The sequence below is a fragment of the Ambystoma mexicanum genome, chromosome 7q, assembly GCF_040938575.1.
Source record: "Ambystoma mexicanum isolate Mex_15411 chromosome 7q, UKY_AmexF1_1, whole genome shotgun sequence".
Lineage (NCBI taxonomy): Eukaryota > Metazoa > Chordata > Amphibia > Caudata > Ambystomatidae > Ambystoma > Ambystoma mexicanum.
This window is the reverse complement of record NC_090941.1, coordinates 19,885,408-21,038,840: the sequence shown is the minus strand read 5'-3', so window position 1 is coordinate 21,038,840 and position 1,153,433 is coordinate 19,885,408. Positions and strand designations below refer to the sequence as shown.

General features: G+C 46.9%; 1 protein-coding gene and 1 long non-coding RNA gene across 7 annotated transcripts; one reads left to right on the top strand and one right to left on the bottom strand.

Moving 5' to 3' along the window:
• Window positions 1–183,702: 183,702 nt before the first annotated feature.
• Window positions 183,703–901,284, bottom strand: NIT2 (nitrilase family member 2). 4 transcript variants are annotated; one of them, XM_069639169.1, is made up of 12 exons: window positions 901,148–901,270; window positions 824,422–824,497; window positions 754,831–754,949; window positions 614,180–614,300; window positions 585,234–585,278; window positions 575,888–575,976; window positions 534,517–534,610; window positions 532,633–532,707; window positions 516,936–517,014; window positions 411,081–411,179; window positions 372,799–372,854; window positions 183,703–184,042 (listed from the first exon to the last, which is right to left on the bottom strand). In XM_069639169.1, exons 1-12 carry the CDS (start codon window positions 901,205–901,207, stop codon window positions 183,951–183,953), a joined length of 1,005 nt encoding a protein of 334 aa, XP_069495270.1. In that variant the 5' UTR covers window positions 901,208–901,270; the 3' UTR covers window positions 183,703–183,950. The 4 variants fall into 4 exon arrangements, with proteins under 4 accessions (XP_069495270.1, XP_069495272.1, XP_069495271.1 ...); XM_069639171.1 differs by lacking the exon at window positions 824,422–824,497 and having other exon boundaries at window positions 901,148–901,284; XM_069639170.1 differs by lacking the exon at window positions 585,234–585,278 and having other exon boundaries at window positions 901,148–901,268.
• On the top strand, window positions 901,277–920,054 carry LOC138527857 (uncharacterized). Of its 3 annotated transcripts, none has more exons than XR_011284070.1 (5): window positions 901,277–901,361; window positions 908,346–908,445; window positions 908,772–908,863; window positions 917,032–917,219; window positions 918,291–920,054. It is a non-coding gene; the product is annotated as an uncharacterized lncRNA (long non-coding RNA). The 3 variants fall into 3 exon arrangements; XR_011284071.1 differs by having other exon boundaries at window positions 901,348–901,435; window positions 908,772–908,859; XR_011284069.1 differs by having other exon boundaries at window positions 901,348–901,435.
• The last annotated feature ends 233,379 nt before the right edge of the window (window positions 920,055–1,153,433 follow it).

Here is a 1,153,433-nt window from a genome sequence, read left to right as displayed (position 1 = left end):
CAGTGCCGGTAGGCTTACCGGCACCGCTGTTACCTGGCCGGCACAGTCGTAAGTCAATTTTATGTGTAGAAATGCTCATTTCTACACATATCTCTCAGGCATATTACCTCCATGTTCCCCTTCCTTGTCCCAGTACCTACCTTTAAGGTATCAGCCTTTTTGACAGAAACCCTTCAGGTGTCGGCATATGAGGAGGGTCACACAGCTTGCAGACTTAATTGCTGCTGTAAACACGCTACTGGTGTAATAAAAATGCTGAAGCCAGGTCTGCATTCAGCCACTTAATTTATAAGCACTCTGTGTTTATTTCATTGAAGTGCTGTTAAGCACAAGCATTGGCAAAGCCAACAGTTTTGGCTTGTGTATAATATTAGGAACTTGCCGGGCACTGCTAAAATGCCCAGGTACTGCCACCATTTTGCACCTGCAACTACCAATGGGCAGTTAATACCAATATGTCTGTGCCTGACGAGTGCCTTTGCCATGCCTACAAAAAAGCCTAAACTGTTTGCATTGCTAATGCTTGTTGTATCAGTGTGCTCCGTCTTGTCGATGTTCCTTTTGCTGTCTGTCACAAACACACCTTGTACCCACCGACTTTCCTTATGTATTGCTGTTTGTGGTTGTTTTATTAGTGTCTCTTTGATGGAAAATTGTATTTGAAAGGTTGCATTTCTTGATTTATGTAAGGAATCTGGTATATGATGAGTATGTATCACTTTGTTGAAATTATTGTTCACGCTCTTTCTTGAATATAACATTTTGACAAAAAAATTGTAGAACCTAATGGAGGAAGTCTTATGTGGTGTGTTAAAGCCCTTCAATCAGTAGGATGGGTGAAATGCACAAGGGTGGTTCATGAACTCATAGATGTGGCACCAGGGACTGTAAAGCTTCGTGTCTTGATAGGCTGGAGAACACCTGGACACAGTGGCGTACCGAGCGGGGGGCGGGGGGGGGCACACTGCCACCCCACAGGTTTTTTGAGAGCCTGACTGGGACTTTCGTCAGTGGGCCACCTCTCCTGTTTGGCACCTTAATGAAGGTGCCCAAACGGGAAAGGTGTCGGGCCTCATTACGACCCTTGCGCTAAGTGAAAAACGATGGCGGTAAATGGTTACCGCCATCGTTTTCCGCCAGGTCCGATCATGACCCGTGACCGTTAACTACGATGCCATTAGCAGCATCGTAAGTTAACGCTGCCGCTAACTGCGCCAAGGGCGCGCGCACGCGACCTCCCACACCGTACTTAGCACCATGGCGGAAAGGTACGCGAATGCCGACCCAAGCGGACATGCACCTAACGCCATCACCCAGCCCGTTAAGTACCTTACCGCCATGGTGCTAATTACGCCATCGCGAACCAACCGTAAAGGGCCATGTAAAGTGAATGCAGCTGCCACAGGTGCACAGAAACAGCACAGGTGAAGGCAATACAGACTCAGGAAGTACAAAAAGAGCACACCCCACCCCTTCCCACACCCAGTCACACTCCACAATGATACCAATACGACTAGCAATGTTGGGGCTGGAGGACCTGATAGCAATGTAAGTGCTACAACAGCAACAACAACAACAGGCAGCACAGAGGTGACGCAGGAGGAGAAGGAGGGCAAGGCAGGCCCGGCAAGCCCCACCAGCACAGCCAGTGCCACCACGCAGGCAGCCCCCAATCCCACGCATCAGAGCCAATCCATTCAACCTCACTGCTGAGCAGATCCACACCCTGTACCGTTTGAACCGGGACACCATCACCGCCATCGTAGACATGACACACAACGACATCGTCAGCATGATAGAAACTCCAACCGCCATCCCACCCCGACTGAAGGTAGTGTATGTACTCCACTTCCTGGCCACAGGCACCTACCAGCACACAGTGGGGCACTTGCATGGCATTTCACAACCATTATTCTCACGAACACTCATCCAAGTGCTCGATGCCCTCCTCAAGCACACAGACGACCACATCTCATTACCACGGACTGCCCAGGAGATTGCAAACACCAAAGTGGGTTTCCATGCACTAGCCGGCATACCTGGTTGCATTGGTGCCATCGACTGCACCCATGTGGAATTGGTGGTTCCACGTGCCATGGAGGTACCGTACCGCAACCGGAAACAGTTCCACTCAATCAACGTGCAAATGGTCTGTGACTCCAACAAGATCATCACACATTGTTGTGCCCGATTCCCCGGATCAACCCATGATTCTATGGTCCTGAGGAACTCCACAATACCACGCTACATGGAGCGACATGCAGGCCCAAGATCCTGGCTACTCGGTGAGTCCAATGTCATGACCATGGAAATGTGAAGTGGGTAGGTGAATGACGTACCGATGCATACTCCACCTGGCTGAAAGGGGGGGGAATGATGCATACTCCACCTGGCTGAAAGGGGGGGGAATGATGCATACTCCACCTGGCTGAAAGAGGGGGGAATGATGCATACTCCACCTGGCTGAAAGGGGGGGAATGATGCATACTCCACCTGGCTGAAAGGGGGGGGGAATGATGCATACTCCACCTGGCTGAAAGGGGGGGGAATGATGTATACTCCACCTGACTGAAAGGGGGGGGTGATGCATACTCCACCTGGCTGAAAGGGGGGGGGATGATGCATACTCCACCTGGCTGAAAGGGGGGGAATGATGCATACTCCACCTCGCTGTGAGTAGCAGAGAGAACAGAGACAGAGGATACCCTAAAGCAACCCATGCTCCAGCCAACACCAGTAAAGCCAATACCCAATGTATGCAGCCCTACCATGTGAATGAGGTTTTGTCCCAACCATGACACAACCATCTGCAAGTGCATTCTACCAAATCAGACCACATTGTCAACAATGAAAAGCACCTACATGCACGTCACCAAACACCATCAACCAATAGGCCTGTCCCCCATAACTGCCCACGAAGGAGGCACATGAGGGACAGAAACATCAACACACCATTACACAGACAGCAGGGCCCTCAAAATGTCCTTGTCTACATCAGCATTGCTCACTGGGGTCATGATGAGGCCCACAGCAATGTTGCAATGATGTGCGCATTGCCATCACAGGACATGTGCCAGGCCAACTAACCAAACGGCATGAACGGACACAGTGGATGGGCACTCACAATGCACTCCACCCCTCTGCATACATTGGGTGATGGCATGCAAAACAGGCCATGGGAGCCATGAGCATATACTGGTTGCATTGTGTGAATTAGTTAGTGCATGTTGAAGTGAGCCAAAGTAACAGTTGGATTCAAGCCATGGTGGCACATCATGTTCTTGATCAGACGTCATGACTGACACATACATTCTCGCCTACATACAGGTGATGCAGGCTATCCCCTGAAGAGGTGGCTCCTTACACCAGTCCGGAACCCGCAGAACCAGCACGAGGAGGACTTCAACCGTGCACATACACGTACCCGTGTGGTCATAGAGCAGACATTCAGCCTATTGAAGGCACGGTTACGATGCCTCAGCAGGTCTGGTGGGGCACTCCTGTACCGCCATGAGAAGGTGGCAAAGATCGTCATGGCATGTGTCATGCTACACAATATGTGCATCAGACGGAATGTGCCCCTGCCCCCTGACGCAGAACTGCAACCACCTGACGATGAGGATGAGGAGGGTGCAGATGGGGCGGCACCCCATAGAGGAGGCGATGCACAGGAGGGGCGTGCAATGCGCCAAACTATCATCGACCACTGCTTCTAGCACACACGGCTGGTGTGTATCACATGGAGACTGCACTTGGGGCACTGTGTGTCTCTGGGACATGCACACCGTGGACTGTACACCAATAAAGCACACATAGCAATGAAAATGTCCACACATTTCATTTCGGAAAAGCAAAAAGTGTATTTCAATCATAAAACGTCGTGACACACCCCCTCCCCCCTCGCCCCTGCACACCCCAACACACCCCCTCCCGCCTCCCCCCTGCACACCCCAACACACCCCCTCCCCCCTCCCCTCTCCCCCTGCACACCCCAACACACCCCCTCCCACCTCCCCCCACCCCCCTGCACATCCCAACACACCCCATGTAAGTGTCAACAGATGCCTGTGACAGTGGCCACAGGCTGTTACAAGCCCCCTCTCCCGGCCCCCGGGGCACCCCTGGCTGTGGAGCGCAGGTTATGTCCGGAACGTCGGACGGGGCTGCTCTGTGCAGAACTGGCAGCGGAGGATGTCCCTGCCTGCCCCCGTGCATGCACGTCCTGTAGGGTGTGGGTGAGCTCAGTGAGTGCACGACGCAACCCGGCAAGTTCACCACAAATGTCCCTAGACATGGCCTGCATGGCATCCCTCAGGGTGGCAGTGCTCTGCGCTACTTCGGCCCTTAGGGTCTCCGTGGCCTGTTCAATGGTTGCCCTAGCCCCCACACATTCCGCGGCATGCTCAGTCAGCATCGTGGACAGATGTTTCTGCCGTTCTATGATGTCCTCGAGGGACTGCTGCCCCTGCTGGGCCATGCCCAGTGCTGGTGGTGTGATGGAGGGGCTGCTCCCCTCCTGTGGACTGAGGACTGGGCATGGGGTAGAAGGCCACTCCTCTTCCTCTGTGTGCCCCTGTGTGTGATCCTCATGGGGGCTGGAGTTTGACAAACAGGGGGAATGTAGAAGGTCAGTGGGGCTTCTGACTTTGTGCTCCTCAATGTCAGAGTCTGAACATGCAGCAATTGCAGCTGTTTCACCCATGTTGCTGCTGGCCGCAGACCCGGTGCCTTCTGTGGCAGGCAATGTTGATACAGGTGGAGCTGCTGCTGCTGGCCTGCTGCCTACAGGGGTGCTTGCCGGTGGGCCGTCCGGTTTGCTTGCAGTGGATTCTGCTTGTTGTGGGGTTTGCCTCATTGCAGCTGAGGTTGAGGGTGCAGGGATGGTATTATTGGCCTTCTTGGCTCTCTTCGTCGCAGGGGTGTCCTGGTCCTCGGGGTGTGAATCTGTGCCTGTGGTGGAGCAAAGGAGGGAGGGCGTTATTGATGGGTCTGCGGACTTTGGAATGACAATGATTGACAGGATTCTGGTCAGTAGATGAGGCAGATTTCAGGCAGGGCCATGCAGGTTGTCTCCTTTTTGTGTGGAATGTGGATGCAGGTGTGTGGGTGCCAGCAGTGTATACAGGGTGGTGCTCGCATGTGGCTATGCGCAGTGTGGAGCTAATGTGTTGCATTTACACTCTAGGGCAACCTTGTGCTACACATGAATGGACTGCAGTGACTATGGCATGTCTTGTTTGAGGCACCTACCTTCATCGCCTGATGTCGGAACTCCCCTTTCCATCCCTCCGACGCCTTCAATGCCTTCCATGCCAATCGTGGTTGCACAAATCTCCTCCCACGGTTGGAGTTTTAGTGGGGATTCCAAACCTCCACCGGTACTCAGGGCAAGGTTGCGGTTCGCAGAGATGACGGCTCTGACCCGTATGCGAAGGTCATCCCAGCGCTTCCTGCACTGCTGTGAGGTGCGGGGTACGGTCCCCACCGCGCTGACGCGCTCGGCCACCAGGGCCCAGATGGCCTTCTTTTTTGCTATCGCTGGCCTGGTCATTTCCGGCGAGAAAACGACAGCTGCGTTGTCTTGCAGGGTCTCCGCAAGCATGCAGAGTTCCTCCCGGCTAAATCTTTCCTGGCGCTGGCGGTCACATACCTTCTTAACAACTTTAGGCATTTTTGGGTGGTTGGATGGGTGGGTGATTGGTTGGGACAGGTGTCAGGATTGGATCTGGTGTTGTTCGGAAGGATGGCAATGGATTGTGTTTTTAAAGATTGCCGACGTGCTGTTTCCCGTTCCGCCGCGATGACGCTATTTCCGGTTCTGCTTTTTACGGTGACCGTTAATTACGGTGGCCGCTACTTACGGTGGCGGAAGTGCACCTTGCTCGCCCTACGATGCCGGTAGGGGCCTTTTCCACCATGGCGTTCATTACATTACCGCCATGGCGTAATGCTCGTGCGCAATGGGTCGTAATGTGGCACTCTTTATGCCATCGGCCCACGGCGTAAACGCTCATTACGCCATGGCGGTAATGTCGGCAGATTACCGCCTGGGTCGTAATGAGGCCCAATGTGTGCTGAGTAATTCCTGCTCAGCACAGTAATTGTCCTGGCAGCAGGACACCTTATCCTTTCCGAAACCTCTGCCAGGACAATGTCCCAAGGAGCTCAGGGCAGCAGCAGAGGGGCTCGCAAGTTGCTCTGTGTCAATAGAGCATTTCAATGTGAACCATTAGGCACTGATGGGAGGGAGGGTGGACTATTAGCAGGGACTTTTGTCCCTTTAGAAATGTACATGGCAGGGAGTGATCAGGTGTGAGACGGTTGCATAATGCTGCAGGCTTTATGAAATAATGAGTATTGCTTTACCCAAGGGGGGTTTGTTAGGCTCACATTAATCTGCATGATGCTATTGTGACTTTGCATGCAGGATGTGGACAATAAAACTAAATCCATCCTCTTATTGCTCAACATATTTCTACAATGATGTACAGTTAAAGTTAATAATGAAAGGGTAGTTTCTTATGTAATGTGCTTTGCTTCCAAGGCATTGCTATAAATAAAGTATTATTTAAACAGATGAAATGCAAAGGGAAACATTAATAAACATCTATATAAACTAAAACTGTGAAGATGTGCTCAGTTGCTTAAATTGTCCACATCCCAGTTTCACCATTTAACCAAAGTGTGTGATCCTGGGCAGACCATGTAATCAGACTGCCTCTTATCTGCAGCTCTGTAAGTGATTCACTTCAAAGCTTTAATATATCATGCTGTTATTTAAAAAAAAAAAGCCTGACTTGCTCCACATATAACAGTGCAATTTAGGTATTTTGCACCACAAAATAATTTGCCACTTGGCTTACTTATGACAACTTATTCTAAAGTCAGTTGCATGGCGCCTCCAAGTATCAAAGACTGATGATGCTCCTTGCGATTTGCTTTCTGTGAATTAATTTCTGTTGGTGCAATCCATATGCAAATTAGTTGATGTGTATGTATTTTGCCCCAGAGCACCTGGACAGAGCTCTAATAGATGAGTTCCCTGCATCGGTAATGATTCTGCGTTTTTTTTTGTTGTTGTGTTAAAATGCGAGTTGCCACTAGTAATGTTACCAAAAAAATAGATTGAAGCAGGGGTGGGCGGTTTGTGGGCGCGAATGAGACAACCTCGAATTGCGTGCACTGCATTTGAGGGGAAAGTAGTAGGCGTTTCACCGTGGCTGTCCCCCACACCACATCTTGCAATGCTGAATACTCCACTTACAGGATAATATAGGGAGGCCTTTCATAAGATGTAACTGTCTTGTTATTAACACAAAGCGCAGCTCAACATTTCATGAAACTGTAGCGAGTCATTAATGGCTTCAGTCGAAGCCTTGTATTTTAATGACAAGTTAAAGTTTATGCAATGCCGAGCTTTGTTCCGTTGTGGGTATAGATTGCATTAAGCCTGAGCAGCGGCCCTCTTCCGAGCTGTCACAGACATAAGCAGCAGAGCACCGCACGAGCGGCATCCGTTGCTGTAATAGATAAAACACTGTTAATTCTGAGAGAAAGCTTTGCATTAAAACGTGAGGCCGCTCGTGCGGTGCTCTGCTGCTTATGTCTGTGACAGCTCGGAAGAGGGCCGCTGCTCAGGCTTAATGCAGCCAATCAGTAATTAGCCGAAGACCAGGGGATACCGGATCGGTATGGGTTACCAAATATTACAGAACAGCGGCAGCACGCAGAAGGGGTGCAGATGATAAGGAAGGAGCACACGCTGGTCTGAAACAAGGTGAACGTGTTGAACGACATTTATACATGGGAAAAGGCGGCAAATACCCCGGTGCACGTCCTGCAGAGAGCACAAGCCTGCAGTGAATGTTCTGCTGAGACCAGGCTGGTCCGGAAACAATTATGCAGTTCTTGCAGCACACGTGGGGTGGGAAGAAAGAGCGAGTACCTGAACACGCGCTGCCTACGAGCAACTTAGTCAGATTCTCCTGCATTTATCCATGGCAGACCCTGAAACAGCCATCAGCAAGCAGCAAACCCTCCAAGGTCAATGCCACCAGTGACACCAGGAAGTGGGGGCAAGTTCATCCACGCAGGATACAAGGGGAGATAAAGTGAGCACACACGAGCCAAGAAATGTTGGGGATGACTCGCTCAAGGTGCCCCTCACACCTGCAGCAAACCTGCCCACAAGAATGCAAGACAGCCACATTACGCAGCTACCCACACACTTCGACCTAACGGAATCCAGCATCCTAGGGCCACGCTGGAAGAGATGGATAAGGGACTATGAGGTATGCATCAAGGCGATTGGACCTGTAGATGAAGAAAAGAAGCGCAGCCTCCTTAAACTGTCCACCGGCCCCAATATCAGGGACATCGTAGATGAACTCCCGGAAGACGCAAAGGATACGTATGTAAATCTAAAGACAACCCTGACAGTCGATTTCACTCACGAACGTGGACTACGAGGGGCACGTGTTTGACACGACCAAGCAATCAAAGGGAGAGTCCTGAGATCACAAATCATAGTGGGCTGTGAAAGTGCGCATTTTAGAAAAAGACTACTACAGAAGCAATGCACGCTAGAGAAAATACTACGCCTCCAACCCTCGGATGCAGCTTTAGCCTCACAAGTAGATGGCCTGTTTGAAATCAAAATAACCTGTGGCAAAAGCGAGAGCATCAACAAATTAAACACTCCACCCAGAGGCAATGACAAACCTTTCTGTTACAGGTGTGGCTATGAATTCCTGCATGAGGGCACCTGCCCTAACATTGCCCAGCAGTGTTCAGCCTGTGGGGGAGACAATCACTTTAAAGAGGTGTGCTGCATGTACCAAAGTCAGATGCAGAGTGAAGGAAAACACTCCTCTAGTTTGGACAGACCGGTGCAAAGTCCCCCAGGGCATCCAACCAGACATTCAAACCTTCTACACGCAGACCTAAAGAAGAGAGACCCGAGAGAAGACCACATGATGGAGCATCGAGTGATTGGAGGGAGAGCAAACCACCACCGACGAGATTGAAAAGACGACCTAGGAGATACATACGGTACCTGGTTGAGCACTCACAATCGGACAGCCGACCAAGTGCATCATCCGGAGAAGAGACACAGAGGAGTGAAAAACATTGAGAGGAACCAAGGAGAAGACAATATAAAGGGCGCCTGGCAGAGTCCTGATATGCCAAGGAGGGTACCTGTGTGTATAAAACTTTCAATCAGGGTGAGAGATCCTCAGACAAACTATCAAGTTTTGAAGCTATTTTATTTTGCCTTCAAAACGATTTTGCACAGATGTATATATTTAAACATTTACAAGACTTTCGCTAAGCACAAACGTTTTTAGGATAGACATTTCTTTTTCAGTGGAAATACAGGTAAGTATCATCCTCATTTCTTGTTTGAGGAACAGTTTCCACGGTGGTGCACAAGTATACAGTACAAGTGAGTGGTGGCTTAGGAATAGACCAAGTGCGACCCAGGACTGTGGTAGGTCCGGGGGTGCTAAACACAAAAGTGTACACAACACTTATCTACAAACACATATATACAGGGGTTGTGCCACAGGACATCGACACAGAAGTGTTTCGGCCAAACAGGGCTTGGTAAGGGCCCGAGGTGGTGGTGGCCTTCATCAGGATAGTTGCTTGATAGTGGTGCTGTCCGTATGGGTATCTGTGGGGGAAGGGATAGTTGTCAGGATCTCAGGACGTTATTGATTAATTTAGATGTAAATTAATACAGGGTGAGTGGTGCCTACAATACACAGGAGGTGTATTTAAAAATGGAACTGCTTACCGTCTGCAATGGTGCAGCGGGGACGCTGTGCTAGGAGTCCTGTTGTGGGTGCTGGACTCTTGGATGCATGTCTGCATGTAACATGCCGAGACTCGTATGAATCGGGTCACTGAGGCTACTCAATACAGCCTATGTCTCAAGAAGCTGTAAAAGAAGGTATGTATGCTGTTAGCTACACACTCTGGAGTGACCGTTTGTAGTTTGCACAAGGCGAGGCCAACGTACTTTCAGCGTGGTAGGTGTCAGTGTAGTACGTGTTTGACCCAGAGCTGGATAACACCACTGGAACTGGTGTCTATAAAAATGGAGTCAATACAAGAGCATAGCCTCAACGTGGATCGGGCTGTTAGTCAAAAACACCAATCCGGCAATATGGCTTGGGCAAGGGTCTAATAGTGCCTAGAATAGTGTCTAAAATAGCACGTTCTATTTTAGACACTATACTAGGCACCAGTTGAATATTGTCACGGTATAATGCGTAGTCTTCCATGGTTGTGCATCAATATCCTTCACCACCTTTAAAAGCATTCTGGATACTGCACCATGTTGAGGCCTCCATTCTCTGTGCATTTTGGCAATTTTTGAGTATTTTGTAAGCAGCATTTCATTCACCCGCACTATTAGACCCTTGCCCGAGCCATACTGGCGGCTTGGTGTTCCAGTGGTGTTTACATCTAAATTAATCAATAACGTCCTGAGATCCTGACAACTATCCCTTCCCCCACAGATACCCATACGGACAGCACCACTATCAAGCAACTATCCTGATGAAGGCCACCACCACCTCTGGCCATTACCAAGCCCTGTTTGGCCGAAACACTTCTGTGTCGATGTCCTGTGGCACAACCCCTGTATATATGTGTTTGTGTTTAGCACCCCCGGACCTACCACGGTCCTGGGTCGCACTTGGTCTATTCCTAAGCCACCACTCACTTGTACTGTATACTTGTGCACCACCGTGGAAACTGTTCCTCAAACAAGAAATGAGCATGATACTTACCTGTATTTCCACTGAAAAAGAAATGTCTGTCCTAAAAACTTTCGTGCTTAGCGAAAGTCTTGTAAATGTTTCAATATATTCATCTGTGCAAAATTGTTTTGAAGGCAAAATAAAATAGCTTCAAATCTTGATAGTTTGTCTGAGGATCTCTCACCCTGATTGAAAGTTTTTTACACAGAGATACCCTCCTGGGCATATCAGGACTCTGCCAGGCGCCCTTTATATTGTCTTTACCTAGTACAACCCGTCGTTGTAGGGCTATTGAGAATTTCACTGTGTGCCAGTATTTTTCCACACAGTTACTTGGTACAGAATGGAAAAAGTAAACGTTGTGTCATACACAGACGAATATTTCAGAAAACTACTGGGCACCACCTCATCCTTAGGAGCCGAAGGTGGCGCTATCGCGCAAGGTGCCAACAAAGATGACCTTGACATCATCCAACAGAAGAAGAAAAAACTTATCCGCACAGAAATGCATGGCACTTTCATGCTCGAGTATCTGAAAGCGGGCAGTATACCTGAAGGACTACAAGTCAAGAACATTCCTAGGGTATTCACGGACAACCCTAAATTCAAGATCAACTTCAGTGGGGTTGGTAACAAATGCAGTCGCGATTGGATCATCCTTATCATTGACACGGCCCAAGAGGAATGCAAAAAACAAGAAGAACTGGCAACCTTGAAGACAAATTTAACAACGACAAAACGATAATAGAAGCAAAGAAGAAACTAGAAAAACTAGAAGAGGAGATCGCCAAATTCAAACAAATGACGGTAGACAGAAAAGTACAAAAATTCAGAAAAGACTTGGCAAACTACACAGAAGAGAAGATGTATCCATTCCTCAAAGAGTCCTTCTACAGCAACTTACAACAGCAACAACTGCACAATCCCAACAGACGTAACCGTATTGTCAATTTTTCAGGCAGCTCCGGTTCTTCAAGTGGCAGCAACCCAAGTCCACCTGGGAGTACTAGGAACACCGGTCCTGCACAACATCCTTTTTTTCAGAGAGGCGGACAACGGGGCCGACCGAAGAGGCGCCCACAACAATCGAGCCAGTACATGAGGACGAGACAATGGTATTCCAACCAACCATGACAACGATACCCATCTTTAACCTCTCTTCTAGAGCTTTGACCAACACTGAACAAACACTACTACAAAGAGGGTTGTCGTTCGTCTCAGCCACAAAAGCAGATCCTTTTAGAACTGAAGCTGAATTGAGGAGATTCTTCCGCACCATTAGACTAAAATATTTCTTCGAAGTCTATCTCCCTAACAAACGGAACACAGAGGATACCACTGGTGAAAACATTGAGAAAAGCCAAGAGAACCCCACAGGACTAAAACCTAAGTCAAATTTTGTACCGCCATCACACACCATCCCTAGTGAATTCGATACCTTTGAGAAGTTGGTCACCACCACCATCAACACTGGCATAACCAAAAAGAACTTCTACCAAGAGAATCTTAGTAAAGAGGAAGGAAAAGCCCTAGGTGACCTTAACCAAGACCGATCCATCACAATAAAACCGGCTGACAAGGGTGGAGGGATTGTCTGCATGAACACCACAGACTACGACAAGGAATGCTTGCGCCTACTGGACGGCATCTCATCATACAAAAAATTGAACAGAGATCCCAACAAGAGATTGCAAGAAGAGATCCTCAGCCTCACCAAACACGCAGAAGACCAAGGTTGGATATGCGAGGATGAATGCCATTTCCTCAATAAAACCCACCCCAGTATACCGGCGTTCTACGTACTCCCGAAAATCCACAAACACGCCACCCAACCGCCTGGAAGACCGATCGTCTCAGCCTGTGATCCACTTCTGGAACCATTGTCATTATACACAGATTTCTTCATTAAGCCATTTAGCGGAAAAATGAAGTCATTTATCAAAGACAGCATCGACACCATTAAGATACTACAGAATCTCAACCTGTCTCCTCATTCCGTCTTGGCAACCCTGGATGTAGAGGCCCTCTACACCTCCATCATCCCCCAGCAAGAAGGACTGAAAGCTCTCACCATTTGCCTGAACAAAAGATCCGATACCACGTCTACTCCTACCAATTTCATCTTGGAGTGCATAAGACTAGCTATGACCGAGAATGTTTTCCTTTTTCATAACCAGATTTACCAGCAGATCGAAGGCGTCAGCATGGGTGCCACCTTCGCCCCGGACGTAGCCAACTTGTACATGGCTCAGTACGAGGACGACCATGTGTTCAATGATGACAACCCCTATAAAATCCACATCCTGCTTTGGCGAAGATACATCAATGATGTTCTCTTGATATGGGAAGGAAGTACAGATCTTCTGATCGAATTCCATGGATGGATCAACCATAGAAACCCACACATAAAGTTCACCATGGAATGGAACTGTCAATCTGTGAACTTCCTGGACCTCCACATCTACCGATCCGGTGACGCACTCAAAACTGAACTATTCAGGAAACCTACAGACAGAAACAGCCTTCTTCACTTTTCCAGTTTCCACCCCCAAGGACTAAAATACAACTTACCATATGGACAATTTCTCCGGGTACGTAGGAATTGCACAGAGAAAGAAACATTTGAACATCATGCTCAACTACTCCAAACATGCCTTAAGGAAAGAGGCTACCCAAAAAAATCCATCAGAACGGCCCGAAAAAGAGCAGCCACCACTGACCGAACCATCTGCCTGACCCCGAGCACCAAGGCACCCATAGACCGGACTGTCTGTGTTACAACGTTCAACCCCATCAGCAACCTGTTGAAGACAACTATAAACAAACACTGGCACCTGATAAAAAAACAAAGGAACCTTGGAGAAAAAAACACTGTTCACTTTAAAAAAAAAAAACAGGAACCTCAGAGACAACCTAGTACACACCTTTCTAGAACCAGAAAAAAAACAAACCACTCTGTGGGGCCTTCCACCCATAGTGGGCCACTATTCATGCGGCAAGTGCGTTGCATGTCGCTACACCAAGACCAGTAAGACTTTCACACATGGTAATTTCACATGGACCATGCAAAACCACACCAACTGTGAAAGCAAAAACGTGATTTATGTGATCAGATGTCCCTGCGACCTCATCTACATTGGGAAAACCATAAGACCCATAAAACAAAGGATAAGTGAACATCGATCTTACATCAGAAACTCTATACAGGACAAGCCACTAGTGGAACATTTTAACAAAAAAGGCCACACCCACGATGAACTTACATGGACCATTTTGCAACAACTACAACAACAAAAAAGAGGTGGCGATATTAATCTAGCCCTTACCAGGCTCGAACAAAAATGGGTCCACAGACTAGACACAGTCAAAACCAGCCTCAACATCACCATAGAGTGGAAACACTTCTGGGACTGAGCTACCCCCATATACTTCAGACTCTCTAGAGTCACCTGGCACCCGTGACTGCAGGGGGTTTCTCCAGGCTGATTTTCCCTTGTTGAATTGTACCAACTTTATGACAGTCGTTTAACACACTTGGTTGTTTTGCCTGTGGTTCACTTGTTTTTAGGAAATGTAATTTCTGAGACCATGGGTTCCTGCCCAGACCAGTTATGACATTCATTAATCCAATACTGATTATAGATGCACAAAATATGCCATAATCTTGTGACCAGTGTGTACATGGTAATTGTTTTAGATACACCGCAGTGATGCTACACCAGTTTGATCTAGCTCTATGTCACTGTTCCAATCACTTCTGCGCCATGTAACCACTAATGTATTTACTTTGGACATAAAATTTAGCAATTGGCGTGTGTCACCTACAGCCATCACTAACTTCATGTCACTCCTGGTACATTACCTGTGTTTTCCTACAGTCATGTGTTAGGGTTTAAACGCTCTCGCCACTTTCGAGACATGGTAGCCAGCATCCCAGCCGTTCATCCATCTATCTGAGCGGGTTTTTCTCTCCATTACCTGCCTCAGCCACTATGGCCCTCCGTGTCCATTTCCCCTCGGACAAGTTCCATTACTTGAGCACTGGGGCCCCACTTACACACAGGCAGCCCTTGACCGATGTCATAGCTCTCTTGCTATTGGCTAAACAATACTCCAATGATGATGCTCTTCATTCACCAGCTTACCCCTGCACCAAGCGTGCATCCCATTGGTTGAGCACAGTCATAGCTAGTGCCTTTATCTTTTGGCCATTACACTCCTCGGCAGAATCCATTGCCGCGAGGAGCGCATCCACCTATCTCTGACATTGGTAAGTCATTCTGTCATTTTTTACTCACAATTGTGTCTATTTTTAACTAAGGTCAGCGGGCCAATGTACTTCCAGCTAGTACCACGCTAAAATCATGCTGTCATTTCCACTCGCAATGCAGTCTATTTTTAAACTGAGGTCAGTAGGCCATTGCACTTCCAGCCAGCACCACGTTTCTTCACGAGCATTTTGAATAGCCCTCGAAGCACGACAGATCCCTGCACTGTCTTTTGCTGCTTTGACACACACAGGCACTGAAAAGAAACGCCTCCAGCGTTTTTGCAGGTTGCACAGCAGTCCATATGACTTTGCCACCACCAGCGCTGTATACACCTCATACAATGCACAAATAGCACGTTCTATTTTAGACACTATACTAGGCACCGGAGGAATATTGTCACGGTATAATGCGTAGTCTTCCATGGTTGGTGCATCAATATCCTTCACCACATTTAAAAGCATTCTGAATACTGCACCATGTTGAGGCCTCCATTCTCTGTGCATTTTGACAATTTTTGAGTATTTTGTAAACAGCATTTCATTCACCCGCACTATTAGACTGTTGCCCGAGCCATACTGCCGGCTTGGTGTTTTTGACTAGCAGCCCGACCCACATTGAGGCTATGCTCTTGTATTGACTCCATTTTTATAGACACCAGTTCCAGTGGTGTTATCCAGCTCTGGGTCAAACACGTACTACCTGACAACTACCAGATCCATAGAGTAGACAGACCCAATGCTAAAGGCGGTGGCCTAGCAATCATCGCGAAAACCACTTTGCCTATCAGACTCACCGCCTCACCCCCCTGTGCTTCCTGCGAAGTACTCTCAGCAAAAATGCAACTCTCCAATAACCGCACGCTAACCATTCACTTGATCTACAGGCCCCCAGGTCCCCTGGGAACCTTTGAAGATGACCTTACCACCCTCATAGCGAACAATACCCAAAATCATTCGCAAACGCTGCTGCTTGGCGACTTTAACATCGGCTATAATGAGCCAGACAATAAAAATGCCCTCTCTATAACAGCTATCCTTAATGACCAAGGCCTTACCCAAAAAGTTCTCTCCCCCACACATGCTAAAGGCAGAACCCTTGACTGGGTATCAGAACTCAACTGCAACATAGTCATCACTGCCATCACCCCTCAACTATGGACTGACCACTTTCTAATAAATTTCACTGCCACACTTGACCTCCCCAGCCCTAAAACTATCAAAATGATACCACCATTCCCTACCAGAAGTAAAAAAGACATTACTACAGAAAAACTCATCCCCCTCCTCCTGCCTACTATTAACGGTCTGAAGGACAAGACTGACCCAGAAATACTAGTAGACACCTTTAATAAAGCTATGTCTCAGGCACTAGACACCATTGCACCTGCAAAACTACGCAAAGCTAAGCAAGAAGCCCACCTCAGTGCCTGGTTCACCCCCCAGCTTAAGGACCTTAGAAAGCAGAAACGAAAACTCCAAACTATCTGGCGTAATTCGCCCACCAACGACAACAAAGCTAAGCTAACCCAAGTTACCAAACATTACAAGTCAGAAATTATCAACACTAAAAAAAACATATTCAATGACAGAATCACCAATGCCAAATCGAATACCAAGGAACTTTTTGCCATCCTCCGGGAAATGGAATCCTCTATCCAACCAACTGACACGGTCCCAAAGGACAAGATATGGTGCACTAATATACAGAATGCCCTATCGAACAAAATCTCCACCCTCCAATATAAAATAATGAATAAAAAAGACGCCCTCTCTCCTACTGATCAATAAGTGCCTCTAGTAACTGAACCTATTACTATCCCCCCTTTTAGCTTTAAACCCATCTCCATCATCGACACTGAAAAGGCTATCCTCTCACTGAAGCCCTCCAACTGTAAGGGCGACAGCTGCCCAGCTCAAATAATAAAGGACGCTGCCAGTGATTTAGCCCCTTTCATCTCGAAGCTTATCAACTCATCCTTCAAATCCAACACAGTGCCAGCCAACTTAAAAGAATCCTGGGTCCTCCCCCTTCTCAAAAAACAAACCCTCGATCCATCTATCCCAACTAACCATAGGCCTATCACCACGGTACCCTTCCTACTAAAAATTATCGACAGAGTAGCCTATCTCCAAGTTCAAGAGTACCTAGAAGCTAATCATCTACTAGGCTCGTGCCAATCGGGCTTCCGCCCTCTCCATGGCAGGGAAACTGCCCTGATAGATCTCAAAACTAAAATGGAGGAATATAAGGATAATGGGAAAACAGCGCTGCTACTTTTACTGGACTTGTCAGCAGCTTTTGATCTGGTGGATCATGCAGTCTTATGCAACCACCTCAAGCTGGCTGCCAATTTCACAGGAGAAGCTATAGCATGGGTCCAATCCTTTCTAGCCAACCGGACCATGAGAGTGTTCTCCTCTTCCACTTGTGCCGATCCCATCCAAATCACATGTGGAGTCCCACAGGGCTCCTGTGTCTCACCCACTATGTACAACATCTTCACCAAGCCATTGTTCGACAAGTTGGACAGACTGGGCGTCACCTACACTAATTACGCAGATGACACCCAGATCCTCATACCCCTTTCGGGCAACTATGAAGTGGATTTGGCTCTGGTGAATAAAATTTACATCCTCATTCAAGCATGGATGGCCACTCATGGCCTCTGCCTGAACGACGATAAAACTGAAATCCTGCTCCTCGGTTCAGACCACAACCTATCCAAACTCACCCCGGACTATGCCTCATTTAACATCGATAACAATACTGTTAAGGTTATGCGCAAGGTCAAAACTTTAGGTTTTTACCTCGACTCAGCTCTCACCCTCAAAAAGCAAGTGAACTCCCTCGCCTCCTCAACCACTTACACGTGTAAACTCATCCGTGCCGCCAGACCCTTCCTGTCCAGTGCCAGCTGCCTCACCTTGGCCAATGCCCTTGTCATGTCCAGACTGGACTATTGCAACACCTTATACTCAGGTGCAAATAAGTCGGTCACTGACAAACTCCAGAGATTACAAAATAACGCTCTTAGAGCAGCTCTGAACATCCCACGCAGAGAGCATATCTACAAACACCGGACAGAAGCCCACTGGCTAAAGATAAAGGACAGAATCCTCCTTAAAACTATTTCCCTCACTTCTAAATGCCTCAACAATCAAGCACCCCCCTACCCAGCGGAAGGAATCAATTGGAGACCCTCTAACCGACTGACGAGATCTGCCAACACCTTCCTACTGGAAGTCCCTAGATTCAAACTTACCACAGCGGGCGGAGCGAGCTTCACAGTTAGAGCTGCACAATCATGGAACACACTCCCATCCGACCTTAGACGCCCTTTACCTTACACAAGATTCAGATCCTACGCTCTCAAATGGCTGCACAACAACGACATGCAACGATCCTCATCCTAGCGGAAACGTTACAACCTGTTAAGATGTTATTCTTATGCGCTTAACCCTTGTTATTTTATATGTATTGTATAACCTTGTACCACCTATTGTAAGCGACCACTGTTTTTCTGTAATAGCTGTGTCAGGCATTGTAACTAAGTTTCGAGTCCTCTTGTATTGTTGCGCCCAGATGCCCACGGGCTTGGAGCGCATTACCAAATAAATAAACAAACAAACACCTCCCACGCTGAAAGTACGTTGGCCTCACCTTGTGCAAACTACAAACGGTCTCTCCAGAGTGTGTAGCTAACAGCATACATACCTTCTTTTACAGCTTCTTGAGACCATAGGCTGTATTGAGTAGCCTCAGTGACCCGATTCATACGAGTCTCAGCATGTTACATGCAGACATGCATCCAAGAATCCAGCACCCACAACAGGACTCCTAGCACAGCGTCCCCGCTGCACCATTGCAGACGGTAAGCTGTTCCATTTTTAAATACACCTCCTGTGTATTGTAGGCACCACTCAGCCTGTATTAATTTACATCTAAATTAATCAATAACGTCCTGAGATCCTGACAACTATCCCTTCCCCCACAGATACCCATACGGACAGCACCACTATCAAGCAACTATCCTGATGAAGGTCACCACCACCTCGGGCCCTTACCAAGCCCTGTTTGGCCGAAACACTTCCGTGTCGATGTCCTGTGGCACAACCCCTGTATATATGTGTTTGTAGATAAGTGTTGTGTACACTTTTGTGTTTAGCACCCCGGACCTACCACAGTCCTGGGTCGCACTTGGTCTATTCCTAAGCCACCACTCACTTGTACTGTATACTTGTGCACCACCGTGGAAACTGTTCCTCATACAAGAAATGAGGATGATACTTACCTGTATTTCCACTGAAAAAGAAATGTCTGTCCTAAAAACTTTCGTGCTTAGCGAAAGTCTTGTAAATGTCTAAATATATTCATCTGTGCAAAATTGTTTTGAAGGCAAAATAAAATAGCTTCAAAACTTGATAGTTTGTCTGAGGATCTCTCACCCGGAGGAACCAAGGAGGAAAGGATACTTGTACACACTAGGCAACCCGACAGCAAAGGAGCCCCAACCCTCATCATTCGAGTAAACCAGACACCTGCCGAGTTCCTAGTCGACAAAGGAGAAACTGTTGACGTGATCAGCGAGGAAGTGTATGACAGCATACCACAAGCCCCGCGGCTCCAACCAGCAACATTTCACATCTACCGATACGGATCCAAGACACTGCTACCATGCAAAGGGTATTTTATGGCATCATGCACATAAAAAGGACAGTCAAAGAAAATCCCCATGCATGTACTTGAGGCTTCCACAGAGAGTGGGTGCATCCTAAGCTACAAGGCAGCCATTGACATGGGCCTGATCCACCTGCTATACAGACTGATGGTCCACAAATAATCCTGGACCTGAAAGTGAAAACTGAACAACTCTTCCCAGCTCTATTCAAAGGCCTGGAGAAGCTAAAGGGGTGCCGAATAGACCTGCACATCGACCCCAGAGTTCCCCCACTAGCTCAACACTATCGAGGTATCCCGATAAACATACAGAAACAAGTCGAAGAACTCCTAAAACTCCTCGAAGCAGACATTATTGAACCAGCAGAGGGACCCACCCCGTGGGTATCTCCCATCGTCCCCGTGCCAAAGAGGGACTCAACAAACATACGCATATGTGTGGACATGCGGAGGCCTAACAAAGCCATTCTGCGAGAACGACACCAGGCCCCTCACATCACTGACATGGTGCATTTGTTAAATGGCACCACTACATTCTCCAAACTAGATCTCAACAAGGGATCTCATCAACTGGAGTTAAATAAAAACTCTAGATACATCACCAGGTTTGCCACTCCCCTAGCCTTAAATAGGTATAAACGGCTCAGTTTCAGAGTCTCATCGGCAGCGGAAATCTTTCAATCTGAAATTCACAACGTAATAAAGCACATGACAAACTGCCTGAATTATAGCGACAACATATTGGTGTTCGGACAAGACCAGGAGCAGCATGATAACACACTTGCACGAGTCTGCATGGCTTTGGAGGAGGCCCGCCTCACCTTAAACAAAGACAAATGCGAGTTCAGGAAGCAAACTCTCCGCTTCTTTGGACACATATTCTCTTCAGATGGCATGACACCGGACTCTGCAAAAGTGTCAGTGCTAAATGAAGCTGAGCCGCCCAAAAATGTGTTGGATCTTCAGTCTTTCCTCTGGCTTGCTGGCTATTGCACACGCTACATACAAGACTTCTCTTCCATCAGTGAGCCCCTCAGAGCTCTCACAAAACAGAACGACATGGACAGAGGAATGTCAGCAGGCGTTTCAAGCGATCAAACAATGCATATCGGATGCCAAGAACATGGGCTATTTCAACTCGAAGAGGAATACAGAGTTGGTGGTGGATGCTAGCACGGATGGCCTAGGCACCATCTTGACCCAGATTGACACCAAAGAAAGTACCGCGAGGCACATCGTATCCTATGCCAGCAGGAGCCTCTCAAAGACGGAACAGGCTTACTCGCAGGCAGAAAAGGAGGAACTCACAGTGGTATGGGCCTGTGAGCACTTCCACCTCTTCCTGTAACCGTTTAGGTTAGTGACCGATCATCAGGCACTGCTGTTCCTCTATGGGAATCCACAGGCCAAGAGGCCACCAAGAATAGCCGGATGGGCACTAAGTGTTATGAATCAGGGGGCTCTGGCCCTTCGTGGGACATCTGCACTTACCCCTGTTAACTCCCGGAAACGTCCCGCCAGAAAGGACACTTTTTATTTTCATAAAATACAGCACTTTGCAGCCCCTTTCCATAAGCGCTGGAAGTTGCTGTAATGTGGGTAGCTACGCGGTGGAACTACATTTCCCATCTTCCTTGAGTCAACATTCTGCTCCTTCCAATGGGAAGCCTTGAGCCTCGTTTTAGTTAATATTTCAGGCTCTGAAGGATGTGGATAGTTGCTTCTTATTGAAGTTACTACTTTGGATTCTGCTCCTGAAGTTCCGTCTTCTTTCATCTACAGATCCTCGTTCCCCTTGTTTACTATCCCACTCTCCAGAGTACTGAAGTTCCTTCTTCTTCCCTATTCCCCTGTTGTTCCAATTTCCTCCGACCGACCCAAGGATTGATTTCTGTGTACCGGACCTCCCGCCTGCTTACGGACATCCCTTTGTGATTGTCACACTTAATAAGGGAATAGGGGACTCGACCCCCTCTCCCGAACCAAAGAAGCCGAATAGATCGACCCTTCCACCGTGGTTGGCACGGGCGCCTAAAAATGATATCACAGGAAGCCATGTGGCAGCCAATGGGGGGAAGACGGAGTTAGGGAAAGGTGGTGGAGTGACAAAGGAAAGGAGGGGGAAAACAGAACAAGCAAGTACATAACAATAATCTACTGTGTATGTCAATACTCTTATACCTGTATCCTAAATCCTGAACACCTACCCTAACCTCCTAGACCTGCAATGAACATACTACATGCCCATTTAAGAAACAGTAGCGTACCAAGCCCTACATACTCTTGTTAGTGGCCATATGAGACACCACTTTGCACACAACAAAACATAAGGTTAGAAACGTAGACATGACATAAAACTGAAGCAACCTTTGGAACATGATTCTTGAAACACAGAGGTTTGCACACAAGCAAAATGGCACAAACAAAGGGATGTCCCTTTCATGAAGATACAAGACTCATGGCCCACTGGGCACAGTGAAGCAACAAACAATGGTTCACAACAATTACACAAAGCATGTGCCCTCTTGCTGTGTGGACCCTATGGAATGGTTCCTTAAATCACGTTAGCTCAAAATGATACTCTCATTGCCAAAATTAATTATTAGCCAGGCGTAATGTTGGTCAGTCCTGAGATTAATAGTGTGTTTCCTCACACGCTCTCAGCTCGCTTTGCATCGTAAGAAAGCAACCAGAATAATTCATGCTGTAAAACACAAACATGCCAATGCTGTAATGAACTTAACTGACGGTCCGGATGCCTCACGAGGACATCCGGACCCTGAAGTTTGATGCCCAACACCAAGGATGAAGCCGTTACACCGCCACGGCCCAGCTCCTGTTTTTCTCCTGCTTTCTAATGCTGCAATTCACCGCCACAGCCTGGGGTGAAGCTCCAAAGTCCTTTGGCGTCCCAACGGTCACGCATTCCCTCGCGTCCTCAGCTGCCACCGCCCGTGCTGATAATCTGTAATTACCTGCACTGAGGCATGGGCGGCAGCGGTCTTTAAGCAGATCTCAGTAATGACAAGCTGGCGTGCCGCGCAAAACGCTAAGAACTACACCCTTCCCAAAGCATGCTGGGAAATGTAGTTTCTTACCAATTTATCGCCTCTTTGGGTACAAGAAGCGCCGTCCTTTACCCCAGACCCTATTCCTGACAGTACCTCCTCTTTCAGGGCCCTTTCCAAGTTTTGCTTTCTCCGGGTGATGCAAATGAAATTGGCGCACCAATCTAGCTGCATGAATCGCACTAGCCGGTTCCCATGAACAATCCTCAGGTCCATACCCTACCCATTGAATGAGATACAACAACTGATTCTGTCTTCATCTGGAGTCCAGTATCTTCTTCACTTCAAATTCCATCTGCCCATCCTTGATAATTGCTGGTGGTCTCTGCATTTGCGTCCCCGGAGCTGCGGGTTTAAGCAAAGACACATGGAATACTGTATGTATCTTCAAAGTTTGAGGCAACCTCAATTTGACCGCCACCTTAGATATACATTTCACAATCTCGTAGGGTCCAATAAACATAGGGGCAAATTTACAAGGTCCTTTCAAAGGAAATTTGTGAGTAGAAAGCCATACTTTATCTCCCACCTTATACTGAGGAGCCTCTCTCCTTCTCTTGTCTGCATATTTTTTATACTGTTCCTTAGCCTTTTCTAAATTGGCTCGTGCCTTCTGTCTGATGTGTAGAAGTAACTGTTTTCTATCCTGAAGCATAGGAATATTCTCCATATCAGGTAAATGCTCTGGTAACATATTCTGTGCTTGACCATACAAACATACATTCGGAGCCATACCCAAAGAGGCGTGTTCTGTGTTATTATACGTGAACTCTGCCAACCATAAAGACTGCACCCAAGATTCTCGACCATCATTTAAATAACAGCGCAAATATTGTTCAAGCGTCTGATTGACTCTGTTTGTGGGTGATAACTTGTGGACAAAGCACAATCAATTCCTAACATCTGACAGAAAGCACGCCAAAATTTGGAAGTAAATTGAGAACCTCTATCGGATACAATACTCTGAGATAGACCATGTAATCTGACCACATGTTGCAAAAACAACTGTGCCAATTTCCCCGCTCCCGGAATACCTTTACATGGCACGAAATGGGCTTGTTTGGATAGATAATCCACCACCACCCAGATTGTATCATACTGATCATCCGGAGGCAAATCAGTAATGAAATCCATGGATATATGTGTCCAAACCTTCTCCGGAGTGGGTAGGGGCTGGAGTAAACCTGCTTTCTTAGTATGATCTGTCTTACTTCGTACACATGTTTCACACTCTTGAATGAATTTAATAGAGTCCTGTCTTAATTCTGGCCACCAGAAATATTTCTCCAGCATACCTTGTGTCTTTTTACTCCCAGAACGTCCTGCTAGAGATGAATTATGACACCAATGCATCGCTTTCCTTTGCAAAGCGAGCGTCGGTAAATACAACTTCCCCGCATAATGGGGAAGACCATTGTGAAATGTTTCTGCTGGATTCGCCTCTCCCCAATTCATCTTTTCCTTTCCTTTCATTTCTTGTTTTACTTGTCTCAGTAATTGAGTAATTACTGCTCCCACTACCTTTTCCACAGGAATGATAGTTTTAACTTCTGTTATACTGCTGTTCAGATTTTGCTGCCTGGATAAAGCGCCAGCTTTTCCATTATTTTTTCCAGGTCTAAAAGTGACCACAAAATTAAACTAATTAAAGTACTGTGACCACCGTAACTGCCTGGGACTCAATGTATGGGCTGTCTTAAAGTACTGTAAGTTCTTATGATCAGTGACCACTGTAACCTGATATTTGGCCCCCAGCAAATAATGTCGCCACTCCAAAAACGCTGCTCTAATTGCCAATAACTCATTATCGGTAATAGAATAATTTTGTTCACAGCTAGTAAGCTTACGAGAGTAGAAAGCTACTGGATGCCACACTCCTTCTTCATCCTTTTGAGACAATACTGCCCCAACAGCCACATTGGAAGCATAGGTTTCCACTTGGAAAGGTTTCTCAGGATAAGGGTGTCGCAGTACCGGAGCTGACGTGAATGCTTTCTTTAACTCTTGAAAAGCTACTTCTGCCTCAGAGTTGCAATAAAAATTAGTGGCCTTCCTTAATAATTTTGTAATGGGTGTAACAATTTGTGAAAAATTAGAAATAATTTGCCTATAAAAATTAGCAAAACCCAAAAAGGACTGGATATCTTTGATGCATTGAGGCGCTGGCCATTCAGTAACTGCTTGCACTTTTTTCTTGTCAATCATAATACCAGAGGGAGTCAAAATAAAACCAAGGAATTCCACTTGAGTGGTATGAAAGGTATATTTTTCTAGTTTTACATACAACTGATAGTCCTGTAATTTCTTCAACATTGCTCTAACATGACCTATGTGTTGCTCTTCAGAAGATGAATAGATCAAAATGTCATCAATATATACTATGACAAACATATCTAGAAACTCACTCAATACCTCCTGCATAAAGTATTGAAATGCTGCAGGAGCGTTGCACAATCCAAAAGGCATAACAAGATATTCGAATAAACCAAACTTAGTCCTGAACGCTGTCTTCCACTCATACCCGTCTTTTACGCGAATCAAATGATAGGCCCCTCTCAAATCTAGTTTGGTGTAAACTACTGCTGTTTTCACTTGGTCCAATAACACTGAAATCAAAGGCAAGGGGTACCTGTTTTTCACTGTCACCTTATTCAAAGCCTGATAATCAATACATGTCCTAAGAGTTCCTGCTTTCTTTGGGACAAAGAATAACGGTGATGAAACGGGCGGGTGAGGTGGAATGTCTAATAAACCCCTTACTTAGCTTGTCATCCAGATATTCTCGTAAATGCTGGTTTTCTGTTTCAGTCAAAGCGTAGATTCTATTACAAGGCAAGTTAGCCACTGGTTCCAAATCAATCACGCAATCATAGGATCTATGGGGTGGTAACCTGTCCGCTCCCCCTTTGTCAAAGACTTTAGCTAAATCTTGGTACTGATTTGGGATACTCAAGGCCAATGCTCCCACTATTTGTGGTTCTGCCACTTGTTCTGCCAAATATAATGCAGGTCTCACCTCCTCCTCCATGTGACCCTCTCATTCCAACCCTGCAAATACCACCTCCCGCTTAATCCAATCAATCCTAGGATTGTGCTGGAGTAACCAAGGCATGCCCAAAATGAGTCCAAACTGAGGTGCCGCTATTAAATCAAGTACGATTTCCTCTATATGTCCAGACTCACACCTCATTAGAATGGGCTGAGTTTGTTGACAAATGGGCCCCGACAACAAGGGTGATCCATCCACCGATTGCACCCCCTCAACCTGAGATTTTTCCCTTAACGGTAAACACTACCTTTTCGCCAATCCAATGTCAATGAAATTACCGGTGGCTCCAGAATCCACCATTGCAGACACTAGCTGTTTTGCACAGGCAAAAAATAAAGTCACCAGAATGTACAAATGTAAATTTCTTTTCCCTGTCGTATTTGCTATCTAATTGGGGAACCCCTAAGGCCAGCCCAATCCTTTTCCCGTCTCCACCCGTCTCCACCTTGTTTCTGTCCACGCCTGCTCCTTTCTTTGGAGTATTCGGGCAGGTCCTAATATAATGTCCTGGTTGTCCACAATAAAGGCACAAGTTATTAGCCTTACGTTGCTCCTTCTCTGCTATAGACAATGGCCCCCTCACTCCACCAATCTGCATAGGCTCTCCTTCTATATTCCTATTTCCCATACCCCGATCCAATGTGGCAAAGGGCAACACTTCTGCTATTTTCTTCTCTCCCCTGCGCTCTCCTATTCGATGATCCAATCTTAGTGCTAAATCAATCATAACCGTACATGTACTGGGTTGAGGTTCTACTTGAGCGATAGCATCCTTCAAATCTTCTTTTAGCCCTTGGTAAAATAACACAGTCTGTTTATTCTCAGGCCAATCTGTTTCAATCACTAACCTGTTAAATTGAGTAACATATGAAACCAAGTCACCAGTTCCTTGTCTTAAAGCTAACAATTCTTTGTCTTGAGCCAGGGACACTTCCCGGCGATCAAACAATCTTCCAAATTCCCCCAGAAAACCATCCCAATTATACAATAAAGGATCATCCTTCTGCACCAAAGCCATTGCCCAAGCTGTCGCATCTACAGTTAAATAGGAAATAACAAATGTTGTTCTAGCCTGTGTGGTCTCAAAGGCCGTAGGTTTGCACAAAAAATGTAGTCGGCACTGTGTCAAAAAGGTCATATATTTCTTAGGGTCTCCTGTGAATCTTTCTGGTGCTGCTAACGGCACACTACTAGGGGGCTGCACAATCACTGAAGATGTGGCTCTACCAGTCTGACCTCCTGTAGATGTTCCAGCCCCATCCAGAGGAGTGCTTTGTGCTACCAACCCCTGTACCTGGGCTTTCAACGTACTTGATTCCTGTCTAGCCTGCACTAATTCCACTTGTATATCTTGTAGTGCTTTTAGCACGTCAGCTAAAGAGGGAGGATTCGTATCCATTTGGTCTGGGTGGTTCAATTGCCCCTAAAATCGGGGGCAGGTAATTCTGTCAAACTTAATAAGGGAATAGGGGACTCGACCCCCTCTCCCGAACCACAGAAGCCGAATAGATCAACCCTCACACTGTGGTTGGCACGGGCGCCTGAAAATGATATCACAGGAAGCCACATGGCAGCCAATGGGGGGAAGACTGAGTTAGGAAAAGGGGGTGGAGTGACAAAGGAAAGGAGTGGGAAAACATAACAAGCAAGTATGATGAAGCCGTTACACCGCCACGGGCCAGCTCCTGTTTTTCTCCTGCTTTCTAATGCTGCAATTCACCGTCGCGGCCCGTGTGAAGCTCCAATGTCCTTCGGCATCCCAACGCTCACGCATTCCCTCGCGTCCTCAGCTGCCGCCGCCCATGCTGATAATCTGTAATTACCTGCACTGAGCCACGGACGGCGGCGGTCTTTAAGCAGATCTCAGTAATGACCAGCTGGCGTGCCGCGTGAAATGCTAAGAACTACACCCTTCCCAAAGCATGCTGGGAAATGAAGTTTCTTACCAATTTATCGCCTCTTTGGGTACGAGAAGCGCTGTCCTTTACCCCAGACCCTATTCCTGACAGTGATCCTGAATTGGCTTGGTTTCCTTCTCTTGTGTATCAGGACTTTTGGCTTGCTCATGGACTTCCTTTCGGTTCTGATTTTGTCTTGGATTCAACCGCCAGTGTACCAGACCCGGACTTCCCTTTTACGGACTCGCCTTCGCTGTCTCCCTCTGCACCAGCTTAAAGAAACACTGCAAGTATATTTTTACTTACCTGGGCATACCTGCTGTTGTTGTCTAGTTACCACATACACCATGCCGTGTTTGATAACATTGCTAATTCAAATGTTGTGACTTGTCCCATATTGATACGCGCCACTTCCGCTTGTGCACACTGGGACGCTATGCTGAGACGTGCACCATCCCGGCTCTAGTACGTTCCGCGTGCCGTCGGGATAATACCACCCATACTAACTAACCCTGTTTGTTGTTTTGTACCAGTCGTTTTTGGGACTTCATTTCTTTTCGTGCCTAAACTTACAATCCTAACACAGTAAGAACTGTGACCCTTATTCTAGAGTATTATTCTTCTCCATATCTGTCCTGTCCATAGGAATAACATTTAGTCCATTGTTTATTTTCTCTCCAGCGTCAGGTTGTCTAGAAGAGGATTAGCTACTAGTTAGCTCAGGTGTATACTACTGCAATAAACTGTGTTTTGGCTGTAATCATTATCTACTATTAAAACACTGTTGTTTCCTTTACAGCTGATGCTCATAGCGGTGTGTGTTCCCGCTCTTTTAAGTGATTGGTCTCTGTGACACTCTGTTCCTAACAGTCTGGGGGCATATTGCTAAAAAGAGTTATATTCCCTAAACAGAGAGGAGGCCCTGGTTTAGGCCTAACTAGGGCTCTGCAATCAAGTCCAACCAGATCACTGCAGTATCACCAAGAATCTCACCCGGTGAGTGACACTAACATTACAGGACTACAGCTTTGACATAGTGCACAGACCAGGAAAGGAACACAACCCAGTGGCGTTTCTGTTGCGGCACCCCTCAAAGCTCTCACTCCATAGCGGATCAGTACATCCACTATGTCGTACAAAGCACCACGCCGAAAGGGTTGGACCCTCACCAAATTGCACAGGAACGGAGAATGACCACGGTTTGCAAGTTGTCCTTCGGGGCATTGAAACAGGACACTGGAAGCAGGATAAACAGGCGGGGGAGAACACCTGCGAAGAAACGAAGCAAGACATCACCTGCCTAGTGGCCGTTAAGGACAAACTAAGCAAAACAACTGAAGGACTCCTGTTAAAAGGAACCAAATTAGTGGTTCCTCAAACACTGCGACGTAAAGTGCTAGATCTAGCCCACGAAGGCCACCGAAGCATAGTCTCAACAAAAACGGATGCTCAGACAAAAGGTGTGGTTTCCTCGTTAGGATACCCAGGTGGAGGACCTCCTCCAGCACAGCCCTATCTGTACAGTGATCAACCCACACACAGGGCCAGAACCCCTGTGCATGACAGAACTACCAGAGAAAGCATGGGACGAAACCGCAGTAGACTTCTTCGGTCCATTGGAAGGGGGCGAGCACATCCTCATGGCCGTAGACAAATACTCTTGTTTCCCCAATTTACAAATAGTGCCATCAACTTCTGCATACCACACCATCCCACTCTTGACAGGATGTTCACCACATACGGCATTCCACGCATCCTAAAATCAGAAAATGGACCTCCGTTCACAGGACAGGACTTCAAGGCATTCTCTGAGTACATGGGTTTCATCCATCGCCGCATCACGCCACTGTGGCCGCAAGCGAACAGCACAGTAGAACACCAACGTGAAGAGGAGCGTACAAATCGCTAGACTGACTGGGGAACCTGTGGAGAAACTGCTGTACCAGCTTCTACAAGATTATCGAAACACCCCCCAAAGCACCATGGCTAAAACACACTCAGAAGTAATGTTCGGCCGTAACATAAGAACCAGGCTACCCCACATGACCAGCCCTGATGAGCGCTACAAAGGAGATGCTGAAATGCGAGAGCAAGACTCGAGACGAAAAGAACAGATGAAGTAGCAGGCAGATGGAGACAGCAGAGCTCGACCAAGCACCCTGGAACATGGAGACTTCGTCGTAGTGCGTCAACCGCAGCGAAGCAAAGCAATGGTCGCATTCGATAAAGAGCCCCTAACGGTGACGCATGTAAAAGGCTCCCTCATCACAGCTGAAGGGGAGAGAAGAAGCATCACCCGCAGCTCGTCACATTTTAGACGCATGTCGGGCCTCATTCCGGACATTGCCCCCAGTGTAGACATCACCACCACTGGGTGGGTCTTATCCTATGAAGGAGATGGAGAGGACTCATGTGATGAGCGTACCCCATCATATCCTGAAGACAATGTGGGCCCTGAGCCCTTGTGGCTCACGAGCAGACCTCAGAGAGCTGATGATCAACCTCAGCGATTAATTGAGGAGATGAACTAGAGACATCATTGTGTTTAGTACCAGGGGGTGAGACTTCGGCACTGCAGTGCTTCCTTGTCACATGTCTGGGGAAAGAGAGCTGTGCAAAGGGGAGGGGCGGGAGGCGGGAGGAAAGAGTTAGTTCATATTGGGAGTGAGAAGAATAAAGACACGTTTGTCTCATCCTCCCGTGTCCGTCTCCTCAATTGTGTGGCCTGATTGAGTGAGACCATGTGGGCGTGCTGCCTCAGGCGAGGCAGCTTCCGAGTACGTTACAAGAACATCACAGGTTTCACCTTCACAGAGAGTGTGCATAAGGGAAAACAGTTGATCAGGCCTTGGCAGGTTGAATATGTGTCAGGGTTTGTTGGGAAACATTTCAAAATGTTTGGGCTCGTTTGGTTACAGCTGGAGAAAACAGTCTGAGGCACCTATGGGGAGCACTGGTTATAATGTAGAGATAAAGGGAGGGGTTAATAGCTGTAGATTGTCACAGGGAAAGCAGTCGGGTGAGAACTCAAAAAATAAATGTCCACTTGGTCAGCAGGGTGCTAGTATAGTTGAAACCAGAGTAAAAAGGCAACAAGGTGGGAATAAGTGATGGATACTGTAAAGTCAGAGGGAGGATACGGTCAGACGGTACCAGCAAAAGGCCGCATTTAACGTGTGTGCTGCAAAGAACAAATTTAATGTGAATTTAAGTATTTTGCTTTGAGATACCACTGCGAACATGGGGGCAGCTTTGGGGGAAAGGGGCACTGAGGCTCGAGGACTATATCAACTGAAAAGTTTGAAAGGCCCTAGTGCTGTCTCTGGGTCAGGCTATGACCTTAAAGAACACAGGTGTGTTGTGGGGGTCTTCAGAAGGCCTGGAGACACCCAATAAACGACACACACAATTGGATGTCATGTTGCAGGACTTGCCCCGTGTGTGCGGGTGGTCCATATTGATTGAGCACAAGAAGTAGAGCATCATTTGACAGCAAGGTACGTCCCACATCACAACATCCCTTTCAACCTTTAATAGCAACAATAACTGCAAATAGCCCACTGCCTGTGTGTATGGTATAATTGTCCATACTCAAGTACATAGTCACAGAAACGTCAGCTTGTCTTTCCCCAGATCCTCACAACCCATCTTTCTGTAATGTGATGAATACGGTGGTATCATCAGTTCTTTCCCTGCAATGACCTCCTCCCATGTGCCCAGGGCATGATAGCTGCTACCTGACCCTGGGGGAGGGTTTCTGAGGGAGGCTCACATGGAGGGTGACAAGCTCCGGGAGAAGGTTATGGTATCATCAGGTGAGACATGGTGTCCCCCTTTCGTTTGGAAGATATGCCTCTGATACCCCATGGCCTAATTGCTTCTTGTAAGGCCTTCCCTCCTCCATCCATGGAGAGTAGTTAAACCCTTTTGTTACAGTCCAAAGGCCAACTCTCAAAATCTAACCGGTCTTATAATACGATGCAAGACACTTTTGTTAAATCCACCTACTCTTACTCCAAACATAGTTTGCATTTTAAACATATTGCAAACATTCTTACAGTGGTTTCATGAAGGGACTACTACTCAGAGTAATGCAGAGTATGGGAATCCACAAGCACAGACAGCACTCTAGTGGCAGCGAGCGCACAACTTTGCCCGGGACACTTAAATCACCTGAGCAAGAAACGAGGGGAAGTTGCTGGCAGAAGCAGGTTGCTCCTTTCCGTGTGGAAAGACATCGGTGGAGGCAACTGGCTCATGGGAGCTGAAAGGAAAAGGCAGCTGGAAGCAGGTGACACGCAGCGACAATGCCAGAAGCCAGTGTAGGGCTCCTGGGCATTCACCAGTGTTGGAGAGCAGCTCTTTACTCATCGTAATCTCATGCGAAGCAGACGAGTGCACTGGAAGCCTCAGGAAGCAGGAAAGCAGTGGGGAAAAGGGCGCAAAGCAGAGCGCAGCAGGAGGTCGTCACCGGCAGACCGCGAAAGAGATAAGAAACGCCATCAAGAATCGGTGAGTCCACAAAGGGACAGAGGGAATACTGGGGTGTATTGACAAACACGCCAAACTGACAGAATTATACATAAAGTCAAAATAGAGAAAGTAAAGGAACGGTTGATGAAACCGGAGAGAGAAAAACTGAAAGAGCAGTTTTCTAAAGAAGAGACTTTTCAGTTTGTCAATGCATGCTGCAAACGTATGAGAGATATGCTAAAGAGGCCATATATGAGAAACCAAATATATTAATCAATAATTCAAAAAGGACAAACCATCAAAGGTGGGTGAGTGAGCACAAGCTCATCTATAAGAAGTCCTGGTGGAAGAATATACCAGGCAGCTATAAGTTTGTGTACTTGAAACAAGCCCTGGCAGGAAAGTATACCAGGCAGTTGTAACTTTGTGAACTTTAAGAGAAGACCTAGCAGGAGAGTATTCCAGGCAATTACATGTGTGTATTTTCAAGAAGCCCTTATAGGAGAGTATACCAGGCAAGTACAAGTGTGTGTTTTCAAGGAGCCCTGGTAGAGAGTACACCAGGCAATTACAGGTGTGTGTTTTTCAAGAAGCCATGGTAGGAGAGAATACCAGGTAGTCACAAATATATACAAATAAATCCTGGTAAAGAAATATACCAAGCAAGTTGGAATTAGAAAAATTATAAGAAATAGTCAGCAGGTTGTGTTGGTTCAAGAGACTTGGACGCCCAAAATCTAACAGAAGAACATGTTAGATAAAGTAACTGCATAAAAGTTAAAAGGCCCAACAGTTGTGTGCATCACCTGTGGTAATAAAGAATAGCGAAAGAAAGCCCTGAGACTGATATATTGGGACTATTGCGAGGCAGTGTTAAACAAGAGAAAAAGTATGAACGTCTGTGAAGGAAGAGCGACCACTCTCTGGGATCAAAACCTTAATCACTAAGAGATTTTCTGTTTTGATGAAAATAGGAACCACCTTTTGTTGTATAGCAAAGTTGTTATCCATAAAGAAGTCCAAGAGGAAGAAAAAAAAACATATTTTAAAGACCAGACTTTTGGGAGCTGGTGCGCAGCTAACTTTTGTTGTTGACTTAAAGCACCACCAAGAACTGTTGTATGTGAACCAAGAAGGCGACAAAAAATCCAGCAGATGGGGAGAACCCTCTGGAGCAAGCATCTGTGATTGAATAGGTCTTTGTTGGTGTTATATATTATTTTCACAATTCCTTTGAACATTTGCAAAATAGTAAAGGCCAAAGACATTAACATTTTCACCTTAGAATTCATTTCTGTAGAGTGTGAGGGTCAGAATAGTACTTTGAACACACAACGGTTTTCTTTTGGACATTCCGACTCTGACAAATCCTTAGATTTGAGTTTAGGTAGGGAAACGAGTGCATGGACAGCAAGGCTTTTCTCCAACCCCCTTCATGTTCTAATAAAAGTCTTTAGCCAAAACCATGTCTAAAATGTGCCAGAGTTTCATTCCTGACCCCTCACAGTACTGTGAGAAACTAGAAGGTGTCTCATCCACTAGTTCCCGGGGATCTGTCGTCCAGGTGTCCAGGACATGGCCATCGCTTTTGCATCAAGTTTCTGGGGGTGGACCAGTGTGGGAGGATCACCTGGGTTAGGGGTCTTCGGGGAGTGGGACACCAGATGGTGAGACGCGGTATCCCCTTTCTTGTAACACCTTTACCGCATCCTACCAGGTAGGATATTTAGGAACTTTACCCCCACCCGCCCTTAGCCACTTCCCTTTACAACACAAACACTTTCTCATGGAAAGCCCGCTATGAGGGAAAACAGATTAACACCCGAGCCGTATACCTGATGTGTCGCAATACAATGGTCAGGCGAGGTCAGGCAATCACTGACCATCACACACACCCGACTTCCATTACAGTTCCCCACACGGATAAAAGGCGGAGCACGAGAAAACACTCTGAGCGAGGTGAAGCACACAAGGAAACAGCAGTTTCGAGACAGCAGCTGAGCAAGAGAGGAAAGATGGCAAAACCAAAGGGGATCACAATTAGGGAAATTCCCTTGACCTTTTTAGACAAGGAACCGTTACTTTCCCGAGACCTTAAGAATAGAAAGTGTAAGACCAGGAAACCAGGATGATGAATCCTGCATTGTGTGTCGGAGCTACCCGGGGCCCTGCTGCGTCATTAATCAAGGCGGGGAGAATCAGCAGCCACCATGGTACCGTCCTTGGCTCCAAGAACAAAGTCACTTCAGTGAAGTCAACATAGCCGGTGAGTTGGGGAGATCACTGGGATAGCATCATACCCAGGGCCTTATTTGCAGTGACAAAAGCCCCTCAGGCATCCACCAGTTTCTCTCCTTTTGAACTACTTTACAGTAGAGAGCCAAGAGATGTCTTAGACATGCTCTGGGAGACATGGGAAGAAAGGAAAGAGGCACTACTCCCCTTTTACAAACAGCTACACGATTATAAGAGCATATGAACCTTGTTCACACTCTAGTCTATACTCACACGGAAAAAGCTCAGGCCCAACAAAAGTCCACCTCTGACAGGAAAATACATTTTTGACTTTTTTTCAGTAGGACAAAAGTTATTAGTCCTCTGACCCACCTCTGAAAATAAACTTGTCTCATACGAGGTACTAGAGCAAACAGAGACCTGTACCTATAAAATAGCCCAACCTGATAAAAAGTAAAAGACCCACCTTTACCATGTAAATCTTTTAAAGAAGTGGAAAGAAAATCCTTACACTGCCTCCACCTCGATATTGTCTTGTCTTGTTTAATACCGGAGGAGATAAACAACTCAGAACTTATTCCCTCTAGACAGAAGCAAGAAGACTTAAACAACCTGGTCATGAAATTCTCCAATGGCAGTGTCCAGCCGCAACAAGAGAAAGTGAAAGCTGTGCTAGATGCCCCCACGCCTAAGACTAAGAGAGACCTTAGGGCGTTCCTAGGATTGATTATTACTGTAGGTTAATTCCTAATATTTCGATAAAACAACTAGATTAACCAACAAATTAAAGAATGTTGAACTACAGAAGCTTCATTGGACTGATGAGGATGACATATGCTACAACCACTTAAAAATAAACCTTGTGCCAGAGCCCAATCCTAAAGGTGATATATTTTTCAAAGGAGTTTGTGTTACAAACTGATGCCCCTCTCACAGGGTTAGGAGCACTCTATATTGGCGTTAGAGGCTCTTGCCATCAAATGGGCAATCAGCCATCTAAGATGGTACTTTTTGGGGAGGAAGTTCACCCTTGTCACAGACCATTCAACTTTAGTATGAATAAGCCAACAAAAGGACTCTAACCCTTGAGTCATGCAATGGTTCTTAGACCTGCAACCCTACTGCTTCACTGTGGAACACCGAAAAGGCAAAGAACAAGGGAGCGTATATTTCCTTTCCCGCTTTCCCTGTGAAACAGATACGGCTACATCACATAGGGGAAGGGTGTATGAGAAACTAGAAGGTGTATCACCCGCTTGTCTCCGCTGATCTCTCTCTCAGGTGGCCAGGGTGTTAGACCAGAAAAGTAATCCCATAGCCGAATGATACGTATAGTATGTTGGCCAGAAGCGAATCCCATCATGTGACAAACATCGCAATCCAAGAAACATTAATGTAACTAAAGGGAGTCCATTTTGTGAAATGCCGGCCATTTTCTTTTTTCTTTCCTGTTAAACGCTTTGCAAATATATTCTATGCTTTAGATCCGCACACAGTGCGAGGCCACGGCTTGAACGCTGAAATGCTAACGCAGACAGGAATGTCGAACTGTGCAGAAATACATTGGGCCTGATCACGACTTTGGCGGTAACCCTTAAATCTGGCAGTCGCGCTATTACCGCCGGATTTAAGGGTCTGCCAAATCAGTACTTCGGCGGATTTCGCCCTAGCTCCGAGCTGGGGGGAAATCCGCCAAGAATTCGTGCTATTACCGCCGGCGGTAAATCTGCTGGCGGTAAGAGCGCACATTTTCCCCATTGAGCCCAATGGGGCATTCCCGAATGGGCTCAATGGGGAATGGGGAATTACATTACCGCCGAACTCATGATCCGGTGCTATTAGTGCCGGGGAGTTCGGCGGTAGGGCTAATACTGCTGGCGGTAATACCGCCGGAGTTACCGCCAAAGTCGTGATCAGGCCCATTGTATTTCCCTCTCACTAAATCCTTGAAGTCGAGCAGAAGCCGCATCTAATCAATAGTCCAGGTGCCGGTTTGTCTTGCAAGCACTGTTGTAAAAGGCAGTTAAACATGAATGATATTCTCCTAACGGTGCTCCTTCACAGAGAATGGTGTTCTCTGCTTCAGAAGTATCTGATCCTTAGCTCATGAGCCATAAAACACAGATAACGTAGTATGGAATGTTTCTCTGCTAAGAACAAGATGTCCTTACCGAGCTAGAGCTCCATGTTCCCCATAACAGAAAGCTGTCTTTGCTGCCTTTGCTAGAATAACTATGTTTAGACTGAATGAAGACTTGTCATAACGTGTCATAATTGTCAATCACTGAACCCTAGCCTGAATGACATGTATGAGGGCGGGTCGAATTGCTTTAACAAAAGATAATGTATGATGTATATATATTGCTGCTTGAGTACTGTTCGCTCTCTCGCATCTCACGAGGTCTGGGAACACACGTCGTGAGGCGTTGAGACCCAGTCGGCCGACTGAGAAACTCTGAATAAAACCAGACTTGTTTGGAAAACAAACCTCACGACTGACGTGTCATTTGGGGTATATGGCTATTGTGCCTTAGTTTCCATATGCGGTCTTTATGGCCTAGCAAGAGCATGGCCATCGCCGTAGGATACAGACCCAGGAGGTGGACTAGTGCGGGAGGATCACCTGGGTGAGGGGTCCTCGGGGAATGGGAGTGGGAGTGGGAGACAGGATGGTGAGACGCGGTATCCCTCTCTTCCCTTTAAAACCTTTATCCCATCCTACCTGATGGGATATTTAGAAACTCCATGCACCACCGCCCCCATTTTCCTGCACGAACACTTTTACAATGACATCCCGCTCTGGAAGAAAACAGACTCACACCTGAGCCGTGTACATGACATATCCCAATACTGTGGTCAGGCGAGGTCAGGCAATTATTGACAATCACTCACACCTGACTTCCATTGCACTTCCCCACATGGATAAAAGGCGGAGCAAGAGAGCACACTCTGAGCGAGACAAAACACAAAGGTACAGCAGTTTCGAGTTGGCAGCTGAATGAGGGGAGAAAGACGGCCAGGCACGAGAGGTTCGTAAGAGGGGCGACACCCTTGACCTTTTGACAGGAAGCCATTACTTTTAAGAAAGCTTTTAGGCAGAGAATGTAAGACCAAGAAACAATACTGAAGAATTCTGCATTGTGTGTCGGAGATACCAAGGGTCCTCCTGCTGACTGACCAAAGCGTGGAGGAGCAGCAAACGCTGTGGTATCGTCCTTGACTCCAAGAACAAAGAAACAACAGAGAACAACACAACCGGTGAGTTGGGGAGACCGAAGCCAGGCCACTCTGTGTTGAAGTCAAGGCTGCAAGCGGCAACAGTGTAAAACAAGCGCTGGAACGAACATTTTTAAACGCGTGTGATGAAAGACGTGATTGAAGCTTATTTGCTGCTATCGTTGACAGAGTGGTCCAGCACTGTGCATGTGCTCAGTCGAAGGTCTCTGTACGGTATCGTGATGAAAGGAAACGAAAGCAGAACATTGATGTGAAATGTAAATTGTGCGAAGTAAATCAAAGTGGTCCTGCGACGGTTTAAGCAAAACCCATTGCACATTCGAAAGTCCTCAAATCTGGTATCAAAAGGAGATCTGAGCCCAAACGAGGGGTATCCCTAGTCCGAGCCCAAACAAGGGAGACCAAATTGTGAACATTGTAGAAAGGGGGTCTGAGTCTAGTCGAGGGGGACCCCTGGTCTGAGCCAGATGGAGGGATACCAGTCCTGAACCTGTGAAGGTGAAACCCTGACAAAGGAAAGTAACTTTTGTATTTTGTTTGCTGCATTAGGCCCTCTGTAATAAGAGACTGTCATTGCGAGAGAGACTTTGGCGGAAGTCCCTGATGCCTATGTGTTGAACTGTTACCTCATGGCCAAGAAGCCAGAGTGTGTGCGAAGCCTGCACGTGCCGCCTTGCCCCGTGCTGAAAACGTGGGGAAGGGAAGCTAACTGCTCAACTATCCTGACATATCATTTCTTGAACACTTTTCTTTTGCATACATTGTTATCCCAAAGCATTTTGTATTTAGAAGTAAGGATTGGCAATAGGTTTATTGGTATAGGCCCTTTTATTTTGACAGACTGCGTTATTATTATTTGATGGTCGTAGCTTGCTCTCATCTTTAGAATTAGGTTTAAATAGGCGTTTTACCAACCCATTGAAGTTCAATAAACACCCTTGAACTGTGATCACGTGTGTGTGTGTTCACTGTTTGATACCATGCCTTCTTTAAGGAACTCATGGTGGCAACAGAAAAGACAGACACAAGTGATCACAGTTCAAGGGTGTTTATTAAACTGTAAGAATGGGTGAGAAAAATGCCTAATCTAACCCTAAAGCTAAAATGGAAGCAAGCTACAAACGTCATATAAAAAGGGCCTATAATTAAAAAAAATATATTATTACTCCTTAATACTAAGTTACAAAAGAGTGTGGGATAATGTTCACCAAAAAAGAAATGTGTTCACAAAATGATAAGTCGGGCTAGGCTGGGGTCTTCCTTCCCCATGTTTTTTAGTACTGGACACGGTGGGACTCCTGAGAGCAGCACTCCTGTGCCTTTCCAGCACAAGGTTCACAATTATATTCAACAGTTTCAGGACCTTCAAGGGCCAAGTCTCTTTTCTGCAAAGTCCCTCGCCTTAGAAGTCCTGCTGGATCCAAGCAACAAACAAAAGTTCCTTCGGTGGTCTTGCACCTTGGGCGATTGCTCTTCTCCTCTAGGATCTCCCTCCGCCGGGCTCGGATCTTCCTTGTAATCTGGCCCTTCCTCCATCGGGTTCACTATGGCCTTCTACTACAACTTGTAACATTCAAAAGCCTTAATGTCTTTTTAAACAACTATTCACTGTATACAACCCTCAGCTCACTCATGTCCACACAATGTTCATGGGTGTATTACTCTTCCCGCCAGCTTGCAGGCATCTCTCAGCCGGGTTCACGTTTGCCAAATACACTGTTCATTTTGCTTTATCACAATGCAGGATTCACTCTCATTAGCCTTCCCCTTGGCATCCCTCAGTCGGGTTCAGATAGCCATTCTAACACAGTTCATGATTTGCTTATCTTCGAAGCGTGGGTTCCCTTCTAGCTTTCTTTCAGCATCCCTCTATCGGGTTCACACTTGCCTTATTCCACAATAGTCACAATCATCTCAGAAAGCGGGGTTCCCTTCCCCTAGCTTTCTCTCGGCATCCCTCTGTCAGGTTCACACTTGCCACAGTTCACAGAAAGTTCTCTTCAGAAAGCAGGGTTTCCCTTCCTCTAGCTTTCTCTTGGCAATGGGTTATCAACTTTCGGTTGTACAAGGGATTTGAAGTCACCCTTGTAGGACCACTCTGACATCTCAAGCCGCCCTCTCCTAGGGCCTTCTGGTATTAGTAGTTTGCAACCCAAAACAAAAGGGCCATCTCTAGGCTTTCCAAAAGTTCAAACACACATAAGTTCTTTGTTTACAAGTTTCCTGCATTCATATAATGTTGCCAGTTGCAAACTTGCGCTCAACACATTTCGGTTTGCTATCAGCTTTCTCCGAACCCGTTGGCTTGTCTTGCCTCTGGAGTCAAGGACGGTACCACGGTAGCCAGCATGCCTCCCTGCCTGTGTTATTAATGCGGTAGGCCCCCGTGCACTGTTGACACTTGTCACACAACACACCAGCTGTACTCCTCGGTCTTGTGATTCCCTTTTTGGAGGCTTCATGGGTCTGAGTTGAAAAGAGCAAGGGCAATTCCCTGCTTGTCGTCCTTTCACATCTCGCAGCCTTTCTCCCCTACTTGAACTGCCAGTCCGGAATGATATGACATGATATGATGATATGATAGTTTATTTATACAGCGCCTATACACAATGTGTTTCAATTTGCTTCAAGGCGAGGGAGGGAACAAGGGAAACTACAATGACATTCTTACAGGCCATGAACAGTAAGGATGTGAAATTGACTATCGTACTCGGCCTGACAACATTTCATATAGTGCAAGAGCTAAGACATAGATAAGGAAGGGAGGGGGAGAGTGTGAAGGAAATGGAAACAGACAGGTGACTTCCGTACTAGGCCTGACGACATTTCTGGTAGAGCCGGAGAAAACAAAAGGTGAGGGAGAGGGGTGCAGAAAGGGAGGGTAGGACCAAAACAAGCGACTATCGTACTAAGCCTGACGAAATTTCAGACAGTGCTGGAGGAGGGGGGCAAGTAGGGGCTAGGGTGGAGACAGACAAGGTTGCCATCATTCTAGGTCCAGGGACAATTCTGATAGAGTAAGTGCATATAAGAAAGTAAGGGGAGGAAAAGGAAAAGGGGGGAAGGGAGAGGAGGCAACAACGCAGAGTAAGCAGTCTAAAAGAGTAGAGAAGCAAGAGGGGGGAGCGAATACAATTGCATAAGCCAGTAGTAACACATAATGTTGCAAGCCAGGATACAAGATGAAGATGGGAACAGCACGAGTACAAGATACAAAGGAAGTCCAGCATGAGAGTTTAGAAAGGGTGACGCACCTTTCACGTGAATCAATGAAGTCCATAAAGTCAAATCCAGCATTGGCCACAAGACGGTGATGTTGAAACCAGAATGTATCAAGACAGACTCCTGCATAAGAAGGCTGAAGGAGGGAGGGGCAGCAGAGTAGAAGAATCAAGCAAAACAAGCAACACCTGTGTGTGAGGAGGGTAGGGGGGCACAAGCGAACATCACAGGGGGGACCAGAGGGGGTGGGGATAGCCTGTGGTGACAGAGGGAGAAAACACATGTTGGTGCATGCTTACCTGCTGTCTGAGCAGGGGGTCGGCCCTAGGTCCTCCTGGTGCGAAAAGGTCTACGTAGCAATTGCCCTATTCTTCATCTGCCCTTCACTTCGGACGCTGGGGCGAGAGACGCCCTTGATCTAAGAGTTAAGAACAGGAAGGAAGAGGCAGGGCTAAGAAGGTGGGTGCTGCTTAGGTCAGTGATCCTGATCCACATGCACCTGCTCCCCATCTGCAAAAGAAAAGAGGCTGGAGGGCGCCTTAATTAGGGAAAAAGAGCAGCAACCAGGAAGGCACCAGGTGAGGGAGGAGGCCTTGCTAAGTAAGGAATAGCTGCTTCCTTGTGCGTTCAGCCTTGCTCGTAGTGTGCTCTCGATCCAACCATGTGGGGAAGGTAAAGGCCGTCAGGTGGGCGTGGTTACTGTCAATTACCTGACTCTTCCTGACCCATGTTTTGGGACATTTTAGGTGAACGGGTCTGGTGTTGGTCTGTTGTCTTTTACGGGGTGAGAAAGTGTTTGTGTTGGAAAGGAGGGAAGTTAGGGTATCTAAGTATCCCACAGGGTGGTTGGTTAGCTCGGAAAGGTAAGATTTGTAGGGTTGGTAAAATGAATAGGGGGACTGTGGGAACAGTAGTGTTCTGTCACGGCAGTCTGGGAGTTCAGGAAATGATAACCAGGGAGATGTGGAGAGCAATAACTGTGAGTGTTTAGGTAGGAAACAGGAAAGCAGGGATTCTGGGAGATGTGGTCTCTGAATGAAACAGGGTTTGGACTTCTGGGAGAGATATCAGATGTGGAAGGGTCGTTGCATACAGGTAAGGGAGATTCTTTGGGTTGAAGGGAGGTAGATGTAGAACAACCCACAAAGGCTTCAGGGACTTCGTCCTTCTTGCCTTGGCCCCTGGTATAATACAGCATCTCCCCTGGGGTATTCGCCTGGGCATGAACCCGAGTTCCCCTACCCAGGTGATCCTCCCTCGCTCGCCCATCCCCAAAGTTGAGATCTGAGAGTACCAGCCCTTCCCTGGCCACCTGGATAAGGGATTCTCGAGGTTTACTCTGGAGAATACCCTCCGGTTTCTCACATACACTTTCCCTTTGCTGGTTGGACTATGGTGTTTCACTGAGATTTTCTATTGTGGAAAACCCAGGCTGCGGGTCCAAGCATTCTAGCATATAACTGGGGTTGTTACTGCTGGGATTCCCAACCCTTTCCTGGTTAAGACTTGCATCGGAGATGGTTTTAAAAGTTCCCTCCTCTCTCTTTCTCTTTCCCTCTTCCATACCTTGTCTCGAACTTCCATTAACTACTCCTCTAGTTTCTCAGGGCAAACTTCTGTAATATGGCCCCACTCTACACAAAATAAGCACTTTTCTAATTGAGTGACTTCCACTTCATCTAGGGATACTGTAGATGTTTACCCTCCCCAATCCTTATTCAAGAGGCTAAAAACAAATTCCAGGGTATTATTGATCTCAAATATTTGTTCTTCTGGTATCCTCCTATTTGAGTTTTCTTTCCACGTCTCTTAAGTGTGCCCCAGTTTTAGTTCCTTTGAATAGTAATCATGGACTTCTGAGGATTTAATTCCTGCAGAAGGCTTCTCTAAACCTCCTCCGGATGATTCACAAGATATCTCCCCCAAGGTCTCATATATTAGGTTCTCTCTGGGTATTTTCCTTATCTCAGGTTCACTGGGTGTTTCGTTTTCTAAACCTCCTATATTTCTATCTTCCTCTGCTTTTAAGATATTGAAACTTTGTGTATCCTTTGCACAGTTTCTTTTCCTCCAGAATTAATTTGAGTAATTTCTCTAGCGACTGGGTTTTAAACTTCCTATGCCAACTGAGAGGGTAGTTTATTAAGGTTTTCAATTCCTGCATGATGGGATTTGGGTCTTTCAGGAAGAGGAAGGGGTGGCTTATCTGAGGTTCATCAAACCCACCTGGGCTTCTAGTGTTTCTGTTAGATGGAGGGGTCCACATGTTTTCATATATAAGGGCCCCTAGTATTTCACCCCGATTAATATCTCTAGGAGTAGACAAAGAATTGAGCAAAGCACATTTTAGCTCATCTCCACAAGACAGAAGGGGAAATATGTCTACACCCATCTTTCTGTTGTTGAGTACCACATAGATGGCTGAGGTGGCAGAACAACCCATCTGTAATTCCAGAGAGACCCCAATCTTCTCTACCTGGTATTAGATAGTTTTGGGGACATCAGAGGTAATAACCATTGCCTTCTACTGCTTTCCATTCAGGGGGAATCGCCTGGGGCCTCAAAGGGTGAAAGGTAACCCCCACTCTAAAGGTGGAGTCCCTGTGAGGCTGATCAATTTCCTCAGGGCTGGTTTTCTGGGAAGTTCTGTCTTCATTTTGGTAGGGTCCCCAATTTGTTTCAATTGAGTCGAATCCCATTCCTGACGCGATATGTAAGGAACTCATGGTGGCAACAGTAAAGACAGACACAATAGATCACAGTTCATGGGTGTTTATTAAACTGTATGAATGGTTGAGAAAAATGCCTAATCTAACCCGAAAGCTAAGATGGCAGGAAGCTACAACCATCAAATAATAATAAGGCAATCCTAGTAGCATCTTGTCAAATAAGAAAGGCCTATACTAAAAAAAAAAGATTGCCAATCCTTACCACTAAGTTACAAAAGAGTGTGGGATAATGTTCACCAGAAAAGAAATAAGTGTTACCAAAATGATAAGTCAGAATGATATGGCTGGGGTCTCCCTACCCGATGTTTATTAGCACGGGACAAAGCAGGACACCTGAGCACAGCTCACTCTAGGGCCTCTCCAGCACAAGGTTCTCAATTCTATTTAATGATGCTATGACCTTCAGGGACCAAGTGTCTTTTCTGCAAAGTATCTTGCCTTAGAAGGCCTGCTGGATCAAAACAACAAACAAACAAACAAAAGTTCTTTCGGTGGCCTCTAAGATCTCCCTCTGCCGGGCTCGGATCTACCTTATAACGTGGGCCTCCCTCTGTCAGCTTCACTACAGCCTTCTAATACAGCTTGTAACATTAAAGAGCCTTAATGTCTTTTTAAACAACCAATCACTGTGGACAACTCTCAGCCGGGTTCACTCTTGTCGTCATATTGTTCATGGGTTTATTACTCTTCACCCCAACTCGCAGGCATCCCTCAACCGGATTCATGTTTGGCAAATACACTGTTCACTTGTTTTATCACAATGCGGGATTCACGCTCATTAGCCTTCCCCCTGGGATTCCCTCCATCAGGTTCACATAGCCATTATAACACAGTTCATGATTTGCTTATCTTCATCCGAAAGCATGAGTTCCCTTCCCCTAGCTTTCTTTCGGCATCCCTCTATCGGGATCACACTTGCCTTATTCCACAATATTCACAATCATCTCAGAAAGCGGGGTTCCCTTCCCCTAGCTTTCTCTCGGCATCCCTCTGTCAGGTTCACACTTGCCACAGTTCACAGAACATTGTTTTCAGAAAGCAGGGTTTCCCTTCCCCTAGCTTTCTCTTGGCAATAGGTCAGCGACTTTCAATTGTACAAGGGAGTTGCCGTGACCCTTTTAGGACCACTCTGACATCTCACGCCGCCCTCTCCTAGGGACTTCTGGTATTAGTCGTTTGCAAGCCCAAACAAAAGGGCAAGCCAGAGTCCTTCGAATTAGCACTCCTGCAGCGCTTGACCAGTCTGCAGCTGGCCCGTCTCTGGGCTTTCCAAAAGTTCAAACACACATACGTTTTTTGTTCACAAGTTCCTTGCATTCACATAATGTTGCCAATTGCAACCTTGGGCTCAACACAGTGTGGTTTGCTATCAGCTTTCTCCGACTCACCAGCTGTTCTGGACCCGTTAGCTTGTCTTGCCTCTGGAGTCAAGGACGGTACCAAGGTAGCCAGCATGCCTACCCGCCTGTGTTATCAGCGTGGGAGGCCCTCATGCACCGTTGACACTTGTCACACCACACTCCAGCTGTACTTTTCGGTCTTGTGATTCCCTTTTCGGAAGCTTTGCGGTTGTCAGTTGAAAAGGGCATGGGCAATTTCCACCTCGTCGTCCTTTCACGTCTCGCTGCCTTTCTCCTCCTCTTGAACTGTGAGTCCGGAATAGCTGCTTCCTTGTGCGTTCGGCCTTGCTCGTAGTGTGCTCTCGTGCTATCCCTGTGTGGAAGTTAAAGGGCCGTCAGGAGTGCATGGTTACTGTCAACTGCCTGACCCATGTTTTGGGACATGTTAGGTAAAAGGCTCTGGTGTTAGTCCGTTGTCTGTTACAAGGTGAGAAAGTGTTAGTGTTGGAAAGGCGAGAAGTTACAGTATCTAAGTATCCCACGGGGTGGTTGGTTAGCTCAGAAAGGTAAGATTTGTAGGGTTGGTGAAATTAATAGTGGGGTCTGTGGGAACGGAAGTGTTCTGTCACGGCAGACTCGGAATTCGGGAAATAATAATCAGGGAGACTTGGAAAGCAATGACTAGGAGCGTTCAGGTAGGAAACAGGAAAGCAGGGATTCTGGGAGATGTGGTCTCTGAATGCAACAGGGTTTGGACATCTGGGAGAGGTATCAGATGTGGAAAGGTCGTTGGCTACAGGTAAGGGAGATTCTTTGGGTCGAAGGAAGGTAGATGTAGAACAACCAACAAAGGCCTCAGGGACTTTGTCCCTCTTGCCTTCGCCCCTGGTATAATACTGCATCTCCCCTGGGGTATTCGCACCAAGCATAACCCCGGGTTCCCATACCCAGGTGATCCTCCCTCGCTCGCCCGCCCCCAGAGTTGGGATCTAAGAGAGCCAGCCCTTCCCTGGCCACCTGAATAAGGGATTCTTGAGGTTTCCTTGGGAGAATACCCTCTGTTTTCCTTACATATTCCCTCACGAACATAATAGGGGCCCTGCACACTGAGCACCCATATGCAAACAGAAGTTGGCATACAAAAGAGTGAGTGGTTCGACTACCTTTTTTTCTTGGGCACCATCATTGATGGGGACGATTGTGAAACGTGTGGATCCTGTGATAGTGTTCGTGCTGGGCATCTTCTGCACCTGCCAACTGGCGCTTCGATGCTGTGCCAAAGCAGTGCCTAGCCACACAATGTTGATGGGGTACAGAGTGCACCTTGTGATTACAAAAGCTAGTGCTGTCCAAATAGATGACCCTGATACACCACGCATGTCAGGTTAGAACAATGCCTTCACCCTGGCACCACCACAATTCCCCCACCAGACCCTGACAATTACATAGAACACTGGATAGACTTAGCAGAGGATGGGGGGTGTATATATATTATATATTATACGATTTATAAGGAGAGGAAACCCGGTATACTACTGGCTAAGAAGGAGTTAGCAGTGTATACTTTGTCTGTATCCGGGAGGATAATGATCATAAAATAGGGAGACAAAGCTAAGATACAGATGCTAGAAATACCAGAACACAAAGGTTCAACAGTGATTCGAGAAAGGGGACCGATCAGAGTTAAAAAGGTGAATATCCAATTTTAATAGTGAATCATAAAGGTTAAAACTTGTAATTAAATATAATGGTCCACAGTACAAAACTTAAACATCCAATGTATAAAACAACAACAAGGAATACGTAGCAAGCTAACATAGCCAGTTAAAATGGTGTCACAGAAAAAACAAGTAAACACAAAAGGTACTCATAAATCAAATAGTGTAGTACCCATTTCTGTTAGAATTAATGTGTCATAGATTTAGATCTCTGTTTATAGTCCAGAGAATTGTCTCAACATGTTTCTGTTAATCTAAGTATTAGTATGGAACATTCATCAGGAGGGTTATAGCAACCCAGCCTAGTTACAATCAGAATGAAAGTAGCAACAACAAACGTTTCATAGCATCTATAATGGTGCTTGTGGGGGCTCTCTACTGTCAATAGTAGGTAGTAGTAGACGACTAAGTAGGTCCTTGTAGGTGAGACCGTGGTATCTACGGAGAGTCCGCGTATCGGGCTGGCTGCGGGGAAGAAAGCCCTTAGTTCAACGCGATTGAGGAACGAGCGTGGCGAAAAATGCCAAGCGAACAGTTAGCACGGCTCTGTGAATCGAGTGTCTATAGGGGGGTAATTGGGGTGTATATATATGACATGTACCCCAGAATAATATGCACAGGCAGGCGAAAGCTTGCATTTCATGTGCAATGCATGGTGCCTAAGGAGGGAACACCACCATACATGGAAGCTGAAAGGCTGCAAAGGGAGAAAATAGTGAAGGAGGAGAAGTAAAGGCTCACCTGGGAGTTTGTTAATGTAGTATTAATGAAATTGGGGAATGTTGGGAAGGGGGGACGATCATCCCAGGCCCCCAAGCGGTTTTGGATGAGCCAAAGTCCTGGAAGCGTGCTGTAGGGGCACAGGGAGTGTACATGGGGTGGGGAGTGCTGATAGGGATGACAGTTTGGGTAGGGTAGTACATGCTTTGGGTATAGAGTACATTGGGGATTAAACGCCATCTTAGAAAGTAGCAGCCATATTAAAATTGTGGTCTTACTGCGCTGCAGCCAGGACAGCAGGCCCAGACCATTAATGTGGAAATAAGCGTATGCATGTGGGAAAAGGTTGTATCATGGGTACCGGCGAGAAAGACCAGAGCCGCAGAGATTCATAGACCTTTCACTTTCTCATGTTGCCAGCATTCGTTTCCCAGGAGAAATGTACCCTGCAAGGCCTCAAGGGGGCTGAGAGCTCTCTGCAAAAAAGCTATTCCACGAGAAGGAGGGCACCAGCCTCTGACCTTCCCCAGCCCCAGCTTTAAGTTATACTGCCCAAATGCCCTGTCCCAAGACCTCAGCATTCCAAGGTACCAGCCAGTCCCAGACCACTGACCATAAAGCTGTTAGACCCCCCCAATCGATCAGAAAAGATCAGAAAGCATGGACAGGCTGCCTTCACCATTAGGTCACGTGAGTTGTGCTACAAGGTGCCAGGAGAGGTAAAACAACAAACCTAAGTGGGAAGTGGGGAGGCAAGTGGTCTCTTGTGGTGCTCTCCCAGTCTCCATCAAACAGAATATTTTCTCCATTGTTGTGGCTGAGAGGAGGAGTCAGCTGTTCCCTACCTGCCTGCATTGCAATACAATCACCATTCCGCAGCGGGAGCGCGGCACAGGACGTGGTGAGGCAAGTGGTCTCTTGTGGTTCTCTCCCAGTCTACTTGCGAACAGAGTATTTTCCCCATTGTTGTGGCTGAGAGGAGGAGTCAGCTGTTCCCTCCCTGTCTTGTTCAACATAGTACTGCCTGCAGGGGCATTTAATTCCGTAAATGGTGTTAGTACTGCCCGCAGGGGAATTTAATTCCGTAAATGGTGTTTATGCTATCGCATATGTTTTAAGGATGATTTTCTTACCTCTCTGTGGATGAGGTACAACATCACCTTTCAAAACAGTTACAATTAATGCAAGGTAGGCAAGGAAATGTTCCTGTGCGGTGAGTCACTGGTTCTTTGGTTGGTGGCCTTGTCCGTACCGACTCATCGCGTAGGTTGCGACTTCTTTGAAAGGCAAATACCGGCAATTCTTGAAACAGATGTTGTACCCTAGTGTCACTTTTGAAAATACCCCAATGTTTCTTGATTGTGTTTTTGATTTTGTGACTTTGTGTTGAGAACTTAGACAGACACACTGGTGATTTCAATTCTTTCTTCTCTTTCGTGGTTGATGCTCGTAATGTTTCTCGATCTAGCGCATTGATCCTTTGAATTGTGGAAGTAAGTTCGTCTCTTCCATATCCTCTTGCCAAAAACTTGTCACTCATCTCGGTTTGATGCAATATGTAATCATTGGGATCGCTTACAATTCTCTTCACACAAAGTAACTGGCTATATGGTAAATTGCGAATCAAACTTGTTTGGTGAAAGCTCAAATGATGTAACAGATTATTCCTGTCTGTAGGCTTACGGAATAAGGTGGTGCTGTAACCTTCCCCTTCTCTTTTCACCTGTACATCCAAAAAACTAATCATGGCAGTAGACACTTCTTTCGTAAATTGAATTCTGCTGTTTATGTTATTGAGATGGTCAAAAAAGATGTTAAACTCTGCCTCAGTTCCTGACCAAATACCGAAAATATCATCAATGTATCGCACCCATAGGTAGATGTTCTTCCTCCATTCTTCTTTACCTAGTAAATGATCCATTTCGTATTTGTGCATGAAACAATTAACATATGTGGGTGCCATGATGGCACCCATGGATGTGCCAGAGATCTGTAAAAAGAACTGCTATTTATACTGAAAATACAAATTCTCTGCTATGAATTGCATTAGTGTGAGTATGTATTCCGTCCTGGCTCGAATCTCAGGTACTCTCAAAAGCATCCATTCCACTGCTTCCATTCCTAAATCATGAGGTATGGACGTATAAAGACTTTTGACATTGATGGTAAATAGAAGATGCCCTTGTTGGAAATGCATAGCCAGTTTCTGTACAAAGTGTGTAGCATCATGGATGTATGTGTCAGAATTTTGAATCAAAGGTTGCAGGAAGAAATCAACATAAATACCTAATGGTTGGGGAATACTATTCATCCCTGCCACTTTTTGTCTTCCTGGAGGATAGTGTAAGTCCTTGTGTATTTTCGGTATTGTGTAGAAATTCGGGATCCTTGGGTGTTGATTGTTTAAAAACGTAAGAGTGTGTTCGTTAATCCATTCAAGTTCTTCCGCTTTTTCAAGCAGGACCTCTAGATTATGTTTAATGGCCATAGTGGGATCTTTGTCTAAAGGAGCATAGATGTTGCGGTCCTGGAGTTGCTTGGTGCATTCAAAATCATAACCTCTAGTGTTCATAATGACCAATGCACCCCCCCTTGTCCGCTGGGCGTATCGTCATTTCTTTTGTGCTGTACAGGTCTATGATAAGTTTCATTTCGTGTGGTTTTAGATTTCTATAGGGTGGTGATTTGTAACTGATTTTCTCAAGATCCTTAGTGACTTGTTTCTGGAATATGTCAATTGACACATACATCCATGATACTACACACTTTTTACAGAAACTGAAGGCTACGCATTTCCAACAAGGGCATCTTCTATTTACCATCAATGTCAAAAGTCTTTATATGTCCATACCTCATGATTTAGGAATGGAAGCAGTGGAATGGATGCTTTTGAGAGTACCTGAGATAATTACCATTCCGGTACGGAGCATGGTGCCGGAAGTGGGGAGGCAAGTGGTCTCTTGTGGTTCTCTCCCAGTCTCCTTGCAAACAGCCATTGTTGTGGCCGTGAGAATGAGTCAGCTGTTCCCTACCTGCCTGCATTGCAATATAATCACCATTCAGGTGCAAGAGCGCTGCGCAGGAAGTGGGGAGGCAAGTGGTCTCATGTGGTTCTCTCCCATTCTCCTTGCGAACAGAGTATTTTCTCCATTGTTGTGGCCGAGAGGAGGAGTTAGCTGTTCCCTACCTGCCTGCACTGCAATATAATCACCATTCTGGCATGGGAGCATAGTGCGGGACGTGCAGAGGCAAGTGGTCTCCTGTGGTTCTCTCCCAGTCTCTTTGCGAACAGAGTATTTTCTCCATTGCTGTGGATGTGAGGAGGAATCAGCTGCTCCCTACCTGCCTGCATTGCAATATAATCACCATTCTGCCGTTGCAGCGTGGTGCAGGAAGTGGGGAGGCAAGTGGTCTTGTGTGGTTCTATCCCATTTTCCTTACGAACAGAGTATTTTCTCCATTGTTGTGGCCGAGAGGAGGAGTCAGCTGCTCCCTACCTGTCTGCATTGCAATATAATCACCATTCTGCCGTTGCAGCGTGGTGCAGGAAGTGGGGAGGCAAGTGGTCTCTTGTGGTTCTCTCCCAGTCTCCTTTACGAACAGAGTATTTTCTCCATTGTTGTGGCCGAGAGGAGGAGTCAGATGTTCCCTACCTGCCTGCATTGCAATATAATCAGCATTCTGGCGCAGGAGCGCTGCGAGGCAAGTGGTCTCCTGTGGTCTGTTGGAGTCGGGGGAGAAGCGGGGGCATCTACTTGCTACTTTCAAGAAACTCTATGGTACATTCCTTGAGCTGTGAAGCTGCCCATTACAAAGTGAAACTGCCATCAGACTCACGAATGGAGCTTGCCGTAAGGAGCAAAGAGCAAAAGACAAGTAAGCCGTCACAGTTTTGCGTGCTCGGCATTGTATTTATATTACCCGCGCGAGCTGCGCCCCCGGCTCTGCAGCACAGTCACATCTTATCGTTTCCGGCACCATGCAGTAATAGATGCCGGCTGCTGGGGGACAAAAAGGAAAATGTAATAAAGGAGGAGGGCTGCGAGAGCTGCAGTGCGTCGCATTATCTTTGATCACAGCCCCACAATCCATACCAGTGCAGACTATCGTTCTTTCGCCACTCGACCTCCTGCATATATTAATTATTAATGCAGCAAGGGACTAAGGCCAGATCCCAGGTGGCTGCACTGCCTGGGAGCTGGGAAACCGCAGTCCTTGGTTGCGAACACGGCAAAGAATGGACTAACGAGGGGCAAGGTGAAAGCGAGTGGACGCCCGGGGGGCAGAGACGGTCTAAGGCAGCCCCCTGAGTCAGTCGGTTATGCCCAGGGCACTCATGCTTGCTTGCCTAATGTGAGAAATTCACGGTGACACAAGTAAGACAGACACAAATAATCACAGTTCAAGGGTGTTTATTGAACAATGAAAATGGTGTGCGGGTTGGAAAAACACCTAATCTAAACCTAAATCTAAGATGGGGACAGGTACCGACCATCAAATGAAAAATGAAACATCCTAGTGGCGTTGTGTCAAAATAAAAAGGCCTGTACTAAGAAACCTATTGCCAAACCTTACAACTATTACAAAAAGGGGTGTGGGATAGTTCTCAAGAAAATAAAGAAGTGTTCTCAAAAAAATAAGTCAGGATGCGGTGGCTTGAATCTCCCTTCCCCACGTTTTAGCACAGGGTAGGATTGGAGCTTGGAGCACAGTACTATCTCAGGATTTTCCAGCACGAGACAACAGTTCCAATGGCAGTCCTCAGTCCTCAGGACTGTGGATGGCCAAGTCTTGTTTCCTCCGAAAGTCTCTTGCCTTCAGGGCCTGATGTGTTTCAATAACAAAAAGAAAAGTACCTTTAACAAATGAAAGTTTGCTAGGATGAGAACGAGCAACCAGTAGGCCCCCCTCTTCTGTGCTGACCCTTTTCAATCATACTCTTTAGTTCAAATAGGGTGATGGCCTCACCCCTGGGCCTCACTCTTCTGGGCTAACCCGTCGCAATTGAAATACACAAATCGTTATGTCTTTTTAAACAGTTCCAAAACACACTGTTTCATGGAACTCTAGACTCAGCCCATCCCTGGGATTTGCTCCCCGGGTTACCTCTCACTGCGGGATTTACTTCCCTTTCTCTCAGCCAACTTTCAGATCAAAGTCTTTTGATTGTACAGAGCTTTTGCTTGACCCTCGCGTATGACCACTTTCAGTTCCTTTGGCAGCCTTTCTATGGCCTTGTGGCTTCTGTATTTTCTCAATATGGGGCTCAACCAGAGTCTCTTGAGTTGGCACCCACGTGGTGTCAGTTTCCCTATGCCGCTGGTCTCCCCTTCATACTTTTTATAGTTCACTTATAGTTAATCAGTTTTGGGTTTCACAACTTGCCACTTTGCGATTCTTACTGAACACAACCCGGGTCTTATATATTCTCCCCTCAACTCACCGGGTGTGATGAACCACTTGGCTTTTGGCTTCTTTGGACTCAAGGCCGGTACCACGGGTGCGGGAGTCTTCTAGGCTTTGCCTTATCAGTATAGGTGGGCCCCGTATACCGTTGACATCTGCAGTAGGACACTTGTGCTATTGTTCGTGGTCTTAGATTTCCCTCCACAAAGGTTCAGCAGGTCTAGAACAAAAAGGGCAAGTTCACTTCTCTCCTCGCCACCCTCTTGCTTCCCGCCGCCTGTCTCCTTCTCTTGAACTGCCCCATGGTAGCTGTCTCGACGTGCTGTCTACCGTGTTCGCCTCTCTGGTACTCTCTGCTCTCTGGCTCCACCTTTTATCCCTGTGGGGAGGGGAAAGGGTTGTTAGGTGTGTGTGTGATTCTGATCTATTGCCCGACTTTACCTGACCCTGGTATTGGGACATGTCAGGTAAACGGCTCTAGTGTTAGTCCGTTGTGTTGTGCGAAAGGGTTCGCGGTGGAAAAGGGGGGGGCAGTGGTTTGGATGTTCTACGTCAGAGGATGGAGAAAAGCTGTTAAATGAAGGGGAATACCGCATCTTCCCCGTTGTTGTCTCACTCCCCGAGGACCAAAAGAAATTCAAAAACACTGTGGTGACTGGCGCTCCAATATAGATTTTATTCATTGTGCTTTGTTTAATGACCTCTACACGTGTTTCACCACTTGCTTATACAGTGGCTCATCAGGAGGTGAGCTTCATATTTTGAGTACAGTTGAGCGAACAAGAAGTAAAAGAAAAAGAAACAAAGAAATACATTTCAGTCATGTGTTGGAGATTTTGAGTCATCTCATATGTTCATCCATTTGTTATATAGTTGTTTAAGCCTCTATATATATTGCAAGAATCCTATCCTTTATACAAGATATAAATGGTCTCAAATGTTATTTTAAAAAAGTTTCATTTGAAAAATGTTATGATCCAAATAGATTAAATACAAAAAGAAGAGAGCTTACATTACGTGAATCTTGTTTCTAGAATGCTTCGTTTTTGTAAAAAAAAACGGTTTCCTGTGCTGATTTGCTGAAATTCTAATGTTTCAGAAAGCGTGCTGAAGTCTTTACTTCTAATATTCCATTTATTTAAATGCAGTCCCTACAAATAAGGACAGAATTGTTATGTTTAGAAAGTTACAAAGAGCTAACTTTCAATTAGATTACCAAGTTACAAAAAGTGGCTGATTTTTAAAAAAGATAAGAATCTACTATCATTGACTCAAAGCTTCCTGGTCTTACCTCTTTGTTTTTGGCTCTTGCTTAGTATGTGGTTCTGGTCTGGATCCCGGGCTGCTGCTGTCTGTTAAAAGGTGCCCGCTTTTTATACGTTTTTGAAAAGCAGCGTGATAATGTCACGCGTTTCAGCGTGATGACGTCACGCGTTTTAGCGTGATGATGTCACGCGTTACGGCGATCAACGCCATTTTGGATTAGACCTATGGCATCATGATGCCGTTTCTAATCCCCACATCTATTGGCCATATAGATGTGGGGGCGCCATCTTGGAGTAGTGTTTGCTCCAAAGTTGCTTATGTGGATAATTATTTTGATCGTCATGTTTAATCTAAAGTTGCTTATGCGAAAATATATTGTGATAGGTGAATTCCCTCTTTTATTTATACATTAATATAGATTGACAATAATGATAGTGATCATAAGTTTAATGGGAGCATAATTGTCCCGGTAATTCAAGAAGTTTACGTAACCACATTAAAAAATTTTTAAAAAAATGTATTTATAGAAAATCACTCTTATCTAATATTTGTTTTTGATCCAATTTGGTTAGAGCGGGCATCCAATTCCGTCTAATAATATTAACATGAGTTTTTATGAAACTTATGTTATTAATGTTGCTCATGGAATCTGGAGGTAAGATTCTATAGCGTTTTGCTCGAAATTCGTCTTTCGATACCTATTCTCAAAATGTGATATTATTAATTATAGTAACCTTTGGTGTGGTCTGAGGTTAAATACATAAAATCTTGCTTCAGAGATGGGAGGAGACACATTGCAGATACCACAGTCATATGTCACATAAATACAATACAGTTTTACAAAAAATGATGCAATTCATGGTCCGCGTTGAGACCCCCATTGATGCTATCCATGGAAAATATCCAAAATGCTTCACGTTTTCGTAGTTCTTTTTCTCTATTTCCTCCTCTCTCATGACTGTTGATCTGTTCAATTCCATAAAATCTTATCATATCAATATCTGCTGTTTTGTGGTTTTCCAAAAAATGTTTACTCAATGGGTAACGTGTATCCTGAAGTTTAATTGTTCTTATGTGTTCATAAATTCTTGTTTTCATAGGTCTGATGGTACTCCCTATATAGGTTTTAGTGCATGCACATTTGATGGCGTAAATCACAAAGTTTGTGTTGCAGTTTAGAAAGTCTTTAATTTTGTAATGAGTGCCGTTGGCTTTAGTACACTCTTTTAGTCCATTGATGGCATAGTTGCACATCTTACATGTGCCGCATTTATAGAACCCTTTTAACTTCTCTCCAGTCCATAGTTGTTGTAAACCTTTCAGTTTCTTGTGTTCAGAAAAGTGTGAAGGACAGAGTTTGTTTTTAAGATTAGGTGCTCTCCTGAACGTAAGGCATGGAGTTGTCCCCGAGGACCCCCATCATTTTTTGGCCACCTGGATGACAGATCCCCGCGGACTAGCTAGGGAGACACCTTCAGATTTCTCACATACCCTTCCTCCATGCGATGTAGCCACATTTGTTTCACAGGGGAACCAGGAAAGAAAATCCAAGTTTCCCTGGTCTTTTCCTTTCCGGTGCTCCACTGTGAAACAATAGGGTTGTAGGTTTAGAAACTATTGCATGACCTGAGGGTTGGACTCTTTGTGTTGGCTAATCCAGACTATGGGTGAGTGGTCGGTAACAAGAGTGAACTTTCTTCCTAATAGTACCTGAGAGGGATAATGGCTCACTTTGAGCTTAGGGCCCTTTACGAATGTGCATTTAATGGAATGGATCACACAAAATAACTCTCACTCCAAATAATCGAACCAACTTAGGAAGATGGCAAAGTACTGTTTTAACAATTATCTAAAACAGGGAGTTTACAACGAACATCAACGGACATACGCGCAGGTTCTATCAGCGATCTTTTCGCAAAAAATAGTTTATATATCAACAATATGTCAGAGGTGACCTCATACTATGTGGCAAATAATAAAAAACCTACTAAGGGTCCGGATAGGCTTAAGAGGAACATCTAAGTATATTTTATATAGGAACTAGGATTATGACTGTCTGCCGACAGTCAGGTGGACAATATATGCCTACCTCTAAAACATTTCATCTTCAGAAACATTAGATACACGGTTTCTCATTGGTCTTCAAACTATAGGGTCCTCTGTTATACAGACAAATACAATTGGTTGGCACGTTTGTCCAAGGTCTGAAACATTCGGTTCACTTACCAGCATGTAAGCCCAGACCCAGGTGCAAGGAGATTGGGCATGACACTACCTCCCCACCCAATTAGCCCAGCATCTCTCATCACCTATGCCATCTGCCATGAAGATTGTATTTGAACTACACCTTGAAAAAGTATCCTTGTCTTCAGAATACATGGGAGTGCAAGCACTCACAATCATGTTCTGGGACTCCGAGTCTGAACTCTATTTTCATCCTTGGCTCACGTGACAGGATACCATGATCTGGTCCATTTTGCAAGTTTTAAATGCTCTTAATGAACAAAACTTGTCACTCTTGGTGTTCTTTCTTTGCACCTTAACAAGGGATGATTCATCCTTCGCACTTTCACTCCTTTCCAGAATAGATAGCTGACCTTGGCTGCTTCAGTCTTGACTCCAGGCCAGACAACTTAGCTATGCAGCTCCACGATTCAGCTTATTCTTTCTGCGACACAGTTTTCCCTTTCCTCTTCATGAGTTCTAGCTTACTAAATTCATGATAACGATGTCCAGCTTCTATAGAATGGTGGCTTTGCCTGCATTCTATTCACTACGCATAGCCAGCTTCTATGATGACTTAGTCTACTTGCGTTTCAGCGTCTGTACAAGTATTGAATGGTTGATTCTTTGCAGCACTTCGTGCAATGAAATCTTTTTCATATTTAAAAGGTTCTCTTGATTCTTTACTTCATCATCAGTTTTCTGTAGGATCCATACATCCTTTCAGCCAGTATCTCGGAAGTCGTATATGTCTCTTTTGATATCACTAGCTTCTTTCTTTGCTCTTTTTCATATTCCTTCAGGTAGTTCCTCCCTTAGTTTGTCATCGCTTCGGGGATACATTCGGTATTGTTGTCTCTATGGGTATCTTCTTTCGAACACACGTTGTGGGATTGGCACAACTGCTGATGTCAAAAACGGCACAATCTCAGGTCTCCAACATATGGGAGCTGGGGGGGGGGCAGGGTTTCCTGCAGAGGCATGTAGCTGCTCCTCTACAACTTGATGACTAGGGCCTCTAGTTCTACCACAGAGTAAATTTTCTCAAATGGGAATAACTTCCGACTGGTATAGAGGTGTTCTAGTATGGGGTGTTCTAGTCCGTCGCAGACTTGGGACAGAACAGCTCCTAATCCGGTAAGGGAAGCGCCCATCTGTAACACAAACTCCTTTGAGAAGTCGACTACCTTTAGGATGGGGTTTTGACATAGTGTTTGCTTCAAGATGTTATAGCATATCTCTTCCTCCTCGCTCCACTGAAGTTTCTGGGGTTCAGCAGTTTCAAGTTTATCTGTCAACCGTGCTGTTTTATCCAAATAGTTGGGGGTAAACCTACGGCAATAACCGATTAACCCAAGGAAAGCTCTAAGGTCACTTTTTGTCTTGGGAGTTGGAGTATCGAAGACAGCTTTTACTTTTTCACGTTGGGGCTGTACAGTTCCATTCCCCACGAGGAAGACAAGATATTTTATGGCGCATTGGGCTAGTCTACATTTAGCTGTATTTGCAGTTAAACCAGAATTCCTAAGGACTTTCATGATGGTAGAAAGATGGAAAAGATGGTTTTCTCAGATCTTACTATATATGACGATATCGTCAATTTAATCCCTGCAAAAGTCTGAATAAGGTTGTAGGATGTTATACATAAGATGTTGGAAAGAAGCTGGTGCACTGTGTAGGCCAAAAGGGAGGACCTTAAACTGGAATAACCCTAGGGGTATGGAAAACCAAGTTTTTTTCTTATTCAGCCCATATACAGGGACTTGCCAGTACGCTTTTGTTAAATCTAGGGTTGATAGATAGGTGGCTGTCCCTAGTTTATAAATTAGGTCATCGATAAATGGCATGGGATATCTATCGAAGTCCGATATGGCATTGACTTGACAGAAGTCAGTGCAGAATCTCCAGGACTGGTCGGGATTAGTGACTAACCTGATAGGAGAGGACCATGGACTTGAGGAAGGGTCAATTATATTCAACATTTAGTTGACTTCCTTGATCACTACCTGTTTCTGTGCCTCTGGTAGACGATAAGGTTTTTAGGTGAACTACTTTTCCTTTAGGCGTTCCAATATAATGATAGGTACCTTTTACTCTTTCCGTTTTTTCAGAAAATACGTCAGGGAATGAAAGTATTACATCCTTCAGATCTTCTCTTTGTTGGCTAGATAACTTGTGTGGAATTAAGTCAAAGTGATCTATTGCTCTGACTTGAGTGTCGTGTAGACCGTTGATACCTCCGTCCCCAAGTGACGCACAGGGGAACCAAAAGAACCCCACTGTGCGACCTTTGGGGCCACAGGTGGGAGATGTTACTTCCCGGATCCACGGAACCTCTGGAACACCGATGCTGCTGCAAAAAGAATGAGGTTAAGTACCAGGCAAATACAATATAGCACAAGAACCAAAGGATCTGAATAATCTTACCTATCCGGTGTTCGGAAAATCCAGGAAACCTAGGAAGGAGGTTCGAGACTCAGATGAGAGGCGGTCCCCAGAACAAGAGGGAACGCAGACAAGCGTGGACACAGGATAGGCCACCTGTAGAGCTGAAGACGTAACTTGAGTTCCCAAAAGGGCAATGGCGTAGAAGTCCAACAAAGTACCAAGGGATGATCCGAAGACAGGTGAGGGTCGTGTCGAGATTCAGCAATAGGTAAACAGTTCCAAGCAAAGGTACAAAAGGGTAATCCGAGGGAGTCCAGGTGAGAGATCCAAGATCAAGGTAAACCAACAGAGTTGGTAAACGTAGCGCCAAACAGGGTCAGAAGACAGCTGAGAAGCGATGAGTACTCTGTGCATCAGGCTTTATATACTGTGCGCTTCTGGGTCATGTGACGTCCACCAAGGTCACGTGGGAAACGCCGCTCTGAATCACGTGAGCAAATGAATGATCGATGCAGAGGTGTTCCGCCGCCCCTTCTGCTGTATGTTCTCCATGGCAACTGCCAATGCAGGAAGGGCTGCAACCGGGCACGTAAATTGTACCTGGTATGGAACTTTCGGTCCTTTGGGGTAACCAAATCACGTGAGTCTTGAACCCTGGAGGGAGTCGTGTGGGAACCCGGGGAAGGTGTTGTGGGGATGTTAGCAGTGTTCTGGTGTGCAGAGGATCATCTAACATCTATGTCCTCGGGAACCAGGCAAACTAGAACTTTGGGACTGGTGGCTGATGGGTTTTCTTTCCACTCTTTTAGAAAGTTAACATGAGTGGACTTTCTGTTTTCGGTCGGGTTTGGCTACTTCATATGTGAACGTTCCCATTCTTTCTATTATCTCATAGAGTCCATGCCACTTGGAGACCAGTTTTTTTTCTGAGGTGGGTAAAAGGATTAGTACTTTCTGTCCGATAGAAAAAGATCCTAAATGTACTTTTTATTGTAACTGGACATTTGCTGGTTTTGGGCCTTGCCACAGTGGGTACACACTAGGTCCCATACTAATTTCATGTGTTCTCGCATTCTAGTGTTGATTTGGGATATTGGAATGGGGGCCTCCTCGCATTCTTCCCAGGTTTTTCCAGAGCATGTCTAGGACATCTTGCGGTTCTCTTCCATAGAGAGAAACCTGTGGACTCTTGGGGGATTTTCCTTACTGCAAATAGTGCCCATGGAATCATTTGGTCCCAGTCCTTCCCATCTTTGTCTACCAGTTTCTACAGAGTTAGTTTTAAAATCTTATTGAATCTTTCTACTAGACCATCGGTTTGGGGATGGTACACAGAAGTTTGCAAGGTGGTAATGTGGAGTAACTCTTTGACTTCAGCCATAATCTTACTCATAAAATTTTAACCCTGATCTGTTAGTATTTCTTCAGGAAAACCAACCCTGGAGAAATACGGTAGGAGATGCCTCAAGAGTTGCTGAGTGGTATTATTTCATATTGAGAATGCCTCAGGGTATCAGGTTGCATAATCCACGATCGCCAGGACATACTTGTTCCCCAATTTAGATGTTTCCAGAGGTCCTATTATGTCCATGCCAATCCATGAGAAGGGGACTTCTGTAATTGGCAACTGATTCAAAGGGGCAGGTAATGGAATGTGTGGGTTGATCTTTTGACATATCTCACATGTTTGTATGAAAGTTTTGATGTCAACATGAATACCTGGCCAATAAAACTTTCCACTAATAAGCGCATGGGTTTTAGTTTGTCCCAAATGTGCGATCTCTAGAATGACCTTTTAGTGACTTTTAGGTATTACCAGTTCAGTTTTTATTAACCCTTCAGGGGAGGTTTCCTTCCTATAAAGTAACCCTAGTTTTACAAAGAAAAAGGGACTTCCCTTCTCAAGGCCTTCTTCTTCTGGGATTGCTTGTAAAAAAGCTTCAGCGAGAGCTGAATCATTTTGCTGTGCAAAGGCTAGGTCAGGTTAGATGATGGGTTGCTCTACTTTCCTTTCTTCAATGATAGGGGATTGATCAGCTTCTTCAAAGCCTAAGCCACCTCTGTCTGTTTCATCTGGTTCACTTTCTTGGAATTGAGGGAACAGAGCTCTCCAAAATTCCCTGTGCAATTTCGTCTCCCCAACGTACCTCAAAAGGGACTTTGCCATGATTCTGTAATAGAAACTTCACGTCCCCTCGGAAGTCAGGATCAATAACGCCCGCTAAGACGTCTATCACGAACTTCAATGCTAAACCATATTTCAGGGCTAATCCTATATAACATCCCGGAGGGGAAATCAAAACTAAATACGTAGGAATAATTCCTCTTGTCCCACGGGGAATAGTAGCTTCTCTACTGCTACAGATACACAGCCCTATTGATTCCCTGGTGACAATGGAAAGGTTGGAGGCTCTCTGGCTAAGCTTTTGAAATTGTAGGGTTCCACAATTTCTTTCAATTGAGCCAGATCCCACTTCTTACACCATTTGTGAGAAACTCATGGTGACACAAGTTAGACAGACACAAATTATCACAGATCAAGGGTGTTTATTGAACAATGAAAATGGTGTGCCTATTGCCAAACCTTACAACTATTACAAAAAGGGGTGTGGGATAGTTCTCAAGTAAAGAAAAAAGTGTACTAAAAAAAATAAGTCAGGATGCAGTGGCTTGGATCCCTTCCCCACGCTTTAGCACGGGTAGGATGGGAGCTTGGAGCACAGTACTAACTCAAGCTTCTGCAGCATGAGACAACAGTTCTCAGGACCGTCGATGGCTAAGTCTCGTTTCCTCAGAAAGTCTCTTGCCTTCGTGGCATGATGTGTTTCAATAACAAAAACAAAAGTTCCTTTAACAAATGAAAGTTTGCTAGGGTGATAACGAGTCACCTCTAGGTCTCCCTCTTCTGGGCTGGCCCTTCTCAATCGTACTCCTCAGTTCAAATACGGTGATGGCCTCACCCCTGGGTCCCCCTCTTCTGGTCTGACCCTTCTCAATTGTAATTCACAAATCGTTATGTCTTTTTAAAGAGTTCCAAAACACACTGTTTCTTGGGACTCTAAACTAGGCTCCTCCCTGGGATTTGCTTCCTAGGTTTCCTCTCAATGCCGGATGTACTTCCCTTTCTCTCAGCAAACCTTCTAATCAAAGTCTTTCAATTGCACATGGCTTTTGCTCGACCCTCACATATGACCATTTTGAGTTTCTTTGGCGGCCCTTTCTATGGCCTTCTGACTTCTATCGTTTCTTAATATGGGGCCCGACCAGAGTCTCTTGAGTTGGCACCGACGTGGTTGTGCTGGTCTCCCTTCACACTTTTTATAATTCACTTATAGTTCATCAGTTTTGGGTTTCACAACTTGCCACTTTGCGATTCTCACTCAACAAAACCCGGGTCTTATCGGTTCTCCCCTCAACTCACTGGGTGTGATGAACCGCTTGGCTTGTGTTACACCTCGGTTTCCTCAAAAACCCTGACACCGTGCGCATACCTTGTTTCCTCTCAATCGCATGGCTGCTCCTTTCTTGCAGCAGTGGCGTTTCCCAAGGTGGCGTACTATGGCGTTGGTTTCCATGGTGCCTATGCGAACGACATGTCACGTGGTGCGTCATGTGTCCATGGCCGCTATTCGGCCTCGCAAACTCCGCCCCAGGAAGGAAGCTTAAATGCAGCATTCTCCTTCAGTCACGTCCTCTGTTTGTAGGATTTACCTCACCTCATCTTGGATCCTTGCTTCCAGGTACGATTATTTTGCTTCGTTATTGGACTCCACTTGCCTTGCGTTTTGGTTCCCTTCTTGACCTGCAGTTGATGACCTTTGGATTGCTAATCGGACTCCCATTGCCTCACGTCTTGTCTCCATTGTCCATACCATTGCCGAACCCAGCCTGCCTAACCAATTCCTCCACCTCACGTTTTGCCTGACTTGCCTTTCCACTGCCGACCTCAGCCTGCCTAACAGATTTCTACACTTCTTCCAGGTACCTGGTCGATACTACTGTACCATTCTGTTTTGCTTGCAGACTTCCAGTTACCTCTGCTAATTTCAGGGTTCACGTACTCCTTAACTCTTCACTCGATCATATACCATTCTCCGCGCTACACTGCTGCTGTCAAAGCTACTCTGACCAACGCTTAATCTCCATTTCCCGACCTTGCTTTTTCCTCTGGATTCCACATAAAGGGTCATGCATCTGCTTCCTACCGGACGAGTAAGTGCACTAAGGACACTCTCCAGAACCAGTGCACCAACCCGGACCTACTGCGACCCTTGTGCTGCCTGGGGTGTTTTCCATACTAACACTCCTATTTGTTGTTTTCTCCTGCCGTTGTACCCGGACTCATGCATTCAGTGACTTTATCTCTTTCCCTACAGCGGTAAGCTTGTTCTCTCTCTCTTTCATCACCTCTCTTTTCTCTCCCTAGTGTAGAGGGGTAATTCAGGCTGTTGTTTCTCATAGGAACCACCCTTTCCAAGGCTTACCTGCGCTACTTAAGCTATTACTAAAGGGGGAGAACAAGTAGTTGAAAGAACCTTCCATTGCCTGCCCTCTTTAACCTTGTTCTTTCATTACAGCTTGGGTTACTGGCAGTGTGCGTGTTCCCCGCTCTTTTATTTGATTTACCCCTCTGTCGGTTTTCTCATACCAGCAGAGGGGCGTATCATAGAAAAGAGCTCCCTCAAGTTGAGGAGGCCCGGGTTTATGGAAACCTTAAGCTCACAGTTTAAAGACCAAGGGATTCCCATTCCTCATCGTTCCTTCCAGCGAGCCTCTGAAGTACGACTCCCTTTGTGTCAGACAGTGAGCTGGTGAGTAACAGCTTGCGGCTTCTTTGGAGTCATGGCCGGTACCACAGGTGCAGGAGTCTTCTCGGCTCTGCCTTATCAGTATACACTTGCCCTGTTTACCATTGACATCTGCAGCAGGACACTTGTGCTATTGTTTGCCGTCTTAGATTTCCCTCCACAAAGGTTTTGTGGGTCTGGGATGAAAAAGGGCAAGGTCACGTCCCTCCTCACCACCCTCTCGCTTCCCGCCGCCTTTCTCCTTCTTTTGAACTGCCACGTGGTAGCTGTCTCGACGTGCTGTCTGCCGTGTGTGCCTCTCTCATACTGTGCTCTCTGGCTCCACCTTTTATCCCTTTGGGGAAGGGAAAGGGTTGTCAGGTGTGTGTGATTCTGATCAATTGCTCGACTTTGCCTGACCCTGGTATTGGGACATGTCAGGTAAATGGCTCTAGTGTTAGTCCATTGTTCGTTGCATTGTGCGAAAGTGTTCACGGTGGAAAGGGGGGGCAGTGGTTTTGAATGTCCTATGTGTGAGGATGGGGAAAAGGTGTTAAATGAAGGGGGATACCGCGTCTCACCAGTCGGTGTCCCACTCCCCAAGGTCCCCCCATTCAGGTGATCCTCCCTCACTGGTCCACCCCCAGGAACTGGATCCAATACCGATGACTGTGTCCTGGCCACCTGGATGACAGATCCCCAGGGAAAGCTAGGGAGACACCTTGAGGTTTCTCACACTACTCTCCTGAACTCTCAGTGGGAGTGCTTAGACTCTTTTTATTCTTTTATTCTTTTATATTCTACTAATATTAGTATTGAATATTATATTAACTGGACTCAAATTAACTGATTTTAACGGAATCTTAATTTTCGCCAGTGGGTACTATAAGTATTTGCTGCCAGGATTTTTTGGCTTGTATTTTAGCTCAAATTTGCACTGTCACTTTGTGTTAGGCGATCCTCTGCACACCGATCCATTGCACACCAGAACACTGCTCACATTTCCCCAACACCTTCCTCCAGGGTTCGTGGCTCATGTGATTCGGTTTTCCCAATGGACCGAAAGCTCCGTACCAGGTATGATTTACGGGCTCGATTGCAACCCTTCCTGCACTGGCAGTTGCCATGGAGAACTTACAGCAGAAGAGGCGGCGTTACATCTCCACGCCGATCGTTCACTTGCTCACGTGATCCAGAGTGGCGTTCCTCACGTGACCTTGGTGGACGTCACATGACCCCGAAACGCTCAGTATATAAGGCTTGAGACACGGAACACTCATTGCTTCTCAGCTGTCTTCAGACTCTGTTTGGCGTTACGTTTTGCTTTGCTGTTTACCTTGATCTCTGAACTCTATCTTGGACTCCTTCGGATTACCCCTTTGTACTTTTGCTTGGAACTGTTTACCTGTTGCTGGATTTTGGACACGACCCTGACTTGCCTTTGGATCATCCCTTGATACCTTGTTGAACTTTTACGCCATTTCCCTTTTTGGGATTCAAGTCACGCCTTCAGTCCTACAGGTGGTCTATCCTGCATCCACAATTGTCTGTGGTCCTCATGTTCTAGGGACCGCATCATCTGAGTCTCGAACCTCCCTCCTAGGTTTCCTGGGTTTTCCAAAAACCGGATAGGTAAGGATATTCAGACCCTTTGGTTATTGTGATTAAATACTGTAATTGCCCTGTACTTAACCTCGCTCTTTTTGACAGCAGCCTTGGTGTTCCAGAGGTTCCGTGGATCCGGGAAGTAACATCTCCCACCTGTGGCCCCAAAGGTCGCACAGCGGGTTTCTTTTCGTTCCCCTGTGCGTTACTTGAGGACGGAGGTATCAACGGTCTACACGACACTCAAGTCAGAACAGACTGAGAAGCCATATAGTCGTGTTAGACAATGCAGGGGTCCACGGAAGAACCCATAGCTGCTTTAGTGCAGGTGATTGCAGTATTAAGGGCAGATATGGCCGCCGCTAATACGGTGATTCACCAGAGGTTAGATTCTATACAGAGTGTTCAGAATTCTCTCCCTGCAGACCCTGAGTTCGGGGATGCCAGCACTTCAACCACACCGCCTCCGTTGGCAAGTACCCCAACTCCAGCTCCGGTGGTCCTTCCAACCCCTTCCCGTTTGGCTGCTCCTGAACGTTATCAAGGTGATCCCAAGAAGTTCAGGACTTTCATCAATCAGTGCCAATTACATTTCTTGTGCAGACCTCTGGCATTTCCTAATACCACCGCCAAAGCCGCTTTTGCCCTTTCCCATCTGGCCGGGACAGCTGCCGCTTGGGCTAACCCTTTATTGGAGAACAATAGCCCGGTTCTTTATGATTTTGATTTGTTAGTTCTAGAAATGTCTCGAGTCTTTGATACCAGACACAAGGCACAGTCTAGGGATTTGGAGTTGTTAGAACTAACCCAGGGCAGAGGGACCTTGATAGAATACATCACCAGGTTCAATCAATTGGTTGCCGAGACATCATGGCCAGAAAGCAAGCGGGCAGTTATCTTTTATAGGGGGTTGAATAACGCAATGAAAGATGCCTTAGCAGTGATACCTTCCATGCCCACTCAGTATCAGGAACTAGTGGATCTTGCCCTGCAGGTAGATGCACGGCGATCAGAGCGCAGAGCTGAGTTGGGGGTTTCCTCCCACCCTACAGTTGTCAGTACCCCTGCTTCCAGTACTGAAGAACCTATGCAAGTAGGAGGTTTACGTAGCCCTATTACAACATCTGAGAGAGAACGTAGAAGGGTGGATAATGCATGCTTTTATTGTGGCACCACGGGACATTATGTGAAGGAATGTCCTCGACGTCCCAAGAAGAGTCAGGTTTTTCGGACAGCTCGACCTTAGATCCGGAGACCAGGTCGAGTGTTCAGTCTTCATCTCCGGGTACCCCTCTTGCCTTTACTCGTGTCCAGCCCATCTTTGTACAGGCCACTCTTTGTCCCTCTACAGGTATTTCTCATGCAGTCACGATCATCATTGACTCAGGTGCCACTGGGAATTACATAGACATTGCGTTAGCCCATTCCCTCAATCTACCTTTAGTGCTAAAAACCCGACCTGAACCTGTTCAGGCCGTAGATGGCACTGCACTAGTCTCTGGTCCTGTTAGACACCAAACTGCACCTCTATTGTTGACCATACAAGACATTCACACAGAGACGTTAAGTTTTGACTTGATTACCACACCTCAATTCGGTATCATATTAGGAATACCATGGTTGCGTGAACACAATCCTCTGATTAATTGGCAATCAGGCACGGTGCTCTTCGAGTCTGAGATTTGTCAGAACTATTGTCTCCCAACCCATCAAGCAACCGATACTCCTTCTCGGGCCTTGGGAGCCCTAGCTCAACTCACGCTGAATGATGGATCAGAGGTTGTGAATTCCCACACCGTTGGGGGTGGTGGTGTCAGGGATTCCATCTGAGTATAAAGCATTCGAATCAGTTTTCGATCGCGGTTCTTCTGAGGTACTTCCTCCACACAGACCATATGACTGCCCAATTGAATTAATCCCTGATTCCACCATCCCTTCGGGCAGGATTTATTCCTTGTCTCCCTCGGAAGAACAAGCATTGAAACAGTATGTACAGAACGCCCTACGATTAGGACACATCTTCCCCTCTACTTCACCAGCTGCAAGCCCTACATTTTTTGTACCGAAGAAAGAAGGGGATTTACGTCCTTGTGTGGATTATCGGCGTCTTAATGCTATCACGAAAAAGGATAGATATCCAATTCCGTTAATCACACCCCTTCTGGACCACTTATCTCATGCTTCTGTTTTCACCAAGCTGGATCTTCGCGGCGCATACAATCTAGTGCACGTTCGCGAAGGCGATGAGTGGAAAACTGCTTTTTGTACCCATTACGGCTTGTATGAATATCTAGTCATGCCCTTCGGCCTATGTAACGCCCCGGCAACATTCCAGCATTTTATGAATGACATATTAAGGGACATTCTGGACGTATACATGGTTGTTTATTTGGACGACATCCTGATCTTTTCACGGAATCTTAATGACCATGTAAAGCATGTCCGAGAAGTATTATCCCGTCTGAGGGAACATTCCCTATTTGCCAAACCCGAGAAATGTCAGTTCCATAAAACGTCTGTTGAGTTTCTGGGATTCCACATTACCCCTGGGGCATTATCCATGAACAAATCCAAGGTTAAAGCAGTCCTAGATTGGCCAGTTCCTCAAACACTCAAGTCCTTGCAGGCCTTTTTGGACTTCGCCAACTTTTATAGGTGTTTTATTTCCTCCTTTTCCACAATTGTTGCCCCACTCACGGCTCTGACCAGCCCTCAGGTACCCTATCGATGGCAGAGGGAACATCAGGAATCTTTTGAGGCTTTGAAAACCGCTTTCACTACCGCACCGGTGCTCCAGCACCCCAATCCTGATCTTCCGTTCATAGTTGAGGCGGAGCCTCTTCTTTTGCTCTTGGTGCGGTATTGTCTCAGACATGTCCTACAACAGGCAAATTGCACCCGGTGGCATACCATTCCCGTAAGTTCTCCAATACTGAGACCCATTATACCGTAATGGAGAAGGAACTCCTGGCTGTCATGGACGCCTTTCGTGTCTGGCGCCATCATCTTCTGGGGGCTAAGCATCCAATCACTGTATACTCAGATCATCGAAATCTACAGGATCTGGCCTCATTGAAGTGCATCAATAGCAGACAGGTCCGGTGGCATCTTTTCTTTTCCTCTTTTGATTTCCATATTATGCATCGTCCTGGAACCTCACATGGAAAAGCGGACGCCTTGTCACGTTCTCCGGGTGGGGTCGAGTTGCCAACCTTCCCTAACACTGTTCTCGGAAAGAGTCATGTGATTTGTCTCTGCACTCCCTCTTTGTCATTGTTAGATTCTGTACGAACTTGGACTAGCAATCATTCTGACCAATTGCGGGATCGGGACCCCGTTTATTCTGATGGTTTGCCTTTCGTGCATGAACGTCTGTTTCTTACCACACCTGACACTCGTAACTTGGCCCTTGAGTGGTCTCATGATGCTCCCTTCAATGCCCATCCCGGTCAAGAGCGCACTTTGGATCTCCTAAAGCGCTGGTGTTGGTGGCCCTCTATGAAGTGCGATGTGGAATGCTATGTCAATTCATGCGCTGTTTGTGCTCAGGCTAAACATCGAAGAGGACGACCGGTTGGGCTGCTGCTTCCGCTTCCGGTACCTCCAAGACCTTGGCATACACTGACAATGGATTTCGTAACCGATCTCCCCAAGGTACAAGGTTTTGACACCATCTGGGTGGTGGTGGACACGTTCACAAAAATGGCTCGTTTTGTTCCTTGTAAGGGTATTCCTTCGGCCCCGGTCTTGGCAGACTTGTTTTTTGAACATGTGTTCGTGTTATTTGGACTCCCTTCGGTCATTGTATCCGATCGAGGGTCACAGTTCACCTCTCGTTTTTGGAGGTCATTGACTAAATTACTGGGCATCGATACCAGGTATTCTTTGGCCTATCATCCTGAGACTGATGGGCAGACCGAAAGGACGAATCAATCTATGGAGCAGTATCTTCGGTGTCTTATATTGGAACAGCAGACCTCCTGGTTGACCGCTTTACGGCTTGCTGAGTTCGTATACAATAACGCGGCTCATTCTGCTATAGGTTTTTCTCCATTCTACGCCCTCTAAGGTCAACATTCTAAGGTATTGCCTGTCCCTGATGCTTCTGTTTCTTCGAATCCTGCGGCCACGGCTTGTCTTAGGGATCTGTCTGCTGTTCATGCTAGTACTGTGGTCCATCTTACTGAAGCAAAGGCTTCTATGAAGGCTCGTGTTGACGGCAAGCGTCTGGCTGCTCCTCCCCTGGTGGTGGGTTCTAGGGTATGGTTGTCTTCACGTCACCTTCGCCTAGTGGGTTGCCGGAAACTGCTACCTCGTTTCGTTGGCCCGTATGTGATCTCTCAGGTTGTGAATCCGGTGGCTTTTCGTCTAGTTCTCCCAAGTTCTTGGCGTATCCATCCTGTATTTCATGTCTCTCTCCTCAAGCATTGTCCTGATTCTTCCCGTCTCCGGGCCCCTTTTGCTCCGGTGTCCCTGGCCTCTCCTGATGTTTTTGAAGTGTCGGACATTTTGGGTTCCCGTTGGTTTAGGGGTAGGCTCCAGTATTTAGTGGATTGGAAGGGCTACGGACCGGAGGAGCGTTCTTGGGTTTCCGCTTTGGATCTGGACGCTCCTCGGTTGGTAGCTCGCTTCCATAGGGATCACCCGTCCTGCCCACGGGGTCGTGGGCCATTGGGGGGGGCTATGTTAGGCGATCCTCTGCACACCGATCCATTGCACACCAGAACACTGCTCACATTTCCCCAACACCTCCCTCCAGGGTTCGAGGCTCATGTGATTCGGTTTTCCCAATGGACCGAAAGCTCCGTACCAGGTATGATTTACGGGCTCGATGCAACCCTTCCTGCACTGGCAGTTGCCATGGAGAACTTACAGCAGAAGAGGCGGCGTTACATCTCCACGCCGATCGTTCACTTGCTCACGTGATCCAGAGTGGCGTTCCTCACGTGACCTTGGTGGACATCACATGACCCCGAAACGCTCAGTATATAAGGCTTGAGACACGGAACACTCATTGCTTCTCAGCTGTCTTCAGACCCTGTTTGGCGTTACGTTTTGCTTTGCTGTTTACCTTGATCTCGGAACTCTATCTTGGACTCCTTCGGATTAGCCCTTTGTACTTTTGCTTGGAACTGTTTACCTGTTGCTGGATTTTGGACACGACCCTGACTTGCCTTTGGATCATCCTTTGATACCTTGTTGAACTTTTACGCCATTTCCCTTTTTGGGATTCTAGTCACGCCTTCAGTCCTACAGGTGGTCTATCCTGCATCCACAATTGTCTGTGGTCCTCATGTTCTAGGGACCGCCTCATCTGAGTCTCGAACCTCCCTCCTAGGTTTCCTGGGTTTTCCAAACACCGGATAGGTAAGGATATTCAGACCCTTTGGTTATTGTGATTATATACTGTAATTGCCATGTACTTAACCTCGCTCTTTTTGACAGCAGCCTTGGTGTTCCAGAGGTTCCGTGGATCCGGGAAGTAACATCTCCCACCTGTGGCCCCAAAGGTCGCACAGCGGGTTTCTTTTCGTTCCCCTGTGCGTCACTTGAGGACGGAGGTATCAACGGTCTACACGACACTCAAGTCAGAACACTTTGGCCGTCAGGCCTGTCTTTGCTGTTTTTAAGTGTATTTCTAAGTTCACAGTCCATAGTTGCCTAATCGCTTTTGCTAGTGCCTGTTTCATCTGGTTTTTAGCTCTATTGTATATTTTAGCTTACTTTGCACATATTGCATATATTCCACAAGCTGCTCATTTGCACATGGTATTTATCCAGTATAATTGGGAGTTTATTGTAAAATACCACCAATTGGTTGACCACCTCACTGTTAATTCCATGGCCAAATGTAAGGCCAAAGACCAACTGCTAGCAGAAAACAGCGTAAAAAAATGCAAGCAGGGACTAAATGGGCCTAAAGGTGTCAACGTTTGGCGAGTTACTATCACCCAACAACCTACCCTAAAAGAATACTTAAAACAGATGGCAGGGAAAATTGAGGAGTGCATCCTCAATACTGACAGGCCATCAAAGAAGTCTCAAATCACACAGGGGACCTGGAGAGCCAATTGACAGTCCCCTCGAGACACAATTCTGGCTATCACGAGAGGGCCCCAGGCATAATTAATAGGATAGTAACCAGCCCAATACATGTAAAACTGCTGCCAGATCTGCCATTGCCTGCTATGGCACCTGGAAGGGCTGGCAGTGTGGTATTTACACAGGTGGACATCAAGAAGGTTTATTGCATTCATGTGGGGAGGATAGTCTGGATTCAGTATCCACTGACTTCAAAACTCTGGAAGAGGTCCTGGACAGGAAACTGGTTCTAGTACTGGATAGTATCTCCCAGCTTAAGCACTCTCTAAATACCTTACTCTCCATTCTTGATGAACTTATAAGAGGGTTTAAGAACGATATCGTGGAACTCAAGCTGGGGGTTGTAGGAAATATACCGGCCATCAGTAGGGGAATGGGCAAGACCATGATCATCGAGGTGCAGGTTGGCTCACAGGCCAGTCCTTTGCATCCAAGGGGACCAGATCCTATGCCCACCCCAGTACCCAGCCCTGAAAGGTCACAGACAAAGGCGCTAGACCCTCATATAACCACTATTTCTAGTACACGGCCACCAGCTATAGGCCAGGTTAGATTGCAGGGAGACAAGGCAACCATTGACCTCCCGCCCAAAGCAGCCTCTTTGGTGAGGGAGTCATCATTGGGGTTCCAGTTCTACACGGCAGGAGGGGAGGAGTCAAATGCTCCTTAACATATAAAACAACTCACTGGATTAATAACTGTCTACCCGGCACAAAAATGAAACCACGTGATATTTTGATGGCCAGAAGAGCATTCTGGACTGTCCACCAGGGGGCCCGCGGATGTGGTCTGACTTCGCGTGAGCTCCGCTACTTTGGGTCCCTCAGAAGGATTGAGCCCCCACTTTGACAACCCCCCCGAGATGCTACATCGTTGTGCTGCCAGCAGAGAGCCCCCCCCTCCATTTGGTCGAAAACCCGATCGGAAACAACCTCTGCAAACCGGAGATATACGTGCATCAAAAAGACGTCACACATAACGGCTCCGCGGCCCGCTCGCAAGGAACTGCGCAATGGTCGGAAGCGGACCCTAGGCCTGCCGAACGAAGGAAGCCTGAAAGACCTAGAACCCTGGCCACGGAATTCACACTCCCGACGATGTCCCTCGCCGCAAAAGGAGTGGGACAGCCTCAGTCGAGTCGGCGGAGCTTCCGAAGAGCGGGACCGGGCTAGGCTAGGCCCTGGAACAGCGCTGAGCGGGTAGTCGGTAGGCCCGCCCATCCCATCTACCCCGTGAACAACTGCGGCATCACCATGCAGCGGCGGTTTGGACCCCTCGCGCCCTAAATGTTTCGCCTTGAACAAGAAGAAAACACCCCCAAAGCGCACTCCGGGTAACCCTTACGCATTACTGAACCCACACCCTGGGCATATCAGCAAACGCACGACGGACACCCCTTCCAACGCCTAACTTACGGAGAACACCGACGTCAAAGTGCAGAGGGTAAGGCCCCCGATCCAGGGGCGTGTGCTTCCTCTGACCCCGACTCCGTCTCCCCATCGAACAGCATTGGTGATATTAAGGAACTTTGGGAGAACCAATGGACATTAAGAAGAAACTAGCCACATTCTCCTACGTCTCGACTTCTGCCGAAAACTGTGCCCATACCATGGCGAACCCAAATCCCTCGGCGAGTGAATCAGCAGCTACCAAAGGGGACATTGCCGCCTTGCTGGGCGAAATAAAGAATATGGGTGCCAGCATTGGCTCCAAAATTGACAAGATTACCCAACGTCTAGACACCATGGAGGAGAGGCTCGAAGGGGTCGAGAACAATCAAGCGTCCATAGACACTCTTGAAGTGCAACTCGACCAACGGATGACCGAACTGGAGCAACGAGAGGAGAGCTTCAAACTCAAGCTTGATGACTTGGAAAACCGGGAGAGGTGGAATAATCTGAGGATTTTCGGAATCCCGGAACGAGAAGGGGAGACGGAGAGCGATCTGAAGAATACCCTGCACGACATCATCAAACTCTTAGTTGCCGACGATGCAGTTGATGAACCTAAGACGGAGAGGATACACAGAGCCGGAGGGCCCCCAGGCGGACCAAGATCTGTCCCCGCTCAATTTCACTGCTTTCAGGACAAAACACGGATCCTCGAGAAAGCAAGAGGCAGCGACTCAATTACCCTCCAAGGATCCCGAATCTCGATATACAAGGACCTATCATCCATGACCCTGGCACTCCGACGCACGTGCGGGCCTATCACCAAACATCTGAAAGAAAAGAACATAAGATACAGGTGAGGGTACCCCTTCTCTCTGTCCTTTGAATATAACGGAAAAAAAATCAAGCTGAGCTCAGAAGGGGAGATCAAGGCGTACATCTCCGAACTCCTTGGATCAAGCGCAGAGGAACATGATCGGGGAGACCCACGCCATGAAGAAAGAGGATGGCGTATACAGGGCCCCAGAAGGAAACGTGTCAAGGGATCAAGGACATTTCAGAGAGATAATACCCCCCCCCAGGGGGGGAGAACTGATGAACTACAACACTGGTAAGACGACATATACTTGCATACATATGTCCATGGCCTGAACTGTGTAAGGATATCTAGGGTCAAAAAAGATCCAGACCATGTACACAAAGATGAGGGGGGAATGGGGGCTCAATGAAGATTACGATGTTATAATAGTCTTGGGGACCCGAGGCGACGGTCCCTAAAGGTGGTTCAATGCAGGACCAGCATTTTCACCTGGGTCCGCACGGACGCCGTCAATGTGGGAAGGGTGGAGGGTGGGGGGGGGCTGGGCAGACAAGAAATGTACAGAGGATGAAGCATAACCGGCAACACAAAGGATCACTCAAGACGACGTGAGTCCCTATGACCAATATACTTACTTGACACGGATCTCGGATCCACAACCGAAATACTGTGATAATGGCACCCATTGAAGAGCAGAAGGGTAGGGAGTCCCTAAGGATAGAAACACTTAACGTGAAAGGCCTCAACTTGCCGACCAAGAGATCACTAGGGGTAAGGGAATTCCGTAGATCTCAAATAGACATTCTCCTTCTACAAGAGACAAAGTTTGCCAAGGGGGAGGAGAGAGGAATACTTGGAAAAAGAGGGGGAAAGGAATTCTGGGGCTCGGGCCCACTCAGGAAAGGCGGAGTCGGAATCCTGATCAAGAAAGGAATTAACTTCGAAGTGGATAAGACCTGGTCTGATGTAAGCGGGCGGGCTCTCCTGATATCTGGGACAATCGCAAAGGTCAAAGTAACAGTCGCAGTAATATGCTCTCCCAATGCAGGACAAGCCAAGTTCCTAGAAAAGACAATACCCAAAATAATGTTAGAAGCATCCGGACAGGTGGTTGTTGGAGGCAGGGATTTAAGTGGGCCGGGGCCTGACGGGGCTGGGCCCCGGCATGCTCTGAAATTTCGTTTTGAGGCGGGGCCCTGCCGGGGCCCACTATTCTCCCCTTGAAACCCCAGCCGCTACACGAAAGGCATTTTTTTCTACAGCCTGAAGCTCTCGCTCGTGTGCGAGAGCTTCAGGCTTCAGAAAAAAAGGCCTTTGAACCATAATGGTGGCGCCACCATTATCAAATGATGCCCGTGGGCCGACGCCACAATTATGGAGAAAACGTGAGGCCACTGGAAGCAGAGGCCTTGCTTTCTAAATACTGAAGCTCCCGCAGATTCGCAGGAGTTTCAGTCTTTAGGAAAAAGGCCTCTGCTTCCAGTGGCCTCACCCTTTTAGCCTTAATGGTGACGCTGCCCCTCCCCAGCTGGCAAGGGGCAGCGCCACCATTAAGGCTGAATAGGCGAGGCACTGACCCCTGCCAGGCAAGCCTATACAAAATAAATGCTGAGATCAGCACCCTCTTCCCCACAGGGGAGAGGGTGCTAATCTCTACAAAAGGCTGCCTGGCAGGGGTGCCAGTAGCCCATTGAGCCGGGGCTCGTCGAGGGGGCGTGTCCTAACGGGCCATCAAGACCCCCGTTGTTAGGCCACGCCCCCTCGATGAGCCCCGGCTCGATTGTAGTGCCACTTAAGGCACTGGTTGGAGGAGACTTTCACCAGTGGGCAGACCCGACCAAAGACTGGGAACTGGGCAACCCCCGAGATAAGAAGCCAAATGAGAAGTGAACGCACTGGACTTTCAGACATAATGGAGATATATGATCTACAAGATGCGTGGAGAATTAAACATCCTGATGAAAGGGGTTACACATGTTACTCCAATCGGCACAAAACATACACCAGGATTGATTACCTGTACCTCACCAAGGACCTCCTTGACACCACAACGCTATCAGAAATAATTCCGATAACATGGTTGGACCATGACATGGTCCTGTCAGATATAAGATGGGCAGACTTAACTGTTTCAGGAGGGAAGTGGCGCTGTAATGAAAGCCTGCTGAAAGATGCAGTATTTAAAGTTGAAATGGCAACTGAAATCGAGGAATACTTCAAACTAAATAACAATGGAGAAGTCTCCAAGCAGATAATATGGGAGGCGGCTAAAGCCACCTGGAGAGGGATCCTGATACGAGAAGGATCTACCAAAAAAAGAGAGAGAGAGATCATTGAGCACAGACTTAGGTCCGAAATATGCCAACTGGAGAGCGAGAACAGAGAACACCTGGGCACGGACTGCGATAACATCAACATGGCACAACGTAAAAGGGAAGAACTAGAACTATTGGAGCATGAACAAATAGCACGCAAACTCCAATTCCTCAAACAGAAATTCTATGAGAAGGGGGACAAGGCCGACGCACTATTGGCAGCCAGACTCAGAGAACAAAGGGCAGAACGGAAAGTCAAAGAGATAATTGAAGATAACCCTATGAACCCACTAATCCCCCACACTATCCCAGAGAGTTTTGCCAACTTTTACGAGGCGTTGTACACCTCCGAAGTGACTCCAGGTGAATCAGGTACAGAACGCTATCTCTCCCAGATAGATATGACCAAAATCTCGTACCCCGAAACTGAGCTCTTAGAATCCCCGATATCCGAACCTCAGGTCCAAGAGGCAATTAAAAGACTAACTGTAGGTAAATCCCCCGGAGAGGACGGTTATACCGCTGGGTTTTATAAAACCCTCAGCAACCAACTGACACCATTCCTGACAGTGCTCTTTAACGAGATATTAGAAACAGGGACGGCCCCCGACTCCTTTACGAAGGCGCTAATAACAGTGATCCCAAAGGAGGGAAGGAACCCCAAACTTTGTGCTTCATACCGCCCAATTTCATTGCTCAACTTGGATGCAAAAATGAACACCAGGGTACTAGCCGCTCGATTAGAAGTACTGATCCCTCACCTCATACACAATGACCAAGTCGGATTTATACTGGGTAGGCAAGGCGCTGACACCATGCGTAAAACTCTTCATCTCATCCACTCATCACCAGAACTACCAAGTGACCCTGCCCTACTGTCAATAGATGCAGAAAAAGCGTTTGATAGAGTGGAGTGGGAATTCTTGAGGGCAGTCCTTCGCAAGGTGGGGATAGGGCCGAGATTTAGGAAAGGGATACAAGCAGTATACACATCCCCAACGGCATCTATCTCTGTTAATGGGGAATACTCCAGATGGTTTGGCATGGGACGTGGTACTAGACAGGGGTGCCCCCTCTCAGCTATACTTTTTGCACTCTCCCTAGAACGCCTGGCCCAAAAGATACGATCCGACTCCAGAATAGAAGGCATACGATTGGGAACAAAAGAATATAAGATAGCACTTTATGCTGATGATATACTTCTACACATTACCAACCCCTCTGTATCTGTCCCTCATGCTCTCCAACTATTAGAAGAATATGGTAAACTCTCCGGGTTTAAGGTGAACAAGACTAAATCAATATTGTTCCCTTTGCAAGGAACAAAAGAGGAAAACGAAACCAAGTTCTTGCCCTTAGGCCTCAAACTCGAACACTCTGCCTTTAAATACTTAGGCATCCAGATCACCAAAAACATAAAGGACCTAAACAAAGCCAACTTCCCTCCCCTCCTCCAGAGCTTCACGGCCGATCTGAACAGGTGGGAAAAACTCACGATTTCATGGTTAGGGCAGATTAACGCCATTAAAATGGTATGCCTCCCCCGATTCCTGTACCCTTTCCAGATGCTACCTATCGAGATACCAAATGCGTTTTTTGACGAAGCTAAAAAACGTATGCTTAGATTCCGCTGGCAGGGAAAAAAGGCGAGGATTGCATTCAACACTCTGACCCTTTCCAAAGACAAAGGAGGGGTAGGTCTCCCAGACCTGCGAACATTCTACAAAGCCTCACAACTACGCATCCTTATCCCACACTTACGCGAACACAACCACCTACAATGGGTCCACATGGACAACCATTACTTCTCACCGGCCACTGTGTCAGAATGGCTATGGACCCCTCACAAAAGGATACAACGGAAAATTAAGGGCCACCTGATACTGAGTACCATCTGGAACATCTGGCAATCAAGCAAAGCAATGAACAAGATCACCACCTGGCCGTCCCCACTTAGCCACTTATGGTCCCCTGGTATAAACGATCACATACCTGAGGTAGGGAGATTCCAATCCTGGTACGAGGCGGGACTCGAAAGGGTAGGGCAACTCCAGCAGAAGGGCACATTAATTACTCTCCCAGACCTAACTGATGCCCATTGTCCGCCTTCCAATACATCCAGATAAAAGGAGTCCTCACAAAATCCACATGGAAAGAAAAACTGCAGAGAAAACTCACACCATTCGAACAACTCTTGGATTCTAAGTCTGAAATGAAGGGTTTGATATTGGCTATGTACAAGGAACATATCGAAGCAGGCACTGGGTCCACGGAACATCTTAGAAGCAGATTAGAGAGACTTAGGAGAGGAGATAGACCCGGAACAATGGGAAATGATATGAAAAAACGCATCCAAGACGTCCTTATTCAGCCAATATAAATCACACGCCATCAAACTCCTACATAGATGGCATTACGACCCACTCAAATTGTCCAAGTTGTTTCAGACTCTGAGCCCGAAATGTTGGCGAGAATGTGGAGAAACTGCCGACTATTGGCACATGTGGTGGAGCTGCCCACGCATTAGAGTATTCTGGGAGGAAGTCCTGGCATGGATTAAGGACATAGATGGCATACAAAGAGATGTTGAGCCACGTTTGGTTCTCTTCGGAATGGAAAAAAACGAGGACGAATGGACTAGACTTAGGGGTCTTGCCCCACACCTATTATTAGCAGCCCGTGCGCTGCTAGTAACAAAATGGAACACCAAAAAGGTTCCAAGTAAAAAGGAATGGATCAATTTATCAACCAACATTTATACAATGGAATTGATCACGGCTTCCCTGCATAACAAGGCACCGCAATGCAAGACCTTATAGTCGGAGTTTCGAAGCACACACCTCTCCGAGACGACGGACTCCCAACCCGAAGACACTACAGGATCTTAAATGAACCAAGAATCCCAAAACATTCAATACAAGCCAGCTAAGACCCAAGAATCAAGGAAACCTCATAATAGTGAACCGAACATTACCTGCTATGAACATGTCAACAGAGAAAAGATGCCGCAATGATGTCTGCCCAACCACCCGGAGGGAGGGGGGTGGGTATGGAGAATGTTATTCTGATTGTTACTACTAGAGATCCGAAACGAACACAAGGACGATCAACTGTATAATGAGACTCTAGTTTTGTTCTTTTGATGTAACCACATGCTAACAGAGTTGTAACAAGTGAAACGCTCAAATCTTTTGTTCTTTTTTTAATTTTTTTTTATTTTTATTTCAAAATCAATAAAACCAAATTAAAAAAAAAAGAAGAAGAGCATTCTGGCTCGGCAATATGGCCAAAGCGGGGGAGTGAGACTGTGTTATTGTCACAGCTGCAACACTGGCCATTTTAAATTACTTGGTGTCTGCTTTGGATTATAGCAGGCGTAATGCACACAATTCCGCCGGGGCCAGTAAATTTGTCCGTCTGAGTTATTTTTACCCACCACATAGTGCTCCCGTAAATATGGTCCAACGCAAGTTGGATATCCAACGGGCAAATTGGGAGACGGCTGAGAGGCAGGCAAAGGATGAGCGCTGGTCTGAAAGGAGTGTGGTGCAATAATTACATCAAATCAATTTGAGTCCTTATGAGGAATAGTAGAACTTAACTAACTAGGAGCCCCAAATGAGGGATCCCTGACCCTTGCAAGGTTGGTTTCACCTGCCCTGCATACTAGCGAAGGGATTATTAAATCTGCAGGGAATGCAGTAAAGCAGCATAGTTGGAACATAGAAGGGGCCACTGCTAAACCGGCAAGACTGGACGTTGTGGCCCACATGAAATAACATGACATTATAGTATTGCAGGAAACCTGGGCAATGGAACCTGTGTTGATGGATGGGTTTGTGCCTTTCTCCATCTCAGCATGTAAGAATAATAGAGGTCATTGCTATGGGGGCTTATCAATCCTTCTGAAGTTATCTCTAAATCATCAGTTCAGGGTAAGGGACACTCAACACCTGTATACACATCTTTTGGTGACATCTGTTTCAGGAAAAACTCTGGAACTGGTCAACTTTTACAATAGTCCTCACGTTTCAGATGTTAACTGTCTCAGGGAACTTAAAAACATGTTGGAGGGCTCAATTTTGGATCATCTGGATGATCAAACAGTGTTAGTACTCGGAGGGGACTTTAATATTAAACTAGGAAATGGGATCCCACCGGATCTCGTTGACCCGGGTGAAGTATATATGAGGGATGAATGGGTCTGCCCCAGGGGACTGCAACTGGGCTCATGGCTAGCTGATTGTGGAATGCGTTCACTTAATGAAAGCCTGCTGAAAGATGCAGTATTTAAAGTTGAAATGGCAACTGAAATCGAGGAACACTTCAAACTAAATAACAATGGAGAAGTCTCCAAGCAGATAATATGGGAGGCGGCTAAAGCCACCTGGAGAGGCATCCTGATACGAGAAGGATCTACCAAAAAAAGAGAGAGAAAGATCATTGAGCACAGACTTAGGTCCGAAATATGCCAACTGGAAAGCGAGAACAGAGAACACCTGGGCACGGACTGCGACAACATCAACATGGCACAACGTAAAAGGGAAGAACTAGAACTATTGGAGCACGAACAAATAGCACGCAAACTCCGATTCCTCAAACAGAAATTCTATGAGAAGGGGGACAAGGCTGACGCACTATTGGCAGCCAGATTCAGAGAACAAAGGGCAGAACGGAAAATCAAAGAGATAATTGAAGATAACCCTATGAACCCACTAATCCCCCACACTATCCCAGAGAGTTTTGCCAACTTTTACGAGACGTTGTACACCTCCGAAGTGACTCCAGGGGAATCAGGTACAGAACACTATCTCTCCCAGATAGATATGCCCAAAATCTCGTACCCCGAAACTGAGCTCTTAGAATCCCCGATATCCGAACCTCAGGTCCAAGAGGCAATTAAAAGACTAACTGTAGGTAAATCCCCCGGAGAGGACGGTTATACCGCTGGGTTTTATAAAACCTTCAGCAACCAACTGACACCATTCCTGACAGAGCTCTTTAATGAGATATTAGAAACAGGGACGGCCCCCGACTCCTTTACGAAGGCGCTAATACCAGTGATCCCAAGGAGGGAAGGAACCCCAAACTTTGTGCTTCATACCGCCCAATTTCATTGCTCAACTTGGATGCAAAAATGTACACCAGGGTACTAGCCACTCGATTAGAAGTACTGATCCCTCACCTCATACACAATGACCAAGTCGGATTTATACTGGGTAGGCCAGGGGCTGACACCGTGCGTAAAACTCTTCAATCCATCCACTCATCACCAGAACTACCAAGTGACCCTGCCCTATTGTCAATAGATGTAGAAAAGGCGTTTGATAGAGTGGAGTGGGAATTCTTGAGGGCAGTCCTTCGCAAGGTTGGGATAGGGCCGAGATTTAGGAAAGGGATTCAAGCAGTACACACATCCCCAACAGTATCTATCTCTGTTAATGGGGAATACTCCAGATGGTTTGGCATGGGATGTGGTACTAGACAGGGGTGCCCCCTCTCAGCTATACTTTTTGCACTCTCCCTAGAACCCCTGGCCCAAAAGATACGATCCGACTCCAGAATAGAAGGCATACGATTGGGAACAAAAGAATATAAGGTAGCACTTTATGCTGATGATATACTTCTACACATTACCAACCCCTCTGTATCTGTCCCTCATGCTCTCCAACGATTAGAAGAATATGGTAAACTCTCCGGGTTTAAGGTGAACAAGACTAAATCAATATTGTTCCCTTTGCAAGGAACAAAAGAGGAAAACGAAACCAAGTTCTTGCCCTTAGGCCTCAAACTCGAACACTCTGCCTTTAAATACTTAGGCATCCAGATCACCAAAAACATAAAGGACCTGTACGAAGCCAACTTCCCTCCCCTCCTCCAGAGCTTCTTGGCCGATCTGAACAGGTGGGAAAAACTCACGATTTCCTGGTTAGGGTGGATTAACGCCATTAAAATGGTATGCCTCCCCCGATTCCTGTACCCTTTCCAGATGCTACCTATCGACATACCAAATGCGTTTTTTGACGAAGCTAAAAAATGTATGCTTATTTTCCTCTGGCAGGGAAAAAAGGCGAGGATTGCATTGAACACTCTGACGCTTTCCAAAGACAAAGGAGGGGTAGGTCTCCCAGACCTGCGAACATACTACAAAGCCTCACAACTATGCATCCTTATCCCACACTTACGCGAACACAACCACCTACAATGGGTCCACATGGACAACCATTACTTCTCACCGGCCACTGTGTCAGAATGGCTATGGACCCCTCACAAAAGGATACAACGGAAAATTAAGGGCCACCCGATACTGAGTACCATCTGGAACATCTGGCAACCAAGCAAAGCAATGAACAAGATCACCACCTGGCCGTCCCCACTTAGCCACTTATGGTCCCCTGGTATAAACGATCACATACCTGAGGTAGGGAGATTCCAATCCTGGTACGAGGCGGCACTCGAAAGGGTAGGGCAACTCCAGTAGAAGGACAAATTCATTACTCTCCCAGACCTAACTGATGTCCATTGTCCGCCTTCCAATACATCCAGATAAAAGGATTCCTCACAAAATCCACATGGAAAGAAAAACTGCAGAGAGAACTCACACCATTCGAACAACTCTTGGATTCTAAGTCTGAAATGAAGGGTTTGATATTGGCTATGTACAAGGAACTTATCGAAGCAGGCACCGGGTCCACAGAACATCTTAGAAGCAGATGAGAGAGACTTAGGAGAGGAGATAGACCCGGAACAATGGGAAATGATGCAAAAACGCATCCAAGACGTCCTTATCCAGCCAATATAAATCACATGCCATCAAACTCCTACATAGATGGCAATACGACCCACTCAAATTGTCCAAGATGTTTCAGACTCTGAGCCCGAAATGTTGGCGTGAATGTGGAGAAACTGCCGACTATTGGCACATGTGGTGGAGCTGCTCACGCATTAGAGTTTTCTGGGAGGAAGTCCTGGCATGGATTAAGGACATAGATCACATACAAAGAGACGTTGATCCACGTTTGGTTCTCTTCGGAATGGAAAAAAACGAGGACGAATGGACTAGACTTAGGGGTCTTGCCCCACACCTATTATTAGCAGCCCGTGCGCTGCTAGTAACAAAATGGAACACCAAAAAGGTTCCAAGTAAAAAGGAATGGATCAATTTATCAACCAACATTTATACAATTGGATTGATCACGGCTTCCCTGCATAACAAGGCACCGCAATGCGAGACCTTATAGTCAGAGCTTCGAAGCACACACCTCTCCGAGACGACGGACTCCCAACCCGAAGACACTACAGGATCTTAAATGAACCAAGAATCCCAAAACATTCAATACAAGCCAGCTAAGACCCAAGAATCAAGGAAACCTCATAATAGTGAACCGAACATTACCTGCTATGAACATGTCAACAGAGAAAAGATGCCGCAATGATGTCTGCCCAACCACGGGGAGGGAGGGGGGTGGGTATGGAGAATGTTATTCTGATTGTTACTACTAGAGATCTGAAACGAACACAAGGACGATCAACTGTATAATGAGACTCTAGTTTTGTTCTTTCGATGTAACCACATGCTAACAGAGTTGTAACAAGTGAAACGCTCAAATCTTTTGTTCTTTTTTTTGTTTTTATTTTTATTTTTGTTTCAAAATCAATAAAACCAAATTAAAAAAAAAAAAGAAGAAGAGCATTCTGGCTCGGTAATATGGCCAAAGCGGGGGAGTGAGACTGTGTTATTGTCACAGCTGCAACACCAGCCATTTTAAATTACTGTCTGCTTTGGATTATAGCAGGCACAATGCACACTATTCCGCCGGGGCCAGTAAATTTGTCCGTCTGAGTTCTTTTTACCCACCACATGGTGCTCCCGTAAATATGGTCCAACGCAAGTTGGATATCCAACGGGCAAATTGGGAGACGGCTGAGAGGCAGGCAAAGGATGAGCGCTGGTCTGAAAGAAGTGTGGTGCAATAATTACATCAAATCAATTTGAGTCCTTATCAGGAATAGTAGAACTTAACTGACTAGGAGCCCCAAATGAGGGATCCCTGACCCTTGCAAGGTTGGTTTCACCTGCCCTGCATACTAGCGAAAGGGATTAATAAATCTGCAGGGAATGCAGTAAAGCGGTGTAGTTGGAACATAGAAGGGGCCACTGCTAAACTGGCAAGACTGGACGTTGTGGCCCACATGAAATAACATGACATTATAGTATTGAAGGAAACCTGGGCAATGGAACCTGTGTTGATGGATGGGTTTGTGTCTTTCTCCATCTCAGCATGTAAGAATAATAGAGGTCATTGCTATGGGGGCTTATCAATCCTTCTGAAGTTATCTCTAAATCATCAGTTCAGGGTAAGGCACACTCAACACCTGTATACACATCTTTTGGTGACATCTGTTTCAGGAAAATCTCTGGAACTGGTCAACTTTTACAATAGTCCTCACGTTTCAGATGTTAACTGTCTCAGGGAACTTAAAAACATGTTGGAGGGCTCAATTTTGGATCATCTGGATGATCAAACAGTATTAGTACTCGGGGGGGACTTTAATATTAAACTAGGAAATGGGATCCCACCGGATCTCGTTGACCCGGGTGAAGTATATATGAGGGATGAATGGGCCTGCCCCAGGGGACTGCAACTGGGCTCATGGCTAGCTGATTGTGGAATGCATTCACTTAATGGACGCATTCACTCAGACGTACTTAGCCATTTTACATTCATTAATACTAATGGCTCCTCGACCATTAACTATTTTCTCATGCACGTTCAACACTGGAACCTTATAGTGGATTTCAGAGTCGTGCATGAAATTTTCTGTGACCACATCCCGCTCAAATTGGTCTTAAATAAAATGGGCAAGGTGTGATCCTATAGTAGATCAATGCAAAGTTGTATCACTGAATCTACGTGAAATTTTGTCCATTCTTGACAAAGAGGCTTCCTCTGATCAGACCTGGTCAAAGGGTCTCTGGAAGGCCATGTTGGATTGTTTTCAGTATGAGTTCAAGAAAAAGCATAGTTGGCTGGTCAGCTGGTTCGATGGGGAATGCAGGACTGCACAGAACAATTTATTAAGGACTTAGAGAGTTCCGAAAAAATTCTAAGGGAGACATTGTCAAGGCATTATAAAGTGTCCATAGAATACAGAAAAGTCCAACTGAGAAAATAAAGCTTGGGAGGACCTACTGATGGCTGTCTCCACAAGGGACTCCAAGAAATGTTTATTAATATAAATGTGTTAAGGCCCACAGGGAAAATCATGCTGCAGCCAAATCTTGGCTTGATCATTTCTCTACTCTATATAGTGGACAGGCCTGTGGGGGTCGGGATGGCGACCGTTGCTCAGCATTACATCTTACTTGGAAGGAGGTGGAAAGGGCAGTCACCCAAAAGGCACGTAATCGAGCCTCTGGACCAGATGCAGTTCCTGCCGATTTATATAAAGGTCAGATGACCTTTGGGTACCTGTTTTGGCAGCCTGCTTTAATTCTTATCTGGCCACAGGTGCAGTCCTGGAAAAAAGCTATTATTCAATGTATCTTTAAAATTGTGATCCTGAAAGTCCTCTTGCTTACAGGCCACAACAAACTCCAAGAATTCAAATTTGCCCAAGTTACTAGCCTAGAGGTCGAAAAAATCATTGCTTCCTTGAAACCATTGAGATGCCAAGGCGACATATGCCCGGCACAAATAATTAAAGATGCAGCTAGAGACCTTGTCCCATTTATCACCAAATTAATAAGCGCCTCGTTCAGGACCTGGCAGGTACCTACAAACCTTAAAGACGCCTGGGTTCTACCCCTATGAAAGGCTACACTTGACCCAACCATTCCAAATAATTACAGGCCTATAATGACTGTCCCCTTCTTACTTAAAATAATTGTTAAAGCGGCATACCTACAAATCCAGAAATATCTTGAGGATAATAATCTCCTATGGATTAGACAATCAGGCTTTAGGCCTCTCCATGGTACTGAAACTGCCTTGATCGATCTGAAAATGCAAACAGATCAACTGAAAGACAATAGACAATGCGCACTTCTACTCCTATTAGACCTTTCAGCTGCTTTTGATTTGGTTGACCATAATATACTTTGCGAACACCTTTCATCAGTGGCAAACTTCTCACAAGAAGCCGCAGATTGGATTAAATCCTTTCTAAGTAACAGATCGATGAGAGTCTTCTCTCCTTCTGCTGCCACGGACCCAGCCACCATTACATGCGGAGTGCCGCAAGGTTCTTGCGTCTCCCCAACCATGTATAATGTATTTACTAAGCCACTATTTGACAAATTGGATAAGTTGGGTGTCATCTACACAAACTACGCAGATGACACCCAGATACTCATTCCTCTCTCAGGAAACTATGACCTGGACCTTGCCCTACTAAACAAAATCTATCTCATCATTCAGGCATGGATGGCAGCCCACAGCCTTTGCCTGAATGATGCGAAGACTGAAAGTCTTACCCTTGGCACCCCCACCAACATATACAAACTTGTTGGAGCTTCAACATAGATGGCAACATCATTAAAGTTGCTAAGGAAACTAAAACTCTTGGCTTTTACTTAGACTCCACTCTGAACCTTAGCAAACAAGTTAATGCGACAGCCTCGGCTACCGCCTACACATGCAAGTTTATCCATGCCTGCAAACCATACCTCTCGACAAATAGCTGCATTATACTAGCAAGAGCACTAATCTTGTCTAAACTCGATTATTGCAATGCACTGTATGCAGGAGCAAGCCAACAAATACTAAACAATCTCCAAATACTACACAATAATGCTCTCAGAACAGCCTTGAGTATCCCAAGGAGAGATCATATCTCTGAAACCAGAAGGAATCACAAATGGCTATCCATTAAGGACAGGATGTATTTCAAAATAGTCTACATTACGCATTAATTACCTCAACAACTCTGCTCCTCAGTACTTAAGCGAGAAAATCATCAAAAAAACCTCATCCCGACGGATGAGGTCCATCAACTCCTTTTGCATTTCAGTTCCACGGTTCAACTTGAAAAGAGCTGGTGGCAACAGCTTCCCTGTCCAAGCAGCCCAAGCCTGGAATGCATTCCTCCGTCATCTGCGCACCTATCAGACCTTCCAAAGTTTTAGGTCTAATACTAGAAAGTGGCTATCCAAGAATGACATTACTCACCGGAGTGCTTAGAGTACCCGGAGATAGCTACTTCTCTTTCTCCTGAATATCCACTTGCCCTTCGACATCTGTAAATTCTGTGTCGAAAAGCTGCCCGCCGTCATTAGTTTATAGCCGTCATCTGCCTCTTTTTATATATTTTCAGCGTCATGTATATATTTTATGTACGTTTGCCATGCTATGACTGTTTTGTATGTATCGATTTCTGTACCTAAGATGTCTTGTAAAGCGCCCAGATACCCTAGGGTGTGGTGCACGCTATAAATCAATAAAACAAACAAACAGACCAAGGCCTGTGTCCGCTTTGAGGAACAGGGTGAATGCACTGACTATTTTTTGTGGTGACCACGGGAGTTCGTCAGGGCTGTGTGCTAGCACCAGTTCTATTCACTCTCTACATAAATGGCCTGTTTAGAGCACTAATGTATCCAAAAGCAGACTTCCCGTGGGACAGTAAAAAAACATTCCCCTAGCTTGCTTAGACTGACGATACTGTGCTTATTGCACAGACGCCAATAGCCCTACAAAAGCTGATCAATGCTTACACTTATTTTATGACAGAGATAAAACTTACCATACATACGAGCAAATCTGCTGTGATGGCATGTAGTGCTGGGAGAGGGAAAAAAGTCAAAATGCGTCCCATGCTAAGCAATGGGTCTGTTATCCCCAGGGCAAGAAAGTTTGATTACCTAGGCATCTGTTTCTCAGACAACTGGAGGGAGATGGGCCATGTTCATAGACAAGGTACAAAAATGAAACAGGCATTCAGGGGTATTGCAAGATTCACAAAATGTGCCAGGGTAAACCACTAAGTCTCATTATGGAAGTGTATCGTGCACAAACTAAGGCTGTGACCAACTAAGAGGCCACCCTGTGGGGGACTGAAAATGCAATAGATATTGAAGCTACAGATAATAATTTTCTAAAAAAACTGTTGGGCCTCCCCAGTTCAGACCCAAACTATGCCGTGCACATTGAAGTGCCTATCACCCATATAGTTGACGATTGGTATGAAGCACCCTTCCTGCATTGGCTGGGGATTTGGTCAAATCCGACGCCACTCTGACACATGACATAATTAGATCTCTGTTGCAAGGCCCCCATTGGCAAAAAACACCCTAGTTGAAACGTATATCTGAATGTATGTCTATGGTCAATGCCCGTCCCACAATTTGACACTAACAGAGAAGAGTGCATACAAGAGGGCCTTTCGCTCGCTTATCACCACAAAATGCAAATCCATTGGACTTGCGCTGCATTCCAATGGGCTCCATTCATCCCTTTCAAAATTAGACACTATCCAACAATATTTGTTGTATAGCAACAGACAGACCGACAGATGGGCACTTACTAGAGCGCAATGAAACAAGTGTTGTAGAGGGACACAACCTCAGTTGAACTGTGTGCATTCACTTTAAACAAATACTTGGTTTAATTGGATTCTTTGCAATATTCAGGCGCTACAGAGACAGATGCTGGGCTACAGAATCAATGTATGTAGACAGTAGAAAGGTCCCCTTGAACCAAAGTGACTGAAACTCTGTGCACACTTTTGGGCATCAAAACAATGCTAAATAATCCTTATGGGTTTTTACAATTTTAATTCACGTTAGGTAAAATAACTCAAACATAAATCTAATTTTCAAATGACAATTCACAAAATACATATGCAAATCTTTAGTTCATCAATTCTAATCATTCTTAGTGACTGGATATGCTAATGACTAGTTTTTCTTTTGTGTGAAGTTCACCTTCCATGTTGGGTAGTTTCTTCTTGCTTCTTCTCGTTTTGCACGGTCTAAAAAAGATGAGATGTTTTCTGTGGGTAGTTTTGAAAGTCTGGATGTTGACGGTGCTTGTTCATCAACTTCTTCCACTGTTTCAATGTTACTCACAATTGAAGAACTGCCGAAATCATTACTTAACGTAAGAAGTTGATGAACTTCACACAAAACAAAAACTAGTCATTAACATATCCAACCACAAACTTACTAAATTTGAAGAAAAAACATTACAAAAGGGAATTTCATTTGTTCCCAATTACAGTAGCTCACTTCTTAAAGAGAAGATCAATTTCTTCAAGCTGACTCACAAAATGAAATAAAAAATATTTTTCAACTCATGTGAATGGGGAGCTCCCGGAGATGAGTTTAAGTATTTAGAGATGAAGCTTAAAAGCACGTTCTTACCCCCCCCCCCACCCATAGAGAATCCACTACTGGACGTGTTCCAGAAACAAGTGCTAAAAGACTTTGAAAAGCTCAACTTAAAAAAAAGAACCAAGTCCAATTTCACTTAGAGAGAACAGCAAGTACTAGATAAACTATGGAAGAATCCAAACCTATTCATAGAACTGGCAGACAAGGGGGGTGCATTCGTATTGATGAACACCGAACAATACAAAACGGAAATCGAAAGGCAATTTTCAGACGGGAACACATACTTTGTTTATTTATTTGGTATCTCGCATCAAACCCGTAGGTAGCTGGGCGCTGCAGATAAGAATACTTAGAGCTTAGTTACAACATACATACAGTCAAAAATCGTACAGGCGGGGATATACATATATACAAATAGTACAGGCAGGGATATACATATAAATATGTGCATAAGTAGGTTTCAGAAGTGTGTACAATCATGTGCATAATACATGTAACGATGGTGGTAATAAGGTACAGAAAAAAGGGTCACATTTGATAACAGGCAGGTGTGAGTCTTGGATTGTATCCAGTTTATGGCACTGATCTAAAACATAGGTAAGGTTGGTCAATCCTAAGGTTTGGTGGTAGTGCATTCCAGTATTGAGCAGCTTTCACAGGAAAGTTTCCGCCTCCTGCCTTAGTTAACTTAAATCTAGGAATCTCAAGGCAGTTCGAGGCAGCTGATCTGAGAGGTCGGGTCAAGGTTTTTCTGATTATTCTTTCTGATAGGTAGGGGGGAGCGGAGTTGTTTAGACATTTGGAGGTGAGGGAAATAGTTTTAAGAAGAACCCTGTCCGCTATTTTTAGCCAATGGTGATCTCTTCTGAGGTTGGAAATGTGTTCTCTATTGGTTAGGCTAAGGGCAGTCCTCAAGGCATTATTTTGCAGTATTTGTAGTTTGTTTGTGATAAATTTATTAGCTCCCAAGTACAATGCATTACAGTAGTCTAACTTTGATAAGATTAAGGTATTAGCTAGGGTAATGCAGCTAGCTAGCTTCAGATAGGTATGGTCTGCAGGCTCTAATAAGTTTGCCTGTGTAGGCTGTCGAGGAGGCTAGGGAGTTGACCTGTTTTCTTAGGGATAGGGTAGAGACGAGGTAAAAACTTAGAGTTTTTACTTCGTTTACTGTTTTTATGGTGTTACCATCTATATTGAAGGAGGCATAGTTAGGGCTAGGTTTTTTTAGGTTGGCTGCGGAACCAAGGATCAGGATTTCTGTTTTCTCGTCATTCCGGCAAAGGCCATGGGAAGCCATCCATGCCTGAATGAGGAGGTATATTTCATTCACCAAAGCCGTGTCCTTATCAAAATTGGCCGAAAGGGGAATGAGGATCTGGGTATCATCTGCATAATTAGTATAGGTGATACCCAGTCTGTCCAATTTATCAAATAGAGGCTTGGTGAAGATGTTATACATAGTGAGCGAGACACACGACCCCTGTGGGACGCCACAAGAAATTTGAATCGGGTCGGCAGATGCAGATGGGGAGAAAACTCTCATGGTTCTGTTTGCGAGGAAGGACTGGGCCCAAGCTATTGCGACGCTTGAGAAGTGGGCCGCCGATGCCAGGTGTTTACATAGGACTACATGGTCCACCAAGTCAAAAGCAGCCGACTTAGAGATCATTGAGAATCCCACAGAGAAAGTACGACAAATTATCAAAACCGTACTGGAGGAAGCGGAGACAGACAAACTCCTAAACCATTGCACTAAAAACTTTCTGACCTATCTTCATCCATCCATCCCAATAATATACATATTACCGAAAGTCCACAACAATCTCACCAATCCCCCAGGTAGACCAATAATTTCAGCCAACAACAGTCTATTAGAGCAATATATAGACCAAGACATTCAACCTTCAATTCACAAATTTAATACATACATCAAAGACACTAATGATTTCTTGAATAAACTAAAAAACATAGAAATTGATGAAGAGAATGATATCTTATTCACCATGGACGTGGTGAGTCTATACACTAACATCACCCACGAAGAGGGACTAAAAGCCATGGAATGGCTGTTACTCATACTAGACACAGATTGCAAAGCTGACAAGGTTTTCATCCTAAAATTACTGAAAATTGTACTGGAAAATAACTTTTTCATGTTTGAAGACAGGTATTTCATACAAACATCCTGAACCTCCATGGGAGCTGCAATGGCCCCAAGCTATGCAAACATATACATGGCCTATCTCGAAGAGAAGAACATCTTCTGTGACAACAAATGGACAAAACATCTGAGTTCATAGTCAGGTTCATTGACGATATGTTTGGGATCTGAAATGCTCCACAAGAAGATCTGTTAACATTTTTCAAGCATTTAAATACGATGGCACCCAGGATTCAGTTGACATCTAAAACAAGTAAAGAATCAATAGAATTTCTGGACGTGGAAGTTTATAGAAAACAGGGCAAATTGGAAACTACAGTATTTACCAAACAGACAGAAACAGCCTACTACATGCAGAAAGTTTTCACCTGAGAAAAACAATAGAAAGCATCCCATTGTCAGGAGTCGAGGTGGGTTGGCTCCGTCTCCGTCTTGTCAAACACAACATGTGCTTTCTAAAGTGCGAGATTCACTCATTCGATCGCACCTACCATCTTGTAGAAACCATCTCAAGGAAGTATTAATACTTTGCCGAACCAGGTCCCTAGGAAAGTATACTTCTTTCTCTTCGCGGTGGCGGTTGCCATGGAAATTGAGTCGGAGACACTGAATCATTCAACGTCAGGCACACGTTATGGTCATGTGACCTTAACTTCATAAACTCCTGTTTTCCCCACGCTCATTGCTTCTGATTATTTCCGAAGGGCACTACGTTCTTGTTTTCAAGTTGCCTGTATCCCTGTTCTTGACCTTTTGAGAGACTATTGTATCCTGTTTTCTCCCCATCTCAACCATTCCCAACCCTGCCTCTTTGCACCTTGTTTCCCATTGTGTCTTGTATCCTGATCTTGTGGTATCCATCTCGCTTTATACCTGATTACGTGATGCCAATCTGGACCTCTCCCAGGACTGCTTACTAGCTTAGGTTCTGTTATCTTTGAAGACACGCCCGTTGCCGACCCGGACTTCATTTTGGATTGCTTCGTCTCACGTCTGGTTACTGTTTCTCCACACACGTTGCTGACCCGGACTTCCTACTGGATTGCTTTTGTCTTACGGCTGGTTACTGTTTTCTACACACCCGTTGCCAACCCGGAATCCATGGGACTGCTGTATCTTCACTGGACCCACTCAACCGCAGGTGCTCCCTTGTAAAGACTGTTGGTACCCTCCTCCTCGCCTTACCCCGGTACGGACTAGAGACTGCCGGTGTACCATTGTTGGGGAAAGGGAGGAGCATCCTCGTTTCGTCGGGTGCTTCTGTTGGACTTCCTCACCCCTAGGCGTTCGTGTGCCATCAGGAATATCCCCGTAAACCTCAGTACCTTATAGTCTTACCTGGAGCACTTGTCCTGTATGTGATTACCCCTTGGTCATCCTATGGTAGAAAAGTGTCTGTCTATCACCTTTTTGATTTCCCTATTTTTACCTGGTTAGTCGTGAGTATTAAGCATTCTTTGTATTGTTTTTCTATTTGTAAACAGATATCCTAGGGCTTCCATTAATGTGATGAGGTTTTCAAGCTTTGTTACCTTGGGGTTTTGAGCATCCACATTAAGGTAGTAAGATTATCTGTCTTCCGTATTTTGCCAAGGAAAAGAAAAGGGGTTATTGCTCATTACTCTTTTCCTTTCCAGTGTAGGTAGTCTTGTGCCACACGTTTGGGTCCATTCTTCCAAACAATTGACCCCTGGTGCTGGTTTCTTTGTATCCAGACACAGGGTTACATTGAAGGGTTGAAGTCTTCTTCTACACTACGAGGGCAATATTGACCAGGCAATCCTGACAAAATCAGAAGCCTTATCATGGTCCCAAACGATGCCTTGGCCCAAATCATGCAAATGGTTACTGAGTCACGAGCGGATATGACAGCCGCTCATACCGCTACTCAAAAACGTATTAATGAAATACAAGCTGGCATGATACCGGCTACTCCTCCTGTACCAAATCCAACGGCACCGTCAGGTTCAGGGGTGGCCATGTAAGGGAGGAAACCGGGCCTGTCTTCATGACAGCTCATTTTCCTTTAGCCCAACCGGAACGGTTTTGCGGCGATCCTCGTACTTACTGTACTTTCTTGAACCAATGCCGCTTGCATTATTTATGCAGACCCTCTTCGTTCCCTGATTCCAAGACAAAGGCGGCATTTCTGTTGTCTCAACTCGGCGGTACGGCCGCCTCCTGGGCTAATCCTTTACTTGAACTCTGTTGTTTGATTGTGATGCCCTGATTGCAGCAATGACTCAGGTCTTTGATACCCGTTATAAAACCCAAGCCACGGACCTTGAATTATTGAGTTTACATCAAGGTGACTCATCTTTATTGGCATACTTAGCCAGGTTTAATCAACTAGTGGCTGAGACCGGATGGCCTGAAGATAAAAAAGGACTCTATGTTTTATCATGGGTTATCAGATTCTCTTAAAGACACCTTGTCCACGGTCCCTATTGTACCCAACATCTTTCCCGAACTCTTAGATATGGTTCTCCAAATAGACTCACGCAGAGCAGAAAGGAAGGGAGAGAAAAGGTCTTCTACACCTTTGGCATTTTTCCTCCAACTCCCGTTCCTGGAGGCCCGGAACCCATGCAAATAGGTGCCATCCGAGGTCAATTGACTACCGAGGAAAGGGAACTACGAAAAAGAAACAATCTATGTTTTTACTGTGGGTCATCAGAACATCTCTTAAAGGCTTGTACTAAGAAACCAAAGCGTCAGGGAAATGCCAAAGCTCGGCAGTAGAAGGAGTCAATCTGCCAAGCTCAGCGTTTCTTGACTTCTTAACTACAAGACCTTTTACCATCCCTACCCGATGTTCCTACTGCCCAGAACAGGAGTGGTTCATTGATGCCGTGCTGGATTCAGGAGCAACGGGAAACTATATTGATGATGCTTTTGCCAGGAAATTAGGCATCCCAATAGTTCAGAAATCTCAACCAGAGCTGGTCAATGCTGTAGATGGCTCAACTTTGCTTTCCGGTTTAGTCACGGAACAGACAGTTGACTTGTCATTAACCACTAATCAAGGCCATGTTGAAACCATCAGCTTCGACCTCGTAGCAGCTCCACAATATCGTTTGATCCTAGGGTTGCCTTGGTTAAAACGCCATAATCCGGAGGTAGATTGGAATACCGGGGAACTGGAATTTATGTCATCCCATTGTGAGGCTTCATGTTTCTCCTCGACTTCAGAACCTAGTAATCCTTGTCGACCCTTGTTATATGGTACCTCTTCCATTGAAGCCATTGTTACCAACACCTTACCGAAGGAATATGTATCCTTTGGTTATGTGTTTGATGCTAAAGGAGCAGAATCCCTTCCACCTCACAGACCATATGATTGTCCTACAGATTTGGTCCCTGGGGCAAAAATACCCACCGGTCGTATCTATTCTCTTACGCAGAAGGAGGACAGGATTCTTAAAGAATATATCGATAAATCTTTGGAGTCTGGGTTCATCCGTCATTCAGCTCACCTGCAGCATCTCTGATGTTCTTTGTACTCAAAAAGGAAGGGGATCTAAGACCTTGTATAGACTATCAGGCATTAAATGCCATTACCATCCGAAATCAATACCCGATTCCTCTGATATCTGTTCTTCTTGATCAACTTGGGTCTTCCAAAATCTTTACCAAATTGGATTTACGTGGGGTTTACAACTTGGTGAGAATTAGGGACGGGGGCGAGTGGAAAAAGGCATTTAAGACAAAGTATGGCCTTTTTGAATATTGTGTAATGCCCTTCGGGTTGTGCAACGCTCCGGCCACTTTCCAGCATATTGTTAATGACATATTTAGGGATGTGACGGATCGTTTCCTCATCATTTATCTAGACGACATTCTGATCTACTCCGACTCCTATAAAAATCATGTACAACATGTCCATCTAGTTCTTCAACGGTTAAGGGAACATTCTTTGTATGCTAAAATGGAAAAATGTATTTTTCATGTGACTTCTGTTGAGTTTCTGGGGTATGAAATAACGGATCGGGGTATACAGATGAGTTCAGCAAAGGTTAAGGCAGTTCTTGACTGGACGGCTCCAAAAGACCTGAAATCTTTACAGTCATTCTTGGGTTTCGCCAATTCTTACAAGCATTTTGTGCATTCATTTTCTGAGATAGTAGCTCCTTTGACTGCTTTGACGAGTAGTAAGAAGTTTTTTGTATGGGATGTAGTGGCCAACAACGCTTTCGAGTCACTCAAGTTAGCGTTTACTACTGCCCCGGTGCTTCAACATCCAAACCCAATTCTACCTTTTGTGGTTGAGGCAGATGCTTCAGATACTGCATTAGGAGCTTTGTTATCCCAATCTTGTCGTGATTCAAATGCTTTACATCCTGTAGCTTGTCACTGCAGAAAGCTTACGATTCATGAGCGGAATTATACTATTACCGAAAGGGAACTTTTAGCCGTCAGAGATGCGTTCATGGTCTGGAGACACCATTTCTTGGTACGAACAACCCTCTTCAGGTGTACACAGATCACCGCAATCTTGTATCCCTTCAGTCAGTGAAATGCACTACAGACAGACTAGCTCGTTGGCATGAGTTCTTTTCCGCTTTCAACTTCACGATCACATATCGTCCTGGCTCTTGTAATTCTAAGGCTGACACTCTTTCGCATATTCCTGGCAATGATATGTCGAAGCCTACTCCTACTTCTGTTTTGCTTCCTCACTAAGTGGTTTGTGGTTGTACAGTAGACTCTTCTTTAAGATCACTTCTGGTCGCCAGGGTGGAGCAAAATCCACAGACCATTAAAGATGAGGGTATCAGGGCCGTGCACTCATTACCCTATGTTCACGAGAAAATCTTTCTTCCCAACAATGCGACTGGTTCTCTGGCATTACAGTGGTGTCATGAGCCCAAGTTTTCGGCACACCCGGGTACCAGAAAGACTTTGGAACTGCTAAATAGATGGAGTTGGTGGCCAACCATGAAGGCGGATTCTAGTCAGTATATCAAGACTTGTACTGTCTGTGCTGAAGGTAAATCTTCCCACACCAAACCCATGGGGCTCTTACAACCACTACCTGTCCCTAGATTATCATGGAATATGATATCCATGGACTTTATTGTGGATTTGCCACCGGTTACAGGTTACAACACCATTTGGGTTATTGTCGATTACTTAACTCAATCCGCTTTGTTCATTCCTTGTTGTGGGTTACCATCTGCTCCAGTGCTGGCTGACTTATTTGTTTCCCATGTGTTCAGGCGATTCGGTCTCCCTAGCATCATCATTACGGATCGGGGTTTGCCGTTTACCTCGATTTTGGAGAGCGATTACCTCCTCGTTAGGCATTGAATCAGGTATGCCAGCACCTATCACCCCCAGACTGATGGGCAAACTGAGAGAATCAATTTAACCCTTGAACAATACCTTTGTTGTCTCCTGCTCCACCATCAAGGTTCCTGGTTGTCTTTATTGGCCATGGCCGAATTTGCTTATGCATACGGCAACTGGTACCACACCATTCTTTGCCCTCTATGGACATCATCCCCGCACTCTGCCTTTACCTCTTTTGTCCGGTTCTAGTAACCCGGCAGCTAATTCTTGTGTTCAGTCCCTTACAGCTTTGCATTCCCAAGTGAGGCAACATCTTTTGGAGGCTCAGCGCCGTGCTAAGAGACATGCTGATGCCCATCGCTTGGAGTCTCCAGCATACTCCAAAGGTATGCAGGTGTGGTTGTCCACAAAGAATCTACGCTTACCTGGCCGTAGTTCTTTGTTACCCTGTTTCTCTGGTCCTTTTTCTGTTTTGGAAGTGATTAATCCAGTGGCTGTTCGTTTGCAACTTCCAGCTACTTGGAAAATTGACTCTGTTTTTCATGTTTCTCTTCTGAAGCCTGTCCAGGGGGGTTATCGTTTAATCATTCCCAAGCGACCATTGCCTGTGATATGGTCAAATGAATATGAGGTGCAGCAAATTCTGGATACCAGGGTCTCTCGTGGGGTGCGTCTATTTCTGGTGGATTCTAAGGGCTATGGTCCTGAGGATCGGACTTGGGAGCCTTTGGATCATATTCACGCCCCGAGTTGTTTGCAGGATTTTTGGTCCTCCCGTAGGTGGAGGCGTTGTCATGCCTGTGCCATGGGCGCATCCATTTGCACTCAATATGGACTATTTGTTTATCATTTATTTACAACAGACTCTTGGATCAATCTATATTTACTTTGGGGACTTTATTTCCCATTTGCGAGACTTTGGTGCTTTATTATTTTTTCCAACAAACTACGCATACCACAATGCACTTGGCTATAAGCATCGATTCCTGGCTGTTCCTATTGGTCATCAAAGGAACTACACCCCCCAGAAGCCCTAGGGATTGGCTCTGCTTCCACCAACTCAGGAACAGAGAGGGAGGTGACCGATTGTCTGCAGGTGTGCTTAGCCAGGTGCAACCAATTAGCCTGCCTCTGTGCTGGGCTAGGCAGTATAAAAGGCTGCTGCCTGCAGTGGCTCAGCCTCTTGCATTGAGAGACCTTCCTCCACCTTTCGTGTCTTTCTATGGATCTTTGTATGCTGTTTACCATCACTCCTGCTTGGACCCTGCCTTGCAGCTTGCTACACCCTGCTGCCTACAGCCCTAGCCTTCTGGGCTCCCTGCCTCAGTCCAGCTCCTCTGGGCTTCCTGCCTTGCAGCCTGTTACTCTTCGCTGCCTACAGCCATAGCCTTCCAGGCTCTCTTCCTCACAGCCCTGCTCCTCCGGGCTCTCCACATTGCAGCCGATCACGCTCTGCTGCCTTCCAGCCTCCGCCCTTGCCCTGCCGGGCTCTCCACATTGCAGCCGATCACGCTCTGCTGCCTTCCAGCCTCTGCCCTTGCCCTGCCGGGCTCTCCACATTGCAGCCGATCACGCTCTGCTGCCTTCCAGCCTCCGCCCTTGCCCTACCGGGCTTTCTACATTGCAGCTGATCACGCTCTGCTGCCTTCCAGCCTCCGCCCTTGCCCTGCCGGGCTCTCCACATTGCAGCCGTTCACGCTCTGCTGCCTTCCAGCCTCCGCCCTTGCCCTGGCGGGCTCTCCACATTGCAGCCGATCACGCTCTGCTGCCTTCCAGCCTCCGCCCTTGCCCTACCGGGCTTTCTTCATTGCAGCTGATCACGCTCTGCTGCCTTCCAGCCTCTGCCCTTGCCCTGCCGGGCTCTCCATATTGCAGCCGATCACGCTCTGCTGCCTTCCAGCCTCCGCCCGTGCCCTACCGGGCTTTCTACATTGCAGCTGATCACGCTCTGCTGCCTTCCAGCCTCCGCCCTTGCCCTGCCGGCTCTCCACATTGCAGCCGATCACGCTCTGCTGCCTTCCAGCCTCCACCCTTGCCCTACCGGGCTTTCTACATTGCAGCTGATCACGCTCTGCTGCTTTCCAGTCTCAGCCCTTGTCCTCTAGGCTCCCTGCTCTGCAGCCTGCCTCACTCCGGCTGCCTACAGCCCTTGTCTTCTGGGCTTCCTACTTTGCAGCTGATCACGCTCCGCTGCTTACTACCTACCTTTTTCCGCTGGGTTCTCGGCCTAGCAGCCCTCAACAGTCCTCTGCAACCTTCTACGGTCAGCGGCCCTGCCCCTCAGGGCTCACTCCTTGCTGCCCGGGCCTTCTGGGTTCCTTGCCGTGCAGCCTGCTTTACTCTGCTGCCCTAAGCCCTTTCCCTCTGGGCTCTCTACCTTACAGCCCTGCTCCTGTGGGCTTGCTCATTGCTTTCCTGCTCCTCTGAGCTCTCAACCTTGTTCCTTACTGTCCTCTGCTATCCTATCCTGTTACACGACTTTCCCTTCATTTCCTTCTGCTAGTTTGCTGTCAACCTCCTTTTCCTGGATTTGTCTGTAAGTATCTTCTCTTGTCCTGTTTGTAGACACTTTTGTACAGAGCTTGTCTGTTGGTTCCCATCAGTCAACCTCTGCCCCTTCCCTTGTCTCGTTTCTACATTACAGACACCCATAGCTGCTGTTCCAAGTCATGAGCAAACAGCGTGGGCCTCTGTTATAGCAAACTGTGCAGAAGGCTTGAGTATTTCCTAAGGTTCGTGGAATACTCTTTTCCTATATCTGCATACACCCCAAGAGGGAATTCATTCTGTACCTTTCCTTGCTACTCTTGCCTACTCTTCATTCTCTTTCCTTTCAGCTGTGTGTGTGCTTCTCTGTCCACTTTATTTAGGCACAACCACCCAAACCCTTTTTGGGTGTCCTGTGCCACTCTTAATAGAGTGCCATCCCTGACAGAATGCAAGAGCCAAAAATGTCTTGTTCCATAGGCCGGAAAGGCACACACAGACCAAAGATGCTTTCCTTTCAGGTTAAGAAACCTTTGCATAAACCTATGGTTTCCCTAAAGACAGCAAACAAGAACCTTAGTCTAAAGGACAGTCTCTCCTTAGTAAACAAAGATTTACAAGCACGGTACTATACTCACTGGCTAGCTGACCCTTCTTCCATGTACAATTATTATGACATTTGCGACTATGATCCGCAGTCCTTATCTGTTGCAGAGCTACAGCACGATAATGAATTCTTACAGATCTTGTTAAACCAAACAGTGAAAAACACTCCTGCGTCTTCTGACAAGCCTTCTAACACCGCAACAGCCAAGGATATAGCACTCATTGTGGGAGACTCTAAACCAGAATACGCTGTTGCCAGAGTGATATGCGCAAGATCAGCTTGGCAAGCTCCCCAGAATGCTGGAAACCCTTATTTGACAGTACAAGGCAGTCATTATCCTGAGGTTTGTGCATCTAGTCCTGGGTACAAAAGACCTATACTAACCATCGGTTGTCTTAATGCTTCCACAGTATCTACTAACCACAATAGCCCTAAGGTCAGTCTTCCCATTGCTACAACCGAATTTTCTGCCACACCAGCTTCTGAAGCTTTAGATCAAACTAATGATACTTACCTGCTACACAAACAACTCCTATGCCTTAAAAGAAAGACCGAAGACCTCTATGATGACTTTGTTTATTTGCATTATAAGAATCTTATGAAGGGACACAAGTCACCAGACCATCTGACACTATGTCCAACATCTGACATCTTATCTTTAGAGATCGACATGATAAGTCCTGGAATTGCCACGCAGAAAAGTATACAGACTTATACCAAGCAGATGGAAGACCTAAATATAGCATATGTATCCCTTCTAAAGACTGACACAGCTCTTTCACCTTCCAGCCACAGAAACTCAGTGTAACGCTCACCTGATTCTCGCAGAGACGCCGGTCTTGACTGGGCGACTACCGTATCTTCAAAGGTGATGTGTAGCACCCGGTTGGCTCTTTGGGCTGGACCTCTGTGCACCGTATGCCTGACGTGTAGAGTAAGATGTCTTAGGTAAGTGAATGCCGAGCTCTCCATCTGCCTCGGGGCAGGGTGCTGTAACCAGTTTCTTCACTGGATAGGTAGCGCAGGCCTCTTGACTTCAGAGGACTGCTGTCCGTCGTTTACTGCACGAACGGTAAGTTTCGAGTCATTCAAATGTCTTTAAAGTCTTTAGTAATGATGTCTCTTGTTTTGCAGGGTTCCGGCGATGGCGGATGACGGGCTGAAGTGAGTTGAAGATGGAGCCCGTGTGATGAATAGAAGCGCCTGGAAGCACGTAAGTAAGCGCTTGTTGCCTGCTTCACGGTGCGCTCTAACTGTCTTTTTATTTTGCAGGTACGAGTTCGGAGCGGCTGCAGGGTGCCGAAATACCCACTGGATTAGATGTGGAAAGGAGTAATGGCACGTGAGTTTTAAAGTTCCCCGATGTCTTTAAACGCACCTTGTTTTGTCTTTCAGATGCGGGATGCAGCGCCGAAGGCCTCCGGAGCGTGCGAAGAGATGGTAAGCTTTTGTCTTTCAGATGCCGGAATGCAGTGTGAAGACCTCCGGAGCGCACGAAGAGTAGGTAAGCCTTTGCCTTCCTTTGCCTTTCAGATGCCGGAATGCTAACCTGTTCTTTCTTGTCTTTATAGGTGTTGCTGAAGACTGGATTCAGGATGGTAAGCCTTTTTCCTTAGGCCCAGGACCGGATGCAGAAGACACGATGAGAGTTCTGCTGCAGAGGTTGCAGAATAGCGCAAAGCAAGATTCATCCACCGGGTGTGGTTTAAATAGCCTCCTGTAGTGCTTAGGTGTCTCCTTCCACAGCCACGCCTAGGTAAGAAAAGAGTTCCTGGTTAGAAAAGAGTTCCTGCCTTCCAGAAGAGTTCCAGTGTTCTGAATCTAGGGAGTGGCTCCAGCCCCACCCAACAGGAAAAGTAGTTCCAAACAGAAGAGGATCAGAGGCTCAACTGGCAGGCAAGTAAGCAGCATGGTCTGCTGCAGGTAAGTCCACCCAAGCATTATGAGCCCGGCGCTTCCAGCGCTGGGACTGGGCATATTTATGAGCCTGGTGCCACTGGCGCCAGGACTGGGTCCAAAAGGTCCCAATTGGGACTGGTTGGCACTCGGAACCCGGGTTATGGATCTGCTTCCAAGGGAGTTGGGAAAACCCTGACCTTTTGGAAGCAGAGATCATGACAGTACCCCCCCTCAAGGCCCTTCCCAAACCGGGCTTCTCCGGGGGTTTTGGCTTGTCAGGAAATGTTCGATGAAATCTTTTGATTAGGCGAGGAGCGTGGACATATTCAGCAGGTTCCCAGGATCTCTCTTGGGGGCCGTAGCCTTTCCAGTCAATTAGGTAGAATAGTTTAGATTTGGAGATCTTGGAGTCTAGAATGCTTTTGACTTCAAACTCGAGTTCTCCATCAACTAGGATAGGTTTTGGAGATTTGGTTAGTCGGGTTTGAGGTTGCACGGGTTTTAATAGAGAGACGTGGAAGACCGGATGTATCTTCATGTGCGGGGGCAAGTCCAACTTGACCGCTACTGGGTTTACTATGGTAGTGATGGAATAGGGACCAAGGTATCTTGGGTTGAATGTGCGTGGCCCTTTTAGAGATAGATATTTGGTGGATAACCAGACTTGATCCCCTACTTGATAGTGAGGGGCTTCCTTCCGATGTTGATCTGCTCCTTTCTTGTATTGTTCTTTAGCCCTTTGAAGGTGAGAAACAGCTTCCTTAAAGGCTTGGGTGATTGTAGAATGCAGGTAGTCTACTGCTGGTGTTTCAAGATCTTGGAGGGGATCCAACTCCGAGGTTCGGGGGTGACTGCCGTACAAAAGAAAAAACGGGGTTTTCCCAGTTCCCGAATGGACAGAGTTATTGTAGGCATATTCGGCTATCCAAAGGATATCTTTCCAAGTTTTTTCAGTTTGTTGCAGCATGCAGCGTAAATACTGTTCCAGAGTTTGATTGGTCCTCTCGGTTTGTCCGTCGGTCTGAGGGTGGTGACTGGTCGATAGTCTCACATCAATTTGAGCCGACCGACAGCAACTTCGCCAAAAATGAGAAATAAATTGACTACCTCGATCCGAAATTAGAACCGAAGGAAAACCGTGCAGTCGGACGATGTTTTCGAGAAATTCTCGGGCCAGAGTTGCTGCTGTTGGCAAGCCTTTGAGCGGAATGAAATGCGCCATCTTGGAGAATATGTCCACGATTACTAGAATCGTATTGTATCCGGAGCATGGAGGTAGATCGGTGATGAAGTCCATAGAAAGCGTATGCCAAGGGCGAGGTGGGATGTCAATAGGGCGTAAGAGGCCGGCTGGTCTTTCCTTTTGACTCTTGTTTTGGGCGCATACTCCACAGGACATTATAAAGTCTCTGATATCTTTCTTCCAAGACGGCCACCAGAAGTAGCGCTTGATCTTTTCTGAGGTCTTGGCCATACCCGGATGACCTTCCATTAAAGAGTCGTGATAACAAGAGATTACCTTTTTCTGTAAATCTGTGCTGGGTAGGTATAATCGTTCTTGGAAATACAATAAGTTGTCCTTTACTGCAAAGTCCTTTCCCTGCAGATGCCAATTCTGTATGTCTGCTGGAGTTACAAGTTGCCTGGCTTTATCCTTAACTTCCTCTATGGATTCGGTGGCGATTACACCCAGAATTCTTTGTTCGGGAATGATTGGTACAGGTTTAGGGTTGATCAAGTGTTCTTCCACTCCCATCCGAGAAAGGGCATCAGCTTTACCGTTCTTTGTACCAGGCCGATAGGTAATTATGAAGTCAAACTCGGCAAAGAATAATGCCCAACGGAGTTGTCTAGAGGATTGGGCTTTTGCGGTTTTCAAATATTGCAGGTTTCGGTGATCCGTAATCACAGTAACGGTGTGTCGGGCCCCCAGCAGATAATGCCGCCAAGCCTTAAAGGCAGACTTGATAGCCAGAAGTTCCTTGTCAGTAATCGTGTAATTGATTTCAGGAGGCGAGAATTTGCGGGACCAAAATGCCACGGGATGCAACTGGTTGGTTACCGGGTCCTTTTGTGATAGAACTGCCCCCATGGCAAGGCTTGAAGCATCAGTTTCCACGATGTAGGGGAGTTTGGGGCGAGGGTGTTTTAAGATTGGTGCAGAGATAAATTTAGTCTTCAAATCCTGGAAAGCTTGTTCCGCCTCGGTAGACCATTCAAAACGTTTGTTTTTCTTTAACAAGGCAGTGATGGGCTGGACTATTCGAGAGAATTCGGGGATAAACCTGCGATAAAAGTTAGGGAAGCCTAACATGCTTTGCACACCTTTTACGGAGGATGGTGATGGCCATTTGAGAACTGCATCGACCTTCTTTGAATCCATACGCACTCCGCCAGGTGATAATATGAATCCCAAGAATTCAACTTCAGTCACGTTGAAAACACATTTTTCCAACTTAGCGAAAAGTTTGTGTTGACGCAATCTTTCGAGGACCATTTTCACGTGTTTCCGATGTTCAGATTCCGATGAAGAATAAACGAGGATGTCGTCAATGTAAACAACAACACATACATCTATGAGCTCTCTGAGGACATCGTTCATAAAATATTGAAAGGCGGCCGGGGCATTGCAAAGTCCGAAGGGCATGACCTGATATTCAAATAGCCCGTACTTGGTGCGGAAGGCCGTCTTCCATTCATCGCCCTCTTTTACTCGTACCAAGTGGTAAGCTCCTCTAAGATCCAGCTTTGTATATATGCATGCTTTTCTGACTTGGTCCAGGAGTTCAGGGATCAAAGGTAACGGATATCTATTCTTAACGGTGATCTGGTTCAGGGAGCGATAATCGATACAAGTTCTAAGGTCTCCTTCCTTTTTTGGAACGAAGAACAAAGCTGAAGAAGCAGGGGACTTGGAAGGACGAATAAACACGTTTGCCAGGTATTGATCCAGGTATTGTCGAAGGTGAAGGTTCTCAGGCTCGGTGAGGGCATAAATTCTACTACAAGGAGGAGTAGATCCAGGTATCAGGTCTATCTGGCAGTCATAAGACCTATGAGGAGGTAGAGAGTTAGCCTGATCCTTCCGGAAAACATCTTGGTATTCTAGGTATTCGGGAGGTAACTGGGAAGTCTCTGAAGAAATTGCGGCCAGTGCAACACCAGGTGGAGGGTGACAAGTTGAGACACATTCTGGAAACTGGACCGTTCTTGCTCGCCAATCGATCAGAGGATTGTGTTTCTCTAACCAAGGTATTCCTAGAATAATCTGAAACTGAGGGGCCTTGATCACATCGAACACGATCTTCTCATGGTGTCCATCTTGACTTACTAGCGTCACCTCTTGAGTGGTATGCGTTACTGGCCCGGAGGCTATCTCCGTACCATCCACCGTAGTAATGACGTCCTTTACAGGCTTGGGACAAAGAGTTAGATTCATCCTCAAAACCATTTCATGATCCACATAATTGCCGATGGCACCGCTGTCGACGTAAGCTTCAATTGCGTGTAATCGATCCGGATTATCAGGGCTAATGAGGACCATAGGTATCACGAAATGCGAGGTCACGGAACTGGTTTTCACGCTCGGCAAGAGGACCTCTATTCTTGTCGGGCGAGGTCGTTTCCCTGCTCAGAGTTTGTAACTTTGGTAACTGCAGCTCCTACTGCCTTCTTGGCAGGTTTCACCGGACAGTCTCGAAGAAAGTGCCCTGAGTTTCCGCAATATAGGCATAATTGCAACTGTTTCCTCCTTTCCCGCTCCCTTTGTGTTAGAGGACCTTTCAGACCCCCTATTTGCATGGGTTCCCCGGAGTCTACTCCTTTGGAAGGAGTTGGCGGTTTGGAAAGTACTCGAGCATCAAACTTGGAACGATCGGCGTTCCTGTTCTGCAGCCTGTGATCTATTTGAACGACCAAGTCTATATAATCCGAACAGTCTTGTGGGGGATTCACTACTTGGGCTAAAACGTCTTTGAGCTCTCCACATAGACCTCTATAAAACAGCGTAATCCTTTTGTCCTCAGGCCATTGAGTTTCCACTATTAGTCTATTGAAAGATGCAATATAAGCCAAAAGGTCTTGATTACCCTGTCGCAACGAAAGAAGCTCATTGTCCAAGGCCTGCCCCTGTGAATGTCTTGCGAACAGTTTTTCCATACTAAGCTGAAAGGCTTGAAAATCATGGAGAACCGGATCATCTTGATTAACTAGAGGGATCGACCAGTCTGCCGCATTGCCACTAAGGTACGAAAGTACAAAAGCTACTTTAGCTTGATCAGTTGGAAAGGCTGCTGGCCGGCATAAGAAGTGCAACCGGCACTGATTGATAAATACTGCAAACCTCTTTGGGTCACCAGAAAATCGTTCGGGCGGAGCCAGAGGTACATTCCCAGGTAGGTTGATCTGCACTGGATTCATAGAGGCTGTTGAAGGAAGATTTGCCCCTGATGCGGGTAACGGGGTCTGTCCGGCTTGTGACTGTAGCACTTGTCTAGCAAGATTGTCTGTTCTCTCCTTGGAAATAATTAGTTCCCTTCTTAGAGCATTCGTTTCCTGACGAGCTGCATGCACTTCTGCCCTTAGTTCCCCAAGTAACCGGGCTAGGGGGTCAGTATCCGAGGTTTCCATAGCGCCTGGGCGAGAGTTTTGCGGTTGGCTTTGCGTTCTGTAACGCTCACCTGATTCTCGCAGAGACGCCGGTCTTGACTGGGCGACTACCGTATCTTCAAAGGTGATGTGTAGCACCCGGTTGGCTCTTTGGGCTGGACCTCTGTGCACTGTATGCCTGACGTGTAGAGTAAGATGTCTTAGGTAAGTGAATGCCGAGCTCTCCATCTGCCTCGGGGCAGGGTGCTGTAACCAGTTTCTTCACTGGATAGGTAGCGCAGGCCTCTTGACTTCAGAGGACTGCTGTCCGTCGTTTACTGCACGAACGGTAAGTTTCGAGTCATTCAAATGTCTTTAAAGTCTTTAGTAATGATGTCTCTTGTTTTGCAGGGTTCCGGCGATGGCGGATGACGGGCTGAAGTGAGTTGAAGATGGAGCCCGTGTGATGAATAGAAGCGCCTGGAAGCACGTAAGTAAGCGCTTGTTGCCTGCTTCACGGTGCGCTCTAACTGTCTTTTTATTTTGCAGGTACGAGTTCGGAGCGGCTGCAGGGTGCCGAAATACCCACTGGATTAGATGTGGAAAGGAGTAATGGCACGTGAGTATTAAAGTTCCCCGATGTCTTTAAACGCACCTTGTTTTGTCTTTCAGATGCGGGATGCAGCGCCGAAGGCCTCCGGAGCGTGCAAAGAGATGGTAAGCTTTTGTCTTTCAGATGCCGGAATGCAGTGTGAAGACCTCCGGAGCGCACGAAGAGTAGGTAAGCCTTTGCCTTCCTTTGCCTTTCAGATGCCGGAATGCTAACCTGTTCTTTCTTGTCTTTATAGGTGTTGCTGAAGACTGGATTCAGGATGGTAAGCCTTTTTCCTTAGGCCCAGGACCGGATGCAGAAGACACGATGAGCGTTCTGCTGCAGAGGTTGCAGAATAACGCAAAGCAAGATTCATCCACCGGGTGTGGTTTAAATAGCCTCCTGTAGTGCTTAGGTTTCTCCTTCCACAGCCACGCCTAGGTAAGAAAAGAGTTCCTGGTAAGAAAAGAGTTCCTGCCTTCCAGAAGAGTTCCAGTGTTCTGAATCTAGGGAGTGGCTCCAGCCCCACCCAACAGGAAAAGTAATTCCAAACAGAAGAGGATCAGAGGCTCAACTGGCAGGCAAGTAAGCAGCATGGTCTGCTGCAGGTAAGTCCACCCAAGCATTATGAGCCCGGCGCTTCCAGCGCTGGGACTGGGCATATTTATGAGCCTGGTGCCACTGGCGCCAGGACTGGGTCCAAAAGGTCCCAATTGGGACTGGTTGGCACTCGGAACCCGGGTTATGGATCTGCTTCCAAGGGAGTTGGGAAAACCCTGACTTTTGGAAGCAGAGATCATGACACTCAGGTTGTTGTACTGACAGAAAAGAATTAACTCCTCCGGTGGGTCAAATCACTCACACAGCCATTACACCACAAAACAAGGGTGGTCTTCTGATTGGAAATCCCTCTGAGTCAAAGGATGGTTCCGCCCTCACCCTTGCCTATTGTCCAGTACTCACACTTACAACCTCTTCTGGAATGACAACGTCAGCTGAGGAGACTGGCGCAGTTCACACCGAGCATGCTGAGTTGGCAAGCGGGGCTTGCCAAAGTGTGGCTGTGCTATCAGACAACACTCCTGAGCAATCAACATCTCCAGTTTCTTCGATACCTCCTGAATCGCCAGTGGTTGTGGTACCCGATCTACCAGTGGTTGCAACACCTGAACTGTCTGTAGCTGCTACAGCACCCGTACTTCCAACTGCAATTCATGATCTTCCTGATGCTGTGGCTCCTAAACTCCCTGCCACATTTGAGTCTCCTGAAGTCCCTGCTGCAAATCTTGAGGTTGCTATTGCTACGGTGATTCCTGAAGCTATGGCTAATTCTGATGCTCCCGATGCCCAGATTTCTACTTCCTTCGCAGCTGTGCTAGCTGCAGCAGAATCCTCTGCTACACAACCTGATCCCGCAGCACCTTCTCTTCCTGATCCTACATCCACCATGCTAACTGTTGCAAAGCCAGCAAAGGGTTTCCCTGTTAAGACTACTGCTCCAGTTGTTCCTGCTGGTCTATCTATAGCACTAAGACTGCCAGACTCTCCTCTACCAGTCTCAGGTGCGTTCCAGCCCGCTGGTTCTCTCATGGCACCCACACACCCAGTTGCTACATCCTCGATACTCTCTACTACAGCCATTCAAGATCTCACTGCTGCTGTAACCTCTGAACTGTCTACTAATCATGGGGAAACTGCCGCTGTGACTCCCGAACTCTCTGCGGCTAACCCTAAAGTTGTCATGGCTGCTCCGGATGTCTTGGAAAACCTTCCTAAAGCTACCAACTCTGCTGTACCTATGTCTCCACCTTCCAGCATCATACTGTTGCCCGTCAAAGCAAAATTTATCATGGAGCCTGCAGCAGTTTTTCGCAGTTCCTCTCTTCATGCACACACAGTTGGGGTTTGTGTTCCAAAGACTTCGTCTTTTCTGATTTCTACATCTAAAGTTCAGAACATTTGTACTGTCTCCGTCATTCAAGACTCTCACCTGGCAACCTTAAACCGTTTCTGGTGCTTCATGATGTGCCTTTTTGGATTAAGACTCTTGTACGGTGTGACAGCCATTCTTCTTGTAGGTCGGTCTTCAGGGAGCCTGGAGAGGGGCCTGGAGAGGGGCATACTGTCATGCCTGCGCCATGGGCGCATCCATTTGCACTCAATATGGACTATTTGTTTATCATTTATTTACAACAGACTCTTGGATCAATCTATATTTACTTTGGGGACTTTATTTCCCATTTGCGAGACTTTGGTGCTTTATTATTTTTTCCAACAAACTACGCATACCACAATGCACTTGGCTATAAGCATCGATTCCTGGCTGTTCCTATTGGTCATCAAAGGAACTACACCCCCCAGAAGCCCTAGGGATTGGCTCTGCTTCCACCAACTCAGGAACAGAGAGGGAGGTGGCCGATTGTCTGCAGGTGTGCTTAGCCAGGTGCAACCAATTAGCCTGCCTCTGTGCTGGGCTAGGCAGTATAAAAGGCTGCTGCCTGCAGTGGCTCAGCCTCTTGCATTGAGAGACCTTCCTCCACCTTTCGTGTCTTTCTACGGATCTTTGTATGCTGTTTACCATCACTCCTGTTTGGACCCTGCCTTGCAGCTTGCTACACCCTGCTGCCTACAGCCCTAGCCTTCTGGGCTCCCTGCCTCAGTCCAGCTCCTCTGGGCTTCCTGCCTTGCAGCCTGTTACTCTTCGCTGCCTACAGCCATAGCCTTCCAGGCTCTCTTCCTCACAGCCCTGCTCCTCCGGGCTCTCCACATTGCAGCAGATCACGCTCTGCTGCCTTCCAGCCTCCGCCCTTGCCCTGCCGGGCTCTCCACATTGTAGCAGATCACGCTCTGCTGCCTTCCAGCCTCCGCCCTTGCCCTACCGGGCTTTCTACATTGCAGCTGATCACGCTCTGCTGCCTTCCAGCCTCCGCCCTTGCCCCGCCGGGCTCTCCACATTGCAGCCGATCACGCTCTGCTGCCTTCCAGCCTCCGCCCTTGCCCTGCCGGGCTCTCCACATTGCAGCCGATCACGCTCTGCTGCCTTCCAGCCTCCGCCCTTGCCCTACCAGGCTTTCTACATTGCAGCTGATCACGCTCTGCTGCCTTCCAGCCTCCGCCCTTGCCCTGCCGGGCTCTCCACATTGCAGCCGATCACGCTCTGCTGCCTTCCAGCCTCCGCCCTTGCCCTACCGGGCTTTCTACATTGCAGCTGATCACGCTCTGCTGCCTTCCAGCCTCCGCCCTTGCCCTGCCGGGCTCTCCACATTGCAGCCGATCACGCTCTGCTGCCTTCCAGCCTCTGCCCTTGCCCTACCGGGCTTTCTACATTGCAGCTGATCACGCGCTGCTGCTTTCCAGTCTCAGCCCTTGTCCTCTGGGCTCCCTGCTCTGCAGCCTGCCTCACTCCGGCTGCCTACAGCCCGTGTCCTCTGGGCTTCCTACTTTGCAGCTGATCACGCTCCGCTGCTTACTACCTACCTTTTTCCGCTGGGTTCTCGCCCTAGCAGCCCTCTACAGTCCTCTGCAACCTTCTACGGTCAGCGGCCCTGCCCCTCAGGGCTCACTCCTTGCTGCCCGGTCCTTCTGGGTTCCTTGCTGTGCAGCCTGCTTCACTCTGCTGCCCTAAGCCCTTTCCCTCTGGGCTCTCTACCTTACAGCCCTGCTCCTGTGGGCTTGCTCATTGCTTTCCTGCTCCTCTGAGCTCTCAACCTTGTTCCTTAGTGTCCTCTGCTATCCTATCCTGTTACACGACTTTCCCTTCATTTCCTTCTGCTAGTTTGCTATCAACCTCCTTTTCCTGGATTTGTCTGTAAGTATCTTCTCTTGTCCTGTTTGTAGACCCTTTTGTACAGAGCTTGTCTGTTGGTTCCCATCAGTCAACCTCTGCCCCTTCCCTTGTCTCGTTTCTACATTACAGACACCCATAGCTGCTGTTCCAAGTCATGAGCAAACAGCGTGGGCCTCTGTTATAGCAAACTGTGCAGAAGGCTTGAGTATTTCCTAAGGTTTGTGGAATACTCTTTTCCTATATCTGCATACACCCCAAGAGGGAATTCATTCTGTACCTTTCCTTGCTACTCTTGCCTACTCTTCGTTCTCTTTCCTTTCAGATGTGTGTGTGCTTCTCTGTCCACTTTATTTAGGCACAACCACCCAAACCCTTTTTGGGTGTCCTGTGCCAATCTTAATAGAGTGCCATCCCTGACAGGCGTTCTTTGAGGTGGGGTACTGTCAGGAATCGAGGTGGGTTGGCTCCGTCTCCGTTTGTCAAACACAACATGTGCTTTCTAAAGTGCGAGATTCACTAATGCAATCGCACCTACCATCTCCTAGAAACCCTCTCAAGGAAGTATTAATACCTTGCCGAACCAGGTCCCTAGGAAAGTATACTTCTTTCTCTTTGCGGTGGCGGTTGCCATGGAAATTGAGTCCGAGACGCTGAATCATTCAACGTCAGACGCACGTTATAGTCATGTGACCTTAACTTCATAAACTCCCGTTTGCCCCGCGCTCATTGCTTCTGATTATTTCCGAAGTGCACTACGTTCTTGTTTTCAAGTCGCCTGTATCCCTGTTCTTGACTTTTTGAGAGACTATTGTATCCTGTGTTCTCCCCGTCTCAACCATTCCTAACCCTGACTCTTTGCACCTTGTTTCCCATTGTGTGTTGTATCCCGATCCTGTGGTATCCATCTCGCTTTATGACTGATTGCCTGATGCTGACCCGGACCTCTCCCAGGACTGCTTACTAGCTTACGTTCTGTTATCTTTGAAGACAAGCCTGTTGCCGACCGGGACTTCATTTTGGATTGCTTCATCTCACGTCTGGTTAACCACTCAACCGCACGTGCTCCCTTGTAAAGACTGTTGGTACCCTCCTCCTCGCCTTACCCTGGTACGGACTAGAGACTGCCGGTGTACCATTGTTGGGGAAAGGGAGGAGCGTCCTCGTTTTGTCGGGTGCTTCTGTTGGACTTCCTCACCCCTAGGCGTTCGCGTGCCGTCAGGAATAGCCCCGTACCCCTCAGTACCTTACAGTCTTACCTGGAACACTTGTCCTGTCTGTGATTACCCCTTGTTCATCCTATGGTAAGAAGTGTCTATCACCTTTTTGATTTCCCTATTTTTACCTGGTTAGTCGTGAGTATTAAGTATTCTTTGTATTGTTTTTCTGTTTGTAAACAGATATTCCAGGGCTTCCATTAATGGGATGAGGTTTTCAAGATTTGTTACCTTGGGGTTTTGAGCATCCACATTAAGGTAGTAAGATTATCTGTCTTCCGTATTTTGCCAAGGAAAAGAAAAGGGGTTATTGCTAATTACTCTTTTCCTTTCCGGTTTAGGAAGTCTTCTGCCACACGTTTGGGTCCATTCTTCCAAACAATTGACCCCTGGTGCTGGTTTCTTTGTATCCAGACACAGGGTTACATTGTAGGGTAGAATTCTTCTTCTACACTACGAAGGCAATATTGACTAGGCAATCCTGACACCCATTCAGTCAGTTCCTACGATACAGACAAATTATCGCTGAACAAGAAGAGTACACCAAAAAAACAGAAGAATTGAAAAGGAAATTTGAAAAAAAAATGATACCAACAAGCTAATATAAATAGAAGTGCAGAAAAAGCAAGCAAGATCAGCAGAGTAGATGCACTTAAACCTAAAATTCATGAGGAAGAAGAGAAACTTGTATACGTGACAACATTCTCGAAACGAAGTCCGAAAATAAGAAAAAATAATAATAAAGAAAAATTGGAGCATCCTCACATTAGTCCCTCTGATGAGCATACTCTTTCCTGAACCTCCTCTGTTTGCTTACAACAAAAGCAAATCGATAAGAGAACACCTTATCAAAGCCGATTTTGCAGTGAAAAAAGACAACAGAAAACACAAAGGAACGGTACCATGTTATAATTGCAACAACTGCAATAACCTGATCAAAGGCAACAGTCTCAATAACCCTCACAAAGGATATAAAATCAATCTCTACCACTCATCTATTTGCGATTCTAAAAACGTGATCTATGGGATAAGATGTCCTTGTGGTTTATACTATGTAGGAATGACCACCAGGAAGGTGAAAACCAGGTGGTCCGAACATAAATCGAATATAAGGTTGGCATCAGAAAAATTGCCATTGGCACAACATTTCAAAAGTCAGAGACACAAAATTGCACAAATAAGATTCATCATCCTAGAACAAGTAAAGGTACCAGGGAGAGGAGGGAACTTGAACAAATTACTTCTCCAGAGGGAAAATTATTGGATTGACTGCCTTAATTCTATGTCTCTGAATGGGATGAATGCCGATTGGGACCTAAGTTGTTTTCTATAAATCCAAGCTTCATGTACTAACATACATTGTGATAAGCAAGGTCACCTAATCAACACAAACACGAAGGTTAATATTACATGACTGCTACATTTCTGCCTGGTTTACACTGTGAATGCAAAAGCGTTGGAAGAATAACAGTTGTTTATTGAACTAGTTACTATCATATATTTGATTAACAACTGCACCAAAAATCTGAACAAGGTAACTAATCTAAAACATGGGTAGCACTAACATCTAATTTGCATACATGTGCCAGTATCTAGCAGCACTTAAACATCATCAATATAAGCAATCTGCATACAAACTAAACTCATCAAGTCACTACTTAGTCCATTGTACGTTGGCGCCCGCCAAATCAGACAGTTAAGTCACCTCCTCTAGTTTGGCTCCGACAAACTAAGAAAAGAGATTGGGTATCCATAGCAATGCTTACAATATGGCACGCGCATGCTACCGTCTGAAGAAATCATCTGTATATAGCTGAAGCCCGAGACGAGGTAAGAAGAGCAGCGCTTACTGAAATACAGAATGAAATCATTAATACAGAAACAGCGGTATCAACAAACTCCTTTATTACAGCCTGGGGGAGCAAAGTATGTTTGTCTTAATCGCATGAAAATAATCGAAGACTCAGCGATTACAAGACTCAGCACGGTTGACATCAAAGGGATAATAAGATGCAAATAGGCAAAACGGATAATCTGTGAACCTAAGGTATGATTTCTGCAATGCAATTCAAATGCAGATGAAATGCTAAAGTGCAAGTCGAGTGAACATTAGATTGACAGGGATCCATCAATTGTAGGAAAACACAGAGCACGATTCCCTGATGACTAAACAAAGAGCCTGAGACAACACATTTTGGCTGTCCCCAATACTAGACAGAGCAATCATCTTTCAGATTTCGAATTACTCTTTGAGTTAAGGTGAGGAATAAAATTGCAACTTTTTAAATGCACAAGAATCGTACAAACATTTGGGTTTAGAAGTGGGACACAGCGCTATACAAGTTAGCGACTGATCCCGGCTCGAACCCACATGCCACAACTTGGCTAACGAGATCAACCTTGATGTACTTGCAGACACGACTAATGATTCGACTTATTACATGCAAAGACACAGGATCTTCATATAACTGGAGTTATATTGAGGAAAATTAGGAGACAACCTCCCAACTCACAGGTCAACAGGTTAGAACCTTTTATAGCTCAAATTCTAGTGCAAATGAATTGAAAATCTAAAAGTTAATTATAGTAATATAAGTTTATTTATGTCTTAATTTGCAGAAAATTGTAAAAAAAATCTTCGTCCATACCTGATGAAGGGCATAGAAGCCCGAAACGTGTTTTGAGAGAGATTAAAAGTAACATTCCAGGAAAACCACCTGCTAGCATCTCTGTACTTAATCTCACAAAAATTGACTCTTTTAACTGCAAAAAGATTTGAACTAGAAAGAATCACATTTTCTGATTAAGAGGGGAATTATGCATCTATGATTTAAATGCTGTAATCACTAAGAATTATTAGAATTGATGAACTAAAGATTTGCATATGTATTTTGTGAATTGTCATTTGAAAATTAGATTTATGTTTGAGTTATTTTACCTAACGTGAATTAAAACTGTAAAAACTGAAAACCCAGAAGGATTATTTAGCATTATATTGATGCCCAAAAGTGTGCACAGTTTCAGTCACTTTGGTTCAAGGTGACCTTCTTTCTACCGTCCACTTACTAGGAAACGCCTAAACCTGTTCCTGCTGAGGGACATTATGCAGAAGTGGCAGGGGCAGAAGCAGAATGTGGCCTGTCCAGACTGCGGGGGCGTGAAGGAAGACCTTTTACATTTTGTCTTGTTTTGCACTCAATATCAGGACATCAGGAAACAAACCATTAGCCCACTCCTGAAGGAAGCACATTTTATGCAGTGTCGCCCTGCACTTTTGTTCCTGCTGCTTGGGGCATGTCTGAATGTTTGAGGAAGGCATGGAATAGAAGGAAGCATATTGTGAGTACTCCAAAAGAAATTGCCCACCCTCCAAGTTAATGTTCCCCCTCTAAATCAGATGTTAGATACCACAGGGATGCTTGTTTTACGTTGTCTGACATTGCGAGGGATCAGTATGGACTGTGTATTTTAAAATGTGTGTATCGTAGGTTTATTTATGTATCTTGTATTGTGTTTTTAGATTGGACTGTACATATTTGTTTGTGAGTTTTGTTTTATGGACCTTTGATCCGAATAAACTGTCAAAACTGCAACAAACCTAAAATGAGGGTGGGGAGCTGATGTGTCTGGAATCGAGCTGGGGTTTGTGAGTTACTGTGACCTCAAGAGTATCCTTTTGGCCCTTGTATGTAGTACCAGGTACACACTAGGTTAGAGATGGAGAATGTATTGTTTTTATTCCTAGGCAAGTAGTTGTAGCTTTGCAACCAATGACGTGCAAGTAGGAACCCATTTGGCAGAAGATGGACAGAAGGGGCTTGTATCAATAGCCAGGTATCCCTTATGGAGCAGGTAGCCATTTGGATTTGTATCTTAAATAACTTACTTCACTGATGGTGCTATGTGCCTTTTTTACCTGTTGCTTGTGCTGATTTTGCCAGAACGTTCCGTGGCAGCAGAGCTCTTTGCTGGTGCATCTTTATTTTGGGAAAATAAAACCCTGTTCTCTTTGGAAGGGGTGTGCTGAGCCTTTTTCCCTAATGGGTTGCATTTTTTCTGGTGTGAGCTTTGAGGGGTTATTCAACACTGGTTTCACCTTAGAAAGGATCAATCTTCTGGCTTGGGTAATGCTTGTTCTTCTTGTGACTTCAGCAACTTCTACAACTACTAAATAATTGTTCTGAATGTTACATGAGTCAGGTTTCACTGTAGAAATGAATTTAGGCACATACAATTTCTCTTTGATAATGAACTTCCACTTAAAGACTTGCATTCCCCTTTGTTCGTGCAACGTTCTGTTTTAACGTGGACCAGGAAACACAGTTTTTTACACACAACCTTTCTTTGATGTTAAGCAGTCTTGTAACACTTCGGGAAAGTCAGCTGCTACATCTTGAATGATTACCAGCAACTTTCTCCTTCTTAATAGGAGAATATGCGACCCTTTCAGCAATAGTTTAAATGCAACAATGCCAAAAGAATGTTTTTCTTTGTACTTGAGCACTTTAACTTGTCCTGAATAAGCGTGTGATACATTTCCCTTTTGTTGTGATGACTTCCCACGACTACGAACTACTTTACTCTCTCCTACTTATACACAAGTATTAATTCAGCTGGTTACAGTTACCGGCAAGGAGTTTCTTGTTATTTGGAGTACGGCGCTTCACTCCCCGGCTCCAAAGTCACAACGGTTGCAGGCTGCTTCCACTTTCCGACTTTCTTCAAAGGTACATATTGTCACAGCACAGAGATGGTCGTTGTGGCAATGCTGGCGCCGGAGTCCCAGAGCATTTCCAGCCATCTTCAGCGATTCACGCAAGACCGTACCGCTACGTTTCCTCAGGCAGTGGTCTAGTCTTTATGCAAGATGGTCACCGCCTGTAGCAAGGAAGGGCTTGTAGGCATCTTCTACCCAGAGCTGGGTGCATTGCAACCCTTGAAGTTCGCTCCATGGGTAAGACGCTAATCCACCTCTTTTTTTGCTGTTTCTGCTATTTTTGCCTTTGCTCACTGCTCCGCTGTCATTCCAGCATATCTAGTGCTTTATTGTTCTCCCGTCTGCCGTTCTTACGTCAGGCACCTTTCCCCTTTCGGTCTGCCTCGCTCCCCTTTTCCTGCTTTGGCAACCAACTTGCTTGCTGAGTTCTTTTGTTCTGCTCTGTCTGCTGCTTCTATTTCTGGAAGCGTTTATGTGCTTACACTGCACGTCTCTCCACCTTCATCCCTTCACTGTTCACAAGCAGTCACACTTACCATCTACCCTTCAAGGGTCCTCCCTGCTATTCTCGAAGTGTACCATTCATCAGACGCCACTGCTTTACGTCCGTGCATTCCTCCAAGTACACAGTTCCTTACCTGGGCCTCTACCACAGAAGGCATAGCCTCTTCGGAAATCCAGACTCCGGGGAAGACCTCATCATCTCTCCTGAAGATTTACACCAAGAGGGTTTTTGTGCCGCTGGGTTTTTCCCTCTCTACTTGGACCTGTCCTCCTAGACCGCCACGGCAAGCTCCTGTAGATTGTCTCATAGGAAGCTGTGGTGGCGCTGGAGAGGACAGACCCTACCTCTTCAAGGACCGCCTGTGAGACAAGACCAAGGTCAAGAAGAAGGAGAAGGGAAAGGCCTTGCAGAAAGACGACAACTCCACCTCCTCAGTTGAGGAATATGAGACATATGGGCAGATTGCTGGCAAGTCAGGATTGGCCCATTAACATTCTCTGGATGTTGGAGCAGGAGTCATTGGTGGGGACTGAGGAGAGGTGAAGCTAGTCCTCCTAAAGTTGGGAAATCTCACTCATGTCATAAATCCCAGCCAGCCTATTGCCCAACTGGAGTATCTTTGTCATTTCCCCAAGCAGGGTTTGTGGAAATGACAAAGACCCTGAGTGAAAGCACCCACCCATTGGGATTCCCAGGCCCAGCTTCAGTGGAATTTGTGGAAGCCTAGAGAATGTATCCCCTTCTGGAACAAGTTTTGAAGAATTTGGTGCCCAAAGAGGCGAGTCAGACTGTTACAACCCCCCACTTCACCGACAGTAAGAGGCTCCTGTGCAAAGTAGACAATCCAAGGGGGAGGCACTAGAAAACTACAAACTATTGGCCCCTGATCTGTTCCACAATGTGGTGACAGAGGTAGCCCACTCAAATCTGACAGCTGGACATCTGGGTCGAGACAAGGTACAGACCGTACTGTGAACGAATCATGAAGCAAGACAGACAACAGATTCAAAGTTCAAAATCAAATGGTTTATTAAATTAAATGTCAGGATGGTAGAAGGCCTAACTTGCCCTATGCTAAGGTGGGATTTCTCTACCTGAATGAAACTAAGAAAAGTCTGAGTCAAAGAGTTCAGCTTAAAAATCTGTCTGTGTCCAAAACCTATCCTTGCCCTCACAACTAAAGCCAAACAATGTGTAGGGGTGCCAGTAATAAAGGAAATGCTGATCAAAACAAAGTGGCATGCTTCTTCCAGCTCTTAGCTTCCTTTTCAGCTCCTGTTCCCCAATTTCAAGAAAATTGCACACATCCTTGAGGTTCCCTTCCCCAAGTTCAAGACAACACAGTTCAAAAGAAAAGGGTCCTGAGGCTCCACCCTCAAGACAACATTTGCAGTTCATCAAGTCGCAGGGTTCCCTTACCAAAGACTTCAAAGTAGCAACTTGTACTTGTTTCATTCTCTCTATGTACAGCACAACTCTAGTTAACTTGATCCTCCTTCTGGATTGCATCAACAGTTCACTTACAGTGCTCCTTCTTGGTTTGTTCCGCAATGTCTCTGGCTTTCACAATTTTAGGGGCCCCTGGTCTAGGCACAGTTGTCAGACCACACGGTCCACCCATCACAGGTTGCGCAACCAGGAACCCTAGGCTCTTCAGCCCACACAGGTTCTTCTGTATTTGCCCCTGTGTACTTATTGACATTCATTTAGCTTCTCCTTGTCGGCCTCTTGGCTTTATGTGCAGGTTCTCACTCTCCTGGCTTCTCCTCACTAGCCTCTTGCTTTGCCATAACATGCCACACATCTAATGCCTTGCTGCACTGTATCCCTTCATAAAGCTCACTCTGCAGTAGTCTTATTTGTTCCCCACCTTTGTTCCCCACCTCTCTGTCATGCTTTTTCATACTTGTACTCTTATTTTGTAGGTACTCTCCCTTTTAACTTTCATCATTGAAATAGCTTTAATCACAACGTTTTCCTTCAGTTCAGTATCCAGTATGCGTGATTTAGCTTTACTTCAACTGTTAATTAATTTCGCCATTCAATAGTGTTTTCGGTTCATTCGGTCTTCAAAAAGTTGCATGTATCAGACTCTTATGATTGTGTTCTGCCCCTTCTAGACCACCGTTTTTCCCACGGATGTCTGGCAGGCTCACCAGTCTTCGCAACATTCCACAACCTCTGCTCAATGCGGCATCAGCTGCGCATTCGATGGGGAGATCCAGCTGCCTCTCCTACCTGTTCCATGGCTCTGTTTGTCGGCTTCCTCTCTGCGGGCGGAGCAGCAATCTCTGGGCAGGTGAGCGGTCCGACCCTCCAAAGCAGTTGCTTTGCTTCTGGTCCTCTTGCAGCCCCTTCTGCTCGGCTTCGCCAAGCGCTTCAGCCTCCAGTTTGCACAGCGATCTCCTTCCCGCAGCGTACCACAGCTCCTGCTTCCCACTAGAAGGTTTCTCCCGTCTCCCTCGTCTCCGAACTGCTCGCCTTCTTATACTCATGACAACTACTAAAGGACCTCACGTGTGAGTCATTTGGTCTAAGTGCCTGACCATAGTTAAGAAGACATGCCTGATCTCTACAATACTTTACATGCCTCTTCCTCATCTCAATACCAAAGTGATGAAATAACCCACTAGTGTTCACCCCTCTTAGTTGCCTCTTCCTCGTCCCAGTACGGACATAGGTAAAGTGTAAGAAAATGAAGGGAGATGCTCTACAATCAACCATGCGGGCCGGGGGAGGGTTCGGTTAATTTTCAATAGGAAAAGGGGATACCATTATTTGCCTGTGGGTACCCCACACCCAAGGACCCTCCTCCCAGGTGATCCTCCATAGCTTTTCCACCCCTAGGGTCAGGATCCAAAAGCGATAGCCTTTCCCAGGCCACCCAGGCCACCTGAAAAGAGGATCCATGGGTAGTAGGAGTGAGAATCCCCTTTTGGCCTTGTGTATTCGTTCAGATCAAACAATTCTGCGCCACCTACCACGTTTGCAAGAAGATGTTGCTGGATGACATACCAAAAAGACCTCTCCAATCATTGCCCATTATCGATATCCAGTCTTCTGTATTGGCATAAATCGTGGGTCCCCTGGTAGCCTCCAGGGCCAGGCGTAAGAACGCCACCGTAATAACTGATTATGCAACTAGATATCACCAATTCTTTCCCTAAGAAACAATACCACCAAGGCCATTCTCAAAGTACTTTTTCTGTTCTTTAGCAGGGTCAGCTTCCCAACAGAAATACTGATGTACCAAAGCAGCAGTTTCATGTCCAAGCAAAGGGGAGACATGAAAGTCCTAATGAAGATGACCCAATCATCAACTGGATTTTCCCTTTTCAAGTTGGTGTATGGCCCCTTGGCTTTCTGTGCAGGAGAAAGAGGTGCCAGACAGCCGACAAACCACAAATCTTCCAATGATGGAGAACACCGGGGGAGAAGATGGAGCAGGTACAACACCTAGTAAGAACCCATCTCTAAGCAGCACAGGCCCACCAGGAGAAAGCCTACAATAAAGAAGCCAAACTACCAACATTTCAAGTAGGGGACACAGTAATGGTGCTGCTTCCCTTTACCGAGAACAAGTTACTGGCTAGGTGACATGGACCATATGTCATCACAGAGGTCATGTCCCGCCTCACATACAAGCTCCAACAGGTTGATAGGAGGAAGCCATCCTAGATATATCTCATCAACAAGTTAAAAGCCTGGCAAGAAAACAGCAACCCACACCTTCTGGCTCCATACACCAATACCTGGGAAATTCCCCTAACAACCAAAGTTCACGGGGGTTACGAGGCCTTCCTCTACACAAACTGACAAACGGAGGGTCTGCAGTTCTGTCTGGATTTAGGTTGTGTAAAGAAAATTGCAGACAATGGACAACCAAATTGGCGAATTACAGGCTTAATGTCTTTTTAGTTTTGCAGCTGTCAGCAAAGTAATGTCCCATTATTGTGGCTGCCCAGTATTAGTAGAAGGATACGTTGTTTGAAAGGGTCATCCAGTAGGTGCCAGCTTGCAATTTATTGAAATAAACACTTGCAATCATAAGGGTGATTTAAATCCACTTAATTCAAGAGTCATCTTGCCACATTGGTGGGTCTTGTTCATGAAGTGATTTGTTCCAAATGTTGGGTCTCTTAATCACATAAATAATATCAACATCTATTTGTGACCTCTACACATGTTTCTCCACTGTGGTTCCAGTGGATCATCAGGAGTTTTTCTAACATTGTCAAATTATTAGCATCCTTAGTGGATACTTGTGCATATTTTGTTGCTATATCCTTACTTTTGATGGGTCCTTTTTGGTTTGGTTGGTGTTACCATATAAACTGAGTGTCAACATTTCTTCATGGCAGGTACTTTGAGCACCACATACACTGCTCTTTTCTCTGCTTTTTAAGTTCGATAGAACGCCCAGCATCAGCAATGCAGTGATTGAACATATTACTTTGTGGGTGAATAAAAGGGATGAGAAGCATCGCAAATGTTCCCTTTGGAATGTTCCAAGCACGTCAAAAGTGAGAACAACATAGAACTCACTACCTGGCTTTAAGTCTGTTTTGTATACACAAGTAAAAATCTGTTGTAGCTTAGAGACAGCTTCCTCTCCCCTTTCCCTTTTAGATAGGCGGCACAACACTGACAATCTAGGGACAGCACCCCGTGGCTAGGGACAGGGTGTTCTTCTGTCGAGGGTCAGTACTAGTGCTGTGTGGGAATTGCCCCAGATCAAAGTATCCTGTTTTACTGCATGCTCCATACCATTTTTGTTTCATTAAAGCTCGGCACTGTTTGTATTTGCCACATTTGCATTTTGCCTAAGGCTCCTAATTTAGATTGCTACTTTGAGCTTGCAACTCCTTGTGTTTTGGCACCGTGAGGAGTCATAAATGAAACATGCCCGCAGAGAGCTCATAGTTTTGGCTATACAATTTTATTTGAAATCAAAGGGAGTTGGAAAATGCCTCACTGTCCCTACCCTAAGTGGTATTTCTCTACCTCAACCAAAAACGAAGGGTTTGTCCTGTGTCAATATGTCCAAAGCAAAATGTCCTGTGTCTGAAATCCTATCCTAGCCCTCACATTGTAAAAGTAACTCTAATGTGATATGGATGTCTTTGGGCTTGAAAGTGCACACATGTTCAAGATCAAATTAAAAATATAACTCACGTATGCCCCCAACGAAGGACAGTCCAGTTTTTATGAAACTCTGGCCAACGATCTAGCCTCTTTTGTGGAGGGTCAAATCATAAATGGTGGAGACTTTAACGGAGTCCCAGGTCCCTCGAGGGACAGATAACACCTGCACTCCTCCAAGGATCTCAAACATGCCCTCAGCCTCCTCTTCACCTCTTCAGGACTCTAGATGTGGTAGAAGCATGGCGGGTGCTTCACCCCACCGAAAGAGACTATTCCTTCTACTCCTATGTGCACAGAAAATCTTCGAGGATAGACCTCCTCCTGACATTGCCGCAGGTCCTGTCTTATGTCGACGGAGTCTCCATAGGCTCTAGAATCCTGTCCGACCATGCCTCGGTCTCCCTGGCACTTCAAGTACATGAGGTATCGCCTAGCCCTCGACCCAGATGGACTTTATATGATCCAATGCTTAATGAAATGCCACTGAGAGACTCCATCGCCTTGTCAATCCAGAATTTCTTCAGGGAAAACTCCAACAATGACACCACCCCAGCAACCACGTGGGACGCCATGAAGGCAGTCATAAGGGGGGAACTGATCGCGCTGGGAGTGGCGTACCATAGACTTCTAAAACAAGCCAGCCAGACGCTTGAGGAAGAACTCCGCATAGCGAAAGGGAACAACAAGCAGAAAGGTTGGTCTCCGAAAACTCAACGAGCCCTCCGCACCACTCAAATAAGTTAGAAGCACATTATGCAGAACATACAGCACACTTGCTGGTGAAAGCGAAACAATTCTATTATACTAGAAACAACAAAGCGAACAAATTAATGGTGGCAAAGCTAGCCAAGGCACGAAAGAGGAACACCATCACCGGGCTCCAGGACCGTCATGGGGTGGTGGAATACTCAGAGCAGGAGAAGTTGCAACTCGCAATAGACCACATGAAACAGGTGATGGCCACGCCGCCGCGTGACCCTAACAAACAGCGTGAATATATACAGGAGGCGGCCCTTTCCCAGCTAAACGACACGGCTCAGGAATCCCTAGAGGCACCAATCACAGGGGAGGAGATTGAGGCAGCCATCAAGGCTCTCAAACCCCGGGCTCCGGGCTCTGATGGTTTCTCCACCAAGTTCTATAAGATCTTCCGCCCTCAGCTGACCCCTTCCTTGGTCCAACTCTTTAACTCCTTTAGTGACTCAGGCGCGGTGTCCCCCTCCATGTAGGAGTCGATTACCATTCTCCTCTCCAAGCCAGGTAAGGATCTTAAAGATACCCCCTCCTATAGACCAATCGCTTTGTTAAACATAGATGTGAGTATTTACTCTAAAATTCTCGCAAATCGCCTGTCACAAATTCTGCCCAACATAATCAATCCGGACCAAACTGGCTTCATCCTAAACAGATCCACGGGAGACCACATTCGCAGAACCCTGAACTTAATCGACATTGCGGCCCAGGATTCACAGAAAAAAAGATAAAGTCGACTGGGTATTTATGCAGCTCACCCTGGAGGCGTTCTGCTTTGGACCGGCCTTCCAGGAAATGGTCCTGGCTAACTACAGATCCCCGAAAACCCTTCTCAGGGTCAAAGGCATGCTCTCCAACCCAATCGCGCTAACCTGTGGGACGAGACAAGGAAGCCCGCTGTCCCCTCTATTATTGCCTTGGTCATGGAACCGTTCACCCAAAGAATCAGACTGAACGCCAAGATTAAGGGTTTACGAGTGGGCATGTCTCAACACAAAATAGCCCTCTACGCAGATGATGTGTTCCCAACCATCTCAGAGACAGGCACCTCGATGAGGCAGGCTCTTTCCAAAATTGACGACTTTGGGAGGGTCACCAGCTTCGCCATCAATCTTAGTAAATCCATAGCCTTGGGGATAGGCCTGTCGACTGAAGAAATAGACTCCCTCAGCACTCTCAGTCCCATCCAATGGGAAAAAATGACAATCCCCTACCTAGGCGTACATATCCCCGCAATCCCAAAAGATACTTACCAAGTTAACTCCCCCGCCTCCTCTTTAAGGAGCTCGAAAGGGGCCTGGAATGCTGGTCAGAACAGGGAATCATCACAGCCTGTAAAATGAATCTCCTGCCCAGGTATCTATATGCATGTTCTTCGCTAACAGTCGCGATCCCTCTCCCGGCCATACGCAAACTGCAAAGCAAAATGCTCCAGTTTATTTGGAGGGGTAAAAAAGCAAGGATCTCGCAGAAGACAATGATGGGTAATGACAAATTGGGCGACTCGGGGTCCCTGGCTTGCAAAACTACCAAGTGGCAGCTCAATTAGCCCAATCTTATGCCTGGATGATGACCTCCGACCCTCCAAGATGGGCAGTAATTGAACAATCACGGCTTCCCCTTCCGCTATGGTTTTTGCCACATATCGAGCCTCTACATCGTCGGCGATGGGTAAAGCTACTGTCATCCACCACCCATACCCTACACCTATGGGACTGGGCCTTGAGGCGCAAGAGGATCCCAAGGGGGCTGGGTCCATCTGCTCTGGTCTATAATAGCCCGGCATTCTCCCCGGGGACTCAACCCAGAAACTTCAAAAACTGGATCACGGGAGGCCTGACAACCCTGGGGCATCTATTCGTAGGGGGCTTGCCCCGCACATTTGAACAATGCAAAGAGGCCTTTCACCTCAAGGAGACCGACAGATTCCCCTACATCCAGCTCCGTCACTGGTGCTCTCATCCCCAAACCTGATAAGCTGCGTCACGCACCTCGACGGCTCTCAAACTGACCCTGTTAGAGCCGCTGGCGCGGGGGAGAACTGCCACCCTATACAGACACCTGCAGGTTGACTTCCTCTCCACGAAGGCGCCATACATGGCACAATGGGAGGCAGACCTGGGCCGGCCCATAGAAAATCAAGAATGGGTGGACATATGGACAAGAATACACACTTCATCCCCCTGCATCACGAATAGAGAATGTGCATACACAATTCTACTACGTTCGTATTACCCCCCCGAGGCTTCATCATATAAACCAGACGCTAGACCCGCTTGCTGGAGACTCTGCGGTCAGCCGGGATCTTTTTACCACATGTGGTGGCTCTGCCCTAGGGTAAAGCAATTTTGGACACAGTGCCTAACCACCATTGAGAACATTACGCACGTAGCGCTCCCTCTGGAACCCGAGCTTGTTCTCCTGGGTTCCCCAATCCCTGGGGTATACCCCTGATCAGGTAAGAAAGCCAAGTTGATAACCCAATGCCTCCTAGCAGGGAGAATCGTGGTAGCGCGCACCTGGAAAGCAACTGAGGGCCCCCTCATGATCCTGTGGTGGGGAAAGATGTGGGATATTCTAATCGCAGAAAAAGTAACGGCAGCAAGAGCAGGACTCCTTCACCGTTTCTTAGACATCTGGGCTCCATTCCTGGAATACGACAAAGCCTTCCCTGCACTGACATATAAACCCCAAGAAGCCCAGAGAGTCCTTGGTGCGGAGAGGGTCTCACAAGGAGAGGAAGGGACTGGGATGGGTCTGGAAATATGAACACCAGAGGCAGCAGCCTGGGTTAAGGGCCGGGGAGAGACAAAACCGGAGGTCATTTACATAGAATCATTGCCATTTGCTGCAATGTTTGTCATTTATCACCTTGCATTGGTTTAAAATAAAATAAACAAATTTCTTCCACAAAAAAAAAATATATATATAACTCACAGTTCCAGGGGGTGGCTCCCTTTCCCAGGTTTCTCTTCACACCAACACTATGAATTACACAACCAATGCTTTTATAGCCCAAGAGGATAACTCCCTCCTCTTGACGTCACAGTTCAGTCCCGGGCAGCTGACAACCTTCCCCAGGTCTGTTAACACAATTAGGTACTCTAAGGGTATGAGTCTACCTTTGGGGTTCTCTGGTCAACAAAATAACTTAGACTTGGCTTTGTCTGGTGTACTCCCCTGCCAGGGCTTTTCTCATGTGATCCACTTTACACACTTGCAAAACTGACTTTGCCTGGTATACTTTCCTGCCAGGGCTTTTCTCATGTGATAAACTTTACACACTTACAAACATGACTCTGCCCTGTATTAACCTTGTTGTCTTTATTTCAAAATCTGTTTATTGGCATATACATTCCCTCAAATTACAGGAGGAATAGCAGGCAGTCATAGTACCAAGATACATGTTAAACAGTAACAAAATCAACAGAGCTGCCATCATCTGCACAAGCTTCGGGCAACACTGAGGAAGCGGTAGCAACCACCCCCTTTCCATCTCCCCATTATTCAACTTAAAAGGAGTCACAGGACTCATGGGGGCTTGTCATCGGAAGGATCAAACATGGATAGTCGGAGCCCAATCTAGGCCTCTACATTAATGGTACATTCCCTAAGACCCGCCCACACAGCTCTGTGCCATACAACAGTCTCAGCAGTCCTCCACCGCTGCATGTCTTTAAGCCACAACCGCTGGTTCGGGCCATCTGCCTTTTTCAAAGCAAGCACAATTCTTCTTTTCACAAGGGCACATGCCAGATCCATCAGTTTAACTACATGCCTCACTATGCGGCCTGCCATATATTCCCAAAAAGCATTCAGCAGGTGACCACTTGAATCTAGTTATGCCAGCCCTTTCAAGCGTCGATTGAGCATAGCTCCAGAGAGCCTGCACCTTTGTGCAACCCCAGAACATGTGCTCTAGGTTAGCCGCAGCATTTGCACACCACGGACAGTCCCGCAGCACAGCACAAGGCTATTAAATCTGGTAATCCTAGCAGTTGTCATGTATGGTCGGTGTAGGACATTGAGCTGTAGCTGTCTGAATCACGCATTCCTGGACCCGCGCCTAACAAAGAGTAACACAGTTTCCTATTGCTTGTCCTCCAAATCTAGCCCAAAGCCCAACTCCCAAGACGTTCTAACCTTTAAGTTACCAGCTCCTGTCGCAGACAGGAGACCACTGTATAGTCAGGATACCAGTTTCCAGGCATCCTCAATGTCGTACAGCACTGTCAGTATCTTGCAAGGGTCTGGTTCTGCTGGCCAGTCAGGCCATTTCCTATTTACAGATATCGCAGGAACTGGCCACTATGGAGCCCAGTGCTGGATACTAGATAATCAAAGGCTTTAAAGACCCCTCCTTCATACATATAGCCCCACACAGATACACCAGCCGCCTCCCAACGCTTAACCACCAGAAGATCACTTCATTCATGGCAGGTGTTGGCCGCCAAGGGCAGATGAGGGGAATAAACATCACCAAGTCGATACAGATGGGCTGTCCTGGCCCAGATCGGTCTACCCAATCTTGGCACGTGAGTCATAATGCCAATGCATTTCTTGTCGATCCACAGCACTGCCTTCAATGTTGCTGGTTTAATGCCATCTATCATGAGTGTAACGTCTCGCAGAGGTTCATCCGCCAATCACCCTACGACAGATCTCAACTGCAATGCCAGGTAATAAAGTTTGAGCCACGGCAGCCATATACCCTTGTCTTCCCAACTCTGGTATAGGGTGGATATCACAATCTTGTGGTGACCCACCCCCCACCGCCAGTGGAAGCCCCCGACGAAAGAATCAACGCTCCTGAAAGAAAACAGGGATACGAAACTGCACATTATCAAAATGATAAAGTAGACGGGGCAGTACGATAATTTTTATGATTGCGGCATGTCCCAGCATAGAAGGAGCCAGGACCAGAAACCCATGGATCGGGTCATCCCGTCAAGAGCTCTGACAGTGTTGCGCACATGCATCTCCTCAGCCAAGTGTAGTATGCGAAGCTCCAAATATCAAAACTCCCATGACTCCCATCTCAGACCCAGGTGCGGCAGATCCCAGTGATCAAGTCTTTGCAGTTTAGCCAGGGGGAACATACAGGATTTATCCTTTAAAAATCTAATGCCGGATATGCCTGCAAAGTTATTCAACACCTCCAGGACTAATGGCAAATTGTGCTCTGGCTCGCATAAATATAGGAGTACGTCATCAGCATATAGCGACATCAGGTGTCTGGAGTTCCTAGCCCACACACCTGCCTTGCCAAACTCTACACGCAGGAACACAGCGAGGGGCTCTAGTGCCAGGATATATAACATCGGAGACAGCGGGCAACCATGCCTGGTGACTCGTAGGATCTCCCAGGCAGGTGAAATGTGTTTTGCCAGTGCAAACCCTGGCCACCGGCCTGGAGTATAGCAACCGCACCCAGCGTATGAATCTCAGGCCAAATCTGGGCAGCACCGCATAGATCCATTCCCAGTAGACGGAGTCAAATGCTTTAATAGCATCAAGCGATATGACGGCGCAATTTGCCTCCTGATGGGACGCCCAGTCCATAATGTACTGCAGCCTGCAGAGATTCATGGAGGTGTTCCTCTTGGGGACAAACACTCTCTCTTGTTCTTGTGGACCAGGAACTCTATGACCCGGTTAAGGCGACGGGCCAGCAGTGCTGTAAGTATCTTAAAATCTTGGGTTAACATGGACAGGGGTCTGTAAGAGTCGCATAGTTTGGGGTCTTTCTCTGGCTCAAATACTGGGATCACCACTGATTCCCTCATGCTGCGCGGCAACTGGCCTTGCTCAAATGCCACTCCTCAATCACCTTGTGCAGCACTAGGGCCAGAGTGTCGCCGTACCCCTTATGAAACTCGGGGGGGAGGCCATCACCCCCGGAGTCTTCCCAAACTTCAGAGACCGTATAAGACCCAGGATCTCTTCCACAGTTCATCCAGTGTGTCAACCTGTTCGGTAGATAGCCTAGGAAGCATAATCTGGGACAACGTGTACTCCACCACATCCATGTCAGTAGTCTTGCCTCACTCATATAGAGTGCCGTAGAATGCGCTAAAGGTGTCATTAATCCCTGGCTGTGAACGCCATGTCTCGCTACATTAGTCAGTGACCGCCGTCATCAGCTGCCGGGTGGTTTCATTATTACACAACCATGCCATTAGCAGCTGCCTGTTTTATCTCCTTCTACGTGCAACCTGGAGGTGTAAGTGCCATAGTCAAATTTGCTGAGCGTCTCCCATGTAAAGGTGCACTGAAGACAAAGGGCCAGCAATTCTGCCTCTGTCTTTGTGTTCAGCGGTTCACTGTTTTCAAATATGTGGATACAGTCTTCCAGGCTCTCTAGCTACTCTCACAGGGGTTTCCTAATGCCACCCGCTTTAGCAATTATTTCCCCCCGAAGTACCACTTTGAGTGTCTCCCACACAGTCTCCCATTGTGCGGCACTGCCACATTTCAATCCAAGTATTCAGTCAGAGCACCATCTATATGGTTCTTGAAGGCTTCATCAAAGAGAGCTTCGGTTGGCATACGCCACGTCAGCACCAGAGGACGGGCTGCAGCACAGACCCAGTGAACACTCAGTGTGGAATGGTCCGATATTGTACGACATAGTATGTTGTTCAATTAATTCAGTGACATGCTCCCTCTCAACAAAGATTTAATAAATTCTGGTTTATAGCCTGTGCACCCCAGAGTAATATGCATAGCACCGATCATCCCCATGAAGACTCCTCCCATCCACCCGTGACTGGTCTGCCAACACATCATTCAGTGCTATTGAAGCAGGCAACAATTTAGAGAGTGAAGTGCTAGATCTGTCTCTTGCAGGCTCTAGTAAACAATTAAAGCCCCCGCCCCCACAGAAACTGAACCCCTCTAATATCAGCCAGCCTCCCTCCTAATGAGCAAAGGAACATGGCCGTTGCGTGGTTGGGAGAGTAGGAATTCACTATGCACACCTCCCTGTGTTCAATAAAGCCATGCAATACAATGAGTCTGCCCTCGTTATCTTTTCCAATGCCTATTAGTTGAAAGAGGACATAGGCAGCAATTCACACCAGGACCCCTCTAGAATACCTTGAGAAAGTGGAACCAAATCATGTGCCACCCCATCTGGCACCAACCTTCTCCTGATCAGCCGGCATCAAATGTGTCTCCTGTAATAGTGCTATAGAAACATTCTTTCTGCGCAGATACAATCTAATTCTGTTCCATCTCACATAGGAGTTCAGACCCCTTACTTTTCACGTCAGCACCTTAATCATGGTCATAGCGGCGGCACGTTCCCCCACCATCCTCCTCCACCGCCCCAGGTCGGTATCCAACCGTTACTACCAGCCATAAACATAATCTCCCAAACACACCTGACATTTCCAGCTTCTCTCAATAAGAGGCCTGTGAACATAATAACCAACAAGAAAAAACAAAATGACCAACAGGAAGTACACACGTCGGGAACGTCCTGCCACCACACAGGTCCAACAGCGCAGTGCCGTTCAAGCCAACCTGCCATCTTCCCCTAGAGGTCTCCACTGAGGAGGCAGTCCAAGTGTTTGGGACCCGCCAGAAACTGGTAGCGTGTGGGGGGCTAAACCAGTCACTGCAGTTCTTTTCGGCAGTCTGACTGACATCAGCCAACGATTCAGGGTGCATAGTTGAGGAACCGGGCATAGCAAGGCAGCATCCTAAGCCCTAACAATGATAGCCATATCCAGTCAACAGTTCATGTCCTCCTATCAGACTTTCCCACGGCTCCGCCTCCTTTGCCGTTCGCCAGCCCATTGTCATCCAGCTAGTCATTGGCCTCATCTGGGGTATTAAAGATGAGAGTTTTCCCCTTAAAAAAGCATTTCCAATTCGGCCGCAAAAATCAGCCTGTATCTAAGACCATGGAGCCTCATCAGTTCTTTCGTTGGCACAAAATGTTATGCTTCTGCACTAGTGGAGTATAATCAGGGAACAAAGCAAGTTTCAGGTTGCCCCAACAGATGGATCTGCCTTCTCTGGAGTGTTGCAAAATAAGTTCTCTGTCCCTGAAGTTGAAGACCCATGCAATTATAGGTCTCGGGTTAGCTCCCGGCAGGGGTCTCTGCTGCAGCGAATGATGTGCCCTCTCAATTGTCAATCCCTGGGACAATTTGCCCAGGCAGATTTCCTGCAGGAGGAGGCTTTCAATTAACACAGTCTGGGAGGCCCAGAACATGGATGTTGTTGCGTCTGGATCTCCCCACTGCATGCCATTCCAGGGCAGCGTTACTCACCTCCAGATCCCGCACAGCAGCCTCTAGATTCGTGGTGGCAGTCACATTGTCAGCCAAGGTAGTTTCAGTGGTTGTTGCTCTCTCTGATAGTGAACAGATGTGTTGACACAGCAGGGTCATGTCAACCTTGATCTTGTCAATTCTGCCCTTGAGCGAGCCTCCCAGTGCTGTTATGGCAGACAGAACTCTGTCCTTGCGTGCAAGGATCCTGGCCAGTCAATGAGGGAGGACCAGACTCGTCAGTGGTGGCAGCAGGGGTCTTCAGCGATGTATTTGCTGCAAACTATTCCAGGATGGTGCCCCTAGGGCCCCGCTTGCTCTTGTTAGACAGCACAGTGGCCACCACTGGGACCAGCCCCTGTGGGTCTCTCCACACGCGTATAATCAGTGCCGCACAGGCCTAGCGCAGACAGAGCAGTCCAGTCGCAGTACCGGACCGATCCCCAGCCAGTTCACTGGAGCTCACAGCATGGTGGCTGCTCCCCCAGACCCACCAGAGCCACACTCCAAACAGCACTGGAGTAGATAGTATAAAGTCACATAGGACAGAAATAACTGCAAGCTGCTGTTAACAGAGCTCAGAAGACATGGAGAGTTGGCTGTCAGTTGGGAGGCTGAGCAGGGCTACACCAGAGAAACAGCAAAGGAGAGTTGGCTGTCGACTGGGGGGATGGGCAAAGGGTTGCATCAAAGTAGTGATGGGGCAGTTCACAGTGGGCTTGCTCCTCAGAGGCAAAGTGGACAGATCGTACTGCGCTCTGCCGTAGCAGTCATCCCGCCCCCCGGGGCTCACAGAAGTAGTAATCAATTGGAGGGCGGGTGGTTCTGAATGAAGTGGAAGAGAGGATGGTGTGCCGGCAGGGATCCCCAGACTCCACCGCACAAAGGTTCCGGACCAACCTGTTGCCACTGCCTGGGTGCACAGTCAGCACAGATTCATGGGCCGGCACCACAGCTCTGGATCTGCCAATCACAGCTCCCAGTTCAGACGCAGTCCACCACTCACCATGTCCACCCCGGCGCATGCTCCAGCCGCACCCCGCAGCGGGGCTCTAGGGCGGTGTGAGAAACCGGAAGGTGTCCCACCCGCCAGTCCCTGGGGATCTATCATCTAGGTGGCCAGGACACAGCCATCACCTTTAGATCCAGTTCCTGGGGGTGGACCAGTGCGGGAGGATCACCTGGATTGGGGGGTCGTCACGGAGTGGAAGTGGGACACCGGAGGGTAAGACATGGAATCCCCTTCCCAATAACACCTTTTCCCTCTCCTACCAGGTAGGAAAGCTAAGAATTCAGCTTCCCCCCACCCCCTTTTTTCCAACACAAACACTTTCTCACAGACAGTTCACCACGAGCAACTAACGGCAGAGCCTGACATGACATGACCTGACATGTCCCAGCACCATGGACATAAAAGATCAGGCAATTACGAATCCTTACACACACCTGACTTCCATCACACTTCCCCACACGGATAAAAGGCGGAGCATGAAAAGACACTGAGCGAGGCAAACCACACAAGGAAACAGCAGTTCCAAGATGGCAGTTTAATACAAGGAGAAAGATGCTGAGATGGGAGTGAGTTGTAAGGAGGGAAGTACCCGTGACCTCTGAAGACAGTTCCCTTTGTGAGCCTTGGAAAGTAAGGAAATGAAGACCAGGAACTAAGGCTGATCAAATCTGCACAGTGTGTCCGGAGGTACCTGGGGCTCTCCCGCACTGATAACCAAGGTGGGGAGAAGCGATTGCCACTGTGGTACTGTCCTTGGCTCCTACAACAAAGCAGTGTCAGAAAAGACAGCACAACCAGTGAGTCAGAGAGACTGATACCAACCAGCTTGTGTTTTGAACCAAGGTTGCAAGTGGCAATATTGTATAAGAGTGTGCGAGGCATTGGCGATGAGTGACGCAAGTATAATTGGAACCAAAGTGTCAGGGGAATATTGCCCTCGTAGTGTAGCCAAAGAATTCTTCTGACTATTATACCCCGCTGGCTGATAGTGAACAACCAGTGCGATCTAGTAGCCAAAAGATAGGATGCCAAACGAAGACCAGGATGGCTGCAGTACTCAGGATAAGGTGCACCGACACAGGAGTATAGGTAGACTGGAAGCGACTGTAAGGAAAGTGACGTAAGTTATCCACAATCCGTAACAGTAATACAGTGTGAACAAAGAATTGAGGAACACTGACCTTTGAGTTAAACACTGTCAAACCCAAAGAACTGTACCAGCCAATCTACCAGTTTACCCCTGTGGATAAGAAAATGAGACAATAAATGCTAGCTACTGGAATTGACAGGCTAATGATTACAAAAAAGGAAACTCAAGACACCCTTACCGTGAAGGAAGCTGTACTGGAGCAGTTGAGGCAATGATGATTCGAGGGTCCGTAGAGAAATGCAGAGAATCCAAACAGAAACTACCCCGACGGAACAAGGACGCCTAAGCAGGACTCACTGGCAGTCTCAAGTTCAAAGTACACACAAAGTTATAAATCCAAAAGGAAGATCCAGAACCAAAATCCAAAGTATCCGTAAACCAAGGCAGTTCAAAGGAAGTCCGTAGAAATCCAAAAGGCAACAAACGTAGGCTAGTTCGAAATCCGTGGACGTTCCGAGGTCAAAACAGTACAAAGAATGGATCAAACAAAGTTCAAACACCAAGGAGGCAGAAGACAGGCAATATCCAGGGACAGTACGAAATCCGATACACAGGACGGCAGTTCAAGATGGGCGGGGAAAGGGAGGGAAGGTACACAAGATTCAATGATACAAAGTAACGCCACTGGAAACCAGGAAGTTCAAAAGCACAGAGTGATTCCCGGCGGCTCTATTTAAACAATCACGTGAGCGCATAGTGATCACGTGAGCACGCTAGCGTCACGCCGGAGGCGGGGCAATGAGGAAACGACAGGACGCCAGCGTTGCCAAGCCAACTTCCATGCGCCTGGTAATCCTCGTCTTAAAGCGCCAGAACCTGTCGGAGCATGGCTTCTCTTGCGAACAACAAAGGGGGCCGCACATCTTCTTGTGCCTGAGGCTTTATTCATGACACAAAGAAGTAATTGAACTTTGTGATTCAACTTTGGGAGGCAACCCAAGATGCCATACTCGGAGTGGTCTGGCGCCACGTGGCCGCTCATTCAAAGGTCTCTGTTAGGTATCCAACTGATGCAGAGTGTTAGAAAAAGGAATATTGATATCGAAGTGGTTATGCAACGGCCTTGCTAAATCCTGTGCACATTCAAAAGTCTTTCGATAATTTAAAGTACATTGCATTTGGTCCAAGCCCGGCTGAGGGAGACTAATTGACCAAAAGAAAGGGATCTGAGCCCGGCTTAGTGGGATCCGTGGTGAACCGTGAGTCACCCATGAAAGAACTCTCGTAAATTGGTGTGAAGGGGATCTGAGCCCAGAAGACGGGGATCCAGGGTGAACACCCTACTTGAAATATAGACGGAGAGAAAGTAACATTTCCTTATTATTGTTTGTACAGCAGGCCCTCCGAGTCAAGAGACTTACCAGGAATAAAGGGGCTTGGATACAGAAGGTCGAGAACTGTGCACATTGAACTGTATCCTCGTGCTAGAGTGTGTGCTTTGCTTGAGTGACCCACCTTGCCCTGTGCTGAAAACATGGGGAAGAAAGGCCAACAGCCCAATCATCCTGACTTATAATTTTGTGAGCACTTCTTCCTTTTCATGAACAGCACTCCACACTATTTGTAAATTCGTAGTTAGGATTGCAAATATTTTTCTTTTACTTTTAGTATAGGACTTTTTATGTTGACAAGACTCCACTAGGACAGCGTTCTTTATTAAGTTTAGACATGCGTTTATCATACCCTTGCAAAAGTTCAATAAACACCCTTGAACTGTGATCACTTGTGCCTGACTTACTATTGCCACCATGCGTTCCTTACAGTGGGGAGCACCTCGGCCTGCAGTCGGCCGCCAGTTCTTGTCGTGCAGCCACTGTGTGTTCACTGCAGCCTCAGCAACGCCGAATTCAGTCCATAGCGGCCATCCTGTAAGAGACCTGCGGGCCAGGTGCACTCGTACATACACACATACACCTGTGAGGATTACTTGCGCTTTGCCAAGCGCTCTCAGAGGTGGGCTGTCAGATAGCGCAACTCGCATATAGCTATCTTGGGCAAAATCAGGATCTCACACCCAATGAATAGGCTCAAAGGCTGGATCACTGCAGGTGCTCCCACTGTGTGCGTCTTCACAGCATGGTGCTCTGCCACGCCCGCTCATTCACCTTGTTGTATATTTCTCGCATTCACATTATTATTCCGGACATCAGGTCTCAAATTCCCCTTCATTCATTTTGATTGCTTTCATATGTCCCTGATAACATTTCAGGAGCGCTCCGGTGTCCCACTTTCCCTTCTCATGACTCACCGGCTTTTCTTGGCGCGTTCTCCAGCTCTGTGGTAAACTGTGTGCTGATTCAGGAATGATTCCTCCCAGAAACCTGGTCTGGGACCCTCATGTTGCCAGGGAAAGGCAGACACTTCTTGAACCAAACCCTGGGGTGGTGTACTGCGGCGGGATCACATTGGGGGGAACAGACCAGGAAGACTGGGACAACTCCCTATTTAACTTCCCCCGTAAACCCACACCTTTGATGGCTGTTTGCCATACTGCAGAAGTGGAAATAAACAGCTCTGCAGAAAGGGACTACAAATCCCAGAATCTCAGAAATACTGAGACGAGGGAGGGGCTGAAGAGGCATGCATGTGTAGCAGTCAGACAATTAAGCCCAACAGCCATTGCAGTAGTCAGGCAATTAAGCCCATAAGTCCACACCTGAAGGAACATGGGAGGCATAAAAGACCCCCTCAGGTGCAGGCAACAGGACAAGGGAGTTGAAGGAACTGGAACTGTGACTGTAGTACGGGCTGCTGCTGAAAGAAGGAACGAGGCAGGCAAACCATGCAGATGTGGGAGAACAACAGGGATGCCGGAATGTGGAAACAGCAGATTTCACCTGCGTGTTCTGAGAGAGTCCTGTTCCCCCAAATTCTGAAGTGGATAGGCTGCACCACGCAAGACGTGCAGGAGAGCTGGTTTTTCCGATGTGAGCTTGATTGCCATGGTTGCAATGCAGAGACTTTGCTGGAGACTGAGGCGATGAGCAGTTTTCAAGCCGTGGGTCTTAGGTGCGAGAGGGCCTCCAGTAACACGTGGCCGTACCAGAGACACCTTCACAGAGGAAGGGTATGGTTCCCAATGAGGCCAGAAGCAGAAGAAGTCGGGAATGCAGCACAACCCACAGAGCAAGTGTCAAAGAAGCCGTCAAAGAAGCCGGTGAGTGAAGTACAGCTTTCTAAAACCTTGCATGAGCATTGCCGGCAACAGTATCCAGCTCTGCGATAACTCACATAAGAGTTAAAGCGAGTACAACTTGTTTGTTGAATTTAAAATGTCAGCATAATGGAAATGTAGCACTCGAGTGTAATCTGGAAGTTCATTTTACTCATGTATGAAGTTAACACTGCTAAAATCCATTCAACTGTTAAAGAGACTGTTTCTACCTAAAGGAATCTCCAAAATCTCCAATTAAGGGGGTGAATGCTGCAAAGACCATTACTGAATACTTAACGTTGACAATATAACCGTGGAAACCTTTAACCTATGAAAGGTACATCAAAGGTTGGCCACGTGCGCCTAATTGTGATTTCGAAAGACAAGGTTGAACTCTATCCTTCACTTTCGTCCAGGAATACAGTTTTTTTTTACCAGTCTTTAAACCTATATGAAGAAGAGGCCACCTGTGCCAGAAAGACTGAATCCTATACTATAGAGAGCTTGCAAAATGTACTAGCCCATTAGCATTGGTGAGATGTTTTTATGAAGGGCAAGTACCATTTGCAGGATACTCTACTTTGCTGGCGAGAATGGGGATGTTACAAACTTATTTTGCATTTACAGCAAAAACACTTTGTTTGCAGAAACTGGCAAATATAAGTTTCACTGTGCATCCTTGGCAGCATTCCACCAAATATGAATTGTGCTTACAGAGACATCCACCATTTTACAAAAAGCACTGGTAAATATTTTGTCACCTGTCACCTTGGGGCAAATGCATTTCTCTTAGGCCGAATATGCAAACTAAGGAACTCACTGTGCAGGTTTAGTGGCATTTTCAATCATTTGCAAGGCCTACTATACTTCAATGCGACATACCTTTCATTTATAAGAAGTTGAAGTGTTTAACCTGTTGAAGAAGGGAACAGGCATTTCCCATGCCAACATGTGCCCTATACCAACAGTGAAGCCAACCTTTTCAAAGTTAAAGAACAATCCAGCTGTACTGTGAAGTTCCTAACAGTTAATTGGCCTCAAACACAAGTGTGCAAGCATTACCTGAGGCTAAGAGTGCCACCAGAACTTGTGGATAACGGATTGGGCTGATAGCTGGCAGAAAGGTGCAGGTAAATTTGGTAAATTTGGGGAAGGGGAACAGGCTGTTTGTAAAGATAATTTTGAAGTAGACTGAACCTGTAGTGCCCAAGACTGAGGAAGCCAGAGAGAAGTGAGTCTTAAAGGCAAAGCCAGGTTGTTATTGTGGTGGATAGACAAGAGAGGCAAACGGGCTGCCCCTTTGAAGAAAGTTATTCAAGAGGAAGAGTGCCTTGCCTACCTAAAGAGGTTAAAGCGCATTACAGTATATCTTGTCGAAGCCTGTCTAAAAGTCCAATTCATTGAAGCTGTGGTAGTAGTCCAAAATACTGAAGCTGTGGTGGTAGGTCTGGTTGTCAGTAGATGCAACATTGCAGGTGTCTAAACAAAGTGGAATACTGTGGGATAAAGGTGACTGTTCTCATGGTGAAGCAAGCAGAGCTGTAGTTGGTGAAGTGGTAGCAGCAGCAGTAAGAGTTTATCCTGACAAACGTACCATTGGGAATATTAAAACTGTGATTTAAGAAATCCTAACTGTTAGTCAAGAATTGTGTATCATTGGCAGTGTGGATATTGCATTTCCTTTTGAACTGTGCCACGTCCTCTTAAAGAGGTGACAAAGCATTGTAGCCAGAATTACCATTGGAGCTATTTTGCTGGAAGCCAAAAGTGGATATTTTACCCAAGAGCGGAAATCTGTTGCCACTGGAACTTTGGTTTAAGTAACTTTTACTTTGAAACATCACAAACTGATTCAAGACATTTCTTTCTTTGGTTGAATATTTGCAGAAGCGACTTTGAATCCTGGCGAAGGAAAATTACCCAGGACATTTGAAGGTCATTCAGTAGTTGTGAATGGTGTTCATATCGTGTTGAATTGCCATATCCTTTCTCTATGTCGAATCCGGGTAGAGGAGATGGGAGGGGTGCGGATCAGCCAACATTTCGGGGTGATATTCATTGGGTGACACCTTGCAATTGGGATTTTAACTTCGGCCTCCAACGAAGGAGCGAAGGGGATGAGCCCCATAAAGTCAGGCCAGAGCAGCCCGAGGACTTGCCACTCGGCCTTGGATGCCCCAGAATCCAATGTCCCTCAAAGCCAGCCATTGCCGCCGTGGGCTACTTCCCCTTCCTGCCCCTTTGCACTCTCGACCAGGATGCCCGCCTAGGTTTCGGCGGGGAGGCAGTTGTCCCGCCCTCCGCGCCCTCAGAAGCCGGTTTCACGGAACCCCCGGGGAAGTCAGGGTGTAGTATCTTCTCTGCATCTTCAAGGTGACTGATTCTCCGGAGGGTACCCTTGTATGAGAATTGCAGCGCTGTTGGAAATAGCCATCTGTATCAGATTTGGTGGTCATGGAGGAAGAGAGTCAGAGGTCGAAGGGATCTTCTTCTCTGTAGTGTGAGGAGGGAGAGATCTTGATATATCTGTAAGGGGGAGCTTTGAAAAGTCAGTACGTCCCTGGACCGGCCTATTGCTGATATGGCTTCTTTCGTGGTGTAAAAGTGCACCCTTGTTATCAAGTTGGGGGGGAGTCTAAGTCCACCCCTTGTCAAGGGCGTAATCTGTGGGTGTGGTCTAGCATCAGCTGAGGTTTGTCTAGCTGTGGTAGCAAGGATTGGAAGAAATTCCCCATGAATTCCACCAGGTCTTTGTCCGGGACTGAGGATGGAATACCCCGTATCCTTAGGTTGTTGTGACGAGCCCTGTTTTCGAGGTCCTCTTGGTTGTATTCAAGGATCTCACATTTGTCTTTGAAAGCTTGGATCAAGCGTTTGATCCCTCTCAAAGCCGCAGAGTGATCTTGCGAGTGATCTTCCATCTCCCCTAGCCTGTGTGACCCTCTGGTAGGTCTGTTCCAGCTTTGTGGTGAGCTCCGTCATGCATGTCCTGAATTCTGCCTTAATGTCCGACATAAAGGCTTGAATATTTTCCTCGGAGATCCCCTGTCATCTGAAGCTTTTTGAGGTGTAGGTTTGGGAGGATCAAGCTTCTTTACCCTGTCTGCAGAGAGCAGCATAGTGGCAATGTCTGAGTTTTTTGTCAGTTTTGACTGTTTAGACATAGTTTCCCCTTTTTGGTAATGTGGGGAGCTTCTTGGCCTCCAGGGCAGGGGAGAGTGGATGGAGAAGAGGGCTCGATCCCCTTTTTCGGGTTTAGCATGGCCAGAAAGGAGTTTCAACTCCAGTTAGCGGTTCTTACATAACTTATCTGGATGTAGCGCATGGCTGTCAAATAAGTGAGGGGTCCTTTTGTTCTTCATGGCGCCTAAAGAAACTGCGGACAAGCTGGGTACCCCGCAGGTGTAGAGGAAGAGTACACTCTGGAGGGGGGTGCAAGCTCCTAGACCACACCAGGGTAGATGATATATGTGCTGGTGCTGGCTATGTGGAGCCTGCTGGGGCCTCGCCCCGTGGAGCTGGCAGGTTCAAGTCGTCGCCGCTGAAGAGGTAGGCTGGCCAAAGTGCTCCACAATGGGGGGAGGAGAGGGTGGGTTACAACGTGGGCCGGGGCGCCCCAAGGTCTGGAAGTGGGCTCATGTGTGGCTCAGTGCCGGGGGAGGGAAGGCAGAATGCCCAATCCAAGACTTCGTTCACCAAGCGGGTCCTGCTGCCCTGGATTGCCCCAGCGGTATCACCGTGATGAAATCCCCAACAAGATTTCCTCTAGTGTCCTGCCGTTAACTGTGTTTGTAGCACCACACCAGTGCCCAGAGGCAGAGGAGGAGCCACCACCAGGAGTCGGCCCCCCTCTCCACAGAGGGGGGACCCGAGGGGATCAGAGTGTCATATGGAGCCAGGCCCTCCAAGGGCCAATGGGGTGAATACCGCCGCTCGCTGTATGGGGCTTGTAGGGCTCTTACCCCATAAACGTTGCTGTGTCAGCTTGGCGCTGTCAAGGCTTCCATCCGAGGAGGCTGGGTAACCAGAGCACCATGCTGGAGAGGCGGAGAGACGGAGATCTGATGTGGGCCGGGGCGCCCCAGTATATGGATGGGATGCAGGCTTCAAGGCAGTCCGGCCCCAAGGGAGAGGAGGACCGACGGTTCATTCCTGGGCCGCGGTCTCAGGGCAGGCCCCACCGTAGCTCCTGGTCATTCCGAAATGCCTTTATCTTTAGGCAAGTCCCCCTGGAACTTGCTGCGCTCCCAGCGAGTAACACAGGCAGGGTGCGTTTGGCGCCTCGCTCGTTCGGGTGGCCGATCGGGGGAAGTCCCGAACAGCGGGCAGACCGCAAGGCATTCAGGGCACTCAAGCACCGCCATGCGAGGCCGAAATCTGCAGCAGGTTTTTCTGGTCCGCCCACCATTTGGGATTGAGACAGCGGCGGATCCGCAGGACCGCTCCTCCTCGCTCTGGCCCCCTGGCGAACTTCAGCTGCTTATTTTTGCCTCAGCAGCAGTCCAGACCCTTTGAATACCGCGAGAGGCATTTGTATTTCGAAGTTTCAACGAAATAGAGTATTAATTAAGCGGCGTCACAGGCTTCCAACGGAGGCCATTAAAAGAGCGACCACATCGCTGGCACTCTAGGCCATGTCCCTCTTAGATTGCTACTTTAAATCTCACCACTGTTTATATTTTGCCTCACATCACCCTTGGCCCGAGCGCCACCATTCATAAAATACAGCTAAGTCCCATGCAAAATTCTGTCAAGTTGTTCATGTAGCTTGTCTCTTCTCAATTTATCACAGCACCCATCCCATACCCGATAATATGTGCTGCTGTTAGGGACCGAGCCATTCCCTACCTACCTTCGATTAGGCTATAAATGCACACACGCTGTTAGGGCGAATCCTGTGCAGTGCCCTTAGGGACCACTACACACAATTAAGACCACAGGTGGCAATACAAGTTTTACCTTTGGTACAAGCCTGTACTACTATGTTAAAGTGGTAGCAGTAGCGGAGCAGCCAGGCTTATCTCAAGAGTATATGAGCAGTAGCAGGGATTACACAAAGGGACCACAATTACTGTGACTCAAGCTAACACTGACTCAAGGTTTCAGGTAAAAAATATAAGTACATTTATTTTTTAAACTGTTTGTTATCAACACGACTCTTCTATTAATTCAAAAACCACACGTAAAATACACTACAACTAACCAATTCACTTTGTACGGTATTAATCAGGTAAGTACCCTGTGTTTGAATGGACCGGTGTTATGAAACAAGACACGTTACCGTAAATACGATTGCGATCACTTTTGACAGTTCGGTCTACTAAATAAACGCGTATCCGCGGCAAGAAATGCTACCGGGGTAAAAACACACTTAGCACCTGAGATACCCAGAGAAAGTTGGGGGCAAAAACCCTAGGCAATATTTTAGTTAGGCAGACAGAATCGAAGAACACTCATAGACAGAAATTCAAGAGTCAAAGGGCCGGAGCCAGTGTCAAGTTGAACCGGGTTCCTGTTGTCGAGGATCACACAGTCGGACAGTTCACGATTCAACGTAGCCAAGAGTACTTTGATATTGACAAGGTTCGTAAGCAAAAGTTATAAGAAGGAGGGAAGATCAAGGACTAGCCTTGGAGGAAGAGAAATAGGGATTCACCCAAATTCCTCCAGCAGGACACAGTACCTTTCTCAAATGATGAAGCTGGTGCCACGGCAGTTGTTCCTGCTAGTTTCCTGTAGACCCACGATTCCTGGAGCTTCGATACGAAGAAGGACGATGAGGGGGGTCTGCACCACGCAGGGAAGAGGCCGGCGACAGCGACGATGAACAAAAGGTGCACTCCTTAAAAAGAACAGGAGAGGCTCTTCAGATGGCTATCCGGACCACTAAAGCAGGGTGCAGCGATTTCGACCACGAAGGGGATCCTCTGGCTGTAGAAGATGAGCTGGTTATCCCCACCAAGCTCAAGGGAAGAAGACTCCGGACTGGATCTCCTCTTAGTCGTTGAAGGGTAGATAGCTCAGGACTGCAGCAGGGCTTCACCGGTACGGGATAGTGCAGCAGTCGACCTTTCCTCCGCTTCTCTTCGGTTCCTTGTAGTTCCAGTGGCGGCTCTCTGACTTCCAGCCCAAGAGACCTGCCTTTTATGCGAAAATCCTCCATTCAGACAGCCTGGCTGTCAATCACACAGCAGGGGGGTTGTCCAGCCCGGACAACCACCTCAGCCAATCATGAAAAAGTGCAACTTGGGTTTCCTAGGATACCCTGTGCAGGGGGTGACTACACCTCTCCCTCACATTCAGCCCACCTAGATCCCCAGGCGCCTAGAGGAGGGCTTCTTGGCAGAAGCCCACCAAAAGACAGTGAACAAAGAAGGCAAACCTGGTTTGCCCCGCAAAGTAAAACACAAGAAGGAGTTTAACAAAAAGAAATGGCGAATAAACCGCACTGGAGTCTAAAGAAAAAATATTTGGTCAAGCTGGTTTAAGTTCGAGGCTAATATAATAGCCTAAAACAATACCACGTTTATATAGTATAATCGCAGTAGAAAAGTTAGGGTAGATACCACTGCCACCAGCCAAGTCTATATGTTAAAAGAGTGAAACAATGCTCTAGGAGGTACAGATAAAAAGGGCTAAGGATTAACCCTTTCCAGTACTCCATGTAAAATGGGGTGTACTGGATCTGTGGTTAAATGACTAAATAAAGTTGATGGCAACGTTACCCTTTTCTGGGGGACAGTAGTCAGCCTCAGAAATGGAGTCGGTGGGAAGTCTGAAAGACAACCCTGTGTCATGGCACTGAAGGTGCTGTGTAACACACAAAAGAAGGGTGCTACTCAAGTGGTGTACTCCAGAGTCCACAATCACAAAAGCAGAGGAAATACACATGGCAAAACACAGGTAAGAATGGGAAAAAGAGGTACACTTTTACCAAGTGGAAAAACAAGCTCCAGAAATCCAGCAAAGCTGCTGGGGGACTCACTAGGTAAGGGAAATTGCCATAGAATGAGAATTCTCCCTAACACACGCATTTTACCACACCTCTCACTACCTCAACTCAAAGTAGTCTTCCAAAGGGTGTACACTCTGATAGCGCTATGAGGCCATATTAATGGCAGCAGGTGCTATTCAAATGCCCATTACATATACAGTTCCAGGGGGTCGCTTTTCTTAGTGGCCGACTTCCCCTGGCCTCCAATGTCTTCCGGCCCTCGCCAAAGGCTGTTTCCAATGTGACTGCCACACAAACATTTTTTTGAATCCTGAGGTGAAATAAACATGGTTGTACACAAGTGTCCATCTACAATGTATGCCCTACTTCCACACACTGCACTGTATACATGGCCCAGTAGTGCATGGGTCAGATAATGGTGGCACATAGGCATAGACAAAGCATACATGCCTAGTGCCCAGATACCATCCCTAACCTACATGAAGTGGCTACTCCAAATTCCTTGAGATATAGGGAGGCAGAACAAATGTTATATTTCTCTCTTGTGTTTATATAGTGCGAGAAGCATTGTGCTTCCAACAGAAACGCATTGTGTAATGTCCAAGTGGACTCAAATTAGTGACCCTGAACAGTATGACTCAGTCCAGGATATGTTTTTGAAAGTACGGGTATTGAAAAACCACAGGATATCTTGGGCTAATATGATGCTTCAACCCCCAGAAGACCCATTTATGACAGGGCTAAAGTCACGTTGGGAACTTGACTTAGAAGAGACCTGGTCACTGGAGATTTGGCAAAGGTTATATGCAGGAGTAGCACTGATGTTTTTATGATACGAATAACCAAGTGATTTCATGTAGCTGCTACCCATAATTGTTGGAGGGTATGTGGGGGTGAAGGTACTTTTGTTCACATGTTATCGTTCCATCTCCACATAGCTCAATTTTGGGCAAACGTGTTGGATATAATTCAAAGAATGGTTCAAGCTTCTCAGGGGTTGATATAAAAAGCACCCTTCTGGGCATTGATACACAGAAAGCCATTGCCGGGACATGAAGCCAAATGGAGAAGTGTCACGCTGGCAGTGGCTAGGCGCATTGTTCTGAGACACTGGAAACAAGCCAGTAATGGCATGACTAAAGAATGGACAGACTTAGGGCCCGATTCATGGAATCAATTGCGCCGAAAAAGTGGGACTTGCATGCAAAAACGCCCATTTGTCGATTCATGGAACACAATGCACAGGTGCTTACCGGAGACTTGCGAGGAATCAACACGTGTCCAACACGTCACTGCAACACTACGAACGCCTTACGCGAGACTCCCAGTGAAGGAGCGTACCGTCTTGCGCAGTTACCTAAAAAGGGGGCGGAACACATGGAATGGGGAACAACAAGCGAAAATGTGGGCATAACGTGGGAAGTACCACAGTAAAATACTTGCAACGTGCGCTAACAACACATTCATGGAATCGAACAGAGCTCACCAGCACGCAGAAAAAGACGTGCAAATTACGGAAACACATCTGCCACGCAACAGCAGGCGTAAGTGTCACCGCGCACGCAAACCAATGCATAAAAAGGCAGCGCGAACAACCAACGTGCGTATACAGCTACGATGAATGTTCCATTTCTCGCAGCAGTGATCGTGAGACACCGCAGGAGGAGGAGGATAGCCAGGGCCCGCATTTTTCTACCCAGGACCAGCCTTTTTAGGATGCCTGATGACCAGGTCTATGGTAGGTATAGGTTCATAACACCTCATAACATATTAGACCTGGTCAGGGAGCGGGAAGATTACCTCACATCACCCACCCTGTGCTTCAAAGCACTGAGCCCCTTGGAAAAGGTGCTCAATGTACTGCATTTTCTGGCCACTCAGTCATTTCAGCAGACAACTGCCATAGTCAGGGGCATTTCACAGCCCATGCAGTCACGCCGCCTACATCAGGGGTTGGCAATTGTGACTGCACGCCCCTCAGTCCATAGGCACATATACATGCCCAGAACTCCTGCAGAAAGGCAGGCCGTGGTCAAGGACCTTTATGGGATGGCACACTTCCCATAAGTGCTTGTTGACATCCATTGCGCCCATGTGGCCCTATGTCCACCTAGGGCCAAAGAGCACATCTATCGCAATCGCAAGCACTGGCATTCCATCAACGTGCAGGTAGTATGGTATGCCAAGGGAATCATTACCTCTGTATATGCAAACTATCCAGGGTCCATCCATGATAGTTTCATATTCAGATTGTCACCCCTACTCCGGGCCCTGGAAGCTGGGAGGCATGGCAACACATGGCTCATTGGAGAGTACAAATGGCCCTGCAAATGCATGCATGTCGCACACAGACAAAACCACACCACTGACAAACCATGTCACCTCTACAGGGGACAGTGCCTACTCTCTGAGCACCTACATGATGACGTCAATACGGAAACCCACCACACCACCCCAGGTAAGATACAACGCAGCCCATATTGCAACTCGGGCTATAGTGAAGCGCACATTGGTAGTGCTCAAGTCACGCTTCTGCTCCCTTGCCCACTCTGTCGGTGAGCTACTATATGCACCACCAGTAGTGTGCAGGATCATTGTGGCAGCATGTGTCCTGCACAATGTTGCAACACTGCGTGGCGTACCGGTAGACATGGTGGTGCCCCCACATCCCCAACCACATGCACGGTGGTTGCGCATGGGAGGGGAAAAGGCATGTGGCGAGGCTGCCCGTACCCAGCTTGTGGCACAATTTTTCACGTGAAATCCAACCCATGCGGAGTGCACACAGCCCTGGCACATTCCATGTGATATTCGATGATGACAAAGGAACAAACATCTGTCCCAACCTTACAACCCTGAAAATGTGTCCTTGGAAGTGCAACATTGTATGCATCCATTGGAACTTAAACTAAGTCAATCAGTTGTGCACCAAAGGAGCACTTGGAAGATGGAGTATGCCACTAACACCATGCCAAAGTATACATCGAAATGCCGGTATGTCACCTAAACCCTCCCACACTTCTTGTAACCTGCTTGCAACACCATGCCATGGCATCCAATGTGAAAAGAGATAAATGAATGTCCAACACGTAACACTACTGTCACAAAGCGATCAATGATCAATGGAACATGTTCAGAAATAACACATTCTCACACATCAAAATAATAATGTACACAGGAAAATCAATTGCCCAGTACAACATACCAGAAACACAGGACCGAAGAGTGAATCTGTCTGACAGTGACTCAGCATATTTGCACAAGTGCCTCAATGTGTCGTAACTTGCACAGGGAACCCTTGTAGTTTTTGTGTGCCTCTGCTAAATAAAGGGGGAAAGTAAGCGCATACAGCAGGAAGGCAGACAATACAGGAGATAGGCAAGGTAATTCATGAAGATGGAACAGGAGCAAAGGATGGATCTCAAAGTCCACCAACAAAGGGATGGTAACCTGGACAAACAATGATGAATCCCACTGGGGTGTATACACAGGGTGGACTTGAGACTGCTCACAGATATAATGGAAGCCCAGTGCCTGTGTGTAAATTACCTTTACACACTGCACTCCTTGCAAGCCCATGGAAAGGGGAAGCAGGAGTGGCATATGTGTTTGGACCCTAAGGAACAAACAATGAGTGTACCAGCAAGAGACAAGCCAGTATGGGTCCAGCTGGAACCTACAGTGGATGCCACACAAAGCAACACACTGTCACATAAATTCACAATAGACCACAGGTAAGACAAGGGAAGGGAAGGTGCAGAGATTGCCTGCCGGGAACACCAGCAGTCTAACTCGGAACTAAGGACTAACATATGCACAAGTGAGGACACAAGAATGCCAACAAAAATGAACATGGTAAAATAGGCCGTCACCAAGGTTCAGAAGGGGAAAAACAAGTAAACAAAAATCAAAAATGCCGATGGTGGACCCGGGGGCCCACCCAGGAGGGTGGAGGAGCAAGGGGCATGTCAACAACCACATGTGTGGATGTTGAGAAGAAAAAAAACCTCCATGGGTTCATGGGCCGCATGGCTATTATGGATCGGGAGAGCTGTCGCTGTTGTCACTGCTGTCGCCACCTACCAGTGTAGCATTTGTAGGTGGTAGTGGTAAGGGAGGTTCACCACGCATAGCCCTGGCCTGGTCCTCCATGGCAGCAGCCATGCGGGACTGAGATGAATGCATCTGCAACATGACGCCTCGGAGGTCAGCATGGGACACCTCACGGGATGCAGAGTTCCTCTGAGATGGTACGAATCAACAGTTGCATCTGCTGTTCAGCCCGTCTACTGCTGGCTGCCTCGAGCGCTGCCAGTGTAGTTCTGAGGGACCTAAACTCTTACCTCAGGGCGTCCCTGTGGGCCTGACCCTCTGCAACCAGGGATGCCTGCATAGCCCTCAGTTCCGCCCGTCTACTCCTGTTGCTGGCCTCCATGTGCAGCCTGTGTGAGCGGCATGTCGACCGCAATGCCTGCAGCTGGTGCTCCACCTGGTTTCTGGGGGGGATCATGGAATTGGCCACCCTATCCATGCCCTGAGCCAACATAGCATAGGATGCACCTTGTTGTTGCGCAAAAGTATACATGGACAGCTCCTACACTATATTGCCAGCTGCTACATGGCCACCGCGTTGGCGGACCCCATGCCTGCCTTACCCAGGAGAACCCGGCCCTTGATGTGATCCGGCTGTCTGTGGCTTCAGGACTGCATCCCTCCCTTGCTCAGCTGTCCCAGGACCTGGAGCCAGTACTGTGGAGTGTGGTCCTGCAGTCATAACCACAGCAGACAGACTTAACAACACTGACTGGCCCAGTGAGGTGATGTGACCCCCTACAGACGTTTGGGCTACAACAGCACCAACACTTGATGCACTCACCTGCGACAGCACAGAGGAATCAAAATCCGGTTCACCGCCAGAGCCACAGGTTTCATAAGAGGCGGACTCAGACCTAGTCAGGCCCTGGATGGACTGTAGCACCAGTGGATCATCATGGGCTGCCACATCACGTCCTCCACTGATGCTCCGTGGCAGCTATCCTGTTCCTCCACCACCACCTCCTCTGCATCCAGTGCCTCATCACCTGCACATGGACAGAAAAAACATGAAGAGCCATGTAAATAGCATAGCCCACACATAGGTATCACAATGTTGTCGTGCAACACATTAACATGCCATGTCACTCATGCCACAAAGCCACCTATGTATGCAGTGTCAATGGAAGGGATGGGTCGCATGAATGCAGCCATGGCCGTGTGTGGAAGGGCTCAACACCACATGCAGTGCATGGTGCATAGCACCTGCTTCACACACAAGCACCTGACTGGCATACTTCAGTCACTAACATCACTGATGCAAATACACAGATGCCACATAGCATAGCCATGCCTGATCTGTCAAATAGCATGAGATGGCACTTGATGACTACTGTCCCAGAGCCATGTACAATGGATGGGAAATGGCATGACATGTAGTTCGCAAAGTCCAAGCACACAAGTGTCACAAGGTGGAACGATGCAAGGGTGGTGGAATAGAGTGAAGCCAGACACAACGATCCCATGAGGCCAGGTCACATTGACATTATGCAAGTGAAGTGGCACAGTGAAGGGGAGACCTGGGGGTGGAAGTGGGAGGGGGCAGTGCAGTACATGGGAAAGGCATCAAATAAAAATATAACAACATAACCAGTAATTAAAATGCGGTGGGCTGGTGGCCATGGAAGTGTAAGTGCAGACATCAGGTGTCAAGTGCTGGTAGTGGGTTGTAGGGATACGGTAAACAGCCCCCAAGTGCAGTGATGCCAAGGAGCCAGTGCATGAGTTTAACTGGTGGCTCAGAGGCCTGTGTCAGAGATCAGAGTGTGGGCAGGGGACTAGTGCATTCTGTCAGTCATCCAGGACTGCGGCAGGGGAGAGAAAGCACAACACATGAGGAAGCATCAGATGTGCCTCCAGACCCGGAGAAGGTTCACCTACAAATCCATTGAGGCAGGGAGGCTGTACCAGAGGGAGGCCCCAGCCAAAGATAGACATTAACAACCAACACTTCGCTAGGAGAAGCAACTGACCCTGAGGGAGTAGGAGAGGGATGATTTAAGACCATGAGAAGGAAGCTAATTTGGAAGATAGTTGAAGGAATTGCAGCCCCAGGACCCATAAGGCCTTGTGGCCAATGCACAGGTTTTTGGACTGAACAATCGTAGCCACTGGGAGCCAGTGCCATCATCACAGTCCTGGGGAGATACAGTACCTGGCCCCAAGAAAAAAGGACAATTTGCACAGTCCAGTTCTGGATGAGTTGCAGAGGGAGGAGAGTAGAAGCACTCAAATCTTGGAAGAGGTCATTGCAGTAGCCCAGCATAGGAATGACCAGTCCTCTGGAGACAGTGAGCTGCTGGGGGAAGGAGATGAAAGGAAGAATTCCCCTGATTAGGTGCAGCTGGTAGGGTGACCTCTCAGAGACGTCAGAGATGTGAGGAGAGAAGGTGAGTGTGGAGTGGAAGATGATCACAGGCTATCCGGCATCACATGTTGGAGCAGGAAGAGGGCCAAGAGAGGCTGGACAGAGAGTGACAGGAAAGGAGGGGGCAGGTGTGTTGATGAGGATTGCCACGATGTGCAGCACATTGTTTGTATGCAGTCTGTAGGACAACAAGCACGTGTCAGTCCACCATGACATGGTCCACCCATGGCAGTCATGTAAATGCAGGCAGAAGTGTCAGACAATCATGACACTTCATTCAAGCAACATACACATGTACTGGATGCACAGGCTTCACCACTCAATGGACATATCCTCGTAAACTGGCAGGTCTCCCACGCCTTGGAACTGCTCCACATCAATCATCTCACTAATGAGCTCTTCATGTGGAGTGGGTTCATCGTCCTCTCGTGGTGACCCACCTCCAGTCACCAGAGTAGAGGTGAAGTTGGCACCCAGCTTCTCTTTGGCTCGGTGCCGGAGGTCATTCCAACACTTCACTACCTCAGGAGCGGTGTGCCTCTCATTGCCCAAGGCTTTGATTCTATCCGTGACTCGCTGCCAGTGGGCCATATGCTGAGCAGGCATATGGGTGCTCCTTGCATGCACAAGCATGTCACGGTAGTGTTCCTGCACGTAGTCAACGAGGATCTGGAGTTCTTCCTCATTGAAGCTCCTCTTCCACGATGTGTGGGTCTCCTGTGCCATGCCTTGGATTTGAGCCTGTTCCGCTACTGCACGCTTTGCCTTCTTGCAAGGTCGTGCAGACCCTGTGTGGCTGGGACCACTTGGGTCAGTAGAGGCTGGAGCACTGGTGGACTGGGCTATGGAATCATCCACTGATGCTGGGACAGTAGGTTGCCTTATATGTAGTCATACCTGGGTGCTGGTGCCAGGTCCTTTCACTGCACGTCCCTTACCCGTGGACACAACAAAATCTGCCCCTGCGTCTCTGTGGACCAAGGCCGTGACCACTGCAGGCCTGGCTGGGGGACCCTGAGCCTGGGTGGTGCAGCTGCCCCTGCAGCTTCCCATCCCTGGCTGGTGGGCACAGCAGATGACCCTGCTGCTCCTGGATCCTGCGTGCTGGTGCCAGGACCTTTCACTGCACGTCCCTTCCCCTTGGACACAACGACATCTGTCCCTGTGTCTCTGTAGACCAGGGCCGTGACCACTACAGGCCTGGCAGGGGGACCCTGAGCCTGGGTAGTGGGGGCTGCAGCAGCCCCTGCAGCTTCCTGACCCTGGCTGGTGTGCACAGCAGATGACCCTGCTGCTCCTGGACCCTGGGTGGTGGTGACGTCAGCATCAGCTGCATCTCCCTGACCCTGTTGGGTGGGGGGCATAGGGCTCCCTGCATAGCCCTGCACAACTCGGACACCTACGCCACCTCTGCCACCCTTGCCACTTGTTGCCCCCCCACTCATGGCACTGATGGATTAGTGCAATGGGAGGCACAGCTATCTATTGTCCTGGGCAATTTGAGTGAGGGGATAGGGTACGAGATGTCAAACGTACAAGTGTGCTCCAGCAAGACTCAATGTAACCCCTGGGGGAAATAAATGGGACGCGTAATGCACAAGCATCCCAAAAATGAAAAATAACTGTATGCGACCCCTCGGTAGCTCACGTGAAAAGAATAAACGTTACGCAGTACGCTGCGGCACCCAGCAACACAAAAATAGCATACGCGAACAACATGTAAGGTACTGTGATGTTAAGAATGGATGTACGCTACACACAGGGGCCCCCACAGTATGCAAAATGCGTACACGACTCACCGGGAAAAGTACACAAGCGTATGCGCGGAGGCAAACCCCCCCCACCAAAACAAAAAATCTTGCACTGTCGCAGTAGTGAACAGATCGCGTGGAAACACAAATATCTATGAAGTCCACACGTTGGCAGCTCTAACTTGCACAAGCGTGTGATGTTCTCCTACGCACTCGTTTATCCTGATTCTGAACACGAACGCCCAACGTTCAGCGCATGTCAAGTAACTTACAAGCTTAGGCCCTTTACTCTGATTTCATGCTAATGCGCTATTTCCGCATGTGCGGATAACCCGTCACTCTGTTTCCAGCTGCCCACGCGAGTAACATGGAAGACCTACACTCCTGCCTACCAGCCAATTTACCTGCCTCCTACTGCCCTGAGCTGCCTCCTACGAGCCATCTGCTGCTGCCTACCCACTGTGTGTGCCTGCTGCCCACGTGCCCTGCAATTTGAGTGCCTGCCTTACAGCCATTGCTCCCGTCGTCGGCCCTGAAACCACCTCTGCTGATCCAGAAGACTCCCAAAGTGCCAGCCCATTGCTCCACAGCCCAGCCCCAGGACCACCTTGCCCACCCACACCTGCCTCAGTCTGGACAAACATCTTCTGAGGCAAGTGGCAACCCCACGGCATTGAGGCAGAGGGCTGTCAGCTTCACTACCAGAGAAGTTGACATCCTGGTGGAGCATGTCCTGGGGCATTATGTTGCCCTCTTCCACAGACCAACGCAAATCGGCAAGGAAGGACGGAAGATGATCTGGGACCGGATCATGGGTGCCATCCATGCGGAGAGGGTGGCACCCCAGGACTAAAGTCACATGCACAAGCACTGGGAGGACCTCAAATCAGGACCCACAACAGGGCCCGGTGCTTCCTCCAGGCTGGTGTCAACCAAGGGAGGCACCGGGGCCGGTTGAACACCACAGACATGCAGGTCCTGGAGCAGTTTTACCCGGCGCTGCACACCCAGGTCATTGATTTGCAGCACTGTCTGGAGTCGACGGGTAAGTGTCCATGTGTTGCTGGCCTCCACTGTGCATGTGCATGTTGATTTGTGGTTCGAGTATGCGCCATGGCCTTACGGCAGATATGCCTGTTGTACGGATGTCTGTGTGCAGGTTCCAAAGAGTGCTGCATATGTGTTGATTGGAACATGCATGAATCCTACGGTGTCCATTTTACTATGTGTGTTGTTATGCAGCATTTTACCACGTGCACATGGTTTCCTACATGTGTCTGAGACGGCCCGTGTGAGAGGTGTGACACATGGGTTTTGTCGTCAACATCATGAACAGGCATGGTCTGCATGTAAAATGTGTCTGAGGTATGAGTGTGCGACTGCCCAACAGTCCTGGATGGATTTAACTGGTGTATTTGAATGTATGCACTACTCTTGCTGCCTGATTGAAGTTGAGAGGACACTGATGTGATAGCTCTGTGCACTTCTTCAGGACTGTCAGGTGATGTGTGTGCATGACATGTGTGCGGCATGCACAATTTGTAGGTGGTCACAGTGCCATGTCCAAGGATGTGATTGTCTGTTGTGAAGGACAGACATGTATGTGCATGTATGTACATTGCATGTACCTGTGTGTTGTAGAGGGTGATGATGGTTGTGACTTTTGGCAGTGTACTTCATGTGCCTATTTTATGTGCCAAACACACATAGGGACAGTACCCTGATCTTTGTCTTCTATGTCTCCTTATCCACAGCAGCGTTGGAAGAAGAGGGCGGAGAAGGTGCTGTGGAGCAAGGCAGTGGGGATGCCTCCACCGGGCAGAGACGCAAGGCCCAGTCACGCCCCTTGTTAATTTCATCATCGGGGAGCGAGGAGACTGGTGCCGCGTCAGAAACATCGGCCGCAGCTGCTGAGATGAGGCCAAGAGGGTGAAGGTGGACGTGGACTCCTCGGCAGTGGGGGACAGGTGAGCTCACACAGCGGCAAACCACTGCGCAAGACGCTGGGGAGTCATCCAGGTTGGCGAGGGAGGACGATGAGGTGGCCACATCAGCCCAGTCCATGGGGCCTGGCGGGGGGCAATGAGGTGGGTGTGACTGGTGCAGTCCAGACTCAGGGGCAAGAGAGGTCGCCGTGGAGATGCCTGCGCCTGCACCAGTAAGCACCTGCCGGCATGCCCCAAGCCGGACCCATCCGCAGGTGTCAGATGTTTTCACACAAACAGAAACACCAATGCCTGAGGATCTAATCCATTCGAGACAAGGTTGAACCGGTGCTAGCCGGTATCGCAAGGCATATAGGCACCATTTGCGATGATATGCAGGCTTACACTCGTGGGCTTGCACATCATCACAATGAGGTCTGGCATCTCCTGAACTGGCTAGCTACGTTCCTGGTCTCGAATTGGGTGCGTGGGCTGGCCACTTATGTGACCCCCTCCTAGTCTTCCTCCTCTGTGCGCCAGTCTTCCTTCCTGGCGCCTTACGGCCCAGATACCACTAGGGCCCCCTGTGTACCTGTACCACCCACGGCGGCCCGTCTGGTGGAGATCACATCCCTGCCTGAGTTGGGAGTCGACGTTGGATTAGAGAAGGTGTTCACCCTTCCGATCCAGCCGACGACAAGAGCTGTGGCAATGGAGGGAGAGCAGGCACCCAGGAGTAGGGCACGGCCCGACAGCCCTGGGTGATGTCATCAGCCCTGAGGCGGTCCTTAAGAAACAGGCACTGGGCAGTTTGGCAGCAGCAGGCTCAAAGTAGGAGGCTACAATACTCAGGGCAACCCATCTCACGGAGGCAGGTATCAGGCGTCAGGCGTCAGGCAGGATGCTAATGTGGACCTTCGGCGAAGGATGTCTTCCGTGTTGGATCGATGCAGGCAGCAAATCAGGGCACAGAGGCAGCCGGCACAGGATGCAAGACTCACCATAGCCACGGCAGAGATTTCTCTGCGTCGGGCAGAGGGGCAGGCTGAGGTCCTCCAGGAGACTTGCAGGGAGTGGGAGGGGATGGAGAGGACCATGTTGGAGTCCCTGCAAGCCCTTGAGGTGAGAGTGGAGGCCCGCTTAGGGGAAGTGGACGCAGTGTACGATGATGCCCTGGCCGAAACATTGAGGGAGCATGGTGAGAAAGACTAGCCTGCTGCCTTTGTAAATAGTTATTTAGATATGTTTCCGTTGGTTTTATTTATTATTTGGAGCTTTTGGACTTTATTCCATTTTTTGTGCATAGTTGTTCATGTGTGTGCATAGTTGTTCAGGTGTGGTTTTGCTTTTATTTATTTTTTTTTTGGAGTGCACTTTGGCCTTTGTTCCATGTTTTGTTTGTACATAGTTTACTTGTGTTTTCTATTTTCTCAATCTGCTGCTATTTAAGAAAGACTTTCATGGACATGGACATTTTTTTTATTTCCTCATATACACCTTTTTTGCTCTTTAATTTTGACATTTTTCCACTATTTTGATTTATTCATGTACATATTTTGCTTACAGTGTGTATGTTATGTTATGTTACTTTGCATTTATATAGTGCTTTATGTATCATTGGTATGATCTCAAAGCTCTGGTAGGTTGAACGCCCTCGGGAACCGTAGTTCAAGTCAGTTGAGAGGGAGAGAGTCATAAGGTGCGTGGGTGCACGGGATATGTGTGCAGCTGGTGTGGCACTTCCATGATAGCTGCTTCTTAGCGGTAGGTGTGGTGGTTGGGAGGTCAGGAATATGTGTTCATTCTCGGGGGGTTGACACCCAGACTGATTTCTGGCTGCGTTAGGCCTATGGAGATGCTTAGGCTAGCGGTGTGTGCTCATCTAGCTGTGCTTAATTAGGATGTTGAGGAGTAAGAGGCAGGTGTTAGTATGAGAACAGCTATACCGAATGTGTCATAGTATCGCTGTGTTCTAGTTGAGTGGTGGTGTATAGGAGAGAGTAAGCGTGGTAGTGTGATAGGGTGGTTTTCAGTAAGGCGTACCATCCACTCCATCCGTCCCGTCCATTCCATGCACTCTGTCCGTTCCATGTACTCCATCCGTTCCATCCACTCCATCCGTTCCATCCACTCTATCCGTTGCATCCACTCCATCCGATCCACTCACTCCATCTGATCCACTCACTCCATCCGATCCATCCGGTACATCCGCTCCATTCACTCCATCCGATCCATCCACTCCATCCGATCCATCCACTCGATCTGTTCCACCCGCTCTATTCATTCCATCCGCTCTATCTGCTCCATCTGTTTCATCTGCTCCATCTCTTCCATCGGCTCTATTCATTCCATCTGCTCTATCCGTTCCATCCACTCCATCTGTTTTATCCACTTCACCTGAACCATCTACTCCAACTACTACATCTGTTCCATCCACTCCTATCCACTCCGTTCGTTCCATCTGCTATATCCGTTCCATCCATTCCAACTTTTCATTCAACTCCATCAGTTCCATCACTCCATCAGTTCCATAACTCCATCTGTTACATCCATTCCTTCTGTTCCATCTACTCCTTCTGTTCCATCCACTCCATCTGTTCACCCACTCTATCTGTTCATCCACTCCATCTGGTCATCTACTCCATCTGTTCCGTCCACTCCATCCGTTTCATCATTGAACCTGTTTCATCCACTCTACCTGTTCCATCCATTTAATCTGTTCCATCTTCTCCATCAGATCGATCCATTCTATCTGTTCCCTCCGTCCCATTTGTTTCATCAACTCCATCTGTACTGTCTATTCCATCCGTTCCATCCACTTCATCCGTTCCACCCGCTTCATCCGTTCCATCCGCTTGATCCGTTCCATCCATTTAATCTGTTCCATCTATTTCATCCGTTCCATCTATTTCATCCATTCCATCAACTTCATCCGTTCCATCCACTTCATCCGTACCATCCATTTCATCCGTTCCATCCACTTCATCCGATCCATCCACTTCATCTGTTCCATCCACTTCATCCGTTCCATCTAGTTCGTCCGTTCTATCCACTTCGTCCGTTCCATCCACATCGTCCTTTCCATCTACATCGTCCTTTCCATCCACATCGTCCGTTCCATCCACTTCATCCGTTCCATCCACTTTATCCGTTACATCCACTTTATCCGTTCATCCACTTGTATGAGCACAATACGTCTGTACAATATATTTAATTTTGTTCACTCACAGTTATTGTTTCTCTGATTTTTCTTTTTTAAGTTTGCCGCTTTGTTAGTGGGTTTGGTGTCCCTGGTACTGACCATTGTTGTTGGATGTGCTTACTTGCATGCATGTGTCATGTTTGCTAGCCATTTGCGTGGTGAATATACACATGTGTATGACCAGTGGATGAGTGTGAAGGGGGAGTTTGGGTGTGCACGGTCAAGTGGCATTTGCTTTCACATGTGCAGCATCACTGTGTATTGGCCCTCACTGTGTTTGTGAGGGTGGTGGGTGGGGTCATTGTGGGAGCGTAACATGTTCACATTATTTGCCCAGGATTTGCTTGATGCTGTGTAATGCAAATGTGTTTTGACCTTCACCAGCATGTGTTTGTGCAGTTATCATTGTCTCTGGTGGTGTTCTGCATCTTGCACTGGCATGCAATTTTGCCATTACTTTGTTTTTACACATCGGCATGCCATGTACTCAATCAGAACTGAAGTCATTCCTCTTTGCTTGTGCTTTCGGTCCTCCTCTGCCCTGCTGAACTCCTGTCTGAATCTGCAATGGTCACCTGGCTACCCTATGAACTTGGGTAAAGGTCCCCTTGCCCGACACTTGCACACCCGCACTGCCTCCCTGGAATCCCCTGCACTTGGACTGTTTTTATGTATGCCAAAAGTCCCCTACCTGCACTTGACACCTGGTGTCTGCACTAAGGTTTGCACTTGCCACCAGCTGGCCGCAGTTTGATTATTTTCTTTATCGTATTTGTTATGATGTCCTTCACATGTACTGCACTGCCCCCTCCCACTTCCCCACGTACCTTTCTCCTTCCCCACTACCCATGCACCGGCGCCATCTCAATGTCACCTGCCCTAAGAAGTTGGTCGCCACTGTCTTCCCCGGACTCTTTACGCCTTCGGACACTTGTGTATAGGCACATTATGAATGACCGGTCATTTGATATGATTTCATGTTTATGTCCTTCACACATGGGAGGAACAGTGATGTGTTTATTAGGTTATCTGCTCTGGTAATGTCAGCTCACTGAGGCTGAGGCCATGACACGCCTGGGCAGTGTTTGAGCAGGGCCTCACTTTACCATTAACTTGTCTGATGTGTTTGTTGGGAGATGGTTGCAGACAGCAATTGTGTTCGAGCAGCTGCCACACTGAAGGATGTGGCCCAGGTTTATGCATGTGTTTGTGTTTGCAGGATACATTTTGACATGGATGTTCAGGGTCGTGTCACTACACAGCAGTCAAAGTGCACGACATGCCATCGATGGAGTGATCATGCGTCACAATGTCAGCATCCAGCATGCAGGTGATGTCCGGTCTGGAGGGGGCTGCCTGCAGGGTGGTGTACTAGGTGATGGGGCTGGGGTGTCCCATGTGGAGGGGGCTGCCTGCAGGCTGGGGTGATGGGGACTGGGGTGTCCCATGTGGTGGGGACTGCCTGCAGGCTGAGGTGATGGGGTGTCCCATGTGGAGGGGGCTGCCTGCAGGGTGGCGTCACGGGTGATTAGGGGTTGGGGTTTCCCATGCGGAGGGGGCTGCCTGCAGGCTGGGGTGATGGGGACTGGGGTGTTCCATGTGGTGGGGCTGACTGCAGAGTGGCGTAACGTGTGATGGGGGCGTCCCATGTGGAGGGGCTTGCCTGCAGGCTGGGGTGATGGGGGCTAGGGTGTCCCATATGGTGGGGGATGCCTGCAGGATGGCATCACAGGTAATGGGGGAGTCCCATGTGGATGGGGCTTCCTGCAGGGTGATGGGTGATGGAGGCTAAGTGTGTCCCAAGTGGACGGGGTTGCCTGCAGGCTGGGGGGATGGGGGATGGGGTGTGGGTGTCCCGTCAGGAGGGGTCTGCTTCGAGTGGATTGCTGCAGGGATTGCAGGGTGTTTTGTTGCGATTACACTGGGGTGTGGTTGGGGAATATGCAGAGTTTTAGCACAATTTGGCTGGTGTGTGGGCGGGGAATGCGCAGAGTTTTAAAGCAATTTGGCTGGGTTGCGGCCGGGGTACGCGCTGAGTTTGCACGCAATTCCGCTGGTGTGCGACCAGGGTACACGCTGAGTTTTCACGCAATTTGGCTGGGGTGCGGCTGGGGTACGTGCTGAGTTGTCATGCGAATACGCTTGGGTGCAGCCGGGGTACGCGCTGCGTTTTCATGCGATTTGGCTGGGTTGCGGCTGGGGATTGCGAGGTGTTTTTGCACAATTACTCTGGGGTGCGACCTGTGTACGTGCTGAGTTTTCACATGATTACGCTGGGCTGCAACCGGGTTATGCGCTGAGTTTTAACCTTATTTGGCTGCGGTGTGGCTGGTGTACACGCTGAGTTCTCACGCAATTTGGCTGGGCTGCAGCAGGGGTACACACTGATTTTTCACCCGATTTGGTTGTGGTGCAGCCGGGGTATGCGCTGAGTTTTCACACAATTACGCTGGGGTGCAACTGGGGTACGTGCTAAGTTTTCAGGCGATTTGGCTGGGGTGCAACCGGGGATTGAGAGGTGTTTTTGCACGATTACTCTGGGGTGCGGGAGGGGATCAGCAGGGTTTTCACGCAATTTCACTAGGGGGGCTGTTTGCTGGTCCAGGATGGCGCTGGGGTTTGCGCCGTGTTAGGCATTTCACTTGCTTTTTACTGCGCGTCAGGGTGTTTGGGGGCGTTATTGGCGCAGCTTGATGTTCCTGATGCACGGCTACTGATGAAAGACTTTTTCCTTTTCAAAGTCTTTCCACCAGTTCTATTGAGAAGACAAAGCTGCTGTGTGTGGATTGAAGTAGTCCTTTGTGTTCACTCGGGGGAAGGCGAGGGTAGAGCAATCCGAATACCACCACCTGCAATCAATACCCCATTTGGCGGAACGACATCCCATGTGTATCTCCAGTGTTCCCTGCAGAGCTGCGTCGGGAGTGAAATCAGGTACTCTCGTATTAAGTTGAAACGACACACTCGCACCAAACCGTGTAAAAGAGAAATAAACAACGTGTTTTTTTCTTTACTTGGGCCCCTATCCCCATGGACTACCGCCTGCGGGGAGGCCTGTTGGGAACTTTTGACTTTGATTTTGACTTGTGTTTCACTGCAATCCAGCTCCAAGCAAAGGGACGGGCAGTGGTGTGAAAAAAGGGAGAGCGTTGTGTGGGGGGAGTGTGTTGATTTATCTCATCATACCCCGCTGCACCTGCACTTAACCTTATCTTGCTGCCCCCTTGTAATGCCGGGAAAGGCGGCGAGTCGCTGCAAAGCAGTGGGATCCCGGGTAAATAAAACCTATGGGCTACGCTCAGCTAAACAGCCCAATGACACTGGCGCAGAGCCACAGAAGGTTGGTAAAGAGGGAAAAAAGGGTCTAAAATGCAAGTGGAGCTGGCACAAAAAAAGGCCTGTTGGATGCTTTTTTCCCTGCTAAATCACCAGCTCATGCTACACCACCACCCGTATTGGATACTATCCCCCCTCTAGTGGACGCTGAAAATAGCTATCTACCGTTGGATCTTGATAATGATTCATTACTTCATCTATGCTATGCCCTCCAGGAACGCTCCTCCCCTACTGTGGGTGGGGGGAAAGGAGGGGCTGCAGAAAAAGAACAATCACAATTGCAGCTACCTCTACCAGATCCCTCACCAGGAGAGGAGGATCAAGCATTATCGCTGCCAAAGAGTGATGCAATCCTGGGAACTGCGTCCCCTACAGGGGTGGTGGGGGGTATCCCACTGGTGACTGAAATAAAGGATACCCCGCTGCCCAGCACAGGGGTAGCAGCTAGGTTATCTGCTAGCCCGAATCTGTTCCACGGTACTGCATTACCCTCAAGCACTCTCACTGAAGATGAGTATAGCTCACATGAGACCTCTATAAACCATAATAATGGTATTTTAAACTTTGCAGTAAACATTTTTATTAAAATTGGTTGTCACAATACACGAAGACCTGAAACTCCAGGGGGTGGCCATTGCAAGTCTACACAAACACCTAATAGCCTTAAAACAACCCACAGAAAGAGCAATCATTGATCTGCGGGGGGTAACCACTCAAAAACTACCTGCCGCAATAGGGGTGTCCCCTGATTGTGCTATTGTGGAACCCCGGTAGTGAACCTTGATCTGGCACCGCCATTATCCCTTGCAGATTTGATAAAGGGCCTATCGGACTCGATGCCCATAACTAATCATCAGGTGAGACATGTAATGCAGAAAACATTGATGCCACAAATGCAAGCTATTACTGGCCTGCCTCCTCTGAGGGATAAACAGGAAGTGAATTCCCCTCCATTAAATTCAACATTGCGCCCCTGCAGCTCCAACATGTCAAAAAAACAACGGAAACGAGCAGCGAGACGCAAAAGACGGTCGACACAGACTGTGGGCACACTCACTAGCTGGTAAATAGAGGAGGTACCGGCCAGTATAGCACCTCCCCTGGAGGAGGATAAAGCTACTAAACAGGCACACATAGCCTGTAATCATGCAGTTGGATCAAGTATTCCTCCACAGGGGACTCAGCACCTGCCGGCTGCCGCTACTATGGATCCTTGTAATGTTAAATCTGAGGTGATAGCTTCCACTTCTAATCCCTCTCTTTTATTTTCCTCCCCCCCTCTATTGCCCCAGAAAACATTGACTATTGCACGTAATGTAGTCGCAAACGGCCGGCAGTTAAATTGTGCCTCGCTCCTTTCTTTGGTTAATAAGGTACCCTCTCTTAGGATACTTAACACTGGTGATTTTGACTTTGTGGAACCACTCCGCACATTGAACACTAAGACTACCAAAGTTCATTGTAGCCTGCCCGAGACTATTGCCCTCATTAGGCTACAAGCTGCATCTCTGGGCTATTTAGGGTATGCCTTGAACATACAATGGAAATCTCCCCGGAAGGATGCTCTAAATACAACAGTTCTAAACCTAAACCAGCTATGCCTAAAGGAGAACCTAAGATTGTAACTAAATGCAGCGATAATCAAGGCTGGGAATGGTTAAAGAATATGATTGCCACAAAAATATGTCCGGATTGAAATTGGTCAGGATTGAGCTGGAATACTAGGGTTTTCAGCCACTGACTAAACGGGGGTGGTGCCCAGGAAGTCTTGTTCTGACACTAGATTTTCATATTGCAAGAAACCTGGATTACTTTTGAGGTGGAATTTGATGGCTACATGACTTTCCAGGCTTTGGCCACCAAGGGGGAGCTTGGACGCCCTAAGGGTGGTTTACCGATGGGAATAAAGTCTGCCTACAACCCTAGCCTGATCAATGATCCTATCCCTGGTGGTAACGTGTTAGCTGTGGCCGTGATCCCGCCTGAGAGAGGGGGAAAACAATGAGAGTTGTTAATCATCAGTGTATAGGAGCCTCCGGGTACGCTGTTGACTGAGCCTATCTGAGAGCAATTAGACATTATATTAATGAATTGGGTCACAGATAAGGAAAGCAATCTGATCATACTATGTGGTGATTTGAATGCGAGATGTGTGGACCCAGAGGGCTGTGGTAACTATTCCAATGTAACCGATTACTGCTGTAGGCCGCAAACGATAAACTGAAAAGGGAAGGTGTGGCTGGACTATCTAAAGGAGTGGAGGTATACACTCCTGAATGGCCGCACAACTGGTGATAACCCTGGTCAAATAACATGGGCAGTGGGATCTAAGAGGGCGGTTTTGGACTATGTGGTGGTATCGGAGTGTCTATTGGGCAATGTCATTGATTTACATTTTGCCCCTAATACCTTTAGTGACCATGCCCCAGTTACCCTGACTTTGAGTGGGGGTGGGGGAAAGGGACCTCGGAATCGTTGCAGTGACGTGATCCCGAATCATTCGGGAAACCAGATACGGTGGTCACAGATTAACATCGAAAGAATGAATACCCTGACCTTCCCCGAGGGATGTTGTATGAATAGTGTCCTATGGGGGAAATCCCCTGAGGAGATTGAGGTGTGGATACAATCTCTCACACAGTCTCTCTTCACGAGGTCCAAGGTACCTAAAATTAAATGGAAAGCAGCTGACAGAGGCAAGTTTGATATTAAGATCCGGGACCGCAAACGGTTAATGCGGCGAGAGATTAGAGCCTGTAGACTGCTCGATACTAATACAATAAACCAGTATGGGAGGGCGACCCGGATCAAGTATATCAAGCGGCAATACCACTCATGGCTATACCACTACCGTAAGTCTCAACAACGTGAAAAATGGGAACATTTCATACAGACCCTTGCGAGTAGAAATGCACGATAAATTTGGCAAACATTAGCAGAGGCAGGAGGGGAGCAGAGATTAAGAATAGTGAATCCCATTGGTGAGGCCAGTGGGTGGAACACATCTGATTGTGTTACGAACAAACATATGGCCTCTCCCACTCAGCCATAAAATGATAAAGCAGGCTATTTTAGCCCTCAAATCCCCCAGGTCCAAATGGGTTAGCAAACTCAGTACTAAAGAAATGACCCGGATAACTGGGCACAGGAACTCTTGACACTCTTCTCGCACGTCTGTCGATCTGCTGTGATCCCGTCGTCGTGGAGAAGGTCTGTACTTATACCGGTGTATATAAATGGGGACTGATGTAACGCCGGCAACTACTGACTTCTCTCCATGCTCGATGTAACCAGATATTCATGACACTTGTTTTGAGAGAACTAGATACCTGGGTGTTAACAAATAAAATCTTGAATTATAGTCAGACGGGGTTCAGACCTGGTTCTGGGACAGCACATAATATCAGGGTTCTGGACCAACTGATTAACATCACGTTGAGCAATACAAATGCCACCCTGTATATAGTTTTTGTCGACTTTTGCAGTGCCTTCGACCAAGTTAAACGGGAGACACTGTGGACCAAGCTAAGCGGATTAAAGTGCCCTGGCTGGATATTGCACGTACCGCTGAGCCTACATAGTAATAACAGTGCTAGAGTTAGACTTAACAATGTAGGGAGAGGCCACTGATCCTATCTCTATCAACATGGAAGTTAAAAAGGGCTGTGTGGGGGCACCTATGTTTTATAACCTATACATAGCTGACTTACTAACTCGGATGGCTATTAAAGCAAATTGCCCTCCTAAGCTAGGGGATACTCCCATTGTTGGTATGCTCTATGCTGATGACCTGATACTATTTGATCGAACGTTATCAGGAGTCAAGAGTATGCTAGAGGAGTTGGCCCTCTACTCGGCTCAATTGGGTCTTACCATTAACTTGGGGAAAACCAAGATTGTAGCAATTTCTAGAAGTGGTCCAGTCGCTCAGGGGTTGAGACAAGCTTGGGTAGAATAAGCATTGACCAATCCTATCCATACCTGGGGTTAGAATTTGACACTCAACCTAATTACAACCTGATTGTCTCCCAAAAAAAGAGACGGGCCAAACTCCTCCCATTGCAGGCCAGTAAATTTGCCAAGGAAACGGCAGGGTATAGCATTGCAGGAATTATCAAACTCTATCAACAGTGCTTTGTCCCGGCCATCTTGTATGGCCTGGAGGCACTAGCAATACAAGATCTGAACTGGCTTAATATATTGGAGGGCCAATATTGGCGCACAGTATTGGGTATGGGCCCAGCCTGCTCTATCCAATACTTAAGGCTGGAACTGGGTCCAACATCACTTAAAGGCATGGCCCTGCGGGCGCGAGGTGTGCTCTACCTGAAAGCTCTCACCAGCCCTTCATGCAAATTGCTTAGCTTGGCCGGTAATAATTTTGAAGACGATAAGTCTCCCCAGGGTTATAGCTATAATCAGTTAAATGAGTCCCTATTTGCTGACATAGACTGGTCCCACGGCAAGAAGAGAACAATGGCATTTGTACATTTAAAAAAAAATGTTCATACATAAAATTAACAGATGGGACTGGAACCAGAATTATACCCACTTGTCCACCTTGAAGGGGTATGAGGCTGTTACACACGTCATCCACAGATAAAGAAAGACTCAACAATATCTGATGTTCTGCCCTGATGCGGAGGTACGTCAATTTATGATAAAGATGCGGACCAATCACCTTCAGGTGTTAGCGGTTGTTGGCTCACGGCTTGGCATTTCACCAAAGGATCGGGTGCTGTTGCATCTATGAGATGGGTGGACATTTAGAAACTAGGCACGTCTTAACACAGTGCCCCCGGTTGGGCCCACTGTACATGTGCTTGTTGGGTAAGCTGGTATGTAATCATGATTCCACCAAGGGAGAGCCCTTTTGGGATTACTGTTTGAACTCAGACTCTATTGGGACACAGTTGTAACTATACAGGGTATGGATCAAAGTTAAAAGTTTGCTATTGAATCAGCCCGTTGCTACTGAACTTAGAGTGGAATCAGAGCAGGAGGTCACTCCTCCCCTACCTGAAACTGATACTAACCCGAAGGTTGTAAGTGTAACTGCCTGAGCACATTCCAAAATGATTACTCATTGAATGTGTTGTTTGTGCTATACTCCTCAGGCCCCAAGCTATTAGGCCTTTAGGTTGCAGTCTTTGTGCTTTGTGCTTCTGTGTATTGCATCTAGACTCATATGTCTAATTTTATCTCTATTTTATACTTTTCGTGATAATTGTATGTATTAAGTTAGTGGATATATTTGTATTATTTGTGTATAAAGTTCAGATTTGAACTAATTCACAATAGATGTATTATTATAAATGGTTGCAATATTAACTAGGGGGGGGGGGGGTGTTTCCAGACATAAATCTATATTGTGATTATCATTTATAGGCGGGTTTACTGCGGGAGCCAGGGGAGGGAATATCTAGGGTTTGTTATACTCTTTGCTTTTCGATCAAGTGTATTCTTTTAAAATCGTACACATAAAAGAAATATTTGAAAAAATGTATACAGTAAGAAATACAGTACACTCGAGAAATAAGGTAAACATGGCAGTCTTTATACCAGGATAGCAATACGAGTGTAAATTTGCAACATGTTGTGGAAGGGTAGAATCTCTCTGCTGCATGCTTTGACCAGCTCTGCATATGTCTCTGTCCCGCCAATGATTTATGATATGGTTTACAAAGCGTGGCCACTTCATTGACACTAGTTCAAATAGTTTGCAAAACACGCAGCAGGTGTTTGGGGGGTCTTACCATATTCTGCCACAATAAAGTGTGACACACTCGTCATGACATCTCGACCTTGCGCTCACTGTGCGAGAACTGTGGTAATGAATGTGGTCAGCTGGTCGTACAGGGAGCAGGCCAGAGGATATGGGAGATGGGTTGCTGGCGTACTCATGGCTGGAACAAGAGAAAAAGAGGGCAGTAGAGAGAAAGTAGGGGTGGTTGATAGCAGAAAGAAACAGATGGTACAGCCAGGAGCATGAGGGAGGAAGTGGTTGCACAGCAGTCCAGGTTTTAGGCTGGTGAGGCCGGAACTGTATTGTATTGTATAGGGATTTATAAAGCACAAACACTGTCTGGGAGGCATCAAAGTGCTAGAGTAAGAGAGCAGCCACTAACCAGCAAGGACTAAACAGATACGTTTTTAAAGCTTTTCAGAAAGGGAGACATTCTGAAAGATTCTGAATATCAAATGGCAGGGCGTTCCAGAGCCTAGAGGCAAGGACTGTAAAAGATCTTCCTCCCGCTCTCGCATGACGAAACATAGGAACGTATACCAAAGATTGATTTGTCGAGCGTACTAGTCTACCAGGAATATAGGGCACTAGTTTAGAACGTAAATATTCTGCCCAGATGTGAGTAGAACAGTTAACGAGACCGAGCACCTTAAACTTGATTCGGCTCCTAATGGGAAGCCAATGCAGTTGGTAAAGTAGGTGTCGGGATTGAGTCAATCTGGGAGCTCCCAAAGCAAGGCGTGCCACTGCATTTTGGAGAGTTTGAAGGTGTTGCAGTGGCATCTCTGGTGGACCCAGATAGATGGCATTGCAATAATCCAGGGGGATGTGGTCACCATTTGTGACCTAAATGTAGCCAGAAGAAACGGTAGGACTTTTTTGCAAAATGTTCAGTTTTGTGTAGCATAATTGGCAGACTGGAGATATGGCCTTCTCCAGAGCCTGTGGCCATTAGTGTAACCCCTAGGCGCTTCACTAATGGAGTAGGCTCTGGTAAATAATGTTGCAAGTTTGGTTTGTATTGTTTATTTGTTTCCAAAATAATAAAACTATTTAAAAAAAAATGGAGTAGGCTCTGGACCCAGGGAAGAAGGCCAATAGTCACAATTCTAGGGCTGTCATACAATATTAGATCCGTATTTCTGAATCCGCCAGTTCAAAGCTAACCTTTCGCTCGCACTCGGGAGGCACACCAGAGGCTATCAGCAGTACAAGACCCAGTGTGGTGCCCTTTGCAACTATCGATCTGAATTATTCGCTAGTGCAGCCAAAGTATAAGAGTAAAAGTGTACTCCATAGCTGTCAATCAGTTTAGCCAGTGTCTGCATACATAGATTAAAGAAAAGAGGAGACGGGACGGAACCCTGGGGAACTCCGCAGTTCAAAACAATAGGCATGGAAGTAAAAGGAGGAAGAGAGACAATTTGGACCAGTTCGAACAAAAAGGAGGAGAACCATTTCAGCTGAGTGCCCAAGATTCCAGTCTCTGGAGACATTGAAGCAGCTTCTGATCAACAGTGTCAAAGGCTGCAGAGAGGTCAAGGAGAATCAGAGCTCCCACCTCTCTGCAGTCCTGAAGCAAAGCAATGTTATCCATAAGAGCAACCATCACAGACTCTGTACCCATACCAGGGCGGAATCCTGCCTGAACAGGATGCACAAGGTGACTAGATTCCAAAAAGGCAGAAAGTTGATGGGTCACAATAGATTCCATCAATTTCATAAGAACTGGAAGCAGTGAGATAGGTCGTAGTTTTTCACGAATGCAGGGTCAAGATGTGATTTTTTTTGTAGTGGGGAAATCGCTGCATGTTTAAGGGGCTCAGCAATCTGCCCTGTAGAAAAACAGTAATGGAGTGCAGCGGTGAACAGGGAGTTAGAGTTGTAGGAAGCCACTTGGAGAGCACGAAGGGGAATGGGATCCATGAGAGAAGCTGAGCGAAGTTTCAACAGTGCAGAGAAGACTATGTTGTCTGTCACTGTACTGAAATGGAAGCCACTAGGTTGTGTCTCTTCGTGGCAATAAATAAAGCAAGGGGTGGGGGAGTGTCAGCCGGAACCAGCCTTATCAGTTCTCGAATGTTGTAAATGTTATCCCTAAAAAAGGAGGCAATGCGATCGCAATGAGCCTGAGTTTGCAGTATCTTTAAGGGAGCCCGTGTAGGAGTAGTCAGCTCCTTGGCAACTCGAAACAATTCTCTAGTAGAGCAGGAGGCTGTAATAATGTGCCCCGCAAAACAACATTTTGTTTCTTTTATTGCAGTGCGATAGGTGGTGCGAGCCTGTAAATAGGCTATTTTGTTTTTCTAACACATTTTATTAATTTTTCATTGTTCATTACAACCAAAACCGTGTCCCCTAGGGAGTCCAACAACTTCAACTTTCAAAACAACCCCGCGTCCAAGATTCAGTCATATACTATAATCACCATGCTTCTTGTCAGTAATATTGCAGCAATCGTATAAGGTACATATTAAACAGATGTAGACAGTTTACTGGCCATCCTCCCACTTTCTCCAGATCCTGTTAGCTTTCTCTGTGCATCCCCTAGCCGAATACACCCTTTGTTCCATCGCTATACACGAGTCCACATCTGTAAGCCATTGCGCATGTTGCAGAATTATGTTGGAGCCCCATAGCCTTGCAATATTACGTTTGATCAATGCAGTAGAGGTTGAAAACAGCAGTTTATCATAGAGTGTCATCGTTCCCTCATCCTCCACACCCAACAACAATAATTTAGGATCTCTAGGAACTGTACACCCAGGACTTTCAAAAGTGTGTCGCAGCATTGTTGCCAGTATCACTGTGAGAGCAGTCCCATAGTATGTGGAAGAAGGTACCCTCCTCCCACTGACAGCGCAAGCAGTTAGGGTCTGTGATTTTGCCCCAACAGTAGAGTGCCACCCTTGGGTAATATATTGTGTGTAGTATTTTCAGTTGTATGAGACTGAGTTTGGATGATATGGCTGTCTCCCTCGGATACATCAGTGTTGCAATCCAGTCTTCCGGTAAATAGCTCCTACATCTCTCTCCCATTTGGATTTCAGACTCACTAGTTCAGGTGTGGCAAAGGAGGTGATGGCGTTGTACATCACTGAGGCGATCTTGCCATCTATGCGATCTAGGACTAGGTTCCTCTCCATGTGGGTGCATTCCGAATATCACGTATGGCAGGAAGATGACGTTGTATTGCGTGACCTAGTTGAGTGTGTCGACATCGCTCGGTTTCAGGGATGTGGAATTTATCAGCCAGGTTTTCGAAAGGCAAAAACTCCCCTTCTGTGACTACATCACCAACTTTCGTAATACTTATTGTGCCATAGTGGCTGGACTGGGGTAATTTTCCCCTCCCACCCAATGTGTTTATGTTCCTCCGCCCAGATTATTGTCAGATGAGATGACGTGGTTCGGGGAGCCATAGTGTTGGTCCTTTGGTATAGGGATTCCAATGGAGTTATCTTCGCACCCTTTATGGTGTTGGGTCTAATGTGTGGTAGTGTTGTATCTCCATGTAGCATGTCGTTTATTGTTGTCATTTGGCTTGCCCAATAATATGTTTGCAGACGGGGTAACCCAATGCCTCCCTCCCATATGGACCGTTGCAAAGTGTCGAGTGCAAATCTCGGATGTCCATTGCTCCATAGGAGGTTCCTATGGGCTCTATCAATTCTGTGGAATTCCTTTGTGGGAATGTGTACTGGGGCATTCTGAAGAATGTATAAGAATCATGGCAGGGCCATCATCTTGAAGAGCGCTGCTCTGCCCAATAGGGTCAGTGGCAGGGCGACCCAGTGTTTTGCATCTTCCGTGAACCGCTCTACAATAGGATTGAGGTTCCTGACTACATATTCGTTCAGGTCTTTCGTAATCTGTACCTCCAAATATCAGAAGTGGCTTATCTCGACCCGAAAGGGGCAGTCACACGGGACCGCATCTTCCACTTCCTTAATCGGGAACAATATAGATTTGGACCAGTTTACCCTTAGTCCACTGAAAGCTTCATATCTTTCCAGCAAGCGTGTTAGTATTGGGCAACAGGTGGTAGAGTCATCTAAGTATAGGAGCAGGTCTTCTGCATACAATGAGATTTTATCCTCCCAATCATCTGCCCACTGGAATCCTCTCCATGACTGAGTGCCTCTTAGGAGCGCAGCTAGGGGCTCTATTGCCAGTGCAAAGAACATTGCAGATAGGGGGCAGCCCTGCCTGGTTCCTTTCCCTAGTTTGAAGGGCTTTGATGGCCACCCATTCACTCTAGTTTCTGCCTCAGGGGAGTTGTATAGAAGTTGTACCCATCCCATGAATTGTGCACCAAAGCCCATTCGGCGCATTATTTCCCACAGTGCCTCCCAATATACTGAATCGAAGACCTTTTTGAAATCAATTGCCCGCAGGGGCCATGAAGCCTGGAACCTTTTTCCATTGCCGCATACAGCCTATGTATGTTCATGCGTGTAGATCGTTTTGGCATGAAGCCACACTGATCTGGATGTATTAGTGTCGTAATGACTTTCTGCAGTCGATTTGCCAGTAGTTTTGCCAACTTTTAGTTTCACGGTTTATTAGTGAGATTGGCCTGTATGAGCTGCATTTCTCTGGGGGTTTGTCAGCTTTAGGAATCACAACTACGGTAGCCTTCCTCAGATCTGCGGGTAGTTGGCCCTGCGCTTTCGAGTGTGTGTATACGCGCAGCAGATGCGGTGCTATCTCGCCTATTTCAATCCTTTTCCATATCTCCACCGGGAAGCCGTTTGGTCCCGGAGTTTTTCCGGATTGGAGCTCTGACATGGCCAGTATCAGTTCCTCTTCTATGATATTTGTTTCAAGCAGAGCATTTTGCTCAGTAGTTAGGCTCGGGAGGGTGATCTCGTCCAGCACAGATGTATCTATGGGAGCAGTAGGGGGCCTGTAGAGATGAGCATATAAGTCGCAAAGCCTTCCGCTATGTCCCAGTCAGTTAGCAGGGGGTCTGCATTGTCAGGTTTAATCATTCTAACTTGACTATGTCCCTGATCTCAGCGTTCTAGCCACGGCAACAATTTACCCGCCTTATCGCCGGTTTCATAGATTCTGGCCCGCATCGCTCTGTGTGCTTGTTTAGCGTTATCGATTTCTATATCCTGTAGTCGTTTTTGGGCTAGGACTAGTGAGCAATTGGTTTCGGGCAGGTCTAGTGCCAGGTGCGATTGTTCTGCCTGATTCACTTGCACTTCTGCTTCTTTTAGTTTATTCAAAAGCGTTTTTTGTGTGTCGCGGTCCAAGAGAGAATCTCCTCGTAGCACCGGTTTGTTTGCCTCCAATAGCACTCCCGGGTCATCAACCGATCCAGTATTCAATTCGAAATAGGTTTTTGTGGTCTTTTCGATGTGTTCTACAAATTCTGGGAAGCCTAGATAATAATTGTGTAAGCGCCAGAAAAGAGGGGGGAGTGGCCTTGTCGTTGCCAATTCCATCAATAGGGGAGAATGATCCGAGATCCTCCGTGGAAGTAGGGTCGCGCTAGTCGCTTTGTGTTTGTCTGTCGTTGGGAGGAAAAAATAGTCTAACCTTGAGAGAGAAGCGTGGACTCCAGAGAGGAATATTCTCGGTCTTCGGGGTGGAGATCTCTCCACACATCACTCAGTCCCAATGCCACCGTAAAGGTAGCCAGCTTTGTGTGGGTATTAGGGTTTCTCCCTCTTAGGTGTGTGCAGTCTGCTGCCATGTTCAGGACCTCATTAAAGTCACTCCCTAGAACCAATATGTCTGAGGTGTCGCCAACAATTAAAGGGGTAACGTCACCTATGAATGTGGATATCAATGCATACAGTGAATATGCAGCTAGTATTGTTACAGATTGGTTCCACAATGTACCAACTACATACACAAATCTGCCCCCTGTGTCTTGTACCACTTTGGAGAGTGTGAGGGGGAGCTTCTTATGGAGCAGGACGAGCACCCCTCGTGTGCCCATGGTAAAACCAGCGTCTACCGCAGTGGGGTAGTTAGTGCGCTTAAATAAATTACATGTTGTGCCCATAGGTGAATTTCATGGAGTAACACTGCATCTGGCGAGTGTCTGTTTAGAAATTGAGTGACCAGCCTGTGCTTGATCCCGCTACCCAACCCGTTAACATTCCATGTCAGTATCCGTAAGGTCCGGATATCCCTATTAGGTGATACCATTAATAGTATACTGGGTGCAATTGGATTGCATGTGTGGATTTATGGGAGGATGCTCTTGCTGCAGTTTCTGGATGTTATGTCTTCGTGAAGGAGTGAGTATGTAGCATAACCTGGACCCATAAAAATAAAAAAAACTAGTGAAACCCCTTTCCCCCCCTCCCTATACTCCACCCAACTTGAAGCATCTGTCGCCGAACTTCTGAAAAATACGCTGACGCCTACAGAGCAGCCGTCAAACAACAAGCACAAGTGAAAACTAGTTACCCCGACCGCCCTGTCAGACCCGAGCAAGGGGGTCTTGAGGTAACAATCTCTCCAGGGAGGGGGGGGTAGGGGTGGCACCTTACTTGGTGGCTGCTCAAAGGTGAGGTATCCTTTATCAGGCTGGATGAAAATCACTGAGGTATTATTCCATGTCCTATCCTTTCTTGCTCACACTAGCAGTAGTAGGATGATACCAAGGTTCTCGCTGCCTTTCATTCCGCCACAACACCTTGGTGGGCCAGGTCTGGTGGTTGTGGCGGTGGTGATCTTTGTTCTGGTTGGGTGTGTGGATTCCCGTTTCTGTTTCGCACCATGGACCAGTCCCCCTCGATGTGTTGTTCAGACCATTGCCATGCCTCTTTGGGATCCGTGAAATTGACCGTTGTGCCCTTGTGGTATATTTTAAGCTGGGCTGGGAACAATAGTCCATATTTAACATTCAGCACTTGCAATTGCTTCTTGAGTTGATCGAAAGACTGTCTTGCTTTCTGCACTTCCCTCGTATAGTCTGGAAAAAAGGCATCTTAGATCCATTGTAGGTCAGCATGCCCTTGGCGCGTGCCCATTGGAGTAGCACATCCCTATCCCTGTAATTCAAGAGCTTTGCCATTACAGTGCATGGTGGGGCACCAGGTACCTGCCTACCAGTCGGCATGCGATGGGCTCTCTCTATCGAGAAAACATTTGAGAAGGAGTCTGGTTCAAACAGGTCTGTGAGCCATTGTTCCATGAAAAGCTCCATGCTTGAGCCCTCTGCTTTCTCTGGTAGGCCTAGGATCCGAATGTTGTTACGTCTGGATCTCCCTTCTCCTTCATCCACCCTCCCTTCCATGGTTTTCAACCTCGACTTAACACTGGATAGCTGTTGCCGTAGATCTTGTATCCCATCTTCTGCATCCGAGATGCATTGTTACGCCTCTCCAGTGCGCGAAGTCAGCTTCTGCAAATCATGGCAAAGGAGCGATGCATCCATGTTGATGCCATCCATTTTCTGCTCCATTGACGTGCGTGAGTAAGCGATTGCCGCCATGATGTCTTTCAGGGATAATGTGCCTCCGGTCCCAGCCATTGCCTCAGGTGGATCATCATTTTCTTGGATTTGCATTGTTGACGTAGTATATTGGTCAATCTTATTCTGTGTTGACTGTTTCTTTGTTTTATCCTTGCCCATGGTAAGCATAGCTGTCATCTATGTATAGTGACTGTTTGTTTGATGTCTGCAGTGACAGCCCGCGATGTGCCTCTTCACATGTGTCTAATTCCCAGGTATGCCGGTCTTCCCTTTGCCTGCGAGTGCCTTTTGCTTGCGTCCTGTATAGGGGGTTGCTCCGTTTTCGTCAGTTCAGCCATTGGGTTTGCTCGTCACTTGGATGTACTAAAGGGCAATCGTATTTCCTTTGTTGAGACTTTGTTTCAGCCGTTGCGTGGGTCGGTAGGCCTCACCCTTGGCTGGTCGTCAGTGTGACATCTGTTGTGGCTCCCTACTGTCTGGTCATCCTTCAATTGCCTTATAGCACCTGTGTGCACTCCTGCCTGTTGTATTTGTGACACTTGGCTTACCTAAGTTTCCGGATCAGTGTGCTTGTATGTGGGGTATCGCCTTTTTGGGTCAACTCTGCGCCTTCGCTGGTTCACTCCTCAGGGATGGGGCATGGGCATAGGTGACCTTTCCTTGCCTACTGCAGGTCGTGGCCGCGGGCTGTATTCCGTGTTGTAAGTACCACTGACGATATTTATGCTGCTCGCCTTTCCTCTCCCACTCCTCGGTGCAGCCAGGTATATGAAAGAGCATGACAATGCTTTTGTTACAGTCCATCCCAGTGCAGATAAGCGGTGCAGCCCACTGCAGCGTGACCCTGCCCAGCATGGAGTGCAGGATTAATTAGGATATATGAGGGTCGTTACCCCAGTCAGGGAGTCTATTTGTGTACAAAATCGGGCCCAGGCATTCACAAGGTGGCAATAACGTTACTCAGTCTCACTATATGGGGATTTACATTAGGAGGTTGCACAGCCTAACATAATCTAGCCATACCGACATCGTTGCCGCGTGCAAGTGTCTCTTCAGCAGCCGGCGGTTGTTGCCGTGTTCCTTGCAGCTCTGGATCGTTCCGGTCTTACCTCCTAGCTAGCCGGGCGGGCTGCACCGATCAGGAAAGTCAGCTCTTGGGTGCTCTTCAAACATTCGCACTCCCGACGTTCCCGCCTCCGATTCAGTCGGGATCTGCTATTCACGGGAGTCGGCGGGCCAGGCAAACCTCCCCCCCAGCCAGGGGTGCACGCTTCATTGCTGGTCTCACCGCTCCACCGGTTCGTGTAAATTGGAGGACCCTTCCTCGTTGTGCCCGATACACTCACCAGCGCCAGTGAGTCTCTTTGTCGGGTTACCACCTCCCCGTCGCTGTTGTGGGCTCTGCTCTGCAGGGCTCCTTACAGGACACAAGTAATCCGTTGCGTTCTGTGTGTCGGGGGTCCCGGTTCCTCTTCTCTCTTCCTGGGTTCACTTCTCCCCTTTTATTAGGCTGCAGATTACTGTTGCAGTGACAGCTTTCAGGCTCCTCTCGTCGTGCTGGGAGCAACGCACCGGCTACCACGCTGCCTCTTTCTAGCACTGGCTCTCAGCCGCCATGCCTCAGGCGCGTTAGACTGTTTGTCGGCTGCGGCCATTACAGACCTCTCTTCGTGGCCATTTTAGTTTGCCGTCACATGGGCAGTGCAGATGTTCAGGGACCGCCAGTCCAGTTCAGGAGGCCCAATTAGCTTCCAGGTTTCAGTCACTGGTACCACGGATGTTCCGCTTCCCTCTCTGCTATTTTGGGTAAAATTTATCATGGATATCAGGCTGTTTATTCAGGATGTATGCAGCGGCCACGGGAGCAAAGGGAGCTCACGTCCGCATCGCTTCGCAGTTGGCCACCCCCCCTGTAAATAGGCTATTTTGCAGAGGGATCGAGATAGATGTGCCATCTCCTTTCAGGCTGTCGGCAGTGTTGGTTCAGCAGACCAAGTGCAGGCGAAAACCAGGGAGCAGAGGGTTCAGCCTGTCCAGTTGAAAGGGTAGAGGGGGCAAGGGTATCAGCTGTCGCCTGTATGGCATCAATCAGGGCACTACAGGATTTTTTTTTCATTTGCTAGTCCACTGCAGGTAAAGGCAATAATCGAGTCTGAAATAGACTCAGACGAGACTCTAGTCCAGTGTCGGCGAATATTGGGCAAGGCTAAAGGCCTTTGCTTAGATCTAGGAAGAGAGAGGGGGAGAACAGCAGTAGGTAGTGGTATGACCATGCCAAAGGCCGGGGAGGAGGGCGGGGGCAGGAGATATATATCAATTCTCTCAAAATCAGAATAAAATAAATCTAAATGATTGCCCCCCACATGGGCTGGGCTGGGACTTCTCAAAATGAAAGTGCAGTCAGCCAAAACAGAGACAAGTCTGTTGGCTTGTTGGTCATTGGGATGATTGCGGTGAAGAATGAAATCACCCAAGAGGACTATGTTTGAATATGTCAGTGAGAGGTCAGCAACCAACTATGCAGTTATCTAAAAATTGGTTAGCTACGTGCCCAGGAGGGTGGTAAACTGTTAAAAAATAAGTCGAATTCTCAGGAGGTGCCTGAAGTTACGGAATGTAAGGGAGAGAAATGCAGGTGTTCCAAAATGCTATTTAAATGTTGCCAGAGATGAAGACTTAGAGGCCTCTTGCTCTGAATGGGCCCATGTGGTGTCTTTGGGAACTCTAGGGGCACTGGTGTGACCAATGTGCTTTCTGTGCATGTTTTGAGTCCTGGCCTTTGACCCTGGGCCTAGAAATATGTGGATGTTCTGATGGACAGCTTTTTCAGCATATGTTCTGCTTGTAAAGACCAAATATTGGATCCGTATGACAGACTTTTTATAAGGTTTCCTTCGGTCCCTGTGAAAGGCAGCGTTTAATGTAAAATTACCAAAACAAGGCAGAAAGTCTGCACCCAACCTATAGTCAGTAGCAGACATGCTTCTTCCATGAGATTTCACATGCTGTAAGAGGATTCAATTCAACACTACAGCTAAGTCAATGCCTAGTCTGGGATACTGAATGGAAACCCTTATTAATATATCTTTATGTCCAGTTCATGAGTTCTGGATGACTACCCCTATATAACACCCCTCTCTTAGAATCCCATTGACCTCACTGAGCCAAGAAGTAGTTCTGTTTTGCAAGTTTAAAAGGTTTATTTGAAAAATAATTAACAGTATATATATATATATATCACACTTTTATAATGAATTAATAATTGAATATCACACTTAATCTGAGCAGTAATCAATAATGGATAGTCTGGCACTAGCACACTTCTTTATAATCAATGATGAGTGGGTATAGGATGGATAAGATAGCAACAATACTTTTATGGTTTCAAATAGATGCAATGTGGCATGAAAATGCAGTACAGAAAATAACTTGATAGGATTTCAGCAAAAGACAATGTAATCACTTTCTTGGACAATTCACCCCCCCCCCCCCTTTATGCAATGTAAGGAGATGAAGATGGGAGCACACAGTTCTTAGGAATGTAATCAAATAGAATTCAGATCAATTCCCCCCCCCCCAGCAGTTTATATAACAGATAGGAGTTTTGAAACACAGGCAAAATGCTTTGAATATTGTGACAATGCAGTGAGAAATATGCTGAAAATGCTTCAGGAGGTTCAGGGTGAGTGAGAGATACTAGGGATGAGGGCAGGCTCACTTTAGCAATGATTCAGAGATGGTGATTAAGAGGCAAACGAATTTTTAGCAAGGAAAGAAATGACTGCTGATGGTTACACGTGGCTGGATTTTTAACCAAATTGCAAATCGCGGTAAAATCCGCAAGTGCGTGAATCGTGATTGCGGAAAAAGTATAAGTCGGTTCTAGGCTTGTTGGAAAGGTTAGATTCTAAGCTTTCAGAGGAAAGTTAAACCAAGTTCGTAGCCCAAACGGTTCTAGAGATACGGACGATTAAGTAAAGGTCGTTTTTTGGATTTTAAGTAAACTCAAAATGACAGGTGACAGCTTGCAGCTTCAGAATAGACAAGTGACAGTGGTGCAGCTTTACAAAATAACAAGTGACAACTTCTAGGAGGCCGTTCTGGTTAGATTAAAATAGTTTGGATTAGATTATTTTAATTAAGAGATTGGTTCTGCACAGTTCTGCTAGGTACGCACAATATATTTTTGAAATAGGCCTCGCCACAGATCTGGTCAGGTTTTGGACTGGACTCCGGTTCTGGTCTCAGCACTTCACAGTGATCTGGGTCAGCTCTCTGGTTCTGCTCACAGCGGTCTGGGTCACTCTGGATCTCTGGCCTCTGGTTCTGGATACTGCTCTGCTTTCTCTGGGTACAGCACTGATCTGCACGGCTCCTGGATGCTGCTACCGCTGTTAGGTTTGCTGGATGCTGAGGCCTGCTGAGAAGAGTTCTCAGTTTGTGGGTTTAGGCCCTTGCTTTGAGTTCTGAATCAAGTTCTTTGGAGTTTTAAAGTCTAAGTGTTGGATCTGGTATCTTCTGGATGTTGTGTGGTCCGGCAGAGCGTGTTGCAGCAACTGGATTTGAATCTCCTCTCTAGCATCCAGTGGCTCTTTTTATGTCTTTTGAAAGTGGGTGTGTGTGCAGCATCACTAGCCAGCCCCTGTCTCAACTGCCCATTGGTCAAGCTTTCCGCACTGCTTTGATTGGGGAAAGGAAATGTGTGTCATGGTGATGCTGTTTTATGGTCTGCAGAAAGGATACTCCCCTGTCAAATTGCACACAAATCTATATTTGACCCAAATACATATTTGCACAGGTACACATTTGTTTAAAATTACATGCACCCATCACATATCACATGAGGTATACTCTGTTCAAACTCTGCTCTTCCTGGGGGCTTGCATCCAGAAATGGCAACATTTTGTGCTTTTTAGTGGGTTTTGCAACATCAGATTTTTCTCCAGATTTATACACATGTACACCCCACTCCCGCACATATCTCAGTAACTTCCCAGGTCGCTAGCTTAAACACAGAGTATGAGGTGTCAATAAATAGCGGGGTTTTGCTCCAGAACATCACACAAATTCCCAACGCGTCTTAAAACGTGCACAGAAAAATCACAAGAATTATGGTATCATTTAAATAATTTTGACAAGTCCGCACTGTGAGTTATACATCTTTCTTAGAATCATATTCTGGCCAACAGGGGTGTGTCTTTTCAGGTCACATGGTGTAGAAACCAGTTTATCCAGTTTCTGCCAAGCTCAGAGACCCTGCCCCTCCCAGCTTCTGCCAAGAGGAAGCTATTTTACGGTCCCCCCAATAAACCATCTGCCTGAGTCAAAGCAGGGCTTTGTTCAAAAGGAAGCCATTTACGACCACCCCAATAAACCATCTGCCTGGGCCCTTTCTTTAGTTTCTTGCAATCCCCTGGTAATTCAATCAGAGAGTGTGTGACCTCCTTTTGGCAGGAGCAACAGAATGCAGCCAGGCCTGGGAATGCATTTGTTGGGCAAGCCCCCACTCCTGTCGAGGGTAGCTGTCTGGCAGAATTCCAGTTTCCTTAAGCCAGGTTTCAGGTAAAATGTCAATTTTTGTTCCCCAGTTTAAGTCAAGACAATTTTTACATATGCAGCTAGAATGCTGATTCTAAGTTCAAAACTATGACATTTCAACAGTGACAAACTATGTGACACTCAAAAGTAGGTCACTCAGTTAATTTAAACATTTTCGATTCTTGGTAGTTTTAAATCCAGTTTCAGTTAGGCTGCTGCAGACCTGCAGAGCTCAGCCAGTCTTGTTATGAACATAGTTTTGGGGCTCTTCAACTTCCCAGATTTTGTATGCACACATACTTCATTCTGCCAGATGTCTGTTGGTGTTCAGTGATATTTTTGGATATGTTGCAATGTTTAAAATAGGCATTTAGAGCTGGCATTCAGGGAAACAAAAGGTGATTTTAAAGTGCGGTTTTTCCTTTGGCACACATTTCACTCATGGCACCCCGGCCCATCCTGCTCGCACTGGTGGGTGGCAAGTTAGGCAACCATTTTAGTGTGCACAAACTGCGTGGTTCTCCTGGATTTTGGCGCACATGTGGGCTTTTTGGCCATCTTGGATTTTCTAAGCCCACAGCACCAAATGTTGCAGCATGATAGCTCAAACGTGGGTCAGGATACCCAACAAGGCCACTTAAAATAAGGGTGTCAGTCAATGTTCTGGAATGGGATTTACAGAATGTATATCATGCGGTTCAACAGCAAAAGTGAGAAGGGGGAAACCTTGATTTGTACCCTGCACAAACCTCAAGGATATTATCTGACAATATTATTAGTCTAAAATGGCAGACATTGTATATGATGGACTACTAATCTTCTAAGACATTCACATTCATAGATGAGCTTAAATAAAAGTGACACCAACCAGAGCATGGTGGACAAAACTGTGACCGCAACACCTTAAATCCATACTGTGCATCACTAGGTTTTAATACTGTAGTATAAAAATGCTTTATAGGACCAAAGAAACCATTTATTTATTTATTTTGTATTTATTTATTTGTATAGCGCCGACCGCCCGCGGGCATCGGGGCGCTCACATGAAGACAGAGGACAATGACTCAGAGGGAGCCTAAAGTGATGCAACAGGACTGGTACGAAAATACTGGTAACCTAAAATTAAGTGGGTCTAGACAGAAGGTTTCTTAAAAAGCTCGGTTTTGAGCTTTTTACGGAATGCTATAAGGTTTGGCTCCAATCTAATGTACTTCGGCAATTTGTTCCAATTGGCTGTCGCACGGTTGGGGAAACCTCTACCCATGCCGAGTTCCTTCTTGTATTTCTGGGGGGTCATAAATCCATTTGCTTCTGATCTTAATGCCCTGGGGGGATGGTAGAAGGTAAGTTTGGACTTCAGATAGGCAGGAGCCTTACCGCATAAGCACTTGTGAGTTAGACACATGGTTTTGAATTGAATGCGATCCTCCATTTTCAGCCAATGAAGATCACGTCTGGCTTCACTAATGTGTTCACTTCTTGCTTTCTTTTTTACCATTCTAATCGCATTATTTTGGACTAGTTGGAGTTTTCGGATGCTTTGCTTGCTAGCTCCTACCAGGAGGGCATTACCGTAGTCCAAACGCGACATGATGGTAGCTCTTGCTATTGTGGCGCAGTTTTTCTCGCTCAATAGGGGTCTGATAGCTCTAAGAAGCCTAATGTAATAGTTACAGTTTTTGCTAACGTACATAGCATGAGCATCTCAGTTGAGGGAGGCTTCCAGTGTCATGCCTAGTGTTTTGACTTTGTCTGCCACTGTAATTTGGGTTTCTTTAATTTGGAATGCCTTATAGTCAGCAGAGAGTTTAGCACGAGCCTGAATGGAACCAAAAACCATTAATTCGGTCTTATTGCCATTCAGGCACATCCAGTTGTTGTCCATCCAATCTTCAATGTTTTCGTATAATGTGTTAAGGGTCCTACTATCTTTAGTATGATCCCCGCTCAGTTCTAGAACCAGCTGAGTATCGTCAGCATAATTGGTAAAATGTACCTGGAGTTTTTGTAGTAGCTCACATAGGAAGCAAATGTATAGGTTAAAGAGCAAAGGGGACAGACTGGCTTCCTTTGGTACCATACAGAAGAATACTGTGTATTTAAATACAAATCTGTTCAGATAAAATATTGAAATTAGAACCACAAAGGCATCTGTGAATATGGCAACTGGTTACCAACTATGTAACTGGTTTGATTACCAGATCTTGGCAAAATGTGTTTTAACCAGAAAAGGAAGAATAGTTTTATTACCAAATACATTCATGAAACTGCTATAAACAGGTACATAAAGATTGTGCGAGGAAGAGCATATTCAAGTTTGAAACATGTGTCGGCTCATGCAAACATGATGCTGATAAACCAACAGAGATAACGTCTTATGACACTTCATTTGGAGCAAATCAAACTGCAACAACCATTATCCTAATTTAAGACACTTAAACAGAATTTTTGAACGACCCAAAGCCAATGAACTAGGGATTAGTAAGTGGTTTAGGGAGAGAAGCTTTTACAAGAGATTTATGAGAAGGCTTAGAACCGGGCAATCAGTATTCCTAGACAAGTGATCGCTCAGAAAGAAACTCACATGTGTGTTGTCATGCTCACCCTTAGCTAACGAGGTGACGAAAATGGTCTAAATAAATTGGCATATTTTGAAAATAGGCAAGCCACAGATTGAATGTCCGCTCATATTCTTCACCATGGTGACACTCATTTGCGACCACTGATCCATGCAGGTGTAGAGACCCCAATGTTCCCCACACAGACCACTCTCTAGAACACTGACCATCCAACAGGCCACTGTGCCTGGGGGAACTGCCCCTTAACTAGATGCTCAAAAGAAATTAATTTAGGGTTACATATACTGGCACCAAAAGAAGCCCACTTGCCGCAATTCAGGAAAAATAATTTAACTGATCAGTTGCTGGTGTGACCCGCGATATGTGGGCATGACTAGCAGGACGATAAAGGTGAGGATTGGTGAACATAGATAATCACTTCCTTGACCCCAATGAAATAAAATAGACCATCATTGAGCAGAGGAATCCAGGCCTCCTGGGGCGTAGGGGATGCAGGGTGTAGGCAAGGGGAGCTCCTGACAAGGAAACAATTTTTCAACTGAATACAGCCACAGTAAGTGTGAATTAATCCGTGGAATGGTATACAATGCAAGTGTGGTGATTTGTACTATGTACATGGTTTGTGTCTTATAGATCCCTTTCTGAACAATTATAGTTATCCAAAATTGGCTATCACATTAGGGGAGACAATGGCACTAACACCATGAAGGATAAAAATTTGCGATCTGCAGTTTTGCCTGTCATGTTCCCTAGTGTTGCAACATGTCCTTAATTGCTCTTTTCGATTACAGATGTGGATGGGATGTATTTAAACTCTGGGATGAGATTGCCAGGTGTTTCTCATTAAGTGGACTTTCAGTCTCTGCCAATAGTTTTTTTTCACTCATATGCAGCAGGATATGCTATGGTACACTATGAGTTCATTTGTCTGAACATGTTGCCCAGATGAATGCTGTAATTAACATTGCAGAAACCAGTAGAAGTTAAATATACACTAGCACCATTAACTAGCGTATGCAGTGTTGAGTTTGTGTTGTTTGTCACTTGACAGCTGCTGATCTGTTTTACTCCTTGAGGTGGAGGTTTGTGGGAATAGTTTTCAGTTCCCTCAGATGATACAAGATTGTAGCAACAGGTTATTGCAGAATCAAGCAGGAATACTTCCCAGTTGTCGATTACATTCACATTTGCTCACCTTGTAGTACATATCGAACTATAATATCACTGAGAGTTGCAGAAATGTCATGTTTTTCCATTCTCTGTACACTTGGTCTGGTACTCTGATAGGCGGCCCACATGCATAATTTGCTAGGGTAAGCTATTTCTCTATTAAATCTTGCCAGATGTTTTTCCTTGGTCCAGAATTTGCCCCAATCTAAATGTTCAATGAATCTTGTCTTTAAAAGGATATGATAGCCAAGTGAGAAAGTCTGTGCTTTGGCATTTGCCCTCACTGTAAAGCGTCTTCGTGGTGGGTATGAGATGGAGGTATGGAGAAGCTCCACTGCAGCAAGTGTAAATGTCAATGTAGTCTGGTGGAGACAATGGGTCATTAGCAGAGGGGTCAAGGTGAACTCCTGTGATGGTGAACTGATAAGTAGATACTCAACACAGTAAGGGTATCACAGAAGGGTGGTACACATCAAATGTTTAGTGCAACTCCCGAAGCTGCAGGTCTCTGGCCCTGTCCTTACTACTGCGTGTCGGTTCCTATACTCTCACCTCTTTGTTCAGGGCGGAATAATGACTTCATTGTACAAGTCTTCAAGAGGGAACTGGGGTATAGACTAGTGTCAAGATTGCTCCCACCAAAGAGCAGAGTCCATTCTTGGTAGATATAACTTTGGTTACCGCAACTAGGGAGATGAGTATTGCAGTCAAGTGAGTCATACAAGTGTTTTTTTTATAAGCCATCAAGACTTCCTCACATCCAGAAATTGGGTCTGCATCTTTTTAGGATTGCAAATCATTTTAAGGTTACTAGAGCAGATCCTTCATATTCATGGGGAACTGAGGCAAAGGTAAGTGTTTAGAGCTAATCAGAGGGTTGCATTCATTCAACAGTTTTGATGGCTAACCAACCAGTGTGGGTCACCAGATTCAAGTTCCACTGGCGTCTTCCTGGGGGGCAAACTTTCAAGATCTGGATTTAAGCTTAAACCCAGACATACACACGATTCTGGTCTTATCTAGCTTTATGGCAAAAACCCAAAACCTCATACAGATGACAGACAGGAACATTAACTTGCAGGTTCGGTCTATGATGTCCAGTGAGGAACTAACAAATCCATTGAATTTCTTGCTGGATACTCTAGCCCATGTAGGGTTGTCTAATGAGGGCAGTGGCATGACCCTTAACAAATTGTACACATTTGAATTGTTGATTTATGTATATTTATTATTGTTAACGTATGTAAATAATTTATTTTCAAATGAAATATGCTATCTGAATGATTTAGAAAAAAGGAAAGATTTTGCAAAGTTAATGTTTTTCAAATTGGTATGATTAAACTGTACACTCCGTTACACAGGCTAATTTCCACGTCCTTTAACAATTACAATAATTATGTATAGAATGTCTAAAACACTGCATTTTGGTGATCCCTTTCCTAGGCAACTTGAGATTCATTCTTTCTTTGCCTCTACACTGTAGAGATCACTGCGCTTTTGATTGTGAACGGGTATTTGTTGGCGCACGTCTGCTAGATACTGCAAGTCTGTAAAGAATAAAAAAAGAATCCACAGTTTAGATCAAAAATATTAAATGGCCTTATTTTACATTTAAAAATCTGTTAACTAGAGCGAACAAGACTCTTGCGCGCACAATTGCTCCTTTAAAACCTCAATCATTATTTTCCTTTGACAGACACTGAATAATCGTTGACATCACTAGGCAAGCTCATAATAATAATAATTAATAATTTGGCATTTATATATAGAGCTACGAACCCTCAGGTATCTGAGCGCTGCTTATTATTACCCACGGTGTGTGGTGCTCATTTATCGACCTCGGAAGGATGAAAGGCTGATTTTGGCCCCGCCGGGATTCGAACCTGCGTTAGCAGGCTCTGCACGAATGTCAAAGTGAGCGCTATACTCACTGTGCCACTTGACCGGCTTGCAGGAGTAAATGGCCAGATTTATTTAAACTACTTTTGAAAATTAAAAGATTCAGTGTTACTTAACAAGATAATCAGCCAGATATTCAAAACAATTTTGAAAAGGTAACATCACTTAAAATGATATTTCAATATCAAAAACAAATTCGATGCTATGGAGTTGGGATGGACAATTTACTGTCTCAGAATACTGACAGCTGATTAACCAATTTAAAAAAAGGAATTTTGCACACAAAAAAATACATATTGTCTGGAAAGTAAAACGTGCAGATAGGTGATGAACAAGCACGCTGAAAAGTGTACACTGATGCAAGCTGACCTTTTGGCCTAATATGTGACAAATCAATCCAATAGGGATTTTAGGTAGCTGGAAGCAGACCTTAGCAGTGTTCAAGCATCATGAATGGGACAATGAGCAAAACACTCAAATTGTTAGCTCTTGCGTCAATGAATGGGAAATGGTGCCTGAAACTGTTCCTTTTCACTTGTGTCAGAGAATCATATCATATTGTGAAGGGGTGTACCAAATAGCAAATAGTATTAGCATTTGGCCAGATACTGAATAGCTAGCTAGTCAAGTATTTGGCTGAAGCTGAATATGAAGCTGAATGGTTGCTTTATTTTTTAAATCATGTTCCAAACTTGAAAAAGACACTTTAAAAAAAAATAATGAAAGCACTATATGTACTCATATTTCCTTTAATTCTCTTCATTTTAACCAACATATCATCCTTAGTAAAAACATGCACGGCAGATGTTAAAAAACAGGAACCAAATGTACGGAAGGATGTTTCACGTGCAAAACTATTATTACTCAAAGTAGCTGGTTTAAAGTATGCAAAATGCTAGATTGAAATGAACAAAATGGATAATGCTAGTTGCAATTGCCATTGCAAAATTGCACACATGGCAATCTGCTAGTTACAAGGGAGCTTAGGTGAAATGTGAGTTTTCAAACCTTCCTTGCAGCTCTCGTATAGCTGTATAAAGGGTTTCTGACCACTCATGCAGGACACAAGTGAAGGGTACATGTGAGGTAAGTGTACTCCATCATCCTAATATCTTTAAAGAGGGGACTCACTCCCCTTTACCCAAACGAGGGAGTGGAAACTCCAGAGGGACTGATGGGGTTGGAATGCCTGCCAAACGTTAAGCTCTAAGAAGGCACTTACCTGTTGGTCAGTTTCTCAATTCCACCAAATCTCAACTCACGTCTACTTCACACACGTCTACCTATCACACCTCGTCTTCCCACCACATCAGAGGAATCAAGACTGCATGGCTTTTTCTTCATCTCTCAATCTTTAACCATTCACACCACAGCACCAGCAGATGCAGTGCTCTTAAACTCTGTCGCCAGAAAATTGCTCAGACCGTTCCTGTGGGATAAGGCGTTCTACACATTTATTTGAGAGATTTCCCAATCAGCAAGTTGAGTTATATATACGTGAGTTTATTGCCACATCCAAGATAACATGCAGAGAAAAAATACCGGGACATCCTTTCCCATCCAGAGCAGCAGCACTAACTGCCAATCTTAGAATCCCCAGACACCTCCCAGGTTCCACAGTGACATCACACCCTCATAACAAGGCATGGCCATAATCGGGCCCCAAGCACAGTATGACACAGCGTGATAATGTGCAAACCTAGCTCACAAGTAGTATCGGATTGCGGTGAAACATATTAAAATACATCCATACAAAATTACTTCAACATTTTAACTAAAAATGTAAAATAAAAGAAACCCACAGTTAACCATATCAGATGGACAGCTTGACAGCAACACGCACACACTTTGGTATTCTCAAACGATGAAAAACAAAGAATTACTGTGATAACACAAGTTGTTGCCTGAATAATGAACTCTACTTCCTTCTGAAAATACAGGAATGCAGTGCTTGAACGCAAAGGGTTATAAAAGGAATTCCATAGTACTGGAGCATAAGAGGCACTCTGGTTACTTTTGTTGCTCTACTTGCACATACAGGTTTTGTAATGATAGCAAATGGTGGCGAACGAAAGGCACTGGACACAGGAAGTTGCAACATGTGTATGTCTATTAGTTAAGTGAATAGCAGGCCCAAGGTGTCCATGCTCCTTCCTCAACTGTGGCTGCCTTTTCCGTGGACCTGTCCATTCCCACATTCTAGGTAACCAGGGGTTCTAGAACAGACCGGGATCAGCACAGCCACAAAATATATGTAAATAAACTAGGTACAATAAGGATGAGAAACAGGAAAGTGATAAGTAGAAAGATAAGAGAAATTCACAGACACAAAGAAAGCCGACAATAGCGCATATAAGAAGAAATTAGTTACAGCTGCAACAAAACAGTAAAATAAGGGATGATCACAACAGCATGGGTGTCCCAACACACTTCCTTCTCTCAATGATTACCCTTAGGATTGCTTTAATTTCAAATTTGGCCATATTTGTGATGCATCGCCACTTGTTCTTTACTCCACATACTCCCATCAAACGCACAGCATTCCCTAGATCCTCTTTGGCAACACACTTGTGAGTAAACCTGGAGGTACCTCTACCACTTGACCAGAATTTCTTTAAAATTGTATATTAATCTCACTATGGCTTTTACCTCTACCCTTTCAATAATATTCTTAACCTTAAACCTTTTTTAGATGGGTCCCCCTTGTAGAATCGTTTCGCTTCTTTTGGCATCAACCTCTTTAAGACTTGCTTTTTTCAATCCATCCTGGACAAAGCCTGGTTTTTAGGCTTCTCCTACTGAGCAGCTCTAAAAGAAGGTGGGGGGAATATAGACTTTCTGGAATAACCAATGCCGTTTAGGCCAACAACTCTTCCATCTCTCAAGAGATCAATTGTATGTCAGTGAATACTCTCTTGGGAAACACTGCCTTAAAAACGCTGTCATGTAGCACATATACCACAGTCCTTTAAGAATGAAGGTCTATTAGCACTACTAAGGACACATTTCAGACTGCCCTAAAATTGAGAGGTCCTAACAAATCAATTGCAACCTCTTCCCTGGGAAAACTAGCAAGAACCACCTGAAAGGTTTGCATAACAAAGTGTCCCTATAACACCACTTTGGACACACAACTATGAAAGTTTGAATCATGTGATCCATTCCAAGGCTTCTTTCAAATACCTTGGTTCTATCAATCCATGTCACTTTCCTTTTTCTAGCTACTCAACCGGTTTTGTTCTGCTCTATGCGTTATGTATATCTTCATATTCATACAGAGCTTTCAGGATTTATGAGGCCAGCAAGAAATGAGACACCTTCTTCTAATTGGCCGTTGTCTTGAGAACAATTAACCAATTTGCTCATGCTACTTTAAAAGTTGTTTTTGGAGTAGACAACATGCTTCAAGATCATTGTATGCCATATGGATTTTTTTTTAAAAATAAAAATATTTTTATTAGGTTTTACAACATGGAACTATACAACACCCCCTCCCTGCCCACCCCCACCCCTCGGGATATTCCACCTGGCCACTCTGTTACGGGTCATCTTCTCAGCCTCTTATCTGAACATGTCAAGAATCTTTATTTTGTGTGGGCACTACATAGTCACTTTGTAGGTACTCCAATGTTACAGCCCATTCCTCTCAGAATTGTTGGTAGTTCCCTTGCAGATTATACGTAATGTGCACCATTGTTTTATGGGACCAATCTCTTCTTATCCAGTCTATTGCTACAGGTGGAAATTTCTGCTTCCATTTTTGGGCAATTTCCAACCAAACTCCAATTAGTAGCCCCACAAAGTTTCTTTTCTGCGTCTTGGTAAGAGTTTTGTCTTTCGGGTCCCATATCCCACAAAGCAACACTTCCTCCCCCAGACCCCCCGATCCTGGGAACATTGAGTTCATGTAATCCTTCAATTCTCTCCAGTATTGTTGTAGGTTTGGACACTCCCACCATATGTGTTGCCAATCCCCTACCCCTCTGCATGCCCTCCAGCATTCGTTGGGGGATCCCCGGAACATTGCGAGGAGTCTTTCTGGTGTATAGTGCCATTGCAGGAGGATTTTCATCCACATTTCTTTAGAGTGTATCGCTCTCGTGAGTTTGGATATCATCCCCCACGTGTATTCCTACCTTTCCCTGGGGATCGATCTTCTCAGGGTCTTCTCCCATCTCTTGATATATTGCCATGTGACTTTCTCTTCTGGGGTATTTATGCATCTATATGTGTTTGAGACAAACTTCTTTGTTCCATCATTGGACATAATGTAATTTTCAAAGGGGGTTAGTTCTCTCATGGCCGCTTCCCTTATTCTAGGCGAATCTAGCCAGTGGCATAATTGTTCATATTTATACCTATTCTTCGCATTTAGGTTAATTAAAGAAGCACAGTCTTTGAACAATCTTTTCCGTTGACCCGGATACATGTCCCCAACCATTTTGCAACCTGCTTCTTCCCACTTTCGAAACACATTTTTTCTCAAGTCCCGGTGGGAATTCTGGGTTTTTAAATAGGGGCATGAAGGGGGCTTGGTCTTTCGTTAATGTACCTTTCAAAGTTGCTCTATCCTATATTTCCAACGTAGTCTGCATGGTTTCGCTTATATGTAGGTTAGGGTGTCTGTGTCTCTTCCCCGCCCATAACATGCGTCTCGTAGGGGTTGTTGCCACTGCTCTGTCTTGGGCTGTCCACATCTTCTGGGAGTTATCTGGTATCCATTCTTTCAACACCCACAATTGGGCGGCCTCATTATATCTTCTGAAGTGCGGTAGTGCACATCCCCCGTCTTTACTTTACGAGAGGCAGTTAGAACCGCGTTTGAAAGTTTAGGAGTTTTCCCCGCCAAATGTATTCCTTGACTGCTTTCGTTAGGGATTTAAAGAAAGATGTTGGAAGTCTTATTGGCAGGGCCTGAAACAGGTACAAGAGTTTGGGTAAGATGGTTATCTTAATTGCTGTTATCTGCCCCCACCATGTTATCAATAATGAGTTACACCTCTCCAAGTCCCGTTTAATTTGTCTTAGTAGGTTAGGGTAGTTTTGAGAGTAGAATTGCTGTATTTTATGTGTCAGGGTGATTCCCAGGTACTTGGCCACTGTCTTAGCGATTTTTAACTGGATGTTGTCTACGACCAATTGAATTCGGGCAGAGTCTCCCGCCAGTACCACAATTTCTGATTTCTGTCTATTAATCTTAAGTCCTGATAGGGATCCGTATTTTTCTATCTCTTGCATGAGAGTTGGAGAGAGTTTTATGGGTCCCCCATCATCACCAGCATATCATCTGCATAGGCTGCTATTTTGTGCTTTGTACCTCCCATTTCTTTACCCCTTATTTCTTTTTTACTTATTTGCGTTAGTAGTGGCTCCAGAAAGATTGCGTATAGTAAGGGGGATAATGGGCATCCCCGTTTCGTCCCTCTTTCGATTTGGATCTTATTGGATAAGCTTCCATTCACCGCTACTCTGATGTTAGGGGAGTTGTAGTTCGCTTCTATCATTTCAATGAAGGTTTCCCCTACCCCTATTCTCCTCAATATGTGGAACAGTAGAGACCATTCTACTCGAACGCCTTTTCTGCGTCCAAGGCTAATATTACTGCCGGAGTTCGTGTTATTCCTATTTTTTCCACGATATGGAGGACCCTTCTAAGGTTGGTGTGCGTTTGTCTTCCGGGGACGAACCCCGACTGTTCCTGGTGGATCAGCTTTGGGAGTACTTGCGTGAGCCTGGAGGCTAGGATTTTGCCATACAGCTTAGAGTCGAGGTTTATCAGCGCTATCGGGCGGTAAGAGGAAGGTAATTCTGGGTCTTTTCCCCGTTTGTGTATTAGCAGCATCTTAGCCTCATTCATCGATGGGGTGATGTTAGCTTTATCTTTAAAGGAGTTAAATAATTCAGTTAGGACCGGGGCTGGTATCTCTCTGTACTGTTTATAGAATATTGCAGTATATCCGTCTGCCTCCCCCTTCGTAGAGGTGTCTCTTGTCCCTGTGGGCTTCAGCCCTTCTCCGGTCCTGATGGGCTGCTGTGGATTCTCTCCCCCACTCACCCCAGTTTCGCGTACCTGTTATGCTCGACAGCCGGGTCCGTTCTGAAATGTATGCTGCCTTGTTGCCGCCCCTGTGTGTTGTGGCTCCGGCGTCTTCCTTCCGTGCCTCGGCTCCGGTCCGCGTTGCCTCGCTGGCTAAGCAGCCTCCTCTCCTCCACCGACTCTCTTCTCGGAGCGCGGCCCGCTTTCCGCGCCTCCTCCTTTGTGAGCGGTGCTCCTTCTTTTCTGCGCGTCCAGTCGCAGGGGTTCGCTCCCTGGGTCTGCTCCTCTACTCCCGTGGATCACCCCCATTTGTGCAGCTGCAGCCTCCACCTCGGGGGGGAGGGAGAGAGAGCTCACCTGCCACACGCCGGTCCGCCTCCAGTGGTGGCTTCTCCCGGATCGGCTCTCTGTGGTGTCTCGGTGTCTGGGGAGTTCTGCACACCGGACCACACCTCTGTTTTCGGGGGGCTTCTCCCAGATTGTCACGCCGTAGTATCCCAGCGCCTGGGGAGTTCCGCACTTCGGATACCACCTCTGTGTTCAGGGGGGTGCTATGCTTCTCCCAAGTTGACTTTTCTGCGTCCGGAGCGTTGTCCATGACCTCTCTGTGTCTTATCTGGTTATGTTCCGCTTTATTGATCTGCTAAGCTAATGCGGCCTAGATGGGGGGACGGAGCAATGCTTAGGCACGTCCACTTCCCATCGCCGCCATCTTGGAATCCGCCATATGGATTTTAAACTATAACTTGTAATTCCAGGCATAGGTTATATGAAGACTCTTTCTCCCATGTTACAACTGTATCTCTTTTTATGGTTTTCTCAAATGACAGTTCATAGCAGAATACTTTCATTTGCACTCATGGGGTCCTTCACATACGTGATACCGTTTTCCAACATGGCCACCAGTGTTGCCATACAAATAAGCGGGGATCTGTCTACTCGAAACTACTAAAATGACTACAGCTACTACTAGTTCCTCTGTACCTAGCAGCCACAGCTCTGTCTCCTTTTATATTCAGTAATGCTGGTTTTCCACTTTGAGGTTCAAATGTAAAGCGTCCCCCTCAAGAGAGAAAGGTTACTTTTACTTCCTCAAACAATGAAAGATGTTATCACTCCACATATGCAAACTCAAGTATGTGGGACACTTTTCCTAACTTTTCTTTTAAGAATATGTCCCCTTGCAAGCTTTATACTTGCTTAAATCTCCTCTTATTTTCCCTCAGAACTTTTGGGTTACCCCTAATTGTTTTGCCCCTAAATGGTTATTGAAACATGCAGGTCGCTCTTCTGTGCAGAATTTTCACATGGAATTGTTTTGTTATGCATTTCTTCTGTATATTTTCCAGAGATTATTGTTTTAGCATAAACAATACATGTATACACATTAATGTTTTTTGTTTCTGTGGCACACATGGTGTTTTAGGGTGATGTCATATGCTGATCAAAAGAATAATTAAAAGCCAATTGGTAATTTTGGAGGAGATTTTTCCAGATTTTTCCTCCAACATTAATTTTCTATCACACAATTGTTTGAGGAGGAAATCAGACAGAGTCTATTTGTTTTTGTATCTATTCCCGGCCACCATTAATCTTCTCGAGTGAGCACCTTGGCTCTTTGATAAGACCAAATACCCTATTATTCTTTGTTGTAACTCCTCTGGTACTACCCATCTGTCTCCCTGACTAACCTGTTCTCTTGCCATCTAAGAGCAGACTCACTATATTAGGTAATGATTTAATTTGCGTTCTTCCTCATCTCAACCAGGCCTATGATTCAGAACGTAATTCTTGACTTTGATGTAGTTGTGGTCCTTGCAACAACACTAATCATAGTAATTCTCCTTTAAGCATCTCGTAATGGCAAACACTTCCCTGATTTCAGGTTGCATCTCTTCCTCAACATCTGACTTCTCTATTCCCTCTGACAGGTTCTGAGAGGGAGCATCTGTGTTTTCCCAGAGCTTTTTAAAAACACGTGGATTCTATGCATGTGTTTTCCCACTTCCCACAAAACCACCCAACTGTGTTTTTCCAGTGCATACAAAAAGGTTGCTTGCATTGCTGCAATACACTACAAACCAGCAATGTCACAAGGTATGTAAAGGTATTTGAAACCAATATTTTCCGCACAAGAAACATACTGCTTTCAATAACTTCTCATTGGCACCGGATGCACAATCCAAATTGGCTCAAAGTCTCTTTAAAGTTAAAAAGCCCACAAAATGATTTCACTTCCATTTTTAAAACAAAATAAAGTGTGGCCTATGGAGAGTTTAAAAAAAAACATGTGTATAATACAAGATGTGCAAAGGAATGACCGGGTGGGATAGGCTATGTGAAACCAACTAACATTTGACCACAGTGTTGTTTTATTGGTTTAAACCTAAATATGATCTACCCTGAAAAGGTGTCATCCATCCAACGATCCTCCTCGACACATGTCAACTTCTTTGCTGTTAAATATGGCCCCAAAGGGTTTATGATCACTGCGCACGACAAAGGGCCTTTCCCACAAATACACCTTAAACTTTTGAATGGCTGATAGACAAGTTAGAGCTTTATATTCCATAACAGAAAACCTCTGTTCTGCCCCTTTTAAAACTATTGAAATAAATTCTAGTATTCTTTCACCGCATTCACTACGATGCATCAGAACTGCATCCAAACCATTTTCACTTGCATATGTGCACAGCAATGTTAAGACATTATATAATAAACAGCACAGTACAGGAACACTGAAAATGTTTTCTTTGATACTCAGAAACGCTGCTTTACACTCACTAATTCAGTCAAAATGTTCAGTAGTGCAAGTACGGTTCTGGAGGAAGGTGGTCATTCTTGCAAGGTTGTGTATTTATTTCCCATGAACCGCTGCAAAACCTAGAAAAGAAGAAGCCCTCCCTTTCATTCTGGGATGAGGCATTTCAACTATTTCTTTCATCAGATCCTACTTCGGTCTTACGCCTTCCACCAAGAGACATACATATTTATTGATGTGGAAATTGCATTTCTCGATGCTCAATGTGTTAAGCCACAGAGCACACCTCGTACACAATATAGCCTTTCAATGTTTTCCTCCCAAAGACAAGGATAATGACTTGATAACATTTTACTCCACCCAAACTATCAAAGAGCCCAACGCATGATTCGTTTTTATAAAACACTACCAGCAGACACTAAGCCCAAAAGGCATATGCAGACACGTTAAGAATCCTTTCAGTGTAAGGCAGGATGTGGGGTAAAGGGAGGTGGGATACAATTTTATTTGGTGGTACGCTGGCTATCAATCAATGAGTGAGACACCAGCAGAGCAAACTGCTGCAATGAGCTGGTTGACACTTGCCATGAGCAATTGCTCTGCTATCACCGCATTGTCAATGGAGGAAGGTCTATGCAGTCTTACAGAACCACTGAGCTCACTATCACAAGTAGAGTTATCTACTCAAATGCATTCGAGGGCTCAATTATTTCATCCTTGACCTTCACCAATCATTTCTTTTGCCACTTCTTCTACCAGGGCTAAATACACTTTCCTCAACTTAGCAGTTGTGTGTACTGCTCCAGCTTTCAAATTACCTTGTATAAGAATCTCTTAAAGCATTACAAATGTTTTTTGAAAATGTCAGTAAACCACTCTTTCATGTCTTCAGATTTCACCCGTTGGGGACTTTGTCGTCTTTATTTGGATCTAAAATTATTCAAACCTTACACTGAACGCCCAGGCCAACAGATTGTTTCATTTCAAGTCATTTTACCTGATCCTTGAGCTTGTTGAGCTTTGAAGTAAAGATTTGCCCTGAAGTCACCTAAAATGTAAATGCGCATTTCTCCATAGGCATTGGCTTGAACATTAGTTTCTCGGGCTGCAACATCGGAAGGTATCCTTACAGGATTGCTCGTTTATCAGATTTAAGTTTGGCCAAAGGTTCACCTTTAACTCCAGTACTTTCCATGTATGCTCATCATTGCATGCGATTTCCTTTTCTTCTGCTTGATCGTACTTCATTGATGGCCATGACCTCTTCCTAATCAGACACAAACACTCAGCCATCATGCAATTTTGTATGCATTTCCCCTGAAAGATGTGATAATACCTGGTGAGGTGCCATTTTCCTCCCCCACGTGTCCTGCAGACGACAATGAAAGCTTCACTGAGCAGATGTCCTGCGTTGCTGCAAAGGAAACAATGTAATGGACTTGCCAGTTTCCAGTAGGGTTTGGTGTATTTGTTCTGAAAATGTTCCTCTCTGCATTTCCATTGTCCCTTGCTGGATTAGTATATATGCTCTCTGCTGGGGTTGGTCATCTTCCTAAACAAATTGGGCTTGGCTTCTGCATCACACGCCATCTTTCAGCTCTCTGATCGAGGGGAGTACTAATAGGGCATATCGAATACTAGTTGACGGAGCAGTCAGTTTTATCCGACATCCAGTTTGGTTTCCGCCCAGGAGTAGGAACCATGGAGCGGAGTCTTCATTTGTATCTCCTTGTGGCCAACTCAGTCTTTTGTAGGAGAGAGGTGGTGTATTTAGCGTTTATGGACCGGAGCACAGCGTTTGACAAGGTAGACAGGTCAAAGATTTGGAAAGTGCTTAGGTGCATGGGCTGTCCAGGGAACATATTGGAGGGTTTTGATGAAAATTCACAGTGACAATGAGGCATATGTGCGCAGTGGTCCGGGGGGGCATTGCACAGCTTGCTTTAAGGTTGGGTGCGGGGTGAGGCAGGGCTGTGTCCTGGCCCCAATATGTTTTTGCCTCTATATTAACGGCCTCTTGAAGGATTTGCTAAATATTTTGGCTGACTTTTTGTTAATTGGGGGGGTCAGGCGTTTCCTTTGCTAGCATATGCGGATGATACCGTACTGTTAGCCAAGATCCTGAGAGCATTGCAGACCCTGATTAACGCATATGCAGCCTTTATAAGCAATTTGGAGTTAAAGAGCAACTCTAAAAAATCGTCTGTAATGGCCTGTGTGGGTAGAAAACAGCCGGCATTAATGCGACCCATGATATGTGATGAGAAGTCATCCCCAGGGTGAAGGTTTTCGATTACCTAGGGATCAGATTCTCCGAAGCTCTGACTGGGAAGTCGCATCTAATCAAACAATCGGCCAAACTGAGCCAACAAATAGGGGTCATTTTTCGTTTTATGTCCCGCTGCGAGGGTCAACCTCTTGATGTGGTAGCCAAGATATATGTAGCACAAGCAAAGGCAGTTACACTATATGGGGCACCTTTATGGGGTTTCCAGAAGGCGGATGAGCTACAAGTCAAGGAGCACCAATTTCTTAGGAGACTACTTGGACTCCCTAATTCTTCAGCGAGTATTTCTATCCACAAAGAAATGGGTCTGGAATTTTGGGAGGATCAGTGGGTGTTGGCCCCAATACTCTTCTAGGTCCGGATGTGGGCCAATGTACATGCCTCCCTCTGCCATTTTATTATTAGATCTGTACTGGGGAGGACGGGGTGGCAAAAAATTCCATGGCTTGATTATATAAAGCCCTAGGAGAGGCCAATTTAAGTATTCTTTTTCCTCCAGCTGCCCTTTTAACTAAAACAGAGGTGAATGGCTATATACCTGTTTTGGGCGAAGTGTTTGCCAGGAAGAGAATACTTTTAGAGTATGAAAATAATACTGTTAAATTGCACGCAATGATTAGTCGGCCTTTGGAGATTCAACCCTACTTAATTTGGGGTTCCTATAAAAAGATTGTTGGCTAATCACTCGGGTAAGGTTCGATTGTCTCCGTTTGTGGGGGAACACACTGAACTGGAAAGGTTATCCGGATACCGCTGTTTGTCCGGTGTGTGGGTATATTACTGAAAATTTGGTGCATTTGTTACTATTTTGCCCGGGGTACATAGGGATACAGAGAGCAACAATAATTCCAGTCCTTCGGGAAACTAAGATTCGCCATTACAAAGAGGCCATTTCATTTCTTTCAAGTGGCGGCGAGGCGGCTCCATTGGAAGGCTGCGATCAGCAGGAGTGCGTGGCTCATCGCACACCGATAAGTTGAGAGCGCAACTGCTACTGCAGCTTTCCCTACAAATAAAATAAGAGGGGCAAGGAAGCGGGAAGCATGAAGTTTCAGAAAGCGGCTACAGTTCATGCCGCACTGTTAACAGTTACTCGCCAAGTAACACGTAGGCCACAACAACGTCCAACAAGATGTTAGACAAAAGAACCCTATGACGTGACTCATATCACGTTGTGTGCAGCCATTTTGATAGGCCAGGCACCAGAACACGCTTCAATAAAGCCTCCTCTTCGTCCCAGTATTTGTACTAAAAAAATATTTCTTTTTTGGGGATTCATTTTCGTTTGCCGCTTTGTTTTCCACAAAATTAACAAGACATCATATTCAACCATCATTAGAGCATACCAAATGATATGGAGGGTTAAACATTCAAAAACTTGAAATAACAAAGGGGAATAAGTCTACTCTTGATATTAAAGAATAAATGCCACAAATAAGACCACAGTAAAATGGAGCATTCTAGGTGTGTCGTCACCCAGCATACATATCAGGACGGCTACCCATAGGGGTGCAGGGGACATGTCAATTTACAGCGTCCCTGTGACTCCAATGTTTCTGCCCGAAGTTGGGGAACCTACACTGCCATGGAAAAGATGGCTTAAGACATTTGAACACTATGCCAACATAGTATGTTGCACTAATTGCAGCGTGAAGAGAAAGAAGTCTCTATTTTTACACTGCTCAGTCCCGGCTGGCCAAGAGAAATTTGAAGATCTACCAGACCTTTTGGCTGATGAGTGTGGGGATATGAACGAATATGAGCAATCCATACAGAAAATTAACATACACTATGAGAAGAAAATAAGTACTATTTTAGAACGATATACGTTTGGGAAAAGAGTACAGAAAGAAGGGGAGAGTGTCGAAAAATACATCACAGCCCTGAGGAAACTTGCCAGAACATGCAAATTTAACCAACAACTAGAGGAAAGATTGAGAGATCAATTTATGTTAGAATGTAACAGCAGCAAAGTAAGAGAAAAACTGGACGGAAGATGATCCACCTCTAGATACAGTACTCAAGATGGCTAAGGAAGTTAAACACAGAAAAATGTGTAAAAACTTTGGAAAGTAGAGTGAAGGAAATTGCAATCAGGGCAACGGTGGTAAATACGGTGCAACCAACCAGTGATGAAGCGATTGCAAATGTGAGTTATCAAAATAGAAGGAGAGGAAGCAGCAATTATAGAGATGCAAAATCATACTGTGAAGGTAGATTCAACAATGAGAAAAGGGATACTCGAGGAGGGATGCACGAAAATAGAAGAACCAACACCGAGTATCAACTCAGGGGTCAAGGTGGACAGCGAGGAAGATGATGGAACCTCTCGAGAACATGCTACAGGTTTGATAGTCCTTCTCATTTGGCGAACAGTCCTGATTGCCCTGCCCCAAGGATCATTTGCAGGAACTGCAGTGGAAGAGGACACCTGGCTAGATGCTGCAGGACTAGGAATACTGTCACGAATTGGATTAAAGACAAAGACAGTGATGAAGGTGAGTGGGGGGGCTTACGTAGGAGAGGAGCAAGAAACATGTTTGTGGGCTATACAGGTGAGGTCAGAAAAGGATAAGGCAGACCAAGAGACAAGCAGAAGATACAAGGAAGTATCAGAGTGTGGCAGCTATTTGAACATCTGAGGATTGGTTTAATGAGTGTAAGCATACTGCAGTGTAGTTGTGTGGGTGTGAGATGTGTGGGTAGGGAGGACAGTGCAAGGTCTGAATCAGAGAAGACTGGTAATGAGTGAAAGTAGGATTCATGAAAAGTAGAGTGGTAGGAGAGTAGTAGTGAAAAGAGTAGTAGTGGGAAGGAGAATATATTAGTTGAAAAGGAGATTAGTAGTAGCATGTGCAGAGTAGTAGTGGAAGGAAGAGCCTAGTAGTAGAGTGGGAGGAGAAGGAACTGAGTTAACATCAAAGGGTTGAGGCAGATTGAAGGCGAACTGAAACAGAGGGACAGAAGGTTGTTGGGGAGGAGTTGAGAGAGGGGACAGATCGTGACTGGACCCAATTAATACTTGCAGAGGGAGTGCAAGGCATGACCCTAAACCCCTTTAGAACACTATTCTTTGGGTGCAGTATGGGACAGCTAGAAAGTCCCTGAAGAAGCCTGGGTAGTCTGCACTTAGAGAACTATATGCAGCAGGGGTTACCGAAAAGACTAAACTGGGGTTACAGAGGGATCCCGGGAGGCGTGTCAAAAGTGGTAGCCATTAGACCCAGACACAGAGGTTGATATACACCTTGGAGTACGGACCAACCAGCACAACTCACTCAGGGGTGACCTGCTGGACCATTGTGACTGGACAGTTGGAGAACTACAACTAGCGCTTGAGTCCTTCAGTTTGGACTTTGTGCTAAAGGACCTATCAGAGGCTCTGGAGGGGAGGGCAACAGATACTGTACCCGTCGAAAACATCCTATTTGGTGCTCGGCCAACTTGGATAGCCGGTTCAGCGAGATGTCATGGAAACCTGCGAGAGATGCCCATGAGGAGAAAACCTGAAGACCTTCAGGTGGCTGGTCGCCAACCAAACCAGGAGGTGACACTTTCGGATAGTGGAGAGACAGGCCTTATTCAGAAGAAGCTCAATATTTTTCCCCTTCCGGAGGTGGTGGAAAAATCTGTGTGCCGAGCTACCGACCAAACAAAGATGGAAGACCTGTTATGAGCCCTTGTGAAAGGACAGCTAGACCTCAGCTCCTAATACCAGCAAGCAATGGAAGCCTTACAGACCAAGATGACAGAAAGAAGGGAACAACTTGCAGTCTCAAACCATTCTACAACAGCTAGACATGGTGGTTAATCCAGCAGCTTTCTTTGTCAACTTTAAGAGTCGCTGAGATGGCCGGCTTGCACCAGGAACAATGAACCGGATTTATCACCCATTATTAACAAAGAAAGCTCAGCAAGCCTTTCAGGCATCGAATTCTGATGGGGAACTCAGTATGACCAGCTTAAGCAAGGGATATTAAAATGTTTAGGGCATGACCTGGAACATTACTGGTTGCGCCTGAGACACTGATGTCTTATGTGTTTTGGAAACCTGGCTAGATTTTGTCCATAAAAACCAAAGGAGGAACCAATGGAAGTAGGTCTCCTCCAAGGTAGACACCACATAGCCCCGAACTGGATGAATCCCAACAGTACCTGGCCGACTTATTCCTCAACAACGAGGTGGAGCCCGTACCCAGAGTCTGGGCTGTATATACCCCAGGAATGATAGATGGAACCATCCCCCCGGCCCCCTCCAGCAACAGCTCTTTCATATTTAGGAAGCAAGAGAATGGCAGTACGGCCCACAAATGTATCAAAAACCCTTGGACTGTCCTGGAGTCACAGAGTGATTTGTTTGCCATCTGTGGCTGTTAAGTCGCTGCACTCTTCAAATCGGTCCTATCCACTGAAGAGAGATACCTAACATCAGTGGCACTCTGGTATTACTGGACTTGAGTGTGTTATGATTGAACTTGATTGTGTGCAGCGTTTGAATGATGTCAGTGTCTGAGTGATGTCATGTGTAGAATGTTGGATGAGTTAGAATGTTGTCTTGTGGGAGTGTTCCACCCAAGGCAGTGGAAAGCATGTAGCCTGGGTGGTGGGAGCCAGTGGGCTTCCTCCCTGCTCCTGTCTTGTCCTGTCATCTTATAAGCCTAATTGAGTACAACTAATGAAGTACAAGCTCTGCCTTACCTGTGCTGCCTGACAGACTCTCTATCATAACTGGCAACGAGCTGTTCCTGATCCGGTTCCTGGAAGTGAAGGAGATGAAAGAGCTGTTGAAGAGATGGACAAGGAAAAGGAAAAGACAAGTAAGGTGCTGCAGGGGTGCACGCAGGAGGAGCATGCGTTTTTGAAGAATGGAGAGGTCCCATTGCCCCCAGTGAGTTTTCCCACCACCTAGGGCTAATAAGGCTGCGATAGACTGTACCCAGCCTTTCAAGAGAGTAAGCGTATCTCTCTCTGCTTCATGGAAACAGTGACTATTCGTGGTTTCAATAGGAGTTATGCTTCCTGAACTAGGATTAGTCTGTAGTCAGCGGTACCCATGATCACTGCGTAGTTTGGGGATGTGAAGATTAATCTGCGCTGCTGTGCCATTGGCAATGTGAAAAATTGAGAAGCTTGGGATTTGAGGAAGTGTCCAGGCTGCGTGCGGGGAACAGAGAGGGCTCCCCCGCTATGTGTCCTGCGGGCTCCCCTGCTGTTTGGTCCGCATCTTCATCTAGTCCATTGCAGCGGACCAGGCGTGAGAGCACCAGTGCATGTGTGAGAAACACTGTTGGTGTTGAGCAAAGTGGAGCTCCGACACCCTCGACCCGAGAACAGCTTCTGATGACGTCACCCGCTGAATTGCAGGGGTTGGTGTTAGGGAGGATTTTCATTTTAGTGCTTAATTCCTCCCACCTTAGAGACCCCCAGCTCTTTTGCTGGACTTTAGGACTTTCGATATTATGGGTTTCCTTTGTTTGTATTTGTATTTGTATTTTATTGAATTTATATAGCCCTTTACTCCAAAGTGCTTTACATAAGAACAGTAAATATACAGCAAGCATTAGATGACAAATGAACCACAACCAGATAACAGCATAAAGAGCAATTTACAGAAGTGTAGCAGTGAGGAAGGTGTGGGAGGGGGGAGGTGAGCAAGGGAGTGGTAGGTGTAAGAGGAGGTAAGTACGGGGGAAAGAGCAGGAGTGTGAGGGGGGAAGAGCGGAGAAGGTGAGATGAGAGTCAAGCAGGGGGAAGGGAGTGAGGGGATCGGAGGGATGGAGAGGGTAGGAAGAGGAGGAGTAAGAGGTAAGGGTAAAGGGGAAGGGAGGAGGTAGGGAAAGGTGGGGAGTTGGGGAGGTGAGTGGAAGAGGTAAGATTTTATAGAAGAGCGAAAGGAAGAGTAGGAGGGAGAAGAGCGGATGCGAAGGGGGAGGCGGTTCCAGTGGAAAGGAGCAAGGAGTTGGAAGGAGCAGAAGCAGGAGGGGGCACAGGGTGGAGGAGGAGGAGAGAGTAGGAAAAGATTAGCAGAGCGGAGAGGACGAGAGGGGGTGTAGAAGGAAAGAAGGGAGGAGAGGTAAGGGGGAGCAAGATCATAGAGGGATTTGAAGACAAGACAGAGGAACTTGAACTTGAGTTGGGAGTGGAAAGAGAGCCTACTTAGAGAGGTGAGGGAGGATGAGATGGAATCAAGAGGTGAGAGAAGGCATAGGGAGCGGATGGCAGAGTGGTAGATGGATTTGAGAGGGGAGAGATGAGAGGAGGGGAGTCCGAAGAGAAGGGAGGAACATTAGAAGAGTCTGGAGAAGAGGAGGGATGTAATTAAAAGTTTAGTGGCGTGGAAGATAAGGAGGGGGCGAATTTTACGAATGTTATAGAGGTGAAAGCGACAGGATTTAGCAGTGCGAGAAATGTGGTGAGACAGAGAGAAGTGAGGGTCAAGATGGAGACCGAGGTTGCGGGAATGGGGAGAGAAGGAGACCTGGGTGGGGGGAAAGAGAATGAAGAGGGAGGGGAGGGAGGAGGAACAGTGGTAGCAGGAAAGAAAAGTAGCTCAGTTTTGTCAGTATTCAGAGTGAGGAAGTGTGAGGACATCCAGGATTTAATAGCAGAGAGGCAAGAAGAGAGTTTATTGTGAATGTCAGGAGAGAAGGAGGAGAAGGAGAGGATCAGCTGGGTGTCATCAGCATAGAAGTGGTAGGAGATAATAGGAGCTAGGAATGAGGTGTAGAGTGAGAAGGGAAAAGGGCCAAGAACAGAGCCTTGGGGAACACCATAGTTGAGAGGAAAAGAAGGGGAGGAGGAGCCACCCCAGGAGACAGAGAAGGTACGGTTAGAAAGGTAGGAGGAGAGCCAGTTTAGAACATTGTCCTTAAAGCCAAATGATGAGAGGGAGGTGAGGAGAAGAGGATGGTCAACAGTATCAAAAGCAGCAGAGAGGTCAAGGAGAATAAGGATGGAGGAGTGCTTAGCGTAGCGTGCTGATAGGAGAGAGTTGAGAACAGAGGTGAGGGCAGTTTCAGTAGAGTGCAGTGGGCGGAAGCCGGATTGGGTGGAGGGAAGAGTGAGTGGTTGGAGATGAAGGAAGAGAGTTGAGAATAGACAATACACTCAAGAAGTTTAGAAAGGAAGGGTAGAAGAGAGATGGGGCGATAATTGGAGGTAAGATGGGTGTTGGCAGAGGGTTTTTTGAGAATAGGGATGATAGTAGCGTGCTTAAAAGGAGAAGGAAATGTGGAAGTGGAGAGGCAGATGTTGAAGCAAGAGGTGAGGTAGGGAATGAGAAGGGGGTAGATTTTAGGGATGAGGGGAGAGGGAATAGGATCAGAGGGGGAAGCAGTACGATGAGTGTTGGATAGGAGTAGAGTGACATCAGAAGGTGTGACCGGTGCAAAAGAGGTCATAGCGAAGGTAGTGGGGGAAGGAGGAGGTGAGGGAGGAGAGTAGGAGGGGGAGGAAATGATAGTTTGGCAGAGATTTCTGCTAGAAAAGGAGGAGGAAATGTTTCAGTGCAGTGTCCCTTAGATTTCTCTTAAGGTTTAAATACCTTTTCTTGGGTGAACTACAGTTCCCAAGAATAGTACATTTTCTCTTTGTAGGTTCAGCACACCCATCCTATGTGGAGTGCTGGGGGGGTTACTTAGTAGCCCCTTTTCCTACTTACTCATGTAACATTTTTTATTTTACCCTAACTTTAATACCATTGTGCATTTCTACTGCAGGCTGAATCCTGAGCTGCAGTATAGCACCCATGGGGGACCATTGTGTCAAAATGGCCTGGTGGTCTTTTTTCGCCATTTCTTGTTTGTGAGGTCTTTCTTGGGTTTTACTCTGCATGTCAAACCTGGTTCGTCCCCTTTGTTCGTTTTGCCTTTGGTGGGCTTCAGTACTGAAACCCGCCTCTGGCTCCACTGTGTCTGGCAGGGCAGCAAGTGAGGGAGGTTCCCGAATCTACCCTGTCGTTAGTCTCCAGGGCAACCTGAATGCAGCCAGTCCTGATTGGCTGGATGGCTGTCCTTGCCCGACAGCCACCCGGCTGTGGGTGTGACAGCTAGGCTGTGCATGAATGGGAGAAACCTGCTTAAAAGGCGAGGCTTCTTGGACTAAAGACAGAGTCAACCACTGGGAAGAACGCCCCAATGAAGAAACCGAGAACAAAGCTTGCTGCATCCTCCTGGACCGTTGAACTACCCGGTGAAGCCCTGCTGCTGTGCTGAAACTCCTTTTTCTGATCGACAAGAGAAGCTCCAGAAAGGACTTCTTCGCTTGGGTTAGTGGGACCAACTAACCCTGAGACCAACTTTGCTGGAAGACCTTCCCCAACTGGCTGTACTACTTTGCTGCTGCGTCTGCAACCGAGTGCCAGGGGTCGAGAAATCCATAGTCGAGTGCAAAGTCTGTAAGCCGGCCAAACGCTCCAGGAGTCTCCCGAGGACCCTGCCGAAGCAGGACGACCCAAGCTCGAGTCACCTCACCAGAGTGCTGGACTCAAGGAGTGAAGGAAGCCCAATGGGTGTCCAAGATCTGTGGTGGTGCCATTTACCGAACGTTGAAACTGCAAAGTGCTGCTGATCGAAGAACGCCTGTAGCTGCCGCCGACCTTTGATTTGCTGTGCAGGAGTCCTCCATGCGTCCTCCCGCTTGTCCCCACGACTGAGGCCCAGAACACATGATCTGCATCACTGCAACCAGACAGAATCCAGCTGGATCCTCTTCTTCTGACCAAAGGTACTGTTCTGACTTTGGGGTACTTACCTCTTTGTCTGTAGTTCTGCTCTTCTTAGTGGAGACTTGCAGTAGCTGCTTTTCTAGAGTTGAATTCAGCTCTAGCTTTCACAAGTGTAACAGTGTGTGGGGGCGTGGCTAGGAGGCCATGCAGTAGGTCGCATTCCCTGCTTCTCTGGCTGATCCGCAGCTGATCCTGGATACCATAGAGACTACAACGTGCGTTGGCCCTAGCTGAGACAACACAGATATCATGAAACTGCAGTGCACAGACTGACGCCAATTTTAACATTGCGGGGGCGGATGCTACAAAGATCTAGCCGACCGAAGTTTCTGTGCCATCTTGTGCAAGCGCGAACACAAGATGGCGGCGTCCTGCTAACAAAGGACTATGCGGGCAGAACAAGCCGTAACGTGAGCCGGTCGCGAGGAGGGATGAAGATGATCCATGACTGCCCAGCCGTGAGCTGCATGAGGTGGGACGAGGATAGTGTGTGACAGAATCCGAAGCCAAGCGTTGTAATCGAACAGTGACTGCGGAGCCAAGTCAGACTATCCGCTGACCCAGTCGGGCATAGTCAGACACGGCCCCTCAAACCGCTGTTGCAGCAACAATGATGATTGAATGGTGATAAGCCCTGCCGAAGGTATAGCAGAACGGCCCCTCTTCGCGGCCGCAACAGCCACAGATGCTCACGAAGGAGTGCGAAGCGAGCTGCTGAAGCGGATGCGGGTCGAGGTGAAGACGTGTACAGTGGAAGCCGGCAGCGTCTATCGGAACACTGTACACCGAGCCGCGGTGGGCCCACAGTAAGGAAACTGAGCAGAGCAGGGGGTTAGTAAATTGTGAGCGCGATAATGTGCGTGACTCCCAGGAAGCACTCGCCCCCCAACCCCACATTTTTTTTTCAAATTATATATTTAATTCAATATTAATCAGAACATGAACCAAACAGAAAAGGAGGAAAACAAATTAAACAGTAGACGACGGAATTAGCACAATATTGTGATGACACAGTTCATTGCAATGGAAGAATGGATATTAAAAGGTGAAATTCAGTATGCAACTCATTCCATTCATAGCGATATTCTGATAGGGAGGCAATAGAAGAGGGGGATGGTTCTGAAGTGGGCCGAGCTATAGGCATGCAAGGTTCAGATCAACCAGCGGACACTGGGCGGCTTCAGTGTGAGGGCAGGGTAACGATCCGCATAGTCTATGAATGGGGCCCAAGTGTTCAGGAAAGGATTAAGGTTACCCATGCGGAATGCAGTGACTCTTTCTGCAACAATATTATCCCAACACTTAGCCCACCAGAGTGGGATAGAGGGGCCCTTGTGGTACTTCCAGAGACGGGCGAGGGCGATCTTGGCTGCCAATAGTGAGTGGGTGCAGAGGCGGGCTGCGTTTCCTGACATTGGCAGGTCCCCTTCCCCTGAATCTCCTATTAATATGATTCCAGGGTCCCATGGGATGTTGAGGCCTGTTATTACTCGGATATGTGTCAGAACCCCCTTCCAATAATGCGCCGGTTTTGGGCAGTCCCATAGGAGATGGAAAAGCGACCCCTCTTGCTCACATCCCCTCCAGCAATTCGTTGAGGGTTCTCAACCCCGCTTTATACAATTGGGACGTCATAATATAGTACCTAAAGCATATTTTATATCCTCCTTCCCTATTGGTAACGCACTGGGTGCTCTTGTGAAGTCTTGTCCAAATTTTGTCCCAGGCTTCAAGGTCCAGGGGGCGCCCAAGATCGCGCTCCCAGTTCAGCATGTACCTTTCCTTTGATTCAGGGTTGGTTTTTTTCTAGGAGTTGATAGAGAGTAGAGATCTTGCCTCTTGGAGCGGATGCCGTTAGTGATAGTTTGAGGGGTGTTAAGTCCCTGGAGCCTCGTTCTCTAACAGAGCGCTGTGAGATCCAGTGCCTGATTTGAGTGCACCGGAATCGTTCCTCTTCGTTGATGTTGAACTTCGCTTTACAGTCCTCAAAGGAGAGCGGCTGGCCTTCATTTAAAAAGTCTGAGATTCTGTGGAGGCCGCCCTCTGACCAATTGGCGAAGCTTCAGCGGCAAAGGCCGGGGGAGAAGCCTGGATTGCCCCAGATCGGGGTTAGTGGACCCAACAAGCTTTTGATTCCCCACTTTCTGTTTGCAGCTTTCCAATTGTCCACTGTATTGCAGGTTGCTGGCAGCGGAGATATTGCGGGCGGGGTGTTCCGGGACTGGATGTGGGGCAGGTCTGATAAGGGGGACGTGCACCACGCTTCTTCAAGTTGCAGCCAGGCTGGGCGATCCCCTGAGCAGGTCCAAGCGAAGGCGTGCACGAGTTGAGCTGCGCGCCGATATCTAGCGATGTCCGGGGCCCCAAGACTTCTGAGTTGTCGGCTGCGGGTCATGATTTTCCTGTCGATGCGGGGTCTTTTGCTTCCCCAGATGAATTTCATAATATTGCGCTGCAGGGCTACAAGATCCGTTTCAGGGATATGAGTTGGGAGCGCGTGGCAGTGATAAAGCACTCTGGGGAGCAGGTTCATTTTTACCGCGGCAACCCGGCCTAGCCACGAGATCTCCTGTTTGTCCCATCGTTTCAGGTCTGAACGTAGCATTTTAAATAACTGAGGGAAGTTGTGTTTGTAGATTAACGGGCTGGATTTGGGGATGTGAACGCCCAGGTACTCCAATGAGGTGTGAGCCCACGGGATTGGCAGATCGGGACAAAGTATTTGCCTGGCATCTTGGGAGGTTGATCGGGAGGACGGAGGATTTATCATAGTTCACTCTGAACCCGGAACATGCGCCAAATGCTTCTAATTCTTCGAGCAGGGGTTGCATCGAGCTGGTTGGACCTGTGACTGTGAGAAATACATCGTCAGCATAGAGCGCCACTTTATGTTCAGTCCCGCCCACCGTGACCCCTTTAATATTGGGATTCAGGCGGATTCTCACGGCGAATGGCTCCATCGATAAGGCAAACACCAAGGGAGACAGCGGACACCCCTGGCGGGTCCCTCTGGATATAGAGATGCTTGTCGATTTCCTTCCATTGACTCTGAGTTGCGTTGATGGATGTGCGTAGCATGCCATTAGCCAGGTTGCAAAGTTGCGACCAAGGCCCATGTGTGAGAGAGTGTTCCGAATGAAGTCCCAGTTCACTAGATCAAACGCCTTATGTGCGTCGAGAGAAATTACTAGGAGCAGAATTTCATTCTGTTCGTGGACTCGATTATGTTGAGTGTGCGCCTGATGTTATCATGAGTCCCTCTGCCCGGAATAAAGCCCGTTTGATCTTTATGAATTAGCTCGGGGAGAATCCTGGCTAATCTAGCTGCTAGAACCTTGGAGTAGATTTTTCCATCGGTGTTCATTAGGGCAATTGGTCTACATGAAGCTGCTTGCTCAGGGTCTTTTCCTCGCTTCTGCAGAAGGATGGTAGTTCATTCGGCCATGGAGTGTGTTACCTGTTTTGTAGATAGAAATGAGTTGAATAGTACTGCTAATTGTGGGGTCAGGATGTGAGCAAACGATTTGTAAAACTTAGGCGTGAGCCTGTCCGGGCCTGGGCGGTGTTTTTAAGTGATTTGATGGCTTCTAGAATTTCCTCTGAGGATATTGGGGCTTCTAGGGAGTCTAATGGGGAAGAGATCGTGGGGGTATGAAAGGATTCCAGATAGCGCTGCTGTTGGGCTCTGTCCTCCTGAGATGCGGGTGGTCCTTGCATGACCGTTTTATGATGGTCCAATAGGGTTTCAATTATGTCTGGGGTAGCAAATTTGCTTATTCCATCTGGGCCTTTAAGGCTAACTATATTGTTTCTGGTGTGGGTTTTCCGCAGTTTATAGGCCAGGAATCGGTTCGCCTTATTACTTTTGTGATAGTAAAATTGTTTCGTATATGCCAGAGCCTTCGCTGTGCGATCGGCCCAGTGCATTTCTAGGGCCCTTTTTGCCTTTTTTAACTCCCTGTCCGCCTTTCTAGAGTATTTAGTCTTGAGATCATTTTCTAGGGAGGATAGTTTGGACTCTAGTGTTTGTGTGAGGATTTTGGTGACCCGGAATTGCTCGGAGGCTGCACTAATTACTACTCCCCTTATGACTGGTTTCATGGCCTCCCATAGCAGACCAATTGGGGTTTCGGGGTTCTGATTTTCCTTGAAATAGTTAATCAATGCTTCTTCTGCTTCTCCCCTGATCGCCTGATCTAATAGTAAGGTGTTGTTAAGTTTCCAGAACCTAGGAGGGGGGTCAGGGCCTCCCAAGATAGAGAGGTCTGCCGAGACGGGCGCATGGTCGGACACCATTGTTGTGTGGATTTCGATATTACTAAAGCATGGGAATAAGGTGCTGGTGGCAAGTAGTACATCAATTTGGGAGTGACCTCCATGCGCATTAGAGAAGAAAGTGTAATCGTGAGCGTCGGGGTTGGCTACCCTCCATATGTCGACCGTGCCTGACTCTTTAAGGAGTATGGCAAATGCAAGGGCTCGGGAGAAGTCAGGGTGGGATGGGGGAAGTGACTTGTCCTTCATGGGGTCGGGGACTAAGTTAAAGTCCCCCCCAAGTAGGAGATACCCTATGGTGAAGGTTAGTAGCGGAGGGAGTAGCTCATCTATGAATTTGTCCTGATTTGCATTCGGGGCGTAGATCCCCGCAATTGTGATTGGCTGTTCTGCAATGAGGCCTCGGATAAAAAGGTATCTGCCCGACGGGTCTTTTTTGACTGTGGGGTTGGATAGAGGGAATTTGTCACTTAGTAGGATCGCCACCCCCCGTTTTTTCTCGCCACTAGAGGCAAAGAAGCCCTGTTTAAAGCGCTTGAACTTGAATCGGTGTTCGTCAACTGGCAGATGAGTCTCCTGGAGAATGACTATATCCCCATTTAAAGCTGCTAGCCTGTGCTCCACCGATTTGCGCTTCCTGGGGGAGTTGAGGCATTGGACATTCCAAGTCAGGATGCGAATCTCCCTAGCGTTGTTCGGGCCTAATAGTTCTGGATGTAAAGGATGTGTTGTGTGAGCGATTTATGCAAGGGCTGCAAGGCTTTGGAGTCTTCCTAAGGGAGCATGTTGGAGTGCTATAATTACCGATGTCTACAAAAAGAACTATAACTGTTAACTGGGACTTTGGGGGGGGTAAATCGTTCTCAAGGCTCAAAACTGCCTTTGTTCCCCCCCAAAACTGTAAGAATGAGAATGAGACCATAAAGCTCATTTGTGGGGTTACTGGTAGACCCCGTCGTCGGGGAATTGTATCCCGCTAGATGAACAGAAAGACCGCCCAAGGCGTGGGGAGGTGAGCCCAGGGCTGTGTGGGAAACGAGGGCCTGGGGTTGAGTGCCAGAACGTGAGTCCGCTGGTGGTCCCCGGGGAGCCAGGCGTGGACCTAGTACCCTCCGTGTGCGATGAGGGGAGGATGAGGAACTGAGAGAGGCTGGAGGCACACGGGGTCGCCGGGCGGAGAGAGACATTGGTCTAGCGAGCCGGCTACAGGGAGATGTGTGAGGGGTTCTGACCACATTTTAACTATGCCGGCAGGGCGTACATAATAATAATTAACATTAATAGTGGGGGGGACTACAGCAGACGCTGTCCCCTGAAGCAGCGAGAGGGCAGACCAAAGAGGGAGCTGGGCCGGATTGTTATGCAGAGACGGACCACAAGGGGAGCTGGCCCGCGAAGCGCATCATAATACAAAGGACAGGCCTTACAAAACGAAGCGCAGAGGGAGGAGGGGCCGAGGAAGCTTGAGAACATCCCGACCACCGTGCATTGGTGTGCTGTGCACGGCAGTCTAAGAAGTCAGGGGTGGAATCCCCATTGCGAACGAAACTGGGCACGGGCAACTACAAAGGAAGCCCTGGATGCAGGGGACCGTGCGGTGCACCCCACGTTACGGGCACACTCATCTAAGAACACGGGGGGCCGCATTAGGAATACAATATACCCAGCCGGGGAGCATGTACCAGCAACATAGAAGGCAGTAGGAGAAACATGGCCCGAAAGTCCCAGATGCTGCACTGACTCAGCAACAGAGAGGTGAGGCCAGCCGGGGGCTGGTGATCACGGCCCATAAGGGAATAGTTTCTTACCTGTAACTCCATTTCTGCAGTATTGGTATCTTTCATGGATTCGCATGCTTAGAATATTCCTCGTCGACAGACTGGGAACCCTCGGTAAGCTAGCCTTTTCCTATAGGAAAACTTTCGACACTTTTGTGTCCTATCGACGTCGTTTTGGGCCGCGCACGCACACCCTACCAAGACGTAGCGGTATAAATGCCCCGCCCCCGCGGCTCCTTCCAGATTTTGACCCCTCCAAGTGGAACGGGGTGAAACCAGAAAAAATGCAAAGATTGCATTTCGGGGAGGCCGGAGGGCGCATGTGAATCCATGAAAGATACCAATGCTGGAGAAATGGCGTTACAGGTAAGAAACTATTCCCTTCTCCAGCATTGGATCTTTCATGGATTCACATGCTTAGAATAGAATGCACAGCAGTGAACGTGAAACAATGAAGGAGGTGTAACTGCAATCGAGCAATCACCCCATTCTGCCAAAGAAAACAAACCATGATTACATAAGATTCGAAATTAACCACCTGTCACCGTACTGTATACCACAATATACATAAGATAAAACAGGATACATAAAGCACGCATTGGAACCACATACGCATGTTCGTGTATATAATTAAAAGCATATACATACATATATATATATACATATATCTGCATGTATAAACACATATCCAACCAGCATAGAACCCTCTCGAAGAGAAAGGGCTTACCTTATTGAAAGAGATGCCGCAAGACTGCTCGGCCCATTTGAACTTGGTCCGCATGCTGTCGTTCTAAGCAGTAGTGGCGGGTGAATGTATGGGGCACTGACCATGCTGCTGCTCTGCAAATGTCTGCCAGCGGGATCCCCGCCCATAATGCCGTTGACGACGAGGTCGCTCTGGTCGAATGGGCTCTCGGACGCCCTTGTAGCGGCTTTCACGCTTTCGAGTGACAGAAAGCAATCGTCGACGAGACCCATCAAGCCAGACCTTGTTTCGAAATTGCTTTCCCCTTTGCTGAAGGGCCATACGCAACGAAGAGCTGCTGCGTCGATCGAAGTTGCTGGGTACGATGCAGGTAGAATTTAAGAGCCCTCTTGACATCGAGGGTATGCAGAACCTTTTCCGCTGCCGACGATGGCGTTGCAAAGAAGGTGGGTAGGACCATGGTGGAGTGTTTATGAAAAATCGTAGGAACTTTCGGGATGAAACGAGGACTCGTCGACAAGATCATCTTGTCCTTGAAGAATCTGAGATATGGAGGGTCTATGACCAATGCTTGTAACTCTGAGATTCGTCTAGCCAACGTTATGGCTATTAGAAAAGCCACTTTCCAAGATAGAAACTTCATGGACGCCGTGGCCATTGGCTCAAAAAGTGATTTCATCAAACCTGCAAGTACCAAGTTAAGGCTCCACGTTGGTGGAAAATGCTTAACCGGGGGAAACGTCCGAAACAAACCTCTCATGAAATGTTTAACTAATCTGTCACTAAACAAAGGCGTAGAGTTCCTCCTTCTTGTGAACCTAGAGATGGCCGCCAGGTGAACCTTTAGAGATGAAAAAGACAAGCCACTCCTCGCCAAATGTAACAGATACGGGAGGATCTGTTCCGGAGTAACTCTCAGAGGTTTCACTTCCGCCTGCCCTTGGCACCACACACAGAATCTTTTCCACTTACACCTGTAAGACTTGTTGGTGGACGGGGCCCGCGCAGCCTGTAATATTTTTCGACAGTCCGATGGCATGGTCAAGGCCCCAAACTCCGAAAAGCCAGGAGCCAAGCCGTGAGGTTGAGACTGTTCGGGTTGTGATGTCACACCGTTCCTTTGTTCCGGGACAAGAGGTTGGGCTCTTTTGGGAACGTTATCGGGTGGTCCGCTGACAGATGAAGGAGGTCGGAAAACCATGGTTGCCTCGGCCAACATGGTGCTAACAGGATGACTCGGCACCTGTACCTGCGTATCCACTGCAGAGTCCTCCGTATCAGGGGAAACGGAGGGAAGGCATAGAGGAACATGTCCGTCCACGGGACTGAAAAAGCTTCTCCCACTGAATTGTCCTGTGGCCATCTGCTGGCGTACATTTTGCACTTCTTGTTTGCCTTCGGGGTAAAGAGGTCCAGCGTCGGTTGTCCCCATTTCTGGAAGACCTTCGCCAAATGATCGTTGTTTATTTCCCACTCGTGCGTCAACACCCAGTGCCACACCTTCTGAGCCTCGATGGAGAGGGTCCTGGACCGCGTACCGCCTTGCTTTCGTAAATAAAACATTGTTGTGGTATTGTCCGTCAGAACTCTCACTGTGGATCCCCTGATGTGAGGCAGGAACGCTCTCAGGGCCCAGCGGACTGCTCTCAATTCCAGAATGTTGATGTGTAGGAGAGATTCTTTCTGAGACCAGCGGCCTTGTGTCTGCAGAGTGCCCATATGCGCTCCCGAGCCGGTTGGGACGCGTCCGTCACCACTGTGAACTGGAATTCCGGTTCCTGTAGAAGCACTCCCTTGGAAATATTCCGACGATTCCTCCACCACTGTAGGGTTGACATGAGCTCGACGTTGTCGACGGTCAACTTGTCTGACCAAAGGCCCTGAGACTGCGTCCAACGATCTGCCAAAAACTGTTGAACTGGCCTCATGAAAAGGTGACAGTTGGGCACTAGATGAATGCAGGACGCCATAGCTCCCAGGTTTGACGTATATTTTCTCACCGACAACCTGGAATTGATCTTCAGCTGGCCTGCCAACCGACTAAGCCTGGTGATCCTGTCGAGGGATGGTTTGACTAATCCCAGCTGGGTGTCGAACTGGGCACCCAGACACAGCAAGCTTCTGGACGGCGTTAATGAGGATTTGTCGAAGTTTATCGCAAACCCCAATCGTTCCAATAGGTTCAATGTGTCCTGTAGACTGTCGTGCGTCGACGACGGGGAAGATCCCCTCACCAACCAGTCGTCGAGATACGGGTATACATGGTGGCCCTGCCTCCTCAGCCAGGCTGCCACTGGAGCCAGGCATTTGGTGAATGTTCTGAGGGAAGATTTTAGTCCAAAAGGGAGAACTGTGAACTCGTAGTGATTGTGTTCTACCACAAACCTGTGGTATTTCTTGTGTCGCGGACACACCGGTATGTGAAAGCACGCGTCCTGCAGGTCCAGAGACGCCAGAAAATCCTCTTTTTGAACTAACCTAAGTACCTCTTGGAGCGTGAGCATCTTAAACTTTATGTTTTTCAATGACTTGTTCAGTTCTCGCAGATCTAGGATGGGACGCCATTTTCCATTCGGCTTTTTCACCACAAAGTACCGGGAGTAAACCCCTTGACCCCTTTGCGACGGGACCTGTTCTATAACCCCTTTTTGTAGCATAAGTACTACTTCCTGCAGCAACACGCTCAGATGGGAATGAGCTACACGCACCGGTGGAATATGCGGAGGGTTGCTTTTGAACTGCAGGGAATGTCTGTATTCTACGGTGTCCAACACCCATTGATCTGTGGTTATCAGCTCCCATTCCTTGATGTAACATGATACTCTGCCCCCCAGAACGTTCCGATGCCCGTCATTGCTGACTCTTAGTTTGCTTATCCCTCGTCGACGACGAGAAACCTGCCCTTTTCTTAGGGGCTTGGTAGTCCCAGTGCTGTCTAGCTGCTTGTGAAGCTCGTCTGTATCCTTGAGAGGAATATGTTGATCTACCGAAGGAACGGTCCCTGGAAGAGAACCAGGAGTTCCCTGAAGCTCCTCTGAAGGGACGAAAAGACCGGGAACCCCGACCACTCTGGAGAGCTCCCAAAGAACGCGCAGTGTCCGAGTCCTCCTTCATGCCCTTCATGGCTTCGTCGACCTTCTCGCCAAAAAGGAGGCCCCCTTCGAAAGGCATATCCAGTACCTTGTACTGCACCTCGGGTCGGAAGTTGGTGCATTTCAGCCACGCCTGCCGTCGGAGGACCACACCATTGTTCACCTGCTTGAAACCCGAATCTGCCAGATCTACTGCCATGTTAATTGCATGATTTGAAGCTTCCTCACCTTCCCTGACTAGCAACATAGCCGCTTTTCGATGTCCATCCGGAAGGTGTTCGAGTATGGGTGCCAGCCGGTGCCACATTTCCCTGTCGTATCTAGCGACTATGGCAAGAGAATTGGCCGCCTTAACCGTGGTAGCACCTACCGTCAGGACTTTCTTGACGAACACATCTTGGCGTCTAGCATCACTTTCCGGGGGGGTTGTACACTTGTGTTGAGCCCTCGCCTTTCTCGCCGCCGCCGCCACCGATACCACAGAGTCAGGTGTCGGATGTGAGTAAAGGCACTTGGGAGAGGAGACCGGGGCCATGAATTTCTTTTCCAGATGACCTTTAACCGCTGGCTCTGAGAAAGGGTGACACATGGTCTGCAGACCTTCCTTCCACACGTGTTCTAGGATGGGTACTGAAAACACTGACTTTCTCCTTTGACCCATGTGGTCGAAAAGAAAGCAATCTTTCTTTTCCTCTTCTTGTGCCAGCCCAAATTCCTTGCAGGCTTTAGCCATCATGTTATGGAATGACCCGATATCGTCTGGGGGAGACGGCTGAGCCGGGCTCCTCAGCGTTTCCAACTCCACATCGGACTCCCAGGTCGGATCCCTGGAGGGGGAAAGTGAGACTGCTGCCTGATTCTGAATCCAACAGCTCCCCTTCCTCGCGGTGTGGAACCGAGAGGCTTGCTTCCGGAGGCCCTGCAGCGGGGGTTGCAGGTGGAGGACGGCGAGACGGGCCCGGGTCATCGACGACCAACCCGGCCGGGGATGTTCGAGGCAGTCTATCGTCCAGTGTCAGTAGCAGAGATTGCAGCGTGGATAAAACTTCCAACGATAGAATCGATTGTTGATTCAGCAGAGGGGTAGAACCGGGACAGCTTTCGGAGACAGGCTTGGTAAGTTGTAACCCCAGGTCTGCCGGGGCAGCTACCCTTTCGACCTCGTCCCCCGAAGACACCGACAAGGCCTCTTGCTGTAGGAGTGTGTCCGGTAAAACTGGGTCGTAGACCTCTGGGCACCAGGCCCTTTGAGGGATATCCGTCGACGAAGCCATAGTTGGGCCTGTCGGCGTCGTCGTCGACGTCTGCAATGCAGGTGCGGTAGATGTTAACTGCGTCAATGGCAGAGAAGTCGTCGACGACCGCCCAACCGTCAACGACGGTGGTGGTCATGCAGGTTTATGCGTTGCTCCCGCCTTTTCTGAACTCGACCTGCGTTTTTCTTTTTCTCGAGGTCGATCCATGACGATTGCCTGAGGAGCATTTTGATTTGTCTTTATCTTTTCTCGTCGAAGATGAGGACGAAGAGGCACATTTCGACGCCGAGTTCTTGGAGCGGCCTTCTGACGACTTCTTGCCCACCAGTCTAGGTTTCTTCACCGGGGGCTCCGATGACGATGAGCGGCACGGGGCCCCTGAAGATTTCGATGCCGAGGCCACGCTGCGTGTTGAGCCCACCTCTGAAGGCGGGTATGCCCCCGCTCCATCGTTCAACCATGCGACAAGTCTGCGACTCCGATCCTTAAGGGTCTTCTGGGAGAAGCCCTTACAAATGTCGCAGTCGTCAGCCGAGTGGTGAGGGTGCAGACAGTAAATGCAGTCCATATGCGCATCCCCCTCGTAGACCACCTTTAGGCTGCACGTAGCGCACGGGTGGAAAAGTGCTTTTCCTGACATCAAGAGAAGAGTACAACCTAACCAAGTAGAAAAATACACAAGGTGTTCCCACTTTGGAGACGGCCGAAATCTGGAAGGAGCCGCGGGGGCAGGGCATTTATACCGCTACGTCTTGGTAGGGTGTGCGTGCGTGGCCTAAAACGACGTAGATAGGACACTAAAGTATTGAAAGTTTTCCTATAGGAAAAGTCTATATAAGCTTACCGAGGGTTACCAGTCTGTCGACGGGGAATATTCTAAGCATGTGAATCCATGAAAGATCCAATGCTGGAGAAGACTGTTACACCACTGTTCCGAATGTAAATTCAGAACCAGGGACTGGCGGCGAGACTGAAACGAATGAACAGAGAACGGGGGGAAGTAGGGTGAGAAATGCCAGTTGAGAACTCCTCTAGGACACGACAGACACGACTTGAACTGCCTAAACCAAGGAAGGACATGAACTTGAGGCACCCGACTGGGCGTCCAGCGACCCCAACCCCCTAAGCGAGGCCCAGATGCCAATCAAGACAAAACATTGAACACGGACAATGAAACTCATGCTATAACAGCACATACAGCAAATGGGCACACAGAACCAAGCACAGAAGATACTTGAGTCTGCCGGAACTCCCGAGGATGCATGCAGTCCCGTGACAAGTGCAGCTAGGTGAACATTGACAGATCCAGGAGGGGACGGGCTGTGAGAGATATCCCGGGCCCAGGGAAGAGGTGCCCGACACACCAGAGAGTGCTGAGGAAGAGGATGTGTTCAGGCACGCAGGCCACACACGAGCGGAAATTTCCATCAAATTGCCCAAGAGCAAGGGAAAACAACCCACCATTGAAGAGTTTGCTAAATTACCGCAGGGTATGGAGGGGACCAGCGGAAAGGGACAGATTTCTAGAGAAACTGAGAAGATGGCGCCCAGCAATCAACAGATACTGGATGCTATAGCAGAACTGAAAATATTGATGGGAAATAGGAGGGACACAGCCATCTCGGACTTGAGGACCGCGCTGGAATTCAAAATTGATGCTGTTAGTATAGACGTAAACTTACTGCGGCAAGATGTACGAGCCCTAGCTGAACGCACAGGGACCCTGGAAAAGGAAATGAAAGACAACTGAAGCTCATGTAAGACTAACGCAACAGATGTCCACGTGCTACAGCAACAGATGCGTAACCTCGAAAAAAGAGCTGAGGAGGCGGAAGGGCGGTCCCGTAGGTACAACGTGCGCATAGTACGGCTTCCGGAAGGGGAAGAGGGACCGGACCCGACAAGCTATGTTGAAAATATGCTGCTGCAGGAGATAACGGGGGGAGCACTAAGCCAAGTGTTCGCTGTCAAGGAGTTCCCCCCCTTCTCACCTGGGTCCGTTCTTTACTGGAGTCCTTGGTCGATGCCTTCTTGCGGACGGACCTGCTCTTGAATAAGGCTGCCCGAGTCTCTTCCGACTCCAGAGTGTGCTCAAATTCCGGTGCACGGGAGTCAGGAATCCGGGAAATGAGCAGGAGCGCAACTAGCACAGGAGTCAAGGAGGTAGGAAGAAAGGGAAGGGCGAGGAACTGGTAGATGGGACAGAAACAAGGAAACAATACCGCGAGCTACGGAGCACACGTCTGTTCGCTAGTTCGCAATAGCATTGAGACGCGCAGAGCCGCGGAGGGCGTGGTCTATTAATAGAACAAGCTACATCCAGCGTGTGGAATGAGAAAGGGTTTTCACGCTGGACGGTCATGTTGGGAGTATTAGGGAGTGCAAGCCCTGTTGTGACAAGGACCAGGAAGCCCAAAAGGGGCGCGTTCTGCAGTTCATGACAGCATGCCTCCTCCGAAGACCCTTTCCTCCAGGTATGCCCAGGTGTATGAGGTGAAATCTTCTGAGCAACTGAGGGGCCTTGATATTAGAAATAGGTCCCAGGTTCTTTCACTAGGAGGATATCCTTTCCATTCAACCAGGTATTGAAGCTGGCCCCGTTTATACCTGGAATCGCAAATCCGGGATACCTCATATTCCAGTTGGTTGACGATCAGCAGAGGAGGAGGTCTACAGGATTTCCGGGAGGATGGAATGTAGGGTTTTAATAAGGATGTGTGAAAAACTGGATGCATCTTCTTCCAGGAGTCTGGTAGTTTGATCCGGTATGAGACGGGATTAATAATTTCCTTGATAGGAAATGGACCATAGTACCGGGGAGCCAATTTGTTTGGCCGTAGATGTCAGGGTAGTAATATTGAGGACAACCAGACTTGGTCACCAATTGCATAGGAAGGGCCTGGTCTTCTTTTGGAATCCGCATACTTCTTGGTCTGTGTTCTGGCCTTCTCTAAGTATTCCTTGGCCTCCTGGTGTACGTTGATTAGGGTTTCGATTCAGGAGTCAACAGTAGGTACCGGTGTAGGATGAGGAAGAACAGAGGGCAAAACCGATGGATGAAACCCTTGACTACAATAAAAGGGGCTGGTCTTAAGTGCTGAATGGTCGGAATTGTTGTAGGCGAATTCAGCCACGGGTATCAGGAGTGACCAGTCATCCTGGACCTTGATGGCGAAACATTGAAGATACTGTTCCAGGGTCTGATTGGCACGTTCTGTGGCTCCGTTGGTTTGGGGGTGATACCCTGAAGAGAGGGCGCGTTGAATTCCCAGAATTCGACAGAGATGTTTCCATAATTGTGAGACGTATTGAGGTCCTCGATCAGATATGATCTTGGAAGGGAGTCCATGCAGACGGAATATGTGTTCCAGAAAGATTCCTGCTAGTTCGGAGGAGGATGGTAGTTTACGCAGGGGTGTAAAATGAGCCATATGAGTGAACAAGTCAATGGTAACCATGATGGTAGTGTATCCTCGGGAAGGTGGTAGTTCCACAATGAAGTCTGTAGTGATGAATTCACATGGCCTTGTTGGCAGTGTAGGTTGCAATAGAAGACCCGCCGGTCTCTTGTTATCATGTTTATTTTGAGCACAGACAACACAAGCTTGGATGTACTGCTGTACGTCAATCTTCATTTTAGGTCACCAGAACTGTCTTTGTATAAGGCGGAGGGTATTGGTGATGCCACAATGTCCGGAGTGAAGGGTATCATGACAGAGGTTTATTATGCTCTGTTGTAATTTCTGTGTAGGAATGACCAGTGCATTGTCCTTGAATAAATATCCTTCCTTGGCTTTTAGATTCCATTGATCTTTCTTTGACATATCCTTCCACAACTCATAGGATTGGGTTTGCGCTCGGATTTCTTCCAGGAGGTTGACTGCTTGAGCTACGAAAATCGTGGGGGAAAACATCTTAGGATATGCCTTATCTTCAGTGGTAAGGACGTCGAGACAAGGCGTCAGCAATCAGGTTTTGTGATCCGGGAACATGAGTGATGTGGTACTGGGCAAAGAAGTAGGCCCAACGCGCCTGACGACTATTCCTACACTCCAATGACTGTAGAATCTGAAGATTCTGATGGTCCGTACGGACCTGGACTGGATGTCTAGCTCCCAGAAGTAGATGTCGCCACTCAGTGAAGGCTTGCGGGTAGCTAACAGTTCCTTTTCCAGGACGGAGTAGTGTGTTTCACTAGGACTCAGGGTTCGTGAAAGATAAGCAATGGGGTGTTCCATCTTATCTTCTAATTCCTGCTTCAACACTGCTCCTATGGCGTAACTAGAGGCATCCGTTTCCACTAAAAATGGTCGGCTTATGTCGGGTTGGGCCAAGATAGGAGCTTGTGTAAACTTTGCCTTCAAACGCTGGAACGCCGTGTCTTGCGGTGTAGACCAGATGAAAGGGGTGTCCTTCTTCAAGAGAGCAACAATCGGTTGGACAATCTTGGAAAAGGTGGATATGAACTTCCGGTCGAAATTGGCAAGCCCCAGGAAGGACTGAACTTGTTTCATGGACGTGGGAGCAGGCCATGCCAGAATGGCCTTTACCATTGAAGGGTCCATACCAATTCCCTCTGGACTAAGGATAAATCCTAGGTAGTGAACAGAGGTAACGTGAAACAAGCATTTTTCGGGGTTGGCTAAGAGTTTGTGTTCACAGAGTCTTTGTAGTACTGCCTTTACGTGCTCTTCATGCTTTAGAGGGTCCTTGGAAAAGACAATATGTCATCCAGATATACAATGACGAAGAGAAACAACATGTCGGAGAACACCTTATCTATAAAACGTTAGAAGACTGCCGTGGCATTAGCTAGTCCAAAGGGCATGACTAGATATTCATAATGGCCAAAGGGTGTTCTAAAGGCGGTTTTCCACTCATCTCCTTCCCGGACACGGATCAAATGATAGGCACCCCGGAGATCCAACTTGGTGAATATAACCGCGCCTCTTAAGGCTTCCAGGATATCCGAAATCAAGGATAGTGGGTACCGGTCTTTGAGGGCGCAATGATTTAGGCCACGATAATCGAGGCAGGGTCTGAGTTCCTTGGTATCCTTCTTGGGAACAAAGAATAGCGAAGCACCAGCTGGAGATTTTGAAGGTTTTATGGTGCCAGTTTCAAGGTTGGTATCCAGGTATTCTCTGAGGGCCTTTTTCTCAGGTTCAGAAAGGATGAACATCCTGCCGAAGGGAATCACTGCTGAGGGTTCTGTATCTATTGCGCAGTCTTCAGGCCTGTATGGGGGTAAGGCCTGGACTATGGCAGTCGAAAACACATCAGCTATCAGTATCCTTGATAGGCCTCAGGGACTTGTATGACGTTGGAGACCATAAGTGATGTTTGTTGGTCTCTAGATGGTTTCTTAGGGGGTGTTAACGAAGGTTCCAGGAATAGACAGTGAGACATACAAAACTCTGAGCCTAGGAATAGTGATCCTGCTGTCCAGTTGATATACGGATTGTGTTTCTGTAACCAGGGCATACCCAATACCATGGGGTAGTGGGCTGACTTAATGATTCGAACCTAATCAGCTCTTGATGGTGGTTTATTGAGAGCTGGATCTTCTTGGTCTGCAGGCTTATAGGCCCTGAAGTGAGGGGTCTTCCGTCGATGGCTTCCACAGGCTGCATGGTGCTCCGTGTCTCGTACGGAATCTGGTGACTAGCAACCCAATCTTGATCAAATATTCCCATAGCTCTGCAGTCTACCGAGGCCAAAATGGAATAGGTCTTACTCTTGGAGGGTGATAGAAAGGCCTGTAGTATGACCAATTTGTTTATCCAGGAGAGTTCAAGGATGGAATTGATGTGGAGCAAACATCTCTCTCCCGAAGCTCTGCTCCATCTAGGATCAGGAGCTGGCGTTTCCCGAACGCCGAGGGGGGGCTAGAGGACATTCCCTAACCAAATGTTTGTCCGAAGCGCAATACATGCACAACCCCGTATGAATTCTTCTCATCCTTTCTTGCGGGGAAATGGGTCCACGGAAGGCTCCTATCTGCATGGGTTCTGGTTCCGTGACTGAGCCTGGGTTTGTGTCCGTTCCGACGGTGCTCTCAAAGGACACCTTGGGAGGATTTCCCCTGGATTTCTTCTTTTCTGCCTTCCTTTTCTGCATACGGAAGTCTATTTGCATGGCAAGGTCCATTAGTGCCTGGAATGAGTTTGGTCGAGCCACTCTGGCCAACTCATCCTTAATTTCATCATTCAGTCCTCTCCTGAACAGGCTGAAACTCGCCTCAGAGGACCAATCAGCTTCCTTGGCCAATTGTTTGAATCGGGTCACATACGTGAGCATATCCTGGGAACCCTGCTGAAAGTCTAACAGACGTTCCTGGGCACTATAGACCTGCTCAGGGCGATCAAACATGTTTTTAAGGGCCTGTATGAACCCGTCATAGTCATCTAGGAGGGCATCGCCGGAGTTAACGAGGGGTGTAGCCCAGGTTAAGGCATTCCCGGAAAGGTGAGAAATTATGAAGCCCACCTTAGCACTGGGAGTCGAAAAGTAATAGGGCTTAAAGGTAAAGTGGACCAAACATGAATCCAGGAATCCACGAAGGGTTTTTGCCGACCCATCGTATTTGTCAACAATGCCACCCAGGAAGACACTTTCCTTTGTGGATCCCGGGATAGGACCAATTGTTTGAAAGCAGTGTTTTCCGCCTTTAGGTACTGTACCTCGGTTGATAGTTCTTTCATGCGACGCATCAGGTCCTGAATGGAAGCTTCCATGTCAATATCGAGTTCGGTCGGGTGGCGTCTCAAACTGTCAAGGAGTTCCCCCCCCCTTCTCACCTGGGTCCGTTCTTTACTGGAGTCCTTGGTCGATGCCTTCTTGCGGACGGACCTGGTCTTGAATAAGGCTGCCCGTGTTTCTTCCGACTCCAGAGTGCGTTCAAATTCCGGGGCACGGGATCCAGGAATCCGGGAAACGAGGAGGAGCGCAACTAGCACAGGAGTCCAGGAGGTAGGAAGAAAGGGAAGGGCGAGGAACGGGTAGATAAGACAGAAACAAGGAAACAATACCGCGAGCTACGGAGCACACGTCTGGTCGCTACTTCACAATAGCATTGAGATACGCGGAGCCGCGGTCTATTAATAGAACACGCTACATCCAGCGCATGGAGTGAGAAAGGGTTTTCACGCTGGACGGCCATGTTGGGAGTATTAGGGAGTGCAAGCCACATTGTGACAAGGACCAGGAAGCCCAATAGGGGCGCGTTCTGCAGTTCATGATATTCGCAGTGGAAAGAGCACACAGGGCCCTGACTAGGAGACCGCCACTGGGTGCTCCACTGCGGCCTACCATCGCAAAGATTCTGAACTATAGGGACAGAGAGAAGGTTCTGGAACACTTCCAGAAGGGAGGAAAAATCAGCAGGGCGGCATCAACTGTCACCGCGTACCCGGACTACACACACATGGTGCAAAGGCAACAACTGAACTATGGTGCCGTGAAGCGGAGATTGCGCGAGGCAGGCTACAGGTATATGCTGCTATACCCAGCAAAAATGAAGGTGCTCCTAAAGAACAAACCACTGTTCTTCGAAACACCAGAGGATGTGAATACATGGCTGGATTCCAGGAACTGCCCGACGAGCACCACAGACAAGGAGGAGAGAGCGACAGAGAAATGAGCCGGAGGCCGGCAAGCGCTACGCCGAGACAAAGAACATGGTGCATTAGTGATAAGTACTGCATAAATGATGACGTTGGGACTATACTATAGTGAAATGTATGTGGGATAGGTGGACCAGACTGTATCGTCTACACCACGACGTGCTGTTAGCGTAAAGCGGGAGGCAGCGCCACAGACATGCTACCAATCCTCCCGAGGTAGTCTAGTGGGGATACTGTTAGGGCGGTATCCCCCTGCTGAGTACTGAGTACCGGTTATACTGAGAAAGGGACTAGATGCGGGGTAGCCTGAGATTCAGGGATGGAGCTGGGCATCAGTTTTGGGAAGTTGAATGGGGAATGAAGGGAGGGCAACAGTTGGGGTGGGGCGGGGTGGTGGGAGGGAAGTGGGAGGGGAAGTTTGAAGGGTTGTTAGAAGGAAGTGGTTGGAGGGGAGGCGGGGGGTGTGTAGTAGTATTAATAAGGGAACAAGCTTCCATCCACGCGCTGCTGCGCATGATGCGGAGGACAACTGAGGACAGGAGTGGGACTGGATATGGATGAGTGATGGGAGACCTCAAGATAGCCACCTGGAATGTTAGGGGGCTTAACAGTTATTTAAAAAGGAATAAGATCATGATGTACATACATAGACAGAAAATAGATATAGCTCTATTGCAGGAGACTCACCTCACAAAGAAAAAGGAGGAGATAATAAAGAAGAAATGGAAGGGGACCACCATATTCGGCATACACGAGAGGGGTAATCATCTGGATAGCACCGCATGTCCCCTTCCAGCTATTGCATACCACCGTAGAGCCAGATGGGAGGATGGTGGTGATACAGTGATTGATAGAAAATAAAGAGCCGAGTATCATTAACACGTATGCCCCGAACCAAGATACTGTGGTGTATTTTAAGACCTTATATAGCAGAGTCAGCCCGTACCTGGGGGGTGCGGTCATATGGGAGGGGACTTTAACTGTACACTAGATCCCAGGGTGGACAGGTCAGACAAGAAATTAGACGAACCTACCCCCACAGCCAAAACCCTGAAGACCCTCTTGGGAGACCTACAGCTGGAAGATGTATGGAGGCTACATCACCCATATGATAGACATTATTTGCACTATTCGGCGCTGCAAAATGTGTACACACGACTAGATTATATTTTTGCTTCACCGGTAGTAATAGAGGAGATAGTGCGGTCGGAATTCAATGCGAGGGTCCTCTCGGACCACTCGCCTTTGATCTTAACATGGCAATACATGCCTCCTAGAGCCAGGATTCCAAAGAGGCGACTCAGATCCGAAGCACTGAAAGACATAGCGTTCAGAGGGGACTTGAGAGAAGAAATAATGGAATACTTCAAAAATAACACCGGAAGCATATAATCGGCAGGCACTCTATGGGAGGCATTTAAGGTAGTGGTGAGGGGAGCGGATATTTCTAAATCCAAAGGGCTACAAGGAGGCATAATGCAAGAACTCCAAAAGGCAGAGGCGAAATTAGAAGCAGTCATGTGTAGAGGGGATAGTACTCTGGAGAAGGCGAAGACCATAACCCAACTACAACAAGAATGTGAAGGGCACTGGCATAGACTATGCAACATAAATTACAAGAAATATATAGAGAGGCGGTATGCTGGCGGGGACAAGCCAAGGAGAATTCTAGCTTGGCTGTATAAAAGTGAGACACTCAGACCACTGATCAGAGCAATACAAAGGGAACATTGACAAATACTCCATACCCAAGAGGGCGTGAACGAAGGGTTCCTCGAGTTCTATCAACAATTGTACGGAGATGGAAAGATGTATCGGAAACACTGGAGGATATTGGGTTGCCTAAATTGAGTACAGAAGAAAGAGAGCTTAGAAGCCCCAATCACGTTGGAGGAACTAGAAGCAGTGATTAAGCAACTACCTACTGGTAAGGCCCCGGGAGTGGATGGACTCCCCAGCAAGTTTTATAAAACGTATAAGAGGGAGGTGCTCCCCCCGCTACTGGCAATGTTGAATGAAGCGTTAGAAACAGGGACACTGCCAGAGTCCCTGAGAGAGGCGATCATCATCCCACTCCTGAAACCGAATAAGCCAAGCACGGACTGTGGGTCGTATAGACCGTTATCCATGCAGGATGGCAAAATACTCACGGCTGTGCTGGCGAATAGATTAAAACCGGTCATAAGCACACTCATACATCCAGACCAGACCGGATATGTCCCGCATAGAGGCATATCTGACAATCTTAGGAGGCTTCACCCTATCATATAACAAACGGAAAGGGATTTGCATGAAGTTGCAATAGTTTCACTAAAAGGCAGTGAAGGCCTTTGACTCTGTTAAATGGCCTTAGCTGATGGCTGCCCTAAAAGAATATGGAATAGGGCCCATGTACCTGAAATGGGTGAAACTACTATATAGGTCACCACTAGCCAGGGTCAAGACGGGAACAGTCATCTCAGAGAGATGGCAACTTAGGAGGGGAACCAGACAGGGATGCCCTTGGTCCCTGATGTTATACATACTCGCACTGGAACTGTTAGCGATATACCTGAGGCAGCAGTATGAGGTGGTGGGGATCTACACGAAAGGAGGGCCACACTTAATATCATTGTGTGCAGATGATATGCTGCTGTACTTGAGGTATCCGGAGGAAAACCTGCAGTACATCTTAGAAGTAATGGATCGATTCGCATTGCTCTCCGGCATTGCAGTTAACCCTAAGAATTCATACATTTTCCCTCTGGGGAGATATAAAGAGATCCTGCGAGTGAACCTACCAGTACTCCAAATACCCTGGGAGACCAGAACCTTTAGATACCTGGGAATAGATATCTACCACACAGGGGAGGCTGAGCACAAACACAACACAGAGAAAGTGGTAGCTAACATTGAGAATAGCATGAGATTCTGGACCAAACTCCGCCTGGCCACGATGGGAAGGGTGGCACTGCTGAAGATGGTTGTATTGCCGAGGTTGTTACACTTTTCTGGGAAAATACCATACATGATACCTAGGCGATTCTATGTTAAACTACAGAGCATATGTAGGGGCTTCATTTGGCACAACACCAGAAATAGAATAGCCCTGTGGAAACTACAGAATATGTATGACAAAGGGGGCATTAAACTGCCCAACTTTGAGGTCTATTACTTAGCCAGTCAACTACAATATGTGGCTAAGTGGTTAAAGGAGGACTCAACATCCAGACTATTTAGGTCCGAATGTGCCACGTTCTTCCTGAAAGAATGGATATGGCTGCCTAAATCTGAGCTAAAAGGATGCACAAGGATGCTAGAACTAGGATGGGAAATGTGGCGTAAGGCTTGCCATGCCATGGAAAACCCGATTCCGTGCTCCCCGCAAGTGCCGCTAGTGGCACTGAACGGAGGGGACGAGCAACTAAGGAAGACGATTCACAAGCACTGGGAACCGATGGGCATTGCAACACTGGGGCATATATGGCAAGATGGGAAAATAATGAAATTTAATGTACTGGTAGAAGATACTGGCTTACACCCAGGGCAATACATTACTTACACCAGATTGGTACGGCGGGTGAGAGAGACTTGGTCGAAAATAGTGTGGGAAGATCAGCCCGACACGGCTATAGAAACAATGTATGACATCTCAGAGGGGGGGCACGAGGTCTCCAGAATCTATGAATTACTGATGTCCAGGGTGGGAAGGGAGGTGACCCAGCTGAGACGGGACTGGGAAGAGGAAGCAGGGGAGCCCATAAATGACAGGCTGTGGGAAAGGGTGCAGAGTTATCACAAAAAAGTGTCTAGGAATGCAAGGTTGCAACAAATCCAGCTGTATGTAAACCACAGAGCATACATGACTCCCCAGACAATTGCTCGATAAAAAAACGCAGACATACAGACATGTCCCAAGTGTGGGGAAGTGAATGCAGGAATGGTACACATGTTCTGGGCATGCCTGGAAATCAGAACATTCTGGGGAGAAGTAGCCCGCCGTCTAACCGAGAAGGGGGTCACGCTAGATGTGGAATCCGTATGGGCATGCATGGTGGGGAGGAGGGGCTTCTCCAGACCGCATCAACTGAAACATGTGAGCAAACTTAAAGACTTGGCTTATATACTGGCCAAGCGTCAAATTGCCATGGGTTGGAAAGAACGTAATAGACCAAAGGTGGAGATATGATGGTATGACCTTCAGAAATGGTCGGAGGCAGAAACGGCAGTTTGGAACGAAGCGGCCAACAGGGGGGGGGATGCGAAGCAGAGACTCTGGCGGCCTGGAGACACTTAGTGGCCGCCTTGGCTGGGTCCGCCGAGGCCGGCCCAAGCAAACATGACACCTCCGGGAACACTAAGGGGGAGGAAGTACCCTTGGAGGAAACAGCAGCGGAGAACGAAGTGAGGTAGGCTCGAGTTAGAGGGGGGGTAATAGGAAGGCAGCAGATATTGTTTGGTAATGCATACGAGGTTTGAAGCAATATGACCTGTACGGGTGGTTTTGTTATTTGATGTTTGGTTGTGATTTTCTACAACAATTCTAACTTTGTGTAAGACTTTTTGCCATCTAAGAAGTGCCTCAGCTCCATAGACTTTGTTCCAATTGGCTTTGGCTGTCCTGGCTCCCTGCAGACTCTTCTTGTCCACTTGACACAGATTCTTACTGTCCCTCATAGGTGATGCATTGGTTTTTAACTAATATTGGTAGGAAAGGTTTTTATCTAGAGTTCATTGGGAGATTTAAAAATGCTCACATACTCCTAGAACCTGTTGAACCCTTTTCCTTTCTTTAACCTTTCCTTTCTACCAATCTCAGAATTTTACAAAGTACAAAAGTGATATATAAATGCCAATAATCCTAGTTAGTGAAGTCACCTCAGGGTGTAAGAAGTGTGTATGAAGCATCTCTAAAGACTATCTACTTGCTTTGCCTTGATTCTGAGAAAGTAGTTGGAAGTATATTTTTATTGTTGCACATTGCCCTTTTTAAAGAATTCTTATTTAAAATTGACTGTTAAATTATTATTTTACTAGAAAACCTTGAGTGCAAGTGTCATTTGGATACTTGTAGTATTGGTGAATTTCGATGCTACAGCTCACATTTACTCCTCTTGAGATAAGTCTGGCTGCTCAGTCACACTACCATCTTTTGTACTACAGGCCTATACAAATAGGTGGGTTACCTAATACCAAGAGGATAAGAGTTGTGTAGTCTCCCACAGGGTTACTACATACATTCTTGCCTAACAGTTGGCGACAAAGTAGAATGCCCAAGCATACAGCGTTTCAGAATTTTCCCATTGAAAGTAGCAGTGTAGAGAAAGGCACCATCATACGCTCTCCTGGCGTGATGAAGCACGTGTCCTCGGAGTGGAGCTGGACCCGAAAGAACATTTCCTGCACCACGTTCAGGAGAATGGTGTGCCCAACAGTCCTGCATATGGGAGTTTGATGTGCAAGGAACTGATTTATTTGGCAGAGTCGGAGCGTGACAAACAGGCAGATGTTTTCTGACATCTTGGAGGTAACTGTTTCAAAGTAGTGACTTTAGAGGGATGGAGGAGTCGATTTGCTGAAGCGGGGGGGGAAGTGCATAAAGAGTGTCTATTAATTTATCGAGAATACCCTGTAATGAGCCTAAAGTTTAAGATGGCCTTCTTCAGAGTGACAGTCCGGACCCACACAGTGTAGTGACATTTAGAAACTTTGTTACTGCTTTATGGTTCGGCATATTCAATGTGAAGGTGCTGGCATAAACGCCTTCCAATGTCAATGGCAGGCTGGGCTGCCGTTATTCAAGGAGATGCAGCTATTCATTTATTGATAGATGCTATGCTGATTTTGTATTAAAGTTATTTTACATGCGTTTCTATCCATGGATTGCGGTCTTGGTCAAAAATGCGTTGTGCATGTTTAGAAGAACCAGTTAAGTCTTGCCTGGTAACGTTCTTTCGTTGGGATGTTCCTCCGACGTATTCCATATCTTTGATAGATCATCTCCCAGTTTGCTGGCCTCGGAAAAAATGTTCAGTAGAGGGTGCGGCGCGTCAACGTCCCTCGAGCCGATGTCCCTCGACAGCCTCCGTATCGGCGCCGACGTCATCACGCGTATAAATAGACTCGTGCAGCGTCTGTTGCTCAGTTCCGTTTTGATGTTAACAGTTGTTTTACATGAATTGGTTATTGACCTTGAAGGAACGTAAGCTGCAACCACAAGGGAAGTATTACTGCGGGGATGGATGGGAGGGGCGATAAGGAATACGTCGGAGGAACATCCCATCGAAAGAACGTTACCAGGTAAGAAGTAACTTGTTCTTTGAAGGGATTGTGTCCTCCGACGTATTCCTTATCTTTGATAGACTCCCATAGCAGTAGTGTGTAATTGGAGGTGGGAGTAAAACGCCATGTTTCCTTTTAGGAATGAACAGAATGTAATACGGCCTTGCCAAACCTAGTCTCTTGACTAGAGGAGGAATCCAGGCTGTAAAATCTTGTGAAGGTATGTGTGGACGACCATGTGGCAGGCGCACATATGTCTCGAACCGGAACCCCTCTATCGAGGGCAGAGGAGGGTGCGATACCCCTGGTTGAATAAGCCCTAAGATTTTGAGGAGGTTCTTTCCCTGCTAGTTTATAACATTCCAGAATGGCCAAAATCATCCATCTGGAACTGGTTTGCTTTGTTATCGGTAGTCCCAATTTGTGCCCTGAGTAACCTACGAACAGTTGGTCTGCTTGCCTAATCCTAGCAAGTCTGCTGATGTAAAAGCTTAAAGCCGCCTTGGGTCCAGCCTATGTAGCCTTTCTTCCTCTTTCCCCGGATGGGGAGGCGGATAGAATGAAGGTAAGGTAATTTTCTGAGTGATGTGGAATTCAGAAACCACCTTTGGGAGGAAATTAGGCTTCACCTGTAGGACAACTTTGTCTTTATGAAAAATAGTATGAGGGGGTTTACAAGATAGAGCTTGTAATTCGCTCACCCTTCTAGCAGATGTTAAATCCACTAATAAGACAGTTTTAAGGGTGAGAAATCTTAGCGAACAAGAGTGGAGTGGTTCGAAAGGAGTACCCATCAGGAAATTTAAGACTAAATTTAAGTCCCATAAGGGAACTTGGAATGGTCTTGGAGGATAGACATTAGTTAATCCCCAGTTATGCCCAGTCTGGGGCAATTAGGATCATGGTCCTCCAAAATCTTCTCAACCTCCTGATCATTTGAGGAATGACAGGGACTGGTGGAAATGCATACAGGAGTGGAAACTCCCAGTCCACTACGAACGCGTCCCCTAGAGCTCCTCTCGGGGGAAATTCCCTTGAACAAAACAGATTGCACTTTCTGTTGGTACTGGTGGCGAACAGATCCACTTGAGGGGTTCCCCAAAGGGCGAAGATCTCCTGAAGGACTTCCTGAGCTAGTTCCCACTTGTGGGAGACTGTGCCCTGCCTGTTCAGAGCGTCCGCCGTCAAGTTCTTCTCTCCGGCTAGGTGAATTGCTGATAGAGAGATTCCTTCTTGGATTGCCCAAAACCAGAGCTGCATCGTCTCTCTGCACAGGGGCAGTGATCCTACGCCTCCTCTTTTGTTGAGGTAGTGCATGGCCACTGTGTTGTCCGTCATTTTCAGGACATTTTTCCCCTGTACAGATGGACAGAAAAGCCTTCAGTGCTAGTCCGATTGCTCTCAGCTCTGACAGGTTGATATGTAGTCTGGACTCCGATGGAGACCAACGACCGCTGATGGTCAAGTCGTTGGTATGGGCTCCCCACCCTGTGAGTGAGGCATCTGTGACTACTGTTATCTCCGGCCATGGTTGCCAAAAGAGTTCTCCCTTCAAGATGTTCTCCTGGCAGGCCCACCACTGAAGGTCTCGAGCCACCTTGTCCGGAACCTGAAGGAGATCTGTCATTCTCCCTGAGAATTGCGACCACTGAGTTCTCAGTGCCCACTGAAGAGATCTCATTCTCAGGCGAGCCTCTGGCACAAGGAAGATGCAGGATGCCATGAGGCCTAGCAACCTCAAAAAGTCGAAGGCTGGGAGACGTTGGGCATTTTGAAACTTGGTGACCATCTGCAGAATATCTTGAGCCCTCACCTCTGGTGGCGAGGCTTTTCCCAGGGAAGTGTCCAGGACCGCTCCAATGAACTGGAGTCTCTGTGATGGTATCATCTGTGACTTCTTTAAATTGAGGGAGAAGCTCAGTTTGTGAAGGAAGTGGCAGACATAATCCAGCTGAATCTAAGCTTGTTTCGGAGATACAGCTCTCATCAGCCAATCGTCTAGATAGGGGTAGACGTGAATCCCTTCCCTCCTTAGACTTGCAGCCACTACCGACATTAGCTTGGTGAAGACCCTCGGGGCGGAGGTCAGCCCAAATGGCAGAACTCGAAATTGATAATGAGAGCCGCCAATAGCGAACCTCAGGTATTTCTTGTGTTTGAGATGGATTGGCACATGGAAATAAGCATCCTGGAGGTCCAGAGATACCAGCCAGTCCTGGATCTGGAGGGCTTGAAGGATCTGAGAGAGAGTTACCATCTTGAACTTGTCCTACCTGAGGAACTTGTTCAATTCTCGTAAGTCCAAGGTAGGTCTCAGTCCTCCGTCTTTCTTCGGTATGAGAAAGTAGGGGGGAGTACCAGCCCTTGTTCCTCTCCGCTACAGGTACCGGTTCTATGGCACCTTTCTCTAGCAGGTCTACAATTTCCTGCAAAAGGAGCGGATCTGGAACTTTCAGAGAGCTGTTCCCCAATAGATGACTCTGAGGGATGCGTAGAAAACGCAGGCAGTAACCTTGGGCAACTGTCTCCAATGCCCAAGCATCTGACGTAATAGCCTGCCATTCCGTCAGATGTTGAGTTAACCTGCCCCCTGCTGGTGTTTTGTGAGGAGAGTCCTCTGAGCGGTTTGGAGGCGGCTGATGCAGATGCCGAGGGTAAACAGGCACCTGCTGCTGCTGCGGCTTTTGTATTTTTAACCCATCCACCTCGGGTGAATTTTTTCTGACCCCTTTGAACCGGCTGTTATCTGCCTCTTCCGAATGCGGAATAGAAGCGAAAGGACTTACCTCTCCAAGAGGTTCCTGAGGGGCGATATGGTGTCTGACGGATTGCAGCTCCCAGGGATTTTGCTGCTGCCTTTGATGTTTGAAGCTTTTCTAAACTGTCATCCGCCTTCTTACCAAACAAAGAAGAGCCGTCAAAGGGCATATTCAAGAGTCTGCTTTGCACATCTGGAGCAAAACCAGACTTTCGCAACCAAGCAAATCTCCGGGTTGTTGTACTTGCCACCATGGCCCTGCTGATGCTGTCAGCAGAATCGATGCCAGTTTGAAGGGATTCGCACATAGCGTCTTCACCATCCTTGATGATGTTTAGGAACGCTTCCCTTTCTTCTCCCTCCAGGAGGCAGTCAGCCGCTGATGAAGCACACTCCCAAAGTGTGTGGCTGAACCTTGCGAGCGTACAAGTAGCATTGATGGATTTTAACGCCATGCTACATGCAGAAAAGACTTTTTTGGCCATAGAGTCATATCTCTTATCATCCCTGTCCTGTGGAACAGTAGGGTAAGCCGATTTAATACCTGATGAAGTAGCTGCCTGAACAACTAGACTCTCCGGAGTTGGGTGTTTGGATAAATATTCAGGGTCAGCAGAAGACACCCTATGTTTAGCTGATCATTTTTTGTTAACCGCCGGGATTACCTCAGGTGTTTCCCAGTTTGCCAATATTCTCCTTTGTAATGCCGCATGAAATGGCACCACAGTATCCTTCTGTGCACCTTTGACCAGGATGTCTGTGAGGTCGTCTTGCTGAAAAGCAGGTGAGGGTGTGGACCATCCCATAAACTTTATTATCCTTGCCATCAAGGTTCTATAAGGGGTTTCACCGTGTTCCCCTGGGTCTCGTCTGGCAAATTCCACTTCTGGGGAAGTGTCCAACCCACTTGCTTCCTGTAAGGATTCTTGGAGGTCTTTCAACCTACCTTCCTCAGAGGTAAATTCCTCTGGTACAGGAGTTGCAGATCCTTGCAACTCAAAAGGTCTTTCCTGATCCGAATCCTCCCCTTCTTCATAAATAAATGATAAGACTCTGGAGTGATCAGGTCTTGAAAATGGTATAAATCCCATTTCCAGAGCAGAAGGGGCCAAATTCGTCATGATTGGCTGAGAAAACGTCGACGTCGTCGACGCGGACGTTAAAGGCTTCGAAGCCATCGAAAAAGGCGTTGAGAAAGGTGGTAGAGGCCTTGATGAACTCAAGAGAATCGGAATTCTACTCGAGGTTGTCGGCGACATTCTCGTGATCGAGGCTCTGGGTATGGCCACTGGCTGTGAGGTGGCTGTGGGTTTGTCCTGACTCGACTGACCTGTGCGTCGAAAAACCCTTCGATAACGGCGTTGAAGACGCCGATCTATGCGTCGAAGGGTTCTTCGACGATGGCGTCGAAGACGCGACTTTGCCTTTACTCGAGGGTTCGTGACGCTCTCGAGTGGCTTCTTTCGCCGGGTGCTGCGACTCGCAGCGTTTTGATTTTTCGGGTCTTTCACCCAGGGTATCACCCTCAGCAGTCTTCGAGGGGGTCGACGCCGCTTTCTCGAAGACGCTAAGCATATTTTTCCCGAATTCCTCCAATTCAGCCTGAGAGCTATGTTTTGTGGGGCAGGAGAACCTTTTCGGGGAAACGGAAGAAGACGACGACGAGGAAGGGGATCTTCGACGTCTCTTTTTTGAATGCTTAGATCTGGAAGAGTGATGGGAACTGCTTCGAGACCTAGAACGAGAATGTCTTTTGTGATGGCGAGGAGACAAATGTCTCGACTCCGCCGAGGAAACTTTCGAAGAAGTTTTAACTGCCTTACCTCTCTCGAGCTCCCTCTTACGCTCCTTCAAGGCTTTCGCCGACATGGACATGCAGTCCTCGCACTCCGAACAATGGTGCTCGATTCCCAGGCACCACAAACAGATCCTGTGAGGATCCGTCAATGACTGAGGAAGCCATCGAGTACGAGTCGGTATTCACGAGGAATAATGAAGTATATTTTACTGAAGAACTGAGCAACGATATTCTAAGGCCCCATGAAGCGCGGGAAAACGGAACTGAGCAACGGACGCTGCACGAGTCTATTTATACGCGTGATGACGTCGGCGCCGATACAGAGGCTGTCAAAGGACATCGGCTCGAGGGACATCGACGCGCAGCGCCCTCTACTGAAAAACTTTTCTGAGGCCAGCAAGCTGGGCGATGATCTATCAAAGATAAGGAATACGTCGGAGGACACAATCCCTTCGAAATTAACTTTTCATAACATCTGTTTTTGTGAATGGTTGTGGTGTGTTGGTCTTGGTAAGTGTCACAAGTTTGTGTGTTAGAGCATTTGCATTTGTATTTATTAAATTTTATATAGCGCTTTACACCAAAGCGCTTTACATAAGGACAAAAGAGAATACATAACAAGCATTAACAACATATGAATCAAGTATCAGAAAACAGTATATAGAACAATTTACATGAGCAATTTGGTGTGACATGAGTGGTATAGGACCATAGTGAGAGAAGCAGCAAAAGGTATTAGGGTGTGATGTAGGACCATAGTAAGAGTAACAGCAAAGGTGTTAGGATGGTGATTGGAGGAGGTAAGATTTTAGAGAAGTGCAGAAGGAGGAATAGGAGATGATGGAGCGGATAGGGAGAGGGAGACAGTATCAGAGGAAAGGGGCAAGAAGTTGAAAAGAACGGAAGCAGGATGAGGCACAGGGTGGAGGAAGAGGAGTAATTAGGAAAAGATTGGCAGAGCAGAGTGGGCGAGAAGGAGTATAGAAAGTGAGGAGGGAGGAAAGGTATGGTGGCGCAAGATCATAGAGGGTTTTAAAGACGAGGCAGAGGAAATTGAATTTGAGATGGGAGTGAAAGGAGAGCCAACCTAGAGAGGAGAGAGAAGAGGAGATGGAATCGTGAGGAGAGAGAAGGCAGAGAGAATGGATGGCAGAATGGTAGACGAATTTAAGGGGTGTTAGATGTGTGGAGGGGAGACCGAAGAAGAGAGTGGAGCAATAGAAGCGTCTAGAGAAGATTAGGGAGGAAATTAGGAGTTTAGTAGCATGAAAGGTTTATTTGCGAGCATGCTGGTTACCAGGTATTACATTTTGAAATGACAGTAGAACGTTTTGAGGATTTTCAGGACTGGACTTTTATTTCTCATGCTGCTACATGGACCTTTAGAAGCGGAGATTTTGTGACTGGACTTACAATAAATGAGTTATTTTGCTCTACTGTGATGTCATGTGGTGTGCATGACTTGTTGATACATAATGATGGACTGTCAAAGTAGGAATATTACTACTGTAAAAGTTATTTAGAATGACTCTATACAAACTAGATTTGATTGTGAAGATGAATGGTAGAATTGTGCGTTAGTGATATACACATAGGAGAAATGTTTACACAAAAATGTGCTATTTGCACAAAAAAACTTTTGTTCACAAAAATATATGTTGATTGGAAATGAATTGTTGTCTTATAATTGTTAAAAAATTATGTATTTTATTAAATTGTAACAGAATAAAATTACATATTTTTAATAGGAACACACTCTCTGGTCCTCAGCATGTGCTTTCTGAAACACATTTATTGAATTTTTCAGCACATAGGGCATCCTCTCTGTTTAGTGTGCATGACTTGTACCAGGTAGATTATGTACTCATGTTGCTAGCATAACCGTGTTGAGGATTTGCAGGTCGTTTCAGGAACTTGTATGAGATTCCAGATTTTAGGAAATATAGAATATTTAAAGGAAAGCGTGCTCAATGCCTTCTAGTTTTATTGATCTGCACCATTCTGTTGGTAGTGCAGACCTGCTGAGATAATGTGTATTATAGGATGGTGTGTACTTTAGTTAGTGTGATGACATACGACTCTGTGAGTATGTGCACAGTGAGGTTAGTGTGCTTTTAGAACACTGGTTTGCCTGATGGCTGTGTACCACAGTGAGATTGATGACATGTCTGTGTGTGAACGGGTATGGTCATGCTAGTGAGTTTTAGAACCCTGGTGCATTGCCTTATGGGTGTGTACTATAACGAGGGCGATGACGTGCATCAGTGTGTGAATATGCAATCATGCTAGAGTGTTTTGGGAATATGTTGCGGATGGGCAGTTTAGTGAATTGTTCAAAGGCGTAATAGTTTGATTGCCTCTGGTGTGCAAGTTGGTGCTTGTGGTCAAAGGCATGAGTTTTACCGGTACCAGTGGTAAAAAAGCTGTTTCATCCCTGCAGGGTGCTACTCAATGTTAATGCTGTGGCATAAAGTGCTCACAGTATCCGTGCAGAACTTTTAGTAGTTGTAGTTGGCAACATACTGTAGGATTGGATCCTAGTTGCCATTTTGTGGAGGTTTGCCTTTGACAATATTTTGGAAAAATGTCTTTGTTAATTCGGCCGGTAGTACTGTGTGCTATCCCCATGCATAGGCTGTTGGTCCTTAGTATATCCAAGTGTTGAGCTGTGGCACTCAACATGTTCTACTGCCATCTGGTAAGTGGTTTTGTTTGTTGCATGTTTGTCTGTCCACAATCATGCACTTCTGCGTGTGGTATAGATTATCACTGGTGGTGATGATGTGGTGCAGTTTTTGCCATACCGTGTTGTGGTTTGTGTCCTCGTCTCTGCTTGGTGTGTCTTGAGTGATTCCGTGTGTGTGCATCTGTTCTGTTTGGTGTTCTGGGAACTTATTTGACAAGGGATGGCCATGCTTAGTGTTGGATTCCGGTGGATTGTTAGGTACGTTCTTGTTGAGTGGCTTACCTGTGTGTCAGTGCTTGTGTTGGGCAGTTGTGTTTAGAGGTGGCAGCCCTAAAACTGCTCGGTGGCAGCAAGAGGTGAAAGATGGTCTGTTTTTTAGGGAGGTATGGGTGTTGGTTTGGTTGCCCTTGGTGGGCATGTTTGTGCTTGGGGGTGGCATCCCCAAGATTCATGGGTGGCAGCCATGAATAGAAGGTGCTGGGTATTTTGCCTTGGTGGCTGGGGGACATTGTTTTGGTTGGCCCATGTAAGCCACCGGATAGTTAGTTACACCCTGTTGGTCAGTTTCTTCCCTGCGTTTGGCTGGTTGTGATGTTTGTTCAGCTGGAGTGTGTGTGTCTGGTGTGTGTTGTGATGTAATGTGTTCATGGTGCTGTGCAGGTTGTGTTTTCTTGTTTGATGGAGAGGAGGTGTGTTATGTTGCTGTGTTTTGGTTGTGAAGGGAAGGCAGTGTTATGACTGGACATCAGTGTGTGCAAAGTTTGAATGATGTCAGTGACTGAGTGATTTCATGTGTAGAATGTTCGATGAGTTGGAATGTTATCTTGTGTGTGTGTGTTCCACCCAAGGCAGTTGAAGCCATGTAGCATGCGTGGGGCATGGCTTTACAGCCATGTTGTGAGGAAGCTTTTCGGTCGAGCTCCTGAAGATCCGGACTGATCCTGGCCTGTAACAGTGGACCCAGCATGTGCCCATCCTCTACAGAGCATCACCAGCTGTATGAATACAGCAGGCACAAACGTGTGGAAGCTGAACGTGTCAGGGGTGCTGCTGGCTGATTTATTTGCAAAAGAATAAGACGTCCAAAAAAGCGAGGGGACAAAAAAAAATGGTGGCCGCTGGAACCCGGTGAGGCATTGCTGAACAAAGAAGGACCAAGTGGAGGTGTAGAGGGGCCGGTGCCCAGCTGTGGGCTGCGCGAGATTAGCACCACGGAGCGACCCGTTGCCCATACAAACACTAAAACTGATTACGCAACTGTGGCGGCTTGGGAAGAAGCTCAATGTGGGCTGTAGTGAGAAGCCCTGGAGCCGAAGTGGGACGGAGGTGATGGAGCCAGCGGGTAATCGCAAGCAATAAAGGAGGTGAGCGGCGTAGGGAGAACAGCAGAGGCAGGCACACTGTGTGTGCGTTACAAGACCTCACGGACACTGCCGGTCTGCAAGTTCAGAACGTGGCCCGATCCGTCCCTCCGACTCCACCACCCGTTCGCAGCAGAGGAGACTGGCAGGATAGCACTGCAGGACGCCTGGCCGGGACAGAACGGAGTAGCTGGAAGGAGTCATCGAGCAGCTCTGATACATAAAGTACGGTTGCAAGTGAGCACCCGCAGGACATGATAAGTAGAGACAATGAATATCAGGTGCAATCCAAGGCTACTGCAGTGACGGCCCAAGTAGGATGGAAGCGCTGGCAGCGCTTAAGTACTTGATACAAAGTAACATTGATCAGTACCGTTGCTACAGAAATTGTCAGAGGACACTGCCTGCTGCAGGGGGCATAGCAAGTGGAACATCGCACACAACAGTGTGATTAGGCAGCCAGGACATGGGAGAGTGCACGACAGGAAGCACACCCTCCGGATACAACGTAGGAGGGCACTGCTGATGTGGAGTAATACACAGTCACATTAAGACAGCCAAGAGCAGGATGGTAGCGCTGGAGGCGTCTGATTGAACAGAATCTTGTAATCAGATTAATTGCCTCAACTAAATAAGTGACATTATGAGGGATACTGTATTCATCCAGGTGCTTGGCGAGTAAGAAATCCGGATGAGCTGCCTCACCAAGTAGTGACAATAGGCAGCCGTGGCACAAAAGTACACAGGAGTGGCCCACAGGAGTGGGCGCATATCCGTGGGACACAACAAACGAAGGCACCGCCGACTGAAGTCCAAACATCATCCATATAGAGTTGGCCTGGAAGAAAGGCGGAAACACAGGAGGTGCCTGAGTGTAATAACCATTCTGTAAACTATACAACCTAAGCCATACCAGCGATAAGAAACAGGGGACTGCGGGCCTCGAGGTGCCGGTAGGTGGCAGATGCGTACCAGCTACCTTACGAGACAAAAATGAAGGGCCCGATAGACAGATTATCCCCAGTAGCAAGAGAATATACACACCGAGGAGGCACACACTGGCATTCCCGGGACAACGATCAGAGGCGGGACCAATAGGGTTGTATAGACTACAGCCTGCCAACCATAATCAGACTCCAGGAAGTTAGCAGAACGACATAAGGGGACCCCAGTGTGGATATATACCCCACAGGACACATGCACAAGGGAAAATACGCTAGCACTGGCGCATCCAACGGTGACGAATTAAAACAGGTATCATTGCTGCGGGTATACTCTGCGTGGTTGGCTACCTCCTGGAATGCACAAGGTCAGGGACACCACTGCAATACAAAGGACGCCATCCAACAGCGGAGGCAGCTTGGGGCACCTGGGAGACAACTCAACTATCCTGGTACTTAACGAATAGTCCTCAGCAAACATCCACAGGCATACTGCAACAAGATACAAGTAACCGTGTAAGTGGACGGAAGCGGACATGCCGGTCCAGTAAACTCATTTATGGTACCCAAGTAACAGAAGAATAAGTCTAAGCAGCCTACATTAGACACTTCCACCAAATCCGCGAACATGGCGGACAGCGCAGCAACAGAGGTCCCATCCTCACAAGGAGAACAAAATTGCGCTAAAGGAGATCAACAGGTCCTGGATGCCATAGCAGCTCTGCAGATTGCCTTTGTCATGGCCACTGGGAAGGAACCCCAGTTCACATCCCCTAAAGGGTCCAGCTGGACCCAGCCCTGGCGCGTTTGGCTCTGCACACTTTTTCCCTTGGGCACAGGTTATTCCATCTCCTATTAATCATCCATGTGCATCTGGGCCGGGCATGGCCATAGGAATCCATGAAGCTGCACTTGCAGCACTAGTTGGGAGTGGCAGGGTGGAACCATCTAGCAGAGCAAGGGGGCCCATTTAAGCCTGCCCCGCCGGCAGGCCAACGCTTCGTGTTATTCTGCTCAAGCAGCGTAACTGTCACCGTCGCCTGAGAAGCATCTTACCTGTTTTCCAGTGAAACCATCTCAGGGAAGCCTCTTACCCGTTTCCCAGCAACACCATCTCAGAGAAGCATCTTACCTGTCTTCCAGCGGAACCATCTCGGAGAAGCATCTTACCTGTCTTCCAGCGAAACCATCTCAGAGAAGCCTCTTACCTGTTTCTTCCAGCAAAACCATTGCGGAAAGGCATCTTACCTGCGGAGTCAGCAAAACCATCGTGGAGGCGTAACTTACCTGTTTTCTCCATCAGAATCATCGCTGAAGTGTCTTTTACCTGCTTGCAGTGACTCCATCCGCGATCGACCAGAGTGCATTTACCTGGCTCTTGGAATACCACCACCGGCTGCGCGCCTTACCTGATCTTCCGATCCGACACCAGCTCTGGAGTTCTACACAGTGAGCTTCGTCGCGGTCGCAGGCATCCTTCACCCGCCGACAGGTCCGCGCACTGCAACTCTACTCCAAGCGCCGCCAGACTATATCTGCATGAGGAAAGAACAAACAAGGTTAGAAGCCTAATAGGGACATTTGTTAAGGTTGCGTGTCATCGCATCTAGCGCTTACCTTAGGGTTCCAACTTGTCATCTTCTTGGGAACACCTCGAGTCCTCCACAGGTGCAAAGGCTCCGCTGGGCCGCCATCATCTATAAGGGAGAAAGAGACATTATTAAGAATACGAACTTAAATCATGTGATAAGAGATTAATAATTAGATCAACAATAATCATCACAAAGACTCCTACCTTCAAAGTGGTTCGGTCACAGCCGGCTTGGGCCGGCACATCTATGGACCAGTGAAGCAACTGGGTCATCTTGAAGCGCCCCTGTTGATGAGAAGCAGGACGGAGAGCTTGCCCTCACTATAGATCAGGTGAGCCTATATGGGTAAATGCTTACTTAACTCATTTTGGCACGAAAGGTCTGAGGGGAGTCACAATACCTCCACACCCTTCTCATTGCCTCTCGTGTTCTCGCAGGAGCAGTACCAGCATCCAGAGAAGTGTCCTTGGCAGCAGCTGGGGGAGAGAACCGATCCCAGGGAATCGAATCCAGGGAGGGCTCCAACTGTGCCCTAACGTCCCCGTAGAGACCAGGTGAGCATGACAGCCTTGGAATCCAAAATGGACGCCATTAGCCAGGATGTGAACCTTCTGAGGAAAGATGTTTGTGCGCTCCCAGAGCGCACGGAACACTGGAAAAGAAGGTAGCAGCGAACGCAGCCGGCCACAGGGATACCTCCAAGAACGTATCAATATTGCAACAGCAATTGCGGAATCTCAAGGGTAGAGTGGAAGATGCAGAAGGCCGGGCCAGACGCAACAACGTGAGAATCATTGGACTGCCTGAAGGAGAGGAGTGTGCGAATCCCACTAACTTTATTGAAAATATGCTATTCCAGGAAACCAACTCCAGGTGCCTCACCAAGGCCCATAATAGCCAGGATACTCAATTATAAGGATAGAGAAAGGATTCTTGAGCATTTCCGGAAAGGCGGCACAATACAGCTAGCATTGGCAAACATAACCGCATACCCGGACTACACCCTGCAGGTGCCAAAACAAAGAATGCATTTCAGATCCGTCAAGAGAATGATGCGTGGAGCGAACCCGAAGTACACGTTACTGTACTCAAGTGTTCAACAAGGGCAGAACCCTCTTTCGACAAATGAGAGGACGCTGATGTATGGATGGACAGAGAGAACTTGCCATCTGAAGAGGTCAACAGACAGGCGAAGGAGACACACGTTGATAATCCTGCGGAAGACTGCTGGGACGACGCCAATGTATCAGCAAATTTTAAGAGACAAAGTCCATGTGCAAAGAATACTGGCACCAATACTTAAGCATAACAGGAGCCAGCAGTGCACACACCATCAGAAGCGTACTGCAGAGAAGCGAACTCCCCCAAAGTATGGATTTGTTTTTTTCGGATACTAGTTGCTAAGTATCCATCTGCCGCACCCCAGCCCACAGGACATGCAACACGGGCAGGGGAGAGACGCAGCAATGCCTGAGCACAAGGTATAGAGCTGGGCAATTTTTGGGGGGGAGGTTAGGGAGTTGGGGTAGTTAGAAGGGAGTTAGCCTATAGATCCACACAAGGGACATGTGACAGATGCATCAGACTGTTGAGGTATGTAAAATTGCTTATATGGGATGGGGGACCTTAAGATAGTCACATGAAATGTTAGAGGGCTCAATAGTTTTACTAAACATAAAAGAATAATGTCATATTTGATACGGCAGAAGATTGATATTGCACTCCTTCAAGAGACATACTTCACTAAGAACAGACAAGCTGCATTTGCTAGGAAATGGAATGGACAACACCCTGGGCTCGCCGTATTTGGCGTTTGCAAGAGGGTTTCTGATATGGGTGGCACCGTCAGAACCATTTAGAATCCTGTAGACCTTCGGGATGACGGTGGCAGGATGATTACTATCCAAGGGCTAGTGGAACAGAGAGAGTTATGTATTATTAATACTTATGCACCACACCATGATACTGCAGCCTATATTCGCTCATTTTACCCCTAGATCGGTAAAACACAGGGACAGAACAGTAATATGGGCGGAGATTTCAATTGCACGCTGAACCCCAATGTAGACAGATCGGATGATAAATTCACACACCAAGGCCATCTGCCTAAAGCCTTGAATGGGTTGTTGGAAGCATTCAAATTATCCGACGTATGGAGAGCCCTACTCCCGAGGATATTCTCATTATACCGCCCCTAAGGACCTACACACCAGATTGGATTATGTATTTACAGGAGAAGAGACACTTTGTGAATTTAAGGCAGAGAAATACAGGGCTCGGGTGCTGTCGGATCACGCAGCCTTAGTGGTTACATGGCAAACCCGCCCCCCCAGAGTATGCATCCCGACCTGGAAGCTAAGAAGCGAGTCCCTCAGGGATGCAGTGTTCAGGGAACAGTTGAGGGAGGGGTGAAGGATTAATTTAGGAACAACACGGGAAGCGTCGACTCAGCCAGCACATTGTGGGAAGCTTTTAAGGTAGCGATCAGAGGTACGGCGATAACCAAGTCTAAAGGTATGCAAGCTGTGTTAGAGGATGATTTAGACAAAGCGGAAACTAAACTAGATGCCATGGACCGCTCAGAAGATCTGTCCAGCGATAGGGCCCAGGAAGCAGCCCAGCTTCGGCGGGAATGTCTGGAACATTGGGAGATGTTAGGCAAGCTGAATAACAGGAAATATGTTCAGAGGCAGCATGCTGAGGGGGATAAGCCGGGACGCTTGTTGGCCTGGCTGTACAGAAGCAAGACTAAACGGGAATTGATACGGGAGATGGTAGGAAGGGATAGGGATGAGGAAGACTTTCGGGGACGAGGGTGGTAATGCAAGAGGGTATTAATGAGTGCTTTTATAATTATTATAAGGAATTCTATACAGAGACACCAGGGGCAGATTCGGCAGAAAAATAGATGAAGCTCTGGCACAGATAGATCTCCCCAAGCTAGATGTAGAGACAGCCGATAGGCTTGAAGCCCCCATAACCGTAGATGAGTTGAAGCCACCATAAGGGAGTTTTGCCGACTGGAAAAGCTCTAGGAATGGATGGATTGCCTAGTGAGTTTTATAAGGAATTCATAGAGGATGTGGTGCCCCCCCCTTGCTAATTGACAAGGGGGGTCCTGGGAGTCTCTCTGCCAGACATTAGTCCTGGTTACGAGAGACTTACCCAGAGTCTTTAGCTCACTATCTTTCACAGAGAAGAAATATCCCAAACATATCAGTCTTTGTCCTGCCCTGGGGAAATCCAGCACCGAAATGCTAGGCAATTCTCCTCTGAACAAGAGTACCAACAGCATCCCCAGACACGTGTTTCGGTCTGGTTGGACCTCATCAGTAGGGAGGAGCTGTGCCTCTCTAAGAATAGTGAGCAAGGGGTCCACGTCTGGATTCCCCTAGTAACTTAGGGTGAGACCCAAAGTTACTTAAATATGCAAATTGACAAGGGGGTTCCTGGGAGTCTCTCTGCCAGACATTAGTCCTTGCTAGCCATGTTGAACGAAGCGCTACACACAGGTGAACTGCCGGCGTCGCTGAGAAAGTCTATAATAGTGCCATTATTAAAGCCCAATAAGCCTGAAACTGACTGCGGATCATACAGACCTCTCTTGTTGCTCAACCAAGATGGGAAAATCCTCACAGCCTTGATGACTTACTGGCTTAAGCCGGTAATATCTAAACTTGTACACCCTGACCAGACGGGCTACGTACCGGGCAGGAACATCACGTGTAAGCTATAATGTCATAGATGATACCCACAGAAGCACGCATCAATACGCAGTAGCCTCGCTTGACGCAGTTAAAGCATTCGACTCGGTTAGATGGCCATGGCTAATGGCAGTGCTGCGCAGCTTCGGCATGGAGCCAACTTATATAAAATGGGTACGGCTGCTGTATAGCAGCCCACAAGCGAGAGTCAAGATGGAAGTCCAAATTTCGGATCAATGGCAGTTGGAGAAAGGCACCAGACAAGGCTGCCTGCGGTCCCCTATGCTGTTCGTTCTGGCCTTGGAGTCGCTGGCAGTGTAACTTAGGAAGGAATACCAACCACGAAGCAGGCATAGTCATGCAGGACAACGTTAATTTAATCTCGCTATATGAAGGCGATATGCTCCTGTACTTGCAACACCGACAAACCAATTTACAGTATATTTTGGATGTGTTAGAGCGGTATGTAGATCTATCAGGCATTGCGATACATGCTCAGAAATCATGCTTGTTCCCCTTAGCAGTGTACAGGGGGACCCCTCCTGATGCACTGCCCACACTACCGGTGAAATCGGAGGTAAACTCATTCAGATACTTGGGAGTGGATATATTTCACGACCCCAAGACAGAATATTCACAGAACACACTAAAGGCAGTAGACAAAGTGGAAAAGTCCATGGCTTTCTGAGTCAGATTGCCGCTCTCACTGATGGGGAGAGCAGCGTTACTAAAAATTGTAGTACTCCCGAGGCTTCTTCATTTCTTCACTAATATTGCGAACAACATCCTTAATGGCTTATTTAACAGGCTTTACATGATGTAGAGTAGCATTAAATACATTGCAAAGACCGTACGAGCAAGGAAGCACAAAGGTGCCTAATTTCGAGGCATATTTGGCGAGTGTTAGGGAGAATTCTCTGTAAAGGCTAATTTCCCAAACCTAGTGAGTCCCCCAGCAGCTTTGCTGGATTTTTGGGGTTTAATTTTTTCTTCTGCTAAGAGTGAGACTCTTTTTCTCCCACTCTTAGGCATGATTTGAGAATGTCTTTTGACTTTGTAAAGTGTTTTATGGGCTATGGGGCCTTTTACAACATAGGGCTTCATGTGTTTTTGGTAAGTGTGTTACACAGCACCCTCAGTGCAGTAACACAGGGGTGTCATAGTGACCCCTAAACATAGACTCCATACCCTGAGACGGACTACTGCCTGCCAGGGCATGTAAAGTCACCATTGACTTTACTAGTCTTGAATTGTGAACAGAACCAGTACAAACCATCATATTGTGGAAGTACTGGTAGGGGTAATTCAATTGCCCCTGGGTCTGTTTTCCAAGGGGGCACTGTCCCGTCCCCCCTTGTCGAGTTTCTGGCTGGTGGCAGTGGTTACCACACGAAATATTCCACCGGAATATTTCCTATGGGATTTTCCCATTCATTTTAAACGCACCACTTTTTTGGTGCAATGTTAAAGATACCGCCGGGTTATTTATTTAATATTTATTCCCCGGTTGGGTCTTTTTGCCAGGACTCGGTTTTAAAATGGCATTTGTGTTCGCCTCTGTAACTCCAACCCAAGTCGAGCCCTTTGTTTCACTTTTGGCGGGCTTCTGCACAGAAGCCTCCAAAAGTGGTGCCACTCTGTCTGGGTCTACAGGATGTGTGGGAGGGGGGAATTGACACCTTGGACTGAGTTGCCTTGGCAACTCAAGTCGCACTCTTGTGTGATTGGCCCAGTGGTGAGCTGCCCGGCTCACCACTTAGCATGTTTGATTGACAGCTAGGCTGATGAATGGGGGTTTTGCTGCATAAAAGCAGGGCTTTGGGGACTGGAACTTCAGAAGTCGCCACAGGACCTAAAGAATCTGAAGAGGGGAGAAGCTGAGCCATCTACAACGACGACACCACCGGTGGAGCCCTGCTGTACGAAACTCACCACTTTCCCGACGACAGAGAAGATCTTCTTCCAGGAGAGTCTTCTTCCCTTTGAGCTGGTGGGACCAACCAGTTCGCCTTTTTTGCCTTCCTGGATCGTCTCGTGGTCGAATCACCTGTGCCAAGCACCCCGGCAGCCGGATAGCCACGCTTCAACACTACCACGAATAAAAGGGTAGTACCTTTTAACCGAGAAACTCCGCGGCTGGTTTCTTCCCTGGCAGGGCAACGACCTCCAGCTTTCCCCCACGTCGAGACCTTCTCTTCCCCTGGACAAAGTACCGACTTGCAACCGCTGCCAGGAACAACTGCCCCCGCTGGAGCTTTCTCACCATTTCAGGTACTGTGTCCCGCCTGGTCTCTCTTGCAACAGACTGTTCAAGGTGTCCCGTAAATCCTTGACTCTCTATCCTGGGGTGACCTCGGACCCGTTAACATTACCTTTCTAACTTGATCCAACCTCTTTTTGACTTTCCTGCAAAGACTTTTGGTGCATTTCCACTGTATGATCTTGGGTACATTCCGCCTTGCTCTCTCCAAGAGTGGGCCTGGCCTATGAACGTTTTGCTCTACAGTAGACCCTGCCTTTCTTGACTTGCTGTGGTTCTGTAAAAGTGTTGGTATTGTGTGTTTTTCCTATTTCTGCCTTTTCTCTCTCTTTTTAACTAATTATTGGAGTGCCATCTATGGTTACGCGCTCACCTCTGTTTTGCTAAATAAGTGGTGTATTAACCTAGACTTGTCAAATAATTAATTAGGGAGGTGTATATATTTCTAGTGACTGTGTATGAACTTGCTTGACATATTAGTGCCAGTGTATTTTTACAAGTGTGTTTTTAAATAAATAATTATATACTTTTATACCAAAGCTCTGGTCAGTGTTTGCTTGTGCTACTGTATTTTTAGCCCTATTGTGTATACTCTATATACTGCCTAACTCTTCTTGAGAGAAGTCCGACTGCTCAGCCACAGCTACCAGGTAAATCTGGGTGGTGCAGACTGCTACCAATTGGGTTTACTGCTAACACCTGTAGTCTTAAACTTTTTGCAGTGGTCCCTAAGGGAACTGCACAGGTTTCTGCCTAACAGCGAGTCAGCTGCAGTTTGTCACAAAATGGTTTTCAAGACACTTTGATGCTGCAGCCCTCAAGTGCCCCATTTTATTTGAAGGAGGTGATCTGGATGGTAACATCGGGGACACCAAAGCCCTCGCTGCTGCTGAATCTGGGTGGGATGATTTGGCTCAGAGCCTGTCGCTTTTTGGAGAAACAGTTGCCTTATTCCCCCCAGGTCCCATTAGTGATACAGAAAGCGGAGGGCTCACAACTTGGACTAAATGCGAGGAAGTACTGGGAACCTATGGGAGTGGCGACGGTGGGAGACCTAATACGGGAAGGCAAGCCAATGGACTTTAGCGTACTAACCTCAGAAATAGGCATACACACAGGAAAATATATGACACACGCTTCACTCCTCACTAGTTTCAAGCAGAACTGGTCAGGTATGGGCAGGGTGCAACAAGAAGATGACACTATAGAAACGCTTTATTTTGTCTCGGAAGGTGGACATGCAGTGTCTAGGTTGTATGAGTTACTAATGTCACGAAATGGGTACATGCTGAGAAAAACCAGGTGCAGCTGGGAGGCAGAATTGCAAGAATTTACAGACGTAGTCTGGGGTAGGGCACTGGCCTATCAAAGAAAGGTAACCGGAAAAGCGAAGCTCCAATTAATACAACTGTATATAACGCATACCTAACCCCGAAGAGGATTGCTAGTTTTAGCAAGGCAACAGAACAAACTTGCCCGAAATGTGGATTGATTAATGCAGATCTGGTGCACATGTTCTGGGCTTGCTCGGAGATCCGACGATACTGGGAAGAAATAGCGCAGGCCTTGGCCAGGGCATGTATAACTCTGGACACAAGCACCCTGCATGCTGGGTATTTTTGTGTGACTGAAATAGGCGAGGCATGTTAGTAAACTGAAGGACTCAGCATACATCCTGGCGAAACTAAGAAAAGCAATGGGTTGGAAAGCACGTAAGAGACCAGAGGTGCGCCCAAGGTGGAGCAACCTCCAAAAATGGATGCTTGCGGAAACCTCATTATGGCAGGAAGCGGCCTGCCGAGGGCAAGATGAACCCAGTGTTGACCTTGACTCCTGGAAATCTATGGTGCAGGAGCTGGGGGCCTTATCGCACAGTAATACCTGAAGAGTAGTAATTGTCCCGAGCAATCAATAGCAATGGCGAATGCATATACCTAAAGTCGATGTATGACGTTAGCACAATGTTAGTGGAATAGGCTTGGAGGAGAGTGGGGGTGGGGGGAATTTTGTTGTGTGGAATATACAGACAGAATCGATTGGACAATATTATGCAATGTCCGTAAGTTACATTGTTGTTTAAACATCTATAAATAAACGTAAACAATAGTTTTTTTAAAAACCATGTAGCCTGGGTGGTGGGAGCCAGTGACTTCCTCCCAGCTCCAGTCTTGTCCTGTCATTGTATATGCCTAATTGATGTAACTAATAAAGTACAAGCTCTGCCTTACCTGTGCTGCCTGACAGACTATCATAACACACTCACTAGAATCCACTTTTACAAGATGCAAAAGAGAATCCTGCAAGAAGCCAGACATAGTGGTGACATAATACATGATGGGACAAAATTCAAACTGTTTCAAGATCTCTCCCGGAAATGGTACCCTGCAGACAATTATGCCAAGAAGTCACAAATTGGCTTGGAAACAATAGAATAATGTACAGATGGGGATTCCGTTACTCACTACCATTCTTGCACCAAGAAAAGAACTGGACGATAACTCCAAGAGATGCTGAAGCAGTAACAAACCCGAATAAAACCACCCTAGCGGAAGATGCAGAAGTAGTGGAACAGACCTGTTGTAAGCCAAGAAGAGCAACATTGGTGGGTTGGAACTGGGCAGGGAAGGCTAAGAGACCCTGACTGCCACGAGCAGAACCCGAACCATGAGTAACAATCAACAGCCAGCAAAACGCAAACAAACTTGTATACAGTGTAAATATATATAAAAATGTACCACTGATCTGATGCACATGGAAACCCAGAATGGATATGTATTGTTTGAGAATTATGTTTCTCTGCCTCCTACTAGAGTTAGCCCCACTGGAAATCCCCAAGTGCACTGATTGAGAGTTACAAGTTACATTTGATACTACAGCACCGCTAAGAGGCAGCTGAGGAGGCATGATCATATAGTTAAATGTTACACTCTAATTTGTTGTATTGTTTTTTTAATATCCCAAAAGGCATACAAGAAACTTGACATTGTAGAGACAGACATATTCTCCATTCCAGATTGATGTAAGCCATATCCAAAAGACCTTCTAATCCTGTGGTTAATCACGCAATGAAGATGAAAAAAGTCTGTTGCAATTATGTGGCAAAAGTTTTGTCACCTTTGTAAAACATGCAATTATGTAAGACCCCCAGGGGCAATATCTTATCCAAGGAGCCTCTTTTATGGCCACCATATACCTTTATGCCCGTAACGATGATCAAGTTGTATTTTTCAGACCGCTAAATCCACTAATTAAAATATTTGCTTTTGATATCTTGGTCATTGAAGGGGACTTTAACACCATCTTGGATCCGAATATTGATAAGGCCCTAGATCTATATTGCAAGATAATGAAAATGAAATGGCCCTGCTAGAGTTGATGCAGATACAGGTGGTCGATGTCTGCCGAATACAGCACACAGGGGAGAAAGACTACACATTTTATTCTTATGTTCACCGAGGAGACACATGCATCGATTTGATACAGTCCTCCTCAGCCCTTGGACCTTTCCTCACAATGCACGAAATAGGCACTAGAATTCTCTCAGACCATTGATTGCTCACATTTCTTTTAAAAGACTCACAGCCTCCCCAAACTCCCTCTATGACGATTAAAGGAGTGGGTTGGGGGGAGTCTTAGAGATCACGTTCATAGGAGATAAATTGCATCTTCAAAAACGGTTAATTTAAAATTAAGGCTACCTGAGGGATCAACGGAAACATAGTTTGGGGTGCCCTGAAGGCCGTGCACAGAGGATAGTTTATCTCTAGAGTTACATCATACACTAAAACAAAAACAATTCTCCAGGCCCATATAGAAAAAGAAGCCCTAGAATATGAACAGGCACACAAAACAACCAAATCTCTCTAGTCATTGAGAAAGTGGCAAGTAGCCAGAGCTCAAATGGAAGCTCACCTCTCAGAACACAATAGACATTACCTTCTGTTAACCTAAAAAGGGTAACAAACAATTGAACAAATATAAGGTTTGCATACCCAACTGGATTGTGTGTGAAAAACAGACGAGGATGAACTCTCTAAAGTAAATTTCAAGGTTGAAACTTACCTAATAATTACAAGTGATGAGACAAATGTAGGATACGCAAAATTATCATCCGGATTATATGTTACAGCAATTTTGAACAAGCATGGATACAACTATACAGCAACTAATTAGTAGTTTATAACAGATTTGAAACTGATTTGAAATACCTGGACCATTAGAATGCAATGAAACTAATATGAAGGATGACAATCATTGTACAATTGCCCTGAAGAAGCTCACTACGGATACTGTAATTTACAGATCTGTAGAATGAAACCCATGCTGGCAAATGTTTTTCGTTTTGACAAGTGTTTGTATTTTATATAATGACAATTGTTTTTGTTTGTTACAACATAACTCAGGAAAGGTGTAACTAAGGAAGAAATACAATGTTCCTTAGAAAAGAGAAATCCTACAAAACAGAACTGTTTTCTTAGGTTTAGTAAATTTCAATATATCAATTTTAGATTAGTGTCACAAAAATAAATTAATATGACATTTTACATTGTTGCATTTATAACGTGCCTATACATAAGTGTTTCAAGGCGCGACGAGGCAAGGGAGGGGGGGAAGATGGAAGACGGACAACAATCTTACTAGGCCAAGTGACATTGAGATTGCACAAGTGCAGGTGAGGGGGGACGGGAAAGTGAGGGGGGGACGGGGCAGTGCAATACATAGGATTATCAGTAAACAATAAATAAAATAAATAAAAATAATAGGTAAATGTTGGCCAGCTAGTGGCAAGTGCAGGGGTAAGTGCAGACATCAAGTGTCAAGAGCTGGGGGAATTGTAGGCATACAGAAAAAGCCCCCAAGTGCAGTGGTTGCCCGGGAGGCTGTGCAGCTGGCAGGGGAGGGGACCTGGGCCTGAGATCAGAGGGTAGCCAGGTGACCAGTGCAGTTTCAGTTAGGAGTTCAACAGGGGAGAGGAAGAGAGAAAGCAGAAGAAAAGAGGAAGGTCTTGAGGAGCTTCCGGAACCGGAGATGGTTCTCCTCTAGTTTCAGGGAGGCAGGATGGCTGTTCCAGAGGGAGGCCCAGCCGAAGAAAGATCTCCCACCAACTTGTTGCTTCGAGAAGCGACTGACCCTGAAGGAGTTGGAGGGCGGATGAGCGAACAGCTCGAGAAGGAAGATATTTAGGAAGAGAATTGGAGGTGTTGAGGCCCCAGGCTCCAGAAGGCCTTGTGGACAATGCAGAGGGTTTTGACCTTAATCCTCGCAGCCACTGGGAGCCAGTGCAGAGATTTCAGTCCTGGAGAGCTACGATCCCTGGGCTTGAGGCAAAGGACAAGTCTTGCAGTCCTGTTCTGGATGAGTTGCAGAGGGCGGAGAGTAGAAACAGACAGATTTAGAAAGAGGCTGTTGCAGTAGTCCAGCCTAGAGAGAACCAGAGCTCTGGAGACAGTGAGCTTCTGGCGGAATGAGAGGAAAGGAAGAATACCTCTGAGGAAGTACAGCTGGGACTGTGACTTCTTAGAGACATCAGAGATGCGAGGAGAGAAGGAGAGAGTGGAGTCAAAGATGACCCCGAGGGTTTTAGCCTCACAGGTGGGAGAAGGAAGATGGCCAAGAGAGGCCGGCCAGAGAGCGACAGGAAAGGTGTCGATGAGGAGAATCTCAGTCTTGCTGGCATTAAGGGAGAGATCATTGGCGGCACACCACTCCTGTATAGCGGACAGTCAGAGATGAGAGAAGGCGAAGAGGTAGCGCAAGGGAGCCTGAAAAGGAGCTGAGTGTCGTCCGCATGGCACTGAAAGTTGGGGCAGAGAGCTGCAATACGGTGGGCAAGAAGTACCACGTTTTTGTTGAACAGCCAGGGAGAGAGTTAGACCCCTGGGGAACACCACAGGCAGAGATATAGAGAGAGGAGAGGAAGGACCCAAGTTGGACCTGGGAGGGTCGATCAGAGTGGAAAGAGGTCAGCAAAGCCAGAGCCTGATCAGTGATACCCAGGTTATCACAGAGACAGTTAAGCAAAATGGCATGGTTGACCATGTCAAAGGCAGAAGAGATATCAAGTAAGATGAGGACACAGGGGGTATTGGAGTTACGGTTGGAGAGCAGGAATTCTCGGATATTCAGGAGCAGTTTCTGTGCTTCTGGCAGCTCGGAAGCCAGACCGATGGTCATGGAGACAACCAACAGATTCAGTGTGATGATTAAGCTGGGAGTTGGCCAGCTTTTCCAGGAGTTTGCCCAGGAAAGGAGTGATGTAGATTGGGCGGGAGATAGCAGGGCAGGAGGGGTCGGCTGAGGGTTTCTTAAGAAGAAGGTGTAGGGGAGGATAGGTCCATAGGACCCCCCTCCCACTTACATATCCCACCCAGGTGAAGACTCATGACTCGCCGGCAGCCCACCTGCCACCAGGCCCAGGCGGCAGGGCGGCTGTGGATCGACACATGAGGCTGCACGACCACGTTATGTGACATAGCAGAGACGTCATCTTGTAGTCAGACAACTCCATTTTGTTATAAGCGCTTAGAGTAAACCCAGGCAAGCACACAGAGAGCTGCAGCTTGACCCCCACTCGACCGCACTCACAGAGGCCCACACTCCCCCCCCCCCCACCACCCTCCGCCACATGGCAGATCCGCTGGACGCTCGTTCTCATGAGCAACCAGACACAAACAAACAACAAAATAAACATTGTATCAGTTAACCTTCCGCAGTACATCACTGCCCCAGCCATGACCAGGATCATTAGGAAGTTACCGACACCAGCCCAAACCTGCATGCCCTGACCCTGTACCAAGCCCCCAGCGTTAGACTGTGTGGCGCCCCGCACCCCTGCCCCCCCCCCCCCCGAGAACTCTTGTAATGCGTAGAAACAATTTTTGTAATATATGTCGTGTTGACTAACGTTTGCTGCTAATATGAAGAAGAGTGGGTAAAGAGTAATGTGCAACAGCTATTGTTTATAAGGTGAAAATGTATGAAGACTGGCTAAAATGATGAAACCATACAATAATATGCTTTACCCTCCTTTTCATACAAACCTGCCCAACCCTACCTCATGTTCGTATGTCAACTATAGATATGAAATGTGCTAAAATGGTATAGCCCCCAGTTAGTATCTCTCCTAATGCAAATGTATATAAGTCATCTTAGAGACCCCTTGTGTTGTTATTCGCCCTCACCCAAGGCACCGCCCTGTTCAGGATGCCGCGCACAGAGCTGCAAGGCCATATCCCCCTCCTCCCGCCCAGGCCCACCAGAGATAGCTGGTGTTCGAACGGCACAGCCTCGCCTCCCCTCCCAACCCTGCTGGACCCATTTAAAACATCCACCTCCCCCATGTCAGAGGCTGCCACCGCATGACTCCATGACTTACGAGCTACCTGGTCCTAAATCCCACCATCTCATAGGCACGAGTTACATGCCCCTTAACGGGCCATTGGTATATGCTTCCACGAGTTATAAGACAAGAGCATGAAGTGTAACAAATGGATGTGAATGTGTGGCCACAAGGGCAGATGTCAGCTTAGCTACCAATCATCACTGCAGGGCATGTCCAGCCCAGCGCACCACCCCGATAAGCCCAGCTGACCGTTCGCCCCGCACCGGCACCATGTGGATCTCCGCCAATCCTGGAGCAGCAGAACATACAATGTATATAATTCTAGGTGATGCCACCCAATCCCAACGACTATGTGCCCCCTATAGCTGCTGTAGGCGTGACATGTTTTTCTGTAATAAGTATAGCTGTCTTTGCGATTGTCAGACAGAGCGCTCTCGGAGTCCTTTGCATACCCTATAGTGATAAAAAACCTTTTTTTTTATCTCACCCGCACTTGGTCTTGGTCTCATTCCCTTCTGGGGTGTGTCCTTTACTGCCTCTCACTAAGGGGGGTGCGTTTCTGGGGGACGCTTACATTCAGTGGTGACCCCGTAGACGTGATTATTTTTTTTTAAACTTTTAACTGTCCCCTTGGCACGAGACGGCCCCGGTCGCAGTGGAGACGCAGGGCACGCCCGCTCAACAGAGCCGCCCACCTATGGCAACTGGTACGCAGAGACGTGCGCACGCAGTTAGGGCGAGAGGGTACGGGTCCCGTTTGAAAAAAGCCTTAGTACCGCTCGCCGGAGCCGGGTGGGGCCATTGAGTGAGAGGCCGTGCCGCTTGGACGGACCAAGTCCGGAGAGTCTCGGATCAAGACAGGTATGTGAGTATTAAGTGCGAGCGATACTAAAAGGGGGAAAATATTTGGAAAAGAGGGGAAAATAGAGGGAGAACAAGGGGACTTTTAATTTTCTAAAACTTTTCTCTATCTTTGCATATGGTCATTAGGACAAAAGAGTGTATAAGGGAAAAAGAAGACGGGAACCTAGCTCGGTAAGGGGGTAGAAGGCGGCGCCGCATAGTGCTATCTTGACTAGTGCTGGGAATAATAAGTGAAACAAAGGAAATATAAATACAGGGTGTCTGAGAAATAGAAGAGACACAGTGAACAATTTACAACTAGCTTTTTCTTTCTTCTTCTTCTCTGTCAGGGGTAACAGGGGGGCTGTACAAAGGGGATAAAACGAGTTAACAGAAAGAGGAGGTGCGGGGGTCAGGGGAAGAAAGGGAGTGTGGGAGTAAAAAAGGGAAGGGACCAGACAGGGAGGGTAAACGTTATGTGTTGTACGCTGAAGTATGATGAATGATTGTTCCTTATGTGCACATTGTGTTTATTATTCTCAAGATTGATTGCTTGTACAAAGTACTATTGATTTAAGTGATTCTCAGGTGGTGTGGTTATTGTAAGTGTGACCTGGTAAGTTATAACAAAGAAAATGCTTGTTGCATAGATTGAGTTAATCATTAAGAACTGTCAGTGAATACAGCCCGATATATACGGTCAACTACAAACAGTGATAGAAGAGACTGACACAAGAGAGGAGAGTGACAGAGGTTCAACAATGGGGGCAGAGACACCCTTAGCACACATTTGTAGAAGTGTCACAAGTCTCTCCCCTTCTCACCTGTTTCTGTTGTGTACTTGCGACCTTCTGGGATTTCTTCTTCTTTACGGTCCGGGATTTGTATAGTATTCGGCGTCCAGCGTGAGTAGCGGTTCAGTTTCCAGGAGCGTTCTACAAGTCCAGGGTAATTCCAGGAAGTAATTAAGGTACGCTCGGAGGCACAGAAGACCGTGAATCGAGCGTGGAAGGTTTTCCAGGAGATTGGGGAGGAAAGGGAATAGGAGGGAATTCAAGGGACTGGGAACAAGGAATCAAGTGAGAGCCCCGATCGAACTCCGGCTAAGCACGTCCAACTACAGGTAGCGGTAGCGTTGAGACGCGCAGAGCTGCGGGGGCGTGTCCCTTTTGTAGGATGAGCAGCGTGGAACGCATAGACCAATCCGGAGTATTCCGTTCCGGGCGGCCATGTTGGAAGGATAACTGCATGCAATCCCCTGCGAGTCAGGGAAAAGGAGGTCCAGAAAGGACGTAGAAGACGGTTCATGACAGTATGCCTCTTCTGGAAACCAGCTCCTCCGGGTTTGCCCGGATGCATCAGATGAAATCGTTGAACCAATCTGTGAGCATTCATGTTTGACACGGGTTCCCAGGTACGCTCACTGGAGGGGTACCCTTTCCACTCAACCAGATATTGTAGTTGACCCCGTCGATATCTTGAGTCACAAATCCTGGAAACCTTGTATTCCAGTTGATCATTTACAATAACAGGGGTAGACCTAGGAGCTGTTCGGGATGACAATGTATGGTTTTAACAGAGAAGTGTGGAAGACTGGATGGATTCTTTTTCAAGATTCAGGTAACCGAAGTCGAAAGGCCACTGGGTTGATGATTTCTTGTATGGAAAAGGGATCGTAGTATCTGGGAGCCAGTTTATTGGGGCGCAGGTGTCAAGGAAGGAGCTTCGAGGATAATCAAACCTTATCCCCTACTGAATACGAAGGTCCAGGTCTTCTTTTAGAGTCAGCATAACGTTTGACATCTTCTCGGGCCCGTTCTAGGTATTCCTTAACCTCCTTATGTACTGCAATGAGGTTTTCGATCCAGGAGTCTACTGCAGGTACTGGAGTAGGATGTGGGAGTACGGAGGGTAGGACTGATGGATGGAATCCTTGGCTACAGAAGAAGGGACTGGTCTTGATAGCTGAATGATCTGAATTGTAATAGGCGAATTCAGCCATAGGTATTAGGAGTGACCAACCGTCCTGAACTTTGGTGGCGAAACATCGTAGATATTGTTGGAGAGCCTGGTTCACACGCTCCGTGGCTCCATTGGTTTGTGGATGGTAGCCAGAGTATAGGGCACGTTGGATTCCCAGAATACGACATACTTGCTTCCAAAACTGAGATATGTACTGAGGTCCTCTCCTCGGTCTGAAATGAGCTTGGAAGGCAACCCATGAAGTCGGAATATGTGTTCCAGGAAAATTCCGGCAAGGTCTGTTGAGGAAGGTAGTTTGGATAATGGTGTAAAATGAGCCATATGAGTAAACAAATCAATAGTGACAATGATTTTTGTGTAGCCTCTAGAGGGTGGTAATTCCACGATAAAATCAGTGGAAATGATTTCCCAGGGAGGGTCTTGTTGGTATTGCTGGTTGGAGTAGGAGTCCGGCTGGCTTCTTATTATCGTGTTTGTTCTGATTGCAAACTGCGCATGTTTGGACATGGATCCTAATATCATCCTTCATCTTGGGCCACCAAAACTGTCTTTGTACTTGATGGAGAGTGCTGGTTATCCCACAATGTCCCGAATGTAAGATATCATGACATAGACTTGTGATCCTTTGTCTCAGTCCAGGAATGGGAATGACTAGGCGATTATCTTTGAATAGATACCCGTCCTTAGCTGTGAGATTCCATCTGTTATTTCTCGTGTGCTCCTTCCAGAGGTCCGAAAGACAAGTTTGGCCTTGGATATTCTCCAGGAGGGTGAGTGCTTGGGCAACAAAGATTGTGCGAGGAAGCATCTTTGGAAAGGTACGATCCTCAGAGTTTTCATAGTCAGGACGTCTGGAAAGGGCATCAGCAATTATGTTTTGTGAACCAGGAATGTGATGGATGTGGAACTGGTACTGGGCAAAGAAGAAGGCCCAACGGGCCTGACAAACTGTTCCTACACTCCAAAGATTGTAGAACTTGAAGATTTTGATGGTCCCTACGGACCTGGACTGGATGCCTATCTCCCAGGAGTAGGTGTCGCCATTCTGTGAAGGCTTGGCGGATGGCTAGCAGTTCCTTTTCCAAGACGGAATAATGAGTCTCACTGGGCGTCAGGAATCGTGAAAGGTAAGCAATGGGGTGCTCCAATTTGTCCTCAAATTCCTGTTTTAGTACTGCTCCTATGGCGTAATTGGATGCATCCCGTCTCCACTAGGCATGGTCGGTTAATATCGAGTTGAGCCAGGATGTGGGCTTCAGTAAACTCTGTCTTTAATCGTTGGAATGCCTTGTCTTGATCTGTGGACCAGAGAAATGGAGCATCTTTCTTCAAGAGAGCAATGATCGGTTGAACAATTTCAGAGAAGGACGGTATGAACTTTTGGTAAAAATTGGGTAGTACCAGGAAAGATTGAATCTGTTTCACGGATGTGGGAGCCGGCCAAGATAGTATGGCTTTTACCTTTGAAGGATCCATTCCAATTCCTTCTGGACTAAGGACAAATCCTAGGTAATGAACAGAGGTGACGTGAAACAGGCATTTCTCGGGTTTAGCTAAGAGTTTGTGTTCACGTAACCGTTGTAAGACTGCCTTAAAGTGCTCTTCATGCCTTAGAAGGTCCTTGGAGTAGATCACGATGTCATCCAGGTAGATGATAACGAAGAGGAACAGCATGTCCGAGAACACCCTATTCATGAAACGTTGAAAAACTGCTGGGGCATTAGCAAGTCCAAAGGGCATGACCAGATATTCAAAATGGCCGAAGGGAGTTCTAAAGGCTGTTTTCCATTTGTCACCTTCCTTTATACGAATGAGATGGTAAGCACCCCTTAGATCTAATTTTGTGAAGATTACTGCACCTCTGACTGCTTCCAGGATATCCGAGATGAGGGGTAGAGGAGAACGGTCCTTGAGAGTGCACTGATTTAGACCACGGTAGTCCAGACATGGTCTGAGTTCTTTGGTATCTTTCTTTGGAACGAAGAACAATGAAGCACCCGCTGGAGATTTGGACGGGCGTATGGTGCCATTTTCCAGGTTAGTATCCAGGTATTCTCAGAGAGCCTTCTTTTCAGGTTCAGATGATATAAACATTCTGCCGAAAGGAATCACAGCTGTGGGTTCGGTATCGATGGCACAATCCTCTGGCCTGTGAGGAGGGAGAGCTTGGACTATCGCGGTCGAAAAAACATCAGAAAAGGCTTGGTAGGCCCTGGGAATCTGGATGATGTTAGAAACAGTGACTGTACTTTGTTGGTTCTCTTGAAAGTCTCTAGAAGGCTTTGGTAAGTTATCCAGGGATAGGCAGTGAGCCATACAAAATTCAGATCCAAGAAACAGTGAGCCGGCTGCCCAGTTGATGTAAGGATTGTGCCTCTGCAGCCAGGGCATCCCAAGAACCATCGGATAATGGGCTGATTTAATGAGGTCAAATTTGATTCTCTCTTGATGGTGATTAATAGAAAGTAGAATCTCTTTAGTCTGAAGGGTAATGGGTCCTGAGGAAAGAGGCCTTCCATCAATTGCCTCTACTGGTTGCATTGTAACTCGGCTTTCATGTGGAATGTTATGAGCAGTGACCCAATCTTGATCTAGAAATACGCCCATAGCTCCGCAGTCAACTAATGCCAGGATGGGGTAGGATTCTGTCTTGGAAGGCAATAGTAAGGCCTGCAGAACCACAAGGTTATTTTGTCCAGGAGAGTTCAAGGATGGAAATGATGTGGAGCAAACATCTCTCTCCCAACACTGTGACCCATCTAGGATCGGGAGCTGGCATTTCCCGAACGCCGTGGAGGAGCAATGGGACATTCTCTCACAAGATGTTTACCGGAGGCGCAATACATGCATAGACCAGTATGTATCCGTCGCATCCTTTCCTGAAGGGTAATGGGTCCACGAAAGGCTCCTAGTTGCATAGGTTCTGGGTCCGGGGTAGAAGGAACAGTTGACTCTGCTCTAGGGGCATGTTCCGTGATGGTCTTTTGGAGACTTGCCTTAGACTTCCTCTTCTCTGCTCTTCTTTCTTGGATTCGGAAATCTATCTGTAAGGATAGATCCATAAGAGCCTGGAAGGAGCTTGGGCGGGCCACCCTAGCGAGCTCATCTTTTATTTCTTCGTTCAGCCCCCTTCGGAAGAGTGTAAAACTAGCTTCTGGAGACCAGTCTGCTTCTTTCACAAGTTGTTTGAAACAAGTAACATAGGTGAGCATATCCTGGGACCCTTGTTGAAACTCGAGTAGTCTCTCTTGAGCACTATACACCTGCTCTGGGCGATCAAACATTTCCTTAAGGGCTCTCACAAAGCCATCATAGTCATCAAGGAGAGTGTCACTTGAATTGACTAAGGGGGGTTGCCCAAGTCAATGCATTTCCAGTGAGGTGTGAAATCATAAAACCCACCTTTGCTCTAGGAGTGGAGAAGTAGTAGGGCTTGAACGTGAAGTGAACTAAACACGAATCAAGGAAGGCGCGGAGAGTCTTGGAAGAACCGTCATACTTGCCCACTATTCCACCCAATATTACATTTTCTTTGGTTGCGGAATCACGTGATAGAACTAGCTGCTTTAATGCTGCGTTCTCTGCCTTGAGGTTCTGTACCTCCGTTGTTAATTCCTGCATGCCTCGCATGAGGTCTTGAACGGCGGCTTCCATCTCTGAATCTGTATCGTTTTTAAGGCGTCTCAATCTGTCACAAGTCTTTCCCCTTCTCACCTGTTTCTGTTGTGTACTTGCAACCTTCTGGGATTTCTTCTTCTTTACGGTCCGGGATTTGTATAGTCCCGAACGCCGGTCTTCGGCATCCACCGTGAGAGTAGCGGTTCAGTTTCCAGGAGCGTTCTACAAGTCCAGGGTAATTCCAGGAAGTAATTAAGGTACGCTCGGAGGCACAGAAGACCGTGAATCGAGCGCGGAAGGATTTCCAGGAGATTGGGGAGGAAAGGGAATAGGAGGGAATTCAAGGGACTGGGAACAAGGAATCAAGCGAGAGCCCCGATCGAACTCCGGCTAAGCACGTCTGACTACAGGTAGCGGTAGCGTTGAGACGCGCAGAGCCGCTGGGGCGTGTCCCTTTTGTAGGATGAGCAGCGTGGAACACATAGACCGATCCGGAGTATTCCGTTCCGGGCGGTCATGTTGGAAGGATAACTGCATGCAATCCCCTGCGAGTTAGGGACCAGGAGGTCCAGAAAGGACGTAGACGACGGTTCATGACAAGAAGTCTACCAGGGTATGCTGAAAGAATAACAAAGTACCATGACCAATGGGTCACGGAACTGAAGGGGGCGGGTCTCCCCCAGGTATGGCCACAAGGAGGGTCCTTTGATAAAAGTGTTCTGGATATGGTAGCAACCTATATATTTATAAAATACAAGGGAAAGCACTTCCATAGCAGGAGAAAGATACTAGATTTATGGCGATTATTTGAAGAAATATCCCCACCAAAAAAGTCAGACACCTCCCTCGACCAACCCATCCTCACTGCCACCCCCTCAACAAAAGCAGAGGGTGGTAGGGAAGATGGGGGGAAAGAGGAATCAATTGAAGTAACACGATTATACCCACTATTGAATAGGCCTGCACCCGCCGAAGGGTATAGTGACCCCACATACGTACCCACCAGCACCCCCGTCCCCACACCACGGCCACAGCGCCACCACCATACGATTGCTCCCGACCAAATGGACAGGTGTATATATGTAAATTGACGGAGGATTTAGACGCCCGCCTCTCAATAGCCAGAGAGGAGTTGTCAAGAATACAGAGTATATGTGAACAAGGAAAGCGAGGTATGACAAGATCAGAACGATTGTCACGATCACACGCTCTAGATAAATCAAATGAAGAAGGGTGGAAAAAGGGGGAGATACTGTTCAGGATACAGGAGGAGCCCACACAGATAGTAGAGCTGGGAGCAAACAACAGTGGAGAAAGTGTGGAGCGAGAGAAGTGGTGGATGATGGGAGAGAAGAGTTATGGTGTGATATAGAGGAAGATGAGCAAGAAGCTGGGAGATTGGGAATGGCTGCAGGAGGAAGCCTAGTGGAATTTGGAGAGACTCCGCTGGGGCGAGCAATGGAACAGGAATGGACAGGGAGATTAAGGAACAAGATGGGGAGAATAGCTATGGTGGGAAAGAAAGGGTCAAAGGTGAGTAGTGGAAGAGGAAGTAAAGGGCGCCTACAACTCCCGCTGATACACCGGGGGGCGGGAAGACCAAATTACATACCATGGGCACAAATGGATAAAGCAAATTTACTCAAATCATTGCCCCTGCTATCAGGAGGGGCCAGTAAGTGGATATATGCTTTTGAGAAACACACCGCAGGGGTGCCCCTGGCCATACGAGATGTTAAAAGTTTACTCGTTTCGGCAGTCGGTGATCAATCGGACAGGGTGTGGGCGAATAACATTAGATAGCGACAGACATGATGGCGCCGCCTTCAATACAGTGCGTGCGCGGGTTTGGGATGCATTGAGGGAGACATTCCCAGACACGCCAGATTTACAGTCAGTGATGCAGTGCACCATGAATGATGGGGAAGAGGTTATGGATTACATTTTTTTCGACTACAGGAAATGTGGAGAGCTGAAATGGGCACGCAATACGACCAATCAACTTCCTTATTTTACTTCATAATAAAGAAAGGGCTCCCAAAAGAAGTCCAAAAAGCACTCGACAAAATAGCAGGGATCGAGGCAAAAGGATGGCCAGAAATACAGAGTATAATAGTTCACCACTGCAAAAGAATAAAGGAAAGAGAGAAGGAGGTGGCACAAAAAAGGCTGGCAGATGAAGCTAAGCTAATACAAACAAAACTAGTGAAGGTTGCGGCAGCTGTAGCAGCACTCCCCCACGACAGGGACGCAGAGGAGGAGGAGGGACTGGTAGCGATACAGGGGAGGATGGCTACAAATTGGGCAGACAACGGGCAAAGGCAGTGGAATGGACAGGAGGACTACAAAGGGCAGCAGTGGCAAGTGTGGCACCCCAGCAACAGAAGAGGTGGGTACAGAGGGCGTAGAGGAGGTGGACAGGGATATGGAGGTAATGGCGGAAATGGGGGACCAGGACCCAGAGGGGGACAAGGAAACTGTTGTAATTGTGGGAGGTGGGGGCACTTCTCACGCGAGTGTAGGAGCAGGCCAAACCCAGCTAACCAAGATGATCAGTATTATGGGCACCCCCATCCGGGGAGCCCATATGGGTTGCCCCGGGATTGGGGAAGGGAGCAGCAAGATCAAAGAGGACACGTGCAATACAGGGAACGGCCGCATAATGTTCAACAACACCCACAAAGTAGCAAACACCTTCCCTACACTCAAAACAACCCCTTCGCCACAACACCAAATGGCGCACCTGCCCCATATGGAGGAGCAACGGTAGCATGTCATGATCTCTGCTTCCAAAAGGTCAGGGTTTTCCCAACTCCCTTGGAAGCAGATCCATAACCCAGGTTCCGAGTGCCAACCAGTCCCAATTGGGACCTTTTGGACCCAGTCCTGGCGCCAGTGGCACCAGGCTCATAAATATGCCCAGTCCCAGCGCTGGAAGCGCCGGGCTCATAATGCTTGGGTGGACTTACCTGCAGCAGACCATGCTGCTTACTTGCCTGCCAGTTCAGCCTCTGATCCTCTTCTGTTTGGAACTACTTTTCCTGTTGGGTGGGGCAGGAGCCACTCCCTAGATTCAGAACACTGGAACTCTTCTGGAAAGCAGGAACTCTTTTCTTACCTAGGCGTGGCTGTGGAAGGAGACACCTAAGCACTACAGGAGGCTATTTGAACCACACCCGATGGATGAATCTTGCTTTGCGTTATTCTGCATCCTCTGCAGCAGAACGCTCATCGTGTCTTCTGCATCTGATCCTGGGCCTAAGGAAAAAGGCTTACCATCCTGAATCCAGTCTTCAGCAACACCTATAAAGACAAGAAAGAACAGGTTAGCATTACGGTCTTCAGTGACAGCTCTTCACTTACCTGGTCCATCGGCTGTCACCAACGCCTCGTGCTGCATTCCGGCATCTGAAAGACAAAAGCTTACCAACTCTTCGCACGCTCCGGAGGCCTTCGGCGCTGCATCCCGCATCTGAAAGACAAAACAAGGTGCGTTTAAAGACATTGGGGAACTTTAATACTCACGTGCCATTACTCCTTTCCACATCTAACCCAGTGGGTATTCCGGCACCCTGCAGCCGCTCCGAACTTGTACCTGCAAAATAAAAAGACAGTTAGAGCGCATCGTGAAGCAGGCAACAAGCGCTTACTTACGTGCTTCCAGGCGCTTCTATTCATCACACGGGCTCCATCTTCAACTCACTTCAGCCCGTCATCCGCCATCGCCGGAACCCTGCAAAACAAGAGACATCATTACTAAAGACTTTTAAAGACATTAGAATTACTCGAAACTTACCGTTCGTGCAGTAAACGACGGACAGCAGTCCTCTGAAGTCAAGAGGCCTGCTCCCCTTATCCAGTGAAGAAACTGGTTACAGCACCCTGCCCCGAGGCAGATGGAGAGCACGGCGTTCACTTACCTAAGACATCTTACCCTTCGAGTCAGACATACAGTGCACAGAGGTCCAGCCCAAAGAGCCAGCCGTGTGTTACACATCACCTTTGAAGATACGGTATACGCCCAGTCAAGACCGGCGCCTCTACGGGAATCAGGTGAGCGTTACAGAACGCAAAGCCTACCGCAAAACTCCCGTCCAGGCGCTATGGAGACCTCGGATACCGACCAGCTAGCCCAGTTGCTTGGGGAACTAAGGGCAGAAGTGCATGCAGCCCGTCAGGAAACGAACGCTCTAAGAAGGGAACTGATTATTTCCAAGGAGCGAACAGATGATCTCGCTAGACAATTGCTACAGTCACAAGCCGGACAGACCCCATTACCCGCATCTGGGGGAAATCTTCCTTCTACATCCTCTATGAATCCAGTGCAGATCAACCTACCTGGGAATGTACCTCTGGCTCCGCCCGAACGATTTTCTGGTGACCCAAAGAGGTTTGCAGTATTTATCAATCAGTGCCGGTTGCATTTCTTATGCCGGCCAGCAGCCTTTCCAACTGATCAAGCTAAAGTAGCTTTCGTGCTTTTGTACCTTAGTGGCAATGCGGCAGACTGGTCGATCCCTCTAGTAAATCAAGATGATCCGGTCCTCCATGATTTTCAAGCTTTTCAGCTCAGTATGGAAAAACTGTTCGCAAGACATTCACAGGGGCAGGCCTTGGACAATGAGCTTCTTTCGTTGCGACAAGGTAATCAAGACCTTTTGGCTTATATTGCGTCTTTCAACAGACTGATAGTGGAAACTCAATGGCCTGAGGACAAAAGGATTACGCTGTTTTATAGAGGTCTACGTGGAGAGCTCAAAGATGTGTTAGCCCAAGTAGTGAATCCCCCACAAGATTGTTCGGACTATATAGACTTAGTCGTTCAAATAGATCACAGACTGCAGAACAGGAAGGCCGATCGTTCCAAGTTTGATGCTCGAGTATTTTCCAAACCGCCAACTCCTTCCAAAGGAGTAGACTCCGGGGAACCCATGCAAATAGGGGGCCTGAAAGGTCCTCTAACACAAAAGGAGCGGGAAAGGAGAAAACAGGCGCAATTATGCCTATATTGCGGAAACTCAGGGCACTTTCTTCGAGACTGTCCGGTGAAACCTGCCAAGAAGGCAGTAGGAGCTGCAGTTACCAAAGTTACAAACTCTGAGCAGGGAAACGACCTCGCCCGACAAGAATAGAGGTCCTCTTGCCGAGCGTGAAAACCAGTTCCGTGACCTCGCATTTCGTGATACCTATCGTCCTCATTAGCCCTGATAATCCGGATCGATTACATGCAATTGAAGCTTACGTCGACAGCGGTGCCATCGGCAATTATGTGGATCATGAAATGGTTTTGAGGATGAATCTAACTCTTTGTCCCAAGGCTGTAAAGGACGTCATTACTACGGTGGATGGAACAGAGATAGCCTCCGGACCAGTAACGCATACCACTCAAGAAGTGACGCTAGTAAGTCAAGATGGACACCATGAGAAGATCGTGTTCGATGTGATCAAGGCTCCTCAGTTTCAGATTATTCTAGGAATACCTTGGTTAGAGAAACACAATCCTCTGATCGATTGGCGAGCAAGAACGGTCCAGTTTCCAGAATGTGTCTCTACTTGTCACCCTCCACCTGGTGTTGCACTGGCAGCAATTTCTTCAGAGACTCCCCAGTTACCTCCCGAATACCTAGAATACCAAGATGTTTTCCGGAAGGATCAGGCTAACTCTCTACCTCCTCATAGGTCTTATGACTGGCAGATAGACCTGATACCTGGATCTACTCCTCCTTGTAGTAGAATTTATGCCCTCACCGAGCCTGAGAACCTTCACCTGCGACAATACCTGGATCAATACCTGGCAAATGGGTTTATTCGTCCTTCCAAGTCCCCTGCTTCTTCAGCTTTGTTCTTCGTTCCAAAAAAGGAAGGAGACCTTAGAACTTGTATAGATTATCGCTCCCTGAACCAGATCACCGTCAAGAATAGATATCCGTTACCTTTGATCCCTGAACTCCTGGACCAAGTCAGAAAAGCATGCATATATACAAAGCTGGATCTTAGAGGAGCCTACCACTTGGTACGAGTAAAAGAGGGCGATGAATGGAAGACGGCCTTCCGCACCAAATATGGGCTATTTGAATATCAGGTCATGCCCTTTGGACTTTGCAATGCCCCGGCCGCCTTTCAATATTTTATGAACGATGTCCTCAGAGAGCTCATAGATGTGTGTGTTGTTGTTTACATTGACGACATCCTCGTTTATTCTTCATCGGAATCTGAACATCGGAAACACGTGAAAATGGTCCTCGAAAGATTGCGTCAACACAAACTTTTCGCTAAGTTGGAAAAATGTGTTTTCAACGTGACTGAAGTTGAATTCTTGGGATTCATATTATCACCTAGCGGAGTGCGTATGGATTCAAAGAAGGTCGATGCAGTTCTCAAATGGCCATCACCATCCTCCGTAAAAGGTGTGCAAAGCATGTTAGGCTTCGCTAACTTTTACCGCAGGTTTATCCCCGAATTTTCTCGAATAGTCCAGCCCATCACTGCCTTGTTAAAGAAAAACAAACGTTTTGAATGGTCTACCGAGGCGGAACAAACTTTCCAGGATTTGAAGACTAAATTTATCTCTGCACCAATCTTAAAACACCCTCGCCCCGAACTCCCCTACATCGTGGAAACTGATGATTCAAGCCTTGCCATGGGGGCAGTTCTATCACAAAAGGACCCGGTAACCAATCAGTTGCATCCCGTGGCATTTTGGTCCCGCAAATTCTCACCTCCTGAAATCAATTACACGATTACTGACAAGGAACTTCTGGCTATCAAGTCTGCCTTTAAGGCTTGGCGCCATTATCTGCTGGGGGCCCGACACACCGTTACTGTGATTACGGATCACCGAAACCTGCAATATTTGAAAACCGCAAAAGCCCAATCCTCTAGACAACTCCGTTGGGCATTATTCTTTGCCGAGTTTGACTTCATAATTACCTATCAACCTGGTACAAAAAATGGTAAAGCTGATGCCCTTTCTCGGATGGGAGTGGAAGAACACTTGATCAACCCTAAACCTGTACCAATCATTCCCGAACAAAGAATTCTGGGTGTAATCGCCACACAATCCATAAAGGAAGTTAAGGATCAAGCCAGGCAACTTGTAACTCCAGCAGACATACAGAATTGGCATCTGCAGGGAAAGGACTTTGCAGTAAAGGACAACTTATTGTATTTCCAAGAACGATTATACCTGCCCAGCACAGATTTACAGAAAAAAGTAATCTCTTGTTATCACGATTCTTTAATGGAAGGACATCCCGGTATGGCCAAGACCTCAGAAAAGATCAAGCGCTACTTCTGGTGGCCGTCTTGGAAAAAAGATATCAGAGACTTTATAATGTCCTGTGGAGTATGTGCCCAAAACAAGAGTCAAAAGGAAAGACCAGCAGGCCTCTTACGCCCTATTGACATCCCACCTCGCCCTTGGCATACGCTTTCTATGGACTTCATCACCGATCTACCTCCATGCTCCGGATACAATACGATTCTAGTAATCGTGGACTTATTCTCCAAGATGGCGCATTTCATTCCGCTCAAAGGCTTGCCAACAGCAGCAACTCTGGCCCGAGAATTTCTCGAAAACATCGTCCGACTGCACGGTTTTCCTTCGGTTCTAATTTCGGATCGAGGTAGTCAATTTATTTCTCATTTTTGGCGAAGTTGCTGTCGGTCGGCTCAAATTGATGTGAGACTATCGACCAGTCACCACCCTCAGACCGACGGACAAACCGAGAGGACCAATCAAACTCTGGAACAGTATTTACGCTGCATGCTGCAACAAACTGAAAAAACTTGGAAAGACATCCTTTGGATAGCCGAATATGCCTACAATAACTCGGTCCATTCGGGAACTGGGAAAACCCCGTTTTTTCTTTTATACGGCAGTCACCCTCGAACCTCGGAGTTGGATCCCCTCCAAGATCTTGAAACACCAGCAGTAGACTACCTGCATTCTACAATCACCCAAGCCTTTAAGGAAGCTGTTTCTCACCTTCAAAGGTGTCATGCCCCGCATTCCTGTTTCTGGACACTTGCGGGTATTTACTTCCAGGTGGAAACTGCCCTGGAGACTGTTTACAGCTCACGGAATACGCTGCACTACAAGGTCCAGAATTCCATCTGCTCGCGGTCACGTGAAACGCCCGCAACGTGCCTCGCGTTCTGAAACAGATTCCAGTACTTAGTGTGGCATGTCCCTGTAACGGGTGCTCCTAAAACTGACTATTCAGTTCGAGTACTCAATCTACTGTTACTCTGATTCCTGTTTTATTCCTGACCCGGCTTTGTATCAAGGACTATTCTGAACGTCTTTCCCTTCAATTTCTGGCTCCTGGCTCCCTCGGTTGTTTCCCCTGGTTAACGAACCCCTGGCTCCCATTACGGATTTGTTCTCCGCCTGCTCCCGTATGTTATGGTATTTGGATTTATACAAGAATAAAAGACCTTCAGTGCTACTCTCTGTTGACGACTTCCACGCACGTTTCCTTCCCTCTATTGTGCTATCACTATTGCACGAGTTTCCTGCTTCCCTTCCCTTTCAACTATTACACAGAAAATATACAAAGACAGATCCACGGCGCTGCCCGCCTCACAAGAAGACAACGCTCTACATACTGAAGTGACCAAACGGCCGCTCTCCTGTTTCTGGTGGTCACTCCCTGGATTGGTTACACTTGGGGACGCTCTGCTGAATACACTTGGGGATTATTTTGGACACTTGCCGTTTGGGTTAGGTGGACCATTGCACAGACTTCCTTCAACTGGAACTTCCATTTTCTATCATCACGTCAACTTCCTACTACACTCTCTAAGGTTACGGGACTTCCTATCTTGCTAAGCAGGTAAGAGGGGGCAAGTACGACGGGAAGGAACAAGTGCTGTATTTTCGTACCTCTTTGGCTGCTATCTTGAACTATCCTTTTCTTTGTTCCCTTAGCTCTGTTGTCGCTGCTCCTGCCTTTCCACTTAAGCCCCTGGCCTGTTAGTTGGTATACTTTCTACAGGCTGCGCTCTTGGGGGGAAAGTCTTGTGCAAACATCGCGTTCAAGATATCCCAGAACCATCTTGGTGATAGTCCAGGACGTCCCAGAGTGAAGGGGTGCCAAAAGCGGATGCTGACCTTGTATCCTTTAACAATCTGTATCCTTTTCCAAAATTGCGTAAAAGTTGTGACAAAGGGCTAAAGAACAATACAAGAAAGGAGCAGATCAACATCGGAAGGAAGCCCCTCAATATCAAGTAGGGGATCAAGTCTGGTTATCCACCAAATATCTACCTCTAAAAGGGCCACGCACATTCAACCCAAGATACCTTGGTCCCTATTCCATCACTACCATAGTAAACCCAGTAGCGGTCAAGTTGGACTTGCCCCCGCACATGAAGGTACATCCGGTCTGCCACGTCTCTCTATTAAAACCCGTGCAACCTCAAACCCGACTAACTAAATCTCCAAAACCCATCCTAGTTGATGGAGAACTCGAGTTTGAAGTCAAAAGCATTCTGGACTCCAAGATCTCCAAATCTAAACTATTTTACCTAATTGACTGGAAAGGCTACGGCCCCCAAGAGAGATCCTGGGAACCTGCTGAATATGTCCACGCTCCTCGCCTAATCAAAAGATTTCACCGAACATTTCCTGACAAGCCAAAACCCCCGGAGAAGCCCGGTTTGGGAGGGGCCTTGAGGGGGGGTACTGTCATGATCTCTGCTTCCAAAAGGTCAGGGTTTTCCCAACTCCCTTGGAAGCAGATCCATAACCCAGGTTCCGAGTGCCAACCAGTCCCAATTGGGACCTTTTGGACCCAGTCCTGGCGCCAGTGGCACCAGGCTCATAAATATGCCCAGTCCCAGCGCTGGAAGCGCCGGGCTCATAATGCTTGGGTGGACTTACCTGCAGCAGACCATGCTGCTTACTTGCCTGCCAGTTCAGCCTCTGATCCTCTTCTGTTTGGAACTACTTTTCCTGTTGGGTGGGGCAGGAGCCACTCCCTAGGTTCAGAACACTGGAACTCTTCTGGAAAGCAGGAACTCTTTTCTTACCTAGGCGTGGCTGTGGAAGGAGACACCTAAGCACTACAGGAGGCTATTTAAACCACACCCGATGGATGAATCTTGCTTTGCGTTATTCTGCATCCTCTGCAGCAGAACGCTCATTGTGTCTTCTGCATCTGATCCTGGGCCTAAGGAAAAAGGCTTACCATCCTGAATCCAGTCTTCAGCAACACCTATAAAGACAAGAAAGAACAGGTTAGCATTACGGTCTTCAGTGACAGCTCTTCACTTACCTGGTCCATCGGCTGTCACCAACGCCTCGCGCTGCATTCCGGCATCTGAAAGACAAAGGCTTACCTACTCTTCGTGCGCTCCGGAGGTCTTCGCACTGCATTCCGGCATCTGAAAGACAAAAGCTTACCAACTCTTCGCACGCTCCGGAGGCCTTCGGCGCTGCATCCCGCATCTGAAAGACAAAACAAGGTGCGTTTAAAGACATTGGGGAACTTTAATACTCACGTGCCATTACTCCTTTCCACATCTAACCCAGTGGGTATTCCGGCACCCTGCAGCCGCTCCGAACTTGTACCTGCAAAATAAAAAGACAGTTAGAGCGCATCGTGAAGCAGGCAACAAGCGCTTACTTACGTGCTTCCAGGCGCTTCTATTCATCACACGGGCTCCATCTTCAACTCACTTCAGCCCGTCATCCGCCATCGCCGGAACCCTGCAAAACAAGAGACATCATTACTAAAGACTTTTAAAGACATTAGAATTACTCGAAACTTACCGTTCGTGCAGTAAACGACGGACAGCAGTCCTCTGAAGTCAAGAGGCCTGCTCCCCTTATCCAGTGAAGAAACTGGTTACAGCACCCTGCCCCGAGGCAGATGGAGAGCACGGCGTTCACTTACCTAAGACATCTTACCCTTCGAGTCAGACATACAGTGCACAGAGGTCCAGCCCAAAGAGCCAGCCGTGTGTTACACATCACCTTTGAAGATACGGTATACGCCCAGTCAAGACCGGCGCCTCTACGGGAATCAGGTGAGCGTTACAAGTATCAGCTAACGTTTTCAGCCAGGGTGGAACAACTAGGCACCCAGCATAGGACAGCCCACACAAAGCACTTGCATGTCCAATCCTATCAACGACCTTCAATGCAAACGAGGAACCATTGATAGGCGCAGAGATAGGGAATAAACAATTCATCTTTATGGTTGATTCTGGAGCCGAGAAGTCATGTATACGTGAAGGCCGGTTTCTGCTATCTAATCCTAAATTGGAGACGCAGGGGTTCTCTGGGGCGGTGGTCGAAGTTCCTTACACAGAAGATTTGGATGTGACAGTGGGGGGAAAAACAGTGAGGGCACCCCTAATGTATTACAAGCAATCATCCGTCAACTTGCTGGGGAGGGATCTCCTCAGCAAACTCAACATGACCATTTCATTTACCAGACGAGGAGGAATTGTTTGCTGAACACCAGGGATGTGCCCCCTGCGTGTAATGCTAGGGATGTATTCGCGAGCAACATGCTCAGAGGTCCGTGGCATACCGGTGGACCCGGACATGTTCTTCCATGGGTTAAAAACATTGGCCCGGGTTGTCCCAGAGTTAAAAAAGCTAGAGTGGAGAGTACCAGCAGAATTTGTTTTTCGCCCAATAGCCCGCCCAGAAATAATGCCAGGAACAGTGATGTCACTGGACATACATGCAGTCCAAATCTCAGCCAAACGCATTGCCGTGATCGCAATGGACATACACGGTTGTGAGTGGCGCACAGTGTTGTGCATAAATGCCGACATTGCACTTCAAGATTTGTCGGATGAGGAACTTTTCACTGACTCAGAGAGTGATGGAGAAATTATAATGGAGATCGCCATCCCTTGTGAAATAATGATAAAGCAGAGACAGGTGCCAGTACAGTTGATGGCGGTAGTGGGGGCCCCACCATCCTTTTTCAATGATGGCATGCAATCAGTGCCTGGCCAACTGTGGACCACAGGCCCACATGATGTAGGGCTACTGCACAGAGTCACTCCAGTAAAAATCACCCTCAAACATGGAGCAATACTACCCCAAGTTAAACAATACCCCCTGTCCTGGGAAGCAGAGGAGGGCATAAAAGAAACAATAAATATCGTATTGGCACAAGGGATAATAGTACCTTCAAACTCCCTGTGTAACATATGCATTTACCCTATCCAAAAAGCGAAAGGAGGGGCGTGGAGGATGATCCAAGACCTCCGCCCATTGAATGACGTCATCCAGAAAGAGTTCCCTTTGGTTCCAAATCCTACATCTATTCTATGCAGTATACCAAAAGATGCATCCCACTTCACAGTAGTTGATTTGAAGAATGCATTTTTTTCAATACCACTCGCAGAAGAGTGTAGATACCTGACAGCATTCACCCTAGGGGGGAAGAGGTATGAACACTGTAGATTGCCCCAAGGTTACTGTGAGAGCCCCAGCATATTCAACAGGATATTACACGAAGATCTTGGAAACATGACAGCAGACAGCACGATAATTCAGTACGTGGATGATCTGTTGATCTGCAGTAAAAATGAAGCAGGATGTAGAAAGGACTCCATTGCCCTTTTGACATTATTGGCACAAAAGGGGTACAAGGTTGACAGGGAGAAGTTGCAATACTGTCAACGTGAGGTGCTGTACCTGGGGCAATTGATTTCAAAGGATGGCAAGAAAATAATCCCAGACAGAGTGGCAGCCATTTCAGCTGCAGGAAGACCAAAAACAGTGAAGGATATGCAAACATTTCTAGGGATGTGCAACTACTGTCGTGCATGGATCTTAGATTATGCTGCATACACATGCCCATTGCTTCAGGCACTCAAACAAGCACAGAAAGAGAATACAGAGATTCAGTGGGACACAGAAGTGTGCGATGCATTCACCTCACTCAGAGAGCTCATATCAAGTGCATCAGTCCTCGCGAACCCAGACTATGAACACAAGTTCTACCTTTTCTCACACTGCAAAGGAAAACTCATGACGGCTGTCCTGACGCAGAAAACATCACGAGGTCACAAGCCTCTAGCCTATTACAGCGGAACACTAGATGCAGTGATGCAGGGACATTTTGCTTGCGAACAAGCCCTCGCAGCCGCCGCGTTCGCCATTGAGAAAAGCACCACTATAGTAATGGGGTGCTCAGTGACATTGTATGTGGAACATTCCTTATTCGCCATCCTAGAATGAAGTACACTGACCACACAGAGAGCCACTGCATATGAGGTAATTTTGTCAAGTGCCAACATACATGTAGTGAGGTGTAAGGTGGTCAACCCTGCTAGATTCATTTCAGAACCATACAATGTGGTGGACGTGTAAGCACACGATTGTGCAACACACCAAGGAGAAGAAAATGGGGCAACACTAGTTAGTGAGAACGCACTAGCTGAAGGTGAAATATTTTTCATAGACGGGTCAGCCTCCATAAATTCAGAAACAGGGGAAAAACATGTGGGGGTGGCTGTTGTGCGACTGGAAGAAGGCGAGTACGAGGTACTAATTCAACAGTGACTGCTCGCCCACTTCTCAGCACAGGCAGCAGAACTCATTGCGCTAATAGAAACCTTACGTGCAGCTAAAGGATGCGCAGTGACAATTTACACAGATTCAGCATACATGGCCACAACTGTACACGGAGGACTCGCCAGGTGGGGAAGGAGGGGATTCAACAGAGCTGACGGTTCCCCAGTGCAACATGCAGAACTTCTGAAGGAGCTGATAGAAGCGTTGAAAGAATCCACCATGGGAGCAATAGTGAAATGCCAGGCCCATACGAACAATACAGATTTCGTCTCTTTGGGGAATGCAGCAGCGGACGCTGCCGCCAAAGAAACCTCATACCTAGTAAAAGAAAGAACAGGTGAGTACTTAGTGAGGAAGGAAACCGAGGAGGATGTTCCAGACGGCTACAACAGCATGCCCGTGGCCCAGATATTAGAGCAACAAGAAGGGGCAACAACAGACGAGAAAGAACTGTGGGAAAAAAAGAGGATGTAGCCAGTCAGCCACCGATTTATTATGGCGACAAAACACAGGGAAGGTAGTAATGCCAACTAAATTACTGGAAATAGCATTCCAACAACTACACTTCCCAGCACACAATGCGAAACAACACATTGCTGCAGAAATACAAGAACACTGGTTTATCCCTGGGTTACAGGAGCAACTTTCTAAACTAGCAATGGAATGTACCACATGCCACATTTACAATTCAGGAATGACTCTAAGAACACTAAGAGGAACCATACACAAATTAATAGGGCCATTCAGGGAGCTGCATATAGATTATGCAGATATGGGTGAAAGGTGCAACGGAGCAAGGTATATGATAGTGGTAGTTTGCTCTTTTTCTCGATGGGTGGAGGCGGGTCCATGTGCCTGCCCAGATGCCAAATGTGCCACAAAGTTTCTAGTGCAGGAAGTATTTCCTCGCTGGGGAATTTGTGACGTAATTCGCTCTGACAATGGCACTCACTTTGTAAACGATCTCTTTAAAGAAGTAACATCAATGCTAGGAATCAAACATAAGCTATGCTCGATTTATCACCCGCAAAGTAACGGCATGGTAGAAAAAATAAACTGACTACTTAAAGGAAAACTCTCAAAATTGTGTTTCACCCTTAAGAAAAACTGGGTACACTGCCTTCCCTTGGCCTTATTCGAGCTGAGAAATCAGCCCAGCAAGGACCACCATTTGTCACCGCATGAGATTGTGACTGGAAGATGAATGCACACAGCGCACTCACACCTCCGCAGACACTCAGACGCACACAGGAGTGCCACTGTTTTAGGAGAGGAATTCAATGAGTATCTGACAAAGCTCACTAAGGCTGCCCGCATGATATCAAGACAGCTTGCACCACCATTCATAGGTACGGGAGAAGGAACACCACCAACACCAGGAAATGAAGAGTTAACAGGTCAGTTAGAACCGGGAGAGATGGTTTACGTTAGAAGCTTCATACGTAGGTGGAATGCACCAAGATTTCATGGCCCTTATGAGGTAGTGTTTTGCACACCCACCGCAGTAAAAGTGAAGGGCCTGAGATATTGGATACATTTGACAGACGTCCGGAAAGCTTATGACAGCGTAGCACATGAAGAGGGCACAGACACTCAGAACATGCAGAACACACAGGAATAGAGCAGAAGAATGATAGCTCTATTGAATATTGTACAATAAAAACTGGTTAAAATAAAAAGTGTTCATACTTGAAATGAACATGTAAATAAATGTACTCTCTCTCTCCCTTTCCTCTCTTCCCTTCTCCATCTCTCTCTTCCTTTCTCTATCTCTTTCTCCCTCTCTCTCTCCCTCCCTCCCATTGCACCTGATCATCACTTTTCTGTCATGAACAATGGAAAGTTGTGAAATGCAAATATTATTATTATGCGTATGCTTAATGCATCTTTATGTTTCAATATATAGGAGAAACCATGGCAACGAACAGGCAGCCTGCAACAACTAGAAATAGGGATGTTAGTAGAAGATATATAACTTTTGATTTGCGCACTTATTCATACGTATGTGGTTTGACTGTTTGTGCCATTATATTTTTCACACTCATGTTCGGCCTTGTCATGTACTGGGCAATTGCATTTATCTTTATTGAGATAAATGAGGGGGGTGGTAATGGAACGAGCACGGGGAATGAAACAAAGCCTTTTAAGGAGGGTAATTATTTGATATGGGATGGTTTCCAACTAGTATGGCGGTACGGCCCTCACCCTGACCAGGCAAAGCGCCCAAATGACACCAGCAGCGGCTCATCCAATGTCCCGAAACCCCACAACAATGCCACAAACTTTAGTGTGTACGAATTAAACAATCGTCATCCCTCTGTTATATCATGGCTATATGACACCACTACTACCCCGCCGACAACAGCAAGTGACCAGCCAGTAGGAAATGATTCCACCACAGAGAGAATGAAAGAAAATGCAGAAATGGCTAACAGTTTTATGACCATGTACAAGGAGTGGGAAAAGGGAGGGGCGGGGGAAAGGGGCACCCTACTTCGCGCATCTAGGGACGTAAATAAATTCCTTAAAAGCACCAGGAGAAGGAGGGAGGTGGATAGAAAGAAATATGACGAATACTCCGGCCTAGGGCTGGATACAATAGAAGATCCCAGACACCCACATCAATCGAATAAATGGTATGCAGACATGAGCTCCACAGCTAAACAAACAACAAATGAAAGTTGCTACGTATGCTCACTGATCCCCCATGCCTCAGGTACACCTAAAGTTTTAATGGCACAAGAATTGCCTCTCACAGATTCCCAATGTCGGTTGCCAGACATTTGGTGGAAAAAAATTGGTCGACCAGACAAATGGTCGAACCAATTTGATCGAAAACCAAATGGTAAAATTTTTTTTTATTTTTATTTTAACCCTTTTTTTTCATTTTTTTGGGGGGTCCCCCCCAGGGGTCCCCCCCCCAACCCCCTTTTTTTCTCTAAAAACCCCTTTTTTTACTAAACGAAAACCCGAAAAATAAATATATAAATAAAAAAAAAAATTCGACCATTTGGTTTTCGACCAAATTGCGTCGACCAAATTGCAGTCGACCAGTTTTTTTTCGACCAGTTGACTGGACACCCCCAATGTCTCCTTCATCTCACCTTGTGCAGAATTAAGGACACCTTCCAGGCACACACGGTATCTTTCGAAATGATGCAAAATGAAAAAAACATGCTACTCAAGAGCCCAAGGAGTGGTATGTTTAAAAGAACCTTTTTTCATAATAAAGGGAACACTATTCTCTGAAAACAAATGGAAAGACGATGTGGTAACATGCAAGGCTGAAGCACTGCGAGGACTACCGACTGAAAAGTTACAATGGATTGAGAAAACGTGTACCACAGTCTGGACAGAGCACATAGCCAAATTGACCTGGGTGATGGAGCAATGATGATGGTGACAATGGGCAACGCCAGAGGAAAAGCACGGATGCAACAGGAAGCACACGTACAAACTGGTGAGATTTCAGAGCCCAAGTTTAGAATGGTACCTATATATTATGATGGGGACATAGTGGATAGGTTGTATCATACAACAATAAAAGAGCCCTTGAACTTGAATGGTACACAGAGGTATGGGTGGACCTGGAGGGAGATGGGGGATGTATATATATGACCTGCACACCAGATGAGTATGCTAGAAGGGGGGGAAAGCCTCCAGGGGGGTTTGTAGAGCTTGGATGCCAATAAAGGGAACGCCGGCCTGGGAAGAAGCAGTCTTAGATGAGAAGGAACGCAAGCGGCTGGGGGAGTTAAAGTATTTGTTACTTAAGTAACGAAAGTGGGGAAATGTAGGGGAGGATAGGTCAATAGGACCCCCCTCCCACTTACATCTCCCACCCAGGTGAAGACTCATGACTCGCCGGCAGACCACCTGCCCCCGGGCCCAGGTGGCAGGGCGGCTGCGGATCGACACATGAGGCTGCATGACCACGTTATGTGGCATAGCATAGACGCCATCTTGTAGTCAGACGACTCCATTTTGTTAGAAGCGCTTAGAGTAAACCCAGGCAGGGCACACAGAGAGCTGCAGCTTGACCCCCACTCGACGGCGATCACAGAGGCCCACACTCCCCCCCCCCCCACCCTCCGCCGCATGGCAGATCCGCTGGACGCTCGTTCTCACGAGAAACCAGACACGAACAAACAAAATAAACATTGTATCAGTTAACCTTCCACAGTACATCACTGCCCCAGCCATGACCAGGATCATTAGGAAGTAACCGACACCAGCCCAAACCTGCATGCCCTGACCCTGTACCAAGCCCCCAGCGTTAGATTGTGTGGCGCCCGGCACCCCTGCCCACCCTGAGAACTCTTGTAATGCGTAGAAACCATTTTTGTAATATATGTCATGTTGACTAACGTTTGCTGCTAATATGAAGAAGAGTGGGTAAAGAGTAATGTGCAACAGCTATTGTTTATAATGTGAAAATGTATGAAGACTGGCTAAAATGATGAAACCATACAATAATATGCTTTGCCCTCTTTTGCACACAAACCTGCCTAACGCTACCTCATGTTCGTATGTAAACTATAGATAGGAGGGGTGTGGCTACGAGGGCCATGTAGGAGGACGCGATCTGGAGGAGCTCCCAAGATCCTGTAATGATCCTGGCGAAATAGTGCATAACAACGTGCCTATGACTGCTGAAAACACACATGTTGGTGTGTGAACAGACTGACTGCACTTGGTGAACTTCTGGAAGGCGTGGGAGGAATGGCGGTGGAGTTTTGTGCGAAAAAGATAAGGAGCGCCGGCGACGGAATACAAAACAAAATGGCCGATCAACGAACGGAACAAAGGAAGGAGCAGGTGGCACGGTGGTCGAGCGATAGGAGCGGACTGTGTGCGCATTTGTAACTTGCGCGGAACGCAGGTCCCCTATGTTGGTATACTAACGCGAATCGGCCTGTATGGCTGCAGAATCATGTCTAATAGAACCGTGAGACCGAAAGCAAAGCAGCCCACCCTGGATGACTTCGCCATGACGTCCCCTGGTCCGGAAAGTTCCAAGAGCAGGGATAAGTCGCCTGCAGGCGGCATGCCTGTGACGGGCCCTAACCAAGAGGTCCTGGCTGCGATTGCGGACCTGAAGGCGGCCTGGGAGGCTAAACTTGAACTGGCCGTTACTGAACTGAAAACGGCATTGGACCTTAAGGTCGGTGACGTGCAGGAAGAAGTGAATTTACTTCGACAGGACGTCAGGTCTCTGGCGGAGCGCACTGAGACCCTCGAAAAAGAGGTGAGCCCGTACACCGCGGATTGTGCCTCCCATAAGGCTGAATTGCATGCCCTGGTGCAGAGAGTGGGCAACTTGGAGAACTGGGCGGAGGAGGCGGAAGGACGCGGCCGACGGAATAACATTTGCATCGTGGGCCTGCCAGAAGGATCAGAGGGCCACGATCCCATGGAGTTCATTGAATCTATGCTGTTGCAGGAGATACCCGGAGGAGCTTTATCTCAGGGATTCGCGGTGGAACGTGCACATAGAGCTCTGACAAGGAAGCCGGCGCCGGAAACCCACGTAGGCCAGTAATTGCCAAAATCCTTAATTACCTGGACCGGGAGAGGATATTAGAACACTTCCGCAAGGGTGGAACGATTACACGAGGGGCGGCAAACATAACGGCCTACCCAGACTATACCCTGACTGTGCAGCGTAGCCGTATGAACTTTGGGACGGTAAAGCAGAGATTGAGAGAGGCGGGCCATAAATACATGTTGCTGTATCCGGCGAAATTGAAAGTTTTTCACAAACACAAGACTTTGTTTTTTGAGACTCCGGAGGACGCCATGGGATGGCTCGACGCGCAGGGATGCCCCTAGGAGCCCGACGTTCGGACGGGAAGAGGAGATGGAGGAGATAAGTAGTGCACGAGGTGGGCGCTACAAGATGGCACGGAACAGAACTCTGGGACTTGATTATAGTCATTTGAGCGGCCTTAGGCAGGGAAGGTCAGACTGTTAAACAATATGTTATGAGCACTGTGACTATTGCTGTTTTTAAGGGAGCCTTGCAGAGCGGATCTCTTTACCCCACTTAGTAACCTTAGTTAAGTGGCCATTAGGGCGACTTCACCCTACTGAGCTCTGGGCATTGGTTGGTGCTTGCAGGGCTAGATGTAGGGGTGCCTGAGTTCCATGGATGGAGCTGGGCAGCAGTTGGGGAGTGTGGTGTTGGGGAAGGGATGAGTGGAGGGTGCGGAGGCAAGTGGGAAGTTTGGGGTGTACATAGTTATGGGAAGTTTGAGTTTGTACATGAGGCTACAAGAAAGAGCTAGAGGGCTGTATCTGTATCGCATGGGCAGGTAGGTCGGCTGCAAGGAAGGGGGAGGATATCTATGAACTATGGGGGATCTTAAGATCGTAACGTGGAATGTCAGGGGACTCAATAGTTACTTAAAGAGGAACAAGGTCATGATGTATTTGAAAAGACAAAAGATTGATATTGCTCTGTTGCAGGAGACGCACCTGACGCGGGAGAAGTTGGAGCTGGTGGGGAAGAAGTGGAGAGGTATTGTGGTGGGTTCTCCGTATTCTAGGGACGCTAGGGGAGTGTTGGTCTGGGTGGCACCGCACGTTCCGCTCCAACTCATACAGGAGGTGGTGGATCCAGAGGGGAGGATGGTTATATTGAAGGCGCTGGTGGAGAATAAAGAGGTGTGCATTGTAAATACGTATGCCCATAATCAAAACACGGCGGCAGATTTTAGGACTCTGTGTGCCAACCTGGGCACGTGTGTGGGTGGGGCGATTATTTGGGGTGGGGATTTTAATTGTGTGCTGAACCCCAGGGTAGACAGATCTGATGATAAGATTGATAGGCCCACCCCAGCGGCCAGGGCATTGCAGACACTGCTCAACGACTTCGGGCTGGCAGATGTTTGGAGACTGAAACACCCTAATGGGGAGCAGTATTCGCATTACTCAGCCCCGCAACAACTGCATACGAGACTTGATTATTTTTTTGCCACGGCAGATGTGGTGGTAGAGACCACCCAAATACAATACAAAGCGAGGGTCCTGTCGGACCACTTGCCTCGGTCCTGGGGTGGCAGTACTGCCGTCCCAGGGCGCGGATACCAACGTGGCGCCTCCGGGCTGAGGCGCTCAAGGATCCGGTTTTCAGAGAGGATATCAGAGATGAGATTATACATTATTTCGAAGAGAACACTGGCAGTGTGGATTCGGCGGGCACGCTCTGGGAAGCCTTTAAGGTGGTGTTGCGGGGTGCTGCCATCGCTAAATCCAAGGGCCTGCAGGGTGGGGTCCTGACGGAGCTAGGGGGAGCAGAGGATGAACTGGAAAGGGAACTCAATAGTGGAGGGGGGGATGCGGAGCTAGTACTTAAACTACAGCAGCGGTGTGCGGAACTTTGGGAAAGGCTCTGCAACCTTAACTATAAGAAGTATGTTGAGAGGCAGTATGCAGGTGGGGATAAAACGGGCCGCCTCTTGGCGTGGCTATACAAGAGTGAAACCCCTAGGCCCCCAATTAGGACGATAACCAGAGAGGATGGATAGGTAGCGGACACCCAAGAAGGAGTCAATGAGGCATTCTTGGATTATTACAGGTCACTATATGAGGACAAAGGGGGGGCAGCCGAGAGGAGATAAGGGAAACCTTAAGAGAGATTGGATTACCCAAGATTAGTGCCGAAGAAAGGGAAGAGCTGGATGCACAGATTACTTTGGAGGAATTAGAGGAGGTGGTGAGGCAGCTGCCCACCAGTAATACCCCAGGAGCGGACAGACTTCCTAGCGAATTTTATAAAGCATATAGAGCGGAGGTACCCCCCCTCTCCCCCATGCTAGAAATGCTTAATGAATCGTTTGAGGTGGGCCAGTAGCCGGAATCGCTTAGAGAAGCTATTATAATACCGCTCCCTAAGCCCAACAAACCAGGGCATAGCTGCGGCTCCTACAGGCCCTTGTCAATGCTGAACCAGGATGGCAAGATATTGACGGCGGTCCTTGCTAATAGATTGCAGAGAGTTATTAGTAAATTGATACATCCGGACCAAACAGGTTATGTCCCCAACAGGAATATAACCCACAACCCTAGGCGACTCCACCGGGTGGTTGAATGGGGGAGCAAGAACGAGGGTGAAATGGCGGGTGTGTCCTTAGATGCAGTCAAAGCTTTCGATTCAGTCAGGTGGTCGTGGTTGCTGGAGGCCCTGAGGGAATACGGGATGGGGCCGGGCTACATTAGGTGGACAAGCTTGCTGTACAGTGAGCCGCTAGCTAGGGTACGTACAGGAGTGGTGATATCCGAAAGGTGGCAACTTAGCAGAGGCACCAGCCAAGGGTGCCCCTGGTTCCCGATGTTATATATTCTGGCTCTGGAGCCCCTGACAGTGTACCTTCGGCAACAATATGACATGATAGGCATTGAGGTAGGGGGAGAGAAACACCTAATATCCCTGTATGCTGACGATTTGCTATTATATTTGAAATATCCGGAGGAAAATCTTCAATACATTCTGGAGGTAATGGAAAGGTATGCGGAACTGTCTGGCATAGCGGTGAACCCCCAAAAATCGAGCATATTCCCATTGGGTAGCTACAGAGGAACCCTTCCGGAGCAGTTGCCAGTGTTGCCGATACCATGGGCGGTTGGTTCCTTCCGCTACCTCGGAATAAATGTGTATCACACGGTAGAGGAGGAACATTTGCATAACACCGAGGTGGCTGTGGGAAAAATCCGTACAAGCATGAAGTTTTGGGAGAAGTTGCCGTTGGCAATGATGGGACGGGGGCGATACTTAAAATGGTGGTCCTGCCTAAACTCTTACATTTTTTCAGCAATATTCCGTATATGATATCTAAGAAGTTTTTTGCCAAGCTGAATAGTATGTGCAGAGACTTCCTATGGCATGGCACCCGGAATAGAGTGGCGCTATGGAAGTTGCAGAATTTCTATGAGAGGGGGGGTATTAAGCTGTCCAATTTTGAGGCCTATTATGTAGCTGGTAAGTTGCAATATGTGGTCAAATGGCTCTCGGATGAGGTAACTCCCGAATTTAGGCTGTTTGGACAGGACTGCACTCCGTTTTACCTGAAGGAAATTATTTGGTTGCCTACGTCAGAAATGAAGGAGCGCCCGGGAATGATGTTGCTGGGGTGGAAGATGTGGCGTAGAGTATGCCGAATGATGGAGGACCCGTACCCGTGTTCCCCGCAGGTGCCGTTGGTTGCTTTGGCAGGGGAAGAAAAGCAACTAAGGATGATAATCAGGACCTACTGGGAGTCGGTCGGGCTGGTTACATTGGGGGATGTTTGGCAAGAGGGGACCATTAGGGATTTTGAAGGACTAGGGGAAGAGGCGGGCTTGCACAGGGGCCAGTATGTCACGTACCTAAGGCTGGTGCAGAATATTCGTAAAATCTGGCCTGAGACTGCATTGGCGGAGGAACCAGACGCCACTATGGGGACAATATATGACATATCAGAAGGGGGGGCATGAGATCTCTAGATTGTATGAGATGGTGATGACCCGGGTTGGAAAGGAGTTGACGCATTTGAGGTTGGATTGGGAAACAGAGGTGGGAGCACAGATGGAGGATAGGATGTGGGAGCGTGCTATGGGATACCACAAGAAGGTGTCAAGAAATGCTAGATTAAAACAAATACAGTTGTATATAACGCACAGAGCTTATATGACCCCGATGAGAATATCTAAGTTTGGAAATGCGGGACGACAAGCGTGCCCAAAATGCGACAAGGAAAATGCTGACATGACACACATGCTTTGGTCTTGCCCAGTGATTGAGAGTTTCTGGGGAGAAGTGGCGCAAAAACTAGCGGACAAAGGGGTCACGCTCATTATGGATATGGCCTGGGCCTGCCTGTTGGGAGGGTTTCCCAGACCACAGAAACTTAAACATGTTGGGAAATTGAAGGATTTGGCATATGTGCTCGCAAAACGAAGGATTGCCATGGGATAGAAGCAGTGTCATAAGCCACGGGTGGAGGTATGGTGGCGGGAATTGCAGAAATGGGCAGAGGCTGAAGCGGTGGTATGGCAGGAGGCATGTAGCATGTGTGGGGAAGAAGAAGTGGGTACCCTGATGGCATGGAGAGTATTAATAGCAGGATTGTTTGGAACAATAACGGATTCTGCAGACTCAGAAGGAGGTGATACCCTGCCACACGTAGCAGATACGGAAAGTGAAGGACAAACAAGCTCTTGAGGGGGGAGGGATTGGGGGAGCAGTGGTCTTGACTAATTGATGTTCATGTGATTGTTGCAAAAAGCACTGCCAGTTTGGTTTGTATTGTTTGTTTGTTTTAAAAATTAATAAACACTGTTTAAAAAAAAAAAAACTATAGATATGAAATGTTGTGCTAAAAAGGTATAGACCCCAGTTGTATCCCTCCTAATGCAAATGTATATAAGTCATCTTAGAGACCCCTTGTGTTGTTATTCGCCCTCACCCAAGGCACAGTACACCGCCCTGTACAGGATGCCGCGCACAGAGCTGCAAGGCCATCTCCCCCTCCTCTCGCCCATGCCCACCAGAGGTAGCTGGTGTTCGAAGGGCACAGCCTCGCCTCCCCTCCCCTCCCAACCCTGCTGGACCCATTTCAAACATCCACCTCCTCCATGTCAGAGGCTGCCACCGCATGACTCCATGACTTACGAGCTACCTGGTCCTAAATCCCACCATCTCGTAAGCACCAGTTACACCCCCCCCACGGGCCATTGGTATCCCCGCTAACCCCAAGTTAATGGCCCTCAAAGGGGGGGGCGCCCACCCCTGTACCAACAGATCGTAATACCATCCCTCATTGTATCCAACAAGACAAGGTGATTGAGTACCCCCTCCCGCGCCCCCAACCATGCACATGGGACCCACATGCTTGAACCTAAGGTGTCATTACAACTGATGCAGGGGGATACTTCCTATTGCGTATCGATGTCCCTGTTTATGTATTGATCTAAGGTCAGTGCTTCCACGAGTTATAAGACAAGAGCATGAAGTGTAACAAATGGATGTGAATGTGTGGCCGCAAGGGCAGATGTCAGCTTAGCTACCAATCATCACTACAGGGCATGTCCGGCCCAGCGCGCCACCCCGATGAGCCCAGCTGACCGTTCGCCCCGCACCGGCACTACGTGAATCTCCGCCAATCCTGGAGCAGCAGAACATACAATGTATATAGTTCTAGGTGATGCCACCCAATCCCAACGACTATGTGCCCCCTATAGCTGCTGTAGGCGAGACGTGTTTTTCTGTAATAAGTATAGCTGTCTTTGTGATTGTCAGACAGAGTGCTCTCGGAGTTTTGCAGAGTCCTTTGCATGCCCTATATTGATAAAAAACCCTTTTTTATCTCACCCGCACTTGGTCTTGGTCTCATTCCCTTCTGGGATGTGTCCTTTACTGCCTCTCACTAAAAGGGGGTGCGTTTCTGGGGGACGCTTACATTCAAAGGTGCAAAAGGGAGTGCTCCAGTGGTTGCAAAAGCCAGCCAAAGCAGGAGCCAGGGTGTCAACTTGGTCCTTGATGGTTTTAGAGGAACAGGGGAGAACCTGCTTGGACAAGACGTTCATAGATTGGACTTGTCTAGAAACCTCGTCTGGGGAGAACAGGGGAAAGGCAGCTACAGAAGGGCCAGAGGAAGAAAGGGGAGTTGAGGGAAGAGGAGAGGAAGAGAGGACAGGATGTCCTGAGTTTTAGAAATGAGAAGCAAGGGCTGTGCAGAGGGCCTGGGAGGGGACAGGAGAGGTAGACTGCAGCAGGATTGGCCAGCTTCACAAGATGTTTCTGTAACTAAATATTCAATATGAAATATAGCTCAGACAGGATGTTCCGATATTTCCTACAGTTGGAATTATTCCTTACGTTAACAAAATGAAAATATTACACTTGGCAAGCATATCGCTGGCACTCAAATTAAAAACATTAAACAAGGAACTACATCCCAAAGTTATGGGATACCATTGGAGTCCTGTGCTACGGGCCAAAAAACAAATGCAACATTCCATTTCTTTTTTTGGTATGGTGTGTAGTTTATTACCAACTTTTACCATCAAAGTATTGAATGAAAAAAAATCAAAAAGAAAAAGAAAAACACAACAAATTCATTTATTTTTAAATGTTTTGATTGGCATTTGTTATGAAGCATTTCACATACTTGCATTGCATTATGATAGCATTACTCACATTTTCTAAGTAACAACAAATAACAGTTAAACAACAACAAACAATAATTGTTTTCATTTTTCAGAGTGAGTGCTCAATCCTTTTTCGTGCAGAGGAGTGATTCGGGTCTTTCTTTGTCTGTTTCAGGGATGGTGATGTAGGGAAGTCCTTTTTTCATTGTTTACATATTTAACATATTAGGTAGGTAACACATAGACTGTGAGGTTCAGGGGGGCATATCGTCTGATGGGAGAAACATATCCCTTATTAGCACTTTCCACGCCCAGAATGTGGCACTAATCTCCCCCTCCTTCCCAGTGATTCCTGCACCCCAGGCTGTGGTTTCTGCAGCAGCCCAACGCTCCATTTCCCTGCTCCATCTGGCGTATTGCGGGCCTGCAGCCGATTTCCATGCCATTGCTATTGCTCTTTTTGCTACTATACACACCATGTCCATGAACTTCACAATGTGTTTTAGTTTGCTCAGTCTGGGATATGTGGATAGGAGGCACTCCTTTGGGGACCAATCATATCTATTCACCCCCGTTTTTTTCTACAGGCCCGTACTATTGCAGCCCAGAAACTTTGCACTTTCCCACACTACCAGAACATGTGCATCAAGCCTGCCCCTTCTCTATCGCACCAAGGGCATGTTGACCGTGTCTGTTTGTTGAAACTCGCCACTCTGAGCGGGTTCATGTATGTTCTATATAAAACATTTATCTGTATCAGTCAGAATTTGGTGTTTCTGGACACTTCTTTCGGGTGTATCAATGCCCTCTCCCACTCTCTCAGTGATGGTTTCTCCAAGGTCATGTTCCCATCTATCCTTTAAAGTTGCATTTCGGGGTTAGGCCTATCGTTTATTTGGCCGTACAATCTAGACACTGGCTTCCATCCATCACTCAGGCCATACAATTCTATCAGTACACAACAAATTCATTAATCAGTTTTCAATTTGCTTCCATAAAATATCCTAGCATATTCATCAAGCTGGATCTATTTCACTTCATAATCGGACCAACACACAAGGAAGCAACATAGAAGATCACTTTAAAATTGATGTAAAAATTTAATTCAAAAATGTTGTCAGAGCAAAAAACAATTTAAATGTTTCTCCCGGACACAGGACTTCCCACCGTTCTAATGCATTGAGGTAATTTTGTTGATAAAATCACCCAAATATTAAGTTGTTAGAGTCCGCACTGTCAGACAAAAAAGTGTTATGTGCTTCAGTGTCTCTGTTGCGGTATTGCACCACAGGCGTTAAGTTGTTTTAGAACTTCTCTCGTATGGAATACATTCATTAAAAATCTCATAAAAAGGTTGCAGTGATGAGCGCTTTGGAACTTTACTAAATATTTAGGAAGTTTGTTCAGAGCCTTACTTTCCATTTTCAAATAATTAAATAGTTCATACCTAACTTTCCCTGATGCAGTATTGATCCAATCCATATGCCACAGTTTCCTTTTTACAGCATTCAATTTACTCAACAGATCCTCTGAGGTCTCTAGCTTGTTCAATATTTCCGTACACTGCTTAATCCACTTTTCCAGTACCCAATCATCCCACTCTTACTTCATTTCAGCACTGCAAATTAGACTGGGGATTCTTCCATATGTTTCCGGAACAAGGATAAAGATTTCCAAGTCATTGTTGCATAAATTGAGAGAAGCCCCAAATCATGTTTTGTTATGGAAATTGGCAAATACCGTAGGAGGCCAAGGATCTTTCTCCAAAACAAGCCTTCCAAGGTATGCCAAAGTTCCCATGGTAGGCACAAAGAGGATTCTGCACCATACAAAAAGGATCAGAGCTACTTTTTGTTTATAATATTTTAGTACAGGCAGAAGTGAACATTTTCCAAATTTCTTATGGATTACATGCCCCCGCATAGCCAAATTCTTTACTTTTGATTTCAATTCTGCGGCACGGGGCATTGTAATACTAGGAACGGGTGTAAATAAAACTGGTAAATTCTAAGTATCTAACATTATCCAATGAGTTAACCCTTTCCTTTCCCACCAATCATCGAAAAGGGGTTCTCACTCTTCCCTTTAAACTCTGCAACACCACAACTGCTGATTTCGATACATTTATCTTTAGACCATTAGTCTTCATATAATCTTGGGAGAAGTTTTAATTTTCATTGAAGGCCAATGGGTGTCTGGTCAAGAATAACCAGATCGTCCGCGTACAAACATCCCACTGTGTTTGCCGTTATTTCTCAGAGGGAAGGCCCCACTGGCGCCCATGACCTCTTTTAGGTCTGAGATAAAAAGATTAAACAGGGCTGGTGCCAGCGGGCAGCCCTATTTCAGGCCTTTATATATTAGAGTATTTTTCTTGAGAGTAAACCTGTTTGATTAAGCCTAACTCCAATTGAAGTGTCAGTGTATAACGCCTTTATTGGGAGTAGAACGTCACTCAGGCAGTCCCACGCTAGCATTTTTATTCCAGACCATATCTCTATCAATACTGTCAAATGCCTGAGCCAGGGCAATGAAGGCTAGGTAGATTTGAATACTTGCCTTCAATATCTCGAGTTTGAGTATATTAATCAGGAACAGGTTCAGACTACAACCAACCTCCTTTACTAAGTCAGTTTGTCTACGGTCAAAGTGTCCTGATGACATTACCCAGTTTTTCAACCGAGTCAAAAGCAATGATGCAAAGTTCTTTCCTACCTCTTCCCCAACCTCTCTGCACAACTCAGGGCCCCGACTCTTTGTCCTCCTCCAACTGCTCCCCATCCCGTCTCTGCAAGTCCATCTGTACGTATGCATGACCTAAATGTACTAGGATCAGTTAGTTCGTCTGTCCTGCCCACACCCCACTCCCCCCCCCCCGAGCTTGGTATCAACTGTATGAACTTGAACTAGGAGAAATGTCATCAAGCCTAGTATGCTAGTTTTTATGTTTAGATCATTCAGAATCTTCAAGGCCCAAGAATGATTACGGTTTTTCCTTCTTACCTTCCGCCTTGAAGCACTTTGAAGCAGTTTACCTGTGTATAAGCGCTATATAAATAAACATTAAATAAAGACATCAAGAAGAGCGATAGGGTGGTAGTTTTTAGGATCCGCCCTATTGCCCTTCTTGAAAATTGGTACCACTATGCCTGACTTTCATGAGTCGGGGACCTCCTGTCTAGTAATCTGCATGAACAGAGTCATGCAGAAGTCAGCCTATTGATCCGGGGCCGACTTTAGCATGCAATTCTAGAGGCCATAGTGATCCGGGGTCCTTGAATTGCTCGACCTCCTGATTATGTCCATTATATTATCCCGATCTAAACTCATTTCCGAGTTCTTTACTTCAGGTAAGATCAGGATTGCACTCTCTGCAACAGGACGAGCAAACAAGGACCCAAAAACGCAATCCAATTTCCCTCCTGTACTACGTTACACACTAAGGCCCTCAGGCTTTTCACTGTATCATTAAGCACTTGCCACAAGCTCTTCGAATCATTTGAGGCCAGAATTTAGAGCAAACGCTCAGCATCGTGTTGTAGCAAGCTGCTTCGGTGGGATATTGGCCAGTTTCTATACCGTTGCCTACGTTTTTTAATCGCTTCCACACAAGTGAAGCCAGGGAGATCCAACATTTTTCCGATAGCCCCATGCAATTGTAATTTTTGGGAAAAAATGTCCACATCAAACGCAAGCTTTGGGTTAAAATCTGGATTTCTTCTAGCCGATTTAGCTTCCATAAAATCTGCAAGAAATGGTACATAATTAGAGCCAATGGGGAACTTATTCAACGCAGAGTAGTAGCTGATGAGTAATAAAGTAACATCCATAGGATTCAAACGTCTGTTCCACTATTATATCGGACTCCCAACTTTTGTCAACCACCACGTCAATTTAATTAAGTCATTGTCGCTATATTGCATTGAAATTATCTCCAGGGATTTTATTACGGGAGTAGAATTCTGGGAAACAAAGAAATCATCTAACATGGACAACTTCTTTCCTATCCGCAACATGGGAGCCCCTAGTATATCTCCTGGGGTCTGTCCGTTTAACATATGGACATTTCTTTCTTTTAATTCTCTCAGCCAGATCCTTGCCCTAGATTCTTTACATTATTTCCCCTAGAAAAGAAGCCTGTTGCTTGCCCCTCTTTGTCCATGCAGTTTATATTGAGGTCTCCACACAGAATTATCAGAGGGATTGCCAGTTGAATATTAAGATCATCAGAGACTTCACTTACTCAACAAAACAGATATCATCCCCAGACATCGGATTCCAGTACAAATGAATGATTACCAGGAAACTAGGATTTTAACCTCCTTTTCTTTTTTGTTGTTGTTGGTTTTCGACTTCTATGGTTAGTGATTGTATGTAGGGATTGTGATTTCTCACTTCCCTTACTATAAGACCCAACCAGTTTCTTATTAGTTAGTAAACCTGCAGTAGGTCTTCCCATGACACCTTTTATAGCTGGGTTCAAATAAACACTAAATCCATTAACTGGTGGTGGGGTCGACAACCAAACTTCCTGGAAACATAAGATGTACAATTTTCCTAGACTATATTCTGTGTTGTTAAAAAGATGAACAAAGCCTCTAGTGTTCTATGAGCCAAACATAAAAGATCCCTGTCTGGTGGCTCGTAACATTATTGAGGTTTGGTCATATTCAAAGCTTCTGCCAGCCACCCCCAATTTTCTTCCTCCCTTGAATTTAATTTAGGCATATTTTGCACAAGGATTAAGTTTTCCAGTATGGGTCTGGCATGGATTCACAAGCTCATGAAAATTCCCAGTCAGGCTGTGAATCCATGGTAAAAGAAAAGTTTCACTTCCACTTAAAACTGTATCTCACCTCTAAACCAATCATTGTCCTCTGGGTCATACTGCCCCCATCCAATGACCGTCCTTTCACTAAGCCCCGCCTATGGCAGCCATCTTCAGATTTGGTAAGCACGTAAATTGGCAGTAAGACTAAGAAGATGGGCCGGAGGGAGGGTTTGCATGTGAATCCATGCCAGACCCATGCTGGAGAACAATAGTTACAGGTAAGTAACTTAAACCTTCTCCAGAACAGGGTCTGACATGGATTTGCAAGCTCATGAATAACGACTACACAGCAGTACACATTACACAACCACAGGAGGTGGCAAGGTTCAACAGAAGCAATTAACACTTACCCCTGAACAGACTCGTCTCAAGCAAACAGGTTGCGTAGCACTACTTGGCTGAATCTGGACTCCTCCCTGGAATCCTTGCGGATGCAGTAAAACTTAGTGAAGATATGCGTGGACCTTCACGTTGCAGCCTTGCAGATGTTGAGCAGGGGCATACCAGAAAGGAAAGCCGTTGTCGCAGCGATAGCTCTGGTGGAGTGGGCTCTCGGATGGCCCGGCAGCAGCCGGTTCGCCAGCCGATGACAGTGCATGATGCAGCCGGAGAGCAATCTTGAGATGGTAACCTTGGACAAGGCCTTCCTATGGTTCACAAGTCCAAATTTCACAAACAATTGAGAAGTCTTCCGAAAACTCTTTGTGTGTGCCACGTAGAACTACAGAGCACGAGCAACGTCCAGCAAATGCAAGGCCCTTTGCTCCGGGATGAAGGTTTTGGGGAGAACAGGCAAAATGAATGGTTTGTTGAGGTGGAATTCCGATGGAACCTTTGGCCTCGATTTGTGGAACGTCGGATACGGTTGCTTGCAGGATAGGGCCTGGATCTCACCCACAAATCTGGCAGAGGTGATGGCCACAAGGAAAGCAGGTTGCCACAAGAGAAACCTGAGTGGGGCTTGATGCATAGGTTCGAAAAATGCCCCCATGAGCTTTGTTAGAACCACATGGAGTTCCCATGCCAGGAGCTGGGGGTGAACCCTCACCGGCGGAAAAGATCGGAAAAGTCCTTTGAGGAACTCCTTGACGAGTCTGTGGGACCACAGCAAGGATCTTCCTGGAGACCTGGTGTAACGGGAGATGGCCGCCAGGTGTACCTTGATGGATGCGTGAGCCAGACCAGCTCTTGCCAAAGACAGCAAGTATGGATCTGAGGAGCCGTGACCCTCTGAGGGGTGATCTTCTCTGACCAGCACTACGTAGCGAAACGCTTCCACTTATGGCCGCAGCACATTAGTGTCGATGATGCCCTGGCCTTGGCGAGGACTCCCTTGCTGTCCGCCGGCAGCTCATAACCTCCAAACTCTAAAGCTGCAGGAGCCATGCCTTCAGGTTCAGCGATCCTGGCTCATGATGAAGGATTGCACCTCCATCTCTGGTGAGCAGATCCAGAAGTACCATCAACTTGACTGGAGTGACACCAACAGGATGAGCAGGTCAGGATACCATATCTGTCTCGGTCACGCCGGGGAGATTAGTATCATCTTGCATCGACACTAAGTATGTTGATGACATGTAGCAGGAGAGGAAACATCGGGTTGGGGAAGGGAGCGTTTAGAAACAGGCCTTCCCACTGGAAGGAGAACGTGTCCTCCCTGACCCCCGCCGACCCTCCCAAGCTCCTCTGTTGATGAAATCGGCTGGCAAACTTCTGGCATTTGGAATTCGCCGCCGTGGTGAAAAGATCGATCTGGGGTCTGCTCCATTTGGCAAACAGTCTGTCCACCTGATCCTGATGAAGTTCCCATTCGTGGCAGGACAGCAGTTACATGCTGAGGGAGCCTGCAATGGTGTTCTCGACTCCTGCCAGGTGAAGAGGGACGAAGAACATCCCCTGTCCGATGGCCCACTGCCACAGGTCCTAAGCTTCCTTGGAGAGCACTGGGGACCAAGTGCCCCCTTGCTTCCGGATGTAGAACATTGTGGTGGTGGTGTCCGTGAAGATCCTCACCATCTTGCCCTTCAGAGATGGTAGGAAAGACTTGAGGGCCCAGAACACTGCCCGTAGCTCCAGGATGTTGATGTGTAGATCCCTCTGGAAGCCACAGATCTCTGGTGTGTAGACGCCCAGTGTGAGTCTCCCCAATCTTCCAGAGAGGCGTCCATGGTGACTGTCTCCTGGTATGGGGTTAGAAATCCCGTGCCTTGGGCAATGTGGACGCGCCCCCCCCCCACCCCAACACTCCATCGCGTCCGGAACTATAATATTTACATGAGTCCTTTTTTGCATCTTCTGATCAGCCTGGGTCTATTAGTGTCTAATTACGCAGATGATACGCAAGATGTCATTAAACTTTCAGGCGCATATCTTGCTGATCTGGCAAAACTGAACACCATCTATAAGACCATTCATTTCTGGATGGTCGCTAATTCCCTTACCTCAAATGCAAGTAAAACAGAGCTGCTCATTGTTGCTTTTAGTCAAAAGTTGAAATTACGCCCAGCAGAGCACGCAAACTTTCAAATCCTGGACTTGCAGTATCTTGCATATCGTAAATATCATATATGTATATATATGTAAATATCGTAAGTATCTTGCAGTAAAACAAAAAGTAAAAACCCTTGGTGTGGTCTTGGATGCTGAACTCTCCGAGTGAAAATGTGGCTTCGGTCACATCTATTTGTGGTCTGATCAATAAGCTTTTATGTAACATCCAACCTTTTCGCACACAAGAGAACTTGGCCATGTTAGCTTCAGTCCTTAACACGCTCCTAGACTACTGTAATAGCCTGCTTAGCGGTTGTGCTAGGTCTGTCATAGCTGCCATACAGGTTACTCAGAATGGTGCAGTACGGACCGTCAAAGGTCTGGCTAGACGTTCCCATATCATTGCAGCTAGGAGGGGCCTAGTGTCATGTCCCGGCCCTGGAAGGTATGGCATCAATGGGCTTCTGCTTATCGTAGGTTTTGATTGCCATTCAGAAGCATCAGACGCGGTCTAGCCTTTCACCAAGATGGCCGCCGCCTCACAGCGTTTCTATAACAACGCACAGAAACTTGCATCCTGTGCGTTGTATCGCTCCTTGGTACCTATTGGCGTTCTGTTTCTCCTTACCGTTCGCCGCCCTTCTAGTAGCAAGTGTTTTTCGCCTTCCGTCCTCACGGCTGCCTTCGGTCGCCGCTCCTCTCTTTACTCCTCGTCCTCCGCTCTGAGAACTGCTGTCTCTTGTTTTCCCGGCACCTCTCTCAGCTGCTCTCTCCCACTCTCTGGTTCACCGGCTTTTGGAACGATTCCTCCTGCTGAGTCTCTCCCATTCTCACGGCACACTTCCGGGTTTACCGTGAGCCTCCTCCTGTTCCTGTGCTCCTGCACGCTCTGCAGCCATCCTGGTATTCCTACTTTAGCAACCTTTACTCACTCATTCATTCTTCCTTCTCCTTCTTTTCCACTTAATTTTCTCATACTTACGGTTGTATCCATCTGGGCCATCTAACAACATAAAGGTTTGCCGTGGCATACCTCCGCCTGCCTCTCGAAACACCTACCTCTTCAAAGTGGAGTCATCCTCCGGAGCTGTCAGAGTCCATCAGTGTTTTTTGGTGCTGAAGGAGCTTTTCCCCGGAATCTGAGGCGGGCTTTCTGGGGGTCCCTTTTGGTTAGGAACTGGTTTCCTGCAAAGGTGGCCTCCAGCGGAGCCTGTCCTTACTTGCACGAGAAGAGGGTAAAGGTAAAGAAGAAGACCAAGAAGGCAATTTCCCGAAGGAGAGAGACCTCACAGACAAGGAACACTTCATCGGAGGAGTCAGGTGAGGAGGGGTCACGGGAGAGTTCCATAGACATTTCCAGCCACGACAGTATACAATGCCTGCAATCCCCTATTGCTTCCCTGGGACAATACCAGGGACTGGTGGCCGCCATTCAAGGATTAACGGTACAGATGCAGACTATGCAGGCAGAGAACACTACTCTGAGACAGCAGGTGGCTGCGCGCAGTGAGGATAGAGGTGATCTACCTCCCATGCCATTGTCTTTTGGCAAGTATGACCAAAATCCCAGGGCTTGGAAGGAATTTATGGATGCCTGCAGGGTATATTTTACTTTCAGACCGAAGGCCTTTCAGACCGATAAGGCTAAGGTGGGATTCCTAATTTCCAACATGGTAGGAAATGCGTTGTCCTGGGCCACTCCTTTGGTAACTAATAATGATACAGCATTACTGAATTTCGACCAGTTCTCACAGTAGTTCCAATCAAGATTTGACCGACCTGAAGTGGTTTTTGCATCATACGAAGCCACGCTCAATGTCAGACAAGGGGGTTCTGATGTTCAAACCCATGTCTCTAAATTTCAGAATTTGGTTACCAATTCTGGTTGGCCAGATTAGGCACAACAGACCATATTTAGAAGGGCACTTCATGAAGATCTTAAGGGTGAGCTGGCACGAGTACCCCGACCTGGTTCATTTCAGGAACTAGTAACCCTGACCTTACAAATTGATTTTCGTCTAAACGAGAGACGTAGGGAGAAGAAACGACAAAGAGGATACTTTCCCTTGCATGACCCCCTCCTTCATCTAAAGAAGTAGTCAAGACAGAACAACCCTCCGAAGAACCAATGCAGATTGGTTCGGCTCGAGGCCCCCTCACTCCAGAGGAAAGAAGGAGAAGACGAGAGTTAGGCCTGTGTATGTATTGTGGTTCCTCTAAACATCTGCTTCGCAACTGTCCTGATGTGCCTCTTAGGAAGAAGGGAAATGCTCCCCACCAACCCCCCCCACCCCCAAGTCTGTGCACGGGCGACATCGGGGGAGGTCACCGAAAACCCTGTAACCACACCCAAGCAACAGGATTAACTGACGATTCTCGATTGATGGTATTCCTTGTCCAGCTGCAGTTGACATCCAAGACGTTTGTGGAAGTCTTGGCCATGCTGGATAGTGGAGCTGCAGGAAATGTTGTTCACGTCACCTGGGCAAGGGAACAGGGAGTACCTGTTCAGGACAAACATCGAGCCATTCCGGTGGAGGGAGTAGACGGCTCTCCTCTCACGTCTGGTCGCATTGTGTTAGAGGCCGAACCAATACCGGTGCTGATGGGAAAGCACCAAGAGTTGGTTAGATTTGATGCCATCAGAGCTGCACACTTCCCATAATTCTGGGAATACCCTAGCTAAGGAGACACAATCCTCGCATTGATTGGTCCCTCAACACCTTAAGTTTTGATTCTGGGTATTGCCAAGAAAATTGCTTCAGACAATCTTCACAAGAAGAACCGGTGGTACAGGACACCTCGCTTCCTTCTATGGTGGTATTGAGTATTACACTAGCCGATCAATCCTTTGCGGGAGTGTTTGAGGACAAGATTCCTCGCCTGTTACCACCTCACAGACCCGAAGACTGCTCAATTGAGTTGCAGGAGGGAGCAGTAGTACCCTTTGGAAGAATGTTTCCTCTCTCTCTTCCTGAGAGGAAGGCTCTCAAGGAATACCTCAAGGAAATCCTTGAAAATTGCCTCATTCTTGAATCCCGATCATCCGGGGAGCCTCATTATTCTTCATCCCCAAGAGAGGTACCTCGGAACTGAGACTTTGCATAGACTATAGAGGTCTCAATAGGATTACGCTTCGGGATAGGTACCCCATGCCGTTGATCAGGGACATCCTAGAGGCAGTGCAAGGTTCTACCATATTCACTAAGTTAGACCTTTGGGGGGCTTACCACCTTCTAAGGATTAAGGAAGGTGATGAATGGAAGACCGCCCTTAGGACCCGCCTAGGTCTCTTCGAATACCGGGTGATGCCATTCGGTCTGGTCAATGCACGAGCTATCTTCCAGAGGTATATGGACAAGATATTTTCTGACCTTCTATTTTTGTCTGTTGCGTGTACCTCGATGACATCCTTATTTTCTCTGCGGATCCTACAGAACATACCCAGGTTGTGAAAGAAGTATTGAGACACCTCCAAGAGAACTAACTTTTTGTGAAGTCTGAAAAGTGTCAATTTCAAGTGTCAAGTGTGAGGAATGGAGACATTTACTACAAGGATCCATTGAGCCCTTTATCATCAGAACTAACCATCAAAACCTTCGGGTACTCCAACAAATGAAGTGTGTCAACGCACGCCATGCCAGGTGGGCGTACTACTTCTCACAGTTTGATTTCTTTATCACGTACATACCAGGCTCAGAAAACACCTTGGCTGATGCTCTTTCCAGAAGCCGGGAGGTAACCCAAGAGATCCACAGTGGTAGTGAGCTGCTCTTGGCAAACAAGAGGTTTATCTCAGTGGTTTCCAGGTTTTTTTTCAAGCTGTCCAAGAAGGAATCCAGAATGAACACAGGAGAAATCCCAACTTGATTCAGAAGGATGGGTTATTGTATCATAAGACAGCTCTATTCATCCCAGCTTGTGATTTGCGGACGCAGGTGCTAACTTGGTGCCATGAGAGTCCTCTGGCAGGTCATAAGGGCTTAAGAAACAGTGGAACTGGTGAAGAGACTCTTCTGGTGGCCGACTGTCACAAGATGTACAACAATACGTTTCCTCCTGTCCTGATTGTGCTGCCAGTAAGTCTCAGTCAGGCAAACCGTTGGGACAGTTGCAACAGCCTTCATTACCATCACTGCCTTGGGAGCACATTTCTACCGACTTTATTGTGGATCTCCCCCTATCGGAAGGTCACCGAGCCATCATGGTTACAGTGGACTCCTTTAGTAAAATGGCTCATTTCATAGCTCTCCCACGTCTTCCCACTGCTCCAGAAATGGCGACTGTCTTTCTCAGAGAGATAGTTCGACTCCACAGGCTACCCAGAACCGTACTCTCGGATAGAGGGTCACAATTTACCTCCCGGTTCTGGGCTACCTTGTGCAACCAGCTGGGTATACAGAGGGCGCTTTCCTCTGGATTTCATCCCCAAAGCAATGGCCAGACAGAAAGGTTAAATGCCACCCTAGAACAATACCTCTGATGCTTCTGTAACTGGGGGCAAGTCAACTGGTCCTTCTCTGTTACCTTTGGCAGAATTTTCTTATAATAACACCTACCATTCTGCAATCAAGATGAGTCCCTTCTTGTGCACTTATGGTTTCCACCCTTCACATGTACCTGGGATGACTGACTATTCAGATTCCCCGACAGTGGACAGCCTCTTGGAAGCTATACGCTCTACCCAGAAGGAAACTGTGAGAGCCCTGGAAGAAAGTCGAAGGACGAATAAGGAAGGAGCAGATTGTGGCAGACGGGATCCTGATTGGTCTCCCGGTACCTTGGTCAGGCTCTCAATCAAATTCTTCCTTCGTTGGTTGTTCCTGGGCAAGTTTGCTCCTCGATACTTGGGTCCCTACCATATAGCAGAACAGATTAACTCTGTGGCTTACAAATTACGACTTCCACAGAAGATGAAGAGAGTGCATCCAGTGTTCCATACCTCTCTTTTGAAACCATTTGTAACAGATCCATATCACAGGGCCAGAGTTCAACAAAAATTTCTGTCACCATCGGAACCTGCAGAATATGAGGTATCCCATATCGTGGACTCCAGATACCACTGAGGTACTTTACAATATCTAGTGCATTGGAAAGGGTACTCTGTGTCCGAACGGACTTGGGAACCCAGACACCACATTCATGCACCTCGACTTCTGCAGATCTTCCATAGAAGACTTTCCGGCAAACCGGGGGGACCCTGATGAGGAAGGGTCATACTGTCATGTCCCGGCCCTGGAAGGTATGGCATCAATTGGCTTCTGCTTATCGTAGGTTTTGATTGCCATTCAGAAGCGTCAGGTGCGGTCTAGCCTTCCACCAAGATGGCCGCCGCCTCACAGCGTTTCTATAACAACGCACAGAAGCTTGCGTCCTGTGCGTTGTATCGCTCATTGGTACCTGTTGGCATTCTGTTTCTCCTTACCGTTCGCCGCCCTTCCATTAGCGAGTGTTTTTCGCCTTCCTTCCTCGTGGCTGCCTTTGGTCGCCCCTCCTCTCTTTACTCCTCATCCTCCGCTCTGAGAACTGCTGTCTCTTGTTTTCCCGACACCTCTCTCAGCTGCTCTCTCCCACTCTCCGGTTCACCGGCTTTCGGATCGACTCCTCCTGCTGAGTCTCTCCCATTCTCACGGCACACATCCGGGTTTACCGTGAGCCTGCTCCTGTTTCTGTGCTCCTGCACGCTCTGCAGCCATCCTGGCATTCCTAGTTTAGCAACCTTTACTCACTCAATCATTCTTTCTTCTCCTTCTTTTCCACTTACCTTTTTCATACTTACGGTTGCATCCATCTGGGCCATCTAACAACCTCAAGGTTTGCCGTGGCACACCTCCGTCTGGCTCTCGAAACACCTCCTCTTCAAAGGGGAGTTGTCCTCTGGAGCTGTCAAAGTCTATCAGGGTTTTTTGGTGCCAAAGAAGCTCTTCCCCTGAATCTGAGGCAGGCTTTCTGGGGGTCCCTTTTGGTTAGGAGCTTGTTTCCTGCAAAGGTGGCCTCCAGCGGAGCCCTTCCTTACCTGCACTAGAAGAGGGTAAAGGTAAAGAAGACGACCAAGAAGACAATTTCCCGAAGGAGCGAGACCTCACAGACAAGGAACACTTCATCGGAGGAGTCAGGTGAAGAGGGGTCACGGGAGAGTTCCATAGACATTTCCAGCCACGACACCTAGGCTGGCTGCCAGTGAAACTCTGCATTACACACAAGATTCTCACCTTAACAAGAATGTGTGGTGAATGCTGTTAAGACGGATTTCTGAACTCTGTCCTGGCGGCGCAGAAGTTCAGAAGGCCAACCTAATTACTTGGAACAGGGTAACCTCTGGACAAGCCAGACCAATCAGGGTAGCGATCGCGGCGGTCAAGACTAGGTCTCAAGAGGGGTGAGGGTGACTGAAAGCTCACAATGAGCACACAAAGCAAGGACACTTACAAACTACTCCAAACAGGTGTTATATTAAAAATATATACACATTTATTCCAAGGCCTTTAAAACAATGACCGTAGCGAGAAATCACAATACAACTCTAGTAAACCAACACATACCATACCAATACAATATATATACAAATATAAACAAGTCTCAAGCGTTAGATGCACGAAATGTGTAGTCCACCTAAAAGGGAAGGAAAACAGGCAGTGCGAAATAATGCTTAGACCCAGTCCGCCTTCAGAGGCACCTAACTAAAAGGAAGTCTGAGCCCTACGAAGAGTGGAGCCTTGTGCTCCAAAGTACCTGCACACGCTGGTGCCAACGGGCAAAAAGGGGAGTCTCTTCGAGGGAAATCAGGCAGTTCAGTTTAGTGCACAAATGAAGAAGAACAGAGTTCTGCGACTCAAGCGCAGCCTCCACTGTGGGTAGAAGCAGAGTGCGAGTACGGAAAGGCGTGCTGTTTTGACACAGCGGGGAAAAGCTTATGGGCTCCTGCAGGAGGGCGACCAGTTCCTAGCTATGCTACTCACCGGTCCCCGATGCAAGCAGACCCAGGCTTCTCCGCGTCAGTTTCAGTCGCTGGCAGGTTCAGGAGAGCAGGGGACGTCTCGTCGTCGTGTTGATTCTGCAGCAGTAGAGTTGAGTTGAAGATGTCCCAAACGAAGTGAACCCGCACAGTTTGTTACCACAGCAGGGCAACGGAGCGGCCGTGTGTATCTGAGCCAAATGAACACTACTCACTTCAGACCTGGGAACGCCAAGTGTACGAAGCATGTGAGAATGACAAGGACTCGAAATACTACACAAACTGGCGGCGGTTACAGAGCAAGACTCCTGTGTAGGCTGGTCAGTCTGCTGGATGGCCCAGAGACGCTTCCGAAGGCTTACTAGCAGGAGATGGTGAAGATGCCGAGAATAGCTGTTCCCGCTATTCCAAGGGTCGAAGTACCAGTACAGGCCTTCTGGTTCGATCAAAGGTGAAAAAGGGTTTCACAAGGCAACAGCAGTGCAGAGGAGCAGTCCTTCAGCGGGTCACCAGCGATTCCTCGATTCAGCCTCTTGGTTGCAGGATACTTGGCTCCTGTATTCCTTCGTTCGTGAGAACTCAGGAGATCGACATGGTAGTGGTGTTTCCAGCCCCTTCTTATCCACGGTTCCCTTCGCGCCAAAACGGAGGGGACCCAATGGGAGATCCGCTCATCAACACTCACACCATACGTGGACCTATCACGGACCAGGGTGGTCCCAGGCATTCACACCACCCTAGACTCTCTGGCACCCAGGATGTGTATTGAGACCAGACATCCCAGCCCACATCCTGGAGGCACACACAAGGCATGTAGAAGCCCGCGAAAGCATCCGTGTTTCGCGGGAAAGTACATGCCCAAATAAGGAAGGCCCCGGGTCGGCTCGACCTGGGGAAGGTGAAGGGAGCAAGACGGTCAGCGGACAGGACAAAGGAGCCTCGTGGTCTGGCCATTTTGGGAGCCAGGCCACCATTTTGGGTGAAGCGCGAGAAACGCGCTTAAAACGCCAAAAGGAGCTCAAAACACAAGAAACGATCGCTGCCACCATTCCCGTCCGTGAATCACTTGCACCGATCAGTTAGAATCCTAGAAGAGTATCTAGGGCCTGTAGAAGGCTAGAGACCCAAGAGAGCAGTAACTTAGCTTACAGTGCCCTCTTGTGTCATGTTGCACGAAAGCCGCACCATGATAAAAGAAACTACGGAAAACAGTGTTTCCCGGTACTGACTGTCTTAAGGGCATGTCAGTTTCCCCGTAAGAAAGGAGCGAAAGCCCAGAGGAGTGCGGCAGAAGGCTGCACTTCTCTGGCAAAGTCGAGAACAAGGTGAAAAACAACAGCTAAAAGTTTAGGGGTTGCCACATGAAAGGAAAATTACCTACAATTACGAAATCTTTCCTAACACTTGCCCCTCCCAGACTATGGACAGGGGGAACTAATCCACCCCTGGATGAGTCTCTTGTTCAGGTCGGTTAAACATTCTGGACAACCCATCAGCATTGCTATGTTGGACACCTGGCCTATGCTCAATAGTGAAGTCGAAGCCTTGAAGACTTATGGACCACCTAAGCAACTTTGGATTCTCCCCCTTCATGTTCATTAGCCACTTTAAGGGCTTATGGTCAGTTTGCACAGTGAAGTGGGTCCCATAGAGGTAGGGCCTCAGCTTCCTTAGGACCCACACAACAGAGAAACATTCTTTCTCTACCGTGGACCATCTGAGCTCTCTGTCCTTAAACTGGCGACTAATAAAACCAATAGGGTGTTCCTTACCCTTCTAATCTACTTGTGATAGTACAGCTCCTATCCCAGTGTCAGAGGCGTCCGTCTGCACGATAAAAGGTCTTTGATAATCAGGGGCCCTGAGGACAGGGGCCTGGTACAAGGAGTCTTTTAAGCCACTGCAGGCCTTCTCACACTCGTCGGTCCAAGTTACCTTCTTGGGTTTCTTCGGAGTGGTGAGGGCAGTCAGAGGGGCAGCTATGGTGCCATAGTCTGCCATGAAGTTTCGGTAATACCCCGTGAGTCCTAAGAAGGCTCTCACTTGGGTTTGTGTAGTGGGGGTAGGCCAGTCTTGTACTGCTCGTACTTTACTGGGAAGAGGCTGTATCCTCCCTCCACCTACTTCATGTCCAAGGTAAACCACCGAGCCTTGTCCAATCTGGCATTTACTAGCCTTTATGGTCAGGTGTGCTTTCTGAAGAGCCTGCAGCACAATCCCGAGGTGTTTCACATGGTCTTCCCAGGTGGCACTGAAAACTGCTATATCGTCCAGATATGCAAGACAGAATTCGTCCAGCCCATTCAACACATGATTCACAAGCCTCTGGAAAGTGGCAGGTGCATTCTTTAACCCGAACGGCATTACCCGGAATTGGTAAAGGCCGTCTGGAGTAGAAAACGCTGTCTTCTCCTTGGCATGTTCTGCTAAAGCTATTTGCCAATAGCCAGCTGTGAGGTCAAACGTGCTGAGGTACTTGGAGGCACCCAAAGTATCCACCAGCTCATCTGTTCGAGGCAAGGGGTGTGCATCTGTCTTGGTGACAGCATTCAGAGCCCTGTGATCCACGCAGAACCTCAATTCAGAAGTGCCTGCCTTTGGAACCAAAACCACAGGGCTGGACCAAGGACTACTAGAGGGTTCAATCACCCCAAGGTCTAACATCTTGTTGACCTCGGTCTTAATATAAGACCGTACTTTGTCTGACATCCTGTATCCCCTACTTTTGGTAGGTACACTGTCTCCTGTGTCTATGTTATGTTTGCACCAAGGTGTCAAACCATGCGACTGTGAAAACAGGGGGGGGGAAACTGCCTAAGCAAACTTTTCACCTCAGCCTGCTGATCAGAAGTCAGGTGAGGGGCCACTCGGACACCCTCAAAGGAGCTATCTGAAGGACCGCTTTGGAACAGGTCGGGGAGAGGTTCAGACTCCTCTTCCTCAACATCTGAAGCCAGTAGCAGTGCTGTGATTTCGACTCTTGGGACGAAAGCCTTCAGCCTATTCACGTGAAACACTTTTGGAGCCTGTCCAGGCCTTCCAAGGTCCACTAAATAGTTAACCTCACCCAGGGGCTCCACCATTGTGTAAGGGCCTGACCATTTGTCCTGTAAAGCTCGAGGCCTTATGGGATTCATGATCAGGACTTGCTGACCAGGTGTAAAGTTGATGAGGGAAGCTTTCTGGTCGTACCAATGTTTCACCAGCGCTTGTCCTGCCTTCAATTTATCACTAGCCAAGCCCATCAGAAGTACCATCCGTTTTCTGAGCACTAGCACATAATCAACTACGTTGGTAGTAACAGGGGGAGTGGGCATCTCCCATCCCTCTTTGACTATGGCTAAGGGTCCCCGTAGAGGATGACTGAACAGAAGTTCGAAGGGGCTGAAGCCAACACCCTCCTGTGGTACCTCTTGGTAGGCAAACAGTAAGCATGGTAAAAGAAGATCCCATTTTCTTCTCTGAGGTTCTTCCAGAGCCCCAATCATGCTCTTTAACGTTCTGTTGAAACGTTCCACCAGACCATTGGTCTGGGGGTGGAATGCAGAAGAGAACTTGTAGGTGACCCCACATTCTTTCCACATAGCCTGCATATACTTCGACATAAAGTTGCTGCCACGATCCGACACAACCTCTTTAGGGAAGCCAACCCTAGTAAATATGCCAATTAAAGCTTTTGCAACTGACTTGGCAGTTACAGTTTTCAATGGGATGGCCTCAGGATATCTGGTTGCATGGTCGACCAGCACCAGGATAAACCTATTGCCTGAGGATGTTTGCGGGTCAAGGGGACCAACAATGTCGATCCCTACCCTTTCGAATGGTACCCCCACAACTGGGAGTGGTACCAATGGAGCTTGGATTGTCGAGCCAACCTTACCAGATAACTGGCAGGAGGCACAACTCCTGCAGTGACTTTTTACTTGCACCCCCATCTTGGGCCAGTAGAAGTGCATGGATAACCTTTGCTTGGTCCTCTTAATGCCAAGGTGACCAGCAAGTGGCACTTCATGCGCCAACTGCAGGAGGAAGGGTCTTACAGCAACGGGAACCACCAACCTCCTATGGTCTCCTTCTGTAGACTCTGTGGGCTCACTATACAGGAGTCCACCTTTCCAATAAATCCTATGCATCCCAGGAGGTTCACCCTCAAGCTGGGAGCAGGCCTGTCTCCTTAGGCCTTCCAGAGATGGGCACTCACGTTGGCCTTTACTGAATTCGTCCCTATCAGGACCACCTTCTACTAACAAGTCTTTTAGTTCAGGATGGTCGTTGGGGTCAAATACTTCAGGCATCGCCACCTCCTCGTCAGGCCCGGGCGATTGGCCAACTTCCTCCACCGCAGTGGTAGGCGAGCTCGGGGGAATATTCTCTTTCCCTCGTCTTGACTTGTTTACTGTAACGCTCACCTGATTCCCGCAGAGGCGCCGGTCTTGACTGGGTGAATGCCGTATCTTCAAAGGTGATGTGTAACACACGGTTGGCTCTTTGGGCTGGACCTCTGTGCACTGTATGTCTGACTCGAAGAGTAAGATGTCTGCAGATAGAAAATATGGGATTAATGAACTGGGGTTATTGGGTGCCTCTCTCCTCTTCCCTTTCTCTTCTCCTGTAGAACCCCAAAGGTTAACGCCCTCACCTTAGGTAAGTGAACGCCGAGCTCTCCATCTGCCTCGGGGCAGGGTGCCGTAACCAGTTTCTTCACTGGATAAGGGTGCAGGCCTCTTGACCTCAGAGGACTGCTGTCCGTCGTTAACTGCACGAACGGTAAGTTCTGGGCACTTCAAATGTCTTAAAAGTCTTTTGTAATGATATCTCTTGTTTTGCAGGGTTCCGGCGATGGCGGATGGCGGGCTGATGAGAGTTGAGGATCGAACCCGCGTGAGGAATAGAAGCGCCTGGAAGCACGTAAGTAAGCGCTTGTAGCCTGCTTCACGATGCGCACTAACTGTCCCTTTTATCTTGCAGGTACAAGTTCGGAGCTTTAGAGAAGCTGAAGGGTGCTGGAATACCCACTGGATTCGGCGTGGGAAGGAGTAATGGCACGTGAGTAATAAAGTTGCCCAATGTCTTTAAACGCACCTTCTTTTGTCTTTCAGATGCGGGATGCAGCGCCGAAGGCCTCCGGAGCGTGCGAAGAGCTGGTAAGCTTTTGTCTTTCAGATGCCGGAATGCAGTGCGAAGACCTCCGGAGCATGCAAAGAGTAGGTAAGCCTTTGTCTTTCAGATGCCGGAATGCAGCGCGAGGCGTTGGTGACAGCCGATGGACCAGGTAAGAGATGCGCTGCCACTGAAGACCCTAGTGCTAACCTGTTCTTTCTTTGTCTTTACAGGTGCTGCTGAAGACTGGATTCCAGGATGGTAAGCCTTTGTTCCCTTAGGCCCAGGATCAGAAGCAGAAGACACGATGAGCGTTCTGCTGCAGAGAATGCAGAATAACACAAAGCAAGATTCATCCATCGGGTGTGGTTTAAATAGCCTCCTGTAGTGCTTAGGTGTCTCCTTCCACAGCCACGCCTAGGTAAGAAAAGAGTTCCTGCTTTCCAGAAGAGTTCCAGTATTCTGAACCTAGGGAGTGGCTCCTGCCCCACCCAACAGGAAAAGTAGTCCCAAACAGAAGAGGATCAGGGGTTCAACTGGCAGGTAAGTAAGCAGCATGGTCTGCTGCAGGTAAGTCCACCCAAGCATTATGAGCCCGGCGCTTCCAGCGCTGGGACTGGGCATCTTTATGAGCCTGGTGCCACTGGCGCCAGGACAGGGTCCAAAAGGTCCCAATTGGGACTGGCTGGCACTCGGAACCGGGGTTATGGGTCTGCTTCCAAGGGAGTCGGGCGAGTCCTGATCTTTTGGAAGCAGAGATCATGACATTTACTCCTTTCGCCTTGGGTTTCCCCTTCGGCTGGGGCGGCGTATTGGTCTTGGCCAATGCTGCCCGTGCTTGAGACCGTGTGTAGGGTCTTTCGGCAGTGTCTCCTACGAGCCCTAAAGCTCTGAGATCATTACCTAACAAGACCTTTCCTGGGACGTTTCTCTGAATGCTCACTGGAATCCTGACTGCTGTACCATTTAAAGTAAGATTTACAGGTATTACTGGGAACATACGGAGTGGGCAGTCAGCCAACCTAGTGGGCATCAGAGTAGCTCTGGCAACTTCCTCTGAGTCTACCAAGGTAGAATCCACTACAGTTCGACTGCACCCACTATCCCTAAGAGCTGGAGTATCTACTCCATTGATCAGCACACTGTCTTTAAAGTAATGCTTGGTATTATCTGGAATCCTAGCATAAGCCTCTGCGACTTTAGGCTCCCAGGAACCCAGGGAAACTAAAACTACCTCAGCTTCTATCCCGCTGGGAAATGAGTCTGAGGAGAAGGATGCTCCTGTAATCTCTTCTTCCTCGTAGGAGGAGAAGGCCAGATTAGCGGAGTGGACCCCCAAAGGTTTAACCTTACACCGGGGATCCCCCTTCACGTGGTCAGTTGCTCCACAAGCAAAACAAGATCCATTGGGTCTGTTTACATAGGGAGGCTTATTGTAACCAGAGTTCTGTTTCGGAGGCTGACCTCCACTACCCTGCGAGTTCTCTTGTGTCTTACCCTTATTTTTCTTTTCGTGGCCCTTTTGAGAAGAAGATTTATCGGATTCTCCACCCTCCTTATCTTTGGACTTTTTCCCTTATTCCTGCTTACCAGGATGAGTTTTGTCCTTATGGGACACTCGATGTGACACCCATAAGTCTGCTGCAATGGCTAGCTTCTTAGGATCTATCTCCTTCGAATCGGCCAAATGCTGCTTATTCTCCGGGGAAGAAGATGTAAAAATGTATTCCAGCATGACAAGATTTATCATGCCTTCGAAGGTAGAAACCTTATAACCTTCGACCCAGCCAGTCAAGTTTTTTAAGGATTCGGTGACATAAGATACCCAAGTACCACCTTCTTTTTTCTTATACTCTCTGAATCGTTTCAAATATTTGGGTGAGTGTTTTCCCAAACGTTAAAATGAGAGTTTGCTTCAACATTGCGAAATCAGCTCGCTCAGCCTTCGACATTTCCATAATGGCACTACAGCCAGAATGGGGCAGTCTGCTGAGTAACCAGGCAATTTTATCAGCATTGTCAACTTGTTGAACTTCGCATGCATACTCAAACGCATTCAGCCAGTCCATAATGTCATTCCTTTCCTCATACACACTGAGAAGATCTTTCGGAAACCGTGGATGAGAGGAGGCCCCAGACCCATGTCCAGGACCCTTGGACCCATTTGCAACCTGAAGCTTGGCCAGTTCCAACTGGTGATCCCTGTCTTTCTGTTTTTCTGCCTGTTCGATTTTTAGTTTGGTTATGCTGAATTCAAGCTCTTTCTGCCTAAACCGCAGCTCTTGCTTCTTGAATTCAAGCATAGCCTCCCCATCAGCACTGGCAGAGGAAACATTAGACATCTCATCCTCCCTGTCCTCGTGGTTGCGGTGGTTCAGTGCAGCGGCAGAACAGTCGGTTCTACCAGTGAGTGCAGCCCCACCTCCTTCGGCACTGTCCTCAGAAGTTATAGCGTCAAGCTGCGCTTCTTGCCACGCCACGATTCTTTGGATCATATCCAATTTCGTGCCTTGAGAGGAAACACCTCTCTCCGCACATATCTTTTTCAATGTTTCTTATTTGGAAGCATTTAAAGTTAACAAGGTATTTGTTTCCATACTGTTAGATAGGACTATGGGCTTTTAAAGTTATACTACAACAATTCACTACGTGTCCTGGTAGGAATGACTTGAAATGCCTTAGTTCGTGCACAACACTGGATACCTTCAGTCGTATCCCACCGCTGCCACCAATTTGTTAAGACGGTTTTCTGAACTCTGTCCTGACGGCGCAGAAGTTCAGAAGGCCAACCTAATTACTTGGAACAGGGTAACCTCTGGACAAGCCAGACCAATCAGGGTAGCGATCGCGGCGGTCAAGACTAGGTCTCAAGAGGGGTGAGGGTGACTGAAAGCCCGCAATGAGCACACAAAGCAAGGACACTTACAAACTACTCCAAACAGGTGTTATATTAAAAATATATGCACATTTATTCCAAGGCCTTTAAAACAATGACCGTAGCGAGAAATCACAATACAACTCTAGTAAACCAACACATACCATACCAATACAATATATATACAAATATAAACAAGTCTCAAGCGTTAGATGCACGAAATGTGTAGTCCACCTAAAAGGGAAGGAAAACAGGCAGTGCGAAATAATGCTTAGACCCAGTCTGCCTTCAGAGGCACCTAACTAAAAGGAAGTCTGAGCCCTACGAAGAGTGGAGCCTTGTGCTCAAAAGTACCTGCACACGCTGGTGCCAACGGGCAAAAAGGGGAGTCTCTTCGAGGGAAATCAGGCAGTTCAGTTTAGTGCACAAATGAAGAAGAACAGAGTTCTGCGACTCAAGCGCAGCCTCCACTGTGGGCAGAAGCAGAGTGCGAGTACGGAAAGGCGTGCTGTTTTGACACAGCGGGGAAAAGCTTATGGGCTCCTGCAGGAGGGCGACCAGTTCCTAGCTATGCTACTCATCGGTCCCCGATGCAAGCAGACCCAGGCTTCTCCGCGTCAGTTTCAGTCGCTGGCAGGTTCAGGAGAGCAGGGGACGTCTCGTCGTCGTGTTGATTCTGCAGCAGCAGAGTTGAGTTGAAGATGTCCCAAACGAAGTAAACCCGCACAGTTTGTTACCACAGCAGGGCAACGGAGCGGCCGTGTGTATCTGAGCCAAATGTACACTACTCACTCCAGACCTGGGAACGCCAAGTGTACGAAGCGTGTGAGAGTGACAAGGACTCGAAATACTACACAACCTGGTGGCGGTTACAGAGCAAGACTCCTGTGTAGGCTGGTCAGTCTGCTGGATGGCCCAGAGACGCTTACGAAGGCTTACTAGCAGGAGATGGTGAAGATGCCGAGAATAGCTGTTCCCGCTATTCCAAGGGTCGAAGTACCAGTACAGGCATTCTGGTTCGATCAAAGGTGAAAAAGGGTTTCACAAGGCGACAGCAGTGCAGAGGAGCAGTCCTTCAGCGGGTCGCCAGCGATTCCTCGGTTCAGCCTCTTGGTTGCAGGATACTTGGCTCCTGTATTCCTTTGTTCGTGAGAACTCAGGAGATCGACATGGTAGTGGTGTTTCCAGCCCCCTCTTATCCACGGTTCCCTTTGCGCCAAAACGGAGGGGACCCAATGGGAGATCCGCTCATCAACACTCACACCATACGTGGACCTATCACGGACCAGGGTGGTCCCAGGCATTCACACCACCCTAGACTCTCTGGCACCCAGGATGTGTATTGGGACCAGACATCCCAGCCCACATCCTGGAGGCACACACAAGGCATGTAGAAGCCTGCGAAAGCATCCGTGTTTCGCAGGAAAGTACATGCCCAAATAAGGAAGGCCCCGGGTCGGCTCGACCTGGGGAAGGTGAAGGGAGCAAGACGGTCAACGGACAGGACAAAGGAGCCTCGTGGTCTGGCCATTTTGGGAGCCAGACCACCATTTTGGGTTAAGCGCGAGAAACGCGCTTAAAATGCCAAAAGGAGCTCAAAACACGATCGCTGCCACCATTTCCGTCCGTGAATCACTTGCACCGATCAGTTACAATCCTAGAAGAGTATCTAGGGCCTGTAGAAGGCTAGAGACCCAAGAGAGCAGTAACTTAGCTTACAGTGCCCTCTTGTGTCATGTTGCACGAAAGCCGCACCATGATAAAAGAAACTACGGAAAACAGTGTTTCCCGGTACTGACTGTCTTAAGGGCATGTCAGTTTCCCCGTGAGAAAGGAGCGAAAGCCCAGAGGAGTGCGGCAGAAGGCTGCACTTCTCTGGCAAAGTCGAGAACAAGGTGAAAAACAACAGCAAAAAGTTTAGGGGTTGCCACATGGAAGGAAAATTACCTACAATTACGAAATCTTTCCTAACAAATGCTGCTCCTTAATAGCTAAAAGCTAGTTGCCACGCATATGTTCTGACCCGTCCACTTAGACCCCAACAACACTTCTGACTAGTTCAACCAAGGTTTAAGCTGGTGAAGGCTGGTGGACGCAGCTTTAACGCTCAAGGCCCTAGCGCATGGAATGCACTACCTCTCAGTATCAGAGCTGTTGAAACACAAACAAAGTTCAAGAGGGATCTGAAAACTTTCCTCTTCAACTTTTCACCAGATTAAGTGCTGTATCTGATGAAGGATTTCTGCCTTTGACCCAGAGTTTTCATTTTTCCCGGCTTCCTCTCTTGCATTGTTTTAACTTGTCTGTTTGGTTGTTAGTCCTTTATTTGTTGTTGGCGCTCACTCAGGTCTGCGGCACAATGTTACAAAAATTCTTAATAAATAAACTCCTTGTTGAGAGGGATCTTGTGGTGTCCGGTCAAATGGTCGTCAGACAAATGGTCGACAGGACAATTGGTCGACACAATTTGGTCGACAGGTCAAATGGTCAATTTTTTTTAATCTATATATATATTTTTTAGGTTTTCATTTAGGGAAAAAAAGGGGTTTTTAGCCAAAAAAAGGGGGTTGGGTGGGGACGCCCCCTCCAAAAAAACACCCAAAAAAGAAATTCGACCAGTTGACCGGTTGACCTTTTGGTGTCAACCAATTGTCCTGTCGACCATTTATTTTCGACCAAATGACCTAGAACCGGATCTTGTCTGTGAAGCTTCCAGACAACTGTATCCAACGGGCATCCAAGAATTCCAGAGGGGGCCGCATCTGCAGCCTGCAGAGACGGACGAGGTAGAAGCAGGACGACATCACGCCCAGTAACGACTTGATGGCCCGCACCGTAGCCGTGTTCGCCGACGACAGCAACTGTGTACCTTTCCTTGAATGGCTGTTAGTCAATCCTCCGAGGACGATGCCAGGCAAACCACTGTGTTGAGTCTGGTGTTGAAGAACAATGCGTTCTGCGATGGCGTTAAGCAGAACTTTGGATAGTTGATGGGGAATCCCAGATCCGTCAGTAGTCGGACGGTCTCTTTGTGTGTTCCCCGGCCAGCTCCCGCGAGCGGGCGCGTATCAGCCAATCGTCGAGGTATTGTAACGCTCACCTGATTCCCGCAGAGGCGCCGGTCTTGACTGGGTGAATGCCGTATCTTCAAAGGTGATGTGTAACACACGGTTGGCTCTTTGGGCTGGACCTCTGTGCACTGTATGTCTGACTCGAAGAGTAAGATGTCTGCAGATAGAAAATATGGGATTAATGAAATGGGGTTATTGGGTGCCTCTCTCCTCTTCCCTTTCTCTTCTCCTGTAGAACCCCAAAGGTTAACGCCCTCACCTTAGGTAAGTGAACGCCGAGCTCTCCATCTGCCTCGGGGCAGGGTGCCGTAACCAGTTTCTTCACTGGATAAGGGTGCAGGCCTCTTGACCTCAGAGGACTGCTGTCCGTCGTTAACTGCACGAACGGTAAGTTCTGGGCACTTCAAATGTCTTAAAAGTGTTTTGTAATGATATCTCTTGTTTTGCAGGGTTCCGGCGATGGCGGATGGCGGGCTGATGAGAGTTGAGGATCGAACCCGCGTGAGGAATAGAAGCGCCTGGAAGCACGTAAGTAAACGCTTGTAGCCCGCTTCACGATGCGCACTAACTGTCCCTTTTATCTTGCAGGTACAAGTTCGGAGCTTTAGAGAAGCTGAAGGGTGCTGGAATACCCACTGGATTCGGCGTGGGAAGGAGTAATGGCACGTGAGTAATAAAGTTGCCCAATGTCTTTAAACGCACCTTCTTTTGTCTTTCAGATGCGGGATGCAGCGCTGAAGGCCTCCGGAGCGTGCGAAGAGCTGGTAAGCTTTTGTCTTTCAGATGCCGGAATGCAGTGCGAAGACCTCCGGAGCATGCGAAGAGTAGGTAAGCCTTTGTCTTTCAGATGCCGGAATGCAGCGCGAGGCGTTGGTGACAGCCGATGGACCAGGTAAGAGATGCGCTGCCACTGAAGACGGTAGTGCTAACCTGTTCTTTCTTTGTCTTTACAGGTGCTGCTGAAGACTGGATTCCAGGATGGTAAGCCTTTGTTCCCTTAGGCCCAGGATCAGAAGCAGAAGACACGATGAGCGTTCTGCTGCAGAGAATGCAGAATAACACAAAGCAAGATTCATCCATCGGGTGTGGTTTAAATAGCCTCCTGTAGTGCTTAGGTGTCTCCTTCCACAGCCACGCCTAGGGAAGAAAAGAGTTCCTGCTTTCCAGAAGAGTTCCAGTATTCTGAACCTAGGGAGTGGCTCCTGCCCCACCCAACAGGAAAAGTAGACCCAAACAGAAGAGGATCAGGGGTTCAACTGGCAGGTAAGTAAGCAGCATGGTCTGCTGCAGGTAAGTCCACCCAAGCATTATGAGCCCGGCGCTTCCAGCGCTGGGACTGGGCATCTTTATGAGCCTGGTGCCACTGGCGCCAGGACAGGGTCCAAAAGGTCCCAATTGGGACTGGCTGGCACTCGGAATCGGGGTTCTGGGTCTGCTTCCAAGGGAGTCGGGCAAGTCCTGATCTTTTGGAAGCAGAGATCATGACAGGTATGGGTATACGTATATGCCCTACCGACGCAGGTGGACTGCCACCAGTGCCATGCATTTTGCAAACACTTTTGGTGCTGGCTTGCAGTCGAAAGGTAGGGCCTTTAACTGGTAGTGTTGCCCTGCACCATGAATTGTAGACATTTTGGATATTTCTTGTGAATGGGGACGTGGAAATAGCCGTCCTCCAGGTCCAACAATATCAAGAAACCATGTCTTTACAGCTGGCCAAGCACGTGTTGCAACGCGACCATCCTGAACTTTTGGGACTTCTTCAGACGGCATAGGTCCAGGACGGGCCGCAAGACCCCCTCCCCCGGTCTTCTTCCTGACTAGTAAGTATCTAGAAAAACTCCAGAACCGTAGAGCTGATTGGGAACCAGCTCCATCGCGCCTTTTCGTAACATGGCTCGTACCTCTTCCAGGAGCTGAGGGATGTGCTGCTCCTGCAGAGGAACCAGTGGAATCTGAGGACACCTGCATTGGAACTCCAAGGTGAGCATCCAGCAACCAACTTCCTCCACTCGAACCTTGTCAGCTGGCCTCCCACCGGGGTGCACATGTGGGGGCCAGACCTCTTGGCCGGTTCCGGCTTGCTTGGGCACCGACGCTCTGCTATGCGGACGGCGACGCTGTCCTCTGCCACCGTAGGCCTTGGAGTGGCTCCTATAGGCTTATTGCATTGAGTAACGGGAAAGCTATCTGTAAGACGTGGAGAAACCCTTTTTTGACTTGCTTGATTTTCCCCTGGAGGAGTGAAAAGACGACGACCAGTGCTTTTGGAGAGTGCCAAGGGAACGTGCAGTCTCCGTATCTGTTTTGATGGCCTGGAGGGACTCATCTACCGCCTTCCCAAACAGATTTCCGCCATCGAAGGGCATGTCCATTACCTTTGCTTGGACATCCTGATGGAAGTTAGTGGCCTTCATCCATCCCCTGCTGAAGGCAGACACTGTTGCCCATCTACCGGAAATCTGTGTCAGCGACGTCCACTACCACCGTTATCGCATGGGCAAGGGCTGCCATCTTCTTATCGTTGGATAGGAACTCAAAGATCGGTCCCAGATTGTACCACATCTCGCTATCGTACCTGGCCAGGATTGCCAGGGCGTTAGCCGCCTTGATTGTGGACTCGGCTGTGTAAATCACTTTCTTCGTCATGGTGTCCATCCTTTTTCCATTCGCTGTCTGGAGGGACGGACAACGATGAGGCCGGGTTAGCTGACCGTTTCCTCCTGGCAGCCGACACCACCGAGTCCGGTGATGGTTGTAACCTCCGGCACTTGGGTGTGGAGTCTGGCACCCTGTACTTCTTTTCCAGCTTATCCCGCTTGGCCGGGGGTCTGCAAGGATTCTTAATCAGGGGCAGGCCCTCTTCCCAAATGTCGTCTAGAAAGGGCGCTGCCATGATATGCTTCCTTTTGGCCTTTTGCCTTAGATACAAAAAACCCTCCTTCTTGGTCTCCTCACGCACCAGCTGGAATAGCTCGGAGGCCCTGGTTATCATGGAGTGGAAAGATCCCACCTCGTCCGGTGAGGAAACTATGAGGAGCATCCAAATGCTGGGATTCATTGTCCGTTGGGACGAAGTCCTAGTCTTCATCAGTACCTGTGGCCGTCTCCGTCCCAGTACCAGTCTCAAGGTCCGCTAGGGAGGCTGGGAGACTACAGGACGAAACGTGGTGGCAGAGGTTGATACAGGGCGTCAGATGACATTTTCTCTTTTTAGGCAGAGGCTGATCGGGAGCCTGCGATACTCCGGACACCGGTGCCAGGGGCATTCTCTGTTGGATCTCCGACACCAAGGTATGGAGAGCCGACAGAATGTCCAAGGAACGTCCCTCGGCTGAGAAGGTAAAGAAGGAAAACTAGGCACTGTGCTGCTGTTGTCATCGTGGACATTATGCACGGACTCTTGATCGTCGTCGTCCGTGGACGAGATATCCATAGGTTGAATGGTGACCTGGGAGGACTGTTTCTGGGCCTCCTCACGCCCCTCCGTTTTTTTGAGGTCTCTGAACCGGGACCTGGGCTGGTAACTTTATCCCTTCTGGAGCGCTTGCAGCCTTCGCCAATGTGTCTGAAGTGGGGTCATGCCTTGGGGGTTGTGAGAAACCTGAAGGTGTCTCCCCATCGAGTCCCCAGGGATCTGCCATCCAGGTGGCCAGGACACGGCCATCGCTTTTGGATCCAGTTCCTGGGGGTGGACCAGTGAGGGAGTATCACCTGGATGGGGGGGGCCCACTACGAACAAGGCAGGCCGCACAACGTGAGCGAACTGTTGGGAAACTAAGGGCAATGAGTCCTGCACGGTATAAGTAGTACACGAACAGTGCGTTGTAGAGGTTGGCAAGAGTGAACCTGGCGGAGGGATGCTAACAAGAGGGGATGAAATCTGAAGTCCCATGAACATTGTGTGGACAGGAGTGAACCCAGCGGAGGGACGTCCACAGTGAACTGTTTTGACCAGGAGAAGGGGAGTGTCCCCTTGGGTTTGGGATCCGAGCCCGGCAGAGGGAGAACCCAAAAGAAAATCCACTGTGAACCCAAAGGAGGGAGGTGGGAAATTGAAAAGGGGTCCGAACCCGAAGGAGGGAGATCCAGGGGTGGAAAGTCACCACACAAACTTTGTTAAGAAAGGAACTGTTAATTGAGTTGTCGAGTACGGCAGAGGTCTGAGCCCGGCAGAAGGGGACCCAGGCACGAAATAGTCACCCAATGCCATATGTGAAATAGAGCTTTGTGTTTGTTTGTTGAAAATATCAGGCCCTGGAAGGCAAGAGACTTAACCATTGTAGAAGCTGAAAAACTGGAACTAAATTGTCTGCTCATAATGGAAAAGCTCGAGCGTGTGCTATGTCCAGGGGACCCACCTTGTCCTATGCTGAAAATGTGGGGAAGGGAGATCCCTGGCAATCACATCCTGACTTATTTGTGAACACTTCTTTCTTTATTGAAATCCCTATGCCACACTCTTTCTGTAATTAAGCACTTTGGATTAACGCGCTATATAAATTTAATAAAATACAAATAAAATACAATGTAAGCACTTTAGATTAAAGCGCTATTTAAATTTAATAATATACAAAATAAAGTAATTGGTTGTAAGACTTTGGCAATAGTTTTTTTAGTACAGGCCTTTTTACTTTTACGCTTGTTCCCATCTTAGATTTAGGTTAGGTGTTTTTCCACCAATCCTGCATATACAGTTTAATAAACACCCTTGAACTGTGATCACTTGTGTCTGTCTTTACTGTTGCCACCATGAGTTCCTTACATATGGTGTCAGAGTGGGATCTGATTCAATTGATAAAAATTGAAACCCATGCTGATAATCGTGGTACCACCAATGGGGGGAAAACCGGAATGTTGGACTTCTCGACTCGGACCGTATAGCCACACTCAAAGAGGTGCTGTTCTTACAATTGCATATCCCAACTGGTCGACAAGATCTCCAAGTATTACTCAACACCCTTCCTCTCTCACACTACAACATAAAGTAGTGGGTACTAATAATATTGAATGTTCCACCCATTTTTTCTTTTGTTAGACCTAGCGCCATGTGCCCTCCTCCCTGTGGACTTTTTTTTGGTACATCATCACCATCCCTAGCGGGGCCATCAGAGTTGGAGATTAACTTATCGAAGTCTGTTCCTTCGGCAGATTCAGACTCAGAAGAGTGTGAAGATTTTGAAACTCTATCCGACAGGATTGAGACTTGCTCTTTCGGATTCGGAACCATCCACAGAAGGGACCCTTAGAACCCCAGAAGAGATAGCAGATCTAGCCAACGTCATTGCCCAATTAGCGGCCCATTAGATGCAAGCAGAGGTTAGGCTCCAAGAAATGTGGCTAAACTTATTGAGTTCCTAGCCTACCGCTGCATGCTTTTAAACCGTATTTGGATGGCGAAGACTTGGGAAACATTTTCCTACACTTCGGAAGTCTAGCGGAGCAACTGGGGTGGGAAATCGTACCTGAAAAGATGTTATCTGGGCCTTCAGTTGAAAGGTGAACTACAAACCTCATACCAACTACTGAATCTGGCTCAAGGGGCCACCTTTCTATCCATCAAAGAGGGGCTGTTCAAAAGAGTAGGCCAAACCTGCAATTTTTTGCGACAGAAATTAAGGTCTATAAAATTAAATCTAGGAGAAACCCCCTTAGAAATGGGGGAACGGGTTAAAAATACTTTAGCCCTATGGATCAACGGGCATTGCCTATGATTGTGGAGTGAGGACGTGCTGGGGACGAGCTCCTGTCAAGATCCTTCGTACAATCCTTTTATTAATGGTAAACTGGTGCTGAGCAACTCTGAGAAAGCACCCACCAACGTGGGAACTGCTCCCCAAGCTCGACAGTGCAGCTGCAACGACATTTGAAGCTGGGAAACGGCAAAACGAAGCCTGCCAAAATCCGACCCTGTGCGTGGAAGATGGTGGCTAAGACAGCAACCCGAATCTGAAGCAGAGGAGAGGTCGCTGAAGCAGAGGGCTGCGGGAGTCGCCCCGGTCTCCTTTCACCAAGACAAGCGGAGCAGCGCCTGAGCCTCACCACGACAGCAGAAGGAGACACGCTGCGGGTAACTGGGCAGTGAGGAGCGGACACCAATGAAGCTTATGAACACCTTGCAGGGCACTGGGCGAGACTGGTTACATCTACGGAAGCTGGTGAATGGACGTTCTGGGACACAGCGGCGGTCCCGCTACAGCGAGTGCAAGCCTGGGAGCCCTGACAAGTGAGCTTGCGTAGCCGTCAGGATAACAAAAGGAACCCCGGATTAATAGTCAACGTCCATGGAGCCTTGGAGCGCAGGAACCCAACCCAGAGCCCATAAGAAACGGTACCCAGGGAACGGGAGGCACTGAGGACCCTACAGGACCAGTGAGGACAACGCAACAGAGAGCAGCCGACGCGGCGACATTGCAATGTGGTTGCCCGCACTACGGAGCAGCCCTCGAGCCAACACTGGAGCCCTTAGAAGCACGAAAGCTTTGAACAAGGTAGGCGGTGGGGGCAAGGGCGCCGCAACATATCCATGCAGGCCTTGGACTGAGGGAGGCCTGACGCGCCCTATATTAACGAGGAACACTAGGAGTCTTGAGCGAACACAGAACACAAAGCCACTATGTGCGAGGGCTATAACCTAAGCTTCTACGAGGGTGAAGTGCTGCGGTGTGACTCGTTATCAACGCCATTACAAGGTGGATCTAACGTGCAAGATCACCACAATGCAGCCATGAATCCAACCTGCCTGAATTCTGGCGTGGGAAGAGCAACCAACTGAAACCCACCGTACAAAAAGGACCCCTTACTGGTCTGCGCAGTTCGGGAACGGGATCTAGCTTGGGCAGGCAAATCTGATAATAACGTCGGCTGTATGCTACGCAATATGCATTAAGGCCACAACGCCTGCTGAACTGTGCTGCCGAATGGACATCTACCTGGCACACAATCAGTCTGCTGATACAGCTGCATAAACTGCACGGGAAAAGGAAGGTGCGGACTACTAGGGCATAAAACACCAGATACGCGCGTGGCGCATTGGGCAGCAAAGGACGTTACCGCTAGACTGCTGCTAGAATGGGCAATCAGACCTAGGCTGATGCGAATGGAAGGGGATACAAATCAACCACCTAAAGACACTTGCAGGCGAACTGGGCTGAGCACACCACAGGCTGCTGCGCGCCGTCTGATGCAACAATCGGGGTGACTCCGCGCGGACGCGTCCTGCAGTTGCCGCAAGTGCCACAACGCAGGCGACTGCGACGCCCATGGTCAGGTCTGATGGAGCCTATTTATTTTTAAATTTGTTTATTGGCATTTGTTATTATACAACTTTTCATGTCATTTTAAATGTGCCATTAGTTGCAAAATGATCAGCATCTCATAATAAAACAGTAACTTTTTTTTAATAAACATAACAACATTAACTGTCTCCTTATTTTGACTATGTTAATTAGTCCCATGTTTCTCAGCAGAGTTGGGTAGTGGGACGGCAGGGGAGGGAGGGGGGAGTGTCCGGGCAATCGGAGGTCTGTTTGGGTCTTTGCGGGTCCCTCTTGTAATATTGTTGTGCTCTTGTAGTTCCGTGTAGTCTAGGCTATGTTTGTTCATGGGGGCTTATCGTTTGAGGGGTGAAATATGTTTCTCGTGATTTCCTTCCATGCTTCCAGTGTCGTGCTTGAGTCGTCAGTGGATCTGGTAACGCTATCTTCCCATGCCTTTGTTTCTGCGTTGACCCATCTCTCCAGTTCATCGTACCATGCATTATACCGCGGCCCGGCAGGTTTTTTCCAAGACATTGTGATATTTCTTTTGGCCAGTATGCACATTAAGTCCATTAATTTGACCAAGTGTTTGAGTTTGACTGGTCGGGGATATGTTCCCACGAGGCACTCTTCTGGGGACCAACTGTACCTGGAAATGCCCACTTTTTCATATGTCTGCTTTATTTTCCCCCACAAAGACTGTGTCATGGTGCATTCCCAGAACATGTGAAGTAGGTCTGCCTTATCCTCCCCTCACCAGGGGCAATTGGGTCATATTTGTTTGTTGAATTTCGCCATCTTGCATGGGGTTAGAAATGTGCAGTATAGCATGTTCAGTTCTATCAATCGGAACCTGTGATTTCTAGACACTGCCTTGGGAAATGTTAGCGCTCTGTCCCATTCCCCATCTGTCACCTCTCGTCTTATGTCTGTCTCCCACATTCTTTTCATTTCCCCACTTCTAGGGTTAGGGATGTTGCTGAGGTGGCTGTATATTTGGGACACCGTTTTCCATCCCTCACCTAAGTTGTAAAGCAGTGTCGTGAGGGGGTCTGTCTCGGTTCTTCGGGCCAAGTGTCCCATTTGTTTCGTGCTATTTCACGTATCTTTCGGTAACATAGGAATGTGCCAGTGTGTATATCATCCTCCATCTGCAATGATTCAAACTCCCTGAAGGGACCTCCACCGTACACGTCTCCCTATGTGTAGACACCTTTTTTCTCCCAGAGCCTAAGGTGTTTCAGATCAGTGTCAGTTTTGCACAGGTCCCAGATCATTGGTATTTCTGGGGAGTATGGGTGCTTTAGGTGAATTATCGACTTCACTCTGTGCCATATTTTCCTTCCCAGGATGGCTATATAGGGTAAATTTCTTAGTAGGTGTTGTGGCACCCAAATAAGTTCCTTTAGTTGTATCGGAGAAATCATGGATTGCAGTAGGGGGGTCTCAGATGTGGTTTCATCTGCTAGCCATTTGGTCACAAAGCTGAGTTGGGCAGCTAGGTAATATTTTTCGAGGTTCGGGAGTTGGATTCCACCCTGCATGTTTGTTAAGACTAGTGTGGAATGTGCTATTTTGTGTCAGCCCTCCCTCCAGAGGAATTCGCGAATTATTGTCTCAAGCAGGCGAAAGAATGGGTTGTTGATGTAGTAATGTACGTTTTGGGACCTATATAGAAACCTGGGGAGGACAATCATTTTGATTATTGAGGCTCTGCCCATCATTGACAAGGGGAGTTTCGCCCAAAAGGTCATTGATCTGCGCAATGCGGGGAGCGCTGCTTTTGTGTTGTGCTCATGCATTCATTTGGGGGCATGCATTATTTGGATTCCGAGGTATCGGAATGAGGTGGTCTGCCACTGTATCCCAACTGATGGGAGTTCCTCTATGCATTTGTCTTTTAGTCCTGCCATTGGAAAACAGGATTTTACCTTGCTAAACTCTATACCCGAGACCTTAGAGTAGTTATCAAGAACTTCTAGCATGGTTGGTATATTAAGGTGTGGGTCTCTGACATACAGTAGAACATCGTCTGCATAGAGTGAGATAATGTGATCTATCCCTCCCAACCTTATCCCGGCATCGAAAAATTGCTTCCTAAAATAAATGGCGATGGGTTCTAGGCCGAGTATGTAAAGCATGGGGGATAATGGGCATCCTTGCCTAGTGCCCCTGCATATGTCCCATGCCTCTGACACATATCTCCTGGTTTTCACCCGTGCTCTTGGCTTGGTGTAGAGTATGTTGATCCATCTAACGAACCCCGGGCCGAATCCGAATCCCTTTAGGACAGCCACCAGCCATTCCCAATATATGGAATAAAATGCCTTAATGGCATCCAGCGACAGTAAGGCGTACGGTTCAGTGCTCGTGTCAGTTTGCGTTATGATGTGTTGAAGTCTGCGTACATTCATGGTTGTATTACGCCTGGCACAAACCCGCACTGGTCTATGTGTACAATATCTCCTATTTGTCTGAACAGCCTCTTTGCCAGTATTGTGGTTAGTATTTTTACGTCATAGTTAAGCATGGCGAGTGGGCGGTAAGAGTCGCACTTGTCAGCCGGTTTATTTGGCTTGAGGACTGGGATCACGAGGGTTTCCGTCATGCTTTCGGGTAGGACTCCTCGTTCGTATGCTTCTTGGAAGACCTTGTGTAACAGGGGTGTCAGGGAGGGGCCATATGTTTTGTAAAACTCTGAGGGTAGCCCGTCACTGCCAGGAGCCTTGCACGTGGCCTGGGATTTGATTGCTTCGGCTATATCATCTGTTGTGATGGCTGCGTCTAGGGTTTCAGATTGTGTGGGGGACAGCCTGGGCAGTCCCATCTCTTCTAGGGTGTCTATTATCTGATCTTGGCAGACTCTGTCCTTGTGGGAGTACAAATGTGCATAATAATGTTTAAAGGTGTTGTTTATGCTTTGCTGGGTTTGGTACATGTTGCCTTCCTTATCTTGTAATGTAATGATTGTGTGCCTGGGGTGTTCTTTTTTGCAGAGCCAGGCTAGCAGCCTGCTTGGTCTCTCAGCCTCCGTGTGTGCTGTTTGTTTTAGTGACATAATCAAACTTGGCTAGCCTATTCCAGGCTTTTGTGCATTCGTCTCTGAGTGTTCTGAGTTTATCTTCTTGCTGCTGAGTATCTGTGGTATTGGATTCAAGCCCCTCAATCTCTCGCTCCCCTTGGGCTAGTTCTTTTCACAGCAGTTTCCTAATGCCTCCCGCTTTCGTTATGATTTCTCCCTGCGTTACTACTTTTAGGGCGTCCCACATTGTGCTCATGTAATCTACGCTTCCCCTATTTACTTCTCTGTAGTTGTCAATTGAGTCTTGTAGTTCATCTCTGAATGCCTGATCCCTCAGGGCTTCTACTGGCATTCGCCACATGGGGATAGGGGGTCTAGGACCAGTGTGGTTCCATTCTACCATGAGAGGGGAGTGATCTGAGACGGTTTTTCCCAGGTATTGTGCCCCTTCTATTTGAGGTAGGTGTTCCCTGCTTATGAAAACGTAATCTAGTCTTGTGTACAGGCCATGAGGGGACGAGAAGTATGAGTAGCTTCGTGCTTGTGGGTGCAGTTCTCGCCATGTGCCAGCTAGGTCTAGCATATTTGTCATGGTATTTAGTGCCGTTGTGGCCGCCGATGGACCTTTTGGTTGGGGTGAGGACTTGTCAAGTTCTGGGTTATGCACACAATTAAAGTCTCCCCCCAAATGAAAAAGCCATTTCTGTATTGCATAATTCTGGTGTACATTGAGTTCAGGTGGGCCGGAATACTATTATTGGGGAGGTAGGAGTTCACTATGCATACCTCCTGTTGTTCAATGTGTCCCCATATTATCACAAACCTGCCTTCAGGGTCTCTTTCAGACTTAATTAGTTGAAATGGGAGTTGGGGATGAAGCCAGGTGTATACCCCTCTTGCATATTTGGAGTAGGTGGTTCCAAATCCCTGTCCTCTCCAGTTTTCCCGAAGTTTAGCCATGGACTCCTCCGTACAGTGTGTTTCTTGTAGCAATGCTATTCCCACCCCTTGCCTGTGTAAGTAGGATTTGATTCTGTTCCTGCGGAGGTAAGTGCCCAGGCCCCTTACGTTCCATATTTCAGGTGTGGCAGTCTCTCAGGGGGGTTACCCGCAGTTGCGTTCTGACGACTAGTGACTTCTCTTATCTGCCCATACTGTGCTAGTGGATTCTCGACCCCTGCCCCTTCTCCCACTTCCGCTATATTGTAATCTGGAGACTTACCAACTTTTGTAACTTTCATTCTAGTGAATGAGTAAGCCAAACAGTACAACTGTGAACTGCCCCCAGCAGTTGCTTCCAACTTGCAGCGCTCAGGGGTTCCAGAGCCTTCTAGGCCGCTCCGGGCCTTTCGGTGCGGTTCGTGTGTAGGCTTTCGGCCTGCATGCTTCCTGGAGGGGTGGGTCGCTGTCATGTCCGCTTGTGATTCTTTGCGCTCCTGTCCGATGTTGCTATCTTTATGCTGTAGCTCCAATTGTAGTCTAATTGTCCATTTTGTGCTTCAGTGTGGAGTCTTCCGCCATTTTCTGTGTTGTTAGTTATTTGCTCATCTCGTGTCCGCTTTTGTTGGTTTCTCCCCGTCGTCTGCAAGAATGTTATGTTCGAGCCACATGTTTGCCGCGGCTGGGGTCTCTAAGAAGATTGCTTTTCCCTTATAGAGTACTTTGAGGCGAGATGGGTAAAGCAGCATATACTTAAGACTGAGTTTCCGTAACCTTGTATTCACTGGTATGAATGAGTTCCTTGCGCGTTGCTCTGCAGGAGTATAGTCGGGGTACATGACTATTGTAGAGTCCTGTCTTCTGATCTCTCCGCCTTTCCCTGAGTATCGCAGTATTGTCTCTATCGCGAAAATTTAGAATTTTGGCTATTATTGGGCGTGGGTGTGAGCCCGGTGGGGGGCGTTTTTTCAGGGACCCGTGGGCTTGTTCTACTGAGAACCGCTGGGAGAGTTTTTCTGCACCTATTTCCTGTTGTAGCATTGTTTCTATGAATTCTGTTGGGTCTGGGCCCTCCATATCCTCAGGGACTCCTAAAATTCTGATGTTATTCCGCCGTGTGCGTCCTTCGGCGTCTTCGCAGCGTGCTTCTTGTCTCGCCACTTTCATCTCAAGGTCTTCAACTCTTGCTTTCAAGTCTAAGGTGTTCTCGACATTGTCTTGCAGGATGGCTTTGTTCGCGGTCACTCTTTCTGTCAGGTTGCGGGGGTCTTGACGCATAAGCTGCATGTCCGCCTTTACCTCTTCTATCTTGTTGTCAATGAAGGTGCAGAGCGCTGCTATGGCCTGAAGAACTTGCATGTCCTTAGGTTCTGCTTCCGGATTTTGTGGTTCTTCGTTGGCCGTGGCTTCTTGTTGCAGCAGCTGTTTGGGTTTAACTGTCGTGAAGGAGTCCATTGTTGCCGATTACGGTTTGGTTTTGGGGGGGGGGCATCTCTTCTCTTAGGTTTCCCAGTCTGGTGTGGCGAGTCTGGCGTGCTACTCCTTCTGCCCAGTTAATGATTATGTGGCCCTTGGTGGAGTTTCTTTCCCTGAGTACAATGCCTTAGTTGAGCCTCTTGGTTATTAGGTATGTGGCTGTGCCAGTTCAGGTTGGTGTCTCTTAGTTTCACCCGTTTGTGTGTCTGCTCCAGTTGGCGTGAGCGTGGTCCTGCTTATTATATTCACTTTTCTCGGTTGTGGTCCGCCTCTATTGTGCCTGTTGTATGATGGTGGTCGCTTCAGTTTGTAGGGTCAGCAGGTTTCCGGGTTAAGGATGCGTGAGCTAGTAATTTTCACATAGAGTTGAGTGTCTAGGAGTCCCTGTGCGGGTCGAGTGATTGCCGTGCTGTTTGCCCCAGTTATTATGTGCCCCTGTCCTGGGGTGCTTATCCAGGATCTCTGTGCCTTCGCTCGCTTTTTCAGTTTGTTTCCTGGGTGAATCACCATTAAAGCTTATTGGTGATGGTTAAGTTTCTCTCAAGGTTTATAGTTCATTGGAGTGAACTTAGTTCAGTTCCCGGTCTGTTTCGGTGGTGCATGTTGCTTCAGATTATTGTCTAGCGTGGCGTGGATGTCCTCTTGTATATATTTTGCTGGTGCTCCCTCTCAGGTGGGTTGCAGGGTGAATTGTGGTTGTTTGCAGCGGTGGTCCCGCCTGGTCGTTCTCTCTTTTTCCGCCTTGCGTGGTGTGGGAGTGCACAGTGCGCTATTTGGTGTGTCCGGATGATAGGTGGGCTTCGGGTGCGGCTTTGCGCTGTGTGCCCGCCGCGTGGGCCCAGCGCTCGTTTTCCCCTCTAGTTATTTCTGCGGGGCCACCTGGTGATCCGTGCCGGGCTACTTGCCCCTAGGTCTGGTCCACTAGTCCGGTCTTTTCCCCCCCCCCCTCCTCACACTGGCTGGGTGGCCGTTTGTGCTTCTGGGCCTGCTGTCCGTTTTGTGTTCGGTTTGTAGGAGTGAGGGGGCCTGATTCTCCAACTCACTGTTCCTTGCTCCGTCCGAGCTTAGGCCTCGTTTCCTCCTCTTTGTGTCCGGGCAGTCGTCTCCCTGCTCTCGCCGTCTCCAGTCCCGTTGTGTGAACAGAGCTACTCCGTTGAGTTTCCAGTCCTCCACGTGCATCTATAGTTGTTTCTTCCCCGTTCTGCTTCCTCACGGTGTTGCGCGGAGTCCCCTGCATGTCTGTCTTCAGGCGGTGTACGGGGGCTCGCGTTTTCCTGTTGTCTCCTCCCGACTCCGGTGATCACGCCTCCCCGTCGGCTCCGGGCAGCTCCCAGCCTGTGGGTCTCGGTGCTGCGCGGCCGTGGAGTGCCGTTGCTGGCTTTTGTGGTGTCAGGGCTGGATCGATGTGCCGCTTATTGGAGATGTTGCGCGCTGCAGTTCCTCCAGGTCTTTCCGCGAGCCTGCTGCTCACGAGCGCTCGAGTCTGCAGCGGGCGCCGCCATCTTGGGAGCCGCAGGGGCGCCCTTTCTTCTGCTTCGTTTTTTTAGTTGTTGCCTCCGATTGTTACGCTCACCTGGCTCCCACAGGGGCGTCGGTCGGACCCGGACAGCTGCGGTCTCCACCCACGTGATGCGTAGTGCAGCGATGACTGACTGGATCTGCCCTCCTAATCTTGTCTGATTAACCCGTAGAAATATTCTCCTGCAAGTGGAGAGATGGATTTAGCCACTTGTGGATTCAAGTGATGGCACCTCCACAGTCCTCCCCAACTAATCACCTCCGAAATGCCCTCACAGCAATCTCACCTTATATTCTTGAAAGATGAGCTCTCCATCCTGCGTGGATTTGCAGGGGCGCGTTGATTCCAGTTACTTCACTGGTTTGAAGGCTCGGGAGAGTTCCGGAGAGTATTGACTCTGAGGTTCCTGGTGAGGACCAGTAAGTATTAAGTTCATAGAGTTCAATATGTCCGATGTTCACTCTTGTTCCCCCCCTTTCTTTCTTGTCTTGCTTCTGGCTCGTGAAAAGATGCTCTTGTGGCAGCTGGTGGCGCTCAGGTAAGAGTCTGTATTACCCGTCGCTGTCCGGTAAATGTTGCACGAGGAAAACGTGTTGTTTTGTCTCTCTTTACAGATGCGGCACGTGAAAATATGGAGAGTCACAAAAGGATGCCTCCGGTGGTAAATCAGGTAAGTCTATGGTGGTAAGAATTATATTTGTTGGTTCCCTCGGCTCACCTTGTGGTTTTCTTTTGTCTCCTAGGTGCCGAAGTTCGGCGAAGAAATGATGGAGGCAGCGCCGACCTGAAGGATGCCGTGAAGACTGGTGAGTATGGCGCGGCGCTGCAGCTGGAGGTGCGGCGCGTGCAGAAATGATGTTCTTTACAGGTCCGGGGACAAGATGGATCCAGAATCAGGTGTGGAATAGAAATACGTTTGTTTTCTAACCTTGTCCCTTTCTTTCCTCTTTGTTTTAGGAGCTCTGGATTCGAGGCGTGCGTGGCAGAAGACTGGATGCAGGCTGCAGGCACGGTGAGTGTTACGCTGCTGGATGCAGAATAACGCGAAGCGTGTGTTGCTGGTCTGGTGTGGTTAAAATAGCCTCAAAAGTAGTCCCAGGTAAGAAGTCCCTAGATCCACACCCGAGTAAAAAATAGTCCCTGTAGAAAAATAGTCCCTTTCAGGCCTCATGTTGGATTGAAGTCATTTGCAGCATGGTCTGCCTGAGGTAAGTAATGACTATGAGCCTGGCGCCTTAGGCGCCAGGACTGATTCCTACTATGAGCTTGGCGCCTAAGGCGCCAGGACTGAACCCAGATAGCCCCTAGCCGGGGCTGCTGAGGTTTTACTAAATGTCTAGATGCCTGCTCCCAGGGCTGATGGGCTTGGTCCGGATGCCTGGGGGTAGGCATCATGACAGCACTCCCCTCCTCCCCCCCAAGGCCCCTCCTAAAGTTGTTCTTCCCCTGGGCCTGGTTTGTCTGGGAAGTTCCGATGGAATCTTTTCACCAACCGAGGTGCATGGACGTGGTCACTAGGTTCCCATGACCTTTCTTGTGGTCCGTAGCCCTTCCAATCGATTAAATAAAAAAAGTTTTGATTTAACAATCTTAAGTCCAGGATATTTTTTACCTCGAATTCAGGTTCTCCATCTATCAAGATGTGGTCGGGTGGTTTGGTTAATCTTGTTCCTGGTTGAACTGGTTTTAAAAGTGAAACATGAAAGACAGGATGAATGCGCATATTAGAGGGTAATTCCAATTTGACGGCTACCGGGTTGATAATGGCCTTAATAGTGTAAGGTCCCAAATATCTAGGGCTAAACGTCCGAGTTCCCTTCAGAGGTATGTGTTTTGTAGCCAGCCAAACTTGATCCCCAATCTGGTATTGTGGAGTTTCACTTCTATGTTGATCAGCATTTTTCCTATATTTCTCTTTTGCTTGTTTCAAATGTTCCGTTGCCTCTTTAAAGGCTTGTGTAATAGTAGAATGCAAATGACTAACTACAGGCATTTCTAAATGCTGAGGCGAATCTAGTTCTGAGGTTCGAGGGTGATGTCCATATATGGTATAAAGGGGCTTTGTCCGGTTCCTGAATGTACAGAGTTATTGTATGCATACTCGGAAATCCATAAAATATCTTTCCAATTACTTTCGGTCTGGCGTAGCATGCAACGTAGGTACTGTTCAAGGGTCTGGTTGGTCCTCTCCGTCTGACCATCGGTCTGGGGATGGTGACTGGTTGATAACCTCACGTCGATTTGCGCCAGTTGACATTTTTTCCAAAAATGTGAAATGAATTGACTACCTCGGTCAGAGACCAATAAGGAAGGAAATCCGTGTATTCGAACAATGTTTTTGAGGATCTCCTTGGCCAGAATTGAAGCAGAAGGTAATCCCTTTAGAGGAATAAAGTGGGCCATCTTGGAAAAAAGATCCACAATAACTAGAATGGTGTTATATCCATTACATGGAGGTAAATCTGTAATAAAGTCTAACGATAAGGTGTGCCATGGTGTAGGTGGAATATCCAAAGGTTGTAAGAGGCCAGCTGGTTTTTTCTTCTGACTTTTGTTTTGGGCGCAAATGCCACAAGACATTACAAATGACTTTACGTCTTTTCGCCAGGTGGGCCACCAGAATTGTCTCTTAATTTTAGCTTCAGTTTTTGCGATACCTGGGTGTCCTTCCATCAGGGTGTCATGATAATTGGAGATGACTAGTTCTTGTAGTTCCTTGTGTGGTAGAAATAGTCGCCCTTGATAATAAGGTAGGTCATTGATGACTGAGTAGTCCGGGCCTTTCTTCACCCAGTCCTTCAGGGCTGTTGGATCGAAGAGTTGTTGGATCTTTACTTGAATATCCTCTAGTGTCTGTAGAGTGGTTATGCCAAGAATTCTCTGTTCTGAAATTATAGGCACCGGTTCCGCATATGCTTCTCCCATCCCTATTCGGGATAAGGCATCTGCCTTGCCATTTTTACAACCTGGTCGATAAGTGATCACGAAATCGAACTCGGCAAAGAACAATGCCCATCGAAGTTGACGCAACGATTGGGCCTTGGCTGTTTTTAAATACTACAAGTTCCGGTGATCGGTGATTACCGTAATGGTATGCCTGGCACTGAGAAGATAATGCCGCCAAGCCTTGAAGGCGGATTTGATGGCTAATAATTCTTTATCGGTAACCGCATAGTTTAACTCGGGTGCCGAGAACTTTCTGGACCAAAATGCTACTGGGTGAAGTTGACAGGTTTCAGGATCCTTCTGGGACAGGACAGCTCCCATGGCTAAACGGGATGCATCAGTTTCAACTATGTTTGGAAGTTCGGGGCGTGGATGCTTTAAGACAGGTGCAGACGTGAATTTTGCTTTCAGCTCTTGGAAGGCCTTTTCAGCTTCTTCGGTCCACAAGAAGCGTTTGTTTTTTCGCAAAAGTGCTGCGATAGGGTGTACAACATGTGAGAAATCCGGAGTGAATCTGCGGTAGAAATTAACAAATCCGAGCATGCTTTGTACCCCTTTAACTGAACTGGGTGATGGCCACTTGAGGATTGCGTCCACCTTTCGAGAGTCCATTCGGACTCCTTTTGGAGTCAGGATAAATCCAAGGAATTCAACTTCCGTAGCATGAAAAACACATTTTTCCAATTTTGCATATAACTTGTGCTGGCGTAGTTTCTCAAGGACTGCACAAACGTGCGTCACATGGTCTGATTCTGAAGAGGAGTACACTAGAATATTGTCTATATATACAACAATACAGACGTCAATGAGTTCACGAAGGACATCGTTCATAAAATACTGGAAGGCTGCTGGTGCATTGCACAACCCGAAGGGCATCACCTGGTATTCGAATAACCCGTACTTAGTGCGAAAAGCAGTCTTCCATTCGTCGCCTTTCTTTACACGTACCAGATGATATGCCCCTCGGAGATCTAATTTAGTGTAGATGGAAGCGTCCTTTACTTGGTCTAGTAATTCGGGGATCAAAGGCAATGGGTATCGGTTCTTAACCGTGATCTGATTTAATGCGCGGTAGTCTATGCACGTTCTGAGGTCACCTTCTTTTTTAGGCACGAAGAACAAAGCTGAAGATGCAGGGGACTTGGATGGACGAATTAAGCCATTAGCAAGGTATTGGTCCAAGTATTGTCATAGGTGAAGGTTTTCGGGTTCCGTAAGGGCGTAGACATGGAGGTTGTGCACTGGGTATGAGATTGATTTGACAATCATATGATCTGTGAGGTGGTAGGGTGTTTGCCTGTTCCTTTTGGAAAACATCTTGGAATTCTCAATATTCCTGAGGTAACTCCACGACTGGAGTAGCGACTGTGGTCAGGCCTTGGTTCAAGGTTTTTTTTGGGTAACAAGTATTTGCACAATCCGTGAAGGTTATTCTCTTCTCTCGCCAATCAATGCAAGGATTATGTGTTTCCAACCAAGGTATCCCCAGTATTATTTGGAACTGCGGGGCTTTGATTAAATCAAACACAATAGTCTCTTGATGCCCATCCTGACCCAATAGTGTCATCTCTGCGGTGGAATGAGTTACAGGCCCAGAGGCAATTTCAGTTCCATCGACTGTGGTGATGACATCCGAAGTGGTCTTTTTGCAGAGAGATAGATTCATCCTAGAAGCCAACTTGTGGTCCACATAGTTTCCTATGGCCCCGATATCAATGTATGCCCTCACTGCATGCATACGTGATGGCTGCCTTGGATCTATAAGGACCATTGGTATGATGAAGTGCGAGGTCTGAGTATCCTTCTTCAGCTCGGCAAGCAGACCTCTATGCTTGTCGGGCGTGGTCGTTTCCCGAATTAGGCTCTGTTTAATTTTTATCAGCAACTCCGACTACTTTTTTAGATGTTTTTATAGGGCAATCCCGTAGGAAATGTCCTGAGGCCCCACAGTACAGACACAATTGCATCTGCCGTTTTCTTTCTCTTTCCTTTTGAGTTAAGGGTCCCTTGACCCCCCCCCGATCTGCATCGGTTCTGATACATCTGTTCCTTTGAGGGTAACATTGGGTTTAACCAATACCCGATTCTCAAACTTCGCTCGATCAGCCTTTCTATTCTGAAGTCGGTGGTCTAACTGCACCACTAAGTCTATATATTCTGCACAATCCTGAGGTGGGTTCACAATTTGGGCCAAAACGTCTTTGAGTTCATCCCGAAGTCCACGATGAAATAATGTAATTCCTTTTACCTCTAGCCATCCGGTTTCCACCACTAACCTATTGAAAGTGGTGATATAGGTTAGTAGATCCTGGTCACCTTGTCGTAATGATAAAAGTTCGTAATCCAGGGCCTGTCCCTGTGAATGTCTGGCAAATAGTCTTTCCATGCTCAATTGAAAACCTCGAAAATCCCGAAGAAGAGGGTCATCCTGGTTAACTAATGGAATTGACCAATCCGCTGTGCTGCCACTAAGATATGATAGTACAAAGGCTACTTTGGTTTGGTTGTTTGGAAAAGCTCCAGGTCTGCATAAAAAGTGCAAGCGGCATTGGTTCATAAACACGGCGAACTTTTTTGGGTCCCCAGCAAAACGTTTGGGTGGAGCTAAAGGAATGCTCCCTGGTAGAACCACTTGCACCGGATTGCTCGATGAAACAGGAGTTGGATTCCCCCCGAGTCCAGGTAATGGTGTTTGCCCAGCTTGGTTTTGCAGTAATTGTCTAGCAAGATCATCAGTGCGCTCCTTTGACACAATCAGTTCTCTCCTGAGGGCATTAGTCTCTTGGCGTGCGGAGTGCACTTCTGCCCTAAGTTCCCCTAACAATAGGGCTAGTTGGTCGGTTTCTGAGGTTTCCATAACGCCCGGGTGGAGATTTGTAGATAGGCTTCGCGCTCTGTTACGCTCACCAGGCTCCCACAGGGGAGTCGGTCTGACCAGGACAGCTGCGGTCTCCACCCACGTGATGCGTAGTGCAGCGATGACTGACTGGATCTGCCCTCCTAATCTTGTCTGCTTAACCCGTAGAAATATTCTCCTGCAAGTTGAGAGATGGATTTAGCCACTTGTGGATTCAAGTGATGGCACCCCCACAGTCCTCCCCAACTAATCACCTCCGAAATGCCCTCACAGCAATCTCACCTTATATTCTTGAAAGATGAGCTCTCCATCCTGCGTGGATTTGCAGGGGCGCGTCGATTCCAGTTACTTCACTGGTTTGAAGGCTCGGGAGAGTTCCGGAGAGTATTGACTCTGAGGTTCCTGGTGAGGACCAGTAAGTATTAAGTTCATAGAGTTCAATATGTCCGATGTTCACTCTTGTTCCCCCCTTCCTTTCTTGTCTTGCAGCTGGCTTGTGAAAAGATGCTCTTGTGGCAGCTGGTGGCGCTCGGGTAAGAGTCTGTATTACCCGTCGCTGTCCGGTAAATGTTGCACGAGGAAAACGTGTTGTTTTGTCTCTCTTTACAGATGCGGCACGTGAAAATATGGAGAGTCACAAAAGGATGTCTCCGGTGGTAAATCAGATAAGTCTATGGTGGTAAGAATTATATTTGTTGGTTCCCTCGGCTCACCTTATGGTTTTCTTTTGTCTCCTATGTGCAGAAGTTCCGCGAAGAAATGATGGAGGTGCGGCACGTGCAAAAATGATGTTCTTTACAGGTCCGGAGACAAGATGGATCCAGAATCAGGTGTGGAATAGAAATAAGTTTGTTTTCTAACCTTGTCCCTTTCTTTCCTCTTTGTTTTAGGAGCTCCGGATTCGAGGTGGGCGTGGCAGAAGACTGGATGCAGGCTGCAGGCACGGTGAGTGTTACGCTGCTGGATGCAGAATAACGCGAAGCGTGTGTTGCTGGTCGGGTGTGGTTTAAATAGCCTCAAAAGTAGTCCCAGGTAAGAAGTCCCTAGAACCACACCCGAGTAAAAAATAGTCCCTGTAGAAAAATAGTCCCTTTCAGGCTTCATGTTGGATTGGAGTCATTTGCAGCATGGTCTGCCCGAGGTAAGCAATGACTATGAGCCTGGCGGCTCAGGCGCCAGGACTGATTCCTACTATGATCCTGGCACCTAAGGCGCCAGGACTGAACCCAGATAGCCCCTAGCCGGGGCTGCTGAGGTTTTACTAAATGTCTAGATGCCTGCTCCCGGGGCTGATGGGCTTGGTCCGGATGCCTGGGGGTAGGCATCATGACACTGATTCCTCCCAGGAATGGGGTCAAACGTGAGGAAAAAGGTTCCCCTTCCCTTGAATATAGTTTTTGTTGCAGTCTTTGTTGTTTTAACAGCGCAATGCAACCCTTTGTAGGATCGCGGACAGGAGCTCTTCAAGTTTCCGTCTTTACAGCATGCGCGCTGACCACGCCCCTCGCTGACAGAGCCTATGGACATTGTGCTGTACACAGCCCAAGGCACAAGGCAAATCAACGAGGTGCTGCACTTACCTTGGTGGGGTGCTACCTTGCTAAAGGAAGCTTCGCCTGCACACAGGACAGAGGCCACGCTGGGGTGAAGCTGCTGCCTGGCTGTCGACACCCCAACGGATCGTTCCGGAACCAACAACGTGGCAATGCCCTCAACTAAAAGTAGGAAGGACCCTACAATCATGGACTCCTTTAACACATCCAAATCCCGAGAACAACCAAAGGCAACACTGCGACACACAAGGAGCCCTCAGCCCCGGAAGCTGAAGCCAAAGAAAACCAGGTGCTCGAAGCAATAGCAGCACTGAGAACCTTCATATACACCAAAATCAGGGAGGTTAAAGAAGACATGCTACTGATGCGGCAGGATATCCATAACCTCACAGAAAGGGTAACGACTACTGAGACTGGACTGAAGGAAACAATGGTGACCACCAAAGACCTTGAGGTGAGACTGTCGGAATTAGAGAGGAGAAACACGATGCTGGAAGCCCGAGCAGAAGACGCAGAGGGGCGCGCCCCCAAAGAAATAACGTGCACCTGCTAGGAGTCCCGGAGGGGAGGAAAGGCCCGAACCCCATAGAGTTTGTGGAAAACCTAATGTTGCAGGAAATCGGGGCAGGCAATCTCTCACAGGGGTTTGTGGTGGAGAGGGCCCACAGATCCCGGCAAAAACAACCACCGCCAGGCTGGCACCCCCCGCCTGATAATAGCAAGAATTTTGAACTTTCGAATCAGGGAAGCTATCCTGAAATACTCATGAGAGAGTGGAGAGATAGTACGCGATAACTCCAACATAGCTATATACCTGGACTACATGCCCACGGTCCAGAGAGCAAGAAACTCCTTTGTACCCGCTAAAGCCAGACTCAGACAACTAAACCTTAAATATATGCTGATGTACCCATCCAAGTTAAAAGTGATCTACAAAGGACAGCCTGTCTTCCTTGAAACCCCAGCGGCGGCCACAATGTGGATGGAACACAACAACTTGGCTGAGGGGGACGAGGCAGTCAAATGAATGGCGATCAGCCTAATGGGGGAGCCGGGGGGCGAATATGGTAATCGAAAAGTCTGCTGGGGTTCAACTGCGAAATGACAAACTTATCGTAACCATAACCAAGTTCTGAATGTTTGACTGGGGTAAGACCAGGCCGCTCAACCCGGGGTAATACACCCACCCCACGAATCGCTTGGTGTCGGCCAGTTGCTGACACTTCACAGCTCGCATACAATGGCCCAGATGGGTCAGAATGGTGCGGGGGCGCCTGAGCGCTGCAGCAGGGAAGTAGCTGCTGGGTGAAGTTATCTAGTTTGGTTTGTTATTTGGAATGTTGTTAGTTCTTCACAAGCAATGACACACAAGTTGAGAAGTGCGCTGGCTGGGCGGGGGGATACACAGAGGCAGCGGCCTCCGTGCCGGAAGAGAGTGTGGAATGAATGCATGCTGCACGCAGAGAGGAGCGGGGAGTGGGGGTGCAAGGGTAAAGTCTCACATTGCCATGGCAGCTGATATTAGAATAATGACGTGTAATGTTCATGACCTAGGCACATATATGTGAAGAAACTGGGTGAAATCCTTCCTTCAAAGGAAAAAAATCTCTATTGCACTGCTACAGGAGACACACTTAACACAAGATACTATGACCAAGGTCAGGGACCACTGGGGCGGGCAAGGCTATGGAATGGCTTACTCTAAATATGCCTGGGGTGTTTTTACATGGATAAGCACAGCGGTTCTCTTCCGATTTCTAGGGATGGAGGCTGACCCAGATGGGAGGTATCCGATTTTGAGGGGCCACATAGAACAGGTTGAAGTATGTATAGTTACGTCCTACTTCCCTAACCACAGGATCCCAACCCACCTTAACAAAGTATGTGCTAGAATAGTCCCACATACCTGGACTGCTTTTTTCATCTGGGGAGGGGACTTTAACTGTGTACGAGTTCTGACCCTAGACGGATCCAACCCGCCAGCTGCCCGCACAGTGGCTCCCACTGAGGCACTGAACGCAACACTTAAACAGTTAGACCTAGTAGATGCATGGAGGGAGCTACATCCAGGAGACAGGGTCTACTCTCACTTCTCCTCACCCCATAATCTGTACACCAGTATTGACTATCTACTTATGGCAAGGACCCACCTAACACAGGTAGAACCAGTATGGTACCTTGGCAGGTTTATCTCGGACCACTCACCACTGACGCTAGAATGGAAGATGCTGGGTCCACGACTCCCTATTCCAATGTGGCGCATGCCTACAGACGCCCTGACGGACCAGGCCTTCAGGGAAGAATTTCAATGTAAACTAGAGGAATACATTAAAAGAAATGTGGGTAGAGTCAAGGAATGGGGCGCGGTGTGGGAGGCAATGAAGGTGGTGGTCCGAGGGGAGGTTATTGCTAGTGCAGGCGGCGTTAGGAAAACACTGAGGGTGGAATTGTAGAAATGGGAGGAGGAAATCGGACAAAAAGAAGCCAACGTTTCCGGGAATGAGGGGGAAGAATCAAGACTAATGAAACTAAGGCGCAACTGTCAGGACACTTGGGGGAGGTTGTCAAAATTTGACTACAATGTTAAGTCAACAACAGCTCATGCAGAAGGTGAAAAGCCAGACAGGCTGCTAGCGTGGCTGTGCAAGAGGGAACACCCGAGGCACTTCACTACAGAACTTATAGACGGGGCAGGTGTTGAACAGGCAACACAATAAGCGATCAATGACACCTTTATGACATTTTACTCTTCCTTATATAGCCACAAAAACCGGGTGCCCCAGGAAGACATACTGAACACATTAGATGAAATAGGCAAACCTAAGCTGGGCGCGCTGCAGCGCGAAATGCTAGAGAAGGACATTTTTCGGCCAAAGACATATCTGAGGCGATCAGATCACTGGCCACGAGTAAAACGCCGGCGAGCGATGGACTCCCCCCGGAGTTTCATAAGACATATCAGTCAACCCTGACTCCCATAATGCTCAAAGTATTTAAAGAGGCATATGAGAAAGAAGTCCTACCAGAAAGTATGAGGGAAACCCTGATAGTGCCAATACCCAAACCAGGGAAGCCTACTGATGAATGTGACTCATACAGGCCGCTGTCAATGGTCAATTATAATATAAAGATCCTCACTACTATACTGGACCGGCGACTCAACAAGGTTATTGGAGATCTGGTTCATAAAGGCCAGACCAGCTTTATTCCCGGACGCAGCACGGCCCTAAATCTGCGCAGACTACAAAATGTACTAACGCAGACCGGGGACTCATAGGCACACTATGCCATAATCTCGCTGGATGCCATAAAGGCGTTTGGCACTCTGTACTGGGAATGGCTATTGGCAGTGTTGAAGGAATTTGGGTTTGGGGAACAATGTATTAAATGGGTACGATTACTGTACACTACGCCTGTGGCAAGAGTTAAAACTGGGAGGGTGGCGTCATCGGCCTGGGATATTGAGAGAGGCACTAGGCAGGGATGCCCGCTATCACCCATGCTATATATTTTTCATAACAACATTTTATGAAGGTGTACAAAGTCATCAATACATCAACAACAGAATTTGATCAATAATCGCAATCTTCAGAAATATAAGTTCATATGGAGGATAAGAAAATAGTCTGTGGACGGCATAGCTAGCTCGAATGTCCGATATTTTATTTGGACTTAGCGGAGTTGTCAAGAGTTCTGGGAAGGGTGACTGTGATTGAGGGTTATGGGTTGGTCAGTATAGGGGGCTGCTTTGTAGCCATCTGGTGAGTGGTGCCTTCTGGACAGGTCCGGGAATCTCGTTGCATAGTCCATGAAAGGATCCCAGATGTTCATGTTTTTGGTGAATGAGTTGTTCCGGATCGCTGTCACCTTTTCTGCTACTGCAATGTCCCAACATTTGTGCCACCATAATGCTATTGAAGGTCCCTCCTCATGTTTCCACAGACGGGCCATGGCAATTTTCGCTGCAAGGAGTAAGTGCGTACACAAACGAGGTATGTGACCTGAAATCGGCAATGCCCCTCCCCCTATTCCCCTAGGAGAACAATCCCCCGGGTCCCAAGCAATAGTGAGCCCCGTAATGTCCTTAATGTGTTTAATCACCTCCCTCCAGTATGCCTCCGCCTTTGGGCAGGCCCATGTCATGTGAAATAGTGAACCTGGGGTGGCGCAGCCCCGCCAGCATTGGTCCGAGAGATGTGGATTAGCTTTGTTGATTTGGACCGGGGTCACATAATATCTATAGCAACATTTGTAGCCCTCCTCCCTGTTTTTAATGCATTGTGAGCTTTTATGCAGCCTGGTCTATATTTTTGCCCATTCCTCCGCCTCTATTTCCCGTCCCAGGTCCCTCTCCCACTCAATCATGTATCTTTCTTTTTTTGTGGGGTCCACCCTGTCCAGGAGACGGTACAGTATAGAGATTTTGCTTCTTTTTGTAGGGGTTGTAAGAGTGCTCTCCAGAGCCGTTCGCTCTCTCGAGCATTTCTCGCGAACCGCCCTATTGGATAACTAGCCTCTTATTTGGGTGTAATGAAATCTTTCCCTCTCCTCCACCCCAAATTTCTCTTTGCATCTTTCAAATGTGATGGGCATGCCCTCCTCCAGAAAGTCACCCTTTTTAAGTAATCCGCCCTCCCTCCAAGACTGGAAATGATTGGGGCTACAGCCTGGCGAAAACTCTTTACTTTACTTTCGTTTACTGATGCGCGGCTTTTTCCCATCTCAGACAAATCCCTGCAGTTTCTTTTGCATGTCCACCAGTACCGGGCCCAGGATACGGGGTGGTATTGCGGCGCAGGAGTATAGCCACCTGGGGATAATGTTCCTTTTTATGGCCGAAATACAGCCGAACCAGGAAATTTCCTTGGAGGACCAGGACTTTAGGTCATTGTTAAGATTTGTAATCAGTTGCGGAAAATTTGCAGCGTATAGTTGGGCCAGGTCCTTAGTAATTCTTACCCCTAGGTAATCTACTGCCTCTTTTGCCCATGGAATAGGCATTAACGGGCGGAGGGCTGCTCTTTCCAGTTTAGTGGCGTTGATCGGTAGGGCTGATGATTTATCTAGGTTAATTTTGATCCCTGATAATACTCCAAATTCATCAATTTCTATTCATCAATTTCTTTCCCTAGGGAATCAAGGAATGTTGCCAGGTTCGATGCTGTTATTAAAACACCCCCCCTTATACTGGTATTCTGCCTAATCTTGGCGGCAAAGGGCTCCATAGATAGAGCAAAAATCAGTGGGGATAGTGGACACCCCTGTCTGGTGCCCCTTGATATCTGTATTGCCTCGCATCTCCCGCCATTCACACTTAATTGTGTTGAGGGAATTTGCTAGTTGGCCATGACCCATTTGGTGAAGTTTAGGCCGAATCCGAAATGTTCCAGGGTCGCCCGCATGTACCCCCAATCCATCATGTCGAATGCTTTGTGAGCATCTAATGAAATCGCTGCCATTCCGTCCCCAGACCTGTGGGCATGTTCAATAACGTCTATTCTTCGAATATTGTCATGCGTCCCTCTCCCAGGTATAAACCCTGTCTGATCACTGTCAAATAGGCCCGGAAGAGCCGCACCCAACCTGCCCGCCAGCACTTTAGCAAAAATCTTACCGTCATTGTTCATAAGCGTGATCGGGCGGTAGGAGGCAGCTAGTTCAGGAGCCCTCCCGGGTTTGTGCAATAGTAGTGTCAATGATTCCGCCATAGATCTGGAGACAGAGCCAGATGTCAGGAAAGAGTTGAATAATTCCACCAGCTGAGGGACCAGGAGCCTACAGAACTTCTTATAAAAGGATGCGGATAAGCCATCGGGTCCGGGAGCCATAGGTTTCAATGATTTGATGGCGTCAATTATTTCCTCCGCCAAAATAGGCCTCTCTAGGTGTTCCAGCTGATTTGTGTTCTGCTTGTGTATGGACTGTAGATACTTAGGTAAGTTGTCTAGCACTGTCGGTGACCCTCTCATGATTTCTGAATGGTATCTCAATAATTCCGCCATTTTATCCGCCTCGGAGTAGAGGGCTTTGCCGTCCGCCCCAGTTATTGTGAGGATGTTGTTTCTGGCGAGTCTTTTTCAATGTTTGTACTAATACTCTATTTGCTTTGTTCCCCTTCATGTAATAAAACTGTTTTGTGAAGGCTAAGGATTTAGCGGTGCGGTCGGCGGAGTGCATTTCTAAGACTGTTTTGGCCTTTCTTAGCTCTCTCTCTGCCTTTCTGGAGTATCGTCTTTTCAGGTAGGTCTCCAGGTGATTCACCCTCTCCTCCAATCTGGCTGCGGCTATATTAGAGACCCTTCGATGTTCCGCACCTGCACTGATTAGAGAGCCTCTGACAACTGCCTTCATTGCATCCCAGATGATGTTAATGGGCGAGGTCTCTGTGGTGTTTTCTTTGAAGTAGTTGACTATTGTGTTCTCTATTTCCATCTTAATGCATTCATCCAGTAGCAAAGCGTCATTCAGTTTCCAGTGTCTTTGTGCTGGGAACTTTTGCCCCGATATAGCTATTTTCGCCGACACTGGGGCGTGATCCGAGATCATACAGGTGTGTATTGCCGTTGCTTCCAAACATGGGTAAATGACCCCCGAGATCAAAATAAGGTCGATTCTTGAGAAGCCTTTATGCACCTGAGAATAATGGGAGTAGTCTCTTAAGGTACCATTGAAGAGCCTCCAGGCCTCCACTGTTTCCGTTTCGCTTAATACCTTGGCTAGTGAGAGTGCTTGTGTATAGTCAGTTTTAGTGGGCGGAAGGGTCTTGTCCATCTGGGGATTTGGCATTGAGTTAAAGTCTCCGCCCATGATCAGATGCCCTTCTTGGAATGTTAAAATGGTTGGGATTAAATTTGCGATGAAGGTAGCTTGAGCAGAGTTGGGGCCATAAATTGACGCTATAGTGATTGGGAGCTCCTCAAACATCCCCTTGAGTAGGAGGAATCTCCCATTTGGATCTCTTTTTATAGCGACTTTTGTTAGGGGTATCCTATCGCTTAAGAGTATTGCCACTCCCCTTTTTTTTGGCCCAAGGTGGCAAAATATGCCTTTTTGTACCTGTTAAATCTTACTCTGTGTTCGTCTTCCTGCAGTAAATGAGTTTCTTGAAGCAACACAATGTCTCCCGTTAGTTAACCCAGCCTGTGTTCTAGGGATTTCCGCTTCCGTGGCGAGTTGAGCCCTTGCACATTCCATGAGAGAATTGTTATTGCACTCGTCTCAGCCATATTCTCTTATTCCTTTTTTCCTTCTGAGAATGAGCTCATGTCCGTCTGCTGAGAATTATCCTCCATATCTGAAGCAGCTACAATGTTTTGGTAATGTTTCGTTGTTGCTGTTGTTGACCTGTCATGATGTGATCTTGAGTCCCGGGCTGAACAGCTGGGGCCTCCAGACCCAGGGTCTCCATTTGTCTTTCGAAAATCCTTTCTTCCCCCCGCCCCCCATAGAACAAACATGTAGGATGAACATTGTCCTACTGCCACCAGGAACTGGTGGCGCCGAGGCGCATATCTAGGCCAACTGGGCCGCCGAGTCAACTGTAAACTTAGGGAAGAAATGCCGCGTGCCCCCCCTTCTTGGGGTGTCGATTCCTGTGCCTTTCTGAGCTCGTGCTCCAACGTGAGACTCATCTTTATTTGGACCCAAGGATCCGTCCATCTTGCCCATTGTCAGTTAGCTCATTTTGTTGTAAAAGCTCTATCATCCGGGATTTTGATTGGTGTACGTGGTTAGATATCAACCAGGGACGGAGCTTTTTCTAGGTGGCCCTCGGGGTCTGCGTCGCCGTGCAGGTTTTGACCACTCTCCATCGGAAGGTTTATTGTGTTGAGATTGGGACGGTTCCTCAGAGTCTGATCCTCCACCCGTTTCTCCGATGCCCATGAATTTGTCTGCCTCTTTCTGTGAACGGATTTGTCTCCGAGTCCCTTCCCAAATGAACCTGACCGACGTTGGGAATCCCCAGTGATAGGTAATCTTTTTCCCCCTCAGCCACTCCGTGAATGTTCTCATGGCTCGCCGTTTCTGGAGCGTGGAGTTTGCCAAATCTTGATATAGTGTTATGTTGGATCCTTGGAACGTTATTTCGCCCATTTGTCGTGCTTCGTTCATGATTTCTTCTTTGATTTGGAAGCAATGGACCTTTACCAGGACATCTGGGGGGAAGTTGGAAGTTGAACTCCGAGCCACCCTGTGCATCCGGTCCAACTCCACGGATGCCTCGTCCGGCAGGGTAATGATGAATCTGAGCAGTTGGGAGACGTAGTTTCTTAGCTCTGTGTCCGGTATGGATGCTGGTATCCCCCGGATGTGGATGTTGTTTCTCCGCGATCGATTTTCCACATCTTCTTGTTTCACTTCCAAGAGTTCACACCTTTCTTCCAGAGCTCTGATTCTATCCCTGGCGATCTCACCTTCAAACCGCTGGTCGTAGACTTCTGACTCGAGCTCTGCTGTCCTTCTCTCCACCTCGATCACTCTCTTGTCCAGGGAGTTTATTTTTTGGGTTACTTCTTCTGTGGTTTATGAATTTCCTTCGTCAGTGCCGTGAGCAGTTCCTGCAGGTCGTTCTTAGTTACCATTTGTGCTGCATTATTCGCCGATGCCTCGTCCCATGCTATATATTATGGGGATTGAGCCGATAGCCATTTACCTGCGGAAGCAGTTCCCAGAAGCTGGCATTTGGGTAGGAGGCATCAATCATTTGGTATTGCTATACGCGGACGACGTGCTATTGCACCTGAAGGACCCACACCTCAATGTCCCAACGATACTCGATGTCCTAGATAATTACGCCAAGGTGTCTGGGATCTGCTTCAGCAGAGAGAAATCTTGTGTCTTTCGGATAGCGGGCCTAAAAGGGAAAAACAGGGGTGAGCTACCAGAAGTAGGGCTCAGGTGGGAACTGGAAACATTCAAATACTTAGGGGTAAACATCAGACATACTCTAGAACAGTTCCATGAGAGCAACACGGCAACAGTGGCACATGGTCTATGGAAATCCATGAAATTCTAGTCAAAGCTGCTGCTGTCCCTAATGGGTAAGGTTGCCATCACCAAAATGATCATTCTCCCAAGATTCCTATATCATTTCCATAATGTTCACTGCTACATCAAGGCCTACTTCTTCCGCTTGCTACACGTACTCCTGCGTGAATTCTTATGGGGCACGACCCGCCACAAACTGTCACTTGTTACATTATGCCTGGCCTACAGAGAAGGCGGAGAGCAACTGCTGAATCTGGAAAAATATTATCTTGCAGCCCAGCTCAGCTTTGTGGCCAAGTGGTTGTCAGATGAGGCCACGTCTGAAACAGCACTTTCACAACGCCTAATGGTGCTGGCGCGCTTAAATAAATATTGTGGGTGCCTCTGGTTTGTCTGGGGAGTGCTCCCATGCTTGTTACACTGGACAGGAAGGTATGGAACACGGCTTTGACACTGCCAAAAATTGTGCACCCCTACTCACCTGAGAACCCGATTGCGGCAGATGCCTGCAAGGTCACACAGACATGGCAGTTGTGCGTCACTGGGAAAGGTGGGGTATCTATACCTGGGGCGACCTGTATGAGGATGGTATCCTTAGAAAGCTTGAATCCCTACGAGAAAAGGAGGGGCTACCTGGGGGGCAGTTCCGGTGGTACAAAAGGCTCGGAAGGTGGTGAGAGGGAAGTGGGATGGACGGCCAGGTGAGCAGACGTTGAACCCTTTACTAGTACTAATGCATAGTCTAGGAGATAACTGGAGGCCGGTGTTCAGACTGTACAGCTCATTAATAGATGGACCAAACCCCAAGAGCGCACTGCTGAAAGAGAAATGGGAAAAGGACCTAGGTACCGACATTACGGAAAAAGAATGGGAGAGGATTTTGATATAGTCCAAGGAAGTATCAAGGAATTCCCGCTTTCGGCTGATAACATTAAACGTACTGTACCGCACGTACATGACCCCGTATAGGATAGCTGCATTCAGTGATACTACACCACCTACATGTCCCTGGTGTGCATTGGGTGATGCAGATTTGAAACACATGTTCTGGGGCTGTGTAAGAGTGCAAAAGTTCTGGGCAGAGATAGAACAGGCCTGCAAGAAGGCTGGGATAGTGAGATAAGAATGGACGCCGAAAGACTGCTTGCTAGGCGCATACCCCAGAAATAGTAAATACAAGCATGTGGTCCGGTTCATGGATATGGCATGCATACTGGGCAAAAGAGCTATTGTGAGGGCCTGGAAGTCAACCAGGGGGCCACAGTATGTTTGCTGGTACTGAGAATTCAAACTTTGGGCTGAGGCTGAGACTAGTGTATGGATGGAGGGTGCTTGCGGATCTGACACAGAAGGTAGCGACAAAGGCGCAGCATGGAAACTGTTGGTCTGGGATATGTTCCACCCGTCAGACGACAAACCCCCTTGAACACAAATAGACCCTTTCTTTGCAGTTGCCATTCATATATCGATTACAGCTGTCGTATAATTAGTGGAAACTGGGAGGTTGCTGTTTAACTTGATATTATCCGCCACCATTGGCCGTCCGTCATGCTACGCGCACATGGGAAAGCTGAACAATATTACGCCTGTCAAGTGAAGTAACTGTTTGTTATCTTGATTACCATTATTAGTGGCAGGTCGCTATAAGGTATGGACACTTTTGCTATGATGTAAGCATTTGATACATGAATAAATGTACCTTACAAATGCCAAAAAAAACAAAGTTAAATTAAAACGGATCAATGGTAAATCTATAGATGAACTAACGGAAATTATCACCCTGGAGCAGTTTATAAACTCCTAACCCCCTGTTCTACAAAAAGCTGTGCTACAGTTAAATTGGCCAACCCTGGATCAATGTTCCCTCTAATTATTTTTCTCTATGTGCGGAACTGGTTTGCTGTTGTGCGCACATTATTTTCCATGTGCGCAACTGACTAATGTGGTAAGCCACGTTGTGAGCATACGCATTTAGTGACCTCCTGTTGCAGAAAAGAGTTTGGAAAGGAATTTCCTCTTCCCAGCCACAGCAATTCTTGACAAATCTTACAACACTTTTTCAAAACACATAGGGCATCATTACGACCCTGCCGGTCCGGAAAGAACAGTGGCGGTAAAACCGCTGCCACCGTTCTTTCCGGACCGGCTCATTCAGAGTCCTGCAGGCAGGAGGTGTCACTCCCGCCTGGTCTGACCTGGCGGGTTTAACACCACCCGCCTGCAGGCGGACATGGAAACACCGGCTCTGTCATAGACGGAACCAGTGTTTCCATGGTCCCCATCGGGAATGGGGACATACAGAATTGCACCTCCGGAATTCCCGGGTCACTGGGGTCGTAATGCCCCAGTGATTCCGGGAATCACAGAGGTGAATGGTAATACGGGTCCGGCGGTAACCTGCTGGTTTTTCCGGCTCGGTTACCGCCGGACTTGTAATGTGGCCCATAGGCTAAAATAGAATATGTGATGTGTGATTAAATAGAAAACTCATCAACCAGTCCAAGACTTCAACATCTAGCACAGTACCTTGCAAACGTTTTATGCCACCTGAAAATCACTCATGTGTACTACAAAACACAAATATCTCTTGTCATAAACTGATGTGGCTGTCAAGAAATTCAGACAGAATACAACATTTGCAGATGGATTAATGGCAATTAAAAGCAGTGTGTTAAACATGCTGATAGGAGTTCAAGTGCCACTTTAATGAAGTAATTCAAGGGCCAGGAAAACATGCTTCTAATAATTTGTCTAAGGATAATAATTGCATCAGAATAACTGATGATCAAATATTCCTGTGCCTTTGCTTACTGTCCACATTACGTTGTCATTTGGGTAGTGATAACACCAGCCTTACAGCTAAGAGACATATACATCATCCATTTTTACTCCCTAAAAAATGAAAATGCACCCAATAAAAACGAGAAACAACGAACATCTTGTTGCTTCAACTCACAAAGCTCCACTGATATTTTTCTGAATTAGTGACCAGTATAGCAGTGGCATAGGCGGGAACTCTTAAAATATTAATGCCTGATCTCAACAGGGAAGAACATCTTTTAATAAGCAGAAAGTATCTCTATTGGCAAAGCTAATTACTTTTTACTCTCTGAAAAATCATTTGACTCCAAGTAGGGAGTGAAATCTGATTAGAGCCCTACTTATACCGCTGACATAGGAAGTTAAATGACAGGGCACATAATAAAGTCTATAGTTTTGCCCATCCTAGAGCCTTACTGAGGTTTATTATCGGGCCAGGCTGAAGAAGATCACATATATATCTATTCCTTTTAAGTTAATAGCATCAATTCATCAGAGATACAACTGATTGAGTGTCTTCTTCTGTAACTATGAATCCCTCTTCTGTAATTCTTTATCAGTTAAATATGATGCAGGGGGATGCTAGAGACGATACACACAGAGCACGTGGTTATATTGAAAAGCCCTCAGCAACTGACCATAGAATGAAAAAGAAGGTGCTGTTGTCAAGACGGGTACTAGAATTTCCTATCCGTTAGCAAACAAGCAACACATTTCCTTCAGTGTACTGCCGAAACGTCTGACTTGGTTTTTGAAATTTGCTGCGTTGTTCATCACCTGGAAGGAGTGATGACCTGAGCTCTTCAACCCATAATCTTCCCCAGACCCTCTGCTAGCCTCCAATACTAGTTGATAGAGCACTGTAAAAAGTGAGGGATTGTAGCAGTAAACACTCACTGGGATATTTGCAGACCCACAATACTTTGCAAGCAAGGAAAATTTAATGCGTCAGCATATTACGTGCATTTTAAGAATGTCATGACTCTGCATGTACCCAATTCCTTTGCAGTGCATACAAGATTGTTTGCAACATACCCCACTCTTATATCATTGTGTAGGATTACACAGTGCTCAGTGAAACCTGTTTTTGCATAACAGCGAGCTACCATATAATGTGTGAAGGTCTATGCCCAAAGAAACTCTGAACACTTGGAAACGAGGCAGATTGTGTGAAAAGCATTCTCCTGTCTGAATATCTGGTGCCCTGATACTATGGATGAGTAATCCCAGGCATAGTCCATACCCATTACCCCTTGTAGGCAAAGTAAATGATATTGTAATGTTGTTCTCCACTTATAGGGTAATGTTAGTAATGGTAAAGTAGGAGATACTGAGCATCACATTTGTCTTCTCAAAATCCTTACAGGGCAAATTAATATTTGAGTTTTATAATGTATTATCTTGCAAGGGGGCCGCTTCAAAGCACTTGTGTGACGTATGTACAAAGAAGAGGAAGTATGGGATAAGGTTAGACATCCAGGTAGCCTGCTTGCTCACAGTCAGTATCTGATATTTTAGCTGGTAGTTCGATTGTATCATGTGGGTGATGCTTTTGGTAAAGCACAACGAGCAACAGAAATTCTGGCACGTTAACGTTATTCATATTACAACAAACATAAAACAAGTGGATGAAGGTACACGCCTGCTAACCTTTCACAGAGCCAAGAGGAAGAGTCAAGGTTGTCTGCTACTATCTTAATGTGTTCTAAGACAGAAGTTAGTCATAAGGTAAAAGTGTGGTAGAATCAAGCTTAGGAGTCCTGGGTGGGGAGGGAACATTATTTGGTTAATGTGTGCAGGCATATCCTGGTTAGATTCTTCTGTTCATGGAACCACTGTTCATATTAGTGTTTAACCTTTTATTTGTGTATTTTGCTGTTAGTGATTTTAGGCATTACAGTCACCTTTGCATAGTATATAATGTAAATTATCAGAATATCAAGACTAGTTGCTTATTTTAAGAAAAAGTCATTTCAATTAATTGCCACGACTTGTGCCTTATTAAATATGTTTGAATAGGTGAGAATTGCCTGTGTGCGCTGCTAAAAATCTTCTGAGCGGCACCCAGAAGGAAGCTGGGCAAGCGCACATGCGCACAGCTTAGAGGGAACACTGCCCTGGATACAGCCATCGAAACTGCGCAAAACCACCCAGACGCAACTAAATCCTTCCATTCGAACCATTGTTGGGAGGAACAGAAGGCTCATAGGCCAATCCATCGACCTCCACCTCAGGGAACAAAGACCCAGGGGATCATACCACAAAGAAGGGCAGCCATGAGAGAGAGTAGACAGTAAAAGAATTGACCCCAGAGGCAAAGAGGAAAGTAAAAAGGAGGTATTAAAAGGGAGTAGACCATCTGTTTTTCCTGTAGAGAAACAGAACATGTGGCTCGATATAAGAACTTAAGGGATGCACCTATGGAAATAGGTTGCCTAAAGGGAGAGGAATGGGATGAACCAGAGGAGGAATTCCAAACATCTTTAGTATCTGTTTATACCAGACCTCTACAGAGTTTATATACTAGAAGACTTGGATAAACAGAAGACCAGTAAAGGTCTTGATCCACTCGGGTAGTAAAACTGCTATCCGAGCCAATTTAGTTTCAGCCAAGGACCTAGACAATGCCACCCTAGTTAGAGTCACCTGTGTACATGGCAACACGATATACCCCAAAATACCTGTACATATTAACATCCTGGGTGAATCTTGTGAAATATTGTCAGCCATAATTCCTGGGATCCCCTACCTTTTCAAATCTCTTACAGGAAAATCCACCTGCATTCAGAGATTTTCTACCATAAAGTAGCTGGCAAGCAGACTTACTCACAAAGTTCTCTAACATGGGACTGGGAGAATGCAACATTTATGAAACCAACAATAACCCTTGAAACCCAATTTGCAGGCTACTGTAGAGAGACCAATAAAACCTCTAGACCTCTACACCAACCAACACCAAACAATGGAATATGCGAGAGTCTGTGGATATCTCTCATCCCTGTTCTCTTTCAGGTCTGAACAAAGGGAAACCTGGACAAAAACAGATATCCCCCCGCATAGGGGAAGGGCATGTGAGAAACCTGAAGGTGTCTCCCTATCTAATCCCCGGGGTTCTGACATCCAGGTGGCCAGGACATGTCCATCGCTTTTGGATCCAGTTCCTGGGGGTGGACCAGTGAGGGAGGATCACCTGGATGGGGGTCCTTGGGGAGTGGGACACGGACACGATGGGTGAGATGCAGTATCCCCCTTCTTTAAACACTTTTTCCCCATCCTATTGCGCACGATATTCCAAAAAACTGCCCCCCCCCTTTCCAACAAAAGCACTTCGCAGAATACGAAAGACGACAGACTAACACCAGAGCCATTTACCTGACATGTTCCAATACAAGGGTCAAGCAAAGTCAGGAAATTGATCAGAATCACACACACCTGATGGCCCTTTTCCTTCTCCAAAGGGATAAAAGGTGGAGCATACGGACGGCGCAAGTCGAGAGGATACCAAGGGGAGAAGTGACCTTGCCCTTATCGACAGAGACCCGTGAAGCATCAAGAAAAGGAATCATAAGACTGGCAACAATAGCCAGCGTGTGTCACAGATGGCTACGATACCCGGGCACCTCCTCCGCTGACAGCCAAGCCGAGGAGAGACGCATGGCCCAATAGTATTGGCCTTGACTCTACAGACAAGAAAGCAAATCAGTTCATCACAGCCGGTGAGTCGAGGGGGGAAACCAATAACATAACCGGGGCTGCAATAATTATCTTTTAGTGTAGGCCTTTTTACTTTGACAAGACGCCACAAGGACAACCTTATTTTTCATTTGATGGTTGATGCTTGTTCCCATCTTAGATTTATGTTCTGTGTTTTTTCACCCTGCATATACAGTTTAATAAACACCCTTGAACTGTGATCACTTGTGTCTATCTTTACTGTTGCCACCAAGCGTTCCTTACAGGGCAGGGACACTGCTACAATGAAGCTAGCTCAAGATATTATTTATATCTCAAGAGAAACCCATCTGGTTCATATTTCTTGCACACAATCTCTGCCGCCAATTCTTAGAGTGTCTTACTGCGCTGCCCGCTATCCGTTCATGGCGTGCAGCCTTCCGTGCATTTACGTCTGCTCGGAAGACATCAAAATTATTAAGTCTGTTGGTCCGCTTTCTTTAACAAAGCTGGACCTGTGCCTCATATCCTTTATTCTCGCTCCAGCTACCACAGGTTTCAACTGTACCTCAGAACTTTCCGTTACATCAAAACGCAGTCGCAGCAGGGCAGGTTAAGAATCTAACTGCATTTTGTGGATCAATTTGGATGTTCTACATAAGCGAGCCCGGTCAAATTTGTTGTTACAAAATTGCACTGCCGCCATGTCCACCAAATCCACTTCAGACATATGCGATGAAACAAGCATAGCACATTACTACGATTTAATATTAGACCATCTACTTATACAATTAATTCTCTCTAAATGGATTAGGAGTCAGCAATCGTCCCGACTCCAATTGCAGTGCTCAAAGCTACTGGGTCTGCTGCGCTTTCACCCCTTCTAGTATTGAAACACAGAACGCTCTGGATAGGATTTTCGTTCGGAGGCAAAAACAGATTCTCAGCTGATGTCAACTGCTTTTTGGAGGACCCATCAAAATTTGTGTGGCTTTTCTCTTTGTTAGAGATTGAGTACCTCTGCTTATTACTATTCCTGTCTTCCGTTACTCGAGGAGAACTAGAAGCTGAGGGTCCCTTGTTTTTAAGCAACTTGTCAGCTTGAGCACGTTTTCTTCCAAAGTCAGAAAGCGACCATCTACTGCCTGATGGTTTTTCTCTACCTGCTTTCCTCTTAAGTTTACATTCTCCAATAAGTAGGGCTGCGTTGGATTTGTGTGGATAACCTTTTGCGGCGAGCCCTCCGCTAATATCAGCTTGCTTTTTTCATCTTCATAGACAGAGATATAATAACTCAGAGTCCATCTGTCTTTCCAACGCTCCAATTTGCGGTGGCTCTTGTGCTTCCAAGATAGCGTGACTTTGTTCAGTCAAATGAATAGCTCTCTTTGTAGCTGTAATTTTTTTCTGTTTTTGTATTTTCATTGGTTGTTCGGGTGAGTAGGGTCTTACATTTCTAAGAAATCCAGGAGAACCATTAGACTTCGGCAATTTTTTTTGTTTCTGGTTTTTAAGAGATCGCCATCTGTTTTCTCTTCTTGCGAGTATAGAAAATGTCAAAATCGCTATCATCGTCCGCCGCTGTTATTTCATCAACCATTTCAACAGAAACCTCTTCCAGGTTTGCCAAGGCTAAAGGCTTTCCTTCCATCTCCATTTTGACTGCTTGAATGGGCTTGAAATCCCCAATGACAACCAACTCCTTGCCTGCGATAGACTCTGGGGCTTGATTCAAGGAAACCCTGTTTGTGCCTCCGTCTTCATCTGGGTTCGGACAAAGGGCCTCATCACGAGTTGGGCTGTATTCCCGGCTGTAATACAGCCAACTGTAATAGCCCTAACACCGACCAGTCCGGTGGTATTACCACCGGATCACGAGTTGGGCCTTAACGGTGAATCCCCATTCCGGATTGGGTCCATTGGATCCAATGGGGAATTTTCGGCGCTAATTATGCGGGCTAATACAGCCAGCTGTAACACAGCCGAAAACAGGGATTTTCAGCTCCAAAAAAAGCTGGGGGTAAAAGCCAAACTCGTGATGAGGCCCAAAGTCTGGATGGACCAGCCGGACCTTATTCCACAACCCAAATAAGTGTCTCGATGGGGGACATTCGGGCCATGGGGGAAATTCCTTTGGGGAATTCCTTCCCCCATTTTAGGATTTCCTTGGCAGCTTCAATTTGAAGTTTCTTATTAGCCTCTGCCTCCCCTTGTTGTTCAAGGAGGCCTTTCAGAAGTAGGGATGTAACGGTATTACGGTATACCGTTAAAGATACCGTGAACCACTTAATTGAACAATAATAACCGTCACATTGTTTATACCGGTATACCGTTCATACCGTTAAGTGGGCTTTTCAATCTGATTTGGAAAGGCTGCAGTAAGCAAGTGCTGCACAGTCTTGGTCTTGCACTGTTGGATGTGCCGTCTGCTAAGTAGTTTCAGTTTGAGCAGTTTTTAATGCCATTCCATAAACCACATGTGCCTGACACAAAAGCAATATGTTAGCAATAGGAAGATTAAATACAGTGCCAAGAAGGAAGAGGGTTTTTTTTTTATGTACATTTTTTTTAAAGCGCTCACACAGCCTGCGGGCATCGAGACGCTGTTAAAGAAATTGGTTTTGTTTATTTAGTTGCGTAATTGTTTTTGTCTTCGTTGCATATTTATAACGCACTTCAGCACCCAGAGGTTTCTAAGCGCGGACCCAGGGATCGAACCTGTGTTGCTTCGTGTCGTCTTGCTTCCAAGGCACGCACGTTGCCGCTGAGCTATCCTCCCGGGACTTTGGGTTGGTGGCTTTGGGGTTTATATATTTATAATGGATAATGTTTTCTAAACATATGACAATGGGGAATTTGCCTGGTTGTTTCATTGAATTTACATATAATAAGTCACACTGCGAAATGTAATCATCTCTGTGGGTATTCCCTGCTGCCATACCAAAGGGTAAGAGGTCTGTGATTACTGAACACCTTTTGGCCCGGAAGTAAACTAAAGGCTGTAACATAAAGAGAGAGTGTGTGTGTGTGCGTGTGTGTGTGTGTATGCGCACAAGCGTATACTACCATCAGACTCCATTGATCTGTGGCATGCAGATTATCAAGATGGCAACATATTCATCTTCTCCAGTAGCCAGTGGGGGGGAGCTAAAAGCCTAAAGGACCACTTAAGAAAAGCTATTCAGTTTGCTTTGCCAGTTGCAGCAGGCCCCCGTCCCCCTTTCCACACGTGTTTGTGTTTGGTGGAAGCAAGGGGTGGCATTTCTGTGGAAAGTATGTTGAAAAGCCCAATTCTGGCCCTGGGTGCCTGGTTTTGTTTGTGATGATAAACCTGACAATTTATGACCTTTTAGAAAATATTTGTTAAGATTAGTTAACTCCACCTGCTATACCGCGATAACCATGATATACCGTCATTTGGCAAGAAGGTTATTGTACCGTCATAAAACTAATACCGTGACACCCCTATTCAGAAGTAGAATCTCGTATTTGGCTGCTCGATCTAATTGAATTTAAATTGATGTAAAAAATGATTCTATGTAGATTAGTTTTGAATGAGCCATGGCAAATAGCGTTGCCTGATCTTTATAATTGTCATTTATAGACTAATAGTTTTTAAAAAGGCATTAATGATATAGTTAGTACAGACATAAGACTACATTGAGTCTGGCAACTGGCTGATTTTGTCTGGTTATTCACATTGGAATTCCTTTGGCTTTTACATGTTTGCCTTGCTCTTGAAGTGTTTGTAGGGGCTAAAGTCCGAAAGTTAACAGTCTGTATCCAATACCCCCAAGGTTATTTTGGTTGGTGGGTTAAGTGGTAACAATGGAAAACCTTCAGCCATGCATGGAGCGAATCTGGTAGCTAACTATTTGAACAATCAAGATTCTTCCTCTATTAGAGATGTCTTTGAGACATTGCCATGCTTTGACATCCAGGGAGAACAACCAGCTTCTCAGTGGCACCTCTTTCTTGATGAGGTCCTACTGTTTTCCAACTGCAAGGAGATAGTAGCAATATCTCGAGTTAGCCGGGTCGATAGCAGGTTAGATCCATTTCTCTGTGCGCCCACGTTTAAGGAGTGCTGGTTTTCAAAAGTGCGCTGCAGAGGTGACCCAGATGGCACGTGCCCCCTGCCCTGGTCTGACAGGCCGATTACCAGATCAAGCAGCCAATCCACGTTAACTGTAGAGGATTTGCCCCTTCTCGCTGGGGGACCCTCTACTGTTTCTCGTGTAAGGGTCTTCCCACAGCACCCTTTGTCTGCTGCCCTTAAAATAGTATTGGCACTCACTATCATTTCTGCATCAGAGGCTTCAATTAAATTACGCCGATCCAGGCCCAAGTCCGTTACCCCGCTTGCCCGTTTTACCCTTTGATCAGTGTCAGTGTCTCTGTTTTGACAGAAGGGGTTTTGTTTTTCTACCAATGGTTCACCCATACTGGGCAAACCCAATAGTTCTGCATAGGAAAGATCCTTTTTGTAGGGCCACTGTTTATGTCCGCTCCTTCAGTTTCAAGAGAAGCGCGACGGTCTTTGCTGAACTGTATAGCGGCAGCAGCAGCAGCCGTCAGTTCTACTGCATCGACTTGTGCATGGATAATGTCAATGCTATTAGTAATGTCTGAGACTGTTAAAACAGCTGTGGTGGTAACAATATTTGTATTAACGATAGGGTAAGTTGTCGAGAACGTTCTCTGAATAACCAAGTCCATCAAAGTCACAGTATTTAAAGCGGAAGTAGGCGTAACATGCACAGACTTTGAGGAGTGAGGAGGCACTTGACTCACCTCCTCTCCAGTCTGTGGTGAGGCAGACATTGCCGTGAACCTCAAGAGCAATTGTCTTCTAGTGCTCTGCATAACGCCAGCAGGCTCCATACCACTCTGATGACAAACTCGCAGTCAAGGAAGTTAAAGAAGTTAAGTGCTGCTCCGGCCACACAGCCACACGGACAACACAGACAGCCACTCAATGCTACTCTGTGCCGCTCTGCGTGTAACAAGCGTCTTTGAGAGCAAAATTCCATCTCCAGCAATTACAGCTTAAAAAAGACTGCTCAAGGGTTTGTCCACCACAGACAGCCATTCTACGCTACAATCTTTTTCAATACTACACTAATCTAATGACAGGTGGGATGCTATATAGGAAAGTTCAAAAGGATTATATCAATCAGGCTACAATGCCCAGAATATTGGAGGAAAGGATCATCTAAGACATACCTATAAGCAAAGAGGTGGTGGATCCCGTAAACCTCTCCCTCCCACTGTAGAAGGCCCTTGACCAGACAGCTTCACTTCTCCTTTTCTGACCTCAAAAATATGGACAGACACCATGGTGGAATTGAGCACAATTCTGATCCTCAAACCAAAGAAGGTGCACATGTTGTGCGATTTGGATATGCCAATAGCACTATTAGATTATGATGCCAAGATTTTTAGCAAAATATCACCCAAAAGACTGTAGCCAATTCTCTATTTCTATTTGTTGAGGACCAATCAAGGTTCATAGCAGAGATACACACACATGGTAACATCTTCAGACCCATAGATATTATAGAAGGAGATGCCTTTAATTAAAGACACCTTTTCCCTCTTGGCATTAGACACTCAAAGCCTTCGACTGGATCAACTGATCAACTGGAGCTTCTTAGAAGAGACCTAAACATCAATAGGACCAGGTCCTTCTACACACCATGCACAAAAATACAACAGAGTGTTGGAGGTCACGGAGTAGAATCAGAATGCGTGTGTGGATTTGGCTAAATAAGGATTAGGAGGGCTTGCCAGGGTCTGGTAGGAAGCAACCCATGAGGTCAAGCATGTGGATGAGTGCTGAGAGGAGTTAGGAGATGGCATGAGTGCTAGAGACTTGCTATGTGTCCAGCGTGCCCGAAATTGAAGTAGGTCTTTGCTGCATACTTATGCCAGAGGTGTTGAGGTGTGGTCTGGTGTAATTAGGCAGAACAATTATGTGACCAGCAAGACCGATTTGGCTCAGTTGTTTCTGTATTCTGATGTGTGCGAGTAGCCATGACTGCAGCCAGTGTCTACCGGAGTGGTGCGTTACATGAACTTGGCAGTTCGGGTGGAGATTTGATTGTGCGCCCGATCAGGTAGTGGCTTCCTATGTCGATTCTTGCGGCTGCGATAAAACGGTTAGCGACAGCAATAGCCTGTGCTTTACAGATTGCAACTAGAGGAGCCTGTGCTCTATTTCCAGGTGGGGAGTGTAAAGACCGGAGGGGGGGTTTCTGCACTCCTGCCCTCTATATGGCATAGTAGAAGCCCAGAGCACCCCAGCCAAGATTCTCTATGCAGTAGCAATGGACAAGCAATCAAGGCTTAAGCTCCCAGGAGGTGATGCAGGCTGGTTCTTAAGTACAGTTTAGTCCCCAAGCCCCCACAATGGAATGTCCACACACTATGTTATGTGATAAGACAGTTCTTTCTATAAAATAAGATTCAAAATATATACACAATCAATAACACTTTGTGCTTTGGCAATACTAAAATGATACATATGTACAATGTCTATGTGGTACAACAGTTAACTCTTGACTCCTTTAAAATGCACCAACGGCTGACAGTTTCCAATGGCATACAAATCAATTAGTAAAGTGAATCAACAATAGACAAAGGAAAGAAGACAAGTTGTGTTAAACAAATGGCAGAATACTTTGCCCCGCTACCAAGACACATTTCTGTGTGAGGATCCCCCACACCTGGGCAACCTGTAAATAAAGTGCATCAACAAGCCCCATCCATATACTGTTTAAGATAGCCTTGGTTCCTTCTAAAAAGGTTCTACTACCCCAATGGACCTGGTATAGCAGAGTTATTCAACAGGTTGTCGATGGATCCCTCTCGAGTGAAATCCCTTTAAAGACAGAAGCCACGGTCGTAGAGATTCCTCGAAGAAAAGGTGAACAATGTCATCAAGACGGCAGCTTCAGCCTTGGCGGTGCTCGTCGACGATCGATCGACGACGTCCTGCGAAGACGAGGTGTGCGGTGCACCTCAATGATGAGAGTTTGTTGCCCCAAAGTAGAGTCAATGAAGAATGTAGGCCAAGCAAGGGCGTCGGGTCATCCGCATTTGCGTCGACGATCGTGACTAGACCACGGCTTGCTTTCGGATCTTCGTCTGCGTCTTTGAGGACTTCGGGTGGCAGGAAACCCACTGGCAGATTTTCCTCGGTTCGTCTCCGACCTTGACTTTCTCCAGTGGGACAAAGCGGTCGACGGTGGTGAGCAAGGGAGTCCTTGATTTGAAAGTGTCTTAGGCAATGAGTGTTGCGACTTCGGTCAACAAGGTTACAGCGGTCCTCCGAACCTCGGTCAACTGTGATGGTCGTCGATGTCCTCGACATCCTGGCGCTTTAATTCAGGATTCCTTGGTGGTCCCCATCTCCGGTCGGAAGCCTTTTGAGGATTGACTTTCAGGGAGCCTTGGTAAAGATAAGCTGGTGCACGCTGGCCCCTTGTAGCTTGGGAAGAGGTCTCCAAGCCAGGTCCTCTCTTGGATCATTTCTTGGAGACACGACAGCTTTTCGGATTGCATTGAAGGAAAGCAGCAGCAAAGCCGCCTTCTTCCAGCTGGGCTTCAAGGTTAAGCATCAAGTGTCGACTTTAGCTTCTGAACAATTCTAGTCAGTGAGAGGCCCCCAGATATACTGTTCTGTCTCATTCACACTGCTGAGCCAGGCTCAGGCAGCCAATCATTCAGAAGGGCATTCAGCAGGCAGGCAGCCAATGAGGCACACAGTGCATCCAGGCCGTTCACTTCCCTCCAGACACTCACAACAAGGAATGTGGATTGGGACAAGCATCCAGCCTTTCAGCACACCAAACTGCATTCATACCAGTTTCGGGCAGGGCTGTCTCATTCATTGCGTCACCCACCCATAACAAAGTGTATATTGGTCACACACTCCATTCACCAACGTCCCACGCCAAGGGCGTACCCACAACACAGTCATTGGAAGGCTCCAGCCAGTCTGGCCAAGTCTTCCCCACAAAACCATATGTGGAACTTCCACCCAACAGTTAGTCAGGGGACGGGACAGAGTCCGGGCTTACCAGGACTTTGGGAAAATAAGGTAACAGGTTATAGAAAGCAAGAGGCTACAGGGGTCATTTTGTCTCCTATCAGGAATCCACCGATTCCTATGGCGGGGCTTGGGTATCCCAAAATGGAGGATACTCAGAGTACCTGTCAAATTCAGCATGGAGCTGCTACCAGCCCATACACTGCTCTGTGGGCCACACACAGGTTTCCAAAAACATACAATAGGGTTACAGGGTTGTACCCCTACCCATGGCTGCCATAAGGGCATCCCGAGGGTCTGTTCACCATGACCAAAAAGGGGAAGAGCTGCACTGCTAGGAGTCCCATGTGGACTCCTGTGCAGAAAAAAACAGAACACACATGGAAAAAGGAGTACAGGACAAGGGCACGGAGGCCCTGTCCCTCCAATGCATTTCCAGCATCACAGGGAGCATGGTGAATCTTCCCAGATATTGTATTGTGCACGTAGTAAACCTTCACAATGGTTACCTTTACCATCAGAGGCCAACCCTACAGCTAATCCAGGCTTGATACCCGCCTATCCCTCCAGTCCTTCCAGTCCGATTCCCAACTAGTTCTTGATTGCCTCCATGGATTAATGCACGAGAAACCCACACCTGGCCTTCTGGCGCGAGACATGGCCATGGCACACAATTCCTCCCATGACAATGCCCCGCAGTACCTACCAATTTATCTGAGTGCGGTGGTGCTGTTCTATCTGAACCACTTTAACTGCGATTTGCCGGTTGTCCCTGTACGTGCCCGGTGCAGTGACTAATCAATCCTGTGACTTTTAGTAGTGTGAAAAAACGAGATGAAGGCCTGCGTTTCCAGCTGGTTGTGCTTGCGGGAACCAAGGTCATGATTGGTGTTTGAATATTGAGTGAGGTCTGGGCCGCCGCAATAATGGCCGGCGCCGCCAGGTGGTAAGACGTCGGGCTGCTGCGAAAATGGCCCACGCCACCTGGTGGTGAATGTTCAAATGCTCAGATTGGGAATTGGAGCGCAAGAGGCAGGTTTCAGGATAATGCTGCAAATAGCCAGGTTTTAAGGACTTTTTTGAAGAAAAGGTAGTCCTCTGTGCAACACATGTGCAGAGGAAAAGTGTTCCAGATGGCAGGAGCTAGGATAGAGAAGGCTGATCTGCCAACTCTAGTGGAGTAGTACGGGGTATAGTGAGTAGAGCCGCACCCGATCAAAGGTTCCTAGGGGTTTGGTAGTGGATGATTTCTTTCTGTAGGTACTCTGTTGCTGTATTATGGAGGGCTCAATGTGTGATTCAAATGGCTTTGAAGGTTGCTCTTAGGCTAATAGGCAGCCAGTGTAGTACTATGGGGATGGGGGTGATATGTTCTCTGAGCAAGAAGGCAGGGAGCAGTCTGGCTGCTGAGCTTTGGATTTGTTGGGAGTTTGCTGGGATACGGAGATAGAGGGACATGGAATAGTCTAGGCGTGAGGTGATCATTGCCAGTATTGCAGAGACTCTTTGAGGATAGGGCAGGTAGAGAAAGATCCACTTTAGGATGCTTAAATGGATGTGCCAAGTTCTGGATATGGAGCTGATGTATATGGAGAGAGCTAGGTCTGTGCCCATGATGTATCCCAGATATTTAACAGAGGTGGAGGCAGCAGGAGGGGCTCCCAGGGCATGTGGCCATGGTTGAGCAATGAGAGCAGTTTTGCTGCACATTAGGATTTCTGATTTGCCTGGGTGGAGGTTAAGGTGGTTGGTTGCCATCCATAGGTCGATATTCGAGAGGCAGGAGGCGAGGTCAAGAAGAGGGGAGGCTGGAGTCTTGGGAATTTTGAAAATGATCTGGGTGTTGTCCTTTTAATTGTAGCAGGTAAGGTTGTGTGAGTGAAGGAGAGCTGGCAGTGGGTTTAGGTAGATGTTGAAGAAGAGGGGTGAAATGGAGGCTCCTTGTTGGGCCCATTTTGTGACGGGCAAGAGAAAAGTGGGAGAATGATTTGCAAGCTGTTAGAAATTAATAAGGAGATCCAATTGAGGGCAGAACCGTTGATGCCTAGGGGGCGGAGCCTGTTCCTGAGTATTGTGTGGTCAATGGTGTCAAAGGCCGCAGATAGATCGAGAAGGAGGAGTGCATTGTATCCTTCTGCATCAGCAGTTCTTTTTTAGGTCATCCCAGATAGAGACAAGTGAGGATTCCATTCGAGAGAGGGGTTGGAACCCCGCAATTGGGCTGGGTTGAGGAGTCTATTGGCTACTTTGAATTAGAAATTACACCAGGACTTGGAACCCACCCGATATTAGGTACATTATGGGAGAACTGGAGAGAAGGTCCAGGTATGAAGGGAATCACTACATGGCCTTCCCCACTAAGCCACATATGATCACCAGGGATACAAGAAGAAATCCATGAACGTCCAAGATTCCAATCATGGTTTGATGCAGGCCTGGGAAGGGTGGGGCAATTGTGGAGAAACAGGACTTATATTAAAATAACTGAACTTGAAGAAGCACTAGCGATACGGCCACTCTCAGTCTTCCTTTTCCTACAATTAAAAGGTACCCTCATGAGGAAAGAATGGACCCAAAAAATCCAAAGAGAACTCACCCCCTTCGAGAAGCTCCTAGACACAATATCAGAGACAAAGGGCCTGATCTCAAGCATGTATAAAACACTGGTAGAGGCTGGCAGAGGTACGACCGATAATCTTAAACAAAAATGGGAAAAAGACCTAGGCATAGAAATAGAACCAAGCATTTGGAGTACTATCTGTGGAGGAGCTGCACGAGTATCAATAGCGGCACAATACAAGATGCATGCCATCAAGCTTCTCCACAGATAGCAATATGACCCCCACAGACTGTCCAACATGTACCAAACAGGAAGCCCATTTTGCTGGCGCCAGTGTGGGGAGCGGGCAGACTACTGGCACATGTGGTGGGGGTGCCCCAACACCCAGACATACTGGAACAAAGTCCTCAGCTGGATCAAAAGGGTAGACGGGATCACAAGGGAAATCACCCCACTTCTGGTCTTATTTGACTCCGAACAATCCGAGGGTGAAATGCACAAAATAAAGGGCATCGCCCCCACACTTCTGCTAGCCGCAAGAGCATGCTTAGCCACCAAATGGAAAGCAGCCACACTTCCCAGTTTGCAGGAATGGATAGGGGTGACGACTAACATATACACCATGGAGCGAATTACGGCTGCCCTCCACGGAAAAGCTGCCCGGAACGAAATGACTCACAGGAAGAATGAAGTGTCCACAACATACCAACTATTTGTTAAGGTGTGAGTCACGAAAATGTTGCGTACCTGTAGGTTTGGTTGATCTCGACGGGGCAGCCAGACTGACAAGAAGAATTGGTGACACGAGGAACCAGCCTCTCCTCCACTCAGAATGGGTACTGGGTAAAAGATGGACCGATTCCCAACGTCACGGGCTGCTCTCTCCTGATTACCGTGACGTCAGGACTGTGCAGGCACAGGCAGGAGAGGCTGAAGGAAACAAGTTCTTGAAACGATGGAGCTCCAAGGTCCAAGGAGGACCGAGACGTGCTTGGTGCTCAAGAGTCCAAGAAATGGCCAAGGCGTACACCAGGGTAAGGTGCTGGATGCTGTGGAGCTCAAGAGTCCAAGGATGGCAGAGGAGTACACCAGGAGAAGACACTGGATGCTGTGGTGCTTAAGAGTCCAAGAAATGGCCGAGGAGTACACCAGGGTAAGGTGCTGGATGCTGAGGAGCTCAAGAGTCCAAGGATGGCAGAGGCGTACACCAGGAGAAGACACTGGATGCTGTGGTGCTCAAGAGTCCAAGGATGGCAGAGGAGTACACCAGGAGAAGACACTGGATGCTGTGGTGCTTAAGAGTCCAAGAAATGGCCGAGGAGTACACCAGGGTAAGGTGCTGGATGCTGAGGAGCTCAAGAGTCCAAGGATGGCAGAGGCGTACACCAGGAGAAGACACTGGAAGGATGACCACAGAACACAGGGTGGCGTGGAGCAGGAGAAAAGGAAAATCAAGGCAGGGCTGCCTAGCCAGGCAGGAGTCGGGAAAACCCGGGAAGGAGCGAAGCTGGCGTGGCCCAGGCAAGAAGAGGAGTCCAGGAAAGCTGAGAACCCCTGCAACCCTAAAGGGAGAATCTAGAGGGACCCGGGGCAGGACAGGGAGCTGGCAAGAGGAGGACCAAAGAGAACAGGAGAGGAGAACCCCAGGTAAGGCAGGAACCAAGGGAAACTGGCACTGGAGAAAAAGGTAAGCGAGCAAACACGATCAGGAACAGAACGCGTTGAGAAGCGATCTGCTCCCGATCCTCGCTCTCCTTTTATGGGCCACCGGCGCCCGCGAGGCCTGGAACGCAAGCTGATCGTCGCTGGGCACCGGCGGACCCAGAGCGAGGCTTGGGAAGCAAGCCCCTCCAATCACGGGCGCCCAATCCACGGCGCATGCGCGGAACCGTGATCGCGGTCACCCGCGCATGCGCCGAGGAGCTGCAGCCTGGGCCCCCGAAGCTCTCCCTCCGGCGCCTCCCCAAGCGTGGAAGCGTGAATAGAGACGCCAGGAAGGGAAAGCGCGTGCAACGAACCCCGGTCTCCCGGTAAGCGTGACACTATTACTCTTAACCCGGAAAAGACCACTGAGGAGCCCTTGATCCTGAGACTCCTGTCTCGTTGCTACTCGAACTTAACGAACACTAATAAGTTTGCAGACTTAATACCCTTTCCAACAATTGAAAGCATCTGAATAATACAAACTGTGCAACTCATGACTGAGTAACTGCTCGGGGAGTGGGTGGGGGGAGGTTATAGGGAGGGGGGGAACAACTTGTTCGGTTAAATAGTTATACTTATTGGATGAAGCTCACTGTGGTTCACTAAGGTAATGCATAGAATTGCCAGTTAATGCCATATGTGTAATAGTAAACCAAGTATGGTGTATTGTTGAAAATCCAATAAAACTTAAATTAAAAAAAAAAAGAAATCACACCAGGACAAGACAAGAGCCCTTCACTGATGAGAATATTAGGTTCAAACATTAGCAAACTGTTACAAGGAGGACAGCCCTCTCCTGTTTGAGCAGGGGCCTACCATAAAGTGAAAGATCTAGATATAGTGAATTGAGCCACTGAATTGCTTACCCCAGAACACGGGCAGCAGGAAGAGAGCCCTCTGCATTTCAGCCACCATTCAGGGAGAACCAGGGCAGAGGGTGGAGCTCAAAGCTTTATAAACTATTTTGAGGGAAAACAGCAGGGAGATAAACTCCATTATATAGTGAAATGGGAAGTGAAATGGGAGAGGGAATTTGGAGTGGAGATGTAATTTTACAAATGGTTACACAAAAATGCGAAAGGGCTCAGAAGAGCTCAAGATGTACAACAATTATAGAGCGCTCAAAGAAATTCTATTGAGATGGTACTACAGCCCCCAGCGTTTAAATCAATTTGCCCCTTCGCAATCAACACTCTGCTGGAGAAGATGCTTAGATACAGGCATAATGGGACACATCCATTGGTCAAGTCCTCTCGAGGATTAGGTATATCACTAAAATACAGCTCACCCAGACCATTTTCTGAGAAACAGAAAAACACTGGCTTTACGGTTCAGGCGAAAATGACAGCCACACTATTTGCGTAACTCTTAAATACAGCTAGATTAATGTTAGATCAAGCATGGAACAAAACAGAGGGTTCACAACTGCCATTCTGGTGAGGCAAAGTATGCAACATTTAGGCTATGGTAATAATAGCTGCCTACCAAAATGATAAATTGACAAAATGTAAAACTGAGAATCATTCACCACTTATAGTCAAAACATACCAGCAAACACATACAACCCCACTGTTGATGAAGTACTTTCTAAAGCCTTAATATAATTCTGTGTGTGGGGGGGAGGGGGTTGGTCATGGAACAAGGGGCAACATTTAATTGCAGGAAATCTTGAATGGTTATGTCACGCTCAAGACCTAAATAATGAATTCTTGACACTTGTCTATATTCCTTTCTTGCTGACAATTTTCCTTGTAGTTAACCAAAGTTTGTAAAACATTGGAAAATTAAATAAAGTTCAGTAAACAAAAGGTTAACGTATGACAACTATATGGCAAAGCCATAAGCTCCCAAAGAGACTGGGTAGAAAGCCCTTTTAAACCTTTCAGGTAGGCATCTGCAGATTCAAGGGGTCTTCAGGCAGAGGTTATACCTCCCATCACTCTACACCTTGCACTCCATCTAAACAAGCTATTAGCAATCTTCAGCCAAGTACACTATAGAAAGGGGACGTGTGCTGGGGTTTGGGCAATCCTGGCACTAGACAACATATCAAACTAGTCATTTGGATCCCCCACTCTCGCTGCACCGTGGTGGTTGGTCGGATCGAAAGTCACAAGAGTCAATGGGGTTCCATTACTTCAGGCATTTGGATGCTGCACATAGTTACCAACGGACACCCACTAGGCTTTATCAAGAGGCCACCTCAATCCCTCCATCAATGGACAACAGACAGTTAAAACAGCTGCAACAGGATGTGTTCATTCACCCACACAAAGGGGCAATGGAGAAAGTACCAAAACATTTCTATTTCAGTGATGCATACATTTTGTTAGATTAACTGCCATATAGAGATCCCACTGGAAGTCTTCCTGACAGCAGAATACCATGTTGGTAAACTACATCCAAGTAGAAAGACTAATGGTGTGTGAAGCTGACAAACAATACTAGAGTGAATGGTGAGTGAGCCAACAAACTAACCTGACATATTGTTCCATGAGCTACCCAGCTGAGATCAAATGGCATGCTCAGATTCTCCCCATTGGTTTAGCATTACGTTTTTTCATCAATATTGAGTTGACAATTCAAGAACAAGCAACTCTGCAGAGTACCATATACCTTTTAGCATTTAGAGATGCAATATCACAACCTCCCTACTGGTACCAGTCACCACCACGTCTTTGCCTGGAGAAAATCCTGACTGATCTTTGTGTGATTTTGTTATTGCTGTTTGGACGGTGGTGACTAATATTTTGCTCCGTTTTTCAAATTGGTTTTGGCATTAAGAGGAACAGACGTTGTAATTGAAGGTGTGAAAAGTATTACTGCTTCGATAAGCTATGGAGTGGTGTCGCATTACTCCAAATCTCTCTAAATCTGTACAGTGTTTGGAGCCAATGGATTTTTAAATTCCTGATAAAATGGAGTTAAATGTTATTTTTGCTCCAACAAGGGGGCATCTTGTATAATTTGTCGCTGGAAAAATCACTGTATACACATTTTCCTCAGAAGCTCCAATATAAATTCACCATCTAGAAGTATAGGCTACATCTAAAGCTGCTGATTGCTACATCAAAACACCTCACTGTCCTCTTTGAGTCACTGCTAGTGTAGCATTCACCATTTACCATTTCAAAATCTTACTACTTTTTTTCTTTCATGATAAATATAGCCTACTGTACTTGAGAATCACATTTGTACATATTGTATTTTTTTCTTACTGGCCCTGAAAAGGACACACTCATTAACACGTCACCACTACTTTTGCCCTAAGTGAGGTCTGATACACGGCCGATACAACCATGCAAGACCCTGTCTATTAATTTGTATCAAGTAACTAAATGGTCCAGAACTAGGCAGCCAGGCAGGTCTGCAAGGTTAGACGGCAGGACCAATATGCACTAGCCTGGAACACCTGAATCACTTATTAAAGAACTAAAGAATCACCCACAAGATCCTATACCTTACTCATAACGCCTTACATCATACAAGCCCCAAGTATTTGAACACACATTTATTTTCCTGTAAGGTCCACCAACAAATCCCGGTTCACCAGAATAAAATGGCCTCTCAGAATCTGTCCACAGGGCGAATTCTGAAATTCCATCTTAACAGCCACATATAATATTACAACACAAACATGCACATACAAACACATGTTTGATTAAGCATGAGCAAATCGTTTCAAATGAAACTCCAATTTTGAGAATTTCAATGAGTTAGAACTTCTATAACGACTTGAGATTCAGCAATTTCAACATTGCGTCTATGGAATGACGGACGCCTCAAACTGTGGTTCACTCACTAGGAGGCATTTGTAGAGGGAGCAGGTTTCTTTAGTGTAGCTGCGGAAAATCTAGGAAGGGAATTATTTAGAATAGTGGTAGGTCAGGATTATAAATAGACTAGGTCAAAGTAGAATTTCCATTGGCTCTAGTTAGCCAAATTAGGCAATTGGGAATTAGAGAAGACTCTTGACACTGTTTTTTCAGGTGGGAACATAATCAGAAGGACGCAAAAACACATATTGACTCATTTTCTTTTTAGACCGAGGAGCGGATTAATCAAACCAGGTTGTTAACTAATTTGGGCGCTGTAGAGGTCATGACAAATAACACATTGTCATTTGAATTTATAGGCACAGGAAAGAAGAAATCACGCAGATTGACCTGTGATTTTCTTATGTTATATATCACATTTATTTATTTATTGTTTGCTTGTTAGGTGCTTATACAGCAAATAAATTCAGTTTCAAAGCGCCCACAGGGCACCAGGGAGAGAACATGGGATTGACATACTGTTTTTTCATTAACATTATTTAGTATACTTTACAAACAGGCAATTGGAAAAACAGAGGGCCATAGTCCCATAATCCCCGCCCCCCCTCTACCTTCCTAATCTTCAATGGGGATTGCAAGTGTTTTTTTATAGGTACAATAATAGTCCAAGTGTCTCAAGTCCTTCCACCTGTCCATCAGGGTAAACATCGCCCTCGGGTGGCCGGCTGATGACCAGCCAGTTCACAAAACATTTGCCAGGAGTTCCTTGAGTTTATCACAGTCTAAATAATTTCTGGATGATAGACGAGGGAAAACAGAGCACTCACCACAGGGACTAATCTTGTGGGGTGGGTGATGCTATGGCCTCTGCTCTCATAGCTACGTATGCCCAGAATGGAGACCAGTATTCCTTGGGCCTACCGTTGGATGGGAGCGTCTGGATATATTGCGTTTCTCTCACCTTGCACCTTGACATAGTATAGTCTGGGTAGATCTTATTCAGGCGGAGTGGAGAGCAATATGTTTGATGAAGAAATTAAAAATGTATCAGGCGAAATCTATTGTTTATGGCCAGGTTCTGGTTTGTGTATATATTTTATCCCACTGTGCCCTCCCATTTGTCCGTGTAAGTTTTCGGCTGAGAGGTTCTATGCGACTGTACTACTTTATATAGAGAGGAACCCAACTTCCCTGAGGATAAAAGGTGTGGTGACATATGTCATTATAGAAGTTGTTTGGAAAGTCCGACCACCTGGATCATAGTACCTCGCGTAACCGATAATACAAGAGCATCGTTATGGGGGTCCACTCTCCCTTACCCTTGAGTTCTTCCCATGTAGTAAATCTGCCACGGGGTGTCATATCCCCCACCGTGTCGATGTGTAAGTTTGTAAAGTGTTGCGGAAATATTTCCTCTTGTGTGAGTGGGATACCTGTAACGTGATAAATAGCCATGAGGGGGAAATACCACTGTTCCAGGCCAGCCCAGTGCGCCAAGCGGTCCCATGCTTTAAGTGTAATCTCCAGAGGCTGCACCTCAGTCTTGACGTGTTTCACCCGAGTGCCCCACAGCAGACCCTTCATATCGTTGGGCCGAATTGTCTCTTTCTCCAAGAGCGTATGTGGCAAGTCATTTGTGGGGGTCCACCACCAGAAGGTGTATTGTGCCTGTGCTATCAGGTAATATAGAGGGAGGTGAGGCACATCTAATCCGCCCAGCAAACAGTGGCGACACAATGTGTCGATTGATACCCAGGGCTGCCCACCGGCCCATATCAACTTATTCATCATGCTCCTGAGTCGGGTCCAAAAACCCGCTAATGGCCATATCGGCACATTGTTGAAAATATATAGTAGTTTGGGTAGGACCACCATCTTAGACAGCAAGATCCTGGCTGCCTGGGCGATGGCAAGGTGTATCCACGCATCACACCACATAGTTATCTTCCTATAATGTAGTGGGGGACGTGGACACCCTGATGCCCAGATAGCGGATCCCCTGTGGGCACCAATCGAAGGAGTCTGCGATATTTTGTTGGGTTGTACAGGTTTTGAGCGGGAGAACCTCTGACTTGGATCAGTTGATCCGCAGCGCTGATAGAGCCCCGAATTCAGTAATCTCCTCCATCACATGGGTTAAGTTAGTTTCTGGATGTTTAACGTAAACTAACATATCGTCCGCCCATAAGGAGACGATAGAGTTATGCGAGTGAATGCTTACTCCTCTGTGAGCATGCAAGGGTTTCGATAGGTACAGTGAACAAGATGGGTGAGAAGGGGTACTAGAGTGCCACGAGACGGAAATATTGCCCCTGATTGTATCCGGTTGGTGTACACAAGTGCCCTTGGAGCCGTATATAGGTGTACCCATTGCAGGAAGGTGGTGCCCAGTTGTAGGAAGGTGGTGCCCAGGCCCCCCCGATGAAGCACCTCGAACAAAAATGGCCACTCGACAGAGTCAAATGCTTTTTTAGCGACTAGAGCGGCCACTGCTATTGGGATGTCCGGGTTCACGTTATGCATCAACGTGAATAATCTCCGTAGGTTATTTTGTGTAGAGCGGCCAGGTATAAACCCTGCTTGGTCAGGGAGGATTCGGCTGGGCTTGAATGGGAGAAGTCTATCCGCAAAGAGTTTGGCTAGAATCTTTTTATCTGTATTTATCAAGGAAAAGGGCCTGTAGGAGGAGCACTTGCTGGGGTCTTTTTCGTGTTTATGAAGTACTGTCACTAGGGCCGTCCTAGTGGATTCTGGGAGTGTGGCTGCAGCGCTGGCCGCCTCAAACATACTGTGCATATGGGGGATGAGCAGATGAGGGAATGCCTTATATAGCTCGGCCGTAATCCCATCGGTTCCAGGCGCCTTACCATTTGGGAGGGATCGGATTACTTTAAGGAATTCCTCGTCCGAGGGGGGATAGTTTAGCAGCACCAATGCTATTCTGTCGTAGTAATGTGTGATGCTATTGTGGGCTGCTGTGGTCTGGGTGGTGTATAGCTTTGCATAAAATTCACGGAATGTTTCATTGATTCTCCCATTGTCCCTAGTGTATTCCCCATTCCCCATTTCTATTTCAACTATCGGATCGGGACGCTGCTCCTGCCCGATTGCCCATGCTAGGGTCCTACATGGACGATCACCCTCACCATACATTACTGTTACAATTTGGTCCCCCAGGAAGCGCTCCTCTCTGGCCATCACAGCATACATTTCTTCCCTCCTTTCCCCCAATTAGACCTGGTCCTGCTGGGCCTGCCGGGTCTCTAGCTTTTTGATTTCACTTTCTAATATCGAGATGGACCTGGGCATACACTTCAGGACTCCCCCTTCTTTGGACATGCACCAGCCTCAGATAATTCTTTTGAAGGTTTCCCAAACCACCCCAGGGTCTGAGACAGAGCTTACGTTTGTCTGGAAGAATTCAGTAATACTTTGGCGGATTTCCCCTCGAAAAGCATGGTCTTCTAATGCTCAAGCGCTAAACCTCCATCAAAGCGGTTTATGTGGGGTGCTAGGTCCTGTGAACTGTACCAGGACTGGGGAATGATCAGACAAGGCTCGGGGGAGAATCTGTACCCTATGGGTTACACGGGCCAGCTCCGGGGACATTTGGATGTAGTCAATTCTAGAGGAGCTACCATGGACCCCGGAGTAGAAGGTGAATACCCGACCCTTTGGGTGGAGGAGTTGCCAGGTGTCGATGAGGGTGTAGTCTATTGCAATGGCCTTTCATTTCTGGGCAGCCCTTGTAAGGGTCGTCTGGATGGATGAGGATCTGTCCAGATCTAATGAGAGGGAGATAATAAAGTCCCCAGCCCATACCACCTCAAAGTCCGGGAAGGTGCGTACATGTTCTGCAGATTTTTGGAAGACGTCCGGGCAGTCATTGTTAGCGGCATATATGTTAATAAAAAGAAAAGACCACCCTGCCATTTCCCCAGCAACCAGGAGAAACCGTCCTTCCGTGTCAGCTATCAGATCATGAAGTTTAAACTCTAAGGAGCAATGTATATACATTGCCACTCCCCACGAGTGTGTGGTGTAGGGTGAGCCATATCTGTCTATGCCCCATCCGGCGAGATGAACAAGTTACTTCTTACCTGGTAACGTTCTTTGACGGGATGTCCCTCCGACGTATTCCTTATCTTTGATAATACGTTTCCAGCTTGCTGGCCTCGGAAATTTTTTCTGTAGAGGGCGCTGCACGTCGACGTCCGCCGAATCGATGTCCCTCGACGGCCACCGTATCGGCGCCGACGTCACCATGCCCATAAATAGCCACGCGCTGCGTCCGTTGCTCAGTTCTGTTTTTCTGCGCTTCGTGGGGCCTCGGAACGTCGTTGCTCAGTTCAGTCAAGTTTGATATCTATTTCGACTCAAATATTCCTTATCGTTCTCGATTGCTTCTTCATCAGAACCGACAACGCCACGATCCGGCTTCAAGAAATGTCGAGACTGCGGTAAAAAAATGTCAATAACGGATCCACACAGGGTCTGTTTATGGTGCTTGGGGTCCGAGCACCATTATTCACACCATTATTCAGAGTGTGAGGACTGCATGTCCATGACGGCGAAAGCCCTGAAGGAGCGAAAGGGGAAACTCGAGAAAGGTAATTATTGTATATCTTTCTTTCTCAGGATGTTCTTAGCGTTTTGGAAGGTCTATCTTTGGTCCTGCACCTGTTGGCTTAAGTCCGGAAACAGGCATATGGTCGCAGAGCCCCACTGCAGCGTCTTTTTCTGTTGCCGCCCGAAGCAGGATGTCACGGTCTCTGTAGTTAAAGATTTGTGCTATGATGGCTCGCTCAGGGGCCCCGGCGGAGGTCTTGTTGCCAGTGAGCGGTGTGCCCGTTCCACCATAAACAGGCTTGTGACTGGCGGGTTATCAAGGACTTCCCTGAGCAGTTTTTCCAAGAAGAGCTCTATGTTATCTATAGGGGTACTCTCTGTCACCCCAGTGATACGGATGGTGTTCTTTCTTGATCTCACTTCAAGATAGTCATTTTTCGCCACAACTTTTTTTACTGTTTGTTGTAGGGTGGCTGCCTCTCGCTGGAGCTCTGCAATTTTATCCTCTCCGTCCCTGATCTGTTGTTCCGCCTCCGCCACTGCCACACAGTATCCATTTGGACCGCAGAGAGGTCAACTTTGCAGGTTAGGGCGACTAGTTTAGCTCTGAGGTTATCAGTGCTACTTTTTAGTGCTAATAATATTTGATTTAGGACCGAGATGTCGAGATGGGATTGGCCTGGTGTTTCCTGCTGTGGGGGCGGTTCTCGGTCCGATCTAGCAAATTGTTCCATCTTTGATTATTTTTTGGGGTTACCCATCCCCAGGGATTCGCCACAAGCATCCAACAGAAAGTGTTGCAGGAACTCTTGAGCCCCAATGTCCTCGGGGCCTACGCCCGTACTCCCAACCCTAATGTCGTGATGCCCTCGCTGCTAGGCCCACTGCAGATAGACTTGTGCGTTTTATGTCAGGACCAGAGGCATGTCCGGTGGAGGAGGCTTCAATTCCCGAGAGAACCCCTATGTAGGGCCTCAACCTCGCCGCTCCTGGATCTTGGGGGCCCCCGTTGGTGTCTGTTATTTACCGCGAGGCCTCTATATTACTAGCTGTCGTTTCCAGAACCCCCCCTCAATTTTATTTCTCCCCCCCCCCCTTGGCTGCCAAACTGGAGGGCCTTTAGGTGGCCTTTGGACCCAGGCGCGTGCAGTCCCGCCATGCTCCGGGCCCCACCCGGTGGTGTGGTATTCTATGTTGAGAGCCTGGGGTGGGAAGAAATATGGTCCTATACAATAGGGTGTGGGGAGGTCACCCAGTCGTCGTGTGCTTCAGGCGAGGGGGGGGTGGGGCTGAGGGATTGATGAGTGGGGTGTCCAGTGTCTCCCCTGCTGGGCCCCCGGCCGCACCGACTCACCGTGTTTATGCTGATGCCGATGTCTCCACGTGTAGGCCTCTCGCAGGATCAGCACAGCAGCAACATCAGAAGGCCCCACTTTCAGAGCGCCCGTCGCGCGGCAGCTGCACGCGTTCACCCAAGGATCTTCCTTGGTCCGCTGACTGGGGGTAGTTGGTCGATGTCCCGCCGTGGGTTTCCAGCCGCAGCGGAACCAAGTGTGCAGTCGATTCAGGGCAAGCGGCTACACCCGCGGAAGCCTCCTCGCGTGCCGCTCTGCAAGGTTCAGCCTCGGTCCAGTCCATGAGGAGAGGCGGTAGTGTCCCGGTTCTCCCACAGTGGGCCAGCAGTTAAGGACCCAGTATGTTGTTGGTAGGCGGGCAGCCCAGGTTACAGCGCCAGGAGGCAGCGTCTGACCAGAGTAAAATCTAGTTTGGCGCCGGGCTCGCCACGAGGGGGGGCAGCCCTGTATGTTGGAGTGTCGGCAGCAAGGCCGGCCCCACAGCGACGCTCTGGAGCTATGTTCTATGGAGAGCCAGGGGCTTGCGAGGGGGCCCCGATTAATCCACTGGGGTTCCTCAGTGTTTGTATCTGTTGCCGAGGTTGCACCCCGCCGCCATACGCAGGATATTATACAGGATGTCGGAGCCTGCAAAGGAGCGCTCTCAGGCGGCGGCCATTGCTTAAGCCACGCAGCAGTGCCCCCGGGATTGACATACATTAAAATACACAAATATAAATACAGCGGGGGAAGGAACAGACACACCTACTATGCCTTGTGAGTATTCAGAACGTCCAAGTGCAGCAAGGAAGAGGGCAGTGGAGTAGGTGCTGAGGTGTCTGTGCTCGTGGTTGAGCCACAGATGAAGTGCAAGGTATGGTAAGTGCTATAAGGCCTGAAGTTGCATTGGGTGGAAATGTGCGAGTCTCCAGGGCACAGGGTGTGCCGAGGAAAGTGCTCAAGGTAGACAGAAGCTGGGAAGATTGGGCGTGAGTGGTCGAGGGCCTAGATGATGCATAAGGGTCAAAGACACCAATCACAGCAACTGTGAGATTAGCAGAAGAGGAAAGTCTTGAGGTGCTTTTAGAATTTAAGAAGGTCCTGCTCAAGACGAAGAGGGAGCGGGAGGTTGTTCCATAGGAGTGTTCCAGCTGAGGAAAGTGAATGACCTCCTGCTCTCTGTTTAGCAAAACGCTTTACACACAAGCAGTTGGTGCCAGAGGAACATAGAGGTTTAGAAGGAGAGTATTTTTTAAGGGGGAGCTGCAAATAGTGTGGTCCCTGGCCCCAGACAGCCTTGTGGATGATGCAGAGGGATTTTAATTTGATCTGTGCAGCAACCAGGAGCCAGTGAAGACTTTTTAGGGCAGGAGATGTGGTCCCTGGGCTTAAGGCTAAGGATAAGTCTTGCTGCTCTATTCTGCATTAGCTGAAGGGGATCGCAAGTGGAAGAAGGAAGATTAAGGAGGAGGCTCTTGCAATGGTCAAGCCTAGAGAGAACCAGGCTCAGGAAATACTGAGCATCTGGGTGAAAGTGAGAAAAGGAAGAATTCCTTTGAGAAGGAAGAGCTGAAAGTGGGACTTCTTAGCAATGTCCTGTGTGGGGGAGAAAGGCTAAGGGGAGTCAAAGATGAATCCAAGGTATCTGGCTTCAGAAGAAGGAGCAGGAAGGAGCAGAATGGAGAGCCCATGGAGGGTGGCCAGGGAGAAGGGAAAGAGGAGGGAGCAGGGGTCCCAATCGGAAGGATCTCCGTTTGATGGCATTGATACAGAGATTCTTGGAAGTGTACCAGGCGTGGATGGCAGATAGGCAGTCGGGGATGAAGAAAGGTGCGAGTGAGTCAGCAGGAAGTCTGAAAAAGAGTTGTGTCATCTGCATAACACTGAAAGTTGGGGGAGAAGGAGGAGATGAGGAGTGCCAGCTGAGCAAGGTAGGTGTTAAAGAGCCAGGGGGAGAGGACAGAACCCTGGGGGACACCACAGGTGGAGAAGGAAGTAGCAGAGGAGAAGGTGCCCAGGATGACTTGGGAAGAGTGACCCGTTAGGAAAGAGGTCAGTCACTCCAGTGTCCATTCCGAGATACCAAGGGTATCATGGAGCCTTTGTATGGGGATGGAATGGTTGACAGTGTCAAAAGCAGAGGAGAGATCAAGTAGGATGAAGACAGCTGGGGAGTTGGAGTTCAGGGATATGACCAGTTCTTCACAAGTGTTCAGAAGAGAGGTTTCCCTGCCTCTGAATGCTCTGAATCCAGACTGATGGTCGTGGAGACCACCGACAAGTTCAGTGTACGAGTTGAGTTGGGGCAAGGCCAACTTCTCCAGCAGTTTCCCCAGGAAGGGGGTGATTGAAATAGCGCGATAGTTGGCTGGACAGGTAGGGTCTCCTGAAGGTTTTTTCAGGAGGAGGCACACAAGGGAGTGCTTGATGGAGGCGGGGAAAGAGTGGTTGCAAAAATCGGCGAGTGCGGGGCAAGAGAGCCAATGTTGTCCTTGATGGTTCTGGATGAGCATGGGGGAACCTGTTTGGAAGAAACCTTCAAAAAATCATGTGGGAAGCACCCAAATAAGCCAGTGACGTGGCACTCTTGTTGGGCATTTTTCACAAACATGTGCTTCTGCCACCATTGGCAAAGAAAATAACAGCAAACATAAAATACATTTCTTACCAATATCTGTGTACGTGACTGTTTCTTCGTGGCCAGCTTTAGCTATGACTTCCCCCCTAAAAAGTTATGAAAACAAGGAAAAGCTAATCATCAAAAAACATCCATTCAAAACTGGTATAAACATGATATGAACACAACTTTTTTTCATTAGAACAATGAATGCCATAAAAGTAGATGAATTGCCATAACAGCACACTCCTATAGTATGGAAACAGTCATAGGCTAAGAGTTCAATATACAGGGAAATATAATCCTAAAACAAACAAATTGGGTCTGCCAAAAAAGTGCCCAAGTTTAATTTTATTTATGCAATACAACAAACATAACAACTCTGTAGACCCCTGCACTGGAAACTATACATTGACAACATTAAACAACAATGGTGGCATTAACACAATTTAGAAGCAATGGGAAAAAAGCTTAATCCACTGAGGACCAGTTTTTTTTCCTTTATCCTCCATTTAAATCTTCACCTCCTTTCCGTCTGATTTCCAGCTGCTCATCCTGGCTCCAAAATGAAGATTACAGACTCTGCGATTTAAAAAGGACCTATTCCAGATTGCAGATAAACCAAAAATTTACAACATGTCTTCTTACAATTATCAGCTATTGTCTGTGCTGTAGATCAACAAATACTTCTTGATAAACTCTTTGTGAAAGGAAGTTAATTTGTTGAGGGCTTAACTTGTTGATCAACAGAATAGTAATGCCAGGCAAGATTTTACGAATATACAATCATTCTGAAAACATGAGTACATTTGAGTACATTTTTACTATTTAGAGGCTCTATATATAAAGGATAAGTTCAGCCCTTTTCCATTGTTCTAACATTTTCTATATGAAAATGTGAAGTACTAGTGTCGAGTCAGGTTTAGGAGGTCTTAGCTCACTGCCTGGTTTTGTACAACCGTTTCCCCCACAGATTAATTCGAGTTTTGTTCCATTCAGGGGCGTTGCTAGGGGGGGGCTAAGGGGGCTATAGCCCCTGATCTTTTGGTTGTAGCCCCGGATAGAATCTCAGGAGCTACAGCCAAAAGACTAGCTAGCCCCCAGTCCCAACAGTACCGACATCAGCTTAGCCCCGGGTCTTTTCCAGACCTAGCAACTCCCCTGGTTCCATTCATCATTTACAGTGGGATCAAGGCTGAAAGAGAAAACCTGAGGACTGGGTGTGTCCACTCAGTGACACGACCGATTCATGAGGTATAATTAAATGCATCAACAACCGGGAGGATAGCTCTGCGGCAACGTGCTCGCCATGTAAGCAAGACGAAACGAAACAGCACAGGTTCGATCCCCAGGTCCGTGCTTCGAATCCTCTGGGTATAAAGCGCGTTATAAATACGCAACTAACACATATTCCTGTAACGGTGCCTCGATGCCCCCGGACTGTGTGAGTGCTTTAAAAATGCAGAAAAGAAAGAAAAGAACAAATGCCTTTGGTTGCGATGGTGTGTGTTTGTATGCCATGCTGCTCCCTGCATTTTACCAACTGTGTTACCTTTCCCGGTGTTGGAAGTCGCTGTGCCTGACCTGCCTTTATGTTTAATTTAGGGCAACAATCGGGTATGTTCAGGGTTTAGACTTATCAGCAGGCACTGCATACATGAGTAGGGCTTTGCGAGAGCAGTGGAAATTTGTGCGATCAGGGTGTCCGGGGATTATGGTGGCAATATATTTATTATAGAGCTTGGGGTGGGGGTTTTAGGGAAATTGCAACATATCCCACATATCCCAAATGTGCCATCAGCGTTTCCCTCATTCCTTTTTCTCAAGTCAAAGTTTGCCACACCACATTTAGTTTTTACAATTCTGCAATATGCCATCTACTTGCACCTTCCAGTATTAATTGGTGTTCTCTTCTATCAAGGGTTGGTGTTTCTCTCCCCCCTGGGTTAATCCAGTAATCACAAACTACAATTTATGCTATTGTACTTGCGGTTCGATACAGAATCCTCAGTAATCCAGACCAGCTCTCGACTGCCTCACCTAATGTTCATAATGCTCCATATGGAGCCAGAAAAGCCTAAGAAGGGGTGGCAGGAAAAAATGTATTAAGGATGGAGGACGCCCAATAAATTAATATTTCAAAGCTCTTCCCTATAGAAGATAACGGATGCATTGAAGTTGGGGGTGTAAACACAATTCTCGCAGGGAATATGCAGGACAAGTTGTTTGTGGTCAATTACAAGTTTACATAACCTGCATATATTTCAATATGCTTGAAGCTACCTCTCGACATCTGGCACAATTTGAGGTCACCACACTGAGCATAATTACCACCTTCACAAGTGGTACAGCTCTTAGGTGAGTCCTGTACACGTTCAAGGGAGAAAAGAAGGAATTACAGCACAATCTTCCAAAGTAACAAATGGTCTGGAGCAAAGGCATTTCGTGAATAAATAGGAGGCACTGGCATGTTTCTGTGATGATGAAAGTTTCAACGGGTTTGTGTGGGGCTCATTTAATCTTTTGCACTGATCACCAACACTCAAATGTTATTTCTGATGCCAAAGGGTTTGACTATGTGTCAAGGTAGATGGCAAACTGGGATTCCTGGATTCAGTGACCGTATGTTGTCACCGTGTATGGATTTGGTCCAACAATCCCTTTGCAGGCAGTTTATCTTACTTTCGCGTTAACACGAAGGAACATGATATATAATGAAATTAACCAGTGTACATGACCTGCGAGGGGATTGTGAGGGACAGTGAGACTTGTAATAAGGATGCAGAGTTGTGCATTTCATAAGGGAAGGGTTAGCCCAACAGCTCATTAAAGTGAAAAAAAAACAAAGAAGAGTATTGAGAAGTGAGAAATGGACTCAGTCTTGAAAACTGAGCCTGTACACATGGTGAATGAGAAAAGCGCAGATTACAATGCTGCTGTGTTAACAAGGAGTGTGTCCATGCAGTTCCAGCTGCATATCACCATCGGAGATGTGCCCTTTTAATTGTTGAGGGCAAGGTGTGGAGGAAGAAAAATATAGTTAAGGTTTCTGGCTGTGGTGTGAGATTATTTGCCTCATCAGTTACGCATAGGCGTTCAGCGCACAGTTGGCATTTAAAATATCATGGTAATGTTGTGTGGGCTATTCCAGTTCAGACTTTGCTAGGCTAAAGGTGTGTCATATCTGTGTGTGTCACAGACCGTTATGTGAGGCGGTTGCTACAACAGCAGCCTACCTGCCCCAACAGTGTGGTGGTACTGGGTTTTCTTTTTCTTAACAAAGAAACCCACCATCTTTTCCAAGTCTGCCTCCTACGCTGTGACCGACTCAGAAACACACGTTGGCAAATAAAGATATCAGAGGAGTGACTCAGACACATCGTGCATCTGGATAAGTGAAATGTAAGAGCTGCTTTGAGTTGCACTTGGTGGGCAGCCACAATCACAGCCAACAATTAGCCCGGGAGGGAGTAGAGAGCATGACTGCAGCTGGTGTCGCATGCCTTTTGAGATAGCCAATGCTAGGAAGCTTTACAAACTCAATAATGTAGCTACAAATTACTCTAGTAGGAGCATCAAGGCTAACAAGTGTGTGCGGGTGACTAGAGTTCATGGCCTCAGCAAATGCTTGTGGGTTGTGGTTTGGAGGCCAATTCACTTCCAGGGTGCTTAGCACAAGAAAGAGCATGGCTACATCAATGTACGAATCAAGGCCAGGGTTCAAGTGAAATACTTGCATATCAAAATATAATATCCAGAGACACAGATGCTGCAGCCAGTCTCTCGCCACTAGTGGTCTACCGGTCATAAGGCAGTGTTGATCCTATAGCCAGGCATAAAACAGGTACCATAGTATATTGGTGTGAACATTCTGACTTTTGCAATTGGTTTGGTGGGAGATATAACAGTGTAAGACACTGCATAAACCATAGATATTTTACCAAAGATGTATAAGAATTTAGGACGATGCCAAACCTACAAAAATTAAATTGTAGGTACAGTCAAGCATATGTTGAATTCATGTGTACATACCCATTTGTTAACAGATACAGTTGTTAAACAGAAACTAGAGAAATGTTTAAGTGTTTGTGCCATTAGATTAGGCATCAAGGTGGGGGATGTAGAATTTTCACATTACAAATCCCCGAAAGTAGTGTTGCTTTGCCAAATATTTATATCCAAAGTGATACACTCTTGTTTCTACTGTTTGAAATCAGGAGGTTTCAGAAAAGTCGCAATGAATACAAAACCTACCAAATTCATATAGTATACTGCCCTGAAAGAACACCAGAGCAGAAAGATATAATAGTGGCAGCAGAGTGGGCCCAAGTGGAGATGAAAGTTTGGGGATTAAGAGGGTTTTATTTTTATTTATTTTTTATTTTATTGGGCATTTGTAAGGCGCGCATAGAGCGAGAATAGCGTTTCAAAGCGCCACAAGGCAAGAAGGGAAAATGGAAGAAATCATGAATATACAGAAACCACAATCAATAGAAAAAAGACGCAGCCCTAATAGGCCTTGTATCATTCAGAACGCGCAAGTGCAGAGAGGGAGGAAGGAAAGGGGGTGTGGGGTAAGTGCTAGGGGGTCCCCCAGTGGGGGGGGGGAAGAGTGCCAAGGGGCCTATTACAGCGATAACAGGTAAGTGCAAGACGGTAACAGCCCGGGGGCGGGAGGGGGCCTGGAGGTAAGTGAGGGGGGTAGATGCTGGTGGCGATTGGGCAGAAGGTCAGAACCCAGTAGGTCTCAGCAACTGAGGGGAGTTAGCATGGAAGGGCGAGGGGGAAGGAGGAGGAGAAGATTCTTGAGAAGTTTGTGGAATTTGAGGAGATCCTGTTCAAGACAGAGAGGGAGGCTGTTACAGGAGGAGGGAGCCATCTGAGGAGAGAGATCTGCTACCAGCTCTCTGCTTGGAGAAGGGTTTGACCAGCAGAGAATTGGAGCCAGAGGATCGAAGGGATCTGGCAGGAGAGAATTTAGTGAGAGCGAGTTGCAGGTAGTGTGGCCTGATTTTTTTTACACAAGAATGGAAAATGTTAACTATGCTTGTCACTGCCCTTATGATGTACAAGTGGGTTTGTTTATATTCACTGAAAGTTACATTTTAGTTAAGTTGATCAGAGTTATCGCAAAAAAACCCTAGAAAATTCAGCACATTGGAGATGTCATGTTAGTAAGCACAACTGGACCACTAGGCATGGTCACTGGCTATGGCCAGTGCCCACGGCCTTTGGTTGTGTCCACTTTGCACCTCCTACCTCACTGTACCATCCCATTTGAGGATTTATTAAGGATCAAACGTAACTGTAGCAGAGATGCCACATTTGTAGAGAATGCAGAACAGCTGCAGTGAGATTTCTTGAGAGCGAGGGTATTCGGAACAAGTTATCAATCGTGCCTATAACAAGTACATGAGCGGAGTCGAATAAGTACTCTGATAATACAAAAGCAGGCACAAATCGGTTGATTCTGGGAGGCATGGGTTAGGGAGAATTCTCTTCTAAGGCTAATGTCCCTTACCTATAGAGTTCCCCAGCAGCTTTGCTGGATTTGAAGGGTTTATTTTTTTCTTCTGCTAAGGGTGAGACTCTTTTTCCCACTCTTAGACAGGTTGCTGATGTGTGTTCTAGGCTATTTTGTGTGTTTATGGTCTATGGGGTTTTTCTCACCGTCATAGGTATCATCTTTTTACATGTGTTACACAGCACCCTCAGTGCAGTAACACCGGGGTGTCACCTCGACCCCCAAACAGACTCCATACCCTGGGACTGACTACTGTCTCCCAGGGCATGTAAAGTCCCCATTGACTTTACTAGTCAATAATTATGAACAAAACCAGTACAACCCATCTTACTATGGAAGTACTGGAAAGGGTTAATAGTTTTTCCCTGGTGTTCATTTTTGAGAGGGTACCGTACAGTCCCTCTCTCCAAAGTTTCTGGCTGGTTGCAGTGGTTACTACCGTAAATATTGGACCGCAAATATTTCCCTATGGGATTTTACCATTGCACGAGGCTATCACTTTTACTGACAGCCTCTAACATGCTGCCGGTTTATTTTTATATTAACTTTACTCCGGTAGGTTTTTATTGCCAGATCTTTGATAATATTTCTTTCTCGTGTCTTTCTCTGAAATCCTAACCCAGGTCGGGGATCCTTTGTTCGTCCTTTTGGCGGGCTTCTGCACAGAAGCCCTCCTTTCGGCGCCACTGAGCCTGGGGTAGACAGGATGTGTGGGAGGGGGAATAGGCACCCTGGACAGGTTTACCTAGGCAACCCAAGTCGCACTCTGCTCTGATAGGCTGGGGGTTATCCCGCCAGGAAAGCCACCCCACTGTGTGAGTGACAGCTAGGCTGTATGAATGGGGGTTTTTCTGCATAAAAGCAGGGTCCTGAGGACTGGAGGACAAGACGTTGCCACTGGAACTAAGAAACCAGAAGAGGAGAGAAGCTGAAGACATCTGCAACGACTGAACCACCGGTGAAGCCCTGCTGCAGATCCTCACCACTTTTCTCCAATGACTCGAGAAGATCTTCACTTGCAAGAGTCTTCTTCCCTTGAGCTGGTGGGGCCAACCAGTTCATCAATCGCCCTCCAGGACCTGCCTTGGTCGAATCGCCAGTGCCAAGCACTAGGAGACCGGATAGCCAGGCACCCGTCCACCACGGCCGCGATTTAAAGGAGCGTACCTTTTATTTCGTTTTGGCATCACCGCGGCTGGCTTCATTCCTGGGCAGTGCAGTAACTCGAACCTTCCTCCATGACGAGAGCCTCTCTTCCTCTGCTGGATCTCCCGAACTGCAGGAACTGCCTGGAACTACCACCACTGCAGGAGCCTCTTCCACTTTTAAGGTACATTGTTCAGCCAGGGCCCCCGTTTCGTTGGGTACTGCTAAAGGTGTTTTAAATCCTTTACTTACCTTTTGGGTTGGCCGCCCATTTCGTCTAACATTATCTTTTTACATCTGCAACCGCCTTTTCAACTCGTTAAACAAAGACTTGACTGCAGCTACTAGAACAGTTTGATCCTGGGCACTTGCCTTGTACCATTGACTCTGGCACAGGCCTCTTGACTCTGGCTAAATCTGTTACAACTGCCTACCCTAGATTGCTTCTCACTAAGAAATGTGTTGGTGCACCTAAACTCTTATAACCACCTTTCCTTCCCCTTTCTATATTGCTGAAGTGCCATTTTGCTTGGTTTTCATCAAAGTATTGTTCATACTGAAGTATTGTCTTGCCTAACTTGTTCACAATCTAATTGGGAAGTGTTGCTGGCGTGTTTAGGAGTCTAACTCTGTATGACTTGTCCTTTTCCCACCCTCTGAAGAAATTGTTAGAGTGCCATTTCTGCTTGGTTTACACTGTGCCGTTTTGCTCAGTTTTCAATCTTGCTCAAACTTGTCTACAATTTAATTAGGGAGTTGTGTATAATTTTCTTGACTGTTTTAACTTGCTTTAAGGATAGTGATTTGTGTGTGAATTTAAGAGTGTGTAAAATAAATATATATATTCTTTTTGATACAAATCTTTGGTCAGTGTTTCCTTGTTCCATAGTACTGTAGTCGTATTGTGTAAACCCTGAATACTGCTCATCTCCCTCTTGAGATAAGTCTGACTGCTCAGCCACAGCTACCAACTAAATCTTTGCGGTACAGACTGATACCAAAGGGGATGTATTGCATATACCTGTAGTCATAATCTTCTGTAGTGCTAGCCTAAGGGAACTGCACAGGATTCTGCCTAACAGCATGGCACTATTAAGATTCATAACCACTTTTAATGATGATGCATCAAGCGTTAGATGGGTGCCTAATAAATAGTGGTACCCTTTAACGAGAGAAAGATATCAAGCAACATATTGAGAGTCATGCCACTGTGCCATTTAGGAAGGCATCCTCCATTCAAATTGTCTTCCAGCCTTTTTATAATCTAATTCAGTATCAGGGAGTGATTGGCTTATGAAGAAACTGGGGGTTGAGGGAGGGGTTTAATACATGTCAAAAATTTAAGGTCTGTAAATATGGGATGAATATTGAACAATATCAGCATCGAGCACAGGTCAAATAGTAAAAATAAAAAATGGCTGACAAGTATGGCATTTATGTATCGAGATGTGATTGTAACTTATGGTACATATGGAGCACTAACCCGGAGGTTAAAATGGAGGATCCTAAAACATTTAGTAGCGATCAAAAATGGTGATGGAGTGCACTCTATGGCCAAGCATTTAGAAGAAACACATCATAAAGATAGGTTTTCTTTCAAGTACTGTGTAATCGATTCAACAAAGCCTTGTGTAAGGTGGGGACCGAGAGAAAAGGTTGAGACAAACCGAGGCAATCCATATCCTTGATTATGGCACAAAAAATCACAATGGTCACAACAAGGCGAAGAATTACATGTCTTCGTTGGTGATTAAATCATCAGTGGGTTTAAGGTGATTTTGTATCTTGAGATGGTGCAGTGATGTACTTTTACCTCCTTGAATTGATATGTTTTCCGTAAAGTACATTGATACTGCATAGTAGTGATAATATGATTGAAGAAGAGGATCATTTGTTAATATATGTTTTTAGAAGTCTCCATTTATATTTATTGTTTTACACAAGACAATTTTAACACAATGGTTATGGTTACATCTTTTATGATATTAGAATTGTTTTGACATGTTCCTCCTCAGAGCTGGTCCCTTATATTAAATTATACTGTAGTTTTTTTTTTTTTTTTTTTACAAACTAGCATGTATTCTACAAAATTATTGATCGATTGTTCTGGCCTCTAGAGTCAATGCCAACCTTAATCAAGGTCTTGCTTTGATATCATGCGAGTGGAAATCTAATACTTTCACAATTAACTTTGAATGCTTTCTGCAGGACATACTTGAGGAGGCCCTTCCGTGGAAAAAGGTCCAAGGTTTAAGAATCAAGAAGCACCTTCACATTTATAGTAACGATTTGGTGTCCAGGAAGAGAGAGATGAGACGGCTTGTGAGGCAGACTCAGAATAATAATAGAACATAGTCTGACTTGGAGAAATACGCTTATATTTTGAAAACCCAGGAATTTTATAAAAACTGGTTACATGCAACCTGCCTTTTGAGATGTCGGGAAGCCCGTGCTGACGCTGGGAGTAGGCTGGAGCCCTCCCTCTCCACCAGCACTACGAACAGGATCTGCCGCGACTAAGGTATGGGAATCTAACCTCCACCGGCATCCCATGCAAGCATCGCCAGATCATTAGTAATTGAAATTACTACTCGTAAATTTATTCTGCTACAATTTTGATAGCCATTGCGACCTCCGCTCCTAGAATTGCGCACTCCTGCCCATTGACCACCATTTCTGGCAACGTGTTCAATGGCCGCGGAAGCTCCTTCCACAGAAGCAGATAGGCTGACTTCAGGCGACTGACGCAGCTCCTGATTGGCATCTGCACCCTACTTCCGCCGCCAGTCGTCACCGGCAGGCGGAAGCCGGCCGTCTCACTCAAGGGCCGTATCCATAAGGGCCTGTCTGTCTGTCCGTGTCGGACGTGCCGACTGCCACCCATCATGCAGCACTGATCTCGTATCCTGCGTCTGTGAGTACACTATTGCAAGTCATCCGCGAAACTGATTTGTAGAACACCCTGCTCTCTCATTGTGTAACCCCTTGATCAACCTTGATATTTGTACTTACTAGCAGCCTGTTCTGACCCCTGTTCGCCCGCCTGCACAACCACCCACGCCTCATCAAACCTGGACTTTCTCTTCGCTGAACATTCCCAATCTGTTTGCACCAGCATAGATACCACGCATGACTCGGGTGGGCTACTTACTGTTACTAAACTCAGCATAAAGCGTGCCTTTCCGTTATGCAGACTGCGATATATCCCTGCTACTCATAAATCACTGTTTGGTGTCCTAGATGTCACTCCAATCTCCATACATCTCACTTTTGGGCAACCCTAACTGCACCATCTGGCACCTAGGTGGTCGCCACTCTTCAACGTGAGTGCTAATCTATCTGCATTCTACGTTAACTTACTTGTTTTTGCTGATGATGAGCACCTAACCAAGTGTACCCCATTTGTGAAGCCCGGACATATTGTTCACCTTGCTTTAACGCAATGCCTCTAGTCATGCTCCCATCTAGCATAGGGCGCCGTTTAGTCCTGTAAAAAAAATATATATTTTTACTGTTTGCTAGATTTTCTGAAGTGTACCTCGCTATGTTATTATAAGGCCCTTGGCCGGCTGCCGCTTTCCACTCGAGTGTTAATTTGTCTGCAATCAGTTGTAACTTAATTGCTTTCTTGCTGACATTCTGCACCTAACCAAACGTATACCATCTATTATGCTTTGGGATTTTGACCATGATGTTAACTGCTTTGCTACTAATCATGTTCCCTTATTGCATAGACAAACACTGCACACCATGTACAGGAAATGCTTTTGTCCCTTTAGGCAATGGGCTCTCTAAGTTGGCCTGTCCTAGGCATCACCCCATCCCTTGCCCCACGTCATTCTTACCTACTATACCTGCTTTCCACCATACTCCCCAGCCCAGCAGATCCTCAACTACTGCCAAGAGCAGCCATAGTATTCTTGAGCCAACAACCACTCCCAGATCACCCATACCCCATATTCGCCCGAGCTCCCAACCAAAGGCTACTAAACCCATACTGGGTGTGCTGCGCTTATACAGATTAAGAGTACAGACCAAGCCATGGATAACACAGCCACCTGGCATCACCTCATCAGAGCCCATGACTACCACAAGTATTACCCAACTAAAAAAAAAACGAGCTGTAGTACCCACATCCTCCACCCCATCCCTAACGGTGTCAGACAACTGAGATTAAGAGCTCGCACTAAAACCAACTAACACAAGTCTATTAACTACGAACATCTACCAGACGCAACTTCTTAAGCCACCCCTGAATCAAAACTGCCCTCTTCCCAATCAAAATCCCATTCAATCTGCACAATTACACAGCATAAATAAACTATCCCAGAATCAACTAATACAATCAAATGCGCACTCATCAATGCCCGCTCATTGGGAGCACATGCTATAGAGATTCACGAGCACATTATTGATCTCAACTTAGATCTCTTAACTATAACAGAAACCTGGCTGCACCAAGCGTCGGGCCCTCTCTTGTCAGTAGCATTGCCATCCGGCTTCTCTATTCTTAGGACCGATAGCGGCAACTCGCAAAGGGGTGGAGTGGCTGGCCATCATAGCAAAAGAGAATATTCATATCAGATCCTGCCCATTGGAACAAATAGAGGGATATGAATTACTGCTAACTAATATAACAACAGACCCTAACACCACCATAATTATTCTGCTCATCTATAGATCGCCTAACAAAAATTCTATCCCCGACATTGACATCCCATTACTCCTCACGCCATTTCTCAAACCTAATACTAAATGTATTATTCTTGGCGACTTAAATTAATTTAGGATTTAATGATAAAACAGATAACAAAGCCTCATCTTTTTTTTGTTTTCTTAAACATATTTTTATTGTGTTCTTATACAGAAATAAATATCAACACAAGTGTTCCTTCCAACTCCCCCCCCCTATCCCACCCTCGCCCCCCAGAAGAGTTCGGGTCCTCATCGGTTTTTAACTTCGGGAACGTTTACGTGCTGTATAAGTCTGATATTTTGATATTGTGTGGGCACCATTGTTCCATGTAGTCTAATTTCAAATATTCCAGCACTAAACCCCATTCCTTCACGAAGTAGTTGTTTTGGTCCTGAAGATGGCGTGTAATGTTTTCCAAGGTCCTTCGGGACCACACCTTTTGCAGCCAGGTGAATACCAGTGGCGGGTCTCGTTTCTTCCTGCTTTGAGCCATCGTTGCCCATGCCGCGATGACTAGGCCCATGAAGCTCCTCCATTGTGCTTTGTAGGGTCTCTTGACCTGTGGGTCTTTACACCCGCACAACCACACCCTCTCCCCCATTTGGTTTGCCTCTGGGAATATTTTTGTCATTTCCGTTTGCACGTCTTCCAAGAAGCCCCTCACTCCCTGACAGTCCCACCAGATATGCCTCCAAGTTCCTGCGTCCGGGCACCCCCTCCAACAGCGATCCGACGTTTCCGGATACATTGATTTGAGCCTCTCTGGGGTGTAGTGCCATTGAGTGATTATTTTCAACCACATTTCTCTGGTTTGGACTGCCCGGGTGAGTTTAGGGATGCCAGCCCACAGTTCCTCCCATTGCTGCCTGGTTATTTCTTCCCCCAGCGTGACTTCCCATCTCCTCATGTATGTCCATTTGATTTCTTCTTCTTGTGTGCTAATGAAGTTATATAGTGTTGACACCAGTTTCTTGTCACCTGGATTGGTTATTATGTAGTTTTCAAATGGTGTAAGGTCCCTTGTGGCCGCCTGGAAGACCTCTGGTGTACTTAGCCAAAGTTTTATTTGCTCATATTTATATCTATCCGCCTCTGCTAGATTCCACATCCTTTTGCATTCTGCGAAAGTTCGTATTTCTTTGTCCTGAATCATTTCACCAATTTTCCTGCATCCTGCTGCTTCCCATTTTTCAAAGCCGCCGGATTCCTGTCCCGGTGGGAACTGTGGGTTTCGGCAGATGGGCGTGAATGGGCCCAGTGGGGTGGTCATGATTCCCTTTCTGGTTTGGTCGTCCCAGGTGTTGAGGGTGGTTCTCATGACCTCGCTAATTGGAAGGTTCAGGTGTCTGTGATGTTTGTGTTTCCACAGTAGGTCCTCCAGGGGGGGTCCTAGCGGCCGCCCTGTCTTGTGTTACCCAGGTCGTCTGTTGGTCCTCCCCCATCCATTCCTTCAGGACCCAGAGTTGGGCTGCCTGATAGTATTTCCTAAAGTGTGGGAGGGACATTCCGCGAGCCTTAGTTGGCGCCGTGAGAATGGCTCTGGCGACCCTCGGGGGTTTCCTGTTCCACACAAATTGCGAAATGGCTTTGGAGAGTGCTTTGAAGAAGGAGTTAGGGACTGTTACTGGGAGGGCATGGAAATAGTAGAGCACCCTCGGGAGTATGTTCATTTTTAATGATTGAATTCTACCCCACCATGAGATCCTAAGCAGGCACCATCTTTCAAGGTCCTTCTTGACTCGGGCCAGAAGGTGTGTGTAATTGCTCTTATATATCTTGTCCACCCTGTGTGTGAGTGTCACCCCTAGGTAATTAATGCCCTCCTCTACCGTTTTTAGACTTAGCAAGCCTGCCACTGTTTCTAGCGTCTCCTTGTCTCCCGCTAGGGGCATGATCTCTGATTTTTTCCTGTTAATCTTCAGGCTTGAGATCCCCCCGAATTCCTCCAGCGTTTCTATGGTTCTTGTTATAGAGTTCCCAGGGTCTTCCAGGGTCAAGAGCATGTCATCTGCATATGCAATAACTTTATGTTGCCTGCCCGCCATCTCAATCCCCCTTACCCCCTCAGATTCCCTTATCTTAATTAGAAGGGGCTCCAAAAATATGGCATACAGCAGAGGCGACAGGGGGCATCCCTGTTTCGTACCCCTTGAGATCTCCACCCTATTCGTGACTTCTCCATTTATTGCTATTCTTATAGATAAATTGGCTTTAACCATGTTTATAAATTGTTCTCCGAATCCCATGTGCTTCAGTGTTTTGAAAAGGATGGACCATTCTACACGATCAAAGGCCTTTTCGGCGTCTAGTGAGAGTAAGATTGCTGGTGTGTGGGTAATGCCTATTTTTTCTATCAGATGGATTACTCTTCTTAAGTTGTCGTGTGTTTGCCTGCCTGGGATGAAGCCTGATTGATCTGTGTTTATTAGGGTCGGGAGGAGGGGTGATAGTCTGGCGGTCAGTACACTGGTATAGATTTTAGCGTCCAGGTTTATTAGGGCTATTGGGCGCTATGAGCCCGGGAGAGTGGGGTCTTTACCTGCTTTGTGGAACACCAGGACTTTTGCTTCATTCATGGATGGAGTTATGTTTCCACTGTCCTTGAATGTGTTTAGTAGCCTTGTCAAAATTGGAACTAGTGTGTCTGCATATTTTTGTAAAACGGGGCCGTAAAGCCATCCGGGCCTGGTGACTTTGAGATTGGGAGGCCCGCTATTGCCCTGTGGACCTCTTCTTCTGTTATCCTAGATTCCAGGGCCTGTTTATCCTCTTCTGCTATTGTCGGTATGGGGATAGATCGTAGGAACCTGTCTTGTTTCTCTTCGTCTGGATGCTCAGTAGCATATAGATCTTGGTAGAATGCCTTAAAGGCCTCCCCTATGTCCATTGTGTCAGTACGAGGCTTTCCTTGAGCGTCTTTGACGTTCAATATCGTCATTGATTTCTGTTTTTCTCTGAGTTGTCTTGCTAGGTATTTGTCCGCCTTGTTGGCCCTGATGTAGTATCGTTGCTTTAGGTAGAGGAGGGTTCTCTCTGCTTTTTTGTTGCGGAGCATCTCTAGTTGTCCTTGCACATGTTTAATTGCTTTCTTGAGGCTTCTTGTGGGATGGACTGCTAGCTCCCCATGTATATCTGTTAGTTTCTTCTCGAGCGTTCTTTCCCATTCTTGATGCGGTTTGTCTTTGGCAGCTTTTAGTGCTATTATATGTCCCCGAGTTACTGCCTTAAAGGCTTCCCATACTGACCCCAGAGGAACTTCTCCATTGTCGTTTAGTTCAAAGAATTCTTTGATTTTGTCCCTTAGTTCCTCCCCCAGCACCTGATCCGTTAGAATGTCGGACGGCAATCTCCATCTCCAGAGGCCTCTTCCCCTTCCGAGGGTCTGTATATCTAGCCAAAGCAGAGCATGATCTGATAGAGCTATCGATCCCTTTTCGATACCCTGAATCCTCCCAACCAATCTCGACACCCAAAAGAAGTCTATCATCGACATCGTGTTAGGCACGTGCGAGTAGTACGTGAATCCGCTATCTTGTCCCTTAATTTCCCTCCAGGCATCACGTAATGCCATCTGTTCGATCCTTTGCTTAAGTTGTTTGGACGGGGTCCCATGAGCCTGCGTTCCCCCCACACTCCTATCTAGATGAGGTTGCCAGGCCAAGTTCAGATCTCCTGCCAGTATTACCTCTCCCTTTGCAAATTTCTCTCGTTTCCCCAGGGTGTCCCGGAGGAATCCGTCCTGCCCCGAGTTCGGCGAGTAGATTGCCGCTAGGGTGAGCCTGTAGCCTTCTATTGAGATATTAGCAAATGCGAACCTCCCTTCCCTGTCCACCCGAGTGTCTATAAGGTTTGCCACCAGGCCCCCTTTCGCTGCGATCATCACTCCTGCTCTTTTTTCCCCTGCGTTCGCCTGCACCCAAATCGTGTACCCTCTAAGGTGCACTTTCTTTTTGTCCTGGGCCTTAATATGTGTCTCCTGGAGGAGCAGAATGTCCGCCTTCGCCCTTCTTAACAAAGCCTCAATTTTTTTCCTTTTCACTGGCAAATTCAGCCCCCTTACATTTTGTGAAAAGATTCTGTGCTTCCCCATCTCATCTAATCTGCTGCTTCAGCCTTCGTTCCCGCATGCTGTGATCCCTGCCCTCTTCCGGAGTTTCCCCCTCCCTGCCTCTCTCCCCCAACTACCCAACTCCCCCCCCAACTGTGAACAGAAATTCAACATCGATCCCAAGGAAGACCCGGGCACCTATGGTTGCTAGGGCGTTACGCCTATCGCTCCCTGCCCTCTCATAACTCGGGATTAACTGTGCGGGGAGTCCTAAACCCCATATCATCCTCAGACCTTAGCAGTGACCCTCCCAGTCTCCGGCTGGGCCTCTTGCTAAATGGTATTCCGAGGTTCTTCTGGTTATTCTACTTCCGCCCTCTCCCTTCGGGAGGATGAGCCATCTGTCCTGATTAAATGCCTCTATTGGTCCCCTGTTGGCTTCCCTGCTTTCCCCCATCCATTTAGTTTCTTCTTTTGTCGTACTACTTCCCATCCTCTCTGCCTTTTGTATGGGTCCCCCTTCGTCCTGACATCTCTCACGTCCATCTCCTCCATTTGCTTGTCCATTATATGGAGGCCTTCCTCACAGGTGGTCACTCTTCTCTGCTTGCCCTCCCACTCGAATAGTAGGCTGAATGGGAACGTCCACTTGTATCGGATTTCTTTCGCCACCAATTCCCTCACCAATGGGGCCATCTCCCTTCTTTTTAAGAGTGTTGCCAAGGCGAGATCTAATTGTATTTCCACTCCGTTCATCCTTATGTGATCAAGCTGCCTCGCTTTCCTTAGGATCAGTTCCTTTTGTGCGTAGGATGTGAGTGCTGCTAATACGTCCCTTGGTCTTTCCCCTGGAGCGCCGGCTCTTTTCGGACCCACCCTATGGACTCTAATGTTCTCTGATTCTTGTGCCTCAATTAGATCTCTGAATACATCCTGTACCGCACTCTTGAGGTCTTTGTCCGTCACCGATTCAGGCACATACTTGATGCAGATATTTGATCTGCGGGAACGGTTCTCCAGATCTTCACATTGAATTTCTAAATTATGAGTGAGCCGAACCAGGTGTTCTTGTGTTTCACTGTTCTGTTTCGCTTCCTCTTCTATATTTTGTACTATTCTCTCCACAGTGTCTGTCCTTTCATCCAGTTTAGCCACATCTATTTTCAACTCTTGTGCCGCCTGCTTCATCTCATTCTTCATTGAGGCAAATTGGTCCTGGACTGTGGATATGAAATTGTATTGGAGCTCCACGAACCAGGCCCGCATATCGTCCTTTGTCGGCGGAAGAGTGCTCTGATTTGGGGGGTCTGTGTCTAAAGAGGGTTCTTCACCTGCCCTGTCTTTTGGGATTGCTGATGCGTCTGTGGACCACAGTTGAAGCAGACTGGTGTCCTGTTTATGGGATTGCAGCGTGGGTTGAGAGGCGCCCCCTTTTCCCTTTGCCTGCAACATCTTCCTTGTTTGTGGGGGTCTTGTGCCCTTTCTGGATGTCTCTTGGGGGGGTGTGGTGGGACAACTTTGTTTGGACCCCAACGTACCGGCAAGTACTGTCCCTTCTTATTATGCTCCTGCAGCCGGGGCCTCTGTGCCCCTGTACTATGCGTGGGTCTGTTTTGTATTGAGGAGTGTTTTGGCCTCTCCTATGTCCTCCCAGGGTGTGGGGGTTGCCCAGCGTTATGATGGGGTCTTGTGCCCACTCCCGTGGAGCCGCGGCCCTCCCTCTGCCTTATTTGCTTTATATCGTTGTGTGGGGGGGTGGCAGCGCTTCTCTGATCCAGGGCCTGTGCCTTGCTTGATTATACCTTCCTTGAGTACCGGGGAGAAGGGTTTGGGCGGTTCTGCAGGTGCGCTCACCTCTGAGTCCTGGTCTCCTCTCCTGCGCGACTGGTGCCTGTCTGCCGTGTCAGCTGGTGAGCGGGTGGTGCCCCCTCCTCCTCGCGCTTGTCTCCCCCAATATGCCGGGGCCCTGTGTGCCTTGCTGATGCCGGTCCTCCAGCTAGCGTTGGTATCCCCTTGTCGTGGGTCCAGTGGGGATTGGCCCCTCACCCTTCTCCGCCTGTCTGTGCGGTACTTCCCGCCTGCCCTGTCTCGGGCTGACTGGGTCACTGGGCCACAGCGTTTTCAAACACAACCGCGTTTCTGCCTAAATCTGCTTTCCCATTTGGGGCTCTAGGGCTTCCCCTTAGAGCCCCAAATGGGAAAGCAGATTTAGGCAGAAACACTGCAGCCTTTAGCATTTCCCATTTGGGGCTCTCGGGCCCCCCGTGTTTTGGATAAATTGGAGTTTGGCTAAGTTAGTCTTTGAGGTGCCTAATAGAAGAACATTGCAGTAATTAACTTTGGAGAGTATTAGGGCTCTAGCTAGTGTAAGACAATTGGTAGGAGTGAGGAACTGGCGGCTCAGGGCTATGAGTTTAGCTGTGTAGGAGGTAGATGAGGCTAAGGCATTTGTATGCTTTGTCATGGATAGGTTGGCGTTGAGATAGACACCAAGGGCTTTGGAGCCCTAGAGCCCCAAATGGGAAAGCAGATTTAGGCAGAAACACAACGCGGTTGTGTTTAAAAACGCTGCGGTTTTTCTTTCTAAGTTTCTCAGGCTCAGAGGAGCCTGAGAAACTTAGAAAGAAAAACCGCAGCGTTTTCAAACACAATAACGTTGTATTTATGTTTGCGGTCGCTTCAAAAGCGACTGCAAACATAAATACAACGTTTTTAAAGCTGCGGTTTTATTTCTAAGTTTTCCGGGCTCCTCCAGCCCGGAAAACTTAGGAAAAAAAACGCAGCTAGTGCTTATTTTTTTTTTTTTAAAAAAATAGCCTTACCGAGATGCAGCTGCAGCTTTTCTGCCTGTAGTCTCCGGTCCGCGTCCTCCGAGTCCCGGCACCAATGAAGGACAAGCCACCCAGTGGTAGCTTTTGTTTACTACAGCTGGCTGGCTTTTCCTTCATTAGTGCCGCGCTCTCCCTTGGATACGGCTGTTGCCGGAAGGACGGCAACCTTATTAGTCATTGCATTTGCAATTTAAATTAAGTTCAGGAACTGTTCCTTATTTAATCTGCAGTATTGATTACTCATTTGGACAACGATCTAAGCCTTTGAAAAAGAGCTTTGCTCGAAACACGTGTCAGGCTGTGGAATGAAATTAAAATTATAACCAACTGGTTGTTATATTCATTGTTAATTGGCGCAGTTCACTGTTATACTCATCTTGCTATTACTGAGGGTTCTTGGTCTAGGCACCCTCAAACATTTCATGCTGAACGCTGCCTTTTTATCCTTAAAGAATTGGCACTAGCGCTGGCTGTTCATAGTGACCTTTTTGGACCACATTGTTCTACTACATACTTTGGAGGCTATTTAAACCACACCCGAAAAGCAGCACATGCTTCACGTTATTCTGCATCCAGCAGCGTGACGCTCACCGTGCCTGCAGCCAGCATCCAGTCTTCTGCCACGCCTGTGTGCTTGCAGCCAGCATCCAGTCTTCTGCCACGCCCGCCTCGAATCCGGAGCTCCTAGAATAAAGAAGAAGAAAAGGACAAGGTTAGAAAACAAACTTATTTCAAATTCCTCACCTAAGTCCGGAACCATTTCATCTCCGGACCTGGAAAGTACATCAGTCCTGCACGCGTCGCTTCGCCAGCTCCAGCACGGCGCCATACTCCCCAGTTCTCACAGCATCTTTCGATCTGGCACTGTCTCCATCATTTCTTCGCTGTAATCCGGCACCTAGGGGACACAAGAAAAAACAAGGTGAGCCAAGGGAATCAACAAATACAACCTCTTACCACCATAGACTTACCACCGGCGGTATTATTCCATAACTCTCCACATTTTCATATGCCGCATCTGTAAAGAGGGAGAAAAACAACACGTTAACGCATGCAATAGTTACCGGACAGCGTTGGGTAACACAGGCTCTTACCTGAACGCCAGCAGCAGCTACGAGACCTTCTTCTCACAAACTCAGTTGCAACTTAAGGAAGGAAGGGGACAAGAGTGAACATCGGGCACATTTAACTCTTTGAACTTGATACTTACCAATCCCGCCAGGGACTTCAGAGTCAATACTTACCGGAACTCTCCCAACGCCTTCAAACCAGTGAAGTAACTGGTATCTACGCGCCCCTGCAAGTCACGCAGGATGGAGAGCTCATCTTTTACGAACATAAGGTGAGGTTACTAAGGGGATATCGGAGGTGATTAGTGGGGGATAGCGAGAATAGTTGGGAGGCCATCACTAAAACCCACAGGTGGTTAATCCCTGTCTCTACCTGCAAGAAAATACTTCTTCGGGTCCAGCAGACAAGACTAGGCGGGCCAGTCCAGACAGTCATCTCTGCACTACGCATCACGTTGAAGGAGACCGCAGCTGTCCGGGTCTAATCGACACCCCTGTGGGGTCCAGGTGAGCGCAACACTATCTCTTATACAAAAAGTGTGTAAAGGGGAATATGTATGCAAAGGAAAATTAGTGTTAGAATATAAAGAGTCAAAGTGGCTGAGTCAGCTCTCATCCCCACGTTGGACAGCACGGAGTAAGGCGGTCCCCATAGTCTGGATGACACTCTGGCTCAAGTTCTCAAAACAAAGCAGTTCAAAACGTGGATCGAGGCCCACCTGGTCTTCCACGTTAAAGTCAATTTTGCAGCGTTCCAAACAGTTATTTCACAGTTCAACAAAAAGGGTTCACAATTCAACCAAAGGTTCACGTAGGCCTCCCTCTGTCAGGCTTTGGACCTCTCAATCACAGTACTTGTAGGGGGTCCCTTCCCCAAGCTTTATTCACATTTGTTAGGGGCTCCCTTCCCCTCACTTATCATACTTCCGATCTCCTTCAGTCGGGCTCAGTGCTTTTCCTTATGCCGAAGACTTTCGAATGTGCAAGGCTTTTAGTATAGACCTCTGCAGGACCACTTCGAATTTCCCTTCAACTCGCACTCTTGTGCTATTTGCCCAAGTGTTTCTTGGCCTATGTAGTTCAATATCATAAGCACAAGAGTTCAATATTCACTTTCAACTTCCCCTTTTGCCGGGGTCCGTCTTAATCGCCACGCTTTCAAAGGTCATTCACTTCGTTGGTTTATAATAAAACATTTCACCTTTCGCTGAGACTTTCGAGTGGGCTACTTCCTTTTGCCGGACCACTCCGCTACTCTCTATCACTGAATTCACAGTTATCGGCAGTTTAAAGTTCACCAGAGATCTGCCTTTCTTCGCGTCTCATCCACAAGCATACAGCCTTCAATTTTAAGATATATTTTTGCCACTTCAATCTTTCCTTAACACACACAAGTCTTTCATCTCGCTCACCAACTCACCGCCTGAGTGCATTCTTTTCTTGTCTTTTGCCTTTTTATTTCACGAGTCAAGGTTAATACCACAGGCTTGGCCTTGCCTCCCCAACTCTGTCGTTCACGCACAAAGGTCGGGGGCGCCTTTGAAACATAATGCAGTCTTCTTGTTTGGGCCTTCTCCACGTATTTCTTACGGTTCTTTGGAGGCAACAACCTGCAGGGAGCTCCTGGGTTCCTTTACCCTAGGTTCTCGTCCCACGATCCGTTGCTCTGCTCCAGTAGGTTCACCTCCGCCCCAGAGGTTTTGCTGCTTCTCGTGTTCCACCATGCTCAGAGTGTGTCTCTATGTTCTGCCTTTTATCCGTGTGGGGAGAGCTAATAGGTATCAGATGTATGACATTAAAGTCAAGTGCCTGACTTTGCCCGACCAGATTAGCGGGACATGTCCACTGAGATATGTAAGGGTTAGTCTTGTTACTCTCAGTCGTCCTCTTCCTCAGCCCAGTGTTTGTGTAGAAAAGGGGCTGGGAGGAGTTGGGACATCAGAGAATCCTATGAAATAGGAGGGGTCATGGGTACAGAAGAGGGGATAACGCATCTCACCATCGGTCGCCACACCCCCACTGCCTGTAGACCGCTCACCCAGGGGATCCTCCCGTACTGGTCCACCCCCAGGGTCTGGATCCTAATGCGATGGCGTGCCCTGGCCACCTGGGAGAGGGGACTATTAAGTGACACCCTTTGGTTTCTCGCACCTGGTAGAAACACTTGGGAAAGTGGGACTAAGGGTGCTAGATTAGATTATATTTTTGTAATACATTTTCAGTCTTTTGTTAGACGTAAACAAAAATGAATTTAGTGGCCGCGCTATTGTCACTCTTACTGTGGCCGGCTGGCACCCAAGGGACGATTTATGTTCAGTTGGTGATCTTGAAATTAATTCCAGAGGAACAGAATAAATTGGAAAGAAAATAATTTAGAGAAAGCCAGCTGGTTTGCTGTCTTGAATTCGGCAACCTTGCGGGATTAAGTTTAAATGTCGATAGAATAGAGGTTTGGATGAGAGAAAATGTGTCTAAATGGACTATTCAGACAGGATATTCTACTCTTTTGTCCAAGCCTAGTGGCAAACATCATTATGATAAAACCAAGTAAACTACACTGGTGATACATTTAAAGCTAGTAATAATTCTGTGATTGAAGAAAAACATTTTAAAGAAAGATGTAATATAATCTTTTACCAGGATGATATTGTAGGAAAAGTCGCAGACTGAAAGAATCTAGAGCCCCATGCCCTAATGGCCTTTCTAGCACTGTTTTGAAAGAATCCCCTGATTTTTTGGCAGAACTGTTGGATATACTTTACACCAAAGTTTGTGAAGAGGGTGTTATACCCTCTTCTTGGCGAAGTTCTATTCTAGTACCCATTTATATGAAGGGTAAGAGATCATTACCAGAGAATTTCAGGCTATTAGCGGTGCTAGATGTTTCAGGGAAAATCTGTGCCTCCCTAATTCTGGAAGCATTGGAGAAGTGGGTACCTTCTATAAACCTGTTGATTACATTTCAGATGGGATTCAGGATGGGTTTGGGCACCTAACTCGTGGAAAAAAGCTATAATAGTTCCTATTTCTAAAAAGGGGGCAAAGAACCACCAGCAAATTATCGGTCAATTTCACTTCTGGACGCTGCCGGTAAGCTCTTTGGCAAATTGGTAATCAGGATTGGGTGGATAGTGAGACTGTGAGAATGTGATTAACTACCTCCAGGCTGGGTTTCGACCGAACAGAGGTATCCTGGACCACTGCTTTTTGTTACTTGTGCTGATCCAAAAATACACATCATTAAATAAAATGCCTGTTTATGCAGCCTTCTTGGAGTTAAATACCGCTTTTGACACAGTCTCCAGGGATGCTCTATGACAAATCCTGGAATCACGTCACAGCCCCATTGATCTGGTCTCAATTTATTCTGCCCTGCAATCTAACAATAAGTCCAGAGTTTGCTATGGGCTGGGTGACGAGACGACAAAGGAGTCTGACATTGCTATGGGTGTCAATCAGGATTGTGTTCTGGCACCTCTCCATTTTAACATCCATTTTTTTTTTAACCTATTTTATTGGCATTTGTATTGGATGCATACAAATACAAGAACATTAACTAAAACATTAAACATAAACAACAACAACAGTCTTCATGCAAAACAGTTCATCTTACTCAGGTGGGCATGGTTGCAAATAGGGGTTCCGATATCCCGGGAAGTGGGAGGGATCTTGGTCAAGAGGATCACCATCTCTAGGCGAGTGTGAGGGATCAGTTATGGCAAAGTAGTGGAGTTTATCAAGGGGGTTTATGGTCTGCACTGAAGTGTGTATCTCTCAGGAGGGCCTTCCAAGAGTCCAGAGTGCCACTCGCAATGTCTCCACTAGAGATGATTCCATCTTGCCAGGCTCTAGTTTCGGCTGCAGTCCATCTCTCTAGTTCTTTCATCCAGCGTTCATGTCTAGGGCCTCCTGGTGTCTTCCATGCCATGGCTATGGTTCTTTTTGAAAGTATAAATGCAATGTCCATCAACTTGACAACATGTTTGTATTTGCTTGTTCTGGGGTAAGCCCCTAATAAGCATTCCCCGGGTGTCCATTCATATCTGCTTATTCCGGCATCTGTGCAGGTCTATTTAACTTTGGACCACAGCGCCATTGTCTTGGTGCAAGTCCAGAACATGTGGATCAGATCAGCTTTGTCGGTCCCACACCATGGGCATGCCGGGGAGGCCTGTTTGTTGAAGGAGGCCACCCTGTGTGGGGTCATATATGTCCGATATAGGACGTTTAGCTGTATCTGACCGAATCTGGAGTTTCTCGACACCTTCTTGGGATATAGCAACGTTCTTTCCCATTCCTTGTCTGTAAGCGTAGTTTCAAGGTCTGTTTCCCATTTCGCCTTCAGTGCCGCACTTTTGGGGTTGGGTTTGTCGTTGAGCCTCTTATAGAGTCGAGAGACCAGTTTCCAGCCATCCGTAAGGTCGTGCATCTCTTGTAACAGTGGGTCTGGGGTGGGTTCCTCTGGCCAGCTGCACCAGTTATTCTTGGCGGTTTGTTTGAGCCGATGATACCAGAGAAACTGACCGCTTGATAGCTCTTCATTAGCTTGCAGTGACTCAAAATCCTTGAATTCGCCCTCCTCAAACATATCTCCCCATGTATAAATTCCAGCGCCCTCCCACCTCCTAGCTGTGGAGAGATCCGATTCTGTTTTGCACACGTCGACCAGAATGGGGTTGTCTGGAGAGTAAGGATGTTTCACCTGCCTGATGTAGCAGGTTCTGGTCCAAATCTGCCTACCAAGTTCGACGATCAGGGGGGCATCTGGGGATTGTCGTAGAGGGTTCCAAAGAGTTTCCCTGGGGAATATTTTGGAGAGAGATTGTCGCAATAGCCCCAGCTCTGCTGACGGATCGTCCGAGACCCACTTCGTCACGTGGCTAAGCTGTGCCGCAAGATAATACAACTGGAGGTCTGGGAGTTGTATTCCCCCTTCCTTGTATGGCAGGGATAGGGTATCCAAAGTCAATTTATGCCTGGTAGGTCCCCATAGGAAGTGCTTGATAAGTGCCTCTAATTTCTTAAAGAAGGGCGGTCTGATGTAGTGGCATATGTTGACAAAGAAATATAGAAATCGAGGGAGGACTATCATCTTAACGATTGCTGCTCTGCCTACCATTGCAAGTGGGAGTCTAGACCAAAATTTCATGGATCTACGAAGGCCGGTTATTGCTACTTCCGTGTTGTGTTCGTGTGTGAGCATCGGGGTGTGACTCACATTAATTCCTAGGTACCGAAACGTGTCGAGTTGCCACTTTATCCCAATGTCCGGGAGATCAGTTTCTTCTAGGCCTCTCAGGCTAGCCAAGGGGAAGGCAGAGGATTTCAGTCTACTGAATTTGATCCCAGAGTATTTTGCATAGTTGTCTAGTACATCTAGTGTGATTGGTGCGTTGACCTGTGGGTCTTTCAAGTATAAAAGGACATCATCTGCGCATAGGGATATTATGTTATGTTCGTTGCCCACTTTGATTCCAGCGTCAAAGAACTGTTTCCTAAAATATATGGCAATCGGCTCCAGGCCCAATATGTATAGCATGGGCGATAGTGGGCACCCTTGTCTGGTTCCCCTTTGTATTTTCCAGGATTCAGACACTATTCTGCCGGTCTTTACTCTTGCCACAGGAGAATTATAGAGTACTGTGATCCATCTGACAAAGCCTTCGCCAATCCCGAACCCTCTCAGCACCTCGACAAGCCACTCCCAGAAGATAGAATCAAAGGCCTTGATGGCATCAAGTGATAGTACTGCTAAGTCTTCTTCTCTCTCATAGGTTTAGGCCATAATGTGTTGAAGCCTTCTCAGGTTGGCTGTGGTATTGCGTCCTGGAACAAAACCGTTCTGGTCTTCGTGGATTAGGGACCCTACAACCCTAGCGAGTCTGCTGGCCAATATAGTGGTGAGAATCTTGCTGTCATAATTTAACATGGCCAGAGGGCGATAAGAGTCACAGTCAGTGGGCGGTTTGTTTGGTTTGAGCATGGGAATAATTATTCTCTTTCATAGTGTTAGGTAAGACCCCATTTTCGTAGGCCTCTTGGTAGACCTTGTGGAGGATTGGGGTGAGGGTGGATTCATATGTTTTGTAAAATTCAGGCGGGAGGCCGTCACTTCCGGGAGCCTTACAGGTGGCCAGCAATCTGATTGCTCCCGTCACGTCTTCTGTTGTGATTTCCATCTCCAGTGCCTCTCTCTGTTCGCTGGATATTTTGGGGAGGCCTATCTCATCCAGTGTTTCTTTAATTTCATCTGTCTATTTGTGCGTCATGGGAGTACAATTTGAAGTAGAATTTGGCAAACGCTTCATTAATTCCTAGTTGTGTCTTGTGACGTATCCCGTTGTCGTCCAGTATCTCCGTTGGGAGGTGCCTTAGGCGTTCACGCTTGCACACCAGGCCAGCAGTCTGCTGGGTTTGTCGGACTCCTTGTGAGACCTGGTAGTGTATGTTGCGAAGTCAAACTTCTCTATTCTGTCCCAGGAAGATTGGCATTTCTCGCAGGCTTCCTTCAACTTCCTTTCGACCTCTGGAGTATTGCTTGAGGTGGATTCTAGACGAGAGATCTCTTCTTCTTGTGCTTTGAGTTCAGTCCTCAATTGCCTGCGAGTGCCACCAGCTTTTGATATTATTTCACCTCTAGCCACCACCTTCATGGCTTCCCACAAAGTGCCCCAGGTAGATACTGAGCCTTTATTAATGTCGATGTATTCTTCTAGTTTTTCAGCGAGGTCCTCTCTGAACTCAGGGTCGGCGAGGGCCGCAGTAGGCATCCTCCACATGGGTATTGGTGGTCTAGGCCCCGTTAGTTGCCATTGCATGATCAGTGAGGAGTGGTCTGAGATTGATCCTCCTAAATATGCCGTAGTTTCTGCCAATGGTATTTGTTCGCTGTCGATGAACAGATAATCGTTTCTTGTGTGGACCTTGTGCGGGGCTGAATAATAGGAATAGATCTTTTCAATGGGATGTTGTTCCCTCCAAATATCCATCAAGTCGAGTTGTTCCAGCGTTTCTGTCAGGGCGCCTGTTGCGGGGTTACTTGGATGGGGGGGGTGGTACTGACCTGTACATAGAGCCATCAATGACACAGTTGAAGTCGCCCCCCCCATATAAAGGTCCTATTTCGGTGTTGTGCCATCCGTGAGCATATTGCTCTGAGGTGTGATGGTATTCCATGTTGCGGGAAGTACGAATTGACTAAGCAAATTGGAGTCTGCTCGATAGTGCCCCACATTATTACATACCTTCCTTCTTTATCAGACTCGAATCCTTGCAATTGGAAGGGTACATTCGGGTTCACCCATGTGAACACTCCCCTTGAGTATTTAGAGTAGGGGGATCCTCTCCCGGTCCCAGCACATCGATCTGTTCATTTAGACATAGTGTCTTCCGTAAGATGCGTCTCTTGCAGCATCGCAATCGAAACCTTTTTCCTGCGGAGATAAGATTGTATTTGGTTCCGTCTCAGGTATGAGCTCATCCCGCTCACATTCCATGTCATCACTTTGAGTTGTGACGCCATCGGATCAATATTTCGAGCCCAGCTGGCAGCTCCTCATCTGGAGCCTGGAGTAGTGCCAATCTGAGGTTATGAGACTGCAGACGGGAGTAACCGGGTTCTTCGCCCCCCGAGTCGTAGCATGCACCCATCCTGTGCTTCTTCGGCAGTAGTGGTATGAAGACTGTATAACTAACAAAACTGTTAACAAAACTCGAACTGGTGCGCCCAGCGACTACATCATCGTTGTGGTGCTCGGGCGCTCTCGAGCCGTCTAAACCCATCCGGGTATCGGGAGCGAGCTGGGTCGGGCAGGTGGCTGACCCGACCTGGATTGTTTGCGGAGGATAGGGCTGGTGTCTGGCGGAGAGGCCGAACGAGGGCCGTTTCTATGTAGCTAACTGTTAGTTGGATTACCTTCTGAGGTCCGGTTGCTTGTGCTTACTGTGGCCATTTATGGCAGCGTGTGTCGTGTGCCGATGGTCTGAGAGCCTCAATCCTCCATCTGGGGAGCATCTTTACCATCTGCAAGGTTATCTTCTAGCCACATGTTGGCGGCCGTTGGGTTTTCTAGGAATATGGCACGCCCATTGAAGATGACTTTCAAGCGCGATGGGTAGAGCAGCCTGTATTTCAGGTTTAGTTGTCGAAGTCTTGCTTTTATTCGGACGAAAGAGTTCCTCTCCCTTTGCACTTTCTGAGTGTAATCAGGGTAAATGGTTATTTTAGAGTCGCCACGTTCGGTGGGGCCTTCTTCTGTGGAGTGCCTTAAGATGATTTCCCTATCTTATGCCGGCAAGAAGGATCAAGAAACGGCATCTCGGCCGGAGCTCGGCTATTCAGCCTCTGTACGCCATCGGCTCCAGGCCACGCCCCCTCCATTTTAACATCCATATTCAAGAAATTATCGATGCGATAATGGGTGTGTGCCAGGACCCTCCAAGATTGGCTTCCGATAAATACCCGGCTCTCTTTTATGCAGATGATGCTGTTTTACCTGCCACCTCTTCAACTGGTATTAGGACAGCTCTGACTATGTTTCAGACTAAGTGCAAATCCTTTGGTTTAATTTTAAATTTAGAGAAATCAAAAGTGATGGTGTTCAAGCCCCCATCTCCAGAAAGAGCTAAAATCTTTAACTGCTAGGGATTCTACTATCGAACAAGTGTCACATTAGGATTATTTGGGTGTGCGCTTCCAAGACTATGGCGTGTGGGGTGGATCAGTGCTTACCTTGGTAAAGTACAGCAGTGGTAACATTTTGTTCTTTTGCAAACACAGGAGTGGTGCTATATCACCAGCTATCGATTTTCTGAAGAAGCAGGCATTGGCAGCTGCCCTTGTTTTGTGCAGAACTGTGGGGATACACCAATTCCAGCAAGTTGAGGGTTTGTAAAAACAACTTTCTTTAAAAAAAAAGAAAAAGAAAAGACTATTCCTGTTGGCGCACCTTCAGCCATGTTCCATCTGGAACTCTATCATCTGACAGTTGTGATCCAATGATCTATTAAACCTGCGTTATATTGGCTTAGGGTATGCAGCTCAGAGGATCTCGTTAAATATCGTGAAGAGCTAATACATGTCATGAGTTTGGTGGGAGGAAGCGGTCTCTAATGGTTTGCGCATGTGAAGGCAACTTTTCCGAGTCTGGATAGGCCTGATCTGTGGGAAAAGTCACAGGCCCTCTCCATTCAGGGATCCAAGCAGCTGTAAGTCTGTATGACCCTGAGAGGCTTGGAAAATCTGATTGTGGATGCTGCTTCTCTAAAGTTGGGGTTATCTGGAATCCAGAAGGAAGGGAGAGTGGGTTCAAGGCCTACTTAGATATAGTTTCCCCGCCGCTAGAGAGATACTTTTATCTCTGGTTCAGACTTGGCATTTACCGGTCTCAGTTTTTACTTTATCATGGAGGCTTGATGCCCCGGCAAAGTGTCCTATGTGTGGTCTTTTTAATGAAACCTTGGTGGATTTTATGTTGACTTGTGATCAAACGCTTCACCTGAGGCATCTGTATTGAACCCAAATCTTTATTGACTAAAGCATCCGCCAAGCTGTTCCTGCACTACTGTGTTTAAGCCAGTGCCAATCTCCTCATGTCACTTATGCAACTGCTAGTTATATCTTTAGAGCATGGTGGCAGATGATTAAGGCACCGAAACACGTTAATGTTGCTACTGGGATCAATGAATGCATTTGGTTTATATTATTTCAATCTTCCGACCTTTTGGGTATATGGTTTTTTAAAGTCTTTGGATACTATGATTTTTATCAATCTTTTCTATACAAACATGTACTCATTCTTAGATGTGCATTATTGTAAGAAAACTGTATATTTTATTAACTGTTATGGCTTTTTCAGCCGAATGAAGTATTTTTGAGGGACTATTTGAATTACTTTTATGCGCATTTGCGCTTTATGTCATAACATCGAATTATGTGTTTGGATCCAAACATCCATTTAAATATGTCCATTATCAGCACAATTGTGATACATATTTGAGTATTTACCCATGTATTGGAGTTTATGAATAAACCACTAACATTTTCTGATTTATTGATTACTAAACTAATCTAAATGAACTCAATGCTAAGACGTGCATTATTCTGTGAAGAAGGGACATCCATTACAATCAATCAAAAATCTTGTCAATTGTAAACAACTTATTTGCATCACAATGTATATTATACCAAATTGTTTGGTTATAGATTAGAATGAGATATATGAGAATGCATTACTTACCGTAAAAGCATTTCTGATGATTGTATCTGCTTAGATTCACATGCTGTGCATAGGTCCGACATCCAGTGGTCACTGCGGAGTATTGCATTTTGTTTTTCGTAGTCGAAAAGGGGACGTCGACAAGGCGTGTCTGAAACACTCTTTCTGTAAGATTATAATCGTGTTACTGTGTACACTTCAGAATGGCGCTCTGCTTTGCCTTTGCTGATAAAGGATTTGATGGGAGTTGGGCATGACAAGAGGGGCTAGATGTGGTATATATGTTTTTTCATTTGTAAATGGTGCACATTCTGACAAAGCCCTATGTTAGGTGAAAGATGCTAGTTTGTTTTCATGTTTGCTTTCAACCATTTAAGGCTGATCTCTTTTTCAATTATGGACTGGAGACTGAGTATTGGATGCCGGCAGTTGTCCAGCAGGGTTTACCCTGTGGGTTTCTTATATAATAGAGTGGCAGTCGCCGTCACATAGTTAAGGTAAAACAGAGTTACTGAAATTGAAAACATGATTTGCTAATAACTTGTTTTGATGTGACTGATTTGGCCAATTCTCCCCCCCCCCACCCACCCATGGTAAGTTTTGGAAAGATCCTTTGAAAAATAAAAAAGTTATTAAAAAAACAATAAAACGTAGTTTCGGCCTCGCCCCTATTTATTTTCCAATAGGCAAAAAAGGTACATTTTGCCAGACCGCACAGCCAAAACAGCTGGACCGATTTGGACCAGCTTTAAAACAACTTTGGCACAAAGTGTTGGCTCCCGATCCCCTTTGTGGTTTGAGGTTATTCCGTCCATACTTTTTAAAATATTTGACGGAGAAGGGGTTGCCCTCTTCTCTAAAATAGATAGCTATATCTTGTGAAATTTGCCAAGAAACCGGGTGTACAAGACAGCCATGGCTATAGCCTTGGTTAGTGGAAAACAAAAAAGCAAGAAAATGCAATTTCCAGGTGAAAGATCAGGGAAATGCCTTAAGTACAGAGGCAGGGGTGGGAGGTAATAGGACACCAAGTTACATTTGTGAGTTGGTGGAGGTGTAGGGACTGAATTTGCAACACAATGCTTTTCTGTAACCTCGTCTACCGGCCAGAATAGCCGTGGTTACCCGATATCTCAACTGAAACTTGCGCCACAGAAACAATTGTTTAGGGGGGGGAATGGGAGAGGACAGGGGAGGTGAGGAGGCCATCATGTGTGAGTGGGGGTAGCTGGCACAGATGCGGGGCCACTTGGCAAGGTTCTGGAAGGGCAAGGAAGCATTTTACTTTTGCAGTTCCCGATAACCGCAGTTATAAGGCCTAATAAATAAGCACAAGTTACAAGACCACTTAGAGCAACATGGCCTGAGGCGGGTCAGCCCCTTCCTCACTTTGAAGCTAAGCAGGGTCGTTCCTGGTTACTGCACGGACGGGAGACAGTCCACAGTCCCAGATTCCATGTGTTTTCTTAGTTTTATATATCTGAAAACACTAAGAAAACATACAACATTTGAATTATTATTTTTAAGCTGTGCTACTTGTTAAGGAGAATTCTCATTTTTGTGCTAATTCCCTTCTACCTTAGAGACCCCCAGCTCTTTTGCTGGACTTTAGGACTTTTAATTTTTATCCTGGAGAGAGTGAGAACTTTTTCCTCCTCTCTCGTGCATTTCTATCTGATTTGGACTGTGTTTCTTTTGGTTTTGGAGTCTGACAAACTCCATGGGTATCACCTTTTTTATGATGACACACAGCACCTTCAGTGCAGTGCCAGAGAGAAGTCCTTTGGATTTCTCTTAAGGTTTAAATACCTTCTCTTGGGTAAACTACTGTTCCCAAGAATAGTAAAGAGAAAATGACTTTACTTACCTGTTTTTCCTATGTAGGTCCAGTACAGCCCATATTATGTGGAACTACTGGGGGTTTACTTAGTAGCCCATTTTCCTACTTACTCATGAAACATTTTGTATGTTACCATCACTACATTTAATGGCTGGTGGCAGTGGTTTAATTTTCCTACCATTGTGCGTTTTTACCAGGTGCTGAATCCTCAGATGCAGTATTGCACCCATGTGTGCCCATTTTGTCAAAATGGCACAGTCTTCATCTTTCGCCATTTCTTGCTTGCAAGGTCTTTCTTGGGTTTCACTCTGCGCGACAAACCAGGTTTGGTCCCTTTGTTCGTTTTATCTTTGGCAGGCTTCAGTGTTGAAACCCGCCTCTGGGACCAGTGTGTCTGGCAGGGCAGGAAGCGAGGGAGGTTCCCGAAACTCCCTGTGCTTATTCGCCTTGGTTACAGGAATGCACCCAAAAGGTGATTGGCTGGCTGTCGTTGGAGGACAGCCACCATGTTGTGTGCGCGACAGCTAGGTTTATAATGAATGGGAGAAACCTGTATAAAAAGGTGAGGTCACTTGGACAGAAGGCAGAGTCGACCACTGGAAGAAGGAACCGAAGAAAGAAACTGGAAGAGAAGCTTGCTGCACCTCCTGGACCGTTGGTTTGGCCGTTGAAGCCCTGCTGCAGTGCTGAAGCTCCAAATTCCGTATCGACTAGAGAAGCCTGTAAAGGACGACTTCTTCCCTCGGGTTGGTGGGACCAACTGACCCCAAGACGAAATTCACTGGAACACCTCTCCCTGCTGGCTGCACTTCTTTGCTGCTGCTGGAAATGAGTGCCAGGGGACAGGAACATCAGGAATGAGTGCATCATCTTTAAGACCGATGCAAGTTCCAGGAAGATCGTAAGGACGCTCTCGAAGCAGGATGACCCAAGCCTGAGCCACCTCAACAGAGTGCTGGACCCCAGAAGCAAGGGAAGCCCACAAGGTGTCCAAGAACTGTGGTGGTGCTATTGCCCGGTAGCTGAAACTGCCAAGAGCCGCTGAATTGGAAAGAGTCCTTTGCTGCTGCCAACCTTCAAACTGCAGTGCAGGAGTCCTCCAGACGTCCTCCCTCTTGTCTCCATGACTGAGGCCCAGGAACTGCAGGACTGCAACCTAAACAGTAGCCAGCTGCATCCTCTTCTTCCAACCTAAGGTACTGTCTTGACTAAAGGGGTACTTACCTTTTTGGTCTGTAGCTTTTCTGTCTCACTGGATGCTTACAGCAGCTGCTTTTCTGCAGAGTTGCTTGCAGCTTTGCTTTCACAAGCCTTACAGCTTATGGCACAACAGTGATTCTTTTCTGCAAACTCTCTACATAACATTGTGCAAGACATTTGTGCTATCTACAAGTGTTGGGGGGGGTGTGCGTGTGTGTGTGTGTCATCCCAAAAGGGTATCCACTTGCTAAACTCAAACATTTTACTCACAATTATCACTCTACCAACTTGTGTAGTACAGACCTATACCATTAGTTGGGTATCTATTTCCAAGAGTACAAGGTTGGTGTAGTCTCGCCATAGTGTTACTACATACAATCTTGCCTAACACTATTGTCAGCCCTTCAAAGTATTGCACTCTAAAGGTCAAGCTGCCATGAGGCCCACATGAAATGAGAAGCTATCTCTGGACAAGGAGCTGCTAATACATGGAGAATTGCAAATACTGCTTGTAAGGTAAACTAGAATAACATTTTGATAGATAGATTTATACTTCAAAGATCAACTAATTCAGCGTAATATATCAGCGCTCAACCTCTCGCACAGCTGTTGAACCAGGGCAGACTAGGATGTCCCTTTCAAAATTATCAAATGAATCTCTTTTGCATGAGGCAGAATGCAAAACAAATAAAAAACAGCAAACAGAGTAAAGTAGAGAGCCTAGGCACTCGTAGGAAAGAGCTCCATGCTTTATTAGATGTAGAATTGCATTACATTGCAGAAACAAAGCATGAGTTCAACAGAAAAGTCTGCACAATTTCGGTGGATCAAGCAGATGAAAATACACTCACCCAGACAAGTGAAAGGAGACATGCATTCCGTCCATTGCATGGACTTCTTCAGGCAAGTATTTATAACCATAGAAAATGCTTCCTCAATACATAGCACTTTACTAGTACCTCATGCTTGTCAAGTCATGTGACTGCCATACAGCATTTTCAATAACCCGTGCCATATTGTAGTGGTTTACATAATATTTTTCACACAAACTTAGTATTTAATATACAATACCAATCATTTACACAATACATTCGCAACAATTTTAGGCTAAAATGAAATATGCGACTGATTAAACCAGCATGTATAATAACATTTGTTTTTAGAGAAGTTAAGTACTATATTGGTCAAACAAACAACAGCATCTAATTCTATGTCAAGACTTGGAGGCTCTGATTATGCTCAATTCTTCTCTTTAGTTCCTGAGCAGCAACAAAAAAAAACATAATGAAACAAACAATGACCTACATATCCCAAGAATAAAAGGTGAATCTGTTTAACGTGTTTTTTTCTAGTCCAATCACGTTCAACCTTTCCACATAAACCCTGTCAACTTCCATGAACCCTCCTCTTTCTTTGCTGCTCGAGCAGCTGAGCCGAGTGTTTTTATTATATTCCATTATTGTGTGAAGGTGATTAGGGTATTTAACGTTAGTGTGTGTGTGTAATTTTATTTACTTAACGCGACGCGCGCGGCAAAGAAAACACTTGGCGGAGCATACCCGTATTAGTAATAGGGAACGTGACGGGGCGTTCAAGCTCTAGCGTTCCAAAAACTCGATAGGAGGTACTGCCGCACGGAAATTGCGACGGGCGCGACGGGACCGCAGAGGTTCCGGCGCCATTGCACACTTCCGTGGGCAGAGAGTTAGTTCAAGCGTGCAAGGAGATCAATTAGGAATACATATAACCTACGAAGTATAAACAAAGCCAGTACTTCTACACTAGGTACAGGAAGAAACTCGTTACAGCTGAGCTAGGGGAACGAAAGCAGCCTCACGCCATCTAGTGGCCAGAAAGCAGCACCGCAGATACAATTTTCAACAAGTGCAAGGAGAGAGTTGACGGAACAGTCCGAGGTAAAAACTGTAATTCAAGGTCCAAATACTGCCATAAGGAGGAGGTGAGGCTCATTGATATATTACATATATATTTATACATACAAATGACAGGCACAGTCCCGAGTTAATACTGAGAAAGTGTGAGTAGACCCGCCTAGCAACGAAAAGAAAGGGTGTATTGACAGGGGCATCCCAAGATAACTGTACAGATAAGACACACGGCACAACCGCAACAATGAGTGGGTATTCAGAGGAAGACTCAGAAGGACCAGTGGCGTGAGGATGAGTCAGGCGGTACAGAGAGTAATGAGTGCTGGCAAGCCCCACAGGAGAGAGGAAAGGGGCATAATGAAGGACCTGGTGACTTTATCTCAGGGTATGACAGAACTGAGAAAAGCATGCAGGGATAAAGGGGGAAGGAAAAAGAAAACTACAAGAGGAAGGCAAGGTCGAGAGCCAGATATGATTATACCTCAGATGAGACATTGACGAAGACTGCATGAGCAGTGACAAGTCAGACGAGCACAGCATATCAGACCTCCTCATCGAGCAAAGGGGCGAGAGTCCAGAAGCAAGAGAGGCAGAAATGAGAATGACGGACCTTTGGGAGAGGCATTTGACCAGGATGAGCTGGTGCACCAGAGGTCATCAGAATGGGACCCACCGGAGAATATAGCAGAATACTTAAGGAAGAGACTTGGAGCTTCTCTAGGCAAATAGGCCAGAAATAAAATTAGGTCTGAATGCCCCAGGCCCAGGGTGCCAGATGGAGTGGAGGAGACTCCCGAGATTGAGGAAAGGATGTTAACATTCCTGGGAGGTATGGCAGAAATGTAAAAAAGGGCATAGACCGCTCTTGGAGATCCTGCCAAGATAAATTGTTGGATATGGTTGAACCAATCACAAGGATATGGCAGCTAGCGGAGGAGGTCAAACAAAAGAAGGAAACCATTGACCCTGAGATAATTGCCGGCTGGGCCCAGAGGACGATGTGTCTTCTGGGTAATGCAAATAGCGCGATAGCAACAGAGAGAAGGAGATCCATATTAATGAAGATGGACTCTAAATTGGGGGAGCTGGTCCCATCGGAACAGGCAGCGGTGGCAAGATATGTGGAGAGTCTTTCATAAAAGACACAGCAAAGTTTGCCAATATTTATGCATCTATGGATAAAGCGCAGGCTTCCCCAAAAAAGATTTTTGAAAGGATGTTTTTTGACAAGACTGGCAGAGGCAAGGGCCGCTCGGCCAGCCGGTATTACCACAGGTCCTACAGTGACAGACATCAATGGAGGGAGCAGGAGGCCCGAAGAGCCAACCCTTTTTTCCCTTCCAGAGAAAGAGGCAGAGATAGAGGATGGAGAGGCAGCAGGAGGCAGCAGCAGGAAGCAGCATACAAAATTCCACAGGTGAGAAGAAAAAATGCGCTAGCGAAAGACTTAAAAGTGTGCATACCTCATGTAGGAGGGAGTGTGAGGCTGCACGCGCAAAGTTGGGTAGCAATATCCTCAGATGCATGGTACTTCAAACGAATCAGGGCTTTCTGTTAGAATTCTGGCAAGAATCAATACTGGAAGTCACAACCAAGCAGATAAGGTTCAGAAAGGAAGACGAAGCACTGCAAGACAGAGAGGTAGATCAGTTGAAAATAAAAAAGGCGACCAGCTTGATGACAAGGCAAATGATTTCTCTGAGAGAGATAGCTGGGCTGGTAGGCCGACTGTCATCTTCGATTCAGGCAATTTTTCCAGTCATGCTGCAATACAGGGCGTTGCAGTGTTTGAAAATAGAACATATCAGGAAAGGGCTATCTTACAAACAGAAAGTGTCCATTTCACAGGAAGCGAGAACGGAACTAGAATGGTGGTACTACCACATGGAGGCATGGAATGGCATGGCGATATTAGGATCCTCCCTGGACTTGGTAATAGAATCGGACGCCAGCCGCTGGGGGTTGGGGGCCACGTGCGGCAAACAGTCGACCGGGGGGAGATGGTCGAGCGAGGAATTGGGTTTCCATTTGCCATGATAGCACGAACTGTGGCACAGATCAGGAGACAGGGAGCGACAGTGATTTTAGTGTCACCCGACTGGAGGGGGCAAGCATGGTTCCCAGATCTACTGGAGATGGCTTACGGCTTTGCAATTCTATTGCCAATCAGACAGGACATAGTTCTTGGCCCAGCTGGAGAACTTCACCCGCTGGTTCAAACAGGGAACCTGAATCTGATAGCATGGGCGATTTCAGGAGATCCTGGGCCAAGGCAGGTCTTTCTGGAACAGCTCAAGAATTTATCAAAGAATCATGGGCCGCGGGGACCGGGAAAGTTTATAGAGTGGCATTGCGCAAATGGAGTACTTGGTGCATGGAAAGGGAAGCTCATCCCATACGAACAGATGTAATTCACGTGGTGAACTTTTTAGCAGCTCAGGCAAGGCATATAGAACAATTAACACTTACAGATCAGCGATATCTGCCGGTCACGAGTATATAGAAGGAAAACCAGTGGGGGAACACCCATTGATCTGTAGGTTACTGAATGGAGTGAAATGCACAAGACCATGGGCTCCAAGATATACACACCTCTGGGACGTGAGTGTGGTGTTGAGGATGTTAAGAGTCCTGGCCGGACAACAAAAATCTAATTAGGAAAGCTCTATGGGCGAAACTGACTACATTATTGTGTTTAATCTCTTGTAAGAGAGTGTTGGAGGTCAGAGCCTTAGAGGTAGACAGACATTTTTTTTCTCCCACAGGAGTTATATTTTACATAGAAAGGAGGACGAAGACGGGCATTAAGACCTAGAGTATATGGCTATCCCTGAAAGTCCCAGATTAGGCCCGGTTAGGTGCCTGAAGGCTACTGAGGCCATGGCAGATCGGGTGAGACTCGCAGGAAAATCTCAGCTGTTGATAGCGTTGAGAAAGCCATTTAAAGCAGTAGCATCAGCCACATTAGCAAGATGGGTGAAATGGTGCATGGCACAAGCAGGCATTGACGTGGGTCAGTTCGGAGCACATTCGACTAGAGGTGCTATGGCGTCTATGGACTTTAGACTAGGGGCTCGTCTAGAGGATATTTAGAAGGCGTTAGACTGGTCAAATGAAACGACTTAAGAATTTTAGACCAGCAGATCAGATAGCTTTCTTGGTGGTGAGAAAGCTTTAAACAAGCATAATCAGAGCCTCCGAGTATTGACATAGAATACAAATTTTCAACACATTCGTTATAGAAAGTCATGATTCTATTAAAGACTCAGAGACAAAATATTATTCCACCCATTTCAATCGCCATTAGTGCATGAATGATCAGACGTTTATCGATATATTGTTGTGGATATTGGAAATGTCATGTATTGTTATTATATGCAATTGCCCACCCGTTCAGGAAGAGTTGTTTCATTGAGGTTTATATCTTTTGAAAGGGGCAGAGAATAAGCCAGCGGCCTCGTGAGGTGATCAGGATAATAAAATTAGTGAAGACTTTTATCGGTTGGGGCGCAAGTTATTCAGAGGTCGATCAGCGGCAGAAAGAGGAGGAATCATGGAAGTCGACAGGGTTTATGTGGAAAGGTGGAACGTGACTGGACATAAAAAAACATGTGTTGAAACAAACCTATGATAAACAAACTAGATACACCTTTTATTCTTGGGATATGTAGTTCATTGTTAGTTTGTTGTTTCATTATGTTTATTTTTGTTTCTGCTCGAGAAGTAAAGAGAAGAATTGAGCATAATCTTTCGCCTCCGAATCTTTAATAGAATCATGACTTTCTATAGCGAATGTGTTGAAAATCTGTATTGGCATGGATACAAATTGGCAGCACCATACAAAGCAGAATATATATGAAACTGTTTCTTACCATGGATTCACTACGCTGCTATGTCCCCATGCAATGTAGGATGCATTTTCATCTCTTGCTGGAGAGGCAGTTGCCACGTATACTTGGTTATCCAGAGCCCTGCATTTGCCAAAACAATCCAAACAAATGTTAACTTAGTGTCACAGGGTTCCAAAGTATGGCAAATTTAACATGTTAGTGAAAAAACAAAAACAAAACCAAAGGTAAAAAAGGCACAAAAACCTTTTTGGGTTCTAGTTACATTTTTCTCTTTTACCCCTACTAGGGGAATGGGCAGCATACCGACAGGCTCACAAAGAATGGGAAAATGCAGGCGTTTAGTAAGAACAGGTACAAATATCAAGTGCATTATACTAGTGGCAGAAAGTCTCCCCTCTATTGTGTGTCCTGCTCCCTACATGCCCTCAGAGAAGGGCATCTTTTTTTTAAAAAGAAATCTTTATTTTTGGCAACTGGTGGTATAACAACCTTTCTCATAATAAACAACAAATACATGCATCACATACTTTAGCAGTACAACTTGTAATCATACGCATCATCTTCCCCTATACATTGTCATCTCGATCACAAGGATCTACGCACTCCTCTTACTTCCTGTTCTAGAGATATTGTCAGAAGTCCTCCCATTTATCTTTGGGGCTACACCTAGCCAGCAATAACGTACTGGGGACTTATTACATGTCATTTGCCCATAGGAGATCGTTCACCAATTCCGTCACTGTTGGAGGGGCTTTCTGTATCCATTTAGTATCCTGCGCTTTGCTGGGTGAAGACCTTGGTTGAGAAAATCTACATTGCCCCTCGGGAGGTTTACCAGCATACCCCAATTTACACACCTGTGGGGGATGCTTCACCTGCAATCCTGTTATGTCAAGTAATGTTCGGCATACCTCATCCCAGTAAGATGAGAGCTTTGGGCAAGTATACAACATATGACATAGATAAGCGTCCCCCTACCCCCTGTACCCTTGGGCATCGTCCAGTGCATTCTGCATTAAATGTACGGATCTTCGCTGGAGCTTAGTAAAGCCTAAGAAGGATTTTAAACTGAATAGTACAGAATTTAGCATTCTATGATATTTTCTTGGAAGGTCCACAGATGCCTGACCACCGTTTCTCTGGGAACTCTACCCCCAGGTCATGCTCCTATTTCTCCGTACTGTCGGGGACCCTTCATTGTTAACTCACACATATCTCACCTATACAACACAAATAGACACGTCCTGCGGTTCCCCAACTGCGACTCATGTATGTGGGACATCCCTTGGTTTATTGGGGGCTCATCATGAAAATTGGGCCAGCAGGCTCTATATGCAGACCTCAAACACTGGTAATGTAGTAGTTGCACCGATAATATTTTTAATATCCTCCCATCTCACAACTTTTCCCGGACAATAAAAGTCTCCCATAGTGAGAATATTCGCTGACTTCCAAATTCTTTCCAGCAGACCATCCAGCATCAACGGCAGGCAGGGCAATCTCAGCAAAATGGGTAGGGGGGCATCATTGTGATGCATCCAATAATCTGCGTATAACCCCTGAGCTACCAGGTAATATAACATAACGCAAAGTGATGTGCCATGATTCTATTCTATTTAATTTTTATAGTGCACTAAATCGCCCTCAGGCCTCAGAGCGCAACAAAGAAAGATAGAACAGACAAACAGGACTCATAATATTACTAATGATACCATCCTCTTACCATAAGTGAGACATCCCGGACCAGTTCACAGTTCAATTGCACAGTTGCCCCACACAAATGCATACTGATCGAAGAAAGTACTTTAAAGAACGACTGCCCCAGCCAGGTTGGTATATTATTGAAGAAGTATAGGAGTTTATATTGACAAGGGAGCCTCTACCCATGAATGACAGCAGTATTTGACACAACATTGTCAGCTTAGCTCTGAGTTAGAGAAAGGCATGTTGTACAAGTCTGGCTGCAGACAGGAGACAATTCTAATTAGGTCTCCCACCGGTCGCTCAGTGCACTGTTTTGCACTATTTTGACCACTGGTTTAAAGGTGTCACAAATGAGGTAAGAGCAGAAGATTTACATCAACTCCTGGATTTTTCAGCCAAACTAACATTAAACAACAACAAACAATCACACTGGCACTTGTTTGTGGATTCCGCTGTTCGTCATGCTATTCAGATCATTGGCCTCCTATCCCATTGAGTTTCAGGTCTGAGTCCCTTGTCTCGGCCCTTATTGGAGGTGCTCTGCTCGTATGCCCGTTGTGCTATTTGTGATCTTCCGCTCCCCCGGAGTCGTCTGTACTGCTCTCTTCCCCTTGTCCAAATAAGTCTTGTATCTGGGAATTCCACGCAAGTATCCTGTGTCCTCTTTCCCCCTCCCCTTTCTTGACCGGCCTTGTCCACACTACCGTCTCCGCTACCAACCATTTCTTCAGATCTAACCACCATGAATCTATGCTCGGACCCGAGGTGGAGTTCCATGCTATTGTGATGCAGCGCTTTGCCAAAATGCACACCAAGTCTTTTATCTTGGCTAGGTGTATCCTCTGTCTCCTCTAGGAAAGAGGCCCAATAAGTAAGACACTGGTGTCCACACTTGCACGTGAATTCCTCCTTTCTCCACCCTCTTCTCGATTCCCTCCCAAAAAGACCTCATCACTGGCCAGGTCCAAAACATATGCAGCATGTCATCTTCCTCTTCAGCACAGTGTGGGCAGCTCCGGGGGTTCCCCAGTTGTGGACATTCTCCTAGGTGTAAGGTATCCTCTATGCAGGAGGTAAAGCTGTGCCTGTCTGAATCTTGCATTCCTAGACACTTTCTTAGGGTATCGTAGGACTCTGGCCCATTCCTGGTCAGTGAAGGGCCTCTGAAGCTCCCCTTCCCAACGTTTGGAGCTCCTGCTCATTGTTCTTTCTCAATAGCTGTTCGTACAGTCTAGAAACTGAGTTCTGGCCATCTCTTCTTGATTGTCTGTACCATGCTGTTGTATAGTACGAACTGTCCTCTTTGTACATCATACTCCTCCATCAAGGTTTGGAATCCCACCCATTGCCCCTCTTTCCTCAGATCCCCAATCTGGGCTATACCCTTGGCCTCCCAATGAGTCCGATGTGTAGCGAGCGTCCCCATATCCGCACCGGCAAACTCTGCAAGGGGGATCTGCGCAGAGCAGGGGTCCTGAGCCCCGTGGATCTTCCATGCTTTTTTCCACAGAGTCAGGCCCAGTTTAAATCATATTGGCTAGGGTTCTGGTCAGAGACTTGTCGATCCATATCGTTTCTCTGAAGTAGTATCGTGTCAGAGCCGGCCGGAAGAGTAATGCGTCTATTGACGTTTCATCTCCCAGCCATCTCACAACAAATTGCAATTGTGCCGCTCAAAGTCCGGCAATCTAATGCCCCCCGCTTCGTAGTCTCTTTGCAGTGTATTCAGCGATATCCTGTTCCTGCCCCCACCCCACAGGAACTCCCGTGACATTGTGTTCAGCTGTGTGAAGAAGGTCTTCGGTATATCATGTGGGATGTTTGCAAAATAGTACAACATGCGCGGTAATACTGTTATTTTCAGCAGGGCCGCCTTCCCTATCATTCCTAGCGGGAGTGTCTTCCAGAAAGCCATGGCTTGCTGTGTCTTGTCGAGGGCCACCCGTGTGTTGAAAATATGTGTGTCTGCTATGTCATGATGCGTCTCTATCCCCAAATTTCTGAAACAGCATGGTGCCCATGTGAGTCCCAGGTCTGGCAGTTGGTCTGGGAGGACCCATCTCCAATCGACCAAGGGGAATAGGGAGGACTTTTCCCTGTTGATGGTGATCCCTGAAAGCCTGGTGTACGCACCTATAGCTTCCAGTAAGGATGATAAGTTTACCCGTGGAATCCCCACAAAAAGGAGCAGGTCGTCTGCATATAACGAAGTTTGGTGTATCACAGACTGTTCCCGAGATCCAGAGGAGCAAGAGCTCCACACCACTGCCGGAGCAGTGGCCCCCACCTCTCAGATGATTTATACTCTGAGGTAAGCCGATGGAGAATTTAACTACTACCCGCTTTCCTGAAATTCCAATCCGCCACTAACACAGGGATTGTGCCTTAATTGTATCTGCATATACTGCCTTGGGAATCGAAACATCTACGCTCCAATTAACATCCGATTCTGAATGACTGTAAGCTGCCCTGCATTGGAATCCATTGATCCCCACGAGGCCCAGGCCTTTTCAAAGATGGCCGACCTCACCCTGCTTGTCTAAGTATTTTTGGTAGCCCTTCTTCTGCCCTAAAGACCACTGAACCAAGGACAATAACCTGTCCTGTACCTGTCCAGTCCTTCCAGTCACCATAGCCAAAACCCCTACCCGATACTCGTCAAGCGCACCCAGCATGCTGACTAACCTGGATCCGACGTTGCCCACAAGCCGGTAAGACCCTAACATCAAAGTAAACTCCTCGACGATATCGCCCAACTAACAATATCATCATCATCTACCGTCAAGCGACGCTCACATCCTCGCAACGATCAGATGCAATGACTGCAAACGTGTAACTCACACGAGCCTTCAGCACCAGATTGACTTTTGAGGAAATACTATCGAGCCCACTGTTTAAGCGCCACTGTCTGATATAGCGTGCTACCCGTTAACCGATATGACATATCCCTTTAAGCCCCACCTTTCTCGCAGTAACACTCCTGTTGCCGGTAAGCTCTCCATCCAAAATCTGCAACCCACGTTGCACTTACCGCAAGTAGCGCTACTAGTAAATTGTTTTACCCACTCATCGCCATAATCCACAATTGCTTACCCGCTTGCTTTAACAGTAACGGACCACACTGCATACCAATTGAACGTATTATGCAATGTTTACCCGCTGTGACCTATGACCTATATTACATGCAACGCTTTACATGCAAGTATCGTATTAAATCTGCTTTGACTGTACTGAAACTCAGCTCACCGCTCTTTCACATGCCATTACTGAACTAGCCCATTGATTTGCTCCTGCCCATGCTTATATTGAAGTAGCACCTTCTAATCGCATTTGTCCTACACCCACCTTTGCCTATGTTGAACTAGCCGACCTGATCTGTATTTGCCTATGCCTATGCTGAACTAGCCTACCTGGCCTGTATTTGCCTATACCTATGCTAAATAAGCCTACCTGACCTGTATCTGCCTATGCTGAACTAGCCTACCCGGCCTGTATTTGCCTATACCTATGCTAAATTAGCCTACATGACCCGTATGTGCCTATGCCTATGCTGAATTAGCCTACCTGGCCTGTATTTGCCTTTACCTATGCTAAATTAGCCTACCTGACCTGTATTTGCCTATGCCTATGCTGAATTAGCCTACCTGATCTGTATTTGCTTATGCCTATGCTGAATTAGCCTACCAGGCCTGTATTTGCCTATACCTATGCTAAATTAGCCTACCTGACCCGTATTTGCCTATGCTTATGCTAAATTAGCCCCCCTGGCCTGTATTTGCATTCAGGTGTTAGCACATATCATTTTAGCCAATACTTGGAAACTGAATCTAGACATAGCACGAAAGTGACCACCGCCCCTTCTACTAAAATTGCAACTTGCTGATAGCATAAGCAACTGCTGCTTACTAAGTCTCCTGAAACTTACCCGTACTATGGAAACTGAACTTGACTGCCTTTGAATCCAGTCCCTCTTAGGAGAAACTAAACTGTCCACTGTGACCAACTAACCGGCCCAACATGAGCAAAAATTAAAAGACCCAGACCCTCCTACTCACACTTGGTCTCCTCACCATCATGGCCTTTACTACTACCAGAACAAGTCCTCCCAAGGACAGAAATATGAGACTTAGGTCTAGACTGCCCTGCATCTATGAAACAAAAAGAAACAACACTAACAGATCCACCAGACACACCATTACCCAACCTAATGACCCTTTGCCTATGTGAACACAGGCAACCAAAGTAAATACCCTAAACTCTGCTTACGCTCGTACTTCCATAAAGAATTACATGAGCCAGAATACCCCCTCAACCAAATTTCCACCTATATCCAAACCTAATAGCACCCTGACGCTAACTGGGTCGCTCATCAACGCCAGATCAATGGTAGCCCACGCTACCAAAATTGCGGACATTCTAAACAACGATAACTTGGACCTGCTGGCCATAACTGAGACCTGGCTCCATGAGGCAGCAGGACCAACCCTTATGTTAGCTGTACCGGACAGCCACCAGATACTCAGAGCAGACAGGCCCAATGCCAGAGGTGGCGGCCTAGCCATCATTTCCAAAACCACCCTTCCCATTAGACTTGCTGCCTCACTACCTTGATCATCTTGCGAAATACTCCCAGCTAAACTGCTGCTTTACAATAACCACACACTATCCACCTGATATACAGGCCCCCAGGACCACTAGATACCTTCGAAAATGACCTAACTAGCCTCATAGCTAATAATACGAAAGACCACTCACAAACACTATTGATGGGAGACTTTAATCTTGGCTTTAATGATATAGACAAGAAACACGGCCAATCAATATTAGCCCTGCTAAATGATCACAGACTTACTCAAAAAGTCCTCTCTCCTACCCACATTAAAGGAAGGACCCTCGACTGGGTATCCAATCTAAACTGCAATATCGCCATCACTGATATTGTCCCGCAACCTTGGACAGATCACTACTTAATAACCTTTTCCGCCACATTAGATCTAATCAGCCCTAAAACCATTAGCATGGCACCCCCCCTCCCCACCAGAAGCAATAAGGACATTACTGCGGAAAAGCTCATCCCCCTCCTCCTTCCCTCTATTAATGGACTGGAAAGCAATACCGACCCCGACACACTAGTAAATGCCTTCAACAACGCCATGACTAAGGCATTAGATACTATCGCACCAGTTAAACTGCGTAAAGGCAGGCAGGAAGCGCACTTGAATGCCTGGTTTTCTCCCCATCTCAAATCTTTAAGATTACAAAAAAGAAAGCTGCAATCTATCTGGCGCAGCTCCCCTACCGACGCTAATAAAGATAATCTAACTGAATTATCCAAACTTTACAAAAAAGAAATAACCAATAATAAAAAGAATATTTTCAATGACAGAATTGCAAAAGCCAAATCTAACACTAAGGAACTCTTCTCCATCCTTCGTGAAATGGAATCCCCAATCCAACCGGTAGACAATGTCCCTAAGGACAAGGTATGGTGCACCAACATACAAAATGCTCTATCGAATAAAATCTCCTCTCTCCAACACAAATAGCTAACAAAAAGGCCACATTGCCTCTCTTGGACCAACAAATGCCTCAACTCACTGAGACCAGAACAACCCCACCCTTCAGCTTCAAGACTATCTCCATAATTGACACAGAAAAAAAGTCATATTCTCCCTCAAACCTTCAAACTGTAAGGGCGACAGCTGCCCAGCGCAAGTAATAAAGGATGCAGCTAGGGACCTAGCCCCCTTTATCTCAAAGCTCATAAACTCCTCCTTTAAATCAAACACTGTACCTACCAATCTGAAAGAATCCTGGGTCCTTCCCCTACTTAAAAAACAAACCCTTGATCCCACCATCCGAACCAACTACAGACCCATCACTACCGTGCCTTTCCTACTCAAAATCCTTGATAGAGTTGCCTACCTACGAATTCAGGACTATCTGGAAGCCAACCACCTGCTAGGCTCACCGGCAAACTGGCTTCCGCTCCCTCCATGGCACTGAAACAGCCTTGTTAGACCTCATGACACAAATCGAGGAGCTGAAGGATAACGGAAAAACAGCTTTGCTACTTCTACTGGACTTGTCGGCAGCCTCCGATCTGGTGGATCATGCAGTCTTATGCAACCACTTGAGGCTTGCCGCCAACTTCACTGGGGAGGCCATAGCCTGGGTCCAATCCTTTCTAGCTACCTGCACTATGAGAGTCTTCTCCACTTCAGCCGCCACTGACCCCATCAAAATAACCTGCGGTGTCCCACAGGGATCCTGTGTCTCACCCACCATGTACAACATTTTCACCAAACCGTTGTTCAACAAGTTGGACAGACTGGGCGTCACCTACACTAACTATGCAGATGACACCCAGATCCTCATACCCCTTTCGGGCAACTTCGAAGCGGACTCGGCCTTGGTGAACAAGATATACATCCTCATTCAGGCATGGATGGCGTCACATGGCCTCTGCCTGAATGACGATACTGATCCTAGGTTCTGAAGCTAACCTTAAAAAACGAAGCCAAAACTACGCATCCTTCAACATTGATAACAATATTACCAAGGTGATGCCTGTGGTTAAAACCTTAGGATTCTATCTGGATTCCTCTCTCACCCTCAAGAAGAAAGTCAACTCCCTTGCATCCACAACAGCCTATACCTGCAAACTAATCTGAGCCTCTAGACCGTTTCTTTCTAGTGCTAGCTGTATTACCATAGCCAACTCTCTCATAATGTCTAGATTAGATTATTGCAACGCCCTGTATTCAGGAGCCAACAAGCATATCACAGACAAAATTCAAAGACTGCAAAACAACGCTTTGAGAGCAGCGTTGAATATCCCCAACAGAGAGCACATCACTAAATTTAGAAAAGAGGCTCACTGGCTAAAAATAAAAGATAGAATCTTCCTTAAAACAGTCTCTCTCACCTCCAAATGCCTGAACAATCTGGCACCTCCCTATTTGTTGGAAAAAATCACTAAGAGAACAGCCACCCGCCCCACGAGATCTGCCAACACATCCATGCTTGAGATTCCCAGATTCAAACGATCTACAGCTGGAGGAACCACCTTCCCAGTTAAAGCTGTGCAATCTTGGAATATGCTCCCACTTGACCTCAGACTTGAACAACCATACCCCAAATTTAGACACAAGGTACTCAAATGGTTGCGCACTAATGACTCATAACCAGATCTAAACTTCAGCACTGACCTGCACTGTATTGTATATAGGTATGTATATGTACGTGTTCCGTGACACACAAATTATATGCTCTGTATTGCATGTATGTATGTATATGTTTGCATATGCCTGTGATATGCACTGTAACTAAGCTATACGACTACGTGTACTGCTGCGCCCGGCTACCTAAGGGGTTGGTGCGCATTATCAAATAAGGAAACGAACAAACTCCATCTAGGTCTATCCCGGTGTCCCTGAATTCGCCCCTGAGGAAGTCCGCCAGCGGTTCGAGGGCCAATGTGTACACCATCGGTGATAATGGGCACCCCTGCTTCGTGCCTCTGTAAATCCTCCAAACCTCTGAGATGTGCCACCCGTTTTCACTCTTGCCCTGGGATTTTTATATAGTAACCTGATCCAGTGGAGGAACCCCTCCCCCATTCCAAAGTGGGCGAGAACACTCAGAAGCCAGTCCCAGTTAACAGTCGAACGCTTTCACCGTGTCAAGTGACACTATGGCGCAATCCCCCAGTCTTTGGTTCATCTGATCCATCATATGGTGGAGTCTTCTCAGATTCCACGTCGTTTTCCTTCCCGGGACGTAGCCCATGTGGTCCGAGTGGATCATTGTGGGTATCACCTGTTTAATCCGGTTGGCGAGCACTGCCGTAAGGATTTTAACATCCTGGTTAATTAGGGAGATCGGCCTAGAGGAGGCACACTACAGTGGAGATTTCCCCGGTTTAAGGATAGGTATTATGACAGATTCCAAGATACTGTCCGGTAGCTGCCCCTTCTCATACGCCTTTTGGTACGTTTCCAACAGTCTGGGTGCTAAGGTGCCCTTGTATTCCTTGTAGAACTCACCTGGGAGCACGTTGGGTCCCTGGGATTTGCCTGATGGGAGCTCAGAAATAACGGCCTCTAGTTATTCTACTGTAAAGGGGGACTCCAGTATCTGGACCTGCTCTTCCGCTAACTTCTGCAAAGAGATCTCGGCCAGGGCGTCTGCTATATCACCCGGTTCCACCTCTGGGTTGGGGGCATACAATTGCTCATAGAATTGCGAGAATATTGTGTTGATACCCTCTTGGGTCCTAACTTCTTTCCCTGCTGCATTTGCTATTGCATTGATAGTATCTCTCCTGCTCTCCTGCCTGGTGAGCCAGGCCAGGAGCCTGCCGGGCTTATCACCCTTTGCATGTAGTCTCTGTATATACCTCCCATAATCCAACCTCCCCAGTCTCTCCCTAATTGCGACATTTCAATCTCAACATTAGGAGTTCCCCAATTTCTTCCTATGCCATGCCCGCTTGACGTTCAGCTAGTTCTATCTCCCTTTCCACCTCCCCAAGCTCCTTCAATGCGCTCCCTCTCAAACCCCCCATTTTGCCCATTGCCGCCCCCCTTATCACTACTTTAAAGGCATCCCAGATTGTGCATTTAATATCTACACTTCCCATGTTACGCTCAAAATAGTCTCTATCGTGTCCTGCAGATATTCCTGAAATTCGCCCTCCATCAGCGCCTCTGCCCGCAACCGCCACGTTGGTATTTGAGCCCTCCTGTATGTATATACCCATGTTGCCAGCAGTGGCGCATGATCCGACAGTGTTTGTGCTTTGATGTCTATCACTGTGAACTCCCCCAGGGATTCAGTGCCCGTGAACATATCATATATATGCGTGTAAATTTCCCGTTGAGGTGCTATAGTGTGTGTACCCCTCTCGCACTCCCATGTACCTTCCTCCAGACGTCCGTCAGATGCAATTGGTCCAGGATCAATCGTAAAGCCGTCGCTGGTGGTGCAGATTTTCCATGCTCGTCATCTGATCTGTCCAAGAGCAGGTCCAGGGTGCAGTCCCCTGCCCAGATGAACATTGCCTCTCTGTATGGGCCCAGTCTGGGTGACATTTTTCTAAAGAACTCCGTTGCGTCATGGTTCGGAGCATATGCGTTTATCAAGCATACTTCCTTATTCTCCAACATTCCATGTACTATCATGCGTCCGCCCTCCGGGTCTTGTTTCATCAGCTGGAACGGGACCCTCGGGGAAATCCATATCAGGACACCTCTAGCATAGTTGGAGTACGTTGAGCTATACATGTGGCCACCCCATTTCTTGGCTATTTTGGATAGTTTTTTCCGGCGTTAAGTGAGTCTCTTGTAGCATCGCTATTTTAATTTTCATCCTGTTGGCGCGCAAGAGGAAATGGCCGCTCTTCCGTGAGCTCCTGCGACATCCTAGGCCGAAATGCTGATACAACCGCCAGACGGACCCGGTTCGAACTGAGAAGTGAACGAAACGTGCAGCAACACTAGTAGAGCATGCATGTGGAATTTGGACACAATTGGCTGCTGGGCATGGAAGCAAAATAAAGGGAACCCTCCCACGCGCATCGAGGGAGACAAGCTGTGGCGCACTGCAGAGTGGGAGGAGGAGCCCGGCCCCAGAACATCACGAAGAACTGTGGGCCGATTTCTACCCCCATCCGCACTTGGAGAGTCGCGGGCGCTCCGGTTCCCGTTGAGCGCCCGCTGAGCCCCAAAACACACGCCCACTGGAGCGGAAGGGGAGTTCGACCAGAAGAAAGCAGGAGCCTCCGCCCGGCAGGTAGGGGGGCGAAAACACGCAACACGGGACTCCTAGTGCGGCGTCCAGCCCATACGTGGGAGCCCGGAGGGAGTGGCAGAGAAGGCCCGGGCACTCCCGGGTAGACGGGACATTGCACCCCGAGGCTGAGGAACTAGAGAATCGGGCGAGGGGCACGGAAGCATCCCCCCTCAGTGATGGCGGACTGCCCGTGCGGCAACTATGCACGCTTTCCTAGTGGGCTGAATGCCCATAAAGAAATCAGAACTAGACCTTGCCCCGACCAGCTCCCGCGCAGCAGCCCTCCGTGGAGATCAACACTGTGGCCTCATATAATTACAGCTCGGCTTAGCAGGAAAGGAGCTGTGTGGGCACCATACAAAAGGGGGCAGGATAGAGGAAACTGAGACCCCCTTGAGGGGAAGAGAGTCCTACATTTCGGCAACTGGGGAGCCTGTGGAGTGGGGTATACAAATCAAGTAATAAGTGGAACAAGGGGTCACAGACCCAATAAGACACAAAGTACTGGGAGACACACTGGCACCCCCTGCTTGCAGCAGATCCGAACCACAACACAGCTGGGCAGCCAGGGAAACCCTTCCAGCAAAAGAAGCCTGCGAGTAACATTACACGGAGACACAACAAACTCATACCCCCACCGAATTGATGAGAACAAGAGCCCACCACTTCAACAACGAGCCAACCCCTAAAGAATACTAATTAATCGTTGAAGAGGCTGATAGACACGAGAATGACCAAAAGTCCGAACACTTTGTTTTCGGACATTTCAGCCCTCATAATTTGCTCACACACACACACACACACACACACCCCCCCATAGCACCCCCCAACCACACCCCCAACATAAACAAACCCCACTTACCTTCATCTTCATGCTGGTTCCTGCAGCGCCAGTTCCCTTTCACTTCCGTGATCGGGAAAAGGCGCTGCAGGCTCCTTTTCCTTTCTTTTTTTTTTTTTTTTTAAACGGAGGCTGCGGGGGGTCCCCCGCAGCCCCCGCTCACTATACCATAAAGTATAGTGAGCGGGGCAATGCGGGGGACACCCCCCGCACCCTCTGTTTTTTTTTCAATGCTACCACCAAAGGATCGAACTTTTGGTGTTCGATCATTTGGTGGTAGCATTTTTAGAACTTTTGGTCGTTTCGACCTTTTATTTTCGGTCATTTCGACCTAAACCCAGAACCATCCGCGACAACAACCAAACCCCTCCATTATAACGGTAGTAATCACCATTCCAAGCCCAACTGATACATGAATCAAGCAGAAGAAGGAAACGGCTGGGCAAGCACCCAGGAACATTTCTGTAAAAAACGATGCCCAAAGGCTTCGGTCCCAAGAAAGGGAAAGGGGCCATGGAAAAATACACTACAGCAATAAGGAAAGAGGCTGAAATCACGATGTCCAAGGAAGTGTCCTCACAAGAACAACCAGCAACCCCAGTACCGATGATGGACCCCCAGGCGGTCTTTCTGGCCATGCAACAAGGCTTCTCCGCCCTGAACGAAAAATTAGAAGGGATAACAGCAAATGTCACATCTATTAAGACACAACTAGATAGAACAACATCATACATTACAGAGCCGGAGACGAGAATATCGGGCACAGAAGATGCGCAAGAGGCCCTAAAGACCACAGTGTCTACAATGGCAATAGAGCTAGGGACGATGAAAACGAAATGCGAGGATTTGGAGGCTAGATCCCGGCGGAATAACATCCGCATAATCGGAGTCCGGGAAGAAGCATTGAAGGGGTCAATGGAAAAGGCAGTAGAAGATCTTTTGCGCAATGTCCTGGGAGATCCCGGATGGTCTGCAATGTTCATCATGGAGCGCGCACATAGGTCACTCGCCCCAAAGCCAAAACCTGGTGCATACCCTAGACCAATCATAACACGCATGATAAATTATAGGGACAGAGACTTGATACTGAAAACTGCCAGGGAAAAACAAGAACTAAGATGGGAGGCCAACACCATACGTATCTTTCCGGATTTCACATTGGCGGTGCAACAGATAAGGAAACTCTTCACAGGGGTCAAGAAACTATTGCGAGAAAGGCAGGTGAAATACGCCATGCTCTATCCGACGAGGCTGAAGATACAGCATCAGAACAAAATATACTTTTTCACTTTTTCAAGGGAGCAACCTTCGTGGAAACACACATCCCAGCCCCGATCACCCAACCTAGAATTGAACAAGACTCATGAAACCCTGAAATCGTATAACGAGAAGCACGTGAATGATGAATAATAGACCAGGGAAAATCAAGGCCCCCTCCAGGTGGCCCATATAGTGGGGGATTATGAGCTATGCTGCAAATCATATTGTTGAGATTAACCCTACATGTGTCGACATGAGTGAGAGAAACATAAGAACCGGACGCACTGTAAATGACTATGGACGGCAACGGCACAGGATGTCGCTACAGTTCCCCCTGTAGCAAGTGCACAAGAAGTTAATGTGAGGGGAGAGGGGGGGGGGGCTAACGGGCATAGTTGAAGTTCGGGGAACTATGAGGGTGCGGGGAGGGGTCCAGTTGAGTTTGTTGGGGTTTAGTTATGGAAAGAAAGGTATCACAACAAAAAGCACGCAGGCACTAAGCACTACTGTTATTAAGTACACAACCGAAATAGGCCGTCGTGCATATGATTACAATCACTTCATAGACAATGGCTAATTCAGGTACGGATAACATACGATTACTGAGCTGGAATGTACGGGGCCTGGGATCCCAAGTCAAGAAAAGGAAGATACTAGCATATATAAACAGGCAGAGTCCCAAAATAATCTTTCTGCAAGAAACACACATAGGACCTCAGCAAGTGGGACAACTGGTACCGAACTGGGGGACACACCAATATTACACAACCTATTCCAAACGGGCAAGGGGGGCGGTGATTCTTGTACACAAAACCCTACCATTTACCTGTATTAACCCTGAGTGTGACCCCGCGGGAAGACACGTGTTGTTCTATGGCACCCTCTTTGACAGAGAGATAGCCCTACTCAAACTATATGGTCCAAACATTGATGACCCTGATTTTTATTCTGCATTGTTTGAAAAACTGGCGAACTACCCTACTACTTGATATGTGGCAGGGATTCTAAAACTATCCTTGATGTAAACTTAGATCGCACATCTACACAACCAAGAGCACTCACCAAGGCAGCACAGAAGATACTCATACACATGTCCAACCTAAATATTAAGGATGCATGGAGAACTCTAAACCTCTCAAAAAGGGGATATTACTCCACAATGCACGACATGGATTCTAGAAAAGATCTATGGTTGGTAGACAACAAAGTATTGAGCTGGGTCACGGGTTCCCACATCCATCCCAGGACATTCTCTGATCATTCTCCAATTCAGCTAACACTACGAATCCCTGACACTACGGTTAACAGGCCACCATGGAAATTTAAACCTGCGGCCTTGCAAGATTTGATATACAGAACCAAAATGGCCCAGCAAATACAGGAATACTTTGATATAAATGAGGGCTCTGTTTCCAGTCACGCAATATTATGGCAGGCATTTAAGGTCTGCATAAGAGGCAATTCAATATCCGCTGAGAGCGGAGTCCTTAAGGATATCCGAGGTAGACTGGCGCGCTTAGAGACACAAATAGCCTCTTTACAATCCCAGTACGCACACACCCCATCATCACAGCTAAACTCTGAGATTAAGATTAAGCTAGATGAATATAATGAAGCAGCGGATCAAGAGATCCGCTACTTCGATAGACCAGCAGCGGCGCGTCGATATGGGGAAAGTGAACGCCCAGGGAAACTATTGGCCAGAACGGTAAGGGGTGAAAGAGGCCCGACAACTATACCATGCATAAAATTCCCGGATGGTACAGTGCCCACGGAGAACAGTAAGGTGAAAGAAACATTCTACGAATTCTATAAAAAAACTGTACTCCCCCCAGTGCAATACCACTGATGAAGACATAGATCCATAGCTTTCCCAAATACCAACGACACTATTAGCAGACGCCACTAGAGAGTCTCTAGAGAACCCAATCACGGAGGCAGAGATAACTGAGGCAATAAAAACACTTCCTAATGGGAAAGCCCCTGGTACGGACAGCCTAGGGGCGGAATTTTATAAAGAATTCAGTCACCTTTTGGCACCCAGGCTATATGCAATGTGTGTGGAAGCTTTAAACAAAGGGGAGCTTCCCGAAACCACTAGGGAGGCTGTAATCACGTTACTGCTCAAGCCAGGGAAACCCCCAGAGGAATGCGGCTCGTATAGGCCGCTATCACTAATAAACACGGACGCGAAGCTCTTCCCAAAAATATTGGCAACCCGATTAACGCCAATGATGCCATATATGGTCCATGAGGATCAAGCTGGTTTAATTGTGGGCAGGTCCATGGCGACGAACATTAGACAATGCCACAAAATTCTGGCGACAATACCCCCCCCCCCGAAACTCAAGGGATAGCTGTTTCTCTTGATATGCAAAAAGCATTTGACACAGTCTTTTGGCCCTTCCTATTTGGGGTGATACGAAACTATGGATTTGGCCCCAACTTCATTAAATGGATTCAAATACTATATGCATGCCCCTACGCCAAGATAAGAGTCAATGGAACATTAAGGAACATACTAGAACTACTTGGAGGCACCCGACAGGGCTGCCCACTGTCACCACTACTATTCATTCTAGTGATAAAGCTTGGGGTCTGGTGTTTGACGCCCTCCCTTTGTTGAGGCGCTCTGCCCCTCTTGTGTGCTAGCACGGCTGTAATCCCTGCAGGCCAGTCCACTTGCCCCCTTGTGGGTTCCCCTTCCTCGATTTTCGCTCTGTTATTGGGCCCCTGTGGGAGGGAGAAGACTGCAACTTGCTATGCTCTTCAGTCCGTTAGGTTGGGCAGGGCGACCTGTCTTGGCGTCAGTTCTGCAGGCACAGTGGTGGCCCTCGTGGGTGGTAAATGGACTGTGTATCCCACCAATATCAGGTCTCCTCCCCGGACTTGTCTCAGCTAAATGTCTTCCCAGATCTCACCCACTTGCTCTGATACCTCTAAATTGCTCAGCGGGTGGGTTGTGCTCTCCCACTTCAACCAGGCCCTGCCTGTCGTTGCTGCATGCATAGTCTTGCTCTCTGCTGGGCGTTGTCCTGCTCTTCCTATTGCCTCCGATGGGACTCTCTGCTCATCGCAGAATGGACGTGTCCCTTGCTCTGCCTTGTCCCCTTCACCTCCGGCTATCTTGCACGGTAACCATGCCTTCTGTTTCCCACTTTCTTGTTCAGCGAGTGGGTTGTGCTTTCCCATGTCAACTAGTGTATGCCATTCATTGCTGATCTTGTCGGTCCCTCCAGGGCGGTTGTTTGCCGTGGATATGTCTAATATGATGGCCCCCCCCATTTCTCTCTTTGCAGCTAGTGTCCTCCTGCTCAGTCAGAGTGCTTATTTGGTACATGCGTGTGCTTGTGTTATTCACCACAGCCTTGCAGGTGTAGTTCAATGGCCATATCGGGGCCCGTGGGTTATATTCCCCTACGTATCAACGTGCTGTAAATCTTGCCACTGTTATTTGTAGTTCCCCAACACTATTAGTTACCCTTATTCATTGCTGGGTATGCCTGAAGGCTTCCCAGTGTTAGGTGCCCCCCGGGGGAGGTCAGAGCCCATGCAACTTCCTTGTGTCTGGCCGTTGAGTGTAGCCCTCTCCTCGCAGGTCTGGGCAGGTTGCAAGCGTCCTCTGCTTCCTCTCCCGCTGAGCCTCACAGGCTCAGGATTGCCCACCAAAGTGGGGCCGGGATCTCCTTGATGCTCCTTGGCTGCCGACTCTAACTTCTCCATGGTGCGGCCGGCAGATGCTTCCCCTAGCACGTATTCGCCTGCACCAGGGTTCTTTATGTGGTGCAGGCCGAGCGCCCGGGTGCCGCAGTGTCTTGTGCCCATGGTCTGGCGTCGATCGCTCTCACCTTCAGGGATGGGCCCGCGTTGCTGTCCGCCCACGGGCCTTCCAGGCTGGTGTGGCCCCTCCTGAAACGGGGTGGGGGGGAGCCGCAGGTCTTTCTATCTTCAGCTGGGTGTTCCCAGCTGCTCCAACCCATGGGCCACCCCTGCTGGATCTGCTCCGGAGCGTGTCTCCCTTCACCGGAGCCCGAGTATCACTGCTGGGCTGCGTCCCACGTCGGCTCTCACCCTTCCTGCTGCTCCAGTGATTGGTGCACAGTTCCAGCACCAGCGGTCACGCCGCTACCATGCTGCTGCTCTCGTCAGCGTCCTCCGGGACAGCACGGCCCACACTGCTTCTTGCGGGTTGCTGGAGCGTGCCCACTGCCCGGCTACTATTGCTGTACGATCGCCGTGCAGCACTACATCCCCGTGACCGCCATCAGGTCCTTGGGTGCGATGGCCCCCTTTAGTAAACCATGCAGCTTGCGCCCGCCATCTTGTATTCGGCAGGAGGAATTTTGACCTCGAATTTCCACTCTATTCCTCCTGCTGTACCCTGGATGTTCCAACGTCTGCTCTTATAGCTATATTTTGTGGCAAATTACACCAGTTTGGGCAAATGCCATGCAGGATCACACTGCAGCTCTCGAGCCTCACCTCTACCCATGGCCGCCAAGCCACGCTCCCTTTCAGCCAAACTTTAGTTCCCCGTGTGTAATCCACATGAAAATTCATGTGGTGTTACGGGTCACCTAATTTGAAAGTCATTATTTGAGTGATGTTGTATAAATGATGTGTTAGGAAAGATTTTCATTTTGCTACTTTCCCTCCATAGATATCTAAGGAACCCCAAAAGTTTTACTGTTTTGAACCGGTCTTGACGTTTGGAGGCAAGGGAAACCTTTTTACTTCACTTGCCTAGCAAAGCTCATCTATTTTGTAGTCCTTACGGCCACTACAACAGGAGAACTCTGCTCCCCATAGTCCCTGTTGTTTTACACTGCACACTTCACCCTACAGGGAGGTCCATTAGGGATACTTTCTGTCCCTTTAATAACCTTTTTTTCTGGTAATTTTATGATTACTTGCATGGTGTGCCGAAGAAGGACTGGTGACACTGGATATTTTCCAACTTATTTAAATATTTGTGCGCCTACTTTGGCATTTTACTGCTTAATGTCTTTTGGAGTACTACATACTCAAACGTCTGTGCCATGAGATTTTCACCTGTCCTTTGGCCAGCTTGTATTTTGGCCTTCTTCCTGCACCCAACTACCCAGAACCAGATTTGCCATATATGGTAAGCTGTAGTATGGGCTTCTGACAGTATGTTGGGGCTAGCAGTGCGTGGTCCCAGGCCACATCATGGCTAAAGTGTCTGTTGCTGGGCAGATGTGGTGGCTGGAGGCTGTCCATGATTGGATAGCTCCTTTAAGTGTGAATGGTGCAGATCTGTGCCATTGGTGGGCTTAGGGGTATCTCCAGCTCGAATCCTGTTATAAAAAAGATGACTTTTGCAGTCTTTCCTCAAATTGTCAGAGCATCTCTGGAGAATACCCAGAACCAGTTGTTGCAGCCATCCGTCATTGTTTTACTCAACCTTCCAAGTGAAGCCATGCACCGTCACTGATCGCCAGACAGAGTTCATCTCTGTTTTGACTCCTGGACCGAGCCCTGGTTGAGTATCCTGTGCTTGGAAGCCTTTGGAGGTCTCCCAGAACCATCCGGTGGGCTGACCAGCTTCCTCATGAGCTACCTTGCTGTATCGGTTGCCATCCCTAGTTCAGACTTGGGACTCTCAGACCCTGGAGTAGTTTACAATTTGGTCTCCCCCTGAAGTTGCAGCTCTCCAGCACAAAGAGGGGCCTTGCAGGACCAGCGACTTTGTTTCTGCCACAAGGGTTGGCTTCCGCAATTGGATTGAAGTGGCCATAGTGGATCACTGCCTGCATCGTGTTTTGGAGGTCTTCTGAGGTTGTCAATAACATGCTGGCTCTTTCTTCTTCGTGTCAAGGTCAGTCAGCTATCCAGTGCCAGGAACCTCCGTTGCCAGAGCATGGAACTGCAGACATGCCAGACCTAAAATCCAAATGCCCAAAGTGACATCTGCACCAGCAACCTCTAGACCTCCCCCTAACAGAACCAAGTCACTAGACATGGGGGCAGAGGGATTTCAGAAACCCTATAAGTGGACCCTTGGTGAACTGGAGTACAGGGGGGCGGTGAGTAAACATATCTATTCCTTCCCCCTTCTGGGGATTTGACTGCGACAAAATTGCCTCAGGGGCCGAATTGACCACAGTCAATTCGGCCGCGAACAATTGTGCCACGGCCAAACCATATACATCTCTATAAAAGCACAGTCAGCAGAGAGGAGAATGAAGGGTGTTCGGATGAGAACAAGTAGAGCAGTGGTGGATCAGTAGACCTGGCGGAGGACGTTGGTGTGCAGAGGAGGGTAAGGTATTGTATGGAGGAGAAAGAGAGGTACGAGTTGTGTGTAGTGTAATGAGAAGGGGGGATGCAATGCAAGAAGAATGAAAAGGGGGAGAGAGCGCATATGGTAGAAGGGTATGGAGCGAGTGCAAGGTGGTAGAAAGTAGTGGTGAGGGTGGGGTGAAGCATGAGGAGACAAGTTGGAATAGAGGCACAGACTGATACGATTAGGACAGAGGCGTACATAAAGCATTGAGAGGGGAGAAGAAAATGAGAGTGGGGAGCTTTGGCAGACCAGAATGAGGACTCGGATCAGAAGACATTGGGTTCAACAAGCTTTATTAATATCAAATGAAAGAAATGCCTTTCTATTCCTATTGATAAACAAAGGTTCCCTGCCTACAAAACTATACTAATGTACCCATCACACCAATAAATCCTTCTGTCTAAACCTACCGTCTACCTGACCCAAACACTAAAGGAAATGCAACTTCAAGTAAGCAGTATAATCTGCTTTTAGAGTTTGTGTAATCTTGACGTCTCCTCGGTCTGCAAGATATTTCTTCTTGCCTTTAGTAATTATCTTTGTCCAAAAAGAGTTCACAACAATAAAAATAGGTTTTTACAAACACCCACAAAGTCTCAAGTTCCAAGAAGTATTAAAGTTGAGATTTGGTGTAGATGAAGGGATAGCTCCTTTATCCTTTTCCACTATCTGGTTTGCTATCCCTTCCTATGGTTCACTCTTAACTGGTCACTGACTTTCTCCTCGACTTGTTCTAATTGCATCTCTTTGTATTCTTCAGTGTCGACTGGATCCCCCAATCTCGCACTCTATCTCCTGCGGTTGTTGATACCCCCTTTTAGATACACTTCTCTTGGTTTGGCGTAATGTCATTCTCTGCATGGTCGCGACTCAAGCTGGGACTGGGTTTTCTCGGACCTGGTCTCGCTGTGATATTGCAATTTATCGCTTGCTTGGTGGTGTTTCTCTCCTTCGCCAATGCTGTTCTCCGTAACAGGTGGTTCTGCTAAGATGCGTAGCCACACCTCCACCTGATGTGTTCCCATCAAGGCAGACTCTGCCTTCTTATCTCTATCCTTTGACCAAGAGTGGGAGTGCTGGACAGGATTAGCTGTCACATCCTCCTGGTAATTAGCATTGCCTTGAGCCAAATGTCTGTACCTGTCAGCAAGACTGTTTTGAGTCCCATGATGAAAGGAAAGACCTATTTGAATTCCTATGTATGCAGATACTGTTTCCTTTATAGGGTGTTCCACACGGGAATGGGAGTACCTATCCCCAGTGGGGGGTGCACAGTCACCCCAAGTGAGGTCTGTGATTAATCCCGCAAAGTCATCACTGAACCCCAGCCTAAAATGTCCTCCCATGTGGCATGGGGAAGGCAGCCACTACCTGATCCCAGCCCCGTGGGTGGCATTGTGAGGGAAGATCCCATGGGAATAGGTGGCTGTCAAAGTGAAGTGGGGACTCCCTTATGAGAAACACAGTGTTCCTCTTACTTTCAGGATAAAGACCCTATGATCCCTAAATTCTTGTGGCATGTTGTCACTGTGTAACCATCCCAAGCTACAATCCCAAGAAAAGTAAATGAGAAACCACCTAATCAGAGTAAGTTTTCCACCTTAGGAACCTATGGGTCACATGTAATGCCCCATGATTATAAGGGTTCTGTCTTGGAGACAAGTGTTAACCCCAAGGATCACTGCACAGACCAGTTACAGAACATCTCCCATCTCTAATAACTTTCAGTTTAACAAACAACCGAAGCAAAATGGCATTGCGAGCTCTAAAATCATTATGGACTCCAAGACCCATAATGCTTATGGTACTGAGATGAAGAGGAAGAGGCAAAGAGCGAATGAGGATTACTAGTGCTGCAAAGGAGACCGTGCAGTCTAGTTGTTACAATCACAGTCAAAGGAGCAGGACCTTTACATTTGGGAATCGCTCGCAGGTGAAGAGAGTTGGCGAAACCACGGACACCAGAGAAGCAGAAGCGTAAGTGGAAGCAGACGCCGACACTGGAAGAAGAGTTGTGAGGAACCACAGCGTGCATGAAGCAGGAAGCAGAACCATTAAGGACAGCAGCAGGGGGAGAAGCCCAGCTGGAAGGGAGTGGTATCCACGACCTGCAGAGAACCATGTTGGTGTGCTGAAGCACCGGGAGGTCCAACGAAGACTGTGAGTTTCTTAGAAAAGCCAGTAGAGCAAAGGCAGCTGTGGCACAGCTGTCAAAGGTATTATCAGACCCCAGAGGGTTTGACAGTTTACCAAAATCCACACCATACCACAAATGCACCGTAGCATCCAGAAACGGTATGGAGATGCCGAAAGAAGCTGGTGAGTTTATGTAAGGGAAGCAGTAACCCTAGAGCGCTCTACAAAGAACAGTTACAACGAAAAGACAATTTTGAATACTGACTAAGCAGAAGAAAGGGGTAAAGTGGGTGCAATTCTCCTTACTTGGGATATCAATTTGGGGAAAACTGTAACCCACATTGCCACCAGCCAAAAGACTATAAAGACTGGCAAACAATGTACAATTCTCCCCATAAGAGGTACGGGGGAGACAGATGGAACAAGTATTTGCCACAAGCACAAGGAAAGATTGACTGTTGTGTTGACGTGGCAGTTAATCCTGGCAGGTGAGTAAACCAGGAAAGGAATAACTGTTTTACCAAAGGAAACTTGGTCGTGGTTTTGAGAGTTGTGGAAAGAAAGTACACACGTTATCATCCCGACAAACAGTTGCTTTAACAAGAGACGTTTGCTGTGCTGTCATGACAAAAGTATTCTACAGAAAGGATAATTATTAGACCCTTCTAAAATAATCCATTCCATGTTGGGAAAAGTGCTTTGGGAATAAAACAGTTGCTTTGGTTTTTCTGTGAACAAGTCGTTTTGTGAAACAGACATTTTCTTTAACAATGCAAAGACGTGTTGGATGGAAAAGACATTTGCCATTAAACGGAATAGAACACTATTGAAACAGAACTCCTTCAAAAGTCTTCCTCAATTGAATTAGGGGAAAGGAATCTAACCTGAACTTTTACACCGTTTTGTTGAACTGAACTCAAGAGAAATTGTGTCATGGCGATCCCTAGGTAGTCCAGGTTTCTGATGGACCATTTAAAGGTGAACCTCAATGCTATGTGTTTCAGCGCCTCCTGTGCAGGATGGTCTGGAGTGCCTGGGATTTCAAATGATTTGCACCAAAGTATAAGACCTTTCTGATCCGTTGCAGTTCTGACAGGAGCTCCAGGAGGGCTTCATGAACATTTGAGAAGCATAGAGATTGTTCAGCATATAGTTGTATCTTGTGCGACTCGGTTTTACCTTGCAACCCGTTGGCCCTAGTTTTCTGAGCGGCGTGCTCCAATGACAAAGAAAACAGGAGGGGAGGGGCTTGGGGGGGCAAAGGGATAGCTCTGCCAGGTTCCTCGTGGGACTGATATGAAACATGGGCTATACATCTGCAGGTCTCTAGGGTTTTTGTAATAAAGTGCCAATCCACCCTATTGTACACCTTGTGAGCATTCAGGGTCGATAGGCCCATTTGCGTTTTGTTTCTTTTCCTTGGTTCTATAATGTTCATTACCCACCAAAATGTTATCGTGGGTACGGTGATGAATCCGATGGAGCATCGCTGTTTTCCCAGCGGTGACCTCCTCCCATGTTGCCAGGGGATGGCAGCCGCTACCTGATCCTGATCCTGGAGGCGGCTATGAGGGAGGATCACATGTGAGGAAACAACTTCCAGGAGGAAGTGGTGGTGTCCACAGGGGTGACATGGTATCCCCCTTATCCCTTGCAGGATGAATCATCCATACAGAACACCCTAATAGCATATTGTGGTTCTTTCTCTGCTCCCTCCAGGGTGAATACTGAATTTCCTTCAAACAGTTCTTAAGATCAACTTTCAAATAATGATTTGCCCTTAGGACATGTTAAAACCATTCTTCCAATGGTGTCGTGCAAGTTAGTAGAAACAAACTACTATTCCCAGAAACACCTTAACACTGCGAAGAGGAAGAGGAATGGAGGAATGTGGAGCAGAGGAAGCCCAGACCACAGGCAACACTAGTCATTGTGAGCATACACTGGTGTCCGGGACGTTTAAATGAAGATCATGAGAAGAAATGGCAGACTGGTGGTGGGAGCAGGTTGCAGCTCTTAAGAGTGGTCAAAGAACCGAAAGAAGCATGTTGGAGCCAACCGGCTCATACGGTGAGCCGTAGAGGACGACGCAGAGTAGATTTCACATGGCAAGGCCAGAAGCGAGAGCAGTGTCCCTGGGCATTCGTCAGTGGAAAAACACAAAGAGAAGCTTAGCAGACATCTGCAAGGAGAGGAGAAGCCCAGCCAGAGCCACGGGAGACATGGAAACAAAGAAGAGCAGCGCAAAGGAATGAGAATCCAGCGGCCGTCCTCAGTGAGCTGAAGACAGAGCAGGAGACGCCACGAAGAGCCGATGAGTCCACGCTGGGATGAAGGAAGCACTGGGGCACAATGGCGAACACGCCGTATGATAAACATTGCACAATCCAAGTCAGATAGAGAGAAAATTGTTTCTTGATAATGAAAGCAAGAGGTTAAAAACACACTTGCCTCAGAAGGGAATCTTTAACGGACAATGTAAATTAACTCTCAATGCTAAGGTGGTGAATGATTAGAAGTGTGAGCAAAACACTAATGAGGCAATATATTATGGGCTAAAGGAATTACCCAAAAGGGCTTATGTGGTAAACTATCAAAGGTGGAGTTGCAGAGCCAAGCAACTACAAGTAGTCCTGGCAAGGGAATATACTAAGCCATTACAAGTGTGTGATAACTAGAAGCCCTGGCAGGAGAGTATATCAGACAATTACAAGTGTGTGAAGGCAAGAAGTCCTGGCAGGAAAGCAGACCAGACAATTACAACTGAGTGAATATAGAGGAACAACAAGTGTGCAAATGCAAGAAGCCCTGGCAAGAAAGTATAACAGGCAATCACAAGTGTGTGAATATAGGGAAACCGAGAAACCCAGACAGGAAAGTATACTAGGTATCCTGACAACCCCAAAGGCCAAAGATAAGTACATATATGGCATTGGTATTAAACAAGAGGAAAGACGAGAACTATTATTGTCAAGAAATTGTGAAGAATCTAGGGTAAGGGAGATGCTCTCTGGATTAAGGAGCAATATCCTTGAGAGACTTTTTGTTGGAGTTATTTATTTCCACCTTTAAACATCTTTGAAACACTGAAGGCCAAAGACATTAACCTTTAACAGCGCAAGATTGATTTCCTTACAATATGAGGGTCAGAATAGTACTTTGGACACAGGACGGTTTTGTTTTGGACATTCTGACACTGACAAATCTTTAGTTTTGAGTTTAGGTAGGGAAACACCTCTAGTACAGGGACAACAAATCATTTCCCAACCCCTTTTTATATTATCAATAAAAGCCTTTAGCCAAAACTATGTCTAAATTGTGTCTGTCTTTCCTTCCTGACCCTTAACAGAACTCAGGCCTGGTATGAAACCAGATTGGTCCAGATTAATTAACTTGGGTAAAACTCCTGCTATCCGGATGGTCAGCACCTTGGAATACCTTTTCACATCAAAAGTTAATGGGCCAGTACAGGTCACTTAGATTCGCCTCCTTCCCAGATTTCAAAATTAGGGAAGGGGCGGATTCCGCCATGTAGGGAGCTACCCTCAAAGTATCAGCAAATGAGTTAAAAGTAATCAGCAATGAGCCCAATAGATAGATTGTGAAAGTATTTTAGGCCACTGGTGTAAAGCCATCTGGGCTGGGGACTTTGCTATTCTGCAAGCTCATGATTGCGACCTCCATTTCCTCTCAGGAAATAGGGCATTTTAAATGTGACTTTTCTCTGGCTGTACGTTTAGGGAGATGAGCTGCTTCAAAGTACTGATGCTGAAGACCCAGGTTTAGAGACTCCCTTGTCATTAACGTGGAAAAGTAGCCAGTCTATATTACAATGTTTTGTTCTTCTCAGAATCCATCCATCCCATCTTTGTCCTGAAGGGAAATGATCTGCCTCTTGGATATCAACTTCTTTCGTTTGTATGCCAGAATCCGACTAGCCTTATTCACCAGAGCATAGTAGTGTTGCTTTGATCTGACCGGGCTTGGGACGATTTGTCAACAAGAAGCGCTTCTATTTTGCACCCAATTATCTTCAGCTAAAAATCCTGAGCGTTTTCTCCAGTTTATGCCATTGCTCTTCCTCCTGCAGACCTGTCTCTAACCTTGGTCTCACAAGGTCCACGTTTTTCATGCATGCATCCAAGTGGCTAATTAGCTCGCCTGACCACGACTTTAAACCCGTCCCATATTATCTCAAAGTTCATCCCTGGGGTGGAGTTCTCACGGAAGGAATGTGTGATTACTTTTCCTATCTCCTCCCTCAGAAGCTGATTTCGCAGTATTGAATCATATAGCTTCCATGGGGTGCACCGGGCAGTGGATATATGGGCTATTCCAACCGCTTCTGTTCCCATGGCTTTGTCCGATACCAGCTTGGGACTAATCACTATGTCTGAGAGAAATGGGATATGTGTGGATGAGAGAAGACGCAGGTCAATTCTGGAGTGGCTGTGGTGTAATCCCTCACATCAGGGTGCATGCATCTCCAAGATTCAATCAAACACAACTCCAGCAACAATCTGGCAAAAACAACAGCATTTCTTTAATCTACCCGCCTTGGCTGGGCTGTTTCATCTGTTCCAGGATCAGGGGCTAAATTGAACCCCCCCGCCCCTCCAAAAGAGTAGGAGTTGCCCTTTTGTAAAAGCCACTAATCGGACAGAAGGTCCAATAGAAACCGGTGTTGATTGTCATTTGGGCCATACAGTGAGCACAGGGGTATTGGGTGCCTGGATAGAACTCCCCGAAGCAGTACATATCTCTCTTTGGAGTCTTGTAAACAGCCCCTAGCGTGAAAGGTGTGTCCTTGGCAAGAAGGATTGCTGTGCCCTCGTTTTCTGCCCACTAGTGGTGAAGTATTGGAATGGGAAGCCTCTTTGCCTCATTCTAGTGCTGTCTTCCTGAAATAAGTGTGTTTCCTAGAGTAGGATATTGAAGGATGGATTTCCTTTTAATAGGCCTGTTGAGTCCCATAACATTGTACGTTGTGATCCTAAATGTTGAGTAGTTAGTGAATCTCAAAAATGGGTTCGAGTATATATCCCTAGAACAAGGTCATGGGTTTCTGTCTGATATTACCCACCCATAAATTGTAAAACCAAGTTTATCAACATTTTAACTAGGAACAAACTGTTCTGCCCTAATAAGACACAGAGGGCTTAACTTTTAAGAACAACATTTAAAGGGGTTGATTACCATAGAAAGAGAGGGGAAAACAGTCTGTATGGGCTGTGACTTCAGCATTTGAGGCAGTTTTTTCTGGGGCAGTCTGCCCCGACAGGACCCTGGCCATTCATGATTCGCCTCATCATTCACTGTCACGATCTTGACTGTGCCGTTCCTGCCTCTGTTCCTGCTCGCGAACTTGCCAACCCTGGACCATCTTTCATGCTGGAGCCACATTTAATTGTTGAAATGGACCTCTGTTTTTCTTCCCATGAAAAGTTGAGTGAACATGGGAATCCCATATGTACTTTATTCGTTTTGATCAGAGCCAAGTTGTCATATCTTATGCAAGCTTAATTTTTTTCAGAAAGCCAATTCCCAATAGGTCCTGCAATAGGCTTATTTGGGCCTCTCTAAATCTGATGTTTGGTTGTCCTGTAGCAGCGTTCATTATGTCCTCTTTCACAGTGTATAAATAAAATCTGGTGACGCCGTTCAGAGCCCAGTCTGCTCTCAAGAGATTGTTCATCAGGATCCTGTGTTCTGTCCAGAATCATATCATCTTGTCGGGGCGTTTCAGCAGTGCACGGAAGGTATCCTGAACCAAAGCTTGAAGTTCTGCATTAAGGACATGGCTAGGTATCCCATGAATGCGAACATTGTTGCGCTTCAACCTGTTCTCTCCATCTTCTTGCTTCTGCTACTGGGTTGTGTGATCTGACCCCCAACTCATGGATCTTGGCTGACAGCTAGGCTAATTTGTGGTTGCAAATGGAATCCTCTGCCTCCCCAATGCATTTTTCAGTGACAAGCATTAACTTGACTAGGTCGAGATCTCTTTTCATTGCTGCAGTGCTTGGGTCCTCAGGGAGAAGGTTTCTGTGGATCATTACCTTTAGGCGGCTTAGTGGCTTTTGCTGCTATCTCAACTTTAGAACAGGCAGCTTATGGTGGGTGGGGTGACATTTTGATGGCAGCTGATGAACGATGGCAGGGATATGTAGCCACCACCAGGCTCGACGCTTCACACTACAAGCGTTCTAACACTGTGTGTAACCTCTCCAACCGCAGCAGCTCCAGTCACTGGGAGGAAAGAGACTAGGATCAGAGCCCCAGAACCTTGTGGGTGCTGGTGCTTTCCAGACACCGTGCTCAGGGTTGCAGACGCCAAGCTGATATGCACAACAGGGTGCCCCGCCTCCTCCACAGCTCGAGGCCTGGAGGAAGCGTCAGCAGCACTGTCGAGTCCGGCTCCACATTCGCACCCACCGTCAATAACGAGGCTCCCAGACGTCTACACAGAGTCTGTATCCCCCTCAGTCGGGTCCGGCTCTTCTCTCCCCTTCGCTGGGCTCACCTCCAATCCTACAGCTCCTCAACGTCAGCTCCCAAGCCATCTCCAGAGGGTTTGCCAAGTCCCAATGTCACTGCGGCACTCCAGGACTGACAAGGCAGCTAAAGTGCCATCTTGCCCCTGATGAAGAGCCTGAAATTCCACCTTTACCGGTCCACCAGCACGCCGCCTCGACCATACGACAGCACAGAGCGATACAGCACTGCCTTTGGTTACCTAAACATGTTTTTAGCAGCATCTGGACCCCATCACCAGTGGCATACCCCCAGTGCCTGTCAGAGCAAGCTGAAAAGCATCATACATGGCACCCAGCCAGTCTATGCACCCCCCCCCCCTCCCAAACACAGGGATATTATTCTACACATCCTTCTTATGGAGTTTATACGTGGGCGTGGTTGATGATCTTAAATTGACTAGAGTATGATGTGATAAGTAATTTATAATGCGCCTGTACACAAGTGTTTCTAGGCCCGACAAGACAAGGGAGGGAAGGGAAGATAGAGGGACGACAAAACAAGGCCTTGTGTAATTCCAATCGTGCAAGTGCGATAACGAAGGGTGCAGGGGAAGTGGGGAGAAGGGGCAAGTGCCAGGGAGAGGAAAGGGGGAAGTGCAATCAGGACAGCATTGGTCTGAGTAAGTGCAGCCAGGGCTGTGCGGCTCTGGGAAAGTGCAAGGAGGCAGGGGACTGTAGAGCTACAGTTACAGCCTCTAAGTGCGCGTGACTGGTCGTGGAGGAGCCTGCTACACAGTGAGACTCTGAGGGTAGCAAGGCAACCAGTCAGTGCAGCAGACAGGTAGGTCAGAAGGGGAGAGAGATAGAGAGAAAGCAGAGGATAAAAGGAAGGTCTTGGGCTGCTTCTGGAACTTCAGGTGGTCTGGCTCAAGTTGAGAGAGGCAGGGAGGGCATTCCAGAGGGAGGCGCCTGCAGAGGAGAGGGATCTACGCCCCACACTCTGCCTGGAGAAGCGTCTGACCCTCAAGAGAGTTAGAGGGGGCTGAGCGAAGGGCTCGAGAAGGAAGTTGTTTTGGAAGAGTTCGATGTAGAGCGTGCCCCATCCCCAGCAAGCATTGTGGACGATGCAGAGGGTCTTGAACTTGATCCTTGCAGCCACCGGGAGCCAGTGGAGAGATTTCAGGGCCGGAGAGATACAGTCCCTGGGCTTGAGGCCAAGGAGAAGTCTCACAGGATGTGTTGTGACTGGAGTCAGAAATGTTCCATTAAGTACAAGTCCCATTCACAGCAGAACATAAATGCAGAACATAAAACAGAAATAGTCCCCCAAAACATTTGTCTATTTTTGTTCCAGAACTGGCTTTGCATGTATGTGAACATCTTGTACATTTGTCTATTTTACGAAAAGTCTATGTTTCTGTGTCTGGGACAATCCAAATTGGAGGGTTCTTTTCTTTCTTGCATCATTAATATTACATATTTTCTACCAAGCTCCCCAGTTTGTTAAAAAAATAAATATAAATCCAAATAAAAAACTGTTTCGGTCTCATGCAACCTTTCTAACTCCCCTAGGTAGCTTCTTATATTTTTCTCGCTTTACTTGTGATGTTCTATTCCACCGTCAAAGAGTCTTAGTAGTGTGGTGACGAGCAGTTCATCTAGCGTGCTAATAAAACTGGTTTATGGTCAATCCGTCGAAAAAAAAAGCATCTACATACCAAACCATCTAATGCTAAGCATCGTCAGCCAAAGCATCGACAGGCTATCTTTAACATGTAAAAGTGCATTTCCATCTAAACCAGTCCATCAAAAATATAAATGTAAAGGTTTCAATGGAAATGCACTTTTACATGTAAAAAATAGCATTTCAATGCTTTTTTTGTAACTTTAAAAAGTTACATGGAGCTGTCCAGTGCTGAAATTTCGGCACTGGCCAGCTCCTTGTAATGTTTTTAAGTTTTTATGTATATTAGGGGGTGGGGTGGTTCCCCCCCACCCACCCCCTCTAGCCCCAACCCAAACCCTAACCCTAATGTAATCCTTAATCTAACCCCAACCCAAACCCAAACCTAATCTAACCCTAGCCCCAACCCTAACCCCTAAACCCAACCCAAACCCTAACCCTAATCCAATATAACAAATTTCGATGGATCAATCCAATTATAGACAACGAAATGGTCATTCAATGGAATGGCATTTCGATGCTTATAATTCGATGAATTGGTGTTAGATGCAATAGCATTCAACGGATTGACCAGATACCAATAAAACTATGGATTGTATACACCAGCCATGTACATTGGTGCGTGCCACTGTTGGCATCACAGAAATCACTCAGAGTAATACATTCAAAGGTTTTCGTTTTCTTTGTTGGACCTAGGGCTGCCCTTGCATTCTCGCCTTGTTGAGACCCTCCTCCCTAACTCAGGCGTTCATAATCCCTTGTTAGTGCTACTGAAAGTTGAGACCTACTGTCTAAACACTACGGATGGTTCCCTAAATGCCAGCTATCTATACACCCTCAGGGAGTTCCTAAATTGTCCTGCTCTATCCAAACGTTAGTGTTCTTACAGGAACTGGGATAGTGCCTTACACTTTGTCTGGTTTGAGTCAGGCTATCCTTGCATGTCCACCATCACCACTTCGCCTTTACTCTGACTACTAATGGTCACTGCTCGCTCCTTTCCCAATATCCTCTTGATATTTCACTTGTCCTAAGCCCACATCCACCCTTTGATGTTACGTCACCCCCTCTTCGACTACATCTCTCAGCTACTTCCGTCCTCCCCCACACCACTGCTCCTCTCCTCCCACCACTGCTCTCCTCCACACTAGTACTCTCACTACTACTCCCTTCCTCCACACTATGTCTCCACCCACCAACTACTCAACACCATCCTTTCACTCAGCACCACTCAATTCACATTCACCTTTTACACAAAATGCTCTACTCATTCGCCACAAACACGCACACTCGTTCTGCAGAACCACTTCCACTCCTAAGCCAATACCTCACCTGCTCCACAAACCTCCTCCAAAAGCTGCTGCTTCTTCCTTTGTTCTTTTTTATCTTGACTGTCCTCCAACTCGGATCTAAAAAAATCAAAACACCAAACACTTCTCACTTCCTGTTCACTGCTTAAATCTCCCAAACCTGTCAGGATTGGACAGTTTCCCCTTGCCAATCTGGCCCAGTCTACCCCACCTGGGGCGTGGATGTACAAGGAAAAACCATAAAAGGTGGCTTAGCCCGCCCACCGTCTCTGTGTGGGCTTGCCTCATACCAAAGATTGTGGCCTAGGCAGTCCAATGCCCAAGTGTGTTCTGGGACCCGTTCCCATGGTGTAGGTAAGAGGATGGTTCCTTTTCCCTCTTTGTCGCTGGTGTTGTGTCGCTTGCTGCGTGGGCTCCTTTTCCATGTTTGGGAGTCCCATGACGTTTCCACATACGTAGGCTGATGGCCCGGGAAGACTGATGTTCAGATTTGTTGTCTGTGATCACGTTCCTTGGGAACTTGCTTAAGTCCTTTCAGGGGGGTAACTTCTTCTCCCTCTTTGTTTCACGGTGGCCTGGTTGTCTTCGCATGAGCATTCCTGCGCATTCTGGCGACTTTGTAAAGTCTGCGAGAATGACGCGTACTTAAGCAGTCTCTATCTCTCTTTCTTTTCCTCTCCGTGCTGGTGTGTCTGTGGTGGTCTGGTATTCTCCCTCTGCTTCGGCGGGTACTGCTTGCTTCTATTGTGCAATTCATAGAAGACTTTGAGAAGTACCTCAAAAAGTATCTAGGGTCGGAGACAAGGGTCTGCAAATAAACATGCCGGCACACCGCAGAGGGGACAGGATTTGGAGGTTTCATAGCTGAACTGGCCCTCTGGACTAGGTATGGCTCTGGATTGCTCCCTACTCTTCCAACCGCCTGGAAAAAAGTACTACAATCCCCCTTTGACAAGGCCAGGTTACGGGCCTTGTCCCCGTCATCCATCATTGTATAAAGCTTTCATGCTCACATGGCATAGCCCATTATTTAGGCTTCTTGTTATTAAAAGGCAAGTGATTCACCCCGTAGCCTCAGAGGAAAGGATATATTTGGCGAGGACCCATTTAAATAATCCCACTCAGTTTCTCAACAATGGCATCAAACACTTGTGTGAATGAGTTGGAGAATAATTGTTACCACCAGTACAACAGGGATACTGTTAAGACTTTTTCTGAAAAGTTGGGCCTGCTGTCAGCTTGGATTATTTTCGGTGGTGCCTTAGCTAGTAAAGATCACAAAACCTTTATGATACCCTTATAAACAGCTTTCTTCTGGTGAATGATAAAGGCTAATCTTGAAGGAGTCCACTATAATGGCAAGAATTTAACTGCTGTCAAAGGTCCAATGTGATATGTCACATTGCAAGGTACTAACCAGGCAAAAGGTCACTGACTTCTTCAGTTCTCCACATACACATACCACTATTTTGTACTTGCCAATGGGTACTTACGGCAAGTGGAGTGTGTGGTCGGATATTTCAATCTGGCGACAACTAGTTTGGGGGAATTTTCGACCTCAAATCAGGCAAGCACAATTTGTATTTATTAAATAAAGTTATTTTTTAGGAATCTGGGATCCAACTTTAACAATATAGATTCTGTACAGCCCCCTTCCCCCTCTGGGACAAAAACACACTGGGTTGCAAAAAATTTCTGTTTATTAATAAAAATAGAAATAAGTAATCCTATTTATAAATAAACCTATGAAGTTCCAATGTCAATTATGATTCAAATGAAGAATGTTCAATACACTGGTCACATCACTTTTCTATGCTATATTTACATGGACTTTTGTAAACACACACATCGCCACCTGTAGCTTTGATTCACTCTGAGCGTGCATCCACCATGCGCTGAAAAGTGTATGGCACTCATGATAAAGTAGTCATTTTATAGAAAACCAAATTAACTCAGTTTCCCAGCCTATTTAAGTCTCTCTACTTCCCCTTAATTGAAAATAGTTACTGCCCACCCTCACTCAATGGACATCTCTGAATGTCCAGCAGATTTCTAGAAATATCAATTAAAATACTGGACATTCCTGCATGTAAAACGCTGGTAAAGAGAAAAATGCCTGTTTAACAAGTATGTTTTCTAGAAACCCTGCAGCAGTGTCTCTATTGCATTAATGTGTAAAAGTGAGCCTCTGTTACTTTCAATGGGCATTTTAAAGTTTGGAAGATGGGTAGCAGTTTACAACCCTCACCAACCCTCACAACCCTCACCACTGCGCCAGTAACAGTAGTCTACTCTGATGTAACCAACTTCAATAATCTTAGTTTTCTAGGCATGTGCATAGGGAGATATATAATTTTGGCTACCAGAATTCTTCTGTGCTGTATCATTACACACAGTGAAGGAGGCAGGGAATCTCCCAGTATACACATTTTAGGACCTATTCTATCAAATCTATACTTCCAGAAGCACATACACCTCTGAAATATATTTTCGTTTCTCAGGATGTACAGTCAATTTATATGCCACTCACCACGTCAGTACCTTTCAGAAATAAAAAAGGGTGGGATTTAAACTATTCCCTTTTAGAGTATCGCTGCCCTCAGGATTATTACGCCTTGATATTATATTTTCATAGGAATTTCTTTTTGACCGTCTCACAGATAGGGGAGTGCCCTCTTAAGGGCTGGTTTAATTCCCCCCCTCTCTTAACAGGTGGGCATCAGTCAGTAAGATAGGGTTAGCTTCCCTTCACTGCCTGGTTTGCTTCATTGTGTATTGGGCATGCCTGTTATTTTCTCCACTGAAGAAAGCCTGGACTTTAAACTCCAAGTAGGCCTCTCTTACAGTGTGCTGTTGATGATCCAGAATGGGTCCAAAAGGAGGGCAATCTATTCCATTCTCCTTCCTGTTACAAATTCTCCTTTCTCTTTCAGTCTGTCTCACCTCGGCAAGTCATGGGATATGTGTGTTTTGTTTTTTGCAGGCTGACACTTTTAAACAAACATTCTATTCCCAGCTGAGAATAACTAACTTCTTGGCATGAAAGCTAGAATATGTGAATCAAATGCACATGCAGTTTCTGCACGGAAGTCTCCAAATTCCCTTAGTTTACATAATTAAACATCTAAAAAAAAATATCCTTTTACATTCAGTTAGAGCTTTTCCCCCTGAAAAATAAAAAAAAGTAACTACATTGTGCTCAAATGTTATAAACAGAAATATAATTCCATATGTCAAATACAAAAGGCCGTTTATTTTTCTACTTTAACAAAATATTAAATGGCATCTCTATTTCTTCTGCCTGGTAACGGAACATCTAGTATCAGTTGGTTTGTGCCTCGAGCTGGGGAATGTATTACTCCTGAGAAGGCTGGGTGTCATGGCAAAAGTCCTTTGAAATCCAGTTCATCCAGTCCAGCTCATAGCTATTTGTTGGCCCAGCTACTTGGGAGTTCTTCCTTCCACACTCTGGGGCTTTGCTCTTTCTCTCTCCTCACTCTGTGTTATCTCGGTTCTCTCCCCCAGACCAGGCCTCGTCTCTTTCTCTTTCCCCACTCTTGGGTTTCGCTGTTTTCTCCACCCTGCAGGGATTTCCTCTTTCTCTCTCCCTAGTCTGGGGCTTCTGTGTATTAACACACTCCGGGGCCTGTCTCTGTCTCTCTGGTCACCCTAGGGTTGATCAGATCTCTCCCTGCTCCGGGGCTTGTGCCTCTGTATTGCTGTGCAACCTGTTCTGCTGGAGGCACAGCGTACCGGCTTGTGATGAGAAGTGATCCTCGGGAGGTTTGTGCAGTCTGTTTGGCATTCCTATCTCTGCGGAGCCGCTTATGCGATTCGTCAACTGGGCCGCTTCGGTTGACAGCCTCCCTTTTTTCCTGATCTCTGTGTGAGGGCCAGTGGAAGGCTCCTCTCAAGGCCCTTTTCTTTTGTCCTCCGAGACTCTCTGCTCTTTCTTGTGTTGCGGAGCCGCTCCGATTCACCATCTGCAAGCTCTTGCTGCACTCGCTAAGAGTACACTGCTGCCTGGGACACCTAGTATGGCACGCTCCCTCTCCCGAGGGGAACCCCCATCCCGTGTGCACCGTAACATACTTTACCTACGCAGACTTTGCAGATTCTCCTTTTTGATTGAATCTATAGAAGATGGGCTGCCAAGGCGCTGTTCTCTCCACCTTTCTGCTGTTTCCCAGAAGAAATGAGCAAAGTTTGGGCCAGAAGCAGATCTAGCCATTAAAGGGGGGGGGTCATAGGTTTATCATGCACCTTATCTCCCATATATCCCATACAGGTGTAGTGTCTGGGGGATATGGATAGTGACTTAAGTCCCTCTGTGGGGGTTTCTTGTCCTTCAAGGAGAGTTACCTCCAGGGGTGTTATGCATAACAGGCTTCCCTCCCTAGACCCAAAAGGGGGATGTTCCCCACTGGGGAAGAGGTGAAAACTCATTGTCACATACCTTACAGTCTAGAACTAAATGGTGCGTTACATCTGGCCTTCTCACTGGAAACATGGGTACATTGAATGGACTTTCCTGAGGACACCTTAGCCTAACATTTGGTCTACTCTTGCATTTGTATGACAACCTGTACCATGATGAGATATTGTTTCTGAAGACTTAGTATTGAGTGCACCGGTATTTTATATTGTGAATATTTAATGTCATGAACTACATGAAAGTTTAGCGGCTCAGAGTACAACCAAAGATTCTATATATCTATTTATTAAGTGTTCCTCATTTGTTTAAAAATAAAAAAAGGCTAGTTTAATAACATCTTCCAAAGCAAAAGCAATATCACATTACAAATGATATTGCAATAATTATTAATTGCTTTTCATTTAATAAATCATTATGCACTAAACACATGATTTCAGAGATGAGAAGCACATTTTATTACTCTGTGCACCGAGATCCTCCAGGATAGCGCATACAGAAAAGCGGAAAGTTGAGCCAGGCCTACACCAAATGCTTATAATTTCATAGAGCGCATTGGCATATGGGAACTGAAGAGAAGTGTCAGTGCTGTGGGGCAGCGCGTCTGTCTTCGGACAGTAGACCGAGCGTCTGGCAGTTTGAGGCTAAATGAGGTGGCCCCTATTATTTGTCTCTCCTCTCTCTCCGGTTTCCCCATTACTTTTTTATTCACATTTGTTTCCCTTTCTTGCTTTTCGACCCCTGTCCGTGTTCGCATTTTCCGATCCTTTATTCCTTTGACTCATAACTTTCTCCCTTGCCCATCTCCCCATACCTCTTCTGTGTAACTCTTTTCACATCCATTTATTTCACACCTCTTCTCTACTTCCAAAAACACTTGTTTTTTGATTTCGCGCTCATTCCTTGCAGACCTTTTCTGAGCTCTACTTTTATTTATTGGACATTTGTATGGTGCCTATACAAGTGTTTCCAGGCACCACAAGACAAGTGAGGGGGTGGGGGGCGGTGGGGAAGAGACATGGGAAAGAAGTACAACACAGCAAACTGTTCTATTGGCCTTTTGACAATCCTACTGTGCAAATGCAAGACAAGGTGGTAAGCGCAGGAGGGGGTGGGGGGGTGAGCGAAGTGCAGGAGGGGAGAGGGAGAAGGAGAAGTGCAGGAGGGGTGCCCAAAGGGAGGGGGGAAGGGCAAGTACGGGGTGGCCAAGGAGGCAAGTGCCAGGGTAAAAGGGGAGAAGGGAGGATAAGTGCAGTGGACAGGGACAACCAGGTTAGGGCTAGTCCAGGGAAGGGAGCCCGAGGGCAGGTGCTGGCAAGGGATGCTGGGGGGAATAGTAGGGGGGTGGTCTGACCCCTGTATGTGTCACGCCTAATCTGAGTATCCCCTTCACTCTCACCTGAAGAGGAGTTAGAGTGGAGCATCTGGAATCCCGTTCAACAGCGTTTGCACTATGTCACTGGGTTGTTCCCTTCTTCTGGAAGAGATCTGGCCTTTTCCGAGAGGTCTCCACAATTTCTGGCTGACTAACACAAAGCAAAGAATGGCGCAACCTCTGGAATCAGCCCAGAACTGGGGAAAAAGCCAATGGGCAGAAAACACCCCAGAAGATGTTGAAGCAGGAATGCGCCAATGGCTGAAAGCTCAGTGTGGATGAAGAGCGTTTCAAAATTTTAGTAGGTGTCAGAAAAACAGAAGAGTGAAATTTGAAGAGAAAAGGACAGGACCGCTCCAATGGAAGGCAGTAAGGAAGAGGGAGGATATGGAAAGAGCAGAGCTGAAGCTGGAGAAGGTACGAGAGCCCGCAGGAAGAAACTGTAGCATTGGAACCGTAGCAGTAAGAAAGTTGCAACGCAATGAGTCGGAGGAGCAATCAATGTTGGATTCTGCATCTGTTCCAGAGCTTCCAGGAATGATCATTCATGACAGTATGAATCTGAAGGGACCAGGCCCCAGTCGCAGCGGCAAAGGGAACGTTAGCACGGGAAGGGGAGCGGGAAGGAAGAGGAGAAAAGGCAAGTCTAGAGAAGTTTCCGCAACTTAAGAGGATCCGGCTCAAGTCTGAAGGGGGCAGGGAAGCCTTTCCAGAGGGAGGAGCCAGCTGAGGAAGGGGATATACCTCCCACTCTCTGCTTGGAAAATATTTGACCTGCAGAGAGTTGGAGCCAGAGGACCGGAGGACTCTGGCAGGGAGGCATTTGGGGAAGGTATAGCTGGATGTAGAGAAGGGCCAGGTCCCAGACAGCCTTGTGGATGATGCAAAGGGTCATGAATTTGATCCTTGCAGACACTGGGAGCCAGTGGCGAGATTTAAGGGATGGAGAGATGCGGCCCATGAATTTGAGGCCAAGGTTAAGTCTTGCAGTCCTATTCTGAATTAGTTGAAGGGGGCAAAGGGAGGAAAGAGGAAGATTGAGGAAGAGGCTGTTGCAGTAGTTCAGCCTCGAGAGAACCAGGGCTCTTGAGACATTGAGCTTCTTGGGGAAGGTGAGGAATGGTATAATGCCCCTAGTGGAGCTGAAAGTTGGACTTCTTGGAGAGAAAGAGAGAGCAATCAAAGATGATCCCAAGGTTTGTTGCCTCACAAGTAGGTGAGGGGAGGGGACCCAAGGAGGCTGGGCAGAGGGTGGGAGCAGAGGGGAACGAGGAGAAGGCATCCCAATGAGAAGGATCTCCGTCATACTGACATTAAGGCAGAGATCATTGGCAGAGCACCATGCCTGAATAGCAGTCGGGTATGAGGAAGGAGGGGGAGGAGGTAGAGGATGGCAGCTTGAAGGAGACCTGTGTCTCATCTGTATAACACTGGAAATGAGGGGAGAAGGTGGAAATCAAGTGGGCCAGAGGAGCCAGGTAAATGTTGAAGAGCCATGGCGATAGGATAGAGCCCTGAGGGACGCCACAGGTAGTGAGAAAAGGACCCATTTGCACTTGGGAGGGTCTGTTTGAAAGGAAGGAAGTCAGCCATGCCTGTGCCCTGTCTGCGATGCCTAGGGTATCATGGAGACGGTTTATGAGGATGGAGTGGTTGACTGTGTCAAAGGCAGAAGAAAGATTGAGGAGGATCAGAACAGAGGGAGTGTTCGAGTCCAGTTAGAGAGCAGTTCATAACAGGTATTCAGGAGAGCAGTTTCCGTGCCTCTGGATGACCTGAAACTGGACTGGTGGTCATGGAGACAGCCAGCTATTTCAGTGTGGAAGGTCAGTTGGGTGATGACGAGCTTCTCCATGAGTTTGCCCAAAAAAAAGTGATCGAGAGTGCGATAGTTGGGTAAGAAGACTGCTTAAGGTGTTGTGGGAAGGAGCCAATGGCAAAAGAGTGGTTGCAGAGGTCAGCCAAGGCTGGGGCGAGAGAGGCGATGTTGTCCTTGATGGTTCTGGATGAGCAGGGAAGCACCTGTTTAGAGGAGACTTTCATAGAGCGAACAACTCTAGAGCTCTCGACTGAGGCAAAGGGAGAAAAGGATGAGAGTATGGAGAGGGGGGGGCAAGGGAGGCAAGAGAAGGTGGGGAGGAATGGCAGCAAAGGATAGGATATTCAGAGTTTTGGAGGAGAAGTGGACAGCCAGTGCAGTACAGAGGGCCTGTGAGGGAGGAGACTGGAGTAGGATTGGCAAGTTCCTTGCAGATTTTAAAGCACTTAGCTGTGTTAGTGGTGGCCCCAGGTATGCAGGCTTGGACATTAGCCCTCTTCTTGGAGCAGATGGCGAGACGATATTGCCTTTGGAGTAGGCGGCAGGACAGTTTGTCAGAGGATCAGCTAGATGCCTGCCACTTCCGCTCTGCAGCTTTACACTTGCGTTTCAAAGATGCCAAGTCGGAATCATACCAAGAGTTACATTTGGAGGTAGGCTTCATGCAGATCCTCATGACAGGGGCAAGGGTGTCTAGGGTGTTAGAAAAAGTGAGATGGAAGTTAGCAAGAACAGAAGCGACTGACACACGCTTCATCGGTCGAATGACGGAGAAGAAGGCTGGTAGTGCGGGCGGAGGCATCAGGGGACCAGGGAGGTCAAGGTGGGAAGAGAGGAGAGAGTGGTCAGACCAGGAGCAAGGGGTTGGAGAGTTTAATGTCTGTTGAGATGAGAGCATCTGAGGTGTGTCCGGCAGAGTGGGTTGGGCCAGAGGTCGCAAATGAGTACAGTAGCCACATCCAGAGTGTTGAGATGGATGTTAAAGTCCCCAAGGAAGATGCGTTTGGAGAGGAGGCAAGAAGAGAGGCGGACAGGTATGCCCATTCTGATAGGAATGTAGATGTAGGTGGAAGCAAGAGTAAGACAGAAGGTAGGCAAGACAGATATCCTGCAGACTAGGTTTGAGTGCGGATGATGGAGGCAGGAACCCACTGAGGAAAGATCAGAGCCACTCTGCCACCATGCCGGGAGGATCTGGGATTGGACAGGATTGTGTAGCCCTCAGGGTGAAGTGTGTCAAAAGCAGTGACGGAGCTGGCTTTGAACCATGTCTCAGTGAGAGCAAGGACGTCTAGGTCAAAGTCTTCAAGGAGGAGATAGATGTCAGAGGAGTGTTTGCTAGCAGACAAGAGTTGAGGGTAGCTAAGTGAAGCCGATTGCTCCCTTTAAATGATTTTACATTCCCCTCAGACTTCAGTGTCCTTGGATGCGATAGGCTGTGATGTGTGCATATGAAAGGCTGTGGTGTACATGTACGAGAAGGATGTGGAGTGCATGTGAAAGGCAGAGTGTGCATATGTGAAAAGCTGTGGTCTGCATGCATGTGGAACACACCAAAATCTAAGATTATGGTCAACCAAATAACACACAGTGAAATTAAATTATTTGCCAAGCATCACAATTAATCTTATTTGCAAAGCTGGTATTTGAGACCAGTCTGCAACATAGGCATTTAGCCACATATCATCCAAGTGGTCGACAACGGTGTTTGGTTTTTAAGAATACTCTTTTGAAGATAGGACTGAAAACTCACAAAAAATAATATACCAATCCATATAGAAATAAGTTAAGCACAGAATATGGCCGTAGATTTACTTTCCATTTGTGTATGGAATACTACAAATACTAAACTGAAAAGTGACGCAAGGCTCAAAAACATCCTGAGTTCTAGAAAATGTACTTTCAAGAAGTAAGCACAGACCAAAAAGGTACTGCATAATAAGGTCACCTCTTGGAGGCATTAAATGACGGTCATGCAGCTCGCTACTACAAATTATGTGAAGGAAATGTGACGTAAACACTAGTCGGAAACATTGGTTACTCCTATTGTTAAGGATTTAAATCAGGTGACACACACCTTGGTCACGGCCTAGTATGCAGCGAACAACTGAAATGTTTATCCTTTTATATGGATTCAATATTGAGATCCCTCATATCACACCCACTTTTCAAATACCCAGGGTCACAATGGACCATGAACCAGGCTGGTTGGTAAAATACAATATTTATTTATTTGAAAATTAAAAGAAATCATTCACTTTTTAATATGGGGCAGCAATCACCAGTGGGGTGATAATGACAATGAGAAGGTGAGCAATGCACTGGGTTTAATTTACTAATGGAATATATACACAGCACAGCAGAATAGGAGCACTTTTGGTTTAGGTAACATAGCATTTAAGTTAGAATTTCACCCTGCAATGTTCCCTCAACCCACAAATAATCAATTCGGAGTGGATAAACAAAAGCAGCAGGTAATCAGGAATGACAAATAGGAAACAGAATTCAAATCTGACCTTCCCTCCCCAAATAAGAGAGAAAAAAGGATTTTAAACCCCTTGCAATGTTGTAAAATGACACTCGGAAATGGACAATTAAATAATGAATGTGTGTTAAAAACCTTGAAGCAAATAGAATTCCTCACTAAAGCAACAATGCAAAGACACTAACAATCACAAAGAATGGATTACCAAAAGCATACAGTTAAAAAATGAGTGGCAGGGTTGAAACAGATTGTAGCAAATGACATGTTGGAAACTTTGCAAATTTTGCGATTCCCGCCTGAAATTACCTAAACAGTTTTTTGTTTGGGGTGTAGCTATAGATCACAGTTACAATATGGAAGTGAAAGTAAGTCTCTAGCTGGTAAATTGAGCGAGTTATGCAAGATAGAGTGAGGTTCGTTTTTTGGAAAATAAAGCAGTGAAAAGAGGAATCGGTTTTAAAATTGAAAGGCAAATCTTACGTAAACTATCTTTAATGGCTAAGAAAAGAGGAGCGCCACCCGTGAATATCAGAAGTTACGCGGCAGTTGTAACCCTTAACGCAGTGTACCCCTTTTCTTAAGGGAAAATTAATTTATTTAACCACATTATCGCTAATGACTTAGGATCTATGCAAGACAGAAATGAAGAGAAACGTGGCGCTTACACTAGAAATCAAGGGCAGGGTTGCAAAAATGATTGTGACAGTTTGAACAAGGTATCAGGATAAGGATAGGGTGACAGAGAGTGGGATGAGGACAAAGACAAGAAAGGCTATGGGTTTAGATGGGGTGGCAATTGATACTCACAGTCCACTTTTTAGTTTTTGGATTTTGGACAGTCAACGGTTCTGGTCACAACACGGCAGGATGCCTGGCAAACAGCTGGGCACTTCTGGTTACCGGGTAGCACTTCTGGACTGGCAATTCTGGTCACTGGATACTGCAGATCAGCTGGATGGTAGGTTTGCAGGATACATGCAGTTAGTGGGATCAGGATGCTTCCCAAATACACCACAGCTTTCCCCCTGGTTATTTGGGGATTTTAGCGGGTTTTTCAGAATGTAGGCCTTGCTGGAGCAGGATCAAAAATGCTTGGGTTTTGCAGTGGGCCCTGGAGTAGGGTCAGCAATGCTTGGGCCTTGTAGTTGGGATCTGGAGTCTGGATGGATGGAACAGGAACAGGACACCGGCGCAGGAAAATCAGGAACAGTCCCTGTGTGTTGTCAGGGACTCTTATTTATAATGCCTAGTGACATCATCAAAGTATATGACTGGGGCAGGCTTAACTAAACTCGCCTCGAACAACGAGATTGGACAAGGGAGATAGTCTCTGCCTCGCTCTCAGCTGGTAGGATTTCAGGAAAATTATGTCAGATTTATGGTGTTAGCTTTACCATGGCCAAAAATCTCCACAGTTCCTTTAACTAAAATCCGATTTTGCCACAAACATACATTTATACAATTGCAATCTCTTAGCAAATTATAAACACAGATTACATATTTTGTGCAGCACATTGCAGTACAATCCTCTAGTCCGTGAGACCTTGTTTCGCCCTTCTACCAGTTTTTCATGCTTTTCAATGGGATTTATATTACTCAGAATTCGATAACTTTATACATGGGTGTGGATGATCATCAGGGATGTATGTTGCAACATTGGTGCTTTTCTTGTAATCTGCCATCTTCTGCCCTTTCTGTCCCCAAGGTGTCAGTGAATTCTACCAAGTCTTAAAAGAAAGCCCAAAACTTCACTTTTACACTGAAAATTCTAATTTTTACAAAGTCTTGCTGTTCAGATAAAAGTCTTTAAAGTTTATTTATGAAACAGTCCTTGGAACCAAAAGGCAGTCCATTGACACTGGATAATTTATTTTTCTCCCTTCAACTGCAACCAACTGTCATTTCCTTCAAGGCAAGGTGGGGATTCTCATCTTGATTGGAGGTTTTATTGCCACTTCACACTACCAACTTCCTTGCCCTGGGAGTCCCATTGTCAGTGGGATTCTGTAGATTAGATTCTTTCCCACCCTGTAATTATCAGTGGGTTGTTAGTCTCTGCTGAGAGTTTATCGTGTGACTACCTTCCAGGGCTGACAACTGGAATAACTGGTTTTTGAGAGCTTGCAAATTCAGCCCTTGTGTTTTAAACTCTATTTTCTTATTTTGGGTTTAAAACAAACCTGTGAAAGAAAATAGCCCACATCTATTTTCACCAGCAACAAAGCCCCTTTACATTGCTAAGTAAGCAGGCTTTCATTCAACAATTTATTTTTAAACAGGCCATTTTTTTTTCTTCAGTCAGCAAAGCCCATTTTTACACGTGTTGAAAACTGCTAGCATTTCTTTCTTTAAATTCGGTTTGGCAGCTCCCCCAGATTCTCACACTGTCTTTGCAGCTATAGTCATTTCCTTAAATGCAGGAGTTGTATCTGAAGCATAGATACATTGACACTGACCTGGCTCAGAGAGTTAATGTCTCTTTGAACTGCTGAGCCTGGATACTTTTGCAAAGAAATAAACGCATGTTCCCGTGCGAGTGAAAGTGAAGTTGCTTATTGATTTCTCTCAGAGTTTGTTTGACTGGGCCTGTCCCTCATGAATTATGCCTGGTTTTGCTGAGGCACAGTGAAATACCCTGGCCATGACAGGGCATTTTTAATCACAGTGGTTTCAGAATGAACAGATGGAATTAGCGTCAAAGCAGCATTTTTAAAGGGTGAAAAGTTTCATTTTGAAGGGGAATTTTGGGTTTTCAGCAAAGCAGCGCTGCCTTTTCACTTCATTCCATTTATGTTTCAGAACACACTGGCACACTCCTTCAGTGTGTCCCCTTGTTCCATCCTGCCTGAAGTGTGCTTGGCAAGACGGTGCAGCCATCGTTTTGTTTGTGCAACAATGCAGTTTTGAGGTCCTGGTGGGCACAGGAGCCAGCGGAGCCAGGTTGCGGTTTCTTGCGCAAATGCAGCTTGGTGATGTGGGGAAATGCTGTTGAGTGAGTCAATATATTCCACACTATGAACCATCACTAATAAGTATCTTCCAATTGACATGCTCTGTTGAAAGCATAGTGTGCGTCAAGAAGATTGGAGGAATCTAAAGTGAGAGGCGCCGGAATAATGCCCTGGTTTATTGACGTGTCGTGCTATTCTTCAGATACTATGAAAAGGGTGCATTTGTGGAATGCAGGTAGTTGTTCACATTAGGGAAAGCGCCCGATGTATGACACAGATTTCGCCACAAACTGAACCTTGATATAGAACTGCATAGTTGGCTTGTGACCAACTTTACATTTTTCCAAATTAAAAAGGTCTACTTTTATCTGCAAAATTGTACCTTGCTGCATTGAGATAAGGTACTGTGTAAAACTTAACAAATAAAGAGATACAGAGTTGCAAAATGTAGAGCAGCATCGCACCTAATCAATAATAACATTGCTCTCTATTCATTTTGGGGATCATACTTTTACTGCACTGATTTTACAGCGACTGCCGAAAATGGCGATTTTCAACATCCCCATTTCATCCCATATATATATGTGGGGGATGGGTACAGAAAATAATTAATGATCAGGCAGGGAGTAGGTGGGCATGCAGGGGGTCTCCCCCGCATATTTATGCAGTAAAAGGGGACACACCAAAGAAACGACATTTTCAGTCTGTGCAGTAATCACATAGACCCTAAATAGTGGGGAGCAGAATGCAAGAAAGCCAAAGAATCAGTGCCATTTCTTAAATTGCCTTGAAAACAGTTACGCTTTTAAACCTATCAATGCATTTACCTATAATTCCATGAAAAAAAATGCTATATATATCTTTCTTTTCTCCAACTGTAATCAAAATGGAATGGACTATCCTGTAAGGAATATATGCCAGTAGAAAATACTGTAACTGCACTTGTAAAGCAACCCCCCTTATCATTTTATTAGCTCACACAGCAGGTGTTTGAAAAGGAGCACCTTTGTATTTTAATCAACAAGAAATTGAAGGAAATGGTTGTGTATAAATTCCAATGCACAGTTTATTCAGGATTTGTTGAACACAAAGGAAAGAAACCACTGTAAGGTATTTCAAAATAATGGATTATGCACCATCAATTCAACAAAAGTAAACAAGCCTTTATTGGTATACGGATCGACTTTTGAGTCTTAAATTAGCCTGGTCACAAGCGGAACTCCAGTTCAACCCAGGATGTGCAGTGCCGATAGCGGAGGCCCCTGGGATTAGCTTAGCCACCAGGAGAAAACAGATCTGTATAATTAAAGCTATAAAAAGAAAGCAATTAAAAGTTCCTATATCTGTTCAAGTGTCAGCCAAATACAGAAGAATAGCTGAAATGAAAAATTCAAAATCATGTGAATCAGACTGATAATCTGGCAACATGAGGCTCTTGTTCGGGCCTAGGAATTCATAAGGCAGGAATGCCTCGCCTTTCGACATTTACTCAGTAATAAAATCTACTAGCTGAGGTCCTAGTAAAAGAATAAACAAAAGAGGGCATGCCAGCTGATCCAGCTCAGGTCAATCATTAGCTGCAGGCAGGCCTGCACATGTTCTCACATCCCCAATTCAAAAGAATTTAAGATCAGAAATATACATTTTGATTTACCTCCACAACCATAAGACTAAGAATTAAAATGAAAGGTGTTCTGCAACTGTGGGGTCTTCTCTATTTATTTATTTGCATTTGTTGAGCGCGCAACAACCCGGAGGCATCGTGGCGCTTGTTACAGAACAGTTTTCTTAGTTACAGGTAAATTGACAATTGTATTTTTCTGTACAGGCAAGAAAGGGAGCAATGCATGCAGTGGGTTAGGTGAAAGGGGAGGTTTAGAGTTTTTTTTCAGAAGGCAAGCAGAGGGTTTTCAGCTCTGATGTCCGCGGGTAGAGAGTTCCATAACTTGGTGGCTATGTAGGGGAAGCCTAGCCCGCCAGCTTTAGCCCTGTTGATGTGTGGGGTGTGTAATTGGTTGGCGTAGCGGGTCCTGATAGGTTGTGTACAGGTAGATTTTGCTATTGTCTCTGATATATATGATGGTGCTGTGAAGGTGAGGCATTTGCGGGTGAGGATTTTGAAAGTGATACGCTCTTTTACTGGGAGCCAGTAAGCTGCCTGTCTGGCATGGGAAATGTGTTCCCTTTTAGGGATGCTTAATGCTGCTCTTATCTCATTGTTCTACGTGATTTGGAGTCGGTTTAGGTTTTTTGCAGAAGTACATGCCAGGAGGGCATTGCAATAGTCTAGTTTAGCACCAATAGTTGCCCTGGCTATAGATAGACAATTAGGTTTGGATAGGTATGGTTTTATTGCGTTTATGAGTTTTGTGATGTGCGCCGAGGCGGAGGTGATAGCGCTGACCTGCCTGGTCATGGATAGCATAGAGTATATGTAGACACATAGGGTGTTCATGGAAGTGGAGACAGGGATGACGGTTTTTATCAATGGTGAAGTTGGAGTACAGTTTGTCAAGTTTGGCTAGAGTCGTTTTTTGACCTAGTATGATGATTTCGGTCTTCTCCCTATTAAGGCAATCCAAGACCATACTATTTATTAATAATTGATACAAATATTAATAGAGAAGTAATGTCATTGCATACATTCATGCTGCACATCCGTACATTCACGAGGGTCATAGCAATCCATATTAAATTAATGTGTCGTTTTGCTATGATGAGGTATGGAAGAAACACATTTTTAGTTCAGAATTGTCCAAAGTGTACAGCCCCAGCCTCTCATATCTTCAGAAATATGATCAACTTATTAAAATTAAGGAGGGTGTTCTCTATGTATGTCTGCTTGTTAAGCAAGCCAATGGAAATAGTTGAAAAATCGAAAAGGGTGAGGTCACAGTGACATATAGTGATTATATAAGTAGAAACACAGAGGGAATGGAAGGAGAGTTAGGATTTTTAAGGCTGCATAGAAGGAGAACACTTGTTCCAAATTATGAGGGCTGATCTTGGAGGCTATCTGGAGATGAAAGGGGCCTAATTGATGAGGAATCCCCAAAGCAGATTTTCCAGGGGAGGCCTGATTTCCTAGAGAAGGGGGGAAACCCCAGAAGGGGCCAGCTGATGGGGAATTCCCTGGAAACTATAGAGGCTCCATGCTGGCTCTGTGCCTGAATAATTATTATTCAAATGTGAGTATGTGCCAGCCCAGATTGAAAGTAAAGCAAATTAGCAATCCAACGTATAGGATAAACAAATCAAAATGTTACTATTTAGAAATCTCGACTAATTAATGCTGCAAAACGGATGCATGCCTCCTTTCCTCTAGGACTTTCTCCAACAAAATGGAGGCAAGTTTTGAGCTGCCAGAAGATCATCCTTTTTAATATGTAATAGGAGCCAAAACAGTGCAATTTATTTTGGTTGTTCCCACTTAATTTCAATTGTCACTAAATTAACTTTCTTGTTTGTTACCACCTGTGTTTTTAGAGTAGTCATTTCTACTTGCTTATATGTTGGCATGTTTGTTAATTAAAATGTTTTTCCCCCCAAATATGGAAAGATCTGACCCAGAATCTAGAGAACGTCAATCAAGTAACTGTTTCCATAGTTACTGATACCACTGTGTGTCTGGAGCTGTTCTTCTGTAGTTTGTAGAGTTGCTGCCTCCCCTTTCTTTTCAGATTTCCCTGGAATGCTATTGTGTCTTACATTTGCTGGTGAAACAAAGTTTAGTCTTAAACTCTGAACTGGTATGCTTCTCTAAATTTATGAGATGGTTAATTCTAAACACCTTTACCCTATGTCTCATGATGATCTCTTCCTTTTTTTGTATTCAAATCTTTTTATTAAAGTTTCAGGATCACAAAATCTTAATAACTGAACACCAATTGTGCACATGGCAATGAAGCCGTAAATCACATTTACATTTCAGCTCTACATAGCAACTACAACCTTGCAACTGACTCTTAACACCTTCCACACCCATTCCCCCGCCACCTCCCTCACCAAATCCTCCCATACCCATCCACAACATATCACACTCCCAAATTCTTTTATTGTCTTTCCAACTGTATTTCGTATAGCACTCCAGCCAGCTGATATGGACAGGTTCAGCATCCCCAATGCTCCAAGTCTCGGGGGGGGGTCAGGGGGCAGGTACAATCCTTATTAGTAGCTTTAATATGTTGAAAAAAACCTTTCCATTTAGTGTAGAAGCAGGTCATTTTATTATGCAGAGCGTAGGTCATCTCACAAATGAGTATCCACCCCATGCACCCCTTTTCAATCATCTATCGATGGAACTTGAGCAGATTTCCACTGTGCTGTGGTAACATTTCTGGCTACTAATAACATCAGCCTGAGAAGTCACAGTGAGAGCAACTGGGTGTTGCCCATCCGACTTTTCTGTGGTGCCCACCATCCCAGTAAGCAATGATCCCCTCTTCCAACAGCATTCTGGCATAGGACTGGATATTTATTTTTCTGTAGCTGTTTTTGTCCTGTCATGGTTGTTGCCATGAGCCCCATAATTATCCCCTACTATGTTGGGCAGGCTTGTTAGCCCTTTATTCTGTGCATACTCACATTTAGTTCTTTTCTAGTTCTTTCTCCTAGAGGTCTATTGAGGTGACCTCTGCCTAGAGATAACCTTATAGGTAGTATATACTTTGTCACCAAATCAGGTTCTCATTTCTTGTTCATTAGGTAGTAAATCTTATCTCATATAGGCATCTGGTCTGGAAGGTTCTTTTTAGAAGTGGCATGGTGGTCTCATCCACCACTGAATAATTCTCTCCAGCTTCAACTAATTATATGATCACTGCTGTGGGTGATCCTTGGGTGTTCATTATTTACCCCAGAATATTGGTGAAGGCTGTAATTGATTGAATGAAGTGCAGCCAAATGTAAAATAAAATTCAGCTACTGGAATGCTCCATTAGAGGACTACAACCCGACTGCACAATCATGGCTACCTATCTCTGTTGTGGAAGGGGGACGTGGCTAAGTGGCCATGAAGTAGGACGTGTCTTAGATGCAGCTCCTGCTGATCTGCGATGATCCTGCAAGTAACAAGAGTTAGCAAGGCAAGTCTGGGCTCAGAAAGGGACCGACTGATGTATGAAGGAGCGGCGCACATTTGTGGATAAGCTGGTGTCTGACGAGAGTGGAACACAGGTTATACAGCGTTTGCAAGATTGTATCCAGCGACCCGAAATCCAAAAGAAATGGCCAGCGCAACAGAATAAAGGGAAATGAAGTAATGGCAGGCGGCTGGCGAGGAAGTTGGAGTGGCTAGTGAAAGCGAGGGCTGCTGACTGGAAGTGGAGTAGCGGGACTGAAACAACAGCGGCGTAGATGTTCTGACAATATAGCTAGTGTGATACAATGTAACGTTGGGCCTGAATACAAACAGAGGCCCAGCCGCGAGACGGTGGACATAGAGAGGCTGGTGCCCCATTCGAATGAGGGGGACAGCTGGTGGGCGATAATGCAGGCAACTGGCACAGAAGCCCTGTACGGGGTGCTGTAGGAGGGACAGGCGGCTCCAAAACGAAAACTGAATAATCAGATAAACTGATGCGAAGCCACATACAAGCCGAGCGCTGGAGCTGTGGCTGGGGATACTGGCACCAGTGAGGAACGTCGGAGCGCCAGAGTCGGGCGTGCGAAACGGCAGCACCGAGGAGAGCCGCAGGCAAGCCTGAGACAAGAGATGTGGCCCCTGGAAGACAGGCACAGAGGGATGGGAGGGGCCTCCCTCCAAAATTGAAAACGTAGCGCTCCGCTGCCAACTACATTCGGAATCAGCTGAGGACCGGACCCGCTTAGGCCAAGTGGACAGTGTATTATAGCCTGGACCAGGGAATGTAGAACCCAGCAACCCTAGGACGCATGGCCCGGGAATGTGCACGTAAATAGACACAAGGATTGGTGATCGAGACTTCAGGTCACATTAAAACAGACTTGGATCCAGCGGCAAATAAAACCTGAAAGGGAGGAGGGCCGACGGGAACATAATGGAGTGGTCCATTAGGCACAGGCCACGGAACAGTAGCACCTGTAGAGCGCAAGCTTGGACTACACACTGTACGGTGGCGTCGCTCTGAGAAAAGGAATATTGTCCCTGCTGTGCTGGGGGGAGGCAGAATCAGAAGGCAGCTACATTTCAGCTAGCAGGCTGAAGATGAAACTTGGATCTGTCGCCCGATCCCCCAGGCCGCCCCAGGCACAGTCAAACAGTATAGGGAGAATACTGAGGTGCACAAAGCGGACAAACAAGACCAAGGTGGTGCTGCTATCTAGGGACTTTACAAGAGGCATAGCTGAAAGGAGCTGATGACAAACAGGTGCTGGGTCCTCCAGAAAAGGGTAAACCCTCTAGTCGGCACTACCCCACGGGGCACACAAGATACATGAAGGTGGCGACTTGTGCGCAACAAGGGGATTGGCATAGGTTGGCTGGTGGCGATGACTAGGAGATAAGTAAGTGCGACATGGAGCACCCGGAACGTATGCAGTGAGAATACCCTTGCACAGTAGAGGCGGTCAACCAGTGCACATGCGACACCTCGAGATAGCCTGGAGTAACACAGCGTATTAACACAGTCCACGCTGGTCGCAACCCACTCAAAGAAGTACAAAAGGGATTGTGAAAAGCGAGCACGCAACACCCTGGGGACACAAATGTAATTGAACCACCATTGACTAAATATGAAGCTTCAGGCACTGCTGACGGCCGGAGAAGAGTGAGAAGGCAAACGGTCATGCAGTGCGAGGGGTGAGCTATTGGGAGGAGCCGGGAGCAGATGAAAAGCAGGAATAAACGCTGGAAGCCCCAAGGGGAGGAGAGACTGGGAGGGCCCTGCTCAAATAACAATGACAATAGCGACCAGAAGGGCGACAGCTTTGGAGAGGGACTAGGAGGACAAGAGAAGCAACAGTAGACTCTTAAATGGACACTGGCAGAACAGACATTGGGAGGCCATAACCCCAGTAAAGACCCAAGGAGAGAGTAAAGCCCAGGCTCGACCGAACTGATGGCAGGAAAAGGCAACAAAGGGAAGGGTAAACAGACTACCATGGAAGCCTTTGCAAAGAACCCGGAGGTCACTGCTGAAGGCGTAACCAAACCTAATGAAAAGACACAGATCACGGGCCACAAGGAGGCGGTAGACCAGGGTAACCAGCAGATCTTTAATGCCATTGCTGTACCTCAAGCCACTATAGAATCCAAGAATGATGAAGTCGGGATACTGTTACGCTCACCTGGTCTCTGCGGAGGCGTTGGGGCACGGTTCCAGCCTTCCCGGAGTGAGGTCACTCGGGTCTGACTTCGCCCTCTGCGCTTATCTGGTGACTGGTGGTAATAGGTGATGCTGCTCGGGACTGCTCCTGCGTCGAGAATAGGGGGTGTGAGTATGCCAGCTTGTGCGCCTGATCCCCTTCCAGACCCCTTCTCACAAACCGTGGTACCCGTGGGATGCGCTGTCCCTGGAAAGCTCACCTGTTGATTAGTTTTGGCGAGCACTCCGTCCTGCTGCTTTTGGCAGGGGCGCTTGTATGATCTGGACCGAGTTCGTTCACTGGTCCCTTGCACGTGGTAGTCCAGTCCTGCTGTGACTAAGCCACTATACTTCAGGTAAGTGTTCCTGATTGCCTTTGTCTTTCCTCGTCTGTTTTTGTTGTATTGTAAAGTTTGTTGTCTTGTATTGCTGTCCGTTCCACTTTTGCTGTTTACTCTTTTGCTTTCTTCCCTTGCAGGTGATGCTCAAGGCAACATCCAGAGGGAATGAGGAACAAAGCTGCAGCGGTAGAGTAGCTGGTAAGTTGTTAACTAGGGGCGTGCAGGGATCAAATGCGGCGCGGCCCTAGGACAGATGTTCTAACCTTGTCTTTCTTCTTCTTCACAGGGTCCGAGTTCGTGGATGCGGAGTGCGGTGCTGCGGTGTTGGCATCAAGATCACTGGATGTCAGGAGATGAGTCTACAGATGAAGCGATGAAGCACCAGTTTCCTGGAGGCGAGTATGCAGGAGAACGCCTGGTTTTATAGGGAAGTAAACTGGTCCAAGCGGCGGTGAGCGTCACGTTGCACGCGAATGCACAGTAACGCAAAGCACCGGCCTTAAGGATGGAGCAGCTTATATAGCTGAGTTTCTGAAGCCACGCCCACCAGGTTCAGCCTGCCTGCCACATCCGATGAGTCAGCACATGAGGATGTTCTGTGGAATAAAGGCTTTCAGCTTCTGGAACGTTCTTGTAAAATAAAGCACTCCTGCACTGAAATAAAGTGTTCCTGCTCACATCTCTATATGAGCCTGGTGCCAAAGGTGCCAGGACTGCGCCCAGCCAAGGCCCCTATGCTTATAGGTCCCGAAGGGACATAAGTGAGTCAAGTGACCCATTGCCCCCATCATTAGATGGTGTGGTTTTTGTGTTCTGGGGCCTGTGGCCATGACAGATACACGTCGGCCTTTTGCAGCAAGATGTGTGGGGGCTGGCGGAGCGCACATGCAAATTAGAAGTACAAGTGCTGGAGAACACCACAGAGTGCAAACAGACATCCAAGGAAGTGGACATCTTACGCCAAACAGTGACGTTGCTGAAGGATGTAGCGGAAGATGCAGAGGTAAGGATGCAGCGTAATAACATACAGATGGTTGGCCTGCCAGAAGGAGTGGAGGGATCTGACCCCACCAATTATATAGAAAATCTGTTGCAGGAACTGGGGGCTGGGAACCTGACCCAGGGATTCACTATAGAGCTCACCACTCCTTGGTAAGGAGGCCTGTTATGCTCACCTGGTATCCACGGGGACGCCACCCAGCCCTGGTTGGATGATTTGTACTCTCGAACCCTCTCCCGGTCCCTTGGTAAGGCCTCTGGTTAAAGATGGGTCTTAATATTGTAGAAGGTGGATTCTCCGTCCTGCTCCTCGTGGCAGGGGCGCGTAGATGTGGGGGGCGAGCAGCGACCAAGTTACTTCACTGGTGCAAGCCCCCCCGTGGGAATCCAGGCATGCTGTGACTCCGTAGGTTTGCTGCTCTACAGTCTTTATATGCAATTCTTATGTTCCTCTTAGTTCGAATAATAATGTCTTGCCTCTTTCCTTTTAGGTATGGAAAGGTATTTTGGAGTTGTCATGCAGTTTGAAGATGAGCATGGGCCGGTAGGCAAAAGCGCGGTGTGTGCGATGCTGTCCGGTGAGTAATTCGCGCTGTTTCACCTTTTGTATTGCTAACCTGTGTCTTTTCTCTCCTTGCAGGTTGCGATGTTCCTCGCCGAGCGCCGTAGTGTTCCAGCAATGATACTGACCAGGAGATGACTACCCATGTAAGAATTGTGTGGCTTTCTTCATTCGGAAGGAAACGTGAGTAAATGCTTACTAATGCTGTCTTTCTTTCTCCTCTTTCCAGGTTATGGTATTCCAGGATGCATGCAGTGCCGGATGATGGAGTTCGTACCTTCAGGTGAGTGGAACTGAAGCCCGCGATGGATTGAAGACAGTATACTGTTCCAGGTAAGTTTCGTAGTGTTCTTTCTCTCTCTGCAGGTCCTTGGTTTCAGGTAAACTGGCATCAAAGAACTGGACACAGTGAGTGTTACGCTGCCCATAGCAGAATAACGCAAAGCATATTCTGCTGTTTGGGTTTGGTTTAAATAGTCTCAGGTAAAGTAGTCCAGGTAAAATAGTCCCAAGCCTGCCACACCCAAAGTAGTCCAGGTAAAATAGTCCCAGGCCTGCCACACCCAAAAGACTAGACCGCATAGCTCAGTTCCTTGTAACTGAGCTATGTATGTGCCTCCATGTTGGCTGAACCACCCCACCCCCCCAAAGTTAAATAGTCCCAAGTAAATAGTACCATTCTAATGTTGGTCTTCATGATGGTTATGAGCCTGGCGCCAAAGGCGCCAGGGCTGACTCCAAGAGAGTCTTGGATGAGGTTTTAAGGCCTTTGACCTGGCCCTAACTGGAAGGCTGACTTGCCAGTGAGGGCCAGGGGCAAGGGTCATGACAAGACCGCAACCAGCAGCTCCACCGAGGCCTATTATAGCGAAGGTCCTCAATTATAAGGACAGAGAGAAGATCCTAGAATTCTCCAAGAATGGGGGTGGGGACATACAGAGAGCCTCTGCTAAGTTGATTATATACCGGACTACACCTTCCAGGTACATAAGAGCCATGCTCAATTCATCGCCACGAAAGGGAGATTGAAAAAAGCTGGGTTCATATCATATCATCTCCCCTGCCAAGTTGAAGATACTGCACAATAGGAAAGCCTTGTTCTTTGAGACGCCATCAGAAGCATAAGACTAGATGGACAATGTGAAAGTCCCACCACTTGAGGAGTGAGCATTGGAGAGAACGACGTACAGGGAACTCAGGGGCAGCGACGGAAGGCTGGATGGGTAGTAACACTCGGACACTAAGGGAGTTGGCATGCTGAACCACCGTGGACGACAAGAGACATGAAGAGTGATATAATTCTGTAACTACAAGATGTGATGTATCGCAGGAGCAACAAGAACTAGACACGAGAGCGGAGATCACCTACTACCCCATATCCTTTTTATAGGGTACTATATGGTACCCACCCGTTGGTCACCAGGAGCCCCGGATTGACTGGGGCTCGGGGGGCGGAAGCGGGATGAGTCTAAGCATGCATGGCATTTCTGGACAGTTACAGTTGGGGGAAGTTTTGTTATATGTTAGGGGGAGGGAGAGAGGGAACAGCGGGGGGACTGGGATACGCCTGTCAATATGGAGTACATAATAAACACTATCCCGCTCGGATTGGAGGGGGGTCTAAAGGTCCCACCAGAATGTTGGTTATTCATATATGATGGCTGAAGGGGTGAGGGTTATGACCTGGAATGTCTGTGGTCTTAATAACTACGTCAAGCGTCAGAGTAGTCACGTATTTAAGACGGAAAAAAAGTGGGAATAGCACTATTACAGGAAACGCATGAATGCACAGAAATATAAGAAATTAGCCAGCACATGGGGGGGGTTGATGGTGGGCTCAACATACGCTACATACCCAAGAGGAGTCCTGATATGGGTGAACCCTTCTATCCCATTCAAAGTGTTGAACACTAAGGTTGATGAGGGTAGGATGGCTGTACTACATGGTATGCTTGAGAATTGGGAGGTATGTATAGTGAACACCTACGCCCCTAATCACAATGCACTGTCTTTCTTCTGTCATTGTATGCGAGGCTGGGCCCTTATAGGGTAGGAGTCGTGATATGGGGCGGAGATTTCAACTGCACCCTAAATCCAACTAAGGACAGGTCTGATGCAAAGCATAAAAGACCCACCCCACCTGCTAAGGTCTTGAACGCACTCTTGGACCATTTTCAGTTGGTGGATATATGGAGGTCACAACATAGGGATAGTAGAGAATTCTCACATTAGTCTGCCCCTCACAATGTCCACACAAGGCTGGATTACTTATTTACGGGAGAGGAACATGTGTGAGAATTCACAGAAACTGAATATCAGGCTAGGGTCTTGTCAGATCATGCCCCCCTGTCAGAGGTATGGAGGATGTCGGCCCCTAGAGCACCCATACCCACTTGGAGACAAAGAAGTAAATCTTTGCATGATAAGGCTTTTAAGGAACACATAAGAAAAAGCACGGTTGATTTCATGGAAGTAAATGAGGGTAGTGTAAAACATGTGGGCACCATTTGGGAAACATATAAGGTGGTGATCAGAGGTGAGATGATGGCCACATCAGGGGTGGTGCAGAAAGCCATCAGTAAAGATTTACGAGATGCGGAAAGTAAATTACTGGAACAGAAGGGCGAAGGCAGGGAGGAATATGTTGAGGAAGAAATCAGATTGAGGCATGCGTATATAACACAAAGGGATAGGCTGGGTAATTATACACTGACCCACCACAAGATAGAGAGGAGGAGATACAGGACACATTGGACTTTATTCCAATTCCGAGACTAGATGAACAACAAAGGGATGTGCTAGAAGAGCCTGTAACCTCGGAGGAAGTTATGGCCACCGTAAGATCAATTCCCTCTGGCAAAGCACCAGGCACAGATGGGCTAACGGGAGAGTTCTATTAGGCTTATGTGGATGTGCGGTCCCCATTGCTAGCCAGGGTATATAATGAAGCATATGAACAGGCAATCCTCCCAAGAAGTATTCGCAAGGCGGTGATAATTCCACTCCTTAGGCCAAACAAGGAAGAAACTGACCGTGGCTCTTCTAGACCTCAGTCACTTCTAAATCAGGATAGGAAGATCCTCACAGCACTACTGGCTTATAGGCTTAGAACAGTAATACCAACCTTAGTCGATCAAGATCAGACAGGATATGCTCAGGGGAGGAGTACTGCTGGAAATTTGAGGAGATTGCACCAGGTCATACATTGCACAAGGGACAGAGCTGTGCCAAGCGCTGTGGCCTCACTGGAAAGGTGTTTACTGGGATTGGTTATTTGCCACGATGGTAAGATGGGAATAGGGCCGCGCTATATGCAATGGGTGAAGTTGATCTATACTCAACCTATGAAGAGAGTCAGAACTGGCTCCACTTTTTCTGATAAATGGGAACTACAGAAAGGGACTTGACAGGGGTACCCGCTGTCCCCTATGCTATACATATTAGCAGCTGAAACCGTTGCAGGGTATTTGAGACACGAATACAGTGATGCAGGCATTGAAATAGATGGGGTGCGGCACATAGTGTCCATGTATGCGGACGACATGTTGCTTTATCTAAATAACCTGGCGGTAAACTTGCCATACGTGTTGGAGGTGTTAGGACAGCTTTGGTATACCTATGGGGATATGAATCAATAAGGGCAAGTCATGTCTATTCCCAGTGGCGGGGATGGCGACACTTAGAGAAGCAGAGCTGCCGGTTATGCCCTTAGCATGAAGTAAAGTCTCTTTCAGATATCTAGGCCTGAACATACATCGTGATCCTAAGTGCGAACATGAAATTAACACAGTTCGGGAAAAGGAAGGTCTGGTTAAGGACATGGAGTTTTGGAGCAAACTACCCCAGTTGATGGCAGGGAGGGCAGCACTGTTTAAAATGGTGGCATTGCTGAGACTAATGCACTGTTTTGGAAATGTCCCATATAATATTCCCAAGAAATTCTTTATGGAATTGGATACGGGGTGCAGAGGCTTCCTGTGGCAAGGGGTTAGACATTTAGTTGCACTTCATGTATTATAGAGGCGCTACGCGCAGGGAGATTAAAGATAACGAATTTTGAATTGTACTATCAGGCGTGCCAGCTACAGTACGTAATACAATGGATGGCAGATGACCCTACCGGAGATACGATTCTGCTACAACCAGAGTTGAAAAGACTCTTCCTTAGGGATCTGATCTGGACAGCCACCCGTATTTAGTGAAACTAGGAATACAAATATGGAGGAGAACCTGCAAAACCATGGGACCGGAAGACCCGATATCGCCTTAGATACCCTTGGCTGCGGTAATGGCTGATATGCACGGATATAGGACGAGAGTAAGAGTAGATTGGGAGGCCTGCGGGATAGCGACGATAGGAGATCTGAGGGGCGAAATCAGGTTGCTGGATTTTTCGGAATTGAGAGAGGCCACGAATATACATGTAGGGGAGTTCCTGCTCCACAGGACTATGATTAGTACAATTAAACAACGGTGGCTGGATGTCACGGAGGACACTATAGAATGTGAAAACATGGAAACACTCAAAAATTTCTGAGGAGGGACATGTCATCTCCATAATTTATGGGGTATTAATAGACCGCGCCTCGAGAACTCAATTAAAATGTAAGGGAAAATGGGAGGAAGAGTTGGGAAGGATGTTGGAAGACAAGGAACGGCAAAGTATAGCCCTATATCACAAAAAGGTCTCTAGGAACACCAGGCTACAGCTAATACAATTGTACATCACACAAAGGGCATACTTGACACCAGCTGCTATAGCAAAATTTAAAGGAGCAGGCAGGCATGTCCTAAATGCGATTAAGAAAATGCAGGATTGATACACATGTTTTGGGAATGCAGGGTGGTGCAGGGTTTTTGGAAGGGGGTGGCAAGTAAAGTAGCTCAAGGGGGTATTACTCTGGATATCCAGTCCCTGGAAGCGTGTATGCTGGACCTGTATGAAAAACACTAAGCAAAAGCCCCCTGTAAAGATGAAAAACCTGATCTACATATCAGCTAAGCGAAGCATAGCCATGCATTGGAAGGTTAATAAGGATCCCAATATAGACAAATGGTGGGGAGACCTTCGGATATGGTCTGAGGCGGAAACAGGATTGTGGGAAAAAGCACTGGGGGAACAGAATCTGAAATTGGGAACATATATTCTCCAATGGATTGCCCTGACAGTGACACTGTTTAATCATAATGAGGAGGTGGGTGCAACCCAAGGAACAGGAGATGGAACCGAGGATGTGTTATATATAAAAAATACGAAATGAGCAGGCAGTTAAAGGGAGGGAGGGGTTGGGGAGTCATGGGGGGAACTGCGACATATATTGATGCATATGACCTATGTCATTTGATTTAAGTGTGTTAATGTTGTAAGAAAATGTTAAAAAAATATATTTTGTTAAACTCTCTCTGCTCTGGAGTGACGTGTAGAAATGCCTTAAGCAAACACAATTTAGTGCATCCTGCTTTCTTTGCTATGCACCGAGAAGACCTTAGAGGACACAGAATGGAAGCCCCAGAATTAGTCTCCTGCAAAACCTGTAGCAAGTGGTGGTATAGTTACTAGAGCAGCTATCACTATAGCATGTGCTTGAACTGTTCATAATGTGTTTTACCATGTGGGTAATGCGTTAAGGGTCATTTGGACCTCTACTTGGATGAAACTTAGTGTTAGGCAGAAACCTGTGCAGTTCCCTCTGGGACCACTGCAAAAGATTTAAGACTACAGGTGTTTGGCAGTAAACCCACTTGGTAGCAGTCTGTACCACCCAGATTTACCTGGTAGCTGTGGCTGAGCAGTCAGACTTCCCTCAAGAAGAGTTAGGCAGTATACAGAGCATACATAATAGGTACAGAGGCACAGTAGTACAAGCAAACACTGACCAGAGCTAGGTGTAAAAGTATATAATTATTTATTAAAAAGACACACTCATAAATTACACTAGCACAGAAAAGGTAAGTAAGTCAAAACACAGTCACTATTACTTATATGTACATCCCTAGTTATTTGTTGGACAAGTCTAAGTTAACACCACTTATTTCCAAACAGAGGTGAGCGCTTAACGTTAGATGGCACTCCAACAAGTTAGTTAAAAAGGGAGGGAAAAGGTAAAAGTAATGAAAACAGCAAGGCAAAACACTTTTCAGAGATTCACAGTGAGTTTAGAAAGGCAGTCTATTGAGGAGCAAGGAAGTTCGGTTGCCAGGCCCACTCAAGGGAAAGCCAGGCGAAAAGATGCCCAATATCACACAATGTCACAAGTCTTTACAGGTGAGTAGAAAAGGTTTTTCCAAGTTTAGAAAAGTTTAGTTAGGGTGTCCCAGGCTTACCCAGGGTCGAGAGCCGAAGGCTAAATCTACCCCGTACAATCGGTGGCAAGGGAAGCCGGGCGGAACACGGTACCTTTAAAATGGAAAGGATCCTCCAGCGGTGGCAGTTGTTCCTGGTAGTGGGTGCAAGTCGCGGCGTCGTCCAGAGGAGGAGAAGATCTCGTCGTGGAGGAAAGCTGAAGGTCGTTGCACTACCAGGGAAGAAAGCAGCCGTGGAGTTTTTCCGGTTAAAAGGATGTTACCCCTCTTTCGCGGTTGAGGTAAAAAGTGGTATCCCGGTTGCCGGGGTGCTTCGCACAGGCAAGGCGGCCACGAGATGCTTCAGGGCGGCGAAAAGAAGGCAGAAACTGGTTGTCCCTACCAGTCAAGGGAAGAAGACTCTCCAGGCGGGAGATCTCCTGTCGTTGGGAAAAGTGGTGAGACGGTTCCGCAGGGCTCCACCGGTGGTGTCGTCTTGGCAGGTCGGCTCGGCTTCTCCCTCTTCGGCTTCTTAGGTCCTGTGGCGACTTCTGAAGAACCAGTCCCAAAAACCCTGCTTTTATTCAGCAAACCCCCATTCATACAGCCTAGCTGTCACTCAAACATGCTAAGTGGTGAGCGGGGCGGCTCACCACTTGGGCCAATCACACCAGAGTGCGACATGAGTTGGCAAGGCAACTCAGTCCAGGGTGCCTAAACCCCCTCCCACACCCCCTGTGGTACCCAGACAGAATGGCACCACTTTGGAGGGCTTCTGTGCAGAAGCCCGCCAAAAGTGGAACAAAGGCTCGACTCGGGTTCAGGGTTACTGAAGTGAACCTAGACGCCATTTTGGCAGCGAGTTCTGGCAAAAAATCCCAACCGGTGAATTTATATTAAATAAATAAACCAGCGGTATCTTTAACATTGCACCAAAAAGTGGTGCATTAAAATCAATGGGAAATCCCATTGGGAAATATTCCGGTGGAATATTTCTGTGGTATCCACTGCCACCAGCCAGAAACTTGGCGAGGGGGGACGGGACAGTACCCCCTCGACAACAGACCCAGGGGCAATCTAATTGCCCCTACCAGTACTTCCACAGTATGATGGTGTGTACTGGTTAAGTTCCTAAGTTAAGACTAGTAAAGTCAATGGTGACTTTACAGACCCAGGGAGACAGTAGTCAGTCCCAGGGTGTGGAGTCTATGTTTGGGGGTCTCTATGACACCCCTGTGTTACTGCACTGAGGGTGCTGTGTAACACACATTCAAAAACCAATGATAGCCTATGGGGAAAACATACCCCATAGCCCATAAGCACATAGCAAGTCACAGAAACACTCTTAAGTCATGCCCAAGAGTGAGGGTAAAAGAGTCTCACTCTTGGCAGGAGAAAAAAATAAACCCCAAAAATCCAGCAAAGCTGCTGGGGGACTCACTAGGTTAGGAAATTCAGCCTAAACAGAGAATTCTCCCTAACACTCCCCCCCCCCCCCAGACTAAGGGACAGGAGGATTTAATCCACTCCTGGATGAACCTCATACCTCTAGTCGATGACATACATCCTAGAGAGTCCATCAGAATTTTGATGGTGACACCCTGACCTGTGCTCAATGGTGAAATCAAACCCCTGGAGGCAGATTGACCATCTCAATAGTTTTGGATTTTCCCCTTTCATTTGCATTAACCATCTCAAGGGTTGGTGGTCAGTCTGAATGACAAAAGTAGAACCATACAAGTATGGCCTAAACTTCTTCAGTGCCCACACAATAGCAAAGCATTCTCTTTCTATTGTTGCCCACCTTGTTTCAGGATCCTTCAGGTTTCTACTGATGAAGCAAATGGGGTGTTCCCTACCCTTCTCATCCAGTTGGCTAAGAACTGCACCTATACCTACATTGGAAGCATCAGTTTGTACAATGAAAGTTTGGTGGTAGTCAGGAGCTCGGAGTACTGGAGCTTGGCAAAGAGCTTTCTTCAGGTTTTCAAAGGCCTGATTGCATTCCTCATTCCATTTGACCTTCTTAGGGAATTTTGGAGAGGATATCACATTCAGAGGAGAAGCTATGGTCCCATAGTTCTCAATGAAATTCCTGTAGTACCCAGTGAGGCCTAAGAAGGCTCTCATCTGGGTCTGAGTAGTAGGTATTGTCCAATTTGCACAGCTTCAATCTTGCTGAGCAAAGGCCTTATCTCTCCACCTCCTACCTCATGTCCAAGGTAGACCACTTTACTCTGTCCAATTTGGCATTTGCTTGCCTTTATGGTCAGATTGGCCTGCTCAAGAGCCTGCAAAACATGTCCTTAGTGGTTCACATGGTCCTACCAGGAGTGGCTGAAGACTGCAATGTCATCCAAGTATGCCATGCAGAAGTCCTCCATCCCAGCTAGAACTTGGTTCACCATCCTTTGGAATGTTGCAGGTGCATTTTTTAGTCCAAAAGGCATAACCTTGAACTGGTATAGGCCAACTGGGGTAGAAAATGCAGTTTTCTCCTTGGCATGGTCTGTCAGGGCTATTTGCCAATAGCCTGATGTAAGGTCCAGTGTGCTGAGGTATTTGGCTGCACCAAGTTTATCCACCAACTCATCTGTCCTTGGCAAAGGGTGGGCATCAGTCTTGGTGACTGCATTAAGAGCTCTATAGTCCACACAGAATCTCAACTCTTTGGATCTTGCCTTTGGTACTAACACCACTGGGCTAGACCATGGACTAGTAGAGGGCTCTATTACCCCGAGATCTAGCATCTTCTTGACCTCACCTTTGATGTGGGTTCTGACATGTTCTGAGATTCTGTATCCTCTGCTTTTGACTGGCAGACAGTCACCAGTGAGTATATCATGCTGTCCCCAAGGGGTCAAGCCTGGTGAAAGTGAGAACAGGGGGGCAAACTGATTTAACATGGCTTTGCACTCCTCCTGTTGCTCAGGGGTCAGATCTGAAGAGAGATTAACTCCTTCAACCTTTTCGTCCAAAGGTAAGCCTCTCAGGAGGTCAGGTAGAGCTTCACTCTCCTCCTCCTCTTCTGATGAAGCTAGAAGCAAGGCTCCTACTTCTGGTCTAGAGACATAGGCTTTGAGGCGGTTGGTGTGGAAGACTCTGGGAGCTTCCCTGGGTTTGCCCAGATCCACCAGATAGTTGACCTCTCCAAGTTTTCCCACAACCTTGAAGGGTCCCATCCATTTGTCTTGCAAGGCCCTCTGCCTTGTTGGAAGCATAACTAGAACTAGCTGGTCTTGAGTAAACTCAACCATGTTAGCCTTCTGATCATGCCAATGTTTGATCAGAGCTTGTCCAGCTTTCAAGTTGTCACTTGCTTCTGCCATCATGTGTGACATTCTCCTTCGGAGACCTATCACATAGTCAGTCACTCTGACTGGCTTGGGGGAAGGAGCACTCTCCAACCCCTCCTTAATCAGGGCCAAGGGGCCTCTGACTGGATGGCCATAGAGAAGTTCAAAGGGAGAGTAACCTACTCCCTCCTGAGGGCTTCTCTATAAGCAAAGAGAAGGCATGGCAGTAGAAGGTCCCACTTCTTTTTAAGGGGTTCTTCTAAAGCACCAATCATGCTCTTCATGTTTCTGTTAAACCTTTCTACCAACCCGTTTGTCTGAGGGTGGTATGCGGTTGAGAACTTGTAGGTAACTCCGCAGGTTTTCCACATGGCTTTCATGTAGTGGGACATAAAATTTGACCCCCTGTCAGAGATCACCTCCTTAGGAAACCCAACCCTGGTAAAAATACCAAGGAGGGCCTTAGCTACAGCCGGAGCTGTAACAGTCCTCATAGGAATTGCCTCAGGGTATCTAGTAGCATGGTCTACTACAACAAGGATAAACCTGTTGCCTCAGGAGGTTGGGGGATCAAGGGGACCAACAATGTCAATCCCTACCCTCTCAAATGGGACTCCCACAACTGGGAGAGGCACTAAAGGTGCCACATTCTTGGAACCAACCTTACCAGAAGTCTGGCAGGTATGGCAGCTCCTGCAATATCTATCTACTTCAGCCCCCATCTTTGGCCAATAAAAGTAGAGAGAGAGCCTTTCCTTGGTCTTCTTGAAACTCAAGTGACCAGCCAAAGGAATCTCGTGGGCTAGTTGCAAGAACTGTTGCCTGTTCTCTTGGGGCACTACCAGGCGTTGGTAGGCTCCAGGTTCAGATCCAGTTGGTTCACTGTAGAAGAGGCCATCTTCCCAATGTAACCTATACTTCCCAGGCTCTTGCCCATCAGCCTGAGAAGCTGCCTGTTGGCGAAGGCCCTCCAGAGTTGGACATTCTCTTTGTCCCTTACGAAAAGCTGACTTGCTGGGTCCACCTTCTGCCAGTAAAGACTGCAGCTCAGGACGGTCAGCCGGGTCCAGGTCTCCAATAAGTTCTGGGCCTCCTACTAGCTATTCTTCAGAGTCTAGCTCAACCAGACAGGGTTGTACCTCCCTCTCAGCCTCAGCTGGAGGTGGAGTTACAGGTGTAACTTTGGACAACCTCGGGGAAGTCCTTGTTGGAAGCACTGGAGTGCTTGCTGTAGGTTTTTTCCTAGGAGTCTTGGGTTGCCCCTTTGCTCCTGATCTGGTAGTTACTGCAGTAAGTTGCTCCAGTTGTAGAGGAGTGATTTCTGTCATCATCTCCTGAGATAAACCTCGCAGGGTTTTCTCTCTTGCAGGTTTGGTGAGCTCCTGTAACCTTTTACTAGGAGGTCTGGGGGTATGTGACACAAATCCAAGAGCTTTCAGGTCATTACCTAACAGACCCTTCCTGGTACTTCACATTGTATACTGACAGGTATTTTCACAGCCATATCATTACACTGGATGAGAACTGGTAACTGGGGACACATCTGCACAGGCCCTCCAGCTAACTTGGTGAGGCATTTGGGTGCCTTAGCAACATCCTCTGCCTTGAAAAATGATTCATCCACCACAGTTATGCTGGCCCCAGTGTCCCTGATGGCAGGAGTCTCCTGACCATTCACGTGGACACTGTCCTTATAATACTATTTAGTATTATCTGGGATAGAATTATAGACATCTAAATTCTGTTGTTCCCACAAACCCAGAGAGACTAAAGAAACACTAGCTGAGACTCCAGTGGGTTCATCAGCCAGTAGTAGAAAGTTTCCACTTGCCATAGGGACTTCCTCTTCTGGAGCGAAGGCTAAGGAGACAAGCTGGACCCCTGAAGGTTTACCCTTACATCTGGGATCTCCTTTCACATGGTCAGTAGCCTTACAAACATAACAGGATCCAAAGGCCCTTTGGAATGGAGGCTTGTTCTGACCTCCTTCTGGTTTGGCACCAGAAGGTATACTACTCTGCTGTGGTTTCCCAGGTGGCTTACCCTTATGGTGTGGTTTGGGGCCCTCTTTGGAATTGGAATTATTAGAATTCTCTTTGGAGTCTTTCTTAGGCTGTCTCCCCTCATCCTTCTTCTGAGTTACCCCAGAATCCTTGTGAGTAGCCCTGTTGGCAACCCACAAGTCAGCAGCCTTAGCTAGCCTTCTAGGATCTAATTCCCGTGAATCAGCCAAGTGCTGTCTGAGCTCAGGAGAGCAGGCATCATAAATTGACTCCATCATTACAAGATTTCTCATTCCTTCATAAGTGTTCACTTTGTAACCCTTAATCCATCCCTCTAAGTTTTTCAACCCTTTGCACACCCAGGTAGCCCAAGGGGTACCATCATGTTTTTTGAGGCTTCTAAACCTCTTAAGATACTGGGAAGGGGTCTTCCCAAACCTAGCTATCAAAGCTAGTTTCACACATTCATACTCTTTCCTATCCTCCCCCAACTCCATTACTGCATCAGTCGCAACAGGGGGAAGCCTAGAGAACAACCAGGTGAGTAACTCATTACCTGTGATGTTCTGGAGCCCATGATTATACCCAAACATAGACAACCAATCCAACACATCCAATTTACGCTCATACATACCAATCAATTCTTTAGGCATCCGGGGTCTTTTAGGACTGGAACTTCTAGAGGAGCCAGAGAGAGAGAAGCATTCTCAACAGACAATTTCTTCATTTCTAGCTCATACTTGAGCTCCATTTCTCTTAGCCTTAGTTCTTTGTCAGTTTGAGCATTAAGTTTCTTGTACTCTAATTCAAGTTTCATTTTCTCAGTTCATAGTACTGGGGACCAAATGTGGGACCTGGCAAAGGCCCTGTAGGTACATCTGGTAGAGCAGACAGAGGCCTAGAGGGAACATCTACAATAGTTTCATCCTCCTCTTCTGGTTCTGACCCAAGATCATCAATACTTTGTTCAATATCAATACTGTTCTCTACATTTGCTGGAGTGGTAGGTTCCTCTGAACCATCATCCAGACTTTGGTTTTCTAACAACCTTTCTATTAGCTCCATTTTCTTTCCTTTAGTCATGAGATTCTTATGCTTGCAGAGAAGTCTTAAACAATCAGCAGTTTTTGTAGCAAGGGACTCTTGACTATAACTTTCCATAGCAGACAGGTTAGAAAATGACTTTTTCTTTTTGTGCTTAAGCTTTGTGGTTAGTTGCACTAAGGTATCTCAAAAGTACACTAAAGTGTGTGCTCAATACAAATCCCACCGCTGTACACCAGTGTTAGGCAGAAACCTGTGCAGTTCCCTCTGGGACCACTGCAAAAGATTTAAGACTACAGGTGTTTGGCAGTAAACCCACTTGGTAGCAGTCTGTACCACCCAGATTTACCTGGTAGCTGTGGCTGAGCAGTCAGACTTCCCTCAAGAAGAGTTAGGCAGTATACAGAGCATACATAATAGGTACAGAGGCACAGTAGTACAAGCAAACACTGACCAGAGCTAGGTGTAAAAGTATATAACTATTTATTAAAAAGACACACTCATAAATTACACTAGCACAGAAAAGGTAAGTAAGTCAAAACACAGTCACTATTACTTATATGTACATCCCTAGTTATTTGTTGGACAAGTCTAAGTTAACACCACTTATTTCCAAACAGAGGTGAGCGCTTAACGTTAGATGGCACTCCAACAAGTTAGTTAAAAAGGGAGGGAAAAGGTAAAAGTAATGAAAACAGCAAGGCAAAACACTTTTCAGAGATTCACAGTGAGTTTAGAAAGGCAGTCTATTGAGGAGCAAGGAAGTTCGGTTGCCAGGCCCACTCAAGGGAAAGCCAGGCGAAAAGATGCCCAAGATCACAGAATGTCACAAGTCTTTACAGGTGAGTAGAAAAGGTTTTTCCAAGTTTAGAAAAGTTTAGTTAGGGTGTTCCAGGCTTACCCAGAGTCGAGAGCCGAGGGCTAAATCTACCCCGTACAATCGGTGGCAAGGGAAGCCGGGCGGAACAGGGTACCTTTAAAATGGAAAGGATCCTCCAGCGGTGGCAGTTGTTCCTTGTAGTGGGTGCAAGTCGCGGCGTCGTCCAGAGGAGGAGAAGATCTCGTCGTGGAGGAAAGCTGAAGGTCGTTGCACTACCAGGGAAGAAACCAGCCGTGGAGTTTTTCCGGTTAAAAGGATGTTACCCCTCTTTCGCGGTTGAGGTAAAAAGTGGTATCCCGGTTGCCGGGGTGCTTGGCACAGGCAAGGCAGCCACGAGATGCTTCAGGGCGGCGAAAAGAAGGCAGAAACTGGTTGTCCCCACTAGTCAAGGGAAGAAGACTCTCCAGGCGGGAGATCTCCTCTGTCGTTGAGAAAAGTGGTGAGACGGTTCCGCAGGGCTCCACCGGTGGTGTCGTCTTGGCAGGTCGGCTCGGCTTCTCCCTCTTCGGCTTCTTAGGTCCTGTGGCGACTTCTGAAGAACCAGTCCCAAAAACCCTGCTTTTATGCAGCAAACCCCCATTCATACAGCCTAGCTGTCACTCAAACATGCTAAGTGGTGAGCGGGGCGGCTCACCACTTGGGCCAATCACACCAGATTGCGACATGAGTTGGCAAGGCAACTCAGTCCAGGGTGCCTAAACCCCCTCCCACACCCCCTGTGGTACCCAGACAGAATGGCACCACTTTGGAGGGCTTCTGTACAGAAGCCCGCCAAAAGTGGAACAAAGGCTCGACTCGGGTTCAGGGTTACTGAAGTGAACCTAGACGCCATTTTGTCGGCGAGTTCTGGCAAAAAATCCCAACCGGTGAATTTATATTAAATAAATAAACCGGCGGTATCTTTAACATTGCACCAAAAAGTGGTGCATTAAAATCAATGGGAAATCCCATTGGGAAAGATTCCGGTGGAATATTTCTGTGGTATCCACTGCCACCAGCCAGAAACTCGGCGAGGGGGGACGGGACAGTACCCCCTCGACAACAGACCCAGGGGCAATCTAATTGCCCCTACCAGTACTTCCACAGTATGATGGTGTGTACTGGTTAAGTTCCTAAGTTAAGACTAGTAAAGTCAATGGTGACTTTACAGACCCAGGGAGACAGTAGTCAGTTCCAGGGTGTGGAGTCTATGTTTGGGGGTCTCTATGACACCCCTGTGTTACTGCACTGAGGGTGCTGTGTAACACACATTCAAAAACCAATGATAGCCTATGGGGAAAACATACCCCATAGCCCATAAGCACATAGCAAGTCACCGAAACACTCTTAAGTCATGCCCAAGAGTGAGGGTAAAAGAGTCTCACTCTTGGCAGGAGAAAAAAATAAACCCCAAAAATCCAGCAAAGCTGCTGGGGGACTCACTAGGTTAGGAAATTCAGCCTAAACAGAGAATTCTCCCTAACACTTAGCTAGGTGTTCCAGTGGCAATCCTTTAAATCTAAAAGTACTATATGGGTCATTACAACCGGGCGATGCAGTAAAACATAAGTACATCATTACTATCGTTTTATTGGTGATAACAGATTTAACATTTTTACTATATCGCCAAACTAGTAGTTTGACCTTGAAGTGTACGATTTACCACGAGTGGAAATTCCCCCTTTAGTTAATTCGCCAAATTCCCAATGCAGTCCTATGGACTGCAACAATGGGGACTTCCACCACCATGCTACCACTCGTAACTATAACAGAGTTTTGTTGTATTTGTGCAAGAAAACCACAAAACTTAAAATTGGTTTGTTGATAGACACAGCGGCTCCTTCTAACAGTATGTTCTGTAAGGCTAATAATTCAGCATACATATATGGCGCATATCATACTTGGTTTAAGTTCTTCCTTATGTGAAGGAGTTAAAATCTGTCTCCTATGCTAGCAGTAGGCACTCACCTGAGTGGGAAGTGCTCCTCTGGGAAGACTTCCTGGTTGCATTACAGTAAACAGTGTTACAGTTCTAGTGCTGCTAGTTAGCATTTAGCGGGTACTGGAGCATCAATATGTTGTAGGGCGACCATTCTAGTATCTATGTAATATTTATGGATTTATCTTTGTATTATAAAGCTGAACAACCCTTTTCGTTCCTCTCCCGTGACTAAATGCAGGCTGCTATTAAACAAAACGTAAAAAATAAAAAATAAAGCCTTTTGTGGTTTTAGATCCCAAGTACTAGTTCTAGGCTCTGCATTTGGTGTTACATCAAATCACATGTCGCCATGAAACTCTGCTTTCCAGAGTTCTGCCTACACCCAAGAGGCAGTCACTATGCATGGCTGGTGATGGGGCGGGCTTTGTGGTACAGTATAGTGCTCTGCCCTTGCGCCCAACATTTATTATTACTCAGCAATATGGTCATAGGTCTACCCCCCGCAAACCTCTACGAAACAATTATTATTACTGTTGCATGAATGTTTACTCAATGTCCCTACACTGTCTCATTACTAAAACAAGCTGTTACACTTGTAACATACTGCCTTCTTATACTCCTAAAACAGAACACAAAGAATGCTCTCTCACTTCGATTTAGCATTTAGAAATAATCAATCTTTTGTAGAAATATAAGAGTATTAAAATACTACAGTCAAGCAATAAGCAATTGCTTATGTAACCAGCAGTGTGCTGAATATAATCCTAGCATCCAATTCTACCATTCACTCCTAAAGATCTACAATCAACAATGTGCTATGGAGAAGCAACACTTCCTCACCAAGTTCAGTAATGTGGGGAAGGGTCCATGGAGGTGGGAGAGACCCATAACGTGGCAGAGATAAGACAATGAAGTAGTGGGAAGCTAGCTCTCAAAGCCCCATTCTGAACTCCAAAAAATAGAACTGGGCTATATTGATCATCTCCCACAAAGTACCGATTCCAAAGAAGGAAAAGACTGATGGATTCTGGACAACTTAAATATAAAATGAGAACAGAGTGAGGAGGGAAACAAAAATCCAGTAGACCCCTCCAATCCCTACTATAGCGGCCTAATGTGTTGCGGTAATGTGACTCCAGTTTCCAAAATACAGAATCCATCCCAGGATTTTATATTGCCCTACAATTAAACACCCAGGCATATAGCAGAGGGCAGAGAGAACCAAGAAAATGCACTAGACGATGGCAGGGGTCAGGTAGGCGCAGGAAGCAGGGGAGAAGCAGGAACACCAGATTCACAAGGTGGATGATGGCACACCACCACCAGCACCTTGTGCAGAGCTACCATTTGGTTCCAACTTCATCCAAGATGGACAACCGCCCATTTAAGCACTTAGCTAGCTGGGGAATTGAGGGCATACTAGATGCCAAGTCTTGGGAGTAAAGGAGACAGTGAGGAGGAAGGGCTTTAGCAGCCTAGGAGCCAGGAATAATCCTGTGGTGAGACTATAAAAAGAGGTAGATAAGAACAGTGTGCATCCCGGGAAAGGTGATAGTTTTCGGCTGCAGTGTGCTAGAAGTAAAGGAGAGAAGGCGCTAACTCTTTGAGGCTGAAAGGAGGAACCTTTGGTGGTTGTTTTAGCCCAAGGAAGAGGCTGTTGTAGCAGATGCCAGGCAGCTCTGTGTGCAAGGAGGCGGCATGAAAAGGGAAGAGCTGCCTGCCTACCCTCCATACCCAAGGTGCCCTGTGAGGACCAGAGACTCAGCTAAGTACTGAAGCCAGACACCAATGACTCCCAGGCATAAGGGGATAGGACGCCCTCTGTCGCACGTAGAGTGGTGGTCAATCCGGATACCCAAAGGCCTAGGAGGATTGCAGTGAATGCTGGAAACCAAGGCCTTCGAGAGAGGCCTACCACGAATCTGAACACCTAAACTGAGGTCTGGGAAAAGACCGTTTAGGAGACCTGAAATCTGTCCATGAGGAACCTGTTGTAGAGCCGGAGAAAGGTGAACATAAAAGTCTGTTTTCTGTATTAGAAGAATCGGGCTAGAGTAAGAATACGATTTGAGAATGTTTTGCTATGGCCAATCCTTGGAACCTTTATGTTATTAGCTTTGGGTAGTGTGATGAATCCTGGAGTCATCGGATCAGAAATATGATCCAAAGGTGCGCACACCAATTTGAATGGCAAATGGGGATGAACTTGTGATGAGTTGTAGTAATATGGTAGAGAAACCTAGGGTGCAAGGGAGAAAAATGCAGCTCTGGCACAAAGTTGCTACTATGAAACTAGAAAAAAGAGTAGTGTCCTTAAGTGTAAGACACTGCCGCCCCTGGCACACTATCAATACTGAACTAAGTCAGTCAAAAGCTTTAGATGTTCATCAATGTTTGTAAATATTAACCATGATACACATGTGTATTCAGACACAAGGTCTACAATTCTGTTTTTTAATATAGAACAAATAAAACAAGATAAGGAGCTCGAAGAGTTCAGGATCGACCCTTCGTCAGGAGCAGCAATTCTTTAACACAAAGTTTACCTCTCCACACTTCATAAATCGTGCAACATCTGAGAAATAAGTTAAAAAAAGTGTATAGGTAAGTAATGTACAAGTGATAACTTATGGAATGTATAACAGAGAATTAGCTAAAATCCTGTGCGCATACCCTTCAGTAATGTTCTAAATCAGTTTAGAGTTGAAGGGCCCTCACGAGATCAGGACAAGTATTTCTCTGAATCTGTGATAAAACAGAGTCGGCGCAGCAATTCAATGTCAGCTGTACTTACTCTTGTAACCTTATATTGTATGTAATTAAATGTCTCTGTGTTCCACTCACCTAAAAAGGTGCATATATTGTCTCAGGATTCGAGAAGTAAGGTACCACCTATGATAAAACCAAAATATAGAGTTGGTATTATAAAGATTCATTATAGTCTGTCTGTTGTATTTACAGATCCCATAGTTAAATATAGATGTATCTATGTCCAAAAAGGCTCACCTGAGTGATATTGAGATTCAATCATGACGTTTCTGGGATAAAAGTCGTGTTGTAGATTAAGAGAAAATGAAGGTGTTCAAAATCATGGGGAAGAGAGAAAAAAAAGCTTCCGAGTGTTGTTGGGTACACTATGGTTTAAAATGACGGTGCCAATGGGTGCACAAAATAATGAAATGCATACTCTGGGGGAGAGGCAAAATTAGGGTAATTAGCAGGGGAGAGTGAAGGAGGAGGAGGAAAAAAGGAAGATCTTGAGGAGCTTCTGGAACTTACGGTGATCCGGCTCAAACCTGAGATGGATCAGGAGACCATTCCAGTGGGAGGATGCTGCAGAAGAGAGATCTTCCACCCACTCTTTGCTTAGAGAAGCGGCTGGGTTGCAGAGAGTTGGAGGTAGCAGAGCAAAGGGCTCTAGAAGGGAGATATTTAGGGAGAGAGGGTTGGATGTAGCGAGGCCCCAGGCCCCAGAAGGCCTTGTGGATGATGCAGAGGGTCTTTTTCTTTAAACCTTTATTTTTAGCTGACAAACATTTTACAACAAATACATTTTACATAGTTACTTAATCATACGTTAGGATACACAGCCATTGGCAGCAGTTAAACAGTTCAGGATGTTCCAGTTTATTGATCGATAAAGGTTGAGTCTTCGTCTGGTTCTTCCAGTATGTCATTAGGGTATCTCCTCAAGGGGCTCCATATGTCTTTGGGTCTGCAGGTGGCCGATACTCCTCTAACATAGTGCTATTCGCATTCCTGTACAAATATTAGATCTTTAAGCCATGCTTGCGAGGTAGGGGCGGATTTTGCTTTCTAGGCTCTGAATATGTTCCTTTTGGCCACTGCGTTGGCTACTGCAAAGAGTCTGCGGGTTATGATTGAGACCTTGCCTATGTCCCCCAGGAAATATTTTAAGGGGGTGGCCGGTATGCTTATTTCCAGTATGTCACTCACGATTGTAGCCACTTCTTTCCTCGAGTGCCTGATCGGCGGGCACTCCCAATACATGTGAATTGAATTTGCATACGGAGCGTTGCATTTAGGGCAGACTGCTTGTTTCAAGGGGTTGAATTTAGCCACCTTACTGGCAGTGATATGCAGATGATTCAATATTTTAAATTGGATGAGTCTGAAGTTGGCACTTATGGAGATAGATTTAGTATACAGACAGTATTTTGTCCATTGATGTTCTTCTATTGTCGTGTCTAAAACTTGTTCCCACTTTGCATTCATCTTGTTTTTGGATGGAGTGTGTTGATTGCAGAGCTTTATAAAGACCGGATATGTTGCCTGTGAAGCCATTTTGTGTCAGGACTTCAGTCAGAAATTGGTGAGGGGTTGGCGCAGACAGGAATGAGGGCCATTGTTTCCTGCATGCTGCTTTTAGTCGGTGGTACTGTAACGTGATGAGGCTCACTCCCACCAGGGCTCTAGATAAGACGAGTACCAGGCCTTTTTACGCATGAAAATCTTGTAAATACGCCAGCTTTATTATTTTCCTGGGTACATTTACAAACAGGTTTAGAGCAGAGGGCAGTGCAAAGGTCAGGTTACTTGACAGAAACTAGAAGGCTTCTTGTGATTTTTATCCACATGGATGTAATTGCAAGCTACCTCTGAAACAGAATGTATTTCTCTGAAGCCTTTCAAAGAAACTGCACAATGATAAAAGCAATGGTTTCTTTCCATTCAGCTTCAGAAGCACTGTGCATGTTTTCCTAGAATTTTAGGGTTGTATAATTAATCAGATGGAAAACTAAGTTGCACTTGAGAATTTCTTTTTTTTTTTTTTTTACAAGTTATGCTTTTTTTCCAGTGAAAGCAAACCAGTATTGCACAAATGTATTTTTCAGAGTTCCGGTGCTGTGTGCATAATCATGCAGAGGCAGATAATCTTTATACTTCTAATTTAATTTACAGTCTAATTATAAAAACAGTGTGTAAAATGATGACTATTCACAGTCTAGTTTACATCCATTCAACCTTGCAAACAATGGGGTACATTACTATAAATGGTCAGTGGCAGCAGAGTCTTTGCTCAAGGGTGAGTAATTGTCATTACACTGATCACAGGTGTTCTAGCCTCTCAAATCTTCAAGACTACAAATAAAACATCCAAAACCTGACTCTCAAGAAAATGCAAGCCCTGTTCAAAAACAAACAAATGAAAGTTACATTGGTAATTGAAATAGAAACTCAGCAAAACCTGTCCCTGTGATAATCCAGATAGGTATTTAACTTTATGTAGCGCTTCATAAATGGTTTGTCATATATTTAGGTACTGTGATCATTATACCTCAGTCGATACTCAGTTAACCAACCTCTGAAGGATGTTAGCCAATAAGATAGCTCAGCCGGTTGAGCACTCGTTGCTGCAATCTCTGCGTGATCTGTGGGTTGCGGGTTCGAAACCCGGCAAGTCCAACTCAGCCTTTCATCCTTTCGAGGTTGATAAAGGAGTACCGACTTTGGTTTGGTGGTAATTGTGATAAATATGTTCTATGTACAGCGCTTTGCCAAAAGAGCTATATAAATAACCATTTGACCACTAGATTAGATGTAGAATTCAGCATGGAATCCTTGCCTCTCTGCACTGTTTTATCATAACATTGGCATACCATTAGGTAGTAATAGCTCCAGGAAATTAGGACTTTCAAACATCAAAAGACAATTCTGCTATCGAATCTCAAAAAACACAATACAAATTCATGTATGCTTTACTATATAAATGGCTAGGTTTTTGTGATTTCAACATTTAAATATATACAGGAGAGATCAAATGGCCAGAAATAATGAAAGGTGTATTCTGTCAGAATGCAGAAAGCTGCCGCATAGTAATGATTTCTATGCAGTTTTTTCACACGCTGGCTGGATGTTGCAAACATTTTACTCTCGTGCGAAAGAGAAAAGTCATTTTTACTCTCTTAAAATCACATTTACTCTCAAAGTTTAAAAATAGAGAGTAAAATACTCCCACCTCAAATTCTTATCTTGAGCACTGCTCCCACCTTTCCCTGAACTACTTCCAGTGACACAAATCTTCTGTTTTGGTACAGGTCACCCAGGCGCATTTCTTTATTAGGGTCACATTTCCTTTGTAATGCCATGTCCAGTGTAGGTTCGAGATAAGGTTAGTGCCAGAGGGGGATGAGGGGCCAATAAGGGTCCATGCATTCCACCCTGCTAAACAGTTTGGACCAAGCTCGCACTGCGGAATTCAGGGGCTCTACCTCTCCCATGTCTTTCTTGGCTTTGGCAAATAACATGGACTGTAAATTTATGGGGGCAGCCGCAAACTTTTCGGCTTGTATGTGTGCGTAACGCTCTGTAGAATTCAGGGGCTCTACCTCTCCCATGTCTTTCTTGGCTTTGGCAAATAACATGGACTGTAAATTTATGGGGGCAGCCGCAAACTTTTCGGCTTGTATGTGTGCGTAACGCTCTGTAGTATTGGTCCATTACTTTGAAAAGTACGCCTGTTCAGCATAATAGTAGAGCAGGAAATTCGGGGCTGTTATTCCACCTGTATCATATCCCTCACACAGTTTGGGCCATTGGAGTCTTACCGTGCCTCCCCCCAACATGAAGCTCGATTCCAGTTTCTGTAGTTTGTCAATAAAATTGCCTGCCGTGTCATATCGGGATATTGCTAAATAGGTATATTCGCTTCGGTACCACCACCATTTTAAGTAGAGCTATCCAGCCGTATAAGGATATTGGGAGTTTGTCCCAGACGTTCAGCTTATGTTCAAGGAGTATAAGGTATGGTTCATAGTTATTGGCGTATAGGGTGCGCCTGTCTGTTGCTATAATTATTCCCAGGTTGCGTGCTGAGCTAGGGGACCAGTGGAATTGGGCGGTAGCCTGAGATTGTGTTGTGGCTGGTGTTAGGGGAATGATTTCTGATTTAGACTGGTTAATTCTGTAGCCTGAGTATTTTGCAAAGTTAGTTATCGCTTGCATTACCGGCGGCAGGTTAGCCTCTGGATCTCTGATGTATAGCATGGCATCATCTGCATATAGTGAAATAAATTGTAGGGGTCCTCTGATGCGGATTCCCCTCCATGCATGTTTGAATCTTAATATTGCCGCCATGCCTTCTATGATGAGTGCGAAGATGAGGGGGGATAGTGGGCAGCCCTGTCGTGTGCCTCTTTGCAGGGTAAACTCTGAGGACAAGGTCTTACTGGTTCTCATTTTGGCTTTGGGTCTTTATATAGCAATCGTATATAGCTAAGGAATCCCGAACCGAATCCCATTGTACCTAGTATGTCATATGTTGCTCCAGGATATGGAGTCGAATACTTTTTCAGCATTGAGAGCGACCGCCACTGTTTTGGCGTCTGGGTCTAATTGAGAGGTGATAGCGAAAAACCTGCAGAGATTCCAAGCTGTGGAACGGGTGGGGATGAACCCTGATTGGTCTGGGTGTATTAATTTGTTCATGTAGGGTAATAGGCGATTGGCTATTGCTTTGGCTTATATCTTGGTGTCTACATTCATCAGGGACGGTAGGGCATGGGTTCATGCGGGGGCTTATGTGGCTTGAGAAGAACCGTTATAATGGCCTCTTTCATGGAATTTGGTAATTCTCCGCACCCAAGGGCCTCTTCCCATACTGCCAGTAATTTAGGAGCGAGTTCTGCACTAAAGGTTTTGTAGAAGTCTGCTGGGAGGCCGTCTGATCCGGGGGTTTTGCCTGTTAGCAAATCTTTAATAGCTTGCTCAATCTCTTCTGTGGTCAGGGGGAGATCCAATGTCTCTTTGTCTACCAGATTCAGTGTTAGTTCTGGAGTTCTTCTGTCGACACTAGATCTGCATTCACATATAGTTTGGTGTAGAAGTTAAAGAACACCTCATTAACTGTACGGGCATCTGTGTGTACACTCCGGTCGGAGTCAACTATACTCGTGATTTTCCTCATCCCTTGCTCTGCTTTAATAAGATTGGCCATAGTTCTGCTTGCTTTGTTTCCCTTGCCGTACCTCTTTGCCCTTATTGGTTGTGTCATGTAAAACACTTTGCATTCTTCCAAAGTCCTACATTTAGCTAATTGGTCCTGTAAAGCTTGCAGATTATCGATCCCCGGTGTTAATGCTTGTATAATTTCTAGTTCTTTCAATGCTTGCTCGGTTTGATTCAGTTCTCTCCTCATCTCCCTGAGTGTACCATGTGACCGCAACATTAGGTGCCCCCGCAGCCAGGCTTTAAAGGCCTCCTAGACCGTTGCATTTGATTCCACCGATCTGGTGTTGCGGTCAAAGAAGTCCACTATATCTGATCTTAAAGGTTCTATCATTGATTCATCTTTCAGTGATCCCGGGGCATTCACCAGTTTCGTAATGTTTGGTCTGTGTCCAACAACTGTAAGTCAAGGAGGACTGGAGAGTGGTCAGAATGTGTGTGGGAATATAGCACAGTCCCTCGATGCTGGGATGTATTCAGGCGAGCACAGCCAATAGTCTATGCAGGAGTTGGATTTGTGAACCCCCGAATGGAACGTATATTCCTGCTGTTTTGGATGTTGTTCCCTCCATGCATCTGCGAGGGGTAACGTGGTCATGGCTTGGAGTATGGTTAGTGCCGATTTGGTATGGGTTCTGTGACCCTTGGATAATTGATCTTTAAATGGGTCAAGGATTGTATTGAGGTCACCCCACCATATTATTCTGGCTTCCCCCGTTGGTGAAATCAGTGCCAAAACCTATAGATAGAATTCTGGAGAGTCTGTATTAGGCCCACATGTGTTGATCACGATTAGTTCCTGGTTATGTATTGTCCCCCAGATGATCACGTATCTGCCATCCACATCTATCTTTGATCTAGTCATCTGGAAACATGTGCGTTTGTGTATGATCGTTAGTACCACTCTTGCTTGTGAGGAGTAATCTGCCGCTATTCGTAGCTGGTCCCAGTTTCGGGCGAATGTTTCAGTGACCTTCTTGATGGCATGGGTTTCCTGTAGAAGGAGGATGTAGAATGTATGTCTGTTACCATTTTCCTTTCCTTTATGGGATTTGCCAGACCTCTGATGTTCCAGGTGAAGTGTCCAATTCCTTGGGTCTTCCTAGGTGCTGCCATTTACAGTGTGAATCAACTTCTGTCACGGTCTCGCGAGTTTGATCATGCCTCTTTATGATTATGTGCGCGTCAGTCTTTTTAAAAAAACATTTAACCCCCCCAACAGTTCCTCCTGCAATCGCTTTTGTGTTCATACTCATTTTGAACTTCGTTTCTTCCTGTTTCCCCTTCCCAGGTAGGTAACTGGCCTGTCCTTCTCCCCCCTCCCTTCCCTCACCATCCCCTCAACTGGACAGTGTAGCCCCAAATTCTAACTGCAACTGTGGGAGGCTCCGTTTGGTCGCCTCCATATCGTTTGGTTCGAACCGCCTCTGCGAGTTGCTGCACTAGGGTTTGGCGAATCGGGATACGAGAGTTATGGCGTGCGTTCGACTTCTCCTCTCTCGTCACGTGTTGGGCTCAGTTTTCGGTTCCTTTTTGTTCGGGGGCAGTGGGATGTTACGTTGTATGTATCCCATAGCTTCCTCAGGTATCTCGAATAAGTGCGTCTTTCCGGAGTGTTGCAGGCGAAGCTTTGCCGGGAATAGCATGGCATATGGTACTGATCTTACTCCGAGTGCTTTTTTGACTTGATCAAATGTGTGGCGAGCTGTCTGAACCCCATTGGAGAAATCGGGGTATATGTGAACCCTTGTGGAGTCATATTTTACGTTCCCTTTTCTCAGGATAGGCGGAGGATCAAGTCTCTGTACCGGTAGTTAAGTAGACGTGCAATGATCGTTCGTGGTGATGCACCTGGTTTGGGCGGTGGGGCGAGGGTTCTGTGGGCCCTCTTGATGAGGAATTGTTGAGAGAACGGAGCCTCTGGGAGCATTGTGCATATCACGTCTTCCAGAAAGACCTCCATAAGTACGTTTAAGGGTTTTTCTGCCATGCCCACTACCCTGATATTGTTTCGTCGTGATCTTGACTCTAAATCATTGCATTTGGATTGAACCAGCTCAGACTCCTTTATTTCCTCAATATCTTTGCCCTGTGTAACCGATGTGTCCTCCAATACCTCTATTCTAGTCTCTGCTTCTGAGACCCTTGTATTTGTCTTCTGTAGGTCTGCCTTAATTGAGGATATATTGCTGACTATGTCGTCTAGCCTACAAGTTACTGCTGTGAAACCGGCCTGTAGTGCCGTTATGTAGGGATCTGCATTGTTCCCTGTTGGCCTTTGAGTGTTTGAGGGGTCCAACCAGGGGCTCCCGCTCCTCCTTCTTCTATTGCGGAGCTGGTGAACGCGTCCATGGGGCCTTCCTTATTTCCTTTTTTGCCCTTTGTCATGACCTGGGCCAGCGCTGTGGTACGCTCAGTTATGTAATGATGTCTCTTGTTGATAGTGCGTCTAGTTCTTCTGTTTACTTTGATATTGTGAACTAGGTATGTGTCTGGGAGGTTTAGAATATAGGTTCAGTGGGCAGGGTGCCCTCTCAGTTTCTCGTAGTGTGGTGGAGGTTCTATCCATCTCCTCCTGCGGTTTAGGTTTGGGGTTTCCTTTGAGTGTAGCCCCTTAACAAGGACTGGCCCTGCTTAGATCTGCCTGCTGCTGTCCTCGTATCTGCTATGAACCATGTGCTATATTGGTAACTTCTGTGGTTTGGAAATGGGGGTCTCCCTTTTATGTTGCCTCTTTAAGAGGGTGGATTCCGCCTCTTTATTTTGCTGCGTGTCTCTTTGTGCCAGCTATGTCCTGTGTGTTGTATTATCCTGCTGTCACTTTAACATTCCCTGGTTATTGCGCTGTGCTTTTGTAATCACGGGAAACTTCCGATTATGTGACTACGTCTGCAGTTCTTAATATAACCTCTGTGTTCCTGTGTACGTTGCTTCAATCTGTGGACTGTTGTGCAGGATCTTGGAGGCTGCTCCGGGTGATTTAGGTGTTAATGGTTTCAGTCACAGGGATACAGTTGGCGCCCAGCTTCTATCGTGCCTCCTTGGAATGGTATTTCCCCGTTATGGGTCCGCTTTATTGGTAGGGGGTCTGTCTGCCCCACCCTCTGTGTGCCCTCAGCGAGTAACGCAAAGTTCCTACTGGGGCTTTACCTTCTATGTGACACTTGTGTGCGTGTGAGACTCTGCCTCAGGCACCCCGAGAGCCGTGTATAGTTAGTAGTGCAGCCTTTACACGTACCTTAATCGACTGCTGATCGGGTCTACCTCAGTGCGGTGCCTCCCTCGAGCCCAACTGAACACACCGCTCGCTCACAGCGCACATGGCGGTCCGCTCTCAGGCTTCTCCAGCACGAGACAACAGTTCCAAGCTCAGCTCTCAGGACCATTGATGGCCAAGTCTGGTTTCCTCTGAAAGCCTCTTGCCTTCAGGGCCTGATGTGTTCAGATAACAAAAACAAAAGTTCCTTTAACAACTGAAAGTTTTTTAGGGTGGTAACAGTTCACCCCTGGGTCCCTCTCTTCTGGGCTGAGCCTTCTTAATTGTAATTCAAGCTTTTAAATGGGGTGACGACTTCACCCCTGGTCGCCCCTCTTCTGGGCGGACCCTTTTGTATTGTGTTTTTCACAATTTTCAATAGGGTAACTGCTTCACCCCTTGAGCCCCCCCTCCTCTGGGCTGACCCTGCTTAATTGTAATACAAAGTTCAAATAGGGTGACTACTCCACCCCTAGGTCCCGTCTTCTGGGCTGACCCCTTCTTAATAGTATTTCTCTGTTCCAGTTCGAATAGGGTGAGGCCTTCACCCATGGGTCCCCCCCCTCTTCTGGGGCTGACCCTTGCTCAATAGTATCTTTGGATGATAGATTAACTCCCGGGATCTCCCCTTTTCAGGCTTGGACCTCTCTCGACTGCCAGCCCTTGGGTGATGGCTTCCCCCCTGGATCTCCCTCGTCCGGACTCGGACCCTGCTCTGTTTCGTAATTCCCTATTCCCTGTTCACTTTTGCCCTTAAGTTTCTCGGGACCTTTAGGCTTCGTCCCTCTCCTTGTGGCATCTCCCCTCCGGGTTCACTATTGCCTTTTGGTGCTTTCAAATTGGTTCAAATGTTCACGGGATTCACGTCCCTTTCTTTCATTCATCAGGTGGGATTCACTTTCCTTATTTCTAGCCAACTTGCGGATCAAAGTCTTTCGATTGTCCAGAGCTTTTGCTCGACCCTCACGTATGACCACTTTTCTTCCTTTGGCGGCCTTCCTATGGCCTTCTGGTTTCTGTAGTTTCTCAATATGGGCCTCGACCAGAGTCTCTCGAATCAGCACCCACGTGGTGCCGCTTTCCCTCTGCAACTGGATTCCCCTTCACACTTTTGACAGTTCATTCAAAGTTCATTACTTCTGCTTCAAAAGTTGCCACTTTGTGATTCTCACTCAACACAACCCTGCTGTTATCGATTCCTCCCTCAACTCACTGATTGTGCTGAACCGCTGGGCTTTTGGCTTCTTTGGAGTCAAGGCCAGTAACTATTGTCCGCGGTCTTAGATTCTCCTCGATGCAGGTTCTGTGGGTCTGCGATGAAAAGGGCAAGGTCTCAGCTCCCCTTGCCACCCTCTCACTTCCAGCCACCTTTCTCCTTCACCTGAACTGCCATCTTGGTTTAGCTGACTCGTCGTTATGTCCGCTATGCTCGCCTTTCCCGCCTAGCTTGTCCTGTGCTCTCTGGCTCCACCTTTTATACCTGTGGGGAAGGGAAAAGGCCATCAGCTGTGTGTGATTCTGATCAATTGACTGACCTTGCCTGACCCCTGTATTGGGACAGGTCAGGGAAACAGCTCGGACATTAACTTGCTGTCTTTTGTGTTGTGAGTAGAGTCAGAAAGGGGGTGAAGGGTAGTGGTTTGACATGTCCTACGTGAGAGGATGGGGAAAAGGTGTTAAAGAAAGGGAATATCGCGTCTAACCCGTCAGCGTCCCACTCTCCAAGGAACCCATACGGGTGATCCTCCCTCGATGGTCAACCCCCAGGAACTGGATCCAATAGTGATGTCCGTGTCCTGACCACCTGGATGACAGATCCCTGAGGTTTAAGCAGGGAGATACCTTCAGGTTTCTCACAGAATGCACTTGTTTGTTCTGATTTTATAGAGGCAGACATAGCCTCCTGTGCGCCCGTATTTGCAGAGGGAAGAGGAGCTGTGTTTGTTTCTCCGTCGGGCACCCCCGACAGGTCAAGGTTCGATCCCAAGCATTTCCTGCAACACAGACCATGCATACTGAGGGGATGCTTTAACAACCCAACAAAAGAAGAGAACGAGCGTACCTTCAATAAAGTCCGATGTCTGCTAAGGGAAGTAAACATGCTTCAAATGCGAATCAGATGCAAGGCAGCAGCCCCTCGGTGCCTAGATGCTCACAGGAACACGGAACACACTGCGCACACTTGCCGGGATTAATCTTAAACATTATGCGTTTTAGAGTTTGTTCACTTTACAGCTTAATAACACAAATTTCACATTTCACAGAGACTTTCGAGTGGGTTACTTCCTTTCGCAGGACCACTCCGCTACTCTGTATCACGGGCTTCACAGTTATCAGCCACTTCACCAATGGTTAGCTTTCTTTCGCATCTCATTAACATATGTGCAACCTTCGCTTGTGATATACTGTGAGGAACTGTCAGGACTAGCCCCCGAACACCCTCATTGCAAAATTCTGACGTGCATGCTCTTTCCCTGCAAAAGCATGGCACTTCTACTCTTTTTAAGAAGAAATCCTTTTCTTTTCTGTTCACAAAGCCATTCATACGAACATTCCACGTCAAGGTTTTCCTTTGGTTCGCTTTCGTTTCTCGAAAACACACGCTGCAAGGTTGCCATGCCGACTGTGTAGTCCTCTCCATGCCCGTCACGTAACGCTGTCTCAGAGAGGCGGGGTCAGGCGAGCTTGCGGCCACCCGTTATAATGCTTCCGGGTTACCGCACTCTTCGCTTCTGATTTTGTTATCTGAAATCTTGGCTCGTTTTTGTGTACCTTCTGGTACTTTTGCTACTGTTCTTCCTGATCTTGCCCTTGTCCTGTTTCCCTTTTTGAAGTCTCCCCTGGTTACTGAATACGGAACGTCCACCGACTTGTCTTCGCTTCCTGATTTCAACACTGTAATTGCCAGCACGCTGAACTAACTCGGAACGCTTTGACTATTCTACTGTCTCCTGAATTGAATACGGCTCTGCCCGCAAGTTACCGACCCGGAACGTTTTTTGACCATTCTTCATACTGCCGCTTCAACACGACATCGCCGGCACGTTATTTTCTCTGTTTCCTGAAACTAACCACAACTGTGTGGTTTTCCGATCATTATTGGAACGTTGCACATTCTTCTCCTGCCTGTGGAATACAGCAGTATCATTGCCATACTGTACCTCGAATCAAGCTATTAGAGGAAATACATTACAGCATTTCCATTGCCACACTGCACCTCCAATCAAGCTATTGGAGGAAATACAATACGGCCCCGGATGGAACCTGCATGACCCAAAAGACAGCGCAATAACTAGAGACTGATACCAGTGGCGCTAAGAACGATAGGTGTCCTCGTTCCGTCGGGACAGGCACTTGGACTAGAGACTTTTGCACTCGTCTAGGCGTCCTCGTGCCGTCGTGTGTCAGGGATAGGCTTGGGTTGTGCAGAGTTTCAAGTTGGCAGCACTCTTTTCATCCTGCCAGTTTGGTAAGTGAATCTTTGGTTTTCTATAAAGATCTTGTTACTGCTATAACAGTCTGACTATCATTGCTCCTTGATCCTACACTCTTGAGTCTTCTATGTGGTTATATTAGTATTCATTTTAGTACTATTTGTGATCATAGTTTTTTTTTTCCCTCTTCTGCAGTCAACGGTGTCTCCTGTCCTCCGATGTCTTATGTGGTGTTTCCCATCTTTCGACTGATTGATTCCTCTGTATTTTAAGTTGGAGTACAAAGGGATACATTGGTAGGAAGAACTCTACGGCTACTATCCGAGTTCTACTACCGTGCTACTGATAAAGTCTTGGTGTTTTCTGACAGGAACTCACGGTGAAAACAAGTAAGACAGACACAAGTGATCACAATTCAAGGGTGTTTATTGAACAGTGAATGTAAAGGACAGGTTGCAAAAACGCCTAATCTAAACCTAATTCTAGGATGAGAGCAAGCATCGACCATCATATGAAAAATAAGGCAGTCCTAATGGTGTTGTGTCAAATAAAAAAGGCCTTTACTAAGAAACCCATCGCCAAACCTCGCAACCTGTACCAAAAACGGGTGTGGGATAGTTTTCAAGCAAAGAAAGAAGTGTTCTTAAATAATATGTCATGATGTTTGAAGGTCAAACATGCAAGGGAGGGGAAGACAAGACAAACGATCTTACTAGGCATGGTACATTCAGATTATGCAGGCGAACAGAAAGGAAGTGCATGGGGGCGGGGGCGGCAATTGGGACCAAGGGCGCCCAATCTGGTCAGAACACAGGTTAAGTGCAGAGCGATACCACTCTCATGGGTCGAAACCAAAGTGCAATAGTGCTGCGGCAAGTGCAAGGCCCGGGGGCAAGTGCAGGAGACTGGCAAGGTCAGCTTGGGAGCTGTGAGGCTCTGAGGGTACACCATGCAGCCCAGTCAGCGAAACTGAGCAGAAGTAGAGGAGAGGGAGCGAGAGAACAGAAAGAGGTGGTTAGCAGGGGAGATGGAGAGAGAAGGAGGCGGCGAAGAGGAAAGTCTTTAGGAGTTTTCGGAACTTAAGGAGATCTGGCTCAAAACGGAGAGAGGCAGGGGGTCTGTTCCAGAGGGAGGCACCTCCAGTGGATAAAGATCTCCTCCAAGTCTCTGCTTGGTGAAGCGAATCGCCCGCAGACAGCTGGAAGAAGACAAGCAGGGGGCTTGGGAAGGTGAGTATTTAGGAAGAGAGCGTTGCAGATAGAGTGGGCCCCGTCCCCAGAAAGCCTTGTGGACTATTCAAAGGGTCTTGAACCTAATCCTTACAGTCACGAGGAGCCAGTGAAGGGATTTCAGCACCGGAGAGATACATGTCCCTGGGCTTGAGGCCAAGGATAAGTCTTGCGGTTCTGTTCTGGATAAGTTGAAGAGGACAGAGGGTAGACGAGGGCAGGTTGAGAAAGAGGATTTTGCAATAGTCCAACCTACAGAGGACCAGGGCTCTGGAGACAGTGAGCCTCTGGGAGAAAGTGAGAAAAGGTAGAATATCTCTGAGCAGGTGCAGTTGGTAGTGGGACTTTTTAGAAATGTCCGCTATGTGAGATTAGAAAAAGAGTGGAGTCGAAGATGACCCCCATATTTTTTGCCTCGTTGGTAGGTGGGGGCGCAGGGCCAAGGGAGGTCGGCCAGAGAGAAAGAGGGAAGGCGGGAGCAGGGGTCTCAATGAGGAAAATCTGTCTTACTGGCGTTGAGGCAGAGGTGGTTTGCAGCACACTGTGACTGAATTGCGGACAGTCAGGTATGAGTAGGGAAGAGGAGGCGGCTGAGGGTAGCCTGAAGGAATGCTGGGTGTCATCCGCGTAACACTGAAAGTTGGAGGTGAAGATGGCTTTCATACGGGCCAGGGGGACCATGTAGCCTTTGAAAAACGAGGGGGACACCACATAAAGAGAGTGATAAGTGAGAGGAAGGACCCCAATTCCACCTGGAATGGGCGGTCAGAGAGAAAGGAGATTATCCACGCCACGTGCGATCAGGGCATTGTGGTTCATTGTATTATCGAAAGCAGAGGAGAGGTTGAGTAGAATGAGGACAGAGGGAGAATTAGAATCGAGATTTGAGAGCAGATCTTCACAGGTGTTCAAAAGAGCAGTTTCCGTGCCTCTGGATGCTCTAAAGCCAGATGTCACGTCTCGGCTAAATTGGAAACTGCCTTGGCGATTGTCTGAGCGCTATCCGGCACGTAAAACCCTTTGAAACTACAACTCCCACAACTCTTGCTATTATAGCCACGTGACATACACGCATGACGTTGCTGTGTTTTCATTTGTTGTGAACTGCATTTAACTCCTGTCTATCCGGAGATCGAGTGCTCCTAAACTGTTGTTAGTTACGAGCTCTGTTCCCGGACTCCTGTTTGAATCCTTGACTACCCGGCGCTCGAATCAAGTTATTGTCTCTGCCTTGTCCTTGTCTGCCTCCCGACGCCTGCCTCCCTCGATTGTTCCCCTTGGATTATATGAACCCGGCTTGCTCATTATTGACCTCCCACTTCTGAATCCTTAAGTTTTGGTGACCTGATAACCCGAACATTTCCGTAAGGGAAATAGCGTGAGGTGAACGCCCGCTTCCCTGATCATTTCATTTCTTTCCTTGTCCACTCCTGTTACTTTGAACACTTTTGGGACGCTCTGCTGTTTACACTTTGGATTGCTTTGAACCTTTTTGGGACGCTCTGCGGTTTACACTTTGGATTGCTTTGAACCTTTTTGGGACGCTCTGCTGCATTGACTCTGGATTGCTTTGAACACTTTTTGGAACCCCCATATTTTTTGCCTCGTTGGTAGGTGGGGGCGCAGGGCCAAGGGAGGTCGGCCAGAGAGAAAGAGGGAAGGCGGGAGCAGGGGTCTCAATGAGGAAAATCTGTCTTACTGGCGTTGAGGCAGAGGTGGTTTGCAGCACACTGTGACTGAATTGCGGACAGTCAGGTATGAGTAGGGAAGAGGAGGCGGCTGAGGGTAGCCTGAAGGAATGCTGGGTGTCATCCGCGTAACACTGAAAGTTGGAGGTGAAGATGGCTTTCATACGGGCCAGGGGGACCATGTAGCCTTTGAAAAACGAGGGGGACACCATATAAAGAGAGTGATAAGTGAGAGGAAGGACCCCAATTCCACCTGGAATGGGCGGTCAGAGAGAAAGGAGATTATCCACGCCACGTGCGATCAGGGCATTGTGGTTCATTGTATTATCGAAAGCAGAGGAGAGGTTGAGTAGAATGAGGACAGAGGGAGAATTAGAATCGAGATTTGAGAGCAGATCTTCACAGGTGTTCAAAAGAGCAGTTTCCGTGCCTCTGGATGCTCTAAAGCCAGATGTCACGTCTCGGCTAAATTGGAAACTGCCTTGGCGATTGTCTGAGCGCTATCCGGCACGTAAAACCCTTTGAAACTACAACTCCCACAACTCTTGCTATTATAGCCACGTGACATACACGCATGACGTTGCTGTGTTTTCATTTGTTGTGAACTGCATTTAACTCCTGTCTATCCGGAGATCGAGTGCTCCTAAACTGTTGTTAGTTACGAGCTCTGTTCCCGGACTCCTGTTTGAATCCTTGACTACCCGGCGCTCGAATCAAGTTATTGTCTCTGCCTTGTCCTTGTCTGCCTCCCGACGCCTGCCTCCCTCGATTGTTCCCCTTGGATTATATGAACCCGGCTTGCTCATTATTGACCTCCCACTTCTGAATCCTTAAGTTTTGGTGACCTGATAACCCGAACATTTCCGTAAGGGAAATAGCGTGAGGTGAACGCCCGCTTCCCTGATCATTTCATTTCTTTCCTTGTCCACTCCTGTTACTTTGAACACTTTTGGGACGCTCTGCTGTTTACACTTTGGATTGCTTTGAACCTTTTTGGGACGCTCTGCGGTTTACACTTTGGATTGCTTTGAACCTTTTTGGGACGCTCTGCTGCATTGACTCTGGATTGCTTTGAACACTTTTTGGAACGCTCTGCTGCTTTCACCGTGGTGTTCCTAGGATACTGGCACACCTTCCCTTCACCAGACATCCTCCTTGTTTTCTGCACTTCGATACTAGTAGGTTACTGGTATATTGTTCCTACGGAGCAGGTAAGAGTGGGTAATTGTGGGCGGTGTTGGCTGTTTGTTCTCCGGCACTACTTAGCTGCATTTCCTGAACAACTGTTTTGTTCTTTGTCCCTCTAGCTCTGACAATTCTGCTCCGGCCTTTTCACTCAAGCCCCCGGCCTGCCAGGTGTATTGATCCCTGTAGGCTGAGCTCTTGGGAGGGAAGTCTTTGGCACATCACCATAAAGACCCCAGATTCCTTGAGTGAAAGGAACTTCCCCAGAAGAGTGGGGAAGTATTATCTGCAACGACCAGAAAACAATCTCTGAGTTGTGACACCAGACTGGTGGTCATGGAAACAACCAAAGGATTCAGTGTGGAGGGTAAGCTGAGAAATAGCCAACTTCTCCAGGAGTTTGCACAGGAAAAGAGTGATAGAGATCGGGCGATAGTTTGCTGGAATGGAAGAGTCAGCAAAAGGTTTTGTGAGGAGAAGGTGCACAAAGGAGTGTTTAAGAGCAGTGGGAAAAACTCCAGTGGCGAAGGAGAGGTTGCAGAGGTCGGTCAAGGCTGGGGCGAGAGAGTCAATGTTGTCCTTGATGGTTTTGGAGGGGAAGGGGTCCACCTGTTTGCAGGAGGCTTTCATAGACCGGACTGGTCTAATGACCTCAGGTGTGACAGGGGAGAGAGAAAGAGAAGAGGGAAGAAGGAGAGGGGTGGGGGTGGCTTTACCAGAGGAGTCCAGCCTTCTGCTGCACTCCTCTGGGCTTTTTGTTCATTTCTTATGGGGAAATTGACATGCCCTTAAGACAGTCAGTACTGGGAGACTTTGTTTCCCTTAGTCCTTTCCAATGTTCCAATTTTTCTGCAACAAATGTACAGTGTATCTTCCAGTACAGTACACTTGGGTCTATTAGTCATTTCCAACGGCCCTAGATACTCTAGAAGGATTTTTTTTAGGAGAACTGCAGATGTGCCTTGGACAGGGCTGGTGGCAGCTTATTGCGTATATTTTTAACCCTTTCCTGCGAGGTAAACCGCGATTAACGGGTTTGGCACATAAAGGTGGCATGGCTCCAAAATGGCCGTGACTCAAGGTGTTTTGCCCTGTCCTTTGGCCATCTTGCCCCTTCACCTTCCCCAGGTCGAGCCGACCCGGGTTAGTCCTTATTTGGGCATGCATTCATGGCCGGTCAAGTGGCACAGCGAGTAGAGCGTTCGCTTTGACATCCGTGCAGAGCCTGCTAATGCAGGTTCGAATCCCGGCAGGGCCAAACTCAGCCTTTCATCCTTCCGAGGTCGATAAAGGAGCACCAAACACCATGGGTAATAATAAGCAGCGCTCAGATACCTGAGGGTTCGCAGCGCTATACAAGTGCCAAATTATTATTATTATTATTAAATTATTATTCTCCCACGAAACGCCAAGCTTTCGCAGGCTTCTGCATGGCTTGTGTGTGTGCCTCCAGGATGTGAGCTGGAACGTCTGGTTCCAATACACATCCTGGGTGCCTGATTGGTCCACGTATGGTATGCCTGTATGTGAGCAGATCTCCCATTGGGTCCTCTTTGTTTTTGCGCGATGGAGATTCTGGATAAGAGAAGGCCCCAAACACCCAAACCATTTCGATCTCTGGAGTTCTCACTGAACAAAGGATAGGATCCAAGTATCCTAAAACTAAGAAGCCGAGTCGAGGAACCGTTGGTGACCAACTGGAAGGTTTGCCACTCTGAGTCCACTGTCGTCCCGTGGGACCCCTCTGCATCTGGTCATCCTAGAAGGTCTGTGAAGACGCTTCGACCCATTGGAATAGTGGGACAAACTATTCTCAGCACCTTGATCAAACCCTGCAAGTAAACCTTCTCGAAGTGTCCCTGGGCACACCAGTGGGCTGACCAGCTTACGCAGACTCTTTGCCCGTATACCGCTGCCGTTTCGAGGAAGCCATCGAAACTTGGTATATCGCTAGCTCTGAGTTCACGCACCCTCACACCGAATTTCGTACATTTGGCATTCCCAAGTCTGAAGTGAGACGAATGCGCCCGAACCAGAGTATACGCGGGTTACTGTGTCACCCAGCCGTGATGACGACCCTTGCAGGTGCGCTGCATGGTGCCCCTCTTGCCCCTGAAGCCTGTTGCAATCAAACTGGCCTGATCCATCCACCAGGAGCAGAGAAATCGCCACTGTCCCGTTTGGGAATCAATCGCCATATTTTTGTCGCTAAAAGCCGCCAAATTGCCGCACTTGAACCTACAACCAAATTGGACTTGACTGCCGAAGTTTGGTCCGGAGTGCGCCGGGGGTCGGTGAGTAATCGCAACCCTAACCGTGGCCCCAGCACCTCTATCAATTTTTACATACGAGCGGCCCCCTCTCCTTTCCATTGCTAGTGTGTCATGATGCCTACCCCCAGGCATCCGGACCAAGCCCATCAGCCCCGGGAGCAGGCATCTAGACATTTAGTAAAACCTCAGCAGCCCCGGCTAGGAGCTATCTGGGTTCAGTCCTGGTGCCTTAGGCGCCAGGCTCATAGTAGAAATCAGTCCTGGCGCCTAAGGCACCAGGCTCATAGTCATTGCTTACCTCAGGCAGACCATGCTGCAAATGATTCCAATACAACATGAAGCCTGAAAGGGACTATTTTTCTACAGGGACTATTTTTTACTCGGGTGTGGTTCTAGGGACTTCTTACCTGGAACTACTTTTGAGGCTATATAAACCACGCCCGACCAGCAACACACGCTTCGCGTTATTCTGCATCCAGCAGCGTAACGCTCACCGTGCCTGCAGCCTGCATCCAGTCTTCTGCCACACCAGCCTCGAATCCGGAGCTCCTAAAACAAAGAGGAAAGAAAGGGACAAGGTTAGAAAACAAACTTATTTCTATTCCACACCTGATTCTGGATCCATCTCGTCTCCGAACCTGTAAAGAACATCATTTCTGCACGCGCCGCACCTCCAGCTGCAGCGCCGCGCCATACTCACCAGTCTTCGCAGCATCCTTCGGGTCGGCGCTGCCTCCATCAATTCTTTGCCGAACTTCGGCACCTAGGAGACAAAAGAAAACCACAAGGTGAGCCGAGGAAACCAACAAATATAATTCTTACCACCATAGACTTACCTGGTTTACCACCGGAGGTATCCTTTTGTGACTCCATATTTTAACGTGCCGCATCTGTAAAGAGAGACAAAACAACACGTTTTCCACGTGCAACATTTACCGGACAGCGCCGGGTAATACAGACTCTTACCTGAGCGCCACCAGCTGCCACAAGAGCACCTTTTCACGAGCCAGCTGCAAGAAAAGAAAGGAAGGGGGGAACAAGAGTGAACATCGAACATATTGAACTCTATGAACTTAATACTTACTGGTCCTCACCAGGAACCTCAGAGTCAATACTCTCTGGAACTCTCCCGAGCCTTCAAACCAGTGAAGTAACTGGAATCGACGTGCCCCTGCAAATACACACAGGATGGAGAGCTCATCTTTCAAGACTATAAGGTGAGATTGCTGTGAGGGCATTTCGAAGAGGATTAGTTGGGGAGGACTGTGGGGGTGCCATCACTTGAATCCACAAGTGGCTAAATCCATCTCTCCACTTGCAGGAGAATATTTCTATGGGTTTAGCAGACAAGATTAGGAGGGCAGATCCAGTCATTCATCGCTGCACTACGCATCACGTGGGTGGAGATCGCAGCTGCCCGGGTCCGACCGACGCCCCTGTGGGAGCCAGGTGAGCGTAACATAGTGTGAACTAGCGAACTATTCCCAACTCTTGGAATCAACTCTGCCATCAAGTGGAGACCATCCTCGAATAGTGGGAACCTATTCTTCATCGCCTCAACCACCTTCCTGAGTTACTACAGACCCTTGAAGAAACCCTGTTTTGCCCATTTGAACTGCCGCATGCGCTGGCATTGCATGTACATTTGAGTATTAGGCGCCACTCTTCTTAGGGATTGGACTGCCTTTTAGTTAGGAGTGTGTTGGATGCAGAAGGGACTAAAGACTATTTGCACTGCCTGTTTCCTTTCCCTTTTAGGTTGTGGACCCATTTCGTGCATTAACCCTTTAGACCCCAATGGTCTTGTATATATGTATTTAGATAGGATTGTGTTGGCTTAATAGTATTACTGTGATTTGATTTGTGTGTTGAAACTCAAAGGCCTGGATATAAATGTTTATATATTATTAATATATCTACACCTGACTGGGAGTGATTTGTAAGTGTCCTTTACTCTCTGTGCTCATTGAGGTATTTCAGTCACCCTCACACCTCCTGAGACCTAGTCTTGACCACCGCCAAGCTACCTTGATTGGTCTGACTTGTCCAGAAGGTTACCCTGCTCCAAGAAACAAGGCTGGCCTCCTGAACCTCTGCCCACCAGGTCAGAGTTCAGAAATCCATCTTAACACCGAGGAATCCCATTTCCGTTCGGCTGACCTACACTTGCGTTTAAGGGCTGCCAGTTGGTAGTCGTACCAAGAGTTGCACTTTTTGGTAGGCTTCAATTGTACCCTCATGACAGGGGCAAGAATATCAAGAGTGTTGGAAACAGAGGTTAAAAATAGAGAGGGCTGCGTCAGGGTGGGAGTCAGCCACAGGAGTAGCAGGAGCAGAGTAGGTAGAGGCAAAGGCAGCTACTGACACTCTTTTCATGGGTCGGATGACCTTGTAGATGGGAGGCAGTGCTGGGCTTACTGATGCAAGAGGAGAAGAGAGATTCAAGTGAGAAGATAGGAGAGCGTGAGCAGTAAAGGAGAGAGAAGTAGTGAGAGGGATAGAGGAATGTCAGTTGTGATGAGAGCATCCAAAGAGTGGCCAGCGGTATACGTTCGTCCAGAGGGTAAGATAGAAAGAGAGAGAGTCTCGCAAAGATAGTGGAAACGTTCTGAGGAATCGGGTGAGTCGAGGTGGATGTTGAGATCACCCAGTAGGAGGAGTTGAGAAGAGGAGGAGAGGAGGCCAGGGGGATGCAGTACCCGGGGTCTCCCTTCCCCACGTTTTAAGCACGGGGTAGTATACTCTGGAGCTTTCTTCAGCGTGAGATGACAGTTCAGTTTGCAGGTCTCAGGGCCATTGATGTCCAAATCTCATTTCACTTGAAAGTCTCTTGCCTTGGAGGACCTGATGGGTTCACAATAGCAAAACTAAAGTTCCTTTGCTAAATACAAGTTAGTTTCCTTGTTTTATTTTGGGTGAGGATTGTTCAACCCTGGGTCCCCCTCTTTTGGGCGCTGACACCTCTCATAACTTTCAGCCTCCCTTTGTTGGGTTCACTATGGCTTTTGAGATGTTATGCTTTCCACAAATCTTAATGTCTTTTTAAACAGTTCCCGTGGATTTCCCTCGACCGGGTTCACATCTGTCAACACACTGTTTCTCTGGACTTTTAGACTTCGCCCCTCTTCTCTGGCATCCCTCCTCCGGGTTCACTCTAGCCGTTTCAATACTTTAAAATGGTTTCAAATGTTTACAGGGTTCACAACCCTTACTTTCATTCACAATGCTGGATACTCTTCCCTTGCTTTCAGCCAACATGTAGATCAAAGTCTTTCAATTGTACAGAGATTTTGCTTGACGCTCATGTATAACCACTTTGATTTAACTTGGCGGCCTTCCTACAGCCTTCTGGTATCTGAAGTTTCTGTTCCAACGGAGATTGACCAGAGTCTCGAGTTAGCACCCACGTGGTGCCGGTTTCCCTCTTCAGCTGGTCTCCCCTTAACACTTTGCACAGTTCTTTACACTTGGTTCAATCTTGCCACTTTGCAATTCTCAATCATCACAGCCCGGTTTTTTATCGGTCTCCCCTTCGATTTACCGGCTGTAATGAACCGCTTGGCGTTTCTTCTTCCTCAAGTCAAGGCCGGTGCTGTGGGCACGGAAGTCACCTCTGCTCCGGCTTATCGGCATAGGCTTGCCTCGTATACCATTGGCATCTGCCGCAAGACACGTGTGCTATTGATCACAGCCTTAAGTTCTCCTCCACGAGCCTGGGAGGAAAAGGGCAAGATCGCTTCTCTCCTCGCCACCCTCTCGCTTCCTGCCGCCTTTCTCGTTCTCTTGAACTGCCACGCCGTGTTAGCCGTCTCATGGTGCTGTGTGCCGTGCTCGCTTGCTAGGTTGGGCACGCATATTGGCGTTATAGCTTCGAACCGCAGGGCAGGCCTAATTTGAAGACATGCACACGTTCTAGGTTGGTTGAGGTGCACATATACCAATGGTGGTAGATGAAGGGCTTTAGATTTTGGTAGGGGATTCATGCTTTGTGAATGCCAAACCATAAGGGTGAGACTTTGGGTTAAGGGTCGGTTGATGCTAGGGGGGCACACAAATCTATATAAAACTGGATGCTAAGTCTTCCTTCATGTCTTCTCTTTTTTTTTTTATAACCAATGGACAATGCTGATACTGTTGCCTGTTGGTGGAACCCTCATACAAACCTTGTTGGGTAATGTATGAATTGGATTCATGTTTGTTTCTTGTAATCATGGTAATGTGGTATGGACAATGTATAAACCTGTACTGTTCTTGATCCATGTAAATTTCACACCTGCTGATGTAAACGGGTGTGGCAATGTATAAATCTGTTCGGTCCTTGCTATATGTAAACCCAACATATCTGTACTGGTATGATAGCCCTGAGGAGGATCCCGTGTGAGGGTTGAAACATGTGTTGGCACACTACCGACACACCATTAAAAGAGACAAATTGACAGCTTTTGGTCACTGTTTGTAATTGCTCACTGTGTAATTAGGACAGTTTAAATGTGTAAATTAGGGTTTATGCGCAGACATTCAAGGACATCAACGTGTTCAGTTTCTTTTTTGTGCCCGGAGGCTCCAGTCACGCCCACTGACCATTGCGGCTGCATGCGTTTGAAGTCTTTGCTATATGGGAGTAATTCTAGGTGTCAGCTTGGTGGGGTTGAGCGCAATCCCCATAAACGCTTAAATGTAATGTAAAGGTTAGCCTATTTACTCTCAGTCACCCTCTTCCTCGGCCCAGTGTTTGTGCAGAAAGGGGGGTGAGGGTGCGGGGGAGTTGGGACCTTGGAGAATCCTATAAAATAGGATGGGGTACGGGAAAGGGGGGATTACTGCGCCTCACCATCGGGTGCCTCACCCCCACTCTACAAAGACCCCTCACCGAGGTGATCCTCGCGCACTGGTCCCCCCCAGGGCCTGGATCCAAAGGCGATGGCGTGCCCTGGTCCCCCCCGAGAGAGATTCTCGGGGACTAGTAGATGCGACACCCTTTGGTTTCTCACAGAAGACAGAATGGCCTGATTTTTGTAAAGGAAATGGGAGGCCAGTGAGTTAGGGAGGTATAGGGATACATCATAATATCGCTGATACCCATGCATCCAACACGCTTGTCGCTCTAGAGAGAACGCAGCGGTCAATGACTTTCTGGGGGACACTACCACTGGGAATGATGGGAAGAGCAGCCCTTCTGAAAATGGTGGTGCTGCCCCGCCTATTATACTTCCTCACGAACATCCCATACAACATACCCAGGGCCTTTTTCACCAAACTAAATACAATAACGCGTTCATTCCTAAGGGGGGGGGGAGGGAGAAATAGGATCGCAATAAGGACCCTGCAGAAGGACTACGAAGAAGGGGGTATCAGACTACCGGACTTTGAGAAATACTATTTAGCGGGGCAGCTGCAATTTGCAGTAAAATGGCTGGGAGAAGACGAAACACTAGACACTCGCATTTTCCAACCTGCACTGAAACAGTATTACCTAAGGGAAATACTATGGCTCGATAGACCCCGGCTCAGAACCCTGCCGAACATGCTTAACATTGCAGTGGACTTATGGAAAAGAGTGTGGAAACTCCAAGGGGTAGAGGATCCGCAGTCAACGCAAATCCCTCTAGCGGGTCTCCTGGGAGGGAACACAAATACATTAGCAACATACCGAGCACACTGGGAGGCTAAAGGGGTAGCACAAATTGGAGACTTGAGAAGGGAGGGAAGGTGGGCGGACTTCCACGAAATGGTAGATGAATACGAAATACATATGGGTCAATTCATCCTATATACCGGCATGCTGAGAAACCTCACAGGAAGATGGCCAGATTGGGAAGACCAGGACGAGGAAACAGCATTAGATGTATGGTATGACGTTGCAGAGGGAACGCACACAACCTCCAGGTTGTACGAACAGCTACTGAAGGCCAAGGACCCACAGGAACAACACACGAGGCAGCGTTGGGAGGAGGAGTTGGGGAGGCCCCTCAGCGATCAAGAATGGACTAGGGCCTTACGATACCCAAAAAAGGTATCCAGAAATGCAAAATTCAGGCAGGCGCAGCTATACGTAACGCACAGAGCGTATCTCACACCCAAGAAGATGAATAAAATCCATACAGGAGCTCAGAGCGGGTGCCCCCGCTGCTCGTCGGAAGAAGCGGACATGGTACACATGTTCTGGTCCTGCCCAGTGATACAGGAGTTCTGGGACGGGATCAGACTCAAGATAGCGGGAAGTGGACTTCAAATCCAGGCGGAACATCCCGAAAAGTACCTACTGGGCCTCTTCTCGAGAGGGGGTAAGCATGATTCGCATCTGGCAAAGATGAAATATTTGATAAGTATACTGGCCAAGAGACGGATAGCAATGACATGAAAGTCAAAGGAGGGCCCGCGTGTGGAGGCATGGTGGTCAGACCTTCAGAAGTGGGTGCAAGCAGAGACAGTGGTGTGGACAAGAGCAGTGACAAAAGGGGAAGGTGAAACTGTGCACAAGTTGTCTGCATGGAACACACTAATACAAGACCTATTTGGCCACCCGGAGAAAGGAAACTCTGAAGATTCCTCAGAAATAGAGGATCCGTAGGTGAAATAGTAAGGCCAGCACGAAGCCCAAGAATAGAACATTGTGCGTACCAGACCTGGTGCTCGACTCCACGGGAGGTCCAGACAGAACTGATAAGGTCGCTGGGGAAACTATGAAACCACAATGGACAGACAAGATCCGTACGAAGTGCCAATAAGCTATCTATGTTAAAGTTGTTTGTATGTTATGTGTTTGTTGTTGTTTAAAAAAAAAACAATAAAGACATTTTAAAAAAAAGGATGGTAAGGGAGATGAAGAGACTGAAGAAGGATTGGCGAGTTCCTTGTAGATTTTAAACAGTTTGCCACAGGTATTAGAGGCCCCAGAGATACAGGCTTGGATTTGAGCCCATTTCTTAGAAAGATTAGAAAGTCTGTATTGACTTTGAAGCAGGCGTCAGGCCAGTTTGGCAGAGGATGAGTCAGAAGCCTGCCATTTCCACTCAGCCACTCTGCACTTGTGTTCAGAGAGGTTAAGTCAGAATCGTACCAGGTGTTTCGCTTGGAGGCAGGCTTCATACGGATCCTCATGACAGGATATGGACAGAAAGGCCTTTATCCAACTCCTTTATTTTAATAAAGATGTGAAATATTGAAAACATTACAACTGTGTGTCTGCCTCATTTCTGGCCCCTCAGATAGCCAGGAGGACTGAAGACTGAGTTTGAAAACTTTCTGCTGGCCACATCGTTTGAACACTCACATTGTAGCGTATTGTGTCCCAAGAGGGCCAGGACCTACAAAGACTAGGCATTACTTTGAGCTAAGAATTTTTACAGAATCATTACCGGAGAATAACCTATTTCATTGACCCATCCTAGCACTGTTTTGCATAGAGCAATCCCTTCCAGTTTTAGAGTTTACCCTGTGGAATCTGATAAAATGAGGAGCCTGGAATTGTTATCATTAGAGAATCATAAGAGAGAATCAGTACTCTTTGTTACAGAACCACTACCCATGAGACCCATTGATAGAGAATCATTACTCATGGTTACCCAGTATTGTTCCTTTAGGCATGATTGCATTATGTTTAGCTATCCATTATTGCATTCAGTTCTGAGTAGTACATGAAGAAGTAGCATCAATTATTTAATCCACATATTAGACTGCCACTTTATGCATTAGCCATTGACATGTTATGCATTTGAAGAGAGAAATAGGCCCTGTTGTATGAAGGGTTTGCTAGTTATGATATTGCCATATTTTACAGAAAGAGATGCTTTTAGAATGATATGTTGCATTATAGCGCTTGCCATTAGGAGAGAAACATGCAAGACACTAGAGTTTGCAATAGCATGACACTTGCACTGTCATATTTTAAAGTGCCATATAGTGCTGCTTTAGAGACACAGTATATTTGCAACATGACATGTAGAGAATGATTTGCTATGTATCTATGTTTGCATTGTAGCGCTTAGGCTGAGAGAAACGTATTGTTTGCACTAGAGAGAACAAATGAGGCCTGGAAATGACACACTGTCATATTTGAAAAATGACATGTAGAGCCATTTAGAATGTATGCTTTGTAGTTACACATTTAGAGATATGTTTGACACATATGCATGTATGTAGAGTGTGCATTATGCTTTGAGTATAGTGCATGGTATTGGTTGGGTGTGTTAGGCACTATATTCGAGAACGTTAGAAAGCATTTAGATGGCATTTGAATCCATTTCTGATGGAGACACACAGAAGTTGCCTGCGCCACTGGGCTCAGTGCGAAGATGTTATGGTTAACAGTGTAGAAGGAATTTGTAAACAGTTGCTTGGCAGGCAGACAGATAGAGCGAAGGATGCTTATCAGCATCAGCTTCAGCTTGTGTGCCGCGGAGACAAAGGTGGGAGGCAGCGCGACATGGAGTGGGTAGAGAGGAGAGAAGCCTTTTCACACAAGGAGTTGCTTTGAAAACAGGCACTAAAAGAGCATTTCGTAATGCAGAGAGAGCCAACAGTGGAGTGAATGGAGAAATAGATGGAATTAGATGGTATTTTGCACCGCAGACACAGAAGGCCAAGAAAGAGATATGATGTCCAAAGTCACTTTGACACACTTTGACACAGAACACGTAGTGACCACAACACGAGACGGAACATAACACAGACTGGCAGGCATTGTTATATGCTGACACAGGAAAGAGACATTCTTAGTAGAGGAATGTGAGTAACCATGGAGAAATAAGTGCATCATTGGAGTAGTATAAGCAGATCTGAAGAGAGAGGAGAGCCGCAGTTGCTGTTAGTTGCTGTGAGGGAGTGCTGTAGTTCTTGGTAGATGCTGGTTGTCGCTGTTGGAGAATGGAGTTAGACACTAATGGAGTTCGTTCGAGTTAATTGCTGATGGAGTTTTGGATGGAGGATGCATTCCTGAGAATGAGGGAGAATTGTCTTGGTGCAGCAGAATCCGATGGCTTTGGGAGAGCGAGCTTGGCAGAGCTTGGCAGAAGCAGTCGAGTGACCAGAACCTAAGGGGCCTGCCACTGCTGACTGACTGATTACAGAGAGTAGCGGGAAGAAGAGGGACCTGGCTTGACAAAGACCGAGCTGGAGAGGAGAGACAAGCAAATGGGAAGTATGGTTCATGGCTAGACAAACTGACTGATCACATTTAGTGGGGTAACTTTGCTGATGGGTTTGGGAAGGACATGGCATCTGAAGGGGAGGCGCCTGAGCAAAAATGAGTGGGAACAGAATGGTGTGCCATGGAGGTTGGGGGGACGGGCATCCCTGTCCACCCCCCCAGTATTACGCCCATGATTATAATGTGACACCATCTAGTTGTTGGTCAGACACTCACACAAAGAGCTTTGAGTTTGGGAAAGGGGAGATCAGATAGGGATTGTCTTAAGAGAGTGAGTGTGAAGCATGGTGTGGATTGGATTGGAGAGGATTGTTGGATGTTTGGCGCTTGCATTTAGACTGCATTAGCATCACAGGCTTGCATTAGAATCACAGGCTTGCATCACAGGCTTGCATTAGGAACCTGAAAGGCTCATAGTTATTGCATGGTAGATTTGCACCAGAAGCATAAAAGGCGCAAATTCGAAATTGGCTATAGTTTTAGCACTGTTTGAATTATGCTTTGGTATTAGCATAAATAAATGTATTCCATTGTTATAATTGAATCGATTCATGTGTTTTCTTTGTGTCTTGTGATTTGTGTCCACAGTAGTTAGATAGGAGTATGTTGGTATGTTGTTAGAAGTAATCTAGGAGTATCACAGTGCACATAGGGCCTGAGATACAACGGTGGGGGGGTATAGGCCACACCCCCCCTAGGGGATTGTCAAAGATTGTCTGAGACCAGAGCATGCTTGCTCAGGGGGTGGCAAGACGATGGTTAGGGGTTTTTGTTTTCCAGACTAACAACCCCTAGTTAGTTTAGGCATTTGTTTAATCAGTATGCAGTAATAAAATAACAGCAAAAATGTCGCCTTTACAAACAAAACGCGGCAAAAATGCTGAGGTTTGACCTAGTAAAGGTGTACCCCATTATACCATTTAAGGGGAGCGGGGTTGCGGGGGTGTCCCCCACTCCCCTTAAATGGTATAATGGGTGTGGGGGTGTCCCCTGCATCCTTTACATGGATGGCAGCGGCAAAATCACGCCCTTTTTGCCGCGATTTTGTGTGTTAACGGCCATTTTGGCCACGATTTTAACACATGGTACCGTTTAATCTTAGTCTTGACCATTCTGATATAGAAATGAGGTGTTAAACAATATTTGTATATATTATGTGCATTATTGTCTCCGTTATCCAGAGAACATACCAAAAATATGACAGTAAAACTAAGTATGTATTCGCATTTGTGCGATCAGGAATGAACCAGTGATCACGTGGTGCCAATGCAATCCTATTACATGGAAATGGTGAACACTATGGCTACTAAAGGAAATGGCCTAAAAGCAATCCAAAGCCATTGATACAAGTATAGGTAAAACGGTAGGAGTCCACATGTTGATTTCTTGCATCCTGCTACCAATACATGGATTGGGTGCCTTAACCTGGACAGAAGTACAAGGGTAGACATGTTTGAAGTGCACTTTGCTCAAACAACTGTCACAACGTAACTCAGTGTGTCCCAAACATTGATTCAAGAAGCTAATTTATCAAAAACAACATGGTAACTCTTAACTAAAAGGGACCGAAAAAAGTGAGTAAGAGTGAAAATGCAATACAAGCATGAAAAAATATAGGAAGAATATACTTAGAAATTAATAAATACCAATTACTTGGGCATATGGTGCAGATCTATATTACAACAGATGGTCTATATGTAAAGCTGCTGGTCCCATCTAATTCCCGGTGGTGCCTTCTCACATTTAGTTATCTTCCAATGTAATTCCTGCACAGTTCGCCCCTTAGGTTGCTGTGGAACTCCACTGTGAGTTAACAATCTTCTATGTGACCTCACCCTTTTCAGAAGAGCACATTATATAGTGCAGAATCAAGCTTTTGTCCATGTCAAAAGGCAACCAGTTTACAAGTTGCATAATGACACTGCAGCAGCGAAACCATATATAATTAAACGTAAAATCAAAACAAAATCAGTGTTCACTTTTAGTCAAAGATGTTCTCTGCAAGTATAAATATAGATTACGTGATAATTGATTGGTCTAGCCCTTTTCCATCTACACTGACTTTGCAGTTGCTAAAAGCAAAATTATGCTTTCTTCCATTTATTATAATGGCTCAACGTTAAAGCACAAGTAAACAGGAAGAAGTCTTTCATTGAGGACATTTTTGTAATGATGTTCTTTGTTTAGGTCATCCTAACACAGCTGCTGTTCTAATTAAAAGTTGAAAATTAAACACCACTGCCAGAGAACAGATTTTCAGATGTAAAATGAATGTTTTGTCTATTTAAATGAATATTTCAGGTTATTATTATGGTATATATCGAGCACGGGCCTAGCTTTGGGAAGCAATGAAGCATTATACAATCATAAGGCAGGGCCCAAAATTAGGAGTGGATAAGCAGGTCCTAGGTATCCAGCAGTATCCTGTCCCTAGGAGCTACCACTGGGGAAGGAGAAGCTAGCACATAGCGTTACACAAATCTAACTTCCTTATAAAATGCAACCTTATAAATTGTATCCATTATTTCTGACCCCTTATGTTTTTTTTTTTAAATTGTCTTTATTATTTTCATATATCAACATTCATCAAACATTGTAACAACTCCCCCCCCCCCCCCAACTCACTCCACCCCCTCCCCCCGGGGACACACGTGTTTTGATTCGGGGATTACATTATGCATTAAAAATGTCTGTGAGCTTGATGTTGTGTGGGCACCCTTGTTCTATAAAGTCGGACTGGAGATACTCTAGGACTCCTCCCCATTCCTTAGCAAACCTGTTCCTCGTTCCTTGGATTGTGCGAGTGACTTTTTCCATTGCCAGCTGCGCCCAGACTTTTTGAAGCCACATAAAAATCAGAGGGGTGTCTTTCTTTTTCCAATTCTGGGCTATTGTTGTCCAAGCCACAATGAGAAGTCCCATAAAGCTTCTCCATTGTGCTTTTTTGTATCTTCTTGCTGTGTCATCTCTTATTCCACACAACCAAACGCCCTCTCCCAGTTGTCCCACATCTGGAAAAATTTTACCCATTTCTCCCTTAACTTCTTCCCAAAATGGCACTATTCCCCTCCAGGCCCACCAGGTGTGTTTCCACGTCCCCACCTCTCCGCATTCCCTCCAGCATAGGTTTGACGTTTTTGGGAACATTGTGTGAAGCCTCTCTGGGGTGTAGTGTCACTGTGTCACAATTTTAATCCACATTTCTCTTATTTGTGCTGATCTGGTTGTTTTGGGGATCAGAGTCCAAAGGTCCTCCCACTCTTTTCTTGTCGGTTCCTCCCCCAGAGTTCTGCTCCATCTGATCATGTATGACCACTTAATTTCCTCATCCTGAGTATTTATGAAGGAATACAGAGTCGATACCCATTTCTTTGCCCCTGAGTTGGTTGTTACGTATTTCTCAAACGGAGTGAGGGTTCTCGTTGCTGCCTTCGCTATGTCCGGGGATTTTAACCAGTGTTTGAGTTGTTCATGTCTATATTTATCCCGTGTGGAGAGTGATGAGAATGGGAGGCAGGATGCGTATGATCTTATTTCATTGTTGATAAACATTTACCCAATTTTCGTTATTCCCGCCTCCTCCCAGCTTTTATATGCCCCCCTGCTCCATCCCCGATAGAAACTGCGGATTCCTACATATGGGGGTAAATGGGCCTAGCGTGGTGATCATTACACCCTTTTGTGTTTGGATGTCCCACGCCTCCATCGTTGTTTTCATTATTTTGCTAATCCCTATGTTGGGGTGTCTGTGTTGTTTCGGTTTCCAGAGTAGTTCCACTAGCGGGATTCTTGCCACTGCTCTGTCTTGTGCTGCCCAGATCGGTTGTGGATCGTCGCCCAGCCACTCCCATAGCACTTTTAACTGGGCTGCTTGGTAGTATTTCTGGAAGTGAGGTAGCGCCAGCCCACCCTCCCTGGTAGGTGTGGTCAAGATAGCCCTGGCCAGTCTCGGCGTTTTCCCCTTCCACACAAAGGTTGTGATTACCTTTGACAGTGTTTTAAAAAATGATCTGGGTACCCCTACCGGGAGGGCCTGAAAATAGTATAGTATCTTTGGGAGGATGGTCATCTTTACTGCTTGAATCCTGCCCCACCAAGAGATCAAAAGGGGATTCCAACTTTCCAAATCTCTACGGACCCTTGTAAGAATCTGCGGGTAGTTTTTACCATTGAGCTGCTCCACCCTGTGTGTTAGTGTTATTCCCAGGTATTTAATGCCTTCCGCAGATATCTTGAGGTTAAGTGCTTTTGATTCTCTTTCTATCTCCCCCCTTGTCCCGCCAAAATTAGGATTTCCGATTTGTTCCTATTCATTTTTAGACCTGAGAGGACCCCGAAGTCTTCCAGTTCCCCAACCGCTGCCGCCAATGTTCGGCCCGGCTCCTCTAGTGCTAACAACATATCGTCCGCATATGCGGTTACTTTGTGTTGAATGCCTGCCATGTCTATCCCTTTAATATGTGTGGCATCTCTTAATTTCATTAGTAGGGGTTCTAGAAAGATAGCGTATAATAACGGGGAGAGCGGACATCCCTGTTTTGTTCCACGGGATATAAATACCTTTTCAGTAACCTCCCCATCGATGGCCACTCTGCAAGTTTGGGCGTTATAGTTCACTTTTATTCTTGCAATAAAGTGCTCCCCAAATCCCATGAATTGCAGGGTCTTAAATAGCATGGACCATTCGACCCGGTCGAAGGCTTTCTCTGCATCTACTGCAAGTAGAATAGCCGGGGTTTGCTTTATGCCTATTTTTTCCACCAAGTGGATGATCCTTCTAAGGTTGTCGTGGGTTTGTCTTCCTGGGATAAAGCCCGATTGATCTAGATGTATTAGCTTTGGGAGAAGAGGGGAAAGTCTTGCTGCTAATATCTTAGTGTATATTTTGGCGTCAATATTTATTAGGGAGATTGGTCTATATGAAGCTGGGTAAGAAGGGTCCTTCCCTGGTTTGTGAAATACTAGGACCTTCGCTTCGTTCATTGTGGGGGTCACGTTGCCACAATCTTTAAATGAGTTTAGGAGCCTGGTTAGGACCGGGATTAGCAGATCCGCATATTTCTTATAAAATGGGGCCATGTAGCCATCCGGACCTGGAGCTTTATTTAATGGGAGATCATTTATTGCTTTTTTAACTTCCTCTTCCTTAATAGGGTCTTCTAAGGCCTGCCTGTCTACTCCTGAGATTTGCGGACCCCTTATGTTTTAAATGTCATATAGATGTATAATAATGTTCATTTATAGATTGTGCCAAATGCACAGAGTTACATTCACATAGTTGTGATTGTTCGGCATAAGTTGGCCAGGGGAGCCAAACGTAGCTCCTGGTAGCTGTTGTCAAGCTAAACAGGCTCTTCTAAGCTATAAGCAGGAGCTAAATGGCTCCCAGCTACTCTCAATTTCGAACCATGCAAGGGGAAGAACACAGTGAGGGAAGCAGAGAAAAAGGAAGCATGGAAGCTAACAGGTGAGCAGCAAAGGATCTTTAAGCAACCAGGGGAGGAAACAATGAGGAGCAGATCAACAAGTCTCAGGCAGGGTGTGGAGCTGTAGCTAACATTTTTTAATTATATAACCAATAAGTATTAAAAAATATATACTTTCTTGTACACAGAAGAATCAATTTAGAAAGATATTGCACGTGGCCTCAGCATGAGATTTAAAAGCACACTTTAAAATGAACAACAATATGAATACATACTGAATATTCTGCCTGTTCAGACAAGGCTACAAATTACAATTTGCACATTCTATGGCTTTTGATTCAGTGACTCATGTTGTAAAAAATGAACTGTACTGCCAAAGCAGCATGCAGGATACATGCGTGTCTACAAACAGTTGTATGTAAAACATACAGTATCTTAGTTTATATGCCCTTCATACACTTCTCTTATACGAAATATGTTGCAAGAGATTAGTCAAAAAAATAAATGATTTGCCTTCATTGATCACAAAAGACCACTGTATTTAGGTTAGGGATATTTTACAAGAATGACGTTGTTCAGCTCATTACCTTACTGTAGTAATACAGTGCTTCTCACCATCTGCTCTGGAAGAACATGGTTGCTGAGAGTAACTTCCTCAAGGTATTCCAGGTAACAATAAACCTGATCACCTCAGATTGTATAGCTGGTTTTGCAAATCAAGAGTTTACTCTTCTATGGCTGAGGTGGAAATAGTTTACAAGAACATTATACCTTACAGTAACATTTGTTCCGCCTCATTTTCTTACCAGCACAATGCGCATTTGACAAGCTCCTGTTACACGGGGTTGCAGCATGATGTATGACATCAGAAGCGGGTGCTTGCAGATGACATTTGATACATTTCAATGTGTGAATGAGAAAGATTTTTAGTCACAATTGTACATGTAGTGTTGCAACCTCATTTCTATAACTGCCCGGTTTTCTTCCTGAAATGCAGGCGAGCAAGAGGCTACATCACAATGCAAAGGACGAATTGGCAAGAAGGATGAAGATTTTAATGTATGAAAACTATTTTCTGTCTACCTGCTCCGTTGCAGCAACTCCCAGTGAGCAGGTCCTGTTGTCATATTGAAAGCTCCTGGGTACACTAGAAGCTGGCAACCTAAATACAAAGCCAGAAAAAGAAAATCAACATGTTTTCACTGCTGAGAAAGTGTTTAAAATGCAAGCATGCACCTATCTGATCAAATTTGAAAAGCTCTTTGGATTAAAAGATTCCCAAAAAGTAATTAAGTTAAGGCATGGAACAGATATTGAATTGGCCAACAATCTAAGTGAAATCAACGAGGCTTTCAAATCTATGTCGAAACATCAAATACCGCTTTTATGCAATGGGCCCTCCAAATAGTTTGTTGGCATCTGTAGTCTCTAGGAAATTGTACGTTGGCTGGCATTTAATAGGAAACTGCTGCATTCTGACTTGCTACAATGTCAGTCAAAATCAGAAAGGTAATTTCACAAATACAGTGGGTGTTACCAGCATTATCCATTATAATTTGCATGCGATCACAAATTAAATGCTGTTAAACAGACTTCGATTGATCACAACAATTAATGAATGTGATGCTGCATTACATTTGTACATAAAACAGAATTCAAAGTTTAGAATGATTATATTCTATTTTAAGAAGGGATGGACTATGCACTAATACATGTCGCACTATTCTGAGCAGTAGTGCTAATGTAATTGTGTGAAATAGAATCAACGAAAGCTGTATGTTGGCGGACACCTATTAGATACTGCAGGAGGTTTGAGGGACCCTGGCATCAATCAGCTAGTCAACAAAGCATATATTGGTTGTAATTGGTTGTAATTGGTCAATTGCATTACGGCCAAGCCCCTTCCAGGTATGTGACCACCAAAAGTACCCATGTCCCATTGTGATGATGGAAACCAGCACTGTTATTTCAAATCTCAGATGCATCTACTTAACTGCCCCTTGCAAATATAATGTCCTGAGGTCAGACTTGAAAACCAAATGAACAACTGTGCCAGACGGTAAAGTAGAAAGTCCAATTTGTCACTTTTGGGAGTTTCCATTGTTCATTAGTGAGTCCCATTGAGGTCTCAAAGGGGATGGGTCATAAATTTATGAGGACCCGTATGGCCCTCAAGGTGGGCCTACTACAAAGGTGCCCATTGGTCCTTCCCTGGATAAGTAACTGCTCCCTGACAGTCTAGGTCCTGACTGATGGAGGTGTAACCTTATGTCATGGATGCTTTAAGTTTTGCCAATTTATCAGACATGGAGCTTTTCTTAAAGCAAGTAACTTGGAAAATATACTTGGTTCATCTTTGTGTGTGGGGAAGAACCATGCAGGGCCATTCCCGATGTGAGCTTGTATGCTCCCTTCAAGAAGAATCCCAAAGACCCACATGAGTATCCTGCCAGCGTCACTTAACAAAACCTGTTACATTCAAAGCACCCCCAGGGGAAAAGGGAAATTGGATAAACAAACAGACGCCTTTTCTCTTTCTTCCCATTTGACTTGTTCAGTATCTGTAGGTAAAAGAACTCAACTGGCCAACTTCTCTTCTAGTCTCCCAATGCCATCCAAATCCACACTTCCCTCCTAAGTAGCTTACTCTACCTGTCAACCTTTGCATATAGCCCACAGGTTATGCAAGTCTATATCTCTTCACAGGTAAGTCTCAGTTCATGTCATGATATAAATCATACCCTGCATGCCAGACCCTAACCTCCACCCCAAAGACGGTCTAAATGTCAACCTGGAGCTATGAAAGGTTATGTGCAAGCATAGTGCTGTACCGGAAGCAAGGCTCTAGAGAAAGTTGGGTCTCTGCACTTTAGTACAAGTTTAACTACTGCCCCCGAGTACCCGACAGGCTTACTATTAAACTGCAAAGTGCTGTAATCCTTCTTTCTGGGTGATCTGTGTACCAATGTGTATTGCCCTTGTGTATGATAAATTGATGCCATCACTATTTTACCTACATACTAAAACCAGCAAGTTTTTGCACTTGCAATATAATGACTTTTATACTCATAATAGAACACATTAATAATGCTCTCACTTTGTGGTTTACAATGTTTGTATATTTATTCTCTTGTAGAGATACTATATGAACATTAAAAATAGAATAATCAAGAAATATACAGTTCCTAATATTAGCAATAAAAGTAGAGGAGTATATTAGATACCCAGAATCCTACGCTTGTAAAATGTTAAAATGACTTACTAATAATCACCAATGTGTATGTAGCAACTGTGGCCCAGTAAAATGTGAAATCATACTCACAATGGTGATGCTGTGGATTGGCAAGCAGGTGAGGTTATACAGACCAACCTCTTTATAACCCAATAGATGGAAAAGGTTAACACACTGTCAAACATCCATGGCTACTATGGGCAGTTAGCTAAGAACACCCTAAAAGCAATCTACAACTATGGGTTAAAAGATGACACAAAACATTTAAAAAACCCAGAAAAGGATTCTTCTTGCCATTCTTCAGTGCTTTGATGGATCCACTTATCCTGGCCAAAATAGTGTCAGGGGAACACAGGCTATATATGGTTGCTTTGTTGAAATGGAGTGTGTGGTAGGTCAGAATAAGGACTCTTGACAACAAGGCATGCTTCACAGTTTTAAAAGAAATATTTCTGTCAGATTCAAAACAATCTCTCCTTAAGAATATCAGCTCAAACCCTACCCTATGAAAAAGTCAAAAGTGTTTTTCAGAAGGTCTTGTAAATGAATAGTGGCTCTCTTGCCAGAATTCTACTCTAACCTATCGCTGTCCCTATGTCCCAAAAGAAAAACATCAAACAAAACAAAAACAGTACAAAAGGCTTTGTGCAACTATCAACTCAATGGGATAGTTGCTGGCTCCTGACCCCAACTTTCTATCAGTAAAGGCCTTTGTCAATATTTCCAGATCAGTTCCTGCTCTGATAGGAGCGTCTCTGGGTGTTGTAGCCCAGGCCTCGCACTGCCTTTTCCCACCCTGGGGTTGTTTAAGTATCTTTCCCCTGCCTCCTTCAGGGGTTCTCCTAGTCCCTCCTCCACTCTGGGGTTCTTCTCTTCCTCACTCCCTACAATGGGTATTTGCTGTCTCTCCACACTATGGGGCTCTTTTCTCTTGCAAAACCCACTCTGGGGTATTCGCTGTTTCTCCCCCACCGCTCTGGGGGTGTCCTCTGTCTCTCCCCACTCTGGGACTCCTCGTTTCTGCACTCCCCATTTTGGGTTATTTCCAGTCTCTCCATACTGTTTGCCTTGTGTGCAGGGTCATCTAAACACATTCTGGGGCACATGGCACAGTCAGACACGGGGGCCCCCTCCTGAAACCATGCCCCTATTCTGCCCTACAGATAAGGGGTGTATCAGTCACTTTTACCCCCGAAAAAAAGGCAAATGCTCACCAAAAATATATGGAGGAACAATACTCCCAACGAAAAACAGGAAACAGACACGTAGGACCTTGTGTGCTCCTGCTTTCACCCACACAGCTCCATGGATATGTTTGGACCAGTAGTGCACATATGAAATGATAATATTAACACACCTGCACACAAGTGTTTCTAGGTGCCATATTATCACAGGAAGAAACTATTATTATTGCTCCATTGTAAGAACTAAACCTGTATCTTTTTTAATGTGTATGACTAACTAGATACAAAGGAATCATTATTTACAAAAACATTTCCATTTTCCAATTAAAACATTTGTACTTGCTTATAAAATACTCCCATTGGGAATTGAACTTATACATTTACACACATAAAAATCATTTTAATCCAAACTTTACAAAATGGGGGGGATGGGGAGGTGTAAAACACTCCCACTTCAAAATCTTATCCGGAGCACTGCCCCCACCCCAAACAGCGAAATGAACTGTATCGCATACCTTGAGTAACATTCAATTGAAATTCTTCTAGGCTTTGAATAGATTATCTAGTTGTTAATAAAATATAAACATTACACATCTCTGTGTCCTGTTTCCCCAACAAGATGCTATATTGAATACATTTTCACTTTGATTTTTGAATAATATATTAATTTTAAAGTAAAATCGATAACAGTTCAGCCTCACCATTTTCTTCTGAATGAATGTGTCCAAAGTACACACACTTGGAAAAACAATACATGACTTGGCAGCAGAGAAAACAAAAAAGGCATGCACCAAACAACATTCACTTAGCATTTCAGTTCATGCCCACACAGCAGACACAAATTCAAGTCATTGTAAAAAGAATAAGATGAGAAGCAGCCGATGAATATAGGCTTTCTACTGCCCACGGCTGACGTGTTCAAAACACTGCCAAGATTAAACTACAGATTTGCTTCTAGATTTGCATATTGCAAAAACTTTGTCAGAAAATTCCATCTCTTCAACCATTCCAGACTCAATGCTTAACAGAGCCAAAGAATTCAATCAAAGGTAAAACAGGGACAGTTAAGAGATATAACTCCTTTGCCTTTTGAGGAAATGCGAGCCAAGGCAAGGTTATGATCTTAAGAGGGGTGTGAAGGTGAACCAGTAGTGACCCAAACACAGGATCGCAGTCCAAAATAAAGGGAATGTCCAATCAAGGTTCTATAAACATATATATACTTTAAGCACCCAACCTGCAATAGAAAAAATAGAAAATACTGTACAGAAACCCACCCCGAAGGAAGAACAGAGAAGATGTAAGAAGTAATGAAACTCTAAGTGTGGTTCCAGGGGTGGTAGGTGAATTATTAGGCACCAAAAGGATATGTCTATGTTGAAAACAGGTGAGATCATGACCTAACCAGTCCCTAGAGCCCAAGTGGACCGAGGGGGCAGTTCAGGGTCAACAGGACCTGGATTTAGTTCTTGGTGGGCACCGAGTAGGGCACATGCGGTTGCTCTGTGCAGCAGAAGGGGGGTTCTCGATGCAGGCCAGGGCGGTCCCTGGACTGCTTCACAGTTGAACGAGGCTGAGTCGGGCTTTAGCTACTCGGAGGGGTTGATGAGTGACGCTCCAGCGTTTCGAGTAAGCGTGCAACGGTCACCGAAAGGGTGACTTTGGGGGTGTCGATGTGCAGGATAATGAGGCTGGCCATTCGAGGGCTATCTGGAATGAGCCATGGTTGTAACCTCTGGTCAGAGTTGGCATGTGATTGGGTCCTGGCATCGATAAGTTGATCCGGAGATAGCAGGTGGCGGGCTTAGCTAGAGCACGAGGCAGCATCAAGGTCCTTCAAAGGGCAAGCAATTGTCGACTTGGTGGAGGAGCGCAAAAGCCAGCGGTGGCGCCTTCCCCCTCGTTCAAGGTTTGATCAACACAGAGTGAGCGGTCAGTAGAACAGGGAGCTTCAGCTGGTCTGCCCTCCAGCTGTGAAGCCCGCTCAGGGGGACTCGGGACAGAATGGTTCTGTTCAGGGCCTACTCTCCCAGCATCAAGTGATTCTGGCACACAGTGGTAGATCCTGGTCCACAGCAAAGTCCACTCCCGATGTGTCCTGGGAGTTGGGAGGGGGAGACCTTCCTTCCGCCTAAACTGCTCCTCCACCTCAGGTTGAGGGCTTTGTAAAGCACAACTTTCTCAAAGGAAGTTCAGTGAGTTCTTCTAAGGTGAATCTTCATGTATTGTGAGGATCTGAGAGAATCTAAAGAAGGAGTGGGAGACCCCTTCTTTTAAAAGGCAAAAGTCCCCAGGTGATGGGACAAAAGCTAGCCTGACTTAGTGGTCCAATCCCTGTTGTTGAACAGAGTGGACTTTGCCATTCCGATGTCACACCCAAAGTGCTGTGCTCCAGAGGAAGTGGAGGGAACAGGAATGAGAGACACAAAGAAAAAAAGATGGTCTCCTTCCATTAACCACGGCCTCCTGGCTACTCTGTCACCCTCTTCCCTTCCCACTAGGAACAAAGGCCCTTAGAGATGCAGGACCCTAGTATGTTGCTACTCTTTTTGAAAGGGTGTGCTCCTTTGATTCCCGGGCCCAGGGCACCTACCCTCACAAATAGATCAAAGAAAAGATCCGGTCCTGCAGGCTCCTGTCCTGCCATTTGGCAGTCTCCACCGTGCTGGCCAGAATACACATCACCTTCCACAGCAGAGCTGACTCACAAGAGTGGACATACGTGCTATATGAACTGGGATGTGGCAGCCATGGGTTGTAGGTGACTTGTTCAAAATACAAAGGATCGAATGCCTTTTTTTCGACACCAAAAGTGCCGAAAAATACGTTTTGAATGCTTTTTTTTTGTTTTTTTTATGGGGGGTTCTAAAAAATTTTTCCGGTACTTTTGGTTTCGAACAAAAGGGCATTCAATCCTTTTTTTCAAACCTATGACTGGACACCGCAGCCATGATCAAAAGTAGTACCATGCAACACGCTTAAACTCTCGCATAGCTTTATTTAGAGTTTACCCTGCCACCAGTATTGGTTACTCCTCATGATCATTGAGGTTTTGGTAAAAGGGGGCATATCTTAAATGGGCATATCTTAAATGCCCCTGCAGAAACTTGGCTGCCGCTGTCGAGTGGGCATCTACTGATTTTTTAATCTGCTCTTCGCCACGAGCAAAGCAGGCGCTGCAGATCGGGCTACTGATGCAGCAGGGCACAAGTACACTATGCTTTTGGTATAGAGTTGCCGAAAAGGGGAATCCAGTTGGCAGAGTACCCTTTTGGAGATGGAATTACCCACATACGTTTATGTATTGATAAAAAATAAAAAAAGCCAGGGCTTTGTAACCTTGTCAGGTGGCAATTCCTCACACTGTGTACATTCTAAAATGTGACATCCAAAATGCTCAGGAATTCAATTTTTTTAAAAACTTTGTTTATTGTTGCTTCACATAGCAGCCAGATAGTCAAAGGCATCACATTGATACAGCATGGGTTACTTCAGCAAATACATGTTACAAACATAGCAACTGGGCTCTCGCATGGGTTACAGCAAAGACGCATGAAAACGTGACTAGTACCTTAGTTCTATGGGGGATATTTGCGGGCTCGGAGGGGGCAGCGAGCTTGGGTCTTCAATAATCTCCTCTTGTAGTGTATGCAAGTATGTACGGAAGGGGGTGGCATATATCTTTGGGTCGGCAGCCCACTGGGCGCAGATTGATCCAGCGTTCCTTCATGTCTGATGCCCAGGTAACATCTCTGAGCCACTGTTTTATGGTGGGGCAGGCGGGCTTGAGCCACAGTAGCAGTATGCAGTGCATTGCAAGGAGCAGGCACAGACTGGAAAGTTTATTCCCCTCCCCCCCGAAAGTAAGGGAAGCTCATGAAATAAGCAATTTATGGGTTCTGCGTCAACCGTTCAGTATAGCATAGTACGGCGAGGGCCGCGCCCCAGTGAAGCAGGAGGAGTCCAACTGCCTGTGGCCGCCCTTGCCTGTGATGCACATGCTGAGCACCTGATTGGACAGTGCCCACAGTCCCATTTCTATTGGCCAGCATGGTGAGACGAGCAGAATGTGACACGTGCACTTCCCAAAGTACGGCGAGGCCTGCGCCCCAGTGAAGCAGGAGAAGTCCTTCTCCCTTCTCCCACAGTGTGTTGCTGTGTTCCCTGACATCCTGTTGACGTGACTGGTCTCGGGTGCTTTAAAGATACCCATCTCATCACATCGCTATGCTTATTCTCTACTATACACCATCATACAACTAGAACACAGCTATACCACTGTTTAATTCGGCCTGGCTGTTCACATACGAATACGACCCCATGAACACCTCATCACCCTAATAAAACGCAGCTATCCAAGCACATTCTGGCCTTGTTTCTCACATGTGTGTCCTTCAGGCCTAACACAGCCAGAGAACAGTCTGGGTGTCCAGCCACCAGTCTACACGCATCCAAAAGATATCTTCAGCACCACACCTAACACTAGGATGCAGCTACCATCCGGCATTTACATCAGCTGCACACATTTGGTGCATCCACGCACCTTACGACTCTACCTCTCTCTACTGACCAGAACAATCGGTTCCCGAGGGCGTTCAACCTACCAGCGCTTTGAGGTCAAAGCAATGATATATAGAGCGCTATATAAATGCCAAGTAACATAACATATTGCCCCCTTGCATGTGACGCACATGCTGAGCACCTGATTGGACAATGCCCACAGTCCCATTTCCATTGGCCACCATGGTGAAAAGGACAGAATGTGGCAAGTGCACTTCCCCAAGTACCGGTACAGCCGCGGCACACTGAAGCATCAACAATTCTTCGTCCCTTTCCACTTCCTTCCTTCCTGCACACTGTCGTTATGTTCTCTTAGAATGTTCCACATGCATCCACCAATTACATTAAAGAGCTCTCCATGTAACAGTATCAGTTTTGAACAGTAGTCCTCTGCGTACACCACACCCAAAAATGCCATTGTGCAATACCTCAGCCTGCACAGTGCAATTTCGATGGCCATCCTTAAAATCCCCGGATAAGATTTTCGTGCTCCGTGCCGCTGTGGGGGAATACATTTCAACCAGCATAGTGGAGTTCATTTTTAAGGGCGGCTCTCCAAAGACTTTGTTTTATTTTTCGTGTTTTATTTTTCGTTTTAGGTGCTTGTAGCGAGACACCTTTCTTTCCCTTCTTCATTGCTTTTCTGAGTTCTACTGGTCACAATGTTATAGTAAACTCTTCACCGCATATCGTAGACTAGCAAACAAAACCACATTGCCAATGGGCGACAAGGAAATGCCATTTGCGTTAAAAAACTCAGCATCTCCAGAACTAATGAGGTCATTGTTGCAGAAGAACATCCCACAAGCATGCCCACAATCGGACAGGATTCTGTTGATGAGACACCTCCCAGCGTCTGGCTCGGAACAACATTCATCACCAGTGACCCATACTCTTCTTGGTAGTATAGATGAGAAGAGCACCTTGGCAGTTGGGAAGAAGTGTCGCACAGCATTGAGCAACTTCCTGAGTCGACGGAACAGACCTAAACAAGCCACGTAACCCATGTGCATACCCCCGTAGTGCGGGACTATGACATCCACAGTCGCAAAAATGTCCAGGTCTCTGCAAAGTGCATGCATATTGGCAAAACTGCGCTCAGACACCGTTCCACAAGGTGTCCACTCCTTCGAAACCGAAATTGCCATCAAAGTGTCTTTCCAGGGCATACTTGTGTAGATCGATCACAAACGCATCACCCAAAATCAACACGATGCGTTTCACCATCTCAGCCATCCTCACTATGCACAGTAATGCAACACTGTATGACCGCCGCTTTCAGTGAACCACACCCCCAGTATCTGATTGGCTAATCCCCAAAGTCCCATTTCCATAGGGCCGCATGATTAGAAGCAAATTCCCAAATTACCGGCAGAGCCGCGCCCCAGTACAGTAGCATTCCTTCCTCCCTTTCCACTAATTTCTTCTCCACCACTACCTCATTGCCTATTGCTAAACTGTCACACACGCATCCACCAAAGCCATACAAGACCGTAGCATCTAACACTGTTAGTTCTACACAACACTTCAAAAGTGCTGTTACTAAATCAGCCGGCAAGTGCCAAGTCACTGCAAAACAAGTCTAGTAGAAAATTCAGTAAAAGATTGAAAGGTTTTTGCATCCACGTGCAACCACATGAGCACCCATCCCCACAAAATGGAGGTATGCAAACTTCTCCAACCATATGTTTATAACTCTGTTAGAAGCACCTCTGCATACAATATGTGCCACTGAGCGGCCATTACGTTCTTCAAAACCATACCAGTTTCTTTCTCATCCCCTACCATGAAGTGGCACTACAGTGATATGTGCTTGCAACGTTCTCATTTACCCACATCATACAGTGTAATATTGAAACAGGAACGCTCTGCTTTCCTTCCGACAATGCAACAAAATGTGTTCCCCACTAACCCACATCCTACATAAGTCGTAAAAAAATACCACCAATAGCAGCTTTCAATGTATCGCACGAAGCAACAGCAGCTTTCCCAAACATCACTATCTACACAGCTGTACTTCTGTCTAGGCTGCACCATTACAAACAGCTTTTTTTTTACATTTACACCTTGTACTGTCAGCCCTCTGCAAGGCATACAGAAGCGGAGTGTGCGATTTGGAATGGTATCTCTCATGCACTGAAATAGGGCTACTAGCTCCCAGGGGATGTGAGGAATAAAGTGATAAGACTCTGCATTATGTAGAAGGCCTTCTGGGCCCTGGAAGCTCTATACCTCCAAATCTGACTTCTTATATATGTCCATGCGTGAACTCTTCCATCGTCCACCTCCATTTCCCTCAGGGCCAGGCTCTTCTGCAAAAAAACAGTTGGTGCAAGATGCGCTTCTTCGCCTGGAGCCTTCACTGCAACAGCCTCTCTCCCTCCCTGACACTTGAGGGGAACCATTGCGGGTTCCAGAAGCACCTCAAAGCCTTTCTCTTAGCGGCTGCTGTGTATGCTCCTCTCCCCGGCTAACTGCCTGACGTACCCTTATTCTGCACTGGTTAGCTGGTGACTCTGTGATATGGGCCCCATGTCACCTCCCCCCACCAGGCGAACCGCTGCACTGGCTTTCGAGCACACCATGCACTTAAGGACTTTTTTCTGTATGCCTCACAGTTCATCCACCACCTGTTGTGTGCACTTTGCACAACTGGCCCGTATTTTTACTTATTGTCCTTTGTTCTTCTTCCCATATACTGTACCTTCCCCTCCCTCCACACATGCACTTGGGCGATGTAAGTCACACCTGCCCTAGTAGGGTGGTTAGCTCTATCTCCCCTCCGTTTCCCCTCCCTTGCCTCATTGCGCTTTGCTAGACGTGTGTGTAGGGGCATTACCAATGCCATAGCATACAATTGCACATCATATGATATCATACCCACATTGCTTGTACAACAGTGGGATGCCTGCCACTTACCTCATACACTGCAAAGTTGTTTTTGCTTTACACAGCACCCCACTTACTTCACACTTTTCAAAAAATATCGCACAAATGCTGCACAGCTTGCATGTTACTAACTTCAAACAAATACATACATTTCAGGCATACACCCAGTGCCTGCCCCTTACCTTGCACACTTCCACCATAGCCTTCTGCACTTCTTTGTCCAAATAGACCTTCGGCCACAGTGTTTCCGTACACACCAGACCTCACAGCCTTATAGAGCAGTCTCTTTTGCTCCACAATTTCATTTCTATAGCTCCCATCCAGAAAATGGCTTTTTGTGCCACGTGCAAGCATGCAAGTACAGCGTAATCCGCAGAATTTTCATGCTAGGGAGGGAGGCAGAGTGGGGTGGGGGGTGGCTGAGTGTAAAACAGGATAGTGGTTTGGGTGTGTAGAACTGGCTCAGAAAACAAAAGTTCTTTTTTTTGTCCTGTTCCTTCCATACGCATTTTTTTTCTATCTTTTTCAATGACTGTTTCCTTCTCCTCCTCACATTTGTACGTACTGAACGTCAATGCCGCTCTTACATTTCTACAGGATTGTCTGAAATGCTTTGCGCAGTGTGTCACACATCCCAACCTCTGGCTGGTCCCAAGCACCTCTTGGTGGTATGGAGGAGAAAATCACCCTTGCAGTGGGAAAAATCTGCATCACTACTGTCAGCAACTTCTTGAGGTGACGGAGCAAACGTGAACACGACATGTACCGCAAATGTAGTGCTCCATAATGCACAACCACAACATCCACTATACCGACAGAGGCCACACATGCACAAAGGAGAACCATGGCACCGAAACTCCACTCATACACTGTTCCCCACAAAGCCTCCACTCCTAACTGAAAGTTAGTATCAAAGCCTCTTTCCACAGCATACCTGTGCAGTCTTGCACAAAGTTATCACCAACGATGAGAACTCTGCGTCTGTCCATCTCAGTCAACCGCACTGCATCGAGGTTTGGATAAATCTAACACTGCCCCTTCCCATCAACCACACCATCCACACCTCATTGCATAATCCCCACAGTTCCATTTGCAAAGGCGCCATGATCAGATAAGCAGATTGTAGCATGTGCGCCTTCCCACCTACACAGAGTGCCACACGCCAGTACAGCAGAGGCACTCCCTCTTCCGTTTCCACTATTATATATACAACACTCCCGCATTACGTAGTATTCAATAGGCACATACGCATTTAGCATTCACATCCAAGACCTCTGCATCCAACACTAGCATTTCTACACTACACTGCAGACGTACCTTTACACACTCACAGTACACGTCTGGTGTCATGTGAAAGCACCTCCAGATAACAGCTCTCCAAACCGATCCACACTTTAGCATCCACATTCACCCACAGCAGTACCCAGCACCACCAACTGCAGGTAGCAGTATTTTTTTCTCCTCCCAGCACTCCACCAACTCCAAACATTCAATACTTCCAAGTGCAGTACAGTAGTTAGTAATCTACGCAATGCATGCTACTAAAGCACATACACTATGCCGTTCAACCCATGGCACTCATACACTCACACTTTCTGAACACAGCACTCCATGCACACACTGCAGAACTGTTCACTCCATAAGCTTCTGCCATGCACAGCTAAAAGCTAAATGTATCATGTGTGAACAATAGGCACACCCATGAAATCAACAATGCAGCATCAACTCACAAACCGCACACAAGCAACAATGTGACGAGTACTTACAAGCAATGCATCCAACATGCTAAGACCTCACCACACACGGCACACCCTAGTGCACCCCACGTTCTACTCCTCATGTCATGTGTAATGCATCCCCCATATGCAAATACGTCTGCCACCTTTCACCCTAGGCACATCTTTGCATGCATGGCACCATGACGTTGCGTTTGCTCTGCTGAACGGTATGTCAGTAGCTGTGTACATTGTCCATATTGCAACTTTGTGATGCTAATGACTTCCTTTCATGGAGCAATATGTTAAAACACTTCCTGAAGCAAGGCTCATGTAAAGGGCATCCCATAGCAAAAGGAAATGCTGACATATGACTCCCTAATGTGCAATACCTTGAATGACCTACACCATATGCTCGTAAAAGCATAGCACCTCACTTTGGTTGTTCCACCAAGTGTCAAACGCTCTCTGCACCCATTATTGAAAGGTCACCATCCGCTGAGGCAACTCGGCATGGCTGCATTATGGTATGCTGGCGGCCGTCAAGGGATAGGCCCTTCGGTGCACAGCCTTTGGCCATGTACCCAATAGTCCACACCCAGCCCTACATAATGGCCCCATGATGGGAAACATTTGCCACAATCCACAAACGTAACATAGGATGGGTGCTTCAAAGGGCAACTCATGACAAATGCAAATAGCGCCATGTGGCTCCCTAATGTCGAAGGTGCTGCAATAATGTACACCATATGGTATTGGATGCATTTGAGGTCACTAGTGCGGTTCTACCACATCCTCAAGGTCCTGCAGAACCATTTATTGAACGTCACCACCATCAGAGACATGCATACTTAAAACTGGATGTCTGTGTTATGGCGGCATACTATAGTGCAGGGCTAGCCTCTTCGAAGCCTGGCCTACGCCCTATAACCTTTTGCCATACACCCAACAGTGTACACCTGGGCCACACCCAACACAAAGGAGTCATGCCGGTGAACAAGTGGCCAGGTACATACAGGTCAACCCTAGCCACTTCTCACCCACTACCTCACCACTGCACCCACAGGACACACTTGAGGAGTCCACTCTATCAGGTCCAGGCATCTACTACACAATGTGATAATTGCAACCAATCCCCACACCCATTATTCCAACATGTTATCCAATCATCACAAACCGCCCATCGAAGGCAACAATGTCAAACCTACTTCACCGCAGGGCACATATTTTGCGGTGCACAGTGGCCACCCATTCATCGAAGGGGCTACTGGCGTAGCACATGCAACACACCGTACTACAGTGCAAGTTTCAAGTTTCATGTGGTCTTCATTGTACTCCCCTTCTGCCATTGCTCTACCATCACTGGCCGCTTGGGCCTCACCACACACAGCACACCCCAGCACAATCCATGTTCTATTCCTCATGTCATGTCTAATGCACTCCCCATCTCCAATTGCACCTGCCAACTTTCACCCTGCCCACATCTTTACATGCATGGCGACATGACGTTGTGTTGCCTGTGCTGAACGGTATAGGAGTAGCTGTATAGATTGTCCATATAGCAGATTTGTGATGCTGAAGACTTCCTTGCATGCTGCATTGTGTTACAACACTTCCTCAAGAAATGGTCTTACTAGGGCCTAACCAAAGCAAACGCAAATGGTGACATGTGCCTCCCTATTGTGCAACAGGGCCAATGATGAACACTGTATGCTAATGTACGCATAGCACCTCACTTCTGCTGCTCTATCAAGTGTACAATGTCCTGCACAACCATTGTGTGCTACTCATCAACTTCAAATGCATACAGAGTGACAACTGCATTGCTGGATTATGTTGTGGTGGCTGTGATGAAAGCCTAGCATCCCAGGCCACACCCACCACAATGTAACAAAGCCATGCGGGCGAACATATATGCATATACCAGACAACACAAAGGCAACATAAGCACCAGCACTTCCACCCACCCACCACACCATAAAGCAGGAAGGCGAGCACACGTGTTCCACTTACCGTAATGCAGAAACATATTGCTGTGTTTCGCACCGCTACCCACTTCCTATCCCAAAGCGTTATAAGCATACCTTGCCAAACACACCACAACACTATTCTCCGATACACCATGGCAGCGTTTCCCAAAAACTTTGACACACAGCACACTTCCCTCCAGTCAACCACCGGCCGCATCCAATGTTAGTCTACATCACGGCAGGCCAATGACACTTCGATCCACGGAGCGAACAGGGAAATGGGTTAGTGATTTTAAACAAAATGTACTGGTTGGATTTCCACCAAACACGGGCTGTAGCCGTGCGCAAAGTTTTTCCCCCTTTCAGTCTATGGAAAAAAATAAAATGTGGGGCACCCCTATAGCTTTGGCCCCCCCCCCGCACAAAACCTCACCCAACTTGGCGAAACTATTCAGAGCCGCCAATATACTTTTTTTGCAAAGTTTGGTGACCATTCCTCCTGGGGGAGAGAAGTTATAAGATGCCGAAAAAGTGCTCTTCCTATGGGTTAAGCAACTTAACCATAACTACACGGCCGCTACTATAATATATATATATATATATATATATATATATATATATATATAATTGATTTCTTCATTTCTGCTACATTAAATTTTATACAAAGTCACCAACTCCTCATATGTCCATGCGGAAACCATAAACTACATACATAGCATGAAACCTTGCTACGGCTGCTCCTTACCTGCCATTTTGGCTATACCAGCAACTTGGCAATATTCCTGTTCATAGTCAAAAGGATGCGATTTTCCAGTGTTTATGAAAAATGAGATGGGCAGCAAGGGACAGTATTATATTGCCGCTATAATTGCCACTTTTTCACTGTAAACGCAATATGCGAGTTGTGTTATCACTTAAAGTATAGTTTTCATGGAATTAAAACATGTTGATAGCCCCAGAGAGAAGAAAAATGATATACTATGCTTAACCACATGCCTAACATCAGATTATTTTTTTACACTTTCAATGATATGCTGAAAATATGGCACTTATGAATGGTTCACTGGTCTGTGTAAATTGAATGAACAATGTTTAATATAATACATGTTTTTAAATATACGATTTCTAAAATCAGTCTTCCTTCCAAACTTGTAAACAAGTAGATTCTTGGTAAGTAACTCAAATGCATGCCCATACAAACCATTCTCATTTTGAGCACAAGTAGATTACCTTTTTTGGTATAAATTTGAGCAAGCTCAGGAAATCTCATATCATAGCAAATTCCCACTCCGACTTTGCAGTAAGCTGTTTGGATAAATCAGAAATGGGCTGTCAGTGCACCCCTTTGTAAACACCCACCAACATTTCATCAATTACATGTTTTAATATGTACTGGTCTATTTTCAAGATCGTTAAAATAGATTGATATTAAATGGTAAAGGCCAAGTCAGCCGTAAAAAGAGCCAGGGATATAGAAAACCAACAGCTGTGGGGATGTTGGCCGGTTACTTACAAGTTTCAAATATGAAGCCTTCATCCACGGCACATTTTTAAAATTCTCAGTGCAGGTCTGGCCAATTGCCTTAACAAATTGTTGTTCAGTTATTCCAGCTGATAAACTATTACTTGAACAGAATCCTTTCATTTTGCAATCTGGGATTGTAAAATTACTGAAAGCAATCCCACGTACAGCATGTTTTCACAAATCACGTATGTTTGACAGTGGCGCCTACAAGGAAAATATCTGTCATAGACAGTAATAAAAAGCACCTTAACAGAGCATCTTAGAAGGCAGTGTGCAAAGCCCTGTTTTTAAACGTATGCCGGAATATCCATGTTCGTTATTTTCAAACTAAGGACCGGATTAGGCATTTGCGTTTCTGAGTGGACTTTCTAGTGATGCACATGGCATACCCATCAGCCCATACACACATGTAATATGGTTGTACACTTAAAATCTAACGAAATACACACAACCCCTACTGGTTGAAACAGAATAATGGAAGTTCACGGCATGAAGGCGTCTGAAACAATGTATTGTGCCAACATTTGGATTCAGTTATGTGAGAAAAGCTTTTTAAAGCACTTTCCCAGCCTACTGCTGTGCTCACTGCAATTTTAAATGAGGCTGCTTGAAGGGGAAATGTTAACATACACGTTGGTGCAACCTGCATTCGTCGCCTTGCAGTATCTAAACATTATTCCACAATGAAGCAAACACAGTCACATTTTGAAGCTGCCCCAATAAAAGGACCCTATGGTGTGCATCAGGTAGCAGACCTGAAACAAAAGAAAATATTTCCTTCCCCACTGGCGATTTGTGGCTCCACTTTTGAGCCACGCGTTTCCCATTGTTATGATATTGAATGCAGACATTTTATTCATAATCTTGAAACTATACATCTTTGATTAGAAGACTGAGAATTTTGTTTCATATAAGAGTTTTTTATTATACCAAACAGCAACTCAAAAAATTTACGTCAAACAAAGTAAAAATACTTCCCATGTTTTCAACAAACAAGATACATAGTCAACCAGATTTTGTTTACAACATCTCTCGTCAAATCTTTGCGAGCACAAGACATATTTCCAACAAACTCCAGCATTACTATGCCATTCATGAATACCATTTACAGCATCCAGCAAAGGGGAAGATGATAACGAACCAAGCCATCATATACTCACCCACAATGCATGACGGTCCAAATAAAAGTAAATACCAAAAAGGTTTCGGAAAACAGCTAGAACTATTTGTATCATGAGTGATATCGTGGCCGGCCAAAATAATACGAGGAGACAATAACAAGGCCTATTTGGAAGTCAGCAGTTGCACCATATCAATTTAATGTGACATTTGATGGAGATAACAGAGGCTGGATAAACTATGGTGAAGAAATGTACAACTAATCAAATACTAACAGTTCCACCCTTCTGTATCGTTAGTTGGGACAGCCATGAGCCAAAACTAATAACGGATACAGTTGTGTTTTAATAAGCTGGCATTTAAATTACATGATCTTTAAGGAACACAGTTCTAGATGACCCCTTGTTTTCATTCTCTGCTTCTTTGAAACTCAAGTTTTAGTATGTAAAGGAAATGATTCTCTTACTTACGTGTGTCAAACATTGAGAAACTGCTTCCTGGGTTCAAAGTTTCAGACTCCTTAAAACAAATTTTCCCGGGAACATCAATGTCAAATAAATGAATCTGTTTAACATATCATGAAAAAAACATATTTAGACACATAAACACAGTAAGTGTTCAAATAATTCTACGTTCCCTCTATTTGCATAGCTTTAGGGGTAATGAAGCCAAAAACATTGTATACACTTATAAATGGCATTCATGTATAGGCTTGTGTCAGTGCCGACATTCAGAAACTACTTAGGTTGGTGCCAACTTTAGACCAACTTTGCCGCTGCCGCTTTATGGGTGGAATTTCTACAAACAGTGTGTCTTTTCCATAGGACCCAAAGTCAGAGAGAACTAGTGGCTTGGGTTGAGTGGCTTTAATTGCTGCTGCTGGGCAGGATCACGAGATGGTGAAGTGACAGAGTATTTAATTTAGTATTAATTGTTTTGTGTGTTCACTAAGCTTGAAATAACTGAGCACTGTATAGCGGTAGGGGGTTACAGGAATACATTAGATAACAGAGGTCCTAAAGGTACTGGCTTACCATTTAAGATGGCAGGGAATGGTTAACATGTAAAGTTCATGGGGAACATCTAACCCTGCAGGTTAAAAAAAAAAGAAGAAAAAAAAGAGGGTAGTAGAGGGTGGTCATCAGGAAGGGTACTGGGCTGGGTGGGTTGAAGGGCTGTACATTATGGAGTGTATAGAAGGTGTTCCTTGAAAAGGAGGGTCTTCAATTCTTTTCTTAATTGCATGAGGATAGGAGTGAGCCTGATGTTGATGGGTAAGAGGTTCCACAGTTTTTGGGCATCCATCGAGGCGGCCTGCTTTATTTGTTTCATTGTTGCTGCTCTTAACAGGCAAGGGCTTGGTAGCGCTGAAAATATTCAACATCCTAAGGGATTCAGAACTTTCCACCAAGGGGCTCAGTCTCAAGTCTCAAAGTATGCAACAGTAAACCTAAATGCCATGAGTTCTGTGATGCGCTGGTCCACTGCTTCCCTATCGGGTATTCTCAGTTACCCTGATACGCTTAAGGGAAGCATACATTATTGTTAAACGATCATCAAGCCAAATACCTTAGCATACACATAACAAATGTATTCAGCAAACACCTTCAGTGCTAAGCATATTGTATACCCCAATGCAAAGCCTTGATGACTCTTGCAAATGTGGGTATTTAAGTCCAAATAAATGACAGAAGGGCAAATACAAACAAACATTTACATAAAATGGAAAATTCGCAGCTCCAGTTTAAAAGAAAATAAAAGCCTTTCATTTCTGTAATTTAGATTGAATATTTGATTAATAAAACATGGTAGACTGGGCACTAATTCTGGTTTCTCCTCTTTGGGAGCAATGTCAAACCCACTTGCGTACATATGATGTAACTAAATTGCACTTCGCCGAATAAAGGTTGTACAATATCCCAAACCTGTACCATTTTCATTTCAACTATGGAGAGCTAGAAATGTGCAATTTTGTTTAATATTTGTCACAGCAACCATTGACTCAACGGTCCAAGAGTTTTATTTCAACAAACAAAAAAGGAATCCGTTTTACCTGAAGTCACTATTGGAATTCAGCACACAAATCAGGTTTCTCTACAGCACCCTGGTCCCCAGTACGTTGCCTCTCCTCCTTAAGATCTCGCCTTCTGGGCATGTAAAAAGTAATTGAGTCTTGGGGGCTGAAGTGCCCCAAACTGCTTTCCTGGCTGAAACAGTTGCTTATTTGGCAGTCATAGAAGTGGTCACAATGTTGCAGGTGATGTGAAAGTGGTCCAACATTTGGGTCTTTGGGAGGGAGTATGCACTGAAGAGCCATAGTGAGTGAGGAACCCTAGAACTCCAGTAGTGAGGGCTATAAACTTTGATTTGAAGTTGCTTCATTTCACCACTGCTGGATGGTCTCTCAAGAAAGATGTGACTCATTTCAAGGGGGTGCTGATAATGATCCCATTTGTTCCGTTGCTGAAGGCCTCTCCACTCAACTGCTGCAGCAAGATCCATTGCAGTGTCCCTTCCTCAGTCTGCCTGACCAAGAATCTGGTGACCGGTTCTCCTGCTGCTGCATCGTGGTGCCATCATGCTGCATCCTCTTCTTTACGTTAAAGGTACTGTGAGACTCTTGGTAGAACTTATCTAGAGTTGCCTTCGATTTGTGTGTTTAGGAGTTTGCCCAGGCCTAAAGCCTGTGTGCCTACAGGGATTCTTCTCCGACGCCCCCAAGCGCCCACCCCCCGCAAGAAAGAAGTGTACTTACTTGTTACAAGTCTTCTTCTGGAACTCAGGAACATTCTACAGCTTTTGCTCCTTGCTTGTTTTGCCGCCCAATCTGCCTCTTGAGGCACTCGTAACTAGATAGGGTTGAACTTCTAAAGCATAAGGCCTCTGTGAAAATAATGCAAGTCTTAACTGCTCTGTGCTGGTCTTGATTGATTGATTCATTCAGTCTGTCTTTCTTTTGCTTTCCTTCTTTCTTGAATCAGTGATTGCAAGTATTAATTGTCAATTGCTTTTACTTACCTTGAACTGCTTCCAACTATTCTACAAGCGTGTACAAAGTTATGTTACCTACCAGTATAATCATTCAGTGATTGTTGGTTGATGAATACTTCTGCTAACCTGAAGAAACTTTGTCCCTAACGTGTATTCTAACAGAAGGTTTACCATTGAATTGAGTTAGAACTGCAACGGTTCTACTGTATATATGTATAAAGTTTCCATTACTTACCTGAACTGAAAAGTGAACCTAACGTTGCCAAGATTGCATAATAAAAAACAAAATGTATATACGACTGCAAGTTGGTAAGGGTCTTCTTGACGGTTTGTGTGCTCAAAGGTCTTTGTACTGTACTACAGCCCTTCTCCCTCCCAAAATGAGCCTGGCTGCTCAGCCATAGCTACCAAACCTTTTGGGTAGTTCAGGCCTAGTTTACGATTTGGAGCCCTGTACTCTGAAAGGCGAGTCTTCTATAGTCCTACCTTAGGTGGACTTTAGGAAAACTCTTTAACAGTAATAGATTGTGGTTCAAAGATTATGGGCCTCATTTCTTTGCCGGTGCAGAATTAACGTGCCCGTATTACCTCATTCCTGTACGTTTTCACACCAGCAAAGTACAAGTTTGCTGGTGTGGTGGAGGAATTACCTCCAGCTAGAAGCTGGAGGTAATTCCGCCACCCTACAGGCAAAAATAGCCGGTATTACTAGCACCAATATTACTGGTGCCAATAATACCTGCGGGACTCCATGGAATGGGGATTTACAACCTTCACTAGCACTCGTAATCTGCGTGCCGTAAAGGTGTTACCATTTCCCGGTATCCTGGTGGAATTAGTACCACAATACCGGCAAAGTTATAACAGGGCCCTATGTCTCTTGGTTTGTCACTGGCTTGGACCATCTTTGGGCCTACTGAGTCCTGTAGAGTTCAACATTCCCTTCAAATTAATCAAGTAGAGCCATGAAGGTCTTGTGGAAACATGGTACATAAAGTCATTCTCCTCACTTCGCTAAAAATGTTTTACAAATGTTTCCCCTTCTCGTCTTGTTCTCCAGATTCTTGCACTCCATGCCAATTCGTCTACCAGGTGTGTTATCGATTGTATATCCTTGTGCACCTTAGGAACCACACTTGCACTCTCACTCAATGACAGCTCTGATGTATTCACTCCGTCTCCCAGGACAGTCACTTCTGTTCCAAGTTCTGGAATATGTGTGTGCACTTCATTCTTCATAGTAGCAAACTCCTGCCTCACTTCTTCTTAAAGCAACTTCGATACTAGTAGGTCTTCTTTAGTGAACGCCACTGCGGTAAAACTCAGGTCCCACCGCTTTCTCAGCCTCTGACATTTTGGAGCAGTACTGCAAAGCTTCTCTATACAGGTAAATGTCAATTTCCCCTCTTCGGCTTATTTGCACCCACTCTCCATCATAATAGGCTTTAAATCCATAGAGACTGACTTCTCAAGACAGACATCCAGAGGCAATGCCCTTTAGGAGAGAATGACAATAGGCCGCCTGGGAGAACGTTCTCACTTTTTCCCAGGTCTGGGTGATCAGCAGAAGTAGTGTTGTGTTAGCCCTATATAATGCAGCATCATGTTGTTGCAAATCTTCCAAATGTCGCCCTTCAACACCAACAAAATCACTCCTGCAGCATTGATAAAACAAACAGTGGCTGGCATCCTCCACGCAAGAAGGTTGTGCCGCCCCTATCCCGAACCCTTCATCTCCTTGTGAGGGTTTTATAATTTTTATCCACACTCCTGCCCCAAAGAGCTTATCCATGTTGTTCTCAACTACTTTGGGAGGCTTATCAAGTGCATCACCGTAGATGAAAAGTATCATACTTCCCATCAGTTGGTAAATGGTTAGAGGATCTAAGCAAACGATCAGCCCTGCAAAATGTGTCTTGAATCCAAACAACATTTTGAAAAAATAGGACAACATATGGCCAACTTTCTTGGACTGGTAGTGTGAAAAACCAGAGGGTGTCTCGTAGTCTAATCCCCAGGGATCGCTTGCTCAGGTGGCCAGGGCCCTGCCATCGCCTTTGGATCCAGATACTGGGGGTGCACTAGTGCGGAAGGATCATTCGGGTGAGGGGGTCTTCAGGAGGGAGGGTGAGATAGCCAATGGTGAGACACAGTCTCCCTCCCTTTTTGACACCTTTACCACATCCTATTTTTAGGATATTCTGATTTTCCAACTCCCCCCACCCCCTTTAATGCACAAGCACTGAGATGAGGAAGAGGAAGGTTTGAGCGAAGAAAGACTAACACTCAAACATTACACCCGACATGTCCCGTTAGCAGTCAGGCAGAGTCAGGCAATTAACCCCAATTGCATACACCGGATACCAATTGACGTTCCCCACACAGATAAAAGGTGGAGCACTGCGACACACTGAGCAGGGCTAAGCACAAGAAGGAGCAGTTCTTTCGGGACAGCGGCGAAGCAGGACAGCGGTGTCCAGTAATACTGTCCCCATATATATGGTTGCCATACATAATGTCACTGGGAAAAGGTTGTGGTGTCTATGCGTCTGCATTCATACTTTGATTGCATTAGTACATGTGCATTAGCACCTTATGAACAACATGATTGTATGCTTTTATTCCCTTGTATTATTTTTCCACATTAGTTTTTTATCAAATATCTGCCTGACTGTTTTAATTCTGTGTTTTTTGCGTTGCATGTACCATCCTTTGTGTCCAATTTCCATTCTTTGATGTATTAATTCAGTGCTATGAATGAACTATATTATGGGTTCTACTTTGGGGGCACTGTGCCGTACTGCATAATTAGTGTAGTGGGCAAATGTGATAATTTAAACTTTGGCCTGTTGTTACTGGTTATTTATTGCGACTATCCGTGGCTAAACATTTTTGGTTGGATTCCAAGTATTATTTATCTTGGCTTTGCCTTTGTTCCCACTTTGTGTTCTATTACATTTCCTGAAATATTTGGCACACGGGGCGTGGCTAAATGGCCACGTAGGAGGACGCGTCCGTGAGGAGCTCCTGTGATCCGACATTGATTTTTTACAGAAACTGAAGTTTCCAGTGAACATTGCACAGCGGCAACACTGCCAGGTGTGCATGAATACCCAAGGCATATTCCGAGCGCTGGAAGGGTCGGATCGAGTGCTGGTGCAGAAAGCCCCGGCCGAAAAAGAAAAGCGGGGTGCCCACGGCCTGGACGCGGACAAAATGGTGGACCAGAACAAAGGGTCATAAAAATGACCACAGCGCCATGCTAGGAGCGCTCACTGGAGCGGCGTGCCTGTGCCCGGCACTGCAACAGGAAACGAGGGGTGCCTAGCCTGGAGGCTTACCAGCGGACCCAGCCGGTGGGTAGGCCAGCAGGGCCAGGAGGCAGACTCCGGTGTCCCCAGCGGTGCGGAAAGGACGGGGGTCCTGCACTGAGCTGGTGCGAGTGCCTCTTGGAGCGGGCGAGGCGGGCGGACCGGCTGGCGGTGTGCGCCCAGGGCCTTGCAGCAGGATCGTTATCCCCGGAAGGAGGGGCGACCCCCGTGGGGCCCGGGCCCGAAGAGGTAGGACTGAGGAGAGTGAGCCGGCCCCTATTGTGTCAGTGAAAAGCACCGTGGCAACCCTTGCGCGGCTGCAGCAAGCTCCGCAGTGGATTATGAGCACGGAGGCTGGGACTGGCCTCACAACAGTGCTGAAGGACCTAAAGAGGGGTCCCCCACCAGATCTTGCGGATGGCGAGGGCGCCCTGCGGGAGGCGCCGGACAGGCCCTGTGGTGCGCCCGCTATCTCTAGCTTACATGAATATGCACGCAGCCGGAGCTGGAAAGAAATGATGACAGACATCTCAGAACTTGATCATTTCAGAAGCTGGCGGGAGAAGGATGCTGTGTGTTTAAGGAGAGGATGGTGGAGAGCATTCAATCAGTCTTCATTACCATACTTGATAGGCTGCACTACTACTATTTGGATTTGTTATCTCAAATGGGGCGCACACCCGAACCCGGACAGTGAGGTGGGTTAAGACCCTCAGCGGTCCATGACTTATTGATAGGGTGGCCGCCAGCGTGAGCACGGCCAGAAGAGAGGAAGCCTGGGAGCCTGGACCCCGGGGCGGACGTGGAGCGCCCCGAGGCCGGTGAAGCCGCGAGCAGGGTACCGTGCGGCACCAGAGCGTTCAGCCCGGACGGATATGCGAGACATGGCCACCTGATGCCTGAGCCCCTACATAAGTGGAATTAAACAGATCCACAGGCCACCACAACGCAGTCCTGGTGTGGAGGATTTTGGGGCACCAAAAAGACTCTTGGGAGGGCAGTGCACGGGCTGGGTGGGTCGCACTGGCACCAGAGGACAGGTCAGGGCCGGAGCCTGGGCCTTGTGAAAGAACGTTGCAAATATAGGTGCACGTGGGAGGACACAGTCCACTCTGGTAGTGTGTTAAGCTACCGGGATACCCAGGATACAGTCAGGCCTGGCCCTGACACCTTGGGGAATTTAGTACGCCTGAAAAGAAGATAGCACGCTGTGGGGTGGGCCCGCTTGCTCCCGGCGCACCAAGATGTCTAATAAACCCCTCAGACAAAGGGTCAAGCAGCCCACACTGGATGACTTTGCTAGAATGCCATTAAGCACAGAAGGGGCCAGGAAGAAATAAAAGACCCCCAATGAGGGCTCCGGCCCGATGGGCAACCAAGAGGTATTGGAGGCAAACGCAGACCTGAAGGTGGCCTTGGAGACCAAACTGGGCTTAGCAATGGACAAACTGAAAGCTGCACTTGAGCTCAAGGTAGGAGCAGTGCAGGAGGATGTGAACCTCCTCCGGCAAGATGTAAGGTCACTAGCGAAGCGCACGGGGGCCCTAGAAAAAGAGGTGGCCCCGAGCACGGCGGTCTGCGCGACCCAACAATCAGAACTCCACGCCCTAGCGCAACGTGTGGGCAATCTGGATAACAGGGCAGAGGAGGCGGAGGGACGCGCCAGAAGGAACAACATTCGCATTGTCGGATTGCCAGAGGGTCCTGCGGGAACTAACCCCACCAAATTCATTGAATCCATGCTACTGCAGGATACCCGAGGGAGCCCTATCCCAAGGGTTCGCCGTGGAGAGGGCGCACAGAGCCCTGATGAGGAAGCCGCCGCCCGGGAATCCCCCTAGGCCGGTGATTGCTAAGATCTTAAATTATATCGGGAAAAAATCCTTGAGCACTTTCGGAAAGGAGGCACGATACAGAGGGGGGCTGCGCTTATAACGGCATACCCGGATTATACCTTGCAGGTACAGCGTAGCCGTATGAACTTTGGGTCGGTGAAAAGGAGATTGCGGGAAGGCGGCCACAAGTACATGCTGCTCTGCCCAGCTAAACTGAAGGTATTCCACAAGAGCAGAACTTTGTTTTTTCACACTCCTGAGGACGCCATGGGATGGCTGGACGCGCAGAGTTGCCCCCAGGAATCGGAGATCCAGGAAAACGATGGCGAAGATAAGTAGCATGGGTTTGGAGTTTCCTGGTCGCTGTAGCAAGAGACTTTGGGACTTGAATATAGCATGGTATATAACTGGCGGGTGTACAAGCCGGGAGTAACAGTTATAAATATGATCCGGGGGCACTGAGAAACTTTTGACATAAATAAGGGAGCTACACGGAGCCTGACCTCAGAACCCCCACAGAGTAGCTTAGTTAGGTCACTGGTAGGCCGGTGACACCCTGCTGGGCTCTGTGCCTGGGATTCTAGGGCAGAGCCAAACGCGGGGGGCCTGAGATCCAGGGATGGAGCTGGGGGTAGAGGTTGGGGGGAAGGGGATTGGCCGTGGGGATGTGTAGTGGTTTGAAGTTGGGGATTTGGGAGTTGGGCAGTGGGTTGGGAGGTGTTGGGGGGGGGGAGGGTAACGTGCCAAAATGTGAATCTCCGTAGGCAGGATAATAGGTGGAGGAGGAAGGTGGGACACTGCAATTATGGCAATTATGTCGCCAGGGTGCCTTAGAATGGTCACCTGGAACGTCAGGGGCCTAAACAGCTATCTGAAACGAAACAGGGTGATGATGTATCTGAAAAGGATGAGGATTGATATAGCGTTGTTACAGGAGACCCACCTCACTAGGGAGAAACTGGAGGTGGTCAAGAAGAAATGGAAGGGGTGCATGGGGGGAGCCACATATTGTGAATCTGTACGCCCCCAACCAGGACACAGCGGCCTATTATAGGACGCTGTACAGCAAAATTAGCCCCCTGCTGGGGGCGGGATCCTATGGGGCGGAGTACTTAACCCTAGTGTGGACAGATCGGATGGCAAAATAGATAAACCCACCCCAGCAGCACAGGCGCTAAGGGCCCTCCTGAGAGACTTTGACTTGACCGATGTCTGGAGGCTGCTACATCCTCGCACTGTACGGCACCGCATGACCTTCACACGAGGTTGGACTACAGGTTCACGTCCAACGGGCTGGCAGAAGAGATTGAAGGTGCGGAATACAAGGCCAGGGTGCTCTCAGACCACTCCCCTCTGGTCCTGGAGTGGCGACACCAGCCCCCAAGGGCGCGGATCCCCACCTGGAGACTCAGGGCCGAGGCCCTGCAGGATCCGGGATTCCAGGAGGACTTAAGGGAGGCGATCACCGAATATTTTGAGATTAATACTGGTAGCGTTAGCTCCATGGGGACAGTGTCGGAGGCGTTTAAGGTGGTTATGCGAGGGGTCACCATATCGAAATCCAAAGGACTCCAGGGGGGCTTAGAGCAGGAGTTGAGGGGAATCGAAGAGCTGGAGGAGATGGCACGCAGAGGGGGCACCTCTAACGAGGACAGAGATAAGACAAGGCAGCTACAACAAGCTAGCGGGGAATGTTGGGACAGGCTATGTAATATAAGCTACAAGAAATATTTGACAGACAGCATGCGAGAGGTGATAAGCTGGGCAGGCTGCTGGCGTGGCTATACAAGAGTGAAAAGCCGCGATCGGTGATCAGAGAAATAGAAGGGGATGAAGGGCAGACCCGGAATACCCAGGAGGAGGTGAATGCAGAGTTGTTGAAATACTACAAACACCTCTATGAGGAACCAGGGGGTCCGAGAGACCATGCAATCAAGGAGACTTTGGAGGACGCAGACCTCCCCACCCCAGATGCCGCAGAACGTGCAGACCTAGACGCCCCTATTACAATAGAGGAACTCGAGCTGGTAGTCCAGCACCTGCCCAGCTGCAAAGCCCCCAGATCGGACGGGCTGCCGAGCGAATTCTATAAAGCTTACAAACAGGAGCTTCTCCCCTCGCTGCTGGCCATGCGGAATGAGGCGTACGAGCAAGGCAGACTGCCAGAGTCCCTGCGGGAGGCGGTGATCATCCCTCTTCTGAAGCCGGGCAAGCCCAGCACGAACTGTGGGTCGTACAGACCCTTTCAATGCTTAACCAGGACAGTAAAATCCTTACTGCAGTGCTAGCAAACAAGCTAAAGGCCGTTATTGGTAAATTGATACACACAGACCAAACAGGCTATGTCCCGGGCAGGAACATAACTGATAACCTCAGGAGGTTGCACCAGATCATTGACCAAACAAAAGAAGACCCAGGGGAAATAGCTAGAGTCTCATTAGACGCGGTCAAGGCCTTTGACTCAGTTAGATGGCCCTGGCTGAATGCGGCCTTAGAGGGCTATGGAATGGGTCCGGGGTACCGCAGGTGGGTGAAAATGTTATACAGCTCTCCGGTTGCTAGGGTTAAAACGGGGGCTATCATCACGGATAAATGGCAGCGAAGTAGAGGGACCAGACAGGGTTGCCCGTGGTCACCCATGTTATACATACTGGCGTTGGAGCCACTGGCCATCTGCCTGAGACAACAATACGGAGAGATAGGCATCCGTACCGTGGGGGGCGTGCACCTTGTTTCCTTATATGCTGATGATATATTGTTGTATCTGCGCTTCCCGGAGGAGAACATGCAGTATATACTGGATGTCATGGAGCAATTTGCTACCCTCTCCGGCATAGCAGTGAACCCCAGAAAGTCCAGTGTGTTCCCCCTAGGGAGGTACAGGCATGTCCGGCCCGAGAGCTTGCCAATATTGCCGATACCCTGGTGCACTAAGTCGTTCCGATATCTCGGAATAGATATATATCATACAGCAGGAGAAGAACATGCACATAACACGGTAAAGGCAGTGTCAGGAATCAAAAATAGCATGGGATTTTGGTCCAGGCTACCCATGGCGAGGGCCGCTCTGCTCAAAATGGTAGTCTTGCCTCGATTGCTGCACTTTTTTGTTAACATCCCGCACATAATCCCAAGGTGCTTTATTGCTAGTCTCCACGGCTTGTGCCGGGGCTTAATTTCGAACAACTCCAGGAACAGGGTGGCCCTCTGGAAATTGCAAAACTCGTATGACAGGGGGGGATAAAGTTGCCGAACCTTGAACTGTATTACCTGGCTGGGCAGCTGCAGTATGTAGCTAGGTGGCTGTCTGATGACGAGACGGCAGAATCTAGACTGCTGTGTGGGGTACCGGCCCCCTTCTTCCTCAAAGCGGTGGTGTGGCTGCCTAAACCAAGGGTCCGGGAGATGGCGGGGCTTCTAGTACTTGGCTGGGAGCTATGGCATAGAGCGTGGCAGATATCGGGACACCCGGTTCCGTTCTCCACGCAGGTGCCGCTGGTGGCACTATGCACAGAAGACCCCCAGCTGATGCAGGGGGTCCATAAGTACTGGGAACCAGTTGGCTTGGCCACCTTGGGAGACATATGGCATGAGGGGGAGGCGGTGGAGTTTCTGAAACTGTCAGAAGATACGGGGCTGCATGAGGGACAGTATTTGACCTACATTAGAATGTTGAGAAGGGTGCGTGCAAGATGGCCACCGGCGGTGCTCACAGCGCAACCGGACGCCACTATAGAGATGATATATGATGTCTCGGGGGGCGGGCTTGAGGTTTCTCGTATATATGAGCTGCTGGGGACCAAGGTGGGGAAGGAATTGACTCAACTGAGACAAACGTGGGAGGAAGAGGTGGGGGAACCCATGTCAGATGGGCTCTGGGAAAGGGCCCAGAGATATCAAAAAGTGTCCCGGAACAAGGCTCCAACAAATCCAACTGTATATCACGCATAGAGCATACCTCACCCCCAGTAAGATCGCCAGGTTTGGTGGTCAGGTGGCTCAGAAATGCCCTAGGTGTGGGGAGGTGAAGGCCGGGCTGCTACACATGTTCTGGGCCTGCCCGGATGTGGGAAGGTTTTGGTCAGAACTAAAGATATGTCTAGCGGGATGCGACATCACTATGGAGGTGGAGTCGGCCTGGGCATGCATGTTGGGGGGTTTCTCTAGGCCACGTAGCTCAAGGCATATAAGCAAAATGAAAGATCTAGCATATATCCTGGCCAAACGATGGATAGCAATGGGCTGGAAAGTGGCCCAGAGACCCAAGATAGAGCTGTGGTGGGCTGACCTCCTGAAATGGGCAGAGGCAGAAACTACAGTCTGGTTTGAAATGGTATGTAGAGGAGGGGAGGAGGAGGTAGGACCCCTAATTGAATGGAGGCAGCTATGGCACCCTTAAAAGGCCCACCTCAGTCCGAGCACAGTGATGGTGAGACAGATAACGAGACGACAAACCCGCCTGAAGAATCACAGGCTGATGACAGGAACAAATTGGCTCAAGTTGGAGGGGTGGGGGGGAGCGGGACTTAAGAACACAGCGTGTAACACTATGATGTTGAACTATATGCGGATGTCCCAAGTTTTGTAATGTGTGGTGTGTTGTTACAAAATAATAAAAATGTGTTTAAAAAATATATATATATTTGGCACACACCATCTTTCTTTTACCCATTATTTAGGGTGTTATCTGTCTGGTATCCATTGACAGAACGGGATCATGATCCACTCCACATGGCTGCCATGGTCATCACACATGGAATTACTGTGGAAACAGTAAAGGGACTATCTCTGCATACTTATTTGGGACTGCAAGCTTTGTTCTCCTTACGTGATCAAGCGCTCAGGGAAGCGTGAAACGCATTGTGTTCTTGGATTCCCCATGGCGTCCTGCCACTGTGTGCGTTTGTGTATGCTGATATTTTTTAAGTTAATAAAATAAACTTGTTTCCAATTTTGGACACGAGTTTCTGATTTTTTTTGGTTGAGCATGGGAGATATTGAATGCCTCAGGGAGAGTGCATTTCTTTTGCTCTGTTTTTGTGGCTATGTTTACATGGAGCTTTCCATGTCATAAACCAGCACCGTGAGCTTTTCTGAGTTTGGCGCACTTCTTCTCATGGTCGTTTGTGCGAGTCGAATCGCTGCCGCTGGTGGAAGATTATCTGCATATTAGAGCTCGAGTGAGGCACACACTAGAGAGTTGGAGCTGGCTGTCCTTCCGTGTCAGCCTTTGTGACGTGCGCCGGAGGACACACAGATCATGGGTATCCGCTAGGTGCATGCCTAGCTTTGTTTGTCTTTCTAAGGCTCACTTATTGGTACCATGTTGCCCACTCTCTATGCACCAGTTTCTCTTTTTCCCCACATGCCGGTCTGCATTCATTGTGTAGCGGACTGGTATGTTGTATGAGGTCACTCCCAGCTCCCTTTGAAATTATCAATCTTTGGCAATATCACACGCAGACATGCAGGACGCCTGGGTGGCAGCCCGGCTACTCCAGGCCAGGGATCTGTTCAATGAACAACAGGATGTGCCATTGGCTCCGCCTAGTGGTGGGGGCCAAAAAAAGTGTTGTAAACACCAGCACTGAGTTGACTTTACTTTGAGAAAAGTTCTGCAAGAAGGAACTTTCCAAATGGTGGGAGGAACACTTGTTACAGAACTACCTTGACATTGGTTGTGTGCCCCGTGGCTTACGCATCATGACGACACCCTCATTTGAGGATCAAGACCAGCGTATGTTGAAAGAATGGACTGTTCTGCGCAATTTTTGAAGATTTTGGTCAAATATGATAAATTAGATCGTGCCATTGCGCTTCAACAACTTGAGAAGATAGAATGTGAATTAACCAATGTCCCAAGCACAGAGGAGGGAAAGAAACTACGGATCAACATTGAAGAAGGTGTAACTCACGTATGAGGAAGAAATTAAACAGCGCAAGCATAGGAAGTTTATCAGAGATAAGGTAGATTATGAGTCGGGACGGATCTTTACTTATGCAAGGCGGTTTGACTTTTTACGTAAAATTCCTGCTGCACAACAATTGCCAACTCAATTGGGTGATGCAGATGCTATTTCTTCGGAATCAGATGTCTCTACCTCAAACTGATGAACCACCAGTGAAGCTCACATTTTTAGAAGAAATTAGACTTTTGTGCCAGGATGGAAAGAACCAAAAGAGGGGCAGAGATCGTGGCAAGGGCAGAGGAAGAGGAAGCGGGCAGAAATCTCAGAGAAGAAAAAAAACAGTTGAGGTCGTCGTGGGAAATGGCTCTGATGCATACCAACAGAGCAGATCAATGCGCTCTGGAGTAAAACACTAACTACAGAAGCCATGAAGACTCATCAAGACATCAATAGGTCTTTCCCATGTGCTTACAGGGCCAAAATCATTGCTACTCATTAAGCCTTAACTTCTGCCCGACCATGACTTTCGATGATGTCCAGTCGCGTTTGGATTTTGACAAATTCCTATGCAAGATTAGATGTAAAAAGTTTTTTTTCCATCAATCCACCAGTGGCAAAACCTCCTATATTACGAACTGGCCGCACAGACCTTTGCATCTCCGACATCCCTTTGCTGGTTGATCTGGCATGCCACGATGAGTTCTTAGATCCAGCCACCTTTGATCCCTGTGACTTTGACATTTATCCAAATTGGGATGTTCGCACAAAACGTAAAAACAAATCCAGATTTAATCTTCAGTTCTCTGTGGGGGCTGTGTTGAGGCCTTCCATGACCTCTGTGTGAGTGATCTACGCAAACTGCGCAAGAAATCTTTTGACATCAAACAGAATTTTACCATCTCGCAACTCTCTGCTACGAGCAAATTAAAAAATCTATCCAGTATTGTCATCAAACCGGCCGATAAAGGCTCCAACATTGTCATTCAAGATAGGGTGAGCTATGTTGCAGAAGCTAACCGTCAACTTCGTGACGTTGTTGTTATTCTAAGTTGTCCAAAAACCTGTTTGGCCAAATATTATCTGAACTCACCTCTTTGTGTACTAAGTGGGCTGAAAAAGGTTTAATCGAGGACGATCTGGCTACATTTCTTATCCCTTCTAGTCGCACTATACCCACTATTTACTTTTTGCCTAAGACGCATACATCTCTCACCCATCCCCCAGGTAGGCCCATAGTTACTCTGTGTGGCTCTTGAACATCTGGCACAATTTATTGCTGAAAGTTTATTTCCACTTGTTTCAGTTTTGCCATCGTACCTGCGGGATACCAAAGATTTCTTAAGACATATCACTGATATACCTTGGGAGGAAGGATTTATTTTGGCAACACTTGATGTGATCTCCTTATATACTTCGATTGATCACAAGGTTGACTTGGCAGCTTCTAAATTCTTTTTGGACACTCGATCACTGAATCGTTTGGGACATAGTGCTATGATCTTGGACATGTTATTGTTTTGTTTGACTAATAATGTTTTTTTTATTTGAAGGCTCTTTGTATCGTCAAGTAAGGGGTACTGCTATGAGCAGTACCTTTGCCCCATCTTATGCAAATCTGACCATGGGGTGGTGGGGGGTAACTTTTCTATCTGATTTACTTCTGTTGAGTTTTCCTACACAGATTATTTCTTGATGGCTGTATATCAATGACGTTTTTATAATTTGGAAGGGTACTGAAACTGACTGGTTGTCTTTTGTTGAAAGCATCAATACCAATACTGCAAGCTTGAGATTCACCGAATGTCACAGCTATACAGAAATTGTATATTTGGATGTTGTTATGATGCTTGATACTTTGGGTATTCATACGTCATTGTATAAAAAAAAACCTCGAACACAGGCCTCCCTTTGCATGCTACTAGTTGCCATCTGCACTCTTGCAAGAAAAGCATTCCGTATGGCAAATTGATTTGCTTTTGCGGTAATTGCACTGATATTTCCCAGTATGATCGGTGTTGCGCTGCAGCTGCTGCCGATTTCTTGCAACAAAGCTATGATAAAAGAACCATTGAAATGGCTTTTGTAAAGGCGCGCAGACTCTCAAGGGAAGCACTCCTATTTGGGATGAGGAGTAAGAAAAATATCAGCCATGATGACCTTCGGCCAATTGTTACATTTGATAATGCCTCACATGATGTTCGGAAAATTATTACGAGCCATTGGCCTATCGTTACGCTTGATAAAGATCTTGGCCCTTGTCCTGCCTAAACGTCCTATATTGACCTACAAGCAAGTACATCACTAAGGGATAGATTGGTTTCTAGCTATCTGCCTCCTGTAGAGAAGAGTTCTTCTGTGACCAATTGGCTATCAGGCTCACCGATAGGCTTTACTAAGTGTCTAAAGTGTAAGGCCTGTTCTCATGCCATGGCACGGAAATCATTCATGCATCCGATCACGGGCCTTAAATTTGAGATCAAACATTCTATTAACTGTGACACTGCATTTGTTGTGTATGTTCTTTCATGTCCTTGCATGAAGTGGTACGTTGGGAGTACTACATGTAAATTGAAACTTAGAATCCTTCAGCATCTCAGAGCCATTAAAAACTCTGACCCCACATACCCGATGGCCAAACCTTTCAAGCAAGAACATGAAAATGATTTTAATTTACTAACATTCTTTGCAGTGGCTCATGTCCCGATCCACCGAAGAGGTGGAGATCGAACCTTTAGGTTGAGACAATTGGAAACAAAATGTATTCTAGACTTTGACACAAAACATCCCAATGGCCGCAATGTGGATGAGGAGTTGCATATGTTTATGGGTATATGACATCGTTGCCTCCTCTCCGATCTTTACTCCCGGTACTTAAATACATTTTTTCTGTAACATCAGTGTTTTCTCCACGGGTGTTTATGGCACACATCCTAGGCCTGGGAATGCCTCTAAACTTCCGTCTTTTCCTTTACAATAGATCCCATTTGTTGGATCTATGGCTGTCTTTTTCTTTTAACATTTGGGGAACGCCATTTTCTGACCATTGCAGGATAAAGTATTATTTGTCTTGTCTTGTTCCTTAATTTCCATCATTTACTCTCCACCATCTTAACATATGGGCTTTTCTTACCCACAGTGTCGGTTTTATAGCAATTGATATTGGACATTATAAGGACTTATGGATATACTATTGTACATGCATTTAAGTCTATAGATTATTGTTTACGAATGCATTTGCACTTTATTCTCAAGGTTTATGTAATGTAGATTGGGAGATGTTTGTTTACGAATGCACTCGCACTTTATTAACAACAATATATGTGTTTGTATTTGCATTAATGCTGCATTGGTATATTTGCATTAGCACTTTATGCCTAGGCGTCTGCATTCATACTTTGATTGCATTAGTACATGTGCATTAGCACCTTATGAACAACATGATTGTATGCTTTTATTCCCTTGTATTATGTACCTACATTAGTATTTTATCAAATATTTGTCTGACTGTTTTAATTCTGTTTTTTGCATTGCATGTACCATCCTCTGTGTCCAATTTCCATTCTTTGATGTATTAATTCAGTGTTATGAATGAACTCATCCGCAGCACACGACATTAACAACTTACTCACCAGTTTAGGCTTTTCACAACACATTAATGAGCCTACACATTCCAAGGGCAGAATCCTTGACTGGATTTCTGGCTTAAATTGCGAACTGAACGTGGACTCAAACCAACCAGGTATCTGGACAGACCACCATCTAGTCACATTTAGTATCTCTGTCAAAACTACCCAGACAGAACCCGACATAGCACCTGCCATCTGGACCAGTAACAAGAGAGACATAACATGCGAAAAACTGCTACCACTTATCCTCCCTATTCTCAATGAACACGCCACCACCTGCACAGATCCTACTGCTTTGGTAGATCTGGATAACCAGACTCTCCTAAAAGCACTAGATCTAATTGCCCCTATTAAATTAAGGAAACCTAAACCTCGGGCCCACCTCAACTCATGGTTCACACCTCAACTGAGAGCCTTACGCAAAGAGAAACGTAACCTAGAGGAACGATGGAAAAGCAATCTTAATGATTCGAACAAAGCTAATCTAGTACTAGCCACCTTTAACTATAAAGACGCAATACTTCAGGCCAAAAAAGATACATATAACAAGCGTATCGAACAAGCCAAATCCAACACCAAAGAGCTATTCCTAATACTAAAAGAACTGGAATTTAAAAAAGGCCAATATTCTGAAAACCCATACCATAATCCACATCTTGACATTCAAAGTTGACATACATGGATATGTATGTTTTAGCACTTTTATTTACCTTTCACACCACACATTTTGGCAGCAAGTGTACAAGGTGGTGTGACTAATCCAGAGTATTTGTCCCTTTGAATGGATTGTGTTCTGCCACATTTTCCTCATCTTTGATATATTTGTATGTCTGCTTGCAGCGATGAAAACTTTTTTTTATAGTATCAGGTACCGTGTGTCGCCGAGTCGTGACCTTCGGCGGCCTCCGTCCCATTCTCTGCTGTGACGTTGACGCTGGTATAAAGTAACTCACGGCACCAGCTGCCTCAGTTCCGTTTTTCCACATGCTCAGCTCGCTTTGGACGGTTCATCGTCTCAGAGATTATTTCAGTGATTTTCTCACTACATATTGTGTTTCAATGTTTTTTATGATGTCTACACTGAAGACCGCTTTTAAGCAGTGCTCCCATTGTAGCGCTACAATGTCCATTATGGACCCACATCAGATCTGCCTTTGGTGCTTGGGTGTGGAACAAAGTCGAAGACTACCATTCCTGTCAGTCGATGACTGTGAAGGCCTTGAGGGAAAGGAAGGGAAAGCTTGCCGTAGTTAGGGCCCTTTCTAAATCCCCTTCAATTACCCCTTCCAAAAGAAGGTTGTCTGACAAATCCAAGGAAGTTTCCCCTCTGAAGAAGCACTCTAAACACTTGAGATCTAGGTCTAGCCAATCCTCCTCATCCTCTTCCCACAGTTGGAGAGATTGGCCTTTGCGTTTATGCTCCTCAATTGCAAGAGGAAGAAGACATTTTGCACAAAGGGGTCAGAGAAGGGCTCCCTGTGGTTCACAAGGACGGGGAGGAAAATCTCCTCTGTCAGTCGCTGCTTATTTGCCCTCTGCAGCAGCAACAACCTCAAAACCCTTTTGAGTCCTTGGTTCACAGGACTGTGGTGTGGAGCAGGCTGACTCAGCATTTGGAGAATTGGCATTGCATAAACGCTGATGCTTGGGCACTGCAAACAGTGGCTCACAGCTACTGCCTTCCTTTTTAAAAGAAAGCCTCATATTGTCCTCCAGGAGGCCAAGCCTTGAAAGATCAGATATGCTCCTCCTACAGGAGATTGTGAGGGGTCAGAAATGTGAGGCAGACAACTTTGTAAAGGGTTTTCCAAATTTGCCATTTTATTATATAAAAAGGTTGGTTAAACGCCTCACTATCCCTACCCTGACAAGGATTTCCCTGCCTAAAATAAACTAAAGAGAACACCCTAACAAAGGATGTCTTTTCCTCACACTTATACATTCAAGAAATCAAGAAAAAAATGCATGGCAGTTGAAAACAGCCAAATTAATATGACCATAATCCCTTCTGATCTGGGTGAATTCCCCTTCCCCAGATTCAAGCAGGATTCTTCTCCACAGTTCAAAAATAAATAAGGAAATCTGGTTTGTAATAAAGTTCCAGCACAGTTCTTTGCAACTTCAACTTGATAACAGAAGGTTCTGACATTTCAATGATATAAACCAATGCTGACACCAAGCACTCCTAGTTGGATGTAACTAATATTAGAAAGGTATTAGAAAGGTATATCTAGTTATGTCATTTAGATTTTAGAACATTCAAGGTGCAGGGGAGACGACAACAACCTTGACATCTAGGATGTGAAGTAATAAGAACAAAAAAAAAAAAAAAAAAAGAGTTCCCCGTTAGGAAACTCCCATCCCCTGCACAGGATGCCTTAATTAGCCAAATTCTTTGTGTATACAATCCCAAGTAAGCTATCCTACAAATAGGGTAACAAACTTTGGCCTGTAATTATCTTTTTATTCAAATTCAAGCTGTTAGATATTGTTTGACAATCAGAAAGTTCACAACATGAATCATTCAAATGACAATTCCCTAACTCACAAAATGAAAATATTTATTACCCAACAATCTGACTGGATCTGGGAAGATCAGACTCATGGGACTTGGAGCAGTGGAAAAAAACGTCAAATTATTACGAAGTCTTGGCAATTTTTGTTAAACTCAAGAAATAGGAGATATAAAATTGCAAATGTACTTAGAATGTTTTGAATTGTACTAATAACATGAAATGTATCGAAGTTTATTTCTCAACCCTTTTTTTGTAGAATTAATTGAACACATTTGCCCCTGATGAAGAGTCTCACTCGAAACGCGTTGGGCCACTTGCACAATAAATATTTGCATTTTGTGATTTATGGAATTGTCATTTGAATTATTAATGTTGCAAACTTTGATTGTCAAAAAACATCCAACAGCTTGAATATGACTTCAATGACAGACCAAACAGAATGTTCTTTCTCTTCTGTGAGCAAGAATGAGTCAAAGAATTATCTCCTTCACATAAGCAACAATAATGGTCTTTGTCAGGATGATTTGAGACAACTGAATACTTCTGAAGAAGTGCAACTCATCTACAGCAGGTTCATACAGTTCTTCCTTCAGCACCACAAACAACATACATTGTCTTAGTTAGGACCACTTTATAGCACTTCATCAACTACTACCTGGTTTACTCACATGCCAGGCCTATTACTTGCCATCCCGGTATACTCCTCTGCCCTAACAGCGTTTCACAAAACAGAATGTGCTTCAGTGGTAACCTCCAACCTAAATAGCTTTACAAAAGCTTCACAATGTTGGTTCATTTGCAGCATTAAACTCTTTAGCAACACTTCAGGGAAATCAAGATTCACATTAGTGCTCTTTAATATTCTTCTGCAAATTATGCTCCTCTCCCTCTGAATAACCTTTTTACACTTCTGTAAATTATGCTCCTCGCCCTCTGAATAACCTTTTTCAGAAGGGAAGCCTTTTTGCCACTTTCATTTCCCCAATGCACAATTAACCAAATACTGATAACGATAGAGTCTTATTCTGCTACTTTCTTGGCTTTGGCAATGTGTATTTGTATCAGTTGTTAAAGTATGACCCTTGAGCATTCCATTACTCCCCTTTCACAATATCTGTTGGACTTTAATGGCTTAGTTTGTGGTTTCTCTTGGCTTGGGTAATTGTTGTATGCATTAGCTTTTAACAATGTTGCCCCATCGGGTTGTTGAACTCTCCATAAACTCACATGCTTAAATGTACAGTCATTTGGTTTTAACAAATAAAAATGTCGCTGCTTTCTGATAGTTCGGTATTGAAAATTACTGCTAACACCTCTTACACTCATACACGAGTGAAAACGTCTGCCCAGAACACGTGAGCAGTCTTGGAGCACTTTGGCGAACTTTCCATTTGAGAGTCACCGGGTAAGTCGCATGTGCCTGATCCTCTCTGCGTTCGCAAGTCTGCTGCTGAAGAGTCTCCTGCGAGCCGGCAAACAACTTCCCCTGGTCCGCCTTCACCCACGCAACTCGTTCCTGGAGCTTCCTTTGCTCCCGGTGCTCTCTGATGCACGCCAGCCACCAGAGACATCCTCTCGAGAGGGAACGTTTCCCTCGCTCTCGCTTCCCGCTGTGCAGCCTCTGCACAACCGTCTTTAACATGCAACCTATGTAATTGGTACAACTGGAGGCATAGTCCCTCTCCGTACCAGTCATTGTCTTTGGCTTCACAGTGGTCCCGGCGTCTTTTCTCTCCTCCAGTCCTGACCTCTGCCACATACACGGTCTGCACGGCTCTTCCTGCTCACTCTGCTCTCTTCCTAATGTCTGCACCTGAGGGGGCTTTTTAAGCCTCCCAGTCTCCCTCAGGTGTGGGTCATTTGCTTTAATTAGTTGACCACTCCTGCAGCATTGTTCCTCTTCAGCCCTCTTCTTCGTGCCAGTACTTAGGGAATTTGGGACTTGAAGTCCCAAAAGACAAAATTAGTTTTTCTTGCTTCTTGTTCATTCTTAAACTTGTTTCTATTCCCTATACTTTCCTTTAAAGAATTAACATAAGGATCAGCCATCATACTTAATTCTAAAGAGCACAAAAGTTTCTGGTAGTTCAAACCGTTATTATTAAGACTTCCTTTCACTTTCTCTTTGGGAGTTAGGGGAGCTTTTAACTTTATAATTCTCCCGGATTTTAGAGGGTTTTATATTTCGTCCCATGCCAAAGGATTTCAAATTTGCAGAACAGACAAATTGTTATAACAGCAAGCCATTACATACTTTCTCATTTGTGAAATATCCTCCCTGGTAATGGTGTGGTAATGTTTATTTATATAGCGCCTATACACAGGCAAGTGTTTCCAAGCGTTCAAGGAGGGAAGGAATACAGGGAAAAACAACAGTCGCTCAGAGCCTTTGAATTTCTGAGACGATAACGGTCTGCAACAGGCAGATTAAGTCAATATTATACATTTAATAGTTTAGATACAGCAAATAGGCCTGCCTGCGATTCTGCATTTTTTTCCAAGTGCACATTAAGGGGTGAAGACAAGGTAGAACAGACCGAACGATCTTCAGGCAGGGCTGCAACAGATCGTGCAAGTGCGGGATGGATAGGGAGGGGCAGGAGACCAAGTGCGCCCAGTCAGTAGAGACTGGTGAAGTGTGGAGAGAGAGAAGCTTTCAAGGTTTTATTTCCTAGTGCAGTAGGGTGTAGGGCCTTGCGAAAGTGCAGAAGGACTGGCAGGGGTGCCTGGGACCTGTAAGACTGAGGTACACCAGGCGGCCAGTCAATAAGCTGTGTGGAAGGAAAAGGAAGAGCAGAGAGCTAGGTTAGCAGGGTAGGGTGGAAGAGATGGAAGAGGAAGGTCTTAAGGAGTTTCCGGAACATGAGCATTTCAGGCTCAAGATGGAGGGTGGCAGGGAGGCTGTTCCAGAGGGAGGCACCTGCTGAGGAAAGGGATCTCCCTCCAAATCTATGCTTGGAGAACCAGCCTACTTGCAGAAGGTTGAAGGTAGAAGAGCAGAGGGCTTGAGAGGGACAGTATTTAGGAAGGCAATGTTGAAGTTAAGTAGGTTCCAAGCCCCAGAAAGCCTTGTGGACAATGCAGAGGGTCTTGAATTTGATCCTTGCAGCCACGGGGAGCCAGTGAAGGTATTTCATCGCCAGAGAGATACAGTCCCTGGGCTTGAGGCCAAGGATAAGTCTTGCGGTTCTGTTCTGGGTGAGTTGCAGAGGGCGCAGGGCGGTCAAGGAAGAGGCTGTTGCAGTAGTCCAGCCTAGAGGGAACTAGGGCTCTGGAGACAGTGAGCCGCTGAGGTAAGGTGAGAAAAGGTAGAGTGCCTCTAAGGAGGTGTAGTTGATAGACTTTTTTGAAATGTCAGAAATGTGAAAGGAGAAGGAGAGAGTTGAGTCGAAGAGGACCCCAAAGTTTTTGGCTTCACAGGAGGGGGTAGGCGCAGGGCCAAGGGAGGCCGGCCAGAGTGAGAGGGGGGAAAGCTGGAGCAGGTGTCCCAATGCAAACAATCTCTGTTTTACTGGCATTGAGACAAAGGTAATTTGCAGCACGCCATGACTGAATAGCGGACAGTCAGGTATGAGTGAGGAGGAGGAGGCTGAGGGTAGCCTGAAGGATAGCTGCGTGTCATCCGCATAACACTAGAAATTAGAGGTGAAAGTGGCAATCACACGTGCTAGGACAGCCATGTAGACGTTCAAGCACCAGGGGGATAGGTTAGAACCATGGGGAACGTTGCAGGTTGAGAGGGTGATAGTTCAGAGAAAGGCACCAAGTTCGACCTGCGATGGGCGGTCAGAGAGAAAAGAGGTTAACCAAGTCAAAGCCTGACCTGTGATTCCCAAGGTGTCACGAAGTCATGCGATCAGGATGTTGTGGTCAACAGTGTCAAACGCAGAGGAGAGATCAAGGAGAATGAGGACAGAGGGAGCGATAGTGTCAAGATTTGAGAGCACGTCTTCACAGGTGTTCAGAAGAGCAGTTTCCGTGCCTCTGGATGCTCTAAAGCCAAACTGATGGTCGTGGAAACAACTGACCGATTCCGTGTGGATGTTTAGCTGAGAGATAGCCAGCTTCTCCAGGAGTTTGCCAGGAAAGGAGTGATAGAGATCGGGCGGTAGTTTGAAGGAATGGAAGGGTCAGCAGAGGGTTTCCTGAGAAGAGGGTGCACAAGGGAGTGCTTGAGAGCAGTTGGGAAAACTCCAGGTGACAAGGAGAGGTTGCAAAGGTCACCCAAGGCTGGTGTGAGGGAGTCAATGTTGTCCTTGATGGTTTTGGAGGGGCAGGGGTCAACTTGCTTGGATGAGGCCTTCATAGACCGCACTTGTCTGGTGACCTCATCAGGTGTGATGGGGGAAAGGGAGAGAGAGAGAGAGATAGAGCGAGAGAGAGAGAGAGGAGAGTGGAAGTGGAGGTGGGACCAAGAGAGGCACAGGTGCTGGTGTGTGCTGTGGTGTGGGGGGAAGGAAGGAGAGGATGTCTTGGGTTTTTGTAGTGAAATGTGCTGCCAGGGCCGAGCAGAGGTCCAGGGTGGGAGTGACAGAGGAGGAAGCTGCTGCAGGGTTGGCCAGTTCCTTGCAGACTTTGAAAGGTTTGTCCGTGTTGTTTGATGCTGCTGAGATACGGGCTTGAATAAAGACTCTTTTCTTGGAGCGGATGCAGAGTCGATATTGCCTTTGAAGGAGGCTACTGGCCAGTTTGTTAGATGGTCCACCAGACGACTTCCATTTCCGCTCAGCAGCCCTGTACTTGCGATTAAGGGCAGCCAGGTCGGAGTCGTACCAAGAGTTGCACTTTTCTTGAAGGCTTCAGTCAGACCCTCATGACAGGGGCAAGAATATCAAGAGTGTTGGAGATAGAGAGATTAAGGGCAGTGAGCCCTCACTGCGTCATCAGGGTGGGAGTCAGCCACAGGAAAGGGAGGAGGAGAGTAGGTGGGGCAAAGGCAGCCACTGTCACTTTTTTCATGGGTCTGGTGGTTTTGAAGCCCAGTGGCTGTGCCGGGTGAGTTGCTGTCAGAGGAGATGATTGCTTCAGGAGAGTTAATAGAAGAGAGTGGTCAGTCCAAGAGAGAGAGAGGTAGTGAGAGGGATAGAGAGTGGGATGTCAGTGGAGATGACAGCATCTAGCGTGTGGCCCGCGTTATGAGTGGGGCCAGAGGGTAGAATAGAGAGGGAGAGAGAGTCACATAGGTTGCGGAAAGGTCCAGACAAGTCAGGAGAGTCAAGGTGGATGTTGAGGTCACCCAACAGGAGGAGTTGAGAGGAGGAGGAGGAGAGTAGAGAAGAGGCTAGGTCAGCCCATTCCGAGAGGAAGACAGCTGTCCACGAGGCCAAGACAAGGTGGCCATGAGGAGAGAAGATTTAGGAGAGAGCGAGAGCCTGCAGACTAGGCACTCGAAAGAGGAGTAGGTCTGAAGAGGCAAAGGTATCCATTCAGGGAAGATCAGCGCTACCCCACCACCTGCCTTCTTCAGCCTGGGCGCAGAAAGAATTTTGTAGCCTTCAGGGAGGAGAGTGCCAAAGCTTGTGACAGTTCTGTTCTTGAACCTTGTTTCAGTGATGGTAAGCACATGAGGATCCACGAGTTCGAGGAGGTTGCGAATATCAGTGGAGTGTTTAACAGCAGAGCGAGTGTTAAGGGTGGCAATGTGGGACAGTGGTTCACCCCTCCAGCCCCCAAGGGTGACAAGAGGGCCAGAGAGGTAGTTGTGGATGGAGGATAAGTCAAGGTCGACAAGGGTGCCGGGACAGAAGGGCAAGGCCCATGCATCTGAACAGAGGAGGAGGAAGGCACAGTGGGCAAGTGAGCCTGGCCGGAGTGGGAGGTAAGATTAGAGAGGCGAGGGAGGAGCCTGTCAAAAAGAAGGTTGGGTTGAGGACCCTGAACCATGATGGTTGAAATAGACATTAATGATGACCCTAGTGGAAGAAATACGGCATGTCAATCAAGGTGTCCTCATTTCCCTGGGCCCTTTCTCTTCCCAGGTGATGCTCCCGCAGAACAACACCCCCAGGTCAGGAAGCGTCTGTCTTTCCCTGGCCACCTGGGAGGAGACTTTAGACAGGGTTGTATTGAGAAGGACGTAGGATCCAGCACAAGGTCTTCATCCTGTTGGAGAAAGGTGCAATAGAGTCTGTACCTGTCGTGGAGAGGAATCAAGGTTGGTAATCTCCTTATTTTCTGATCCCCAGGAATGACGGAGGACTGCAACACATCTTAGACTTGAGACGCTTTAACAAGTTCCTCAGGAAGGACAAGTTGAAGATTGTTACTCTTTAGCAGATCCTTCAGGGCCATTGACTTCAGGATTGGTTGGTGTCACTAGACCTTCAGGATGCTTACTTTCATGTCCCAATCCATACCAAACACAGAAAGTACCCGAGGTTTGCCATTGGTGCTTCTCATTATTAGTTTGGAGTTCTGCCATTCGGGCTCACCTCTGCCCAAGGGTTTTCACCAAGCTCATGGCAGTGGTGGCAGCAAGTCTAAGGAGGGAAGGGATGACATGTATTACTTACCGTAAAAGCATTTCTGATGATTGTATCTGCTTAGATTCACATGCTGTGCATATGGTCCGACATCCAGTGGTAACCGCGGAGTATTGCATCTTGTCTTTCGGGGACCGAAAGGGGACGTCGGCATAGGCGTGTCTGTAACACTATCACTATTGTGACGTGTGCAGTACCCAAAATCCCTCACATGCCGAGGTCCCTCCGATTGTATTTTTTCTGCCATGAGGGAGCCCAAGGCTAAGTGAGTGAGTACATTAAGAGAGAAAGTAGTAAGAAGTCTATGTTCCTTCCACCCCGAGGGGGTAGGCAGGGAGGGCGCATGTGAATCTAAGCAGATACAATCATCAGAAATGCTTTTACGGTAAGTAATGTATGTCTTCTGAAGCTTGTTAATCTGCTTAGAATCACATGCTATGCATAGACTAGCGAGCAGTACCCGGAGTTGGAGGTGGGTTGTAAGAAGGAACAGTAGAGAAAAGATGTCTTAGTACTGCTTGTCCCACCTGAGAATCAGACCTAGAATGAGTGTCTAGGCAATAGTGTTTTGTAAAGGTGTGTACAGAACTCCAGGTTGCCGCTTTGCAAATGGACTCAAGGGGAACATTTGCAATGAATGCTATGGACGCCCCAGTGCCTCGAGTAGAGTGTGCTCTAGGCTTGAAGGGCCGTTCTCTCTTTGCAAGAGTGTAACAAAGTGTGATGCATTTGACAATCCACCTTGAGATTGCTGATTTAGAGACAGGATCCCCTTCTCTACCAGCTGCTACTGAAACAAACAAAGAATTGTTTAGTTTTCCTGAGTGGTTTGGTTCTATCCATGTAGAACATGACTGCCCTGCGCACATCTAGTGTGTGAAGGCTTCTTTCGGCCATGTTAGTAGGTTTCTGGAAGAACGAGGGTAGTTCGATTGACTGGTTCACACGGAACTTACAAATAAATTTTGGCGCAAACCTGGGATGTGTGCGCAGAACTACCTTATCTTTGTGGACTGTGACAAAGGGGTCTAAAACAGAAAGCCTGTAGTTCGCTAACTCTTCTGATAGAAGTGATAGCCACTAGGAAGGCTGTCTTATAAGTCAGGTCTTTCAGACTTGCTTTATGCACAGGCTCAAAGGGGGGACCCATGAGCCTGGCCAAAACCACATTCAGATCTCACCCAGGGGCTGGATGAGAGATGGGAGGATAAATCCTCTTAACCCCTTCCATAAAGGCCTTAATTACTGGTATCTTCCACCACAACACCTTTTGCTGTGATGTGGTGTAGGCTGACAACGCAGCTAGATGAACCTTTAGGGAGTTGAAGACTAACCCAGAGTCTAAAAGATGGGTTAGGTAAAACACAATGTGTGAGGGCGAACAATCGATGGGATTGACGCCCTTGGAAGTGTACCAGATGACAAAACGTTTCCATTTGCTGGCATAGCAATAACGTGTGTTAGGCTTTCTTGCCTCCCTCAGTATGTCCATGCATCTTTGAGGGAGTTGCAGATGTCCAAACTCTATGACCTCAGGAGCCAGGCTGCTAAGTTCAGAGTTTGTGGGCATGGATGGAGCGTCTCCCCCCTGTCCTGAGACAACATGTTGTACAGGCAGGGCAGCTTGACTGGTGGGAGAGGGACATCTCCATCAGATGAGCGAACCAGGGTTGGCGTGCCCACATGGGGGCCACCAGTATCATGGTAACTGGTTCCTGGTGCATCTTGTGCACTGTCTTGTTGAGAAGGGGAGTCGGGGGGAAAAGCGTAGACAAATTTCCCTAAGTTATCCAGAGACCGTTCCCCTTGGATCGGTTCTGGGGGTACCTGGAGGCGTAGTCTTGGCATTGGGCGTTCTCCTGAGTAGCGAATAGGTCGATCTCTGGAAACCACCATTCTGCGAAGACGTTGGAGACAATGTCTTCGTGCAGTCGCCATTCGTATTCTTCTGGCAGAGGAAAGTCTCTGCTGAGTACGTCGGCCAGAAGATTGAGTTCCCCTGGAACATGTTGGGACAACAAAAACATCTTGTGTTTGAGAGCCCATATCCAAATGTTTTGGGACAACTTGGATAGCCCTGGAGAGTGAGTGCCCCCCTGTTTGTTCAGGTAATACATTGCTGTAGTGCTGTCGGTTAGGACCAGCACTGTCTTCCCTTGCAGTTGCTCCTGAAAGGATTTCAATGCTTTGAACACTGCTAGTAGCTCCAGTGCATTTATGTGGTTGGTCGCTACTTGAGGGGACCACACTCCGTGTGCTGTCTGCTGAAGCAGGTGAGCCCCCCACCCCGTGAGAGATGCGTCTGTCGTGAGAGTGGCTTCCACTGCAGGGGTGGTGAAGGTCTTCCCCACCAAGAGGTTTTCTTTTGACCACCACTGCAGAGAGAGAACGAGGGCTGGCGAGACAAATACCAGATCTTCCCATTGGCCGCTGGCTTGACACCACTTGCTGTTGAGCCACTCTTGCAGGGGACGCATGCGCAGCCGCGCGTGGGGAAATAGGTATATGCATGATGCCATCATCCCTAGCAAACGTATGGCCTTGCGTACCGTCACCTCCCGACCGGCTACATACTGAGGAACTTGAGAGAGCATGTTCTGAACCCTCTCGTTGGAAGGGAAGACTAGACCGTCTTCTGTCCGAATCAGTGCCCCCAGGAATTGTTTTACTTGGCTGGGGACTAAGCTGGATTTCTTTTCGTTGATAGAAAATCTCAGGCTGAAAAGGAGATCTACTGTTTTTTGGGTGTTCGAAAAACAAACGTCGAACGAGTCCCCCGTGATGAGCCAGTCCTCGAGGTAAGGGTAAACTGGAACTGATAGTCTGCGCAGGTGTGCTGCTGCCACTGCCAGGACCTTGGTAAACACTCTTGGCGCCGAGGCTATGCCAAATGGGAGTACCTTGAACTGGTAGTGTTTGTCCTGAATCATAAACCTTAGATATTTCCTGTGTGCTGGCAACATTGAAATATGAAAGTATGCATCTTTCATGTCCAATGTTGCCATAAAGTCCTCCTGTTTCAGCAATGGAATCACCTCCTGCAGTGTTACCATGCAAAACTTCTGGGGTTTTATGAACTTGTTCGCTGGGCGCAGGTCTAGAACAGGACGCATGGTGAGATCCTTTTTGGGTACAAGGAAGTACACTGAATAGATACCCTTGTTTACCTTAAGAATCGGGACGGGTTCTATGGCGTCCTTTTCCAGCAGCGCTTCCACCTCTAAAATCAGGATCTGCAGATGTTCCAGTGAAAAATGTCGTGGACGCGGCGGTCTGGAATGTGGAGGTCGGGTGAATTCCATGCAGTACCCGTGGGCGACCGCCTTTAAGACCCACTAGTCTTAAGTTATTCCCCTCCCATGCCTTGAGGAAAGATGTTAATCGCCCCCCCGACTGGGGAGACATGGGAGGGGACCTGAACTTGGTGGTCATTTCTGACCTGAGGTTGAGGCACCTCTGGAATTGGAGCCTCTGCCTCTACCTTTGCCGTGCTTCTGACCCCTCTGGGGATAGTAGGTGCGGCTTCCGGAGGATTGATTAGTGTTGAAGTTCCCCGTGCCGTAGTAATTCTGACCGGCACGGGTCGGTCCTCGAAAGGACCGCCGAGAATGATTGCCTCTCTGAGAGGAGGGCTTCTGTGCAAAATTCAGAAATCTGGTGCAACGACTTAATAGTCTCGTGCTCCTTCTTGGCCGTCTCCAACGCTTCATCCACCGGTTTCCCGAAGAGGTTAGTTTCTTCTATGGGTTTGTTAATAAGGGAGGCCTGGGTCTCAGGCCTGAAGCCCGACGTGTGCAGCTATGCGTGTCTTTTTAGGAGGGTACCCTGTGCAAGAGACCTGCCCGCTGTCTCTGCGGTGTCTAGGGTATTCTTCACCACATTCTGGTTGGCAAGTTTCCCCTCTGAAACGATGGCGAGAAGCTTAGCTCTGTCCGGCTCCGGAACCTCCTGGAGGCCTTCCTGGAGCAGATTCCATTGTGCGTCAACATAGTTTGCTAGTAACGTGGTGTTATTAGCAACCCGAACGGTATAAGCCGCAGCTGACGTAACCCGTTTGCCTAAGGCATACCATTTTTTGGACTCCTTGTCCGGAGGTGACTCTCCCGTGGCAAGGGGAACCCCTGCTCTCTTACGAATGTTGGTCACTACCAGCGAGTCCGGAACGGCCTGTCCTCCAATACAGAGAGGGTCGGTAGGTGAGGGGAGGAATAATTTTTTGGCCCTCGGGTTCACAGCCCAAGTCTGGGCGGGTGTGACCAAAGATGGAGCTATACATCTCTTTACAGAGTTGAGGAGAGGAATAGACTGGCTTGCTGGGGGCTTTTCCTTTATAATGTCCTCCACAAAATCCTGCTCGGGCAGGGCTTCTAGCGTGGCAATTTTGAAAAATTCTGCCGCTTTTTTCAACATAGTGTTGAAAGCCATTTGGTCATCCACCGGGGAGGCCTGTCGAGCCGGGGAGGAGTCAACGCACACGAAATCGGAGTCCTGGTCTTGCTGTGACCACGGGTCGTGTGTATCTTGCTGGGTTTCCTCCGAGTTGCCCGTTGCATCTTGGTCTTCTCCATAATGGTCGAGAAAAGAGGACTCCTCTTCTTCCGCATAGATGTCCCTATATGTGTCCATTTGGACGTCTTCTTGGACGTCTTCTTGATAGGTAACATGGGGCTGAACATCTTGTGTGTGAGGGTCAGGATCTACCAGAGTGTTTTTCGGCGGAGGCTGTTCAGAGGCCCTGAAAAAATGCTCCAGCCGATCCATACATCCCTCAAATGTTTCCGTAGTCCATTTGGAGGACCCAAATGGACCTGGGTGAGAAGAAACCACGTTCTTCGCTCTAAGGCGTTCGGAAGATCTTCTCAGGGTGCTAGAGAGGGGCTCTTGGCTATCCTCGTAAGCATCTTCAGGATCGTGGCCCAAATCCATCGAAGATCTTTCAGCGGATTGGCCCATAACCTTGGGCGGAACAGGCATCAGGCCCACCGCCGCTGCGATCCTATTGATACTCTTACGGATAGTAACCGAATCGTCGAGAGACAAAGCTTCCCATGATTGATCGGTAGTGGAAATTCCTTACGTGGCGCTAGAGGTGCCAGCGGGCGGTTTCTCGGGTAGAGGCCTAGTCGTAGTTTTGGGGCCTGTAAGGGCCTTGGAAATCGTTGAAGTTTCTTGTATGGAAATCTTGACGCGTGTCGTTTGGGGGGTAGCGCCCTTGTTATGTTTGTTATGCCCAGCCGTCATGCGCTGCTGCGGATCCGGGGAAGGCTTTGGATCCGAACGACCCGTGGGCACTGCCGAAATTTCCGGCGGGCCCGTTAGCGCTTTCGCCTTTTTCGACGATGTTGTCGAAGACGGCGTGTTGGGTTGTGTGCTTAGTGCAGTGCGATTGTATGCCCCTGTCGCCGGGTGTGATCCCTGTAGCAAGACCAGAGTCGAGCCTGGAAGGGTCGGGGACGGGCGTGGAGGACCTAGAAGTGTCCACCTCAAGGTCTATAATATCCGCATTGGACGTTTGGTCATCCGAAGTACCCCCGTCACTTTCGGCTGGTGTCGCGGTAGGGGAGGGAGGCTCCACGTGTGACATGCCGTACGCGGCCCACCGCTTTAACCGGCGCTCCCGAAGCATTTTAGGCTTAAGGAGTTTACACGCCGAACACTGCCTTTCGTCATGCTCTAGGGGGAGACAAGCGTTACACGACGTATGCTCGTCTTTCCAGGGATATCTGACCCTACACACAGGGCAGAATCTAAATGGAGTCCTTTCCATAGCAGAAGGGAAGGGTGACCAGACCAAAGAGGAAAGCAGTGGAAAGGAGGAAAGACATAATAACAATATGGCTACCCCGAGCCCACTCTCCCTACTGTATAGGTCGGCCAGAGGGCCTGACCACGTGGAAGGCCGAACGCCAGATCTTAGGCGTCGGAACCCACAGCCGTCGACAATTCCCTGTAGTCTTTGTCGAAGATGTTCTTGTAGGCGAAATGACTTAACGGGGCATAAACCGAGAAATCGGTAAAATAAACCATGTCTCTTGTAAGAGCTCCGCTTAGGGCGACCAGTTATCTGGGGGGAAAAAAAAAATCGGAGGGACCTCGGCGCGTGAGGGATTTTGGGTACTGCACACGTCACGATAGGGATAGTGTTACAGACACGCCTATGCCGACGTCCCCTTTTGGTCCACGAAAGACAAGATGCAATACTCCGCGGTTACCACTGGATGTCGGACCATATGCACAGCATGTGATTCTAAGCAGATTAACAAGCATCAGAATCCCATCTTCCCCTACCTGGATGATTGGCTGATCAGAGCTTGGTCTCCCGAGCAGGCTCAGAGTCATCTCAGTCATACTTGCCACTTCCTCCATAGGCTGGGCTTCTCCCGGAATTTCAAGAAGTCCCAATTGACACCATCTCAGAAGATTCAGTTTATTGGAGTGATCCTGGATTCGTCCTCTGGGAAAGCCTCACTCCCACCTCCTGCACCCCCCCCTCCCCCTCCCGAGTTGAGGGCGTAACATCTTTCGGAGATGGTCCAAAGGTTTTTAGAGTGCCCAGTATCTTCCGGCCTTCAACTTTCTGCCTTTGGCATCCTGCATTTTCCTGGTGCCAGAAGCCCATTTGAGAGTGAGGTCCCTTCAGTGGGCCCTCATATCCCAGTGGTCACAGTTCTCTGGCAGAATGACAGACCTTCAGGTCACGAAGATGGTTGCACAGGAAATCCTGTGGTGGACCTGTCGGGAGAACGTGATGAAAGGAGAACATTTTTGGCAACCATTGTCCGAGACGACAGTTGTGACAGATACCTTCCTCACAGGGTGGGGAGCCCATATGAATGACCTTTCTAAATCAACGGTCGTTGGTCTGTGTCAGAGTTCAAACTTCACTTCAACCTTTTATAGCGGAGAGCAATCAGGCTAGCACTGATGGCTTGTCTGCCTTCTGTGCAGGGGAAGACTGTGCCGTTAATGACAGACAAGACAGTGGCCATGTATTATATCAACAAAAGAGGGGGTGTAGGGTCACTACCTCTGTGCAGAGAAGCAATGCAGCTCTGGTTTTGGGCACTACAAGAAGGAATCTCTTTGATGGCAGTACACCTAGCCTGAGAAGAAAACATAGCGGCAGATGATCTGAGCAGGCAGTGCACTGTCTCCCACGAGTGGCAGTTGACTCAGGAAGTCCTTTTAGAGATCTTTGCCCTTTGGGGAACCCCTCAGGTGGATCTATTCACATCCAGTTTTAACAGGAAGTGCAGCCTATTCTGCTCCAGAGAATTTTCTCAGAGAGGAGCTCCCTGGGGCGCGTTCGTAGTGGTCTGGCAATTTCCACTTTTGTACATGTTTCTACCAGTCCCCGTCATTCCTCATGTCAACAGGAGGTTGATAAAGTTTGGGAAATCCATGATCCCGATTGCTAAGGCCAGGAGAATGTGGTACCCAGAACTTCTAGAGATTGCCATTTGCCCTCCAATTAGTCTTCCACAAAGAGAGGACCTGCTCTCACAAGTGGTGGGGAGGGGTCTCCTTCATGCAGAAATCAGTACTCTGAACATGCAAGGCTGGTTTCTGAGAGGTTAAAATACAAAGATTGGGACCTTCTGGAAGATCAGAAGCTTTCGGCCAGAAGGCCAGCAATAATGTCTCTGTACCGCTGCCATTGAATAAATTCTGCAGCTGGTGCAGGGATAAGGGTATTGACCCTTTTACATGAAACACTCCTCCTATATTATCATTCTTGCTTCATCTGGCCCATCAGGGACTTCAGGATTCCACGGTAAAGGGTTATTCAGCAGCACTTTCCATTTTTAAGCATTCACCGAATCAGGGCTCCTATTTCAAAATCCCTATAGTAATTCAGTTCTTAAAAAGGACTAAAGCACATCTATCCCCTGGTTCCATTTATTGTACCAGGTAAGGGACTTGAATTTGGTGTTAAGGTATCCAATGGGAGCAAAAAACAAGGGATGGGGCGGGAAGAGTGCTTGCCAACTGCTAAAAGTTGTGCCTGAGCAGTATTCTTTAACATGAAGGAGGAAAGGGGTGGGCAGTCAAACCCAAACAGTGGGTTTAAGAGTGACGGTAGTGCTCACTAACCGTAATGTGTTATGAAATGTCTGAGGATAAAAGACTGGTTCCATCCACATGTATAGGTGTGAAAAATTACCTAATAGATCATCAATAGGGTATATGTTTAATCAAGGCTTGTCCGGACACAGGAAGACAGAAGGACCTACCTCTCATACAGGATATCCCTAGTGTGTGCTGGTGCACCACCTGTCTATTAGTGGATAGAATAAATAATAGAATATATGGAATACATTACTTACCGTAATCGTATTTTTGATGCTTATATTTTCTTCGATTCACATGCTATGCATAGGACATCTAGTGGAAGCTGCAGAGTATTACAGTTATTTTCGAAACTCGAAAAGGTACATCGAGTGGGCGTGCCAGTAATACTGTCCCTATTGTGACGTCTACTGTACCCCATGGTGCTTTAATCCTTGAGGTCACTGATATTGTTTTGTTTCCGACATGAGGTAGCATGAAGTGTAGCGTGAGTACAGGTGTAGTAAAGCAGATTATGTGTCAGATAAGCCCAGAAAAATATCTATGCACCTTCTACTCCAAGGGGAGGAAGGGTGGATCTAAGCAAATGCAAGCATCAGAAATACGATTACGGTGAGTAATGCATTCCTTCTGAGGCGGATGGAATCTGCTTAGATCACATGCTATGCATAGATTAGCGAGCAGGTTGTGAGAAGGTACAGCGGCAAATAGCTATTTTGGAAATGATCTTAGGTGAAAACCTAGGGTGTGTTCTTCGTACCAATTTGTCCTCCGGGATTACAAAGAAAGGGTTCTGCACTGACAAAGCTTGCAGTTCATCGACTCTCCTTATGGAGGTGCTAGCCACCAAGAAAGCTGGAAAGCCGTTTTATACGTGAGGTGTTTAAGGCTTGACTTCTGCATAGGCTGAAAGGTGGGTTCCGTGAGTTTAGCAAGTAATACATTGAGGTCCCAGCAAGGAGGTGGGTTTGAAATATGAGGGTGGAGTCTTTTTACACCTTCCATGAATGCCTTAATGACAGGTATTTTCCACCATGACACCTTATTCTGAGAGGTGGTGTATGGGGATAGAGCAGATAGGTGAACCTTTATTGAGTTAAATACTAACCCTGAGTCCAATAAGTGAAGCATGTAATGAAGAATGTGTGATAGAGAACATCCAATTGGGTTTGTTTCCATCTGTATATAGGTGAGAAAAATTACCTAATGGGTCATTAATAGGGTATATGTTTAATCAAGGCTTGTCAAGACACAGGGAGATAGGATAGGGAAGGTTCTAGCTATCCCTGCCTCTCATACAGGATATCCCTAGTGTGTGCTGGTGCCGCCGTCTCTATATCGAATGAAGACATAATCATGCATTATCCTTCAAACATAAGAAGTGATTATTTTCCCTTTGATTTCTTTTCAGGGTTGCAACAAATGCCTCTCTAAAGTAATTGGAGGTGAGAACGTTCTAAATACTTCTTGTTGGCACAAAAACGATGTGGCTAATTGTGACTGCATGTATGTAAATAAGCCTCATATTCAAAAAGACAGTCTTGAAGAAGGTGGTAACAATAACATGAACCACCGAAAATGGTTGACAAAGACATGGTGATGGTTGGAACTTTACTACCATATACTACGCTAGAACCACAGGGAGACCTGGTTATCGGGCTGGTTATTACTTTGGTTCAGTCTTCATAATAATTTGTACTATCTTTTTGTTTTTTTATCTTTATCTAGTTTGAGTATAGAACTCTAGAGTATGGGCTAATAAAGTTGTTGTTGCCATAAATACTGACTGGATGCTCTATGGCCTTTCCACCTCCTATTTTAATCAAGTAAGGCTTTATGAGCTGGCCCTTCCGATTTCACAAAAGGTACACTGTGAGAACTGCAGAACTATGGCTGTCTGACACATGCTATGCATAGGCCGACATCTAGTGGAAGCTTCAGAGTATTACAGTTGTTTTCGAAACTCAAAAAGGGACATTGACAGGGCGTGCCAGTAATACTATCCCTAGTGTGACGTCTACTGTACCCATGGTGCTACACGCGTCGAGGATCCGCAGATTGTTTTTTTCCGCCACTGTGACCGGTCGCTGAAAGCGGAGTTCCTTCTGGCATATCGCCATTTTATTAACAAAAATAAGAGCTAGTTACTCTTTCTGTCCTTTATTAGCCACTTCACCTACAATATCTTCGGAGACGGCTTTGAGGACTACATTCGTCGACTTCATAATTCATCATCGACAAACTTTCCAGACAGCTTTGGAAGGTCTCATCAGGCCTTAGCCCGCACAGTAGGGAGGCTGGTTACATTTCTTAGTTCCCTAAGGGAATGCATTTTCCCCTCCTTCCCACTTTACTCACCAAGCTGGCTTTCTCACACAAAATGGAAAAGACACCATTTAAATTGTGTCCTTCTTGTAATCGAAAATTTCCCCGGAAGGCCTCGCACTGGGTGTGCAACTATTGTCTTACAAGGGACCATAACAAGGGCAACTGCAAATCTTGCAAGCTCTTAAAGGCCAAAACCTTAAAGGACCCAAAGACAAAGCGCTGGGCCCACCACGCCAAGCAGGTCAAGGCTGTCATGGACATTGAGGGTGCCTCCAGTGACTGCAGCACTGAAGGATGTATCGGAGTGCCATTTAACTAAAAAAAAAGAAAATGGTTGCCTGTTTTTTATCCACCTCCTCAGGAGGAGAAATTGCATCGTTTAGACCACAGGATGGCCTTAAGCTTCTATATTTCTAGAAAGTCCAAAATCAGGTAAAATGACCAGCTCTTTGTGGATTATTCAGTTCACAAATTGGGACAAGCTGTCACTAAACAAACCATCTCTCGCTGGATAATTCTATGCATTTCCGAATGCTATACCTTGGCTGGCAAAGATCTGCTCGATGGTCTAAGAGCAAATTCCACCAGAGGAGTGACTTCTTTGACTCTTCAAAGAGGGGTGCCCATAAAGAACATTTGCAGTGCGGCAACTTGGTCCTTTTTGCACACTATCAGCAAATCATATTGCCTGGATTCTATGTCAGGTCAGGAGGCAAGATTTGGCAAGGCTGTGCGTCACAGCATTAATCAGCAATACATTCTCTGTTCCCACCTCCTTCAACATACTGCTTTGGGAGTCTATCAAAGATGAGGAATACATGGGAGGACAATCCATTTGAAGAACAAATTACTTACCCCAGGTAATGTTCTTTTGACTGGATGTTCCTCTCACGTATTCCTCACCGCCCTCCCAACCTTCTGTACACAGGTGGACTGGAAATCCCCAGTCCTAGCAGAACAGACATGCCGTAAATCCCGGACCCAATAACAGAAATAGTCAAGGTAAATGGCAAAGTTATGCTTTATTATCAATCCATATAAAGCAGGGGCAGCAACGAGCACACAACTCTCCAATTGGACCATTTAGAAAGAAATGTAACGCTATTGTTTAGCTAGAATCACAAGAGATTTCCTTACTTCAGAGTCTGGATAGGTTGCTTTAGTTCAGTTTCTCTGTTTTCGGTTATGTGTTGCGCCCATAAGCCTACAGGTCACCTGTTGCGCAGTAGAAATTGTTAAAGTAAAGTAAAACTCTTCAAACTCACAAATGGAAAACACCAGGTTTTACTCTGAAAATAGGTCACCTAACAATCTTGGTTACAAAACCTACAGGGATTTGGGATTGGTTAGGGGAATTGTCTACATACGGGATACATAGGTGTTCGTTTCTTCATTGGTCAGGTCTATTTGATGGCCCCACCTTGGACCCCCTCTGAAATGATAAAAGTTAAAGACATCATAACAACAAATTATTGGCTACGGCACCAGCATCATTTCGAGGGTTGTGACTGGGTATTTTAGCAGTTCATCATCACTTGATCAAAAATAGCAGTAAGAGGGTAGACATCAAGGAGCTGCTTCTTCCAATTAAACAAGACACCATCTCTGATTTCCTAGGCTGCATGCCAGGACTTTTAACTTTGAACTTGGCCTTATTTGGCATCTTTGTTCTGAGACCTTGAAGGGGGGAAGGCATGGGCCTACCTGTGTTCGAGGTTAATGGGTAGCCACTATTCTCCAACTATAAGTCACATGTGAGGAGACCACAAATTGGATTATTCTGCTCAGCTTTGGTTAAGGTTTTAAGCCCATATTAATGTCGGTGCATATACCCTCTCTGGCCACTGGAGACTTGCTCGAGCTATCCTCCATCCAATATTAAGCTTTAATTACTGGACATCTGGCTTTCAAAGATTTTTTGTTGTTCTACTTAATTAAAGAGAAACGTGTCTTATGCTACAATTGAGAATTATTATCTTCGGTTTTCTTCTGAGCTATCCAAATCTCCCTTTTCCACAGTAACGTTGGCAGGGCTTGTGCAGCTTCTGTCTGGCCAGCACAAATATATATATATTTAGCACTTTGAATCTCTCTGTAGCTGTGAGGCTTCTCTGATGCTTTTCATTCACTAACATGACATTTCATCCAAAATGGCTGCTCGTGACTGTTGCATTTCTACATTAAACAAGCTTTGCATGTTTATCGTTTGCCTTGCGTTTCAGCGTATACGTCGATTATGATATGTTTCTACTGTCTATTGGTGCAGGTAATATTCTTCATGTCTAAATGCAAGTTTTGGCCTAGAGTCTGCGTTTCTTCATGAGTGCATATACGCTTTGTGTCTAGTGTGTCTACGTGAGTCCGCTTGAAAGGGTTGTCACTTGCTCTCATCTTCGGTTACAGCATGTTAATTTATTCTAAAGCTTGCAGAATCATCTCTTCAATGGTTCCAGGATTAGGTTGATAGGGTTGTCTTATTGAATAGAGTTTCTCACATTTGCGGTATAGAGGCGGGGTTGGGTCTGACACCATTAATGACGCATTCATCTGTCTCTCGACACCACCCCTCTATTTTGACAAGAATTTCTTTATTTTTACACCTTCCTCTTTCAACATCTGGGCCATACCTTTAAGATGGCTGAGCATAGGGAGGAGAAAACTAGAACAGAGTCAACAGTGTAGCGCAATCTACTTATACCAATGTTGATGTAACAGCCAAGGACAGGACAGAGGGCGTCCAGGGCCATGATTCAACGACGCACAGTGCCAGATACTATGATAAAGGTTTCAGAAGCTGCAAGCGGATTTAGTATATCAAAGATGAGGAATACATAGGAGGAACATCCAGTCGAAAGAACAATCACCAGGGGGTAAGTAATTTGTTCTTCACCCCAAGTGTCAACCAACAGCAGATGAGCCTGCTATGCAAGAACCTCCCTACTGGTATGGGCAAACAAGTTCTCATTGGGATTAACTCCCCCCCTAGGGGACAAAGACTCCCATTGTTTATTAAGATCTCCATTAAATCCAGTCTTCGCTGCTTATATGGGAGTAAAGGAAGTTGTTGATTTGCTGAAAACTGTCTTCGCCCGATAGAAATGCCAAAACTCCTTGAGAATGAAGATGTGATCAACAGAACTTTGTCTCTCATTACAGAAAACCCTATAAAGACCCTTAGATTCTCATCTGGAGAGAGAGAAGAGACCAACTGAAGTACAGTCAATTAGCTGGGGTGGAGACGGGCAGAGTAGATGTAGCTGCTACAGCGCAGAACCAACACTGGAGGCAGTACCACAGAACGTATGTGGTGGGCGAGGAGCCAGAGGAACTCTGCCGAGCCAAAGAGCTCCGACCTAACAGCCCTGCACCCAGAGACACCCAAAGAGGAAGAAGAGATACCGGAAAACCCATGAAAAAGTTGCCATCAGAGGAAACCTGAGAAAGAGAAACTCGGAGGCCACGAAAAGGAACCAGAGAAAGTACCGGTGAGCTCACAAGAAGGCTCATGCCGGAGAAGGCCAAAGGCGCCAGTTAGAGCTCAGCTGAAAAGAGCCCACCACCAACAGAGCCACCAACCCACTCTGGAGAAAGCACTGTAGAGAAACAGGTAAGAAGTATGGGTTCGAGAAACAGAGGTGGGTAGTTGAGCTCCGCAACAAACCCAAAGAAATTGCAAATCCCACGACATCCAAGGGAGGTGAAGTCCATGAATGTGCTAGTCACCAAGTCGCAGAAGAGATGCCTAGAATCTCCAAGAGAATCCAGACGGAGTGAGGCAATACCAGAGCAGGGTGTAAACTAAGGGGCTAGAGGGCCCAATGAAAGTCGAGAGTGACCAAGTAAACATACTGCAGTTTAGGATAACAAGGTTGGCCAGGATGTCCATGAAAGAAAGTGGACCATAATACAAACCCTTAGCACTACCCTGAAAAGAGGTGTCATTGATCAGGAAAGGGGGCTAGCAAGATATACTCCAAGTATCTGGAAGGGGATGGGAAAAGTAACCTTTCTGTATTTAAGTGAAACTTCAACGTTTTTGGAGGACTGAAAGGGACACCAGTTCATTTGAAAACGCTTGAGACTCATGAACTGCAGCAAACCTGAGGATCTTTCGTGTAAGAGACTTTTGGCAAATGCCAACTGCAGGGAATTGTGAAGAATGTTGATTCTCAAGTACTGATGAAGAGACTGGTGACAAAGGCCAAATAAAGAGAACTGTGATGAACATTTAGTTTCAAGGAATATTTGGGTCAGCTACAAGATCCTTAACCTAATAGGCATTTGTTTTAGTTCTTGTGATTTGATGGAAGGCCAGTTAGATTAGGTTTCAGACTAAGGACAGACTTGTTATTTTCACAGAACAACCTGACAAGCAACCTCAGGTTTTCAGTTTTACATAGGGAACCACATGGTAGCAATAAGGCCAGATTAGGCCTGATTTCATTTAAGGTGATACAAGCTTTTGTTTGAATCATGTCCAGTGGTCCAACTCCCATTTATGGCATGCTACAGTGGATAAACTCAATTTTCTGATCAGCTAAAAGTCACCATAGTAATTATATTTGTTTTATAACAGTTTTGGCGGGAACAGTGTTGTATTGTAGTTTACTGTGACACTATAGGACACCTCATCGGTCATATAAAGGCCATTTTCCCTTTGAAATAATTTCCAAACGATGTAAGTGGAAAAAGGAAAGAATTGCATTTTTATTGTATCTACCTTGCTGCTTACAAATCAAAGTTTCTAGTCAGACATGCTCAGACTTCGTTTACCTTTCTATGCTTTACCAACATTTCTCCATCAGGACTAAACACAGCACATGTATTATACAACTTCCCTGCATCCTCTTCTGGAATGGAGCCTGTGAATGAGAAAAAAAAAAGTATTGACTGCAGCAAGCATCGACTCATCGGGAGTCAACAACCTAACACCTCTAATTAGCACAACTTTGCAATTTGTTCCCACAGATTTACACAGGAATATCCACCTTAAAATCAGAATCATGCAAAAGAAAATCAAAACGTAGGGAAAGGAAGGCATACGGATTGGCAGTTCAAATTAGAAATGTTTTGTTTTTGGTTAACAGAACTACTAGTAGTAGCGATGGCAAATTGATGGCTGATCTTCTGCTCTGCCAAACTCCTAAAGGACTTCCTGAAAAAAAAGGTGGAAGAACCCAAGTCAAACTTCCATCATTGCTCTCTTTTGGATATCCTCCTCCTCTGTGGTCATCTCACTTTTCCTACGCTCAGACTTTCCTTGTTCCAGCGGTCCGTTTCTTGGTTTCATCCAGATCTCTTGGACTACTTCACTACTTACAATCCTTCACCAACATCACCTAATTTGTACCTTAAACCTCTGATCAGACCTGCTTGCATTGCCGTTTAATTACTTTTATATATTTAGATGACCATGTTCTTCTTCTCTGTTACATACATGTATAACTGATGTTCCCTAACTGATGTATTTTTCTACGACTGCGTTACTGCACACCAATGACTTCTGGCTTTAACTTTATTACTTATAAAGCACCACTTAGGGCACACACAAAAACAAAACAGCCAAACAGGAGGGGACCAAACAAACAAAAAGGAGAGACCAGGAAGGAAAACCAACTATAGAGGACAACTAGTCCACTCCTTTCCCTGAGGTAGGTCTTAATCGCTCTTTTGAAGCGAGCCATGCAGGGAATAGTCTTCAAATGGTAGCTCATTCCATTATCTGGGGGGCCCATGTGTAAAATGGACTCCCCCATACTTTGAGTTCATACGGTGGCTGATCTAACAGTTGAGAGTTATTAGATCGAAGTACTGTCCCGGAAGTTGCCAACTTGAGCCTCTCAAAAAGATATGGAGGTGCAATACTATTCAGACATGTATGGGTCAAAGTCAGTGCTTTATGTTGAATTATGTGTTTTACTGGGAGCCAGTCGAAGTCAGACCTGGCAGTAATAATACGGTCCTGCCTGCCCAACTCAGGGACAGCCCGCACAGCCCCATTTTGAATCGTCTGAAGTTTATTCAGCCTTGTTTCATGCACTGTAAAACAAGAAAAATAAATCAACATAACATGTTTGCTCCCAAAATACCAATTTTTAGGGCTGGTTGTATGATTTGAAAAGACCCGTAAGGCAAGACGTGCATGGCCCCAGAATGTTCGCATATATTGACATCACCAGACAGGTATCACAAACAAATTACATCACAGAGATGGACAGGCTTTGACACTTGAGGGAAATTGTGGGAAGTTCCATTACAAAAAGGTAATAACTAGCAACCGAACTGAGAAATGTGTGATGTGCAAAATAGGAATGGTCACTATTCTTATTATTAATAAAATACAATGAGCAAATACCATGTGTTATGGAGGTTTTTGCAAAAGTTCTCTTGTGAGTGGTGAATGAATACCTATCCTCAGTGAAATAGCACAATGTCTATCAAGTTAGTCCCAACTTTCACAAATGATAGTATGGCTGAGCAGTCAGGCTTTATTTCAAGGATGTACAAAGAGTGAGTGCGGGGATTTATTATGCTACATAGTATATAAAATCTCTGGAACCATCTGCAGGTGAGTGGGCAGGGCGTTGAGGTGAGGCATCACAGTGGAGACTCAACCTCGGGCACCGGCTCCAAGGACAGGTTGAAGGCTGGGCAGAGGCGCAGAGGCCCAGCATGAAATGCAGACAGCTACTTACACATTTCGCTTGCATTCCCAGCATCCAGATTGGCCAGCTTTGCCCCACAGGCGCCAACATATAATGAAATTATAATTGTGGAGCAAAGTGAACTCTGAAGGCCAACTGCAGTGTATGGTATTGCAGAAGATCTGTATATGTGCAAACCTAATAGAACTATTGATCACTACTTTGTAAACATCTAGTTAGCTTTGTGTATTCATTATGTAAAAGGAAAGAAAGTAAGTCTGAGCAGAGTGGATGGTGTAGAAGGCAGGGAACTGGGCAAACTAGGTGTAATATTGTAGCTTTGCCGCCATCTCATTTTCAAGTTAACTGGTATAAAGCAAAAGGGAGATCAGACTGTCAAGGAGTATGGAGTCAGCATATGGGTTCAGCATCAGTTTCACAGATTCATGCGATCAGCAGACCACAGGACTAAGTTACCATCACTCGTCAATATGATGCACTTTTCCCAACAAAAGGAAATATAGCTTACACAATGAGATTTATATAAAGTGGCAGGTCAGAAGAAGGATGTGGAGTACATTTGAAAAGTGTATTTAATAAATAATAATATGAAGGCCTAACTTCCCTATAGCTATGGGATATTCCCTAAATTTATGAATAACTAAGGTGCTAATCAGTCATTGGTGAATGTCCAAAAGGAATAGGTCTGTTGTCCAAAAGCTAATGCTAACTGACCCTACCATTAACCTAACAAACTAGGGTCAGGAGAACAACTCCATTCTCCTGATGTGTGCTTCACGCACATCTCTTCTTAGTCTTTAGGATTTTTGTTAATAAGCAATTGGTAAAGTCTTTTGTGACTTTTCTTATCAGGTTGTGTAACTCACTCGTGAGATTCTTGACTTTAGTTTGCTCTTTAGAAATAGCCTACCTTGACTCTTGTCAAATCTTTGGATCAATCTTAATGAGCTTTGCATGAGCTGGCGGAGTTAATTTTCCTGTAAAATTCTTGTTTACTTGACATTGATAGTTCACCTTTTCATTGCCTGGTCTCTCCTGTGGTTTATTTAGAATACAGGCTTCTTTGGCCTTTAGTTCATCATATTCTTTCTTTGTTATAGTCTCTCTCAGACTCTTCATCTGGGGTTAACTTTCCTCTCTTCCCAGGGTCGGGATATCCTAGTCTTATTGATCTCCCTCTCAGGGATGTCTATTATTCTCTTTCTTTCGGTGAGACAGTTAACCTTTGCTACTTTTGGTTGCATGCTTTTCTCACTTATACTGAGATGAGCTTCTAGTGGTATTCCAATTCTATAGATCTTCTCAGGGACTTCCATTATTCTCCTTCTTAGATTCATGCAGTTCAATTTTATCAACTTGGCTTCAAAGCCTTTCTCCCTTCTACTGATACGAGCTTCTCCTGTTATTCCAATTCGATCGATCTCCGTCTCAGGTACATCTATTATTCCCTTTCTTACATAAAGGCAGTTTTAGTTTATCAACTTTGCTTTCAAGGTTTTCTCACGTGGTCAAGTCGCCACCGAATTTCCGACTCCAATCGTCTCTTTCAGTCTCCCATTCACGTCTGTCTTCTAGCGTTAGCTTTGCTGGTCCCAGACAATTCTCGTAATTTTTCAGGCTTTGCATTCTGCTGCAGTTCTGCCTCCTGCTAGTGTTATGCTACCAGAGGACATCCCTTGCTTCAGTATGCGTTCCTGTGTCGTCTCTCTTATGTTTAACAAGTACTCCTCTCTTAACCTACTCGTCACAGTGGATTGGTGATTTCCATTTAAAGAGGCGACCTCTCTTTCCTGATGACAGCATATTTTTACTTTCTCTTCAGTCAAGTCTCTTTACTTGGAAGTATTCGAGATGTTAGATAGTCCCATGTATGCCATCTAGTGAATTGGCTTAGGGAATACCCCACAGCAACCGGGGTCCTTGTCCCCTAAATGGGAGTCTCTCCCAGTGAGGTCCTGTGATGCTGGAAATGCATTGGAGGGACAGGGAGGCCCTGTCCTCATCCTGTACTTCTTTTTCTTGTGTGTTCTGTGTTGTTTTCTGCACAGGAGTCCATGTGAGACTCCTGGCAGTGCAGCTCTTCCTCCTCTTTTTGGGTGTGGTTAACAGACTGTTGGGATACTCTTGTGGCACCCATGGCTGGGGGTACACCCTATACCCCTAGTTTAAGTTTTTGGGCATCTGTGTGTGGCCTACAGAGCAGGGTGCGGGCTGGTCGCAGCTCCATGCTGAATTTGACAGGCGCTCCGAGTGTCCTCCATTTTGGGATACCCAGGCCCTGGCACTGGAATCAGTTGATTCTTGATAGGAGACAAGATGGCCACTGTGGCCTCTTGGTTTCTATTACCTGTTACCTTGTTTTCCCAAAGTCCTGGGAAGCCCTGACTCTGTACATTCCACTGACTGGCTGTTGGATGGAAGTTCCATATATGGTATTGTGGGGAAGTCCAGGCTAGACTGGCTGGAGCCTTCCCAATGACTATGTTGTGGCTACACACTTTGGGTGGGACCTGGGTGAATGGAGTGTGTGACCAATATACATTTCATGGTTTGGGTGTCTGGTTTTCTGGTGTGATACAATGAATGAGACAGCCCTGCCCGAAACTGGTATGAATGCAGTGCAGTGTGCTGAAAGGCTGGGTGCTTGCTCCAATCCACATTCCTTGTTGTGTCTGGATGGAGAAGAATGGCCTGAATGCACTGTGAGCCTGATTGGCTGCCTTCCTGCTGAATGCCTTTCTGAATGATTGGCTGCCTGAGCCTGGCTCAGCAGTGTGAATGAGAGACAGAACACTATATCTGGGGACCACTCACCAGAATTTTTCAGAAGCTGAAGTTGAAACTTGATGCTTATCTTTAAGCCCAGCTAGAAGAAGGTTTAGCTGCCGCTTTCCTTCGACGCAATCCGAAAGCGGTCGTGTCTGCAAGAACTGATCCAAGAGAGGACCTGGTGTCATGATCCCAGTAAAGGAGCACAGTTCATTCAGGCACACCAGGGAAGCAAGGAACTTTACATCAGTCAGTGGGTCAACAGTGGCTACAAGCCTGGCACAAATGGCATTTGTCTCATTCATAGAATTGCTCACATAGTGCTTACATTGGTAATCATACTCTCAACATGGCCGCCACCAAGTCCATTGTTAACTTACAGCACATACTACACCTATTGCAGAGGGAGCTACTTAAGCCGCGCCTTCGCTGGAGCGTTCGCTTTGCGTCTTCTACACTGACAGCGGGTAACGCTACCGGCAATCTTCTGACCGAACCTGTCAAAGAAAAGAAAATTCAGAGACATTAGTTTCCACAGAAAATCAACAGAATTCCAATGTCTTTGAAAAGACTTACCGAACCAAAGTTTTTCCGAAGCGTTTCTTCAGTCAGCTGTCTATCTTGTAGTCTCTGCATCTTCTGTCAGAAGTTCCATCACAGCAGCAGCATCTTCTTCACAGCAGTCTTTGTTCGCATTCGCAGTGCCTTCAATTCAGAAGCTTCCTCAGTTGACTCTGCATCGTCCAAAGGTATTTCATCTACAGCTTTCGGAAAACCTGCAAACAAAAGGTATTTTCAATAATGAATGAACTTCTAGAAATAAGAAAGAAGAAGCTTTACATACGTTGCTTACCTTAAGTTCCAGCAAGTTTTCTTCGGTTAGTTATTACTGCGCTCGTCTCTGAAGGCTGCAATTACTCAGTTAAGACAAACTTATGTTTTTTACACATTTCCTCAAACAGAGTGAAGACGCAGCCATCCCGCAGCATTTTATCTTTTCAGAGAACCAAGAACCTGCAAAAATAAAGGGAACATATAAGAAAGAGATCTCTCCAACGTAGGGACTGCCCAGAATCTGACGAACTATCATCTTTTTTCACCAAATACTTACCCAAGATAACTCTAGAAAAGCAAGGACATTATTCTGACAAGAATCATTTGAACACTGCAGCCTTTGAAGTTAAAAGTTTTCAAATCAACGCGCCCCTGTAGAATACAGGATGGAGAGCTCCACAAAATACATAAAAACAGGGGAGAAGGGAGGGATTCTCAAAAGGGGCACTGCTATACAGTTCCCCCCCCCAGCAAAATAGAAATTACAGTAGTTCTATTGTTATTATTGTCGTTTTCACAGAAAAAGAGCCCAAAAAGTCCCAAAATAACAGATCCTTTGGCTGAGAAGGCATTACGCTCACGCGGAGTCTCAGGTAAGCGTTACACCTGGCTAGGTGTCATGCCTGCTGGACATACCTCTGGACCAGGAACGACCTCTCCATACAAAATGAGTTACGCCCATAGAACCACTAGACCATTCTACTCAAGATGGAGGTTGTTCGATGCATTGCCAAGCGCGGATGTCCTGAGCTGCGTGAATCCTGTTCGCGTGCCAAATCTCCATGCAGACGCTGTCTGCAAGCGCGGCTGTCCTGAGCTGCGTATATCCTGTTCGCGTGCTAAATATCTACACGCGTCTGGCCTGGCTGCGTGTATTCTATCGCGTGCAATCCTGTACGTGGTTTTCTGAACTATTTCTGAACCTTTGGTACCTGTGACAGTTAACAGGTGAAATTCTAATTTTTGTTCATCGTGGGAAAGAAAGTATTTCATGAACTATTGGAAGGTCATTGTGCACAGAACTTTGGACGCTATCCAGTGGTGCACCAACCCGGTATCTAGCGAGAGCCTCGTGCCGTTCGGGATAAGTCTCCCTTACTAATTTTCCCTTCCTTGTCGTTTGTTCAACTCCTGGGTTTTCTTCACGGAACTTTCGTGGATTATTTCAGTTTTGCCACAAGGTCAGTGTCTGAATTAATGCTAAAATTGTGTTATCTTAGTAATTCGATTGGGACAGTTTCTTATGATACTTTATCTATCCTAGGCATACTTCCTCCGCAATTCCCACGCCCTTTCCAGTGATCCATCTCTCTGCCTGTTTCATCCAGTCAGAGTTGTATCATTTGGAAGGTCTAATTTGACCTGTCTACAATCAAGTCGAGTGAAAATAGGATCCAGAAGAGCCCTACCAAATTGTATCCTTTTTGGCTACTGTATCCTTTTCAGTTGATACATTGGTGATTTATGACACTAGGAGACCTCTTCCCAAGCTACGAGGCACTATCATGCACCAGCTTAGTTTCACCAAGGCTCCCTGGAAGTCAGTCCTCGAAATTGCTTTAGACCGGAGACGGGGACCACCGAGGAATCCTGAAGTATAGCACCAGGACGTCGAGGTAGTCGACCACCATCACAGTCACCCGAGGTTTGGAGGACAGCTGTAACCTCGTTAACCGGAGCCGCAACACTCCACCTTTTGCCTAAGACATTTGAAATCAAGGACAAACCGAGGAGAATCCGCTGGTGGATTTCCCGCCACCAGAAGTCAACAAAAACACCAATGAAGATCTGAAAGCCAGCCGTTGAAGGGTCCCAATCGTCGACACCAACGACCCGACGCCCTTGCTGGGCCTACGCTCTTCATTGACTCTGCTTTGCGGCAAAGTACTCACTTCACTGAGGTGCACCGCACACCTCGTCTTTACAGGATGTCCACTATCGATCTTCGAAAAGCACCACCAAGGCTGAAGCTTCCGTCTAGACGACATTGTGCACCATTTCTTCGAAGAATTACGACGACCCGTGGCTCCTGCCTCGAAGGGAGTTCACTCAAGAGGGATCCGTCGACGACCCATCGAAGAACTCTGCTAAACCAGGTACATTGGGGTAGTAGAAACGTTTTAGAAGGAACCAAGACTATTTTAAACATATATGGACAGGGTTTGTTGATGCACTTTATTTACAGGTTGCCCAGGTGGGGAATCCTCAAACAGAACTGTTTCTAGTGGTAGGGACTCAGTATTCTGCCATTTGTTTAACCCAACTTGTTTTCCTTCCTATGTCTATTGTTGAATCACTTCACTATTTGATTTGTATGCCATTGAGACTGTCAGAAGTTGGTACATTTTAATGGAGTCAAGAGTTAACTGTGGTACCACATAGACATTGTACATATTTATCATTTTAGTATTGCCCAAGCACAAAGTGTTTTATTGATTTTGTATATATATTGAACCTTATTTATATAAAGAACTGTGTTATCACTAACATTGTTGGTGGCTTGGGGACTACAATGTACTTAAGAACCAGCGTGCATCACCTCGAGAGAGCTTAAGCCTTGATTGCTGGTCCAACGTTACCTTAGAGAATCTTGGCAGGGGTGCTCTGTGCTTCTAATCTGCCATATAGAGGGCAGGAGTACAGAAACCCGCCTCCAGTCTTTACAGGTCCCATTTGCCACGGCCCGAAGGAGGGTGTTGCAGAGTGGACTCACCTCCCTAGCCTGTCAGGGGTGATATCCTGTGGGAGAAGGGACGAATTGCTTTAATTCGTCAAAATACACTATCCTAAACTTCACTGAAAAACATGGAGACAGTACAGTGTTTTAAAGTAGCAAAACTGAAATGATGCATTATTTAACAACTCAACGTTTTGGGAATGCAATTGCAGGACTGCCTTTCAAAAAAAGTTAGGTTTGTGGTCTTTGCCACACAGGATGTAGTTCGCTTCATAAAAGTATCATCCAGATTACTTCTGGTTTGCTATTATTTGTAAAAGAAATAACTTTTCTTGCCTAGCACTCCAACACAGGCCTTTGGCACTTTTAAGAGTCAGGGAGAGGATTACTGCTACACTCTTCTCCATTAGCCCCTTTGAACTTGAATGAACAGATAAAAGAAGGTGAAGAGAGCCATGATGGCAAGAGAAGAATGTAGGGTGAGGGGAGCTTTCATTGAGCAAGGTATTTTAAATAGCTAGCTGTGCTACACAAATGTCAATTTGATTAGCAAACCTACAGAATTGTATAACAAATTGCTATGCAACACTGCTTATTGTATGCCTTTTAGGGGGCATAGAAACGCTTCTGCACCCAGAGCCAGGAGACCCTGGAGAGTGTGTCCAACAATTAAAACATGATACAAGAACAAGGGTAGGAGTACAACTGATGCTGGCTGCTGCATAAAACAGCCCAAGAACTACTGTTGCACAGGAGAATTTAGGTCTGGCTGCAATTTATTGAGGTCTCCGATTGGTGTGTCTTGTACCTACAATGCATCAAAGACCCAAACTCGGCACATCCAGCAAGCAGATCAGGTAATCTCAGGTGAGACAAAGGGTCAAGCCAACCAGCAAGAAGACAATGTCGATGAGGAAGGCTATGGCTAATTGCAACCCCAGATGTCCTAGGAGGAGTAACAGGCAGCCACCAAGTTCCCCATCAACACAGAACAGCTCCCATAAGCAGGCACTTCAGGGCCAGAAGTTGTTTTCTAAGAGGATCAGCAGCTGCAAGCAATATTGAGTCCAGCAAAGATGGCAGGCAGTTCAATGGAGAAGGCTAGCAGAAGCACAGGAAAAGGCCAGCAAGGGATTCCACCAGCCACTATGTTAATGTTAAAGGATATTTATACCGTGCACGATCACCACTGGAGTGGTCCTCTGGCACCCTGGCAGATCTGAAAGGAAAGAGGGTAGGTTGGGTTAGTAGCACTGAGCGGGAAAAGTGCAAGAGATCTGTGATGTGCTGTTGGCAGCTTCAGTTTGGTTAACACTGTTCGCTGAGCTTAGGTGTGCTTTTTGGTTGGTAGCCATCATGTGCTGTTGTGCGAGACTATGTGTGGTTTGGCTGTTGAGGTGTAGTGAAGTGTGTGCGGTTTGTTGTGCTTTGGAGGTATGGTTGTGTTTTGAGTTTGAGGTGTATGCAGAAGAGTGAGTTTTTAGTAGGGTTGGTTAGTGGCATCACCATCTAAATGAACGCATGCCAATCTCCACAATTCTATCTAGAAGTGATGCGTGATTATCTTCACAATTCTATCTAGAAGCGACGCTTGCTAGTATCCAGAATTCTATCTAGATGTGACGCATGATTATCTTTACAAAGACCCTCTGCAGTAGCCCATCTCATGAGCAGTTTACGGGTTAGTTCAGGAATAGGTCTCAGGAATACACAGGGCCTCTTTGAGGAGTCAGAGATGCGAGACGGGCACAAAGGTAAAGTTCCCTAACAAGATGCCATTTTATTAAATAAAAGGGGTGAGATAAACGCCTATCTTTCCCTAGCCTAACACTGCTCAACAAACTAAATAGCCTTGTGTCCATACAGTATCTGACCCTCACTATAATATACACAACAAAATTATACAAGGTTTATTTGGCGGTCTTAAGTTACCCAAAATAACATATCCATTCAAACTCAATAGCTTTCGAACATATTCCTTGTGACCAGGGTCGGGCTCCCCTTCTCCTGGATCAAGTTAAGGAATACCTTGAGCAAAGTTCAAGAAAGTTTAAAAAAAAAATATATATATATTTTGAAAACAAATAAACAATACAAACCAAACTTGCAGCATTATTTACAACATACTCGTGAACATCAATTAACGCACGTTACTGCTCCCCAAATCCCCCCTCCCTCAAGAGCTTTTTTGCGTTTCTCGTTCTGTATCCGCTGCGTGTGGCTGGGTATCGCTTCTTTCCGAAGCTGCAGAATCCACTACTGTGCCAAACATCCTGTTATTAACATTCTCCAAGCCATCAGGTTACCCACTTCTTCCCCGCACTTGCTACATGCCTCCTGCCACACCATCGTTTCAGCCTCCGCCCAATTTTTGCAAGTCCCGCCACCATACTTCAACCCGTGGCTTGTGGCTCTGCTTCCAGCCCATGGCAATCCTTCTTTTAGCAAGCACACACGCCAGGTCCCTCAATTTCCCAAGATGTTTAGTATTCCGTGGTCTGGGAAACCCTCCCAACAGGCAGGCCCAGGCCGTATCTATGTTGAGCGTGACCCCTTTATCCGCTAGTTTCCGTGCCACTTCCCCCCAAAAGGCTTCAATCACTGGGCAAGACCAGAACATGTGTGTCATATCAGCATCTTCTTCATCGCATTTTGGGCATGCTTGTCTTTCTGCGTTTACAAACTTAGATATTATCTTCGGGGTCATATAGGCTCTATGCGTTATGTATAACTGTATCTGCTGCAATCTGGCGTTTCTGGACACCTTCTTGTGGTATCCTATAGCACGTTCCCACATTCCATTGGTCATCTGTGCCCCCACCTCCGCTTCCCAGTCCAGCCTCAAATGAGTCAAATCCTTCCCCACCTGGGTCATCACCATCTCGTACAGTCTAGAGATCTCGTGCCCTCCTTCTGATATGTCATATATTGTTTCCATTAGGACGTCTGGCTCCTCCGCCAGTACAGTCTCTGGCCAGGTTTTACGAATAGTCTGCACTAGCCTAAGATACGTGACATATTGGCCTCTATGCAAACCTGTCTCTTCTCCCAGTTCTTCAAAATCTTTGATAATCCCTTCTTGCCATACATCTCCCAACGTGACCAGCCCAACCGATTCCCAATAGGTCCTAATTATCATTCTAAGTTGGTTGTCTCCCCCAGCTAAGGCGACAAGCGGCACCTGTGGGGAACACGGGCACGGGTTCACCATCAGTTGGCATACTCTGTGCCACATCTTCCACCCAAGCAACAGCATACCTGGGCGTTCTTTCATTTCGAGTCTAGGCACCCAGATAATCTCATTTAGGTAAAACGGGGTGCAGTCCTGCCCAAACAGCCTAGATTCAGGAGTTACTTCATCAGAGAGCCATTTGGTTACATATTGCAACTGACTAGCTACATAATAGGCCTCAAAATTCGGCAGCTTAATGCCTCCTCTATCATGGAAGTTCGGTAGCTTCCATAGCGCCACTCTATTGCGAGTGCCACGCCAGAGGAAGTCCCTGCACATGCTGTTCAGTTTGACAAAAAACTTTTTGGGTATGAAGTATGGTATATTACTGAAGAAATGTAACAGCCTGGGCAGGACCACCATTTTGAGCATCGCCCCCGTCCCATCATCGCCAGCGGCAGCTTCTCCCAAAACTTCATATTTGTTCGGATTTTTTTCACAGCCACCTCGGTGTTATGCAAGTGTTCCCCCTCCACCGTATGATACACATCTATTCCGAGGTAGCGGAAGGAATCAGCTGCCCAAGGTACGGACAACACTGGCAACCGTTCCTGAGGGGCTCCTATGTAGCTCCCCAATGGGAACATGCTCGATTTTTGCGGGTTTACCGGTATGCTGGACAGTTCTGCATACTTTTCCATAACCTCTAGAATATACTGAAGATTTTCTTCCGGATATTTCAAATATAGTAGTAAATCGTCAGCATACAAGGATATTAGTTGTTTCTCTCCCCTACCTCAATACCGACCATGTCATATTGTTGTCTGAGGTACACTGCCAGGGGCTCCAGGGCTAGAATGTATAACATCGGGGACCAGGGGCACCCTTGTCTGGTGCCTCTACTGAGTTGCCACCTCTCAGATATCACCGATCCTGTGCATACTCTGGCCAATGGTTCACTGTATAGTAATTTTGCCCACCTAACATAACCCGGCCCCATCCCGTATTCTTCCAGGGCCGCCAGCAACCATGGCCACCTCACTGAGTCAAAAGCTTTGACTGCATCTAGGGACACCACCGCCATTTCCCCCTCGCTCATGTTTCCCTCTTCGATCACCCGGTGGAGTCGCCTGTGGTTGTGGGTTATATTTCTGTTGGGGACATAACCTGTCTGGTCCGGGTGTATCAGTTTGCTAATAACCCTCCGCAGCCTATTGGCCAGGACCGCCGTCAAGATCTTGCTATCCTGGTTCAACATTGACAACGGCCTATAGGAGCCGCAGCTATGTCCTGGCTTGTTGGGCTTCGGAAGCGGCACAATTAATGCTTCTCTGAGCGATTCCGGTAGCCGACCCATCTCAAAAGACTCATTAAGCATCTCTAGCATAGGGGGGAGTACTTCCACTTTATATGTTTTGTAAAACTCTCCAGGGAATCCGTCCGCGCCCGGGGTCTTGCAGGTGGGCAGCTGCTTCACCACCTCATCCAATTCCTCTAAGGTAATCGGTGCGTCCAGCTCCTCCCTTTCTTCAGCACTAATCTTAGGTAATTCCATGTCTTTTAGAGTTTCTCTAATCTCATCCCGATTGTCCCCTCCTCTGTCCTCATATAATGTCCTATAATAGTCCAAGAATGCATCGTTGACTCCCTCCTGGGTGTCAACCACCTCCCCGTCTTCTCTAGTTATTGTCCTAACCGGGGGCCTGGGGGTTTTGCTCTTATATAACCACGCCAACAAGCGGCCAGTTTTATCTCCACCTGCATGTTGCCTCTCGACATACTTCTTGTAGTTAAGGTTGCAGAGCCTTTCCCAAAGCTCTGCGCACCTCTGCTGCAACTCGAGTACAAGTTCCGCATCCCCTCCCGCCCTGTTGCTTTCGCGCTCCAGTTTCTCTTCCGCTTCCTCTAGTTCCGTTAGGACCCCACCCTGTAGGCCTTTTGACTTAGTAATCGCAGCACCCCGCAATACCACCTTAAATGCTTCCCAGAGCGTGCACGCTGAATCTACGCTGCCTGTGTTTACATCAAAGTACTGTGTGATCGCCTCCCTGATATCTTCCCTGAAGACTGGGTCTCGGGGGCGCCATGTCAGTATCCGCGCCCTGGGTCGGCAGTACTGCCAGCTCAGCACCAGAGGCGAGTGGTCCGACAGGACCCTCGCTCTATAGCCTATTTGGGTGGTCTCTATCACCACATCTGGCGTGGCAAAAAAGTAATCCAGTCTCATGTGCAGGTGCTGCGGAGCTGAGTAGTGCGACTACTGTGTTTCATTAGGGTGTTTCAGTCTCCAAACAATCGCCAGCCCAAAGTCATCTAGTAATGTCTGCAATACCCTGGCCGCTGGGGTGGGCCTATCAATCTTCCCATCAGATCTGTCTGCCTTTGGGTCGAGCACGCAGTTGAAATCCCCTCCCCAGATAACCGCTCCTCCCATACACGCGCCAGGTGAGTACACAGGGTTCTAAAATACGTCGCAGTGTTTTGGTTGGGGGCATACGTATTTATAATGCATACCTCTCTATTCTCCTCCAAAGCCTTTAATATGACCAATCTCCCCTCCGTGTCCACCACCTCTTGTGAAAGTTGGAGCGGAACGTGCGGTGCTACCCAGACCAGCACTCCCCTAGCGTAGGCAGAATACGAAGAGCCTACTACAGTACCTCTCCACTTCTTCCCCACCAGTTCCAATTTTTGCTGGGTCAAATGTGTTTCCTGCAACAACGCAATATCAATCTTCTGTCTTTTTAGGTACATCATGACTTTGTTTCTCTTTAAGTAACTGTTAAGTCCCCTGACATTCCATGTTACGATCTTAAGGTCCCCCATGGCTCATGAGTGTCTTCTTGCCTTCCGTGTAGCGACTCCCCTTTGCCCACGTGATACAGATACAGCTCTCCATCTTTGCTTGTAGCTTCTCGTACCAGCTCGAACTCCCCATAACTATGTACACGGCAAATTCCCAACTTCCCTCCCCTCCCTCCACCCGTCCCTTCCCCAACATCACACACCCCAACTGCTGCCCAGCTCCATTCTCGGAACTCAGGCACCCCCACATCTAGCCCTGCAAGCACCAAACAATGCACAGAGCTCAGAAGTCGCCCTAATGGCCACTTAACTAAAATTGTTGTGGGGTAAAGAGAACCGCTCTGTAAGGCTCCCGTTAATTCAATAATAACTACAGTGCTTGTAACATTTAGTGCAATAGTCTGACCTTCTCTACTGAAGGCTGCGCAAACGACTATATTCAAGTCCCACGTGCCGCGCCATTTTGTGGCACCTTCTTCGTGCATTACTTATCTCTTCCGTGCTCTTTCTCCGTCCGAACATCTGACTCCTGGGGACATCCTTGCGCATCGAGCCATCCCATGGCATCCTCTGGGGTCTCAAAAAACAAAGTTTTGTGTTTATGAATGACTTTCAGTTTTGCCGGATACAGTAACATATATTTGTGGCCCGCCTCTCTCAATCTCCGCTTTACCGTCCCAAAGTTCATGCGGCTACGCTGCACAGACAGGGTATAGTCCGGGTAAGCCGTGATGTTTGCCGCTCCTCGTGTAATCGTTCCTCCCTTACGAAAGTGTTCCAATATCCTCTCCCGATCTCGGTAATTAAGAATTTTGGCTATCACCGATCTCGGTAATTAAGAATTTTGGCTATCACCGGCCTAGGCGGGTTCCCCGGCGGCGGCCTCCTTGTTAGAGCTATATATGCCCTTTCCACTGCAAATCCTTGGGATAGGGCTCCTCCGGGTATCTCTTGCAGTAGCATGGATTCAATGAATTCCGTGGGATCGTGGCCATCCAATCCCTCCGGCAGGCCCACGATGCGGATGTTGTTTCGTCGGGCTCGTCCTTCCGCCTCCTCCGCTCTGCTCTCCAAGTTGCCCACTCTTTGTATCAGGGCATGCAATACGGCCTTATGGGAGGCGCAATCCGCAGTATTCGGGCTAACTTCCTTCTCAAGGGACTCCGTGCGCTCCGCCAAGGCCCTGACATCCTGTCGGAGTAGATTAACGTCCTCCTGCACCTCTCCGACCTTGAGGTCCAGTGCCGTTTTCAGTTCAGTGACGGCTAGTTCGAGTTTAGATTCCCAGGCCGCCCTTAGGTCCGCAATCGCAGCTAGGACTTCTTGGTTAGCGCCCGAAGTCGTCATGCCGCTTGCAGGCGGCTTGTCCCTGCTCTTGGTATTGTCTTGCCCCGGGGACGTTTTAGCGAAGTCGTCTTAGGTGGGCTGTTTCGCCTTCGGCTTCATCGTTCTATTCGACATGACCCAGAGGACCTGTATTTTGCACAAATAATGAATGTGCACTCAGTACGCCCCTTTCGCTCGGTCACCGCGCGGCCTGCTCCTTCCTTTGTTCCGGACATTGGTCGGCCATTTTGTTTCTTTTTCGTCTCCGGCGCTCCTTATCTTTTCCGCACAGATCTCTGCCGGCATTCTTCCTGCACCATCCAGGAGTTCACCACGCGTGGCCCGATCATTCACACACCGACATGTGTATTTTCAGCGGTCGTCGGCCCATCATTATGCACTTTTTCGCCCGGATCATTACAGGATCTCGGGAGCTCCTCCAGATCACGTCCTCCTACATGGCCCTCGTAGCCACGCCCCCCCCAAGTTCAAGAAAGTTATTTGCATTAACAAAGTTCCATTCAACGTAACAGAAAAGGTAGATCTGTCCACTTGGCAAAGTGAATCTCTCTCTCCCAAAGGCCTGCTCACAACTAAAAGCAACTATTACTTTTCCACAGTCTCTTGCTTGGCAAAACAAAAGTCTTTTCCTCAAAACACAAGTTTATAACACAGGATAGATGTTCTTTCTCAAAGGTCAACTAATTATTAGCACATCATCCTTCTTCAAAATAACCACTTCAGTCAGGATAGCTTAATAATCATACTTCTTCAAAGGAAACACTTCCCGAAATGCAACAGTTCAACAAGACGAGGTGATGGATTTAACACTTTTCCAAAACCACAGAAATCATCTTCTTTCCATGGTATACTCGCCTGCCAGGATAAAACTCCTACTTCTAGAATTGTACTCTGTAGTAATGCTCGTTCCAAAACTCTTTACAACCAGGGTTCTAAATGAGGAGGTTTGAACAACAACTGCTTTTCTTTATTGTCTCTTCACTCTTAACGAAGTGGGTTACAGAGCGGTTTCTGTATTATTCTTTTATCGCCTCTTGGCTGTATGCAATGCAGGCTACAGTTTTCTCTCCCGCGGTGCGGTTACTGTACGTGTTATTGAGCGCACAGATCTGGCTAGATAGCAGACGGTCCAGGCCCTTCCTGCTAGGACATGGGACCAGGCAGGGGTGCCCGCTGTCGCCATTGATCTTTACGTTAGCAATAGAGCCCATGGCGGCAAGGTTACGTGGACTGTACTTGGTGAGGGGCCTTGCGATGGGTGGCACGAGGGAATTGATGTCACTATACGTGGATGATGCTATTTTTTACATCAAAGACCCGGCAACCAACCTGGGCCCGATTTTGCAGGAAGTGGAGGCGTTTGGGAGGATGTCCGGACTCCAGATAAATTGGTCTAAATCGGTCTGATTTCTGCTGAATAATGGCACAACTAGACCGGACGAGATTGGAGAGTATAGATGGGAACAGGAATCGGTTAGGTACCTTGGGGTGCGCAGGCGAGTCGTGGTGCTTCAAAGCTGCTGGCTGACAACCATGGTTTGTATTTGAATGCCCTGCGGAGCAGAGTAGACAGGCGGTGTACGCTTCCACTGTCATTACTTTGCCGGATAGCGATAGCCAAAATTATGGTAGTCCCCAAGCTTCTGTACATTTTTCGAAATATCCCGGGAGTGAAGTACTTCGCTGAGGTGAGGGCCCAACTATGCAAGTTGGCTTGGCATCCGCAGACTCCACAGGTGAGCTGGGACACACTAACCCTCCCCTGGGAACTAGCCGGGGTGGGAGCGCCAGACGTTGAGCTATATATTATTGCAGCACAATTATCTTTTGCGTCCTATTGGATTCCAGGGGCACCTCGATACCCCCTCGTGTGCAGAGAGAGGGCTTCAGTGCACCCCCACTCTCTGCAGGGGACCTTACTCTCAAGGAAAATCGCAGACAAATGCAAGATTGACACGGTAGCGTGTACAATCCATACATGGGGCCGCGCGTTGAATCGCCTACGAATTGACATCCCATTTGAAACTGGTCTTTGTGTCTGGGGGCTAGAAAGCATCTCTTCGCCATGCGACAAGGCAATACTGCGGTATTGGAAGTGTGTGGGTGTTGGGGGCATGGCTGAACTATACCCTCAGGGGACGTATGTGTAGCTGGGACTGTTCACTGAAAGAATGGGGGCGGGGCTACACCGTACATTACAGTACCATCGAATGCAGGCAGCATTCAGTGCATGGTCCCCCTCCTTCCAACCATGCCCGAGACAAACCTGATAATGCAGGGCCTTGTTGGCTCGCCGAAATCCAGGCACGTGGTCTCTATGTTGCATGGGATCGTCCAGAGAGATATCCCACGAGAGCCCCTTAAATGCAGACAAAAGTGGGAGGACGATGCAGGGGGTCCCCTTAACAGACAAGCAGTGGGCACTCCTGTGTGAGCGTACGCATAACGGGGCATTCAACATGTGGCTACAGCTAATTCAACTCAAGACTTTACATAGGGTGTACTCAACACTTGACGGTATCCATATGTTTGACCATACTAGGGCAAACAGCTGTCAAGATGCCGCACTGAGTCCGCTGATTTTATTCATATGATGTGGTCATGCCCATGCATGGGAGTTCTGGGAGAAGGTGGAGGAAACAACATCTGCCATGTTGGGGAATATTCTTCCATGTGAATTACTGTGCTGTATGTTTGGGTGACTGCCGAGAGTGCCTAAACTTACTTGGAAATTGGTTACAACATGCATGAAAATGGCTAGGCAATGTATTCTAATGAAGTGGAATGGTGTTGCTCCCACTGATATCCCCACCTGGCTCTGAGATATGGTTAGGCTAAGCGATCGGATGCTGAATATGGACTATTGTACGGCCAACAGACCAGGCCTAAGGACATATGGGGCCCATTTACTGCGTATCTGGTGTCCCGGGGCGGGGAACGAACTGAAAGCGAACTGGCCATTGCCCCATAAACAATGGGTAGTCACCTGTGAAACTATGAATTTTGCATAACTCTTTAGAATGCACCAAGTGGGCTGAAGGTTGTTGTCCTCGTTTTGTTTTCCCTTTTCCTTTTTGTATTCACTAAGGTGTCCTTGTGGCGACCCGCTCCATGTATATATACCATGCTTAAAGTCTCACCTTGGCTCCCCCGTTGGTTATATGAGGATGAATACTGTATCAAAGAATGTCTTGCAATCTGCACCTAATAAAGTTTTTTAAAAAAAACATGGTCCACCACCTCCCATTATTTTCAATTATCGGGGAACCCCTTTTGCCCCTCCTCCATCCCACAACCTTGTTTCCACTCCCTGCCCCTTACTACACCCAAACCCAAACATACACATGTGTATATACTTATGTATATCTGGTGCAACTGAGAACAAGCATTGACAATGCCAACTGTTTGGGCTTTTGTTGCCTGGCAAATGCCTAATACTTATACCCAAACCAAAACTATTGGCTTTGGCAATGTGTGTTTTTAACAGGACACAAGAGGAGGACACGCAGAGCGCTCATAAATCGAGTGGTTGAAGCAGAAGAACAAGTTACTTACCAACTGGTAACGTTCTTTTGACTGGATGTTCCTCCAACGTATTCCTCATCTTTGATACAGACGTCCAGCTTTGCCAAAACATTTCTCGGCAGAGGGTGCAGTGCGTCGATGCCGTCAAATTGATGTCCCTCAAGGGGCTGCGTCTGGAGTGACGTCATTGGGTGTATAAGTAGCACGCGCTGCACCCATTGGCCTCAGTTCTGTTTTTCCCCTCTTGTTCGTGTTACTGTCAGTTTAGGCAAGCGGTAATTAGCCCTGCGAGAACGGAAGCTGCACTAGCATAGGAAATTCTACAGAGGGGTAAGGATGGGAGGGCGATGGGGAATACGTTGGAGGAACATCCAGTCGAAAGAACGGTACCAGTTGGTAAGTAACTTGTTTTACCAATGGGTTGTGTCCTCCAACGTATTCCTCATCTTTGATTGACTCCCAAAGCAGTGTGTAGAATAGGAGGAGAGAGGAGGATTTGACATTTTCTGGCATTTTATATAGCCGAGTACAGTACCGCCTTACAAAAGGTGACATCTTTAGAAAGGGAAGCATCTAGACAGTAGTGCTTTGTAGATGTATGCAAAGTAATAGGGACAATCCTTTGAAGGGCTGCCGAAGAGGAAATACCTCTGGTTGAATGAGCGCTTAGACCCTCGGGCGGTTCTGTAACATTCCGAGATGCCAAGTACGATCCACCTTGATATAGTCTGTTTTGTAACAGCTTGTCCCTATTTTTTTCCTGAGAACCCAATAAAGAGTTGGTCATCAACTCTAAGCTTAGAGAGCCTAGAAATATAGAAGCTTAAAGCTCTTCTAGGGTCCAACCTATGGAGCCTTTCTTCCTCTTTACGGGGATGAGGTGGGGGATAGAATGCCGGTAGAACGATTTTTTGATTCAGATGAAAATCAGATACAACCTTGGGTAGGAAGGAGGGTTTTACCCTCAACACAACCCTGTCCTTGTGGAATATGGTATAGGGTGGCCTAGAAGAAAGTGCCTGCAAGTCGCTCTTCGTGCAGATGTCAGAGCAACCAACAATATTGTCAACCATCTCAAAGGGCATGTGTGCAAGGGTTCAAATGGGGCACACATTAGGAACTTCAGTACCAGGTTAAGGTCCCAGACTGGAACCTGAAAAGAAGGCAGGAACAATTTTGTGAGCCCTTTTAAGAATTGAATCACCAAGGGAATTTTAAAGTAGCAGCAGTCTTCCGAAGAGCGCTTGAATAGGGAAAGCGCTGCTAGGCAACCTTTAATGGACCCAACGTTAAGACCTTTGTGTGCCAATGATAGGAGAAAAGATAACACCTCCGGAGTTGAACATAGAAAAGGATCAACATTCTTATCCCTGCACCAGTCGCAGAACTTATTTCAACGGCAACAGTACAGAGATTTTGTTGCTGGCCTTCTGGCTGAAAGCAACACATCCATGTCATCCAGGAGGCCGAATCCTTGTATCCCAGCATTTCAGAAACCATGCGTGAAGGTTGAGAGAGTTGACCTCTTGATGGAGAACCTGACCCTGCCTTTGCAAGAGAAGATTCTCTTTGCAGAAGAAGAATTGGAGAACAGATGGACATATGCAGAAATTTCGGGTACCACGTTCTCCTGTCCCAATCCGAGGCAATTAGGATCATGCAGGTTCCTAACTGTCTGAACCTCCTGTTTACTTGAGGAATGACGGGGATCGGAGGAAACGCGTACAGTAGTGGGAATTCCCAATCCACAACGAACGCGCCTCCTAGAGCTCCCCTCGGAGGAAATTCCCTTGAGGAATACCTTTCGCATTTCCGGTTGACTCTGGTCGCAAAACAGGTCTACTTGAGGGGTTCCCCAAAGGACAAAGATCTCTTGAAGGGCTTCGAGAGCTAGTTGCCACTCGTGGGACACTGCTCTGCCTGCTCAGAGCATCCGCCATCATGTTCTCCTGCCTGGCCAGGTGAACTGCTGATAAGAAGATTCCTTCTCATTGCCTCTCTAGTCAGTGCTAGTCTGATTGCCCTCAGCTACAAAAGGTTGATGTGTAGTTTGGACTCCGTTGGAGACCAACTCCGATGGAGACCAACGACCGTTGACTGTCATACCATTGGTGTGGGCTCCCCACCCCTTGAGTGAGGAGTCCATCACTACTGTAATCTCCGGCCATGGTTGCCAAAAATGTTCTCCTTGCAGAAGGTTGTCCTTCCAAGCCCACCACAGAAGATCCTGTGCGACTCTGCTTGGAACCTGAAGTAGGTCTGTCATCTTTCCTGAAAATTGGGACCATTGCGTTCTTAGATCCCATTGGAGGATCTCATTCTCAAGCGGGCTTCTGGCACCAGAAAAATGCAGGATGCCTTGAGGCCGAGCAACCTCAAGAAATCGAAGGCCTGAAGATTCTGGGCAGTTTGAAATCTGGTAACCATCTGAAGAATGTTTTGAGCCCTCGTCTTGGGTGGCAAGCTCTTCCCCAAGGATGTGTCTAGCACCACTCCGATATATTGGAGCTGCTGGGAAGGTGTCATTTGTGACTTCTTAAAATTGAGGGAGAAGCCCAGTCTGTGAAGGGAGTGGCAGGTGACAGATGATCCAGGGCTTGCTCGGGAGAAAGCGCCCTGATCAGCCAATCATCCAGGTAGGGGTAGACATGAATCCCCCCTCTACTGAGATGCGCTCCCACTACCACCATCAGTTTGGTGAAGACCCTCAGGGCGGAGGTCTACCCGAATGGCAGGACTCGAAACCGATAGTGCGAGCCGCCAACGACGAACCTCAGGTATTTCCTGTGCTTGAGATGAATTGGCACATGAAAATAAGCATCCTGAAGGTCCAATGACACCAACCAATCCTGTTACTGGAGGGCTGGAGGATCTGGGAAAGTGTGACCATCTTGAAATTGTCCTTCCTGAGGAACTTGTTCAAGTATCTTAAGTCCAAGATGGGTCTCAGACCCCCGTCTTTTTTGGGGATAAAAAAATCTGGGGAAAACAAACCCTTGTTCCTCTCCGCTACAGGTACTGGTTCTATAGCATCTTTAATTAGCAGGGTGAATATCTCCTGCTGAAGGAGCGGATCTGGAATCCTCAAAGAGTGTTTCCCCAGTGGATTGTTGTGAGGCTGCGTTATGAATGGAAGGCAGTAACCTTGGGCTGTTGTTTCCAGAGCCCAGGCATCTGAAGTAATGTCTTGGCATTCTTTCAGATGCTGAGACAGTCTGCCCCCCCCACTGGTGTTTCGGGATGCAAGTCCTCAAAGCGGTTTTGGGGCGGTTGCTGCAGCTGTTGATGGCAAGGAAGCTGGAGCTGGCTTTGCACTCTTACCTCGTCCACCATGAGGTATTTTCCTTTGGCCTCTTTGACTGGCCATTCCTCTCGCCTTTCCAAATGAGGAGTAGTAACGATAGGATTGTCCCCTCCAAGACTGTCCTGATGAACGAAAAGGCTGAGGTTGTCTAACAGCGGCCCCTAAAGATTTGGCAGCCGCATTTCAGGTCTGCAACCTCTGAAGGCTCTCGTCAGCCTTGTTGCCAAAAAGGTGAGACCCGTCAAATGGCATGTTCAGAAGACGGGCCTGCACATCTGGTCCGAAACCAGACTTCCGCAATCACGCAAATTTGCGCATAACCGTGCTAGTGGCCATGGACCTGCTGATGTTGTCTGCAGTGTCCAATCCAGATTGAAGGGATTGTCATGGGCCACTGGCCCGGAAATACAGACCCTGTACCATCAGGGGACGAGGGCGAGGGGTGACAACCTTTAATTGTCCCTTTGGGACAATACAGCAAAGGAACCCCAGCTTTATTTTGGTGCAAAGTACTTAATTTTTTCCTGCAGGAACCTCCACGTGCGTTTATTTGGTTGTGGCCACGGGGGAAGCTCGAATACACGTGCAGCATCCTTTAGGAGTGGCAGGGTGGGGCCGGTGAGCCAAGACTAATGGGCGTGGCCAGAGCAAGGCTATTTAAGCCCGCCCAGCCCTCATGCAAGCACTTAGCGTTATTCTGCACTGATGGCAGCGTAACGCTTACCGCCGCCTGAGCGCATCTTACCTTGTTTCCAGCTACCAGCTTCAGCATCATACCTTGGTTCCAGCTACCCGCCTCAGCACTTATCCTGGAACCTGCTTCCGTCGGCATGCAACATTGGGGTCCCTGGCATCCTTCATCCATCTTCGGACTTCCGGAAAGCAGTGCTCCAATCCCGACATCGTGGCACGGTGGACAATTCTTCCGAAGACGGTGCGTGCAAGGGAAAAAGATAAAGACAAGGTTATAGTTCGTTAAAACATAACGTTTAAGGTCGCGCTTTTGACAAATCTTCGTGCTCAACCTTAATCCATCACTCATCTGCTGTCGTCACATCGTGTACTCCATTCTCGTCCAATTTGGCCTCACTTTGTGCACCGCAACTACCACAGGGCCGCATTTTCACCTGTTGGGAGAAAGCAGAGGATAGACATCAAAATATACGGACAATAATAAGGAATCAACATCACAATATTTAAAAGCCATAAGACACCATCAGAAGGGTTAGCCACCGCTGGTCTGGGCTGCCACGTACAATGGGCCAGCGAAGGAACTCCGTCCATCAAGGGTGCCCCTGCAGTGAGAAGCAGGACGGAGAGCTCGTCATTAATCAACAGGTGAGACTATATGGGTCGGCGCATGCTCACCACACGTTGAGAAGAAGGTTTTGAGAGAGACAGCAGTCACATAACAGTATTCTCACAATCTCATATATTCACCCAGGTGCAATGTCGCCAACTGTCGCAGCCAGCACATATGTGCAGGGGAAGAAGTCGGACAAGGGTGATTCACTTCCAGGGAAGGCTGCAACTGTGCCCCAATGTCCCCGCAGAGACCAGGTGAGCATAACAGGGATTCACGCATGGCCTCCTTGCCATCCCCGATAGCTAGGAAACCCTCCCTTTCCTCTCCTTCCGGAATGTGCTCCGCCGCCATGGAAATGCACTCCCACAGAGTGTATGAAAATGTAGCTAGGGCACATGTAGAGTGGCCGACTTGAGGGCCATACTCCCAGCAAAAAATACCTTGCGTGCCCATCCATCCACATGCTTGTCGTGGTAGGGTACGCTGCCTTATTAGATGTAGCTGTGGCTGCCTGGACTACCAAACTCTTGGGAGTGGGGTGCTTGGACAGATAGCCAGGGTCACTACTGGAAGGGCTGTACTTTATTTTGAGGGATTTATCCACCGCAGGGATAGAATGCGGGGACTCCCAATTTTTGGCCACCCTATTTTGCAAGGCCACATGAAAGGGTAAAATTATGTCTGTAGGTGGACCGTGGTCTAGAATGTCAGTAAGATCATCTTGAATGAATTGAACTGTGGTCTAGCACAGCCTAAGTATTATACTACTCTTGACATCAGGTGCCAATAGGAAGAGTCTGCGTGCTCTCCTGGCTCTGGTCTGCCAAACTCAGTTTCTGGCATTGTATCCACACCACTGGCATTGTGCAGTGTGTGAATAAGGTCTTTCATTTTACTTTCTTCAGAGATTAAGCACTCTGGCACATTAGGAGTACCAAACTCCAGACCAAAAAGGACCTCTTCTTCCTCAGATCTTTCTTCTTCTTCAAAAATTGAAGAACGGGATTTAAGGAGTGTAAGATCCTTCAGGAGGTAGCAAAGGTGAAGGCTTTGGCTTAGCACCTTTGTCTTTAGCTACAACATGCTCAGAGGGCTGTGCTGAAATAGAAATCGTTGGCGCCAATGGTTTCGGCGTCGAAGTCGACAAAGGCGATGATGGTAATGGCACCGATGGTGTAGAGGATTCGACTACCACCTTCTAAGATTTCGCCTTTGAAGTGTGTGGAGTCTTCGAGCGCTCGTCACGACTCGAGTGACTCTTTTTCATTGGAGACCTCGAAGGCCCTCCATAGGTCTTTCTTTGATCACCCGGGCTCGAGGGCGCGTGAGTGTCAGAACGGGACTGATCTCGGCTGGCTTCCGAAGAAGGCGCGGATAGGGGCTTGCCCTTCTGGAAAACTTCTAGCATTTTCAGACGAAGTACCTCCCACTCTGCAGATGACGAATGTTTGGTGGGGCACCTACATTTTCTGGGGTATTCGTCTAACGACGATGAAGATGGCGATCGGTGGTGCTGCCTGTTCAATCTCTTTGTCGAAGACGACGAGCGGCAGGAGCCACTTCGGTATCTCAACCTCTTTTCATCACTCTTGCTTCGAGGAGAACGGTCTCCAGACTCGACAGTCGAGGGCCGGTCAGTTCTTTGGTTTTACGGCCCACCTGTAACTTCCCCTTCCTTTCTCGCAGGACTTTACTAGTCGTCGCCTGACACTTCGAGTACGACTCCGTGTTGTGGCCTTCCCCCATACACCACAGGCAAGAGCGATGCAGATCTGTGATGCGGATCTGTGCTGGACATTTTCAAACTGCATTCTTTGCACTTCTTGAAACCCGAGCAAGGGGTAGTCGGGGGTCGATGATGATGACATCTTTGATAATTGCATAGTAAGAATATACTAACGAGGCACGCTGAGTCTCCGAAGCAAACACGTTTGCGGAAATACAGAACTGAGGCCAACGGGCGCCACGCCTGCTACTTGTACACCGGATGACGTCGCCCTCGACGGAGGCGCTCGAGGGACATCGACTCGACGCCATCGACGCTCGGCGTCCTCGGCCAAGACTTTATTTTCTGAAGCAGCCGAAGCTGGACATGATTATCAAAGATGAGGAATACATTGGAGGACACAATCCATTTGAAGACTTTTTATTACATCAGTAGTGGATTTACAACTCCAAATGAAGTCATTAACTCTCAAAGCTGCTTTGAAGAAAAAAAACTGGCAGGCACTTAAAGCACAGTTTGATGGTAAGGCTGGAGATTAAAGCAAGCTCAAAGAGTTCCCACAAGGAGGAGGGGAGGGGCAGGAACGGGGTGGGAATGGCCATAGGGGTTAGCGTGGCCAGTCAATGGGTGGGCAAATAACCAAACACCTACAAACTGTATGTCCCTCCTTGTGTGCCATTTCTCCCCATCGATACTCTGATGCCTTATTTTAAAGAAATAGACAATGTTTGCAATATTTTAAGATTAAACTGACTAGCGGCAGGAACACATTTGGATTTCACACACCCATAAGGACATATTGCATGTACTTGTAAATGGATTGCCTTTTAGTCTATGGCTGTGTGTGTAAATGTGCTCCGCAGAGGTTATGCAAGCTGATCACAAGTGTCCATAGACTGGTCTCAACTGTATTAATCAGAAGCCTAAAAGATGTCTGCAAATCACCCCATGGTGAACAATGATGCCCACGTTGGCTCTATAAAAAAAAGGAGCAATGGATGAATATGTGGTGCCCACAAGCGTCTGTAGATATGCTTGTAGAAGTGATATACAGAAGCAGGGAATCAGACTAAAGAACTACTCAGCAGGAATTACAATAAGCTCTTGGGTAAGCAGCATTAAAAGTAATCAGGAGCTACCTTCAGGTAACAAGGAGCTAGTTTATAGCTTGCCACAAACCTAACTTCCACAGCAGATTAAAGTTATAATTGTGTGTCACTTACATATGGTCCATTATGCTTTAATGCCCTCTTGATGTGTCCTTGTGTTTCATACAAAACAGAGTTCTTCAGAGGTGTGTATGGCACCAATTGGCATGGGAGGCAGCTGGGCTGGTAGCTCATGTAATTTGTTGGTGTCCAACTAACCAAGCTTGTGTAGGCTAAAAGTAGAAGGTAAATAACGACCATTCATTTGGCAACCCGTAAGGATATGCTTAAATGCAGCCCTTAGCCGTACCTGCATCTAGCAACATGGGTGTATGGGGCGTTTGTAAATGTCACCAAGTAAGGAAATTGTAAGCGTACCCTATTTGGCGAAACAGGGCTGGCAGCAAATGCAAGTTGTATGAATGTACAAGTATTTAAAAGCAGCCTAGCATGGCCCATTAATGTGTGCGAGTAAATGCAGTCCATTCCGTTCTACCGATGATGCACGTGAGCGTTATGATGGGACGTAAGTGATGTCTGAAACTATAGTAAATGTGTCTGCATATGGGGGCCCTCGCAAGACTGAAGGGGGGTATGTTTATTGCTGGCAACGGGCATGCAAAGTATGGTACCAATGAACAGGTGGCTATAACAGACTTCTGCACATACAAGAGTTCACTATTTCGAAAAGGCACCCAGTGTGAACCTGTAACACGGTTCTCTGTATGGCATCTGCCTATATTGTGTGTGAATGCAGTACATAGTTGTCTACAGCAGGCTTCTACAAATGCAGCACACAAGGAGCTAGTGGCAACAAACAAATGCAGCAACCTGTGTCCATGGTAGCTAGGTTTAAATGCAGTGCCTGTACATTGGGTACCTGGATGTGGTGCTTATGACTGAGGAGTGTCTACTGTGTCACTCAGACAGTCAAAAGGTGTTTTACAGGCAGCCCATACAAAGCACTCAAAATGTGCACTCAAAGTCGGTTTCAATGTGAAGACCATATGGCGCTTCTCATCTCCTGCTGTATCCGCTGCAGTTCGTCCTCCAGCACTCCAGTCGAGCCATTGCCTGCAGATGCCCTCTGCAGATGGTGCAGACTCCAGGAAAGGTCCGGCAAAGCGCAGCAAGGCTGGGTCTGCCACCCCACAGGTATCCGCTGTGATGGTCACATGACAAGGGATGACGCGGTCGGAAAAGACCACGTGGGTAAGAGGAAACAAAGGGAGGAGCAAAAGCCCCGCCTAGATAGTCTTCACCACGGCACTGCATCTACTGTGTGTGTCCGTCATTGCGGTGCCGTGCGGTCCACGGGGCCTTGCCTGCCCCACTCAGCGACACAACACTGGCGATGAGGCAGAGAGAGGGCTCACCCGCTGCCGCCCTCGCAAACATGGGCATCGCCGCACTGTTGCTCCCACACGCCCCAGGCATCCCGGGCACGCTGACTCACTGTGGAATCACGGCCAACCACCAGATGCTGCCTGGGGGCTGCGAATAAAACGCTGGAGCATCATACCTCGCACAGCGAGTATGACCTCAGCGTTGAGCTCCCCGCCCCCATCCCAAGGGTGCCCACATCAGAAGGGAGAACTCACAGCAGCCCATGAACCACTGCGGGCCTGCCGCTGGAAAGAAAAGGAAAAAAACAAAGAAAAAAACAGACGGAGATTGGGCCACGTGTCACTGCAACAGACTGAGAACTACTGGCAGGGGACAGTCAGTATCTAACACTGGCCCCCCATGCTAACATTAACCAAGCAATGACCGTCCACCTTTGCAGTACCATAAAGGAGGCCCCAAAGCCACTCCACTACAGGCACAGAAGTTCACACTGCAAGCCAGCGGACAGGGCACTCAACCTCCAGAGCCACAAAAGACAGTGCAACACCAGCACATGCAGACGTCAATGCACCACTATCAAAAACGGCCCAGCTCGCAGAGGGCCGGCCCAAACTGTAGGAGTGCAACCCCTAGCAAGTGCACCCCTGAGCACCTGACACCCAGTCGTCCACACAGAGCCAAATCAAAGCGGAAAATCCAGGTGCAACACCTGCCAGGACACAGAACCACAAACTGGACACCAGCACGTGGTTAGACACCACGCAGGGCACGTACATTAAGCCTTTTGAGCCATTTGGTCTTAGCGCTGGGCTTTGCTGGGAGCTATGGGTCCAGCAATTTGAACCGAGCTTAAAAGCATGCAACATTACGGTTGAAGAAAAGAAAACGATCCTCCTCATGGTCAACCTCAGCACCATGGCGCTTAGACTATTCAATGCACTCCCAAATCATGGCACAGAAGACGACTACGAGACAGCGAAAGCGGTTATCATGAGAAAATTCAAGCCCCAAGTAAGCCCAGATTTTAAATGCTTCAAGATGAGCCAGGCCAGACAACGCCCACAGGAGAGCATCGACGATTTCCACGGTCGACAACGAGAAATGGCCATTGGCTGCGACTTCCCAGACAACGACGGTCAGACAGCAGGTCATACATGGCCTCTGCTCTGAGAAGCTCCGGAGGTCCATCGTATCCGAGACAAATCTCCCGTTAGACACCATCCTCACCAAGGAGCAACAACGGGAGAGGATATATGAGCATGTGGCAGAATTGGAGCAGATGATCCGTCACCTGCCATTGGACAAAGAAACATCACACAACAGCATGACCACCATCAACACACTGTGGCAGAACAAACCCCAGCAAGGACCGACAACAAGCAAGCCCAGAGAGTGCTTATGGTGCGGAGGCCAGCAACACAAAGGAGAACCCTGCCCAGCATATGGCACCACTAAGTGTGGGAAAGCCAATCACTATGCATCGGTATGCCTAAACTCCCAGAGAACACTCGCCTCAGAGGAGATCCAAAGACTGGAAAAATGACCCACGGGCCAGGAACGTACAACCCTTCCGCCCAAGAAAAACCGACCGCCACCATCGGAGACAGCCTGACCGGCCCCGTCACATACGAAGACGACGGGCCCAGGCAACAGAAGGTGAAGATGCCGACAGGAGCGGTGACAACGACCAGTCAGGGAGAGAACAGTCCCCAGACTACACAAACCGCTACCACAATTCGTCAAGATGAGAGAAAGCCCATGATCTCAGCGGTCAAGCCAGCCCACGGCAAACAATCCCACAACAGCGGGTCACATCGCAGTTGCACAGTAACAGTCCGAGAAATTCCAGTAAAGATGATCGACACTGGCACCACAGTGAATGTCATCCCACAAGGTTTGACAAGCTGGACCCCAGATCAACCCTGCGGCGAAGACCCGTACAACTATTCGCATGCAGATGCAAAAAGCCCCTGCCAGGCCTTGGGTACTTTAAAACCACGCTCGCTCACTCACAATGGAAAGAGTTGCAAAACTTGCATCTATGTAGTCAACGCGGGAATTGAGACACTACTCAGCTGACCAACCGCTGAAAGACTAGAACTGATACTGTTCACATTCGCAATTCACTCCAGAGAAATCGACTACCTGTGGTCTAATTAATCGTGGATCTAACTGTCGCCACAATCGTCAGCAAGCTGGACTTAAGGTCCGGCTACCACCAGATCCACCTGGCAAAGGACTCCAGATACTTTACAACCTTTTTGTCGCACCTTGGGCTGAGGAGATACCACTGGCTCAATTTTGTAATCTCCTCTGCAGCGCAAATGTGTTCCAACACGAAATACGAAAAGTTCTACAAGACCTCCCAGGGGTAACCAATGTCAGTGATGCCATCCTTGTCTATGGCAAAACAGAAAAGGAACAACAACAGCCGACTAGCAGCCACGCTACAGCGCCTAGATGGGTCAGGGCTGACACACCATGAAGAAAAAAGTGAATTTGGAAAATACACACAGTTTCTTCGGATATGTCTTTAACGAAAAAGGAGTGTCTCCAGATCCCGGAAAAGTGGCTGACATCAAAAAACACTCAGGCCCCCACCAATGCTACAGAGGTTCTGCAGCTTCCTTGGCATGGCAACATACTGTGGGCGGTTCATCCCCGACCTGGCCACAATTGCCACTCCACTGCAAGAACTCACAAAAGCAAAGTCATCGTAGGAGTGGTGAGGGACTCAAGAAACAGCATTCCAGAAGATCAAAAATCTCTATCCAGCGACGTCACCATGGCGTTCGACACGTCGCCAAAGACAGAACTACCAGTGCATGCCCGCCCCGTCGTCCTCAGAGCAGTCCTCACCTAAACGGACTGAGACGGAAACCGTAGTTCCCATTGCCTTCGCCAGCAGAGCTCACTCCCACCAAAAGGAACTATACTCATATAGAAAAGGAGGCCCTTGCCATCATATGGGGCTGCAGACACTTTCATGTGTACATCCTGGGCCAACCTGTGAAAGTGCTGACAGACCATAAACCCCTGGTCCCAATATTCAAGGGGTCAGCACCCCCCTAATCCCCCCCACCAGCCAGGATCCAATGCTGGACGCTCCAGTTACAGCAATTCAATCTTGAGGGACGATACAGAGCAGGGGCCGTCAATCCTGCAGACTTCCTGTCGCGACAACCATAACCTGCCTCTGCAGCAGTATGCGAAGCAGCCAAAGAAACAGAGGAACACATATGCCATATCATTGCCTGCACCAAAGGCAATGAAGCTAGATGAAATAGTAGAGGAAATAGACAAAGAACCCTGCCTCCAAATGACCAAGGAAGCGATACTAACTGGCAAGTGGATGACTTTCCTCACCTCCGTCGCCCACCGGACGCTCCAGGCACATGAGATGATGCAAGCCCTGTTCGGGATACAACAAGAACTATCCGTGTCTCTGGAAGGCCTGATCCTTCGGGGACACTGCATCATAATGCCCTCCAACCTGCACGAGAGAGCACTCCAACTTGCACACAAAGGGCACATGGGAATCGTGAAGACACAAGCATTCCTCAAATTGAGAGTGTGGATGCCGCAGATACAGCAGAAAGTCATTGCCCTCGTTGAAACCTGTGCAGCGCGTCTAGCCACCCGCAGACCTGGACCACCAGAGCCCATGGCCTGTCCCCCAAGAAGCGAACGCCGCTGGGACACAGTGAGCATCGATTTCTGCACAATCGCCAACAAAGCCTACCTCTTGGTAGCAATAGATGAATATACAAGGTACCCAGAGGTCGAACCAGTCAACTCCACAGACGCAGCTTCCCTCACGAGAGCACTAGAAAAGATGTTTGCTGTGCACGGCATACCATCATCGATTAAAAGCGACAACGGTCCACCATTTAAAAGCTAGGAGTTTAAATGCTTCATTGCTAAAAAGGGAACTTGCCACCACCACATCACACCATACTGGCCCCAAGCCAAGGGTGATGCAGAGAGGTTTCTGGCATCCATCAATAAGTGCCTAAGAATCGCCAAAGACAAGGGACGACCATGGCTACCCAAACCTTACTTGTTTCTTTGATCATATCGACAAACCCCTCACTCAGCCACCCAGGTCAGCCCTGCAGCCCTGATGTTTGGGTACCCATCCAAGCAGGACTCCCCCCTTCACCTTTCCTGGCACCCTCCACAAGTAGACCTGGAACAAATTAAAAGAAGACAAGAGCGCAATGCACAAGATGATAGCTCGAGAAGAGCCACACCCAGCCACCTCCAAGTAGGGGACACCGCACTTGTGGGGAACCAATCGCTGCACGGGAAGATGACCCTCCCCTTTGAGTCTCGTCCCTGGACCATCACCCACTGGGAGCAAGGGCTGGCCACCGCCACGCGAGGGTAAGAGACCGTCACCAGGAACGTGTTCCATTTCAAGCGGATACTACACACACTGTGGGAAGGATCTCAAGAGGACAGAACCCCCATGAGGGCCCAACCCACAGTGGCTGCACCAACACCACTGGGCGGAGAAACCCCCCCGAGACGCCAGCTTGAGAAACCCCCAGCATCCAGAGACAGAGAAAGGAGTCCACCCAGATCAACCACCCCATATAGGGAGGACGATACTCACTCCGCAGACGGCTTGTGCCCTCCACCCGACTCCAGGGATACATCCTGAATGGCATCTACTGCCAAACATGAGCAGGAGCACTGAACACTGGCGTACAAGGACTACAGCATTGTTTGAAAAAGTTTGTTTGTTCGGCCAAGTTGGGGAGGGATGTGATGGTCACATGACATGGGATGATGCGGTCGCAAAGGACCACATGGGTAAGAGGAAATAAAGGGAGGAGCGAAAGGCCCACCAAGGTAGTCTTCACACCGACACTGCTTCTACTGTGTGTGCCCCTGTCATTGCGCTGCTGCGCGCCCAGTCCACGGGGCCTTACCTGCACCACTCAGCGACACAACATCCGCCGCGCCCTTGCCTGCACGCATTAACGGCGGCCGCCGCAAACCCCAGTACGGTTGACCTGGAAAGCGGCCCGGTATCAGAGCAGACAGGACACCAAGCCCCCCTCACGCTCCTGCCACCACCACCTTCTCAGGACCACAACAACAATCTGCCTAGCCGCTGCACAGGCCTGAGCCAGCACCAAAACAGGAAGTGTAGTATTACAACTTAAAGAGGCCTGCCCAGTGTTGTGTGGGTACATGGAAGAGACTACTACTCCCAGAATGCATAGAGAGGCAAACTGTTTAGACAGACAAGCTTTATGAATCACACATTATACTCGCGGTGTGAATTTCCAGGCACCCTGCGCCTTAGGCTGCATGTAAAACATGGCCACCACCACCACAGGAGCTCAAAGAGTTGCGATGCAGAGCACTTTTGGGCAGGGAAAGGCAGGAAAGGGTGGGATTAGCCATAGGGAATAGCATAGCCAGGGGCAGGGAATGGGAGGGCTCATACCCAAACAACGCCTAATACACTATGTGTTCCTCCTCAAATGTCATTTGTCTGTGCCCCTCGTCAGATGCCATTCCTCCCTAGGCATACAGAAGTCAGTATTTGAATGCAATAGTTTGGGCTTTATAGGTCTTGCAAGCGACTCCTAAAAGCCCAAACTAAAAAGGGGACCACAATTAAATCGACCAAACAGTTCTCCGTAATCAGAGCCTCTACTATTGCATTCACTTCAACCTGCAGTTTAGGCAAATCTATGGCTCCTTGAGCAGATTCCGTGTAATCTCTCTTATTCAATTTCTCATCAAACTATGTGAAAGTCTCTGCTATCCTATTTGAACTGGATGCTCCCTCCCTTTACCCCGTGCCCTCCCTGAAGAGCTGGAGCAATCCAGGTAGCTGGTTGTTCTCTCTGCCTTCCCTCTGCATTTTCAACCTCAAGCAAGGCATTCACTTTATCCCCATTATCAGAGTACCTATGTTTTAGGAAAAGAAGCTTGTTATAAATTACCACACTTTGTAACCCATTAATTCCCCCTAAACGTGATCAATCCTGTCCTGCGCCCCCTCCGCTTCTCTGGAAGTCCCTCTGTGTGCCAAAAGCCTTTTATGAGAGTCATTCGGATCCCTTTCCTTAGTTGTGCGTTCCTTTTACTGTCTGAAGCCTTGACTAATCATAAACCCCTACAATGTTGCACTGGCCGCATCCCACACCATCCCTATCAGGACAGAGTCTCATTCCTTCTGAAAAACACCTCCATCTCCACCAAACATTGCCTAAAATGCGTGTCACTTAACTGCAAGTCATTGCACTAACATTTCCCTGCACCTTGCTCTGGATAGAGCAGATCAAACATCAGATGAACCATCTTATTCTCTGTCCATGCCACCAGCAAAATCTGAGCCCATTTTATCCTCTCCTGCAGACATGAAGATATAGCTATACATGAAAAACCAAGATGATGTTGCTTCTCCCTCTCCCCAGGCGGTCAGTACCTAATAATCTTGACTCCTTTCTGCTTTCTCAGTCTGGTGGATTCTCCATAGGATTGGGGCTGTTCTCTGGGGCCTCCTCTCCGTCAGGAATCCTGGCCGGGCCACTCGGGGCCTGTTGCTTAGAACCCCTCGGTGGTGCCTTTGACCATTCCCACCATTTTCGCTGCTTCCCTCAGTAGTCTACATTCTTATCAGATGGGTTCTTCTCTTCTATTTTTGGAATCTGCATGCCCTCCTCACAGGTCGTTATCCAGTGTTGTCTCCCCTCCCACTTGAATAGCAACCCAAATGGGAAGGTCCATCGATAGCGCACCTCTGCCCGGGCCAATACCCGCACCACCGGACCCATGATTCGTCATTTGGTCAAGGTGGACTGAGCCAAGTCTAGGAATAGTTGGATTTCCAAACCGTTGTAGGCAATCCTTCTGGAAGCAACTAGTATCTGTTCTAATTGAAACAATGAAGGGCTACAACCACATCCCTGCGCCTGGCCCCTGGCTTTCCTCTACTAGGACCCACTTCTCGAATGCAATCCAAACGTACTTCTGACCCATTATCCATCTCCATGAGGTCAGCAAATACGTGTTGCGCAGCCCCCTGCAAATCCTCGTCGGCCACTGTTTCCGCTAGGCCCTTTATTCTGATGTTTGCCCTTCGTGACCAATTCGCAAGATCTTCGCTTTGTATTTCCAGATTTTGGGTGACCATTGCCAGTCGCTCCACCAGCTAATCTATCTTGCAGTTATCTTCTGCGATTTCCTGTAGCGGGTTTACTGCTGCGTCCGTCCGCTCTTCCAGGCTCGCAATGTACCCCTTCACCTCTTGCAATGACTGCGTGAGCGCCACGCAGATTAGGCTCAGTTTTGACTGGATTGTCTGAGAGCTTGCCCCAAAGTCCTGAAAGTACTGGCAGAGTATGTTTTGGGTGACCACCTGCTCTTTCTCTGGGCCTCCGGCTGCTACAGGTTCTCTCTCCAGGGCCAGATCCTGCTCGGCACCTGTGGCCGTCTCTCCCTCTCTACGCCTCCTTCTTTGTAGCTTGCCATCTTGGGTCTTCTTAGTCGACTTGCGGGTCGTGTGCAGGTCTTAACGCTCGTTTTTGGACATTGCTGCGGGAGTTATGTATGTGGGAGCGTGTTAACCCCACCTCCTCCTGTTGCCCCACTCCTTTACCTCAGGTCTCCTCCTTGGGACCTTGCAAGTGCGCTCGCCCCTTTCACTTCCCATTTCTGTTCACAGAGCAACCTGGAGGGCGTACTGCCTCTCTCTGGGGAGGCCTGACAAAATAACTGAAGTGGTCCTCCCTCTGTTCTTTGCTGAACTCTGTGGGGTGCTTAAATGATAATGGATTCAAAAGTATGGATTCAAAAGTATACATCGAGGATGTTAAACACTGTAGATGATCACAGGGCAGCAGTGAGTAATGTGTGCTGAAGAAAAAGGAGGACATTTTATATACTACAGCGGCTCTGGTCGAAGCAGTCTGAGCAGAAGGGGCAATTCCTTGTTTTACTCAGCACTTTGTGTCTATAGCTTCTCCTGTGAATTTGCCTAATGTGCAGTAGTATCTTTTAGAGCATAGTCACATATACCCAAGCTCTAGAAGGATATCATTAGTTTATATCATCCCAGTGCAACTAAAAATTGTAGTTATCTCACTTTAAACTGCCCTTTAACTTTCAATTTTTGCACACCTTTGGTGATAAGGCCATTACCCTGGCTTCATCAAGAGGGCATGTGAACAGGGGGTAGAAAGGAAAGGGTTCCTCCCTCTGAGCACTCAAGCGTCACACATTCACTTATTGGGCTCTCCCCATGTTTTGTAGGAAACTGCTCTTTTCCTGGTATCAGCTTTTTCAGTTCAGGAGTTCTTGGTTTATAAGTAATATATTGTGGTATATTTGTCTTCACACTGGGATCTGTGTACTGTACCCAGTGACCTCTTGTATCCATTTCATAGGTTTTCCATTCCCTAGGATAATTAGGTTTAATCGCCTTATGATTCTCACTCTGCTTACTATGTTGACACCCCCTAGGGCGAATTCCTTTTTGGTTCTCACTTTTCACTAAGTATTTGCATTCACTGTGATCATTAGGCAGTGTCGTTTTGTGATTTGTACTCTTCACAAACTATTCACTGCCACTGGGACGAGTAGGTTGAATCCCCTTGTGATTCTACCCTCTTCACCCAGTATTCATAGTTACAGGGACGAGTATGAGGAGCCCCTGAGTGATCTTCACTCTTGTACTTTTGCCAATCACTGGGACGTGTATGATGTGTCCCTGCACTGGGACGAGTGGGATGGCCCCAGTAAGGATTTATAGTCTCTTCACTACTTTAGTTCCTGCTGGGACAAGAGTTATAACTCCTGTAGTGGTTCTTTCTCTTTAAATGATTTTGCTCCCCAGTGTGATGAGGAAGATCACTCCAATTGTTACATTAGTTTTTTCAAGTACCACAATTATTTATCGGCCAATCATCATCATCATCACCGCCATTCTCCTCGGGTCTCCTGCTGTCCCAATTACCTATCTTGTTGTGGGGCTGTATCACCATGTAGGTGTGTTCTTTCTCTGTCACTTTCTGGCTTGTCAGGATGCTTCCCCCTCTTGTGCCTTCCTTGGTGCTTCTCGATGGAAGGTCTTGTTGTCGGGTAGGGTTTTTTCCCTTTCCCCGGTCTGGTTACCACTCCCTCAGTATGTGTCACTCCGGGGACTAAGCTTTCCTTCAAAGAGCCCGTCCACACTCGGGTTGCCTTGTATGCCCCTCCTTGGACTAAGAGGTAGCCTTGCAGGCTCTCGGTAGACAGTGGTTTCTCAGTTTCTTTTGCGTCCCTCCTACGACGTGCTGATTTCTATTCCCCTGCCTCTCAAGCAGGAGAGGTGAAGGCTCTGGCTCACACATTTCGGCTTCGTCTTGAAAAACAGACTTCTCTTCAGTGTCTCAGCTTCCTTCCGACAGCTGACTCGAAGCTCCCGGGCTTTCCTCAGACATTCTCTTGTCCATCCCACTTTTATTATGGAGCTCTGGGGCATCCTCAGTTAGTCATGACAGTCATTTCTTTGTGTCAGAGCTATATTCATTATAACTCTTTGGGGCTTCTTCGTCACAATAGTAAGTAGGTATTGACTCTTCATGTTTCTTGTGCTCTTACGCTTCTCAGTACCAAACAGGTACTTGTCTTTTGCAGGAAGTCACAATTAAAGATGTAAGAAGAGTCCGGTTTACTGTCCATGGGTATGCTATTAGTGGATTTCTGAGTGATGTGAAAAGGGACTTCCTCATCGGAACGAGAGTCCCTGTCTCCATTGTGTGTGTAGGTGGGGGGTTGGAGTTGTCTCTCCCTGTGAGGCTCTGCTAACCACCACCCCTAGGTGGAATATCGGATAGAGGGCTCACCTCCCTAGCCACACAAGGAAAGCCCCCCCCACCCCCCAGGGAGAAGTGACTGAATCCCTCAATTCATGAAACTGCTTTTAATAGAACGTATACGCAGTAGAACATTTGCCTATATTGTAAAGAGCCTGGGGCTTTCCTGGACATCCTTTGGGCCGCTCGGGGGTGGGTGGGTAGGGGTTGTCCAGAAACAATATTTTCCTTGGTATGAAAAAGTGCTAATGCCATTGATTTAGGGGAACAAAGTAATACTAGGTGCAGACAATGCCAAAGACAATATGCCTTGTCGATGTACTGTCACAACTTTCTAATAAACTATGCAAACACAATTTAAATTGCAATACAATTATCACGGCTTCATAGCTGGAACTATGATGGCATGCAGAGTGAAGAAACTAATCATTGTTATAAACGCTGCATCATTTAAACAAAAATATTAATGGTCCATGCACGATTGTGATTGTAGTGCTTTGTTTTTGTGTTCATACTAGCGATACATAGAAATCAGAATGTACAGCACTCTCCCCCAGTTCACAAATTAAAGAATTTAGGAGCTAGATACATTTCTGAATAGTTAATAAGTCCTATTTACCGCCAATGAGATATATGCCACACTCTTTTGCAAGATCTGATAGCACTTTGCTGGATTCTCCAGGAATTTTTTCTGCATACTCTGCAAAGAACTTTGTACCATATGGGGAATTGAAACATTCCTAGAGAGATGAGAGAAAATTAAGAAAAATCATGGACAACATGTAGCTAAGTGTTCACCATTATGTTTGTAAATAGAAGAAAAAATTACTTACCCCCCTGGTAAAGTTCTTTCGACTGGATGTTTCTCCCACGTATCGTATTCATCTTGTGATATCTTTGTTTCAAGCTTCAACTGCTTCGGAAAAGGGTTTCACTCGGCAGAGGTAGCTAGGCGTCAAGACGGTGGACTCGATGTCCCTCGAGGGCTTCCATCTCAGCTGATGTCATTGTCGAGTACATATACCACACGCAGCGCCAGTTGGCTTCAGGTCTGTTTTTTCGCTACCTATATGCAGAATCACTGGCCTTGAAAAGTGCCTTTAAATGATCAGACATTAAAAGAGCGCAAGGTCTAAAGTTCGGAAAGTATAAAGTGGGGAAGGCGATGAGGAATACGTGGGAGGAACATCCAGTCGAAAGAACGTTAAGTAACTTGTTCTGCGAATCGATTGTGTCCTCCCACGTATTCCTCATCTTATGATAGACTCCCAAAGCAGTATTAGGTTCTTTTGGAGAAGGAAATAAGAATTTGAGAGTTAATGTTTGTCGAGAATGGAGCATAGAACTGCCTTCCCAAATCTTCCTTGATTGTTAGAGGTGTCTAAACAATGTTTTGTGAATGTGTGGAAGGTGGACCAGGTACCTGCCTCACAAATATCCTTTATCGGGACACCCCTCTGAAGGGCAGAAGAAGTTGCCATGCCCTTAGTGGAATGAGCCCTTAAACCTTCCGGGGGTTCTTTCCCAGCTAGCCTGCAGCACACCGAAATAGCTAGTATGATCCATTTGGATAGAGTGTTTCTGTGCTAAATGGTAATCCGATACAATCTTAAGTAGAAAAAGTGGGTTTGACCTTCAGGACAACCTTATCCTTGTAAAAGGTAGTAAACTGAGATTTACAGAATAATGCCTGTAACTCACTCACCTTGCGGGCAGATGCTATCGCTACTAACAACATGGTTTTGTAAGTTAGCAGCCTTAAAGGGCAGGAATGGAGTGGCTCAAAAGGAGAGCATTTCAAAACTTTAAAACCAAGTCAAGGTCCCAAGTTGGTATTTGGAAAACCAACCGGAGGGAATGACGAACGAAGCTGCAGCGGTACAGTAGCTTGTAAGTTGTTAACTAGGGGGCGCGCGGGGTTCAAATGCAGAGCTGCCCTAGGACGGATGTTCTAACCTGGTCTTTCTTCTTCTTCTTCACAGGGTCCGTGTTCGTGGATGTGGAGTGTGGTGCTGCAGCGTCAGGATCAAGATCACTGGATGTCAGTAGATGAGTCTGCATGTGAAGCACCGGTTTCCTGGAGGTGAGTATGCAGGAGAACGTCCGATTTCAAAGGTAAGTAAACTGGTCCAAGCGGCGGTGAGCGTCACGTTGCCCAAAAGTGCACAGTAAAGCATAGCACCGGCCTTAAGGATGGATCAGCTTACATAGCTGAGCTTCTGAAGCCAAGCCCACCAGGTTCAGCCTGCCTGCCACACCCTGCCACACCCGATGAGTCAGCACATGAAGACCAGGCCTAGGGAGCCACACCTGATGAGTCAGCACATGAGGATGTTCTCTGGAATAAATGCTTTCTGCTCCTGGAAAGTTCTTGTAAAATAAAAGCACTCCTGCACTGAAATAAAGTGTTCCTGCTCACATCTCTATATGAGCCTGGCGCCAAAGGCGCCAGGACGGAGTCCAGCCAGGACCCCTGTGTTTATGGGTCCCAAAGGGACATAAGTGAGTCAAGTGACACATTGCTCCCATCACTAGATGGTGTGGTTTGTGTGTTCTGAGGCCTGTGGCCCTGACAGGTAGTACATGGCCACCTTGTTGTCCATCATTATCAGGACATTCCGTCCCTGTACAGAGGGCAGAAAGGCCATCAGTAGTAGTTCGATTGCCCTCAGCTCCAAAACGTTGATGTGTAGTCTGGACTCTGATGGAGAACAACAACCGATGATTGTCAGATCGTTGGCATGGGCTCCCCACCCAGTGAGGCGTCCGTCACTACTATTATCGCCGGCCATGGTAGGCAAAAAGGTTCTCCTTTCAGAATGTTGTCCTCGCAGGCCCACCACAGAAGGTCCTGTGAGACTCTGCTCGGAATCTGAAGGAGATCTCACATCATGCCTGAGCATTGGTACCACTGTATTCTGAGAGCGAAATGAAGATCTCATTCTCAGGCGAGCCTCTGGCACCAGAAAAATGCAGGATGCCATGAGGCCGAGCAACCTCAAAAAGTCGAAGGTCGGAAGACGCTGGACACTCTGAAACTTGGTGACCATCTGCAAAATGTCTTGAGCCCTCACCTCGGGTGGTGAGGCTTTTCCCCAAGGATGCATCCAGGACTGCTCCAATAAACTGGAGTCTAAGACAGTATCATGTGGGACTTATTGTAATTGAGGGAGAAGCCCAGTCTGTGGGGGGGAGAGGCAGGTGATACGGAAATGTTCCTGAACCTGTAACGGTGAACGTGCCCTGATCAGCCAATCATCCAGGTAGGGGTAGACGTGAATCCCCTTCTCCTGAGACTTGCTGCCACCACTGCCATTAACTTGGCAAAAACCCTGGAGGTGGAAGTCAACCCGAATGGCAGAACTCGAAACTGATAATGAGAACCGCCATTGACGAACCTCAGGTACTTCATGTGCTTGTGATGGATTGGCACATGAAAGTAATAAATCGTGAAGGTCCAACAATAGCATCCAATCCTGGAGCTGCAGGGCCTGGAGGATCTGAGAAAGTGTGACCATTTGAACTTGTCCTTCCTGAAGAACTTGTTCAAGGATCTCAAGTCCAAGATAGGTCTCAGTCCTCCGGCCCTTCTTGGGGATTAGGAAATGGGGAGAATACCATCCTCTGTTCCTCTACATCACAGGTACTGGTTCTATAGCACCTTTCTCTAGCAGGGTAAACATTTCCTACAACAGGAATGGATCTGGGACATTTAGAGAATGGTTTACCGGTGGAGGATCCTGAGGTCTCAGTATAAAGAGGAGGCAGTGACCTTGGGAAACTGTTTCCAGTGCCCATGCATCCAAAGTAATACCTTGCATTCTTTCAGATGCTGTGACAGTCTGCCTCCCACCAGGGCGTCGTGAGTCAAGCGTGGTTTTAAGGTGGCTGAAGCAGAGGCTGACAGTAAAGATGCTGCTGCTTTGGTGGGCTTTGCACCTCTCCCTCGTCCACCAAGAGGGAATCTTATCTGTCCTCTCTGACCAGCCTGTCCTCTCAGTCTTCAAACTGAGGAGTAGTAGCGAAAAGACCTACCCCTCCAAGATGGATCTTCTAGGGTGAACAGGTTGTGGCTGCTTGACTGTGGCACTTAAGGACTTGGCTTCCGCCTTTGAGATCTGCAGCTTTTCAAGGCTTTTGTCAGCCTTATTTCCAAATACATGGGAGCCAACAAGGGGCATGTTAAGAAGTCTGGATTGTACATCAGGTGCAAATCCTGACTTCCTCAAACACGCAAATCTGCCTATGACAGTGCTTGCCGCCATGGCCCTGCTGACGCGGTCAGCAGTACCCAGACCCGATTGCAGAGACTTACACATGGCCTCCTTGCCATCCCTTATCAGGGTCATGAAGCGGTCTCTTTCCTCACCCTCAGGAATGTGATCAGCTGCCGACAGGGTGAATGTAAACTTTACAAGGGCTCATGTAGAATTGGCAGACTTTAAAGCCATGCTGCTAGCAGAAAAGACTTTCTTTCCCCAACAGTCAATGAGTTGGTCATCCCTAACGAGGGGTATGTATGGGTATGCTGCTTGCTTGGAGGCAGATGTAGCTGCTTGTACTATTAGGCTTTCCGGAGTTGCAGGTATTGACGATTAGCCACGGTCGCTACTGGATGGCCTGTATTTTTTTGTCAGAATGTTGTTTACTGCAGGGCTAGACTCTGGAGCCTCCCAATTTGCAGCAACTCTTTTTTATATGTCAGTCAAGTGGTCTTGTTCAAATGCAGGAGTTGGTCTATTCCATTTTAGGCATTCCACCACTCTGGACATTAAGCTTCTATATGGTGCACCTGCAGGATCAACTGGGTCCGGTTTCCCAAAATCTAGTTCTCGGGAGGTGTCCACCCCACTAACTGTCTGTAGGGTGTCATGTAGCTCCCTAACCCTGGTCTCTCCTGAAATTAAACATTCACATGTATTAGTATTTTTTTTAAACTAGGAGTATCCAATTGGAGACCACATGGAGGGTTATCATCTGAAGTTTCATTGCCCTCATATATAGATGTTAAGGATCTAATAAAATCCTTTTCACGTAAAGTTTGACACACCTTTTCCTAGCTTTTTTGTGGTAAAGGCGTCGAAGAATGTACAGTCGTCGATGCTTTTTGTATTGGCGTTGATGACTTGACTTTGGTCTTGTGCTTCGAGGGACTTGACCCTCGACTCGACTGTTTCTTTGATGATTTCTTGTCTCATCGAGTACTCACAGATTTGAATAGTCTTATCGTGCTTGAGGGCACGCAGAGTTTTGCCTTGGCCTCATGCTTTTCATCGACCTTAGCATGGCCACTTTCCTTCTGCTTTGAGGATGGGGCCTGATCCTCAACGATTTTGCACATTTTCTTCCTCTTCTTTGGAAGAGGATTTAGTCGGGCAGACTACGCTCCTTTCATCTGAGGAGGAAGGTGAGGAAGAAGGTGGTGAGCTAAGCCTTCTCTACGATTTTTTTCGATGACAAGGAGTGTCTGCTCCTCAAGTGGGACCGTTTTTTTGATCTTTCTTTGTGAGGAGAGGAATCTCTCGACTCGTGAGATGACCCACATTTCGATGGCGTGGATAGGGATTTGGAGACATTCCTACCCACCAAATGTTTAGCTTTGCGCTCTTTTAAGGCCTTACCTTTCATCAACTGACAGGATCGACAGTCGTTGGTTACATGCTCGACGTCCAGGCACCAGATACATATCTTATGCGGGGCCGTGATGGACATCTTTTTTTTTTTTTCAAAAATACTTGATTGATTTTCACAAAACATAAATAACATTAGTAAAAGTAACAATGTTCCACATTCAACAAAAAGAGTAAAATATACAGCATAACAAAAGCTTCATAAATAGTTCAGACCATAAAAGACTAATCCTAGTGAAACACCATCAACAAATAACAGTACTTCAGAAAAGACAACACAAACACAAAAACAACACGAAGGACATCACAAATGGGATGAAAAGCAAGAGAAGAGAAGAAAAAAAAATAGGGGAGGAAAGGAGCCCCACCAAATGTACCAACCCAATCTGCACATCAATCATAAAGAGCCATAAACGGAGCCCATAACTTCACATAATCTTCATCTCTATCCTTATTACGAAAGGAAGCCTTATCATATTGTGCCAAAACATGCAATTCTGCCAGCCAATCATTAACATTAGGTTTCTTCCTCGTTTTCCAGACCCTGAGTATTAGCTTAATCGCCACCATTATGGCCCTGTCAATCCAGCAAGAGTGCCTCCTAGCTCTACCACCTCTGTCTTTACAGGAAAGTAAAATAATATTTACTGCCGACCTCCGCAAAACCACACCAAAAATCAAATCAATCCTATCAATTACTGCCGTCCAAAACTCTCGCACTCTCGGGTAATCCCATAGTAAATGCAGTAGTGTGCCTCTATCAACATTACAACACCAACACAAATCATCAGGCCGTAGCCCGAATTTAAACATCTTAACCGGCGTCCAATATAACTTCCCAATAACTTTCTGTCGAATTAAATGTAAACCCATATCAGGTCCCAAATTCAAACCAACCCTCAGAACATACTTCCAATCCCCCTCAGAAATATCATCCTGAACATCATCCGACCAAACATCTCTCAATCTGGACCATGCACCTTGGAGTTTCTCATCAAAAGGCATAAATTGCATATAAGTACGTACACTATATTCCTGACCCTCTAACAACTTATTAATCTCCGGCTTTTTCCCAATTGAACCACCAGCCATTCCAATCCTACTATTTATCAAAGTCACAAAAGACAAGTACCTATTCATTTCACTCTGCCTCAAACCGTACCTATCCTTTAATTCCACAAAACTCAACAACCGGTCTCCTTCCATCACATCAGCCAGCCTCAGAATCCCTTTTTTTATCCAACTAATCCAATTAAAAAATGTATTGTCAATCTGCAATGCTGTATTATGCCATAGTGAAGCATCTGGACTGAAACCATAAATCATTCCGTTGTCTCTAAACCACACCTCCATCGCCTGTCTAGTTGCCACAATTGGAATTAACTTCAATTTCTTATTCTGTAATTTATCCATACTATATATAGTCTCCAGGTCAACCAAATAGGTTCCTTTACAGCACAATCTCTAAAGTAATATGAACTCTTTTTGAGTAAAAAGGCCTTATAATAGTTTATTAAATCAGGGAAACCGAACCCCCCCATCCTCAACCTTTCGAACTAGCATATATTTCGGAATCCGAGGTCTCTTCCCAGGGCCCCACAAGAAAGAAGAAAAAAGGATTGTCAACTTTGAATAGCTGTTTTTTAAATAACAACGGAATGGACTGGAGAACATATAAGATCTTTGGCAAAAGAACCATTTTAATCGCATTGATCTTTGCCCACAGATTCAATGTCAATCTCTTTCACCTCTTAATCAATAGTGACAAATTCGCAGTTACCAGATCCAAATTAAATTGTAGCAAATTATTTAAATCTCCATGTATATGAATCCCTAAATACTTAACACCCCTTGGTGACCACTTACAGTTCCATGAACGCAAAACATCACACCCCCCTCGGCCAGACAAAGGAAACACTTCAGTTTTATCCCAGTTCACCTTATGCCCTGATATTCACCCACTTCTTGAAACATCACCTTTATCACATCCCCACACACTTCAGGATTCGACAACATAAGAAGCATATCATCAGCATACGATAAAACTTTAACTTCAACTTTCCCCACCATAATTCCTGCAATAGTCTCACATTGTCTAATATAAGTAGCAAGCGGTTCTAACGCCAAATCGAACAAAAAAGGTGACAACGGACAGCCTTGTCTCGTGCCCCTCAACAACTGAAATGAGTCTGAAATTACCCCATTAACCAACACCCATTAATTTATTACCCCATTAGATGCTCTAGCATCTCTATGAATACACTTCACCATGTTCATAAAAATTGGGCCGAAGGCCATTTTCAGTAAAGTGAATTCTAGAAACTTCCAGTTAACCCTATCAAAGGCTTTTTCAGCATCAAAAAACCCAATGACTTCATTCGTATCCTTCCCAAAACGCTCACCAAGCACATGTAACACAGTTCTGATATTATCATAGCCATAACGCCCTGGAATGAAACCCACCTGGGACCCATTCACCAGATCCCCCACATACAATCTCAGCCTGTTGGGCCAAATTTTAGTGAAAATTTTAAGATCCACATTCAACATTGAAATAGGTATGTAATTCCCACACCTAGTATGATCCTTATCAGGCTTCGGGATCACAACAATCAACGCCTCCTTCATCGAATCACACATCATTCCCGAAGATATAAACTCATTATAAAGGTCACACAAAATAGGTGCCAACTGAACATCACATTTTTTATAAAATCCCGAGACAATACCGTCAGGACCCGGCGATTTCCCTTCTTTCATTTGTGAAATGGCCACACTAACATCAGCAACCTCAACTGCAGAGTCAAGTAAAATCTGCTTCTCTAAAGCCAGCTTGGAGAGTGAAATTTTCTCAAAAAACGCCTCAAATCTTTCAACATTAGGGCCAATATCTTCCCTATACAGTGACTCATAAAAATCCTTGAAATATCCACAAATGTCCCCATTTTTATGCAATGTGGTGCCACCCTCTGTTTGAATAGAAGAGACACAGGAATCCAACACCAACCCCTTAAGCTTATATGCCAACAGTTTGCCATTCCGATCCCCTGATTCCCAAAACTTCTGCTGCGAATAAAACAAACTTTTACTTGCTAGGTTTTGAATATGAGTCCTCAATTCTGCTTCTAATTTATGCAATTTGAGCTTATTCGAAACTGAACCATCAGTAGCACAAACCCTCTGTAAGTCATTGATCTCTTCCTCTAGATTACTGATCAACTTCTGATTATTCTTCTTCGCGTGGGCAGACCTACTCATCAGTTCTCCCCTCAAGACTGCCTTAAAACAATCCCAAACAGACTTAATATCAGCCGAGCCAATATTTTCCTCAAAGTAATGTCCAATAAATGCATCTAAACCCTCTGCAACCACATCATCCTTCAGTGCACTGGCTTGCATTCTCCATCTTCTTGATTTGGCACATACACTGTCCAAAATTAAATGCAGGTCCAATAAAGCATGATCAGAGATACCCCTTTCCAGTATATTCGTCGAAACTGTCGGACTACTCAAGGTATCACTGATAAAGAAATAATCAATCCTGGTGAAAGAATCATAAACAGGTGAATGAAAGGAGAACTCCTCATCATGATGAAGTTCCCTCCATATATCTATAAGATTGTATTTAAACACAAACGCCTTCAATTCCTCATGAATCTTCTCATTATAATATCTACATTCCGATTTCCGATCCAGCCCACTATTCATCACTAGATTGAAGTCACCACCCAACACAAACGACTCACCTTCCATACCATCCAGCAAGAGGCCCAATTCATTGACAAAAGTGTCATGATGCCTACCTCCAAGGAGCCAGGTCTGACCCAGCAACCCCAGAGGCAGGCATCATTTCCCCCAGGGGAGTGCCAGCGGGCCCAAGCTGGGGCCCTTTGGACGCAGTCCTGGCGCCTTAGGCGCCAGGCTCATGTTGGACCTCTGTCCTGGCGCCTTAGGCGCCAGGCTCATAAAGCTAGACATATGTTCAAGTGTTTTAATGTGCACTTACCTGATGCAGACCATGCTGCCACATCCAGGCCCTCTTGAGGCCTGAATGGAACTACTTTCCACCCGGGTGTGGTCGGGGAAGGATACATACCTGATCGGAGGAAGGATACACACTTGGAACTTCTTCCAAAGCTATTTAAACCACACCCGATCAGCAACTCACGCTTCGCGTCGTTCTGCTCCTCGCAGCTGGACGCTCACTGTGTCAGCTAATGCATCTGGACTTCAGCCACGCCTGTCAGCATCCTGGGTCACCTGCAAAGGGAGACAAGAGACCTTACCAGCTAAATCTGCACCACGGAGACATCACCGACGATTCTGAAAGGGAAGACATTATTTTTAAAAGCATTTTGTTACGATCGCTGCAGCGCTGCATTTCACTCACCTTTCCTGGGTTCCTCCATCTTCAGCAGCGATCATCCGGATACACAGCCACTTCCCAGAGACTAGAGAAAAAGACAAGAATAAGAGGTGAGAGAAGGAAGGGAATAAGACTTACCTGTTGGGTCATTCCCATTTCATTTCGGGTCTTGCCGCTTCCAGGCATTTTCCGGACCCCGGCCCCTATGGGGAAAAAAGACAAAGACATTGAATGAGCGTATGCAAAGACAGTTCCCGAGCGCTCATCCAGAACTAACCTGCCATTTACTGGAACTGGAACTGCACGTTTCACTTCGGGTCGGCGCCATATCTCCGGCATTCCGAACCCCGGCCCCTAAGGGGAAAAAAGACATAAGCATTAGCGCTTGCTGCAAAAAGACAATGAACATTATTATTAAGCTTGGACTTTTGAACTTGCAACAGAACTTTTACAGAGCCTTACCTGAATAGTCAAGCTTAACTGAACTCCCATCAATCCTCAATCCAGTGAAGTAACTGGGTTTCAACGCGCCCCTGCATCAGAAGCAGGATGGAGAGCTCATCCTTCCTGACCCTAAGGTGAGACTTCACGGGGAATCGTGGAAGAGTATCGTGGAGGGTTGGAAGAGAGTGGGAGGCTTGAGCATAACTCAGTCAGTAGGTAATACTCCCTTTTCACGCACAGGGGAATATTCCTGCGAGCCGGAGAAGCTAGAGTAGAGGGCCCTTCCTGTCCATCTTCAGAGTTCTGCGCTTCACCATTGAAGAAGCATCAGCACTCGAAGCCAGACCTGCGCCTCCGTGGGAATCAGGTGAGCGTTACAAAAAGATACAGCTGGTGAGCATGGTGTGTAAACTGAACCAATCGTCAATTTTTTCCCATCAAGGAGGACATCAAGCAACTGGATCCTACCTTCCTCATCCGCAACCTTCTTTTCAATCGTAACCAGCAGGCCTTTCCTAAACAAAATACTCACCCCCTAGATCTAGAATCATAGCAATTCGAGACAGCCTTAGTATATCTCGAATTGGCCAAGTATTGTTCAGATTGTTCATCAAGATGAGTTTCTTGAAGGAAAACCACATCAGCTCTAATTCTCCACAATCTCGCCAAAACCTGGCGTCTTTTCACAACATTACCGATCCCCTTAACATTCCATGAGACAAAAGTCAGCGCAACCATAAATTATCAAAACAGGTCAGAACAGTGCATGCAGTACCCAACAAGGCCAAAAACAGGGCAAAAAAAAAAAAGAAGAACAGAAACACCACAACAAAGACACACATACAAACCAATGAACATAAAGCAAAAGAATTGCATACAAATTCCCAGTCTAGAAAACAGCAGACTTAAAATACGCATTAAATAGAAACAGGTACAACATTCTGAACCATACCCACCAGAAATGAAACTCTATGCCCAAACTTATAAATATTACAACAATATCATCCTTATGATATTAATAAGAACCATGCAAAATCCCTTATCTCCACTAATACCTACTCACAAAATATACCCAACATACAATGCTTCACATCAATCAAGACCATACAATTCACCCCACAACTATCCATCCAACTCATCAACACAAACGTCACCTAGAAACAACCTGAAACCTCCGCTTCTCAGAACATTAAACACAGAAATACACAAAACCCCATAGACCAATAATCTCAAAGCCCATATTAACCCATCCTCTAACACGCCAAATACCGATTGAAATATAACTCCACAAATCCACCTTCCCTCAAGAAAAATCAGCGAAGTTACCCCTAACCCCATAAGCAAAGTGAGGCAAGCACTACAATATCAAAATGCATCACAACAAATTTCAAAGTACAGTATAGGCATCTTGGCGCTGCATTTAAGGCACTTTTTGAAGCCTGTCTTCGGAGTATTCGGAGCTGAAGACCAGGCCATTTTCAAAATGTTTTTGAAGAAAACTTAAACGCGCCGTAATTTTCGAAGCAATGGAATTTGCAGAAAAACAGAACTGAAGCCAATGGGCGCTGAGCGTAGTATATGTACTCAACGATGACATCAGCCTAGATGGAAACCCTTGATGGACATTGAGTCGACCGTCTCGATGCACAGCACCTTCTGCCAAGAGAAAACATTTTCTGAAGCAGCTGAAGCTGGAAACAAAGATATCATAAGATGAGGAATACATGGAAGGACAATCCATTTGAAGACAAGTTTTGCTTATATTTTTTAAAGCCTATCGGCAACTACAATATAAAACATACATTGACTAATGTTTAGGCATCATACAGAGCCTACCATAAAAATTGATAAGTAATATACAGAGGCAGGCAATGCAAGCTTTGTTGAGATGAACAAGTTACTTACCAACTGTAACGCTCTTTCGACTGGATGTTCCTCCCACGTATTCCTCATCGTATGATCAGTCGTTATCTCCAGCTTCGCTGCTTTGGAAAAATATTTCTCGGCAGAGGTCGCTGTGCTCGAGGACGTGGCGTTGATTGTCCCTCGACGGGCTCCGTACTCTGTCGACGTCACTGATGGTATAAATAGCTCGAGCCACGCCCTTGCTTCAGTTCTGTTTTTTCGATGAAACATATAGGAGGAACACCCAGGCATGCCTCATGATGATGCACTCTTCGTGAGAGGAATGTGTAAGAAAACGTAAACTTTACTGCGGTGTAGGATGGGAGGGTCGATGAGGAATACGTGGGAGGAACATCCAGTCGAAAGAACGTTACAGTTGGTAAGTAACTTCTTCTTCGAATGGATTGTGTCCTCCCACGTATTCCTCATCTTATGATACACTCCCATAGCAGTGGCAATTTTGGAGGTGGGAGTACTAAGTATTGTTTTCATGGACGGAGTGAAGTACTGCCCTGGCAAATAACCCCTCATTGGAGGAGGCAGTGTCTAAGCAGTAATCCTTGATGAAAGTGTGCATAGATTTCCAGAAGTAGCCATTCCCCTTGTAGAATGGGCTCTAAGCCCATCTGGTGGGTCTTTTCCTGCCAATCTTTAGCATTCAATTATGGCCAGAATGATCCAGCGGGATATGGTCTGTTTTGTTACTGATAAACCCAGTTTATGACCAGTATAACCCACAAAAAGTTGATCATCTTGTCGTAATTTAGACATTCGTGAAATGTAAAAACTAAGAGCTCTCTTAGGGTCTAGTCTATGTAGTCTCTCCTCTTCTTTGCCCAAATGAGGAGGAGGATAGAAAGTTGGTAATACTATTTTTTCAGACAAATGGAAATCAGAAACTACTTTTGGTAAAAAGGAAGGTTTAACTTTTAGGACTACCTTATCTTTATAAAAAGTTGTATATAGCGGTTTGTATGAGAGAGCCTATAGTTCACTAACCCTGCGGGCTGATAAGGCTACAAGAAGGACAGTCTTTAATGTTAGAAGAGGCTGAAAAAGGTATACAAGTCAGAAACTTGAGTACTAGATTTAAATCCCAAGTTGGGACATGAAAAGGTACTGGAGGGTATACGTTAGTAAGCCCTTTTAAGAATTGAATTATTAATGGTATTTTAAAGTATGAAACCTCTTCTGAGGTGCGCTTGAAAATGGACAGCGCAGCAAGATATCCTTTTATTGTTCCTATTTGGAGCCCCAGATTGGCTAGATGTAATAGAAAAGAAAGCACTATTGGAGTGCCACATTGAAAAGGGTCCACATCCTTATCTTTGCACCAGTTACTGAACTTGTTCCAGCGACATCAGTATAAAGATTTTGTTGCTGGCCTTCTGGCCGAAAGCAAGATCTCCATTACGTCATCCGGAAGATCCCAATCCTTGTATCTCAACCTCTCAGAAACCATGCGTGAAGGTTGAATGTCTTGACCTCTGGATGGAGAACTCGACCTTCCTCTTGCGAGAGAAGATCCTTTCTTTGCGGAAGACGTATTGGAGGGCAGATGGACATGTCTAGAAGGTCTGAGTACCACGTCCTCCTGGGCCAATCCGGGGCAATTAGGATCATGGTTTTCCTGAACTTTCTTAACCTCCTGATTACTTGAGGAATCACGGGGACTGGAGGAAACGCGTACAGCAGTGGAAACTTCCCCTCCACTACGAATGCATCTCCCATAGCTCCTCTTTGAGGAAATTTCCTTGAGCAGTACTGCTCGCACTTCCGGTTGATCGTGGTGGTGAACAGATCAACTTCAGGGGTTCCCCAAAGGGTGAAGATCTCCAGAAGGACTTCCTGAGATAGCTCCCACTTGTGGGAGACTGTGCTCTGCCTGCTCAGCGCATCTGCCGCCGTGTTCTGCTCTCCGGCTAGGTGAATTGCCGATAGAGAGATTCCTTCTCGTATTGCCCAGAACCAGAGCTGCATTGCCTCTTTGCACAGTGGTAGTGACCCTACACCTCCTCTCTTGTTGAGGTAGTACATGGCCACTGTGTTGTCCGTCATTATCAGGACATTCTTTCCCTGTACACAGGACAGGAAGGCCTTCAGTGCTAGTCTGATTGCCCTCAGCTCCAATAGGTTGATGTGTAGTTTGGACTCCGATGGAGACCAACGATCGCTGATTGTCAGATTGTTGGTGTGTGCTCCCCACCCTGTGAGCGAGGCATCCGTTACTACTATTATCTCCGGCCATGGTTGCCAAAAGGATTCACCCTTGAGAATGTTGTCGTTGCAAGCCCACCATAGAAGATCCTGAGCAACTGCGCTCGGGACTTGCAGAAGATCCGACATATTCCCTGAGAACGGGGACCACTGAGTTCCGAGTGCCCATTGAAGGGATCTCATTCCCAATCTGGCCTCTGGCACCAGAAAAATGCACGATGCCATGAGGCCGAGCAACCTCAGAAAATCGAAGGCCGGTAGATACTGGGCATTCTGGAACTTTGTTACCATCTGCATGATGTGGAGAGCTCTCACCTCGGGAGGCGAGGCTTTTCCCGAGGAAGTATCCAAGACTGCCCCTATAAATTGGAGTTTTTGTGATGGCATCATGTGGGACTTCTGGAAATTGAGGGAGAAGCCCAATCTGTGAAGGAAGTGGCAGACCGAAAGATGCTCTTGAGCTTGTTCAGGAGAACATGCTCTGATCAACCAATCGTCCAGATAGGGGTAGATGTGAATCTCCCCTCTCCTGAGACTCGCTGCCACAACCGCCATCAGTTTAGTGAAAACCCTCAGGGCTGAGGTCAACCCGAATGGCAGAACTCGAAACTGATAATGAGAGTTGCCAATCGCGAACCTCAGGTACTTTCTGTGCTTTGGATGGATTGGCACATGAAAGTAAGCATCCTGAAGGTCCAATGATACCAACCAGTATTGGAGTTGTAGAGCCTGAAGGATCTGAGAAAGGGTCACCATCTTGAACTTGTCCTTCCTGAGGAACTTGTTCAAGTTTCTTAAGTCCAAGATGGGTCTCAATCCTCAGTCCTTTTTTGGGATGAGAAAGTATGGGGAGTACCAACCCCTGTTCCTCTCCGCTACAGGTACCTGTTCTATGGCACCTTTCTCTAGCAGGGTTAACATGTCCTGCAACAGGAGCGGGTCTGCAATTCTTACGGAGTTGGTTCCCGGTGGATGATTCTGAGGCTTTTTTTGGAAGGGGAGACAGTAACCTTGAGCTACTGTTTCCAGTGCCCAAGCATCTGAGGTAATGCCCCGCCATTCCTTCAGATACTGAGAGATCCTGCCTCCCACTGGTTTTTCGTTTAACAAGGTCTCAGAGGGATTTGGAGGTGGCTGCAGGAGTGGCTGAGGGCAAAGATGCCGCGCCTGAGGCTGATTTTGCACCTCTTCCTCGTGCACCACGAGGGAAATTTCTTTTGCCTCTTTGAAAAGCCTGTCCTCTTCCTCTACCAAACGAGTAGTAGTATCGAAAAAGAACGACCCCTCCAGGAAGATGAGCCGGAATAGGGTTTTGTGGCTGGCGCATGGAGGCACTAAGCGATTTAGCTGTCGCTTTCTAGGTCTGAAGTTTTTCCAGGCTTTCATCAGCCTTCCTGCCAAACAGCCTCGGACCATCAAAGGGCATGTTGAGGAGTCTGGCCTGCACATCTGGTGCAAACCCCGACTTCCTCAACCACGCAAATCTGTGTAGCACAGTGCTTGCAGCCATGGATCTGCTGATACTATCAGCAGTATCCAGTCCAGACTGGAGACATTCCCCGATTGCCTCCTTCCCATCCTTGACTATATTCAGGAAGCCTTCCCTTTCCTCGCCTTCCGGAATATGATCAGCCGCCGCCGAAATACAGTCCCACAGGGTATGGGTGAACCTGGCCAGGGTACAGGTGACATTTGTCGATTTAAGGGCCATGCTGCCTGAAGTGAAAACTTTACGGGCCCAAGCATCAACTTTTTTATCCTCTCTATCCGGAGGGATAGTGGGATATGCCGTTTGTTTTGATGTGGATGCTGCCTGAATAACTAGACTTTCTGGAGTCGGACGCCTGTTTAAATATTCAGGATCCGAACACGCTGGTCTGTATTTCTTGGGAAAATTACTATTTGCAGCAGCAATGCTCTCAGGATTTTCCCAGTTTTTCTCCACGGTCCTCTGAAGAGCCCTGTGGAAGGGGAGAACTGGATCTTTTTGAGGACCTCTGACAATTATAACTGTCATGTCGTCCTGTTCGAAAACGGGTGAAGTGTTACCCCAACCCATGTATTCAATCACTCTGGTCATAAGACTCCTATACCCTGAGTCTGCTTGTTCTGCAGGATTAGGTCTGGCAAACTCTAATTCTGGGGAGGTGTCAATTCCACTAGCAGAATATAGAGTGTCACTAAGGTCTCTCATTTTAGACTCTTGATCAATGAGTTCTTCAGGAACTTCTTTGGTGCCATATTGAACTCCAAAAGGAGTGATTTCATCTTCCTCCGAGCCAGATTCCTCATAAATTGAGGACATAGACTTAAAAAAGTCTGCCCTGGGCAAGGGAGTAAATCTCCTTTCTTCCTCGACAATTTGTGTCGAAGGAATGGATAAATCCTTCGAAGTTGTTGAATGAATCTTCGATGACTTCGACGATGACTTCGATACAGGCGTCGAAGACACTTTTGACTTCGATGCCGAAGCGGTCGACGCCAATGGCGTCGACGAAGTCATCGAAGCCTTCGCCGACTTATGTTTTTTATATGGCACCGGAGAGGTGCTCGACTCTCGAAGAGTATTCGACGACTTGGCGTCGACTCGAGTTTTTCGAGTATCCTCGACACTACTTGCTTTTAACCTAGTAGTTTTTGAGGGGCGTGGCACGGAGCTGCTTCGTCTGGCATGGCTGCCTGAGATCTCCCACCTGGCCCAATACACCTTTTAGTATAAATGCCGCTCTCCGACCCCGTTTCTGCCCGGAATTAAAACCACTGGTGGGGGTTCCCCTTCTGCACCCCCCACTCGAGTGGGTCCCAGTTCCGATCTCAAACGGCCTGTCGCGGCCCCTCTCCAGCTCCAGGACACACTCGGCAGTAAGATGGCCGCCGCATCTCCACGGCCCAGAGGCCTCCCAAGAGGGGGCGGAGCGGACATGATTTCAACGCTGAACGACCGCCGAGTTGCATAAAACAACCCCAGCTTGGTCGCTGTCCGCCTCCGTGCTACATATGCACCGGTTCCAGGGACCATCTTTCCTCATCTCTAAGCAGAGCTCCGGTGCGGACTCAGGAGGTTCTCCAGCTCTCCGCCATTCCCCCACCTTCTGGAGCTGGCTCGCTGTCTTCATCTCAACTCCTTCCTGCCCGGCTCGTAGAGGGGGCTCCCTCGCCCAGCTTGTCGCGGTCAGCCAAGGAGACTCTTCCAGCGCAACCCCGAAGGAGGATCCCATTGTTCTCCCTCCCGCCCCGATTGAGCCCGGCTGCTCCGGTTCAGCCCAGCCCGCCGTGTGAGCTCCCCGGACATCCCCCCGATGAAGCAATACAAGCTCAGATTCCTCCTGGGCCCCAGTCGGAGAACTCCGCCGCTCCCGCTCTGCGTGCCGACCAGCCGGGAAGCGCTCCCAACATACGGCGTCCCAGCTCCGAGGGCCACGGACTGGCCTGCCTGCCGGGCCTGACAGCCACTGCGCCACATCACGCCGGATCTCAAACCCCCCGGCACAGCAGCAGGACTCTCCACCAGCCACCCCTGCCACGGACCCCTCCTCAGCCCCCACCGGGGACACGGACTCCATCTACGACCGGGGAGGGCCTCCTGGCCACGCACCCTCCCTCCCTCAGCTATCTACTCCCCGCTTTGCGGCACCTTCTGGCCCTTGGCACCTGGGGCCCCCGAGCCGCGGGCCTGCGGGGGCTTTGAACCTCTCATCGGCCCGGGCGGTCCCTGGGGCGTGGACCCCTCAGCCGTGGGTTCCTTCGCCCTGCTGGCTCGCGCTCACGGGGGAGCTCTGAGAGGTGTCCTGCAGCGCCTGGGAGGAAGGAGATGCTCCCCGAAACACCCTCCTCTCGGTGAGGTGGGAAGACCCCGGAGCCCCAGCCCCTCTCAGCGGCACATCGGCATACAAGCTTCAGGGACAAGAGGTGAGGTGTCGGGGGGGAGGAGCGCGACCCGCCCTGAGTCGGGTGGGCCTCTGGAGCTGGCTCCCGTAGTCACAGCAGCCCGGTCTCTCAACAGCAGACCACTACGGACCTAAACCTGTATCCCATATACCCCCGACCTTCAAGTTCCCTGGCACCGCCTGGCTACCACTGAGGCTCAGTTTTCAAATCTCCATAACCGGCAGCAACCACGGTGGGTCACCGAGGCCTTTCACCAGAACTGTATCCAGCCACACGAAGTTCTCATTGGAACACCCACACAGAAACTCTCCCATTCAAACCTTCTCATCGACAAAATGTCTAAAAAGCGGGAAGTCAGCAAAACAAACTGACATTGCCGCCCTCATGGCCGCGTCAGTCTCTGATGGGCCCAAGAAAAACGATCCACCGGAGGATACCAGCAAGAATAGCACCCCTGCATCTGCTGGACAAGACCCCAATCCAACACAAGCGGCAACCAAAGCCGATTTGCAAGACTTACTATCAGCCCTGACCAGGAAATCCAAAAAAGCACTGAGGAAGTTACCAAGAAACTCAATTCCTTGGACAAGAGAGTGGGAGAGGTAGAGCATCGGACCACCGAAATAGAATCCGAGGTCTGTGACCAAAGATTTGAAATTGAACACGACAAGGACAGAATAGCCGCCCCTGAGTCGAGATGCAACACCATGGAAGGAAAACAGGAGGATTTGGAAAACCGATCTCGGAGGAACAACATCAGGGTCAGAGGAACCCCAGCCTCTATCCCAGATACAGAATTGAGAGCCTACATTTCGGATCTCTTCAGATTCATAGTCACCCTCCCAGACAATTCCCCCCTAGAATTAGACCGTGTGCACAGAACGATCCCAAGGAAAACATCCTCGCTCCCCCCAGATGTTCTGGCTAGGATTCACTTTTTCCAAATAAAAGAGGACATTATGCGGGGAGCGCGGCAAATGTGACAGATCACCTTCCGAGGATCCACGATCTCACTTTACCAAGACCTAGCAAACTCAACACTTCAGAAACGGAAAACTATGCGACCCCCGACAGCCTGGCAGCAAGATAAGAAAATTGCATATCACTGGGGATTCCCCATCTCAGTAAAATTCAGATGAGAAGGATCCCAGAGACAAATACAATCCATGAAAGAAGCAGAGAAACTAATGGGCCAAAGAAGCGCAGAGGGCGACTCCGAATCTGAGGAAACAATCCGCCCTCCACAGGACACCTGCCCGGGGGGAGCGTGGTCCAAAGCCAACAGACGGCGCAAACTCAGGGGCCCTCCGAAGAAAGACGGCGACATGGGATGAACATCCGGTGATGACCTTGTGCCCCATTAAAACCTAATTTCCTCATATGAGGACCAGCCAAGGCCGGCCACGACTTCACCTGTACTAAGATAAGGAACATATATTCATCCGCACGGATACACGGTCAGCGGCAGAGCTTTACCATGGTTCAACTCGGCGGCCCAGTTGGCCTATACCGAGCGTATTGGTGCCACTAGTTCCCCAGTGGCAGTAGGATGTCGTTTCTCCTACCAGTTCAACGTTGTGAGGGGAGGGGGGGAGGGGAGGGGAAAGCGGGACTTAAGCTGACAAACCCAAAGCAATGGACAACATGCGTCTCTAGCTTGGTCGTATGGTATTTAAATACAACATGCAACAACAACAGAAAGCATATTACCTCTTCAATACAACCGCAAAAGTTGCTGCAAGACCCACAGACTAGGTTGTGGGGAAGATCCATGAGACACACTCAACACAGTAATGCTGAGGACGGCTAATACGAACGAAATAAGAATCCTCTCCTGGAACATCCAAGGGATGAATTCACCAAGAAAGCGCAAATCAATTGAACACCGCCTGGGTCATCTGTCCGGAGACATCATCCTACTTCAAGAAACATCTATTATCGCAAGACGAACACCGCATAAAATTTAAGAGATTCAAGCAGGCTTTCTTCGCCTCATCAGGGTCGAAAAAAGGGGAGTGACAATACTACTCAGCGACGACATCCCAGTACCCAAGATCACAATGCGGCGAGATCCAGATGGCCGATATCTCCTACTCAAAGACTACTTCGAGGAGCTACCCATCACGATCGTGACAATTTACAGCCCCAACACTGCCCAAGGCAGCTTCATAGTGGAAATCCTCCCGACCATCTTAGCCTTCCGCGAAGGCCACCTGATCATCGGCGGAGATTTCAATTCCATACCGAACCCGCAGCTAGACAAAACGTTGCCCCCCATAAGAGCAGACTTCACACAGGCCCTAGCCCTAGCCAAACTATTTAGAGAAACAGAGACCGTAGACGTCTGGAGACTACACAAAGATACCGAACAGGACTACCTACACTATTCCAATGTTCATAAGGATTATTCAAGAATAGACTTCATTCTCATCTCTGGAATCCTGCTCCCATGCGTTAACAATGCAGAAATCCACACCTGCATGATCTCCGACCACGCTCCAGTCTCCGTAAACCTAGCCATTTCAGGCCAAAGAAACCCTATCCAGAGGTACTGGAAGCTAAATGATTCACTCTTACTAGACATTAGCATAAGGGCCGAAGTGGAGGACTCAATATCCAACTACTTCCGGGAAAACACCACAGAGTCTTCCCCCATCAACATAATCTGGGACGCAATGAAGGCGGTGGTCAGAAGAGTGCTGATCGGGGCAGGGGCGGAACGACGAAGAATTTCGCACATAGCTATAACCAAGCTGGAAAATGAGGTACTCCAACATGAAGCACTGCTAAAAGCACGCTACTCCAGAAAAGCAGAACGAGCCTTGAGGAAGGCGAAGATCGCCCTGGAAATGCACTGCGCCGACCGAACGGCCAAATCTCTAGCTTATACAAAGCAGTTCTATTATAATAAAGGGAACAAAGCAAATAGGATACTAGCACAGAAGCTAAGGGCGATCCGAACTCGAAACAATATTCTCAAACTGCGAGGGGAAAATGGTAAGCTGCTTTACTCTGAGACGGACAAAACCAATGAACTTATGAGATATCATAATGCCATAATGACCGGTGATCCCACGGCCCTAGAAGAACTACCAGACTATTTGAGGGCGCTGCCACTTCACAACTAATCTCAACTAGAACACTTGGAGGTCCCTATCAACGACGGAGAAGTCATTGAATCTATCAAAGCCCTCAAATCTTCCGCCCCTGGCCCGGATGGCCTTTCCACAAACTTCTACAAATAATTTGCCAGAGTTTTGGCACCCCAACTAGCCGCTTTATTTAACTCCTTCCTATCCACTAGAACAGTAATGAAATCAATGGCCAAGTCAATCACAGTCCTACTACACAAACCCGGGAAGGATCCCGAGCTACCGGAGTCCTACCGTCCGATATCACTCCTAAACAACGACGGCAAGATCTTTGCCAAAGTATTGGCTAGAAGACTAGGTCCCGTCCTCCCAAGATTAATCGATCAAGATCAGACGGGGTTTATCCCAGGAAGAGGGACCCACGACAACATCAGATGAATGATAAATCTAATTGAATGCGCCCACAAATAAAAGACAGGGATGGCCGTAATCTCACTAGATGCCCACAAGGCCTTTGACCAGGTGGATTGGGGCTATATCTAAGCAATCCTTAAACACTTTGGCTTCGGCCCCAACTTCACCACATGGGTCATGGCCAACTACCAAATTCCCAGCACACAACTCCGAATTAACGGCACCAGGTCAGGTCACATACACATATCGAGAGGCACCAGACAGGGCTGCCCACTATCTCCTCTAGTCTTCGCCCCATGGAACCCTTTGCTGCCAGAATTAGACAAAATGAGGGCATAAGGGGGATACAGGTGGGTGACAAAGAATATAAAATAGTGCTCTATGCTGATGACATGCTAGTTACTGCCACAAACCTAGCAACATCCCTGGGGGCGCTATGGAACGAGATCGAGGAGTTCGGGGCCCTATCAGGATTCAAGGTCAACCTGTCTAAATCCTCAGCACTACCCATTAACCTCTCTACCCAGGAAAGGGACTCCCTCACCCCACTCTCTCCAATCCCCTGGGCCAAGGGTGCAATTGAATACCTTGGGGTCCAGATCACTAAAGACCCAAAGCAACTGTACTCGAACAACGTCCCGCAATTAATCAGCGTCCTGCAGAACGACCTCAAAAGGTGGAAACAGCAGGAAATCTCCTGGTTTGGGCGAATTTCTGCCATTAAAATGAACCTGATCCCCAGGTGGCTATATCATTGTGCAGCACTACCATTACAGATCCCGGGCCCTGCCATAAATGTTTTACAAAAGAAAATCCTAGATTTTGCTGGGGGGGGGGAACGGGAAACCCTGAATTAACAAACGAATTATGCTTAAGGGGAAATCACAGGGGGGGCTGGGTGTCCCTTACTTGGCCAGATACTTCCTAGCCGCCCAACTATCACACGCCTTCTCCTGGGTGCAAGAAGCAGACCCCCCCCCGAAATGGCGACAAATCGAAGAGACCTGGTGCCCGGTCCCACTACCTGATCTCCCGCACCTACCACCTATAAAGCCACAGGCAAACAGCGGGCCCCTATCAGCCACGAATATAACGACCCATTGCTGGAAAGCCGCAGCACGGAAATGGGGAGTTCGATGCGCCCTGGGTCCCCTATCTCCCATCTGGAACATCCCGGAATTCTCTCCGGGAAATCCCCAGAGGGACTTCCAAGCCTGGACAGCAGGGGGCCTGGCGAAAACTAGCGACTTTTTAGAAGGGGGTGAGCCCATCACATTCGAAAGATGCAAAATAAAATTCGGAGTGGGAGAGCAGGAAAGATTCCGCTACACCCAAATCAGGCACTGGATGTCCCACAGGAAAACACGAGAAAAATGCGCTAGGGAACCAACAGCGCTGGAACTCAGGCTAACATCGCCAACCAGCAGAGGCAGAACATCCACCATCTACCGGCTCCTAGACAGGTCAGACCCTACAAAAAAATAAAGATATGACAGAATGGGGAAAGGATCTTGGTCGAGAAATGGCGATAGAAGAATGGGGGAAAATATGGGCCAGATTGCACAAAAGCTCGCAATGCATCACGAACAGGGAAAGGGGTTAAAAACTGTGCTACAGATACTATATCACCCCTACCTAAATCCACAAAGCCAACTCAGATATTCCTGACACATGCTGGCACGGTTGTCCGGTTCCCTATTCCACCTGCTGTGGCCTTGTCCAAAGGCGGAGGCATATTGGAAGGAAGTCCTCAAACACATCAAAGATATCTCCGGCCTCTCCATTCCCTGGGATCCAGGAATTATCCTTATAGGTGAAACCGGAGATGGAGCATTCCCGATCTCAGGACAAATACCTCGACTATGCAATCACCTACTACTAGCCGCTAAAATTGCATTGGCCCGACTATGGAAAGACGAAAATGGACCCTCGATTGCCATATGGTGGGCCAAATGTTGGGACATAGCAGTAGCTGAAAAAATCACGGCAATACGAACAGACTCCCCAAATAGAACCTTGAATATTTGGGACCCATTTCTGGATTACGCGGCCAAATTCCCAACCCTCACAAGGAGACCCGCACTCACCAGGTGGCTCCAATGCAGCCCACTGTACCAAGCCCCGGAGATCCCCTTCTCACGCTTGAATCAAATCGGACACCTATTCGTGACCAAGAGGCCCTGATGTCAATGGACAGAAAACCAGCACTATCCTCACTCCCAAACTACAAACACTACGAGTGACACTTATTCATGATTCACCTTATAATTTATTGCATTGTTGTAATGAATATATTATGTTGTAAAAATCAATAAAATGTTGTTTAAAAAAAAAAACATAGTAGTTTTTTACTTCCCTTTATCGTCCAATGGAGTGACTTTAGGGGTATGGCTCTTCTGAGGTTTATTCGAGGGGGTCTGGCCCGCATTCTCGAATAACTCCATCATCTTTTTATGAAATTCCTCCCATTTTCTGGGGGAATCCGATTTTGTCAGACATCAAATTTCTTCGGCCGACTCAGAAGATGATGTTGACGGAGATCTATGTCTCCTCTTCATTTTTTTTAGACGAGGAAGAAGAGTGTCTCGATCTACTCCGAGTAGGGGTGTCACGGTATGGATTTTTGGACGGTATGATAACCTTCTTGCCAAGTAACGGTATACCACGGTTATCGCGGTATAGTGAGCATATTAAAGTAACCTTAAATAATACTTTGACACAATGTTTACTTTTCTTAACAGACTTACACTACAAACAAGAAGTCGTCTTTGTATATAAATGTGTTTAAGTAGAAGTGACAAAAGTGGGCACTTTGGTGTTCCCAGTTAACAGTCCTAAAAGACAAACTCCCTTCTTCATTTACTGAGAACACTTTGGCCGCACTGAGTGCATAGCGACACTGACTACATATCACCAGGGAAACAAAGCTCTGTGCCCACGCTGGACAAATGTCTGGGCGAGGGTATAGGTAGGCCGGAACTTCATCCCATTCTATTGTAGTAGACCCCCCGCACCCAAGTCTTTGGGGGGCCCTTTAATCTTTAAAAGAAAGTTTATAGCATTGTTTAAGTGGTCATTTAGAGTTTCAGCTCCACAACTAGGCTACTTTTCTTTGTTCGGAAATGCAGAGGACAGGTAACTTCCCTTGATAATCTACACACCACAAAATAAGGCACAGGTTGAGGCTGTGTCACTTCGAATGTATATTTGGTGGCCAAACATAAATCGCTCCAAAAGGTGATCAATAATAACAGACCGTTTTTTCCCTGCTTTCAGCTAGTGGGTGTTGTGGGGCAGTGATACATTTTGGGATTATTATTCAAATTCATTGATAAAACCAGGGACTTCACCCATTGTAGTATACATTAGAATCTGTTACAATCTAAAATGTAATTTATATAATCCATAATAATTTACATATCACACATACCTCATGAACTAGTTCCTTCTCATTCCTTACAATTTATTGATTTTGTGATCAGGTATGTGCTTCAAAGGTACAAAAGGCACCACCTGAAACTGTGTGTACCCAAAAAACATATTGTTAACATAGGCAGGCTGCTTTTCCCAGATGTAGGAATGGGGCTCCCCAAATAACATTTTGAAATGGGCAATCATGCATCTTCAAACAGATCTGCAGGTACCCAAATCAAAACATCTGTTAAATGGATAATTCCTGGTAATTACTCTGTCTTCTCAAAAGTGGGGCCAGAGAAAGTGTGAATGCGTACAAACATTTAAAATCTTTGGTGCATGCTCCGTCACCCCCTCAGCCCCTGTGAAAACTGGGACATACTCTATTTACTAAAATGGTTCTGGAGGGACCTCGTGCAATCGCTTACTTCTCTTTTACAATGGTCTGCCACAAAAGTAGGCTGTAGGCTTAGCAGCACTTCAGAAATTTCAGAGAAATGCAGACGGTTGCCATTAAAAAGGAACACAAGATAGCCCATAAACGCTTATAAAGAAGCTCTTTTCAGTACGGTTTTATTTATTTATTTGGTATTTATAATGCGCCAATACAGCAAATGGTGTTCCATTGGACTTTTCTGATGGGTGTAAGTAAACTGATAGCAAGTAGGTCTCAGCCCCCCACCCCCACATACCTTCATGCACATCAAGTCCACTCAAATGTAGACAAGAATGATAGTTGATCGACCGAGGCAAATAACTATCCTTAGGTTTGTCACCCATAGGACCATTATTCGAACCCCATGGTCTCCAACCCGTCGATCGGGAGCCACTCGTAGCTCGCCTCTTGCTTCCCAGTAGCTCTCTCAGCTGTGCTGCCATTGCTGGCCCCTAAGCTAAGTCAGGGGAGAAGGGACTGCTTGACTCCAGCTCGGGGTTGAGCCATTGCTGCTGCCACTTTGCAAGGCAATAATTATGTGTGCCTTATGTATTTCCAAGTCTCTGAAAAGAGAAGTAAATTAATTTGGGCATTTAACTGATTGTTATATTGTGCCCTGGTTTTTGGGAATCCCGCTGGAAGCAGAGTACATATCAGTGGCATACACTGAACAGCTCAGAGTGCAGATTCTACTATGGCGAATCTTGCAGAAACTCCTGTTTACTCTGCAAACATTGAGTAATCAAAAGGGTTTTCAGGTGAGGATATACAGGCAATGTTTTAATTATTTTTATACTGACCACAGCCTAACATTACGGACTCAGCAGCACAAGAGAACATCCACAGGTAAAACCTGTGAATGTTTAAGAACATTTAAATTTATGGGATGGGATCACAACGCAGTGCTGGCAGTGCATTTTATGTTTGCATCTAGAGAAGAAAGTAACCAGTGTAAAAAAATATTACGTTATTTGCTTCTTGTATTTTTTGATTGACTATACTAAGCTAAAGAGTTGTTGGTATGACCGTCCTCAAGTATATAGGGAAGTGTGAGATCAATCAACTACTTTATGTGCCCAAGATCACACATTCATCATGTTTTAAAGCCCCACTAATAGCTTTTGCCTGTAGCTTAGAGGTCTGTCCCCTCTAGCCTACATTTGCAGGAGTCTGTCCTGATCCATTCTGGTTTCACCATCACCTTCTTGTGGCCAATGCTGGATTTTACTTTTATGGACTTCATTGATTGACAGTGCGTCACCCTTTCTCAACTCTCATGCTGGACTTCCTTTGCATCTTGTACTCATGGTGGTCCCGAAGCATCCTGTTCCCATCTTCATCTTGTATCCTGGCTTGCAACATTATGTGTTACTACGGACTTCTGCAATTGTATTCGCCCTCCCCTCTTGCTTCTCCACTCTTTGACTGCTTACTCCCTGTTCTCTCCTCTCCCTTTCTCAGTTTTCCCATCTCCTCCCCTCCTCCCCTCAATTTCTTCTATGCACTTACTCTATCAGAATTGTCCCTGGACCTAGAATGATAGCAACATCATCTGTCTCCTCCTCCCTCCCCTTAATGTCCCCCCCAACCCGCCAAGCACTATCTGAAATGTCGTCAGGCCAAGTATGATAGTTAATGTCACATACTTACTGATCATGGCTTGTAAGAATGTCCTTGTATTTTCCCTTGTTCCCTCCCTTGCCTTGAAGCGCTTTGAAACACATTGTGTATAGGTGCTATATAAATAAACTATCATTATCATATCATTTATGCAATAGCAGCATATGTTTTTCAAAAGCATTTCAATAATGAATTTACAAAGATTGTTTAACCAAGAAGAGCTGTGTTGGGGGAAAAATGCTTGAATGAGGGACTAAAAGCTGAGTAAGAGCATGTATTTGTTTTGCATTGGTAAATATATGCCAAAAAGCTCCATGTTAATTTGAGAGCTACTCATCGATTCATGTTTTTTCTTTGCATTATGGAGCTTGTCGCCCAGCATTTATAATGGAAAAAGCAAATTTCCCAGAATGTAAAAAAGGACTTAATGAGCATCTCCCAAATTACATCGGCTTGTCAGGCTGCATTCTGATGTTGTCTACTAATGACAAGCATTGACAAAGCCAACACTTTTGGCTTTTGTGTAGACATGATCTCTGTATTATTCAGGCATTGCCATAATATTCCTACCTGGCCATAAAAAGCCAACAGCTGAAAATGATGTTAGTACCTGGGCATATATAACGGAAGTGCCTTATAAGTGCTTACTTAATGCCTATACAAGAGAAACAACCTTTGGGTTTTTGAATGTTTGTTGGAACAGGAATTAAGTGCAAGGGACAGCTGCAAGGACACACATACTGCTAACACATCAAGTGGCTGATGGTACACTTGGTTAAGACAGTTTTAATACATGAAGGGCTGGTTTATAGCTGTAATTATGCCATTGCTTTTCAGAATGATGATCAGAAAGCACATAACTAGACTTTGCGATCCCAGGGGCATGGGCTTTGGGAAGGTAGGGGAAGATAATAGTCAGTGGGAATGGCTAGAGGGACTACCATGGCCATGGTTTTCTTAATATTCAAGCAATACCCACAGAATGTGTGTTCCTCCTTGCATCCCATCTCTCTCCTGTCTGCGCTTCCCGTGACAATAGTTTTGGCTTATAGGCAGCACTTTTAGTGCCACCTAATAGCCAAAACTAAAAATGACCCATTTATTCAGCAGGTCCATAATCCACCATTTCAGCTCTACAGCGCTTTGCCACAATACCCTTTAATATACTGCAAAAGGATTGCAGAACAAAATATATGTATGTAACATTCAACTTCTCAAGTACCTACTGTATCCTTATAATGTGCAGAGGTAGTTGTAAGCTTGCAGTTTATGTATTTTTAAATTAATTGCAGTATTGAAATGCCACAGTGAATGCATACATTTTTATTCCGGAGTAAAAATAAAATTCCAATAAAACCAATCTTTTTACAAATCCCCATGCTCATCACCGCTCTCATAGTCTTGCACGTTGTCTCTGAACTAAAAGTAGCCCCTGTTCTAAACTATATACAGCACTTTACTCTGCAATGTTCACATTCCAAACCTTGGCAACAGTGGCTAGACTGACTATACGGCATTTGCCCATACAAAGCAGCCTGCCACCGGACCACCACTCGAGAACTTTTGCACTGAAATGCTTTTGGAAAGTTTGCTGCAGCACAGGAGCTAATGTGTTGTTTTATGGCGTGTTCAAGGGGCCTGGACCAAATTGAAACCTTTATGATCCTGCTGGCAGGGTGGTTGCTGTGCAACGGGCCTGGCTGTCCGTCTCTTTCACTGAAAGAAAAACAAAATGGGAAAAAAAATAAAGCTTTCTTGACACATACCGGCTCTGAACATGACGATTTGGGATGTCCTGAGCCCCAGTCCTGGGACAACACCCCTTTCCGCATTGCACATGGGAGGCTTTTTTTCACGCAGAATGTGTTTATTTTTGTATGGAAGAAAAACAGCACATTACTAGAGGGCCCAAGCCATGCAGCTTTCACTGGAGCTTTCAATGCACGTTTCACTGGAGCCTCGTGACTGCAGCTTCGCGACTTTTGACACCAGCTTATCTGCCTTGCTCAGTGGGGGTGCTAGCTTACTGGAAGATGCCAGGCAGCTGCAGGCAATGTAAACAAAATAATTAAGTGGTCAGAACTTCCACTGTCTGCGTGTAGAGATCTGCTTTGCCGCCTTGCCTCTATCTCCCATGTGTTAAAATGAGCGAACTGAAACCACTTTAAACAAACAAAACTGTGCTTTGATGCTGAACACACGGTAAACCGGTATGGACAAGGTCAAGGTTATTGTGATTAAATGAGGAGATGCATGGTAATTATACCGGTGTACCGTTACACCCCTAACTCCGAGATCGAGATCTCTTGGAATGCCTATGGCGATCCGATTCCTTCGAATCGGTCGCTTTTTTTTGTTTTTTGGACACAGCCTTCTTAGAGGCTTCCCTCCCCACCGACAGTTTACCTCTCCTCTCACGAAGGGCCTTCTCGGTCATGGACAGACAGGAACCACAGTCGTCGGTTCGGTGACTTGAACCGAGACACCAGAGACAAACTCGGTGAGGATCTGTAATCGACATTTTCGATCCACAGTCGATGCACTTCTTGAACCCAGTCTTGGGTGTCGAAGGAGTCGAAGACGACATTTTCACACAGAACATCTCAAAGCGTGCCGTTCTCGATAGCGAAGCGTTCGGAAAAACGGAACTGAAGCAACGGGCGCGGCTCGAGCTATTTATACCATCAGTGACGTCGACAGAGTACGGAGCCCTTCGAGAGACAATCGATGCCACGTCCTCGAGCACAGCGCCCTCTGCCGAGAAAATATTTTCCTGAAGCAGCGAAGCTGGAGATAACGACTTATCATAAGATGAGGAATACGTGGGAGGACACAATCCATTCGAAATTAGACTTTGACTTGGTGAACAGCTGCCTATCTTTCTCACCTCATCACTGCTAGACCTAGAGTCAAACTAACTAGCGCTTTTACATCTGGTGACACTAGACACAAACTGCGCTAACAATGCACACCATTTTAGTCATACCCAAAAAGTTGCATTATCCAATGATCATGTTACTCAAAAGAGGAGACCGGGATAAACAACCAAACCATAGTAGGTATACCCAGAACTTCGGCAGTCACCGAAGACTAGATTTTCATGGGTCTGTCACCACAGATTTCGATTACTCATATCCACTCACGTCTATAGTTTATCCCAAAAAATCTTCATTTCGTCTAGTGTATAAAAGGAACTTACAAAACATGAATTCAACTCATTCATACCATATCATTTAAAAATATCACAAAATTCCTTATGTAACTCCTCAGTAGGTTACAGTATTTTGTCCAAGACACGTCAGTAGTATTGCATTTATAACACTTGAATATGGTCATCAGCTGCATGCTGCTATTATAAATTCTTGTATACAGTCAATGTTTCTGCTCCCGGAATATATTAATACATATCATTATGCAAAGCACTCAACGTTTTTTCAGTTCATAACCTGTTATTACGGAACCTTCATCAGGAATGTAAATCATTCCTAGTCATATGTATATGCATCGATGCAACAGAGTGCTGTAATGGATACGCAAAGTTTCCTTCTTTAAAAAGACTGACTTTCTTGTTATCTGTCCACGTACACTGGATTCAAATATAAATCCTTTCTGTAGAAATCTGCACGTAACATACAAAAAAAGATTGGGAGAGAATATACAAAAATAGATGGGTAGAAATTACTAACTCAAACTAATTTCTCATCTTGACTTTACATGTAAATGAATACCTAAGGAGGTCATAATTACCTTTCTGGGGTTGAATTACCCCAAAGACATCTTCTCTAGATTCATAATGGTTAGTCACCTACATATAACTAAAAGTTGCTTTCAATAGTTAATATATATATACTAAACATAATGGTATGGGTGCATGATGGTGTAAGCTCAAGAATGGAAGTCTTCATTTAAAAAAAAAAAAGTTCTTACAATTATCTTTGCGTCTTAGCTCTCACTTCTTGCACAAAAATGCTAACAATGGTTATGCTGTACTGTTTGTAACTTCAAAGAATCAATGTTCCCTTGGTTCTTCAATCTGAGAAAACCAAAAACATCAGGGAATCTCATTTTCATCAATGTTGTTATTTAACAATGCCCCACATGTATCCGTCTTTATCTATATCAGTGAAAGAATGTTGTTAAAGGGATGTTATGGTTCAGTTGCTGTAATAAATACCTATCAAATTCAGTGCAAGAACTTTGTTAAAGGGACATTAGAGTTACTTAGGACTAATAATCTATCCATATTATATTTACAAGTAAAACCGAAAAACCCCAGAAATTCGCCAGTTATGGTAAACTAAGCAAACATAACTCGTGCCACCACCGTGCACTGCTAAGACTAACAAACATTACAAAGATGACATCACAATTGTCATTGATGACATCACTGATGACATCACATGTGCATTTAGTTTTCATGAAAAGTCTGTACAAGGGATTGTAATTACACTATTGGCGCATAACTGTCAAAGGTTATTGGGAGAAATATCAAGAGCTACGTAGTTCATTAAGCTATGCATTGCTATTAACACCATTGTATTATGGAATTCTTTCCAGTATGCAATGTCATCATGTGACCGCACCCACGCTGAGCGTAGGCCCTTGTCCGGCCCCCGGACACCAAAAAAGTACTTTTTTGAGCAATCCAAGCATTTTTACTATGAAACTTCACCCTTGCAAAGGTCCCAGACTATGCCCCTGGCGGTCTGGATACTTTGAGCCCTTTTTGGTGTTCGAAGTGTCTGCGGACAGCACTCCCAGCACCCTTATAAAAGGCTACACCCTACAGATGCACCTCATTCTGTTTTTGGATACCAAGGACTACTCTGCTCTGCTGCACCTTGCTGCTTGCTCTTTCCTGCCGTTTCCTGGATCCTAAATCTCTGCTGATGGCATCCATGGCTGCTCCTGCTGCTGCTCCTGCCTCAGCACCAACCCCACCCCCACCCCCACCCCCCTCCACCACCACCACCACTACCTTCCCAAAGGCCTGGAGAGGGGAACAGACATGGAGATGTAGAGGGGGATGATGAGGAAGACTAGAATGAGGTAGTGGAAGTCCTTACTACTGCCAGCCAGCATGAGTCTTTGGTGTGGAGGCTCTTTACCACCGGTGGAAGGGTACCCAAGGCACATGCAGACAAGGTGCGCTGCACTGAGTGCGACATGGTGCTCAGTCATGGCAAACCAGGTCTGTACAGCTACGGGAACACCTCGATGCCGTGACACGCGAGGGTGTACCACAGGGCGGTAGTTCGGAGGGTCGTCCCCTTTGAACAAAGTAGTAGGTTGAGTTCCTCTACAACATCGTCCGTATCTGCTCCTGCCACCACAAGAAGAACAAGTTACTTCTTACCTTGTAACGTTCTTTCGACGGGATGTTCCTCCGACGTATTCCTCATCTTAGATATATCCTTCCAGCTCTGCTGGCCTCGGAAAATTTTTTCAGTAGAGGGCGCTGCGCTCGACGTCCCTCGAGTCGATGTCCCTCGACAGCCGCCGTATCGACGCTCGACGTCATCCTGCCCATAAAGGCCGCGCGCAGCGTCCGTTGCTCAGTTCCGTTTTGAAGCCCACAGTATTACTGTTTGGACTTTTGACTAATCACCCTGAAGGAGCGTAAGCTGCAACAACAAGGGAAGTAGAACTGCGGGGATGGATGGGAGGGTCGATGAGGAATATCCCGTCGAAAGAACGTTACAAGGTAAGAAGTAACTTGTTCTTCGAAGGGATTGTGTCCTCCGACGTATTCCTCATCTTAGATAGGCTCCCATAGCAGTATTCTATATTCGGAGGAGGGAGTACTGACTTCACGCTGTCTTCTATTGATGAATAGAATGTAGTACAGCCCTTCCAAACCTAGTCTCTTGACTAGAGGAGGAATCCAGATTGTAAAAACGTGAAAAGGTATGGACAGACGACCATGACAGGCGGCCGCACAGATGTCTTTAACCGGCACGCCTCTTTTGAGGGCCGATGAAGCTGCAATACCTCTGGTCGAATGAGCCCTAAGGTTTTGAGGGGGCTCTTTCCCTGCCAGTTTATAACATTCCAGAATGGCTAGAATGATCCATCTGGAAATGGTCTGTTTAGTTATAGGTAACCCCAGCTTGTGACCTGCGTAACCTACAAATAGCTGGTCTGCCTGTCTTATCCTGGTTAGTCTACTAATGTAAAAACTTAAAGCCCTCCTAGGGTCTAGTCTGTGTAACCTCTCTTCCTCTTTCCCCGGGTGAGGAGGAGAATAGAAAGATGGCAGGGTAATCTTCTGAGAGATATGGAACTCAGAAACTACCTTTGGGAGGAAATTAGGCTTCACTTGTAGGACAACCTTGTCTTTGTGAAAGATTGTATGAGGGGGTTTACAAGAAAGAGCTTGTAATTCGCTCACCCTTCTAGCAGATGTGAGTGCTGTTAATAAAACAGTCTTAAGGGTAAGGAATCTTAACGAACAAGAATGGAGAGGTTCGAAAGGTGTACCCATCAGGAAAGTTAGTACTAAGTTTAAATCCCATAGGGGAACTTGGAATGGTCTTGGGGGATAAACATTGGTTAACCCCTTTAGAAACTGTATTACCAAGGGTAATTTGAAATAGGATGGCTCCTCCGCAGTCCGCTTAAAGATAGATAGCGCTGCGAGATAGCCCTTAATGGTACCAACTTGAAGGCCTGAATTTGCCAAATATAGTAAGAAGGACAAAACCATTGGAGTACCACATGAAAATGGGTCGATATTCTGTTCTCTACACCAGCTGCAAAATCTGTTCCAACGGCAGCGGTATAAAGTCTTAGTTGCTGGCCTCCTTGCCGAAAGCAACACCTCCATAACATCATCAGGGAGGTCCCAATCCTTGTACCTCAGCCGTTCAGAAGCCAAGCGTGAAGGTTGAGGGTTTTGATGTCCGGATGGAGAACCTGACCTCCCTTCTGAGAGAGAAGATTCTCTCTGAGCGGAAGTCGAATTGGAGGGCAGATGGACAAGTCTAGAAGGTCCGGGTACCACGTTCTCCTGGCCCAATCCGGGGCAATTAGGATCATGGTTCGCCGGAATCTTCTCAACCTCCTGATCATTTGAGGAATGACAGGGACCGGTGGGAACGTGTACAGAAGCGGAAACTCCCAGTCCACTATGAATGCGTCTCCCAGAGCTCCTCTCGGAGGAAATTCCCTTGAGCAGAACAGGTCGCATTTCCTGTTTAGGCTGGTGGCGAACAGGTCTACCTGAGGGGTTCCCCAAAGGGCGAAGATCTCTTGAAGGACTTCCTGAGCTAGTTCCCACTCGTGGGAGACTGTGTTCTGCCTGCTCAGAGCGTCCGCTGTCAAGTTCTTCTCTCCGGCTAGGTGAACTGCCGATAGAGAGATTCCTTCTTGGATTGCCCAAAACCAGAGCTGCATCGCCTCTCTGCACAGGGGTAGTGATCCTACGCCTCCTCTTTTGTTGAGGTAGTGCATGGCCACCGTGTTGTCCGTCATTATCAGGACGTTTTTCCCCTGTACAACCGGCAGGAAAGCCTTCAACGCAAGTCTGATGGCTCTCAGCTCTAACAGGTTGATGTGTAGTCTGGACTCCGATGGAGACCAACGACCGCTGATGGTCAAGTCGTTGGCGTGGGCTCCCCACCCCGTGAGTGAGGCATCCGTGACTACTGTTATCTCCGGCCAGGGTTGCCAAAACTGTTCTCCTTTCAGAATGTTCTCCTGACAGGCCCATCACTGATGGTCTCGAGCCACCCTGCCGGGAACCTGAAGAAGATCTGTCATTCTCCCTGAGAATTGTGACCACTGAGTCCTCAGTGCCCACTGGAGGGATCTCATTCTCAGGCGAGCCTCTGGCACAAGGAAAATGCAGGATGCCATGAGGCCCAGCAACCTCAAAAAGTCGAAGGCTGGGAGATGTTGGGCATGTTGGAACTTGGTAACCATCTGTAGAATATCTTGAGCCCTCACCTCTGGTGGCGAGGCTTTTCCCAGGGAAGTGTCCAGGATCGCTCCTATGAACTGGAGTCTCTGCGATGGTATCATTTGAGACTTCTTTAAATTGAGGGAGAAGCCCAGTTTGTGAAGGGAGTAGCACACGTGATTTAGCTGGATCTGAGCTTGCTCCGGAGAAACAGCCCTGATCAGCCAATCGTCCAGGTAGGGGTAGACGTGAATCCCTTCCCTCCTTAGACTTGCAGCCACTACCGACATTAACTTGGTGAAAACCCTCGGGGCGGAGGTCAGCCCAAATGGCAGTACTCGAAATTGATAGTGAGAGTTGCCAATTGCGAACCTCAGGTATTTCCTGTGTTTGAGATGGATAGGCACATGGAAATAAGCGTCCTGAAGGTCCAGAGATACCAACCAGTCCTGGAACTGAAGGGCCTGGAGGATCTGAGAAAGAGTGACCATCTTGAATTTGTCTTTTCTGAGGAATTTGTTCAATTCTCGCAAGTCCAAGATGGGTCTCAGTCCTCCGTCTTTCTTCGGAATGAGAAAGTAAGGGGAATACCAGCCCTTGTTCCTCTCCGCTACAGGTACCGGTTCTATGGCACCTTTCTCTAGCAGGTCTGAAATTTCCTGCAAGAGGAGCGGATCTGGAACTTTCTGAGAGCTGATCCCCGGTGGATGACTCTGAGGTGTACGTAGGAAAGGCAGGCAGTAACCTTGGCCGACTGTTTCCAATGCCCAAGCATCTGACGTGATAGCCTGCCATACCGTCAGATGTTGAGTCAACCTGCCTCCTACAGGTGTCCTGTGAGGGGAGTCCTCAGAGTGGTTTTGGGGCGGCTGATGCAGATGCCGACGGTAAAGAGGCACCTGCTGTTGCTGCGGCTTTAGAGTATCTACCCCGTCCACCTCGGGTAGTTCTTCTTTGACCCCTTTGAGTCGGTCGTCCTCTACCTCTTCCGAAAGAGGAGTAGAAGCGAAAGGACTTGCCCCTCGCAGAGGTTCCCGTGGGACGAAAAGGAGTCTGACGGATTGCAGCTCCTAGGGATTTTGCTGCTGCCTTTGAAGTTTGCAGTTTCTCTAAACTGTCATCCGCCTTTTTCCCGAACAAAGAAGAGCCATCAAATGGCATGTTCAAGAGCCTGGCTTGCACATCTGGGGCAAAACCCGACTTTCTCAACCAAGCGAACCGCCTGGTTGATGTACTTGCCGCCATTGCTCTGCTGATACTGTCAGCCGAATCAATGCCCGTCTGGAGGGATTCGCACATAGCGTCTTTACCGTCCTGTATAATATTCAGGAACGCATCCCTTTCTTCTCCCTCCGGGATGCAGTCAGCCGCTGTAGAAGCACACTCCCAAAGTGTATGGCTGAACCTAGCAAGGGTGCAAGTAGCATTAACAGACTTTAACGCCATGCTACATGCTGAAAAGACTTTCTTTGCCATAGCATCATACTTTTTATCGTCCCTATCCTGTGGGACTGTAGGATAAGCCGTCTTGACATCGGTAGAGGATGCTGCTTGTACCACCAGACTTTCTGGGGATGGATGTTTAGACAAGAACTCTGGGTCTGTGGAAGATACCCTGTATTTTGCAGACAGTTTTTTATTTACTGCTGGTATTACATCTGGGGTTTCCCAGTTTGTCATGATCTTTCTCTGAAGAGCTTTATGAAAGGGCACCACTGGATCTTCTTGTGGGCCTTTATCAAGAATATCCGTGAGGTCATCTTGCTGAAAGGATTGTGAAGGTGTAGACCACCCCATGAACTCCGTAATCCTGGCCATTAAGGCTCTGTAGGGAGTTTCAGCATGCTCCCCCGGGTCTGGTTTAGCAAAATCCACCTCAGGGGAAGTGTCTAACCCACTTGCCTCATTTAAAGAATCATGAAGATCCTTTAATCTGCGCTCTTCAGAGGAAAATTCCTCTCTAACCGGGGTTACAGGTCCCTGTAACTCAAATGTGTCTTGTTCAGACAAGTCACCCTCTTCTACAATTGAGGATATAGTTCTCAATTGTTCTGAACTCATAAAGGGAGTAAATCCCATTTCCAAGGCAGAGGGTGCCGACGTTGTCATAATTGGCCTCGAGAGTGTCGATGTCGTCGACGCCGAAGGCTTCGAGCGTGGCGTCGAGAACAGAGGTGGAGGCCTCGAGGACCTCGACAGAATTGGTATTCTACTCGACACTATCGACGTCGAGGGCCTGGGGATCGTCACTGGATGTGTGGACATCGTGACTTTTCTCGGCGTCGACGCCGGTGTCGAGGCCGGCGTCGAGTCGACAGACCCGTGTGTCGAAGGTCTCCTCGACAACGGCGTCGAAGACATCGACGTCGACGGAACCTTCGAGGAAGGTTTGGAGGTCATAGTCCTACTCGAGGGTTCGAGACGCACTCGAGAGGTTTCTTTCGCCGGGTACTGCGACTCGCGGCGTTTTTGACCTTCGGGTCTTTCGACCAGAGCATCGCTCTCGGCAGTCTTCGAGGGGGTCAAGGCCGCGTTCTCGAAGACGCTCATCATATTTTTTCTGAATTCCTCCCATTCAGCCCGGGAACTATGTTTCGTGGGGCAAGGGATTCTTTTTGGCGAAACAGAGGAAGAGGAAGACGGAGAAGGAGATCTCCGACGTCTCCTCTTCGAGTGTTTCGATCTCGAGGAGTGAAGAGACCCACTCCGAGACCTGGAGCGTGAATGGTGACGAGGAGACGAATGTCTCGACTTCGTCGACGAAGAAGAAGCTTTAAAAGTCTTACCTTTCTCCAGCTTCCCCCTACGCTCCTTCAGGGCCTTAGCTGTCATGGACATACAGTCCTCGCACTCCGAACAATGGTGTTCGACTCCCAAGCACCACAGACAATTTCTGTGAGGATCGGTCAACGACATCTTTTTTCCACAATCTCGACATTTTTTGAAGCCGGATCGAGGGGTTGTCGGTTCCGACGAGGAAGCCATCGAGTACGGTATCGAATAACTCGAGGTAAATAGTATTTATTAAACTAATAACTGAGCAACGGTATTCCGAGGCACCGAGTAGCGCGGAAAAACGGAACTAAGCAACGGACGCTGCGCGCGGCCTTTATGGGCAGGATGACGTCGAGCGTCGATACGGCGGCTGTCGAGGGACATCGACTCGAGGGACGTCGACGCGCAGCGCCCTCTACTGAAAAAATTTTCCGAGGCCAGCAGAGCTGGAAGGATATATCTAAGATGAGGAATACGTCGGAGGACACAATCCCTTCGAAATACTCCTGTGGGGCAGCGCATCCCTGAACCAGCCTTGCAGGCCATAAGCGACGCAGTCGACCCGTACCTTTCGAGGGTCACTGTATTGTGCATGTACTGCGACGCGGTACTCTGCAGGGGGGAGCAATTTCGAACTGGTTTCGAGGCTACGGTCCGGGACCATGAGAAAAAGTGTCCCCTACATAAGTGAGGCCCACCCAACATCTTCCTCTCTCCATGTAACGCTTACCTATGGGGCCCTGCAGGAGTGCCTTGTCCGGACTGTGGATGCTTGTTGCAGGATACAGTGGTGCTGCTTGTTCAAACCACTCCTTCCCCCACGATGCACTCTAAGACTGAGTGCCCAGCGGATGGTGAGGTAGGGAGTGATTTGGTCTGGGTACTGCTGGCTTGGGTTGCCGGGATGATTCTGGATCCCTCTGGGTGACCCCATGGTAACACCATGTAGATGAAGTCTCTCCAGTTCCTTCACTGGGTTCAGTGGCCCAGACCTACTGGGGTGCTTTTTGAGTCTTTCCAAGAAGCCAATCTGCCACCAGCAATGCCCATGCAAAGTCCCAACTGAGTTAACTTCTCTCCTTGTTGATTGAGCTTGTTCAACGACAAGTCGGCTGATGTTCAGAAACGTGTTGTACTGCACGCGTTAAAACGGGTGTTCAATCCTGTGTGTAATGTCTTTCTTCCTTCCTTTAGGACCGGAGTTGCTGCCTCATTAGCTCTGTGGTCCTGAAATGTCCTGAATGCAACCCCTAGTAGATATAGTTGCGGTGAGTGGGGCCGAGGAGTAGCGTTTGTTTCTGCCTACTTGTAGTCCTGCTGCACGGAGAAGCCACCTGTGTCCTTTGTGTGGCAGGCTGCAGAAAAGGTTTACCGGTGCAGCGTAGCCGCGCTGACGTCTGTCTTGGAGCGAGCTGCAGTGCTGGCTATTGCAGAGACGGTGAGGTCGCAGCTGGCAAGCGGGTCCCATTAACCCACGATGTTAGTCAAGCGGAATCCACAACACGTGGAAACAGAAGCAGGAGGCAAGCGGTACACTGCCCGAGAGCAGCCACGGAAAACGCTAAGCACTGGGTACGGCCCTGGGCATGGCTTATATAGCCCTGGGCTGCACCCAGCACCACTAGACCACCAGGAATAGAGTTGTATGGGAAATAACTGGAGCCATCTTACATTTTACCTGATGACTGAATCTGGGAGCTATCTTTGGAGTGGCGCTGAGCCATACCAACAGTTATTAGATGCAGCAGGCGCCAGCTAGCAACCCTGCGGGTCCATGCCGCACCTATGGTGACAGAGAGGGATTTGGTCTGGGATCGGGACACTCCACCTGCCCTTTATTATCCCTGTGGTTGGTGTCCCTTCCCTACCCTGCCTTCCCTTCCCTTCCCTTCCCTTTTCTTTCCTTTCCTTGTGTGTCGTGTATAAAAACACCGAAAAGAATACAAAACCAAAAAAAAAAAAAAAGGCTCTTTTCAGAGCTACCTTTCACAGTTTAAAAATAGTAGTGCCAATAAATTGCTGCAGGCCCCTATGCAACCTTTGAAGTCCGCGAACAGTCTGCAGTCTTTTAAATAAAAAAAACTTTATTACTGGCATGTTTACATTACGGGAGAGTCATATTTCACTCAAAACAGTACATTATCAAGCATGTCATAGGTATAGAGAGCGACAACTTAGACATCATTAGGGGTGTGTGAAGGGGGAATAGGGAGAGGAGAGAGATGGGGAATTAGTTCGGGCTTAGTGAATCAGGTAGGCGAGGTGCCAGTTCACACGAGTATTGTCTCGTCTTCCTCTGACATTAAGTACGTTCTGAGGGGGGCCCATATGTCTATGGGTCTCGAGGTGGACTGTACCCCTCGAACTAAGTTTCTTCGCATTCTTGTGTGCTGACCAGGTCTCGCATCCAGCACTTGTGTGTTGGGGTGGGGGTATTTTGATTTCCATTTCCTGAGAATGTTCCGTTTGGCTACTGCCCCCCCGCCCCCTACAGCGAATAGTCTGCAGGTCTTGACCGACGCCTTTCCTATATCTCCCAATAGGTACTTCAAAGGGGTGGCCATAATGTTTGTGTTTAAGATAGAGTTCATTGTCTTTGCCACTTCATTCCAGAATTGTTTTGATTGGTGGACATTCCCAGTACATATGCAGGGGTGTAGCGTCAAATGTGCTGCATTTGGGGCATGTCTGTGGTTTGGAGGGGTCAAACTTGGAGATTTGCTTGGGGGGTGATGTGTAGGTGGTTCAGAATTTTAAATTGGATGAGTCTGAAGTTTGCATAGAGGGAGATGTTTTTTGTGTATCTGCAATAGTTTATCCATTGCTGCTCTTCTATCTGGATGTTCAAGTCTTTTTCCCATTTGGTTTTTATGTCGTTCTTGGATGGTGTGTTGGCCTGTGTTATCCTGTATAGCATTCAAACATTGCCTGTGAAACCTTCTTCAGTGAGGATTTCAGTTAGGAACGTATGGGTTGGAGGTGACTTCGGGAATGTCGGCCATTTCTTCCTGCAGGCAGCTTTTAGTCGTTGGTAATGTAGGGTTGTGGATAGGCCTTTCCCTGCTCTGTTTTGGATTTCTGACAGCTTGAGGAACCGGCCTTCTTGGAAAAGGTCTCCAACTTTGGCTCGTTTCCCAGGGTCCCAAGATGTTGGTATGGTGCCGTCCATTGTGGGTTCCAGGGATGGGGAGTGCCATAAGGGTGAGTGTAGCCAGAATCCTGTTTTGCATCCTACTCTTCTGAGGATCTGTACCCACGCACGCACTGTAGATTCCATCGGGTCGGCAAGTGCTTTTTCCCTAGGTACCTTGGCAAACATCATACTTTTGAGTTCAAGGGGAGATGCAGCTAATATTTCTGCGTGTATGTGTGCAAACTGTTCGACATTGTTGGCCCAGTATTTTGCAAAGTGTGCCTGTGCCGAGTAGTGTATAAATCAAAGTCTGGGGCTGCCAGCCCGCCAGTGTCGTAATTCTCGCATAGTTTGGACCAGCTTATTCTGGGACTCTGTCCTCCCCAGACGAAGCATGTAGCGAGTTTTTGTAGTGTGTCGAAGAATGCCCTGACGGCCAGATCGGGATTTCGTTGAACAGGTATAGTAGCTTTGGTACCACCAACATTTTCAATAGGGCTATGCGACCATAGAGGGACAGCGGTAGCTTGATCCATGCATTGCGTTTGCATTCTAACTGTGTTAGGTAAGGGGTATGGTTATTGCCCAACAAGGTTCGTCTATCCGGCGCCATTATGATGCCCAAGTATCTTGCAGTGGTAGGGGTCATCGTAAGCCCTCCATGGCTGCAGTCTGGATAGTGGACTTGGTCAGTGGGATTATTTCAGACTTGGCTTGGTTGATTTTATATCCAGAATGTTTGGTGAATGTAGCTATGTCTCGTAGTACCAGGGCAAGGTGGATGTCGGGGTTCCTGATGTATAACATTGTGTTGTCCCCGTAGAGGGAGATGAACTGCGGGGATCCCATTATACGGATTCCTCTCCAGGCATGTTTGTCGCAGATATGCTGCCATTCCTTCTATCGTCAGTGCAAATATCAACAGAGATAGTGGGCAACCTTGTCTGGTCCCTCTTTGTAATGTGAAGGTGTGCGACAGTGTTTTGTTGGTTTGTACTCTGGCCGTAGGGTTGTAGTACAGTATGTTTATGAAGCGCAGAAAGCCTGCGCCGAACCCAATCTTTCTCAGGATTTGAAACATAAACTTCCACGGGATGGAGTTGAATGCTTTTTCTGTGTCTAGTGTGATTGCTACCGTCTGTGCCCTGTGGTCTAGTTGTGAGGTGATGGCGAAGAAGCGCCTGAGGTTCCGGCAGTGGAGCGCCCAGGAATAAACCCTGATTGGTCCGGGTGCACTAGTTTGGTCATGTATGGATTCAGTTTGTTGGTTAGGGCCTTCGCAAAGATTTTTGTGTTGACGTTAATGAGAGATAATGGTCGGTACAATGAAGGAGAATGCACCGGCTTATTTTGGTTTTAACAGAACAGTAATGATGGCTTCTCTCATTGTAGGGGGGGGAGCGTTCCGGATTTGAGAGATTCCTCCGATACTTCCAGGAGCCGTGGGGATAATTCGTCTCTGAGGATTTTGTAGAGGTCTGCCGGTAGGCCGTCTGACCCTGGTGCTTTGCTCGCCTTAAGAACTTTAATTGCTTGCTGTAGGTCCTCCAGGGTTAGTGGCAGATCAACAGTGGCACTTTCTTCTCTAGTAAGCCTGCGAAGTGGAAAGGAGTTCAGATATTCTTGTAGTTCATCTGCCGTTACTAGGTCCGCATTTGTGTAGAGCTCGTTATAAAATTCTCAGAACACTTCATTCACTTCCTGAGGATCTACGTGGGTCTCTCCTTGGTCGTCTGTAATGCTGGTGATTTGTCTATGACACAGTTCAGGCTTGATGAGGTTAGCTAGTAGTTTGCCAGATTTATTGCCCTCTCTGTACTTCCTGGCCTTGATTGGTTGCGCTGTGTGCCACACCTCTTGTTCTGCTAGTGTTGTGAATTTAGAATGGGCTTCGTGAAGTCTGGCTAATGTTGCGGGTTCTGGTGATCTTGTGTATTCTGTCTCAGACTCTTTAATGTCTTCTTCTGTTAGGGTTAGTTGGGTGCCTATGTCTTTTAGCGTGCCATGAACTTTGGAGATCAGATGCCCTCTTAGCCAGGCCTTAAAGGATTCCCAGACTGTGTGGCGTGTCTTAACAGAGTTTTGGTTCCTGTCGAAGTAGTCCTGCACCTCGATACAGAGCGCTTCATGTAGTGAGACTTCTCGTAGGAGGTCTGGAGGCATTCTCCATAGTTGGCATTCTGGTGTGGGAGGTCCAATCTGTATTTCAAGTACAACTCGTGAGTGATCCGAGAGCGTCCTAGGTAGTATAATGCATTCCTTCAGTCCCGAGATGTAGCTCGTGGAGCAGAGCCAGTAGTCAATTCTGGAGCTCAACCCATGGATATATGAGTGAAATGTGTAGTCTGTGGTTTTGGGGTGCATTTCCCTCCAGGCATCCGCTAGTGGTAAAGAGGACATCGCTTGTTTTATGGCAAGTGCTGATTTCGAGCTTGGCCACGGCGTAGTGGATGTCTTGTCAAGCAGGGGATCCAGTATAGTATTGAAGTCTCCTCCCCACAATATTTTTGATTCTTCTGTTGGAGATATTAGGGACACTATCTGCTGGTAGAATTCTGGTGTATCCAAATTAGGGCCGTACGTGTTCACAATGATCAGTTCTTGGCCGTGTAGTGAGCCCCATATTATTACAAATCTGCTGTTCGACTCAATTTTAGTTTTTTTGCACTAGGAATCCCAGTCTGCGATGGATCAATGTTAGGACTCCCCGTGATTGTGAGGAGTAGTTTGTTGTGAAGACCTGCGGCCCCCAAGCGCGGCCAAATGAGTTGGTCATCTGTTCCGTGATGTGTGTTTCTTCTAACAGTAGCATGTTGATTCTGTGTCTATTAGCATATGAAATTATTTTCCGGACCTTGATTGGGTTCAGAAGACCCCTCACATTCAACGTTAGTAGTCTGGTACTATTAGTTATCCGTTGGGATGCCATTTGTGGGGTATTTGTATCGTGCTTGTTATTTTGTCCGTTTTGTAGTAGTCTCCTTCCCGTTGCACCCATGCCAGGGTTTTCCCATTATTGTACCAACTGTTCTTAACTTTATGAACTTTTGGATGACAAATCTCTGTCCTGTACTGGCAACTGGCCAGCTTCTTTCCCGTCCCCCCACCTCACCTGCCCCCCAATCGGGCGATGTATCCCTCAAAACCATTTGCAACCTGCAAGTATGAACTTTTGACTGCGGTGGTGGTGGGGTCTGCGTGGGCCCGTCCTGTTACGGTACCACAGCTTCACTTGACTTGTAGATTGACATGCTGCTTTTTATAGTGTTCTGAACTTTATGAGCATTGTTTCTCTTCTTGTGGCTTCAGGTAATGGGATTTACGTCAGGTCTCGTTAGGTGCTTCTGGAATGTGGCATTCGATAAATGCCATAGCGTCCTCTGGTGACTCAAAGAATTGTGTTTTACCTGCATGCTGGATGCATAGCTTGGCAGGGAATAGCATTGCATATATAACTTTTCGTTCCCTGAGTGTTCTTTTCACGGGGTCAAAGGATCTTCGGACAGTTTGCACACCCATTGAAAAATCTGGATAGACGTGAATCCGATTGGACTCGAATGTTAGTGGGCCTTGTTCTCTTGCCAAGCTGAGTATAAGATCACGGTCTCTATAGCTGAGTAATCTGGCAATAATCGTTCTTGGTGGTGCTCCAGGCTTGGGAGGTGCCACTGGTGCCCGGTGTGCTCTTTCTACCATGAATTGCTTTGAGAATTGTGCTTCCAGGAATAGTGAGTGAAGTAGGTCTTACAGGAGTTGTTCCATGGGCACATTGGGCTTGCGTTCCGCCATCCCGACCAGTCTTATATTATTCCTTCTAGATCTAGATTCTAAATCTTCGCATTTGTTTTGGAGGGTCTTAACATCTTTTGGGATTTTGTCCATGGTTTTACCTTGGGTGCTTGTTGTGTCCTCTAGTGTGGAGAGCCTGCTCTCCGCCTCAGCGACCCTTGTGCTTAGTTTTTAAATATCTGTGCGGATGGAGGCAATGTTATCGCCGATATAATCTAGTTTGGCATTAATGGCTGCAAATCCTTTTTCCATAGCTGCCATGTATGGGGCCATACTTTGTGTTGAGGGGCCGGGGGGAGGATTGTCGGGTGTTTCCACAGGTTCAGAGTCATGTTCTTTATTGGAGGAGTTTTCAAATGCATCCATGGGCCCTTTTTTCTTTTCCTTGTTTTTGGCACCGCCTGCCATGTTCGTGCGTTAGGTATGGGTTGTGATTCTTGTTTTTCACACCAATCTGAGTCTATGGGTGAGCGCAATAGCGGGTGGGTGCGCTGGCTTCAGTGATCGATGTTCGCATCTAGTGCAAGGAGGTTAGGGTTTGTGCTAGCCCCTTGGTGTTTTAGTGGGTGTAGCTGGAGGATTTATGAGGGGTTTGCGTTTAGCCCTTGTTGCAGGTTTCAGTGGTTTGCTCTGGAGTCTATGGGGCTCTGCAGAGGAGGGGATGCAGGCAATTTTATATCCTTGCTGGAGCTGTTGTGTGCGTGGTGTTCCTGTAGTTCGTGGCGGTGCTGTGGGTGGATTTGTCCGGAGTGTTTTCCAGCAGAATTTCACTCTGCTATGCAGGGAACGGGTCCGGTTTGATGGGTGCCCCTCAAGCTTGTTTTGATGGACCACGGGGTGTAAACAGAAGTTTGTGTGCTGGAGGGTGGGGGGACCACGGTCCGTACCGCGTGTGGAACTAGCGATGCCGACCTCCCCCACCCACGTACCTTAATGGCTGAATCAGAACCAGGAGAAGTCCTCAGCAGTGCGTCATTCCTGCCCGCCGCCGGGGAGTGGAGTGACCAAGCGCGGGTAGCATGCCTGGTCCGGTCCTAGAGGCCCGCTTCGACCCGGAGCGGAGTTGGTAGTGGGGTTTGCGCGTGGGGGTGGTCCTTGCCGCACGCTGTTGCTGGTCGTCCGGCGGTCAGGAATTAAGAGCTGGAGGCAGCGCCAGAACACGTTTATGGTTTGTTGCTGTCAGAGGGGCTGCCGCAGCCTCCACGTAGCATGCAAGGTGGGTTGCAGCCGCAGCAGGGGATGAGGACTTGTGCTCACGGCTGTCAGGCTCCTTGCAGGGGCTCGGGCTCCGAAAGGATTTTTGGAGCGAAGGCGCACGGCAGCAGAGCAGGACGCCTGGGTTTACGGGTGGTATTTCTCCTCCACGGAGCTGCGGATCGCTCTGAGATTAGCCCTGGCTGTGCTGGGGACACTCATGCAGCATCTGTCTCGCGTAGCATTGTTAGCAGCCTCATCTTTCTGTAGTATTTTGGAAACAGGATTTTAGCTGCTGCGGAGCTCGTAGATCAGGCGGCCATCTTAATCGGCGTGTCACAGCGCCCCCAGTCCGCAGACTTTTAAAAAATGTTGGGCAGTGGTGCTATCAAAAACATTGCACTCTTCTCCGGGAAAGAGCCTTTTTGTGGTGTTTGTTTGTTTTTGGAAAAAGTTGAAGTGGCCAACACCTACTGGAAAAATGGTTGCTATACTTGCACAAAGGGCTGCATTGCATTTTGGATATTTCGCAGAAAATGCTGATTGCCAGCATCAGTAAGATGAACTCCATCTCTGCGAAATACGTTCATGCTATGAAACATAATATTTTCATTGTGGAAAGAGGACATGCCAACCTCTCTCAAAAAGGCGCAAATAGCCTAGTTGACATTGCGCCTCAATTTTGCCATTTGCGGACCAAATGAAGAGTGCAGCCACATTTGTCTCTGCGCAATACGAGGAAATATTACTCTGGAGTTTGGAAACATGTCCATGACTTTCCCTGAGTACCTCTTTCATTGCAAACTGCAACAAGATTCCAGTAACATGTCCTAAACTGTTCCCTCCACAATGAATAAAAATAATGTCTGGATGACTGTGTGTCACCAAAGTGGCACAAAGAGGAACCAAATCCAGCCACTTCATTCCACACACTCCATACCAGTGCACATCCACATGATGGAATCCAAGATGTGCAGCCACTCCACAGTGCTCTGCATGCACCTCCAACCAATGTATCCAGGAGTCTCCCAAATCCAGACTCTCTGCCTCCTGAAAGACACAGCCATAGCCATCTGCTCTCCTCTCAACAAACAGACCTTCTGCCAAAGTGTCTTCTTACACATCACACTCAGTAAACCTTATTCACCAATCCCATTTGCATGCCTGCCAGCCTCAAAATCCCTGGATGTGGCACGGTCGCTCCGCGGACTACCAAAGTCTGTGGACATATCGTGCAATTCGCGAGGGTGGGGACAGAGTTTTTTAACCAGGGTAGGAGATTTCCTGTTTAGTGGTGCCTTTGAAAAGAGCCTTTTTTTAATTTAAAAAAAAAAGCTGCTTGTAAACAAACACCTTTTGTTTTGTATGTGTTTGAGGTTTTTCTCTTCTCATCCTCAAATTGTTATATGAACCTCTTTAAAGCATTCCTTAGATTATAGAAGAAAATGGCATTTCCAGTGGTGGACAAAGAAATGCCATTGAAAAAGTTAAAATTAAGGGAATGAATGTTCTCACTGTCACAGGAGAACATCCCAGAATCCACACATACCTCTGTTCACAAGACACCTTTCGGCATCTTGCTGGGCACATAATACATTGGGGTTGTTCCAAACTGCTCTAGGTGGTATATATGAGAAAACCACCTTTGCAGTAGGAAACATTAGCATCACTTGCTGCACCAACTTCTTCAAAATTGGAACCAAACTCACAGCACTAATGTAGCCCAAAATGCTCTCCTCCACAGTGCAGTACCACAAATTCTGGACTACCAAAAGTAGCCATATCTCTGCACAAAGCAAGCAATGCCTGCAAATTATGGCCTGGTACAAAGTACCAGAAAGCCTGCAGGCCTACCAAGATCTCCAGAAACACCTCTTGCCTCAGCATACCTCTTTAGATAATGCACAGAAATATCTCCTACTATCCACACAGTAATTCTCGGTCGCTCTCCAATACCAGCCATCTTCAGTCAGACCCTCCAGTTTATAGCGATTTTGCGATCCCGCAAAATGCCGCGAAAACAGCCGTTTTGCTCAAAATGCCGCAAAAACGGCCGTTTTGTGCAAAAATTGCATCTTTAAAAAAAAAGTTTTACTTTTTTTTTAAAGTAATCTGCAAACATTACTGTTTTTAAAAAATAATACTCAGGGTGACAGGTTCTCAACGTTTTGTTTTACACAAGTAATGAAATGCGCTAACACATCTCATCACTTGCGCACGAAAAAAGTGCAGCCCAATCCACAAGGGACACATGAATGGGCACATTTTATATGCGTGCCCATTCAGATGGCCTTTTTCACCTCCTTGATCAAATAAAGTGGCGTTTCTGTCAATTTAAAAGTGCATCCCTCATTTCCAAGCAAGATGCACTTTTAAATGTGCAGAAATTGCAGGCAACCCTATGCGCACGGGATGTGGGGCTGCCACTGCATGACATGACAGGGTCTTTCCTGACCTGTCATGCATTTCTTTTAAGGTATGAACCGCTGCTGTGCCGCTTGCGTTTCTGTTCCTCAAACAGGATAAAAATGCATTTTTTGGGTCGCATTTTACAGCGGCAGGCACCTGGAAGGCCTGTCCCTGTGAAAGGCGCTATGAGCTTGCAGAACACTGTCGGGAGAGCGATTTTATTCAAAGTACTGCCCATTTTGATGACAAAAATCTATCAAATGTTACAGTTTGACCTATTTCGTCCAGTACTATTCGATCAACTTTTATAAATACTGAACATGTGTTGCGGGGGTGTCACCCGCTCCCCATGTGCAGTATATTTGGTCTAGGGTGGTTGCAGAAGTGTTTTCCCCTTTTTCCTCAAAATTGGAGCCGGGGACAAAAAAAAAAGAAAATAACGAAAAAGGGACCCTGCGGAGTCAGATCCGACCCGCGTTAGAGGGACGGATCTGGCACCGCAGGGGAAGTGGCAGCTACCAAGCATTTAAGTAGGGGAGGGGATGGGTTGGTGGTGAAAGGTACATTTTGGGTTGTTTGGCTGAAGTGCAAATCAATTCGCAGCAAAATTGACTACGGTAAATTCTGCTGCAAATAATTACACTTTGGTCAAACAACCCAGAACACCATTCAAGGCAGCTGGCCAGCGCACAATTTGCGCTACAGCTCAAGCCTGTGGAAATGCGCCGGTCACCTTTGAGAATAAGGTGACCTGCTCATTTCCAAAAATGGGTTGTGTAAAAATAGCATATCCTCCGTTCTTTTTTTAAATGCCCCATTATTTGAGGAACTGGGTCAAAATCTACATTTAAAAAAAATAAAAAAATGGTTACACTATGAAAGAGGGAGAGTGATGGGTGAGATGTGAAGTGATAGGCAAGAAAGCAAAGGGAGAGCAGTGGGTCAGAGGAGGAAGCGCTGCACAAGAGAGCAGAGGAAGCAGTGATGGGGTGGGCCAGAAATCTGAGAGCGAGCAGAGGTACAGAAAGTAGAGGGAGCGTGTGGTCAGAAAGAGGCAGTGAGCTGCAGATTGGGAAAACGGATGAGGGAAGAGTGTGATAGAATGGGAGAAAGGATGCAAGATGCAGAAGCAGCACAAAAGAATGAAGGACTGTATATTGCGGGAGTATTTGTAGAGTGTAAGGTGTGAGTTGGGAGTATGATTTGGAGTGTGGCAGGGGCTGGGCAGTGCAAATTGTGACTTGACAGTGTGACATAGCGCATGAGTATTTGTATGACAGAGAGAGAGGTTAAGGAATGTAAGTTGTGATGGAGAGTTGGTGTGATGTGTGTTGGTGAGAGAGGTGTGTGGGTGTTTGGGGGATTGGAGAACATAGAAGGGGAATATTTTCAGCATTACAATTGATAATGATCAATTTAGTTAATATTATTAAATAGTTCAAAGAAGGTAGGAGGTGCTCCTCTCCAGAAAGAACATGGCATGATAACAAGTGTATGGGGTTGCTTTTGGTACTCTTGTTCAGAGAGGAATTGCCATAGCGTTTCAGTGCTGGACTGCCCATGTGGGCAGGACAAAGACTGATATGCAAATGGACATTTCCCATCTGTGAAAGGTACAGTGAGCAAAAAGCATGTGCTGCAAACTCTCATCTCAGAACAGGTTATCATGCCATGTTCTTTCTGGAGAGGAGCACCTGCTACCTTTTTTGAAATACTATTAAATAGGCATGAACATTAAACCAGAAATGTAACCAAACTGTTCTGCCAAGCCAGAGACATCTGGGACTCTTCCTATTAAATTAATACAAAAGATAAATAATAATGATACCCTGGCTCTCTTGTAGCCTTGCACTCTGCCTATTTCCTGCAATGTGGCAATCTTACACCCTCCAGTTAATACAAAATGTCCCGCCAAAATGGCGCAATAAATAAAGGTTTGTGCCGCAAAATTTGCCATTTCATGCCGCAAAATTTGGCATTTCATGCCGCAAAATCCTGGAAGGTCTGTTCAGTACACAGCCAAAACAGGAATGAAAATAAGTATAACCCTCCCTTCCTGTAAAACACACCCTTAACACTCAATTGGCTAATCCCCACAGTACACTTCCATTTCCATGCCAGGCATGCTGAGAAGCCCCGGATGTGGCACGCCCTATTCGCAGACTACTGCGGTGTCTGCGGACCCCGTAACACAGGGGAAACCCTTCTTCCCTTTCCACTTTACTCTCTGCACCACTCCCTCATTGGCTACTGTTAAGCAGTGACACAACCATCCACCAATCACATCCAAGAACTGTACATCTAACTCTGTCATCACAGTTGAGCACTTTAGATGTACTGTTCAACACTCTGTGTACAAGTCTCCTGTGATTGCAAATCACCTACAGCGAAAAGTACTGTAAAACTATCCAAGATTTCTGCTTACAGATTCATCCACATCTCCATGCATCAACACAAACTACAGGTATGAATATTGTGTGTACAGTACAGTAGCAACTCTTTTATAAATGTTTTTCAACAGGGTACCTGCCACTTACCCTGCATAACCTGCAAAAAAAGCATTCTGTCATTTGTCCCATCTCCCATCAAGTGTCACTTGCAATGCTGTGTGCGTTCCAAGTATATTTCCAAGTTTATTTACCCATATCACTCATTGTAATGTGCAAACTGTTTTTCTCTTTCCTACTCTCATTTTTACAACCACTTCCCCCTTAACACACCTGTTCTGAAATTCCTAGAACACACGCAGAACAGGAGACCAGCATGTATCTTACCAAAGCATTGCAAGTAAATAGATTGCATGCATTTTAACAGGATGCCACTTACCTTATATAATATATGAACATAATTCATACTGTAATTTGCCCCATCTCCTAACATCAAGTGGCACCTACAAAGCTGTGTGCTCAAAAACTTTTCTTTTAATGCTCACTTGCATAATTGTTTCAAACCTCATATTTCCAATTCATCACCACTCTCTCTGAAGTATTTGGACATGAAAAAAGAAAACCATATTGGAATCATTTGTAAAGCAAGCTGAAGTGGCAGGTCCTATGTACAATGCCCAGAATGCACTCAGAGAAAGGAAACTGCATGTATGTTGGCAAACCATTGCTGCAAAAACAAACAAATGCATGTGTACATCAAGAACAGTGCCATTTGAAATGTGGATAAATAAAAGAACTCGCAGATTTCCTCCACTCAGGTAGCAAGTATCTATGTGCAGAAAAATGTATGGAATTCCACACACAGAAACATTCTCCTTTTCAATCTATACATCTTTCTAAGCCATTTTCTCACCCTTCTACAACTTCCACTAATCCATTTCCACACTAAATAGTGCAACACATACACTTGCAAAAGTGCACCTCATAAGACACACTTATAAATACACCACTAACCCTGTTAGCAATGATGCTGATGCTCCAAAGTCCCCAGCCATATACAAAGCTGTGCAATTTAACACATACACTATATGTTCCTGGCAAGCAAACCTCATACAAATTTAACTAATCTGTTCTTCAAGTGCAATTACTCAGCGATTAACACATTTATGCACTAACATCCTTCTTATGCTATTGCAGTGAAGACCAAACTCATCAAAGCCAGTGGTGTCTCAAGTACAAAACAGAACCCAAAAGAAACCTACTCTCCGCATCCAACAAAGTAAGTGCAATACTGATGTAGCGTTCTGCCTGTTACTCAGACAGTGCAGTGTTCTACTACTGTAGGCTACACAACTGTATCAACCCAACAACATTTGATTCACTATTACTGATTACACCTCACCAGGTGCACACTTTGTATTGTCATCTGAACACCAGTATAGTAACACACAGATAGGATTACAGCCTTCCCAACCTGAAGTAACAGCCCATTCCACAATCACACACCTCTACATGTATGCCTACTCTCATACTCAGGCATTCATGCACAGTGCACACATATACATTGCACAACCTCCCAACCCACACTTTCTTTTTTCTCCAACAGACACCAAAAAATGCCTACCAAAAAGCAACTCCGTAGAAAGCAACGCAGAAATAGAGCAGATCAAAGTAAAAGCATACAAAATAAGCATCTGCCTCTAGCAGAATTTGTACAAAAAGTTAAACAAAACAGCTAATAAGCCAAACTGTAGCAGCTAACAGGAAAGAAACTGACTCCTCTTTCAAAATGTAAAACTAAAAAAACATGTTTTAAGAAGCTTTCAACAACCACTAGTACTAACAATGCACCAATTTAGCCACAAGGAAGCATACCAAAAAATGTATTTTACAAAAAATGTTCCACAACAGAGTCCTTCAGAACCTTTTAAAAACAGGTGAGAAATCATGCTCAACCCTTCAAACTTACTGCAGGAAACTGATCCTGGAAGCTCTCATAGACAGTGCAATGCTCCTCAAAAGGAAAATCTTTATATTAACTTTAAAAATAATGAAACCACTAACAAAATTAATTCGTAAACTACAACAAGTACTTCGAAACAAACGCAATAGCAGCAGAGATACCTTTGGAAACATCTGTACGGGTGAGTGGAGTCCCACCACCAGCACAGAACAATTTTTCAATGAAGAGGCATACAAACAAAAGCAAACAACCCAAATTGCCATACATAGCAGTTGGCGATGGTATGAAAAGGTAGACAATATCATCATAGAAGAAGAAACACCGATTTCAAGAATAACCCGATCAAACTTAGCATCAACTCTCTAATCCACTGAACTAATTCGCCCAGTCTACAAATGGCAGTGCACATCAATGTGTAAAGTGCACAAACAAACTTTCAAATCTTTGCAGCAGTTCCTAAAAAAAGCCAAAGAAAGTAAAAATGTAAATATTGCAAACTATGGACTCTTGTCCAGTGCGCAAATACACAGGACTATGAGGACATTCATTAGCCTGCATTTCTGGACCTGCTTGCAAAAGCACCTTCTGCCATATCAAAATGTTAGCAACACACCATTCTGCTGTAAGACATCTCGTTCACAAACTGTACTATGCAAAAAGTCCTGCTTTAGCACTGGACCATTTAAATGACATTCTCCTACATGTTACAGCCAAACAACTGCTTGAAGAAATAGACCACATCCAAATCAAATATTTTGGAACTGAAGAGCACTATCAAAATCCAGTAACTTTAGAAAAGAATAGCGACACCCTTGCCCATGTCAAACCTCTATTACACACATACAAAAAAGAAATAGAAAACCTTAAGCGCACATCTGCTGAAGTACCAAAACAAGTATGTGTGTGTTGCCGCAGAACTTTTTATACAAAGAGCAGCAAAACTGTAGATATAATGCACAAAATAAAAGACAATGAGGAATCCCAATGGTTCCAATTAGCACTCTACCTTCTAGCAGAAAGCAAATACGAAACTACTAACCCCTCAATACTGTGCACATACTGCACAATAACTAAATGCCTTCAAGGGCAATCGGTAATAACTTGGAAATATTCCCACTGCCAAAACTACGCCAACAGCTTAACTTATATGAGAGCATTATAATCCAAACAGTACACACATTTCAAGCAATAATACGCCTTCAACCACAAACAGCAAAGGTGCCTCCATCTGAATTACTGAAAGGCATTTGTGGCAAAGTAGTCTAAATGCCATTAGATCTCAAAGAAAATGTAGACACTCTAGGAGTGTAACGGCCAATAGATCAATCTTTGATTATCCTAGTGAATGGTGTACCTACAAAAGACAAAATAATTTGGCAGCAATTAGTACACTTAAACGAAGTTAGAGAAGCCCTGAAATATCTTAAAAATAACAATGAAATACTACAAAGAAATAAACATTGAAGAAAACCTGAGAGAAACCACCAAAATAATTCAGGATTCCTCAGAAACAGGACAATTTGAACTTCTAGATCCTACTACAGCCTCCAATATTTTAGACCACTATACAATTCACCCACTGCACTCCAAGGACACCACAGACGATGCACTGGAAACATATCAAATGCAACAAGCCAAAGGATCTCCAATCAGCATATGGGGAAAAAGTGTAGAAGCACAAGCCTTTCCTCTACTTTTTCCTACTGGAAAAGGTGGAAGGTACGATGAAAGGTGCACACAAATAACTGCATCAGAATACCACTCTTTACAAATGTATTCTGAAGACCGCAGATTCAGACAAGACATTGAATACATATTCCACCTCGTGTTTGAAAGTGAACTAGCAACTCTATGTAATGGAGTTGCACACACATTGAAAATAGGTTCCAATTTTAAAAACATGTCTGCAACGCAGCTACTCCAAAAGGTGCAAGAGAAGAACAAGTTACTCTCTTACCTGGTAACGTTCTTTCGATGGGATGGCCCGACAACGTATTCCATATCTATGACAGTAATCACCACAGCTGTGCTGCTTCGGAAAATCTTTCGGCGTCTGCATCCTGCGTCGATGACGTCGATACGCTGTCCTCAAGGGCCTCCGTCGAGCTGACATCACCGGATGTTATAAGTAGGACACACGACACCCGTAGCCTCAGTTGTAGTTTTTTCCCAGAACGTGTGGCACCAATCTTCTGCCAGTATGACCACAGAAAGCCTTGCGGAAAAGTAAGTTGCAATCACATAAGAAATTCTGTAGCGCGGTAGGCAGGGAGGGAGCGATATGGAATACGTTGTCAGACCATCCCATCGAAAGAATGTTACCAGGTAAGAGAGTAACTTGTTCTTCGAGGGGATTGGGTCCTCCGACGTATTCCATATCTATGACAGACTCCCAAAGCAGTACCAACGTAAGGAGGTGGGAAAAGAATTTGGAATATAGAAATTTAGAATGCCCAATCAAATTGCAGAGTAAAGGACCGCCTTGCCAAAGGCCAGATCCTGCCCATGGATAGAATCTAGAGAGTAGTGTCGTACAAAAGTATGGGCCAAAGCCGAAGTGGCTGCATCACAGATGTTACGAATAGGAACGCCCCTCTGCAGGGCAGTAGAGGCAGCAATACCCCTAGTCGAATGGGCCCATAAGCCTACCAGAGGGTCCTTACCCGCCAAGCGGTAACATTCCAAAATTGCCAAGATGATCCATCTAGACAAAGTCTGCTTAGTAACAGCTTGTCCCAAACGCCTTCCAGCGGAACCAATAAAGAGCTGATTGTCCACTCTGACCCGGGACATGCGTGAAATGTAGAAGCTTGAAGCTCTCCTAGGACCAAGCCTATGGAGCCTCTCCTCTTCCTTACCAGGATGTGGAGGAGGATAAAATGCCGGAAGAATAACCTTCTGGCTTAAATGAAATTCTGACACCACCTTCAGAAGAAAGGAAGGACAAACTCTAAGGACAACCCTGTCCCTATGAAACACAGTGAAGGGTGGCTTCACTGAAAGTGCCTGCAACTCACTCACTCTGCGAGCGAAGTGACCTCGACTAAAAATACAGCTTTAAGGGTTAACAGACTCAAAGGACAAGAATGTAATGGCTCAAAAGGAGCACCCATTAGGAATTTTAGAAAAAGGTTCAAATCCCAACCCGGCACCTGAAAAGGTGACGGCGGGAAAACATTAGTGAGCCCTTTGAGAAACTGAGAAATTAAAGGAATTTTGAAATAAGAACACTCCTCAGATGAGCGCTTAAATATGGACAGCGCCGCCAGCTAACCTTTAATTGTACGCACTTGCAGGCACCTGTGGGCCAACGAAAGCAAAAAAGACAGAACCACAGGAATGTCACATGAAAAAGGATCCACATTCTTAACCCTGCACCAGTCGCAGTACTTTCTCCAACAGCAACGGTACAGAGACTTTGTTGTGGGCCTTCTGGCCGAAAGCAACACCTCCATCACGTCTTCAGGGAGTTCCCAATCCTTATACCTCAACCTTTCAGAAGCCAAGCGTGAAGGTTGAGGGACCTGACCTCTGGATGGAGAACCTGACCCCCCTCCCGTGAGAGCAGATCGTCTCGGTAGGGAAGACAACGTGGAGGGCAGATGGACAAGTCGAGAAGGTCCGGGTACCATGTCCTCCAGGCACATGCGGAGCAATGAGGATCATCCGGGAACCGAATCTCCGTAACCTCTGCAGCACTTGCAGGATGACAGGGACTGCAACGCGTACAGCAATGGGAAGGACCACTCCACCACAAACACGTCCCCTAAGGCTCCTCTTGGAGGAAATTCCCGTGAGCAGAACCTTTCGTACTTCCGGTTGACACTGGAGGCGAAGAGATCCACTTGAGGGGTCCCCCAAAGGGCGAAGATCTCCAGGAGAATCTTCTGAACCAGCTCCCACTCGTGAGAGATCGCGCTCTGCCTGCTCAGACTGTCCGCCGTCTCGTTTTCGTCTCCGGCCAGATGAACGGCCGAGATCGAAATTTCCTGCTGCATGGCCCAGAACCAGAGCTGCATCGCCTCCCTGCACAGAGGAAGTGACCCTGCCCCCCCCTTTTTGTTGAGGTAGTGCATGGCCACTGTGCTGTCTGTCAGAATCAGAACATTCTTCCGTCGCACAGTCGGCTGAAAAGCCTTCAGGGCAAGCCTGACAGCCCTCAGCTCCAACAGATTGATATGGAGTCTGGACTCCGACGGAGACCAACGACCGCTGACTGTCAGCTCATTGGCATGAGCTCCCCATCCCGTGAGGGATGCGTCCATCACGATCGTCACCTCCGGCCAGGGTAGCCAAAACGGAGCCCCCCTCATCAGATTGCCTTCCACGGCCCACCACAGAAGGTCCTTGGCGACCGAGGGCGGCACCTGAACGGGGTCCAACATCCTGCCGGAGGATTGTGACCACTGCATCTTGAGTGCCCACTGCAAAGATCTCATCCGCAGACGAGCCTCTGGCACCAGAAGAATGCAGGATGCCATGAGGCCGAGCAACCTCAAGAACTCGAACGCCGGGAGACTCTGTGCATGTTGAAACTTGTGCACCATCTGCTAAATGTGATGAGCCCTCTCCTGGGGAGGAAAACACTGCCCCAGGGACGTGTCGAGCACTGCTCCGATGTACTGGAGCCGCTGAGTTGGCGTCAAATGGGACTTCTTTAATTTGAAGGAGAAGCCCAGCCTGTGAAGGGAGTGGCAAGTGACGGACAGATGATCCAGGACTTGCTCGGGAGAGCGCTCCGATCAACCAATCATCCAGGTAGGGGTAGACGTGACTCCCCCCTTTCCTGAGATACGCTGCCACCACCACCATGAGCTTGGTGCAGACCCTCGGGGAGGAGGTCAATCCGAACGGCAGGACCCGAAACAAAGTGCGAGTCGCCAACCGCGAACCTCAGGTACTTCTTGTGCTTGGGATGGATCGGCACATGAAAATAAGCGTCCTTGAGGTCGAGACACCAACCAGTCCTGAAGTTGAAGGGCCTGGAGGACTGGAAAAAGAGTAACCATCTTGAACTTGTCCTTCCTGAGGAGCTTGTTCAAACCGCGCAAGTCCATGATGGGCCTCAATCCCCCGTCTTTATTTGAAATAAAAAAATAAGGGGAATACCATCCATTGTTCCTCTCCGCTACAGGCACCAGTTCTATGGCGCCTTTCTCCAGCATGGATTGTATTTCCTGAGCAAGGAGCGGATCCGGACTGTTCAAAGGGAGGTTCCCTGGTGGATTGTCGTGAGGCCTCTGCCGGAAAGGAAGACAGTAGCCGTGGGCTATGATCTCCAGAAGCCACACATCTGAAGTAATGTAATAGCACGCCATTCTACAAGATGCTGTGCCAGCCTTCCCCCAACCGGTGAAGCATGGGCCTCATGACTGAGCTGAAGCGGCTGCGGCAGTGCCTGAGGGCAAAGAGGCAGCTGCCCGAGCGGCCTTGGCACCTCGAATACCTTGTTTTCCACCTCTGGCACTCCTACGGTGGCCCCTTTGACTTGCAGCCCCTCTCAATTTAGGATGAGTAATATTGAAAGGAACCTCCCTTCCATTGCTGTCCCCTAGGACGAAAGGGCGGAGGTTGGCGAACTGCAGCGCCCAACGACTTCGCTGCAGCTTTGGAGGTCTGCAACCTCTCAAGACTCTCGTCAGCCTTGCTGCCAAAAAGATGATCACCATCAAAGGGCATGTTGAATCGGGCTTGCACATCAGGAGCAAACCCCGACTTCCGCAACCACGCAAACCTGCGTATTACGGTGATCGCCGCCATGGACCAACTGATGCAATCAACCATGTCCAGACCCGACTGAACGGATTCACACATGGCATCCTTGGCATCCTGCACGATAGCAAGAAAACCATCCCGTCCCTCCCCTTCGGTAATATGATCAGCCGCTAAGGAAATACAGTTCCACAGAGTGTGCGTGAAACGAGACAAAGCACAAACGGAGTTGGCAGCCTGAAGCGCCATACCCCCAGAAGAAAACACCTTCTTCGCCCAGCCGTCAAAACATTTGTCGTCCCTATCAGGAGGGATGGTAGGGTACAACACCTGCTTTGCGGGGGGCCGTAGCCGCCTGCACCACCAAACTCTCTGGAGTGGGGTGCGTGGTCAAGTAGCAGGGGTCGCCACTGGCTGGGCGATATTTCTTCGGCAAGCACTTGCTCACTGCCAGGAGACTCTCCGGAGAAGTCCAAGCCGCAGCCACCCTTCTCTGCAAGGCCATATGGAATGGCAGCACCGGGTCAGTTGGTGGACCTTGGTCGAGGATATCAGTCAGGTCATCCTGCTGAAAATGCCCAGGGGGGGGCAGACCACCCCAGGTAATCCGTGACCCTCAACATCAGGCGCCGATATGAGGACTCGGCATGCGTGCCAGGCTCAGGCCTCCCAAACTCCACCTCCGGAGAGGTGTCTAGACCACTGGCGTTGTGCAACGACTGACGCAGGTCTCAAGTTGGCTATGACCAGAAATGAGGTCATCAGGAACCTCTGCAGGAACCACACCTTCCTCAGACCCTTCATCCACCTCAGAAATATAATCCAAAGGCTGGAAGGGGGGCACAGAAAAAGGGACAAAGTCATGTTTACCCTTAGCGAGAGCCTTTCCGGGGGGTGCCACCGTGCCACGGGGTACCTCCGACCAAGCCGCCTCGAAAGGCATTGAGGGCTTCGATGGCGTCGACACAGGCCTCGAGGGCGGAGTCCCGAGCGGGTCTCTCGACAGCCTGGGCGCCGATGACTTCCTCGGAGGCGGAGCCTCGAGAGAGTCCGTCGACGACCTCGGTGCCACAGGCGTCGATGTCTTCCTCGAAGACTTCACAGGTTCACGCGGTCTCGAGGGCATCGAGGACTGGGACCTGGAACGGGCATGTCTAGAGCGACCATCCTTGTCCGACTGGGACCTCAAAGGCATCCGGTGGTCGCGACGACCGCTCAAGCCCGAAGGAATACGAGCAGCGTCTCTAGAACGGTCACGGCCGGCGTCTTACGACGGCGCGGACGGACCAGAGCCCTGCGATTGGAAAATTGCCAACATCTCCTTTCGGAAGGAATCCCATTCCTCAGGAGTGGAATGCTTGTTGGGACAAGCAACCCGCCGACGGGTGGAGTCCTCGGACGAGGACGGGGAAGGCGACCTGTGACAGCGCTTCCTGGAGTGCCTCGAAGAGGCAGAGGAATGCCGGGACCGACTCCCAGACCAAGAACCCTCGGACTCACGACGACGATGCGGATAGTCGCCCCTCGAATCATCCATCGAAAGACCAGTGGAACGCGACTTCTCGGGCTTGGCCACCTTACCGACCGACAGCTTCTTCTTATGCTCCCGCAAGGCCTTCGACGTGAGCAATTGGCAGTCGACACAGTCATCCGTATCGTGGTCCTCCCCGAGGCACCAGGGGCAAGCGTCGTGCGCGTCCATCAGCGACATCTTGGAACCGCACACCCGACACTTCTTAAACCCGGAACGCGGGGTGGAAGAAGCCGAAGACTTCATACAATATCGCAAGGATTTAGAAACAGGTTCGAAGAACCGAAGGAACAGGATTCAAGTAGAACCGAGGTGCGCTGAGATCTCCGAAGCGAACACGTTCGCAGAAAAAACGGAACTGAGGCTACGGGCGTCGTGCGTCCTACTTATAACATCCGGTGACGTCGGCTCGACAGAGGCCCCCAAGGACAGCGTATCGATGCCAAAAAGCAAAGGTGATTCGAAGTACTAATTTAACCATTATGAAGCGAGAGAAGATGTCACTGGAGTGATTTAACCCGAATAAGTTAATTATAAACTCCTTAGGTATTCATTTACATGCAATTTAAAGATAAGAAACGAGATAGTAATTCTCTTCCCACCGTTTTTTTAAATATATGTGGTCACCTGCAGACTTCTACAGAAAGGACAGAAGAAGAGAAAGTCAGTCTTTTTAAAGAAGGAAACGTTGCCGACCCATTGGAATACTCAGTTGAATCAATGCGTATATATGTTGGACTAGTAATGATCTATACTGTGGTTCCATTAGTTATGAACTGAAACATGCTTGGTGCGTTGAATGATGATATGTATTAACATTTTTGGAGCAAAAACAGACTGCATACAAGAATTTAGAATACCCGATTGATGACAATATTCAAGTGTTCGAGATGCAATACTAGGACGTGTCTTGGACAAAATGCTGTAACCTACAGAGAAGTTACAGAATGAATTTTGTGAAGGGAGATATACCTGTGATCTTTTTAAATGATGTGACTAATCGAGAGTATTTGTCCCTCCGCCCCAACAGGGAGCCTCCCCCTTTGATGCTAGGGAGGTGAGCAGGTTCTACAAAACCTTCACCAGGGGTCTGGGCAAGTGAGACCTCACTGGGAGTGACTCCCCCTTGGGTGACAAAGACTCTCGTTCCTGTGAGGAACTCCCTAGACCCTCCAGGCTAGTGGCATATATGGGATTATTAGATGTGAAGAATATAGCACTGTGATGAATCCAATAGAGTCATCCCCGATCTCCAGTTGGTAACCTCCTCCCATGTGACCAGGAGACGGCAGCCGCTACCTGTTACCGACCTTGCGGTCGGCTATATGAGGGAGGATCACATGGGAGGAGACAATCTCCGGGGAGATGGCATGGCTTCATTAGTTGAGACATGGTATCCCACTTGTCCGTGAAGATAATCCTCAAATACCCAAGACCCTTATGGCCTATTGTCGTTCATCTACACCTCACCCTTTGAAGGGTGAGGTGTAGATGAACCTTTGAATAGGCAAACCTTTTCCCACAACGAATGAGCCAGACCTCCAACCTTGATGAATCTTGTAGAAATGATAAGACTACCTTCTCCAGGTCTAGTTTTCAATCATCCGAAAATACTTTGCCATTTAAAACTATTGAAAGTGATTGTTATTATTCAAGCTTTGGAAATTAATCACCAACAATGAATCCCTCAAGTACTCGGACAAAGAAGAGGGAAAGAGTAATGCAGAGTGGGAGAAGTCACAAGCCCAGCAAGCGCTCTAGTCATTCCCCGCAGACACCTGTGCCCGGGACATTTAAAGGATGCAAACAAGATGCTAGAAGCTGCTTGTGGGGAGACGTTTCACCTCTCTGTGATGCTTGAAGGACCGAAAAGCAGAAGCAAGCTGTGGGATATATTGATCCACTCAACGACATTGCCCCACATCACTAAGCTGCATTTGCGCAGAAACAACCACAAAGGGGTTGTGCAGGCTCCTGTGAGCGCCATGGCTCAAAACTGTGTTTTGCAACAACAACAAAAATGGCTGCACTGTCCTGCCAAGCACACATCGGGCAGGATGGAACCGCACATTAAAGGAGATTGCCAGTGGGTTCCCACATAATCAAAAAGGAAGAAAGTGGAAAAAGCAGCATTGCTTTGCTGCAAAAGCCAAAATATCCATTGAAAAGAACCCCTTTTCACATTTAAAAATGCTGCTCAAACACTATTTCATCTGTTCTTCCTCCAACCACTGTGATTAATAAGGCCCTGCCATGCCCATGCATATCCCCACTGTCCCTCAGCAAAACCAAGCCTTATTCCAGAATGACAGGCTGCGCCAGCCAAAACCTGAAAACCAACAAAAGCTGTACTGCATCAAACACGGAAAAGCGCTTAACTTTGACTGAAAAGCGTCAAAATCACTGTTTGAAAAGGAATCAGAGCTGTATGTACAGATGTCAATTTTATGGAGACCTTCGCCTTGTCCAGACTGTTGTGTAAACCAATTGAAAAGACAGATGACAAACCGAATTTAAAGGAAGAAATGCTAGCAGTTTTCAACACGTGTAAAAATGGGACAAAGAAAGTTCACACGCTCGTCAGACATTCGTCTGTGCTCCAGGCTGGGACAATAGAAGTCCTGGGACACTAACCTGTGAATTGAGAAGTGGGGAGGGGCAATAAAACCTTCAATTAAGCTGAGAAACCCCCACCATTCTGAAGGAAATGACAGTTGGCAGCAGTTGAAGTTAAAGAAAAAAAAATGACCCGACAAAGGAACTGCCATTTGCTTCTAAAGACTATTTCAGAAATAAACTTTAAAGACTTATCTCTGCAGCAGGACTTTGGAAAAATGTTTAGAAGTAATTTTATGGCCTTTCTTTTTTTTTTAACTTTGTTTATTTTAAATCAAGGCAGAATGATAACTACAGACATTATATGCACAGATTATCTCAGCAAGTTGACCCCCAGTCTTTAGACCCCCCCTGTGTCTTCTTTCTCTATCCTCCTCCCTGGGTTATCAGTCCCACAGTCTCTGCCAGCGGGCTCCTCCCGCCTGGGCGGTCCGGCTGGAGCCTCAGCGGTCATGAGTCTTCCTCCGGGCTCTCCTGGTTCGTCACTATCCAGAGGGCTCTGGCGGGCTTATAGGTCAGGGCGGGGAAGCGCTGGTCGAATTCCAGGACTGGGGCCCAGATGTTCCGAAAGCGATGTAGCATCCCCGCTCGTGCTGCCGTTACCTTCTCCGCTATCAGAATGTCCCATACTTTGGTCCACCATTGGGCAATGTGGGGGCCTTCTGGAGATTTCCAGGTTCGGGCCACCACTGTTTTTCCTGCCAGTAGGCACTGAGTCAATAATTTCGCTCTGGGTCCGGAGCGCGGGTAGATCCCGGGAATTGGAGCTCCTAACAGGATCGGTTCTGGTTTCAAGGGAATCATTGTTCCGGTAATCAGTGAGATAAACTCTAGACAAGCTTTCCAGAATGGTCGGATCTTCGGGCAGTCCCACCACATATGGAAGAAAGAGCCAGGGAGGCCGCATCCTCTCCAGCAAGCGTGGTCTATCTGGGGGTTCATATGGTGGAGTCTGAGGGGCGAATAGTACCACCGCAGCATGATTTTGTATGCGCATTCTCTGTTGGTGATGCAGGTGGATGCGGTATGTGTCCGGGTCCATATGTCCACCCAGGTTTGATCCTCTATCGGGTGTCCCAGGTCCGCTTCCCATTGGGCCATACATCGGGTTCTTGTGGTTAGGAAGTCGCTTAAGAAGCGTCTGTAGAGGGTGGATACGCTGCCACGGGTCGGAAGGTCTCCTAGGGTAAGTTCCAGGGCAGTGGGAGGACGGGTCGCTGCTTGCAAGGTTTGGGGGTGTGAGCACCAGTGGCGTAGTTGGATGTAAGTAAATCTGTCGCATTCCCAAAGTTGGAACTTCTCCTTACATTGGGCGAGAGTGAGTGGTTTCTCCCCTGCATACAGCTGGTCTATAGTTTCTAGCCCGCCTTTGGTCCAATTTTGGAAATTGCGGGGATGCATGCCCGGTGCGAACATTGGGTTGAGAAAGACCGGGGAGTGTGGGCTCAGTCCTCTTGGCACTCCCTTTCGTTTCAGCGCCCAGTCCCAAGTGCTAAGGGTGTGTTTGGTCGAAAGCAGGAGCTCTCCCCCATGGGACCTGAGGCGGGGGCGGGAAGTGTGGCAGAAATCGCAGAGGCAGGGGGGTCCGCGACTGTTCCAGCTCCAACCAACTCGGGCGGTCTGTCGTATTTTGCCAGGCCTGGACCCGGGCCAGTTGGGCTGCCGCTCTGTAGGCCTGAAGGTCTGGAACCCCTAGACCCCCCAGTTTGGGACTCCCCAACATAGTTCTGAGAGGGATTCTCGCTTTCTTACCTCTCCAGATAAAGTTCAGCATTTTCCTCTGGATCCCTCGGAGAATCGGCGTGGGGATTGCCACTGGCAGTGAGGCGCATATGTATAAAAATCTCGGGAGAAGGTTCATCTTGCATGCCGTGATGCGTCCAAGCAGCGAAATCTCCTGGGTCCCCCATCGCTTCAAGTCGCCCTCCAGTTCCTTGAAAAATCGGGGAAAATTGGATTTGTACGTCTCTTTTGGATCCGCCGGAATGTAAACCCCCAAATAGGGGATGGCACTTCTTTCCCATACTATCGGGCACATCCTAGTCAGCGGTTCTCGCTCTGCAGGGGTGAGGCCAATGCCCAAGGCGGAAGATTTATCAAAGTTTATGGTGAGGCCCGAGACTTCGCCATAGCTGGTGATTTCGCGAATCGCATGTTCAAGCGATGAGGGGGCCTCCGAGATTGTAAGTAAAATGTCATCCGCATATAGGGCAAGTTTATGATGTGAAGGGCCGCTCGTTATGCCCTTGATTTGGTCATTCCGCCTAATTTTTTGTGCGAAGGGCTCCATGGTGAGTGCAAAAAGTAAGGGCGAGAACGGGCAACCCTGCCGAGTCCCGCGTGACAAGGGGATTGGGGCCGAGAAGTGGCCGTTGATCCTCAGGCTTGTTGTAGGTCGATCATAGTTGGCCAGCACCATCGTCCGGAACGCCGGTCCGAAGCCGAAGGCCCCTAAAGTGTGTTCCATAAACGTCCAATCCACCCTATCAAACGCCTTAGCTGCATCGAGGGCCACCAGGATTAGTTTTTGGGCGTTCCGGGAGGCGAGGTCCACCAGATTCAGGGTTCTCCGGATATTATCGCCTGCGGTCCGATGCCGGATAAACCCAGCCTGGTCTGGATGAATGATGTTCGGCAGGATGCGATTCAAGCGGGTCGCCAAAATTTTCGAGTAAATGTTCGCATCTATGTTCAAGAGTGCGATGGGTCTATACGAGGTTATGCTTCTTGGATCCTTTCCAGGTTTGGGCAAGAGGATGGTGGTCGATTCCTGCATCGATGGGGTCACCGCCCCCGTTTCCCTGAAGGAGTTGAATAGGGTGGTGAGATGGGGGGTCAGTTGCGACCTGAATAGCTTGTAGAACCTGGTTGAGAAGCCATCCGGGCCAGGGGCCCGTGTTTTGAGAGATTTGATGGCATCCTCAATTTCCTCCCCCGTGATGGGCTCCTCCAATTCACCTCTCATTGCGTCGGAAAGCTGGGGCACCCCTGCCTGCCGAAGGTATTCCTTCTGTTGTGCTGGGTCTCGTGGGGTTGCCTTCATGATTTGGGCCAAGTGCTCAATCGCGAAGCGTTGCTTCTCGGGTTCTGAGTATAGTATGGCCCCGTTGGTATCGCGCAGGCCCATGATCGCGATGCTGCGTCTCTGCTTGGCTAGCTTGGCCACCAGGAACCTATTTGCTTTGTTGCCCTTCGCATAATACGACTGTTTGACCTTCGCCATTAGTTGGGCGGTTTGTTCCGCGTAGTGGGCTTCCAGTCTTTTCCGTGCCGTGCGGATGGCCCGTTGTGTTCTGGGGGACCAGCCTTTCTCCTTGTGGAGTGCCTCAGCCTCTCTCAATTCAAGCTCCAGGGCCGTCCGGATTCGTCGTCTATCTCGATGGTAGGCCGCACCCTGGGATATCAGGGAGCCCCTGATTACTGCCTTCATGGCGTCCCAGTTGTTTGCTAATGAGGTGTCTGAGGCCGGGTTTTCCACAAAGAAGTTCTTTATTTCCATTGCGATCTTGTCTCTGGTGGCCATGTCGTTGAGGATCGGGTCGTATAGCATCCATTTGCGCGGGGTGGTGGGGTCAGGGTTCTGAACCCGAAGTTCCAGGAGCACTGGGGCGTGGTCGGAGATCGCTCTTGTGCCGATAGTGACCTTCTTAACTGAGGGGAACGTGTGAGGTGAAATGAGGAATAGGTCAATCCTTGAGAAGGTGCGGTGGACATACGAGTAAAAGGAGAAGTCCTTTTCATCAGGGTGAAACACCCGCCATGAGTCTATTATCTCCAGGGTCCTAAAGAGACGAAGGAGGCTAAGTGCTTGGGCGAAGTCGCCTGGGGTCGGGGGGTGTGATCGGTCTTTAGTGGGGTCAGGAACCCCGTTGAAGTCCCCACCGACGATCGTTTGGCCCTCCACGAAGTTGGCGAGCGATGTGCCTAAGGCGTCATAAAAATGTGATTGTCCAGAGTTGGGGGCGTATACTGAAACGAGGGTGTACAAGTCTCCCATCAGGAGACATTTGATCGTTATAAATCGGCCTTCTGGGCATGTCTTTGTTTCCAGAATCTGTGGGTTCAAGTCTTTCCTGAAGAGAATCGCCGTGCCTCCTTTTTTGCTTGTGCCGGAGGCAAAGAATTGAAGCGGAAATAGCCGAGACCGAAGGCGGGATACATCAGCGGGCAACAGATGGGTCTCTTGAAGCATAGCGATCGCAGCTTCCTCGTCGCGGAGTTTTAGTAGAATTGCCTTTCGCTTGTTGGGAGAATTCAAGCCATTAACATTCAGGGAGAGGATCCGAAGCGACTGAAGGTCCTCTGAAGGCTCACTCTCCGTTCCCTGCGTTAGGGGGGGGGTCCTGGGGTGGAGGTTCAACTGCCATGACTGATGGAAGCACTCACAAAATCATTCTGCACTTGAGGTTTTAACGCGAAATCCCAACGGGGGATCGCAACTTTAACAGGGAGGTAGACCGACTTTGTCAGTACGGTCATACCTAAGGCCAACAGGGCCAATTGTCCCATACTGTGGGTTCCCAAGGAACAGAAGATGGAAAGTATCCTTGGGGTGGGCATGAGCCATGGGAATGCCCCGCCGCCGTCGTGTACTTAAAAGAGGTTGGCAAATAGATAGCGGGTTCTAATTCAAACGAGCATATCTGTGTCCCGGCTAGCTCGATGACGGAGCCTGGGACCTTGGAGGCATCAATTCTTGTTGTTTCGTTGTGTCGACGACCAAGGCGTGCGTTTAGCTTTTGGGGAGGGAGGCGGACCAGGGTTCTCAGTCCCCTCCAAGAGTGGCGTGGAAGGGTCCCGGGGAGCGGTCGGATGCAAGATTTTCTCTGCATCTTCCAGGTGGCTGATTCGGCGTAGGGTGCCCTTATATGTGAATTGAAGAGCTGTCGGGAACAGCCATCTGTACCGGATCTGTTGCTCCTGGAGGAATAATGTTAGAGGCCGAAGTGCTCTTCTTTTCTGGAGCGTAAGTGGCGAAAGGTCCTGGTAAATTTGAAGAGGGGTGCCCTGGAAAGTGATCTCTTCATCTTGGCGGCTGATCGCTGATATCGCTTCTTTCGTTGTAAAGAAGTGGACCCTGGTGATCACGTCTGGAATGGGGTCCGAATCTGTCCCGCGGCGCTGGCGAAGCCTGTGGGTGCGGTCCAATATGAGCTGAGATTTGTCCAGATCTGGAAGTAGAGCCTCAAAGAAATTTGCCACGTAGTCCGCTAGCTTGTTATCGGGGACGGAGGATGGAATGCCCCGGATGCGGAGATTATTGCGCCGGGACCTATTTTCGAGATCTTCCTGTTTAAATTCCATAATCTCGCATTTGTGCTGTAGGGAATCGATCGATTTTTGCATTTCCCCCATAGCGGTGGTGTGCTCCTGGGCATGATCTTCGATCTCTCCAAACCTCTGCTCGAGTTCCGCGACTCTCTGATCTGTTTGGTCAACTTTGGTGGCGAGTTCCGAGAGGCAAGCGCGGAACTCGGATTTGATGTCCGCCATGAAGGCTATCAGGTCTCCTTTAGTGGCAAGCTTGCCCCTGTCCTCTTGCTGCTTCTGTGGGGTCAGTTTGGGAGGTTCCTGTTTCTTGGGTTTCTCTGTAGCCGTAAACATGGCGGAGATATCCGTGCCTTTGCTCACCTTCGTTTGTCTCGACATGTTGCTCACAACTGGAGAACTCCGTTACCCCGGCCTCCGCTCCCGCTCAGGTATAGGTGGGTGGGCAGGGGCGCCCCAGGAAGGGTGAAACGGGGAAAAGGACTTCGGCAGGGCTGATCCAAGATGGCCGCAGTGGTCCAGTCGTTCTGCAATGCGGGGGGGGGGGGGTGGAGGCCTGCTCTCGGTAGCAACCCAGGAGGAATCCAGGCCGCCCAACCGAAATCAGGGGTTTCTATATTAGGTACCGCTCCCCCTCTCCGGTTCTTCTGCCTCCCAAGGTGCCGCTATCGGCAGGTGCGGAGCGTGCTGCTGAGCCCCGGAATGGCGGCCATCTTAGTTTCGTCCGTCGGGTACGGGAGAGAAGTTCAGCTTCAAATTTCTAGTAGAACGCCGCCACGGTCGAAGACGATATTTAGCCAGGTTATGCCATGTCGGTTCCGGTCGCTGTAGATGGCATTAGCGACTGGAAACCCCGCCTAGAACCACCAGAATTCGACGGCGGCGGCGGGCATCCCACGGGCGGCCTCAGAGGAGCGACCACATCGATGGCGCTCCAAGCCAACGCCCCCCTATGGCCTTTCTTTTAAGACATCATAGGTTTCATTGCTGCATAGGGAACAGAAGTAACACAATATTGCAGATTATCAGAAAAGTATACATGTCCCAAATGTAAATTTTTATACTTGCATACCTTACGATCAACCCCACATATGTATAAAGTTATGGAATTGTAGGCCAAACTTTGCATGCTTAAAATGGTCAAAAAGTAGTAACCGTCCAAAATAATGTCTCACAGATTGCAGGATTGGACGGCTGTCCTTCACATAAAATATGTGAGCTGATTATACAATTTATTAAGGTGCCACCATTGTACAAAAGTGTAAATACTGATATGACAGATTTTTGGCAAAAAGGTCTGTGGGAAGTCTTTTTCCATCATAAAATACAACCTCAAACTGGGTACAACCCAGGGGAGGCAACCAACATTGATTGCCCAATCCATTTGTTTAAAGGCATGCTTAGCTAAGCCGGCCCAGCAATATAGTCAATGATGTCACTATGCTCTATATAAAGGGTCCCTGACAGGAATCCAGACACACTCTCTTCCTGATTTCCTGTGCAGCGTCTGTTAGGAAAGATTTCGTAATTGTAGGTAATTTTCCTTCCATGTGGCAACCCCTAAACTTTTTGCTGTTGTTTTTCACCTTGTTCTCGACTTTGCCAGAGAAGTGCAGCCTTCTGCCGCACTCCTCTGGGCTTTCGCTCCTTTCCTACGGGGAAACTGACATGCCCTTAAGACAGTCAGTACCGGGAAACGCTTTTTTTAGTAGTTTCTTTTATCATGTTGCGGCTTTCGTGCAACATGACACAAGAGGGCACTGTAAGCTAAGTTACAGCTCTCTTGGGTCTCTAGCCTTCTACAGGCCCTAGATACTCGTTTAGGATTGTAACTGATCGGTGCAAGTGATTCACGGACGGGAATGGTGGCAGCGATCGTTTCTTGTGTTTTGAGCTCCTTTTGGCGTTCTAAGCGCGTTTCTCGCGCTTAACCCAAAATGGTGGCCTGGCTCCCAAAATGGCCAGACCACGAGGCTCCTTTGTCCTGTCCGCTGACCGTCTTGCTCCCTTCACCTTCCCCAGGTCGAGCCGACCCGGGGCCTTCCTTATTTGGGCATGTACTTTCCCGCGAAACACGGATGCTTTCGCGGGCTTTTATATGTCTTGTGTGTGCCTCCAGGATGTGGGCTGGGATGTCTGGTCCCAATACACATCCTGGGTGCCAGAGAGTCTAGGGTGGTGTGAATGCCTGGGACCACCGTGGTCCGTGATTGGTCCACGAATGGTGTGAGTGTTGATGAGCGGATCTCCCATTGGGTCCCCTCCGTTTTGGCGCGAAGGGAACCATGGATAAGAGGGGGCTGGAAACACCACTACCATGTCGATCTCCTAAGTTCTCACGAACGAAGGAATACAGGAGCCAAGTATCCTGCAACCAAGAGGCTGAACCGAGGAATCGCTGGTGACCCGCTGAAGGACTTCTCCCCTGCACTGCTGTCGCCTTGTGAAACCCTTTTTACCTTTGATCGCACCAGAAGGCCTGTACTGGTACTTCGACCCTTGGAATAGCGGGAACAGCTATTCTCGGCATCTTCACCATCTCCTGCCAGTAAGCCTTCGGAAGCGTCTCTGGGCCATCCAGCAGACTGACCAGCTTACACAGGAGTCTTGCTCTGTAACCGCCGCCAGGTTGGGTAGTATTTCGAGTCCTTGTCACTCTCACACGCTTCGTACACTTGGCGTTCCCAGGTCTGAAGTTAGTAGTGTACATTTGGCTCAGATAGACTCGGCCGCTCCGTTGCCCTGCTGTGGTAACAAACTGTGCGGGTTTCTTCGTTTGGGATGTCTTTTACTCAACTCTGCTGCTGCAGACTCAACACGACGACGAGACGTCCCCTGCTCTTCTGAACCTGCCAGCAACTGAAACTGACGCGGGGAAGCCTGAGTCTGCTTGCATCGGGGACCGGTGAGTAGCATAGCTAGGAACTGGTCGCCCTCCTGCAGGAGCCCATAGCTTTTCCCCGCTGTGTCAAAACAGCACGCCTTTCTGTACTCGCGCTCTGCTTCTGCCCACAGTGGAGGCTGCGCTGAGTTGCGGAACACTGTTCTTCTTCATTTGTGCACTAAACCGAACTGCCTGATTTCCCTCGAAGAGACTCCCCTTTTGCCCGTTGGCACCAGCGTGTGCAGGTACTTTTGAGCACAAGGCTCCACTCTTCCTAGGGCTCGGACTTCCTTTTAGTTAGGTGCCTCTGAAGGCGGACTGGGTCTAAGCATTATTTCGCACTGCCTGTTTTCCTTCCCTTTTAGGTGGACTACACATTTCGTGCATCTAACGCTTGAGACTTGTTGTATTTGTATATATATTGTATTGGTATGGTATGTGTTGATTTACTAGAGTTATATTGTGATTTTCTCGCTACGGTCATTGTTTTAAAGGCCTATGAATAAATGTGTATATATTTTTAATATAACACCTGTTTGGAGTAGTTTGTAAGTGTCCTTGCTTTGTGTGCTCATTGCGGGCTTTCAGTCACCCTCACCCCTCTTGAGACCTAGTCTTGACCGCCGCGATCGCAACCTTGATTGGTCTGGCTCGTCCAGAGGTTACCCTGTTCCAAGTAATTAGGTTGGCCTTCTGAACTTCTGCGCCACCAGGACAGAGTTCAGAAATCCGTCTTAACAGTGTCCTATTCCTGTTTCCTTCATCTTGCACAGATCCAGATTCCAGATCCAACTACCAGGCCAAGCATTGCTGACCCTTCCAGCAAGGCCTCAATTCAAAAATCCCAATACCCAAAGGGAGAAGAGATGGTATTTGTGTGGGAAGCCTCCTGACACCAGCCTTGCTTGCGGCCCACCAATTGCTGCCCAATAACTGATTCCAGAGGTACCTTTGCCATCCAGTGACCAGAACTATCCTTTGGTATCCAGTCCCTGCCCAGCTGATCCTGTCCCGCTGACTTTGTCCGGCTATCCTTTGTTAGACCAGATCCGTGTGGTGACCAGAACGCTGACTGACCAAAATCCAAAAACTAAAAAGTGGACTGTGAGTATCCATTGCCACCCCACCTAAACCCATAACCTATCTTGTCTTTGTCCTCATCCCACTCTCTAACCCTTCCTATTCTGACCCCGATATCCTGTTAAAATTGTTTGCATTATTTGTGAAACCATGGCTTTGATTTCTAGTGCTAGCGCCATCTCTTTAGTAATTTTACCTTGTGAAAATCCTAAGCCCTTCGTCATATTTCGAGTGATCGGACTGGTTCCGCCAGGGTGGGTACTGGGGTGCTAGGGTTGAACTTGCGAATCAACTCTGGAGCTTACTGTGTCCCTCTTTGGTGGCCTAGCCTTAATACTCTAGTGTAGAGTAAAACTGTTCTTGTCAAAACTGATTTTGTTTCCTTTTTCACCGCTCCATTTTTACCAGCTAGAGACTTACTTTGACTTCAACATTGTACCCGTGATCTATAGCCATCCCCCCCACAAAAAAAAAAAACCCACTTCAAATCAGTGTATTTCAACCGTTTTTATTAAAAACCGTAATTTCAGGGGGGAATTGCAAAGTTTCCAACTTGTCATTTGCTGCAACACGTTTTAAACCCTGCCACTCATTTTCGAACTGTATGCTCTTGGTTATCCATTCTTAGGGATTGTTAGTATATTTGCATTGTTGCTTTAGTGAAGAATTGCATCTGCTTTAAGGTTTTTACACACATTCATTATTTTATTCATCCATTTCCGAGTGTCATTTTTAGCATTGCAAAGATGTTTGAAATCCGTTTTTCTCTCTTATTTGGGGAGGGAAGGTCAGATTTCAATTCCGTTTCCTCTTTGCCATTCCCAATTACCTGCTGCTTCCGTTTATCCACTCAGAATTGATTATTTGTCGGTTGGGGGAACATTGCAGGGGGAAATTCTAACTTGAGTGCTATCTTTCTTAAAAAGAAAGTGCTCCTATTTCCTGGTGTTTTGTAGATGTGTCAATAGAAGGTTAAACTAAGTGCATTGCTTACATTCCTATTGTTATTATCACCCCATTTGTGATCGCTGCCCCATATTAAACCTTGTATGATTTCTTTAAAATGTTCAAATGAATAAATATTACATTTTATCAACCAACCTGGTTCATGGTCCATTGTGACCCAGGGTATTTGAAAAGGGGGTGTGATATGAGCTGTGTAGCATCTTAATATTCAATCTAATATAAAAAAATAAGCATTTCACTTGTGCGCCGCATACTAGGCCGAGACCAAGGTGTGTGTCGCCCAATTGGAATCCTTAAAGCATGGTGAAGCCGGGCGGCTCACCAGCAAAGAAGGGAAATGCTGACGGAATGAGTCCTGCTGTTGGGATGCCAGGAGCCCGGGAGAGACTCATCAGTGTTCGCTGACTGCCACAAGCAACCCCTTTCTTACCAGAGCCTGAGGCAAAGCGGGCAAGTGGAAGAGACGCCATGAGAGACGGGAAAATGAACAGTAAACAGCCCTGAAGGGAAACCAGGCAGCATACCTTCACTGAACGACAGTACACGAGCCAGAGAATGCCAGCAAGAGCCTAAGAGGCAGCCTAAAGACAGTGGGGACCCCGGGGTGTATCAGCAATCGTGCCAAATACCAATAAATGTAACAAGAACCACAGAAAGTGAGAAAGCGAAGAAAGCAACAGTAAAAAGGGGAAACAAATTAAAACCCTTGTCCATATATGTGAATGCATGGAATGTAAATACATGGACACAATAAAGTGAAATGTATATCAAGAGGATATACTATCCAACCAAGTAAATGTAAACATTGTGGAAATGGTTAGAAACCCCAAAAGCCCATGTGAATGCAAGAAGCTCTGGCTGGAGAATATGCCTGTAAATTACAAGTTTGTGAACACAAGAAGCCCTGGCAGGAAAGTTATAGCAGGCAAGTACAATGAGTAAGAACAAGAAGCCCTGGCAGGAGTATACCAGGCAATCACAAGTGTGTAGGGAACAAGAACTTTTAAGTAGAGGAATATCAGAACTACGTTAAGCATATGAGGAAAAGCCAAGTCCTGACAGAAGGTTTTACAAAGCTAGGGAGCTTTTGTTGCAACAGTGTTATTGTGGGCCAAGGACATAAGGAACTGCTGTATTCATTAAAGAGAAATCCAGGAGAAGGGAGCCCCTATTTCTGGGACATGAACTCTTCATACCTAAACAATTTTTGTGTTATAACTATTTCTTCTTCTTTTATGAATACCTTTTCAAGAGCTTCAAAGGTTAAAGACATTTCCTTAGTTTGGTTTAGGTGGGGAAATTCCTCTTAGAGCAAGGCCATAGACGCCTTTTCCCAAACCTAACTGGGACACAGAGACAGAGGACAGCACGCTGAAGAGAGGAAAAGCACAGAGAGTGACGGGCATAAGCAGGGGAAACTCCCATGATAATGTGATGCCTGAGGGAGGCTGATTCGAGGATTATCGCAGAGCCAGTGACTGAGAAAGCTCCTGATGCCAGAGGGAAACACTGGAGGTCAGGTGGTTACTGGCTGAGAGAAGCAGAGGAGAGGGGAATGCTAATCCCTGTGGTGGTGTGACCACAACAGCTTCTTGATCGGCCGAATGTCTATCAAACAATGCCAAAACCTCTCAGCTGGAGAGTCAAAGAGACACTCTGATACCCATTGCCATACCCGGTCGCAACAAGGTTGTAGACCGAGGACAGCTTACCGGTAGAGCCAAGAAGGATGAGAAGCCAAACAAAAAAACACAACTGAGCAAGTGCCAAGCCCATGAGCGTTCCCATACAGAGTCAGAGGTAACTGAGAGAACAGGATTACTGGGAGGCCGCTGGGACATTGCTATAAAAGTAAGAGAACCCCATCCAGTGGAATGGGCGAGTTACTAAACAAGTTCATTTAAATGGAACTGTGCTACGGCGATAAAGAGGGTAACGAATACGCCTGGAAGCGAAGGCATAAAGACTTGGGCACAATTACCCTGGGAAGAGGGGAAAAGGACCCCAGAGATAAGAGTGGAACAATTTAGATAAGGTATTCCATGAATCTGAAAATGAAGTGAATTCAAGTGAGCCAGATAAGGAAAAAGTTAATCAAGTACAACAATCCATGGAGAGTCAAGCCAAACGAAAGTAGATCCCATTTGAGGAAGCCCGGGTTGCAAGAAACCGGAACACATGCAAACCTGGGTCAAAGTATAGTAAAGAGTGATATAAAGTACTGCCGAAAAGCTACCAGAAAACAGGAGATAAAACACAAGAACATTGTGAGAGAGTTAAAAGAACTAATCCAGAAGGTGGAAAGATATTATTTAAAGATATCATATTAAAGAGAATTTTGGAATAAAGAAGAGACATTTTCGTCAGACAAATTAGGCGAGGGGTGACCTTCTCTTAGTTTAATTTAAGTTAGTTAAAATATTGGTAGGGTCAGTTAGAACAAGCTTTGGACGACGGACATATTCCTTTGGGACTTCCGGGTGACTGACGAGCACCTTTAGTTATTTCACATAGGCAGGGACAACCCTTTAGCAATAGAGAAAGATACGTCTTATCCTTATTATTTAAATAAATATAATTCAAAATGCCCATTAAATGTCCACTCCTTGCGACACACCACATATGGTATAAATGAGTTAAATACATGTTTTTTAAATTAGTCTATAGATGCGTTTTTATATACTTGATGTAATTCAGATATTTTGGATAAACAATAGATGCGAGTGCATATGAGTAATAGAAATCTGCGGTGTGTGATGCATTCTACGGAGTCATCACTGAGCTCCGGCCTAAAATCTCCTCCAATGTGGCCAGGGGAAGGCAGCCGCTACCTGATCCTGACCTTAGAGCGGCGTCAAGAGGGAGAATCACATGGGAGGAGATGGCTGTCAGGGGGAAGAGAGCACTCCCTTGGGAGGGACGCAGTATTCATCTTATGAGGATGAGAGTTCTATAATTCTCAAATATCTAATGGCATGCTGTCACTGCACAGGTCTCTCCCATGAGAAAACCCGAAGCACCTTCTATGAAAGGTCATCTAGACAGAATATGTTTTGTACTTTGGGAGGTCTAGTTCTTGGAAGTGAAGACACCAGAGTAGGACATTTAAATCTGGGACTGAGTCGCAGCTGTGTGAAGGAGTAGCAGAGGCAGAAGCAGTCCGGAGAGAGGTCAATGCAATTGGAGGTGAAGCAGAGGTGCAAACAACAGCAGAAGCCGATGAGGGAAGAGAAGGCATGCAGTTTTGCAGAGTACGCAAAGCAGGAAGCAGAGTTGTGGTCAGCAGCGGGGAGAGAAGCCCAGCTGTGTGGGAGACATGCTGCCGACCCAACGCAAGCCTCTCAAAGGTGCTGCAGGACACAGAGATCCGACGGAGCCAGAGCAGCTCCCGAGAAGGGCAGAGCAGATGCTGGCAGGTAAGGGAGAGCTGTCAACCCGATTGCTGGTCTGCTGAGGGGCCGCCGCAACAGCAAGGAGTGACGTGGAGACGAGGAAGGAGGAAGTAGAATAACAAGGCTTTTTATGAGATGTCAACTTGTGGAAATCTATAACCCTCATTGCCAACAGCCAAGAGGCCAAAAAAAAGAAATATGAGAGCAAAAAGGGCACAATTCTCCTTTTATGAGAATCCAACCTGGGGAAATCTGTAGGGAAATCTGTAACCCACATTGCCGTCAGCCAAGAGACTGTAACAAGGAGACAAAAGGGCAGCACAGGCGCAATTTTCCTTTCCTGAGACGCCAGTTTGGGGAAATCTGTAGCCTATCTTGTCCACAGTCAAAACACTATGAAGATAGGCAACCACTGTTCAACCCTCTTCACACTGGATACTGGTGTGGAAAACCTTGAAACAAATATTGCCACTAACCAAAAGAAATCATTTGTAGTAGGAGTTTTTCTTCCTGGCAGGTGAGTATACCAGGAAAAGGATCAGTTGTAGCTACTCGCCTGCCAGGAGTAATCCTGGCAGGCGAGTATACCAGGAAAGAAACGTTGCTTAGAAGAGATGTGGTTGTGGTAAAAAAAAGTATTGTGCAAAGAAACTGTTAACTTATATTCCTGATAAACAGGTGTTTTGGGAAAAAGATTTACTTTCCCCAAGTGGAAAGGCTCATTGGATGGAAAAGACATTTATGTTGAAATGAACAAAACTTTGTTGAATCTGAACTTTTGCAAGGGTTTTCCTGAATTGATCGAGAAGAGGGAGCCAAACCCTGGTCACAAGGAGTTCCTTGTAAACACTATACGTTTGATCGGTTGCACTGAAATCAGATACATTTACCTTGTACACTTGGTTGTATGTGTAAGTGTGAGGTTCAGATACATTTGGACACTAGGTCACCTTTTCTTTAGTTTAAGTTTGCTAGGCAGGAACATTCTCGTTAGGCTAGGGACAGATAGGCATTTATCTCACCCCTCTTTCTTTAATAAAAATGGCAAACATTGAGAAACTACAACTGTGTCCACATCAGGCACTCGCTGCCTTCTCCAAGATGCTGTCAAGTGCGTAATGACATTCACTTCAAGCTTATTTACGTGTGTATGCACTTTATCATCATGGAATAGGTTCTGCAGAGGATTTAACACTGAACTTGGAAAAGGGAGCAGCATTGGCAGCTTTGTTAGAACTTCCAGGATCCTACACTCCTGGCACTGAGCACTGCTGGAGGCGGACATTCAGAGACTCGGTTTACAGCAAGAATACCATTTTAGAACCCTCAAAATGCATTCCAGTATTTGTTTTCCTGCTACATGTCTGGACAAACTCATTCCATTTTCGATCCTGGCTTGTGGATTGATCCAGCAGATGCATTCTGGCAGATGTATGCTTTCCAAGACGCAGAGGACTGGAGGAGGGACCTAAATTACATTCTCTTGCAGTTGGTCGCTTATTCTCCACTGTACAGTAAACTTGATTGGTCATAGGTGACTTGGATAGCAAAATGCTCCACCGTGGGTCGGTGTGAGCTTGAACGCTTCTCATAAACACCCTTCATTTTGCCAGTATAAACAGAGAATTCCAGCTTTCATTACCAGTTTTTGATCCTTTCCTTGAGATACTGATTTTGCTTCTGAATCCTGGCTGTTGTAGCTGCTGTGTGCAGTGACGTGAATCCTGCTTGCATCATACCAGTTTTGAACCTTTCTTTGCGATCATGTTTGTGCTCTCGAGTCCTGTCCGTTGTGGCTTTGTGCAGCATCCTGAATCATGTTAGCTGTTAGTCTACCAGAGTTCTCGGTCTGGGCTATGTGGGACCAACTCAGCTCCGGTTGAATGACATGTGCTTGTACCAGTCGACAGCATGGCATATACTTCTACAGACCCTCCAGAGAAGAACACCCAGGCACGCTTGAATACCAGGGCCCATTACAAAGACCTGTGCACAAGGCAGCGGCTGCGTGCCCTCTTACTGCAACTGCGGTCTGTGACCCATGTTACCAAAGGAAGAAACCACAAGAATCTTGAGACAAGCCTGCAGTGTTGGGCTGTTGTCCTTTACGCAGCTCATCCCATCAGGTCTCCCATTGTCCAGGCATGTCACCGACTTCCTAGGTACCGACTGACAGCCCACTGCTAATTTTTTGAGCAACTATTTCCCCCAATACAAACTGTCAAGTCCAAACAATATAACATCAACAGATCATCTGACACCATTTCACTGATGAACGCAACACCCGACAAGGGGAAGAAGCCTTCTTAATTGGAATTGGATGACTGATAGCTGTGACAGCTATGCTACAAATAAAATCAACTAGATCCCATCCAAAACCTCTCTGGTGCTAAAAGGAGCCACTCGAGGTACTCAGTCATCCGTAGTGTTCTGACAACCCTTACCAACCAATATTTTGCAACATCTATACCTCCAGATGTGCCCTGGAATACTACTTGGGATGCCTTTAAAGCTGTCCTGAGGTGCGAACTAATATCAAGAGAATCCGCTTTCGACAAATCAAGAAATACATCAAATGGAAGACGAGGTGAGGAGCTGGGAGGAGACTCACAAGTTATCCAACTCTCTGGGGGCACTTGGAAAACTACATGAATTGCGAGCCAAGCTACAAGTTCATTTAGATGACCACACGGCACATGGAATCTTGTTAACAAAACAAATATTACACTCAGGGTAATTAACCCAATAGGCTACTAGCAAGTACATTGAAGGGTCTCAAAACTAGAAATTGAGCGTCCCAGCTATATGATAGATGCAAGGTGCTGCAATATTGGGAAGGGAAGAAACGAGATGCAGTCTTCCGATACTTCTCTCATCTCCTGATTGGAGCTCTGCTGGACAGGGAGCACGAAAGAAATCTGCATAGACAGAGCCCATCTTACGACAATATCACCAGCAGACAGGGACTCTTTGTACCAACCCATCTCTACAGAGGAGGTGGTAGTAATATTTCTCTCTGCCAACAAAACTGCAGGGCCGGGTGGATTCACTGGCCAATTTATAAACAGTACAAGAGCCAACTTGCAGCCCCATTGGCAAATTTATTCGACTCACTTTGGTCCTTTAACACAGTGACCCAGCCAATGGCAGAATCTCTAACAGTATTACTCTGCAAGTCAAAGAAACCGGAGGCAGTCTGACTCCGGCTGCTAAAATATATGGGAAAATACTAGGCAAATGACTCTCGAATTTTCTCCCCTCCATTATTGATCCAGACCAGCCTAGATTTATCAGACAGGTCGTCCCAGGATAATACCAGGAGAGTTATTGACCTCATTAACAGGAACGCAGGTTTAAAGAAACCTTTTCCTTGCTGGCACTGGACACCAGCAAAATGTTTGATCGGCTGGATTGGAAATTTACCAAAGAGACCCACCTAGCTTTTGGATTTGGCCAAACCTCAGAGCTAAGGTAGCAGCCACATCAACCACCTTACCAAAATGAAAATGAACGATCTTGTCACCCAATCTATATGATATGATATTTTATTTATATTGCGCTCAATACACAAGTGTATACATGACGAGGGACAGGAGTCAAGGGTGCCTTTTTATCCCGTCTCCTGTTTTTTCATTAGCGATGGAGCCCTTAGCGTGCAACAGAGTGAAAATTGAGATCCAGGGAATTTAGAGCAGGTCCTCTTCCCTAAAAATTGCCCTTAATACTGATGACATGCTTTTCATTCTTATGGACACAGAGAAAGCCTTACACAATCAATTAAACCAAATTTCATGGCCTCATGTTTTCAGAGTCAGAGGCAGTGACCAGTAGATTGGAAGATGGATGCCCTCGAAAGTGGCCAAATATCAATCCAATATCTGGCCACAACCCTAACTGCACAAACTGAAGGCATGTTTAAACACAATAGAACACCTCTCCTAAAATCACTCACTGCAGCCCTTACTTTAGCTACCCAAAAAATGTCCATTGACTGGGCAGGATCCACTCTGTCAAAATGAACATAACCCCTTCACCTTTAACAGCCATCCCATCAAGATCACTAACACGTCCCTATTAAACATCCAGAAAACAATATTCAGCTTCATTTGGGTAGGAGCAAGCCATAGAATCTCATGGAAAGTTGTTCTGCTCAGCTAAACTGGACAGGGGGTCTTAAACTTGAGATATCTATTGGCCACCCGGATAGCACTAATTCATAAATGGCGTGAGCTCAAACATTCGGGATGACCAATCTCCTCCCTTTGTCCTGGCTCTTCACTATGAGCAGGCAGAAAAGGCTGCATGTGAATTGGGGAGGGAGGGGGGCGGGTGGCTCCAGGTCTATGCTCTACTAGGATGATGCGCATAAGGTTATGGGGTGTGGGGTGTGTACAGCCAGGCCTGGGTTCCCACTCTGCAGTCCTCAGAAACAGACTTCACACTCTGATTGGACCCCAGGGCTGGTTTGGGGATGTTGAGGTCTCCATCAAAGATAGTTATCACCAGGGCCGCCCTGCACTTGTAAGGACATCAAAGCTAAATGTGCCCTACCAGAGAGCGAAAAGGATGCACTACCGCCACTTGTGCACGAAATCTCTAATTGCAAGACCTGCAAGACCTGCTAAGCCAGAACCAGGGAGCCTACAGCCCTGGAACTGAATCTCTGACCTCACAGGCAGAAGTAAGATATCACAAATCTACAAACTGCTAGAGAGATCTGGCCCTGAAGATAAGCTTCCTTACATGGTGTCTTGGGAGCAGGGTCTCCAATGTGAAATAACCCTAGACGCTTGTGGTGTATTTAGACTAGCGCACAATAATGCTCCAGACGTAACCCAATCAAAGAAAACTCTTAGAAAGTAATGATGCACTGGTACTACTCTCCCCCAACATGCTCCATAAGCTCACCCAGTGATATTTGCCGGTCTGCTGGAGGGGATGTGGTTCAATAGGCACGTTGGAACATTTGTGGTGGTCATGCCTCACTCAGAAGTCTACTGGAAAGAGATTCTTTCCAGGATCAGGTGAATTACTGGAATGAGGCTTCCAATTAACCCCCCACACCCCTCACACTAGTACTAATCGATAGACCAAGCGGGCTCCAACAGTCTAAGCGGAGACACCTTGTTCCTTATAACGCAACTCTGCCCGGCAGACTATGTGATGAATCCTGCAGAGTCATCACAGAAACCCTGCCTAAAGTCTCCACCCAGGTGGCTAGGGGAAGGCAGCCGGTACCTGATCCTAACTCTGGGGGTGGTACTATCCGGGTGGATCATCTGGGAGGAGAAGACCTCCAAGGGAATAGGACAACTCCATTAGGAGAGACACAGCATCTCTTTTCTTTGGAGGGGGAGATTTCCATGATGCCAGAATATCTAATAGTGTGTTGTCAGAGTGAGGCTTCCCTTCTCAAAACTACCCGCCTTGTTATTAGCAAGAACCGTTATGATCAACATGGGAATGATATAATCAAGAGCCAACCATTTCACCCTCTAAAATCTTGACCTAACAGTGTATTTAGTGAACAGAGTGAATTAAATAAGGTTGGACCTGAAAGTTGTGATATAAAAAGTAATCAGAACATTGGGGACGTCAAGTCCCACAATGCCTTAAGTACTGGGAAGAGGAACTCAGAGGTACAGACTGCAGTATGGTTCTAATGACCCACTCCTAAGCAGGACATTTGACTATTTAAAGCCCCTTCAGGTGCAGGCCATTAGAACAAGAAGGTGGAGCAATAGAAGAGGTTGCCAGCTGCAGCATCAGAAGCAGAGAAATGAAGCCGCCGCTGTGTTTGTAGCGGATGTCGGTCTTAAGAGGGTCTTTGAAGTTGAAAACCTGAAGTGCAGAAGTTGTGCAGCAGGAAGTAGTATTTTGACAAGCTGTCGCATCGGAGAAAGAAGCTCTCCTTGTTTCGTGCCTTGTCCCAATTGCTTTGTCCCAGTGGCTGGCGAGCACCGGAGTGCACAAGGAGCAAGACATGCTCCTTTCCCGAACGGCATGGCCTGCAGGAATACGACCAAAGCTGCTAGAAGTTCAGGAATCACCAGAAGAAGCAGAAGTGGCAGCAGATCAAGCAGACGCCTAGAGAGAGATCTGTGAGTTGCCCTTTGTTAAGTAACCCCAGGATGCTCCGTAGTCGACAGCCAATTGCTAACACACATTTTGAATACCCAACGAATGCAAGAAAGTCATGCATGCGATATACTCACTTTGAAAGAAGACAAGAGAATAAAGGTTACAACTATCATTGCCAAAGCAAAGAGTGGGGCAATACTGAACAAAGCTTATAACCATTATTGCCAAAGTAAAGAGGGGGCAATACTTCAGAAGGAATATACCCAACATTGGCAAAGTAACGAGAGAACAATATTGCAGAAAGATTGTAACCATTATTCCCAGAGTGAAGAAGAGGTAATAGTTGAGCCAGACACCGAAAAGCATTGCCTAAGTCAAAGAAGGGCAAGTATAACAAAGAGAAATTGTCAGCAGTTACTTACAGTAGGAAATCGAAAGTGGCAGGAGAGAAGCTTTTTTGTTTTGTGGAATCTATGCTAAATGCCAATTTAAACCTGGGGCAGGGGAATCCAACCCTGCTCAAACATAAACTTAATGTTTATTAAGTTTATGTTTGAGCATAACTGTTCTTTTGTTAAACCTGTATTGTCATATAATACCTTTATGAGTTTGATGTATGCATACGTGTGAGGGACAGATTCCTTTTGTTAGAGTGATTGTCGTTAGTCTTAGTGTTATATGCAAGGAAATCCTCTTTAGATTAGGGATAGCAAAGTGTTTATCACACCCTTATAAGTTAATAAAATAGCTACTTGTGAAAAAACCTATATCAAAATTGTCTTGCTCGCATTTCTGACCCCTCACAACTCTAGTCGAGGCTTGGAAGCCCCCAGCAGCCCTATACTCAGCCTTTTGTGGGCAAGACTATGGGAAACCTGGACAGCCAAGTAAATCACAGCGACCCTGACCAACGCTCTACCAGAATTCTAAAAAATATGGCTCCCATGTGTCACATATTGCCAAGAGACATTGGATATTTTACCTAACCCCACTATTTTCCACCACCTTTCATCATTTTAACTCCCATACTACCACACACACGAGTATCATACTGCCTTACAGTAGCAATAAGCAATGCAGGGGAGGGTGGGATAGGCGCGGTTACTGTTTCTTACTTCCTATGGCAACCTACCCTCTCCCCGTCGCTAATGGTCCAAAGCTGTACTGAATTTTGATTAACTGTTGCCTAAATCCTGATATGTTTAATTTCCATACCTTCTGTACAAATAATCATTGACTCACGCTATAAGTTTGCCCAATGTTTACAGTTCTTCTTTGTTGTTCACCTTACATTATTCTCAATACGGTAAAAAAAAAGTAAAATCACAAAGTTCAGTAAGAAAAAAAAAGAAAAAAAGGTAAAACCTTTGTCAAAGGAAATAGCGACATTCTTAATTGTCACTCGGGGGGCGTGGCTAAGAGGCCATGGGATAAGTCGTGTTCCACCGGAGCTCCTGCAGATCCTACATGATCCTTCACGGCACGTATGCTGGCACTGGTGCAGCTCGGACGAAAATGACACAGCTGCCATGTGAATATGCACGGATCATAATGACAGCACTGGCAGAGAGGATTTCAAAGTGAACACAGAGATACTGACAGAGGAAAAGCAGAGCAGGAATCACGGACGTGATAACAAGATGGCACCCATGTTGGAACAAAGGAATAGTTCTGGAAGCTGGAAAAGAGATTGAAGAGACTGCGCCGTTTAGCGTTCGCAGATGACCCGGGATATTGCAGGTCTAACATTTACACAAAGAATATACTCTCCCCTGGTCCCGGATGCCTGGGAGCCGTAGGGTCTCTCATACAGACAAGGCGGATTGCGCTCCGTCAGGGGTACTGTGCCCCGAGCCACATTGAAAAAGACCGAACATTTGTCTTCTCAAGTGCGCGAGGGAGATGTGAATGCTTGGACAAATGCTTGAGCCCTCAGCTGCATTAACCTCGCAGAACATACGGATGATAAGGGAGAGGTGAACAGTGAGTATAAATGGAATACACCTACATGGAAGAGCGAGCTGGAGGGACACTAGAAAGGCGTGCTTCGAATTCAAGGGCAGTGTCTACACCCCTGGTGGGACAATGTTGCACAGATGGAGCATTCAAGCCTGTAAACAATAATCAGGCACTGCGTGAGCCCCAGACGGGGACTGTTTGCTTCAGCTGATATGAAACTGACATGGTATTCGGCCGAACTGACCATACCTATAGGGATACTCGGCAATAACACGACACCGGGCTGCATGGGGAAAAAAGGCACTGGAGCCATTAAGCTGACGCCACTGCTGGCATAAATACCATAAATAAGCGGGCACAGGTGAAGTCCGGGGGTCGTGGGACCCCCAACCAGCGAGACGAGGCCAGCAAAGCACACTGCCCGCAGCACCCGGAGCACAAGGCAGAGGCCGCGCACACCCCCACCAACATAACCCGCATTGAAGAGTGAACTGAGCCCATATGAGGAGATAGCGCCAAGGCACACCAACAAGGGCCATACAGACCGCACAAGTGGGATAAACAACCCGCGGCCGAGCCTGCGGCGAGCCCCGGGGGCTCCTCCAGCATAGCCGGCCAGCACAGCAGGGCCAGGGTACACCATACGAGGCCACATCGCCTCCCGAGGGCCGCCCCAGCAACTCTAGACACACAGTCCAGTGCAGGCAGAGGTACGGGAACTCGCAGAGACCCGTAACTAGTACGGCGAAATGCACTGGAAGTGCCTGAGGGGGCTGTAACTCGCACATGGAGCACAGCGTCTCCAGCCCACATGTGGAGACTGGACAATGGAATCACCAGGAAATGCTGTGAGCCAGCGCGGCAGGGGGACCGGACCGGGCTGCAGGCGACCCTGTAGGAGTGGACTGCTAGCGATCTAGGCGGCTGACGCCTGTTGCCACGCTAAGAAGTACGGGAGGTACACTCCGGCTTGCTTATAACAAAGAAATAGCCTAGATCGGCGGCAACTTCCCTTCCCAAAATAAAGCAGTCATAGCACACTAATCCTTACAGACCCGTGGCCCAGAAGCACGGAAGACACCCACTAATCCAGAAAGTGACAGAAGGAGAGGACACGCAGCGCGCCCTGCGTTCAGGGCCGCGGAGGACCCCATAAACAGTCGGCTCTGGTGACCAGACGACGCCACGCGGGCGTGATTTGCCATGAGGAGAGATGGGCCCAAAAGTAGACTGGCCCAAGCTATAAGCTAGTACTGGGCTACAGGCTCACACCCACGTGGTCTCACAGCACCAAGCATCATATGAGCCTGAGACTCAGCAGCAGTAGAGCGGGACGGGCATTCAAAAGCTCCAAGGGACACGCGAGGAGGCCACCGGAAATCATGACAGCAGAGACACCGCGTGAAGTGGCAAGCCAGACCAGGTTGGTGCCTATAGGGCCTGCAGTAACACAAACACAGGCCCCCAAACCCTGGGACGTGTAGATGGCGAGAGGCTCCACTAAGAGACAGAGAGCATACATAAGAAGAAACAGCAGCGGCCGAGGACGTGGGAGCACATAATCCATTCGGGTCACGACACAGATAGCGCATGAGAACTTTCACTACAGCCCCCTGAGGGCAACATACCCAAGCACGGACTATCCCTGAGGCGCCAAAAACCACATTTCTGAGCACCTGCAGAGAAACATACGGTGACGCCAAGATGGCGAATAAGCAGACCAAGGGGAAGGGCAAACAACCCACACTGGAGGAATACGCGAGAACGCCGCAAATGTCAGAAGGGGCCCGAAGTAAGGAAAAGACCCCAGCCGCAGAAACCACCTTGAGGAACAAAGACCAGCAGATCCTGGAAGCAATTGCGAACCTGAAACTTACATGGGAAACTAAACTGGAATTGGCCATGGTCGAACTGAAGGCCGCACTAGAACTTAAAGTGGACGCAGTACAGGAAGAGGTGAATCGCCTCAGGCAAGACGTCAGAACGCTGGCAGAACACACAGCTAATTGGAAAAAGAGATGGCCCCGAACAAAGCTGCATGCGCGTCTCACAAATCAGAGATTCACATCTTAGAACAACGCGTGAGTAACCTGGAAAATAGGGCAGAAGAAGTGGAGGGACGTGTCCGGAGAAACAACGTACGCATTGTGGGACTACCGGAAGGAGCAGGGGGATCAAACCCCACGGACTTCATCGAAACAATGCTGCTGCAGGAAATAACGGGAGGGGTGTTGACCCAAGGATTTGCAGTGGAACGGGCACATAGGGTCTTAACGTGGAGGCCACCACCAGGTGCCCCACCGAGGCCAATCATCGCCAAAATCCTGAACCATCGAGACAGGGAGAGAATCCTGGCATTTTTTCGGAAGGGAGGAACGATACAAAGGGCATCGGCAAACATCACAGCATACCCGGATTATACATTGATGGTACTGAGACGGCACATGAAAAAAAAAAGATGGCTGCGGGAAGCAGGGTATAAGTACATGCTGATATACCCTACAAAATTGAAGGTGTACCACCAAGACACCCCAGAAGAGGCATTAGATTGGCTGGACACGCAGAACTGCCCATCGGAGACTGGCACCCAGAAGGAAGGCGCAGATAAGTAACACAGAGGCTGCAGTACCTAAAGTGCCGCAGACTCAGACATTGGGACTTGAATATAAGATAGGGTGTGGGCAGTTGTGTCTTTGGCTACATAGGCCGCATTGATAAGTATACTTCGGTACGGAGATATAGAGTAAATTGCAGGAGCCCCATGGAACCCGCTATAATACCCCCGTGAATAGATTAGTTAGGATACCGATAGATTGGTAGCACCCTGCTGGGTTGCTGATCTCGGCAACCCGAGATAGGACCAAATGCGGGAGAGCCTGAGATCCAGGGATAGAGCTGGGCACCAGTTGGGAATGGGTTGGGAGGGGGGGTTTTAAGGGAATGTGTGCAGTGAACAAAGTTGGGGGAACCGGGAGGGGTGAGTTAACGTTGAATTTAGATGGGGAACGATGTCATGATCTCTGCTTCCAAAAGGTCAGGGTTTTCCCAACTCCTTTGGAAGCAGATCCATAACCCAGGTTCCGAGTGCCAACCAGTCCCAATTGGGACCTTTTGGACCCGGTCCTGGCGCCAGTGGCACCAGGCTCATAAATATGCCCAGTCCCAGCGCTGGAAGCGCCGGGCTCATAATGCTTGGGTGGACTTACCTGCAGCAGACCATGCTGCTTACTTGCCTGCCAGTTGAGCCTCTGATCCTCTTCTGTTTGGAACTACTTTTCCTGTTGGGTGGGGCAGGAGCCACTCCCTAGGTTCAGAACACTGGAACTCTTCTGGAAAGCAGGAACTCTTTTCTTACCTAGGCGTGGCTGTGGAAGGAGACACCTAAGCACTACAGGAGGCTATTTAAACCACACCCGATGGATGAATCTTGCTTTGCGTTATTCTGCATCCTCTGCAGCAGAACGCTCATCGTGTCTTCTGCATCTGATCCTGGGCCTAAGGAAAAAGGCTTACCATCCTGAATCCAGTCTTCAGCAACACCTATAAAGACAAGAAAGAACAGGTTAGCATTACGGTCTTCAGTGACAGCTCTTCACTTACCTGGTTCATCGGCTGTCACCAACGCCTCGCGCTGCATTCCGACATCTGAAGGACAAAGGCTTACCTACTCTTAGTGCGCTCCGGAGGTCTTCACACTGCATTCCGGCATCTGAAAGACAAAAGCTTACCAACTCTTTGCACGCTCCGGAGGCCTTCGGCGCTGCATCCCGCATCTGAAAGACAAAACAAGGTGCGTTTAAAGACATTGGGGAACTTTAATACTCACGTGCCATTACTCCTTTCCACATCTAACCCAGTGGGTATTCCGGCACCCTGCAGCCGCTCCGAACTTATACCTGCAAAATAAAAAGACAGTTAGAGCGCATCGTGAAGCAGGCAACAAGCGCTTACTTACTTGCTTCCAGGCGCTTCTATTTATCACACGGGCTCCATCTTCAACTCACTTCAGCCCGTCATCTACCATCGCCGGAACCCTGCAAAACAAGAGACATCATTACTAAAGACTTTAAAGACATTAGAATTACTCGAAACTTACCGTTCGTGCAGTAAACGACGGACAGCAGTCCTCTGAAGTCAAGAGGCCTGCTCCCCTTATCCAGTGAAGAAACTGGTTACAGCACCCTGCCCCGAGGCAGAGGGAGAGCACGGCGTTCACTTACCTAAGACATCTTACCCTTCGAGTCAGACATACAGTGCACAGAGGTCTAGCCCAAAGAGCCAGCTGTGTGTTACACATCACCTTTGAAGATACGGTATACGCCCAGTCAAGACCGGCGCCTCTACGGGAATCAGGTGAGCGTTACAAACGAGCCCATATTCATGCCAAAATAAGTTTGAGAGAGGAATAGATAGGGGGGAGTGGGAACAAAACATGGATGGCAACGGGAAGTCTCAGAATTGTAACTTGGAACGTGAGGGGTCTTAACAGTTACTTGAAGAGGAACAAGGTAATGTTATATCTTCGGAGGCAGAATGTGGACATAGCATTATTACAGGAAACCCACCTCACCAAAGACAAACTTGAGAAGGTCAAGAAAAAATGGAGAGTGACCACCGTGGGAGCGACATATTCAGCTTATGCCAGGGGGGTTGTTACCTGGGTAGCACCTCATGTGCCGTTTCAGATGCTCCAAGTATGGTGGAGCCAGACGGGAGGATGATTGTAATACGGGGGCTGTTGGAGAATAGAGAATTGAGCATCATAAACACCTATGCCGCCAACCATGACACAGCGGCCTACTTTAGGACCTTATATGGCAAAGTTAGCCCACTCCTGGGAGGTGCTATTATGTGGGGAGGGGATTTCAACTGCACGTTATATCCCAAAATGGATAGGTCTGATACGAAACTAGATAAGCCCACCCCCCCCCCCCCCGCAAAAGCCCTACAGGCCTTGCTGAGAGACTTTGGGCTAGAGGATATCTGGAGACAGCAACACCCGAATGATAGGCACTACTCACACTGCGCAGCCCCACAAAACCTATACACGAGACTGGACTATATGTTCGCTACCTCCGAACTTGTGGGTGAAATGGTGGGCTCGGAATATAAGGCAATTACGGGACTCGGCATTCCGTGAGGATTTAAGGGAGGAAATTATCGAGTACTTTGACACGAACACAGGGAGTGTGAAGTCGGAAGAAACTCTATGGGAGGCATTTAAAGTGGTAGTAAGAGGTTCGTCCATATCTAAATCTAGAGGGCTCCAAGGGATTATAGAGCGAGAGCTGCAAGAGACAGAGAAGAAATTGGAAGCAATGATACGGAAAGGGGGCACCTCACAGGAGGATGCCGAACAAGTGAGCCAATTACAGCAAGCCAACAGGGAGCTCTGGGAATGACTACGCAAATTGAATTATAAGAAATACATTGAAAGGCAACACGCAGGGGGGGACAAAACAGGGAGGCTGCTGGCATGGCTATATAAAAATGAGACACCAAGAACGGTAATCAGAGAGATAACGGGAGAAGAAGGGCAGATCTGGAACACCCAGGAGGGAGTGAACGAGGGGTCCCTTAGATTTTACAAACGCCTTTATGAAGATAGAGGGGAGAAAGCAGGGCGGGAGACGCTGGAAACATTGGAGGACATAGGATTGCCTAAATTAAATGAGGAGGAAAAGGAAAACCTGGAGGCCCCAATTACATTAGAGGAACTTGAGACAGTGGTCCTGCACTTACCCACCTATAAGGCCCCGGGGCCAGACGGGCTCCGCAGCGAATTTTATAAAACTTATAGGCAGGAAGTACTCCCCCAGCCCCCGCTGCTGACCATTTTAAATGAGGCGTTCGAAAGGGGAATGCTGCCGGAATCCCTGAGAGAAGCGGTGATTGTCCCGCTTCTAAAACCCGGTAAGCCAAGCACAGACTGCGGGTCATACAGACCCCTATCCATGTTAAACCAGGACAGCAAAATCCTTATGGCAGTGCTGGTGAATAGGCTAAAAAGGGTAATAAATAAACTCATACACCCTGATCAAACCGGATATGTCTCGGGAAGGAACATAACCGATAACCATAGGAGACTCCACCATATAATGGAACAGACAGAGAGCGAGCTTGGTGAAATGGCAATAGTCTCGATGGATGCAATAAAAGCCTTCGACTCTGTTAGGTGGCCTTGGATGATGGCGGCCCTAAAAGAATACGGGATAGGTCCTGGGTATCTGAGGTGGGTGAAGATGGTATACAGCTCCCCAGTAGCTAGGGTCAAAACGGGCGTGATAATCTCTGACAAATGGCAATTTAGCAGAGGCACAAGGCAGGGCTGCCCCTGGTCCCCCATGCTATATATACTGGCATTAGAACCATTAGCAATCTGCCTTAGACAACAATATGGGGAGATAGGCATCCACACAAAGGGGGGACCGCACCTGATATCACTGTACGCTGACGATATGTTGCTATATCTGCGCTTCGCAGAGGAAAACTTGCAGTATGTCCTAGAAGTGATGCAACACTACGCAACCCTTTCGGGCATAACAGTAAACCCTAAAATATCCAGCATGTTTGCTCTGGGAAGATATAGAGGGTCCCCACCGGGGGACCTACCTGTCTTGCAAATACCCTGGCAGACTAAAACATTTAGATACTTGGGGATTAATATATATCATAAGGCCGCAGATGAATATAAATATAACACAGAGAAGGCCGTGGAGGGCATCAAGAATAGCATGGAGTTCTGGGCGAAACTCCCCCTGGCCATGGTGGGCAGGGCTGCCTTGCTTAAGATGGTGGTTCTGCCTAGGCTGTTACACTTTTTTACGAACATCCCATACATGCTCCCCAAACGTTTTTTCACGAAACTCCAGAGTCTATGCAGGGGCTTCATATGGCATAATTCCAGAAACAGGCCAGCCTTATGGAAGCTGCAGAACCCGTATGATAGAGGGAGCATATACCTGCCGAATTTCGAGATATATCACCTGGCAGGGCAGCTTCAGTACGTGGCCAGATGGCTATCGGAAGAAGAGACAGCAGAAGCAAGATTGCTAAGCAGGGACTGCACTCCATTCTTTTTAAGGGAGCTAATATGGCTGCCTAAATCAGAGATGCAGGGACATGCGAGATTGCTGGAACTAGGCTGGAAAACATGGCACAAAGCATGCCAAGTGCTGGGAAACCCGACCCTGTGCTCTCCGCAGGTACCTTTGCTAGTGCTATGCAGCGAGGACACGCAAATGATAAGAGGGATCCGTAAATTCTGGGAACTGATTGGCCTGGTGACCCTCGGGGACATATGACAGGAAGGGGAGGCACTAGATTTTCAAGAGATAATGGAAGACACCGGGATACACCCAGGACAACACATTACATATACCAGAATAATGAAACAAGTGGGAGGAAAGTGGCCCGCGGCAGTATTAACAGAACAACCCGACACAGTCATTGAAACGATGTATGATATCGCGGAGGGCGGGCACGAAATATCCCGAATATACGAATTACTGATGTCCAGAGTGGGCAAGGAGCTGTTCCAGTTGAGGCAGGAGTGGGAGGAGGAGGTGGCAGAACCTATGCAGGATGGGCAATGGGAAAGAGCCCAGAGGTACCACAAGAAAGTGCCCCGGAATGCGCGGCTGCAGCAGATACAGCTATACATCACCCACAAGGCATACATGACCCCTAGTAAAATTGCCAGGTTTGGAAATACAGTGACACAGAAATGCCCTAAGTGCAGGGAGGTGGATGCCGGGATGATTCACATGTCATGGGCGTGCCCGGAGGTGGGTAGGTTCTGGGAGGAGGTTAAACAACGCCTGGCCCAAAAGGGGATCAAGCTGGAGGTGGAATCAGCATGGGTATGCATGTTTGGGGGGGGGGATTTGCTAGACCACGTAATTTAAAACACATTAGCAAATTGAAAGACCTGGCGTACATCCTGGCCAAACGGAGAATAGCCATGTGCTGGAAAGCAGCCCACAGACCTAGACTAGAGGTGTGGTGGAATGACCTCCTGAAGTGGGCAGAGGCTGAGACGATGGCATGGTATGAAGCAGTCAGTAGGGGAGGGGAGGAGGAAACAGGACCCCTGCTAGCATGGAGGCAAATGGTAACCGCGATGTTGGGACTTCCCGAGGTCGAATCCAGTGAAGACAATACGCCTGAAAACAATAAAGGAGATGAACCCTAAGCAACGAACCTTAAGGCATTGAAGTAGGAGCTTGAGTTAAGGGAGTGGGAGGGGGTGAGGACTGTAAAGCGTAACATGTGATTGTAAAACCAGATGCGCATTAATGGAAATGTCCTATATGTTGGTTAAGTTTGATGTGTTGTTTAAAATAATTTAAAAAATTAAAAAAGAAAAATTCTTAATTATCACTCGGTTACTGGTGAAAAAGAAATATTGATATTTTATAAGTCACATTAATACAGAGCCTTTGTTGGTATAGCACAAGAAACCTGTAGCTGAAACAGAAAAGTGAATTAAAGCAAGTTTACTTGATAACTGATCAGGGGGGTGTGGGAGATCTGGAGAGCCAGTAAACCCCATCCGGAAATAACCAATACAGGGTTCACGGCCACGGGACTAAGAAACCACTCTAGTATTACTGCAGACATCTCCCCAATTAAAGGGAATCAGTGCAACTGGAAATCCAAATACTAAATCATGGGACAAATGGGCACAAATCAAGCAATCAGTTACATTGTAACTATAGGCAAACTGCAAAGTATGCATTTTCACTATGGACCCAAAGACGTGCCTCTCAGGGTTTGAAATTAACATTCGAGGAGCAGGAGGTAAATCCGGCTCCTGGGTGTCAGGCATCACTCTGTATAGGAAAATACACCAAGGTTCACTGACATCTTATGAAAAGCAGGGAAAAACAAACGCCATAAAACAAAATCTCTCCATGTACCCGAATACTCCATGTACCTGAATATTATCAACAATTTACAACACAAAGATAAACACCTATTTTCAGTATTGCACCAACACGGCTGTCAAACACAACAAAACGGTACTACATTCAAGTGAATTCCTACACAGATAGGCCTATTATTTATGAAGCACATTTTAATCTATGTTACACAACTTTGAAATTATACAAAATATTACATTCATGAATTGATCTTTCTTGCACAAACAAAACATCAATAACGTACATAGCCTAATAAAAAGCACATAAAACCATGACAAATTCTAGAAACATTTCTAGTTTTTGCACTTTACATACCGTTTAGCACGCTACATGTTTTTCACATTCAGTGATGTCATGAACTGTTCCTAGAATTTGGCCTGATTTTATGTGCTTCTGAAAGGATCCATTTGACCTGGGGAGCCAAAAGTAGCTTCTTGATTTTAAGCTAACCAGGCTCAATTAGGGTAGAATCAGGCGCTAAATAGCTCCTAGCAATTTCAAACCCTGGCCTCTGGACCTTCGCACTCATGGCAGGTTGTGTTAAGAATGGTAGTAGTAAAAGAAAGGATGAGCGGAATCAGATACATTATGGTTGCATAACAAAAATACTGACATTTTTTCAAGTTCACATCCCTATATTGAAAACATCTTAATAGGAAAAAAAACACTGTTGTTTCCAACACTATCTTTTCTTGGACAGTTCTATTTTGTGCAGGTACATTAGCTATTTTGTGCGTCCAAATGTTCAGTTCTCCAACAAATCATATCTTGAGTCGTCAACCTTATTACAGCATTCAGCCATCAGTTTAGTTCATAAATGGTTAATTCAAAATAGGAGCACATGAAGAATCAAATGTGCTCATACATTTGCGGCAAGGTTAACAGACCACATATTAAGAATTCATACTGCTCCAGTATAGCAAGAAAGACAGCAATCCTCCTGGCAGGGTATCTCACTGAATCGTTCCCAACAATTTGGCCCTTGAGCCTTGTCTACAAGGTAGAGACATCCTCCTGCCATAGAAACACAGCACAGTGACTTATTAGTCACATGCACTCCTTGCGTAGCTTTTACGTGGGCACAAGCTGTAGCTTCCTGAAAGTGAAGAACCCAATTCTGTATGGGCAACAATAGTGCACCATTGGCCTTCTAGGAGGATGCAATCAGCTTCTACTCTGGCAAGACTTCCACTACCTGCTGGAGCTAATGGAACAGTGAGCATAAACAGTTTTCTAGAGTTAGAGCAATGTGGTTCTATAGCGGAAAAAACAGATTTTGAAATTTTGGAAAAGCACAGCAAAACCAACGTGTGAAGATTGACTATATGATACGGCTATTTTATCTGCCAGAGAAAAAGCTCATCAGAAGGAGAATGGTTAGCGACAGTCAATGCTTCACAAATTGAAACAAGGGGCGCACAAGCAATATATACAGGATCTTCCTGGTGGAGAGCATGACTAATCTTCCCAGATATTGTGTGCGTATTAAACCTTCACAATTGTTACCTTTACCATCGGAGGCCAACCCTATAGTTCATCCTAAGGTGATACCATGCCTAACCCTTAAGTCCTTCCAGTGTGATTCTGGACCAGTTCTTGATTGCCTTCGCTGATTAATGCACGAGAAACACCCACTGGGCCTTATTGCACAAGACATGGCCATGGCACACAATTCTTCCAATGACTATGCCCCAGCTGTACATCCCAATCTAGCCGAGTGTGATGGTGCAGTTGCTCTAGCTCAACCACTCTGACTGCAATTTTCTGGTTTTTCCTGTACGTGCCAGTTGCAGTGACTAATGTATCCTGTCACATTTCATAATGTGAAAAACTAGATGAAGGCCTGCATTTCCAGATCTTAGTGCTTATGGGAACCAAGGTCCTGATTGGTGTTTGATAGTGTGAGGTCCGGGCCGCCACAATAACGGCCGCCAGGTGCTGCAAGATTGGGGCTGCCATGAGGCTGCCTGGTGTCGAATGTTCATATGCGCGGATTGGGAATTGGAAGGTTCGGGATGGTTTTCAGGATAAGGCGGCAAGTAGCCAGGTTTTGAGGACTATTTGAGGGACAGGTAGTCCTCAGTGAGGCGGATGCGACGAGGAAGAGTGTTCCAGATGGTGGGAGTTAGGATAGAGAAGGCAGAGCCACCCACTCTAGTGTATTGGTAACAGGGAATAGCAAGGAGGAGAGCCAAGCCCGATCAGACTTTTGGTAGTGGATGATTTTTCGCCATAGGAACTCTTGTCCTGTATTATGGAGGGCTCCGTGTGTGATGCACATTACTTTTACGGTCGCTCTTAGCTGGATAGGGAGCCAGTGTAGTACTCCGATGGCAGGCGGGGGTGATATGTTCCGTGGACGAGAGGGCAAGAAGCAGTCTGGCTGATGAGTTTTGTATTAGTTTGTGTTTCCTGAGCTGGCATGCTGGGACACCAAGATAGAAGGAATTGGCTTAGTCTAGGCGAGAGGTGATGATGGCCATTATTGCAGAGACTCTTTGAGGATAGGAGAGATGGGGCATGATTTGCTTTAGGATGCATAAGTGGAAGTGGCAAGTTCTGGATATGGAGCTTGTGTGTTTGGAGAGAGATAGAACTGCGTCCAAGGTGCATCCAATATTTTTTAACAGAGGTGGAGGCAGCGGGTGGGGCTTCCGGGGCTTGTAGCCATTGTATAGGTAGGGGAATGAGAGCAGTTTTGCTACATCTCTGATTAGCCCAGATTTTTCTCAGGAGGATAGCTTAGACGGCGCGGAGCAACATGGGTTCGATCCCTGGGTCCGCGCTTAGAAACCTCTGGGTATTAAGCGCATAATAAATAACCCATTACAAAAACAACTGAGGATAAGGTGGTTGGTCGTCATCCATAGGTTGATATCCGCGAGGCAAGAGGCGAGGTCGGGAAGTGGGGAGGATGGAGACTTGGGAATTTGGAAAATGATCTGGCTGTTGTCTGTAAAATTGTTATCAGGTATGGTTGTGAGACCGGACGAGAGCAGACAGTGGGCTTAGGTAGATGTTGAAGAAGAGGGGTGAAAGGGAGGCTCCTTGTGGGACCCCTTTTGTGACGGGGCGAGCAGCGGAGGAGAAAAGTGGGAGGAGAATGATTTGCGAGCGATTAGAAATGAATGAGGAGATCCAACTGAAGGCAGAGTCTTTGATGCCTAGGGTGAGGAGCTTGTTCCAGAGTATTGTGTGTTTGACGGTTGCAAAGGCCACGGATAGGTTGGGGAGGATGAGTGCAGCACATCCTTCTGAATTGGCAGTTCTTTGAGAAATTAACATGAAAATTTGACGCTATAATATTTTTAGTTAAAAAAGTTATTCAATACTCTGGACTAATTTATCAAGCAATTTGCTTTCACTTTGTAATTATGGATATTGAGGGGGCAGAAATGAAAGCCGGACACAAAGTGGTCATGTTTTTGGTTAAAGACTTATAAACTCAAATGGTTTGGGAAAATGCCTCTCTGACCCTGCTCTAAGAGGAGATTCCCTACCAAAAACTAAAGATCTGTCTTTGTTAGGATGTCCGGAATCAAAAGCCGTCCTGATGTCCAAATGTTTTATCCTGGCCCTCACACTAGAAACAAATAATTAAAGTGAAAAGGGAATGTCTTTAACATGCATTTTTGCAAAAAGTGTTCTTAAATAAAAAATAGAATAGCTCCAAAGTAAATGTTCTCCAAAATGGAAAAAGACCTTAATTCTAGAGGGTGATTTCCCTTCCCCTGGATTCTTCACTGGTATCACAAATGCCTCTGGGTCCATCAGTTCTTTGTGTCTTTCTTGGCAAACAAAATCCTGTTAAATAAAAGGTTGTTCAGCCTTGTATGTTAGTTTAACGCACACTGTTTCTGCTTGACACTCGTAGATTTGCAATCTGCATACCCCCCCACCCCTGCCAGCACTCAATGTTCTTCCAAATGCTTGGCATACTTCTCCTGCCAGGACTTCTCTTGTATTCATAACTGGCTGGAAAATGCTTGCCAGGACTTCTCATATTATAGTTCCTCTTTACATCCAAGTAGCAAATACCTTTCTTAGCTTGGTATATCTACTTGCTTCACTGTTCTTTTAAGCTTTTCCCACATTCATGATTCGGGTTGGCACTCTGCCCTTTCGATGCACAAACAAGCTTTGTTATTTCACTTTCTGTAACTTCACAATGTTCACATTCTCTTTGGGGTCCCCACTCTGCTCATGGCGGACTCACTGACTCGGTTTAGAGTCTTCTGTCTTGCTTACGTGGTTCACCTCTGCCACTTACTTCCTACTCTGGGTTGCTCAACGTCTCTCCAGCTTCTCTCGCAGCTCCACTCCTGCACGCTGGCTTCCCTTCAGCTCCTGATAAGGCCAACACTGCTTCCCTCGGCTGCCGGATACGCAGGAACCCACTTGCGGTACATGATCTCTCTACAGCACCCCTTGTTCTCACCACGTTACTTTCCTTCTCTGCTGGCGAGCTTGTTTGCTCCGCCACACAGCTCACACCTCCGGCTTCCACACACTGGCTCGTACCTCTAGCTTTCACACACCGGATCATGTCTCAAGCTTCCACACACTGGCTCTTGTCTCAAGCTTCTGTCTGCCTTCAATGGAGATGCCACGTCTTCTCTCAAGCTCTCGCTCATAGTTCAGTTACCATTTTTAAAAGTCCAGCGCACAGGTGTTTTCACCCAACAACTAGCACGCTCACTATGCTCGACGCTCTTGCTGCTCTATATCAATAACTTCATCTTCCTTGTCTCAGTACTTAGGTGATTGTGGGAATTGAAGTTCATTGATGGTTTCTGATACATAGTACTTGGAGAGTCTCTCTCAATCATTCCATATGGGCGTTCAGTTCTACATGAAGGAAAACTAGAACTGAGAAGGGTTTTCTTGGAGCTTTGATTCTTCAGGTTATGGATGGGAGTTTGGCCTAAAGAGTGTTGGGAAAAGGTTTCTTTATTTTCGCTATGGGGGAAACAGATGCACGGCAATAGGCAATAAGCTTTTAAGTATCAGGGGGTCTTCCTCATGGGAAAATGGGGGATACCGCATCTCATCCAATGAAACCATGAAATCTCCCCAGTGGCTGTCTTCTACCATGTGATCGTCCCTCATATAGCTGCACCCAGGATCAGGTAGCGACTGCTGTCCCCTGACCAAATGGGAAGAGGTTATCGCTGGGAATCCGTGATGATTCCATTGGATTCATCACAGTATTTCTTTAAATCTTTTAACAATTCTTGAATAACTGCTGTTTAGTTGTGGCCAAAAATGGTTTGTGTAAAGATATAAGTGGGTTGGTATTGACCCAGTTCAAGGAAGGGAGACCCGGGAAAGCCGTTTAAACACTACATAAAGTTCATCAGTGGTAGCTTCAATATTCTTATGGAATCAGTCAAGGAAAAATCGTGTTGTTCGTTACTTTAATATGATAGAATCTATTCAATATAAGTAGTATGGAAGCGGACAAGGATTGGAAAATCCGTTCCGGACCTGCAGTCCATCAATAGGGCAAGATCTCTCTCTCCATCGAAGAGAAAAAGTAAAAATTGGAACCACGTATGAATAATCAAATGGGGCTTTGCTGGGGGGCACTGTTGCACGCAACAGAAGAGAGGAGCTCTGCAGCCCGGCAGCGATACACGGCTGGAAACCATACTTACTAGGTGCATAACACGAGATAAAGGGGCTTTCCACACTGCGGAGCATCTGCACTACAGGAAAACAGAACCAGATCCTGGCTAGCCCTCCGGGGAGCCTCCCAGAACCCACTGCCCTGAGGGCGCACTGGTTATCGGCTTGACCATCGCCTCCCGCCTTCCACTGCAGCGCACACCGCTTGCATCAACGAACGGCCGATTCATCTACCCGGAGCCTCCTAGCCTCCACACTGCTGCAGAGGGAGACAGCCACCTTGGAGGACAAGATCCGTATGCGGCCTTCCTTGAGGGCTGACTTTGAGCTACCTTACCACCCCAGGTGCCCTCCCGCACACCAGACAGCATAACTGCGTCGGCCAGGACCCACGACTAAATTGAGGGACTACTGCAGTGGCTGGGTGCGCGGCTGCTCTGCTGCCTCAGGTCATGTACTGCGCTACGCTGCTAGCACCGATCTTACCAATAGAGTTCAGGGCCCATAACAAAAGGACCACCCAACAGGCGGAGCAGCCACACTGAATTGGGCCCAGCTGTGCTCCTCGTGTTGCCCCCTGGACAGTGGTTGTTACATCGTTGGGGTCAAACTAAGCCTACCGTCACTTGAACAACCTTTTTATCCTTCCCATGCTCTGTCCTATATCAAACCACTAAGGACAGCGAGCGTGGATGTGTTTTTCTAGTCTTCAATTTCTTGTCTCTCCCAAACAGGGTTTGCCACTCTCTTTGGCATTTCTCCCCCAGTTGGGTGTTTAGACCTTTGTTTTGTAACCTAAGTTACACTAGGACAATTCAGCTAGTGTATGGGATATTAAACTACTATGCACCCAAAATAGACTGCTGAAATAATGCCATAGGTATTTCTTTTTTAAAAACACTTTCTTTCATGTATATACATACATGGATATGAGTGGCGATGAACAAGCAGGGCTTAAACAATCTACAAGATTGTAAATGTTTAATCAAAAATAATTTCTCTGTACCTTCTTTTCCTGTCCCTATTAGATAAGCGGCCGATCAGCACACTCTAGTACAAGATTGGGACTAGGCAGGAAAAGTAAGAAAATCAATCTATCCTTCGGTCTTCTCAATACAACCCTGCTCTCCATGAGCCACTCATTGTCTGTGAAACCACTCCTGTGCTACAGAAAATTAATACACAGTTGTGTTCTGCCCTCCTTTTGTGTTACAACTGTTATCAATCAGGGCATTACCCTGTATGCTGTTGATTCAGTGCCCCTTAGTCTCCGACAGCCCCCTGGGCACCCACTGCCCTCGAACTGTACTGGCGCAATAGGACTGACTGGTGTGGTCCGCCCTTCCCAGCAGTGCACAACAGCTCGGGCAGGCAAGTCCGCACACTTGCTTCCTATGAACCCCTGATAGTAGCACTACTGCTCTGAGTGACGCCTGCTATGAAAGACGCAATCACACCACAACCTCCTTCAAAGGGCCGAACTGCTGCCTTACCACTATTCTGGCCCCAATCACTCTGCTCCTGAACCAACCGGCGGACTGGTGACTTCCTGTGGCAGTGAGGTGCTCGGCCATCCCAGAGACGCAGAATACCCTCCTCATTTACGCTCAGACCCCTGGTCATCCGCAGGGCAGGAAATGCAAATCAATCCTTGAACTTGTACTCCGCTCTCAGCCTTGCTGCACTCCTGCGGGGCTCACTGGGCATCAGATAGATGGACGTGGCCATTGGTCTACAACCCCCCCACCACCTCCTCTCTCCACTGTCACATTGCGTTTCTTTGCCGCTCTGCAAGATTAGAATGACCAAAGTAGCCGGGAAAAAACAAGAGTTCAATTAATAGTTTTCCAAAAACTACACCCAAAACTGTAGACGGAACTGAGGGCACGATGGGCGGGGTGTCGGAACCAAGTCAACCCAGTGAGCTTCATCACATGATGGAGTGCACGCAAGAAGATTTACTGCCATGCATACTAAGTTAGATGAGTTGAGTGGAACAATCAGTTCAATAAAATCCTGGATCTATAAAACCAATGCCCGCATTACGGAAGTGGAGACGACAATGGCAATGACCGAAGATGAGGTTGTGGCCCTTAGGGCCGATGCCACCTCGCTCTCGAAAGAAGTACGAAAGAAGTACAGCCCATTAGCAAAAATAATAAAGGGCTTCAATCCCGATCACAATGTAATAATCTGCGGATAATAGGTGAATAAGAGGATATCGCGGGATCAATGGAGGAGTTTGTGGAACGCACCCCGATATCCTTACTGGATGCCCTTAAGCTGTCACCACAATTTGCATTAGAATAGGCTCATCGCACAATAGACCCCCCAAACCCAAGCTTTGGGCTCCTCCCCGAACAATTATAGATTGTGTACTAAACTACTGAGACAGACACGCTGCTACGAACCGCAAGAGCCAAAGGGGAGCTGTTACTAGGCTCCAACAGAGTCCACTTATACCCTGACTTTTCGGTCATGGTGCAACAAGAACGCAAGATCTTCATGGCTACAAAGAGGAGGCTCTGTGATCTCAATGTGAAATACTCCATGTTATATCCAACCAAATTGACAGTTGAACATGACAAACAAGGTGTACTTCTTAACTGTACCCGAGGAGGCCATGAAGTTCTTAGATGACCACTTCCCTGGGTGAACCCAGACAACATGGCTCTGAAACATGATAGTCCTTGTCAATTGTTTCCTGTTGAGGCACTGCTAGTGGGCGACATGTGCTCACGTACTAATACTGTACCCCCCCTGCCCCGACGAAACGGTCACCATTTCCTACTTTAAATTCTGCATACTTGGGAAGTATGAACCCGTTAACTATTTTTGAAGATGCAAAGTTAAGGCTGTGCTGATGCCGGGCTGCAGTCGGCGGACAGCCTCCATGCAAAGTTGCAAGTGTTGATGGGTTGTTGGGCATGGGATGTTCATTCCTCCGATTGGGAGAGGGGTGGGGAGTTGTGGGATTGTTATACAAAAAGTGCTTGACGTGCGCTATAATCAAAAAAATGCAGCTTCTCTTGGTAATGGCTCCATAGCACTGCTTAATATTTGCCCCAAGTGGGGTTAAGACCCATGTTGTGTATTGGTGATCCGATGGGAATTGAACCATTGGCATTGATGAGCTGGAACGTGCAAGGTATAGGCAATCATATAAAATGCTGCGACTCTAGTTATATACAGAACGACACAAAGCGTTCATCTTGAAAAGCTGGGACATGCAACAATATCTTACCTCATACTCAACTCAATGTAGGGGAGTCATGACCTTTATCCTCCAATCCATACAGTATGTCCATAAAAAGGCAAACTTGGACCCACTGGGAAGATACGTACTACTGTGCGGCGTGCTAATGGGTCAGGAAATAGTTCTACTAGATATATATGGGCCAAACATTGTTGATCCCGAATTCTAATCAGACGTAATGGACCTACTGGCGCTGTACGCCACCCCTCCTCCCCCCACCCCGGTGCCAGTATTGTGGGGAGGCGATTTTAACACAATAATTGATATAGACCTGAACAGGTTGGGAAGTAAATCCCAGCAATTGAGCAGAGCTGCTTGAGTACTGTGGGAGGGCCTGATAGATTTGGGAGTGGTGGATGCGTGGAGGGTGCTCAATCCGATATCACGGAAGTATTCCTATTACTCTACGGTACCCGATTGCCATTCCCAGATAGATATATGGTGGTTGTTTAGCACTCTTATAACTCACCTCAGTGATGCGGATATATTGCCTAGAACCTACTCAGACCACTCCCCAATCACACTGACACTGGGTGATACACAGGGAGTGAGAAGGGTGTGGAGATTAAACCACAGACCCTGCAGGACCCTGTGTTCGAGACTGAAATGGGGAGGCACATATATGAATACTTTGAGATAAACACGGGCTCTGCTAATAAACATGCAACTCTGTGGAAAGCTTTCAAGGTATATCTACGTAGCATAGTTCTTGCAACCGAATCAAGACTGCTCAGGACGATACGGCAGGATATATACACTAGTGAAACTAAATTACACCAGCTAGAACAGCAGTATGCATCAGACCCCAGCGGCACCACTCTGGGGCACATTAAGACTGAACTCGATAAATTCCGAACACATGCAGATAAGGAATTGAAAAGCCTTGACAACTCGGGCTTGGCTAGGAAATATGGGGAAGGCGAACGCCCTGAAAAGCTACTAGCCAGGTTGGTGTGACAGGCAGTAGGCAGTCACCATATCCCATTTGTGCAAGACATGTCAGGAACTGTGGTCCACACAACACCAGAGGTGAGCCAGGTTTTCCGCTCCTTTTATGCTGCACTATATGTCAATTCAGACAAGGCAACCCTTCCTGATGTAGATGCTTATTTGGACACCCTGCCACTATCCGTATTGTCCGATGAGGCCAGGGGCGTACTTGATCGCCCAATATCCTCCGAGGAGATATCCCACGCCATTGAAGCCCTCCCATCTGGCACCAGGTCCCGACGGCCTCACAAGGAAATTTTTCCTCGTTTGGTCCCTCTGTGGGACGAGCCCTGCGCCTCAGAAGTACCACCCCTCCCCACACAGCGCAAAGTTGTGATCACAGTCTTGCTTAAGCCCGACAAACTGGTCGAGCAGTGCAGCTCATACCGCCCCCCTCTCCCTCAAACTCTGATGTTAAAATATTCGCAAAGGTATTGGCTCTTAGGCTAGCCCCCTACATGGGACATATTATTCATCCAGAACAATCTGGCTTTGTTCCCCCGACGGTCCATGGCACTCAACCTGAGGCACCTTTTGAATGTTTTGGCTCATATAGCCCCAGACACACAGGATAGTTGCTGCGGCTCTTGCCGTACAGAAGGCCTTTGGTTCGGTGTCCTGGCAGTTTATGTGGGCAGTACTGGGTAAATGCAACTTTGGGCCCAGGTTCATATCATTGGTGAGACTTCTATACATGTCGCCCTCTTCTAGAGTCAACGTGAACGGATTGTGCTCGGCCCCCCATCGACTTTTACAGTGGGACCCGACAGGGATGCCCGCTGTCGCCCTTACTGTTCGCCATCATGATGGAGCCATTGGCAGATGCGATTCGGTTTAGGCATGCTCAAAGAGGGACCAGACTCTCAGGCAAGCCGGAAATTATCTTGCTGTATGCCAACGATGCACTTTTACTTGTGCGAGACCCAGTGCTGCAACTAGCTCCATTCATTCGTGAGGTCCTTTCCTTCAGGTCCCTGTCCGAGTTCCGGGACAACTGCGCCAAATCTGAGCTAATTCCACTTACTGATGCGACTACTGCGCCACCAGACCTTATGGGATTCGCCTGGTCCTCCCTGGAAAAATAAAGGGCTGCGTGGCACTACTCAAAATGATTATCCTCCCAAATCGGCTATACTATTTTTTTTAAATATACTGTTAGCCAGGCACTGTAGACTTTGATACACTGAAAGGAGCGATCAACAGCTTTATGTGATACGCAGGTGCGACCAGCCTGAAATAGGACACACTGACCAGACTTTATGCACACAGAGGTCTCGCAGCCCCAGATTTTGAGCAATTCTGGGTAGCTGCTCAGGCACATTACGCAGCCTATTGGTTTGACGAAGACACTCACCATCCACATGCTAAAATTAAACGATATGCCACCGGCACTCGCAATGTGCGTTCATTGATACTAAAGCTTTTATGGAGCGATCCCGAAGTCAACGACCCTATCGCCGCAACAGCATTGGCTTGGAGCCAGACATGGAATATGATAGGTAACCCCTACCCATTCCACAGGAGCTTACCATTATGTCATTTCTTTACGTCATTTCCTGAAATATTCAAAATAGCTGTGTGCCACTGGGCGGTTGATGGGTACATAACTATAGGTGATGCCCACAACATGGGGGCCCTCATCACATTTCAGGATCTACCAGGCCCCTTGCAGGGGCAGTACTCAGGATGGCTGCAATATACTGGGCTCTGCCGTGCTATTAAAAAAGCCTGGATGGATTTGCATGTGCTACCGCCTGATGAACCGCTGTTAGGTAATATCATGGGTGGAACCGCTACTCAGTGTGGCGTTGCCAGATTATACAACCTATTGCAGAACCGTGGTAGCAAGCCCCTGGTAAAGCTCTGCAAAGCTTGGGCCAGAGACGGAGATAGACATCACTGAAGAGATCTGGGAGGCCATGTGCCTACAAACTCGTGCTGTCTCCTTCAACTCTAGATACCGCCCAATACAGTTCAAAGTGCTACACAGTTACCATTACAATCCAGCCAAACTATACCTCTTTTCGCACACTCATTCAGCACTGTTCCCATACATGCCGCTGGGATGGCGCGATATATCGCCACATGATCTGGGATTGTGTTAGGCAGAATTATATGCAGTACCCTTTGGGAGCACCACACACAATTAAGACTACAAGTGATAGTACAAATTCACCTTTGGTACAAGCCTGTACTACACAGTTAAAGTGGTAGCGAGGGCTGAGCAGCAAGACTTATCTCAAGAGTAAGTAAGCAGTATCAAATAGTTACACAAAGGACAGCTATTACTATGATTCAGGCAAACACTGACTCAAGGTTTTCAAGTAAAAGAATATACATTTATTTCACTCTTCAGTTGTATAACATTTCACTATTCTAAGCAGTTTAAAAATCACAATACACCACACCACTTCGCTTAAATTCCAGACAAGTTAAGCTCCCAAAATGAAGTGGGTGCAAAATGGCACTCCAGCAATTTAAAAGGAAGGGAAAGACAGAAGTTAACAGAAATTGAATCACACCAACAGGTAAGTACTCAGGGCAATCGAACAAGAGAGACTACAATGATAAAATCAGATAGAAAAGGCTTAGGGCCAAAGTCAATGGTTCAAAAGTCTTTTGTTCAAGATAATACAGTTCAGTGTAGTTTGCGGTAAAGTTCGTGGCACGGTTTCCGGACGAGGTTGGTTGGTAGAAAAGTTAGTTCAAAGAGAAGAGAAGGACAAGCCCTCGGATTGGAGAAAGATTTCAAACACTTTCACCGCGGCTGAACGAAACGCACAAAATGGATTTGCACAGTACCTTAAAACGGAGAGGGAGCTGTAGCTGAGGCAGAAGTTCCTGGTAATTTTTGCAGGCTCACGGATCCTGAAGCGACTGTCTGACTGATCAGAAGTAGGAAGACTGTGGAGGGTCCTGCGCTACCCAGGGAAGAAACCAGCAGCGGAGCAAAGCAACGGATAAAAGGTGTACTCCTTAAAACCGAAGCAGGGTCTGACCTTCCTGGCTATCCTGCCCACTGTAGCTCTGTACAGCGAATTTGACCAGAGGAGGGGTCCTGGCTTGCAGTTTGGGTGACCTTGTTGGTCCCACAAGCTCAAGGGAAGAAGTTTCCTGGAGGATCTTCTCTGTTGTCGGATTCGGGCCTGCAGCAGGGCTTCACCGGGAGGTTCAGTCATTGTAGGGGTCCTCTTCCATCAGTTCCTCATAGGTTCTTTCGTTCCAGTGGTGACTCTGCTCTTCCAGTCCCAGAGACCTGCTTTTTATGCAGCTTTCGCCCATTCATACAGCCTGGCTGTCAATCACACAGCAGGGTGACTGTCCTGGCAAGGACAGTCGCGCAGCCAATCAAACAGGAGTGCGACTTGGGTTACCAAGGGAACGCATGGCAGGGGTCCTAAAACCCCTTCCTCACATCCTGCCTACCCAGACTCTCAGGCGCCTAAAGGAGGGCTTTGGTGTGGAAGCCCGCGAAAAGGCGATGAACAAAGGGACCAAACCTGGTTTGGCGCGCAGAGTAAAACAGGAGAAAGACATTTACAAAAAGAAATGGCGAATAAACCCAGCCGGAACCGTAATAAAATGTATATGGTAAGCGGGTTTATGTTTGAGGCTAATATAATAGCCTAAAACAATACCATGGTTATTTAAGATAATCGCGGTATAAAAAATAGGGCAGATACTACTGCCACCAGCCAAGTCTTAGTGTAAAGGGAGCAAAACAATGCTCCAAGAGACACAGACAAAAAGGGATAGGAATTAACCTTTTCCAATACTCCATGGAAGATGGTGTGTACTGGGTCTGTGGTAAGAGTGACTAAATAAAGTTAATGGCAACTTTATCTTTTCTAGGAGACAGTAGTCAGCCCCAGAAAATGGAGTCGGTGGGAAGTCTAAAAGACAACCCTGTGTCACTGCACTGAAGGTGCTGTGTAACACACATGGAAGAATATGGTGCCCTGGAATAGGTGAGGCTCCAGTGCCCAAGATCACACAAAAAGTAGAAATACACATAGCAAAACACATGTAAGAGTGGGAAAAAAGGCTCACACTCTTACCAGGTGAGAAAAATAATTCCTAGCAATCCAGCAAAGCTGATGAGGGACTCAGTAGGTCAGGGAAATCAACCATTTATGAGAATTCTCCCTACCAGATTGCCCGAAACCAAGGGAGTTCTGGGATGGGGTGTGTGAAATCATGTCTACAATATTTAATTGCACAATTGAGCCCACCCCATTAAACTGTCGGTTTCATAAATTTGAACAACTGCGCAGTTGTTTCCATAGACTGGCGAGACTCTGAATGGTACTGGCAGTCCGATATATGTTGTTATGGTTGCGCTCCGGCTGTCCGTCTGTGAAACACTTATTACGAACTGTCACATGGGCATCCGAACTGAAAGAGCGATGGTCCTCATTACAACCTGCAAACTGTAAACCAATAGATGTATGGCCACCTTTTCGCAACTACTTATTGTCAACACAAATGAATACGCACGATAATGAAAACTTGCCTATCAGTTAGTGACTCTTCCCTTTTCCATTTCCCCCAAGGTGTTGTAATTGTACCCAAGTCGCTATTTGCTTTGTACTATGCCTCGATTAATGCTAAGTCAATGTAAGTAATCTCAAATGTGAGACTGTACTCTTGTTAACGCGGCTGTTTTTTGTAATGTCAAGCACTTAATAAAGTTTTAAAAAGTTGCAGACATTTGTTACCCTTAAGATTAAACTGGGCTCCAAGTTCATGCTGTGGCTGATACAGTAACAGACAACCACTGTTGCTGTATCACCTTCCACACAAAATTGGTTAACATTTGCAACTTTTCAGCACATCCAACTTAATTATTCATATGTGGTTCAGATGTAGATGACCAGGGAGCTCACAGTACCAATTAAGATTTCCCTGGTCTCCTTTCCTGAATGGATTTGCTTATGTTGTATCATTAGGGCTACTCTCATGACCCAAATATTGATTTAAGCGTAATTGAACTGATTAACGTTTAGGTGGTGCCTAATTTTCCACTCAGATTCTCTTTTGGCATGTACCCAATTCCACAATGGAGCAGTTAGAAAATACAAAACAGATACAGCACCAGAGGGCTACCAATAAACACTCCTCAGGGGCTGCAAAGGATATCGTTAAGAGATGAGCAAAACTCTCTAGGACAACTAAAGTGCCATACTCTAAACCATCTGATGGGAGGAAATGCGTATAAATATGGTATATCGACTGGAGTAGGGAAGGAAAGAATTGTAGGGCCTAAATATGACAGTTTTTATCCACAGCTTCCCACCCTCCGGCACACTCAGTAGTGGGATATGATGTGGCATGTGTCATCACTGATCCCCAGCCTAAAGTCTCCTCCCATGTGGCCTAGTGAGGGACCTGCTGCCTGATCCTGACCCTGCGCGAGGTATTCGGAGGGTGGATCACATGGGAGGAGATGGCGGTCAGGGGAGAGTGGTGACTCCAACAGGAGAGAAGCCATATACCTCTTTCTTGTGAGGAAGATCCGTTAATTCAGGAATTTCTAATGGCCTGCTGTCATTATTACGAGCCATCTAATTGTAAAACTCAAAAACCCATTTTGTTAAAAGAAAACCCTTTTCAGTCTTCACGCGTACATGGTAAACCTAGACCGTATGAAACATCTGATGTTTATGGTGATTGTAATTTAAATGCAACTGTTAAACAATGTGACTTAAAAACAGTTGAAACTTCCTGGGACTCAAAGTCCCAGAAAGCCTCCGGTACAGTGACTGGGAAGAGGAGTTAATGTGGAGGAAATGCGATGCTAAAAACATTGCGCAGTCTAGTTTCCACTGACCTAATCAGCTGCGTGGGACATTTAAATCCACAGCTCACCTGCATCAAGGGGAATGAAGAAGTAGAGAGAAGGAAGGCTGCAGAGGGCGCAGCACGGGAAACAAGACTGGTGACAGAGGAAATCCTATTAAGTCGTGAGGAGAATGGGAGATGCCTGCCAGAAGCAGATTGGTGGCGTTCTTTACTGGAGAAGAGGAACTCTGGGGAAAATAAAGTGAACGATGCGCAGCAGGGCTGTCAGAGGAGACGCAGTTCTGCAGAGCTGCGCGGATCCTGGCAGCAAAGGTCACAAAATACGACGCAGGGATCTAGTAAGACTCTTCCCAGAAGGGGAAGCTGGCCCCTTATGAGCACATCACAGCAGCCGCACTGTGAACCGATGAGTCAGCATAGAAACAAAGGTGGTCCCGGGACATGCAAACTGATGAAAGTTTTCCAAAGCATTTTTTAATATCGACCAAATAGAACTGAAAAGAGAAGGGGAACATGGTACAATTTGCCTGACATGAGATGTCAGTTGGGGGAAACATGGAACAAGCATTGCCAAGAGCAAAGAGAGATTAAGAAAAAGGGTCGACAGAGCTTGAAGAAATCAGCATATATATATGAGATGTCAGCATGGGGGAGCTTGGCACAATTAACAATTAAGTCAACAAAGTAGTGTTATTGAAGAAGTACAATTGTGTGATACTTAAGAGAGATATTAATGTTGCATAAAGACCTGATAGGAGTATCAGGTGGTGAACCTTTTTGGAAAGATATCTGGCAGGAGAGTACACCAGGAGATCGCTAAGCCAAAAAAGGAGATATTCCAGGCAGGAGAGTAAACCAGGATATCCATAGTTTTCAGTTAAGAGATTTCTTGGCAGGAGAGTGGTTCTGGGAAACTCACTTGAGAACGGGTGTGTTAACGAGAGACTTGGTTATATTAAGTAGTTGTTACAATTGAACATTTTGTCAACCAGAAACTTTGAAAAGACCTGCCTTTTGGCATACTTGAATCACTATTGGAGAAGACATTTGTTTAAGCCATCCTGAAAAGTAGGGGAGGCTTCCTCTTTGCCATATTCCACCCAGTGTTGTGTAAGGGACATTTGTTTTGCCATCCTCAGAAAAGTATTCAGTGAAAGACATTTGTGTTACCTTAAAGTGACTGGTCTTGATGTAGAACATTATGAATATTTTTACTGAAACAATCCAAGGCAAGGGCTTTGTTAAAGTTATATGTTTGAGATTTTGCCTCTTTCGTTGAGTTGTACTTTAAAACACGTACCTTGCACTTTCTGCTTGTGCATGTTAGTGTGAGGTTCAGATTTAGTTTGGATACAAGGTCAGCTTGCATTAGTTTTAGTTTCAAAGGAATGGACATTCAGACAAGGATAGGGAAAGGTAGACCTTTATCCAAACCCCTTTCTGTTAATAAAAAGGCTAATATTGAGAACAATATAACTCTGTGCCAGCCTCTCATATCTGACCCCTAACAGTAGCTATTTTCTTTTTTTCGCACCACGTGCCCATGTTCCTCAGGCGCACACTTAACAAAAACTGTAGCCAGAGTCGGAAAGAAAGTGGGATAGTTCGAGTATCATCACATATATAGCCGGGCTTTAGATTGAACAGGTACGTGTTGACTGCCCCTTTGAAGGCTGGCAAAGAACTGGAGGCTCTCACTGCAAGTGGAAGTACATTTAATTCTTTTGGGGCCTGTACCGAAAAGATGATACCTCCAAATGTTTCCAACCGAAATTTTGGTCGTTTGAATTTGTAGTTATCACTGGAACGAAAATGTCGAGAAGGATGAGCAACCATAAGCCGTTCTGAGAGAGAAGAGGGGCCAGTGGAGGTCCAGCATTTATAGGATAATGTGAGGATCTTGTGCAGAATCCTCTGCTTGACGGGCAGCCAGTGCAGTGCCCTTCTGGAATTCGTAATATGGCCCGGTTTTTGTAGACCGAAAACTGTGCATACTGCGCTGTCCTGAGTAGTGTGGAGAGCCATCAGGTTAGCTTGTGTTGTTCCAATTAAAAGACTATTGCAACAGTCTTGAGTTGACTAAGATGCCAGGATTGATCTATTGCTAAGTGAGATATGTGGCCAAATTTGATTAAGCGGTCTAACCACATATCCACAGGTTGAGCGTGTTGTGTGTGTGACAAAGAAGTCCTCGTACTCGGTTCTGCGTTTAAATGGATGCCCAGGGTTTTAACAAAGTCAGTTACCCTAACCTGGTTGTTAGCGATGTTAAAGCTTTTTTTAAGTGTCAAGTTTCTTAAGGCCTTGCCCAGTGGCCACAATAAGAAGCTCTGTCTTATTGTCGTTGAGTGCCAAGGAGTTAGATACCATCCAGGTCTGTATTGCAGCATATACGTTGTTCAATGTCTCAGAGTCCAGGTCATAATTACCTGACAGTTCAAAGACCACATGGGGATCATCTACATAGTTAGTATAACATACACCCAGGTGATCTAGTGAGTCGAGCAATGGTCTTATATAGACATTGAAAAGAGATGGCAATATACAGAATCCCTGTGGGACTCCAGTGTTGATGAAATCTGGGGATGATTGTATGTTATCCACAGCCACTCTTGACACCCGACACCCAAAGGCCAAGAAAGGAGGCAATCCAGACAGAAGCTTTGCTCGAGTGGCCCAGCAGACCATTTAACCAGTCGACAAGAATAGCATGGTCAACTAGGTTGAAGGCTGCAGAGAGATCTAATTGCATCAGCAATGCTGGATGCCCTTTTTCAACTGTATCAGTCAGGGTGGTTTTGAGGTCCAAGAGGACTGTTTCTGTCCCATGCCGTGCTCAGAGTCCGAATTGGTGTGTGCCCAAGATGTTATTTTATTCAAGAAAATCCTGAAATTGAAGATAGGCCACTTTGTCCAGCATCTTGAGCAGGAAGGCAACGTTGGTTATTGGGAGATAGTTTTTAGCTAAGGATAGGGGGGGGGTCAAAGGAATTTTTTTTTTAATAAAAGGGTAGCCCACACCTCCTTGAGAGAAGCTGGAACAAGGCCATCGCTAAACGAGAGATTAACCATTCAGGAAGGTGAGAGATTCTTTGTGTTAAGGATTCCAATAAGGTGTCACACACTGGACCAGGACACTTGGTCTTGACCCGAGATGTGGTGCTCAATGTTAGGAAAGATTTCATAATTGTGGGTAATTTTCCTTCCATGTGGCAACCCCCCAACTTTTTGCTGTTGTTTTACACCCTGATCTAGACTTTGCCAGAGAAGTGCAGCCTTACGCCGCACTCCTCTGGGCTTTCGCTCAATTCTTACGGGGAAACTGACATGCCCTTAAAACAGTCAGTACCGGGAGACTTAATTTTCTGTAGTTCTTTCCTCATGTTGCAGCTTTTGTGCAACATGACACAAGAGGGCACTGTAACCTAATTTACTGCACTCTTGGCTCTCTAGTCATTCCAAAAGCCCTAAAAACTCTCGATGGAATTAAAACGAACTGTGCAAGTGTGTCACGGACAGGACTGGTGGCAGCTATCGTTTTTGTGTTTTGAACCCCTTTTTGCCATGTTAACTGCGCTTCCCGAGTTTGGCCCAAATGGGTGGCCTGGCTTCCAAAATGGCCATGCCACGAGGTTCTTTGTCCTGTCCGCTGACCGTCTTGCCCCTTCCCCTCCCCCAGGTCGAGCCGACCTGGGTCCGTCCTTATTTGGTCATGCACTTTCCCGCGAAACACAGATGCTTTCGCGGTCTTCTGCATGCCTGGTGTGAGCCTCCAGGATGTGGGCTGGGATGTCTGTTCCCAATACACATCCTGGGTGCCAGAGAGTCTGGTGTGTCTTGAATGCCTGGGACCACCGTGGTCCGTGATAGGTCCACGTATGGTGTGAGTGTTTTGCGAGCAGATCTCCTATTGGGTCCCCTCCGTTTTGGCGCGAAGGGAACTCTGGATAAGAGGAGGCTGGAAACACCACTACCATGTCGATCTCCTGAGTTCTCACGAACGAAGGGTAAGGAGCCAAGTATCCTGCAACTAAGAAGCTGAGTCGAGGAATCGCTGGTGACCCACTGAAGGTTTGGCACCCTGCACTGCTGTCGTCCTGCGAGACCACTCTGCCTCTGATCGTACGAGAAGGTCTGCAAAGACGCTTCGACCCTTTAAAATAATGGGAACAACTATTCTAGGCATCTTCACCAAATCCTGTATGTAAGCCTTCAGAAGTGTCCCTGGACCAACCAGTGGACTGACCAGCCTACACAGGAACTTTGCTCTGTCACCGCCGTCTGGCCTACTGCTAATTCCGTGTCCTCGGCACTTTCACACAATTCGTACACTTGGCGTTCCCAGGTCTGAAGTGAGACATGTGTATTGGGACCGGAATACACGCGGTTGCCGAGTTGCCCTGCTTTGGTAACAACCTGTGCGTGTTCGCTGCATTTGGGACACCCTCGACCCTGACTCCTGCTGTCGCGGAATCTACATGGCGTCGAGACGTCCTTCTGATCGCATCTGAACCTGCCAGTACCGAAACTGAACCGGAGAAGCCTGGGTCTGCCTGCATCGGGGACCGGTGAGTAGTCAATACCCTAACCGGTCGCCCTCCCGCAGGAGCCTGTGGCTCTCCACCGCTGTTGTAACAGCAACCCTTTCCCGCACTCTCACCCTGCCTCTGCCCGCAAGGGGAGGCCTCGCTTCAGTAGCGGGGATTTGTTCATCATCATTTCGTCCCCCTTTCTGAACTGCCTGATCTCCCTGAAGAGACTCTCCTTTGCCCGTTGGCACCCGCGTGTGCAGGTACTTTTGAGCATAAGGCTCCACTCTTCATAGGGCTCTGACTTCCTTCTAGTTAGGTGGACTTTGATGTCGAACTGGGTCTAACGATTACTTGCACTACCTGTTTTCCTCCTCATCTAGGTGGTCTGCATATTTCGTGCTTCTAACTCTTTAGACCCCTCGTTCTTGTATATATATTGTATTGATTGTGATGTGTTGGTTTACTTTAGTATTATTGTGATTCTTTGCTATGGTCGATGTTACAAAGGCCTTGTAATAAATGTGTCTATATTTTTAATATAACACCTGCCTGGAGTAATTTGTAAGCGTCCTTGCTTTGTGTGCTCATTGCAGGCTTTCAGTCACCCTCACCCCTCTTGAGACCTAGTCTTGACCTCCACCATCGTTACCCTGATTGGTCTGGCTTGTCCAGAGGTTACCCTGTTCCAAGAAACTAGGCTGGCCTTCTGAACCTCTGCCCCTCCAGGACAGAGTTCAGAAATCCATCTTAACAAGTTGGTGTACAGCGGTGGGATAGAACTGAAGGTACCCAGTGTTTTGCACGAGCGAAGGCATTTCAAGTTATTCCTAGCAGGACACATAGTGGATTGTCGTAGTATAACTTTTTAAAGGCCATAGTCCTATCTAAACAGTATGGAAACAAGTATCTTGTTAACTTTAAATGCTTCTAAATCCAAAACATTAAAAAAGATGTGTGCTGAGAGAGGCGTCTCCTCTCAAGGCACCAAAATGGAAATGATCCAAAGAATCATGGCGTGGCAAGAAGCTCAGCTTAGCGCTATAACTTCAGAGGACAGTGCGGAAGGAGGTGGGGCTGCTCTCACTGGCAGAACTGACAGTTCTGCCGCGGCACTAGTCCCCAGCGACCATGAGGACAGGGAGGATGAAATGTCCAATGTTTCCTCTGCCAGTGCTGATGAGGAGGCCATACTTGAATTCAAGAAGCAAGAACTGCTGTTTAGGCAGAAGGAGCTTGAGTTCAATATGGCCAAACTAAAAATCGAACAGGCAGAAAAACAGAAAGACAGGGATCACCAGTTGGAACTGGCTGAGCTTCAAGTTGCCAATGGATCAAAGTGTCCTGGACATGGGTCTGGGGCCTCCTCTCATCCAAGGTTTCCAAAAGATCTGCTCAGTGTGTATGAGGAAAAGAATGACATTATGGACTGTATGAATACATTTGAGTATGCATGTGAAGTTCAACAAGTTGACAATGCTGATAAAATTGCCTGGTTACTTAGCAGACTACCCCATTCTGGCTGCAGTGCCATTATGGAAATGTCGAAGGCTGAGCGAACAGATTTTGCAATGTTGAAGCAAACTCTCATTTTAAAGTTTAGAAAGACTCCTGCCCAATATTTAAAACTATTCAGAGAGTATAAAAAAAGAAGGTGGTACTTGGGTATCTTATGTAACCGAATCCTTAAAAAACTTGACTGGCTGGGTCGAAGGTTATAAAGTTTCTACCTTTGAAGGTATGATAAGTCTTGTCATGCTGGAACATATTTTTGCATCTTCCTCCCCTGAGCCTAAGCAGCATTTGGCAGATTCTAAGGAGATAAATTCAAAGAAGCTTGCCATTGCAGCAGATTTATGGGTGTCACATCGAGTGTCCCATAAGGACAAGACTCATCCTGGTAAGGAGGAGGAAGGGAAAAAGTCCAAAGATAAGGAGGGTGGGGAAACTGATAAATCTTCCTCCCTAAAAGGCCACAAAAAGAAAAATAAGGGTAAGACACAAGAGACCTCACAAGGTAGTGGAGGTCAGCCTCTGAAACTGAACTCTGGTTATAATAAGCCTCCCTATGTAAACCGACCCAATGGATCTTGTTTTGCTTGTGAAGCAACTGACCACGTGAAGGGTGATCCCAGATGTAAGGTCAAAACCTTGGGGGTCCACTCTGCTAATCTGGCCTTCTCCTCCTACAAGGAAGAAAATATTACTGGAGCATCCTTCTCTTCAGACTCCTTCGCCAGTGGGATAGAAGAACAAGTTACTTACCAACTGTAACGTTCTTTCGACTGGATGTTCCTCCCACGTATTCCTCATCTTGTGATAAATCGTATCTCCAGCTTCGCTGCTTCGGAAAAAAAAAATCTCGGCAGAGGGCGCTATGCTCGAGGTCGTGGCGTCGATTGTCCCTCGACGTACTCCATACTCTGTCGACGTCACTGATGGTATAAATAGCTCGAGCCGCGCCCGTTGCTTCAGTTCTGTTTTTTCGATATATATATATATATATATATATATATATATATATATATATATATATATATAGGAGGAACACCCAGGCGTGTCCCATGACCGATACATTCTTCGTGAGAGGAAAGTGTAAGAAAACGTAAAACTGTACTGTGGGGTAGGATGGGAGGGTCGGTGAGGAATACTTGGGAGGAACATCCAGTCGAAAGAACGTTACAGTTGGTAAGTAACTTGTTCTTCGAATGGATTGTGTCCTCCCACGTATTCCTCATCTTGTGATAGGCTCCCATAGCAGTATCGATTTTTGGAGGTGGGAGTACTAATTTCAGTTTTCGTGGACAGAATGCACAACTACCTTTGCAAATAAACCCTTGTTAGAGGAGGCAGTGTCCAAACAATAATGTTTAACAAAAGTATGCATTGTTTTCCATGTTGCAGTTGCACAAATATCTGCTGCCGGGACGCCCCTCTTTAGAGCCGCAGAAGTAGCCATTCCCCTTGTAGAATGGGCACAAAGCCCATCTGGTGGTTCTTTTCCCGCTAATCTGTAGCATTCAACTATGGCTAATATGATCCAGCGGGAAATGGTCTGTTTTGTTACAGATAAGCCTAATTTATGACCAGTATAACCCACAAACAGTTGGTCATCTTGTCTCAATTTAGCCATCCTTGAGATGTAAAAACTAAGAGCCCTCTTGGGATCTAATCCGTGTAATCTCTCCTCTTCTTTGCCCAGATGAGGAGGAGGATAAAAAGTTGGTAGTACTATTTTTTGTGACAAATGGAAGTCCGAGACTACTTTTGGCAAGAACGAAGGTTTAACTTTATGGACTACCTTATCTTTATAAAAAATAGTATATGGTGGTTTGCATGAGAGAGCCTGAAGTTCGCTAACCGTGCGGGCTGATGCTAGGGCCACAAGGAAGACAGTTTTTAGAGTCAAAAGCCTCAATGGACATGAGTGCAGAGGCTCAAAAAGGTATGCAAGTTAAGAATGTTAATACTAAATTTAAGTCCCAAGTTGGTACATGAAAAGGTACTGGAGGGTATACATTACTAAGCCCCTTTAAGAATTGAATTATTAACGGTATTTTGAAATATGAAACCTCTTCCGAGGAGCGCTTGAAAATGGACAGCGCAGCAAGGTATCCTTTGATTGTTCCTATCTGGAGCCCCAGATTAGCTAGATGTAGTAGAAAAGAGAGTACCATTGGGGTGCCACACTGAAAAGGGTCCATATCCTTGTCTTTGCACCAGTTACTAAACTTGTTCCAGCGACATCGGTACAAAGACGTTGTTGCTGGTCTTCTGGCCGAAAGCAAGATTTCCATTACGTCATCCGGAAGATCCCAATCCTTGTATCTCAACCTCTCAGAAACCATGCGTGAAGGTTGAGTGTCTTGACCTCTGGATGGAGAACCCGACCTTCCTCTTGTGAGAGAAGATCCTCTCTTTGCGGAAGACGTATTGGAGGGCAGATGGACATGTCTAGAAGGTCCGGGTACCACATTCTCCTGGCCCAATCCGGGGCAATTAGGATCATGGTTTTCCTGAACTTTCTCAACCTCCTGATTACTTGAGGAATCACGGGGACTGGGGAAACGCGTACAGCAGTGGAAACTTCCACTCCACTACGAATGCGTCTCCCAAAGCTCCTCTTTGAGGAAATTCCCTTGAGCAGTACTGATCGCACTTCCGGTTGATCGCAGTGGCAAACGGATCCACTTGAGGGGTTCCCCAAAGTGCGAAGATCTCCAGAAGGACTTCCTGAGCCAGCTCCCACTCGTGAGAGACCGTGCTCTGCCTGATCAGAGCATCTGCCGCCGTGTTCTTCTCTCCGGCTAGGTGAATTGCCGACAGAGAGATTCCTTCTCGTATTGTCCAGAACCAGAGCTGCATTGCTTCTCTGCACAGTGGCAGTGACCCTACATCTCCTCTCTTTTTGAGATAGTACATGGCCACTGTATTGTCCATCATTATCAGGACATTCTTTCCCTGTACAGAGGGCAGAAAGGCCTTCAGAGCTAGTCTGATTGCCCTCAGCTCCAATAGGTTGATGTGTAGTTTGGACTCCAATGGAGACCAACGACCGCTGATTGTCAGATCGTTGGTGTGTGCTCCCCACCCCGTGAGTGAGGCGTCCGTCACTACCGTTATCTCCGGCAATGGTTGCCAAAAAGACTCTCCCTTGAGAATGTTGTCGTTGCAAGCCCACCATAGAAGATCCTGAGCAACTGCGCTCAGGACTTGCAGAAGATCCGACATATTCCCTGAGAACTGGGACCACTGAGTTCTGAGTGCCCATTGAAGGGATCTCATTCTCAACCTGGCCTCTGGTAGTAGGAAAATGCAGGATGCCATGAGGCCGAGCAACCTGAGAAAATCGAAGGCCGGTAGATGTTGGGCATTCTGAAACTTTGTTACCATCTGCTGGATGTGGAGAGCTCTCACTTCGGGAGGCGAGGCTTTTCCTGATGAAGTGTCCAAGACTGTTCCGATAAACTGGAGTTTCTGGGATGGTATCATGTGGGACTTCTTGAAATTGAGGGAGAAGCCCAGTTTGTGGAGGAAGTGGCAGGTGATCGAAAGATGTTCCTGAGCTTGTTCTGGAGAACTTGCTCTGATCAACCAGTCGTCCAGGTAGGGATATATGTGAATACCTTCTCTCCTGAGACTTGCTGCCACAACCGCCAACAGTTTGGTGAAAACCCTCGGGGCGGAGGTCAACCCGAATGGCAGAACTCGAAACTGATAATGAGAATTGCCAATCGCGAACCTCAGGTACTTTCTGTGCTTTGGATGGATTGGCACATGAAAGTAAGCATCCTGAAGGTCCAATGATACCAACCAATCTTGGAGTTGGAGAGCCTGAAGGATCTGAGAAAGAGTCACCATCTTGAACTTGTCCTTCCTGAGGAACTTGTTCAAGTTTCTCAAGTCCAAGATGGGTCTCAGTCCTCAGTCCTTTTTTGGGATGAGAAAATATGGGGAGTACCAACCCCTGTTCCTCTCCGCTACAGGTACCAGTTCGTTGGCACCTTTCTCTAGCAGGGTTAAAATTTCCTGCAACAGGAGCGGATCCGGAATTTTGGCGGAGTTGGCTCCCGGTGGATGATTCCGAGGCCTTTTTAGAAAGAGGAGACAGTAACCTTGGGCTACTGTTTCCAGTGCCCAAGCATCTGAGGTAATGCCCCGCCATTCCTTCAGATGTTGAGAGATCCTGCCTCCCACTGGTGTTTTGTGTAACAAGGTCTCAGAGGGATTTGGAGGAGGCTGCAGGAGTGGCTGAGGTTACAGATGCCGCTCCTGAGGCTGATTTTGCACCTCTTCCTCCTGCTCCACGAGGGAAGTTTCTTTTGCCCCTTTGAGAAGCCTGTCCACTTCCTCTACCAAAAGAAGAGTAGTATCGAAAAGAACGACCCCTCCAGGAAGATGAGCCGGAATAGGGTTTTAGAGGCTGGCGCAAAGAGGCGCTAAGTGATTTAGCTGCCGCTTTCGAGGTCTGAAGTTTTTCTAGGCTTTCATCAGCCTTTCTGCCAAAGAGCCTCGAGCCATCAAAGGGCAAGTTGAGGAGTCTAGCTTGCACGTCTGGTGCAAATCCCGACTTCCTCAACCACGCAAATCTGCGTAGCACAACGCTTGCAGCCATGGATCTGCTGATACTATCAGCAGTATCCAGTCCAGACTGGAGACATTCCCCCATTGCCTCCTTCCCGTCTTTGACTATATTCAGGAAGCCTTCCCTTTCCTCGCCTTCCGGAATATGATCAGCCGCCGCCGAAATACAGTCCCACAGGGTATGGGTAAACCTGGCTAGGGTACAGGTGACATTTGCCGACTTAAGTGCCATACTGCCTGACGTGAAAACTTTACGTGCCCAGGCATCAATTTTATTATCCTCTCTATCTGGAGGGATAGTTGGATAAGCAGTTTGTTTGTAGATGCTGCCTGAATGACTAAACTCTCTGGAGTCGGATGTTTATTCAAATATTCAGGATCTGTTCCTGCTTGTCTATATTTTCTTGGAAAAGTGCTATCTGCAGCAGCAATAGTTTCTGGTTTCTCCCAGTTTTTCTCCACAGTCCTTTGAAGGGCCCTGTGAAAAGGGAGAACAGGATCTTTCTGAGGTCCCTTGACGATTATATCTGTCATGTCATCTTGTTCAAAAATGGGTGAAGTATTACCCCAACCCATATATTCAACTACCCTGGTCATAAGACCCCTGTACCCAGCATCAGCATGCTCTGCAGGATCAGGTTTGGCGAACTCTAATTCTGGGGATGTGTCAACTCCCCTGGCAGAATGTAGAGTATCACTCAGGTCTCTCATTCTAGATTCCTGGTCAATAAGTTCCTCAGGAACTTGTCTTAACTCCCAAAGGAGTAACCTCGTCTTCTTCTGAAGCAGACTCTTCATAGATTGCTGACATAGATTTGAAAAAGTCTGACCTGGGCAAAGGAGTGAATCTCCTTTCTTCCTCTTCCATCTGCTTCGAAGGAAATGGCAAATCCCTCGAAGTTTTCAAGGGTGTCGTCGAAGTCTTCGAAGTTTTCGAAGATGACTTTGATAATGGCGTCGATGACGCATTTGGCTTTGGCGTCGAAATTATCGTCGTCGAGGGCGTCAACGAAGTTGTCGAAGTCTTCGACGACTTGTGTTTCTTGCATGGCACTGGAGAGGTGCTCGACTGTCGAAGAGTCTTCGACGGTTTTACGTCGACTCGAGGTTTTTTAGATTCCTCAACACTACCGGTCTTGGCCATGGTAGCCTTGGAATTCCCTTTGTCGTCCAATGGAGCGACTTTAGGGGTATGGCTTTTTCGAGGGTCTTTCGAGGGGGTCGGGGCCGCGTTCTCGAAAACCTCCATCATCTTTTTGCGGAATTCTTCCCACTTACTGGGAGAATCCGATTTAGTCGGACAACGAATTTCTTCGGTCGACTCTGAAGAAGATGATGAGGAGGGAGATCTATGTCTCCTCCATTTTTTTCGATGACGGCGAAGAGTGTCTCGATCTACTCCTACATCAAGATCTCTTCGAGTGACTATGGCGATCAGATTCCTTAGAATCAGTCGCTTTCTTGTGTCTTTTTGACGAAACCTTTTTTGAGGCCTCCCTCCCCACCGACAGTTTACCTCTCCTCTCACGAAGAGCTTTTTCGGTCATAGATTGGCAGGACCCGCAGTCGTCAGTTCGGTGACTGGAACCGAGACACCAGAGACAAATCCGGTGGGGATCGGTGATCGACATCTTAGATCCACAATCTGCACACTTTTTAAACCCAGTTCTAGGTGTCGAAGGTGTCGAAGATGACGACATTTTCTTCACAGAAAATAGAAGCGCGCCGTTCTCGATAGCGAAGCGATCGGAAAAACAGAATTGAAGCAACGGGCGCGGCTCGAGCTATTTATTACATCAGTGACGTCGACAGAGTAGGGAGTACGTCGAGGGACAATCGACGCCACGAGCACAGCGCCCTATGCCGAGAATTTTTTTGTCCGAAGCAGCAAAGCTGGAGATACGATTTATCACAGGATGAGGAATACAAGATGAGGAATACGTGGGAGGACACAATCCATTCGAAGCTGAGGTAGTTTTAGTTTCCCTGGATTCCTGGAAGCCTAAAGTTGCAGAGGCTTATGCTAGGATTCCAGATAACACCAAGCACTACTTTTAAGACAGTGTGCTGATCAATGGAGTAGATACTCCAGCTCTTAGGGATAGTGGGTGCAGTCGAACTGTAGTGGATTCTACCTTGGTAAACCCAGACGAAGTTGCCAGAGCTACTCTGATGCCCACTAAGTTGGCTGACGGCCCACCTCTCATGTTTCCAGTAATACCTGTAAATCTTACTATCAATGGTACAGCAGTCAGGATTCCAGTGAGCATTCAGAGAAGCGTCCCAGGAAAAGTCTTGTTGGGCAATGATCTCAGAGCGTTAGGGCTTGTGGGAGATGCTGCTGACAGAACCTGCACAAGGTCTCAAACGAGGGCAGCACTGACCAAGATCCATGACCTGCCCCAGCCAAAGGGGAAACCCAAGGCTAAAGGAGTCAGAAAAACAAAATGAGGGAAAGAAAATATTCCCCCGAACTCACCTACCACTGCGGTGGAGGAAGTTGGTCAATCGCCCGGACCTGACGAGGAGGTGGCGATGCCTGAAGTATTTGACCCCAATGATCATCCTGAACTAAACGACTTGTTAGTAGAAGGTGGTCCTGACAGGGAAGAATTCAGTAAAGGCCAACATGAGTGCCCATCTCTGGAAGGCCTAAGGAGACAGGCCTGCTCCCAGCTTGAGGGTGAACCTCCTGGGAAGCCTCAGATTTATTGGGAAGGTGGACTCCTGTATAGTGAGCCCACAGAGTCTACAGAAGGAGACCATGGGAGGGTGGTGGTTCCCCTTGCTGGAAGAGCCTTCCTCCTGCAGTTGGCGCATGAAGTGCCCCTTGCTGGTCACCTTGGTATTAAGAGGACCAAGCAACAGTTATCCATGCACTTCTACTGGCCCAAGATGGGGGTGCAAGTAGAAAGTCACTGCAGGAGTTGTGCCTCCTGCCAGTTATCTGGTAAGAGTGGTTCAACAATCCAAGCTCCATTGGTACCACTCCCAGTTGTGGGAATACCATTCGAGAGGGTAGGGATCAACATCGTTGGTCCCCTTGACCCGCAAACATCCTCAGGCAATAGGTTTATCCTGGTGCTGGTCGACCATGCCACCAGATATCCTGAGGCCATCCCATTGAAAACGAACTGCCAAGTTCCCTCAAGAGGTTGTGTCTGACAGAGGCAGCAACTTTACGTCGAAGTATATGCAGGCTATGTGGAAAGAATGTGGGGTCACCTACAAGTTCTCTTCCGCATACCACCCCCAGACCAATGGTCTGGTGGAACGGTTTAACAGAACGTTAAAGAGTATGATTAGGGCTCTGGAAGAACCTCAAAGAAGAAAATGGGATCTTCTTTTACCATGCTTACTGTTTGCCTACCAAGAGGTACCACAGGAGAGTGTTGGCTTCAGCCCCTTCAAACTTCTGTTTGATCACCCTGTGCGGGGACCCTTAGCCATAGTCAAGGAGGGATGGGAGATGCCCATTCCCCCTATTACTACCAACGTAGTAGACTATGTGTTAGGGCTCAGAAAACGGATGGTACTCCTGATGGGTCTGGCTAGTGATAAGTTGAAGGCAGGACAAGCGCTGGTTAAACATTGGTATGACCAGAAAGCTTCCCTCATCAACTTTACACCTGGTCAGCAAGTCCTGGTCAGGAATCCCATAAGGCCTAGAACTTTACAGGAAAAATGGTCCGGCCCTTACACAGTGGTGGAGCCCCTGGGTGAGGTCAACTATTTAGTGGACCTTGGAAGACCTGGACAGGCCCCAAAAGTGTTCCATGTAAATAGGCTGAAGGCTTTCATCCCAAGAGTTGAAATCGCAGCGCTGCTATTGGCTTCAGATGTCGAGGAAGAGGAGTCTGAACCTCTCCCTGACCTCTTCCAAAGCAGTCCTTCAGATAGCTCCTTTGAGGGTGTCCGAGTGGCCCCTCACCTGACTTCTGATCAGCAGGCTGAGGTGAAAAGTTTGCTTAGGCAGTTTTCCCCCGTTTTCGCAGTCACCTGGTCTGACACCTTGGTGCAAACATAACAGACACAGGAGACAGCGTACCTACCAAAAGTAGGGGATACCGGATGTCAGACAAAGTACGGTCTTATATTAAGACAGAGGTCAACAAAATGTTAGATCTTGGGGTGATTGAACCCTCTAGTAGTCCTTGGTCCAGCTCTGTGGTTTTGGTTCCAAAGGCAGGTACTTCTGAATTGAGGTTCTGCTTGGATTACAGGGCTCTGAATGCTGTCACCAAGACCGATGCCCTCCCCTTGCCTCGAACAGGTGCGCTGGTGGATACCTTGGGTGCCTCCAAGTACCTCAGCACGTTTGACCTCATTGCAGGCTATTGGCAAATAGCCCTAGCAGAACATGCCAAGGAGAAGACAGCGTTCTCAACTCCAGACGGTCTTTACCAGTTCAGGGTAATGCCTTTTGGGTTGAAGAATGCACCTTCCACTTTCCAGAGGCTTGTGAATCATGTGTTGAATGGGTTGGATGAATTCTGTCTTGCATATCTGGATGATATAGCAGTTTTCAGCGCCACCTGTGAAGACCGTGTGAAACACCTCGGGATTGTGCTACAGGCTCTTCAGAAAGCACACTTGACCATAAAGGCCAGTAAATGCCAGATTAGACAAGGCTCCGTGGTTTACCTTTGTTAGGGAGAATTCTCTGTTTAGGCTGAATTTCCTAACCTAGTGAGTCCCCCAGCAGCTTTGCTGGATTTTTGGGGTTTATTTTTTTCTCCTGCCAAGAGTGGGACTCTTTTACCCTCACTCTTGGGCATCATTGATGTGTTTAATGGGCGATGGGGTCTTTTACTCCATAGGGCTTCATGTGTTTTTGTGATGTGTGTTACACAGTACCCTCAGTGCAGTAACACAGGGGTGTCATAGTGACCCCCCCTAGTACAGACTCCATACCCTGGGACTGACTACTGTCTCCCAGGGCAGGTAAAGTCACCATTGACTTTACTAGTCTCAAATTCTGAACAGAACCAGTACAAACCATCATATTGTGGATGTACTGGCCGGAGCAATTTGACTGCCCCGGGGTTTGTCAGTCGAGGGGGCACGTCTCCGTCCCCCCTGATCGAGTTTTGGCTGGTGGCAGTGGATACTACTTTTTATATTCGACCGCAAATATATTCCTATGGGATTTTCCCATTGTTCGAGGCTACCAACTTTAATTATTTAATTCTCATAGCCTCAAATATACCACCGGTTTATTTAATTAATATTAATTCTCCGGTTGGTATTTTTTGCCAAGACTTGGTTCTAAAATGGCGTTTGTGTTCTCTTCTGTGACTCCAACCCAAGTCGAGCCCTTTGTTCCATTTTTTGGCGGGCTTCTCCACAGAAGCCTCCAAAAGTAGTGACACTCTGTCTGGGTACCACAGGGGGTGTGGGAGGGGATTTAGGCACCCTGGACTGATTTGCCTAGGCAACTCAAGTCGCACTCCGTCCTGATTGGCCCAAGTGGTGAGCCGGCCGGCTCACCACTTAGCATGTTTGAGTGACAGCTAGGCTGAGTGAATGGGGGTTTTCTGCATAAAAGCAGGGCTTTGGGGACTGGAACTTGAGAAGTCGCCACAGGACCTAAGAATCCAACGAGGGAGAAGCTGAGCCGACCTGCTACGACGACACCACCGGTGGAGCCCTGCTGAACTGTCTCACCACTTTTCCCAACGACAGAGGAGATCTCCAGTCCGGAGAGTCTTCTTCCTTCGACTGGTGGGGATAACCAGTCTGCTTCCTTTTTCTCTTCCTGGAACAACTCGTGGCCGCCTTGCCTGTGCCAAGCACCCCAGCAACCGGGATACCACGTTTTACCACTACCGTGAATCAAAGGGTAGTACCTTTAACCGGAAAACTCCGTGGCTGGTTTCTTCCCTGGCAGTGCAACGACCCTCATCTTTCCTCCACGTCGAGATCTTCTCTTCCTCTGGACGACGCCGTGACTTGCACCCGCTGCCAGGAACAACTGCCCCTGCTGGAGGATCCTTTCCACCTAAGGTACCATGTTCCGCCTGGCTTCCCTTGCAACCGACTGTACGGGGTAGATTTAGCCCCCGGCTTTCTAACCTGGGTTAGCCTGGGACACCATGGCTAAACTTTTCTAAGCCTAACTAAAACCTCTCTGAACTCCCTGCAAGACTTTTTAAGCCTGTTGTCATTGTGTGATCTTGGGTGCATTTGTGCCCTGCTCTCTCCAAGAGTGGGCCCGGCCTATGGACTTTGGCTCACAAGTAACCTTTGACTTTCTTGCCTTGCTTAAGAGTTCCTAAGTATTAGTGTGGTGTATTTTCCTACATTCTGCCTTTTTCCCTCCCTTTTTCGTTAACTTATTGGAGTGCCATCTATAGTTAAGTGCTCACCTCTGTCTGGAAATAAGTGGTGTTAACTAAGACTTGTCTGATAAGGAATAAGGGATGTATATATATATAATAGTAACTGTGTTTAGAGTGATTTACAGCATTAGTGCTAGAGTGTTTCAATAAGTGTGTTTTTAAATAAATAACTATATACCTTGATACCAAAGCTCTGGTCAGTGTTTGCTTGTGCTATTGTGTCTGAGTGCCTATTGAGTATACTTTACATACTGCCTAACTCTTCTTGAGGGAAGTCTGACTGCTCAGCCACAGCTACCAGGTAAATCTGGGAGGTACAGACTGCTACCAAGTGGGTTTACTGCCAACATCTGTAGTCCTAAATCTTTTGCAGTAGTCCCCAAGGGAACTGCACAGGTTTCTGCCTAACAACCTTGGACATGAAGTGGGTGGAGGGAGGATACAGCCTCTACCCAGTAAAGTACAAGCAGTACAAGAATGGCCTACCCCCACTACACAAACCCAAGTGAGAGCCTTCTTAGGACTCACAGGGTATTACCGAAACTTCATGGCAGACTATGGCACCATAGCTGCCCCTCTGACTACTCTCACCACTCCAAAGAAACCCAAGAACGAAACTTGGAGTGACGAGTGTGAGAAGGCCTTCAACGGCTTAAAAGACTCCTTGTGCCAGGCCCCTGTCCTCAGGGCCCCTGATTACCAAAGACCTTTTATTGTGCAGACAGACGCCTCTGACACTGGGGTAGGAGCTGTACTATCACAAGTAGATGAGACGGTTAAGGAACACCCTATTGGTTTCATTAGTCGCCAGCTTAAGGACAGAGAGCTCAGATGGTCCACGGTAGAGAAAGAATGTTTCTCTGTTGTGTGGGCCCTACAGAAGCAGAGGCCCTACCTATATGGGACCCACTTCACTGTGCAAACTGACCATAAGCCCTTAAAGTGACTGATGAACATGAAGGGAGAGAATCCAAAGTTGCTTAGGTGGTCCATAAGTCTACAAGGCTTTGACTTCACTATTGAGCATAGGCCAGGTGTCCAACATAGCAATGCTGATGGGTTGTCCAGAATGTTTAACCGACCTGAACAAGAAACTCATCCAGGGGTGGATTAGTTCCCCCTGTCCTTAGTCTGGGAGGGGCGAGTGTTAGGAATGATTTCATAATTGTAGGTAATTTTCCATCCATGTGTCAACCCCCCAACTTTTTGCTGTTGTTTTACATCCTGATCTAGACTTTGCCAGAGAAGCGCAGCCTTACGCCGCACTTCTCTGGGCTTTCGCTCAATTCTTACGGGGAAACTGATATGCCCTTAGGACAGTCAGTACCGGGAGACTTCGTTTTCCGTAGTTCTTTCCTCATGTTGCAGCTTTTGTGCAACATGACACAAGAGGGCACTGTAACCTCATTTACTGCACTCTTGGGTCTCTAGTCATTCCAAAGGCCCTAGAAACTCTCGATGGAACTATAACGAACTGTGCAAGTGTGTCACGGACAGGACTGGTGGCAGCTATCGTTTCTTTTGTGTTTTGAACCCCTTTTTGCCATGTTAACCGCGCTTCCCGCGTTTGGCCCAAATGGGTGGCCTGGCTTCCAAAATGGCCACGCCACGAGGTTCTTTGCACGTCCGCTGACCTTCTTGCCCCTTCAACTCCGTCAGGTCGAGCCGACCCGGGTCCGTCCTTATTTGGTTATGCACTTCCCCGCGAAACACAGATGCTTTCGCGGGCTTCTGCATGCCTGGTGTGAGCCTCCAGGATGAGGGCTGGGATGTCTGTTCCCAATACACATCCTGGGTGCCAGAGAGTCTGGTGTGTCTTGAATGCCTGGGACCACCGTGGTCCGTGATAGGTCCACGTATGGTGTGAGTATTTTGCGAGCAGATCTCCTATTGGGTCCCCTCCGTTTTGGCGCGAAGGGAACTCTGGATAAGAGGCGGCTGGAAACACCATTAGCATGTCTATCTCCTGAGTTCTCATGAACGAAGGGTAAGGAGCAAATAATCCTGCAACTAAGAAGCTGAGTCGAGGAATCGCTGGTGACCCGCTGAAGGTTTGGCACCCTGCACTGCTGTCGTCTTGCGAGACCACTCTGCCTCTGATCGTACGAGAAGGTCTGCAAAGGCACTTCGACCCTTTAGAATAGTGGGAACAGCTATTCTCGGCATCTTCACCAAATCCTGTACGTAAGCCTTCGGAAGTGTCCCTGGGCCAACCAGTGGACTGACCAGCCTACACAGGAACTTTGCTCTGTCACCGCCGTCTGGCCTACTGCTAATTCCGCTCGGGCCACCAGGTAGCGGACTCTCCTCGGCACTCTCACACGATTCGTACACTTGGCGTTCCCAGGTCTGAAGTGAGACGTGTGCATTGGGACCAGAATAAACGCAGTTGCAGAGTTGCCCTGCTGTGGTAACAACCTGTGCATGTTTGTTGCATTTGGGACACCCTCGACCTCGACTCCTGCTGTCGCGGAATCTACACGGCGTCGAGACGTCCTTCTGATCGCATCTGAACCTGCCAGTACCGAAACTGAACCGGAGAAGCCTGGGTCTGCCTGCATCGGGGACCAGTGAGTAGTCAATACCCTAACCGGTCGCCCTCCCGCAGGAGCCTCTGGCTCTCCACCGCTGTTTAACAGCAACCCTTTCCCGCACTCTCACCCTGCCTCTGCCCGCAAAGGGAGGCCTCCCTTGAATAGCGGGGATTTGTTCATCATCGTTTCGTCCCCCTTTCTGAACTGCCTGATCTCCCTGAAGAGACCCTCCTTTGCCTGTTGGCACCCGCATGTGCAGGTACTTTTGAGCATAAGGCTGCACTCTTCGTAGGGCTCGGACTTCCTTCTAGTTAGGTGGCCTCTGATGTCAAACTGGGTCTAACGATTACTTGCACTGCCCGTTTTCCTCCCCATCTAGGTGGTCTGCATATTTTGTGATTCTAAGTCTTTAGACCTCTCGGTCTTGTATATATATTGTATTAATTGTGATGTGTTGGTTTACTTTAGTATTATTGTGATTCTTTGCTATGGTCGATGTTACAAAGGCCTTGTAATAAATGTGTCTATATTTTTAATATAACACCTGCCTGGAGTAATTTGTAAGCGTTGTTGCTTTGTGTGCTCATTGCGGGCTTTCAGTCACCCTCACCCCTCTTGAGACCTAGTCTTGACCGCCGCCATCGCTACCCTGATTGGTCTGGCTTGTCCAGAGGTTACCCTGTTCCAAGAAACTAGGCTGGCCTTCTGAACCTCTGCCCCTCCAGGACAGAGTTCACAAATCCATCTTAACACTCAATAGGAATGATTTTTCGTTCATTTAATTGAATTCAAATTGCGCCGGTATCCGACCCGTCTCACACCCCCTTTTACAAATACCCTAGGTCACAATGGGCCATGAACCAGGCCGGTTGGTGGAAATCCAATATTTACTTATTTTTAAAGTTCACAAAAATCATGCAAATTTTAATATGGGGCTGCAATCACCAATAGGGTGCTAATAACAATGGAAACGTAAGCAATGCACTTGGTTAACCTTCTAGTAGAACATATACAAAGCACAATTGAATAGGAACACTTTTTGAATTAGGATAGATAGCACCCAAGGTAAGGTTCCCTGCAAGGATCCCTCGACCAACAAATAATCAAATTCTGATTGGATAGAAAGAAGCAGTAGGTAGGCAGGAATAAGAGGCAGTGAACAGAATCAAAATCTGACCTTCCCATTTTAAACTCTTTGTAATAGCATGAAATGACACTCGGAAATTGACAAATAAATAATGTGCGTATAAATCTTTGAGACAAATATGACTTCTCACGACAACAGTAATGCATAAACCCTAGCAATCACAAGGCAAGGGATCAACAAGAAGCATACAATTCAAAAACAAGTGGAAAATTAGAACATGCTGCAGCCGAATGACAAGTTGGAAAGTTGCAATTTTTTCAATTCCTGTTTAAAATCACACAAACAAATTTGAGGAAAAACAAGTGAAATACTTGAATTCTCAATGCAGTTTTTGGGCTGGGGGATTGATATATATATCACAGGGATAATATAGAGGTGACAATAGGTCGCTAGCTGGTGAATTGAGAGACATGGAAGGTAGAGTGAGGTTCGTTTTTAGGAAAATATAGCAGTGAAAATCAGTTTTAAAATGAAAGTCACCTTTTACTTAAACTAGATTTAATGGCTAAGAAAAGAGGAACGCCGCCCGTGAATATAAAAGTTATGCTGCAGTTGTAACCCTTCACGCAGTGTACCCCTTTTCTTTAGGGAAAATTAATTTATTTAAAAACAATATCGTTAATGACTGATGATCTATGCAAGACAGAAATGAAGAGAAAAGTGGCGCTAACGCTTGTAGATGAAGGGCAAGAGGCACAGAGAATTCTGACAGTTATACAAGTTATCAAGATATGGATAGGGCTGCTTAGAGAGTGAAACAAAGAAAGGGTCAAGATGGGGTAGACTATTTGTGTTATGGGATGTGGGATAATCACAGTCCACGCCGGGGTTTGGGAATTTTGGAACAGGGTTCTGGTCTCTGCACCGCTCGGGCCACCAGGTAGCGGACTCTCCTGGCAAAAGACAGCTGGGCAAAGGTCTGGTCACCGGATGGCAAGTACAGCTGGGCAATTCGGGTCACTGGATGGCACAGGTAGTGGACAAGCCGGTCTGGTCTCAGGATGCTAAGGTCCCACGGCCTTTCCCCTTTTTAATGGGATTTTAGTAGGATTTTCTTAATGTATGCCTTTGCTGGAGTAGAGTCAGCTGTGCTTTGGCCTGGCAGTGAAATCAGGTCAGCTTTGCTTTGGCCTTGTAGTGGTATCTGGAGTCTGGCAGGATGAATGTGGGAGATCAGGGACGCTGGCACAGGAAATTCAGGCGAGAGTCTGTCTTGAGCTCTGTCAACCACTCTTATTTATAGAGCATGGTGACATCACAGAATTATTTGTGGGCAGAACTGTGCTAGGCCTACTTCCAAGAAGCAGATAGGACAATCAATGTTGGTTGCCTCCTCGAGAAGGAGTCCCAGTTTATGAGGTTGCATTTTATGAGGTAAAAAGCCATCCCACAGTCCTTTTTGCCAAAAATCAGTCATAACCTAATTTACACATTTATACATTTGTGGCACTTTAACAAATCACATGGGCAGATTACATATTGTATGTAGAGCATAGCAGTCCAATCCTTTCGGTTGTGGGACCTTGTTTCGCCCTTCTACCAGTTTTTTGCGCTTTTCAGTGAGAATTATATTACTTAAAATTCTATAACTTTTACAAATGTGTATTGATTATTATTAGGCATATCAGTGTTAAATTTGACCGTGGCATCCTGTACAATTTCCAAGGAATACCCAATTCTCTGCCATTTCTATTCCCGTGTGTGAGTGAAGTATATGACGTCTTAAATGAAAGCCCATAAAATCACATTTACACTGTTACTTTTCACATTTTTGCGAAGTCCTGTTACAAAGATAAAAGTCTTACTGTTACTCCTCGGCAGGCCCGGAGGAGGATTATTGCCCTTCGTAAGGGCATGCGTCACATTGCAAACCCATTCTACGCCCACTGGCAACTGCCCTGGAAAATAGTGGCTCACTCCGCAGCGCTCTGCGGCAAGTTGGACTACGATTCCCAGCCTTCCGCCTCCCGCTGTCAGCAGAGAGGCGATGATGCGTGAACCTCGGTTTCGTCCGGTTCCGTCTTTCTCCTTCCCGATTTAAACCTCAGAACCGGGCAAGACGCTGCTTCTGATTAAAGTTGCATCCCGGTGTTTAGAAGTTCCGTCTTCGATCCTACTTTACTTACCTGTGTACCAGACCTGTTTCCTCCTTCACGGACTGCTTTTGCCTGCCGCTTTTGGAAAACTACTTACCCATGTACCAGACCTGTTTCCTCCTTCACGGACTGCTTTTGCCTGCCGCTTTTGGAAAACTACTTACCCATGTACCAGACCTGTTTCCTCCTTCACGGACTGCTTTTGCCTGCCGCTTTTGGAAAACTACTTACCCGTGTACCAGACCTGTTTCCTCCTTCACGGACTGCCTATACCTGCCGCCTTTTGGAAACCTGTGATCACGGCATCGGTAAGACTCTTCTTTTTCACCACTTGCTAAACAAGCATTTCTTGTACTCATTGTACCTTGCCGCTGAACTCCATCACCTGCAATACTCCAATTCAATTGTGCCTCTTATTGTTGCTGTTACCATCCTCTCCACAATCAGACTTCCATTGGACATTCTTCAGTAGTGCACAGGGACGCCGTGCAGATAGTGCACCTACCCGACTCTAGCGCGGCCCTCGTTCCGCCCGGGTTCAGTTCCCTAACTAACCTACCCATTTGTTATTTTGCACCTCCGTTTTATGAACTCTTTGGGACAACACAGACTCAACAGCACAGCAGTGGTAAGGGTTTTCTATTTTTATGATTCCATATCCCGTAGCTAATCGACCACTATAGTTAGTATAGGTTACATTCTCCTTTCTTACTTATAGGTGGTTCCGGTTGCCTTAAAACAAGGGGAGGGCATAGCTCAGGTACTACTAGAAAGAAGTATCGAGGGAAAGGGATTTTTCTTAAAGTTCCAATTGCTCACCTCTTGTTTTTCCTTTACAGCTGGGTTCTTGGCGGCGTGTCCTCCCCGCCCTTTTGAGCGATCAGTCCATCTGCCTGGTCCTACCCAGCAGAGGGTCATATCGTTAAAAAGGTCTTGTGCCCTCACAGAGAGGAGGCTAGGTTGGAGGCCCCGACCTACCTCTTCAATCAATAGTTCAGTCCTGTGTCTTCTGGCCACCGATTTGGTTTACTTCCCGTCCGGTGAGTAACAAAATCAGAAGCCATGGAAGAAGCGGATCCGTTGGCCACTCTAGTTCATTTGGTATCCGAACTACGGGCAGACATGATGCCTTACACCAGCGGATTGACAACATGAGGCCCTTTCCTGCACCCCAGACTCTGGGAATTGATCCGTCCGGTGCTACTGCCTCAGGTTCTGGAGCCCATTCAGCCTCCGCCTCTGGGTTCACCTCGGGCCCCGTTCTGATGGCCACCCAATTCCCATTGGCTCCTCCGGAACGTTTTACGGGTGACCCAAAGCAGTACCGGACATTTATCAACCAATGCAAATTGCATTTTCTTTGTCGCCCTTCGGCCTTTCCCAATCCCACCACGAAGGCAGCCTTTGTCCTTTCGCACCTCGGAGGGACGGCGGCAGCCTGGGCTAATCCCTTGCTTGAATCCAATAGCTATGTTTTGTATGACTGTGACGCTCTTATTACAGCCATGAATAGGGTATTTGATACCCGGTACAAGTCACAAGCCACGGATCTAGAATTCTTAAATTTACATCAGGGTACGTCTTCCTTGTTTACATACCTCACTAGGTTCAATCAGTTGGCAGCCGAGACGGATTGGCCGGAAGAAAAGAAATCTGCGGTATTCTACAAAGGATTGTCTGAGGAGTTAAAAGACATCCTTGCTACTGTGCCAGTGATTCCTACCACATTCGGGGAGTTACTTGATTTGGTGTTACAAATAGACGATAGAAGATCTGAAAGGAAGGGAGAACGGAAAAATGTGACTCCAGTTCCACTTCCCCTTGATTCCGTTAATCCTCCTTCCTCTGCTTCTTCTGAACCTATGCAGATAGGGGCAGTAGGTGGTCCGTTGTCTCCTGCACAACGTGAACACCGTCGATCCAACAATTTATGTATGTACTGTGGTTCGTCTGAGCACCAACTCAAGGATTGTCCAAAAAGACCCGTTAAGAAGGTGGGAAACGCCAGAACCCGGCGATAGCAGGAGTCCCTACGCCGGGGGTATTATCTTTGGACTCGAATGTGGCAATTACCATACCTGTTAGTCTGCCAGTGGTATTTACCACTACAACTGACTGTTCTTTCTCTTCTCAGGCTATAATTGATTCCGGTGCTACTGGGAATTATATGGATTATGATTATGCCATGAGCAATAACGTTCCTGTGGTTTCTAAACCACAACCTGAAGCCGTACATGCAGTAGACAGCTCTTCTCTGGTCTCGGGTCTGGTTACTCAAAGCACTTCTCTCGTCCGTATGCAGACGGACGATGGACATACCGAAACACTCACATTCGACCTAATTAAGGCCCCCCAGCTTCGTGTAATTTTGGGCATTCCGTGGTTACAACATCACAATCCTGACATTGACTGGGCCAGGAAGGTGGTACAATTTCCTTCCTCTGTTTGTAACGAAAGATGTTTTCAGACTAGTAGCATTTCCGGTACTTCCTGTCAAGCCCTGGTGGCCTCAATGGCCTTGATAGGTGCCATTACCAATGCCATTGAACCTCGCATCCCTGTGGAATACGCTTCTTTTCGGGACGTCTTCGATAAAGGTGGAGCAGATCAGTTGCCCCCACATAGGCCATATGATTGTCCTATCGACCTGGTACCGGGGGCTAAAATACCTGCTGGCAGGGTTTATTCGCTCACACTGCCAGAAGACAAAGTGCTAAAAGAGTACATTGACAATGCATTGGCTACAGGGTTCATCAGACCATCGAGATCACCGGCAGCGTCTCCTCTGTTTTTTGTTCCTAAAAAAGAAGGTGACCTTCGCCCTTGTATTGATTACAGGGCATTAAACGCAATCACAGTCAAGAACCAGTACCCTCTTCCCCTGATCTCTGTACTCTTGGATCAGCTAGGATCCTCTAGAATGTTTACCAAACTTGATCTGCGGGGTGCTTACAACCTAGTTCGCATAAGAGAAGGGGACGAGTGGAAAACCGACTTCAAGACCCGGTACGGGTTATTTGAATACCTAGTGATGCCCTTCGGGTTGTGTAACGCCCCGGCCACCTTTCAGGCCTTCATGAATGATGCCTTTCATGATTGTCTGGACCGGTTTGTTGTGGTCTATCTAGACAATATACTGATTTACTCCTCATCCAAGAGTGAACACACCGAACATGTGAGATTCGTCTTACAAAGGCTGAGAGAGAACCATCTCTTCGTCAAAGCCGAGAAGTGTATCTTCAATTCATCGGAGGTTGAGTTTCTAGGTTATGACCTTACCAACCGGGGTATCCGGATGAGCCAGTCCAAGTTTAAGGCCGTTTTGGAATGGCCTGTTCCTACTACAACCAAAGCCCTACAGTCATTCCTGGGGTTCTTGAACTTTTACAGGCGCTTTATCGTTTCATTTTCTACCATCTCGGCTCCTTTGACGGCTTTAACTAGCTCAAAACAGCCATACCGATGGACACCAGAAGCGCAATCCGCCTTCGAGGCCTTAAAAGCGGCTTTTTCTTTAGCCCCAGTGCTGCAACATCCCGATCCGCTCCTACCATTTTTTGTGGGAGCTGATGCTTCTGGGATGGCCATCGGGGCTATTCTGTCGCAACCCTGTCAGGATTCGGGTGAGATTCATCCGGTTGCGTTCTTTTCGAGGAAGCTGACACCATACGAACGCAACTATCCTATCACGGAAAGAGAATTGCTGGCAGTCAAGGACGCTTTCTCTTAATGGCGTCATCATCTATTGGGGGCCCGTCATCCGGTTACTGTCTTCTCTGACCATCGGAGTCTATTGGCATTCAAATCAATGAAGTGTCTCACTGCCCGGCAGGCCCGCTGGCACCTTTTCTTTTCCCAGTTCAATTTCACCATCACGTATAGGCCAGCCCGTCTCAACGTTTGTGCAGACGCCTTGTCTCGCCTGCCCTCTCACTCGGAGCAAAGCAAACCCGATTGCCCTCTTCTGCTGCCTTCTAGGGTCGTATGTGCGTGTACTCCACGACCTTTGCTCCGTACTTTAATCTCAGACTGGGTGAATACACATAAAGAGGAATGTCTAGCCCTAAATCTTGATGTGGTACAAGGACTTCCCTATATTCAGGGCCGCCTGTTTGTGCCCCCGGGGAAAGCCCGTCTCCAGGCCCTTGCTTTATCCCATGACTCCTTGATAGCGGCTCATCCAGGCCAAAAGAAGACTCTGGACTTGCTCCGTCGTTGGGCCTGGTGGCCGTCTATGTCACAAGACGTGGTTAACTATCTGGCCTCCTGTTCTGTGTGTGCTCAATGTATGGTCTCCCGCTCTAAACCTGTGGGTTTGTTGCTGTCACTCCCGGTTCATCACAAGCCATGGTACATGGTCTCTATGGATTTCATTGTGGACCTGCCACCGGTGGACGGTTTTGATACCATCTGGGTGGTAATTGATTATTTCACAAAAATGGCGCTCTTCATTCCTTGTGTGGGTTTGCCCTCTGCTCCGACTTTGGCCTCATTGTTCCTTAGGAACGTATTTCGTTTCTTTGGTCCGCCTTCTATTGTGGTTTCGGATCGCGGACCGCAGTTTACATCACGTTTCTGGAGGGCTCTGACGGCATCTCTGGGCATTGATGACAGGTTCAGCTCTGCCTTCCATCCACAAACAGATGGGCAGACTGAACGGCTCAACGCTACTCTCGAGCAATACCTGCGCTGCCTCACACTTCGTTTCCAGTCACCTTGGTTGGCGTTGCTACCACCTGCTGAATTCGCTTATAACAATTCTCTGCATACCGCTTCTGGTGTATCTCCCTTTTTTGCACTTTACGGACACCATCCGCGGTCCTTGCCGCTGGATTCTGATCTTCCCATTGACAATCCAGCGGCTCATGCGTGTGTTCGGGACCTCAAGTCCATTCATGAGGTAGTTCGTCAACACCTGCTGCTTGCTCAGGCAAAGGCTAAGGAATTTGCTGACCTGCATCGGACACCTGCACCCGATTACCGTGTGGGTATGAAGGTTTGGCTGTCATCACGCAACCTGAGAATGCCTGGTAAACGAATGCTCTTACCCAAGTTTGTGGGACCCCTTTCCTGTCACTAAGGTCTTAAATCCAGTTGCTGTGCGTCTTTCATTGCCCTCGTCCTGGAAACAGCACCCAGTGTTTCATGTCAGCTTGCTGAAGCCTTGTCCGGCCAACATGCCGTTGCCGATCCGCCCACCCCCGGTGCGGGTGGATGGCAATGATGAGTTCGAGGTGGCCGATATCCTGGATTTCCGACTTCGGAGGGGTTGTCCTTTTAACCTGGTTGACTGGAAGGGTTTTGGCCCTGAGGATAGGTCTTGGGAGCCTTTATATAATATTCATGCTCCGGCCCTGCTTCGCCGCTTTCATGCCCGTAGGGGGGGTGGTGCCGCCTTTGGGGGTGGATGCTGTTACACCTCGGCAGGCCCGGAGGAGGATTATTGCCCTTCGTAAGGGCATGCGTCACATTGCAAACCCATTCTACGCCCACTGGCAACTGCCCTGGAAAATAGTGGCTTCGGCTCACTCCGCGGCAAGTTGGACAACGATTCCCAGCCTTCCGCCTCCCGCTGTCAGCAGAGAGGCGATGATGCGTGAACCTCGGTTTCGTCCGGTTCCGCCTTTCTCCTTCCAGATTTAAACCTCAGAACCGGGCAAGACGCTGCTTCTGATTAAAGTTGCATCCCGGTGTTTAGAAGTTCCGTCTTCGATCCTACTTTATTTACCTGTGTACCAGACCTGTTTCCTCCTTCACGGACTGCTTTTGCCTGCCGCTTTTGGAAAACTACTTACCTGTGTACCAGACCTGTTTCCTCCTTCACGGACTGCTTTTGCCTGCCGCTTTTGGAAAACTACTTACCCGTGTACCAGACCTGTTTCCTCCTTCACGGACTGCCTATACCTGCCGCCTTTTGGAAACCTGTGATCACGGCATCGGTAAGACTCTTCTTTTTCACCACTTGCTAAACAAGCATTTCTTGTACTCATTGTACCTTGCCGCTGAACTCCATCACCTGCAATACTCCAATTCAATTGTGCCTCTTATTGTTGCTGTTACCATCCTCTCCACAATCAGACTTCCATTGGACATTCTTCAGCAGTGCACAGGGACGCCTTGCAGATAGTGCACCTACCCGACTCTAGCGCGGCCCTCGTTCCGCCCGGGTTCAGTTCCCTAACTAACCTACCCATTTGTTATTTTGCACCTCCGTTTTATGAACTCTTTGGGACAACACAGACTCAACAGCACAGCAGTGGTAAGGGTTTTCTATTTTTATGATTCCATATCCCGTAGCTAATCGACCACTATAGTTAGTATAGGTTACATTCTCCTTTCTTACTTATAGGTGGTTCCGGTTGCCTTAAAACAAGGGGAGGGCATAGCTCAGGTACTACTAGAAAGAAGTATCGAGGGAAAGGGATTTTTCTTAAAGTTCCAATTGCTCACCTCTTGTTTTTCCTTTACAGCTGGGTTCTTGGCGGCGTGTCCTCCCCGCCCTTTTGAGCGATCAGTCCATCTGCCTGGTCCTACCCAGCAGAGGGTCATATCGTTAAAAAGGTCTTGTGCCCTCACAGAGAGGAGGCTAGGTTGGAGGCCCCGACCTAGCTCTTCAATCAATAGTTCAGTCCTGTGTCTTCCGGCCACCGATTTGGTTTAGTTCCCGTCCGGTGAGTAACACTTACAAGTTGTATTTAAAAGATAGTCTTTGAAACAAATGGGCATCCTTTGTCCTTCCCTTCACTGGAAGCATTATCTTTCTCTTCAGCTATCCACCCTCCCTCCCCCCCAACTGTCAGTTCAGCCCATTGTGGAGGAGGGTTTCCCAGTTTTATTGAAGGTTTTTGACTTCACAGGTTGGTGTCCCAGAAGTTCCATTGTAAGATGGCTCAGCCCAGACCCAAGTCTGATTAGTATGTGAACTTTCTTTGTCTTGGTCAGGCAAAGTTTTCCAACCTAGCAATTATCACTTTCGTGTCCTGGAAGTTTATGGTGGTTCACTTTTGGGGGAAGCCTTAGCCCTGCCAACAGGAATAACCTGTTTTGGGAGCTTGCAAAATCCAGCCCAGGCAGTTTAACTGTTTTATTTTATTTTAATTTTATTTTGTCCTGAAACAAAACAAGCCTGTTGAATAAAACAGGCTTTCATTCAACATTCATTCAACATTGTACTTTTTAAAAACAGGAATTTCTTTTTTGGTTTGCACAAGCCCATTTTGACACATGGTAAAGGTTGCTGGGATTTCTCTTCCATCTACTTCCCAATATTGTTCTGGAGCTGTAGCCAGCTTATTTTACACAACAGTCTGTACAAGGCAAAAGTCTTCATGAAATTGACATGTGCACAGAAAGCTACGATTTTCTTTTCAAGCAGTGATTTCTGACATTTTGTAGCAACATTTTAAGCGTTTCCCGTGTAGCTGAAGGAAAGCTTTTGTTGATTTTCTCAGGTTTGGCTGGCACAGCCTGTCTTTCAGGAATAAGGCGCTTTTCTGATGGAGCACAATGTGAATATGGCTGGGCATGACAGGGTCTTCTTGATAAAGGTAGTGTGATAAAGAACAGGGACAAATAGCATCAGAGCGGCATCATTTTAAAGGTGAAATATTCCCTTTTTCAATGGGAATTTTGGGCTTGCAGCAAAACAGCGCTGCTTTTTCACTCCATTTCTTTAAGACAAACAAGAGCACACCCTAGTAGCCTTTGTCGGGGTGCTCCCTGTTCCATCTTGCCCAATGGCGCTTGGCAAAACAGTGCAGCCATCCTTTTACCACGGCAAAACGCAGTTTGAGTGCAATGGTGCTCACAGGAGCCAGCGCAGCCATTTTGCTGTTTCTGCTGAAATGCAGCTTGGTGATGTGGGAAAGTACTGCTGAGTGGGTAAATATATGCCACAATTAGCAGGGCAGGTGACACCCTTGCATGATGTGGGTTTTAGGTTGGTAACTATCTTAAGAACATCTGCTGCGGAGCATTGTTTGTAGTTGAATTCGGGTATCAAAGTGTTAGCATTGGTGGCATCTGGTATAGACCTTTCTTCCACTGTGGTATTGGACATTAGTAGTTGTAGTTTTTTTAGTGAATGCTCCACTATTAAACCCCAATGTGTATGAAGATACAAAGAGTCTTGCGAATAAGGCAACATAAGTGGCCTATAAATCGACACTGTTGACATTATGATGGCTGGGCATGCCTGGTAGATCGACCAAACAAAAAAAAGTTCTAATTTTGTACTTTTTGAATATCAGCATGTTAAAGTCAATACATTGAAAATATGTTTAACTCCACATGTAGAGACTTAATAATATTACTATGATGCACTTTATGCGATTTGAATGAAATGAAAATATCAGTTTTCTAATGGAAATGTTTTTTAGTACTCTTTTTACTTAGTGTAGCAACAAATCACAAATAAAAAGAATTTAAATGAAACAAGTAGGGGAGGGCTTAAAGAGACCAGCAATTTCAAATATTGTCACCCTATAAGCTGTGATGGATCCAGAGAAAAAAGCAGCCTTCCTTATGGTTACTCGTTCTCCCCAAAACTAGGACTACCAACACAGTGACTAAACTAAATAAATAAATAAACTGGAATTAGGTATATGATATTGCTGAATCGTCAAACTAGGACTATTCCATTTCCTGGGACTGACAACGTGTCTAAACATTTAATACACATTTATGAAAAACCATTTAGATATTGGAAAAAGTGTTGAACATGGCTTTATGCAAGTCCCATATACACGAAGCGGGCGTTTCGACTCAACAGCTAACAAGACTAACCTGCTTTTCCAGTTCAGGTGTTCAATGTACTGTGCACGAACATGTCAACTGACATGGGCACCCATGTTTAAATTCTATTAAATAATGTTACAGGTAAATGCACAATGAAAGGGTCTAAGGTGAAGGAAAAAAAAACTTAAATACTGTTTGGGATAGCTTTTTGCAGGGAGGACAAGCAAGTTGGCCAAACACAAAAACAAAGCACAAAAAAAACAAAAACATACTTTATAGTGTGTACTGGGAAACATTTAATTGATGGGTGAGCACAAAACTAGATTGCCACTGAAGAGATTTCACAAGCAGAAATCGGTGGTACTCCGATCAAGCAAATCTATGACGCATACCAGAATGCCTATACTAGTGAAAACTGCCCATCCCTGTGTTTTGCGGCCAGGCAGTGCAGCAAGCACTTTGACCCCCACTGCATGACAAAGAGAACTTGTGACAAAATGATTGTGCATCAGAGATACATTTGTCCAAGAACAAAATGTGTGATGCGTACAAATGTTTTGTATTTCAAATTCTATTACTAATATTAGAATGTTGTGCTGGAACCCACAACGCAAGACTTTTTTTAGCTTTTTTAGAAGCCAAATAAACTATGCACAATACAATGCAAGAAACTGGCAAGACACTAACACAATGGTTGGGATCAGTTGTTTAGAAGTAGGTCTGTACTCTTCCACTTACCGGCAAAGTTACAATCCTCGCTCCTTGCAGTGCAGCTTCCCTGACCAACTTACATGCTCGGTTGAGGTTATCAGATTTAACAGGAGACACAAAAAGCTGGATGAGTGCCAATCGAAATTCTGAGAAGAGAAGAAAGGCAAATAACTAACGTGAACATGTGAAAAGGGAGAACAGTAGTTGCTTGGCTAATTTGCAAAACCTTTTATTTTCACAGCAATCAGCAAAAGAGCAGCAGGGTTATTGTGTAGTTGGATTTAATGAATGGTGACTTCTATTAGAGTGTTCTTCATGTTTTCATGAACTACAATTTAAAGTTTGTACTTTTTTAGTGCACTTTTGGCCATCATGAATGAGATCATTTTTAGTTTTGGCTATTTGGAGTCGCTTGTGACACCTATAAAGCCCAAACTATTGCATTTGAGTACAGATCATACAGATAGGGAGGAAGGGCATATGAGGAGGGACACACAGTGTAAGTAAAGGTGTGGTTTGGTTAGGAGCCAACCCAATGCCATTCTAATCCCCATGGCTATTCCCACCCATTCCTGCCTCTCCACGCCCAAAACTCCTCCTCATTGGAACTTTTTAAGCTCGTGTCTGCACGTCTTATGGATGCACACATACTACTCTAGAAGTGGCTTATACAACATAGGTGAACTGATTATTTCCGTGTTGTACCATATTAGACTTCAAAATGTAAAATTTTTCATGCTACTTAAAATTCTTTGCAAATGAAAATATTAACTAGCTGTTTCAGGCGTGAAATACGCCGATCTAGCAGATCTTAAAGGTCAATATCGGTCAGTAGTTCATAGGGTCACTTCTATCGCCTTCTTAAAATTCAGAATTACCACTGATCGCTTCCAGGAAGGGGGCGTTGGTCCCTGTGATTTTCCTTTTCTCTCCTTCCCCCGGAAGCTCACTGTCTCTAGAGCTTGGGTTCTCTCTAGGCTGGAGTACTGCAACAGCATCTTTCGAAATCTGCCTGCCTCTACTCTCCGCCATCTGCAACTCATCCAAAACAGGACTGCGAGACTTGTCCTTGGCCTCAAGCCCAGGGATTGCATCTCTCCAGGACTGAAATCTCTGTACTGGCAGTGGCTGGGAGGATTAAGTTCAAAACCCTCTTCCTTCTCAAGCTCTTCACTCAACCGCCTCCAACTCCCTCAGGGTCAGTCGCTTCTCCAAGCAACGAGTTGGTGGTAGATCTCTTTCTTCTGCTGCGGCCTCCCCCTTGAACAGCCTCCCTGCCTCTCTGAAACTTGAGGAGAACCATCTCCAGTGCCGGAAGCACCTCAAGACCTTCCTCTTTGCTTCTGCTTTCTCTCCTCCTGCTGATCCCCTGGCTGAAACTGAAACAGCACTGGTAACCTGGCTTCCCACCGATCTCAGGCCCAGGTCCCCTCCCCGCCAGTTGCACACCTGCACTGCCCCCCTGGCAACCCTTTCACTTGGTGACTGTTTCTGTATCCCTACAGCTCCCTACCAGCTCTTGACACCCGATGTCTGCGATTACCCTTGCACTTGCCACCAGCTGGCCGCACTCTTTATTTATTGTCTTATTTATTTTACTTTGTTTCCCATCTACTGCACTGTCCCCTCCCCCTTACCCCCCACTTTTCCCCTTCCCCTCTCCCCCTGCACTTGCGCGATCTCAATGTCAACTGGCCTAGTAAGATTGTAGGTCTCGGTCTTCCCTCTGTTCCCCCTCCCTTGCCTCATCACGCCTTCAAACACTTGTGTATAGGCACGTTATAAATGCCATATCATATGATTTTAATGGTCATTGAAAAGGCTAAATGTATAGGTAACTGTCTTCTTGTGAATTTGAAAAGCATATTTGGATCAGATGGAATGAGAGGTATGCGCGGTATAAGAGCAGTATCTACGTTCCATTGATTACAAAGACACATCATAGAGGCCTGGGTAGATGCGTAATTGTCAACCTTGTTCCACTGCAGAGTCCCCATGATGGCATAAGGTTGTGAAGTAGCATAATTACAGCACATAATTACAGCACCTACTTTCAGTTTTAGCTCATGAGGAGGCATCCGTCCTACTGTGTTTCGCTCTTTAGAGACAAACCTTGAGCCAACAATTAAAGGTTCATTGATGCTGAAACCTCCGTGCCCTGTATGAAGAGAAGTGGGGTTGGAAAGAAGTAACTTGCAATTATTCTGTATGTTTGAGATAGTGGAAGGTGAAGGTGACTGCGTAGAACCGTGCTTGGAAGTGCACACAGAGGTGCAGTTTGCCATTTGGACAACAGAGGTCACAACATTGATAAATTGTATCAGCCGAGTACGGAAACATACCTAAGCGATATACATACATACATTCATAAACACACTGAATAAAGCATAGTTATTTATATATTTTGTCTATTGGGAGTATATAGCGTATGTGCCTTGAGTTAAGTTATAGGTCTAGATACTGTTGATCAAAAAAACAAAACAAAAAAACAAATGATTACAAGATGGCCACCTGCCTCTCTTATAACTAAAATGAATCATGCTTCGAGTTTCTCTCCCGTAGTTATGTAGCATTTGTATGGTTGCTCGGCACTCTTAACTCCCACGGTGTTGTTTTTCTGGGGTACAAGGTCAAGGAAGGGTTGCTGTTGCCACTAGAGACAAGGCTGCAGAAGTTTTATTCAGTTGCCGGCAACACAGCAGAGAGCTGCTGTCACTATACCCACAGCCAAGAGTTGTAATTGAAAACAGCCGGAGAGACAATCAACGCGAATCGTGTACCAGCGAAGACTTGCAACTATGGTGAGCGAGTCAGCACCAGAGCAGACAAGCAGCTGAACAGATCATTCTATGCTTGGTCTGTGTGGATGGAACAGTAGCTCCTCTCCTACCGTTGCATCCAGTACCTCAGAAAGCGCGCTATAGTGTCCATTGATAGGCAACAGTGGCCACCACATTAAATCAGTTATGTTTTGTTGCTGCTGGTCCTAATTACGGAGAAAAGGGTCTGCTTATTTTAATAAAACAATCTCTAGTTCTCAGGACAAGTAATAATGTGAATTGTGTGGGTCAAATTCGAATTTTAACTATGCATTTTGTAACATTGGAGGTGTATTTGAGCGAAAATGCAAATAATAAAACCAGGACTGGATAAGCTACTCAAGCCTTGTATAGGAAGGACACTTAGGGGTTCTACATCTGCTATGGCAAGGTGAGCGTGTATAGAAATATTTATAATGCAATTCCCTCTAGGCGCTGCCACAAGGGAGAAGAGATTTCATGAGAGTAATTTGGAATGAGGTGATGCGTCAAGTAATTTTAAAGTTGTGGTCTGCTGATGACAATTTTTTCTCTCATTTGTAGAAATATGATTGGGGAAGGTGGTGAGGGTGTTGATTAGCTAATCTCCTTTAACATCTTTCCTTTGATTTTAGGAAAGGAAAACAACACTTTCGTTGTAAACTCCCCAACATCGCACTGAACAGAGAGGAAACATCATGGCAATTTAAAATGTTTTTCAGAACGGGAAAAATCCAAAGCCTCTGCACCACTTACACTGCATGCATAAGCAGCAGTTAACATTGTGTACGCTGGCACAATTCTATGGCAAGACAGGAGGCTCCTATTATGCATTTCAATCTTTACTCTGAAACACAGCAGCAAAGAAAACATTTGCAATAAAAAAGTTGTAAATATAACAAAAGTTATGACAGTACCAAACAGTGTAAGGGAATCACCCCAGTCCAAAATGGAGGGCAGGTCATGCCTCCAAGGTAATCAATGGGCTGTGAGCCAGCCCCATATAGGTCAATTCCTCTAGCACCAACTCCTCTTTCTTTGCTGCTGATGCCACAGCTAAGTCACACCTTGTAGTTGTTTCCTTAGGAATGCTAGTATGTGTTCAGTGCTGTAACTTTGTTGCCAGTATGGTATTCTAGTGTTCTGTTTTACAGTACATCTTAAGTTTCCCTCAGCGTTCGTTTGGGAATGTGGGGTTCATTGTATTTTTTTCATGTGGACACGCGTTCGTTTGGAACGTGCGCGTCTTTGCAGTTCGTACTGATTGATTGGTTTATTGTGTGCTGTGGAGCGCAGCGCTTGTTTTCTTTTATCTTTGTTAGCATCTCACCCGCACCTCGTGTGAAGCCTTCCTTCAGGCCACCTGTGCGCGAGCGCGTTTCCTGTCAGGGAATATTTATGAGGTACGCGAGCCGTTGGCCTGTCGCACCTTTCAGTTGCCTTTTATTATTATTATTGTGACGCGCGCGGCCCTTTAGGAAGCTTTGCTTCAGGCCTGCCGCGGGTCACGGTGAAGGGATTTTATGAGTTTGAGTCCTAATTTTTTATTACGCTGCTCGTCTATTGTGACCTGCTCGGCTTCAGGCAAAGCCCGTTTCTTGGTACCCATCCTTACGTGCTGCTTTCCCTTCACCCTGCTAGGGTGTGCAACAGTTTACTAAGCCTGCTCGGCTATTAATTGCCTTAATTCAGTTGAACTGCTTCTCATTCATTTCTTTTGGTTTAAAATACATTTATTGATTTTCATAGATTTTTATTCATACCTTTTGTGGGATAGTGCTGTCATGGATAAGAGTGTGGGAGCCCCCTCTTCCGCAGATGCCACCACTCAGGTGCGTCCTTCCAGGAAAAGTGAACATTTGGGGGAGGGGGTGGGAGACCAGTCCCATCATAACCAGCCCTTGGTGGCGCAGGCTATCCAGTCTTCATTGGATACAGCCTTATCTGGCCTTAATAATGGCTGCGGCCTTTGACAGGCTCATTAAATCGCATTGCTGATTTCCATCCTTCCCAAGCTGCTGGTTCCTCTTCCTCTGTTCAGGCTCAGGCCCCTAAAAAATGAACTAAAAAGACTAAACACATTCAAGGACAACTCAGTCCTTCCCCCTGTACAGTCTCCTGTGTCTTCCCCGAGGAGGGGGCCGAAACACAAGCTGGATGGATTCCCAACTGCCCCTCTCTGCTTCCCCTTGGACAACCCTCTCACAGCCTCCTGCGGCTGCACCCACCATTTCTATTTCCACCTCTGATACCTTGGAGGATTCCGACTCGCCTCCTAAGAGGTGCAAGAGGAAGGTGGTCCGGGCCCCTCCACGAAAGGGTCCAGTCCTAGATGTTAATGGAGTTCCGTTTTATGATCCTGCCCTCATCCAACACCCCAGGTCTGCCAAGTGGCATCCTTCAGAGGAGGTTTCCTCGTTTCTAGAGTGTTGAATTCGACGTCCTTTGCAAAAGGAGGACAGGAATAAATTGCGGTCAGAATGTCCTAGGCCGGGCTCCCCGACAAGGTCGAAATAGAATAGAAATAGATCAGTCCATGGCTGCTTTTCTTTCTCAAAAGGGGAAGGACCCCAACTGTTGGATGTTTTGGGTCCAGTCACGCAAATTTTTTAATTGCCCGTGGCGGCGGCGTCCTTTAATACACTGGTGGACGATCACGTCTTGAGGGGGTGGATCCAACGCACGGTTTGCCTTCTCGGCAATGCAAACGCCTCCATATCCAAGGAGAGGCGTAAATCCTTACTTATGAGGTTGGATCCCAAGCTGGTGGATATGTCAGAGAGGGAAGGGGGTCCGTCAGCCCAGGGCAATTTGTTCGGAGATCATTTATTGAAGGATCTTTCCGCCTATGTCCATACATTCACTGCTCTGGATAAGGCACAGGCTAATATCAACAAAGTGTTTGCCCCGAAGGTTTTCCACAAGGCTGGGCGAGGTAGAGCCCCCTCCTCCGGCCGCTTTCCCCAGGGCTCCTCCTGTCCCCGCCAGTATGCGTCCAGAGGCGCACACAATTCCTCCTCTGCCCGGGGAGCAAATACCCAGTTTAACCTCAGCAAAATTCAGGTTGGAGAGGACGTGCCGGCAGGGGTGCCGGGAGATCAAGAGGAACATCAGGTACTTTCCCATGTGTTAAATGTTTTTTTCCACAGAAATCTAGGGGGCAGACTGGCCAAGTTTCTTCCGCAGTGGGAGGCCCTCACCTCTGAATTGGGACTCACCCAACACATCTCACAACCCACACACAACAAAGGTCGCATCCTTGACTTGATAGCTGATCTTAACTGCAATACCACCATCCTCTTCAACACACCATGCGCCTGGACTGACCACCACCTCATCACTTTCACCATCAACAAAAGGTACTCAAACACTTGGGCCTCTATCCAATGCCCCACCCACGCTCACAAACAACAAAAATATCACAGTAGAGAAACTCCTCCCTCTACTCCAACCCATAATCGACTTCTCACCCAACACTACTAACCCCACTGAACTAGTAGAGCTCTACAACACAACCATCCTTAAGGCCATAAACACTGTAGCACCACTTAAGCTACGGAAAGCCAAACCACGCGCACATCTTAATTCTTGGTTAACCCCTGAACTAAAAACGCTGCGCAAATCAAAAAGACAAGCCGAATTAGCATAGAAACAATCACCATCCACCATTAACAAGACTTCCTACGCATTGGCCTCAAATACTTATAAGACGGCAATCATCCAGACAAAAAAAAAACATGTACAATGAAAGAATCTGTAACGCCAAATCCAATACCAAAGAGCTCTTCAACATCCTGAGAGACCTCGAATCCCCCTACCCCATCCCAGACGCATGCAACAAAGACATCTCCTGGTGCATGAACATACAGGAAGCTCTCTTATGCAAAATTGCTATGTTACAAGCCAAAATCGAGTCTAAGAATGAAAGCCTCACCTTCGCTGATAACACCACCCCCGCCACCCATACCCACACCCCACAAAATGATGACAATAACCTTTTCGAATTCTCCACCATAACTATCAAAGAGGTCAAAGCAATAATCAACTCGCTGAAACCATCCAAATGCCAAGGCGACACCTGCCCAGCCCCAGTCATTAAAGATGAAGCCAAACATCTTGCTTCCTTTATCACATCCCTCATTAACTCAACTTTCACATCCAACATAGTGCCCAACAACCTCAAGGACTCTTGGGTTCTTCCCCTACTTAAAAAGCCCTCCCTAGACCCAAGCATCCCCACCAACTATAGACCTATTACGACTGTACCCTTCCTCCTTAAAATCCTGGACAGAGCTGCCTGCCTCCAGATACAGAACCACCTTGAGAAAAACAACTTACTAGGACTTAGACAATCAGGCTTCCGCCCTAAACACGGCACCGAGACTGCACTGATCGACCTTAAGACACAGATGGACAACATCAAACACAATGGCAAACTAGCACTCCTTCTCCTCCTTGACTTATCGGCCGCCTTCGACCTGGTCAACCACGACATCCTCTGCAAACATCTATCCTCTGCAGCAAAATTTTCAGACAATGCTAACGCATGGATCCAGTCCTTCTTAACCAACAGATCCATGAGGGTCTTCGCACCCACAGCCTCTGCCAAACCAGCCCCAGTCACATGCGGCGTCCCTCAGGGCTCCTGCATCTCCCCCACACTATACAATGTGTTTACCAAACCCCTTTTCGACTTTCTGGACCGCTTGGGTGTCATCTACACCAATTATGCAGATGACACCCAAATACTGATCCCTTTAACAGGCGACTACACCATAGACCTCATGGCTCTCAACAATATTTATTCCATTATACAAGAATGGATGGCCAAGCATGGCCTGTGCCTCAACGACTACAAGACTGAGCTTCTTCTCCTAGGTTCCCAACCCCGACTCGACAAACTCTACCAGGCATTCACTATCGACGACAATAACATCACCGTCTCCAACAGTGTCAAAACCTTAGGGATTTACCTCGATTCCTCCCTCACACTGACAAGACAGATTAACCCCATCTCATCCTCCACTGCTTACACCTGTAAGCTTATCAATGCCAGTAGACCTTACCTCTCACCGTCCAACTGCACCACCCTAGCTAGAGCGCTAGTCCTCTCTAAAGTCGACTATTGCAACGCTCTATACTTGGGCACCAGCCTGAAAAACATGAACAAGCTGCAAGTTATCCAAAATAACGCCCTGCGAGCAGCCTTGAACATACCCAAACATGCTCACATTTTCGACGTCAGACGCTCCTGCCAATGGCTATCTATACGGCAAAGAATTTAATACAAAACCCTTTCACTCACTCACAAATGCCTATCTAACCAAGCACCCAGATACCTATCAGACAACATTACGCACCATTCCCCAGCTCGTCCAACCAGATCAGCTCAAACACATTGCTTAAACATCCCCAGATATAAACTCCAAAAAGCAGGAGGCTCCATCTTCCCTGTGCTTGCCTCTAAACTATGGAACTCACTTCCACTTAGATCTGAACCATCCTTTTACAGATTTAGACACTGTGCCAAAACGTGCCGTCATCCATCAGCATGCTTTCAGCCTGCAACACGTGTAATTTTGGCTTCCTTTACAAAACCCTCTACACTATCTGTAATTATACCTGTTTGACAATGCTCGAAACTCTCTGGACCGTCCACCAAAGGACCATGTTGTATTATATCTGTACATATGTAACTGCCTGATAATGTTCTAAATCTCTTGTTTTGTTTTCCGCAAGACCATGTTGTATCATAATGCTATGTTGTATTCATCCAAGGCGCCTGGATGCCTCAGGGCCAGGTGGCGCTATACAAATAATAAACTAAACTAAACTAAACCTCTGACCTTTGGGTGTTGCAGACAGTCAGGGCTATTGCATAGAGTTTTACTCCCCTCCTTGCCAGTTCTCCTATCCCCTTCCTTTGGTGTTCGACAAAGTCAAACAGTCTGATAGATGTGGAGGTCAGGGACCTCATTTCCAAGGGAGCGGTAGTCCCGGCCTCCTACACGGCCTCTCAGTTTCTGAGTACCATTTTCCTGGTTCCGAAAACCAGAGCAGGGGTTTCACGCAGTTATAAACCTGAAGGCCCTCGACTCATTCGTAGTATACCACCATTTCAAGATGGAGGGGATCCATCTTCTCAGAGACGCCCTTCTTCCGGCGGACTGGATGGTCAAATTGGAGCTCAGAGACGCATACCTAGTGGTTCCTGTGTTCCCTCCTCACTAAGAGTTTCTTCAGTTTCAGTGGGGGGGGGGAGGGGTCGAGTTTGGCAGTTTGCCTCCCTTCCGTTCGGCCTGTCGTCAGCCCCATGGTGCTTCACCAAGTTAACAAAGCCTGTGATGGCTCTTCTCAGGTCCAAGGGGATTCGGATCATCATTTACCTGGACGACATGCTCCTTTTAGCCTGGGCCTGTCGCACCTTTCAGTTGCCTTTTATTATTAGAGCTCTGGAACTCTCAGACTCTTTGCGTTCATCTGGAGTTTACAGTGTCCCTTCTGCAGAGCTTAGGTTTTGTGTTCAATGTCAAAAAGTCCATATTGAAGCCTACGCAATGTATCCAGTTTCTGGGCTTCAATATAGTTTCAAAGCTTTGCATCCTCCTTCTCCCGGACAGCAGACTTTCCAGGATAAGGAAGGAGATTCGTCAGCTCCTCAGACACGGGAAGATCTCCCTCAAGCGGTTGGCCAGGGTTGTGGGGATGTTGTCAGCGTCCATCCAGGCTATCTTTCCAGCCCCCTGCATTACAGGGCGTTGCAGCGTCTGAAGGCCAAACATCTGCGCAGGTGTCTCTCTTACTCAAAGGTAATGCTGTTGTCCCCCGAAGCCAGGTTAGAACTCCTTTGGTGGCTCAGGCACATGGATGCCTGGAATGGCAGAGCAATTTTCGGTCCCTCTGCGGATGTCAATCTAGAGTTAGATGCCAGCAGAGCGGGCTGGGGAGCCAGGTTGGGTCAAGTTTCCACAAGGGGGGGGGGGGGGGAAGTGGTCAGAGTCAGAGAAAGAACTGCATATCAACTGTCTAGAGTTGTTGGCAGGGTCCTTTGCAGTCCGAAGCCTTCTCAAGGATCACAGGAATTGCTGTGTCCTCCTCCGCATGGACAATGTCTCCGCGGTGAGATACATCAATAATTTGGGGGCACCAGGTCCAGGGTCCTGGTGGATCTTGCAAGGGAGTTTTGGCATTTTTGCCTGGACCGGAATATTGTGTTACAGGAGGAGTACCTGCCAGGGGTCAGCAACGAGGTTGCGGATTGGAACTCCATGCATCTGCAGGACAGAATCAACTGGATGTTAGACAGGGCTCTCTTTGCCAGGATAGATTCTCCCTGGGGTCCGTTTGCAGTGGATCTGTTTGCCTCGAGGCTAAACTGTCAGGTTCCCAGGTTTTACAGCTGGAGACCGGATCCTTGTGCTCTAGCTACCAACGCATTCCTCCAGGTTTGGTCGGGTCCGTTGGGGTATGCCTTCCCTCCTTTTTCCATGATAGCCAGGGCTCTGGTTCAAGTACGCAGGCAGGCGACGACTCTGGTGCTGATTGCCCCCTTTTGGCCTTCTCAGGTTTGGTTCCCGGCTCTTCTGGAATTGGCGGTGGACATTCCTCGTCTTCTTCCTCTCGGTCCCCAGTTGCTGGAAGATCCGGGTGGGGTCTCCCTCACAAGCTGGTCCTTCAGGGCCTTCTGAGGACTTTCACAAGATTCTGTGTCGGTCATCAGGGACCCCTGGGCGCCCTCTACTAATTCAGGATACTCTTCAGCATGGAACCGCTGGGTTAGCTGGTGTGTGGCTAGGCACCTCGATCCCATTTCTGCCCCTCCGGTAGAGGTGGTTAATTTTCTGGTGGAATGGTTTAAAGAGGGGAAAGCCTACAGGACCATTAATGGTTTCAGATCGGCTATTTTAGCAGGACACCTTTTGGTTAAAGGGGAACCTGTGGGTAGGCACTTATTAGTGCGTAGAGCCCTTAACCCCTTCAGTGCCAACGGCAAGATATCTCGTCCTTGGAATTGCATGTGCAGTGCCAAGGACGAGATACCACGTCCTTTTTGGCACCTTGTTTTGTGTGATCCCTGCAAATGTGGGCAGCAATGTCACAGGATAAAATAGAGATCCGTTTGTGACGCGGGGGGATGGGGGACTGCTTACTAGGTAAGCGGCCCCCTTCCCCCGTGGTCCCAAAGCATGGGGCCACAGCACTGGAGACCCCTTGGGGGCAGATGATCACCGCCCCCAGGGGTGAAAAGAAAAAAAAAAGGCGAGGGAAGGGGGGAGGTGGGAGGGGATTTGGGGCCCTGCGGCCCACTAGGCCACCAGGGATATAGAAAAAGGTGGTGTCCTTGGAAAGGGGAGGTTCTCCCCTTTCCAAGGACACCACGTATATGACACATTGCTGGTCACGGATCAGCGCAGAGCGCTCGATCCGTGACCAGCAACCCACTGGACCACCATGGAAACGTCTGATGTGGGGGGGGGGCTGCTTCAAGTAAGCAGCCCTCTCCCCCCCTGGCCCCCAAAGCATGGGGGCACATATGTGCACAACACTGGGGGCAGATGGCTGATCATCTGCCCCCAGGGAAGGGGGCAAAAAAGAAACAAACAGGAAGAAAAAAAAAACGTGATGGGAAGGGAGAGAGGGGGTTTACGGGCCCTAGCCACCAGGGATTTTTTCGAAAATGGTGTCCTTGGAAAGGGGAGATTCTCCCCTTGTCAAGGACACCCTGTGTGACAGCATTGCTGCCCGCGGATCGGGCACAGGGCGCTCGATGCGCGGGCAGCAATGCACACTAAACACAGGGATGTCTTTGAATGGGGGGGAGGTGGGGGCTGCTTACAGTAAGCAGCCCTCGCCACCCCCCGCCTGCCCCCAAAGCATGGGGCAATATGTGTACAACCCTGGGGGCAGATGGCTGATCATCTGCCCCCAGGGAAGGGGGCAAAATAAAAAACGAAAAGCACAAAAACAAAAAGGGAATTTTGGGTGGGAGTGGGGAGGGCCACTAGCCACCAGGGATATATTTTACAGAAAAGGGGGGTGGCCCTCTCCCCCTTACCCCAAGAAGAAATGGGGGCACCCCTTGTAGCCTTCCCCGGGGGCAGATATCTGCTCCTAGGAAGGGGCATCTGACCCCAGGGGGGGCTGAATGAGATGCCCCCCCCTGCATTTGGGGTGGGGGGGTAGAGGGTCACCCCTCATTACATTAGAAAATTACCTGGCGGTTTAGGGTGCCCTTCAGCCCGCCCTAAAGTGTAGTGTACCATTTTTCATTTTTTTCTTTGTTTAGGAAACTTGCCTTGGCGCAGAGGGGCACATTGGTGTGCCAATCTGGCCCCGGGGTGCCCAAACCTTACTGCTCCACCCACTGGGGGCCCTCTCCCCCACCCCAAATGGAGGGGGGGTGTACCTCACGCAGCTGTTTGTAGGAGCCCCAGGGAGGCCTGCATGAGGTGCACCCGCCACCTATTTGGGATTCCCGCGGGTGTCCTCTTCTTGGAAATGCATGGGGTTCCCTGTTTTCCTTGGTGGCTTGGACACCCGAGGCCCATATCTGTATGGTGTGCGGAGAAAGTGTGATATTCAGGTGTGAAAACAGACTTGGGGTTACCTATGTTTTAGGCTTTCCCCTTGGCGCCCAGGTAGGTGCACCCACACATGTGAGGTACCGTTTTCATCGGGACACCTGTGGGAACGCAGGAAGGTATAACATTTGTTGTGTTTGTGTGCTTTTCATAACGTTTTGACCCATTTGCTGGTGCCCTTTGTCACACAACCATTTAATTTCCCAAATGTGACCTACATTTAGTCGCTGCTTTAGGCACCATACACTTTTGTAACCTGCACAAGTCACCTACCCTTGAAAAGGTCTGCCTGTGCTCTTACAAAAAATGTATGCTTGCCGTTCCTCACCACATTGGTTTTCCCGATTTACACATGCTAAGTGCGTCTGTTCAGGCCGTGAGCATAAAACTCCTGTGTACCATGGCTCAGTGTTTGGCTTGTGGTATTGCTCGTTTTGTAAAACACTACAAAAAATGTGTGCTTTCCTAACTGCGAGAGTCGGGGGAATGTAGCGGAGCATTGCTTTTCTCAAAATTCATAGAAGCCATTGCCGTACCAAGCCAACCATGTCCAACACATGCATTTTCGGTCATTTTCCCGCTTTTCCCCCAATCTATGGCATTTTCCCCTACCTAGTTGTTGACTGACCTACGCAAATCACCCCTTCCTAAACTTGGAAATTTGTCTACTTTTCAGAAATATATGCCTTTCTGTCCTCCAATTCGGCTTTCCTACCCTTTTCTTCCATTCCGTCCATGCATGTACAATTGGCAAAAATGGCCAAAATCGCCTACCTCTCACAAAACAGTTGATAACCACATCAAAATAAAAAAATTTCGTTTCCACCCAACCTGTTGTTGAAAGCCATGAAATTGGGGAATTCAGCACAGCAAACCATTTGTTCCTAGCTTTTACAAGGAAAAAACCACAGGCTTCTTTGTACATCATTTTATTGGAATTTTTTGAAAAAAACCCAAAATGTTCACCCTTTTTGCTTATTTTCTCTCGCTCCCCTACAGCAACCTAGGATTCCTGGGTGGCGTTACGACCGCCTACATGTGGGAAAATAAGGAGCCAAGTTTGGCCGAGATATCTCATGTAACAAAAAAGTTACAAGCCATTGAACGGCCACATACCGAAATCACCAAAAAAGTCCCTGGCACTGGGGGGAAATACCCATGGCACTTAAAGGGTTAAATCCATTCGTATTAAGGTTCCACCGAAACCAAAGTATTCGGTTCTTTGGGATGTTAATATGGTGTTGGATCTCTTCCGAGCCTGGCCTCCCAATGAAAGCCTGTCCTTGCAACAGTTATTTTCCAAACTGGCGATGTTGTTGTGTCTGGTGTCTATTAAGAGAGTGTCTGATATCAGGGCATTGGATGTAGACAATAAGATGTTTACCCCTCAAGGGGTTACCGTCTTTATTTCACGAAGAACTAAATGCTTGACTTCCTCAATATCCTATCCAGCCTTTCCAGAAGATTGCAAATTATAGGTTATCAAATGTTTGAAATGTTTTGAGTTAAAAACTGAACGTTTTAGGCCTGCGAAAACCTCTCAGCTGTTGATTTCCTACAGGAAGCCCCATAAGCCAGTATCCCCTTCAACTTTGGCCAGATGGGTTAGGTGGGTTATGCGGGAGGCAGGGGTTGACACATCCTTCTTTGGTCCCCATTCAGTTTGAGGAGCTATGGCCTCTAAAGCCGCTTTCCTCGGCGGTAGTTTGGAACAAATACTGAAAGCAGCAGCTAATTGGTCAAGGAAGTGAGTCAACTTTCAAAACGTTTTATCATAAGCGTATTGCTCATGTTGCTGTTGATGTAATGCAAGGGCTTTGAACTTGCATAATAGGAGCCTCATGTCTTGCCATAGAATACCTAATCCCCCACACTAGCGTGAGAAGGGGGTTTAGATTCTATTAAAGACAAGGAGGCGAGTATTATCCCGACCACCAGCCCGCCCTTACTGGTTTTTTGGTTATATTTTCAGCTTTTGGGTGAGAAGTCCTGGTTGAAGAGGAGATTGGTTCCAGTTTCAAGTTGCGGGAAAGTTCAGATTCTGCCTGTTTCCATTGGACCCTCGCTCTTCGTGATGCCAGAAGGATTGTACAGTGGGCGTTTGAGGCAGAACAGTGACAGAAAGAGGAGTTGGTGCTAAAGGAATGGACCTTTATGGGGTTGGCTCATAGCCCATTGGTTACCTTGGAGGCATGACCTGCCCTCCATTTTGGACTGGGACGATTCCCTTACACTGTTTGGTACTATGTCATAACTTGTGTTATATTTAAACATTTTTTTATTGCAAAAGTTTTCTTTGCTGCTGTGGTTCAGAGTAAAGATTGAAATGCATAATACTCGCCTCCTTGTCTTTATAGAATCTAAACCCCCTTCTCACGCTAGTGTGGGGGATTAGGTATTGTGGACTTTTGGGCCTCTTTGCCTACTCCACTTGTCGAGAAGCTCAGCGGGCTTGCCTTTAGTGCAGCCGAGCGGAACTGCTGTCCTGCTTTGCCCTAGCACACCTCTGCAGCAAGCAACCCTAATTTCTGTTTAACAAGTATTTTATTATTATTATTAGAATTCCAATAAATACAATGCAAAAGTGACACTTTATGAAGGGCAAGTTACAGAATGACATCGCAATTCCAGTTTTTACAATTATTTAACTATTTGCTTAACACAGCCATTTTAACTTTCAAATGGAGAGTGCGAAGATGGAACCAACAAAACAGAACAAAACAAAAAAAAATAAAACAAAAAACAGCCAGGAAAGTAACACATTGCCTTCGGTGTGGTGCCTAAGCTTGACCGTCCTGTAGATCTACTGCAGTGAATTCAGACTATTAGTTCATGGTTTAACCAGGTGCTTCAAGAGTAACAGTTGGAAAAACATGTGTTCTTTATCAGTTACATGTTCCAAGTAAGGCCCCCACATACGTGAGAATGTAGGCATCCGTTCCGCCTCTAGTGCGGATAGTTTCTCCATGCCCATCAATTCCCACACTTTCACCTACCAATAAACAATGTACAGTCCCTCTGCTACCTTCCAAAAGCGCACGCGTGGGTGATTCGGGATGCCATCAGTAGTTGGGAGATTAGGTTGGCCCTAGTTCCCGACATAGGGAAGGAGCCATCATCGGGGGCGTCATCTAGCAGTAGGACCAGTGGATCCATGGGGAGCTGGGTGCCCGTGATCTCTTTGATTTTAGAGCGAACCTCCAGCCAAAATGACTATTATAGGGCAATGCCACCAAATGTGACTATGGTCACCAAGCTGCCCGCATCCATGCCAGCATCTATCGGAGTAGGTGGGGTGCATTGCGTGAAAGCGCTGCAGGGAGGGATAGCAACGGAAGCACAACTTGAGCGCCCCTTCCTTCATCAGTGTGCAGCGCAAGCTTTTATGAGCTCTAGTCCATATCCTCGACCAGGACTCCCCTGAAATTTTCAGGCCCAATTCCTTTTCCCATGCCGACACACAAGGGAACTTTTCTTCCAGCTTGGCATTTTCCAGAAGCTTATAACATGCTGATATTCTATTTGTTTTTTGCCCTTCTAACATTTTTTAATTCTATGCCTGTTTGGGGGCGGGTTCCAGCCCATCGAACCGTTGCATTAGTCTCCCAATGACACAATTGGCCATAGCGGAGCTGCTCAGATTCTGGCAGGTTGAACTTTTCCTTGCACTCGATAAAGCTCAGAGGCCCAGAATCACAATAGAGGTCGCGCAATCTCAGTAGTTCAGAGTTCCATAGCTGGAAGGTTCTTACTTGCAGACCCAGGGTGAATGTTGGATTTTGGGTGATCGGTGAGAATGGACCCAACCCTGATGTAAAACCCCTTCTGAGAGCAAGCGTTGTCCCAGTTCTGAAGCATTGCTAGGATGGCAATCAGCATGGTGTTGCACCGACGCTGTGCCTCCCTGTTGAGGAACGGATGACCGAGTGGGAAGGGACATGCAAATTGTTCAATATCTCTCTATTTGGGAGATTCACCCTCTGCCACCCAGCCCAGCATTGCCGCTACTTGAGCAGTTCAGTATTACCGTGGAATCGATGGCAAGCCTAGGCCACCCATCAGTTCCCCTCGTGTAAGAAGCTTGCGTGGGATCTGTGATGTTTTGTGCTGCCAAATGAACCACCGCTTTCTAGGTCAAGTAGCTCCTTTTCTGGGATGAGCACCAGTAGTGCCTGAAAAATATACAGCAGCTTTGGGAGAAGTGTCATCTTGACCGCGCAGATTCGGCCTAGCCACGAGATTGCCTGATAATCCCACCCTTGAAGCAGTTCTTTGGCTTCTCTGCATAGCTCCGGGACATTAGCCTTCAGCAGGCTAGGAGGGGGTTATGCTGATCCCCAGATAGGAGATCTCGGTGACCGACCATCAGAATGTGAATCAAGCCCATAGGGTTGACAGGGCTGCCGGTGTTTCTGTCAGGCCCATACCTATAGTTTTCCCTTTGTTTATTGCAAACCCCTCGACTGCCGTAAACTGAGCCAACATGCCCATGACAATCGGGAGAGAGGTGAGGGAGTCCTTTAGAAAGCATAAGACATCATCTGTGTACAATGCCAGTTTGTGGCACTCCCCCACCCGCCCCCCGCCCTCCCCATAGTTAAAGCATTGGATGGCAGGGAGGAGGCGGACTCTTAGTGCTGGGGCTTCCATGGCTAAAGCAAATTCTAGGGGCGAAAGAGGGCATCCCTGTCTAGTACCCCTACCCATCGAAATCAAAGAGGACCACCAGGAGTTAGCCCTAACAAAAGTAGTTGGAAACTGAAAGTTTGCAAAACACTAGTTTGGTGAAGCGCGGGCCAAACCCAAAGCCCTGCAGTATCATTCCCAGATAGTCCCAGGACATACTATTGAATGCTCTATGGGCATCTAGGGAAAATAGTGATAGCTTTCACAGAATTTGAGGGGCCAGGGTTAATCACTCTGCGGATATTATCGTGTGCCGACCGATTTTCTATGAAGCCAATCTGATCCTTCTTAATTAGTAGCGGGAGAATTTCCCCAAGCTACTGCGCTACAATTCTGCTGAAGAGTTTTGCGTCAGTATTGAGAAAAGCTATTGGGCGAGAAGATGCACACTCCACTGGGTTCTTCCCCGGTTTCAAGAGTAGCGTGGTGGCTGATTCCGCCATGGTGTGCGTTACAGCTCCAGAGGTGAAGGAGTTAAATAGCTTGGTCAAGTGAGGGACCAATCCCGAGCTAAATGTTACAGAATTTGTCAGTGAAGCCATCGGGCCCTGGGTCCTTACCCGCTGGGAGGGAGTGAATTGCCAGTAAAAACCTCTTGGTCGGTGATGGGCACTTCTAGGGGCTCCCGTTGGATCTGGGAGTTGCGTATTGTGAGTTGTCTGCCGGTCTCCCTGATGTGCATCCGAGTGCCCACCGGTAAAAGTCTTCCATGATTCCTACTATACATACAAAGGCATCGGGTGGATATTGCTCTCCTTCCAGAGATGCACCTCTCGCCCGCCAGTGAATCAGCGTTAGCCAAATCTTGAGGTTGCCATAGGTACTTCTCGTCCTACTACAGATACTCTCGAGGGGTCTGTATAATTGTTAGGAACACAGTGGGGTTTCGATGCAGAACTGGGGATGTATGCTGAGAAAAGGGCCTCGATACTCACGAGACGAATACAAGGGCAGGGGTTCACCTTTGTGAATTAGTAAGGACCCAACACGGACTCAATAGGGACATTGGAATTCATGGTCGGCCATTGAGAAAGCACCCAGAGAATATGATATATGGCATTTGTAACGTGCCTATTCACAAGTGTTTCAAGGTGCGATGAGGCAAGGGAGGGGGAACAGAGGGAAAACAGACAACGATCTTACTAGACCAGGTGTCATTCAGACCGCACAAATGCATGGGAAGGGGGAGGAAGGAAAGTGCAGCGGGGGTGAGTGCGGTACATGGGATAATAGAATAAATAACAGTAGGTAAAGTAAGGCCAACAGGTGGCAAGTGCAAGGGTAAGTGCAGACATTGGGTGCCAAGGGCTGGTAGGGGGACTGTAGGGGTACAGAAACAGTCCCCAAGTGCAAGGGTTGCCAGGAAGGCAGTGCAGGTAAGTAACTGGCGGGGGAGTGGGTGGGGGTCCTGGGCCCCAGATCAGAGGGTGGCCAGGTAACCAGTGCAGTTTCGGTATCAGCCAGGAAGTCAGCATGGGAGAGGAGGAGAGAAAGCAGAGAAAGGTTTTGAGGTGCTTCCGGAACCGGAGATGATTCTCCTCAAGTTTCAAGGAGACAGGGAGGCTGTTCCAGAGGGAGGCCCCAGCAGAAGAAAGATCTACCACCAACTCGTTGCTTGGGGAAGCGACGGACCCTGAGGGAGTTGGAGACGGTTGAGCGAAGAGCTCAAGAAGGAAGATATTTAGGAAGAGAGAGTTGAAGGTATAGAATGCCTTATGGACAATGCAGAGGGTTTTGAACTTAATCCTTGCAGCCACTGGGAGCCATTGCAGAGATATCAGTCCTGGAGAGATAAGATCCCTGGGCTTGAGGCCAAGGACAAGTCTTGCAGTCCTGTTCAGGATGAATTTGCAGAGGGTAGAAGCAGGCACATTTAGAAGGAGGCTGTTGCAATGGTCAAGTCTAGAGCGAAGCAGAGCTCTGGAGACAGTGAGCTTCTGGGGGAAGGAGAGGAAAGGAAGAATACCTTTGAGAAGGTGCAGCTGGTAGTGTGACTTCTTAAAGATTTGGGGAGAGAAGGTATGTTGGCCAGGGAACTTGAATGCTGTTATGAATAATTTGTTGGATAGATCGGAAGGGCTTAAGCAGAGGGGTGTCCAATGCCACTGGTAAATTGTTACATATCTGTGCTAATGAGGGCCCTGTGGATGTATGGAGGGCTAGGCATGTTGAGGAACGCGGGTATACATTCCGATCTTCTGTTCATGGTTGCGCCTGTCGGCTAGACTTTTTTCTTGCCTCCACTAAAGGGCCCTGCTGGTTTTCAGACAAACACTATCTGATCACGCTCCGTGGGTGCTAATCTTTCCATCCCAGGAAAAAGGCATGTGGGCAGGAGCTGGTACCTCCAGAATGGAAATCTTTGGGACATTGTTTTCCGGGAAGAGGCAAGGGAGGGTGTGACCCGGTACTTCCAAGAGAAGGAGGGCTCTGTAGCCTCTGACTCCACGCTATGGAAGGCCTTCAAGTGTGTGATAAGGGGTTTGTGCATCGTCAATGAGGCGGGAATATTAAAAACTATTGGGTTGGAATTAGCCACCTGCGAGTCCCCAAGGGACAGCGCTCCTGACGGACGAGGATAAGCAGAAAAGATTCCTTGCGGAGAACAGGGACCACGTTGGCGCATCTAATCAAACCTGAAAATTCCAGTTCGCACATCACTGAGGTCGTGGACCGTGCAGGGAAGCTCAAGCAGACTAATGGGGGCATTTGTTGACTTTTACACAAATAATCTTGGTTTAGTGGGGACTAGGCGATCCTGGACAATTTCTAGGCCAGGTAGGTCTTTACTGGCTGGCGCAAGAGGAAAGAGAATGGTTGGGGAAACCAGTAGCTGAACAGGAGATTCATGAGGCGATCGAATCACAACTCTCCGGGAAGGCTGCTGGCCCGGACTTCTTTAAGGCCTATGCAAACGTTCTGGTCCCTCACATTCTCTGCATGTACCAACAGGCAATGAGAGATGGCGAATTGCTGGGATCTATTCGCGAGGCAGTGGTCACCTTCTTCTTGAAGTCCAAGAAGGAGGCGGAAAACTGTTCATCCTATCGTCTGATTCCCCTGATGAACTTGGACAATAAGATCCTAGCAAGAGCATTGGCTAATAGACTCACCCCATGAATGCATAGGTGCGTAATGGCTGATCAGGCAGGGTTTATCCCCAGGCGATCCACCTCTGATGGGCTTTGCAGAATCATTGGGCTCCTTTCGGTTCTTGAACAACAGACCTCAGTGATGGCAGACCCACAACAACGAGAAGGCGTTCGTTTCGATTGGGTGGCCATTCCTCTTCACCGTGATGAGGCGTATGGGGATAGGGGAAGATTTTATACAAATGGTTTCTTTATTGTATATTTGCCGGTCGCGTGACTTAGGGTAAATGGAAAGATGTCTACCACCATAGGGATGGAAAGAGGGACAAGACAGGTGTGTGCTCTGTCCCACCTGTGGTTCGCACTTGCGGTGGAGCCCTTAGTGGAACTGGTTCGGACAAGGCACACTGATAAGGGACTCCAACTGTTTCTGTATAAATTAGTATTCTCACTCTACGTGGATGACTTAATACTATTCATCAGGGACCCTGCAGTGAACTTGTCATCCGTCACGAGGGAGGTCTTGGTTTTTGGTCAATTCTCCCAGGCAGTACTTTTCCCCCTGATTGACGGGACTGCGAGGTTCCAGGACGAGTTTGATTTTCAGTGGCATCCCGACTGTACTCGCTATCTAGGTGTAACAGTGGCTAGATCTCCAGAACTGCTTTACTGGGGGAATTATGGAACACACACAGCCTTTGCTGGGGAGGTGGAGGAATTTCCCTTTGTCAATATTCAGCCGCATCTCGTTAATTAAAATGGTTATATTGCCGAAAATTCTGTATATCTCCCTCAACGTGCCCATACAGATCGCGGCAAAATTCTTTAACACTCTGAAATCTGTTTTGATGACAATTATATGGCAGGGGAAGCAGGCCAGAATGCTGTGGGAGAAATTAATCGCTCCATTGGGGAGTGGGGTGCTCACCCTTCCCCTGACCTAAAGACTTACTGGATATCTGTGCAGGCATCCTTTTTGCCCCACCGGTTTGATTTGAAGCCAGTCTGGGCTCATGTACAGATTGAGAGGGCAAATGTCGCACCTTCGCTATGGAGTGCTGCGATTTCCACCTCCTCTCATTTGGTTATCAAACCAGGTAATATGGTCGATCTGACTTGCCGTGTGTGGAAGTGTATTGAGGGCAGATCTAGGGATGAGTTACTTTATTCCCCACTTCTCCCTATTCGGCACGCTATAGCGATACCCCTTTCAGGAGAGAAGATCTTTGTACAAAGAATGGAAAGGTTGGGTTTAACTAGTTGGCGGGATCTCTTTCCAAATGGGCAGCTCTTATCTTTGGAAGAACTTAAGACAGGTCCACCGGGTGGGTAGGTGATTCTTGGGCTAATTGGGAGGAGGCGCAGGGTGGTCCACTAGATCCTCTAGAGGTACTGTTGTATGCAGACGCAAAAGGTGGCGATCAACAGCAATTTTAAGCTAATACATTTCCGGTTTTTGTACCAGTTCTACTTGACCCTGGTGGATATTCACATGTTCTTCCCGGCGACGCCGGAGATGTGGGGTCTCTCCCGCAAACTTTATGCATTTAGCTTGGTCATGTTGCCAAATGCATTCCTTCTGGGCAAAGGTGTTTGAACTACTCGAGGGAATAGCTGGAGAAAGGGTGGCTGCGTCCCCAGTTGTAGCACTGCTGGGCCACACACGAGAGCTGTCAAAACAGGTCAGGAATCTCCAAGGTTTGTTACTATGGGCCAAAAGAAGGGTGGCTATGGTGTGGGGGAGACACCACCCTCCTGTATATGAACAGTGGAAGTTGGACATTGCTCATGGCCATGAAATGGAGACAGACCCTGCCTCGAAGCCTAAGAACATTTGGGAGTCGTATGTCATATTTACTGTCAAACGGCAACAGTGACACTGGGGGATCAGATTCTTAATTTAACCCCTCTTCCTGGAAGTGCTTAGCTTAACGTATCCTTTAAAAAAGAAATTGATCAAACACAGTACAGGCATTACCTACATAAAACACTTTACAACTATGGTCAGGATGTCGCCTTATGAACTCGCCCTACACCATCAACAGGCTATGCCAACTATGTCCATACTTGGCCTTGTGCGCTTAAGTTGTGCCTTCTATGCCAACGTCATACCCTCACCAACAGCTCAATTGGCTCCTATTTCTGTTCTGGTAGCAGTGCCTGCTGAGGTTTGCAATTCATGTAATAATTGTCTCCAGAGTTTAAATCTGTGTTTTGCTCGCCATGGCCAAGTCAGGCGGCCTCCTGCCACACCGCAGTCTCAGCTAGTGTCCACTTCTGGAGATCATTCTGGAGATCACACCTTAGCGTCTGGACCTCTGTGTGCCTTCCAGCTCATTGCTATCCTGTGTTAGCCAGGGTGCATGTCAAGTGTTTCAGTTTGCTAATAGGTTTCTTAATCTTTGGACATACAAATATGCCTAGCAGGCAGGTCTTGGGGGACCCCACATCCGATATTATGCCTGCTTTTGCTACCCTGTATGCTATCTCCACCCAGTGTTGCTGTATCTCCCTGCAGGCTCAGAACATGTGCACCATGTCTGCATTTTGAAGTCTGCATTTCAGGCATTTTTGTTCTTCGGTTGTGCTAAAGCTCGCCATTAGCTTGGGTATGAGGTATGCTCTGTGTGTTATGTACAACTGAATGAGCTGCAATTTCGCAATTCTGGACACTTGTTTATGGTATGTCATCGCTCTCTCCCACAGTTTATCTGCAATTGAACCTTGCAGGGATACTTCCCAGCTGCGTCTAGTGTTTTCTAGCCCATTCTTGTCTTGGGACATTTGCAGTTCATATATTCTCGATACCTCATTGCCCCTCTCTGAGATATCATATAGTGTTTCTATTGGTGCTGCTAATTTGGGCGCTCTGGTCTGTACTGGCCATGACTGCTTGCTTCAGTTTCGCTAGAAGTGTAATATGTGCTGTCCTTTACGTAGACATGTGTCTACTACTAGCGTATTAAAGTCCAATGGCACTTCAAGTAATAAGTCACAGATTGTAGCAATTCCTAGGGGCTCCCTGTATTTCCTCACCTCTAATCTGGCTTGTTGGTCATCCGCTTTGAGAGCTACTAATGGAATTTGGGGCGAGTAAGGCGCCAGGACACCTATAGGAGGCAAGCCTTGTTCCATACAGCCTTTCCCAGTCTCAGTGGAAGCGGAGGCTTATTCCAGTAATTTAATGGTATCCAAACTATTTCTTTCATAAAGAAAGGGGCGCATGAAGTTTGAAGTAGGTGGGTGACCTGCCATGGCTAGTCCGCTAGCCACCTCGTGATGAACTGTAATTGGCTCGCCACAAAATACGCCTTAAAGTTCGGTACCTTTATGCCTCTGTGGTCATATGGTCTCTGCAGTTTCACTAGGGCTAATCTGTTGTGGCCCCTGCGCCACAGGAATCTGCAGCATATGGTTTCCAGCTTCTCGGGTTGTCATACAGGATGTTCATAAAGTAGTGTAGCAGCCTAGGCAGCACTACCATCTTCAGTAGTGCTGCTCTGCCCATCAATGATGTGGGTAATTTCACGCAGCAGTCCATGGACTTCTTTGTTTTCTCCACTGCCTTCAACGTGTTTTGTAAGTGTTCCGTCTTGGGGTTGTGGTAGATGTTGACTCCCAGATATTTAAAATGTCTCCATCACCCATTGCACCGGTAGCACCGGTAACACGCTCAGTGTCTTCCTTGTGTACCCTGCTAATGGGAACAGGCAAGATTTCTTTTCACTAATTGTGATGCCTGAGAGTGCTGCATAACGCCCCAGAACGTCTAAAATGTACTGCAAGTTGGTCTCTGGGTTTTGTAACTAAATGAGCATGTCATCGGCGTATAAGGAGATGAGATTCCATCTAACCTGCACCTCTATCCCGGCCTCCCGGTATTCTTACCTTAGATACAGGGATTCGAGGGCTAATATGAACAGCATTGGGGACCACAGGCATCCCTGTCTTGTGCCCCTTTCTAGCACCCACTGCTCAGAAATCAGGTTACCCGTCCTTACTCTGGCCACCGGTTTGCTGTACAACAACCGCACCCACTTTGTGAATGCGGGGTCTATGCCATAGCTATTTCATGTAGCAAGCAGCCATGGCCATCTGACCGAGTCAAAGGCCTTGACCGCGTCCAATGAGGCTATTGCCTAGGGGTTCTCACTCTCTATAGTATAGTCGATGTGGTGCAGTCTCCTCAGGTTTCCTGTGATGTTGCTACCCGGAATGTAACCTGTTTGATCTGGGTGTATAAGCCTGGCTATTACCTATTTGAGCCTATTGGCTAGCAGGGCTGCTAGTATCTTCCCATCCTAGTTCAGGAGTGACAGGGTCCTGTATGAGCCACAGTCTGGGTCAGGTTTGTTAGGTTTTAGCAGTGGTATAATTAGGGATGCTCTAAGTGACAGCGGGAGTAACTCCACGTCAAATGCCTCATTAAACATTGCCAACATTGGGGGCAGGACCTCCTCCCTATACGCCTTATAAAATTTGCTGAGTAGCCTGTCAGGTCCGAAGTGTCTTGTCTGTTGGAAACGCTCTAAGCGTCATTTCTAACTCCTCTAGTGTTATGGGGGCTTCTAACTGTGCTGCTGTGTCCTTATCTAATAGTGGAAGGACTATGTGTGCCAGGGTTTTACTCTATGTCAGCAGGTTGCATCGCTGTCGTGTCTGCGTATAGCTCTTGGTAGTATTTGAGGAAACAGTTATTTATCCCCTCTTGTGTTGCATGTACTGTGCCATCGTTGTCTACCACTTCCTTTATTAGTTCGCGTTTGGATTTGCTTCTATATAACCAGGCCAGCAGGCGCCCTGGTTCGTTTCCAACTGCGTGTTGCCTTTCTATGTATTTATTATAATTTTTAGTATAATTTAGGGAGCCTAATCTATCCTAGTGAATTAAGCAATCATGCTTTAGGTGGTCAGCTTCGTATATACTTTCTATTGACTGTTCTCCTGCTCAGTCTATTTTCTCTATGGCAGCTTTTGCTTTTGCTACATCTTTCACTATTGCAGCTTGTATGCCCCCAGCTTTAGCTATTGCCGTACCTCTAATTACTACTTTAAACTGTACGGAAGTAGGCTGTCGTATCATGATTGGGCGCGTAAGTGTTTATGATGTACAACTCCTTGTTCTCCACCATGCCCTTTATCGTGACCATTCTACCATCCTTGTCTTTAGCTATATGCAGCACCCGGAAGGGGACCATAGGTGCTATCCACAGTAATCCCCTCTAGCGTATGCTGAATAAGGGGAGCCCGCCGTTGTGCCATGCCATCTTCTCATAAGAGCCAAAGGTTTTTCCTTGTTGTGCTGAGTCTCGTGTAAGAGCGCTATGTCTATCTTCTGGCGGCATAGGTATGTCATCACTCTATTCCTCATAATGTAGGTGTTAAAATAGCCTCCTGGAATGTCAGGGGACTTAAGTTCTCCCATAATTGGTGTGTTTTTCTATGTGTCTAAGCAGTACTCCAGACTCATCATGTGCATGCTGTATGGTCCTATAGGCGGTCCCCCAACTGTCCCCACCCTCTCCCTTGACTTCCCTTACCCCAACATGTGCCCAGCTTGGTACCTTGTGCTCGACATTCCCGCTTTTCACCTTTGCACCAGTGTCTTGATCCAGTGTCCAGAGTGCTGCGGGTGGATACGTATCAGCTAGTATCCGGAAAAACAAAGCCTAAAACTGATCTCGTGTAAAGGACGCTCCTTCTCCTGTCCGCTGTAGGTTGGGGTCCGAGTGGGTACTCCTGACATCCCAAGGCTGATGCGTCACCAAAGAATGTATTGGGGAGCTTCTGGTATTCGCGTTGATGTCCTATGGCTTTCTCTTGGGCTCACCAAGCCCGTATGGGTCGACCTTTGCTTCTCCTTGGATGTCAGCCCTCCCTGGTCGATTTTTGGTGTCCATCCATGTATGCGTGTCGTCGGGGGTATCAAAGAACCATGTGCAACCACTATTGATCATTTTCAGCCTTGCTGGGTATAGCAACATATTTGAGGCTAGCTTCCCGGAGTCGCTTCTTCACTGCTGTGAACTGCATGCTTTGTTTTTGCACCTGCAGGGTGTAATCAGGGCATGCAGTGATTCTAGCTGATGCTCTTTGTAACAGGCCTCCTTTCCTAAAGTGTTCAAGAATGTTTTCCCGGTCTTTATAATATAATATAATATAATATAATATAATATAATATAATAATATTCGGGCTATAATGGGCCTTGGTGGGGCTCCAGGTGTCCAGGTCGTGGTTTCCTGGTCAAGGATCTATGTGCCCTTTTGACTGAAGCCCTGGTTTAGATTGCCCATGCCCATTTCTTGCAGCAGCATGTTCTCCACAAAATGTGTCGGGTTTGTGCCTTCTTCCCCTTCTGGTAGCCCAATGATACGGACATTGTTCCTTCTAGCATGCCCTTCTGCAACCTCGACACGTCCTTCCAGGTTCTTTATTTGTTGTTGCAGTATCAAAATGTCTTTCGTGGCACCTGCGAGGCCTTCAGTATTCTCCCCAACTTGTTTTTCTAAGGTGCCAGTACAGTCTGCTAGCGCCCCGACTTCTTGTCTCAGGAGATTGACGTCTATGCTGATGGCGTCCATCTTAGCCTCCAGCGCAATCTTCAGCGCAGCGATCGCTGCAAGCACTTGTTGGTCCTCTTGGGTCCATTCTGATTGTGGGTGTTGACTCAGAGACCCTACTTTCGTATCCTCACTAGCGTTTGGGGAAGCCCTAAACGTGTCCAGCGTGGGTTGCTTACATTTGTTCTTGGGTTGTTTGGACTCCATGTTTGAGGTCCTTCTGGTAGTTGGGTTCTGTTGCAGGTGTCTGCAGCTCCGCTATCTGTCTCCAACAGGCTTCTAATGTTTCCTTGGATTCGTGCATCGTTTGGCTCAGAGCGTGGACCCTCTTTTCCCCTTTTGTAGCGTGTCTCAGGGCTGCAGAAATTTCAGCCTGGAGCCCTGTTGTTGTGTCCTTGTGGGGCGGCAGGAAGTGCCTTATTATGCATTATGTGATGGGCCAAATGTTTGGACAATGGCAGCGACTTCCTGCCGCAATACTACTTCGGCTGCACTGTCTTGCAGTGCCCACTCTCAATGTGCTGGTGGCTAGTGGTGGCCCCAGCAATGGTACTGTAAATGGGCCAGTGGGCTTATGCTTGTTTTCGCTGCGGGGCAGGGGCAGCCGTATTTTGCTGCGGCCGTATCAATGCCAGTACGTGTTGCCTTCACTGGTCTCCTGGTAATGCCATACGACAATTGCCTTCTATGGAGTGGGGGCGGCTCGCTGTACATTTGGGACTCTGTTGTGGTATCTCCCATCTTCCCACACTCACTTGAGGTATGATGGTCTTCGCTCCCGCTGCTCTGTGGGTTCTTAGGATGTCTGCCTAGGGATATGCTCCTCCTGAGCCACATCAAAGCCTTCTTGCTCAGCCAGGCACTCCCATTGCAGTTACTGTATCTGGGCTCCGAGGGAGGTCCGCCACTGCTTATCAGGGCCGTTAAGCTGTTTCACTCCAGGTTTCCGACGCCCTCTCGCAACACGGTGCTCGCCGCCTGTGCGGATAATGCAGCGGCGTTCTACAGTGTGTTCCGGCTCATTAGTAGAGCCTTCCCCCTGTTGCCGTCTCTGCGGCAATATAGCAGCAGGTAATTTATTCCTGGGATAGTGCGCCCGAGTCTGGATCTGAAGCGCCAGGTCTGCCGTGTGTCCCTCAAATCTGGAGAGGTCCCCAACGTTGCGGTATGCTTTGAGCATCGGGCTGGGTATTGCTCTTCCTGGTCTGCCTCCATGTTGCGTGGGTGCTCGTACTTCCACGCTGACGCGCTTTAGGGAGCAGTACACTGTTTCCCGTCTCAGATTTGATTTCAGATTTCGCTTGTGTGCTCCTTGAATGTTTCGGAGGCGATTTGTAAATTCCTGGCTCATAAATGTTGCAGGATCTTCAGCTTTGGGCCGGATCATTTAGGATCTTGCAGGAGCATAGAGATGAATGTCCTTATAGCATGGCTGGCTAGCTAGCCACGCCTCCTAGCCGAACATATCCTTGGCTGTATTTGCTCTAATGGTTTTGTTGGGTGGGAAGTGGCGTGGGGCAGGTTTGGGCTGAACTGCTGTTTTGTCATTGTGTAGTTGTTAAGAAATAAAAAACAAAAAATGTACAAAATAAATTTACAAAAAAGGTTTATAACCAAAACAGTGCCATGCTAGTGTCCGAGCCTTACTTCTGCACTCTCACATAATGCTGAACCCTCCAGGCCCTGGTCCATATTGTACAAGGGTGAATATTATTTGTCAATGATGATAGGGCAGGACATTTGTGATGAAATTGCAGATGGAATTGTAACCTTTGATGCATATTGAATTCTAATTTTTAATGTAGGGGAATAACAGCTTGTCTGCATTGGCCCTGCTCCCATGAAACCTCCATTGCTTCTACAACAGGGTGAGGGACTAGGATGTGTGAACAATAAACAATTTGGACGGTTTAGATTCCACTAAAGTGTAAAAAGGGGGGCTTGTGGGAGTAGATAGTTTTAAATAAATGATTTTTGAATGAAGAAAGACAGTAATTTCTTTTGCAGGTGTACTTCCAACTATGATCTAAAATGATATTGCCACGCTCCTATGATGTCACTTTGCCCATATCCCCTAGTTTTCTTTTTCTCTAGCAGGCATTCCCTGTCTCTTTGCCAGAGCTTGTTCTTTTCATGAAGCCTCATGAGCATGCTTTCACTTATGGACTAAAAAGTGCTTTTGGGCAGAAACTGGGGCCAAGGTCGCAGGCACCTATGTGATTGGAGAGTCTGTCAAAAATGGGTATGGACAATGGAACTGCTTATTCTTGACCGGAGGTGGTCAGAGGTCCTACATCCCTTCGGACGAATCGAACTGTCAAAACCGGAAATGAAAATGAAAAAGGACTATTCATTTATGAATGGGGACATTGTTTTGGCAGCAGGTGATTTAAATGTACCAGAAGGCTTAGAAGCGATCCTTGCATTTTCTCAGGAGAGGTGACCAGGGTTCTCCAAGGAGGTATGGGGTCTAGAGCTCAGGTCATGTTAGTAAAGTGGGGTCCCATTAAATGTAGGCTGCTGTTTCTCCTCCACTTCCAAGCCAATGAACACATGCCTCTGTTTGCCATCACACAAAATTGATGATTGGGTCTGGTTTAACAGACAACCCATTGGCCACCCAGGGCCTTGCTAGCTCCTATGGCCATTCCGATCCACCCTCTTCCCCTCAAAATAACACTGTTTGGATCTTTTTGAGCTAACCCCGATTTCTGTATAGCATTCTGAATGGTAATTAATAACAATATATTTGTCCTTGCATCTTTTTCTTGAACTGAATTCCCATTACAAATGAAACATTGGCAAAGCCAAAAGATTGGACTCTTGTATAGGCATTTGCCAGGCACTGCACTAATATGCCCAGGTACTAACACTATGTGTCATATAGTACCAGTATGGCAGTGTATAGAAAGTGCAGTTCCGGCCCATTTTTCAGAAACTCATGTTGCAAGCTACTCGCTAGTGTGACGAATCCCTGCATATTGTCATTGCTTCCATGGGAGGAGCCCCTTCCCATGAGGCTGACCAGGTGAGGTCGCTACCCGATTGTCCCCCTGGGGGTTATACTCTGCGGGAGTATCACATGGGGAGGGGAAACCCCTTATGGGACCAGTGACGACTATTACGGGAGAACGCAGTATTTCTACCCTCCACCCCCCTACAACCACCTCTGCACTTCCCAATACCTCTACGTATTGCTGTATAGTAGAGGATCCCATCCTCATAAAACATACTGAGATGAGGAAGAGTAGGGATTACCTAGATGGAGTACATCAGGAAACTAAGATGAAGAACTCGCCTAACCCAGTGGAGAGTAATCCCGATAGCACCGGAACGAAGATCCGCAGAGGAATAAGGAGCAAGGTTTCCTCTCTGTTCAATGTGGACACTTTAAACATAGAGAAACATAAAAAGGAAAGAGGGACTGCAAAAGACATCCGATCCTCCCTGGAGAAGTCTTGTGACTTCTCCAGGGAGGATCGGATGTCTTTTCCGAGCCAAGCCCAGCAGAGAAGTAAGCAGACTGACACTGAGAAGTGAGCCAGAAGCCTAGGGGCCTGTTCCGGAGAGGGAGAACCACTCGACAGTCCCACCAAGAGAAGCTCCTGGTGTTCCTTACAGCAAGACAACACAAGAAGGGAGCACTGCACCACCTGAGGGAAGTGTACCGTTGCAGTGCTGCCAGAGCCCGGAGAGAAACCACAAGGTTCGGGGAAGCCCCAAAGCTGATTGCAGATGCCAGGAAATACCCAGGACAGTCACTGACCAGGAGAGAAGGCATGCATATCGCTGTGGCCCCGAGAAGGTGGTGGAGAGTCCAAAAGAGTAGAGCAAGTCAAGAATACACAATCTGGGACCTAAACAAGGGGAAGAGGCGCTGGCTTACTTTGAGTCGCACAACAGTACTTGGCAGGAGAGTAAACCAAGTCTATATAGAAGGAGGGCCACACAAAAGAGGCAAGTCTGGGACCCACACCCTTAAATAAAAAAAAAAAACAATGGAGAACGGGTGTTAAATGATTGGCTCCTGTTGAGCCAAATGGAATGGTACATTGGAGTAGAGGTCCAGATCGAGTTAAGGGAATTCAAAGTTTTAAAAGTAATGGTCATGCCGATACGAACACTTTATACATTGTGGAGGAAGTTGAAGACAGAGGCGTAAGCAGACTCAGAAAACGGTATGTCCCACAAATATGGGTAAAGGGGTGGGGCCTAAATAATCCTGGGCAGGCCAAAAAAGTAAGTGCCTATGTCGCACAACACAATCCACAGATCCTAATGCTACAAGCGACACATGCACTACAAAAAGTAAATACCAACCTCCTCCCTAGCTGGAGCACGCTCCGATATTATACTGAATACTCCACACAGGCCAGGGGAGTTCTTACGCTTCTCCACCCATCTCTAGGTTTTCAATATATAAAGAGTAGGAACGATCCACAGAGAAGATATGTGTTGGTGTGGGGGGTGATCGCGGGGCGCTCGGTGGTCCTCGTTAACACATAACACATATGGTCCTAACGTAGATGACCCTGAATTGTATCAGAATGTACAAAAAATGATTGTCCCGTTAGACGGGACGAGAGTAATATGGGGCGGAGACCTCAACACTACCCTTGATACGACACTAGACCGTTCCTCAGACACCCCATGGATACTCACTAAAGCAGCTCAGACCATACAACAGATAAAGGTGCAGACACCACTGATAGACGTCTGGAGAACACTACATCCGCAAGATAAACAATACACATACTACTCCACAGTGCACAACTCAGAGTCTAGGATTGATTACTGGCTCCTTAACGCCTTGCTCTCACAAAGGGTATTGACATGCGAAATTCATCCACGTAAACCTTGACCACTCTCCGGTATCCCCGATACTACAATTTGGAGATGCACCCCGCACGCTCAGGTATTCTCCGAGACCCCAATGTGTTGGAATTCCTACACACGGAAATCACTGAATTTTTTTAAATAAACAAGGGATCCATCAGCACAAACGCCATACCATTTTAATTATTTGAAGTCTGGATCCGTGGTGCCCTAATTTCTAAATCCACAGGCCTACGTAAAAATGTCAGGAAGGAGTTGGGTCAAGTAGAGTCCCAAATCCGAGACTATGAGAAGACCTACAACTGTGGGCCGTTCTTCCCATCTCCCCGTATGGTCTGGTGGCACTGTTGAAAATGGTTGTCCTCCCCAAACTATTATACTGCTTTGAGAATGTCCCCCTCTTGCCGGCCAGAGCGTTATTCACCAAATTTCAGTCCGTGGCCACGTCGTTTGTTTGTGGGTGGAATCCAGAGTATGAAATGGGACAAACTTGTGGAGCAGTACGACAATGCAGGCATAGCTGCACTGGATTTTAAACTGTATTATTTATCGGCACAAGCTCAGTTTCGGGAAGACACTGCCACCCACATTCCGATAGAAAGATACGCAGCTTCACACACAGATCTTAGATCCGTATTGCTCAATATGCAACACAAAGACTCCTGTCACGTCGACCCTGTCAGTAACACTGTTGGGCCTGGTGCATGATATACAAAGAATTAAACAGAGATCCCATACGACCCAGACGTGCCACTTTGGTGCTTCCCAGGTATTTCCCCCACCTACGATGAGACTATACAAAGAACTTGGGACGCTGACAAGCAAATGAAAATACATGATATGTATCCGGATGGTAAATATGTAAGCTTACAGTTGTTTGTGGAAATTGTGGGAGGAGGACAGTTGAAAGGGTTACAGTATTATGGCACAGCGAGTAGAGCGCTCGCTTTGACATCCGTGCAGAGCCTGTTAACGCAGGTTCGAATCCCGGCAGGGCCAAACTCAGCCTTTCATCCTTCCGAGGTCGATAAATGAGCACCACACACTGTGGGTAATAATAAGCAGCGCTCAGATACCTGAGGGTTCGTAGCGCTATATAAATGCCTAATTATTATTATTATTATTATTATTATCGTATGACGGCAGCAATCGGGCGGAGATGGCCGATGTTTCCAGACGAACCTACCACACACTAATGTATAAGATCTGTGTCATCGGGCAGAGGTTCGGGGGGAGAGTGTCTCCTGGCTATATGTCCTAGTACAAAAACACTCTAAATCCCAAAACACCATGAGAGAGACATTGGAAACAAACCTGGGCACACCAATTAGTGAGGCGCAATTGCACAGATGCTGTCAACTGACACAAAAAAAAGTGTCTCTAAATGCTGGGCTACAACTAATACAATTTAAAATCCTCAATCAATTGCATTTTACTCCAGCTGAGATGGCCAAGTTCACTGAGAATTGTTTGGGGGAATGCCCGAAATGTGGGGAAGCACATGCAAATGCTTTTCACATGTACTGGAAATATCCTGTTGTCGCAATATTCTGGGGAAATGTGGCGGAAATGATGGAGTCAATAACGCAAATCCCGGAGTCACACACCCCCCTGAAATGCCTGTTTGGGGCCATAGGTAAAGTTACGGAAACGACTAGGAGACTTTTCAATGTAATGTGCGCAGTCGCAAAACGATGCATATTGAAATTCTGGTAGGCCCGACATGCAACCCGAACGGACGAGTTCCTACGAGATTTATCATTTGTGAATGAATGTGAGGAACAATTTGTGATGTCAATGCCTGTAACTAATCGACCCAAAGATATACAGGGTCCTTTTAGTGGCTATCTATGTAATGCGATATCTGAAGATGATTTTTCCCCCATACCCACGTCTTAAGTTGTAACCTGATGTATATATGTTTGCATGCACTGTCAAAATGCTACCCCAAAGGTGTTTGAATACTGACATGACAAAAACGAAAAGTAAAAAAAAAAAAAAAAAAGAAAAACCGGAGAATGGCCAGTGGAAGGGAGACAGGCCAGTGGAAAGGAGACATTCTCCAGCAAGTATAATATTATTTCAGAAGCCTGAGAAAGGCCGGAAAGGGAGACTTTTCCCCTTTAGAGACTGGGGCAACCAGAAACCTGAGAAAGGTTATGGAGAGGGAGCCCCCCCACCCCCTTACACCATAATCTGGGACCAGGGGAGAGGGAGTCATCTCCCTGCCGGCCAAAGAGCTGAAGAGGTTTATATGCCAAAGAAATCACAGAGAAGACAACTATAATTTTAAAAAAAGGAATATTTCTTGTGAACTGTGTTTTGGAGAAACCTGGTGAACCTGGAACTTTAAAACAGGAGTATAACCTGAGGAAGAGACACATCCCCTCAGACAACAGTCTCAATATGGAGCTGCCGATTACCCCTCAGTTGTTTAGTTGAGTTCAAATTGTAAGGCAAGGAAAAAGGATTTTGACACAGGACGGTGGACTCTTTACTTTGGACATCCTGACAGAGTCCATAGTATTTTTAGTTGAGGTAGGGAAACACCTCTTTGTATTAGGGATAGTTAGGTTTTTTTCCTCCTTTATTTTCATCTAATAATGGCTTTGCCAACCACCATGCCACCATTATGTCAGACGCGTACACTAGCCAAATAAAAGTCACTTGCCAACTCTATTCTATACATCCACACAGGACACCAGATATAATTAGCCAATGGGTAGTGGAAAGTGCACATTTTGTAGCCTATGCATGCTTACACAAAAGCCAGATATGGTGGCTTTGCCAATGCTTGTTTTGTGTGATGCTAGGCCCCTCTGAATCAGCTCGAGTCCAACTGAGCAAGTACAGACACATCCCAACTCCCTTAGAGCACCAACTACTGGTTACGATGGGCCGGATCAGGACGTCCCTAAGGAAGGGCAGAGTGCCATCATCCTTGGGAGTCACTAGTGGCCTAAAGACAGCAATAGACAGTATTTTAGCTGCTTTTTCCAGCTGAGGGAGTGCTCCTGAGCTGGCTGACCTGTCAAGGGGGAAACCCTATTTCCCTTTGACAGTTCAGTTCATTCCCCAGCCGCACATGCTCACTGAGCCATGCAAGGCTGGGGCGTTTTGCTTCGCCAGCATTGCATAACTCATTGGAAACGCATGTCTGTATGCGCAAGGGGGAGCTCCTGCGCCTCCTGGCACAAACGTACAGAGCAGCCTGGAACAGGGCGTTTCAGCACCCACATGCAAGCCAATGCAGAAGGTATGTTTATGTTAATTTATTTTATTGAATCATGGCCTAGTGGGGCCCAGGGGACAGGGATGGTATATTTTTTGCTGGACATCTATCATAGATATCCAGTAAAACATGTCATGCCTGCCCCCTGGGCCCCCCCAGCAGCAATTGCAAACTGTTTGGATATTTACCCATTTTCTTTTAAAGAATGTTCTACAATGCACCATTTTATTTTATAAAAACAATTCACGGGGGGAAACCCCCCCCAAACCCCTCTTGATTGGTTCGGAGTTCCTCCCTACGCTCTATCGCTATGGCATTTCTGGGGGAAATAGTTATGCCCCTCCACTTAAAAAATTCACCAGCCGCCACTGGCTCTCGGACTGTGTTGGGAACAGGATGGGGGAGCCCAGGGACTGTGGTGGGAGCAGGATCGGCAGGAACCATGGGATAGTGGTGGGAGCAGGTTGGGGAGAGCCCAAGTTGTGCAATGGTGTGGGGAGAGCCCAGGGACTGGGTAGGAGTGGGATGAGGGAGCCCAGCCACGGTGATGGGAGCAGGTGGGAGAGCCCAGGGACTATACTGGGAGTAGGGTGCAGTGACGGTGCGCAATACATACTGTCCATTTGGCATTTTTTGGGGGCCCCGGCATGCCCACATTTTGCCCAGGGGTTCCTAAGCTAAACATTTTTGAAGACCACTGGCCTAGTGGATTTACAATGTGAGGCAACTTCTTTGATTGGCATGCTCGTCAGAGTCTCATATACAAAACAATCCAGCGTGCTCGTGTATGGACATCACACATTTCGCAGCTATCTCTATAAAAAAAAAGACCAACACAGAGGGGTGGGGCTGGGGGGTCCCGAACAATGTATTGTTTGCTCAGGGGTGCCTTGGCATAAGTTTGAAGACCACTGGTCTAGATAGACCATGCTTTACAGTGCTCAGGCCTATGTGGTTTGTCCGATTATAGCCTAATTCAGTTGTGGCAGTGCAGGTGCCAACATCAAGTAAACAAGACAACAAATCTGAGTACATTAAGAGAAACTGAAGTTCACTAACTGCATTCTAGGTTTACTGAACAGCGATTGGCATTGCAAAACAAAAATACACCTGACAATCACAGAAAATGTCAAAATCCTATGGGAACTGAAGAAACCTCAAGTGCAAGAAAATAAAGATTACTCCGTCTTAATCACAATCCGATTATCTACAATGCTGCTTCTACGATACCTTTTAAAGAATCTGCACCAAAATTGAAGCCAAATCGAATATGCTTCCAAAAACAAATTCGGCCCCACAAAACCACCCAATAATTGAAATGAATGTTGCCCTACAAAATTCAACCACTTACAAAACAGAAGTAGGTCATAATAGTCCTTCAAGCTCCCCCTACATATGAGGCCAGAAAACCTTTTTAAAAAGCCTGCTATCCAGGCAGAGGTGGCTCCCCTTAAAGAACTGGGCAAAGTTAGGCCAAGACCTGTGATGACATCCCCAGTTTGGCATCCGGGGCTGAAACAGAAAGAACCGCTGGGGCTGGCTGCCCCCACCCCCCTCCGCTGTACTCTCCTAACTAAATAAATTCTTATATAGCACAACACTAACCCAAAAGGTCTCAAGGCGCTCTCCTGGGATGGAAACAGCAAGCTCCACACAGGCTTTCACTGCAGCAGCCCTGTTAATTAGCATGGGACAATCATATGGCCCATCTGTAAGCAATCACTCCACATGAGAACTCACCTTCAATTAGGGAGCCCAATTGGGAGAAAGAGTAGAAGGGAACATTACAACTCACAGAATTCGCCACTCGACCTGGACTGGGTAAGTCATCTAGGGATACATGAGAGGTCAATGTGAGAAATGCCCATCCGAGCCCCAGAAAGTTAATAGAACAAAATGAGATTTCCCCAACCCAAGCCACCCAGGTTTTCCTGTAGAGCAGGGAGTGGAGGAAAACAATCCCCATAATAGCCCTGATTCCCTAAAGGAAAGACTGGACTGGGACACAGGGTTACATGGACAGTACAGGAGAACCGGATTGGATGGGAAGGGGAGAGTCAACCCATTAGAGTGGCTTTTCAGACCGCACGGGCAAACCCACAAATTTTGTCCAGAATAGGTGATGAAGCATATTCCCTAGCCCTAACACAGGAGGAATAAACAATATTACAGCCTCTCTCCATTTCCAAAGGAGCTGGGAATATCCAGACTGAACTGCTGAAAATAGGAGGAAGGCCAGAACCAACCCTATGCGAGAAAGCTTTCCAGTATTCCAGTAACAGACAAAATGCCAAGCTACAGGCAGAGGAAAGACAGCCAAGTGAGATGCAAAATGGCAGCCACACTTTCCACAGCCTCTCCCGCCCCTCCTCCCCATGATCCCACCACCGGCCCAGAAAGAGGTTTCTTTTAACAATTACAATGATCACCACCCTGCAATCAGAGCTGAAGCCTGTTACTTTGGAAGTCAGCCAAGCGGTGGGGTTAGGGCACTATAAAATCAACTTCCTACACTCCCAGGATGTGAGTTGCTGTAGTGGACAGCTGGAGTTTGATGAGCAGGTCAAAGGGAGGCCTGGAGAGCAAAGTGGAGTAGGGGAGCGATAAACAGTGGAGTACAGAGCAGGTAGACACCAGGAGGGTAAAAGGAGCTAAATGAGGTGGTAATAAGGACACTTGTGATTTTTGAGACTATGGGAAATTCTATAGAGAAGTGATCTGGTGAGCAGGTCGACCATATCCCTTGGACATGAGGGGGTCAGCAGCAGACCACAACCTGGGTGGCATTGGAATTAGGAGGTGTAAAGTAGGAAGTTGAGGAGGTGGTGCTGGTGGTGGTTGAAAAGCAGGAGGAGGATGGAAGAAGTGACCAAACTAGAGGGCCAGGATGCCAAGGGGTGGAACAGGAAGGGAGGGTCCCAGAGGAGTGAAGGAGGTGCATGGGTAAGGGCTGGGGAAGCCAGAAGTAGAATAGGTCAGCTAGCTCTCTCCTCCCTGCTTTACTCTGCCTGCCACATTATCAGTGCGTGGCTAGTCCGAACAGCCAAGCAGAGTCAAACCACTGGGGTTCAATCCCCAGGACCTTTTGTTGTGCCTGGTTCTGCGAGAACCATAGTGCACGTCCCCAAAGGACATTCTTTTGTGCTTGGAGGTTATGGCAATATGGCTCCACTACCCAGGGTAGATCCCTGGAGTGAGCTCAGACAATTGTTTTGACAAGGGGAGTCTGAGTCCCAATCCCAGTTACTTTTGGGTAGATGTGTGTATAGCACCAGTTGATCTGGGGGAGTCAAAGATGGCTCCTAGTAGCTGTTGGTGTCAAGCTAACAAGCCTCTTCTTGGCTATAGCCAGGAGCTAGGCTCTTGGAAGTTTCAAATACAGTGTCTGGTCATTGATCACCCAGTGCTAATCGTAACAGACAATAACAAAGCATGGCCTTGTATCAGAGCTACATGTATCATCAGGTTCAACTACTTCTGCAGGGCAGGATCACCTGCATACTCCACACACATCGAGCTCATCAAGGTTTACTGGGAACTATTAGCAAGCTAAAAAGCATAACACCTGGGCTCCTCTTTGGCACAATAGGCCCACATGATAAAATACAATTTGCTTAGAATCTTATCACAGAGAAGAGGTGCTATGCAGCAACATAAGTTGCACATTGTGTCTTTCTCTCATCAGTAACGCCAACCGCCACCTTGTACAACATAGTACCAACAATCCAAATAAAAATAAGGGGTTCTCCTGCAGTGCATGCTCCCCAATCAGAAACTGATAACATATCACAGACATGTTTTACCCCGCTTTATAGCTCTTTGGTGTGGGACACTGAATGTGCTTGGCGATTAAGTTCATGCTGGGGCTTATGTTCTGCAAAAACGCTAAAAGCAAATAAATGACCCATTGGAGTTTGCATTAGGAATCATCCATAATCTATGCATCGCAGCTCCCCCAGACAGGTTTCCATAGCTGTAGGCAAGGGAGCCCCCTAACAATTTAAAAACAGACCCACACACATAAGCAGGCCCTGTAAATAATCCTTTATTAAATGACCCTCTGACTAACATTTGGTAATGTCAAACTAAATGGATGGTCCAAAGCATGCTTGTAGGTCTGCCTCTGTAGTTGTTGTGTGGAGTTAAACTCATGCGAAGGTCTAAGGATTCTCTGGTTATATTCTTTTCCACCATCGCTTCAGAGGTGCTTTATCTTTTGTGAGTTGTAAATACAGGGAATCGAGTTGCATAAGGAACAAGTTACTTACCTGTAACTGTTGTTCTCCAGCATGGGTCTGGCATGGATTCACATGCTCATGAATATTCCCCGTCGTCAGGCTGGGAATCCTCGGTAAAGAAAAAAACAGTATCAGTTTCGTTTCTGATCTGTCTTTCGTAGTAATAACCAATCACTGGTCTCTGCGTCATACTGACCACAGCCAATGACTGCCCTCTACCTAAGCACCGCCTCTGGCAGCCATCTTCAGATTTGGAAGCACGTGAAGTGGCAGTATGACCAAGTGAAGAGCCGCAGAGGGGTAGGCGGGAGGGTTCGCATGTGAATCCATGCCAGACCCATGCTGGAGAACAACAGTTACAGGTAAGTAACTTGTTCCTTCTCCAGCATGGGGTCTGGCATGGATTCACATGCTCATGAATAAAGAATACATAGCAGTACACACATGCACAACCACGGGAGGTGGCAAAGGCTCAACATTAAGCATTACATCAAACTCAACATTAAGCATCTTACCTCCTCACCAGGCTCACCTCAGGCGAACAGATTGCGCAGCACTGCTTGGCCGACCCTGGACTCCTCCCTGGAATCCCGATCGACGCAGTAGAATTTCGTGAAGGTGTGCGTCGACCTCCACGTAGCAGCCCTGCATATGTCCAGCAGGGGCACACCAGAAAGGAACGCCGTGGTAGCTGCGATCGCTCTGGTGGAATGGGCTCTCGGACGGCCAGGCAGCGGTCGGTTTGCCAACCGATGACAGTACATGATACAGCCGGAGAGCCATCTGGAAATGGAAGCCTTCGAGAGAGCCTTCCCCTGATTGACAGGTCCAAAGTTCACAAAGAGTTGTGACGTCTTCCGAAAACACTTTGTGCGGTCCACGTAGAACTTCAGCGCTCTAGCCACATCCAGCGAGTGCAAAGTCCTCTCACCCGGCGACGAAGGCGACGGGAAGAACACAGGCAACACCAAGGGTTCGTTGAGATGGAAGTCCGACGGTACCTTGGGCATGAAGGAGGGGTGCGTCCTGAGCACTACCCTCGTGTCGTGAAAAGTCAAGTACGGGGCCTTGCAGGAAAGGGCCTGGATCTCTCCCACCCGTCGTGCGGAGGTGATGGCCACAAGAAACGCTGTTTTCCACGACAGAAACTTCAACGGGGCCGAGTGCAGAGGCTCGAACGGAGGTCCCATGAGCTTGGTCAGCACCACGTTGAGCTCCCAGGCCGGGGCCGGAGCCTTCACCGGCGGGAAAAATCTGAACAGTCCCTTCATGAACTCTTTCACCAGACGATGAGACCACAAGGACGTCCGGCCCGTGGTTCTGGTGTATCGGGAGATCGCAGCAAGATGAATCTTGATGGACGCGTGTGCCAGTCCAGCTTTGGCCAGCGTCAGCAGGTACGGCAGTACCTGGGGAGCCGTAATCCGTAGAGGGTTAATCTTCTGTGCGTGGCACCAGACAGAGAACCTCTTCCATTTGTGTCCGTAGCATTTAAGAGTCGAGGACGCCCTGGCCTTTGCAAGAACCTCTCTGCAGTCGGCCGGTATGTCGTATCCTCCAAACTCTAGCGCTGCAGGAGCCAGGCCTGCAAGTTCAGCGATTTCGGGTTGTGGTGGAGGATGGCGCCTCCTTCCCTGGAGAGTAGATCTGCGTCCACCGGCAGCTTGATTGGCGGGGACGCTGACAAGTCCAGAAGGTCCGGGAACCATATCTGCCTCGGCCACGCAGGTGCGACGAGGATCATCCTGCACCGTGACCTCTTGAGCTGGTTGACAAGCCGGATTAGCAGTGGCAAAGGAGGGAACGCGTAGAGGAACAGGCCCTCCCAGGGGAACGAGAAAGCATCGCCCATGCTCCTCGCCTGGGGAAACCTGCTGGCGAACCTCCGGCACTTGGAGTTCGTCGCCGTCGCGAACATGTCGATCTGGGGTGTGCCCCACCGTCGGAAGAGGCGATCCACTAGATCCTGCCGTAGTTCCCACTCGTGGCACGAGCGCAGCTCCCTGCTGAGTGAGTCGGCGATGGTGTTTTTTATCCCTGCCAGATGAAACGGCACCAGAAACATCCTTTGGGCGACGGCCCAATGCCACAGGTCCTGCGCCTCCTTGGACAGTGCTGGGGACCTGGTTCCGCCCTGTTTCCTGATGTAAAACATGGTGGTGGTGTTGTCGGTGAAGATCCTCACCACCTTGCCCTTGAGGGACGGAAGGAAGGACCTGAGGGCCCAGAACACTGCACGGAGCTCCAGGACATTGATATGGAGGGACTTCTCCGTCGGGAGCCAAAGGCCTCTCGCGTGCAGATTTTCGGTGTGCGCTCCCCACCCTTCCAGGGAGGCATCCGTGGTCACTGTCTCCTGGTGGTCTGGGGTCTGGAAGTCCATGCCCGCCGTCAGATGCGCGCGGGTGCCCCACCACCAGACCGCTCGGCGGAAACTCTCGTCGAGTGTGATCCTCTCCTCGAAGCCGCCCGTCATTTGGATCCAGCGCGCGTCCAGGAACTCCTGCAACGGGCGCATCCGGAGCCTGCACATGGGAATGAGGTAGATGCAAGAAGACATCATTCCGAGGAGGGACTTGATGGACCTCACCTTGGCCGCGTCGGAAACCAACATCCTCTGTACCTTGCCCAGGATGGACCTGGTCCTTTCCTCCGACGGGGAGGCCAGAAGGGACACTGTGTCGAGCTTCGCTCCCAGAAACAGTGCGTTTTGCGCGGGTACCAGGTGGGACTTGGCGTAGTTCACGGAGAATCCCAGGTCCGTGAGAAGTTGGACGGTCCTTGCCGTGTGCTCCACGGCGAGCTCCCTCGTCTTGGCTTGGATGAGCCAGTCGTCCAGGTAGGGGTAGACGTGGATCCCCTCGCGGCGCAGCTGCGCCGCCACCGGTGCAAGGCACTTGGTGAATACCCTGATGGGAATATGGAAGTAGGCATCCTCCAAATCCAACGACGACAGGAAGTCTCCTTCCTTCAGCTGACCCAGGACGTGCTGGAGGGTGACCATCCGGAACTTCTGCGCCTTGATGAACTTGTTCAGACGTCGCAGGTCTAGGATGGGGCGCCATCCTCCCGTCTTCTTCTTCACGAGGAAGTATCTCGAGTAAACTCCGGAGCCCCGAAGCCTCTTTGGGACGAGTTCGATGGCGCCCTTCCTGAGCATCGCCTTTACCTCCAGGAGAAGCTGAGGGACGTGAAGCTCTTTCCTGGCCACGGGGGGGATGCGCGGGCACCTTCTTTGAAACTCGAGCGCGTGGCCCCGGGCAAAGGCGTCCAGCACCCAACGGTCGGTGGAGATGGACTCCCACACGCTGACGAAGTTCGCCAGCCGGCCTCCCACCGGGGTGCTTCAGTGGGGGCCCGACCCCACGGCCGGTTCAATCCTGTTTCGACGAGGCTTTGCCGCCTTGCCCTCCTTGGCGACGACGGCGGGGTCCGCCAGACTTGCCTCGTCCTCTGTAGGCCTCCTGAGACGACGAGCGGGCCGCTTGACGGTAGGTGGAGAAACCGCCGCCGGAACCTTTGGAGGCGCCCTTGCCTCCGCTGCTCCGAAAGGGCGTCCGTCGTTGCTGCAGAACCCCAAGGGCCCGGGCCGTCTCAGTGTCCGCTTTAATGGCCTGAAGGGAATCGTCCACTGTTTTCCCAAACAGGTTGTTCCCATCGAACGGCATGTCCAGGACTCTGGTCTGTACGTCTTGACGGAAGTCCGTAGCCTTGAGCCATCCACGCCGCATATGGCACACGCCGTTGCCCAACTGGCGAAACCCAGTGTCGGCGATGTCCGTCGCAATAGTGATGGCGTGGTCCGACGCCACCTCACCTTCCTGTAGGATCTCCAGGGCATCCGCCCTCTTGTCGTCCGGTAGGAAGTCCAGCAGGGGAGCCAGTTTGTACCATAGCTCCCTGTCGTAGCGGGCCACGATAGCCAAGGCGTTGGCCGCTTTAATCGTCGTCGCTGCAGACGAGATGACCCTGCGTCCCATAGCGTCCAATTTCTTTCCCTCGCCGTCCGGTGGGGAATTCGATGTGGAGGCCGCACCCCCCCCCGCTTTCTTCCTGGCCGCCGCGGAGACGACGGAGTCCGGGGTAGGCTGCGCCCGGAGGCACAGGGGGGCCGCGTCCGGGACCCGGTACTTCTTCTCGTACCGGTCTCTTCTAGCTGGCGTCGTGGAAGGGTTCTTGAGGAGGGCGAGGCCCTCATCCCAAATGTCGTCCAGTAGAGGCACCGCGAGGACCGTCTTCCTCTTGGCCTCGCGCCATTGATAAAGGAATCCTTCCTTTTTCTTCTCCTCAGGGCAGAGTTGGAAAAGCTTGGATGCCCTAGCGATCATGGAGTGGAACGATCCAATCTCGTCGGGCGGAGAAGCCCTGGTGGGAGGTGACGACGGTAGATCCTCGTCGTATACCTCATTGTCCGTACCCGTCGCTGCCGTGTCAGTCCCCGTATCATCCCCTAGGGTGGACGGGGAGGAGGGCTGGACGGGGCGCGACGGCTGAAAAGGAGGTGGAGGGTGAATCCTTCTTTTCTTGGGCGGGGGAACACCAGAAGGTCCCGGTTCAGGATCCCCCGACAGGAGAGGTTCCTCCGTCGGCAACGGTAGTCTCGTCCTTATCTCTGAGCATAAGGACTGTATAGCCAACAAAATGGCTGCCGAGTTGTCTTGCGGCGCTGGCAGAGGGGAATCCGACGGGCGATCAGGGGCCCCGTCGGCACCCTCGACGATGTCGTCGTCACCTGCGTCGGGATCCATCCCGACGGGCCGGTCTTCATCCACGCCAAGGCCGTGGCTTAAGACCTCGATCAGCTCTTCCTCCGAGGTTGAAGCCGAATCTACGACGATGCCCTGCCCCCCCTTTTTCTTCCCCGCCGGGGATTTCACGGGGGTCCTATCGATGGGCACAAAAGAGGACTCCCTCCGAGGTGGCAGGGAGACTCTGAGCCTCGAGATCGCCACCACTGGTGTAACCTCCACAGGCTGAGCCAGGGCCGCCGTGACAGGCTGAGCCAGGGCCGCCGCGACAGTATCGATAGAGGGCTTGGCCGGATGGATTAACCATCACCACCTTAGGTGCGCTCACGCCTTATCCTTGAGGGGGGGGACACTGCCTCGCTCCCTCTCCGATGGGGCCTTCGAGCTCGACCGGGGCCTCTCCAGGAGCTTCGCCGGGTGCTCGCCCTTCCTCTTACCCGACCCAGAGCGTTGGCTCGTGGCTGAAGGTGCCGGGGAGGGTGCGCCCTGCCTGGCGCCCGTAGAGCCCGACCGTTCGGCGCTCCCGGTGCCAGCGGAATCGCGGTGCTTGGCCTTGTGTTGGACCCCCGTCGCCGGGGCGTCCTCAAAGGTCTTAGAAGACCGCTCGGATTTCTTCCTCTTCTTCTCGCCTGACGGGCTCTTCCCTTCCAGCCAGTTGGCGAGGCGTTGATGGCGGTCCTTCATGGTCCGCTCCGACATATTGCCGCAAAACGCACAGTCCTTCTCCACGTGCGTCTTGTCCTCATGTAAGCAGTAGAGACAAAAGGAGTGTTCGTCCTCCTTAAAGACGTTCTGCAGCTGGCATCCAGGGCAGACCCTGAACAGCTTTCGGGGCGTCGAGCTTCCCTTCTCCTGGGCCATGTCCGGGCCTGAGAAGCTTCTGGAGTCCTCCAAAAACGTAGCTCGACGAAATCTTCACCCTTGAGGGGCGCAGACGAATCCGACACGGGTCCCCGTTGATCGGATGGAGAGTCGGTGGAGCTTGAGGCTCTTTTGACCGAAAAAAAAGGAAGTTTTTGAGAAAAAACGTGAAAAAATAGCACTAACGCTCGAGAGCAATAGCACGAGGATCCCAACACATGAACGTGCGGTAAAAATCTGAAGATGGCTGCCAGAGGCGGTGCTTAGGTAGAGGGCAGTCATTGGCTGTGGTCAGTATGACGCAGAGACCAGTGATTGGTTATTACTACGAAAGACAGATCAGAAACGAAACTGATACTGGTTTTTTCTTTACCGAGGATTCCCAGTCTGACGACGGGGAATATTCATGAGCATGTGAATCCATGCCAGACCCCATGCTGGAGAAACACCACATCCTTCTATTCTTTGTCAAAATCACAAACGTTCCTATATACTGGTTTAAAAGCAACTGCCTGGAGGGTTCTGCTCTTAGAAACCTGAGGGAAAGGTTGGCCACTGCCTCAAAACCATTGTTTCAGTCTTGAGTGGGAGAAACCTGAAGGTGTTTCCCCAACTAGTCCCCAGTGATCTATCATCCAGGTGGCCAGGACACGGCCATCGCTATTGGATACATTTCCTGGGGGTGCACCAGTGAGGGAGGATCACCTGGATGGAGGTTGGGGGGTCCTCGGGGAGTCTAAGTGGGACACAAAGTGAGACGTGGTATCCCCCTTCTTCCAACACCTTTTGCCCATCCTCCATGTAGGATACTCAAACTCTACCGCCTCCCCGCCCCCTTCTGACACAAACACTTATGCACAGTACGAAAGGAAACCGACTAATACCAGAGCTGTTTAGCTGACATATCCCAACACAAGAGTCAGGCAAAGTCGGGCAACTGACCAGAATCACACACACCCGACGGCCCTTTCCCTTCCCCACAGAGATAAAAGTTAGAGCACAAGGCGGCAAGAACCGAAGGGGCTGCAAGGAGAGAAGCGACCTTGCCTTTTCTGACCTCGGCCCGCGAAGCCTCCATGAAGGGAATCTTAAGACCGCGAACAATAGCCAGCATGTGTTGCAGTGGATGGCAACGGTACACAGAGCCCTCCAACGCTTATAACCAGGACACTGAGCGACCTTGAGTCCAGAAAAAGAAAAACCAAGTGGTGCATCACAGCCGGTGAGTCGAGGGGAGAACCGATAAGAAACCGAACTGTGTTGTACGAAAGTTGCAAATGGCCAAGTAAAAGGGAAATTAAAGAACTATTAACTCTTCAAGAGGAAACCAGCTGGAGAGCGGTCCAGCACTACGTGGGTGTTTACTCGAGAGACTCTGGTTCATTCCCCCTACTGTTGAAACTACCAAAACCAGAAGGCCGTAGGAGAGCTGCAAGAGAAAGGTCAAAGTGGTCATACAGGGGTCTAGCAAAATCCCCTGAACAGTCGAAAGTCTTTGACAGATAAACCATCGGAAAACTAAGGGAAGCAAATCACGTATAGTGAGAAAGCAGGATTGGCAAAAGTGAACCCGACAGAGGGATGCCTGCAGAACGGGGCGAAGCATGATGCCCAATGAACATTGTGTTGACAGAGTGAACCCGACAGAGGGGTGTCCATAGTGGAGTGCTTAAAAAGACATTAAGACTTGTGGATGCGAAAATAGAAAATAGCCTTGAATACAAGCCATAGTGAACCTGACGGAGGGAAGCTGACATTCGAGAGGGGTCTGAGCCCGGAAGAGGGGGATCTAGGGGTGAAAACGCCTCACCGAAAGGGAGGCAAACAGTCAAGAAGGATCTGAGCCCGGAAGATGGGGATCCAAGTGTGAAAAGCCATCACCCGACATACATACAGAAAGGAACTTTTGTTTATTACTTTGAAAACATCAGGTCCTCAGAGGCAAGATACTGTTTGTAGGAAAGAGACTTGGCCACTGGGGATCTGGATATCGGAGAATGGAACTGTGGTCTTGTGGTGGGATAGGTGGAGCGTGTGCTGTGCTCCAGAGTCCCACCTTGTCCCATGCTCAAAACATGGGGAAGGGAGACCCATAGCTAACACATCCTGACTTATCATTTGGGAACACTACTTTCTTTCTTGTGAACCCTATCCCACACTCTTTGTATTTAGTTGTAAGAACTGGCAATTGTTTTTTTAGTATAGGCCCTTTTATTTGACAAGACGCCACTAAAACTGCCTTATTATTTGATGGTCGCAGCTTTCTCCTATCTTAGATTTAGGTTTAGATTAGATGTTTTTCCAACCTACCTATACAGTTAAATAAACACCCTTGTGAATTCTTGTTGAAGGCGACTTCTAGTCTCACCCATTTCTCTAGTGCTTGGCTGGGTAAGAAATGTTGTTACAAGTCCAATGAACTAAGACAAGGACAGCGATGTGTTTCATATTTTCATTTAATGGCACACTAGGTAATCCAACCGGGGGAAATGCTTAGTTTGCTGCGTGCCGGTGCCAGTGAACCTTCATTCTCAATCAGTGGCAAAAAAGGAAAACAAAGCAAAGTACAACAACAATGATTAACTTGAACTTTTTTATACACTCCAGCTGGGAAACCAGCTCTAAAACGAGCTTTGAGACTCCTCTGGTGGAAACTGAAATTCCAAAAGCTAATTTCTTATTTCTTATTTCTTATATGATATCATAGTTTATTTATATAGCGCCTATACACAATGGGCCTCATTAGGACCCTGGCGGAGTGGGTTTCCGCCAGCGCTAATCGCGGCGGACCCGTCCGCCGTACTACGAGTTCCCTTAGCGCCATGGAGGTTTTCTCCGCCTGGTTTTACCAGGCGGAGAAAACCATGGCGCTACGGGACCTCGTTGTTAATTACGCCACCGTATTTTACGGTGGCGTAATTAACTCCTTCCCCACTCCCATTATACCCTATGGGGCAAGAATGGGAATGGGGAAGGGCAGAATGGGGATTGGGGATTTACCGCTCCGCCAAGGTCGGAATGGGGCGGTAAATCCGCCAACCCCCATGGCGCTATCGACGGCTTTCCGCCGTGCTTCGCGGTGCATTTAGCACCGCGAAATCCGCCAGGGTCCTAATGAGGCCCAATGTGTTTCAAAGCACTTCAGGGCAAGGGAGTGAACAAGGGAAAATACAATGACATTCTTACAGGCCATGAACAGTAAGGATGTCAAATTAACTATCGTACTCGGCCTGACGACCTTTCAGATAGCTCCAAGACATAGATAAGGAAGGGATGGGGAAGAGTGGGAAGGAAATGGAAACTGACAGGAGACTACCGTACAAGGCCTGACAGCATTTCTGGTAGAGCTGGAGAAAACAAAAAGGTGAGGGAGAGGGGTGCAGAAAGGGAGGGGAGGAACCAAATAAGCGACTATCGTACTAGGCCTGACGACATTTCAGATAGCGCTGGGGGGGACAAGTAAGGGGAGGGGGAGGGACGAGACAGAGGAGGTTGCTATCATACTAGGTCCAAGGACAATTCTGATAGAGTAAGTGCATAGAAGAAAGTAAGAGGAGGAGGGGAGGAGATAGGAAAAGGGAGAAAGGGAGGAGGACAGAACAGAGAGTAAGCAGTCAAAAAGAGTTGAGACGCAAGAGGGGAGAGCAAATACAATTGCAGAAGTCAGTAGTAACACATATTGTTGCAAGCTAGGATACAAGATGAAGATGGGAGCAGCATGATTCAGGGCCACCATGAGAAAGGATGATGCACTGTGAATCAATCAAGTCCATAAAAGTCAAATCCAGCATTGGCCACAAGACGGTGATGGTGAAACCAGAATGTATCGGGACAGACTCCTGCAGAGGTAGGCTGGACAGGGAGGAGGGGGGGGGGAGCTGGGTAGAAGAATCAAGCAAAACAGGCAACACCAGTTTGCGAGAAGGAGGGGGCACAAGGGACCATCACAGGGGGGGGGGGACCATAGAGGGTGGGGATGGTGTACGGTACATTATGATCTACTGTAGTTTGCAAATTATAAAAAAAGCTTAGCTGCATTAAATGTCACGATAAAAGAATTTAAAGAATTTAACTTAAACAAAAAAATAAAACTAAAAAAGGATATTGCATCATACACATGAAAAGATCTATCCATGTATGGTAAATGCGTACTATGAGGAAAATTATATGGCACAGACCAATCTCTCCTATAGAAGCCGGCAAAACCGAACAAAACCCAGACCAGCCAATTGAAGCTTTCAGAGCAGGCCCATCTTCTGATATGACAGGGGGTGCCCATCCAACAAGGGGGTACACTTTGAAGATTAGGATTTAGCCCACAAGAACAGAAATCTTTTAATATTTTAGTTTTTACAAACAAGAGGGTGAGGAAGGGGCATAGGGAGGAGGCAAGACCAGTCACTGAGGGTTACACGCAACTGAGGCTGAGGTTGTACCAACAGAAAGCACAGAACCTCTAGTGGATCTATAACCTGAATCTCTGATACAAAATGAGTCGCTAGTATTAAATTTGTCAAAACTAGCCCTTCAAGGTGCACATCTTAAGGTCCTACATCAAACAAAATCCCTTTCAAACACAGGGAGGAATCATGGAGTTTGTGAGAAAAATACACCTTAAACAGTATTTTGGTCAAATTCCTTTTCAAGACTCCTCAGATGTCACAAATCTACATAACAAATCTACATCGTATCCACCACATGCGACTAGATGTACTGAAACAACAACTTTTGAAAGAGCGCTCCTACAAAAACTAGAAGAACTAAAAGCTTAGAATTGTGATCCTTTTTATAATCTTACAAGAATAGAAAAGATGCTTTACGTGGATTGCAACAAAACCCTGACATAATAATAAAGCCAGCATATAAGGGTGGGGCTATCTTAATGGACTTGGTCGATTATCAAAAAAATTGTACAAACCCTTATCGATGACAGAGTGAGCTATAAAAGATTGGGAAGCGACCCGACAGAAAGATTGCGATACTTAATCACTCCAGTAATTGTAGAAGCCCTCAATGATGGTTATCTTAGCAGCAAGGAGGGAGATGTTTGTGTCCAAAGTTCCCTAGATGCCCGGCTTTTTATGCTTTGCCCAAAATACATTAAGGGATTTCACCACCACTGGGATGGCCAAATGTACCAGGGATTGGGTCAATTTTAGAACTACTACCCCAATTTGTAGATTTTTTCTTAAAAAATGAAGTTACAAAGATGAAATCATACACGAAAGATACAACAGCAGTATTGAGGTTGTTAAAAGAAATCACTCTCACAAATGATGTCTTCTTTATAGTCACGTTGGACATTGAGTCTCAGTACACAAGAATTCCACAGGAGAAAACTGAGCGATCGAGAGTGCTTTTTACAGAGAAAACCACCCATAAGCATATATGTCACATTTATCATGCAACTAGCTGAAATTGCTTTAACAAAGAACTATTTCCTCTTAGAAGATGAATATTATGAACAAATATCAGGAGCTGCTATGGGCGCGACTTTTGCCCGTAGTTTGGCAAACCTATATGTTGCAGAACCCATTTTCAATGAATATAATAAAATGGGCCTGATATATTGACGATGCGCTTATCGTCTTTAATGGCACAGAGGAACAACTTAACACATTCATCACATGGCTGAATAAACAGAATGCATTTCTCAAGTTTACTCCCGAATATAGCAAAAAGATGGCTACCTTTTTAGATCTCCAACTTCTGGAAACTATGGTAAATCATAAGAAAACAGACAAATTCACCTTTGGACTATCACAGTTTCCACCTGAGGAGTCTCAAAGAGAACCTGCCATTCTGACAGTTTGAGATATCTGCAAATCTGTAAGAATAGAAAGGAATATTCTAGACATGCACAACTGCCATCAGAGAAACTTGAGTAGAGGAGCTACCCAAAAAGAACTATATGACATGCACGGAAACGGGGCCGAAATATCCTTGGGGAGGTAACTCTTATACAAAATAGGAGAAAAACACAGGCAAATGACCAAATTACAGCTGTCCTGAGTCAATCACCATTGATTAACAAAATCAAACAAGAAATCAAAATGGGCCACGTTTTTTTTTTATGTAGGCTCAACTAATTTAGCGGTGCCTCGTTTTGCTATAGAAAGGCGTCGGAATCTCAGAGACTCTTTAGTGAATACCTATCATGAGAACAAAAATGCAAAAAGCATTCAGACTCGGTTATGGTCTATGAATAGACCAATACGCAACACCCCTTGTGGCCAATGTTTCGTCTGCCCTCTCACCAAACGGACCACCTCGATAAATAAATATCGGGTGGAGAACACCACAGGAAAAAATAGTTCTCACAAATTGCAATAGCACAGAGGTTGAATACATAATTACATGCCTGTGCAAACTACAATATGTAGGGATGACTGCTAGAGCAATACAAATGAATCTGAGGACTTTGTTCATGCATTAGAACTAAAAGACTCCCAGAACCACTAGTTGAACACTACATCACAGCAAAACATGATGAGAATGATCTAGAATGGACAGTTCTTGAAAACATTGAAACACCAAAAAGAGGGGGAGACATAGGAGCAATGCTTTTGAAGAGAGAACTATGGTTATTCAGTTTGAATACTCATAAAGAGAGTCTAAACAAATAAACTGTTGGCAAAATCTAGCTGTCCTAGGATGAAGATGAATGCCCAGTGAGAGAATGTGACTAATACCATAGAAAATGCCTCCTAAATGAGAAGAAGCTCACAAGTGTGTGTCTCGAAAAAGACTATGAGGTAAACAGCTACTATGATGTTGAAAGTGTGTATGCAAAGATTATGAATAAGTCTTGGGATGGATACCTACCAGAACCAGATTTTGTGATGAATGTGTAGCACGAGTTTAACAAAAAGGTCATGGCTGTGATCAAAATTGTTCGAAATATACAGACAGGCCGATCTGAATTTGGCACAAAACACATGAAAGCATTGTTCACTAAAGTTGACAACCCCAATTGTTAATATACCCAGTTAAAAATCATAATGTACAATACCCCTACGTACAAACAACCTAAATATATACAGAGGCAGACCATATTTGTTAACACACCCACTTATAAATGACTTAAGTAGATGGAGGCTGACCAACATAGATTGTTCCAATCAAGCAGTTGAAAAGTAAAAAGAAAATAAATAGATGAGGAATAAATCAAGGAAGTGTGCAATTATCGAGGATACATTAAGCCTCAAATATGGATTTAATTCCATGAAAAGATGGCGGACTGCATAACAATGTATAATGGTGTTGTCAAACAGAATTTTATTATTATACAGGTTAACAAGATCACGGCTAAAATTATCAATACACAGATGCAGGCTGGTCTGAGGTTGGCATAAGGTTTTTGGAAGTATGGTTTATTAAATAGTTGTTGATATCATAATAGTAAATGCACACATCACATCGCCACATTTTTATTTTTTGTTTTATTTCTTTCTATAGCGCCTACAGCCCACAGGCATCGGGGCGCTTCACAAACACAAAGGAGACAAACCTAAAAAAACAAGACAAAGAGGGCAATACTAATATACCCTTACTGAGAACGGATGCATCCTAGATCAACCTGATCATTTAATTAAAGAGGTGTGTCTTCAAAGCTTTCCTAAAGAGACTCAAACTGGAAGTCTCTATAATGGCCATTGGCAGGTAATTCCAAAAAGATGGGGCCCAATGTCCGGAAAGATCTGCCCAATCCTCTTGATCTATTAATTCTTATTCCCTGTAATAGTGATAGATTGTAGGATCGAAGTGCTCTGGCTGGTTTGTAGGGCATGACAATTTTTTTTAAGGTAGTCAGATGATTTTCCATAAATGGAGCAGTGAATTATTAGACCCATCTTGAACTCAATGCGCTGCTTCACTGGTAACCAGTGCAGCTCTCTCCTCACGTTGGTGATATGAGCACTCCTGGGGATGGACATGGCCATACGGACCGCATAGTTTTGAATGGTCCGACATGTCCTGAGATTAGACGTTGATGCTCCGCATAGCAGTATATTGCAATAGTCTAACCTCGACAAAAATCGTAGCTCGGGCGATGGTCACAGAATTTCTTTTTATTAATAAAAGATAGTATGGTCTGCAGAAGCTTCAGGTGATTGTTGCAAGTCTTGCTGAGATTTTGTACCTGTGCATCTGAATTCAGGGAGGCCCCTAGTACGACACCTAAGTTCTTTACTTTTGGTTGAATCGGAATCCTGTTGCCTTGCAACACGAAATTGGCATATTCAGGGTCCAATTTAGCACGGCTTGGGGTGAGCCAAATATCATAAGCTCCGTTTTATTACCATTTAAGCAGAGCCAATTTAAAGACATCCAATTTTCAAAAGGCGCTGGAAATGTTCTTTAGTGTTATTGAGTCCTTTTGGTAGTCTCTGCTCAGCTCGATGACAAGCTGCGTGTCATCGGCACAGTTGGTAAAGAAGACATCTAATTCTTCCAGTAGGGTGCAAAGTGAGCGCATATACAAATTAAAAAGGAGTGGTGATATAGAAGCTCCCTGAGGGACACCGAATTTGATAAGAGGCTGGTGATGTGGCTGAGCCCCATTGTATATGAGATACACTGTTAGATACAAAGGACTTTACCTTCTCGGAGCAAATTTCCCTGCTTTTGTAACTGTTCCAGGAGGTGCTTGTGATCGCCAAGATCGAATGCCGCCGACAGATCCAACACGATCAGCATCCCTGCTTTTCCACTGTCGACAATATCGAGCATATGGGTTTAAAGGTTAAGCAGTGCAGTCTCTGTGCTATAAGAGGGACGGAAACCAGATTGCCTGCTGTGTAGATTATTATTGTTCTCTATAAAGGGTTGTAGTTGTAGGGTGGCGGCCTTATTTAGTGTTTTAAAAATAAATTGGCTATTTGTTATCGACTTAAAGTTACTGGGGTCGGTGTGATCCAAGTTCAGTTTCTTAGGGGTAGGCATGATGGAGACTTCAACATATGGCTCGACAACACCAACAAACCCTATGACACTCTCTGGTCGACGGTTTGGACGCAGTTAACCTCCAACCCCACACAAACGGCTGACTCACTATAAAGGGCACACTCTTGATGCCATCTTTAGCTCCAACACCCTGATTCATTTAAAGCCCCCCACCCCTATCCTCTGGTCCGATCACTTCATTCTCTCGTTCACCATTCACTCACGCAACCGCCTTCACGTACTCGAATCTGAATCTCCGAATCTACGCAAATGGTGGAAAAAACTAATAATCGTCCCGGACCTAGCCGACGCACTCCTCCAATCTCCACCACCTACCTGCCTACTCAACAAACAACTAACCCCCGACACCTTTGACTGATGGCTCAATGCATCTCTGACGCGGCTCACACCCCCTTGCAAACCATCAACCCGCCGCGGCCACTTCCCCAGATGGTTCACTCCTGAGTTGAAGATCACTAAACAACTATATAAATACCTAGAACGCAAATGACAGAAAGACAAAACCCAGGTGAATAGGGCCACCTTGGCCCGACACCTTTATCAGTACAAGGCCGAAATCCAGAAAGCAAAAAAGCCCACTACAACTCCCGAATCCGAAACTGCAAAAACCCAAGCAAAGAACTCCACAAAATCATCTCCGAATTCACCCATTCGGCTTGCAACACGACCGTCCCGAATCCCTCACAATCACTGTGCGACTCACTCTCGCTCCACTTCTTCACCACGGCTCTCGAAAGAACAAATACTCTAACCACCAACCTTGCTCTCTTACATCCTCCAAGCAATTCTCCCCCCATACCGGCCACACCACCAGATGCAACCATTACGCAACCAACGTTTGAATCCTTTAGTCCAATATCACCAGAGCAATTTCACAAACTTCTATCTGCCTGCAAACCATCTGGCTCGCCACTGGACCCTTGCCCAGCCACAACCCTCAAAGAAATGTTCACTTCCACCTGCGCAGGTGAACACGCAAGATCCATCATAAATGCCTCCCTTTCCTCTGGTATCTTTCCCGACGCATTCAAAATGGCTTATGTCAAACCTCCAATTAAAAAACCTTCGCTCGACCCTCTCGAGCCCAAAAACTACTGCCCTATCTCAAACCCCAGATTCCTTGCCAAACTCATTGACCGACCTGCCTACTCCCAACTAAATGCCTTTGTCGAAGCCAACAATCTCCTAGACCCTGCCCAGTCAGGTTTCAGAGCCCGTCACGGAACTGAAACAACCCTAACCTCAATTTGGGATGACCTTAAAATGACTGCAGACTCCGCGGGATGCGCGGCACTAATCCTTCGTGACCTATCCGCCGCCTTCGACACAATCAATCACTCAATCCTCCTAGACCGCCTCCACTCCCTAGGAATTTGTGGAACCGCTCTTAAATGGATAGCTTCGTTCCTCAAGGATCGGTACCAAATAAAGATACTCTCCAATTATACCTCCCAAGCCCGATCAGTCGACACGGGAGTCCCACAAGGAGCGTGCCTATCCATCCTCCTGTTCAATCTCTACTTGATCACCCTCCCACCAATAATTTGTTCGCACAACATCCTGTGCTACAACTACGCCGATGACATTCAACTAATTCTAAAACTCCTGAACTCAAAACCCAACTGCCGACCTGACCTGACCTCCTGCCTCCTTGACATAGAACTCTGGATGACCCAAAGCCACCTCCTGTTAAACCCCTCCAAAACGGAAATCATGGTATGTGGCAACCTGAAACTTCTCCCACAACCACTACCCTGGCCATCCGCCATGGGCAAGTCTCCGACCCCCTCCAACTCAGTGAAAAATCTTGGATGCACCCTTGACTCTGACCTAACACTCTCGCGCCAAGTCAACAACGTCTCAAAGTCCTGCCACTACCACCTTAAAACCCTTAGGTGCATCTTTCCATATCTCTCCTTTCCGAACAGACTCCCCGCGGTCCAATCAATCGTTATATCAAGAATGGACTACGCAAACCCCCTATACCTCGGAGTCCATGCGTACCAACTGAATAAACTCCAAAGGGCACAAAACGCAGCAGCCAAATTGCTTCTTGCGCTTGGCCCAAGAGACCACATCTCCCCAGCCCTTAAGACGCTGCACTGGCTTCCAGTAGCCCGAAGGGTGACTTTCAAAACCTTGTGCATCTCCCATCGAGCGCTGCATAAAACCGGACCTCAATATCTTCAAGACAAGCTAAAACCCTACAACCCCCCCACGCACCTTAAGATCAAGCTCTGCCGGCCTCCTTGTCATTCCGAAGACAAACTCAATCAAGTTAGGCGGATCATCATTCTCAGCCTTGGCCCCCACACTATGGAACTCACTCCCAACCCACATCCGCCAAACTGAGGATTTAATGGCTTTCCGCAAACTGCTGAAAACCTGGCTCTTCCCCTAAAACCAACCCATACCAAACTAACCCAAACAGACCAACAGCAACTCAATGACACCAATCCATCAAACCACCTGATGCGAGAAACTGGCAGCTAACGACCCCCAATGTAAACTAGAAGGGGAAACAGAATTAAACTAATAAAGTAGATCAAAGCAGTGAAATGGTTAATAAGAGTAAATCATACGGGAACAGGAAAGATTTAAACTCCCGAAATGGATAGAATGCATGCAGAGTGAACAAAGTGAATGGCGTGGATGAATTACTTAGAACAGATAACTATATAGTTTGAATGAATGTGGGAATCGAATGAATATGTAGATCGGACGAGTGTATGGAATGGATGAACATGTTGAGTGGACGAGTGTGTAGAGTGGCTGGGTGTGTAGAACGGACAAAGCAAAAACAAAGAGGTGATGGCTGGAAGGTTTAGACTGAATCTTAACCACTGGCATTGCTCGGGGCAACCCTCCAGACCATCATTCTTCGCCTGCCAAGCCATTACAGAAGGGCAAAGACCATATGCAAATCAGGCTTGGCCCCACCCCAAAAGGGGCAGTCCAGCCCGAACTGCTAGGTCACATCCCTTCTGCACGAGACCACAAGCATCCCCAAACATGTTTCACCCTTGTTGGGGCTCATCAGTGAGGAGTAGCTTGGGTCTCTAGGCCCAGCAGGCACGGGACCCACGTCTGGGCATACCCGTCCCACTCGGGGTGACAAAGCAAAAACAAAGAGGTGATGGCTGGAAGGTTTAGACTGAATCTTAACCACTGGCATAGAACGGACAAGCATGTAAAGCGGATGAGCGCGTAATACAGGGAAGCGAGTAGAACGCAGAAGTGTGTAAAACAGATGAATGTCCTGAACGGATGAGCGTAAAAGGGATAAGTGTGTAGAAAAGACGAGTACGTGAACCTGATGAGCATGTAGAGCACATCAATATGGATAACGCATGAATATGGAAGTGTGGAGAGTGTGTAGACCTAGCGAATGTACAAAGCGGAGGAGCGTACAGAGCGGAGGAGTGTACAGAGCGCAGGAGTGTATAGAGCGCAGGAGCGTATAGAGCGCAGGAGCGGATAGACCGGATGATGAGTGGAAAGACCGGATGATGAGTGGATAGTGTGGATGAGTGGACAGTGTGGATGAGTGGAAAGACCGGATGAGTGGATAGACCGGATAGAATGGACAGAGTGGATGAGTGGACAGAGTGGATGAGTGGACAGAGTGGATGAGTGGACAGAACGGACAAGTGGATAGAACGGATGAGAGAATGAGTGGATAGGGCAGATGAATGGATAGGGTGGATGAATGGATAGAGTGGATGAGAGGATAGAACAGACAAGTGGATAGAACGGATGAAAGAATGAGTGAACAGGGCGGATGAGTGGATAGGGCAGATGAGAGAATAGAGTGGATGAGTGGATAAAGCGGATGAGTGTTAGAGCGTATGAGTGAATAAGTGTCCAGAGTGGATGAGTGGATAAAGCAGATGAGTAGATAGAGCGTATGAGTGGATAAATGTACAGAGTGAATGAGTGTACAGAACGGATGAAGGTATAGAACAGATGAGTGTAGAGATGAATATATAAGACAGGATATTGCTGTTGAATGCGTGAAAGGCACAAGTGCGTAAAGCAGATGACTACGGGGAGCAGATGAGTGCGGGGAGCAAATGAGCGCGGGGATCAGATAAGTGTGTAGAAGGGATGAATGCGTAGAGGGATGAGTGCGTAAAGGGGGTTGAATTGCATAGAGGGGTTGAGCGCGTAGGAGGGATAAGTGCGTAGGAGGGATGAGTGCGTAGGGAGGAAGAATGCATAGAGAGGATGAGTACGTAGGAGGGATGAGTGAGTAGGAGGGATGAGTGCGTAGGAGGGATGAGTGCGTAGGAGGGATGAGTGCGTAGGAGGGATGATGTGGGTAGGAGGGATGACAGCATATGAGGGATGAGTGCCTAGAGGGGGTGAGTGCCTAGAGGGGGTGAGTGCCTAGAGGGGGTGAGTGCCTAGAGGGGGGAGCGCGTAGAGGGGGGAGCGCGTAGAGGGGGTGAGCGCGTAAAGGGGGAGTGAGTGCGTAGAGGGGGGGTGAGTGTGTAGAGCGGATGAGCGGGTATAGCGGATAGACCGGATGAGTGGGTAGACTGGATGAGAGAATGAGTGGATAGTGCGGATCAGTGGATAGGGCAGATGAGTGGATAGAGTGGATGAGTGGATAAAGCGGATGAGTAGATCGAGCCTATGAGTGGATAAGTGTACAGAGTGAATGAGTGTATAGGGCGGATGAATGGATAGGGCGGATGAATGGATAGAGTGGATGAGAGGATAGAACGGACAAGTGGATAGAACGGATGAGTGGATAGGGCAGATGAGTGAATAGAGTGGATAAAGCGGATGAGTAGATAGAGCGTATGAGTGGATAAGTGTACAGAGTGAATGAGTGTACAGAACAGATGAAGGTATAGAACAGATGAGTGTAGAGATGAATATATAGGACAGGATATTGATGTTGAATGCTTGAAAGGCACAAGTGCTTAAAGCAGATGAGTGCGGGGAGCAAATGAGTGCGGGAGCAAATGAGTGCGGGGATCAGATAAGTGCGGGGATCAGATAAGTGCGGGGATCAGATAAGTGCGGGGATCAGATAAGTGCGGGGATCAGATGAGTGCGTAGAGGGATGAGTGCGTAAAGGGGGTTGAGCGCGTAGAGGGGTTGAGCGCGTAGAGGGGTTGAGCGGGTAGAGGGGGTGAGTGAGTAGAGGGGGTGAGTGGGTAGAGGGGGTGAGTGTATGAGTGCGTAGAGGGGTGAGTGCGTAGAGGGGGTGAGTGCGTAGAGGGGGTGAGCGCATAGAAGGATAAGTGCGTAAAACATGTGAATGCCTAGTACATGTGAGGGGATAAAGCGTTTGAATTCTGGAGCGAACAAGTGGCTAGAGCGAACGAGTGCCCAGAGTGAACAGACATGTTGCGTAGAGCGGATGAGTACGTAGAACGAACAAGCACGGATTGCATACTGATGAGTGCGTAGAATGGATGAACACGTAGAGCTGCCAAATGCGTAGAGCATGGGGCAGACAGGAGTGCATGCGTAGGGCAGACAAGAGTGCTTGGTGAGGCAGACAGGTATACATGCATGGGACAGACAAGAGTGCACGCGTGGGGCAGACAAGAGTGGATAGGAGGGCAAGGAACGGGCTGGAGCGCATAGAATTGCGTGACGTATAAAGTATGGTTTGGAACGCAGAGAACGCTTAAAGAGCATATAACCCACAATGACTGGAGTGCGCATGCGAACTGGAGCGCACTCGAACGCACGCTGCAAGCCGGAATTCATGAATACATGACCGTAATATATGGAGCAGACTGGGATGCATGGAGTGGATAGGAGTGCATGGAACGGACTGGAGCACACGACGTTTATAGTATGATTTAGAATGCAGAGAATGTCTGAAAGGGCATATAACCCATCTTATCCCACCACCACGCTTACTCTCTCCTTACATCACCACTCAACTAGAATACAGTGATACTATGACACCATTCAGTATAACTGTTCTCATACTAACACTCGCCGCTCACTCCACATCAATCTAAGTAATCACTGCTGGTAACACACCCCCCAGCCAGGCGTTCTCCTCAGGCCTAACGCAGCCACATCCGATCTGGATAAATCCTGCCAGAACGAACACATACTTCTGACCTCTCAACCAGCACTCCTACTGCTAGAAAGCAGCTATTACACAGATACCGCACGAGCTGCACACATACCCGGTGCTCACACACACCCTTTTTGACTCTCTCTACTGATATGAACTTCGGTTCCCAAGGGCGTTCAACCTACCAGCACCTTCAGACCATACCAATGGTATATAAGGCGCTATATAAATGCAAAATAACAATAACTTTGATATCTGCTGGAACCTGTTGGTCTCTGAAGGAGGCAGTTACAAACTGCAAATAGTTTTGCGTTTTCGAGTTTAAGTTTGGGGGGTAGGAGATTTAGAGGGCAAGAAGTGGGGTTAATGGAAGACAACAGAGGTGGTCTCTTACAAAGATATAGAGGAAAAACAAAACCTGATTGGGATGCTGTAGCTTCCATCTGCTCGTTAATGACTCCCTGTGTGATATGAGATCTCAAAGTTGCTAGTATTTTGTCCCTAGCATTTGAGATTTTACCATCAAAGGCTTGCGCTATGTGGGTACAGTCTTGATCCGTGACAACGTCTTTTTTCAAGCAAGGGGGAATAATGAACCTACTGTTTGGGGTTCTGTGGCTAATATGGTTCATGTGATTTATACACATTTGGTGGCGTGACCACGACTCTACCCCCTGCGACGTTGGCATTTAGCTATTGGGACCACTCTTTCCTGGTAGAATCTACTAAAATAGGCAGATCCAAAACTGCTGTGATTACCTAGGGCATTTAGCTATTGGGACCACTCTTTCCTGGTAGAATCTACTAAAATAGGCAGATCCAAAACTGCTGTGATTACCTAGGCATCTCAATAAGGATGCAAGGTAGACAAGTATATGCACCAGAAAACTTGAATCTGGGCAGTTTCTAAGTTGTTGATAGATGTATATATGTGTTAATTCACATGCACATTTAAAATATCTATATGCTTTGTTTATGTCTTATGCTATGTTTTTTGCTTTTTTTCCCTTTGAAACATTCATGTTTAAGCTTTATGCTGTGTTTTTCACCTCTCTTCAAACCACACTAACTCAAGGAGTATAATATGTTTAATGTTGTTTTGTTTAAAACACCATTATATGTTTTGGTTTGTAATTTTGAATATTGTTCATATATGTAAGTGTTTATAGGAAAACTTTATTTTTGTTTCAATACAATTAATATTCACAGCCCCTTATGTGTATGTGGGTTTTCTTCCTGGACAATTTTTTGGGCTACTAACTTTGGGATACATTCCATTAGTAGAATTGGCAAAGGTTCCCCGATATAATAAATAAGTTTTGCTTCATTTAATGGCAAAATCGGGTTGAGCCTTCCCTAGTAGCAGTACTAACCCTTTTTTGTACTACTTGATCCGTGATTAAGACAGGGTGTTCTGAGGTTTTAGGTTTTTCCAGCGACTTTAGTATGCTAAAGAGTTGTCTCATGGAGTTGGAGGATTGTTCGATCTGTGAGTTAGACGTTTTTCTTGTTTTCTTACAACTAAGACTCTATATGCTTTGTCCCGCACCTTCCATTCCTGTCTTGTGGTATCAGAGGGGTGTTTGATCCAGGTGAGTTCTAGCGCCCTTTTTTCTTTTTGCATCTTGTCTAATTCCATTAAAGGAATGGTTCGGTCAGAAATATTATTGGCCAAAAAGATGGCCAATAATAAAACAAATATCTAAAATATATATATTTTTTTAAGTCCCTATGGAAAGTTTTGAGCAAATGAAGCTCAAATTTTAAAAATTGCAAGAACTAGTGGGCATCCATTTTGTGATTGCAGGCAGCCTCCTCGGCTCTGCTTTTGCGGCACTAAACAAGCAGCAAAAGCCCCCTACTGGGAGCTTTTGCTTACTGCAGCCTGAGCAGAGCTGAGGAGGCTGCCTTCACTTTCATTTTACGTTTTCTGTGCCCCCCAAGCCCAGGGAAGCACAGATTTGTAAAATGAAAGCAAAAAGCCAAGGCGCACCAATTAAAAATATAACGTTGTTGTATTTGTGATTGCCGTGGTTGGAAAACCATGGCAATCACAAATACAACAACGTTGTTATTCTGACAGCGGCAGCTTTCGCGTGGAGTCTCCTGGGCTCCCCCAACCCTGAGGGAGTCCAGGAGACTCCCAGCGAGAGCTGCCGCATTCAGAATAACAACGTTTTTGGATTTGTAAATCCTGCAGCATTTACAAATCCAAAAACATTGTATTTCTCACTGCGGCAGCTTTCGCTTGGAGTCTCCTAGACTCCCTCAGGGTTGGGGGAGCCTAGGAGACTCCACGCAAAAGCTGCCGCAGTGAGAAGCACTGTGGCATTTCTAAACACCCGCGTTGTGTTTCTGCCTACAGCAGCTTTCACTTTGGGGCTCTCAGGCTCCCCCCGGGGAGCCCAAGAACCCCAAAGTGAAAGCTACTGTTGCCAGAAAATCCGCAGCATTTCAAAACACCCACGTTGTGTTTCTGCCTGCAGCGGCTTTCACTTTGGAGCTCTCGGGCTCCCCACGGGCAGCACCGGAGACCCAAAGTGATAGCCACGGCAGGCAGAAACACAATGCGGTTGTGTTTCAAAAACGCTGCAGTGTTTCTTTCTAAGTTTCGCGAGCTCCTCCTGCGCGGAGGAGCGCGAGAAACGGAGAAAGAAAAACTGCAGCGTTTTTTAAACACAACAACGTTGTATTTATGTTTGCGGTAGCTTCAGCTCGGAGCCCAGAGGGCTTATAAATACAACATTTTAAAAGCTGCAGTTTTATTTCCAAGTTTTCCGGGCTCCTAAAGCCCAGAAAACTCAGAAAAAAAACTGCAGCTAGTGCTTATTTTTTTTTTTTTTTAAATAACACTTACCGAGATGCAGCTGCAGCTTTCCTGCCTGTAGCCTCTGGTCCCCGTCCTCCGAGTCTGGCACCAATGAAGCAAAAGCCACCCAGTGGTAGCTTTTGTTTACTACAGCTGGCTGGCTTTTGCTTCATTAGTTACGCAAATGCAAGCACAGGCGGCATCCATTTCACAAAATGGATGCCCCTTAGTGCTTGCAATTTTAAAGTTTGAGCTTCATTTGCTCGAAACTTTCCATAGGGACTTAAAAAAATCTATATTTCAGATGTTTGTTTTATTATTGCCCATCATTTTGGTCAATAATATTTCTGACCGAACCATTCCTTTAAGAACCAACTTTGGTGTCTAGGGTTCTCTCTGTTTTTGTTTGTATCGGGGCTATTTTATCAAGTGTTTCTGTGAATGTTTTGTTGAAATTATTAAGCATGTGGTCCACATAATCAGTCTCTTTGGAGTTTGCCATGACAGTTTCAATCCATACTAAATATATGGGGTACTCACTTTTTTTCAATTGCGGCCCTCTATCAATTTTCATTGCATTTGTAGGCGTTTGATAGGATTTGGGAGTTGCATAGAAAAACTATAATGGCCACTCCAATTGCATGGAAAACATGCAATGTTGTACACACGATGGAGAAATACCCAGTTTTGTACTTAAGTTACCCTTTGCGATCTGCACTATAAAATGTATAGGGTTGGGGTGAGACCATAGAGATATAGGGCCCATTGGTCTCTCGGAGCCATGTCTCAGTCTCACATAGAATGTCAGTTTTACTATGCTGGATGTAATCGTGAATGTCTTGTGCATGTTTTACCAATGAGCGTGTAATAATTAGAGCAATTTTGAGTGTGTTCGAAATTGCCTCTCCCTGGCTATGAAGGGCAGTGTTGTCACACAGAGCTTTTTTATCTAGCAAAGAAGACGCTCCGTTATCCAGGATATCTTTGTTTGGTGCTGGTGTAGTTCTCCCAGCTTTTTCAACCTGTACTGAAGAGTCCCTTTTAATCTTGTTGTGTATTGGTGTTAGCTCCACATAGGCATGATTGGAGGTGGTGGTCCACTTAAGTCTCCCTTCTTAAGTGAATTATCATAATGCCTGTCTGATATTGTCCTTTTTAGGCGGTCAATGAGCAGCAAGCGGTTTATGCGAAGCGTTATCATAGACAATGAATCCTGCTTAATGTAACCCATTTTGTTATGCTTACCTCTGTGATCCGTGGTAGCCAGGAGTCTTAAAAGCAGAAAAGGCCTTCCAGCCGAGTCACAGTTATAAACCAATATAAACCGTCTTAATGGGGCATGTTAAATAAAAATCAAAAACAAAGAATACACTGAGGTATTGTGTAAAATTTAAATTATTGACAAAGCATTTTGCCTCGAAATATGGAATTCACTCCACTTAAAGATGGCGGACGGCATAAACTCAAAATGTCGTTGTTACGCCCCACGTGGTCGAAGGAACATGGCTCGTATACCTCAGCACTCGCGTCCCTGTAACTAGGAAACGAGAGTGCGAGGCGAAATCAGCATTTCACAGCCCCAGCGTTCTACGCGAGAAAGAAGAAATGAGTGCTGGTAAGCTTACAAATGTAGGAGCAAGACTCTGAACTAAGGAACAATATTACGAGGACAGAGTAAAGAATATGCTTTTATTTGTAAAATGGAGGGCATTTTAGAAACATGTGCCAACTCATTCCTAGTAATTGGCGTTTCACGAGGAACGCCACTTTTTTACAATATGCTGAGCAAAAGCAAAGCTAAAAATGAAAAGACAGAAATGTGAATAGGCAACTGCACTCTTGTATGAAAACTGAATGGAGAACATAGCGACTCACAGAATACTGGCCTAATAAGGCTGTTTTCATAAGCAGAAAGGTACAAGCAAATAGACACTCGTACTATGTTCTTAGAGGATAATGCATAGAAAAAGATTTCACTTTTTTTCGAACTAATTAAGAACATATACTGATTCTGGGCATTGCTCCCATAGGAACTGAAGAAAAGAGAAAGCAAAGAAAAAAACGAATGATAGAACATTATACTGCTAAAAAAAATCAGTAAATAGGATAGAGCAATAGGCTAGATATTAGATATGGTGAATATAAAAAATATAAATAAAAACCCAAACATGGTGTATTTTAGCGCAAACAGAGGATATCTGCCCCCCGTGCTGTTCTCATTACAGGGACAGACAGGCCTGATGAATATAAGGGCCCCCGGGAAAATAACCAGAATTATAATGGTGGGTAAACATTAAGAAATAACCAATAGCCCTGTATGAGAACCCATCAGGGGACAAATATAGTGATATATCCAATACGATTTATGTCTCCCACTACAAGTTCAACACAGAAGAAAAGAAACGACTTCTGGCTCAAAAACAGAAGAAGACTAATTAACCTTCTGTCTTTTAGATAAAAACAACTTTGGGTTGTTTTGGTCCTGAAGAAAGCAGTTAGACAATTGTTTAACCCACTGAAACCGGTAGACCATAAGTGTTGAACCCTCAGGACATTCAGATCAGTGAATAGCAGGGATAGAAAGTCTTTTTAGGATTATGCTTTGATGAGACACATCAAAGAGGGGGAAATAAATGAAAACACACTCCACTCCCCCAGTGTACGGTTTTTTATTAAACCAGTAGTAGAGGGGAAAGCAGTGAACCAGATTAGGACTGGCTCCTTATCTAGCCTCTTTCATATATAGGTGGCATATCAGCGCCAGCTAGGTTTAGAAGACCATTTGGGACATGGATAGATAGACTTTCCGATAGGGGGATTTAGTGAGTTGCAGGCTGCTTATCAAATAGAAGTTACAAATAGAACCTCAATAAACTTCCATGATGGATTATTACTTTTTAGTTCATACTTAGTTATGGAACATTTACTGCATACAACTATTAGGACAATACTTTGGCATATGCTACCTCATACTCTGTATACTTCAAATCCCAGAAAGAAGTCTGAATGATGATACATGATCTAAAATAAATATCACAACACTCCCCACCTAGTGAACAGTGCAGTGCAAGCACTATTCATCGTTATACTTTGGCAACCAGGAGTCGCCTAAGAAAGTGCTCCTAGAAAAGAATCGGATAACACAAGCATGAATTTAATATAATCACTTTGAAAAGAGCACCAGTTTGGCACTTAACCTGATATTAAGAACAACCCTAAGGATATAGCATGTACAAAAACAATGCACACGAGGGACTCCTGACAGAACATGTCATTGTTATATGGAGTACGCTACTTATAAAGCAAAAGTACATAGGGTCACTCAAGGGGAAGATCTACAGTCATCTGCCCATCATTTTAAAGAGTGCAGGACATTTTTCACTTTTTGAATGACAAAATAGTACTTTAGGTAAGACCTTCCATTAAAGGGCAAGGCACTGCACCTTGCATAGGAGTGCTAGGCAGACCACTACAAATATAAAGTGAGCCAACCAGGAGAAGGAAGTCCCAGTTAGTGCTAAAAGAAATAATGTGTGGGTCACTTACGTTTGAAGGTAAACAAGAACAAAATAATATATCAAACGAGGGTGTGTAACACTAGGTCCAGTCGCATGACATCCTAGCCCTCTGGCTTGAATATGGCAAAATTGTTACAGTAACTGGTGCCCTGTAAGCACCTCTAAACAAACCCTCGACTCCTTTGAAATAACAGAACACATGAGAGTCTCGCCCTTATTAGCTATCCATACAAACCTGAAATCTAAACGCCTCCAGTCCTCTGTACATCGGTCAAGTCCTGTCAAACCACTGACCAATAGGGCAAAATACCCCAGGCACTATGCTAAGGTTATACCTGAAGCATACGCTAAATGGAAAGACCATATTGACAGCCAGTGAGCCATACAAATGAACATTTAAAAACATCTCTTTGCATTCTGGGGCTCCGTCCCTTCATACCTAAGAGGAGGGAGCACTGTAGTTACATAAAAACAATCTAGTTCTGGGACATTTATAGTGGAACCCCTTACCGGCATAGCCGCTTCTTTAGCTTCCTCTCAACAACCTTAAGGAAAAATCTTGACATCTCATTGGTCCCAACATTGGTCAGTCTTTGTAAGCCTTCTCAGGCTGCATAATACTACAGCAAGTAACCCTGTTCTATACGTGCAGGGAAAATACTTACCCAAAGCTATCACCCACCAAATTAAAAGTCACCAAAGTGTCTGAAAAAGGAACCAAACTACGTCAACAGCAGCAGCCCTAGACGGACAATACAAAAACACAAATTCTGTTGATAGCTCTAATGAAGATTACCCAGGAGTCTTGATTCTATTAAAGAGACCGAGGCGAGCATTAAGCTTCAACTTTTATCTTAGCTCTTCAGCAGTTTTAACAATTGAAACTTTGAAAACATTTTATTTTTTAATTTTTATTTTAGAAACTACAAACCCTAACAATCTCTCTTAATCCAGTAGTTCTTGTGATGGACATCCTGTCCTTAGCACCCTCACATCAATTCCTGCCTAGGTCCCTGTTAGGCAGAATTACATGCAGTACCCTTTGGGAACACTACATACAATTAAGACTACAGGTGTAAGCACAATCTCACCTTTGGTACAAGCCTATACTACACAGTTATGTGATAGCAGTGGCTGAGCAGCCAGATTTATCTCAAGAGGGATGTGAGCAGTACAAGATGTTAAACAAAGGACTTGCAATCACAGTAGTTCAAACAGACACTATTCAAGGTTTCTTGGTAAAAGAATATACATTTATTTACACAGTCAGTTAGAAAACATTTCACTAGTAAGAAGCAGCTCAATATCACACTATAATACACTACAGTACACAACCAATACGTTTCTGAACAAGTTAGGCTCCCCTGAAGTGGGAGCAAAATGGCACTTCAGTAACTTTCAAAAGGGGTAGAAAGACAAAGGTTAAAATAATTAAAGCACAATTACTTCATAGGCAGGGCAAATAGTTTCAGTTCACTACAACAGGCAATTCAATTAAATAGGCCTGGGCCAAAGTCAATGGTTCAGTGTCTTGGATAGGGTAGCACAGTTCTGGTAGTAAACGGTTAAGTCTTTGCCAATGGTCTTAGAAGTAGTTTGCCAGAAAAAGAGTTATATGTCGGATTAGGAGCGAACAAGACGCCAAAGTTGGGAAAGTTTCACAAACTTTCACCGCGGCAGAAAGGATTTCCTGACCGCATGTGCACAGTACCTTAAGTATGAAGAAAAGCTGTAGCTGGGGCAGTTGTTCCTGGCAGTTCCTACAGATCTCGCTGTTCCTGAGCTTCAGTTGTGGGACAAGAAAGAGGACGTCGGGAGATTCCTGCACTGCCCAGGGAAGAGGCCACAAGATTGGCAAAACATCGGTTTTAAGGTGTGAGTGCCTTAAAGTCCACAAATTGGTATCCTTCTCACTGGCTATCTGGTTTTCAACAGCACTCTGATGAAAATTTGACCAGTATGGATATGGAGTCCAGGTGGCTTACGAGTTGGTTGTTCCCACCAGCTCAAGGGAAGAAGTCTTCCTTGAAAGGGCTTCTCTGTCAATGGAGTTTCAGGCAATTCGGACTGCAGCAGGGCTTCACCGGGCAAACCAACGGTCCAGTTGCAGCAGTCTTATTCCTTCAGCTCGTCTTCGGTTCTTTCGTTCCAGTGGTCGACTCTGCTTTCGAACTCCCAGAGACCTGCTTTTAAACGGTTTTCTCCCATTCATTCCAGCCTAGCTGTCACTCACCCAGCTGGGACAGTCAGCCAGCCAATCATCCCAGAGTGCATTCGGGTCTCCTAGGAGACTAAGCACAGAGAGTTTTGGGCAACTCCCTCACAGCCTGTCCACCCCAGACACTCAGGCGCCAGAGGAGGGCTTCAGCACTGAAGCCCGCCAAAGGGCATCGAACAAAGGGACCAAACCTGGTTTGGCGCGCAGACTTAAACACAAGAAGAATCTTTCCTAAAAGAAACTGCAAAAAAAGATGACTAAGTCTGTTTTCACATAGGGGTCTTGGGTGCCATATTGCAAAACATGGCTGACCCGATTTTTAGCTACCGGTGTTTGCGGTCTGGAAAAATGATGGTAGTTTGTTCTAAAACCATTGCCACCAGCCATTTCAAGAGGAAAAGGTAACATTTGACTACTGTTACATGAGTGTTTAGACCCAGGGGATGCTAGGCAACCCCTCCAGCACTCTAAAGGAAGATTGTGTCTGCTGGGTCTATGAATTTAAAAAGTCTAGCAAAGTCAATTTAACTTTACATGCTCTGGGAGACAGTAGTCAGTCCCAGAGAAGGTATTTAAACCTTGAGAAGTCTGAAAGACATCCCTGTGCCACTGCACTGAAGGTGCTCTGTGACACACCAGAAAAAGATGAATAGGGGACTCTTTGAAACGGCACACGCTGACAAACAGGGATTTAACCCATGACTATCCAATCTAAGTATTCAACTTATAAATTGTAAACCGAACTGACTAGGCCTGATTTGAAAAAGACGCAGACGTCGAAACACGTGTAATCTTAAAGGGCAATCTTTCGAATCAATGCACAATTAAAAGCTCAAAGCCTACAACTTGGAGAATAAGAGGCAGTGTTTATCTTTCTTTTTCTCCTCCATGACAAGGGTGCATGATACTCGCTAAAGTAACACAGTTTTTTGCATTTTGAATTCAAACGGAGTAAGGGAGCCAGGAATCTCCGTTGTTACTCAGTTATGCGACCGTGATTTTTAAGTCAACCATCATCAAGGAGAGGGCGCTGAGGTCCACTGGGGTAGGCACCCAACAAAATAGGCTCCTCACTTACAAGAGAATAAGAAAAAGATGCCTATGGAGTGGTTTAAAACCCCATATTCAAAGAACACAAAAGTAAAACACACATCAAAATACATGAGAGTGGGAAAAAAGGCTTACACTCTTTCCAGGTAGAAATTAAAATCCTAGAAATCCAGCAAAGTTGCTGGGGGTCTCAAACGGTAAGGGAAATTAGCACATTCTAGAGAATTCTCCCTAACAGTCCCTTCCTCTTCTTTGGATGCTCTGGACCATTCCATGCAAACCAACTCTCCTGTAGGCGAACTTGAGACACACGACAACCTGAGTTAACTCCTTGCACTCAGTCATAACTGAAAACCTGAAAAACTGAAAACCTGGGCTATGCCACATGAAGCTCCGACGACCCTCCAGTAAGTCCGGCAGGCTCTCTTCAGCTGTTCTGCTGCTCATCTGTTGTGGAAAACACAAGGACAATGTCAGCGTAGGAGTATGCACTCAAAGAAAGTCATGCAACAAACACTATATTGCTCACAGTGCATACTTCAAGGTGGAATAATGCTCACCTCTGTGTCTTTAATAGAATCAAGACCCCCTAAGCTGTAAGCCTGGGTAATCCTCATTCAATGACAAGACCAGAGGTGAGCTTTATGCTTGTTCAAAGCTCAGCATCACTGTCGCCGCCACTGGCTTGAAGTAAAACACCTTGAGTGTTGTCGTTCATCCAATCTGCCGCCCACAGAATGTCCACTAGCGCTACCCCTGTGATGAATGCTTTAGACGCCATTGCCCCTTTCAGTGCGCACCATATCTGGACAAATAGATACTCACTTGCTCCATAATTCCATGCACCCATCTAGCTAACGTGGCTGATGCTACCACTTTATAAAGCTTCCTATGCACTTTGAGCAGCCCTGTCATTCTTGGGGGCCTAGTATCGGTCGTCCTGATGTCATACCCTCTAATGTAGAATGTGACGCATAACTGAGGTTGCCCTGGCAAGTAAGGGTATGAAATTGAAGTCGAGATCATCTTGGTGCTCTTAGCTATGGTAAAGGTAACTCCATCCGGACCATGTATCACCCCATCTATCTCCAATGCCTTAAAGTCCGATACTCTCCTGCATGAAACTAGGCATAGCAGCATCGCTAGCTTTTCTGATAGTTGCGCAACCGACATATATTTATTCTCTTGCCAATTCATCAAAAATTGTATAACTACTTGGACGTACCAACGGTACAAGTACTTTGGAAGCAAAGGAGCTCTAAACGTGACCCCTTTCATGAGTCTGACTACTACAGCTGGGTGGTCGCCTACTGGGGCGCAGTCTATTTCTGCATGCCCCGCGGATATCGCTGACCTATAGAAGACAAGCACCCTGAAGGCTTTCCCTCCCTCCAAGGGACGAGCTAGAACATTGAGGATCATCACAATAGCACTTGCTCCAGTTATAGCTGCGGGTGAAGGGTGCCCACGAATCCTTGATAAGCTGGGCAGCTTTATTTTATCGTTTGCTTGTTTGGTGTTTATACAGGGCAAGGGAGCGAGCAGCAGTGGGAAATACATTAAAGTACATAAAAAATACAATATATAAGAGCAGTGGGGGGGGGGGGCAGGACAAACCTACTATTCAGAATGTGCAAGTGCAGCAAGGAAGAAGGTAGGGGGGGTCAGTGCTGTGGTGTCTGAGCTCATGAGAGAGCCACAGATGAAGTGCTAGGAATGTTGAGTGCTACACGGTCTGTACCCGCGAAGGATGTAAGTGAAAGCCACCAGGCGGAGGGTGTAAGTGCAAATAGACAGGAGCTGGGCCGATTGGGTGCGGGAGGTCAGGGCCATGAGGATGCATAAGGGCAAAGGACACCAATCACAGCAACTGTGGGATTAGCACGGAAGAGAAGAAGGGAAAGAGGAGGTAAAGACGAGAGTCTTAAGGAGAAATTCAAGCAGATCCTGCTAAAGGTGCAGAGGGAGGGGGAGGCTGTTCCATAGGAGGGAGACAGCTGGGGAAAGCAAACAACCACCTGCCCTCTGTTTAGCAAAACGCTTCAGACAAGGAGCTGGAGCCAGAGGAGCATAGTGGTCTAGAGGGGGGAGCATTTAGTAATATAAAGTTGAAGATAATGTGGTCGCCGGGCCCAGAACGCCTTGTGGATGATGCAGAGGGATTTGAATATAATCCGTGCAGCAGCCAGTGAAGACTTTTTAGTGCAAGAGAGATGCCGTCCCTGGGCTTGAGGCCAAGGATAAGTCCTGCTGCCCTATTCTGTATTAGCAAGAGGGGGGGTTCGCAGAGTGGAAGATGGTAGATTCAGAAGGAGGCTATTGCAATAGTCAAGCCTAGAGAGAACCAGAGCTTGGGTCACATTGAGCTTCTGGGGGAAAGTGAGAAAAGGGAGAATTCCTTTGATAAGGAAGAGCTGAAAGTGGGACTTCTTAGCAATGTCCTGAGTGTGAGGGAGAAAGGAGAGAGAGAGGAGTCGAAGAGGACGCCAAAGTTTCTGGCTTCAGAAGAGGGCACAGGAGAAGAGCCCAAAGAGGAAGGCCAGAGTGAAGGGAAAAAGGAAGGAGCAGGGGTCCCGATGGGAAGGATCTCAGTTTGACAGGCGTTGAGGCAGAGATCATTGGTGGTGCACCAGGACTGGAAGGCAGATAGGCAGTCAGGGATGATGGAGGGTGCAAGAGGGTCAGCAGGGAGTTTGAAAAAGAGCTGTGCGTCGTCTATGTAACACTATAGCTCATGCACTTCCAACACCCTGCAAGCCAGTAGCGGTAGGCTGCACTTGAATCTCAGAGGGTGATTCATCCCAGTTGAGCCCATGAGCAGGTCTCGTTCTTGGGGAAGTTCCATCAGATTGGAAACCAGGCTTGTGACTTCCACACAGGTGCCACAACTACCACTTCGGCTTTCTGCCTGCAAATCTTTGCTAATCCTCTGCTCAGTGTTATGAAGGTGGGAAACACATGTTATAAGGCTCTGCTCCAACACGGCAGAAACACGTCCATACCTAGCATGGTCGGATCGAGCCTCCAGCTGAAGAAGTTGCAAGTCTGTGCATTCAGTCTGGAGGTAGAGAGGTCAATGTGTATCGTATTCCACAGCTGGTTCAACCCCTGGAATACTCCCCTGTCAAGCTTCCAGTCGCTGGAATCCATCAGATATCGGGAATTCCAGGCTGCTACCATGTTCAGAGCTCCTGGTAGGTACTCTATTGTGACTGAGATCCTGGTCTGCAGGCAGTTATGCCAAAAGTCCTCTGCTAGTTCTGCTGGTAGTTTGGACCTCGTACCTCCTAGATGATTTAAGGATCGAACTGCCAAAATATTGTGAATGCTTAGCACAATGCAGCAGTACACTCTGTCCTTCGTAAATGCTTTGATCGCTAAGGAACCAGCAAACATTTCTAGACCGTTTATATGAAGAGATAGTTCTTCCGGTGCCCATTTGACTCCCGTCTATGGTGCCACACTTGGCTCCCCAGCCTGCTCTGCTTGCGTTCAATTCCATGATCAGATCTGGCCTATCTCCGAAAATTGTATGCCCGTTCCATGCCTCCATGTTCTGCAGCCATCAGTGCAGCTCTGTTCTTGATTCATGATCTATGGGAATTGTCTGATGATACTTGAGACCCTGCTGTAAGCGCCTGATCTTCAATCCCTGTAGGGCTCTGTGATGGAGAGGACCCAGGAATATTGCTTGAAATTAAGATGCAGGCAGTCCCACTACGCTTGTTAGAGTGCGCAGGACGATAACGGTCTTCCTGAGACATGCTCTGATCTCTCTCTCTTGATCTATCTCACTTTCCGCGCTGGAAGTTCCAGCATCGCTCTCCTTGTGTCCACTATAAATCCCAGTCTCCTGCTCTGGGCCATATTGGATTTCTCCTGGATGATTAGAAATCCGAGAGATATTAGGAGGTATTTTACCCACTTGGTATGGGACACTAGTGGTTCCCGGTTGACCGCTAGCAGTAAGATATCGCAGAGATGGATCATTATCCTGAGGCCTTTATCTCTGATGGCCGCTGCCACCGTTCTCATCGGTTTTGTAAATGCCCCTGGAGCCGAAGAGATACAGAATGGTAGCGTCTTGAACTGCCAGATCTGTCCTGCCCATCTGAAACACAGGAAGGATCAGTAAGTATTCTTGCGCTATTGGGATTGTTAGGTACGCAGCCTTCAGATCTATTCTGGCTAGATAGTCTTTCCTGAGGATGTCTCTCCATCTTGAAGTGTCTGTATGTAATCCAGTCGTTCAGGTCTTTCAGGTTCACGATTGGGCAGATCTTTCCAGTGGAACAGCAACATATTGCTTACGAAGTCTGGACTGCAGCCCGTGAACGGTTTTATGGCTTCCTTTGCACTGAGCACAGCCAACTCGCTGTCCAGTTGATCCCATTCTACCTGGGACATGTGTATGGGAGCGGGAACCTATGTCTGCCTGGGCGCATGTTTGAATTCTAAGTGGAACCATTGAATTGTCTATAAGACCTATGCGTCGCTGAATAGGTTGCACCAGCTTGACAAGAATTGGTTTGTCCTCCCTCCCACTGGAGGATACATAAAAGCGTTATAACTCACTTGGTGTCATACCTTATGATCTGCTGAAACCTTCACTCTGCACCCTCTGTAGAACGTCCCATTTCTCTGCTGAATGCTTCTCCAACAGGAGCCCCTGGGCTGCTTCCCCTGCTTCGTACGAGGCGAGATTGCTCAGTTTAGAGTCGACCTTGAGGAGTAGGCCTCTGCGTCTCTCGGAGGAAATCACGCAATTTGTGTTTCCTAAAAAGCAAACTGCTCGCTGAGCCCAGTTTTCTAGGGTATCTGGGTCGACTGCTTCACCCATATCCCTGGCCCACTCTGCCAGGTCTTTGATCTTTGTGATTGGTACGGTGAGGTCTAACAGTTCCCCTGGCAACTCTTCTGGGATCTGTCCCTTCCTTTCCTTAAGTCTTTTGATACTTTAGTGACTAAAGTAATCATTCCTAGATCTAAATCGAGGGCAACGGCTACTTTCCCTGCTAGGTCAGGTTGTGGGCACTCCGCTCTCATGCGCTTCCTCGTGTCCTTGTCCAAGGCTTTCATATCCTCTGAGATATGTTCAAGCCAGACGATATTCAGAACCCCAAATTGTACATGTCCAAGATCTTGGAATCCAGATATCAATGTTCTTTTCTGGCTTTTTTGAGCCCTTGCGTGGGCTGTAGATTCTCTTTGGGGTTCTGGTCATCTTCATGGGAGGATACGTCGGTATCTGGGGTATTGTCATATGCATCCCCCTCGATGTTGCCCATAGTATCTTCCCCTGGGATGGGGTTAGGGAGGCTCAGCACGGCTGAATGCTATAGAAATGCTTCTCTGAGCTTTGCGAATGCGTCAACAGCTTCTGGGGCTTTGGTACTCTCCTGCTGACTCCCCTCCTCTGAGGGTGCCATGGCAGATGCGTTTTGCACTATTTTCTTATTTGTGCCCTTGGCTTGTTTCCCCAGAAAGCTCTCTAGGGTGACCAGTCTCTCTTTAAGGGGGTCTCACTCCTTCTGTTATGACCTCTACCAGGCATTTGCCTAGTACTTTTTTTTGTTGTTTTTTAAATGGAGAGCTAGGTCACGCTCTGTATCTTCTCGCAGGCTCTCCTCACTCCAATTATTCTCTGACATGGTTAGAACGAAATATGAGGTATGTTTAGAGGGTATTGGTGCTGAAATGGTGTGAGTGTGTGTGCGAGTGTGAGTGTGTGTTCCTCCCCGGGATCTCAAACCACAACAAAATAAACAGCTCAATACACGTGTGTATTGCTGCACACCAAAACATATTACAGCTCCACACCATGTGAAAGAATGTACCCTCTAACCTCCCGCATCTCAGGCTGTCTCCATCGTCTTAAACTGATCCTGGCATTTATTCCTAGGTCTCACAGTAACATTAGTGCTTCTACCCATTCCTCTGACTCAAATGGGCCCACCCCCATTTTTCTCTGAGCCAGGACAGCTCCTTGGCCCCAAAGCTGCGAGTACCTGGTACAGTGTGAATGTAACCTTCGTCAGGATTCTGGCATGGAGAATGCTGGCTTCTAAAGGGAGAGCATTTTGGGACCTTTGCTAACGCAGGGAACTGCACGCTGATGGTATGTGTTAGTTGTAGGTGTCTACAGTAGTCCCTAGTAGACAGCGCAAACTTTTCCTGCATAGCCCCAAATGCCAGAAGGCACCCATCCTGTACCACATCTGCAAGGGTGTGAATCCCCATGCTACTCCCAACTCGTAAAGTGACCGATTTTTTTAAACTTCGGGAATATGCATGTTGTTCCATAGGGGTTGGTCCAGTGTTGGTCTCCCACCCCATCTAATGTGGTAATGAGCCTCTATCCAGGTTTGACGGATGTGTTGCATCATCCTAAACATACCTGCAGTCTCCCCATCTTCTCTATATTAGTACTTGAAGGGGTGTATTTGCTCCCATATTTCTGGTCTCTCGCCTAAATGTGGGAGCCCAGGATCCTCATGAAGCCAGTCATTCACCACTCCCAGTTTTGTTGCCCTGTATTAGTAGGTGCAGAGGCAAGGTAGACCTATTCCCTCTTTCCAGACTTGGCGTTACATGGTTTTGGAGGGCTATGCAGGGTTGTTTCACCCCCATAGGAGCCCCGCAGGATGCGATCCACCAATGTAAAGATGGTTTTGGGAATAGGGAGCGGGGCATTCTGAAGGACATAAGAATCTCAGGAGTGTCAGCATTTTAAAGAGGGACGCTTTGCCCATTAATGTTAGTGGGAGGGATTGCCAGTGGACCACATCAGTTGCAAATCTTTCCATCACTAGTTGTAGGAAGTCATCAGCATTAGGGCTTACATGGATGGCCAGATATTCAAAGCTCCAGACCAAGACAGAGTATGGCCAGTGCCTTGAGATCACCTCGTCTCCAGCCTGAAGGGGAAAAAAGGACTGGTTTCCGTTTGTTCACCTTAAATTCTCTGAACTTCTGCTACTCCGTAAGGATATGCGACACCACCAGGCAGGAGGTCTTCGGGTTGCTCATATAGGTATACAGATCATCTGCATAGAGTGAGACCCTGTCCTACCCTCCCCTCCCCTCCCCTGCCCTGCCCTCCCCATGGCCACACGAATCCCATCCATTCTCCCGTTGTCATTAGCGGCTCTATGGTAAGCGTAAATAACATGGGGGAGAAGGGGCAGCCTTGCCTGGTTCCATGCCCCAGTGTGAAAGCCCCGAAAGATGCCCCATTTACCCGTACCATTGCCTCTGGCGAGTTGTACTACTGCCTAACCCAGGACATGAAGCTTTTCCCCAAATTCCATACGGTCCATAATGTCCCATAAGGCCGCTCATCCCACTGAATCAAAAGCTTTCTCAAAGTCTACGCCCAAGAGTGTGAGTGGGTCTGTTATCCCCGGGCCTGGTCTATGGCAAATTGTACACTACCCAAGTTCATCCGGGTGGACCTAGATGGCATAAATCCACATTGGTTTGGGTGTACGTGGGAGTGTATAACTCCTAGCAATCTATTGACTAAAACCCACACCAGGACCTTGGTTTCCCCATTAATTAGCAATATTGGCCTATAGGAGTTCTGGTGGTTTCCTAGGTTTAGCGATCACCACAATGCATTATCTCTCCCTCCCTCCATCCCTCCCTCCCTGTGATCTTGGCTTTGAGTTTGTGTGTCTGTTATTCTGAGAGCCTGGGGATCGTGATTGAGTCAAGGAAGTGTGGGCCCTCCGTCTCCCCTGCCGTCACCTGGGGGGAGTAAAGGTATTCATAAAAGGTGGCAAATGCCTCTGCAATCTCAGAGTCCTCTGTTATCAGCCCCCTCCCAGTCTCCTGTATAGCCTGCACATACCAACCAAGGCAGGGCTTCCCCAGTTTTGTCACCAGTTTCATGTATCGGATTGCGTAATGCCCTGTGGGCTATCCTCGCGTTATCCAATGCCACATTTCTTAGGACCTCCTTTGCTGCGAGTAGGGCCTTAAATGAAGCCCGGGACACTGATTCAAGGAACTGTTCTTCTGCCCTAGATGCCTGTTCCTCTGCCTCATCAATTTCCCGGGTGTGTTGTCAGCGGTGGGCCGGCACAAGGGAGAGAGCTTCCCCCCAAAGTACAGCCTTCTGGCCCTCCCACAGCGTGATCGGGCTGTTGACAGAGCCCTCTTTTAGGGAGAAATTGTTCACCGTTTTTTGGGAAAGCCTCTCCATTACCTCAGGGATGCCAAGGTAGTATTTGTTGAGGCGCCAAGTGGTATTAGGTTTAGTCCGCCCGTTTCTAACGCTATGAGCAAGGGGGAGTGGTCTGAGATGCCTCTGGCAAGATACGTTGCAAACACCAATCTATGTTCCATATTGTGTGGGACGAAGAAGTAGTCTATTCGGGATAGGGACTTATGTGCGTTGGAATAAAAAAAAACATGCATCCACCAGCCCCAGTGCGGCGCGAAGAAATTCAGTTTAGTCGGGAGATCAGGGTTTCTATTGCCCTTATGAGATATGTCCCTACCCAATCTCCATTGCCTCATTCAAGTCCCCACTCAGCACCCATGAGTCTGCTTGCTTGTCAAGCATTGCCGCTTGGAGGTCGCTCAGGAGCTCCAACGCGAGTGGCTGGAGATGCATATACCACTACAATGCCCCAGGTGTTGCCCCATATTACCCCAGTTACCACCACAAATCATCCTCTTGGATCCTCCTAGACCACCCTCAATTGAAATGGGATCTTCTTGTGTATTAGAATCATCATCCCCCTTGCCCCTCTACAGAATCCCGCGTGGTAAACCAGTGCATAGTTGGATATTTTTAAAAAACCTACACGCTGTGGCGACCAGGTGTGTCTCTGTTAGGAGGGCGATGTCCAGTGAGTGTCTGTTGAGGAACTGTAGTACCAGTCTGCGTTTGATGCTGGAGCCTAATCCGTTGACATTCCATGTCAACAGTGTTAATTGCCCATCATGTGTCATTGGTGTCCGGAGAGATGTCTTGGGAGTGTGTGGCTGGTCCCTCTTCCCCCCAGTTTGCCCCTCCCGGGAAGTTTCTCATGTGTTGTGTGGGTCAGTGTCCATCTCTTAGATCCCTGGGTTGTTGGGCCTCACCGTTCACTCACTGCCTGACAGTGTACTGCCTGCCTGTACCCCGTGCCCCGCCAAGCACTGCGACAAACCAAACCAAACTACACTATGAGAAAAAAAGACCCAAAACCCCCACCACTGTAACTTCTCCCCAACCATGGTCCGTTGTGCAAGACAATAATGCCCACATCCCTCCCTGTACTCCCCTCCCCGCCCCCCTAACCTGAAGCACCTGTAACACGAACTGTGTGCCAGGGTGTCCGCCATTGCTGCATATACGAGTCACACATTAGTAGTCAGCAGCTCCCAATCTTGAGTTCCCTGTGCAACTCCCATCTATTCGGGAATCTTGAGAGACCATGCGCAGGCGGAGGCTGGTCAGCGTCTTGTGAGTCAAACAGGATCAGGGATTGGTCGCTTCCTGGTTTCCGTCCCGGTCACCTTTCCGATGGTCGTGGTGGCGCGGGTCTACCGAGGATCTGATTTTCAAGCCATTCCCATGTTTCTTTCGGCGTGTAGAACGAGTGGGTGACACCCTCCTGGTGCACCTTGATCTGGGCTGGGAAAAACAAGGTGTATTTTATCGACAGTGATTTTAACTTCTTTTTCACAGAGTCAAAAGATTGGCAAGCCTCCTGGACCTCCCTAGTATAGTCAGGATAAAATCAGATGCGGTAGCAGTTGTAGGTGATGGGGACATCGGCCCAGGCCATCTGAAGTATGGCATCCCTTCCCAAAAGTTAAGGAGTCTGGCGATTATTGTGCGTGGTGGCACCCCAAGCACCAGGCGGCCAGTTGGGATTCTGTGCGCTCGTTCAATCGAGAATAACTTGGACGGCGTCTTTGGGGCAAACTATTTGTTGAGCCGTTGTTCGAGGAAGAGTTCCACGCTGGGTCCCTCCTCCCTCTCTGGTACCCCGAGGAATTTTATGTTGTTGCGGCGTGCATGCCCTTCCTGGTCTTCTACCTTGTTTTCAAGGTGGGTCAGCTTTTGAGTGACCGCAGCTAATTGTTTTTCCATTTGTTTGATGGCACCCTCAGAGTCCGAAATACTTTGTTCGGTCTCCCCCACTCTGAAGGCCAAGTTTTGGAGGTCCTATCGGAGGATAGACCATGTATCTTTTTCTCCAGGAATGGCCGAAATTCACCAATGGCCTTCATTACATCATTGAGGGGGGGGGATGAGCGGGTCCTGTAACCCATCCGCCATGTCTGCAGTCTCTGGTGCACGGGGTGTGAACCGTTGGAGAGCTCCCACTGCAAATTGGTATTTTTTACTCTGTATGGCCAGCTTTTTGGTTTGGTCTTTGACCATTGTGTGGTTCCAACTTCTGCCCCTGGGATGACTGTCACTATTCTGACGGTTCAATTTTTTATTTATTGTATAGGATTTGAATTAAACCTTTACAACTTAGAAAAAAGAAAAAAGGAATATATACAGAGAAGCATAGATAATCAAAAAACACATTTGATGACACATTATCTGAGGAAAAAAAATAAAAATAAAAAAGGAGGAAGAAAAAGTATACATAATTCCATTAAAAGGTTACTGTTCAAAGCGGTTCTTTCAAGGAAGCCCCAAGTCGTAAGTCTACCTTTGTAAAACATCCTATTACTAGGTAGACACATCATTAGTATGTCAGCAGGGATGTACTCATTGGACTTTACAGCAAATTAAGGGTTTTAATAAAGCCAGATAATGCTAGACCTTCATGTACATATTGGATATTTAAGCATTGTTTCCATGTGGTAGTCTCACTACAGCCTTCTCGATATTTTATGAAGGGGGTCATGTATGTAGTCCTACGTGGCATTAGTGCATCACATTCGAGGGCCAAATGCTTTATGGTATCTGGGACGGCATTGCAGAAGCTGCACCTGCTCTCAGCATCTGTGATTATGCTTCTCCCGAGCAAGATCTCCTTGGTCGTGAGCAAGTTCCAGCGCAGCCTCAATAACCCTCTATGATAACGATTAGGAAATTGGGCAAGTATAGTAGACAAGGATCCTCGACATTTGTGCTGATGAGACAGATGGGTCATGGATGCATAAGAGTGAAATCCATCAGTAGTATTTGACAAATTGCGATAGAGCAAGGCCCTTTTGGTTTTTGCTGGGTTGGTAATTGGGGTCTCTAGATCAGAGCCAATATCCAAAAGGGTAACTTCACATCCCCTACTCAAACGGGCCAAATAGTTAGAATAGCCTCAGGATTCAACTCTACAATTCATGGCAGCACCAAGGGTCTGGTAGAGGGAGTCAGGAATAGTAAGTTTAGAGATTAACATTGGGAGCCTCCACTCGACCCGGGCCCTTAAGGAGGTGACCCCAAGTTCAAACCTGATCGCCGCCAATGGTACAGCATTCGAGATGCAGAGGATCCTTCTCCACAAACAACCCTCAATCCTATCTAGGAGTTCAAGTATGGAGTTATCTTGAAGTTTAAGGCCATAAGTTAATTTGGGTACGATTTTCCCTTAAAAAAACATAAGAGCGGGCCTAAGGGAGAATCTACGAAATTTACGGTCTACCTTCATAATCTGACTTTGCAGCTGGTCTGCTTTTTGCATCAGGATATCCGAGCCCATTTTGAGCCCAAATAGATAGTACTCAGGCTGTTTTTGATGGTTACACCTTCAATGTCCCAAGATGCATTGCTGTTTTTCTGTCTTTTCCTTGAGAAATCCAATTTATTTTTCTTGAGAAAGCCAATATTTTAGTTTTCTTGGGGTTGATAATAAGACCATTTTACGTGGCATACGTTTAGCAATCTCTTTAAGCCGGCCTTAGTTTGATCCCAAATTAAAAAATCATCGGCGTAGGCCAGCCAAATTATCTTCGACTGGCCAACCTTGGGGGAAATAAGGCCTTCATCACCCAGACAGTCAGCAACGTCAGACATTTACTGGTTGAAGAGCCAGGGGGCCAACACACAGCCGTGTCTGACCCCCCAATGTGATAGAATTCTCATAGTGAGGCCCCCTTTTTGGTTTAGCCGTAATTGTATTCCACACTTTTTCGTAGTACCCATATACTAGCCTCAGAAGTCCTGCTGGCATGCACCACCCAGACAATTTGGCCCATAGACGATTCTGATCCACACAATCGAAGGCGGCCAATAGATCTACTGAGGTCATGTAAGTGCAGCCCTTGGGCAACAGGCACGCGGCTTCCCGAATACATTTATTGCTAGGCCATTAATGTAAGTAGAATGGCCCTTGCGGAAACCAGTCTGTAGATAATTTAAACAATGGGCTGACAAAGAGCATTGTTCTAAATGGGTCAGGAGGAATTCTGAGAAAATCTTAGAGATATTGGGCAATAGTTTTTTGGATCGGATTTGCTACCACATTTGAATATCGGAACGACACGGGCAGTGCCCCATGAGGGAGTTGTCATTCCTCTGCGAATAATATTGCAAAATTGAAAGCAAAGGAGCTTGTCCCAGTTAAGTTGATCAGCCTTAAAGGTATTGTTAGTTAGGCCATTATGCCCAGGGGCTTGAGATGTTTACACCGTTTTAACAGCGCATGGATAGTTGTAATTTCAAAGTCTGGCTGCCACTGGAAAATAGATGTTAAAGGGTTGAGGCCCCGATCAAACGCAATACTACTTGTAGGGCTCCCAAAGAAGTTTTCAAAATGGAAGACCCATTACGACTCCGGGATGGGATTTAATTGTGAGACAACGAAGTTAGTCTCCTGACCGTTAATTAATTAGTGATGCATGGTCTCTGGCGGTCAATTGCAGACAGAGGACCCACCAGCAGCGGCGGCGCCCCGCCAGTCCCAGTGATTGTGTTCAGTGTCTGTGCGCCTGTTACCATCTATTCCTGGCCTCTAGCACCCAGGAGTCAGTTCCTTGTGAAGGGGTGCAGATGTCATATCGTGCTGATCTCAGTAATGAAATCCTGTCAGATGCTACCCGGCTAGGCAAGCCACTGTGAAGTTTGGATGTCTGGAAGTAGCAATGTTCTGCCTGCTGTCGATTCCCCAGCAGGGGGCTATTTTACAGTGAGCCTGAAGCATTGTTGCACATTCTTCCCTGGGCCTGAGTGGGAGCTATTACTGAAATAGTCTTGATTCCCCTCCCTTGGAGCGAGATGGGGCTGTGGCATGGCTCCCTGCAGACAGTTCCAGTCTGGTGTGGAGGACAGAATCCCCCCAGGCCCGGGCAGGGTACCCTCTGTGGCAGTAACCTTCATGTGTGGGTCTATTGCTGTTGCAGTCCCATTAGGGTGTAGGGCAGGGAGGGGGGGCCCGCTCTTCACCTTGTGTCAGTTGTTTCTCCAGGCGTGTGTGTTCAAGAGCCGGGCTCCGGCCAGCGTCCTTGCTGCTGAGGCGCCAAGTGGTATTAGGTTTAGTCCGCCCGTTTCTAACGCTATGAGCAAGGGGGAGTGGTCTGAGATGCCTCTGGCAAGATACGTTGCAAACACCAATCTATGTTCCATATTGTGTGGGACGAAGAAGTAGTCTATTCGGGATAGGGACTTATGTGCGTTGGAATAAAAAAAAACATGCATCCACCAGCCCCAGTGCGGCGCGAAGAAATTCAGTTTAGTCGGGAGATCAGGGTTTCTATTGCCCTTATGAGATATGTCCCTACCCAATCTCCATTGCCTCATTCAAGTCCCCACTCAGCACCCATGAGTCTGCTTGCTTGTCAAGCATTGCCGCTTGGAGGTCGCTCAGGAGCTCCAACGCGAGTGGCTGGAGATGCATATACCACTACAATGCCCCAGGTGTTGCCCCATATTACCCCAGTTACCACCACAAATCATCCTCTTGGATCCTCCTAGACCACCCTCAATTGAAATGGGATCTTCTTGTGTATTAGAATCATCATCCCCCTTGCCCCTCTACAGAATCCCGCGTGGTAAACCAGTGCATAGTTGGATATTTTTAAAAAACCTACACGCTGTGGCGACCAGGTGTGTCTCTGTTAGGAGGGCGATGTCCAGTGAGTGTCTGTTGAGGAACTGTAGTACCAGTCTGCGTTTGATGCTGGAGCCTAATCCGTTGACATTCCATGTCAACAGTGTTAATTGCCCATCATGTGTCATTGGTGTCCGGAGAGATGTCTTGGGAGTGTGTGGCTGGTCCCTCTTCCCCCCAGTTTGCCCCTCCCGGGAAGTTTCTCATGTGTTGTGTGGGTCAGTGTCCATCTCTTAGATCCCTGGGTTGTTGGGCCTCACCGTTCACTCACTGCCTGACAGTGTACTGCCTGCCTGTACCCCGTGCCCCGCCAAGCACTGCGACAAACCAAACCAAACCAAACTACACTATGAGAAAAAAAGACCCAAAACCCCCACCACTGTAACTTCTCCCCAACCATGGTCCGTTGTGCAAGACAATAATGCCCACATCCCTCCCTGTACTCCCCTCCCCGCCCCCCTAACCTGAAGCACCTGTAACACGAACTGTGTGCCAGGGTGTCCGCCATTGCTGCATATACGAGTCACACATTAGTAGTCAGCAGCTCCCAATCTTGAGTTCCCTGTGCAACTCCCATCTATTCGGGAATCTTGAGAGACCATGCGCAGGCGGAGGCTGGTCAGCGTCTTGTGAGTCAAACAGGATCAGGGATTGGTCGCTTCCTGGTTTCCGTCCCGGTCACCTTTCCGATGGTCGTGGTGGCGCGGGTCTACCGAGGATCTGATTTTCAAGCCATTCCCATGTTTCTTTCGGCGTGTAGAACGAGTGGGTGACACCCTCCTGGTGCACCTTGATCTGGGCTGGGAAAAACAAGGTGTATTTTATCGACAGTGATTTTAACTTCTTTTTCACAGAGTCAAAAGATTGGCAAGCCTCCTGGACCTCCCTAGTATAGTCAGGATAAAATCAGATGCGGTAGCAGTTGTAGGTGATGGGGACATCGGCCCAGGCCATCTGAAGTATGGCATCCCTTCCCAAAAGTTAAGGAGTCTGGCGATTATTGTGCGTGGTGGCACCCCAAGCACCAGGCGGCCAGTTGGGATTCTGTGCGCTCGTTCAATCGAGAATAACTTGGACGGCGTCTTTGGGGCAAACTATTTGTTGAGCCGTTGTTCGAGGAAGAGTTCCACGCTGGGTCCCTCCTCCCTCTCTGGTACCCCGAGGAATTTTATGTTGTTGCGGCGTGCATGCCCTTCCTGGTCTTCTACCTTGTTTTCAAGGTGGGTCAGCTTTTGAGTGACCGCAGCTAATTGTTTTTCCATTTGTTTGATGGCACCCTCAGAGTCCGAAATACTTTGTTCGGTCTCCCCCACTCTGAAGGCCAAGTTTTGGAGGTCCTATCGGAGGATAGACCATGTATCTTTTTCTCCAGGAATGGCCGAAATTCACCAATGGCCTTCATTACATCATTGAGGGGGGGGGATGAGCGGGTCCTGTAACCCATCCGCCATGTCTGCAGTCTCTGGTGCACGGGGTGTGAACCGTTGGAGAGCTCCCACTGCAAATTGGTATTTTTTACTCTGTATGGCCAGCTTTTTGGTTTGGTCTTTGACCATTGTGTGGTTCCAACTTCTGCCCCTGGGATGACTGTCACTATTCTGACGGTTCAATTTTTTATTTATTGTATAGGATTTGAATTAAACCTTTACAACTTAGAAAAAAGAAAAAAGGAATATATACAGAGAAGCATAGATAATCAAAAAACACATTTGATGACACATTATCTGAGGAAAAAAAATAAAAATAAAAAAGGAGGAAGAAAAAGTATACATAATTCCATTAAAAGGTTACTGTTCAAAGCGGTTCTTTCAAGGAAGCCCCAAGTCGTAAGTCTACCTTTGTAAAACATCCTATTACTAGGTAGACACATCATTAGTATGTCAGCAGGGATGTACTCATTGGACTTTACAGCAAATTAAGGGTTTTAATAAAGCCAGATAATGCTAGACCTTCATGTACATATTGGATATTTAAGCATTGTTTCCATGTGGTAGTCTCACTACAGCCTTCTCGATATTTTATGAAGGGGGTCATGTATGTAGTCCTACGTGGCATTAGTGCATCACATTCGAGGGCCAAATGCTTTATGGTATCTGGGACGGCATTGCAGAAGCTGCACCTGCTCTCAGCATCTGTGATTATGCTTCTCCCGAGCAAGATCTCCTTGGTCGTGAGCAAGTTCCAGCGCAGCCTCAATAACCCTCTATGATAACGATTAGGAAATTGGGCAAGTATAGTAGACAAGGATCCTCGACATTTGTGCTGATGAGACAGATGGGTCATGGATGCATAAGAGTGAAATCCATCAGTAGTATTTGACAAATTGCGATAGAGCAAGGCCCTTTTGGTTTTTGCTGGGTTGGTAATTGGGGTCTCTAGATCAGAGCCAATATCCAAAAGGGTAACTTCACATCCCCTACTCAAACGGGCCAAATAGTTAGAATAGCCTCAGGATTCAACTCTACAATTCATGGCAGCACCAAGGGTCTGGTAGAGGGAGTCAGGAATAGTAAGTTTAGAGATTAACATTGGGAGCCTCCACTCGACCCGGGCCCTTAAGGAGGTGACCCCAAGTTCAAACCTGATCGCCGCCAATGGTACAGCATTCGAGATGCAGAGGATCCTTCTCCACAAACAACCCTCAATCCTATCTAGGAGTTCAAGTATGGAGTTATCTTGAAGTTTAAGGCCATAAGTTAATTTGGGTACGATTTTCCCTTAAAAAAACATAAGAGCGGGCCTAAGGGAGAATCTACGAAATTTACGGTCTACCTTCATAATCTGACTTTGCAGCTGGTCTGCTTTTTGCATCAGGATATCCGAGCCCATTTTGAGCCCAAATAGATAGTACTCAGGCTGTTTTTGATGGTTACACCTTCAATGTCCCAAGATGCATTGCTGTTTTTCTGTCTTTTCCTTGAGAAATCCAATTTATTTTTCTTGAGAAAGCCAATATTTTAGTTTTCTTGGGGTTGATAATAAGACCATTTTACGTGGCATACGTTTAGCAATCTCTTTAAGCCGGCCTTAGTTTGATCCCAAATTAAAAAATCATCGGCGTAGGCCAGCCAAATTATCTTCGACTGGCCAACCTTGGGGGAAATAAGGCCTTCATCACCCAGACAGTCAGCAACGTCAGACATTTACTGGTTGAAGAGCCAGGGGGCCAACACACAGCCGTGTCTGACCCCCCAATGTGATAGAATTCTCATAGTGAGGCCCCCTTTTTGGTTTAGCCGTAATTGTATTCCACATTTTTTCGTAGTACCCATATACTAGCCTCAGAAGTCCTGCTGGCATGCACCACCCAGACAATTTGGCCCATAGACGATTCTGATCCACACAATCGAAGGCGGCCAATAGATCTACTGAGGTCATGTAAGTGCAGCCCTTGGGCAACAGGCACGCGGCTTCCCGAATACATTTATTGCTAGGCCATTAATGTAAGTAGAATGGCCCTTGCGGAAACCAGTCTGTAGATAATTTAAACAATGGGCTGACAAAGAGCATTGTTCTAAATGGGTCAGGAGGAATTCTGAGAAAATCTTAGAGATATTGGGCAATAGTTTTTTGGATCGGATTTGCTACCACATTTGAATATCGGAACGACACGGGCAGTGCCCCATGAGGGAGTTGTCATTCCTCTGCGAATAATATTGCAAAATTGAAAGCAAAGGAGCTTGTCCCAGTTAAGTTGATCAGCCTTAAAGGTATTGTTAGTTAGGCCATTATGCCCAGGGGCTTGAGATGTTTACACCGTTTTAACAGCGCATGGATAGTTGTAATTTCAAAGTCTGGCTGCCACTGGAAAATAGATGTTAAAGGGTTGAGGCCCCGATCAAACGCAATACTACTTGTAGGGCTCCCAAAGAAGTTTTCAAAATGGAAGACCCATTACGACTCCGGGATGGGATTTAATTGTGAGACAACGAAGTTAGTCTCCTGACCGTTAATTAATTAGTGATGCATGGTCTCTGGCGGTCAATTGCAGACAGAGGACCCACCAGCAGCGGCAGCGCCCCGCCAGTCCCAGTGATTGTGTTCAGTGTCTGTGCGCCTGTTACCATCTATTCCTGGCCTCTAGCACCCAGGAGTCAGTTCCTTGTGAAGGGGTGCAGATGTCATATCGTGCTGATCTCAGTAATGAAATCCTGTCAGATGCTACCCGGCTAGGCAAGCCACTGTGAAGTTTGGATGTCTGGAAGTAGCAATGTTCTGCCTGCTGTCGATTCCCCAGCAGGGGGCTATTTTACAGTGAGCCTGAAGCATTGTTGCACATTCTTCCCTGGGCCTGAGTGGGAGCTATTACTGAAATAGTCTTGATTCCCCTCCCTTGGAGCGAGATGGGGCTGTGGCATGGCTCCCTGCAGACAGTTCCAGTCTGGTGTGGAGGACAGAATCCCCCCAGGCCCGGGCAGGGTACCCTCTGTGGCAGTAACCTTCATGTGTGGGTCTATTGCTGTTGCAGTCCCATTAGGGTGTAGGGCAGGGAGGGGGGGCCCGCTCTTCACCTTGTGTCAGTTGTTTCTCCAGGCGTGTGTGTTCAAGAGCCGGGCTCCGGCCAGCGTCCTTGCTGCTGCCGAGCACACCGCTGTGTCCTCTGTGGTACGCCCATTACTCGAAATACATGAAAAGGAGACCGATTTAACCCCGGTCCGCCTTTGTCCCGGGCGTGTATGCCTGCCGGCACGACTCCAATGGCTGTCCTCAGTTTTGCCGAGACACACTGCTGTCCAACCGCAACGTCGCCAGATACAGTGCAGCCATGCAGTGCACCGTGCGGGTGAGGCGAGAAGGTGTTGAGCCTCCCTGCCGTATGGTGGTGTTCCACGGGTCCGGATCTTCGCAGGACACAAAGAGAAGTGCAGCTCAAAATGGCACCGGTTGCAGCGCAAGGTCGGGCAGGTGTCTGTTTTCAGGGTCCGATTTCCGATGGAACCGGAGCAGATGACCAGGAATGCCGTCATCTGTAATCCGCACACCGGGGAAGCAGGATATAACTGCAGGATTTAGGCAGCCGCATCAGAGCGAGAGAAGTTTACGTCTGCGTCAGCCTGCTGCGCAACAGCGCCCCCTATAATGGGTATTTATTGACTCATCTGATGTACTCATCAGTATATTCGTTTCAACAAGGCTTCATTTTAGCTTTCTATAAAGTATTTTTTTGTTTATTTATTTTTTGTTTTGGTTTTCATATAAACCTTTACAAAAACAAAAGATTAAAAAAAATCATCATAATAGACAGACCATAAAATCGATCAATAATTCATTAGCATATTCACATATAAAACATACGGTTAACAAAACATCAAATTAGATTAAATACACCATCATATTAAAAAAGACAAATATTCAGAGCCTGTACATTAATAGAATAAGAATAAACTAAAAATAAAAGCTCAAATCCCCTGATCCCTAAAATAATATATCAAAATTTCAAGTCTACGTCTACAATAGCTTACAGACCACAGATAGGAATCTAAGTACAGCCAGTTTTAGTGCAAAAGCTCCACTGTGCATCATAGCCCACAATAGATGGTAAACGAACACCCAGGCAGGATTGGGTATAAATCTACTAAAATACTCAATCCTTTGCGTTCTTAAAGCAGGGCAGAGACCAACAAGTGCAGGAGCATTTCCACGGAATCCCTGTCCTCACAAAAGCGGCAGTACGCTTCAATGTCTTGAAAACAACATCCGATAGCTGCAATTGCCCTAGTAGAAAGCATATTAGATCCAATATGCATACAATTATTACACATCTTCCTATTTAGGAAGCACTTCAGATATGGTTCCACATTGCCAAGGTTTTTTTGGTGAGATAGAATCGAATCTTTATTACTAGATTATAAAACCACATCATTGGTATCCACCCAATCCTTTATTTGGATTATCATTTTTGCTTTAAACTGATGTTTCAGCAATGTTACTGCGGATTGGAGGTTAAACATGAAACCTTCTTGAGAGGTTCCCGTCCAAACTGTCTCACTCAGTGTAGAATACAAAGAGTCCTCATGAGTCGCATGCAGTTTTCTAAATAGAGAAAACATTTTCCATTCCACCAAACTCTGCCGTGACTGTATTCCCAGTTTGTATCCAATTGCAGCAAACACCACACATTTGGGCAGACAAAATAGTATAGACCACCAGATCAACGCTTCATATTTATTCAGCTCGGACATAAACCAAGTAGGAAAAAACTCCAGCCCATAACAGAGGCAAGGAATTGCCTTCGATCTGTAAAATTTCAAGACAGCCAAGAAGGAAAATGTTCCATATTTCTTATCTATTTTTTTCATTTGGATATATGTTTGTATGTTTTCTCTTCCAGGTAATTCCTATAATAGTACTTCCTGGGGGGTGCAAATATAGGGTAACCCAAGTACTTAAAACTTGATTTATTTGCCAATTTTGTGTTGTTTAAGAATCAGGTAAATCATTTGGAATTGGATTTTTTCACTTACTTAACCTTAGAATAACTGTTTTTAGGTGATTGACTCGCAGATTACTTTCAATTATATACTTATTAAAAGCTGTCATCAGTCTTTGTAGACCAATGGGTGAATGATCAAATAATATAAAACCATCTTCGTATGCAGTCCAAAAGATTTTTCATCCACCTATCTTGGGTGGTACAAATGATGCCTTAACCAGGGAATTCCCCACATCCGCAACAAAGAGGTTGAACAGACAAGGTGCTAGTATACAAACCTGGCGCAAACCATTTTGGATGGCAAAGTATTTTGTGCATAGTCCATCCTTTGGTGTTGCTCTTATGTGCGACCCCTCATGCAGATGAATCAATATAGACAATATGTGCAGTATATCAAGCTTGTTCAATTTGGACCATAGTGTATTTCGATCCACTGGGTCGAAAGCAAGAGATAGATCCATCGAAGCCACATATATTGGGGGGGACTTATCCTTCCAAGCTAATTGTTGTAAAGAGCTTAGAAGGAGTCCACCGCAATCAGTGCCCATGAGTTTCCTAAAACCGATCTGATAGGGAGACAGAATGTTATTGCATGCAATCGACTCTTCTAGGTATTTTCAACATCAGGGAAGCAACGATTTTCAAATCAGCATCAAACAGTGGGGCGGTAGTTCAAAGGCGATGCTTTCCACAAACACAGGAAGGTTTGGCTTATCATTATACATTTATGGACAAACATTTTGACAATCCTATTTAACCCCTTAAGTGCCAAGGACGAGTATGCTCGTTCTTTTTGCATTGACTTGCACAATAGCCTGGCCTAAAGGTAAAGGAATGTTACCTTTGAGAGTCATATTAGTCAATTGGTTACAACCTGCAGCTCTAGAGCGACTGGCTTTTATAATTATATTCTTAATGTCCTTTATGTTAAATTTCATGTCACATTTCGTATAGTACAGGGCCTCCTGTATTCCCTCCTTGCTCCCGTCAGCCCCATATAGCTCCTGAAAGTGGCTATTCCAGGCCTCTTCTGATATGGGATTTGTTTGGGCCGCCAGTTGGCTCATCTCCATTTCATTAATTAGGAGCCAAATGTTTGAGTTACCATCTTTCAGGGAGTCCATCATGGCTTCCCCATCCTTTTGGTTCATTGCCGCTCGATGTAATTTTAACCAATTATGCTATTTCTGTTTGATTTTCTTTTTTTTTTTTTAACTGTAGATTTGATTGGCATTTTCATATCATACAAACAAACAACAATGGACCCCAACCCTCCCCCTAGCCCCCAACTCAAGGTCTGAGAATAGCCCGATGGTCCAGTGGTTGCTCCGCAAAGCCCCTTCCTGCTCCCCCCCCCTTCCGGCGTGTCCTCATGGAAAGAGCCAGCCCAAGTAGATAAGGTCCATCAAAAGATCGGCTCACCAGGTGGGTCCACTACTATACCCAAGAGCCTCATGATCCGAGGACACCAACGCTGCCTTAGTCCATCCAACAGGTATTCCAACAAGTCTGCCCAATCAGCCCTAAATCTGTGGTGTTGCCCTTGGCTTGAGTAGGTAAGCCACTCAAGCGCCAACAAATTCCAAAGCTTAGCCACCCATTTGTGATCATGGGGAGGGTCCCTTGATTTCCACCTACGGGCTATCACCATTGCTGCGGCCATCATCATAACATAAAGCTTACGGCCCGCCTTGCTCTTGATCGCTGCTAGGGACCCCCCCTAGCTCCAACATTGCCAGGCCCATATTATTCACAAGACCCAGTCCCAGCACTTAGGTGAGAGCATCTCGAATCCCCGCCCAGAAGTTCACAATCAACAGACATTCCCACCATATGTGCTCCCAAGAGCCCTATGCAACGCATTCTCTCCAGCATAAAGGGGAAGCCCCAGGGTAAATTCTATGTAGCTTAGCAGGGTTCCGGTGCCATCGAGTAAGAAGCTTCAGCCACATCTCCCTTATTTGGAGGGACCTAGTCAGCCTGGGAATCTGTCTCCACAACCACTCCCACTCCCACTCCTCATCCTCCAAAGAAGTCCCGGTGGCGGACTCCCAGGCCCTCATATATGTCCGGACTGGAGGAACCTCCCCACCCTTCATAAGCCTATACAGGTCTGCAATAAGGTGTTTGTCCCCCGATTCCCTACTGAGAAACCTCTCAAAAGGGAGTGAGTTGTCGGGTCGCCGCTTGCCTTAGCGAGGGATGAGTAAGCCAGTGCCTTAGTTGGCAATAACGAAATCTTTCCCCCTGTCCCAAAATGAAGTCCAGTTTACACTGATCAAAAGACTTAACCAGACCACCCCCAAACATGTCCCGGACCACTCGGTAAACTGCGGGTTGTCAAAAAGAGGTGTGTAGGGGGATGGATACGTTGTTGGAAAGGCCTGTTGCACCCCCTCGTCCCATATATGGCCCACCTGGGTCAGGATCGCACTGCAGTACATCCTGGTCGGCCTATCCTGTTTCGGCTTCCACAGGACCCCCTCAAAATCCTCTCCCAATACGGCCCTGTCCATAGCCCTCCATATTTTCCCCCCGGTCATCCTTTTGCCAATCTCGGAGGATCCCCAACTGTGCGGCCCTATAATATACCCTAAAGTCGGGTAGGCCCAAGCCCCTCCGGTCATTAGGGGTTCGCATTACCTTGAGCGCTATTCTTGGGGGTTTGTTAGCCCACACAAAGTTGCTAGTGAGTTTGTTCAGGGTTCTGAAAAAGGATGGAGGAACGTGCACCGGCAAGACGGCAAAGTTATACAGGTGCTTTGGAAGGTTGTCATTTTTAGGGTGTTGATACGCCCTAACCATGAGATCGCTAGAGGCCCCCAGTCTAATAGTTTATTTTTAAGCTTCTCCAGTAAGGGGGTAATTCACGCGGTAGAGATGTTCCAGTGTTGCAGTCAATTTTATTCCCAGGTAAGTAATGTAGTGGTCAACCCATCTATAAGGAGAGGCAGCCTTCAAGTCGGCTAATTCTGGGGTCGATATGGTGAGATTAAGTATTTCAGTTTTGGCGGGGTTGACTCTCAAACCAGCCACCCTCTCAAATTGCGCCAATTCCACCTCAAGTGCTGGTATGGCCGAAGACTGGCAGGTAAGAGAGAATTATGTTGTCAGCAAAGGCTGCGATTTTATGTGATTCTCCTGCAAAGGGAATTCCTGTTATTAGGTGGTTGGAGCGTACAGCCTCGAGGAATGGTTCCAGGTGAAGCGCATACAAAATCGGGGAGAGCGGGCAGCCCTGCTTGGTACACCTTTCAACACATATCGATTCCGACAGCTGACCGTGCACCACCAGTCTGAGGATCGGACTTCTATAGTGAGCTCTGATCCGGTCCATGAATCTGGGGCCGAAACCCATCCGGAGCATGACTGCAAAAAGGAATCCCCACTCCACCCGATCAAACGCTTTCTCTGCGTCTATTGCCATGAGCAGAGCAGGGATTCCTCGCTTGTGAGCCTTCTCCACCAAATGGACCAGCCTCCTGACATTGTCGCTGGTTTGTTGGCCCCTAACAAATCCCGATTGGTCTGGGTGAACCAGCCTCGGCACCAGGTGGTCAAGTCTCTTAGCTAACATCTTAGCGTGGATTTTAGAGTCCACATTAATTAAGGCTATGGGGCGATAGGAAGTGCATTCAGTTGGATCCTTGCCCTTTTTATGAATGAGAACAACCTTTGCTTCTTCCATGGATCTCGGGGGTGCACTGTTCTTGACCATTTGGTTGAACAGGCTGGTTAGTCTAGGGATAAGTAGCTCCTTATGCCGTTTATAAAATTCTGCGACGTAGCCGCTGTTTGACTTTCTTGACTTACTCGATTATCAATCACCAAATGTGTACAATTCTCTTTAGCTTTGTTCCTTGCTAATGATTGCCATAGCTAGGTGAGATGTGCCAGGATATGCCTCTTTTCAAATAGTGTTCACCTTTCCCGGGGATTTATCACCTGTAAGGATTGGCGCAGCCACGCCGCTTACCGGCAGTTGAGCAACCAGGTGGTGACTCCTATCCGATGAGGGTTAGAGAAGCAACTGCCCTCTGGGGCACAATTCACAGTAATTAAATAAGTGTTTTTAATTGTCTAGAAATGTCGCATTGGTATTTGGTATGTTCCCCCATAGATATTGCCCTGTGCTGCCAAGCTCACATATTGTGCAGCGACTTGATCCGTACTACCAATTTGTGCTGAGGAGATACTAGAATCTAGCATCCCCTCCAATAGCGAGGGTGTTCCGACATAGCCAATAATGTGATCTGACCAGTTGAAAAGATGGGGGGTGTATTTTCAAACGACAAGTCATCAAGATCCATAACTTGATTTAAAAAAACCTGCCCCATAATTTGTTTGTGGACCTCCTGCGGCAATGTGGGAAAAATCATCTGACTCCAGTAACAAAGTTGAGTTCTCCAAATACTTGCCCTTGGCTGTGTCATGATGGATATTCCTCTGATAGAGCCCCTCACCTCCCCCCTCCCTGCACACAAAGTGGGGTCCTCATTGGAATGGAGGGAGATGGCGGGAAGAGGGAGTGGGAGGCAGGTAGGGCCAAAGCCTGTGACATGCGGTTACGTCTGTTTGTAAAAACCAGCAGCGCCACCAAGATCTCTTTTTTGGCGACGGGTACCTTTTCTTTTTTTACGCATACTTTATAATTTCATGTTTTGCTTCCAATATAAAGCCTGTCATAAATGAGCCCACTGTGACTTAACTGTAAATAGCAGTGCCTTAGTTTACCCCGCTCTGCGCTATTCCCCAACAATCATTGCAGACCGTCTACACAGACCAAGCTCAGACTCGAATGAAGCATAATTATTAAAGTGAGCTGCAATAATAATTTCCCCATAACCTCACCACAGGACCAGCGAATAGCAAACAGCACTAGAATGGCATGCGCGGAATGCACGTGCGTGGGATGCGGTCGCCCACGCCTTTAATGCCGGTTCCGGGGGGAGGAGTCCAATAATTCTGAAAAAATAGAGCAAGATAAATGTGTGAGTCACTTATAAATGCCCAAATATTAGCAGTTCCTATCAGTTCAGGTTGACCATATTGTTCCAGGATATGAGTGAGAGAGGCTTGTGTAACTCTTACCAAGTTTCCAATGCTTCAAGGGGAGTGGCCACCAGCACGCCATGCCACCATAGCAAACGGCACTCGAGAAGGCGCACGTGCAGCCCGTGCCTTAAATGCCGGTTCTGGTGGGAGTGGGAGGAGTCCAATCATTCCAATAAAAGAACTGACTTGGCTTCCCACTGGCCAATCCTCAGGATGTTCTAGGCTTGCCTCAGAGATTCAGCCATTTTGTTGGATGTGAAGGGTATTATTTTTTCAGTTGTCTTCGGTAATGTGCTTCTTTCCTTATACACAGCGGAGGTCTGAGGATAAAAATCAAACGCTGGTTTTCTGCAACCCCTGTGTTTTGTTTGGATGAGCTATGCAGAAGCCCAGTTTTCTGTCCTGCAGATGGACTGCCTGGGTGGAGCTGACTTATAAAGTAAACGCTGAAGTTGAGATAGTACTTGTATTTATCGTGCAGAAGTTCAGGAAAAGAAGAAGAGGGAAGAACCTAGGCAGGAAGTGATGTGAGGGTGCCAAGGTGATCAGTCAAAGGAGCTATTGGATTAAGAAAGACTGTTGAGGAAATGTAGCTTCTAAAAAAAAGAAAAATAACCGATTTGTTTTTCAAAGTTTAAATTATTGAAACTGCTGAAGATCGAAGATAAAAGAAGTTGAAGCATAACGCTCGCCTGTGGTCTTGACATAGTATTCAAACAAGGGATTGGACTACCAACTGCCAAATTGAGTAAGAGTTGGATTTATTATTTACCCTGGCCAGTATCAAATGTACAGAAGTTAATTTCAACCTTATTTGACTTTCTTCGCCAACATACCATAACATATAAACATGGTTACAAAAACAAATTGCCAGAATTACTACTTTCAACAACTCCATCTTTTGGCATATGTACGACTTTGCTCCTGGAATAGAACTTTAAGGGTGTAAAAAAATCAGCATACCATCACAGATATAGATTAAGAATACCATAGGAATTTACACAAGCAACAAGTGCTTGCTTGGGACAAGCCTCAATCAGCTCCGAAAAAACTTAAATGTGTTGCCTCCCTTAAAGTGAAACTTCGATTTACAGGAAGATTTATTAAGGTTTTACAAAAGATATTAAACACAACAAACAACAAATATAGCCAAAAACAGCAACAAGGACGAATAACCTATGCCAAGAATGCATTAAGTCATCCTCTTCGGAAGCAAGCGTGTAGTCTTTATTAATAGTTTCTTGCATGGACTCATGCAAGCCGGGTTGCCTTAGACAACAGCAAGGGACCACCTAATCAAGTTTAAAGCAGACACGCTACAACTCACAGCACAAGCATGCCACAGTATCGTTTGTGCAGTTGGATTTCGGCATTAAATGTACTAGCTTCTCATTCCCCAGAGGTAGTTCCTGCTTATCGGTGTTATTTTAGGGAGAAGCACACTTCTACAAATAATTTTCTTATGCCATTTACTGGTTGGGATTACAAGAGTGGTTCCGGTATACATTAATGCAAATATCACTGCTGATTTCCCGAGTCGCCTGTAATAAGTCATTAAAAAAAAGTCATTGCATTTGGTTTGCTGCTTGAATAGCAGTCTCTCTCCACCAATGTGTTTTTTATGGAAGTACTTGCTGTACAGGATTTTAATAAGTAGCATAGTTGCCAAACGAGATTGCAGCAATGTAATCGATACAATATTTAACTTTTCTATGAGGAGAGAGCTATGGGTCACAAATGAGGCTTAACCAAGTGACCAATATTTTATATGGAGCAACAAATTATCCGACAGGACTTTTGGGGGAGGCAGTCATTTTTCCACCATCACGTTATCCGTTCAAGCCAAGCTTCCTGGTAGCAGTTTGCAATTAACAGACTAAATCTAGCCTTATATTTACATCATAAAATTCATCTACGCGGTCTCGATTATTTTTCTTCATTTTTAGTATGGTAATGAAATGATTAATAAAAGTACTTGCAAAACGACAAACGAACCACTAGTAATGTCATTGAATACCACAGCTACATTAGAAGTCTGAATTCAATAAACACTTGCGGAATGCTTAAAATCCCACCATAATTTGATATATTACTACAAAGGAAATGTGTTCTAAACACAATGAGTAGGATTCAAATTATAAAAGTGACATGTACAAGTTACAACAAATAATTGCAAGCACATTACAAAGCAAGAAGCAACCCAACCTATAAAAACCTATAAAAAGGCACATATGTGACAGGCTCAGGGACATAATGCTGTCCAATAGGGCGGCTACTCCCAGTTTTTGTCCCTCTATGAATGTGGTCAACGGTACCACTTTCTATCACCCAATACCTTCCAGTGCTGTTTCTGGCCACAGTTCTCGCTTGTCCTTCACGGGACCACAATACCCAGCATACATTGCAAGTGAGACAAAACAACCAGATGAACAGCAAAGCAAAAATGCAGCAACATGGACTAGGAATCTTCCCCACGCCGAGAAAGTATACAGAACCTTGGAAAGACCATTAACTAAATACACAGAGGAAAATTAACCTACAGACCCACATCATGCCAGCAAAATCGCAGGGAATTCAGAGATAATTACCAGAAACGTGCTGAAGAAGGGGGTGGGTCTAAAGAGGTTTTTTTTATTTTATGTTTTCATCATCTCACATCTGTAACCCAGACCCAGGGGAAAACACAGGTCAGGAATGGCCCTTAGAGTTACATGAGCACTGGAGCCAATGGAAGGGGGTGGTGGAAGCATTAGGAAACACAGCAAGGGCATGATTGAAATGCAAAATGTGGGTCGCAAAGGTGAGGTCAGCGGGAGAGGAGTTGGATCGAGAGACCAAGCCATAGACGGAACAGTTCTGAGAAGTTGGTGGCAGAGACTGGTATGGAAGTGCAGGCAAGGTATTGGCTGCGAGCGAGAGTGGAACAGTTGCATGTAGTGTAATGTGTGGAGGGATGTGTGAAAATATGTGAGTGAGGTCAAGAAAAAAAATATAGTGAGATTGGGAAGAGAAAACGAAGGGGGATTAGAGAGCAAATGAAAGAGAGTATATGTGTGTATGGTGGGAGGGTGTGGAGACAGCGCAAGATGGTAGTAGGAGCAGTGACGCGGTAGAGGGAAGCAGGAAGGGGGGGGGTCAAGGTAGTGGCAAGAGAGGATTGTGGCAAGGTTAGATCAGGTGTAGAGAATTCCTGGTAGGAGAGTGCCGAGTACAGTACAGAGGAGAGGGGAGAGGAGAAGGGAGGAGACAAGAAGGAGGAAGGAGAAGGGTCGAGAGAAAATGATGTGTTACCCAGAGTGACTAACATACTCCTAGTCCATAGTCCCCTTCACTCCATCCTTTACTCCTCCGAACCGGCTTTCCGGGGCCTGGGTTCAAAATACCTTCAACTATCCCTCCATAAATACCTCCCCTCTCGAGCCCTTTGCTCCTCTACTTCTAACTCACTAAGGGTCAGACGTTTCTCAAAGAAACAAGCTGGGGTTAATCTCAGTCTTCAGCCGGGGCCTCCCTTTGGAACGGCCTCCCAGCCTCCTTGAAACTTGAGGAGAACCATCTCTGGTTCCAAAACGACCTCAAGACCTTCCTCTTCGCTTCTGCCCCTCTTCTCCCCTGCTGATCTGTTTCTCTCTCAGCACTGTGCACCTAGCCACCCTCTGTCCTTCGGACCCAGTTAGCTGCTCACCATGCCACCTTCCTGCACGGCCTCCAGGCCACCCCTGCACTGGGACATGTATATGTACCCATACAGTCCCCCTCCCACTTTTCTTCTGCACTGATCAGATATACCCTATTTGACTAATCTAGCACTTGCCACTTGCTGGCGGCACTTCCACTGTTCATCGCCTTTATTTATTTATTATTTATTCTGTTCTTCTCCTCTGTTCTGCACTTTCCACTTCTCCCCCCTTCCATGCACTTTCACCCTTTTCCATGCACTTGCGCACTCTCAATGTCACTGGGCCTAGTAAGACCGTAGTTTTTGTTTCTCCCTTGTTCCCCTCTCTTTGCCTGGTTGCGCTCTGAAACACTTGTGTATGAGCATGATATCAATAAAATATATCATATCATGTATGGGCGTCCCTCGCGAGGGACAGGAATAGAACCTTTTTTCACCAGAAAAACCACTTTCCCTTTAAATTTAAAGGCACGCAGAGTCACAGCACCAGTAGAACGGGCTCCCTTAACCTCACCCACCAGCGCCACACCTCAGTCCCCTTTGACGAGTCAGCTGTATTATGCTCAACAACCTTGCTGCTCTTTTTAGGGGGAAGGTTGGTGGGACGTATGGACGAAAGGGGACTATGAACTAGGAGTATGTTTGTCACTCTAGTGAGTAACACATAATTACCCCTACGTCCCATCCCCTTTCCTCCACCCTGTATGGGCGATTATCACAAAAACAGCCCCTCTGGGCAGGAGAGCTTGCCATTCTAGGCAAACAGATTACGTAGGACTGCTTGGTCAAATTATGCGTCAGCCCTGGCACTGGTATCCAGGCAGTAATGTTTGCAAAAGGCTGATGTGGAGGCCCATGTCGCCGCCCTGCTAACCACCTGCCATGGCACATGCCGCTGAAAAGCAACCACCGCTGCCTTGGCCCTGATGGCATGATGCATGCTACTTGGCGGATCCTTTTGCTGCACCTTGTTTGCCTCCAGGATCGCTACGTTCATCCATCTAGCTATGGAAGCTTAGACGCTTGCTGACCCAGCTTTGAGCCGCCGGGCCTGACAAAGGTGTCTGTCTTGCAGAAGCCCTTCGTTCTGTCCAGATCGAATTTTAGTGCTCTTTTGATCTAGGCAGTGAAGAGCTATTTCTGCCTCTTCCTTGGGGTCTGGAAGCAAAGTGGGGAACACAATCTGCTCGTTAATGTGGAAAGAGGAAACCACCTTCGGGAGGAGCTTGGGGTGCGTGCGGAGCACAGCTTTGTCCCGATGAAACCTAGTATAGGGCTCCGAGGCCACTAAGGCCTGGAGCTCGCTGACTCTGCGAGCCGAAGAAAGCCCCACTAGGTGTGCTTTCTTTAGCGTGACCAGTTTGATGTCTGCCATGGCCAGGGGCTCGAAAGGATTGTGCGCCAGGGTACTGAGCACCACGTTAAGATCCCATAGTGGGTGCAGCCGTTTGACTGGTGGGTCCAGCCCTGTCAAACCTGTCAGATGCTTCTTTACAACAGGATTGGCAGAAGAGAAAGTAAACGTGTCCAAGTTCCTGTATGCAGCAATAGCTGCAAGGTAAATCCGGCAGGTGTCAACCTGGACCCCTGATCTAGCCATGTGGGCTGGGAAAGATAACACCTGGTCCAGCATGCAGGCTAGTGGATCCACACCATTTTCCTTGGACCATAGGCAGAACCTGGTCCATTTTTTATTTTTTTTTTTCATGTATTTGGTTTATTTAAGAAGAAAACCTTTACAGTTAATTCTTTACAATACAAAATATGCATTAAAAAATTGTTTAAAAAATTGTTTAAAAATAAACAAGGACTAAAAAAGTGACATGAAATAGTAGAGTAAACACATTCACATATACAGATTACACATAACAGTGTTTCATCGGCACTTAATGAAACACCTCGCAGTTTGAACAAACAGTTTCTAAACTCTTTAAGAAAATTCAACGCACATGATGATTACAAAATTAAAGAAACCCAATATAAATAAACAATATAAATGAACAACCACAAAATAAATGAACAAAAGCATAGCAATCTATGCTCATTTTCAGAATAATACAATAATCAGATGAAGCAGGTTAAATAGGATAATAGTCACTAGTATATAAATAAAACAAATCTTTAGCCAAAATAATTTCTAAACCGTTTCCCGAAGGTTATTTAATCAGTTGTCAGTACTTCTACCATTTTGGCTTCAATAATTACAAGTAAATTTATCAATTTAAGAATCAGGCTTTGACTGTAGCCTTCCATGCAGCGTCTCCAAAGAGATTTCCTTGAAATAACTGAACAAGAAAAGGAACTATCAAATATTTGAATACGCCATAACTCAAAGTAGGAGCAATAGATCACCAGATGTTTAAGCGTTTCGGGTGTATCAACATTTTCACAAAAGCGACAGAAAGTCGCATCAGGACTCTTAGAACCAACGGCCCAATTTTGTGTACGTTGACGTGTGCGAAATTGATTTAATCTGAAACGCATATAGATTTTCCTTGCAAACGCAGAAGGAAACTGTATCAGATATTTTAGTCTACATTCCCATTTGCCTCGAAAAAGGTTGTATTCATCGAATGATGGATAGGTACCCATTTTGTCCATCATCATGCTCCAAAAGAATCTTTGGTATTTTTTTTTTTGACTCGGTAGCCACATGCTAATGGAATCAGGAGTCTCATTAATTTTTGAGAGAATATTGGTAATTTTTATAGTTTGAATATGTAACGATTTTATATATGAGTCGCCCAAGATTTTGTTCAATTCGGAGTATAATGTGTTCTTGGGCGGGTTAAGCATTTTAGAGTAGTTTGTGATACATCTCCAATTGTGTTTTACTGACAAAGGTAATAAATTCAGTTCATGGCATATCATTACATTTGGAATAGATAAAGCCATGCCCAATACAGTTTTCCACAGCTTTCCCTGCAATATATTCAGGAAATCATCAATATCATAGCTGCAGATATCTAGGGAGTATAGTATAATGGGTTCAACTTTCTGGAGATAGAATTGAATAAGAGGAAGTAAAGAAAACATGCAGTATCGATGAAAAATAATTTTCATTTGTGAAGCAAGAGTTTTCACTTTTTGATTGAGAAATTGTTTCCACATTGTTACAGAGTATGAGTCAGTAAGAGGGTAACCTAGGTACCGAATCGAAACAGCGTATTCTACTTTCATACCATTAAGGTACCAGGAAAAGCGATGCGGATTTAGTTTTCCACCCGAAAAGATAAGTATGGAAGATTTCATAGGATTAGGAAAAAGATTATGGGTGTGGGCAAAGTTTGCAAATAGATCTAATTTCCTTTGAAGCCCAAAAGGGGTTCGATCAAAGAATAGTAGGTCGTCTGCAAAACCCATCCAATCCAACTTGATGTTACCAAGCTTGGCTGGAAAACATTCTCCAATCACCCATGTCTCATCCAGACCCAGGAGATATAAGTTGAATAGCACCGCTGCCATGATACAACCCTGTTTCACCCCATTTCCGTTGGGATGGGGTTAGAAAGAGCTCCTTCTTTGTTCAGTCGGATGCGATAGGATGTATTTTTATGCAACAAAGCAATCAATGCCACCAGATGATGCGGAATCCCCATGGCCAGCATTTTCTTCCACAATATCTCACGAATGACGCAATCAAAAGCCGCAGTGAGGTCCAAACTAGCTATGTAGACAGGGCCTTGTTTGGAGGAGGAAGTGAAGGCCTGAAGATGGCAGAGAATGGTGGCATTAAGAGGACAACCTATATGTTTCCTAAAACCTACTTGATAGGGAGACAAGAGGTTGCCATCATTGATGTACATTTGTAATTCTTGTAACAGAAGTAGAGAAAAGACTTTTGAGGAGGCGTCGGTTAGCGCTATTGGGCGATAGTTTGCAGGTAAATTAGGAGGACCTTTTTTATAGATAGGAATAACCAGGGCAGAGGTCCAAGACAGAGGAATAATACCGGAAAACAGAATAGAATCAAATTTGATTTTAAGAATACGAGCCCAAAAGGTAGGGTTAGCTTTGTATACACAGGGGGGGATACCATCCGGACCAGAGGCCCTGGAGGGTTTAAGTTTCCCTATAGCGTCAATGATATCGCCAATCGACCACAAAGGTAATGTTTTGAGAGGTAGCTTAGGCTCGCCACCTTTTAGCGTGTTAAAACGGTCAGGTAGTTGAAATTTAGGTCTAATGTAGGCGACCCAGGTTTCAGCAGAAATCACTGAGTCAATCGTAGTAGCAGAGTCACCGGAGATAGTACGCAAGGTATTCCAAATTTGCCTTGAGTCATGTTTTAGTAAGTGGTAGAAGACTTTTTGATTGTCTTCATAGTGTAAGTGACTCTTCAACCATTTTAGCTTATTTCTGTAGCGTTGTCTAACAATTCTGATAAGGTCAGAGCAGGTTGATAAGGAAGTGTTGCCTTTTCTAAGTTTTCTAATCTCTGAGTTTTTTTGAGCTTTCAAGTGCGCCACTTGAAGGTTAAATTTATGGGTATGGTTGAGAAGGAGATGAGTCTTCTTTTTTAAGGATTCTTTCAATTTTAAAAGATGGATTTTAATTCTGTTTGTATTTATATTGTCAATTTGTAAAAGGGGAATACCTTCTAGATTGGAATGATGAGTGATGTCATAATCGCACTCAAGGCAGTCGATGAAGGTAAGGCATACCTTGTGATTCCACTTAACAGATAAGGCATGGCGATCAGGTTCTATTAGAGTAAGTAACAACTTGTCATTATAACGAGACATAGGAATGTTGAGAGACAGGGATAGTATCATGTGGTCTCCTATTGCTGGATCTACAATCATCACGGAGTCCACACACGAGTATAGCCTTGAAGAGACAAAAAAATAATCAATTAGAGATTTGAAGTCAGCTCTTGCCCAGGTGTAATTAAATGGTTCGAGTGGGAATAGCGGAGTTTGCATATCCCACTCCAGAAAAGAAGAGTTCCACATTTGCCCATATCTCTTAGAGACCATTGAATGGTTGTTCCACATAACACTAGAATGAGAACCTTCATCATAACAATAACAATTTAAGTCACCCCCTGCAATTATCCTAGCTGTGGGAAACAATATAAATCCTTTTTCAAGCACAGCATTCAATTCATCTAAAATGGTCTCAATTGACATACTTAATTTATTCCAATAGATGCAAAGCAATATAAGAGTCATGGAAGGATCCTCATCATCAATCAATGCACAGGCTAAAATAGAAGCAGAACAACTAATCAATTCTGTAGAACATCTGTAGGCAGAATTAATCAAAATCGCAAGACCACCTGATGGCCTTCCAAATAGACCCCGCCTTGCAACCTGAACGAAGGCAGAATAGCCCTCTATTACAAAGTTAGTTTGACACATGGTCTCCTGCAAAAGCATTATATCCGGTCTTTGATGGTAATTCAGAGAATACTATTTTTTAAAATTACCCAGACCGCATGGATTCCATGAAAAGATTAGTAACTTTGCCAGGCTAGGATTCACTCATCCCACTCGAAGAATTTGACACTTGAACAATATTAGGATCCTTCCATGACGACTCCTTTATCGCCGATACAAAAGCCATAAATTGTTTCATGGTCTTGGCATCAAGATTGAATAAATCGCCTGCATTAGAACATGGCAAGATACTTTCAGCTATAGGAGACAACATTTCTACAAAGGTTGTAGCTTCTTCAACTGATGCGAAAATGGTAGTTACTAAGCCGATGGATGCTAAATCATCTTTATGTTCCCATAACAATTTCAAAATAAGTGGAGACATGAATTTACAGATCATTCTGTTGTTATTCACATCTGCCAATTTCACCCAGTCAATATCGTTAGAGCGGATGATACGAAGAGCTGGAATGTCTTGGATGGCAGTCATCACAAACGCGCGATTCAGACGTGTCTTTCCATAACGTTCAGGGTCACTTTCCCATCCCATTACAGAAGCCGACTTAATGTCTATAAAATGGGCCTTTGCAGGACTATCATTTGGCAATGAATTCAAGCGGTCAGAATTGAACTCCGGCTGACCTATTTCTTGTAATTTGACATGAGCAGGTGAGCCACCCAACATAGTACCTACTACAGCAGTCTTCACCCCATCAGAGTGAACGCTGCAGCTGTTAAGAGTAGGCTTAGATGTGTTGGCTTTAGTTTTTTCCCATTTTATATTTAAGGGAGCACCTGACCCATTGTCCAGGCCAATGATCACTTTTTCTGTCTTCTTAGGATCCAACAAGGGATAAAAATTAGAAAGAGTAGATTGTTTCTGGAACGGAAGAGAAGCTCGAGAGACAGGTACCAAGTTCACATTTACTGGACCATCATCCCGACATACACCTTCTTTCTTATCGCTAGAAACAACCCTTTTTGTCTCTTTGGACACCAGACACACATCAGAAGCACCCCCTTTGTTTGTTTCCAATACCTTTTTCGGTCCAAAAGCCTTTTTCTGTATGGCTGGGGCTGTCTGAATAGGTTCCGGAAGGTTCAACATTGCTTTAGACTCGTCATTCAATTGGTTCAAATCAATGATAGTATCACCCCCAGATAAGTTACAAATGTCTATCATATGTGTGTTATGCTTATCAATTTTTTCACATCTTTGATTTTTTTGTTTTTTTTCTAAATTTCCTTTCATTTTTTTAATGGGAAGATTTCGCTTTTCTGCACGTGCCTGAGCTCTTCGTTGTTTTTTTGTTTGGGGAAATGGAGGAATCGCAACTTCTTGTGGGACAACAAAGATTTTTTCTCCAGTTGGATTTAATTCAAGACTCTCTTCACATGGGTCGATAAGATCAACCAACGCAGATGGGCTGTCCAGACAAGCATTATTTTTTTCATCTCCTCCAGGACTATGCACACTTATCACTGGAGCTGATAAAGCTTTAAGATTGGTAGCCAACTCTGAAACCAAGACTGTCAATGAAGCAATATTTGAGGCATTTACGTCTTCTGATTTCTTTATAGGTAGGACAGTGGAGTTCATGGGACCAGATCTAAACTGAGAGCCCTCAGACACTGCCTCTGCAAAGGATTTAGTTTGTGTAGCAATATTGTGGAAATTGGAAATCTCCACCTTTTTATGACACAAGGACGAGAACATGTTGCATGATTTAGTTTGTGTAGCAATATTGTGGGAATTGGAAGTCTCCACCTTTTTATAGCACAGAGACGATAACATGTTGCATGAGAGCAGCATGCCCTCCATTTTACTTTGCTTAGTTATGAGATCAATCATTTGAATCTGCAGAATTTTTAATTCTTCGTGAGTTTGCACATGACCCTTATCTAATAAATTTAAGATCCGAGTTAGAACAGGGAAAGTTTCAAAACACTGTTGGTATTCTTCATCACAATTTTTCTCGATTTCCGGGACATGAGTAGGCTGTGATATAGATTTAGAAGATAGCGACTCATTAAGTTCATATTGAGAAACACCAGTCATTTCCGGAGAAGGGAGAAAATCTAGAGGCAACAATTTTTCTGAATTTGGAGAGCTCATAGACTGAATAATTGGAGCGCCAGCACTAGGCTTTCTGTGTGCAGAAATACCACCCAATGAACGTGCTTCTTTTTGGGCATTAGGTTGAGAAGGAACCGAGTAAGAGTAAGATGGAAGATTGTTAAATAAGAAAACATTTTCAATCCCATGTTTGCTTTTATTCACAGGGGTTGAAGGTTCATATGATAGTCTTATACGCTTTCCGAGTTCCATCTCAATCGCAGGTGCTAGCATAGAGAAATCAGCCGGATGAAATCCGGGTCTCTCTATCCCCATCTCTTTTCTAATAGCCTCTCTATCGAGGCTAAAATCAAGAATTGGCTCTTCAGTGCCCCATCCTCTAGGGGATAATTTATTGGCTTCTTTGACAGAAATGGACCCTTGTATTTTATTGTGGGCCATTACATTTTGGTTCATGGGGGGAGACTTTGACTCCCGGGAAGGACTCGTGGACATATTCAGCTTTGAGCAGATAGCTTTTAAGGGTTCATGTTCAATCTCTGCATGAACCTCGATTTTAGAGTCTACGATCTCATAAGTTTCACTGCCAGCTGGAAGTGTCAAAGGCTTAGAAGAAGAAGAAGCACTAGATAAACAAAGTTTCAGACTCCTTCAAACCTTCTTTAGTCGCAGAGAGAGATGTTTTAACACCACCGCCAGCTTGGGAGTTCATAACCATGTCCACCACCCCGTTTCCAGATTTCAACAACCCTGGCATTGTGCCAAGGGAGGCTATTTTTTCTAGGGAGACATCGGTGATAGAATTGAGGTTAACCTCAAGATCCTCCTTTGTAGTAGCAGAGGGTGGAGCAGTGACTAGCGATGAGGATATGTCATCCAAGACCACCTCAATTTTTTTTTTTTGATTATAGTTGTTAAATTTTTTGCCACTACGAAGGCCCTCAGCCATAATGGTGGTACTTAAGGGCAAAACTATTCGACGCCAAAATATAGCCTAGAGCTAAAACCTCTCAGTCGAAAAAAATGCCAGCGATCACATCAAACAATAATAGCGGTGGTAGTCAATACTGGAGAGCCTTGAAAATCTTATCCTTTTCATTCACTGTTAAATCTAATCAAACACCAATAGAGAGAAAAGAAGAAAAAAAAACGCATACATCAGCCTTAGACAGTGACAAAAAAAAAAAAAATGATTATCAACAACTAAGGCCCTAGGAGTGTCAACTATAAGGCTCTAGACCACCCCACCTCAGACGCCGAACAGCCCAACAGCCGGTGCACTTATGAATGCACTTCCGAATGCGCGCGCGCGATGCGCGTGCACTGGATTATTTGAAGGAGTAGCTTGAGAGCGAGGCTGAATGGGGGGCGTGCCTAAAGAAAAGTCAAAAGGCGGAGCTGCAGAAAAATAGGAAGAAAGAGAAAGAGAGGAGAAGTTGAAAAAAGTGTGCCCGCAAATATACAATTAACACAGATAGCACCGATAGCAAGCAAGAACACACAAGAGCAGCCTGAGTCGTTTAAAGTCCAAGTAATTACTTAGGCATGTTGCAACGTAGACGAAACTTCCTCTTGCCGACTCGGTGCTGATAATAGAAAATCAAGGAGCCAAGTTCAGCAGAGTCTGTAAAAGGAGCAGCACGGCTCCAGTATCCAGTATCCAGCGGCGTGGCAGCCCAACAGCCGGTGCACTTATGAATGCACTTCCGAATGCGCGCCTGGTCCATTTGCTTTTGTACTGCTTTCGTGTAGATATGTGGCTCCCAGGATATTTTCCAGGTTGTCGCGAGACAGGTGGAGATGATGAAGAGTTATCTGCTCAGGTACCAGGCTGTTAGGGCTAGCCTCTCCGGATTGGGGTGCATCACTGTGCAAGAAGAGGGTCCATCCCAAGTGGGAGGAGCATTTCTGGCTGGGCTGACTTCTAACGAAGGTCAGAGAACCAGTGTACTTGCAGGCCACTGAGGTGCTATGAGGATGAGATGCACTGGGAGTGCCTGATCTTGCTCGCTACCTTGTGAAAGAGTGGTGTGGGTGGTGAAATGCATACACCCACATCCCATCCCAGGGTATCTGAAGCGCATCCATGAGGGAACTGCGCCCCTTACTGCCACAGGACAGTATCAGGTAATAAAATCGCAGCAAAAAATGTTGCCGTAAAAAATGCCGTGATTTGGCCCGGTAAAGGTGTGCCCCATCATACCATTTAAGGGGAGATGGGGTTGCGGGGGTGTCCCCTGTTCACCTTAAGTGGTATAATGGGTCCAGGGGTTGCGGGGGTGTCCCCCGCATCCTTTACATGGATTGCGGCGCAAAAACCACCGCATTTTTGCCGCAATATTTTGTAACCACAGCAATTTCTGCCGCGATATTATCACATGAAACCCACAGAACACAAACTGCTGACAAGTATGATTGCTCTCCATCGCAAACAGGTCTGTGACAGGGTGGTCCCACTTGCTGAACATTTCCTGGAGCACTCTCCCAGTCAGCTGCCACTCGTAATTGTCGGAGCCCAACCGGCTGAGCGTGTCCGCCTCCAGGTTGGCTCCTCTTGACAGATGGACTGCTGAGATCCATAAATCTTGTGCAATTGCCCACTCCCAGATGTCTTGGGTCAACCGGCATAGAGGAGGGGATCTTGTGCCCACCTGCTTCTTTAGGTAGGGTTGTCCAATTCAATACACACTGCACTTCCCCAGATTACTGGAAGGAAAGACTTGAGTGCGAGCCAAATTGCCATCAATTCTAGCCAGTTGATGTGATTCTGCTGTTCGGTCTTAGACCATAGTCCAGGCACGGCATGTGCCCCCACGATTGCACCCCACCCCTGGAGAGAAGAGAATATTGTATTGGAGGCGGTCTAAACGGCCTGCCCACCATGAGGTTCACATTCTGGGCCCACCATTTGAGATCCCACTGCAAGTGAGGTGGCATGGTGATCGGCACCCGCTGATGACCCGATTCCTGGTCCCAGGAAGCCACGAAGTGCAGCTTCAGCCTCCTCATCCACAACCTGGTGTACGGAATAGCTAGGAGACATGCTGTAAGCACTCCCAGCAGGTGCTGAAACCACCACGCTGTTGTTCCTGTTCTGCTGAAGAAGTGAGCGACAGAAGCTTTAATCGCTGCCACCTTCTCTGCCGTAGGGAATACCTTGTGTACGTGCAGGCCCTCCGCCCGGAGCAGGGCTGCCACAGCGTTCACGAGTCTTGTGAACACCCTTGTAGCTGAATTCAGACCAAAAGGTAGCACCTTGTATTGAAAATGCAAGCCCACGACCCGGAACCCCAGGAAGGCCCATTGAGATTGCATTTTGGGGACATGGAGATATGAGTCTTTCAGATCCATGGAGCATGTTCAGTCCCGCCCGCCCCCCACACAGCGGCTCGGCTATGATAGCTAGCGGTCTGCAGTGACATACCAGACTGGTGCAGTACCTTGCATTTAGTGCCAACACATTACTAGTACTAAGATTTATTTTGCTTTTCACATGAGAACGTCGAGTAGGACAGCAGGAGACTTTTCTATAGAAATTCTGGCAGAGGGGGGCGTGGCCAGCCGTGGACACCGGTGGATGTCTCTTAAGTGAGCTCTGATCTCCTTCCCCGTCCTAGGCCCCAAAAAAACTCATAAAAGCTTCAATGATTAAGGGAATCGGCTCTGCGTGTGCCTGAACAATTGGTGAGCAAGCTGTGCCATTGTGGAAAGAAGTGGAGTCTCAGTGAAGGAGAAACGAGCCGAAAGACGAGGAGCCCAACGGTCCTAACCAAAATGGCAGACGCGATGCTTGTCGGCACCCGGAGGCCTGCCAGATCGCCTCCAGCACTGCAGTGAGTTGAACGAAAATTAGTCCGCTGAAGTCTGTCAAACAGAGAAAGTGACTCGCCTGGGGGGCTGGCAACAGGGTGCGGGGAGCCTGGCTCGGTGACTGGACTCGATGCGCTCGGCTGAGGAGCCCCTCCCCCATCCCCACGGGCAGATCATCACTGGAGGGGCACCAGAGACAGGAGCCCGAGGAAATGTGGTTAAGGAGGTGCTGGGGCGGCAGGGATGAACACCTAGGCAGCAACGAGCCCCGCAGCCCAGCGCCTCCAGCAGGGACCTTGAATGTGCTTCGTGTCACCGGGCGCGGGCGGCCGCGCAGCCCAGGGCAGGCTGTCAAAATCATCCGTACCCAGCAGCGGGGACTCAGAGAAGCAGAGTCCTGCTTGGCTGATACACCGGAGCGCAGGCAGCTGCATAGCCCGGGGCGGGCAGAAGAACGTATTTCCGCACCTTGCGGGAGGATTGCGAGGGAGACGGGGAGTGGACCCACACGGCCCAAAGTCAGTACTATATGCGCATAACTCGAGCTGGACTGCAGAAGCTTTGTGTGCTCTCGGGGTGCCTGCTTTGAGGGGGTCGTGGCAAGCCCTTTGGAAAGAGAGGCTCTGGGGGCATGTGGATGTGCCTGGGAGGAGGAGGCATCTCGGAATATTACAAAAGTGGTGAAGAAGCTTCTGGGAGCACCCCAGGGCAGGGGTGCCCCCCCCCCCCCTCCATTGGCAGGTGAGCCCTGAGGGCGAGAGGCAAAGGCCAACCCCGCTTGGGTAATGTGGAGGAGTCACCTATAACCTGTGACTACTCAGCAGCTTGACAGCGCCCACTAAAGGGGGAAGAGCCACGAGGCACAGTTGAACAAGCGGTCGGAGGGCCAGGCACCGACAAGGAGCATCCAACTACACAGGGGAGTGAAGAGATAACAGGAAGCGCTCCTGAGCGCGAAACAGCCGAAAGTCAACCTTGTGGCCCTAGGAAACCAGCAAAATAAATGCTGCCACTGTCGTGGTAGCCTGGGCAGCGAGATACTGAGGGGGCAGATAACCCTGTGGAACAACACTACTGGTGGACCTACTTGGAGATGCAAGTGGGGATCGGGTGGAACCCAGTAACCGAGGGATTGCACACGTTGGTCCTTAAGAGGTTACACAGCATAAGAGGACTCTTGAGAACGGATCAGCAGCGCGTCTCAATCAGGGCACGGCGGCATGGATCTCAAAGCGGTTGGAGTGCCACCTGCCCAAAGTAAGCGATAAGGGGCAGCACTTAGTAACGGTGCAGGAGGGGACAGCATTTCTTCCCCCCGGCACAGGCAAAATGTCCAAGCAAACAACGAAATCTAAAAGCTCGGGGTCGGGAGATATCAAGGCCCTGATGCATTCCGCCGAGACTCAGAAACGCAGCCAACTACAAGCACTGGCCCAGATTCACTCCCCTCCTCCAGCGAACCCGGGAGAGTGTGACGACCCGCCAATCCTAAAATCAGATTTGCTAGCAACGCTGCAGGAGTTAAAAAAAGGACATTAAGGATAGTGCATCTGACTTAGCCAAGACCATCGCAGACCTCAACAAAGGAGTCATGGCAGTGTTGGGAAGGGTCGATGAGGTGGAGACCATGGTCACCGAACAGGGTCAAGAGCAAGATGAGCTAGCCAAAAGGGTGCAGGAACTCGAACAGCAAATGTAGCGGGTCCAAGACAGACAGAAGGATGCCGAGAACAGATCTAGGTGGAACAACATACGAATACAGGGGATTCCAAAGTCCATGGCAGACTCCGACAAGCAACAATATGTGACAGATCTGTTCCGGCAAATCAAGGGTACGGAGGACGACAGAGATTGTCCTAGACCGGACACATAGGGTCTACTCCACGTTTCAACTCAATAAAAACCTGATCCCAGATGTGCTGACCCGAATACCTTTATTTCAACTGAAAGAGGCCATCATGCAAGCCGCACGGAAAAAAGAACTCATACGTTTTCGATCCACACCCATTCATCTGTACCAAGACCTGGCTCAAGCTACTCTCTACAAGAGGAAACGGCTGAGGGTCGTCACAGACTGGCTGAGAACTAGGAATGTGCGCTATCGGTGGGAATTCCCGACAGGTCTCCGCTTTGAGTGGATTGGACAGCGGTACACGATCACAAAGGAGGAGGACATGGAGGAGCTTATGAGGGAGGAATAAGGCGGTGAAGGCGAAGACAAAGAGAGGTCCCCACGTGGAAGCAAGAAAAGGGAAGGCAGATCTGAAAAGGAACAATGGAAACCAGCGTGCCCCCGCATGAGGGGTCGCAGCAAGGAACTTAAGACTGTGGATCCCGTATGAATGGCAATGGTGAAGAGAAAAGCTGGGCTCAGCTGGGGAAACCAGAAAACCAGAAGACTAGCAAACAAAAGGGCTTTTCAGCGTTAGAGTGTAGCCCATCGGGGCGAGGGGCAGGCATATACCAGCTTTAACGGCTTGAATTCGGGGCGGCGAACGGGGGGTAGGCCAGGCCCTAAATTTCCCGGGGGATAGTAAACCCGGTGACTCCCTGTGGCTCTGCCATGGGGAATGTTTCAGATGAAGTTCAATGGGGAGTTATAAATTGGGGAGGGGTGACAGGAAAACAGGTTATTTGGGTGGAGGCCACATACGGCACAAATGGGTACCCTGTGGGGGGGGCGGATCGGCTCAACAGCTTTGGAATGGGCACAGTATTACCGTCCAGTAATGGCTGACCTAACGTTTGTTACATTAAATGTCCAGGGGCTCAACTCCCCAATTAAAAGGAAATCCATCATGAACAGGCTTTTGGATATGCGGGCCTCAGTGGTATGGTTGCAGGAAACCCACTTGCTTCCGGAGGATGAACATAGACTAAGGCATAGCTTTCCCATGCAATATTCCGCCTCTAGTGGGACAATAAAAAGGGGAGGGGGCATCCTGCTGGCTAAGGGGATTGGTTTCGAGAAGCAATTTATAAAAAGAGACCCAGAGGGCCGCTACCTGGTGCTGGGAGGGAAACTGATGCATCAGCAGGTTACCTTGGTGGCGATCTATGCCCCCCCCCCCAACGAGAGGCAAGATCGTTTCTTGTTGGGGCTGTTGCCCAAAATTGCAAACTGGGGAGTGGGGCAGATATTGATTGGGGGCGATTTCAATGGCGTAATGGACTCCGTAAGGGAGAAAACCTGTCCCGCTACTCCCAACGATCACACGCTTAGACAGGCCCTGGCAAGATTCATTAGGGAATTACACCTAATAGAAACATGGCAATTCTTTCACCTGCAGGAAAAAGCATACACCCACTATTCAGCAGTGCACAGGGGCCACTCTCGGATTGATATGGTGCTCATATCAGACACTCTGGTCCCACAAATCACGATTAGAAATCGGGGTGCGGTGCCTATCGGACCGTGCTCCGGTCTCCCTAAAACTAGAGCCGCTCACTCTGTGACAGCAGTCCGAAAGCCATGGCGTCTAAATGAGGTGATCCTAAAGGATCTAGTCCTTAGAGCAGATATAGAATGGGCCTTGAGGAACTACTTTCAGGAGAATGTCACGCAAGGGGGTAGATTGGGCCACTATTTGGGATGCTAACAAAGCGTTGGTACAGGGCGAGTTCTTCGTGCCCACAGCAAATTATGTTGGAAGAAAAGAGAGGGTGAGGCAGGAAGTGGAGGCCAAAGTAACAAAAGCCGAGGCGAGTACAAAGATAAGGGCTGACAAAAAACATGGCGGGAGCTTAAAAAAGTTAGAGCGGCCTTAGAGACGCATATGGCAAACAAAGCTGCACAGCTCCTTCTGCAAACTAAACCGTCTTATTACAGGAATGGGGACAAGGCCCACCGTTTCCTTGCAGCCAAATTGAGACAGCAGAAAACTCGGAATCGCATTGTCCAACTTAAACGTGAGGGAGGGGACCTAGTGAGAGGGGAGAAGGAGATAGAGGAAGTCATGTATTCATATTATACCAACAACCTGAAAGGGGAAGACTTGGAGAGAAAAGCGCCGGTAGCTTTCCTGGGCCAGGTAGACCTGCCACAGAGTGAATTAGACAGACAAATGCTGGAGGTGCCAATATCTGAGGAAGAAGTGGGGGAGGTCATGGGGGCGTTGAAGGGGCATAAATCCTCAGGCCTGGATGGGCTAAGTAACGCGCATTATAAAACATTGAGGTCTATTCTAGTAGGCCCCTTAACAAAATTATTTAATCATATCCGGGACACAGGGAGAGCTTCGGGGGATATGGGCCCAGCAACCACGGTATTACTGTTAAAACCAGATAGGGACCCCCTAGAATATGCTAGTTATCGCCCTATTTCGTTATTGAATGGTGACGCAAAAATCTACTCCACGGTCCTGTCCCGAAGGCTGGCAAATGTCCTCCCGAAGATAATTCACCAAGACCAGGCTGAATTTGTGAAGGGGCGCCACACCTATGATAACATTCGTAGAGCCATAGATACTATAGAATGGTGACATAGGACAGGGCAGCGGTTCTCGGTGCCGGCACTGGATGCCCTAGAGCCTTTGATAGCCTACATTGGGGATTCGTACAGCTGACCCTTGAAAAATTCTGGTGTGTGCCAACCTTTACTCGCATGGTGATGGCTAACTACGTGAATCCATCTATGCGGCTTCTGATCAATGGGCAGCTTACAGACTGCATCCCCATCTGGAAAGGCACAAGGCAGGGGTGCCCGTTGATTTTCGCAATGGCCATGGAGCCCCTAGCGCAGAGGGCCCACGGAAAACCAAGGGTTGGAAGTGGGTGCCAGCGGGTCACAGAAGGTAGCCCTCCTGAAGGACACAATACACTCGCTTCCAAGAGTCATAGAGCTGCTGGACAGGTTTGCGATGGTCTCAGGGTTTCACATCAACTACCCCAAATCCAAGGCGCTTAACGTCACCGAGATTCCAGAGCAGGTGTTAGAATGGGAAAGCCGGTACCCTTTCAAATGGGGAGAGAAATCTGTAAAATATTTGGGACTCCACCTAACACCCACCTACGAGAGGCTATATGGGGCCAATATCCCAGATCTGTTGAAATCATTGATTGGAGATCTTAAACGATGGGATATGTAGGAGCTATCATGGCTTGCATGCATAACAGCAGTTAAAATGACCCTGTTCCCTAGGTTTCTGTATGTGACCGGAGCACTCCCAATATGTATCCCAGGCCCAGCGATCAAATATTTACAGAAAGGTTATGGCCTTTATATGGAGGGGGAAGAAACCAAGGGTCCCCAGGAAAGTCTTATTCAGACCACAGGCTCTGGGGGGCTGGGGGTACCAGAACTTTGCAAGTATTTATGGGCAGCACAGGTAGCACCGATGTTGCAAAGGACTCCCAGAGAAAACTAGAATCGATGCAACTAAGACACCCCTGGAAAGTCTGGGATTTCTTGCAGCGCGGCATAGAGGCAAGGAAGGCACACTACTGGAAACAACCAAGGCCACCCTATGGTATTGGAATATGGCATAAAGGGGGAAGGGGTATCGGTGGGCGGAGGCCCTCTCGCGCCAGTGGCCCACAACCCAGACTTCACACCAGGGATGCACCCTCACTTTTGGGCACACTGGGCAGGAGGGGAGCGGGCCTCGGTATTGGGGGAATTCTACGCAGAGGGGTTACCCCTGACTTTTGAGGGTTGCAGGGCCAAATTTCACATCCTGGAGAGGTTTCAACTTAGACATTGGATTACTAACACAAAGGTCCGTGAGGGAGCGACCCGGGACCCAATAGGGCTGGAGCTCACAGTAAAAGAGGGACAGTTGGAGAAGGGGGTTTCGAGACTGTATCAGCTGATGGGGGTGGTGGACCCGGAAGAAACTCTTGTACATGCAGAAGTGGGAACTAGATATGAGGAAACCAATTTCGGGGGAGACATGGAGTCGCATAAGGCACCGAGCCGCCAAAAGCTCCAAATGCGTTTCAATCAAAGAGGCGGCGTATAAACTTTGCCTAAGTTGGTACATGACGCCACAACGTATGCACTCCATTAACCCAGACTATACCACGTCATGTTGGAGGGATTGTGGACAACCCGGGGACCTGCCCAGTGGCGGAGACTTATTGGAAGGCGATCTTAAGCAATGTTAAGGAGATAGCAAGGACACAACTGCCTTTTGACCCGATGGAAGTTTTGCTGGACGAAGCTGTAGAGGGGAGCTATGCGAATTCTGGAAATAGGGATAGCCTTATCACTCACATGCGGAGTGCAGCCAGAATCACGTTGGCGCAGGCGTGGAAGGACAAACAGAGGCCGGTAATGGCTATGGGGAGTGATGCCCGTGGAGAAGGTCACGGCAATGGCTTATGGCTCCTACTCAAAGTATCCAAATACCTGGATGCCACTTCATGAGTTCATGGACGACAGAGAACAAATGTATTTCAAACCTAAATTACTCCGCAGGATTGCCATTATTTAGTCAGGCGAGCCTTGAACCGAGAGGACAATCCGGCTTGTGGAACTTCCAGGTGGGTCGAAAAGAGATGCTGTGCTTCACCCAAATGTTGAAAAGTTATATTGGCAGGGGTGGGGTGGTGGAGGGAGGGAGGTGGGGACGTAACTCAGAGCTGGGGGCGGATATTGGGGAGGATAAGGATTATGTTACTGTTAACTACTCCATCATGCATGTCTGTAACTTATGCTCCTGAGAAATAAATAAAGTTGATAATATCTTTTTTTTCTTGTTTTTTTAAAAAAGAGACATTCTGGCAGCGGTCAATGCGGGGCAATAAGGTCTTTGCCCTTTGAGCCACATTCCAACATAGCATCAATTTGCATACGTGTCTTATGTGAATAAATACACTGACAGACTGGATCACTCTAGGCTTATCTCAAGAAACTAGTTAACTCGAAGGAGTATAACTGCTCTATTGTTAATACACCCTTTGAACACTGTTGTGCAGCTGATGCATGGGGTGGACATTGTTATGCCAACGAAAGTAACAAATGAGGTTCACAGCTAAAATTTGCATATGGGCAAACCTTCCAGTAAAAACAAAAATTCTGCAATGGAGATAAACAAAAAACACTGCGTAGAAGAAGTCTGAGATGCAAGTAAATGGTGAGGAAAACGTGGCAGCTCCCTCCACTGTAAAAACTAGGGGGAAAATTACTTCCTTTTGCCAACCCGGGGTTCCAAGTACAGAGGGCCACAAGGAAAGAATAGTGGAGGCTGTGATCCACCACAAACCAATCCCTCATCGACTGTGGCATTATTGATGACAATTTCTTCTAGATTTGTGCTACTCTTCAGAAGCGGCCTGCACTCAACCAAGAGTAACCTTAGAAGGAACTCTGACTGGGCCAACTATGTTCGATAAAGAAACTGAAGTGCCAGGAAGTGCAGTCTTGCAGCGGGGACCTCTGCTCGAACCTTTGAAAGCACGCCGTCATCTCCTTGTACCATTGGATTTAGTTTTTCTGTGCTTAACTTCTGGTGGCCCTGCCCCCTCACTACTGCGAGCCTTCATAACCCTGTGTGTGCACGCACCAACGCGCACGCACAGCGGAAATGCCAGGAAGTACAGTCTTGCAGTTTGCGGTGAGGGGTGCGAGCCAGGTTATTCTATTTATGTCTATTTCCAGTATTTTATTCCAGCCTTTACTTATACTGGATTAACCCTTGTTCTCCTTTACGCACCTCATTTGCTGTTGTAACTCAGATTCCTTTATCTGTTTTGTGCAGACTCCCCGCCACTCACACATCGCCGCCACCGTTCCACTACTAACGCCAGCTTTTTGTCGGTGTCTCTTGAGTCCCATATTGACTTTCGAACTACTGTGTTTCTTTGTACAGTGCTCAGGTACTTTATGCTAGTTCTGAACTAATTTCAGCACACAGTTCGGTCCTAATTGTGCATGATTTTTATCTCCATGCTTTAAAATAGCTACTGCTATACTGTGCATAGTTTTCTCCAGTAATGTTAAGTTATTTCCATATGTTTTTACGATATTGTAATCTTGTACGTCGATCATTTTGCAATGGTGGGTGGCTTAAGAAGTGGGCGGTTCCAGTTTGAACAGTCAGCTTTGGACTCAGCAGACACGGAAGCCATGCTTCAGCATATTGCCAAGGGCACAAAGATATTGAATGAGGACCACACTCAAACAGAGCTTCAGCCTGTGACAAAGTCGGCCTGTACTGGCTCTGAGATAGCTACTACTGCCAATAAGTTATGCCATGAGATTTCTTTTTCTCATGTGCGGGCTCAAATCGACACCCCTTTTTCCATATCAGGAGAGTCCCATTCTTACGCGTTACAAGAGATGCATGATCCTGATTTATCAATTTTGCAAAATTCATTCAATGCCCATAACAATGGGGCCAATTGTATTTCTTCATTCATTCCATCTGTTATAGACACCAATCCCCCTGCCGATTTATCAATGTTGGCTCCTGCAGTCATGGCCGAACAAGGCAAAAGAATACACCTGTCCTTGGGTCCATCCACCCCTGTAACATCATCATTGAGTGGTCTTGCTAATGTGCACTTACATAATCAATATTTATACAATGTTACCTATAATGCCCCCCCCCTCCCTTAATCTCGGCACTGGTCCCCCTCGTATTTCTGGCTCATATCAGCTAGTTCACCCAACCATAAGCTGGTCTGCTCCCCTCCTGATCACATTGATCACCTCGTATTGAAGGAGTGTTCCTCCATGGATAGGGAAGAGCTGTCTCAGATCCCTCATGTTAATTCGTTTAACGCACCTGCTCAAGAAAATCCATTATCTCAGGATGCCTATAACTCTCAATGCTGACAATCTATCTTTCCCTGTGCTCACTCGTATACTTAATCTTTTAAATAAAGGCCATGATCTTACTCATCTGGAAATTAGAAACAAGAAGTCTTTATGTATTGATATCTTGTGCAGAATGAATAGAATGGAGGGCTTCTTATTTGCACACGATTCTAGACCACCTCCTATCCCATGCATGTCTGGTCATGTCATCACGACTACAAATAGCACAGTCTCTACAAAACACATGCACGCTGTACTTGACCAATTCTCACCCAAACTGATTTATGCTGATGATCACTTGAAGAGATCATACGCTGAAGTAGTTAGCGCAACTGTTCCATCCAAAGACTTAAGCTTCTTTGACCTATCGCATAACATATCTTGCAGTAGTGAGAAAACACTTATTTTGGAACAACAAATCCAAATTTTACTGAAAAGTAACACAAATCCATCTGACTGTATTGCTTTACCATCGTCCACAGGTTCAGAGATTTCTGTTCCATATGAAGACTCGGATAGTCCCACTGCTCTAATAAAGATTATCGAACATGACAAGCTTTTTAACACCATCGGTCCTGTAGGTGCCGATAATATATCCGAGCCTCCCTGAACTGAAACCTCTACTCATTATCTATCACAACGTGCGAAACAGTTGGAAGTTAGAGGATGCAAAAGAAGGTTAAATAGATCGAACCAATCAGATGCCCATGGCAACAAAAAAAAATAAAAACAAATAAAAGGGAACCTTCAACAAAGACAAAGGGGCCACAATACTGATGTCCCATGGCAACAAAAAAAAATAAAAACAAATAAAAGGGAACCTTCAACAAAGACAAAGGGGCCACAATACTGATGTATAAAATGCGTGTAACCTGTCCACTGAGGATGTTCTCTTGGATTTGAATCAGTTGAATGGAGAGAGCAAATCTACTCTTCAAGTTCATGATGCCAAATTTCCATCGAATGTCAATTCTAGTTCATCTGATATAATATAAAGTCTTTCGAAAAATACATTTAAAAAACCTATTGAATCTTGAGTGGATGGGTGTTTGAAGCCTAAAGTACCTATGAATTCGACTTCAATAGACTGCAAGATACTCCCCTCTCATACATTGATGGGGCATAATCTTACTAAACTAAAAGATTTCTATGTTCTATCCTGTTACTTTTATCAAAAAGGTGCTAACTTCCTCACCCATAGCGGATACTACTGCTGCATCCGATCAGTTGTCTAAGTCTGTCACACTTTCTAGAAATATTTTCACGGCCGTTACCTCAGAAAACAATCTACCCAATAGCAAGGCCCTGGCTCCATCAACATCTTCTGTCATTGTTCCTTCGGAAACCAATTTGCCTAATAGCAAGGCGTTGGCTTCTATAACATCACCTGCCACAGAAAGCCGCATTCCTATGGTCAACCAAGAGATCGAAAATACTGCAGGTTCTTGTCTTGTTGCTTCTACTGAGGCCATCCCTGGATCAACCAACATAATTGGATTAATTAACGATCCAAAAATCAATGGCAATCAAAGTTTAAATAGATCCTTTATCTCACAGGCTTTCAAACGTATTCCCTCATTTAGGCTTTTGATTTCTGACGACATTGAAAAGATAATGCTCAGTTTGTTTAATAATAATTGAATGATTTGCCAGCTGCACTCTGATATTGTCAAAATGATCTGGCAATTTAGATCCGACTTAATTCACATAAATCTATCACCTCACTTATTCAAAATTCATGAGGAAGCTACAGCATTTGTTGAATTTCAAAACCCCTCCTGCAAGCCTGTGGAAAAAACATCACCTCTCAGCGATTCTACCAAAATCATCTCCGACTCATTCGTCTCAATTTGCGTCATTGTCATTAGTTATAAAGGACTGGTCTTGGCTCGGTCCTTCACTGAAAAACTTTGCACCTGCTAATACTGATGTAGTACAGCCATAGCACTAACTTTCTTAAAACTGCCTCATGGAACTCGTGTGGATACAAAAACCTGGTTCTTTGGCTCAACCCTAATCCCAGTGCTGCGTATCCCGATGTGATTCGTATACAGGAATCTATGAATCTACACCACTTTCAAGTAGCCATTTAATTATTTGTCTCCTGCTAAAATTGGATCATCAGGTAGACCCTGTGGAGGATTGGCTATATTAATTAATCTTATCTTGATAGCTTAGTTATTGACCTACTCATTCACCGTTCCAATCCCATTTCCCCATTAGTGATTTGTTTATATTGGAATCCAGCCTCTATTTCCCTAGACGCCATGTTGGCGAAACATTATTCCATTTTAGTAGATGCGTTCTCCCACAATTCAGATTACAAATTTGTTATAGGTGGTGATTTTAATGGTAGTTAGTCCGTAAAACAATTCCTATCATGGTCTAGCCCCCCTTGGGCAACCATGTATCAGTCTTAGACAACCCTAGCCAAACCTAGCCAATCTCCTAGGGGGGGGTGTGGATCACTATGCCCCCCCTGCTGTCGTATCTCAGGGCCTATGTGCACTGTGTTACTCCTAGATTACTTCTAACAACATACTCCTATCATACTGCTATGGACACAATAACATGACACAAAGAAAACACATGAATCGATTGAATTAGAACAATAGAATACATTTATTCATACATAACAATGCATGATCTAAACACTACTAAAACTATGCAAATATCGAATTTGCACCTTTTATACTTTTGGTGCAAATCTACCATGCATTATAGTTGCTGTAAGCCTTACAGGCTTCTAATGCAAGCCTGTGATTCTAATGCAGCCTAATGCAAGTGTCAGCATTCAGCATTCCTCTCCAATCCACACCATACTTCTCTCTCTCTCTCTAAGACAATCCATGTCCGATTTCCCCTTCTATCATGTCAGCCAAAGCTCGGTATGAGTGTCCGTTCTAATCAATCAGGGTTAGGCCATAAACCATACTTCCCATTTGCATGTGCATCTCTCCCCGCTCCAGCTCTCTTTGCCAAGTCTCTCCTCTCCTGCTAACTCTGCAACCAGCCAGTCAGGTCACTCGAACTCCCTCAAGCCTTTGCCAAGCTCTCGATCTCATCGAACTCGAACTCCATCAACATCTCCATCTCCATCAACTAGAGCCAGCATCTCCCCTCTCCGCTGGTTACACTGTGCAAATGACGCATACAAATCCCTATGGTTACATCCGTTCTCTAAGCTAAGAATGTCTCTTTCTCTGTCAGCATTTCTAAATATGAGCAATGCCTGAAAGTCTGTGTTTGCATGTTCCTTCACTCGCAATCACTCCGTGTTCTGGTCGTGTTCTTTGTCAATGTTACATTGGTCATCATGTCTACTTGTCTGCCTGCAATACACCATCTATTCCTCGATTTCTCCATTCACTCCACTGTTGGCTTCACGAAATCCCTCTTTCCGTGTCTGTGTGCAAGAGCTCTCCCTGCAAAAGCACACTCTCCCTCTCACCATGCAACAGAGCCCATGGCGCTGCCTCACACCTTTTCTCTCTGCGCGGCACACAAGACATGCTGATAAGCCAGGCCTTCTCTACTCAGACAAGGTTCATCTGTGCCTGCCAAGAAACTGTTTACATTCCTTTCCTTCACACTAAATCATAACAACTTCGCACAGAGCCCAGTGGCGCTTCTGTGTATCTTCATTCAAAAATGGCTTAGGAGCCAGCTACATGCTTTCTAGCGTTTACTCTTTCTCTCGCAAATCCAAATCCAAGTGCTACATAATACAAACTTATTCTAAGTGCACATTCAATGCATGGTGTCTCTACAATGCCTGTTTGGTAAGGCTCTTGTAACCAGGACTCATGTCTGGCGGAGAGTCTCCCACGACTCCCCTTGTTATCTACAATGTATACATGTGTACATGTAACTACAAAACATAACATGTGTCTCTAAATGGCACTACATGTCTCTACAAATATGACAGTGCGTCATTCTATAAGCAAATACAAATGCATACAAAGTGGCAGAGTGTAGTGTTACTAGTCGGTACTAATCAGATTATATGATGGATAACTAAACAGGATGCAATAATGGAATGATTCCATAGCAAAGAGTAATGATACCATAATGATACCAAATCAGGCCTCTCCATTCTATCAGCTCCTACAACTGCTGTGTGTGGGATGTATCTACCCACTGATCTAAGCCCTGCAACATCACTGTGCATTGCTGGCAGCAGAAACATCATAATGGCTACCGGAAAGCATGCTGCTCGCCAGAAATCACCAGAAAGTGCGCAGTGAAAACCTGAAAAATAGGCCACCAGCTACTTTGTGCGTAACGTCAGTGGGAACACAGGCGACCACTGCCAAAACCCATCATTTGGATGCTCACAGAGCAAAATCATTGCAAAAGAAACAGAGCTAGTTTCAAAAAATCTGTTTTTATTTGGTGTCAAATTTGTAGAAATTATGGCTCACAAACCACCCAAAAAGATCCCACCTCCTTGTTGGGTGGTCAACATCATTCTCCCGCAAGAATCTACATGAAGATAAGATCCACAGAAGTGTATCTATATCTGAGCAAAGAATACTTTTGAGGATTGCTTGCTGAAAGAAATCTGTCAAGAATGGGTGTAATACCGTTACTCACCTCTAGCAGAAGCCAGCGTTTTAAAACCATTTTGTGTAAAGTTGTTCATTGAACCCCAAACTATGCCAAAGAAATACTTGCTATTAGAAGCCTAAGAGGTGGAGACAATTTAAAACTATATTCTGAAAAGGCTTGAAGGAAGAAATTGTTTAATTTATGTGTTAAAAATGTGAGTTATATTATAAGGAAAGGCAATTTGTAGACATTGGGTTTAAGAGTTAAAAGTTTCCCACACTGTGTTCAAACAAATTCCACACTCCTCCCTGGACAAAGGAAGCTTCCCCCTGCCCTGGGCTAAGAGATTGACAGGCGGGTGTGAAAGGAAGCTGTCCGGGGCACCCTGGCCTGTTGCTCTCAGTGCAGACAAAGGAATCCTATTCTGATCCTGGTGTTCCACCTTGATGGTCGTGCAGCTATAGAATACCTCCGTCCCCAAGTATCACTCGAGCAGATAAAGTATACTGCCCTAGCAATCTTTGAGGCCACAGGTGATGAGTGGCGTTGTCTGTTGGATACCGGGAACACCGGAAGGACCCCTGAGTGCTGTAAGGCAAAGGTTAGAATCAGATATGCTTTGATCTATAATGGCAGTGTAAGCAATCAAGAATAACCAATACAGCTTACCCAGGGGATGATGGAAAAGGTGGGAAACCTGAATAGACAACGAGGGAAGACCAACAGCAGGCTGGAAAGTACTGCAGTTCCTCCAACTCACACCTGAAGCCAGAACGTGATAGTCAAGAGTTTGTAGTTCAAGAGTTCGCCAAAACCGAAGGATAATCCAGAGCAGAAACCCAAGTTCAGACGTAGGTCAAGAGTTCCAATGATCCAGAAGAATACGTCAAAGCCAAAGGGTGATCCAATATCAAATCCAATAACGTTCCGTGGTCAAGATCCAGAAAAGAAGCAAGATGAACGAGGAGTAAAGCCGAACAGGTCTCTGGTTGAAACAGCTGTGAAGCACTGAGTGTTTCTCCTCGGTTCCTTTTAAAGGAAGTCATAATCACATGACTGATCACATGACGTACAGGAGCGTCACGTGAGGTTGGACGCCATCCATGATTGGTTGTCAAAAGTGGACGCCAGCGTTGGCTACAGACGATCCCGTGATAGTCACGTGATCGCTCCCGTACGCGGGAGCTAGAGCCGGCGACCACGGTGCCGTCGGGCATGGATGAGGCGCCAGGGCAGACGCCAACATGGAAATGGGCGGAAAGAGGTGGTACTGCCCCTCTGTACATCCCGCCTGCCGTGTCTTCCCCGTTGGTGTGGGTGTTGGGTATGGGAACGGATGTTGCCGGGTAAATGTCGGGAGGACGTGACAAATCCTTGGGATGAATGGGAAATGCTAATTCGGGTGTAACTGACAACAACTGCTGGCAGGAATACAGGACATGTGACCCTCTGATTCAGCCCAGCGGACCAGACTGAGATGTGGATTTAAACATTGGAGCAAATGTATGGTTTATAAAAATGCTTATAACAAATTGTACCGAGCTGACACAAATGTGAAACTTTGAGATTGTTAAAATGAAAAATTCGCTCACAGTTGAAGACTAAGCTGGACTTGGTGCGATGTTCTGAGACTAAACCCCGGAATTATTCATATTGTAGCTACTGTATTTATGCCAAGAACCGGAAAAATTACAGAAATGTGCCCAAATGGGGTGTGCAGGCATGTCTAAAAATTGGTGCAGAAATAATATTGGGAAACCCACCAAAAGCGCAAAAAGTGGTCATTTCTGAACCAAAGCTCTTAGGAAGATAAGAGTTGAACAGAAATGTACCTTAGTTAATCTGTCATGTGATAGGACAGATAGGACACACACTTTTCCACTTCTCAACTGGTTTCTTGGCAAAGCACCCTGCAGGAAGACTCCAGACATAGATCCAACTCTAGAACCAAACTCTAGAACTTTGAAGCAGAGAGGCCTAACCCAAAAGCTGAACACTTTTCAGCAGGCTTCAGAATCTTTTGTAACCTGATTCTAACCCCTAAACTTCCACGGGGCCTAACCAAACAAAATCCAACAGCCTTGCTGAGCTGTTTTGCTGTTCTAGCTAAGAACCCTGTGCTAGAACCAAGATCCAGACCCAGAAAGCAGAGCTGTATCCAGAACCCATCAGATCCAGTCCAAGAGGCCGCGCAGACCGCCGTGTAGTGCTGAGCGCAGACCAGAGTGCCCGATCCTGTCCGGTGGCGATAGACTCCCAGCCAAACCCTTGACCAGATCTTTTGACGGGGCCCACTCCATTCAAAGCCATAGGAGTGAGTATCCAGTCTAGAACTGTACAGAACCAATCTCTTAGTTTACAGTAATCATATTCCATCCATTTCAACCTGTCCAGAACTGCATTATAGAATCTTGTGTCTATCCTGAATCCTTGTTATTGTATAGTCTGATAATTGTAGCGATAATCATCTATGCGGTGATATTTTTCAAGTGTCTTGACGCACAACAATCAGAGCGGAAGACGCCCTGTTTCTGGCGATTGTCCCGTCAGGGTATCTTGTAGTTTCATAGCCCTTAGTATAAGTCCATATTGATTCCAAATCTTTAAAGCGCACTCTGTCATTTTGAAATCTTGATTCTATTTCTGAAAAATCTACCTTCACAAAAACTTCTGTAACTTTTGAACCACACGTCCTAGAAATGTAACTGTCATTTTGAAGCCAAGATCCCACGCTTTCCAAAGAACCTAAAATGACATTCCAATTCATTATAGTTTTTCTGTAATCGTGTTTCCCACACGCGGAAAAATTGCAGCGAATTGCAATTTAGCTCCATTTCAACACATGTCAGAATAGCTGTTCCTTGTTTGCAACTGCTGAATTTCGTTTTCAATCGGATAATCATTCATGAATCATTGCTAGTGTTGACCTGAACCAATCCAAAGTAACTATCACTTATTCTGAGTCCATTTAGTGAATTGAAATCATTTTAGCATATTTTCCCTTTTATTGCATCACATTCAAACGTATTTTTGCCTGTTTTAAAATCATACCTGTTTTCTCTAAGCTTGCTGGGGGAACTGTATATTGTTCAATTCTTCAAATAAACCTTTTAATTTGTAAAACAAACCTACTTCTTGGCTCAGTGAGGTCGGGGAGATCCAAAGAGAGGGGCGTTCTATAAGGGTTCATCGTCCAGATTTAAAGAACTGTGACATAAAAATATATAAATAAGGGCTTCCATTGGGCATCCCATCCTAAGCATTGACTTAGTTGGAGTGCTGGATTGAAGTCACTTACATGTGATAATATAATGTCGTCTCCTATGTATTCCTTGAGAATGACAATCTTATCTCAGATGTACAAAGTGGATCTCATTTCTTTTAGAATGGGATTTTCTCTTTGTGCCTGCAGACCAGTGCACTGCCAACTTTACATGGCATAGAGGTCCCAAGAATTCCTACATTGAGTTCTTTGTGGTGCCCTCTAATATTATCAATCGATGCAATCTTGTCACTACTTTATATCCAAATCTTAGTGAGCATCTAATTATCAATCTTCAGATAAATTTGCCTATTCTGAATTTAGATGCTGCTGCTGAACTGCAATTGGTGTAGTTTGATCGATCTCAGCTTTTCATTCATCGAAATCGCAAGTTGTGTTATGAGTTGACGGAAATGGTCAGAAAATATATCTTAACTGACCCCAATGTGTTAAATCAAGGCCCGACATCGACTATATTGAACTCAGGAATTGTATCACTATCCAACGCCTGCTTCGAACTCTAGCACTCAGCCAAAAAACCTCTTGCTCGCGTCTTCACCATACTTACAATCCGAACTTGCCAAGATTAAACATGCAATAAAATAAACAATTGAGAGCTTTAAGAGTATCTAATGTATCCTTTCCCATATAGTACACCACGAAGAAGCAAATCTGTCAGAAATACAAATGCTCTATTCGTACACTCAGACTATATTTACGATAATCAAAAAATGGTTTGCACTCTATACTTAAATAATAAAAGGTGTGTATGGGCCCTAATGAAAAATGCTGATGAATGTTCCCAAAGGCTGAATTCCCCGATCTCTGCTGAGACATGGACAACTTACATGTCAGCAAAATTCATGCTTCCGCCAGACTATCGTAAAGTCTCTACATTAAATTATAACACATGTCTCCTGGTCTCTGTACTTTGTCCATAGAAGATATTATGGTCGCTATTCGAAAACTGAAATATTCAAAAGCTGCAGGTCTGGATAGAATTCCGGCCTGCATAGTCAAACACTGCCCTTTTCTTTGGGCCTCTACTCTTAAGATCAAGTTTGATAACATGCATCAATCTAATACCATCCCTGTGTCCTGGCTCACCTCAATTATCATTCCCATATTTAAAAAGGGTGATCCATCTCTGCCTGAACATTTTTGCCCCATAGCGCTCATGAATGTCTCTTCAAAAATAATCACAATGCTCCTTCTTAGGGAATTGGATAGCTACATCGTGCAACATGGCATTTTTTCTCCCTATCAAGTAGGATTCCGTAAGGGGATGGGAACCACTCTTAATGCAACAATTCTTGCACATATTTTAGAAAGATCTAAGTTGACAAACACAGGACCAGTTTACATGGCGCGTCTTGACCTGTCTGCCACTTTTGATTGTGTTATACGATAGATTTTATGGGACAAAATATTTAAACTGGGCTTTCCGCTGCATTTAATCTCTATGATATCTAAAATGTGTACAGATACCAGTTATGTCAGGATTACCTCGGATGGAGCCTTATCTGACCCTATTAAGACCTACGTGGGTGTAAAACAGGGCTGCAACTTGGCGGCCACTCTTTTTAATATCCATCTCTGATCTTGAAAGGATATGGAATATTGATGCTGGCTTCCTTGTTAAACTCGGAAAGCTTAATCTCGAATGGATGATGTTCGCTGACGATATTATGCTTTTTGACAGAAGACTGTTCAGTCCTATCAAACAAGCCCATGCGGTATCCACCTTCATATGGATCGCTTTGTCTTCCATCTTCTGTGCTATTTCTCCCCAGTATCTCTCTATCAGTGGGCATGCCCAAAACATATGCACCATTCCCGCATTTTCTTCATTACATTTAGGGGACACTTGACGTCTGGCGTTTTCAAATTTAGCTATCTTTTGAGGCGTCAGGTATGCCCTGTGAGTTATATACAATTGTATCTGCTGTAATCTAGCATTTCTCGATACTTTTTTATGATATCCTTGTGCTCTCTCCCACATCCCATCACTCATCGGGGCCCCTACTTCTTCCCAGTCCAGTCTGAGTTGCACCACCTCCTTGCCCGCTTTGGACATTATCATCTCATATAATCTGCATGTTTCTTTTCCCCCTTCTGCTATGTCATATATCGTATCTATAGTGGCGTCCGGTTCCTCCGCCAATGCCACTTCAGACCAGGTGTCTTTAATTCGTTGCACCACCACATGATACGTAATATATTGCCCCACATGCAACCCCATTAGTTCCACCAGCTCCCCAAATTCCAGCATCTTCCCCTCCTGCCACACATCCCCCATCGTTTCTATCCCCACACCGGTTCCCAGTGCTTCCTAATCATTAACCTTAGTTGCTTTTCTCTTCCCACCACTGACACCAATGGGATCTGTGGAGAGCACGGGGATGGCTTTTCCATTAACTAGCACGGTCTTCGCCACATCCCCCACCCAAGGCACATCATCCGCGGGCGGCCTTCTAACTCCGATTTAGGCAACCATATCATCTCTTGGAGAAAGTATGGGGCGCATTCACTCTGAAACAGCCTGTGTTCATCAGAGAGCCATTTAGCTATGTATTGTAATTGGCTCGCTACATAATAGACTTCCCAGTTTGGTCATTTAATGCCTCCTTTCTCGTATGGATTTTGTAGTTTCCACAGGGCTACCCTGTTCCTCATCCCGTGCCATAAGAATTCCCTGCATATGCCACCCAGCCTAGCAAAGAATTTCCTGGGTATTGAGTATGGGATGTTCACGAAGCAGTGCAACAATCTGGGCAGCGCCACCATCTTGAGCATCGCCCCTCGTACAATCATTGCCAAGGGGGGCTTCACCCAAAACTTTATGCTACTCTCCAATTTCTTAACTGTTCTCTCCGTGTTATGCCTATGTTCAGCCTCTACCATATGATATATATCTACCCCAAGATTTCTGAATGTGTTAACCTCCCAGGGGATCTGTAGAATCAGCATAATGCTCTAACGGGAGCCCTTTATACCTACCCAACGGGAACATGCAGGACTTACTTGGGTTCACAGCTATGCATGATAGTTCTGCAAACCTTTTCATCACTTCTAATATATATTGAAGGTTCTCTTCTGGGTAGCGCAAATGCAGTAACATATCTTCTGCATACAATGAAATTAGATGTGGCGTCTCCCCAACGACAATACCTATTGCTGCCTTAAATAAATCACCAAGGGTTCTAAGGCTAAGATATACAGCATGGGGGACCATGGGCATCCCTGTCTGGTACCTCTACTGTGTTGCCATCTTTCAGAAACTACAGCTCCTGCCTTCACTCGAGCAAGTGGTGTGCTGTATAAAAGTTTGACCCATTTGAGTTATCCTGGTCGCATACCATAATTGGCTAGAGCCGCAGTTAACCAGGGCCATTTGACCGAGTCAAATGCCTTGATCGCATCTAATAATACTATCGCCATCTCGCCTGCGTCTCCATTAGCATGTTCAATGTCTCGGTGGAGTCGCCTAAGGTTATTTGAGATGTTTCTATTCGGGACATGTCCTCTTTGATCAGGATGTATTAACTTATTAATTACCTTCTTCAGTCTATTTGCCAAGACCGCTGTTAGAATTTTGCTGTCTTGGTTTAACATCGACAAGGGCCTGTAAGAGCCACAGTCGCTACCAGGCTTATTGGGTTTGGGGAGCAGTATAATGACCGCTTCCCGTAAGGATTCCGGTAATTTCCCAGCTTCATATGCTTCGTTAAGCATCTCCAGCAGCAGGGGGGGGGGGAAAGAGTACCTCGGTTTTATATGCTTTATAGAATTTGCTTGGGAGTCCATCAGTTCCCGGGGCTTTGCACGTGGGCAGCTGCCTCACTACCACTTCTAAATCCTCTAGGGGGATCGGGGCATCTAGCTCCTCTCTCTCCTCTGCACTGATCTTGGGTAGTCCAATATCTTCCAATGTATCTCCTATCTCTTCACTGTTGCTTCCTGCCTCATCCCCATACAGGCGTCTATAATACTCTGCAAATTCCTGATTAACCCTCTCTTGTGTGTCTGCTATGCTCCCATCTTCTTTCACTATCGTTCTAATTCGGGGCCTAGGGGTCTCATTTTTATATAGCCATGCCAGAACTCTCCCCGGTTTGTCCCCTTCTGTGTGTTGTCTCTCTAAATACTTTTTATAGTTGAGATTGCATAATCTTTCCCAGTATACTGCACATTTCTGTTGCAGGCCAAGTACCATTTCTGTGTCTTCCTTGGTATTACTACCCCTTTTCGACACCCTTTCTAGCTCCTCTTCAGCTTCCTGCAGTTCAGTGAGGATCCCATTCTGCAGTTCCCTAGACTTGGCTATAGCAATCCCCCTCACCACCACCTTGAAGGCTTCCCAGAGTGTGCCTGCTGTCTTAACACTGCCAGTGTTTATCACAAAATAACGTATTATTTCCTCTCGCATACCCTCCCTGAATACGTTGTCTTTCAGTGCCTCTGCACGCAGGCACCATGTGGGTATCCTTCCCTTTGGGGGTCGGTATTGCCACACTAACATCAGTGGCGAGTGGTCTGAGAGGACCCTTGCTTTTTATTCTGCATGCGTTATTTCAGTCATTAGTTCATGTGTGACAAACACATAGTCTAGTCTAGTATATAGGCCCTGAGGAGCCGCATATTGTGGATTCTGTCTATCCTGTGGATGGCGTGAAATCTACTCATCGTCCAGCCCAAAATCTGCCAATAATGACTGCAATGTCTTTGCAGCCGGAGTGGGTCTGTCTACCCTACTGTCTGATCTATCTATTTTTGGGTTTAACACACAATTAAAATCACCCCCCCGTAGCACAACCTCCCCCACACTACCACTGAGTTTACCATACAGGGTTCTAAAGTACGCAGCCGTGTCCTGATTCGGGGCATAGGTATTTACAGTACATATCTCTCTATTTTCCACCAGCCCTTTCATAACCACCATCCTGCCGTCCGACTCCGCTGCCGAATGCAACAGCTGGAACGGGACATGTGGGGCCACCCATGTAATTATCCCTCTTGCATAGGCTGAGTATGCTGCCCCTACTACCGTCCCTTTCCACTTCTTCCGTCGCACTTCCAGTTTTTCCCGCGTTAAATGAGTTTCTTGTAACAAGGCTATGCCCACTTTCTGCCTGCGCAGGTACATCATAACCTTGTTTCTTTTCAAATAGCTGTTGAGCCTTCTGACATTCCAAGTAACTATCTTAAGGTCTCCCATGGTTCATATCGTTTTTCCCGGGGCATAGGCTCAAACCCCAACTGTGCACACTCCCCAACTACAACAAACCACTGCACACAACCCCTTCCCTCCCCTCTCCCCACCGTATCCCAACCCCAACAAGTGCCCAGCTCCATCCCTGGATCTCAGGCTCTCCCGCGTTTGGTCCTGCCCTGGAACACCCAGGCCAGGACCCCAACAGGGTGTCACCGTACTATCGGTGACCTAACTAAACTCTAAATGGGGGTATAAGGGCTAGCTCTGCGAGTCTCCCTAACTAAGCAATAGTCTCAGTGCTCACGGATCATATTCCCTTCCAACCTGTTCATGCCCGCCCATACGCTGCATCAGTTACTATAATCAAGTCCCATAGTCTTAAGCCACGACACCTCCAGGTGCCCCCCCCTGCGAATTACTTATCTCTTCCTTCTCCTTCTCCCATCTGGATGCCCGACCTCCTGGGGGCAGCTTTGCATGTTTTGCCACCCCATAGCTTCTTCCGGAGTTTCGAAAAAAAAACAAGGTTCTGTTTTTATGAAACACTTTTAGCTTCGCCGGGTAAAGCAACATGTACTTGTGGCCCGCTTCTCGCAGTCTTCTCTTGACCGTCCCAAAGTTCATGCGACTCCGTTGCACCATCAGGGTATAATCCGGGTAGGCAGTTATGTTTGCTGACCCTCTTTGTATTGTTCCTCCCTTACGGAAGTGTTCAAGGATTCTTTCTCGATCCCGATAGTTGAGGATCTTAGCGATCACCGGCCTAGGAGGGTTGCCCGGCGACAGCTTCCTCGTTAGAGCCCTATTTGATTTTATTTTATTTATAAAGCGCAAAAAACCAGGCCCAGGGGCAACCGGGCGCATACTCTTAAACATGTTACAAAAAGCAGTAGTTACACTGAGTTACAAAAATATACAGCATATATACATGTACCGAAGGGTACCATTAACAGCGTATAATACAGGGACAGAGCAGAGAGAAAATGTATATTCAGTCCTGTACCCCACATGGAGTCTGGACTGTGTCAAGGTCTCATGAGTCTTGGGAGAGCAGCCATGTTTTAGCATTGTTCTTGAAGGAGTGGAATGATGGTTCAATTCTGATAGGTGTGGGCAAGGTGTTCCAGAGTTTGGAGGCCAGGACGGGGAAGCCTACCCCACCAGCTTTTTGGAGTTTGCATCTAGGCACGATGAGGCTGTGAGTTTGGGCTGCTCTGGTAGGTCGAGTGGAGGTGTGGCGTGAGAAGCGAGCGGACAGGTAAGGTGGGGCGTTGTTGCTCAGACATTTGTGAGTCAAAGCTAGGGTTTTCAGGGCAATTCTCTGTTTTACCGGGAGCCAGCGTAAGTCCGATCTGACGGAGGAGATATGAGAGCGTCTCGGGATAATTAAGGCTGCCCTTAAGGCATTATTTTGTACAGTTTGCAATTTATTAAGGTTAGACTGACTGGTGCATAGGTAGAGAGCACTACAGTAGTCGATTTTGGCCATAACAAGAGTTCTGGCGAGTGTGATACAGTTGGTGGAGTTTAGGAAGGGTCTACAGGCAGTGATAAGTTTGCAGGTATAGGCCGAAGCTGACCTAATTGCATTTATTTGTCTGTTCAGAGAAAGTGAGGAGTCAAGATAGACCCCTAGCGTCTTAGTATCTTTGGAGACTTTAATGTCATTGCCGTCAATAATGAAGGACTTGTAGGTTTGGTCTAGTTTGTTGAGCCGATGATTTGATCCTAAAAGTAAGAGCTCAGTCTTATCATCGTTAAGGCGCCCTTTCCACCGCGAACCCCTGAGACAAGACTCCTCCGGTTATCTCCTGCAGCAGCATATTTTCTACGAAGTCTGTAGGGTTGGATCCCTCAGCTCCCTCTGGCAAACCAGCAATACGAATGTTATTCCGCCGGGCCCATCCCTCTGCCTCCTCCGCCCTACATTCTAGGTTGCCCACGCGTTGCACTAGGGCGTGAAGGTCTGCTTTGTGTGTTGCACAGTCCGCTGTGTTCGGACCCACCTCTTTTTCTAGGTGCTCTGTGCGTTCTGCCAATGACCTGACGTCTTGTCGAAGAAGGTTCACTTCCTCCTGCACCGCCCCGACTTTCAGCTCCAGTGCAGCTTTCAATTCAGTCATTGCCAGGCCCAGTTTGGTTTCCCAGGCCAATTTCAGGTCTGCAATTGCCGCCAGGACCTCCTGGTTGGTACCCATGGCTTCCAGCGGGGATCTTCTCCTTACTCTTGGTTCCGTCAGTGCCCGGCGGCGTTCTGGCGTACTCCTCCAGTGTGGGCTGCTTACTCTTTGTTCTAAGCGGTTTGTTGGAGACGGCGTCGTGCCAAGGGGTTGTGGGCGAGCCTCCCCTCTCGCCAGCCCCAGTGAGATGAAATTGCTGTCGGCACCAGAGCCCAGGCGGGCCGCGCCTGGGGTATATGGAAGTCAAAGAGTGGCTACCGGGGCAGGTCGTGCCTTCCCACGTGGCAGTGTGATGGCGGATTGTGCCCTCCCACGTAGCTGTGTAGCTTCGCACCAGTCTTGCTAGCATGCGCTCTTATTGTGGGCCAGCCGGTCTAGACTCAGATTGACCTATCAGCTGTGGGTTCAATCAAGTCCACCAGCTCATCACCGGTGTAACTCCTATGCTCCTCTCGTTACCCACGTTTCTCTGCTCCCAGCTACCGTAATTTGTTAAGTGCTCCACAGGACTTCTCAGCTTCTTGCCAGTGACCCTTTTTAATCCCTCTTCATTGTTGACCTTTGTATACGTTCCATTCCATTAGCCTCGTTGTGCACCGCTCTTCCATCCAGCTAATTGTGCCTCCTCTCGTGTCTATTACCCTGTTTCTCTTATATTGGTCACCTACTCATCGCCTTTCTCTTGCTTGCTCTTTTGCTCACGTGTAGCACTGCTGGAGCCTTCAGGACTGGTCTACCTGGTGTCATCAGCTTCTACGGAGCGTGTGGGTGCATGTCCGCGTTGACTTGCGAACTCGCGTTCTATTTGCGTGTTGTAGCTAAATTGTTCTGCACAGTGGCTGCTCTGTTGCTTACATGCCTGTCCCCTGCTGTACAATAATGTTCGTGGGGCGCAGCACAGTCGTCCTGGGCTTCTCTCTTAGCTTTCTTGGTGCGCCTCTTATCTTGCGCCCATATTTGTGTTTGTTCCGCACATTGTGTTACGCGGCAGTGCCTGGTATAATCCTGTTGTTTCCTTGTGTGTTTTAAGCGCTGTACCTGCCCAGCCCCTGCTGGTGTCAACCTTTTTGGGACGCGGGTCCCCGTTTCTTCTGGGCTGGTCTCCGGTGTGAGATCGGGTCTCACCTTTCTGCCACCCGGAATGCCTCTGATGCGTTCCGCGCTTGGTACACGGTTCCGTTTCCGTGTGGCTGGATGCTCTATCCAAATGTTTATTGTGTGGCGCACGATCTCGGCTCGTCTGTGCTGCAAGTCCGCGTTGAAGACCTCTGTATCAACATTTCGTTCCTTCGGTCCCTTTGTTCTCCGGGTCCGCCATCTTTTTTTCTTTTGTCTATGTGCGGCCGCATTCGCGACGGAGCCGGATCTCGCGAATCCACTTCTTGATACACTTGCCAGATTCAATTATCATGCCGCCTGTCTTTCGACACACCTGCCTGTATTTTCAGTGTTCTTTGGCCACATTTATCATGCTTTTGCACGGATCGATTTCGGATCTGCAGGAGCTCCTCAGGTTGCCGCGTCCTACTCCATGGCTTTTTAGTCACGCCCCCCTCCTAAAAATAATTAATCATGATTTGAATATTAAAAATTCCCTTACTCACATGCTTCCTGAATTCAATTAAAGTAGGCGATTTTATCTATTAAGTTTAAAGTGGCAATTTTGATCTTTGTGATAATGACTTATGTTCATTTTGAGGGTTATCAACTTTTACTGTTGATCTGATAATGTTTTACGTTGTGATTTTTCTTCTTTTCATATTGTTGTGAATGCACGGCAATGCTATCCGTTGAAGGATATTGGGATAAAGATATCATCGACTTAATTTTTTGCACTTATGTTTTATGCTAAATTTGCTGAAGCTTAGTAACCTTATTAATTGATTATTTTAGGAATTCAGTGCTTCGATATTGTTCTCCAAAAACCTACAGACCTGACAGATAAAATATCCCAAGTCTTCCTGTACTGGGTTTATGTTCCATTGCCCAAATTGTGTTATTCTAGTACACAAACCGTGTATATTGAATACAGAAGCTGATGTGTCTTCAATTATAAAATACTGGTTATTTGTTTTTTGTACATAACAACATGTTTCTATCTCTTGTAATTTATTTTTAGTTTGTATTACTTATATGTTATGTGCTAATACTTTATTCGAATTACGATAATGTTTTATTAAACTTTTATGCCGATATATGTTATATAAATATAACTTTTTGTAACGGTTTGTTGCACAAACTAAAGACAAAATGAAGAGAAAAAAAAAGAACAAAAAAAATACTGAGACTGACCACCTGGTGACTGACACCTATACATGCCCACTCCCAAAGAGGGTCCATCTCTCCCAACTTATTTCAAGATACAGGGTCCGTTAGTGGGTGAGAAACATCTAACATAAAGGAAGAATTAGAATGTGGTATGGCAATGTTTATTTGTAAAGCGCCAATACACAAGGCAAGTGTTGCAAGACGCTCAAGGAGGGAGGGAGCAGGGGAGAAAAACAACAGTCATTCAGGGCCTTTGAGTTGCTGAACGATAGCCAGTCTGCCAGGTAGAGTAAACACATATAAAACAATTAACAGTGTAGATAACAACAAATAGGTCTGACTGCAATTCTGATGTTTTTCCAAGAGGATAGGAGGGGCCACCATGTAGGAGCGGAGACGGGGAGGAAAGGATAGACGATATACACTGCATGGTATGTTCAGATCGTACAAGTGCACAGACGGTACACGAGATCTGAGGGGGGAGGAGGACAAGTGCAGAAAACTGGGTAAGTGGTTGGAATGCCATTCTCGAATGGGTAATAGCCTGAGTGCAGTAGAATGAGGCAAGTGCAGGCCCTGAGGCAATTGCTGGAGGACTAGCGAAGGTGCCAGGGACCTGTGGGACTCTGAGGTACTCTGGGCGGCCAGTCGGCATGCAAGGTGGAAAAGGAGGGATGGGGAATAGAGCGTGGAGAGAGGTTAGCAGGGTAGAGGGAGAGAGAAGGAAGAGGAAAAGAGAAATGTCTTAAGGAGTTTCCAAAACTCAAGGAGATCAGGCTCAAGACGGAGGGCGGCAGGGAGGCTAGTCCAGAGGGAGGCCCCTGCTGAGGATAAGGATCTCCCACCAAATCTCTGCTTAGAGAACCGGCTCACTCGCAGAAGGTTGGAGGTAGAGGAGAGGAGGGCTTGGTAGGGACAGTATTTAGGAAGGCATCAGAGAAGATAGGTGGCTCCGAGTCCCCAAAAAAGCCTTGTGGACAAAGCAGAGGGTCTTGAACTTGATCCTTGCAGCCACGGGGAGTCAGTGGAGGGATTTCAGCGCCAGAGAGATGCAGTCCCAGGGCTTGAGACCAAGGATAAGTCTTGTGGCTCTGTTCTGGATATGTTGCAGAGGGCGCAGTGCTGAGGCAGGGAGGTTCAGAAAGCGGCAGTGGCAATAACAACAGCACTCATCCTAACTTGCCTAATGAAGTACTGCAATTGGTTTATAGTGATTTTTTCGACAGGCAAGTTTCTACATACAAAGGTTTCGACACAAAAGCATCAAAAACAAAAGTTTTGAATGAATTTCTTTTTTTTTTTTTAATGGGGGGTTCCCGCCCAAGCCCGTTTTCTTTTCAAAACCAACTTTTTCTTATATACGAAACTAAAATAAAACCTGTAACATGAAAAAAATGCATTCGAATTTTTTTTTCTTCGAAACTTTGTATTCAAACTTTTGTATGCAGAAACTATTTTTTCGAAGATATAAATAGGATACCACTGCAATTCACTGTGAAAATACTGCTGAAACTGTGTGGCACTATCCATGAAGATTTGAAAAAACAAAGTCTTCAACCGAGATCACTTACGTCCTTAGTTCAGGGTAAGGAGCATGATATGAAACCAAGAGCACCTGAACTACACCCCGATACAAATCCTAGGAGAAGCGGTTCAGATATTCACAGACATACAACGCAAGAACTACAGCCAAGGTCTCTAGCGGAAGATTCAAGTATCTTTCCGTCTAGAAGGGAAAGGCGGATAGCTAAGCAATAAAGTTTGTGCATCCAAAACTCCAAGAAGGCTCAAGGTCCGCCAGTACCACTGCCCCCTCTATCCAAACTGCTGAAATCCACAGCGACCTCCATGGATAGCCAAAAAACAAAAAAAAAGCAGCAAGAAGGAAGTTCAACATTAGAAAAAAACTGAAAACCTACCGGAATGCTGATCAGAGATAAGGTGCTTAGCCATGCCTCTGAAGACTTGGAGGAATCGAAAGAGGTGGTAGAGGTTTATGATCATGGTCCACAAACTCAGGTTAAATCCAACAATGGTGAAATCACTGTTTTAAGTGTACCTTTTGTTGCTGCCAACGAGATATCCGCTAAGATTGCAACTTTGAATGTAGTGACAAAGCAAATGGACCCAAATATTTTCACTATTGGATTTGAATTAACAGGAAATGCAAAGCTGAAACTCAATCGCCTGGGGCTGCTAACCTTATTGCATAAAATAGTAAACTTGAGAAGAGACTGACTTTGCGGAACTCCTTCACGTGAAAAAGAGTATCATGGCCAGAGTGCATTGTGCGGTATCAGAAAGTGTACAAATGATTCATCAACAATAATTTCAAGAGTTTGGGCTATGTTTTAGATATGATATGATATTTTATTTGAATCGCACTCGTACACAAGTGTTCCAGAGCGCAACAGGGCAAGGGAGGGGAACAGGGGAGAACAAACAACGATCATACTAGGCCCAGTGACATTGAGAACTTGCAAGTGCATGGGAAAGTGAAAGGGGAAAAGTGCATGGGGTGGGTGGAAAAGTGTGGAGTAGCGGAGAAAAGATAAATAATAATAATAATAAATAAAATAAATAGATAATAGAGGCAACAAACAGTGGTAGTGCAGCCAGCAAGTGGAAGTGCTGTGTTTACGGCAGCAGACTGGTTAGGTCTAAATAAGTGCAGAAAAGTAGGAAAATGGGGGTGGGGGACTGTATGGGTACAGATACAGTCCCCAGTCCAAGGGGCGGCCAGGAAGCAGTGAAGGAGGGTGACAGGGTGAGCAGGTACCTGGGCCCAGGGGACAGAGGGTGGCCAGGTGCACAGTGCCAAGAGAGAAGATCAACAGGGGAGAGGGGGAGCGAAGGCAGAAACAAAGAGGAAGGTCTTCAGGTGCTTTCGGAACAGGAGATGGTTCTCCTCACATTTTAGAGTGGCAGGGAGGCAGTGCCAGAGGGAGGCTCCAACAGAAGACGGAGATCTACCCCCAGCTCGTTTCTCTGAAACACGACTGACCCTGATAGAGTTAGAGGTAGAGGAGCGAAGAGCTCGAGATGGGAGGTATTTGCGGAGGGATAGATGAAGGCATTTTGGACCCATGCCCCAGAAAGCCTTGTGGACAATGCAGAGGGTTTCAAATTTAATCCTTGCATCCAAGTGAGCCAAATGGAGAGATTTCAGAGCTGGAGAGATACGATCTCAGGGCTTGGGGCCAAGGACAAGTCTTGCAGTCCTGTGCTGGATTAGTTGCAGATGGCGGAGAGTAGAGGCAGGTAGATTTATAAAGAGGCTGTTACAATAGTCCAACCTAGAGAGAACCAGAGCTTGGGAGACAGTGAGCTTCTGGGCAAAGGTAAGGAAAGAGAGTACCTCTGAGGAGGTGCAGTAGGAAGTTTGACTTTTTAGAGACGTCAGTTGTGGGAGGAGAAGGAAAGTGTGGAGTCAAAGATGACCCAGAGGTTCTTAGCCTCGCAGGTGGAGGTAGGGGGAGGTAGGGGGAGGGCCAAGGAAGGCCGGCCAGAGAGTGAGGGGAAAGGATGGTGAAGGTGTGCCAATGAGGAGGATCTAGGTCTTGCTGGCATTCAGACAAAGATCATTGGCGGCACACCAACTTTGAATGGCAGTTAGGCAATCAGAGATGAGAGTGGGAGAGGAGGTGGCTGAGGGTAACCTGAAAATGAGTCGAGCGTCGTCAGCGTAGCACTGGAAATATGAGCAGAAAATGGCAATGCAGTGGGTGAAAGTTGCCAGGTATTGGTTGAAAAGCCAGGGCGAGAAGTAAGACCCCTGGGGAACACCACAGGTAGAGAGGAAGATAGATGATAGGAAGGACCCAAGTTGGACCTGGGAGGGTCGATCAGAGAGGAAAGAGGTCAGCCAGGCCAGAGCCTGATCAGGGATACAAAAGTTATCACGGAGCTGGTTGAGCAGGATGGTATGGTTGACTCTGTCGAAGGCAGAAGAGAGAACGAGTAGGATGAGAACCGAGGGAATGTTAGTCATGTATGGAGAGAAGATCTTCACAGATGTTCAGGAGAGCAGTTTACGTGCTTCTGGCTGCTCTGAAACCAGACTGGTGGTCATGGAGACAGCCAACAGAATCTGAATGAAGGTTAAGCTGAGAGATTGCCAGCTTTTCCACGAGTTTGCCCAGAAAGGGAGTAATGGAAATTGGGTGATAGTTAGCCGGACAGGAAGGTTCAGCTGTGGGTTTCTTGAAAAGAGGATGCACAAGGGAGTGCTTCGGAGGGGGGGGGGGGAGGAACCAGAGGCAAAAGGAGTGGTTGTGAAAATCGGCAAGGGCCGCAGCGAGGGTGTCAATGTGGTCCTTGATGGTTTTAGAGGAACAAGGATGAACATATTTAGACAAGGCTTTTTCATAGATCGGACTTGTCTAGCGACCTCATTAGGGGAGAAAGGAGGAAAGGAAGAGAAGGAGGGTGGGGGGTGGTTAAAAGGTAGATAGTGAGAATCAAGTGGTTAGTGCGGGGACAACATGCTGTGCTAAGTGTAAATGTGCCTTGAAAGCACAGACATTCACAGATAAAGAAACGTTATGACCCCACTAAGTGTAAATGAGGATGAAAATCTAAAAGGTTGGATATGGCTGAGAGACATGCTAACTAAGAAAACAGTTGAAATCCAATGAACCTGTAAAATAGCATGTTGGAACACTCATGTTAATTGCCATTTGTTGGCTAAAAACGGGTCATTAAGTTAGCAAATTACAATATATTGATGCTACAAGAAACCTGGTCAGTGCCCTGTATTAATATTGATGGATAACATATATATCAGGTACCGGCACGACAGGGCCCAAGAAGTAGACCATCAGGGGGCCTGGTGATTCAGTTGAAACATGTGTTGTGTGCATCTGAAAGATTCTCCAGAGACCCTAAAGGTCTATGTTTTGGACTTAGAGTTCAGGATACTATGAGAACGATGAATTGAAGAATTCAATTTTACTAAATGTTTATGTTCAACCTGATCAGCTATGTCTGGATGAGATTTTTGAGTATATCACTGTTCTAACACTATGGCTGATGTTTAAGGAAGGAAAAACGTTAAACAGGTTCTCAGTATATGTGAGGACAAATAAATCTTCCAATGAAATATAGACAAGCCTTTCCCAGCAGTAATAGTCTAAAACAAGTTAACACCTATGAGGGACAAACCATATCAAAGTCAGTGGGCTAGAAGAGTCTGCAGGGACCCAGGACAGCCAAAGTCCATTTGAAACAGTCTATGGAGCTGAGGCACTTCTTAGAATCAAATGTCTTGCACAAAGTTAGAGAGTTTGTTAGAAATTCACTTGTACGCTCGCCAGCTGTGAAAACAGAGTTGGAATCAACTCTAAAAGTAAGCCACTGTAATTCCCAACTGAGAAAAACAAGGCTACAAGACAGTGAGGTAAGTACCCTAAGTCTAAACAGTACCTCTGGTTTGAAGCAGAGTGGTCCAGCTGGCTTCTGTCCTGCTACAGTGTTGCAGACCACGTATTCCTGAGACTTGGTCGTGGGGACATCTGTAGGGCTCCTGCGGTGGTACGGAGGTCGTTGGCGGCTACAGGCTCTTTTTCGGTTCAGCAGCACTTTGTGGGTTTCAGCGCTTAGTAAACAGCACTGTTGTGAATCTCTGGTACCGGTTGGGCTTCCTTCACTCCTTGGGTCTGGTGAGGGGACACTAGCTCTGGTCGTCCTGCTTCTGGAGGGTCCTTAGGAGACTCCTGGAGCTTCTAGCCGGATTTCAGACGTTTCACTCGACTACGGATTACTCGACCCCTGGCACTTGGTTCTTGCAGCAATGAAGAAGTACAGCCAGACAGGGAAGATGGTCCAGTGGAGTTCGTCTCTGGGTTAGTTGGTCCCACTAACCCAAGGGGAGAAGTCCATTCCGGAGCTTCTCTGTCTGAAAAGGGAGTTTCAGCACAGCAGCAGGGCTTCACCGGGCAATTCAAAGGTCCAGGAGGATGCAGCAAGCTTCGTTCACAGTTTCTTCGTCAGGTGTTTCTCCCAGTGGTCAACTCTGCCTCTAGTCCCAAAATCCTCGACTTTTAAGCAGGTTTCTCCCATTCATGCATAGCCTAGGTTGTCAATCACACATCAGGGTCGCTTGACTCAAAGGACAGCCAGCCAGCCATTCAGGACTGGTTGCATTTAGGCATTCCTAGAGACAAAGGACAGGAGAGTTTCGGGACCCTCCCTCACATCCTGTCCTTCCAGACACACTGGAGCCAGAGACGGGACTCAGGGCTGTGGTGCGCCAACGGCAAGACAAACAAAGGCCTTCCATCTCTTTGACACACAGAGTAAAACCCAAGAAAGACCTCACAAACAGAAAATGGCAAAAAAGAAGACAGGGGCCGTTTTGATAAAATGGTCACCCCTGGGTGCTATACAGCAGCTGAGGGTTCAGCCTGTGGTATAAAAACACAATGGTAAGAAAAATTAAACCACTGCCACTAGTCATTTAAAAGTAGGGAGGGCAACATACAAATGTTACTTGAGAATGTGAGAATCTAGGATATGGGGCTACTAGATAACCTCCCAGCACTCCACATAAAATGGTGTGTGCGGGACCCACAAAGAGAAAAGGTAAGTAAAGTCATTTTCACTTTACTATTCTTGGAAACAGTAGTTCACACAAGAAAAGGTATTTTAAACCTTATGAGAAATCTAAAGGATTTTTCAGTGACACTGCACTGAAGTTGATGTGTGTCACCATACAAAAAGTAGATGCATATGGAGTTTGTCAGACTCCCAAAACAGTGAAAACACATAATCCAAAGGTCAAATCACATGATGCAGTGGCAAAAGGGTCTCACTCACTCCAGGGTTAAAATTAAAAAGTCCTACAGTCCAGCAAAAGAGCTGGGGGTCTCTAAGGTTGAAGGGAATTAGCACAGAAATGAGAATTCTCCCTAACATGACTGCACCAATGTATGCCAGTATTCACATGCACTCCTTCACACAATATTCATGTTTGCTTTGCACAAAATCCAACAATCAACATCCATAACGAAAAGTACCTCCAGGATAAAAAATAAAAAAAATAAAAAGAAAAGGATCCAAAAAAGAAAGAAGCAATAAACAAACGGAACCACAAAATCCCATCAACTACCCACAACCTACCAAATACAAGCAACAAACCACAAACAGCAAAGACTAAACCCAAAAGACCATGAAAAACACCAATCGAAAGAGGACGCCCACTAAGGAACACAACCCAAGCATCATGCCTCGCTACAAGAAAGACAAAGAAGCCAGAAAAGACAATAGAAATAATAAGAAATCCCAAACCACTCGGGAAGGCACGGACCAGCATGATCCCACAACCCCAAAAAACTTGACAAACATCTGAAATGGCCCGAGGAGACATACAAATAACAGAGCAAAGACAGACTACAATGCTCGCTACCTGTCCACATACGACATTGTGGTAAACAAAAACAGCACAGCAACAATGAACCGACAGCCAACAAGCTTCACAAATACAGACCCAACCAGGACACCAAACGGATGACAACTAATAAAACATCCCAACCCGGTCTCCACCATGGACAATACCCCAACCAGAACAAGGAACAAATTGGAAACCACCACACTCACTCTACACCCCGTATATCAGCAAGACTGGAACAACAGAGGGGTAGCGACCTTATTTACCAACCGGAAACGAACCAACCCCGCCATAAACCTCATCGGTCTACTCGGCAAAGAGACTGACCAACAAAGAACCACCCCACCCAAAAGACTCAACCAGGAAAACCCACCTGGAATGGAAACCCAACCAACAACACACTGGTCAGAACAAGCAATACTAACAACACAACAAAAGGGAAATCCAGCAAACTACACTGCAGCCTCCTCAATATTAGATCCATGGAAAAACACTCAACAGAAACCAATGACCTCCTAAGCGAAGGAGGCACAGACGTGCTCTTCCTTACAGAAACCTGGCTATCAGACAACTATAAAGCCATCGCGAATGAAGCAATACCCGACAATGATAAATTAATACACGCCAACAGAGAAAACCGAAGAGGAGGTGGAATCGCTATTATACACAAAAAACACACCTGAGTATCTCGAATCATCACAACCAACGCAGAAGACTATGAATCCCTTCTTATCAAGATAGAACTCAACGACCAATCCAACATAGTATTCCTACTGATCTACAGACCATCTTCTTACAACCCCAACTTTGCAACAAAACTAGCGACAAGGCCGCCATGCTATCAACCCACCACGACAACCTAGGTGAAAGAGATCCCACCGATACAAACATAGATACAACAGAAGACACACTCAACAATTGGATCACCAAGGCTATTGACCAATTAGCACCAGCTAAAACATTCAAAGCAACACCACCAAAAAAAACTGGCAGCAAAATGGTTCACAGAAGAACTGAAAAACACACCAAAAAAACAACCGCAAAATGGAAACAAAATGGAGAGAACAATACTTCAGACAAGACTAAATAAAATACCAAAGACAACTCAGACTGTACAAAGCAACAGTCCTCAAGGCAAAAAAATGTTTTAAAGAAAAACTACTACGCCACAAGAATCGGCAAACAATTCATAGAAAGAACTCCATCACCTCTACACAAACACTTTGTGAAAGTCACTTACACCAGAGCAGGGTCTGTGTAGTAGCTGCACAGCAGTTACTGCCTTTTATCGGGCATTAGACTGCGCAGGTATTATTATATATGTAGTCAATTACAACAGAGCAGGATGTGTGTAGTAGCTGCACAGCAGTTACTGCGTCTGCAAGCATTAGCCGGCGCAGGTATTGTTATATATGTAGTCACTTACACCAGAGGGTGTGTGTAGTAGCTGCACAGCAGTTACTGCCTCTGCGAGCATTATCCTGTGCAGGTATAATTATATATGTAGTCACTTACACCAGAGCAGGGTCTGTGTAGCAGCTGCACAGCAGTTACTGCGTCTGCGAGCCTTAGCCCGAGCAGGTATTATATATGTAGTCACTTACACCAGAGCAGGGTCTGTGTAGCAGCTGCACAGCAGTTACTGCATCTGCAAGCCTTAGCCTGCGCAGGTATTATATATGTAGTCACTTACACCAGAGCAGGGTCTGTGCAGTAGCTGCACAGCAGTTACTGCATCTGCTAGCATTAGCCTGTGCAGGTATTATTAGATATGTAGTCACCTACATCAGAGCAGGGTCTGTGTAGCAGCTGGACAGCAGTCACTGCCTCTGCAGGTATTATTAGATATGTAGTCACCTACATCAGAGCAGGGTCTGTGTAGCAGCTGCACAGCAGTCACTGCCTCTGCAAGCCTTAGCTTGTGCAGGTATTATTAGATATGTAGTCACTTACACCATAGCATGGTCTGTGTAGTAGCTGCACAGCAGTTACTGCGTCTGCGAGCATTGGCCTGCACAGGTATTATTATATATGTACAGGGTCTGTGTAGTAGCTGCACAGCAGTTACTGCGTCTGCGAGCCTTAGCCTGCGCGGGTATTATATATGTAGTCACTTAATCCAGAGCACGGTCTGTGTAGCAGCTGCACAGCAGTCACTGCCTCTGCGAGTCTTGGCCTGCGCAGGTATATATATATATATATATATATAGTAACTTACACCAAGAGCAGGGTCTGTGTAGTAGCTGCACAACAGTTACTGCGTCTGCGAGCATTAGCCTGCGCTGGTACTATTATATATGTACAGGGTCTGTGTAGTAGCTGCACAGCAGTTACTGCGTCTGCGAGCCTTAGCCTGCGCAGGTATTATATATGTAGTCACTTACACCAGAGCAGGGTCTGTGTAGCAGCTGCACAGCAGTCACTGCGTCTGCGAGCATTAGCCTGTGCAGGTATTAGATATATATATATATATATATATATAGTCACTTACACCAGAGTAGGGGGTGTGTAGTAGCTGCACAGCAGTTACTGTGTCTGCGAGCATTATCCAGCACAGATATATATATATATATATATATATTTATATTATAGTCACTTACACCAGAGCAGGGTCTGTGTAGTAGCTGCACAGGCACATTAATTACTGCATCTACGAGACTTAGCCTGTGCAGGTACTATTATATATGTACAGGGTCTGTGTAGTAGCTGCACAGCACTTACTGCCTCTGCAGGCATTGCAGAGCCTGAACCGTACCGTAAATGAGCTTCGGAGCAGCTACTGTGGCTATGCCAACAACAGGCTGCCCCGTGTAATTTCAAAACCAGATGTTTAGAAAATCATGTACTTATAATATTTAATTTCAACAAGTGATAAGTGCAACACAAGGAATTACAGCTTCAACGTGCATTCCTAGAGGTTGCAAAACGGATCCTCTTAACAATATAACAACAAAGGGATAAGAACGTCTAAGTTGATGGATGCTAAAATAAATGCATATAAAATTCACTACAAGAGCTGGATCGAATGCACTCACCTGATGCTGCCTGAAAACAAGCCATGAGCGTTTCGAAAAGGGTAGTTTTCTAGTTCCCATTCGAGAAACGGACAATAGCAACAATCCGCCTCCACTTCATCACGTGGGCTGCTCTGCGTCACGTGGGTTTCAAAGTCCGCTTCATCACGTGGGCTGCTCTGCAGCACGTGGGTTTCAACATTCACGTCATCATCATTTTTGCACGAGCTAGAAGGTAAGGCGTTGCGAGAGCGATTCCTCCGTTGCAAAGCAGCACATTTCGTATAGTTGATTGGTATTTGGTTTCTGGCAAGTCTTAAAATTATCTCATGTTGATTGTCAATATTGGGGTGGGTGTATTTCTGTTTATTTGAGTTGTTTATAATGTGCATCGGGTGAGATTTACTTAAAGTACAGGCGGATTCCGTTTTTTTTTAGTTATTTCGGTGTATTTTTGAGATATGTAACGTGCATCACAGGGGTGAGGCAATATTGGGGAGGGGGTATTGTGTATTTTGGGGGGAAGAGATTTACTTAAAATACAGGTGTATTCAGTTCGTTTTGGGGTTTTCTCATGCAGATGTGCGACATGTGTTTTATGGAGTGGGGATGGGCACAGTGCGTTCCTCCCGTGCCAATGTGACTAACACTGTACCAGTGAACAGTACAGCCACCAGTTGTCCTCTCCGCTGGAGGATTTGTTATGTGCAGCAGATTGGGAAATGTGTCTTATGCAGACAGACTCATATGGGTACGAATTTCCAGCACAAATGTTGAGTTATTTATTGGCATTCCCCGGGGATTGTTCATTTACCCCTTTGCAATGTGTGGAAGAGAAGGCTAAACGGAGGCTTTGTATTGCTTTCATTATCAATCACACATTTAAAGTCCCTATCAGTGTTGCCAGGTCGGAAGGAAAAAATAAGCTGAATGCCCTTCCAAAACAAGCTGACTCCCATCCAAATAAGCTGAAAAAACAAGCGTGCACCTAAAAAGTTGTGGAAAAGTCTCAAAAGTAAGTAACATAACACAACAAGAAAAACATACATAGACAGAACACTGACATAGTGTGTTAGAACAACAATATTTTATTGCATGGTGACTAAAAGTCCCAGTTTGCAAAATAATACGGGCCTGAAATACATTGTATTTGTATTTGTTTTATATAGCGCCTTAATCCAAGGCGCTATATAATATTGTAACATGGCCAATTGGAAGCTGAAAAGAAACAATGCCTTCCTGAATTCATCTCTCCAAGAAAATGTTGTATATAGATTCCAATAATCCTCTAACACAGTCTTGCAAAAAAAAGTTTTAAAAAAAATAAATAAAGGATTTTAGTGGATAATGCGTCAGCACTAGGGATATCACCAAGATAACATTGCTATAGATTGATGCTTGCTAAACTAAAACAATCCCCTTCTTTAAATGTCAGTGTGTCTGTCTGCATGACAAAACTTTTAAAGTGCGCTTACATTTTGCATATGTTTAGGCATTTGGCATTGATGGGCCACCTGGTGGGCAAGTAACGATCCCATCAGTGCCAAACACCTAAGCATATGCAAAATACACGGCGCACCCACAGCAAGACAAAGCAGCAATTGCCGTCAAGTGCTGCCAGCAGCCCAGTGCAGGACGCTCTATGCGCTCTACAGTGCGACGTGTAATGGGCTTAACTGCAATATAAACAAGCCCAATTACACGCGCACAGACGGTCCAACAAGCGGACAAAAACCACGACAAGCGACCTCCAAATATTATAAGCGACTTTGGGAAAAAACAAGGCCAAAGTCGCTTATAATAAGCGGACCTGGCAACACTGGTCCCTATGAGACCCGCTAGCATTGTGTGTTTGTTTTAAAGTTTGCCGATACTTTATGAAATGCCTTTACGGCTTAATGATGTGTATCTGTTATGTCATCGTGACGTTTTCACGTGGGGCGTTTAGGATCGCGGAGGCAGTAGCGCTCTACGCCGTGCACGGGCAGGTATTTATTTTTTATTGCGTATTTATAATGCGATTATTTATCTCGGTGAAATGCCAGGTATATTTAATGATATTTTTATTTACATCGAGCTCATACACAGGTGTTTCACAGCGTGGCAAGGGAGGGGAACGGGGGAGAACAAACACTGATGGGTTTGTTTTTCCTATTTTGATTTTAGTTGCACCGTAAGTGGATCTTTGTGTGTCTTCTTGGCTGGTATACCCATCCTCAGCGTCGCCCACCCCCAAACAGAAGTGGTTCATGGCCGTGCCGCACACGCTGAGGGAATTTCAGGGCAGATTCGGCTGCCGCCATCTTCACCCTTATCAAAGGAAATATCCAAAATAATAGTTTAAAACGGCACAATTTCTTTCATGCTGCTTCTTTTCCAAGCTATATATCAATTCCACTTTAAACCACTTCCATGGCACTGGCAATGATTTACTTCACTATGCGAATAATAGTTTTGACCAGTGTTATGTTAACGGTACTTATATAGCGCACCGTCACCAACGGAATTGGTCCCCCAGGCGCTCTGGAGGATCTGTAAATAAGAAGGTGGGATGGGTTAGTAAGGTGGAGAGGGAGTAGGATAGTGAGAGGAGTGGTGTACTCTTGGCAGCTTCAACTCGGTAGACACCGGGTGCTGAGCTTTGGTGCGAGTATTGAATCAGTGTCAGTCCGCGTGTGTGGTTGGTGCGACTTATGTGTTGTTGCAGTGTGGTGAAGTGCGTGCAGCTTGTTGTGCGAGAGATGGCTGTGTGATTTTTTTTTTTTTTAAAGTATGCAGAGAGTTTGAGTTTATATTGGTTAGTGGGTTATGTGACATTTAACATGCAAGCATTCACAGTTCTGTCTAAGTGAAGCACTTGCTGACCTACATAATTCAGTCTAAGTACGGCACTCATTAATCTTCACAATATTATCTAGATACTGCACAGGCTTATGTTCACAATTCTATCTAAGTGTTGGACATGCTAACATTCACAATCCTTTCTAGATACGCCGCAGGCTAATGTTCTCAATTCTAAGTGTGGCACATGCTAACATTGAAGTTCCATCTAGGTGTGGCCTATGCTAACGTTCACAATTCTTGTCTAGATGCGACGCCGGACCAAGTTAGGAATTACGTGCACATGCCAACATTTACAGTTTCATCTGAGTATGCTGCTTGCTAATACTCACAATCCCATCTAAATGGGAGGCAGAGCTAGGAATTCTAAGTGCGGCGCATGCCAACATTCACATTTCTAACATTTCAATTGGAGTTCTATCAAGTGTGGTGTATGCTAAGCCTTCCTAATTCTATCCAAGTAGGCAGAAACCGGTATTCACAACCTATCTAGATGGGACGCAGGTCAGCTCCACAATTCCTTCCAGGTGTGACGCTTGTTAACATTGACTAGTATGTTAGGATGCAGTGTAGGCAGCATTTCAAACACTGTCATGGTTGATATCCGGCTGGTGGTCACCCAACTTTCTAAGTATGCATGGGCTATGTTTATGGCAGACTATGCTATGGGAAGGTAAGGTAGAGTGGCGGGGGCTTGCTGGTGTAGAGTAACTGCTCTACACCCCACCCATGCCACACTTAGTTTTTGTTGGTGTCTGTTAGCTGCTGGCTTCCTTGGCTTCCCCTGCTGACACCTGCCCGACACCTGTAGGAGCCGCCCTTTGCCTTGGGGCCCTTAGCTGAAGGGGCTGCCGGGCCGAGGGCTGCTCTGGGGATTTCAGATTTGTCTTATCAGGTGGCCATTCACGGGGGGCGAGAGAAGGCGGAAAAAACACGGGAAGCTGGTCGGGGGCGGTGGGGGAAGAGGGGACAAGGCTGAACGCCGGCAGATGGGGGTTAATAATTATTTAAAGAAGGGCCCAAAGCGGTCCCAGGGTCTTCCACTCACCAGTGTTGCTGAGTAAATATTCTTTAAAATGCACAATTTGCATCCCATTTTATAAAAAAAAAGCTCCCCCCTTGGGTACTATTCAAACATGGTCAGAAAAGGAATGAATTGCCGTTTACAACTATGGGCCACTTTTTCATTGGTGCCCGAGACAATTTTACGGCCCAATCCGACCCGCACAAGGGAGCAAACCGTACCATCCACCTGTGCACCTAAACTACCAAGAGCAATGTTCGTCTACACTGTGATCTGAGCTCATACAGAGGATTATTTCAAGCAGACTGTTAAAGAATCATTTAAAGGAGCAATTACTCTAGCTAATGGTGAAAGAGCAGATAATCTGTGGGGAAATCGTGGTTTAAACCGAGGGATTGTCCTGCAACCTCATTCTTAAAACCTGCTGATTTCTGTTCGCCATAAGCAACGTTTTCTTTTACTTGAACCACACCCGGCACAGCTCCTGCAGCTCCTCTCTGAAAGCAGTTGGCTGGCTGCATCGTGTGGGATAGTTTCAATGATAAGGGTATTTATTTATTCATGCAATGTTTGACGGCTACCTGTATATTTTTTGTATGCAATGTTGTCGGATACAAGTATCCGACAAACATTGTATAAATAAACGGAGTCGTGGCTGACGACTGTAACTTCCTCTGGTGACCCTGTGCACCCTGCACAGGGTCACCAGAGGAAGTTAGTTTGTTTTTCATCCAGCTGTGACCTGTATCAAAGTCTTGCTGTGTACACGTAGGGGGGTGGAGCCATCAGAGCTCTCATGGCGGCAATGAGCTGCCCCGCCCCCCTACTCTGTGCCGCCGCGGGTGCTTTCTTTTTCTTTTTTTTTTCCAAAGTAACCCAGCGCAGAGCATGGATTTAGAGTTTGCGGCGGCTGACTCTGGCCGGATCCCGCGATCCGGCTACACGTCTGATGCCGGATCTTGGATCCGACGAGAGCCGGCCTAATGACAAGTGCTGCTGTTATCTGCGCAACACGGCTTTCACTGTTATAACATCAATTAGCTCACTACGACGGCATGCAGTTCCCTATGATTTCTGTACCTTTACTGCCTTTACAAGGTGAGGGGTTATGAACATTGCAGGGAAATGTGCCTGACTTTACTGCTCAGAGTCTGTACCACAAGATGTCTCTTAACCCTCCTCCCTCAAACCCCCATATTTCTTTCTTTCTGTATAGCACCGACTTCCTTCATTTCCTTGCGACTTCCTTGATTTACCTGCGTTGTCTCACTGACTAGGTGCCTGCATGTTGCTTTGCTAGTATACAGTGAAAATGCAAACTCCTATGTAGTCTTGCCAGCAGGATAATAGCCATACTGTAGGCAGAGGTCTTCAATCTGTGGGGCGTGTGATCCAGGACAGCAAGAAAAGAGAAAATACATGCTCAGTCAGTGCAACGTGATGAGGGCGCGGGAAATAAATGCAGCATGAACGTGCTCTTTCCTGAATTTGGATCGCGTGTCCACGCTGCGTTGCTACTGACACCAGCGTCTTATTGCCTGGTAAGGGATGCCGCTTCTCGGCTCAGACCGCCACACCACAGTTGGACGGAGTGCCTGGAAGCAAGCGTTTCACGCCTTTGTCGGTCCGTCTGCTTACCTCTCCCCTTTTGGACCCACGAAGATTAATGCGTGGGGAAAGGTGAGCAGGGGGGCTGGATCACTGCAATGCTGGTTCCGCCTGGACCCCTCTCCCTCTGTGCCCCCACCTTGTTGGGCCATGGGGGAAGAAGAGGCGAGCGGCGACGGAAGCACGCATTGCCAGTGTTGTATGATATCCAGCTCCCCCACAGAAGATTGCTGGGCTCTCCAGCAATCTGCCGTGGGGTAGCCGGATATCGTACAACACCGGTCCCCTCCTGCTTTGGCTGTCCCTCTGCCTCGTCACCCCTCTGGTCCATGGGACAACGCTGGCCGGGTCCGAGATCCGGCATCAGATGTCTGGCCGGATCTTGGGACCTGGCCTGATTCAGCCATGACCAGGCTTTATCAAGCCCCCAGCTTTGCAGAGGGAAGCTGGGGGCTCGGTGACTCAGCATTTCCTGGTTATGTTTGCTCATCCCGTTTGTTTTTTCTGTCCTGAAAGGGACACCACGGAAATCAATGGGCCATGAACATCACTGTGGCGGGGAGGGCTGTCGTCAATGTTGAAAGCAGGCATTCTACATGCTGGACACATTATTGTTCAAATGTGTGTTTTACACATTCAAAGGAAAAAAGTAATTTCCAAACTCAAAAATGCTGCTAAACTTAAGTTCACTAGTTTTCTTTGAGATGTGTGTTTTTAAAAAAAAAAAAAATTCTCTCTGAGCACCACACCAATACAATTTGTGTGCCCCTTGCTTTGTGTTTAATCACAGGTTATATATTCATAAATATGTTATGTTTACAAATAACTGCTGTCAGCACAATGGAAGCATTTATTAGGAAATTAAACTGGGTTCATGGGTGCCAACGGAGGCAGAAATACCCCAACCCATCCCTTGGCCATTTTATAGCACTTCGTTTTTTATAAGTAATTGCAAAAAGCCCTTTCGATTTAACAAGTTTTGCATATATATATATATATATATTTTATTGTTTTGGTTAAATTCAACCTTAAACACAGTCTCGGCATGTCAACCTGCTGAGCTACCCTGGGAGCCATCTACTATAGAGCAAGTCTATGCATCCCATGATATATTAAAATCACTGCATTACCAACAGTACATTGGTTGCACCGCTGCCATAGAAGTGATTTAAAGTGGAATTCGTGTATATCATCCTGCTGTGGGTGCCAGGCCTTCGCCTGCATGTGGCACCATATGTTGCAGAGAAGCCAGGGGCCCTCGTGTCTGGCATGGCAGCCGCGGCAGTCTGCTGCTACGTCAGCGTTGTCACCTAACTGCAGTATAAGCTACATGGCTATTACTCGATGTTTCCGAAAGTTGGCTCAGTGAGTTAAGAACTACTGTGTCGTATTCTATGTAAGATATGTAGATGATTATTTTATTGCCAGCAGGCTGGACTTCACAACTGTTAAGGGTAACCTATAACAAGCTGATGCTCTTTCTCTCACTCGCTCTATTATTTTGTTTTGTCTCTGTGACTGAGTACGAGTCACGTTTTCAGGTATGTGCTCTTAACTGCTCTCTCTACCAGCTGGGGTGGACTGGCCTATAGGGAACTTTGAGATTTCCCGGTTGGACCCTGCACCCTAGGTCCCTTTTGTATGCAGGGGAGGATGTGTGCCGACTGGCAGAGTGTAGTGCGCACATATTGGTACGGTCAATCTGGAACGTTTATATTTTTTTTTATTGTACTTTTTCAATTGCAGGAACATAAATTGGCTTAATCATCCCATCTTGGACAGCAAAGTCCCCAGCAGCAATGGCACCATAAAAAAATCCTGACATCTGTATTAGGACTTTCCGACGGTATGAATGTCTTTTTTTTAAAACAACTGTATTTTGCTGTGGGTGATGGTGGGGTAATTTTAAAGGTATAGTAGGAGTCACAATCGGGGATTTCAAACCTATTTTTGAGACTGTTCCTTTCTCATGTCCAGTTTGAGGCGGTACTGAAAGTTCACGTCTCATGTGGGAGTTGCATTTACAGTGCACTGTGTACTCTCTCCTCGTTTCCCAGCTTTACGTCCTGCTTACTAGCTGATGCCTAACACCCAAGAGCTGGTTTTAACCCCTGCTCATTTTTGAAGTCTCAGGTAGACCCATGTATCCTTGACTAGCTGTTTTCATTGCAGCAGCATCGCTCCAAGCGTCAGTGTGTCGACCTAACCACCTGTTTCCCAGCAAGAAAAATCCAGTGAAGCACTTGACCCAGTCACGCAGGCAAGTAAGGATTTCTTCTCCCTATGTAATATTGGTTGAGTAGAAGTGCTGAAGGTTTATATCTGCCCTGTGCAATGTGCATCCAGTTGTGGTTTTCGCTGCCCTGTGGCCTTGTCCAGGACCACACTTCAACAAAAAATTCGAGTTAGAACTTCACGATCTGAACAGGGAGTCTTTTGAGACTTGTATCAATGTGTTTTTTTCTTTTTTTAAATCCAAGCAGCATTTCTGACCCATTTCTGCTGAGTTTGTTTTTCCCTCAAGCTGTTCACATGGTTTTGTTTTTCGCCCCCCCTCCTCCCCCTTTTCACATGGTTAGTTTGGGGGGTTTGCAATGTTTTCAGAGTCAGGCTCCTTTTTTAGATGGATCATTGGTACTAAGTGAAGAAAATATCTTTTTCACTGTACCGATTTGGGGGGGGTGTCGATTTAGAAAGACTGCTCAGAGCGGTCTTTCTAAATCGAACAATCATACTTGTCAAGCCCCTGTCACACATGAGTGCGTGCAGGGGCTGACAGGTGCTGTGAGACCCAGCAGAGTCCTCACAGGAGGCAGAGGTGTGTTTTGGACGTGTGCGCATGTGGGTAAGATGCATGTGTTGGGGGAGGGAAATTAGGGGTTTGGGGGTCCCCCCGATTGACGAGTTAATGAGCGGTGGGAAGGAGGGGGGGCAGTATGTGAATTCTGCACTTTAAAGTCAATGCAAAAACGGCCAGGAAAAATCTGTCTTTTTTTGTGTTCAGGCTTTAAAATGCAGAAATAACACACAGACTGGATAGCTCCCTAGTGCCCAAAGATGAAAAAATCAATGCACTGCAACTCTTGGTTCACTGAAGAACTATCTGACCTTCGTACCAAGAAGTGCAAAGCTCTATCAAGATGGCAATACGCAACTAACCAATCTTCTCTTAACGATTTCAAACTAATCTCGTTGACCTACAAAAAAGCTATATTCCACGCTAAATCTGAATCCTATAACAAGAGAATTACTAATGCCAGCTCCAAATCAAGCGAAATATTCTCTATAGTCAAAGAACTCGCCACACCTGCCTCCAGCCCACACGAAATCAAGGATGAAGCATGGTGCACAGGCCTTATTCAGTCTGCCCTCCTGAATAAAGTCAACACACTCCAAAACAAAATAGCCTCCCAGCGCAAAGCTCTCAGCACCCCCACCTGCTCTCCCACACCTCCCACTAACAACTCTCTCTCACAAACACCCCTTTTCGCTTTCAGAGAAGTCTCAGAGACGGAAGTCAAAGACCTCCTCAAAAAAATCAAACCTTCCACCTGTAAAGGGGATATCTGCCCACCCTTCTTAATCAAAGAATGCTCAGAACCCCTCACCCCCATCATCACGGCTTTCATCAATGCCTCATCCGCATATGGAACCGTACCGCAATGTCTAAAAGAAGCTTGGTTCCGCCCGCTCCTGAAAAAACCCTTTCTCGATCCTTCCTCCCTGATGACTATCGCCCCATCACCACCGTCCCCTTCCTCCTCAAAACCCTAGACAAAGCTGCACACAACCAAATCCAACACTACCTGGAAACCAACACCATCCTAGGCAAAAGACAATCAGGTTTCCGCAGAGGCCACGGGACTGAAAATGCCCTTCTAGATCTAAAGAATCAAATTACCAAAATAATGGACACAGGCAAACCTGCTCTACTCCTACTGCTCGACCTCTCTGCAGCATTCGACCTGGTCGACCACAGCATTCTCACATCTCACCTATTCAATGCTGCACACTTCTCTCACAAGGCAACCACTTGGATCACTTCCTTCCTTAAAGGTAGGGCCATGAAAGTGTACTCTGACCAGGCCAGCGCCCCTCCCACCACTATAAGCTGTGGAGTCCCACAAGGGTCTTGCACTGCACGACCCTCTACAACCTATTCAGCAAACCCCCCTTTGACTTACTGGACTCCCTCAACATAGCCTACACAAACTACGCCGATGACACGCATGTTCTCCTCCCTCTTTCTGGAGATTACGACCAAGACTCAGAAGCCCTCCTCAAAATCTACTCCACCATCCAAGCCTGGATGGCTATCAATGGTCTCTGCTTAAACGGAGACAAAACCGAAATCATCATCCTAGCCCCCAGCGAACACTAACTAAACTCGGCCTCGATTACTCTCACATGATTATTGACAGTATTAGCATACCTGTGTCTGCTGCCGTCAAGACCTTAGGAGTCTACCTAGACGCCACACTCTCCATGACCAAACAAACCATCGCCTCAGCATCTGCTCTGTCCATTAAATTCATCTATGCCATAAAACCCTATCTTACCACGCCCAACTGCCTCTCCATAGCCAGAGCAACTATAGGAGCCAGACTGGACTACTGCAACGCCCTCCTGGCAGGCACATCGACTAAAAACCTAAGCAGGCTTCAAATAGTGCAAAATAATGCCCTGCGCGCTGCACTACACATCCCCAAAACTGACCATATTTCACAGGCCAGAAGATGCGCCCATTGGCTCCCAGTCAAGGAAAGAATCCACTTTAAAATTCTCACTCACAAGTGCATCAATCACACAGCACCCCCATACTTATCTGAATCGATAACATAGAAGTCCTCCACCCGTCCTAGAAGAAGCCATCACGCCAACCAACTCCGAATACCTACTGTTAGAAGAACCAAAGCCGGCGGCATTGGCTTCCCACACATAGCACTTAAGCTCTGAAATGCCCTCCCCAACGCACTCAGAGCAGAACCATCGCTGCACTCCTTTCGCAAATCCCTCAAAACTACACTATTCAACTAACATCCTCCCTCCTTCACCTACACTTGCTCTCTTACGTCTGCTACAAAATGTGTCCTGTAATGAAATTTGCTTTGTAACCATCTTCCTTCCATTGTATCCAGATTATGTCTTCATGTAACAGCATCACGATGCCCCCGGGCTGACGTGCGCTTTAGCAAATTCGAATAAATAAATAAATGGTACAACTGGATAGTTTCCTAGTGCCCGAAGATGGTAGGAATCTCAAACGAAAAGCGCAAGGAGAGGTGGAAACGGACACGAGAAATACAAAAACACGGAAATATGTCTTTTTTGGGTTCACATGGATCACAGTTGCTGACAAGTTAAGCTGCAGTGTGTGGTTTGTGGCTCTACGTTAGCAAGCCTGAAGCCAACACTTAAGGCACATTTGGAAACAAAACATTAGCAAAAAAGACCATGCATTTCTTTGTACGGCAGCTACAAGGCATACACAAGCAAACAACACTGTTAGAACGTGGCCTCAGTACCTGCAAATGCTTTGGAAGCTTCTTACCACGTTATCTGGGGGGGGAGAGAAAGCCCTTTACAGATGCTGAGAGTAATTCTGCCAACAATTCTCACTGTCAACCGGGTAATGCTTAGTGACGGTGCAGCAGAGAAATGCAAAAGTATCTTTGTCTGACACAACACATCACTGACCTGTCCGCTTCTATCAATACAGAATTGATATCGTGCTTGAAATATTTTGTAAACCAATTCAGGGCAGAGCAATTGCATTGACATTGTTAACTACTTCCTAAATTCCCACTGCCTAAAGTGGGAGGCGTGTGTGGTATTTGCTTGGATGGTGCTCCATCAATGTCTGGTGCTAGAATTGGGTTAAAAGCAAAAGTGTTGATAGTAGCTCCACATATATTCTGGATTCACACACACTGCGTGATCCCCTGGAAGCTTTGCCTGTGCGCAATATGGGGAATGGACTCTCTGAGGTGCTGACTTTTTTTGTAAAGATTGTGCATTTTATTAAGATGCACCGCACAAGAGCCCATCTGTTTGCCACATTATGTGCAGAAATGGGAGCTGAACATGATGCTTTGTTTCACACAGTGTTCGGGTTGCTCTCCAGGGGGAAAGGTTTTATATTGTGTTTAGGAACTCTGGAACAAAGTGAGACGCTTTCTCCTGGGTTTAGACCAGACGAAAGAAGAGCCGTGAATCACACTGGCTTGTACTGTTGGTTTACTATGGTGACCTCTTTGAAAAGCTACATTTTCTAAAGCTCTCCCTGCAAGGCACAGAAAAGAAACCACATCATTGTCTATGAACGCAAAAATGTCAGCATTTAAGAAGAAGTTGGAGCTTTGGAGGAGGAGGATTAATGTCTGCTTTCTGACGCGTTTCATTATTAGCAGATGCTCTTGAGGAGGTGGAGTATGATCTTTTCATGTGTTGCTGAATTAATGGGGAAACCATCTCAGAACCACTCTCAAAAGTACTTTCCAGAGGACAATTGTAGCATCAATGACTGAGTGGTTCAGTCTTTTCTATCGGACGTAGGGGCCCTCCCACCTCCCAATACACCTGCAGGGGGAACTAATGGAACTTCAAAGTGACCACCTACTGGAGTCAATTCAAAATAATTGTCCTTTGGCGGGGGGAGTTGGGGGATTTTGGCACAATGCAGTTTCCTCCTTTTATCCAAATGCAGTCAATGTACTGTTACCTTTCATCACCTCATACCTTTGCAAGATTACATTTTCAACTTTTGCAGCCCTAAAGACTAAATAGGCAGGCCCACCCTTCACACTAGCTCTCCAGTATGCCACTGTCCAACTTGCAAGTGACTGCATTGATAGTAATCAAATTATGTCCTACGTTACTCTTTGAAATAAATATCCAACGCTTCTTTTAGTCACGTCCCCTGTAGCAAAAAATTCTAAATGCTGTGTTTCCAAATATTTGCCCTCTAATTAATTTGAGTTATTGCAAGCAATGATTTTGAAAGAATGTTGTTTGGCACCCACACCTCCATTTGGCACCATTCTACACCAGATAAACATTTTGGAGTCCATGTGGATAGAGGGGGCCCAAGCCAGGTACCTTTTCCTTAGTGAGGGCTTTGTGGTGAAACAAGTTTGAAGACCACAAGACCACTGCCCGTAGAAAAACATTTTTTTTTTAAATGGCAAAAAACCTAATTGCTATCTTGCTGGCACCGCTATATGTTAATATATGTTTTGATTGCTAGTTTGGATGAGCACTTATCCTCCCTGGTCCCTAGGGGACAGTGCACGTGTGGCCTTAAACGGCAGAAGCTTAATGTACTAAACAAACCTTTGCAAAATCCCTGGTTGCTAAGTGGTCCATTATCCACGTGCTTGCTGTGTCCTTTGTGTGCGACGTTGCTATGTTTCCGGTATGGTGCATATACAACTTGTACACATGACCGCAACTTCAGTGGGTAGGAGCGAAATCATTCCGGTGCCTTACTGGTAAGGAAAGAGTTGCACGGACCCAGCGATACTCAAGATTGTCGTCTGCTTAAGAACATTGCAGTGTCGCATAGCCCCTGTGAGAATGTGTCTCTTGTATATAGAGGGCACAATGCTTGTAATTTTCAATAAGTTGCCCAGACAGCTGCATGCCAGTGCACAGGCACCCTCTGGCATAGATTTCCCTTGTGTGGGGATTATTGATGTGTGGCTTGTGCGAAGCATGTGTGACTTCCGCAGCATCTTTAATTTTGCTTAATTCTGAAGCAGGGTGCTGAGTGGCAACGTTTTGTTTGGCTAGCATGAAGGCTGGCTACGTTTTGAAGTGTGTGGCAGACTGTTTGAGCTGCTGTTTGGTACAGGGTGTGCTGCACACAACGCCAGGTGTAGTCTCAGGCTGGGGATGGTTGACATGCCCTGATGAATGAGTTCTTTGATTCCTGCGTTCCTCCTTCTGGTGGCACATGGTGATTTGGGCTTAGATTGGCTGTTGTGATTCGGCGCACAGAGAATGGTTGCAGATATTGGCCATCCAAGCTCTCATGAAGAAGGGAGAGAAAGACTCCTCTAACCAACAGTGACAGATGGCCCCCATCTATTTATTTCTCTTAGCAATGCTTGCAACCTGATCATTGCTTTCACTTAAGCCATTGAACACCAGCCAACTAAAAAGAAAAGTGGCATCCATTAATTGTCCAGCAACTGAATTTGCATAAAAGGAGAGTTTCAATGCTCCACCCTCCCACCCCAAGCCCCCCCCCCCATTTCAAGCTGGGGAACATTGTTGAGATTTGTGTAATGTGAAAAGTGTACAGGGCAGGTACTCCATGAAGTTCAAGGTCAAAGCACCCCTAAAGAGGTTCTGTAAAGCTGCCCCCCCTAAAAAGCGAACTGTCTGGCATTCAAAGACAAAGACTCATTTTATATTTTAATGGTTTTGAATATTTTTTTCACTGCTGGAAGTTACAGATGCTGTACCCGCAAGGCAGAGCTTTTTGCGCCATTTATTTTATAGGGCACATAGATGGCTTGTTCACCCCCGTTTTCCATTGCCTTTTCGGTTCACGGTAGGGCTAGTTGTGCCAGCCTTTATGCGCAGGGGACCGTGTTCTAATTCCCCTCATGACTCATGCTCTTCTCATCTACGTTTAGTTTGTTCAACACTTTGGGGAAATCGCTACCTGATTTAATATATACAAATGTAAGTTTCAGGGACTCTGGATTACTGCATTTTCTATTTATACTTATGCCATATTCTCTATATAGGTTGATGAGTTTCCCAGAGGGATGTTATCGCCCCTTCAATGCGTTTTTGTTTTTTTTAATAAATTTTTTTTTTACTTGACCTCAGCAGTTAATTGAAGATAGTTTGCCTGTAAACTTTATTGAATGGTTGCTAGGGATAGTGATCCCTGTCATTAATTTTGAAAATATCTTTTTTGCTCATTGTTTATGATGATCTGGGGTGAATGCATTTTTTATGTTTTTTTTTTATCTAATGAGGGGACCAGCTAATTCTCGTTAGATGATGTTGAGCTATTTTCTTGCTTGTCTGGATTTTTCAGCAGCCTTGTGTATCAGGACTGGCGCGGTAGCGGGAATTTTCTGACCTGGGCGTGAAAGCAGTGCTGTGAATTGCTTTGCTATTTGAAAGTGGGAGGTCACTTTATTCCCTTAACCCCTTAAGTGCCAAGGGCGCGGTATCTTGTCCTTGGGATTACCTCTCTGTTGCCAAGGACGAGATACCTCGTCCTTGGCACCAAGCGGTTAATGAAACAGAAAACGTTAGAAGGCATTGAATGGTGAAATACCAAAAACACCAAAAAAGGCCTTGGCACTGGGGGGGAAAACCCATGGCAGTTAAAAGGTTATGGCAGTGGTCTTCAAGCCTTTTTATGCGAAGCCCCCCCTTGAGTAAAATAATTTCTGCCCCCCGCCTCATTCTTATATTTTCTATTAAAAAGTCACCATAATTCTTCAAGCCCCCCACCAACTGGCATCCTTTGGGCCCCCCCGGTTTGAAGGCCTCTGCCATAAGATGCCCGAGCTGTTCAGCATACAGACGCCCCCTTTTCATGGGTGGGGCGACTCCTTCTCAGTTCCACACAATGACTGTTATACAGATCAGGCTGATTGCTTTCAAACCGTTGCCAAGTAGGGGATAAATGCTCCTACTGGCTGCCCCTCTCTGGCTTTAATGCTGTTGCTGCTCCAATGCCCCCACAATGTTCCAAATAGTCCATGCCTTCCTCAGATAGGTGCACCCGACCCTCTACGTAATAGGTTATCTACATGTATCCAGCCGTGGTGCATGTGTGAGAAACCATGGCTTGGTTTACTTTTTTGCAGGATTTTTCCACTGCTATGAGCGCTGCACTAGTTCAGCTGTAGTGTACAAATTCTTGCACATTAGCAATGCTTATGCGGGGGGACTTGTGACCCTTCTGGAGGATAGTGCCTGGCTCATATTAGCAAAGGCCTTCCTGCTAAGGTGTAATATTTACTTTTTGTTCCCCCAGTGAAGATCACTTTGGTCATGGGTTCTGTCACTGCATATCCTCCTATTTCCTGTACATGTTGCTGTCTGCAAGGTGGGGCTCTCTATGGTTGATATTTACATTTAAGAAACTGAAACATGTGTTTGTCTTTTAAAGGGCACACACAAAATGACTGCAGCATTTTAGGTACAAGAGCTCTGCAGTTAAAGTATTGCCTCTCCAGAACACACACCTCTAAATTTGCGAACAGATAACTAAAGCCACAATGGGTGGAAGTCTTGGAGGAAGTTAACCAAGCACCAAGAGACGCTTCACTCATAAATCGGAACACATCAGGCAGGAACATACATAGCAAGCCCACTATAAATTAATGGTTTTGGGTACAGACCTGGTTCACAAATACTTGGCACATAATACATTTACATATTTTATTTCTTCTTTTAGACAATAACTGAAATCATCATGGCACTCTTTGATTCAGACAATTCTCTGTGCATTTGAAAGGATGGGGAATTTGAGCCTTTGCAATTCCTGGTGAAGTTAATTGGAAATTGCTGATAGAGGGTATCGATGAAAGTAGAAGAGAAATACGTGAAGAAAAGGATTTCAAGGAGTCATGCTTTTCTAGTTAGGTAAGCAATGTGTGTTCTTTTTGTTGTTTTTTTTTTTGTTCATTTATTTGATGTTTGGGGAGGAGGGTACATCTGACGTCCCTATTTGGAGTCGTTCCCCTTTTTCACACATGCAGATGAATGCTACACAATGCCCACCTCATTTACAGCATCTCTTTCCTCTAGAGTAACTATAGATGGTCTACTGATTTCTCTTATGTTATTGGCGAAGCGCTATGGGTTGAACGCCCTCGGGGAACGTAGTCCAGGTCAGAGTATGTGTGCAGCTAGGACAGAGAATGGATTGCTATTGGTGAATCGCACTCTACCTCCTTAAAGTTAGGAATACAGTCTTTTAGAATGAAAGTAAACTATCAGGGTATTCATCTGTAGGTGAATTTATTCCCATAAAGTCAGCCGACGCATGTTTCGACCTTAGCCGTCTTCAAGGCCTTGAAATTTAAGTTGATTGTGAAAATATCTTGAAACAATTTTCTGATAGTACTTGATGATTAAAGGGTTGAGTCGCGAGAGACCTGTCAATGGCTGGCACGTTGTGCTAAAAGTCTTTAGTGGTGCTTGGACATCCTGGATTGGTTCCCAAATCGAAATTCCTAAACTATCTTTTTTTTTTTTAATTTTCTTTCTTTATTTATTTTTTTATTTTTTTTACACATTGGATTCAATCCTGAAGATGTAGTCCACGGATTGGGGAACTAATCTAGGATGTCCAAGGTAGAGCGTGATTAGCAAATACCAATCCGTTTTCTGTCCTATTCATTCAAGGTCTTTATGCGTAGACCTTGTGGAATTGGTGATGCAGCTCGCCACTATTTATAAATTATAGTGGTCACGGCGCACTCTTAACGGTATGTACCCATACACATTGTTATGTGTGCAGCTACACTGAGTTGTGGGTAGCTGCATGGGGAGAGAGGGAAATCACCAAGGAGAGCAAGAATAAGCAAAATTCCAAGGGGGCGGATAGGGTCACTCTTAAGGGGAGTCACCCCAGTGTACAGCTCAGGCAAAATGTTTGTTGCATTGGTAGTCACATTATGAAGTTTCAACTTGCCTTTTTCTTACCCGCAGCCAAGAAACAGTATTAAGACGCAGGAAACATTTGTTGAAATAACGAAAAGCTATAATTGAGGCATTAAAAAGAAAGGTAGAGGAGAAATAGCAGCTACTTTTGGAATCTGAAAAAGAAGATGCAGTGAAAAAAACAAGAGAATTATATTGTAAAAGCTGATGGGTGAAAACTGACTATTCTAAAAAGTATTAATGGCTGTTCACAAAAGCTGGAATTACTTTTTGGCAAGGATGGCTAGTGTTCTTCATTCCTTCCTCGGAACCTGCCTATTACTTTACCTGGACAATTGATAGACAGCATTAAATCGGCAGATGTCTGTGTAGTGTTGCAGTTCCCAGAGATGTAGCTGTGCAACAACTGCAAAATATTGGACTATAAAGTAACCTGTCAATTGTCTGCTACAAATGTTTTGTCGGACGGATCTAATTTGACAAGCTCAACTCTTATCACCACGTCTTCTTGACAGTGTGTTCTTGTTACAGTATGACGGTCATGCCTGTTTGGACCATGAAGTGACACCTACACGTTACCACACACCTGTGCAATCTTACAGATTACGGTTTAAAAAAAAAACAATGGAATTGGAACATCCCCACAACCGAGTTTGGTTGCTACGTCAGCCACTGCTACTAATGTACAATGTAATTTTAGCTCACATGCTGCTCTGTGAAACTGAAGATGCAAGTGATCTTGTGTGTAGAACTATTATAGTTGATCTGGTGAATTTGTAGGTTGGTGCCAACTTGTAAATGGTACATGTTTTTGTGCTATTGGATTTCTGGGTCAGCTAATGTTTTCTTGGGTGTGGTGAATGGTCGAACTAATTGCTAGCTGCTCATAGTGATATCGGGTGAAGTGATCAACAGTCTCTTGTCATGCAGGTAGACCTTCTGTTTAGGTCACTGAAAGTGTTTATTTTAGTGCAGTGATTTGTAATAGTGGGAGTTTGTTGGGTGTGATGCCATGTTAGCTAGAGGGTGAGGTATGAAATGAGGGAGTTTAGAGGTTGGTTTGTGACATGGGGTGGATTTGTAGGCTGATTTTGTATACTAAATCAGCAAACCTTAGTTAATGACATTTGAGTGCTCTAGCAAAGATGGCAAGTAACGGCTGTAAATTCCATGTTTTCCAGTACACTATCCATAAGTCTAACCCTATAGTAATACCACCCATCTTACACACAAGGAATCAAAACCCTTTTCCTAAATCGTTTGAAAGCAACATCCTTCTGAAGTTGTCTGCAATAATCGTTCACAATTTCAAACCCATCCTAAAGTTGTCACAGGGTCATCCTGGAGTAATCCCCCACATATCCTGAAGTTGTCATGGGGTCATCCTGGAGTAATCCCCACCCATCCCTGAAGTCATCGTGGAGTAATCCGCACCATTCTGAAGTTGTCATGGGGGGTCATCCTGGAGTAATACAAGATCATCACTGGAAGTAATCAGAACTCCTCTTGGAGTAGTTTCTGTGATAACTTTAGTCATCTCATTTGAATATTTCAGCCTATACACATACTTAAGGGTGGTTTCGGATGATCTCCCTGAACTAGCCATGGATGACTCTAGGATGGAGTCACCTGATGACTCAAGAATGATTCCAGGAAGATCTTCCTTTTTGACTTGGGATTGTTTGTGTGGTTAAAGGAATGGTTCGCCCAGACATTTTTATTGCAGAAAAAGATGGGCAATAATCTAAAAAATCGAATGGCACTCTTTTTTTTAAAGTCCCTATGTAAAATTTTGAGAAAATGAAGCTCAACATTTTTAAAAGGAAGCACATGGGGGCATCCATTTTGTGAAATGGATTCCCGCCGCTGTGCTCGCTTTGGCTTTTGCAGCACTAATGAAGGAAAAGCCAGCCAGCTGTAGTAAACCAAAGCTACCACTGGGTGGCTTTTCCTTCATTGGTGCCGGGACTCGGAGGACGCAGACCGGAGACTATAGGCAGAAAAGCTGCAGCTGCAACTCGGTAAGTGCTATTTATTTTTTTTTAAAATAAGCACTAGCTGCGTTTTTTTTTCTAAGTTTTCCGGGCTGGAGTAGCCCGTAAAACTTAGAAATAAAACCACAGCTTTAAAAACATAGTATTTATGTTTGCGGTAGCTTTTGAAGCTACCGCAAACATAAATACAACGTTATTGTGTTTGAAAACGCTGCAGATTTTGTTTCTAAGTTTCTCGGGGGAGGAGAAGAAATTTAGCTTTTGTTCACTACAGCTGGCTGGCTTTTCCTTCATTAGTGCTGCAAAAGCCAAAGCGAGCACAGCGGCGGGCATCCAATTCACAAAATGGATGCCCCATGTGCTTCCTTTTTAAAATTTTGAGCTTCATTTTCTCCAAATTTTACATAGGGACTTAATAAAAATCGATTGACACTTTTTTTTTTTATTTCCCATCTTTTTTTGCAATAATAATTTTTGGGCGAACCATTCCTTTAATTTCATCTACTATGGCTAGTTAGTAGGCGGTGAAATTGGATGCACTAGCCGAATTTGATTACCAATGGATGTTAAACCTCGGTTCACAGTATTACATTTAACTTGACATTGTAATAAAAACAAGATTTAAAGTAAAATATCTGTTTGAAGTAAGCGAATGTAGAACGGGTAACACATTTGAAGGGATCAATTACTTATACAAAGTGCTATTTACGAAAAACATAGAGAGCATTTAAAGCGTAGTTTAGAGGCGAAATTCACATGGGACGAACACATACAGCACATAGACATTTCCTAGCAACTTACTAGACATGGCTGCTGCAACAGACATACTAGACGTGTAGAGCACTGCGGTGCTAGAGTTACAGGCAGACGAGAAAGTGCACGCTCATGCAAGTAAAGCAAGTCGGGGAATTGCAGTCCTGCAATTACGTGACGTTTTGTATCTGAAAATTGCCAGCTATTTTGGGAGTAAAATGCGACATATGGGATCAGGTAGTATATAAATGGGTTCATAACGCATACTTTGTGCGGGTCCCTTTGTAGACTTTTAACCTGGTACGTTTACACAGATTGAGCTATAGTGGCACTCTAAAACCCACCCCTAGCGGCGCCCGTCGGGAGAGAAAGTGACGTCAGAGGGTAGATCATGGTGCTTTGTCAATGAAGAGGCGGGAAATGTCCATCGCTGTCGTGAAGTCTAGCGGCTCTGGCTTTCTTTAACTGATCATGGTGTAGAGGTTCCCAGTGATATTCGACTTCTTCTTTGAACTGGTATGGTATAAATGGAAGCATTTGGGAAAACCCAAGAGTGTGATTTTGAGAAAAAAGATGTAGATTTATATTTGTCTATTTACTTGCACTGAATAGATGAATATTTCAGGATGGTGAATGCTATTAAATGAAGAAACAAATGTCAGCATTTGTGGCTGCTTAATTCTTAGTCTCAGGCTCAGTGCAAATAGGCTGGGTTGGCACTCTGACAGGGTAATTTTGGTCTATATTATAACCTTGCTACTTTATACAGAAAGCATGTTAATGAAACATAGCTCTTGTACTAATCTACAGGAATACTGGGATGAGAAGTGGCTAAACCCAGTGATTTAAGTGGGGTGGTTAATTAAGGGGGGGCACTCGTTGGGGCGTGGCATAGGCATGAGAGATTAGGCCACGCCCCCACCAATAGCCCCCCACCACCCCTCTCACATTGCCAGCCCTTGCATTCAAACAGCTGTGGTTAAAGAAATGCCTGGGGGGGTCACTACCCCTCCCAGGCAGCCCTTTAACCACATGGCTCCTTGAATGCAATGGGCTGCCTGCTGCTTGATGTCCCTTTATTCGAAACAGGAATAGGGCTGGGTTGGCCAACATCTCCTTTTGTTTCCGAGTAAAGAGCTAACATGACATGCAGTGGACGCCCTTTAACCAATCACGGTTAATGGGCTTCCTGCTGCATGTTAGTTCTGTACTCAAACAAAAGGAGAGGCTGCTAACCCAGCCCTTCTCCTGTTTGTGAATAAAGAGACGTAGTGATGTTTTTTCTTTTTTCAAATTCGAAATGCTGGCACCTGAAGGCAGCCATGTAACCGTGCAGCGCTAGGCTAAACAGCTATCTGAGAGGTCAGCATGGCTGGGGCTAGTTTGGGACAGCCCCGGCACGGCAACGGTTCGGGATCTCATTGCAGAGACTGATGGGGCTTGGCACAGGCACTCTGAAAGCCATGGCTAAACCACATACTCAACCCTCATACTACTACAAACCAACAGTGATACCAATCATACCTACACAGTCAAGAATAAAACCTCCTTCCCATTTTGTGGTAACATTGGGTCGAAGGGTAGGCTATATTCTTGAGAGGGGTATAAATTTGTTAACAATAGAGACCCAAACAGCAGTACAAGACTCTAAAATAGAGGAAAAACAAATCAAGGTTCTATAAAAAATATACCAAATTTCATTAAACACACCGATATACAAATAACTGACTATAAAAACACTAGGAAAAAGCACAGAAAATGCGGAACATGGTGCTGAAAGCACTCTTGGGAAAGTAGTAAGGAAGAAGGGCAAGAACTTGCATCAATGTCACTTTTACAAGGATATCTTTTGGTAGAAAAGGGTACCACTGGGATAGGGCCTCTGGTTCTTGGGTGTTTTGACAACGTTGAATCAGGCCTCAGTGTTGTCACGGCACCCAATGTCTACAGGTGCCGGTTAAGGTGCATGCAGTGGCAGTGCTATACCAAGTGGTGCCTTCGCTGCGCTCCAGGCACTTACCTGCGGGGCCCCGGGCGGCAGTGTTGTACCGTCATGGGGGATGCCATATTCCACTTTGTGTGCATGCGTAGAGGACCAGAGTTTGGTTCTGCACATGCACAAAACACTGTGCCTTTACTGTTGCCACGGCAAAGCAGTAGGAGCATCGGCTTCATGCCATCTCCTATTAATGCTGTTCTGACAGTTTGGACAGTGTGTTGAAAGCTTTTCTATCCCTGGCAGGGTTCGAAATTGACATGTGATGAGCAGGAGCTAAAGCCAGCTCCTGGGTGTCGGGCATCACCCTGTAGGCAGGAGCTATTGCTGGGGAACCAGGAGCTACCAGAGATACTCCTTTAACTTTGTGTCCATTTTGTATGAACCATTGTGTTTAAATGTGTATCAGATGTGTTCTAATACTTCTTTATTAACATTCTCAAATACTCAAAAGTTAATTTCCCATTCACATGTTTGGAAGGCACCAGGAGCCAAAAGTAGCTCCTGGTAGCTGTTGATTTCAAGCTCAATAGGACCTACTGTGCTAGAAGCAGGAGCTAAATAGTTCCAAACACCCCTCAGTTTCCAACCCTGCCCTGGCAAAGTGATGCTGTCCTGTTTCTTCCTATTTTCTGTCTACCTGGCATTCTTCTGTTGCCTGAACTTGCCTGTTTCCCTCCCATTCAGCTCTCTGCTTGCCATCCTCCCTGAACCCTTCCTCCTTCGGTCACCCAAGGCCAGTGCTTGCACTGTTCCTTCTCCACGTTACTCTGTGGGTGTCTGCTGTTCCGTGGGGTCCTGTGTTGGTTTGAAAGGCGTTGAATGGGGTTCGAAGCTGTGCGAACATGGATCCTGTGTTAGACCGAAGGGTGTTGAATATGGTTCAAATGCTGTTCAAAGCTGTGCAAACAGGATTCCAGCTGTTCTTGGACTCTGGGTGCTGTAAATGCCAATCAAGGGGGGCTCGGGAGCAAGATAGGCAATTTTCCTCTTCACTTCAAATCAGGCAATCGGGAGAAGCTAGCTGACACCTGCAGGAGTCTTTCACCTTCGATCATGAAGCTGGATAACGATGCAGCTGGCACTTGATCCAATATCGGTCACCCCAACGTTCCCTGTGGATGTTGAGGGACAGAGCTTTCCTCTGCCTTGGAACACCCTTCTTCACCTCTGGCAGAGGGTTTTGGAAAGGATTTCACTTTCAACAGGATCCAAATGACTTCCACTGTTCTTCCAAAACAAATCAAGGAAGAAGGGGAGACTCCTTCCTTATAAAGGCAAAAAGCCTCTGTGGATTGGATGAAAGCATGCTTGCTGTATGTGTTCCAATCCTTTCAAGGTAACCAGGGGTGTTGCTAGGTCTGTAAAAGATCTGGGGCTATGCTAATGTCGAGACTGTCGGGACTCGGGGCTAGCTAGCCTCTTGGTTGTAGCCCCTGTGATTCTATCCGGGCTACAACCAAAAGACCAGGGGCTTTAGCCCCCTCCCCCCGCAACGCCTCTGAAGGTAACCTTCTTGCATCATACCCAAACTGCTTTTCTCTGCAGGAGGTGTAGGAGACCGGATGGAAAGAGAAGACCACAAAATCAAGGTGGAGGAATCCTTCCCCCAGGCCCTTTTTGCTCTGTCTGATTGTCCTAGCTCGTTTCCCCTATGCAAGCCTGCAGCTCCAAAGACTGTTTTCTATGCAACACTCATGTAAACACAGACGGTTCAAGGGTTTTTATTTGATTTTTCAGAGCCCCAGAGCCATCCTTTTCTATCTCTCATCTACAAAACGACAATGATCCTTAGGTCAGGTGTGCCTACTCCCAAGATTAGTATTTATTGAATATTGACCCCCTTCAACCTACATTTTTTTTATTATTTTCAACATGGACAACATACAATCAACAATTATGCATGTCAGTTCTTATACTTATTCCCATGCTGTTTTACCCCCCTGCCCTCCTCCCCCCAACCCAAGCCTACCACACCCCACCATCGTCTTCAATCCCTTTCTATGGGCGTCTCGCCATCTTCCCCACCTGACGGGGTGTCTGCCTCTGGGCTTACCCGGTCGGACCCAGTCAGAATTGCTACCATGTGTTTCCAGACAGTCAATGTATCCTCTTCTCCCCACCCCCCCCATCCCCCCCATTTGCTGCCTCATTCCACACCATATTTTCAGCATTTGCCCATTTCTGTAGGTCGTAGCACCAGGCTCCAACCTGAGGTCTCCTGCTCGCCTTCCACCCCATTGCTATCCTACGTATGCCCAGTATGTATACTAGGTCTTTGAGCTTGCTCACATGCTTAAGTTTGCGCGGTCTGGGGAACCCTCCCAGCAGACTTGCCCACGGGGAGTTCACATCCAAATTTATCTCTTTGCTCGTCATGAGGTGGGCTACCTCCCTCCAGAATCCCCTTATTTCAGGGCATGCCCAAAACATGTGTACCATTCCCACCTCCACCTCCCCGCATTTCGGACACTCAAGCGTTTTTAAACTTGGCTATCCTTTTAGGGGTCAGGTATGCTCTGTGGGTCACATACAACTGGATCTGTTGCCATCTCACGTTCCTTGATACTTTTTTATGATATCCCTATGCCCTGATCCACATCCCATCTCCCATAGATTCCCCCACCTCCTCTTCCCAGTCGCGTCTGGTTCACCTCCTTCCCCACCTTGGACATCAATAGCTCATATATTCGGGAGCCCTCATGGCCCCCGTCTGAAACATTGTATAGTGTTTCTATGATGATATTCTAGGGCCAGCACTGCCTCGGGCCACGCACCTTTTATGATCTTTACCAGCCTCGTGTATGTGATGTATTATCCCTGTTGTAACCCTGTATCTTCCACCAGTGTATCAAACTCTATCGCCTTCCCATCCCGCCATATGTCCCCAAGGGTCGCTACACCCATTGGTTCCCATAGCTTCCTGATGGTCCTCCTCATTTGTTCATCGATCCCATCCAGTGCCACCAGCGGTATCTGTGGGGAACACGGGGACGGGATCTCCATTACCTGGCAAGCCCTTCGCCACATTTCCCCGCCCAGATCTAACAACCTCGACCCGCTCTTTCGCTGCGATTTTTGACAACCACATCCATTCATTCAGAAAATAAGGGGAGCACTTGGCCCTAAATAGTTTGGACTCAGAAGTAGGATCGTGCAATAACCGCCTTACCACATATTGGAGTTGGCTAGCCAAGTAATATACTTCAAAGTTGGGCAGTCTAACACCTCCTAGTTCATATGGGTTCTGTAGTTTCCACAACTCTATTCTATTCCTGGAATTCTGCCATATGAACCCCCTGCATATGCTCTGCATCCTGGCAAAGATCTCCTAGGTATCATGTACGGGATATTCACAAAGTAGTGTAGTAACCTAGGCAACACCACCATCTTCAATAGCGCCCCTCTCCCCAGCATGGTCAATGGCAGCTTGGCCCAAAACACCATACTGTTGGTTATTTTAGCCACTGCTTTCTCCGTGTTCTGCTTGTGTTCTACCTCCACCCTGTGATATACATCTATTCCCAGGTATCTGAATTTCTCGGTTTCCCACTCTATCTGTAACACCGACAATTTGTGCGTCGGTATTCCTACATATCTACCCAGGGGGAAGATACTCTATTTTTAAGGGTTAACTGTTATACCAGACAGCATCATGTAACGCTCGATGACCTCCATAATATACTGTAGGTTCTCCTCAGGATACTTCAGGTACAACATGTCGTCCGCATACAGAGATATCAAATGTTGCCCTCCCTTAGTACTAATCCCCACTTCTCCATATTGCTGCCTCAAATACGCCGCCAGGGGTTCCAGTGCCAGAATAAACCGCATCAGTGACCATGGGCATCCCTGTTTGGTGCCTCTACACAATTGCCACTTCTCTGATATGGTTGCTCCCGTTCTAACACAAGCTAATGGTTTGTTGAATAACAACCAGACCCACTTCAAATATATTGACCCAATACCTTACTCTTCTAAGACGGCCAGTAACCATGGCCACTTGAGTGAGTCAGAGGCTTTCACTGCGTCCAAAGAGATTATCGCCACCTCCTGGGGGCTTCCCTCTGTCTACTCTATGACATGATTGAGTCTCCTAAGGTTGTCTGATGTGTTCCTGCGTGGGACATACCCTCTTTGGTCCGGGTGTATACGTTTATTTATGACTGGTCTCATCCTGTTCGCCATCACTGCTGTGAGTATTTTGCTGTCCTGATTGAGCATCTAAAGCGCCCTATGGGACCCACACTCCACTTCTGGTTTGTGGGGTTTTAAGAGCGAATGATAATTGCTTCCCGGAGGGACTCCGGCAATGTGCCCATGTCAAACGCTTCATTAAACATTGCCATTATCGGGGGGAGCAATTCCATCCTATATGCTTTATAAAACTCACTCAGGAGTCCATCTGCCCCTGTGGCCTTATTGGTGTGGAGCCTCTTGATCGCTTGTTCTATTTCCTCTAACGTTATTGGGGCCTCTAGGTTATCTCTGTCCGCCGTCCCAAGCTTGGGCAAAGCGATCTCAGTTAATACTTCATGCTCATCCATGTCTTCCCTCGCTGGTATCTGAATACAGTCTCTTGTAGTATTGACGGAAACACTTGTTTACTGCCTCCTGGGTATCCCGCATCTGCCCATCTGTCCTTTGTATTACCCTTATTGCTTGTCTGGGGGTCTCACTATTGTATAGCCATGCCAATAACCTGCCTGGCTTATCTCCTTCCGTGTGCTGTCTCTCCACATATTTGTTATAGTTCAAGTTACTAAGCCTCTCCCCTTACATTCCTGCTGCAAGTGAAGTATAGTCTCTCGTAACCGCCGGGGATCCCTTGCCCTCTCTCATTTCTTTTTCTAGCTTCATCTCTGCATTGCGCAGGTCCTGTATTATGCTGCATTGTAGCCCTTGTGATTTAGATATTGCTGCTCTCCCCCTCGCCATCACCTTAAATGCCTCCCACAGTGTCCCAGCCAAGTCTACTCTGCCGCTATTGTGGTCGAAGTACTCCTTTGTCTTTTCTCAGATCTTCCCTGAAGGCTGTGTCTTCCAGTGCCTCAGCTCTGAGTTTCCATGTAGGAATTCTCGCCCTCGGGTGTAAGTACTTTAATGTTGCCATCAGCGGTGCATGGTCCGAGAGGACTATAGTCTTGTATTCTGCTTGTATCACTTCCTTCACTAACTCCGGCCCTATGAATATATAATCTAATCTGGTGTACAAGTTCTGTCTGAGAGGCAGAATAGTGTGAGTATCCTCTATCCTGTGGGTGGCGCATTCTTCAAGCATCCTCCAACTGAAAGTCGTTTAACATGGTGCCTGGACCTTCGCCGCCGGGGCCGGCCTACCAATCTTCTCATTGGACCTATCTAGCTTCGGGTCCAAGGTACAGTTAAAGCCCCCCCTACCCCCATATAATTGCGCCGTCCATGTATGGACTTATCTTGGCATATAAATTCTTAAAATAGACTGGTATCTTGGTTTGGAGCGTAAACATTGATGATATTCACTTCCCTATTTTCTACCATCCTTTTTTATTAGTGCCATCCTCACATCCTTATATACTGTAGACTGCACCAGCTTGAACGGGACCTGTGGTGCTATCCACGTAATGTCTCAGTACGTTGCTCCCAGGGTTATGCCTTTCCATTTGCTCGCTACCACCACCTGTTTCTCTGCGCTCAGGTGAGTTTCTTGGAGTAACGCGATATCTATTTTCTGCCTCTTCAGATACATAATGAACTTATTCCGCTTAATATAATTATTCAGTCCCCTCACATTCCAGGTTGCTATTCTCAGGTCCCCATCTTATCCGTTTCCCACTCGGCCCGTCTCCACCCCCACTCTCATCATTTTCTTATGTGGCATGTGATTGTAGGCTCACCTTCCCTTAACCCCCCAGACTCCTTCCCCACTCTCCCTTGCAACTCCCCAACTGCCCCCACCTCTCCACCCCAAACTGTTTCCCAGCTCCAACTGTGGATCTCAGGCTACCTCGTATCTAGACCTTTTCTTGGACCTAGCCGATACTCCGGACACCGGGGGAGGACTCTGACCTACCGGTGTCCCGACTAAGCTAACTACTAGGGGTAGTAACGTGTTTCGACTGTCTCCGGCATGAAACTAAAACTATACTCTTTTACAACTTAAGGCCTATTCATGCACGGTTCGCTCCAAACTCCTCATAATATTTCCCATATTCTAGTCCAAGGTCAATGTCAGTGCTGAGTATAACACCCTCCCCCCATACTCAGTTTACAGTGCTCCCCGGAGATAACCCCAGTTCACTTATCCGGTCTGCTCTCCGTCCGATCATCTGCTCCTGCCAGGCTGTTCCGTGTGTCTAGCCATGCTGTAGCCTCCTCCATGGTTTCGAAGAAATGCGCCTTGTTGTGATGATCGCGGATCCTCTGCTTATTGTCCCTCCTTTCCGGAAGTGTTCCAGTATCTTCTCCCTGTCCTTATAGTTCAATATCTTGGCAATGAGGGGTCGCGGGGGGCCCCCCCGGTTGCGGCCATCTGGTCAAGGCCCTATGCGCCCTTTCCACGGCGGATCCCTGTCTGAGTGCACCCCCATCTATCTCTTGTAGTATCATTGTCTCAACATAACCAGTCGGGTCCAAGCCTTCTTCCCCTTCCGGGAGCCCTATGATGCGAATGTTATTTCTGTGTGCCCGCCCTTCCACCTCCTTGGGTCTGTTTTCCAGATTGCGCACCTGTTGTTGTAGCACCGAGACCTCCTTGGCGTTCGCAGTGCAGGTATCTGTGTTGACTTTCACATCCATTTCCAGCACGCCCGTGCGCTCTGCCAGCTTCCCAACATCTTGCCTCAAGAGATTTACATCTACGCTAACAGCATCCATCTCCTGTTCTAGAGAGGTTTTAATTCCGCTATGGCTGTGTCCATTTTGCATGCCCATGATGTCTTTAGCTCTGCTATGGCATTAAGAATCTGTTTGTCATTTTGTGACGGAGTCACTTCTCCCTGTGTTTCTTGCTTCTTGGGTCTCGCCACTTGCGTGGTCAGGATGCTTTGGCAAAGTCCTCCAACGTTAGTTGTTTCTCCTTAGATTTACTGGCTTTGGACGTAATTTCCGCTCTCGTAGTCGTGCTGTCCCGGCCTCTAGTGATGGGTCACTTGTTTGCTGCGTTCCCCTCCTTCTGAGTCACTATTCCAAGGTGGTGTCCCGACCCTGCGCTCCTCCGCTCGTGGTCAGGGTGGTTGTCATTGAATGCCCCCGGTGATGTGTGGTTTTCTGCCTTGTCGCGGGTCTATATTACTCGAGCCGTCATTCAGTGCTTGAGCCCTCACCAAGCAGCTATGTGCCACGTTAGCCACTCGCCCACCAGCACGACCCCTGGAAGCCGCCTGATGTGGGTTTGTCCCAAGAGGCACGTGAACCCTGGTGTCAAGCCTTAGGTGTGCGCAAGGCCGAGGGGTGGGTGTAGCCTGTTATTGCCGGTACACAGAGGGGTGTAATTATGCTTTTTGTTCCTCGGCCACGTCAGCGCCTGGGCCCCAGCCCCAGCTTAATGCCCCTTTGTGTCACTTGTTAGCTCTTTGCAGCCTTTTCCAACTGTCCATTCCCCCCTTGCTGCTCTGCTTCCCACCTGCTTAGTCCTCGGTTGCATGTCTCCGCGTAGGATCCTTGTCAGTGGGGTGCGGGGTCACCGTTCTTTCTGCTGGCCCAACTGCGTTGTGCCTATAAACTACTCCACGACCATCGCCATTTTCTGTGCTTGTCCACTAAATTTGTGTGTCCTTAATACTGCAGTGCAGCTTCCCCATGCCGTTTCCCTTCATCATGGCCCCGTGCCAGATCACCCTCTGCCCACACAGCTGTTATATTTTCCGGCCTTCGCCGTCTCTTCTGATGCATATTGGTCTTTGCCTATGTTGGTCGTGAGTCTCAGGCCCCCTCCGATGTGGGTGCTCGCCCTGCGTTTCAGGCATGGGGCTATCTGGCTTTTGCTGCTCGCTCAGCTGCTTACTCTGCTCATCAGCCCCAACTCGCTTCGGTCAGCTGGTTTACATGCCTCGTTCTCTTACATCCTCCGGGATTCGGCTGCGTACAACAATGTATCGCAGCAGTGATACATTCTGCTTACTGCCGCGGCCGCCTCCGCTGTTGCTGTGTGTCTTGATGGGAGGCTCCTCGCCGCTCCGCAACTCGTGTCACTACGCTATTCGCAGACTAATGTCTATTCAGTGTCACCCCCTCCTCATGATGCCATTAAGCCTTTGTCCAAGCGGAGCGTGGGCGCCATCTTTAGCTTACTTTGTCCGGGTCCACGCTTGTTTCGTTTTCTTGGATTGCACACACAAGCCCTCTTAGTGTGCGCTCTGATGCATGTGCCACATATTCATAATGCTTTTGTTCCAAGCGCGTTTGAATCTGCCAGCATTTTTATGCCTTTTTTTTTCCCGGATCGATTACGAACCGCAGGAGCACACAGGATCCACGTCCTAGCTCATGGCCATGTAGCCACGCCCCTCCCCCTTCAATCTACAACGTTCATGACTTATACTAATGATGACCTAAATGTAGAACACTTTATCTATCTAACCTCTCTCACGGGATTCCTTATGACTGACCCTACACCACTACACAGAGGTTAGTTATGTAAACAGGGATATTATATTGTGCCAATTCAGTATCCTTTCAATTACACCCATGTACTCCTCTCACTTTCTAATGTTCCATTGTTGCTGTTCCTCTTCCTCCAACTTCACCCGCCTTCTCCTTTCCTTGTGACTTCCTCCTCTGTCCCTCCAATGTCTCTCACTCTTTCCAAGTCTTGCCTTCAAACTTTGTTACTCCTTCCTCCACAACACTACTACACCACCCCACCTTCCACGCAAACGCCCTCATTTCACTCACACAGGCCCTTCACATTCACTCACTAAACTGCTTCTACTTCATACACTTGCCATTCGTTCACAAACATCCAACGCAGTACCACTTGCACTCACTAATCAAAGCTAAACCTGCTCCAAAAATTGCCTACACAATACACTCCACCATCCTTCCTCCTGCTGGTCTCTTGGTCTGCTGCCTCTTCCTTCTCTGACCCCACCTGAACAATCCACAACTTCCTGTTTCCTGGGGTTTCTTATCCCCGTCCCTCTACTCTGATTAGTGGACTTTCCCTATCCAATCTGGCTGGGTTTATTGTGCCTTGGAGGTGTTACATACAGCAGAGTCTTTATATTGTGCCTTACGCTCCACCCCCTTTCTTCACTCGGGCATGCTGCAAACCAACAATGGTGTCTGTACAGTGTCTCAGTCTGAGTTAAGGGGGGTTCTGCCCTGGCCGCCCCTAAAATAAGTTGTCTTTGGTTGGGGGTGGTTTATTGTATGTGCCTGGTGGTCTGGGGAAGCTGCCCTGGTCTCCCCATCATGCAGACTGAGCCTGGTAGGCAGCACTCCAGATATGATTTTGAAGTGAGAGTATTTTACTCCCCGTTTTTAAAATTTGAGAGTAATTGTGATTTCAAGAGTAAAAATGAGTTTCTCCTTTGCAAGAGAGTAAAAAGTATGTGACATCCAGCTGACGTATGCAAAAACTGTATGGAAATCATTCCCATGCGGCAGCCTTCTGCATTGTGACAGAAAAGCAGGTTTCTCTCACAATGAACAGATAAAGCACATGGTCCAGTGCCACAAACACCCTCTCCCAAATGGAACAGATGAGCACTGTGAGAAACCAAAGGTGTCTCGCCCGCTAGTCCTCTAGGACTTGTCATCCAGGTGGCCAGGACACGGCCATCACTTTAAGATCCAGTTCCTGGGGGTGGCCCAGTGCGGGAGGATCACCTGGGTGAGGGGTCTTCAGGGAGTGGAGGTGAGGCAGCTGATGGTTAGAAATGGTATACCCCCCTTTTTTTGTACATCTAACCCCTCCTATTTTTCAGGATCTGATGTCCCATCTCCCCCCGGCACCCTTTCTGCACAAACACTAGACAGAGGAAGAGGGTGACTGAGAGTAACAAGATTAACGCTTTTATATCGTACTGGACATGTCCCGCTAATCCTCTTGGGCAAAGTCAGGCACTTGACTTCAAGTGCATAGACCTGATTCCAATTAGCTCCCTCACATGGATAAAAGGCGTAACCTAGAGACACACTCTGAGCAAGGTGGAACACGAGTACAAGCAAAACGTCCTGGGGGAAGGCGAACCTACTGGAGCAGAGCAATGGACCAAGGGATGAGAGCAGCAGGTCGAAAACCCCAGGAGTTCCCCACAGGAGGTCATTGCCTCCACAAGGCAGTGAAGGACATGTGGAGAAGGTCAGATCCCAATATCGAAGACTGCATGGTGTTCCAAGGACGCCAGCGACCCTCCCGAGTGAACAAGAGTTGGGGAGGCGGGGCCACGCCTGTGGTACTAACCTTGACTCGTGAATTGGAAATCAGAAAATCCAGACAGAAGCGCACACAGCCAGTGAGTTGGGAGCGACCTGAGAGACCGGTGTGTGCTAAGAAAGATTGAAGTTTGCAACAAAATATCGCAAGTGAAGGCTGCACTCGTGAGACGCGAGTAAAGGCAAACCTGTGAATGAACTGTAAAGCAAGAACAGCTGTGGAATCGGCGATACTGAATAATAGTGGTCCGGCGAAAGGAAGTAGCCCACTCAAAAGTCTCTGTGAAAGGTGCGTTGTTTGAGGCAATAAAAGTAAATTAACTGTAAAAACAAAAGTTAATGAAGTTATTTCCGAGAGAGGGGGAGAGGAAAAGCACTGAGTCGAAGTGGTCCTCCGGTGGTCTGTAAAGGAAAGCCCTGCACATTCAAAAGTCTTTGACATCCGAAAAGCTGTCTGAGCCCGACTAAATGAGACCCGAAGTGTAAAAACCTTGAGGAAGGGAGCCCCGGCAAGTGTGGTTGAACTGTGAAAGGTCTGAACCCAGCAGAGGGGGATCCAACGTTGAACTTTTGTTTTCTTTTTTTGAAGAGGTCTGTGCCTGCCAGAGGGAGACAGTGTGAACTTTTTGTTTCATTATTTGGGGAAGACTGGAACAAGAGCCTTTAACGTGGAAGACCAGGCGGGCCTCGATCCATGTTCCAAACTGTTTCAGTGTTAAAGCCCGAGCCAGAGTGTGTCATCCTGCCTATAGAGACTGCCTTATTCCATGCTGTCTCAACGTGGGGAGGAGAGCTGATTCAGCCACATTTATTCATTGTCAAGCACTGATTTTCTTTTTATATATGTATACCTCATTTACACATTTTTTTTTTTTTTGTACAAACGATGGGGCAGGCATTAGGTTTTGTTAGCATAGGCGATTTTGATTTGACAGACACAACTAAGACTGTTTTCTTTATGAGTTGATGGTTGAGACGACTCCCATCCTAGTTGTAGGGCAAAGTAGGGTTTTTTCCAAACCCCACAAAGTTAATAAAGGTTTTACAAATTGTATCTTTTGTGTAAGTGTCATACTTGCGATACCATGCCTCCCCTACAGCACGAACACTGAGATTTGCCATATAAAGAGAGGGTAAAACAGCAGTATAAGGTTTTAAACGCTTCGCTCGCACAGAGAAGATCGGCTTAAGTAGGTTTGTATGGGTGCAGTCTTCACCCATACAAACAGAAAAGGCGGATCAGGGCAACCCCAATGAAGGCTTTAATTATGTTGAACAGGTGATCAGTGCAAGGTGTAAAGCAAAGGTGGAAGATTCCTGCACTGGGAACAGACCAGGAATGTGTCTGCGCTCTAGAAGCTCCTCTCATATACAACAGGTGTTGCATAGCCTTGGTAGTGCACATTCCACTCCTAATATAGAAAAGGTATTCCACAGTTCTTTCCTCACATAGAACAGGAACATTGTAAGTCTCAACAATGCAAGATTACTGTCAGGAAAGATTCATCTTTACTGCACCTTTCCTTCCATTTCTATGGACCCCCTAATGTTTTGCTTTCATTTTTGTATCTGATCTGTTCTTTTTACAGTGCAGTGAAGCCTTAAGCTTCTCTACACTGGTTTTTGCTCATCTGTCATGCTGCGCCCCTGGAAATGCTGGCAGCAGTGGAAATTGCATTGAGACACTATTCATGACCTGTTTGTTCCTTGTGGTAGCGGTCTAGTCCACACCCAAGATGGCCGCCGAGGTTATAACTGTGGCCGGATTCAATCGCCTTGTGCGTTGTATCCATCTCATGAATTTCTCCTTGCTCGTACTCTAGTTTATCCAGAGTACCAGCTACTTAGAAGTTAATCCCTCTTCGGCTGATAACTTCCTGTCTCCTTGCTTTCGTTCCCCTTCTTAGCTTCTCCTCCCTGCTCTCCGGTGCTCTGCTGCCTTCTCAGCCTTTCCGTGTCTGCACTTCTGCGGAGCTCCCTGTTTACTACTCTTTTACCGGATCCTCTGGCACTTCTTTCATTTCTCTTGCTCGCCCGCCTCTTTCAGACGGGCTTCCCTCTTTCCTTTACGCTTACACGTTCGCCTTAATGGGTGGTCTGGCTTCCTTTGTGTTCCCGCCACATCCTGTTAGGCTTGTCACTGTTACTGTATCTCTTGCTTTTACTAATCTATTGGTCACACTCGCTCTCGCAGGGTTTTTCTCTACTTGTATCCTCTGTCTTTGCACTGCTCCAGAGAGGGTTTCAGCTGCATTGTTGTTTTGACAGTCTCCCCCGGATCCGGTCATCAGTCTTCTTATCTAAGGATTCTTTTCCGTCGGGAAGACTGCACTCGCCTTCATACTTATCCTCCTACCTTCAGGAGTACAAGATTGGAAAGAACGGAAATTCCATACTCTCTCTCTACCGTACCAAGTGGTACAATCTGTCTCCGGCTCAATCTGCCATAACCCACACAAAGTCCACTTACCTGGAAGAGGCTGTTCCTGAAGCATATTTACTCTTAGACCATATCTCACACGTGATCTACAGTACAACATTAGAACCAAGGTTTTTTTGTGCGAAGCAACTTTTTCCCTGTTTCTGGGGGATTGCTCCTCGGGGTGCCCCTTTGGGCCAAGGTGGCCCCCAAGGGAGCGCGCCCCTATCTCTATGAAAAGAAGGGGAAGAAGACAAAGGAACCAAAGCAGCCCCGCCGCAGGAAGAGGTCCGAGACTCATGACAGTTCCATCGAAGACACAGGTGAGGAGGAAGCTCGGGAGGGTTCACCAGTGCATGACAATCTGTTATGGGGAAATTGACATATCCTTCAGGCTGTCCGTACTGTGTGTAAGGAAGGCATGGTATCAAAGTAAGACATACAAGTGACCACAGTTCAAGGGTGTTTCTTGAACTTTAACCCCTTATGTGCCAAAGATGAGGTATCTCATCCTTGACATTACCTTTGCAATGCCAAGGACGAGATACCTTGCCCTTTTTAGCACTTCACTTTGTGCGATCGCTGCTTTGCAGCAATCGCACAAAAGTGTAATCCAAAACCCGGGCTATGTGAGGAGGAGGTTCCTCCTCATGGCCCGGGGGTTGGATTTCCTTCAGTTTCACGTCAGCGTGCGTATTGCACGCTGATGTGAAACTGAAAGTGAATTTCACTGCAGCAGCCATTTTCGTCTGCCGCAGTGAAAAGAGAAGGTGATTTTCCTTCTTTCCCTCCCTCGATCTCCGGCATTATTGTGCCGTTCAGATCGAGGGAGATGTTGTAGGAAAGAGGAGACTCTTCCCTTTCCAACGACACCTTCTTTGCAGCATTGCTCTGCACGGATCGGGCGCGGATCGCTCGATCCACGCCCAGGCATGCCACTAGACCACCAGGGATCTGTTTGTGAAGTGTGGGGGTGAGGGGACAGCTTACTATGTATGTGGCCCTCTTCCCTCCGGGTCCCCAAAGCATAGGCCAGCACATTTTGGCCATTCCGGGGGCAGATGGGCACACTAATGTGCCCATCTGCCCCTCGGGAATGGGCAAAACGAAAAAAAAAGAAACATGTTTTGGGTGGTGGTGAGGGAGGGACACTAAACCACCAGTGATTGTATTCAATGAAAAGGGGGGTGGCCATCTACCCCACCACCCAATGTGGATGGGGGCACCTCATGTAGCCCTTCCTGGGGGGAGATTTCTGCCCCAACGAATGGGTACATGAGATGCCACCCCATCCATTTGGGGTGGGAGGGAGAGGGCCACCAGAAATATTGGCAAAGGCCCCCCAATGGCAGTACGTTTTTCCCACCGTGGGGGCAGATGGGCACACTAATGTGCCCATCTGCCCCTAGGGAAGAGGCAACCAAAAGTTGTTTTGGGTGGGGGTGACACTAAACCACCATGGATGTTTTTAGTGGAAAGGGGTTTGGCCGCATCCCCCACCCTAAATGGATGGGGGCATCTCATGTAGCCCTCCCTGGGGGAAGATTGCTAGTGCAATCGGCCCCTACAAAGGAGTAGATGAGATGCCCCACCATCCATTTTGGGGTGGGGGGGAGAGGGCCACCAGAAAACATTTGAATGCCCCCCCAAAGCATGGGGCAGTACGTTTTGCCCACCCTGGGGGCAAATGGGCACACTAATTTGGCCATCCGCCCCTAGGGAAGCGGGCAACACATTTAAAAAGAATGTGGGCGGGAATGGTGGGACACTAAACCACCATGGATGTTTTTAGTGGAAAGGGAGGTGGCCCACTCCCCCACACCCCAAATGGGTGAGGGCATCTTGTGTAGCCCCCCCAGGGGCAGATAACTGGTGCAATCTGCCTTAGGAAGGAGTACTTGAGATGCCCCCCATCCATTTGGGGTGAGGGGGAGAGGGCCACCAGAAAACATTGGAATGGCCCCCAAAAGCATGGGGCAGTACGTTTGCCCACCCTAATGTGCCCATCTGCCCCAAGGGAAAACAAAAACATATACATGTGATAGTTGGGGGTGGGAGGGACACTAAACCACCACAGATGTTTGTAATGGAAAGGGGTGCCCTCACCCCCCCACCCAAACTGGAGAGAGGGCCTCTCATGTAGCCCTCCCTGCGGGCAGATTGCTAGTGCAATTTTGCAATCTGCCCCTAGGAAGGGGCACATGTGTTTTTACTGGGGGGTGAGGGTCAGTAGACCACCAGGGGTGGCTTGAAAGGGCGGACGCGATTGGAGAGTAGTGGTTACGATTTGTTTTTGCTGGGCTGACCCTAGGTAACAAATGTTTTTTGTTTCGTTTACAGCTTTTTCTACGCGAGCAGCTGCAACGTTATGTGAGTACTGTTTTTTTTTATTATTCTACGGTTAGGGCCCATTGTCAGTGAGGTGGGTGGGAGTGGGCCGTTTGGGAAGGTATTTTGGGGGGCTGGGACACAATTGCTGGGTTTTGGCCACAAATTGCCCCCCATGCCAGCATAACATTGGTGCTTACCTGGGAGCGGCTGTCTCCCATGTGGGTTGACCGTCCGCAAGCCCAGGCTGCACCGCTGGCTGTGCTGCGTTACAGATGTCACCTCCGGTGAGAAATGGGGATCCTACCTGGGCTCCCCGGAACTGCCGCTGTACTTGGGGGCAGTCGACCCACATGGGAGTCAGCCGCCCAAGGCTAGGGACATCACCCACCCCCCCCCCCCCCCACCATTCAGGAACTGTGGCTGGCCTGCATTATAACGTCTGCCTCTGGGAATGGACGCAGACCCTACTGGGGCTCCCTGGGACTGCCGCTGGGCTCGGGGATGGTAAGACCACATGGGACACGAATGCCCAAGGCCAGGGACATCACCCCTAACCGCCCTGGATTTCTGGCTGGGCTGTGTTACAGCGTTTCCCCACCAGGTAGGCCTGGAAGTGTGCCAATCCCTTCCCAAGGGGAAACGCTATAACGTAGCCCTGCTAAAACTCCAGGACAGTTAGGGGTGATGTCCCCAGCCTTGGGCATTCATTTCCCAGGTGGGTTGACGATCCACAAGTGCAGCAGCAGTCCCAGGGATCCCTCGGAGGGTCCCTCCCTTCCCAGAGGTAAATTCTGTAACGCATCCCAGCCAGACCTCCAAGATGGTCTGGGGTGATGTCCCTGGCCTTGGGCACCCGTCTCCCATGTGGGTTGATCATCCCCAAGCCCAGCCTGGAGCTCTGGCTGGGTTGCGTTACAGCCTTTCCCTCTGGGGAAGAATGGGGACATAGCCGGAGCTGCCACTGGACTTTGGGACGGTCGACCCGCATGGGAGACAGCCACCCAAGGCCAGGGGCATTACCTCAGACAAATCCTGGAGCTCTGGCTCAGCTGCGTTACAGAATTTGCCTCAGTGAAGGGATGGGGCCCCTGCCAGGGCTCCCTGGGACAGCCGCTGCACTTGGGGATGGTCACCCCATATGGGAGTCAGCCGCCCAAGGCCAGGGACATTACCCCCAACTCTCCTGGAGCTCTGGCCTGCGTTACAGCTTCTCCCTCCGGGAAAGGTAGGGAACCCTGATGGGGCTCCCTGGACCCACTGCTGGGATTGGGGATGGTCAAACCACATGGTAGACAGCAGTCCAAGGCCAGGGACATCACCCCCGAACCTCCTGGAGCGCTGGCTGGGCTGCATTACAGAATTTCCCTCGGGGGCGGAGGGAAGGGGACCCTGCTGGGGCTCCCTGAAGCTGCCTATGTGCTTGGGGACAGTACACCCACATGGTAAACAGATGTCCAAGGTCGGGGACATCACCTCCAACCGTCCTGGAGTTCTGGCTGGGCTGCGTTACATCTTTTCTCTTCAGGGAGGTATTGGCACACTGCTGAGGCTCTCTGGTGGGGAAAAGCTGTAACACAGGCCAGCAAGAACTCCAGGACGGTTGGAGGTGATGTTCCCAGCCATGGGCATCCATTTCCCATGTGAGTGTACCATTCCCAAGCACAGCGGCTGTCCCAGGAAGCCCCGGCAGTGTCCCCATCCCTTCCCCGAGGGAAATTCTGTAACGCAGCCGAACCAGAGCTCCAGGATTTGTCAGGGGGGATGTCCCTTGCCTTGGGTGGCTGTCTCCTATGTGGGTCGACCGTACCCAAGTGTAGTGGCAGTTCTGGCAGGGTCCCCATTCTTCCCCAGAGGGAAAGGCTGTAACGCAGCCCAGCCAGAGCTCCAGGCTGGGCTTGGGGATGGTCGACCCACATGGGAGACCGGGTGCCCATGGCCAGGGACATCAACCCCGATCATCAGAAATGAATGGTATTCCCTGTTTTCTTTGGTGGCTGCGACTCCCTAGGCCCAAATCTGTAGGTTGTCCACAAGAGCAAAATCCTGCAAAATCTGCTCTGCCGAAACACTTGGTGTTACCAGTGGTTTAGCCTTTTCCCTTTGCGCCGAGGTAGGTGCACCCACACATGTGAGGTACCGTTTTCGTCGGGACACGTGTGGGAACGCGGGAAGGTAGGACATGTGGTGTTGGCGGCGTGTTTCGGTAGGTTGGCGGTAGGAAATGTCTAAAAATTGAGGTTTTTGCAAAAAGTTTGGACTTTGCCAGGGCTTGTGGGTAATAAAGACTGGGCGATTTGTGCAATCCTCGGTGGATTCCCACGGGTGTCTTCTTTTCGGAAGTGCATGGGGTTCCCTGTTTTTCTTGGTGGCTGCGACACCTCAGACCCAAATCTGTAGGTTGTCCACAAGAGCAAAATCTGCTCTGCGGAAAGGGTTGGGGTTACCACCGGTTTAGCCTTTTCCCTTTGCGCCTAGGTAGATGCACCCACACATGTGAGGTACCCTTTCTGTTGGGACACCTGTGGGAAAGCGGGAAGGTAAGACATTTGGTGTGTTCACTTGGATTTCATAACGTTTTCATACATTTGCTGCTGCACTTTGTCACACAACCCTTTCATTTCCCAAATGTGACCTACATTTAGTCGCTGCTTTATGCACTATAGGCTTTTGTAACCTGTACACGTCACCCACCCTTCAAAAGGTCTGCCTGTGCTCTTTCAAGAAATGTATGCTTGCCGTTCCTCCCCACATTTGGTTTCCTTATTTGCACATGCTAAGTATGTCTGTTTAGGCCGTAAGCATAAACATCCTGTGTACCATGGCTCAGTTTTTGGCTTGTGGTAATGCTTGTTTTGTGAAACATTACGAAAAATGTGATTTCCTAATTGGAAGAGTCGGGGAATGTAGCGGGGCATTGCTTTTCTCAGAATTCAGAGGCCATTGCATTACAGGGCCAACCATTTCCACCACATCTTTTTTTCTGTCATTGTTCAAATTTTTCTCCAAAATATGTGATTTTTTCCTACATAGTTGTTGCCTGACCTGCGCAAATCACCCCTTCCTAAACTTGGAATTGTGTCTACTTTTCAGAAATGTATGTCTTTCTGTCTTCCCATTCAGCTTTCCTACCCTACTCTTCCATTCCGTCCGCGCATGTCCTATTAGAGAAAAAACACAAAATTCACCTACCTCTCACGCAACGGATGGTAACCATATAAAAATAGTTTTTTGGTTTCCACTCAACCTGTTCCTGAAAGCCTGGACAATTGGCGAATTCAGCACAGCAAACCATTTGTTCCTAGCTCTTACAAGGAAAAAAACCACAGGCCTTTTTGTACATCATTTTATTGGCATTTTCTGAGAACACAAAATGTGCTCCCTTTTTGGTAGTTAAAAGGGATTGAATGGCAACATACCGAAATCACCAAAAAAAGGTCTTGACACTGGGGGTGGGGAGGGGACTTGGAAATTAGGGGTTAAAAAGGGTGTGATAGATGCCTGTCTAATCCTAAATCTAAAGATGGGAGCAAGCTACGACCATCAAATAATAATAATGCAGTCCTGGTGGAGTCTCGTCAAAATAAAACGGGCTATACTAAAAAAACCTATTGCCAATCCTTACAGCTAAATACAGTTTGGGGTAATGTTCATGAAAAAGAAGGAAGTGTTCACAAAATGATAAGTCAGGATGTTCAGGCCATTGGCCTCCCTTCCCCACGTTTTCAGTACGGGACAAGGCGGTTCACTCGAGCATAGCGCACTCTTCTTGTTCCATTACCAACATCAGGGCCTTCTGTGCCAAAATCTCTGAAGTTATCGAGGTCTCTTGATTCAGAGGACCTGATGTACCAAACAAAATACACTTAAGTCAGGTGAGTCACTCTTCACCCTGGATCCTCCTCTTCCGGGCTCAGATCCTTTTCTCCAATGATTATAGAATATCTTTTCTCGGGTGACTCATGGTTCACCCCGGATTCCCCTCAGCCAGGCTCGGATCCTTTTGACACAATAAGTCTCCCTCAGCCGGGCTCGGACCAATTGCAGTTCATATTAGCTATTGGAGACTTTTCGAAAGTGTACAGGGTTTAGCTTGACCCGTTGCAGGACCACTTCGATTTTACAGTTCTCAATTTTACACAATCATTTGGATACCTAGCAGAGACCTTTGAATAAGCACCCACGTGGTGCCGGACCTCTCTGTATATGATATCTATCTTGGTTTCAAAAGTTCAGTCATTCCTTGGATATTCACTTATATTCACGTCGCTCATCACATATGCCTCACGCTCTGTTCTTTGCAGATTTCTTCGTACAATGTTGCCGCTTGCAACCTTTTTTCTAACACAGACCGGTCTGCTATCGGTCTCACCGGCTCTGCTGACTTTACTGGCACTGCTTTGTTGTAGGAGCCAAGGGCAGTACCACGGCGGCAATCGCTCCTCCCCGCCTTGGCTATCGATGCGGGAGAGCCCCGGGTACATTTGACACAAAATGCACCTTTCTTCAGCTTTAATTCCTGGTCTTATGTTTCTTATTCTCGAGGGCTCGTGAAAATAGCGTTTTTCCTTCGAAAAGGCCAAAGGAGGGAATCCTTGTAACCCTTTCTGGTCTTGCCGTCTTTCTCATATTAAAGTGCCATCGCAGAACTACTGCTTCCTTGTGTGTTTTGCCTTGCTCAGAGTGTCCTTTCGTGCTCCGCCTTTTATCAGTGTGGGGAAGTGTGATGGAAGTCAGGTGTGTGTAATTATCAGTAATTGCCTGACTCTGCCTGACCGTTGTGTTGGGACATATCAGTTATACGACTTGGGCGTTAGTCCGTTTTCTCTCACAGTGAGCTGTCCGTGAGAAAGCGTTCATGTTGGGAAAGGGGGGGGGGATGAGTTCCCAAGTATTCTACCTGGTAGGATGGGGAAAAGGTGTTACAGGGAAGGGGATACCGCGTCTCACTGTCTGGTGTCCCACTCCCCGAAGACCTCCCCCATCCAGGTGATCCTCCCGCACTGGTCCACCCACAGGAACTGGATCCAAAAGCGATGGCCGTGTCCTGGCCACCTGGATGACAGATCCCCAGGGACTAGCGGGTGAGACACCTTTTGGTTTCTCACATACCCTTCCCCAATGCAATGTAGCCGCATCTGTTTCACAAGGGAACTGAGAGGAATTCCACCTTTCCTTGGTATTTGCCCTTTCGGTGCTCCACAGTGAAACATTAGGGTTGCAAGACTAAGAACCATCGCATGACTCGAGGGTTAGAATCTTCTTTCTGGCTAACCAAACTAGTGGAGAATGATTGGTGACAAGTGTGAAATTCCTACATAGGCGGTAGTATTTAAGGTGGGTAATGACCCACTTGATGGCAAGGGCCTGTAATTCCAGCACAGTCAATATTTTCATATGGGAAAAGTTTGCGACTCGTAAATAAGATGGGGTGTTCCAATCCGTCGCAAATTTGTGACAAGACTTCTCCTAGCCCAGTAAGGGAGGCGTCTGTAATACGAATTCCTTTGAGAAATCTACTACCTTTTTAGGATCGGGTTCCGGCACAGGGTTCATTTTAGGTTGTAACATATTCATCCTCATCAGTCCAATAATTTTCTGGGATTCAGCGTTCTTTAACGTGTGTTAGCCTAACCGATTAACCATAGGAATGCTCTGAGATCTCTTTTAGTTTTAGGGGTAGGGGTATCTAGGATGGCCTTCACTTTCTTGCGTTGAGGTTGGACCCTACCATTTCCTACAAAGATGCCAAGGTATTTCATGACTGATCAGGCCAATTGGCATTTGGATGGATTTGCAGTCAAGCCAGCTTCTCTGAGTGCTCTCATAATAGTAAAGAGATGGATAGGATGGTCTTCCCAGGTTTTACTAATATAAGCTCCACAGAAATCAGAGTAGGGCTGTAATATTTTGTCCATAAATCGTTGGAAAGTGGCTGGAGCCCCATGGAAGCCAAAAGGAAGAACTTTGAACTGGAACAGTCCCAGGGGCATCGAGAAAGCTGTCTCTTCCTTATCAGGTCCATACACTGGGGCCTGCTAGTTGTTAAGGAGTTCCCCCCTTCTCACCCGAGTTCGATCATTGCTGGTTTTCTTGATCGATGCCTTCTTGCGGACGGATCGAGTCTTGAATAAGGCTGCACGAGTCTCTTCCGACTCCAGCGTGCGTTCAAAGTTCTGGGATGCAAGGATCCAGGAATCCGGGAAATTTACAGAGTGCGCTACTAGCACACGAGTCAAAGAATCAAGAAAGGAAGGAAAGGGACTAGGAATAGGTTAGGCTGGAAGAAGCAAGGAAAACAATATCGCGAGCTACGGAGCACACGTCTGATCGCTACTTCGCAATAGCATTGAGACGCACGGAGCCGCGTCTATTAATAGAACATGCTACATCCAAGGTGTAGAGCGAGGAAGGTGTTTCACAGTGGACGGACATGTTGGAAGTACAAGGGAGTGTAAGCCCCGTTGAGACAAGGACCAGGAAGTCCAAATGGGGCGTGTTCTGTAGTTCAAGACAGCATGCCTCCTCCGAAGACCCGTTCCTCCGGGATTGCCCGGGTGTATAAGGTGAAATCTTCTGAGCAGTCAAGGGGCCTTGAGATTAGAAAGTGGTTCCCAGGTTCTTTCACTAGGAGGATATCCTTTCCATTCAACCTTTCCATTGAAGCTGACCCCGTTTATACCTGGAGTCACATATTCGGGATACTTCATATTCCAATTGGTGGTCGATCAGCAGAGGAGGAGGTCGGCAGGATTTCCGGGAGGATTGGGTGTAGGGTTTTAATAAGGATGTGTGAAATACTGGGTGAATTTTCTTCCAGGAGTCTGGTAGTCTGATCCGGTATGAAACTGGATTGATAATTTCCTTGATGGGAAATGGACCACAGTACCGAGGGGCCAACTTGTTTGGCCGTAGATGTCGGGGTAGTATTTTCGAGGACAACCAGACTTGATCACCATTTGCATAAGAAGGACCTGGTCTTCTTTTGGAATCCGCATACCTCTTAGTCTGTGTTCTGGCCCGCTCTAAGTTTTCTTTGGCCTCCTGGTGTATGTTGATGGGGGTTTCTATCCAGGAGTCGACAGTAGGTACTGGTGTAGGATGAGGGAGAACAGAGGGTTGAACCGATGGATGGAAACCTTGGCTACAATAAAAAGGACTGGTCTTAAATGCTGAATGATCAGAATTGTTGTAGGCGAATTCAGCCACGGTATCGGGAGCGACCAGTCATCTTGAACCTTGGTGGCGAAACATCGAAGATACTGCTCCAGGGTCTGATTAGCACGTTCTGTGGCCCCGTTGGTTTGGGGATGATAACCAGATGAGATGGCGCGTTGGATTCCCAAAATGCGACAGATGTTTCCAGAATTGAGAGACGTATTGAGGTCTTCGATCAGATATGATCTTGGAAGGAAGTCCATGTAAACGGAATGTGTGTTCCAGGAAGATTCCAGCAAGTTCGGACGAGGATGGTAGCTTACACAGGGGTGTAAAATGAGCCATATGAGTGAACAAGTCTATGGTAACCATGATGGTCGTGTATCCTCGGGAAGGTGGTAATTCCACAATGAAGTCTGTAGCAATGAATTCCCATGGCCTTGTTGGCAGTGTAGGCTGCAGTAGAAGACCCGCGGTCTCTTGTTATCATGTTTATTTTGACTGCAGATAGTACAAGCTTTGATGTACTGCTGTACGTTGGTCTTCATTCCAGGCCACCAAAACTGTCTTTCTATGAGACGGAGGGTGTTGGTTATGCCACGATGTCCGGAGTGAAGGGTATCATGACAGAGGTTTATTATTCTTTGTTGTAATTTCTGTGTAGGAATGACCAGTGCATTGTCCTTGAATAAATATCCTTCCTTAACTCTTGGGTTCCATGGATTCTTCCTTAAAATATCCTTCCAGAGGTCAGAGGATTGGGTTTGCACTCAAATTTCTTGCAGGAGGTTGACTGCTTGAGCTACAAAGATCGTGTGGGGAAACATCTTAGGATAGGCCCTGTCTTCAGTAGTTACATAGTCAGACGTCGAGATAAGACGTCCGCAATCATGTTTTGTGATTCGGGAACATGAGTGATTTGGAATTGGTACTGGGCAAAGAAGTAGGCCCAACGCACCTGACGACTGTTCCTGCACTCCGACTGTAGAATTTGAAGATTCCGATGGTCCGTGCGGACCTGAACTGGATATTTAGCACCCAGAAGTAGATGTCGCCATTCAGTGAAGGCTTGGCGGATGGCTAACAGTTCCTTTTCCAGGACGGAGTAATGTGTCTCACTGGGAGTCAGGGTTCGTGAGAGGTAAGCAATGGGGTGTTCCAGTTTATCCTCAAGTTCCTGCTTCAAGACCGCTCCTATGGCGCAGTTGGAGGCATCCGTTTCCACTAGGAATGGCCGATTTATGTCGGGTTGGGCCAAGATGGGGGCTTGCGTGAACTCTGTCTTTAAACGTTGGAATGCCTTATCTTGCGGTGTAGACCAGATAAAGGGGGTGTCTTTCTATAAGAGGGCAACGATCGGCTGAACGATCTCGGAAAAGGTAGAAATGAACTTCCGGTAGAAGTTGGCAAGCCCCAGGAAGGATTGAACTTGTTTCACGGACGTGGGAGCGGGCCAAGCCAGTATGGCCTTTACCTTTGAATGTTCCATACCAATTCCTTCTGGGCTAAGGATGATTCCTAGGTAGTGAACAGAAGTAACGTGAAACAAGCATTTTTCGGGTTTGGCCTCCAGTTTGTGTTCACGGAGTCGTTGTAATACTGCCTTTAAATGTTCTTTATGCTTTAGAGGATCCTTGGAAAAGATCAATATGTCATCCAGATAGACAATGAAGAAGAGGAATAACATGTCAGAAAACACCCTATCCATAAAACGTTGAAAAACTGCGGGGGCATTTGCTAGTCCAAAGGACATGACTAGATATTCATAGTGACCAAAGGGTGTTCTAAAGGCTGTTTTCCATTCGTCTCCTTCCCGGACACGGATCAAATGATAGGCACCCCGGAGATCGAACTTCGTGAATATTACGGCGCCTCTCACAGCTTCCAGGACATCCGAGATCAGGGGCAGTGGGTACCGATCTTTGAGGGTGCATTGATTTAAGCCACGATAGTCGAGGCAAGGTCTGAGTTCCTTGGTGTCCTTCTTGGGAACAAAGAACAACGAAGCACCCGCTGGAGATTTTGAGGGTCTTATGGTGCCGTTTTCAAGGTTGGTATCCAGGTATTCTCAGAGGGCCTTTTTCTCTGGTTCGGAAAGGATGAACATTCTGCCGAAGGGAATAACTGCTGAGGGATCTGTATCTATGGCACAGTCTTCAGGTCTGTGAGGGGGTAGGGCCTGGACTATGGCAGTTGAAAATACATCAGCATATCCCTGATAGGCCTCTGGGACTTGTATGATATTGGAAACCATGAGTGGTGTTTGCTGGTCTTAGTGGTTCTTTAGGGGGTGTCGAGGAGGGATCCAGGAATAGACAGTGGGACAAACAAAACTCTGAGCCTAGGAATAGTGATCCTGCTGTCCAATTGATATACGGATTGTGCTTCTGTAACCAGGGCATACCCAATACCATGGGGTAATGAGCTGACTTAATGATGTCGAATGTAATCCGCTCTTGGTGATGGTTTATGGAAAGCTGGATCTCTTTTGTCTGCAGGCTCATGGGTCCTGAAGTGAGGGGTCTTCCGTCGATTGCTTCCACCGGCTGCATGGTGCTTCGTGTCTCGTACGGATTATGACGACTAACAACCCAGTCTTGATCAATGAAAATTCCCATAGCTCTGCAGTCTACCAAGACCAGAATGGGATAGGTCTTATTCTTGGAAAGCGTCAGGAAGGCCTGTACTATCACCAAATTGTTTTGTCCAGGAGAGTTCAAGGATGCAATTAATGTGGAGCAAACATCTCTCTCCCTAAGCTCTGCTCCATCTAGGATCGGGAGCCGGCAATTCCCGAACGCCGAGGAGGGGCTACAGGACACTCCCTAACCAAGTGTTTGTCTGAGGCACAATACTTGCACCACCCCGTATGAATCCTTCTCATCCTTTCCTGCGGGGATGTAGGTCCACGGAAGGCTCCTATCTGCATGGGTTCTGGTTCAGAGACTGAGCCTGGTTTTGTGTCTGTCTTGGTGGTACTCTCAAAGGACAGCTTTGGAGGATTACCTCTGGATTTCTTCTTCTCTGCCTTCCTTTCCTGGATACGGAAATCTATTTGCATGGCAAGGTCCAATAGTGCCTGGAATGAGTTTGGGCGAGCCACTCTGGCCAACTCATCCTTAATCTCCTGGTTCAGTCCTCTCCTGAAAAGGGTAAAACTCGGCGCAGGGGACCAATCAGCTTCCTTGACTAATTGCTTGAATCGGGTAACGTAGGTGCGCATATCCTGGGATCCTTGCCGAAAGTCTAACAGGCGTTCGTGGGCACTGTAGACCTGCTCTGGACGGTCAAACATGGTCTTAAGGGCTTGTATGAAGCCATCGTAGTCATCTAGGAGAGCATTGCCGGAATTAACGAGGGGCGTAGCCCAGGTTAAGGCGTTTCCTGAAAGATGGGAAATTATGAACCTCACCTTAGCCCTGGGAGTTGAAAAGTAGTAGGGCTTAAAAGTAAAGTGGACCAAACATGAATCCAGGAATCCGCTAAGGGTTTTTGCCGACCCATCGTATTTGTCCACTATGCCGCACAGCAACACACTTTCTTTTGTGGCAGAATCACGGGATAGAACTAATTGTTTGAGAGCGGCGTTTTCCGCCTTTAGATTCTGCACCTCGATTGATAGCTCTTGCATGCCACGCATCAGGTCCTGGACGGCAGCTTCCATGTCCATATCGAGTTCGGTCGGGTGGAGTCTCAAACTGTCAAGGAGTTCCCCCCCTTCTCACCTGAGTTCGATCTTTGCTGGTTTTCTTGATCGATGCCTACTTGCGGAGGGATCGAGTCTTGAATAAGGCTGCACGAGTCTCTTCCGACTCCAGCGTGTGTTCAAAGTTCTGGGATGCAAGGATCCAGGAATCCGGGAAATTTACAGAGTGCGCTACTGCCACACGAGTCCAGGAATCAAGAAAGGAAGGAAAGGGACTAGGAATGGGTTAGGCTGGAAGAAGCAAGGAAAACAATACCGCGAGCTACGGAGCACACGTCTGGTCGCTACTTCGCAATAGCATTGAGACGCGCGGAGCCGCGGGAGGCGTGGTCTATTAATAGAACACGCTACGTCCAAGGTGTAGTGCGAGGAAGGTGTTTCACACTGGACAGCCATGTTGGAAGTACAAGGGAGTGTAAGCCCCGTTGAGACAAGGACCAGGAAGTCCAAAAGCGGCGTGTTCTGTAGTTCATGACACTAGTACCCTTTTGTTAAGTCTATGGTTGATAGAAAAGTGGCGTTTATGAGTTTATCAATCAGGTCATCGATGTGTGGCATGGATAGGCATTGAAATCGGAAATGGCATTGACTTGGCCAAAGTCTATGCAAAACCTCAGGAATGGTCCGGTTTGGTGACCAATACGATAGGGGAGGATCATGGGCTCGAAGAGAGTTCAATACTCTGCACGCTCAACATTTTATTCACTTCCTCAACCACTATCTGTTAGCAGGCTTCTGCAAGTCCATAAGGTTTCAGATGGACCATCTTTCCCTTGGGTTTTCTAATTTAGTGATAAGTGCCTTTCACTCTTCCTGGTTTCTCGAATACATCTGGAAATGATACAACTAAATCCTTTGAATCTTCTTGTTGTTGGTTAGATCGCTCTTGAGGAAATAATTCAGTTATCTATTTCTTCTGGTACCAAACAGGCTAGTATTGTGGCATTGGTGGCAGACAGGTTTTCCTTCTGCTGCTTTGAGAGGTTTACATGATATAGATATCAGGTTGGGCTACCTTTATAGGTACAGGTTCCCGTTTGTTCCAGTATCTCATATGGCCCATGCCATTTAGAGATGAGTTTGTTCTCCGAGGTAGACAAGAGGACCAATACATTTTGTCCTACGGAAAACTATCTTTGGTTTACCTTTTTGTCATAGGTGGACTTTTGTTTGATTTGGGCCTTTTCCATATGAGTATAGACTAGATCTCGAACCAGTCTCATATGCTCTCACAATCTGATAGCAGTTTGCAAAAGGGGAATGGGTGCCTCTTCTCTTTCTTCCCAGGTTTTCCAGAGCATGTCCAGGACATCTCTAGGCTCCCTACCATAAAGGAGTTCAAAAGAAGAAAGTCCAGTGGATGCCTGAGGGGTTTTCCTTACTGCAAATGGTGCCCAGGGTATCATACGGTCCCAGTCCTTCCTGTCCTTATTTGCCAGCTTTCTTAGGATCATTTTGAATGTTTTGTTGAATCTTTCTACCAACCCGTCTGTTTGGGGATGGTAAACTGACATTCGTAAGGTGGTAATATGGAGCAGCTCCTTGACTTCAGCCATGAGCTTGCTCATGAAATTGGATCATTGATCCTTTAGGTTTTCCTTAGGAAAGCCAACTGTGGAAAAATATGGTAGGAGGTGTTTTAGAATCTGCTGGGTCGTGTTGTTCCGCATAGGGAATGCCTTAAGGTATCTGGTCGTGTAGTCGACAATCACGAGGGCATATTTGTTACCTAGTCTAGATGTTTGTAAAGGTCCATTGATGTCCATCCCAATTCTTGGGAAAGGGTAAAGGACTCAGAGGGACGGACAGGCAATCGGATGTGAGCACTGGTTGTCTGACATATTTCACATGTCTGAATAAAGGTTTTTATATCACCATGTATACCTGGCCAGTAAAACCTCCCACTGATGTGTGCCTGGGTCTTGGATTGTCGTAAGTGTCTCCCCTGTCAGATGGAAATTTCTGATCTCTGGTACTATCTTCTGGTGGGTTTTGGGAATTACTGAGTTTTACTTGGGCCTTCTGTGGATGTTTCTTTTCTATATAGCAATCCTTGCTTTAAGAAGAAAAAAGGTCTTCCCTTCTCTACTCCCTCTCCTTCATGACTTGTTTGTAAGAAAGCCTCAGCGAGGGCTGGGTCATTTCGCTGGGCGAAGGCCAGGTCGGGAAAGATGGTAAGCTCTTCTTCCCTTTTCTCTTCAGTGTAGATGGTTTATCAACTTCCCCTAAGCCTAAGGTACCTCTATCTGTTTTGTCTGGTTTAATCTCTTTAAAATGAGGAAATAGAGGTTTTTCAAGAATTCCTTGTGCAATTTGGTCCCCACAATGTACTTCAAATGGGATTTCACCATGGTTCTGTAAGAGAACCTTTGACTCCCCGGAAGTCGGGATCAATGACGCCTGCTAGAATGTCTGTACCGAACTTCCAGGCCAGGACAGACTTTGGAACCAATCTTATATTACACCTAGGACTGGGTATCAAAACCAAGTCTGTGGGAATCATTCGTCTTTCCCCAGGAGGGATAGTAGCCTCTCTGCTACTAGAGTTATCAAAGCCTATTGATTCTTTCGTGGCAACAGATAGGTTTGAGGCTCAATGGCTAAGCTTCTGGAATTGTAGGGTTCCCCAATTTGTTTCAATTGAGTCACAGACTAGTCCTGACACCATATGTAAGGAAGGGATGATATCAAAGTAAGACAGACGCAAGTTACCACAGTTCAAGGGTGTTTTTTGAACTTTAACAAGAGTGTGATAAACATCTATCTAAAGATGGCATCAAGCTACGACCATCAAATGATAACGCAGTCCTAGTGGAGTCTCGTCAAAATAAAAGGGCCTATACTAAACAAAACCTATTGCCAATCCTTACTGCTAAATACAAATAGTGTGGGGTTGTCAGGAATACACTCAGAACTTCCGATATTGTTGGCCATCCATCAAGTGATAAGATCTCCCATTCACGACACATTTGTATAAAGCCACGTTTTTTGTCTATTCATAATAAACTTAGGCACTGTTCACCACGTTATAAATATTCTCTCATATGATTCCCAGCTACATCACCTAAGTAAAGATATGTCTCCTTTACGAAGCGTTGGCACTCCTGTTAACGTAGCAATGTCACGCTACTACCTGTCATGTGATTTGACTTCTTAAGCCCCTCCTTACAGGAGTTCTGTGCTTCTGATTTTGTGAACTGTTTCGCTACGTTTACCCTTGAATCTTCTGGTTTTTCATTGTTCTCCCTTTACGCTTCATGGACTGCCTTTTTTCTTGTGCCCTTATTGTCAAGTTTGCCTACGATCTCAATGTATCCTTAAATGGTTTTTGACCTCGGAATGCCGTACTGGATTGTCTTGCTGTTTCCTTGAATACCTTTTGCCTGAGCCGTTGCGGACCTGGATTTCCACGAACTTTTTGCCTGAGCCTACTCCTTTGGATTACGTATTGCTGCATTGCTTTCAAGACCCGGAACGCTGAACACAGACTGCCATTTGCCCTCTTCCTGGAATCTTTCACCAACAGTAATTATTGTTGGCTGTGACACCCATGTTGGCCTCAAGGTCCTCTTTGCTTACCCGCCCTGTACGGGCAAGAGTCTGCCGTTGTACTGTGGCCGGAGAGCGAGGAGCGTCCTCGTTTCGTCAGGTTTGAACTTTTGTGTCTTCCTGGCCATAGACGTACGCGTGTCTACGGGAATAGTCTTCACCTCCCTGAATACCTTTTGGCTGACTGGGTTGTGATCACAGCGCTGTTCCCTCTGATGAAAGGGTTGAGCTGAAACCAGGGTAAAACCTATTCTACCCTTTCCTTCCTGCTTCTATCATTCTCCCTGTTGTTGTTTTCTAAAAGACTCATTGGGTACTGCTCTGTTTCATAACTCGGGTTTATCTCTTACATTCGGGAAGTGGCCCTTATTCCTGTACATTCTAAGGTCCTAGTTCGTCCTAACACTCAGGTTAGTGTTGAGTATAGAGGCTTGTTTGTAATACAATCCAGTCAGTGTTTTTGTCCACTAATCCTGAATTTCCTTTCCGGTTTAGGAAATCTGCAGTCCGGTCCGGGTCCATACTCCCAAAGAATAAATCCCTTTGTATTGGTTATTGATCATACACAGGGGTGTATTGTTAGGCAGAATTTGTCACCTACACTATGAGGGCAAATATCAAGACGGATTCTGACAGGCGTAATGTTCATGAAAAATTAAGAAGTGTTCACAAAATGATAAGTCAGGATGTTCAGGCCGTTGGCATCCCTTCCCCACGTTTTCAGTATGGGACATGGGAAGGAGTTGGATATCACATCTCATGTTATAGGAAGGATCTCAGGTTTGGTATTAGAAGCATTGAGATATCACATCTCATGCTATAGGAAGGGTCTCAGGATTGGAATGGGAAGGAGTTGGATATCACATCTCATGCTATAGGAAGGGTCTCATGTTTGGTAGAAGCATTGAGATCACATTTCATGGTATAAAAGGGTCTCAGGTTTGGAATGGGAAGGAGTTGGATATCACATCTCATGTTATAGGAAGGGTCTCAGGTTTGGTATTGGAAGCATTGAAATATCACATCTCATGCTATATGAAGGGACTCGGGATATGAATGGGAAGGATTTGGATATCACATCTCATGCTACAGGAAGGGTCACAGGTTTGGAATGGGAAGGGCGAGGACACAGTTCCATTACCAACATCAGGGCCTCCTGTGCCCAAGTCTCTTAAGTTATCAAAGTCTCTTGATTGAGAGGGCTTGATGTACCAAAAAAACTTTAAGGTTCCTTTTCAATACTCTAGTCAGATGAGTCCCTCTTTTTAAAAAAAAAATGTTTTAAAAACATTTTTTTATTTTATAACACACCAAACATTACAATAATTAGGTCTTCCGTGTCTACGTCTAACAAGATAACATGACAAGCTATATTCTTCAGTCCCACTCCCCCCACCCCCTCAACTTGAGCCATATAGTCCATATCATCAGCCTGTGCGTCATTAGGCGGGTCGATATGCGAGTCACTCTTCATGCTGTATTAGCTATCGAACACTTTTGAATGTGGACAGGGTTTAGCTTGACCCGTTGCAGGACCACTCTGTATATGGTATCTATCAAAAGTTCAGTCATTCCCTAGATATTCAATTATATTTGCGTCATCACATACGCCTCACACTCTGTTCTTTGCAGATTTCTTCATACAATGTTGCTGCTTGCAACCTTGGTTCTAACACAGACTTTACTGGCGCTGCTTTGTTGTAGGAGCCAAGGGCAGTACCACAGCAGCAATCACTCCTCCCCGCCTCGGCTATCGATGCAGGAGAGATCCGGGTACCTCCGACACACAGTGTACCTTTCTTCAGCTTTAATTCCTGGTCTTATGTTTCTTATTCTCGAGGGCTCATGAAAGTAGCGGTTTTCCTCTGAAAAGGCCAAGGGCAATTCCCTCCTTGCAACCCTTTCTGGTCTTGCCGTCTTGTCATCTTTCTCCTCGTATGAAGCTGCCATCCCGGAACTGCTGCTTCCCTGTGTTTTGCCTTGCTCAGTGTGCTTTCCTGCTCTGCCTTTTTTCCATGTGGTGAAGTGTGATTAAGTCAGGTGGGTGTTATTATCAGTAATTGCCTGACTCTGCCTGACCCTTGTGTTGGAACATGTCAGGTATACGACTCGGGTGTTGGTACGTTTTCTCTCACAGTGAGCTGTCCATGAGAAAGTGTTTGTGTCGCGAAAGTGGGAGGAGTTGAGTTCCTAAGTATCCTACCTGGTAGGATGGGGAAAAGGTGTTACAGGGAAGGGGATACCGCATCTCACTGTTCAGTCTCCCACTCCTACTCCCCGAAGACCCCCCCCATACAAGTGATCCTCCCGCACTGGTTCACCCCCAGGAACTGGATCCAAAAGCGTTGGCCGTGCCCTGGCCACCTGTATAACAGATCCCCGGGGACTAGCGGGTGAGACACCTTCTGGTTTCTCACATGGGAAACATTGTTTCCCTTAGTCTAGTTACTTTGTTACTACTTTTAGTAACTTGTTATCACTTGTAACTTGTTATCATTGTACAATGCATCTTACAATGTAGTATAATGGGGTACACTTTTTGCTTTGCCCTAGACAAACACTCTGAAGATTTTTGGTTACTCTAGGTGTGCTAAATGGACAAGCTGGTGACAGCAGTGACTTTTTATCATTATTTTGGTGCATTTTTGTTTTAGCCTTACCGTGTTTACAGCGTTTGCCTACTAACTGTGGCTAGTGGTCTAACATGGCCGTGCCACACGGTTTTTCGCTGGTCCTTTGGCCATCTTGTCTTTTAGCCTCTGAGGCCAGGAAAATCCTTATATGGACTTCCAGTGCTCTGGAAAGCAGAGGCTTTTTGCGGGCTACTGGAGGGCTAAGTGTTTGCTGCTAGGAAGTGGACTGGGACTGTTTGGTCTCAATCCACAAGTGTGTCTGAGTGGTATGCATAGTTTTGCAGCCACTAGTCCTGGTGTGTGTGTGTGTGTGTGTGTGTCTGTCTGTCTGTCTGTCTGTCTGTCTTACCTTGCTTTTAGGATAAGAGGACCACTGCACCCAGTCTAGAGAGATCCTGGAAGAAACTGAAGGAGCCAAGACTCCTGTCCAGCTACAAGACTTGTGAGGAGACCGCGGACCCGTCGGAAGAAGGCTTGGCAACCAACTTCTGCTGCTGCCCAGGTAGAGCCCCATCCTGTGGAAGATCTACAGCAGTGCTGCAATGGAGCTGTGGCCCTTGGGGTAGAGGGAGCATCCATTCTCAATGTCCAATTGGAGTCCTACAAAGAAGAGCCTTCGGAAGTGCCCCAGACCGCCCTGTGGCTGACCAGCTCTGTGTTTGGGCTACCGTGCTGCAGACATCGCCGTTCTGCGTTGAGGCATGTAACTTGGGGGATCTTCAGATTGTGCAACAAGACATACCTATGCAAAATCTCATGGTCCTAGCATCAAGGGGACCCGAGATAGGAGTGAAGTAATGACCGCAGCAGGTGAATGCCTTTGTGTCGCCGTGCATCGGAGGCCAACGTACAAAACTGCTTACCTGTGTCGATTCTTGTCCTGAGAGGGGTGCTGCATCAAGTTCTGCTGCTTTCCTCAACCGGGAGACCTTGTACCAGCATTAGACACCGACCGACGTGCTGCTCGAACCTGCAAACCCTAGGAATCAAGAGCTGAGGCTGACGGCGGGGAAAGCGACCTTGAACCCTTTTCAACCGACCTACCAAGTCTGGTGGAGAATCGGAATATGGGGGTGAATTGTAGTAATACTTACCTGAACCCCTTTACTCCCTTTTAAATGGTAACCTTTAAAAACGTTTTGGCTGCCATTGCTTGTTCACACAAGCACTCCAAGTTGGAAACACGTTTGTTAGCTAGTTTAACTCGACCCCTGACACTTGGATCTGTTCACTGGACCCCAGAGACCCCACCTTCATTTTTCCAGCTTCACAAAACTGTATGGAACTTTGCTGAACTTTTGGGCACAAGGACCCATACATCCTAGGGATGGACTTTGAAGTTAGGATTGAATCTCTGTGGACTAGTAGTGCTAATACTAATCTGTACCTTCCTTTTCAGGGATTTGATATGTATTTTGCCCTACTCCAGTAATTGTACATATGTATCTATTTTTTAGTATTGTGTGATATTACCTGTTAATCATTTATCACTGTGTTATTTGACCATAAGTAACAAAGTATTTTTTATACCTGTATAAGTGTTCTTGACTATTTCACTGTGTGTGCTCATTGTGGACGGACCCCTTACAAGCTCATCATCTCTCAAGACTTAGCCTAGACCACTCACCTTGCTACCTTGAACTGGTTTGGCTACAGCCCCCTGAGTTGTCCCTGTCACAATATAGGCTGGCCTTCTATACATCTCTCCACCGGGCCAGAGTATAGAAAATCAGTCTTACCAATGTGGGGTGTAATCAAAGCCCTCAAACCCAAGGTCCCTTTCGCATGAAAAGCAGGATTTTTAAAGACTGACCCAAATTTGGCCTGTGTGTGTTTCCAAGTTAAAACTGAAGGGCCATGTGAAAAAGGCCTACCTGTCATTACCAAAGGAAAATCAGCATTTAAATACACAAAGGAAGAAAGAAATTCAAAGGTCCCTTTCACATGAAAAAAAATTGGATTTTGAAACACTGACACAAAAACGATTTTGCATGTGTTTGCAAGTTAAAGCCGTTTAAATGTGAAAAATGTTCCCCTGCCAACATAAAAATGTCAGGGAAAGGACATGGTGCGTGTTGACAAAAAGATAATGTATATTATGTTTTGCATGTAGAATAGCAGCAAACATTTGAAAAGAGAAGCCCACTTCCTTAGGCCCAAGGCAGACCCTGTTTGTTTCCTGTGGGACAAATGTCGCAATGAACTCCCCCACAGGGGGCCTGGTCTACATCCCCTCGAGCTATTCTACAACAACAATAAAAAGTAGCTTCCCTGAAAGGTGTGGAAACCAAGTGTCCTTTAGACTTGCTGTCTCTGCAGGACAATTTCCCTTGGCTGGAGCATGACCAGAATGTAAGCGGGAGGTGTGAAAACGGGGTCTACAATTAAGGGAGACTATATCCAATTTCAGAGAACAGGCAACCAACTTCAGAAACTTATAAAAAACACTGGCCCAGTGGCAAATGGCATAGAGGAAGGGAAGCTCATATTTGCACATATGAAGATTCCCTTTGTTTAAAAGGACTAGTATCATTTAGCCATTTTTCTCAGCAACAATAAGTCGGGTTTTCTTTGTGTTATTTTTTACGTAATATCCAGGCGCTTTTGGTGATATAAAATGTATCCACTTACGACTAAGGGAACTGGAATGGCCACCTAAAATGGGTTTCTGGCTGATCTGAAAATGTTCCAAATTTGGGAGTTGGTGAATGGGTGGAGGGTTCAAATTAAGAAATTTGGGGAATAAATTGCATGTTCCTAACATTTATACTTTTTGTGAAAACGGCAGAAAATTTCCACACGCCATGCAAAGTGTTGCTGACCTGGCTGTCATCTTATTTAATTGCCCATGATGAGCTGAATCCAGAAAATATATATATTATGGCAGTTGCAAGTAAAATTATGAAGTTTTGCAACATAACTCATTTTTGCCAATAATTGGACATGGCAACAAATAGGGATTGTAAATGGAACTGCTGTATGTCTGCTCCAGACCCTTAAACCAATCCTTAGAGAGATGAGCTGGAGTTGGGGGTAGAGAGAAGGGTACTCCCCCAAGATTGTAAACTTGATGGGGTCATCATTGCTATATGAGGGGGAATGCACTATGAGGAGGAGACAGAGCTGCTGAAATGGACAGAGCTGCTGAAATGTACCATCAGGGAGAGCTGCTGAAATTTACCATCTGACAGCTGTAAGGAAACACCACAGAAGATTTCTGAGAGTGCATCTGGGTGGAGCTGTCTATTTCTGGGAAGGCCTAAAAACGGGTCCTGACATGCAGCTGGCTGTCCTGAACTTTAAACAGAGGTTTTCTGTGTAAGTAGAACTGAACCCTTTCCAATCAAAAGGTGGGGGAATCTGCTGGCCTTTAATCCTTTTACCTTTATAGGGGCGGGAAAAACTGTAGATCCTTAGCCTATTTAACAAATAATAATTTAATTCCCTTTGGCAGAACACTAAAGGGTGATTTTTGATTTAAATTTGAAATTAACAAAGCTCACTTCCCATTGTGCGCTGAAAAACTATAGTCTATAATTTAATTGGGTAATCCTTTTTGACCTGTTAACCCCGATTTCTTTAAGGAAGAGTGGTGTCTTTGTTCTCACATCAGTTCAATCTTTGTGTTCAATTTTCCCCAACACAGGCTTTTCGTTGGACGGGGCTCTGAAATCCAAAATTCTTTAATCGTTCAAATGTTTCTGTCTGACTTCCCCAACCCAGAACAAAGTGGGGGCCAGTGGTGTCTAAAAACAAACTGCTAAATCACCCTGCGTTTATTTTAAACCAAAGGTGTTGGTGAAATCATAATTGCCATATGCATTTGTCCAAATCTGAAAAACCAAACTGCTAGCCTTTTAATGCACAGGAAAACCGAAATTGCACAGCACCACATTTGCAAATTGTGTTCCCTGACCAGCGCTAATTATTTCTTGGAGTGAAATTTGTAGAAAGTAAAGAATTATGATTGGTGTTCTTTTCAACTCACTTGTGTGTTTATTTATGTTGAGAGAAGTTTATTGTGTTGGCCCACAGATAAAGTGGTGTTTGGCATTTCAGTGCGAGTTTCATAAAATCTACTTCAAATAAATAAAAATATGTATGATCTCAATACCCTGGCCTGGTTCTTGGCTTAGTGTGGCACAGGGGGAGAAATCCTTAATAGAATTTCTTTTCATAGTAATATCTTGGTGATTTTATATGTTGTTAAGGCAGGAGTAAGCAAACTCAATATTACAGAAATAACGGTATTTAATGTGGCAATTTAACTGGGGGGAGAAGGTCCTTCCCGTGTTAATGGTGGTCCTCAATCAGTGGTGGCCCGTTATTTAGTGCGTGGGGGTGCCGCCCCCACCGGAGTGCAGAGAAAATAATTCTCTGCCAGTTTGTTGTGTACATTGTAATAGCGGCAGTGTTTCCCTAACCATGAATAAATAATTATTTCTCGCTGAGTCATGGTGGCTTAGCCTGACACCAGAGGGGCACGTCCCATTTTTAAGCAGTTTTCTTTTGTTTATTTTGCATGGAGCTCGTAGCTCACTGCACTTTATGTAGCATCAGTTTAATTAAAGAGCATGGCGGGGCGCAAGAGCGGTTGCCCGGCCTTCCAGTATTAATGTAGTCTCTGTGCGCAAACAGCGATTATCAGACTGTCTGCATAGTAACAGTCGTTTACAGTTTTTATTGGCTGTTTGCCAGCCAATGAAATTCATTTTGGTCCGGTCACAAGTGTGGGGTGGGTGATGGAAACATATGCGCAGCAGCGCCACCTTCTCACTTCACTGGTTGGTTGTGCAGACCGTGTTCGTGGCCCTCCTCTACATGCTGGATAGCAGCAGAGCCTGCCTGAGCTAGCCTGCCGCTGCCAGTGCCACGTGGTGTGCTGCCTAGTTGCTCTTGCTTACTTGAGTATGGCTTGTATGGCCTGCCCCTGACCCGAGTCACCTCCACTCGACTCCCACAATGGGTAGGTCTGTGTGTGTGTGTGTCTGGGCCCTGGGGATGAGCAGGCTGCTGCCACACTAGGGTCGGGTTGAATGATTAGTCAATAGGTAACTGCGGCGGCACTGCCTCTTTATTGCGATAAGCCCAATTAGGACATGTTCAGCCTGTCTGACTGAACATGTCCTAATTGGGTTTATCGAAAGGGAAACAGATGAGCATGTCTTCTGAAAGCCGAGTATCTGTCCGTTTGTTTTACTCTCTGGAATTGGCCCATGCAAGTGCAACTAAAATCAGTCTTCTATAGACCGGTGTCTGGTGCCTTTGGACTGCTGTTTTCAGAAAATTAGGCACGCGCCACGCAGCCCACACAAAGGAACGCTGCTACATTATTGGATCTGAACAGGGCCTCCAAGACCGAAAATATGAAATGAAAAATACTTCGACCTCAACATTTGGGCCAATGCTAATCAGGTGCTGTTTGAGAAAATAAAAAAACAGAACCAATAGAAAAAGTGTGAGCAGAAAAATGTCATATTGTTGCCTGTGTGTGGGTAGATTGTGACAAGTGTTCATATTTATTTTTGTTATTTTTTGTTCGTAATCCCCTTCGCCTGATGACTGGATATGAACCTGGAGCCTGTGCAGCACGTAATGTCTGTGTCCATTATGCAGGTTCGTAGCATAGAAGCATGCTAGACATTGTACGAACACTCTAGTGAGTTTATATAGAATCCTTGTGAGTACAGCAGTGAATCAATGTGACGAATCTCTCTGGCGGATAGCACTTGAAAAAAGGCTATACATAACACTCGGCATTGCAAATACGATTGATGTATAGTCACTGATGTTTCATAAAGAAACAAGGCAAACAAATTTTTCTTTTTATGTTTAAGAGATTTTGTTTATTAACTATAACCATACAAAGCATAAATCAGAGTAACAATAGATTACAGCAACTGATTAGAACATATGAGTCAACAATGAAAAAATCTAAAAGTATCAGCTGGGATAAGTTGGAGATTTGCATGGATATTGGCCTAAAAGGGGTTTTAAACCGAAAGTGTTTTGATATATGGGGAGGTTGGGATTAAGATATACATGATAAACAAGACAGAACATAACAAAACATATACAAAAGGATGGGTGGGGTCAACAAGAAAGAAAATGATGGATATGGATGATGCGCATAGATTGAATTAAAGGGATCATCGTTAATGAAATGTGATATTGGTTAAACATTCTATAAAAGGTTTCCATTTTAATTTGTGTTTGGGTAGTTGTGAGGGGGTATAAGCATTACATTTTTCTAATCTATGTATATTACATACGGAGTTCCACCATATCTTGAGATGAATGTCAACATTTTTCCAGTTGGATGTTATCGTCTTAATAGCTATCAACATGAAAACGTTAAACAAATTCACATTACCCTTGTGTAAGGTGGGTGTAAGTACAGAGTGAGTATTACCAATAAAGAGAACTTGGGGACATACATCACATTGCAGATTAAATATTTCCTTGTGTACACCCCAAACACTAAGCCAGAAAGGTTTAACAAAACTGCATTCAAATATCATATGTTGAAAAGTTCCTGAAGGTTGGAGACAGCACCAACAGTTATCATCTGATGAGACACCACATTTGAAGAGTTATGACGGAGTGATGAAAGATCTGATGAAAGAAGAATAAGGTTTGTAATAGGCTTGCTGAGGTGGTAACTCTCGATATGTTTCCATATTGGAGGCCATTATAGTTCATCGTCTGGAATAGCAGTCTTGTTGCCAAGCTTGAAAACAGTTTTGCATGGTGACCATTAAAGAGGTTCCTAGAAGAATGTTATGAAAAAAAGTGTGGCAGTCATGAGGGAACTATGGACTGATTTTAGTCTATCGACATCTGCAGTTATATTATTAGATATGAGAGATTCATAATTTCCCATAATTGCATTGATTACTAACCGGTTTTGCCGAATAAATGAGGTTGGGATATGAAATTTAGTGACAAGATCATTAAAAGTAACTGTAGCGCCATATGCAAACATTTGATTAAGGTTTTTGATGCATAGAGATAGAAGAAACATTTTTTAATTTTAATCAACGGATTAAACCAAAGATATGATGAGATAAATTTGGTAGGGTTTTGAGTATGAGGGGACAAATACATTCAAAGGTAACAAGATGACAAAATAGTACATGTACATTTATTAAATGTGTCCTTTTTTTAAAAATAAGATAGCAATCTGCAAAAGTAAGAGGGGATGTTATTGCTCTCTCCAAGCATAACCACTGAGCTATATGAATAGATTAGTCATGTGTAAACCACAGTTGAATTTGCTTCAGGACAAAGGCCATATGGTAGTTCCTAAAATCTGGAAAGCCGACTCCACCAGATGTTCGAGGATACATACAGAAATTCTGTTTCTTAGTTCACCCAGAGAAATTATGTCAGACATGAGTCTATGGATTTGAAAAATGAGGATGGAAGGGGTAGTAGTAGCATGTACAGTAGATACATAATAATAGGAGATAGCATCATTTTAATATATTCCAATCTACCCCACCAAGACAGAAATCAGGGAGACCAGGAATTTGTGAGCTCTTTGACTTTTTTGATAATATAGATGTGGTATTGAATTTTATAATCTCTTTGATAGAATTAGAACTGTGGATTCCTAGATATTTTAAACCATTTGGGGACAATTTCATTCCTGATGCAAGGGTATGATGCATAGTACAGTGTACATTTAGGGGTGGAATTTCTGATTTGTCTGCATTAAATTTATATCTTGATGCTAGGGAGAATATTGAGATGTTGTTCAAAAGATATGGTATGGAAAGATCTGGGGTTTATAATAGTAACAAGATATCATCAGCATAAGCTGCAGTTTTAATTTGTACATTGCCATATTGTATTCCCATTATGTTTTCATTTTGCCTAATACTTTCCAGGAATGTTTCCAAAGCTAAAATGAATTGCAGCGGGGAAAGTGGGGAGCCCTGACGTGTACCTCTGAAAAGGGGAAAATAAGGGGACATTTGTCGGTTAATGAAAATGGTAGTTCTGGGATTGGAATAGTATTCTTATAAGGGAATTAAAAACAGAATCAAAACCATGCGACTTAAGGGCTTCAAACATATAACGCCACTCCACTCGATCAAAAGCTTTCTCTGCATCAAGAGAGACTGCAGCAAATGGATCATTGGATATATGGATATGGTCAGTGTGTTCAGGAAAAGTCTAATATTTGAGGAAGAGAGCCTACCCTTGATGTAGACCACATGATCATGTTTAACTAACTTGGATAATAGGGGGAGAAGTATATTTGCTAAGATTTTTGCAAAAATCTTGCAATCTGTATTTATGAGAGATATAGGCCTGTAGCTTTAAGGCAGCTCTGGATCTTTATTAGGTTTTCGAAAAACAATTAGCATATTTTAGAAAAAGGAGCCTTGAGCTTCGTTATTTAGAATGAAATGAGAGAAAAGCTCATAAGTTTGGGCACCTATGTTGTTTAAAGTGGGCTACAAAATCAATAGAAAAGCCATCCGGCCCTGGTGCTTTTCCTTTTTTAAGATCTTTTATGGCCTTATTAATCTCCTCAAGGGATATAGGATTACTAAGCATCTGCAGGTCGATCTCTGGATAGGTAGAGTGATGTATGTGCTAAAGAAACTCCTCTATATGAGTGTTATTGGGAGGTGCTTCTGATGTATATAACTTTTGATAGAATTCAGTAAAGACTTTAATGATAACTATCTGATAAGACCCTATGATCTTTAGCTACCACAATTCTGGCTTTTTCCTTTTTAAATGTATGGTATGATGCGAGAGACTTAATAGATCTGTTAGAAAATTGATATATTTTCGCTTTGTATTTTAGGAGATTCGCGCAGGAATACTCTGTGGCAAGTTTATTGTATTGTACACTGAGTTTGATAATCTTATTTAGAATAGCTTCTGAGTTGGTACATGCAAATAGGGATTCTTAAACTTTTAGTTGTTTACGGATGTTATCCAATTCTTGTTTAAGTAACCTTTTCTTTCTTGCAGCGAATGATATCATGGAGCCACGAAGAACTGCTTTATAGCAATCCCAATTGTTGGTAACAGAAGTATCTTGGGTTCGATTTTCTGCAAAGAATTATGTTGTTGGGTTATATAGGGTGTGAATGAGTCATCCATTAAAAGGGACACATTGAACCTCCATCTATTGGATTTACATGGAGTTTGCAGTGAAGTGAGTTGGAGGTTTACCGGTGCATGATCAGAAAGCGTAATGCACTCAATATTGGCTTGTAGTAGGGAGTTAGTCATGGATTTTGATATAAATATGTAATTGAGTCTAGAGAAAGCTTTGTGAGGGTTAGAGAAAAAAAGTGTACTCTAATTCTGAGGGGTGAGTGATGCGCCAGGTGTCAATGATTCCTAATTGAAATATAAAATTAGTAAATTGTGTGTGGGATTTGGTCTTTTTGAAACTAACATTGGATTTTCTATCAAGAAATGGATCAGCAATTTCCTTAATCTCCACAAATAATTAAGTTGTTTGGGTTAGATTGGAGAATATGATTTCTAAGGTGTGCCAAAATTGGGGATCTGGTAATGTAGGACCGTATACATTTAGAATAGTGTATTCAACAGATTCAATAAGCAATTTAACAAGCACCCATCTTCCAAGATTGTCAGATTCATTAGCAACAACCCTGCACTTAAACCTCTTATTCACAAGAATCGCCACTCCATTCTTTTTACCATCGGCTGCACTGGAGAAAACTTGCCCGACCCAATACCGTTTGAGTTTGGCAGCTTCTGCTTGTGATAAATGAGTTTCGAGGCGATTGGGTCCTCCGACGTATTCCATATCTATGACATGTAATCACCACAGCTGTGCTGCTTCGGAAACTTTTTTCGGCGTGTGCGCCCTGCATCGATGATGTCGATGCGCCGTCGTCGAGGACCTCCCCCGACGTCTGACGTCATCCGATGTGATAAGTAGGACGCACGACGCCCTTAGCCTCAGTTCTGTTTTTTCCGCGAACGTGTTGCTTCGTGAATCTCGGTTAACGCCTCGGCTCTTTGGAGTTCTGTTCTTCTCGGTTCTTCGAACCTGTTCGTTTTTGTGAAAATCCTTCGTGTGAAGATGTCTTCTACTTCGTCTTCGACCCCGCGTCCGGGCTTCAAGAAGTGCGGGGAGTGTGGGTCCAAGATGTCGGTGACGGACTCGCACGACGCCTGCCTCTGGTGCCTCGGGGAGGCCCACGACACGGATGACTGTATCGACTGCCAGTCGCTCACGTCCAAAGCCTTACGCGAATGTAAGAAGAAGTTGTCGGTAGGTCGGGTGTACAAGCCCCGGAAGTCGAAGTCTGCAGGGCTTTCGACGGATGATTCGAGGGGTGACTCTCCACGTCATCGTCGGAAGTCTCGTGGGTCTCCTTCTAGGAGTTGGTCTCGCCACTCTTCAGCCTCTTCGAGGCATTCTTGGAAGCGCCGACACCGGTCGTCTTCCAGGTCCTCTTCGGAGGACTCTGCACGGCATGTCGCTTACCCCACCAGCCGTGCGACGCCGGAGGAATGGGCTTCCTTTGGGAAGAAAATGCTGGCGATTCTCGAGTCGCAGGGTACTAAGCCGTCCGCGCCCCCGAGTGGGGTCGGTCGTGAGAGGTCGAGAGACACCACTCGCAAGAGTGGTCGGCACGAGTCACGGGAGAGGTCTCGTTCGGACAAGGATATTCGTTCTCGACGTACCCGTTCCAGGTCCCGGTCCTCGACGCATTAGAGACCGTGTGCACCTGTGAGGTCTTCGAGGAAGACATCGACGTCTGAGGCGTCGAGGGCATCGACAGGCTTTCTCGAGGCTCCGAGGAAGTCGTCGAAGCCGTCGACGCTCAGGTCGTCGAAGGACATGCTCGGGGCTCCGGCTTCGAGGGCTGTGTCGACGCCGCCGATCCTCTCGGCGCCGATGCCTGTTCTCTAGACGCCGGCGCCGATTCGCTCGACGCCTTTCATGTCGGAGGTACCCCGTGGCACGGGGGAACCCCCTAGGAAGGCTCTGGTTAAGAGCAAGCACTCTCGGGTGCCTTCTTTTCGCCACATGGAATATATTTCAGAGGCGGATGAGGATTCTGATGGCCTGGTTCCTAGTCAGGTTCCAGATGAAATTGTCTCGGGCCATAGTCAGTTTGACGATTTGAGGCAGTCACTGCATGATGCCAGTGGACTGGACACCTCTCCGGAGGTGGAGTTTTGTATGCCTGAGCCTGGCTCTCATGCCGATTCCTCGTACCGGCACCTTATGGCTAGGGTTTCTGAGTACTTGGGATGGTCTGCTCCCCCAGGGGAGTTTGTGCAGGATGATCTAACGGACATCCTTGATGTTGGTCTCACAACTGACCCGGTACTGCTGTTCCATATGGCTTTACAGAGAAGGGTGGCGGCGGCTTGAACTGCTCCGGAGAGTCTCCCGGCGGTGGGCAGATCCTTGTCGCGAGAATACCGTCCAGCCAGTAGCGACCCCTGCTACTTGACCAGGCACCCCACTCCGGAGAGTTTGGTGGTGCAGGCGGCCACGGCCCCGGCAAAGCAGGCGTCATACCCTACCATCCTTCCTGATAGGGACGACAAACGTTTTGATGGCTGGGCGAAGAAAGTGTTTTCTTCTGGTGGTATGGCGCTTCAGGCGGCCAACTCCATTTGTGCCTTGTCTCGTTTCACACACACTCTGTGGAACTGTGTTGCGTTAGCGGCTGAACATTTTCCCGAAGGGGACGAACGGGATGGTTTCCTTGCTATGGTCCAGGATGGTAAGGATGCCATGTGTGAGTCCGTTCAGTCGGGTTTGGATTTAGCTGAATGCGTCAGTAGGTCCATGGCGGCGAGCACCGTGATACGCAGGTTTGCGTGGTTGCGGAAGTCGGGGTTTGCTTTGATGTGCAGTCCCGGCTCCTCAACATGCCCTTTGACGGTGAACACCTTTTTGGCAGCAAGGCTGACGAGAGCCTTGAGAGGTTGCAGACCTCAAAAACTGCAGCGAAGTCGTTGGGCGCTGCAGTTCGCCAACCTCCGCCTTTTCGTCCTAGGGAACAGCAGTGGAGGGGTGGTTCCTTTCGCTATTACTCGTCCTTTAGTAAAGTGAGAGGAGCTGGCAAAGAGGCCAGCGCAGGGGTACCAGAGGTGGGCGACAGGGTACCCGTGGTACCAAGGCTGCTCGGGCAGTTGCCTCTTTGTCCTCAGGTAACGCCGCAGCTGCTCCCACTCAGTCATGAGGCCATGTCCCATGGTTCGCCGGTTGGGGGAAGGCTGGCGCAGCATCTTGTAGAGTGGCAAGCCATTACTTAAGATGTGTGGGTTCTGGAGATCATAACCCACGGCTACTGTCTTCCCTTTCGGCACAGGCCTCGCGACAATCCACCGGGGAACCTCTCTTTGCAGAGTACGGATACGCTCCTTGCGCAGGAAATTCAAGCCCTGCTGGAGAAAGGCAGCATAGAACTGGTGCCTGTAGCGGAGAGGAACAAGGGATGGTATTCCCCTTATTTTTTGATTTCAAAGAAAGACGGGGGATTGAGACCCATCATGGACTTGCGCGGTTTGAACAAACTCCTCAGGAAGGACAAGTTCAAGATGGTTACTCTCTCTCAAGTCCTCCAGGCCCTTCAGCTTCAGGACTGGTTGGTGTCACTCGACCTCAAGGATGCTTACTTCCATGTGCCGATCCATCCCAAGCACAAGAAGTACCTGAGGTTCGCGGTTGGCGACTCGCACTTTCAGTTTCGGGTCCTGCCGTTCGGATTGACCTCCGCCCCGAGGGTTTTCACCAAGCTCATGGTGGTGGTGGCAGCGCATCTCAGGCAAGGGGGGATTCACGTCTACCCCTACCTGGACGATTGGTTGATCAGGGGGAGCTCTCCCGAGCAAGTCCTGGATCATCTATCCGTCACCTGCCACTCCCTTCACAGGTTGGGCTTCTCCCTCAATTTAAAGAAGTCCCATTTGACGCCAACACAGCGGCTCCAGTACATCGGAGCAGTGCACGACACTTCCCTGGGGCAGTATTTTCCTCCCCAGGTGAGGGCTCTTCACATTCAGCAGATGGTGCACAAGTTTCAGCATGCCCAGACGCTCCCAGCGTTCGAGTTCTTGAGGTTGCTCGGCCTCATGGCATCCTGCATTCTTCTGGTGCCAGAGGCTCGCCTGCGGATGAGATCTTTGCAGTGGGCACTCAAGACGCAATGGTCGCAGTCCTCCGGCAGGATGTCAGACCCGGTTCAGGTGCCGCCCTCGGTCGCCCGGGACCTTCTGTGGTGGGCCGTCGAAGGCAAATTGATGAAGGGGGCTCCATTTTGGCTTCCCTGGCCGGAGGTGACAATCGTGACGGATGCATCCCTCACGGGATGGGGAGCTCATGCCAACGGGTTGACAGTCAGCGGTGGTTGGTCTCCGTCGGAGTCCAGACTCCATATCAATCTGTTGGAGCTGAGGGCCGTCAGGCTAGCCCTGAAGGCTTTTCTGCCGACTGTGCGAGGAAAGAGTGTCCTGATCCTGACGGACAACACAGTGGCCATGCACTACCTCAACAAAAAGGGGGGGGGGGCAGGGTCACTTCTTCTGTGCAGGGAGGCGATGCAGCTCGAGTTCTGGGCCATCCAGCAGGAAGTTTCGATCTCGGCAGTTCATCTGGACGGAGACGAAAACGTGACGGTGGACGCTCTGAGCAGGCAGAGTGCGATCTCTCACGAGTGGGAGTTGGCTCAGGAGATTCTCCTGGAGATCTTCGCCCTTTGGGGGACCCCTCAAGTGGATCTCTTCGCCTCCAGTGTCAACCGGAAGTGCAAAAGGTTTTGCTCGCGGGAATTTCCTCCAAAAGGAGCCTTAGGCGACGCGTTCGTGGTGGAGTGGTCATTCCCGCTGCTGTATGCGTTTCCTCCAGTCCCCGTCATCCCGCAAGTGCTGCGGAGGTTACGGAAGTTCGGTTCCCGGATGATCCTCATTGCTCCGGCGTGGGCTCGGAGGACGTGGTACCCGGACCTTCTCGACTTGTCCATCTGCACTCCACGTCGTCTTCCCTACCGAGACGATCTGCTCTCACAGGAGGGGGGTCAGGTTCTCCATCCAGAGGTCAGATCCCTCAACCTTCACGCTTGGCTTCTGAAAGGTTGAGGTATAAGGATTGGGACCTCCCTGAAGACATGATGGAGGTGTTGCTTTCGGCCCGAAGGCCAGCAACAAAGTCTCTGTACCGTTGCCGTTGGCGTAAGTTCTCCGACTGGTGCAGAGTTCAGAAGGTGGATCCTTTTGCATGTGACATCCCCATGGTTCTGTCCTTTTTACTTTCTTTGGCCCACAGGGGCTTGCAAATGGGTACCATTAAAGGTTACCTGGCGGCGCTGTCCATCTTTAAGCGCTCGTCTGAAGAGTGTTCTTACTTTAAAATCCCTTTAATTTCACAGTTTCTGAAAGGGCTCACTAATTTGTTCCCTCCGTCACCTTTCCTGGTGCCCGGTTGGGATTTAAACCTTGTTCTTAAGTTTCTTATGGGTGCTCCGTTTGAGCCTTTACATTCTTGCCCTTTGAGGCTGTTCACTCTGAAAACTGTGTTTTTAGTTGAGGTTACTTCCGCTCGCAGAGTGAGTGAGTTATAGGCACTTTCAGTTAAGCCACCTTTCACTGTATTTCACAAGGACAGGGTTGTCCTTAGAGTTCGTCCTTCTTTTCTTCCGAAGGTAGTGACGGAATTTCATTTGGCCCAGAAGGTTGTTCTTCCGGCATTCTATCCTCCTCCGCATCCTGGGAAGGAAGAGGAGAGGCTCCATAGGCTTGATCCTAGGAGAGCTTTAAGCTTTTATGTTTCACGCATGTCCCGGGTCAGAGTGGACGATCAACTCTTTATTGGTTACGCTGGAAAGCGTTTGGGGCAAGCTGTGACGAAACAGACTTTGTCTCGCTGGATTATTTTGGCCATCTCGGAGTGTTACCGCTTGGCGGGTAAGGACCCACCGGCTGGCTTGTGGGCCCATTCTTCCAGGGGTATGGCTGCATCTACTGCCCTGCAGAGGGGTGTTCCTATTTGCAACATCTGTGATGCAGCCACCTGGGCTTCAGTACATACATTTGTACGTCACTATTCCCTCGATTCCATCCGAGGACAGGATCTGGCCTTTGGCAAGGCGGTCCTTTGCTCTGGTATTTGATTGGCTATTCAAAATTTTGATTCTAAATTCTTTCCCTCCTCCTTTCTCTGGTACTGCTTTGGGAGTCTGTCATAGATATGGAATACGTCGGAGGACCCAATCCCCTCGAAGAACAAGTTACTTTCTTACCTGGTAACGTTCTTTCGATGGGATGGTCCGACGACGTATTCCATATCGCTCCCATCCTGCCTTCCCCGCTGCAGAATTTCTTATGCGATTGCAGCTTACGTTCCGCAAGGCTTTGTCTGACTGGCAGTTGACTAATGTCACACGTTCTGGGGGAAAAAACCACAACTGAGGCTACGGGCGTCGTGCATCCTACTTATCACATCGGATGACGTCGAACGTCGGGGGAGGTCCTCGACGACGGCGCATCGACGTCATCGACGCAGGACGCAGACGCCGAAAAAAGTTTCCGAAGCAGCACAGCTGTGGTGATTACATGTCATAGATATGGAATACATCGTCGGACCATCCTATCGAAAGAACGTTACCAGGTAAGAAAGTAACTTGTTCTTCTTGGTTGGATACAGGCTATTGACAGTTTAGTTCTATTGAGATGTGAAAGTATTTTCTGTCCCTTAATCGGATTATGTAATCCTTTGACATTCCAAGATGTTATATTAAGAGTCATGATTCAGAGCAGAGTGATATATGTATAGTAGTAGTATTGTAGCATAGTACAAATTATCAATATGGTAACCAACATCAATGTAGCAACAACTGGAATAATTATTAGTGCACCATCCATAAATAAAGATTAATAGAACTGCACATATGGTAGGAGCATTAAGGGGAAGATACAGGATGGGTATGGGGAGACGAACATATTCAACATGGATATATAAGATATAACAAGGAAACCTTGAAAAAGAAAGTGGCAAATGCAAAACGGCCACAACAAACCATGTTGAAGAAAAATTGAAAAAAGATGAGGGTTAGAGGCCCACAAAGGGACATCCTCCCTCTCACCCCACTCCGGTGAAGTGAAAAAGTTATATGTAGCAATCGTAATAATCTTATCAGTTGAACAAGTCAAGTAGGGGCTCTTGAGGTGTCCATTTCATCCTTTTTATAGTTTTGAATAAAGTGCCTTGAGTCAGCTGGATCTTGAAAGTTGGACGTGCGACCATTGAGGGTGACCTTAAGAGTAGCTGGATGTAAAAATGCCATATCTGGCATTGAGTTGTTTTAATGCTGGTCTAAAGGTGAGTAGTTGTTTCCTCCTTGCGGCTGTAACATTTAAAACATCTTGAGAGATGAATATTTCCCTGCCATTCCAGAAAAGCTGCTTTAGTGGCTTAACTTTCTCCATTATAAGTGTTACATGTGTGTGTAGTCAAGTAGAGCAAAAATGAGTTAATTGTTGGAAGGCTGTATATTGTTGATAGGGCCAATGCGATGAGCTCTTTGAATATTAAGTTGTGTCGACGTTCGTAGATCCAGTAGTTTGCTGAGCATTGTATTTAGAAATACTCGTGTTATCTCCTTCAGTGCCTTCCAAAAGGCCATTAAGATTGTTCCTCCTATTGAGGTTTTCAAGATTTTCTGTCTGTTTTTGCAGGAGTTTGACAGAGCTCTCCAACATTTGGACTTTACTAGCCACATTTTCTATGTTGCCAACACGTCTCTCGACCTCTGATTCTTGAATCAAAGGCGGACCGCTTGTCATTGAGTTGCTGTAACTTAATATTTGTGTCTTCCATGAAAGGTTTCAACGCCCTGATTTCACTAAGAATAGCTACCAGTCCCGGGTCTAAGGATTCATCTTTAGGTGGTGGTTAATCACTCTTCTGCCGTTCGAGAATATTGGAGGGAGATGCTGGTATGTCTTTCTGTTAGCCCTTTTTAGATACCATTATAGTTAGGTGCGTAGTAATGGTTAGCACCCACCGAGTGAGGCGTACAGGCCACAGAAGAAATAGATGGTATTAAAGTTAGGTTACGTCAATCTGCCCCCAGCACAGGATGTGTAGCAATATATACAACAATAATAATGAATATTAAATGATTATTTCAAAATTAGTCTGTGAAAAAGTTCCTCAATTTCTGTGAAGATTCTATAAATTAAAGTGTTCTGGTGTAAAAGGAGTAGAATTCTTTTTTTAAAAATAATTTTTATTGCTTTTTCACATGTGGTGTTTCTAACCAACATAACATTATCAAACATTCCCCATGTGACCCCCCCTCCAGTCCTCCCCTGACTGGGTACTGTCCAATTTACACGTCTTCTCTGGGAAGTTTCTTACGCCCTTCACCGAAACAGGTCCAAAATACTTATTTTGTGTGGACACCATTGTTCTTTATAGTCTGATTGGAGGTACTCCAGAACCGGGCCCAAATCGTTTCCGAACTTTTCGTGTGCTCCTTGGATGTTGTATGTTAGTAGTTCCATGGCCATATGAGACCACACCCTTCTTGTCCAGTCCACTGCGAGTGGAGGGGATCTTGGTTTCCAGTTACATGCTATTTCCAGCCATGCCCCTATCAGAAGGCCCATGAAGTTCCTTTTCTGTGTAACGTTCAGTTGTTTATCCCTGGGATCCCATAATCCCCCTAGCCACGCTTCGTCTCCTATGTGTTCAATCCCTGGGAACATTTTTCCCCATTTGGGCTTTAATCTCTTCCCAAAATGGACTCGGTCTCGGCCATGCGCACCAAATATGTCGCCAGTCACCTTTCCCACCGCATTCCCTCCAGCATCTATCTGTGGAGTTCGGATTCGGATACATTGTGTGCAATCCCTCCGGGGTATAGTGCCATTACAACAATACTTTTGGCCACATTTCTCTGGTTTGGATGGCTCTCGTCAGTTTGGGTGTCATTGGCCATATGTGTTCCCATCATTCCCTAGGGAGTGTGTATCCTAGGGATTTCTCCCACCTTTTCATGTATTGCCAAGTGGCGGTTCTGCTTGCGCATTTATATATTTGTAAGTATTAGAGACGAACTTGTGCGTACCTGTGTGTGTCATGATATAAGTTTCAAAGGGAGTCAAGTCCCTGGATGCAGCTTCTTTTATGCGGGGTGAACTCAGCCAATGGTGGTGGAGTTCATATTTATAGCGGTCTTTGGATGTTAAGTTCAGAAGTGTTGTGCAGTCCTCAAATGACCTTATCTGCTGATCTTGATGCATATTGCCTACCATTTTGCACCCAGCCTCCTCCCATTTTCGGAATGCGCCCCTTTCCATTCCTGGTGGGAATTCTGGGTTTCCAAACAGTGGCATGAAAGGGGCTGGATTTTTAGTTAAGTTTTCTTTTTTTATAGCGTCATCCCACACCCCCAATGCTGCCTTCATTATCTCACTGATATGTGTATTAACATGTCTGAATCTTTTGTTGACCCATAACAGATGTCTGGTGGAGGTTGTTGCTACTGCCCTATCCTGCACCTCCCAAATTATTTCCCCATTTTTCCGGAATCCATTCCTTCAGCACCCATAGCTGAGCGGCTTCATAGTATTTCTTAAAATGTGGTAAGGCGCACCCCCCCTCCCTTCTGTGTGCCGTCAGGACCGCGCTTGGGATTCTTGGGGTTTTGTTCTGCCATACATAATTTGAGACCATCTTAGTGAGAGTCTTAAAGAACGCTGGGGGAAGCCTTATCGGAAGGGCTTGGAATAGATACATTCATTGTGGGAGTGTTGTAATTTTTACGGCAGTAATTCTTCCCCACCAGGATGTTGTCAACGGGTTCCAACTTAGTAGGTCTTTTTTAATCTTAGCTAAGAGTTGTGGATAGTTATGGGCATACAGTTCTTCCATTCTCCCCGTAAGTGTGATTCCCAGATATTTGATTCCCGTGGTCGCAATGTTCAGTTGAAGTGCCAATGCGGTTGCTCGGATTTCTTCTTTATTCCCCGCCAGGATCAGAATTTCAGATTTCTGCCTGTTTATTTTTAGCCCCAAAATTTCCCCAAACGTTTCTATAACGTCCATTAAGTGCGGGAGCGATTTCTTTGGGTCTCCCACTGCCACTAACATGTCATCTGCGTATGCTACCGCTTTGTGTGCCTGTCCCGCCATTCCTATCCCTTTTATATCCGGGGTTTCTCTAATTTTTGCCAGTAGTGGTTCTAGATAGATTGCGTATAGGAGGGGGGAGAGCGGGCACCCTTGTATCGTCCCCCTTTCCAGTCACACTCTTTCCGATAGGCCTCCGTTCACTGCTATCCTTATGAACGGGGAGTTGTAATTGGCACGGATCAGATCTATGTATCCCTTACTTATTCCCATTTTCGAATACCCGAAAGAGGAAGGACAGTTCTACTCGATCAAACGCTTTCTCTGCGTCTAGGCTACCAGGGCTGCTGGAAACTGTTTGATCCCAACTTTTTCAACCAGGTGAAGTACTCTGCGTATATTATCATGAGTTTGTCTATTTGGGACAAACCCTGATTGGTCTTGATGTATCAATTTTGGGAGGAGTGGTGCCAATCTAGCTGCTAGGATTTTAGTGTATAGCTTTGCGTCTATGTTGATTAGAGCTATCGGGCGATATGCTGTGGGCAGTTGTTCCTCTTTCCCCTTTTTGTGGAATACCAACACCTTTGCCTCATTCATAGTTTGGGTCACGTTCTCCTTCCCCTTAAACGTATTAAATAAGTCTGCGAGTGGCGGGGCCAGAATATCTTTATAGGTTTTATAGAAAAGTGCTGTATATCCGTCTGGCCCCGGGGCTTTATTTTTCGGGATGGACTGGATTGCTTCTACTGAGATTTCCCTGTCTAGAGTTTGTTTGTCTTCCTCTGCTATCAAAGGGAGCTGTACACCTGGCTTCTTGTTGCTCCTTTCTCGGGTGATCCGATGAGTATAGTTTCTGATAGAATCTACGGAAAATGTCTCCTAATTCGAAGGTTAGGGTCTTAAGCTGGCCTGACTCGTCTTTCATTGCCTTTTTCTGTGCCTGCTGCTTACCTTTTTAATTGTCTCGCTAAGAGTTTATCGGCTTTATTTGCCTTCATATAGTACCAGTGTTTTGTGTGGAGGAGAGCCCTCTCCGCCTTTTTGGTACAGAGTGCTTCCAATTGCCCTTGGACGTGTCTTAATGATTGTGTGAGTTTTCTGGATGGGGTCTGGACCAATTCTGCTTGGATCGCGCCTATTTTTGCCTCTAGTTCCTTTTCCCATTGGTGGTTCATCTTGTCTCTCTGAGATTTGAGTGCTATTAGGTGCCCCCTTGTTACTGCCTTCAAGGCATCCCACAGTGTTCCCTTGTTTGTATCCGGAAGGTCATTAATGGCCAAATATTCTATGATAAACACAAGCAAAGATATACCACTTGCTACCCAACTTTCCAACACACTGTCGGAGAGGTTAGGATTCTTGTAAGTGATTATTATATACACTTAACTGCATGCATCACATGAACATAGGTATTAGCAAAAAAACAATTTTTAATACATTTTCAAATTGTTAAAAATGACCATCTGGCAAACTCATATAACAATGATCTTGCTAAAAAATACACAACACAGATACAAAAATAATGGTAAATCAGCGTTCTCCCAACATGTTTGAAAATTTTGGTCAAGATCTCAGTCTTGTACATTTTCTATGGTGTACTACAAACACCTAATTTAAGGAGTCAGACTCTGATATTGTCTATTCTGGCAATTGTGATGTTAGTATCAGGGTGATTTTTAGAAAACATGACATCCTTTCTAATATCATGACCCGTCTACACCAATTTGTGTTTCAGGTGAGAGACAAACACCACGACTGACATATCTTGATATGGAATGTGTGGTCTTTCCCCTTCTTCAGGACGCTGTTAATTTTTCAGGACAACAGTTAGTAATGTGATCAGCATATACTGCCTCCAAGCATAAACAAGTACAAATAACAAACAGTTAAAAACCTCTAGTTCAAGTGACCGTAGTTATTCACAAAGCAGTTAAAGAGCTCAACACCCTAGTGACCTGCTACTCGTGTAGCTCTAGTTCAAGTGACCGTAGTTATTCACAAAGCAGTTCAAGAGCTCAACACCCTAGTGACCTGCTACTCGTGTAGCTTCTTTCTACATGTGGGAGTCTAAATACGTAATTCGGCTTCAACATTTTGCCTCAGTGATTCATTCTGTACTGAAAAATAATGAATGAGAGGCAGTTATCCAAACTATCTCCCTTCACTTTCAGAGGAGCAGAGTTACTTAAAGTGCACGTACGACACGATTGTTGTAGCCTCTGCGTCTTGGTTTCAATCCAGCAGGTGCGGTCCACAGGGGTCACTTGTCGCCCAAGGGTGGCAGTGATTTCAGTGTTCACGGACTTCTAATGATCAAAAGAATTACATTAGGGGGCCATCGGGGCAATAAATTCAACTTCTGTGTCTGTCAAGGGACAATGTTACTTACTTAACAGTAGTTTCCCTACGCGTCAGTCTCACGGCAACGTATGCGTCAAAGCTATCGGCCGCCATCTTTGATAGGCGTGTAGTATTTATTCGACTGACGCCTGGGTGTATACATATGTCCCAGCGACGTCGCCATATTGTATTAGGTAATGTAAGGAGTGCTTGTGTTCGTGGATCGCCGCCATCTTGGCTAGGTGCCACGTTCGAATTCACGCAGTGCAAGTTAATCAAGCCCGTACAGGCATCACATCGTTTACGTCATGTCGGCTGATGTGACCGTCTCGGGCATGGGAACTCGTTCCACCTTGGGAATTTAGTCAGAAAAAGTGCCATCTATGAAACAGGGCGGTGTAATTGTCAATCTGGAAAAGTGAATACCCTTCATTTGAATGACAGACGTAACTTGATGGCCGTAGGCCAACCGCCTTATGCACCGAATTATAGAAATACAGACTGCTATGCTTGACCAACAAGCGGCCATTTTAAATGTAGCAAGAATCGCCATTTTGCTTGTTAACCATTGCTCATTGCTTTCTGTCTAAAACTGCTTTGCAGCTTGCAATTCTTGCGGATTCTGCTTACTCTACTCAACTGTTAACATTGTTGTCTGAATATGAAAGTGCAAGGTCGCGGCACTGAGGAGTTCGTTGAAACTCCTCATGAGTAGCCCAGAAAGGAATGCCCACGCTCCCTCTCTGTAGCCTTGAGAGAGAGCTGCAGGGCATTTAATCATTTCACAGCTGCCAGCCAGTCTCGTACTGTGGTAGAATATGTTAGAATAAAGCAGCTAATGGCTTGAATTATGCTCTTCTTACGGCCCCCCTTCACAAAACCCTTTAGAGCGTGTCGGCTCCCAGGACACGAATAGTACCTCATAGATAGCAAAGCTTGGAATGTGACTCTTCCCCCGTGTGCAGCTTGCTTCCAAGAACAGAACCACCGTGTTCTGTTCAACAACTAAAAGATGCCTCCACACTTTCTAATTGCACATTGTTACTAGAATAGACATCGAAAGTGTCATAATTGTCATACCCGTCGAAAATGTCCATCGTCATCCCCAGTTCAAAGAAACTTAATAAAGGATGGTGTTAAACATGACATAGCTGATTGTATGATATGCATTTTGTATATATGTAACTGATGTACGTAATTTGCTCTCTTGCGTCCCTCGAGGTCTAGGAAACTCACGTCGCGGGGCGTGAGACCACAGTTGGCCAATTGGGACTATTTAGCTTGCAATAAACCCTAGCATTGGGAATTTGAACCTTGTGTCTGGCGCATCTTTTTGTGTATGGTTATTGCCTTGTTTCCATATCGCTAGGGGCCCCTTTCAAGATGGCGCCGGAATAGGGACCCTCCCCCACTTGCCCCATTGTATACGTTGTAACGGAATAAAGGCGGAATAACGGCGAGGACGGGACGATCCAGCCGGGATCAAGAGGTGTACGGGGCGCCCTGTAGAAGTGAGGAGAGATTTCTTTGCAGATCTGCACACATCTGATCCCTGATCGACGTACCGGGCCAGAGGGCAAAGGAGCCGAGGGTCCCGAAACGAGGCAGAAGCCAGAGAAGCGCAGATACGACGTTGGGAGAGGTTGCGTTAGGACAGGCGACTTGTTTTATCAGGTGAGTCATTCCCCGATTCAAACAAAAACCTGATTTTTGGTAGAGTAGTGATTTTGCAAATTCAAACGTCCAGGTAAAGGTTAGCTAACCAAAGGGGAAGGTTAAAAACATGCCTGGAGTACTGTCCACTTTAGCAGGGCTTTTCCGCTGCGGTAGACAGTCCTTGGAATATGGCCAAAGTTCACCGCCTGGGGGAACGCCGGCTTATAACATGTATGCAAAATATGGTGTGGGTGCGATAATATTTTGTGAAATTTGGCATAGGCAAACTAGAAAGCAACAGGACCATCAGTGGCCGATTAATGGTAGTTTTGAGATTGCGAGGATAGATAACCTAGAAAGGGTGCTGATTAGGAAAAAAGCGCGACCCGCAGCTTTTGAGACTGACAAAGATTGGAGGAGGGAAGCAATGCTCCGATTTAGGAGTAAAGAGAAGCATGCGCATAGGTACAAATCGAAGGTCGAAGGTTGAGGTAGCAGAAGAAGAGGAGGAGTGGACGGCAAGTCTAAGACGGGAAGGGAGACGTGAGCAAATGAACATAGAAGTATACCTGCAGCGGGAACTACACATAGCAGACAAATAAATGGAACATTTGCTAACTAATACGGGTCGAGGCCCAAAACCAGAATCGAAACCAAACACGCCAGTAGTGACTGCGCAGGCCCAACCAGTAGTTCTCATACCTCCTCCCAAAGCCCAAGCACTTCCCCTCACGCAAGCATTAACTCAAGCCCCACCCACAGCTCGAGCCCTCCCACAAGCGCAGACCGCATAGACACAATTTCCCAGCACCCAGGAAGGCCCTTCACAGATGCCACCTGTGTCACTTGTCCCATCCGCATCTCCCGCTCCAGAAACAGATTCAGCACCATCCGCCCCTCCCGAAGTCGAAATTGAGACCAGTGAGGCGAGAGGCGGGGCTGAAGGAACAGGATTTGGACGGGTAACTCGAAGCGCGATCAGCAAAGAAAGAAAGATTGAATTACAACGAGAGGCAGAAATGTACATAGAAGGAAATGATGGGACGGCAGCATTGGCCTCATTGTATGGGTACCGAAGAAGCAACGAGAGACAGGTAGTGTTGGAATGCATGGGGAAATTTTTGGTGGGAAAATGGAAAAAGTTACTTGAGAAATTACCGCCACGACGATTGTTAGATTTGAACCAATTAGCATGTTGTAGAATAAAAGATGAAGAAGTAAAGGAACATGTGAATGGACTTTTTCATCTTAAAAATGAGTTGGATAATGAGTATGCCAAAATGTTTGCTACACCTGGATACAGGGGTTGGGATATTAGAAGAGATGGGAGAGGGACGGTAGAACCATACATACAGCGGAGACATTCAATGTCATCTGTACAGAGGGGCGACAAGCTGAAAGTGTATACGAGAAGCGATAAAGTGGGTGTCGAATCCTAGTATCCCAACAATGGTCATACATGACATATTTGACGAATATTCCATGCCAATGAAAAGAAAGGCACTGCAATCGATGGCTGAACATTTGATAGAGAAGGATATAAAAAATAATAAGGCCAGCCCACCTGAGATACTAGCGGTATACAAGAGAGCATTCAAGCGAAGTACAGGAGAAACGGGCCTATCACTGGACTTAAGAATACTATTGAACCTAAGAGAAGGGGGAGGGATCGTGAGTGGGGCATTTCCAATGAGAGAGGTTCCGCCCACGTTTGTACCAAAAGTAGAGATCCCTGCGCCGGGTACAGTAGGAGCGCAGGTAACACCAGCCCATTTCACCACCCAGTATGTGCATGTCCCCTTTTCCATGCAAGAGTTGAATACTATAAAACAGACGATTCCCGATATAAGAAAGAATCCTGCAGGTTTCTACAAGGAAGTAGAGTCAACCCTGAGATCAGCAGTGCTTACTATGAGCGATATAGATTTGATTTTCCCAGTCATTTTGCCAGCAGATATATGGAAACAGATGAGGAAGGTAGATGACGTGGGGGCTTTTGGTGCCACATGGGCAGAGTTACTATTGGAGGACAAAAATAGAAAAGTAGGGGAAAATCCGGGAACCCGCATGGCAGATCTACCAGAACGGATAATGCAGAGATTGAGGGAAATAATTCCAGAAAAAAGGATTCAGTGGGACAAATTAACTACATGTGTACAGGGCAAGGATGAGCCAGTAACGGATTATTTCAATAGATTTGAAGGAGTATTCACAGACTTCAGTGGGCAGGATGTGAGCACAGAGTCGGGGGGAAAAGGCTATTTGTTGATAAATATGTGAGGGGACTAATACCACTAATTCAAGATATGTTAATGACGTCGGAAAGTTCCTGGGCAGCAAAACCGGTGAGTGAGATATTACACATAGCCCAATATTAGGAGAACATGGTAAATGTGGCGAAAGAAAGAGGTGAAGGATAGAGTAAATTTAAAAATGAGGTTGTTACTGCAACAGGTCATTGGATACAATAAAGGTAGAGGAAATGCACAAGGCAGGGGAAATTTGAATAATATGCACCGGGTGTCATTGGGAGTAAATCAATGTGCGTACTGTAAGGAGGAAGGACACTGGCGAGCGCAATGCCCGCACCTACAGAATAGAGGTGGGTTTGGCCAGAGAAGGCCTCATAGAGGACATCAGGGGTCAAATGGCCCAAGCAGAAATAGCATGCAGCAGCAGCAGGGATAAACCAATGGAGGTACTCAAAACCAATCCTATGGTCAAAACCAAGCGCAACAGAACCAGGCATTGAACCAAAGTGTTCCGAACCAAAATCGGGGCGGGCAGGGCCAACAGAGAAATGATCAGAGTGGAGGACACCGAGGGGGAAATGGGAATATTTTTGATACACAGCCAAACACGTATTATAACAGCAGCGGTGACTACACATCGGACAATGTGTTATTTTCGCAATAGGACAGCCCACGGCAGGGGTCGGAACCAGTGTCTATTCCCGTGAATCAGAGAGGACCCTACGTAGAAATGAGAGTCGGGAATAAGGAGCACCGTTTCCTTGTAGATACAGGGGCGCAGAAGTGTTTGATAGACCACCACTTGGTTCCGGAGATCCCACTGTCGGGGCAAAAGAATGTTTCTGTAGGGTTCGCAGGTACACCAGTAATTAACCCCATGTCCGAAGCTGTCCCGATTACAATAGGACCATTTACGGAACAGTGTCCATTTCTTCTGACAGAAAATTGTGGGGAGAACTTGCTAGGATTAAACTTGTTGAGAAAATTGGGGGCAGTTCTACATTGTACGGCAGATGGGGTGTTCCTCACGATGTGGCCTCACGATGCACCGGTGACGGAATTTATGTCAAAAGCGTTACCAGAAGAGCTAAGTAGAGTACCAACCTGTCTGTGGGCAATGCATGATAACGATGTAGGATGCTTGAAAATAGAGCCAGCAAAAATAACTTTGAAAGAAGGTGTTACATTACCATGAATTCCCCAGTATAAAATTTCTGTTGAAGGTGAGAAGGGATTAAAGAGTATTGTTACTGACCTAGTGAGATTGGGGGTGGTTGAAGAAATTGCAGGTAGCACGTACAACAGCTTGATTCTTCCAGTTTACAAGAAAGGAGGCAATGAAGTACCATAGCGTTTCATAATTGATCTGCGCGCATTGAACAAAGTGGCAGACCCACAATTCCCTTTGGTCCCAGATGTCACAACAATACTGACAATGTTACCGCCCACTGCAGAATACTTTAGTGTAGTTGATTTGAAGAACGCGTTCTTTAGCATTCCAGTGGATAAAAGCAGTAGATATCTGTTCGCGTTCACTCTAGGAGGTCGATCATTCACATTCACACGCATTCCACAAGGATACACAGAAAGCCCGAGCATTTACAGCAGAGCGCTAAAAGAGCAGCTAGACATGTTAGCATTACCGGAAGGTTGCGTACTCTTGCAGTACATAGATGACTTATTATTAGCTGCTGACAAAAAAGAGATCTGCAAAGAAAGTACTATAGTACTATTGACACACCTAGCGACCCATGGTCACAAGGCAAGTTTGAAGAAATTCCAGTATAATCAAAAGGAGGTGTCTTATTTGGGTTACCTACTTTCGAAAGAAGGGAGAAGATTAACACCAGAACGCATAGAAAGTATTTCTAGTATGCCTATTCCAAAAACTCAAAAAGGAGTGAGAGCTGTAATAGGCATGGCCTCTTATTGTTGGCAGTGGATCAGTAATTTTGCGTTGGTTGTGAAGCCGATGATAAAGTTAACTAAAACGGATGCAGTGATGCCTTTACAGTGGGATGAGGAATGTCAGAAAGCGTTTGAGCAATTGAAAGCTGCATTGTGTGCTGCGCCAGTTTTAGGCACTCCTAACTGTAAAAAGATCTTTAGAGTATTTGTGAGCGAGAGTGAAGGATGTGCATTGTCGGTTTTGACACAGTAACAAGGTGGAAGAAATAGGCCGTGCGGCTATTATTCTTCCACGCTGGACCCTGTAGCGCATGCACTACCACGATGTTTGTGATCTGTCGCAGCAGCTGCTGCGTCAGTGAAACAAACGGGAGGAATGGTATTGGGGGACACTTTAATTCTGATGGTGCCACATGCTATAGAAGTTCTATTAAATAGAACACAGACGCAACACCTCACTTCTGCTAGACTAACAAGATATGAGCTCATCTTGTTTGTACCCCACATCCAAATTATGAGGTGTAGCGCATTGAATCCTGCAGAATTAATGCCACTGCCCTTAGCAGAAATTGGTGACAACGAATCACCACCCGATGATTGTTTAATGGTCACTGAAGAAGAAACACAGGGAAGAGTTGACTTGAGTGACATCCCACAGAAAGAGCCAGATGGGGAGTTGTTTTGTGACGGCTCTTGTTTTAAATTACCTGATGGCACATCAACGGCCGCATATGCAATTACTACCCTAGAGAGTGTTGTAGAAAGCAGAAGAATCCCCTACAATTCGGCACTAGCCGCAGAAATAATAGCACTGACCCGAGCCTGTGAACTCTTTGAGAATTTGAACGTGAATATTTATACTGACAGCCAGTACGCCTTTGGCGTGGTTCATAACTTTGGCCGACTCTGGGCTGAGAGGGGGTTTCTTGACATCACATGGGGCCAGGATTCAGCATGGGCCTTTGATTGTGCGATTGTTGTCTGCACTCACGTTTCCAAAGCGCCTAGCTATAGTGAAATGCGAGGCGCATAAAAAAGTAACATGTAAAGTGGGAGAGGGAAACGCATTTGCAGACAGGATTGCAAAACAAACAGCCACAGATTTGGGAAATAAAATGATGACAGTACAGACTGAGGAAGTACCTTGTATGATAGAGAATGGAGTTGCCACAGTCAAAGAAATGCAGGCTGAGGCACGACCGAAGAGATTCAGGGGTGGGCTGAGGGCTCTGCTGAGTTAGATTTGGAAGGATGTTGGGTGGACAAAGACGCCAAGAACTGGATGTTGCCAAATTGTTACGTAACCGCAATGGTTACAATGGCGCATAGCCCTACCCACATTTGCGCGAAGAAGATGGTACAGCATTTATCCACAGTATGGAAAAATGAGCACATAAAGAATGCAGAAAGGCTAGTGCAGAATTGTATTACGTGCCTGCAACACAATGTAGGGAAGGGAACCGTGACTCCAGTAGGTAGTTTTGGCCCACCCTCCATGCCATTTGAGGTGATCCATTTTGATTTCATAGAAATGGAAAGGTGCCAGAACTACAACTATGTGTTGGTGGTGATTTGTGCATTTAGCAAGTGGGTGGAGGCATATCCTTTAAAAGACTGCACTGCCATGTCAACGGCAAAAGTAATGTTGAAAGAGTATTTCTCCCTGTTCGGGTTGCCCCGTGTCCTGTGGTCAGACAACGGCCCACACTTTGTGGGCGCAGTAGTACTGCAGATCTGTGCAGTTCTGCAGATAGAGAAACGATTCCACAGTTCCAGGCATCCCAGTTCTGCCGGGCTTGTTGAGAGACATAAAGTCAAAGATAGCTAAAATCTGTGCTGGGAGCAAGTTGAGTTGGGTGGAGGCATTACCCCTAGCGCTATTGTGCAATGCCACGTCTGTGCAGGCTAAAACTGGGCTCTCCCCCTATGAAATTATAATGGGGAGACCGGCAAATGTATGGTGCGCACCGCAGCCCAAAAGATTATGTGAGGTCGAGCATCCTATGTTAAGCACGTACTGTGGCCTTTTAATGCAGAAGTTGCGTTTGATTCATCAGCAGGTGCAGGAGGCGTTACCAGTGCGATACACCGGACCGGGGCACTCGCTGGAGCCTGGAAGCTGGGTCTTGATAAAGAACTTTGAGCGGAAGACAGCATTAGCACCCAGGTGGCGCGGCCCCTACCAAGTACTTTTGGCGACGCAAACGGCCCTTTGAGTGGATGGACGGAAGGCATGGATCCATGCGACACATGCCAAAAGATTCCCTGGACTGCTGACAACTTCCGACGACCAGAGAAAGGAAACGGTCTCGGAAACGAAAGAAACTGTTGCCAGTCCATTGCCACAGCATCAGCCTGAGCGAGAAGTGAAAGTTGAAACAAAGTCCAAGCGAGAAGTGAAACTCGAAACAGAGCCTGAGGAGGCTGCCAGTAAGGGGAAAGGGCGAAAAGTGCCCCAACGTTGCTCAGTAGAAACAACATCACTGCCGAGCCACACAAACCCTGCATTGCAAACACGAGCAGAAACAACGCGTGTACCCCTTTGGCGCCCACCAGTTTCTGCAAATGCACCAAAGCCAAAGAAAGAAACTACATCATTGCCACGCGCTCATCGCTACCCATCATTGTGCCGCAGGCTGACACTGAGCCTGATACTGAAAGAGCAACGGCGCTATTTACGGATCATACACTACCAGGAGTGAAACAGTATAATTTGCGGCCTCGACAGGCAAAGTAATCCACAGATCTTTGGTGCTTTTCTTTTGCCTTTGGTTCCACTCACGGACGGAGTAGGAGGAGAGAAGCGTGAGAGTTGTGAAAGTCGGACAATTCAAGACTCACGGCTCCTCGGTGCGCTTATAAAAGTACATGTGTCAGGAGCCAGAGCAGGACAAGCTGGACGCACATAGTACTCTATCAATAAAGAACTGTTCAGAAATCGTCTGAGCAGTGGGAGAAAAAGCTGGATTCACATAGTACTCTATCAATAAAGAACTGTTCAGAAATCGTCTGAGCAGTGGGAGAAAGAACAACTAATCTTGCTTGGAGTGGATAAGTGATCTAGGCTGTGAAAGGGCTGGCAGAATTGAACTGTGACATTTTCGTTGACCTTTTCTGGCATCAAGAACGAGAGACATTTGCGACGAACTTTGCCAGCAAGAAGAAGGACGATGAAGAACAAGTCAAGACCGGTTTCAGCCTCCTCCTGCACCCCTGCTGAAAAGATGATAGATTTAGAGACTGTAAATTTAGGGGAAAAGCATGGTAAAAGGAATAAGGTACTGATTTGGACATTGGTCCTGTGTTTCTTAAGTATGGTAGTACCAACAATAACAGCTATTACACTTTTGTTCCTGGAGTCCGCGCACCCATTAGAAACACTTTTGCCAAAAGCAGCTACTGAAAGCCTGGTTCATGTAATCACTGGTACTTTGCCCCCAATGGAAGAAAGACATAGAGAAGGATACGGCAACAATACATTGTTGCTCATCATGAACATGACCCATGCGGTTTTAAAGAAAAAAGATTAATGGGTTTGTGCCCATTTACCACAGCACGGTGGGAAAAAGATAGGCTGGTATGTACAACCGTTACCATTGGTGTATTCATGTGAAGTATCGTTGAGTGCAATGTTCTTTGGGAAATGGAACAAGAGTAATACGCGTCAGCTAGATGAGACCAATATGAATGAATTTGAGGAAGTGATCATGAAACCTGTGGGTTGTTTGTTTTCACCAGATCCCATGAGGAAGAATACACGAAAGACAAGACTAGATAGATTACATAGGCAGAATAGAGCAACCCCGCCAGCAGAAGAAACATCAGTAATGACATTTCGAATGAGGGATGAATGGAATAAAGATGCTGTGCCCCCTGCCTATACAGTGGATCACAGCCCCAAAACTGCTCCCCTATGTTTACAGAAAAAAGGTTCCTATAAAGTAGGAATGTTTAGCAGCTGCCTGAACACAGTGGTTTTGAAGCATGAAATAGAACCCGTGTACGTAGCGGACCCTGTCTACTTTATATGTGGAAAAAAAAGCATATCCATGGTTACCTAGGAACTGGGGAGGTACATGCTACTTAGGTCTACTGTTTCCAGGAGTGTTCCTCTTGGAAACAGCAGAAGTAGCCAGACGAACAAAAGGTAGAACTCAAAGGAGTAGCGAGGATGGAATGTTAGCAATAGATATAGCCAAATCATTTATACCATTCTTGTCCCAAATAGAAAATTCCTACAATATAAGAAAACTGTCTAGAATATTAAAAAAATACAATAGATTCAACAACGGATATTTTATTGAATATGACGTTAGAGGAAAAAGGAATAAGACTAATGGCACTACAAAACAGGATGGCTCTCGTTATAATATTAGTTGATCGTGGAGGAGTTTGCAAACTCGTAAAACCTGCATGCTGTGTGTATATAGGTGATTACTCCCCTACGATATTTAAAGCAATCCGGAAATTACATGTCCTAAGTTCCACACTCTCTACTGAAGAAGGGGGATGGGGGATAGGATCCTGGTTGTGGGGACTGTTGCGGTCCTGGGGATGGAAGTTAATTTCGATACTAATGGTGATACTTGGTATATTCATAACCTGTTGCTGTTGCATACAATGCTTACCAATAGTTTGCACTGAAATAACTGATGGATGTACTAAGGGATGTATGCACATGGTGTTGAGAGGAAAACAAACGCATGGCCGAAATAACAGAGACACTGATGAAACAAAAACAGTAAAACAATTCATGGCTATAGACATTAATGATGAAGATGATGCTCATGATAGCATGAGAGGTTCAGACATAGATACCCTAGAATTATCCTCATCAGAGGAGGATACAATGAATGAATAAGGCATTTGGCATGCGGCCAAAAGGAGGGTTTGTCAATCTGGAAAAGTGAATACCCTTCATTTGAATGACAGACACAACTTGATGGCCGTAGGCCAACCGTCTTATGCACCGAATTATAGAAATACAGACTGCTATGCTAATCTGCATTTGTTTCGGATTTAGTTCTTACATGCCCACTTACTTAAAGTGCACGTACGACACGATTGTTGTAGCCTCTGCGTCTTGGTTTCACTCCAGCAGTTGAACAGAGATGTATGCCTGACTAAACAAAGAAAAGACCTAGATGATAGAATGACGTGTATATCTACCTTTTCTCCATTGAGTAATGACCTCAGGAGGATCATTCTCAAACATTGGAAAATTGTTCAAACTGATGATTTCAAACCAGGTCCCCCTAGATTTGCATTTAAACGTATGCCAAATTTGCGTGACAAACTCGTACACACGTATCCGATTGAAAAAAAATCCGACCACAGACCAGACCCAATTGTGGCACCTACCTCCGGTAATAGGCCACTTTAAATGTGGGCATTGCTCGGTATGTCATCTCACGAGCAACATTAAACAGATTGACTTAAAAGGAAGGAACTGGACATTCAACACCTTCTCAAATTGCGCCACTAAGTGGGCCATCTATGGCATTAAATGCCCATGTGATCTCCTGTATATCGGGAAAACTAAGAGAACAGTTAAGACCCGCATCTGTGAACATAGATCTGCCATAAGAAACCACACTGCAGACAAACCATTGGTGGCCCACTTTGAGACAGCCAAACATACACAGTATGATATGTACTGGTTTGTGATCCAAATCATTCAAGCCCACCCACGAGGGGGTGGATAGGGACCTTACTCTTAGGAAAACAGAACAGAAATGGATTCATAATCTAGGTACGGCCAAGTCGGGCCTCAATTTAGCTGTGGAGTGGAATTTATTCTACCATTAACGTATGAGACCTATTGTACACCCAGCCTCACGTGAGTGTCATCATTTCGCCATAATCCATCTTTTCCATTCATATCTATACAGATATTAGCCCTCTCTTGTCTAAACAATTTCTATAGAGCACCAGCTATCTTGTGTTTATATTTATACACCCGGCTAGCCATTCACCGCCCTGTTTCATAGATGGCACTTTTTGTGACAAAATTCCCAAGGCGGAACGAGTTCCCATGCCCGAGCCGGTCACATCAGCAGACATGACGTACACGATGTGATGCCTGTACGGGCCTGATTAACTTGCACTGCGTGAATTCGAACGTGGCACCTAGCCAAGATGGCGGCGATCCACGAACACAAGCACTCCTTACATTACCTAATGCAATATGGCGACGTTGCTGGGACGTATGTATACGCCCAGGCGTCAGTCGTATAAATACTACACGCCTATCAAAGATGGCGGCCGATAGCTTTGACGCATACGCCGCCGTGAGACTGACGCGTAGGGAAACTACTGTTAAGTAAGTAACATCGTCCCTTGACAGACACAGAAGTTGAATTTATTGCCCCGATGGCCCCCCTAATATAATTCTTTTGATCATTAGAAGTCTGTGAACACTGAAATCACCGCCACCCTTAGGCGTCAAGTGACCCCTGTGGACCGCACCTGCTGGATTGAAACCAAGACGCAGAGGCTACAACAATCGCGTCGTACGTGCAATTTAAGTAAGTGGGCATGTAAGAACTAAATCCGAAACAAATACAGATTATAGGAGGTACACTGATACAATAACTCTGCTCCTCTGAAAGTGAAGGGAGATAGTTTGGATAACTGCCTCTCATTCATTATTTTTCAGTACAGAATAAATCACTGAGGCAAAATGGTGAAGCGAATTACGTATTTAGACTCCCACATGTAGAAAGAAGTTACACGAGTAGCCTGTCACTAGGGTGTTGTGCTCTTGAATTGCTTTGTGAATAACTACGGTCACTTGAACTAGAGGTTTTTAACTGTTTGTTATTTGTATTTGTTTATGCTTGCAGGCAGTATATGCTGATCACATTACTGACTGTTTTTCTGAAAAATTAACAGCGTCCTGAAGAAGGGGATAGACCACACATTCCATATCAAGATATGTCAGTCGTGGTGTTTGTCTCTCTCCTGAAACACAAATTGGTGTAGACGTGTCATGATATTAGAAAGGATGTCATGTTTTCTAAAAATCACCATGATACTAACATCACAATTGCCAGAATAGACAATATCAGAGTCTGACTCCTTAAATTAGGTGTTTGTAGTACACCATAGAAAAATGTACAAGACTGAGATCTTGACCAAAATGTTGAAACATGTTGAGAGAACGCTGATTTACCATTATTTTTGTATCTATGTTTTGTTTTTTTAGCAAGATCATTGTTATATGAGTTTGACAGATGGTCACTTTAACAATTTGAAAATGTATTAAAAATTGTTCTTTGCTAATACCTATGGTCATGTGATGCATGCAGTTAAGTGTATATAATAATCACTTACAAGAATCCTCATCCCTCTGACAGTGTGTTGGGAAGTTGGGTAGCAAGTGGTATATCGTTGCTTGTGTTTATAGTATACTCCTCACATTCCCTTGCCCCCTTACAAAAAAAGAGGAAATAAGTGATTGTGCTCAATCCACTTACCAAATATTCTATGATATGTTCTCTAAGTGTCTGTCCCGACACCTGAGCTCTAATTATGTCCTCCGGGAGACCCCAGGCCCATAGCCGGGGGTGAGCATTAACCCAATTAATGGACGCCCAAAAGGGGGCGTGATCTGATAGTGTGATGGGGTTGATCTCTGTCTGTTTTATTTTCCCTAGGATTCCCACCGAGACCCATAGGTAATCTATTGTTGAGGCCGTATTGTGAACATGCAAGAAGTATGTATAGCTTTTCTGTTTCCCGTTCATGTTGCGCCACGCATCTACCAGACTGAGATATGTCATTTTCTGCTTTAAGATCTTAGACGGGGCACCCTGATCGTGTTGCTTGGGTCCTGATCTGTCCAAGGGAGGATCCCATGCCATGTTGAAATCCCCTACCAGCACTATGTTCCCTACAGCTTGGCGTTCTAATTTGTCCAATATATCCCTTAGGAAGCCTTCCGGGCCCGTGTTGGGGGTGTAGACAGTGGCTATTGTGAGGGGCCCACCTTCAATTGCTATTGTCACCATCAGGAATCTCCCCTGTTTGTCCCCTCAGGTGTACTTTACTTGCGCATACAGGGAATCTCTAATTGCTATTGGCACCCCAGCCTTTTTCGCCTGTGCTTTCGCTAGTTGAATCTGGTTAAACCCTTTAATGCGTATTTTATGTTTGTCTTGTGCTCTTATGTGTGTTTCTTGGAGCATTATTATGTCGTAGATGCCCTGCCTGAGGGATTGCTCCACTTTTTTACGCTTGACTGGGTGATTTAGGCCCCTAACATTGTTTGTCAGTATTCTTAGCCCCATCCCTTTTCCTGTGGAAGAAGTCTTTTGCCATGATCTTTTCCCTTTTTTATGTATTCTGAGAATTTCCCAGTCGTCCCCTGCCCCCAATTCTCCCTCCCCCAACTTTGTATTGCGCAACCCCAACCCCCAACTAGCGCGTTCCCCTCCCTCCCAACTACCCTGAGGATGACATGATTCCCTATGGTCACTCTGGCGTCTCGCCTTGTGCGTCACAGCCTCACATACTCTCAGGGATAACTTTGAAGGGAATCCTAAACCCTTCCCCATGACTTCCGTGGCAGCCGGGTCCTTCCTCCCCTCCCGGCACCTGTTGGTTGGACTCTCGTATCTTCATCTGCAGCGGTTGTGTGTCAGCAATCGAGCAGCAATGTTGGCTATCTGCTCCTGTTTTCTGGGCGCTTCTCAGATTTTATTTCTTTCTGCTGGGGTGTCTCACCCTTCTGTTGATCAATTTCCATTCCCCCTTATTCCTTCTGGTGATGGGGACCTTGCTGCTGGCTTGCGGTAGCTCATCTTCCTGATCCTGAATGTTCAGCAATCTCAGGCCCTCTTTCCCTTGATGTTATTCTTTTTTGCGTCCCCTCCCATGTGAACAGCAGTCCGAAGGGGAATGTCCACTTATATCTGATTTGACGTGAGGCCAGCTCCCTCGTTACCTGGGACATGTCTTCTTTTTAGGAGCGTTGACTGTGCCAGATCCTGATACAGATAGATGTCTTCCCCGTTCATTGTTATGTGTTCCAAAGTTCTTGCTTTCCTGAGGATCTGCTCCTTTTGTGTATACCTGGTAAGGGCCACCAATACGTCTCTCGGGCGGGCGTTTTGCACTCCTATTCTCTTCGGCCCCACCCTGTGGATTCGGTCTATCTGGATTTCTTCCTCCTCTTCCTGGTCTAGGTTATCCTTGAACACCTGTTGGACCGCCGTTTTAAGATCCTTGTCCTCCACTCAGCCCTACAGATAAGGGGTGTATCAGCCACTTGTACGCCCTAAAAATTGGCAAATACTCCCAAAGAAATAAAAATAGGGAGTAAAAGTACTCCCAACTAAAAATAGGAAAAGGTCATGTAGAATCATGTGCCCCTGCTTTCACCCTCACAGCTCCATGGATGTTTGGACCAGTAGTGCACATAGTACCACAAGAAGGAAACTAGTATTTTAACTGCCTGATTGTAAGAATTAAACATGTATCTTTTAATGTGCATGAATAACTAGGTGCAAAGAAATAAATATTACAAAAATATTTCTGTTTTTTAGTTAAAACCTATTTTTACTCACTTATAAAATACTCTCATTGGGAATTGGACTTACACGTTTACTCCTTAAAAATCATTTTACTCCCAACTTTAAAAAATGGGCAGTAAAATACTCCCACTTCCAAATCTTATCTGGAGCACTGCCTCCACTGTCTCTGGCATGTTTTTTATTCTTATATTTGACCTTCGTGATCTGTTTTCCAAATCTTCCCACTGGAGTTCCAAGTTATGCGTTAGACGGACCAGATGTTCCTGGGTTTCAGCCACTTGTTGCGTCTCTTCTGTTCTTTCTCCTAGTCCAGCCACTTCCGTCTTCAGTTCCTGCAGTGCTGATTTGAATTTGCTTTTCATGGACTCCAGGTGCGAGTTCATTGAGTCCATAAATTGAATCTGGAATTCCCCAAACCACGACTTCAAGTCTTCTTTCGTGGCCATCTCTTCCGGGGGGGGATCCGTGTCTGGACCACTTCTCTGTCCTTTATGCGTTTTAGCCTTTTCTGTGTTCCCTTTGTCTCCTCCCCAGAGCTGGACCAGGTTTTGTTCTTGTTTTGTCTGCTGGATCGTGGATTTGTTAGACCATGCCTCCCTCTGGATTTTGACATTTGGCCCAGTGTTTCGGTTGCTTTCTGGCAGGCCCTTGTGGTCAGCCGCGTGCTGTCCCATACCTGGCCCCACCCCCCCCCGATTACTGAATACCAGGGGAATGGGAGAACGGGGTCTGCCGTGGTCCGTTGATGGTCATCTGGTCCTTGATTCCCCTGCTGTCCTCTCCGGGGAGAGGTGGGTCACTTGTGGCCCCCTGCACTGTGAGGCCTCTCTCCTTAATGATGTCCTCTTTTCTAGGGTGGGGAGTCACCCCACTAAGCGTTCCAAGGCCCTAGGCTCCCAGGGGGAGAGATCCAGTCCCAGAGCGAGGGCAGGCCGTGTGTGTTCACGTGTTCGAAACAGCGCCGCCTCCAGACCAAATGAGCCAACACTTCCAACATCTCCACTCTTCCGCGGAAAGTCCAGAACCGCAGGGCATGCAGCCAAAACAACACAGCAGCTGCCTGAGTGCCGGTTCCCTCCTTCAGCGTGGCACTGGAGGTGAGTAGTGTCCGCTCCCGACCAGCTGGGGTCTTGATGTAGAGGAAACGTCCAGGAAAGCAGGGCTAACTTCACAGGAACTTCCATCCCATCCTCGTCGCCATCGTTATAAAAGTAAACACGCCAGTTATGTTTACTATATACTTTATTGAGCCATATAAGGAACATCTAGTAAACACCTCCAACACATCCAAACACGGGAGGCTCAACTGACAAAGCTTGAGCAATAACAACATAGCAAGCTCTGCATTCCAGAATGGGTTACCTTACAGACCCCTTCTAGAATGAGCCTACTTCACCAAGCCATAGTCTTTTCCCTTTGTCAGATTCACAGTACAACTAGTTTATACAACACAATGCACCAAAATAAACACCCCCCTCGTTTAGCTAGACACAATGTCCCGCAGCACTTATGACAAGATTGCATTCACACGTGCATCTCCTCAACATCGTCTTATATTACTCTTGATTCTAGAATAAATAACCTTGCTGAAAAAAATATATATTTCTAAGTCAAAGAGTTCAAGCTGCAGGCATTCTAGTTTTAACAGTAATATTATGCATTTCTATTTCTGGAAAATGTCATTTCATTGGTCATGTGCATCTGCAATGTTTTACTTCATGGTCTCGGGACAACGTGCTTGTCTTGGAATCAAGACGACGCTAAGCAACACCGGTTCGATCCCTGGGTCCGTAATTAAGCACGTTATAAATTACAATTTATAATTGATGATTGTATTCGTCATATAGACACGCTTGCGTCCCTATTATGCTTTCCATCGTAAACCACAAACGAAGAGGTCACATCAAACAGAAAAAGGAAATTTGCCAGTAGAGTCCTATGGGAGTAAACGTCTGTTGCCTGCTGGTATTTTCTATGCAGTCTACTTTCCTGCTCACCTGAGCCACGATGCTGACACAGTTTAAGGGAGGTGATGCAGCTGGCAGGAGAGCAGATTTTATTTTATTAACGCCATCGTACATATTCTTTAGAGCAAGACTGAAGTGGGAGGCTCACTGGGAGGCAGCCATGTAGCTATGAGGTAGCTATGTAGGTGTTGCAAACTTATCCATCTTGTTTTCAGAAGCCATATCAAAACTAGAAATCTTCAGCAAATAAGGTTCCCTGGCACAAGTTCAAATGAAAAAATATGATAAGGGAACTGTGTTATCCCAAGACTGTTGACGTTACTGATCTGGAGACTAATATACTGCTACCCATAGTAGGGGTAGGGTTACCCCCCACACCCAACATTTGAAATGTGCACGGATGAATGCACATTCAACTGTACCTCGCTGATTTGATTGCTTCTGATCAATTGGGTGTCCAGTTCATTATAGAGACATGGCTCTCTGAGAATGGTGGCTGGATTTGTATACATTAAGTGGTGATAACGAATGGCTCCCTTTTCCTGAACGGCCACCGCCCATGCTAGACCCAACAGAAATGCTAATACTAAACTTGCACTTGAGGAAATAAGCTGTGGTTGGAATCCTATTGTTTTACCGACCCACTGGATGGAATAGTCTGGTGGAGAGGGTGCTTCTGCTGGTCCTTGTGGCACAGTGCAAACCTCCCAAGGGGGAGCAGAGGCAGGTCTCAATACTGGCGCAGCTTACTTGCTGGGCCCATCAGCCTTTCTGATCTTTGTCCTCATGGAAGAGGGGCATGCTGGAGCATAGCATACGGTCGCCTGGCTCTCGCCTACTGATCCAGGGCTAGGCCAGCATACATGTGGGGCTGCTACCCAAGCTGCTGCAGGAGAGTGCACAAAGGCCCACGTTGGGCCTCCACAAATGCCCCTCGAGTGAGTTTGAGATTGCCCTGCTGGGACTCGTGTTATGTCCGTATTACAGGTGCGCATGCGCTAGTCTCGGTCTGGCGGCGCATGTGTGTAAGAAATAAAGACGGCCCACGAGGCAGTTGCCGCCGGGACCTTGGAACGATCAGACGTGCGTGTCCGAGTCTTATTGCATGCGCATGCTTTGGTTCTAGAACAGGGCGGCCTGAGGCACGGGAAGCCCCATCACACTGGCGACGAGGATGGGATACGAGGAGAAAAACGCCCGACATGGACAATCGTGTTGTTATGGGTATTTCATCTCGCGTGCGCCACGATCCTCACACGAGTGACGGCGGCCATTTTGTTTATGGTGTTTAAGGCGGTTGCTGCCCGCGAGGGTGCTTGTGCACTGTCCAAACACTGCGATAGTCGATCCTTGAAGTTTTGGATGTTCGGCAGTCTCCCCTACGTCGGACACGAATATAGCCAGGTTTGCGGCCTCTAACACGGTCTGAGGTGCCTGTGCGACCTGTGAACATGACGGACAACGAAGGAGAGGCCTCTGGATCAGTGAGGGAGGTGAGGAGACAACATGGTTCATTACAACCAATGCAAGAGTTTGACACCTCGGGCCCTCCTCGAAACCACATATAACAAACATTCTCCACAAATTCCACTATGCGCTCCAAATTGTAGTTTTTCAAAAATCGAGACTTTTTCAAAGTAATCCAATTTTTAATGGGTATTTAATTTTGTGATTAATCATCCGTTAGGAACATGATAATTCGTTTTCTTTCACATCAATTTGCTTGTAGAAATGGTACATACTCTTATTTCTTTATTTTCAGAAATAGTATACCCTCACATCCTCTTATTTCTTTATTTTCAGAAATAGTACACCCTCTATTTTCAGAAATAGTATACCCTCACATCCTCTTATTTCTTTATTTTCAGAAATAGTACACCCTCTACACGTGTTTCCCCATGTTTAATTCCACATGGTTCATCAGGAGGGATATGTAATTATAGGCGCTTTTTCACTATAAAAAAAGAAAAAAAGGGAACAAGACCAATATTGTACTTAGTATGTTGCCCCAAGTATGCCCTTTTCCAGTTGTTAGTATATACAGATATCAAAATTACTTACACATTGGTTCTTTATCCTTTGTCCTCATTAAGTGTAAATCCGCCAAGTTTGGCAGCTAAGTAGTCTGATGTGTAATCTCTAAAAGGAAACAGGACTATTTTAGAGTCAGAATACAAGGATGTATTCATGTTCTAGATGTATGTTTTCTAAATGGTTCGGGGCTTACCTGAGATCTTTAATTCTTTAGAGTTGTATATTCATGGCTCCATTCTGCAGAGATGCACCGGTTGCGAGTGTTCGATGCATCTCCCAGAATGGCCGCCATTTGTATCGCGTCCGTTGCGTCACGACGCCACGTAATGACGTCATGACGCTCCGGGAGCGAGCCGATCGCCATTTTGGATCGGGAGTGCCCTTTCTATAACAAATATTGTTCGCGGTGAGTAAACAACAGGATAATTTCATTTTTTGTAACTGGCTTGGTTAAACCTCGCACAATTTGTCGGGTTGGAGACATTGTCTTGTAACTTATTTGTTGACTTTCCATTGGTGTCAAAAATTATGACCTATCATATATCAATATGTCACACTTTACAACATTGGAGAGAAAAAGTATCTTGATTTATATTATTTGCATTAGCACAATTTTTAAAGATGACGTATATACAATCTACAAGAAATGGCCCATTTCTGTATCTGAGTTCAGACCAGTATTACAGCAGTCAAATATGCAAATCCATTTAGCTTCACATTGGCGAAGTTTTTGTTCTCTGTTTCCTCCTCTTTGGCCTATTTTAACATGTTCAATTCCAAAAAATCTTATGCCATCTGTATCTTGTGTTGGATGGTCCATTAGGTAATGTTTTCCCAAAGGGTATCTAATGTCTCTGTTTTTGATTGATCTCAAATGTTCTGAAATCCGGATTTTCAAAGGCCTCACAGTGCTTCCTATATAGGTCTTGGTACATATACAGGTGACAGCATAGACTATGTAGTTCGTATTGCAATTCATGAAATGGTTTATCGTGTATATTTTGCCGTTGGGCAGAGTAATTGTTTTTTTACACTTTTCCGCAAACTTGCAATAATTACATTGACCACACTTGTAAAAGCCTTGTAGTTTTTCTTCTGACCAGATTTGACTTATTCCTTTTGATGGTATTTTTTCAATAAAGTGTGATGGGCATAACATTTGCTTTAGATTTTTTGCTTTTCGATTAGTGATGAGTGGCTGATCCCCAACGTAGTTTCTGAGATCATTGTCTAATGTTAGTATATTCCAGTGTTTTTGTAGAATTTTCCTTAGGGTTTTATTGTCCGTGCTGTATGTTGTTACAAATCTGATTTTTTTGTCTTGTTTTGCCACAAGATCCTGTTTATTTTTTTCGAGCAAGAGGTCTGAACGGTTCCATTGCTTGACTTTAGATATCGCTTTATTCAGCTGTTTATTGCTGTATCCTCTTTTCAGAAATTTTGCAGTTGCTGTCTCCAAATGTTTATTCTTATCTTGATCTTGAGTGCAATTACGTGTTATCCTGATGAATTCCCCGTATGGTATATTCTCCAGCATTGGATCTTTCATGGATTCACATGCTTTGAATATTCCCCGTCGTCAGGCTGGGAATCCCCGGTACATTGTATAGACCCTTTCCCGTAGGAAAACTTTTTCGACGCTTATGCGTCCTATCCACCTCGTTTTGTATCATGCGTGCCCGTGCCGTCAGGACGTCATGATATAAATACAGGCCCCGCCCCCGCGCTCCCTCAGATTTCAACCGTCTTTCAAAGCAGTGGGATCCTCGTGGTTACTACTAGTGAAAACTAGGTTGTTTTTTATTTTTTTGTCTGTTTCGCGTAAGCGAAGTTCAAATTCTGGAGAATTATGTCTGGAAAGGCGTTATTTCGCCCATGTGCAACCTGTGGCCTCAAAAAGGTTTATGAAGGAGACGGCCACATGGACTGTATCTACTGTCTCCACCCGCACCACACGGCGGAGACATGTGAGATATGCCAGGGTTTCTCCCAAAAAACCCTTAAGGACCGTAAAAGAAGGCTGGTCGACTGGCTTAATGACGGAGCGGGTGCCTACCCGGCTTCGGAAGTTGGCTCCACGGCCTCCAGGAGCAAGTCGGAGCCTCCATCGAAGAAGGTGCGGCCAGCAGAAATTCGCGCTGAGGACAAGCATAAGGGGAAACATGCTGGATCCTCCTCGTCACATAAAAAGCCCTCCTCCTCCTCATCATCTAAGACGGAGAGGCTAGCGCTGTCTAAATCCTCCTCAGGGGACCGTCCCAGGTCTTCCGTGAGTCGAGAAGCTTCAGCCGGGAAGTCGGCATCGAAATCGACGACGAAGTCTAAGGGCTCGACGACGACGACTTCCTCGTCGACCTCGGTGTCATTGACGATGCCTATTACCGTTCAAGCAGCAGCGGTTGGGATTCCTTCGTCGACGGAGACTCAGTCTATGGCTTGGCTGCCTGAGGTCTATGACCCAATCCCCCCTGAGGTCTTACTGCAGCCAGACACGGCCTGCTCGGCGGAAGGGGAAGGTGACATGGTTCTGCAGCCATCGGATTTAGGCTTACGGCCTTCCACGTCGACGACGACGGCGAGTGCGAGCGGGGGTATGGTACCTATATCATCCACGTTACTGAACCCCCAGACAGTTTTGTCTCTGGATGTGCTTAATACTCTTCAGAAGCTACTACAGCGGCTGGATACCCAGTTCCCTCAACCTGGGACGTCATCGTCACTTTTGTCTGTACCTTCCGTCGACGAGCAAACTTGTACAGCTCGCTCGTCGACGAATCACCCATCGGCTCCCCAGGCGGTGAAAGATCGTCCTCGAGCTCAGGAGGAGGGTGAGTTGTCGGAGTCCGACTCTATACGTGATGACTCGGGGTCAGACATCTCCCTGTCACCGTCGAGGGACCCGACATGGAATTCGGATGTAGAATTGGAGTCTACGAGGAGCCAGACACAGCCATCTCCCCCTGATGATGTGGGAGCCTTCCATGCAATGATGGGGAAAGCGTGTTCCGAATTCGGCTTGATTCCTGAGGAGCAGAGGAAAGACTGTTTCCTTTTTGACCATATGGGTCAAAGGAGAAAATCGGTATTTGCCATCCCAATCCTTGACCACGTGTGGCAAGAAGGTCTCAAGACGATGCGCCATCCGTTCTCGGAACCAGCCATAAAGGGACGGATCGAGAAAAAGTTTAAAGCTCCGGAGTCCACTCCAAAATGTCTAACATCACAGCCTCTGTCTGACTCGGTGGTGTCGGCGGCAGCGGCTAGGAAGGCCAGGGTCCAGCAAAAATGTTCAACGCCACCGGAAAGCGAGGCTAGGAGGCAGGACGCATTTGGAAAGAAGGTGCTCTCGGTCGGAGCGACGACAGTAAGAGCAGCCAATTCCTTAGCGATCGTGTCACGATATGATAGGGAAATGTGGCACAAATTAGCCCCTATCCTAGAACACCTGCCAGATGAACACCGGAAAGCAGCTATGTTACTGGTGCGGGACGGCGAAGAGGCCTCGAACCACGCTATTAATATCGCAGTTGACCTAGCAGAGTCTGGTTTCAAACAAATCAACCATGGAGTAGTGCTTCGTCGACAAGCGTGGCTCAAATGTACTACTTTCCGTCCTGAAGTACAGTACAAAGTCCTGGACATGCCATGCGAAGGGGAGCACCTGTTTGGCGAAAAGGTTGATGAAGCGCTGAAAGGGATGAAAGAAGACACGGATACTGCTAGGTCCCTCGGCGCCCTTCAAACGGGTAGAAATTTTCGCTCTTTTTGCCCCTTCAGAGGTGCTTCTGGAAACTCCCGCTTTGGAGCCTCGAGGGACCGTGGATTTAACAGGCCCTCGTACTCTTCACAAGGGTTCAGACGAGCGTCCCAGTCGGCACGTGGAAGCAGGGACTATCAAGCCTCCAGGCGGCGAGGCTCAGGTCCGTCGTCAACGAAGAACAAGCAAACCAGCAACCAATGACGGCCTTTGGAACGTCCTGGGGGGTCGAGTCTCTCATCACTTCGACCGATGGAAATGCATCACCAAAGATCGATGGGTCCTAGACACGATTCGCATGGGTCATGCGCTGCAATTCAAAGACAAGCCTCCGCGTCTTCCTCCTTTATTCTCGACACAGCCCCACCTCCAAATCCTACGACAAGAGGCGGCGCTTATGTTGCGAAAAGGGGCGGTAGAGAGAGTTCCTGTGGCACAGGAAGGCCAAGGAGTTTATTCCAGGTTCTTTGTTGTCAAAAAGCCAAACGGCAAATGGAGGCCCATTCTCGACCTGAGGGTACTCAACAAGTGGCTAAAGAGCCAAAAATTCAAAATGCTAAAACTCCAAGAGGTTATCAGATCGGTGCAACCCATGGACTATCTATCATCACTAGACCTTCAGGATGCTTATTTTCACATCCCAATACGCCCACGACACAGGAAATATTTAAGATTCGTCGTCGGGAGAAAGCATTTTCAGTTCAAGGTCCTCCCGTTCGGGCTCAAGTCCTCCCCCAGGACGTTCACCAAGTGCTTGGCCCCTATAGCGGCCCATTTAAGGAAGGATGGTCATCATGTCTATCCATATCTAGACGACTGGCTAGTCAGAGGGTCATCCAAAGAACAAACACGAGACAGTCTACGAGCCACAATGTCCATCTTACAGGAACTGGGCTTCGCAATAAACTTCAACAAGTCCTCAGTAGAGCCTTCGAGGACCTTGGTCTTTCTAGGAGCGGAGTTTCATACACACACAAGCCTGGTGAAACCATCCAGCGAAAGAATTCAGAAACTTCAAAACAAGGCGTCGGAATGGAGAGGCGGTACCAAAGTCTCTGTGCGCAAGTACATGTCCCTGCTAGGGACCATGTCGTCCTGCATTCCGTTAATAAACAACTGCCGTCTGTTTATGAGGCCTTGCCAGGAATTTCTAGCGGACCGTTGGGCGCAGAGCAGAGGTCGCTGGTCCGACAGACTGGTCGTCGACGAACAACTAGTTCAAGCACTCGGCTGGTGGAAAGTGTCTACTCATCTAACGAAAGGGATGCCTCTACTGGAACCAGAGTTCCAAAAGACGGTGGTGACGGATGCATCGCTGAGCGGATGGGGAGCTCATCTGGATATGTTACAGGTACAAGGCCAGTGGTCTTTGCAGGAGTCCTCCCTGCATATCAACCTGCTAGAACTGAGAGCAGTGCGATGGGCTCTGAAGTCTTTTCTTCCGCAACTGAGGGACTCGGTGGTGCGTGTCATGACGGACAACACCACTACGATGTTCTACTTGAGGAAACAAGGAGGGACACGTTCCAGGTCCCTATCGACGGAGGCACAGAAAATCTGGCATTGGGCCCTGCAACACAACATGCAAATCTTAGCGTTTCACCTACCAGGAGTGAAAAACGTGGAAGCCGATGCCCTCAGCAGAGAAATGAACGAAGTTCACGAATGGGTGCTGAACGACCAACAACTTCAACAAGTATTCAAGGAATGGGGACACCCTTCCATAGACCTGTTTGCAACGAAGAACAACAAGAAATGCCATCAGTACGCAAGCAGATGGCCTCAGCAGGGCTCACTGGGGGATGCGTTCTCATTCCCATGGACGAACAAATTCCTGTACGCATTCCCTCCTTTTCCCCTTGTCCGGAGGACGTTGCAATGGATCCTCAGGTATCCATGTCGGGTAATTCTGGTGGCCCCATACTGGGCCAGACAGGTGTGGTTTTCAGACCTACTACACTTAGCGGCGGCGGAACCGATGAGATTCCAGAAGACCCCCGACCTTCTGTCTCGACAGGAGGGTGTCGTTTGGCATCACGACCCGGACAGCCTCAAGTTGACGGCCTGGCTCCTGACTTCGCCGAATTTGGTCGGCTAACGATTCCGGAGGACTGTCGACGTATCCTGCAAGCGGCAAGAGCACCTTCCACAAACGCCTCATACGCGTACAAATGGAAAAGGTTCTGTCAATGGTGTAAGGATCAACCAGGTTTGGCCCCGCAATCGATTAGGCCGGGACAGCTCCTTCCATACTTGCTGTTATTAGCTCAAAAGGGCCTTTCGGTGTCGTCAATAAAAGTACACCTAGCAGCCATTTCCAGGTTTACTCGTCGACGGCACTCGGCACCATTGTTCAGCGACCGCCTGATTAAGCACTTCCTTAAAGGCCTCTTTCGGAGTTTCCCTCCAGAGAAGAAATTTCCACCGGAGTGGAGCCTCAATCTGGTCTTAACGTCTCTTATGAAGCCTCCTTTTGAGCCAATGTCATCATCGTCTCTAAAGTTTCTGTCGTGGAAATTGGCCTTCCTGGTGGCCATCACTTCAGCCCGACGTATTTCAGAAGTTCAGGCTCTAATGGTAGACCCACCATACTTGCGATTTTTCAAGACCAAGGTAGTCCTAGCCACTAACCCACAGTTCATACCAAAAGCTCCTTCGGTGTTCCATAAACACTCCTCTATTGTGTTACCTACGTTTTTTCCGGAGCCATGCTCGGGAGCGGAGCGCATGCTACACACATTGGATGTAAAAAGGGCTCTCAAATTTTATCTTCATCGTACGCAACCATTCAGAGAAACGAGACAGCTGTTCGTGGCATATGGTTTGGGTGCTAGAGGAAAAGCCATTTCAAAGCAAGGACTATCAAGATGGGTGTCATCTACTATTTCGTACTGCCATTCCAGGGCAGGGAAGCCTCTTCTACGACGGCCGAGAGCTCATTCAACTAGAGCAGCGGCATCGTCGACGGCACTGTGGGCCGGAGTCCCTCTAGGGGACATCTGCATGGCGGCTACCTGGGCGACTACACACACCTTTACCCGCCATTACTGCCTGTCGCAGCAACATGCCGAAGACACCCGGATGGGACAGGCGGTGCTTCGACACCTATTCCAGTAAGGTAAGCCCCGGCTGCGGGGTTGCATCCTGTGGAATTTATGACTGTATGTGGTCCGTTTTTTCCTATGTTAACTATTACTGATGTATACATGATCATAGGGAACGGCCTTTACGAAGAAAGTATATGGGTTTGCATGCACGCCTCCTCTTGGGGGTAGTACTGCTATGTAATCTATTCAAAGCATGTGAATCCATGAAAGATCCAATGCTGGAGAAGGGAATAGTTTCTTACCTGTAACTCCATTTCTCCAGCATTGGTATCTTTCATGGATTCACATGCGCCCACCTGCCTCCCCTGATCATGCAAACCGGTTCCCCCACTACTTTGGGGGCCGAAATCTGAGGGAGCGCGGGGGCGGGGCCTGTATTTATATCATGACGTCCTGACGGCACGGGCACGCATGATACAAAACGAGGTGGATAGGACGCATAAGCGTCGAAAAAGTTTTCCTACGGGAAAGGGTCTATACAATGTACCGGGGATTCCCAGCCTGACGACGGGGAATATTCAAAGCATGTGAATCCATGAAAGATACCAATGCTGGAGAAATGGAGTTACAGGTAAGAAACTATTCCCTTCTTGATTGTGTGAGGTGGATGGTTACTACGGGCATGAAGAATGCTGTTTCCTGCGGTTGGTTTTGTGTACAGAGTGGTCTGAATTTTGTTGTTGTCAATGTATAATTGTAAGTCCAAGAAGTGGATCTCGTTTGTGCTTTCTTCCATTGTTAGTTTTAAGTTGTAGTTGTTGTCATTTAGGTATCTGTGGTATTTTTGCAAAGTTATTTGATTTCCATTCCAAATTACCAGTATATCATCTATGTACCTGCCCCAGAAAACAATGTTGTTGTCTTCTGTGAAGGCTTTATGTAGCCAGGCATGTTTAAGTTCAAAGCTGCCCATGTAGAGGTTGGCATAGGAGGGTGCGAATTTAGCTCCCATGGCGGTACCTTGGCATTGTTTGTAAATAATATTATTGAACAAAAATATGTTATTATTGAGAACGAAGTTCAACATTTCCAATATCATTTTATTTTGTTCCAAAAAGGAGATAGATCTCGCTTTTAAAAAATATTCTGTTGTTTCCATACCTTTTAAGTGTAGTATACTGGTATATAGAGCCGTAACATCAAAGGTAACTAGTCTGTAGTTGGTTTCCCATTCAATATTTTCCAACTGTTGGATAATATGTTTTGTGTCGCGTACATATGATGCTAGATTAGCTGCCAGTGGTTGTAGGAACTGGTCTATGTATGCTGCAATTGGTTCTGTAACTGCACCTATACCATTTATTATTGGTCTACTGGGTGGTGTGGATGCATATTTTTTGTGTATTTTGGGTAAAAAGTAAATTGTGGCAAGTACTGGATATTTGGGTTTGAGGAAATCCAATTCTTCTTCTGTAAGTAAGCCATTCTCATACCAGTCTTTGGTCATTTGATTCCATTCCACCATGATGTCGGGCAAAGGGTTGTCTTTAAGTTTTGTGTAACAGGTTGTATCTTCAAGGTGTTTGGCTGCCATCTTAATATAGTCTCGAGTATTTAGAAGAACTATTTTGCCACCCTTATCGGCCTCTTTGATTGTGATATTATCATTTTTGCTTAACTCAAAAATTGCTGTTCGTTCTTTCTTTGTCAAGTTGTCATGTTGCTTAGTATCCTGTTGGTTTTTTATATACATTCTTCTTAGATCTTTTTCCACTGCTAGTGTGAAAAGTTCTATTACACTCTCAGTTGTTGTAGATGGGGTAAATGAAGATTTAAGTTTAAGTTTTGATGAGACAATTTGTCCTGTGTCAATGTCTAGATCTGATATTAATGACTCCATAGTATGACTTTCTTCCGTGTCTCCAATATTTAAGAGACTCACTGTGTGTTCTGTGTCTTGTATTGTGAGTTCCGATATTGGGGGTTTCGCCAACTTTTCTTTTTTCTTCATCTGACTGGTTGCAAAGAATTTTTTTAATTTGAGTAGTCTGCTGAATTTATGAAGATCAACATTGGTTTGAAAAAAGTCCAATCTGTTCGATGGGCTAAAAGACAACCCTTTATTGAGCGCTGAATTCAACTCTTGTGTGAGTTCCAAGTCCGAGAGATTAAGAACTAAGTTTTCTTCTGATTCTGGTATTGTGATCTTGTCCACATGCCTTTTGGATTGTCTTTTGTTTGTTCTGTTCTTGCTCCGGCTGCCCCTGACAAACAAATACAGTGAAATAATACACAAGAATTAAACAACCAAGGCAGCTCGTTACAGTTGCTCAGACTGAATTCCTTTCCTCCTCGAAACTAGGCCCAAGATGGCTCCTCTGGATAAAAAAACTTAACATGTTTTTCGCCGCCACCGGAGAAACAGATGATGATGCCAAAGTGGCGACGCTGTTGTACTCAGCGGGCACAGGGGTACTGCGCATATATGAATCCCTCAGCCTACCAGTGGTAAACTACGATGCAGTCAAAACCGCACTAAGGGATCATTTTATTCCCTTATCTAACGTAGACTTTGACCGGTTTGTCATGTGTGGAGAGAAACAGCACGATGAGGAGACATTGGATCAATTCTGTGCACGTTTAAGACAGCTGGCCACTACGTGCAGATGGACGGATGCCGAGGTAATGATCCGACACCAACTGATCCAAGGATGCAGCTCAGGGAAACTGTGGAGGAAGGTTTTGAGAGAGCCAGGCACGTCGCTGACACAGATATTGGACAGTGTAAGGATCTACGAACTTGCCGAGAGTAGAGGAGCTAAAATGGACGCTGCCGCACGCCCAGGCAAGCTCGAGGAAGCTTTTGCGGTTGGGAGACAATCCAAGACAAAGTCGAGGTGGAAGCAAAAGAGGCAGGAACCGACATCTCCCCAAGGCAATGCGGTTATCTGTCAGTATTGCGGATACGATTTGCTGCATTCGGAAGACTGTCCAGCCAAATCGAGGACCTGCGGCAGATGCAACACGCCAGGGCACTATGCCCGGATGTGCAGAGCGGCTGCCCCAGTTGCCACACAGCGAGGACCTGCGAGGGTAAGCAGTGGATATAAGAAACAACGAAGTGTCGCTGCAGTGGAACAGGATGTCCAAAGACTCAACATCGGCGAGGAGGAAGAGGATGAAGAAGTCTTTTTCATTTCAAGTTTGGCGACCGGGGCGAGAAAACGAAGACAACCGATGTGTGTAGTCGACATTCAAGGAGTCCCCACGCAGGTACTAATAGACACTGGTGCCTCAGTATGCGTGTTGGCTACCGAACACTACGAGGCCCTCCCAGGCCCCCCTGCATTGGACCATTCGAGAGCGAAGATTTTCACGTTCGAGGGTGACACTCCCCTGCCAATCAAAGGGGTGTTTGTAGCTCCTGTAGCCCGGGAAGGAAAGACAATCAAGGCAAGGTTCTTCGTCACGGACGTCAGCCCGCGGTCCCTGTGGAGTTGTGCAGCCTCCGAAGCATTAGATCTGGTCCATTTTGCGTGTGCAATTTGTAAAGGTGATATAGACTCACTTCTGGAGAAATTCGAGAATACGTTTCAAGGGATTGGCCGACTAAAAGCTGAACCAGTGCGGCTCCACATAGATGAAACGATTCGCCCCAACAGCATTAAAACACAGACGAATTCCATTCCATCTTCGGTCCCAGGTTGAAGAAGAACTCAAAGCACTGATCGATATGGATATGGACACCAGGGAGTGGCGAAGACGAAGGCGAGGCTGCGCACAAAGGTCTGGTTCCCAGATCTGGAAGCCCTAGTTGAGCGGCATATAAAAGGGTGTTTGCCGTGCCAGGCAGCCAGCCCCGTGGAAAGAGCACCCCCGATAAATTCCATGGAACGAAGTGAGAAGTCGTGGGGCACAGTCCACTCTGACTTTGGGTCAACCGGGAGGGGCATGTACTTTTTAGTGGCAGCAGACCAATGGTCGAGGTATCCGGAGGTGGAGCTGGTTGACTCACACGCCACAGATCACACGATCCTTGCGTTAGAAAAGATGTTTGCCACGCATGGTCTCCCTGAAATCCTCTGCTCGGACAATGGGCCACCATTCACTGGGAACCAATTTTCACAGTATCTGAGAGAACGGGGCATACAACATCGGAAGGTGTCGCTGCTGTGGCCCAGGGCAAATGGGGAGGCCGAAAGGCTCATGAGGACCCTCAATAAGATATTTCGCATAGCGGCCAACAGTGCGGTGGAACTGAAGAGAACCCTATTTGAGTTTCTTCGAGAATATAGGTCTACACCGCATCAGTCCACCGGCATGGCTCCGGCCGAGGGTCTGTTCGGGAGATGTCTGAGGGGCCTCCTCCCGGAGGTAGAAGGTCGGGGGCCGGGGATCATAGACAATGACCGGGTGAGAAGGGAATGAGAAGCCCACAATGCCAAGGAGAATGAACGGAGAGGACTGCGAGAAAAGGACATAGCGGTGGGAGACTCGGTACTGGTACGCAACCGCAAGCCAGAGGGGAAACTATCGCTGCCATATGAACCCCAACCGTGGGTAGTCACCCACGTCAAAGGATCTATGATCACTGCGGCGATTGCACGAGGAACCATCACCCGCAACCGGTCCTTCTTCAAAAGAGTTGACAGTCAGCTTCCCGAAGTGGATCCTACGAGACCAACGCTGCAGGTGGAAGACGTGGAGGTACCGGATGATGACCCATCCTTGGATCCACCACCGACAGTCGGGACTCCACCGCTCAGCTCGCCGGCGGAAAGGAGGTATCCGGTGCGACAAGGCCGCACCATACCTGTTCGGCTAAAAGACTACATTCTAGATTCAGGCGACTGAACAGGTGACTGTCCGTGGCCCCAGAGACGCTATCCAGAAAGTTAAAATTCACAATGTTCATGGTGTACCTGTGAATGTGGTTCAGTTGTAAGTTGTTGTTTTGTTTAAAGAAAAAAAAGGGATGTTATGTTTGTATTACAGGTGCGCATGCGCTAGCCTCGTTCTGGCGGCGCATGCGTGTTAGAAATAGAGGGCCCGCGAGGCAGTTGCCGCGGGGACCTTGGAACGATCAGACGTGCGTGTCCGAGTCTTATTGCATGCGCATGCTTTGGTTCTAGTACAGGGTGGCTCGAGGCACGGGAAGCCCCATCACAACTCGGACCTAGGGCTGGCTGCATAATGAGCAGAGGGGCTTAAGAGCTTACTTCAGAAGTTCGCAGGCATCTGAACTTCAGAAGTGAGCTCTTAAACTGTTATGCTCTTTAAGCAGTTTGACAGGATAGTCGATATGTTGTTCGAAGAAAGCATCAAGTAGGTAAGGGAGGAAAGACAGGAAAAGGAGTGAAGACAGGATGGCTTGTGAGTAGAGAAAGGAAAAGAGAAGCAGGGGGAGACAAGATGGGAGACTGAAAAGAGAAAGACCTGAAAAGAGGAAGGGGGTTGGTTGGAAGAATAGGGGCAAAGTAGGAAGAAACAAAATGTGATGAGATAGGAGAAACACGAAGGGACAAGACTGGAAAGAGAGGATAGGAGAGCAGAGACATGTGAAAAGAGGTAGTAGGGACGAGAGACACTGGTCGGGGAGAGGGCCAGGAAAAGTGGGAAAGTCAGAATGCTCGAATTGAGTGAATGAGATGAGACAAAAGTAAAGAAGGGGCAGTGCAGGAGGAGGTGCGAGACAAGTCCACACAAGGTTCAGGTGAGAGGAGTCATAGGGAATAGATACTGGCGGAGGCAAGTGCAGTGTCTGCCAGGGACACATGGCAAAGAAGTGGAAGAGACTAATCTGAATCATGTTCCCTCTGCCTCATGAAGTCTTGCCTTACATGCTGCGTTTGGATTTCTGGTTTATTTTAGTCTATAAGGGTGCACCTATCTGCCATCACAAGGTTTAGGAGGAGGCCTGAGACTGAGCCCTTGTTCATGGTTATTAGGTTCCTGGGGAAGGGTGGCGAGGGGGGGGCGTCTTGCGAACAGTGCAGCATCCAGTTGTGGTATGTGAGTTAATGTGGGTGCCATTTGAGCTGATGCTTTACTGGGAACCGAATGAAGTGTGTCATGGAAGATCCATGACGCACTTCAGTTCATCGTATGGAAGGTGGTATTCAGCTGGTATGTCTCGATAATGCCTAAATGTATATATAACGCTTTTGGCAAAGCGCTGTACATAGAACATTTTTACATACTATTATAACCCAACCAAAGTTGGTACTCATTTATCGACCTTGGGAAGGATGAAAGCCTTAGTTGGCCTTGCCGGGATTCAAACCTGTGAACTGCAGATCATGCATAGATCGCAGCAGCAAGCTATTTTATTGGCTAGTATCCTTCAGAGGTTGGTAAACGGACAATCGACTGAGGTATAAATATCACAGTGCCTACAAAATGGACGAACCATGAGTGAAGCGCTACATAAAAAAGGGACAGGTTTTGCTGAGTTTCTATTTCAATTACAAATGTAACTCATTTTTGTTTGTTTTGGAACAGCGCTTGCACTTCCAGGAGAGTCTGGTTTTTAAATGTTTTAATTGTAGTCTTGAAGATCTGAAAGAGGATGTAACACCTGTGATTGGATGTAACACTCATCCTTGAGCAAGGACTATGCTGCCACTAACCATTTATAGTAATGTACCCCATTGACTGCAAGTTACGGTTCAATGGATGTAAACTACACCTTGGATACTCATCATTTTACACACTGTTTTTATAATTAGAGTGTAAATTAAAATAAGAAGTGTAAAAAATGATTTCCCTCCGCGAGAGTGTAAATAGTATGGAACAGGCAACGAAAACATGATAAAATTTGAAAATGAATAGCACCCATTAGAAACCAAACAATTTGCAATTTTAGCTCAGTTTTCCATCTTATTAATTATACAATCCTAAAATGCTCGGAAGATAAGTTTGCACAATGCTTGCTCAATAAGCATATACACACAACACAACAGAAGCTGAACAGAAAGAAACCATTACTAATATCACTGGTTGCGGTTTCTTTCTGATAGACTTCACAGAACAAAATGTCTGTTCAGAAGCTTTTTTCCATGATTTGCAATTACATCCATGTAGATAAAAATCAAAAGAAGAGTTCTGGTTTCTGTCAAGTAATCTGACCTTTGCACTGCCCTCTGCTCTAAAATTGTGCATAAATGTATGCAGGAAAAGAATAAAGCTGTAATATTTTAATGTATAAAAAGGCCTGGTACGATGCTGATCTGGTGACTAGCATGTAGGATCTCTGGCTCCTGACACTTTTGCTCTCCCTCCCGTGGTGCTGTTTGTTTGCCACTTGCATATACCTGATGGGGAAGCCGGCTCTCTGTCTCTCTTCCCGTTAGTTATCTCTCTGCTTAAGTTTTCCTTAAGTGCTGGCGTGGGGAGCTGAATTCTCTGTCTCGTGGGTGCTCTTCTCCAGAAGTTGTTGTTTCCCTAGGATTAAAAAGACAAAACTTAGCCAGCATTTGGGGTCCCAGGCATGGGGTGAAGCAATTTGGTACTGAACATAAATAAACTTGTACTTGGGGTGAGGACAGGTACAAGCTGTGGACTCTGCTCCCTTAACTGGGAAATGCTGCGCGACCCGGCTTAGCAGTTGGGCGGCAGTGCTGCCTGGTACTGTGCATCTCCTCTGGGTGGGTGTGGCCATGTTGGGTTGGCACCAGTGACCGAAATTGCTGGGAATTATTTAGCTCCTGCTTCTATCCTCATAGAGCCTGGTTACCTTGACATCAATAGCTACCAGGAGCTAGTTTTAGCTTTCCAGGCCAACTGATGGCATATAAACATAGCTATGTGACATTAACCATGTGTATTTGGGAATGTTTATAAAGAACCATTAGGACACATCCAAAGCACAAATAATCATACATAAATGACAAAGGGTTTACATTTGCACTTAGATTTGCGGCACGCTATATACTAGCTCCTGTTACCCCAGAGGTTGCTCCTTCCTACTGAGAGATGTGCAATACCGTGGAGCTGGTTTTAGCTCCTTCTCATTGAATCTCAATTTAGAACCTGGGCACACATGATATGATATGATAGTTTATTTATATAGAGCCTGTGCACAATGTGTTTCAAAGCGCTTCACGACAAGGGAGGACAAGGGAAAATACAATGACATTCTTACAGGCCATGGAAAAACAAGAATGTGAAATTAACTATTGTTCTCGGCCTGATGACATTTCAGATAGTGCAAGAGCTAAAACACAGATAAGAAGGAAATGGGAAACAGACAGGCGACTACCGTACTAGGCCTGAAGACATTTCAGATAGTGCTGGAGGGAGAGTGGGGGAACAAGTAAAGGGAGGGGGGAGGAGACAACTATTGTTGCTATCATACTAGGTCCAGGGACAATTTTAAGTAAGTGCATAGAAAAAAGTAAAGGAGGGCGGGAAGAGAGAAGGAGAAGGGAGAGGAGGAGAAAACGGAGAATAAAACAGTAAGAAAAAAATATATATATGCACAGTGGACCAGCACCTTGGTTCTCTGCTGTTGACTATGTTTGGGCTGTTGCCCATAGTGACGAAAGACACAAGGCAGAGCCTTGTTTTCACACTGGTGCTCCTAAAAAAAATACTTCTGACTCCTCGTGTCGCAATCCTCTCCAGTCTTGCTAGGAGATGCTTTGTTTGTGGCCTGTCTATTTAGTCCTTAGTCCTGGCTTTTCCCTCCCCCAACCCCTTGTCCCTCCTTTTCCTGCTTAGCCTTCAGTCCTTCTTCTGCCTTCCCTGGTCCCCTTCGGGTGGCCCTGATTTTCCTCTCCCTGGCTTTCGCTGCCTTGGTCCTCCTCGTTCTATCCCTTGTTGGACCTGGCACCTTATACATTTTAGTGCCTCTATTCCGTTCTCAGTGCTTGCACTGTCCTGGCACCACGTTAAACGGGTGATGGAGAGATTGTGGTGCTGGGAGGATCACTTTTCGTGCAGGTATGGTATTTTATTAGCTCTAGCCCTCTAGAAAGGGGGCCTTGTTCACCAGACCAGAAGCCATTGTGGACAGCTCTGAACAATTCTGGACCTAGCTCCTAGGTATCCAGGCACAGTGAGAAGTGCAGCAAGAGGAGAATCTTGACACCTTCTAGCCCCCCCCCCTAGCGACGCCACTGGACACAATAGATTAAAGAGAAAGAGGAAGAGCATTCCAGTGAAGTGGAGCAAGTAAGGAAAAAGAACAAAAGCGCGACTGAGCACAGGAAGGACGAGGAACTGGTAATAGAAATTGAGATTGTGATCAAAGAACACGAGAAAGGAGATTAAAAGAAACAAGAAAAGTAAGTTAAATAGGAGCAAGACCATAAAGAGATTTAGAGACCATACAGAGTAAATGAAATTTTAGCAGAGAATGAAAAGGTAGCTTGCCCAGAGAAGACAGAGCAGTAGAAGTAGAATCAGGAGGAGAGAGAAAATGGAGGAGACAAATTGAAGCATTGAAAATAGATTTTAAAGGAGCAAGTCGGGAAACCATGAGACCAAAAAGCAAAACAGAACTATAGAATAAGTGTGAGAAAATAAAAGACAAAATCAGAAGTTCAGTGGCACTAAGAAAAGGCTGGAACATTACGAAGATTAAAAAGATGATAGTGACAAGAGCGAGAAGTAATAGAAATATGATATTAGAGAGAAAGATCTGTATCAGGATAAAGACCAAGATTCCGGGCAGTAGAGGAAATCGGAAGGTGAGTAGGAGGAAACTGAACAAAAAAGATGGGGGTTAAGGAGGGGGAAATGTGTCACGCCTGGACAACACCGGGGAATTCTCCTGTGACCCCTCCTCACCTCTTTCTTCTGATGATCTGGTCAGAGTCTCTGTCGTCCCTTTTCTTCGGTTTCCATCTCATTGGCGCCTCTGGTTCTTACTCTTCTTCTCGCGCAAATAAGGACAAGCTCCGCCGGAGGCCACCTTGGCAGGATGTAATACACCTGACCAAAGGGAACCCCAGGGAGCCAGCCTCTGGAGCAGGGAAAAAGCACTTGGCACCAAAAAACCCTGCCGTTAATAGTCCTGCTGATGCACGTATGATATCCTTGGGAACAGCAGAGTATACAGGGAACTGAGGCTGCAAAGCTCCAATAGAATCCGACTGGAACAGAACAACAACTGGATGCAGATTGAGGTTCGAGCTGTGAGTATGCTTACAGACTGGACCAGGAGTAACCCAGGAATAGAGCGGAACAAGGATATAAGGAAAAGAAATGTCAGAGCGACTAAAGTAAGAGCAGGAGCTCAGAAAAATGTAAGAACAGACAGACGTGTAAGGAACCCTATCTGTGAGAAATGCAGCAAAAGAGGCAAGCAGAAGAGCCGATAAAAGCGTAGCGAGAAAGCGTACCTGTAGAGCGGGTAACAGATGAGACGAAACAGAAGCCACAGAGAATAAGAGTGGTGAAAGTAGAACGGAAACTCAGGAGCAGGAGAAAACAGCTAGGAGAGCTGCAGCGGGTACCAGGAATAATGATACAACGCCCGAGCCGTGACTACGGCACGTTGTTATAGCAACCTTACCATGCGGCGGCCATGTTGGGAGAGGACTAGACCGCATGTGTTCCTTCTCAGAAAGCCGTTCCCAGGACCCGATTCACGACGAGTGATATAGTGCATCCTCCATGAATGCCATAAGCGCCAGGGCTGCCGCATGACAGTATGCCCCCTCCCACTCTGTGTACCTCCCGGTTTGCCTGGATGCCTCCTATGAAACCTCTGCAAGAGTAAGGGCGCATGGATGTGGTTTGTAGGCTCCCAAGTACGTTTGGACACAGAATAACCCTTCCAATGCACCAATTACTGCAATTTACCTCGTCTGTACCTTGAGTCCACAATGTGCGAGACTTCGTATTCATCGGGCTAGGAGTCATTGAGCATCTTATTTTGTTGTCTCTTCCTTTGAAAGGGGTCCGACACAAAAGGTTTCAAAAGAGAAGAGTGGAATACTGCATGTACTCTTTAGTCTTTTAGGTAGGCAGAGTCGATAGGCCACAGGGGTTATGCCATTCAGAATGGGTTAAGGCCCTATGTATTTAGGGGCAAACTTCCCCAGGTGTACCCATCTGAGAAGGTACTTGGTAGCCAGCCAGACCTTAGATCCTATAGCCCAATCAGGATTGGCCCGTCTCCTGCGGTTGGCTACATCCTTATATCCTTGTCTGCTCGTTTCCAAAGAACTCTTAGCATCCCTATGGGTTCTCTTCAGAGTTTCCAGGATACTGTCTACTGTGGGTGAATCAGAAGCAGAATACCCTATCCAAGGCAAATGTCTAGGATGATATCCATAGGTACAATGGAAGGGGCTCATATGAATTGCAGTGTGGTGAGAGAATTCGGCTAAGGGCAACAATGACGACCAGTTGTCCTGTTCCCGATTACAGAAAAATTGGAGGTATTGCTCAAATGTGGCATTCAAGCGCTCTGTCTGCCCGTTTCTCTGAGGGTGGAATCCTGATGAAAGCGCTCTCTGGATGCCTATCTGTGCACAAAGCGTGGACCAGAATTTTGAAGTGAACTGTGATCCACGATCCGTTAGTAGGGTTTTTGGGAGTCCATGAAGTCGAACAATGTCCTTGAGGAAAACAGAAGCCATCTCTGGGGCAGTGGGAAGACCTGAGGGAGCTGAAAAGTGAGCCAGTTTACTATAGGAGTCAACCTTAACCATAATGGCATGACAACCGTCAGAAAATGGGAGGTCCACAATAAAGTCTGAGACGTGTTCCCAAGGTTGTGTTGGTAACGGAGGTTGTTGTAACAATCCTAATGGTCTGCCAGACATTGGCTTGCTTGTGGTACATACCGGGCAAGCAGATACATAGGACTGCATGTCTTTGTATAAAGTGGGCCACCAAAATAGCCTCCTTACTAACTCTAAGGTGTTCTTCAATCCCTTATGTCCTGCCAGAGGAATATCATGACACCAGGCCAATACCTGAGCTCTTAGATCGGGTGTAGGTATGTATAATGCTGTGTCATGATACAACACTGTTCAACCAATACCTGGCACTTCTTGCCCACCGCATAGCCACTCCCTGCCCCACCTTTCGGTGCTATGCGGATGACACAGCTCATTTTCAGGCTCCCCTCAGTCACCTCTTCTCCTTCTCTCACCTCTGACTGTCTGTCCGCCATCCAGGAGTGGTGTACCGCCAATGATCTCTGCCTCAACGCCAGCAAGACCGAGATTCTCCTCATTGGCATTCGTGCTCCCTCCTTCCCTGTCTCTCTCTGGCCGGCCGCTCTTGGCCCTCTTCCTGCTCCCACCTGTGAGGCCAAAACCTCGGGGTCATCTATGACTCCACACTTTCCTTCTCTCCTCACATCTCTGATGTCTCTAAGAAGTCACACTACCAGCTGCATCTCCTCCTCCTCCTTCCTTTCCTCTCCTTCCCCCAGAAGCTCACTGTCTCCAGAGGTCTATTTCTCTCTAGGCTGGACTACAGCAAGAGCCTCTTTCTAAATCTGCCTGCCTCTACTCTCCGTCCTCTGCAACTCATCCAAAACAGGACTGCAAGACTTGTCCTTGGCCTCAAGCCCAGGGACCGCATCTCTCCAGGACTGAAATCTCTGCACTGGCTCCCAGTGGCGGCAAGGATTAAGTTCAAAACCCTCTGCATTGTCTACAAGGCCTACTGGGGCCTGGGACCGCAATACCTTCAACTCTCTCTCCCTAAATATCTTCCTTCTCGAGCACTTTGCTCATCCGCCTCCAACTCCCTCAGGGTTAGTCGCTTCTCCAAGCAGCGAGTTGGTGGTAGATCTCTTTCCTCTGCTGGGGCCTCCCTCTGGAACAGCCTTCCTGCCTCTTGAGGAGAACCATATCCGGTTCCGGAAGCACCTCAAGACCGTCCTCTTTGCTTCTGCTTTCTCTCCCCCTCTCCCTTGCTGATGTCCTGGCCGAATCTGAAACTGCACTGGTTTACCTGGCTACCCTCTGATCTCGGTCCCAGGTCCCCCCCACCTGCCAGTTGCACACCTGCACTTCCCCCCCCCTCCCCCTGGCAACTCATGCCCTCAGGGACTGTTTCTGTATCCCTACAGCCCCTACTAGCACTTGACACCTGATGTCTGCACTTACTCTTGTGCTTGCCACCAGCTGGCTGCACTTCTTATCCTATTTATTCTATTTATTATCCTCATTAATTCACTATTCTCCCATGTTCTGCACTGCCCCCCCTTGCACTTTTCCCCTCCCCCCTCCACCACACTTGCGCAATCTCAATGTCACTTGGCCTAGTAGGATCACTGTCTCTGTCTTCCCTCTGTTTCCCCTCCCTTGCCTCGTCGCGCCTTGAAACACTTGTGTATAGGCGCGTTATAAATGCCATATCATATCATAACAGTCTGTACTTTAGTAGAAGGGCTGGATCGTTTCTGTCTTTCGATCGAACCTCTTCTTGGATCGCCTGGAGAAATCCTGTTACAGAGGAAACTAATCTCTTATCAGATAACATGAGTTCCCTTCCTTGGAGGGGGCTTGCATCAATATCCCAACTTCTGGAGAGTGCGTCGGCCAAAGTGTTCTGGGAGCCCGGTAAATAAGTGAGAAGGAAATCAAATTGAGAAAAGTAATATGCTCATCTAGCATGGCGAGAATTGGAGCATTCCATTTGTTGGAGAACCCTAAGGTTGTGATGATCAGTCCTCACTATAAAGGGTTGTAACAAATCTTGTAGAAGATGCCTCCACTCTTCATAGGCCTGTTTGATGGCCAACAGCTCTTTCTCCAGTACAGAGTAGTTCCTTTCACTGTTAGTGAGTGTCCTAGAAAAATAGGCAACCGGGTGTTCATGATGATCGACTGACATTTGGAGGAGAAGAGCCCCTATAGCTCCTTCCGATGCGTCAGTTGATAGTATGAACTGACAAGTCAGATCAGGTTGTATAAGGACTGGGGCTGTGGTAAATAACTCATTTAATCATTGGAAAGCCTGCACGGCCTTGGGATCCATCTGGAACTTGACGCCCTTCTTTAAGAATACAGTGATGGGAAGAACCATGTTCGAGAACTGGGGTATAAAGCGATGATAAAGATTTGCCAGGCCCAAAAATCTCTGGATGTCCTTCACGTTCTTGGGTTCTTGCCATCTTAATAGCGCTTCCACCTTGTTAGGTTCCATCCTGACTCTGTCCTTGGACAGTACATATCCCAAGTACGAAACAGGCTCCACACTGAATTGACATTTCTCTGGTTTAACAAAGAGCTGATTCTTTTGAAGACGACTGAGGACTTACTTCATATGGAAGAGATGCTCTGAGGGGCTAGCCGAAAACACCAAGATGTCGCCAGGGTATAGGACCACAGACAAAAACAAGAGGTCTGAAAAAAGCTTGTCAATAAACCTCTGAAAAACTGCTGGAGCATTCACCAGGCCGAAAGGCATCACCCTATATTCGAATAGTCCAAAGGGAGTTCGGAAGGCGGTCTTCCATTCATCTCCTTTCCGAATTCTGAGGAGGGAATACGCTCCCCGAACATCCAACTTAGTGTAAATTACAGAACCTTGCACAGCTTCCAGGATGTCCCGGATCAAAGGCATGGGATAACGATTCCGTAAAGTGATCTGATTGAGTCCACGATAGTTGATACATGGGCGTAGTTCTGAAGTCCCTTTTTTAGGGATAAAAAACAAAGAAGCACCAGCTGAAGATTTGGACTCCTGGATTAATCCATTTTGTAAGTTGGCATCAAGGTACTCCTTGAGAGCCTTTCTTTCCGGAAGTGAAAGATGGAACATCCTGCCAAAAGGGACCAAGCTCCCTTTGTCATGTCTCGCTGGCGCTGCGGTTCCCTTTGGCGGCGCTGGAGGTTGCGGACTATGTCTTTATTTCCCTCTCCCAGCATGGCTCCTGTTACTACGGGTAGCGGTGCAGTGCTTCCGTGTTCAGTCAGACGTCCTCTGACGTCACCACGCTGTTCCAGGGATCCCGGATATGGTGCAGGGAACCACAGCTCAGCGCGTCGCTTCTCTCCCCAGACGCTCCGTAAGTTCGCAGCTAGGGTGCATGTTACCTACATCCTCGCCTCTTGCTTACCTTCTCTCTCTACCTACCTACAGACTTGTGTCCTTATCCAGCCTCCCACTCCCGACATCCGAGACTCTTCAAGACTCTTCGTTAGTCACTTCCTCCCAACACGCTGGGTATTGCTCTTTTCTACTTCTGTCTGATTTTTCCGAATGTCTATCCTTCAGCTCCTATCCCGTTTGTTTATTTAGAGTACAGAAGCAGTCAGGGTCCCGCGAATAAGAATCCTTCCTGCGTTGAAAAGCGACATACCGAGGACGACTGGATCCATCCTGCTACATCTTCGTTCCGGCAGGGTTTTCTCCCCCAGGAGGGTTTCCCTGGGATCCCTCACACAACCCCTTTTTCCCTTTCTAGGAGAGGGGAGGTGTCGGGACCCTCAGGGACTCCCCAAGTGCCTCGTTGATTGCTGCACCATCAGGTTAGTTATTGAAATTCCTACACTCTTCTTGTAGCTCCAGAGCACAATCCTCAGGTCTATGGGGAGGTAGAAGCCTGGGTAGTTTGTCCTCGAAGACTTCTGAGTACTGTTGGTATTGTACAGGAATACTAGAGACCACCGATGTCGAGAGTATGATCTCGTGACTGACCTGCTCTTCTTGAGATTGATGCAGAAGACCGTGTTCCTGACAATAGACCGATTCAAAGTGTTCAGGGACCAGTCTATTTGAGGATTATGTCTCCTCAACCAAGAAATTCCCAGTATCACTGGGAAGTGAGCGGCTCTGATGACATCAAAAGTGATGATTTCCTGATGTCTACTCATCTGTACTAGCATGGTCCTGTCCCCATCACAATGGGCCCTGAAGAGAGTGGTGTACCATCGACTCCTTCAACCGGAATGGTCTTGTTCTTGTTTAACACCTTTATGCCTTTTTCCTGTACCCAAGTAATGTCTATGAAATTGCCGGCAGCCACGCTGTCTAGCATAGCCAACACTTCTACAGTCTTCTCTGGGTTCAATTGTAGCCTTAGAAGGAACACTATCAGACTGGAATCTTCTGTGAGATTTACTGCTTGTGCATAGTTTCAGGGTCTTCTATCTGCCCCCCCACGGTATCACCCGTGCGTTGACTCGGGGGGGGGGGGGGGGGGGCGTTTCCCTTTTTCCTCTGAGGTACCTCTGTACAGTTGCGCAGCAAATGTCTTGAAGATCCATAATACATACAGAGACCTAGGTCTCTTCTTCTCTTCCTTTTGTCAGAAGTGAGGGGCCCTCGTGCTGACCCGATCTGCATGGGCTCATCCGGAGGACACTCTGATCTTGAAGATTCTCTGATGGGAGGAGAGAGGCCTGTCATCAGGGAGTAGTTCTGTTGTCTTCTTTCCTGACGCCTTTCTACCATTAGGTATTCAATCTGTAAGGTCAGAGTGACAAGCTCATGAAAAGTACCTGGGCGTGCCACCCGAGCCAGCTCGTCTTTGAGGTCTTCATGCAAACCTCTTCTAAAGATCATCTGCTGAGCCGTATCAGACCATCCTACATCCGTGGCAATCTTTTGGAATTTAGACACGTAAGTCTGGACATCTGAATTTCCCGGGCGGATGTCTAGCATCGCTTCTTACGAGGTAAACGACACCTTCGGTCGATCAAATCAGTTCTGAAAAAGCTGGACAAACTGATCAAAATTCTGTAAGGCCGGGTCATTGTTCGTTACTAGGGGAGTGGGCCAGGCCAAAGCGTTTCCCAACATGTTTGAAACAAGGAATCCGACTTGGGCCTTATCTGTTTCAAAAGCCTGAGGTCTGAACTGGAAGTATACCCGACAGGCATCCATGAATTCTTTCTAGGATTTGGCACTACTGTCGTATTTACCAAAGGATAGAGGCATGGGCGGCAAATCTCCTCTTTCTTCGTTCTGTGCTGTAGCCTGTTGTTTAAGTACAACATTTTCAGCTTGGAGGTTTTGCATCTGGGCAGTCAAGCCTTGGATGGCGGCTACCAACTCTTGGTATTGTTCTAATGAAGCCATGGGTATTTCTGGGTGTTGTATACTGTCACGCCTGGACAACAGCGGGGAACTCTCCGTGACCCCTCCTCACCTCTTTCTTCTGATGAACCGTTCAGAGTCTCTGTCGTCCCTTTTCTTTGGTTTCCACGTGCTTGGCACCTCTGGTTCTTACTCTTCTTCTCGCACAAATAAGGACAAGCTCCGCCGGAGGCCACCTTGGCAGGATGTAATACACCTGACCAAATGGAACCCAAGGGTGCCAGCCTCCAGAGCAGGGAAAAAGCACTTGGCACCAAAAAACCCTGCAGTTAAGAGTCCTGCTGATGCACGTATGATTTCCTTGGGAACGGCACAGTATACAGGAAACTGAGGTTGGAAAACTCCAATAGAATCCGACTGGAACAGAACAACAACTGGATGCAGATTGAGGTTCGAGCTGTGAGTATGCTTACAGACTGGACCAGGAGTAATCCAGGAATAGAGCGGAACAAGGATATAAGGAAAAGAAATGTCGGAGCGACTGAAGTAAGAGCAGGAGCTCAGAAAAAGGTAAGAACAGACACGGACGTGTAAGGAACCCTATCCGTGAGAAATGCAGCAATAGAGGCAAGCGGAAGAGCCGATGAAAGGATAGTGAGAAAGCGTACCTGTAGAGCAGGTAACAGATGAGACAAAACTAGATGAAACAGAAGCCACAGAGAATAAGAGTGGCGAAAGTACGAAGGCGAAGACTGGAAAGGCAACAGGAAGAAAAGAGGCAAGGCGGGTACTGAAGGGGGACCACTGAGTAGAACGAAAACTCAGGAGCAGGAGAAAACAGCTAGGAGAGCTGCAGCGGGTACCAGGAAGAAAGATACAACGCCCCGAGCAGTGACTATAGCGCATTGTCATAGCAACCTTACCATGCGGCGGCCATGTTGGGAGAGGACTAGACCGCATGTGTTCCTTCTCAGAAAGCCGTTCCCAGGACCCGATTCACGACGAGTGATACAGTGCATCCTCCATGAATGCCATAAGCGCCAGGGCTGCCGCATGACAGAATAGTACAACCTGCAAAGAAAATAACCTCTGTTTTAGAAACATTGAGAACAAGAAAGTGATCGGACATCCAAGTCCTAACAGCACAAAGGCAGAATGAAAGATTGCTATGAATTGCAGGTGAAAAAGAGGGCAAGGGCAAAAAGAGCTGGGTATCATCATCATAAAAGTGGTGAGATAACCCAAGAGGTAATAATAGCAGCAAGTGTAAAGAGAAAAAAGAAAAGGACTAAGAACAGAACACTAAGAAAGAGGGACATACTTGGAGCAAGCACCAGCCTATGAAGCAGAGTAGGTACGATTTGACAAATAAGAATGAAACCAAGATAGTACAGATTCAGAAAACCCAACCGAAGAAAGAGACTTTAGCAGTAAAGCATGATCCACTGTGTCAAAGGCAGCAGAGGGGGCCAAAAGAAAAAGAAAAGACCAGTGTTTAGAATAGCGAGCAGTAAGCAGAGTCACAGACCGAAAGAAGAGCAGTTTCAGCAGAATGAGGACGACGAAAACCCAGACTGGAAACTGGGAAGAATTGAGTTAAGAGACAAAAGAGGATACCAAGCTGTTTCAGAAGCTTAGAAAGATAAGAAAGAAGAGAAATTGGATGAAAGCTAGAGGGAGAAGACTGATCCAAGGAAGGTTTTTTTCAGAATAGTAGTATGCTTGAATGAAAGAGGGAAAATAAAAGTACGAAGATACATATTGACATATTGAAAAGGCTAGTAATATAAGAGTTAAGAGAAGGATAGATTTTGGAGATGAGAGGAAGGAATAGGAATATTGGGCGAGGCAGTGGGCTCTTGAAATAAGCAAAGAAGTGTCAGAATTAGAAATTGTAGAGAAGAAGGTAATAGCCATTGATAATGGGGAAGACAAAGAAGAAAGTTGTGGGGAAGGAGGTAGGGATGAAACAATCGCAGCCCGAAGAGTAGCCACTTAAGTCAAGTAATTAGTGAAATCAGATACAGTTAGAGAAGACTGAAGAGAGTGATCAGCAGGAGGAGAAAGAGACTGAAAAAGGTGCCTAGTGTGTGCCGATGGAGATTGCAAAAGGTCAAAGTAGTAAGACCTCTAAGGCGAAAAAAGCACTTTGTTGTACAAAGTATGATAAGAAGAACATATTACACTATCAGAGTCAGAAGGGGACTTACAGCATTGCTGCTCAAGGCGACAGAGTTCTTCACATTGAGCGAAGATGTGGAGTAATCAAGGGCTGTGGAGGTTTTCGAGAGGGAGAAAAAGGGGAGACTGGGTATAAAGCATCAAGAGATGATGAAAAGGCAGTAGAGAGACCAGAGGCCACCTCATCAACTGGAAGATTAGCAAAAGTTGGGTGAGACGGAAGGATAGAAGTATAAGAGGATACAAACAGTGAAGTATTAAAAGCATTACAATCCCGGCGAAGATAGACAGGAGTGGCTATAGAAGAAGAATGATATGAAATAGAGGCATGGAACACGATTGAAAAAAATAAGATGATGGTCAGAAGCGTAAACTGGATGCACAGAAACTGCAGATGTAGAGAAAGAGGAATTGCAAATTATATCCAGATAAGATCCAGAAACATGAGAAGGAGGCGTAGGGCGAACTGAAAGATGGTAAGAGTCAAGAATAGCTAAAAATTTAATAGAAGCATGAGTGGAAGAAAAGTGAAGATGAAAGTCACCCAATAATATAAAGGGACTATATATTGTCCTGCTAGCTGACCATGGACGGAACATCTGGCTATAAACCACATAGCCTTTCCATGGCTGACTTGAGCTCACAGTGTTAACATGTGTATAATATAAATCCGATGTTGCTTTAATAACTTTGAACTATCCGTTGCCATACCAAAACCCAAGTATGTTTTATTAGAGATTACCCTGCCACCAGTGTGGTAATGGAGATGAGAGTTGAACCAGGCCTGGCCACGCCCGCAACTGTTCCAGAGTACGCATGAAAATACTAACTGAGAACTGGTTTATAACAGTCAGTAAAACACTAAGGGCCACACAGCTGCCATTTAGAGTAAAATAGGTTGTGCGGCACAAGTAGGGTGATGTGTAATTTACATTCACATAACTAGGAGTGTTACAGAATACCCAGACAAAAGTAGTATAGAAATGGACGAGGTTTCTGCATACATGGGTAGGGAATAATGAATGGCTTGGATGCATACAAAGAAACAAAGAACACTTAAATGGCGGAGAATGAACCAAAGAACCACCATCACTCTGACCAAATCCTGCAACACCTCAATTCTGAAACACTGCATCCAGACATAAAACTGCTTAACACAAAACTGTAGGCCTCACGATGTTCAGACAGTAGCCCAAACACCAAGGTTAGTGTGCCGAGAGGAGTTCTGCTTAGAAGCTAAAACCACACCAAATAACGTTTCCCAGGTCACACGGATTGCAATTATTAAAGATAATTGGTGACAGTTGGTAGCAGTGAGAAACAGACATATCCTTGAATGCCAGGTGTACGTAGCTACCGTGCCAATTGAACCCATGAATACATAGCGTCCCAACTGGCTGCCGAAGGAAAGCACACACACGTTAGGATAGCAGAAACTCCAATAAATAGATGAAATTGAGCTCTGAAAAGTGGTCCTCTACCACATGATCCAAACAATGGTAATTTATTCCAGGCCAAATTAGATAGTGCACCTGCCACTTCCTTAGCACATCCGGACATAAAGACGACATGCCAAGGCAATGGACAGACTTGGAACGAGAAGGGAGTAACTTCTTTAAAGTAGATTAAAGCTGTTTGCCCATCTCTCCTTCCTCACCACGTAACTTGTCCATGCATAAAAGGGCTCAAGGTCAGAAGAGCAAACATCCGACCAGTCAAATTATGTTCCTCTTATCGACTAGTGTTGAGTGCCAACCAATAAATAGCATGCTATATTAAAATGTATAATTTGTATAAGGTTAAACGTAGGAGGATTTATTAGTTGTAGAAGAACCATATGTAAAAAGTTCACATCTATGTAACTATATGTTCTATACTCTACCAAACAATTGAGTGAGAGGGCAGAGGTTTTTTGACTATTAACTATGACGTCAGTCTTGACAAATTCTTTACTTAAAGACATGTTGTTCCTAACACCATTTTGAGAATGTCATTTGTACGCTCTCCCAGCAGCCGTTTGTATCTCAATAAAGCTGGGTTTTCTCATGCACTTTGAGTTACTCAATTATTGAGTTTTTCCTCTTATTGGCATATTTTGGCCTATCTTAACACTTGGAGGCACTGCTGAGATACCCAGTGTCTAGCAGAGGGTGGTGGGACTTCTCGTCGCGGCTCCCTTGGGCAGCAGAGTCCGCCTGCAGGGAGCGGTTCGAGTTGGCACCCGAGACGAGGTTGGCAGGGACTCTGTTTCAACAAAAATCCTGCCCGGTCTCGCAGGCTGCATTCTGGGCGCAGAGGACAGAGCAGATAGATAGAGGAGACTCAACTCCGACGGACCTCATAGAATGCGATTAAATACATACACGAAAATACCTGTGGGGAGGGTATTTTTTTGTAGTTGTTTAAATTGAAAAAGTATTGACAAAGAGAGAGAGGAAAACAGCTACTTCCGACAGTAGTTGGGGAGGGCCGAGCGGCAGGCCGTAAAGCACAGCCGCCTTTGCGGGGTAGTGAAAGAGATAAGACGAGATATGCCGTGTAAGGGGAAGACGGCTGTATAGAATAGGCTTATTGATGTTCATTTTTTTTTTTTAAAACAGTTTTTATTATTTTGAACAAACACACCAAACATTACAACCATTTAGGACGTTCAAAAGTCAATATCAAAACATCACATTATATAATGTCATCCTCCGTCCTCCCCCCTCCCTCCCCACAAACTCGAGTCGCTTCAATCGTGCCATCTGCATTAGCATTCTCAGGTATCTCAGTACTTGTCAATTCGTCCAAGTCTTCCATTGTGTGAGTGACCTGGTGAGGGTTTGCCATCGAGGTTACCAATTGCCTCCAGGCTATCAAGGGGCCCACTTCTTCCCCTCCCCAACCCAGTGACAGCTTCATACCAAACCGCAGTTTCTGCTTCCGCCCATTTCAAGAGGTCTGCTCACCATGTCTCCACCCTAGGCCTATGGGCCACTTTCCAGTACATCGCTATTCTGCGCTTGGCCAAAATATAGGCCAGGTCCTTCATCTTGCTGAAATGCTTTGAGTTACGTGGCCTGGGAAAACCACCCAGCATGCACGCCCAAGCAGACCCCACATCAAGCACCACTCCCTCACTGGCTATTTTAGTCTTTATCTCTTCCCACTGGCTATTTTAGTCTTTATCTCTTCCCAGAATCTATGTACCTCAGGGCAAGCCCAGAACATGTGCAGCAGCCCCGCCTCCTCCTCCCCACACCTCGGGCATTTCTGTATAGTTGAGCCTCCAAACCTGGCTATTCTTCCAGGGGTCAGATAAGCTCTGTGGGTGACGTACAACTGGATCTGCTGGAGTCTCGCGTTCCGGGACACCTTTTTATGGTATCTTTGAGCTCTATCCCACTGTCCCTCAGTCATGGGTTCTCCTACCTCCTCCTCCCAATCATGCCTCGGATGGAGCAACTCCCTCCCCGCCTTCGCACTCAGGAGCTCATATATCCTAGATATTTCGTGCCCACCCCCTGAGACGTCATACATAATTTCCAGGGTGGCATCAGGTTCTTCCGTTAGCACCGTTCGGGCCACCTCTCCCTCACCCATTTCATAAACCTGGTATAAGTAATGTACTGGCCTCTATGTACCCCTGCCTCATCCTGCAGCCTCTGAAATTCCAATGCCTCCCCCTCCTGCCATATATCACCCAGGGTAGCTAGGCCCACCGATTCCCAGTATCTGCGGACCCCTTTAAACAGTTGGGAATCATTCCTGCATAGCACCACCAGCGGGACCTGTTGAGAGAACGGATCTGGGTCTCCCACAGTTCTCCATGCTCTGCGCCAAACTTCCCAGCCCAACACCAATAATCTCCCCATCCCCACTATTTTAGTTTTATGCAACCACACTGTCTCTCTCAGGAAGTATGGAGCTGCATCACTTTGCAAAAGCCTAGCTTCCGCCGAGTCCTCTGCAGACAACCACCTAGCCACATACAACAGCTTCCCTGCCAGGTAGTACAATTCAAAATTCGGCAGGTTTATGCCCCCCTTATCGCATGTGTTCTGTAGCTTCCACAGGGCCACTCTATTTCTGGAGTTGCCCCATATGAAGCCCCTGCACATACCATGAAGTCTCACGAAGAAGCGTCTGGGGATCAGGTACGGAACATTCACAAAAAAATGCAAGAGCCTGGGCAAGACCACCATTTTGAGAAGCGCTGCTCTTCCCATCATAGCCAAGGGTAATCTAGACCAGAACGCCATGCTATTTTTGATTCCCTCAATTGCTTTCTCCGTGTTATGTTTGTGCCTCTATCCTATGGTAAATGTTTATGCCCAGATATCTGAACGTCTCGGTCTGCTAGGATATCTGCAGGACAGGCAGCCTCTCCAGTGGGGTATTCCTGTACCTTCCCAGGGGGAACAGACTAGACTTCCCAGGGTTCACCGATATACCTGAGAGGACAGCATAACGATCCATCACCTCCAGCACATATTGCATATTCTCCTCCGGGTAGCGCAAGTAAAGGAGCATGTCATCTGCATACAATGATATCAGGTGTGTGCCTCCTGTCGTGCGAATCCCCACCTCCCCGTACTGTTGCCTCAGGCAAATTGCCAGCGGCTCTAATTCCAGAAATATACAACATGGGCGACCAGGGGCATCCCTGTCTGGTCCCCCTACTGAGTTGCCATTTATCTGAAATTATAGTTCCTGTTCTCCAGCATGGGGTCTGGCATGGATTCACATGCTCATGAATATTCCCCGTCGTCGGGCTGGGAATCCTCAGTAAAGAAAAAACCAGTATCAGTTTCGTTTCTGATCTGTCTTTCGTAGTAGTAACCAACCACTGATCTCTGCGTCATACTGACCACAGCCAATGACTGCCCTCTACCTAAGCCCCGCCTCTGGCAGCCATCTTCAGATTTTTACCGCACGTTCAAGTGTTGGGATCCTCGTGCTATTGCTCTTGAACGTTAGTGCTATTTTTTCACGTTTTTTCTCAAAAACTTCGATTTTTCGGTCAAAAGAGCCTCAAGCTCCACCGTTTCTTCATCCGATCAACGGGGACCCGTGTCGGATTCGTCTACGCCCCTCAAGGGTGAAGATTTTGTCGAGCCACGCTTTTGGAGGACTCCAGAAGTTTCTCAGGCCCATCTCGGACATGGCCCAGGAGAAGGGAAGCTCGACGCCCGGAAAGCTGTTCAGGGTCTGCCCTGGATGCCAGCTTCAGAATGTCTTTAAGGAGGACGAACACTCCTTCTGTCTTTACTGCCTACATGAGGACAAGACGCACGTGGAGAAGGACTGTGCGTTTTGCGGCAATATGTCGGAGCGGACCATGAAGGACCGCCATCAACGTCTCGCCAACTGGCTGGAAGGGAAGAGCCCGTCAGGCGAGAAGAAGAAGAAGAAATCCGAGCGGTCTTCTAAGACCTTTGAGGACGCCCCGTCGACGGGGGTCCAACATAAGGCCAAGCACCGCGATTCCGCTGGCACCGGGAGCGCCGAACGGTTGGGCTCTACGGGCGCCAGGCAGGGCGCATCCTCCCCGGCACCATCAACCACGAGCCAACGCTCTGGTTCGGGTAAGAGGAAGGCCGAGCACCCGGCGAAGCTCCTGGAGAGGCCCCGGTCGAGCTCGAAGGCCCCATCGGCGGGAGAGCGAGGCAGTGACCCTCCCCCCAAGGAGAAGGCGGTGAGCGCACCTAAGGTGGTGAAAGCCTTAATCCATCCGGCCAAGGCCTCTATCGAGACAGTCGCGGCGGCCCTGGCTCAGCCTGTGGAGGCTACACCAGTGGTGGCGACCTCGGGGCTCAGAGTCTCCCTGCACCGTGGAGGGAGTCCTCTTTTATGCCCAACGACAGGACCCCCGTGAAACCACCGACGGAGAAGAAAAAGGGGGGGCAGGAGGTCGTCGTGGATTCGGCCTCAACCTCTGAGGAAGAGCTGATCGAAGTCTTAAGCCACGGCGTTGGCGTGGAAGAAGACCAGCCCGTCGGGAGGGACCCCGACGTAGGAGACGACGATAACCTCGAGGGTGCCGACGGGGCTCCTGACCGCCCGTCGGACTCCCCTCAACCAGTGCCGCAAGACAACTCGGCGGCCATTTTGTTGGCTATACAGTCCTTATGCTCGGATAAAAGGATGAGACTGCCGTTACCACCAGCGGAGGAACCGCTCCCGACGGGGGACCCAGAGCCAGGCCCTTCTGGGAGCCCTCCCCCTAAGAGAAGAAGGATTCATCCTCCACCTCCTTTTCAGCCATCGCGCCCTGTGCAGCCCTCCTCCCCGTCCACGACTCGTGGGGATGATACAGGGACTGACACGGCCGCGACGGGTACGGACGACGAGGTTTACGACGAGGATCTGCCGTCGTCACCTCCCACCCGGGCTTCCCTGCCCGACGAGATTGGATCGTTTCACTCCATGATCGCCAGGGCATCCGAGCTTTTCCAGCTCTGCCCGGAAGAGAAGAAGAAGGAAGGTTTCCTTTATCAACGGCGCGTGGCCAAGAGGAAGACGGTCCTCTCCGTACCTCTACTGGACGATATTTGGGATGAGGGCCTCGCCCTCCTCAAGAACCCATCCACGACGCCGGCTAGAAGGGATCGGTACGAGAAGAAGTACCGGGTTCCGGACGCGGCCCCCTTGTGCCTTCGGGCACAGCCTACCCCGGACTCGGTCGTCTCCGCGGCAGCCAGGAAGAAAGTGGGGGGGGGCGCGGCCTCTACGTCGACCTCCCCGCCGGACGGCGAGGGAAAGAAATTGGATACGATGGGACGCAGGGTCATCTCGTCTGCAGCGACGACGATTAAGGCGGCCAACGCCTTGGCTATCTTAGCCCGCTACGACAGGGAGTTGTGGTACAAACTGACCCCCCTGCTGGACTTCCTACCGGACGACAAGAGGGCTGATGCCCTAGAGATCTTGCAGGAAGGAGAGGTGGCGTCAGACCACGCCATTACGATTGCGACGGACATCGCTGACACTGGATTTCGCCAGTTGGGCAACGGCGTGTGCCTTAGGCGGCGTGGATGGCTCAAGGCTACTGACTTCCATCAGGACGTGCAGACCAGAGTCTTGGACATGCCGTTCGACGGAAACAACCTGTTTGGGAAAACAGTGGACGATTCCCTTCAAGCCATCAAGGCAGACACGGAGACGGCCCGGGCTCTTGGGGTTCTCCAGCAACAGCGGCCGCCCTTTCGGAGCCACGGAGGCAAACAGGGTGCCTCCAAAGGTTCCGGCGGCGGATTTTCCACCTACCGTCAAGCGGCCCCTTCGTCGTCGAAGGAAGCTTACAGGGGACGAGGCAAGTCAGGCGGACCCCGCCGTCGTCGCCAAGGAGGTCAAGGCGGCAAAGCCTCGTCGAAGCAGGACTGAACCGGCCGTGGGGTCGGGCCCCCACCAAAGCACCCCGGTGGGAGGCCGGCTGGCGAGCTTCGTCAGCGTGTGGGAGTCCATCTCCACCGACCGTTGGGTGCTGGACGCCCTAGCCCAGGGTCACGCGCTCGAGTTTCTAAAGAGGTGCCCGCGCGTCCCCCCTGTGGCCAGGAAAGAACATCACGTCCCTCAACTTCTCTTGGAGGTAAAGGCGATGCTCAAGAAGGGCGCCATCGAGCTCGTCCCAAAGAGGCTTCAGGGCTCCAGAGTTTACTCAAGATACTTCCTCGTGAAGAAGAAGACGGGAGGATGGCGTCCCATCCTGGACCTACGACGACTGAACAAATTCATCAAGGCACAGAAGTTCCGGATGGTCACCCTCCAACACGTCCTGGGTCAGCTGGAGGAGGGCGATTTCCTGTCGTCGTTGGATTTGGAGGAGGCCTACTTCCATATTCCCATCCTAAAGGGACACCGAAAGTTTCTCAGGTTCGTGGTCCAAGAGCTTCACTATCAGTTCAGAGCCCTTCCCTTCGGACTGAGGTCAACACCCAGGGTGTTCACCAAGTGCCTCGCACCGGTGGCGGCGCAGCTGCGCCGAGAGGGGATCCACGTCTACCCCTACCTGGACGACTGGCTCATCAGAGCGAAGACGAAGGAGCTTGCCGTGGAGCACACGGCAAGGACCGTCCAACTTCTCATGGACCTGGGATTCTCCATAAACTACGCCAAGTCGCACCTGGTGCCCGCGCAAGATGCACTGTTTCTGGGAGCGAAGCTCGACACAGTGTCGCTTCTGGCCTCTCCGTCGGAGGAAAGGACGAGGGCCATTTTGGGCAAGGTGCAGCGGATGCTGGTTGCGGACGCGGCCAGAGTGAGGTCCATCAAGTCCCTCCTCGGAATGATGTCTTCTTGCATTTACCTCATCCCCCTGTGCAGGCTCCGGATGCGCCCGTTGCAGGAGTTCCTGGACGCGCGCTGGATCCAGACGACGGGCAGCTTCGAGGAGAGGATCACACTCGACGAGAGTTTCCGATGAGCGATCCGGTGGTGGGGCACCCGCGCGCATCTGACGGCGGGCATGGATTTCCAGACCCCCGGCCACCAGGAGACAGTGACCACGGATGCCTCCCTGGAAGGGTGGGGAGCTCACACTGAAAATCTGCACGCGAGAGGCCTTTGGCTCCCGACGGAGAAGTCCCTCCATATCAACGTCCTGGAGCTCCGTGCAGTGTTTTGGGCCCTCAGGTCCTTCCTTCCGTCCCTCAAGGGCAAGGTGGTGAGGATCTTCACCGACAACACCACCACCATGTTCTACATCAGGAAACAGGGCGGAACCAGGTCCCCAGCCCTGTCCAGGGAGGCGCAGGATCTGTGGCATTGGGCCGTCGCCCAAGGGATGTTTCTGGTGCTGTTTCATCTGGCAGGGATAAAAAACACCATCGCCGACTCACTCAGAAGGGAGCTGCGCTCGTGCCACGAGTGGGAACTACGACAGGATCTAGTGGACCGCCTCTTCCGACGGTGGGGCACACCCCAGATCGATCTGTTCGCGACGGCGACGAACTCCAAGTGCCGGAGGTTGGCCAGCAGGTTTCCCCAGCCGAGGAGCATGGGCGATGCTTTCTCGTTCCCCTGGGAGGGCCTGTTTCTATATGCGTTCCCTCCATTGCCATTGCTGATCCGGCTCATCAACCAGCTCAAGAGGTCACGGAGCAGGATGATCCTCGTCGCACCTGCGTGGCCGAGGCAGATATGGTTCCCGGACCTTCTGGACTTGTTAGCGTCCCCGTCAATCAAGCTGCCAGGGGACGCGGATCTTCTCTCCAGGGAAGGAGGCGCCATCCTCCATCACGACCCGAAGTCGCTGAACTTGCAGGCCTGGCTCCTGCAGCGTTAGAGTTTGGGGGATACGACATACCGGCCGACTGCAGAGAGGTTCTTGCAAAGGCCAGGGCGTCCTCAACTCTTAAATGCTACGGACACAAATGGAAGAGGTTCTCTGTCTGGTGCCACGCACAGAAGATTAACCCTCTACGGATTACGGCCCCCCAATTACTGCCGTACCTACTGATGCTGGCCAAAGCTGGACTGGCGCACGCGTCCATCAAGATTCATCTTGCTGCGATCTCCCGATACACCAGAACCACGGGGCAGACGTCTTTGTGGTCTCATCGTCTGGTGAAAGAGTTCATGAAGGGACTGTTCAGATCGTTCCCGCCGGTGAAGGCTCCGGCCCCGGCGTGGGAGCTCAACGTGGTGCTGACCAAGCTCATGGGACCTCCGTTCGAGCCTCTGCACTCGGCTCCGTTGAAGTTCTTGTCGTGGAAAACAGCGTTTCTTGTGGCCATCACCTCCGCACGACGGGTGGGAGAGATCCAGGCCCTTTCCTGCAAGGCCCCGTACTTGACTTTTCACGACACGAGGGTAGTGCTCAGGACGCACCCCTCCTTCATGCCCAAGGTGCCGTCGGACTCCCACCTCAACGAACCCTTGGTGTTGCCTGTTTTCTTCCCGTCGCCTTCGTCGCCGGCTGAAAGGACTTTGCACTCGCTGGATGGGGCTAGAGCGCTGAAGTTCTACGTGGACCGCACAAAGTGTTTTCGGAAGACGTCACAACTCTTTGTGAATTTTGGACCTGTCAATCAGAGGAAGGCTCTCTCGAAGGCTTCCATTTCCAGATGGCTCTCCGGCTGTATCATGTACTGTCATCGGTTGGCAAACCGACCGCTGCCTGGCCGTCCGAGAGCCCATTCCACCAGAGCGATCGCAGCTACCACGGCGTTCTATCTGGTGTGCCCTTGCTGGACATCTGCAGGGCTGCTACGTGGAGGTCGACGCACACCTTCACGAAATTCTACTGCGTCGATCGGGATTCCCGGGAGGAGTCCAGGGTCGGCCAAGCAGTGCTGCTCAACCTGTTCGCCTAAGGTGAGCCTGGTGAGGAGGTAAGATTTGCTTAATGTTGAGTTTGATGTAATGCTTAATGTTGAGCCTTTGCCACCTCCCGTGGTTGTGCATGTGTGTACTGCTATGTATTCTTTATTCATGAGCATGTGAATCCATGCCAGACCCCATGCTGGTGAAGGAACAAGTTACTTACCTGTAACTGTTGTTCTCCAGCATGGGTCTGGCATGGATTCACATGCGAACCCTCCCGCCTACCCCTCTGCGGCTCTTCACTTGGTCATACTGCCACTTCACGTGCTACCAAATCTGAAGATGGCTGCCAGAGGCGGTGCTTAGGTAGAGGGCAGTCATTGGCTGTGGTCAGTATGACGCAGAGATCAGTGGTTGGTTACTACTACGAAAGACAGATCAGAAACGAAACTGATACTGGTTTTTTCTTTACCGAGGATTCCCAGCCTGACGACGGGGAATATTCATGAGCATGTGAATCCATGCCAGACCCATGCTGGAGAACAACAGTTACAGGTAAGTAACTTGTTCCTTTTAACTCTCACAATCGGGGAGCTGTATAACATCTGGACCCATCTGATGTATCCTGGTCCCATCCCATATCCTCTCAGGGACGCCAATCAACCATGGCCACCGCACTGAATCAAATGCTTTAACCGCGTCCAGCGACACGATGGCCAACTCACCTGAGTCTTCATCGGCTTGATCAATGATATGGTGCAGCCTCCTATGGTTGTCTGTGATATTTCTGCCGGGAACATAGCCTGTTTGGTCCGGATGTATCAACTTGCCAATCACCCCCTTGAGCCTATTAGCCAGCACTGCTGTGAGTATTTTACTGTCCTGATTAAGCATAGACAAGGGCCTATAAGACCCGCACTCCACGTCCGGCTTACCCGGTTTCAGGAGCGGGATGATCACTGCCTCACGGAGGAACGCCGGCAGTTCCCCCTGCTCGTAAGCTTCATTAAACATGGCCAGCAGTGGCTGGAGTAGCTCCTGCTTATATGTTTTAGAAAACTCGCTAGGTAGCCCGTCCGACCCGGGCGCTTTACTTGTGGGCAGGTGTTGGATCACCGCCTCAAGCTCGTCCGAGGTGATGGGGGCCTCTAAATCCGCGCGTTCTAGGTCATCCAAGGTGGGCAGCCCTATGTCGCCTATTGTTTCCAGTATTTCTTGACTCATATCTTCCCCTGCGTCCTCATATAATTGTTTGTAATATTTGAGGAACTCCTCATTTCCCCTTATTGAGTATTACAGGTATGACCTTCAGCATCCCTGACCTCTCTGATCACCTGGTGGGGTGTCTCATTTTTATATAACCAGGCCAATAATCTACCCGGCTTGTCCCCCTCCCCCCACATGTTGCCTCTCTGTATATTTTTTGTAGTTAAGCTTGCATAATCTGTCCCAGCGTTCACTACAGGCCATCTGCAAGTCCCTTATCTTGGCGCTGTCCTCTCGGGTGGTCCCCTCACTTTGTATCAAGCTCTCTTTCTGTTTCCTGCAGTTCCCGATCAATACCCCCTAAGAGCCCCTTGGATTTTGATATAGCCACCACACGCACCACCACCTTAAACGCCTCCCATACTGTACCCACAGAGCGTACACTGCCCGTGTTGAGTTCAAAATATTCCTCAATGGCCTCCCTCAAGTCCTCCCGGAATCCCGCATCCTGTAGGGCCTCAGCTCTGAGCCGCCACGTCGGGATTCGCACTCTGGGGGGTTGATGTCTCCACTCTATGACCAAAGGCGAATGATCGGAAATTACCCGACCCTTGTATTCCACGCCCACCATTTCTCCCACTATCTCGGTGGCGGCAAACACGTAATCCAGCCTCGTATGCAGGTCATGTGGTGCTGCGTAATGCGAATATCGCCTTTCCGTCGGGTGCCGCCGTCTCCACACATCCTCTAGGCCAAGGTCTATCAACAGCGTCTGCAGTGCCTTGGCTGCTGGCGCAGGCCTTTCTGACCTGTCTATGCTGGGGTTCAGGGTGCAATTGAAGTCCCCTCCCCACACCATTGCGCCACCCACCAGGGGGCTAATTTTGCTATACAGGGACCTAAAATATGCCGCTTTATCATGGTTGGGGGCATACAAATTTATAATGTTCACTTCTGTGTTCTCCAGGAGACCCACCACCACCAGCAGTCTACCTTCTGGGTCTGTCGTTGATCTGAGCAACTGAAATGGTACATGCGGTGCCACCCATGTTATCACCCCTCTCGCATATGCTGAGTATGTGGCCCCTATGACGTTGCCCTTCCATTTTCTCTTAACTACCTCCAACTTCTCCTTGGTGAGGTGGGTCTCCTGTAGCAGAGCTATGTCAATCCGCATCCTCTTTAAGTACATCATCACCTTATTACGTTTTAAGTAACTATTGAGGCCCCCGCACATTCCAGGTCACAACTCTGAGATTGCCCGACGCCATTGACTTGGTTCCCTTCCTTTCCCCACTTCCTCTGATGTCCTCCTAGATGGCCTGTTTTCCGACTCATAACCCTCCCAACCTCAACAACTCCTCCCCTCCCCCTTTTCCCAACCCTACCCCACTGCACACAACGCCCCCTACCCCCTCCCTACCGAACCCCGACAAATGCCCAGCTCCATCCCTGGATCTCAGGCTCACCCGCGTCTGGTCCTGTCTCGCGAACCGAGGACGAGGAACCCGCGGGGTGTCACCGAACTAACAGTGACTTAACTAAGCAAAATGCTATGGGGTTCAAGGGGTGTCTCCCAGGAGCTCCTGCTTGTTTGCTTTCAGCAGGTCTTGCAGGCATATATTGTCTACCGCACATTCCCCACAGGTTTATTTCGCACTATACTCTAGTCCCAGTGTCTTGTGCTGTGTCACCAAAGATGACCCAGCTGCATGTTACTTATCTTCCGCAGCTCCTGTCTGAATCCCCGGTTCCTGGGGGCGACCCTGCATATCCAGCCAGTCCATAGCATCCTCCGGCATCTCAAAAAACAGGGTTTTGTTCTTGTGGAACACTTTCAGTTTGGCCGGATAAAGCAACATATATCTGTGGCCAGCCTCTTTCAACCTCCTTTTCACCGACCCAAAGTTCATCCTGCTGCGTTGTACGTGCAAAGTGTAGTCTGGTATGCTGTGATTTTCGCTGGCCCCCTTTCGATCGTGGCTCCCTTTCGGAAGAATTCCAGTATCTTCTCCCAGTTCCGGCAATTAGCGGCCGCAGGGGGTTTCCCAGGGGTGGTCTCCTTGTTAATGCCTGGTGTGCCCTTTCAACTGCAAACCCCTGGGTCAGTGCACCACCAGCTATTTCCTGCAGGAGCATGGACTCCACATATTCCGTCGGGTTAGGCCCTTCCATTCCTTCCGGCAAACCTACAATACAAATGTTATTGCGTCTGGCGCGTCCTTCTGCTTCCTCTGCCCTGTTCTCCAGGTTACCCATGCGCTGCACCAGGGCATGAAGTTCCGATCCGTGGGCGGCGCATGCCGCCGTATTTGGGGCCATCTCCTTTTCCAGGTTTCCAGTGCGCTCCGCAAGTGTCTTCACGTCCTGTCTCAGCAGGTTAACTTCTTCCTGAACCGCTCCAATCTTGAGGTCCAGTCCCACTTTTAGGTCATTCATTGCCAGGCCCAGTTTAGTCTCCCAGGCAATCTTCCGGTCCGCTATCGCTGCCAGCACCTCCTGGATCGTGCCCGGTGTCTCCGCTGCCACCGTGGCGGTGTTGTCACTGCTTTTGCCCCCTTCCGCCCCTGGAGGTGTCTTGGCGTAAGTCTCCAGCGTGGGCTGCTTGGTCCTGGGTCTGACAATTTTGTTGGACATTGTGCTGTGCCGTACGCACTCGTGGCAGCAGCGCCAACAGCGCCAACCCACTTCCAAGCTCCAACGTGGCGTTAGGCCATTCTCAGCATTCAGGGGCCGCTTTAGTCGTGTTCGGGTATATCCCTGTTGCACGCCACCCTCCTAGAATGGACTGTGTCCTCCCCCGTACCTGCACCCACGCAGTATTGCTCTTCCAGCCCCTGCCGTGTCACCTTAAGTGGTCGGGGGTTAGGTGCACGCACTGACCCTGCGCTCCTCTGCTTTGGCCCTCCGCTGACCTCAGGGCACACCAGCCTACAATCTTGTCCTATGGGATGCTCCAATGCCTTCTCTTGGCTCCTAGGCATTTGTGGATGGGTCCAGCAGAGGGTCAGCCCCCTTGTGTCTTTAGGCCACCCTATTCAGGTCTCCCCCCACAAGCGTATGCTGTGTCGGCTGTCTCCTCAGCGTGTGTGCCAGAGTTGATCTGCTGTGCAGGGGCTTGTGCTCCTCGGCCCCTTCCTGGGCCACGTGTAACTGTTCCCAGTCACCTGTGTGCGCGCTGTAGTTTGGGCGCTCCAAATTTCCAAATGTCCAAATGTCACCCCCGCCGGCCCACACCAGCGTCCGCTTCAGGGCAGGGGCCTTTATGGTGCTGGGGGACTGCCTCCCCAGACACTGTAGTCTTGGTTATAGCCAGCCGTTCGCTGCCTTTCCCCAATGCAGCGGGGACCGTTCTGCCCGCTCCGGGGTTGGACGGGTCCAGCCCCAGCCCCACAGTGTTCCGGGCTACTATGGGGGCGAATGCGTTATGCAATGCCCTCTCTTGGGACCCGCAGTGCAAGGCCTTCGCGCTGCCGGGGGTCTGCCCATGCAGCGGGGTGCGCGCTGGGCTACCGCTCCTCAGTGCCATCAGCATCTCCACGGTCCCGCCGCTCAGGCTCTCCTTACCGTTCATCACCGTTCATCACCGTTCTTCACCGTTCATCCGCCCGCCACGGACACAGTGTCCGTACCTGGGTCCAGGCAAGTCCGCCGACTGGGACGTGGTTTCGGCTCTCCCGCCGGGCTCAGTCAGCCGCTCTGTGCACCTTTCACAGAACCGATGCTTCCAGCGGCTGCAGTGCGTCCCACGAATCCAAACTCATCCCCTATGGGCCAGTTTCCGCTGACAATTCCACAATGCGGCAGACACGGGCTCGGTCCCAGCGACAGATTCACTCTCTCGCGGCTCTGTGGTCATTTTATGACCCTTTGTCTGCCGCCGGCCATCTTGTCCGCCTCCAGGTCACAGGCTCCAAGCTTATCGCGGACCGCTGCATCTGCCTCATTCAGCTACCGCAGTCAGGTTTTTGGTGCCCAGTGCAAACACCAGCTCTTCATGAGTCGGTGGGTGTGCTGGTGACCGTCTTAAGTGCCTGCAAGCATCATATTTCCCAGCAGGATCGATGTCGGTTCAAGGGAGCCCCTCCAGAGCACGTCCTTCTACGCGTCCATCAAGCCACGCCCCCCGCTTATTGATGTTCATTGTTCTTGATATTGCACTAGTAGGACGGTAGAGTTTTTTTGTGTGTTTTTTGTGTGTTGGTAGAGTATCAGTTAGGGTTGTGGTAAGTAAGGAGTAGATTGAGATTGTGTAGTGTTGGTGTGATTTAGCGAGGACATTGTGTTGACCTTTTAAAGAATTGTGAGGGAAGGGGGTGTAAGGAAGGCATGTTATCAACAGTAAAACAGGCACAAGTGGCCACAGTTCAAGGGTGTTTATTGGGTGTGATAAACGCCTATCTAAACCAAAATCTACAGATGGGAGCAAGCTACGACCATCAAATAATGAAAACGCAGTCCTAGTGGAGTCTCGTCAAAATAAAGGGGCCTATACTAAAAAAAAAACGATTGCCAATACTTACCGCTAAACATACATAGTGAGGGAAAGTGTTCATGAAAAAGAAAAAATTGTTCACAAAATTAAATGTCAGGATGTTCAGGCCCTTGGCCTCCCTTCCCCACGTTTTCAGCACGAGACAAGGCGGTTCACTCGAGCAAAGCACACACTCTGGCTTCATCGGCACAAGGACACAGTTCCATTAACAGCATCAGGGCCTTCTATGCTGCAAGTCTCTTTGTTTTTCCAAAGTCTCTTGACTCAAAAGGGCCTGATGTACAAAACCAAAATAAACACAAAGTTCCTCTACTCTTTCAAGTGTTCAATTCGGGTGACTCACCCTGGATCCCCCTCAGCCGGGCTCGGATTACTTTTTATCACAGCTCACCCTGGATTCCCCTCAGCTGGGCTCAGATCCTTTCTCCGTCACAATTAGTCTCCCTGAGCCGGGCTCGGACCAATTGTAGCATGCATTCAACTATTGAAGACTTTTGAATGTGCACAGGATTTAGCTTGACCCGTTGCAGGACCACTTCGATCTCAAATTTCCCCTCTTAATAGTTGCCAATTAATTGGATACCTGACAGAGACCTTCGAGTTGGCACCCAAGACAAGGTTGGCAGGGGCTCTGTTTCAACAATAATCCTGCCCGGTCTCGCAGGCTGCACTCTGGGCACAGAGGAAAGAGCAGGTAGATAGAGGAGACTCGACTCCGCTGTACCTCATAGGATGCGATTAAATACATACACGAAAATACCTGTGGGGAGGGTATTTTTGTGTAGTTGTTGTTTAAATTGAAAAAGTATTGACGGAGAGAGAGAGGAAAACAGCTACTTTTGACAGTAGTTCGGGGGGGCCGAGCGGCAGCCATAAAGCACAGCTGCCTTTGGGGGGGGGTAGTGAAAGAGATAAGACGAGATATGTCGTGTAAGGGGAAGACAGCTGTATAGAATAGGCTTATTGATGTTCATTGTTCTTGATATTGCACTAGTAGGACAGTAGAGGTTTTTTGTGTGTTGGTAGAGTATCAGTTAGGGTTGTGGTAAGTAAGGAGTAGATTGAGATTGTGTAGTGTTGGTGTGATTTATAGAGGACATTGTGTTGACCTTTTAAAGAATTGAGGGAAGGGGGTGTAAGGAAGTCATGTAATCAACAGTAAGACAGGCACAAGTGACCACAGTTCAAGGGTGTTTATTGGGTGTGATAAACTTCTATCTAAATCTACAGATTGGAGCAAGCTACGACCATCAAATAATAAAAACGCAGTCCTAGTGAAGTCTCGTCAAAATAAAGGGGCCTATACTAAAAAAAGATTGCCAATACTTACCGCTAAACATGCACAGTGAGGGGAAGTGTTCGTGAAAAAGAAAAAAATGTTCACAAAATGAAATGTCAGGATGTTCAAGCCCTTGGCCTCCCTTCCCCATGTTTTCAGCACGAGACAAGGCAGTTCACTCGAGCAAAGCACACACTCTGGCTTCATTGCCATGAGGACACAGTTCCATTACCAGCATCAGGGCCTTCTGTGCTGCAAGTCTCTTTGTTTTTCCAAAGTCTCTTGACTCACAAGGGCCTGATGTACAAAACCAAAATAAACACAAAGTTCCTCTACTTTTTCAAGTGTTCAGTTCGGGTGACTCACCCTGGATCCCCTCGGCCGGGCTCAGATCCTTTCTCTGTCACAATTAGTCTCCCTGAGCCAGGCTCGGACCAATTGTAGCACGCATTCAACTATCGAAGACTTTTGAATGTGCACAGGATTTAGCTTGACCCGTTGCAGGACCACTTCGATCTCAAATTTCCCCTTTTAATAGTTGCCTATTAATTAAATACCTGACAGAGACCTTCGAGTGAGCACCCACGTGGTGCCGGACCACTGTCTATGATATCTTATTTGGCCTCCCAAAGTTCAATCACTGCTCTGGTTTTCAATTATATTCGCGTTGTCTGTCTCTGATGTTTCACACGCTATTCTCTTTAGAATTTTTCATACAAAATTGCCTCTTGCAACCTTGGTTCTAACATGGGCGTGTTTGGTATCAGTCTCTCCGACTCACCGGCTATGCTGTCTTTACTGGCGCTGCTTTGTTGTAGGAGCCAAGGACAGTGCCACAGCGGCAGCTGCTCCGCCCCGCCTTGGTTATCGACGTGGGAGAGCCCTGGGTACCTGTCACGACCCTCACCCCGGAGACCTCCTGGCCTACCTATGGACCAGGGAGAGTCTTGGCTCCAATCCCCACTAAACCCTAATATTTTCAACCCAGGCCATCTTTGGGCCAGTCCTGGCGTCTTTGGCGCCAGGCTCATACTTGAAAATGGACTTGTGCTTGGGAACTACTTTTTGTTAATGCCAATCAATGTGGAAGCATCCACATAAACTGGCTCCTTGGAATCTGGCTTGCAGTACAGTAGTTTTGTGTGTGGTACCTTGGGACTATTTTACCTGGACTTCTTTCTTGAAGCTATTTAAACCACACCGACTGGACTGACACGCTTCGCGTTAGTTTGCACTTCTGCAACGTGACGCTCACGGTGTCCAGCTTCAGCCACAAACCTCGGAGGAACAGCATCTGCAGTAAGAGGAAAAGACATTGCTAGAAAAGGTTGCAGCTTACCTGAATCTCATCGGTAACGGTCCGCAGCTCTTCCGATCATCATTCTGGAACCAGCGCTCCTTCGGATCAACGGACCTGCAAGGGGGAGAACAAGGCATTAGGTTTACCTTGCCAGCCGCTCCTCAATCAGCATCATCTCGGGAATTCCATACTCCGCCAGAGCACCGTGACCTGTGGAGAAGAAAAGATACCAGGTCAGCAAAGGCAAGGCATCTTAGTGCTTCGCATAGCGCCTACTCAACGCATCAAGGTGCTCTAAAAACACCTATATTTACCGGCAAACTCCAAGTCCGATCTTTGCCACGAATTGGACTTCCGCGTACCTAAGGAAGACAAAAAGACATTGTTTTTTTTTTAATAACACATTTTATTACATTTTGTGCGATAATACAAGAACATACAAAACGCAACCATATAACATTGCATACAAATGGCAGAGCTTTACGAGCAGGTATAATTTGGATATAAGCGAACATAGAAACACATATGCTGTAAGGTATAGATGTGGACAAGTCAACAAATGGCCTTTTACATACTGGTCTTACTCAAGCAGCCACAAAAAGCGATGTTATCGTGTGTGGCCTTTGCAGAGTTGCGTGACAAAGCCTGTTGTCCATGTTGTGTCGGAGTTATAATGTCTGTTCCCATTTTCCCCAGAGTTTGGCTTGGTAGACTCGGCGTTCCATTAGGATGATAGCGTCCACATCCGATAACCATTGGTCGTATTTCGGGGTGTTTCCTGAACCCCACAATTGCGCAATGTTCCTTTTGGCAATTCCTGTGGCTGTCGAGAGAAGTAGCTTTTCGAAGCAAGACATTTCTACTGTATCTTCGATACCCAAAAGGAGTTTGGGGTCTGTTGGGATCGGGCGACACATGACTTTGGTGAGTCTTTCGCTACATTTACGCCAGAAGTGCTGTATACGTGCACATTGCCAGAGGATATGATAGAAGGTCCCTTCTTCTTGTTTGCAGCGTAGGCATTTGGGGTCGGTCATTTTGCCCCAATTATACAAAGCTACTCGGGGATAATATATCCTATGAAGTATCTTCAGTTGAACAAGCCTAATTCTTGCCGAGATTGCAGAGTCTCTAGGTTACATCAGGGTCGAAATCCAATCTTCGGGTAATATTGGGCCCACATCTCTCTCCCATTTCATCTTCAGGTTCAGCAGCTCTTGCGTGGCAAATGAGGAAATAGCGTTGTACATAGTAGACGTGACCTTATTACTCACACTGTCTATGACTATATTTCTTTCCATAGGTGTACATTCCGGCATGTCCGCCATTTGGGCCCTATACAAGGTGAGTGCATGTTGTAATTGTCCATAGTGATAGTGTTCGGTGTCTGGGAGACCGTGTGATGCCACGAGCTCGGGAAACTGTATCAACTGGTCGTTCACGAATACCTGCTGAATGGTCTGTATGCCAGCTGTTACCCAGTTTGGCCATTTCGGGAGGTTACTGAGGTGAGCATTGTTCCAGATGGGTTGGACTGGGGTAATTTTATTGTCCCATCCTAGGTGTTTGTGTACTTACTTCCACACGAGGGCTGTGTGTGTTACTATCGTGCGTTCAGGCGGGCGAGTCTGTTTACAGTAAAGGCTTTCAATCAGGGACATGCCGTGACGTGCAGCTAGTTCGGCCTTTATATGAGGAATGGTCGGGTCCCTGTGCAATATGTCATTGACTGTCGCCATCTGTGTCGCCCAGTAGTAGATCTGGATGTTCGGAAGTCCTATTCCCCCCTCCCAGATTGAGCATTGGAGGGTTTTAAGGGCAATTCTCGGGTGTTTCCCACCCCATAGGAGTTTACGTGTTGTCTCATCTATTCTGTGGAACTCTTCGGTGGGGACATGTAGAGGGGCATTTTGGAGGATGTATAAGAACCGGGGTAGGTTATTATACAAACAAGGAACTGACCTCATCCCGACAAAAATATTTTTACACACACTATTACTTCCCGTGTGGTTCTTTACAAACAGAAGGCTTAAGGCTAATTCGCCTGTATAACAATGAATGTAGAACCCAAATACTCTGGATATCTGATTAGTTTGATATCTCAAGCTACCCCGAAGCATCCAGTGTTACTGCCTTGGAGCAAAAAACAATGCATAAAGAAAACTGCTGTAATAGTTTAGTGGCTATTTATTTATTTTGCATTTATTGTCTAACAAGTAAAAATGATCTCCAAAAAGGAGTATTTACAGAAATGACACTTTCAAAAGAATCAGTGACCATTAGTGTGCATAATAAATTACATCAGATAGTGTAAGACATACACTCAAGTGTTGGCAAGGAATGAACATTTTCAAACAAAAACCATCCACAAAATATATAGCTGAATAAACAGTCTATCCAATAAAAAATGAGACAAAGGAAGAAAAAAAGAAAAACAAAACCCCAACACGTCCTGATTGTATGTGGTAGGGAAAAGCAACCAAATGCGTCCCCCACCAGAGTCTGGTGTATTTGTGGCCACGGCTAGTGAACCAGGTGTCAAGTCCTATGGTTCAGGGACCAAGGTGTTCGTGATTCCAAACCAGTGCCAACGGTAAGGTCCTCCTGGTAGCTTGGAGGATCAACTGGTGGGAGTTGTATAGAGATCAATCCTAGGTCGTGGGTGCCAGCTATTTATGTATGTGAGGAAGACCGGAACGAGAAAAAGAGCGGCTACCTGTCCAACCTCTAGAGGGACAAACATGAATGACAAATAGATAATTCTATAAAAGACAACACATACCCTAGAACAATGGAAACTGGATCTTGAACAAGTTAACAGGAGGGAAGGCCCTATGTATTGGGAAGGTCAGGTAAAGGGCATCGAAAAGGCTATTATACGAACAAAGAACTGACCTCATCCCGACAAAAATATTTTTACACACACTATTACTTCCTGTGTGGTTCTTTACAAACAGAAGGCTTAAACAGCCACTTAAAGAGCGCCGCCCTGCCCAACAGTGTCAGTGGCAGTGCTTGCCAGTGGGCTGCATCTTGCTCGAATCTTTTGACTAGTGGATGCAAATTTTGTTTTACGTTGCTATCCAACCCATTGGTGATTAGAATGCCCAGGTAGCGGAACTGAATGGTTTCAACTTGATATGGGGAACCCGATGCCGGTATGCAGTCTACCCCTTTTACTGGAAACAACATGGATTTGGACCAGTTTACTCTAAGTCCACTAAAGGTTCCGTAGTTAATCAGTATTTGCGTGACCACCAGGCAGGAAATCGCTGGGTCGCCCAGGTATACTAAGAGGTCATCTGCATAGAGGGATATCCTATCTTCCCAGTTCGACCCCCCCCCCCCATCTGAAGCCAGTCCACGTGGTGGTGTCCCGCAAAAGGGCTGCTAGTGGTTCTATTATTAGCGCAAACACCATTGCCGAGGGCGGGCAACCTTGTCTGGTTCCTTTCCCCAATTGGATATTACGCGAGAGCCACCCATTAACTCTTACCTCTGCCACTGGATTGTTGTAGAGGAGTTGAACCCAATTTCTGAATGGTTCCCCAAATTGCATCTTGCGCATTATTGCCCGTAAGGCCTCCCAATGAACTGAGTCGAATGCTTTTTCGAAATCTATGGCCACCAATGCAAGTGATTGTTGCAAGGCAGATGCTCTCTCCAGCACCAGATGCAGCCTGCGAATGTTCATTCTTGTGGACCTTTGAGGCATGAAGCCGCATTGGTCAGGGTGGATCAGTGACGTGATGACCAATTGTAGTCTATTGGCTAGTATTTTGGCTAGTATTTTGGCTTCACTGTTGATTAGGGATATGGGTCGGTAGGAGGTGCATTCCCCTTGGGGTTTTCCCTTTTTTGGGATCACTATAATGGTGGCCTTGCAGAGGTCTGGTGGGAGCTCGCCCTGGTTTAGGGAATGTTCAAACACGTTGAGCAAGTGAGTGGGTATATCTAGATGGTTTAGTTTTTTCCAAATGTCAAGTGGGAACCCGTTGGGACCTGGGGTCTTGCCTGTTTGGAGTTGGGCAATGGCTGTTGATATTTCGTCAGCCGTTATTTTGTTGTCTAGAGTGGTGGCTTGTTCTGTGGTAAGCGTTGGGAGGTCGATATCATTCAGTATGGTGCTGACTACAGCGTTGGTGGGGGGTTTGTAAAGGTCCTCGTAGAATTCAGCGAAGTGTTCTGCAATCTCTGCATCGGAATAGACTAGATCTGCGTTCGAGGTTCTGATGCACTTCACCTTCTGGTGTCCTTCGTCGTGCTTTTCCAGCCACGCTAGCCTTTTGCCTGCTTTTTCCCCCGTTTCGTACAGACCTGCCTTCATAGCAATATGTGCTTTTTTGGCACAGTCTAAGGATAAATTGTGCAGCTTCTTCTGTGCCATTATAAGGGCTCTGTTAGTCTCCGGGGTATTGCGGTCTAATTCCTTGGACGTGACTTCACTTTCGGCTTCAATGATTCTCTCGCGTTGTACCTTCTTTTTCCCCGATGTCCATGAGATGATTTCTCTGTGTAGGACTGGTTTGTATGCCTCCCATAGTGTGTTGGGATCGTCAACCGAGCCTGTGTTTAATTCGAAGTAGTTGGAAGTAGCTGCCTCTATCTTTTCTTGAAGGTCCGGGAACCCCAGGTAGTAGGAGTTCAGCCGCCATGATGGGGGCGGTCGTGGTCTCACCGTTTCCAGTGCAAGTAACAGTGGGGAGTGGTCGGAGATTCCCCGCGGGAGGAAGGATGCGCTGCATACTTTATGAATATTTTGGTATGGTAAGAAGAAGTAATCTATTCTGGACATCGAGGCGTGGGCCCCAGAATGGAAAGAATATTGTCGAACCTCAGCGTGCAGGTCTCTCCACGCGTCACACAGGCCCAATGCTGACACAAAAGAAGCCAATTTGGTGGTGCTGGCGGGATTTCTGGCTCTCAAGTGCGTGCGGTCGAGGATATTGTCCATGACTTCATTGAAGTCCTCTCCCAACACCCATGTGTCTGCGGAGTTAGCTGCGAGGATGGGGGTAATCTTGGTTAGCAAATCATGAAGGAGAATTGGCGGGGAGTACACTGCCATGAGTGCCAGGGTTTGGCTCCATAGTGTTGCTTGGATGTGTACATAACGGCCTCCTCTGTCTTGTAGTATGTGCGTGATCACCAGCGGAAGTCTTTTGTGAATTAGTATGAGCACCCCTCTCGCACACATGGCGAAACCGGCGTGCACCGCTGTACGGTAGTTTGATCTTTGGAAGAATTTGCACACATTTCCTGCTAGATGCGTTTCGGACAGAAAGGATATATCCGGGGAGTGTCAATTTAGGTGCTGCAGTACCAGTCTCCTCTTGATGCTGGATCCAGCCCATTCACATTCCATGACAGGAGTTTGAGCTTTCTTTGGGTTGAATCAGTCTCAGGTGCCATTGGTTGTTTGGGGTATAGATTCGCACATGTGTTTCTTCGGTTGTATACGCGACGGTTGTACCGCGTTTGATCTGTACAGTGTGCTCATCGTGCCTTCGCATGCTAAACGTTGAATAAAGACATTAAATCTAACTCACCCTTCCCCATACTCCTCCCCCAACTGAAGCATCTGTCGTCCCGATAAAAACTTTTAAACAATTGAACTGTATACTACATCTGCCCGCCCTATGGCAATCAGGTTTTGCAGTTCAGGTTTGCCAGGTGGTGTGGATCGGGAATAGCTTGGGGCTGGGCAGTAGAACACCACTTTACGGTGCTCCGGGTACACTTTGTGTCTGGGGGGAGGGGCGGCTATTTGGCTGGCCGTCAGCCGAGTTGGCCATTGTAGCCAAGTTTTCAATGTGCGGTGTGGCTCCTTTGAGTTACATTGGCGGTGATTTGGACATACGGAATACTGTCGCTGCTTATTATGCCTCAACATGCTGTGGGTAATCGATCTGTTGCTGCTGCTGCGGATCCAGATCAGGTGGTCGCTCAGGATGTGGTCTGTTACGTTCTCCTCTCCTCCTCCTCCCATCAGCGCTCCAGTCGCCATCTATGTGCCTTTCGGCCCAGCTCCACGCCTCCTTAGGATCTGTGAAATGCACCGTTGTGTTCTTATGGAATATTTTGAGCTGGGCGGGGAAGAGTAGCCTGTATTTGACTCCCATTGATTGCAGACGTTTCTTGAGGGGATCAAATGATTGGCGCGCTTTCTGTACTTCTTTGGTAAAGTCAGGGAAGAAAGCAATTCTTGATCCATTGTACGTGACAGTCCCTTTAGACCTTGCCAGCTCTAGTACCGTATCTCTATCCCTATAATTTAGGAACCTTGCGATGACTGTGTGTGGCGGTGCACCTGGCGTGATCTTGCCGGTTGGGATGCGGTGGGCCCGCTCAATGGAAAATAACTTGGAGAAGGACTGTGCATCGTATGTATCTGCGAGCCATTCCTCAAGGAATAACTCCATGCAAGCGCCTTCTGCCTTTTCGGGAAGGCCCAGTATGCGGACGTTGTTCTGTCTAGATCTGCCCTCACTGTCATCCGCTCTTGATTCCAGAAGCTTTATGCGTGCCAACATGCCGGACATCTGGCGGTTCACTCCGCAAAGACTGTCCTCAGTTTCCGAAATCCGCGCCTCCACCTCCCCGGTGCGTGAGGTCAGCTTCTGCAAGTCATGTCTTAACAAGGATACGTCCGCGCCAATGCTGTCCATCTTTTTCTCCATGGAAGTTCTGGAGCTGGCAATGGCGCTAATTATGTCTCTGAGGGAAATGTTCTCCTCCGTGCAGTCTGCGTCGGACAGCGATGGTCTCTGGGGAGCGAGTCATCGGTGTGGTTGCGTATTGCTCAGTTCTGCTTTGTGTGGAGGTTTTCCTGGGCTTATCTTTCCCCATTTCTGATATTCTGGTGGGATGGCTTCTAAGGTCCGCGTCCCGCCTGGCGGGAGACACCAGCTGGAGAATGGAAAAGCAAGTGTTATTGAGGGGGTCTGGAGTGAGCGCTCTTCACCTTCACCTTCAGTGCTATGAGTGCGGTGGCCACATGGAGTCGTGCCGGATATGACTTTGATGTATCGGTACCGCCTTACAGGTAGGTTGACCACAGGGTGGAGGCCCTCGCCTGGGTTTGCGTTGGAAATGAGCCTACATTTGGGCCCAGGTCTGCCATGGATCCATGCCCCCGAGCACTTCGTTTGTTATAGGCGCCTTGCTTAGTACAACTTGTGTTGTTGTGTTCAGGCGCTTCCGCAGTGTACGGCGGGGGAGGGGCTGCAGCAGGTTAGGCAAGCATGAACTCACTGGAGCTTCGACGGCGATTACTTCTGGGCACCGGAGGCGCGAGGGTGGCGGACGCTCGAGGCCCACTGGGGTCAGCCTGAGCCCTTCAACTCCTCTTTGTTGCGGGGGTGGCAGACGCCTTTGTGCCTATATGCGAGATGCTTATTGACACTCTGCCTGTTACGTGAGGTCTCCAGCTCCGTCTCTCAGGTATTCTTTTGGTCTGCGGTCTCTTTTCCCTTTGATTGCTGTGTGGCTGCGGTTGTGTCCGTTTGTGCAAACTGGCAGGGTTATTGGGGCGGGAGGCGCACCTCGGCGGTCATCCCGCCGTGCGGACGATGATTGTGCCTCTGCTGTTGCAATACAGAGCTATTCTGCTGTGGCGTGTCGCCACCAGTAGCACCCCTTTGGAGCCAGGAACTGCGCTTATTAGGAACTGTGCTTATATATGCGGCCTCGCTGTCGGTATAATGCAGTTAGGTTGAGCAGGTCATGGTGCTTGCTTGGTTACTTCACGGGCCACAACGCCTGATCCTCTGTATCCCTCATGTATTTTCCGTGGCCGCCTGTCAATGTTTGTGGGCTGCAGGGGCCTCTGTATGAGTTCATGCAGTGGGGGCCCCAGGGGTAGCGCTGGTCTGTGGGGGAAGCGTTCAGGAGTGTCACACAGGGGGTCTGACCCCAATCTCCCATCCCCCCTTCTCCTTACCGCTGAGCTGGGCCACCGACAACTGCCAGGAGATGAGTGGGAGCCGCCCCGGGAGTCTGGCAGGCGCTCCGGGCGGCTTGATGGTGTTGTTGCCTGCTTCCCCGAGGCGGGCTACAGCAGTGCACGGGCTCGTGCACCGCTGCCGCGGCGGTGGTGACTGCTGGCAGTTCTATGACTCTGTGGCTGCAGGACGCCGGCAACGGATGTTCGGTGTTCGCCACCAGGGACACCCCGCCTCTGCTCTCCGATCCGCAGCGGGGTAGGAAGACCTCTCGTCTCGGGGGGGGGGGGGTCCCGCAGGCAGGAAGCGGGGAGGCACCCACTGGGATCCACCCTCTCGTAGTCGGGGAGCGGCGCTGGCGGCAATCCACATGCTCCTACGTTCACTCTCCGGCCTGCCACGGCTCCTCTCCTCCCTCCGATTTGTCGTTGTCCCACGGGCAGGATTTGTCATCGGCGTGCTGCGCCCTCTGCTCATCCGCAGCATGCAGCGGCCATTTTGTTTATCTTACGGAGCGTCGGCCCGCTTCTTGTAGGCTTTACAAACTGGGTCTCCCGGCACCGATTTGCACCGGAACTGGGTAGAGATGTGCAGCACAGCTTCCCACGTCGATGAGGCACTTTAAGTCCTCTCAGGCAAGCAAATAAAGCAGTATTAATACAGGATCTGGCTGGCGGCACGGGAGCGATGCGATCTCACGTCCTCATCGTCAGTCTGCTGGCCACGCCCCCCCAAAAAGACATTGTTAATTCCAGAAGGCATGCTAGGACGGTAAAACACCACAGCAATAAGACCTACCTGAATGACTCAAGTCGGGCCGCCATCAGTGAAGTAACTCGACAGCCATCGCCCGCTAAGCACAACGCGCCCCTGCCGAGTCAGCAGGACGGAGAACCCGCCAACATCAAGAACAAGGCAGAATTCTTCCATTGGTCACCACTGGGCATCGCAAGGAGGGATACCTGGACCCCAGCTGCTGGGTGGCGTCCCCGTGGAACCAGGTGAGCGTAACAGTACCCCTGACACACAATGCAGGTTTGTTCAGCTTTAGTTCCAGGTCTTAGGTTTCTTACTTTCCAAGGTTCGCGAAAGTAACAATCTGAAAACGTTAAGGGCACTTCCCTCCTTGCAACCATATGTGGTCTTGCCGTCTTTCTACTTGTATTAAACTTCCATGTTGGAATCGCTGTTTCCTTGTGTGATTTGCCTCGTTCAGGTCATGCTTTCATGCTCCGCCTTTTATCAGTGGCATAACACAAGATGTGGGGGCCCCCCTGCGAGCCATGCTGAGGGGGCCCCCCAACTCAGCAACAAATCAAGGGTCGTGCCACGCTCTGGGCCAGCCTAGATTATCACACTTGCGCAATATGCACAAACATGCTTCTGAACGGATATGCCGCACACTGCACTAGGAGAAAGACATACATATGTGTTTTAATATAACATACAGCACACTGTCTGAGAAAAATTGGTTAAAAAGCCAGAGTGTTTGCAATTGTTTTGTAGGGTAACACCAATCCAATAGATGCAAGTCACCAACAGAGCACAGGAACATTAAAGCGTTGCTATTAAAAATGCCATGCCACAATGAAAACATGTCCAAATGGCTGCACAAGGTAGACCAGTGTCGACATGTAATAACAATACAGTAAAGCTTGCCAGGCCACATTTAGACATATCTAGACTGGTTGCACCAAAATGGCAGTCGAAGCAATAACACTCATCAAGAATAGAACACACATTCAAGCCTGAGTCTCTGTGGCCTCTAACAACACGGCCAAACTCTTTAAAATCTGAAAAGAACTGGTCAATCCTGTTGAGGTCTTTACATCTCCTGTTCCCTCCCAGGCCCTCTGTATGGCTCTGTCATCTCACTTCTACGCTAAAACTCAGGACATCCTCTCCTCCATCTCCTCTTCCTCTCCCTCTTCATCTCTCAGCCCCCCCTTTAGCCATCTCTACCTCTCTTCCTCCTTTCTCCTCTTTCTCTCTGACAACACCTGACAAGGTTTCTAGACAAGTCCGATCTATGAAAGTGTCATCCAAACAGGTGCTCTCCTGCTCCACCAGAACCATCAAGAACCATATTGACACCCTCGCTCCAGCCTTGACCGATTTCTGTAATCACTCTTTCCCCTCTCCCATTAAGCACTCCCTTATGCACCCACTCCTCAAGAAGCTTTCTGCCGATCCTGCCTGCCCGGCAAACTATCGCCCAATCTTCATCACCCCTTTCCTTGGCAAACTGTTGAAAAAGCTGGCCATCTCCCAGCTTACTCTCCACATGGAATCTGTTGGTTGTCTCCATGATCATCAGTCTGGCTTCAGTGCCAGAGACACAAAAACTGCTGTCCTGAACACCTGTGAAGTTCTGCTCTCTAACCTTGATTCCAGCATTCCTTCTGTCCTCATCCTCCTTGATCTTTCCTGTGCTTTTGACACGGTCAACCAGACCATCCTGATCAATCCTGATCAATCGACTCCATGAGAACCTGGGCATCACGGATCAGGCCCTTGAGTGGCTGACCTCCTTCCTCTTGGACTGCCCCTCCCAGGTCCAACTTGGTCCCTTTGTCCCCGCTCCATCCTCTCACTCTGGTTTTTCAACCTCTATGTGGCCCCTTTGACCCACCTGATCTTTACATTCTCCTCTAACTTTCAGTGTTATGCGGATGGCACTCCACTTTCCTTCAGGCTTCCCTCACACTCCTCTCATCTCTCGCTTATTCCCGACTGTCTATCCGCGATTCAGATTGGTGTGCCTCCAACTATCTCTGCCTTAATGTCAGTAAAATGGAGATCCTTCTCATTTGGACTCCTGACCCTGCAAGACTGCAAGACTTATCCTTGGCCTCAAGCACAGGGATCGTATCTCTCCAGCCCTGAAATCTCTCCACTGGCACCCAGTTGCTGCAAGTATCAAGTTCAAGACCCTTTGCATTGTCCACAAGGCTTTCTGGGCCCGGGGTCCCCACTACATCCAACGCTCTCTTCCAAAATATCTTCCTTCTCAAGCCCTTCGCTCAGCTACCTGCAACTCTCTAAGGGTTAGACGCTTCTCCAGGAAGAGAGTGGGGGGTAGATCTCTCTCCTCTACAGGTGCCTCCCTCTGTAATTGCCTCCTGCCCCTCTCAAGCTTTAGCAGACCACCTGAAGTTCTGAAGTTTCTCAAAACTTTCCTCTTCTCTGCTTTCTCTCTCCCTCCCCTGCTGGCCTACCTGTCTGCTGTACCGACTGGTTGCTTGGCTACCCTCAGAGTCTCACCGAGTTGAGACTCTTTCTTGATCAGTCACCCTTGCACTGCCTCTAGTCCTACCATGCACTTAGCTGCTGTAACTGTAACCCTACAGTCCCTTGTTCTCCTTGCACTACCCAGAGCTGCGCTGCCCTGACAGCACTTACTCAGAGCATTGCTGCACTGTTTTTCCCCTCCCCTTTCCCTTGCACATCCCCGTCCCTTTCCCCTTGTGCTTCTCGTTATCGCACTTGCACGTTCTGAATGACACAAGGCCTAATAAGATTGTTTGTCTTGTCCTCCCTCTATCTTCCATCCCTTGTCTTGTCGCGCCTAGAAACACTTGTGTGCAGGTGCGTTATAAATGACTTACATCATATCATTTGATCACAGATGCCCAGGAAAATATACAATGCTGCAGTAAGAAACGGCTGACTGGCAGCACCCAAATGGCAATCTAGCCAGGTAATTCACTTAGCAGGACTGCTTTATCATAAATGCCCTAGTAAAAAAAAGTCATACCAAACTGAGGAATGACTAGACTGGCTGCACCAAAATGCCTCTCTAGCCACTAATACCACATATCATTCCTGCTTAGCCTGGACATGGACAGCCATTATAATTTGTCGTATAATCCTGCCCCCCCACACATCCCCTCTCCCTCCCACCCCAACCTCCAAAATCAGCTCCTTGGCCCAGAATTACCTCCACGTCCCTCTTCCTTGCCCCAGAGCTTACGGTTGAGGCTCCTTGCCTCATAGGTAAGTATTGGGGATGAGGAAGAGTGGGACTAGGAGTAATGAAGATTACAGGTAGCTAAATCAAGCATTACTTCCATGTACCTCTACCTCGTCCCAGTACTTGTGTATGAGGCAGAGTGCCTTATACACAAGTACTGTCTCATACGCACTAGGACGAGGAAGAATAGGGCTAGGAGTAATGAAGATTACCAATAAGTAATCCAGGCATTAAACACAAGTATTGGTGCAACACCATTGAGTTGACTGGGATTCAGCACTCCCCCTACCCCCTGAAATGTTGGGCTATGTTGACCAGACCTGGCTGACCTTCGGAGCAGTTGCCAGACAGAAAAGGACACAGATGTTAAACGGCACCTCGGTTTCTCTGTTAACAAGAACCCACCAATTACTAACATAAAACAATTCACTGTTGGTACCTACATTCAAATGCCAAATGTTTTAGGCAATTGAAATCGTGATGTGGGTTTAATACTTGCATGCCAGAGGAGTGATTGGAAGGGTAGAGAGGGAACAGGAGACCACTCATTCTCACAGCAGTCCATAAGTGGGTGGTTTAAACCTTAAAGGAGAGAGTTGACTGCTTGTAACATTGAAGCTGCACTAGAATAGTCTCATAAAAATGCATAAAGAAATTAGATGACCCAAACAAATAAGTTTGCCCCTCCCCCACCGCCCATGAAGTTGGCACCCCTCCCAACATTTGAAGGGTTAGCCCCCGAAATGTAGGTTGTGTTGCGCCCCTGAACGCAAGCACACACACCATTCACCATATACACACACGCACACCCAGCCATCCATACATTTAAGTGTGCATTCTTTCACCATACTGGCACACCCAGGCAGCCATCCATACAATTACGTGTGCACCCTTTCACCATACAGGCGCACCCAGGCAGCCACCCGTATATTAAAGTGTGCACCCTTTCACCATACACTTGCACAGGCAGCCACCTATACATTTAATTGTGAACCCTTTCAACATACACTCACACACGCACACATCATGGGGTTTAGGGGAGCCCTAACACTTAAAAAAGAAATTGGGCCTCATTGCAACTATGCCGGACTGTAAACAACGGTGCTGGTAAGCTCACCGGCACTGTTGTTTCCGGGCTGGCATATTACAGCTCTGTGGGCAGTTGCCGTCCTGCCCGGCAGGTCAGACCTGCCGGGCAGAATGGCACCCACCCGCATAGTTTTCACGGAAGCACCAGCACCGTTATTAACGGTGCCGGTGCTTCTATGGTCCCCTTTCCCATAGAGTCCGATAGGACTTTATGGAAATGGGGACTTACCATTTGCCGGCGCCTGACTTCTCAGACCACCGGGGTTGTAATCCCCCAGTGTTACCGGGAAGTCGGGCGCCGGTAAATCATTACGGGTCTGGCAGCAACCTGCTGGTAGCAATGGCACGGTTGCCGCCAAACCCGTAATGAGGCCCATCGTTTCTTTTTGAAGTCACTCTGACTTCATAAAGAAATTATTTCTGTTACAGAAATAATTTCTTTATGAATGCAGAGGGAATTCAAAAAGAAAAAAAATATTTATTTTTTTTGCAAAAAAAAAATGTTTTTTCCACAAGTGGGGGCCCCTCCCAGGACATGTGCTGGCGGGGCCCCCGCAACACGGGGGCTGCGGGGGCCCCTGTTACACCAGTGCCTTTTATCCATGTGGGGAAGTGTGATGGAAGTCAGGTTTGTGTAATTATCAGTAATTGCCTGACCATTGTATGGAACATGTCTGGTATATGACTCTGGTGTTAGTCCATTTTCGCTCACAGTGAGATGTCTGTGAGAAAGTGTTTGTGTCGGGAAAGGGGGTGGTGGGTTGAGTTCCTAGGTATTCTACCTGGTAGGCTGGGGAAAGGGTGTTACAGGAAAGGGGATACCCCTTCTCACCTTCCTGTGTCCCACTTCCGCTCCCCGAAGACCCTTCACCCAGGTGATCCTCTCGAACTGGTCTACCCCCAGCAACTGGATCCAAAAGCGATGGCCGTGTCCTGGCGACTTGAAAAACATATCCCCGGGGACTAGTTGGTGAAACTCCTTCTGGTTTCTCACACTAGGAATAAGGTCGGATGACACCAGCCGTGATTCTCCCCTGATGTTAATGTACACAGGTATCTTGGGATAGATTTCATTATCTCCGTGTACACATGTGATTCTAATTAGACTAGCATTTTTTAGTTCTGCTGTTGTCATCAAATCAGCCCTTATAGTGGTCTGTTTGCTGCCTGAATCAGTTAGCGCTTTTACTGGCCTTCCATTTACTATAGCCTTTTCATATGAAAAGTCAGTTGAAAATTGGCATAGACATATACTGAAGGTTTCTAGATCGGCTTCTGTCTCTTCCTACTCGTCTCCTCTGAGACGGCCTATCTCCATTGGTTCTTCTTTTAGATTTTTACGGCAATGTCAAGCCAGATGGCCCGTTTCTTTACACAAAAAACAAATGAGGGATGCCAGCTTAATCCCTTTAAGTTCTTCTCTTCTGCCTTCCTCTCTACTCTTCGGTTCTGGTCTTCTGATTTCTATTCTTTCTTTCAGGGTCCATTCTTTGGTTTCAGGGAGCCCTCTATCTAGTACCTGGGTTTGAGAACGGTATGCAAATTTGTGATCCTTTCCGTTCTTCACCTCTGTGTACAGAGTGAAATGTTTTGCTGCGTCCGAATTATTTTGGGCAGTTTCAATAGCCATGACTACGGTAGGTCGGTTTAGCTGTAATACTGCTTTCTGTAAAAAAGGAGTTAGGGGAGTGGTGAATTGCTCCAGAATGTTAATTTCAACCAATTCTTCCAGGGTCTTGTTAATCCAGAGGGCTACTGTGTTCTTAATTCGTTCCCCCATATCGATGTGAGTTTTCCTGGGGTTCAATCTAATGGCCATTAGTTTCTGTCGATAGAAGTTACAGGTTTGGCCTTCTCTTTTAAGAAGTCCCTCTTTGATGGATATAGAGATAGCTCCCTGGGCAAGGTTAAGTAGCTGGTAGGTGGTCTGTAGCTGGCATTTCAATAGACGTCTTAAATAACATCTTTTTCGATTATCTTCCCACTCCAATTTCTCAGCTAATCGCTCGAAATTCAAAAAGAAATTCCCTAGATCTTCGCCCTCCTGATAAGATTGTAGTATCCCTTGAGGTAGTATGGGTCTGGCCTGTAACTGAACTAATTTTGTTAAATTTGCTTAAAGACGGGTTTCGGCCTGCATTTGATGGCCGGCCAGTTGGGCATAACATCTTCAAGGTCGGCCATATCTTTCGGGGGAGTAAGGGTTCCCTTCATGACCCTCTCTGAATCTGAAAAAAAGGGTCTCAACTTCCAAAAAGAGTTTAAAGTCGCCTGACTCTTCTGAACTGGATCTTGATGGAGGAGAAGATCTGTGTGGGTGGATCTTTACACCTGGTGGACCAGGAACTGAAACTAGTCCCGTACCAAAGGATAAAGTTTCGGCGAAAGGTGGATTCAGGGTGCTAGGTCTAATGAAGATATGCGCAGGCCTTGTTTTCAAGACTATTCAATCCCATTGTTGGATATTATAGTGGGAGAATGGAAGAGTATCTAACAATACCTGGGTTTAGAAAAAACTAATCTTGTTGGCCAATGGTGACTTGAAGCTGGGAGGTCTCTTTTATGGTATATTTTCTATTAGACTCAAGGAGTTCAATAATCCTATTTTCTCTTTCTGGTGGTATGATAATTATTAGCATGGATTTTCCATTTTTGTCAGTTGGATCATATCCCACACCTGACCCCACATGTGAGAGAGGCATGGTATCACAAGGAGGACACTGACACAAAAGATGCAAAGTTGACAATTTTTACTCCAAGTGAAAGGGGTTGAAAAATGCCTGTCTAGCCCTATAAAATGGGAGCAAGCTATGACCATCAAATAATAACGCAGTCCTAGTGGAGTCTGTCAAAATAATAGGGCCTATACTAATAAACCTATTGCCAATCCTTACTTCTAAATACAAAATGGTGTGGGATAACCATGTACGCAAAAGAAAAGTGTTCAAGAAATGATATGTCCGGATAGTTGACCAGTTAGCTTCCCTTCCCCACGTTTTCAGCATGGGGCAAGGCGGCACATGCGGGCTTCGCACACACTGTAGCTGCTTGGTTACCAGGTAATAGTTCAACACATAGGCATCAGGGCCTCCAGCCAAAGTCTCTCTCGCAATGGCAGTCTCTCAATGCAGGGGGCCTGATGCAGCAAAAAAAACACAAAAGTTTCTTTCCTTTGTCAAGGTTTCACTTTCACAAGTTCAAGACTGGTCCCCCTCCTTTGGGCTCGGACCACAGGTCCCACTCGTCCAGGCTCTGATCCCCTTTTCTACAAGATTCACAACTTGGTCTCCCTCATTCGGTTTCGGACCATGGATCCTCCTCGTCTGGGCTCAGATCCCCTTTTGATACCAGAATTGAAGATTTTCGAACGTGCAATGGGTTTTGCTTAAACCATTGCAGGACCACTTCGATTAACTTCACACAGTTTACACTTTACATTGATCTTCTGCTTTTATTTCCTTTCGCCAAGATACCGTACTGACACCTTTGATTGAGCACATTCACATTGCCGGACCACTCTGTCAACGGTATCGTATCCTTTCTTCTAGTATTCAAATATTTACCAGCAATTTAGCTTCACTCGCGTCTCTCATGACACGCGTTTAACAATGTTCCTTCCAGCGTTCACTTTACAATGTTGCCTCTTGCAACCTTGACTTCAATTCACTGGTCTTCCCAACTCAATAGCTGTGTTGTTCTCTGTCACTTCTTTGTTCTTTGAGCCAAGGACGATACCACGGCGTCTGTTGATCCTCCCCGCCTTGGTCAGTTACGCAGTAGGGCCCTCGATATCTCTGGCACACAATGCAGGATTCTTTAGCCTCGTTTCCTGGTCTTACATTTTCTGCCTTGAAGGTTTCTTGAAAGTAACAGCTTCCTGCCAATGAGGTCAAGTGTGTTGCCCCTCTCAGGAACCTCTCGTGCCTAGCTGTCTTTCTCCCCTCGTTCAACTGCCAACTCAAAACTGCTGTACCTTTGTGTGTTTTTCCTCACTCAGAGTGTGCACTCGTGCTCCGCCTTTTATCCGTGTTGGGAAGTGTAATGGAAGTCAGGTGTGGGTGAGTGTCAATAATTGCCTGACCTCGCCTGGCCATAGTATTGGGACATATCATCTACACGGTTCAGTTGCAAGTCTGTTTTCTCCCAGAGTGGGCTGTCCGTGAGAAAGTGTCCATGCAAGAAAAGGGTGTGGGAGGTTGAGTTTTTAAATATCCCATCGGATAGGATGGGATAAAGGTGTTAAAGGGAAGAGAGTGATACCGCGTCTCACCATCCGGTGTCCCACGCTGACTCCCCGAGAACCCCTCACCCAGGTGATCCTCCCGCACTGGTCCACCCCCAGGTACTGGATCCAAAAGTGATGACTGTGTGCTGGCCACCTGGATGACCAGTCTCAGGGGACCAGCGGGTGAGACACCTTCTGGTTTCTCACATACTGCGATGTGGCTTGCTTCAAACTTCACAGGAAGTCTTTGACTTTCATCATCATTGTAATTCACAACTTCTTTCACAAGGATGCAATACACATTGATGCTGTTTGTTCCAATGGTATGTTTGCCAATTGTAATGCAGGTTACGTTTCTCTCCCCCTTGAGACTTTCTAAAAGGAGGGCTTCTGTCCTGCCACCTTTGGGTTTCTACTAATAAACCACTTAACTCCTGACAATGTCGTCTATTCACATTTCTTTCTTTAGGAGAATAATTTCCCCTTACTCTTATAGTGGCCCCTCTCTAGCTCACGCAATACAGATTGTTATTCTCTTTTTCAAGTAATCTTCTTCTTTGTATACCATCAGAGAAATGGTTTCTTGTTTATTCACAATTGCCTTTCTTTGGTTTAGGCAATGCTGGTTGTTTTTAAATTCCAATATACCCTCCTCTTTACTTGAGCAATGCTGGTTACAAAATGTTGCCCCTTCTGTACTTTGATAGGGATTGTTGCAGTCTAAATACACTTTGGTAAGGGTTGTTACAATCCTTTTCCTCCCACTTGCCTCTAGTTTGTATATTAGGACAGAACTACTTGAATTCATCAGTTCGGTATTCAATATAACTGTTAGTAACCAGCGGTCTAGTACAGAGCGCCCCGGGGTCATCTAATGAAGGCCAACTCACCGGTCTTCTCTTGCACATCGACCCAACCCGCTGCCACTTCGGTCTTCTCCTTGCACGTCGGGTCCTGAGAGCTTCACAGTAAAAAATAATCTATGACAAAATAGTAAGTAAACTTTATTTATTTTTGTATTATAACCATTCATTATATAAACATTACTCCTAAGTAAATATCACCTTTCCGTACTTTGACAGAAATGGCAAGCACACTGAGGAGTACTTTTACGAAAGATAAAGTGAATGATGAACGAATCTCTAACGGTAAACAATATGTTTTTAAGCAAGCAAATAATGTAACTTATAGAGAACTTATTTAAATATTCATTTCTTATTTTGTTATACTACATAATGTAGAAGAAACCACACCCAAAACTAATCATGAAGAAGCTCAACAACTAGAAACAGAATCCTTGTTACCAGACCTACAAAATGAAATCACAAACTTGAATTTAAAAATAGGAGAAGTTGGTAATTATTTTAAAGAACTTGTAACATATGTTAACAATCATGTAACTAGAAATGTTGATTTTCACTGCCCTACTTGTACATGTCCTCCTCCCCCCCCCCCCCGCAACACCTGAATCAATTCATGAAAATATAAATGACAGACGTTTTGATGGTATCGGGTAATAATGCCCCCATACATAATGTTGCCTGGAAAAGCCATTGGCAACATTATATATGCTGACATGTATGGGGACGGGTTGCAGGGATGTCCCCTGCTCCCAATTAAAAAAAAACAGTGGTTGCAGGGTGTCCACCGCATGTTCAATGTAATAATGTCTGCGCAAAGAACTGCAACATTTTTGTCAGGGTACATTTTTGCGGGGACATTATTACATTGAACCGTTTTGATGAAACTTCTCTCCCTCTTTCCCCTCATCATGACTTTGTACAACATCCAAATTCCCCTATTTTTGTTTCACACTCTGATTCCCCATCCCTTTCTTAAGAGAAATTATTATAAATGCTGAGTGAAGTTAAGGGCGATTTTCTTTCTACCCACTGTTTCACTGTGCTGCAAGCCTGACACTCAGCAACATTTTTCATCCCCTCCACTTACGGGGGCACGAGGACGTGGAGGTCGAGGAGGTGCAGCTTCAGCCTCAGCTGCATCACAAGCCAGCATTAGCCAGCACTAGCCAGCAAGCCAGCGTTTGTCCTGAAGTGCTGTGGACCAACGGATTCAAAGTCCCAGCATCCATCAGTCACCAGCACTGCTGTGAATACGGAGCTTTCACCTTAAGAAAGCACTGACTGTTTGTTCCGCCCACTGGAAGCCCTGCATAAATAACAAGGACCTGCACCCTTGTGGCGTAAAGCCCGAGTGAAGTTAAGGGCGATTTTCTTTCTACCCACTGTTTCACTGTTTGCTGCTTCGCTGTGAGCCTGGATCGGCCGTCTTACCTGTGACTGGAGTTACAAGGGGCGGAAGGTCAATAGCAGGAGCAGTTTAAAAAAAAGGCATTTACTGTACACAGGAGCCAAGTCAGTGTCATTCAAGAGAAGGTAAAGTGAATCTTCGCTATCTGCCTTATTGAACATAAAAAACAAATACTTTAGTTCATTTTGGCCAGTTTGAACAGCATGTCTAGAATGGTACTATCTCCTGCAATTGAAATATGTAAAGAAACGTTGTCCCATGAGAACCTTCTTCAAATCCAGGGGGAAGGTTTACCAACATTACCACCCCCGCCACCTAATTCTAGTAACAACAAGGGCACTCAAATACCCCTTGTACGCAAACAATTGATCTCTGACCTTACAGCTGGGGAGGACGAGGTGACAGAGGTTGCTTGCTCGCCAAAGAGTAAGGAGGGGGCGCCTTTGCAACTTCTAGTCAGCTCTCAGCTAGCCTCTTCTTCTCTGCCCACTTCTCCCAAAGATACTCAGGCTATGTGCAATGGAGCAGAAATACCTCAAGTTCCACCGAGCTTAGAAGCTGGAGACGGTGGGAAAGTGTCCTTTGTTCCAACTTCAAGGAACCTGTTTACCTTCGGAACTGAACCTCCGATTAGTCAGAAACTTTCCTGTCACAATTGTTCTGTTAAAAGCTGGAACCCCATGGGACTATCATCACACTTAGGTGCCTATCCAGATATATATGCTTCAAGTCGTAGTCCCACAAATGTAAACACAGAAGCTCAACCCAATAGGGCCTCGAATGCAATTACTGCTCTGCTAAAAAGCGGACAATCACAGGTGGATCGGGCAAAGCGTCCAAAGGCGCATTCTAATGACAATCTCGTCCACCAAAGCTATGTGTCACAAACACCTGGGAGAAATTTCAATACATTTTCACAAGTGGAATCCAGACAGCAGGCTCCATTTCTTAGCAAAAGACAACGCTGTATAACTCCTTTGTCGGACGAGGATATATTGTTGGACCTAGCCGCCACCCAGGTCGAAGAGCAGACGCAAGGAGTGGAACAGATTGACGCAAAAATGATTTCAGCATTTGCCATCATTATGTCTCCCTTCATGAAATTAATTGAGACTCGGAACAAACAACTACGAGACAACACTACAGTCCTCGCCATGCTGCATTTAAAGTTAATCTTCGTTGAAGGTTTCACCACAGCTTTGCAGTCCAATTTGGACAAAAACACAGACCAAATTACTCAAATTCTTAAGAACATATTGGAACCTATTATCCTTCAAAAAGAAAAACGGCGAGCAGACAGACTAAGTTGCAATTCCTTGTCAAAAAATGGACAAATAGACTCCCTGTGTAGCGAAGATTCGGCTTCTTCTATTGTTCAAGATCCTCCAACCGGAACCACGTCTGAAAGGGACGACTCAATACGACTAGTGGCTACAAGAGATGCTTCTACAGAAACCTACAATGTTCTGATGACTAGATCCACCATGGAGACCACAGACCCTGTTCCTAATAAAACAACAGCAGGCCTTCAGCCTCCGCCGGTTAATAATGCGATGGGTAGTCACAAGGGTCCAACCAAAACTTACGATATGTTTAAAGCCACCAACAAAGGTGCAAGGATGGTGCACAGTCCGGTTATGGTCCTCAATAAAAAGGGAACCAACACCTACCCGAAAAAACTCCAACCTCTAGAACCAAAGTCTTCAGAAAAAATTGTAGCCACGGATCAGACACAAATGAGCGTTTGTAGGAAGGTTAGGCAAAACAAATGTAACCTCCCAAAAAATATACAAATCCAAGGAAGAGGGGTAAACGTTTTAAGGTTTATGCCAAATACAAAAAGACCCCAACTTCAACTTGGAACGGATTCAGACACGGCCCGTGAAGAGGACTACGAATTCGCTTCATCTACAAGTGACATAGACGATGAGCTGCTGAATATGTCTACTTATTCAGAAAGCACAAGCCCAGGGGCTGACGAGCCCAAGACACGTCTTCAGAAGGACACAAGTGTTCCACCCCCAAGGGTTTTGGTAACTCCGAATGCCACACTCAAGGCCTCTGTTTGTGTGCCAAAGGAAAATGCGGGCAGGGACTCCAAAAGGCAGGGGGGACCAGAACCCCGGCCAGTGACTGGGGAAAGAACCCCGTCAAATCCCAAATGGAGTTCTCAATTAAAGAACAATGTGGAAATCTCTGACTATTCATCGGATTCAGGAGAAGATAACTCTCATATCAAACGTGAGATAACCTTCCGGACAATGGAGCAAAAGAGAACTATGGTAGCTCAGAGGACACAGTTGGAGGTGGGGAACAAATGCTCGAGCAATATTGAAGGTAACAATCATATTGACAAAAGACGATCCGTGTCTTGGGCCGAAGACAGTAAGACTGCGGGTGGTGTCACAAAGTCAATCCATGCTACAATGAAAGCTCCAAGCAGCCCTTTGCAATTTAGGGTATTTAAATTATCGCTGGCAAGAACCTTAGGCTTCTCGGATAATTTGATTATGAACAGAAAGAACGTAATGAGGCTTCTGCGAAGCAGACAGGCTTTGGATCAAGTAAAATCAAATGATATTGATTTAATTGAATTTCCGAGTGAATCAAGACTTGACAAAGTAATTTTGCACATAGCATCACAAAACATCAGAAATGTACTTATCAAGGAAGGTGCAAAATTGTACTCCCATGGATTAACACTGAAGGAACTGGACAATCAGATTGCAAAGTCAAGTGCAATTCCTTACCAGTTCGTGGACGAAAGTGAAAAGGCTGTTTATCAAGCACATTCTGGGGATCCAAATCCCTCGGGAACCGGCCTTAAGGAAGGAACAGATGACCTTAAAACCGGCTTCCACAAGGGTAGTAGGAGGGTCATCTTGAAGAAACCGGAGGTACAAAAGGAGGAGTGCATTGAAGACTGGAGTTGGCTAGCTGGAGCCCTGGCACGTCCTCTATAACGCCAGAATAGGAGCCTTACCAGCCCCGTTGCGACTAAGAAAATAATCAGTTGGAACACTAGGGGTTTTATGCACCTGTTGGGTCTAAGTGAACTATTCTAATATGACATCATCTGTCTCCAGGAAACCTGGTTGAGGGAGTCTCCTGCCCTGGAAGGATTTGAAGTATACATAAATCCAGCGATAAAGGGGGATAAAGGTCACCCGAGGGCAGGACTCATAACTGCCATAAAAAAATCAAGCGGCATTAAGGTCACCAGCTCTACAAATATAAGTACGGAAATCCAACTTACTGCAGTTCAAATTACTTCTTCGAATTGGCAACCTAAGAACCAGATGCTCCTAATTATTAACATATACTGGAGAAACCGTCCAGGATTGAAGCAAAATACTAAAAACACCATGCTAAGAGTTATCGACGAGGCCAGGTTTACCTCGCCTAACTCGGCCATACTCCTGTGTGGAGACTTCAACATGGAGTGCTTCGATAAGCTAGGTGCCAAAATAGAGGTGTTACCAACAGCTCCTACAGGGAACGTCAGCAGGAGTCTGGCCATGATAGAGGAATTATTGGAGAGAAACATTCACATGGTAAATGGCAACCTTAAGGGAGACATACCAGCGGCTGGAAAATGGAAACGGGGGTCACAAATAAGTACCATTGACTACTTTTTTGCCACAGAAGATCTTTTGGCTAAATTGATTTCTCTGCAAGTACAAACAACGGATTCAAGTGACTTTAATCTTCTCGAGCTCGAATGCATTGACTGGGCAACCAGCAATACATTAAAGGGCAATTATGAAAATCAGACCCTTGAGGTTACATCAGGAGGAAATCGACTCCGAATAAACAAAAGAAATCTGCCCTGTGTAACATCAACCCTGTTGGCCTTGAATCACGACCCGCATTGTACCAGAGGAGGTATTTTACAATATCCTGACTTTCTACTAGCTTTCTACGAAAAACAGGGAGCGTCTAAAAGTCCTGATTTTACACCCAAGTACGCCTATAATCACCAGATTGCTGTGAGAAAGTGAGAAGTAAACAAACTGGGGAGACTGGTGAAAAAAAATAAAACCTCTCTTAACCTAGCAAAACTTAAAAAAGCTAAAAATACCTTTAAGAACTGGTTACACCAATACAAACAGTTAACATTTCAGCGAGAAGGTAAAAGAATGCTGACGCTAGCCACTCAGAAAAATATAGCAGGAGTCTGGAAGCTAATTAATGAATTGAACACTCCGGAGGGTGCGAAAATTACAAATTCAGTCTCAGCAAAAGTGTGGGAGGAGCACGTTAAACATCTGTACGCATCAAAAGGGGGGGAACAAATTGAGCCATTACTTCGCTCAGATGCCCTGTCGGACTTTGAATTTGATTATGAAGAAATACTCGACCAAATCCACAACTCAAACGTGTCGAGGGCAGCAGGCCCGGATGGGTTGACCAATGAGATTCTGAAGAAAGATCCTGCAGGGTGGGCATCTTTTATGCTAAAACTGTTCACAACATTGACAAAGGCAAAGAAAATTCCAGCATCCTGGGCCCGCTCCATTGTTGTTCCTATCTTCAAGAGGGGTGATAGGGCTAATCCATGCAATTACAGGCCTATCACCCTTCTTGATGTGATACGCGGGTCGGATCCAACGCTGCAAGGTCCGCTTTATCATTTTTTTAAAAAAATTATTTTCCTGTTCGCCTGCCTCCAAACCTCCGGAAGTGGGGGACACCCCCATTGGCCCCAAAGGCCATCACTACCAAACATGGGGAGCGGGGGACACTCCCGCAACCCCCGCTCTCCATGTTAGGTAATTATTACCCAAACTGATCGATTACAATCGATCGAATGCTATGGGCCGAATTCGGCCAGATTTACCATACGATCAATTGTAAACAATCCATTTGGGTACTACCTTCTGTTCTGTCGTGCACATCTTTATTTCCTATTCCAATGCTTCTTCCACACTCTATTTTAGTTTCGGATCACTGGCACCCTTTTTCCCATTTTTGGGTTACTTGTACCCTCTCTTTGCTTTCCGTTCTTTTTCTTTCTGTCTTTTCTGTTTGTTCGCTTCCACCCTTTCCCCGCTATCAGGTCGTTCGCACCCACTCTTTGCTTTCAGTTCACTTTCTTTCTATCTCTGTTTTCTACGCCGCTAGCACACGTTTGCTTGCTCTTTCTGTCGTTTCGGACTCCGTGCTCGTAGTACACTTTCTCTCGCCTTGCTTAGTTTTCTCTCGCTTTGCTTTTTCTTGCTTTCAGTCGTTGGGCAGCTTGACCGCTTCCACTGCTTCTGCTCCCGCTCCAGCCACCCGCACACTATAAAAACATCAGCCAAATACATTACATAACCTCCTGTTGATCCACAAGAGTTGTTGTGGTGAAACACGAGTTGAGGTCAATGGCTATCTGATCCATGTATAGAAAGACCAGCATTTTTGGATCTTACTACACAAGGTTAAAACTAATTTTTGAATCAAGCAACAAATACGAACAATGTGATAACCTATTGCAAACAAGAGACTGGACAGACTTACCACTTTGATTTTAATGTGTGAAGACAAACACTTTGAATTCCATGAAATCTAAAGAGGAAGTGTGAAGATTAACACTCTGTATTCTATAAACTGTAACATGGTCTTTATTGAAAGTATAAATACTAAGAATATGAAGCAAAAATAATAAAAATGTAAACAACCTCCAGAAAATCCACTGTTTGGAAACTATCATATTAACATTTTGAATTGAATATAGCCCAGCACAGCAACAATACCCCTTCAACCGAACAGTTTCTTCGCAGAAGGGTACCAGCAAGAGACGTTCGTATGAGTGCCCGCGTGGTACCGAATCACTCTATCTCTGGTATTTCTGAAGGGTGATCACGTCTCGCTGGGTCACTTTGTTAGCCTAAGGTAAGGGCGTGTTCAGTTCGCACAGCGTTCCCCTCCTCTGGGCTCAAACTCCTGTCTTACAATTTCCTCAGTCAGGTTCACACTTCCACAGTTCACAATTTCTACAACGTGCCAAGGACTTTTGATTGTGCAAGGGGTTTGGACTGACCCCTGTATGACGACCTTGACACCTCACGCCAGCCTTCTCTATTGCCTCTTGGTACTTGTAGTTCGACTATCTTTCGGTTCCATACCTTCCTTGTTCAAGAGAGAGGTACCAGCCAGAGACCTTCATATGAGCGCCCACATGGTGCTGGATCACTCTATCTCTGGTACCAAGTTAATTCACAAAAGAAAGGCATGGCATCAAAGTACTGACAGACAAGTGATTACAGTTCAAGTGTGTTTATTAAACTGTAAAATGGGTGAGATAAGCGCCTTATCTAAACTTAAATCTAAGATGGGAGCAAGCTACGACCATCAAATAATAATACAGTCCTAGTGGAGTCTAGTCAAATAAAAAAGGGCCTATGCTAAGAAAGCCTATTGCCAATTCTTACCGCTATGCTACAAAATAGTGTGGGATAATGCTCACAAGAAAAGAAAGAAGTGTTCACAAAATGATAAATCAGGATGTTATGGCCGGGGTCTCCCATCCCCATGTTTTTAGCACGGGCCAAGGCGGGACTCTTTGCACAGCACACTCCTGGGCTTCTCTGACACAAACTCACAGCTCCTTGCCTCTATAACAGGGCCTTCTGTGCCCAAGTCTCTTCTCATGCAAAGTCTCTTGCTTCTGTGGGCCTTATATGTAAAAAATAACAAAACAAAAGTTATTTCAGATAACGTTCAGGTGGAGGGATTATTCTTCAGCCAAAACGACAAAACAAAAGTTGCTTCTGCTAACCTTCACGTAGGGTGATTACTCTTCGCCCTTGGATCCCTCCTCAGCCGGGCTCCGATCTGCCTCTTACTAGTTAGCCTCCCTCAATCAGGCTCAGACTAACCATTCATTGTGGACATCCCTCAGTTGGGTTCATCCTTGTCGTCACAATGTTATTCAGTTAGCTTCTTTACACTTTTCTCTTGACGTCCCTCAGTCGAGTTCACTATCGTCTTTCAATCAAGTTCCTTATTCGTAATATTCAAAAGTCTCAATGTCTTTTTAAACAACCACCTTTTTGTTAGGTTCCCCCTCATTAGGGCTCAGACCTTCCACTGCACTTGCCAACTTTCCACAAAGACTTCCGAAGAGCAATCTCATCTCCCTGGGTCACTTTGTTAGCCTAAGGCAAGGGCATGTTTATTTACAATAACCAGTTTGCACAGCGTTCCCCTCCGCCGGGCGCAAACGCCTGTCTTATAATTCCCTCAGGCAGGTTCACACTTTCCACAGTTCACAATCTCTACAACATGCCAAGGATTTTTGATTGTACAAAGGGTTTGGCTTGACCCTTGTATGACCACCTTGACACCTCACGCCGGCCTTCTCTATGGCCTCTTGGTACTTGTTGTACCACTATCTTTCGGTTCAATACCTTCCTTGTTCAAGAGAGGGGTACCTGTTTACAGGAAACACACTTAGTGGCGGCCGATGAAAATCGAATATCTTTTCTCCGTTACCCAAAACGCTTCTTTGCCTCCTTCAATCAGAAAAAGAGAGGTGTGGCCATCTTCCTCAGCCGCGACTTCCCACTGACTCGGATCACAATCAAAAGGGATCCGGAAGGCCGCTATCTGCTGCTGAAAGGCCTACTCGCTGACCTCCCCATCACCCTAGTAGCGATCTACTGCCCGAACAGTGCCCAAGACCGCTTCCTTCGCAACCTGCTACCAACGTTGACGGCCTTTTCCAAGGGCCGTCTTCTAATTGGCGGAGACTTTAACTTAACACCAGACCATGCTCTGGATAAGTCACTTCCCCCGACCAGAGAGGATTACACTAAAGCTTTGGCCATGGCGGAGTTCCTGCGGGAAACTGGAACCGTTGACGCCTGGAGGCTGTTCAGTAAGAAGGTAAGGGATTACTCGTTCTTGTCGCATGTCCACAGAGGCCACTCCCGAATCGACCTGCTGCTGACATCCAGCGACCTATTCCCGTGCATAGAAAATATCCAAATCGGCCTGCGAGCCATCTTGGATCATGCACAAGTCGTTATGCGCCTGTTGACCTGTGGAATGCCAGAAGCACCAAAATGGTCCTGGAAGCTACAGGACCAGACCCTGGCGGACACCGCCTGCAGAGCGGAAATAGCTGAGGCACTCACTAACTATTTCGCAGAGAACACGTCCGATGAAACTCCTAAAGCAGTCGTCTGGGACGCCATGAAATCAGTGATCCGCGGACTGGCGATCAACTGCGCAGCAAGGCTCAATAGGCTCAACCAACTACAGCAAGACAAGCTGGAGGAAAGGGTCAAGGAGCTGGAAGATGCCTTCAAAAAGCACCAAGCCAATGCCACTGGCCGAGATCTCAAGAGAGCGAAGTCTGCATTGGAAATGCACCTGCCGGACCGCTCGGCCAAGGCCATGTCTTATACAAAGCAATTTTACTATCTGAACAGTAACAAAGCGAACCGCCTCCTGGTGCACAAGCTGTAAAAAAGGCACTCACGAAATAACATCCAATGCCTGGCTGACCCGAACGGCAGCCTTCGCTACAGAAAACCGGAAATCCTCGAACTCATGGCACAACACCACAGGGAAACCATGTCCGGACCCCCAACATCCAAACTGGCGCAGCGGAACTTCCTAGCAGCCGCCCAAGGGACGCCGCCACACCTTCAGTTGGAAACAATGGAACGCCCAATTACAGTGGAAGAAGTAGGCGACACAATCCGCTCACTAAAAAACACTGTCCCGGGCCCAGACGGCTTCACTGCTCAGTTTTACAAAAAATACACCAACATCCTATCTCCCCAGCTGGCGGCTCTATTCAACTCCTTCCTCGAAACAGGCACCACAACTCTGTCAATGGAAGAGTCGGTGACGATCCTCATCCCTAAACCAGGGAAAGACCGGACCCAATGCACCTCATACAGACCCATCACCCTGTTAAACAATGACGCCAAGCTGTTTGCAAAGATCCTGGCAAATAGACTAGCTCCGGCTCTCCCGAGCAAAATTCACCTGGACCAGTCCGGGTTCATCCCGGACCGCAGCACACACGACAACATCAGGCGCACGATCAACATAATTGAGCCAGCTAACAGAATGGGATCGGAACTCATAATCATGTCACTTGATGCACACAAAGTTTTCGACAGACTGGACTGGGGCTATATCCAGGAAACGCTGCGCCATTACAAATACGGCCCGAACTTCTGCAAATGGATTCTGTCCAATTACCAACACCCCTCCACATCCCTCAGAGTGAACGGGTGCAAATCCGAAAGAATAAACATCACAAGAGGAACCAGGCAGGGCTGCCCCCTGTCCCCCCTCATAATCGCGCTCTCGATGGAGCCCATCGCAGATAGAATTCGAGCGAACCCGAGGGTCCACGGCTTCTCGGTCGGCAGAGAGTCCTACAAAGTATCACTGTACGCAGACGACGTACTCCTGACGACCACTCAACCAGAAGAATCCATGCAAGCCATCTGGCAGGAATTAGAGCAGTTTAAAGAAGCAGCCGGATTCCAAGTAAACTTCACGAAATCGGCAGTAATGAGTCTCAACATGCAGAAGAAACACAGGGCTTCCCTAGGGGACAAATACCCAATCCCATGGGTAGAGCGGCACCTCACCTACCTAGGGGTCCAACTCCCAAGGAAACCAGGAAGAATCCACAAAATACATTTCCGCCTATTATTTGCAGATCTCCGAAGGGACCTGGCCAGATGGCAAACGCAGGAAATCTCTTGGTTCGGCAGGATCACCGTCGTCAAAATGAATCCAATCCCAAGACTATTATACCACTGCCTGGCCCTTCCAGTAACGGTCCACAAGAAAGCTATCCACAAATTACAATCTGACCTCCTAAAATTCATCTGGGAAGGGAAGAAGCCGCGGATACCAAAGCACATCATGCTCCAAAGCACAGCATTAGGCGGCCTAGGGGTCCCAGACATTGGCAGGTACTGCCTGGCGGCCCAGCTCTCCCACGCCTTTGCGTGGAAACTGCAGGTCCCACGACCTCGTTGGCTGGCATTGCAGGACAACTAGTGCCTGATGCCAATAGAAGGCCTACCCCACATAAGAAGCCCCACCTACTCCCTCAACAAGGAACCACTAACAGCAACAAAAAACACAGTGGCAAGCTGGAGGAAGGCAGCCCGCCAATGGAACCGCAGAACTACGATAGGCCCGCTCACTCCCATCTGGGACAACCCAGATTTCTCCTCGGGCATCTCCCCGAACAGCTTTGGCAAATGGAAAGCAGGAGGACTGCGTGTCATCGTGGACTTCTTCGAAAACGGCAGCCTGCTGAACTTTGAAGCCTGCAAAACCAAATTCCTAGTCCCTGAAATCGAAAGGTTCTGATACGCACAACTGAGGCACTGGTTGTCAAACGAAGGAGTCAAACTAAGCAGAAGCAGAGAACTATCGGCCCTAGAGAAAACCCTCACTGCCACCCCTCCAAATGCAAGGTGGCTACCCTGTATAGGCTCCTGGACAGAACGGACCCAAACAAGAAGGAACCCTACATGTTAAAGTGGGAAGAGGACATTGGTAGAGAGATCGATCCGGAGGAATGGAACTGCATCTGCAAAGGCCGTTTCCCTCTAACCGGCCGCCTAGAGGATCTCTGTTCGCAACTGTTAACAGCAGCAAAAATATCAATCGCCAGGCTCTGGAAACATCCTGAGGGCCCTTCCATCCCAATGTGGTGGACAAAATGCTAAATGCAAAATAGTAGCAGCAGAAAAAATCACTGCAGTGCACTTCGACAACAGAAGTAAATTCCACCAAATCTGGGCCCCTTTCCTAGATTACACGCAGCAATTCCCGGGGGTGCTGAGACAGCCCCCAACCTTATGCTGGATGGAGAAGCTCGACTAAGGACCCCCGGCGGAGGTGAAATGAAAGCACACCCCCGAGACCACACACAAACTCCAACACTGAAAATAGGCCGACTTCCTTGTCACCACTTGAATCCTGACCTAGGGGTCAGCCCCCGTTCCTAAGCTCTGCAGCAAAAAGAGACTCCCACGACAGTTTAAAGTGAATACTGATGCTCCCGTGTCTCCCCTCTCTCCCCCCTCCCACTGTTTCCTTTTGAACTCTAGTTCTACTGTTTTACCTGTTGACTGAACGATGCTTCAATGTTACCTTAATTCCGATGGCTCACTGGAAGCTGTATGTTTCGTCTCATTTTATGTTTGTCACTTTAGCAAAATAATAAAAAAGGCTTTTTGAAAAAAAAAAGAGGGGTCCCAGCCAGAGACCTTCGTATGAGCACCCGCATGGCACCGGGATCACTCTATCCCTGGTTCCAAATGAATTCACAAAATACCTCTCTCTTAATATTCTTAATGTTGCCACTGCAACCTTCAGTCTAACACAGTCTGGCCCACTATCCGGTTCTTCCAACTCACTGGCTGTGCTGAACTCGTTGGTGTTCCTTTTTCCGCTGGAGTCCAGGACGGTACCACGATGGCAACCGCGTCGCCCCGCCCTGGCTATCAGTGCAGGAGGGTTCCATGTGCTGCTGATATCTGTTACACCATTCATCAGCTGCAATTCCTGGTCTTATGCTTCTTTTGTCAGAGGCTTTGCAAATCTGGGTTGAAAAGGGCAAGGGTAACTCCCTCCTTGATGTGCCTTCAGGTCACCCCGCCTTTCTCCTCCGTTTGAACTGCCATCCTGGAATAGCTGTTTCCTCGTGCATTCAGCCTTGCTCAGAGTGTGCTAGTGTGCTCTTGTGCTCTGTCTATTCTTCCCAGTTGGGAAGGGAAAGGAAAGTCAGGTGTGTAGGTGTCAGCAATTGCCTGACTCTGCCGGACCCTTGTGTTGGGAATATGTACAAGCTAAATTTGCCCTTCCACCACGCTTTGCTGATATTGACACCATGAACTATCATACCATGATTTAAAAAAAATCCCCCTGGGTTCTGGATGATATTATTCGAGCGATTGGTAAGATCAAGCCCTCTCGGGCCCCTGGCCCTGATGGCATTCCACCATGTCTGATAAAGAAAGACCCCTTGTTTTGGGCAAAAATTCTTGAGAACAAATTTGACAGTGTCTATTTGACAGCCTGTATTCCACCTTCGTGGTGCTCGGCGAATATCATCCCCATTTATAAAAAAGGGAGTTGGGATGACCCGAACAATTTTAGACCCATTGCACTTATGGATGCATCAGCGAAGATTTTTACTTACTTACTGCTGGAATCCATTTTACAGATTATAGATCGGTTAGACATTTTGCCTAAATATCAGGTGGGTTTTCGCAAACGAATGGGGTGCTCACTCAATGCCTTTATACTAGCACATCTATACGCCCAAACCAAGGGGAAACACACTGGTCCGATTTATATGGCAGCCTTGGATCTAACGGCGGCGTTTGATTCAATCATCCGCGCAGTTCTTTGGGAAAAAATGGCCGCTTATGGCTTCCCGATGTCCTTGGTGGCCATATTAGCCCTTCTCCACCAAAATACCACTTATCGAATAAGACTAACTAAAGAAGGAGCTCTAACTGATAAAATACCCACAGAAATCGGTCTTAAACAGGGATGTAATTTGGCTGTGGTGTTATTTAACCTATATTTGGCTGACCTTGACACAGCCTGGGCTGATGTTGTGTCATTTCCAGTGAAATTGGGTAGTCTGGTAATCAACTGGCTTGCATTTGCGGACGATCTTTTGTTTATGGATCGCACCCTGTTTGGCCTACAGGCCAAATTGACAGCCTTTCAAACGTATGCTGATAAAAACAACCTTCAAGTGAACACACTGAAATCGTTCATTATTGTGATATCTGATGGGAAAAAGAAAATTACAAAATTTACCTGGTCACTCAAGGAGTGTATGATTCCTAAAGTTAGGATGATGCGCTATCTTGGCTATCAGCTTTCCGATTCCTATTCTATAGGAATGTGGAAAGAGATGATTAAGAATAAAGTAAAACCTCTTACTTCCCAAATGAAAATCATATATTACAGATATTGTAATTTTTCCTTGGACCCTTTGATACAGTTTTACTTATTAAAGGTTGAACCAATACTCTTGTATAGTCTGGACATTTGCATATCTGAGATAGAGTTTTTCTTGGATTGCATACAGGGGAAATTATGGAAGCAAGTTCTGGGGATGGCTATGTCAATACCGAACACGATGATTTGCCACGAAGTTGGGATCCTACCCATATCTGTTAAATGGCATTGGCGACGACTTAATAACTATGTCAAACTACTGGCTCCACCAAAAAAATCCCTTTATGAGGATTTAGCACAATTACTCAATGAAGAGAATGTACCTTCAATGGTAAAATACAAAGATAAAATGGACAAAATGTTAAATGAAACCATGATTGATAAGGTTGACTTAATAATGGGAATTCCAGCATGTAAAAAGAAATTCCAAAAATACTTCTGGTGTGTTATGGTGGATCAAATTGGTAAAAGCAAAATGTATTATGAATATGCCAAATTCACCAGAAAACTTGGAGATCGTGCGCATTACTTGGCCATTTTCCCGTGTAACACTGCTAGAAAGTTGTATATGAGGTTCAAACTGAATCAATTTATCACGAATGAAAGGTTGTTTCTGTGGGATCAATCCAGTTGCAGTAAATCTATGGGTTACTGTCGCTTTTGTGAACAAGGGAGAGTGCTTGAAACCTTGAAACACCTTACCATGTTTTGTCCATTTTTCAACTCCCAAAGAAATCTATCCTTTGGGTTGTATATGTACAATTATTCTGATACATGGAAAGAATCCTTGTGGAGAAGGTGTATGGAAGGTTCCAGTCAACGGCTGACCTTATGTTTGACAAGATTTCTAGGATCTTTGGATTCAATTTTAATGGCACAGTATAAACTACTTACAGAAACTACGGTTTAGCCCATCTCGAGATACTGAAGTTTTAACCTGATAAGGATATTGTATTATATGGTATTCTGTTTGTGCGATATTGTTATGCCTTTTGAGGGATGGGTGAGGGGAAATTTTAGATGTATTTGAACTTGTAAATTCGAAAGTGATTTGAAAATCGATTTATAATTATTGAAACTTTCTATATTATTTTTTATATGCAATTTGTTTTGATTTTGTAAAGGTTTGTTTTAAACCATAAACAATAAAAAAAAAAAACATGTAAGGTAAACGGCTCTGATATTAGTCCGTTGTCGCTCATGGGGTGAGAAAGTGTTTGTGTTGGAAAACGGGTGGGGGGATAGAGTTTCTAAGTTTCCTACTGGACAGGATTGGGAAAAGGTGTCGAAAGGAAGGGGATACCGCGTATCACCCTTCATTGCCCCACTTCCACTCCCCGAAGTCCCCCCCATCCAGGTAATCCTCCCGCACTGGTCCACCCCCAGGAACTTGAACCAATACCAATACCAATGGCCGTGTCTTGGCCACCTGGATGACAGATCCCTGGGGACTAGTAAGTGAGACACTTTCAGGTTTCTCACACTTCATACAATATTGAACTAAACATCCATTCCCACTATCAATTATCCTTCCACCATATTACATATATTGTGTACTACCCTTGGAATACCCAGAATTACTATACACATTACTGTGGCCATGCCCAGTGTCCACATTCTTGGGGGTCCATGCCCCAAAAATCTGGACATTGGTCATAGCCACAACTATGCTAGCCATGGCCACCACTATATAACCATGTACCTAAAAATGTAAACATTAACCATCGTCACAACTATACTCTTCAACCAAGTTATAACCTCGCCATACACACAACTATAAACTTTAGCTATTGTATAACCCCTTCACATAACAAATGTATTTTTATTCCAAACGCAGACATTTTATTCACACTCGGTACTTTCATAAAATATGTTTTAATATACCATAGTACAGCACCTCTCCCAGTCCCAATGATGTCCGTGGACACATGTCCGTAGCTCCGAATATGGCCGCGGATGTTAAAATTGACTATGGACTCAGCGAGAACCACACAGCGGTTTGCACCTATAAAATCCTCTCCATCTCAACTTTTTTTACACTCCCCCCCCCACCCTTCCCACATACTCTTTCTTCGATAAAATAACCCCAAATGTATTTTCCCCAACTTTTTCATGCTGTGCTGTCTGTGGACGAGGTCCGTGGCCTGCGGCTCCAATATGACGTCCATTTCCAAAGGTTTGACGTACATCACGTTTTTCAATACCTAATCAGCGTGTGCATTTGTTGTCTGTGAAAACCATGCTGCCCCCTTTGGCCTAGAGTAGTCCGTGCACACCGAATCAAGAAATAAGGCTACAGACCGGATGCAGATATCACACATATACTTGTTTTGCAAAGTTTGGTGAGTATTTGTCAAACGGCATCAAAGTTAGAAGCCACCCAAAAACTGTTCTTCCTATGCGTTTAGCAACTTAACTATTACTACAGAGCTGCTACAGCGGGCCCTGAAATAGATATACTGATGACTCAGGGTATAAATGATGGGAGGGAGGAAAAATGACAGGGTCTGCGGTAGCGGCCCTGTACTTATGGTTAAGTTGCTCAATTTATAGAAAGAAAACTTTTTGGGTGGCTTATAAGGGGGGCCAAAGTTACAGGGAGAGTCCCAATGTGTGGATATCCTCATAAATGCAACAGACATTTGTTTTGCTCGTGCCTACATCCCAAACCGCTGGATAGATTTTCACCAGATTTGTGCCAGGTGTGGCTGTTTGGTCCCGAAAGCGTGCTATTGCAAATTTTCTGTAAATCCATCCAGTTGTTTTTAAACAAAATGCCCAAAAAGTAGGTACAAAAATGTGATATCTGGGTCCGGTACACAGGCTCACTTCCCGTTTCGGGGTCCGAGGACACGTCTGGGCCAATCAGGGGGCCCACTGATTGGATGCTCAAAAGCGCGAGGTGCGTCATATTTTTTTAAAACGGTCGCCATGTTGGATCTATGGACAGCCGCCAGTGTCTGCTGATATTGCGGTGGGGAAAAAGTCTGCTAAATACATTTGGGGTTATTTGGTGGCCGAAAGAGGGACTGGAAAGAGTGTGGGAGTGGAATATTGTTCATATGGAGCTGTTTTTATAGGTAAAAAAAGGTTTAGAGTGTACTGCAGAGTCCGCATACATAACCACTGACTGCAGAGAGCACGGTGAGAAGATGTCTGGAAAATACATTTGGAGTTATTTGGTGGCAGAAAGAGGGTTTGAAAAGGGTGGGGGGAGTGCAATAAAATTGACATGGAGCCGGTTTTATAGGTGAAAAAAAGGTGTGCAGTTGTCGCCGAATGCGCAGTCATTTTTGGTGTCTGCGGACATAATTTGGATTGCAGGGTGTTCAGGACGAGTTTTGTTATTTGAGGTGTATTGTACATACTTTTTATATGGTTTAATTCTATTGTGGTGGTTGTGGCCTTAAGCCATGCCCCCAAAAACCTGCCCACTGTCCACACACACTATAGTAATATGTTTATAGTAATGATAGGTAATGATAGGTAATGTAGGGGAGTATACAGTATTTGTAATATGGTGGAATGATATCATTGAAGTGTATATGGTATTTATGATTGTAGTAAAATTGAGGATAGTGCTTATGGATTATGTATTTGTTTCTACTTGGTATGGTTACTTAGTTGCATACATTAATAAAGCTGGAAACCGGTTCTTTTTCTGTGAATAAAATAGTATAATTTGTTAAGCAGGATAGTTTAAAAGCTTTAATTGCATACAATGTTATATATACATTTTACTTTTTTTGACCCTCATAAACAATACATTCTATGTGCTACATTTGGTACAACATTAGTGTGCTACACTGTTGTATTGACATGCAATAATCATTGGGGGAACAAAATCCATAGAGGATTTAAAAAAAAAATATATATAATTGTGTAAGTGTGATAGTATGTTTGTTTGAAGTGTATTTTAATGATGGGTATTCTTGAAGTAGTTAGAATACCTGCTGGCGTATTCTAACTGTTTATTGTGCTACAGTAAATTTGGGTTGAAGGAATATTAAGTGTTAGATTTGCTGGTAACCTATGTTTTGGAGTAACGGAGGTGTCGTTGCATTCACATCAACCACATCTTTTTGTGACATATGCAGTATAGTGGCCTGAAGTGGTTGTAGCACAAGTGTGGTAGACTATGTAGATTGCACTGTTGTGAAGGTTTTCTTGCCAAGAAATATATGGCATTGTATGAAGCCTGTAACCTTACAGTTGTTTTTGGTACCATCTGCATTGTACCTTAGAAGCATTAGTATCACATATTGGCCACGTTGGTTGATTTGTTTGTTGGAACGATTGTCTGAATTTCAAAAATGGCATAATCTGCTATGATTTGCATTCTGCAGAAGCTGGTGAAATGAAATGGATTCAGAATTTGGTATGGATACATACACAAATTGTTCATTAGGATGTGCTCTTGTGAAACATGGTTGCAAAGAGTGCACGTATGTTTCCGTGTGTATGAAATATGGTAGATTTTATTTATAGGGATGCTTTTGGTTTCCAGTACTTGTAGTAAGTACATTAGGAATTATTGTGGATCGTCCTGTGTGCTTATGGTAAATTCCTGTACAATATTCCAATTCTTGCCTTATACCTGAGACACTATAAGTGCTGTCAGGATTTGTGGCATTTCTATGAAGGACAAGCATTTGCAAACACAACTGGTCTGAGCCGTTTAAGTAAATGTTGTGAACAATTGGTGGCAATCAGAAGAGAAGATTAATTGCTACATTTGCGTAGCAATTTACTCCAGTTGTGTTGCTAAATTTAAATGGACTAGAGTGTTTTGCCTCTGGATCATTTGATGGGCCTGCAGTTGTTTTTTGAGAAGTCACATTTGTCTTTGTTTTCTGATGGACGTGCAGTTCATTTTCGACTAGACAGTTTGGTGGTTGTATTTTTTGATGGAGCAGCAGTTGCTCTTGTTTTTTTTAGTGGTATTAGGAGATCTGTTATTCTGTTTACATTTGATTTCTTTTTAAAGGTTTTGAGGTACAGGCTACATATCTAGATGGGGTGTACAGTGCACGTAGCCTGTTGTATTCTAGGATGCAAGGCAAGGAATGTCAGCATTGACTTTGCTTGCATCAAAGTTAACTAGGAATAGACCACTGCATGTACGCTGACGTAAAAGTGCTGCGAAAATCATACCTTCTTTAAAGACTGTGCTGCCAATGTCAATCAATGCGTTGTCTAGGGTTAGACCTTGCGATTTGTGAATAGTGACAGCATATGCAAGAGATAGAGGGAATTGTTCTCTGCATACGTACATGTCTTTGACAAGAAGGAAACGTGTCATTGTGTGGCTTATTTTAATAACTTCTGCAAGTTTGTAATGAGGGCTGGTATGTTCAGATTTTCCATATAAGGCTGTACCTGTTAAACGGTCTGCAGCTTCTTTGTTACAGTGTTTTGTCCGATGATATATCAACCCTAGAGGTCGTTTAGCTCTGTTTTCTAAGCTTTGGTGAGATAGGCTGTGACATATATTGCAACCACAGTGGATTTGTCTGCAATGTATTTTATGTCCATTTGCATTCCAGAAGAGGGTAATGATTGCATTGTAATCATTGATGTACTCTAATGCTTTGTCTCTTAATGTTGTATGTGTTTTTAGGGGATTTGCCTTTTACACTGTGTCTAACAGAAGACATCAAGCTATTTACTTTTCCTTTTTTGCAAACTGTTTAGGGAAGCCAAAGCGATATTTGGTATAGTATGTACCTTTGTTTTTATATCTACGTCGGCAGTATTTGTCACACTTATGTGTTTGGAAGCATAAGACTTGTGTACGTGGGTCGTTATGTGTGGTTTCTGAAGGGATGTCGCAGGTAATGTATTTTTCAATAAACTGTAAAACAGTGGCATCACTGTCATGGCCATATTTGCACTTCCCTGAGCGTAGGGGTAGTTTTATTGCAGACAGCATGGCAATGACGCGATAGAGTAAGCACCTTGATACATTGACAGGGCCAAGCGAACAGAGTTCTCCTGGTGTTTTTATATCTATTCCATCTTTATTTTGGTATGCAGTGCGTAAGAAGTTGTGCAAGTCATCCCATTTGTACTCTACACAATTTAAAGTAACAAATCATGTGAGTGCGCCTAGGTTCCTTAGCATGCAACTTACATCAGCGTGACGTCAGAACCAGCATTCGTTTCTACCATGCATGTTTGCCAAGAGATTTGTGATACTTGACTGCAAAACCCCATCTTTGTCTTTTATCTTATGACGCAGTTGGGTAGCGGACATGTTCAAAAAATTGGAGCCTGTTTTTAAAATGTGTGCAACTCCATAAAATAGAGTTCCTAGTTCACTTTCAAACAGGCGGTGGAAAATGTATTCTACATTTTGTCTGAATCTGGGGTCTTAAATTGCTCCGCTTGTTTATTCCAATAAAGAAAGTTTTCAATGAAAAAAAAAGAATACATTTGTAAAGCGCGATATTCTGATGCACTATTTTGTGTGGATCATTCATCATATCTTCCTCCTTGTCCTATAGGAAAGAGTAGCGAAAAAGAGCGTGCTTCTACACTTTTATTTTCCATATGCTCTTTGGCGATCCTTCGGCTTGACCCATTCGATATATTTCTAATGCATCTTCAATGGTGTTTTTGGAGTGTATTGAGTGAATTGTATACTGGTCTAAAATGTTGGCTGCAGTAACCGGATCTACACATTCAAATTGGCCAGTTGCTGGTGTATCTTGAATACTTTGGATGGTTTCTCTTAAGTTTTCCTATGTTAATATCTTTGTAGTATTCATTGTTTTCTTTCAGATATTGTAGAGCTTGTCTAATTTTGTTTAAGTTGACTAATTGTTGCAAAATTATTTGGTGTTTTGTTGGTACACCATTAACTAGTACAATCAAAGATTGATCTATCAGCCGTTGTACTCCTAGAGTTTCTACATTTTCTTTAAGATCTAATGGCAAATATACTTCGAGGGGATTGGATCCTCTGACGTATTCCATATCTATGACAGTAATCACCACAGCTCTGCTGCTTCGGAAAATCTTTCTGCGTCGATGACGTCGATACGCCACCCTCGAGGACCTCCTCCGACGGCCGACATCTCCAGATGTTATAAGTAGGACGCACGATGCCCGTAGCCTCAGTTCCATTTTTTCCTCGAACATGTTCACTTCGGGAATCTTGGCGCGCCTCGACTCTTTGGAGTTTCTGTTGTTTCTCGGTTCTTCGAACCTGTTCGTTTTATGAAGTTATTCTTCGTGAAGAGGTCTACCTCGTCTTCCACCCCGCTTTAAGAAGTGCGGGGACTGTGGGTCCAAGATGTCGGTGACAGACTCGCACGATGCCTGCCTCTGGTGCCTCGGGCAGGCCCATGACACGGATGACTGTGTCGACTGCCAGTCGCTCATGTCCAAAGCCTTGCGGGAGCGCAAGAAGAAGTTGTCAGTAGGTAAGGTGTCCAAGCCACGGAAGTTGAGGTCTGCAGGGCTTTCGACGGATGATTCAAGGGGTAACTCTCCGCGTGGTCGGCGAAAGTCCAGTGGGTCTCAATCCCGGAGTCAGTCTCGCCACTCCTCTGCCTCTTGGAGGCACTCCAGGAAGCGCCTTCCACGTCCTCATCCGAGGACTCCGCCCGTCGGTGGGTCGCTTATCCCACCAAGCATGCACAACCGGAGGAATGGGCTTCCTTCGGGAAGAAAATGTTAGCGATTCTCGAATCGCAGGGCACCAGTCTGTCCGCGCCTCCGAGTGGGGTCGGTCGTGATCGGTCGAGAGACACCGCTCGCACGCCTTCGGGCTCGGGTGGTTGGCACGATTCGCGGGAGAGGTCCCGCTCGGACAAGGGGAATCGTTCTCGTCATGCCCGTTCCAGGTCCCGGTCCTCGACGCGCTCAAGTCCGCGTGAACCTGTGAAGTCTTCGAAGTAGACATCGATGCCTTTGGCGCCGAGGTCGTCGACGGACTCTCTCGAAGCTCCACCTCCGAGGAAGTCGTCGTCGGCACCCAGGATGTCGAAGGACACGCTCGGGGCTCTGCCTTTGAGGCCTGTGTCAACGCCGTCGATGCTGTCGGTGCTGCGTCTGACGTCGACGCCGATTCACTCTACGCCTGCGCCGATTCACTTGACGCCTTTCGAGGCTGTGGTGTCGGAGGTACCCCGTGGCACGGGGGAACCCCCTAGAAAGGCTCTGGCCAAGGTCAAGCATGGCTTTGTTCCCCATTCTGTGCCTTCATACCGCGATCTGGAGTACATTTCAGAGGTGGATGAGGGTTCTGATGATGGCATGGTTCCTGATACGGTGCCATAGCCAATTTGAGGACCTACGACAGTCACTGCACGATGCCAGTGGGCTGGACACCTCTCCGGAGGTGGAGTTTTGTAGGCCTGAACCTGGCACTCATGCCGACTCCTCGTATCGGCGCCTTATGTTTAGGGTCACCGAGTACTTGGGATGGTCTACTCCCCCAGAGGAGTTTCTTCAGGATGATCTTACGGACATCCTCGACCTAGGTCCACCAACTGACCCGGTACTGCCGTTCCATATGGCTCTACAGAGGAGGGTGGCGGCGGCTTGGACTGCTCCGGAGAGTCTCCCGGCAGTGGGCAAGTCTTTGCCGCGAAAATACCGCCCAGCTAGTAGCGACCCCTGCTACATGACCAAGCACCCCACTCCGGAGAGTTTGGAGGTGCAGGCGGCTATGGCCCCGGCAAAGCAGGCATTGTATCCTACAATCCCTCCTGATAGGGACGACAAGCGTTTTGATGGCTGGGCAAAGAAAGTGTTTTCTTCAGGGGGTATGGCGCTTCAGGCGGCCAACTCCGTATGTGCCTTGTCTCGTTTCACGCACACTCTGTGGAACTGTATTTCCTTAGTGGCTGATCATATTCCCGAAGGGGACGAACGGGATGGTTTCCTTGCTATGGTCCAGGATGGCAAGGATGCCATGTGTCAGGCCGTTCAGTCGGGGTTGGACATGGCAGATTGCGTCAGCCGGTCATGGCAGCGAGCACCGTAATACACAGGTTTGCTGTTTGCGGAAGTCGGGGTTTGCTCCTCATGTGCAGGCCCGGCTCCTCAACATGCCCTTTGACGGTCAACATCTTTTTGGCAGCAAGGCTGACAAGCTGCAGCGAAGTCGTTGAGCGCTGCAGTTCGACAACCTCTGCCTTTTCGTCCTAGGTGACAGCAATGGAGGGGAGGTTCCTTTCGTTCTTACTCATCCTTTGGTAAAGCGAGAGGAGCTGTCAGTCAAAGGGGTCACCGTAGGAGTGCCAGAAGTGGAAAACCAGGTACTTGAGGTGCCAAGGCCGCTCGGGCAGTTGCCTCTTTGCCCTCACGCAACGCCGCAGCCGCTTCAGCTCAGTCATGAGGCCATGTCCCATGGTTCGCCGGTTGGGGGAAGGCTGGCGCAGCATCTTGTAGAGTGGCATGCCATTACTTCACATGTGTGGGTTCTGGAGATCATAACCCACGGCTACTGTCTTCCCTTTCGGCAGAGGCCTCTCGACAATCCACGAGGGAATCTCTTTGAAGAGTCCGGATCCGCTCCTTGCGCAGGAAATTCAAGCCCTGCTGGAGAAAGGCACCATAGAACTGGTGCCTGTGTTTACGCTCACCTGGCTCCCACGGGGGCGTCGATCTGAACTGGCCAGCTGTTGTTTCTACCAGTGAGACACGTAGTGCCGAGATGGACTGGACTGGCCCACCCAGCTTCGTTTGTTTGACTTGTAGGAATATCCTTCTGTAATGGAGAAAGGGAATTAACCACCTGTGGAGTTTGAGCGCTAACCCCACCTTCCCCTCTCCTGTAGTTCTTCCCACAGGTCACTTTTGGATTCCCTCTATGCTCTCACCTGATGGTTTGGAAAGATGAGCTCTCCATCCTGCTTCGAGCGCAGGGGCGCGTAGATGACCAGTTTCTTCACTGGCGTGGAGGAGTTGGGGAGTTCCAGAACGGTATTGACTCAAAGAATGCCGGCGAGACGCCGTAAGTCTGTAGTTCGTAAGAGTTCAAAAAACGTCTGACCTTCACTCTGTCCAATTCCTTTTAGGTTGCTGAATTGCCCTTATGAAGAGTTCCACGTGGCAACCGGTAAGATGCAGGTAAGGGTTTATATTATCCGGCTCAGTTCGACAAAATGGTGTCAATGTATAACATGTGGCTTTTCCCCCATTCAGGCGCTGATGTGGTATGGGGTCTTGGGGATTGATGCCTCCAGCGGTAAAACCAGGTAAGTCTATTGGGAAAAAATCGGTTTCCCCTTATTGTGCCTTGTTGTTCTGTCGTTTCCCTATAGGGGCCGGGGCACGGCGGAGATGCAGCGGAGGCTGCGCCGACCCGAAATGAGGTAAGTACCCCCTGTGGTAAATCAGGTAAGTCTTGGGGGGTAGCTTGTACAGTCTTAGAGTATCCCCTTGGCTCACCTTGCTGTTTTTGTCTCCTTAGATGTCGGAGAGTGGCCGCGAGATGGAGAAGAGCGCGATGGAATGCTGAAGTGCTGCAAGGCAGGTGAGTACAGCGCGGCGCTGCAGGATGCGAAGTAAGGCGTTTTTAAAGACTTCTTCTCCAGCTCCGTGGCGTGATGGATCAGGATTCAGGTAAGGATTAAAGGTAAAACTCCTGTTCTGACCTTTCCTCCTTCTTTCTTCTTGTTTTCAGGAGCTCCGGACTCGAGGCGGGCGTGGCTGAAGACTGGAAGCTGCTGCAGGCACGGTGAGCGTTACGCTGCTGGATGCAGAATAACGCGAAGCGTGTGCTGCTGTCCGGGCGTGGTTTAAATAGCCTTGGAAGTAGTCCCAGGTTCCCAAGACCTTTCCTGTGGTCCATAACCTTTCCAGTCGATTAAATAGAAGAGTTTTGACCTCACCCTTTTTGAGTCCAAGATGTTCTTTACTTCAAATTCTGGTTCCCCGTCTATGAGGATGGGATCTGGTGGTTTGGTTAGCCTTGTTCCTGGTTGCACTGGCTTCAAAAGTGACACGTGAAAGACCGGATGAATTCGCATATGAGCAGGTAGGTCCAACTTGACGGCCACCGGGTTGATAATGGCCTTGATAGAGTAAGGTCCCAAATACCTAGGGTTAAAGGTCTGTGTTCCCTTGAGTGGTATGTGCTTAGTGGCCAACCATACTTGGTCCCCTATCTGGTATTGCGGTGCTTCACTTCTGTGCTGATCAGCATCTTTCTTGTATTTTTCCTTAGCTTTTCGTAAATGTGTAGTTGCTTCTTTAAAGGCTTGTGTAATAACCGCGTGGAGATGGTCCACCGCTGGCATCTCCTAAGTGTTGGGGCGAATCAAGGTCCGAGGTTCGGGGATGGTGTCCATATATGGTATAAAAAGGACTTTGTCCAGTTTCCGAGTGTACAGAATTATTGTACGCATACTCGGCGATCCAAAGAATGTCTTTCCAATTACCCTCAGACTGATGTAGCATACAACGCAGGTATTGTTCAAGAGTCTGGTTGGTCCTCTCTGTTTGACCGTCGGTCTGAGGGTGGTGACTGGTCGAAAGCCTAACATCTATCTGCGCCAGTTGGCAACATTTTCTCCAAAAATGTGAAATGAATTGACTGCCCCAGTCCGAAATCAACACGGATGGAAAGCCGTGTAGGCGAACTATGTTTTCAAGGAACTCTTTGGTCAGGGCTGAAGCTGAAGGTATTCCCTTTAAAGGAATAAAGTGGGCCATTTTGGAAAAAAGATCCACAATAACTAAAATGGTGTTAAAACCATTGTACGGGGGTAGATCCATGATATTGTCTAATGACAGGGTGTGCCAAGGAGTAGGTGGGATGTCCAAAGGTTGTAATAGTCCTGCTGGTTTTTTCTTTTGACTTTTGTTTTGGGCGCAAATGCCACAAGACATGACAAATAACTTAATGTCTTTTCGCCAGGTGGGCTTCCAGAATAGTTTCTTGATTTTAGCTTCAGTTTTTGCAATACCAGGGTGTCCCTCCATTAAGGTATCATGGTAACGGGAAATGACTAGCTCTTGTAGTTCCTTTTGTGGCAGAAATAGCCGCCCTTGGTAATAAGGCAAATCATTGGTGACAGAGTATTCCGGGCCTTTCCTTGCCCAGTCCTGTAAGGCAATAGGATCAAAGAGTTGTTGGATCTTCCCCCGAATGTCCTCCAGTGTCTGTACAGTTGTCATGCCAAGAATCCTCTGTTCGGGAATTATGGGTACGGGTTCTAGGGTAATTTCTGCTTCTCCCATCCCAATTCGGGACAACGCGTCTGCTTTACCATTCTTACAACCTGGTTGATAGGTTATCACGAAATCAAACTCGGCGAAGAACAATGCCCAACGGAGTTGGCGTGAAGATTGGGGCTTGGCTGTCTTTAGATATTGCAAGTTTCGGTGATCGGTGATGACCGTAATGGTATGCCTGGCACCAAGTAGATAGTGCCGCCAAGCCTTGAAGGCGGACTTGATGGCTAACAGCTCCTTGTCGGTAATGGCATAGTTTAATTCAGGAGCTGAAAACTTTCTAGACCAAAACGCCACTGGGTGAAGCTGGTTAGTTTCGGGGTCCTTTTGAGAAAGGACAGCTCCCATGGCCAGACTGGATGCATCAGTTTCCACTATGTATGGGAGCTCAGGACGCGGGTGCCTTAATACAGGTGCAGATGTGAATTTCGCTTTTAATTCTTGGAAGGCGTTTTCGGCTTCTTCTGTCCACACAAAGCGTTTATTTTTTCGCAAGAGTGCTGTAATGGGATGTACAATGTGTGAAAAGTCCGGGATAAACCTGCGGTAGAAATTGGCAAAGCCAAGCATGCTTTGTACTCCTTTGACTGAACTTGGCGAAGGCCATTTAAGAATTGCGTCCACCTTTACGCGTATCCATCCTGATCCCTCTCGGGGTCAGAATAAACCCAAGGAATTCCACTTCTGTGGCGTGAAAGACGCACTTTTCCAGTTTAGCATATAGTTTGTGCTGGCATAACTTCTCTAGGACTGCTCGGACGTGTTTCACATGATCAGATTCTGATAAGGAGTATACTAGGATATCATCAATATAAACGACAACACAGACGTCGATAAGTTCTCGAAGGACATCATTCATTAAGAATTGGAAGGCTGCTGGTGCATTGCATAGTCCAAAAGGCATCATTTGGTACTCAAATAACCCGTACTTGGTGCGAAAAGCAGTTTTCCATTCATCGCCCTCTTTGACACGTACCAGATGATATGCCCCCCGAAGGTCCAGTTTAGTGTATATGCAAGCGTCCTTCACCTGGTCTAGTAGTTCAGGGATCAAAGGCAATGGGTATCGATTCTTAATGGTTATCTGGTTCAGTGCACGGTAGTCTATGCACGTTCTGAGGTCACCGTCCTTTTTGGGCACGAAGAACAAAGCTGAAGATGCAGGGGACTTGGACGGGCGAATGAAGCCATTAGCAAGGTACTGGTCTAAGTATTGGCGCAGGTGAAGGTTTTCAGGCTCCATAAGGGCATAGATCCTGCTGCAAGGGGGTTGTGTGCCGGGTATGAGATCTATTTGACAATCATACGATCTGTGAGGTGGTAAGGTGTTTGCCTGTTCTTTTTGGAAGACGTCCTGAAAGTCTTGGTATTCTGCAGGTAATTGCACGGCGGCTGGGGTTACTGGGGCCAGGACTGCGTTTAGTGTTTTCTTTGGGTAACAGGTGTGCGCACATTCTGGGAAGGTTATTCTCTTCTCTCGGCAATCGATACAGGGATTATGTTTTTCCAACCAAGGTATCCCCAGTATTACTTGGAACTGTGGGGCCTTGATTAAATCAAACACTATAGCCTCTCGGTGCCCATCCTGACCCAGTAATGTCATCTCTGCGGTGGAATGAGTTACGGGCCCAGAGGCAATTTCCGTTCCATCTACTGTGGTGATGACATCTGAGGTGGTCTTTCGGGTGAGAGGTAGATTCATCCTGGAAGCCAATTCATAGTCCACATAGTTTCCTATGGCTCCGCTATCAACGTATGCTTTTACCGCGTGCATACATGATGGCTGCTCTGGATCTACAAGGACCATTGGTATGATGAAATGCGAGGTCTGAGTGTCCTTCTTCAAGCTCAGCAAGCGGACCTCTACGCTTGTCGGGCATGGTCGTTTCCCGAGTCAGGTTCCAAATGGTTTTTATCTGCTGCTCCTACAATCTTCTTGGGTGGTTTTACAGGGCAGTTCCGTAGAAAATGACCAGTAGTCCCGCAATATAGACACAATTGCATTTGCCGTCTCCTTTCTCTTTCTTTCTTGGTTAAGGGTCCTCTAACCCCTCCGATTTGCATGGGTTCTGAGGCATCTGCTCCCTTGGGACTAACGTGGGTTTTGACCAACACCCTATTCTCAAACTTGGCTCGATCAGCCTTTCTGTTTTGACGTCTGTGATCTAACTGGACCACTAAGTCTATGTATTCTGCACAGTCTTGAGGCGGGTTCACGATTTGGGCCAAGACATCTTTGAGTTCTCCCTGAAGCCCTCGATGGAATAATGTGATTTGCTTTACTTCAGGCCATCCGGTTTCCACTATTCATCTGTTAAAGGTTGCAATGAAAGATAGAAGATCCTGATTACCCTGCCGCAAGGACAAAAGTTCGTTATCCAGGGCCTGTCCCTGGGAGTGTCGGGCGAATAGTCTTTCCATGCTTGTTTGAAAACCCTGGAAATCCCGAAGAATTGGGTCATCCTGATTGACTAGTGGAATGGACCAATCCGCTGCAGTGCCGCTGAGATATGACAGTACAAAGGCTACCTTGGCTTGATCATTTGGGAAAGCTCCAGGTCTGCATAAAAAGTGCAAGCGGCATTGATTCATAAATACTGCGAACCTTTTAGGGTCTACGGCAAAACGTTCGGGCGGAGCCAATGGAACGGTTCCTGGTAGGTTTATGCGCACCGGGTTACTCGATGGTACAGGAGTTGGACTTGCCCCGAGTCCTGGTAGGGGTGTTTGCCCAGCCTGGCTTTGCAATAGTTGTCTGGCCAGATCATCTCTTCGTTCTTTTGATACAATCAGTTCTCTCCTGAGGGCATTGGTTTCTTGGTGGGCGGAATGCACTTCGGCCCTCAGTTCCCCTAATAATTGGGCCAACTGATCAGTTTCCGAGGTCTCCATAACACCCAGGTGGGTATTTGTGGGTAGGCTTCGCGTTCTGTTACGCTCACCTGGCTCCCACGGGGGCGTCGATCTGAACTGGCCAGCTGTTGTTTCCACCAGTGAGACGCGTAGTGCCGAGGTGATGGACTGGACTGGCCCACCCAGCTTCGTTTGTTTGACTCGTAGGAATATCCTTCTGTAATGGAGAAAGGGAATTAACCACCTGTGGAGTTCGAGCGCTAACCCCACCTTCCCCTCTCCCGTAGTTCTTCCCACAGGTCACTTTTGGATTCCCTCTATGCTCTCACCTGATGGTTTGGAAAGATGAGCTCTCCATCCTGCTTCGAGCGCAGGGGCGCGTAGATGACCAGTTTCTTCACTGGCGTGGAGGAGTTGGGGAGTTCCAGAACGGTATTGACTCAAAGAATGCCGGCGAGACGCCGTAAGTCTGTAGTTCGTAAGAGTTCAAAAAACGTCTGACCTTCACTCTGTCCAATTCCTTTTAGGTTGCTGAATTGCCCTTATGAAGAGTTCCATGTGGCAACCGGTAAGATGCAGGTAAGGGTTTCTATTATCCGGCTCAGTTCTATTAAAATGGTGTCAATGTATAACATGTGGCTTTTCCCCCATTCAGGTGCTGATGTGGTATGAGGTCTTGGGGATTAATGCCTCCAGCGGTAAAACCAGGCAAGTCTATTGGGAAAAAATCGGTTTCCCCTTATTGCGCCTTGCTGTTCTGTTGTTTCCCCATAGGGGCCGGGGCACGGCGGAGATGCAGCGGAGGCTGCGCCGACCCGAAATGAGGTAAGTACCCCATGTGGTAAATCAGGTAAGCCTTGGGGGGGGTAGCTTGTACAGTCTTAGAGTATCCCCTTTGCTCACCTTGCTGTTTTTGTCTCCTTAGGTGTCGGAGAGCGGTCGCGAGATGGAGAAGAGCGCGATGGAATGCTGAAGTGCTGCAAGGCAGGTGAGTACAGCGCGGCGCTGCAGGATGCGAAGTAAGGTGTTTTTAAAGACTTCTTCTCCAGCTCCGTGGCGTGATGGATCAGGATTCAGGTAAGAATTAAAGGTAAAACTCCTGTTCTGACCTTTCCTCCTTTCTTCTTGTTTCCAGGAGCTCCGGAATCGAGGCGGGCGTGGCTGAAGACTGGAAGCTGCTGCAGGCACGGTGAGCGTTACGCTGCTGGATGCAGAATAACGCGAAGCGTGTGCTGCTGTCCGGGCGTGGTTTAAATAGCCTTGGAAGTAGTCCCAGGTAAGTATTCTTCCACAGCCCCACCCGAGTAAAAAGTAGTCCCTTAGGTAAAATAGTCCCTCCTAAGCCTCATTTGGCTTGTGGCTTCTTGCAGCATGGTCTCGACCTCAAGGACGCTTACTTTCATGTGCCGATCCATCCCAATCACAAGAAGAACCTGAGGTTCGCGGTTGGCAACTCGCACTTTCAGTTTCGGGTCCTGCCGTTCGGATTGACCTCCGCCCGAGGGTTTTCACCAAGCTCATGGTGGTGGTGGCAGCGTATCTCAGGAAAGGGGGGATTCACGTCTAGCCCTACCTGGACGATTGGTTGATCAGGGCGCGCTCTCCCGAGCAAGTCCTGGATCAGTCACCTGCTACTCCCTTCACAGGATCGGCTTCTCCCTAAATTTAAAGAAGTCCCATTTGACGCCAACAGTACATCGGAGCAGTGCTCGACACATCCCTGGGGCAGTGTTTTCCTCCCCAGGTGAGGGCTTTTCACATTCAGCAGATGGTGCACAAGTTTCAACATGCCCAGACGCTCCCGGCGTTCGAGTTCTTGAGGTTGCTCGGCCTCATGGCATCCTGCATTCTTCTGGTGCCAGAGGCTCATCTGCGGATGAGATCTTTGCAGTGGGCACTCAAGATGCAGTGGTCACAATCCTCCGGCAGGATGTTGGACCCCGTTCAGGTGCCGCCCTTGGTCGCCCAGGACCTTCTGTGGTGGGCCGGCGAAGACAATCTGATGAAGGGGGCTCCGTTTTGGCTTCCCTGGCCAGAGGTGACGATCGTGACGGACGCATCCCTCACGGGATGGGGAGCTCATGCCAACGAGTTGACAGTCAGCGGTCGTTGGTCTCCGTCGGAGTCCAGACTCCATATCAATCTGTTGGAGCTGAGGGCTGTCAGGCTAGCCCTGAAGGCTTTTCTGCAGACTGTGCGAGGAAAGAATGTCCTGATTCTGACGGACAACACAGTGGCCATGCACTACCTCAACAAAAAGGGGGGGCAGGGTCACTTCCTCTGTGCAGGGAGGTGATGCAGCTCGAGTTCTGGGCCATCCAGCAGGAAGTTTCGATCTCGGCAGTTCATCTGGCCGGAGACGAAAACGAGACGGCGGACGCTCTGAGCAGGCAGAGCGCGATCTCTCACGAGTGGGAGCTGGCTCAGGAGATTCTCCTGGAGATCTTTCCCCTTTGGGGGACCCCTCAAGTGGATCTCTTTGCCTCCAGTGTCAATCGGAAGTGCGAAAGGTTCTGCTCGTGGGAATTTCCTCCAAGGGGAGCCTTAGGAGACGTGTTCGTGGTGGAGTGGTCCTTCCCACTGCTGTACGCGTTTCCTCCAGTCCCCATCATCCCGCAAGTGCTGCACCATCATCCCGCAAGTGCTGCAGAGGTTACGCAGGTTCGGTTCCTGGATGATCCTGATTGCTCCATCGTGGGCCCAGAGAACGTGGTACCCGGACCTTCTCGACTTGTCCATCTGCCCTCCATGTCGTCTTCCCTACCGAGAAGATCTGCTCTCACGGGAGGGGGGTCAGGTTCTCCATCCAGAGGTCTGATCCCTCAACCTTCACGCTTGGCTTCTGAAAGGTTGAGTTATAAGGATTGGGACCTCCCTGAAGACGTGATGGAGGTGTTCCTCTCAGCCAGACGGCCAGCAACAAAGTCCCTGTACCATTGCCGTTGGCGTAAGTTCTGCGACTGGTGCAGAGTTAAGAATTTGGATCCTTTTGCATGTGGCATTCCCATGGTTCTGTCTTTTTTGCTTTCTTTGGCCCACAGGGGCTTGCAAGTGGGTACCGTTAAAGGTTACCTGGCGGCTCTGTCCATATTTAAGCGCTCGTCTGAAGAGTGTTCCTATTTTAAAATTCCATTAATTTCTCAGTTTCTGAAAGGGCTCACTAATGTGTTCCCTCCGTCACCTTTCCAGGTGCCCGGTTGGGATTTGAACCTTGTTCTCAAGTTTCTGATGGGTGATCCGTTTGAGCCTTTGCATTCATGCCCTTTGAGACTACTGACTCTTAAAACTGTATTTTTGGTTGCGGTCACTTGCGCTCGCAGAGTGAGTGAGTGAGTTACAGGCACTTTCAGTTAAGCTACCCTTCACTGTGTTTCATAAGGACAGGGTTGTCCTTAGAGTTCGTCCTTCCTTTCTTCCAAAGGTGGTGTCGGAATTTAATTTAAGCCAGAAGGTTGTTCTTCTAGCGTTTTATCCTCCTCCACATCCTGGTAAGGAAGAGGGGAGGGGAGGCTCCATAGGCTTGATCCTAGGAGAGCATTAAGCTTTATATTTCACGCATGTCCCGGGTCAGAGTGGACGATGATTGGTTACGCTGGAAAGCGTTTGGGACAAGCTGTGATGAAACAGACTTTGTCTCGCTGGATTATTTTGGCTATCTCGGAGTGTTACCGCTTGGCGGGTAAGGACCCACCGGTCGGCTTGCGGGCCCATTCTACAAGGGGTATGGCTGCATCTACGGCCCTACAGAGGGGTGTTCCTATTCGTAACATCCGTGATGCAGCCACCTGGGCTTCGGTACATACTTTTGTACATCACTATTCCCTCGATTCCATCCGTGGGCAGGATCTGGCCTTTGGCAAGGCTGTCCTTTACTCCGCAATTTGATTGGGCATTCTAAATTTTTGTTTTCTAAATTCTTTTCCCACATCCTTGCATTGGTACTGCTTTGGGAGTCTGTCATAGATATGGAATATGTCGGAGGACCCAATCCCCTCGAAGAACAAGTTACTCTCTTACCTGGTAACGTTCTTTCGATGGGATGGTCTGACGATGTATTCCATATCGCTCCCTCCCTGCCTTCCCAGCTACAGACTTTCTTATGCGATTGCAGCTTACGTTTCCGCAAGGCTTTGTGTGTCTGACTGGCAGAAGACTGGTGGCACACGTTCTGGGGAAAAAACTACAACTGAGGCTACGGGCGTCGTGCATCCTACTTATAACATCTGGTGACGTCGGCCGTCGGAGGAGGTCCTCGAGGGCGGTATATCGACGTCATTGACACAGGACGCAAACGCCGAAAGATTTTCCGAAGCAGCACAGCTGTGGTGATTACTGTCATAGATATGGAATACGTCGTCGGACCATCCCATCGAAAGAACGTTACCAGGTAAGAGAGTAACTTGTTCTACTTTGCCACAGATGCCATTTAGTAACTCGGATGGAGGCAATTTGGCTGTTTTCGGTTGAAGGCGTATTACAACTTGAAATGGGTGTATTGTTTGGATTATAATGCTCTCATACAAGGTAAGTTGTTGGAGAGCCTTTGGAAGTGGGAACATTTCTAAGTTATTAGTGATAGCATGTGATGGCACTTGGTTATTGTCAAGCTTTATATTACAATACGTGCAAACTATTGAGGGGTCAGTTATTTTGTATTTAGTTTCTGCTGTTAGATATAAAGCTAATTGGAACCATTGGCATTCCTCATTGTCCTCTATTTTGTAGGCCATATCTACTATTTTTGTGCTCCTTTTTATAAGTAGTGCTGTTTGTGACATTTGAAGGAACAGGGCAAAAATAGTTGTGAGAAAAAGGTGCATGTCTAAGTTATTTTTGTGCTGCCGATTTTAATGAAAGAAGTGCTGTGTTTGTTTTGTAATGTATTTGTATGTGTTGCAGTATATTTGAAGAATAGGGAAACTTTGGCTTAGTTGTAATGCAATGGTGGATTGTTGTTGCAGCAGTGTTTGGTGTCCAATAGTACAGACTGGGAAAGAAGATTACTTTATATGTGAGGTGAAGTGTTGTATATATGTATATATATATGTATATATATACATATACTTTTCCGGTATACAAATGTGTGTGAGCAGGTGGAGAATGGTGGCAGTGTATGAGTGAAGTTTGAGAGTGTGACATTTATATCGAATGAAAATTGGAAAATGCTGAGCATTTAAAAATGTTTGTTTTTAGGAGCATTTTAATGAAAGGTAAAAAATGCATATGTGCATTTATAGTAGCATTCTGGGTAAATTATTTGTAAAAGAAAAGCAGATGGAAAAGATGTGTAGAACATTTTTATGTAAATTAACTAGGGGTTCCTGGGAGTCCCTCTGCCAGACATTAGTCCTGGTTGCGAGAGACTTACCCAGAGTCTTTAGCTCACTATCTTTCACAGAGAAGAAATATCCTAAACATATCAGTCTTTGTCCTGCCCTGGGGCAGTCCAGCACCGAAATGCTAGGCAATTCTCCTCTGAACAAGAGTACCAACAGCATCCCCAGACACGTGTTTCGGTCTGGTTGGACCTCATCAGTAGGGAGGAGCTGTGCCTCTCTAAGAATAGTGAGCAAGGGGTCCACGTCTGGATTCCCCTAGTAACTTAGGGTGAGACCCAAAGTTACTTGCATATGCAAATTAACAAGGGGGGTCCTGGGAGTCCCTCTGCCAGACATTAGTCCTGGTTGCGAGAGACTTACCCAGAGTCTTTAGCTCACTATCTTTCACAGAGAAGAAATATCCTAAACATATCAGTCTTTGTCCTGCCCTGGGGCAGTCCAGCACCGAAATGCTAGGCAATTCTCCTCTGAACAAGAGTACCAACAGCATCCCCAGACACGTGTTTCGGTCTGGTTGGACCTCATCAGTAGGGAGGAGCTGTGCCTCTCTAAGAATAGTGAGCAAGGGGTCCACGTCTGGATTCCCCTAGTAACTTAGGGTGAGACCCAAAGTTACTTGCATATGCAAATTAACAAGGGGGGGTCCTGGGAGTCCCTCTGCCAGACATTAGTCCTGGTTGCGAGAGACTTACCCAGAGTCTTTAGCTCACTATCTTTCACAGTACAACTATTTTGCATCTGCTTTTTGTTTCTTTTAGAAAGAAGCTACACACAGTGCTGCTATAAATGCATATATGCGTTTCTTAACTTTTATGAAAATGCTCCTAAAAAGAAATATTTTGAAAATGCACACTTTTGAATTTTATAGCCCAGTCCTGTTTACATTTTTTGCATTCTGGGACTTGTAATGGGAGAAGTGGTATTAGAAGTCACAGAATGCAAACAAAAAAAGCAAGAATTGATAAGCACCTATAGTTTGGAATTGGTCATGTTGGCAAGTATGCATGTACTGACAGCTGTGAAAAACCAGAGTGTGTTTTTCAACCTAGTCCCCGTGGATCCCGTTCTCAGGTGGCCAGGGAAAGGTCATCGCTTTTGGATCCCGAACCTGGCGGTGGAGAAGCGAGGGAGGATCACCTGGGTAGGGGGTCCTTGGGGGAATGGGGAGAAGCACCCAATGGTGAGACATGGCATCCCCATTCTTCCACAACCCATCTAACCGCTATAGCTGCTTATTTTGTGTGAAAGTACAACTCCCATAATTCCTCCCCACTTTACCTTGACAAATGTACTGCACCAAGTAAGATGAGGAATGAGGTTAGAAGGATTACCTCCCCTGACTTGCATTGGCCCTGGTCCTGTAATGAGGCCAGGCAGAGTCAGGCTTGTAACTCTAACAATGTACACCTGCCACTTATTAGCACTCCCTGTAGAGATAAAAGGTGGGGCACACGGCACACTCTGAGCGAGGCTCAGTACCAGAAGGAACAGTTCTTCCTAAGCTGATGCGAACCAGGCTGTGGAAGGTGGAAGGCCAACATGCTGATCAACATTTGAGAGGATCGAGCGAGAGCCTAGCAAGGTTTCCATGCTTTCGGGAAGCTCTGAGCGTTCGAAGAGCAAAGTCGAGCGACCGGAGCAAAGAAATCTTCAAGTTGCCAGAAAGTGATCTGCGACCCTCCCGGGTGAATGGCAGAGTTGGGGAGGCGCAGAAGAGGCATTCGTAACGGCCTTGAGCTGTAAGAAAGAGATGAAAGAAATCAAATTAACATAGCCGGTGAGTTATCGAGGGAAACAAAAGTCTGGTTGATGTTAAAGGGACAGTGACTGTAATTTGAAAGTTGCGCGTGTGCTGATAAAACGCGGATGAAGAGAACAATTGTTGAAAGACAAGGATACAAAGTAGCAGAGTGGTCCTGCGAGATGAAGTCGCACATTAGAAAGCCTCTGTGAAATGTTGCGAATTTTGAAAGATATTACAAGCAGAGATCAAAGGGAACCGCGATAAGGAAAGAAAGTTGAATAAAAGGAAAGTGACAAGAGTGCAAACGTGAAATACAAGAACTTTGGAAAAAGGCCCCAAGATGGCAAACGAAAGGGAATGAGAACTACAAGTACCAAGAGGCATTGGTGCTGCAAGAGAAAATTGTGAATTGAAGGATTGTTGAAAGAGAGGTCGAAGTGGCCTTGCATAGGTCTTTGTAAATTCCATGCATTCTTGAAAGTCTTTGACAGTGAAAAGATATATGGGATAACACGTGGGGAAGGGCACCCCCATGAAGGAGAGAGAGGCTCAAGTCCGGCAGAGGGAAGGCTGTACAGAACTGTATGAAATTAACATTATATGAACTGAGTATTTATGGCAAGGCGGGCGAAGCCTAAACAAGTGATTGAACGTTTGAACTGTGCCAGTAAGCCAAAGTGTGCAAGACGAACAGAACTATGCCATCCACGCATTCTTTGTTTTTTGAGAGACTCTCTTAACCCTGTGGGGTTGAACCTGGGGAAGGGAGTTGGTGCGGAACCCATTCTGACATTTTCATTTGAAACACTATTTTCATTTTGCATTTCCCTTAACACATTTGTTATTGTAAGAAGGTTAGGTTTTCTTAGTATAGGTCTTTTTATTTTCACCAGCCTGACTTGGACGTATTTGTTATTGTTCAATGGTTGAGATTACTCCCATTTTAGAGTTCGGGCCAGTTATGTTGTGACTTGAGTGTAGTGTAGGCAGAAGAGGCCTCCGTCCCCAAATGCTGCACAGAGAGAACTTAAAGCCACTCTCTGTGCAGCCGTTGAGGCCACAGGCGAAGATGTTCAAGTCCGGGACCGCGAACCTCTGGGACCCCACACTGCTGCAAGAAAATGCGGATTAAGTACCAAGCAAGAAACAGTAACCACAGTGTTTAAGAAAAACGGAAAGGTCTTACCAATCAGGGTCAAGGAAGAGGTAGTGAACCTAGCGGAGAGGTCCGGGACCCACGTGGACGGAGGTACCCCAAGAGGAGTAATTCTCAGTAGTTCACCTGTTAGCAGGAGCTGTGGAGCTGTGAGGCAAGAAGTCCAAAGAGCCAAGGTACAAGAGGGTGATCCAGGAGGCAGTCCAATAACAGTCCGTGGTCGAGAGCCGTGTTTCACTGTGCAAACGAATCCAAAGGGGCAAATCCAAGAAGAGTCCAGTAAAGCAAGCCAGGTCGTTTCCGTGAGTGATTCAAAGTTCGTAACGCCAGACAGAATGCAGAGCACAGCTGTGAAGCAACGAGTACCCGGGTTTCCGAGTTTAAGTACTCGCACTTCTGGTCACGTGATGCGCGGCTGGGTCACGTGATCGGGCAAGAGCATCACGTGACCTTACAGTCCCGCAACGCGGAAGCTCAGGGCTAGCCCTTCGCGATCCTAGGCGCCAAGGCAATTGCCAATGTAGGAACGGCCGTAACTTGACAGCCGTCCTGTTACGGACCAGGCGCGGGTGCGCTCGCAAGACGTGCGAGAGTCCACGTGAGTCCCGGGGAAGGGGGGAAGAGAGGGAAGGGCGAGACGTGGGATGGGGGAGTGCCTTGGGGACCACATGATGAGGGATCGTGACAGAACCCCCCCCCCAAGGGCCCACGACCCCGTGGGCAGGAAGGGTGATCCCGGTGGAAGCGAGCCACCAACCGGGGAGCGTGGACATCAATAGCAGGAACCCAAGAGCGCTCCTCCGGGCCATAACCGACCCAATCAACCAGGTATTGCAAGCGCCCCCTGCAGACCCGGGAGCCCAGGATGGAGGACACCTCATAAACGTCTGGGGATGCCAAGGACACCGGGGCAGCAGAGGCGCGCAAGCGGGAAGGGGCCGGACACGGCTTGAGAAGGGAGACATGAAACACAGGGTGAACCCTCCAAGAACCCGGGAGAACCAGGCGGTACGTGACAGGATTGATAACCCGGGAGACCACATAGGGACCCTGAAAACGGGGCAACAGTTTCCTGCAACCCACTAACCTCAAGTGACGGGTAGAAAGCCACACCCGGGAACCCACCGAGAAAGTCGGAGCCAACAGCCGCTTCTTATCAGCCTGGACCTTCATGGATGACTGGGCCTCACGGTGATGTAATGCTGTCTGGGCGTGGATAGAGGACAGATCCCTAAGACAGGCACTAGCGGCCGGATTAGTGGAGGCCGCAAGGTCAGGGACCGGTAGCATGCGGGGATGTTGACCATAGAGTACATAGAATGGGGAGAACCCAGTGGATGCATGAACCGCATTGTTGTAAGCAAATTCAGCGTGTCGGAGAGCACGCAACCAAGAACACTGCTGTTGCAGGATCAAACAGCGGAGATATTGCTCCATCGTCTGATTCGTCCTTTCGGTCTGACCATCCGTCTCCGGGTGGTAGGCTGAAGAGAACCGGACATCAATACCCATCAATCTAGTCAGAGCGCGCCAGAAGCGAGAAGTGAATTGAGAACCCCGATCTGAGATAAGAACAGAGGGCAACCCAAAGAAACAAAAGACAGTATCAAAGAACAGGGTGGCCAGTACGGAAGCAGAGGGGATACCCTTACAGGGGACGAAGCGTGCCATTTTTGAGAAGGAATCTACCACCACCCAAATAGTGTCGTAACCCTGTACCCGAGGAAGTTCTGTAACAAAATCCATGGTTACTGTATGCCATGGTTTCGGGGGTACTGGTAAAGGGAGAAGCAGGCCTAATGGACGTCCCCTACGGGTTTTGCATTGTGTACATATGGTGCATGTATTGACGTAGCAATCCACGTCCCTCTTTATGCCCGGCCACCAACACCAGCGCTTCAGTAGGGATAACGTACGGCGTTGGCCAGGATGACCATTCACAGGGGCATCGTGCGACCATTCCATGGCCATATTGCGTGTATCGGCAGTGGGCAAGAATAGGCGATTCAGCACAAACGGGAGACCATCCTGGAATACCGGATCCCACTCTGATAGCTGGTCGGGATGCAAGGACACCCACTTGCGTACCGCGTCCACTAAGGGCACTGAGGGGGTACATAGACAAATAACCTTAGTGTCGTCTAGCATTGTGTCAGGGAATACCGGCAGAGAAACCCCCCCGGGAGAGCGGGACAACGCATCGGCTTTGCCGTGTGCGGAACCAGCCCGATGTCGGATTTGGAAGTCGAATGCTGCGAAGAAAAGGTGCCACCTCACCTGTCGGCTGTTAAGACATTTCAGGGACGCCAAATCCTGCAGATTTTGGTGATCAGTGAACACCGTGACTCGATGCTTGGCGCCCAAGAGGTGGTGTCGCCACACGCGGAATGCGTCCATAACCGCTAATAACTCCTTCTCGGTCACGGTGTAGTGTGACTCGGGGGTGGTAAATTTGCGGGAATGAAATGCAACCGGGTGCAGACGACCCGTGGCCTGACAAGCTTGGGACAAGACGGCACCAAGAGCGAAGGAGGAGGCGTCAGCTTCCACGATAAAAGGGAGTTCTGAGTCGGGATGCTGAAGGACAGGGGCTGTGGTGAAAGCAGTCTTCAGTGAATCAAAGGCCTTCTGTTGAGTATCAGACCAAAGAAAGGGAACTTTAGGACTGGTTAATGCGGTGAGGGGAGATACGATAGAAGAGAAACCAGAGATGAATCTCCTATAGAAATTCACAAAACCCAAAAAGGACTGAAGAGCTTTCAGGTTCGTAGGAATAGGCCAATCCAAAACCGCTTTAACTTTGGAGTGGTTCATGGACAACCCCCCGGGAGTGATACAGAACCCGAGGAAATCAACGTTATCAACATGGAACAGGCACTTTTCCGGTTTGGCATATAGCGAATGTTTGTGTAAGCGTGATAATATCTCACGAACGTGTCGCACATGCTCTTCCAGAGACTGAGAAAAGATTAAGATGTCGTCGAGGTAAACCACGACGTAGACATCTAAGATATCACTCAGAATGTCATTCATAAACCTCTGGAAGGTCGCCGGGGCATTACACAACCCAAAAGGCATGACAGTACATTCATATAAGCCGTACCGGGTACAGAAAGCGGTTTTCCATTCGTCCCCGGAACGGACGCGGACCAGGTTGTAGGCTCCGCGGAGGTCCAGTTTGGTGAAAATGGTAGCGTGTGTGAGTCGGTCCAGCAAGGGCGTGATGAGGGGAATAGGGTACCGATCCTTCCTCGTGATGGCATTCAGGCGTCTATAATCAACACATGGGCGTAGATTGCCTTCCTTTTTCGGCACAAAAAAGATAGGGCTTGCTGCAGGCGAGGTGGATGGTCGTATGTGCCCTAGGCTCAAGGCCTTCCTAATGTACCCCTTGAGAGTCGTTTCCTCGGATGGTGAGAGGGAATAGATCCGCCCTGTGGGAACCACTGTGTCAGGGAGTAGATCGATGGGGCAATCGTACGGACGATGTGGAGGCAGTGTTTCAGAGGAACCACGATCAAAAACAGTTGCAAAATCTTGGTATACCTGGGGAACGTCTTGCACCACTAACCCAACTACGTGTTCTGATGGTATTTCTTGCGGGTCCTGCACTGTAAGATGAGCTATAGCCTGGGCAGGATTGTCACTGGGTGCGTCTGTGGGAAGACAGAAATGTTGGCAGACGTCCGACTCAAAGTGAACCAAACCCGATTTCCAATCAATGAGGGGGTTATGTTCCTGAAGCCAAGGGATCCCCAGAATGAGCCCAAACTGTGGCATGGTGATAAGGTCAAAACTTATGGTCTCCCTGTGTCTGGATTGTATGGTCAATAGCAAAGGGGCTGTTTGTTGATTTACTGGGCCCGAAATCAAAGAAGAGCCATCTACAGCCTGTACCGGTTCAGGCCTGGTCTTGGTCAAGAGGGGCAGGTTTAACAAACGGGCCAAGGAAATGTCGATAAAGTTACCCGTTGCCCCTGAGTCGATTATCAGAGTAACAGGATGCGAAATGGACGCTGTGGGCTCTAGAGTGGCTTGTACATGAATGGGCCGGATACGCCCGAAAGAGGGTGTTGGGTTCGGGGTGTACGTGGTATAGCTCGATCCCGTCCCCGGTACTATGATCGAGCTATCTGAAAACCCTGTGGCTTGTGTTTGGGACGGCGTGGGCATTCCTTAACAAAGTGACCTAAGGTGCCACAGTAGTAGCAAGCGTTATCTACCCTCCTACGTTCCCTTTCTAGAGGAGATATCGGGCTCCTGACGCCCCCGATCTGCATGGGTTCTTGGGAGGAGTCAGAGGAAGGAACTGCCGTGTGAGATGTGGAGGACTGAGCGAAACCTGCTTCCGCTCTTCTTTCGGACCTACGTGCATCCACCTGGAGTGACAAGTCGACCAGATCCTGGAATGCAGTGGGTAATGAGGGTACTACTGATAAGGCGTCCTTCGTGGGATTACTGAGACCCCTATAGAAGACTACTGCCTTCTTGACCTCGGGCCAAGAAGTTTCAGCGGAGAGCTGGTTAAAACGGGTTATGTATTCAATGAGGGAGCCCCTACCCTGGCATAAATCCAGAAGTTCCAGATCTCGAGACTGGACCTTGTGTCTAGTATCAAAAACCCTGGACATCTCGGTGACGAGGAGATCGAAGTCATATAAGGCCGGGTTGTCGTTCTCCAACAAGGGGTTGGCCCATGCAGCGGCTATCCCAGCCAAATGAGAAAGGGTGAATGCTGCTTTCGTGGTGGAATCTGGAAAGCCTGAGGTCGGCACAGGAAATGCAACTTGCATTGGTTCAGGAAGGTCCTGAATTTCTTGGGATCCCCATGGTATCTCCCAGGGGCCGCCAATGGGAAAGGAGTAGGTAGTACCACGGGAACGGGGTTCTGAGGTGGGAGAATCAGAGGTGGGACGGGTTGGGAAACAGAGGGTGTGTCTCCGAATTCTGCATCTGGGGGTAAAGGGTGTCTGACACTTTGTATGTTGTCGAGACGTTGATGAATAGCCGTGTTGGCTGCTGCCATATCGGCTCGTAGCACTGTAATGGCTTGGACTATAGCAGTCATGGGGTCTTCAGCGTTCCCCTCCATTGCCTACACGACACTAGGCTTCACAGTCTGTTGTGACTTGAGTGTAGTGTAGGCAGAAGAGGCCTCCGTCCCCAAATGCCGCACAGAGAGAACTTAAAGCCACTCTCTGTGCAGCCGTTGAGGCCACAGGCGAAGATGTTCAAGTCCGGGACCGCGAACCTCTGGGACCCCACACTGCTGCAAGAAAATGCGGATTAAGTACCAAGCAAGAAACAGTAACCACAGTGTTTAAGAAAAACGGAAAGGTCTTACCAATCAGGGTCAAGGAAGAGGTAGTGAACCTAGCGGAGAGGTCCGGGACCCACGTGGACGGAGGTACCCCAAGAGGAGTAATTCTCAGTAGTTCACCTGTTAGCAGGAGCTGTGGAGCTGTGAGGCAAGAAGTCCAAAGAGCCAAGGTACAAGAGGGTGATCCAGGAGGCAGTCCAATAACAGTCCGTGGTCGAGAGCCGTGTTTCACTGTGCAAACGAATCCAAAGGGGCAAATCCAAGAAGAGTCCAGTAAAGCAAGCCAGGTCGTTTCCGTGAGTGATCCAAAGGTGATTCAAAGTTCGTAACGCCAGACAGAATGCAGAGCACAGCTGTGAAGCAACGAGTACCCGGGTTTCCGAGTTTAAGTACTCGCACTTCTGGTCATGTGATGCGCGGCTGGGTCACGTGATCGGGCAAGAGCATCACGTGACCTTACAGTCCCGCGACGCGGAAGCTCAGGGCTAGCCCTTCGCGATCCTAGGCGCCAAGGCAATTGCCAATGTAGGAACGGCCGTAACTTGACAGCCGTCCTGTTACGGACCAGGTGCGGGTGCGCTCGCAAGACGTGCGAGTGTCCACGTGAGTCCCGGGGAAGGGGGGAAGAGAGGGAAGGGCGAGACGTGGGATGGGGGAGTGCCTTGGGGACCACATGATGAGGGATCGTGACAAGTTAGGAGTTCTACCGTCCCAAACAAAAGTGTAAATAAAGGTTTTTAAAACTTGTATCCATTGTGCCTGTGTCTACTGCTTGATACTGAAAGCAAGCGTCCCCAAACAGCACGATCCTCCCCGCAATGAGAGACAATGAAGGACTCTCCCAAAATGGGAATAAGGCCAAGACAGAGTGCGGGTGAGCGTAAATGGGAGTTTATCAATCAGAATAGGGCATGCAAAGAACTCTGCAAACTCCGAGAGCGCTCTGTCTGACAATAGCAAAGACAGGCGTATAGATTTACAAAAAACGTCATAAGAACCTACACACTATAGGGGGCACAAGTTCAAGGGGATTGGGTGGCGACGACTAACTATAGGTGCTGCTGCGATGTGGTTGGCTTTGGCTGGAAGACGTCACTGGTCAGCCTCGTGGGTTGGGCTGGGCCTGGCAGGGTGGCAGAGTTCATCCGGGCGGTGTTGTTGTGCCATCGCGGCCAGTGTCAGAGATGAATGTCTTTTCCTGACTTATTTGCCCTAGGCCATGCACACCGCAGTCATTCAGTCGTTTCAATATTATCTTCTTTAGTAAATCTTCCGATAGGTTATGCTACAGGTTAATGCAACACAGGAGGAATGTACCTTGTGAGGGGTCTGGAGGTAATACGTCAGGACATGGTTACCAGTGTCCTGTTGACCGGGGCCATAGGTCGAGGGGCTAAGCTTCAGGGCCTGGGATGGGCGGTACAGGTCTTTCTGCCTTGTTAGAAGTTGTTATGGATGTTCCGCTGTGTGTTGTCAAAGTGTTGGGTGTCCTGATTCCAGAGGGCCATAAGTCTGAGATGGTCTGGTGGGTTGTGAGGTTTACGAGGGGGCGCGTGTGTTCAGGCAGAGGTTTACTGCTGTGCTGTAAATAATGCAGGTGGCGGGTGGCGGCCTTGGGTGCTACAGAGGGGGTTACAAATCTTTGAAGCGGCTCCAGTCTGGTTGGGGGAGGTAAAGCAGCGCGGCGCGGCCTCTGCTCTCATGCCTTGGCAGCCTTCGCAGGGTGGGAGGGGGAATGGCCTTGCACGTATTTCACAAAGGTATCTCCCTCGTGTGTTGCCGGTTTAGGTAAAAACATCACAAACATTTGAACCCTCTATAATACTTATTCAAAGTAATACAAAACATGCATTTAAACTTTGCTGGATGTGTCTCGATGATACCCAGTCTGAGCACCTTATTCATACATTATGTTTTAACAAGTACAGTATTTGGTTATATGCATATATATTTGCAGTAAGTGAGGTAGAATTAGGATTGGTGGAGAACATAGAAAGTAACCCGTCACTGTTCGTGATGGTGGTGGCACATGTGGGGCCTAGACATGCACACATGACATGCGCCTTCTCGTGCATCCTTCACATGGGCCCTCTGTATGGTTACATTCGTCTTCTTGTGTCCTCTAGCAGCATTAGTTCAGTTATGGCGCAAGCCCATTGGGTGTAAGTTTCCCAGTGATACACGTAACAAATAGATTCCTGGTGCGTTCCTTTATTATTAGCACCCAACTGCGATGGTGTGGGCTCGCCATCGCTTATATCATGGAAGCATGCTTTCTTATATTTATACATTTTACAGGCTTTTGTAATATAAGGGATTTTGTGGAAGAAAGCATACTTTGCGAGTGGTCTCAACATTAATATATAAAGACTGTCTGCCATCTGATGACTATTTTACTGTTCTTTTCATTGCCCAGGCCTGCTGGCCGGGTCATGCTGGGAGCGATGATACACTGCGGGAGGTGAACTGTTACATTGTTAGTGTATTACGCTAGCTCATGTCCGTCTTGTTCGTGGGAACGTGCTCGCAGCGGATCTGCCAGGGTGCTGCGGCAACAGGGATGACTGAATCTCTCCAAGGGTGGGGGCCGCGCTACAGTGCGCTGAGCTCACACCATCTTTACCAGCCAAAATGGTTTCTGGGCCTAGCTAAATTTTAATACATGTGGGCAATCAATACGTGCGGGCAATGTCTCCAGTGGGTGAACCCTCCATCACCTGGGCCCGGGTGGCATGAGGGGACGCCCAAAGAGCCATAGCCCTCACCTGGGGAGAAAGCACAGGTGAGGGGGGTCCCCTGGACCAGTCCTCCCCTACATTTCCCCCCTTTCGTTACTAAAGTAACGAATTCTTTAAATCTTCTATCCTCCTACATTCTGCTTCGTCCATCACTGCCTCATCCCATGCAGGAGTTCCTTTGATGGGCATCCATGCTCTGCACACCCCCCTTAAGCTCTCACCTCTCCGGGCGTATTCATCTGGGGTACACGTTAGATATATACATCCACCATCTCCTTCCAAATCTACCCAAACTTCCTCATACCATTCTAGTATACGGGGCTCTTTGATGGTAGTGTGCCACAACTTATCTACAATATCCTTATCGTGGTACATAGGCACCAGTTGGTACCTGGGTGTGTTATCTGTCCCTGTTTGTACTTGTGCTTCTTGCATCGTTTTTATTGTACCGTGTGAGTTGCCCATTGTCACCATCATCATTGCACCATTTGGTACTGCGTTAGCACAAACTCGAAGACCCACCTGGCACAGGCAAAAAAGTAAAAGGAGGAACACCACAGCTGGTATCAAAAATTTCACAGTTGTTCCAAGCCATGAGGGGACCCAGGAGAAGAAGTTGTCGAACCATGTACTGTCTTCTGCTCCACCTTCCATTTTCATTTTTTCTCCTAAGTTGTGGACTGCTTCGATCACATGGGACAGGGAGCCATTCTCTGCGTCTTCAGAAGGTACGAAAGTGCAGCAGGCACTTCCTATTTTTCGGCAAACACCGCCGTCCATCGCCGTCAACAGGTCCAGGACATACCTGTTTTGGATGGTCATTAGTCGTAAAGCTCTTAGTTCCACCTTGATTATATTAAACCCTTCTTCAGTGTCGTTTGCCAGCTGAATCAATTCCCAGCGAGTTATCTGGAGCCATTTTGCGTTTGCCCTTGCTTGGACACTTGAGACGAGCGAGGCAAAAAATGTTTCTGCTGAGCTGAATAATCGATATTTGTCTGGGATCTGAGCCAATAGTTCTGATGATGCCTTTGATATGTAATTTGATGCTCGTCAGTTACGTGTCAGCACCTCTCCCTTGCTTCCGGAAGACAGGACATACATTTGTGACTCTGCAGTTGGTTGAGCCACACTCTGTTGCATGCGTTCCTGTGTCCTTCTGCTCCCATCGATGTGGCTTTCTGGTATCACCATTAGGGCTGAGTGCAGAGTGGCCATTGAGCAGCTGCCACTCCATGACGGGGGGAGGTGTAGGTATGCCTGGTTGCCGCATACCCAGTACGTGTCCATGAGGGCTGCAGTCCCTTTTCTTAGATCTGGGATGGTGAGGGTCTTGTTACAGTTCTTGTTTGTTCCCATGGGGGTCCTCCCTTCTCCTTTAAAACACAGTTCATAGTCCATTTCGCTCTGTAGTTTGAAAGGTTTTTCGATGGCAGTTACCCAGGTTAGTTTTGAAATGTGTTCTTTCCATACTGGTGTACATGTTTCTTCTATCCACTGCAATTTCTCCGGTGCCACACCTCTCGGTGCTTCCGCTTTGCACAGTACTTCTTCATCCTTCCGCTTGTTGTCAGAAAAAAGTGTCCCTTCTATTACAAAAAATGGTTCTTTCAAACATACCACCCCTGCCGTTTTTGGGTAACACGTTTTCTCGTTCTGCAGCATTTGAAAAGTCACTTCGTGTGCCTGGAATGTGTTCTTAATCCTGCATAACGTGAGATGAAGGAGACATTGGGCATCTACAATTGGCAACTCTTTGGGTAACAATACTTTGGGTGTACCTGATGCGTGAGGGATGAGGGAGCAGACATAACAGCTCTCGTTTGTTGTTTGTTTAGCTGTGGCACTCATATCTGCATACCACTTATTTGTTTGATGGGGGTGTCGTGGGTCTTCCATCTTATCTAGACCTAGCCCATAGTACTCATCATACTTCCTCCTCCCTGCTTCCCTCTTCCGTCTATTGTTCTTGTTCCTCATGTACTTCCCAACTCCCTGGGCAAGGGACAAACTAGACCCCCCTTTCTCATTCCCGCCCCCCTTGGCCCATTCATCATATAATATTTCGTGCATTGCTAGTAGCTTTTCGTCTTCTTTCCTGCCGTTATCTGGCAGGTTGTTTTTTAGTATGGGGGCAGGCTGGCTGGTGGGGGTGTTATACAACCATGATATGGCAGACGGGTTTCGGTCATTTAGACTGTGGGCATTGTAATTAGATACCCCTGGTGGAGACACTGTGTTGTTCTGCATTCCACCTTGTGGCTTTTTTCTTTGTAAGGTGACAGCACTGGATGGTGTGGTATGATACCCCCATACAAGTTTAGTTCCGTCCCATATCAAAAAATCACCTTCCCTGGTATTGACACTTGTAGTTGTATTGGGCCCGGTATTGTTGTTAATCCGCCCAGTAGTGCTGTTACTCCCTCCCCCCTCGTTCATCTCGATAGAGATGAACGCTATAAACCAATATGTAACCAGGCCAAACATTATCATAAAAAACAATGTGATGCATACAGATAATCCACACTCATACGAATATCTGCATCTCTCATGTGCTAATTCTCTCATTCTACTAATTCTATCCGTTGCAGGCTGCCCGTTAGATGCCATGGAAGCTCCTGTTTGAGATATAAAAGTGCATTAAGTGCATGCATGTAAACATTTTGCTAGCACCATCGGTGCCAATATATATTTGACAGGGTGGGGATGCGGGGAGGGGTATTCACAGACAAGGGTGTATACAGGCCATAATTTGGTCATTTCATTAATTATATACAACTCAACAAGATAAAAAAGAAAACATTTTTTTTTTTTTTTTTTAATATCCTTATCAGTTATTCTCCCATTCAAGTCCAGTGCTAACACACACACACAAGTTCATATTAGACATTCTGCTCAGTTGCATCGTTTGCTGTTGTCTGTGCCTCCTCATCTACCTCCTCTTGTACATTGCTGTATGCCTTCCGTACATCGGTTAAGTGCACCCAGTACCTCAAGCCCTTCACCTTCACTGCCGTGGGCGTGCAAAATATTACCTCGTATGGGCCATGGAATCGTGGTGCATTCCACCGACGCACAAAGCTTCTGACATAAATTGAGTCGCCTGGCATCAGCTGTAGCTGTTGCTCTGGCTCCGTGACAGATCCTGTTACATTTCCCTCTTCTCTAGTGAAGGGTGGGGAGAGTTGCTTTGATATTACGCGCGCTGCCCTTGTCAATTTCCTTAAATAGTCTGTGAACTCATCTCCCAATATTGCGGCGCTACTGTGAGCATCTGAGTGTTCGCGCAGTGGAGAGTGTGCTGTAATCATTCGTCTCCCAGTCACGATCTCGTGCGGGGATAAATGGTGGTCTTTGCTTGGCTGATTTCTCAATTCAAATAGCGCAAGGGGTAGACAGTAAATCCAATTCTTCTTCAATGAAAAGCATAGTTTTGATAACCTGCCCTTTAACAGTCCGTTCATCTTTTCCACTACGCCATTACTTTGGGGATGATAAATCGAACACAATTTATGTTTTATTCCCAATAATGTAGTAACTTCCTTGAAAAGTTCATTCACAAAACGAGTGCCGTTGTCTGAGCGAATCACGTCACAAATTCCCCAGCGCGGGAACACTTCCCTTACTAGGAACTTGGCGGCGCTTTTGGCGTCAGGTCGCGCACAGGGTCCTGCTTCCACCCACCTTGAAAATGGGCACACAACCACGATCATATACCGCGCGCCGTTACACCTTTCCCCCATGTCTGCGTAATCTATATGCAGTTCTCTGAATGGGCCAATGGGTTTAGGAGTTGTTCCCGGAGCGTGCGTAATGTCATTCCTGAATTGTATATTTGGCATGTTGTACATTCCATTGCCAATCGAGACACATGCTCCTGGAGACAGGGCACGAACCATTCTTCCTGTATTTCCGCTGCGATGTGCTGTTTGGTATTATGTGCAGGGAAGTTTAGCTGTTGAAATGCAACTTCTAGTAACTGTAGCGGCATTACCACTTTCCCTGAGTTATTTTGTCGCCACAGTAGGTTTGTTCCCGACTGGCTGCACCCCCGTTTTGTCCACGTCAATTTTTCCTCTGCACTAGCTCCTTCCTGCAATTCTAGTATTTGTGATATGGGCATCATGTTGTACCCTTCTGGGGGCTCTTCGTTTCTCTTGTGCTTAAGCATGTACTCACCTGTGTCATATTTCTGAAAATAGGAAGCCTCCTTGGCGGCAGCGTCCGCTGCCGCGTTCCCCAAAGACACAACGTCTGTGTTGGATGTATGGGCTTGGCACTTCACTATTGCTACTGCAGTAGGGTTTTGTAGGGCCTCAATTAACTCTTTCAACAATTCAGCATGTTGTACTGGTGTTCCGTCTGCCCGTCTAAATCCCCTACGCCCCCATCTTGCTAGACCTCCATGTACTGTCGTCGTCATGTAAGCTGAGTCTGTGTATATTGTCACTGCACAACCCTTTGCTGCATGTAGTGCTTCTATGAGCGCAATCAGTTCTGCTGCCTGTGCAGAGTAATGTGATGGGAGGCGGTACTGTACTAGTGTTTCATACTCACCGTCTTCTAACCTCACTACTGCCATGCCAACGTGTTTTTCTCCCGTGTCCACATCAATTGATGCAGACCCATCCACAAAGTACACTTCCCCCTCGCTTAGAGCGTTCTCACACACCACTGTGTCCTCCCCTCCTTCTCCTGTGTAGGTTGCGCAATCGTGGTTCTGCATATCCTCTAATGTGCACGCTTCTGTAATGAATGTGGCGGGGTTCACTGTCTTGCATCTCACTATATGGATGTTGGCGCTGGACAATATAATCTCGTAGGCTGTCGCCCGCTGTGTGGTCAGTGTGCTTTTTGATCTCTCAAGTATTGCAAATAATGAATGTTCCACAAACAATGTCACAGGGCAACCCATTACTATTGTGGCACTTTTCTCAATCGCGAATGCGGCTGCAGCGAGTGATTGTTCGCACGCGAAATGACCCTGCATCACGGCATCCAAAGTACCACTATAGTAAGCCAATGGCTTGTGTCCTAAGGATGTTTTTTGTGTCAGTACTGCTGTCATGAGTGTTCCCTTGCAGTGTGAGAAGAGGTAAAATTTGCGTCCATAATCAGGGTTTGCTAGTACTGGAGCGCTTGAAATTAGCTCTTTCAATGACTGAAATGATATGCTCATTTCTTCTGACCATTTTATTTTTTTATTCTCCTGTTGTGCTTCCTTGAGTGCTTGTAGGAGGGGCCTCGTGTATGCTGCATAGTCTAGTATCCATGCTCGGCAATAGTTGCACATCCCCAAGAATTTCTGCATATCTTTCACTGTTGTGGGTTCTCCTACTGATCTTATTGCTTCTACCCTGTCGGGAATTATCCTTTTTCCATCTTTTGATATGAGCTGTCCCAGGTATAGGACCTCAGTCAGGCAGTACTGTAGCTTCTCCTTGTCTACCTTGTATCCCTTGTTGGCCAGTAAAGTCAGGAGCGTTGTTGAATCTTTTCTACATGTTGCTTCGTCTTGTGCACACACTAATAAATCCTCTACATACTGAATAATCGTACTCTCAACTGATAGGTTTCCCAAGTCTTCATGCAATATGCGGTTGAATATGCTCGGGCTCTCACAGTATCCCTGTGGTAGTCTGCAGTCTTCATATCTCTTACCCCCCAGTGTGAAGGCTGTAAGGTATCTACTCTCTTCAGCCAGGGGTATTGAGAAAAATGCGTTTTTCAAGTCTACTACTGTGAAATGTGATGCCGCTTTTGGGATGCTGCATAGTATTGATGCAGGGTTCGGGACTAAAGGGAACTCCTTCTGAATTACATCATTGAGGGGGCGTAAGTCCTGTATCATCCTCCAAGACCCTCCTTTCGCTTTTTTGATTGGATAAATACATGTGTTACATGGGGAGTTTGAAGGCACTATTATTCCTTGTGCTAGTAGTGCATTTATTGTTTCTTTTATCCCTTCTTCAGCTTCACGGGACAATGGATACTGTTTGACTCGGGGTAAAATTGCTCCTTGCTTTAGTTTTATTATCACAGGTTGTACTCCGTGCAACATCCCTACATCATGGGGGCCTGTTGTCCATAAATTGTTTGGTACGAGCCTCATGTCGTCATCAAAAAATGACGGTGGTGTTCCTACCACTGCCATCAATTTGACGGGGGTCTCCCTGGCTTGGATCAAAATGTCACAGGGCATCGCTATTTCCATTACTATCTCACCATCCCCTTCTGTGTCTGAAAAGAGATCCTCATCTGTTACCTCTCGTAGGGCGAGGTTGGCGTTTGTACACAGCACTGTGCGCCACTCACATCCTTCCCTGTCCATTCCAATCACAGCGATCCTTTTCGCTGATACCTGCACAGCGTGCAAGTCCAACGATACCACTGATCCTGGTGCTGCGTTGGGACACACTATGGGGCGGAAGAGGAACTCCGCTGGAATCCTCCAGTCCATCCTTCTTAGCTCTGGAATTACGAGGGCCAAAGTCTTTAGCCCTTCAATAAACATTTCCTCATTTTGTGGCAGCCCCCGTATTTCCTGTGTGGTTGTGTAGGCTTGCACTACCAACATCGCACGCAAGGGGCATATCCCGGGTGTAGAACACACTATTCCTCTCTCAGTAAATGATATGGTCATGTTAAGTTTACTCAGAAGGTCCCTCCCTAACAAATTTATTGGGGACTGTTCATAATACAGTAAGGGTGCCTTCACAGTCTTGCCCCCCACTGTTACATCCAAAGCTTCTGTGTAAGGAACTTCAATTACAGCCCCAGAGAACCCCTGCGTCTCTAACTTCCTGTTAGATAACGGGAACCGGCCCTCTCTGACACATGATTTCTCCGCTCCCGAATCAACCATGAATATAAACTGCTTGTCTCCTATCTGCGCCCCTACCAATGGTTTCTCTGCTGCATTGTGGGTGGTAGATAGAACTGGACACGCAAGTGTTCTCTGTGGGCTGTCCTATGCGGGGTGTCTCATCGCCCCCCCCCCCATTAAAGACATTTCCTGAAACCACTGACATGCCGTTGTAAGGGGCTGGTGCAGGGGCCCCGTTTGCTGTTGTCGCGAAAGGGTTACCTGGCGTATATTGCATATTGTCATTGTTTTGTTGGTGGTTCTGTGTTCTATACTGGGGTCCCTGTTGCTGGCCAGCATTACCTTGGCCTGGGTTTCTTAGTTGCTGTTGTCCCATTGGGAGGCCATATGGGCTTCCCGGGTGGGGATGGCCATATTGTTCTACCTCCTGGAACCCGTTATTGGGTCTGTTTCTGCACTCTCTAGAGTAATGCCCCCATCGCCCGCAGTTCCAGCAACTTCCTTGTGCACCTCTAGGACCCTGCCATCCATTTCCTCCCATTCCCCCGTACCCCGTTCCACCTCCTCTTCGGCCCCTGTACCCACCTCGTCCCCCTCGAGGGGTCCACACTTGCCACTGCGGACCTCCACCTTGCTCCTGCTCATTCCACTGCCGCTGTCCTGTTCCCGCCCAATTAGTTGCCACCCTTCCTTGTAGTGCTATCAGCCCCTCCTCCTCATCGTCTCCCTCCCTTCTGTGTGGGAGCGCGGCTACTGCTGCTGCGACCTTCACCAACTTTGTCTGTACTAACTTCGCCTCGTCTGCCAATCTTTTCTGCGCCACCTCCTTCTCCCTCTCCTTTATTCGTTTACAATGGTGTACTATTATACTCTGAATTTCTGGCCATCCCTTTGCTTCAATACCTGCTATCTTGTCGAGCGCCTTCTGCACTTCCTTTGGGAGCCCTCTTTTTATAATGAAGTAAAATAAAGATGTTGATTGATACCAGGGCGTGCCCGTTTCTGTTCTCCACATCTCTTGGACCCGAAAAATGTAATCCATAGCCTCCTCCCCGTCATTCATTGTACACTGCATCACTGACTGCAAGTCCGGTGTGTCTGGGAATGTTTCGCGTAAGGCATCCCACACCCTAGCACGCACTGTGTTAAAGGAGGCCCCATCATGGCGGTCACAGTCTAACGTTACTCCCGGGAAACCGGCTTTAACCCATACTCTTTCAGCCTGATCGCCCACTGCTGATACGAGCAGACTTTTCACATCTCCTATAGCTAGGGGTACTCCAGCAGTATGTTTCTCAAAGGCGTATATCCACTTACTTGCCCCTCCTGATAACGGGGGCAATAGCTTTAATAAATTGGCTTTATCCATCTGTGCCCATGGGATGTAGTTAGGCCTCCCTCCTCCCCTGTGTATCAACGGGAGCTGTAGCCTTCCTTTTGTCGTGGCATCCGGACCCGTTTTGGCTGCTGATGTTCCCAGTGATGCCATTTTCCCTACTCTGTTCCTTAGTCGTCCCGTCCACTCATCGTCCAGGGTTCTCACTGAACATGTACCATCCCCCCCTTCGCTTCCCCCTCCCATTGCCATGCTCAACCTGTCACTTTCTTCTAACTCGTCCCTTATGTCACATAGTAATTCCTCTCTATCCCCCATAGGCCTTTCATCATTGTCAGTATCTCCCTCGCGTGTCTCTATTTCAATTATGCGTGTTGGTTCTTCTTCAATTCTGAACAGCATCTCACCTTTCTTCCACCCCTCTTCAGGTTTTCTATTCTCACCTGGCGCTCTAGACGTGCGTCCTGATCTTGCCTCATTAAGTGCTGTTTGTCCGCACATGTCTTTTATCCTCGAGAGCTCATCTTTTGCTATTGAGAGTCTTGACTGTAAATCATCTGTGAGTTTCTCTATGTCCACCCTTTGTGTACTCGCCTGGCCTCGCTCCCTCGTACTTTCATATGGTGGGGGTGCAGTGGGCCGGTGGGGTGTAGTGGTTGTCGGGGGAGGCACATACGTCGGATCACTGTATCCTTCTGCGGGTACAGGTTTATTTAATATCGGGTACAAACTTATTACCTCTACTGGTGGCGCTACACTTGACAATTCTTTGACATCTTTCTGTATCATCAGTGGATTGTCTGTGGTGGATGGGAGATCAGGATTTAATGCTGGTGTTTTAGGCGGTGGTATCTCTTCAAATAACCTCCAAAGATCTAATATTTCCCTTCTATTTTGCAACTGCTTTCCTTTGTACTTCAAATAAATGCATGTGGCCACCATATCCAGAACACTTTTATCAAATGACCCTCCCTCTGGCCATATCTGGGGTAACCCCTCTCCCTTCAACTCAGTTATCCATTGGTCGTGATATTTCTTAATCCGCTCCGCGTACCCTGGGAGATTCTTACAAATATGTGATAAGGGTGTTTCAGCCCCCATCTCGGTGCCCTCCTAGTGCTTGTGTGTTTCTGTGTGTCTGCAACTACAATGTAAACGTAGTATCAATATATATATATTTTTTTTATGCTACTTCACATTCAATGTTGGGCTCGTTTGGGCTCTCCCCCCTTCCCCTGATTACACAGTACAAAACTAGCTATACACAGTGTCTACTCTGTTCTCTTGGGGGGGCACATACAAGGGAAACCCATCATTTATTTCGACAATATCAATCCGGAAATAAAAAAAAAGGTACACACTCACTTCACTGTATCAACTTTGCCTTAAAAAAAAAAAAGTTTTATCCGGTCACACTTACCATGACCATTTAACTATTATACATTTATAACCGTTATGCACATTCACAACATCAAATTGTCCCCTGACACATACGAGGCGCACACACCTCTTGGTAACACTCAATGCACCATTCAAGCTGCCCTCCCTTTCCTCCCTAGCCGGCTGTCCCTGTCAGTCTTATTTGGATAGATGGATGCGCATATGCATATGCATATATGTATATGTTTTAATCTGCTCTCCCCCTTCTAGTAGGACCCTTTTTCTCTTACTTTCTTCCCAAGTTCGTGCTAATCTCGCTTTTTATTCTCCCCCTACCCCTAAAGAAAGAAGTAATAGCGATCACTAATATATTCTCAGTGCCCCCTTTTGCTGAACACTTTTATCTTGTATTTCACTTAGTCATATATTCCCAGTACTAGTCAATATAGCACTATGCGGCGCCGCCTTCCACCCCCTTTTGGAGCTAGGTTCCCGTCACTTTTATCTCTTATTCACCTCTTAATCCTAATGGCCATATGCAAAGGAAAAGCAAGTAAATTTTAGGATGATCTTTAGTATATCTTCGTACCCCCTCTTCGTTCCCTGTCCTACACTTCTCTCCCCGCTCCCTTTACAATCGCTCACACTCAGTACTCACGTGCCCGTCTTGAACCGATAGTCTCCGAAACTGGGTCCGTCCAGGCAGTGTCGCCGTCAGCTCAACAGTCAGCCCCGGCTCCGGCGAGCGGTACTCAAAGGGGATTTTTCAACCGGGATCCCGTACCCTCTCTCTATTGAGTGCGCACTTCTTAGTGTACCGGTCGCCGTTGGCGGGTAGCCTTCCGGAGCCGGCTCACCGTGCGTATCCCTTTTCGACCGGAGATTCTCGTGCCAAAAGAGGACGGTTATAATGAGTTAGGAAGAAATAAAAATCACGCTATCGGGGTCACCACTGAAAGCAAGCGTCCCCAAACAGCACGATCCTCCCCGCAATGAGAGACAATGAAGGACTCTCCCAAAATGGGAATAAGGCCAAGACAGAGTGCGGGTGAGCGTAAATGGGAGTTTATCAATCAGAATAGGGCATGCAAAGAACTCTGCAAACTCCGAGAGCGCTCTGTCTGACAATAGCAAAGACAGGCGTATATATTTACAAAAAACGTCATAAGAACCTACACACTATAGGGGGCACAAGTTCAAGGGGATTGGGTGGCGACGACTAACTATAGGTGCTGCTGCAATGTGGTTGGCTTTGGCTGGAAGACGTCACTGGTCAGCCTCGTGGGTTGGGCTGGGCCTGGCAGGGTGGCAGAGTTCATCCGGGCGGTGTTGTTGTGCCATCGCGGCCAGTGTCAGAGATGAATGTCTTTTCCTGACTTATTTGCCCTAGGCCATGCACACCGCAGTCATTCAGTCGTTTCAATATTATCTTCTTTAGTAAATCTTCCGATAGGTTATGCTACAGGTTAATGCAACACAGGAGGAATGTACCTTGTGAGGGGTCTGGAGGTAATACGTCAGGACATGGTTACCAGTGTCCTGTTGACCGGGGCCATAGGTCGAGGGGCTAAGCTTCAGGGCCTGGGACGGGCGGTACAGGTCTTTCTGCCTTGTTAGAAGTTGTTATGGATGTTCCGCTGTGTGTTGTCAAAGTGTTGGGTGTCCTGATTGCACAGGGCCATAAGTCTGAGATGGTCTGGTGGGTTGTGAGGTTTACGAGGGGGCACGTGTGTTCAGGCAGAGGTTTACTGCCGTGCTGTAAATAATGCAGGTGGCGGCCTTGGGTGCTACAGAGGGGGTTACAAATCTTTGAAGCGGCTCCAGTCTGGTTGGGGGAGGTAAAGCAGCGCGGCGCTGCCTCTGCTCTCATGCCTTGGCAGCCTTCGCAGGGTGGGAGGGGGAATGGCCTTGCACATATTTCACAAAGGTATCTCCCTCGTGTGTTGCCGGTTTAGGTAAAAACATCACAAACATTTGAACCCTCTATAATACTTATTCAAAGTAATACAAAACATGCATTTAAACTTTGCTGGATGTGTCTCGATTATACCCAGTCTGAGCACCTTATTCATACATTATGTTTTAACAAGTACAGTATTTGGTTATATGCATATATATTTGCAGTAAGTGAGGTAGAATTAGGATTGGTGGAGAACATAGAAAGTAACCCGTCACTGTTCGTGATGGTGGTGGCACATGTGGGGCCTAGACATGCACACATGACATGCGCCTTCTCGTGCATCCTTCACATGGGCCCTCTGTATGGTTACATTCGTCTTCTTGTGTCCTCTAGCAGCATTAGTTCAGTTATGGCGCAAGCCCATGGGGTGTAAGTTTCCCAGTGATACACGTAACAAATAGATTCCTGGTGCGTTCCTTTATTATTAGCACCCAACTGCGATGGTGTGGGCTCGCCATCGCTTATATCATGGAAGCATGCTTTCTTATATTTATACATTTTACAGGCTTTTGTAATATAAGGGATTTTGTGGAAGAAAGCATACTTTGCGAGTGGTCTCAACATTAATATATAAAGACTGTCTGCCATCTGATGACTATTTTACTGTTCTTTTCATTGCCCAGGCCTGCTGGCCGGGTCATGCTGGGAGCGATGATACACTGCGGGAGGTGAACTGTTACATTGTTAGTGTATTACGCTAGCTCATGTCCGTCTTGTTCGTGGGAACGTACTCTCAGCGGATCTGCCAGGGTGCTGCGGCAACAGGGATGACTGAAACTCTCCAAGGGTGGGGGCCGCGCTACAGTACGCTGAGCTCACACCATCTTTACCAGCCAAAATGGTTTCTGGGCCTAGCTAAATTTTAATACATGTGGGCAATCAATACGTGCGGGCAATGTCTCCAGTGGGTGAACCCTCCATCACCTGGGCCCGGGTGGCATGAGGGGACGCCCAAAGAGCCATAGCCCTCACCTGGGGAGAAAGCACAGGTGAGGGGGGTCCCCTGGACCAGTCCTCCCCTACAATACCATGCCTTCCTCACACAACATATTAAACCTCCGCACACCAATTGCCATTTAAAAAGGTTGTACACATCTTTTCAATCTGCTTTTCCTTTCTTTTAGAAAAAAAAGGTACACACAGTCCTGCTATAAATGCACATATGTATTTTTTAACTTTCATGAAAATGCTTCAGATAAAAATCCTTTTCAAATGCACAGCATTGTAAGTAACTCCCATTTGCTGTGAGCAGGTGCTGAATGCTGTGGAATACATGGCATTTCATAGAGTGATTGAAAAAGAGAATATGCTATTGAGAAGTTTTTTAAAGGGTAAGTGGCAGGAAACGTGTGTGTGTGTGTGTGTGTGTGTGTGTGTGTATATATATATATATATATGCAAAAGAGATAACAAAAATACTTTAAAAATTGAAGCATACCTGTCTTGTTAGATGCAGATGTGTTGAATCTGCAAATATAAATATTGGAGAGCTTTACAGTAGTTTTTGATGCAGGTGGCTGTGAGTAACGTGAGACGTGTACTCTGTGTTGAACTGAGCTGACCTGTTTACATGTAGAGTTTTGGGATGTGATTGGTGGATGGATGTGCGACTGTTTGAAAGCAGCCAAGGATGGAGTGTTACAAACAAAAGTAAAAAGGGTAAAAGGGCTACCCTGTTTTACATTGTCCGCGGTCACCGCACTTGTCCTCTGGGTCTTTTTAAGGATGCCTGGCATGGAAAGGAGACTGTGGTAATCAGCCAGTCAGGTTTCCTGGGTGTGGTGTAGGGGAAGAGAGGGTAGCAGGAGTTTTGTTTGGTGTGTGCACTGAAGATAACCACCAAACTGTTGAAAGGAAAATAAGAAGGACTTTGGAAACTGAACCAAAATTAGGATACAACTATTAGTCTTACTGAGGTACACTAACCTGTTCAATAGGACAGTCACCCATGAAATCCAAGGATCTCCAAGAAACGACGATAGGGAAAGGGAGTTAGCAAGGGAACTAACCCGAGCGGAACGAGGGCCACACTAGATTCGGGTTGGTGCACACAGGGTAGCGTTCATGTAGTCCAGTGCACTGAATCCTGAAGGGAAGTCCAAGGAGAGTTGGCATGGTGATTAAAGGTCCAGGTAAATTACAAATGATACTGCCCTAGTGTAATCCGTGAGCCAAGAATGTCCAGAATAACAGATATTGGCAGAAGTCCTTAGGTAGAAGGAGTAATGGGCTAGTTTAGCAAACGGGATCGAAACAAGGTAACGGACTGGAAACAATAGCGGAATCCGCTTCCCAAGGTAATGCCGAGTAAAAAACCCAGCTGATTGCTCAGAGGAACTGAAACAGCTGAAGGTAGGTGAGAGGCACCGCAAGAGAACGCAGTAATATTAGCACTGGAGTTGCCGCTGACTCACTGGAAACTCCGAACTCCAGCTGCTCCGGGTGGAACTGGAACAGCTGACCAGATGGGACAAGGCACCGCAGAAGAATGCGTGGTCTGGTTGGAGTTACGGATGATAAACTCTGAACTCCTGCTGCTCCGAGCAAAACTAGAACAGCTGACAAAAACCGGAAGGAAGCACCGCTAAGGAATGCAGTGTGAGGCTTGAGTTTGAGTTAACGAAACTCTAAGCTCCGGAACGCAGGAATCAGGATACGATCAGAAGCATTATAACCCAAAACACTCTTAGTTAAATACTCGTCACGTGATACTCGCGTACTACGCGGAATGACATCACGTGACAAGAATCGTGAATGCCACGTCACGTGACAAGGACCGTAATTGAAAAGGAACGCGTGAAAAGGAAGAAGTGAAACGTTCAAATGCAGGTAGGGAATGAACGTTTGAAATGCGCTGTGCTATTACCAAATGAAGTTTAGTGTAAGCGTTTCCCGGGAAGTTTCCCAAACAGCCTCCAATGAATATAGAATGGCCTGGCTGTTCTCTGGGTTGTATGGGCAGGGGACAACCACTGTTTAGAGGTTCTCTGAGTGTGAGCCGACATGCCGGGTTTGACTGGGCTGACAGGCATGACAGTAGCTTTGCAATGAGCACCTGGTGTATGCGAGTCTGTATGAAGAGTTGTCTTGAAGTGGTAACATGAGGTGTACAGTTATGGTTTGTGCTTGGTGCATTCCATTATATTGTGTGCTAAATGAAAAGAACATGTGTACATTTTGAAATGATGATTTGTACAAAAAGCTTTATTTGGGTGTAGTAAATATAAGTAATTTTGTTTTATGTATATGTGTTTGTTGGTTGAAGGGTACAACATTTTCTGTTCTTCCCTGTTCTTCTGGGCTTTGTGAATCCTACCATCTGTCCGCAGACCTTCGTACTGTCCGCGGACTCTAGAGCTGCTACATTGGGGGTTGAGTATAATATAAGGAACTTGTGGCAAATTAAAGGTGCACTGGTAAAAAGCTATGAAATTCAGTGAAAAAACTTTGTTAAAGGAATGTTATGGTTGCAAATAAAACCGAAAAAACCCATAAATTCGCCAGACATGTTAAGCTAAGCAACCATAACTCACGCCACTACTGTGCACTGCTAAGACTAACACCCTGGACATCAAAGATGACATCACAAATGTCATTGATGACATCACATATTTAGGCCACTTGTTTTTGTTCACTGACATATCTAGGCTATGTGGTTTTGTTCAATGACTGTCAAAATATAATCATTTAAAAGGTGCTATATATCTAGATGTTAACTTTGTTGTGTGTTCTTAAAGTACTTTCATTGGGGTTTGGTCTCAGCTCATGGTGCACATACACGGGGCAATAAGCAGGCCTCAAACACACAATTTGTATACATGAAGATGAACTTTAATGTTATTGACATTTTCTCGTGCTGTTGTTTCTTCCTGCCACCATTTTATTGCGTTATAAAATTATAAACTAATGTAGTTGTGTTCCTCCCACGTTTTAAACTGGATACAGGTGATACTAATGCAAGCAGGTTACCATTTGTGTTACACAGACAACAATTTCCTATAGTTTTAGAATTTGCTATGACTATTAATAAGTCTCCAGGGCAGAGTTTTGACTGTGTTGGAATATACGTTGATAGACCCTTATTCAGCCATGGACAATTATAAGTTGCATTGTTAAGATATTGCTCAAAAACAGGTAGTTTTGAAACAACATTTTGTTTGGAAAGAAGTGCTGTAAATAAAGATGTTTCCAAGTAGATTCTCTGTTTCCTTTTTTCCAAGTTCTATTAGTTAACAATGAACCCAGTAAACAAGTAACCAAAGGAGGGTTGCGAACGAAGTAAGCCCTTAGTGGAGTATTCGTACCAGGCGACCAATCGCTGAGTTTAACGCGCAGCAGTCACTGGGAGAGTGGGGGGTGAGCGAAGCGAGCCACTCGGGTGGTTGGGCACCAAAGGCGCCAGGGTGGTGAAGCCCCCCTAGTATATATTTATATATATTGGTGAATCTGTATTAATGATATGAGGGAGGAAAAACAAGGGGAAATGCAGAAACTCAACATTATTACTTTAAATATGTCTTTTAAGGTAGGGAATGGTGTCCTAACTGTCTATAGAGCCCAAAGTATAAAGGGCAGGATTGGAAAACCTAGAAAAGCCTTTTCAAGTGCATTTAGTCCATCCACAACTTTACTTTAGTTTTTTGTACTTGCTTGACACCATCAAGCCGGTCTTCTTAGCACTTTTCCAATGGTTCAAATTTGTGGCTTGATGATGAAAAAGCAGATGTTTCGGTCTTGATGCTGTGAGTCAGTTTCAAAGGCATGGGATCAGTGGGGAGTGCCGTCAACTCCATGCAGTGGTGCGTAGCTTAGAGCAAAGGTAACAGGGAAGTTAGTTTGTGTTAGTAGCTTGCCAGTTTTTCGATGTTGGCTTGGTCAGCTCGATATAGATTGAAATATGAAATGCTCTGGTTCTGAAACTAGCATTTCAAAAGGCAACATCTTTGTACTTGCAGTGCTATGGGTCCATAAAAGGAAAATCATGTTTGAACTGCTTTTCCGAGGCAAGAGAAATACTAAAGAGCTTCTTGCAGGGTCAGCCGCAGTCCTGGACAGGCTCTCTGTGTTCCAGTAGTCTTCAGCGGCAGGGTAGCTTTCCTCTCAGCAGTCACTACTCTTGTCCCTCAGAAGTGGTTAAGGAGGGAGCTGTTGGCTCCCTGGAAATCTTGTCTTCACCCTATGCGAGGCACTTTGAGTAGGTGTAGTTCCAACCAGAGTTCCGTATTGAAACTTTTAAAGAGGATTCTAAAAGTTTCTCTACCAAGTGGGAGGTTTCACCCCCAAATATAGTATAAGGAACTCATGGTGGCAACAGTAAAGATAGACATAAGTGATCACAGTTCAAGGGCGTTTATTAAACTGTAGAAGTGGGTGAGAAAAACACCCAATATAAACCTAAATCTAATATGGGAGCAAGCTACGACCATCAATTAATAATAATAAGGCAGTCCTAGTGACGTCTTGTCAAATTAAAGGGCCTACACTTTAAAAAAATGATTGCCAAATCCTTAATGTTAAGTTACCAAAAAGGGTATGAGATAGTTGTCACAAGACAAAGAAGTTTTCACAAATAAAATGTCAGGATGTTATAGGTCTCCCTTCCCATGTTTTAGGCACGGGACAAGGCGAGACTTCTGAGCACAGCACACTCCTGGACCACTCCAGCAATAGGCTACAGTTCCTTTTAGCGGTATCGGGACCTTCGGTAGCTAAGTCTTTTTTCTACAAAGACTCTTGCTGCCTGATGTGTTCAAAATAATAAAACAAACGTTCCTTTCTGATTGCACGTTGGGTGATGATTCTTCTCTCCTGGATCCCCCTCTTCTGGGCTCAGATCCGTCTCAAATGAGCCTCCCTCGGTCGGGTTCACTACAGCTTTTTACTTCAATTAACAAAACAAAATGTTCTTTCTGATTGTACGTTCAGTGATGATTTTTCACCCCTGGATTCCCCTCTTGCGGGCTCAGACCCTTTTCGAGTGTTGGCCTCCCTCTGTCAGGTTCACTATGGCTTTGTGTTCGAGGTGACAAATCAAAAAGTTATTTTCAACAATCTTTCACTGTGGACATTGGGTTATCGCACTTCATCCCATTTTTGCAGGCATCCCTCAGCCAGCTTCAAATTTGCCAGTTACACCTTTCACTTTACTTTACACAATGCGAGATCTGCTTCCCTTATTTTTCATCCTGTTTATGGGTCAAAGACTTGCAATTGTACAAGGGTTTCTTCTTGACCCTTCTATGGCCACTTTGACCTCTTTCATCGCCTCTCCTAGGACCTCCGGGGATCTGTAGTTTTAACAAATGGGGCCGGCCATAGTCTTTTGAATGAGAACATCACGTGCCGCCGGGCCACTCTGCAGCTGGTTTCACCCTTGGTTGTTTAACAGTTCCGTAACACATAAATGCTTTGTTCTCTGATTCAATTTCAAGTCGCCAGTTACAACCTTTGCTCAACAAAGTTTGGTTCGTTATCGGTTCTTCCTCCGACTCACCGGCCGTGATGAACCGCTTGTTATTTCTTGTTTCTGGAGTCAAGGACAATACCACAGTAGCAATCGTCTCTCCCTGGCATGGTTATCCGTGTAGGAGGACTCTGTGCACCGTTGACATCTGGTACACCTCCCGATGGCTGTTATTCCCCGTCTTATGATTCCTTTCAGGGAGACTTTGCGGGTCTTGGTCGAAAAAGGCAAGGGCAATTCTCTCCTCATTGTCCTTTCGGTTCTCACCGCCTTTCTCTTCCTCTTGAACTGCTGCCCTGGAATAGCTGCCTTGTCGTGCGGTTTGCCTTGCTCGAAGTGTGCTCTCGTGCTCCACCTTTTATCTCTGTGGGGAAGAGAAAGAGCTGTCAGATGTGTGCAATTATTGTCAATTACCTGACCCTTGTGTCGCAACATGTCAGGTAAACGGCTCTTGCATTTAGTCTGTTGTCTTTCATGGTGTAAGAAAGTGTTTGTGTCAAAATGGGGGCGAGGGTTAGCGTTTGACAGGGTTTGTGAAATAAATAGGGGGATTGTGGGAACAGTAGTGTTTTGTCAATGCAGATTGGGAGTTCGGGAAATAATAACCAGAGGGATGTGGAAAAGAATGACCGGGAGTATTCGGGTAGGCAACAGGAAAACCGGGATTCTGAGTAAGGTTGTTTCCTACTGTAACAGGGTTTGAGTTCTTAATATGTTTACCAGAGGCGTAGGAGTGGTTGGATTTTGGTAAGGGAGATTCATTGGGTGGAAGGGAGGTTGAGTTGGCACAGTCTATGAAAGCCTCAAGGACTTCGTTCTCCTCTAGTTCTTTCCCGGTATAATACTGCGTCTCGTCTGGGAGATTCCCCAGGGCATAACCCTGGGCTTCCCTACCTAGGTGATTCTCCCTTCCCTGGCCACTTGAATAAGGGATTCTCAAGGTCTACTCGTCGGAATACCCTCAGGTTTCTCACAATAGTCAACTGGCCATTATAGCCATTCTAAAGGGGATTGGTCATTTTTTAAGCCTGCTGTTAAAGGCCAATCCATATCTGTTATGTTTTTTCCTCCTCTGCTCTGTAATATCCAAAATCCTTGATTTTCAGGTCATCGGGGAACATGCAGGTGCTAAGAAGGAAATGATGTACACTTAGAACCAAGATGGCCAAAGCTTTCTCCCTTTAGGTTTCTTGTCTTTAGGATTCCATGTACCTTCCCTCACCCATTTTGGCCCTCTATCAAAGGGTTGCTATGCTAATTATCCCCCTTTCAAGTATTCCCCTTTTGTACAGTAGCTTCTCCTAACGTACCTTTTCCCACCCCTACCCCCTGGGAAACTAGTTTCTCCAACCTAAAAAAGTGTCAGTTATCTTACAAAGAAACTAATGGATTTCCTGCGTGTAACCAAAGCCCTGTGTTATGGGAGCATCTCCAGGGCAGAAGCCTGCAGCGGGTGATTTTTTCACTTGTAGGCCAAGTAGAAAACTAGAGAGGGAGCTAAGGGTATTGTTAGGACATTCGTTTTTGGCTTTTTAATGTAACCCCTCATGAATTGTGTAAATATAAAGAAGAGATAGATTAATACAATCTTCATAACGATTTCATTGTATGGTAACCGTCTTATCTCTCATCCTACTGCATAGCCCTGAAAGAATGGACTCAGTAGACTTTAATAAAAACTCCTAATCCAATTTATTTGTCAATATGACATATACAAATAAACCTTTTAACCCCTTAAGTGCCATGGGTATTTCTCCCCAGTGCAAGGGCCTTTTTTGGTGATTTCAGTATGTGGCCATTCAATGGCTTGTAACTTTTTTGTTACATGAGGTATCTCGGCCAAAGTTGGCTCCTTTTTTTCCCACATGTAGGCGGTCATAACGCCACCCAGGAATCCTAGGTTGCTGTGGGGGGTTGAGAGAAAATAAGCAAAAAGGGCAAAAATGTTGGGTTTTTAAAACTAATGCCAATAAAATGATGTACAAAGACGCCTGTGGATTTTTCCTTGTAGGAGCTAGGAACAAATTGTTTGCTGTGCTGAATTCCCAAATTTCCTGGCTTTCAAGAACAGGTTGAGTGGAAACGAAAAAAAAATATTTTGATGGGTTATCAACCGTTTTGTGAGAGGTAGGCGATTTTGCCCATTTTTGCCAATTGGATATGCATGGACGGAATGGAAGAAAAGGATAGGAAAGCCGAATTGGAAGACAGAAAGGCAAGTATTTCTGAAAAGTAGACAAAATTCCAAATTTTGGAAGGGGTGATTTGCGAAGGTCAGGCAACAACTAGGTAGGGGAAACTGCCATAGATTGGGGGAAAAGCGGGAAAATGACTGAAAAAAAGGTATGTGTTGGACATGGTTGGCTTGGTACGGCAATGGCTTCTATGAATTTTGAGAAAAGCAATGCTCTGCTACATTCCCCCGACTCTTGCAGTTAGGAGAGCACACATTTTTTGTAGTGTTTTACTAAACAAGCAATACCACAAGCCAAACACTGAGCCATGGTACACAGGAGTTTTACGCTCACGCCCTGAACAGATGCACTTAGCATGTGTAAATCGGGAAAACCAATGTGGTAAGGAACGGCAAGAATACATTTTTTGAAAGAGCACAGGCAGACCTTTTGAAGGGTAGGTGACTTGTGCAGGTTACAAAAGTGTATGGTGCCTAAAGCAGCGACTAAATGTAGGTCACATTTGGGAAGTTAAAGGGTTGTGTGACAAAGGCCACCAGCAAATGGGTCCAAACGTTATGAAAACCACACAAACACAACACATGGCCTACTGTCCCGCGTTCCCACAGGTGTCCCGATGAAAAAGGTACCTCACATGTGTGGGTGCACCTACCTGGCCGCCAAGGGGAAAGTCTAAAACACAAGTAACCCCAAGTCTGTTTTCAGACTGGAATTTGAGACGCTCTGCCGACCGGCACAAAATACAGATATGGGCCTCGGGTGTCCAAGCCACCAGGGAAAACGGGGAACCCCATGCATTTCCAAATAGAGGACACCCGTGGAATCCACAGAGGTATGATATGCCCAAATCGCCTCAGAATTTATTACCCAGACACCCCCGCAAAGTCCGAAATGTGGGAAAAAAAACGCATTTTCCGCACATTTCGCTCGGCTCACCCATTGAAACACGCCCCCAACAACACATGGTCTACCGTCTCGCGTTCCCACAGGTGTCCCGATGAAAACGATACCTCACATCTGTGGGTGCACCTACCTGGTCGCCAAGGGGAAAGCCTAAAACACAAGTAACCCCAAGTCTGTTTTCAGACCGGAATTTAAGACGCTCTGCCGACCGGCACAACTACGGATATGGGCCTTGGGTGTCCAAGCCACCATGGAAAACAAGGAAACCCATGCATTTCCGAAAAGAGGACACTCATGGGAATCCGCAGAGGTATGATATGCCCAAATCGCCCCAGAATTTATTACACCCCCGCAAATTCTGAAATGTGGGGAAAAAACGCATTTTCCGCAGATTTCGCTCGGCTCACCTATTGAAACACGCCCCCAACAACACATGGCCTACTGTCCCGCCTTCCCACAGGTGTCCCGAAGAAAACGGTACCTCACGTGTGGGTACACCTACCTGGGCGCGAAGGAATAAGGCTAAACCACTGCTATCCCCCCAAAGGGTTTGGGGCGCCAACCTACAGATTTAGGCCTGGGGTGTTGCAGCCTCCAAGAAAAACACGGACCCCCATGCATTTCCGAAAAGAAGACACCGTAGGAATCCGCAGAGGTATGATTTGCGCAAATCGCCCCAGAATTTATTACCCAGACACCCCTGCAAAGTCTGAAATGTGGGAAAATAAACACATTTTCCACACATTTCGCTCGGCTCACCCATTTTACAAAATCGTGCTGAGGGGCACCCTATATTGGCAGTGAATGTTGTACTGCAACGGGGGGTGGCACTCTCCCCCCCACCCCAAATGGAGGTCCCCACCTCATGCATCCCTCCCTGGCGTCAGATAGGGGAGGCCCCACGTCATGCATACCTCCCTGGGGTCAGATGCCCCTTCCTAGGAGCAGATATCTGCCCCCAGGGAGGGTTGCATGAGATGGGGCCCTCCATTTGGGGTGGGGGCGGTGAGTGCCACCCCCCGTTGCAGTACAACATTTGCTGCCAATTTAGGGTGCCCCTCAGCCCCCTCTAAAATGCAGCCTACGATTTTGGATGTTTTTTGTTTACCCAAGTTCGCTTGGCGCAGATGGCCACATTAGTGTGTCAATCTTCCCCCAGGGTGCCCAAACCCTACTTCCCCATCTATTGGGGGTCCTGCCCCACCTTTTGTGGTGGCCCTCTCCTCACCCACACCGAACGGAGGGGGGGCACATCATGCAGCCCTTCCTAGGAGGCTCAGGGAGGGCTGCATGAGGTGTCCCCCCCCCCCAACCAATTTGGGGTGGGGGGTGAGAGGGCCACCACAAAATGTGGGGCAGCTCTGCGCCGATCCGTGACCAGTAATGCGTCATATCAGTGGGGTCCTTGGAAAGGGGAGAACCTCCCCTTTCCAACGATACCCTCCTTGATCTCCGGCTTGAAATACAGCCGGAGATCGAGGCGGAGCAAGAAGGTCTCTTACCTTCTCTCTTCCCCGCAGCAGCCGAAAATGGCTGCTGTGAGGAATTTACTTTCAGTTGCACGCTGACGTGCATTACGCACACCGACGTGAAACTGAAGGTAATCCAGCCCCCTGGCAGTGAGGGGGGGACCTCCCCCTCACATAGCCTGGGGTTTGGATTACAGTTTTGCTCGAGCAAAACAGAGTGCCTTAACGCAACCTGGAGCACTTGCCACCGACGAGCCGGCTTGTCGGTGGCACTTAAGGGGTTAATAATGGTAAACATTATTGTTATTAACACTTAAATCAACAATTAACAAATACAAAAAAAAAAGAAACAATACAATTAAACATCACTTACAATACAACAATTTTAACATTTCATTACACAGACACAATAAGACAAAAATGACATCTCATTCCAAATAATGTGTCCGAATTTTATGATCCCAACATGTTTCTGTCCATAACACCACATTGGTGGGACATTCATCAGGGGATGTCCTTCTTAGTTGGCAATTAATTTCTGGTTCTTATGTTTTGGGTGAATTTAACATAAAATCACTCACTGCGCTGATTAAATACTGCTATTTACGCATGATACACTCCTTCACGTTTGTAGAAATAATTCCAAGATTCTATTGACTTGGAACCAAAATTAGAACAAGCCTTCAACTGGCATTTGAGCAACACTTATTTAGACCAACGGATGACCAGTACTAATCACATCATTATCGAAAAATGTTTTCACGTTGATTCATCGAAAACGTCAACTTCAAATTCCACTTCAAATTCTGTGAGTTATTTCATAAACACGCATCGACCATGGAAGTGCATCCATATTATTATGAAGATTGTATTACTCTTTCTCTTCTTTATATGCGCATAGTTTGGTTTGTCCCAGACAGTAGAGGTAGATTGACCTCGACAGGGGTCGATCTTGGGGTTGTTTGTTACCTGTATTTTTTTTATATATATATATATATACATTTATATTCAGAAAAAAAACTTTGTTAAAGAGATGTTATGGTTCAAAGTAAAACCGAAAAAACCCTTGAAATTTGACAGTTATGGTAAGCTAAGCAACCATAACTCGCGCCACCACTGTGCACTGCTAAGACTAACACCCAGGACAGCAAAGATGACATCACAAATGTCATTGATGACATCACTGATGACATCACATGTGCATTTAGTTTTCATGAAAAATCTGTAGAAGGGATTCTTATTATAATGTTGACAAAGTGTCAAGGAACATTTGAATAAATATTTGGAGCGAATTAGTGCATTAAGAAATGAATTGATATAAATAGCATTCTATTTTTTTTTTTTTTTATTCAAGAAATTGTTTCATTTGAATAAACAACTTTTTCAATTATATACATAATGACTATGATAACGAATACAGGCATCTGAAAACTATACATTTTACAATAATCTATCATTTACATCGAATAATATACAGGATTCTATTATAAAGTACTATCCAGTATACTAAGCTACTCATGCAGAAACAAAGGCATTGTGTGCAGCATATATGATGAAGGTGCAATATTCATAATCTTGCTATGTTAAATAGTGAAATGATAATTGCTTTCTTATTAGAGTTTTCCGTACTGTGAAACATGTAATAAGTAGCTAATAAAAGCCATTTACTACATGTTTACATTATCACAGATAAAACACAAAGAGACAACAACACATACAAATATAAGTATCTACAGGGAAAGTGAATTAAGCAAAAAAACAGCAGTAGTAGCACAAAAAGTTGATAACCTAACTGATTATCTTTATGCAGAGAAATGATTGCTCTGTTTCAAAGCTACTTCTTATCCTATGTATGTGTATTACATGCTATACCTGGACCCTAAGGAAAGTAGCATGAGTACAATGTATACAAATAAGACCATATACAGGTAAAATACAGTAATAAACAAATATATCAGAAAGTGTTGATAATCCTATTGATTATCTTCATTCACAGAAAGCATTGCTGTCTTTCAAGCCTGTGTCTTCCCCTATGTATATATTTCATATGATGTGACTGGACCCTAAGGGAATTACTATAAGAACATACTTGAAGGATAAGTCTACATATGTCAGTAAAGGAAAAAAGGGGGAGCCAGACATGTGATGTCATCAGTGATGTCTTCAATGACATTTGTGATGTCATCTTTGCTGTCCTGTGTGTTAGTCTTAGCAGTGCACAGTGGTGGCGCGAGTTATGGTTGCTTAGCTTACCAAAACTGTCGAATTTCAAGGGTTTTTCGGTTTTACTTTGAACCATAACATCTCTTTAACAAATTTTTTTTTCTGAATTTCATAGGTTTTTAGTAGCGCAACTTAACCATAACGTCACTTTAACAAAGATTTTTTTACTGACTTTCATAGGTTTTTAGTAGCACAACTTACCATAATATCCCTACTTTATATACATGTAACATAGAACATACTGAACCCCCAGCTAGTGATTTTGATGTCCGCGGACTCTGCATATGTCCGCGGACAACAGCAACACTACCCAAAAACTCAGGGGGTATCTTAAATTGTTATATAATGCCATATGAACACTGAACAAATTCAAAAACCACCACACACACACACAATATATGTAGTAATAAATACGAAGTGGAACTTATATATGTATCACATAAACCATCCATTTAAATACCAGATGTATTAAAATGGAATATACCAAAAAAGAAAGATAGGCTTCCAACATATTTACCTCACAGAAACTGCACAACACACAGCAACAGCAGATCTACAAACCAGTAAGAATATAACTTACCAGAAGCTAGTAAGTGTACTTCATTTTTCTGATATATTTCAAAAATGTCTGTATTAGATATAATAAAAGTGATATATTTTTCTTTTCTCACAGAAATATCTAGTACTTTGGAGTGGCTTGAGGAGAATTTCCCACATGAGGAAATGTCAGAAGATGGTGAACCTAATGGTAGACACTTCTCTATATAACCAAATTGATAAGCATTACTTTATGTACACTTAACATGTATATTGTGTTTTTTTTTTAACAGACCATAGAAACATTGAAAATAGTACACCCAAAGATATATTGGATAAGACTCTCCAGCGCATGGAAGTAAAAATGGACATGCTCATGGCAAATTTCAACAATTTGAAAAACTTTGTGGAGGACCACATAAAAGAAAAAAATAGATACCATTCTTGCACATGTACTTGTCCCCCCCTCTCCATATCCCAGTCAATTATCCCCAAACCCTCTTCACGAACAAAAACGTTTTGATGAGACTTCCATCCCTTCACCTCCCCCTATCAATCCTCTTGAAACCCCCAATTCTCCTGTGTTTGTCTCAGTTTCTGCTTCCCCTTCTCTTTCATAAATGTTACATCTATATATAATAAAACAAAAATATTATATGTATCTGAATTTAGTTCTTTTTTTGTGTTTTTAAAAAAAAAAAAGGCAGTCGAGATGTCCGCGGACAGCGCGGGTGTCTGGTATGTCCGTATTCGTTTGGAAATGGGGTTGTCCTAAGAACACTATGCCTGTCCGTACTGTTCGCAGGCAAGTTGAAACTGTCCTAAGAACACACTTGGTGTCCGGGATGTCCGTAATTAATAGAAAATGGAGGTGTCCTAAGGACACTAAACCTGTCTGTATTGTTCGCAGGCAGGTTGAAACTGTTCTAAGAACACATTCGGTGTCCGGATTATTTGTAATAATTCAAAATAGGGGTGTCCTAAGGACACCATACCTGTCCGTACTACCTAAAGAACATCTACGCACATGCGCACCACACCCGTAAGTTCTCCGAACATCGCGCCTGTCTGTTACTGTTTGTATCGCTTGTGTCACACTTTTAATTAAGTTCAGGACCCGAACACTGTCCGTAGAACACCCGCGCGCATGCGCACACCCGTTTCTATGCATTTGATGTCCTGCGGACACCTTTTCCCTTCTCGGACATGTTCGTGATGCCATCATGTGACCGCACCCACGCGGAGCGTGAGTCCTGAATTGCGGACACTGTCCGGGTCCCCGAACATTTAAAAACTATCTTTCCAGGCAATCCACAGTATTTTATACTAAAAATGCAACATAGCAAATGTCCCAGACAATAACCCTGGCTTGCTACATATTTTTTGGAACTTTTTGGAACTTTTTGAACCCTTTCTTGGTGTTCGATCAGTCCGCGAACAGCGCGGGTGTCTGCGGACCGTGCACCAGCACCCCTATAAAGGGCCACACCCCAGAACTCATCCTCATTGTGTTTCTGGCCATCTTACAAAACACAGTGTATTTTTGCTGCCAATTTTTCAGATTTTATTCTGAAACCTGATGGCATCCATGGCTCCTCTACTGACACCTGGTGCTACATCGGCCTCAGCAATACCCTCACCCCCCCTCCACCACCACCACCTACCCAAGGGCCTGAAGACGGGAACAGGCATGAGGATGTAGAGGAGGATGAAGAGGATGAGGTAGTGGAAGTCCCTACTAACAGCACTCGCATTGAGTCTTGGGTGTGGCGGTTACCATTCATGGTAACGTATCCAAGGCGTGTGCGAACAAAGTCACCTGCAATCAGTGCAAAATGGAGCTGAGTCACGGGAGGCCTGGTTCATACAGCTTTGGTACGACTACTATGAAGCGAAACCTAAGGTCGTTCCACGGTGGGGCCGTTCGCAAGGTTGTACCTTGTGCGGAACATAGTAGGTTGAGTTCCTCTACTTCATCCTCGATTCCGCTCCTCTCACCACAAGAGACACTCCTGTGGGAGAGCGCATCCCTCCAACTGCCTGACAAGCCAGTCACAATGCTGATGACCCTTACCTTTCAAGGGTCACAGTTTTGTATATGTACTGCAACGCAGTACTCTGCAGGGGGGAGAGACTTCGAAGTGCTTTTGAGACTGTGGTCTCAGAGCACGAGAAGACCTGCCCACTACCTAAGTAAGGCCCACCCTACATCTTCCTCTCTCCACCTGCCCTTTCTTATCCCCGTGGTTGGTGTCCCCCCTTGCCCTCCTTTCCTCGCCTCTCCTATTGTCTTGTATAAAAAAAACTAAAAAAATATTTAAAAAAACAAAAAAAGGTTCTTTTCAGAGCCACCCTTCACAGTCCAAAAATAGAAGTAACCAATAAATGGAGCAGGGCCCTGTGCACTTTGTAGAAGTCCGCAGACATCTAAAATTTTGGGGTGCTGTCCTATCAAAATCATTCACTTTTTTCTGGTAGCAAGAGGTGGCTCTGAAAAGAGCCTTTTGGTGGTGTTTTTTTGTTTCAAAAACTTGAAATAGTCAACACCTATTGCAAAATTGATGGATGTAATTACACAAAAGGACACACTGCATTTTGTACATTTCTCAAAAAAATCTGATTACCAGCATAAGTAAGATGGACTCCATCTCTGCGAAAAATGTATGTGCTATGAAACATAATATTTTCATTGTGAAAAGAGGACATGCCAACATCTCCTAGAAAGGCACAAACAGCCTTATTAACATTCCGCCTCGCTTTCTCCATTTGTGGACCAAATGAAGAAGAACGCAGCCACATTTGTCTCTGCGCAATACGAGAAAAAATTACTTGGGAATTTGGAAACATGTCCATAACCTTCCCAAGTCCTTCTTTCATCGCAAATTGTGAAGAAATTCCTGACACATGTCCTAAACTGTTCCTTCCACAATGAATTATAATTATGTCTGGATGACACTCTGTCTGTAAAGTAGCACAGAGAGGTACCAAGTCCAGCCACCTCATTCCACGCACTCCATGCCAGTGCACTTCCACATGAGGAAAACTAAGATCTCCAGCTACTCCACAGTGTTGTGCATGCACTGCCAACCAATGTATCCATGAGTCTCCCAAAATCCACACAAAGGGCCTCATTACGAGTCATGCCGGTAAGGGAAAAATAATGCCGGTATGTAAATACCGGCATCATTTAACGTTCCGTAGCATTCTGACCCACAAACACGGTATTAACGGCACTGTTATTTACTGTGCCGTAAATAGCGGCATAGGCGCGTACACACGCCTCTTCGGGCAGGAAATACCGTAATGCCGGTAATAGGTGCCAATTACAACCCACGCAAACATGCAAATACTGGCATCGCGAACCCGGTAATAACGGGCTGCATGATGCCAGCAAAACAGGCATCGCGGACCACCCGCAAACAGCAACCAAGATACAAGGCAGCTGCCACAGATGCACACAATCCCCACAGGTGTAGTCAAAGGAGGCTGTGCCAGTATGAACTGAGCACACCTACACACCACACCCCTTCCTACACCAAAATGCTACCACTAGCATTTGCAATCATGGCGCAGGAGGACATGCCTATACTGCTACAACTACAGCAACAACAACAACTACAGCAGTAAGAACAGGCAGCACAGAGGAGACACAGGAGGAGAAGGAGGGTGAGACAGGGCCAGCAATTACCACGAGCGCAGCCACCAGCGCCTCGTAGGCAGCCACCAATCCCTCGCACCAGACCCAGCCCATTCAACCTAACCCCTGAGCAGATCCACACCCTGTACCGGTTGGACCGTGACACCATCACCACCATAGTGGACATGATACAGAACGACATTGCCAGCCACATACAAATACGCACTGCCATCCCCTACTACTAAAGGTGGTGTCTGTGCTACACTTCCTGGCCACAGGCACCTACCAACACACAGTGGGCCAGCTGCATGGCATTTCACAGCCACTATTCTCACGCATGCTGAACCAAGTGCTGGATGCCCTTCTGAAGCACGCAAGCACCCACATATCCCTACCACGGACTGCCCAGGAGATAGCCGAAACCAAAGTAGGCTTCCATGCACTGGCAGGCATGCCCAATTGTGTTGGTGCCATCGACTGCACCCATGTGGAATTGGTAGTCCCCCATGCCATAGATGCGGTGTACCGCAATCGCAAGCAATACCACTCCATCAATGTGCAAATGGTATGTGACTCCAGCAAGATCATCACCCATTGCTGCGCCTGATTTCCTGGATCCACACATGATGCCATGGTACTGCGCAACTCCACGCTACCCCGTCACATGGAGCGACATGCCGGACCACGTGCCTGGCTGCTCGGTGAGTTGCACAACAGGCCCATGGCCATGCTGTGGGATACTCATGTGTGCGGATGCAGAAGGGGGGGCTACTGCACCCGGGTAGGAAAGGGGGGGGATACTTCACCAGGGTGGGAAAGGGGGGGTTAATAGTACACCTGGGTGGCAATAGCCAGTGAGTGGAGAATTAATGCAGAGCTAAACACTCCTCACCTGACCCAGCCAAACGGTACATGACACTTCACTGGGCCACATCTCACAAATAATGCATATCGATGAGAACAAGTAAGAGGCACAACCAGGCCACCCTGGTGATGGCAAGCAATGCATGAATGAACAGGATGGCAAGTGTGACAATGTGGGCAGTGTGACCATGCATAGTAAATAATGAACAGCATGAATTGGAGTCAAAACATTGTTGCACTACCACAGCATATCTGCCTCAGCATGCATGATTACACCCTGCATCATCTATTGAACGCCATCCAGACTACCACACCTCATGACAGTATAGATTGCACCTAGATAACATTTTTTCATGCTTACAGGGACATGTGCATGGCCACACCAAATAGCTGCCGCCATGACTGTGCTCCCTGAATGTGGCAGTTCAGAGTGACACACACCTATTTGAATCTGCTTGCAGGTGATGGAGGATATCCCTTGAAGCCGTGACTACTCACCCCTGTGCATAACCCGCAGAACATCCATGAGGAGGAGTACAATCGTGTGCACACCTGTACCCGTGTTGTGATTGAGCGTACCCGTGTTGTGATTGGCCTGTTGAAGGGGCGGTTCCGCTGCCTCAGCAGGTCTGGTGGGGCACTCCTATATAGGCCTGAGAAGGTGGCAAAGATCACCATGGCCTGTGTCATGCTGCACAACATGTGCATCTGGAGAAATGTACCACTGCCACCTGACATTGACATGCATGGGCCGGGTGAGGATGATGAGGATGAAGACGGAGGTGAAGTAGCCCTCCTGCCAGTACGTGATGCACGGGATGACTATGCTGTACACCAAGCACTAATTCACGAATACTTCTGAAATACAGGGACTATGAAAGACTCGTGTCAGTCAGACACTGGGCCAATGTGGAAATGCACACAGGGAATGTTGGGAGTTGGGCACTGAACACCGTACCACATTAAATGGATGCACACAAAAATAACAATGTCCAGGCATGGATTTTTCTTATCACAACGTGTGTATTATTTACAACAGCAAAAATGTGCCCACTCCCCCCTCCCAGACTCCCCCAACAAGCTCCCAGTCCCCCCCAACAAACTCCCTGACCCCCCAACAAACACCAACACCCCCAATAGACTCCACAAGATGCACCCCTTCACCCCCAACCTTGTGTCCCACTACCATTGTCCCCCCACACTACTTCCGGGACTTCTTCCTGTCCAGAGGCGGTATTTCAGTGTGCCTTGCACTCCTATGTGTGTGGCACACTGGGCTGGTGGGGACAGATGAAGCTGGTGTGGAGGTAGTAGGTGATTCGCTGGCAGGTTCCACACCTCCTGCAAGCCGTGGCCGCTGCATATGAAGCAGCATTGAGGTCAGCACCTGTGTCACCGCCCCAGGCAGCCCCTCATTAGCCGAGGCATTGACAGTGGCTGTGTTTGCTTCGATGACCGCTGTGGTCCCTGCAATTGCTGTGGCAATACCCTGCCTGGTTTCCTCCCCGTCTGCTATGTACTGGCAGAGTAGGTCTAACATGGCCTCCTGTTGGGCCTCCACCATCGACAATCGTGTCTCCAGGGTTCTGGAGGGGGCTGGAGTGGTGGGTTGTGCAGTCACGTGGATAACATTTTCGGGACTGGACTCCTCAGAGGTGGGTAGGTCACAGTCACGGAGGCAGGGATCAACTTCACTGCAGGTGGGTGACTGCAGGTGTTGCGGGCGAAAGGGTGGGCATGGGGCGCGGGGTGGCCGGGCATGTCACCTCAGTGTCTCCCTCAGGCTCCACGCTGGCATCAAGTTCTTCCCCAGTGGAGGCGGGTGCTTCCAGGGACTCCCCTTGGAGAGGTGTGGGTGTGGCCTGCTTGTCTCCAGCGGAGGTGGTGGTGGTGGTGGTTGCCCTCTTCTTACGGTGTGAGGTGGATGCCCTCGCAGTTGTCTCCTGGGTTGCTTCTTCCTCATCAGTACCTGGGGGGTAGAAGAGATGCAGGGCATCAGTGATGGTGTGACATGGCAGTGGCGGTGCTGTTCATTGTTCATTTGATCATGCTTTCATGTCTTACAGGTATGTCACACAGGGTATTCAGAAGGGGCATGTAAGCATTCACTAATGGCAGGTGGCATGCCATTGATTTTGGGTTTGTGTGAAGTATCACATGGGCAAGCTCCAGGTGTGTTGGCTGTGTGTTGGTTAAGGGATGGGCACTCAGCATGCATTTCAGTGTGGCAGCTTTTGGCCCACCATCTGTATTTGGGTATGGTCATGTGGGTGTTGGGAAATGCATTGCCTTGCCTAGACTCTCTACCACTTCACTTGTGCTACTTCATGGTCTCCCCTACAGGGATCTGCAGGGTCACTCACCTCCTTCCGCGGTTGATGCCGCACCCGTCTCCATCTCTCATAATCCCTCGATGGACTCAGGACTGATGAATCTGCTGGCCGTCTCCTCCCAGGGCATCAATTTGACAGGGGGGTGGGCATCCCCGCCTGTTACCATGGCCTCCCTCCGATTGGTGGCCATGATATTGCATACCCTCAACCGGAGGTCATCCCACCGCTTCCTGCAGTCCCCCGCACTGCGCGGGGTGGGACCTACGGCTGATACCTTGCGGGCTACCTCCTGCCAGATTTGCCACTTTTGTTGCTGCACCTCCCGCTTCTTGTCGTGGGATTGTATTGTCTCTTCATGTGCAGCTAGAGTGTCCACTAATATGGTGAGCTCTGCGTCTGAGTAACACTGTTTACGCAGCCGGGGGGTGGTCTTCCTGGTAGCCTTTGACATCCTCTATGGATTTCCACTGTGCTCTCCGAGTATCGGCTGGTGGTTATGGAGGATGCGAATGGATTGTGTTTTTAAAGATGGCCGCCAGCCCATTTCCCGTTCCTGCGCGATGACGTAATTTCCGGGTCAGTTTTTTGGCGAACACGGTATTACCATGCCGGTATTACCATGCCGGTATTTAGGGGTTGGTATGAGGCGGTACCGCTATGGGCGGGTCCCGCGATGCCAGTATAGGGGAGTTGGAGGCCCTTTAGCGGCATGGCGGTATTGCCACTACCGGCATGGGGGACGCACGTGCTCACGCACTCGTAATCACCCGCTATTAGCGGGTTCATACGAGCACAAACCCGCTCATTCCGGCATGCCGGTAATGAACCCGGTTTTACTGGGCAACTCGTAATGAGGCCCAATCTGTTTTCTGAAACACACAGCCATAGATAACTGTTCTTCTCTCAGTAAAAAGACCTTCTGACAAACTCTCTCCTTACACAACACACCCACCAAACTTTACTGACCAATCAATTGGTCTGCTCATTCTCATTTGCATGCCTCTCCACCCCCAAAATCCCCATATGTAATATGTGATGTCCGCGGACTACCGCAATGTCCGCGGACATATCGTGACTTGGACAGTCCTTTTACCATTTTCACTTCACTTTCTGTGCCATTCCCTTATTGGATACAGCTAACCAGTCACACAACCATCCATCAATCACATCCAAGACCTCTACGTCTAACTCCATCATCAGAGTTCAGCACTTCAAACGTACTGTAGATTACTCTGAGTACAAGTCTCATTTCATTGGAAATCACCTACTACAAAAACTACTATACAAGTCTCCAAGATTTCTACTTGCAGCTGCATACCTATCCACATGCATGAATACAAACTACAGGTATGCATATTTTTGGACAGTACATGTACAACTCTTATAAAAGAATATAAACAAACTAACTGCCACTTAACCTGTATAGCCTATAAAATGAACTTATTGTCATTTTTTCAATCTGCTATAATCAATTGTCACTTCCAAACCTATCTACTATCTAAACATTTTTTTTACACAGAACAGTATAATTGTAGAAAAACACTTATTAGTGTATTATAAAATCACACACAGCCAGGATAAGGTCATGCACCTTCACACACTCACACAGATAGACACTATCATTGAAAAACTCCCAACTGCAATAACACCACTGCCTGTAAATCACATCCTTCTGATTAACCACACCCCCACAAATGCATACATTCCCTGCTTTTCTATACCTTATCTGCCATTTACCTTATAAAAATAGCAAAATAAGAATATCATATTTTTTCTTTCTCCTAACATTCAATAACATAGCCTTTAGAAACCAAGCGAGTTTCATGCACTTCCTATTCTACTCATTTGCAAAGCATGTTAAACTAACATATTTAAAATAAAATATAAAGACTGCACATACTGAAAGGAAATTGCATGCATACATTATGTTCAAATATAAACAAGAATACCACTATAAAAAAATAAAAATCAATGTCTAAATTAGCATCAATGCTATATACAAAAAAAATTACTAACTTCTTTCCTTTACAATTGCAGTGAAGACTACTCTCCTGAAAAGCAGCAGAATCCGAAGTACAAACAAACGCTCAGAAGAAACCTGCTCATTCAACACAAAGAAAGTAAGTACAATACTGCCACAATATTTTTACTGTTACTCAAACACACTGTGCAGTTGATTCATGTTATTTCTGCACCAAAAGAAAAGATCAGTGCCAAATTCTGCCCACAAATCCCCATTTGTTAAACAGGGACTTGCAGGCAGAGTTGGGCACAAATCCCTGATTTTTGGCACACAAATAACATAACTCAGCCCCTAGAATGTTAGTACTGCAGAACAAAGAACTGTTTTAATTGTATACCATACATTTAGTATTTGTGCTTCTCCTCAACACTAGCTTACTTTCTACTGTCATCTTAACCCCAGTATAGTAACACACAAATACAAGAATAACCTTCCCAACTAGTTATAGCTGCCTAATGCACAATCACACACCATCACATACATCTCTACCATCATACTCAGACACTCATGCACACAACACACATGCAACGCAGAACAGCCCAACCCATATCTTCTATTATTTTTCAACAGACCCCAAAGAATGCCTACCAAAAACCAAGTCCGTAGAAAACAACGTAGAAGTAGAGCAAAAGAAAAAAGAAGTGAAAATTAATCTTAGAAGCTTTGATAGACAGTGCAAGCCTTCTCAAAAGAAAGTTATTTATTTTGGTGTTAAACATAATGAAACCACTAACAAAACTAATTACTAAATTACAAAAAAGACTTCTCAATAAGTGAAATATCAACAAAAATAACTTCTTAACTATTTGTGGAGGTGAATGCAGTCATACCACAAGCACAGAACCATATTTTAATGAAGAAGCATACAAACAAAAGCAAACAAATACAATTGCTATACATAGCAGTGGACGAGGTTATGAAAAACTTAATAATTCCATAATGGAACAAGAAATACTGCTTACAAAAATATCCCCAGATAACTCAGAATTACCTCTCCATTCAACTGGACCAGAACATCCAGTATACAAATGGCCATGCACGTCAATGTGTAACATTCCCAAGAAATCTTTATGCCAATTCCTCAATCAGTATGTGAAAGGCAAAGACAAAATCAAAATGAAACTGCTGCAAAATATGGATACTTGTCCAGTGTGCAAATACACAGGACTACAAGGACATTCATTAGCCTGCATTTCAGGACCTATTTGCAAAAGCACATTCCATGATATCAAAATGATATCAACACATCATCCAACTATAAGAAATATATTCTATAAACTGTACTATGCTAAAAGTCCTGCTTTTGCACTAGCCATTTAAATAACAATCTTCTACATGGTACAGCCAAAGAACTACTTGAAGAAATTGACCATATCCAGAAAAAATATTTGGAAGTGAAAGCCACTTACAAAATGCAATAGCTTCACAACAGACTAGCAACAATTATACACACGGCAACCTTCTACTACACACATACAAAAAAGAAATACTAAAATTTAAAAGTGCATCCGCTCAAGTACCAAACCATGTGAGTGTGCGTTGCCGCAGAACTTTTTATAAAACTAACACAAAAACTATAGACATAACATACAAAATAGAAGACAATGAAGATTCTAAATGGTTTCAATTAGCTCTCTGCCTTATAGCAGAAAACAAATACGAAATAACCAACCCCTTAATACTTTGCAGTTACTGCACTACAAAACTTGACAACAACCAAACTCCTTCACGTGCTAACCCAAATAACTTGGAATTATTCCCACTGCCAAAACCCCTACAACAACTCAATTTATATGAAAGCATCATAATTTAAACAGTGCACCCATTTCAAGCAATAATACGCCTTCAACCAAAAACAGCAAAATTACCTCCATCTGAATTGGTGAAAGGCATTCGTGGCAAAGTAGTTTATTTACCATTAGATCTGACAGAAAATGTGCAACGTTCAATAGAGCAATCTTTAATTATCTTAGTAAATGGTGTACCAACAAAAGACCAAAAAAATTGGCAACAACTCGTCGACTTACATAAAGTTAGACAAGCCTTGCAATATCTAAAAGACAATAATGAGTACTACAAAGAAATAAATATTGAAGAAAACCTAAGGGGAACAACTGAAATAATTCAAGAGTCACCAGAAACTGGTAAATTTCAACTTCTGGATCCTACTGCAGTGTCCAATATTTTAGACCATTATACAATTCATCCATTGCACTCTAAAGAAAAGACAGCATAGATGATGCACTAGAAACGTACCAAATGCGACAAACCAAAGGATCACCGATGAGCATATGGGGACAAAAGTATAGAAGCACATGCTTTTCCTCTACTATTTCCTACTGGCAAAGGAGGAAGGTACGATGATAGACCCACTCAGATAACAGCATCAGAATACCACTCACTAAGAATGTATTCTGAAGATCCCAGATTTAGACAAAATGTGTAATACATATTCCACCTACTCTTTGAAAGTGAACTAGCAACTCTGTTATGTAGTTGCACACATATTGAAATCGGGAACCTACTTTCAAAATATGTCAGCTACGCAATTAATACAAAAAAGTACAAGAAAAAGATGAGGTTTTACAATCGAGTATTACAAATCTGTTTGCAAACATGCGTGGTACAAAAGAATACTGGTTCCGACGTCACGGAGATGTACGTTGTATGTTCAGAAACCTTGGACCACCCACTTGGTTTGTCACATTAAGTTGTGCAGAATATGCATGGGAAGATTTACATGATTTCCTACGCATATCAAACAAAAAAAAAAACACACATATACTAACACCTGGAGAACTTTGTTCTCTAGATCCTGTTAATGTTTCAAGATATTTCCACCATCGTTTTTATTGCTATACTACATTTTATTTGTAATAAAACTGTTCCTCCCCTCGGAGAAGTGCAACACTTCTTTTGGAGAAAAGAATACCAAGCCAGAGGAGCATCACATATCCACATGCTTTTATGGATTAAAGATGCTCCTAAATTTGGTCAGGACAATGATGCCACTGTCTTGCAGTTCATCCAAAAATATGTCACTTGTGAGATCATTTCACAAACTACACATACTGACATTCATGCACAAATTGTACAATTTCAAAGACACAAATGTGGCAAATATTGTCATCGCAAATACAAGAACAAAGGGAAATACTATACCAAATGCTGCTTTGGTTTCCCTAGACCAGTTACAGAAACAGGTGAAGTAAACAACTTAATGTCTTCAATTAGACATACTGTTAAAGGTAAATCACCTAAGAATACATATAACATAAAAAGAACAGATGAATCAAAATATATCAATGATTACAATCCAATTGTTGCCCTCTTATGGAATGCAAACATAGATGTGCAGTACATTGCAGGCAATTCCACTGCAGTTGCACGATATGTTACAGCCTACTTAACAAAAGCAGAAAAAACAGAGCTTCAAGACCTCTGGAATTACCTATCGGCAGACAAAACATTAACTCAGAAATTGTACAGCTTAGGCATAAAAATGCTCTCTCATTGAAAATGTGGCACCTGCGAAGCTGCAGATTGTTTAACCAGTACTGCTTTGTATGGAAAATCTGAAAATATAGTATGGCTAAGTCTTGGTCCTGCTAAATCTAGAAAGAGTTCTCAAATCATATGACGACATAGAAACAATAGCCAAAAATGATCCCAACAGCCAAGACATTTTGAAGAACAATTTACTAGACACATACTACCCGAACAGGAGTACCACTTTGGAAAACATGTTTCGAAGGGATTGTGTCCTCCGACATATTCCTTATCTTTGATAATACGTTTCCAGCTTGCTGGCCTCGGAAATTTTTTCTGTAGAGGGCGCTGCGCGACGACATCCGCCGAGTCGATGTCCTTCGACGGCCACCGTATCGGCGCCGACGTCACCATGCCCATAAATAGCCACGCGCTGCGTCCGTTGCTCAGTTCCGTTTTTCCGCGCTTCGTGGGGCCTTGGAACGTCGTTGCTCAGTTCAGTCAGGATAACTATCTATTTCTACTCGGATATACCTTATCGTTCTCGATGGCTTCTTCATCAGAACCGACGACGCCGCGATCCGGCTTCAAGAAATGTCGAGACTGCGGTAAAAAGAATTTCCACCCAAGAACGCCATGAGCCATCGGGTAAGAAGGCACCGTCTTCGACGCCGCCGTCGAAGATTCCTTCGATGCACGGATCAGCGCCATCGACGCCGGTGTCCAAGGGTTCATCGGCGCGTCGATCGACTCGACGCCATCGTCGATGCCGACGTCGACGCCGATGAAAGAGAGGACCAAGGCCACTCCACAGCCAACGGTGATTTCAAGGGCCTCCGGCACGACGCCGAGACCGTCGTCGATGCCCTCGAGTAGGATCCCGATCCTCTCGAGTTCTTCGAGACCCCTTCCAGTTTTTTCGATGCCGTTTTCGGCGCCTTCGAAGCCTGTTACATCGGCGTCGACGACATCAATGTTTTCTCGTCCAATAACAATGAGTTTGGCTCCTTCTACCTTGGAGATGGGTTTTACTCCGTTTCAGAGGTCAGAGTACGCTGGACTTTCTTAACACTGCCTATTGCAGAGGATTTCACCTCGGAGGAAAGAAGGCTGAAGGACCTACAGGAGTCACTACATGAGGCAAGTGGGCTGGACACTTCCCCAGAAGTGGAATTTGTTAAGCCAGACCCAGGGGCACATGCCCCTATAGAACCCTGATGGCAAGAATTATTGAGTTTATGGGTTGGTCTGCGCCTTCACCTGTTTTTCAACAGGACGACCTAACAGATATATTAGACAAAGGCCCACAGGAGGACCGGTGGTCCCCTTCCATGCAGCCTTACAAAGGAAAATTGCATCTAATTGGGAAACTCCCGAAGTTATCCCTGCAGTCAATAAAAGATTGTCAACCAAGTATAGGGTAGTGGCTGCTGACCCTGAATACTTATCAAAACACCCGACTCCAGAGAGCCTGGTGGTTCAAGTAGCAACTTCATCTAGCAGTAGGACCGCTTACCCTACTGTCCCACAGGATAGAGATGACAAGAGGTACGACTCTATGGCGAAGAAAGTTTTCTCTGCCTGTAGTATGGCGTTGAAGTCCATCAACGCCACCTGTACGCTCGCCAGGTTCAGTCACACACTATGGGAGTGTGCTTCATCAGCGGCTGACTGCATACCCGAAGGAGAGGAAAAGGAAGCCTTCCTTAACATTATTAAAGATGGCAAGGATGCCATGTGCGAATCACTTCAAACTGGCATCGATTCCGCTGACAGTATCAGCAGGGCCATGGCGGCAAGTACAACAATCCGCAGGCATGCGTGGTTGCGAAAGTCTGGCTTTGCTCCAGATGTACAGGCCAGACTTTTGAATATGCCCTTTGACGGCTCTTCATTATTCGGGAAAAAGGCTGATGACAGTCTGGAAAAGTTACAGACTTCTAAAGCAGCAGCAAAATCTTTAGGAGCTGCTATCCACCAACCTTCTTTTCGCCCCTCAGGAACCTCTGGTAGAGGAAAGTCCTTTTGCTATTATTCCGCATTCGGGAAAGGCAGAGGACAGCCGGCTCAAAGAGGCCAAAGGAGATCCACCCGAGGTGGACGGGTCAAAAGTACTAAGGCCGCAGCAGCAGCAGGTGCCTTTTTACCCTCGGCATCTGCATCAGCCGCCCCCAAACCACTCTGAGGCCTTTCCACACAATACACCTGTAAGGGGCAGGTTAACTCACCATCTGACGGAATGGCAGGCTATAACGTCAGATGCTTGGGCATTGGAAACAGTTGCCCAAGGTTACTGCCTTCCCTTTCTACACATTCCTCGGAGCCATCCACCGGGGAACAGCTCTCTGAAAGTTTCAGATCTGCTCCTCTTGCAGGAAATTATAGACCTGCTAGAGAAAGGTGCCATAGAACCGGTACCTGTAGCGGAAAGGAACAAGGGCTGGTACTCCCCCTACTTTCTCATACCAAAGAAAGACAGAGGACTGAGACCCATCCTGGACTTACGAGAATTGAACAAGTTCCTCAGGAAGGACAAGTTCAAGATGGTAACTCTCTCTCAGATCTTTCAGGCCCTCCAGCTCTAGGACTGGCTGGTATCTCTGGACCTTCAGGATGCTTATTTCCATGTGCCAATCCATCCCAAACACAGGAAATACCTGAGGTTCGCAATTGGCGACTCTCATTATCAATTTCGAGTTCTGCCATTTGGGGTTACCTCCGCCCCGAGGGTCTTCACCAAGCTGATGTCGGTAGTGGAACGAGTCTAAAGAGGGAAGGGATCTATGTCTACCCCTACCTGGACGACTGGCTGATCAGGGCTGTATCTTCGGAACAGGCCCAAGCCCAGCTAGATTATGTCTGCCACTTCCTTCACAGACTGGGCTTCTCCCTCAATTTAAAGAAGTCACCGATGATACCAGCATAGAGGCTCCAGTTCATTGGAGCGGTCCTGGACACTTCCCTGGGAAAAGCCTCGCCACCAGAGGTGAGGGCTCAGGATATTCTACAGATGGTCACCAAGTTTCAAAATGCCCAACGTTTCCCAGCCTTTGACTTTTTGACGTTGCTAGGCCTCATGACATCCTGCATCTTCCTTGCGCCTGAGAATGAGATCTCTTCAGTGGGCACTGAGAAGTCAGTGGTCGCAATTCTCAGGGAGAATGACAGATCTCCTCCGGATTCCGGACACGGTAGCCCGCAACCTTCAATGGTGGACCTATCCAGAGAACATCTTGAAAGGAGAACTGTTTTGGCAACCATGGCCGGAGATAACAGTAGTCACAGACGCCTCACTCACGGGGTGGGGAGCCCATGCCAACGACTTGACCATCAGCGGTCGTTGGTCTCCATCGGAGTCCAGACTACACATCAACCTATTAGAGCTGAGAGCAATCAGACTAGCGCTGAAAGCTTTCCTGCCATCAGTACAGGGGAGAAATGTCCTGATAATGATGGACAACACAGTGGCCATGCACTACCTCAACAAAAGAGGAGGCGTAGGATCACTGCCACTGTGCAGAGAGGCGATGCTGCTCTGGTTTTCAGCAATCCAAGAAGGAATCTCGCTATCGGCTGTCCACCTAGCCGGAGAGAAGAACTTGACAGCGGACGCTCTGAGCAGGCAGAGCACGGTCTCCCACGAGTGGGAGCTAGCTCAGGAAGTCCTTCAAGAGATCTTCACCCTTTGGGGAACCCCTCAGGTGGATCTGTTCGCCACAAGCAACAACAAGAAGTGTGATCTGTTCTGTTCAAGGGAATTTCCCCCGAGAGGAGCTCTAGGAGATGCGTTCCTAGTGGACTGGGAGTTTCCACTCCTTTACGCGTTTCCTCCAGTCCCTGTTATTCCTCAAATGATCAGGAGGTTGAGAAGATTCCGGAAAACCATGATCCTAATTGCCCCGGATTGGGCCAGGAGAACGTGGTACCCGGACCTTCTAGATATGTCCATCTGTCCTCCAATCCGTCTTCCACTCAAAGAGAATCTTCTCTCAGAGAAGGGAGGTCAGGTTCTCCATCCAGACACCAGAACCCTCAACCTTCAAGCTTGGCTTCTGAAAGGTTGAGGTACAAGGATTGGGATCTCCCTGATGACGTCATGGAGGTGTTGCTTTCGGCCAGAAGACCGGCAACAAAGTCTTTATACCGCTGCCGTTGGAACAAATTTTACAGCTGGTGTAGGGAAGAGAATATCAACCCTTTTTCATGTGGTACACCAACGGTGTTATCGTTTCTACTCTACTTGGCAAACTCAGGCCTTCATGTGGGCACTGTAAAAAGCTATCTTGCAGCGCTTTCTATCTTCAAGCGCACAGCGGAGGAACCATCGTATTTCAAAATTCCTCTAGTGGTACAATTTCTCAAGGGACTAACTAATGTTTACCCTCCAAAACCATTCCAGGTTCCCTTATGGGACTTAAATTTAGTCTTAAACTTCTTAATGGGCACTCCATTCGAACCACTTCACTCTTGCGCGCTGAAATTTCTCACGCTTAAAACTGTCCTGTTGGTAGCACTAACATCTGCTAGGAGGTTGAGCGAACTACAAGCTCTCTCCTGTAAACCCCCACATACAATCTTCCACAAGGACAAAGTTGTCCTACAGGTGAAGCCTAATTTCCTCCCAAAGGTGGTTTCTGAATTTCATATTACTCAGAAAATTACCTTGCCTTCGTTCTACCCTCCTCCCCATCCGGGGAAAGAGGAGGAAAGGCTACATAGGCTGGACCCTAGGCAAGCTCTCAGCTTTTACATCAGCAGAATGGCTAGGATCAGGCAAGCAGACCAACTGTTTGTAGGATACTCAGGTCGCAAGTTGGGACTACCCATAACAAAACAAACCATCTGCAGGTGGATTATTTTGGCCATCCTGGAATGTTATAGACTAGCAGGGAATGAGCCACCCCAAAATCTCAGGGCTCATTCAACCAGGGGTATCGCAGCCTCTTCGGCTCTCCAAAGAGGGGTACCGGTCTGGGAAATATGTGCGGCAGCCACATGGTCGTCCGCACATACATTCACAAAATTTTACAATCTGGATTCCTCCACTGCTCAAAAGACCAGATTTGGCAAGGCCGTATTACATTCGGTCCATCCCTAAAGGGATAAATAACACTCTCACTCCCGCCTCCAATTACATGCCACTGCTATGGGAGTCTATCAAAGATAAGGAATACGTCGGAGGACACAATCCCTTCGAAGAACAAGTTACTTCTTACCTGGTAACATTCTTTCGACGGGATGTTCCTCCAACGTATTCCTTATCGCCCCTCCCAACCAACCCCACAGTGATAACTTCCCTTGTGGTTGCAGCTTACGCTCCTTCAAGGTCAATAACCAATTCAGGCATGACTTTTCTTATGCTACAAAACGGAACTGAGCAACGGACGCAGCGCGTGGCTATTTATGGGCATGGTGATGTCAGCGCCGATACGGTGGCTGTCGAAGGACATCGACTCGTCGGACGTCGACGCGCAGCGCCCTCTACAGAAATAATTTCCGAGGCCAGCAAGCTGAAAACGTATTATCAAAGATAAGGAATAAGTCGGAGGGACATCCCGTCGAAAGAACGTTACCAGGTAAGAAGTAACTTGTTCGTCTATACCACATAGCCCAAAACTTTGCATACAAAAATAATATAAAACCCGATGAAAGCAAAGGTAGATATAGAGTGACAGATTGTGAAGGCAGCTTAGTGAAACTTACCAAACCAAGCTTAATTAATCTTATCAAATTGTCATTAAAAACTCAACAAAAAGAATTCTATTACATGTCCCTGCTACAACTTTTTAAACCATGGAGAAAAGAAGAAGAGATATTAGATAACTATGACAGCTATGAAGACGCTTTCAAAGCAAACGAAAGCACTATCACCGATATCAACTTTACACAGTACAAAACAATGTTGCACAATGAACAGCAACATGAAGAAGAACTCCTGGCCCAACTAGATAAAGACACTCCCAAAAGTAGTCAACCTTCTGTAACAGGAAGCCAAGAACCACTGGGACAGCCACTTATAGCAAATGAAGCAGAATTAGCTATGACAGAAGTAGAAAACACCATGTGTCACTATGAAGAAGATACAGAAAACTTAACTGCACTACAATCAAAACTAAACAAAGAGCATCACCAATTTTGAAGAAGTAACAAGAAATTGCACATGGTGTACAACATGAAAATAAAGAAATGACAAACCTATATTACTATATGTCAGTGGTGAAGCTGGTTCAGGCAAAACATTGTTAATCAAAATCATCAGCAAATTCCTTCAACAAATGACAAGCAACAAATTGTCAGCTGTTGTAACTGCCCCCACAGGTTTAGCTGCCTACAATATAGGCGGTGTCACTTTACACCGATTGCTACTCTTTCCAGTGGAACACCAAAATAATTTAGACTATTACAAACTTTCTACAGAAGCTGCAATGGAACTACGCAGAGTTCCTCCCGGGAGGATAGCTCAGCGGCAGCGTGCGCGTCTTGGAAGCAGGACGACACGAAGCAACAACAGGTTCGATCCCCGGGTCCGCGCTTAAAAACCTCTGGGTGTTTAAGCGCGTTATAAATACGCAACTAAGAGAAAAAAAAAAAAAACAATTACGCAACTAAGAAAAAACAAACAATCCCTGTAACAGCGCCTCGATGCCTGCGGGCTGTGTGAGCGCTTTATAAATGTTAAATAAATAAATAAATAGAGTGTTAAAACAAATAAAAATGCTACTAATAGATGAAGTGAGCATGATCTCCATCCTAATGTTGGCTTTATTCACCTCAGATTACAAGAAGTACTTAAAACAAACTATGAAGAGCTCTTTGGAGGAAAACACATTATTGTTTTCGGAGATCTTCTTCAATTGACACCAGTGAAAGGTGAACCTATTTTTAAAACCTTAGGACACACACTCTGCCGTAAAACTGTTGGCAGCATAGGAAATGTCAACCTTTGTCAACATTTCCAATACAGAGAATTAACAGAAAACATGCGCCAATCTGCAGATCTCACTTATGCCAACATCCTAAAAAAATATTAGAGTTGGTGTATTATCTCAAGAAGCACAAGCAATATTAGAAACCCGGCACATCCATGCACTTTATGGCCATAACGCATGTGCTACTGATGTTATGGAGCAATTAGCGCACAAAAATGTCAATTGTATGGCCTTAATGCCAACTCTTGCAAGCTGTTCCAAATTCAATTAAACAATGTTAAAAAAAAGAAATGCAACCAATAATTGAAATTTGCTCCACAGGCAAACTAGACGTACATGGTATGACACTACCCATGTGTCAGCAAGCCACAACAAGACTAAATACCTTAGAAAATTCTATCTCCAACACAGCTGGGTTGGAGAAAATATTAAAATTATCCTTAAACTGTAGAGTAATGCTTAAACGTAACCTTGATGTGGAGCAAGGACTAGTTAATGGAGCACTGGGTACAGTTGTTGGCTTTCAAACATACCCACGTGACAACAACATTCAGTTTGTCAATATTCTCTTTGACAAACTTTCAGAAGTAAAAAGGATAGGGCGCTCAACAGCTCGATTCGTTCTCTTCAAAGACATGTATGTACGTAGTGAACAATTTTCTCTAACTCTTGCGTATGCAGTCACCATTCATAAATCCCAAGGTCTTCCCTAAACAAAGCATTGATAGATACTGGGAACAGTCTTTAAAGAAGGCATGAGCTAAGTAGCACTATCACGCTTACGTACACTTGACCGTCTATTTCTAATCAACTTTGAAGCAAGTAAAGTCAACGCTGATATTCCTTGCATTCTAGAATACAATAGACTACGTTCACTGTACACCCCCCCAACTAAAACAATATCCTGTTCCACAAAAAGGGAAACGTTGTAAAAGAAAACTAATTCAAACTGAAATGCAACAAAATTTGACTGCAAATCCCCCAAAGAGAATAAAAGAAGCTAATACTTTATCATTTACCATAACTAAAGAAGAACCTATTAGTCAAAGTAACTCAGGTATTTCTTCAGAGAAGCAACACACACTCCGAAAAAATGACTTGGACACAGAACTATCTGGTCCATTCAAATTTTAAAATGTAACTGGTGTAAGTTGTTAAGCAAATGTAGCAATTAATATTCTATTTCAATTGCCACCAATCGTTGAGAACATTTACTTACAGAGTACAGACCAATTGTGTTTGCAAATGTTAGTCCTTTATAGAAATGCAACAAACAATCCTGACAACACATATAGTGTCCACGGAATACGACAAGAATTGGACTACTGTGCTGGAATGGTGAAATTCACTATAAACTCACAAGAAGATCCACAAGAATTTCTCATTTAGTTACTACAAGTACTGGAAAACAAAAACATACCTATAAATGAAATCTTCCAGATTTCATACATGTGGAAACATACCTGCACTCTCTGCAAAAAAAGTTACACAAGAACAAATCCCTAATGAGTGCTTTGTGTATGTATCCATACCTAATTGTGAACCCGTTCCATTTCAGCAACTTGTACAAAATGCAAACCATGGCAGATTATGTACTACCTGCAATTCAGATAGTCGCTCCACGTTACAAATACAAACACATAGTAACTACTTAATACTAATGCTTCTACGTTACAATGCAGATGGTACCAAAAACAACTGCAAGCTGACTGGATTCACACACGGTCAAGTATCACTTGGTAAGAGAACCTTCACAACAATAGGTATAATCTACCACGCAGGAGCCACAACCAATGCAGGCCACTACACTGCATATATAAAAAAGAAATGTGGATGGTTCGAATGTAAAGATAGTACCATTACTATAAAGCAGAGATTAACAGCGAATCTTACAAATGCTTATTCAATCTTCTTAAAACCAACATTTAATAACTAGCCTGTACTTCAACATTAACAAAAAATCAAATAAAAAACTATAAACAGTTAGAATACGCCAATAGGTATTTAACTGGCCCAAAATCCTATAACAACCAAACAGATAAATGATTATCACTAAACTGTAACAAACAATAGACAATTAGAATACTCCAACAGGTATCGAACTGCTTCAGAAATCTGCAACAATCCAACAAAAACAAACAAATAGACTGTAGCATAACAAAAAGTTTTTTTTAATCCAAAAAGGATTTAATTTTCCCCCAGACCCAATGATTTGAAAAACAAACACAGAAACTGAGCAAAATGCACAGTACACTGGTTTGTAAACCAAATATGAGGGTAAAAAAAAAAGCTGAAATGTCTATTATGCAATGTAATAAGTCTTTATAGGATACATACACTAACATGTTCTTTTCTTTTATCACAGAAATTGAAAAAGAATATTTCCTCCATGTACCAAACTCATTAAAAAAATATATCTAACCTCAGCAAAGCAAACAGTAAGTATAATTACAAACATTTGATAGATATTCAAATCTATAGGTGTGATCTATGGCTGTGATATTGTGCAGTGCTTTTGATCAAGGCCTAGAGTCTCGGGTGTATAGCCTACAGCTTACGGCCTTCGCCCATGCACCCAACTTTCTACGTCCTGCCCACAACCAGCACACTATATGAAACCCATGGTGGCTTATAACTTCAGTACTTATAACTTTGGTCTTGGGTAGGCCCTGCCACAACCACCACAACATATCACACCTATGGTAGCTTATAACTTCAGTACAAATAACTTCAGTCTTAAGTAGACTATGGCCACAAAACCACAACATATCACACCCATAGATCACACCCATGTTTGATTCTATGGGTATACGGCCATGCACCCAAGACTCTAGGCCCTGGCCACAACCACCGCAGCATATCACACCCATAGATCACACCCATAGAATCAAACATTTTTTAACCATACAGCAATTTATATGTCCGCGGACACCTTGGGTGTTCTTAGAACAGTTTCAATTTGTCTGCAAACAATACGGACAGGCATAGTGTTCTTGGGACACCTCCATTTATTTGCGGACATCCCGGACACCGCGTGTGTTCTTAGAACATTTCCAAATTGCTTACGAACAATACGGACAGGCATAGTATCCTTAGGACACCCCCATTTTGGGTTATTACAGACATCCCGGACACTGAATGTGTTCTTAGAACAGTTTCAACTTACATGCGAACAGTACGGACAGGTATAGTGTCCTTAGGACACCCCCATTTTCATTTAATAACTGACATCCCGGACACCTTGGGTGTTCTTAGAACAGTTTCAACTTGCCTGCGAACAGTACGGACAGGTATAGTGTCCTTAGGACACCCCCATTTTGGGCTATTACGGACATCCCGGACACCACGTGTGTTCTTAGAACAGTTCCAACATGCCTGCAAACAGTACGGACAGGTATAGTGTCCTTAGGACATCCCCATCTGGGTCGATTGCGGACATCAAGGACAGCGTGACTGTCCGCGGACACAACAAACACAACAGCGGTGCCTACCACCTAAATAGATACAATATTTGAACCATCTCTTACCCCCCCACCATCCCCAAACAGTCTTACAGACCAACACACTTGCCAAAATTGTATTTCCCCACCATTTGTCGCCGCGCTGTCCGCGGACGTCAGTGAAACCAAGATGGCGGCCGTTTCCAAAAATCTGACGCACTTCATGCTCCCCATCATCCAATCAGCGAACTCGTCGCATGTCCGCGGACATGACGCAAGCCGATTAGCCAATCAGGACACTGTCCGCGGAGCGAACAGGGAAGTGTGTCCGCGGACCGAACATAGATATCACTCATTTTTTATGACCTACTTTTTGGTTGTTTATTAAAAAACTACAGGACGGATGTTCACCAAATTTACAAAAGCACATTTTCGGGACCAAGCCGCTGCTCCTGCCGCAAGTTTGGTGAAAATCCGTCCAGCAGTTTGGGCTGTAGGCGTCAGCAAAGTTTTTTTCCCCATTCAGTCTATGGGAAAAAAAGAAGTTTTGGGACTCCCCCCCTGGACCAAACCTCACCAAACTTCGAAATTCAGAGTGGCCCATACAATATACTTTTTTTTGCAAAGTTTGGTGAGGATTTGTACAGGTGGAGCAAAGTTATAAGCCGCCCAAAAAGTGCTCTTCCTATTGAAACAGCAACTTAACCATAACTACATGGCCATAAAATATAAAAAAAATATTTTAATAATATAACATTTTATCTTTACTTTAGCACTATCCTTACATTTAAAAAGGGACAGTTGCTGTGCCACCATATTCATGAAGTTAACATTTAACAATTGAAGTCTGTTTACCCTCAAATTATTCATGTTTTTATTCCAAAGAAGGCCAATACAAAATGTTGTATAACCGTATTTCTAGATAATGCATCCTTTGGGGAGCACTTGCCTTATATGGTCAGTAATGCTCCCTCCGAGTTGTAGAATGCTACCACTTCTGTAGCAGGTTTGGCAACCAAAATTGCATTTCCAATTTGTAAGTGAACTGTTGGCTGTGGCACTTTTTAAAGTGCGACCCTTTTGTTACTAAAGATTATTTTTAGATGTAAGCACCTGTTTGTAATTCAATATCATACTTTCTCTTGGCTTCTAATATTTGTTTAAGGTAAGGGCTGTCAATGGTTATCTGTATTGGATGAAAGTGTTTCATAGTGCCAAAATAACGTTTAAA

Excerpts from the sequence above, each read along its gene's own strand:
- NIT2 (XM_069639169.1), bottom strand. The coding sequence starts at position 901,207 with ATGGGAACTAGAAAACTACCCTTTTCGAAACGCTCATGGCTTGTTTTC. Across the intron at positions 614,301-754,830 it reads CGAGGATTGTAACTTTGCCG|GAATGTTTCAATTCCCCATA; the intron begins GTAAGTGGAAGA and ends TCATCTCTCTAG. Across the intron at positions 585,279-614,179 it reads TGGCATATATCTCATTGGCG|ATCTGCCAGGGTGCCAGAGG; the intron begins GTAAATAGGACT and ends CTTTCCTTTCAG.